Source organism: Erpetoichthys calabaricus, chromosome 11 (genome assembly GCF_900747795.2).
Source record: "Erpetoichthys calabaricus chromosome 11, fErpCal1.3, whole genome shotgun sequence".
NCBI lineage: Eukaryota > Metazoa > Chordata > Cladistia > Polypteriformes > Polypteridae > Erpetoichthys > Erpetoichthys calabaricus.
This window is the reverse complement of record NC_041404.2, coordinates 57,093,571-58,068,570: the sequence shown is the minus strand read 5'-3', so window position 1 is coordinate 58,068,570 and position 975,000 is coordinate 57,093,571. Positions and strand designations below refer to the sequence as shown.

At 42.4% G+C, this 975,000-nt stretch overlaps 5 protein-coding genes across 6 annotated transcripts in view; 4 read left to right on the top strand and 1 right to left on the bottom strand.

The window, feature by feature from the left end:
- Positions 1-149,103: 149,103 nt before the first annotated feature.
- On the top strand, positions 149,104-739,496 carry adamts2a (ADAM metallopeptidase with thrombospondin type 1 motif, 2a). The gene is made up of 22 exons (XM_051934206.1): positions 149,104-149,372; positions 179,270-179,634; positions 439,704-439,866; positions 561,251-561,450; positions 593,450-593,533; positions 622,452-622,608; positions 634,588-634,693; positions 637,184-637,327; positions 655,251-655,383; positions 662,301-662,414; positions 667,055-667,200; positions 672,942-673,117; positions 680,744-680,877; positions 686,220-686,343; positions 696,103-696,183; positions 700,999-701,162; positions 705,586-705,751; positions 706,434-706,566; positions 708,765-708,972; positions 716,098-716,227; positions 720,884-720,976; positions 738,860-739,496. The coding sequence occupies exons 1-22, from the start codon at positions 149,288-149,290 to the stop codon at positions 739,315-739,317; spliced, it is 3,564 nt and encodes a 1,187-aa protein (XP_051790166.1). The 5' UTR covers positions 149,104-149,287; the 3' UTR covers positions 739,318-739,496.
- A 52,142-nt stretch (positions 739,497-791,638) lies between these two features.
- Positions 791,639-811,219, top strand: si:dkeyp-72g9.4 (uncharacterized). Of its 2 annotated transcripts, none has more exons than XM_028812549.2 (2): positions 791,639-791,778; positions 809,859-811,219. In XM_028812549.2, exon 2 carries the CDS (start codon positions 809,861-809,863, stop codon positions 810,752-810,754), a length of 894 nt encoding a protein of 297 aa, XP_028668382.1. In that variant the 5' UTR covers positions 791,639-791,778; positions 809,859-809,860; the 3' UTR covers positions 810,755-811,219. The 2 variants fall into 2 exon arrangements, with proteins under 2 accessions (XP_028668382.1, XP_028668381.1); XM_028812548.2 differs by lacking the exon at positions 791,639-791,778 and adding an exon at positions 799,795-799,930.
- Positions 811,220-849,864: 38,645 nt separating this feature from the next.
- LOC114660015 (C-X-C motif chemokine 11-like) lies at positions 849,865-857,659 on the top strand. Its single transcript, XM_028812547.2, has 4 exons — positions 849,865-850,013; positions 854,823-854,943; positions 855,848-855,919; positions 857,260-857,659. The coding sequence occupies exons 1-4, from the start codon at positions 849,947-849,949 to the stop codon at positions 857,270-857,272; spliced, it is 273 nt and encodes a 90-aa protein (XP_028668380.1). The 5' UTR covers positions 849,865-849,946; the 3' UTR covers positions 857,273-857,659.
- Positions 857,660-930,715: 73,056 nt separating this feature from the next.
- Positions 930,716-938,004, top strand: LOC114660014 (C-X-C motif chemokine 9-like). The gene is made up of 4 exons (XM_028812545.2): positions 930,716-930,878; positions 933,911-934,037; positions 935,781-935,861; positions 937,694-938,004. The coding sequence occupies exons 1-4, from the start codon at positions 930,821-930,823 to the stop codon at positions 937,719-937,721; spliced, it is 294 nt and encodes a 97-aa protein (XP_028668378.1). The 5' UTR covers positions 930,716-930,820; the 3' UTR covers positions 937,722-938,004.
- Positions 938,005-952,986: 14,982 nt separating this feature from the next.
- The window catches only part of cnot6a (CCR4-NOT transcription complex, subunit 6a), a 43,406-nt gene continuing 21,392 nt past the window's right edge, over positions 952,987-975,000 (bottom strand). Inside the window, exons 4-7 of the mRNA XM_051934295.1 lie at positions 971,493-971,680; positions 967,966-968,199; positions 960,101-960,303; positions 952,987-956,964 (exon numbers count right to left, since the gene is read on the bottom strand). Of these exons, the coding sequence (XP_051790255.1) occupies positions 956,752-956,964; positions 960,101-960,303; positions 967,966-968,199; positions 971,493-971,680 (838 nt within the window). The 3' untranslated portion in view covers positions 952,987-956,751. The remainder of the gene's footprint in view (positions 956,965-960,100; positions 960,304-967,965; positions 968,200-971,492; positions 971,681-975,000) is intronic.

Below are 975,000 nucleotides of genomic sequence, written 5' to 3'. Positions count from 1 at the left end.
CTGTTAATGGATTAGGAGAGATTGTGACGCCAAGGCTGTCTGATAGGCATTTTAAAATTTTGGTCCAAAATGTTAATTTTTGTGCACAATCAAAACATGTGGCGCAGTGAGGCTGGAGTTCGATTGCAAAGTTCACAGGTCAGATCTTGTCCTGGAATGGACATCATTTACAAAGGTACATGTGGACCACCTGTGTATAGATCGTCCCACAATTCACACTGCATGTCTAAAACAAAAATCAAGTCCAAGGAACTCTCTTCCATAGACCACCACCATCGTCAACTTCTGGTGAGCCATAAATCAGGCCAAGGGGAGCAAACCAGTTCTAAAGCTTTGAGTGTTCCCAGGAGCACAGCAGCCTCAAGAATCATGAAAGGGGAGAAGTTTGGGACCTCCAGGACCCTTCACAGAGTTGGCCGACTGTCCAAACTGAGTAACCGGGCAAGAAGGGCCCAATGGTCACTCTAATAGAGCTTCAGAAGTCTTCTGCAGGGATGAGAGAACCTGTCAGAAGGACCACCAGCTTAGCAGCATTGCACCAATCAGGCGTTTACATATAAAATCTCCACACCTCCCTTCTTAATGGTTTTTCTTATGCATCTGCCTGTTAACTTGAAAAATTTTTCAAATCCTAAAGTACCTCTAATTGGCGAGTCCCTTTAAATGGCCTTGATGATTTTCAGAGATTCTCCTCCAGTCGTGAATGTCCCTCTGGCAATGAATCCTTTAAATAAAGTTCAGCAAAGTGCAAAGCTCTCAAACGTGAGGCCATCGCAGCCTGAAGACATCCTTCCTCATGATGTTTGCTCATCTTCTCCCCTTAACACCTCTGTAATTATTTAGTGGTGCAGAGCCAGACTGCCACTGGGTACCTCAGAGTGCAGGGGGAGTGCAGTCAAAGCTTATCTGTGCCATCACCTTCAGAGGAAATGAGCAGGATGTTGACGGGGACTGTGCATGTAACACGCAATCCATATGGAAATGAAAAGTCCCGGGCCACGGGACACAGAAACGTACAGCACGCTACGTCATTATTCAGCACAATGGAAACTTAAGTCCTGTAAGCATGGGAACCTGGAAGGAACCGAGACTGGACTGGACCCCTGCTTGCCACAGGGCACACTGTCGCACATATGCTGGGACAATTTAGACAGTCCCCTTAATCTAACCTGCATGTCCCTAGGAAGTGGGTGAAGATCTAGAAGACCTGGGGAAAGAGACATAAGAACACTGGGAAAACATGGACATTAAAACCAGACAATGACCAGACTGGGAGTCATACCGTGTCTCGTGGAACTCTGTGGCAGCAGCACCAGTCACTGTGTCACCAGAGGCCTTCAAAATACTCACTTCAGTTTATTATGAGTGAATGAAAGCTGGAGAGCGCAGGCCATTAAACAGCTAACAATTTAGGTCTTTAACAAATGGATATCCTCCACATAAAAATTACATGACACGTGCATTTCGACAGAAGAAACTAACAGTAACCATCCATGTCCTTTACTATCTACCTATTCTAAAAAAAAAGGAGAAGAAAAACATAAAGACTTAGGGCAACTCCACGACCCCACATATTGTTAAGGAAAAGTAAAAAATGAGCTTTTCAGCAAAAAGGACCTCCCTAAGGACGCAAGTCTCAGATCAGACTATCCAAGATGGAGACACTTCTGGTTAAATGCCAGCAAGGCAGGAAGAGGCGGGTCCAGGTGGATGGACACCAGAAGTGACATCAGAGGTGGTGAGGATGACAATCATCTGGTCTGTAGAGGGAGGAAGAGAGGAGGCGATAGTATGCAGTGCCACCCTGTGGATTGGGGAGGAATTACCACCACCAGGGCCTTTTAGCTAACTATGACTCACTTTATTGCATTTAGTACTTTTCATTTCTTTTTATTTATCTACATAACTTTATTTTATAAAGTGCCTTTCACATCTATCCAAGTGTTATGTAGTGCCTTTCTCATTTATCTAAGTATTTTATTTATTGCCTTTCACATATGCGCATACGTGACACTCTATCTATCTATCTATCTATCTATCTATCTATCTATCTATCTATCTATCTATCTATCTATCTATCTATCTATCTATCTATCTATCTATCTATCTATCTATCTATCTATCTATCTATTATATAGTGCCTTATCTATCTATCTATCTATCTATCTATCTATCTATCTATCTATCTATCTATCTATCTATCTATCTATCTATCTATCTATCTATCTATTATATAGTGCCTTTCATATCTATCTATCTATCTATCTATCTATCTATCTATCTATCTATCTATCTATCTATCTATCTATCTATCTATCTATCTATCTATCTATTATATAGTGCCTTTCATATCTATCTATCTATCTATCTATCTATCTATCTATCTATCTATCTATCTATCTATCTATCTATCTATCTATCTATTATATAGTGCCTTATCTATCTATCTATCTATCTATCTATCTATCTATCTATCTATCTATCTATCTATCTATCTATCTATCTATCTATCTATCTATAGTGCCTTTCATATCTATCTATGAAATTTTGTGATACTGATGACTATGCTAAAATTAGTATCTATCTATCTATCTATCTATCTATTATATAGTGCCTTTCACCTATCTATCTATCTATTATATAGTGCCTTTCATATCTATCTATCTATCTATCTATCTATCTATCTATCTATCTATCTATCTATCTATCTATCTATCTATCTATCTATCTATCTATCTATCTATCTATCTATCTATCTATCTATCTATCTATTATATTGTGCCTTTCATATCTATCTATCTATGTAATTTTGTGATCTTGACGACTATGCTAAAATTAGTATCTATCTATCTATCTATCTATCTATCTATCTATCTATCTATCTATCTATCTATCTATCTATCTATCTATCTATCTATCTATCTATCTATCTATCTATCTATCTATCTATCTATCTGCATATATATGTATATCTATTATATTGTGCCTTTCATATCTATCTATCTATCTATCTATCTATCTATCTATCTATCTATCTATCTATCTATCTATCTATCTATCTATCTATCTATTATATAGTGCCTTTCATATCTATCTATCTATCTATCTATCTATCTATCTATCTATCTATCTATCTATCTATCTATCTATCTATCTATCTATCTATCTATCTATCTATCTATCTATTTATCTATTATATAGTGCCTTTCACATCTATCCTTCTATCGGTATATCTGCTGTTTAGTGCTTCTCACCTACCCCAGCTCAAGCCTTTGGACCTTTGCCTTCTTGATGGCACTGACAGTCTGGTTGATCACAGCCCAAGCCTGGCATTGGATGAGCATTAGTATGGCACCCATGCCAGCATAGTCACGAGCCCTGGACTCAACAGTTTCGGATTGTCTCTTGTCATCCTGCACTACTCTGGATTTCTGTGGGGCTACCAGCTAGTCTATTCCTCTTTTTTAGTGGTCCGTTGGCCCCCTGTGGTTTTATTTTCTCTAATCTTTGTATGTGGACAACATTTCTTTCTTTTTCAGCAGCGTTGGGTGCCATGCGGGGTGAAGCTCTGTGCAGCTGGCACTTGTCGTCGAAGCTTCTTTCTGTCTCTTTCTCTCTCACACCCGTTTTCTCCTCCTGCCTCTCAGTTCTTCTTGTGGTCACGTCTAATTTTAGAGTTTTCCTCACAGGCTTCCCTGGCTCCTGTCCTACTTGGTGCAGGACTGTAATTAGACACGAGGGGCCAGAGAGAGGCCGCCACGCCCTTTGACTCCTCAGCTCAGACTTTTGCAGGGATGAACTTGTTGATCTTGTTGATCTGGCAAGTCTTGCGGAGGGGCGGCCGCAGCAGGGGTCTTTGCTGGATCTTTGCTGACCTTTACGTAGTGCTGCAGTCATTTCTGTTGTTTGGGCTGCTCAGGAGAGACACAAACAGCACAAAGTGACACTGCAGAAGTCATAGAAAACGCTTCCCTCTGTTTTCAAAGAAGAGACCAGATGAGGATGCAGAACAGTTCTTTATTTGCACACAGATATGCACAAGTGTCTCAGTCCATGGAGTGAGCAACCATTAAGACAATTCATTCCCTTTTTTGCTTTTCTGCTACCATTAGCTTATCTAGAACATCACGTCATCTGACTCTTAATATGCAGAATTCTGTCATCTCAACCAGTCAACAACAGCCACCAGTAATTTTGTATACATGTCGATTCTTCCATTACATTATTCTAAACATCACTTCATTCTTAGGGGTGTCCTACGGGTTTTCCCATTGATGTTATCAACACTTCGTGATGGGGGTCTTTAAGCTTTCTAAGTAGATTGCCCTAACTTTTTAAGAGGGGGGGGAGCAGTCATTATATATTTACTTCATTTTAATCTTACCAACTATCTTGGGGGCTCCTCTAAGATGAGGCCATAAGCCTCCCGTGCTTGAGCTTAAAGCCGCGTTCATTTAACCCTGTAGTCACCTCCAGTCCTTTTCCTTATGCTTTTAATAATCCTTTGCTACAACTTCATTTACATATATGCTTAAATGAAACTGTAAAAATCACCAGGCATTGATTAAAAATATGTGATTAAAATTCTATACAGGCAGGACCCAGGGCCACCTTAATGCATGGGCACGGTGGACAGTTGCCCGGGGACCCCACAGACATAGGGGTCACATGCTAATCTATGTATGTTGTTACTTGTTGAGTGGTTGTGTAGGTTGGGGTCCCGGTGCACTGCCTTACCCGGGGGCCTATAATGCTGTTAGGACAGGCCTGCTGAACACGACCTAAGTGGAGGAGACAGGCCTCTTCTCTCTTCTGTTGAGTAAATGTTTTAAATGTCTATGAGGTTAGGAGCAGGCGCTGATACAGCGTATTGTCACACCCACCACATGACAAACCACCTCTGGGTCCCAGATTATGTCTCAAGTACAGCCATGCGACGGGTGACACCTCAGCACCACACAAGTTCAGGTGGAATGGAGCCAGTGGGAGGCTTATGGTGGCTGGAGTGCCAATTCTTCCACCAAGCCCCTGCAGGTTGGTGGGCCTACATGCAAGGCTGGATGCTGATTAACGTCATACCCCAGGACGCAGCAATTACAGGTTAAGGGCCTCGCTCAAGGGCTCAACAAAGTAGAGTCACTTTTGCCATTTACGGGATTCAAACCTTCCGATTGCCAGTGCAAATCCCTAGCGTCAGAGCATATAAGAAATATAAAATAAATATAAAGAAAATACAAATATAAAAGACACAAGCAGTAAGTGTTCACCCCCTTCTCTCATATGACACACCTCAATCCTCACTGCTGCAGCCACAGAATGCGATCAATGGAGGTCACCTGTCTGGGCTTTCACTTGATTTTGGACGGCCACCTTGGATGATGGACGATGAAGACAAAGGAAGACAACAGATAACTCCATGAAAAGCTCACATGAGGAGATGGTGTGATGGTGCGGGTCGGCCCCATGCTCCCACCGGGTCTCACTGAGTCCCTCCTCTTCAACCCGCCATCGCCAACAGTCACGACCGGTGTCACACACGTGTGCATGGGAGGCAGCTAAAAGGACCAAATAAAAGTAATTTCACACCAGGCCAGGGGGTGGCGGGGTGCACTAACTCTTTCTTGGTTACCCCTGCAGATCAAAAACAGAAAATTCTGTCTGATTCCATCCACAATGACGATACTTCTGGGTATGGCCACCATGACATCACTTTCTGGTTCCAACCACGATGATGTCACTTCTGAGACTGCCCTCCCTGACATCACTTCCGATTCTGACCACGATAATGTCACTTCTGGGTCCAGCCACGATGACATCACTTTCTGGTTCTGACCACGATGATGTCACTTCCAGGTCCGGCCACCATGACGTCATTTTCTGGTTTTGACCACAATGACGTCACTTCTGGTTCCACACACAATGCCGTCACTTCCGTTTCTGACCATGATGACGTCATTTCTGGGTCCGCCCTCCCTAATATCACTTCCAGTTCTGACAATGATGATGGCACTTCCGTTTCCAACCATGATGACGTCACTTCCGATTCTGACCACGATGATGTCACTTCTGGTTTCAAACACAATGACGTCACTTTCATTTCCGACCATGATGACGTCACTTCTGGGTCCACCCTCCCTGACATCACTTCCAGTTCCAACCACGATGATATTACTTCCAGGTCCGGACATCATGACATCACTTTCCAGTTCTGACCACGATGATGTCACTTCTGGGTCCGCCCTCCCTGACATCACTTCCAGTTCTGACTATGATGATGTCACTTCTGGGTCTGTCCTCCCTGACATCACTTCCGATTCTGACCACGATGATGTCACTTCTGGGTCTGTCCTCCCTGACATCACTTCCGGTTCTGACCACAATGATGTCACTTCTGGTTTCAAACACAATGACGTCACTTCCGTTTCCGACCATGATGACGTCACTTCTGGGTCCACCCCCCCCGACATCACTTCCGGTTCCGACCATGATGATGTCACTTCTGGGTCCGCCCTCCCTGACATCACTTCCAGTTCCAACCACGATGATGTTACTTCCGGGTCCGGACACCATGACATCACTTTCCGGTTCTGACCATGATGATGTCATTTCTGGGTCTGCCCTCCATGACATCACTTCCAGTTCCGACCACGATGACGTCACTTCTGGGTCCGCCCTCCCTGACATCACTTCTAGTTCCAACCACGATGATGTTACTTCCGGGTCCGGACACCACAACATCACTTTCCGGTTCTGACCACGATGACGTCACTTTTGGGTCCACCCACCCTGATATCACTTCCGTTTCCGGCCATGATGACGTCACTTCCAGGTCTGGCTATGAAGACGTTACCTCTGGTTCCCTGCCTTAAAACCCAGACCACTTCCTGTGTTTCCTCAGTTCTTTGTTGGACTCAATCCTGTACACATCTGTGCCACCTATTTTGCCTTTTTGCTGCCAGGGCTCAAGTATATGGGTGGAGGCCCCAGACCAGTGGTGTAGCGTAGTGGGGGCGGCTCTTTTAGGGGGCGGCAAAATTTCACAATAAATAATAATAATATCTTGTAAAAATTTGAACCATACCTAAATAAGGGGGCGGCGGAATTTTCCTCCGCCCCGGGCGGCTGACACCCACGCTACACTACTGCCCCAGACCTTTTTTCTGTGTGTCAAGAAAGTTAATTTCACACTGGGATGAGCTGCGAAGATGAGGACAAACACACCAAGCAAGGGGATGGTGAAACAGATCTCGGTGATTCTATCAAAAACCAACTGAAACAGGTGTGCAAAAAGTGCAGTGCAAAACGTTCAATAAATAAATAATTACTCCATAAAAAGAAGTGTCTCCATGGAGATTAAAAGCCAATCAAATGAATATTCCTTTCAAAACCTGAGCTTTGAACCAACAGTGCAGGAAACTGTTCCTTGAAACACGTGTCGTAGTGCAGTCCATTAAAATCACCGTCTCCCCAGCGTACCGTAATCACGGACCTTTCAGCAGAGGAGCACCCCTACCCAACATACACATCCATCTTTCTTCTGTGGTCTACAATGTCCGGGTCCCTGATACTTCCATGTTCCCACAGTAGGGCTCCCAATCCGGACCGATGCTCGGGTCCATGGACCAAGGAACGCCGACTCTCTGTTGCTGACTCCCGCTGCCTTCCTGGGCTTACGAGGAGCCGCACTCCTCCTGGTCGCTCCCACTCCCTTAAGTCGTTCAGGTGAAGAGAACCATCACCGCTGTTCCTTATGGTAACCCATCACAAAAATTGCAGGACGCGTTTAATAAGCACCAGGAAAAACCGACACGGAATGAATGGCGGCTGAACAATACAGAGTGATGCCACTTGGCAGACTGCCACAGAATACTGTAAGTATGCCACACCGAGCGGTGAAATTCGCACCAGGTACAAATTCCAGTTATTTTTGGGTACCCCCTCGTATATTTCTCTCATCGTTATCCAACTCCTACATTCCTGTATTTCTGCTTAGTTACCAATATTTCCTAATGCTTAATAAACATTGATACGTTTCTAATGGATATAACTGCGCCATTATGGCCACCATTACCTTGAACCTAAAGAGTGACCCCATCTTCTATTTACCTGTCACCTTCTTACCCTCTGACCTGTAAATTCTATCATGGTGGTTGTGTGTTGTATCCAGCAGGGGGCGCTAGCTCCCAAGTTGGAATGAGTTCTTTTGTGATTGCGGCATGTTACATAACCTGAAACTATCTAGATATGATATAAAAAGGCAAGACAGATGCCCACACACACAAACGTAGACCACTACAGCTACTTGGCTCCATGCGTTAGAGAAGCAGTGGCGTAGCTAGAGGTGGGCGGAGGGGGCGGACACATTTTTGGGGGTGGCATTATTGGCCAACAGGCTCAGTACAATTTGTGCGTAAGCAGCAGGGTTTGGAACAATGTCACTCATGAATGAAAAAAGTCAAATTCTCGGATTTCTATCCACAAATGCTTCAAAAATAATTTTCAGACTGTCCTGCTGTGACGGCATCAGGCACAGCAGTTGCAATTTATGGGGCAATAGCAAAAATAAACAGAAACATTACACCGATCAGAATTTCTAGGAAGATAAACCACTAATTTATAATTTTGTTTCGTTATCAATCTGAATGCGTTCTTGCTCTGCGCTGGAAACATCCCCGCCTATCACTCGTACACCACACTGGTTCTGGTTTTCGCAGTGTAATTATATTAAACTAATAATTAGAACATGGCTTATCAGAGCGTCTATACTATATTCTTATCTAGTTGATGCTTATAAATAATTATATGTGAAAAATTATTGCGGTTTCTCTATATATGAATAAATCTACTGTATGTGTAACCGACTGTCTTCCGCCTTTCCCTGCGTCGTGTTAATGATCGTCACATAGGCACGTCGGGTTAAAACACAAGCTTTTATTTTCCTCTTCAAGAAAATCTTTTCAAAACAAAAGGAAAAAATTAGACAGGGCGTCACATAAATGTCTTCTCCCTTCTGCCCCCACAGCATCCACCGTGCTTCTCCCTTTTTATTTATGCAAACACATTACATATAAAACTGTTTACAAAAACATTATTCAAATTTTCCAAAGAGAACTATTTACAATACACATCTATATTACTAAACGACAGTTAATTTATGCATGGCGGACGCGGCGGATGCACCAAAGCGCATGCGCACTGCGGCGCGGCACCCCAGAGTCAAACGCAGCGGCTTCCCAGAGTCAGTAGGTGTCGCCCAAACAACATGGATAAAAACAATGAACGAAGGCGCCCACACAAAGAAACCGCTTTAGTTCAAATAGGGTTATTGAATTAATTGGAAACTTTACCATGCCTATGACCTGTGAACTAAACCTGAGGTAAAGCGTGCACGCCAGGTTGTACAGCCGCCCAGACGTGACCGCCCACACCACCGCATATACGACGACACAGCCATAAAAAAACAAAAACGAGACTGCATGAAGAAAAACAATAACAGAAGCGCGTTGAAATGAACTGTCCCAGGACGCACCCACCCTCCATGATATTTCATCACGCAGCGGCTTCCCACCGACGCGCATACGTACTGTGCCGTGGCGCACGCCCCAGAGTCAAACGCAGCGGCTTCCCAGAGTCAGTAGGTGGCGCCCAAACAACACAACCTGTTCACTACACTTGCTCTAATCCGCTGTGCCAGTAATATAGATCACATAACGGTCACAGACTCAAACCCAGCGGCTTCCCAGACTCAGTGGCTGGCACACGAACACCACAACCTGTATAGTAATCCCTCGCTATATCGCGCTTCGACTTTCGCGGCTTCACTCCATCGCGGATTTTATATGTAAGCATATCTAAATATATAACGCGGATTTTTCGCTGCTTTGCGGGTTTCTGCGGACAATGGGTCTTTTTACTTCTGGTACATGCTTCCTCAGTTGGTCTGCCCAGTTGATTTCATACAAGGGATGCTATTGGCGGATGGCTGAGAAGCTACCCAATCAGAGCACGCAGTTAAGTTCCTGTGTGCTGCTGATTGGCTCAGCGACGGAGTGCTGCATTAACCAGGAAGTCTCATCTCACTCATTCATCATTAACGTGCTACTGCTTCAGGGGTCGTGTCCAAGCACCAACAGAAGATGCAAATGATTGCAGAAAAGGTAAAAGTTTTGGATATGTTGAAGGAAGGGAACAGCTACACCACTGCAGGACACCATTACGGCATCAATGAGTCCACGGCTCTTTTTATTTAAAAAGGAGGAAAAGCATATAAGATCTACGGCCACAGTGTCCTTTAACCAGGGCGCAAAACGAGTTGCAAGTGGACGTGATAAGGCAGTAGTCTGGATGGAATCTGCTTTAGGGATTTGGATTGAAGAGTGCTGGAAGAAGAACAACGGCGGTGCTACACAGTCGCCTGAAGAGGCTCCTTTAGAAGAGCTGTAACGCTCTCCTTTGTTATGCAGTAAAATTAAACTCATCGTTATCGGACAAGTCGTCGTGTCATTGTTGGTGAGTAACCATAATTAATTATCTACGTACAGTACTTATTACATGTACATAGTTTAGAGTCACTGTACACATATTTTACTGTATACAATTTTTCTTGCATTGTACGTATTTATTGCTGGTGGCCTGTCTGTCGTAATGGCTGTAACATATGTGATATCGGAGATGCTCGATATCTTTAAAATAACATTTAGGTTTTACTGTATGTAAACTGTGTTTACATACATAATTTCAACGAATCTTACCTAATATCTAAGAGAATACAAAGGGTTTATGCTGTATAATTGTGCGGGAAATGTTTATAATAGTGTGGGAGAGTTTATAAGGGCTTAAAATATATAAAAAGAATCATATGAACATATGGTTTCTACTTCGTGGATTTTCACCTTTTGCGGGGGGTTCTGGAACGCAACCCCCGCGATGGAGGAGGGATTACTGTATAACTAAACTTGCTGTGCTCCACTCTGCCAGCAGTCGGTGTCAGCAAAGGCAACAGAATCATGTCTCCACAAAACGAAACCTCTTTAGTACAGATATGCTTATTTAATTAAATGACATTTCCCAGACGCACCCACCCTCCATGATATGTCATCCATCCAAATATCGGACGGAACAGAAACTGATAGATAGATAGATAGATAGATAGATAGATAGATAGATAGATAGATAGATAGATAGATAGATAGATAGATAGATAGATAGATAGATAGATAGATAGATAGATAGATAGATAGATACTTTATTAATCCCAATGGGAAATTCACATTCTCCAGCAGCAGCATAATGCTACAATAAATAATATTAAATTAAGGAATGATAATAATGCAGGTGAAAAATCAGACAATAACTTTGTATAATGTTAAATGTTAATGTTTACACCCCCAGGTGGAATTGAAGAATCGCATAGTTTGGGGGAGGAACGATCTCCTCAATCTGTCAGTGGAGCAGGACAGTGACAGCAGTCTGTCGCTGAAGCTGCTCCTCTGTCTGGAGATGATCCTGTTTAGTGGATGCAGTGGATTCTCCATAATTGATAGGAGCCTGCTGAGCGCCCTTCGCTCTGCCACAGATGTTAAACTGTCCAGCTCCATGCCAACAATAGAGCTTGCCTTCCTCACCAGTTTGTCCAGGCATGAGGCGTCTTTCCTCTTAATGCTGCCTCCCCAGGATTCTCTAGAGAATCGCGGGCGTACTTGTAGTTTTATACACTGTGGTGGGTTGGCACCCTGCCCGGGATTGGTTACTGCCTTCTTCCCTGTGTTGGCTGGGATTGGCTCCGGCAGACCCCCGTGACCCTGTGTTTGGATTCAGTGGGTTGGATAATGGATAGATGGATAGCTTTATACAAAAAAAATCCTAATTTTATAATTACATATTCTTCCATCCATCCTTTATCTAACCTGCTATATCCTAACTACAGGGTCACGTGGGTCTGCTGGAGCCAATTCCAGCCAACACTGGGCGCAAGGCAGGAAACAAACCCCGGGCAGGGCGCCAGCCCACACGCACACTAGGGACAAATTATGATTGCCAATACACCTAACCTGCATGTCTTTGGACTGTGGGAGGAAACCCACGCAGGGAGGAACTGAACCCGGGTCTCCTAACTGCAAGGCAGCGGCACTAACCACTGCGCCACCGTGCCGCCCCTAATTACATATTCTTAACAAATACAAATAAAAATAAAAGAAAAAAATATATAGCATACCTTTTCAAAACAAAAGGAAAAACATAGACAGGGCATCACATAAATGTCTTCTCCCCTCTGCCTGTTAAATAATAAATTAAATTGATTACAAATTATTAACACAAAAATAATGAAACAAAAATCGGGGAAAAACTGAAAGCACAACCTACCCCTACAGCGTCCACCGTGCTTCTGGCGTGGTGCAAGCAGGTTGTGAGGTGTGACGCTAATTAACGCCCGTACTACAACAGATTATATTGGTGGTATACTATTAACTATTTACAGGGATCAACTCTTTTTGGGGAAGTTCATCCAACCATCCATTTTCCAACCCGCTGAATCCGAACACAGGGTCACGGGGGTCCGCTGGAGCCAATCCCAGCCAACACAGGGTACAAGGCAGGAACCAATCCAGGGCAGGCTGCCAACCCACCGCAGGGGGAAGTTCATAACTAAAAAAAATAACATTTTACACTTTGCTACATATGCACAATTTATCTTAATTTTTCTCTATACGTTGTGGAAAGACAGCCCCCGGGACACCAAATGTCCAGAAACACACACGTATATTTCTTTTAAACACGTCTGCACCCACAATATAGTGCGCGAACCCCAATAGTCGCTCTTCTCTTTCTCTTCTCTCTCCTCCACTCCTCTCTCGTAAGCTCCCTCCCGACTCCGTCTTCCTGAATGGAGTGAGGCGGCCCCTTTTATCTCGCCCTGGATGTGCTCCAGGTGCTCTGTGATGGTGGCAGCACTTCCTAGTGTGGCGGAAGTGCTGTCCTCCAGGGCTCCAGGACTTTCCAGGCTCCCCCTGGTGATGGCCACTGATCCCCACAGGGTTGAGCTTCCCAGCTCCATCGCCGTGGCCCTGATGGAATCTAGAGGGGGCTGCCCTCTTGCGCCCAGGGAAAGATAGTGCCCATCTCCCGGTCTGCCCTTCTTTCAGGCGTCACTTTAATTTTCTATTTAAATAGGTTAACATATTCAGATATGTTGGAGGGTGGCAAATTGAAACACCGCCCCGCCCAGAGCGACACGAACTCTAGCTATGTCAATGTAGAGAAGGGTCTGTCTGTTATGATATCTTTCTGTCATTTTGACGATTGCATCACTACAGGACATAACAGCAGCCAACAGAGTTTAGATAAGCATTGTGGTCTGTCGATATCGTGCTATGTGTTAAAATGCTGTGGCTATTTTATCAGAGCGTGTTTGCGTTTCCAGTTAGATGTGAAATTTTTTACGTTATTCATTTAGATGTGCAGTCAGGAGGTGGATGTATTTCAACCTCATCCATGCCTTTACTGGTGTTGTTGGGCAGATTTGTTGATTTGGGTGTTTTGAGTCCTGAAATCTGCATCTCCTGTGGCTCTTTGTAATCCGCTCTCTTAATGGCAGTCCTTTTTGACAGGTTGTGACACTTCGTTTACTTCAAATGCCTATCATTCAATTCACTTTTTCACAAACGTTGCTGCCAATTCTTTCCACCTTACATCAACTCTGACACTTTCATCGTAAATGAATAACAGAGTGTATACAGCCCCTCAGACACCGTATCGTTTATTTTTCCCACTAGTCCATTTATGGGTTTGAAGGCCAGAGTATAATCTGATGTTATAGAAAGGTTATGTGACACCCATTTATGTGTTGAATTGTTATCTTTTTAGGAGATTTTTTGGCTGTAGATAGCTCATCCTAATCAGAAACCTGCTGTCTGTCACATCTGGTTAATAAGAGCACCATTACTCTTTGTGGTTCAAAATCAACGCCCCTACTTTGAGAGCCACATTCTCAAGGCATCGGATAGATTTACAAATGTGACACTCAGTGAGCCGTCTAATTGTCCCCACCCTTTTTTAAGCAAAATTCACTCACGTTTGTCTCCAGATGTATGTATTATGTGTCTGGCTAAGCGAGATTAGCCAGGGGTTGACGGTTATCCTCTCTCTTGTAAGGCATTTGAGTGGGTTACAACTTTGACAGCTGGTGTGTTTTGGCCTGCCAATCAGGTGTAAGCTAGGTTGAATTTTGATGTGCCATCCTCTGGCAGATTGGCGTGTTTCAGGCCTGCTTCCTCAGATATTTTTGTAGGCCTCACACCATTTTTATTCACTTGTAAGATTACATCAAAACATCCATCCAGCCATCCATTATCCAACCCACTATATCCTAACTACAGGGTCACGGGGGTCTGCTGGAGCCAAACCCAGCCAGCACAGGGCGCAAGGAAGGAAACAAACCCCGGGCAGGGTGCCAATCCACCGCAGGGTGCGCACACACACACACCAAGCACACACTAGGGACAATTTAGAATCACCAATGCACCAAACCTGTATGTCTTTCCTGGAAGAAACCCACGCAGACATGGGGAGAACATGCAAACTCCACGCAGGGAGGACCCGGGAAGTCTCCAAACTGCAAGGCAGCAGTGCTACCTACTGCGCCACCGTGCCGCCAAAACACCTAAGGCTTTTTTGCCTAAATCACAATTCAGCTTTGTTTGGGAAAGTGAGGCACCCCTTCAGCTCAATGAACCCCTCTGCTACACTGCCACTGACCTTTATGTTTTGTTTTGGAGTCATTTTAGTTTTGGTAGTATGAGGCATACTCCTTAATCCTCTGATGTGGCACTTATTGTGCACTTGGATGAATTCTGTCCTTTGTGCATTTAGTTTTTGCCCATTTTCAGCTATTTTTGTATTTCCGATTTGTTATACCGCATTCGTCAGGCTGTGTGTTCATGCTGGCACAGTTTCACCAACTACTTTTTTTGATTTAATGAAGATGTAGAATGCTCAGCCTATAATTACATATAAAGGAAGAGGGCAGAGAGAAAGGCCGAGACGATACAGCTGGCTGGAAAAAGGGCACACAAAGGGCATGAGGTAGGTTTAGAGTCTGCCACAGGCCATATTCTGGAGTTTTATAAACTTTAGTACCCTAAATGGAAGAGCCCTTTTAATAGTTAACTATGTTAGCCATTATGGATGCAATGAGAAGTCAAGCAACATGACACCTTTTATGGGCTAACCGAACCGATTACAATATACAAGCGTTCGAGGGAACTCTGGCCCCTTCTTTTTTTTCTGTTTATTAATTTTCATTGTAATCATTCCATACAAACAGATCAATTTATAACTAAACAAAATTGAAGACAAATCAAACCCCACCCCTGAGAAGGAGAGCTTAGCCAAAGGTGAATTGCTTTGGGCTTTTTAATAAGGCAACAATAAATAAAAGAAAGGGAGAAATAAATATATATGTAAATAAGAGACGGAGAAGGGAATTAAATGCGGTAATAGTTATTTCTCTTATTCTAAAATAATATTGATCAGATCCTGCCAGGTTTTGAAAAAATTTTGTACAGATCCTCTAACTGAGAATTTGATTTTTTCCAATTTCAAATAATATAAAACATCGGTTTCCCACTGACTTATCAGAGGAGAGTTAGGATTCTTCCAATTTAACAAAATAAGTCAAAAGTGTAGTGAATGCAATCACAGTTTGTTTGTCCTTCTCCACTTCAAGTCCGTCTGGAAGGACACCAAACACAGCTGTTAGTGGGTTAGGAGGGACTGTGACCCCAAGGCTGTCTGAAAGGCACTTAAAAATTTTGGTCCAAAATGATGTTAGTTTGGTGCAGGCCCAGAACATGTGACCCAGTGAGGCAGGAGCTTGGTTGCAGCGTTCGCAGGTTTGGATCTTGCCCTGGAAACATTTTGGACAGTTTTAAGCGAGACAGATGAGCTCGATATATAATTTTTAGTTGAATAATTCTATGCTTTGCACATATAGAGCTCGGGTGAATTCTCTGCTTTGCTACCTTCCACTCCTTTTCTGATATATTGATTAAGAGATCTTCTTCCCAATGTCCTCTTGGATCTTTGAAAGGTAGGGACTCTAATAGGATTTTATATAATGTGGAAATAGTGTTTAATTCCTCGAAATTGAGCAGTATTTTTTCCAGCATTGTGGAGGGTGCGAGGTGGGGGAAATCGGGCAATTTCTGTTTAACAAAATTTCTAATTTGAAGATAGTGAAGGGAGGTTGAATTTTGAACGTAATTGTTCAAAAGATGTAAAAATGTGGTCTATATAAAGATCTCTGAGCATTTTAATCCCAAAACATTTCCAGGTATTAAAAACTGCATATGTTTGCGAGGGTTGAAAGAGGTGGTTCTCTTGCAGAGGTGCCACAGATAAAAGATTTTCCATCTTAAAATGCTTTCTAAGTTGGTTCCATATTCTGAGTGAGTAAAGCACAATTGGGTTATTAGTATATTTGCGATAACTTGCATTTATTGGAGCGCAGAGCAGGGAGTATAAAGAAATACTACAGGATTTTACTTCTATTGCGGACCAAGCCTGTGTATGTTCATTTATTTGTGTCCAGGTTTTTATGGCTTGTATGTTTGCTGCCCAATAATAAAACTGAAAATTAGGTAAAGCCATGCCACCTTCTGCCTGAGGTCTTTGTAGGGTCGCTCTTCGGATACGTGGGTGTTTTGAGTTCCAAATGAATGAGGTTATTGTTGAATCTAACTGTTTAAAAAAAGATTTATTGATATATATGGCCCCTTCTTTTTGACAGCCTGAATACTGTAATCTGTTCAGTTAGCCCATAAAAGGTGTCATTTTGCTTGACTTCTCATTGCGTGACTACAGTATTAAAGACCTGATCTGATATTTTCCAGGCAATGTTTTTAAGTAAAATAATACAATACAATACAATTTATTTCTTGTATATCCCAAAATCACACATGGAGTGTCACAATGGGATTTAACAGGCCCTTTAACAGCCCCCCCAGCCTTGACTCTCCAAGACAATAAGAAATAAACCCTTGAAGGGGGAAAAAGAGAAGAAACCTTTAGAAAGGCAATTCAAACTGAGAGACCCCTTTCCAGGTAGGTTGGGCGTACAGTGGGTGTCAAAAAAGATGGGGGTTTCAATACAAAACACACTGAGACTGAAGTGGCGTCTCTCTTTGAATTCCCTTTAGTGCTAATGACTAACAACAGAGATGCAGTCTGTACAGTTAATCCGCAGCTCTAGTCAGGGTGTGCTAAACTGAAGTTGTGAGGATTTGAATGCTGAGACCGAAGGGGCATCTCTTATAGTAGCAGGCAGACCACTCCACAGTTTAGAGGGTCCTGTAACTAAAAGCTCGACCTCCCAACGTTATTTTATTAATTCTTGGAATCATAAGCAGACCGGCATCTTGAGATCTTAATGTGCGCTCTGGTTTGTAAGTCATGATAAGTTCAGACAAGTAAGCCGGACCTCAGCCATTTAATGCTTTATATGTTAAAAGGAGGATTTTGAAAACTGCCCTAAACTTAACCGGGATCCAGCGTAAGGATTTAAGAACTGGAGTTATGTGTTCATATTTTATAGTTTTTGTAATAATTCTTGCAGCCGCATTTTGGAATAACTGGAGGCTGTATAAAGAGCAGTTTGAACATCCAGTGAACACCTCATTGCAGTCGTCAATCCTACTAGAAATAAATGCAGGAATTAATTTCTCAGAATCCTGCTTATTTAGAAAACACCTTAATTTCCCAACATTTTTAAGATGGAAGAAACAGGATTTGGACAACTTTGAAATATGCGCTTTAGATGACTAAGATAACTCCCAGATTGTGGGCTGATTCAGTCAAATCAATGGTGATTCCAACTGAACTAAATGATGACAACATATTGTTGCGATCAGCATCATTCCCTCAAATAGGACCATTGAGCCTCTTTCTTTGGCTAATAGCTAAGCTCTCCCGGATTCTTCCTAAAGGTTCTTAAGGTTTCTGCTTCAACTCCACGACTCAGTAGTTTGATCCTGATTCCCACAACTCTTCGTGTAAAGAAGTTCTTCCTGGCTTCCCCTTAAGTTCCACTTAAGACCCGATTCACCGTTAAGCTAAAAGAATGTTGTTGGTTGAACTTTATCAATGCCTTTGAGGATATTAAAGACCTGGATGATGTCTCCATGCAGTGTCCTCTGCTTGAGACTAAACAGGTTTAAATCTCAGAGTCTGTCATAGTAGGACACGTCCTTAAGTCCCATGATGCACTTGGTTGCTCTCCTCTGCACAGCTTCAAGTGCTGCTATATCTTTCTTGTAATGTGGTGACCACAACTGCACACAATGATAGCTCAGCAGCCCAAATATCTCATCCTGATCCTTCTTAAAGGTTTTTCAGGCATTATATAGTTCGAGCAAAATGTCCCTTGACTTGAATTTTATGATATACTAACATTTCACTTGCTTTTTTAATCGCTTTTGTACATTGCTTCATTTGTAGCTGTGCTACGGGGGATTGAAACTTCAACTCCCAGCAGCCCCTGCACTGGCTCTTAATGGTCATCTACTTCGGTTCCAGGGGCTGTTGGGTACAAGGAGGCCAGTGCGACATTTAAATGGGGGGCAGTGATACCAAAAGGGGAGAAGTATTTTGTGTTTTGTGTCTGAAGTTCCTGTCTGTCTACCTTCTATTCTGATACCTGTGGATTCTTGTTTTTGTCCAGGATCGTCTCTTGTTTTGGGTCATGGTCTGTCTGGTGTCTTCCTGCACATGAGGACTGTCCAAGGATTTGTTGTCATCCTGTGAAGTAAGGAGCACTCCTGATCCCATTCACCTGTCTTCAGTTCATCAGGAAATAGGTTTAGGTTTAGGTTTAGGTTTAGGTTTAGGTTTAGGTTTCTTTATTTACTCATGTTTACACAAGAAAACATGAAATTTGCCTTCTCAGTTGCATCTAATAACAGGTAACAGACAGAATGAAATAAAACAGACAAATAGAAATAAGAAAGGTTTCTATTTAACACAAATACCGGTAGGACTGATCTTTATATTTCCCATTGTAATATAGGTGCTTTATTGCGCCCGATCCGGCACAGACTCACACGGTGGCACATATAAAACCACATAAAGATTTTATTTTTTCTTCACCTGAGGGGCACGTCTTCCCCATGAACCCCACAGGCATAACACAATCCCAAGTAAGCACAAGTATCTCAATACTTCCCTCTGGCACCACCACTCCTCCCGTCTAGCTTCATCCTCCACCTCCCGACTCTGGCCACTGAGTGGTTGTTGCTGGCCCCTTTTATAGCCCACCCGGGGCTGAAGACTCGTCCAGCCAGGCTCAGGGACCCATGCAGCAACCCCTGGCGGCCACCCCAGATCCCAACAGGGCTGTGGTGAACTCCATCTCCCATAGAGCCCTGAGGGAAGCTGAGGCACCACTGTCAGCCAGGGAGGCTGCCACCAAGTGTCCTGGGGGAGGCATTGAGCAATTTATGGAACATGCGTCGAAGGGGCATCCCGGCTGTCTGCCACACCATTCAACGTGCTGATCTCTGGACTATCTACCTCCATCATTGCATATTATCCGTTGCCATTTCCCATGGACTTTATAGTGAGTGTGTATTTTTGTGGGTTATTGGTGTTTATTGTACGTCACCGTAAAGGGACTGGGGTGGGATTTTATAGTGTGTAATTATATTTCGTTTATTAGTGTTTAATACGTTCTTTAGTTGTTGTTTTCTTATCGGTTGCTTTTTGTCTCTGTTTGTGAGTGTGTGCGGGTCGGGCCAAAGCTGGGTGCGTCCCTGGACTCTCCACCTCAAAAATAAATAAATCACCGTCTCTTCAACGGTTTGAATCTTAGCGGCACCGGACCGTTATAAATTGATGAAAATTTTTGTGTCAGCATAAACCCAACAATCCTTTTCACAGGTTGCTTCATGTAAGTCAGCGCCTCCCATCTTGTATTTCTAACTGATGTTCCTTTAGGAGGGTCACTCACAGTCCCTTGCGGTTCATTGTGAATGCACTCTGAAGTTGGTGAGTTTGTGTGTATTTTTTCTGAGCTTCTTTTTGTTTGTTAAAATTCTGGTTCTTCTTTAAGTTTCGACCTCACTATTGGAAGCTTGTTTGCTTTGGATTGCCTTTGTGTTTCAGGCAATTAATTCCATGTTGCCTTTTGTGCAGTTTATGGAGAGAAACAATGTTTGTTTTTTTTTTAAATAAAGATTCTACATTGCCTTTTTGTTTCAAGCTGGGGTTTTTGTCAAGATTTCCCCCTCTTGTGGGTATTTTTGGAAATGCTTTTGGGATCTTACATGCTTTATGATTCCTAGTTCATGACAACTGCACTATTCGGGAACAGAATTACATTATCTTGTAATAATTAATGTTATATTATTGTATTACTTCACAAAGATATGGACAGCACAAGGCCAGAGGTAATACAACGGGTGCTCACATTCCTCAGTTCCGTAAGCTGATCCAAGCCAGGATCCTTCCATAGACACACCAACAAACACACACATTCATTTCAGTAGATTTTAGCAGTGGAGGAGCGTCCTTCAAAGTGCTTGTCACCCTGCACCTAATACATTTCTTCATGCCAACTGGACATGGAGAGAAAGATGACAGATGAAATCCACAAACTAATGGCACAAACTTCACTGGTTGTGAAACAACTTTGCAAATTCTTTTGCAAACCAAAAACCTAAACTTTTCGCTGTTGTGTAATTGCTTGAAGATCAAATTATGTTTTATTGTTGCTTGTCTGAATTTTAGATTATCATTTTTCACGTCTCTTTTATTTTTAATAATGTTTCCTGACTCCTTAAGTGTTCTTATGTTCCGTATTCTTTGTGAATGGAGCCACAGGAGGCGGGGCCACCTTGACCTGATCCCTCCAGAGTCCTCCGTCGGGCTATTTAAAGTGGAGAATCATTCATGTGTTGGAGTTTTCTGTGTATGGCTCCTGTTTCTTGTAGAAGTTTCTGGATTGTTTTCATTCTATCTAACCTTTGAGATCCATCAACTTAAAGAGACAGTACGTAATTAATCAATTCTAATCAAAATCAGCTTAAATAACATAAACATATGTTAAACATCATGATACAAAAACAAAAATAAAATATTTAACCAGACATTAACACATAGCAAGTAAAGTTGGTGTGAGGCCTTCAAAAACAGGACAAGAAAGCAGGCCAGGATCCTCATTAGCCTGCTCAGAAAAGGTTCACCTTAACTCAGCCAGGCCCTAAATACAACCTGCTGGCTTCAGTCAAAGCAGGCCCCAGAAACTGTCAAAATAGCTTGAAATGTCCATAAATCTGTGAAAAAGACCCATAAGGGGGAGGATAACCATCAACCCCTGGTTTATGAATAAAAAGGGTCAGTGTCTTGTCATCTAACATATTATCTTCACACCCCCTTAATCCAATTAAACACCCCAGCAGCATCAAGTAAAAGCCTGGAACCAGCCCTGAGTGGGGTGTCGGTGCGATGCCCACACCAGATGATAGATGCCAATTAACTTAACCTGCAATTCTTTGGGGATGTATGTGGAAAAAGAGTGAAATAAATGAAACACCATATTAGATATTATTAGATCTGTCCTTCAATTTGGTTAAAAGAAATCAATTTCAATACAGTTTACAAAGAACGGAGATGTAACAAAACAGCGCCAAGATTCCAATATTTAAGGCATCTTTTGAAAGACACGAGATTCTCAAGACCTAAAAAAGGTACAGCAAACAAGCAGGCGCTACGACTGTTTCCATGGTTACGGGACACAATCCAATCCCGAGTCTTCCTGTTCGCTGTGTGTGTGTATGTGTGTGTGTGTGTGTGTGTGTGTGTGTGCGCCGTTATTGACAGACAGCTCAGCAATTAATTGGCAATGGTGTCCCAGTCCAGAAGCTTCTGCTTTCTCTCCTCGCTGAGGGAGCATTCAACAAAAATGGCCACTTCAGCTGAGAGAAAGAGAGAGAGAAGGAGTACGGAGACAACCGAGATGTCATGGAGGAACCTGTCCAACAAAATGAAACAAATCAAACATATTGTGAAATGTGACAATAAATAAATGAGTAACAATAGAATGATGCGTGAACACCAATGATTAAAAGCATTATGAAATCTCTATTATGGTGCTTATTTCTTTATGTGAGTATTAATTGAAATCATTCTTCATTGACTTATCTCAGTGACACCACACTCAACATGAAACACGCCTGCCTGTGGCACTCCAAATTGTGCTCAGGTGCCTCCTTGTTTGCTTTCATTCTCCATGATTGGTGTCCACCTGTCCATTATGACCAACCGATTCAGCCCTCATCTAAACTGGTTGGATATCATTTAGAAAGGTACACGTGGACCCGTGTAGAGATGATGCCACAATTCAGTAGTAGAAGGTGACATCTCAGGACAAAAACCAAGCCATGAAGTCCAAGGAATTCTCTGTGGACCTCTGTCATCAAATTTGTGGTGATGCGAAGACCAGGCTAACGGAGTCAAACCATTTCCAAAGCATTGAGTGTTCCCAGGAGTAGCAAGAATTATGAAATGGAAGACATCTGGAAGGATCAGGACTCTTCATGGAGTTGGTTCTCTAGCTAAACTGAGTAACCGGGTAAGAAGGTAATTAGTAAGAGGGGTGATCAACAATCTGTAATGGTCTTTCTATTGAGCTTCAGAACACCTCTGCTGAGATGGGAGGACCTATAGGAAGGGAAATCATCTCAGTGGGACTCCATTCACATTAATTGTGAAATAGGAAAAGTTTGGAACTACCCGGACACTTCCTATATTGTTGGCTGATCAGCCAAGCTGAATTACCGGAGACAAGAAGGTCCTTACAAACAGAGGTGACCAACAACCTAATGGTCTCTCTAAGAGAACTTCAGAGGTCCTCTGCTGAGATGGAAGGACCTATTTGTGAAATGGATGAAGTCTGAAACCATAAGGACCCTAAATCGTCTGTCTAATAGAGTCTTCAGAAGACCTCTGCTGAGATAAGTAACCTGTTGGAAAAGCAGCCCTCTCAGGTGTGCTCCATTATTTTCTGAAATGGATGCAGCTTTAGGACTCTTTCTAGAGCTGACTGTCTTCTGCTGAGATGGGAGGACCAACTGGAAAGGAAATCATCTCCATTAATTATGAAATGAAAAAAGTTTGGAACTACAAGGATTCTTTCTAGAGTTGGCTATCTGCCCAAAATGAATAACCAGACAAGAAGGTCCTTAGTAAGAGAGGTGACCAACAACCTAGTGGTCTCACTATTTGTGAAATGGATTAAGTCTGAAACCTTTAGGGCCCTTTAGGACTCTTTCTAGAATTGGCTGTCCATCCAAACTGAGCAACCGAATAAGATCTTTCGACCAACAACCTAATGGTCTCTCTACCGAGCTTCAGAAAACCTCTACTGAGATGATCTTTTTCTATTGGCAAAGAAATCATCTTAGCGATACTCCATTAATTGTGAAATGGAAAAAGTTTAGAACTACCGGGACACTTCCTATTGTTGGCTGATCAACCAAGCCGAGTAACCGGAGACAAGAAGGTCCTTAGTAATAGAGGTGACCAACAACCCAATGGTCTCTCTAACAGAACTTGAGAGCTCCTCTGCTGAGATGGAAGGACCTATTGGAAAGGAAATCATCTCAGTGGCACTGCGTTAATTGTGAAATGGAAAAAGTTTGGAAATACCACAACACTTCCTACAGTTAGCTGTCTGGCCAAACTGAATAACCAGACAAGAAGGTCCTTAGTAAGAGTGGTGACCAAGAACATAATGGTCTCTCTAACAGAGCTTCAGAAGACCTCTGCTGAGATAATTAACCTGTTGGAAAAGCAGCCCTCTCAGGAGTGCTTCATTATTTTCTGAAATAGATGAAGCTTTAGAACTCGTCGAGAGCCAGCTGTCATCTGCTGAGATGGGAGGACCTTTTGGAAAGGAAATCATCTCCATTAATTGTGAAATGGAAAAAGTTTGGAACTACCAGGACACTTCCTAGTGTTGGATGTTCAGTAACCGGACAAGAAGGTCCTTAGTAATAGTGGTAACCAACAACCTGTAATGGTCTCTCTATTGAGCTTCAGAAGACATCTGCTGAGATGAGAGGACCTATCAGAAAGGAAATCATCTCAGCGGCACTCACTTAATTGTGAAATGGAAAAAGTTTGGAACTTCCGGGACACTTCCTATTCTTGGCTGATCAGGCAAGCTGTGTAACCAGAGACAAGTAGGTCCTTAGTAAGAGTGTGACCAACATCCTAATGGTCTCTCTAACAGAACTTCAGAGGTCCTCTGCTGAGATGAAAGGACCTATTGGAAGGGAAATCATCACAGAGGGACTTCACTATTTGTGAAATGATTAAGTCTGAAACCTTTAGGGCCCTTTAGGACTATTTCTAGAGTTGTCTGTCCATCCAAACTGAGTAGCTAAATAAGAAGATCTTCAGACCAACAACTTAATGGACCTATTGGAAGGGATATCATCTCAGCGGCTCTGTGTTAATTGTGAAATGGAATAAGTTCGGAACCACCAGGACTCTTCCTAAAGTTGGCACTTCAGCCAAGCTGAGTAACTGGAGACAAAAAAGGTCCTTAGTAAGAGTGATGACAACAACCTAACGGTCTCTCTAACAGAGCTTCAGAAGTCCTGTGCTGAGATTGAAGAACCTCTTGTAAGGGAAGCCATCTCAATGGCACTCCATCAATCAGGTGTCTATGACAGAGTGTCTAGACAGAAAACACTCTGGAGTGAAAGGTATTTAATGGACTCTGAGACCATGAGGTAAAAGATTCTCTGGTCTGATTGAACTCTGTGGGCAGAACTCCAAGCATTGTGTCTAATGAAGAATCTCCTGCCTAATATCATCCCTACGGTGAAGCATGGTGATGGCAGCATCATGCCATGGGAACAGGGAGACACAATGCAGCTAAATACAGAGAGGTCCTGTTCCAAAGTGTGCACCATCTCAGACTGGGGTGATGGTTCAATGACCTGAAGCGTACAGCCAAGACAATGCTTAAGTGGCTTTGGAAAAAGTCTCTCAGCATCCTTGAGAGGTCCACCTAAGTAAAGCCCAGACCGAAACCCTTGCAGGGTTGAGAGACATTTGGGAATGTGTGCTATAGAATGTTGGGCCGTTAACTGGGCCACCAGGCGCTCTTTGGAGGTACAGACAACCGCCTAAGTAAAGGCATCGATAGGGCTTGTGAGTCAAGGGGTCTGCCCGTTAGCAGAGCTCCAAACCCTTGGCTGATTGAGACCAAAATGCAACGCCTCCTTCAGGGGACACCTGGTTTAATACTGTGTAGACTGGAAGGGGCGGGACTTCTCTAGCCTATTTGCCCTGATTGGGTGTCTTCTTGGCAATGTGGGACACAAAAGGGACAATACTGTTAGTGACAGCACCCCCTCTTCTCCCAGAGTGGTACTGCAAAGTGATCATCTGACACCCATCCTATAGACCAGGGGTCTCCAACATGTTGCTATCAGTAGCTCGCCACCCCTTTCCAAATATCTCACCAAAGGGTTAATGAATCCTACATAAATTTGAAAACTTGATTAGTCAAATTAGGGGTCTTTTCAAAAAATCATATCACGATCCTTGTAACACAAAATCACAATCCACAATCTGAATCGCAATCTCTCTTTTCAATGTGGCAGACACTTAAGAGAATATCCAGACTCAAACTCATCAAGACCTAAGTAACACTTGGGGCGGAGTGGTGGCTCTGAGGTTAAGGATCTGTGCTGGTATCCAGAAGGTTCAAGTCCCTGTCACTGCCAAAAGAGATCCTACTCTGCTGGGCCCTTGAGCAAGACCCTTAACCTGTAATTGCTCCAGGGGCGCTGTACAATGGCGAACTATGATACATAGCAAAATCAACCGGAATGTTCAAGCAAATTCTAGAAAAAAAAACGATCTAAATCCTTTAAGTAGTTCTCTCGGTCGCCCCGAAGCTGGCAAGTGACTGAGGAAAGCCCCACCACCCCGATCTCGGATTCGCACTAATAAATCGGTACGGCAAGCAAACTGTGATACAGAGTGAAATGAGAGAAGTCTCAAAATCAACCGGAATGATCAAGCAAATTCTAGAAAAAGACCCGATCTAATTCCGTGCAAGTAGTTCTCTCGTTCACTAGCTAAGCAGAGTTAAGGATCACGCCCCGAAGCTGGCGAGTGAGTGAGTGAGGAAGGCCCCTCCCCTCAGCCCGCTGCATGTTTCTCGGATTCGCGCTAATAAATTGGTATGGCAAGCGAACTATGATACAGAGCGAAATGAGAGAAGTCACAAAATCAACTGGAATGTTCAAGCAAATTCTAGAAAAAGACCCGATCTAAATCCATTAAGTAGTTCTCTCGTGAAAAGCGAACAGACATACAGACAGAGAGACATTGGATTTTATATCTATATATCTTGTGAGGGATGGCCTGCCAAATATTCCGGTCCACACCTCCAAGCCGCTAGATGGAGCTCTCCCAACAACAATCTATATCTATATATATAATCTATATATATATAATATATAATAATTATATAGAATATATAATTATATATCTATATATATAATTCACTAAGCTGACAGAACAGGCAAGACAACCATGGGATATGCACGATATAGCCATGCCCACCAACTCACAGAGACCCACCCACCAACGCTAAGACGATGGGATACGCCGACAACTCACATAGCCACACCTGCCGACAACACAGAGCCACGCCCACCAACTCTAAGACCATGGGACGAGAACGCCTGCCCGCCTGCCCGCCCGCCTGACTGTTACCAGCGTGTAAAACCATCGCAGCTTTTAACTCACAAACTGCAACAACTCACCAAATAAGGACACCCTGTCTCTCGAGGCATTCACACTGCCGGAAGACAACTATGGGATACACAAAAAATAGCCATGTCAGTCAACCCACAAAGCCCAACCCACCAACTCGAGCACGCGTCTACCCACGCTCTCAAGGCATTCACAATGCCTGCTCATGTGCCCGGATGCAACAACTCACCAACTCGCTTTCGTCTCTGCTACAGTACACATGCACCACTGAGCCACATTGACTTTTCATTATTCTTTTCGGTTTCGGCTGCATTTTCGTATATAATCCACCAAGTCATCCGACCATGGGATACAAATGACAGGGCACCGCCCAACAACTCGAACCGATACAGAGACACGCCCACCAACTCTAAGAGCATGGGACGAGAACGCCTGCCAGCCTGCCCGCACGCCCGCCTGACTGTTACCAGCGTTCACCACAATGTACTGGAGTGTTAAACCATCACAACTATCAGACGCTGTCTATATCTAAGAAGTTATATAGATACTCATTATTCCCCGGCACGCGTCCACCCACGCTCTCAAGGCATTCACAGTACCTGCTCATGTACCCGGACGCAACAACTCACCACACACAAATTTTGCTTAATTTGACTCAACACGGGAAACCTCACCCGGCCCGGACATGGAGAGGATTGACAGATTGATAGCTTTTTCTCGATTCTGTGCGTGGTGTTGCATGGCCGTACTTAGTTGGTGGAGAGATTAGTCTGGTTAATTCCGAAAACGAATGAGACTCCTGCCTGCTAAATAGTTACGCGATCGCCAAGCGGTCGGCGTCCAACTTCTTAGAGGGACAAGTGGCTTTCAACCACGTGAGATTGAGCATTAACAGGTCTGTCATGCCCTTGGATGTCCGGTACTGCACGTGCGCTACACTGAATGGATCAACGTGTGTCTACCTGGCGCCGATAGGCGTGGGTAAGCCGTTGAACTCCATTTGTGATGGAGACCGGGGCTTGCAATTGTTCCCCATGAACGAGGAATTCCCAGTAAGTGCAGGTCATACGCTCGCTCTGATTATGTCCCTGCCCTTTGTACACACCCCCCATCCCAACCCTCGCTACTATCATGGTCGGGTGACTCGGTGGACCACAAAGAAGAATGAAAAGGCAACATGGCTCAGAGGTGCACAGACGACAGCGACTCAAGTGAGGAGTTGGGAGCGGGCATATGAGCAGGCAGTGCATACTGAACGATGATTGTATGTTGGTTCTGTGGACGAAGTCGAGACAACAGCAGGCAGACACCTATTCAAACAAGCAGAATTCTTTTATTTCTTTACACTTGGTGGGCAGAGGGTCCTTGCCTTACAGAGCCTAAGTGCAAAAGTCCCATCATGGGGGGGGTGAGTTGCATTTTTATAACAGAGATCTTCAAAGAAGCGGTTAGAAAAAAAATAAGCTCAGTTTCATCCAAAGGTCACAGAACATTCTTACACAATTTGTTGATTACAATGGAAAGCAGAAATTCTAATCTTTTCTTATATTTTTAATTAAGCTTATCAGAAAACTTGTCATACGTTTGACATCTTAATTGGACGATAACCAGACACTGCTGAGACAAGCTGGGAAGTAGCCAAAAACTACATTCCACACTGGCAGCCCTACTCCATGTAAGCATGCTTATTTATCTGTTATAATAATACCTAGCCACACAGAGAACATGCAGATTTTCATACAGAAGCTAGCAATAGAGTTTAAATTCCATTCCACAGTTCGTAGCGTGCATTGTTGCAATGTTACTTTTCTTGGTGGTTTATTAAATTACAGATTTTGCAAATGTTCATTTTTTTCCCTCTGCTTAAAAATCATTAAAAAAGAGGCATGATTATGCGGCACGCCGCGGGTTGGCTAGTTTTATATATTAGTAAACCTTCAAAATAACGTGCAGTTAAAGTCTCAACAGCATTTCTGGAGCTGAGTAGAGCCAGATAACTAGAAGAATCTTCACCAAGCAGCTCTGAAAATGTCTGCTTTGTTTGGGTCTCCATACCTCTGTGAGTCTGACGTGAATGTCATGAAATCAAAGTTCAGAACACGACTGACAGACGAACATTGAAATGACTCCATAAGAGCGAACCAGGGGGGCTCCACTCCACCACACACCTCAGTGCCAGTCATCTGACTAACTAAAAAACACATCACACGTGCGACTGGGCCTGTGAATAAAGTGACACAGTGACATGTGACAAAATGACAAAGGAGTACGTCATATCTGTGGATTTGGAATTGCATTGTTTTGTTTTGACAGCATTCATGTTTTAATTCAACAGTGTGAGATACATGAGAAGATGCATACCGACGTACAAAATGCACTTACAGGTGAACTCAATATTTTTTTTGATGTTTTAATGCAAAACTATAATCCACCAAGTCATCCGACCATGGGATACAAATGACAGGGCACCGCCCAACAACTCGAACCGATACAGAGACACGCCCACCAACTCTAAGAGCATGGGACGAGAACGCCTGCCAGCCTGCCCGCACGCCCGCCTGACTGTTACCAGCGTTCACCACAATGTACTGGAGTGTTAAACCATCACAACTATCAGACGCTGTCTATATCTAAGAAGTTATATAGATACTCATTATTCCCCGGCACGCGTCCACCCACGCTCTCAAGGCATTCACAGTACCTGCTCATGTACCCGGACGCAACAACTCACCACACACAAATTTTGCTTAATTTGACTCAACACGGGAAACCTCACCCGGCCCGGACATGGAGAGGATTGACAGATTGATAGCTTTTTCTCGATTCTGTGCGTGGTGTTGCATGGCCGTACTTAGTTGGTGGAGAGATTAGTCTGGTTAATTCCGAAAACGAATGAGACTCCTGCCTGCTAAATAGTTACGCGATCGCCAAGCGGTCGGCGTCCAACTTCTTAGAGGGACAAGTGGCTTTCAACCACGTGAGATTGAGCATTAACAGGTCTGTCATGCCCTTGGATGTCCGGTACTGCACGTGCGCTACACTGAATGGATCAACGTGTGTCTACCTGGCGCCGATAGGCGTGGGTAAGCCGTTGAACTCCATTTGTGATGGAGACCGGGGCTTGCAATTGTTCCCCATGAACGAGGAATTCCCAGTAAGTGCAGGTCATACGCTCGCTCTGATTATGTCCCTGCCCTTTGTACACACCCCCCATCCCAACCCTCGCTACTATCATGGTCGGGTGACTCGGTGGACCACAAAGAAGAATGAAAAGGCAACATGGCTCAGAGGTGCACAGACGACAGCGACTCAAGTGAGGAGTTGGGAGCGGGCATATGAGCAGGCAGTGCATACTGAACGATGATTGTATGTTGGTTCTGTGGACGAAGTCGAGACAACAGCAGGCAGACACCTATTCAAACAAGCAGAATTCTTTTATTTCTTTACACTTGGTGGGCAGAGGGTCCTTGCCTTACAGAGCCTAAGTGCAAAAGTCCCATCATGGGGGGGTGAGTTGCATTTTTATAACAGAGATCTTCAAAGAAGCGGTTAGAAAAAAAATAAGCTCAGTTTCATCCAAAGGTCACAGAACATTCTTACACAATTTGTTGATTACAATGGAAAGCAGAAATTCTAATCTTTTCTTATATTTTTAATTAAGCTTATCAGAAAACTTGTCATACGTTTGACATCTTAATTGGACGATAACCAGACACTGCTGAGACAAGCTGGGAAGTAGCCAAAAACTACATTCCACACTGGCAGCCCTACTCCATGTAAGCATGCTTATTTATCTGTTATAATAATACCTAGCCACACAGAGAACATGCAGATTTTCATACAGAAGCTAGCAATAGAGTTTAAATTCCATTCCACAGTTCGTAGCGTGCATTGTTGCAATGTTACTTTTCTTGGTGGTTTATTAAATTACAGATTTTGCAAATGTTCATTTTTTTCCCTCTGCTTAAAAATCATTAAAAAAGAGGCATGATTATGCGGCACGCCGCGGGTTGGCTAGTTTTATATATTAGTAAACCTTCAAAATAACGTGCAGTTAAAGTCTCAACAGCATTTCTGGAGCTGAGTAGAGCCAGATAACTAGAAGAATCTTCACCAAGCAGCTCTGAAAATGTCTGCTTTGTTTGGGTCTCCATACCTCTGTGAGTCTGACGTGAATGTCATGAAATCAAAGTTCAGAACACGACTGACAGACGAACATTGAAATGACTCCATAAGAGCGAACCAGGGGGGGCTCCACTCCACCACACACCTCAGTGCCAGTCATCTGACTAACTAAAAAACACATCACACGTGCGACTGGGCCTGTGAATAAAGTGACACAGTGACATGTGACAAAATGACAAAGGAGTACGTCATATCTGTGGATTTGGAATTGCATTGTTTTGTTTTGACAGCATTCATGTTTTAATTCAACAGTGTGAGATACATGAGAAGATGCATACCGACGTACAAAATGCACTTACAGGTGAACTCAATATTTTTTTTGATGTTTTAATGCAAAACTATAATCCACCAAGTCATCCGACCATGGGATACAAATGACAGGGCACCGCCCAACAACTCGAACCGATACAGAGACACGCCCACCAACTCTAAGAGCATGGGACGAGAACGCCTGCCAGCCTGCCCGCACGCCCGCCTGACTGTTACCAGCGTTCACCACAATGTACTGGAGTGTTAAACCATCACAACTATCAGACGCTGTCTATATCTAAGAAGTTATATAGATACTCATTATTCCCCGGCACGCGTCCACCCACGCTCTCAAGGCATTCACAGTACCTGCTCATGTACCCGGACGCAACAACTCACCACACACAAATTTTGCTTAATTTGACTCAACACGGGAAACCTCACCCGGCCCGGACATGGAGAGGATTGACAGATTGATAGCTTTTTCTCGATTCTGTGCGTGGTGTTGCATGGCCGTACTTAGTTGGTGGAGAGATTAGTCTGGTTAATTCCGAAAACGAATGAGACTCCTGCCTGCTAAATAGTTACGCGATCGCCAAGCGGTCGGCGTCCAACTTCTTAGAGGGACAAGTGGCTTTCAACCACGTGAGATTGAGCATTAACAGGTCTGTCATGCCCTTGGATGTCCGGTACTGCACGTGCGCTACACTGAATGGATCAACGTGTGTCTACCTGGCGCCGATAGGCGTGGGTAAGCCGTTGAACTCCATTTGTGATGGAGACCGGGGCTTGCAATTGTTCCCCATGAACGAGGAATTCCCAGTAAGTGCAGGTCATACGCTCGCTCTGATTATGTCCCTGCCCTTTGTACACACCCCCCATCCCAACCCTCGCTACTATCATGGTCGGGTGACTCGGTGGACCACAAAGAAGAATGAAAAGGCAACATGGCTCAGAGGTGCACAGACGACAGCGACTCAAGTGAGGAGTTGGGAGCGGGCATATGAGCAGGCAGTGCATACTGAACGATGATTGTATGTTGGTTCTGTGGACGAAGTCGAGACAACAGCAGGCAGACACCTATTCAAACAAGCAGAATTCTTTTATTTCTTTACACTTGGTGGGCAGAGGGTCCTTGCCTTACAGAGCCTAAGTGCAAAAGTCCCATCATGGGGGGGTGAGTTGCATTTTATAACAGAGATCTTCAAAGAAGCGGTTAGAAAAAAAATAAGCTCAGTTTCATCCAAAGGTCACAGAACATTCTTACACAATTTGTTGATTACAATGGAAAGCAGAAATTCTAATCTTTTCTTATATTTTTAATTAAGCTTATCAGAAAACTTGTCATACGTTTGACATCTTAATTGGACGATAACCAGACACTGCTGAGACAAGCTGGGAAGTAGCCAAAAACTACATTCCACACTGGCAGCCCTACTCCATGTAAGCATGCTTATTTATCTGTTATAATAATACCTAGCCACACAGAGAACATGCAGATTTTCATACAGAAGCTAGCAATAGAGTTTAAATTCCATTCCACAGTTCGTAGCGTGCATTGTTGCAATGTTACTTTTCTTGGTGGTTTATTAAATTACAGATTTTGCAAATGTTCATTTTTTTTCCCTCTGCTTAAAAATCATTAAAAAAGAGGCATGATTATGCGGCACGCCGCGGGTTGGCTAGTTTTATATATTAGTAAACCTTCAAAATAACGTGCAGTTAAAGTCTCAACAGCATTTCTGGAGCTGAGTAGAGCCAGATAACTAGAAGAATCTTCACCAAGCAGCTCTGAAAATGTCTGCTTTGTTTGGGTCTCCATACCTCTGTGAGTCTGACGTGAATGTCATGAAATCAAAGTTCAGAACACGACTGACAGACGAACATTGAAATGACTCCATAAGAGCGAACCAGGGGGGCTCCACTCCACCACACACCTCAGTGCCAGTCATCTGACTAACTAAAAAAACACATCACACGTGCGACTGGGCCTGTGAATAAAGTGACACAGTGACATGTGACAAAATGACAAAGGAGTACGTCATATCTGTGGATTTGGAATTGCATTGTTTTGTTTTGACAGCATTCATGTTTTAATTCAACAGTGTGAGATACATGAGAAGATGCATACCGACGTACAAAATGCACTTACAGGTGAACTCAATATTTTTTTTGATGTTTTAATGCAAAACTATAATCCACCAAGTCATCCGACCATGGGATACAAATGACAGGGCACCGCCCAACAACTCGAACCGATACAGAGACACGCCCACCAACTCTAAGAGCATGGGACGAGAACGCCTGCCAGCCTGCCCGCACGCCCGCCTGACTGTTACCAGCGTTCACCACAATGTACTGGAGTGTTAAACCATCACAACTATCAGACGCTGTCTATATCTAAGAAGTTATATAGATACTCATTATTCCCCGGCACGCGTCCACCCACGCTCTCAAGGCATTCACAGTACCTGCTCATGTACCCGGACGCAACAACTCACCACACACAAATTTTGCTTAATTTGACTCAACACGGGAAACCTCACCCGGCCCGGACATGGAGAGGATTGACAGATTGATAGCTTTTTCTCGATTCTGTGCGTGGTGTTGCATGGCCGTACTTAGTTGGTGGAGAGATTAGTCTGGTTAATTCCGAAAACGAATGAGACTCCTGCCTGCTAAATAGTTACGCGATCGCCAAGCGGTCGGCGTCCAACTTCTTAGAGGGACAAGTGGCTTTCAACCACGTGAGATTGAGCATTAACAGGTCTGTCATGCCCTTGGATGTCCGGTACTGCACGTGCGCTACACTGAATGGATCAACGTGTGTCTACCTGGCGCCGATAGGCGTGGGTAAGCCGTTGAACTCCATTTGTGATGGAGACCGGGGCTTGCAATTGTTCCCCATGAACGAGGAATTCCCAGTAAGTGCAGGTCATACGCTCGCTCTGATTATGTCCCTGCCCTTTGTACACACCCCCCATCCCAACCCTCGCTACTATCATGGTCGGGTGACTCGGTGGACCACAAAGAAGAATGAAAAGGCAACATGGCTCAGAGGTGCACAGACGACAGCGACTCAAGTGAGGAGTTGGGAGCGGGCATATGAGCAGGCAGTGCATACTGAACGATGATTGTATGTTGGTTCTGTGGACGAAGTCGAGACAACAGCAGGCAGACACCTATTCAAACAAGCAGAATTCTTTTATTTCTTTACACTTGGTGGGCAGAGGGTCCTTGCCTTACAGAGCCTAAGTGCAAAAGTCCCATCATGGGGGGGGTGAGTTGCATTTTTATAACAGAGATCTTCAAAGAAGCGGTTAGAAAAAAAATAAGCTCAGTTTCATCCAAAGGTCACAGAACATTCTTACACAATTTGTTGATTACAATGGAAAGCAGAAATTCTAATCTTTTCTTATATTTTTAATTAAGCTTATCAGAAAACTTGTCATACGTTTGACATCTTAATTGGACGATAACCAGACACTGCTGAGACAAGCTGGGAAGTAGCCAAAAACTACATTCCACACTGGCAGCCCTACTCCATGTAAGCATGCTTATTTATCTGTTATAATAATACCTAGCCACACAGAGAACATGCAGATTTTCATACAGAAGCTAGCAATAGAGTTTAAATTCCATTCCACAGTTCGTAGCGTGCATTGTTGCAATGTTACTTTTCTTGGTGGTTTATTAAATTACAGATTTTGCAAATGTTCATTTTTTTCCCTCTGCTTAAAAATCATTAAAAAAGAGGCATGATTATGCGGCACGCCGCGGGTTGGCTAGTTTTATATATTAGTAAACCTTCAAAATAACGTGCAGTTAAAGTCTCAACAGCATTTCTGGAGCTGAGTAGAGCCAGATAACTAGAAGAATCTTCACCAAGCAGCTCTGAAAATGTCTGCTTTGTTTGGGTCTCCATACCTCTGTGAGTCTGACGTGAATGTCATGAAATCAAAGTTCAGAACACGACTGACAGACGAACATTGAAATGACTCCATAAGAGCGAACCAGGGGGGCTCCACTCCACCACACACCTCAGTGCCAGTCATCTGACTAACTAAAAAACACATCACACGTGCGACTGGGCCTGTGAATAAAGTGACACAGTGACATGTGACAAAATGACAAAGGAGTACGTCATATCTGTGGATTTGGAATTGCATTGTTTTGTTTTGACAGCATTCATGTTTTAATTCAACAGTGTGAGATACATGAGAAGATGCATACCGACGTACAAAATGCACTTACAGGTGAACTCAATATTTTTTTTGATGTTTTAATGCAAAACTATAATCCACCAAGTCATCCGACCATGGGATACAAATGACAGGGCACCGCCCAACAACTCGAACCGATACAGAGACACGCCCACCAACTCTAAGAGCATGGGACGAGAACGCCTGCCAGCCTGCCCGCACGCCCGCCTGACTGTTACCAGCGTTCACCACAATGTACTGGAGTGTTAAACCATCACAACTATCAGACGCTGTCTATATCTAAGAAGTTATATAGATACTCATTATTCCCCGGCACGCGTCCACCCACGCTCTCAAGGCATTCACAGTACCTGCTCATGTACCCGGACGCAACAACTCACCACACACAAATTTTGCTTAATTTGACTCAACACGGGAAACCTCACCCGGCCCGGACATGGAGAGGATTGACAGATTGATAGCTTTTTCTCGATTCTGTGCGTGGTGTTGCATGGCCGTACTTAGTTGGTGGAGAGATTAGTCTGGTTAATTCCGAAAACGAATGAGACTCCTGCCTGCTAAATAGTTACGCGATCGCCAAGCGGTCGGCGTCCAACTTCTTAGAGGGACAAGTGGCTTTCAACCACGTGAGATTGAGCATTAACAGGTCTGTCATGCCCTTGGATGTCCGGTACTGCACGTGCGCTACACTGAATGGATCAACGTGTGTCTACCTGGCGCCGATAGGCGTGGGTAAGCCGTTGAACTCCATTTGTGATGTGAATAAAGTGACACAGTGACATGTGACAAAATGACAAAGGAGTACGTCATATCTGTGGATTTGGAATTGCATTGTTTTGTTTTGACAGCATTCATGTTTTAATTCAACAGTGTGAGATACATGAGAAGATGCATACCGACGTACAAAATGCACTTACAGGTGAACTCAATATTTTTTTTGATGTTTTAATGCAAAATGTGAGTTGTGGACACCAACATTTTGTAAACGAGCGTATTCAGTTTGTTTGGGTTGAAATCAGCTATGAGAAGAAGCGTTAGAAAACATGAGGAGCTCTCGGCCATTTTCATTTTGTAAAAGTAGCTCTCAGGGGAAAAAAGGTTGGAGACCCCTGGTCTATAGACCATGTATGAAGAGACCTGAAGATCCAATCTGGAGATGCTTCCCATCCAATCTAACGGAGCTTATTGTTTTTGTGCCAATTGTTTTGTTCATCACTACACCTGACTGGGTGCCATACAACTGGAGTTTGTTCCCAATGCTTCCAAAGAACTTGAGGTTACACAAAAGCTCAGTGCTCACCGGACTCCTGAAGATCGTTATGGACCTAATATTCTTGAGCTTGCCCTGTGCTGACCTTCTGAAATACCAGAAAGGCCTTCAATCAGAGCTGCTTCTAACATGAGCACACATTTTCCACGAGTCCATGTCTCTTTCTTTCCTTTTTTTAAGCCCAGTCCCCTTTCTTCACTCTGAAGCATGCAGTCGTTTTCTTACCAGCAGGAGGTGAAAGGTCTCAGATGGCTGCTTTACTCAGATGGCTTGTTGCCTACATTCGTTTTGTTAATTTATTTTTAATGATAAGACTTGGCAGGAAATTATGACAGCAATGAAAAGGATTCCTTTTGAGGGGAACATTCAGCCTTGTGAAGAAATTGTGATTCTTTTTCACACTCAAAACCCCTTCACGATTTCTTTTCATCCATTTCTGCTAACTATAAATAACGACGCTGCCACGGCAGCACAGCAAAAAATACAGACTATAAAAGATGATTGAAAACATTGAATGCTTTGGATCCAAGGCTCCGGAGAACCGAATAATTGTAGGAAAAGGAAACAAAGGGCCTGCTGGACTTTTGGGCTCAGAGCTCTGTCAGGGTTAGAATTTTAATGCAGGCTCCAACGTGTCATGGCACACCAGAACAAAAGCCACGAGGGATGTCAGCAGAGCTCTGATAGGCTGCGCTTGTTTTGATGACATTGTGTGACATTAGCGTCATTGGTTTTGTTAGGATTTACTCAAACAAATCACTTAAAGATCATTCATAAAGGCAAACATACAAAAAAATGGTAAGCAAATTTAATGGCACTGCGGTGGGCTATGATTTTAGGCTATACAAAAATAAATTGTATTGTATTGGGGTGACGCAGTGGTAGCGCTGCTGCCTCGCAGTAAGGAGACCTGCATTCGCTTCCCGGGTCCTCCCTGTGTGGAGTTTGCATGTTCTCCCCGTGTCTGCGTGGGTTTCCTCCCACAGTCCAATGACATGCAGGTTAGGCGCATTGGCAATCCTAAATTGTCCCTAGTAGTGTGCTTGGTGTGTGTGTGACATGTGGTGGGCTGGCACCCTGCCCAGGGTTTGTTTCCTGCCTTGCTCCCTGTGTTGGCTGGGATTGGCTCCAGCAGACCCCCGTGACCCTATAGTTAGGATACAACGGGTTGGATAATGGATGGATGGAAATATAATGGCAAAGATACAAATCACGTGGAATGAAACAAGTAATTACAAAGGCAAAAATAACGAAATAAAGGCCAAGTCATGCAAACGACCAACATTCCAAGTCGTCAAGAAATACCAAAGCCCAAAAATACAAAACAGGGCAAAAAAAAAAACACAAAATAGGCCAAATGAGCCACTTGCTGCTTTATGTTGAGTGCCATTTTCTGTTTCTCTTCTTTGGTGCAAATTGGGTGTATTTACGCTTATTGTTCACTCTCGGTCGTTCATTTTTTTTTTTCCACAAAATTATTTTAGACATTTTCAATGTTATTTTGTTTTGGTGTGGGCACTGCCCGCTTTTTACTGGTCGTCATAGAAACTCCGGGCAATTCGCTCTGTGTAGCGTAACTGAAGTGGCAGGATGAAAGGTCACCATTTTCTTTTGGTTTGCCATCCGAGGTTGTGGATATCAGAGTGAAAAACACCTTTTGTATTTCACCTGCATCTTTCTGCTTTTTTGAGCTTTTGACTTTGTTTGCTGTGTCGCACATGTGTGTCAGAGGATCTCCTCACAGGCTCAGCCGAGGTATGTAAACCCACCAGGCTGAGAGCGGGGCGCCGTCACCTAACACTGTCACCTCCTTCTTTCTCCACAGTACAGACAAGCTGCCTAGTGAGGGACAACCCTACTGGTTTAGCTGCCATTAAAAAACACCAGGCCTCCCAGAAGGACTCAAGCGACCCACCGGACGGAGCTGACTTTGGCAATCCAGCCTGGCAAGTCCCTTTTTGTTGTTCATTTTAAATACCTCACAAGAAGGGAGCCACGTCGAAGAGTCTTTCTTTTGTTTCGTTCTGTCCTCTCTATGGACAATAAACGGGACGACCCGATTGGTGCCCCAAAATTTCCCCAGGTAGTGGAGCTGTCATTCCTGCACCCGATCACAAACCATTCTTGTTTCAGATTTGATGCTAAATTATACAATACAATACAATTTATTTTTGTATAGATCAACATCACACAAGAAGTGCCACAATGGGCTTTAACAGGCCCTGCCTTTTGACAGCCCCCCAGCCTCAACTCTCTAAGATGACAAGAAAACTCCTTGTAGGGATAAAAAAAATGGAAGAAACCTCAGGAAAGGTAGTTAAAAAAGAGGTTGGGCGTGCAGTGGGTGATCCCATTAATGGTGATAACCATTAAATTATGGTTTAAATGATTGGTTTTGACCTTTGCTCTATTTATCAACTACATATCCTTTCCTGGGGGGTATTTTCCGTACATCGCTTAAATCATCCGAGATCAGATGCCTTATCTTGGATGAGTTAATGCCGGTGAAACTCATCCGGGATAAGTCGGTTTTTCAAATTCAGCCGTGCAGTAGATTAGTTTAGCTGGATCTAATCATCCGAGATGACTGGCGCGCGCCCGCGCTGATTGAAAAGCCCATATATATTGAGCCTAGAAAACATGATCAGCAAGTCTGTGATAGGCTGGAACAAAAATGATGAAAGAACGGGCGCATTTCTTTTTCACACAAGTGGAGCAAGACCTTTTATTTCAAAGGACATGAAGAATTTCAAGATTTAATATGCACAAGGGGTAACACTGCAAAAGCAGCCCAAACCAGAAAAGACGGCTGGCAAAAAGTGGCCGACAAATTAAACGCTAAGTAGTGTGCATTGTACTTACTGAATGCAGCGTTTCATTTCCTATGTGTCAGATTAATTATTATTTAATATGTCATAATTCCAGTGCAGATATTTTGTTTGAATAACTGTACCATAAGTTTTGTTTGAATCAATAAGCTTAATATACTCCTTTGGCACTCTGTTATTGAGCACTCTGTTGCCATTGAAATAGTTGAGTTTTTGATTTGTTTTTAGTTATCCTTTCTCCCAAGCATTAGTCTGTTAATAAAATGGTCATTATGCAGATGTACTTGTATTCAGATAACCATCACATTACTGCGTAGTATATACGCTAGATGTTGTGTACTGTAAGTATACGAAGCTGCATTTTAAAAAGTATTTCAGTACGAGGTATTGGTAATGGTTGACCATCTGCTTATATATTTATTTGTTTTATTTAATTTTTCATTATTTTATTACTGTGTTTTAATTATTACAAAATTAAAAGCAGCATGTGCTATTTATTTCAGCATATGTGTGACACAATTGGTTTCATTTAAAACTGACTCTCTTATTCCCATTTTGCGTGCTAGTTTCAGTTGCCTCCTGCTATCTTCTCGATGCATCAATTGTACATGAAAGACCACTAATAAAAGTATGCCAGACTTTACTTAATAATCATTTCCTTGAGGTTCTTGTTTTAAGATATTACGTAAAGTGTGTTATTTGGATAAAATTAGGGGACAGCAGACTGGCGGCATGTTAATACTAGACGCGTGTTCTTACTCGAATTAATCTGGCAAAAAATCGAGGCGCAGTTGTCCTCCTTGAAGATTCCCTGTCATCAACCCAACAGCGAAGACCCCTTTATTTTTCTCGACTGTCACCACAACATATAAACTCAACTGCCCCATGATCAGGGGGGTATTTTTCGTACGTCGCTTAAACCATCCGAGATCAGATGCCTCATCTTGGATAAGTTAATGTCGGTGAAACCCATCCAGATAAGTCGGTTTTTCAAAGTAGATTAGCAGTAGATTAGTCTAGCTGGATCTAATCATACGAGATGAATGCGCGCGCCCGCGCTGATTGAAAAGCCCATTTATATTGAGTCTAGAAAACATGATCAGCAAGTCTGTGATAGGCTGGAACAAAAATGACGAAAGAATGGGTGCATTTCTTTTTCACACAAGTGGAGCAAGACCTTTTATTTCAAAGGACATGAAGAATTTCAAGATTTAATATGCACAAGGGGTAACACTGCAAAAGCAGCCCAAACCAGAAAAGACGGCTGGCAAAAAGTGGCCGACAAATTAAACGCTAAGTAGTGTGCATTGTACTTACTGAATGCAGCGTTTCATTTCCTATGTGTCAGATTAATTATTATTTAATATGTCATAATTCCAGATCAAACGTGAGCACAAGGAGAACACAGGAACAGGTTAAAGTGAAGTAGAAGAATAGACTTCAAACTGGTAACTACAGGGTGTCCCACTTGGGAGTACAACTTTAAAAATGCGAATTACTCGTGAACGCGTGAACGTAAAGGCGAGCTGTAAGAACTGAACATACCTGTATTTAGTGGAAAACAAGTCCACATTACAAAAGGTGCCGAAAATGTCCTCCCCCAACGTCCGCGCACAAGGAAACGCGACGCTCTATATTTGAGAATGTCCTCTGCAACATGTCACTGTCGATGGAAACAATTTCACGCTCGATGTTTCCTTTCAGTTGTTCGATGGTCCTGGGTTTGCTTGCATAAACCTTGCCCTTTAAATATCCCCAAAGAAAAAAATCTGGGGGAGTTAAATCGAGCGATCGAGGTGGCCACAAACCTTTCGAGATCACCCTGTCTCCAAAAAACGATCGGATCTCTTCCGTACTGGCATGAGAGGTATGGCACGTTGCCCCGTCCTGTTGCCCCGTAGCGGCGCTCGCTATAGTGCCCGCCTCTTTATGACACAAAATCAATTCTTCATTAAATAAGGAATATTTTGAACCTTGTTGCATGATGATACATGCACGCATTGCAGAGTAATTCGCATTTTTAAAGTTGTACTTCCGAGTGGGACACCCTATATTTAAAGAATTGGTGACATAAATAATCATATATAATTTAAAAAACATTAATTTTAAAGCTAATAAGAAGGCAGACATGCAAAAACAAATGGAGGCCCACGTGGTCCAGACCTAACCTCGGCAGAAGAGTTGGCTCTCCAGCCAAATGCCCATCGCCCTGTTTCTGAGGGCATTCCAGGGGGAAGCTCCTCCTCAGAACCAGTGGCAGGATGCAGTGGTCACTTCATTTCAGGTAAAGGATGGTCATTGCATATATTTGTCCTCAATGTGTGCCATACAGTTAGGTCCATAAATATTTGGACAGAGACAACTTTTGTCTAATTTTGGTTCTGTACATTACCACAATGAATTTTAAATGAAACAACTCCGCTGCAGTTGAAGTGCAGACTTTCAGCTTTAATTCAGTGGGGTGAACAAAACGATTGTATAAAAATGTGAGGCAACTAAAGTATTTTTTGAACACAATCCCTTCATTTCAGGGGCTCAAAAGTAATTGGACAAATTAAATAACTGGAAATCAAATGTTCATTTCTAATACTTGGTTGAAAACCCTTTGCTGGCAATGACAGCCTGAAGTCTTGAACTCCTGGACATCACCAGATGTTGGGTTTCCTCCTTTTAATGCTCTGCCAGGCCTTTACTGCAGCGGCTTTCAGTTGCTGTTTGTTTGTGGGCCTTTCTGTCTGAAGTTTAGTCTTCAACAAGTGAAATGCCTGCTCAGTTGGGTTAAGATCAGGTGACTGACTTGGCCATTCAAGAATTTTCCACTTCTTTGCTTTAATAAACTCCTGGGTTGCTTTGGCTGTATGTTTTGGGTCATTGTCCATCTGTATCATGAATCAATTTGACTGCTGTATTTAGCTGGCTTTGAGCAGACAGTATGTCTCTAAACACCTCAGAATTCATTCGGCTGCTTCTGTCCTGTGTCACATCATCAATAAACACGAGTGTCCCAGTGCCACTGGCAGCCATGCACGCCCAAGCCATCACACTGCCTCCCTCCACCGTGTTTTACAGATGATGTGCTATGCTTTGGATAATGAGCTGTTCCACGCCTTCTCCATCCTTTTTTCTTGCCATCATTCTGGTAGAGGTTGATCTTGGTTTCATCTGTGCAAAGAATGTTTTTCCAGAACTGTGCTGGCTTTTTTAGATGTTCTTTAGCAAAGTCCAATCTAGCCTTTCTATTCTTGAGGCTTATGAGTGTCTTGCACCTTGCAGTGCACCCTCTGTATTTACTTTCATGCAGTCTTCTCTTTATGGTAGACTTGGATATCGATACGCCCGCCTACCCCCTGGAGAGTGTTGTTCACTTGGTTGGCTGTTGTGAAGGAGTTTCTCATCACCATGGAAATGATTCTGCGATCATCCACCACTGTTGTCTTCCGTGGACGTCCAGGTCTTTTTGCGTTGCTGAGTTCACCAGTGCTTGCTTTCTTTCTCAGGATGGACCAAACTGTAGGTTTTGCCACTCGTAATATCGTAGCAATTTCTCAGATGAGTTTTTTCTGTTTTCGCAGCTTAAGGATGGCTTCTGTCACCTGCATGGAGAGCTCCTTTGACCGCATGTTGTCTGTTCACAGCAAAATCTTCCACATGCAAGCACCACACCTCAAATCAACTCCAGGCCTTTTATCTGCTTAACTGATAAGGACATAACGGCGGACTTGACCACACCTGCCCATGAAATAGCCTTTGAGTCAATTGTCCAATTCCTTTTGAGCCCCTGAAATGAAGGGATTGTGTTCAAAATGCTTTAGTTGCCTCACATTTTTATGCAATCGTTTTGTTCACCCCACTGAATTAAAGCTGAAAGTCTGCACTTCAACTGCATCGGAGTTGTTTCATTTAAAATTCATTGTGGTAATGTACAGAACCAAAATGAGAAAAACGTTGTCTCCGTTCAAATATTTATGGACCTAACTGTAGGTATGTTCCATATAGCCCTATTTTTTTTGTTGGGTCAGGGAATGTCATATCCCTTGAACCTGTGTTTGACCAACGAGATATTCACAAAGGTGAAATATTTGATGAAGACAACTGTGTCTGATTATTCATCAGGAGGAGAGGTACATTTTCCAAATAATGTTTGATCAAACTCCACTCTGATCAGTCCCATGTGCCCCAATCACATTTGGAAATCCTGGTAATGAGAATGTTAGGCTAATTGTGAGATTCTTAATGGAACTGTGGGTGTTTTTTGCCTGTGTATTACTGACCTGCAATGGCATGAAATAGCTCTTTTATTATCTGCACACGCAGGTGTCCAGGAAACACTATGAAAACCCGAAGGAAATATTTCAGAGCCAAACAGACTTCATGAATTGCCTGGCAAACTGCACTCTTAGATAGATTTTCTGCATCGCCTACAGTATATAAAAAAAGTGCTGCTTGTAAAAAACCCTCAAAGCAATGCCTACTGTCTGTATGGTTGTGAGAGCCCGACTTCGCCGAGTTTGACTTCGAATATAAGGTGCTAATAAATTTTTGAGGTACAATATTCCCCCTCAGCTAAAGTGGTATCTTTCGAAAAGAATTTCCTCCGGGAGCAATAAAGGATCTTACCGATCACGCAAACCCCTCTCTATATGAAATTCTCTTCTTATAATTTGCACACCAATATTATGAACGGCGAAGCCATGACTGAATGAATTCCACTCACAGACACGGATTAAGTGTGTGAGCTAATCCTTGTTTACACAGAACAAACCCGCTCCGAGCAGGTCTGAGGATTTGAATGTACTGCTATGACAACACATCCAGCAAGAGTTTCGAAAAACCGACAGATCCAGGATCAGGCCAAGTCGTCAACAATTATATCCACGTACGAAAAATACCCCCAGATCTTTTATCTCTTTGCTGCTTTTCTTTCCAAACAGCACAACAAACCTTACAGGTCAAGGAATACAAAATGGCAAAAATATAAAAAGGGCCAAAGAATTCTGAAAAAACAAGAAGAAAGTAACTTTACAAAAAATTTAAAAATGGGTCAAATAATTCATAAAGATCAAGTAATAGAAAGTGGCAAAAATACAAAATAAGTCAAACGATACCTAGGAGCCATACCATACAAAACACTACAAAGGAAAAAAAAAACAAGATTAAAAAATACAAAATGCACCAAATAATTCTTAAAGATCAAATAATACAAAATGGCACACATACAAAATAAGTCAAGCAGCACTTACAAAACACCAACAAGAACAAAAGGAGTCAAATATTCCTAAACTGTCATGCAATACAAAATGCAAAAAAATACAAAATAGGGAAAGTAATTCTTAAAGAACAACTAATAAATAAATAGATAATAAGACACAAAATAGACCAAATAATTCTTAAACATCAAGTAATACAAAATGGCAAACATGCAAAATAAATGAAACAGCACTTAAATGTCATGCAATACAAAACACTAAAAATACAAAATAGGAAAAATAAGTGTTAACGAAAAACAAAAAAATCAGATAAAAATACACAAAACAGGCCAATAATTCTTAAAGATCATGTAATATAAAATGACAAGCACAAAATAAGTCAGACATTACTTAAAGGGCATGCAATACAAAACACTGAAATTAGAAATAAGTTAAACATCCCTTAAGAGTTATGTAGTAGCGGCGCTACATACTAATAGTGTATTTGATGTCTCTGCTGAGTGCCTGTTGTTTCCATCGTCCCGTTTGCTGTTCGTGATGTGTATGTCAGTGAATGTCGTCCCCGGTAGTGCAGAGGAGACGGATGAGGGAGAGAGTCCGCAGCCCCAGGATGGAAAGCACCTGTTCACATTCAGTGACATCCGGCTCATTACTATTTAAACAATCAGGAGGGAAAGAGGAAGAGGTAGGAGGAAGGAGAAAGACGAAGATTTCATAACAACAGACCATCATTTCCTGTTATTTTTCACATCGCGCCTTATACCCTGTTTGTTTCTCATTCTACTGGATTCACGACTGCTCAATCATCGCCAGAAACCCTGGGGTTGGACTTCATTTTCCACCATACACCGAGGAGACACGGTGAGATTGTTCCGTTTATTTGGGAGATTCAAACGCATCCATTTTTTCTTGATCAGTCATCCATGTTCAGGACAGTCATATACCCGGACTCAAGTTCATGTTCATTGTCATTTCAGTATTCATTCATTATTGTTATTTGTGTTCTGTGTTTGTTATACGTTACAGGGGCAAGGGTGGGTTTGTTATTATATATATGGTGTTTTCATATATATATGTCTACGTGGGGAATTTGCATTATTGTTTTTGTGTTTTCATTTAATATATTTATACACCTATTTTACATATCTGCTTTTGTGTGCTTGTGTTTAACCGCCAATTGAGGGGGAAAATATTTATTAGAGGTATGGCTTGGTGCATGTAGGTTCGCCTCAGTAATTCTTCCAAACCACAGGTCTTGGTAGTGTAGCTGCTGGCTGGGTAAGGGGTCGGCTGATACAATGTAGTACAAAATGCTAAAAATAGATAGATAGATATGAAAGGCACTATATAATAGATAGATATGAAAGGCACTATATAATACATAGATAGATGGATAGATAGATATGAACGGCACTATATAATAGATAGATATGAAAGGCACTATATAATACATAGATAGATAGATATGAAAGGATAGATAGATATGAAAAGAAATAGATAGATAGATATATTGATAGATAGATAGATAGATATGAAAGGCACTATATAATACATAGATAGATAGATGAAAAGCACAATATGATAGATAGATAGATAGATAGATAGATAGATAGATAGATAGATAGATAGATATGAAAGGCACTATATAATACATCGATAGATAGAAAAGAAAGGCACTATATAATAGATAGATAGATATGAAAGGCACTATATAATACATCGATAGATAGAAAAGAAAGGCACTATATAATAGATAGATAGATATGAAAGGCACTATATAATACATCAATAGATAGATAGATATGAAAGGCACTATATAATACATACATAGATAGATATGAAAGGCACTATATAATACATAGATAGATAGATGAAAAGCACAATATGATAGATAGATATATTGATAGATAGATAGATAGATATGAAAGGCACTATATAATACATAGATAGATAGATGAAAAGCACAATATGATAGATAGATAGATAGATAGATAGATATGAAAGGCACTATATAATACATCGATAGATAGAAAAGAAAGGCACTATATAATAGATAGATAGATATGAAAGGCACTATATAATACATCGATAGATAGAAAAGAAAGGCACTATATAATAGATAGATAGATATGAAAGGCACTATATAATACATCGATAGATAGAAAAGAAAGGCACTATATAATAGATAGATAGATATGAAAGGATATAATAGATAGATAGATAGATATGAAAGGAACTATATAATACATAGATAGATAGATAGATAGATAGATATGAAAGGAACTATATAATAGATAGATAGATAGATAGATAGATAGATAGATAGATAGATAGATAGATAGATAGATACTTTATTAATCCCAAGGGGAAATTCACATACTCCAGCAGCAGCATAGTGATAAAGACAATATTAAATTAAAGAGTGATAATAATGCAGGTATACAGACAGACAATAACTTTTTGGTTTGGTTTAGGTTTATTTGTCATATATAGTTTAACACAGGGTCAACATACACTGAAATGTGTATGACGAGAAAAACAAGCCACTCAGCCTAGATCCAATAAAGCTAAAAATATAATTAAAAAAAAAAATTACAAGTTAAAAATAGACTAGCCATATAAAATAAAATGTGTACGTTTTAAAAGAAGTTATAGAGCAATATGAGTTGAATGAGCAGCAAGTACAAATGACAGTTATTGCACAGATAATGTTTTATAAGTACAGATGCATGTTCCAGTCAGTATTCAGAGTGTGTGCAGGTACAGTTTGTGTGTGAGTAGTGTAATGTAGATGTAATGTAATGTAGGTGTAATGTAAGTGTGTGTAAGTGTTCAGGTGTTGCTGTTGAGGAGTTGAATGGCCTGGTGGTAAAAACTGTTCTTAAGTCTTGTAGTCCGAGCAGCCAGACTCCTGTATTGTCTGCCAGACGGTAACAAGGAGAACAGCTGGCGTGCTGGATGGCTGTGGTCCTTTATGATGCTGCTTGTCTTACACAAGCACCGATGGAGGTAAATGTCTCCAATGGCAGGAAGACTCTTGCCCGTGATGTGCTCTGCTGCCTTCACCACTCTCTGTAGTGATTTCCGGCTGCTGGCAGGGCAGCTCCCATACCAGACGGTAATGCAGCCCGTCAGCAGACTCTCAACCACACTCCTGTAAAAGTTTGAGGTGATGTTGGCATTCATGCCAAACTTCCTCAGCCTCCTCAGTAAGTAGAGCTGCTGGCGAGCTTTCTTGACCACACTGTCTATGTGAAGGGTCCATGAGAGATCCTCGGTGATGTTCACTCCAAGGAACTTGAAGCTGTTAACCCTTTCAACTTCTACGCCGCTGATGTAGATGGCCTGGTGTTCTCCGCCTTGCTGTTTCCGATAGTCCACGATCATCTCCTTGGTTTTGCTGATGTTAAGAGACAAGTTGTTATCCAGGCACCAATTACTCAGTGCAAGCACCTCCTCTCTGTATGCCGTCTCATCGTTGTCAGTGATAAGGCCTATGATGGTTGTGTCGTCTGCAAACTCGATGATGGTGTTTGTGCCGTGTTTTGCAACAAAGTCGTGGGTGAACAAGGAATACAAGAGGGGGCTAAGCACACAGCCCTGCGGCGCTCCTGTGTTTAAAATGAGTGATGAGGACGTGTGTTTGCCGACTCTCACCCGCTGGGGCCTGTTTGTGAGGAAAGAGAAAATCCATCTGCAGATAGTTGTCCCCAACCCAAGGTTGTCAAGCTTCAAGATGAGTTTTGAGGGGATGATGGTGTTGAATGCCGAGCTGTAATCTATGAACAGCATTCTTACATACTGTACGTATTTCCTCTTTCCAGGTGGGTGAGGGCAGTGTTTATTGTTAACTTTGTATAATGTTAACGTTTACCCCCCAGATGGTATTGAAGAGTCGCATAGTGTGGGGGAGGAACGATCTCCTCAGTCTGTCAGTGGAGCAGGAAAGTGACAGCAGTACGAAACAGGGAATATAATTCTTAAAGAACAACAGTAAAACGAAGATTAAAAGACACAAATAATCTTTAAAGATCAAGTAAAGCAAAGTGGCAAACATGCAAAATAAATCTAGCAGCACTTAAGGGTTATGCAATACAAAATAATGTCCATCCATCATCCAACCCGCTATATCCGAACACAGGGTTACAGGAGCCAACACAGGAAACAAACCCCAGGCAGGGTGCCAGCCCACCACAGGGCACACACACGGGACAATTTAGGATCACCAATCCACCCAACCTGCATGTCTTTGGACTGTGGGAGGAAATCGACGCAGACACGGGGAGAACATGCAAACTCCACACAGGGAGGACCCTGGAAGCGAACCCGGGTCTCTTTATTGTGAGGCAGCAGTGCTACCCACTGCGCCACTCTACAAAACACCAAAAGTACAAAATAACTCAAACATTCCTTTACTAGTCACACATTACAGACTTTCCTTAATTAGTTAAACATTCCTTAACAATTATACAATACAAAACATTAAAAATACAAAATAGGGAAAACAATTCTCAAAGAAAAACAAAAAACAACTAAGATAAAAAACACACAATTGGCCCAATAATTCATAAAGATGAAGTAACACAAAATGGCACACAAACAAAATAAGTCAAGCGGCAGTTAAAGGTCAAGCAATACAAAACGACAAAAATACAAACAAATCTTAAAGAACAACAAAAACTAAGATAAAATACAAAAAAAGGCCAAATAATTCTTAAAGATCGAGTAATGCAAAATGTCAAAGATGCAAAATAAATCAAGCAGTGCTTAAAGGCCAAGCAATAGCAATAAAACACTGAAAGTACAAATAAGTTAAACATTACCTAACGGTTAGAATAGAAACCAAAAACTAAGATAAAAAGACATGAAATAGGCCAAATAATTCTTAAAGATCAAGTAATACAAAATGACAAAAATACAAAGTAAGTCAAATGTTACTTAACAGTCATGCAAAACAAGACACCAAAAATACAAAATAGGGAAAACGATTCTTAAAGAACAACAAAAACTAAGACAGAAAAACACAAAACAGGCCAAAAATTCTTAAAGATCAAGTAATACAAAATGGCAAACGTAACTTAAAAGTCAAGCAGTACAAAACACTGAAAGTACAAAATAGGGAAAACAATTCTTAAAGAAGAACAAAACAAAACTCAGAATACAAAAATACCAAATTGGCCCAATAATTCATAAAGATGAAGTAACACAAAATGGCACTTAACGGTCAAGCAATACAAAACACCAACAATACAAAACATTCCTTACCAGTTATGCGATACAAAACCCTAAAAGTGTAAAATCAGTCCAGCAGTACTTAATAGTCATCCAAAACAAGACACTAGAAATACAAAAATAGGGCAAACGGGGCTAAATTCCAACTCGAGTGACCCCTCGCAGATTCCGCTGCTCTTATTGGCTGTGGGATCTCTGGAGCTAATTGGAGTTTTACTTTCTTAGACGCACACATCTTCAAAGACGTTCCCGATGGAAATGTTAAACCTGCGTCAAAGTCTCACGCTCACATGGTTGGCTACATATAAATATATCAGGTAGCGGGTGCCATGTCAGAGACACAGTGAGTTGTTATAATCTTCAGGTAATGCACCGGTGAGTCGCTGTTAGCGTAACAGAAATACGGAGCAGGGGTTTGGTCCCGGTAGTAGATAGATAGATAGATAGATAGATAGATAGATAGATAGATGTGAAAGGCACTATATAATAGATAGATAGATAGATAGATAGATAGATAGATAGATAGATAGATAGATAGATAGATAGATAGATAGATAGATAGATAGATAGATAGATAGATACTTTATTAATCCCAAGGGGAAATTCACATAATCCAGCAGCAGCATACTGATACAAAAAACAATATTAAATTAAAGATTGATAACAATGCAGGTATACAGACAGACAATAACTTTGTATAATGTTAATATTTACCCCCCCGGGTGGAATCGAAGAGTCGCATAGTGTGATGGAGGAACGATCTCCTCAGTCTGTCAGTGGAGCAGGATGGTGACAGCAGTCTGTTGCTGAAGCTGCTCCTCTGTCTGGAGATGATCCTGTTCAGTGGATGCAGTGGATTCTCCATGATTGACAGGAGTCTGCTCAGCGCCCGTCGCTCTGCCACAGATGTCAAACTGTTCAGCTCCATGCCTACAATAGAGCCTGCCTTCCTCACCAGTTTGTCCAGGCGTGAGGCGTCCCTCTTCCTTATGCTGCCTCCTCAGCACACCACCGTGTAGAAGAGGGCGCTCGCCACAACCGTCTGATAGAACATCTGCAGCATCTTATTGCAGATGTTGAAGGACGCCAGCCTTCTAACTGATGTATAGCCGGCTCTGTCCTCTCTTGCACAGACCATCAGTATTGGCAGTCCAGTCCAATTTATCATCCAGCTGCACTCCCAGGTATTTATAGGTCTGCACCCTCTCCACATCATCACCTTTGATGATCACGGGGTCCATGAGGGGTCTGGTCCTCCTAAAATCCACCACCAGCTCTTTGGTTTTGCTGGTGTTCAGTTGTAGGTGGTTTGAGTCGCACAATTTAACAAAGTCCTTGATGAGGTTTCTATACTCCTCCTCCTGCCCACTCCTGATGCAGCCCACGATAGCAGTGTCGTCAGTGAACTTTTGCACGTGACAGGCCTCCGAGTTGTATTGGAAGTCTGATGTATATAGGCTGAACAGGACCAGAGAAAGTACAGTCCCCTGTGGCGCTCCTGTGCTGCTGACCACAATGTCAGACCTGCAGTTCCCGAGATGCACATACTGAGGTCTGTCTGTAAGATAGTCCACGATCCATGACACCAGGTATGAATCTACTCCCACCTCTGTCAGCTTGTCCCTGAGGAGCAGAGGTTGGATGGTGTTGAAGGCGCTAGAGAAGTCCAGAAACATAATTCTTACAGCACCACTGCCTCTGTCCAAGTGGGAGAGGGATCGGTGTAACATGTAGATGATGGCATCCTCCACTCCCTCCTTCTCCTGGTATGTGAACTGCAGAGGGTCGAGGGCGTGGCGGACCTGTGGCCTCAGGTGGTGAAGCATGAGTATGAAGTGCCATCAGGCCATCTTTTATACATTTCTCCCTGAATTAAGTTGCCTTGGGGCAGCACGGTGGTGCAGTGGGTAGCGCTGCTGCCCCGGTGTAACACAAATGTAAGTTTAATGTCACTGTGCTCTGTACCGGAAATTATTTTATAAATTCATTCACATGTGCAGGTTAAAGTTAGTACAAAGGGGCTCAGCATTTAGAATTGCCGAGCCAAGCATAGGACAAGTTAGACAAAGACAGCTGGAGGAATGTATAGTCAGCCTAAAGACAGAATAGTATACATCTGTCCTCTGTCAGCACAAAATCTTCTTTCCTTGTTTGGAAATGGACTATTTGCCGACGTGGAGGGACCAGTATATAAGGCTTGGACTGCTGCCAAACATTTTTGAAGCCAATGGACGGACAGATGGGTGACATCGTCATCCGTCCCGAAAACCCTTTCAGCGCAGCGGACGAAAAATGGCAGACTCTATAGATCCAGATCCCACCTTGATAATATTGTTATGCTATTATGGCTTCCCGTCTGTAATGCCACGTAAATCGTCAGTAAAGAAAGCTAAGTTATTATTTTCTCTTATGTGATTTTTACCGCCGTATCACTATGGGAGGGATATCGCCTTTTACATAATATCTATTGTCACGCACGCGTGATTAGGGAGCCGCGGAACGACTCAAAACGTGACGTGAAATCATATGTCAGACGGGAATGGCGGGGTACTAACCTCTCTCTCTTTATCTCTGCGCAAAAGAAGGACGCACCGCCGCCATGAATCGACCCTGAACACATGAAAACACTACAACACTTCCGCCTTCCCCTGATGACGTCAACAATCCCAGCATCCATCACGGTTCCTTCCCAGCAGTCCATTCACCAATTTCCGGTCTCTCACGATAAATGTTCCCCTCTCCGCCATCATGGCGGCTGTATTATGAATGCCAGTTTTGAACTTGTTAATTTGTACAAATTCATCTTCTTTACAGTATACGGGGCCGGAAACCCCAAACCTTTATGTGCGTAGAGTCGTTCTTTTACACTGTATAGTTTCTGGTTACTTAAAACGTCGAAATTTAAAAGAACTTATTCCAACTAGGGAGAAATTGCTTCTAAAGGAAACACCCGGGTTCGCTTCCCATGTCCTCCCGGTGTGCAGTTTGCATGTTCTCCCCGTGTTTGCGTGGGTTTCCTCCCACAGTCCAAAGACATGCAGGTTAGGTGCATTGGCGATCCTAAATTGTCCCTAGTGTGAGCTTGGTGTGTGGTGTGTGTGTGCCCTGCAGTGGGCTGGCGCACTGCCCGGGGTTTGTTTCCTGCCTTGCTCCCTGTGCTGGCTGGGATTGGCTCCAGCAGACCCCCCCGTGACCCTGTAGTTAGGATATAGCGAGTTGGATAATGGATGAAGTTGCCTTGATTTTTCACTCTGACAGACATGAACGCCGTGTCACTTTCCCTCTTCGATTTCATGACCCTCGTTACGCGGACGTACGCCGTATAATCGCCATCCAGTTATGTGTTTCCAAATTCCTTTAAAGAGTTAAATAAACTTTTCTAGTGATAAAGTTAAGACGGGTGGTTTTGCTGTGTGACTTTATAATCGACTTATTTTATGAAAGGGAGATGTGGATTTAAAAGATATAGATGCAGTATGGGATCATTTTCATTTGAAGTTACAGGGTGGGCCAATAAGGAAAGTGGAATGGCCTCAGCCCACCCCGGGTCCGATCCTTGTGCTGTACCCTGGCATGGAGTCCTGAGGGATGAGGGGGCAGTGTGGAGGAGGGCTTCATCTTCTTGGTGGGATGCAGAGATTTTTTCTGTTACTGGCATAAGAGTTGTGTCACTTGGCTGCCGGGACGCCTCTTGTGAGGGTCTTCACATTTCAAATGCTTCAGTAGCCCCGGCCTCTCACCGCCATTGTACTTTCCTGCAGATGTATTTTTAGTAAAGTTGTGATAATTAGACAGCGTGGTAGGCTTCCCTCTGGCACCTTGGCACGCCAACTCAAATTCTAGCCAGACGGAAGATGCGAGCCCATAATTGTTTATCCCACCTACACAGAGAAACACATGGAAGGGCTGCGAATCAAGTGCCATAGGTAATGTAAAATATAATCGGAGAGTACAAATGGTTACTGCGTGTAGACTGGTGGGCAAAAATGGTAAACTTAAAACTACAATGCAATGTGCAGAAAGTGAAGGGGGCTTCAGTTCTTTATAAATCCAAACTTCTTGCATTACGCAGGAGTTTAGACAAGAAGCACTTACAATAGACTAAGCTTGACATCACCGATGGGCGACAATGGCCGTGAACAGTAGGAATTGACAGCAGGGTACGAAACTCAAGAAAAGAGTGAAGGGTCTTTAGCTGTGCAGGAAAATCTCCAAGAAGACCTCCATTTCCAGGCAAGCAAGCAATAAGACATCTGTAAAAGAACAGAAACTGATTGTCATCACCACCGAAAACTGATTACAAGGTAGGAAGGAATCCAAGTTAATTCATTCGGCCTCCCCAGATATCTGACACTCTCACTTGCCATTTTTGTGCCAAATTGTTTCCGTGTGTTTAAGGTCCGATCTCACCGTTCTGTGCTATGAGTTGAGGAATTGGCTGATCAGGGTAACCGCTTTGATGTGATAAAAAAAAAAGAGTCCATCGAGAGTCGCTACCACGTAACTCCGACCATAATCTGCTATTTACAGTCGTCTCTCTGCGAGGCCGTGTTATGATTAGCCATGTGGAAGTCATTGGAAACCATCAGCGTGATTGTATAATTGGCACAACGGCGATCGAAAATCGCGTAATGGCCCTTAGATTGAAAAAACATTGTGTGCTACACGGAGCAGAGCCAATCTGGTTCCAATAGGTAGCGTTTTGCTTTATCGTTGCTGTCAAAATATCCACATGCATTCACGATTACTCTGCTTTATATCTCTTTGTTCTTTCTTTATTAAATGCAGTCACAAATGGTTACTGCCAGAAAAATCTGTGGATCAGCGATTAGCAGCTCCAGACATCAGGCAAAAAAAAGACAATTCTATTCTCAAACGCAGTAAATGACAGCTACGATATGGGACACCCCTATATGTAGGATGGATAGGAATGGCTTACTTACTATAAAATATTAATAAGGAGGATAAGGGCTACAAATACATAGAAACAGAAGGAGATGGCATGACAAGCATGTATTGGGTTTGAGCCTCCATCTTGGCTTGTGACGGGGCTGCTGTCTTTGTGGAGTGTGCAGGTCCTCCATGAGCTCCTGTGGGGCTTCCACTCAGTTCTCAACCCACTTACTGCAGGTCAGGGTAACAAGGAGCTGTGGGCGATCCCAGCAGCATCACAACAAAGATAGATAGATAGATAGATAGATAGATAGATAGATAGATAGATAGATAGATAGATAGATAGATAGATAGATAGATATGAAAGGCACTATATAACTGATATATAAGATAGACTAGCAAAATACCCGTGCTTCGCAGTGGAGAAGTAGTGTGTTAAACAGGTTATGTAAACATATATATACATATACATATATACATATATATACGTATCTACATATACATATATATACATATCTACATATACATATATATACATATATACAGTGGTGTGAAAAACTATTTGCCCCCTTCCTGATTTCTTATTCTTTTGCATGTTTGTCACACAAAATGTTTCTGATCATCAAACACATTTAACCATTAGTCAAATATAACACAAGTAAACACAAAATGCAGTTTGTAAATGGTGGTTTTTATTATTTAGGGAGAAAAAAAAATCCAAACCTACATGGCCCTGTGTGAAAAAGTAATTGCCCCCTGAACCTAATAACTGGTTGGGCCACCCTTAGCAGCAATAACTGCAATCAAGCGTTTGCGATAACTTGCAATGAGTCTTTTACAGCGCTCTGGAGGAATTTTGGCCCACTCATCTTTGCAAAATTGTTGTAATTCAGCTTTATTTGAGGGTTTTCTAGCATGAACCGCCTTTTTAAGGTCATGCCATAGCATCTCAATTGGATTCAGGTCAGGACTTTGACTAGGCCACTCCAAAGTCTTCATTTTGTTTTTCTTCAGCCATTCAGAGGTGGATTTGCTGGTGTGTTTTGGGTCATTGTCCTGTTGCAGCACCCAAGATCGCTTCAGCTTGAGTTGACGGACAGATGGCCGGACATTCTCCTTCAGGATTTTTTGGTAGACAGTAGAATTCATGGTTCCATCTATCACAGCAAGCCTTCCAGGTCCTGAAGCAGCAAAACAACCCCAGACCATCACACTACCACCACCATATTTTACTGTTGGTATGATGTTCTTTTTCTGAAATTCTGTGTTCCTTTTACGCCAGATGTAACGGGACATTTGCCTTTCAAAAAGTTCAACTTTTGACTCATCAGTCCACAAGGTATTTTCCCAAAAGTCTTGGCAATCATTGAGATGTTTCTTAGCAAAATTGAGACGAGCCCTAATGTTCTTTTTGCTTAACAGTGGTTTGCGTCTTGGAAATCTGCCATGCAGGCCGTTTTTGCCCAGTCTCTTTCTTATGGTGGAGTCGTGAACACTGACCTTAATTGAGGCAAGTGAGGCCTGCAGTTCTTTAGACGTTGTCCTGGGGTCTTTTGTGACCTCTCGGATGAGTCGTCTCTGCGCTCTTGGGGTAATTTTGGTCGGCCGGCCACTCCTGGGAAGGTTCACCACTGTTCCATGTTTTTGCCATTTGTGGATAATAGCTCTCACTGTGGTTTGCTGGAGTCCCAAAGCTTTAGAAATGGCTTTATAACCTTTACCAGACTGATAGATCTCAATTACTTCTGTTCTCATTTGTTCCTGAATTTCTTTGGATCTTGGCATGATGTCTAGCTTTTGAGGTGCTTTTGGTCTACTTCTCTGTGTCAGGCAGCTCCTATTTAAGTGATTTCTTGATTGAAACAGGTGTGGCAGTAATCAGGCCTGGGGGTGGCTACGGAAATTGAACTCAGGTGTGATACACCACAGTTAGGTTATTTTTTAACAAGGGGGCAATTACTTTTTCACACAGGGCCATGTAGGTTTGGATTTTTTTTTCTCCCTAAATAATAAAAACCACCATTTACAAACTGCATTTTGTGTTTACTTGTGTTATATTTGACTAATGGTTAAATGTGTTTGATGATCAGAAACATTTTGTGTGACAAACATGCAAAAGAATAAGAAATCAGGAAGGGGGCAAATAGTTTTTCACACCACTGTACATATACACATCCACATATATATACATATATATATATACACATATCAACATATATATACACATACATATACACACATACATACACACACACATATACATACATACATATATACATACATACATAGTGCGTTGTAACACGGGCTGTGATTGTTACATGGAAGGGAGACGACAAATCACAGCTTCCCGCTTTCTAATCGGGCCTGTGATTGGTGCTTTGACTGATGCCCAGATCCCACAGTATGTCCCCTTAGGAGAGGCGTTAGGCGAGTGTAATTGAATAGCGGTGCTGCAAGTTTAGCTTTACACCTGTTTTTAAGGCTTATTGACTGAAAGGGGCTTTCATGAAAAAACTTAGGGCTTTGCTACAGGATACACCCTCCACAAGTTAAGGAAGTAAAAATAAAGGTATATATTTCTGTTTTATTTAAACCTTTTAAGTTTGTATGCGGGCGGTATGGTGGCGCAGTGAAAGGTGCCAGTTAGGAGACCCGGGTTCACTTCCCTGCGTGGAGTTTGAATGTTCTCCCCGTGTCTGTCTGGGTTTCCTCCAGGTACTCCGGTTTCCTCCCACAGTCCAAAGACATTCAGGTTAGGTGCATTGGCGATTCTAAATTGTCCCTGGTGTGTGGGTGTGTGTGGGTGTGTGCGCCCTGCGGTGGGCTGGCACCTTGCCCGGGGTTTGTTTCCTGCTTTGTGCCCTGTGTTGGCAGGGATTGGCTCCTGTATTTAGGATATAGCAGGTTGGATAATGGATGGATGGACATTTGTATGCATAGCCCCATTTGCCCGTTTTCGTTTTTTTTCTTTCTTCAGTAATATTTCAGTAAACCCGGAGCTTGTCAGTTCAAATCCTGGTACTGACACCACTGTGTGACCCTGAGGAAGTCACTTCAGGTGCCTGTGCTGCAAAAAACAAAAGTAATGTAAGAAATTGTACCTCAGATGTTGCAAGTTGCTGGAATAAAGGCATAAGTCAAATAGATAAATATGTATTACACACATAGGAACTATTCATTTATTTTCAGTTAAGTCATCTGCAGCAAACCTTTATAAATGAGGGTTTCTCCTTTTTAGATAGTGCAAACTGTTTCTTCTTCATTGAGGTTTTCTCTTGGAGAGCTTTTTTCATTTCATTGAAAATTAAAGCAGCAGCTGCCAAAATATGTAGCTTTCTTATTAATTTTTCAACATTGTGTAAAATAACTTTATAAAGTAACATAAAAGGTTTAAATACTGGTTATCCTTTTACACTAAAATATTACTAAAGATATACAAAAAAAGTAAAATGGATATGTTGTTTTTCTTTAAGGAGATTAAATATTACTGAAGAAAGAAAAAAAAACTAAAACAGCCAAATGGGGCTATGCATACGAATTTAAAAGGTTTAAATAAAACAGAAATACAATCATCCGTCAGCTATCGCGGGGGTTACGTTCCAGAGCCCCCCGCGATAAGTGAAAATCCGCGAAGTACCGAACTATATTTATTTTATTATTTATATATATTTTAAGGCTTTATAAACCCTTCCCACACTCTTATAAACCTTTCTGTCTCTCTTTTTAACCTTTCCCACACTCTTATAAACACTTCCTATGCTCTTAAACACTTTCTACACTCTTAACACCGCAGAGCAACACTACACGCAGCGATCAGACGTTGATGTGTCTGCCACTCGCTTTGTGAAGAGGGGGGCAGGTGAACGCACATTAAGCAAAAGTGGACTTTGTGCTGCTTCTGCCAAAATGCCTGCTTGTGGCTTTTCGCGTTCTGAAGGAGGAGGAGGAGTGTGTGTGTGTGTGTGTGTGTATGTGGGGGGTGGGGGGGGGGGGGGGGGGTGAGGGCTGAACGCACGTTCGCTCCTGCCACTTCGCGTTGTGAAGGGGGTGGGGGGAGCGGGCTTGCTGAATGCACGCTAAGGAGAAATGGACTTTGTGCTGCTTGTCGCTCTGCGTGTCAAAAAGCCTGTACAGCAGCTATTTTCCTGTCTCACTTCCTTGTCTTGCATGAACTTAAAATGTTTTATAATAGAGAGATGTTACTCATATCCTTAGTCCGACATCCACGTATCATATGTGTTAACAAAGTGTGTTTTATAAGTTTACATGTGTTTAAAGCGTGTGGGATGGGTATTTTAAGGCTTAAACTATAAAATGTTTATTTATTTGGTCTTTCTATATCGCGGATTTTCACCTATCACTGATGGGTCTAGAACTAACTTCCGCGATAGGCGGGCGATCACTTTTACTTGACATTTTGATCTTCTGGTTAATTGTGTTTGCAGTTGAGATGTTCTTTCCTGATTTATACTTGTTTTCTCGTTAATATTTGTTTCGCTGGTGTTAGTGTTCAGATTAGAGGTTATTGGTCCTTTGATGTCTCGAGGGTTTCTTCTTAGAACAGCTCCTATTACGCAGTTCCGTCACATACTGGTCTATTGTTTCGCCGCTTTTCTGGAAACATGTAAATAACTTGTGACGCTCAAACGTCACATTGCGCTTTGGGTTGCAATACACTTCGAATTTTTCAACTATTTTGTTCAATTTCATATTGTCTCCATCTTCTTCAAACTGAACATTGTTATACACCTCTAGCGCCTCTTCACCAATTACATGTAGAAGCATAGACGCTTTCATTTTTTCACTTTTCCTATCTGCTTCAATCGCAGCAAGATACAACTCGAATCTCTGTTTAAATCTTTTCCAATTTTCAGCTACATTTCCCTTTAACTGGAGATTTGGTGGGGGCTGTAATCCTTCCATATTTTTTTTTCTCTTTTGCTACAACATCTTAGCGCTTTCTGACCACGTTTTCGGGTTACTCACAGACACGAGACTCGTTCAAAAGCTGAACCTGTTCTTCACATTCCTCTTCCAATCCACCACTTCTGACACCATGTAGTGATCTTGTTAGGTTCGTAGTTTAATCAATACACAGGATTGAAATATATAATAACTTTTTAATAGACAGACTTTAGAGACATTTACTGTACAAGTTACTAATCGTTCTTTAGTTCACGCCTATTCTCCTACTTGCCTCGGCATTCACAGGCATTACTAATCATTCTGTAAGTATCCCTTAATAGACCTTACTAATCAACTATCATTACAAAATCCAACGTGGTTTGTGCCCTTCAGTCAGTCTCACTGACTGACTGACTGACTAACTCACTCATCACTAATTCTCGAACTTCCCGTGTAGGTGGAAGGCTGAAATTTGGCAGGCTCATTCCTTACAGCTTACTTACAAAAGTTAGGCAGGTTTCATTTCGAAATTCTACGCGTAATGGTCATAACTGGAACATATTTTTTGTCCATATACTCTAATGGAGGAGGCGGAGTCACGTATCGTGTCATCACGCCTCCTACGTAATCACGTGAACTAAAAACAAGGAAGAGATTTACAGCACGAGTCAAACGCGGGAACGAAGGTAAATGACGTTAATTTTTGACTGTCTTTTAATACTGTGTAAGCATACATATTAACACGTGCAATTAAACGTGTGCATTTACGGGGTGATTTCTCAGGCTTAAAAGCTCGCCTTTTATCAAACGCGGGAACAAAGGTAACTGACGTTGTTCACTGTCTTTTAATACTGTGTAACCATACATATTAACACATGTGCAATTAAACGTGTGCATTTACGGGGTGATTTCTCAGGCTTAAAAGCTCGCCTTTTACTAAAAAGGTAAATGCAAAACTATTTTCAATCATTCTATGATCTGCTTCTCACAACTGAAGGCACTGTTGCTGATGGTAAATGACGTTAATTTTTGAGTGTCTTTTAATACTGTGTAAGCATACATATTAACACGTGCACTTAAACGTGTGCATTTACGGGGTGATTTCTCAGGCTTAAAAGCTCGCCTTTTATCAAACACGGGAACAAAGGTAAATCACGTTCTTCACTGTCTTTTAATACTGTGTAACCATACATATTAACACATGTGCAATTAAACGTGTGCATTTACGGGGTGATTTCTCAGGCTTAAAAGCTCGCCTTTTACTAAAAAGGTAAATGCAAAACTATTTGCAATCATTCTATGATCTGCTTCTCACAACTGAAGGCACCATGGCTGATGTTACGTCACTTGCTGTCCAACCATAAGCGTTACCTGGTAGGTAACCGGACACTCTCTTCACTCCCTTTCGGGAATCGAACCTCTGAGGTTTTCTTTTGTTCTTAATTAAAATTTATAAGCAATACTTCACCGCTGCTAAGCCCCTCTAGCGCTGACGTCCCAGGTTCGATTACCGTAAACAAGTGCAGTGAGTGTGTAATTACATTCACGGCATTTGTAGTCTGATTCATAATCTGATTGTATGGGTGGTTACCTACCAGGTAACGCTTATACTTGGCCACCAAGTCAGGTCGAAGTGATCACTCGAGTAAAGGCAGCTTCACAAAAAAACAGATCCTTAACAAACTGTTATTAGTATATTTTCCCTCAATTTAAAAACGTTTTATTTTCTTCTTAATAAAAATTTAAAAGCGGTACTTCGCCGGTGCGAAGCGCGTGGATTTGACCGACTGACACATATAGACATATTCATGAGTGCAGGTACTTCGGAAAGAAAGCACCGTGTAAACCTAAAGTTTAAATTAAGTTCATAGACCTACAAAAGGTTGCCATTCATTTGAGGCAAGATTGCTTTTCTTCTGTACAACTATACGTTGCATTCTCAAGAGTGTGCTTGCACGGCTTCGGATATAGATATATATATATATATATATATATATATATATATATATATATATATATATATATATATATGTATGTATGTAAATATGTAAGCTTATAAGTACTGCCTTACTTCTCTTTAAGAAAGGAAGATGTAATGATACTTGATTTAAACGATTCCATGTCTTCCTGGGTTTGCGTAGCTTATTGTCAATATCTTTACACCTGTTTTTAACACTTATTTACTGAAACGGGCTTTCACGAAAAAAGTTAGGGCTTTGCTACAGGATACACCCTCCACAAGTTAAGCAAGTAAAAATAAAATATATATTTCTGTTTTATTTAAACCTTTTAAGTTCGTATGCATAGCCCCATTTGGCTGTTTAATTTTTTTTTTTCTTTCTTCAGTGATATTTAATCTCCTTAAAGAAAAAGAATATATCCATTTTACTTTTTTTGTATCTCATGAGTAATATTTTAGTGTAAAAGGATAACCAGTATTTAAACCTTTTATGTTACTTTATACATTTATTTTACACAATGTTGAAAAATTAATAAGAAAGCTACATATTTTGGCAGCTGCTGCTTTCATTTTCAATGAAATGAAAAAAGCTCTCCAAGAGAAAATGTCAATGAAGAAGAAACAGTTTGCACTATCTAAAAATCAGAAACCCTCATTTATAAAAGTTTGCTGCAGATGACTTAACTGAAAATAAATGAATAGTTCCTATGTGTATAATACATATTTATCTATTTGACTTATGCCTTTATTCCACCAACTTGCAACATCTGAGGTACAATTTGTTACATTACTTTTGTTTTTTGCAGCACAGGCAGGTGAAGTGACTTCCTCAGGGTCACACAGTGGTGTCAGTACCAGGATTTGAACTGACAAGCTCCGGGTTTACTGAAATATTACTGAACAAAGAAAAAAAACGAAAACGGGCAAATACGGCTATGCATACAAATGTCCATCCATCCATTATCCAACCTGCCATATCCTAAATACAGGAGCCAATAAGTACATATGTATATATACAGTATATATATATATATATATATATATATATATATATATATATATATATATATATATATATATATATATGTGAATGTATGTATGTATATATGTATGTCTATATATATATATGTAGATATGTAAATTTGTATATGTATATATATGTTTATGTGGATGTGTATATGTGTATATACGTATGTATATGTAGATATGTGTATATGTAGATATGTATATATATATATGTATATGTATATATATGTTTATGTGTGTGTGTGTGTGTGTATTATATATATAAAAGACAGCAACACTCATAACAATGACAACACAATTACATTGACAATCATGTTACGTTATTTTTAAAATGTTTCCTTTTTTTTTTTTCATAACCTCTTTAACACACTACTTCTCCGCTGCGAAGCGAGGGTATTTTGCTAGTCTACATATATATACAAATATATATATATATATATATATATACACACGTATCACACATATATATACACATACATATACACACATATACATATATACATATACATACATACACATACATATATATATACACACATACATACATACACACACATATATATATATATTTACATATCTACATATTTATACACATATATATATATACAAATATATATATATACATATCTACACATATATACACATATATATACATATCTACATATATCTAGACATACATATATACCTACATACATTGACATATATATGTATGTATGTATATATATATATATATATATATATATATATATATATATATATATATATATATATATATATATATATATGTATATGTATATATATATATATAATATATATATATATATACATGGAAGAGAAGGTCTGTGATACGGTTTGCATATTTGGATCTCCAACTGCAAATATATATATATATATATATATATATATATATATATATATATATCTATACTAATTAATAAAAAGAAAAGCCCTCACTGACTCACTGACTGACTGACTGACTGATTGACTGACTGACTGACTGACTCACTCATCACTAATTGTCCAACTTCCCGTGTAGGTGGAAGGCTAAAATTTGGCAGGCTGATTCCTTACAGCTTACTTACAAAAGTTAGGCAGGTTTCATTTCGAAATTCAACGCGTAATGGTCATAACTGGAACCTCATTTTTGACAATATACTGTAATGGACGACAGCTTGATGGCCGTGGGAGGCGGAGTTGAGTGTCACGTCATCACGCCTCCCACGTAATCACGTGAAAAGACTGTGAGCTCAGTAGGGAGAAATGAAGGAAGAGCCGCAAACAGCGAAGAACAAAAAATTCATTAAACAATTGAGAAGGGAGCGAAACAATAAGAAGCCAGCGAGTGAAGCATACAAGCACGTTCATAAGGGAAACAAAGCACGGTGTAAAACGTAAGTTTAATGAGAAGACACGAGGTATAAACGAACCACACGCCGTAGTGCAACGTTAGGGGCAACAGTTTCAACCATTCTATGATCTGCTTCTCGCAACTGAAAGACGGCACATGGCGGATGTTAGCCGACTTGCTGACCGCAACGTTAGGGGCTTCAACTCTGGCGCTGACGATAGAGATTCGATTCCCGAGAGGGGATGAAGTGAGTGTGTATGCCTGATGAGCCCAGAATTAGGGAGAAACACGTGTCGCATACTCTTTGCATTATTTGAAAGTAAACTATTAAAACCATTCTATGATCAGCTTCTGGGAACAGAAAGAGGGCACGTGGCGGATGTAAGGCGACTTCCTGAAAAACCACAAGCGTTACCTGGCAGGTAACCACCCATACAGTCAGATTGTGATTCAGAAAACGAATGCCATGAATGTAATTACCACGATCTACATACTGTCAAATAAACGAAACACACGCCGTAGCGCGACAGCTGTGAAAAGCGAGGTTCAGAAAAAAACAGATCCTTAACAAATTGTTATTGGTATACTGTATTTTCGATCCGTTTAAAAAGGTTTTCTTTTCTTAAAAAATTAAAAGCAGTACTTCGCCGCAACGAAGCGCGAGAATTTGGCTATATATATCTGCTTCTCACAATTAAAAGAGGGCACGTGGCGGATTTTAGACGACTTCATTACCAAACATAAGTGTTACCTGCCAGGTAGGGTTACCACTTTTAATACAAAAAAATAAGGGACGCATACTGCAGCGGGTGCCACATCCCAGTGCCAACACTTTGCAGACTCTACTTAAAAGACCCGCCCTCCTCACTGGACAGTTAAAAAGACCAATCAAACTAACGATGACGTCAAGTATTACCCAATCAAAAGTAGGAAAGGAGGCATCTTCATAAAATGCGTGTGGGATGATTTGCATGAGACGCTGCTTTAAAAAAAATGATAAAAAAATACGGGATAAATCCCGTCCCGTATTGATTCAAAACGGGACGCGCAATTTCATTCTCAAATACGGGACGATTCCGTATTTTAAAGGACGGGTGGCAACCCTACAGTGCCAGGTAACCACCCATACAATCAGATTGTGATTCAGACTAGGAATGCAATGAATGTAATTACCCCGATCTACATACAAGGCGAAAGTCTTGCAACATTCAAAGATGATGGTTTGGGATAAGTACACCATAGAACATAAAAGAGCTTATGAAGCCTTGAACCGAAAAAAGCAAGATCTCAGAGATCGTAAAAAAATAAATAGGAGGTAATGTCGTTTTACTCGCTGTAGATTTTAGTCAAAAATTACCAGTTATTCCACGAGGGAGACCAGCAGATGAACTCAACGCGTGTTTAAAATCCATGCTTCTCCCACGCTCGGTTATATGTCGCGTGTTCTCGGGTGGGTACACCAAAAAATGTATACATTTAAGCATGTAATGGGCAAACAAAAAATGAGGTATACCCGAAGGCACTGCAGTAGTACTTAATGTAACTTTACTTCTTAAATGTTAATGTTTTACTGTTTAATAATTTATACGCTTCTTATATGTTGTTCAAATTCTTTTATCAAAATACCAGTGACAGCGCAATGCACGATAACATGGAGTGAATACACCATACGCATCCGCCCACGGCCGCCCTGGTGTGCGCAGATAGGAGTTGATTCTACAATAAAATAAAATAAAGATAAAAACCCAGGATTGTTTCCTGCCTTGTGCCCTGTGTTGGCTGGGATTGGCTCCAGCAGACCCCTGTGACCCTGTGTTCGGATTCAGCGGGTTGGAAAATAGATGGATGGATGGATGGATTTTACTGTTTAATAATTTATATTTATATGAAATGTGCTTCTTATATATTACTTCATATTCTCATATGATAATGTTAATGTTGTTTATATTGATTTCTATGTTATTGAAACTGCATGCATGTGTGTATATGTATGTATGTATGTATATATATATATATATATATATATATATATATATATATATATATATATATATATATATATATATACACTAGCAAAATACCCGCGCTTCGCAGCGGACAAGTAGTGTGTTAAAGAGGTTATGAAAAAGTAAAGGAAACATTTTAAGAATAACGTAACATGATTGTCAATGTAATTGTGTTGTCATTGTTATGAGTGTTGTTGTCATATATATATACATATACACACATATATATATATATATATATATATATATATATATGACAGCAACACTCATAACAATGACAACACAATTACATTGACAATCATGTTACATTATTTTTAAAATGTTTCCTTTTCTTTTTCATAACCTCTTTAACACACTACTTCTCCGCTGCGAAGCGCGGATATTTTGCTGTTTATCTATATATATATATACGAGAGTTGGGATCCGAGAGACTGTGTTTGTGTGTTTGTGGAGGGATGGAGAGTTAAGGCGGGTGTTGGAGTCACGTGATCATCTTCCCTCCCATTCACCTCATTTCATTCACTTCATTTCGCTCCAAGCTGAGCTCCGCAGCTGGCGCGGTCTTGCTGTTCTTGATTTGCTTTTCACATGGCCAACTATACGTTGCATGCTTAACAGTAAGCTCAGCGCACAACTTGGTCATATTACAACCGGAGGGGCGAACTGACAACATGGTATACAAAGAGATCCTTAACAAATAATTATTGGTATAATTTCCCTCAGTTTATTATTTAAAATTTTAAAGCAGTACTTCGCCGCTGCGAAGCGCGGGCATTTTGCTATATATATATATATATATATATATATGTGAATGTATGTATGTATATATGTATGTCTATATTTATATCTATCTATCTATCTATATATATATATATATATATATATATATATATATATACATATATATATATATATATATATATATATATATATATATATATGTAGATATGTAAATTTGTATATGTATATATATATATATATATATATATATATATATATATATATATATATATATATATATATATATATATATGTATATAAATGTATATGTAGATATGTGTATATGTAGATATGTATATATATGTATATATATGGTTACATAACCTCTTTAACACACTACTTCTCCGCTGCAAAGCGCGGGTATTTTGCTATATGTATATATATATATGTGTCTGTATGTGTATATATATGTTGATATATGTATATATATATATGTGTCTGTATGTGTATATGTGTATGTGTATATATATGTTGATATATGTATATATATATGTGGATGTCTATATGTATATATATATATATATATATATATGTATATATGTAGATATGTGTATATGTAGATATGTATATATATGTATATATATGTTTACATAACCTCTTTAACACACTACTTCTCCACTGCGAAGCGCGGGTATTTTGCTATATATATATATATATATATATATATATATATATGACAGCAACACTCATAACAATGACAACACAATTACATATATATATATGTAGATATGTATATATATATATATGTGTCAATCTATCTATGTATGTATGTCTAGATATATATATATATATATATATATATATATATATATAGATATGTATATATATATGTGTATATATATGTAGATGTGTATATATGTAGATATGTAAATATTTATGTATATATATATGTGTGTGTATGTATATGTGTGTGTTTATGTATGTGTGTATATATATGTATTTGCAGTTGGAGATCCACAAACGGAGAAAAAACGAATCACGTATCATAAAATAGTTTTATTCCTGATGCAAATATGCAAACCGTATCACAGACCTTCTCTTCCATATATATGTATATATATGTGGATGTGTATATATATGTAGATATGTGTATATGTAGATATGTATATATATATGTATATGTATATATATGCTTATGTGTGTGTGTATATTATATATATATATAAGACAGCAACACTTATAACAATGACAACACAATTACATTGACAATCATGTTACGTTATTTTTAAAATGTTTCCTTTTTTTTTTCATAACCTCTTTAACACACTACTTCTCCGCTGCGAAGCGCAGGTATTTTGCTAGTATATATATATATATATCAAATGAATGTCAACCTTTTGTAGGGTCTGTCCCTGAGACTTATTAATTGTCATTGCGAAGCAGAGCCTTAGTGTAAATTGGAGGCGTTTGAATTGAAATTGGAGATCAGAGGGTATAACGGGGATGCGAGGAATAAAAACTCTCTCCCCTGAGCCACCGCCAGTAAAAATAGTTGCCTGAATGAGGTTCTTTTGCAGACACGTGACCTGAAGTCTCGTGCCGTCACAAAGTTTCAGTGGCTGTACGCAAATCCACAATCGGTTTCATATTGTTTTCGCACGTTAGCAGTTAGGTAATGTGTTTTTGAACAGGTTTGATTCATGGAAGTGATCACTCCTGGTGCGTTCAGTCACTTCACGTGAGCCGCTCTCTTGTGTGATGTTGCGATGTCCACGGGGTTTATTTAATGTTAGCTAAGACCCGGCAGTTAAAAGTTTCTCGCTACAGCAATTTTAACTCTGTCACAAAGTGATCCAAACTGTCGTTTATACCTGGTGTCTTCTCATTAAACTTGTATCTCGCGAATATGGCATTGCAAACGGCAGCGGGTCAGTTCACGTGCTTACTTTGGAGGCGTGATAACGCGATATATTTTGATATATATCAAAATACCCGCGCTTGGCAGCGGTGAAGTACTGCTTTAAAATTTTTATTAAGAAGAAAAGTAAACCTTTTTAAACTGAGGGAAAATTAATCAATAATTATTTCTTAAGGATCTCTTTGTATACCATGTTGTCAGTTCGCCCTTCCGGTTCTAATATGACCAAGATGTGTGCTGAGCTTACTCTTGAGCATGAAATCTAACGTGGTTTGTGCCCTTCAGAATGAAAAGAGTTTGCATTTAGCTTTTTAATAAAAGGCGAGCTTTTAAGCCTGAGAAATCACCCCGTAAATGCAAACGTTTAATTGCACGTGTTAATATCTATGCTTACACAGTATTAAAAGACACTCAACAACGGAGACTTATTAATTGTCATTGCTAAGCAGAGCCTTAGTGTAAATTGGAGGCGTTTGAATTGAAATTGGAGATCAGAGGGTATAACGGGGATGCGAGGAATAAAAACTCTCTCCCCTGAGCCACCGCCAGTAAAAATAGTTGCCTGAATGAGGTTCTTTTGCAGACACGTCACGTGAAGTCTCGTGCCGTCACAAAGTTTCAGTGGCTGTACGGAAATCCACAATCGGTTTCATATTGTGAATTTCCCATTGGGATTAATAAAGTATCTATCTATCTATCTATCTATCTATCTATCTATCTATCTATCTATCTATCTATCTATCTATCTATCTATCTATCTATCTATCTATCTATCTATCTATCTATCTATCTATCTATCTATCTATCTATCTATCTATCTATTGTTTTCGTACCTTATCAATTGTGAAATGTGTTTTTTGAATAGGTTTGATTCATTGAAGTGATCACTCCTGCTGCGTTCAGTCACTTCACGTGAGCTGCTGTCTTGTGTGATGTTGCGATGTCCACGGGTTTATTTAATGTTAGCTAAGATCCGGCAGTTAAAAGTTTCTGGCCACAGCAATTTTAACTCTGTCCCAAAGTGATCCAAACTGTCGTTTATACCTCGTGTCTTGTCATTAAACTTGTATCTCGCAAATATGACATATGAAGAAAAGTAAACCTTTTTAAACTGAGGGAAAATGAATCAATAATTATTTCTTAAGGATCTCTTTGTATACCATATTGTCAGTTCACCCTTCCGGTTGTAATATGACCAAGCTGTGTGCTGAGCTTACTCTTGAGCATGAAATCTAACGTGGTTTGTGCCCTTCAGAATGAAAACAGCATTTACCTTTTTAGTAAAAGGCGAGCTTTTAAGCCTGAGAAATCACCCTGTAAATGCACACGTTTAATTGCACATCTGTTAATATGTATGCTTACACAGTATTAAAAGACACTCAACAATTAACGTCATTTACCTTCGTTCCCGCGTTTGACTCGTGCTGTAAATCTCTTCCTTGTTTTCACTTCACGTGATCACATAGGAGGCGTAATACGTGATGACGTGATACGTGACTCCACCTCCTCCATTAGAGTATATGGACAAAAAACAGGTTCCAGTTATGACCATTACGCGTAGAATTTCGAAATGAAACCTGCCTAACTTTTGTAAGTAAGCTGTAAGGAATGCGCCTGCCAAATTTCAGCCTTCTACCTACACGGGAAGTTGGAGAATTAGTGATGAGTGAATCAGTCAGTCAGTCAGTCAGTCAGTCAGTCAGTGAGTCAGTGAGGGCTTTGCCTTTTATTAGTATAGATTCACTAAGACCATGGCAAGCAAGACGCATAATTACTAAGGAAGGAAGAGAAGGTAATGAAGGTAAAGAAAGCGATCACAATCAAAACGAAGAAGGAAATTGTGCAGAAATATGAGAGTGGTGTTTGTGTGACCGATCTCGCTAATGTGTACAGCATGTCGAAATCCACCATCTCGACAATTTTACAAAGAAAAGATTTGCATAAGGAGGCTCCTTCTAAACAATAACCACCTTCTGTTTTATTCTCCTCCTCCTCCCTTCCTGTAGCCCAAAGATATCAAATTAAATGGTGAGTACAGTATGAAATTGTTGTTTCTGGTAGGCTAGGCACTTTTTATAACTTTTTGGTTAGTACATTAGAAAAATTATTGGTGTTTTGGTAAATTATGCACATTATACAACCCTTTTTTATTATGAAAAGGTTAAGTAAGTGTTGCAGTGGGAGGTTCGGAATGCATTATGGGTATTTCCATTATTTCTTATGGGAAAAATAGTCTGGACTTACAACCAACTTGAGTTACAACCAGCCCTCGGGAACAAATTGAGTTCGTAAGTCAAGGGTCCACTGTAGATAGATAGATAGATAGATAGATAGATAGATAGATAGATAGATAGATAGATAGATAGATAGATAGATAGATAGATAGATAGATAGATAGATAGATAGATAGATAGATATGAAAGGCACAATATAATAGATAGATAGATAGATAGATAGATAGATAGATAGATAGATAGATAGATAGATAGATATGAAAGGCACTATATAATAGATAGATTTTGTTATCATAAAGCAGATGCTCTTCTTTGTGCCAGAAATTCACTTTACATTCTTAAAATCAAATACAAAATTAGTAAACAATCTGTTACTTTTCTAAAATAATTCTCTTAATAAAGTGCTGCAAAAAATGCCTTAAATGTTATTAAGTTTTACTGGAGCATTAGACGTAATGAGATGTTTTATTTAGCAAATTTACCAAATTGCCAATGAAAGAGAACTTCTCCTGCTGCAGTTTTTAAAGTTTTGTTGACTTGTTTCTTGTTAAGAGGCGCTGGCACTGATTTATGCTTATATGAAGGAACAAAACTAAACATTAATTTCTGATCCATTTTGCCATTAAGGTGGTAATACGAGTGAAAGTAAAATGCCAGCGAGCCGTCCTGCACAAGCCATCATTTATTCATTGTGTCATTAATAGGCCCTACTGAATTTGTGGCTCTTTTCCAAGTTCACTGCGCTGCATTCTTACATTTCAGTAAATTCAGTAAATTCAAACTGCGAAGGCCGCTGTGGCTGTTAAAATCAGAATGGTGCCATATGCTTGATTATAATAAGAACACCAGTGGAGGCTTTGGGTGTCATGCTGTCCTTTAGATGGTTTTCTGTTCTGCCCTGAGCCAGTTAGACCAGGACCCTGCGGAGGGCAAATGACCTCACCCTATGCCCACCTCTGGCATCACCTCGTCTACCCCAACTTCTCATCTGCCCTTCAAGAGGGTACCAGTTGTTAAATGACTGATGAAGAGGGCATGTTGGTGTTATACTGTTTGATCTTTGCCAATAGCAAATTAAACAGTCGAGTCGAGTGGGCTTTGTTGTCATGTCATCTACAGTTGTGTGATAAAGTAAATGCACCCCATGGAAACTGTTGAATTTCTCGATATATTTGAATAGGAAATAAGCAAACAGAGCCTACAAATAAAGGTGAACTACTTGAATTAAAACACAAAGAATATTTAGCTTTTCAATCATTTATTCAACAAAATTACCAATAGATGTACTGGCCTACTGAGGAAATGTAAGACCACGCTTTGTGCCCTAAAGTTAGTATTGCCCTCACCAAGCACAAATGACTTCCTGCAGGCATTTTCCAGAACTATCCACCAGTCTCTGGCATGAACTTGGTGACATTTTATTATCAGTCCTCCATGCAAAATCCCTTCAGTTACAAGATGTCTGTGGGTTTTGTCCCAACAATTTCAAATCCCAAGTTCTCCTGCAACATTTCAGGGCTTTGACTAGGACAGTCCATAAACGCTTGAAGACTACAAGCTGCCCAAAGCTATCCCATTTCAGAACATTTCCACGATCATAAATTTCACAGTTGTTAGGAGGTTCTTCTTGCATTTGTCATTCCAACAGATGGGGCATCACAAACATTTATAGTAATTTATATAATTATGATTTGTATTACTACAAATGTTTATGATGCGCCATCTGTTGGAATGACAACTGCATTTGATTACTACAAATGTTTGTGATGTACCATCTGTTTGAATGACTAATGCAAAATTCATTGTATTACTGCAAATGTTTATGTTGTGCCAGCAGCTGGAATTACAACTGCATTTGATTACTACAAATGTTTGTGATGCACCATCTGTTGGAATGACAAATGCATTGTATTACTGAAAATGTTTGTGATGCGCCATCTGTTGGAATGACAAATGCAAAATATATTTTATTACTGCAAATGTTTGTGATGTGCCATTTGCTGGAATGGCAAATGCAATATATTTTATTACTAGAAATGTTTGTGATGCGCCATCTGTTGGAATGAAAAATGTGAAATGCATTATATTACTACAAATGTTTGTAATATGCCATTTGTTGGAATGACACATACCTAATTCATTTTCCTACTACAAACGTTTGTGATGCACAATCTGTTGGAATGAAAAAATGTAAAATGTATTTTAATACTACACATATTTGTGAGGGGTGGCGCGGTGGTAGACCTGGGTTCGCTTCCCGGGTCCTCCCTGTGTGGAGTTTGCATGTTCTCCCCGTGTTTGCGTGGGTTTCCTCCGGGTGCTCCGGTTTCCTCCCACAGTCCAAAGACATGCAGGTTAGGTGCATTTGCGATCCTAAATTGTTCCTAGTGTGTACTTAGTGTGTGTGCCCTGCGGTGGGCTGGCACCCTGCTTGGGATTTGTTCCTGCCTTGAGCCCTGTGCTGGCTGGAATTGGCTCCAGCAGACCTCTGTGACCCTGTGTTAGGATATAGCGGGTTGGAAAATGACTGACTGACTGACATATTTGTGATGTAACATCTGTTGGAATGACAAATTCTAAATGCATTTTCTTATTACAAATATTTGTGTTGGCCATCTGTTGAAATGACAAATGCATTTGATTACCAGAAAATGTTTGTGATGCGCCATCTGTTGGAATGACAAATCTAAAGTTTTTTATTACTTGAAATGTTTGTGATACACCATCCGTTGGAATGAAAAATGGCAAATTCATTTTATTACCATATGCATTACAAAATGCATTCCAATAAATGGTGTACTGAAAATATTAATGCTGAATATGTTGATGTTTAGATTTCAAATGACGGGTAGCACAGCTAGTATAACATTAACATGTGAAAACTTCCAAGGAGGTGAACACTTCTTCTTGACACTGTACAGGCACATGCAGGTGGGACCCATGCTGACTGCATGGCTTTATTTATTCTTGACACGCTTGCCTACTTGACATCAGAGTGAAAAAGTTAACGGTGTTATCATTCCTACCACCCCATTGAGCCTTTTTTAGTAACTTACACACTTGATGGAGGTTGTGGTTTAATTTATTTGATTTCACATATAATTCTTCTTTTTTTCTCTCTTTTTTTACTAAGGCCCCTCAAATTCAAGTTACTCCACTGACAAGGCCAGCAGTGATTTTGTAAATATGGATGTATGCCTGCCTTCCCATCCATCTTTTATTCTCCTGTATGTTTTTGATGTTACGCCCACTGGGATGAAGTTGTGTTTTATGTTTGCTTTTTTATTTTTATTTTTCTCTTTGACTGCTTTGACTTTTGTGCATCTCCTCTGCACGGCCCTGCAGTCTGCAGCTTCTCAGGGCTGCCGGACTCCTCCATGTCTGGGACTGTTGGCTAAGAAGGATCCTTGTCTCTTTTTAATATTGTTAGGTAAGTTGTTTTATAATGAAACAGATGGTGTAAGGCGCTATATACCACCAAAAAGACCAAATTGTGGACAATAAAAATTCAGATCTTCTCATGTTGGATTGACTGGTGACCCCATAGGGGGCTCTGCAATGGACGGGCTTGCAGCATTTTTTATTTTTTATTGAGTGGATTTAGAAAATGGAGGGGTGGATTGTAATGTGTGTTAATGCGGGGGCTTTAGCCATTGGCCTTGAGGGTTTATATAGCATTTTACGTTGAGTCCATCTCAATGCACTTTAGCTGTATAGTGAATATGAGAACGGTCTCAGCTAATCTACTAATCGATGAACTCTCTGGCTCAGGGTCACACAACGAGTCCCACTTGACCAAAGGAGTGTAGCGGTGTTATATAGTGCCTTCTTGCATTAAACACCATCTCAGCACGCACGTGAAAGCGTCACAGGAATTGCTCAGAAAACAGCAAGGTGAACGTTTTGGAATGGCCAAGTCAAAGCTCTGATTTTAACCCTATTGAGAATCTCTGGCACTGTTTGAAAACTGCCAACCAGAGGTGCCATCCCACCAACCTCGAGGATCTCCAGAAATTCTGCCAAGAAGAATGGGAAAGACTCCCTTGTGAGAAAAGTGCAAAAGTGGGGCGAACTTACATACCCAAAAGAAAGAAGGCTGGTATTGCAGCAAACAAATTCTACCCCTGCCATCTCCTAGCTTTCAGGAACTTCAGGTGAGACGGGTGCTCAACACAGTGAATCTGCGGAAAGCCGCTGAACCAGTCGTCATACTTGGCACGGTACTTAAAGCTTGTGCTGACCAGTTGGTAGGAGTCCTTACTAAGCTATTTCATCTGTCACTGATGCAGACCTCCATTACCCACCTGACTTACGTCGGCTATTAACATCCCTGTCCCTAAAAAAGTCAGTCATCAATAACCTTAATGATTACTGAACGATTGCATTGGCGTCAACTGTCATGGAATGTTTTGAAAGACTTACTGCTCAGCACATTAAAGCCAGCCTCCCTCCCACCTTTGACCCTCGCCAGTTTGCTTATAGATCCAAGAGATGCACAGGAGACGCCATCAATACAGCCCTCCATACAGATACCAGCCATCTGGGACACTCAGGGTCCCATGTAAGGATGCTATTTGTCGATTACAGCTCGGCGTTTAATACAATCATCCCTAGAGTACTAATCAATAAGCTGCATGACCTCAACTTCTCCCCTTCCTTCTGCCCTTGCATAAAGGATTTCCTCACTGGCTGCCCACAAATTGGTAGAATTGGTCCCCACAGCTCCTCCACCCTCACGCTTAACACCGGCTCCCCTCAGGGCTGTGTGCTGAGCCCACTTCTCTCTGCCCTGTACACTTATAACTGTACATCTTGTGGACGCTAGGGGTCACTGTTGCCGTTTAAACCCAACAGACAGACAACGCAGGACACAGGGTAAGAAGTATTTTTAATTCCTTTCTTTCTTCTACAGTGCCCATCAAGTGCCACAGCCACAATAAACAATCAAGTAGCACACTAATAGATAGATAGATAGATAGATAGATAGATAGATAGATAGATAGATAGATAGATAGATAGATAGATAGATAGATAGATAGATAGATAGATAGATAGATAGATAGATAGATAGATACTTTATTAATCCCAATGGGAAATTCATATTCTCCAGCAGCAGCATACTGATACAATAAATAATATTAAATTAAAGATTGATAATAATGCAGGTAAAAACAGCCAGGGTGTTGAGGGGGTCCGGTTTGGTGGGCTCAGGATTGGGTCACTGCTTTTTGCAGATGATGTTGTCCTGTTTGCTTCATCAGGCCGTGATCTTCAGCTCTCTCTGGATCGGTTCGCAGCCGAGTGTGAAGCGGCTGGGATGAGAATCAGCACCTCCAAATCCGAGACCATGGTCCTCAGCCGGAAAAGGGTGGAGTGCCCTCTCAGGGTTGGGAGCGAGATCCTGCCCCAAGTGGAGGAGTTCAAGTATCTCGGGGTCTTGTTCACGAGTGAGGGAAGAATGGAGCGTGAGATCGACAGGCGGATTGGTGCGGCATCTATGTCGATCTATGTTCCTACCCTCACCTATGGTCATGAGCTATGGGTAGTGACCAAAAGAACGAGATCGCAAATACAAGCGGCTGAAATGAGTTTCCTCTGCAGGGTGTCTGGGCTCTCCCTTAAAGATAGGGTGAGAAGCTCAGTCATCCGGGAGGGGCTCAGAGTAGAGCCGCTGCTCCTCCGCATCGAGAGGAGTCAGATGAGGTGGCTCGGGCATCTGATCAGGATGTCTCCTGGACGCCTCCCTGGTGAGGTGTTCCGGGCACGTCTAACCGGGAGGAGGCACCGGGGAAGACCCAGGACATGCTGGAGGGACTATGTCTCTCGACTGGCCTGGGAACGCCTTGGGATTCTCCCGGAAGAGCTAGAAGAAGTGGCCGGGGAGAGGGAAGTCTGGGCATCTCTGCTCAAGCTGCTGCCCCCGCGACCAGACCTTGGATAAGCGGGAGACAATGGATGGATGGATGGATGGATGAAAACAGACAATAACTTTGTATAATGTTAAATGTTAACGTTTACCCCCCCGGGTGGAATTGAATAGTCGCATAGTTTGGGGAAGGAACGATCTCCTCAATCTGTCAGTGGAGCAGGACAGTGACAGCAGTCTGTCGCTGAAGCTGCTCCTCTGTCTGGAGATGATCCTGTTCAGTGGATGCAGTGGATTCTCCATGATTGATAGGAGCCTGCTGAGCGCCCTTCGCTCTGCCACAGATGTCAAACTGTTCAGCTCCATGCCAACAATAGAGCCTCCCTTCCTCACCAGTTTGTCCAGGCGTGAGGCATCCCTCTTCTTTATGCTGCCTCCCCAGCACACCACTGCGTAAAAGAGGGCGCTCGCCACAACCATCTGATAGAACATCTGCAGCATCTTATTGCAGATGTTGAAGGACGCCAGCCTTCTAAGAAAGTATAGTTGGCTCTGTCCTTTCTTGCACAGATCATCAGTATTGGCAGTCCAGTCTAATTTATCATCCAGCTGCACTCTCAGGTATTTATAGGTCTGCACCCTCTGCACACAGTCACCTCTGATGATCACGGGGTCCATGAGGGGTCTGGGCCTCCTAAAATCCACCACCAGCTCCTTGGTTTTGCTGGTGTTCAGGTGTAGGTGGTTTGAGTCGCACCATTTAACAAAGTCATTGATTAGGTTCCTATATTCCTCCTCCTGCCCATTCCTGATGCAGCCCATGATAGCAGTGTCATCAGCGAACTTTTGCATGTGGCAGGACTCCGAGTTGTATTGGAAGTCCGATGTATACAGGCTGAACAGGATTGGAGAAAGTACAGTCCCCTGTGGCGCTCCTGTGCTGCTGACCACAATGTCAGACCTGCAGTTCCCAAGACGCACATACTGAGGTCTGTCTTTAAGATAGTCCACATCCATGCTCCCATCTCTGTCAGCTTGTCCCTAAGGAGCAGAGGTTGGACTGTGTTGAAGGCGCTAGAAAAGTCTAGAAACATAATTCTTACAGCACCACTGCCTCTGTCCAAGTGAGAGAGGGATCAGTGTAACATATAGATGATGGCATCCTCCGCTCCCACCTTCTCCTGATATGCAAACTGCAGAGGGTCAAGGGCATGTTGAACCTGTGGCCTAAGATGGTGAAGCAGCAGCCTCTCCATGGTCTTCATCACATGTGATGTCAGAGCAACAGGCTGGAAGTCATTCAGCTCACTAGGACGTGATACCTTTGAGACTGGGGTGATGCAAGATGTTTTCCAAAGCCTCGGGACTCTCCCCTGTTCCAGGCTCAGGTTGAAGATGCGCTGTAGAGGACCCCCCAGCTCCAATGCACAGACCTTCAGCAGTCGTGGCGATACTCCATCTGGACCCGCTGCTTTGCTGGCACGAAGTCTCCTCAGTTCTCTGCTCACTTGCGCTGCTGTAATTATGGGTGGGGATGTCTCTCCTATGCTGGTATCAGCAGAAGGATGTGTGGAGGGTGCAGTACTCCGAGGTGAGAGTGAGAGTGGGTTAGGGTGGTCAAACCTGTTGAAGAAGTAATAACCATCATCCTCACTATTCTTGTCTCTCCTTTCTCCTCCACACCTCCCAGCAAGCTTTGTCCACCTCCACCCGGCTCTGGCTTGCTTGCTGGGTGTTCTGCAGCCCTTTATTTATTGTCCGACCCCGGAAGTGCTTCTGCTGTTCTGTCCACGTGACTTGCCAGTGCTTCATTTCAGGTGGAGAAGTCAAGTTTTTAAACAGCCCTGAAATTGTTCAGGGTTTCAATCCTCGTGATCCACAAGTACTTCCAGGCTAGGTGAGAACTTCATTTCCCACCATCTTCCCACAGCATCCCCTGGTGGCACCCACGATACCCAACAGGGCTGTGTTGCCGAACTCCATGTCCCATAGTGCCCTGCGGGAATCCGGGGGCACCGCTGCAGACCAGGGAAGCTGCCATCAAGCATCTTGGGGGAGGCAGCGTCCTAGAAAAAGCTGCCTTCCAATATCCTTCCATCTCAGGGGCGTCCCGGCCAGGCTGAGCTGCCAGCCATCTCTTATAATCTAATTACTCCAGCAACACTATCCTCAAGTTTGCTGATGACTCCAACATGGTAGGTCTCATAACCGGTGATGATGAGTCAGCATACAGAGACAAAGTGCAGAAGTCGTCAGTGTGGTGTTCTGGAAACAATCTCTCACTCAGCACACGCAAAACTAAAGACTTGGGGCCTCATGCATAATGCCGTGTGTAGAATTCACACTAAAAAATGGCGTACGGACAAAAATGAAAATGTGCGTATGCACAAAAAAAATTTAGATGCACAAAACCGTGCGTAAGCCAACTTCCACGCACTTCCGCTACATAAATCCAGGTTTAAGTGAAATGTAACGCTCGTGCATGTGCCTGCCACCCCTCCCAAACTCCTCCCAGAATTACGCCTCTTTGAATACGCAAATCAATATAAATATTCAATTCAATTTTAAAATAAATATTTCAGCATTCAACTTCAGCATTCTGCAAAAAGGCAATGGCAAAAGCATGGGGAACAAGTGGAGGCAAAGAAAAGCATACTATTTGTTGGTTTAAGCAGTGGTAAAAACAGCAAAAGGAAGCTGATCGAATGTTCAACTTCAGAAAGTCGCGCAGTGCCTGAAATAAAAAAGAAGTTGTCAGATATCAAAGTTGCCGTGAAAAGGCAAGTCGTAGCCCACCATCTGAGTGTCATATGGAAACTTATTAGGTTATAGAGAAAAGAAAAAAAATAGGCACACAGTGGGGAAAAAACCTCGAAATGTCAAATTTAATCTCGAAATATCCACTTTAATCACGTAGTTTATTTTGTCATTAAAGTAGAACATCATAAACTTAACAGTAAAATCTTTTAATTTACTAGTTTCTCAAATCTCATCGTAACTAAAGTAGCACGTTAAATGCTTCGTATTCTGTGAGTTCTTCTATGTGTGTGAATCACTACTTGCTCTTTAAACGGGGTTTCTCTTACACCGAAAGAACACAGAATCCATTATATTCATAAACAATTTAAATACTAAGATGTTTACTTGATATCATTTTCATGATGAAATGAATTAAAGCATGTATTACACATGAGGGAACAGTGGCGCAGGGGTAGTAATGAGCTGGCGTCCCGTCCAGAAAATGTTCCTGCCTCCTGCAAGATGCTTGCTGCGGCGTGCGTGAACCTCAATGAAATAATTTATTGCAGCAGTACTGTCTCTTTCAAATGTACTAACCCCCAATTCGTGCAGTAAAGGCTCTGAAGTGTTTGCAGAATGGACTGTGCGCATGGCTGAGGCAGAGTGTACTAGAAGCTGTAATAATTCTCTTCGCTCTTGACGCAATCTGCAGGTCAGCTTTCCGATCATCTGCTGTAGAGCTGTGATTCCACACTCAGATATAGTGGGTTAAAATACTCAGTGGTGCACAGAGAGTAACAATGCTAAAGCACCTACGGTATTTGGAATAGTTTGGCCAATCTGTGTATCATTATATTGTTACAGGTTGATTACAATCAGCACTAAACTAAAAAACAATATGCGGTTAATTTCAGTGTATTTGATAAAGCCGCGTCAGGGATGTGAATCAAAAAACTAAAAGGAAGCCACCCAGGAACAGTAGCACTGCTTTGATGCTGGGTGCCACCAGTTTGCAAAACCAAGCTGAAAACTCGCGTACGCTATGGTTTGAGCTGGCGTGAGAATGTGCATGGCTTTACACCAAGTTTAGTTTTTTAACATCGCGATGTGAATGTGGAAACGGACGTGCGCAACATTTTTGTGCATACGCACCATTTATACATGAGGCCCTTGGTCATCAGAAATGTGGGTCCCCTTGTCATTGTGCAGATTTGAATGGCTGTCACTGCTCAATGCTGATTACTTGGTTGGATGAGCTCATTAAGCCTTGAACTTCATAGACCGGTGTGTCCCATCATGAGATATAAAGGTATTTAAGGTGGTCAATTACAAGTTGGGCTTCCTTCCCTTTGACTCTCCTCTGAAGAGTGACAGCATGGGATCCTCAAAGCAACTCTCCAAAGATCTGAAAACAAAGATTGTTGAGTCTCCTGGTTTAGGGGAAGGCTACAAAAAGCCATCTCAGAGGTTTAAACTGTCAGTTTCAACTGTGAGGAATGGAATCAGGAAATGGAAGGCCACAGGCACAGTTGCTGTTAAACCCAGAAGGTCTGGCAGGACAAGAAAAATACAAGAGCGGCATATGAGCAGGATTGTGAGAATGGTGACAGACAACCCACGGATCACCTCCGAAGACCTGCAAGAACATCTTGCTGCAGATGGTGTATCTGTACATCATTCTACAATTCAGCGCAATTTGCACAAAGAACATCTGTATGGCAGGGTGACGAGAAAGAAGCCCTTTCTGCACTCACGCCACAAACAGAGTCACTTGTTGTATGCCAATGCTCATTTAGACAAGCCAGATTCATTTGGGAACAAAGTGCTTTGGACTGATGAGACACAAATTGAGTTATTTGGTCAGAACAAAAAGCACTTTGCATGGTGGAAGAAGAACACCACATTCCAAGAAAAACACCTGCTACCTACTGTCACATTTGGTGGAGGTTCCATCATGCTGTGGGGCTGTGTGGCCAGTTCAGGGACTGGGGCCCTTGTTAAAGTCGAGGGTCAGATGAACTCAACCCAATATCAACAAATTCTTCAGGATAATGTTCAAGCATCAGTCACAAAGTTGAAGTTACACAGGGGTTGGATATTCCAACAAGACAATGACCCAAAACACAGTTGGAAATCTACAAAGGTATTCATGAGGGAGGGAGAAGTAGAATGTTCTGGAATGGCCGTCACAGTCCCCTGACTTGAATATCATCGAAAATCTATGGGATGATTTGAAGCAGGCTGTCCATCAAATTGAAGTGAACTGGAGAGATTTGGTATGAAGAATGGTGAACAATACCTCCATCCAGAATCAGACACTCGTCAAAGGCTATAGGAGGACAGCGTCTAGAGGCTCAAAGGAGCAAAAGGAGGCTCAGCTAAGTATTGATGCCATATCTCTGTTGGGGTGCCCACATTTATGCACCTGTCTAATTTTGTTATGATGCATATTGCATATTTTCTCTTAATCCAATAAACTTAATGTCACTGCTGAAATACGACTGTTTCCATAAGGCATGTCAGATATTAAAAGGAAGTTGCTACTTGAAAATGTGCTATATAAATAAATGTTGTTGTTGTTGTACTTTGAAAGCTCAGCCAATGAGAAACAAAAATCCAAGGAATTAAGAGGGGTTCCCAAACGTTTTCATAAGACTGTATATATATATATATATATATATATATATATATATATATATATATAAAATAAAAAATATCTTGGGTAGAGACATGATCTTCTTGGAAAGACACTTTGACGTCCCATGAGACTAGACTTTACAACCTTTGGAAGCAAGACCTATGAGACAGTGACTTTTCACATCACGCCCTACTTACAATTTAAAACAAGATCAGGGACATCTAACCTCGCAGTTGTTGGAATGCTTTTGGCAGACACACGTCATTTGCTCCCAGTTCTTAAAAATTTTATACGTTCTAAATGGCACGTCAACGACTAAATAAATAAAATTGCCCGGTCCAAGTGGAATTGAAAACCTCGTAGGTCCAGTCGGGGTCAGAAATAAAAGACTTCATAAAGACGTTTAAAAACATTGATGCGATACACATGCAGAACAGGTTAGAGATTATGAAAGTAATAAAATTTGATTGCATTAGTGCAAACAAATGAAAATTATTACTCGGTGAAATAACAGTGAAAAGAGATCAAATATATGGACGTACAGTAGGTGATATGTCAGAAGTATGTAGATATTTTAAGGCTTAAAAGTTTAAGTCAGAGACTCGTAGATCGTCTAATTCGTGTTGCCATCAGGGAAAAGTAGTGTTGCCTCCCAATGAAGAGGCGTATCTGCTAGAATTAACAGATTTGTTGTTTGGTGAAAGTGAAATCTACAAACACTACAGGCAAAATATCCGAGTCTACAATAAAGTTTTCGCGATTGCATCATTCAACGCTCAAAATGTAGATTTACACAATAATGGACCATACGCAATGAGAATCTGTGGTCTCGCAACAATTAAAGCCACGACAAGTTTAATTTCGAAGAAACCACAATTTGTTCAAGGTGTGTATTTATGATCATGGAGAAGCAATGCAACATAGAATCAAAAGAGTATGTAACAATCCCCATGAAAATAACAATCTCTTTAAATTGTATATCCGGATAACCAAACCCGGGGGTGGGCGAGCAAAGCAAGCAGGGGGCGGAAATATATATATATGTGTGACTGGGGGTCAACTTCCTGGCTCGACCGATGTAAACGATACCACTCCTGGATGAGAGGAGTGCACTCTTACTAATGGCACCTTCTCTTCCACCTGCAAGTACGTAGTAAGAGCACACAAGCTCCTCCTTAACACAAAGCAATGGCCCTGCCCCACTCAGTCAAACACACAGCTGACAAATCAGCAAAGCCAGTTTAACAAAAAATGAAACCAGGTTCTCCGTGACCTGGGCCAACTTTAACTCACGTCATAATTCTGTACATCAAAGATGGCCCAACACACACAGAGAAAAGCACAGGAGTAACTGGCGCTAGCACTCTGATCATGCAAAGCTGATTATAGCATGGTGCAAAGCAGACGTCATCAAGAGTACACCTTAGACTGTACAACACAAATACAGACTGACAGAAGGTGACTGGCTGGAAAGGACTGACAGAGTAGTAGGTATGATCACCCGGGGAGCACGAGGCAAAGTGGGCTTATTTTAGAGAAACAGATGAGGAAGGCATAATAGGATGTAAAAATGGATAGACAGAAATGAAAGGGACTATACAAAGATTAGATAAATATAAAAGGAATATATATAGTTTTAGTAGTAAATAAATGGGTACTAATTAAAAATTTGGTTCAAGCAAAAACCTGCTGCCCCTGCAGACCTCCAGTACTGAAGTTATACCCCTAGCATATAGCATGTCCAAGAGTAGCAACTCCTGTGACCTAATATTATTATTATTTGAGTGATGCCTTTATACATTTGGTTACATTTCTTTTATTAGGATGGAGCACAGACAGGTGTCAGTACTGGGATCTGAACTCACATCCTCTGGGCTTGAAGTCCACTGCACCACATCAAATGAATATATAAATAACACAGATATTGTAAATTGAAAAATGCTTTCTGTATTTAGTTAAATAGTAATTCTGATAAACCTGATTAACCATCAGACGTGGCCTTAGGGGTGTTGTTCGAGAAATAAGGATGACCAATCCCACATCGGGCCGGTTACGTCAAATGCTGTTACCAGTATGTGTGGAGTGCTTAAACTTGTGCACGAATTTAATAAAAATAATGTTAATATACACCGGATTTTCTCATTACAGTCTTCCTCTTCTTCTTCTTCTTTCGGCTGCTCCCGTACAGTATTCAGCTAAATTTTTGCAAGATAGATAGATAGATAGATAGATAGATAGATAGATAGATAGATAGATAGATAGATGTGAAAGGCACTATGATAGATAGATAGATAGATAGATAGATAGATAGATAGATAGATAGATAGATAGATAGATAGATAGATAGATAGATAGATAGATAGATAGGAAAGGCACTATATAATAGATAGATAGATAGATAGATAGATAGATAGATAGATAGATAGATAGATAGATAGATAGATAGATAGATAGATAGATAGATAGATAGATAGATAGATAGATAGGAAAGGCACTATATAATAGATAGATAGATAGATAGATAGATAGATAGATAGATAGATAGATAGATAGATAGATAGATAGATAGATAGATAGATAGATAGATAGATAGATAGATAGAAAGGCACTATATAATAGATAGATAAATAGATAGAAAAGCACTATATAATAGATAGATAGATAGATAGATAGATAGATAGATAGATAGATAGATAGATAGATAGATAGATAGATAGATAGATAGATAGATAGATAGATAGATAGATTCTTTATTAATCCCAAGGGGAAATTCACAAAACAAAACACGCGGAATTTATCAAAATATAATAATATAATGTATTAAAAAAGTGCGCCACTCGATCTCTTCCTCTCATGGCGTCGTCAGCACCAGTAATCAAACGTTGCTGCGCCTTCCTCTACCAAACACTTCCCACTCTGTTTCAACGAGGCCTACTGTAGCAAACTGAACCAAAGACTCAACTAAGAAACGATGGCAGGCTCTCCGGACACAAAGGGGTCCTAAGCGACAAGCCATCAGTTGTTCCCAAGTCAAAACATAAGCCCACCCAGCGACTAATGGGCTCTACCTATTTTAGGAAGGGATTATACTGGTGACCCTTTTAGGGCGATGAAGGTGGACGATGGAATGTTTCCAAAGACGTACGTGAACGGAATTTGATCTTGAAGAGGGATTTTAAGAGAGTTCATCTTAGAAGCATCTCAAATATATATATATATATATATATATATATATATATATATACACTTGACAAATCTGGTCAAACGGGAGACATGGACCTCAAAAGCGGGGCCCCCTTAGGCATGGGGCATGGGGCGGTCACCCAACTTGCCGTCCCCAAACACCAGTCTTGTTAACCAATGCCCATTGTCTTACACAGCTAAATGAATAAAGAGGAGACGTCTTCTAATAGGTGAAGTGTAGGACAGTAGCCAACAGTTCCGGGTGCCCAGTGCTTTGTGAGTGGTGGGCCGCCGCAAGCGCAGGTTCAGTCCCTGTGACTTGTTTGCGACTGGAGTTTACTGAGGGGGTCCTGGCAGATGAGGTGACTCACTCAGGGTCATGTTCATGTTCAGTTCCAGTAAATTCTTTCAAATTGGAGCGTTTAATGGTTGGCAGGAGTCTACTGAGGGAGCCCTGGCACGGGAGGTGTCTCACGCGCAGGTTCAGCCACCAGCAACCTTTTTGTAGATTGGAGTATTTAGTGGATGGCAGGCGCAGGAGCTCCCATTGTCTTCAGGTTGCCTGCATTTCCTTGACAGCAGCTTAGCAGAGGTGTTAACAAATTCTACAAAATGACTGGCAAGAGAGACAGAAATCTGAGATTTTTTTCTTTCTTTCGTTTCTTTGAAATTGCTTGTCGGTTGCAAGGCATTTTTATTAAATCCTAAGGCTTTAGTACACAAGCTCAGCGATAGACTTCACCTTTTCAGTGGGATGTAAAAGCCTCCCCGGCAGCAATGCACTTTGTTAGAAAGAGGATTATTAGACCTAGAAAGGTGCTCAGGGTACTGGAGTCTTTTCCCGCAGACTGCTTAAAGGCACTTAGGTGTATTCATTTCTTGGTGCCATTTTACCAAATTGTTGGCCCTGCTCTCTGTGATCAGATGTTGTGTGTTTTCACGGTGTCAGTTCCAAACGTTTATTTCCTTTTCTACACCTGTGATATGCCAGATCTCACAGGCACATCCTGCGTCAGCCATACCCTCCCTGGCACATAAGAGGTCCATCTGGCATCCGTCATGATTTTGGGTTTATTTATTCTGTCATAGAAATCCCATCCATCCATTATCCAACCCGCAATATCCTAACTACAGGGTCACGGGGGTCTGCTGGTGCCAATCCCAGCCAACACAGGGCGCAAGGCAGGAAACAAATCCTGGGCAGGACGCCAGCCCACCGCAGTCAAAGAAATCCCATTGCGTTCATTTTTTTTTTAATTTTGGGATTTGTTTCTGACTACTGAAATATTTTACCGAAGTCGTGCCATCATTTAGTTTTATGTGCAGAATGGCAGTCAGTGCCATTTTGTGTGTTTCTGTGTGGCCACGGCCATATTGTTTATGGTCGCTATGCTTGTTGCTATCCACATGATTCAAGGTTCAGATATTTGTCATGACCCTCCACCAATGGACTGGACATCAAGCAATCCAGGGCTCAGGTGCTAGAAAGGGATGTGAACAAACCAGAACCGACCACCACCTTCTGCCAAATGACCAGTTCCCCTAACACCATCCTACTACATCAAGTGGAATGGCCAGTAAATAAGGAGAAACTGAGGAAGCTACACATAAGAAAGCTGTGGGACCAAATAATAAAAATAATAACAATTCTTTGCATTTATATAGCGCTTTTCTCACTACTCAAAGCCTTGCTCAAGGGTCCAACAGAGCACAGTCCCTTTTGGCATTTGCACCTGCAACCTTCTGATTGCCAATGCAGATCCCTAGCCTTAGAGCCACCACTCAGGTTGAGTCCTCAAGTTCTTATGGAACTGTGTTGACCAACTTGGTGGTGTCCTCTGTCACCTGTTCAGGCTGTCCCTAGGGCTCCATAGTCTTCTGTTGCTGTTGAAAACATCCAGCATGGTGAAGGCAAGCACCTCTATGACCTAATGACTACAAACTAGTGGCACTTACATCTCACTTCATGAAGACCTTTGAGGGGCTGGACTGCATGGGTCCTCTTGTGGCAGACCACCTTGTAGCAGTCCTACCGGGGGAGTAAAATCTTCATCTCCCAACAGTCTCTGAAGTGGCTCTGATTGGAAGCCTGCCAAGGGTGCAGGGGCTGCTGGGGACAAGAAGGCCAGTTTTAAAAAGGAGGCTGGTTATACAGAGAGTGGAGACCATGTTGTGCCTGGAGTTCCGTGTCTGTTTTATCTTCCCGTTTCTTGCCTTTGGATTATTGTTCTTGTGTTCGTGAGTATGGAGTGTCTGGTGTCTGCCTGCTACGTGAGGACTGTATTGGACTGTTTGTCGACCTTCTGAGAAGGAGCGCTCCCAATCCCATCAGTCTTCCTCATCAGGACATACCGGTAGGACTGTTCTTTATATTTACTAACAGCGAGCTGATCTCTGGATTATTCAAACTTCATCATTTCACGACACTGGTTGCCATTTCCTGTGGACTCCATTATGGACTCACCGTGTGTAGTTTTTATTACTTGGTCATTGTTTCTGAGTGCATGTTTATTGTATATTTGCCGGAAAGGGAACTGGGGCAGGATTGTTTTAGTCTGTGTCATTAGATTTCATTCATTCAAATTAAATAAGGAGAAATCAAAAATCTTAGTGATTGGCAAAAATGGATATAATGAGGGTATTAGAAAAAAAACTTGATTCATTAGGATTAAAAGTCAAGACAGAAGTAAAGAATTTAAGAGTAACTATTGACTCGGACCTCAATTTTAAATCACATATGAATCAGATTGCTAGGACAGCATTTTTTCACTTAAGAAATATAACAAAAGTTAGACCTCTTATAATTTTGCAAGATGCTGAAAAATTAGTTCACACCTTTTAGATTATTGTAACGTACTCCTCTCAGGACCACCCAAAAAATACATCAATCGATTGGAACAAGTGCAGAATGCAGCTGCCAGAATCTTAAGTAGGAAAAGAAAATCCGAGCACATCACGCCAGTCCTAGCGCCGTTACACTGGTTACCTGTGCCATTTAGAACTGACTTTAAAATACTGCTGATGGGTTACAAAGCCTGCCCACCCTATATCTCAGAATGTCTGTCACTTTACACTCCTAATCGTAACCTTAGATCTTCAAATGAGGGTCTGCTTAGAATTCCAAGAGCTAATCTTAAAAGAAGTGCCTTTCTGCTGCTATGCACCTCAAATCTGGAATACGAGTTTACCGATAGAAATTCGCCAGGCTGATACAGTGAAGCACTTTAAAAAACTGTTAAAAACCCCTTGTTGTAACATGGCTTTCTCACAGCTTCATTTTAGTGTAATCCTGATATTCTGTATACGCATTTCATTATCATTTTTATCATGGCTCCACAATCCATACTAAACCCTACTTTCTCTGCTGTTCTTTTTCTGGTTTTCTGTGGTGCCAATCTGCACCCCCCCTACCCCCCACCCCCAACACCTGATCAGGGCACCATGCAGTCCCTAAATTGATGAAATGAAGGCCAGAGGTCCACATTACCAGCATCATCATCTAATTCTTCCACATGAAGCCTGAAAGCCAGGAGGACTGATTGAGATCATTTATGTTAGGGAGGCTGGGTGGTCTTATGGCCTTGGATCCCCTGCAGATTTTGTTTTTTTTTATCCAGCCCTCTTGATTTTTTTTGTTTCTTTCTGTCCTCCCTGGCCATTGGACCTTACTTTATTCTTTGTTAATTAGTATTACCTAATTGTATTTTTATATTTTGTCTTTTTTTAAATGTAAAACATTTTGAGCTCCATCATTTGTATGAAAACATGCTGTAGAAATAAATGTTGTTGTTATTGTTGTTATTTATTGTTTAGATAGATAGATAGATAGATAGATAGATAGATAGATAGATAGATAGATAGATAGATAGATAGATAGATAGATAGATAGATAGATAGATAGATAGATAGATAGATAGATAGATACTTTATTAATCCCAAGGGGAAATTCACAAATTTACATGACAAGTGAAGTGAGGTTGTGTGAGATTATTACACATATTCAATAATTTTGTTTTGCCATCAGTCTGACTGTGGCGCAGACAGCTGTTGATAAACCTTGTTCTGTGAGTGGTGATGCTGTCCGCTCTGCCGTGTCTCAGATTGTACGTACAGTTTTTCTGTCTGAGCAGAGAGTGAGCTGGATGGAGTGAGTCCCTGATAATTCCCTCTGCTCTTTTCTGACAACGATGTTTCCTACAATTCTTCTGTTTTTCTGTCAATGAAAGGGAAAAAAAGCACCAGTGGTCCGTTCCAGTCTGCAATCTTCTGTTCTTTCGCTCCCTGTCGAGCCCTTCGGCTGTCCCCTATTTGCGTGTGTGTGCGTCACACAGTATAACAGCAGAGCAGGTCACTTGGAGAAACTCACGGGTGATTCTGCACTTATGGGGTGTATTGATAAGGGGGATGAGGTAAAGCAGGGGAATCAGGTTGGAGAACTTTGGGAATTGCCTCTAACTTAACCCTTAAACTGCCACATACTTTATAGGGGGGTGGTTAATGCATCTCCTGGATACCAAATATTTTTTTGCTGCACTTTTTAAGGAAACGTCACAATTTAACAAGAAAAAGTGAAATTTTAATGCACCACATATTTTTTTCATGCAAATCACAATTACTGCAATGCTGATCATTTTACAAACTACCAATGAACTGTAAAAACTATTTAAAAAACTACTGGAACAATATGTACAAGGTGCCACTGATGCCATTGATGAAATTCAGCAAATCACTGAGCCAACTGCGCTTGAACTGGCTGCACACAAACACAAAGAGAGGCCAACGCTGATGCTAATCTGAGGCCAGACTAGTGCATTGGCTGAATCCCAGGGACAGTGACACTGATTCAGTAGGGTGCGCCAGTGGTCACCAGCTGGCTGCTTAACGAATGGACGGCATGGACTGATCCGCTCTGGAGTGCTGCCAAATTGCACTATACCCAGTTACGGTGGTTTAAGGGTTAACATCAGCAAATCCCAGGGGCCACTTATTAACTTTCAAAAGACCAGGGAGCCTCTGCTCTCGGTCACTATTTGGGGTAGATATAAAGGTGGTCCACTCCTACAAGTATTTGGGGGTCCACATCAATGACAGATTGTAACACAGAAGAGCTACAGTCGGACCTCCATAGCCAAGAGCTCCGCTTAATCTAATGCCTAAATAGGGTGTGCATCATCTGTGTGCAACTGCATCTGCAGCCACCTGCAACTAAGTCGGATCACCATAGCCATGTGTTCCACAACTGCAGATTCAACCAACTGTGGGTTGAATATATCTCTCTGTTATAAAGTTGAATATATCTCTCTATTATAAAGTTGAATATATCTCTCTATTATAAAAGGAAATCTTGAGACGAGACAAGACTATTCCCGAGAGATTTTTTCAAGTCCCGCCCTCCTCTCCACCATTTCCGGTTCACAGCCCACGCCCGCGCTCCTCTCACCTCTCATTGGCGTGAATGCTTTTGTCAAACGCAGTTCCTGTGTTCTCAGCTCTTATAAATATTTACGTTTTCCTCACTTTAAATTCCCAGTAAAAGAAGACGTATTATGTCCAAATCTTATTGAAGAATTTCATCACGAAGGGATATCAACAGAGGAAATTAGAAAACATGGGCAATCCGAGAAATGATGAAGTAATACGAGTTAACGTGAACATTGTCGATCGGTTACATGGCAAATTGGTTAAATGCGTATCAATAAACTCTGCTGAGACAGTTGGTGGTGATGGTGAGGAAGATGAAAACATCAACTTACAATATCATGAAGAATATCGACAACCGTTAACACCGTCTGGTCTTCCACCGGCCGATTTACTGTTGAAAGAAGGACGTATCGTAATGTTACTGCGTCATTTATGTCTGGGTGATGGGCTGTGCAATACGACAAGATTAGCTGTATTGAAAATTGGTCGAACAATTCTGACATGTAAAATTATAACAGGCGACAAGAAAGGTAATGGAGTACATCTAACATGAGACACCAAAGGAGATCTCGATATGCCAGTCGTATTAAAACGTTTACAATTTCCCGTTAGAATAGCTTTAGCTATGACAATTAACAAATTACAGGGACAAACAGTCGGTTTATTTATTAGAGAGAAAGAAACGAAATTCACTCAAAGGCAGTTATACGTTGCGTTGTCACGATGAAAGTCTAAACACGGAATCAAAATTCAATGCGACAGACGAAAAGTGAATTCCAAAAATTGTTGTTACTGAAGTTTTACAGTAAAAGTGTAAGTTAAAAAAGTATTTGCGTGTTCATTTCAAAGCTAAACAGAACGAAAACGTATAACACAACGAAAACCTCTAACACAACATGAAACAGAATTTTCTTTCAATTTATTATGTTTTACTATTTTTTACTTTGGTTAATTACTCACTGTAATGTAAAATAGTTAGGTCTATTATGCACATGTAGCAATTCCCATGAAAATAACAATCTGTTTAAATTGTACAACCGTATCCCCGTACGCAAGCGGCAGAACTGCAAAGAGGCTAGGGCGTAGCGCAGGCCTGGTGGTTGACGAGTGACGTAAGCAGGGGGCAGAGACCCCTAGTTTATAACAAAGAAAAAAAAACAGAATGTGTCTCAAAACAAAGCTTGAATTTGCCAAACACTACACTGAGTCCACACAAAGGATATGGAGGTGTAGGCATACCCTGAGAGACGCCAAGAGGTCCGGCCGTGGGAAACTGAAACTGAGTTGTGTGAACGCACCAGACATCCGCTCTTGTCCCTTGAGGCTCAGTAATGATTGTTCCACCATTCACGATTTTTACTTCATCTTTAGTCAAGTTTCATTGTCTTCTTGGCGCTCCAATGGAGGCCAAAAGGGGGTTATTGTGGCAAGGCCAATCAGAGGGCATCACTAAACCATCCAATCGGTAGTAGAAATGGGCGGTGAGTACAAGGAGTAAGAAATTAATCAGTGTGAGCTCAAAGGCTAAAGGACCACTTATACTTGGCAAATTTGCATCGCAAGGGTCCAGTAGGGTGCACATGATGTAAATTCCATCATCAGTTGGCACATCGATCACTGTGTGACTCCAGTATATATTTGCGTGGCTTTCTGCATTGACTATGCATGCACTAGACAAGAAAACACGAGCTCATCAGAGGAACAGTTGTGTGATGTATCACTACCTGCACTTACATAATCCAACATTAAAAGCACACACTGATAGCCAAATGTGCACAGATTCCAGAAATGGAAATATCTGCAAGGTCGATTTGTAAAAGCACAGAAAGAACTTTGGGGGAAAAACCAAAAGTTATATAGTCCAGATAATTGAAATTAAAGCAGTGCAAGTCCAATGAATGAACTGAAATGGAACAAAGGTAAGCAGTAAAACATAGACAGCAAATAATTTCAAACCACTTGGAAACTTTTAAATCAAAAAATTAGCAACCCCAAAAACCATTTTATTATGCAAAATTCATTCAAAATCAGAAATTAAAAAATGGAAAAGAATCACATTAACACAGACCTGCCCTTCTCTCTGGTCTGGACATACTAAATAGGCCTCATCCCAGGCAGCCTGGCCTTAAACTCAAAAAGGCAGGCTTTCCAGCCAGCAGAGGTTCAGAACTGGGCAAAAATGGCTAAAGTTCAATGAATTTCAAAATTATAAAAGGAAGGAGAACTGTAAACCTCTAATCCACAGACATCAATGAAGAAAACGTTTCTTTATAATTTAAGAAATTTAAATAGAATCAAAAGGAGCCAAACAAAACAGGCAGAGAATAGAAAATGAATATGAAATAAAGCGAAATGAGTTTGCCTAAAAGGACAATCCAGTGCAGGATTTACGTATAAGCTACACAAGCTATAGCTTAGGGCCCCCGCCTTCTTGGGGGCCCCAAAACAAATTGTCCGAGTGAGCAATTGTCATATATACTTAAATATACTACAGCATTATTTGTCCCAATCAGGCCCGGCCTTAGGCATAGGCGAAGTAGGCGACCGCCTAGGGCCCCAGCGCCCAGGGGGCCCCGGATCGACACCTTGGTCTAATTTTCACGCATTTCACAGAGCTTCCAGGGGGGCTCCGCCCCCCTCAGGGGGCCCCTGGACCCCCCTTTCGCCTAGGGTCCCATAATACCTAAGACCGGGCCTGGGACAATCCAAATTAAACAAAGCCAATCTCGAATTCATAAACTAATCCACCAAAACAGCAACTGTTTACAAAACCAAAAAATCCAAATGATGTTGAGAAAGAATATTTAGAATTAAGGTGCTTCAGTCTTTCCAAATAATAAAAGTATGATGCTAATAGAACAATAAGAAGCGTGACACTTATGTATTAAATAAGAATGTGTTAAGCCAATCGAACAAAATGTAACCCAATACAGACACTAAGCTGTAAAAGTGTATTCTTGTAAGAAATATGTACTAAACTAACTTTTAAGGTAGCTTTTTATATCATATAATCAATTTTTATGTGCTGTGCATTAACCGACAGTATAACATTAATCCTTTTATAAGCTGAGAAAAGATTTTTAAATTGTAACTGCCACATAGCCATTGAAGTGTTGTAACCCTGATGGTGCAGAAGAATAGGGAAGTACATGTTTTGTAAAGTGCTGTCGCTGTAAAACTAGTCATAGCTGAATTGCGTAGCCTAAGTTGAATAGGGAACCTGGGACTTTGGGCATGCTGACTACCGTGTACTTCTGCACGTACTGATTTAATGTGTCATCTTAAGCTACTTGCAAACTCTGCGTGACCTCAGAATTGAACTGACATACTTCCTCTTTTTGTTTAGTAAACAAACTGGTATAAAACTGAGCAAACTTCCTTTTATGAGCAGGCTGCCTGTAACAAACTGAGCTGTCAGGTGCTGCAAGCCTCTCTGCCACCAAGAATAAAGAAATTGCTTTTTACTTTTAATTGGTGTCTGCCTTTTGTTGTTCCCGACTTCAGTGACCACAATGTTCACAATGATTTGAATTCAACTATTCTGCTGTCACTATGAAGGGACGAGAGCTTCAGCCAGATTCTAAAAATTGAGGGCGGTCCTACAGCAGTGACATCAGGGGACTCACCTATTGAGGCCCCTCCCACAGAACACAAGGCCCATAAGATAAAGTTTTTACATAATACATACATACAGTACATACAGTGCATCCGGAAAATATTCACAGCGCATCACTTTTTCCACATTTTGTTATGTTACAGCCTTATTCCAAAATGGATTAAATTCATTTTTTTCCTCAGAATTCTACACACAACACCCCATAATGACGATGTGAAAAAAGTTTACTTGAGGTTTTTGCAAATTTATTAAAAATAAAAAAATTGATAAATCACATGTCCATAAGTATTCACAGCCTTTGTCATGAAGCTCCAAATTGAGCTCAGGTGCATCCTGTTTCCCCTGATCATCCTTGAGATGTTTCTGCAGCTTCACTGGAGTCCACCTGTGGTAAATTCAGTTGACTGGACATGATTTGGAAAGGCACACACCTGTCTATAGAAGGTCCCATGGTTAACAGTTCATTTCAGAGTACAAACCAAGCATGAAGTCAAAGGAATTGTCTGTAGACCTCCGAGACAGGATTGTCTCGAGGCTCAAATCTGGGGAAGGTTACAGAAAAATTTCAGCTGCTTTGAAGGTCCCAATGAGCACAGTGGCCTCCATCATCTGTAAGTGGAAGAAGTTCGAAACCACCAGGACTCTTCCTAGAGCTGGCCGGCCATCTAAACTGAGCGATCGGAGGTGAAGGGCCTTAGTCAGGGAGGTGACCAAGAACCCGATGGTCACTCTGTCAGAGCTCCAGAGGTCCTCTGTGGAGAGAGGAGAACCTTCCAGAAAGACAACCAAATCTGCAGCAATCCACCAATCAGGCCTGTATGGTAGAGTGGCCAGACGGAAGCCACTCCTTAGTAAAAGGCACATGGCAGACCGCCTGGAGTTTGCCAAAAGGCACCTGAAGGACTCTCAGAGAGACAAAGATTGAACTCTTTGGTGTGAATGCCAGGCGTCACGTTTGGAGGAAACCAGGCACCACTCATCACCAGGCCAATACCATCCCTACAGTGAAGCATGGTGGTGGCAGCATCATGCTGTGGGGATGAGAGATTAGTCAGGATAAAGGGAAAGATGACTGCAGCAATGTACAGAGACATCCTGGATGAAAACCTGCTCCAGAGCGCTCTTGACCTCAGACTGGGGCGACGGTTCATCTTTCAGCAGGACAACGACCCTAAGCACACAGCCAAGATATCAAAGGAGTGGCTTCAGGACAACTCTGTGAATGTCCTTGAGTGGCCCAGCCAGAGCCCAGACTTGAATCTGATTGAACATCTCTGGAGAGATCTTAAAATGGCTGTGCACCGACGCTTCCCATCCAACCTGATGGAGCTTGAGAGGTGCTGCAAAGAGGAATGGGCCAAACTGGCCAAGGATAGGTGTGCCAAGCTTGTGGCATCATATTCAAAAAGACTTGAGGTTGGAATTGCTGCCAAAGGGGCATCGACAAAGTACTGAGCAAAGGCTGTGAATACTTATGTACATGGGATTTCTCAGTTTTTTTATTTTTAATAAATCTGCAAAAACCTCAAATAAACTTTTTTCACGTCGTCATTATGGGATGTTGTGTGCAGAATTCTGAGGAAAAAAATGAATTTAATCCATTTTGGAATAAGGCTGTAACATAACAAAATGTGGAAAAAGTGATGCACTGTGAATACTTTCCGGATGCACTGTACATACAGAATGATTAATGAACAATACAATATTAATAACAAACACAATATTCAGGAGGAGTTATCAAAATGATCTTTTTAGCGTCCTTCTACAAACTCTGAGGGTTTTGATGATCTCTGACTGTTTAGTTTTTTGGATTGTCTGTGTTGGCTGGAATTGGCTCCAGCAGACCCCCGTGACCTGTGTTAGGATATTGCGGGTTGGATAATGGATGGATCGATGGATGTCTTCTTTTGCTTTTGTTCATTTATTTGTTCCATCAATCACCACCATTGAGCTTCCCATTATTAGGATTACATCCCATGTTCTTAAGGGAAAAAATGTGATTATGACGCCAAAGTTTTCCATAAACATTTTAAGAACACTGCAAATTGCTGAAGTGAATTTACGACGTATTTAACTTTTGCACAACAGCACCACCTGCTGGGAGATGGTAGGCAGTGCATCCACTTGGCCTTAATGCGGAGACGCCACTGAACAGGAATAGTTTCAGCTTTAGATTAGGCAATGCAAACATATCTACAGCTAATGGAAACATTACTTGTAAATTAAGAATTACATATACTGTAATTTAGTAATGGGATGCTACTAGAAATAATTCTAAAGTGTTACCAATATATACATTACCATTTAATGAATTTATAACTACACTGGTGGATGTGCAATGTGTTCTCTGCACATGTGACACACAGAATGAAGTATGTGACTCTGACACTCAGTCAGCCGTCTAATTGTCTCCACCCAGGCAAAATTCATTCCTTATTGTCTTTAGATATGTACATGAGTTTAAATCAAAATGTAAAGGTTATTTGAAAATTACGCAGTAACCATAAATGGAGAGAAACTGACACAATAGAACACATTCTCGTTGGCTTTATGGGTAGTTTGAACATGCAGAGCGCTGCAGTCTGATGTAAGTTTGTAGTGAATACCAGCGAAATCCGCCAATGCAAAGGCTCCTTCCTAAAACACCCGTCCCTAATCCCTCCAGTCCGTGCACTTTAAACTTCCAGGGTTTCAGGGAGAGAGCAAAAGAAAGCAAACAAAAGACTTGACACCGATAAAACGCTAAAATTAATGTTATCTATTCAGGAGGTCAGTAGCACAAGGGAACTGAAGCTGAATGATTAATTGTAAGGAGTGTGCATGTGAGTGTGCGATCAGCCAAGCACCACAGTCAGCCCCAAGGTGGCACTCTCATGCCCACACCCACACCCGTTCTGAGCCTGCAGGCTCTCAGTACACAAAACTTGCACAGCGCCCTGGAACCACTCATCACAGAACGATACAAGATGTCCGTCGATCTGGAAAGTGATAAAGCCGTTATGTTCATCCGCTCACACTTATCGGCATTAACGGTGTAGCAGTTAGAGGCTTTGTCCACCTCTTGAACTCTCAGGTACCACTCGAGGCACAAGGTAAAAGTACAACAACTATTTATTTTATAATTAAACGGTGCACAAAGCAATCTCCACACCACACTATTCATAAACAATAACTCTCTCTCTATAAACCAATACCTCCTCGCCCAGACACTATGGGCTTTCCCATAGTCCTTTTATATCCCCTGACCCGGAAGTGGTTCCTGGCAAAACCCACAAGTCCATTTCCTTCTGGGTCAGGGTAAACAGTCCTCTTCTTCACCCCGGGAGCACGTCGTTCCTTCCGGTCACGTGATGCTGACGTACTCCCGGGTTATAGATAGATAGATAGATAGATAGATAGATAGATAGATAGATAGATAGATAGATAGATAGATAGATAGATAGATAGATAGATAGATAGATAGATACTTTATTAATCCCAGGGGGAAATTCACATACTCCAGCAGCAAAAAATATTAAATTAAAGAGTAATAAAAAATGCAGGTAAAAAAACAGACAATAACTTGAATAATGTTAACGTTTACCCCCTCTGGTGGAATTGAAGAGTCGCATAGTTTGGGGGAGGAATGATCTTCTCAGTCTGTCAGTGGAGCAGGACAGTGACAGCAGTCTGTCACTGAAACTGCTCCTCTGTCTGGAGATGACACTGTTTAATGGATGTAGTGGATTCTCCATAATTGATAGGAGCCTGCTGAGTGCCCGTTGCTCTGCTACTGATGTCAAACCGTCCAGCTCTATGCCAAGAATAGAGCCTGCCTTCCTCACCAGTTTGTCCAGGTGTGAGGCATCCTTCTTCTTAATGCTGCCTCCCCAGCACACCACTGCGTAGAAGAGGGTACTCGCCACAACCATCTGATAGAACATCTGCAGCATCTTACTGCAGATGTTGAAGGATGCCAGTCTTCTAAGAAAGTACAGGCGGCTCTGTCCTTTCTTGCACAGAGAATCAGTATTGGCAGTCCAGTCCAATTTATCGTCCAGCTGCACTCCCAGGTATTTATAGGTCTGCACCCTCTGCACACAGTCACCTCTGATGATCACGGGGTCCATGAGGGGCCTGGGTCTCCTAAAATCCACCACCAGTTCCTTGGTTTTGCTGGTGTTCAGGTGTAGGTGATTTGAGTCGCACCATTTAACAAAGTCCTTGATGAGGTTTCTATACTCCTCCTCCTGCCCACTCCTGATGCAGCCCACGATAGCAGTGTCATCAGCGAACTTTTGCACGTGGCAGGACTCCGAGTTATATTGGAAGTCCGATGTATATAGGCTGAACAGGACTGGAGAAAGTACAGTCCCCTGCGGCGCTCCTGTGTTGCTGACCACAATGTCAGATCTGCAATTACCGAGACGCACATACTGAGGTCTGACTTTAAGATAGTCCATGATCCATGCCACCAGGTATGAATCTACTCCCATCTCTGTCAGCTTGTCCCTAAGGAGCAGAGGTTGGATGGTGTTGAAGGCGCTAGAGAAGTCTAGAAACATAATTCTTACAGCGCCACTGCCTCTGTCCAAGTGGGAGAGGGATCGGTGTAGCATGTAGATGATGGCATCTTCCGCTCCCACCTTCTCCTGGTATGCGAACTGCAGAGGGTCAAGGGCGTGTTGGACCTGTGGCCTCAGGTGGTGAAGCAGCATCCGCTCCATGGTCTTCATCACATGTGATGTTAGAGCAACAGGCCAGAAGTCATTCAGCTCACCAGGACGTGATACCTTTGGGACTGGGGTGATGCAAGATGTTTTCCAAAGCCTCGGGACTTTTCCCTCTTCCAGGCTCAGATTGAAGATGCGCTGTAGAGGACCCCCCAGCTCTGATGCACAGACCTTCAGCAGTCGTGGCGATACTCCATCTGGACCTGCTGCTTTGCTGGCACGAAGTTTCCTCAGCTCTCTGCTCACTTGCGCTGCTGTAATTGTGGGTGGGGATGTCTCTCCTATGTTGATATCAGCAGAAGGATGTGTAGAGAGTGCAGTACTCTGAGGTGAGAGTGGGTTAGGGTGGTCAAACCTGTTAAAGAAGATGTTCATTTGGTTTGCTCTCTTCACGTCTCTCTCGATGGTGGTACCCCGCTTCGAGCTGCAGCCAGTGATGATCTTCATCCCATCCCACACTTCCTTCATGCTGTTGTTCTGCAACTTCTGCTCCAGCTTTCTCCTGTACTTCTCTTTCGCCGCCCTGAGCTGGACTCTGAGTTCCTTCTGCACGCGCTTGAGCTCATGCTGATCACTGTCTTTAAAGGCCCTTTTCTTCTGGTTCAAAAGGCCCTTGATGTCACTTGTGATCCATGGCTTGTTGTTAGCATAGCAGCGTACAGTTCTTACTGGAACTACAGTGTCCATACAGAAGTTGATGTAGTCAGTAGTGCAGTCAACAACCTCCTCATATATATATATATACATATACATATACACCCATACAATCAGATTGTGACACAAGAGCCCACTAGCCCCCCTACAGTGACTCCCGGTGGTCCCCAAGGTATCCAGCAGGGCTGTGTATATAAACTACAAAGTCCATGAGGCCCTGCTGGAACTCGGGGCACCATCATGCTGTCCGGAAAGCTCCTCCTAGCAGCCTGGGGGTGACGACCGGAGTCTGTAGCTGGTCGTCCATCACAACGGATAAGTCACCTCCACAGGGTGGTCCAGATCTAATTATGCAATTATACAATTTTCATTACGCTATAACTTATTAAGTTTATTATATAGAGAATTCACAAAAAAATGATTTTTGTTGCCGATAGATGGCAGCACCTGCCCTGCATTTGTTTATTACAAGATATTTCAAACAATTCTTTTGTCTTGGGTTGTTTTCCTGCACTGCATTAAAAGTTGCATAATTAGATCTGGACCACCCTCTACTTTTTGAGTCTTCCCTCTGGTATTATACATCTGGCTCAGCGAGACGACGTTTAAGCTAAGTCTCGTTTCTTTGATCCTGACTTTGGCTTTGTGGTTTTGTCATTTTGACCTCCTGTGTATCGCCTGCTCTCTTCATGAATGGCACATAGAGAGTGGCCCTGATACTCCATATTCCTGCAGCAACTCCCACAACACAGTGTGAACGAGAATTGACACAAGACATCAAAAAGGGTTGGGACAGCCACCCATATAATATTCCCTGGCTTGCAAAATGGGGACGTTTTTGTTGAGTTGTGTTTAGGTTCAAGTCTAAAACAGAACTGATACATCTACGTAAAGATGGCGGCTTTAAAGGCTGAGACTGGAAGCGATGTCGTCGTGACCGGAAGTGACGTCATTGGAATCGACGTCTTCATGGGCGCTGAAACCGGACGTGACGTCGCCATGACCGGAAGGTACATCATTTGGCATGGGTGCCAAAAGCAGCATCTTCATGGGCGCTGAAGCCGGAAGTGATGTCATTGTGGGTGCCGGAAGCTGCGTCTTCAAGTGCGCTGGGACCAGAAGTGACGTCATTGTGGGCGGAAGTGACGTCATCATAGGCGCCAGAAGTGATGACTTCATGATCACCGGAGCACTGTGGGACTTCCCATGAATGGTCTGCAGAGGATCGAGAGAGACAGTCAATGCACCTTGCCACCACGCTGGACTGGCATGGAACTGTCGTTATTCAAGCCCTTCAGCTGCCTCCCATTCACACGTGTGTGACAAGAGTCATGAGCATTTTTCCAAATCTACAAAACAGCCCCCAGCTCCTGCACCAGAGAGAAGAGCAGCTATAGCCACAACAGAATCCATCTCTTTCATCCTGTATCTAAGGCTCAACCACTGGTCTTTCCACCAATGTATTGTAGTTGGCCCATGAGGTTGGTAGACAGGTCTAGGGACAGGATTGAGAGTTGTGACTTGTGCAAGCAAAGGAACCACCCTTTGGACGGAGTCTGATTGCAGTGGGAGATCAGTGGGATCCGGTGCAGGGAAGGATCTTCTTCTTCTGAAGGAGTGAGTTGTGAAGAAGGGCAAAGCTTATCGGTTATGACGTTGAGGAGTTTAGCACGCATTTCCTGTGGCCTAAACAACAGGATGGTTTAGCTTATATCTGGAGTTATTGTTTTATTGGTTTCCTTCCAGTTGGTGTGTGTGTACGTGTGTCATTAATGCCGTCCCGTTGGTCATCACAGTATTTGAACTTACAGTATCTCACAAAAGTGAGTACACCCCTCCCATTTTTGTAAATATTTTGTTTTCTTTTCATGGGACGACACTGAAGATATGACAGTTTGACACGATGTAAAGTAGTCCGTGTACAGCTTGTATCACAGTGTAAATTTGCAAAATAACTCAACACACAGCCATTAATGTCTAAACCGCTGGCAACAGAAGTGAGTACACCCCTAAGTGAAAAATGTCCAAATTGTCCCTAAAGTGTCAATATGTTGTGCGGCCACCATTATTTTCCAGCACTGCCTTAACTCTCTTGGGCATGGAGTTCACTGGAGCTTCACAGGTCGCCACTAGAATCCTCTTCCACTCCTCCATGATGACATCACGGAGCTGGTGGATGATAGAGACCTTGCGCTTCTCCACCTTCCCCACAGATGCTCAATAGGGTTTAGGTCTGGAGATATGCTTGGCCAGTCCAGCACCTTTACCCTCAGTTTTTTTAGCAAGGCAGTGGTCATCTTGGAGGTGTGTTTGGGGTCGTTATCATGTTGGAATACTGCCCTGTGGCCCAGGGAGGGGATCATGCTGTGCTTCAGTACAGTGATCCCTCGCTATATCGCGCTTCGTCTTTCACGGCTTCACTCCATCGCAGATTTTAAATGTAAGCATATGTGAATATATTTTCACTGCTTCTCGGATGTCTGCGGTCTACAGTACGTGTGCTTCCTCGTTTGATTTGCCCATTTGAATTCAAACAAGGGACGCTATTGGCGGATGGCTGAGAAGCTACCCAATCAGAGAACGCGGTTAAGCTCCTGGGTGCTGTGCTAACTCTCGAGCGTCTCGCGACCATTCTACGAATGGCAAAAGAACTCCAGACATCAGTTGAAGAATGGGACCCGCAAATGATTCGTTCTTTGCAATTTAAAAATGCTCTTGACTGCGCCACGGAAGTGTATAGGAACCTCTTTACACAAATGAAAAAGCAGTGCCAGCAACTGCCCATCACGATGTTCCTTACACGCAAAACACTGCCTAGTACACCTTCAGTGGAAGAAGACGACGGCGGTGCTACACAGTCGCCTGAAGAGACTCCTTTAGAACAGCTGTGACAGTGCAGTAAATGTCATCGTTATCTGACAAGTTGGTGAGTACCCAAAACTATTTTTCTACGTACTTAGTACATGTATGTACGTTTATTGTAACTGTGCACACATTTTATACAATTTTTTCCTTGCATTGTAGGTATTTATTGCCGGTGGCCTGTCTATCGTAATGGCTGTAACAAATGTGATATCGGAGACGCTCTACAGTATCTTTAAAATAACATTTTGGTTTTATGTACAGCATTTACATGTTATAGATTTTTCACGTATTTTTATATTACCTAGTCAATTACAGTATGTTTAAAACTGTATTACGTATTAAATAAAACTCCTCAATGATATACGATACGTATGTTTGTGAGTAGTATATAAACTGTGTTTACATACATAATTTCAACGAATCTTACCTAATAACTAAGAGAATACAAAGGGTTTATGCTGTATAACTGTACGGGGAATATTTACAAACCATGTGGGAGAGTTTATAAGGACTTAAAATATATAAAAATAACCATATAAACATATGGCTTCTACTTCGCGGATTTTCTTATTTCGCGGGTGTCTCTGGAACGCAACCCCTGCGATGGAGGAGGGATTACTGTATGTCACAGTACATGTTGGCATTCATGGTTCCCTCAATGAACTGTAGCTCCCCAGTGCACTCATGCAGCCCCAAACCCTGATACTCCCATCACCATGCTTGACTGTAGGCAAGACACACTTATCTTTGTACTCCTCACATGTTGCCGCCAAAACGCTTGACACCATCTGAACCAAATAAGTTGATCTTGATCTCATCAGACCACAGGACATGGTTCCAGTAATGTCCTTAGTCCGTTTGTCTTCAGCAAACTGTTTGTGGGCTTTTTGGTGCATCATCTTTAGAAGAGAATTCCTTCTGGGACGAAAGCCATGCAGACAAATTTGCTGCAGCGTATGGTCTGAGCACTGACGGGTTGACCTCTGCAGCAATGCTGGCAGCACTCATACGTCTATTTTCAAAAGACAACCTCTGGATATGACGCTGAGCACGTGGCACTCGACTTCTCTGGTCAACCATGGCGAGGCCTGTTCTGAGTGGAACCTGTCCTGTTAAACCTGTCGCTGTATGGTCTTGGCCACCGTGCTGCAGCTCAGTTTCAGGGTGTTGGCAATTTTCTTACAGCCTACGCCATCTTTAGGTAGAGCAACAATTCTTCTTTTCAGATCCTCAGAGAGTTCTTTGCCATGAGGTGCCATGTTGAACGTCCAGTGACCAGTATGAGAGAGTGTTAGAGCGAGAACACCAAATTTAACACACCTGAGACCTGGTAACACGAACGAGTCACATGACACCAGGGAAGGGAAAATTGCTAATTGGGCACAATTTGGAGATTTTTCACTTAGGGGTGTACTCACTTTTGTTGTTTAGACATTAATGGCTGTGTGTTGAGTTATTTTGAGGGGACCACAAATTTACACTGTGATACAAGCTGTACACGGACTACTTTACATTGGAGCAAAGTGTCATATCTTCAGTGTTGTCCCATGAAACGATACCATAAAATATTTACAAAAATGTGAGGGGTGCACTCACTTTTGTGAGATACTGTATAAAGTGTCCCACAATCAGGAAAACTCAAGGAGCCCACAGTAAACGTTGCGGATCCATTCAGGTGGCCCCGTTTAGCGAAAGAAACACAAACGTATTGTGGCTTGCAACTGAACGAAAAGTTATCCAATCCAGACTGTTAATTAATAAAACAAAAACAAAAGAGCCTCGGCAGCTTCTAAATCAAACAATAATTGAAGCAGCTTGGGAAGTCCGTTTCTAAGTTCAGGGTCCAAATGGGAGGTGCTATTCTGGGCACGCCCCCTTTTATTCTGTCCTGACTAGAAGGGGTGGAGCCTACTCCGAGGGAGGCATCAGTTGCAGAGGATCTTCTCTGTACTCAAGATGGAGCAGATGCAGCAGCGCCTCCTTTTGGCTTGGGGGTGGAATCATTTACCTTGATTAGGCCCTGAAGGTGATCCCCGGGCGCACATGCGTGACATAAAAATACAAAGTCTCAGACACGGTAAAAAAAACGTGCAAACTCCACACAGACAACGAGTGGGCAAGAGGTTCAAATCCAGGACACTGGATCTGCGAGGCAGAAAACGTTAAACACTTCACACTGCATTGAATTAAAAATAGCAACCTTAAACTTGTTAAAAATAGAAGACTTAGTTGCCTGTTAAATTAACAAAGAATTCAACGGAAAGGTCAGCTCTTTTAATTAAAGCTGCTTCTACTACAGAAATATTTTTTGGATTGCACACTTCACTGAATATCGACTCAGAGCAATTCCATATATTTACAACACTAATGTATTAACATTAAACCATTTACAAACATCGTTTAGTGGATATTTGGGATCTACAGTGGGTATAGAAAAGAACCCCCCCTTCAAAATATTCCCTTTTTTTTTGCTTTACAGCCTTAAATGAAAACACACAAACCAATATTTTTTCCAGCTTTACTTACTCAATGCAATCTTTAACATCCAAGTGCAAGATATCACAGCTACAGTTCAGAAAAATTTTAAAAAATCAAAAACAAGAAATCCTGAGATGAATAAAGAATGCCCCCCCCCTCAAAAAAAAACTCAATCAGGTGTCAGTGCCCACCATTTCCATTGTAGTTACTGGCTTCCTTCCACCTGTGATCAGTTGTAATGAGTGTGATTAGTGAAGCTGTTCCTGGAGCATTCATTCCCTTGCTTGGTAGTGCAACTGACAACACACAACTGACTACGGGTGGCAGGCCACTTTCAAAAGATCTCAGGGATAGATAGATAGATAGATAGATAGATAGATAGATAGATAGATAGATAGATAGATAGATAGATAGATAGATAGATAGATAGATAGATAGATAGATAGATAGATAGATAGATAGATAGATGTGAAAGGCACTATATAAGATAGATAGATAGATAGATAGATAGATAGATAGATAGATAGATAGATAGATAGATAGATAGATAGATAGATAGATAGATAGATAGATGTGAAAGGCACTATATGACAGATAGATAGATAGATGTGAAAGGCACTATATAACAGATAGATAGATAGATAGATAGATAGATAGATAGATAGATAGATAGATAGATAGATAGATAGATAGATAGATGTGAAAGGCACTATATAAGATAGATAGATAGATAGATAGATAGATAGATAGATAGATAGATAGATAGATAGATAGATAGATAGATGTGAAAGGCACTATATGACAGATAGATAGATAGATGTGAAAGGCACTATATAACAGATAGATAGATAGATAGATAGATAGATAGATAGATAGATGTGAAAGGCACTATATAAGATAGATAGATAGATAGATAGATAGATAGATAGATAGATAGATAGATAGATAGATAGATAGATAGATAGATAGATAGATAGATAGATAGATAGATAGATAGATAGATAGATAGATACTTTATTAATCCCAAGGGGAAATTCACATTCTCCAGCAGCAGCATACGGATAGAGATGTGGGCAGACATGTGGCAGGAGATGGAGACAAAAACATTGCAAAGGCTTCCCCAATCCCAAGGAGCCCAGTAAAGTCCATCATAAAGAAGTGTTTGGTACTACTAGATCCCTCCCTGGATCCTCCAAACTGGATGGAAGAGCAAGGAGGATAACTGGCAAGAGAGGCAACCAAGAGGCCAATGGCCACTTTGAAGGAGTTCCAGGATTTGATGACAAAGAGTGGTCATTAATGGTGTGCATGTGACAACAATTTCACAAGCGCTCCACAATTGTGGCTTGTTCGGGAGGGTCGCACTTCTCAAGAAATGCCACATTAAGTCTAATTTGAGCTTTGCCAGAATGCACCTTGAAGATTCTCATGCCAAGTGGAAAAAGGTCTTATGGTCAGATGAGACCAAAATCAAACTATTTGGCCTAAATACCAAACGGTCCACCAATGCAGCTCACCATCCACAACACACCATACCTACAGTAAAGCATGGAGGGGGCAGCATCCTGTTGTAGGGGGCCTGGGGCTCTCGTTATTAATGGATGGGGCAAAATACCATTAAATTCTTACAGGAACACATGCTACCCTCTACCAGGAAGTTGAAGATGGGAAGAATGTTCAGCTTTCAACACAACAACGACCCGAAGCACACAGCAAAATGGACCACACAGTGGCTGAAGGAGAAAAAAGTGAATGTCCTGGTGTGGCCAGTCAGAGCCCAGACCTAAATCACAGTGAAAATCTATGGAAAGATCTGAAGATAGCAGACCACCAATGCTCACCATCCAATATGACTGAACTTGAACATTTCTGTAAAGAAGAGTGGGGGGCAAATATTGAGTGGGCTCAATCTAGATGTGCAAAGCTGATAGAGAAAAATCATTAAAGCAAAAGGGGGGTCAAGAAAATGACATTGACGCTAGGGGGCCGGGGGGGAGTGATCCTTTATTAATCTAAGTAGGTCTTGTTTTTGAGTTCTTAAAATTCTTCTGAACTGTAGCTGTGATATCTTTCACTTGGATGTTAGACGTGGCATTGATTAAGTAAAGCTGGCAAGAAATCATTTTTGTGTGTGTTTTCATTTAAGGCTGTAAAGCAAAAAAAATGGGAATATTTCAAAGGGGGGGATTCTTTTCTATACTCACTTTATGTCTCCAGCAGGACCCCAGCTGACAACGATTGCTTAAGTGGCTGTGCTGTGTGAAAAAATAAAGAGGCAAAAACCAAGAAAAAGATTTGGTTAGCTTCCCCGTATAACATCCAGCGTTCAGAGTAGTCAAAAAGCACTGAATTGTGGTCAAAAATTTGAAAAACATTCGACAGAGCAAAACAGACCGTGGGTGTTATTTAAATAATGGCGGCAGGAAGGAAGAAGTCGAGGGCAGGCAGGATGTGACGTCATTGTGGCTGGCGGAAAGTGATGTCATCAAAGATAGACCGGAAGTGATGTCATCATGTCTGCCCGGCAGTGGGGTCATCAAGGGTGGCCCGGAAGTGACATCATCATGGCTGCCCAGAAAAGTGACGTCATCAAAGGTGGACCAGAAGTGACGTCATCATGGCTGGCCAGAAGTGACATCATCAGAAGTGGATCGGATGTGGAGTTTTTATGATGAGCTGGAAAAGATGGTGCCAAGTGGGGCTGGGGCGGAAAAGAATGGTTAATCTTCTGTTGTTCTGTTAAAAGAGGGAGAAAGACATTAGTGCTCCATTTCAATCCCACTCATTTGGACCCTTTGGCTGCCCCCTATACGTGTGTGACAGCTGTTATAATGCAGGTGCCATTATTGGGGATTTGCAAAAATACGGAAATGCTTAGGAATTTCGGCCAGTTGCATCCGGACAAAACAGACACTTACTGGGTGTTAGAATTGCTTTTGATTGACTTCAGTTCAGCTTTCAACACCATCATTCCTCAGAAGCTCATAAGGAAGTTGGGTCCGCTAGTCTCTCCCTATGCAACTGGATCCTGGACTTCCAGACTGGGAGATCCCAGACAGCCCATGTTGGAAAATACCATCTCCTGCACAATCATGCTGACCACTGGTGCCCCCCAGGGCTGTGTACTCAGCCCATTTCTGTCCAACACCATCATTAAGTCAGTGGATAACGCAACGGTGGTGTTTCTCATCAGCAATACGGATGAGTTAGCCTACAGAATGGCAGACTGGTGCAAGTGAAACAATCTGTCTCTTAATGTGGAGAAGATGAAAGAGATGATTGTTATCTTCAGGAAGGTCCATGCTGTCCACACACCCTCTGCACATCAATGGCTCTGCGGTGGAATTGATCATGAACATTTGGCAGATGACCTTACTTGGTTCAAGTAGCACCACCTTCATAGCCAAGAAGGTGCATCAGCGTCTCCACTTTCTTTGGCTAAAGAAGCCGAGCACTACCTCCTCCCATTCTCACCCCAGAGGCCGCCATAGAGAGGCTTCTGACCGGCTGCATCACCATCTCGTTTGGGAACTACAGTGTCTCTCATTGTAAGGTCCTACATATGAGAGCAGAAAAGATCATTGGGACCTCTCTTATTCTTCTTCTTTCAGTTGCTCCCATTAGGGGTTGCCACAGCAGATCATCTTCTTCCATATCTTTCTGTCTTTGTCATCTTGCTCTGTCACACCCATCACCTTCATGTCCTCTCTCACCACATCCATAAACCTTCTCTTAGACCTTCCTCTTCTCCTCTTTCCTGGCAGCTCTATCCTTAGTACCCTTCTCCCCAATATACCCCTCATCTCTCCTCTGCAAATGTCCAAACCAATGCAATGTTGCCTCTCTGACTTTGTCTCCCAACCGTCCAACTTGAGCTGACCCTCTAATGTCCTCATTTCTAATCCTGTCCATCCTCATCACACCCAATGCAAATCTTAGCATCTTTAACTCTGCTACCTCCAACTCTGTCTCCTGTGCCACCGTCCCCAGCCCATATAACATAGCTGGTCTGACTACCGTCCTGCAGACCTTCCCTTTCACTCTTGCTGATACCCGTCTGTCACAAATCACTCCTGACACCCTTCTCCACCCATTCCACCCTGCCTGCACTCTCTTCTTCACTTCTCTTCCACAATCCCCGTTACTCTGTACTGTTGATCCTAAGTATTTAAACTCATCCACCTTCGCCAACTCTACTCCCTGCATCCTCACCATTCCACTGACCTCCTTCTCCTTCACACACATGTATTCTGTCTTGGTGGTCCTACTGACCTTCATTCCTTTACTCTCATATCTCCAGCTCTCCAGGGTCTCCTCAACCTGCTCCCTACTATCGCTACAGATCACAATGTCATGAGCAAACATCACAGTCCACTGGGACTCCTGTCTAATCTCATCTGTCAACCTGTCCATCACCATTGCCAATAAGAAAGGGCTCAGAGCCGACCCCTGATGTGATCCCACCTCCGTCACTCCTACCGCAGACCTCACCACAGTCACACTACCTCCTCCATTAACACTCCTGCTATTCAGTGACAGGCATGGCCATTATAAGGCTTCTGTTCTGAAAGGGGAGGATCTTTGTGAGGAAGTGGGTGTGGCTTTGCAGGTCATCCACGCTTGGATCTTCTGGTCTGCAGATAAAAGAGGCAGAGGTGTGAATGGCAGCGCCCTCATTCATCCCAGAAGGGTATTACAATCAGTGTCCCCTACTCATGTATGTGTGACAACACGTGACCAGGCTTATAGTGACTGGTGATGAAACTGGACAGTCTGGAACTCTCAGTATCGTTCAGTAGATGAAAAATTCCTTTACGTGAACAAATCCTAGCAAAAGCTAGCCGAGTGAATATAATTCATCTGTAGGTTTGTTCAGATTTACCCTTATTTTTAGTCTAAAATATTCAACTTTCGGTAGGTGGATCCTTGATTATGTCATCAATTGTTCCCCCTTGGTCATTTTGCATAAATATTTAATCAAGGCTAGAGGGGGGGGTCCCTCTTTGCCATTGCAGCATGCGGATACTTGATTGTCGGGGGTCCCCCCAAACTCATTTAGACTGTCATCAAGCAGGGATTGGGGAGAGTGTTGGTTAAAAGTCATTCGTGCTGTCACCGGCCCTTGGGGTGCACACCCAGAACCCCCGGATCTGCCACTGAGCCCAACGGGTTTCATAAATGCGTGGACACCCCAGCTCAGTATTTTTCATTTGTGTTTTCTGCGCTAGACTCCATCGCCTCATCAGGATTCCCCTCGTCATTTTGCTGCGTGGCTACTTGTTCTTTTCACTGAGGGTTCCAACCTTGGTCATTTCAGCATGTGGATACTTGATTGCTTCACTAGTGGGGTGGGTCAGTGGGTGGGGGGGTCAGAGAGTGGGTTGGGGGGGCTGGAAGGTGGGTCTGGATGTTGGGTTGGAGAGTGGGTCTGAGTGAGGGGGGTCGGAGGGTGGGTCTGGATGGGAGTCCCCCTCTGAGTCCCCCTGAGGAGTTCCCCCCCAGGTCATTTAAAGTCTCATTAAGCCAGGTGGGTTGGCAGGGGGGGTGTATTGGTAAAAATGCAGCCTGCTGTCACGGGCCCCTGGCTGTACACCCAGAACACCCTGATGGTAGACCCGACCCTAACCATCTGCCATAATTTGAACAGCAACTTAGAATGTGCTAAAAAAAAGTCACATTTCATTCTTCTTGTCATTTGTACCTTTATTAATTTTTTATGGGATTTCCTGGATGGATTTACACAATCTATACATTGATCTAAGGGGCTTTAGAACTCAAGGAGTGCAATTAGTTTTTGCTTTTAGTGTAAACTAAATTAGTGTTTCCTGTTATTATAATTATAGAAATGATAAAAATACATTTTATTTACTGCGGTGGGTTGGTGCCCTGCCCGGGATTGGTTCCCTTTTGCCTTGTGCCCTGTGTTGGCTGGGATTGGCTCCAGCAGACCCCCATGACCCTGTGTTCGGATTCAGCAGGTTGGATAATGGATGGATGGATGGACATTTTATTTATATAGCACCTTTCCCATGTTCAAAGCGCTTGTGCAGATCAGTAAAAGGACAATTTTGAAAACGTCCTATTGGTCAACTTGATTACCTTCAAGGAGTTATGAGCATGGGAAAGGTACTATATAGATAAAATGTATTATTATGATTATTATTATTATTATTGCTGACATCCCTTGGTGAATTTCAGACAGTTTCAATCCCATCTCCTACAGAAATCTGACGATGGTGCCTCGCTCAACAATGTGGATCGTCCATGTTCATATATTCCTGGCTTCAATGAGACAAACTGTGCGTGTTCAAACTACCCATAAGCCATTGCAACTGGGTCATATTCTGTCAGCTTCTATCGGCTGTGGCTGCTGCGTAGTTTTCGTATTGCCTTCACTTTTTTGATTTACCCTCACATTGACAAGAAGGGGATCAGCAGAATGGAGAAGATCATTGACTACTCTAAGAACTGTGATGAGTGTGAAGACCTGACTGGAAAGGCTCAGGAAGGTTGTTATTGAGCTTATATGCCTGACACTGGGAGGCAACCGCCATCTTGGGGACGGAAAGCTGGAAAGTCGTCTGTAATTGCTAAGAACTGAAGAATCAAAAGAGATTTTTTTTGAAGAACTGGAGTGCCAACTGCAGTTTTCAAACAGAGAAGAACTAAACCAGAGGAGCAAGAACTTTTAACAGTCTGAGAGATGAGTCCTGAAAGAGCTGTACAGAAGTGCAGCTGGTGCCGGGTCAAGAGAGTTTCAGGAGACATTGGATTTCATAATCACCTCATAAATATAAGATAGACCAGTGAGAATTAAAGCTCAAAAAGGGCAGACACTGTTTGTCTCAGAGCACAAAGACAACATGTGAGATTGGGAGCATGATGGAAGTTGCTTATCGTCAATTTTATTTTGCTAAAATAATGCAAATACACCTCAGTCAGTTCACCTTAATAAAAGGATAAGTGTCTGCGTGTCTGCCCAGCTGCTATGTCTCTATCATTCCAAAAGATGGAGCATCACATGCATTAACACTGCTTTAACAAATCCCATACCAAATGGCATATAACAGAGACATATGCATTTGTCATTCCAACAGATGGCACATCACAAACACTTGCAGGAATAAAATGCTTTGCACGTGTCATTTCAACAGATGGTGCATCAGAAACAGTAACATTACTTTTACAAATTTCAAACTAATGACATATAACAGAGATGTGTGCATTGCATTTGTCATTCCAGCAGGTGGCATATCATAAACACTACAACAACAACAACAATATTTATTTATATAGCACATTTTCATACAAGCAATGTTGCTCAAAGTGCTTTATAAGATGAAATAAAAAAGGAAGTTAATATAAAATAGGTAATAATATTATACAGTATGTAACAGGTAAGGTAATCAAAAGACTGCCAGCCTCCACTAAGACTGATTTTATGAATCCCATACCAAATAGAATAGAGCAGAGATGTATGCAGTCAATTTTTCATTCCAATAGATGGCATATCACAAATATTAACACTGCTTTTAAAATTCCCATACCAAATGACATATAACAGAGACATATGCATTGCATGGTGCACTGCAAACGTTAATGCTGAGGTCTACATTTATTATTTAGATTTTACCTGTATTAGACAGCTGGCACAGCTACTTAATAAAAGGATACGGATCTGTTAGCCTGCCTGTATGTCCATTAAGTATCTCTCTGTCATTCCAACATATGGTGCATCATAAACCTTGATTGCAATAAAACACATGGCATTTGACATTCAAATGGGTGGTGTATCATAAACATTAACACTGCTTTCACAAATCTATTACCAAATGGCATATCATATAATGGAGATATATGCATTGCACTTTTCATTCCAACAAATGGTGCTTCACATACACAACACTGCCTTTATGAATCCCATTAAAACGGCTTATAATACAGACATATGCATTGCATTTTTCCTTCCAACAGGTGGTGCATCACAAACATTAAAACTGCTTTTACAAAACCCATACCAGATGGCATATAACAGAGACATATGCATTGTATTTTTCATTCCAACAAATGGTGCATCACATACATAGCACTGCCTTTGTGAATCCCATTAAAATGGCTTATAACACTGAGATATGCATTGCATTTTTCCTTCCAACAGGCGATGCATCACAGACATTAACACTACTTTTATAAATCCCATACCAAATAACATATATGCATTGCATGGTGGACTGCAAATATGATCACTGAGGTCTACTTTGATTATTTACATTTAAGCTCATCTTAGACAGGTGGCACAGTAATTATAAATTCAAAAATGAAACAAGACCAATAACAGAATTAATAACATGATATGATTTTTGTCTTAAATAAGAGAAAGTTTAAATAGCCATGGTGGCTACCCAGACTGTACCATGGCACTTCCGCGTTAGTCCAGGGTTGTTCTTGGCTGTTCTTCCCATCAGAATCCCCCCCTGTATTTGTACTCAATGCTTTCCTACTACAGGATGTAACCCAGTACTTCCTTTGCCTTTTTTATTTCTCATCCCCATGACAATTTAGTCTCAATGTAAATTGCTTTTCAGAAGGTCGGTGCTTCTGCTCACGTATTTATAATTAATGCTCCGGACATACTGTAGCACTTTGCCCTGATCTTCATTAAGCTGCACTGAAAGAGGAGCCCAGAGAATGACCTTCATTATCACGATCCATTGATGCCATTTGCTCAGTGTTTCCATCTAATTGTTCCTTTACTGAAGTCTGAGACTCCACAGTTGAGGCCGTGAAGAGAGCACAACATGATACCTTCCATCCTCTCCTCCAGCCTGCATGCTCTGTGATGTTTAATTGGGTGTGATGTGGAAATCCACATGAATGTAAAAGGTGACATTCTCAAGCCCGTTTCCTCTGGTTTCAAATTGTGGGAAGACAGGGCCTATCCTAGTAGCACTGGGTGCAAAGGAGGAACCAACCCTGGGAAGACTGCCAGTCCACTAGTGGGTCCACTCACACAGGCAGAGCTCATTTAGAATTCATAGGATTGCAGGATCTTGGGAATGTGTGAAGAAGATCGAAATCCTGGAAGAAAAATGCGCACAGAGTCAAGTGTAAACTCCAAACAGACAAAGCTCCGGGCACAGGATCCGAATTCTGAATGTTGTATCCATGAGGCAACGACATAACCAGTCCACCTTAACATGCAGGCATAACAATCTGAAACCTGCAGAGCCACTTGGGGTCGGAGCCCATCCTGGTAGCAAGGCTGGCCAGTCGATTACAGACTTCATTCAAATGCAAACCCACACTTGGCCGATTGGGAATCAACAGCAGAATTACATGAAGGCACATGGAGAACATGAAAACTCCATAGAGGAGGGATTGTCAGGCCAAGGTGCTGGACCTGTCAGGCGGCAATGCCACCCATTGTGCCAATATGCTGCAGCATGGATGAAAATTTAAGACGTTTTTACATTTTACTGCTATACTGAGCCCCCGAGGGGAGATGTGTCCATGAAATCAGAACGGGTGAGCCACCAGGTGGAGACCACCGACAAACTGTGGTGGTTGGTGGTCAGGTGATACACGGCACTGAGCAATCAAATTGTTGAAAAGTTTTCAATCTGTTTCTTCTGATTTGACATGATGGCTACTGTTTTGTAGGTCATCTAGAAAAGTTCTTACTTTAATAAACTGGAAGATGAGGATGGGAGACCATAAAACGTGAAAATAAGATGGCACTCTAATAGGGGCTATAAATTATACAGTACAGTGTGACGCATGTGTGCCTGGGGACCACCTTCCTGGCTCTGTTGAGGGAAGCAGTAGGGGGGCCCTGACACTAACGGTGTCTTCTCCTTCACCCTATCATGGTAAAGGTATGTAATAAATAACCCATCAAGGTGAGAGGAGGGGGTTATTGGGGGGGGGGGGGGGGTACAGCTAACTTTGTCCTGTTTCTCTTCATCCCTCACAGCTCAATCCCAAACCAAATGGTATATAGCAGAGACATATGCATTGCATTTTTCATTGCAACAAATGATGCATCACATCCAAAACACTTCCTTTGTGAATCCCATAAAAATGGCTTATAACACAAACATATGCATTGCGTTTCTTCTTCCAACAGGTGGTAAATCACAAATATTAACACTGCTTTTACAAATCCAATACCAAATGGCATATAACAGAGACATATGCATTGCATTTCTCCTTCCAACAGGTGGTACATCACAAACATTAACACTGCTTTTATAAATCTTTCACCCTGTCATGGTAAAGGTATGTAATAACCCGTCGAGATGGAAGGAGGGGATTGGGGGAGCTACCTCTGACTTTGTCCTGTTTCTCTTCTTTCCTCACAGCCCAATCTCATACTAAATGGCATATAGCAGAGACATGTGCATTTCATATCTCATTCTAACAAATGGTGCATGACATACATTGTACTGCCTTTGTGAATCCCATAAAAATGGCTTAAAACACAAACATATGCATTGCGTTTCTCTTTCCAACAGGTGGCACATCACAAACATTAACACTGCTTTTACAAATCCCATACCAAATGGCATATAACAGAGACATATGCATTGCATTTTTCATTCCAACAAATGGTGCATGACATACATTGCACTGCCTTTGTGAATCCCATAAAAATGGCTTATAACACAGACATATGTATAGCATTTCTCCTTCCAACAGGTGGTATATCACAAACATTAACACTGCTTTTATAAATCCTTCACCCTGTCATGGTAAAGGTCTGTAATATAACCCATTGAGATGAAAGGAGGGGAATGGGGGAGCTACCTCTGACTTTGTCCTGTTTCTCTTCTTTCCTCACAGCCCAATCTCATACTAAATGGCATATAGCAGAGACATGTGCATTTCATATCTCATTCTAACAAATGGTGCATGACATACATTGTACTGCATTTGTGAATCCCATAAAAATGGCTTATAACACAGACATATGTATAGCATTTCTCCTTCCAACAGGTGGTATATCACAAACATTAACACTGCTTTTATAAATCCTTCACCCTGTCATGGTAAAGGTCTGTAATATAACCCATCAAGATGAAAGGAGGGGATTGGGGGGGCTACCTTTGACTTTGTCCTGTTTCTCTTCTTTCCTCACAGCTCAATCTCATACTAAATGGCATAGAGCAGAGACATGTGCATTTCATATCTCATTCTAACAAATGGTGCATGACATACATTGTACTGCCTTTGTGAATCCCATAAAAATGGCTTATAACACAGACATATGTATAGAATTTCTCCTTCCAACAGGTGGTATATCACAAACATTAACACTGCTTTTATAAATCCTTCACCCTGTCATGGTAAAGGTCTGTAATATAACCCATCGAGATGAAAGGAGGGGATTGGGGGGGGCTACCTTTGACTTTGTCCTGTTTCTCCTCTTCCCTCACAGCCCAATCCTATATTAATTGGCATATAGCAGAGACATATACATTGCATTTTTCATTCTAACAAATGGTACATGACATACATTGCACTGCCTTTGTGAATCTCATAAAAATAATTTAAAACACAAACATATGCATTGCATTTCTCTTTCCAACAGGTGGTACATCACAAACATTAACACTGCTTTTACAAATCCCATACCAAATGGCATATAACAGAGACATATGCATTGCTTTTTTCATTCCAACAAATGGTGTATGACATACATTGCACTGCCTTTGTGAATCCCATAAAAATGGCTTATAACACAGATATACGTATAGCATTTCTCCTTCCAACAGGTGGTACATCACAAACATTAACACTGCTTTTATAAATCCTTCACCCTGTCATGGTAAAGGTATGTAATAACCAGCCGAGATGAGAGGAGGGGATTGGGGGAGCTACCACTGACTTTGTCCTGCTTCTCTTCTTCCTTCACTGAGTTAGATCAAGTCAAGGTCAAGACCTCGGAGACCCCGCCCCTAGAGATGAGGGACGTGACCCTGAGAACAGTATGCAAATGGGTTCTCTTAAAGAAACAGGCTGTAAAGCATCACGACACCGCCCACAAGGCTCAGAGGAGGTCCCGCCCCTTATGGCGTCACTTGTTTGACCCGCTTAAGAGGAACTCCTTAGCTGACTTGAACTCCTAATGTATTTTACGCTCATTTCTGCTGCTGTATTTTTTTTTTGTGTGTGTGTGTGCGTTGTAATTAAATGGGGGCCCCCCCAGCTGGTGTCCCAGTCTTTTGCCTGCCAGCCTTAGTCTGCACGTTATAATGGTTACTCTTTTGGTTATTTGGTTTTATGTTTGCTCTCCATTTCCATAGTGTCTCTTCCTCATATTACAGATGTGGACAAATTTGTCGGCACCCCTCCATGAAAAAAAAAAAAAAGAAGAAGAAGCCACAATCGTTTCCAACTTGAAACGGACAAAAGTTATCGTCACCCCTAGTAATTTATTCCACATTTAGCGAAAATCAATCTTGGCTTTAGAGTTTTGATTCAACCAAATATTTCAGGTAATAAGACAAGTGAAAATGGCATGCAAAACAATGATGGGACCCTTCACCTCATATTTGGTTGCACAACCTTTAGAGTTTGTAACACAAAGCGATTCCTGGAAGTCTCCATGAGACTTCTGTACCTGTCCGCAGGACGTGTGGCCCCCTCGTTCTGAGCTAACTGATTTAGACTTGAAGGTGGTCTTCTCCAGAAGGTGGTATGTTTCAGTTCTTTCCATAGATGTTTTGATGGGATTCAAATCAGAGCTCACAGAAGGCCACCTCAGAATAGTCCAATGTTCTGTTCTTCGCCATTGGTGCTGCTCTTAGCTGTGTGTTGTGGCTCCTTCTCCTGTTGGAGGGTCCATGACCTGCGACTGAGACGGCGCTTTCTGACACCAGGCAGGACGTTTCTCTCCACAATGTCTTCATAGTCTTGAGATTTCATTATTCTCTGCACAGATTTCAAAGCACTGAGCCTCCTCCATGTTTCACAGTAGGTCTGGTGGTCTTTTCTTTGAACATTGGAACAATTTGGACAAGAACAGGGCAATCAGCCCAACAAAGCTCACCAGTCCTGTCCACTTAATTCTTCTAAAAAAAATCAAGTTGAGCTTTGAGGGTCCCTCCTGTCTACCACACTACTTGGTCACTAATTCCATGTGTCTGTGGTTCTCTATTTCCTCATGTTTGTGTGAACAAGTGTCCTCGAGTTCTTGATGAGCTCATTTTAAAGTCACAGTCTTGATCCTCTGCACTAATTCCCTTCATAATTTTAATCACTTCAGTCAGGTCTCCTCTTCATCTCTGTATAGGCTCAACTGACAAAATCACAATTAGTTTAATCTTCTCACCCTATGCCAGATGACTTATTTCTCCTCTAGTCCTTCTGTTTTCTTTCCATGAAAACCAAAGCTCTGCACTGCCAGCTCCGCACAGGCAACGTCTTCTTCTCACTCGTCAGAACACACCTTACATTGGAACGTCAGAACGTTAGAAACATTCAGCCCAACAAGTCCTGTCCTCTTTATTCTTCTAAAATAACATCAAGTTGAGTGTTGAGGGTCCCTAAGGTCCTCCTGTCTACTGCACTACTTGGTCGCTTATTCCACATGTCTGTGGTTCTCTGGGTGAAGAAAAATTTGCTAATGTTTGTGAGAAATTTTCCCTTAACAAGTTTCTGTGTCCCCGTGTTCTGGATGAACTCATTTTAAAGTCAAAGTCTCGATCCACTGGACTAATTCCCTTCATAATGTTAAACTCTTCAGTCAGGTCTCCTCTTCATCTTCTTTTCCTTAAACTGTAAAAGCTCAGCTCTTTTAATTTTTCCTCATAACTCATCCCCTGTAGCCCCGAAATCAGCCGAGTTGCTCTTCTCTGGACTTTCTCTACTGCTGCTATGTCTTTATGGAGACCAAAACTGCACCCAGGACTTCAGATGAGGCCTCACCAGTGAGTTATAAAGCCTGAGCAGAACCTCCTGTGACTTGTACTCCACACATCAAGGCGCTATATAACCTGACATTCTGCTAGCCTTCTTAATGACTTCTGAACACTCTCTGGATTTATTAGAACAGTAGAAAGGTTTAGACGAGAATAGGCCTTTCAGCCCAACAAAGATCACCAATCCTGTCCACTTAATTCTTCCAAAATAACATCAAGTTGAGTTTTGAAGGTTCCTAAAGTCCTCCTGTCCACTACACTACTTGGTCACTTATGTGTCTGTGGTTCACTGTATGAAGAAAAACCTCCTCATGTTTGTGTGAAATTTCCCTTAACAAGTTTCTGTGTCCCCGTGTTCTTGATGAACTCATTTTAAATTCCCAGTCTCGATCCACTGGACTAATTCCCTTCACAGTTTTAAACACTTCAGTCAGGTCACCTCTTCATCTTCTTTTTCTTAAACTGTAAAGGCTCAGCTCTTTTAATCTTTCCTCATAACTCATCCCCTGTAGCCCTGGACTCAGCCTAGTTGCTCTTCTCTGGACCTTCTCTTGTGCTGCTATGTCCATTTTGTAGCCTGGAGAATGTGAAGGACAGCCGGGTCCCATGCCCGGCAGGGACGCCCCTGCTGCATCTGTTCCGGGGGAGCCACCATGGGCAGCTCAGTACCTTCCCCGGGACTCTTGGTGGCAGTCTCCCTGGTGGACGATGATTCCCCAACCTGGCGCAAGGCTCCATGGGAGATGGAGTCCTCCACAGCCTGGTTGGGGGCTTGGATGGCCGCCAGGGGGAGCTGTATGGACTTTCCAGCCCAGCTGGTCGACTTGTCAGCCCCACCCGGAAGGTCAATTAGGACCAGGTAATCAAGCACCTGGAACGCTTCCGGGTGGGATATAAAAAAGGCCATCCACCACCACTCGAGAGAGCCAGAGTCGGGAGGAGGAGGACTAATCCTGAGGAGGAGGGGTGGTGCTGAGGTGGATATATATAGAGAGAGAGAGTAATTGTGAGTGTATTTGGGACTGTGTTGGGCCTGTGGGACATGGGGAAGACGTGCCCCACGGCTGAAGAAATAATAAAGTGTGTTTTAGTTAAGTACGTGCCTCTGTCTCAGTCTGTGCCTGGTCAGGCGCTATATAGTGCCTTTTACAAGATCCAAACTGCACTCAATACTTCAGATGAGGCCTCACCAGTGTGTTATAAGCCTGAGCAGAACCTCCTGTGACTTGAACTCCACACATCAAGGTGATGTCAAGTCATTTAGTGTTGTAGCTTGAAATATTTGGTTTTCAGATCTCAATCAAAGTAAAAAGAAATGAAAGTTATGGTGGATGGAATAATCGTAAAAATCCTATTTCAGTTAACCTAATATTTTAGGTTGTTCGTGTGCTGTGTGTGAGGGGACGTTTGTATATTCTTCTGGTCGAACTTTCCAGCGTGTTGGCTTTCCAACTAACAAAAAAGAAGAAGACTTTCCCAAGTGGAGTGAACGTGGCTCTACAGGTCTGGTCGTTTTCAGCAGCAGACTTTCATAATGGAGGATTTCTGGTAAGCAACCCTGTTTCTCAACTGGTAATTTTAAGTATAAGAACTCGTAATAAACTTTCAAGATAGCTGTAGAAATGTTTAATAATTTTTTGTTGTATATTTCAGATTTACACTGCAAAATGCTTGTGTATTTGCACTAGATTTCTAAATAAATGTAAAAAGTGCATCATTGGAATGTGTTATGTTCATAATATTTCTAATAGCATAAAAACAGGTTACGACCAATAAACCATTTTAAATTGTAACAACTTAAAAAATAGATTTACTTCAGTATAAAACAAGTGAATTCCATCCATCCATTTTCCAACCTGCTGAATCCGAACACAGGGTCACGGGGGTCTGCTGGAGCCAATCCCAGCCAACACTGGGCACAAGGCAGGAACCAATCCTGGGCAGGGTGCCAACCCACCGCAGGACACACACAAACACACACCAAGGCCAATTTAGAATCGCCAATCTACCTAACCTGCATGTCTTTGGACTGTGGGAGGAAACCAGAGCGCCCAGAGGAAACCCACGCAGACATGGGGAGAACATGCAAACTCCACGCAGGGAGGACCCGGGAAGTGAACCCAGGTCTCCAGATCTCCCAACTGTGAGGCAGCAGCGCTACCCACTGTGCCACCGTGCCGCCAACAAATGAATTGCCCCTAACAACTCTAAATGATTTGCCTCAACTTAAAAATTAGTTCAATAATATAAAAAGAATTATATTGGTTCAGATTGAAAATATTAAGTGTGAATTATTACCTTAATTATTTTAAGTTGAATGCAGGTTATACTTTTTTCAGTGCAAATCTCACCAGTCCTGTCCACTTAATTCTTCTAAAAAAAACATCAAGTCAGGTTTTGAGGGTCCCTAAGGTCCTCCTGTCTACCACACTACTTGGTCACTTATTCCATGTGTCTGTGGTTCTCTATTTCCTCATGTTTGTGTGAAATTTCCCCTAACAAGTGTCCTCGTGTTCTGAGCTCATTTTAAAGTCACCGTCTCGATCTACTGGACTAATTCCCTTCATCATTTTGCACACTTCACTCAGGTCTCCTCTTCATCTCTGTAAAGGCTCAGCTCTTTTAATCTTTCCTCATAACTCATCCCCTGTAGCCCTGTAATCAGCCTAGTCGCTCTTCTCTGGACCTTCTCTAGTGCTGTTATGTCCTTTTGGTAACCTGGAGACCAAAACTGCACCCAGTACTCCAGATGAGGCCTCACCAGTGTGTTATAAAGCCTGAGCAGAACCTCCTGTGACTTGTACTCCACACATCAGGGCGATGTCAAGTCATTTAGTGTTGTAGCTTGAAATATTTTGTTTCAGATCTCAATCAAAGTAAAAAAATGTGTTTGTACCAAAGCAAGTTATGGTGTAGGGAATAAACATACAAATCCTATTTCCATTAACCTAATATTTTAGGTTATTCGTGTGCTGTGTGCGAGTGGTCGTTTGTATATTCTTCCGGTCGAACTTTCCAGCGTGCTGGCTTTCCAACTAACAAAAAAGAAGAAGACTTTCCCGAGTGGAGTGGACGTGGCTATACAGGTCTGGTCATTTTCAGCAGCAGACTTTCATAATGGAGGATTTCTGGTAAGTAACCCTATTTTTTAGTCCTCACAGGTGGCGCTTTGCAGTAAGGAGACTGTGGAAGATTGTGGGTTCGCTTCCCAGTTCCTCCCTGTGTGGATAGCGCTTTGAGTACTGAGAAAAATGCTATATAAATGTAATGAATTATTATTATTACTAGTCATTTAGCCTGTTACAATAAAGGGCGCTAGAACAGTAGTGCATAAACATTAGTAGGAACAGTCTATATTAAATGGCAAGGGACTTTGACCTCATTCTGTTTGTTGGTCGGATTTTTCTTTCTTTCAGCCTTTCTTTTGTTGATGTTTACTTGCAGAGCTGACCATTCTTCGTGGGCTGCCACCGTGTATTGTGTGTCTTTAATTTTCTGTGACTGTAATACTGTCTTGTACGTCCGCTGGCTTGTACATCCGTAATATACATTTAATTTTCTCTGGCGGTAATAAAGGCGTGCGCGTCGGTAATATGCCTTTAATCTCCTCTGACAGTAATACTGGCTTGTATGTGGCTGTAATATGGGTCACTGTATTGTGTACCTTTAATTTCCTCTCGCAGTAATACTGGTTTGTATTTCCGTAAAACGCTTGTAACTTTCTCTGACAGTAATATCGCGCATGCGCACTTCACCAGAAGACACCCACACATGGACACCTGGACACATACAGGGACTTTATTAAAGAGGATTCCCAACTGTTCATTTTAAGTATAAGAACTCATAATAAAACATACTTTCAAGAAAGCTGTCGAAATGTTTAATAATTTTTTGTTGCATATTTCAGATTTACACTGCAAAATGCTTGTGTATTTGCACTAGATTTCTAAATAAATGTAAAAAGTGCATCATTGGAATGTGTTATGTTCATAATATTTCTAATAGCATAAAAACAGGTTACGACCAATAAACCATTTTAAATTGTAACAACTTAAAAAATAGATTTACTTCAGTATAAAACAAGTGAATTGCCCCTAACAACTCTAAATGATTTGCCTCAACTTAAAAATTGGTTCAATAAGATAAAAAGAGTTATATTGGTTCAGACTGAAAATATTAAGTGTGAATCATTACCTTAATTATTTTAAGTTGAATGGAGGTTATACTTTTTTCAGTGCAAAGCTCACCAGTCCTTTCCACTTAATTCTTGAAAATATTAAGTGTGAATCCATCCTTCCATCCATATCCTAACTACAGAGTCACGGGGGTCTGCTGGAGCCAACCCCAGCCAACACAGGGCGCAAGACAGGAAACAAACCCCGGGCAGGGCGCCAGCCCACCACAGGGCACACACACACACACACACCAAGCCCAATTTAGAATCGCCAATGTACCTAACCTGCATGTCTTTGGACTGTGGGAGGAAATTGACACAGGGAGAACATGTAAACCCCACGCAAGGAGCACCCGGAAAGCGAACCCGGGTCTGCGAGGCAGCAGCGCTACCCACTGCGCCACTGTGCCGCCCATAAGTGTGACTCATGACCTTAATTACTTTAAGTTGAATGGAGGTTAAACTTTTTTCAGTGTAAAGCATCTGATACTCGTGTCCATGTGGTATTTCAATTTCTCCATCCCTAGTAATTTCTTAAAATCCAGTTCTCGTTTTGTCATTCCGGGGTGTTGAGTGTTGCTTGATGAGGGAAAAAATGAATGAAACGATTAAGGGAAGGGAGTCTGTAGACTTTGAGAAGGCGACGTACGTAAAAAAAGGTCTCTCCTGTCCGCATTTAAAACTGCAAGTCCTGCTCACTCAGATCATGAGTCGGGCCTTCCTTTGTTCTCGTCCTTTCATTTCCTATAGAAATCAATGACTCTTTGCTTTGTCAGTTACTTTCCTTAATGAATTCCCTTTCAACCTTAGGGGGTTTTTAGCTGATTTGTTAAGCTTCATCTTTCCTTTTGTGAAACACCACAAAATCACAATTAGTTTAATCTTCTCACCCTATGCCAGATGACTTATTTCTCCTCTAGTCCTTCTGTTTTCTTTCCATAAAAACCGAAGCTCTGCACTGCCAGCTCCGCACAGGCAACATCTTCTTCTCACTCGTCAGAACGCACCTTACATTGGAACGTCAGAACGTTAGAAACATTCAGTCCAACAAGTCCTGTCCTCTTTATTCTTCTAAAATAACATCAAGTCAAGTGTTGAGGGTCCCTAAGGTCCTCCTGTCTACTGCACTACTTGGTCGCTTATTCCACATGTCTGTGGTTCTCTGGGTGAAGAAAAATTTGCTAATGTTTGTGCGAAATTTCCCCTTAACAAGTTTCTGTGTCCCCGTGTTCTTGATGAACTCATTTTAAAGTCACGGTCTCCATCCACTGGACTAATTCCCTTCACAATGTTAAACTCCCAGGTCTCCCCTTCATCTTCTTTTCCTTAAACTGTAAAGGCTCAGCTCTTTGAATCTTTCCTCATAACTCATCCCCCGTAGCCCTGGACTCAGCCGAGTCGCTCGTTTCTGGACCTTCTCTACTGCTGCTATGTCTTTATGGAGACCAAAACTGCACCCAGGACTCCAGATGAGGCCTCACCAGTGTGTTATAAGCTTGAGCAGAACCTCCTGTGACTTGTACTCCACACATCAAGGTGCTATATAACCTAACATTCTGTTTGCCTTCTCAATGGCTTCTGAACACTGACTGTCTAACACACTACTTGGTCCAAGTGTCTGTGGTTTTCTGTGTGAAGAAAAACTTCCAAATGTTTGTGTAAAATTTCCTCTTAACAAGTTTCCAACTGTATCCCCATGTTCTTGATGAACTCAATTTAAATTCACCATTTCCACTGGAGTAATTCACTTCATAATTTTAAACACTCCAATCATGTCTCCTCTTCATCCTTGTTTACTGTAAAGGCTCAGCTCGTTTAATTTTTCCTCAAAACTCAAACCCTGTGGTCCTGGAATCAGCCGTGTTGCTCTTCTCTGGACCTTCTCTGGTACTGCTATGTCTTTATGGAGACCAAAACTGCACACAATACTCCAGATGAAGCCTCACCAGTGTGTTATAAAGCTGAGCAGAACCTCCTTGGACTTCACAAATCAGGCTGCTTGCTATATAACCTGACATTCTGTTAATGACTTCTGAACACTTTTGGGACATGAATAGTGATGAGTCCACTATGATTCCTAAGTCCTTCTCAGAAGCTGGACTTTGCATTTTCAGACGTCCCGTTGTGTATGTAAACCTCACATTTTGACTTCCTGTGTGTAGCACTTTACATTTACTGATGTCTTCTAAATTTCATTGTCCACAGCCTGTCTGCTGTCCAAGTCTCTCTGTTTGATTCAGTGGAGATGAGATTATCTGCCAGTCCACCTATCTTGGTATCATCTACAAACTTAACCAGCTTGCTCGTTATGTGTTTATCCAAATCACTTCTATAAATTAAAAAGAGCAGCGGCCCCAGCACTGCCCCCTGTTGGTCACCACTCTTAACATCAGCCAATTCTGATGAGGTTCCTCATGCCATCACCCTCTGCTTCCTGTGTCTGAGTCAATTCTGCACTCATCTATACCCCACACCTTCATCTGCCACCTCTTTTAGCCTGATGCCCAGCCTCTTGTGTCACACCTGACCAGATCCTTTCTGAAAACATTTTTTCACTTGTGACTACTGAGTTTAGATTGATGGGTCAGTCAGTCAGTCAGTCAGTCAGTCAGTCATTGTCTAACCCACTTAATCCTCAGCAGGGTTGCAAGAGTGTGCTTGAGCCAATCCCAGCCAGCATTAGACACATAAGCGAAAGACCTGTGTGTGTGTGTGGATATGGAGCTGTCCGCACTGCTCATGCTCAATCACAGCCACTAGGGGTGCTTGCTGCACTTTAAAAATTTTTTGGTGCTTGCATGCACCTCACTTATCACTGCTAAAGACCTGTGTGTGGATATGGAGCAGTCCGCTCTGCTCACGCTCAACCACAGCTTACATTTTTAGGCACTTGCATGAACTGCAGTTCTCACTGGTAAAGGGGTATGTGTGTGTGTGTGTGTGTGTGTGTTTGTGTGTGTATGGAGCAGTCCGCTCTGCTCACGCTCAACCACAGCCACTAGATGGCGCATGCATGCACTTTTACATTTTTTAGGCACTTGCATGCACTGCAGTTCTCACTGGTAAAGGGGTATGTGTGAGTATGAGTGTGTGTGTATGAAGAAGGAAGGATTACATCAGCAGTCAGGGTACCATTGCCAGCACTTGGAGGTATGTGTAGCACTCCAAGGATATGCCCCATTGCCCAACCTGTCATTATGGATGATGTTGCACCCTGCATAACGATCACCCCGGCATTTCCAGACCCTGTCACATCTGTCACATATACTCAGTGTGAATTTGCTGCCATCTGTGAAAATACTAGGGTGCCAATTGTATATTCTCTGGCGAATGTCAATCGAGTTGCACAGTGATGGACTGTGAGTACTGGTCCCTCTACAGGATGCCGGGCTGTCATGCCACCCTCATGGAGTGTGGTCAGAGACATAGACACTGGTAGCCAGTTGGAGGTCACTTTGTAGGTCTCTGGCTGTCCTCCTCCTGTTCCTCCTGGCACAAAGGAGCAGATGCCAGTCCTGTTGCTGGGTTGATGCCCTTCTATGGCCCTGCCCAGCTCTTCTTGTGTAACGGCAAGTCTCCTGGTATCACCTCCATGCTCTTGAGATTGTGCTTGGGAAACACAATGGTTGGCGGATGTGACAGCCTGGAGGAGCTGGACTACCTGTGTAACCTGAATCGGCTGCATGCTACCAGTAGTCACAAGGACACTAACAAAAAGCACCACTAGATAAGAATCAGTCAGGAAGGATAAGGAGAGAGAAACTGTCTGTGGCCACCATTCCCTTTTTTAGGGGTATCTTGCTGTTGCTTCTCCAGGTCACCTGTTGCCACTTTCAATGGCACCAAAGCAGGTGATGTTGATTCACAATGGCTTCCACTTCTTAACTGGACAGACTGATCTCCCTGAAGCGTCACTGACTTGGTGTTAGACTGGGGTGATTAAGTGTCCCCTTCATTTTCTTGAGCAGTGTATTTACAGTAATGCTAATATATGAAGTTATAGGAAAGAGTAGTGGAAACTCATTTAAGATGTGAGGTGATGATTAGTGAGCAGCAGGATGGTTTCATGCCAAGAAACAGCTCCACAGATGAGATGTTTGCTCTGAGGGTGTTGATGGAGAAGTAGAGAGAAGGCCAGAAGGAGTTGAATTGCGTCTTTGAGCACCTGGAGAAAGCAAATGACGGGGGGCCTCAAGAGGAGATGTGGTATTGTATGAGGAAGTCGGGAGTGGCAGAGAAGTACATAAGAGTGGTACAGGATATGTACGAGTGAAGTGTGACAGTGGTGAGGTCTGCGGTAGGAGTGACGGAGGTGGGATTACATCAGGGATCGGCTCTGAGCCCTTTCTTATCTGCAATGGTGATGGACAGGTGGACAGACGAGATTAGACAGGAGTCCCCGTGGACTGTGACGTTTGCTGATGACATTGTGATCTGTAGTGATAGTAGGTAGCAGGTCGAGGAGACCCTGGAGAGGTGGAGATATGAGAGGAGAGGAATGAAGGTCAGTAGGACCACCAAGACAGAATACATGTGTGTGAATGAGAGGGAGGTCAGTGGAATGGTGAGGATGCAGGAAGGAGAGTTGGTGAAGGTGGATGAGTTTAAATACTTGGGATCAACAGTACAGAGTAATGGAGAGTGTGGAAGAGAGGTGAAGAAGAGAGTGCAGGCAGAGTGGAGTGGGTAGAGAAGAGTGTCAGGAGTGATTGGTGACAGATGGGTATCAGCAAGAGTGAAAGGGAAGGTCTACAGGACAATAGTGAGACCAGCTATGTGATATGGGCTGGAGACGGTGGCACAGGAGACACAGCTGGAGGTGGCAGAGTTAAAGATGTTAAGATTTGCATTGAGTGTGATGAGGATGGACAGGATTAGAAATGAGGACATTAGAGGGTCAGCTCAAGTGGGACAGTTGGGAGACAAAGTCAGAGAGGCGAGATTGTGTTGGTTTGGACCTGTGCAGAGGAGAGATGAGGGGTATAATGGGAGAAGGATGCTAAGGATAGAGCTGCGAGGGAAGAGGAGAAGAGTAAGGCCTAAGAGAAGGTTTATGGATGTGGTGGGAGAGGACATGCAGGTGATGGGTGTGACAGAGCAAGATGAGGACAGGAAGATATGGAAGAAGATGATCCACTGTGGCAAATCCTAACAGGAGCAGCTGAAAGTGTATATACAGTACTAATATAAACCGAGACCGTATCTATATGTCACATTCAGTGTATGATTTGACTTTTATCATTTGTTCTTGCATCCCTTGTCTGTCACTGGTACCATCCTATTGTCACAAGTCTCTTGGAGACACGACAGTTAGAATGCCACTTGTACTAAGGAAATGTGACAAGAAACCTTAACTTGAACTTGTGCTTTGCCGGTAATTACACATTCTGTATTTTCTTAAACAATTTCTCCTCGCATACATTCGGCCGTCTCCACTCTTTCTCCATTCCCTTTCTCAGTCACACCTGATGTGATTCACTGCATATTTTAATTTTAGTAATACATTTAAATCTGGGAAATCTTTTTGTCCTTTGTTGTTTCGTTATTTTTTTTTTTTTACTGTACCTCTTAAAAGCCGTTGCTTGTATTTCAGTCTCTTTTAAAAAAAATCAAAATTGTGAGAGTAAATACAGCGCTGGTTGTGAATTTCCCATTGGGATTAATAAAGTATCTATCTATCTATCTATCTATCTATCTATCTATCTATCTATCTATCTATCTATCTATCTATCTATCTATCTATCTATCTATCTATCTATCTATCTATCTATCTATCTATCTATCTATCTATCTATCTATCTATCTATCTATCTATCTATCTATCTATCTATCTAATATAGGAACTTATTATTTGTGTAAGAGTTATTTTACTGATATTGAAAAGAAAGAAAAAGACTGTTTAAATAAGGAGCTGGGAAGGTGAATGTAAAGAAGAAGCCAGCGGTAAAGCAAGTGAGACTCCGTAATAAAGACGGTTGGGTGCACGGAGAAGGAGTGCCGGCTAACCTAGAAGGACCTTCGGAGCACACGGCTTTACTTTGCTTTTATAGTGCGGGCGTCAGCCATGGATGGACGCTAACGCCGCAGACACCCGGGTGAGATGGACTTCTTCCTTCAACAAAGGAATCGTCGCCAGGTCGGTGAGATCACTTCTTTTACATTTAAATTCAGTATACAAGTCAGCGGAACGTATCTGACTTGATCACTAGATTCATTGCAGATTTCCCAGGCCGTGTGAATTTAGACTTTAAAACAAGAACGTGCTGTTTGTAAATAAGGTAATTTTCCGGTTCTTTTCAATAAGGGCACACACAAAAAGGCGAGCTTCAAAAGGGCGACCTCAATTTGGCGCGGCGAATAAAGGCGCACGTAAATAAAGGCGAGCTTCAAAAGGGCGACCTCAATTGGGCGCAGCGAATAAAGGCAAATGCAACAAAATTATTACAGAAAATTTATTAGATAAAGGCAATGATTGAACGTATAAAAAGGCAAAAGCAAGAATATTAAAACATCCAATTAATCAATGCTTGAACTTCTAACGAACTATTTCTAAAGCTCTCTATATTTCGTTGTTTTCATTGTTTAATAATATTTTATTATTATCTACTATTATTATCTATCTATTATTATCTAAATTATCTACGAACGCCTTTATTCGCCGCGCCCAATTGAGGTCGCCCTTTTGAAGCTCGCCTTTATCTACGCACGCCCTTATTGAAGGATACCTAATTTTCCATTTCTTTTCCTTGCTTGCTTTCTTTCTTTGCTGTTTCGCCGTTTTCTGGGGAGTATATTATAGAGTGTTTAAGGGAGTGGCATATTAATTAGGGTTTGTGTACTTATAATAGATTTGACAAGGATTTAAAGGGTTAGTTAGTTAGTTGTTTTGTGTGATGTATAATATATTCTTTTTTGATTGTTTAAAGAATTGTTGGGGTAATTATTTCCTTTGTATAAATTCATAAAAGACAACTCCAGATGAGGATATCAAAATTGGGGCTAAGGTTCGGTTGGGTTCCGTACTTAATTTTCCTAAGAGTAGGAGATTTTTGTGTGTGCTGGGGTCCCCATTCAACTTAAGAGGAACGCGCTACACTTTGATAGTAATAGAGATGAAGAAAACAGCTTTGCGTCTTTCTACTTTTTAACTGCGCCGAGCTGTAAACAATGTGAAGACGAGACCGCCTTCAGTGGCGAGGGGTTGTAACAACAAAGTGGACACCGGGAGGCACGGAATGTCGGGCTTTTCAAGTCCTTCCGTGAGAACCCTAAATACAAAGAGGACTATTTCATTTATGTTAGGTAGAATGCCCAGAGGGGGACTGGGTGGTCTCGTGGCCTGGAACCCCTACAGATTTTATTTTCCCCTGATCATCCTTGAGATGTTTCTGCAGCTTCATTGGAGTCCACCTGTGGTGAATTCAGTTGACTGGACATGACTTAGAAAGGCACACACCTGTCTATATAAGGTCCCACACACTGACTTTGTTGCTTTGCTTTACAGTATATGGGACTAAATACCCCCGAACCTTTATACTTGTTTGTGCTTTTTATTACAACCTCTCAATGCCTCTCAGTGACAGCATCACTGGTCCACCCACCGTTGATGTCACTTCTGGAACCCCTGATGATGCAATTTCCGGTTCCCCAAATCCATCCTTCTCCCACATCAGTTCCTGATCCAGCCACCCAGACTCCACCTCTTCCTCTTATCCACCATATTTATCGCCCATACTCAACCTGTTAGTCAGTTCAGTTGTGACCTCTGCTTCTGTAAAGACATGTTTCTTTAATTTTGCTGATTTTTCAGTTTACAGGGTGACCATCCCCAAACCTTTTTCTGTCTGCTGCTTATTATTTACTACATTGGCGTAGTCGGCAGGATTTTTTTTTTAAATATGGCAATAAAGCAGGACCTGACCTCAGTCATTGGTCAAACCCAAACCTTTTTCTGTCTCCTGTTTACTTTTTACAACAATAGATAGATAGATAGATAGATACTTTATTAATCCCAAGGGGAAATTCAGTGTAAATTCATTGTACTGCTTGCGAAGAGAATTTGGAGATCAGTGGAGATATTGTCAATAAAGAAGATCTTGTGTTTGAACCCAGGAATGTATTGTGTAGTTGTGTCTGGTAGGGTTTGGGGTACTGTTACACCCCCTGGTGGTCATGGCAGATACTTCATATGTGTTTGTGGAAGGTCAAGAGAAAAATGAAATTTTGTGGGCAACTTCCACTTGTTAGTCTTATGAGACAATTAGGTTTTGGGTGAAGTCCATCTCTTCATCTTTCAGCTTCTAAACTTCATTGTTTTTTTTTTGTTTTGTTTTGAGCTGATGCCAACAACAGCCAAAGCAATGCTCCAAAGGACACATAACTTGGAGTTCAAATTTTGGACTTTGAAAGCATCATTTTTGATGACTTTTTGGGTTCAGTTCAAAGCCTGACCCTTTAAAGTTCAATATGTCAGAGGAGCTAAACTCTAATTAGAAAGGAACATCGAGTACATGTTATGCCTTTCATAATTTTGTGACAGGCGGGTACCAGCAAGAGTGAAAGGGAAGGTCTACAGGATGGTAGTGAGACCATCTATGTTATATGGGCTGGAGACGGTGATACAGGAGACAGGAGGTTTATGGATGTGGTGAGAGAGGACATGCAGGTGATTGGTGTGACAGAGCAAGATGCAGAGGACAGGAAGATATGGAACAAGATGATCCGCTGTGGCGACTCCTAACAAAAGAAGAAGAAGAGAGTGCAGGATGGGTGGAGTGGCTGGAGAAAAGTGTCAGGAGTGATATGTGACAGTCGGGTATCAGCAAGAGTGAAAGGGAAGGTCTACAGGACGGTAGTGAGACCAGCTATGTTATATGGGCTGGGGACGCTGGCACTGATGAGAAAGCAGGAGACATAGCTGGAGGTGGCAGAGCTAAAGATGCCAAGATTTGCATTGGGTGTGACAAGGATGGACAGGATTAGAAATGAGGACAATTATAGGGTCAGCTTAGGTTGGGAGACAAAGTCAGAGAGGTGAGATTGTGTTGGTTTGGACATGTGCAGAGGAGAGATGAGGGGTATATTGGGAGAAGGGTGCTAAGAATAGAGCTGCCAGGCAAGAGGAGAAGAGGAAGGCCTAAGCAAAGGTTTATAGATATGGTGAGAGAGGACATGCAGGTGATGGGTGTAACAGAACAAGATGACGAGGACAGGAAGATCTGGAACAAGATGATCTGCTGTGGCAGCCATAAGAAGAAGAAGAAAATTCGAATTTCAAGAAGGGGGCAAGAAGGTGTATCCAGCATGGGGGAGCTGACTCCCTTGTTGGAATGAGTTGTTTTGTAATTGCGGCGCGTTACATAACCCAAAATTATCAAGATATAATATAAAAAGGCGATACCCCTCCCTTAGTGATACGGCGGTAAGAAATCACATAGGAGAAATAACTTTGCTTTCTTTAATGACGGCTTACGCGGCATAACAAACGAAGGAAGCCATGACAAGAACCCAGTTTGGGAGTGGGGGCCCAATGTGTAGAGTCGCTGCGTTGGAAGGATTTTACGGATCGGATGACGTTACCTCCCATCCGTCCGTCGGCTTCAAAGGTGTGCCGGGCAACGTTCCAAGGTTTTATACTCTTTCTTCATGTGCAGGCCCCCACTAAGGGGAATCACGCCATTCCAAACAAGGCAAAGAGAGGATACAATTTCATGCTGGGTTTGACACAGAAATAGTATACAATGCCCATTTTACAGTTGTCCCTGTCTAGTCTTCTAATGCTTCTTATATGGTGAACTCCTGTGTGCTAAATCTGGCTTTGCGTTAGCTGTACATATGAGAAGAAAGAAAAGTAGATTTATAAAATATTTGTACAGAGGACATTAACATATTAAACATATACACTTATTACAGAAGGTAGCTTTGATCTTTTTCGCAAAAATGTAAAAAGTTGGGAAAGTACCTCTGACCAAGTGGAAGGTCGGTACGCTCCCATGTCAAACAATGGCACTGTATCTGATATTGTTCAGCTCTGAAGGGAGAGGGTCCCCCTGCGTGGGGAGAACAGCACATGGCCGTGATATCTCTGGCAATCAGCAGCTACCCTCTAAAACACCTGTAGCTCTGATCTCTCTCTCAAGAATGTCAAACGTTACTCCTTAACAGTCTCTAGATAAGTGGTTCTCAAAGTGTGTGGCGCGCCCCCGAAGTAACAAAAAAGGGGGCGCGAATGTTGCCATATGTGGTGTAATTTCGCTATTCGTAGGAAAATTTTAAACTTAGCGGTGTATCTGTGGCAAAAAATATAGGAATAAATTTCATTAGGGTTTCAAAAAAATGTTAGGGTGGCGCGATTAAAACTGTTATGAAAACTCGGGTCACAAATACTTAAAAGTTGAGAATCGCTGCTCTAGATGATAAGGTCTGCTGAGCAAACAGGTATCGCTAGCTAAGAGGAGCGAAGGTGCGCTCCAACATGTGGTGACAGGTACAGTGACTTGAATGGGGGCTGGTGTATGAGTGAGTGAGGATGGCCCCGCCCTGCTCCCCACTACTGAGGTCCCGCCTCCCCCTTCCCTCAGCGTACAGTCTGTCTCTCGGATTCGCGCTAATAAATCGTTGCTGCAGCTGAACAATGAGAGAAGTCGCAAAATCAACCATAATGTTCAAGCAAATTGTAGAAAAAAAACCCGATCTAAATCTGTAAAGTAGTTGTCTCATAAAAATTAGGACAGACAGGCAGTCAGACAGACAGATTTTGGATTTTGTCACACAAGAGCGCCAAGGAGGCAGCCAACAAACCCTAGGGTGAGTGATTTAGCATGAGATGAAGGGTTGATTCTGAGTATTGATGCCTCTCCCTCTCTTTCACCACACCTAAAGAAGAAGAGTAACGATCCCATTCACTTACCTCCACCATTTCCAGGTTCTCAAAATGTCCATCCAACATCATTTCCACTTCCGAATCCAGAAGATGGCATCACTTTGCGGTCCCTCCACGATGACTTCACTTTTCCGGTTCCACCATGATGACGTAACTTCCGTCTTTCAGTTTTGACGTCATTTCCAGCCATACTTCCTTCCAGTTGCCATTTTGTATACATATCTCCAATTCACTACTGTTGTTTGTCAAATGCTTTCGTTTTTTTGATCAATTCTACAACCGTTTTTCATCAGTCCACTGGACATTATACAGGGCAGTTCCCCAACTTTTTTTGACTTGTTGAATTAATTATTTTCCTATTACAATATATAGAGATATGACTGCTGGCAGAAGTAGCAGGATGAATTCTGAAGTGTACAGGGCGCTATACTGTCTGCTCAGATTCAGACATATGTGGCACAACTGACAGGACGACGCTTTACAGTGCAGATAGATAATGACCCAAAGCATACTGGGACGGCAGACCAAGTGCTTTACAACACAAAGAAGTGGAATATTCTGCAATGGCCAAGTCAATAAACTGACCTCAACCCAACTGGACATGCAGTGCATGTGCTGAAGACAAAACTGAAGGCAGAAAGTCCAGCAAACAAATGACAGTAAAGGCCTGGCTTCAGACTTCAGGCAATCATTGACTGGAAAGGACTTTCAACCAAACACTGAAAATGATCATTATATTTATGACTATGTTAGTCTGTCCAAATACTTTTGAACCCCTGAAAATGGGGGGGGGGGGGGGGCATGTATAAAAATGGCTGTCTTTTCTAAACAGCTCATCCAATATTTTTATTAAACCCCTTGAATTAGCGCTCAATCACATCTTGATTGCTTAATTTTACATCCATTGTGGTGGCACACAAAGCCTAAATTATGAAAATCAAGTCACTGTCCAAATACTTATGGACCTCGCTGTACATGCGTCCATTGGGAACTCTCATTAGAACTCATGATGCTGATTGTCACTCGTGCGCAGGTGACACACAGTTATACCTTTCTTTTAGACCAAATTACAGTGGAACCTCGGTTTACGAGTAACTTGGTTTACGAGTGTATACAAAGACAAGCAAAAATTTTTAATAAATTTTGACTTGATAAACGAGTGAGGTCTTGCAGTACGAGTAGTATGTATACGATTTGTCTGCTGAGCGTCATGTGATCACAACTGAGCTGATGGTTCTTCTCTCTCTCTCTCTTGCTGCGGGATTGTGGGCAATCGTCTGCTATTCTCCGTCTGAGTCGGCGTGTTTACTACAGCATTGTGACTGTGTGTGTGCGCACGCTTGTGTGTGTATGTGTGTGTTCTCGCTCACGCGCGCGTGTGTGTGTATATGTGTGTGCTCGCTCGCTCGCGCGCGTGTGTGCTGTGACGTGCGAGTCCCCGTCTTGCACACTAAGACACAAAGCTGAGTCTCAGTACTTTAGCAACACCAGCTTTATTCAGCTTGAAACAGACACAACAGTCAGGCAGGGCCCTGCGCATTTATAATGTTCCTTGTTCCTTGTATCACCCATTGACGGCAGGCGCTTATAGCATGTCCGCGATCTTTTCGGATTCGCTTTTACGGCGACCTGCTACAGAGCTGGGAGACTGTGATTGCTTTGGGACGCTCTTCCACGTGTCGTCCCGTTGGGTGGAATCCTACAAGAGTTTAGAAACTCACTCACACCAGCCACGATTCTTTTCAAAGGTAAAGTGCAGGTTAATTTGTTTGATGTATTTTTACTTTATATTTTGTATTACAGTGATCCCTCGCTATATCGCGCTTCGCCTTTCGCGGCTTCACTCCATCGCGGATTTTATATGTAAGCATATTTAAATATATATCGCGGATTTTTTGCTGGTTTGCGGATTTCTGCGGACAATGGGTCTTTTAATTTCTGGTACATGCTTCCTCAGTTGGTTTGCCCAGTTGATTTCATACAAGGGACGCTATTGGCAGATGGCTGAGAAGCTAGATTGCTTACTTTTCTCTCTCTCTTGCGCTGACTATCTGTGATCCTGACGTATGGGGATTGAGCAGGGGGGCTGTTCGCACACCTAGACGATACGGACGCTCGTCTAAAAATGCTGAAAGATTATCTTCACGTTGCTATCTTTTGTGCAGCTGCTTCCTGAAACGACATGCTGCACAGTGCTTTGCATACTTAAAAGCTCAAAGGGCACGTATTGATTTTTGACTGAAAAACAAACTCTCTCTCTCTCTCTCTCTCTCTCTGCTCCTGACGGAGGGGGTGTGAGCTGCCGCCTTCAACAGCTTTGTGCCGCGGGTGCTTCGCATACTTACAAGCCAAACAGCCCTATTGATTTGTTTGCTAGAGATTGTTTTCTCTATCTATGTGACATTCTGTGCTCCTGACATGCACTCCTTTGAAGAGGAAGATATGTTTGCATTCTTTTAATTGTGAGACAGAACTGTCGTCTCTGTCTTGTCATGGAGCACAGTTTAAACTTTTGAAAAAAGAGACAAATGTTTGTTTGCAGTGTTTGAATAACGTTCCTGTCTCTCTACAACCTCCTGTGCTTCTGCGCAAGTCTGTGACCCAAGCATGACAATATAAAAATAACCATATAAACATATGGTTTTCTACTTCGCGGATTTTCTTATTTCGTGGGTGGCTCTGGAACGCAACCCCCGCGATGGAGGAGGGATTACTGTAATCATTTTTATATGAATAGTTTTGGGTTGTGGAACAAATCATCTGAGTTTCCATTATTTCTTATGGGGAAATTCACTTTGATATACGAGTGCTTTGGACTACGAGCACGTTTCCGGAACGAATTATGCTTGCAAACTGAGGTTCCACTGTGCGTTTCTTTAGATGTGTTAGTGAGTTAAAGGAATAGACAGATTGGATCAACTTGTCTTTAAACACAGATAAAACAGAAATGTTTATTATTGGAGGGAATGATGTGATCACAGCAATATTTTGTCATTGGAATCACCATTAATGCCGCAACAGAATGTGGTTTAAAGTGCACATCACAACAGTCTCCAGAACATGTATTTTAGATCTTAAAGTGCTGGAAAATTAAGGCTCTTTCTAAATATGCAGGATACTGAAAAATTAATTCCTGCATTTATTTCTATTAGGATTGACAGCTGCAATGTGGTGTTCACTGGCTGCTCAATTCATTCTTTATATGGTTTTCAGTCATTCAGTCAGTCATTTTCCAACCCGCTATATCCTAACACAGGGTCATGGGGGTCCTCTGGAGCCAATCCCAGCCAACACAGGGCGCAAGGCAGGAAACAAACCCCCTGGCAGGGCACCAGCCCACCGCAGGGCACACACACACACTCACACACACCAAGCACACACACTAGGGACAATTTAGGATCGCCAATGCACCTAACCTGCATGTCTTTGGACTGTGGGAGGAAACTGGAGCACCCGGAGGAAATCCACACAGACACGGGGAGAACATGCAAACTCCACAAAGGGAGGACCTGGGACGCGAACCCAGACCTCCTTACTGTGAGACAGCAGCTCTACCACTGTGCCACCGCGCCGCCCTATATGGTTTTCATGTCATTCAAAATGCTGCTGCGAGAATCATTACAAGAACTAGAAAGTAGGAACACCTAACCCCTGTCTTCCAGTCCTTACACTGGCTACCAGCTAAGTTTAAGGCAGATTTCAAAATCTTCCTTTGTACACATAATGTCTTAAATGGCTGAGGACCCTACTTACTTCTCTGAGCTTCTCATTAGTTACAAACCAGAGCGCACATGTTTTGTCTTGGTAGAGTTCTCTATTCCTTGACTTTCCCCTTTTGTATTATTAACGTGTAGCCTTTTGTCAGAATGACTCAAATTTCACAGACTCACCACTCTTTATCAGGTATTGTACTTTATAACTTCTCCCCACCTTCCCTTCTACATTTATAATCTCAGGCAATTAGGTGTACCATATATACGTATATATATAAGTTCTCCTGAAGATAATTCGGGACTTGATTTTACCGTATAATTTCTGGTACTTTATAATGTTGGTCCTATAAGTCAAATGCGGAAAACTCACGCTATTGATCCAAGAGATTACAATCTGCTAACACCCACCTGAGAGAGTAACCACGGGGCACACAACCTTTTATTTCTGTGTATTATGCCTACATGACAACATGGTAATATCTGAAAGATTCCGAAGCAACGTTTGCACTGATTTGTGTTTTTTGTATCTCACACCCTCATACACCTTTATCGTAAGAGCATCCCTTATCTACGATGGAGCGTTCGATCAGAAGAAAATAGGAAGCTGATTTTAAATTAAAAGTCGTTGAAGTGGCGAAAGAAACTGGTAACTGCGCTGCTGCAACAAAACTCGATGTGTCTGAGAAACTGAGATTGGAGAAGGCAAGAAGATGTAAAATAAAAAAAAATTAAGGGTCACATTTTTCAACAGGCATATATAAGTTTGCATGTTCTCCCCGTGTCTGCGTGGGTTTCCTCCGGGCGCTCCGGTTTCCTCCCACAGTCCAAAAACATGCAGGTAGGTGGATTGGCAATCCTAAATTGGCCCTAGTGCGTGCTTGGTGTGTGGGTGTGTTTGTGTGTGTCCTGCGGTGGGTTGGCACCCTGCCCGGAATTGGTTCCCTGCCTTGTGCCCTGTGTTGGCTGGGATTGGCTCCAGCAGACCCCCATGACCCTGTGTTCGGATTCAGCGGGTTGGAAAATGGATGGAAGGATATATAAGTCGGGGGTCTGAGTTTATGATCAATTTTTCGGGTTTTAAGACCCGACTTATACATGAGTATATATGGTAGTTAAAGACAAGCAGGAATTAAGGTACACTTTAAATAATGTATTATTGATAATGTTCATAAATGATAACAATAATAAGGAAAGCACATGTGCTTATTGGCAACCAAACAACCTGATAAATGCTGGTGTGTAGTTTCAGGCGGCACACAGACTTGTTAGTTACTTCAAATATCTCCAGTTAAGTCCTCATTTGTGGTCAGCTTTCTTCTGCACAGGCCACATGCCTGTCTTAATATGGCTGCCGAGCCGTGCTCTTCACTATATTGTCCTTTTCAGTCCATGGTGTGTGAGATGCTCCTTCATGATGATGGTGTGAGAGAGAGAGGGAGGAGTAAAGCAAGTAAATCTATAGACTCTCTGTCCAAACCCTACAGCCAATAGACTGTTGTGGTCCTTAATGGGCAACTTTAGACCAATAAAATTCTGGTGTGACACAATGGCTTTCACACCAGCCCCCCCAATATCATTTGTTGAGCTGATGCTTGCCAGCTGGGCAGTCTGACTTTCCTGTGGGGGTTGATTGAGAGAGTTCTGCAGAGAATCACTTGCCAGACTGGTTTTAGGCACTTGCCTTTCCCAAGATTTCTTCCAACAAGGGTTTTCTCTTTGGGAGTTTTTTCTTGTCTTCTTAGAAAGTCAAGGCTGGGGAGGCTGTCAAATAAATGGGCCTGTTAAAGTCCATGGAAGCCTTCCTTGCCTGATCTTGGACTATACAAGACATTTTGCATTTCCTCATGGAGTTAATAAAATGTCAGTCAGTCATTGTCCTAACACAGGGGTCTGCTGGAGCCAATCCCAGCCAACACAGGGCAGGAACAAATCCCGGGCAGGGTGCCAGCCCACCGCAGGACACACACACACACACACACACACAAAGCACAATTTAGGATCGCCAATACACCTAGCCTGCATGTCTTTGGAGTGTGATGGACAGACACGGGAAGAACATGCAAACTCCATGCAGGGAGGACCAGGGAAGCGAACCCAGGTCTCCTTACTGCGAGGCAGCAGCGCTACCACTGCGCCACCTTTAATCAAATGTATCCAATCTAATAAACTGTTGTTGTTGTTGTTGTTGACTGTTCTGGATGACTGAACCTGATGCGAGTTTCTTTTAAATATCATTTGATTTCATATTTAATACATGATGTTGTAGTCTTCACTTAATTATATGACCGTCAATGTCACTAGTATTTGGGAGATGTGCAAGTGAGAATGTCACTGTACTGTGGGCACGTGGCAGGAATTGTCTGAGATTGCCTTCCTGGTCTTTTCATTTATTTATGTGGCCCCTTCATTGCTTTTCTTTAATCATTTTGAAGAGCAAACAAGTGCATTTCCTCTCCTCCTCCATTCCTAAAGCTGTTAAATTGTTTCTTCATTTTTCCCATATCCTTGTTATACTTTGCTTAGTTTGTATTATTTGACTGCCCTCTTCACTTTCTAATCAATAAAACAAAGGTGTGAAACGTGCCTGCAGGCTCCATTACAGCCACTTTACTAATTTATAAACAATTACTGCGGTTTCAGAATGTATTCAGACACCTCCAAATGGTACTCGGTTTATTTTATTGTAGATTTAATTTTATAGGGATAAACGTACCACTTTTCCAGCCAGTATGCACACAATAACCCATAATGACAAAAGGAAAATGTGTTTTCAGAGAAGTCTGCAAGTTTATTCAAAATCAAAAACTGAAATCCTTCATTCAAATAAGCATTCAGATCTACAATTTAGTACTTTGTAGAAGCCCCTCTGGCTACAATTCCAGCTTTGACTCTTTTTAGAAAGTCTCTACAAGCATTGCACACCTGGACATGGGCAGCTTATTCCATTCTTCTTGAAAGTGCCTAAGGCAGTGCAAATATACAGGAGGAGTGGTATTGTGTGGTACAGTGCAGGCTTCATGTAAACATGGGTGGGGTAAAGACCGGGGAGGAGTGGCCATGAAAGGAGACTATAGATAAGTTTAAATGGGAAAAGCCAATGAAAACATACAGGAGGAGTGGCATTGGGTGGTACAGTGTAGGTTTTATATAAACATGGGTGGGATAAAGACCCGGGAAGAGTGGCCATGGGAGGAGACAATAGATAAGTTTAACTGTTCCTCTTACTGCTGTTAACATTTCCTAGTTAAGTGTGTGCGCTTCCAGGAAGAATGGGATAAACTACCCAAATCCAGGTGTGCAAAGTTTGCAGAGACTTTTAAGGAGTAGAGAATTGCTAGAATTGTTGCAAAAAGGCCTCCTATATAGGACTAAATAAAAAATCTGAAAGGTTACATGAATGAGAAATTTCAATGTTTTATTTTTTAATAAATTTGCAAACCTTTCGGAAAACCTATGCTCACTTTCGCATTGTGGGTTATTGAGTACATAGTGATGGGCAAAATGACAAATTTATCTATTGAAAATGAAATCTACAATACTATACAATACTGCAGTTTGTATTATTTGACTTCCCTCTTCACTTTCTAATCCACCAGTTCTCAAAACTGTGGGGAAGTAACAAAAAAGGGGGGCGCGAATGTTGCCATCTGTGGCGTAATTTCGCTGTTCGTAGGGAAATTTTAAACTTGTAGCGGTGTATCGGCAGCAAAAAATATAGGAATAAATTTTATTAGGGTTTCAAAAAAACTTTAGGGGGGGCGCGATTAAAACTGTTATGAAAACTCGGGTCGCAAATACTTAAAGGTTGAGAAACGTTGTTCTAATCAATAAAACAAAGGTGTGAAACATGACTCCCTCCAGGTCTTTACCCCACCCATGTTTATATAAAGTCTGCACTATACCATCCATCTCTAATCCCCTCCTGTATGTTTTCATTGGCTTTTCCCAGTTAAACATATCCATTGTCTCTTCTCATGGCCACGCCTTCCAGGGCCTTGCCCCACCCATGTTTACTGAAACTCTATACTATACAACCCATTTCCACTCCTCCTGTATGTTTTCATTGGCTTTTCCCAGCTAAACATATCCATTGTCTCTTCTCATGGCCACGCCTTCCAGGGCTTTGCCCCGCCCATGTTTAGTTAAATTCTACACTTTACAAACCATTTCCACTCCTCCTGTATGTTTTCATTGGCTTTTCCCAGCTAAACATATCCATTGTCTCTTCTCATGGCCACGCCTTCCAGGGCTTTGCCCCGCCCATGTTTAGTCAAATTCTATACTATACCACCCATCGCCACTCCTCCTGCATCTTTGCACTGCTTTTTCCATACTTAAATGTGTGCATTTCCAGGAAGAATGGGACAAATTGCTCAAATCCAGGTTTGCAAAGCTTGTAGAGTAGCGTGTAATTGCTGTCAAACGGGCTTCTACAAAGTACCAAATTACGATTTTTAATAAATTTTGTGATAACATGTTTCAACTTTGGCATTATGGGTTCTTTGAGTGGATATTGATGGGCAAAATGGCAAATTTATCCCTTTACAATTACATCTTCAATACAATAATAAGTGCAGAAAGCGAGGGGATCTGAATTCTTTTTTAATGCATTTTAACTGCTGCTAAAAGCACAGGCTTTTTTTTTTACTCCATAATTTTTGCCAACTTGCTTTTTAAGATTCAAAACTCTTTTCTTTTATTATTTTTTTTCTTTATTCCTTAAGCAGCAGTCAAGGAATAATGAAATGTCAAGCAGGCCAATTGATGATCAGCTAACTTGATCCCATTTGCACCTTCCGTGTCCAACCTACAATATCTGTTTCAATAAAATATGTGGAATGATAAAGTGAAGGCCTGAGAAATATCGATATACACTGACTTACAAAACACTGTAGCGGTGTTCTCAGAAAAAAAAAAAAAGAAAATCAATAGTTTTACAAATGTCTGGCGTGCCAGACGGAGAGCAATAACAAGCCATAGAATTAAATGCCGGGTTTCATGAACAGCAAGAATTGGCTTCTATTGAAGAATAGTTTGGTGGCCTACAGGACCTGATGTTGAAATCCCTGAGTTAGCTGGTCATCTGTTAGTTTGCTTTGCCTCACTTTATTGTTGGGCTCAGCCCCCGAATTCATCACTAAGCAAAATAAGCCCAAAAATCTGGTGAGGTGGTGCTCAGGGAACAGCTTAACCCTCAACACAGAGAAGACCAAAGAGCTCATCATTGATTTTGGAAGATCACACGATGAGGATCATGCTTCAATTTTCATCAATGGGGACAGGGTGGAGTGTGTATTATGCTTTAGGTTCCTGTGGATATATATCATTAGGGACCTTTCATGGATAACTAACACCATGGCACTGCTGAAGAATGTTGATAAAAGCTGGCCTAACTCAACAGGTGGTACTGACTGACTACCGCTGCACAGCTCTGGTCAGGTCAGGTTGGGGAGCAGGTACTGGTACAGCGTGTTGCCACACCCACCACACGACAAAACAGCTCGGGATCCTGGTTGGCAACCCCTCCTCATGCAGACACGCAGTCCAGTCCCACCCTCCAGAAATGTCTGCTGCAGTCAGATGTCATGTGGGCATCCCCTTGGCCTGGTCCAACTGCTCAGGTCCTCAACAATGAGGATCACCCTCGGGTAATCGTGCCACATGGCCGTAAGTGCTGTCACTGACGCTCCCCTCACAAGTATAGTGTAACCTGGGCGAATGGAGTAACATCACTAACAAGAACGGAGGGGAGTTCTGGAGGCCTGCAGTTAGAGCCGGTTATGCCAGCATCCATGCCACCTGGCCTTTAGAACAGGTCATCCACCCGAAGCTGAGAATGTTTACGACTGGCCACAAATTGGACGGGCCGCAGTGGCTGAAGCAGTTGCTTAATTAGAATTCTGCCATGTTAGGTGCTTCTTATTGAAGATTTGTGTCCTTTCTAATGAAATCGTCCAAATGATTTGAAGCCTAAAACAGACAATTTTCATTACGGTACATTTTTCTCTTAAGTGTTTTATTAAACCAAATAAGTGCAGGATGAATCCACACAGGTGTAAATGGAAACCAGTCAGATGGAGAACTGCTGGCTCCTTTGTCATTTTACATCTTATTGCTAATATTGTGAATTTCCCCTTGGGATTAATAAAGTATCTATCTATCTATCTATCTATCTATCTATCTATCTATCTATCTATCTATCTATCTATCTATCTATCTATCTATCTATCTATCTATCTATCTATCTATCTATCTATCTATCTATCTATCTATCTATCTATCTATCTATCTATCTATCTATCTATCTATCTATCTAATAAGGAGCCATTAAAACAGAGAATGCAGCTGTTTAAGACTGAAATACGCGATTAAGGGTGGGGAACTTGAGCAAGCGAAACCCCTAAAATGAAGCATCAAAATGTCACTTCAGCAATAAGTGCTTCATCTGCAATAATTGACTTCTCATTAAGAAACTGGGTTGGAGCAAAAAAACCTGCAGCTACAGTATTGTAACCCTCCAGTATCGACGCTGCCCACCCCTGACCTAGCAAAGGCTAGGTTTGCTACTGGAAAAGGGGTTGGCGAGGCCAGCAGTGGGCGCATACCCTGTGATCTAGGTATGGAACCCAGTGAAGTGATGGGGACACTGTAATGCCAAAATGGCACCATCCTTCAAATGAGTCGTAAAACCGAGGTCCTGATTCTCTGCGGTCATAAATGATCTAGGGACATCCTTCGTAAAGTGTCGGGTGTACCACGATATCCTGGCTAAATTGCCCACTTCAGCCAAGCCATTCTGGCCTCCAAACCATCCCCTGTCTCAAATTGGCTTTCACCTTCACTCCCTCACCACCTAACAGCTAATGTGTGGTAAGCGTCACTGGTGCAAATATGGCTGCCAGCACATCATTCAGGTGAGTGCTGCACATTGGTGGTGGTTGAAGTGGCTCAGCCCTCTCTATGTAATGCACTTTAAGTAGTGAGAAGAGTGCAATATAAATGTAAACAGTTATTATTATTATTGAAAAATGTTACATTTCAACACAATGCACTATTATGAATTGAAGATGCACCACTCCCCCTCGTTTATTGGTCAACAGTCTATTGAAGCTCCGCCTCCCCACCTCATTCATTGGTCAAGTGTGTGTCTTCAGTTCAAAAGTGCCCTATGCATGCATTTTACCTGTTTATAATGTGCACTGATATCTATTTAACAATGTGTCATTTTCTATTTGGTGGTTTTGGGGTGCTGGAGCCTATCACAGTTGCTGAGGCCAATGGCAGGAACAAACCCTGGACAGGACAAATATAACACACAAACACACCCACACACTCACACACACACACACACCAGCCAATTTAGCGTCGCCAATGCACCAAACCTGGCTAGTCTTTGGGCAGTGGAAGGTAACTGGAGCACCAGGAGGAAACCCACACAGACATGAGGAGAACATACAAACGTCACGCAGGGATGTGAACCCCTGTCTCCTAATATTTATTTTATTTTTTTAACATTTTAGAGAAAATCCTAACACTAAAAATGTTTCTTTATTTTAATAAAGGCGGCCTAGGAATAAAAGAATGTTATAAACAGTTTATTAAAGCATTCATTAATAATAATTAATAATCATTAATGCGTTCACAGGTTTCAGTCTCATTAGATTAAGGAGTGGTCTTGGTGTCAGGTCCGCTACGCCCTCGACCCTCTGCAGTTCGCATACCAGGAGAAGGTGGGAGCGGAGGATGCCATCATCTATATGCTACACAGATCCCTCTCCCACTTGGACAGAGGCAGTGGTGCAGTAAGAATTATGTTTCTAGACTTCTCTAGCGCCTTCAACACCATCCAACCTCTGCTCCTCAGGGACAAGCTGACAGAGATGGGAGTAGATTCATACCTGGTGGCATGGATCGTGGACTATCTTACAGACAGACCTCAGTATGTGCGTCTCGGGAACTGCAGGTCTGACATTGTGGTCAGCAGCACAGGAGCGCCACAGGGGACTGTACTTTCTCCAGTCCTGTTCAGCCATCGGACTGCCAATACAACTCAGAGTCCTGCCACATGCAAAAGTTCACTGACGACACTGCTATCGTGGGCTGCATCAGGACTGGGCAGGGCAAGGAGTATAGAAACCTCATCAAGGACTTTGTTAAATGGTGCGACTCAAACCACTTACAACTGAACACCAGCAAAACCAAAGAGCTGGTGGTGGATTTTAGGAGGACCAGGCCCCTCATGGACCCCATGATCATCAGAGGTGACTGTGTGCAGATGGTGCAGACCTATAAATATCTGGGAGTGCAGCTGGATGATAAACTGTACTGGACTGCCAATACTGATGCTCTGTGTAAGAAAGGACAGAGCCGACTATACTTCCTTAGAAGGCTGGCGTCCTTCAACATCTGCAATAAAATGCCGCAGATGTTCTATCAGATGGTTGTGGCGAGTGCCCTCTTCTACGCGGTGGTGTGCTGGGGAGGCAGCATAAAGAAGAGGGACGCCTCACGCCTGGACAAACTGGTGAGGAAGGCAGGCTCTATTGTAGGCACAGAGCTGGACAGTTTGACATCAAGTGGCAGAGCAACGGGCACTGAGCAGACTCCTATCAGTTATGGAGAATCCACTGAACAGGATCATCTCCAGACAGAGGAGCAGCTTCAGAGACCGTCACCGTCCTGCTCCACTGACAGACTGAGGAGATCGTTCCTCCGCCACACTATGCGACTCTGCAATTCCACTTTGGGGTAAACGTTAACATTATACAAAGTTATTGTCTGTCTGTATACCTGCATTGTTATCACTCTTTAATTTAATATTGTTTTTATTAGTATGTGACTGCTGGAGTATGGGAATTTCCCCTTGGGATTAATAAAGTATCTATCTATCTATCTATCTATCTATCTATCTATCTATCTATCTATCTATCTATCTATCTATCTATCTATCTATCTATCTATCTATCTATCTATCTATCTATTTTACAAACAGTACAGAGGGTGGTGGTGTTGCCACACAGTAAGGAGACCAGGGTTTGTGTCCAGGGTCCTCCCTGGGTGGAGTTTGCATGTTCTCTTCCTGTCTGTGTGGGTTTCCCTTCAAGGGCTTTGGTTTGTTCCCACATTCCAAAAAGACATGCAGGTCGGCATTGCCAAATTGGCCATTTTGTGTATGTGTGTTCACAAGTGATGAGTTCAGCTACCAGGATTTAACTCTTTAAATTACAGTAACATGTATCTTTGTGCCACTGATGGGATTTTTAAATTTTATTTCTATAGATTGTTTACTTTTAGGAGTCATGGTGGTGCAGCAGTTAGCAACTTATTTTTATACAGTAGATTGTTTAGTTTTAGGTGTCATGGTGGCACAATAGTTAGTGACTTATTTTTATAAACCATTTATTTTTAGGATTCATGGGGTCACAGTAATTAGCAATTCATGTTTATAGTTTGTTTACTTTCAGGAGTTGAGGTGGCGCAGTAATAAGCAACTTAGTTTTATAGATCGTGTACTGTTAGCAGTCATGGGGTTGCAGTAGTTACCGATTTATTTTTATTGATCATTTACTTTTAGGACTCACGATGGTGCAATAGTTAGCGATTTATTTTTATAAAGTAGATTATATATCTTTAGGAGTCAGGGTGGCACAGTAGTTAGCGACTTATTTTAGTAGATCTTTTGCGTTTAGAAGTCATGGTGGCGCAGTAGATAGTGACTTATTTTTAAAGATTGTGCACTTTTAGCAATCACGGTGGTGCAGTGGTGACTTAGATCGTTTACTTTCAGGAGTCACGGTGGCACAGTAGTTAGCGATTTATTTTTATACAGTAGATTGTTTAGTTTTAGGAGTCAGGGTGGCACAGTAATTAGCGACTTATTTTTATAGATCTTTTGCTTTTTGGAGTCACAGGGTTGCAGTAATTAGCGACTTATTTTTATAGATGGTTTACTTTAGGGGTCACAGTGGCGCAGTAGTAAGTAATTGATTTTTTAGTAGATTGTTTAGTTTTAGGAGTCAGGGTGGCACAGTAATTAGCGACTTATTTTTATAGATCTTTTGCTTTTAGGAGTCACAGGGTTGCAGTAATTAGCGACTTATTTTTATAGATGGTTTACTTTAGGGGTCACAGTGGCGCAGTAGTAAGTAATTGATTTTTATACAGTAGATTGTTTAGTTTTAGGATTCAGGGTGGCGCAGTAATTAGTGACTTACGTTTAAATATCTTTGGCTTTTAGGAGTCATGGGGCCGCAGTAGTTACTGACTTATTTTTATAGATGGTTTACTCTTAGGTGTCACTGTGGCGCAGCACTTAGAGAAGCTGCGTTTCATATCTACAGTCTTGGGTTTGTATTTCGTGTTATGTCGTTGGCTGTGTAGGTTCAACTTACTCGCTGTATTTGCAGGTTTTTATCCGAAAATATCAGGTTCCATCCCTCATCCCACAGCCAATGCCATGCACGTTAGGGCTAACTGTCGACTCCAAAATGTGTAAGTGTGTGGGACGACCCTGCGAGGAAATGGCGCCCCGGCCAGCGTTTGTTCCTGCCCTGCGCGTTCCATGTTACTTCGGAATAACGACGGACGGCAATGAGATTCGTGCCTGCTACCGTTTATACGGCCAAAGACGGGGCACATCACACAATCAGTCGGCCCAGTCCCAGTCCTAGTTCCGGTCTAGCGGGTTCATGCTAACGACAGGTTGGTCCGGGCATAGAGGGAGCTCGTGCTCCAGCTGTTTCAGCCATTCTCGGCTGCACACGTTAGCGCTGCTGGAACTTTTGTGAATTCCATCTTAAAGCACAATTCCTATACGTGTGTTTATCTTTTACCCACACAACGTCCCCAGCACTCCACTACAGGAAAAACATCGAAAACCTCGGTGAGCCTGGCGATCGCTTCGTGGCGAAACGCAAGCCGAGGACGATCTGCACAACTTTTCCTTCGGCTCGTCGCAACGCAGCACCCAGCCGCGCCGCACCCGCTTCCCTTCCTCCTAAGCCCCTGCAGGCGCGAGGTTTCGGCCGGGGATGGGCCGTCAATCAGCGTGACTTCAGCCTGACGGCATCACGCCCTTGTGTTTTTAGTCCTCTTGTCTCCCGTCGTCTCCGATGCCCCTGATTTGCTGTGTAAGAGCACAGCGTGAGCGAGAGAGTGAGGGAGTGTGCGAGCGAGCGAGCGAGTGAGCGGGAGACTAGCGGGCGGGCGGGCTGGCTGCTGTTGATGTGTGTGTGTGTGCGCGCGCGCTTCTCCGATCAGAAGCCGAGAGAGAACGAGCGAGCGAGCGAGCGAGCGCGAGCCCTCCGGTGCACTTTGCAGTAAGTTGCAGGGCTGCTGCTCGTGTCGGCGCGCTGGATCTCCGGTCGGGGCCAACTTTAACACACTGGATCCCAAAGTCGGTCGCTGTCTCGTGCGCAGTCCGGAGCTGCCATGGATCCCGGAGCCAGACTTGCCTTCTTAATCTTGTTAGCGTTGTGTCTGTCCGCGAACTGCCTTTATATTGCCAGTAACATAGGTACGTGCCTCTTTTTCCTTAAGCGTTACAGTTGTTCCAAGTCTCCCTTTTCTCCTTATCGGTCTCCCATTCTGTTCAGTTTTTGTTATAATCTGAATCTAATGTATTAACTTTTTGGCGCCGGACACTTCTTTCTGATTTACTTTCTTTCTTTCTTTTTCTCCCCAGCTTCTCAGTACTTTAGATAGCGCTGGTTTTAAATACGATGCCAAGTCAGCAGTGTTTTCATAATTATTATGTCTGCATTTTTCTCATTCTTTAGAAAAGAATCGTAATGTATCATGTAAACTGCCGGAATATCCCGGCTCCTCGCGCGTACGTTAATGTGTAAACTTGTCAATGGAGGTGGTGATGGAGATGGATGGTCCTGCCTGCATGGCGCGTATTGACAGCTATTGGCGATTTACTGGGCGCATTCCAGCTATTGATCAGTAATTACGGGCAGCTTCTTAATACGAATCACACGTGCACACAGGCGTCTTGTCTGTCGAAGACCAGTCACTCTCGTGAAGAGGACACATTCCTAAAAAATACGAATTAAAAATAAACTTTGTCATGATGGGCTAACGCGCTCAGAAACGTAAGAGAACAGGAAATGAGTTGACGTGCTTTAATCTTGAATTGAGATACTCGAAGAAGTTTCATGGCAGCGCTGAATGGAACCGTCCGGTGCCTTTATAAAAATAGAATGGTAAATCTATCTATCTATCTATCTATCTATCTATCTATCTATCTATCTATCTATCTATCTATCTATCTATCTATCTGAGTACAGTATATGTGCATTGAATATATTTAAATGTATTATTTTTTGTCCTTTGATTTAAGAAAAAATTCTAGAAATAGCATTAATCAATGTATGACATATTACATTTTGCATCTGTTGCAGTCTTTTTTGCAGATCTATTGCCTTTCATACATATTTCAAGTATCATTTTATATAGTGCCAGTCAGATAAGTATGTCTCTTTAAATAGTGCCTATCTATCTATCTATCTATCTATCTATCTATCTATCTATCTATCTATCTATCTATCTATCTATCTATCTATCTATCTATCTATCTATCTATCTATCTGTTAATTGTGCTTATTGAAGTTTTATATTTTTTCTTCTTATTTAATTTTATAAAGATTGTTAGTACTAGGATGTTGTACCATGTTAGCCATTATGAATGTAGTGAGAAGTCAAGCAAAATGACACCTTTTAATAATAATAATAATACATTTTATTTATACAAGGCGCCTTTCTGAGAACACAAGGACACCAAACAAACAAACAATAAATAAATAAATAAAAGACACATTATAAACAACTTAAAACAGCAGAAAATATAAAAATTAATAATTATTGGCTAACTAAAAGTATCTATCTATCTGTTTATCTAAAGCATATTGCACTTTTCATCTCTCAGTCTTTTTCACATTTATTTAACTATGGTGTACTGCCTTTTGCATTGATCTTTCTCAGTCTTTTTATATAGTGCCATTCATAGTGTAATATCTATCTATCTATCTATCTATCTATCTATCTATCTATCTATCTATCTATCTATCTATCTATCTATCTATCTATCTATCTATCTATCTATCTATTATATAGTGCCTTATCTATCTATCTATCTATCTATCTATCTATCTATCTATCTATCTATCTATCTATCTATCTATCTATCTATCTATCTATCTATCTATCTATCTATCTGTCCCCATTTCACACGTACGGTCACAAGGTGTCTTATGAATACAGTCGTACGCGCTTTTCATTAAAGTTCTTTTTTTGTTTCCCAGTCCCACGTTTTCCTGTTTTTTTTTTTTCCGTTGTCATTAGTGTCATCTTTCTGTCATTCTCACACTTTTCCATTATCTAGCATTCTCCCACCCGTCTGATGTACTTTAGGCTCACAGATAACCGGAGCCCACCCAGGCTGTCCCGGTGTCTGCCCAGGGTGCCAGTTTCTAGCTCGTGCTGCCACTCGTACTCACACAGCTGATATGGTGCACCGTCCAGGGGTTGTTCCTGCCTTGTGCCCATTGCTAGCTGAGACAGGCTGCAGCATCCTGCTATGGATTAGGAAATAAATGGATGTATAATTTCCTTTAAAAGGTTTTATGTTTGCCTCCCGGTGACTGTATATGTAGAATGCTTGCATTTTCTGTACATTCATATGTGCTCATGTACAGTATATGTTAATATGATAATGAAAGGTAACAATCTGTTTTGTTTTAGAATAAATAAATCCTCCCATAGTTAACTACTTAGGAGAACTGTTCAAATCCCAGCAGCTCCTAACCCCGAGTCAAATGCCAGGTGAATGCAGGACACTGTTACATCCACATCCACATTTGGCCAATATGGAGTTCATAATCCATTTAAGCCTTATGCTTTAGGAAGATATTAGAGCGCCCAGGAAAAAAATAAAATAATAAAAAAAAAAAAAAAAAAAACAGCTCCTGCAGCCATGGGAGAATGTGCCATCTCCACGCAGACATTGACTGAGCTGGTATTTGAAGGTGGGTCCCTGGAGCTTTCAGACAGCAGAGCTTATTACTTTGACACAAAGCTGCACTTCCAGTTACTGTATGAACCTGGCATGCTGTCTAATGATTACATATACAACGTAATGCAAGACAAGATTGAAACAGATTCAGAGAAATAACGCAATATACATAAAAGGAAGAAAATATTCACATCAGTCAGCCAGCCGCATGCCAGACTCAGGACCATACCTTTTGGGGAAAAGAAAAGCAGTTTTCATTTGGATAGAAGACATCTGCAGAAAGGTCCATCATACGGGATGATGCGTCCACTAGAAGCCACTGGACATCTCTTACATATGAGCACCTCTCACCTACAATACCTTATATAGGAAGTCACAGATCTCTAGAGAAATTTACTGGGCCGTATGGAACATAAGCTGAAGCCACCAGGAAAAACGTACAATTCCCATCAGCCAGCCCCGGGGTTTGACTGCAGACATTTTTGAAGTTGTACTTTTTTATTTTTTCCATAAGAAAAGCATTGAGACAAATTTTCAAATCCACAGAAGCGTAAAGTAATTTACATCCAGCCACATATGTCTCAGAGGGACGGGCGCATTCATTCATGTGGTTTACATTGCGCCCTCAATGCTTGTTTGACGGTCGTCTCCCGTAAGATAATTCAAATTTCTGGTATTTATATGCAGATATTTAAATGAATCCTTCACCTAATATGAGTACATCAACTGTGATATTGTTAATCACACAGGATTTATAGGTTTGATGGCAGAAAATCCTAAATATGTTCTCACTACAAAATAATAATAATAATGCATTTTGTTTATATAGCGCCTTTCCCATGCTAATACTAAATACTAAATCTGTTTTAGAAGAAAATATGTCTATGATACTCTTTGGTAGTATTTAGGAATAAAGCAGAAGGTCTCCAAAGATTTAGGCAGCGAGTCAGGCAGTGCTTCTTCATATCCTCGTTGATATAAAAGCAGTGTAATGAAAATTAAAGATGCAGTTTATGAGCATTCAGACTGGCGTGTCGCCCCACCAGTGCCATTTGTTTGATTCCACAAAATGTGAAACGGGTCCTTGTAGGAAAGTTGGGGGGGACATTAAAAATATTACAGGAAACCTAAAAACCTATGAAAGAGACAGATTTATGAAATTCAAGGTGCAAAGGGACCATTTGTAGAAACGGATCCCAAACAGAAGGATGTGTGGAGTGGCAAGAAGATGAATGCTGAGGTATGAGAGAGACTTGGTGGGGAGGTGCTGGGCTGGGGGCACGCTGGGTGAAGGGGTGGAAGGGGATGAAGAAGGCATGGTGGGAATGGAATCCCCTAAGGATGCTCAGAACCACATAGAGGACAATAATGTTTAGGTGGGGGGTAACGAGCTAACCTGGGTAAACCTAGAAAACGACTGCGGCACGGGTGATGATGATGAGGAGGAAGATCTCCGTTCACCTTTAGGTTGGCGTGTGTGACTGCCGATGATGTACATCTTAGGTAGCTGCGTATTTGATCAGTACTAGGCATGCGAGGATCATGGATTCAATTCTAGAAAATTCTTCATGTTGTCTTTTAATGAAAGCATTGGAAAGATTAAAAGAAGAATGCCAGGATTAGCATCCTGGCTTCTGATGATTCTCAAGAGTGGTACCATAGTAATTAAGTAAATCTCATTGCAAGCAACCATCAATTAGTAGCAAACATGTATCTGTATCTATATCTATCCACCTTATTAAAATGATGAAGGTCTGTGTGTCTGTCTGGTTGCTATGTCTCTATCATTCCGACAGATGGCACATCACAAACATTAAAACTGCTTTTACAAATCCCATACCAAATGGCGTTTAATGGAGACATATGTGTTGCATGGTGCACTGCAAATGTTAACGCTGAGGTCTACGTTGATTACTCACGGGTAGCACGGCTAGTTCTTCATAAAGTAGCTGCCCTTGTCATATTTCAATACGATATCCACCTTAATAAAAGGAAGAGTGTACGTTTGTGTGTCCATTCAGTTGCTATGTCTCTGTCTCCCCAACAGATGGTGCATCACAAACATTTTTTAGAAATAAAATGCATTGCATTTGTCATTCCAATAGGTGGCACATCACAAATGTTAACACTGCTTTTATGAATCCCATACCAAGTGGCAAATAACAGAGACATACAGTATGTATTGCATTGGGCACTGCAAATGTTGATGCAGAGGTCTACGTTGATTACTTAGATGTCCATCCATCTTAGATGGGTACCACAGCTAGTCCACCTTAATAAAAAGATAAGCGTCTGTATGTCAGTCCAGTTGTAATGTCTCTGTCATCCCAAAAGATGGTGTATCACAAGCATGTTTAGTAATAAAATGCATTGTGACTTTCATTCCAACAGATGGTGAACCACAAACATTAGTATTTCTTTTATGAATCCCATACCAAATGGCGTATAACTGAGGCATATGCATTGTATTTTTCATTAGAACAGGTGGCGCATCACAAACATTTACACTGCTTTTACACGTCTCATGTCAAATGGCATATAACAGAGACAAAGGCATTGCACAGTGCAGCAAAAGTTATATAGATAGATAGAACTTTATTTGTCCTCAGGGGAAAATTTGGCTTTTTATAGAAGCACTTAAAAAAAAAATTACAAAAAAAATAAATACACAAATAGATAAATAAATAGATATACACACATACTATGGCCTGAACACACACCAGCATGACTAAAAAGGAAGAAAAATTTTAGAAGAAAGAAGACTTCTGACTTGGCAGTCCAAGTCCCAGTGTGGCACTATACAGGCATATTGCTGTTGGCACAAAGGACTCCCAGCCTTGTTTCTTGACTTATTTCTTCTGAGTGGTGGCGAGGACAAGACAAAACCTTTTATTCTGCTGGAATCCCAGCACTTCCAGGCAGGTGGCGCAAGTGCAATGGGAAGGGTGAAGACAACATTGGGAAATGAATGACATGATCAGTTGTGTGAAGGTTTGTTCCATTTTCTGACAAATCCCATTATCTAACTTTAGATTGACTCCCCCTAGTATGTATGTATATATATATATATATATATATATATATATATATATATATATATATATATATATATATATATATATATATATATATACACAGTATATATATATATATATATATATATATTATAATAAAAAATCTTAGGAGATGAGACTGTTTATCTTGCGACGAGGCATTATTTTCTCAGAGAGACACTTTCACGTCCTGCGAGACGAGACTTTGTGCCAAGAGATTTAACCAGGCCCGGGGCCGGAAATAAAAGCCAAAGAGTAGATGACAAAGTACAACGTCGTAAAGAATTCAAAAACGTTGGTGCGGTTCACATGCAGAGCAGGTTAGAGATAATGGAAGTATGAAAATTCGAAAGTGTCAAAAAAATGATAGTAGAGATCGCATTAGCGCAAACAAACGGAAATTATTACTCAGCGAAATAACGGAACAGCGAAAAGAAATTGAATATATTGTTTGGCTTTAAATTTTAAGTTGTAGATCATCTAATTCGTGTTGCCATCAGGGAAAAGTAGTGTTTCTTCCCAATGAAGAGGCGTATCCGCAAGAATTAAAAGTTTGGTTGTTTGGTGAAAGTGAAACCCCGCAAGAGAAAATTTCAAGCCCCGCGAGATGAGACTTTATGCAAAGAGATTTGGAAAAGCCCCACCCACATCTAAAACATTTACAACCATGCCGACGGCTCAGTCATTTCTCATTTGTGTGAATGCTATTGTCATACACAGTTCATGTAGAGAGAAAGAAACGAGATTCACTCGTGGGCAGTTATACGTTATGTTGTCACGATGTCATTCCAAACACGGAATCAAAATTCAATGCGATTGACAAAAAGGTAAAAGTGAGAAGAGATCGAATATATGGACAGAGGTGATATGACAGAAGTATGGAGATATTGTTTGGCTTTAAACTTTAAAGTTGGAAACTTGTAGATCGTATAATTGGTGTTGCCATCAGGGACAAGTAGTGTTTATTCCCAATGAAGAGGCGTATCTGCGAGAATTAAAAGATTTGTTGTTTGCAAGTGGCAGAGACCTGAAGTTGCTGGCGCGTAGCGCAGGCAGGGGGGTTGGCAAGTGAAGTGAGCAGGGGGCGAAGCCTGCTAGTATATATATGAAATTGAAAGGAAAGAAAAGAAAGAAACATTCAAAATGTTAAAAAACAAATTAATAAGATTTTTAAAGAGATGCGTGACATGTGACGTATCACTGGCGCCGTAAACCTGCAAATGACTTCTTTAGATGGTGCAGTGGCATGCAGGTGAGAAGTCAGACCTGCAGTGAGTTGCGGTTTCCTGTATGGATTTGGTTAAGTAGTGGAGGAAGTGGAAGGGGCGATGCTGCAGGAAGTGACATCAGTAGTCTTCCGGAGAGTTCTCCACTCCACAGGCAGTGTCACACCAAAAACTTCCCCATATTTTTATTTAAACCCCCACTTTTGTTTTTTGTGCGCGTGACATGATATGTACACAAACAGTCAAAAGTCGGGACATGCCTTTCATGTTTTTTTATGAAAATGTATTCCTAGTGTTTCTATTGGCTATTGCTGAATGAAATGACTGCTCTTTAATTTATTATTCATATTTGATGGCAAAGCCTCATTTTCAGCTGCCATTCCTTCAGTGTCCTAATGGTCGACAATCCCTTAGCTCAGCGTTTCTCAACCTTTAAGTATTTGCGACCCGAGTTTTCATAACAGTTTTAATCGCGTCCCCCTAACGTTTTTTTGAAAAGAGCCCACTAATACCAATTTGTTCTTTTTTAATTAATGATATATCATAGATGCATATTTTATTATACCTACTTAACTTTTATCGACATTTATCTAACTCTATATTTATTTTTGTAGTATCAGAATGTAGTTTAAGTTAATTTGTTTTGGTTTCAATAGATGTATTTTTCATATTTTCGATTCATGTTTTCTTTTTTCACATCTTCGCGCCCCCCTAGGGGGGCCCGCCCCACAGATTGAGAACCGCTGCCTTAGCTTATCCTTAACTAGTCACGTGTTAACACATTTCTTGAGAATGTTGTTTCATTTTAGCCATTTTTGAACCCAGAATTGAACTGTAAAATGCCGTGCAACCAGAGTGAGCACAGCAACAGGCTTCAGCAGTGCCAGTGCAATGACAAAGGTTTCTCTAATAACCAATTTGCATTTATTCATAACTAATTATAAATTTGTCACACATAAGCTTAAGCTAAGGGAGTATTGATAAGCGGCGGTGCCACATTGAGATCCCTCCCTGGTGTTCCCTTTAAATCAGTCCCCGTGAGACGTGTACCAGGTCTGGGCATTGGACAACGCGCATTCTGAGCTTTGCCATTCCTTCTTAAACTTTTTGATTTTCTGAAGCACAGTGTCATTGCAACACTTCTTTTTTGGGCTGAATTGTAGAGATATATTCTGTTATAGTTACTATTGTGTAAGTCGTTTTCTTGTTTGTCTTTATTTTTGTCCTTCGTATTAACTAAAAGTTAAATATATTTTGTGAATAGGCTTTCATAAAAATGGATGATTGAATTAATTTAAGTGCGGAAAATTTGTGTTGGGCGGCATGGTGGCGCAATGGTAGCACTGTGGTAGAAATGTGAATTTCCTCTTGGGATTAATAAAGTTATCTATCTATCTATCATATAGTGCCTTTCCTATCTCTATCTATCTATCTATCTATCTATCTATCTATCTATCTATCTATCTATCTATCTATCTATCTATCTATCTATCTATCTATCTATCTATCTATCTATCTATCTATCTATCTATCTATCATATAGTTCCTTTCACATCTATCTATCTATCTATCTATCTATCTATCTATCTATCTATCTATCTATCTATCTATCTATCTATCTATCTATCTATCTATCTATCTATTATAGAGTTCCTTTCATATCTATCTATCTATCTATCTATCTATCTATCTATCTATCTATCTATCTATCTATCTATCTATCTATCTATCTATCTATCTATCTATCTATCTATCTATCTATCTATCTATCTATCTATTATAGAGTTCCTTTCATATCTATCTATCTATCTATCTATCTATCTATCTATCTATCTATCTATCTATCTATCTATCTATCTATCTATCTATCTATCTATCTATCTATCTATCTATCTATCTATTATAGAGTTCCTTTCCTATCTATCTATCTATCTATCTATCTATCTATCTATCTATCTATCTATCTATCTATCTATCTATCTATCTATCTATCTATCTATCTATCTATCTATCATATAGTTCCTTTCACATCTATCTATCTATCTATCTATCTATCTATCTATCTATCTATCTATCTATCTATCTATCTATCTATCTATCTATCTATCTATCTATCTATCTATCTATCTATCTATTATAGAGTTCCTTTCCTATCTATCTATCTATCTATCTATCTATCTATCTATCTATCTATCTATCTATCTATCTATCTATCTATCTATCTATCTATCTATCTATCTATCTATCTATCAGTTAGGAGACCTGGTTTCACTTTCCGGGTCCTCCCTGCGTGGAGTTTGCATGTTCTCCCCGTGTCTGCGTGGGTTTCCTCCCACAGTCCAAAGACATGCAGGTTAAGTGCATTGGCGATCCGAAATTGTTCCTAGTGTGTGCTTGGTGTGTGTGTGTGTGTCCTGCGGTGAGCTGGCACCCAGCCCAGGGGTTTGTTCCTGCCTTGTGCCCTGTGTTGGCTGGAACTGGCTCCAGCAGACCCCCATGAAACCTGTGTTAGGATATAGCAGGTTGGAAAATGGATGGATGGATGGAAATTTGTGTTGTGTTTTTTTGTTTGTTTGTCATTAAACAGCCTAATTGCAGAAGGTGCCACTCTGCTTTATTCTGCATTGCAGGATTCCATGACTTGTCAGAGTGCTGAAGCAGATTTTTATCGTGCCGATGATAAGCAGAATCTTTAAGGATCAGAGTTTGTAAAGAAGAGGTCTGCATGGTGCTGTTTGATCGACCCCCAGTCAAGTGGTCTGCTCTGCTCTTTTTACACACACGGTTGCAGTTTCCGCTCACATCGAGCTGCGGGTTTCCAAAACCACAGATCAGGCTAAATGACGGGACACTCCGCAAAACAGCCAAATGGAGAATCCGCAGATTTCAGCGTTCTGTTTATGTTAGAGATAAACGGTCTGTTTTGGAACTTCTTAACTGTCACATCACCAATCTGGATACCCCAAAGTAAACTGACCGCGTGATGACCGACAGTAAGGTGGCAGTTGGGAACAGGGGAAAAAAGTTGTGGTGCCATCCTCGTAAACCCCATTTAATCAAATCCAAAGTCCCAGTTGCAAAATAATACAAATAAATTTGAACACAAAAGCCTGCTGTGGCTTTTCTATTGTTTACCCGTCACGCCATGCTCTGCGCCTCATCGGGACGATGCCACCACCTTTCTGGCTCGTCAATTTTCTACAGCGGAGCGGCCGGGAGGGGGCGGGACTTGTTAATGACATCACAGCCAAGGTTTAGTGGGCGTCTTCTTTGGGATACCATTAGTGACAGCGCCCTCTCTCGCCCCGGAGTAGATATCGTGTACCTCAGTCGAGCTTTTCAGGGGTGATGCTCCTGTGACAAATGTAACTCATTAAAACATTTTCATTCTTTTGATTACGTGGCACTAACGTCTTTTTCCTTTTGACGACCATGGCCATTTTTTAGATTCACCTCAAGTAAAGTTATCAGAGGACCATTGACTGAAGTTTTATATTCACACTCTATTGTCAAAAGTATTGGGACGCCTGTCTCTACGACACTTGAACTGTAATGCCATCCCATTCTTAATACCCAGGTTTTAATATGGAGTTGGCCCACCCTTTGCAGCTCTAACTCTTCTGGGAAGGCTTTCCACAAGGTGTAGGGTGAGTGCGTTTATGGGAATTTGTGACCAGGAGAGCATTGGTGATGTTGGACGAGAAGGCCTGGCTCGCTCGCAGTCTCCCAAAGGTGGTCTATCGGGTTGAGGTCAGGGCTCTGTGCAGCCCCACCAAACACGCTCCTCCATTTCTTTATAGACCTTTGCTTTGTGCACTGGTGGTGCCCAGTCATGTTGCCATCCCCAAACTGTTCCCACAAAGTTGGGAGCATGAAGTTGTCCAAAATAGCTTTGTATGCTGAAGCATTAAGAGTTCTATTCATTGGAACTAAGGGGCCAAGCCCAACCTCACCCCGTAATCCCCCCTCCACCAAACTTTACACTTGGCACAGTGCAGTCAGGCGAGTCCCGTTCTCCTGGCAGACTTGTCCATTGGATTGTCCAGAGGACACGTCTGCACTGCTCGAGAGTCCAGTGGTGGGCGGTGGGCTTTAAAACACTGCATCCGACGCTCTGCATTGTATTGGTGATGTCAGGCTTGGCTGCAGCTGCTCGGCCATGGAGACCCATTCATCCCATGAAGCTCTCTCTCTATGCTGCACTGTTTTTGAGCTTTTGGAGTTCTGTAGCTATTGACTCTGCAGAAAGTTGGCGACTTCTGCCCACCTCAGCATGCGCTGTCCCCGTTCTGTGATTTGACGTAGCCTACCACTTGGTGGCTGAGTTGCTGTCGTTCCCAATTGCTTCCACTTTGTTATTATACCACTGACAGTTGACCGTGGAATATTTAGTGGCGAGGACATTTCATGAATGGCACAGGTGGAATCCTATGATGGTACCAGGCTTGAATTCACTGAGCTCCTGAGAGCCACCCATTCTTTCACAAATGTTTGTAGAAGCCGATCTGCATGCCTAGGGGCTCGAGTTTATACACCTGTGGCTATGGAAGTGATTGGAATTAAATGATTTGGAGGGGGGTCCCAATACACTTGGTAATATGTATCTATGTTAAGCCATCCAGTGCCTCCATGTCAAGTGCGATTTGGAGATGAAGGTCAGTTGTTCAGAAAATATGCAGTGTGAGGGACGGCTGGCATCTTTACCCGGCTGGGACGCCTCCTTAAAGGAAGAAGAGGGGAAGATAGCTTTTGAAGGGCGCTGTCTTCCCCGACCTGCTACTTGCCAATGGATTGCAATGGCACCTCGGATTATCACAGGGCCGCGTGGGAATTACTATTTGTCGGCACAACCCTGTTGGGTTCCATAGATGCCTCCAGGGGGAGCCAGAGCTGGGAGGAAGAGGGTCGAAAGCTTGCCGGTGGAGAAGTTGAGGCGAAGGAAAGGGAGAGGAGAAGAAGTGCTGGGTGCTGTATTCCTGGGCTGTACGGCGATTCGTGCTAGTGGGAAACGACTTGGAAAGCGTTTCCCACGGAATAAAAGTCTTCTATTTTACGGCGCTTGTGTCTGTGTCTGTCACATCGGGTGTTTGGGCGGCTGGTGCGCCCGCCTGGTAGTCCACAGCAGTAACCGGGAGACAAACTAAACCTGCAGAAATGCAACAGGCAGAAAGTCTGTGTGTCTCTCGGTATTACATGTAAGTTTCAGTTATTTGGAAATAGCTGCTTAATGACAGTCCACTCAGGCTGGATGAGAAGGGTTGGACACACCACACTCAGCCACCCACAGCAATTTCAAACTATCCATCCATCTGTTTTACGGAGGTAGAAGCCAGCGCCAAATAGAGTGCCAGTCTCTTTGCAGGGCACATTTACACACACACCAGTGTTGGATCAGTGCTAAGGTTTTGAGTTCGGAATCGATACCAGCTTTCGGACTTCAATTCCCATTCCAAAGAAATTGCTGTCCTTCTTCGTGCATCGCTTCCCCTGTGAAGTCCCGATTGTTTTCAAGGCAGTAATGGTTGTGGGGGGGCATGTGTTCATAGAGCAAAATATGCAATAAGGGAAGGTCCCCAATAAGTTCTGATCATACCAAATTACATGACCCTGTGATGTCCTGATCACATTGAAGCAATTTTCCCCTGTGAAGATCCCAATTGCGTCAAAGCAATAAGGTGCCGAAGCAGTTGTCCCCATGAAGTGCCGTTAGCGGCGAAGGAGTAGACCCTGTGAAGTCCCACTCTCATTGAATTCTCGATTGATAAGGTTGGGGAGATCTCCGTGAAGTCCCGATCATGTGGAAACAATTTTCCCCGTGAATATCCTATCGCCTCAAAGCAAGTCCCAATTACGTGAAAGCCATACGGTCGCCCAGTGAAGTCCGCATCATGTTGAGGCAGTTGACTCCATGAAGTCCCATTAGCAGTAAGTTTCCTGATTGATTTGAAGCAATAAGGTTGTGGGTGGGGAGGTCTCTGTGAACTCCTGATCATGAATATCCTATCACATCAAACCAATTGTCCCTGTGAAGTCCCAATTGCATTGAAGGAATAAGGTTCCCCCATGAAGTCTAAATTGTGTTAAATAAACTGTCCCCGAGAAGTCACATTATTGACAAAGCAATAGTCCCTGTGAAGTCCCCATCATGCTAAAGCAACAAGGACCCCCATGAACTTCAGAACACATCAAAACAATGGTCCTCATGAATTCCTGATAGCATCGAAGCAATAAGGATCCCTCCTGAAGTTGCGATTATGTCAAATGGGGTTTGGGGTTGTCCATCCATCCATCCATCCTCTTCCGCTTATCCAAGGTCGGGTCGCGGGGGCAGCAGCTTGAGCAGAGATGTCCAGACTTCCCTCTCCCCGGCCACTTCTTCTAGCTCTTCTGGGGGAATCCCAAGGCGTTCCCAGGCCAGCCGAGAGACATAGTCCCTCCAGCGTGTCCACCATGATAAGGTGGTGGTTAAAGGAGGGGGGGTTTGGGGTTGTTTCCGAGTGAAATAAGCAGTTAAGGAAGGTCCCAATGAAGTTCCGAATTCATCAAATCAGTTAACCTCGTGAAGTCCTGATCGCATTGAAGCAACAAGGTCCCCCATGAAGTTCTGAACACGTCAAAGCAATTTTTCCCCATGAAGTCCCGATTGTGTTAAGGCCATAAGGTTCCCCAGTGAAGTCCAGATCATGTTGAAGCAGTTGTCCCAATGAAGTCCCATTAGCAGTGAAGCAATAGTTCTCGTGAAGTCCTAATCGCGCCGAAGCAGGAAGTTTCCCTTTTGAATGCCAAATCGATTTGAAGCAATAAGGTCTGGGGGTCTCCATGAAGGCCCCAATCATGTGGTAATAATTTTTCCCATGAATACCCTATTGCAGCAAAGCAATTGTCCCCATGAAAACCCAATCACTTTGAGGCAATAAGGTTCCCAAGTGAAGTCCAGATCATGTTGAAGCAATAGTCCCCGTGAAATCCTGCTATCGCTGAACCAATAAGTGCCCCTCATGAAGACCCAATCTCATCAAAGCAATAAGGGGTGGGTCCCAGTAAAGTCCAGATTGTGTTAAAGAAATTGTCCCCAAGAAGTTACGTTATTGATGAAGCAATAGTCCCAGTGAAGTCCCCATCACATTAAAACAACAAGGACCCCCATGAACTTCTGAGCGCGTCAAAACAATTGTCCTCATGAATTCCTGATAGCATCGAAGCAATAAGGATCCCCACTGAAGTTTTGATTGTGGGGTTGGGGTTGTTTCCGAGTGAAATAAGCAGTTTGGGAAGGTCCCAATGAAGTTCCGAAGACATCAAATCAGTTAACCCCATGAAGTCCCAATCGCGTTGAAGCAATTGTCCCTGCTTAGTCATGCTATCGATGAAACAATAGTCCCTTGTGAAGTCTCGATCACGTTAAAGCCACAAGGTCCGCCATGAAGTTCTGAACATGTCAAAGCAATTTTCCACCATGAAGTCCCGATTGTGTTAAGGCCATAAGGTTCCCCAGTGAAGTCCAGATCATGCCGAAGCAGTTGTCCCAATGAAGTCCCATTAGCAGTGAAGCAATAGTTCTCGTGAAGTCCGATCGCGCCGAAGCAGGAAGTTTCCCTTTGAAGACCAAATTGATTTGAAGCAATAAGGTCTGGGGATCTCCATGAAGGTCCCAATCATGTGGTAACAATTTTTCCCATGAATACCCTATTGCAGCAAAGCAATTGTCCCCATGAAGACCCAATCACTTTGAGGCAATAAGGTTCCCAAGTGAAGTCCAGATCATGTTGAAGCAGTAGCCCCCGTGAAGTCCCGATAGCGCTGAACCAAGAAGTGCCCCTCATGAAGACCCAATCTCATCGAAGCAATAAGGGGTGCGTCCCCACGAAGTCCAGATTGTGTGGAAGTACAATGTCCCCATGAAGTCCTGATCACGTCAAAAGTTCTGACTGCTTCGAAGCTTGAAGTTTTGTTTTGTGAAGTATAATAAACAGATGTTTTTCCACAACTGCAAAAGTGAATATCGTTGGGTTGGGGGGATTGAGATGAAATGCGGAGCTCATTTCCGATACTGAAAATCCTGACTTGCTGGTAACCGTACCGTTTTAAAATTTGTTTTTATTTTTTTGATACTTTTCCAATATCGGTATACCACCCAACTCTGCCGCACACCCATACTCACTCGCCAATTTAGAGTCCTTAATTAACCTGGCACATATTTTTGGGGTATGGGAGGAAAACAAGAGAACCTGGAGAAAAATTCAGAGGCAGGCTTCATCCAGAGAGTGCTTGGGTAGGGATTTGAACCCTGGAGCTGTTAGACTGAAACACTAACCACTGTGCCGCCCTTACTTTTAAATCACCTCTTCTATAAAAACAACATTTATTTCTATAGGACATTTTCATACAAATGATGTAGCTCAAAGTGCTTTACATGACGAAGAAAGAGAAAAAAGACAAAATAAATAAGAAAATAAAATTAGGGAAACACTAATTAACATAGAATAAAAGTAAGGTCCGATGTCCAGGGAGGACAGAAAAAACAAAAATAAATTCCAGACGGCTGGAGAAGAAAAAAAAATCTGCAGGAGTTCCGAGGCCATGAGACCACCCAGCCCCGTCTATGCATTCTACCTAACATCAATGACCTCAATCAGTCCTCACGGTATTCAGGGTTCTCATAGAAGAATTTGATGATGACGGTCATGTGGACTTCTGGCCTTTAATCCATCAATGGAGGGACATCACAGTGCTTTGATCAGGTGGTGGTGGTGGCGCAGATCACCACTACAGAAAACCGTAAAAAGAATAGAAGAGAAGGTAGGGGTTAGTTTCGATTTTGAAGCCACCATGAATAATAATGATAATTAATTGAATATACAGAGCATCAGGATTAAACTAAGATGAACCTGAAAGAAAGCCATGTTACAGTAATGAGTTTTTATCAGTTTTTTAAAGTGCTCCACCGTATTAGTCTGGTGACTTTCTATCGGTCAGCTATTCGAGACTTGAGGTGTGTAACAGCAGAAGGCCGCCTCACCACTTCTTTTAAGTTTAGCTCTTGGAATTCTAAGCAGACACTCATTTGAGGATCTAAGGTTACGATTTGGAGTGTAAGGCGTAAGACATTCTGAAATATAAGATGGAGCAGATTATTGAAGGCTTTGTAAACCATAAGAAGTATTTTAAAGTCAGTTCTAAATGACACAGGTAACCAATGTAGTGACGCTCAGACTGGTGTGATGTGCTCGGATTTTCTTTTTCTAGTTAAGATTCTAGCAGCTCCATTCTGCACTAGTTGCAGTCGATTGATGTCTTTTTTTGGGTGGTCCTGAGAGGAGTGCATTACAGTAATCTAGCCGACTGAAAACAAAAGCGTGAACTCATTTCTCAGCATCTTGCAATGTTGTAAGAGGTCTAACTTTTGTTATATTTCTTAAGTGAAAAAATGCTGTCCTAGTGATCTGATTAATATGTGATTTAAAATTCAGGTCTAAGTCAATAATTACCCCTAAATTCTTTACCTCTGTCTTGACCATTAATCCTAATGCATCAAGTTTATTTCTAATAACCTCATTATATCCATTATTGCAAATCACAAAAATTTCTGTTTTCTCCTTATTTAGTTTGTGAAAATTACTACTCATCCATTCAGAAACACGAGTAAGACATTGGGGTCAGTGAGACAAGAGAGTCGGGGTCATCAGGCGCTATTGATAAATACAGTTGTGTGTCATCAGCATAGTTCTGGTAGCTCACGTTATGCCCCGAGATGATCTGACCTAATGGAAGCATGTAAATCGAAAAGAGCAGCAGACCCAGGATAGAGCCTTGTGGAACACCATATAGAATATCGTTTTTCTTTGAAGTATAATTATCACAACTAACAAAGAATTTTCTACCTGCCAGGTAGGATTCAAACCAATTTAAGAATGCATTGAAACTAATGGCCCCTGATCACTGCACAGGAGTTGTCACAGAGTCGTCATTGGCCCTTAGTTAGTCCCTTGTGGCCGGGTGTGGTAATGACTGCTCAGGACTGCAGCAAGAAATTTTGGCGTGCTAATGGGGTTGTCTCGATAATTTGTCTGAAGATGTGAAAATGAAGAGAAAAAAGAACTGAAAATAGCGTGTGTTGGCGCACATTCCTCCTGCAGGGATTCCAAAAGAAGATTTTGGTACGGATGCGTCAGTCTTTAGTGGAGCTCCGTCCCACAGGCCGAAGGTGACTCCTCCTTCTGGGACGGCGGGGACTTTATAGCATCGGGACCAAAATGGGCTTCACCAGGCGGCTTCTCGGCACTATGGGAAAAGGAGATGACAGCGTTAGAGGTAGTGTCCCCACTCTCGTCTCGGCGAGTTATTACGTATGTCGACTGAGCCTGTGAGGAGGTCCTCCGACGTATACACATGGCACCCTTAATGATGCTAACCCATTGCAATACTCCAACCGTGCACAAAATATTTTGCTGCTGATTTTCGTTTGTACGCAGCATTTGCCGCTTCTTGTTTCAACGTCCATTGATGGATTCCGCTCCATCTGTGCAATGTCCTGGGAAAACCTTTCACCCTGTTTGTCAAGAACATCTGGGAAGAAATCCGAGTGTGAAGGCAGAAAATAAATCTTTACCGTCATGTGGCACTTCATGGTTTTGAACGCCTGTCGCACGTTGCCAGCCAGCTGGATGCAGTTTGGTGCTCTGGAGTTGCCAAGAAGATTCTCAGCAATGTCCTGGAATGTCTACTTTGTGATTTCTTCCAGGCCCCATTAGCGGCTTTTCCAAAACCCTTTGTCATTGAGGATGTGCCTGTTTTGTGGACCAACAAAAAAATGCCTTCCTTAATCTTGGCCACCACTCATTTGTTAGAACATCTGCTTCGAATATTGAAATTCTTCAACTTCCTCGCTCATCACTTTCGCAAAAATTTTGCATCCGTCCAAGATTTTCATGAAGAGGAGGCAAAAAAACTTTTCTATCCTGGAACCAATTGCTTGCGGGACGGCCAGCTCTTTCTAATGAGACTCTTTAGCACGATTGTCCCATTCCCAGAATTGGGTGTATCCGAGCTGCAGTGTTGCTACTTGTGGATCATCACAGATGCTCTCCTTGTATTTCTCGTACTGTATATCAGTGTTCCTTAACCCCTTTTGATGTCACAACCCACTTTTGCCCATGAAATGTTTGCGTGATTCTAGCACAATGGCAAAATTGAGTGTGACCCCCACTTCATGACCCACTCTGTCCCATTAAGATCACAAACAATCACAACAACAACAACAACATTTATTTCTATAGCACTGTTAATGCATGCGTATCGAAGGATCTCATCATGGGCTCGATCGAGGGATGGGATACCCGCCAGGGTGACAGGGGGTGCTGTCGCTAACATTCTCTTCTCCTTCTGCTCCACACAGCACTGAGGAACCGCCCAGTGAGGGAATTTAGTCCCACCTCTTCTAGTTTTTGCGTTATAAGAAGCCCGTCAGCCAGGAAGGATTCGTCTTTTGCACTCAGAGCGACCTACCGGTTGGAGCTCCAGTTATTGACATTCTTTTCGGTGGCAAAGAGACAAATACTTGTGTTGTTTTGCCCAAGAGACTGATTATTTTGACACCAAGAGGCATGTTTTTCTTTGTTGGACTGCTTTAATTTAACAGTATGACCCGGTTGGTGTTCCAGCTTTTGACTTTATCCACAACTTGTCATTCCTGCACATTTTCATACAATGATTGTAGCTCAATAGCAGTACACGACCCACCTGTGGGGGTCACAACCCCTCGACTGAGGAACAGCGATCTGTATATGACCTGAACAGCATACTGTTGTTGAATGCCCAAGTCCAAATGAAATGTTTGGCGTGCCAAATTCAGGGCCGTCTTAACAGCATCATAGCCCCAAGGGCAAAACAGTGCACTGGGACCCCTATTTTGATAGCAAAACAGAAACATACATAGGGATCAGAAACATCGCGGACCCCTATGCTCCTGGAGTCCCCCGGCCAGTGCCCATTGTGCCCATACGTTAAGACGGCCCTGCAGACGGGTCAAATAACAATTCGTAGAAAAAACATAACGTGCTTGATGGTGCAAAAAAGCACCAGGCTTCTGTGAAAAGGCTCTGAAGAGCAACCAGGCTTCAGGATGGACCTCTGTCTGGGCGGGTTGCTCGTACCCAAATGAGACACCTCTTTCCGAGAGCATCCTGCTCTTCCAGTCTGTGGACCTGAAGGTGGAGGAGTTTTTGGAAAAAAAAAGACAAGACGGTCAGTGACAGTGCCCCCTCGTGTCCCGGGGTGGTAGTGCTTACCTTTGACGAGCCCAGAAGATGACCCTTAGACGTGACAATACTTACGGTATAAGAGGAAATTACAAAAATGTACATGAATCAGTACGTGATAGGAAAATGTAAAGTAGATTTTTTTTGATCAGCAGACTAAAATCTGTAACGTCCACTCAGAAGTATTCAGGAAGCAAAGCAACTTCTACAGAATTTCTGTCCGAAAAACTGCTGTGGTTTGAGGTGGCTGGTGTTTCAGCCTGACGTGGCAGGAGAGAAGTCCTTCTTAAGATCATTACAGAAAACTTTATTAACTGTGTGAAAAATCAGCATGCAGTATGTAGACTCCCTAAATGTTTTCAAATGTGGATGGATGATAAATGAAACTTGCACATCTTGTTCTAATCTGTAATTTTATTTCAAATGCATAAAGTCAAGAAGATCATTTGGAAAGCCAATTCAATTCTTTGCTGGCAAATATCATAGATGTGTAAAACTATTCAGATGCTACTTGAACTCCAGGGTTTGAATAATGGGGGGGATGTCTTTACATTTTGACAATTTAACCCTTTTTTGGAAAGTACTTGATGACTGTGTGAGTAACTCCTAGGACAAGGGTTCAAGAGTTGGGGTACCACCAGGTAAACCCTTTTTAATTCTGAAATGATAAGAAATTAATTGACCCAAAGAAATGGTGATTGCTGCTGTTCAAAGCTGCCTTCTTTGGCTGGTCTGTCAGTTCTGAGTCTCTGGTCCTAAAATGTGGTGCCACTTCCTATGATTGGCCCACATATATAGTGCCTGCCTAAGGAAGGTAGTTGTGGAAGTGAGGCCAGGGGCCTGTATTTATCAACATTGGTTCTACTCTTGGGAGGTGGAGTTAAAAGCATGTTACACCATTTGTATGAAAATGTGCTATATAAATCAATATTGTTGTTGTTGTTGTCAAATTTCCTAAATTAGGAAACATACACTTATTTTTACCTGGATTTAGGAGAGCACCTAAGCTGACCGAACTCACTAGGAACCACCAGAAGATGGCTTTTAGGCACACATCACGGAAAGGGTGAATATTTTGGAAATGTCCCGTGCTGTTATATCAGGCTCCTGGAGTGTGATCTGTAGAGAAATGTCATCAGTTAGCTTTTATATACAGCAAGGGTCCCCAACTCTGGTCCTGGAGGGTCGCAGTTGCTGCAGGTTTTAACAGGTTCTAACCCTGTTCTTAATGGGTGACCCGTTTTTGCAGCTAATTAACTCCTTTTCCATTCATTTTAATGGACTAGTTTTTTAAGACTTCTTCAGCGTTACTCTGAATTGCTTAATTTCTTTCCTCAAAGGAGGCTCTGATCGGGGCTCTCGAGAGACTGAGTGAGGAGTCTGAGTGGCTTGCGAGGGTCCTGATAAAAACCAACATCCAGGCCTTTAATGACCTCTTAGGCACGGCCATCAGCAGTGTGTCTTGTCATTGAGAGGTTTACTTACCTTGGCAGTGACATTCATGTCTGTGGTGACTCTTCCTATGAAATCAGTAAGACAGATTGGGAGAGCATGGGGGGGTCATGAGGTCAATTTAAAGGGGTGTGTGGCGCCTTTCATATCTGCAAAAGGATGAAGATCCAAGTCTTTAGAGTCCTGCTGCTTCTTGTTTGTGAGATTTGGACGTTATCCAGTGACCTGAGATGAAGACTGGACTCCTTTGGTTCTGTGTCTCTTCGGAGAGTCCTTGGGTCCCGCTGGTTTGACTTTGTGTTGCTCATGGAGTCCCGAATGAGGCACATGACCTGCATTGTGAGGGAGCGTCAGTTACAGCACTGTGGCCATGTGGCGTGATTACCTGAGGGTGATCCTCATTGTTGAGGACCCGAGTGGCTGGACTCGGACACCTGGCTGTGGCAGATAGAGGGTCATTTCTGGAGGGTAGAACTGGATCTTGTGTTTGTCTGGGGGGTTGCCAACCAGAGATCCCAAGCTGCTTCGTTATGTGGTGGGTGTGGCAACACGCTGTACCAGTGCCTGCTCCCCAACCTGACCTGACCTGACCTTTCCTTAAATGGCACAGAAATGAAACGTGAAGTGAGGGAGCCAACAGAAGACCACCTAAGTCAGGTCCTGAAACTCCAACCAATTTCACTCCAAGTAGTTTCTTAATTAGGCACTGATTCTTGTTGTTAATTAAACCCTCTCTTTCATTCCATGGTTTGTTGCTGCTCTCATTGTGCAGTAGCAGACATTTCTGAAATTGTCCATTTTCTCTTTTCTAAGAGCACCAGTGAAATGTTTTGTGGACCTGAGCAGACCGATGTTCTGTTATTTTCAGATATTGTATGATGGACACCATTAGCTGGTCATGTTTTGGCTCATTTTGTATCTCATTATTGTTTGGCTGCTAATTAAGGAAAAAGAAACAATTAAGGGGTCTGAGTCTTCAAGAGCAAGTCAATTACAATGAATTCAAAAGAAGTATGTTAGAAGCAAAAATAGAACACTAATTAAGAAAAGGGTTAGAATGAAAACCTGCAGACACTGTGGCCCTTCAGGACCGCAGTTGGGGACACCCGATATCCAGTATGTCAAATTTACAGTATTTATATATATTTATATATACTAGGTGGTTCGCCCCCTGCTCGCTTTGCTCACCAACCTCCCCGGCCTGCGCTACGCACTAGCCACTTCGCGTCTCTGCCACTCGCATTGTGAAGAGGAGGGCTGAACGCACCCCAAGGAGACACGGCTGCTCTTCTGAAACCCCCTCTTAAACGGTGATACAATGGGAAACAAATCATTTTTTTTTTACCTCCTCTTTGCTCGATGAGCTGCTGGCTTGCTGCTGCTGCTGTCATGCCATGTGATCTGCATCTTATGCGGCACTTTGAACATTTAAAAGCCTGTACAGCAGCTGTCTTACTCTTTGTCTTTTATTTCCGGCCCTGGGCATGGTTAAATCTCTTGGCACAAAGTTTCATCTCACGGGACGTGAGGTTCTTGATATTTTTTAGTTTATAATTTAAAAACGGAATAAGAATCTGAAAATCTAACAACATCACATTAAAGTTCGATAAACTCTGAAAAGAATGATACCAAACATATATACAGTATGTAGGTTTTAATATAAGCCCGATTTAAAGCGTGACAAAAAACGTGACATAAAATCGTTGCACAAAATCGTTGCACTTTTAGGCTTAAGATTTTATATATATATAGAGTAGATATACAGTATATATATATATATATATATATATATATATATATATATATGTATATATTGCATAGTTTACTGTCAAATAATGCAAAGAGTACGCAACACGTGTTTCGCTCTTATTTGTGCTCATCAGGCGTACACACTGTACTGCTCCCCTTGCGGGGATCGGACGTCAGCGTCAGAGTCCATTTATGCTGCGCCACGGCGTGTAGTTCGTTTATTGACAGCCTGTAGATCAGAGTAATTACATTCATTGCATTTGTAGTCTGAGTCCCGACCTGATTGTATGGGTGGTTACATACCAGGTAACGCATGTGGTTGGTCTGCCCTTGGCAAACATCCACCACGGGGCCCTCATATATATAGAATCCAACATCTGTCTTTCTGTCTGTCTGTATGTCTGTCTGCTTTTCAATAGAGAGACTACTTAGCGGATTTAGATCAGGTTTCTTTCTATAATTTGCTTGAACATTCTGGTTGATTTTGCGGCTTCCCCCATCGACCTTAATATCATAGTTCGCTTACAGGAGCAATTCATTTGCGCTAATCTGAGACAGAGGCTGCAGATCGAGAAGAGGGGGAAGCATGAGGTCAGGAATGGGGACCCGGGCGGGGAACTCCTCACTCACGCGCCAGCCCTGGAGCGTACCTTGCCTCTGCTTAGCTAGCGAACGAGAGAACTACTTAACGGATTTAGATCGGCTTTTTTCTATAATTTGCTTGAACATTCTGGTTGCTTTTGTGACTTCTCTCATCGCGCTAAGAATCATAGTTCGCTTGCATGAATCTGAGATAGAGGCTGTGGACCGAGGGGAGGGGGAATCAGGTGGGGCCTTCCTCACTCACGCGCCAGCCTCCGTTCGAGTCAATCTGAGGGTTTTAATCGCTATCAATCCTCTAATCACGACGGATGTGCCCTTTCAATTCAAGGCATTACAGTTCCTGGTGAAGCTTTGCTTTGCAATGTCAATTAACAAGGCCCAGGGACAGACCCTCAAGTTGGCAGGGGTTGATCTTCACTCACCGTGCTTCTTGTATGGTCAGCTTTATGTCGCTTTCTACTGGGTTATTTCCCCAAGAAACCTAAGTGTCCTCGCCCCGATAGCGAAACCAAAAATATTGTATATCAAGAGGCTATCGTATACAAAAGCTATCAATATTAATTGTTCTCAATACAAATTACATTTTAAAATTTTTTTTATTGATTTTTAAAGTTTGTTTTGTTTCAATACTACGTGGGCGGAGCTAGTATATTATACAAATAATTTTTAGGTACTTTGAAAAGCTGTTGAATGAAATAAATCCAAGGGTAATATTTGAGGGATGGAGTCCCAGATGAAGGGCTATTACTGAGAATAAGGAGGGAGGAAGTAAAAGAGGCCCTGAAAAGAAAGAAAAATGGAAAGTCAACAGGACCAGATGAAATACCAGCAGAATTGTGAAAGAGTTTAGGAGAAGAGGGAGTAGATGTGTTGTGGGATCAAATGCAGAAGATCTACGAACAGGAGAGAATAGCAGACAAGTGGAGGAACAGTGGGATTGAACCTGTCTATAAGGAGAAAAATGATAATCAGGATTGTGGAAACTACAGAGAGAGAAGCTTTAGGGAAGAGACCACCATAGGTGAAGAGCAGTTGGGTTTTATGCTAGGGAGAGGAACGACTGATGGAGTCTTTGCATTGAGACAGCTGATCGAGAAGCATCAAGGAAAACGGAAAGGTTTACATATGGTGATCATTGATTTGGAGATGGTGCCACATCAAGAGGTCTGGAGGTGCATGAGAGAGAAAGGAGGACCAGAGAGGAGTGTGAGGCTTGTCCAGGATATGTATGAGGGAGTGAGGACTCAGTTTGGGGTGACATAAAAACAATCCCATTTAGAGGAGGTCTACACCAGGGTGTCTGCTTGAAGGCCTCACCTCTTTGATCTGCTTATGGACGTGTTGACTTATAGGATAAAAGACCAGTCCCCCCATTGCAGGCTTTGTGCTGAGGACATTGTGTTGTGAAGTGCCATAAAAGAGATGAAGTGGAGAGAAAGTTGGAAGAAGGGAGGAGGGCTTTGGAAGATAGAAGGCTGAAGATAAAAAGGAAGAAGAAAGAATATCTGAGGTTTATAGGTGATCAGGATTCAGAAGTGAGCCTGCAGAGAGAGCCATTGAAGAGAGTGAAGAAGCTGAAATATCTCAGATCAGTGTTAGCCCAAGATGGAGAGTTAGATGAAGAAATGACCCATAGAGTGTGGTGTGGATGGAAGGTATCACGAGTGTTGTGTGATCGAAGAATGAAGGCGAAGGTTAAGACCAGCAATGATGTGTGGAGCCGAGACACGGGCAGTAAAAGGGAGTGCAGCAGGAGAAGAAGTTGGATGTGGCAGAAGTGAGATGGTGGAAATGGAAAAAAGGACAGAATAAGACATGAGACCATCAGGGGTACAGCAAAAGTGAGAGAGAATTTGTAGAGAGTACAGGAAGTTAGATTGAGGTATTATGAGTGTGTCATGAAGACAGACAATGAAGATGTGGGCAAAAGAGTGATGGGGATGGAAGTCCGGGGTTGGTGGCTGGGGGTATCAAAGCTGAAATGGATGGATAAAGGAAAAGAAGATCTGAAGGAAAAGGGTCTGTCTGGGGGGATGCAGGCCTTAGATGTATGGAGAAGGCTGATTGCACATAGACATGTGAAAAGATAAAGAAGAAGCTTTTACATACAGTATGTCAAAAAAGACACCTCATCAGTCCTTATAATCATATTACTGCAATAATTAATTTGATTCCAATATTTTTATACCCCTGATTCCTGTTTAAATTCATGTTTTATTTAACATTTTCTTTTTTTCATAACAGATGTCCATGTCATTCAAAGGGCGGATGGTGAGCTTGCTGAGGCAGGCTGCCTTCCTGTCATAATGCTGGGGAAATAAATGATTGTTGTATTTTACACCCAGACACTCTGTCAGCTTGAGGGCTTTCGTCTCATTTTAGCATTCATTGTGATTTTGATTCAGTTCAGTCAGATGTATCATTAAGTAAAGAATATGCACAAATCAAAAATAAAGACAAGCGTGTGTTCCATTGCACACAAGACGTGCTCAGAGTCACTGCAGTGTCTTTTGGAGGGGAGGCCGCAGTGCTGCTTTTCTGAACGAGAGCTGTTCAGTTCAAAGGAGCTGCACAATGGGACACGCGAGGAACTCAAGGCCAGTCAAAGGATAAAGTCTGTCCATCCATTGTCGAAATGGGCTCCTCCAGAATGTCACTGCAGAGTTCTTCAGTCTGTCCCAGCAGCAGTGAGTGAAGGCCAGGACATCACATACATTACATTTATACAATAAACATTGTTGACCTTTTTATATCCTGCTGCCAGTTGAGTTTCTGTTCAATCACAAAACAAACGTCAGGACTCTACACCTGTGTTTATGTCTGTTTTGACAGCGTTTAATTACCCATTAGGCAATGGGAGGCACAACTCCACACAGTACTTACACACGCACACACACGTCTGCAGCGGGACACAGGCTGGGGAAAGTGCTTGGGGGGGGGGAGCAGCTGCATCAGCCTGCAGACATCTTGCTGGCTCGTGACGTCAGCGTCCTCTTCTACCTGAGCAACTCGAAGGGTCTGAGGATTTACTGTCAGACAAATTCTACACTCGACAAAAACTTCTTTATTATATGAATGGTTAAGTCGCTGTATGAGAAGTGCCGTCTATACTAGTCTATCTATCTATCTATCTATCTATCTATCTATCTATCTATCTATCTATCTATCTATCTATCTATCTATCTATCTATCTATCTATCTATCTATCTATCTTTGTATTTTATAGTGCCTTTCATATCTGTAGCTATATTTGTATTTTATAGTGCCTTTCATATCTGTAGCTATATTTGTATTATATAGTGCCTTGCTTATCTATCTATCTATCTATCTATCTATCTATCTATCTATCTATCTATCTATCTATCTATCTATCTTTGAATTTTATAGTGCCTTTCATATCTGTAGCTATATTTGTATTTTATAGTGCCTTTCATATCTGTAGCTATATTTGTATTTTATAGTGCCTTTCATATCTGTAGGTATATTTCTATTATATTGTGCCTTGCTTATCTATCTATCTATCTATCTATCTATCTATCTATCTATCTATCTATCTATCTATCTATCTATCTATCTATCTATCTTTGTACTTTATAGTGCCTTTCATATCTGTAGATATATTTGTATTATATAGTGCCTTGCTTATCTATCTATCTATCTATCTATCTATCTATCTATCTATCTATCTATCTATCTATCTATCTATCTATCTATAGTGCCTTTCATATCTATAGCTATATTTGTATTATATAGTGCCTTGCTTATCTATCTATCTATCTATCTATCTATCTATCTATCTATCTATCTATCTATCTATCTATCTATCTATCTATCTATCTATCATCTTTGTATTTTATAGTGCCTTTCATATCTGTAGCTATATTTGTATTATATAGTGCCTTGCTTATCTATCTATCTATCTATCTATCTATCTATCTATCTATCTATCTATCTATCTATCTATCTATCTATCTATCTATCTTTGTATTGTATAGTGCCTTTCATATCTGTAGCTATATTTGTATTATATAGTGCCTTGCTTATCTATCTATCTATCTATCTATCTATCTATCTATCTATCTATCTATCTATCTATCTATCTATCTATCTATCTATCTATCTATCTATCTATCTATCATATAGTGCCTTTCATATCTATAGCTATATTTGTATTATATAGTGCCTTTCAAATCTATCTGTCTATCGATACTTATATGATAGTATCTTTCATGTTGATCTGTTTGCCCACCAGGTTGTCTTTCATTGTTCTTCCTTTCATCAGAGCCGAGTGTGAAGCTGCTGTCTCACTGCTGTCCTCAGCTCTAATTTAATTGAAGTTTGCCTTCCACCAGACAGATGAAGATTCTGCCAGACTCCCCATACTTGCCATGAGCTTGCAGTATTAATTGTATTCTTGCAGACATTTAGCGGATATATTACAATGTATATTTTTATTGAAATAATCACGTTATTTGAATGTTTTGTCTACCATAGCATTCATTTGCCTTAATTTAGCAAGGTGGGCACTCTTCAAGTGAAAGCAGGACCCTCCCTCTTATTAAAGCAGTGTTTTTATTGAACAGACTGTTCTTATGTGGCTTTCGCTAGGAAAATTCTATTTGTGTGACATTAGGTAGGAACTTCCAATTCTTCCTCTGCATTTTGCTGTGTTAGCATTTAGCAAAAAGAAAGAAAAAAATGCAAATCGGTTTTTCTTTTGCAATTTGAAAAAATACACATCTGCAATTTAAAAGAAAAAGAAAAGTCCAAAGTGGTACTTTCACTCATATTATGAGGCTGCTTTGTCCATTACAGGCTTTGTGGAGATCATCCCAGCAGCACTGGGTGTGCAGTAGAAGCCTTTACTGGCCCAGCACTCACTCTTTAAAGTCGCTCTTTAAGTTTATCACACAACGTCTTCAGACCATTTTGCTGTCTCTGCACTTAATTCTGTCTTAGATTTCATTTGAAATGGAGTACTAGGGTGTTGTACCGTGTTAGCCATTATGAATGTAGAGAAAAGCCAAGCAATTACATCTCGCCTGAATAAGGGGCCTGAGTTGCCTCGAAAGCTTGCATATTGTAATCTTTCTAGTTAGCCAATAAAAGGTGTCATTTTGCTTGGCTTTTCTCTACATTTGAAATGGAGAAATTTGACATTTTCGCCCATCCATCTAGATTCAATGACCCTTAATGACAAAGTGACAACAGGTTTTCAGAAGAGGTTTGCAAATTTATTAAACATCAAAAACTGAAAATCTCTCCTTCCTAGAAGTATTTGGGACCCTTTGCTGTGCTACTCCAAATTGTGTTCAGGTGCCTCCTGTTTGCTTTGATACTCGTTGAGATGTTTCTAGAACTTGATTGATGTCCACCTGTGGCAAACTGAAGTGATTGGATGTCTACCTCTGAATAGAAGGTCCCACAATTACAATAAAAAAGCCACAAAGTCCAAGGAACTCTTTGTAGACCTGGTGGGTCAGAGATGAGGGCAAGGGGGAATCAAACGTTTTCTTTCAGTGCTTCCAGGGGCACAATAATTTTGAAATGGAAGAAGTTTAGAAACACCAGGACTCCTCTTCTTAGAGCTGGCTATCTGGCCATACTGAGTAACCAGACAAAAAGAGTCTTAATCCAAGTGGGGACCAATAAACCCAACGATCACCCAATGCTCATTCTAACAAAGCTTCAGAAGTCCTCTGCTGAGATGGGAGAACCTGCTGGAAGGATGATCAGCTCAGTGGTTCTCAGTTCAATCAGGTATTTATGGTGGTTGTTGGAGTTTGCCAAATGGCATTTAAAGGACCCAGATTGCATGAGGATGGAGATTCACCAATCTGATGAGACAAACATTGAACTCTTTGGGCAGAACTTCAGCCAGTGTGTCTGGTGAAGACCAGGCGGTGCTCATCATCTGCCTAATACCATCACAGTGGTACCATCATGGTGGTGGCAGCATGGTGTTATGGGAGTGCAGGGACTGCGAGATGGGGAAAGATGAATGAAGCCAAATGCTGAAGGACTTTGAAGAGAACCTGCTCCAGAGCACACCCCTCAGACTGGGACAAAGGTTCACCTTTCAGCATGACAATGACCTGGAGTGGATTTTGGACGAGTCTCTGAGTGTTCTGGAGTGGCCCAACAGACTATGTGTGGTGTAAAGAGAAAGCCAGACAATGGGGCACCTTGCAGCCAACCCCCTTTTAACTGAAAAAATGATTTTAAAGAAAACGCAGAAGACGTCTACAGTGTTGTTCAGGTCGACGGCCCAAGACGGTGGCTCTTCTGCTTTATGAGGCATTCTGGGGCAGAACGAGGTGGGTCTAGAAGTGACATCAAAAGTGGAAACGTTTGTGCAGCGGGAGGATAAAAGAAATCGTTATTACATTGCGTCACCTCCTGTCTCGGTGGAGAATTACTGTCATCCAAGCCGTTAAACTGTCCCCCTTGCACAGGCGTGTGACAGTGAAGATGGCAGTTTACAGACACTTCCCATGCAGTGTAATGTGGCTTGAGAGGACCTGCCAGGAGGAACAGGATCAAATGCCCAAGTGTAGGTGTGTCAAGTTTCTAGAGACTTACCCAAGAAAGAAAAAAGCTGGAATTGTTAAGGGGCTTCAACCAAGTATGGAATGAAGGGTCCAGGAATGAGAGATTTCAGTTTTTGATTTATTGTCATTTTGTCATTCCGGGCTTTTTTGAGTGTAGGCTGGTGGGCAAAAAATGGCCTGTGTATCCATTTAACATTAAATCAACGACACAATGATGGGAGAAGACAGCGAAGGGGTCTGAATACTCTGTGATTTCATTGTACATGGGGGAGGAAATTGGAATATCCTAAAAACACACTTGGGGAGAACATGCCAACTCCATGTTGACTGCGCTCTGTGAGACGCTCGTGCCACTTATTGTGTTTTCATGCCACTATGCTACACTCAGGCATATTAAGCAGAAACCTATTTGTGTGGAAGTGGATCTTGGCACGGCTGTAAATGCACCATTGCTGGTGACAACGTTTGAAGTGACTGATGTCATGTGGTCATTTTCTCTCTTTTCAGATTCTCTGAGGGACATCATACAAGAGTATGGAGTTGTCAGTCCGGTCAGAACCGACTCGGAGGGCAGATTTGTGTCCCACTCAGTGTCTGCAGCTCCTGCCGAGAGACGCAGTCGTAGGGACACAGAAGGTTCTCATGCCAGCCATGACAATGAAAGAATGTTCTTCAATGTGACGGTGTTTGGCAAAGAATTTCACCTGAGGCTGCGATTAAACTCTCGCTTGGTGGCACCTGGAGCTAAGATGGAGTGGCAGGAGGATTCTAATGTGACACACTCAGAGCCCTTGGTTGGAGACTGCCTTTATGTTGGAGATATCACAGATGTGCAGGGAGCCTCCGTTGCTTTAAGCAACTGCGATGGTCTGGTAAGTCCCTTTTCAAATCAGTACCGCCGCTCATTGCTTCCGTTGAAGATGCTTGAACAGTATTGTAAATGTCAAAGCCATGCAACTATCACCGTTGCTGGAATATTGTTTACCAGCTTTCATCATGTCATCGGTCAATTTATGTCCATTTCGTATTGGGAAGGCTTCACTCTCAGCTATCTGTATTTCTCTCTTTGGTGAATACTTTACACAGTAAGAATATAAGGAACATGAAGTTTCAGATGACAATATGGTCACCTTGAAGCTGCTGAAGTCACCAGTAAGGTGCAATCAGATGAAGGTGTGTAGGCCTCAGTGAGGTTGAGGTTCTGGTGAACTTGTAAATTCTAGTATCTGTGCTGAGACACTGCAGAATATTAAGAGATACCAGATCTGTTGATGGAGCTTAAAGTAGGTTCACCACAGATGGTTTCCCACCATGGCGACCAATGAGTTCCTGTACGCTGTAGGCCCTGGACCACTTGTGACCCCTGGCTGCTTTTGTGTGTTGTGTTCCCACTGCACTACAATGGGACATGTAACTTTTATTCAAAATATGTGATATGCAAAGAAGATTTTGAGAGTTCATGGAGAATCCCCCCAACAAAACTTATGGCTTCATTGAGATGCAGTGTTTGGCATATTGCACCAGGGGGGCGGCTAGAAAGAGTAATGCGGCGCTCAATCTTCACCGACAACTCTCCAAAGTCCAAACTACTAACAGATTTGTAAGATGGCACCAGTGCTTGTGGTCAGAAGATCAGCACTGTAGAATATTATGGGATAGATGATCTGCTGGAGGAGCTCAAAGTAGGGTCACAATAGGTAAATACCCACCGCAGAAACCAATGAGTTCTTTTATAGCGTAGGCCCTGGCTGCTTTTGTGATTTGCATTCCCAACCCACAACAACAGGACATGTAACTTCCATGCAAATTGTGTGAAGTGTAAAGAAAAAGAGTTTGGGAGTTCACAGACACCCCTCACAACCACTTCAAGCCTCAATGTGATGCGGTGGGAGGTGGTTCATCTTCACTGGTACATCTTCACTGATAATTCTCCAAAGTCCAAACTACTAACAGATTTGTAAGATGGCACCAATGTTTGTGGTCAGACGATCAGCAATATAGAATATTATGGGATAGATGATCTGCTGGAGGAGCTCAAAGTAGGGTCACAACAGGTAAATTCCCACCGCAGGAACCAATGAGTTCTTTAATAGCGTAGGCCCTGGACGCTTTTGTGAGTTGCATTCCCAACAGACAAAAGGTCATGTAATCCTCATGCAAAATTATGTGATGTGCAAAGAAGAGTTTGATAGTTAATGGAGAACCACCCCAACACCACTTATGGCTTCATTGAGATGCAGTGTTTGGCATAGTGCACCAGGGGGTGCGGCTAGGCAGAGTAATGTGAATCTCCATCTTCACCGACAAATCTCCAAAGTCCAAACTACTAACAGATTTGTAAGATGGCACCAGTGCTTGTGGTCAGACGATCAGCACTGCAGAATATTATGGGATAGATAATCTGTTGGAGGAGCTTAATGTAGGTTCTCAATAGGTAAATTCCCATTGCAGGAACCAATGAGTTCTTTTACAATGTGGGCCCTGGTACACTTATGGTCTGTGGCCAGTTTTGTGTGTTGCGTTCCCACCACCCAACAGGATATGTGACCCTTATGCAAAATATGTTATGTGCAAAGAAGAGTTTAGGAGTTCAATGGGCGGGGGGCACCCCCCACCAACACCACCACCTAAGGCTTTGATGCGATGCGGTGTATGGCATGGTGCACCAGGGAGGTGGTTCATCTTCACCTCAGCATCTTCACTGATAATTCTCCATAGTCCAAACTACTAACAGGTTTGTAAGATGGCACCAGTACTTCTTGTCAGACGATCAGCACTACAGAATATTATGGGATAGATGATCTGCTGGAGGAGCTTAAAGTAAGTTCTCAATAGGTAAATTCCCACTGCAGGAACCAATGAGTTCTTTTAATTTGTAGTCCCTGTGCCACCTATGGCCCTTTCCACTTTTGTGTGTTGCATTCCCACCACTCAACAGGATATGTGATCCTTATGCAAAATATGTGATGTGCAAAGAAGAGTTTAGTAGTTCTGTAGGGGTTGGGGATGGGCGGCGGGCCCAACCACTACCTATAGCTTTGATGTGATGTGGTGTATAGCATGGTGCACCAGGGAGGTGGTTCATCATCACTTCTCCATCTTCACTGATAATTCAAGGTTCAAACTACTAACAGATTTGTAAGATGGCACCTGTGCTTGTGGTCATATGATCAGCACTGCAAAATATTATGGGATAGTAGATTGGTTGGTGGAGCTTAAAGCAGGTTCATGATAGACGCTTTCCCACTGCTGGAACCTGTATGAGTTCCTGTACAATTTAGGCCCCGGACCCTTTGTGACCCATGGCCACTTTAGTGTGTTGCATTCCCACCAAACAACAACAGGACATTTAACTTCCATGCAAAATGTGTGATGTGCAAAGAAAAAGAGTTTGGGAGTTCACAGACCCCCCTCACCACCACTTAAAGCCTCAATGTGATGCGGTGGGAGGTGGTTTATCTTCACTACTCCATCTTCTCTGATAATTCTCCAAAGTCCAAACTACTAACAGATTTGTAAAATGGCACCAATGCTTGTGGTCAACCGATCAGCACTCCAAAACATTATGGAATAGATGACCTGCTTGAGGAGCTTAAAGTAGGTTCACGACAGGTAAATTCCCACCACAGAAACCAATGAGTTCTTTTACAATGTAGGCCCCTGGTCACTTTTGTGTACTGCACTCCTGCCACCCAACAGGATATATGACCTTTATATAAAATTTATAATGTGCAAAGAAGAATTGGGGAGTTCACTTAACCCCCCTCCCTCACCACCGCTTATGGCTTCAGTGTGATGTGGTGTATGTGCATGGTGCACCAGTGAGGCCGCTATGAAGCGTAATGTGGCACCGTGCCTTCACTGATAACTGTACAAAGTCCAGGCTTATAACAGATTTGTAAAATGGGACCAGTGCTTGTGGTTAACCGACCAGTACTGCAGGATATTATGGGATAGTAGATCTGTTAGCGGAACTTAAAGTAGGTTACCCATAGATGCTTTCCCACCGCAGTAACTAATAAGTTCCTGTTCAATGTAGGCCCTGGTACACTTATGGCCCCTGGCTGCTATCGTGAGTTGCGTTCCAACCACACCACAACGGGACATGCAATCCTTATGCAAAATTATGTGATGTGCAAACAAGTTTGAGAGTTCAAGGGGGGTGGCACCACCCCACCACCACCACTACCTATGGCTTTGATGCGATGAGGTGTATGGCATGGTGCACCAGGGAGGAGGCTATGAAGAGTGACGTGGTGCTCATTCTTCACTGATAACTCTACAAAGTCCAAACTACTCACAGATTTGTAAGATAGCACCAGTGCTTATGGCCAACCAATCAGCACAACTCATCGCCTGAGCCCCTCCCACAATACTTCCTGTTTGGACGAACCGTACATACACTGGATTATGAGCTAAAAGAAAGTTCCAGAAACTACATATGGCATGAATTCCTGGAGTGGAAATGCTAACCAAAGTTCATGAGTTTCTAAAAGTTTTACTGGTTCCTGTTAAAAGTCCATGTGGTGGGAAAGCACCTAATATATTTTACAATTAGGGAAAGTAAATCGAGTCTGGTTCTATCTTTCAAGCATCAGTGGACCTTATGTGGTGTTTGGAGGCATATTGAAAATGACCAGGTGCAAAGTATGTGACTATTATCTAGAGATTGACCTGAAAAAGAAGCTCAGAAAGGTCCATGGCTACCTTGGTTTCAGCTCAGAAGCAAATCAAGTGACGGTGTTACTGCATGACAGCAGGGATTACTGGCAACCACCATTTTTTTTTTTGGAGCATCTACTGGACTGGCAAGGTGACTAGAGGTTACAGTAATTGAGCTTGGCGTGAGGTGCTCAAGGCTGTACTTGTGGGAAATGGGGGAAGGCGTTTCCCATGAGATTAAATAGAAAATAAAAAAACCCGTGTGTGTGCCTTGAACTTGTGTCCCATGCTTGTCCTTGTCGGGTTAGGGCGGTGGTGCCAGCCTGGTGTCCTTTGTAACTTTAATGATTTCTGGATCTTTTGAACCTGTGCTGTGTTTTTGACATCATTTTGGATTCCGTGTTGAGACTATGTTTGTCTTCTCAGGCCCTTTATGTTTCTAGTTGGAGTTTTGACCCCACTAAAGCTAGTGGGCAATTTTAGAAGTATTTATGAGACTCATGTGTTTTTGGGACTGCAAGTTCACGACAGAATGAACTTTGAGAGACCATCCGGATCTATGGGGCGAAGGGCAGTTCCTGGCGGTGATTGTCATGTGGCCTCACCCACAAAGCACATGGAACATAGCCAAAGCATCAATACACAGGCGCTCCAGGAGGCGCTCTCTTGGGATACTTTTAGCCACAAGATCATTCCTCCATGGTGTGCTAAGAAGCACCTCTGGGGGTCTTTTCTGCCTGCCGCTATCATGCAATCCAATGCTTCCTCACAACATCCTCACGTTCATTTGAAATTTCTGCACAATATAAATTTATCGATTGATTGGCTGTATTATTTGTCCTGGGAGTCTGTATTCTTGGGGTTTTTTTATGTTTCTGTTGCTGTATGCATCTGAATTTCCCTTTGGGATTAACAACGTTTATTGAATCAAAGTATCGTAGACAGCCGTATTTATGATTGCCAGCATAATTTTGTCAGGTTCAGTCGTTCGTTTGTAGAACCTTAACAATCTAATTTACGTTATTTTTTGATTTAAGCTTATTATGCTTTGTAGCTGCGTTTGTGGGTTAGTTTAGTAACTCTGATCTGATTTGGGGGTCTGGTGACAAAAGTTAAGTCTCTCCAATCTTTTTTTTTTTTTTTTTTACATTTTTAAATCAAAGTGTAATTACCTGCTGAAGTAACGATCAGTTTGTAGATTTAGTGTGTGAAAGGCGCTATATAGGCGCCTGACCTGACACAGACTGACAACAGAGGCACAGGTTTTTTTCCGCTGGTGGGGGGGGGAGGGGGGTCACATCTTCCCTGTGTCCCTCAGCTACAGCACAGTCCCACAAACCACTACACAAAACAAATCAAAAATATTCTTCATTCTCCATTCCCCTCCCAGGCAGCTTCATCCTCCTCCTCCCGACTCTGGCACCTCGAGTAGTGGCTGCAGGCTCTTCTTATAGCCCACCAGGAAGTGCTTCAGGTGATAATTAACCAAATTCAGGCTGCACTTCCGGGGTGTGGCTGCATTCCAGCCCACATAGGCTCGTTAAGCCGTGCAGCTCCTCCCGGTGGTGGCCACGGAGCCCAACAGGGCCGAGCCCTGAAGTCCTACGCCTGTGGCCCCGATGTAACCCAGGAGGGCTGCCACCATGCATTCCAGGGGGACGTAGTGTGCATCCCAATTCTGCTCCCCAATATCCAGTGTCAAAGGGGTGTCCCGGCCGGGTCCCATGCCACAAGTAGCTGTAGTGCCCACTTCCTTTAGACAGCACTGTCTGCAGACAATTATGTGAGAAGTGACACTCAGTGTATTTTTCCACAATGTCACGTATTATCTCATTTAATCTACTAAAGCTTCAAAATAGGTTACATCTTTTTAACCTGAATTCTAACATTACACTAAATTTTCCCAAACCTCTGTCATACAGCCCCTCCTCAGCCCAGACCCGTCGGATCGGGCGTTCCTAACCGAGAGGTCGTGAATCCGAGAAAGAGCATCGGCGTTGACGTGAAGAGAGCCCCGACGATGAATGAGTGAAAACTTGTACGGCTGGAGGTCAAGAAACAATCTGAGAAAGGCTTGGACCTGCCGCTTGGTTTGCGGACGGGGCCATTTCAAAATGGCATCTACTTTGGAGCACTGTGGCTTCACGGTATCCCGACCCACCAGGTAGCCTAAATACTTGGCTTCGCTCGACCCAAAGAAACATTTCTTGGGCTCGACTAAGGGACGGTTTTGCTTCCCCAGGTTGCGAGGCCGTCCCCTGCGCCTCAATGAGGTTTATTAATCCTTTCATATTCTGAAAGTCTTTACCCCAGACCGGCTGGGCGAAACCATAGGGTAGTGCTTTTAGGAGCAGGTAGCAAGCCACCTGCTCCACCATTTGCTAGGGCTTGTTTTCAGCTGGCCGTAACCAGTGCCCTAACGCAGCCCACAATGACCAGGCTTGTTTGTGGGTTGGCCGCTCTGGGTCCATGTTCTATTCACCTGCCAGTCTGGGGCACCCCTAGGTGGCACTCGGGGGTTCTGCCTTCACAGGGAGACAGGCACTCTCCCCCAGGAGAGCATAATAAGCCCCCTTCGCCTCCTCCTTCCGAAGCAGCCCCAGTCTGTGTGCCCCTCCTGTACGCTCCCTGGCTTGCCCAGGATGTCCACTTAAGCGTACCAGGAGCAGAGCCTGCACCGGGTCCTTCCGAATCCTGGGACACCCTCCCCGCCTGAAAACTCAGCCCTGGTACACTCCCACCTGGGTATGATGCAAGTCTTGTCCCCTTTTCTTCTGGGACCATTCTATCCTGCCGACTACGCCAGTGTCACAAACTTCAGTCAGAGACATAGAAAGTTTTATACTGCACTGCTGTGCACCAAACCGAGTCCAAAACAGAACTGAGGGAATAGGGAAAGGGTGGAAGCTTTTAAAGGGGAAGACAGGAAGTGAGGTAAAAGGTGTCGGGCTCAAGAGGGTCTTCAATCATAGGCTCGAGCCTGGACGTGACATCACAGAGGCCGGAGCCAGCAAGGTCTTTTTCGATAGGCTTGGTCCCGGAAGTGACGTCAAGGTGGAATCTCCCGTGACTGATCTGCAGGAAAGGGAGAAAAAGAGTCCGTGGACTCTGCCACATCCTGGCCTGAATCGGAATTGCCCTTACTCAAGCCCTTTAGCTGCCTCCCATGCGCACGTGTGTGACAACCAACATCTAGTTGTCAGTATAAAATACTTATACAGTGGTGCTTTGGTTTGCGAGCGTGATTCGTTCCGGAAGCATGCTTGTAATCCAAAGAACTCGTATATCAAAGTGAATTTCCCCTTAAGAAATAATGGAAACTCAGATGATTTGTTCCACAAACCAAAATATTCATATAAAAATGATTAATACAAAATATAAAGTAAAAATACATCAAACAGATTAACCTGCACTTTACCTTTGAAAAGAATGGTGGCTGGTGTGAGGGAGACGAGAGAGAGAAGAGGAAGAGGAGGGTTATTGTGTAGGACGACTTTCACTCTAAGTAACGGAATCGTTTTCTTTTTTTGCGACTTTAACAAGGAACCCACCTAATGACAGTCGCTTTTGCCTCCTTTTGAGGATTTTGCGGAAATGTGACATTGCATTGTCGTTAAACAGATCTATCGCTCGCACACAAAATAAAAAATGCTTTACACGCACACACACATGCTCACAATGCCGTGTAGTGAACAGTATACGTGCGTATGGATGTTGACTATGCGAGTGAGGCTTGCCGACTGAGACCGAGCACGGGAGTGTGATATAGCGGGTCCACAGCTCCCATCAGGAAGGCCAGTTTTAAATAAATACCGTATTTACTCGTGTACCACGCGCCCTCGTGTAAGACGTGCACCCTAATTTTTACAAAGAAAATCGCGGAAAAATTTGCCCTGTGTATGACGCGCGTTGTGATTGTATAAGAAGCGTTTATGGCACGTTTTCCGAGAAATGCACTTCTGTTTTTGTTGCATGACGAAAGAGCGAGTGAGAGAAAGAAAGAAAGAGAGCGCGAGCAAATGAGCGAGAAAGAGAGAGAGAGAGCACACGCGCAAGCAATCTAGAGAGAGAGAGAGAGTGAGTGAATGAGCGAGAGAGAGAGAGAGAGCGCTAGCGAATGAGAGAGAGAGAGAGAGCGCTAGCGAATGAGCGATAGAGAGAGAGAGAGAGAGCGTGTGCACGAGCGAACCCAAGCAGAACAAGTAAACATTAGAGAAAAAAATTTCCTCGTGTATGACGCGCACCTGATTTTGTAATGATAATTTTCGGGAAAAAATGTGCGCATGGCACACGCGTAAATACGGTAATCGCCGCATAGCAGCCATGGTAACATATTATAAAAGAAGATACGCTACTGTGGCTGTTCGTTTGTCTGTCCAGGATTTTAAATCACCTGTTGCTTGCAAACCGTTTCACCTATTGACTTGAAATTTGGTACACATATACTACGTGACGTCTACTATCCGCTTTCGGGGTGATGATTTTTATTACTCTTTTGAATTTTATTTTATTGTAGAATCAACTCTCGGCAGCGCGCAGCAGGGCAGCCGTGCGGCGTTCTCATTCCCTACCACCTTGGAGGTCACTTCCCCTACCTCATCATATCTTTAATCATTCTTGAGGCAGATTGAAGACTTAAATGCCAGCTTAAGTTTAAAATTAAGAAAAACATACTAAGTTATTGCAACACAAAAACTAACTTAATCAGTTTTTACGTGAGAAGATGCCAACGAAATAAGAGAAGAAGCGGGCCGCTAGAGTGGAGAAAAGAAGAGCAGCTCAGGAAACAGCAAGCGCATCAACCTCTGAGCCAACGAATGATAAATGTACAGAGAAAGAAAGAGGATGAAAACTAGGAATGCTCAAGTCAAGTGTGTTCACTGCACGTTATCATGCAGTACGCCCGTTACTGGTATTCAATGTAATGCATATTCTCTCATTTAGTATTATTAATTTTATTTAAATTTATACATCATCAGATTTTTTAGTGTCAGCAGCACTATGTTACGGATGTTCTATGACAGTGTGGTTGCCGGTGGCTTTTTCTTCGCTGTGGCATGCTGGGGGAGCAGCATGAAAGTGGCAGACATCAGGAGACTAAACCAACTAATTCAGAAGGCTTCCTCTGTGGTAGGAGAGAAAGTGGACAGCTTGGAAACTGTGGTAGATCAGAGAATGTCGTCTAGACTTTGGTCTATTATCCATCTATCCATTATTCAACCCGCTACTGTATATCCTAACTACAGGGTCACGGGGGTCTGCTGGAGTCAATCCCAGCCAACACAGGGCGCAAGGCAGGAAACAAACCCCGGGCAGGGCGCCAGCCCACCGCAGATGGTCTATTATTGAAGATGCAAATCACCCACTTCATAGTGTTGTGGTTGGACAGAGGAGCGTCTTCAGCAGTAGACTGACTAGCATCAAGTGCTCCGCTGAACGTCACAGGAAATCTTTCCTCCCCACAGCCATCAGACTCTAGAACTCCTGTTCCGGTCACTCACCCACACTTTAAGCCATTACCCTTTTTTCTTTATTGGATATCCAGGTGCATTTTTCAAGTACTTGAAATGTGCAACATACTATCTGTTCTTGTGCAATAAATTGTCTGCTCTTCACATGAGAATAACCTTATTTGTTCTGAAAATGTGCAATATTAACTTAAAGTGCAACACTCTGCACTCTAGTTTGATACTTACATTTATTATACTTTATTATATTTACATGATTACTTTATACTTGCTCTTAGTGTAACATGTCCCTTGTCTGAAATTATAAGTGATTTCCTTCGGGATCAATAAAGTTTTCTGATTCTTATCAGTTTAACAATAATGTGTAAACGCTGAACATGCCATGTCATGGGAACATTAAGCTGCTACATCCCCGTCGTAAAAAAAAAAAAAATCTTTTTTTCTCATTTCCGCCATTATCATAATTAAATGTAGCTCAATGCAGTTTTACCTAGAGCAATTGCAACAAATATTATATAATGCTGACACTTTTTATATGTTTTTAGGGGACTATAACTCTTTTTACTTTGCCCGTAATCGAGGTAATGCGTATTGTGATGGACGGCAGGCGTTTCAGCCTGGCCGGGACGTCCCTCAACAGAGAAAAGGAAGAAAAGCAGCCTTTTCAGGGCACTACATCCCCCGGGACACTAGATGGCAGCTCACCTGGACAGAAATGGTTCCCCGGATTCCCTCAGGGCAACATGGGACATGGAGTCCGTTTATTCAGCCCTGTTGGATGCCGTGGGTGCCGCCATGGGGAGCTCACCAAGAACCTGGGGACTATTCCTGTTACACTAACCTGGAAGTACTTCGGAGTCACGAGGACGGAAGCCCGCAGTACTTCCAGGATACTTGATGGAGGATGTGGCGTTTGACCCGGAGAAGAATTACTTCCGGGTCATGGATTATAAAAGGACTCTGGGAATACCAGCAAGCTGAGCCGGAGTTGGATGGGAGTGTGACGGAGCTGCTGGGTGTGGCGGATTGATTTGTGTTATTAGTTATTGTGATTATTGATTATTATTGGAAGAATTGTGGAGTGTGTGGTGCTTTGGGCACTTTATTGAAGAAAAATATTAAATAAATAAAAATAATATTGGTGCTTTTAACGTGTGTCCTGGACGTCTGTCTGGTGGGTTCAACGGGGCAACAGCGACCCCTAACGTCCACAGTATGTAATCATGAAAAAATTCCACCACCGTTTTTCGAAAATATCATTGTAACATAAAGTTTAATTATAAATAGAGAGGAATGATTGGGAATCAAGATTATCAGTTAGTTAGGATGAGAAACAAAGACACATGATATGTGAGAAATATTGCACAACTGGAAGTGGTTTTGATGACCTTTTCTGCATTAAGTGGAGGAGTTTAAGTACCTCGGGGTCTTCTTCACGAATGAAGGGTAAAGGGATGGTGAGATCGATGGAGGGAATGGGGCGACAAGCGCAATTATAGGGTCCGTAGTGGTGAAGAAGGAGCTGAGCCAGTAAGCAAAGCTCTTGATTTAGTCGTCAGTTTATGTCCCTACCCTCACCTATGGTCATGAGCTTTGGGATGAGATTGTGGGTACAAGCAGCCGAAATGAGCTTTCTCTACTCCGCTCCATTAGAGATTGGGTGAGAAGTGCAGACATCCAGGAGTGGCTCAGAGTAGAGTCGCTGACCCTCTGTATCGAGAGGGGACAATTGAGGTGGTATCTGACATGGAGGACTCCTAGAAGCATCCCTGTGGGGGTTTTGTGGGCCTGACCAGCTGGGAAGAGACCCTGGCAGGATTACATCTCCCAGGTGGACTTGTAACACCTTGGCTGGTAAGAGTGTGGCTGGGGAAAGAGACGTTTGGGCCTCACTGCTAAGACGATTGGCCCCTGCAACTCAGACCTGGTCACCTGCTTTATTTCAAATATAAGGAATCCTGTCTGTGTGTAAACACGATAACTCGAAAATGCTTTGCTCTCGGTCAATGAGATTTTGTACACCTGCTTTATATCAAAAATAAGTGGCGGAAAATGAATGAATGGATTTTCCAAGGGGATTGATCAAGCAGCATTATAATTTATAGTACAATAAATGGCCCCCCTGGCCACATCGCCACATGTGCATATTGCACTCCTCGTAATAAACTCTGCATTACCGTATATTTTACAATCTCATAAAACTGGAGCCTTTAAGAAAAACAAAAAAAAAACCCACAAAAGAGAAAAGCATTAGCTGTTCTTGACTCTGCTCAGTAGCTCCCTGAAAAGGCAAACAGGTCTGAGAAATTATTACCCAATTCACTAACACTCCAGCACGGCACACAGGGGAAATTCAACGTAGCTTCTGGGAAATTGGCGCACGGGGTGTTGTTAGGCTGAACGGATACGAGACAAAGACTACAAAAATCCCCTCCGGCAGTCAGCGTCGACAAATTATGTGTGTTGTTAAAAATTCCCCTGGTCATCCAGAGCACAGTTTACCGATGACATCGTATGGAAATGGGAGAGGAAGATGGAAGAATGGAGAGGGGCCTTGGAAGTTAGATAAATAGGAAGACGACAGAATATCTGTGGTCTCATGATGGTCAGGATTCAGAAGTGAGCCTGCAGGGACAGCCATTGGAAAGAGTGGAGAAGTGGAAATATCTCAGATCAGTGGTAGGCCAAGATGGAGAATTAGATGAACTCATACAGTCAGTCTGGATGGAACAATTGGAAGAAGGTATCATGAGTGTTGTGTGATTGAATAATTAAGGTGAAGGTTAAAGGTCAGGCTTTTAAAGGGCTTTGGGAGATGGAGGGATGAAGATAAATAGAAAGAAGAAGACAGAATATCTGAGGTTTACTGATGATCAGGATTCAGAAGTGAGCCTGCAGGGGGAGCCATTGAAAAGAGTGGAGAAGTGGAAAAATCTCGGATCAGTGGTAGGCCAAGATGGACAGTTAGATGCCGAGATGACCCATGGAGTGCAGTGTGGATGGAACAATTGGAAGAAGGTATCAGGAGTGTCATGTGATCGAATAATTAAGGCGAAGGTTAAAGGTCAGGCTTTTAAAAGGCTTTGGAAGATGGAGGGTTGAAGATAAATAGGAAGAAGAAGACAGAATATCTGAGGTTTACTGATGATCAGGATTCAGAAGTGAGCCTGCACGGGGAGCCATTGAAAAGAGTGAAGAAGTTGAAATATCTCAGATCAGTGGTAGGCCAAGATGGAGAATTAGATGAACTCATACAGTCAGTCTGGATGGAACAATTGGAAGAAGGTATCATGAGTGTTGTGTGATCGAATAATTAAGGTGAAGGTTAAAGGTCAGGCTTTTTCCACATTTTGTTATGTTACAGCCTTATTCCAAAATGGATTACATTCATTTTATTCCTCAGAATTCTACACACAACACCCCATAATGATAACATGAAAAAAGTTTACTTGATATTTTTGCAAATTTATTAAAAATAAAAAAATTGAGAAAGCACATGTCCATAAGTATTCACAGCCTTTGCCATGAAGCTCAAAATTGAGCTCAGGTGCATCCTGTTTCCCCTGATCATCCTTGAGATGTTTCTGCAGCTTCATTGGAGTCCATCTGTGGTAAATTCAGTTGACTGGACATGATTTGGAAAGGCATACACCTGTCTATAGAAGGTCCCACAGTTGACAGTTCATGTCAGAGCACAAACCAAGCATGAAGTCAAAGGAATTGTCTGTAGACCTCCGAGACAGGATTGTCTTGAGGCACAAATCTGGGGAAGGTTACAGAAAAATTTCTGCTGCTTTGAAGGTCCCAATGAGCACAGTGGCCTCCATCATCCGTAAGTGGAAGAAGTTCGAAACCACCAGGACTCTTCCTAGAGCTGGCCGGCCATCTAAACTGAGCGATCGGGTGAGAAGGACCTTAGTCAGGGAGGTGACCAAGAACCCGATGGTCACTCTGTCAGAGCTCCTCTGTGGAGAAAGGAGAACGTTCCAGAAGGACAACCATCTCTGCAGCAATCCACCAATCAGGCCTGTATGGTAGAGTGGCCAGACGGAAGCCACTCCTTAGTAAAATGCACATGGCAGCCCGCCTGGAGTTTGCCAAAAGGCACCTGAAGGACTCTCAGACCATGACAAAGAAAATTCTCTGGTCTGATGAGTCAAAGATTGAACTCTTTGGTGTGAATGCCAGGCGTCACGTTTGGAGGAAACCAGGCACCGCTCATCACCAGGCCAATACCATCCCTACAGTGAAGCATGGTGGTGGCAGCATCATGCTGTGGGGATGTTTTTCAGCGGATGCACTGTAAATAGGAAGAATACAACAGAATATCTGAGGTTTACCGATGATCAGGATTCAGAAGTGAGCCTGCAGGGGGAGCCATTGAAAAGAGTGAAGAAGTTGAAATATCTCAGATCAGTGGTAGGCCAAGATGGAGAATTAGATGAACCCATAGAGTCAGTCTGGATGGAACAATTGGAAGAAGGTATCAGGAGTGTCGTGTGATCGAATAATTAAGGTGAAGGTTAAGACCAGCAATGATGTGTGGAGCTGAGACACGGGTAGTAAAGGGGAGCACAGCAGGAGAAGAAGTTGAATGTGGCGGAAATGTGAAGGTGGAGGTGGATGTGTGGAGTTACAACAAAGGACAGAATAAGAAATGAGACCATCAGAGGTACAACAAAAGTGGGAGACATATCTAAGAAAGGACAGGAAAGGAGGTTGAGGTAGTATGAGCTTGTCATGAAAATTATAGTGGGATAAAGCTGATGTCACACACCATGAGAGAAGCATTAGGGAAGAGACCACCATAGGTGAGGAGCAGTTGGGTTTTACGCCAGGGTTGAGGAACGACTGATGGAGCCTTTGCATTCAAACAGCTAATAGAGAAGCATCAAGGAAAACAGGAAGGTTTGCATATGGTGGTCATTGATTTGGAGAAGGTGCCACGTCAAGAGGTCTGGAGGTACATGAGAGAGAAAGGAGGACCATAGAGGAGTGTGAGGCTGGTCCAGGATATGTGTAATGGAGTGAGGACTCAGTTTGGGGTGACAGACAAGATCCCAGTTAGAGCAGATCTACACCAGGGGGTCTGCTTGAAGTCCTCACCTGTTTGTTCTGCTTATGGACGTGTTAACTTATGGGATAAAAGACCAGTCCCCCGGCGCAGGCTTTGTGCTGAGGACATTGTGTTGTGAAGTGCCAAAAAAAAAAAGAGGAAGTGGGGAGAAAGTTGAAAGAAGAGAGAAGGGCTTTGGAAGATAGAGGGCTGAAGATTAAAAGGAAGAATACAACGGAATATCTGAGGCTTACTGATGATCAGGATTCAGAAGTGAGCCTGCAGGTAGAACTACTGAGAAGAGTGAAGAAGTTGAAATATCTCAGATCAGTGGTAGGCCAAGAGCCCATAGAGTCAGTTTGGATGGAACAATTGGAAGAAGGTATCAGGAGTGTCGTGTGATTGAAGAATTAAGGTGAAGGTTAAAGGTCAGGTTAGTAAGACCAGCAATGATGTTTGGAGTCGAGATACGGGCAGTAAAGGGGATCACAGCAGGAGAAGAAGTTGGATGTGGCCTTAATGAGAATGTGGAGGTGGATGTTTGGAGTTGCAACAATGAGACCGTCAGAGGGCCAACAAAAGTGGGAGAGATATCTAAGAAAGTCCAGGAAAGAAGGGTGAAGTGGTACGGACATGTGATGAGGAGAAACATTGATGATTTGGGCCAAAGAGTAGTGGACATGGGGGGAGAGAGACTGGGGGTGGTGGGGGGCAAATGAGAGGTGGATGGAAACAGTTAAAGAAGATCTGAAGGAAAAGGGGGCTGATTGGGGAGGAGGTGCAGGGCTGAGCTGTTTGGAGGAGGCTGATCAGGCACATCGACCACACATAGAACTGGGAAAAGATGAAGAGGAAGAAGAAGAAGATGTCCAAAGCACATTTTCCACTGTTGACTGCTAGTAGTGCACCACACATGAGCAATATGCGGACTTTAAACTAGTACTTGAATGGATGTCCACCTGCTGTGTTCAGGGCAGTAGTTACCAGGGTTGTCACGACAGCAAAATTTCAAGCTTTGATATGAAAGTAAGAAATTGGAAACCTGATACAGAATATTATGTAACTCAATAAAAATGTATTTAAATAATGTGCACTTCTCTATGCATTCTAACGTTTCCATTGGTCTATCTATCTATCTATCTATCTATCTATCTATCTATCTATCTATCTATCTATCTATCTATCTATCTATCTATCTATCTATCTGTCTGTCTGTCTGTCTGTCTGTCTGTCTGTCTGTCTGTCTGTCTATTATATAGTGCCTTTCACATCTATCTATCTATCTATCTATCTATCTATCTATCTATCTATCTATCTATCTATCTATCTATCTATCTATCTATCTATCTATCTATCTATCTATCTATCTATCTATCTATCTATCTATCTATCTTATATAGTGCCGTTCTTATCTATCTATCTATCTATCTATCTATCTATCTATCTATCTATCTATCTATCTATCTATCTATCTATCTATCTATCTATCTATCTATCTATCTATCTATCTATCTATCGATCTTGGATTGTCCATGGTTGCTGCTATTTTGTGGCAGGAGCATCAAGCATTGCCTAACTAACGTTTCCAGAGTTTTGCAGGGAGCGTGTGATGCATGTTGTCACCTGTGTGACCTATAAGTTCTGGCACTTGTGACTGTGTTTCGTTGGTTAGTAGCGCTCGATACTTCACAATGTAACCCTGACCCTACAGGCCCCCCCAAGCGTCTTTGATGATGTGTCAATGCTTTTCTGGAGATCCCTCACAACACTCCCCGGATTGTCAGTTGTGTGTCATTGCTTCATGGCACTCTGAGCTTCACGCGTTACTTCACAAGCCCCTGAGCTCTCACAGAGTAAGTCCATGTTGAATCTGCACCTATCTATTCACGTTCAGTTTGTGGCGTATGCGTATTTTCTCTCTCTCTTGATTCCAAATAAAGTTTTATAAACGGGAACCCTGGTGTGGAATTTTCCACTTGTGACACATCAGCGCTGAAAAAATCACAGATTTTGAAGCATTTTAGCTTCTGGAATTTCAGCTTAGGTATACTCAACCTGATGTAATAATCATAACAATAATAATATTAGAACACTTTCACTTATTGCACATTTGTGTTGCTGTGTCAAGCAGTGTCAGTAATGTAGCTGGATCAGATCAGATTGCTTAAAGTGATGCTTCTGAAAATAATGTAAAAGATGTTTTTGCAGCTACTTAATTTTCTTAAACGACTCTTTATTATGTGAATGAAACAACTGCAACATTTTTGAGACGCTGCAAAATTACACATACCACATCAAAGATGGGAAAAGAGCCAAAAACACAGACAAATCCCTTTGGCTTCTTTCCACTGTGAGTGCTAAAGGAATTAATGACGGCACAAGTAAAGAGCGATCTTGTCATGTAAGCAGTGACTTTGAATGGCTCTGTAAAGATATCATGAACATGGAGATGCAGTCAAGTGTGTTACGTTGTTTTCAACTCTCTTAAATTTATTTGTACATAGTATGCTTCCTTATTATAGGTTTATGGGGGCAGTTACTGTGCTACCCATCTAAGATGGATTGAAATCTAAATAACCAAAGCAGACCTCAGTGTTAACATTTGCAGTGTACCATGCAATGCACAAGCCTCTGTGCTATTTGGAATGGGATTTGTAAAAGCACTGTTAATGTATGTGATGCTCCATCTGTTGGAATGAGAAATGCAATGCATTTTTTTTACTACAAATCTGTTGGAATGACAAGTAAAATGCATATGACTCTGTTATGTGACATTTGGTGTGGAATTTCTAAAAGCAGTGTTAATGTTTGTGATGTGCCACGTGGTACACTGCAGACATTTGATGTAATAAAATGTATTGCATTTGTCATTCCAATAGATTTGTAGTAAAAATATGCATTGCATTTCTCATTCAACAGATGGAGCATCACATACATTAACAATTCTTTTACAAATTACAAATATTAGCACTTATTTTACACGTTCAGTACCAAATGGCACATAACAGAGACATTTGCATTGCATTTGTCAATCCAACAGGTGGTGAATCACCGACATTTGTAGAAATGAAATGCATTGCATTTGTCATTCCAAAAGATGGCAAATCACAAATATTAGCACTGATTTTACAAATTCAGTACCAAATGGCACATAACAGAGACATTTGTGTTTCATTTCTCATTCCAACAGATGGCTCATCACAGACATTTGTTGTAATAAAATGCATTGCATTTGTCATTCCAACAGATGGTGCATCACAAACAATGACAGTGCTTTTACACATCCCATACCAAATATCATATAACATAGTAATAAGCTTTGAATTATAATATGTCGTTCCAAGACATGCATGTGACACACATTTGTTGTATAAAATGGGTTGCATTTGCCATTCCAACAGACGGCGCTTCAAAAACATTAACACAGCTTTTATGAAACTCATACCAAATGGCATTAAACAGAGTCATATGCATTGCATTCGTCATTGCAACAGATGGCTCATATCAAACATTTGTAGTAATGCATTTCATTTGTTATTTTAACAGATACTGAAGTTCATTTGTTGACCACAAAGGTTTGTGGTGCATTTGTCATTCCAATAAATGGTGCATCACAAATATTAACATTGCTTTTATGAATCCCATTTTCAATGGCATATAGCAGAGACATATGTATTACATTCATCATTCCAACAGATGGCACATCACAGATGTTAAGACTGTTTTTATGAATCCCATACTCAATGGCATATAGCAGAGACATATGCATTGCATTCATCATTCCAACAGATGACACATCACAAATAGTAACACTGCTTTTATGAATCCCATACCAAATGGCATATAACAAAGATTTATCAAAGCAAACTTTATTGTCATCTCAACCATATACAAGTATACAGATAGACGAAATTGCGAAGCTCAGGGTCCACAGTGTAACAGCATGAAGTGCAAATAAAAATAAAATTAAAAATAGAATTAAAATTTAAATTTAAAATTAAAATTAAAACACAAACAAGACAAGACATTGTGCAAAGACAAGACAAATACAATATATGTATTGCATTTCTCATTCCAACAGATGGCACACACAAATATTTGTGGTAATAAAATTAATTGCATTTATCATTCCAACAGACGGCACAATGTCATCTGTTATGAATCCTATACCACATAGCATATAACATCATAACATATAACATTAATGCTGAGGTGTATGTTGATTTTTTGTTAGATTTCAGCCTGTCCTTAGGCAGGTAGCACAGCTAGTACTGTCATAGAGGGACTGAACATCATGCCAGTCCTTTAAATATATTTAGAATCCTTTGTCCCCTAGCACCTTGAAATTTCCTCCCATTGCCTGTCTTCCATTTTGACCCAGCGCCCACTGATGCCCACCTTTCTGGCCCTGGTTTCGGTTATGCAGTGCTTTAAAACTATGCAGTTATTCGTCTCGGTATATAGTATATAACAGCTAGTGGAATTTTTAACATTAATCCAAAACAAAGTGACAATTAAAATAAAGATGTCCTTGTCATTGTCACTTGTACATGCAGTGGTTAATGTCATTGGAGCCTAAAATTCTTTTAATGGCAGCCGCCTGATTGGCCCCAGTTTCTGCATACCCGCTGCCCAAAAGTGAATTAGACCTAATGAATTAAATCATTGGTCGTGGCACCTGGGGTTTGCTTGCAATGTTGCCAGAAAAATGGCACCGCACACTTTTCATATATAATATGTGATATAATTACCTACTAGTGAGTAAAATTGACAAGTGCAGTTCTAATTTTTTGTGCAAGCTGCTTTTATTAAGAGGACTCTGTGGTTGTTATTGCTGATGAGGCGGCCGCAGTACACGCGTACATTAAATTAATTACAGGGTGTCAAAATAAAAAGCAGCAAGGTGGTAGGCTCGACACTCTCCAGAGGGCTTATGGGTAGACGGCTATGGAAACTTTTCGTTAAAAATCCAAGGACACCGAGTCGTGCATAAAGTTAAGCACTCTGCAGCTCATCAAGGCTTTTTTTGAAAGTTATGACCTTGCAGCGGTAGCATCTGATCTGTTAAAAAAAGGCATGACTGGCATCATCTGGGTTTTATTTTGTATTCCTTCACCGCATTTCCATTCATTTTGGTTTCATAAAGGTGTCAGTTTTATTATTGTTTGAATGCTGTCTTGAGAAAAGTAGCTTGTTTTACCGGCATGTAAATCTGCCTCCTTGTGTAAGCAACGTCTCTGAAAGACATGAACAGATTTTGATTGATCTTTAAGCTCTGAATTGGAGAACAGGTGTCGTGTTTTAACTTATTATTGGGTTGACGTCTTTATCCAAGGTAACTTACAACATCTGAGATACAACTGGATGTATATCTGTTTTTTGTTTTTTTGTTCATTTGGATCACATGTAGATGAAGTGAGTTGCACTTGGTCACGCAGTATCGGGTGTGGGGGGGGGGGGGGAATTGGATTCCCACAACCCTCAGGGGGTACACACTGCCTGTACCGCAATGTTAGTCGTGTTTCTGCCATGACAATTGTGCTGGGGCCATAGTGGAATGGAGTTTCTGTAGAGAGGATTCAGAAAGTCTTCAGAACCCGTTCACTTTCTGCACCCTTTATTGATAAACTTGCCATCGGTGTCTTTCAGTCTACACTCGATAGCTTATAATGGCAATGTGAAAAACATGTTTTCAGAAATTGCTTTGCAAATTTATTGAAGTCCAAAAACTGAATTCCCTCCTTCAGACCCTAATTTAGTACTTTGTCAGCAGTTCCAGCTTTGAGTCGTCGTGGGTAGGTCTCTACAAGCCTTGGTGCTATTTGGAATGGGCAGACATTTGATGTAATAAAATGTATTGCATTTGTCATTCCAATAGATGGAGCATCACATACATTAGCAATTCTTTTACAAATCACAAATATTAGCACAGATTTTACAAATTCAGTACCAAATGGCACATAACAGAGACATTTGCGTTTCATTTGTTATTCCAACAGATGGCTCATCATATGCATTAACAATTCTTTTACATATCACAAATATTAGCGCTGGTTTTACAAATTCAGTACCAAATGGCACATAACAGAGATATTTGTGTTTAATTTGCCATTCCAACAGATGGCTCATCACATGCATTAACAATTCTTTTACAAATCACAAATATTAGCACTGATTTTACAAGTTCAGTACCAAATGGCACATAACAGAGACATTTGCATTGCATTTGTCAATCCAATAGACGGCAAATCACAAATATTAGCACTGATTTTACAAATTCAGTACCAAATGGCACATAACAGAGATATTTGTGTTTAATTTGCCATTCCAACAGATGGCTCATCACATGCATTAACAATTCTTTTACAAATCACAAATATTAGCACTGATTTTACAAGTTCAGTACCAAATGGTACATAACAGAGACATTTGCATTGCATTTGTCAATCCAATAGACGGCAAATCACAAATATTAGCGCTGATTTTACAAATTCAGTACCAAATGGCACATAACAGAGACCAAGTCAGTGAATCTTTTTCCCCAAAGTCTAAGCAAGCTGAAAGAGACAGGGAGAGCCGTACAGAGTTGTGCGCCAACATTCTGCAAACCATTCATTGAGATGCCATCGCCATGTGACATCATCGACTAGGCACATTTCTATTTGAACGGTGGCTGCGTAAATAAGCAAAACTTTTTCTATTGGGCTGAAACCAACCCTTGTGAACTTCATCAGAGACCCCCGCACTGTGAGCACACGTGTTACACTTTGGGGTGCCTTTGCAGAATTTGGCATTGTTGGCCCTTACTTTTTTGAGGGGGGGGGGGGTGGGGGGGGGTTGAAATGTTAAAGAACTTTTTGTGGCTCCCAACTGGAAGAAATGGATGTGGTGGATGCCTGGTTACAACAGGATGGAGCAACAGCTGATATGGCCTGCGTGGAGATCCATGCAAGTTTTGCAGGAGATGTTTCTAGGGAATGTGGTGGGTTGGCACCCTGCTCAGGATTGGTTCCTGCCTTGTGCCCTGTGTTGGCTGGGATTGGCTCCGGCAGACCCCCGTGACCCTGTGTTTGGATTCAGCGGGTTAGATAATGGATGGATGGATGGATGTTTCCAGGGAAGCTGATCTCCCTGAGCAGCGATGTCGGGTGGGTGGGTGGCCTTCATGTTTGCCTGATTTCGCTCCAGGTGGGGCTCTGTTGAGTCGCAGGTATACACACCAACCTCAAAACCTTGAAGCCCTCAAGGACTCTATTTGCCACGAAATCGCCGCTATTCCCCTTGAACGAGTCACGTGAGCCTTCAGAAATCGAAAGAGTGTATCGCTAATGATGACCACCACCTTGAAGACATCATTTTTAAAACACTGTGAAAAAAATGTACTGTATATACTCGAATATAAGCAGAGTTTTTTAGCATCCAAAATGTGCTGAAAAACGTCACCCTCGGCTTATATTCGAGTCAGGTCCCGCTGCCCCCACCAACCCGACAGAAAGCTGGAGTGTACAGTACACACACACATGCGCGCGCGTGTGTGAGTGAGAGAGAGGCACATGCACACACACACACACACACACACACACACACACACACACGAGAGAGAGTGAGCGAGCGAGCGAGAGAGATACCATATTGTTTTTGTTGACGCTCTTCTCCACTTAGAGAGCTAGTTTACTGTTTTTCTTTGAAATAAATACTCAAAAACATTTAACCTATTGATGCCTCAATTAATGTATGGTAATTTAATTGGTATTTATTTTGATTATTGAAACTCACCAGTAGCTGCTGCATTTCCCACCCTAGGCTTATACTCGAGTCAATAAGTTTTTCCAGTTTTTCCAGGTAAAATTAGGTACCTTGGCTTATATTCGGGTCGGCTTATACTTGAATATATATGGTAATTTGTATACCCCTTCTTTTATCTTAATCCATCCATCCATCCATTTTCCAACCCGCTGAATCCGAACACAGGGTCACGGTGGTCTGCTGGAGCCAATCCCAGCCAACACAGGGCACAAGGCAGAGAACCAATCCCGGACAGGGTGCCAACCCACCGCAGGACACACACAAACACACCCACACACCAAGCACACAGTAGGGCCAATTTAGAATCGCTAATCCACCTAACCTGCATGTCTTTGGACTGTGGGAGGAAACCCATGCAGACATGGGGAGAACATGCAAACTCCACGCAGGGAGGACCCGGGAAGCAAACTCCTTACTGTGAGGCAGCAGGGCTACCACTGCACCACTGTGCCGCCCCTTTTATCTTAATGAAATGTATTTTATCTTGTAGCATTTTTGAAGAATAAACATTTGAAATGTGGTACTTCTTTTTGGCTCACCCAGAATATATATATATATATATTGTAACAAAAGGCGCTATATAGGCGCCTGACCTGACACAGACTCACACCGGAGGCACTTGTAAAGAACTTTTATTTTTCTTTGCCTGTGGGGCACGTCTTCCCCGTGATCCCCACAGGTACAACACACTCCCCAGTACACCAAAACACCCTCTTCTATGGCACCACCACTCCTTCTCTAAGCTTTTTCCTCCTCCTCCGGACTCTGACCATTGAGTGGTAACTGATGGCCCCTTTTACAGTCCGACCGGAAGTTCTCCAGGTGGTTGACTGCCGAGTTCCAGCTGCACTTCTGGGTGTAGCGAATACGCTGCCCATATGGGCTCAGGAGTCCCAGCTGCAGCACCCCCTGGTGGCGCCTGTGGAACCCAACAGGGCTGCACCCAGCTCCAATTCCCATGGAGCCCCGCGGGAGTCTGAGGCACCGCTCCAACCCAGAGGGGCGGCCATCTAGTGTACAGGGGGTGGTATTGCACAGTCCATGACAGCTCTCCTGAACATGTAATGAAGGGGCGTCCCGGCCATCCGCCACAATATATATATACAGGGGGTCCTCGGGTTACGACACAGTTCTGTTCCTACAACAGTGATGTAACCCGAATTTTGGTGTAAGTCGAAGCACACCCTAGCCTAAGTCTCCTACCTATCCCAGCATATTTGCCTAATCATAATCTAGAACATAAAAACACAACTAAGCCACATAAAAAGGAAAAGGACATAAATATACTGTACTGTACACTGTACTGTAGTAACAGAAAAAATGAGTATAAAAACAAATCCTTACCTTTATTCTCACATCTCAGTTTTTAAAGGTTTTTATGGGAGTGAGCATTGTAAACTCGAAATGTCGTATGTTGAGACGTTGTAACCCGAGGACCCCCTGTATTAGCGCTGATTTTACAAATTCAGTACCAAATGGTACATAACAGAGACTTTTGTGTTTCTTTTGTCATTTCAACAGATGGCTCATCACATACATTAACATTCTTTTACAAATCACAAATATTAGCGCAAATTTTACAAATTCAGTACCAAATGGCACATAACAGAGTCACTTACCTATCTTAACACATTTGCAAAATCATAATCTAGAACATAAAAACACAACTAAGTCACAGAAAAAGGAAAGGACATAAATTTACTGTACTGTGCACTGTACTGTAGTAACAGAAAAAATGAGTGTAAAAAAAAATCCTTACCTTTTATTCCTTCTCACGTCTCAATTTTTTAAAAAGTTTTTATGGGAGTGAGTGTTGTAAACTCGAAACATTGTATGTCGAGACGTTGTAACCCAAGGACCCCTTGTATATATACTGTATATATTGTGGTGGATGGCCGGCTTCATATTCCGGCCCTCACCCCCAGGCCTCCAGGAGGAGCTCTCCCGACAGCATGGACGGGCCCCGAATTCCAGCAGGGCCTCATGGACTATGTAGTTTTTATGCACAGCCCTGCTGGGTACCTTGGGGACCACCGGGAGTCGCTGTAGGGAGGCTCATCGACTCGTATGTGCCCTATAACCTGGAAGTACATCCTGGTCACGTGAGCAGGAGAGATGACGTACTTCCAGGTTGAAGAAAAGGACTTCTACCCTGACCCGGTAGTAATAAGGACTTGTGGACTATTGGGCAGGAACACCTCCGGGTCAGGGAATAATAAAGGACTCTGGGAAAGCCCAGACACTGAGCTGAGCTGGGAGGTAGGGTGGCAAAGTGTCTGGGAGAGGAGGATTTGTGAGTATTGTAGTATTGAGGAATATATGAGTAGTGTGGTGTGGAGGGTGCTTTGTGCACGTAATTATTGTAAAATAAAAGAGTCTTGGACTTTTACCTGGTGTTTTGAGTGGTACCTGAGGGTTCAAGAGGTGGATCAGAACCTCACCTGCTACAATATATATACACCTTTTAGTGAAGAGTGGCTTCCATCCAGCCACCCTACTTTAAACGCCTGATTCTTAGAGTGCTGCCGAGATAGTCGTCCTTTCGACGTGTTCTTCGAAACTCTATAAGAGTAACCATAGGGTTTACAGAGAATGGTCTGATAAAGAGAAAATATCCAGTGGGTGGCAGATCTCTCCTGAGTGAAAATGCCTTGTTGATGCCAGAGGTCAGAGGAGAATGGCCAGACTGGTCTGAGCTGATAGAAAGGCAACAGGAACTCAAATCAGCACTCGTTACAGTGAGGTGAGCCGAAGAACATCTCTGAACACACAACATGCTGAAACCTTGAAGGAGATGGGGGGCTACAGCAGCAGGAGACTACTCTGGGTGCCGCTCCTGTCAGCTGAGAACAGGCAAATGAGGCTACAATTCACATGGGCTCACCAAAATTGGACAATAGAAGATTGGGAAAAACGTCACCTGGTCTGATGAGTCTCGATTTTTGCTGCAACACTTGGATGGCGGGGTCAACAACATGAAAGCAGGGATCCATCCTGCCTTGTATCAATGGCTCAGGCTGGTGCTGTAATGGTGTAGGTGGATATCTGGGCCCCTTAGTACCAACTGAGCATCGTTTCAATGCTTCAGCCTACCTGAGTGTTGTCACTGACCGTGTCCATCCCTTTATGACCACCATCTTCTGATGGCTCCTTCCAGTAGGATAACACGCCATGTCACAAAGCTCAGATCATCTCAGACTGGTTTCTTGAACATGACAATGAGCTCACTGGACTTAAATGGCCTCCGCAGTCAGCAGATCTCAATCCAGTAGAGCACCTTTGGGAGATTCGCATCATGGAGGTGCAGCTGAATAATCTGCAGGAACTACGTGAGGCTATCATGTCAGTATGGACCACAATCCCTGAGGAATGTCTCCAGTACCTTTTTGAATCTGTACCACGGAGAATTAGAGCAGTTCTGAAGCCAAAAGGGGGCCCAAAGGGGGTACTAGCCAGACGTACCTAATAAAGTGGCCGGTGAGGGTACTGTTTGAAGTTACACACAGAAAGAATAAAATGAAACGAGATGCACCTTTTGGTACTAACGTAAGATACAGTAGGAGGTCTTTTACTCGGCTTTTATTGCAGTTTATTTTGCACAGTCGTGTCCTGACTGTGGCCCGTCTGGTGACATTTTTGTTGTTTTCGGTCGCCTGATATGCTCAGTATTAAAACCCTGATGACACATGGCCCATCTTTGGCTGTTTCATCCATTTTAAAAACCAAACCTTTGTGCCATGCTCAAGAACTGACCGGTTTGCTCTCTAACCGACGGATCGGACTTTGGACGTAGTAAGCTTTGTCTTTTTTGTCAACAGCACAACTCGTAACTTGCAGGTCCCAGTCCTTCTGAAGAGGTGCAAGCCTTAAGCAGATGCTTTATTAATTCAAATAAGCCGTGACATTTAAAATAACAGATTTTATTTCATGCTGTGCAGCATGCAACCTGTTCTCATTGTGAGAGTTACTAAGCATATCTTACAAACTTGCAAATTAAAATTCACAATTTCATGCAGTGTGAGAAGATGTGTCTGCAATGGCTTCAATTACAAACTGGAGCTTGCTGATTTCTGCCTGGGCTGGCTGCAGATTTTACATTTTACAGGTTGCATTTTACCTGAAGCTGATCATTTTGGCAAAAATAATTCCTGTGGACCAGTGGGGTTGGGGGGGTTTGAGACTTTCTCTTTGTGACATTGCTATTTGGTCTGCTAACAATGTTGAAGAATGCAGGCAGGCAAGCTGTGAGGCCTGCAGTGCCCATAATGGTCTAGCGGACCTTCTTGTAGGGTGCTGTGTGCAGTTCTGTGCCCGTAGTTATCAAGCGGCTCTGAGTGGGAAAACGGGTCCTACCTGGCTTAAACATCTCAGACGGACCCAAATTTGGTCCGACTGTTAGAAGTAAAAGCATTTCATTGATTTTTCTCGTTTAGGAAACCACTCCAAAGTCCATCAGGGTTTAGGAGAGCAAGGGAGCTGGCAGAACTTATTAGGAGCTGACAGGATATGGCGTTCAGGCAGAGATTGGTACGCGCATCCCAGAAATGGCAGAATGTTTTTGGAAATGCTAGACAACAATGAACTTGTAAAAATGGTATTTTGACAGAGATGGAGTAATATGCATAACAAATCTTATACATCAGTGGTAGCGCTGCTGCCTCACAGTAAGGAGACCCGGGTTCGTTTCCCGGGTCCTCCCTGTGTGGAGTTTGCATGATTTTCTGGATTTTTTTTCTCATTTTGTCTCTCATAGTTGAAATATACTGTACCTATGATGAAAATTACAGGCCTCTCTCATCTTTTTAAGTGGGAGAACTTGCACAATTGGTGGCTGACTAAATACTTTTTTGCCCCACTGTATGTATATATATATATATATATATATATATATATATATATATATATATATATATATATATATATACAGTGCATCCGGAAAGTATTCACCGCGCATCACTTTTTCCACATTTTGTTATGTTACAGCCTTATTCCAAAATGGATTAAATTAATTTTTTTCCTCAGAATTCTACACGCAACACCCCATAATGACAACGTGAAACAAGTTTACTTGAGGTTTTTGCAAATTTATTAAAAATAAAAAAATTGAGAAAGCACATGTACATAAGTATATATATATATATATATATATACTGAGTATACTTTATTCATAAAATATATGTTGCCGTACCTTGCATAACTGAACAACCCTTATGTCACAATAACAATTCAATACATTTAAGGTCACTACAGTATTTGGATTTAATAATCTTCATATGGGAAAAGGCTGACTCGCATAAATAAGTAGAGCCGACTAATGCAGTCAAGGAGGTAACACATTTCCTCCTGTTTGGGTACTTTTCCTCTGTCAGTAAGTTCTAAAACTGTCCAAGAGCCCCAGACTTCAGCTGAATGTCATCCTGTAGTGTCAAAATCTCATCCTCCACTGTAGAGGAGTTTTAGGTGAAACAGTGTTGCGATTTTGATGCGGGTGAATCACCTTCAACATCTTCCCTAACTGGATAGCACTTAAATGTAGTGATTGGCTCAAGTAAAGCTGAGTCTTGAAACCGTCTGTCAAAGTCCGACAGACAATTTTCAATCTGCTCTGTGTAGCGTATGCTGTCAAGTTGCGCACACGCCTTCCATTGCATCTCCAGCTCTGACGCGAGGTTTTGGATGTTCCCCAAATCAAGACGCTGCAGCTTTGAGGACAGATGTTGCATGTTTCGTTTGACAGCATTAACTGAGCTAATCATATTGACCATGGAGTTCTCTTTTCCTTGCAGCTGTAAATTAAGCTCATTCAACATGTTGGTCAGATCGGAATAAAATGCCAAGTCTAGTGACCATTGATTGTTATTAAGTTGCTTGTATTCTGCATGTTTAATGGCAAGGAGAAACCCCTTTTTCTCTGACCAGGGGTCTTGAAATCTCAGCAGGAATTTCTCCCAAATCATCTGTCTCAACGAAGGCCTATTTTATCATCTCTCCATCTTATGTTTAATGATCGAGTGACTCATCCGGAACGATGCTTCGGTGTGTCTGCCTTTGCTTTTGAATTCAGCCGAGTGAAAAATGACGGCTGTCCGATTAACTGCGATTTTAGTTCCCTGTCCTTTCTCTTTCTCAGATCGCTTTTCGGAATGAAGTCAGTTTCATAGTTTTTATGAACAGTTCGAAAGTGTCTTTCCACATTTTCCTTCATTAGGAATAACAATGATAGATTGACAGATCAGACAAACACACTTCGATTGTGACATTGTGAGAAAAAAAAATCCACTTCCAATTCCACATCCAGCCCATACCCTCCCCAAACAAATTTTTTTTAAAATCCCTTCTTTAGTCGATATAAATTGGAAGGCTAACTAGATCACTTAGATAGCCAGAGTTTTGCAGTAGGTCGCACGTTTGACCGTGCATGCGGGATGACCAGTGTGTTAGAAGAAAAGAGATCTCAGACTGGCCTGCCCTGTAAGTCAATCAAGTGGCAAATGCCATAGGGAGGATATATAGACTAACGTCTAGCGATCTACCTGCACTACCTTTCCGATCTAACGATTGACGCATTGGGCACTCCTACTCTAAGCCCTTCAGCTACCTCCTATTCGTACGTGTATGACAATAAGTAAAGTTGAACAAATCGGACTCTTCAGCTGCATGCATAAAAGGTAAAGTACCAATTCCGGTTAGCGGAAATAGCCCAAAAGTTGATAGAAATCTATGTTTTATATCTAATACTTGTATGCAGAATTGGTTGACCTACAGTAAGTGAAAGTGTACTCAAGTTATCGTGTTTACACACACACAGACAGACACAGACATAATTCCAAAAATGGTATTTTTGGACTCAGGGAGGTCTAAAACACCGAGATTCATTAAAATCTCGAAACTGAATTTTTGGTGGATTCCAATACTTTACCTATAACTTTGTATACGATAAAGTCAGGGAGGTCTAAAACGTCGAGATTCATGAAAATTTCGACGTCGAATATTTGGACGATTCCAATACTTTCTCTATACTTTGTATACGATAAAGTCAGGGAGGTCTAAAACGTCGAGATTCGTGAAAATTTTGGCATCAAATATTTGGACGATTCCAATACTTTCTCTATACTTTGTATACGATAAAGTCAGGGAGGTCTAAAACATCGAGATTCATGAATATTTCGACATCGAATATTTGGACGATTCCAATACTTTCTCTATACTTTGTATACGAGGAAGTAGAAAGGAGGATTGAAGAGGAAATCGCTGCCATTCTTCTTGACGTGTTACGTCGAGCAATGCAGAACTTCCACGACATGCTATCAGAATGTGTACGGAGAAATGGACTACACCTTCATGATGTTTTCTTCAAGACATAAAATGAATATTGATTACCGTCATTAATTGCATACCCAGTACAATACATTTCATCATTAAATGTATTTTGTAATGTGTTTATTCGTGCATTGAACGTCAATCGCAAATTTTCCGTTTCCCTGTGCCACCCTGTATAAAGTTTATAAGATTAATAACTCCAATGTGACTCTTATGGCATATGAGAACATGTGGGCAGCCATTAAGAAGAATTTTAGGGAGGCAGTAAGTGAGGAACATAGCAGAAAAGGGGAAAGACGAGCCAAAGAGATTCAGATTTCAGGATTTTAGTAGTAAAAGAACAGTCAAGGAGGAGGTGAAGTCAATCAGGAATAGTTAAGGGGAATTAAAAGATACAAACAGTCAAGTGGTGGACTCTCTAAACTTTCATTTTTCTGAGGTCTTCACATGAGGAAGTGGATAACTTCCCAGCGGTAAGAGGGCCTACTAAGGGGGTTACTGAGGGATTTGGAAATTTTAGAGAGAGAAGAGCTGTATGGACTAAACAGGCTGAAATCAAACAAATCACCAGGACCAGGAAATATTTATCAAAGGGTACTTAAGGAAGTTAGTGAGATTAGATATAAACCCTTGATACATAATTTTAGAAAGTCACAGTGCACTGGGGAAATTCTAAAGAAGTGGAAAATGGCAAATATTACCCTGTCATATGAAAAGGGTGATCAGGTAGATCCAAGTAACTATAGGCCAGTAAGCTTAACGTGCATCACAGGACAATTAATCGATGGACTTATTAAGGGTAAGATTGAGCAACGTAAGGCAAGAAGTCCCCTTTAATGAAATTCTGCCGTGTGCACTTTAATCACAATTTCTGAATTGTTTGATTTGTAATTTTAAACTGTGGACAAGAGGGGGAAATCAAGGAAAAATGCATCTGTTGTCCCAAATATTAAGGAGGGCACAATATTTTCCCCATTTTTTTAAAAACTAAAGTGACAAAGAAAGAAAGCTAAGGAGCTGTGAATTAAAAGTCTTTGTCCTTAGAACAGCTAACTTCACAGTAAGGGCTCTCCAGAGATGCAGAGGGTCCCGGCCTGACCTCCCTAAGGCACCTCCAGTTCTTCTTGCCCAGAACGAGACTGCAGGTAATCGACTGCTTGAGCGATACACAAGGCGGTCTTTACGAGACTAAGCCCCTTCCGAGAACTATTTGCCACTGATAATTAAGTAGAGGTGGAGAATTTCTCTTTGGCAAGTGGGAGGTTGTTAAATGGTTTCTTTATGTTTTAATTAGCGACTCTTGTTTTTAAAACACAAATCAGCCTAATGCATGACTCAGATATCTGCTTCCACATTCACCTTATTTTACTATCTGCTGTGTCAAATCTCTCTCACCTTGTTTGTGTTTCGCTTTGCTGGAAATTACCATGTATTCATAAACATAATCATTTTCATTGACGTTTAATATGGTATGTTATTGTAGAAACTGTGGATTGCATATGGGAAGATTTCCACTATGACTGCTGCCCGTGTTACGGGTCTACAAGAGGGATAAACGGGTGAAATATTCTGCTGTTGTCCTATAACTAAAGGAAATTTGGGATTTCGTGACCTTCTTTAATGGAAGACTTTCTAAAGATAAAAATTCGGATGTGAGCATCATTAGGCTTTGCACCCCCAGAACCAAGTTACCCGAACTCTTCTCTAACATTTCAGTCATTATTTACTGCTGTGATGCTGATCTTTCAGATCATAAAATCGGTCATTTCACTCATTACAAAAGTAATAGCTGTGAAGAATTAATCATTAATTGCAGAATTCCAGTATTGGAAGGTTCCTCTATAGCGCCTCTTCCTCTTGCACGATTCGCCTCAAAAACTAATCGGCACATCAATCATCTCATAATAGGCTAAAGTTTCGAGTTTGGTATTTTTCCGTCCAATCGTTTTAGCTGTAGACCGTCCTCGAGAAACTGTGACACACAGACACACACCCAACATCAAGATATCAATGCATGAAGGATCAAGGTGATGGCATCCTCTGTGGATCTACTGGAGCGATATGCAAACTGAAGAGCATGTGTGATTATTGAATGGTCTCTCGAAACACTGTACTACTATAGGCATTAGGACGACTGGACGGTAGTCATTCAGACACGTTGGACTTAGGTTAGGTACGGAGACGATGGCGGCTCTTTAAAAGCACACTGGTATGACAGACCGGGTGAAGGGGAGTTAACAAGGGATGAGAGGGAAGGCACAGTCCGCGAGGCTTCCACATGATCATTTTATAGCCGAAGTTACCCTGAAACTCAGGACAGCGAGTTATGAAACAACAGCATTGCTGAGCGAGAAGCTCGCCGCTCCTCTTCATTAACTGGATGAACGACGCATCGCACAAAGCGCATTCACAGGCTAATAAGCCTCTAAACCATCAGGCTAAAGCGCATTATTCATTCCTTTTAATTGTCGTCTTTTTTTGGATGCAGTTATTAGGGAGGATTAATTGTCATCTCACTTGTACCTCGGCTGTTCATTTAAGACAAAGTGATGAGGACATCAGCGCAGGAGAATGGGATCAACGTGTAAATTCTGATTTTAGAAATTCTGCCGGGGATTTGCTGCTTGCACCTACATGTGTGTTGTTTTGAATCGAAACACAGTTCTGCATTCATATCATTAAGAAAATAAACCTTTGCCATCATGTCATCTACATATCATTTTATTATTACCACTCTTATTTTAACTTCACCTATTTGTTGTCTGGTACAAATCTTGTAATCGATATTTAACCAACTTCCTATTGTCCAAATGACTTGAAATTTTGCACACTTACTCACATTTGATGACAACACATGAATCAATAATCAGTTTCACTAATTGATCAATTAATCCATATTAATTAAGAAATGACACTTTCATATGAAGAATAGTTCAAGATTTCACCAATAGATGGCGCTAGTAACGGATAGAAATATTAAAGGAAGTGTTAAAATATCCATCCATCCATCCATTTTCTAACCCGCTGAATCCGAACACAGGGTCACGGGGGGTGTGTTGGAGCCATCCCCAGCCAACACAGGGCACAAGGCAGGAACCATTTCCGGGCAGGGTACCAACCTGTCAAAATATTGATTACAAAATTATACTAAAACATACCCAAGACTAAAAAGTTGAAAATAACATATATATATATATATATATATATTATAATATATATATATATATATATATATATATAAATTTTAGAAACCACACTTATATTAAGTTAAAAACTGTACTAAAAAGTAAAAAAATAAGGTCTCTTATACATCGCTCGTAAAATAAAAGCGTGGCATAAACACAACACTATCCCATCACCCCAAGGACAACCCGTGCCACAGTGTAGCATGGCAGCGGGACAGGAAAACTCGGTCAGGATTGAAAGAAAGGATGGATTGCACTAAATATAGGGCAATGCTTTAAGAAAACCTGTTTCAGACATCACAACAATGAAGGGCTACTCAGTGTGACATCTGCTTCAACATGCACATTTCAAAAAACTAAATGAGAGGAAAGACATTTGCAGTGATCAGAAATCACTTATTGATTCTGTATAAAAGAGTCAAGTTGAGGTTTTCTGATTAAAAAGCGTATGTGTGTATATATATATATATATATACAGTAGAATTAAAATGAAAACAATAAAAGCTGCTAAAAACCTGCTATTGTCTTCAATTCACTTCTTATGGTGGGGCTTCAATAAGATTGCAATCCATCGTTTACTGTTATTCTTGACACATGCATGAAGATCTTTAAGTACTTTAAACAGAACTCTCTCCATGTTCTTCTGAGCTTTTACTCTTCTTAACTATTTCTCCTGCTTCTCCTGAGTACTGAAAATAATAATAATAATAGACAGATAGATAGATAGATATGAAAAGCACTATGTAATAGGTAGACAGATAGACAGACAGATATGCTTGATATAATTCACCATTCTTTGGAGGCTTTTAGGTTAGGAGGTGTAAACAAAGGGTTAACAGGACATCCTTCAGCTTCTTTCTTCTGTGGTTTTAATATGTGCTGAGTAGACTAATTGGCTGTTTAACTTGCTTCCTGCAGGCTGCCAGGCTGTCACGTTGAAGAGCAGTAGCTCAGTACCACAATTAAGAAGTGATCAGTGCAATAGCTTCCTGCAATGCTGTTTTTATCAAATCACTATACTGTAAGGAGTAATGAAGTTTTTAAACATCTTTGAACATGATCTATCTATCATCTATCTATCTATCTATCTATCTATCTATCTATCTATCTATCTATCTATCTATCTATCTATCTATCTATCTATCTATCTATCTATCTATCTATCTATCTATCTATCTATCTATCTATCTATCTATCTATCTATCTATCATATAGTGCCTTATCTACCTTTCTAGATGTTCTCACCCAACTCTTTCTCTGTCTCTGTCACTGGGCGGCCCTTTGTCTTATTAATTTTATAAAATGTGCTTCTCTCATTGCCTAATTTTATTTCTCTAAATATCTGCCTTGGTCCCTTCATTTGTATTCCTATATGTACCATATCCTTGTTTGACATTTTGTCTGTTTTTGTTTGTGCCGTTTCATTTTTTGTTTTTTTATCTGAAGTTTGGGGTCCATGCCTGGTGTACAGGTAATTTAGCACATTGTGTATTTAGGCCTTTTAGGTATTCAGGACAGACGTTTTTACCAGAACTGTTGAACATTGGTTTATTTATTTATTTATTTGTGTGTGTGTGTGTTGATGTGCAACTTCTGTCTGTCTGTCTGTCCTGAAGTTCACTCCTACCGTATGTGTTTGTGATTTTTCTTCATTATCTTTTCCTTAAGTTTATAAGATCTCCATCTCTCTTTGCCTGATTTAAATTCCCTTCTTGTCTGTCTTGGTCTTTTCAGTTTACGCTTGCTATATTCTTCTTTGTCATTCTGCTTATTTCATTTTTCCATCCTGCTTTTGGGGTTCCTTGTCTGGAATGTCTACCATGTTCTCTGTTTCAGCCCTCAACCTACTGAAGATCCTCCCATCCATTTTCCTAACACCCTTATGGTGGGGAAGCTGCTGCTCATTCCAGTAAGTGTCAGGCACAAGGCAGGAGCTGTCCCTAGAGAGGGCACGAGCCCATCACAAGGTGAACACACAAACACACACACGGCCCAAATTAACAATGTCAGTTCTCCTAACTCGCTTGTCTTTGGACTGCGGGAGTAAACACACACACACACACACACACACACACACACACACACACACACACACACACACACACACACACACACACACATACACACATACACGGACACGGGGAGAACATGCAAACTCCACTGAGCAAGCCCTGGGCAATGTGAACCCCGGTCTCCTTGTTGCAGGGCAGTAGTGGTTTTAACTTCTTCCCTCTGCTGCCCCCTGCTGAAGATTTGCTGGATCTTCTTAACAATTTTTAATTCCGTAATTAATGAATGTTGAATATTTTTCTTGTGTGTGTGTGTGTGGTTGACTTGCATCTTTGTGCAGTGCCGGCAGCCTTTAATAACAAGCACTTGACTCTCTGTGATCCCAAGGTTTGGCCCTCATCTTGTTATTATGATCACTAAAGGTGGGGCCGCAGACACTGGTGGGCAGCAATGTTCTTTTTAGCAATATTAGTGTCTGCAAAAGAAGCTTACGCTAACAATGAAGAAGAGAAATGGCATGACTCAACAGTCTGTAGCCTCGGTGCCGTCCTCTGGGATCTCCGTAACTCGCAGGTACTTGCACATTGCCGATCACATTATGTTGCAGAAAAATGGTCTTGGCAGCTTTGTATGCAGTATGGATGTCCTCCTTTAAGAGAAGGGAGGCTCAGGAGAGAAAGAGAGAATGACAGATGTCTTAAATAGTATTTTTTTCCATTGTCTTCACTCCTAACTCAGTTCCCCTGTTTCTGCCTTTTGTTGGAAGGAAGACGATCCAACTGATCAGAGTGCCGCGTGCTCATTCTTTCCTTCCATCCAGAATCAAGTTCAGGTTCTGTTCCTTCCTCATTGCGTGAACTGAACTGTCGGTGTTCAATCCATTTTGTGTATGTTAGTCGTCTGAAACCGTTCCGGATTGTACTTTGTTCATAACTTGTCACGGCTCAGGTGCAAGGACTGTTGGGTAAGTGGGTGTGGTTGGCTTTTAAACAAACAAGCCTGGGAAACAACAAGGAAATGAATGCAGATGCTGACTTAGTGATTGAGTGGGTCTGTGATGTTATTACATATGCAGCAATCTGTATCGAAGAACTTTATGTAATGAATAAGCAGGGCCACCGGGAGACCTATAAAGGAGTGACAAGCTGCAGTGGCTTCGATTGGTGAAGTGTGCCTGGGTGCTTCACCAGTCACAGCTTTATTCAAGAGTGGAAAAGAAAAAAAAAAACACAGAGGACATCTTGGCAAAAGACTCATGGGAGACTCAAGTATCAGCTGGAAGAAAGTTCTGTGGTCTGATGAAGACCAAAATTGAAGCTCTTTAGCCATCAGACTAAACACACAGGACTTCTTGGCAAAAGACTCATGGGAGACTCTAGTATCAGCTGGAAGAAGGTTCTGTGGGTCTGATGAAGACCAAAATTGAAGCTCTTTAGACATCAGACTAACACACAGGACATCTTGGCAGAAGACTCATGGGAGACTCTAGTATCAGCTGGAAGAAGGTTCTGTGGTCTGATGAAGACCAAAATTGAAGCTCTTTAGCCATCAGACTAAACACACAGGACATCTTGGCAAAAGACTCATGGGAGACTCTAGTATCAGCTGGAAGAAGGTTCTGTGGTCTGATGAAGACCAAAATTGAAGCTCTTTAGCCATCAGACTAAACACACAGGACATCTTGGCAAAAGACTCATGGGAGACTCTAGTATCAGCTGGAAGAAGGTTCTGTGGTCTGATGAAGACCAAAATTGAAGCTGTTTAGCCATCAGACTAAACACACAGGACATCTTGGCAGAAGACTCATGGGAGACTCTAGTATCAGCTAGAAGAAGGTTCTGTGGTCTGATGAAGACCAAAATTGAAGCTCTTTAGCCATCACACTAAACACACAGGACATCTTGGCAAAAGACTCATGGGAGACTCAAGTATCAGCTGGAAGAAGGTTCTGTGGTCTGATGAAGACCAAAATTGAAGCTGTTTAGCCATCAGACTAAACACACAGGACATCTTGGCAGAAGACTCATGGGAGACTATAGTATCAGCTAGAAGAAGGTTCTGTGGTCTGATGAAGACCAAAATTGAAGCTCTTTAGCCATCAGACTAAACACACAGACATCTTGGCAAAAGACTCATGGGAGACTCTAGTATCAGCTGGAAGAAGGTTCTGTGGTCTGATGAAGACCAAAATTGAAGCTCTTTAGACATCAGACTAAACACACAGGACATCTTGGCAGAAGACTCATGGGAGACTCTAGTATCAGCTGGAAGAAGGTTCTGTGGTCTGATGAAGACCAAAATTGAAGCTCTTTAGCCATCAGACTAAACACACAGGACATCTTGGCAAAAGACTCATGGGAGACTCTAGTATCAGCTGGAAGAAGGTTCTGTGGTCTGATGAAGACCAAAATTGAAGCTCTTTAGCCATCAGACTAAACACACAGGACATCTTGGCAAAAGACTCATGGGGAGACTCTAGTATCAGCTGGAAGAAGGTTCTGTGGTCTGATGAAGACCAAAATTGAAGCTCTTTAGCCATCAGACTAAACAAACAGGACATCTTGCAGAAGGGACATGGGACACTCTGAAGTCAACTGGAAGAAGGTTCTGATGTCTGATGAAGAACAATTTTGAGCTTTTTAGCCATCAGACTAAACACCTTATCTTATCAAGAACATGCCATCCCCACCGTGAAGCATCAGGCTGTGGGGATGCCCGTCTGCAGCAGGCCTCGGAAAGCTTGTGAGGGTAAAATGGATGCAGCAAAGTCCATCCATCCATTATCCAACCCGCTATGTCCAAACTGCAGGGTCACGGGGGTCTGCTGGAGCCAATCCCAGTCAACACAGGGCGCAAGGCAGGAAACAAACCCCGGGCAGGGCGCCAGCCCACACACACACACACACACACACACACACACACACCAAGGACAATTTAGGATCGCCTAACCTACATGTCTTTGGACTGTGGGAGGAAACCCACATAGACACGGGGAGAACATGGCAAGCTCCACGCAGGGAGGACCCGGGAAGCGAACCCAGGTCTCCTAACTGCGAGGCAGCAGCGCTACCCCACTGCAACACCGTCCCGCCGATGCAGCAAAGTACAGGGGGAAAAACCTGATGCCATCTGCATGAAAACCTGAATCTTGGGAGAAGATTTGCTTGTTTTCCAGCAATACAGTAAAGCCAAAGCTACAGAGGAATAGTTTCAGAACAACAATGTCGATGTCCTGGAGTGACAGATCTCAGTCCAGTGGATGATGGAGGGTTTGATAAGGGCTGTTCACAGCATGGGCCTCCTGTCACCTGACAGAGCTCAAACAGCTTTGCAAAGGAGACAAAGGAGAAGAATGGCCGTGCTGATAGAGAGAGACCTGTCCATGGCTGCCGTCTAATAATTACTGACTTGAAGGGGATGGGGATTACTTACGCATTCATTTAATTTTCATATTTGTAGTTAATTTACAGAGATGTGTTTTCACTTGGACATCAAAGGAGTCTTTACTGTTGATCAATGTTATAAAAGGCAAATTAAATCCATCGGGATTTGAATCACAATAACAAAATGTGAACCCTAACCCTTGGAATGGTGGAAGGGTTGTTGACAGGGTAGACGAGGAAGGGCATTAAGTGCAAAATGAAGCTTCCATTTTGATATTTTCTTGTACAGTAATCCCTAACTTATCGCGGGAGATAGGTTCCAAGGCCGACCGCGATAACTGAATTTCCATGAAGTAGGGACACCATATTTATTTAATTAGTTAACGTGTATTTGGACGTTTTTTAAAACCCTTCCTGTATTGTTTACACCCACCCTTTACGCTATTAATAACAGGGACAACTGCTAAGCAATATGAAATCGGTAGATAAAGTTTACACTTACTGTATAGCGAAGTACACGTAGCTATATATGATGTGATGATGGTGATGAATATGCTTGCGCAGTAAAAATGATGGACGATGAAGGTGATAATCCCCTGAATGCAGTAGCAAGAGCACATTAATGCTGAATGAGTGAGATGAGACTTCCTGGTTAATGCAGCACTCCGTCGCTGAGCCAATCAGCAGCACACAGGAACTTAACTGCGTGCTCTGATTGTGTAGCTTCTCAGCCATCCGCCAATAGCATCTCTTGTATGAAATCAACTGGGCAAACTAACTGAGGAAGCAAATACCAGAAGTAAAAAGGACCCATTTTCCGCAGAAACCCGTGAAGCAGCGAAAAATCCGCGTTATATATTTAGATATGCCTTACATATAAAATCCGCGAAGTCGTGAATCCGCGAAAAGTGAACCGCGAAGTAGCGAGGGATTACTGTATTTAGAAAACAAAACTTAATAAGAGAGGACAACTCAGTCATTTAAATTGAACATACAGTGTTATGCGGCAAAGACTCTCCAATGACCCTCCGGCTTTCTAATGCTGGTTGATTACTTGTGCTGACTTTTTAAGATCCGTGTAAAATAAAAACAACACACAACACAACATTTATTTATATAGCACATTTTCATACAGATAATGTATTTCCGTCACTTAGCATTCAGTGTGACGACGGCCTGTAGATACTGGATGGCTCGATTGATTGATTGATTGATTGTTTGATTGAATAGCGTGGAAAACAGAGGATGCGGGCAAGTTGTCCTTGATCTCAGAATTAATGTAGAAGGTGCCATATGTTAAAAATAAAAAGGGTATCTTTTAATTGAAAGAGGGGTCCTTCATTGATTGGCTGGCCCAGCGCTGTTTCAGCCGTGGAATGGCCAAATGGGGGAGGCAGCTTGATGGATGAGGTCTCCAGGACTCTAAACAAATCCAAAACATATTACGTGATATCATCTACTGTGAAATTCTGCTCCGTACTTCTAAAATTTTTTATTTTTATACTGTATTGAGGATTTGTTCTGTTCTGTGTATTGTATTGTATTGTATTGTATTGACCCCCCTCTTTTTGACACCCACTGCACGCCCAACCTACCTGGTAAGGGGGGTCTCTTTTTGAATTGCCTTTCCCGAGGGTTTCTTCCATTTTTTCCCATACAAGGATTTTTTTGGGAGTTTTTTTCTGTCTTCTTTAGAGAGTCAAGGCTGGGGGGCTGTCAAGAGGCAGGGCCTGTTTAAAGCCCACTGCGACACTTCTTGTGTGATTTTGGACTATACCAAAATAAATTGTATTGTATTGTAATTGTAAATGAATGAGCACATGGGTGGAAGGGCAACCAAAGGAGGTCATCAACGTTCACAATGAACAGAAAATAACAAGACTTTAGGGGACTTTCAAAATTCGACTCCATGTTATTTTAGACGAATTCAGTGGACAGGACTGGCGACTTTTGCTGGGCTGAATGGCCTGTTCTCGTCCAGAGTGTTCTAATGTCATTCCAATTGTAATTCTTTCCGCTCGACGATCACGCTAGATTCACTGGATCGTGGCCAGTCCTGGTCGACCACCCCAATCCCCGCTCTGATGACCGTGCTCAATTCACCAAGGAGGGAAAGCATTGACGATCGTGACTTGATTTTTCTAATGCTGTGGTCATTCTGCGGATCACCACCCACTCTGCAGTGATGATTGTGCAGGATAGTGGACCACCCCCATTTCCCTAGGCTCAGATGATCACAGAAAGTTTACAAAGGGGTCGCGAACACACGGACATGTGAACAACAGTGCCACCTCGAAGGCTGGGAAACACTGTCCTAGACCATCGTAGTTATGATGAGGCTAGAGATCTGCACTGGCAAATGGAAGGTTGCTGGTTCGAATCCCGTAAATTCCAATAGGGACTCTGCTCTGTTGGGCCCTTCAGTAAGGCCCTTAACCTGCATTTGCTTAGTGCTTTGAGTAGTGAGAAAAGCGCTATATAAATGCAAAGAATTATTATTATTATTATGACTATCAGTGTCCAAGAAAATGGAAGATGGCCATGGCTGCCAGCACCTGGGGTATCACATGGCATCGTCTTCAAACACTCTAATACAATGATTTGCATTCTTGATGGATTATATTATTCTCCCACCAGTAATGACGCACTGCACGAATACACTCGACTTGACCATACTCCATTGACCCCTTGAGCTTGACCTTTGTTGACCATATATGTGTACCAAATTTCAGGTTGGTAGGTCAAATGGTTTGGGAGCTGCAGATGACTGTAACGGCACACCGTAAGCTGCGGCTACTTGCCGCATTTTGTCTTGAACGATATCGGTCTTATTTGTTCTAACTATTGTCACGCGATCAGCGTCTCTTTGTCGTTGCTGGATGGCGTTTGGCTCTGTCTCATTTGCCTTTGCAATTCTGGCATGTTTGACTACCGAGTGCCGATGTTGTTTAGCTTCTTCCTCAGTCTCATTTGCTGTCGCGATTCTCTTTCGCTTAGTGTCGGGTTGTCTTTGTGGTATGGTCTAATCTTTGCTCTCAATTGCTCGAGCAATTCTGTTTCGCTCTGCGTCAGCCTGTCGTGATGCTGAGTGTGCTCTTCATAGTTTTCATCCTTTTTCTCTGTACGTTTAGCATTCATTTGCTCAGAGGTTGATGTGCTTGCTGCTTCCTGAGCAGGTCTTCTTGTCTCCGCTTCTTCTCTTCTCTTCTCTTCAGCTTCTTTTCACGTTAAAATTGATTGTCAGTGTTTGTGTTGTAAGTACTTAGTACGTTTTTCTTAATTTTTCACTTAAGCTGGCACTTACAGTCATATGAAAAAGTTTGGGAACCCCTCTTAATTCTTTGGATTTTTGTTTCTCATTGGCTGAGCTTTCAAAGTAGCAATTTCCTTTTAATATCTGACATGCCTTATGGACACAGTAGGATTTCAGCAATGATGTTAAGTTTATTGGATTAACAGAATATATCCATCATAACAAAATTAGACAGGTGCATAAATGTGGGCACCCCAACAGAGAGATGACATCAATACTTAGCTGAGCCTCCTTTTGCAAATCTAACAGCCTCTAGACGCTGTCCTCCTATAGCCTTTGATGAGTGTCTGGATTCTGAATGGAGTATTGTTGACCATTCTTCATACCAAATCTCTCCAGTTCAGTTCAATTTGATGGACAGCCTGCTTCAAATCATCCCATAGATTCTCGATGATATTCAAGTCAGGGGACTGTGACGGCCATTCCAGAACATTGTACTTCTCCCTCAGCATGAATGCCTTTGTAGATTTTGAACTGTGTTTTGGGTCATTGTCTTGTTGGAATATCCAACCCCTGTGTAACTTCAACTTTGTGACTGATGCCTGAACATTATCCTGAAGAATTTGTTGATATAGGGTTGAATTCATCTGACCCTCGACTTTAACAAGGGCCCCAGTCCCTGAACTAGCCACACAGCCCCACAGCATAATGGAACCTCCACCAAATATGACAGTAGGTAGCAGGTGTTTTTCTTGGAATGCGGTGTTCTTCTTCCACCATGCAATGCGCTTTTTGTTCAGACAAAATAACTCCATTTTTGTCTCATCAATCCAAAGCACTTTGTTCCAGAATGAATCTGGCTTGTCTAAATGAGCATTGGCATACAACAAGCGACTCTGCTTGTGGCGTGAGTGCAGAAAGGGCTTCTTTCTCATCATCTTGCCATACAGATGTTCTTTGTGCAAATTGCGCTGAATTGTAGAACGATGTACAGATACACCATCTGCAGCAAGATGTTCTTGCAGATCTTTGGAGGTGATCTGTGGGTTGTCTGTCACCATTCTCACAATCCTGCCTATATGCTGCTGCTGTGTTGGTCTTGTCCTGCCAGGACCTGCTGGTTTAACAGCAACTGTGCCTGTGGCCTTCCATTTCCTGATTTCATTGCTTACAGTTGAAACTGACAGTTTAAACCTCTGAGATGGCTTTTTGTAGCCTTCCCCTAAACCAGGAGACTCAACAATCTTTGTTTTCAGATCTTTGGAGAGTTGCTTTGCGGATCCCATGCTGTCACTCATCAGAGGAGAGTCAAAGGAAAGGAAGCACAACTTGTAATTGACCACCTTAAATACCTTTATATCTCATGACGGGACACACCTGTCTATGAAGTTCAAGGCGTAACAAGCTCATCACACCAAGTAATCAGCATTGAGCAGTGACAGACATTCAAATCAGCACAATGACAAGGGGACCCACATTTGTGCACAGCCAGTTTTTCACATTTGATTTAATTTCATACAACTAAATACTTGCGTCACTAAAAATCTTTGTTTGGAAAAAAAAACCGCAGTACTCAGATGTTCCTAGGAAATGACAGACATACCACTGTTATCTTTATTGTTGAAAGGAGAGTCATTATTATGCAGGGTGAGAGGGGGTCCCAAACTTTTTCATATGGCTGTAAGTCTTCAATCTGCCTCAAGATGATTTAAGATATGAAGAGGTAGGGGGAAGTGATGACGAAGATGGGAGGGAATGAGAATGGGTGCCTGTATGCTGCTGCCGGGAGTTGATTCTACAATAAAATAAAATAAAAATATAAAGTGTAATAATTCCAAAACTCTTTGCTTTTAATAAAAAGCTGTAGTGCATAGTTTTAGCATTTGGTTAGGACATGTGCAGAGGAGAGATGAGGGGTATATTGGGAGAAGGGTCTAAGGATAGAACTGCCAAGCAAGAGGAAAGAGGAAGGCCTAAGCGAAGGTTTATAGATGTGGTGAGAGAGGACATGCAGGTGATGGGTGTGACACAGCAAGATGACAAGGACAGAAAGATATGGAAGAAGATGATCCGCTGTGGTAACCCGGGAGCAGCTGAAACATGACGAAGAAGGAGAAGAGTGCAGAGTTTCAGCGTAGTATATGTTTACCAAAACCTGTTTCAGGCTACAGGTTATTTGATTTTTGACCTTGACCTTCCTGGGTTGACATTTGACCTTGGAGGTCAATCATCACCCCGAAAGCAGACAGTAGACATCATGTAGTGTATGTGTACCAAATTTCAGGTCAATTGGTCAAACGGTTTGCGAGCTACAGGTGATTTAAAATGGACAGCCACGGTAGCGTATTATAGAAGTAAACTCGCCATATCCACAAGGCTTTGCCCGCGTATTAGTGAGACAGGACAGTGAGGAGGCCCCGCCCAGCTCTCTACTCCTGACGTCACTTTTCCCCCTCCCCTTGGCCCACAGCCTCTGTCTCAGATTAGTGCGTATATATATTGCTCTGCAAGTGAACTCTGATTCTTAGGGCAATGAGAGAATTCGCATAATCAACCGCAATATCGAAGCAAATTATCTAAATCCGTTAAGTAGTTCTCTCATTTGCTAACTAAGCCGAGTTAAGGTTACGCCCCGAGGCAGACGCGTGAGTCAGGAGGGCCCCGCAGCCCGATGAGTCTCTCTCGGATTCGTACTAATAAATCGGTACCGCAAGCGAACTGTGATACTTAGCACGATAAGAAAGTCGCAAAATCAACCGGAATGTTCAAGCAAATTATAGAAAAAAACCCAATCTAAATCCGTTTAAGTAATTCTTTCGTGATAAGGCGTCAGACATTCAAACGGGTCTAAAACAACTATAGGAAATTTTCACGCTTGGACAACAATTTTCTAAACTGTGTCTTAGTGAGCACCTATGGGCCAAGGGTAACCTACATTCCAAATTCCAAGTCCCATGTCCTCATGGTTCAGGAGATTTCGTGGTGAGTGAGTCAGTGGTATTTGGTTTTTATATACAGGGGGTCCTCGGGTTACGACGTCTCGACATGTGACGTTTCAAGTTTACAATGCTCACTCCCATAAAAATGTAAAAAATTGAGACATGAGTGTTTCGGCTTACACCGTTAGTGTCGTACTTACAGACTATGTGGGCGAACTAGTTTGGTTGTGTGCAGTGGAAGAATATGCAGTAACGCAGCGTATGAGTGAGGGAGTTGGCAAACTCGTTTGGTTGTGCGCGGTGGAAGAATACGCAGTAACGCAGCTTATGAGTGAGGGAGTTGGCAAACTCGTTTGGTTGTGCGCGGCGGAAGAATACGCAGTAACGCAGCTTATGAGTGAGGGAGTTGGCAAACTCGTTTGGTTGTGCGCGGCGGAAGAATACGCAGTAACGCAGCGTATGAGTGAGGGAGTTGGCAAACTTGTTTGGTTGTGCGCGGCGGAAGAATACGCAGTAACGCAGCGTATGAGTGAGGGAGTTGGCAAACTCGTTTGGTTGTGCGCGGCGGAAGAATACGCAGTAACGCAGCGTATGAGTGAGGGAGTTGGCAAACTCGTTTGGTTGTGCGCGGCGGAAGAATACGCAGTAACGCAGCGTATGAGTGAGGGAGTTGGCAAACTCGTTTGGTTGTGCATGGCGGAAGAATACGCAGTAACGCAACGTATGAGTGAGGGATTTGGCAAACTCGTTTGGTTGTGCGCGGCGGAAAAATACGCAGTAACGCAGCATATGAGTAAGGGAGTTGGCAAACTCGTTTGGTTGTGTGCAGTGGAAGAATACGCAGTAACGCAGCGTATGAGTGAGGGAGCTGGCAAACTCGTTTGGTTGTGCACGGCGGAAGAATACGCAGTAATGCAATGTATGAGTGAGGGAGTTGGCAAACTCGTTTGGTTGTGTGCAGTGGAAGAATACGCAGTAACGCAGCGTATGAGTGAGGGAGCTGGCAAACTCATTTGGTTGTGCAGTGGAAGAATACGCAGTAATGCAGCGTATGAGTGAGGGAGTTGGCAAACTCGTTTGGTTGTGTGCAGCGGAAGAATACGCAGTAACGCAGCGTATGAGTGAGGGAGCTGGCAAACTCGTTTGGTTGTGCACGGCGGAAGAATACGCAGTAACGCAGCGTATGAGTGAGGGAGTTGGCAAACTCGTTTGGTTGTGCACGGCGGAAGAATATGCAGTAACGCAACGTATGAGTGAGGGATTTGGCAAACTCGTTTGGTTGTGCACGGCGGAAGAATACGCAGTAACGCAGCATATGAGTAAGGGAGTTGGCAAACTTGTTGGTTGTGTGCAGTGGAAGAATACGCAGTAACGCAGCGTATGAGTGAGGGAGCTGGCAAACTCGTTTGGTTGTGCACGGCGGAAGAATACGCAGTAATGCAATGTATGAGTGAGGGATTTGGCAAATTCGTTTGGTTGTGCGCGGCGGAAGAATACGCAGTAACGCAGCGTATGAGTGAGGGAGTTGGCAAACTCGTTTGGTTGTGCACGGCGGAAGAATACGCAGTAACGCAACGTATGAGTGAGGGAGTTGGCAAACTCGTTTGGTTGTGCGCGGCGGACGTACACGGCATTTCAGTTAGGGAATTGGAGAACTAGTTTGGTTGCGTGCGGCAGAAGTGTTCCGTTTGTGTTGTTTTGTCTGTCGACTTTTTGGCCCTTATCATGGCTCCTAAATGAAAGTCAGAGTCTTGAGATGGCAGTGCTTCGACCAAGAGTAAAGCCATCATGATGGAAGTGAAATTAGACATTGTAAAGAGATCAGAAGGAATAAAGGTAAGGAATTTTTTTTACACTCATTTTTTGTCATTTTTTCTGTTACTGCATTACAGTGTACAGTACAGTATATTTATGTTCTTTTCCTTTTCCTGTGGCTTAGTTGTGTTTTTATGTTGTGGTTATGATTTTGCAAATGTGTTAGGATAGGTAAGTGACTTAGGCTAGGGTGTGTTTCGACTTACACCAAAATTTGGGTTACATCACTGTTGTAGGAACGGAACTGTGTCGTAACCCGAGGACCAACTGTATAAAGATAGTTAGGGCTTTGTTAAAGTACCATTCTTGTCCCACAGCGCCTTCATTCATTGCAATATCCTTGCCACGATGGTTGTTGTGTATCTGGGGCTGAGCGCCAGACGCCACTGTCCATTTCTAAACCTGTCCCGTGTTGATACCAGTTCCCGTGTTATTATTCTCCCATAGTTAGGGCTCTGTAAAGTACTGTTCTTGTCCCATAGCGCTTTCATTTGTTGTCTACTTATTCCTTTCCACAGATGCCACAAATGCTGTCGCACAATTTGGGCAGTTCACGTATGTTGTATAAGTGAATGACAAGTGCACGAGTGGCCCAGCATTGAACTGCTTTCACAAAGAAATGCTAGTACAGTCTGGATTGTCTCCAGCTGACCTGATGAGAAATGTAATTCCGCTTTAATGTACTGGCGACCACATGCAATTATCCTGGCTCCGTCTTGAACATTTCTGGTTATTAGTGTTGGGTTCATAGCAGCACCTTGTGTGACAGCAATTAATCATCCTGGTATTTTTCGTATCCCTTTGCTCCCCTTTAACCAGCTGCAGACAATTTCACCCTTACTCTACCCTCCCATTTGCAGGACACTGATGTGGTAAACTTACTTCATGGCCACCCCTTATGTGCTTTCTTCTCGTGTTATTTTAAAGGGAGTTGTGCCAAGCCCTGTTACAGGCAGCCTTTGCAAAAAATGGTTCAGGAGGCTGCCAAGAAGACAGAGTGGTTAAGCACTTGAGAGAAAAAGATTCCTCCGCCACAGTAGGTAGCGTATAATGATAGATTGCATGGCCGGGATGGCTGGGCAGCTGTTTATTAAGAGCCAGGCCCATGTTTGCTTTTGTTCTATGAAGCAGACCAACAGGTTAAACGAACAAAGAAAAGTGTTTTATCTCTTGTTCTTTTCTTAATAGATGGGATCCCGCGAGTGATTTTCTCTTAAGCGCTTGCCAATGAGGAAAACAATTAGTAATTGATGCATTATTTATTTTGAAGCCTTGCCACAATGGTTGTTGTACTGTATATCTGAGGCTGGGTGCCAGATGCCACTGTCCATTTCTAAACCCCGTCCTGTGTTTATACCAGATACAGCTGCACCTTTCCCGTGTTATTAATTAGTTCAAACACCATTTGGAACTTGCAAAGAACTGATTTGTTGTATAACGAGAATACGAATGGCATACAGTGGGCAAAGAAGATCAGAAGTTTTCCCACGATTGTTCATGTATTTCACGAGGATGGGGGGGTATACAGCACCAGAGATCCATGGCTCATAGCACTGTAGCCCCCCTACTTCCCGATACCACTGTCCTTTTATAAACCTGTCCTGTGTTTCTGTCACTTAGAACAATTGCGCCTTTCCCGTTTTATTCATTAGTTCAAACACCATTTAGCTACACGTTGATAACACCGGTTCTTTACAATAATGATCCACAGATAATATTGTTCAGTCTCATATACGCTTACATAATTGCTTCCCCCCTCCATTTATTACCAAAGTAGCGACTCTTTTTGTCATCTTATTAGTTAACTTCCCTAATGTACCAGGAGAGGGCACTGCTCTGTGAGCTGTATGCACCCGCGCACTCTGCCTGGCGTTTGACTCACTAGCATCGGGCATCCAAGTGGCCTGTCAAGACAAGTAAAAATAGGAAAATCGGACAAAATATTCTCATGGTAGAATTTAAGCAGTAAACCAACTCCTAGTTGAGGTGGCACCGAATGCTTCTCCATTTCAAGATGGACAAGTCCTGCAAGTTCGACCAGTGCTTTTCCATGGGGAGATTCTTAAATTTAAAAAACCGTGCATAGCGTGATCTGTTTGACATATTGCAACGAAAATGAACTGTCCCAACAAATTTATTTGAAGAATAAGCATGTCATATTTCAACAAATTTGTTCATAGGTGGATGAGTTGTTTCATACGTACAGAGAGACAGGCAGACAGACTTGGGCGATCGCAATAGGTGCATTAAATGCAAACACATTGACACAAATATTCACACTCTCTACTCTATACTCCTTTGAAGCCCCTTTGGCAGCCATTCCTGCGTGGAGTCTTCTTGGGTTGGGTGCGATTTGGGAATTTTCCTTCCATTCTTCTCAGTAGATCCTCTGCAGACAGTCAGTGGACGACTATTTTCGTTTCTCACCAGAGATGTTCAATTAAATTCATGCCTCTGCTCTGGCTGGACCACTTACGAACACCCTCAGAATTGTCCAAGTCACTCCTGTGTTGTCTTTGCCCTGTTGGACTGTGAACCTGTGTCTCAGTCCTTGATCCAGAGTGCCTTGGAGCAGGTTTTCATTAAGGATATCTCTGTACTTTACTCTGTACACTCACAACATTGTCCTTATCACAGTTCCAATGTGGTAGAAACAGATGAAATGGTATGGAATAAAGATTGCCAATGACGATCTCGGGGAAAGCTTCCGTAATAAATTAATTAAACAGTCCTACCGGTAGTTCTGAGCGGCAAGGGGTGAGATTTGTGAGGAGCGCTCCCTCCGAAAACGCATGACGACTAATCCACCACTATTCACACGACAGGCAGGCACGAGACAGTCCATTCATCCTTGCAAGAAATGATCCAAGGTATAAATGACTTTACAGTGGTATGTTGGATGGACACACGAGATATACAGAAACACACTTACCTATCTCCTTGCTGCTTCGTTGGCCCCTTTTCAAGTTTCCTGCTGGCTCTTCATGTCCTCCAGCAGCCCCAGCTCCTGTTTTAGATATCCAATGATGGCAAACCCCTTCGGGGCTGCTGGGAATTGGAGTCATTCTAGTGGTAGCACAGCTACAAACTCTTAACCTGGGAGAATAACGAGATTAGAGAATTATCAATAGTCAATGAAATATGGTCACATTTGTCCAAAACCAATTTAGTTCCTACCAAAAGAACCTCTGTTTTATCAAAGTTTACTTTCTCGTATACGAAGTGCAGTAAGTGAAGTATTGGAATCGTCCAAAAATTTGATTTCGAGATTTTGATGAATCTCGACGTTTTAGACCTCCCTGAGTCCGAAAATACCATATTTGGAATTATGTCTGTGTGTCTGTCTGTGTGTGTGTATGTAAACACGATAAGTTGAGTTCGCTTTCACTTTGGTCAACCAAATTTTGCATACAAGCATTAAGTACAAAACAAAGATTTCTGTCAACTTTTGGGCTATTCCCTCTAACCGGTAGTGGTACCTGAAACATTTCCCAAAAAACATTAAAAATTTGATACATTTCACATCACATTATGGTAAAGCACCACTTTCTAGGCATTTTTTGTCGCTTTGCATTTTTTCGATAAACGACCGGTTTTCGAGATAATCGCAATCTTCCGTTTGACGTTCAAATGGTACGTTTTTGCTTTACGTAAATAAAATATGGTGTTCAAGTATTACATTAAACACATTAGTCTCTTGCAACTTTTGGCCCAGTTCTGTTTACCGAAAGTGGTAATTTACCTGAATTGTTCACTAAAATAAAATTATCATAGCAAATTTTTTATTCAACTTCACTTTATAATAATTGTTCAATATATTATTAATTTGATTTGATTTGTTGTTGATGGATCATTAATGTACATCATATAAAAATAGAATCATTGTCTTGTGGTTTACTCCTCAAATATCCATCCCCATATCTGAGTATACAAGAAAGTCGAGGGGAGACCACTCCCGATTTTATTATTATTATTATTCAACTTTACTTTTATAATAATTGTTCAATATATTATTATTTTGATTTGTTGTTGATGGATCTTTAATGTACATGATATAAAAATAGAATCCTTGTCTTGCGATTGACTCCTCACATATCCATCCCCATATCTGAGTATACGAGAAGGTTGAGGGTAGACCACTCCCGATTTTATTATTATTATTATTATTCAACTTTACTTTTATAATAATTGTTCAATATATTATTAACTTGATTTGATTTGTTATTGATGGTTCTTTAATGTACATAGTACAAAAATATACAGTAATCATTGTCTTACGGTTTATTCCTCAAATATCCATCCCCATATCTGAGTATACGAGAAAGTTGAAGGGAGGCCACTCCCGATTTTATTATTATTATTATTCAACTTTACTTTTATAATAATTGTTCAATATATTATTAATATGATTTGATTTTTTATTGATGGTTCTTTAATATAAATAATATAAAAATATAATCCTTGTCTTGTGGTTGACTCCTCACATATCCATCCCCATATCTGAGTATACGAGAATGTCGAGGGGAGACCACTCCCGATTTTATTATTATTATTATTCAACTTAACTTTTATAATAATTGTTCAATATATTATTAATTTGGTTTGATTTGTTGCTGATGGATCTTTAATGTACATAATATAAAAATAGAGTCATTGTCTTGCTGTTTACTCCTCAAATATCCATCTCCATATCTGAGTATACGAGAAGGTCGAAGGTAGATCACTCCCGATTTTATTATTATTATTATTCAACTTAACTTTTATAATTATTGTTCAATATATTATTAATTTGGTTTGATCTGTTGTTGATGGATCTTTAATGTACATGATACAAAAATAGAATCATTGTCTTGTGGTTTACTCCTCAAATATCCATCACCATATCTGACTATAGGAGGAAGTCGAGGGGAGACCACTCCAGATTTTATTATTATTATTATTATTATTCAACTTAACTTTTATAATTATTGTTCAATATATTATTAATTTGGTTTGATTTGTTGCTGATGGATCTTTAATGTACATAATATAAAAATAGAGTCATTGTCTTGTGGTTTACTCCTCAAATATCCATCTCCATATCTGAGTATACGGGAAAGTCAAGGGTAGACCACTCCCGATTTTTTAATTTAAGAAAATTAGCAAACAGCCATGATTGTATTTGTTAAGTCTGATAGAGGCATCCTTAGAGGTGCAGTCATTAGTGTAGAGGGAGAAGAGAAGAGGGGAGAGCACACATCCCTGGGGGGCCCCCCGTGTCGATCATTTCATGGCTAGCTCCGAGTTTCCCCAGTTTCACTTGCTGTTTCCTATTGGTCAGAAAATGGTGATCCATTGGCAGGTGGCGACAGGGACCGAGTGCTGGGTGAGTTTCGAGTGGAGGAGTTGCGGGGTTGTTTCATTGAAGTCCACAAATAGAATCCTTGCGTATGTCCCTGTTGCAGGGTGTCGTGCAGACCCCATGTTGACTGCAAGTGAATGAGGAGAAAATCACCAAGCCAAGACGACAAAAAAGGCCCAAGTGACTTCGAGCTGCCCAGTCAAAGATGAGATCCATAAACCGGTGGCTGGAAGGAGGCAAACCACATGTGATCCCAACCAAGTTGAAAACATTTGAATGAGTGTGCCAAGAGGAAAGGGTAGAGCTGGCACCATCCAACTGAGAAATGGCTTTTAATTAGGAATCAGGTCATCAGCTGGGAGAACGTATGCAATCAGTTAGGAGCTTTGCTTAATGATTTTTAATGGCTGTTAGTTCAACTTAATGGGTTGAGGACGTTGTGTTGACCTGTGGAAAAAAACAAACAAACAAACTAAAACAATTTGAATGCTTCTTTAATTGTATGTAAAGCAGCACGTGAGAGACGTGCAGAACATGGACATGAAGGATGCAGTAAGTCGCCATGTTTTCCTTTTCTTACTTTTTCTCTTTTTAATTTCACAAGCGTTGCTCGAGTGCTCAGCCACCGGTAAGGGTTCTGTTTTTTTTTTGTTTTTTTTTTATTGCAACTTGCCTGTTGATTCCTTTCATTCTCGTAGCTCCGTTGCCTTTTCGGGATGCGTGTCTTTTTCTCCTTTGATTTGTACTCACAGGAAATGCAGTTTATGCAGATAAAGCCGACTCTTCGTTTTCTGTCGGTTTCAGTGAAATAGGATCTTGCCGTTGAAGTGCTCAGTTTTTGCTTTTCCAGCTTTGGTGTGCGGGACTCGACGTGTCAGAGTCCAACAGGGACGGGTGTTTATGTGTGTGTGTGGCTGTTAGGAGTCAATTAGTGGGAAGGAAGGGGGCAACATTCTTGAAATGTCTGATGTGTCCGGCGCAGGACTGTCCGTAAATAAAGCTCTGATTTTAGCAGTCCAATAGTGCAGGCCAGCGTTTCAACAGATGTGCCCTCCGTAATGTTTGGGACAAAATCACATTTGTCCTTGATTTGCCCCTCTGCTCCACAGCTTAAAATGATAAATTTAACAAATGAGACATCTTGATTAAAGTGCACATTGCAGACTTTCATTTAAGGGGATTTGCAGGCATTTCGGTCACACAGCACTGTTTCTACGTGGACCCCCATTTCAGGGCACCATAATGTTTGGACACAGCAGTGGCAGTTCTATTAAAGCCGTGATCATATTTAGGACTTTGTCACATGTCCCTCACATGCAACGACTGCTTAAAGTCTGCGATTCAGAAACATCAGCAGGTGCTGAAGGTCTTCTCCTGTGATGCTCTGCCAAGCCTCTAATTCGTCCATTTGCTTGTTTTGGGGGGCTTGTCCCCTTAGGTTTTCTCTTCGGCACATGGAAGGCCTGCTCCCTCACATTACATTTCATTTCTGTTTGGATGCCATTTAAAGAAAGAAATGAAGCAACTCAGAGGAATGGTGAAGAAATTCAGGGAAACAAAACATTTGACCAGTGCTCTTAGATAAAAGAGCAACAATTTCAGAAATGTCTGCTAATGCACCACGAGAGCAGCAACAAGTCCCAGAATTAAACAGCACATTTAATTAACAACAGGAATCGGAACCTAATGAAGCAACTGGTTGGAGTGAAATTGGTTGGAGTTTGAGGCCATGACTTAGTTGATCTTCTGTTGGCTCACTCACTTCACATTTCATTTCTGTTTGGGTGCCATTTAAGGAAAGAAAATGAAGCAACTCAAAGACCTCAGTCAGTCAGGATTGGAAACAACATCTCCAGAACCACCACACTGAGCACTGGAGCCCCTCAAGGCTGTGTGCTCAGTCCATTACTGTTCACACTGTTGACTCATGACTGTGCAGCAACGCATAGCTCTAATCACATCATAAAATTCGCCGATGACACGACTGTGGTGGGTCTCATCAGCAACAACGACGAGTCAGCATACAGAGAGGAGGTGCAGCGGTTCACGGACTGGTGTAAAGCCAATAACCTGTCTCTGAATGCAGACAAAACAAAGGAGATGATTGTTGACTTTGGGAAGACTAAGAGTGACCATCTGGCGCTTAACCTTGACGGCTCAACTGTGGAGGTCGCCAATAGCACCAAATTCCTGGGTGTCCACCTGGCAGAGAACTCTCACCTGGTCCCACAACACCAAGAAAGCCCAGCAGGGGCTCTACTTCCTGCGTAGGCTGAGGAAAGCCCATCTTCCACCAGCTACTCTAACAACATTCTACAGAGGAACCATAGAGAGCATCCTGAGCAACTGCATCACTGTCTGGTTAGGAAATTGTACAGGCAGGGATCGCAAAGCCCTACAACAGATAGTGAAGACAGCTGAGAAGATCATTGGTGTCTCTCTTCCCTTCTTCATGGACATTTACACCACACGCTGCATCCGCAAAGCCACCAGCATTGTGAATGATCCAACACACCCCTCACATTCACTGTTTACACTCCTGCCATTGAGAAAAAGGTACTGAAGCATTTAGGCCCTCACCACCAGAATGTGTAACAGTTTCTTCCTCCAAGCAGTCAGACTCCTGAACACTCATGGACCGGACTGATATCTGATATCTGTGTTCTGTTCTGCAGTGTTGCTCATATTTGCACATCTGACTCACATGCACCTTGTTATATATTATGTGTCTTTATGTTATGTGTCGTGGATTCTTCGTTGTCCTTTGTGTTATGTAGCACCATGGTCCTGGAGGAACGTTGTTTCGTTTCGCTGTATGCTGTACTACTGTATATGGATGAAATGACAATAAATACTCTTGACTTGACTTGAACAAATCTTAGAAAAGCAATTCAATTAAAACTGAAAGTTAATTAGCAGCACAAATAGGGCACTTATTAAAAAAAGGGCTAGAATGAAAACCTGCAACCACAGTGGTCCTCCAGGACTGGAGTTGGTGACCCCTGGTGACCAAAATGACTGCAAAGCCCCTTTTAATGAAAGTCTGCAGAGTGCAGTTTAATGTGGGAAGTGACATCCTGCATGTCATATACAGGTCTGTGATGGCCAACGGGGAGAGGTCAACATCACTTCAAGAGAGGACCACCGAACCAACAAGCTAAGTATAAGTGCAGGCTCAGCTACGGGACGCACTCTGGACCTCCTGGAGGTAGAAGAGGAGGAGAGAAGGAGGACAAAACTGAGTGCTATTATGAAGAAGAAGACTCCAGGCGTTTAAAGGGGCTTCAAGTGACTACTAAAAAAAGTGTCGATGTAAGATTTCAAGTTTTATTTATTCATTTATTATTTAACTCTTTGAGGGCTGAATATATTTTCCAAAAAACAATGGTTTCGTTCAGAAATCAACATAAACGTCTGTTGCTGCATGCGGTGGCAGGAATGTTCGGCAGGCTTGCTGCCAGGCTGTCTTCGCATGGCTGGGACAGCAGCAGCAGCGGTCACGGTCACAGTGCATTGTAATCTTGTTTCTACCTTTTATCATTGTTAAGTGGCAGTCCTCCTTGGCAAACACTGTCAGTAACATGATTAGCTGGGCACCAACCAGCTGAAGCTGGAACCTCACATTCGTTTTCAATCACTTGTATCAAAAATTGAGTCCGACAAATCATAGTCCAATTCAGAGATAATGGGCAAAGCGTCATCCACTTTGCTTTACGCATTCGCTTTGACCTCTTGCCAGATGTCACTGCCATTTTTGCCATTGCGTGAGCCTTGCTATTCACGAGAGCACAGGGAATCTCGGTCAAACCAATGACTCTAACTTTCCTTCTAGCAACGAGAGTCCAACTAAAACTTAACGGTTGGTTTTGTCACAGTTTACAGTTGATTACCATCGTCAACTCCTCCTTTTGACAAAAGTCGACATCAGCCCTGAAAGAGTTAATCACGATGTCTGAAGTGTTTGAGTTGTCATCTTAAACTGTGGAGAAAGTTAAGGAAAAATGAGTCTTTGTCGAGTGGCGCAGTGGTAGCACTGCTGCCTCGCAGTTAGGAGACCTGGGTTCGCTTCCCGGGTCCTCTCTGCATGGAGTTTGCATGTTCTCCCCCGTGTGTGCGTGGGTTTTGTCTCACAGTCCAAAGACATGCAGGTTAGGCGCATTGGCGATTCTAGATTGTCCTGTGGTGGGCTGGCGCCCTGCCCGGGGATTTGTTCCTGTGCTGACAGTGATTGGCTCCAGCAGACCCCCCGTGACCTTTTGTTAGGATATAGCGGGTTGGGAAATGACTGGCTGACTGTATCTTAATTTTCTTATTCCCAAATTGTGCTGCAGTCGGGACGGAAATGTGCACAGAAATAAGAACTCATTCTGTCTAAAATTGCAAAACCCTGCTGGGGAGATTTTTTTTTTTTTTTTGTCTTTTTCTCAAAATCAATACGCCACAAGCACTTCTGAATGCTAACAACGGTGCCAAGTGTCTTTCACGTTGAGTGATTTGTTTTTGAGTTATCGTGTCCATAGATTCACATCCTGAAAAAAAAGAAAAAGAAAAAAGACATATACAGAGAATCCACATTTTCTTCAGGATTGCCAAAAGCAGGTAAATCCATCGAACGCTCCAAGTTCAGATTGTGACCTGGTCACATACATTCCCTGTGGTTTATGCAGGCAAAGTAAAAAAAAATGTAATGTGTCCAGCAGACAACTTTCCATACATACAAATGTGATTATGACAGTAAAGTAAATTATTGCAGGGCAATTTGGGTAAAAAACATTCAGCATTTTCTCCATAGAGCCAGAATCTACTCCGAGTCAGGCGGATTATACAAGGTGACGGTGCTAACAACTGTCACAAGTTTGATTTAAGATCAGTGATTTGTTGTTTATCGTGAACACAGACGCACATCCTGACACTCCTGTGTAGAAAGACAAACCAACGTCACTTTAAAATGGACACATTCTGTTCAGAAGGGTGCTCATAATATCAAAAACTGAAATTTTGACCTCGTCGTATGTCACGCATTGGGCGTCTGAGGATCACATTCCAGGTTCAGACAAGGTATGCGATACCCCAGCTGGGAAAAAAGGGGGCACCGTCGCTAACAATGCCATCTCTGTTCACCTCTGCAGCTTCAAGAAGCTGCCCAGTGAGGGAACCTAAGCCACGCCCACTGACAGCTAAACCACGCCTTTTCTAGTCGGGCCAATATAAATTTGTGAGCTCCCCAAAGAGATGGAGTTTCAGTCTGTGGACCGAAGGCCTGCATGAAGGAGCTCCCCAGTCCAGACCTGCTCCAGAGAGAGAGTTTATTTCTGAAGCCTCAGAGGCAAGGAAGGCAACCGTTACTTACGCCTTATCTCTGTGGCACCACTGATGGCCCATTTTTGTTTCTTTTTATTTTTTGGGGGGGGGGGGGGGTTCAGCAGTAAACAGGGTGGCCTGGTTGGCACCCCATCTTTTCTTTGGTTCTCATCTCCTCATTTGCACCTCACATACATGACAAAAGGCTGTGGCTTTACGTGAAGACCCCATTTATTAGCCAGAAGGCTAAAAGATGAAAGTCAAGAAGAAAATATAGACAGTTTAGAACTCTACATATATATACTGGTCGAAACAATGAAAGGAAGACTTTTTAATGAGAGTATAGCAGCATCAAGTCAATGACACTTTTGGGCTATTGATATGGTCACTGAAGTAGCGGAGGGGCTTGTTCATCAGTTTCAGCTGCTTTGGTGCACTAGAGGGTCAACAATGAGACGACCCCCAAAACAGGAATGAATGGTTTAACAGGAGGTGGGAGGCCACTGACATTTTTCCCTCCTCATCTGTTTTGTCACTCGTTTTGCATTTGGCTACGGTCAGTGTCACTGCTGGTAGCACGAGGCCATACCTGGACCCTACAGAGCTGCCACAGGTAGGATGGCACAACAATACATGCCATTGCCAGAAGGTTTGCTGTGTCTCCCAGCACAGTCTCAAGGGCATGGAGGAGATTCCAGGAGACAGACAAGCAGTTCCTCTAGGAGAGCTGGACAGGGCCCCTCGTAGAAAGTCCTTAACCCATCAGCAGGACCCACCGCTATCTGCTCCTTTGGCCAATGAGGAACAGGATGAGCACTGGCAGAGCCCACAAAATGACCTCCAGCAGGCAGGCAGGCCACTGGTGTGAATGTCTCTGAGCAAACAATCAGAAACAGACTTCATAAGGGTGACCTGAGGGCCTGACGTTCTCTACTGGAGGCACCGTGGAGCTCGATTGGCATTTGCCATAGAATACCAGAATTGGCAGGTCCACCACTGGCGGGCACCCTGTGCTTTTCACAGTTGAGAGCAGGTTCACCCTGAGCACATGTGACAGACGTGAAAGGGTCTGGAGAAGCCGTGGAGAACTTTATGCTGCCTGTAACATCGTTCAGCATGACTGGTTTGGTGGTGAGTCAGTGATGGTATATCTGGGTAGGCATATCCATAGAGGGATGCACAGACCTCTACAGGCTAGACAACGGTGGGCACCTTGACTGCCATTAGGTATTGGGATGAAATCCTTGGATCCATTGTTAGACCCTATGCTGGTTCCTCCTGATGCACGACAATGCCCGGCCTCATGTGTTGAGAGGATGAAGGAATTGATACCATTGACTGGCCCCCCCACCCACGCTCACTCGCCTGACCTAAATCCAATAGAACACCTTTGGGTGGGACATTATGTTTCGGTCCATCTGATGCCTCAGCCTGTCCAGTAGCTCAGTGCTGCCCTGGTCCAGATCTGGGAGGAGATCCCCCAGGACACCATCTGTTATCTCATTAGGACGTCGTCAGATGTGAGTGGGGGGGAGGGCATACAAACTACTGAGTACGATGTGGAGTTGCTGCAATGACATTTCGGCCAAATGGACTCATCTGCCTGCCTGCCCCATCATTTTTTCCCTTTGATTTTTGGGGTCTCTTTGAATTCAGCCCTCTATATTTTGGTCATTTTTCATTCCCATCAAATGATGTGGCTGCCATCCTTTCATTCCTAAGACATTACTAGTCCATACCAGTAGAGATTTCCAGCAGGATTTTTTTTTTCCCATTGAGATCTGATGTGTTTTCAAAGTGTACCTTTCATTTTTTTGAGCAGTTTATATATTAGCACCAGAAAGTTGAAAACGATGCGAGTTGGAAGTGGATGTGGCAGAACCAGGATAAGCATGAGGGGTTGACAGGTTTACTTACTTGGGCAATGGGGATACAGAGGATGAAGTACGCTGTCAAACTGGGAAAGCAGTTTTTTTTTTTAGAGGGTGTGTCACATTTGGTCCTCAAAGCCCATTGCAATTAACACCAAGATGCGCCTCTATACCAGCGCCATTATACCCACAACAATATATGCTTAAAAGACCTGGAAATCAACAGTCCTGGATTAAACATCAGGTCAACGGGTTCCACCAGTGATGCCTTTAATGGATTCTTGGCCTCCGCTCCTCCAACCATGTTACAAACGAGGAAGTGCTTCGATGAAGTAGCTTGAAAAGTCTCCATAACATCACTTCACTGTCGACTGTGCTTCGTCAGCCATGTGTTTCTTTTGGTAGCTAATTGGATCGTGTAAACGTCCATGACGTGGAAACCATCAAGCGGTCAGTGAGGGAGGCAATGACCATGAATAACCTGACAAGGGACATGTTCTGAAACGACTCGATATGTCCTGGGCAGAGGCGGGGGAAATTGCGGCTGATTGCATTCGCTAGAAACAACTCATGGCCCAAAATGCTACATAACCATTGGTGGAACTGGACTTGAGCGGGGAAAATAAGGATTGAACGCGTCAACGATTTTCTCAGTAAATATATTTATTTCTAATGCAGCTAGTGACATGAAATTTACACCAGATGTCGCTAACCACCCAAGTAATCCACACATTCAAAGAGATCAAAACAAGGTGGGCTTAGTTGGCACTAAGGGGCCCAAAGTGTGCTAAGAAAATATCCCCCTGGACCGTTGATACAATGCGTTTATGTTGTTGATGCCAAATTCTGACCTGACCATGCGAATGTCACAGCAGAAGTCGAGACTCGTCAGACCAGGTGACATTTTTTCCAGCCTTTTGTTGTCCAATTTTGGTGAGCCCGTGTGAATTGTAGCATCAGTTGCCTGTTCTTAGCTGACAGGAGTGTCACCCGGTGGGGTCTCTTGCTGCTGTAGCCCACCTGCTCCAAGGTTCGACGTATTGTGTGTTCAGAGATGTTCTTCTGCTCACCTCACTTCTAACGAGTGCTGATTTGAGTTCCTGTTGCCTTTCTATCAGCTCAGACCAGTCTGGCCATTCCCCTCTGCCATCAACAAGGCATTTTCGCCCAGAGAACTGCCGCTTTCTGGATAGTTTCCCTTTTTCAGACCGTTCTCTGTAACCACTAGAGATGGTTGTGTGTGAAAATCTCAGTAGATCAGCAGTTTCTGAAACACTCAGAGCAGCCCATCTGGCACCAACAGCCACGTCACGTTCAAAGTCACTTCAGTCCCCTTTCTTCATCATTCTGATGCTCGGTTTGAACTTCAGCAGGTGGTCTTGACGATGTCTACAGCTCAAAATGCATTGAGTTACTACCCTGTGGTTGGCTGATTAGATATTTTCTGTTAACAAGCAGTTGAACTGGTGTACAGTCATATGAGAAAGTTTGGGAGCCCCTCTCAGCCTACATAATAACTGACTCTCCTTTCAACAATAAAGATAACAGTGGTATGTCTTTCATTTCCTACAAACATCTGAGTACTGCGGTGTTTTCAGAACAAAGATTTTTAGTGACGCAGTATTTAGTTGTATGAAATTAAATCAAATGTGAAAAACTGGCTGTGCACAAATGTGGGTCCCCTTGTCATTTTGCTGATTTGAATGCCTGTCACTGCTCAATGCTGATGACTTGGTTGGATGAGCTTGTTACGCCTTGAACTTCATAGACAGGTGTGTCCAGTCATGAGACATAAAGGTATTTAAGGTGGTCAATTACAAGTTGGGCTTCCTTCCCTTTGACTCTCCTCTGAAGAGTGACAGCATGGGATCCTCAAAGCAACTCTCCAAAGATCTGAAAACAAAGATTGTTGAGTCTCCTGGTTTAGGGGAAGGCTACAAAAAGCCATCTCAGAGGTTTAAACTGTCAGTTTCAACTGTAAGGAATGGAATCAGGAAATGGAAGGCCACAGGCACAGTTGCTGTTAAACCCAGCAGGTCTGGCAGGCCAAGAAAAATACAGGAGCGGCATATGGGCAGGATTGTGAGAATGGTGACAGACAACCCACAGATCACCTCCGAAGACCTGCAAGAACATCTGGCTGCAGATGGTGTATCTGTACATCGTTCTACAATTCAGCGCAATTTGCACAAAGAACATCTGTATGGCAGGGTGATGAGAAAGAAGCCCTTTCTGCACTCACGTCACAAACAGAGTCGCTTGCTGTATGCCAATGCTCATTTAGACAAGCCAGATTCATTTTGGAACAAATTGCTTTGGACTGGTGAGACACAAATTGAGTTATCTGGTCAGAACAAAAAGCGCTTTGCATGGCAGAAGAAGAACACCGCATTCCAAGAAAAACACCTGCTACCTACTGTCACATTTGGTGGAGGTTCCATCATGCTGTGGGGCTGTGTGGCTAGTTCAGGGACTGGGGCCCTTGTTAAAGTCTAGGGTCGGATGAATTCCACCCAATATCAACAAATTCTTCAGGATAATGTTCAGGCATCAGTCACAAAGTTGGAGTTACGCAGGGGTTGGATATTCCAACAAGACAATGACCCAAAATACGGTTGGAAATCTACAAATGCATTCATGCAGAGGGAGAAGTACAATGTTCTGGAATGGCCGTCACAGTCCTCTGACTTGAATATCATTTAAAATCTATGGGATGATTTGAAGCAGGCTGTCCATCAAATTGAACTGAACTGGAGAGATTTGGTATGAAGAATGGACAACAATACCTCCATCCAGAATCAGACACTCATCAGAGGCTATAGGAGGACAGCGTCCAGAAGCTGAAAGGAGGCTCAACTAAGTATTGATGTCATATCTCTGTTGGGGTGCCCACATTTATGCACCTGTCTAATTTTATTATGATGCATATTGCATATTTTCTGTTAATCCAATAAACTTAATGTCACTGCTGAAATACTACTGTCTCCATAAGGCATGTCAGATATTAAAAGGAAGTTGGTACTTAGGAAGCTCAGCCAATGAGAAACAAAAATCCAAAGAATTACGAGGGTTCCCAAACTTTTTCATACGACTGTACCTAATAAAAAGGCCGGTGAGTGTATTGTGGTGGATCGCCAGGGCCCCTTCCGTATATGTTCCGGGGGGAGACATCTTGGGCTATTTAATACCTCTCCCTGGACGCTAGATGGCAGCCTCCCTGGGTTGCAGCGGTGCCTCGGACTCCCGCAGGGATTCATGGGAGTTGGGGTTTGGTGCAGCCCTGTTGTGTCCTGCAGGCGCCGCCAGGGGGTGCTGCAGCAGGAGTTCCTGAGCCCTTATGGGCAGTGTTTTCGCCACACCCGGAAGTGCTCCAGGTGCTTGATTGCCGAATTTCGGCCTGCCTTATAAAAAGGAGACAGCAACCACTACTCGGGAGCCAGAGTCGGGAGGAAGAAGAGAATTTGGTGTGCTTGTGTTACTTTTGTGGTTGTGGGACTGTGTAGTGCCTGTGGGACAAGGGGAAGACATGCCCCACGGGTGAAGAAAAATAAAAGTTTATTTAATTTTCACGTGCCTCCAGTGTCAGTGTGTGTCAGGTTGGCGCTGATATAGCGCCATTCCCACAGTATGTTTAGTTGTGGTCAGGATTGTCTGGATTTGGCATCTTTCCTGAATGATTCATTGATTTAACAGATGATGTAAATCTGTCTGACCGTACACATCTGAAATGTTGAAGGTGTTCTTAATATAGGCAGCACAAAAAGTCGTCAAGTTTATCCAATATGGGGTTTTGGGCACAAGGCAGGTAACAGCCATCAATAGAATGCCAGGTGCACAGACACATTCCTACACAGTGGGGGTGCTATAGAGTTTGAATTTGTACTGTGATGAAAACCAAATGTCTGCGGCCTGAACAGCCACACTGCACCTCTGTATGTAACATTTTGAAACTCACTTCAAGGTTGTGGGGAGTAGCGGAGTCAGTATGGCATCACTGGGTGCAAGATAAGAAGCATACCCTGTACAGAATGCCAGTCCATTGCAGTGCCCATTCACACACACACACACACGCACACACATCAACAGGAGCAATTTTTAATCTCCAATTAATCTAACCTAAGGAAACTAAGAGTAATGGGGGGAAAAACTCACAGAAATGCAGACAGAAAAAGGTAAAGTGCACGTGGACTGCACAAGAGACAATAAGCAGCCGTTGGATCTGAGATGAACCGCTGCATCACATTGTCTCTCTCTTTTCAAAATATTTGCTTTATTTTATGAGGACACATAAGCAAAGATGAAATGACACATTCTGTATATTATCCAGAAAGTGCTTCCTCAAGTAACACTGAAGGAATATTTAAGAGAAAATATCAAATTTTACACTCCCTATGACCCTGACCAGGTCAAACCTGCACCTCTGCTTCTAGTATGTATCATTACTCCCAAGAAATAGCACAACTGTGGGTGAATAACACATTAAATAAGCTCTGAAATCATGTGTCCTACTTAATTCACATATCCATTACCAAACAGAAAGTCATATAATTGTATTCTTTTGGAATTAGACTCTCAGTGACATCAAAGTAATATCTGTCCCATCTGGAACGAATTACCACACACCCATACCAGATGCTGGCTTGCTTTCTATGCGTTGCAGATGTCTGAGAATCACAATGAGATCCAGTCGTGCTGTTCCATCTAACATTGTGGTGCGTGCCTGCTGCCTGTCCTGCATACAGTATTACAAAAAACAGATCAGAAGAAAGCACTCGGTGTTGACCTTAATGAACAAAACGCTGACATTTGTTTGAGAGAATGATGGCCACAGAAAGAGCTTTGATTCAGAGATGATTTTGTTTTTGTAAAGTGTGCACAAGTAGTTAGTGGCAGATCTTATACATGGGCCCTGTGATGAAAACATAGATAGATAGATAGATAGATAGATAGATAGATAGATAGATAGATAGATAGATAGATAGATAGATAGATAGATAGATAGATAGATAGATCTGTGTGAGTATGAGTGGCAGCACAACCGGAGTGGGCTCCGGTTATCTGTGAGCCTAAACTACATCAGACGGGTGGGAGAATGCTAGATAATGGTGTACCTTTTCAATAGTAAAGTGTGAGAATGACAAAAAGACAAAACTAATGACAACGGAATAAAGAAAAAAAAAAAACAGGAAAATGTGGGACTGGGAAACAAAAAATAATGAAAAGCGTGGACAGCTGTATTCATAAGACACCCTGTGACCGTAAGTGTGAAATGGGGACAGACAGACAGACAGACAGATAGATAGATAGATAGATAGATAGATAGATAGATAGATAGATAGATAGATAGATAGATAGATAGATAGATAGATAGATATGAAAGGCACTATATACCACATAGATAGATATGAAAGGCACTATACGATAGATATGAAAGGCGCTGTGTAATTAATAGACAAATAGATCACAAAGGCACTATATAATAGATAGATAGATAGATATGAAAGGCACTATATAATAGATAGATAAGAAATGCACTTTTTGATAGATATGAATGGCACTATATAATTAATAGTCAGATCACAAAGGCACAATATAATAAATAAATAGATAGATAGATAGATAGATAGATAGATAGAGTGAAAGGCACTATATAATAGATAGATAAATATGACAGGCACTATACAGTATAATAGATAGATAGATAAGAAATGCACGATTTAATAGATATGAAAGGTGCTATATAATTAATAGACAAATAGATCACAAAGGTACGATATAATAGATAGACAGATAGAAAGATAGATAGATATGAAAGGCACTATATAATAGATAGAGTGAAAGGCATAATATAATAGATAGATTGATTGATAAGAAATGCAATATTTGATAGATATGAATGGCAGTATATAGTTAATAGACAGATAGATCACAAAGTCACGATATAATAAATAGATGGATAGGCAGATAGATAGACATGAAGGGCACTATATAACATATAGATATATATGAAAGGCACTGTATAATAGAGAGATATGAAATGAAATGTCATCTATATGTAAATGATATGTTATTTATATATCATATAGATATATTGGAAAGACACTGTATAATAGATAGATAGACAGATAGATAGATAGATAGATAGATAGATAGATAGATAGATAGATAGATAGATAGATAGATAGATAGATAGATAGATAGATAAGAAAAGCATTGTATGGTAGATATGAAAGGCACTATATAATCAGTAGACAGATCTCTAGGTTGTTAGACTTTATGGGTGAATATGTTACATTTATCAGGTGTCGAGGTTAGGAAGCTGAGTGTCTGCCTTTAATAAATCCGGTTTGGTCTTGTGATATTTCTGAAGGAAGCACTTTCTCAATCCTTCAAGCTCGAACAGTGGTCTCAAACTCCAGTCCCGGAAGGCCCCAGTGGCTGCAGGTTTTCATTCTAACCCTTTTTGTTAATTAGAGACCTGTTTTTGCTGCTAATGAACTTCTTTTAAAATGATTTTTAATTTACTTGTTTTTTAAGATTTGTTTCCCTGAATTTCTTCATCGTTCCTCTGAGTTGCTTCATTTCTTTCTTTAAATGGCAGCAAAACAGAAATAAAATGTGATGTGAAGGAGCCAAGAGAAGACCACCTAAGTCAGGGCCTTAAACTCCAACCAATTTCACTCCATCCAGCTGCTTAATTAGGTGCCGATTCTTGTTGTTAATTAAACCCGTTCATTAATTCCATGGCTTATTGCTGCTCTCATTGTGTAATGGCAGACGTTTCTGAAACTGTTGATCTTCTGTTTTGTCACAGCACTGGTAAAATGTTTTGGGGACCTGAGCAGGTCAACATTCATTAGACCTTCATCTTTCTTTATTTTCAGATATTGTATGATGGACACAGTTTGCAGGTCATGTTTTGAATAGTTTTGTATCTCATTATTGTTTGGTTGCTAATTAAGGAAAAAGAAATAATTAAGGGGTCTGTGTCTTCAAGAGCAAGTCAATTACAGTGAATTCAAAAGACGTTAATTAGCAACAAAAGACGTCACTAATTAAGAAAAGAGTTAGAATGAAAATCTGCACCCACTGCGGCCCTCCAGGACCGAGGTTTGAGAACCCTGAGCTAGAACTTTGGCAAGTATCTTGACATCGTCATTCAGAAGTGAGATTGGTCTGTCTGATTATTTTTCTTAGGAAAGACATGCTTAGCAAAAAGTTTGAGGTAAAATTTTACTGTCTCTGGCTTCAATAAATGTTGCTGATATAAGGGAGTTAACGTAAATGAATTATTTTTCTAAAATTCATCATGGGTAGCTATCAGGGCCTGCTGCTTTCCCACTCTGTTGTGAGTTTATATCTTCTAGTCTAGAAGGTTTAATACCCAAAATGCCACAATACCTCAACACACCAACTCACCATGAGATGTGATGGTTGTTTCAACTGAAAAGCGTTCAAGGCTGGCCAGTTTTAAATTGTTACCCCTGTCCTGCCCTCCACACAGACTACGTGCTTTGAAAGGCAGATAAACACAGTCCTTATCCAAATCTCTATAGACAGTCGTTTCTTTATCCACAGGTTTATTGGAATTTAAAGGGTGAAACTTAAACAGAGAAAAAAGATACAAAGCGCTAAGTGGCTTTATATTAACAACAAACATATCCTCCAAATGTATATTACTGTGCCATTATATACTGTACATATTATTAATAAACTACTAAAGGAGTTACTTCCATTTTGTAAATATATATATACTAGACATTAAGCCTGTTACAATAACGGGCGCTAGAACAGTAGTCCATAAACATTAGTAGGAACAGTCTGTATTAAATGGCAAGGGACCTTTTACCTCATTAAATTTTTTCTGTAAAATGCCTGTAATTTTCTCTGACAGTAATACTGGCTTTGCTGTCCGTAATATGTATTTAATTTTCTGTCACAACGGTGGGCAATCAGCAGATTCTTCCCAGCAACTGATGTAATGTGCGCGAAAATAACTCTACTTTTACAAGTCATCGTATTGTAATATCATGAAAATTCGTATATTTAGGAAAACCCCTTCAACGACTTTTACACTTTACCGGGCCAAGCTTCTTAGTCACAAATCTGACATCCTCAGAGTGAACACTTGCACAACAATGGGGAAGCTGGTCTCCGCGTCTCAGTACGCGATTGGATTTTTCGTGTTTTATGTTTTAGATCTTACCTCATTTACCGAAATCTGATTGGATCGGCCGCACGATATTTTATAGGTCCCGCCTTCTCTGTCTTGTGTGAAGCGTCAGGCGGCCTTTGAAGCATCTGCTTTGAAAGTGTTGCACCGTGCCCCGCGCATGCACACTTCACCAGAAGACACACACACACGGACACTAGACGCACACAGGGGTTTTATTAAAGAGGATAGGGAAGGATAACATTAAAATAAAATAAAATAATACATACGGACGATGCTATCACAAGCATGAAGATACTGTAAGTACAGATGACAGAGGATTGTGACTAGTGCATTTCCATGCACATAACAGCAGCCTTCCTGATTCTTAAATTAACTTCCTGATTACCTCATAGGACAGGAAGCAAGAGAAGGGAGGGAAAATGCCAGCTGTACCCACTAGATGAAGCTAAACTGCAAATCTTAATACAGTGAACAGTTTTAAAAAGTTGTAACAGAACAACCCCATTATGTTTATTCTCGCTCCGGATCTTTACCCTTGCTATCCTTGGACGAGCCGTTCTTCTGATCTCCTTTGGTGGTAGCGTCCGCAGCACTACCATTGGAGTACCAGAATATTTCTGATTAGCCGAAGCCCGCTGTAGCGTATGGCGGTATTAGAATAGGAACAGAAAACAGTGAGAAAGGAATTCAGAAATCAAGAAGAAATAAATACTTCTTGAAAGATGCAGTAGTGAATAGGTGTTTTGGTGGAGAAAACAGATAATGAGTTGAAAGATTTACTCGTACTGCAATATCAGGTCTGTGCTCTGGTCTTTGAGTATCCGACAGTGCATGTAGAATTTCCGGCCAAGCAGTATTACATGTGAAAGTGATAAATAAATCAGGCTTTCCGAATTCACGTACTATGGCCATGGCATCCTGATAGTTTTGTTGCATGCATCTTGGACTTCCTGGAAATGTGGACGGTAATATGATCATTTTGCCTACACGTACGTTGTTATTTTCAGCGTTTGCTTGCAGTGCGTCTGATGAGTTTTAACATACGCATCTACGACGTACTGCTGGAATAGTTTGCCGCTGGAGTGCAAAATACTAAATGTATTCCTCATCGCTAATCTGTACGCGTAAAATTGCCATTGAGTAAGCCTTATTCGCTTGGCAGTTCTTTTATCGGGGACATGTTGTAAATCTTTGTGCCAGCCAATGTCTCCGTAAGGGAATAAAAGTGGGTAAACCATAGGATCGCAATTCATATTGAGCGTGGAAATCTGTTTACAGGAGTTGGGAAGAATGCCTTTTCTTGTGTTTAGCAAGTGAGGTTCGCGTTTGAAAAGTTTAGTTGCAGGAATCGCACTGAAAGAATGTGGGGAAGGGTTTGGAGGAGGACAAATAGGAATCGAGAAATGCCGTGTCGGCTGCGTGTGGGTGAGACCGGTTTTGAAGTGGAAGCAGGACGAACCAGAAGAGAAATATATACAAGAGATGCTTCACTTTCTCGTTCCTCAGAGTCTCTCACATTGGCAGATTTTGTGGATGTAAGGTAGCCTTTGGATCCTCAGCGCTCACCATTGCGACATCTCTCCAGTTCGCAGTTGAGAGGGCAGTTGAGATGAGTTGAAGCTCAGGTCAATGATCACAGCAGCCTGTCGCCAATTTAAAAATCCATTCAAATAAAATATATAAGAAAACACACACAAAGATAAAGGGTTTGGGTGCCGAATAGTGATCTCCATATGTCGTGATGTTTGAAGAAAGGACTTTCGCAAATAAAAAAGACGTCCAGATTGGGGGAAGATGGCGCTGGTGACAGTTATGAGCTTGGTGAGGTGGAAGGTATGGGATTAGGTGTCTGAAAACCAGAAGTGGCATCATGCATTGCCTGTCCAGAATGTCTCCGAATATGTAGAGGGAGGGAGAGGGGAGGTGCCAACCCCAGATTGGGGGTGGAATTTTAAGTTGATAAGCCCTGAAGATGTCTGCCAAGCAAGCGTGAGTGACAATACAGTATACAGTATAGAAAAGAATCCCCCCTTCGAAATATTCCCATTTTACAGCCTTAAATGAAAACACACACAAACTAATATTTTTTCCAGCTTTACTTACTCAATGTAATCTCTAACATCCAAGTGAAAGACATCACAGCTACAGTTCAGAAGAATTTTAAAAAATCATAAACAAGAAATCCTAAGATGAATAAAGAATGCCCCCATCAGTGCCCACCATTTCCATTGTGGTTACCGGCTACCTTCCAAATGTGAACAGTTGTAATGAGTGTGATTAGAGAAGCTGTTCCTGGTCCATTCATTCCCTTCCTTGGTAGTGCAACTGACAGCAAACAACTAACTACGGGTGGCAAGCCACTTTCAAAAGATCTCAGGGATAGAGTTGTGGACAGACATGAGGCAGGAGATGGAGACAAAAAAAAATCTCAAAGGCTTCATCAGTCCCAAGGACCACAGTAAAGTCCATCATAAAGAAGTGTTTGGTACTACTAGGACCCTCCCTGGATCCTCCAAACTGGATGGAAGACCAAGGAGGAAACTGGTAAGAGAGGCTACCGAGAGGCCAATGGCCACCTTGAAGGAGTTCCAGGATTTGATAGCAAAGAGTGGTCATTAATAGTGTGCAAGTGACAACAATTTCACAAGCGCTCCACAATTGTGGCTTGTTCGGGAGGGTCGCACTTCTCAAGAAAGGCCACATTAAGGCTCGTTTGAGCTTTCCCAGAATGCACCCTGAAGATTCGGATGCCAAGTGGAATAAGGTCTTATGGTCAGATGAGACCAAAATCAAACTATTTGGCCTCAATGCCAAACGGTACACCAATGCAGCTCACCATCCACAACACACCATACCTACAGTAAAGCATGAAGGGGGCAGCATCCTGTTGTGGGGGGGCCCGGGGCTATTGTTATTAATGGATGGGGCAAAATACCATCAAATTCTTCAGGAAAACCTGCTACCCTCTGCCAGAGAGTTGAAGATGGGAAGAATGTTCACCTTTCAACATGACAACGACCCGAAGCACACAGCAAAATGGACCACACAGTGGCTGAAGGAGAAAAAAGTGAATGTCCTGGTGTGGCCAGTCAGAGCCCAGACCTAAATCACAGTGAAAATCTGTGGAAAGATCTGAAGATAGCAGACTACCAACACTCACCATCCAATATGACTGAACTTGAACAGTTCTGTAAAGAAGAGTGGGGGGCAAATATTGATTGGGCTCAATATAGATGTGCAAAGCTGATAGAGAAGAATCCCAACAGACTCAAGGCTGTCATTAAAGCAAAAGGGGGGTCAACAAAATGACATTGACATTGGGGGGTGATCCTTTATTAATCTCAGTAGGTCTTGTTTTTGATTATTTTATAATTCTTCTGAACTGTAGCTGTGATATCTTTCACTTGGATGTTAGACGTGGCATTGAGTAAGTAAAGCTGGCAAGAAATATTTTTTGTGTGTTTTCATTTAAGGCTGTAAAGCAAAATAAATGGGAATATTTCGAAGGGGGGGATTCTTTTCTATACCCACTGTAATAACTCATAGTAACAAACCAGAGGACAAATCTTAACATTAATAATTAATAAGAAAAAAAGGAAAGGTAGAGCTTCTGTTAAAAGGGTGCAACATGGCGTGGTGCCCGGAATTGCAAAGATACCATAAATTAAAATCAGAGAAGGGTGTGTGTGGAGTAGCCACACCTCAGTTCTATTATCACATATCAGGTTTTTATCTGTTTTACTGGTACATCGCATTGCATAACATTCTGTTCTCATTTTCTCTCTCTCACACGTCTCTGTGTGAGGCAGCCATTCACAGATAAAAGACACCTTCTTGTTTTGTGCTATGGCTGTCAGTTTTCAGGGATGTGCTGAAAGCAGCCACAATAGCAGCTTCATACGACTAATCTAAATTCTTTCAGAATAAGCACATTTGTTGAGTCTCACAACATCCTTTAAGATGAAACTTGGCACGGAAATCAGTCCTGGAAGAACTCACTGTATGCCTAAATGGATATTGAAATTCTGGTGGAAGCAACACCTAACAGTTATGGAATTAGCATCTTACATGTAAACTAGCTGTGCTACCTGCCTAAGAAGTTTTGAATCCTAAGTAATCAACGTAGACATCAGCATTAACGTTTGCAGTGCACCATACTACGCATCTCTGTTACATGCCATTTGGTATGGGATTCGTAAGAGAAGTGTGTTAACATTTTTGATGCATAATCTGTGAGAACGATAAATGCAATGCCTATAAAGCTGTGTTACATGCCATTTGTTAATGGATTCATAAAAACAGAGTTAATGTTTGTGATGCACCATCTGTTGAAATGGCAAAGACATTGCAACTGGACAGACGCACTGAAACGTATCCTTTTATTAAGGTGAACTAGTTGTGCTACCTGCCTAAGACAGGTTGAATTCTAAATTATCAATGCAGACCTCAGCGTTAACATTTGCAGTGTACCCTGCCATACATATGACTGTGATATATGCCATTTGGTGTGGGATTTGTGCAATGATAAATGCAATGCATATGAAGCCTTGTTACACACCATTTCGTATGGGATTCATAAAAGCAGTGCTACTGTTTGTGATGTGCCATCTGTTGGAATGGCAAATGTAATGCATTTTATTACTAAACATGTTTGTGATGTGCCATCTGTTGGAATGACAAATGTAATGCATTTTATTACTAAACATGTTTGTGATGTGCCATCTGTTGGAATGACAAATGTAATGCATTTTATTACTAAACATGTTTGTGATGTGCCATCTGTTGGAATGGCAAATGTAATGCATTTTATTACTAATCATGTTTGTGATGTGCCATCTGTTGGAATGACAAATGTAATGCAGTTTATTACTAAACATGTGTGTGATGTGCCATCTGTTGGAATGACAAATGTAATGCATTTTATTACTAAACATGTTTGTGATGTGCCATCTGTTGGAATGGCAAATGTAATGCATTTTATTACTAATCATGTTTGTGATGTGCCATCTGTTGGAATGACAAATGTAATGCAGTTTATTACTAAACATGTTTGTGATGTGCCATCTGTTGGAATGACAAATGTAATGCATTTTATTACTAAACATGTTTGTGATGTGCCATCTGTTGGAATGACAAATGTAATGCATTTTATTACTAAACATGTTTGTGATGTGCCATCTGTTGGAATGGCAAATGTAATGCATTTTATTACTAATCATGTTTGTGATGTGCCATCTGTTGGAATGACAAATGTAATGCATTTTATTACTAAACATGTTTGTGATGTGCCATCTGTTGGAATGACAAATGTAATGCATTTTATTACTAAACATGTTTGTGATGTGCCATCTGTTGGAATGACAAATGTAATGCATTTTATTACTAAACATGTTTGTGATGTGCCATCTGTTGGAATGACAGAAGCATTGCAACTAGATGGACACACAGACAGACATACAGACACTTTTATTAAGGTCAGCTAGCTGTGCTATCTGTCTAAGACAGGTTGAATTCTAAGTAATCAATGCAAACCTTGGTGTTAAACTTTGCAGTGCATCATGCAATGCATATGTCTCTGTTATATACTGTGACAAAAGATGGCGCTATACCAGCGCTTGACCTGACACAGACAGACATGGGAGGCACACTAATTAAAACACACGTTTTTATTTCTATTTTTCTTCGCCTGTGGGCATCGCCTTCCCCGTTTCCTACAGGCACAACACAGTCCCAACAAGCACTAAGCACACACACAATACTTTTCTTCTCTCTATCTCCTCCACTCCTCTCCGGCAAGCTTTGTCTCCCTCCGCCCGACTCTGGATCCCTTGCTGGGTTCACAGCAGTCCTTTATACAGTATGGTCCTTGACCCAGAAGTGCTTCTGTCCTTTGGTCCACGTGACTCGTCAGCACTTCCGGGTCAGATGGAGAACTTGTCATTTCTTCAGCCCGGAAGTACTTCTGTGCTTCCATCCCCATGACTTTGGAGTACTTCTGGGCTATGTAGACAGTAGGGATTCCCCAGTCTCCTTGCAGCATCTCCTGGCAGCACCCATGGCATCCATCAGGGCTGTGAAGTTGAACTCCAGATCCCATGGTGCTCTGCGTGAATCCGGGGCACCGCTATGCTGCAGGGAAGCTGCCAACTAGGTCCTGGGGGAGGCAGTGTCCCAAAGCAGCTGCCTTCCCCCATCCTTCCACTTCAGGGGCGTCCTGGCCAGGTTGAGCTGCCAGCCGTCTCCTACAATACCATTTGATATGGAATTTGAAAAAAAACCATGTTAATGTTTGTGATGCACCATCTGTTGGAATGATAAATGCAATGCATATACAGCTCTGTTACATGCCATTTAGTATTGGATTCGTTAAAGCAGTGTTAATGTTTGTGATGTGCCATCTGTTGGAATGACAAATGCAAAGCATTTTATTACTGAAAATGTTTGTGATGTGCCATCTGTTAGAATGACATAGATATTGCAACCAGACAGACACACAGACAGATTTATTAAAGGGAGCTAGTTGTGCTACCTGCCTAAGACGGGTTAATTTCTAAGTAGTCAACAAAGACCTCAGTGTTAACGTTTGCATTATACGCCATTTGGTATGGGATTTGTAAATGCAGTATTAATGTGTGTGATGCACCATCTGTTGGAATGACAAATGCAATGCATATGTCTCTGTTACATGCCAGTTGGTTTGGGATTCGTAAAAGAAGTGTGTTAACATTTGTGATGTTCCATCTGTTGGAATGACAAATTCAATGCATATAGCCCTGTTATATGCCATTTGGCATGTGATTCATGAAAGCAGTGTTAATGTTTGTGAAGTTCCATCTGTTGGAATGACAGAGACAGTGCAACCAGATGGACACAAAAACAGACACTTATGCTTTTATTAAAGTGAACTGTGCTACTTGCTTAAGACAGTTTGAATTCTACATTATCAACATAGACCTCCACATTTATATTTGCATATGTCTCTGTTATGTGCCATTTGATATGGGATTTTTAAAAGAAGTGTGTTAATGTTTACAGGGATCTCTGATTGAAAGTTCCCTTTGAAGTCAATACACTTGCCAGCTCCTAGCAGTCAAAATGGAATGGAAATTTGAATTTTGACTTCTCACAATTCGATTTTAGGTATAGACCAGGGTCGCAGATTGCTGCCAGGTGGGTCGAGAGTCACTGTTGGATTTGATGTGAATGGGCTGCGTATGGCTTGTGAAGTGACTTGCCCCCGTTTTTTTAAGCAATTGACATTGCATTTGATGATTCTTCCTCAATCCATCAAATCAGAGGTTATTCTCCAAGGGGGACCTCCTTCAGTCTAACGATTGTCTTGAAGACACTAAGATGGGCAAGATTAAGACATGTTAAAAAAAAAAAAAAAAAGTTTAGGAAACCCGGGTATAGACAATATCAAAGATAACCAGTGTCTGAACTTTGGATCTTTCAGAACCAAGACTCACAATGGGTGAAGCTTTTCATCTGAAAACAAGCATAATAGGTTTAGTTAGTTAACAAATCTGGTTTGAGTTTTGAATGATATCTTGTTTTTTGCATATGATTTGTTAATGTCCAAAGTTTACGCGGAGTCCAAAGGAATGGTTGTTAATCCCATTTATTTTTAAGAAATATTAGCCCATTGGCTCAAAGAGCAGACATTTGGAATAATCTAGCCTCTTGGCAGCGGAGATCCAGATTGAGACCTCTTCCCTTTGACTCGACTAGAAGGGGAGGGGCTATCTCTGTGCACTGTGGGAGGGATCGGTCTGTTGTTGGGGTTCCTACCAGAGCTGCAGATGGAAGAGAAAGGAGAGTTATTGACAGCGCCACCTGTCGGTTTGGGGTGGTACTGCTTACTTTGCTAGAGCTCTGCAGGTGATCCCCAGGTGCGCATGCGTGACAGAGTAGAGAACTTACATTTTTGGTGGCCTTTTTAGCCATTAGGTTTTTACATCTTGTGTACAAAAAGAAGGTCCACATACTGTACAAAGTAGTTTGGAAAGGGAATGTCTTGATTATGTGAAAGAGGTGCCTTTTTTTGGAATGCTAAATCAAGTGAATTATTCCTTTATGGTCGTTTGAGTATAAACGGCATATTCATAACAATGTAATTCAAAGCTGAGGCAGTGCAAGCAATCTTACCTTGTGTGCCAATTGTAGCCTTTGTGACGGGCCCGGCCGGGACGCCCCTTCAACACTGGATCTGGGGGAGCAGCCATGGGGATGCACTCTACGTCCCCCGGCACGCTTGGTGGCAGCCCTCCTGGGTTACAGCGGGGCCACAGAGGTGGGACTTCAGGACTCAGACCTGTTGGGCTCCGTGGCCCCCACCCAGAGGAGCTGCATGGCTTAACAAGCCTCTGTGGGCTGGGAGGCAGCCACACCCGGAAGTGCAGCCTAATTAGCACCACCTGGAGCACTTCCAGGAGGGCTACAAAAAGAGCCTACAGCACACTACTCAGGGCCAGAATCGGGAGGAAGAGGACGAGGTTGCCTGGGAGGAGGAGGAGGAGGAGGAGGAGTGGTGGTGGTGGTGGTGGAGCCAGAAGGGTGTATTTGTGGTGATTATTTGTGCTTTGGGACTGTGTATTGCCTGTGGGGTTCACAGGGAAGATGTGCCCCACAGGTGAAGAAAAATAAAAAGTCTTTGCGCTTTTACATGGGCCTCAGTGTGAATCTGTGCAGGGTCGGGCGCCTATATAGCGCCTTATTTCACACCTTCCATTGGTGTGCAGTGCTTCATGATTCAGGGACAAGAACTGTTATTATACGTGAGAATTTGTTATACGAGGGCAATCCCAAAAGTAAGGTCTCCTATTTTTTTAGAAGTACAAACAACCGTATATTTTCTATAATGTTTACATCATTTTAAAGGTTAAAGACTTATTTGTTTTTCTATATAATCACCATTTCGGTTGATGCATTTTTGTAGATGCTGTGGTAGTTTTAGAATGCCCATGTCATACCAGCTCACCGCCATGTCCATCAGGAAGCGTTGAACCTCATCTTTCACCTCTTCGTCGAAGCAGAATCGCCTTCCGGACAAATGTTCTTTCAACTTAGGGAACAGGTGGTAATCACTGGGTGCCAAGTCTGGACTATAGGGTGGGTGGGTGATGAAGTTCCAACCGCCGATCTTTACGCATGTTTTCCTCAACCTCCGTGACTGTCTCGTCACTACTTGGCGGTAGTGTTCAATGGGCGCTCCATTTTCAAGGGCTGCCAAGCCAAGATTGAGCATCCCAGCGAAGCCGCGCATGCTTGTTTGGGAGTGGAGGAAGCACCAATCACAACAGTGTGGCCAACAGCCGTACAAACAATTTCTCTACGTCCCCACCGCTCTGGAGACCTTACTTTTGGGATTGCCCTCGTAATTAACCCAAAGGTCCATTACCTAACTTTCATCTTTACGACTCCTGCTTTATGAAACTCTGGATATTTTCTTTCATGAATCATAACTTTGTAGCTAGCTAGATAGATAGATAGATAGATAGATAGATAGATAGATAGATAGATAGATAGATAGATAGATAGATAGATAGATAGATAGATAGATAGATAGATAGATAGATAGATACTTTATTAATCCCAAGGGGAAATTCACATATCCAGGGAATGAGTCCACATAAAAGAAAGTGGTAGGAGTTAACAGTGAAATAGAGAAAAGGGTAGAAAAATAAAGTCATACACGGAGCAGCTGGAATAGCTGCCAGTCGCGACGGCGCCTGAGTCATCAAGTGTCCCATATCAGTGCTACCGGGCGGTAGAAACTTCAACTCCCAGCAGTCCCTGTAGTTGATCTGATTGGACGCCTGCTAAGGGTGCAGGGGCTGCTGGGGACAAGTTTTAAAAGGGGCCCAGTTTTATGGTTTGTGTCTGGAGTCACTCGTCTGTTTTGTCTTCCCGTTCACTGCCTTTGGATTCTTGTTCTTGTCCTGCATTATCTCCTGTTCATGTGTATGGACTGTCTCTGAATTGGATTGTTTATCGACCTTTGGAGAAGGAGCGCTCCCGATCCCATCACTCTTCCTCATCAGGACATACCGGTAGGACTGTTCTTTACATTTACTTACAGCGAGCTGATCTCTGGATTATTCAAACTTCATCATTTCATGACACTGGTTGCCGTTTCTAATGGACGGGTGTGGTTTTTGTTTAATAGTTTGTTGTTTCGGAGTTCATGTTTATTGTGTATTTGCCGGAGTGGGAACTGGGGTGGGATTGTTTAAGTTTGTATAGTTAGATTTCCTTTATTATTGTTTAATACATTCTTCAATTTCTGTTTTAATTCCTTTTTGCTTCTTTGTCTCTGTGAGGGAATCGTGTGAAGGCTGGGTGTGTTCCTGGGGTCCCCAGCAAAAAAATAAATAAATTACCGTTGCCAGGTGGTGTGAAACTTAGCTGGGTTTTAGACCGCTACAACTTTCTAGTCTCTGTGTTTAATTCTGTTGTAGCTTTTCTGATGGCTGACTTTGGTGTGCTGTATGTTCATTCCCACAATTAGCTCTGGTTGGGTGCCATCTTGAATGATACCCCAACCCGCTTATCTTTGCCATTTTATATCTGATGTCTTGTATTTACTGACTTTTTAACGTAACCCCACCTAATGTCTGTTGACTTGTGCACGCTCTCTGCTGAACTCACTAGAGCTGCAGTGTTATTTTTAGATTTACTTGCATATAATGCGTGATGAACATATTGGAAAAGCCCATGTCCGTCTGTCAGTCCGTCTATCTGTCTGTCCACATCAAACAGCTCCCCACTGACCAATTTTCCTGAGACGTGGCATTGCTTATTCCTCAAAGAAATTTGTCGAGACTCTCGACCCACCGGCAGCAACCTGTGACCCTGGTCTATACCTAAAATCATATTTCGAGGTAAATAAATAAGATAGGGGCAGCACGGTGGCACAGTGGGTAGCGCTGCTGCCTCACAGTTAGGAGACCTGGGTTCACTTCCCGGGTCCTCCCTGTGTGGAGTTTGCATGTTCTCCCTGTGTCTGCGTGGGTTTCCTCCCACAGTCCAAAGACATGCCAGTTAGGTGCATTGGTGATTCTAAATTATCCCTAGTGTGTGCTTGGTGTGTGGGTGTGGGTTCCCTGCGGTGGGCTGGCGCCCTGCCCGGGGTTTGTTTCCTGCCTTGCGCCCTGTGTCGGCTGGGATTGGCTCCAGCAGATCCCCGTGACCCTGTAGTTAGGATATAGCGGGTTGGATAATGGATGGATGGATACATAAGATAGTAGAGTTAATATAACGAAAACAAACCCTTTAGTTTAATTTCATGAAAAACAGAATATATAAATAAAAAATTGCATCTATGACATTCAATGTATTCGAGTTTTTACGTTTGCAGATGATACCAAGTTACGAGGGTTAGCAGATAATCGAGAATCCGTTGACTCATCACAGAGGGACTTGGACATTTTCATTCAGATGTCTCAAACAGATCACGTTGTACACAGTTTCCCAATTTTTCAAGTTTCCATTGAAAAGCATTGGAGAATTTATGAACTTAAAATGGAGAAACGTTGGGTGCAACCTCAACTAAGAGTCAGTTTTTCTGTTTCAATCTGACCTTTGAGTGTGGTGCCTTGAAGTTGTCTTTTACTCATCTGACAGTTGGCTCGGGTGCCCATGCTGGGCATGTGGGCAAACGGCTCTCACTGCAGTGCCCTCTCCTGGTGCTTTATGGAAGTTAACTAACAGAAGACAAAAATAGTCACTTGTTTGGTCAGAAATGGAGAGGGAAAGCAGTTGTGTAAGCATATATAGTCATATGAAAAAGTTTGGGACCCCTCTTAATTCTTTGGATTTTTGTTTCTCATTGGCTGAGCTTTCAAAGTAGCAACTTCCTTTTAATATCTGACATGCCTTATGGACACAGTAGGATTTCAGCAGTGACATTAAGTTTATTGGATTAACAGAAAATATGCAATATGCATCATAACAAAATTAGACAGGTGCATAAATGTGGGCACCCCATCAGAGATATGACATCAATACTTAGTTGAGCCTCCTTTTGTCCTCTAGACGCTGTCCTCCTATAGCCTCTGATGATTGTCTGATTCTGGATGGAGGTCTTGTTCACCATTCTTCATACAAAATCTCTCCAGTTCAGTTCAATTTGATGGACAGCCTGCTTCAAATCATCCCATAGATTTTCGATGATATTCAAGTCAGGGGACTGTGACAGCCATTCCAGAACATTGTACTTCTCCCTCTGCATGAATGCCTTTGTAGATTTCCAACTGTGTTTTGGGTCATTGTCTTGTTGGAATATCCAACCCCTGCGTAACTTCAACTTTGTGACTGATGCTTGAAAATTATCCTGAAGAATTTGTTGATATTGTGTTGAATTCATCCAACCCTTGACTTTAACAAGGGCCACAGTCCCTGAACTAGCCACACAGCCCCAAAGCATGATGGTACCTCCACCAAATTTGACAGTAGGTAGCAGGTGTTTTTCTTGGAATGCGGTGTTCTTCTTCTGCCATGCAAAGCGCTTTTTTGTTCTGACCCAAATAACTCCATTTTTGTCTCATCAGTCCAAAGCACTTTGTTCCAAAATGAATCTGTCTTGTCTAAATGAGCATTGGCATACAACAAGCGACTCTGTTTGTGGTGTGAGTGCAGAAAGGGCTTCTTTCTCATCACCCTGCCATACAGATGCGCTGAATTGTAGAACGATGTACAGATACACCATCTGCAGCAAGATGTTCTTGCAGGTCTTTGGAGGTGATCTGTGGGTTGTCTGTCACCATTCTCACAATCCTGCCCATATGCCACTCCTGTATTTTTCTTGGCCTGCCAGACCTGCTGGTTTAACAGCAACTGTGCCTGTGGCCTTCCATTTCCTGATTCCATTCCTTACAGTTGAAACTGACAGATTAAACCTCTGAGATGGCTTTTTGTAGCCTTCCCCTAAACCAGGAGACTCAACAATCTTTGTTTTCAGATCTTTGGAGAGTTGCTTTGAGGATCCCATGCTGTCACTCGTCAGAGGAGAGTCAAAGGGAAGGAAGCCCAACTTGTAATTGACCACCTTAAATACCTTTATATCTCATGATGGGACACACCTGTCTTTGAAGTTCAAGGCTTAATGAGCTCATCAACCAATCAGCATTGAGCAGTGACAGCCATTCAAATCAGCACAATGACAAGGGGACCCACATTTGTGCACAGCCAGTTTTTCACATTTGATTTAATTTCATACAACTAAATACTGCGTCACTAAAAATCTTTGTTCAGAAAACACCGCAGTACTCAGATGTTCCTGGGAAATGAAAGACATACCACTGATATCTTTATTGTTGAAAGGAGAGTCAATTATTATGCAGGCTGAGGGTCCACAAACTTTTTCATATGATTGTATCAGACTGAACTGATTGAACAACAATCAAATTGTAAACGATAACATTATTCAAAGTTATTGTCTATTTTTACCTGCATTTGTATTACTCTTTAATTTGATATTGTTCTTTATCAGTATGCTGCTGCTGGAGTATGTGAATTTCCCCTTGGGATTAATAAAGTATCTATCTATCTATCTATCTATCTATCTATCTATCTATCTATCTATCTATCTATCTATCTATCTATCTATCTATCTATCTATCTATCTATCTATCTATCTATCTATTTTCATTATATAGTGCCTTTCATTCTATCTATCTATCTATCTATCTATCTATCTATCTATCTATCTATCTATCTATCTATCTATCTATCTATCTATCTATCTACAGTATATTCTAACTACAGGGTCACGGGGGTCTGCTGGAGCCAATCCCAGCCAACACAGGGGCAAGGCAGGAAACAAACCCCAGGCAGGGCGCCAGCCCACCGCAGCACTATATCAATGTGATGACTTATTATTATCATTATTATTTAGTTGAGACACCTGGGGACCTGGGTTCGATTCCCGGGTCCTCCCTGTGTGGAGTTTGCATGTTCTCCCTGTGTCTGCGTGGGTTTCCTCCGGGCGCTCCGGTTTCCTCCCACAGTCCGAAGACATGCAGGTTAGGTGGATTGGCGATTCTAAATTGGCCCTAGTGTGTGCTTGGTGTGTGGGTGTGTTTGTGTGTGTCCTGCGGTGGGTTGGCACCCTGCCCAGGATTGGTTCCCTGCCTTGTGCCCTGTGTTGGCTGGGATTGGCTCCAGCAGACCCCCGTGACCCTGTGTTCGGATTCAGCGGGTTGGACAATGGATGGATGGATGGATTTTTGAAAATTAACTCTGCCATCCCTGTATTTTATTAATTTGTATCTGCCTGTAATAAACCTACTGTACCGAGGCTGTGCCTGCCAAGCGGTTGGCCCGTTTTTAATGCCAGTCTCCTCCTGTGTACTCTACTGTGACTTTTTTCTTTCTTCATCCATGTCTTGTTTTGACACATTTGTTGTTCCTCTGCCGATGTTGTCTGTGCACTTGGAATGCCAGATGACTTTGGTGGATTCGCCACAACTGTCTGATAGAACATCTGCAGCATCTTATTGCAGATGTTGAAGGACGCCAGCCTTCTAAGGAAGTATAGTCGGCTCTGTCCTCTCTTGCACAGAGCATCAGTATTGGCAGTCCAGTCCAGTTTATCATCCAGCTGCACTCCCAGATATTTATAGGTCTGCACCCTCTGCACACAGTCACCTCTGATGATCACGGGGTCCATGAGGGGCCTGGTCCTCCTAAAATCCACCACCAGCTCCTTGGTTTTGCTGGTGTTCAGGTGTAGGTGGTTTGAGTCGCACCATTTAACAAAGTCCTTGATTAGGTTCCTATACTCCTCCTCCTGCCCACTCCTGATGCAGCCCACCATAGCAGTGTCGTCAGTGAACTTTTGCACGTGGCAGGACTCCGAGTTGTATTGGAAGTCTGATGTATATAGGCTGAACAGGACTGGAGAAAGTACAGTCCCCTGCGGCGCTCCTGTGCTGCTGACCACAATGTCAGACCTGCAGTTCCCGAGATGCACATACTGAGGTCTGTCTGTAAGATAGTCCACGATCCATGTCACCAGGTATGAATCTGCTCCCATCTCTGTCAGCTTGTCTCTACGGAGCAGAGGTTGGATGTGTTGAAGGCACTAGAGAAGTCCAGAAACATAATTCTTACAGCACCACTGCCTCTGTCCAAGTGGGAGAGGGATCGGTCTGTAGCATGTAGATGATGGCATCCTCCGCTTCCACCTTCTCCTGGTATGCGAACTGCAGAGGGTCGAGGGCGTGGCGGACCTATGGCCTCGGGTGGTGAATCAGCAGCCGCTCCATGGTCTTCATCACATGTGACGTCAGAGCGACAGACCGGAAGTTGTTCAGCTCACCAGGACGTGATACCTTTGGGACTGGGGTTGATACAAGATGTTTTCCAAAGCCTGGGGGACTTTCCCTGTTCCAGGCTCAGGTTGAAGATACGCTGTAGAGGACTCCCCAACTCTAGCACACAGGCCCTTCAGCAGTTGTGGCGATACTCCATCTGGACCCGCTGCTTTGCTGGCACGAAGTCTCCTCAGCTCCTCTGTTTACCCGGTCTGCTGTAATTGTGGCTGCCTCTGTTACTTATTATCTATCTGCTACTTATTATTTATGTTTATCTTTATATGTTGGTTTTCTCATTTGGTGTGGACAGCAAAGAAAGAATTTCATCGTACAGGTAACGTGTCCTCGTTACTGTGCACATGACAATAAACTTTTGAACTTGAACTTGTGAGCTGTGAATTTGCACAACACTGGAGAAATACTGCGTGAGTGCAGGCAGGGGTTCTGATGACCTTCTCCTTTTACCTCAGTAAACGAGGGACGCCCACTCCTCTCGATTTTTTTAATCACGATGGCTGTGACCTGCAGTGGCAGTGACTTCCACAGGCCCTGCACAAGGTCATTTGGGTTTCCTTTACTGGAGTGAGAACACGAATGTGGCACATTTCCGAATACCAATCCACATTGCGCAGAGGGTCTTTAAAAGATATCATAAAGCAACAGGGGAGATCTGTGAAGGAACGTGTTACGATGACTTGATCTCTCATTTGTTTTTACGGCGAGTTTGTGGACGTGTCGCTCTCGTGCGCTAATTAGGCCGAGCGGCTGGGCCGATATTTTCATTCTTTAGGATCAGTGAGCGGTTCCAGTAATGCCAAGTTTACGGTGCCCCCCCTGATTTATAACAGGTGGCGCCTTGCTGGTGTCGTTCGATGGAAGCAGGACTACGTTTTAAAAATCCACATAATTGCCTAGCTGCTCTTGGCAGCCTTTATTTGTCACGCTAATAGGAAATATTGCAAGTGCTTTTCTCTTTCTTTATTTTCTTGTTCCGTTTCAGCTTTAGTTACTCGACTGAAGCGTCTTTTCATGAGACATGCAGAACGTATTCCCCATAACCAATTATAACTTTCACATTGCAACTCCGTATTTCAATGAGTTTTGGTTACACCTCAGAAATAAAATTGTACGCAGCTCTAGAAGTCCGATTGCGCCCTTTGATGTAAAAGAACAGTGGGGGGTTTTGGGGGGGTGGGTTGTACTTTACGTTGCTTAACTCACTTAAAGTGCCACAGAATGCAGTCGGGCTTTACTTTGCATTATGCCAGCCAGCTAGAAACCAGCATTTCATCTTTTTTTGTTTGAATTATCGCCATTTACCAGTGGGGGCAAAAATTGCTAAAAGCTAGGAATCTGACTGAGAGGACCCACGGAGAAAAGATATTAATATAATAAAGTAATGTGATGGGCTCTAAAGTGAAGCCATAGAATGAGTTCCTCCCCCAGAAATCAGGAAATATAGCCTGTAGAAAGTGCTATACAAAAGGAGTAATGCCCCCCTGCTAAGACCACATTGAAAATGCGTACAAAAGGAATCCTACTCGTATTTGAGGCAGCAGATAACGTTATATAAAAAGGAAGAATTTTCAGGGGATCACTATAGTGTAAAAAGGCCAAAGGTAAAACTGGTAAAAAAAATACAATAAAATAAAATAAAATATGAGTAGTCGAACACTGGCTTTCCTTTTCTTAGCAACTATTAACTCCAAAAGCAGGTTTGAGACCCTTGTTCTTATAAAGCGACCTTGGCTTATTGGTGTTCATTGCCAGTAGTTTCTTCATCTAAAAGTAATTACTGAAGTTAATCAGATTATGTTCTGTTATTACATGGCTGTCTGTGTACGGTGTCAGACTGAATCACCCGTGTCAATTCATTCAGAAGGAAGCTGTAAATTAAATAAAGACAAAGAAAAGGAGGCTCGGGGCACCAGCAGGTGATCCACGATTAATGTCCGTTGTTGATGAGGGAAATACAGAAAAACAAAAAAGAGGGAGATGTCAGAAACGACGTGCTGGCACTTCAGAGACATCCGCGCTCGGTGAAGGCTGGGATCAGAATGACAAGGACATAGTAAGTCGGGGTGGGGCTTAAGTAGCGGGGTGGAAGCAGAAGGGGCAGAGCGACTGTCATCCTGGATGGAAGGGATGTTACTGGTCCTTCAGGTTAATGGATAGAGAGGAAAGGCACTATATACATAGATATGAAAGGCAATATATAACAGATAGATACAGTAGATAGGTAGATATGAAAGGCACTATATTACATACAGATAGATAGATAAATATGAAAGGCACTATATAACAGATAGATAGATAGATAGATAGATAGATAGATAGATAGATAGATAGATAGATAGATAGATAGATAGATAGATAGATAGATAGATAGATATGAAAGGCACTATGTAACAGATAGATACAGTAGATAGGTAGATATGAAAGGCACTATATAACATACAGATAGATAGATAGATATGAAAGGCACTATATAACAGATAGATAGATAGATAGATAGATAGATAGATAGATAGATAGATAGATAGATAGATAGATAGATAGATAGATATGAAAAGCACTATATAACAGATAGATAGATAGACAGATATGAAAGGCAATATATAACAGATAGATACAGTAGATAGGTAGATATGAAAGGCACTATATAACATACAGATAGATAGATAAATATGAAAGGCCCTGTAGCTAGGATATATCGGGTTGGATAATGGATGGATGGATGGATGATAATAGTTGTTTAAGACGTGTAAACAATGACAGGTCAGAATGTTTCACAGCAGAAGGATAACAAGAGTGTCTGCGTGGGTTTCCTCCCACAGTCCAAAGACATGCAAGTTAGGTGGATTGGCGATTCTAAATTGGCCCAAGTGTGTGCTTGGTGTGTGGATGTGTGTCCTGCGGTGGGTTGGTACCCTGCCCGGGATTGGTTCCTGTCTTGTGCCCTATGTTGGCTGGGATTGGCTCCAGCAGACCCCCGTGACCCTGTGTTTGGATTCAGCAGGTTGGAAAATGGATGGATGGATGGATGATAATAGTTGTTTAAGACGTGTAAACAATGACAGGTCAGAATGTTTCATAGCAGAAGGATAACAAGAGTGTCAAAATACATCAAATTAGGATATGCATATCCTAATGGTGTGACTGAGAGTCCCAAAGCACTAGAGTTCCAAGAATACGTACTTGAGGGGGAAATCCCATCAAAAAACCCAGCTCGAGACATAAAGAGCCACGTAGACTCTTTCTAAAATAAAAGCTTTATCATCACAAAAATCCTCTGTAATTACAAGAAGTTCTGCTGAACACACAAGGGCTAAAATGTAGCTGCCAGTTTTATGGAGCCCAAGGCGAGGAAGTCCTAAAACACAATCCCAATGGTGAACTCAAAAAGTTAGCGGAAAAATGATCTAAAAATTCCACTATGATCAAAAAGCCCATGCACAGAAAAACACAAGTAAACTTACTGACTCCCATTCAAAATGAACCGCCAGGAACTTTTAGAGACCCTCTTGGATTTATAGGGCTACGGACAAATCCTGGCAGTGATTGGAAGAAGCCTTGTGGGCGGAGCCTTTGCAGCTCTGGATTTCTCTGCTATTCACTACAAATTTTATAATGAGTTGTCCCCAGATGTTTGAGAATCACATGTGGCCCCCTCTATACTAGCCTTGTGCCTGTGACAGACGTCGGTCCCTGAGGGCCCTGAATCGATAAAGCCACTTTGACAATTTTATGTTCATTTGGGATCATATTAATAGCTGTGAGCTGTCTTCCTTCTGAAGATTGTACCAGAGTAGACTGTATTCCCATTGCCTTCCACCTGTGAACCTTACTATAAGATTCTTATTGTTCAGTAATTGCACAGCCATGTGCAAACTATTAGAGCCACCATAAATAATATGACATACATAATGTCTAATTTTGTGCTGCTAGACAGTTTTAACTCTCCTTTTGCTTAAGCAAACATATGGTGACATGCTGGGAATGCTTAAGTGGGACATCCGTTAATAAGAAGCAGGTTCTCTGCCTCCCATCAATTAAACTGCAACGCCCTTTCAGCAACTACAACTGGCAGACATTTGAGGGTCTTTCCACTTCAAGGAGCAATTTTACAATCCTGCAATTCCCCTCTATGTGGAAACTGCCTTGAGAGATGGAGGGTGGGGGGGGAGGTCTCTTCTACATGGTGTTCAATACTTTGGCTCTGCTAAAATACCAGGAAAGGACCCCCAGGCTAAAGTGGAAGGCGACACTATCATTATGCACCAATTAGGCAGTCCTGACTGTCTTAGCAATGCGCTGAGTTGTCCAGAATGATCAAGTAAGTGTGAAAGAATGTAAGTGTAGTTGAAACTCTGAGAAAAGAAATCGCTTCAAGGTCCAAGCCATCTCACTCAGCTGGGTCAGGGTGAACTGAACAGGAGCAAATAAATTCTGAAACTCTGCTAGCTTTAGTTCAGCACAATGTGCTTGCAGTGGTGGATTATTGCTTATCAAGAATGGCTTCAGTGTGTTAAGTGTGCTGGGTGGCACTGTGGCTCAGTGGGTAGTGCTGCTGTCTCATGGGTCAGTGTCCTGAGCGAATATAATGCGTGTTTCTTAGATATGTCATCTGAAATTGTATTTAATGTCTGATGTTGATTTGAAGCTTTATTGTCATTGCCAGGGCTGTGCAGTTGGTACACAAAACCTTCGACTCATCTCTGAACCATCGACTTTAACTCCTTAATTTATGGTACCATTGACTCTGACTCCTCAATTTACGCTACTACCATCTCTGACTGTCTCAATTTATAGTACCACTGACCTCTACTTCAACTCTGAATCCTAAATGTATTTTACCACCGACTCTGAAATCTTAATTTATGGTCCCATCAACTTCAACTCCTCAGTTTATGGTGCCACTCACTCTGACTCTTCAGTTTACAGTACTACTGACTCTGACTCTGACTCTTTCTCATTTTATGGTACCACTGACTCCAACTCCTCAATTAATGGTACTATTTACTCTGACTACTCAATTCACGGTACAACTGAACTCGACTCTGTCTCTGATTCCTAAATTTATGGTATCACTGACTCCAACTTCTCAATTTGTGGTACCACTGACTTTGACTCAGACTCCTAAATTCTCAGTTTATGGTATCAGCAACCACAACTCCAACTCTGACTCCTCAATTTATGGTACCACTGACTCTGACTCTGACTCCTCAGTTTATAGCACCACTAACATTGACTCTGACTGCTTAATTTATGGTGAAACCGACTCCAGCTCCACAATTTATTTGACCATCAGCTCCTACTTCTTAATTTATGGTACCTACGCTGGCTCCAACTCTTTCTCAATGTATGGTACCACCGATTCTGACTCTGAGCCCAACTCCTTAATTTTATGGTACCACTGACTCCTAAATTCTCAATTTATGGTATCACCAACCCCGACTCCAACTCTGACTCCTCAATTTATGGTACCACTCTGACTCTTTCTCAATTTAAGGAACTACCTACTTTGACTCCAGCTCTTTAATTTATGGTATCACTGATTCCAGCTCCATAATTTATGGTACCTCCAACTCTGACTCCTCAATTTATAGTACCACTGACTAACCGACTCCAGCTCCACAATTTATGGTATCATCAGCTCTGACTTCTTAATTTATGGTACCTACGCTGGCTCCAACTCTTTCTCAATGTATGGTACCACCGATTCTGACTCTGAGCCCAACTCCTTAATTTATGGTACCACTGACTCCTAAATTCTTATGGTATTACCAACCCCGACTCCAACTTTGACTCCTCAATTTATGGTACCACTCTGACTCTTTCTCAATTTAAGGAAGTACCTACTTTGACTACAGCTCTTTCATTTATGGTACCACTGATTCCGGCTCCATAATTTATGGTACCTCCGACTCAGACTCCTCATGTTACCATCGACTCCAACTCCAACTCTGTTTCCTCAATTTATGGTAATACCGACTCCGACTCTGATCTTTCTCAATTTCTGGTACCCCTGTTTTCAACTCTGACTCAGACTCTCAATTTATTTTGCCACATGACTTTGACTACTGCGGTGGGCTGGTGCCCTACCCGGTGTTTGTTTCCTGCCTTGCGCCCTGTGTTGGCTGGGATTGGCTCCATCAGACCCCCGTGACTCTGTAGTTAGGATATAGCAGGTTGGATAATGGATGGATGGATGGACTTTGACTATGACTACTTAATTTATGGTAAAACCGTCTCCAACTCCACAATTTATGGTACCACCAACCCCGACTTCGACTCCTCATTTTATGGTACCATCAGCTCTGACTTCTTAATTTATGGTACTTACTTCGACTCCAACTCTCTGTCAATTTCTGGTACCACCGATTCTGACTCCGACTCAGACTCTCAATTTATATTGCCACTGACTTCGACCCCGACTACTTAATTTATGGTAAAACGACTCCAACTCACAATTTATGGTACCACCAACCCCGACTTCAACTCCGACTACACATTTTATGGTACCATCGACTCCGACTCCTTAATTTATGGTACCACCAATTTCAACTCCACAATTTGTGGTATCTTCGACTCCTCTATTTCTAATTAAACTCATTCATTTACTATGCTGATTGAAAGCACACAACATACATGATAAAAGACACTTCATCACTGCCATCATGAATCATCAAGTTACTCTTTAGCATGCTAATAAAGTCAGAGTTAAAGGCTGTAGCAATGCCACTGAGGCTTACAAACATTGAATAACATTGAACATAAAACTACATTTACATAATTAAAAAGAAGCTATGTATTTATCAAAAGTCTAGAAGAAAAGCTAGTTTAATCGAATCAAACCAGTGCTGGGCAAGTTACTCAGTAAGTGTAACAAGTTTCTTATGGGCTATTAAAAAGTAATAATATTACTTTACTTGGTATCAAAAGTAATTAGTTATGTTACTCGTTATATTACTTTTGTCCCCTTATGATAGTGTCATACAACTCTAGCATTTCTAAAGAAATGACATACTGTACATAGACAGAGGGGCACCACTTTAACCAGCACCGATGGGTGACATCCACCTGGATGATGGGCGACAGCCATTATTGTGCCAGTATACTCACCACATACAGTGGTGTGAAAAACTATTTGCCCCCTTCCTGATTTCTTATTCTTTTGCATGTTTGTCACACAAAATGTTTCTGATCATCAAACACATTTAACCATTAGTCAAATATAACACAAGTAAACACAAAATGCAGTTTGTAAATGGTGGTTTTTATTATTTAGGGAGAAAAAAAATCCAAACCTACATGGCCCTGTGTGAAAAAGTAATTGCCCCCTGAACCTAATAACTGGTTGGGCCACCCTTAGCAGCAATAACTGCAATCAAGCGTTTGCGATAACTTGCAATGAGTCTTTGACAGCGCTCTGGAGGAATTTTGGCCCACTCATCTTTGCAAAATTGTTTGTAATTCAGCTTTATTTGAGGGTTTTCTAGCATGAACCGCCTTTTTAAGGTCATGCCATAGCATCTCAATTGGATTCAGGTCAGGACTTTGACTAGGCCACTCCAAAGTCTTCATTTTGTTTTTCTTCAGCCATTCAGAGGTGGATTTTCTGGTGTGTTTTGGGTCATTGTCCTGTTGCAGCACTCAAGATCGCTTCAGCTTGAGTTGACGAACAGATGGCCCGAACATTCTCCTTCAGGATTTTTTGGTAGACAGTAGAATTCATGGTTCCATCTATCACAGCAAGCCTTCCAGGTCCTGAAGCAGCAAAACAACCCCAGACCATCACACTACCACTACCATATTTTACTGTTGGTATGATGTTCTTTTTCTGAAATGCTGTGTTCCTTTTACGCCAGATGTAACGGGACATTTGCCTTCCAAAAAGTTCAACTTTTGTCTCATCAGTCCACAAGGTATTTTCCCAAAAGTCTTGGCAATCATTGAGATGTTTCTTAGCAAAATTGAGACGAGCCCTAATGTTCTTTTTGCTTAACAGTGGTTTGCGTCTTGGAAATCTGCCCTGCAGGCCGTTTTTGCCCAGTCTCTTTCTTATGGTGGAGTCGTGAACACTGACCTTAATTGAGGCAAGTGAGGCCTGCAGTTCTTTAGACGTTGTCCTGGGGTCTTTTGTGACCTCTCGGATGAGTCGTCTCTGCGCTCTTGGGGTAATTTTGGTCGGCCGGCCACTCCTGGGAAGGTTCACCACTGTTCCATGTTTTTGCCATTTGTGGATAATGGCTCTCACTGTGGTTCGCTGGAGTCCCAAAGCTTTAGAAATGGCTTTATAACCTTTACCAGACTGATAGATCTCAATTACTTCTGTTCTCATTTGTTCCTGAATTTCTTTGGATCTTGGCATGATGTCTAGCTTTTGAGGTGCTTTTGGTCTACTTCTCTGTGTCAGGCAGCTCCTATTTAAGTGATTTCTTGATTGAAACAGGTGTGGCAGTAATCAGGCCTGGGGGTGGCTACGGAAATTGAACTCAGGTGTGATACACCACAGTTAGGTTATTTTTTAACAAGGGGGCAATTACTTTTTCACACAGGGCCATGTAGGTTTGGATTTTTTTTCTCCCTAAATAATAAAAACCATCATTTAAAAACTGTATTTTGTGTTTACTTGTGTTATATTTGACTAATGGTTAAATGTGTTTGATGATCAGAAACATTTTGTGTGACAAACATGCAAAAGAATAAGAAATCAGGAAGGGGGCAAATAGTTTTTCACACCACTGTATTTGCGGTTAGGTGGTGAACGGGTGAGAGAGCTAGATAGAGGGGGTGATTTAGGGGGCTAGAATGACCAGCCCAAGGTGGAGAATTTAACGAGGACATCGGGGTACACCTTGCTGTTAATGAAAGATACCCAGGGATGATGACAGAGGGTCAGGACTTTGGTTTGACACCTCATCTGAATGGTCGGCGCCATTTTAAGAGCACAGTGTCCCCCTCACAACACTGGAGCATTGGGATCCACACACGGACCACAGAGGTAAGCGCCCCCTGCTGGCCTCACCCACACCTCTTCCACCAGTTACCCAAGCATTGCCCTAGATGGTATCCCATCCAAGTAATGACTGGGCCCAAACATGCTTAGCTTCAGATGGGTGAGCTGCTCTGAAGTGGAGGTGGGATGGCTGCTGACAATCGCTTCTTTACATGCAGACATTTAATAATAATAATATCGCTCAACAAATCCTCCGGTCTTCCCCTGATATTTATGGAATCACTCCATAAGCTTAATAGTTCCCGTTCACACTACTCACTTGCTACAAAGCTTATGTCAAAACGTTTTGCTAAGCGAAATGTGAAGGTGATAAAATGTTTAGACAGCTGTCGCGATCGAGCCAGAGAGCTAATGAACGTCACTGCTGATCAGTGTCTGTGCGCAGTGCCTTCAAAAACACGTGGAGCGCTTTTGTGAGGAATTTTATTAAGGCTTTTAAAAAGAAATCTGTCGGCCTGCACAGCCACGGTCTTATCAGTTGACCCTTTGTAAGGGAGCTGTGGGGATGACATGTCTGTCTTCTGATTTAGCTATTTTGGTGTTCGGTACCGTTAAGTACGTCTAAGATGGGCAACACCACCCCAAATCACTCCTCGTTTCCCATTGCCACCTACTGTATGGTCCAACGAGCAAGCAGTTAAAGGTAAAAATGAGGAGCAAATACGCAGTCACCTCATGTGCATCTTCTGTTAATGGTGTCATGTTTCTTCCAGGAGCTCCGTCCCTGACGTTTGGTCTCTTTTCAGATACAGGCAGGTCTCTGAACAAGCTTATGAAACGTCCAGATTTTTGTTTTTGAATGAATTTGAATGAATTTTTCATCTGGCCATTTCCATTACTTACTTATGAACAAAGCAAATTAGTTTTGATTGATAAGGCTAGGTATGGCTTCTGCCAGAGCGTCATGTAACCACCAGGGGGCATCACTGAGCCCTTAAACCTCAGACACAATAATGGTCAACACAATATTGGAATAAAATAAAAGGTAATTATTCACCCAATACAACTTTTAACAATCACACATGCAAAGATTAATCAGCAAACCACAATTTTCTTCTTCTTCTTCTTCTTCTTCTTCTTCTTCTTCTTCTTCTTCTTCTTCTTCTTCTTCTTCTTCTTCTTCTTCTTCTTCTTTCGGCTGCCACAGTGGATCATCTTGTTCCATATCTTCCAAGTCCCAAGCCCAGATACAGTAGATGGGGAGGGTTACGTCAGGAAGGGCACCTGGTGTAAAATTTTGCCAGATCCACAATACAAAACCAGTTCTTCCACCTTCTGAGTGTTGCCCATTGTCTCCCAAATTTGACTCTAACTTCTCAAGCCAGTCCTGGGAATGCTTTTGATGCCACAATGTGTCTTCTTGGAAGCATATGGAAAGCAGGGAGGTCCTCACCCAACAGTAACCTCAATTGGCACCCAGGGACCATGACAGGGTTGCACTTCCAGACCCCAACTCTCAATCACCCCTGTTGGTGTCCCTACTGGGCCACCACAAGAGGACTGCTGACTGCCACCTGCTGTATGGGAAATGAAACTGCTTCTGCTGGTCCAGCCATCGTTATTATTTTGGCCAGGCATAAACCTGTTTCTTCATTCAGCTGGCCAGCTCGTCTGCTTTTCCATATTGTCCTCCCATCCGGGTAAGACACTATCCTCCTTCCCAGGCAGGATGCCTCTTCTCCTTCTGGGACATCCACAATCCATTAAGCTTTTTTATAGTAGTTGAGTTGGGACTGGGTCTAAGGAATAAGTCAGAGTTTTTCAATCAGCATGCCATGCCAGAGTGATGTGCCATGAGAGCTACCCGGGTATACCTTTGAAATAAAACTCTTTCTCAATGTATGGTACCACCGATTCTGACTCTGACTCCAACTCCTTAATTTATGGTACCACTGACTCCTAAATTCTTCATTTATGGTATCACCAACCCCGACTCCAACTCTGACTCCTCAATTTATGGTACCACTCTTTCTCAATTTAAGGAACGAGCTACTTTGACTCCAGCTCTTTAATTTATGGTACCACTGATTCCAGCTCCATAATTATTCTAAGGAATAAGTCAAGAGTTTTTCAACCAGTGTGCCATGGCAGAGTGGTGTGCCATGAGAGCTACCTGGGTGTGCCTTTGAAATAATAGTGTAGCACACCTGGAGAAGATGGCATAAAAGCAGCTCCACGATCACCAAGTTAGAACACTTTGGACGTATCTCCAGGCTGCTAGAGTCCATCGTGTTGGGTGTGTGGGGTCGCCAGCGATTCTCACAAGACTGGTGGATAGTGGGGCATACTCTGAGGCAGTGAGGGGCGTTCAAAGGGATAAAGCAGCCAGGAGATGCCAGCAAAGTGCTCACTAAGTGCTGTGTGTCTGTGAATTCTGATCTCGGAGCTGCTCTCCAGTAGTCCCGCCCCCTTTGGACAGTTGACCACATCTTTGAGATGTCACGTGTTTGTGGTGCCATAAAAGTGTGCCACCACAGGAAATAAAAAAGGTTGGGAAATGCTGGAATTACTTAATAGGCTGGATTTTAGAAATTACCGTATATACCCACGTATAAGTTGGATCTTGAAACCCAAAAAATCGATCATAAAATCAGACCCCGACTTATACGCCCATTCAAAAAATGCGACACTTACATTTTTTTTTTACATCCTCCAATCTCACACCACTTTCTCAGACACATGGAATTTTTTGCAGCAACCGCAGTTACCAATTTATTTTGCCACTTCAACAACATTTAATTTAAAACCAGCTTCATATTTTTCTTCTGATCGAACGCTCCACCATAGATAAGGGATGTTCTTACGATAAAGGTGTATGAGGGTGTGAGATACAAAAAACACAAAACAGTACAAACGTCGCTTCGGAATCATTCGGGTGTGTTACTGTGTGGTCAACATATAGAGAGAGAGGTTAGGAGCACACGGCAATACAGTGCATTGCCGCACACACATAGAAAACAAAAGCCGTGTGCTCCGTGTTTCCTCTCTCAGGTGGGGGGGGCATTAGCATATCATAATCTCTTGGACCAATAGTGTGAGTTTTCCGCATTAGACTTATATGACCGCCATTATAAAATACCAGAAATTATACAGTAAAATCAAATTCCTACATATAACTCCTAATAACTCCTCCACGAGTATATATGGTAAAGTTTAGACTTCCTGTTGTGCTACCAAATTAAAATGACTAAAGTCGTGTGTGCAAGGCGAGACAAGGTTTGCCAATGTAGTACAGTGATCCCTCCTCGATCGTGGGGGTTGCGTTTCAGAACCCCCCGCGAAAGGTGAAAATCCGCAAAGTAGAAACCATATGTTTATATGGTTATTTTTATATTGTCATGCTTGGGTCACAGATTTGCACAGAAACACAGGAGGTTGTAGAGAGACAGGAACGTTATTCAAACACTGCAAACAAACATTTGTCTCTTTTTCAAAAGTTTAAACTGTGCTCCATGACAAGACAGAGATGACAGTTCCGTCTCACAATTAAAAGATAGATAGATAGATAGATAGATAGATAGATAGATAGATAGATAGATAGATAGATAGATAGATAGATAGATAGATAGATAGATAGATAGATAGATAGATAGATAGATAGATAGATAGATAGATAGATAGATAGATAGATAGATAGATACTTTATTAATCCCAAGGGGAAATTCACATACTCCAGCAGCAGAATACTGATAAAAACAATATTAAATTAAAGAGTGATAACAATGTAGGTAGAAACAGACAATAACTTTGTATAATGTTAACGTTTACCCCCCCGGGAGGAATTGAAGAGTCGCATAGTTTGGGGGAGGAACGATCTCCTCAGTCTGTCAGTGGAGCAGGACGATGACAGCAGTCTGTCGCTGAAGCTGCTCCTCTGTCTGGAGATGACACTGTTTAGTGGATGCAGTGGATTCTCCATAATTGACAGGAGTCTGCTCAGCGCTCAGCGCTCTGCCACAGATGTCAAACTGTCCAGCTCCATGCCAACAATAGAGCCTGCCTTCCTCACCAGTTTGTCCAGGCGTAAGGCGTCCTTCTTCTTAATGCTGCCTCCCCAGCACACCACCGCGTAGAAGAGGGCGCTCGCCACAACCGTCTGGTAGAACATCTGCAGCATCTTATTGCAGATGTTGAATGCCGCCAGCCTTCTAAGGAAGTATAACCGGCTCTGTCCTTTCTTACACAGAGCATCAGTATTGGCAGTGAATGAAAAGTGAATGAATGAAGAGTGAAAAGAATGCAAACATATCTTCCTCTTCAAAGGAGTGCGTGTCAGGAGCAGAGAATGTCAGAGAGAGAGGAAAGCAAACAATCAAAAACCGATAGGTGCTGTTTGGGCTTTTAAGTCTGCGAAGCACCGTGCGGGAAGCATATCGCTTGACAAAGCAGCTGCAAGGAAGCCCTGCAAGGAAGGGAGCAATGTGAAGGTAGTCTTTCAGCGTTTTTTAGACGAGCGTCCGTATCCACTAGGGGTGCGAACAGCCCCCCTGCTCATACCCCCTCCGTCAGGAGCAGAGAATGTCAGAGCAAGAGAGAGAGAGAGAGAGAGAGAGAAAAGCAAACACTCAAAAATCAATAGGTGCTGTTTGGGCTTTTAAGTATGCGAAGCACAGTGCGGGAAGCATATCGCCCAACAAAGCAACCACAAGTAAGCCCAGCAAGGAAGGGAGCAATGTGAAGGTAATCTTTCAGCATTTTTTGAGGAGCAGCCGTATCCTCTAGGGGTATGAACAGCCCCCCTGCTCACAATATGTTTGAGGAGTTTTATTTAATACGTAATACGCGCTCTGATTGGGTAGTTTCTCAGCCATCTGTATACAAGTTATTGTCTGTTTTTCACCTGCATTATTATCATTCTTTAATTTAATATTATTTATTGTATCAGTATGCTGCTGCTGGAGAATGTGAATTTTCCATTGGGATTAATAAAGTATCTATCTATCTATCAATAGCGTCCCTTGTATGAAACTGAGCAAACCAACTGAGGAAGCATGTACCAGAAATTAAAAGACCCAATGTCCACTGAAGCCCACGAACCAGCGAAAAATCCACGATATATATTTAAATATGCTTACATATAAAATCCACGATAGAGTTAAGCCGCGAAAGTCGAAGCGTGATATAGCGAGGGATTACTGTATTGGGTTTGCAAGAGGTGGGGCTAACCTTATCAAGAGGCGGGACTACTCTTACTTACCTCACGGTTAAGGGACCGCCCCTCAGCCTTTCAAAGCAGTCTGGGAAACGGATTTCCTTGTGGTTCACTGAATGCGTTTTTGGAGGAGGGTTGTGTGAGTGTTGCTCTTTGGTTTTGCTGGGTTTCTGATCTTTTGTTTCTGTTTTTTTGGGTTATTCGTCAAGATTTTGTGTATTTTGGGAGTTGCTTTCTCTGGATCGCCTTTAAATGCTACTCCCTTTTTTTTAAAACTTTTTTTATTTTTGTTGTCAATAAATATTTTCATTTATAAGGATTCCTTGTGAGGTATAGACAGACAGGTTAGAATAAGTACCGATTTGAAATTTGGATTGTGTGAGTGGTCTGGCACTCAGCAACCCCCCAAAGTGTTGGTGCCTTGGATTAAGCAGCCCTGAGTATGTGTATGCTGTAACCCGTCTAATGCACATTGGTGGCTCTGTGGTTTAGGATCTGTGCTGCGATCTGGAAGGTTCCAGGTTCAAATCCTGTTAGTGCCAGAAGGGATCCTACTCTGTTGGGTCCTTAACTTGAAAATTGCTCCGGGGGTTCTGTACAATGGCTGACCCTGCTCTCTGACCGCTCAGCTTCAACTTGGGGATTACCAAAGCATATCAAAAGAAAAACAATATGGTATTCCTCAGTTATCAGCGTGTAGACATTGCTGCATTGGTACTTAGGCTCACTGAGCTCTGCATTTTTACAAAAGCGTGTATACCAAGTTGGAGCTGCATGCCAAACCAAAGTGCACTCACTAATGAATAAGGAGTTAGAAGCCATGTACTTCAGAACTTCAATTCATCCCATGGGCCCAGTATCCTCCACAGCAGGCCCAGGGTCGGGTGAAGTGTGATTAATTGGTTTATTATGCCTGATCAACAGTATTGGAGGAATGGTGTAAACGGCTGTCAGCATTTTACCTCCGCAACAGTTTATTACTTTAATGAGGTGTAAAGAACCCTTTTGGGGTTAGAGCCTGCAGGGTAGAAAATTGATCACATCTGCATGTGACGGATTTATTACTTGAAAACTGCAAATCAGTAAGAAAAGAAAAAATGAATACATTATTTGTATAATCCCCCTTGCTTTAGATGAGTTGCTCACACTGTTGCCAAATGTTAGGTGGTACTACAAACACATGGCCTGTGCTTCTTGAACCCCTTGAATTCTAATGCTGTTAAGCTACTGGAAATGTATATTATCTTAACAAAAGCTTTTTACGGTAAAATACACTATAACAGAAACCCCACCGCTCGGCTTTTTGCCCCTGTGGACTACCGAATTCCTGACAAATAGGAAACAGCAGGCGAAACTGGGGGTAACTCACCTCGAGCTCCAATACGATCAGCACTGGTGCCCCCCCAGGGATGTGTGTGCTCTTCTTCCTGTATATGTCACGTTTCGCAGGGGTGTTTCTAGTTTGCTTTGTCAAATTTTGTAACCTTTACTTGTATTAATGTTTCTTTTGTTTATCATAGATATTTTTCTTTGTGCTTATTTGTAAGTGGAACTGGCCTAGATTATGTCCCATGTGTTTTGTGTTTGGATCCCTAAGGGGTGTGGCCACCTGCCAATCACCGCCAGGAACAACCCTCCACCCTATTTATTTATGAGTTCCTGGTGGCTCATTGTGAATGCGCTAGGGAGTGGAGAGTTACTTACGTCATTACTATTGCTATTGCCTGGTGACTTTCTGGTATTTCGTACCTGTGCTCTGTTTTTGGACTATGTATTTGGATTCTGTATTGGGACTCTTTATGGATTTTCGAACCTGTGCTCTGTTTTTGGACTATATATTTGGATTCTGTATTGGGATTCTGTTTTTGGGTTTTTGAACCTGTGCTCTGTTTTTTATTATGTATTTGGATTCTGTATTGGGACTCTGTTTATGGATTTTCGAACCTGTGCTCTGTTTTTGGACTGCATATTTGGATTCTGTATTGGGACTCTGTTTATGGATTTTCGAACCTGTGCTCTGTTTTCTATTATGTATTTGGATTCAGTATTGGGACTCTGTTTATGGATTTTCGAACCTGTGCTCTGTTTTTTGACTGTGTATTTGGATTCTGTATTGTGACTCTTTATGGATTTTCGAACCTGTGCTCTGTTTTTGGACTATATATTTGGATTCTGTATTGGGATTCTGTTTTTGGGTTTTTGAACCTGTGCTCTGTTTTCTATTATGTATTTGGATTCTGTATTGGGACTCTGTTTATGGATTTTTGAACCTGTGCTCTGTTTTTGGACTTTGTATTTGGATTCTGTATTGAGATTCTGTTTTTGGGTTTTTGAACCTGTGCTCTGTTTTTGGACTTTGGATTTGGATTCTGTATTGGGACTCTGTTTATGGATTTTCGTACCTGTGCTCTGTTTTTTATTATGTATTTGGATTCTGTATTGGGATTCTGTTTTTGGGTTTTTGAACCTGTGGTCTGTTTTTTATTATGTATTTGGATTCTGTATTGGGACTCTGTTTATGGATTTTCAACCTGTGCTCAGTTTTTGACTATACCCTTGGATTCTGATTTGGGACTTGTTTGCAGTGATTGCCTTCCCTTTTCTGACAACTCCTTTGAGCTGTTCAGGGCTTCCTGTATTGCAGAGCCGTTTGATTAAAATAAACCTTTTATTCTGAAAGATTTTTCAAGACCCTTTCTTCTATCTAGTCGGGGTTTGATGGTATTTAAAAAAGGCCTATCTTGGGAAGTGCTTTTGGGACCCTCCAGTCACTACAATATAAGGACCCCTCTGTCAGGCGCCTCCAATATGCGGACCATTATTGGACTCCTCGGGAATGGTGATGGATCTGCATACAGAATTGGATTTAGATCAGCTGGCCCTCTGAGCTAAACTCCCTCAAAACTGCGGAGATAAAAATGGACTTCACAAGGCTACCCCCCCTCATTATTACCTCCCTTCTCCACATTTAACAATAAGGTTTAATTTGTGGAAATCTTCACACATTTAGGCTCTGTTATGACCCAGGACTTTATATAGAAGGCCAACATATAGTAGACTCCGTAATAAAAAATGCACATTGGCAGATGGACTTCCCACGACAGCTGAGGGAGCTCAGTCTACCACTGGAGTTGCTGATTCAGTTCTGCGCAGCAATCCTTGAGACCATTCTCAGCTCATCCATCACTGTGTGGTTTGAATCAGCAACTAAACGAGACGTAGCAGGCTGCAGCGATTAGTCAGGTCTGCTAAAAAGATTCTCGGTCACTTTCTCTTCCCCTGGACTTCCATCCTTCTCATTATTTTGCCCGCACATTCCTTGTCTCTCTTCATAACAAGCCCATTCTTTTCACCACTTTCTTAGATGTCTGTCCTACTTTTGTTGTACTGTGTCATTTCTTATCCTGTCCTTATTTTTTGTAACTCCACACGTCCATCTCCACATTCTCATTTCTGCCATATCCAACTTCTTCTCCTGTTCTCCCCTTTACTGCTTGTGTCTCATCTCCATACAAAATTGCTGGTCTTAAAATCCTGACCTTTAACCTTCACCTTCATTTTTTTTGACCACACAACACTCCTGATTCCTTCTTCTAGTTGTTCCATTCACACTTCACTCTATGGGTCATCTCTGCATCTAATTCTTTATCTTGGCCTACCACTGATCTGAGATGTTTCAGCTTCTCCACTCGTCTCAGTAGCTTTCCCTGCAGGCTTACTTGTGGATCCTGATCCATCATTAAACCTCAGATATTCTGAGTTCCTCCTATTTATCATCAGTCCTCTGTCTTCTAAAGCCCTTCTCCATTCTTCCAACTTGAAATGCACATCCACCTTTCTGGTGTTACACACCACAATTCTTCTTCTTCTTCTTCTTTCGGCTGCTCCTATTAGGGTTTGCCATAGTGGATCATCTTCTTCCATATCTGCTTGTCCTCGTCATCTTGCTCTGTCACACCCATCACCTGCATGTCCTCTCTCACCACATCCATAAACCTTCTCTTAGGCCTTCCTCTTTTCCTCTTTCCTGGCAGCTCTATCCTTAGAACCCTTCTCCCAATATACCCCTCATCTCTCCTCTGCACATGTCCAAACCAACGCAATCTCGCCTCTCTGACTTTGTCTCCCAACCGTCCAACTTGAACTGACCTTCTAATGTCCTCATTTCTAATCCTGTCCATCCTCATCACACCCAATGCAAATCTTTGCATGTTTAACTCTGCCACCTCCAGCTCTGTCTCCTGTGCCACTGTCTCCAGCCCAAATAACATAGCTGGTCTCACTACCATCCTGCAGACCTTCCCTTTTACTCTTGCTGATATCCGTCTGTCACAAATCACTCCTGGCACTCTTCTCCAGCCACTCCACCCTTCTTCACTTCTCTTCCACAATCCCTGTTACTCTGTACTGTTGATCTCAAGTATTTAAACTCATCCACCTTCGCCAACTCTACTCCCTTCATCCTCACCATTCCACTGACCTCCCTCTCATTCACACACATGTATTATGTCTTGGTGGTCCTACTGCCCTTCATTCCTCTCCTCTCATATCTCCATCTCTCCAGCGTCTCCTCAACCTGCTCCCTACTCTTGCTACAGATAACAATGTCATCGGCAAACATCACACTCCACGGGGACTCCTGTCTAATCTCATTTGTCAACCTGTCCATCACCATTGCCAATAAGAAAGGACTCAGAGCCGATCCCTGATGTAAGCCCACTTCCATCACTCCTAGCGCAGACCTCACCACAGTCACACTTCCTCATACATATCCTCTACAACTGTTACGTACTTCTCTGACTCTCCCGACTTTCTCATACAATACCACAGCTCCTATCCTGCCACCCTGTCATATTCTTTCTTCAGGTCCACAAAGACGCAATGCAACTCCTTCTGGCCTTCTCTAAACTTCTCCATCAACATCCTCAGAGCAAACATCTCATCTGTGGTGCTCTTTCTTGGCATGAAACCACACTGCTGCTCACTAATCATCACCTCACTTCTTAACCTAGCTTTCACTACTCCTTCCCATAACTTCATGCTGTGGCCCATCAATTTTATCCCCCTATAGTTACTGCAGTCCTGCACATCCCCCTTATTGTTAAATATCAGCCCACCAGTACACTTCTTCTCCACTCCTCAGGCATCCTCTCACTTTCCAAGATTCCATTAAACAATCTGGTTAAAAACTCCACTGCCATCTCTCCTAAACACCTCCAGGCTTCCACTGGTATGTCATCTGGACCAACGGCCTTTCCATTTTTCATCCTCTTCATCGCTGTCCTTATTTCCTCCTTGCTAATCCGTTGCACTTCCTGATTCACTATCTCCATATCATCCAACCTCTTCTCTCTCTTGTTCTCTTCATTCATAAGCCTCTCAAAGTACTCTTTCCATCTGCTCAACACACTCTCCTCGCTTGTGAGTACGTTTCCATCTTTATCCTTTATCACCCTAACCTGCTGCACATCTTTCCCGGCTCGGCCCCTCGGTGTAGCCCACTGGTCCTTTTCTCCCTCCTTAGTGTCCAACCTCTCATACAACTCATCATGCGCCTTTTCTTTAGCCTTCACCACCCCTCTCTTCACCTTGCGCCTTATCTCCTTGTACTCTTGTCTACTTTCTGCATCTCTCTGACTATCCCACTTCTTCTTTGCCATCCTCTTCCTCTGTATACTCTCCTGTATTTCCTCATTTCACCACCAGGTTTCCTTTTCCTCCTTCCTCTGTCCAGATGTCACCCCAAGCACCCTTCTTGCTGTCACCTTACTACATCTGCTGTAGTTTCCCAGCTGTCTGATGACTCTTCACTGCCACCCAGTGCCTGTCTCACCTTCTCCCTGAACTCAACCTTGCAGTCTTCCTTTTTCAACTTCCATCATTTGATCCTTGGCTCTGCCCTCACTCTCTTCCTCTTCTTGATGTCCAACATAATCCTATAGACCACCATCCTATGCTGTCTAACTACACTTTCCACTTACAATGTCACTTGCAAATAAAAAAAGTTAATGGTGGTTCACAGAAACCAAGAACTTGCAATTCCATTACACAGGCCCAGCGTACGAATGGAATGGCGCCTGCTTAAAAAGTTTGACCGCCCAGGCGATGAAGGCCCGTCTGTTATCTTCTGTCCTTTTCATGCTCCATCCTTCCTGCTTGTAATGGCAGAACCTTTTTTTATGTCTGTTTTGCTTTTGTTTTGGACCATCTACTTCACAAGGTTTTTATTTTCTTTTTCTTTTCGAGAATATGCCAAAGCTGTCAAAGGTTGGCAATGTGGAAGGAAAACGACTCGCCGTACCGCTCAAGTGAATCAGAGATGCAGAGTACGAATCGGGGTGAGAAGGGAAGATCTGTCAGAGCTGTCTTGTAAATGTGGTGATGGCTGAAGTTTAATTTCTTTCGTTTTATTTTTTTTTTTTTGGTGGGGTTTTCTTCCTCCCAGCTTGTGGAGGCAGCGGGTTGCAGTCTGTCATCTCATTTGCACTGTCTGCTGACTGGAGCTGCCAAAAGCGTCAGGCTAACAGCAACTTTTCACCTCTCGGTTTGAAAATTCAGGAACATATTGAGCTTCAAATGAGACGTGCCAGGCTTACTACGCTACCTGTGAATATTTCCAAAGGAGGAATCGTACTGTCGGCCTTTTAAGCCTGGAATTAATTGCTTTCCCGTTATTCCTTAGTAAAGGCAGCCTTTGGATTCTGCTGTAGTAGTTTACAGTTCCAGTGATAATAAATACAACATGTATTTTAAGACGTAGTGATGTGCGTGTGACTCGGCTCATCACTATTCAATAAAGTGAAGGCGTCTATTCTTAGCCTGTGTCACAGGGGCACATCTGAAGGGCTGCTGCCTTTACATTAATTACTTTTATCGATTATTTAATTTTTTTTTTTCCTTTCGATTTTATAAATCTTCCACATTCAGGAGGCGTGCTGGGGATCATTATGCCAGTTAGATGGGACAACCTCGAGACACAGGAGTTGTAAGAGATGTCAAGATGAGTTCAAACCCCATGCGCCATGGCAAGCATTTTATGTGACAGGAGCAGCTTTAGCACCAAGGAGGAAATGGGGAGTGAATGTCCAAAATGAGAAAAAATCAATTATTTTAATTGTTAAATATTAAAATATGGGCAGTAAGTGCCAGATGGCAAATTGGAAATAAAAAGTCAGCAGGGAGGGAAGACAGACGGGCAAAACAAGGTCGGAATATCAGTAGAAGGCAGGCCCTTTCATTTGTTTCTCTGTGTTCTTTGGCCTTTTCAGTTTTTCTACACGTTGTTTTCAGAGGTTTTTGAAGGACAAGGGATCCGTTGGTTATGCGGGTGTGTGGGGCGTAACGACCAAGAGAAGTTCTGTGAAATAGCTTGTTGTGTGATTTGAATGTTGTGCAGTATGCACTGCAAAGTCCACAATACATTCTGTGGACATCGAGCGATTTGGACTTTGTGACCGTCCACCATACATTCTATGAAATGGCTTGTGGTGCGATTTGATTGTTGTGAAATATGCGCCACTTAATGCCCACAATACATTCTGTAGGATAGGACATTGAATGATTTTGACTTTGTGAACATCCACCATACATTCTGTGAAACAGCTTGTTGTGCGGTATTCTGCATTTAATGTACACAATATGTTCTGTGAAATAGAACATCGAGTGATTTGGACTTTGTGAATGTTCACGATATATTCTGTCAAATAACATGTTGTGTGATTTGAATGTTGTGCAGTATGCGCCGCTTAACGTCCATGATACATTCTGTGGAATAGGACATTGAGCGATTTGGACTTTGTGAATGTCCACCGTACATTCTATGAAATGGCTGGTTGTGCAATTTGAATGTCATGTGGAATGCACTACTTAACGTCCACGATACTTTCTATGGAATAGGACGATTTGGACTTTGTGAACGTTTCACAATATATTCTGTGAACTAGCTTGTTGTGCGATCTGAATGTTGTGTGGTATGCATTGCTTAACGTCCATGATACGTTCTGTGGAATAGGACATCGAGCGATTTGGACTTTGTGAATGTACACGATATATTCTGTGAAATAGCTTGTTGTGCGATTTGAATGTTGTGCAGTATGCGCCACTTAACGTCCATGATACGTTCTGTGGAATAGGACATTGAGCGATTTGGACTTTGTGAATGTCCACCATACATTCTATGAAATGGCTGGTTGTGCAATTTGAATGTCATGTGGAATGCACTACTTAACGTCCACGATACTTTCTATGGAATAGGACAATTTGGACTTTGTGAACGTTTCACAATATATTCTGTGAACTAGCTTGTTGTGCGATCTGAATGTTGTGTGGTATGCATTGCTTAACGTCCATGATACGTTCTGTGGAATAGGACATCGAGCGATTTGGACTTTGTGAATGTGCACGGTATATTCTGTGAAATAGCTTGTTGTGCGATTTGAATGTTGTGCAGTATGCGCCACTTAACGTCCATGATACGTTCTGTGGAATAGGACATTGAGCGATTTGGACTTTGTGAATGTCCACCATACATTCTATGAAATGGCTGGTTGTGCAATTTGAATGTCATGTGGAATGCACTACTTAACGTCCACGATACTTTATATGGAATAGGACGATTTGGACTTTGTGAACGTTTCACAATATATTCTGTGAAATAGCTTGTTGTGTGATTTGAATGTTGTGCAGTATGCGCCGCTTAACATCCATGATACGTTCTGTGAAATAGAACATTGTGAGATTTGGATGTTCTGTGGACACCATGTTTTATCTATTTCTTAGCAAAACTATACGGGACACTGTAGGGTACCCATTTTGACTGAATATAGAGATATAACACTGCAATGCTCCAATAAAAAACAAGATTGGGTGCTGCTGCCTATTATACTGTGTGACAATACATCATGAAAAGGTTTGGGGCAGCCACCCGTATAATATCCCTGGCTGCAAAAGGCTTTTAAAGTAACAGAGATATTCACCAGACTGAGTCCAAAACAGAACTGATTCATTGTAAGTTAGATGGTGGTTTTAAAGGTGACGTCGTCAAAGGGGTCAGATCCGGAAGTGACATTGTCTGGACCGGGCATGGCATCATCAAAAAGGGGCGGAAACAGGAAGTGGCGTTGTCTGGACCGGAAGTGGCATCATCAAAGGGGTCAGAACCAGAAGTGACATTGTCTGGACCGGAAAGTGATGTCATCAAAGGGGTCGGGGGGAGGGGGGGGGGAACGGAAATTGACATCATCTAGGCCGGAAGTGACATCTTTGGAGGCGCCAGAACCTTGCAGAATTTCCCGGGAAAGGTCTGAAGGGGAACTGAGAAAGACAGCCAGAGGTCAGAGGTTTCAGATTCCTCTTAAGAAAATCTTTCAGTGCTCATTCTACTTGTATATTCTTTTGTACGTTAATTTTGTTTAAAGTTTTCTTGATTTGGCTCTGGTTATATGTAACCTTTCTGCTACGAAATTCCACACTGTATCTCAACTTCAATCCTTTTATCACACCCTGAGTTTTCTTTATTTATTTCATGTCTTCAGAGTTTTGAATTTTGGCTGGCTTGTTATTTTCAGTTTGTGACTTTTGCTCTGCCATTACTAGATGGTATGATTGGGAGCATCGTATACCTGGCAGGATCAACACGACTCTGTAAAGGTCAACTTGTGTGTTCTCCCAGTCAGAGATTTCAGATTGCTCTTAAGATAAACCATTAGTGCTCATTCTGTTAGTGTATTCCAGTTACAAATTCTTGTTCTGTTCTTTGATTTTGTTTAATGTTTGCCTGATTAGGCTCTGGTTATGAGTCCCATTTTGGGTACAGAATTCAACACTCTATCCCGGCCTTGATTTAATTCACACCCTAAGTTGTGTTTTTTTGTTTCATGTCTTTACGGTTTCGACCTTCAGCTTATTATTTTGACTTTCTGTTCTGCCATTACCAGGAAAGACAATTATGAACATCGTATGCGTGGCACCATCAGCACAACTGTATACAGGTCGCAGTATACAACCCCTCAATCATTTAAAATTTCAGTTTCCTCTTAAGAAAACCTTTTGTGTAGTGTGGTAGACAGCAGTGCTCAGAAGCCACTAAGAAGGCTAACATACTGTCAGGTTATATGGCGCCTTAAATGTGTGGAATACAAGTCACAAGAGGTTCTGCTCAAGCTTTATAACACACTGGTGAGGCCTCATCTGGAGTCCTGTGTGCAGTTTTGGTCTCCATAAAGACATAACAGCACTAGAAAAAGTCCTTAGAAGGGTGACTAGATAGACAGATAGATAGATAGATATGAAAGGCACTATATAACAGATAGATAGATAAATATGAAAGGCACTATATATCTGTTATATACTGCCTTTCATATCTATCTATCCATCTATCTGTTATATAGTGCCTTTCATATCTATCTATCTATCTATCTATCTATCTATCTATCTATCTATCTATCTATCTATCTATCTATCTATCTATCTATTATACAGTGCCTTTCACATCTATCTATCTATCTATCTATCTATCTATCTATCTATCTATCTATCTATCTATCTATCTATCTATCTATCTATCTATCTATCTATCTATTATACAGTGCCTTTCACATCTATCTATCTATCTATCTATCTATCTATCTATCTATCTATCTATCTATCTATCTATCTATCTATCTATCTATCTATCTATCTGTTAAATAGTGCCTTACATATCTATCTATCTATCTATCTATCTATCTATCTATCTATCTATCTATCTATCTATCTATCTATCTATCTATCTATCTATCTATCTATTATACAGTGCCTTTCACATCTATCTATCTATCTATCTATCTATCTATCTATCTATCTATCTATCTATCTATCTATCTATCTATCTATCTATCTATCTCCATAAAGACATAACAGCACTAGAAAAAGTCCTTAGAAGGGTGACTAGATAGACAGATAGATAGATAGATATGAAAGGCACTATATAACAGATAGATAGATAAATATGAAAGGCACTATATATCTGTTATATACTGCCTTTCATATCTATCTATCCATCTATCTGTTATATAGTGCCTTTCATATCTATCTATCTATCTATCTATCTATCTATCTATCTATCTATCTATCTATCTATCTATCTATCTATCTATCTATCTATTATACAGTGCCTTTCACATCTATCTATCTATCTATCTATCTATCTATCTATCTATCTATCTATCTATCTATCTATCTATCTATCTATCTATCTATCTATCTATTATACAGTGCCTTTCACATCTATCTATCTATCTATCTATCTATCTATCTATCTATCTATCTATCTATCTATCTATCTATCTATCTATCTATCTATCTATCTATCTATCTGTTAAATAGTGCCTTACATATCTATCTATCTATCTATCTATCTATCTATCTATCTATCTATCTATCTATCTATCTATCTATCTATCTATCTATCTATCTATCTATCTATCTATCTATCTATCTATCTATCTATCTATCTATCTATCTATTATACAGTGCCTTTCACATCTATCTATCTATCTATCTATCTATCTATCTATCTATCTATCTATCTATCTATCTATCTATCTATCTATCTATCTATCTATCTATCTATCTATCTATCTATCTATCTAACAGATAGATACATAGATACTTTATTAATCCCCAAAGGGAAATTCACAAGGTTAGGACTGGGCTAATTCCAGGGCTACAGGGGATGAGTTATGAGGAAAGATTAACAGAGCTGAACCTGTACAGTTTAAGGAAAAGAAGTTGAAGAGGAGACCTGACTGAAGTGTTTAAAATGATGAAGGGAATGAGTCCAGCTGATCGAGACAATGACTTTAAAATGAGGTAATCAAGAGCACGGGACACAGTTGGAATCTTGTTAAAGGTGAATTTTACACAAATATTAGGAAATAGAGAACCACAGACACATGGAATAAGTGACTAAGGAGTCTGGTAGACAGGAGCACTTTAGGGACCTTCAAAACTCGACTTGATGCTTTTTTAGAAGAATTTAGTGGATAGGACTGGTGAGCGTTGTTGGGCTGAATGTCCTGTCCTCATCTAGATTGTTCTAATGATCTAAGAAATCCAGACCTGTGTTGAGAAGTCATTAAGAAGGCTAACAGAATGTCAGGTTATATAGCACCCTAATGTGTGGAGCACAAGTCACAGGAGATTCTGCTCAAGATTTATAACATACTGGTGAGGCCTCATCTGGAGTACTGTGTGCAGTTTTGGTCTTCAGGCTATAAAAGGACATAGCAGCACTAGAGAAAGTCCAGAGAAGAGCGATTAGGCTGATTCCAGAGCTGTAGGGGATAAGTTATGAGGAAAGATTAACAGAGCTGAGCCTTTACAGTTTAATCACAAAAAAGATGAAGAGGAGACCTGACTGAAGTGTTCAACATTATGAAGGGAATTAGTGCAGTGGATTGAGTCTGTGACTTTAAAATGAGTTCATCAAGAACACAGGTACACAGCTGGAAACTTGTGAAGGGGAAATTTCACACAAACATTAGGAAGTTTTTCTTCACATTCACACAGAGAACCACAGACACCTGGAGTGTGACCAAGTAGTGTGGTAAAACAAAGTGTTCAGAAGCCATTAAGAAGATTGACAGAATGTCAGGTTATATAGCGCCTTGATGTGTGCAATACAAGTCACAGGAGGTCCTACTGAAGCTTTATTACACACTGGTGAGGCCTCGTCTGGAGTACTGGGTGCAGTTTTGGTTTTTTAAAAAAGACATAGCAGCACTAGATGAAGTCCAGAGAAGAGCAGCTAAGCCAAGTCCAGGGCTACAGGGGTTGAGTTATGAGAAAAGATTAAAAGATCTGAGCCTTTACAGTTTAAGGAAAAGAAGACAAAGAGGAGACCTGACTGAAGTGTTAAATATTATAAAGTGAATTAGTCCAGTAGGTCGAGTCTGTGACTTTAAAATGAGTTCATCAAGAAAACAAGGACACAGCTGGAAACTTGTTAAGGGGAAATTTCACACAAACATTAGGAAATAGAGAATCACAGACACATAAGTGACCAAGTAGTGTGGTAGACAGAAGGACTTTATGGACCTTCAAAACTCGACTTGATGTTATTTTAGAAGAATTAAGTGGACATGACTGGCGAGCTATATTTGGCTGAATGGCTTGTTCTCATCTAGATTGCTCTAATCCTCTAATAACCCCAGACAGTGTTCAGAAGCCATTAAGAACGCTAACAGACTGTCAGGTTATATAGCGCCTTGATGTGTGGAGTACAACTCACAGGAGGTTCTGCTCAAGCTTTATAACACACTGGTGAGGCCTCATCTGGACTCCTGTGTGCAGTTTGGGTCTCCATAAAGACATAGCAGCACTGGAGAAAGTCCAGAGAAGAGCGATGAGGCTGATTGGGGGCTACAGGGGATGAGTTATGAGATTCAAAGAGCTGAGCCTTAAGGAGATGAAGAGGAGACCTGACTGAAGTGTTTAAATTTAGGAAGTGAATTAGTGCAGAGGATCGAGACGATGACTTTAAAATGAGTTCCTCAAGGTGAAGTGACTGATTATTGAGACCAAAGATAAAATATTTCCTATATATAGCACCTTGATGAAACAGGATGTCCCAGTGGATGGCTGTCACTCCACTGTCATCTGTTAATGGGAGGTTCTTTCATAAAGAGAAGAATTTCTTTATATGTTGTGGCCTATAGGGGGTGCCACTGAGCCCCAAACTCCCCAGACACAGTTCCACTTTTCATTTAAACAATACCTACCTAGTGGTCTCTTTGTTTCACAATGCAGCACAGCTCTTCCTCTTCTTTTTCTTCCTTTTGTTTTTCTCCACCTCCACTCCCTCTTCCACACCCGACCCGAGTGTAGGCCTCTCTTTTAACTCTGGAACTGGGAGCACCAGGCAGGACCACCACGGTCCTTGTACAGGACCACAACTCCCATGCTGCCCTGCTGGCATTATATTGGGAAGAATGTCCAGTGGGGGCTGGGTGGTCTCGTGTCCTCGGAAACCCCTGCAGATTTTTTTTTTTTTTTTCTGCCCTCCCTGGCCATCGGACCTTACTTTTTATTCTTTGTTAATTATTATTGCTTAATTTTATTTTTTATATTTTTTTTCTTTTTTCATCTTGTAAAGCGCTTTGAGTTCCATCATTTGTATGAAAACGTGCTCTAGAAATAAATGGTGTTGTTGTCCGTACTGGGGCTTGCCAGCCGGGATGGTGCCACCCAGTGTACAGACAGAATGCTCTGCCCATGGCAGGCAGTTGAGCACTGTGCTGACCTTCCAGGTCCCCGAGTCTATCACCGATGCCGCTCAGTGGTTGTAAGTGCGCCACTCCCTACACCCTTTAACATCCTCTTAGTGACATGGAAAGGGAATATCCCTCGCTCCCTGGCCTACCATCATCAAGGCCTCCTGGCCAGGTAAGGGAGCAGGGTCCATGCTGGCTGGGACGCCGGTTCATCTGTCACAACGTAAAAGGCAACACTCTTACAGCAACAATGAACAGACGCAATAAGTGAGATAAATCCGGCAGCCCCTGTTACAATATGTTTGGCTGATGTCTTAGGCAGGGTGATAAAAGTAGGATGCATCTTACTCAAGGTCACAACGTGAATTCAAAGTGGGAACTGATCTGGCAGCCTTGTAGTTTAAAGTTTAATGCCTAAGCTGCTGAACCACATTGCCTCGTAAGTAAGACTAATAACCGCACAGGGCAGCTGACGTCCTTGCCTGTTTCTGTGTGCTGTTCACTGCAAGTCAAGGGGTCTTTTAAACTTCCTTTAACCCTTCAAGACCCCATTTGCTCGCTCTCTCTCTCTATATGTATTAGCTGTACCCCGTGGCTGCACCCACATGGTAATGAAACAGGACAAACTTTAAAAATCAATAGACGTTGGCACTGTATCTGATCATGTTCAGCTCTGACAGGAGAGCATCCGTCGTGGCCGTGATGTTTCTGGCAATCAGCAGCTACCCTCTAATACACACAGAGCTCTGATTTCTCTCTCTCAAAAACGTCAAACGCTACTCTCTAACAATCTGTAGATGATAATGTCTGCTGAACAAACAGGAATTGCTAGCTAAGCGGAGGGAAGGTGCGCTCCAACACGTGGTGAGAGGTAGAACCGAGGCTGGCGAGTGAATGAGGAGGGCCCTGCCCATGTATGTTTTAAAATAAGCCTCATTTAAATGTCACATAAAAAGTCACATAAAATCGTTGCACAAAATCATTGCAATTTTAGGCTTCGGATTTTATACACAGCCTCTGTCTCGGATTAGCGTGAGTATATCACTCCTGCAAGCGAACTATGATACTTGAGAGTAGCGATGAGAGAAGTCACAAAATCAACCGGAAAGTTCAAGCAAATTATAGAAAACAACCCGATCTAAATCCGTTAAGTAACTCTATCGTGTAAAGCGGACAGACATACAGACAGAACGCACTTGGACCACAAATTTTTTAAAACTGTTTCTTTGCGAGCACCTACAGACCAAGAGTGAGCTACATTCCAAATTTCAAGTCCAAAGTCCTCATTGTAGGGAGAGTTCGTAATGAGTGAGTCAGTGGTATTTGGCTTTTATATACTGTTATATACTAAGGCTGTGAATACTTATGTACTTATGGGATTTCTCCGTTTTTTTATTTTTAATAAATTTGGAAAAACCTCAAGTAAACTTTTTTCACGTTGTCATTATGGGGTGTTGTGTGTAGAATTCTAAAGGAAAAAAATGAATTTAATCCATTTTGGAATAAGGCTGTAACATAACAAAATGTGAAAAAAGTGATGCGCTGTGAATACTTTCCGGATGCACTGTACATAGATACAGTAGAGTCTTGCTTATCCAACATTCCGTATTATCCGACGTCCCACCGCAAAAAAAAAAACAAAAAAACGCATCCATCGGCAACAAGAACTGCAAGTTATGAGCGTGAGCGTAGTCTATTTTTTGTTGCTAAGTTCATTTTTTCAGTAAATGTTTTCTGTTTTGTTGTAAAACATGATTATTAGGTTCGTAATATGTAAAATTATAACATAGTTTGACATTTAATATGCTTTTTCTTAACACCTCCCATTATCCGACATTTTCGCTTATCCTACGTTCTGCCGGCCCGTTTATATCGGATAAGCGAGACTCTACTGTATATATACAATATCTGCATATATAAAATCCAACATTTGTCTGTCTGTCCACTTTTCACAAGAGAACTACTTAACGGATTTAGATCGGGTTTTTTTATTAATATTTCTTTTACACATCCCATACCAAATGGAATATAATGGAGACATACGCACAGCATTTGTTGTTCCAAAAGGTGATATGTCACAAACATTAATATTTCCTTTACAAATCCCATACCAAATGGAATATAATGGAGATGTATGCATTGCATTTGTCATTCCAAAAGATGGCACATCACAAAAATGAAACTGCTTATACAAATCTCAAACCAAATGGCATATAACGTAGACATATCCATTGCATTTGTCATCCCAACAGATGGCACATCTCATGCATTAACGATTCTTATACAAATCCCAAACCAAATGACATATAACGGAGACATATGTATTGCATTTGTCATTTCAACAGATGGCACATCACAAAAATGAAACTACTTATACAAATCCCATACCAAATGAAATATAATGAAGACATAAGCATGGCATTTGTTGTTCCAAAACATGATATGTCACAAACATTAATATTTCTTTTACAAATCCCATACCAAATGGAATATAATGGAGATGTATGCATTGCATTTGTCATTCCAAAAGATGGCACATCTCATACATTAACATTGCTTATATAAATCCCATACTAAATGGCATATAACAGAGCCATATGCAATGGATTTGTTGTTCCAATCGATGGCACATCACAAACATTAACACTTCTTTTGCAAATACCATTCCAAATGGCATATAATGGAAGTATATGTATTGCATTTGTCATTTCAACAGATGGTGCATCCCAAACATTTGTAGTAAGGCATTTTATTCCTATAAATGTTTGTGATGCGCCACCTGTTGAAATGACAAATGTAATACGTGTTATTATTACATGCACTACAAAATGTATTCCAATAGAATACAAACGTTAACACTGAGGTCTACATTAATTATTTAGATTTCAACCGTCTTAGACTGGTAGCCCAGATGGTTAACATTTAAACTTGCAATGGACTGTTGTTCTGTTTTCATCAGAGAAGGTCATTCCACCCCATTTTGATCTTTTCATTACCTAATTATTAAATTTTGCACTAGTTTCCAATGAATGCCAGCTGTTTTGGTGTTTTATATAGCAAGCACACTTTCTTCCATCTGTACAGATTTTTAATCAATGCCGTCATTTTCAACGGACATGATTCCCACCTCCGCAAATGTCAATACACTCTTAGCCAACTATGTAGGGACTACTTTGGGATTGGAAATTAAAGACCTCGTCTTATTTGTTTTTGAGTAACACTTAGATGTGAGTCAAAAAACAAAGGCTGTGGTAACAGAAAGTATAAAGGGAGGAGTTGTGGTGAAAGTCCAACTTCTGGAGGACATTTGGCGTGCAGGTGGTGCAGCAACATGCATTGACTCAGAGGTCAACAGATGGTCAAAAGGAAAGGAGGACTGCTTTACACACAATCTAGAAGCATGGGTGTTGTGTGGCGATTAAAATGATTTTGGCTGGAAAACCTGGAGATAAGGAGACAAATGGAGAAACTCGGTGGAGTGGAACAAATTGGGCAAAGCAAACTTTTAAAGAGATAACTGGCAACTGAAGCCTGGAAGAAGAATCTGACTTTACAAGTGCAGTGCGCCTTCGGCTTCTTTGTTTACTTGTGACCCAATGGTCGATACCAGATTAATTTTTGTTGTATTTTTAATTTTTGTGTTTTGATATGTTCATCTATGAATTTCTGTACATTCTTAATTTTTGACTGTGTTATCTATCAAAGATGGGCTGAAATGCAAGTAATCGACGTAGACCTCAGTGTTAACGATTGCAGTGTATCATCTGTTGGAATGCATTTTGTGATGCATGTTGTAATAAAATTCACTTTCTTTCTTTCTTTCTTTCTTTCTTTCTTTCTTTCTTTCTTTCTTTCTTTCTTTCTTTCTTTCTTTCTTTCTTTCTTTCTTTCTTAAGTCGATGTCCTCTGTCTGTTCTGTACTGACTTGGATCTTTAATCCTGAAATAGAAATGTTTCTTTGGCATACATGTGCAGTACGTATAGCTAAATAAAACATTAATGGACTCCTAGCTAAAGGGGCACACAAACACACTGACTAAGAGATGCTTATTAGAAACTTCCATTACACATATTGGACCAGGAAGAATAATAGAGAGAGAGAGAGTAATTAAAGTACCCATTTAACACTCATTTTAAAAATATTACAGTTATGGAAGTGGATAAAGGTGAATACATAAACAGCGCAAAATCTAATTTAACTTGTTGATCAATGTGGAATATGAATTACGTTAAATTTAATACCTTATCATCGCCCTCTTTTTATCTTTCCTTTCCAAGCTGTCTGTTTTGCCTCATTCAGAAATCTGGAATAAAATAAAATCTGATTAAGCAGTCTAAATAGTCACACATTTCCACCAAAATAAAAGGATAAGTGTTGGTGCAACTGTGTGTCCTTCCCTGTTGCTATGCCTCTTTCATTCCAACGGGTGGCACATAACAGACATTTATGTTATTAAAATGCATTGCATTTGTCATTCCAACAGATGGCACATCACAAATATTTGTAACAATAAAATGCATAGCATTCATCATTCCAATAGATGGCACATTAGAAATATTTATAACAATAAAATGCATAGCATCCATCATTCCAACAGATGGCACATCACAAATATTTGTAGTAATAAAATGCATAGCATTTGTCATTCCAACAGAAGACACATCACAAATATTAATACTGCTTTTACAAATCCCATAGTAAATGGCAAATAACAGAGACATATGCATGGCTTTTGTCATTCCAACAGATGGTGCATAACAAATTCTAGCACTACTTGAATGAATCTCATACCCAAGGACACTTTCTTTCTTTCTTTCTTTCTTTCTTTCTTTCTTTCTTTCTCAAATTAAATGCTTTATTATTCATCATGAAATGCGCTATATGACTCTTTCTTTCTTTCTTTCTTTCTTTCTTTCTTTCTTTCTTTCTTTCTTTCTTTCTTTCTTTCTTTCTTACCTATTTATGTATTTATTTATTTAAAGAGCTTCTATAAAAAGTAATAAAATGGATTATTGCAAATGTGATGCGCCATCTGTTGAAATGACACAGCACATAGACATAGTAACTGGACCGACACACAGATACACAGGCAGATGTGGACGTTGTGGCTTTGAACCCCAAGGAATTAAAATTTCACATTGGCTTTGGAAAATCTGAAATGGTTATGAGAATGAAGTTGTGTACCGTCTTGTCGGGGTGCCATTTTGTTTTGTTTATTGAAGGGTGGCGTTTTGATGTGCTAGCATCAGTTGTTGTTATGATGATCCATCTCGAGATCACCCCCAAAACAACAAACCGACAGAAGTTTTGGGGCACATGACCTCATCCAGCAGAAAGTTCGGCTCCAGGATTCCCTGAGCATCTGATATTAGGATTCTCAATTTGATCTAGTTTTTTTCTGACTGACTTTGGGGTGTCCCGAACAGAAATGCTTTTCTGGCTTTAGACGTTATTAAATAATAAATAGACTATTTTTTTATCAAACGTTAGAAGAAGAAAATAGTCTCATTGAATTAGTATAATCAACACTGGAGTTTTGCCGACCGTGACTCCGGTAACCCAATAATTGCTTCTGATCTTGACTCCTTGGCTGGAAGAAGGTTTCCTTGTCAATCTGAATTTTTTGAAAAGGGCCCTCTGCGTATTCTTGTAAAACAAAGCGTGAGTGACGGATCCATTGATTTTTGGAGCACCTGACAGTTCTGCACTGCCGATGGCCTCTTGGTAGCCCCTCACACGGCTCTCCTTCCACCACCACCACCTCACATCACTCATCCTCTGTCTTGTCCCACCTCCCTGCCTGTCTTTCCAGTACGCAGAATTGGGATTTTTCTTAACGTATTAGGGATGGCAGGCACTCCGGCGGATCTGATGGGGAGACAGTACAAAGCGGTGGAAGTTGCTAAACTGAGGAGAAGTTTCAAGGTGAATCGCTCCTAAAACTGTCACCTGTATATTTCCTTTGCGCTCTGCCTACTGAGAGTTATTACTTTCTTACAGGATTTCTGCCATGCTGACAGCTGCAGCTATAATTCACAGGCATGCAAATGTGAAACGGAGACCGTGGCGCTGCCTCTGCAGAAAACACAGATTTTGGTATTCTGCGCGTCTATACAAAGACACAGCATGGATGTGCCGCTGGGATCTTGAGACCAAACAAGTTTAAGTCCAGTCGAATCACAGGCGCCACATTCTGCCAAGCACTTCAATACACAGTCTGCTCGTTTTGATTAATATTTGTCTTCAGGATGCCACACTGAATTGTGATCACTGGAAGAGGGTCCTCTGTACAATTGTGTAAACTGAATTAAATAGGCAAGGTGTGTGTGTGTGTGTGTGGGGGGGGCAGAGGAAGCTGTTATTTTCGGTTTATTCCTGATGAGGCTTCTTCGGGACGTGTGCTGCGCACCAAATAGATGCTGAGACTCCACATGTGCTTCTTTGGAGGTCACCAAGCCACTAGACATGTGATTGTATAGGTTTGTTATTTCTGGCTTTATTCTGTGGAATGACCAGGTCGCCACGTGGGTGAATAGTTGGGGACACCATCCGGGTCGTCCCATTTTTAATACATGAAATTAACAGCCCACTTCGGCAAATACACGACCAGAGAAATTCGGCTCTCGGCTGTGGAAATCGAGAGTCAGTCATTAGAGCTCCCTCTAGTGGTTCACTCTGTTTGCAAATGACACCTTCCTGAACAGAAACAGGAACGGGCAGGGCTAAGTGCCCTCGTTGGGCGGTTTCTTGGTGATGCAGGGAGGGAAGAAGAAGAGAATGTTAGACACAGTGCCCTACCCTGCCCTCCTCTCGACCCCAGGGGGGTTGTCACATACCTCGATGGAGCCCGTGAGGATGTCCTGGAACACGCATGAGTGACAATATTTTTAAAAACAATTCATAAAAAAGAAATTCGCTGACCAGAAATGACTGGTCTGCCATTCTTATGGATGGTCTTAACATGAAGGGGTGGCCATCCATTTATGATTTTGTCCATTTTTGTGTTGTTTTGGTAAGAATTAAATCAGGTGTAGCGCAACATGGCAGGGAATGTGTTGCCTGGCCCCTGTCTTTGTGCTAAAAATGCCACTCTCATCATCTGAGAATAAAACACATTCTCATTCAGGAAGGAAAATTTGAAAAAATCACCTAAATAAAAGTGTCTGTGTATCTGTGTTTCCATCTGGTTATGTCTCTGTCATTCCAACAGATGGCGCATCACAAACATTAATAGTAATACATTTTATTGCTACAAATGTTTGCGATGCACCATCTGTTGGAATGACAAGTGCAATGATTTTGTTTTATGACAAGCATTTGCGATGTACCATCTGTTGGAATGACAAATGCAATTCATTGTGTTTTATGACAAGCATTTGCGATGCACCATGTGTTGGAATGAAAAATGCAATTATTTTGTTTTGTGGCAAGCATTTGTGATGCACGATCTGTTGGAATGACAAATGCAATGATTTCGTTTTACTACAAACATTTGCGATGCACCATCTGTTAGAATGACAAATGCAATGCATTTTGTTTTATGACAAGCATTTGTAATGCACCATCTGTTGGAATGACAAATGCAATGATTTTGTTTTGTGGCAAGCATTTGTGATGCACGATCTGTTGGAATGACAAATGCAATGATTTTGTTTTACTACAAACATTTGCGATGCACCATCTGTTAGAATGACAAATGCAATGCATTTTGTTTTATGACAAGCATTTGTAATGCACCATCTGTTGGAATGACAAATGCAATGATTTTGTTTTACTACAAACATTTGCGATGCATCATCTGTTGGAATGAAAAATGCAATTATTTTGTTTTACTACAAACATTTGTGATGCACCATCTGTTGGAATGACAAATGCAATGATTTTGTTTTACTACAAACATTTGTGATGCACCATCTCTTGGAATCAAAAATGCAATTATTTTGTTTTACTACAAACATTTGTGATGCACCATCTCTTGGAATGAAAAATGCAATTATTTTGTTCTACTACAAACATTTGCGATGCACCATCTGTTGGAATGACAAATGCAATGATTTTGTTTTACAACAAACATTTGCGATGCACCATCTGTTGGAATGACAAATGCAATGCATTTTGTTTTACGGCAAGCATTTGCGATGCACCATCTGTTGGAATGACAAATGCAATGCATTTTGTTTTACGGCAAGCATTTGCAATGCACCATCTGTTGGAATGACAAATGCAATTATTTTGTTTTACTACAAACATTTGCGATGCATCATCTGTTGGAATGACAAATGCAATGCATTTTGTTTTATGACAAGCATTTGTGATGCACCATGTGTTGGAATGACAAATGCAATGTATTTATTTCCTACATACATTGCTTAATACATTCCAGTAGATGGTGCACTGCAGATGTGAACAGTAAGGTCTACTGTATATTGATTACTTAGATTTCAACTCATCATAGGTGGTTATCACGAGAAGCACCCAGTTTCATAGCTGCAGAGCCATACATCACTGCAGATCTACGGCAGCAGTTCTAGACCAGCAGTTTCAGGTCCCAACTGACATTGGCTCACGTCTATAGTACACGCTAACCATACTGTCCTCTAACCTTAACAATACTGACCCCCTAACTTTAAGAAACCCCTAATCTTAACCATCTAACCTCCACGCCAACCATACCAGCCCCTACCGTTAACGTCCCTCCTAAAACTGTTGGCCTGCAACTGCTGCTCTATACCTGTAGTGACGTCTGCTCCTCTGGCAACTCCAACTTCATTATATTCCGTGTCTTCCACCAAGAAGCCGCGGTCAAAAACTGCGGTGACTTGTGATTGTGCGGCTCTGCAGTTGGGCATCATTGGGTGGCGCAGCTAGTGAACAGTAAAGTGCGGTTTGACAGCCATATATGAAAATGTCATCGGTGCTGAACTATTGCATGTTCTTGGCAGAGGAAATTCTATTTTAGATGATCCAAAGGTTTATTTATACATTAACTTGATTACCTAGTTCAGGATCATTGAGATTTTTTATTTCCTAAACTTAAATAATTCTTTGCAGAGTTTAAAGCCAAATTTCCTCAAATCCAAAACAAGTACTGTCGCCCCTAGCGATTTACAAAAACTTAACATTCATGGTTTCTGTTATTCATGACTTGGCCGTAAACAATTAAATCGCAATATTTTTGGAGCTTGCTGAAACATCGCAGAAGCTTGCAGAAGATGCGTAAGCCAAAGATATGCTCACCGGCCACTTTATTAGGTACACCTTGCTAGTACCCGGTTGGACCCCCTTTTGCCTTCAGAAGTGCCCTAATTCTCCGTGGCACAGGTTCAACCAAGGAGCTGGAAACATTCCTCATGGATTTTGCTCCTTATTGACATGATAGCATCACTCAGATTTGTCAGCTGCACATCCATGATCTCCCACTCCAACATTTTCCCAAAGGTGCTCTACTGGATTGAGATCTGCTGACTGTGGAGGCCATTAGAGTCCAGTGAGCTCATCGTCATGTTCAGTAAACCAGTCTGAGATGATCTGAGCTTTGTGACATGGCGTGTTATCCTGCTGGAAGGAGCCATCAGAAGATGGTGGTCCTAAAGGGATGGACACGGTCAGTGACAACACTCAGGTAGGCTGTGGCATTTAAACTAATCTCAGTTGATACTAAGAGGCCCAGAGTGTGCCACGATAATATCCCCCACACCATCACACCACCAGCACCATCCTGAACCGTTGATAGAAGGCAGGATGGCTTCCTGCTGTCATATTGTTGACCCGACCATCCAAATGTTGCAGCAGAAATCGAGACCCATCAGACCAGGTGACATTTTTCTAATCTTCTAGTGTCCAGTTTTAGTGAGCCCGTGTGAATTGTAGCCTCAGTCTCCTGTTCTTAGCTGACAGGAGTGTCACCTGGTGGGGTCTCCTGCTGTTGTAGCCCCCCATCTGCTTCAAGGTTTGACGTGTTGTGTGTTCAGAGATGCTCTTCTGCACACCTCGGTTGTAACAAATTGTGGTAGAAATAAACCAACAAAGATTCGTAAGAAGAGTTGGGGAATTGTCCCCTTATAATGTCCAGTGAACTTGCAAAAAAAAAAAAAAAATAAGCAAGAAGTTGATCAAAAAGCACAGCAATTGGCAGAAAACAGGAGTGGGTTGTGGCTTTATATACAAAATGGCGACCAGAAGGAAGTACAGATGGAAGTGACGTCATCGGGATGGGGGAACCAGAAAATGACATCATCTGCGGGAGTCGTTAGCGGAAGTGATGTGATGGTAGGGATGCCATTTTGGGAATCTGGGACCGCTGGGACGTAACTCTGGTGAAAGAAGGAGAGAGGCGTTAATGCTCGATATCAACCCCTTATCTCACGATATTTTACTCACCTCGGGACTTGTCGGCTGCCTCCTGAGCGCTCCAGTGCTGATTTGAGTTCCTGTTGCCTTTCTATCACCTCAGAGTACTCTGGCCGTTCTCCTCTGATCTCCGGCATCAACAAAGCCTGCCACTTTTTTCCACTCTCTGTAAACCCCAGAGATGGCTGCGCGTGAAAATCCCAGGAGATCAGCAGTCTGTGAAATTCTCAGAGCAGCCCGTCCGGCACCAACTACCCTGCCACGTGCAAAGTCACTTCAGTCGCCTTTCTTCCTCATTCCGATGCTCGGTTTGAACTTCGGCAGGTGGTCTGGACGACGTCTACAGGCCCAGATACATTGAGTTACTGCCATGTGATTGGCTGATTCGATATTTGCGTTACCGAGGTGTACCTAATAAAGTGGCCGGTGAGTGTTCTCTAAACCATAGCTTCTTAAACTGGGGCTTGCAACCCATTTTTGGGTCGTGGGTTGCCTGATTTTCGGGTTTGTGTAGAGTGGAGACCTACAATTTTGTGAAATTAAAATTTTAAAATTGTGAATTTCCCCTTGAGATTAATAAAGTATCTATCTATCTATCTATCTATCTATCTATCTATCTATCTATCTATCTATCTATCTATCTATCTATCTATCTATCTATCTATCTATCTATCTATCTATCATATAGTGCCTTTCATCTATCTATCTATCTATCTATCTATCTATCTATCTATCTATCTATCTATCTATCTATCTATCTATCATATAGTGCCTTTCATCTATCTATCTATCTATCTATCTATCTATCTATCTATCTATCTATCTATCTATCTATCTATCTATCTATCTATCTATCCAATTTTATTCAGAGTTGCTGCCCTGTGATTGGCTGGTTAGATATTTGCGTCAACAAGCAGCTGAACGGGTGTACCTAATAAAGTGGCTGGCGAGTGTATGTACAGTATATTAACAAAACTGATAATCTTTTGAATTACATAACTGTTGTCATATATAAACGTCTGTCTGTCTGGCCCGGAATGTGAACTGGCCGAACACGAAATCTCCAGAACCAGGAGGACTTGGGACTTGAAATTTGGAATGTTGGTTACCTTTGGCCCATAGGTGCTCGCTAAGAAACGGTTTGAAAAATTTCATGGTCCAAGCGTGTTCTGTCTGCTTTTCACGAGAGAATTACTTCATTTGCTTGAACTTTCCGATTGATTTTGCGACTTCTCTCATCGCGCTAAGTACCAGAGTTCGCTTGCGGTACCAATGTATTTATGCAAATCCAAGAGAGTGGCTGTGGGCCGAGAGCAGGGGGGCGGGGCCGTCCTCATTCATTTCCCAGCCTCCTTTCGAGTCACTCTACCTCTCGCCACATGTTGAAGCGCACCTCGCCTCTACTTAGTTAGTCATACCTGTTTGTTCAGCAGACATTATCATCTACAGATTGTTAAGGAGTAACGTTTGACATTTTTTAGTTTTTTAGACCTGTTCACTCTATTTCTTTCTAAAACAAATTTCTTCAAAATAAATTAAAAATACTTTTCTTTTTCTGAAGAGAGCAAGTTTTGTTTTGATTTTTTCCGAGTTTCCACAAAGCGTTTATAATTGGCCATTTATTTATCTTTTTAAAATAATTTAGTTAGGTTATGGGCGGCACGGTGGCACAGTGGGTAGCCTCGCAGTTAGGAGGCCCGGGTTCACTTCCTGGGTCCTCCCTGTGTGGAGTTTGCATGTTCTTCCCGTGTCTGCGTGGGTTTCCTCCCACAGTCCAAAGACATGCAGATTAAGTGGATTGGCGATCCTGTGTTGAAGAATGCAGGCAGGCAAGCTGTGAGGCCTGCAGTGCCCATAATGGTCTAGCGGACCTTCTCGTAGGGTGCTGTGTGCAGTTCTGTGCCCGTAGTTATCTAGCAGCTCAGAGTGGGACAACGGGGCCTACCTGGCTTAAACATCTCAGACGGACCCAAATTTGGTCCGACTCTTAGAAGTAAAAGCATATGATTTCTCATTTAGGGAACCACTCCAAAGTCCATCAGGGTTCAGGAGAGCATGGGAGCCGGCAGAACTTATTAGGAGCTGACAGGACATGGCGTTCAGGCAGAGATTGGTATGCGCATCCCAGAAATGGCAGAATGTTTTTGGAAATGCTGGACAACAATGAACTTGTAAAAAGATATCGATTTGACAGAGATGGAGTAATATGCATAACAAATCTTGTACATTAGTGGTAGCGCTGCTGCCTCACAGTAAGGAGACCCGGGTTCGTTTCCCTGGTCCTCCCTGTGTGAGTTTGCATGTTCTCCCCGTGTCTGTGTGGGTTTCCTCCCACAGTCCAAAGACATATGCAGGTTAAGTGCATTGGCGATCCTAAATTGTCCCTGGTGTGTGCTTGGGTGTATGGGTGTGTGTGTGGGTGTGTGTGTGTGCCCTGTGGTGGGCTGGCGCCCTGCCCGGGGTTTGTTTCCTGCCTTGCGCCCTGTGTTGCCTGGGATTGGCTCCAGCAGATCCCTGTGACCCTGTAGTTAGGATATAGCAGGTTGGATAATGGATGGATGGATATTTAACAGTTATAAAAACAGCATTGGGCGGCACGGTTAGCTTAGTGGGTAGCAGTAAGGAGACCTGGGTTCGCTTCCCGGGTCCTCCCTGCATGGAGTTTGCATGTTCTCCCCGTGTCTGCGTGGGTTTCCTCCCACAGTCCAAAGACATGCAGGTTAGGTGCACTGACGATCCTAAATTGTCCCTAGTGTGTGCTTGTGTGTATGGGTGTATGTGTGGGTGTGTGTGTGTGCCCTGGGGTGGGCTGGCGCCCTGCCCGGGGTTTGTTTCCTGCCTTGTGCCCTGTGTCTACTTTCTTCAAAAAATCTTCTATTAAGTTTATACCTCTTTAAATAAACCCATAAAACTATGACAGAGGAAGAAAGGCTTTATATTGACGAAGTAACGAGGTGCGGATGAGCGGTGATGTCATGTGACTCTTCTCCTCGCTGGCCTTCAGGATACTTCTGGGTGTCCTCCCCCGACCACACCCACTTGCGTCACCCAAGGGTCCCCCCACAAGTCTGCATTAACAGACTCCAGTTCCCACATCCAAAGATGGACGCCTCCAGCGGACCACTGCCACCTAAAATACGGGGAAATGGAACTAATCCTGACCTCAGGCTTCTGTTTGTCCACCCCCTGGCACCTTCCATTGTGTCCTGAAGTCATGCCTGTTTGTCCTCTGTGGCACTCACACCATGCAGACATGGATACAGGGAGGACTCAGGGACATGAACCCTGGTGGTCTCCTCACGATGACGCCGCAGTTCTACCACCGCATCACCAATAAAAAATGACACCGGAAGTACTTCCGGCGCTTGAGCGTAGCCCATTGGAAACACTTCTGGGTCTAACCAGTCCCAGAAAGTAGGGGCAATGGATCTCAGTAGCTCCCTCTGGTGATCCTTATGGAACCCAGCAGGGCTCCTTTCCACGGGACTACAGATCCCAGCATTCCCTGAAGGTCTCTGTGTGGGAATCCCCATCCAGGGTGGAGTATTTGGGGAAGAAAATGTCCAGCAGCCATACTCATCCCACAGGGTCGTTCCCTTGTACTGGCCTCCCAGCTGGATAAGGACCCCCGATCCTGGTCAGGATGCCAGCCCCTAAACTGTGGGGTGGTCTGTCTGCTACTATAAGAGATGCCCCTTCGGTCTCAGCTTTTAAATCCTGGCTGAAGACTCGCAACTTCAGTTTAGCACACCCTGACTAGAGCTGCTGATTAACTGTACAGACTGCATCTCTGTTGTTAGTCATTAGCACTAAAAGATGAGTAACATGATCATTAGAATTTATTACTAACCCTCACCTGTTCTGTTTCTTTTCTCGGTACTCAAATGTGGCACTTGGTGCCCACGGCCCACCTGTCAAGTTGTTTTGCCTGCCTAAGGTAAAGTCATCCCTGATGGAGGATCACACGTATCATGGGGTAGAGGGGTCCTATCATCGGATTGGCTGGCTCAGTTGTGGAATGGCCAATAGGGGAGGCAGCTTGTTGGCCGAGGTCTCCAGGACTCTAAACAAATCCAAATCCTATTATGGGATGTCATCTCCTATTGAATTCTGCTCCATACTTGTAATATTTGTATTTTTATACTGTTTTGAGGATTACTTGTGTCCTGTTCTGTGTATTGTATTGACCCCCCTTTTCTTTTTGACACCCACTGCACGCCCAAACTACCTTGAAAGGGGTCTCTCTTTGAACTGCCGTTCCCAAGGTTTCTTCCATTTTCTGGGGAGTTTTTGCTTGTCTTTTTAGAGAGTCAAGGCTGGGGGGCTGTCAAGAGGCAGGGCCTGTTAAAGCCCATTGCGGCACTTCTTGTGTGATTTTGGGCTATATAAAAATAAACTGTATTGTATTGTATTGTGTGCCATCCATTCCAACTCAGTTAACGACAAGACTAATGTTAAAAACCTGCACCCATTGCGGCCCTCCGAGAGCGGGGCTGAGCACTCTTGCCCCTTACTGTAAGTGGCCTGAGAGAGGAGACCCCATTACTTTTGAGCTGGAAGCCGCCCTGCGCCCCCCCCCCCACCCCCCCTTTGCTTTGGTTATTATCAACGGCTCCTTTGCCTTCAGTGTTTGTTAATTGTTATGAAAGATCTCACCAGCAAGTGTGACTTACAGGTGTTATTCGCTGCCAGCGTATCACATTGCATAACCTGCTCTCTTTTTATCCAATAGAACTTGTAGAACTGTGCGGCTCCCATGAGCCTTTTCTTTTCTTTTCTTTTTTATTTACTTTTTTCTGCACTGTCTTCCCGCTGCTATATTACAGCTATCACTGCCAGCCTGGGCGGTGAAGGTAAGGCTGCTGAGAGCTTCTAAAGCACTTCAGCTGAGAGGAAAATTGCCGCAGATTAGGGGTTTCACTCTAGAGGGTCACTGCTGTTGTGATTACGGCGGCCGTTTCAGATTCCTGTTACAATCTGGTGAACCGCCCGTCGCTTTTCACTCGTGTCTCCGCTCTCTGTGGTGTTTCCCTTTTCAATTACGGGGCCGACAATTGGCCCTCATTTATAGGACGTCACAGACGCAAGCATAGAGATGCTAATCCCGCCGTCTTTACGTGTGGATAATTCTTTTGTGCACCGATTGGCTTGGGCACTCGATTGTTGCTACATTTACTGCTTTTCACACTAAGGGTTGTCACTGGCATAGGCTTTCCAGGCGAAGTTGAGGAATGTGATCCCCCCGACAGCTGGACCACACCCTCCTTTTTAATAATGGGGACCACCACCCTGATCTGCCTCTCCAGAGGCACAACAACTGAACACCACGCAAACATTGAAAAAGCACATCAGTCATGACAGCCCCACAATGACCAGAGCTTTCAGCATTTCTGGGCACATCTCATCAGGAATGCTGCGATTAAAATCATCAGAGAAAGTCAAAGACAAAGTGACAGATGTGGGGACCTTGGCCACTCACTCCTGGGTTTTCTATAGTGGAGTCTGCACTGGCTGTCCAATCTGATGAGAGAATCTTTCCATCTGATGATTGCAACAATCCTTTATCTGAGGTGACCCACCTCTTCAAGACCCACGATGCCCGACAAACAGTGTGGGGGAAACCCCCCTTGAAGAATTGGCATCGATCATCAAAGCTTGTGAGGATGGGCAGGCAGGGTGTTCAAACCACACATGATCCATTCTTATTAAAGATAACAGTGACGCACAACCTTATATAACCCAAATGGTGGCAGCCAGCGACCAAGAGGCATAGTTGAAAAAACTCTGCTCTGTGGTATTGGTCTAAAGAGAGAGATGTGAAAGGCACTAGATAGATAGATAGATAGATAGATAGATAGATAGATAGATAGATAGATAGATAGATAGATAGATAGATAGATAGATAGATAGATAGATAGATAGATACTTTATTAATCCCAATGGGAAATTCACAAGATAGATATAATATAATATAATAATATCATAGATAGATATGAAAGGCACTATATAATAGATAGATAGATAGATATGAAAGGCACAATATAATAGAGAGATAGATATGAAAGGCACTGTATAATAGATAGATAGAGAGATAGATAGATATGAAATTCACCATATAATAAATAGATATATATGAACGGCGCTATATAACACATAGATAGATATGAAAGGCACCATATAATAGATAGATAGATAGATAGATAGATAGATAGATAGATAGATAGATAGATAGATAGATATGAAAGGCACCATGTAATAGATAGATAGATGTGAAAGGCACTATATAACACATATAATAGATATAGATATGAAAGGCACAATAGAATAGATAGATAGACATGAAAGGTGCTATATGACAAATAGATAGATAGAAAGATAGATAGATAAATAGATAGATATGAAATTCACCATATAATAAATGGATATATATGAAAGGCACTATATAACACATATAATAGATAGATATGAAAGGCACCATATAATGAATAGATAGATAGATAGATAGATAGATAGATAGATAGATAGATAGATAGATAGATAGATAGATAGATAGAGATGAAAGGCAATATATAACACATATAATAGATAGATAGATAGGAAAGGCACCATATAATAGATAGATAGATAGATAGATAGATAGATAGATAGATAGATAGATAGATAGATAGATAGATAGATAGATAGATAGATAGATAGATAGATAGATATGAAAGGCACCATATAATAGATAGATAGATAGATAGATAGATAGATAGATAGATAGATATAAAAGGCACCATGTAATAGATAAATAGATGTGAAAGGCACTATATAACACATATAATATATATAGATATGAAAGGCACAATAGAATAGATAGATAGACGTGAAAGGTGCTATATGACAGATAGATAGATAGATATGAAATTCACTATTTAATAGATAGATAGATAGATATGAAAGGCATCATATAATACATAGATATATATGAAAGACACTATATAACACATATAATAGATAGATAGACTTTTGATTCTTTTCTTTCCACTTAGATCTAAGATGAAGATCAGACCATATTGTAAAAGCCACACTTATCCATAAACATGCTGATTTCCAAAGTCTTCCTGTTCCTTTCCTTGCCACTGTATATTGTGCTTGGGTTGGTCCCTAGTAACAGATTTCTGCACCCTGAAGAATACCCTGAAGATGTTAATTGTGCCCGCTTGTGTTCAGCTTCCAAAGTCCAGTGTCTGTCATTTCTCTGGCCTCCATCCACAGTAGCAGCTGATTAGCATGCTGAGTTAAAGGATCATCCATCCTGTCTGTTTGGGAGGCGATCAATAGTGTCTTATGTAAAGCCGACTACGGTAATTTACGGTCTGCTGGTGCACTGGGGGTGAGACATCGTTAATAAGAGTGAGGGGCATATTACAGCACTCAGCTGAAGACTGGAATCTTTCTTGTGTTCCGTTTTGCTTTGCTTGTGTGTGTGTTTTCTTTTTAAATCCATTCAATCAAATCCATCCATCCATCCATTTTCCAACCTGCTGAATCCGAACACAGGGTCACGGGGGTCTGCTGGAGCCAATCCCAGCCAACACAGGGCAGAAGGCAGGAACCAATCCCGGGCAGGGTGCCAACCCACCACAGGACACACACAAACACACCCACACACCAAGCACACACTAGGGCCAATGTAGAATCACCAATCCACCTAACTGGCATGTCTTTGGACTGTGGGAGGAAACCGGAGTACCCGGAGGAAACCCACGCAGACACGGGGAGAACATGCAAACTCCACGCAGGGAGGACCCGGGAAGCGAACCCGGGTCTCCTAACTGCGAGGCAGCAGCGCTACCACTGCACCACCGTGCCGCCTCAATCAAATCTGTATGAGCAAATAATTCATATTTTGTAATTTCTGCTATTCTTTTCTCAGAGTGGTATGGTGGTGCAGTAATATGTGTTGCCGCTTGTTGAAACACAAGTCCAGGGTGGCGGGTATTTTAATTTTGCCTATTTATTTATTTATTTATTTATTTATTTATTTATTTATTAATGATTTTAGCGTTTTTAGCTGCGCCCTGTCACTTTAGGTCAGGCTGGTGCCCAGGCACGGGTGCTAGTTGGCCAAAATGAGTATCACGTGGTATTTAGCAGGCACCATCTGGGGGACGAGGTAGTTTACAGTGGGTGGGTTTGTCCATTGAGACACAGAGTTTTCTTTGGATAGAGATAAAGAAGTTTGTGAAAGAGAAATGAAAACTATGACGGGTCAGAGAGATATCGGAGTTTGAGAGCAACTGAATAAGAGAGGGGGGGCTGCATGGAGTGATCCCATCTGCTGAGCAGTAGAGAAGACGGGATACAGAGAGATCGTGGAAATGAGGAGATGCTGGGGGGACAAAAAGGGCAAAGCACTCTGGGACCTTCAGATGACCAATGATGGTGGTAGTTTGGGTCTGTGTGGTGACTGAGGTTAGCGTTCTGTGTCAGGCTACGGGCTTTAGACCCCAATGTCCTGATGAAGATAGAAAGATTTTGGAAAGAGCAAAAAGGGGGTTACTTGTCCACATGTGTGATTTTAACCTGTTTATGTGGATTTGCTGTTTATTTACATCTCAATACCTCAATTTTATTGTATTTATGTGTTGAACTGTTTATTTAAGTTTTGAAAATGCACCCTTCTGTACATTTTTTTCCACTTTTAATTCTTCCTGGTTCAATAAACTGCCATTCTGTTTATTTTAAACTCCCACTTTTCTGTACTCTTGCCCTGGTTTATCCTCCATTAATGATGGCATCAGACTTCCTGACAATAAGGACACTGGGGTTTGAGTCCCAAATGTTACCTGCATGGGGTTTGCATGTTCTTCCTGTGGTCGTGTTGGTTTCCTGCCACCGTCCAAAAACATGCAGTTTAGGTGAATTGGCATTGCTGTATTAGCCTTTGTGTGTGTGTTTGTGTATCCTGACCATGGACTGGCACCACGTCCAAGGATTGTTGCCGTGTTGACCCTGCTCAAGTTAAGTGGGTTTGAAAATTGATGGATGATCTTTTCTGCATTTTCATTAAATGGTCCTCGGGAGAATTAGTGGTCATCTGAGCAGAACAGACAGGGTGCAAGGCAAGAACCACCTTTGAAAGCTATGCCAGTTTATTCAAGGGTACTCACACATACCCGATCAGTTTTAGGCATGTCAGTTGAGCCAACCTGCATTTCCTTTGGCTGTCAGAGGAGCTTCACCGAGAAAATTAATGTGAGCACAAGGAGAGCATGAAAACTCCAGACAGACTGCTGTGGGCAGCCTGGGAGTCACACCTGACTCTCTGGAGTGTGGCAGCGCCATCACTAATGACCAAGCCAGCTTAATGACCAAGTGCATTCAGGAAAATACGTATCCAGCTAGAGCTTCAGTAGATGGAATTACTGTTCTGAAAACTGGCAAACAAGACAAATGTCTGCGTACCAGTCAGACCGCTACCTTTCATCATGACAGTACAAGAAGCATTAGTCTTCAGCCTGGATAACCTTGTCAGATCTGACAACTATATTGGCTCTCTGGGAAACCTTGTCATTGTATTGGATGTGTTTAAAAATTCAGTGCGCTCTAAGTGTCTGCCTCATGGCGTTAGTCGAGGCGTTCACCTTGGAAAGAAATGAGCTTAGGGTGGAGAGCACTGGTCTGTCTATCTATCTATCTATCTATCTATCTATCTATCTATCTATCTATCTATCTATCTATCTATTATATAATGCCTTTCATATCTATCTATCTATCTATCTATCTATCTATCTATCTATCTATCTATCTATCTATCTATCTATCTATCTATCTATCTATTATATAGTGCCTTGGAATTCTATCTATCTATCTATCTATCTATCTATCTATCTATCTATCTATCTATCTATCTATCTATCTATCTATCTATCTATCTATCTATCTATCTATCTATTATATAGTGCCTTGGAATTCTATCTATCTATCTATCTATCTATCTATCTATCTATCTATCTATCTATCTATCTATCTATCTATCTATCTATCTATCTATCTATCTATCTACTTGTATGATCTTTAGTGACATCATTTATGTCAAGAACTGGTTTAGTTGTGTTTTTTTTGGCTCATTGGCATATAAACAAACGGTGGCACAGTGGGTAGTGCAGTAAGGAGACCTGGGTTCGCTTCCCGGGTCCTCCCTGCGTGGAGTTTGCATGTTCTCCCCGTGTCTGCGTGGGTTTCCTCCCACAGTCCAAAGACATGCAGGTTAGGTGCATTGGCGATCCTAAATTGTCCCTAGTGTGTGCTTGGTGTGTGTATGTGTGCCCTGCCCGGGGTTTGTTCCTGCCTTGCGCCCTGTGTTGGCTGGGATTGGCTCCAGCAGACCCCCGTGACCCTGTGTTCTGGACAATGACTGACTGAATTCAGGGTTTTTGAGGTCAAGGATCCTGTTATTGTTCACTCCATGTTCTTACTGATTTAGTGTTATTTTCTTTTTTTGTAAAGTCTTTGACGCCATCTTGGGTCCCCCAGTTGCTGTCATGTTTGAGTTTTCGTCATGAGGTCCAAGTCCACTGTTTCTAGGGGCGTGGCCTTGAAGGTCATGACCTGTTCATAATTGGTGTGATGGGATTAAAGGTCAGCTGGGTGGTTATTTTCCTTATCTGATCTATGGATAATGAAAATCTACAAAAACACTTTTCTGTATTTGGTCTCGTGAGTTTCGTTTTGGTTTTGACATGTTAGTTTTTCTATTGACTTTGACTTTTGCCTCATGTGTTGGCCTTTTCTTTCTTTTTTATTTTTCTTTTACACACATCTCTCTCTACTACCTAAAAAGTATACCTTCCAGTTAGCAGGCAGGATAATTATATGTGCTAACCATGTAAGGTGAATTGATTTCTAAGTAATCTCGGCGTTAATGCTTGCACTACTCCATTTAAAGGCATACAGTATGTCAAAGTTATGTGCCATTTGGTATAGGACTTCATTAAAGAAGTGTTAATGTTTATGATGCGCCATCTGTTGGAATAACAAATGCAATGCATTTTTTTTTACTTCAAATGATTGTGATGCACCATCTGTTGGAATGACAAATGCAATGGATTTCTTTACTACAGATGAGTGTGATGCGGCATCTGTTGAAATGAGAAATGCAATGTATTCCATTATTACAAATGATTATGATGCACCATCTATTGGACTCACAAATGAAATGTAGTTCATTACTAAAAAATGATTGTGATACGCCATCTGTTGGAATGACAAATACAATGTATTTTATTACTACAAATGATTGTGATGCACCATATGTTGGAATGATAAATGCAATGAATTTCTTTAGTACAAATGAGTGTGATGCGCCATCTGTTGGACTCACAAATGCAATGTAGTTCATTACTACAAATGATTGTGAAGCGCCATCTGTTGGAATGACAAATACAATGTAGTTCATTACTACAAATGATTGTGATGCGCCATCTTTTGGAATGACAAATACAATGTATTTCATTGCTACAAATGATTGTGATGCGCCATCTGTTGGGATGACATATACAATGTATTTTATTACTACAAATGATTGTGATGCACCATATGTTGGAATAACAAACGTAATGAATTTCTTTACTACAAATGAGTGTGATGCGCCATCTGTTGGACTCACAAATGAAATGTAGTTCATTATTACAAATGATTGTGAAGCGCCATCTGTTGGAATGACAAATGCAATGTAGTTCATTACTACAAATGATTGTGAAGCGCCATCTGTTGGAATGACAAATACAATGTATTTTATTACTACAAATGATTGTGATGCACCATATGTTGGAATGACAAACGTAATGAATTTCTTTACTACAAATGAGTGTGATGCGCCATCTGTTGGACTCACAAATGCAATGTAGTTCATTATTACAAATGATTGTGAAGCGCCATCTGTTGGAATGACAAATGCAATGTAGTTCATTACTAAAAATTATTGTGAAACGCCATCTGTTGGAATGACAAATACAATGTATTTTATTTCTACAAATGATTGTGATGCACCATATGTTGGAATGACAAATGCAATGAATTTCTTTGCTACAAATGAGTGTGATGCACCATCTGTTGGACTCACAAATGCAATGTAGTTCATTACTACAAATGATTGTGAAGCGCCATCTGTTGGAATGACAAATGCAATGTAGTTCATTACTACAAATGTTTGTGAAGCGCCATCTGTTGGAATGACAAATACAATGTATTTCATTGCTACAAATGATTGTGATGAGCCATCTGTTGGAATGAGACAAGCAACCGGACAGACACATCCTTTTATGAAGGCGGATGTTCTATATCTGTGTGGCCACTTATACTTTAAATGAAAGGTGTGTGAACTTTGAGATTTGCTCTCATAGATACACGTTATTCCTGTGGTAACAGGCCAACACATTGCCTTAATAATATTGTCATAATGTCCACTCAAGTAGCAAATTAATTTAAAGATTCTGCCTAATGTGTTTTTTTGGAGGCAGGGGGATTGTAGGCCAGTCCTAGCAGCGTTGGCCATCACCTGGCAAGGCGTGTAACAATTCCAGTCCAGTCTCATTAATGCAGCCACTCACCTTTCTACTCCCTCAATGTATTTAATTTGCTTTCATAGCCCAAGTAAGTCAGAGTCTCTGCTGGCGGGTGGCCTTGGGCTCTGAGCAGATCCAATTTCTTGTATGTTAAGGTTTGAGTTTTATTTTTTTTAAATGATTTAGTACCTCCATATCATTTCTTCCTCTTGCTGTTGAGTTGCCACTGTGAAGGGGGGTCCTGGCTGATCCATTAGGGGTGCCTGTCTTTTTAAAGCAACTCTCTCATTCTGCTTACTGATTAGTAATGGAATACTCGGCAAACGGATTACTGCGTGATGAACAAAGTCACTTATTCTCAAGCCTGCATACACTGTATTTATGTTTTCATGCATTTCTAGAGGCTTGCACTTTTTTGAGGATTTTAACTCTTTCATATCCTTGTTATCTTTTCTGATAGTCGCTATATAGCCACACCTGTACCCTTTTTGACGTATTCATCCCTGGACCCTGGAAGTTCCAGTAAGCTTATTTTGGTTTTGAATGAAGTTAAATGCAATGTGGTGTTTCCTCAGAAGCTCCTAAGTGCAGTCCTACTATTAATATTTAACAAAGCCTCACCATTCTGTCAGCAAGCCAAACAAACCCATTGTCACTACTGCACAAGATCTGCTTTTATGGAAAAGGTCCTCCCTCCGCATTCCTCGTTTTCACACTTAAAGGAAACACCTGGAGCAGTTTATGTCGGACAGAATCCCCCGTAACCCCCTACTCTGATCTGAGCTCGAGGTCTCCTGGGAGAAGCCAAAGTGCTGGAAAGCTTAAATCCTGAACAGGCAGGTCTGGTGCAGGAGAGAAGCAAACGAGGCCTGAACTGGCTGCTGGAGCTCCAAATCGCAGCACTTTTAATACTTCTTGTTCTAGAGCCTGTCAAATGAAATAGAAAGGCAATATTTAAACTTTAGATTTAGTGAACAGATATTTTAAACATCTTATTAGTTCTGTATTTTAAAGTATTTGTAAATATGATTAGGATTATAGTTAACTCTCTCTCTATATATATATCCATCCATCCATCCATTTTCCAACCCGCTTTATCCTAGCTACAGGGTCACGGGGGTCTGCTGGAGCCAATCCCAGCCAACGCAGGGTGCAAGGCAGGAAACAAACCCTGGGCAGGGCGCCAGCCCACTGCAGGGCTGTCTCTATACAGTACATATATATATATATATACTGTATATATTGTGGCTGGGTGTAGGAACGACAGGTTGAAGAAACAAAGAATAGTTGGGGCACAAATTAAGTCATCCCATTTAATACAAAAGCCCAACAGACAGTCCTGGCAACAATAAACAGCCCTTTTGAGCAAAATTAAATAACAAAATAAATCTGGCGCATTGCCGTTGTAAGTCGGGCAGTTCAGAGGGGCTCTGTCCAGCAGTCAGCACTGCTCCTCAAAGATGCCTCCTTCCTGGTGGCCTGGAAGGGAGGGGCGGGGCTAAGTGCCCTCATTGGGCGGTTTCTCAATGCTGCGGCGAGAGAGGGAGAAGAGATTGGTAGTGACGGTGCCCCGCCCTCCTCTCGTCCTGGTGGGTTATCACATACCTCAATCGAGCCCGTGAGGAGGTCCTGCGACACCCATGAGTGACAATACTTGTAAAGTTCTTCAACAATTGATTTGGAAAAAAACAAATTCCTGAAATAGAAAGGAGAAAAGAGAGAAGGAGAAAAATCCATTAGCAATAGCGCCCCATCTCGCCCTGGCAAGTTAGGACATACTGTACCTCAAATGGGCCCGTGAGGAGATCCTTGGAGATGCGTGCATGCATATACATATATATTGTAAGAAAGGCGCCTGATTACGCCCGACCAGGCACAGACTTGACACAGGAGGCACGTATAAAATAAAAAGACTTTTATTTTTCTTCAGCTGGATGGCACGTCTTCCCCGTAATCCCTCCAGCCACAACACAGTTCAAAGGACTAAGTACTGAGTCACCACACTCTCTCTTTCACCACCACTCCTCCACAGCTTTGTCCTCCTTCCACCCGACACTGAGTGGTGGTTGCTGGCTCCTTTTATTAGGTAGCTGGAAGTGCTCCAGGTGGTTGATTATCGACATCCGTCTGCACTTCCTGGTAAGGCGAAACCAGTGCCCAAAAGGGCCCAGCAGCTCCTGTTGCAGCACCCCCTGGTGGCACCTGTGGAACCCCACAGAGCTGCACAGAACTCCAATCCCCATGAAGCCCTGGGGGAGTCCGAGGCGCCGCTGCAACCCAGGGAGGCTGCCATATAGCGTCCAGGGGGAGATACTGGGCTTCTCACCCTTGTCCCCCTGGCAGATATGGTGAAGGGGCGTCCCGGCCAGGCATGGGTCCTGGCCATCTGTCACTATATACATATATATATATATATATATATATATATATATATATATATATATATATATATATATATATATATATATATATATCCATCCATCCATCCATTTCCAACCCGCTGAATCCGAACACATATATATAGTGCATGGGCCCCGGCCATCCGTCACAATGTATACAGTATATACTGTATATATATATATATATATATATATATATATATACAGTGCATCCTTAAAGTATTCCTAGCGCATCACTTTATCCACATTTTGTTATGTTACAGCCTTATTCCAAAATGGATTAAATTCATTTTTTTCCTCAGAATTCTACACACAACACCCCATAATGACAACATGAAAAAAGTTTACTTGAGGTTTTTGCAAATTTATTAAAAATAAAAAAACTGAGAAATCCCATGTCCATAAGTATTCACAGCCTTTGCTCAATACTTTGTCGATGCACCTTTGGCAGCAATTCCAGCCTCAAGTCTTTTTGAATATGATGCCACAAGCTTGGCACACCTATCCTTGTTTGCCAGTTTCGCCCATTCCTCTTTGCAGCACCTCTCAAGCTCCATCAGGTTGGATGGGAAGCGTCGGTGCACAGCCATTTTAAGATCTCTCCAGAGATGTTCAATCGGATTCAAGTCTGGGCTCTGGCTGGGCCACTCAAGGACATTAACAGAGTTGTCCTGAAGCCACTCCTTTGATATCTTGGCTGTGTGCTTAGGGTCGTTGTCCTGCTGAAAGATGAACCGTCGCCCCAGTCTGAGGTCAAGAGCGCTCTGGAGCAGGTTTTCATCCAGGATGTCTCTGTACATTGCTGCAGTCATCTTTCCCTTTATCCTGACTAGTCTCCCAGTCCCTGCCGCTGAAAAACATCCCCACAGCATGATGCTGCCACCACCATGCTTCACTGTAGGGATGACATTGGCCTGGTGATGAGCGGTGCCAGGTTTCCTCCAAACGTGACGTCTGGCATTCACACCAAAGAGTTCAATCTTTGTTTCATCAGACCAGAGAATTTTCTTTCTCATGGTCTGAGAGTCCTTCAGGTGCCTTTTGGCAAACTCCAGGCGGGCTGCCATGTGCCTTTTACTAAGGAGTGGCTTCCGTCTGGCCACTCTACCATACAGGCCTGATTGGTAGATTGCTGCAGAGATGGTTGTCCTTCTGGAAGGTTCTCTCTGTCCACAGACGACCTCTGGAGCTCTGAAAGAGTGACCATCGGGTTCTTGGTCACCTCCCTGAAACATCTCAAGGATGATCAGGGGAAACAGGATGCACCTGAGCTCAATTTTGAGCTTCATGGCAAAGGCTGTGAATACTTATCTACATGTGCTTTCTCAATTTTTTTTATTTTTAATAAATTTGCAAAAATCTCGTAGACTTTTTTCACGTTGTCATTATGGGGTGTTGTGTGTAGAATTCTGAGGAAAAAAATGAATTTAATCCATTTTGGAATAAGGCTGTAAAATAACAAAATGTGGAAACAGTGATGCACTGTGAATACTTTCCAGATGCACTGTGTATATATATATATATATATATATATATATATATATATATATATATATATATATGTTTTTATGCAGTAGATATATATATATATATATATATAATATATATGTTTATGCAGTATATATATATATATATATATATATATATATATATATATATATATATATATATATATATATATATATATATATAGATATATGTTTATGCAGTATATATATATATATATATATATATATATATATATATATGTTTGTACAGTATATATGTTTTTTAATCTTCTAAAAAATTTTTTAAGTTTTTATTGAGGATTTGTTCTGTTCTGTGTATTTTGTTATATTGACCCCCCTTTTCTTTTTGACACCCACTGCACGCCCAACCTACCTGGAAAGGGGTCTCTCTTTGAACTGCCTTTCCCAAGGTTTCTTCCATTTTTTTGGGGAGTTATTCCTTATCTTCTTAGAGAGTCAAGGCTGGGGGGCTGTCAAGAGGCAGGGCCTGTTAAAGCCCATTGCGGCACTTCCTGTGTGATTTTGGGCTATATAAAAATAAACTGTATTGTATTGTATATGTTTATAAGGTATATACAGTATATGTATGTTTATAATATATACAGTATATGTATATATATATATATATATATATATATATATATATGTTTTTATGCAGTATATATATGTTTATAAGGTATATACTGTATATATGTATGTTTATATTATATATATATATATATGTGTGTTTGTACAGTATATATGTTTTTATGTAGTATATATAAATGTTTAGGCAGTATATCTATCTATCTATCTATCTATCTATCTATCTATCTATCTATCTATCTATCTATCTATCTATCTATATGTTTGTACAGTATATATGTATATATATGTTTTGTGAGACTTGCCTGGACACCATCAGACAAATACATTGTTTATTTTCTCTTTTCTCCAACACACAACTCAATTGTCCCGCACAACATACTGTGCTTCTTGCCCCAATCACCGTTACTCTGGGCTTTTCTCTCAAGGTCCCTGGGCCACCTGTCCTCTCTCTCCAGGAGCTTCGCCCTGCTCCTTCTCCCGCTCCCGACTCCAGCTTCCTGATTGGAGGGAGGCGGCCCCTTTTATCCTTTCCTGGATGAGCTCCAGGTGCTCTACCTGACATCACTTACTGGTGTGGCGGAAGCATCAGGAGAGCACCTGGAAGCATTTCGGTTGTCCCTGGAAGGATCGTCCTCCAGGAGTGTGGCAGAAGTAAATATGTCCCAGGCTCTATGAGGTGCGGGGCGCCCCCTGGCGGTGGATATGGGCCCCAACAGGCTTGAGCCTCCCTGCTCCCCTTACGTGGTCCTCTTCTGCTCGAGGGCGGCATATATATATATATATATTTTTTTTGTACAGTATATATATAAAAATATTTTTCTGTAGTATATATATATATGTTTATTCAGCATATATATATGTATGTTTATACAATATATATATATGTTTGTACAGTATATATATATATATTTATATATATATATATATATATATATATATAATTATACAGTATACATATACTTACAGGTGTGGACAAAGTACATTTCAGAAAAATATAAGCAGGTTATGATTATTATAATAGCTTTAAGAAGAAGAAAACAAATAAGAAGATAAATAATACGAATAAATAACACAAAAATGAATCAATAAATAATAATTCCAGAATAAACTCTGTAACTGGGCCACTGTGAAAGTCAGATTCAGGGCCAGTAGCAGGAGTGCCAGACAGCTGCAGGCTTAAAAAGGAGACCATCTAAATAATAAAGATGGTCCCACACCTTCCAAAGTGTAGTGTGAACCCGAGCTGCGACCTTTCTGTGCCGTTTCACCCCATGGTGCTACACATTGCTGGTGGTTGATGTGGTTCCCCTCTGTCTAAGCACTTTGAGTAGTGAGTAGAGAGGCCATGTAAATGTAATTAATTGAAATTATTGCCATACTCAGCTCAGGTTCTACAGAAAATTTAGCGAGTGGAGCCTCCAGAGCATATTGAAGAAAGGCTTCACAGTGGCTCTCTTTAAAAGGTGCTCTCATGCTGGTGTAACTCCTACCCCGATTCCACAATTAGCTTGAAGAAGACGGATTCTCGGCTGACTAAAGAGATCGTTATCTCCTTCCATTTTCCTTTAAAACATTTGTTAACCTGACAAGACATTTCCTGTCTAGCACCTAAGAATGGATGAGCTACTGAACAGGCAGGTATTGTTTGGCATGCTTGCTTACTGGCCTGTCTTGTCTGTCTGTGACCGTTTGCAGTCCCATTCTGGAATTCCTGTAGTGTGTGTGTGTGTGAGTGTGTGTGTTTCAGACACCTGAAGAGCCAACAGCCGTTAAGTGACACTTTGCCCATTTGCCAGAAAAGTAAAGAGGTTCTGACTCTCTGTGGTCATTTAAGTGTCCCTGGGCATCTTTCCATAAGTGTCCTGGCTAAATTGCTCATCACGACTTCATCCACTTTGGACCCCTAATCATCTCTCTCTCTGCACCCCTTCACCACCTAACAGCTCAATCTGCTGTTGCACATGTCTGCATTGTGACCTTTCTGGTGTGCCATAGAAAACCAGAAGCTTGGAGACATGGAGGTCTGGGATTGAAGGTGTGATTTTTGATCAATTCACGTCTTATTATCTGTTGCAAAAGTCAGAATGGATAATATTCGGTTTTGCCTTCTGGTAAATTTCAAGACCCCCTTCGCTTTCTTCTTAGCCTTTTGCTAAATTAATTAATTTTTTTTTCTCTCCACATCTAGTGACATTCAAAATCCCAGAATGACAAAGTGGGCACACGATTTTTGAATTTTTTTACTTTGTGCAACCAATCCCCCGCACCCCCCCCGACCCATTATCTATGGGGAGAAGTGATAGCTTTCAATTCACCAAACATTTCGATCTTCAGTTTTCAACATTTTAGGGTCCCCTGATACTGAAAACATCGATATCTCGATGACAGGTGTGTGTCTTCCTGTGTGTCTGTGTGTTGCAGTTTCTTGAGGACGCTCCAGAGCTAAAACAGCTGGACAGAAAAATAGCAAACTCATAAGAAGACGATGTGCTGATTAGTTTTTGAGCCAAATCATGCAAGAGAAACCCTCAAATACCAAAATTCTGCAGTTAATTATGAATTTTTCACGTTTTTTTTTTTTTTTTTTTTATTTTATTGATTTTAATTAAAAGCAAATGACAATCTATACCATCAAATCAAACTTAACAAAAAGAAAATTCAACCCCCACCCATTTTTTGTAATTTTATTGATTGTAATTAAAAGTAAATAACAATCCATATAATCAAATCAAACTTTTTTTGTTTAGTTTAGATTTTAGAATTTTTTTTCCAACACGTGGCGAGAGGTAGAGCGACTCGAACAGAGGCTGGCGTGTGACTGAGGAGGGCCCCTCCCACTTCCCCCTCTCCTCGCGTCTCTCAGATTCACGTAAATAAATCGGTACCGCAAGCGAACTATGATACTTAGCGCAATGAGAGAAGTCCCAAAGTCAACCGGAATGTTCAAGAAAATTACAGAAAAAAACCCGATGTAAATCCGTTAAATAGTTCTCTCGTCTGCAAGCTAAGGAACACCCTGAGGCTGGAGCGTGAGTGTGGAGGGCCCTGCCTGGCTCCCTACTCCTGAGGTCCCACCTCCCCCTCCCCTCGGCCTGCGGCCTCTGTCTCGGATTCGTGCAAATAAATCGGCACCGCAAGCGAACTATAATTCTTAGCTCAATGAGAGAAGTCACAAAATCAACAGGAATGTTCAAGCATATTCCAGAAAAAAAATCAGATCTAAATCCATTAAGTAGTTCTCTCATTCGCTAACTGAGCGAAGTTAAGGTTATGCCCTGAGGCAGACGCGTGAGTGATGAAGGCCCCGCCATCCTCTCCGCAGCCCGACGAGTCTCTCTCGGTTTCGATCTAATAAATCGGTACTGCAAGCGAACTATGATACTCAGCGTGATGAAAAAGTAGCAAAATCAACCGGAATGTTCAAGCAAATTCTAGAAAAAAAAAACGATCTTAATCCCCAATGGGAGGGAGAAGCGGTCTGGGCCCTCCTCACTCACTCTGTTTGAGTCACTCTACTTCTCGCCACGTGTTGGAGTGTACCCTGCCTCCTCTTAGCTAGCGATACCTGTTTGTTTAGCAGACGTTATCATCTAGAGATTGTTAAGGAGTAACATTTGACGTTTCTGAGAGAGAAATCAGAGCCACATGTGCTTTAGAGGGTAGCTGCTCATTAGCAGAGATATCATGGCCACGTGCTCTTCTCCCCACGTGGGGGACGCAACCAGTAGTTAAAGAACAGTCAAGGAGGAGGTGAAGTGCATCTGAAATAGTAAAGGGGAATTAAAAGATACAGACAAAGATACAAACATTTTTCTGAGGTCTTCACAAATGAGCAAGTGGATAACCTCAGAGCAGTAACAGGGACTACTAAGGAGGTACTGAGGGATTTGGAAATTAAAGAGGGAGAAGAGCTGTGATGATTAAATAAGCTGAAATCAAACAAATCACCAGGACCAGATAATATTTATCCTTGAGTTCTTAAGGAGGCCAGCGAGTACAGATAGAAACCCTTGACACATATTTTTAGGAAGTCACTGCACACTGGAGAGATTCCGAAGGACTGGAAAATAGCAAATATCATCCCGTTATATAAAAACGGTGACCGGGTAGATCCAAGCAACTATAGGACAGTAAGCTTAACGTGCATCACAGGAAAATTAATGGAAGGAATTATTAAGGATAAGATTGAGCAACACCTGGCAAGGACAGAAGTTTAACTGAACAGTCAGCATGGCGTCAGAAGAGGGAGGTCGTGTTTTACTAACATGCTGGAATTCTATGAGGAGGAAACAAAAGGATACGATCAAAGTGGAGCAGATGAGATTATTAATCAGGACTTTCAGAAAGCATTTGATAAGGTGCCACATGAGAGGGTGGGCATCAAACTAAAAGAAGTGGCAGTTCAGGGTGATTGTTTTTAAATGGGTGCAGAATTGGCTCAGACACAGGAAGCAGAGGGTGATGGTGTGAAGAACCTCATCAGAAATGGCCGATGTTAAGAGTGGTGACCAGCAGGGGACAGTGATAGGGCCGCTGCTGTTTTTAATATATATATAAATGATTTAGATAGGAATATAACTAACAAGCTGGTTAAGTTTGCAGATGATACCAAGATAGGTGGATTATCAGATCATTTGGAATCCGTTATATCATCACAGAGGGACTTGGACAGCAGACATGTTTGGGCAGATTTGTGGCAGATGAAATTTAATGTCAGTAAATGTTAAGTGTTACAAATAGGAAGTTAAAATGTTAGGCTTGAGTACACGATGGGTGGTCAGAAAATCGAGAGTCCACCTTATGAGAAGGATTTAGGAGTCGTAGTGGACTCTAAGCCATCGACTTCCAGACAGTTTTGAGAAGCCAAGAAGTCTAACAGAATGTCAGGTTATATAGCGCCTTGATGTGTGGAGCACAAGTCACAGGAGGTTCTGCTCAAGCTTTATAACACACTGGTGAAGCCTCATCTGGAGTCCAAAAACTGTGTGCAGTTTTAGTCTCCATAAAGACATAGTAGCACTAGAGAAGGTCCAGAGAAGAGCAACTCGGCTAATTCAGGGCTACAGGGGATGAGTTATGAGAAAAGATTAAAAGAGCTGAGCCTTTACAGAGAGTAAGAGGAGACCTGACTGAAGTGTTTAAAATTACGAAGGGAATTAGTCCAGTGGATCGAGATGGTGACTTTAAAATGAGTTCATCAAGAACATGAGGACACAGTTGGAAACTTGTTAAGGGGAAATTTCACATAAACATTAGGAAATAGAGAACCACAGATACTTGGAATACGTGACCAAGTAGTGTGGTGGACAGGAGGACTTTAGGAACTTTCAAAACTCGACTTGATGTTATTTTAGAAGAATTAATTGGACAGGACAAGTGAGCTTTGTTGGGCTGAATGGCCTGTTCCCGTTTACATTGTTCTAATGTTGTAATAAATCCTGACAGTGTGCAGAAGCCATTATGAAGGCTAACAGAATGTCAGGTTATATAGCACCTTGATGTGTGGAGTACAAGTCACAGGAGGTTCTGCTCAGCTTTATAAAACAATGGTGAGGCCTCATCTGGAGTTCTGTGTGCAGTTGTGGTCTCCACAAAGACAAAGCAGTTCAAGAAATGGTCCAGAGAAGAGCGATGAGGCTGATTCAGGGCTACATGGGATGAGTCCTGGGTGCAGCTTTGGTCTCCAGGCTACAAAAAGGACATAGCAGCACTAGAGAAGGTCCAGAAAAGATCAACCCTGCTGATTCTAGAGATACAAGGGATGAAGAGGAGACCTGACAGAAGTGTTTAAAATTATGAAGGGAATCAGTCCAGTGGATCGAGACTTATTTTAAAATGAGCTCATCAAGAACACGGGGACACAGTGGGAAACTTTTTAAGGGGAAATTTCACACAAACATTAGGAAATTTTTCTTTACACAGAGAACGACAGACACTTGGAATAAGCGACCAAGTAGTGTGGTGGACAGGAGGACTTTAGGGACTTTCAAAACTCGACTTGATGTTATTTTGGAGGTATTAAGTGTACAGGGCTGTTGGGCTTAATGGCCTCTTCTCGTCCAGAATGTTCTAGATACAGTGCTAACATTTGACGTGGGGGGCACACTGACCTTCTGTTTGCCCAGAATTACATCCATCCATCCATTTTCCAACCCGCTGAATCCGAACACAGGGCCACGGGGGTCTGCTGGAGCCAATCCCAGCCAACACAGGGCACAAGGCAGGAACCAATCCTGGGCAGGGTGCCCACCCACCGCAGGACACACACAAACACACCAAGCACACACTAGGGACAATTTAGAATCGCCAATCCAGAATTACATTTTATTTTTAATTTGATTTTTCAAGTTTACTACATGGGCAGAGGTGTGAGTTCCAAAATCTGCTAATTACACCTTTTGGTAAAATTTAGTGAACACGTGATTGTGACTTTTCATGCAGTTGGTCATGCGCCGAAAATATGTTTGAGCTTCATAACTTGCTAATTGCAACAGTGTAGCGCTATAGCTTTAGGGATTTAGTTTCAAAATCTGCTTACGGACCCCGATTTTCCTATTTATCTCCAAAATTTATCTTTTATACTTAGCTGATTTTGGAACTGAGCTCTTCAATTTCTAAAATCCTGTTGTTGCTTTGTCATTCTGGGGTGTTGTAACAAAATATGAAGAAAGTCGAGGGGTCTGAAGGCTTTCTGTCTGAAGGTACTATGTGTTACAGTTGCTAACAGATGGAGCCCAGGCAGGGACAAGCCACGTCGTGGGTCAAAGGCCGGAATTGCACTGGTGGTCTTCTAATTCAGTATGCCACACCACCCTGAGAGGATGGAAGACCCCTTGTTTGATTTTTATGTGTTTTCCAGCTTATCCGGGTGGCATGTACTCTCGGTTTTCCTGTCACATGCCAAGGATGGGCTGCTTAGGTTGATTGGGGACCCTAAATTGGCATGATGTGACTGTGAGATGTGATGGGATAACCCGAGATTGCTGCAGGAGGGTCCAATTCCCGGAGGATCTGTGAAAAACATAGAAAAAGCTGTTGCTCTTCTGCAATAACACAGGCAGAACTGTAAAATACTTTCATTTGAACGAAAGCCAATTGAACTGCTGGTTTATATCCTCCAAGGGGTCCACTATTTATAAAAGTGATTTAAAAACCACAAAACCACAGAACGGCTTTGCTCAGATGGAATAAATCAGCATCTTAACATGCTGTTAGTCACTGGTCTGTTAAATGCTATGTGGCAGCTCGCCTCTTCTAAGTGGCCTTGCCGTGGTGGCTGGACTGATGTCTTCTTTGATCCTTTCTTGGTTTGATTTGATCACACAGAACTTTATTTTCATTCATCACTGGCTGCTTACATAGAGGGTGTAAGTGAGTGTATGAGACCCCCGATCGGGCATTCACCTTCACTGTTATAAAGTTGGAGCAGCTTGGTGGCTCAGTGGATATGACTGCCTGAATCTAGAGCTCCACTTCCAGGCCCATCACAAGAAGTTTGGATGGCCTCCTTGTGTCTAAGCGTTCGATTTCCCACAAACCACTTTCAATATTTAAATTTTCACACGTCTCGTCACATATACAAGTCGTAAGAATCTCCTCAGGGAGGCACGGTGGCACAGTGGGTAGCGCTGCTGCCTCGCAGTTAGGAGACCTGGGTTCGCTTCCCGGGTCCTCCCTACGTGGAGTTTGCATGTTCTCCCCGTGTCTGAGTGGGTTTCCTCCCACAGTCCAAAGACATGCAGGTTAGGTGGATTGGCAATTCTAAATTGTGCTTGGTGTGTGGATGTGTGTGCCATGCGATGGGCTGGCGCCCTGCCCGGGGTTTGTTTCCTGCCTTGTGCCCTGTATTGGCTGGGATTGGCTCCAGCAAACCCCTGTGACCCTGTAGTTAGGATATAGCTGGATGGATGGATGTTCTCTTGTTTGCCAAATGTGTGCTCTCAGGGAAATGGCCAATGCAGAAAATGAATGACGTTATTTATGTGACTGTGCTGCGACTCTCCATATTAGAATGATCTGAAACTGAAAAATATTGGAAATTATACTCACTCCTGGGCAGCACGGTGGCACAATGGTAGCGACTCTGGGGGGGTTCCGCATTCTGGTGGAGTGTGCATGTTCTCTGCTTGTCTGCGTGGGTTTCCTCTGGGTGGTCCGGCTTCCTCCTACTGTCCAAAAATTCCTGCAGTTTAGGTAAATCGGCCCTGTGGTGTGATTGGTGTGTGTTGGTGTTCGCCATGCAATAGACTGGCATCCTGTCCAGAATTTATTCCTGCCTCGCGCCCTATGCCACCTGGGATAGGATCCCGACCCCATCTCCTGCCACCCTAGTTTGGATAAAAAACGGGTTAGCGAATGACATGACACGACATTCTTACCCTTTACCCCACCATTCAGCAGCCTGGTCGTACGTCACAGATAGCAGACCCCCCAATTGTGTCCCACTCATTCATTAAATGCTTCAGAGCTTCTCATTACAACCCATTCTTTGATCATCAGATTTGAAGGTTTGCATCCAGAAGCCCTTTGGACGAACGTTCTCACTTTAAAACATGGACATCATTGCCTCTTTCTTTCTTTCTTTCTTTCTTTCTTTCTTTCTTTCTTTCTTTCTTTCTTTCTTTCTTTCTTTCTTTCTTTCTTTCTTTCTTTCTTCCGCTCTGGCTTTCAGATCTCGTGTTTTACAAGGCTACTTTCCAGGCTTGAGTGTAGCTCGGGGCTAGAAATAAATCGAGTGCTTACATGTAGAGGCTTTACCTGCCACTTGGTGAGAAGCAGCGCAAGTCGGCTTGTTTAACCCCCCGAACTACTCCACCCGCCTCAACTCCTACCTTCTTTGCCAATTTTTCTATTTTGTCAGTCACTCAGTCAGTCATTATCCAACCCGCTGTATCCTAACACAGGGTCACGGGGGTCTGCTGGAGCCAATCCCAGCCAGCATAGGGCGCAAGGCAGGAACAAACCCCGGGCAGGGCGCCATTTCTATTTTGTGCACCTTTTATTTTAGATTTCTTTTATTCCAACACATGCCTGATGTTAGGTTGGATTGCGCGTTCTCTTTGTGTCAGTGTGGGCTCTTCTCATCGTCTGCTGATGTTAGACTAACACACGGTGGCTCTGATTTGGCTCTGAATTGTGAACGTCAGAGGCGATGTGTTTGTTGTGGTCGAGGGAAGAAGAGTCGGGAAGTCAAGAGCAGCCTGGGTTGCCAACACGACCCTCCCCTTTTAAGAATAAACGCACGATGATGTGAACATGACAACAGAATTCACTGCCACTTAGCAAAGTAGCTTCAATCGTCAGGCCTTTTGCCAGCGACGTAAGATCAGAGTAAGGAGGTCCTGTCTTCAGAATGTCTCCCTCTCCAATCCTTTTATAGCCCCGGGACCGGACAGGATGGAGTTAATTACCCTCACCGTGTGGAAGAACACGACGAGGCTCTTAGGAGCAGCGCCCCCTATCGGCCCAAGGTGGTATTACATACCTGGGATGGTGACCCTCTGATGTGCATGTTTTTATTGGTGGCTGGAAAACCAACTATAAAGGTGCATTACTGCCACCTACTGAACTGGAGGGTGAAGTGCAGTCCGGATCATGAGCCCTGTGCCCCCTTTGGGGGTAGTGGTTCCCAAACTCGGTCTTAAGGACCGTTTTTTTTAACTTTTTATTTATATTCATCCTGATTTCCATTCTGCTATTCCATTATTGACGGATTACTGGGTCTGACACTGAAGCACTTGCAGGCTTTCATCATTTAATGTCTGATTTGCTTATTTCTAGTGGCCACTATTAGGACACAATGAATGGAGCAGACTATGTAGAATAAGGGAAAAATAACAGGAAAGCAACCAAAAAGAGTTAAGCATTTAAAGCTATAACAAAAAATACAAAAATATTTCTAAATGTCTCATAATGCAGAAGAGATGAAAAAGACCAGTGAAAGAAAGTGAAATAGGACAAACTTTTAAAATTCTGGCCAAGCGGAAGGTTGGTACACATGCCAAACGTTGGCACTGTATCTGATCGTCTTCAGCTCTGAGGGGAGAGCGTCCCCCCACGTGGGGAGAAAAGCATGTGGCCGTGATAACTCTGGCAATCAGCAGCTGCCCTCTAAAACACACGTAGCCCTGATTTCTATCAAAAACATCAAATGTTACTCCTTAACAATCTCTAGATGATAATGTCTGCTGAACAAACTGGTATCACTAGTTAAGCAGAGGCAAGGTGCACTCCAACACATGGCGAGAGGTAGAGCGACTCGAATGGACGCTGACTCGTGACTTAGGAGGGCCCTGCCCATGTAGGTTTTAAAATAAGCCTCATTTAAATGTCACATAAAAAGTCACATAAAATCGTTGCACAAAATCATTGCAATTTTAGGCTTTGGATTTTATACATAGATAGATAAAAAGATAGATAGATGAAAGGCACTATAAGGTAGATAGATAGATAGACAGATATGAAAGGCTCTATATAATAGATAGATAGATATGAAAGGCACTAGATAGATAGATAGATAATAATAATAATAATAATAATAATAATAATAATTCATTACATTTAGATAGATAGATAGATAGATAGATAGATAGATAGATAGATAGATAGATAGATAGATAGATAGATAGATAGATAGATGTGATAGGCACTATATGATAGATAGATAGATAGATAGATAGATAGATAGATAGATAGATAGATAGATAGATAGATAGATAGATAGATAGATAGATAGATAGATAGATAGATAGATAGATAGATAGATAGATAGGAAAGGCACTATAGATAGATAGATAGATAGATAGATAGATAGATAGATAGATAGATAGATAGATAGATAGATAGATAGATAGATAGTGTTGAAACTGGCCCAGACACAGACAGGTGGACACCGATGGTTCACCCAACACACGTTTATTCACAAAGTCCATATTTATTTACATATATTTATATTTACAAAGTGCACACACAATCCCAAAGTCCAGGCCTCAAAAATGCCTTTTCCTCTCTTCAGGCCGTCTCCAATCCTCTCCTCCCGAGTTCCGTCTCTCTTCCTCCCGACTCAAGCCAATGAATGGAGGGAGGCGGCCACTTTTATAATCACCCAGATGTGCTCCAGGTGCCACCCGATAATCTTCCGACGGCACTCCCAAGTGTGGCGGAAGTACCGGCTGCGCACCTGGAAGCACTCCGAGTGTCCCTGGTCTTCTTCCCCCCAGCACTTTTGGGTGTGGCGGAAGTGCTGAGGGCCAGGGCTCCTCAGGCATTGGGGTGCCCCCTGGTGGTGACCACGGGCCCCTATAGGGTTGAGCTTCTAAGCTTTGTTCCCGTGGTCCCCAAAGCCACCAGGTCCTTCCGGGCATTCTGGCTGGATACCACCCCCAGCCGCTTGCCACAATAGATAGATATGATAGGAGCTATATTATAGATAGATAGATAGATAGAAGGGTGGCGCAGTGGGTAGCGCTGCTGCCTCACAGTTAGGAGACCTGGGTTAGCTTCCCAGGTCCTCCCTGTGTGGAGTTTGCATGTTCTCCCCGTGTCTGCGTGGGTTTCCACCGGGCACTCCGGTTTCCTCTCACAGTCCAAAGACATGCAGTTTTGGTGCATTGGCGATTCTAAATTGTCCCTAGTGTGTGTGCTTGGTGTGTGGGTGTGTGCGCCCTGCAGTGGGGTTTGTTTCCTGCCTTGTGCCCTGTGTTGGCTGGGATTGGTTCCAGCAGACCCCCGTGACCCTGTAGTTAGGATATAGCAGGTTGGATAATGGATAGATAGATATGAATATGAATTTATACATTATGATAATACATGCGAGTATGATGTTGCTTTTAGACCAGTATGTCCAATTCTGATTCAGGTTATTAAGACTTCCTCCCTTCTGGATCCCAAATTGCCGGGTCCCATTGTCAGGCATGCTGTCTGGGGGCAGACCTACATACAGACAGACAGACAGACAGACAGACAGATGTTGGGTTATATATGTATAGATATATAGAGAGAGAGACACTTGTGAGGCCCTCTGCTCCTTCTCGACTACTCCGGTCTGCTGGTGCCACCTCTGCCTGGTATTCCAGTCTCAGTCCTGACTCTTTTCATGTGTAGCTCCTGGCTGGTGGAGCCAGCTGTCCACCTCCTTTTGGATTTCTGACTCCTTCACTGGGGTGTACAAAGCCTTTGTCGACTTACTTGTTTGGTGGACTTCTGTCAATAACAATACTCTCTGGTATTTCTTCCGAGCTCTTCACTTGTGATGATCCATTTTGTCCCCTTGTCCTGTCACACTTGTTCCCAAACCGTCCCCCTGGCTGATGCTTACTTTTATTATGTAGACTACTTTTGTAACACGCTTTGGGTTAAAGTACCTGCTAAACAAATAAACGCAAAAGGAAATGAAATGTGGAACGACACTAAGATCTGCCCGAGGATCCGAGTCTTCCCAGTGAATTCCTTAGGATGATTTTAAAAAAAAGAACAAAGAAATTTGTAAACCTTCTGTCCAAAGGTAATATTGGAGCCATCAGGTCTAAAAGGCCACACTGCACAAGCCGTTCTCTGGCCCCCTTTTTTAAGAAAGAGAAATCAAATCTCAAGTGCCCTGTACAAAGCTGGCATAGAATGTCTTCATTTACTTTGATATTTTCTATCCTCAGTTTTTGATTAAGTGTTGTTCCTGATCCTCTGAAGACAATTGAACTGCTGATTGTGTTTTTGCGTGTTGCTGGGATGGAATTTTGATACCTTTTATGTACTGCCCGGGGTGATGGTTTTCTTTAAAAGCCACAGATAGGTAAATACGCTGTATGTCATTTTCTAACCGGCTTAATCCAGACCGGGGTTATGATTGGGGGCGTTTTGTGAGGGGCTGGAGCCTACGCAGCCAGCATAGGGTAACAAGGCAGGAACAAACCCTGGAGAGAAATGCCACTCCAGCGCGGGGTGAACACACACGCACACACACCAAACAAACTCTGGGGTCAGCAGCACTAATACACCTAACCTGCGTGTCTGTGGACAGTGGGAGTAAACCGGACCACCCGCAGACATGGGAAGAACATGCAAAACACCACAGGAAGCAAAGCCTGATCTCCTTACTGCAAGGCACCAGCACTAACACCGTGACACCATGGTTAGGCATCTAACTGCACTCACCGGCCACTTTATTAGGTACACCATGCCAGTACCCGGTTGGGCCCTCATTTACCTTCAGAACTGCCCTAATTCTTCATGGCGCAGATTCAATAAGGTGCTGAAGACATTCCTCAGGGATTGTGGTCCATATTGACATGATATCATCACGCAGTTCCTGCAGATTTGTCAGCTGCACATCCATGATGTTAATCTCCCATTCCACCACATCCCAAAGATGCTCTACTGGATTGAGATCTGCTGACTGTGGAGGCCATTGGAGTCCAGTGAGCTCATTGTCATGTTCAAGAAACCAGTCTGAGATGATCTGAGCTTTGTGACAAGGCGCGTTATCCTGCTGGAAGGAGCCACCAGAAGACTGAGGTTATAACTCAGGTAGGCTGTGGCATTTAAACGATGCTCAGCTGGTACTAAGGGGCCCAAAGTGTGCCAAGAAAATATCATCTACACCATCACACCACCAGCACCAGTGTTGGACAAGTGAGATTTCTTTGTGCAGAGGGGAGTGAAACCTGCAGAAACTCATGGAATCACATGGATTAACTATTTTACAACAAGTGTGCAATTGCAAGGTGTGGATCAATACTCGACAATGGGCTTAGCTTGAGAAAGGGAGGTACTGTGGAACCTCGGTTTGTGAGTAACTTGGTTTACGAGTGTTTTGCAAGACGAGCTAAAATTTTTAATAAATTTTGACTTGATAAACGAGCGACGCCTTGCAATACGAGTAGTATGTACGGTATACACTTTGTCTGCTGAGCGTCATGTGATCACAACTGAGCTGATGGTTCTTCTCTCTCTCTCGCTGCAGGATTGTGGGTAATCGTCTCCTATTCTCCATCTGAGTCAGCGTGCCTCACTCATACAGTCAACATCCATACGAACATATACTGTTTACTACAGCATTGTGACTCTGTGTGTGTGCTGTGACGTGCGAGTCCCCGTCTTACACCCCAAAACACGAAGCTGAGTCTCAGTACTTTAGCAACACCAGCTTTATTGAGCTTGAAACAGCAACAGCGCGGTTATTTATTGTAGCGGGATCTGCCGCTCTCCTATACACAGACACAGCAGTCAGGCAGGGCCATGGCCAAGTAGTACTGTGCCCTACGCATGTTCCTTGTTCCTTGTATCACCCATTGACGGCAGGCGCTTATAGCATGTCCGCGATCTTTTCGGATTCACTTTTACGGCGAACTGCTACAGCGCTGGGAGACTACGATTGCTTTGGGACGCTCTTCCGCGTGTCGTCCCGTTGGGTGGAATCCTACAAGAGTTTAGAAACTCACTCACACCAGCCATGATTCTTTTCAAAGGTAAAGTGCAGGTTAATTTGTTTTATGTATTTTTACTTTATATTTTGTATTAATCATTTTTATATGAATAGTTTGGGGTTGTGGAACGAATCATCTGAGTTTCCATTATTTCTTATGGGGAAATTCACTTTGGTACACGAGTGCTTTGGACTGCGAGCACGTTTCCGGAACGAATTATGCTCGCAAACCGAGGCACCACTGTATTCAGTATGTTTAGGCTTTTATTTTCTGGTGGTGCTTCGGGGTCTCTTGTCTCCATTGTGAAATGCCAATGTGGGCAAGAGATTTGAAAAATATTATTAGAAAATGTCCCAAGAGCCAGCTTCTGTAGCCGAGGATCGGACCGCCAAGGTCCCCGCCTTCGGCCACCACCCAAATCACACTGCACCCGACCTCCTTGGCCCCTCCCATAGGTGGTGAGCCCATGGGAAGGGGGACCCACGTTGCCTTTTCAGGGTGTGCCCGGCCGAGCCCCATGGGTGTAAGCCCAACCACCAGGTGCTCACCATCGAGCCCCACTTCCAGGCCTGGCTCCAGAGGGGGGCCCCAGTGACCCTCGTCCGGGCAAAGGAAAACGCTGTCCAAATTTTTTAGGTGTTCTGGGCACGTCCAACCGGGAGGAGGCCCCGGGGAAGACTCAGGACACGCTGGAGGGACTATGTCTTTCGGCTGGCCTGGGAACGCCTCGGGATTCTCCTGGAAGAGCTAGAAGAAGTGGCTGGGGAGAGGGAAGTCTGGGCATCTCTGCTCAAGCTGCTGCCCGCGCGACCCGACCTCAGATAAGCGGAAGAGGATGGATGGATGGATGGATATTAGAAAATGCCGGACTTTGGAACACAATTTCACATGGTAAACGCCATGTTTGTGAGAAAATAATTTTGACTTAAAAAATACCAAACTTATCTTTAAATAGCCATCAAATTGAAATGATGGTTTTGCTTAGATAACCATCTTCTTCTTCTTCTACTTCTCACTTTTCATCTTCCTCTTCATCTGTTCCCACTTCTATGGGGTTTGTAAAAGTAATGTTATTGCTGGAATAACAAATGCAATGAATTTCATTAGTAAAAAATGTTTGAAATGCACCATCTGTTAGATAGATAGATAGATAGATAGATAGATAGATAGATAGATAGATAGATAGATAGATAGATAGATAGATAGATAGATAGATAGATAGATAGATAGATAGATAGATAGATAGATAGATAGATAGATAGATAGATATGAGAGGCACTATATAATAGATAGATAGATGTGAAGGCACTATATAGATAGATAGATAGATAGATAGATAGATAGATAGATAGATAGATAGATAGATAGATAGATAGATAGATAGATAGATAGATAGATAGATAGATAGATAGATAGATAGATAGTGTGAAGACTGGCCCAGACACAGACAGGCGGACACCGATGGTTCAAGCGCCAACACACGTTTATTATACATTATTTTACAAAGTGCACACAACCCAGTGCCCCTGCACCAATCACCCTCAAAGTTCGGGCTTCTTCTCAATGCCTTTTCCTTTCCTGACTGCCTCCACTCCTCTCCTATCTTCCGAGCTCCGTCCTCTTCTACCCGACTCCAGCCATTGAATGGAGGGTGGCATCCCCTTTTATATCCACCCAGATGTACTCCAGTTGCCTCCCAATGAGTTTCTGCCGGCACTCCCTGGTGTGGCCGAAGTGCCGGCTGTGCACCTGGAAGCACTCCGGGTGTCCCTGGTCTTCTTCCACCCAGCACTTCCGGGTGTAGCAAAAGTGTTGAGGGCCAGGGCTCTTCAGGCATCTGGGCACCCCCTTGCGGTGACCACGGGCCCCTATAGGGTTGAGCTTCCAAGCTCCTTTCCCATGGTCCCTATAGCCACCAGGGCAGTCGCCCCCTCATGGTCCGGAGGATGCGTAATCCCTCCTTCTGTCCTTCCAGGCGTCCCGGCTGAGTAATGCCACCAGCTGCTCGCTACAATAGATAGGTAGACATAAGAAAGGCACTATAAAAAAGATACAGAAATAGATATGAAATGCACTATATAATAGAAAGATAGTTTGAAAATTAGACATAAGAAAGGCACTATATAATAGATAGATAGATAGATAGATAGATAGATAGATAGATAGATAGATAGATAGATAGATAGATAGATAGATAGATAGATAGATATGAAAAGCAGTATAGATGACAAAAAAATGAATAAATAGTATTACAGTAATCCCTCGCTACTTCGCGGTTCACTTTTCGCGGATTCACGACTTCGCGGGTTTTTAAATACAAGTGATTGCCCGCCTATCGCGGAAGTTATGTTCCAGACCCATCAGCAACAGGAGAAAATCCGCGATATAGAAAGACCATATAAATAAACATTTTTATAGTTTAAGCCTTAAAATACCCATCCCACATGCTTTAAACACATGTAAACTTATAAAACACACTTTGTTAACACATATGATATGTGGATGTCGGGCTAAGGATATGTGTAACATCTCACTATTATAAAACATTTTAACTTCACGCAAGGCAAGACAGTGAGACAGGAAAATTGGTGATGTACAGGCTTTTAAATTATTGACATGCAGAGCGACAAGCAGCACAAAGTCCACTTCTCCTTAGCGTTCATTCAGCTCCCCACCCCCTTGACAATGCGAAGTGGCAGGAGCCTACTGCGCCTCCGGGGAGGGGGGGTTTGAGTGAACGTGCATTCAGCCCTCACACATCCCCACCCCTCCTTCTCCTTCCGAACGCGCAGAGCGACAAGCAGGCATTTTGGCAGAAGCAGTTCAAAGTCCATTTCTGCTCTGCTCAGAGTTCAGCTGCCTCCCTTCACAAAGCGAGTGCAGACACATTGACGTCTGATCGCTGCGTGCAGTGTGCAGTGTTGGTCTGAGGTGTTTAAGAATGTAGAAAGTGTTTAAGAGCATAGGAAGTGTTTATAAGAGTGTGGGAAAGGTTAACAAGAGAGTGAGAAAGGTTTATAAGAGCGTGGGAAGGGTTTATAAAGCCTTAAAATATGTATAAATAATAAAATAAATATAGGTCGCTACTTCTTTTTTTTGTTTTCATATTTCACATTTCTATATAAAGTTGGAGTCTTTCTCACCTCAGTTAAAGAGTAGTAATCTGTCTTTGAGTGTTCATATAAACAGTGTTTAGTTTGGGTTGCTGCTTATTTAAACCATCAGATTGTCATGTAGCTTATGGTGATGATCACTGTACTTTTCTAATTTACTGTGCAGTCTCATAAATTGAAAAATTATATTTAGGTTCTTGAACTAAATCGAGTAGCTTAATATAACCCCAACATTCCAATAAATCCTAGTATAATGATATCTCTGAACATTTACTCTCAATTCCTGTTTAGCATATCCTCACTAATGTATGCAAATAATGCAACACACCAGCCAATCCATGCATGAGGTCAGTTTTTACAGCCATGGAGATCCTTTGTAGCCTGCCAGGAGGTGGAATGAATTTTGAAGACAATAATCATCAAGTCATTAATTGTGGTGACTGTTATGATCAGGGCTGAATTATGGGGTCCCATAGCCTTTTTCTATAGGAGACACCATTTTGCATATCTGTTGTTAGGGTCACATGCTGCATTTCTAGGGGCGTGGACTTGAGGGTCGTGACCTCGAGTTCATCAGCAAGATGAGTTAAAAGGTCAGAGGTTGCCTTATCCGTTCTGCAGTTGAATCCTTTGAAACTCTTTAGAGTGATTCTCTCATTGTTTCTGATTTCCGACCTGAATTTTGACGGTGATTCTTGCCTCTCGTCTGGTTTTCTGTTGCTTTCTTTATATTTGATTTGTTTTGCTCAGGTGAGTTTTCTGTTTCCTGCCGACTCTGCATGCTGACCAACAGAGGACGGGCTTTGAGGAGGTCTAATGCACGTTTTAATGTAAGCCTGTTTGAGAGATGCTAAAACTTCTTCAGCAGTGAATATAAAGTCTTCAGCTGCAGTCCTGTTGCTGTGTTCGTCATTTCATTTTAGTTTGCCATGTCGGTGTCTCCTGTGCTATGCCAGTTTCAGGATTATTATTATTATTGTTGTTTTTATTTTTGTTGCCGGGTTATTATCATGTTGTAGCGTGTATTTTTTTTTTTGCCCCCTCACACTTTGTTACAGTATCACATTTCATATTTACTGATTATGACTCTTTGTAACATTTTGTTACATTCCAGAATGTCCTCATGTCTGTTAAAGTCTCCTAACATTCACCCCGATGTGTGTGTGTGTGTGTGTGTGTGAGTTTAGTCAACAAGTCAACAAGGCAAAGCCGCCTTCTCGCTTGCAGGGCCGACATAGAAGCCGCCAAGGTGCTGACAGAAGGAGCGAGACAGCCAGGTTTTGTTTCCCATTCAGGTGCCTACTGTACATTTCTATTGTTTGTAATGTCTCTTTTGTGTTTTATTACATATTGTTGCCATAAATAATATTTTTCTTTTTGTCTGACGTTCAGAGAATGCACCGTGTTGCAATACGTGTTGTACCTCATGTGGAGTACGAGGCCCATCTCAGGCATAGTAAGGGCATATGGGGGTTGGCAGACATGGCTGGCAAAGATGCTTTTTATTATTTCACTCGCACACACACACACACACACACACACACACACACACACACACCCATTCACACTCGCACGCACACACAAATACACACGCACACTCGCAGACACACACATGAATACATACACACACATGCACACTCACACGCACACACACACACGAACAAGCACATGAATACACACACACACTCACACTTTTGCACACATGCACATGAATACACACACGCACACGTATACACACATACACATATGCACACACACACTTGCATGCATGCAAACACACACATGAATACACACGCACATAAATCCACACACAAAAGTGAACACACGCACACATGAACACACACATACACATATGCACACACACACACACTTGCACGCATGCAAACACACACATGAATACACATGCACATAAATTCACACACAAAAGTAAACACCCACACACATGTGAACACGCACACGCACATGAATACATACATACACATATACACACACACACTTGCACGCACACACACAAACACGCACATGAATACACACACACACTCACACTTTTGCACACATGCGCATGAATACACACACATAAATACACACACACACGTGTATACACACATACACATATGCACACACACACACTTGCATGCATGCAAACACACACATGAACACACACGCACATGAATACGCACACACACGAACACACACATGCACACAAACACACATGCACATAAATTCACACACAAAAGTGAACACACACACACACACATGAACACACACATACACATATGCACACACACACACCTGCACACATGCAAACACACACATGAACACACACGCACATAAATTCACACACAAAAGTAAACACACACACACACACACACGAACACGCACATGCACATAAATATACACACATACGTGAACACACACACGCACACCCATACACACATACACATATGCACGCACACACACTTGCACACATGCAAACACACACATGAACACACATACACATGCACATGAATACGCACACACACGAACACACACACACACACATAAATTCACACACAAAAGTGAACACACACGCACACACATGAACACGGACATACACATATGCACACAGTCGCACTTGCACGCACACACATGCACACGCATACACATGCACGCACACACACACGCACAACTGTTCCTTTCTGATTCCCATTTCCTCCTCGGAGTTTTACGTCCGCGGTGCGGTGCTCGATTCTCGTTATCAGATGACACAGAGCCGCTTGTTTTCCCCCTTACAGCGCGGCCTGTGTCTGATGTTGCCGCCGAAGGCCGCGAGCCGCGACACCTGCAATGGTAACGTGACGCCCGACTGCCACTGAAGCACAGAGGTGGGTTATGGGGGCAGATCTCAAATTCCTTCTAACCGAGGCCCGTGTGTGGTGGGTGACTCGACCGTCAAGACCCTCAGGCTTAAAGGAATCTTCTTTTTTTTTTCACAAAACAAAAAGCCAGCCTGGTTGCCGCAGGAACAACGGATGTGATGAAGACGAGGAGAAAAGCCATCACACCTTTGGCCTGCCTGAAAAGCCCTTTTACTGCCAGGGGCCGTTTCACAATAAAACAAGACCCTCGGTGGTGTGAGCCACTTGCAAAGGGGGGCGATGACAGTGATGGCCATGGGGGTCAACTGGCCTATCCAGACATAAAGGAGTCGCATTTTAGCTCAGCAGGCTCGTCTCTGGACAACATCGCGTCCCACAAAAGCGCAATTAAGTGGATGGGTCGGCAAACTCGCGCTGCTCAGAGCAAAAAATCGAAACGAATGGAGATCACTCTTCATCTATGTGTGTGTAAAGTAAATGAGCAAACAGGACTGTAGTGCCTTTAGTAGAAGAAGAAGACGACGACGTTGCATGTTACATAGTGTTTTTCAAGACCCTCAGATTGCTTTCCAAAGTGAGTGGGGAGCCACTTCAACCACCACCATTGTGCAGCACCCACCATTTTTGTGCCAGTATGTTCACCACACATGAGCTGTTAGGTGGTGAGGGGCTGAGAGAGAGAGAGAGGGGGGATCAGAATGAGCAGACCATGATAGCCAGGACATCAGGATACTCTTTATGATCTTTTATGACCACAGAGAGTCAGGCCCTCCCTCGGTTTTTACAGCACAGTGTCTCCCTGGCACAGCACTGGTGGTTTTAGGCATCCACACACAGACCACAGGGTATGTGCCCCCTGCTGGCCGCACCAGTAGCAGCCCAAGCTTCTCCTGGAGGATCTCCCACCCAAGTCCTGGCCAGGCCTGAACACGCTTAGCTGCAGTTGGGATGACCACTTCTGAAGTGCAAGTTACTGCCATGTCTGCCTGGGAATTCGATTCATTGGTGTGCCGTGTTTTAATAGTCAGTGGTTCTCAATCTGTGGGGCGCGAAGTAACAAAAAGGGGGGCGCGAAGATGTGAAAAAAAGAAAACAAAAATATGAAAAATCCATCTATTGAAACCAAAACAAATTAACTTAAACTACATTCTGATACTAGAAAAATAAATATAGAGTTAGGTAAACGTCGATAAAAGTTAAGTAGGTATAATAAAATATCCATCCATCCATCCATTTTCCAACCCGCTGAATCCGAACACAGGGTCACGGGGGTCTGCTGGAGCCAATCCCAGCCAACTCAGGGCACAAGGCAGAGAACCAATCCCGGGCATGGTGCCAACCCACTGCAGATAATAAACTATGCATCTATGATATATCATTAATTAAAAAAGAACAAATTGGTATTAGTGGGCTCCTTACAAAAAACGTTAGGGGGGCACGATTAAAACTGTTATGAAAACTCGGGTGGCAAATACTTAAAGGTTGAGAAACGCTGTTTTAAGTAATGGATTTTACACAAGAAAGAGATAAACAAAAACTGTTCACACAAGCAACAAGAATCAAAAATATCTTGGGAGGTGTGATGGACGGCTGGCAGCTCAACCCGGCCGGGATGCCCAAAGAATAAAAGGATGGGTGAAGGCAGCTTTTCCAGGACACTGTCTCCCCCAAAGCGCTAGATGGCAGCTTCCCTGGGCTGCATTAGTGCCCCAGATTCCTGCAGGGAACTATGGGACATGGAGTCCAACAGCATAGCCCTGTTTGGTACCGTGGGGACGCTACAAGAGGTACCGAAGGAGCCATCCATCATCCATAACCCAGGAGTACTCCCAAGTCACGAGGACAGAAGCCCCGAAGTACTTCCAGGCAGAAGAAAAAAGCAAGATCTCCATCTGAGCCGGAAGTGCTAGCAGGTCATGTGGACGGAAGAGCAGAGGCACTTCCGGGTCAAGGACTATATGGAGGACTGCTGTGAACTCAGCAAGCGAGCCGGAGTTGGGTGGAGGTGGACGGAGCTTGCTGGGAGGTGTGGAGGAGATATAGAGAGAGAGTAGTGAGGATTATTGTGTTATGGTGGTTGTGGTGCATAGGAAGAAAACGATTAAAAATACTTTTACCCTGTGTTCCTGTGCGCCTGTCTGTTGGGTTTAAGGGGCAACGGCGACCCCTAGCATCTGACAGAGGATTGACAGAGACCCTGACACATGTGCCAAAGAAGGTGAATGCTGTCACATGTTTGGGGTTCCTTAGCACAATCAGTCCCAAAAATGAGTCCAAATGCCCAATTCATCAAACCCTGGCTAGTAATGAGAGGGCAAACGATCACGCTTTACAAACTGAAGAGTCGTTTTTTAAAGAAAAATGCTCTGTAACAATCAAAGCTCCAAAGAGCATGCAAGGCAAAGAAGGAATTGCCTAAAACGCGTAGCAAAGAAATCCAAAGAATAGTTGAAAAGCAGAGCAATGCAAAAAAGTGCAGAACAATCCCAATAGAAACTCACCAACGCCGCGAGCGCATTCACTGAACGACTGTGGGGTATAGGGGTGAGGGCAGCCTTCTCAAGGGCAACCCACAAAGCACATGGCACATAAAGTCGTGGCCAAAAAGTTTGGAGAATGACCCAACTCATTTAGGGTGGAGTGGTGGCTCTGAAGCTTAGGATCTGTGCTGGTATCCAGAAGGTTGCCGGTTCAAATCCCCGTCACTGCCAAAAAGAGATCTTACTCTGCTTGGCCCTTCAGCAAGACCCTTAACCTGTAATTTGCTCCAGGGGCTCTGTACAATGGCTGACCCCAAGGGGTATGTGAAAAACCTAAAAAGAATTCCTAATACAAGAAATTGTATAAGGCGAAATAAAAAACAAAAAAAGTGTTGGTGTTCACAAACTTTGCTGCTTCGGTGTTTTTAGATCTTCGTGTCAGATGTTTCTCTGGTCCACTGAAGTCGAATTACAAGCAGTTCAGAAGTTTCAGATGCTGTTATTGACAATGACATGAAGTTTAGGCACAGAGTCCATATTTGCAGTGTTGGCCCTCCTTTCTTTCTCAAGACCTCTGCAATTGGCCCTGGCAGGCTGTCAATCAACTTCTGGGCCCAATCCTGACTGATGGCCGACATCCATTCTTGCATCATCAGAATTGGTGGGTTTTTGTTTGTCCGCCCGCCTCTTGAGGGATTGACCACAAGTTCACAACGGGAAGTTTCCTGGCCATGGACCCCAAATTTCATTGTTTTGTTCCCCGAGCCACTTAGTTCTCCCTTTGGCCTTTTGGCCCGGTGCTCCATCATGTTGGTCACCAAACTGTTCTTGGATGGTTGGCAGAAGTTGCTCTTGCAGGATGTTTTGGTCCCATTCTTTATTCATGACACAATTGTGAGTGAGCCCTGCACTGTCTTGGCTGACATGAATGGTCTCCGGATGCTTTGCTGTTGGTGTGACACAGGACTGATGGTGGCACTGCTCACCCAAACAATCACAAAGGGGATTCATCAGAGCCAACGACTTGACCCCAGCAGTCCTCAGCAGTCCAATCCCAGAATATCAGTCTGTCCCTGATGTGTTTCTTGGCGTCCTCACTCACACCTGCCTGCTGCCATTCCTGAGCAAGCTCTGCTCTGGCGGTGCCTACAGCCGAATCCACTTTAGGAGACGCGCCTGCCACTTGCTGGACACACTTGGGTGCCCTGACGCCTTCTTCACCTCTCTATTTGAACTCCATCAACGTGACAGAGTGACCTCCAGCCCCATCCTTGTCAATACTCTCACCCGTGTTAACATTGTTTTGTATCTCGTTATTATTTGGCTGCTAATTAAGGAAAAAGAGGCAACTAAGAGGGCCCTGAGTCAAGCTAATTAAAACTAAAACAAAAGAAGTTCATTAGCAGCACAAACTGGTCACTAATGAAAGAAGAGGGTTAGAATGAAAACCTCCAGGACACTGGAGTTGGACACCCCTTTATCTGTACACAGTGGTAGTGACCTAATTCTGGGTTTGCCTTCCACGCCTTTAATTTCACAATAGGTGTGACGCTCAGGGGTCTGCAAACTTTAGTCAGTCAGTCAGTTAGTCATCTTCCGACCCGCTATATCCTAACACAGGGTCACAGGGGTCTGCTGGAGCCAATCCCAGCCAACACAGGGCGCAAGGCAGGAACAAACCCCAGGCAGGGTGCCAGCCCACCGCAGGACACACACACACACACACACACACACACACACACACACACACACACACACACACACAGACTATGGACAATTTAGGATCGGCAATGCACCTAACTTGCATGTCTTTGGACTGTGGGAGGAAGAACACGGGGAGAACATTCAAACAGCATGCAGGGAGGAGCCGGGAAGCGAACTCAGGACTCTGTACTGCGAGGCAGCAGCGCTACACACTGCGCCACCGTGCCGCCCCACCCTGAATTCAAGTACAAAATATAAATGTTTATATGCAAATGAGCCAAAAAAACACAACTAAACCAGTTCTTGACATAAATGATGTCACTAAAGACCATACAAGTAGATAGATAGATAGATAGACATGAAAGGCATTTTATAAGATAGATAGATAGATAGATATGACAAACACTATATGATAGATAGATATGGAAGGCACTATATAAGATAATAAAGTATCTATCTATCTATCTATCTATCTATCTATCTATCTATCTATCTATCTATCTATCTATCTATCTATCTATCTATCTATTATATAGTGCCTTGCACATCTATCTATCTATCTATGGAAGGCACTATATAAGATAGATAGATAGATAGATAGACACTATCTATCTATCTATCTATCTATCTATCTATCTATCTATCTATCTATCTATCTATCTATCTATCTATCTATCTATCTATCTTATATAGTGCCTTTCATATCTATCTAATAGATAGACAGATAGTTCATATAGTGTAGCATTAAAATGTTCTCCATACTGCAGCAAAGACGTGACATTTTGATTTTTTTTTCTTTTAATTTGGTTCATCCCATTTTTTTATTTATTGTTTTTTTCCGAGTGACAGCACAGAGTTCTAAAATTTCCAAAGCACCGAATCAACCAGCCTGGGTCAATGTTTCCCCTCTCGTCTTTCTCATTTCTTGTTTTATATGCTGAAATCAACATTTACTCTTTTTATTTTTTTTAGCTTTATTGTGGCTTTCTTTAGAACTTCTCTTACTCACTCATTCTTTGATATGTTCACATTCGTCTACAGAGGGGCTTTCCTGACTTTTTCCATTGTGTCCCTTCAAGGTCTTTCAAAATCCGGCCTGACACCACCACGTCACGTGAGACACGTTGGCTTGCCATTCTTCGTGAAGGATTTGTAAACGTCTGCATTTTAATGTAATAGTACAGAGTACCACATTTCTGGTTTTCATTGGTGGTCTTTTCTTTTTTCTTCTTTAACTTTACATATCGGAAAGGGCAGTCGTGTGACATTTACTTTTATATGACACTAGCTGTTTCACCCGTCTTCACCAGGACGTTCCCTAAAACATGGCTGTCAGAAGTACTACGGATGTGTCGGCCCCCCTTACAGCTTATTGAAAAAGTGCCAAATGCCCCCTGAAAAGTAATGACATGACAAGCTATTGTCCCCTGTGTCCCTGCATGCCTTTGAGATGTCATTGAGTGAAACAAAGCAAGTGTGACAGGAGATCAAGTGTTGCTTCTTCTGCAAAGATCTTCTGGACACATTTGTTGGGACCTCCTCCAAACTCCGAAATTGGATTCAAGTGACTCTTCACACTCGCTGCTTTGTTGAGTTTGTATCACACACACACGTGTCTCCACTCATTCAGCCGACTGAAGTGAAGAAGAGTCGTCCCTCTGCTGTTTGGTGTTATCGTGTGTCCCACATTGGAACACGGACCAGAGTAAGCAAAGAAATGGACAGAGTCGTCTGAGGAGACCAAAAAGAAAATTCTATGCAAGCATGCGAAAGGCACAGGCTGGAAGACCACCATCTCAAAGCAGCTTGATGTTCCTGTGACCACTGTTAGCTCTCTATTATAAAAGAAAATATTGAGACGAGACGAGACTTTGGCCAAGAGATGTTTTGAAGTCTTGCCCTCCTCTCCTCCATTTCCGTTTCACGGCCCACGCCCGCGCTCCTCTCACCTCTCATTGGTGTGAATGCTTTTGTCATCACAGTTCCTGCGCTCTCAGCGCTTATAAATTTTGACATTTTCCTCACATTATGTTCCCAATCAAAGAAGACGTATTATGTCCACTAATAAATGACAGAATGTAAGGTTTACCTTCCTGTACTGAAATTAGTTTAGTGCTGGTACCCTAGCATTTTTTTTTTCGGTACGTTTTCAGTAGAATAATGTTATAGCTATCAACATTAGCTGGGTTTAAAAAACTAGCTCATAAAATACCACCCAAAAGACCCCTGGAATGGCAATATGGGCTCATTCAGGAGAGCTCCCAAAATTTTTAAAACAATTCCAACTGTTAATATAAAAACTGAAACAAGAAACACAACCGAGAATCCCAGCACCACAGGAGTAGGCAGGCACTCTAAAAGGGAGGATTCAACAGGAAGTGGAGGCCCCGTCCCCTTAGGCTCAATCTTTAAATAGAAAACAATTAGAAAATTATAAAAATATTTATCTTGAGATAATTAATCTTGAGACAAGACTTTTTCCAAGAGATTTTTTCAACTCCTACCCTCCTCTCCACCATTTCCGGTTCACGGCCCGCACTCCTCTCACCTCTCACTGGTGTGAATGTTTTTGTCAGACTCAGTTCCTGTGCTCTCAGCTCTTATACATCTTGACGATTTCCTCACTTTAAGTTCCCAATTAAAGAAGACGTATTATATCCAAATCTTAATGAAGAATTTCATCCTGAAGGGTTATCAACAGAAGAAATGAGTACACGGGCAATCCTAACAGCGAGAAATGATGAAGTCAAATGAATTAATGTGAAAATTGTCGATCAGTTACACAGCAAATTGGTTAAATACGTATCAATAGACTCTGCTGAAACAGTTGGTGGTGATGGTGCTGAAGATGAAAACATCAACTTACAATATCATGAAGAATATCGACAACTGTTAACACCTTCTGGTCTTCCACCGGCCGAATTACTGTTGAAAGAAGGACGTATCGTAATGTAATTGCGTAATTTATGTCTGAGTGATGGGCTGTGCAATACGACAAGATTAGTTGGATTGAAAATTGGTCGAACAATTCTGACACATCAAATTTTAACAGGCGACAAGAAAGGTAATGGAGTACATCTAACATGAGACACCAAAGGAGATCTCGATATGCCATTCGTATTAAAACGTTTCCAGTTTCCCGTTAGAATAGCTTTATCTATGACAATTAACAAATCATAGGGACAAACATTCGAAAAAGTCATTTTATTTATTAGAGAGAAAGAAACGAAATTCACTCACGGGCAGCTATACATGGCGTTGTCAAGATGAAAGTCCAAACACAGAATCAAAATTCAATGTGATAGACGAAAAGTGAATTCCAAATATTGTCGTTACTGAAGTTTTACAGTAAAAGTGTAAGTTTAAAAAGTATTTGCGTGTTCATTTCAAAGCCAAACAGAACAAAAACATGTAACACAACAAATACCTCTAACGCAACATGAAATCTAACTTTCTTTCAATTTATTTTACTATTTTTTTACGCTGGTTAATTACTCGCTGTAATGTAAAATAGTTAGTTCTATTGATGCATATGTAACAATTCACATGAAAATAACAATCTGTTTAAATTGTACATTTGCTAGGGTTGCCAGATTAGAAAATTAGAATTATGGGACACTCTCTGTATTAGTATACAGTATATATAGATGTATACATGCCCCCTACAGGGGCGGCACGGTGGCGCAGTGGGTAGCGCTGCTGCCTCGCAGTTGGGAGATCTGGGGACCTGGGTTCGCTTCCCGCGTCCTCCTTGCGTGGAGTTTGCATGTTCTCCCCGTGTCTGCGTGGGTTTCCTCCGGGCGCTCCGGTTTCCTCCCACAGTCCAAAGACATGCTGGTTAGGTGGATTGGTGATTCTAAATTGGCCCTAGTGTGTGCTTGGTGTGTGGGTGTGTTTGTGTGTGTCCTGCGGTGGGTTGGCACCCTGCCCGGGATTGGTTCCTGCCTTGTGCCCTGTGTTGGCTGGGATTGGCTCTAGCAGACCCCCGTGACCCTGTGTTCAGATTCAGCGGGTTGGAAAATGGATGGATGGATGCCCCCTACACACCCAGACCAATATCTTCTTATATAATACGCCACTGTGGCTGTCTGTTTGTCTGTCCAGATTTTTAAATCACCTGTTAGCTCGCAAACCGTTTGACTGATTGACCTAAAATTTGGTACACAAATATAGGGTGGTCCAGATCTAATAATTTTCATTATGCTATAACTTATTACATTTATTACATAGAGAATTCACAGCACATGCCCTGCACATGCAGATTTCACTTTTTGTTGCCAATAGACGGCAGCACCTGCCCGGCATTCCAAAATGGCGGGGAGGCGGTTGTCAGTCGAACAGTTGCATAATTAGATCTGGACCACCCTGTACTACGTAACGTCTACTAGCCGCTTTCGGGGTGATGATTGACCTCCAAGGTTATTTTATTTTTGTTTTATTGTGGAATCAACTCTCTGCAGTGGTCAGCAGGGCGGCTGTGTGGCACATGTGTACGGGCGCCCTTCTTATACCTTTCACCTTTGCCGTCACTTCCTCTACCTCTTCATATGTTAAATCATTCTTGAGACAGATTGAAGACTTAAGTGCCAGCTTAGGTGAAAAATTAAAGAAGACGTACTAAGTAATTGTAACACTGACTTAATCAGATTTAACGTATAAAGATGCCGACAGAAGAAGAGAAGAAGCAGGCCGCTAGGGTGGAGAAAAGCAGGGCTGCTCAGGAAGGAGCAAGCACATCAACCTCTGAGCAAACGAATGATAAACGTACAGAGAAAGAGGATGAAAACGATAAGTCAAGTGTATTCGTGCAGTGTGCTGTTACTGGTATTATATAAAAGTAATATTAATTCTTTATTTATTTGTCACATACATAGTTATACAGCGCAACACGCAGTGAAATGCATCATTTTTCACATACCCCTTGGGGTCAGAGCGCAGGGTCAGCCATTGTACAGCGACCCCTAGAGCAATTACAGGTTAAGGGTCTTACTCAAGGGCCCAGCAGAGTAGGATCTCTTTTGGCAGTGACGGGGATTTGAACCGGCAACCTTCGGGATGCCAGCGCAGATCTTTAGCCTCAGAGCTAAGTAGAGACATAAGTTAAAAACATTAAGCAACTATTTTAATGGGTTATGAGGAAAACAAAAGTAAAATCATTTGAAAATTATTTAATACTAGACATTAAGCCCGTTACAATAACGGGCGCTAGAACAGTAGTCCATAAACATTAGTAGGAACAGTCTACAGGTGCTGGTCATAAAATTAGAATATTATGACAAAGTTGATTTATTTCAATGATTCCATTCAAAAAGTGAAACTTGTATATTAGATTCATTCATTACACACAGACTGATGTTTAATCAAATGTTTATTTCTTTTAATGTTGATGATTATAACTGACAACTAATGAAAGTCCCAAATTCAGTATCTCGGGAAATTAGAATATTGTGAAAAGGTTCAACATTGAAGACACCTGGTGCCACACTCTAATCAGCTAATTAACTCAAAAGCCTTTAAATGGTCTCTCAGTCTAGTTCTGCAGGCTACACAATCATGGGGAAGACTGCTGACTTGACAGTTGTCCAAAAGACGACCATTGACACCTTGCACAAGGAGGGCAAGACACAAAAGGTCATTGCTAAAGAGGCTGGCTGTTCACAGAGCTCTGTGTCCAAGCACATTAATAGAGAGGCGAAGGGAAGGACAAGATGTGGTAGAAAAAAGTGTACCAGCAATAGGGATAACCACACCCTGGAGAGGATTGTGAAACAAAACCCATTCAAAAATGTGGGGGAGATTCACAAAGAGTGGACTGCAGCTGGAGTCAGTGCTTCAAGAACCACCACGCACAGACGTATGCAAGACATGGGTTTCAGCTGTCGCATTCCTTGTGTCAAGCCACTCTTGAACAAGAGACAGCGTCAGAAGCGTCTCGCCTTTGGACTGCTGCTGAGTGGTCCAAAGTTATGTTCTCTGATGAAAGTAAATTTTGCATTTCCTTTGGAAATCAAGGTCCCAGAGTCTGGAGGAAGAGAGGAGAGGCACAGAATTCACGTTGTGTGAGGTCCAGTGTAAAGTTTCCACAGTCAGTGATGGTTTGGGGTGCCATGTCATCTGCTGGTGTTGGTCCATTGTGTTTTCTGAGGTCCAAGGTCAACGCAGCCATCTACCAGGAAGTTTTAGAGCACTTCATGCTTCCTGCTGCTGACAAACTTTATGGAGATGCAGATTTCATTTTCCAACAGGACCTGGCACCTGCACACAGTGCCAAAGCTACCAGTACCTGGTTTAAGGAACATGGTATCCCTGTTCTTGATTGGCCAGCAAACTCGCCTGACCTGAACCCCATAGAAAATCTATGGGGTATTGTGAAGATGAAGATGCAATACGCCAGACCCAACAATTCAGAAGAGCTGAAGGCCACTATCAGAGCAACATGGGCTCTCCTAACACCTGAGCAGTGCCACAGACTGATCGACTCCATGCCACGCCGCATTGCTGCAGTAATCCAGGCCAAAGGAGCCCCAACTAAACATTGAGTGCTGTACATGCTCATACCTTTCAGTTGGCCAACATTTCTACAAATCCTTTTTTTGCATTGGTCTTAATTGATATTCTAATTTTCCGAGATACTGAATTTGGGACTTTCATTAGTTGTCAGTTATAATCATCAACATTAAAAGAAATAAACATTTGAAATACATCAGTCTGTGTGTAATGAATGAATCTAATATACAAGTTTCACTTTTTGAATGGAATTACTGAAATAAATCAACTTTGTCATGATATTCTAATTTTATGACCAGCACCTGTATATTAAACGGCAAGGGACCTTTTAAATTTTTCCCATAAAATGCCTGTAATTTCCTCTGACAGTAATACTGGCTTTGCTGTCCGTAATATGCGTTTAATTTTCTGTCACAACGGTGGGCAATCAGCAGATTCTCCCCAGCAACTGATGTAATGTGCGTGAAAATAAATCTACTTTTAAAAGTCATCGTATTGTAATATCATGAAAATTCGTATATTTAAGAAAACCCCTTCAACGACTGACACTTTACACTTTACCGGGCCAAGCTTCTTAATCGCAAATCTGACATCCTCAGAGTGAACACTTGCACAACAATGGGGAAGCTGGTCTCCGCGTTTCAGTACCCGATTGGATTTTTCCTGTTTTGTGTTTTAGGTCTTACCTCATTTACCGAAATCCGATTGGATCGGCCGCGTGATATTTTATAGGTCCCGCCCTCTCTGTCTTGTGTGACACGTCAGGCGGCCTTTGATGCATCGCACCGTGCCCCGCGCATGCGCACTTCACCAGAAGACACACACACACGGACACTGGACGCACACATGGGTTTTATTAAAGAGGATAAGCTGAAAAAATTCTGTAAAAGTGAAATCATTTGAAAATATTTATTTAACACAGACAACAGAGAAATATTATTATTATTTAATACAGGCGGTTAGAAAATAAGTGGGCCGTGGCAAGTAGTAACACCAGCCTGTGTCAACAGTCACTGTATGTGGCAATGCTGAACTGCAGAGCAGCGCGGCTGGAGAGCAAAATGGTAATAAGAAGTGTCGCCGTCCTCCGCCAACCAGAGCGACTGAACAAGTTGTGAACAGGCAGCACACACTCACTTCCTCGCTATATTTGGGTTATTTTCATCAAGATAATCTGAGAAAACAAAGTCTAATCACTTATAAAGTTACAACTAAGTACCATGAGAAGGTAGTAAAAATATATTTTTATTACAAAATTTGAAAATGAACATAATACGGGATATTTGGGTGTCCCTGAAAGGTCAGTACGGGACGGGGGACAAAATGATCAAATATGGGACATGTCCCGTATATAAGGGGCATCTGGCAATCCCAACACCCGCTTCCACATACGCAAGCAGCAGATACGCAGAGTGGCTAGCGTGTAGCGCCGGGCAGGGGGTTGGCGAGTGAAGCGAGGAGGGGGGCAGAGCCCGCTAGTAAATATTATGAAGAAGTTGAAGGTTTGTGGGCTTGTGTGTATGTGTGTGAGACATTGATGGGTGGCCAGGTCAGGCTTTGTCGCTTACTCTCGCTCTTCCCGCTTTTAGCCGCCCTACCCGTTCGTAAACGTCTCATTGAGTCCTGCTGCTTTCACTCCCATACTAAATCGATCTGTGAATTTCAGTAGGGGGTGGCATGGTGGCGCAGTGGTAGCACTGCTGCCTCGCAGTAAGGAGACCTGGGTTTGTTTCCTGTGTCCTCCCTGCGTGGAGTTTGCATGTTCTCTCCGTGTCTGCGTGGGTTTCCTCCCACAGTCCAAAGACATGCAGGTTAGGTGCATTGGTCATCTTAAATTGTCCCTAGTGTGTGTGTGCTCTGCCCGGGGATTTGTTCCTGCCTTGTGCTCTGTGTTGGCTGGGGTTGGCTCCAGCAGACCCCCGTCACCATGTGTTAGGATATAGCGGTTTGGATAATGGATGGATGGATGGATGAATGGAATTTCAGCGGGTTTCACTCCTTCCACCCATAGTAATCTCACTACGGCATATTGTCCAACAAATGGCGCAATCACAGAGCGGAGCATCCATGTTCAACCTGCCCTGTGCGGTGCGTCTTCCACCTACCCATAAGCCTTTGCAAACATGTTGTATGGCATCAGGTGCTGTCACCTGCATAATGTTCAAATCGCCTTTACCTTTTGATTTCCTCTCATGATTGTCATTGTCACCCATCCACCCATCCACCTTTTTCTCCATCCATCCATCGGCTGGAAATGACCTAAGATGGGGTGCCTGTCCATCACGGACCACTCTCACACTTTTCACTCACACACACACACGTTTAAACACACCGAAAAGCCTCACACATATTTGTATTGGGGGGGGGGGGGGGGATGAGAGAAGCCCACCCAGCTACAGAGAGATTGTGCCTAAAGAAAGTCAAGAGCCTTGGCATGGCCCTTAACCTTCAATTGCTCCAGGGGCGCTGAAGAGGACTGAGCAGTGAGGCAGAAGTGTTATCCGCTACAATGTGCCCCCCTTATTATTATTATTATTATTATTCTTTACATAAGCGTTTGTTTGACCACCCAACTTTTCAGTTAATTTGCGTCAACCACACGTGCGTGCCTAAACCATCGAACACCTGGCTTTTCCCCAGTGGCACCAAACGGACAATGCAGGTGACAAAGCTAACGTCCGTCTGCCGGCTGTCCGCACACACACAGTGCAGTGCATGAGGCGGCGGTTTGGAATTAAGCTAAGCCCCCCTTAGCCCCCTTTCATTTTTTTTTTTTATTTGTAACTTGAGACCACTTCAGCTACAACCAACGGATGCCTTGAAGGCAAAATACTTTCACAAATACGTCACCCCAAATGCCTGCACGGCCTGCACTAAGTGCAATAGTATGTGACAAGGTGAAATTTCGGTGGATATTTTCCAGATTTAAACGTTTTGCGTTTCTCCAGAGCAACTTTCAAATCAACACATACTGTAGCAGCATGGCCAGCGTTACGTGACCCCCCCCCCCCCCCATAACAGTGCCCCCCAGTCAGTAGGTTTCTAGTGCCTTTAACACCCTTGACTGAAGCTCAAGGCTTGGTGTCTTGATGCCCCCCACATTCTCCTGGATCCAACAGATGGCACTTTGTGAGGCTGAGGGGGCTTTGTTTGTCAGATATGGAGGTGCCCTGTCTCCCCTCCTGCTTCGGCGCCACACAATAGACCTCCATTACAATACCAGCGCCTGCCACCTACAGAAATGTTTGAATGGCTCCTCCGTCACGGGCTGCATTAATAATGGAGACGGAGGGAGGCTTGTGGAGGAGTTTGTCTTGTGCGCCACCTGCAATTGAACATCAGCAACACAAGGAGCGTCTGTGACCATCCTGTTTGGGGGAGGGGGCATGGTAGTGGTGCAGAGCAAACTGACCTGGTCTGACAACACAGTGGCACTGGACAAGAAGGACCAAAGCAGGATGGGCTTCCTAAGTAGACTCCGTCTTTTGATGTGTGTGCAGCAAGCTGCTGGAAATGTTCTACCAGTCCATAGTAGCCAGTGTGGCGTTCTACACTGTGGTCTTCACAAGACGCACGATGCCTGAACCACATTATCAGGAAAGCCTGCACCATCACAGGGTGAACCCTGGGCACGCTGGAAGTTGTTATGGAATAGAGGATGGTGAGCAAAATTGAATGCCATCATGACAAATCCCCCGTCTAATAGAGTCTCTTTAGGAGACACTTTTCGTCTTCTTTATGACTTTTCTTTCAGAACGGGTTAACGTGAGCACCTCTGATCTTTGTGGCTCAAAATCCCCGCCTCCTACTTTAAGCTCCGCCTTCAGGAGGCATGGGATTGGTTTGGAAATGTGACACTCAGTGAGCCGTTTAATTGTCCCCAACCACAATTCACTCATGATTGTTTCCAGACGTGTTGACCAGTGGATGGGGGTGGCATCACCCCAAATCCCATACACAACCCCACTATAGTAGTCCCGGGTTCAAGCAATACAGATTTATTAGCCAAAGTATCTCACAAAAAGGTTCTTATATGTTGGTTCTTCACAAATGATCTCTTCTCCCCTTTCTTTATTTCGCTCTCTTATTCCTCCACTCCTTCCAGGCGAGTGTTGTGCAGCTCTTCTCCAGACTCTGATTTGCCTGGATGAGGTCGAGTAGCTTCCTTTATCTTAGACTTGGGAGTACTCCTAGTGCTAGTGCCAAGGAGATTTCCCATCGAATGTAAGGATTACATACCCTCCCAGAACCCTCTGGCAGCACCTTCCGGTATCCCAACAAGGCTGCTACATGGGACTACAGTTCCCAGAATGCCTTGTGGGTGTCCATACAGATAGTGCCAGCCAGGGGATATTAGCCCTGGTTCTTCTATCACAGTGGTCTCCTCTCTCTGACCCTGCTGGGACACCAGCATACCTGGTTCCAAACTGGCATCTTCTGCCAACTTCCAGGCTACCGTAGAGAACAGCAAGTCTTACCACTTAAGCTTCCAATTGGCTGATAAGGAACCTTGCCCCCTCCCAGCCCACCCAAGTGCCTCATCCTTTACAACATATTAAAAGACTCGAGGCTGTCATGGCTGCCATCTGCTAAATCCATCCATCCATTTTCCAACCCACTGAATCACGGGTCACGGGGGTCTGCTGTAGCCAATCCCAGCCAACACAGGGCGCAAGGCAGGAACCAGTCCTGGGCAGGGCACCAACCCACCGCAGGACACACACACACACACACACACCAAGCACACACTAGGGCCAATTTAGAATTGCCAATCCACCTAACCTGCATGTCTTTGGACTGTGGGAGGAAACCCACGCAGACATGGGGAGAACATGCAAACTCCACGCAGGGAGGACCTGGGAAGCTACCACTGCGCCACCTTGCCGCCCCATCTGCTAAATGCTGGGGTGAATACTTATGCCATCACTTATTTTATGTTTTATGTTTATAATTAATTTGGACCACTTTGCAGAGACCTGCTTTCACTTTGAATTAAAGTGTTTTTTTCTTTTAAAAAATGTAAACGCTCATCTTTTATATTTATATACATTTTACTATGGGACCCCATTGCATTGCATTATTTCCAGAAACTTTGTTATCCATGAAAACACAACATTAACATTGTTTTTCTTAGCCGTCTCTACACACAACATGGGATTTTATCACTCAAATTTTTTGTGATGCGCCGTCTGTTAGAATGATAACTGCAATGCATTTTATTACAGATTTTGTGACGCACAATGTGTTGGAATGACAACTGCAATACATTTTATTCCTACAAACGATTGGAATGCTCCATTTGTTGGAATGATAAAGGCAACGCATTTTATTACTACAAATGTTTTTACTGCACCGTCTGTTGGAATGACAAATGGAAAGCCTTTTATTATTGAAATGTTTTTAATTCGCTGACTGTTAAACTTACAACTGCAAAGCATTTTATTACTAGAAATTGTGTGATGTATCTGTTGGAGAGACAAATTCAATAGATTTTATTGCTCAAATGTTTGTGATGCACCATCTGTTATAAAGACAACTTCAATGTATCGTATTACTCAAATATTTCTGATGCACCATCTGTTAGAATGATACCCTCAATGCATTTTGTTCACTACACATTTTTTGATGCACCATCTGTTGGAGTGTTAAATGCAATGCATTTTATTCCTACAAATGATTGGGATGTTTAATCGGTGAGAATGATATCTGCAATACATTTTATTACTGCAAATGTATGTGATGCATTATCTGTTGGAATGATAAATGCAATACATTTTATTACTGAAATGTTTGTGATGTGTCGTTTGTTGGGATGACAACTGCAATGCATTTTATTCCTACAAATGTTTGTGATGTGCCATCTGTTGGAATGACCAATGCAAGGCATTTCATTACTGCAAATGTTTGTGATACTCCACTTGCTGGAATAACAACTGCAATGCATTTTATTCCTTCAAATGTTTGTGATGTATCATCTCTTAGAATGACAACTTCAGTGCATTTTATTCCTACAGATGTTTGTGATGCGCTATCTGTTGGAATGGAAAATGCAATGCATTTTATTACTACAAATTTATTGATGTATCATCAGTTGGAATTTACTACTTCACCCTTATGCACTTCTGTCATCTTATGTGTATATATTTTAACAACAAATGCCTGCGTTTTGGACATTGTGAGCATATGACTGGATAACTGACATGGGGTAACATGGCACAAGTAACTTGACATTTTTTTCATATACACGTTTCTATTGCTTGCTGTTGTTTAGAGTTGGACCCCCCATGGACCCCCCCCACCCCCCCCCCTCGTTGAACTGCACTGTACCAGAAACTTTGTTATCCATGAAACCACAACATTTTTTTTTCTCACTACACACAACACGGGATAAGTAACAGGTACAAAAAGAAAGGATTATATTTTGGGTGGGCTATTCCTATAAGCAAAACAAAGATGTGCTCTGAGGAGTGTTGGGAGAGACAATTTATATGTTTCAGACTTGAAGAAAACAACCCCGGCTCATGAGTATGCCGGCCAGAGACCACAAAAAAAGAGGACGGGGAAAACGATGCCAGCTGTTCTGTGGCATGGAAAAACATCTGGGAGCTTCTGATGAACATGTCAGCCCTCCACTGTGCTACAAAACAGAGCAAACCACAGGGCCGAAAGGCTTGCGTCACCAGTGTGTCCAGTTTGATTATGTGTCCTGGCCGAGCATTTAGCTTGTTTATATGCTTTTTGGGAAGGAATTCCAGTGGTCATTTCATTTCTGTTATAAAACACAAATGACATATCGACAGCGGGGGCCTCCTACCATTCATTGGTTGCAGAGTTTCATTCCAGCCAGCGTCTTCATTAGGAACCAGTAACTTCTATCAATTAAACGTCTTTGTTTTGCCTTGCTTTTTAAGATTCAAACCCCTTCATTAACCCGCAGTAATTGGGATGGGCCATACCAGACTCCTCCAAACCTCACTAATCATGTCTGACTCTCTGTCTCTAAAGACTCGTGACACAGTCACAAAACATGGGACAAACCTGTGCCAGGTCTGTCTCGATTGGCATCATATCATTTTGATACCTGCTGACATCGTCGTCATCTGACAAAATACAGACATAGAGATTTAAACACTAAGTAAAATGATAGTGCTTCAGTTGCCCGATGCTGTGGAAAATCTACAGGCTATGAACTCCTAAAATGGAAACAGCAACATCTCAGACTTAGAACTGAATAAAATGTATTGCAGTTGTCATTCTCACAGATGAAGCATCCCAATCATTTGTAGGAATAAAATGCATTGCATTTAACATTCCAACAGATAGTGCATAACAAAATTTGTAGTGATAAAATGCTTTGCAGCTATCATTCTAACAGATGGCACATCAGAAATATTTGAGTAATAAAATGCATTGGAGTTGTAATTCGAATAGATGGCACTTCACAAACATTTGTAGAAATAAAGTGTATTACATTTGTCATTCCAACAGATGGTGCTTTACAATTTTTTGTAGTAATAAAGTGTATCACATTTGTCATTCCAACAGATGGCACTTCACAAACATTTGTAGTAATAAAAAGTATCACATTTGTCATTCCAACAGATGGCGCTTCACAAACATTTGTAGTAATAAAGAGTATCACATTTGTCATTCCAACAGGTGGCGCTTCACAAATATTTGTAGTAATAAAGTGTATCACATTTGTCATTCCAACAGATGGCGCTTCACAGATTTTTGTAGTAATAAAGTTTATCACATTTGTCATTCCAACAGGTGGCGCTTCACAAATTTTTGTAGTAATAAAGTGTATCACATTTGTCATTCCAACAGATAGCGCTTCACACACTTTTGTAGTAATAAAGTGTATCACATTTGCATTCCAACAGGTGGCACTTCACAAATATTTGTAGTAATAAAGTGTATCACATTTGTCATTCCAACAGGTGGCACTTCACAAATATTTGTAGTAATAAAGTGTATCACATTTGTCATTCCAATAGATGGCGCTTCACAAATATTTGTAGTAATAAAGTGTATCACATTTGTCATTCCAACAGGTGGTGCTTCACAAATATTTGTAGTAATAAAGTGTATCACATTTGTCATTCCAATAGATGGCGCTTCACAAATATTTGTAGTAATAAAATGTATCACATTTGTCATTCCAACAGATGCCGCTTCACACACATTAGTACTGCTTTTACAAATTCCCTACCAAATAGCACGTAACAGAGATGCTGCAAAATGATGGACACGGTGCACTGCAAACGTTAATGCTGACTACATCCAATTGAGAGTAACTGCCGAATGGACAGAAATCAGATTATCCACCTTAAGAAAAGGACAAGTGTCTGTGTGTCCAACTGCTATTTGGCATGGGATTTGTAAAAACAGTGCCAATGTTTGTGATACTCTGCCATCTGTTGGAGTGACAAATGCAATGCATTTTATTACACAAAAGTATGTGATGCACCATCTGCTGGAATGAAAACTCCAATTGATTTTATTACTCAAATATTTCTGCTGTGCCATCTGTTAGAATGATAGCTGCAAAGCAATTTATCAGTATCAATTTTGTGATACAGCATCTGTTGAAATTGTAAATGCAATGCATTTTATTCATACAAATGTTTGTGATGCGCCATCTGTTGGAATGACAAATGCAATGTATTTTAGCTGTGTTTTAGCTGCATTTATCCCCAGTTACCAAAGTTCTGCAGCTTTTTAGTTTACTTCATAGGACGATTCAAGCACCAGTGTGACACCTGGTCAAATAATTCCACAGTCCAAATGTCTTCATTTTAAACGTTTTAGTAAAATTTCAAAGCAAAACAGTTCACAAAAAATAGAGAAAAAATTGATATAGCAAAGAAAAGTAAAGTTCTGTTTAAGGCTTACATATAGTATCTTGTTTCTTTCTTTAAGTTTGGTCATGCAGTTGTATGTCAGGCAAGTTAAGCCCGTAAGCACGTTAGACACGGTCAGAAAACTGAATGCCATCTTCTATTCTTTCTATTTCTATTTTTATTGCGCTATTGTATTGTATTGAGGATGACTTGTGTTCTGTTCTTTGCATTGTGTTGTATTGACCCCATCTTGGGCAGAGATGTGATCTGAAACCTGGTGCCGTTACAAAGTTTTGGTGGTTGTAAGTTTCGTAGTCACATCATTGGTGTGCCGACCTTGAAAAGTAGAGTATGCGGAGGCCTGCCCGGAGGATTAAGAGTGTGAAGAAACTAAATGAAAAGTCAGGAGTCACCAGCAGGAAGATGTGAAGCAAGGCCAACAATAACAGGCTTGAAGCAGTGAAGTAAAGAAGAAGGGAGCAGTGAGCACGACGAACATCGGAGGAAAGTAGGGAAGCGAGTGAGGAGGCACATGAGCGCGGGATGTCGTTAATTTATATAGGCAGGTAGCCAACCATGTGGTAGGTGAGTGGACAGCAGTCGTGCGGAAAAAGCAAAGGGTGACTGGGGGTGGCCATTGTGCATCTCTGCCGTGAAATAAATCCTCTGTTAACGGAAATAAGGAATGAAACCGCCAAAAGGAGAGGTCAGTTACGAAAGTTCCTTACGGTATAATGGTGAGAACCGCCAGAAAGAAGACGTTATTTTCAAAAGTTCGTTACAGGGCATGGTGTGAAATGAAACCTGCTTAACGTTTGTAAGTACAGTGTGAAGGATGAGCATGGGAAATCTGGGCTTCCTACGTATATTGGAAGTTGCAGAAATCGTGAGGAGGGGTCTCCCCTATCTATATATACTGTTTAGGGGGTACACCCGTTTCCCCTCCTTTGGGTGTTACAATAGGATATGAAACATGCCTAACTTTTTTAGTACACTGCAAGGAATGAGCACGCGAAATGTCAGCTTCTCACCAATATGGAAAGTGGGAGAGTTAGTGAGGAGTCAGTGAGGGCTTTGCCTTTTATACGTAGAGATAGACAGATAGATAGATATATATACAGTATATATAGTAATGAGACAAACGGAGCAAAGAAAAAGGTTTTGGGATCCCCCCCTGTATATTATCAGGATCACAGCAAGCGGAGTAATCATAAATGACCGAGTCAAACACAAACTGTGACTGGGGAGGAGATTGGAGTGATCAGAATTTATAGGTGCAGGACAGGAAGAGGCGGGTTCTAGTCTGCAGGAGGGTGTGGTTTCAACAGTGGAAGTTCTGTTTGGGCTTTCCATCTGTCAGTCTGTGAAAGGAGGAGAAAAGGCAATAGTACCATTCATCAACACCTGACTGTGCGTCATACTCTCAGTTAAGCCCTTAAACTGCCTCTCATGCGCACTTGTGTGCACACATATATCTATTATATTCAACAAGTTTTCCGTCGCGTCCGCATTATTCAGCCTTGACCACGCCCCTTCACACCATCGCCCAATCGTCACTCCTCCTGCGCACGTCCTCTCTCCGTCCCACCCTGTGACCCTCTCAGTGCTGCTAACTTCAATGCCATCGGTTATAACGGCATGGCAGAAAAAGAAATGATCTATTCAAGGACCTCGAACTTTAGAGCTGATCATGAATGTCGAAAAGAAGAAAATGAACAACAAAGAGCTGCATATCATAAAAAAGAAGAACAAAGAGAAATCGTCCAATAAACGAAAAAGAGAAAAGTGTCCCAAACAATATGGGAACAGAAATGTAAAAAAACGTTTATAGAATGTAAGTTAGAGCATAAAGTCATTCATAATATTGTTTTTGACGAGGCCTTAATGTAATTTAATTCTTCATTTACTTTTTATTACATTTTACTTTATTCCTTTTACTTTTTACTACATTTTATTATTCATTGGTATGTAAAGTAGACAGTTGTAGTGAAATACTCAAGTAACTGATTTTCTATCTATAATAACTGAAGTCCAAACTATCTTCCTCCTGCGCCCCACATACTCTTCTATATACCATCTCTTTAAATACAATCGATTTTTGTAACAGAGGGGCGTCCCGACTCCCTTCAAGTGGCTGAGCCTGGGGGTCGATGAGCAAAGTGAGCAGAGGGCGGAGACCCCAATCTCTATATATAATCTTCATTTGGATCTTGATGTTTGTTTGTCCGCAAATGAATTAGAAGAAGAAGCACTAGATGGCAGTAGAGAGACAGCTAAAACATAGGCATTGCATTAAGAATCTCCTCCAGGCTTATAGTACTGAAGACTGTAGTACTCCAGTCACACCTCAAAACACAGACATTCAAACTAAACAAATTGTTGTGCTTTAAATTAACTAATCTTTATATATAATCTTCATTTGGATCTTGATCTTTGTTTGTCCGCGAATTCATGTTCCCCTGACACTGCCTTGGTTGTTACTTTTCTTTACAAACACTGTCGATACCACTCTTTGTGTTTAGATCTGGCGTCGACACCTGCTTCGTTGTCGAGACTGTGGTTTTTTCTGTTTCTACCGACCGTCGTTGGCAGCACTTCGTCCAAATCGAATGTTCACCCGCTTCTTGGAGTCAGCAGTCAGAGTATATAAGTCGGACACACTTCTATGATTTTCCATCAGTCGGCGTTTGGAGTTCAAGAAAGAAGCATTGGTTCTTCCTTACTCTTTGGATTGCCACAAAGCAACCTGCGAGATTGGAGAAAGGTTGAGAAGAGATTGTGAGAGGAAACAACAGCGTCGCGAAAACGAGACAGACTGTGAACGGAGAGAAGCAGAAATGCTCCTCCATCACCATATAATTACTATTTGGACAGTGATTCCGAGTAGGCCGTTCCTATCGAAACAATGTCCAAGGGTTTTGTTTTGTAATTTTGTTTCCCTTATAAAAAATCATAATGCTGTGCGACGAAGGGCCCAGTTCATGACTGGCAGCTGCGTTTAAACAGACAACTTTAACACGCGCAACGTAGTTGTGCACACATGGCTAGTATACATATATATTTTTAGGTTTATTTATATATATATATTTATTTTATACTTATTTATGTATGTATATACTGTATATATATATATATATATATATATTATATATATATACTAGCCATGTGTGCACAACTACATTGCGCGTGTTAAAGTTGTCTGTTTAAACGCGGCTTCCAGTCGTGAACTGGGCCCTTCGTCGCACAGCATTATGATTTTTTATAAGGGAAACAAAATTACAAAACAAAACCCTTGGACATTGATTCGATAGGAACGGCCTACTCGGAATCACTGTCCAAATAGTAATTATGTGGTGGTGGAGGAGCATTTCTGTTTCTCTCCGTTCACAGTCTGTCTCGTTTTCATGACGCTGTCGTTTCCTCTCACGATCTCTTCTCAACCTTTCTCCAATCTCGCAGGTTGCTTTGTGGCAATCCAAAGAGTAAGGAAGAACCAATGCTTCTTTCTTGAACTCCAAACGCCGACTGATGGAAAATCATAGAAGTGTGTCCGACTTATATACTCTGACTGCTGACTCCAAGAAGCGGGTGAACATTCGATTTGGACGAAGTGCTGCCAACGACGGTCGGTAGAAACAGAAACAACCACAGTCTCGACAACGAAGCAGGTGTCGACGCCAGATCTAAACACAAAGAGTGGTATCGACAGTGTTTGTAAAGAAAAGTAACAACCAAGGCAGTGTCAGGGGAACATGAATTCACGGACAAACAAAGATCAAGATCCAAATGAAGATTATATATAAAGATTAGTTAATTTAAACAACAATTTATTTAGTTTGAATGCCTGTGTTTTGAGGTGTGACTGGAGTACTACAGTCTTCAGTACTATAAGCCTGGAGGAGATTCTTAATGCAATGCCTATGTTTTAGCTGTCTCTCTACTGCCATCTAGTGCTTCTTCTTCTAATTCATTCGCGGACAAACAAACATCAAGATCCAAATGAAGATTATATATAGAGAGATATATATATACTAGTCCCAGCTCACTTCGCTCACCAAATCTCCCATCCTGTGCTACATGCCAGCAACTTCACGTCTCTGCCGCTCGCATTTATGGATTTCACTTTCACCAAACAACAAATCTTTTAATTCTCGCGGATACGCCTCATCGTTGTGAAGAAACACTGCTTTTCCTTGATGGCAACGCAATTTAGACGATCTATAAGTCTCTGACGTAAAGTTTAAAGCCAAACAATATCTACATCCTTCTGTCGTATCGCCTATGCCCATATATTCAAACTGTTTTCGCTTTTACCTTTTCGTCAATGTTGCATTGAAGTTTGATTCCGTGTTTGGAATGACATCGTGACAATGCAACGTATAACTGCCTGCGAGTGAATCTCGTTTCTTTCTCTCTACACGAACTGTGTGTGATAATAGCATTCACACAAATGAGAAATGATTGAGCCGTGGGCATGGTTATAAATGTTTTAGATGTGGGCGGGGCTTTTCCAAATCTCTTTGCATAAGCTCTTGTCTTGCGGGGCTTGAAATTTGTTTCACGCGGGATTTCACTTTCACCAAACAACAAATCTTTCAATTCTCGCGGATACACCTCTTCATTGGGAAGAAACACTACTTTTCCCTGATGACAACATGAATTAGACGATCTTCAAGTCTCTGATATATATATATAATATATTCGATCTCTTTTCGCTGTTCCGTTATTTCACCGAGTAATAATTTCTGTTTGTTTGCGCTAATGCGATCTTTACAATCGTTTTTTTGACACTTTCGAATTTTTGTACTTCCATTATCTCTTACCTGATCTGAATGTGTATCACGCCAACGTTTTTGAATTCTTTACAACGTTCTGCTTTGTCATCCACTCTTTGTGTTTTATTTCCGGCCCCAGGCCTGGTTAAATCTCTTGGCACAAAGTCTCGTCTCGTGGAACATGAGTTATTGATATTTTTTAGTTTATAATTTAAAAACAGAATAAGAATCTGAAAATCTAACAACATCACATTAAAGTTTGATAAATTCTGAAAAGAATGATACCAAACATATATATGTAGGTTTTAAAATAAGCCCGATTTAAAGTGTGACACAAAAAGTCACATAAAATCATTACACTTTTAGGCTTAGGATTTTATATATAGAGTAGACATACATATATACAGTCATATGAAAAAGTTTGGGAACCCCTCTTAATTCTTTGGAATTTTGTTTCTCATTGGTTGAGCTTTCAAAGTATCAACTTCCTTTTAATATCTGACATGCCTTATGGAGACAGTAGTATTTCAGCAGTGACGTTAAGTTTATTGGATTAACAGAAAATATGCAATATGCATCATAACAAAATTAGACAGCTGCATTAATGTGGGCACCCCAACAGAGATATGACATCAATACTTAGCTGAGCCTCCTTTTACAAATCTAACAGCCTCTAGACGCTGTCCTCCTACAGCCTTCAATGAGTGTCTGATTCTGGATGGAGGTATTTCTGACCATTCTTCATACCAAATCTCTCCACTTCATTTCAGTTTGATGGACAGCCTGCTTCAAATCATCCCATAGATTTTCGATGATATTCAAGTCAGTGGACTGTGACTGCCATTCCAGAACATTATACTTCTCTCTCTGCATGAATGCCTTTGCAGATTTCCAACTGTGTTTTGGGTCATTGTCTTGTTGGAATATCCAACCACTGTGTAACTTCAACTTTGTGACTGATGCCTGAACATTATCCTGAAGAATTTGTTGATATTGGGTACTAGGGTGTTGTACCATGTTAGCCATTATGAATGTAGAGAAAAGCCAAGCAAAATGACACCTTTTATTGGCTAACTAGAAAGATTACAATATGCAAGCTTTCGAGGCAACTCAGGCCCCTTCTTCAGGCAAGATGTAATCGAAGAAGGGGCCTGAGTTGCCTCGAAAGCTTGCATATTGTAATCTTTCTAGTTAGCCAATAAAAGGTGTCATTTTGCTTGGCTTTTCTTGATATTGGGTGGAATTCATCCAACTCTCGACTTTAACAAGAGCCCCAGTCCCTGAACTAGCCACACAGCCCCACAGCATGATGGAACCTCCACCAAATGTGACAGTAGGTAGCAGGTGTTTTTCTTGGAATGCGGTGTTCTTCTTCCGCCATGCAAAGCGCTTTTTGTTCTGACCAAATAACTCCATTTTTGTCTTATCAGTCCAAAGCACTTTGTTCCAAAATGAATCTGGCTTGTCTAAATGAGCATTGACATACAACAAGCGACTCTGTTTGTGGCGTGAGTGCAGAAAGGGCTTCTTTCTCATCACCCTGCCATACAGATGTTCTTTGTGCAAATTGCACTGAATTGTAGGACGATGTACAGATACACCATCTGCAGCAAGATGTTCTTGCAGGTCTTTGGAGGTGATCTGTGGGTTGTCTGTCACCATTCTTACAATCCTACTCATATGCCGCTCCTATATTTTTCTTGGCCTGCCAGACCTGCTGGGTTTAACAGCAACTGTGCCTGTGGCCTTCCATTTCCTGATTCCATTCCTTACAGTTGAAACTGACAGTTTAAACCTCTGAGATGGCTTTTTGTAGCCTTCCCCTAAACCAGGAGACTCAACAATCTTTGTTTTCAGATCTTTGGAGAGTTGCTTTGAGGATCCCATGCTGTCACTCTTCAGAGGAGAGTCAAAGGGAAGGAAGTACAACTTGTAATTGACCACCTTAAATACCTTTATATCTCATGATGGGACACACCTGTCTATGAAGTTCAAGGCTTCACAAGCTCATCACACCAAGTCATCAGCATTGAGCAGTGACAGGCCTTCAAATCAGCACAATGACAAGGGGACCCACATTTGTGCACAGCCAGTTTTTCATAGTTGATTTAATTTCATACAACTAAATACTGCGTCACTAAAAATCTTTGTTCAGAAAACACAGCAGTACTCAGATGTTCCTAGGAAATGAAAGACATACCACTGGTATCTTTATTTGATGAAAGGAGAGTCAATTATTATGCAGGCTGAGAGGGGGTCCCAAAACTTTTTCATATGACTGTATATATAGGGTGGTCCATATCTAACTATGCAACTTTTAATGTAATGCAATGCAATAATTGCATAGTTAGGTCTGGACCAGCTTATATATATATATATGAGGGGGGACCCAAAAATAACCGGAATTTTGTTGTTGTTAGGTTATTTATTTATTTCCGGTTATTTTTGGGTCCCCCCTCATATATGTATATAATGTATATGTATGTATGTAGGTATGTACTGCATGCTTTGTATACTTTTTACTTCTTCTTTTTTATTGTGTTTTTGTGACCTGTTACGAGGAGACCTGCACGTGTGGCTTTCCTTGTACTCGGTACACAGGCCAGTAAACTTGACCCGACTTGAAGGTCAGGACACAGAAAAGAGTTCATTTGGTTTTCTTTATTATTTTTGTTTTTTTTGATTAACGCGTGTTTACATGAAAAGTTTTTATTTCCAAAGAAGTAAATTTGAGAAAAACGTATGACAGTAAAAGAGGGAGTGAGTCGCCTTGTAGATGAGTGCTGCCTAACAAACTGACTCAATGTCATCTCTCCCTATAAATAAAACGCAGATGCGGTGGGTTGGCACCCTGCCCAGGATTGGTTCCTGCCTTGTGCCCTGTGTTGGCTGGGATTGGCTCCAGCAGACCCCGTGACCCTGTGTTCGGATTCAGCGGGTTGGAAAATGGATGGATGGATGTTGTCCTTTCTGCCTCCTGTCTTTCTCTAAATGATCAGCACGGCAATAACAGAGAAAATTAATTAAAAAAAAAAATAAAAAGATACCGTGTCACCATAGACTTTATCAGAATAACCCGAATTGAATTCTTCCTCCCACACTTGCGCTGTGGCGCCGTCTTCGCTGACTTGCAGTACCCTGAGATTCATCAGGTCTCCTCTCATCTCCATTCAATGCAGAGAATCAAAGAAGCCCGAGTGGAAGAATACGAAAGACTTCTGGCTAAATGAAGTTTAAACATCTGCAGCATAGGATTTAAAAATAAAGTCGATTTATTGTGCGCTCAGAAGACAGAGCCTGGGAGGAGATCTCTGCCACCACAGTCGTATCTGAGAAACAAAAGGCCATCTCTGTTCAGCTAGAAAGATATGCAAAGAAAAGAAAAGAGAATGAAAGTTAATCTCGGGGATGAGGCTTTAAATAAACTGAACACACTTACAAGCGTTAATAAAGCAATGTGGATGAATAAAAATAATCTTAAGCGAGTGGAAATGGGCCGCAGTATATTCTGGTTAGCTGTTAGCTACGGTAAAGCAGCGATGGGCAGCTGACTCAATCCCAGAAACACTTGTGCCGCAGCTGGATTGATATTGGAACCTGCGCTTACATCACAAGAGTGACGACATAATTCACAAGACCCGTAATTCGCATTATGTAAAAGAAAATAAATTCAAACTTCTCCCTAACAAATTCCCAGCTGTGACAAATAAACACGTATGATGACATTTCAGACGTTCAACTTCATTGAAGCCCCATGGGCAGCTGTTCCATCCTGGGGTCTTCTTGGACAAAGCTTCACATGCCTGAATTTTGAGATTTTTCTATTGTTCTTCTCCAAAGATCCTCTCAGATTCTGGTGACCACTGGTGGTCAACTATACTCTCTGGTCTCCTTTAGAGACATTCGATGTCCAGGCTTTGGCTGGGCAACTCAAGGACATTCCCAGAGTTGTCCCTAAGCCACTTTTGTGTGTTGTCTTTGCATTGTGCTGGCAGGTCTTCATCAAGGACGTCTCCATCATCATTCAGCTTTCCCTCATTCCTCTTGTTTTGTCTTGGTCGAGTTCTCTATTCATCGACTTTCCCCTTTTGTATTATTAACGTGTAGCCTCAAATCTCCCATACTCACCACTCTTTATCAGGTATTGTACTTTATAACTTCTCTCCACCGTCCCTTCTACATTTATAACCTCAGGCAATTACAGTGCACCCGGAAAGTATTCACAGCGCATCACTTTTTCCACATTTTCTTATGTTACAGCCTTATTCCAAAATGGATTAAATTCATTTTTTTCCTCACAATTCTACACACAACACCCCATAATGACAACGTGAAAAAAATTTACTTGAGGTTTTTGCAAATTTATTAAAAATAAAAAAATTGAGAAAGCACATGTACATAAGTATTCACAGCCTTTGCCATGAAGCTTGAAATTGAGCTCCGGTGCATCCTGTTTCCCCTGATCATCCTTGAGATGTTTCTGCAGCTTCATTGGAGTCCACCTGTGGTAAATTCAGTTGACTGGACATGATTTGGAAAGGCACACACCTGTCTATAGAAGGTCCCACAGTTGACAGTTCATGTCAGAGCACAAACCAAGCATGAAGTCAAAGGAATTGTCTGTAGACCTCCGAGACAGGATTGTCTCGAGGCACAAATCTGGGGAAGGTTACAGAAAAATTTCTGCTGCTTTGCAGGTCCCAATGAGCACAGTGGCCTCCATCATCCGTAAGTAGAAGTTCAAAACCACCAGGACTCTTTCTAGAGCTGGCCGCCGGCCATCTAAACTGAGCGATCGGGGGAGAAGGGCCTTAGTCAGGGAGGTGACCAAGAACCCGATGGTCACTCTGTCAGAGCTCCAGAGGTCCTCTGTGGAAAGAGGAGAACCTTCCAGAAGGACAACCATCTCTGCAGCAATCCACCAATCAGGCCTGTATGGTAGAGTGGCCAGATGGAAGCCACTCCTTAGTAAAAGGCACATGGCAGCCCGCCTGGAGTTTGCCAAAAGGCACCTGAAGGACTCTCAGACCATAACAAAGAAAATTCTCTGGTCTGATGAGACAAAGATTGAACTCTTTGGTGTGAATGCCAGGCGTCACATTTGGAGGAAACCTGGCACCATCCCTACAGTGAAGCATGGTGGTGGCAGCATCATGCTATGGGGATGTTTTTCAGCGGCAGGAACTGGGAGACCAGTCAGGATAAAGGGAAAGATGACTGCAGCAATGTACAGAGACATCCTGGATGAAAACCTGCTCCAGAGCGTTCTTTACCTCAGACTGGGGCGACGGTTCATCTTTCAGCAGGACAACGACCCTAAGCACACAGCCAAGATATCAAAGGAGTGGCTTCAGGACAACTCTGTCAATGTCTTTGAGTGGCCCAGCCAGAGCCCAGACTTGAATCTGATTGAACATCTCTGGAGAGATCTTAAAATGGCTGTGCACCGACGCTTCCCATCCAACCTGATGGAGCGTGAGAGGTGCTGCAAAGAGGAATGGGCCAAACTGGCCAAGGATAGGTGTGCCAAGCTTGTGGCATCATATTCAACAAGACTTGAGGCTGGAATTGCTGCCAAAGGTGCATCGACAAAGTATTGAGCAAAGGCTGTGAATACTTATGTACATGGGATTTATCAGTTTTTTTATTTTTAATAAATTTGCAAAAGCCTCAAGTAAACTTTTTTCACGTTGTCATTATGGGGTGTTGTGTGTAGAATTGTGAGGAAAAAAATGAATTTAATCCATTTTGGAATAAGGCTGTAACTTAACAAAATGTGGAAAAAGTGATGCGCTGTGAATACTTTCTGGATGCACTGTAGGTGTAGTAAATGACAAGCAGGAGTTAAGTTACAATTTAAACAATGTATTATTGATAATAGTCATAAATAACAACAATATGCAAAGTACTGGCAACCATACAACCTGATAAATGCTGGTGTGTAGTTTCAGACAGCACACAGACTTGTTAGTTACTTCAAATGTCTCCAGTTAAGGCCTCATTGGTGGTCGGCTTTCTTCAGAACAGGCCGCATGCCTGTCTCAATATAGCTGCCGAGCTGTGCTCTTCATTGTGCTGTCCTTTTCAGTTCATGGTGTGTGAGATGGTCTTTCATGATGATGGTGTGTGATTATCTGTCCAACCCCTACAGCCAATAGGGCGCCGTGGTGCTTAAAGGCTTCTGATACAAGCCAATTCCAAACAGCCATACTTCAGACCAATGGGGGCACAGAATACCTTCACACCTGCCACCCAAGCCAAGTGTTAAGGTGACGTTTCCCAGCTAGGCAGTCAGGCTTTCCTGTGGGGGTTGATTGAGAGGGTCCAGCAGAGAATCACTGGCCAAACTGGTTTGAGGCACTTCTTCCCAAACCCTGTTGTAAAATTACAAAGACTCATTCCTAGGGGGTACTTAACCATCTAATCATTGCCGTCCTTATCAATGACAGACATTCGTTCTATAAGTTACAAATAAAGACATTTAAAATATGTATCAACTTATATGCAAAATTTCACACCACAACAGCTGCCCAATCTCCCAGTCCCTGATGCAACTTCACCATTGCAGTGTGGTATGTGTGCAGGTGATGAGTGCTATTTGGTTTTCCTCCAGAAATGAGGCCAAACAGTTCAATCTTGGTTTCATTACACTTAAACGGATTTAGATCGGGGCCCTCCTCACTCACGCGCCAGCCTCGGGGCATGTACCTTACCTCTGCTTCGCTAGCGAACGACAGAACTACTTAACGAATTTAGATCATGTTTTTTTTCTAGAATTTGGTTGAACATTTCAGTTGATTTTGCGACTTCTATCATAATAGTTCGCTTGTGGTACCGATTTATTTGTGCGAATCCGAGAAACACGTAGCGTGCTGGGGGGGGGGGGGGGGGGGGGGGGGTTGGAGTGAGTTTGAGGGGATATACCTCCTCACTCGCGTCTGCCTTGGGGCATGTTCCTTACCTCTGTTTAGCTAGTGAACGACAGAACTACTTAACAAATTTAGATTGGGTTTTTTTCCTAGAATTTGCTTGAACATTCCGGTTGATTTTGGAACTTCGCTTTCCACGCTAAGAATCATAGTTCGCTAGCATATATTCGTGTTAATCCGAGACAGAGGCTGCGAGGTGAGGGGAGGGGGAAGTGTGACGTCAGGAGTGGGGAGGCGGGCGGAGCCTAACACACTGTCCTTTTTCACTACTACGCTGGCAGATCCGCAGAGGACGGCTAGATTATTATAAAATTTTACTTGGGGGTCTTGCAACACATGATTTTGTCAGATTTTTCGATTGGTTGGCTGTCAATAGGATGAATTAATTCACTCGTCTGTTTTCTCAAACAATGAAATTTTTTGATGTTGCTTAGTACCTACTAACATGTCTTCCTTTCCCAGGCTGTAAACCCATTTAGCAACATTTTGTCCCAGATGCCCATCCTTTCTCAGGTTATAAAGTAATTGATATCCTGAGGCATCATCATGTCTTCCTCTTTTTGTCTGAACAGCTGTTTTAAAAGTGAGGTACAATTTGGGAAGAGGATATGCTTTAATGTGTCAAATATAATGCAAAATTTAATGAAAATATAGACCAAAAAATACAGATATTGTACCCCACAACACATTACAACCTTGCTTCTCATTGGTTGGTAGCCCTGTCACTCTGCCATAAGGCCTAGAATAGTAGAGGGCCGCAGTGATGGTTCTCCTTCTGGAAGTTTCTACCATCTCTACGCAGGTTTTCTAGAGTTCAACGAGAGTTGACCATCGGACTCATGGTCACCTCTCTTCCCTAAGACTGTTCTCCCACCCATGGCTCAGTTTTTCCACTCAGCCAGCTCTACGAAGAGTTGTGTTTGTTTTAGAAGAAGTATGGAGGGCTGTGGCAGTCGAAAAATCGTGTAACCTAGCGAAAAAGCAGTCGATAGTTTAGTCGATACGTTTCTAATTACTGTACAGTGTGTTGCCCCTTAAACCCAACAGACAGACAGAAAGACAAGGTAAGAGCACTAAGAAGGTTTTTCTTCCTTGCACAGTGCTCTCTTAGCACCACAGACACAGTAAACAAGCAAAATAATCAAGCACAAACAGTTCTCTTCTCTCTTTTTCTCCTCTGCACCTCCCAGCAATCTTCGTCCACCTCCACCCAACTCTCCTTCTCCCTGGCTGGGTTCCCAGCAGTCATTTTTTTTATAGTGCCTGACCCGGAAGTGCTTTTTGTCTTCAGTCCACGTGACTTGTCAGCACTTCCGGGTCAGATAGAGAATTCAAGTTGCTAGTCAGCCCCTGAAGTACTTTGGGGCTTCCATCCTCGTAATCCACTAGTACTTCTGGGCTAGGTGAGAACCTTGTCTCCCACCATCTTCCCACAGCGTCCCCTGGTGGCACCCAGGGTACCCAGCAGGGCCTGTGATGCCAAACTCCATATCCCATGGTGCCCTGTGGGAATCTGCGGCACCGCTGCCATCTAGAGTCTTGTGTGTGTGTGTGTGTGTGTGTGGGGGGGTATCCCAAAATAGTTGCCCCCCCCCCCATTCTCTATGCTACCGGACATCCCTTATAACAGTAAATCCGTGCCAAACATTAAATGCCTCCCGTGCGTGGATGCACTACATTGCAAAACACTTAGCATGCTGGATTGCTTTTTTGATTTGCCACAAATCATCTTCCAGCGTTTCCACTTCTGTCATTCCGGGCTCTAATTGAGACCAAATGAATTTCAATGATTTTAACATCAGGCTACGTGAAAACGGAAGGGGTGGGAATACCTTGAAAATATAAAAGGAATCTGAAGGAGCCTAGAAAGGCCCCACGTGGACAATGTCAAAATGTTCGGACCCCACGCGGACACCCTTTTCAAAGGCTACGGGTTCAAGCTGAAAGGCCTCCACCCCAACTGCTGAGCCACTGTGCCGCACAGCCTCATTGACCTAAAACCCCCATGTGTTATCAGATTCCGTACATATGAGGGGAGAAACCGGAGCCTTCGGGTAACTGCTGGAATGTCTGTGATGAATTTGTTCCCCTCGAGTATCGTGCCCGCCACCGAAGCTTAGTCAAGAGGGTAAAAGTAACTTCAACTCCAAACCGTGCGGATCTGCTCCTCGATTGTACTCCAGAGAGTCGGAATTCCTGAGAGGCACACGTGAACGCCATTTATCAGCTTATGAAAAAAAAAACCAACAATAACGTAGGAATCTCGGAAGGCCAGGTAGAGCTGCGAGGGAGTGTAATTTCAGTAAACCCCAAAGACACACATTCCACAGCTGAGCTAATTAAATGTGAATAATTAATAGAATTTAAATTATTTAAAAGTAATAATGAAACAAAGCCTGGCTATGAACAGGCATATTATACCGTTAGAGGAGCCGTAATGCAGAAAATATCCCGCTCACTCACTCACTCACTCACTCACTCGGAAAGCTTTTATTTTAAGCTGCTTTGCTAATGTAATATCCTTGGCTTAATTTAATCACTTTGCTCCGAGAAAACTGATCTAAAACGAATTAGACGGCTTTTCTCATTTAACTCTGTAGCTTCGTTGTTGTTTTTTCTAGCCTCCTGTGACCTCTAGGGAGCGTTGCCGCACCCCAAAACCCCAGACATGACCACACAGACACAAGTCTTATAAGGTTCGTTGTTATAAATGAGCAGGGAGGAAGGCTTCTTTTAATAGACACCAACACAAATTGCAATTCATTTCTCCCTCTCTTCCTGTCTTGCTTCTCCTCCACACACCTCATCCAGGTGAGCTTCATCCGTCCTCCGCACCTGGATGAGGCCGAGTGGCTCCTTTTATCTTAACTTCGGGGGTAGTTCTAGTGCCAGGATGTGCAGTAACCTGTTGGAAGCACTTTGGGGCAAAAAAGTAGGGATCCCCATCATAGAACCCAACAGGGCTGCCCCACGGGACTACAGCTCCCAGTATGCCCTGCAGGTGTCCATTTGAGAATCCTAACCTGGGTAAGTAAGCTGCCATCCTAGCATATCAGGAGTGCCAAAGATCTGAATACACCTCCCCCCCAACCCACACCTTGTTCCTCAATTACATTGGTTTCCCAGCTGGTAAGGAACTTTGATCCATTCCTGCCGGGACATCGATTATTGAGGCCAGAAATGTGAGCTGAGGTTTGAGGTGGCAGTGCTAACTGTTGAGCCACCAGGCCTCCAGCAACAAAAGATGCAGATGGAACAGGGAAAAAAAAAACAGTTCAATGCCATCTGATGGGGTCTGTGGACCATGGGAGGACCTGCAAAGACCCCGTCAGGTCATAAGCTCTGCCTTTTATCTCACTTGGAAGGCTCAGTGGTGTAGCTTTGTAAAACAGAATTGTGAGTTTTACATTGATCATCTTTCTCTATGCTGTTGGGAACATTTACAGAAATGACAAAACTGCATAGGTTGTGATAAAATTCCTTTGTTGAAATTGTATATTTGGTTCAAGTGTGGTCCTGGCCTTGAGAAGCAGCACATACTGTAGAAAGGCTTCATTTCTTTGGTTCAGGATTTCTTAGGCTGTCAAGTTTATTTACACTGACTCAGTTCTGGCAAAAGAAAGGGAAACGCCATTTAGAGATTGTGTGTGTGTGTGTGTGGAGGGCTTACTGTATAAAACAACAGACCACCAGACACACATCCACTCACTGGGTGACCTGCTGCTGCGGCGTCTGCTTCTGCTGTCACTGGCCCGGCATTAACCCAGTGGAGCTCCGTTGACTCGGCCTGCCTTGGTGCTACGCTGCTTCGGCCAGAGGGAAATATTGCGTTACGGCTGGCGTTTCTGTATCAATGGCAGAGTTTCCTGTGAGGCCCATTGTGGTTTGCTTGGTAAAGACAAGCGATTGATACCAAATTTAGTTGGATAACTTATAAGAAAAAAAAAGAGAGAAGGATGAGGAGATGAAGTGAGAGATATGACCAGTCAAACGAGGAGATGAGCATACACTGAGTGGACAGACATACAAAACAATATAAAAGACACCATCATATAATAGATAGATAGATAGATAGATAGATAGATAGATAGATAGATAGATAGATAGATAGATAGATAGATAGATAGATAGATAGATAGATGTGCAAGGCACTATATAATAGATAGATAGATATGAAAGGCACTATCTATCTATCTATCTATCTATCTATCTATCTATCTATCTATCTATCTATCTATCTATCTATCTATCTAACAGATAACAATAATAATAATAATAATAATAAAAAATCTAGAAGTGAAAGGCACTATATAATAGTGTTTGAAGACTTTTAATACACATTTATATTTTATTTATAGCACGTTGAGTAATTATACTTCCAAGCATTTGTAGTGTGAGGGATGGGCCTGGGCCCTTACTCTGGCCAGGATGTCTCTGTATTGGAAGGACCGGGGGGGGGGGGGGGCGGGGGGGGGGGGGGAGAGGTTGCACAGGCAGCTCTTTTTAACTCTTTGAGGGCTGAATATTATTTCCAAAAAACTAAATTTTCTGAAAAGCACACAATGCACTGGTTTCACAGATAAATCAACATAAAACATCTGTGGCTGCTGTTGGCGCCTGTTTGGCATCTCTGGCAGCAGTGACTGCACAGGGGCGGCTCGATGGTCAGCAGGAATGTACAGCGGGCTGGCTACCTCTCTGTCTTCGCACAGCAGGTGGGCAAGAGTGGCAGTCACAGTGTGACGCGATATGGTTTGTATTTCTTGTCATCATTATTGGTGGTCCTCCTAGGCGAACACTGTTGTAAGCATGTCAGTTACACAAACATGTTCAGCATCACGATCAGCTGGGGACCAATAAGATAATGCTGGTACCTCACTTTTGTTTTCGATTTTCATCTCCAGAATACTTGCATCAAAGTCAGAGTCCATTTCAGCGATAATACGTAAAACGCCCATGGAGTATTTTGCTCTTCACATTTGCTTTAGTCTCGCAAGATGTTGATGCCATTTCAGAGGCTGCTTGCTCTTCACTACTCATGCACACGGAGAGAATCAAGGTCAAATCAACAAACCTTCGTAACTTTCCTTTAAGCAAAGAGAGTAGAATTAAAAAAGTAAGGGTGAGTTTTCTCGCAGTTTACAGCGGATTACCATTCTCTACCCCTGAATTTCGAAAAAAGTCAACAACAGCCCTGAAAGAGTTAAGTAATCATGAAGGCTTAGCCCAGGAGCACCTTGAAGTAGGGCTCCCCAGTCCCTTCAGTACCCATTGGTGTCACCCACAGTACCCAACAGGGCTGGATCACAGAACTCTAATTCCCATGATGCCCTGTGGGAATCCAATCCAGGAGGGCTGCCATCTAGCACTCCGGGGAGGTAGTGCCCTGTGCCTGTTTTCTCCTCTATTTCTTCCATTATTAAGGTGTCCCGGCCAGGTAAGAGTCATGGCCATCTGTGACAGCAGGTAACTGGAGATCATTTCCTACAGTAAAATTAACTGCATGTTTTCTAACAGTAAATGAGCGGCTCCTTTGGAAACACGGAAATCCATTTTTTTTCTTAGTTAAATGAATCCCAAGGTCCATAAAATTTGAGGGCTGATCTTACTGCTCTTTAAAAAGCGTATCGATCTGCGTCAGACTTGTCAGTGCCGGATGATCTCTCCCAACGTGCTTAGAGTATGAATCTTTAAATATTGAAATGTTGCTAAAATACGGGGTTTGTGTTACTGTTATTGATATTTTATACTGCATTTGGCAGACCCCGTGTGACTTACATGGTACTGGATATCCCGGTGAAGAATAGCAATGAGGTGACATCAAATACAGTCAGGTTTAGAACTCGACTTCAAGTTACATAATAACTCGGCTCTATTGTTTGCAGCTTCATTTTCAGTTTATTGTTCTTTTCGCCAAACTTCAATGCATTAAAGTCTTGATTGCACTGTTTATAGAGCCTACAAATTCTGACCACAGGACAAGATAAATGAGGGAGCTTAATACAATCTGTTAATATGTCAGTCCTTAAGTTAAGCCATGTGAAAAAGTAAGCGCACCCCATGGATAGTGTTGACTCTTTCAACAAAGTTCAACCAGCAAACAGTAGATGTCTGTGCATATAGATAGATAGATAGATAGATAGATAGATAGATAGATAGATAGATAGATAGATAGATAGATAGATAGATAGATAGATAGATAGATAGATAGATAGATGTGAAAGGCACTATATGATAGATAGATAGATAGATAGATAGATAGATAGATAGATAGATAGATAGATAGATAGATAGATAGATAGATAGATAGATAGATGTGAAAGGCACTATATAATAGATGTATATGAAAGGCACTCTATGATAGATAGATGTGAAAGGCACTATATGATAGATAGATAGATAGATAGATAGATAGATAGATAGATAGATAGATAGATAGATAGATAGATAGATAGATAGATAGATAGATGTAAAAGGCACTATATGATAGATAGATAGATGTGAAAGGCACTATATGATAGATAGATAGATAGATAGATAGATAGATAGATAGATAGATAGATAGATAGATAGATAGATAGATAGATAGATAGATAGATAGATAGATAGATAGATGTAAATGGCACTATATGATAGATAGATAGATGTGAAAGGCACTATATAATAGATAGATAGATAGATAGATAGATAGATAGATAGATAGATAGATAGATAGATAGATAGATAGATAGATAGATAGATAGATAGATAGATAGATGGATAGATGTAAAAGGCACTATATGATAGATAGATAGATGTGAAAGGCACTATATGATAGATAGATAGATAGATAGATAGATAGATAGATAGATAGATAGATAGATAGATAGATAGATAGATGTAAAAGGCACTATATGATAGATAGATAGATGTGAAAGGCACTATATAATAGATAGATAGATAGATAGATGTAAAAGGCACTATATGATAGATAGATAGATGTGAAAGGCACTATATAATAGACAGATAGATAGATAGATAGATAGATAGATAGATAGATAGATAGATAGATAGATAGATAGATAGATAGATAGATAGATAGATAGATAGATAGATGTGAAAGGCACTATATGATAGATAGATAGATAGATAGATAGATAGATAGATAGATAGATAGATAGATAGATAGATAGATAGATAGATAGATGTGAAAGGCACTATATAATAGATGTATATGAAAGGCACTCTATGATAGATAGATGTGAAAGGCACTATATGATAGATAGATAGATAGATAGATAGATAGATAGATAGATAGATAGATAGATAGATAGATAGATGTAAAAGGCACTATATGATAGATAGATAGATGTGAAAGGCACTATATGATAGATAGATAGATAGATGTAAATGGCACTATATGATAGATAGATGTGAAAGGCACTATATAATAGATAGATAGATAGATAGATAGATAGATAGATAGATAGATAGATAGATAGATAGATAGATAGATAGATAGATAGATAGATGTAAAAGGCACTATATGATAGATAGATAGATGTGAAAGGCACTATATGATAGATAGATAGATAGATAGATAGATAGATAGATAGATAGATAGATAGATAGATAGATAGATAGATAGATAGATAGATAGATGTAAAAGGCACTATATGATAGATAGATAGATGTGAAAGGCACTATATAATAGATAGGTAGATAGATAGATGTAAAAGGCACTATATGATAGATAGATAGATGTGAAAGGCACTATATAATAGATAGATAGATAGATAGATAGATAGATAGATAGATAGATAGATAGATAGATAGATAGATAGATAGATAGATAGATAGATGTGAAAGGCACTATATGATAGATAGATAGATAGATAGATAGATAGATAGATAGATAGATAGATAGATAGATAGATGTAAAAGGCACTATATGATAGATAGAGAGATAGATGTGAAAGGCACTATATGATAGATAGATAGATAGATAGATAGATAGATAGATAGATAGATAGATAGATAGATAGATAGATAGATAGATAGATGTAAAAGAAACTATATGATATATAGATGTGAAAGGCACTATATGATAGATAGATAGATAGATAGATAGATAGATAGATAGATAGATAGATAGATAGATAGATAGATAGATGTGAAAGGCACTATATGATAGATAGATAGACAGATGTGAAAGGCCCTGTATAATAGATAGATATGAAAGGCACTCTATGATAGATAGATAGAGAGATAGATAGATGTAAAAGGCACTATATGATAGATAGATAGTTGAAAGGCACTATATAATTGATAGACAAATATTTAACAAGTGTAAAGTGATTCGAATCGCACTTACGTTCTTATCAGTTGCATTTTCTCCCTATAAGATGTCTGCCTTGAATCAAAGTGCCGTCTTTTCTTCATGTTGTGACTGAAATGTCTGCCAATCCCTTTAAATGAAAGTCTGCAGTGTGCACTTTAATGGCGATGTGTGAAGTGTTTGATTTGTAATTTTGAACTGTGAAGGAGAGGTGGAAATCAAGGAAGAAAGTGTCTTTGTCCCAAATATTAGGGGGGGGGGGGGAACTGTGTCTGGTGCTTTTCTCAGTGGTCACCTCTATGACCATCAGGCAAGTCATAGAGCAGAGTGGCATGGAAGGATATGACACCCGTTGATTGGGTTATTTTTTACTGCTTTTCTCAGTGGTCACCTCTATGGTGTCGTGTGAAATGGCTTAATAAAGCCGTTGATGTTGCACCATGGAATGGGAGACTACATTTTTGATCATTTTTCTTCGTATATAGTGCCTTTCCCAGTGATCTTCATTATGGAGTCAGAATAAAGGCCTTATCAAGTTAGTCTTAGTACAGAATGGCATTGGAGTATACACTACACACCCACCAGGACCCCTCTGCTACCCTGTCTCTCCAGATGGTAGTGCACTTTGTTCAACAGAAAGGTGACAACATTGTCCACCCATCTTTGTAGTCCGGGCAGACAAAGTGCAGAGGGGGTCCAGTGCTGTTCTTACCCTGTGTGCCACTGCTTGCCTTCCCGTAGCTGGCAGTATATTGCGGTGGTGAAGGTTTTGGACTTCATTCCCTGAGGTTGTAGATTCAAGTGTCATTACTAAGCTGGTGTGACCCTGAGAGAGTCACTTCACCTGCTGGTGCTCCAAATGGAAGAAAAACAAAAGAAATGAAACCAATTGTATTTGTCAAATGTTACTGAAAACTTGTGAAAGATAAATTTTACAGAAATGTTAGGAAGTTTATCTTCACATAGAGAGGCACAGACTTGTGAACTAAGTGACCAAGTAGTGTGGTGGACAGCAGGACTTTAGGGACCTTCCAATCCTTGACTTGATGTTATTTTGGAGGAATTGCGTAGATTGGACGGTTGGGCCAAATGTCCTGTTCTCATCCCGATTGTTCTAAAGTCACCGTGGCTGAAGACGTCAACCACATAAGCAAATGTCCAAGGTCTTCTTAAGGTGTGAGGCCAGAGCTGTCGATCTTTCAATTATATAGCACCTTTCATCGTAATTCTTCATTTCACAAATTAAAAAAAGGGCAATCGTGTGCCGAGAATTACAACCTCGTCCACCAACTCATCCAGAAATGGAACACGTTTTCGGATTGCATTCATTTGATGCCGTTCCGTAAATGGTTGCCCAGTTCTCCAGTACGTGTGGACTGAGCCCCGGCCTTTAGATGGCATCCGTCATTAACAGAAAATGGCCGCTTGCCACCCCAAATAACACTTTACCCTCATTATCTTTTTTTTCCTTCTCCTCCGTGATATAAGGTCACAGTGACTCGGCTCTTAACTGAATGTAATTGTCTTCGGTTGACCTTCATTATCATGTGGACCTCATTATCGCTTACAAAATGCTTGTTTCCTGAGGGACGCGTTATAATGAGGGTGGAAGCGGGCAGCTCTCTCTCTCTCTCTCTCTCTGTCTCTTTCTCTCTCTCTCTCTCTGTCTCTTTCTCTCTCTCTCTCTCTGTTTTCGATTCCCATACAAGCCGCACAGTTTCACCCGACAAGTGTGTGTGGAAAATAATTATTCTTTGCAGTCTTCGGCAAATTAAAATAAAAGACCACTTAGTGGTTAATCTTTTAATATCATTTGTGTTATTTCTCTATAAACACAGAATGGCACCCTGCCCTGTGGCATGGAATGTTGTGCCATTCAAGCATAGAAATGTATGGAAGATTTGAATGCAAAGAAGAAGAAGAAAAAAAAAACTGATGTGTAAGCCGTTCTTTGGTCCTGATGGAGGAGATCAAAGGTTACAGGTGGTCAGCAGCCATCCCACCTGCACTTCCGAAGAGTTTGTCCACCTGAAGCTCTAAGCGTGTTTAGGCCTGGCCCGTACTTGGATGGGTTTTTTATTATAAGAGGTGTTGGTGAGGCCAGCAGGGGGCGCCAACCCTGTGGATAAAAGATACGGCCAAATAACCCAACTGAAAAATCATTGGAGGAAGGCCTGGGCAAGAGAGAGGCGAGCAGGAACGCAATGGTCACACAGGCTGAGCTCCGGAGAACACCTTTGTGGAACTTCTAGAAAGACATCCATCACTGCCGTCCTCCACTTATCTGGGGTTAAAGGCAGAATGGCGACAGAAAAGCCCCTCCTTAGTTCAAGACACATGAAAGCCCACTTGCAGTTTGCAGAGAGGAACTTAAGATTGAGAGAAACAAGAGACCCTGGTGGGATGAAACCAAAACACTTCAGAAGAGGCCATCCTCCTGAAGTTCTAAGTGTGTTCAGGTCTGGCCAGCACTTGGATAGGAGACCATCGAGGAATGGCTTGGGTTGCTGCTTGAAGAGGTGTTGGTGACGGCAGCAGGGGGTGCCTACCTTGTGGATAATGGATATGGCCACCCAGCCCACCTAAGAAATCATAGGGAGGAAGGTCTGGGTGAGAAAGCGGCAACCAGGAACCCAATGATCCATCCGGAAAAACTTTGTGGAATTTCTAGAAGAACAACCATCACTGCCGTCCTCCATCTATCTGGGGTTTATGACAGAATGGCGACAGAAAAGCCTCCCCTCAGTTCAAGACACACGAAAGCCCACTTGGAGTTGGCAGATAGGCACCTAAGAGTGAGAGAAACAAGAGACCCTGGTGGGATGAAACCAAAACACTTCAGAAGAAGCTAAGTAGGTTTGGGCCCAGCCAGTACTTGGATGGGAGACCATCGAGGAAAACGCTTGGGTTCTTATTGAAAGAGGTGTTGATGAGGGCTGCAGAGGGCGCCTACCCTGTGGAAAATGGATGTGGCCACCCAGCCCACCTGAGAAATCTTAGGGAGGAAGGCCTGGGTAAGAGAGAGATGACCAGGAACCCAATGGTCACTCTGGCTGAGCTCTGGAGAACACCTTTGTAGAACTTCTAGAAGGACATCCATCAATGCCGTCCTCCACTTATCTGGAGTTTATGGCAGAATGGTGACAGAAAAGCCTCTCCTCAGTTCAAGAAACACGAAAGCCCACTTAGAGTTGGCAGAGAGGAACCTAAGAGTGAGAGAAACAAGAGACCCTGGTGGGTAGAAACCAAAACACTTCAGAAGAGGCCATCCTCCTGAAGCTCTAAGCATGTTCAGGCTTGGCCAGTACTTGGATGGGAGACCATCGAGGATAGGCTTGGGTTGCTTCTGGAAGAAGAGGTGTTGGTGAGGCCAGCAGAGGGCGCTTAACCTTGAGGTCCATGCTGTATAAATGGTGCCATCTTTCAGATGAGACATAAACCTGAAAACTGGTGTCCTGACTCTCTGTGGTTGTACAGGACACGTACTAATCCAGCGTCGTGTAATGGGCTAAGAAAATCATCAGCGACCCCTTGCATCCGGGCCACAACCTTTTTGACCTTTTTCCATCGGCCAGTTGTTACAGATTACTATACGGCAAAACAAAGAGATATGAGAACAGGCCATCCATCCAGCTCACAAAGGGTTAGTTTCATCCCCCCCAAGCCTCCCAGGGTCTGTTGTTAAGACTTTGTTTTTGTTTTTTTCCCAGTGTTTATTTCAGCATTTCTTGCACTGAGTTGCACTCTGCACTTTGCATGCATATATCTCTCTATATATAAAACTGAAAACATTTGTTTGTCTGTCTGTCTGCTTTTCATGAGAGAACTACTTCACGGATTTAGATCGGGCTTTTTTCTATAATTTGCTGGAACATTCCGGGTGATTTTGCAACTTCTCGCATTGCGCTAAGTATCATATTTCGCATGCGGTACCGATTTATTTGTGTAAATCTGAGAGAGGGGAGGCGGGACCTCAGGAGGGGCGGGGCCCTCCTCACTCACTCACGCGCCAGCCTCCATTCGAGTTGCTGTACCTCTCGCCATGTGTTGGAGTGCATCTTGTCTCTACTTAGCTAGCGACAGCTGTTTGTTCAGCAGACATTTTCATCTAGAGATTGTTAAGGAGTAACGTTTGACGTTTTTGAGAGAGAAATCAGGGCTACGTGTGTTTTAAAGGGTAGCTGCTGATTGGCAGAGGTATCATGGCCATGTACTTTTTTTCCCACAAGGGTGACGCTCTCCCGTCAAAGCTGAACACAATCAGATACAGTGCCAATGTTTGACGTGGGGGCGTACCAACCTTCCGCTTGGCCAGAATTACATTTTTTTTTAATTGATTTTTAAAGTTTGTCCTTGTTCACTACTACATGGACAGAGCCACGGGGGACAGTAAGTATATATATCTATATATATATATATATATATATATATATATGGAGAGAGAGAGAGGTTAGGAGCTGGCGCTGATAGGGTACATTGCTGCGCCCACCACATGACAAACCAACTCAAGATCCCAGATTAGGACCCGAGTGTAGCCACGCAACAGGTCACACCTCAGCACCACACAAGTTCAGATGGAATGGAACCAGTGTGAGGTTTTTTATGGTGGCCAGAGTGCCAATTATGCCACCAACCCCCAGGTTTTTCCCTGCAGGTTGGAGGGCCTCCATGCAGGGCTGGATGCAGATTAGCGTCATACTCAGGACGGAGCAATTGCAGGTTAAGGGCCCAATGGAGTACAGTCGCTTTTGGCGTTTACGGGATTCGAACCGGCAGCCTTCCAATTACCAGTGCAAATCCTTCAGAGCCACCACTCCGCCCCTCTATATATATATATATATATATATATATATATATATATATATATATATATATATATATATATATATATATATAGTAATATAAGGTGCTGTATTGCGCCTGACCTGGCACAGACTCACACAGAGGCACGTGTAAAAACACAAAATACTTTTATTTTCTTCACCCGTGGGGCATGTCTTCCCCGTGAACCTCACAGGCACAACACAGTCCAAATCAGCACAAGCAAAACACAACACTACCCTCTAGCACCACCACTCCTTCCGTCAAGCTTTGTCCTCCTCCACCCGACTCTGGCCACTGTGGTTGCTGGCCCCTTTTATAGCCCACCCTGAAGTGCTCCAGGTGCTTGATCACCTGTTTCCAGTTGCACTTCCGGATGGGGCTGAAGACTCGTCCAGTTGGACTCAGGGACCCATGCAGCGCCCCCTGGTGGCCACCCCAGATCCAAACAGGGCTGTGGAGAACTCCATCTCCCATGGAGCCCTGCGGGAAGCTGAGGTACCACCATCAACCAGGGAGGCTGACACCAAGCGTCCCAGGGGAGGCATTGAGCAGTCCGTGGTTGCTCCCCCGGAACAAACATTGAAGGGGTGTCCCGGCCAAGGGTCCCATGCCTGCCACAATCTATTTATATATCTTCCAGAGGGCAGAGGGGTGAAAATGCTATGGCCAAGATGGGTTGGATCTTCACCAGTGTGCTTTGTTTTTCTGCCAAGGCGGGTAGTGAAGATACGTGTCAACAAGTGATGGTAGCTGAGCGACAGTAATTCACTGAGCCATTTTCATGATACGCTGTGAAGGGTCTTCCTGTTCTCAGAGGTGCAGCCACAGGTGGAGTACCGCACTGTAATGCAGTACGTGATGAGAGACTCTGTGGTGCCCCTGTAGGAGTTAAAGGGCAGCTGTTGGGGAAGAGAAAGTGATAGATAGATAGATAGATAGATAGATAGATAGATAGATAGATAGATAGATAGATAGATAGATAGATAGATAGATAGATAGATAGATAGATAGATAGATAGATAGATAGATAGATAGATAGATAGATAGATATGAAAGGCACTATATGACAGATTGATAGATAGATGTGAAAGGCACTAGATAATAGATAGATAGTTAAATAGACATTGGTACGAATTTCCAAAAATTCAATATATAATATTACTATATAATCGATAGATAGATAGATAGATAGATAGATAGATAGATAGATAGATAGATAGATAGATAGATAGATAGATAGATGTGAAAGGCACTATATAATGATAGATAGATAGATAGATAGATAGATAGATAGATAGATAGATAGATAGATAGATAGATAGATAGATAGATAGATAGACATTGGTACGAATTTCCAAAAAGTCAATATATAATATTACTATATAATCGATAGATAGATAGATAGATAGATAGATAGATAGATAGATAGATAGATAGATAGATAGATAGATAGATAGATAGAAGTGAAAGGCACTATATAATAGATAGATAGATAGATAGATAGATAGATAGATAGATAGATAGATAGATAGATAGATAACAGACAGATGGACGGAAATTGAGAAAATTTATTAATCCCTAGTTTTGTTTTTTTAATCCCATATCTTATATTATGATTTTTTTTTTCAGTAATTCCCATGTTGTGTGTCATTTGCAGACCCCCTTTATCTGTCTGCATGAACGTCTCCGGTTTTGTTCCTCAGGCGTGTGTACTGCTGATCTGAGTTTCACCTGACATTGTGAGCACTTTAACACCACAGAAGGCCTCACAGCGGAGTGTGGTGTTTGCACCGTCGGCTGTTTCCGTGTTGTGGTGCCTTCGTGTAACGACTGGCATTAGTAAATGAGATGGTAAATGCCATGGCTGTGCAGGGTCAGCCGATCCGTCTTCTTGTAATATAGTGCCTTTCCGGCAGGGCAGGTCACATTGCTGAAGAATTTGTCCGACTCTTCGGCCGCTCAGTCAGAGTTTATTTCACAGTGAATACAAAGCCACTCACCTGGGGGTCCGTGTCGTGTGTCCGTTTGATGGCTCGACCTCTCAGTCAGGCCTTTTCCAGGTGTGGTCCTTGTTTCCGTGTCACAAAGCCCCCTCAACGCCATACCTCGCGCCTCGCTGTATTCATTTCCTCTCCTTTGCTGGCCCTTTGGTTTCTGATGGAGACTTTCAAACAGGCCTCTGTGCTTTTACCATATTATATATTTTATCTTTTTGGTAAATCTGTCTAAGGCATTGAGATAAATCTTCCAGACAGTAATGGAAGCAAAGCCCCTTGAGCAGTGTGAGGCCCCACTTGTCCTGACGCTGGTGCAGCGAGGGGTCTTTCTGCGAGGAGATGCCGACCCTGCGCTGTATGGAAGAGAATGTTTGTTGTCGTCGCCCTTCCCTTTTTTCATCGCTCTCATTCCCTGACCTCCGTGACTCCCTTAGTCTCCTGACAACAGAGGAAGTCTGAAGAATCCCAGTGCACTGTAGCTGGAGACGCTCCATTCGGCTAGTAAGCAGGAGCAAAACAAAAATAAAATAAAACAAAACCAAATCAAATGGCGTGTTCAACAGTTTCCTGGACGGAATCCTGAGTGGAAATGGAAGGGGCTTGGCAACGTGGAGTTGTCTGGAGAGGATTATCGTGTTATTACTGTATGTACTTGGTAATTATTTTGCTGCAGTCGCCTGTGTGTGTTGTGCAGCCAGTCATAAATTCATCCCATAATATCCGTGTTCTACACGGTCATTATCATTACATTGGTGGGGGGCTTCGGGCAGGGGGGATGAAATCAGCATTAGCAGCAGATTCTTACTTTATCAGTCACGTCAGGCAAACATTCTGCAACAATGCAGCTTCCAAATTAAATTTATACATCATAAAGGGGGTCTTGAAAAGTGTCGAAGACCCCTGTTATTTTATTCACATTAGTTAACATCACAGGAGATGACAGTCATCTTTATGTCATAAAGTAGTGCTGTTTAGACAAGGGCTTCACGGACCCCTTAGTATTACAAAATATACTGCTTAAAAAATTGGAAGGCTTTGTAATGAGAGTAAGCATCAAGTCAGTGACACTGGTGGGCTATCGATCTGCTCAGTGAAGTAGCAGAGGGGCTTGTTCATCAGTTTCAGCTGCTTTGGTGCACTAGGGGGGCAACACAGAGACGACCCCCAAAACAGGAATGAATGGTTTAACAGGAGGTGGGAGGCCACTGACATTTTTCCCTCCTCATCTGTTTTGTCACTCGTTTTGCATTTGGGTACGGTCAGTGTCACTACTGGTAGCATGAGGCCATACCTGGACCCTACAGAGCTGGCACAGGTAGGATGGCACATCAATACGTGGCATTGCCAGAAGGTTTGCTGTGTCTCCCAGCACTGTCTCAAGGGCATGGAGGAGATTCCAGAAGACAGACAGGCAGTTCCTCTAGGAGAGCTGGACAGGGCCCCTCATAGAAGGTCCTTAACCCACCAGAAGGACCCACTGGTATCTGCTCCTTTGGGCCAGGGGGAACAGGTTGAGCACTGGCAGAGCCTACAAAATGACCTCCAGCAGGCCACTGGCGTGAATGTCTCTGAGCAAACAATCAGAAACAGACTTCAGGAGGGTGGCCTGAGGGCCCGACATCCTCTAGTGGGCACCGTGGAGCTCAATTGGCATATAAATGCAAAGAATTATTATTATTATTATTTGCCATTGAATACCAGAATTGGTGCCCTGTGCTTTTCACAGATGAGAGCAGGTTCTCCCTGAGCATATGTGGGTCTGCAGAAGCCGTGGAGAACGTTATGCTGCCTGTGAAATCGTTCAGCGTGACCGGCTGGGTGGTGGATCAGTGATGGTATAGCTGGGGAGGCATAAACATGAAGGGGCGCACAGAGCTCTACAGGCTAGACAACGGTGGGCACCTTGACTGCCATTAGGCATTGGGATGAAATCCTTGGACCCCTTGTCAGACCCTATGCTAGTTCCTCCTGGTGTGTGACAGTGTCCGGCCTCATGTGGCGAGAGGATGAAGGAATTGGTACCATTGACTATATGCCCCAACTCCCCCCCCCCCCCCGCCCCCACGCTCACTCACCTGACCTCAATCTAATAGAACACCTCTGGGTGGGACATTACGTTTCGGTCCACCTGACGCCTCAGCCTGTCCAGGAGCTCAGTGATGCCCTGGTCCAGATCTGAGAGGAGATCCCCCAGGACACCATCCGTCATCTCATTAGGGCATTGTCAGGCGTGAGTGGTGGGGGGGAATGGGTATACAAACTACTGAGTTTAGTCAAAGTGACGCTTTGTTTTTTAGGTTTCTGTTACCAGATGACGTGCCGATTGAGCTCTGTGAAGGAGTGGCATAGCAATAATGAAAATAATAATAATACAGGGCAGCACGGTGGCGCAGTGGGTAGCCAGACTACTGAGTTTAGTCAAAGTGACGCTTTGTTTCTAGGTTTCTGTTACCAGATGACGTGCCGATTGGCTGTGCGATTGAGCTCTGTGAAGGAGTGGCATAGCAATAATGAAAATAATAATAATACAGGATGGCACGGTGGCGCAGTGGGTAGCGCTAGTTAGCAGACCTAGGTTCACTTCCCAAGTCCTCCCTGCGTGGAGTTTGCATGTTCTCCCCGTGGTTACGTGGGTTTCCTCCCACAGTCCAAAGACATGCAGGTTAGGTGCATTGGCGATCCTAAATTGTCCCCTAGTGTGTGTGCTTGGTGTGTGTGTGTGCCCTGTGATGGGCTGGCTCCCTGCCCGGGGTTTGTTTCCTGCCTTGCGCCCTGTGTTGGCTGGGATTGGCTTCAGCAGACCCCCATGACCCTGTAGTTAGGATATAGCGGGTTGCTTAATGGATGGATGGATAATAATATTTAAATATATTATTTATATATATTTATATATATTATTTAAATATAAAACAAATTATATTATGTTATACTAGCCCTGCTCGCTTTGCTCGCCAACCCCTGTGTTTGTTTTTTCCGGATACACACTTTTCAGATTTTCTTTTCCTTTGAATTGTTGCTATTTCATTAGTTTCACTTTTATTTCAGAACTTCTGTAACAACAATATTTGGAATCTTTCGAGTCCCAATGTGCTGAATCTTTTAAATGAGGTCCGAGAGACGAGTGTTTAATGACTTTGTACCAAAATTCAGCATCGGTTTCTCTGTTTGGAATTTCAACGCAGACAAAGTGATCGACGTCATCAGCAGTTAATAATTTTGTTTTGCAAAGTAACCGATAAATGCATGTGAGGTAAACTCCGTTTTTGAAATTCTCTGACTTAAACTTCAAAGCCTTACAATATTTACATTCTTCTGACATATCACCTGTGTCCATATATTCGATCTCTAGTCGCCTTTTCGTTATTTCTCCGAGTATTTTTGCGCTAATGCGATGTTTACTGTCTATTTTTGTCGTTTTTTTTCTGATTTCATATTCTGTATCTTGCTCTGCATGTGTTTCGCGCCTACGTGTCTTTTGAATTCCAGGTTTCATGATCTCTAACCCGCCCTGCATGTGTTTGGCCCCCTTGTTTTTGAACCTCTTTATGACGTTTTACTTTGTTTTCTACTCTTTGTCTTTTATTTCTGACCTCGCTTTGTCCTGCTTTTGTTTTAATGACACCTGGTCCGTGGTGATTATTTTCCCTTTTTCGAGTAATAATTTCCATTTGTTTGCGCTCCTGCGATCTTTACTTTATTTTTTTTAAACTTTCTAATTTTCCTACTTTCATATTCTTTAACTTCCTCCACATTTGTATCACGCCAACATTTTTTTTTTTGAGCGTTTCAAATTCCACTGCTTTCATAATCTGCTCTGCATGTGTATAGTGCCAACATTTGTGAACGTCTTTATGAAGTTCTACTTTGTCTTTTACTCTTTGTCTTTTCGTTCTGAGCCCAATTGGACCTGCTATTTTGTCAATTCCACTTATTCCGGGCTGATTATTACTTTCCTTATTTTCTGAATTTGCACCTCAATTATTCTTTTTCTTTTTTGCTCTTTTTTTCTCTCCAACGCTTTTGAGTCTCTTTTCTCCACTCTGCTTTCTTCTTCGCTTAGTCGTCGACGTTTCATTTATAACGTATTGTCCTTATACGCTTTATATGCGCTGAGACCCTGGATCTGTGTGTGCTCAAATCCTTTAGACGACTGAATGTTTTTCTGCCCGTTGTCTTATTTGATATTGGTCGTAAGTAGGGCATGTCTTGCAAGAATCTCATGTTCTGTGTCATCGTGAGACGGTCCTGGGTCAATCTCTTGGCACAAAGTCTCATGTTTAAGGTCCTCACGGGTCTTTTAACTGTCTTCTGTGATCTCAACGTGAAGATCACGTCTCAGCCCCTACTGTTTCTCTCCAGGATTTTTTTTTTAATAATAAGGCTTAAGGTTTAAGGTTTCTTTATTTAGTCAGGTTTACACAAGAAAACATGAAATTTGCCTTCTCAGTTGCATCTAATAACAGACAGAATGAAACAAAACAGACAAATAGAAACAAGAAAGGTTAAGGCAGTTAGATAATACATATTTACACCAAAAAAAAAGGTTACAGGATATATATAATAATAATAATAATAATAATAATAATAATAATAATAATTCATTAAATTTATATCACGCTTTTCTCAGTGCTCAAAGCGCTAATCACACAGGGAGGAACCGGGAAGTGAACCACCACAATCTCCCACAGTCTCCTTACTGCAAAGCAGCAGCACCACCACTGCGCCACCTGTGAGATATCAAAACCTTAAACATTATCTCCGATATTTCTTATTGAAAAGTCGTATGGCACTAAGAAGAAAGGAGTTTCTGGAGTGATTTGTGTGGGTTTTCAAAGCGACTCTCCTTCCTGATTTACTGAACTTTAGTTCTACATGTCATGGATGTCTGTCATCAGTTGAGATGATTTCCAGTTTCTTTAACATTGCCCTCTGACACACACACACTAGTCAAATCATCTACATCAGCCCCAATAACTTTAGCTGCATACTTCGTAATCTGCTGGAGCTTTTTTGAGTTTTGTTTTTTTCAGACTATTAAACCAGGCAATGAAACTGAAAGTGATCACAGACTGGATCAGACTGCGATAGAAGGACAACACGAGGTCCTTCTCTACTTTAAATAGTTTGAGTTTATGGAGGAGAAATAAGCGCTGGTTGCATCCTCTTTAATAAAATCCCTGTGTGCGTCCAGATGTCCGTGTGTGTGTGAAGTGCGCATGCGCGGGGCACGGTGCGATGTGCAATATTACTGTCAGAGAAAGTTAGCGGCGTTTTACAGAAATACAAACCAGTATTACTGCGATAGGAAATTAAAGGTACACAATACAGTGACCCATATTACAGCCACATACAAGCCAGTATTACTGTCAGAGGAGATTAAAGGCATATTACCGACGCGCACGCCTGTATTACCTGTATTGTGAATTTCCCCTTGGGATTAATAAAGTATCTATCTATCTATCTATCTATCTATCTATCTATCTATCTATCTATCTATCTATCTATCTATCTATCTATCTATCTATCTATCTATTATATAGTGCCTTTCACTCTATCTATCTACCGCCAGAGAAAATTAAAGGTATATTACGGATGTACAAGCCAGCAGACGTACAAGACAGTATTACTGTCACAGAAAATTAAAGACACACAATACACGGCGGCAGCCCACGGAGAACGGTCAGCTCAGCAACTAAACAACAAAAGAAAGGCTGAAAGAAAGAAAAATCCGACCAACAAAAAGAATAAGGTCAAAGTCCCTTGCCATTTAATATAGACTGTTCCTACTAATGTTTATGCACTACTGTTCTAGCGCCCGTTATTGTAACGGGGTTAATGACTAGTTTAGAAAATATTTTTTTTGTATTTGTATTCCAGATAAAATTGTTATCTAGGTAAGTTCCTAAGTATTTATATTCAGTCACTATTTCTACCTCCTCTCCCAGAACTACAATAGGTGAACATCCATCCATCCATCCATTTTCCAACCTGCTGAATCCGAACACAGGGTCATGGGGGTCTGCTGGAGCCAATCCCAGCCAACACAGGGCACAAGGCAGGAACCAATCCCGGGCAGGGTGCCAACCCACCGCAGGACACACACAAACACACCCACACACCAAGGCCAATTTCGAATCACCAATCCACCTAACCTGCATGTCTTTGGACTGTGGGAGGAAACTGGAGCGCCCGGAGGAAACCCACGCAGACACGGGGAGAACATGCAAAATCCACGCAGGGAGGACCCGGGACAGCGAACCTCAGGTCTCCAGGTCTCCCAACTGCGAGGCAGCAGCGCTACCACTGGACCGCTATGAGAGATCAGCCTTACCGAGACCATCACCTTTCTTTATTGTCAGATATTGTGTGATGGGCACAGGTGAGCTGGTCACGTGGTGGCTTGTTTTGTGTCATGTTATTGTTTGGCTGCAAATTAGGGAAAAAGAGACAACTAAGGGGTCCCTGAGTCGAGTTAATTAAAATTAAAACAAAAGAAGTTAATCAACAGCCAAAACTGGTCACAGATGAAGAAGAGGGTTAGAATGAACACTATCGATAGATAGATAGATAGATAGATAGATAGATAGATAGATAGATAGATAGATAGATAGATAGATAGATGTGAAAGGCACTATATAATACAAGTAGTGATAGATAGATATGAGAGGTACTATATAATAGATAGATAGATAGATAGATAGATAGATAGATAGATAGATAGATAGATAGATAGATAGATAGATAGATAGATAGATAGATAGATAGATGTGAAAGGCACTATATAATACAAGTAGTGATAGATAGATATGAGAGGTACTATATAATAGATAGATAGATAGATAGATAGATAGATAGATAGATAGATAGATAGATAGATAGATAGATAGATAGATGTGAAAGGCACTATATAATACAAGTAGTGATAGATAGATAGATAGATAGATAGATAGATAGATAGATAGATAGATAGATAGATAGATAGATAGATAGATAGATAGATAGATAGATAGATAGATGTGAAAGGTGCTATATAATAGACAGACACACACATTTGAAGGCACTATATACTGTATGGCCGACAGACCTGATGGTGGATTCCTTGGCCAGGCCTCGGCTCAGATCGTCCGCTCACAGTCTCTCCGTTCTTTAAATTACGATCAATACATCTGGATTTTTTCTTTTTTTTTCTTTGCTTTGAGCCGAGTTATTTCAGCTCGTAAATCATTTTTCAACACCTCTGCCAGTAAATCTGAGTGGAATAGCATTCTGTTTGGATGATAATTAGAAAATAAAAGCGATGTGCAAATTCGAGATCCCGGACGGCAAAGGGTGACTTTTTCCGTCTGCCCCCCGCGAGTGACACAGGGCACTGTAGGGAGCCGTCCCCGCTCTGCTCTCGATGGCGCTTATGGCACAGGATGCTGTGTGAGACGCTCTTCAATGGCGTGTTGTTTATGTGAAGTTCACCCCTCCACTACCGCACATATGTTTTTTTTGGCAGTAGAAGGGCGTAGTGCTGGCAGGGAGTTTCACATGGAAATAAAGTATCTGGTACATTTCAACAAAACAGATGTTTGACTTCAGTAGACAGAAGAGCAAATGTACAGAGTAAACTTTTGAGATGGTGAGCCATGAAATGACACATCACACACTCGGCTCGTCCGCTTTGTGATGTTCCTGATAAATAACTGAAGTATAGCCTACATTTGTGTCCAACTCTCGAGAATAAAGCGGCCAACAGAGTTTAATGTACTAAGTCTGGATTATCTGAATAATGAGTTACAATGTCCGGGTGCAAAAGTTCACATTTAACTTTTGGGAAGTGTGCAAGAGAATTGTTTCTTTGTTTCTTTCGTTGCGTTCAATGGGGGCCGAGCTTTTGGACTCTTCACCAGTAGACAAGAAGGTCCATTTTGTTTGAATGCGCTTCCATTTTGTGCACCTCTCTCTCTGCTCTCAATTATACATTTAATTGTTGAAAGAATCGCTGGAATGCCTTTTATATGATTTTTTTTATTTTTTCCCTGAGATTATTCAACATATAAACATGTTATTTTTGATATATACATACATTTTTTTGCGATTTTGAAAGTTGTGGAAACCATTTCTGCAGTTGTTTTTGTAATTTGTAGTCATTCTTAGTTTGTTAGAAACATTTTACAGGCTTCTTAAGGACCTTGGCGTGGACAGCGTAGTCTCACTGAAGACCACTGAATTGTGCCTAAAACTGGGCGGGGTCAATTAGACGGCTCATTGAGTGGCACATTTTTCCACCAATCCTACGCCTCATCAAGGCGGAGCTTCCAAGTTAGGGCGGGGACTTTGAACTGCAAAGAGCAACGGAGCTCTCGTTAACCTGAGATGTCGGAAAGGAAGCTTCTGATGAAGATAATTTGTACTGTTGAATAATGTCCTAATAAATACTGTGTTAGACGTGTGTGTGGAAAGCACATGTTATGTATTAAAAATCAACAGAAACCGTTGCAAGTGTCTGTCGGTCTTAGAGGACTTGCCAAGTCTGGTGGAATGCAAATACAATGCAATTCATTACTACAAATGTCTGTGATGCGCCGTCTGTTGGAATGACAAATGCAATGCATTTTATAACTACAAATCTTTGTGTTGCATCATCTGTTGGAATGACAAATGCAAAGCATTTCAGTCATACAAATATTTATGATGCACCATCTGTTGCAATGACATGCAATGCATTTGTCTCTGTTATATGCCATTTGGTATGGGATTTGTGGAAGCAGTGTTAAGGTGTGTGATGTGCTATTTGTTGGAATGACAAATGCAATGCATTTTATTTCTACTAATCTTTGTGATGCAACATCTGTTGCAATGACATGAGCAATGCATTTTATTACTGGAAATCTTTGTGATGCACCATATGTTACAATTGCATGTGTCTCCATTATAAGCCTTTTGGTATAGGATTTGTGAAACAGTGCTAATGTTTGGGGCGGCACGGTGGCGCAGGTGGGTAGCGCTGCTGCCTCGCAGTTGGGAGACCTGGGGACCCTGGGTTCGCTTCCCCGGGTCCTCCCTGCGTGGAGTTTGCATGTTCTCCCCGTGTCTGCATGGGTTTCCTCCGGGCGCTCCGGTTTCCTCCCACAGTCCAAAGACATGCAGGTTAGGTGGATTGGCGATTCTAAATTGGCCGTAGTGTGTGCTTGGTGTGTGGGTTTGTTTGTGTGTGTCCTGCGGTGGGTTGGCACCCTGCCCAGGATTGGTTCCTGCCTTGTACCCTGTGTTGGCTGGGATTGGCTCCAGCAGACCCCTGTGACCCTGTGTTCGGATTCAGTGGGTTGGAAAATGGATGGATGGATGCTAATGTTTGTGATGTGCCATCTGTTGGAATGACAAACACATTGCATTTTATTACTGCAAATCTTTGGGATGCGCCATCTGTTGAAATGACATGTGCACATGTCTCAGTTATATGCCAATTTGGTATGAGGTTCAAAAAAGTAGTGTTGATGTTTGTAATGCGCCATCTGTTGGAATAAAAAATGCAGTACATTTTATTAGTAAAGATATTTGTGATGCTGCGCCATCTTTTAGAATGAAAGAGATGTTGCAACTGGATGGAGACACAGACAGACACACAAGCAATTATTTTTGTGTTAAGGTGGATTAGTAATAAAGCATTGTGCCTTTTTGCCAGTTGTTCCATTTTTGGACATTTTCAATACATGTTTTCCAACTTACAAAACTGACTTATGAACCTTTGCAGGAACAGAGCTTGTTAATAACCAAAGGCTTACTTGTGTATATATACATGTATATTTAAAATACCCACAGGGTGTTTGTAAGCTCAAATCAAATTAAAAATCAGAAATAAAATCTAAGTGACTTGTGCCAGGGGGCAGCAGTAATTGAATGTGGAGTGCGCTTAGCCCCAGCGTAGCTGATGTGAAAGTTTCAAGCCACTGTGGCCCTCCATGTCTATGTCTGCTCTCTTCATGATCTAATTTGAAGTCCTCTGTCATTGTGTGTCAGCGTCTGTACGAGATCTACAAATGTCTTCCATTCACTTGAATTTGTCTCTGTATGGATTTCTTCACAATAGTGCCACACAGATTATCTTTCCACCTTCATCCGCTTTCTAAAGCTGCTTTATCCTAGTCAGGGTCGCTGGGCTACAAAGATTACGGCGCTGCTAAATAGCACAAAAGTAGCATTTTACATAAAAGTACTGGTCATTCACAGTCTGAGCGCTAGGGGGGCGTGCCCCGCTTTAAATGCCAGTCTCTGTTCCTGCTTCTCGGCACACTGGCATGTTTCTAATTTCATTGACTTTGACGTTTCCATTAATTTGCTTAGTGGACGCTTTTATCCAGAAGAGGTCAACATAATCGAGGGACAATCATCTTGGTTGGACTTTTTTGGGAACAAGCATTACAGGACAAAGGTACAAAAATTGACATCACAAGTGAGAAGCTTGGAACAAAATACAAGTGACTTACAATTCTTAGATTTACATAACCTACCAGCTAATAAGGCAGACAGAAATTCAGCAAACATGAGGGTCTTCAAATGCTCCTTAAGCACTTTGAGGGAGTCAGCAGGAGGTGGGCAGCTCGTCTCACCAGCTAGGACCTGCCTGTGAAAGGAGTCTGAACTGACAGTTGATGCCACACAGAGGTGGCATCACAAGATGGGGCTCATCAGCAGTCCTGAGGGGTCAAGAAGGAGCATGGGACATCAGAAGGGTCACCATATACAGTATGCAGGTCCTGCTCTGTAGGCAAGCATGAAGGATTTGAGATGATACATGCTGCTACAGGGAGCCAGCGTAGTGGTCTGAGGAGAGGGGTGGCATGTGATTAATTAAACACCAGACGTGCTGCTGCATTTTGAATCCTTTGCGGTGGCTTGGTGACACGTGCCGGGATTCATAAAAGCAGTGTTAATGTTTGTGATGTGCCATCTGGTAGAATTGCAAATGCAATGCATTTCATTACTACAAATGTTTGTGATGCGCCATCTGTTGGAATGACAAATGCGAAGCATTTCAATAATACAAATATTTGAGATGCGCCATCTGTTGCAATGACATATGCAAGGTATATTTCTCTGTTATTTGCCATTTGATATGGGATTTGGAAAAGTAGTGTTAAGGTTTGTAATGCGCATTTTGTTGGAACGACAAGCGGAATGCATTTTATTACTGCAGATCTTTGTGTTGCACCATCTGTTAGAATGACAATTGCAAAGCATTTCAATAATACAAATATTTGAGATCCGCCATCTGTTTCAATGACAAGTGCAATGTGTATTTCTCTGTTATATGCCATTTGGTATGGGATTTGGGAAAGCAGTGTTAAGGTTTGTAATGCACAATCTGTTGGAACGACACGCGCAATGCATTTTATTACTGCAGATCTTTGTGTTGCACCATCTGTTAGAATGACAATTGCAAAGCACTTCAGTAATGCAAATATTTGAGATCCGCCATCTGTTGCAGTGACATATGCAATGTGTATTTCTCTGTTATATGCCATTTGGTATGGGATTTGTGAAAGCAGTGTTAAGGTTTGTAATGCGCAATCTGTTGGAATGACAAATGCAAAGCACTTCAGTAATACAAATATTTGTGATGTGCCATCTGCTGCAGTGGCATATGTCTGTTACATGCCAGCAGACAGGTGAAGTAGTCGACACGCGACAAGACCAAAGCCTGGACCAGCCATTGTGCTGTCTACTCTGTTAGATAGTCTCTGATCCTGCATTTATGGTAGAAGACTGAAGGACCACAGCAACACAGTCTAGGAAGGACAACTGTGCATCGATCACCACACCAAGGTGGCATCCCAACTCGGTGGGCATTCTTGATAACGAAACAAAGTCTGTGCTGAGCAGACGGGCAAACTGGCATAACAAGAAGGTCCATCTTTGTAAGTTGAGCAGTTCTTCTGTTAATGTCTTCGGTTTCTTCTTCTTTTTAAATTTCCGTTCATTCTTTTCATTTTCTATACCGTAAATCAGTCTGCGGTGCTTCTAAGAGCAGATTTCCTCAGAAGAAGTTCCAAATGGTGTAAGCGGTGCAGAAACCTAAACATCTTAGCAGAACAAATCAGCACAGGATTTTTGGGACGACATGGCTGTTGGAGGAACAAATGAGCCTGAAGGGTCGAGTGGTCTCTTCTCGTATGTCCACGCTGGCTCTGGAGGAGCCAAAGTCAAAGGTGTGGCAGACCCGTTAAAGCCAACTGGCAAGGCTTTAGCGTACCTTTAGCGTTACAAATGGGGCACATGCATTTATTGAATGAATAGTGACGTTCACATCCAGGACTCAGTGGCACCACGCTGCAGCCAGGTGTTCTTAAGAGCCCCTCGGCCTTGAAGGGGTTGTGATTTATTCCTTCAGAACCACGAATTGATACCTTCAGTTAACTTTAGTGAGACTTCATTTAATAAGTTTAAAGCAAGGAGCAGTCAAAGATAATGCTGGGGAACCAAAAATTTGTTTGTTTTTTTTTGTCACTTGAATCAGTGCTGGTGGACCTCACAGGGCTGAATTCAAACATCTAGTCAGACCTTCTCTCGAGGAGTTTAAGTAGCGCATGATTTCAATTTACAATTAATGTACATTTACACTAAGTACATCCCATGGCAATATTAGAGCTGGCAAACATCAGATCTTCACACAGGACGTGCCTTCAGATGACACCGACCTACTTGGAGAAGTGACAGCTGAAACCTTGTAATCTAAGGTGACCAAAATGCAGACTTGTCACAAGCCCACCTCTACATTGGTCACCACTTCAGATCTATCAGAGGAGGTGCCAATGATGTCGAGTCTGCAGGTGGGCCTGCAGATATCGAGGGTCTGGAGTTTCTGTTAGCCATCGACGTGTGTGGTGTCATCACGCCAACATCTAAGGTCCTCAGAAGGAAGGCTGTGGATGCCTTTAGTTACTTCGTCTCACTTTGTTCGCCCAGTAATTAATTTTGTTTTGTTTCCCTTCTTCTTCCTATTGTGGTTCTGCCATCATTTTATACTAAATCAGTCAGTCAGTCAGTCATTGTTCAACCCGCTATATCCTAACGCAGGGTCACATGGGGTCTGCTGTAGCCAATCCCAGCCAGCACAGGGCACAAGGCAGGAACAAATCCCTGGGCAGGGCGCCAGCCCACTGCAGACCCACACCCACACACCAAGCACACACTAAGGACAATTTAGATTGCCAATGCATCTAACCTGCATGTCTTTGGACTGTGGGAGGAAACTCACACAGACACGGGGAGAACATGCAAACTCCACGCAGGGAGGACCCATGAAGCGAAACCAGGAGTCCTAACTTCGAGGCAACAGCATTACCCACTGTGCCACCATGAGAGATCAGCCTTACCGAGAACATCACCTTTCTTTATTGTCAGATATTGTGTGATGGGCACAGGTGAGCTGGTCACATGGTGGCTTGTTTTGTATTTCGTTATTGTTTGGCTGCTAATTAAGGAAAAAGCAACAACTAAGGGGGGCCCTGAGTCAAGTTAATTAAAATTAAAACAAAAGAAGTTAATTAGCAGCCAAAACTGGTCACTAATGAAGAAGAGGGTTAGAATGATCCCTATCGATAGATAGATAAAAGGCACTTAATGATAGATAGATAGATAGATAGATAGATAGATAGATAGATAGATAGATAGATAGATAGATAGATAGATAGATAGATAGATAGATAGATAAAAGGCACTATATGATAGATAGATAGATAGATAGATAGATAGATAGATAGATAGATAGATAGATAGATAGATAGATAGATAGATGTGAAAGGTGCTATATAATAGACAGACACACACATTTGAAGGCACTATATAATACAAGTAGTGATAGATAGATAGATAGATGTGAAAGGCACTAGATAATACAAGTAGTGATAGATAGATAGATGTGAAAGGCACTATATAATACAAGTAGTGATAGATAGATAGATAGATAGATAGATAGATAGATAGATAGATAGATAGATAGATAGATAGATAGATGAAAGGCACTATATAATACAAGTAGTGATAGATAGATAGATAGATAGATAGATAGATAGATAGATAGATAGATAGATGTGAAAGGCGCTATATAATAGACAGACACACACATTTGAAGGCACTATATAATACAAGTAGTGTTAGATAGATAGATAGATAGATAGATAGATAGATAGATAGATAGATAGATAGATGTGAAAGGCACTATATAATACAAGTAGTGATAGATAGATGTGAAAGGCACTATATAATACAAGTAGTGATAGATAGATAGATAGATAGATAGATAGATAGATAGATAGATAGATAGATAGATAGATGTGAAAGGCACTATATAATACAAGGGTCTCCTTACTGCGCTACCACTGCGCCTCCGTGCTGCCCGTATACTAAATCAACCTTTTCATTTTTATAAGAATTTGATGTTGGCTATGACGTTAATCTGCATCCAGCCCTCCAACTTGCTGGGAAAACTCAAGGGGTACGTGGCAGGATTGGCACTTTAGCAACTCTAAAAATCCTCCCACTGTTCTATTCCATTCCAAACAGTGAGGTGCCAAGGTGTCACCCTGCCTAATCTGAGACCCTGATGTGGTTTGTCATGTGGTGGGTGCAGCAATGCACTGTATCAGTGCACGCCCCCAACCTTGCTGTTTGGCAGTATACCCCCCTCTAATGGGCATTGTTGGAATTGCCTTTTTGGCACTTAATGTGTCTCTGGATTCCCAGTCATAACTCAAGGCCTCAAATGACCCATGTCATGAGTTGGTTGTGATTTGGGTCCTCAAAGGCCGCCAGTGTTATTTCCGTTGTTAGGTCCGCTTCCAGCGTTGCTAGGGGCGTGGCCTCTGAGGTCGGGACCCATGCATAATCACCACGATGGGATAAAAGGACAGCTAGGAGTGCAAATCCTTATCTGATCTGCAGATGCCAAATCTCTGATGTATTCAAAGTTCTTCTTTGTGCCGTTTTCTTGTTGTTCTTTCAGCTTTGATCCTCTCGCTCTCTCAACCACAATTATTTGTCTCTCCATTGGGTTTTGGTTTCATTTCACTTTATTATCTTGTTTCTTTCACTTTGTTTTGTTTTTTACGCACATGTCCTGGATTTTGCGCAAACATTTATCAGCCAGTCTGCTGAGAGAACAACACACTCCCAAAAGGTTCAAAATGACAAAGTTCAAACATAAGCGTGGGGGGGGGGTCATTTTGTGCTGTTTCAAGGTTGCTGTTCACATATATAATATTTCTGATACTTGATGATTTACCGGTGGTCCTAGCCCCCTTAAGACTGCCCCCCACCCAGAAGGCTCAAAATGACAAATTTCTAATATAAGTGTGTGGGGGGTCATTTTATGCTGTTTCAAGATTGCTGATCATAAATATGATCATATTTTTGGTATTTGATTTTTTACCACTGGTCCTAGACCTCTTAAGACCCCCCCCCCCTTCCCAAAGGTTCAAAATGACAAATTTCAAATATAAATGTATGGGGGGGTCATTTTATGCTGTTTCAAGGCTGTTGATCACGAATTTATATATATAATTCACTAAGCAGCCGACCGGGCACGCAAGACAACCATGGGATATGCACAACATAGCCACGCCCGCCAACTCACAGAGACCCGCCCACCAACTCTAACACCATGGGATACGACGACAACTCACAGAGCCACGCCTACCAACTCTAAGAATTCACCAAGTCCATGGCAAGCAAGACACATGCAAAACAGAGCCACGCCCGCCAACTCACAGTGCCCACCATCAATTCACGCGAGAGCGAAAGCATTTGCCAAGAATTTTTTCATTAATCAAGAACAAAAGGCGGAGGTTCGAAGACGATCACATACCGTCGTAGTTCTGACCATAAACGATGCCGACTGGCAATCCGGCAGCGTTATTCCCATGACCCGCCCGGCAACCAAAGTCCTTGGGTTCCGGGGGGAGTATGGTTGCAAAGCTGAAACTTAAAGGAATTGACGGAAGGGCACCACCAGGTGTGGAGCCTGCGGCTTAATTTGACTCAACACGGGAAACCTCACCCGGCCCGGACACGGAGAGGACTGACAGATTGATAGCTCTTTCCCGATTCTGTGGGTGGTGGTGCATGGCCGTTCTTAGTTGGAATAGCGATTTGTCTGGTTAATTCCGATAACGAACGAGCACATGAACAGGCAGTGCATACTGAACGATGACTAAGAGATGACTAAGAAATCAGCAGACTAGAATGGCGGGGGGACTGGGGTGGAGGGGGCGGAATGGGCGTCCTTCCCCTCTCCCCCCGTTCCACCCTCCGCGCCCGAGGCCGTCCAGCCCCGTCCCTCGCTCTGGGAGGTGGAGGCGTGATGGCGGTCCTCCAGTTTTCAGTCATGGATAATTGTATGTTGCCCTCTTCAGAGTTCCATCTTTTCATTCACCTACAGTCGTATCCTCAAACCCACCCCATTTGGACAACTGTGTCTTTCAGGAAGTGTTCAACCATCAATACATAATTATGCGCCGTATGCTACGCCGCAGGTTGGCTAGTATGATCATATTTTTCATATTTAATTCTTTACTGGTGGTCCTAGCCCTCTTAAGACCCCCCCTTTTCCGAAGGTTTAAAATGACAAATTTCAAATATAAGCATGTGGGGGGTCATTTTATTCTGTTTCAAAGTAGCTGATCACAAATATGATCATATTTTTGGTATTTGATTCTTTACCAGTGGTCCTAGCCCAATTAAGACCACCTGCCCCCCCCCCCCCCCCACCAAAAGGTTCAAAATTACAAATTTCAAACAACATTTTGAGCAGTTTTGAGTTTGAATATGATGACATTTTTCATACTTGATTTTTTACTGGAGGTCCTAGACCTGGGCGGCATGGTGGCGCAGTGGGTAGCGCTGCTGCCTCGCAGTTGGGAGACCTGGGGACCTGGGTTCGCTTCCCGGGTCCTCCCTGCGTGGAGTTTGCATGTTCTCCCCGTGTCTGCGTGGGTTTCCTCCGGGCACTCCGGTTTCCTCCCACAGTCCAAAGACATGCTGGTTAGGTGAATTGGCGTTTCTAAAATTGGCCCTAGTGTGTGCTTGGTGTGTGGGTGTGTTTGTGTGTGTCCTGCGGTGGGTTGGCACCCTGCCCGGGATTGTTTCCTGCCTTGTGCCCTGTGTTGGCTGGGATTGGCTCCAGCAGACCCCCGTGACCCTGTGTTCGGATTCAGCGGGTTGGAAAATGGATGGATGGATGGGTCCTAGACCTCTTAAGATCCCAGAGAAAGTTGAAAATGACAAATTTCAGATATAAACATGTGAGGTGGGTCAAATACGATAATATTTTTGATATTTGATTTTTTACCAGTGGCCTCTTAAGAACCTCTCCACCACCCCCTCCCCAAAGGTTTGAAATGACAAATTTAAAACAACATTTTGTGCAGTTTTGAGTTTGCTGATCATGAATATGATGTTAATTTTCGTATTTGATTCTTTACCGGTGGTCCTAGCGCTCTTAGGACCCTCTCAAGAAGGTTCAAAATGACAAATTTTAAATATAAGCATGTGGGGCTCATTTTGTGCTGTTTTGAGGTTGCTGATCACAAATATGATCATATTTTTGGTATTTGATTCTTTACTGGTGGTCCCAGCCCTCTTAAGAACGGGGGGCCCCAGAAGGTTCATAATGACAAATTTCAAACATACACTTGCGAGGTGTTATTTCAGACTATTTCAAGGTCATTGATTACAAAAATGATGTTATTTTTTAGTTTGGATCCTTTGTTAAGCTTCTAGCCTCCTGCAGACCTCCATCAGAGGGTGAAACAAATGACAAAGTTCTTTACAATTGAGACAATTTAGTCTTTAAACATTTGAAACACGGAAGCCCACATTTTAATTTTACTGATTTTTGGTCTCTGCTCTTCTTGTGTGTTATTCTCTTCGACCTCATGAAGTAAATCATTTCACGTTGTATGAACACACCGAGTAAGTAAATCATTACACGTTGTATGAACACCATGAGTAAGTAAATCATTACAATCGTTACATGTCGTATGAACACCCCGAGTAAGTAAATCGTTGCACGTTGTATGAACACCATGAGTAAGTAAATCATTACAATCGTTACACGTCGTATGAACACCCCGAGTAAGTAAATCGTTGCACGTTGTATGAACACCATGAGTAAGTAAATCATTACAATCGTTACACGTCGTATGAACACCCTGAGTAAGTAAATCGTTACAAGTCGTATGAAGAACCCGAGTAAGTAAATCATTACACGTCGGACGAACACCCCGAGTAAGTAAACCGTTACACGTCATATTAACACCCTGAGTAAGTAAATCATTACACGTCGTATGAAGACCCCGAGTAAGTAAATCGTTACACGTTGTATGAACACCCTGAGTAAGTAAATCGTTACACGTTGTATGAACACCCCAAGTAAGTAAATCATTACAATTGTTACACGTCGTATGAACACCCTGAGTAAGTAAATTGTTACACGTCGTATGAAGAACCCGAGTAAGTAAATCATTACACGTCGGACGAACACCCCGAGTAAGTAAACCGTTACACGTCATATTAACACCCTGAGTAAGTAAATCGTTACACGTCGTATGAAGACCCCGAGTAAGTAAATCATTACACGTCGTATGAACACCCTGAGTAAGTAAATCGTTACACGTCATATGAACACCCCGAGTAAGTAAATCGTTACAAGTCGTATGAAAACCCAGAGTAAGTAAATTGTTATACGTTGTATGAACACCCCGAGTAAGTAAATCATTACACGTTGTATGAACATCATGAGTAAGTAAATCATTACACGTCGTATGAAGACTCCGAGTAAGTAAATCGTTACAAGTCGTATGAAAACCCAGAGTAAGTAAATCGTTACAAATCGTATGAAAACCCAGAGTAAGTAAATTGTTAAACGGTGTATGAACACCCAGCGTAAGTAAATCATTACACGTCAAATGAACACCCCGAGTAAGTAAATTGTTACATGTCATATGAACACCCCGAGTAAGTAAATCGTTACAAGTCGTATGAAAATCCAGAGTAAGTAAATCATTACACGTTGTATGAACATCATGAGTAAGTAAATCATTACACGTCGTATGAATACCCTGAGTAAGTAAATCGTTACATGTTGTATGAACACCATGAGTAAGTAAATCATTACAATCGTTACACGTCGTATGAAGACCCCGAGTATGTAAATTGTTACACGTCATATGAACAACCTGAGTAAGTAAATTGTTATAAGTCGTATGAAGACCCTGAGTAAGTAAATCGTTTCACGTTGTATGAAGACCCCAAGCCACAGGTGGCTTATGCTAACTCTGAGTTTTTTCCCCATCCTGAGCCTGATCCCAAGTTTAGCTGCGACTCGCTGGTGGTCAGCAGCACAGACTGTCGGCGTGTTTCAGACGGGAGACCCCCACTGCCTGCCTACAGACTGATGTCACTTTTCCTCGGAAGAAGCTCCACAGGTTTGGATGACCCCAACCTGAAAAGAGCAGAACTTCACTTTTGCTGTGCCAGTACATCAGACATTAAGCAGGCAATTCATCCTCACGTTGGTAATTAAACAAGCACACAATAAAAGTCTGGATGCCCACTAAATGGTTCTGCAGGAATGATTTATGCCAGTTGCAAGGGGAGTTATTTGCTGTTGGCTCCGGATGCCTTTGTTTATTTCCAAATGTGTTTGACTGCCTTCTGAGGACTTCCATTCGAGTTAAAACGGCTAATTAAAGCTCTTCTGCGGTGATTGGCTTCACGGCCAACTGAGGAAGCAATCCTGGGAGCTTTAATTGGCCCGACTTTCAGTCACTTTGCTGTCCCTGGGGACAGAAGGCTCGGCATTTGAGTTTAGTTTTTTTTTTTTTTTTTGGCTTTTTATTTTTGATGCACCCCCGCCCCCCTTATTGGCATGTTTTCCGCACTCAGCCGATATCACGAGTACGGCCCGGCTCTAAACAAATCCTTTCTTGATTAATTGGAGGGCTCGCTAAGCTGGCAGGCCGCTTTCGCTTCCTCGACATTGCCTGATAATGTTTTGTAATCACAGGGATATTGAACTTATGGAGCATCTTTAATGGCCTCTTGTTATGCCCCCCCCCCCCCCCCCCCCACAAAGTAAACAAATTAAAAGCCCCACATATGACATTCAAGTCATTTCAGGATTGATTTTTATATTTAAGCACTGATGCCGCAGCCCCTGGGGGGGAAAGTGAATTCTCTACGGTGCAGCAGTTTGCCATTGTCAACTTACTAACTGCTTTATTTTTTGATTACAAATTCTGTAGTTTATGGGGGGGGGGGGGTATGGGGGGGGGGGGGGTTTCAAATAGAAATCTTCTTTTTTTCCTTTTTTTAGTATGAGCAAACTTTTGCTACAGGATGAAAAGAATCTTACATGTCTCACCCTTGATGTAAGCTTAAAGTTTCAAGTAAATTTGTAAAAAATACAAAATCCTTTAGGGCAACAATACAACAACAATATCTGTGGTGGACACTAGGGGGCACCCCACAGCCCCAAACCCTAGACACAACACAACCAGACACAATTCAGTTGAAATAAAATGGTATGGATTATAGAATTATCATATTTTTGGTATTTGATTCTTTACTGGAGGTCCTAACCCTCTAAACTCCCCCCCCCCCCCCCCCCCCGCCCCCCGAAGGTTCAAAATGACAGATTTCAAATATAAGCATATGGGCGGTCATTTTATGCTGTTTCAAGGTTGCTGATCACAAATATGATCATATTTTTGGTATTTGAATCTTTACTGGTGGTCCTAGCCCTCTTAAGACCCCCCCTCATAAGGTCAGAAATGACAAATTTCAAACATAAGCATGTGGAGTGCCATTTTGTGCTGGTTTGAGGTTGCTGATCATATTTTTGGTATTTGATCCTTTACTGGTGGTCCTAGCCCTCTAAACACCCCCCCCCCCCCCCCACCACCATAAGGTCAGAAATGACAAATTTCAAGCAAACATAAGTACACAGAGTGCCATTTTGAGCTTGCTGATCATATTTTTGGTATTTGATTTTTGCTGGTGGTCCTAGCCCTCTAAAGACCCCCCCCCCCAAAGGTTCAAAACGACAAATTTCAAATATAAGCATATGGAGGGGGGGTCATTTTATGCTGTTTCAAGGTTGCTGATCATGAATATGATCATATTTTTGGTATTTGATTCTTTACTGGTGGTCCCAGCCTTCTTAAGACCCCCCCTCATAAGGTCAGAAATGACAAATTTCAAACATAAGCATGTGGAGTGCCATTTTGTGTTGTTTTGAGGTTGCTGATCTTATTTTTTGGTTTTTGATTCTTTACTGGTGGTCCAAGCCCTCTTAAGACCCCCCCCCCGAAGGTTCAAAATGACATTTCAAATATAAGCATATGGGGGGTCGTCATTTTATGCTGTTTCAAGGTTGCTGATTGCGAATATGATCATATTTTTGGTATTTGATTTTTACTGGTGGTCCTAGCCCTCTTAAGGACCCCCCCCCCCAAAGTTTCAAAATGACAAATCTCAGACATACACGTGTGGGGTATCGATTCAGACTATTTCAAGGTCATTGATTACAAAAATTGTGTTATTTTTGAGCTTGGATCCTTTGTTAAGCTTTTAGCTGCTTCCTGCAGACCTCCATCAGAGGGTGAAAAATATAACAAAGTTCTTTACAATCGAGACAATGTGGGCTTTAAACATTTGAAACATTGAAGCTCACACTTTAATTTTTGACGCAGCTCTTCTTGTGTGTTATGCTCTTCGACCTCATGAAGTAAACCGTTACACGTCATGAATGTCCAGAGCTATTGTCGGCTTACACTAACTTTCCCCATCCTGAACCTAATCCCAAATTTAACTGCGACTCACTGGTTTATTACAGAAGTTGTGTTTTGCACAAGTTCAAGACAGTCCAGTACCACATATACATCTCATAAATGAATAAAGAAGCCAATTCGAACTCTGTCTCCTTTACCCCTTTACTCCTCCTCTCTCCAGTGTTGTCTACTGCCTTCTGACTCCAATCAATGGAGACGTTTCCTTTTTATCTTGAACCCGGGAGTACCTCCGGTGTCACCATGTTGCTTGCAGGTTACTATGGAAGTTCCCCACAATACACAGGTGTATTCTTCATAGCGTCCCCACTGCGGCACCTATAGGACCCTGACAGGGCTGCCCTTCCTCACTATACTGTAAGTCCTGTGCAACTCAAACTGGACTCCCATCAGAGGAATACTTCCAACTGCCGTGTTTCGGGGGGCAAATTGTTCCTGAAATCTGTTTGTTCCCCCGCCTCTACATTATTGGGTCATCCCAAATGGGACAGAACTCAAGGACCATCCTGGCTGGGTTGCATTGCTATCTCTGCTCTCCATTCATTAGGGCCATTCTGGCAGATTCAGTGTCATCTCTGACATCAGTCACAATGCCAGTCTGTCCAGTCAAACACTTACACCACATCAATACATCAAACAGGATGTCTGTATTTGTGCTCGATATACAATCTTTACACCCTTTGACCAATTTTGCCACCTAGTGGCTTAAAGCAAGTATTACAATCTTACAGCCTTTGACCAATTGGGACTGAACATTGCATAGTTACTCTCTAGGAGGGTATTAGGAACTTACACTACTTTAAAACACAAAATGTTGACCATGGGGGTCCTAGTTTTTTTTGTTTTTTTTTGTTTCCCTGTGTGCTACCGTTTGCAGACCAGTGACACCTGGTGGCTCATAGCAAGTACTGCATTCATATAACAATCTGGACTGAATTTTGCGTTGATTCCTTTCTAGGCCCATACAGAGAAACAGAATACTTTGGATCCCAAAATTTTGAACCTGGGGGTCTCGATGTTTTTTTTTTCCCTTATGTGCTACAGTCTGCACACCAGCGCCACCAGGAGGCTCAGAACAAGTACTGCAATCTTTCACCCTTTGACCAATTGGGACTGAATATTGCATATTTACTTTCTAGGAGGGTATTAGGAAGATACACTACTTTAAAACACAAAATGTTAGCTGTGGGGGGTCCCAGGTTTTTTTTTTTTTTTACCTGAATGCTACAGTTTGCAGACCAGTGCCACCTGGTGGTTCATAACAAGTATTGCATTTGTACACCCTTTGGCCAATCTGGACTGAACTTTGCGTTGGTTGCTTTCTAGGCCCAAACAGAGAAGCAGAATACTTTGAAACCCAAAATTTTGAACCTGGGGGTCCTAATGTTTTTTTTTTTTTTTCCCCCTTGCACACCAGTGCCACCTGCTGGGTCAGAGCAAGTATTGCAAACCTACACCCTTTGACCAATCTGAACAATATTTTGCCTAGTTTCGCTCTAGGGCCATATGGAGAAGACAGATTAATTTGGAATCCAACATTTTGAACCTGGGGGTCCCAATTTTTTTTTTTTTTTTTTTTTGCCTATGCGCTACAGTCTGCACACCAGCACCACCAGGAAGCTCAGAGCAAGTACTGAAATCCTACACCCTTTGACCAATTGGGACTGAATATTGCATAGTTCCTTTTTAGGAGCGTATTGGGAAGATACATTACATTACAACACAAAATGTTGGCTCTTGGAGTCCCAGTTTTTTTTTTTTTTTTTCCTGAGTGCTACCATTTGCAGACCAGTGCCACCTAGTGGTTCATAACAAGTATTGCTTTTGTACACCCTTTGGCCAATCTGGACTGAATTTTTCTTTGGTTGCTTTCTAGGCCCATACAGAGAAACAGAATACTTTGGAGCACAAAATTTTGAACCTGGGGGTCCCAATATATATATTTTTTCCCCTTGCACACCAGTGCCACCTGCTGGCTCAGAGCAAGTATTGCAAACCTACACCCTTTGACCAATCTGGACAATATTTTGCCTAGTTTTTCTCTAGGACCATATAGAGAAGACGGATTAATTTGGAATCCAAGATTTTGTAGCTGGGGGGGTCCCAATGTTTTTTTTTTTCCCCTATGTGCTACATTCTGCACACCAGTGCCACCAGAAGGCAAGTACTGTAATCTCCCTCTCTTTGACTAAATGGGACTGAATATTACATAGTTACTTTGTACGAGGGTATTAGGAAGATACACTACTTTAAAACACAAAATGTTGGCTGTGGGGGTCCCAGTTTGTTTTTGGCTTTTTTTTTTGTTTCCCTGTGTGCTACCGTTCTCAGACCAGTGCCACCTGGTGGTTCATAACAAGTATTACTACTACTACTTTGGAACCCAAAGTTTTGAACCTGGGGGTCCTGATGTTTTTTTTTTGTTCCCTATGTGCTACAGTTTGCCCACCAGTGCCATCTGGTGATTCATAGCAAGTATTGTATTTTGTACACCCTTTGGCCAATCTGGTCTGAATTTTGCATTGGTTGCTTTCTAGGCCCATACAGAGAAAGAGAATACTTTGGAACCCAAAAGTTTGACCCTGGGGAGGTCACAGTTTTTTTTTTCTGTGTACTACTGAAAACCAGTGCCACCTACTGGCTTAGAGTTAAGTATTACAATCCAGCACTCTTTGACCAATCTGGACTAAAGATTGCATAGTTGCTCTCTAGGACGATATAGATAAGCTAGACTACAGTACTTTCAAACACAAAATGTCGATCCTGGGAGCCCCAGTGTGTTTTTTGTCTGTGTACTACAGTTTGCACACTAGTGGCACCTGCTGGCTTAGATCAAGTATTACAGTTTTACACCCTTTGACCAATCTGGACCAAATTTTGCATATTAGCTCTCAAGGTTCATACAGAGACGACAGATCACTTAGGAACCCAACAGTTTCTCCCTGGGGGACCCATTTGTTTTTGTACTGCAGTTTGCACACCACTGCCACCCACTGGCTTAAACCAAGTATTACAGTCTTACACCATTTGACCAATTTGGACAGAATATTGCGTAGTTGCTGTCTGGAGCCATACGGAAAAGACAGATCACTTTGGAACCCAAAATTTTGACCCTGCGTCCCTTTTTTTTGTACTAGTTTGCACACCACTGCCACCCACTGGCTTAAACCAGGTATTACAGTCTTACACCCTTCGACCAATCTGGACCAAATTTTGCATATTAGCTCTCAAGGTTCATACAAAGAAGGCAGACTACTTAGGAACCCAAAATTTCGACCCTGGGGTCCCACCCCACCCCATCCCACCCCATCCCATCTTTTTCTTTCTGTGTGCTACAGTTTGCACATCAGTGCCACCTGCTGACTCAGAGCAAATGAATTATCCAAACAGTCTGGAGCCAGGCGAGCACACAAAATGACCAGAACTGAACTTGACTTACCCGGTCAACATCGTGTGCTGCTTCTGTGTACTGTAATATGAAAAAGAGTACACATCTAAAAACAGATTTGTTAAAACGCACAAAGAGCAACATAGAAGTGATTAAAACATAAACAGGAACCAACAATGTCTGCCAATTAAATCATTAATGAATTACGGCTAGATGAAAATCCTATGAGTGAAAGTCCAAAATAAAGTCGGAGCCCTGGAGAGCTCGGCCAACTGGTCGCCTGACGCCATCCTGCGTTTTCTATCGTGGAGTCTGTGCTGGCCGTCCAATCCGATGAGAGAATCTTTCTATCCGATGATTCCAACGCTCCTTTATCTGAAATGTGAGTTTTATGTATGCAGGAGAGCAGCCTGGCAGTGGAGCAGCACCACCAAGTGCCACACCCACATACCGAGAAGATAAACAGATCAGAGGAGGATTAGTAATGGTTTAGAGACATTTTATATTTTAGTACTAATGACTAACAACAGAGATGCAGTCTGCACAGCTAATCAGCAGCTCTAGTCAGGGTGTGCCAAACTGAAGTTGTGAGTCTTTAGCTGCTGAGACTGAAGGGGGCACCTCTTATAGTAGCAGGTAGACCACTCCACAGCTTTCGGGGATTCCTGTAACTAAACGCTCAACCTCCTGCTGTTTTTTTATTAATCCTTGGAATCTTAAGCAGACCGGCATCTTGAGATCTTAATGTGCGCTCAGGCTGTCAAATAAATGAACTACACGCCGTGGCGCAACGTAAAGGGACTTTGTCTCTGACACTGACTTCCGAAGTTTGATCTGAGAGGGGATCGAGAGCGTGTACGCCTGATGAGCCCAAATGAGGGCGAAACACGTTTTACATAATCTTTGCATTATTTGACAGTAAACTGTGCAATATATATATATTGTAATAAATCAAACAATCATAAAGGTTTGGGGTTTTTAGCCCCGTATACTGTAAATAAACAAAGGTCAGTGTGCTTTTCCAAAAATAAATCAGACATATGAGGGTTGACAAACGGACAATTTATAGGGTGGGACTTTAAGTGAAACGATGAGATGCTGGGAAAAATCGTGGTGGTGGATGGGAAAAATGACATCATCAAAAAGGGCCCAGAGGGTAGAAAGGGACCCTGAAGTGTTTTGTTTCCTTAGGCGTCCGGGTAAAGTTATGGCAGCGGTGCTTCATTTTTTTCTGAGGAAATAAAGAGAGAGAGGTTAGTACCCCGCCGTTGTCCCCTGGCACGACTTGTCGCTGTGCGCGTCGGGTCCTTAAGCTGCTCCCCATGCACTTCTCATTTAAGGCTTTATAAGTTTGAAGTTACAAATCTGCCCTAAACGTAACTGGGAGCCAGTGTAAGGACTCGAAGACTGGGGTTACGTGTTCACACTTTCTAGTTCTTGTAAAGATTCTTGCAGCAGTATTTCGAATCACCTGGAAGCTGTAGAAAGAACGATTTGAGCAGCCAGTGAACAGCATATTGCAGTTGTCAGTCCTACTACAGAATAAACGCAGGAATTTATTTCTCACTACCGTAATCTTCCATTTTTAAGATGTAGCCAGAGTATTTTTTTCCATTAATGTTAACAGTTGTCCATTCCTTCAAGTACACTGCAAAAATGCATAGCTTAAAAAATAAGATATAAACACTGAATTTCAGGAGAAAAATTTAATATTAGCAAAAATGATCAGTCCATGCAGCAAGACCATTTTACTTGTTAGTTAGGTACGTTCCAGTCCATAAATAAGAAAGCTCTGATAGGCGTTCAAAGGTCTGAAATAAGTAGAAAAGGCTGATATTTTAGAACAAATAACTTGAGATTAGACTATGGTGGAAATACAAGGAATATTAGGAAATAATTTTGAATTCAGTTATTTTGCATTCTTGATTTTAGCACACTGAAAAATTAAACCCAAGGGACAAGAGAATAAATCACTAATGTACAGTAAGTGGACGATTCTCAATACCAGTTCAGAATGATCGTCCTGTAACTCGAAAACAAGTCAGCTCAACTTGAGACAGGTGGTCTAATATTTAATCTCAGAGTGTAGCTACTTTCAAATGGTTGCTGATGCTTTGAAGGAAGACAGACACACCAATATCCAGATTCTGCCCTTTATTCTAAAAGACAAGTAGTAAGGGGCACAGTCAGCACACGCAGCGACAGGCACTCTCTGTCTCCTGCAACAGCGTCATCCAGCTTTTTATATTATATATATATATATATATATATATATATATATATATATATATATATATATATATTACACATACAGTTAGGTCCATAAATATTTGGACAGAGACAACTTTTTTCTAATTTTGGTTCTGTACATTACCACAATGAATTTTAAATGAAACAACTCAGATGCAGTTGAAGTGCAGACTTTCAGCTTTAATTCAGTGGGGTGAACAAAACGATTGCATAAAAATTTTGAACACAATCCCTTCATTTCAGGGGCTCAAAAGTAATTGGACAAATTAATAACTGGAAATAAAATGTTCATTTCTAATACTTGGTTGAAAACCCTTTGCTGGCAATGCCAGCCTGAAGTCTTGAACTCCTGGACATCACCAGATGTTGGGTTTCCTCCTTTTTAATGCTCTGCCAGGCCTTTACTGCAGCGGCTTTCAGTTGCTGTTTGTTTGTGGGCCTTTCTGTCTGAAGCTTAGTCTTCAACAAGTGAAATGTCTGCTCAGTTGGGTTAAGATCAGGTGACTGACTTGGCCATTCAAGAATTGTCCACTTCTTTGCTTTAATAAACTCCTGGGTTGCTTTGGCTGTATGTTTTGGGTCATTGTCCATCTGTATCATGAATCTATTTGACTGCTGTATTTAGCTGGATTTGAGCAGACAGTATGTCTCTGAACACCTCAGAATTCATTCGGCTGCTTCTGTCCTGTGTCACATCATCAATAAACACTCGTGTCCCAGTGCCACTGGCAGCCATGCACGCCCAAGCCATCACACTGCCTCCCTGCACCGTGTTTTACAGATGATGTGCTATGCTTTGGATAATGAGCTGTTCCACGCCTTCGCCATACTTTTTTCTTGCCATCATTCTGGTAGAGGTTGATCTTGGTTTCATCTGTCCAAAGAATGTTTTTGCAGAACTGTGCTGGCTTTTTTAGATGTTCTTTAGCAAAGTCCAATCTAGCCTTTCTATTCTTGAGGCTTATGAGTGGCTTGTACCTTGCAGTGCACCCACTGGATTTACTTTCACGCAGTCTTCTCTTTATGGTAGACTTGGATATCGATACGCCTGCCCCCTGGAGAGTGGTGTTCACTTGGTGGGCTGTTGTGAAGGGGTTTCTCTTCACCATGAAAATGATTCTGCGATCATCCACCACTGTTGTCTTCCGTGGACGTCCAGGTCTTTTTGTGTTGCTGAGTTCACCAGTGCTTGCTTTCTTTCTCAGGATGGACCAAACTGTAGATTTTGCCACTCGTAATATTGGAGCAATTTCTCCGATGGGTTTTTTCTGTTTTCGCAGCTTAAGGATGGCTTCTTTCACCTGCATGGAGAGCTCCTTTGACCGCATGTTGTCTGTTCACAGCAAAATCTTCCACATGCAAGCACCACATCTCAAATCAACTCCAGGCCTTTTATCTGCTTAATTGATAAGGACATAACGACGGACTTGACCACACCTGCCCATGAAATAGCCTTTGAGTCAATTGTCCAATTACTTTTGAGCCCCTGAAATGAAGGGATTGTGTTAAAAAAAATGCTTAAGTTGCCTCACATTTTTATGTAATCGTTTTGTTCACCCCACTGAATTAAAGCTGAAAGTCTGCACTTCAACTGCATCTGAGTTGTTTCATTTAAAATTCATTGTGGTAATGTACAGAACCAAAATGAGAAAAAAAATATTTGGTCTCCGTCCAAATATTTATGGACGTAACTGTATATATAAATACAATGAAAACAAAATTACACAAAATAAATGATGAAATTAACACCAAATGAAACAAATACATTTCAGCAGAAATCAAATCCTGGTCAAACAAGTGCAAAATATCTCCTTCTAAATAAAATACAAGTGTTCCATAACAATAAATACTTTTTGTTATCCAAATTAACTTATTTAACAAATGCATATGAACAATAACAATGAAGGACAAAGTATAATTAAGGTTGTAACACACCTAAAAGACAAGCAGTAAGGGGCACAGTCAGCACACACAGCGACAGGCGCTCTCTGTCTCCTGTAGCAAGTCAAACAATACGCTAGTGAGGACGGAGCTCCATCAAATTAAACACTTTTAAAATCCATTTCTGCCGACCAAAAGTGACAACAGAACCTCAAGATACATAAATGACCATGTGACGTGATGTTTCTATGAAGTTTGTGGCAGAATACACAATTTCAAAACTTGTCAGCTTACACGAGAGACGGAGACTATCGAGACGCGTCTTACCTGCGACAGCGTCATCCAACTTTTGCCAGGAGTAGGCTGTTATGCTACATGAGCGTTCTATGGGTGTTTCATTAATTAAAGCCCCCCCTGCTACAACAGGCAAACAGGAAGTATTATACAAAAGATACACTGATTGCATTTATATTAAACAAAATTAATTATAACATTCATAAACATTTCAGTATTAAAAAAGCAGTTTTAAGAACTGAGCATACGTCTTAAAACAAGTACAAATTATTTTATACCACTAGGACTTCTTCCGGCAGCGTATCCCGGCCCTCACAAATCAAAAGCAGAAATTATGTCCGCAGGTCCCGCTTTACGAGGTCATAGATAGTCCGGGGGAGGCACTTCTGCCACCTCAGCTGGGATTTGCCTTTGCGACTTAAGAGGCAGCAGCCAATGAAACGGCTTTATGGTGCCGGCATCTCCTTAAAATTCCTTGAACCCTTTTTTTTTTTAAATTATTTTTTATCCGTTTCTACCTGAAGCCTTTCATTTTGGAGCATCTGGTGCTCTTTTTATGTCTGCGTTTGCTCAGACGACTTCTTGCTTTTGAGCCGTTTGAAGGTTCTTTTTTATTGCTTTCTAGGTGATCTAAAACACATGGTGTCTTGTTTTCAAGTGTCCCGTATCACTTTTGAAAAAAATACCAAAAAAAAGTGGGATGAGTTTATTTTATAGTCGAGTTTCTTGGTTAAAATGGAAATCGAATGTACGCGGAAATCACCTTTGATGATTTTTGTCTCTTTTTGTCCTAAACGCGTCGCGTATTTCCTACAGGGATTCTCGAGCGCACCGCAGCGAGTGAGATTTCATCTCATCACTCGGAGCAAATGAGTCAATGATGAAAGTGGGAAAACATTTGATGGATTTCGTTTGTTTTTACACTAATAGGTTTAAGATGAATGAAGGAGAAATTTCTTGTAAATGTAAGTTTTATTACGCATTAAACTGACTCGATGGCGCTGGAGCGGAATTCCTGCACATTCATGTTTATGACTGTGGCTGATCGCAACAAGATGTGGAGGCCTCTGATCATGTGATCAGCACATAATGGACACTCGCCGGCCACTTGATTAGGCACACCCATTCATTTGCTTGTTAACACAAATATCGAATCGGCCAATCACAGGGCAGCAACGCAATGTAGACCTCGTCAAACCGAGCATCAGAATGGGCAAGAAAGGGGACTGAAGTGACTTTGAATGTGGTGGCGTGGTTGTTGGTGCTGGACAGGCAACTGCTGATCTACTGGGATTTTCACGCACAGCCACCTGTATGGTCTGGAAAAGGGAAAATATCCAGTGAGCGGCAGTTCTCTGGGTGAAAATGCACTGTTGGTGCCAGAGGTCAGAGGAGAATGGGCAGACTTGTCTGAGGTGATAGAAAGGCAACAGGAACTCAAATCAGCACTTGTTATAAGTGAGGTGTGCAGAAGAACAACATGTTGAATCTTGAAGCAGGTGGGCTGCAGCAGCAGGAGACCCCACCAGGTGACGCTCCTGTCAGCTAAGAACAGGCAACTGAGGGTACAATTCACACGGGCTCGATAATTTCATGGTTCTCCTGATACTGATGATAAAACAACGGCACTGTAACTGACGCCCTTTGTCTTCACACGTCAATCCAGGTAACACCGCGTGTGTAGCTCTATATTGAAATCAATAACACAATGACACGTATGAGGCAGACCAGAGTGTAGGTAATGTTCATGAGATCTCCTGGGGCCTCTCCTGGTTGAGAACTCTTATGACCTGAGTCCTCCCGAGTCTCTCTGTTTTGGCCATAAGAATTCACAGGTGTTTGCCTTGTTTTATTACTGGGGCAGGAGGAGTCCTTGATTACACCTCTGTAGTGTGGGCAGATGTCAGGGACATGATGCTTAGTGTTAAGATGCTTCCAACAACACCTGTGTGGAAAGTGTTTAGAATTGATTGGGAGACCCTAAAGTCCCCAAGCAGAGGCAAAGAAACTATGGAGGCCCTCCAACTTACTCTTCCCACAGTCCTGACATGGTCAAGTTAATTAACTTTATTTCTTTTTGTTCTTGTTCTTTTTCTTGTTCTTCTTCTTTTTCTAAGTGGGGTTCATGTGTTTGATTAACCTTCTTCATACAGCTTCTTCTTCTTCTTAATCTGCTTCTTCTTGTTTTTCTTGTTCTTCTTCTGCTTGTTATTGGTTTTTTCTTCTTTTTCTTACTCTGCTTCTTCTTGTTGTTTTTCTTCTTCTGCTTGTTGTTCTTCTTCTCCTTGTTGTTGTTCTTCATCTTCTTCTTCTTCTGCTTGTTGTTGTTGTTCTTCTCCTTGTTGTTGTTCTTCATCATCTTCTTCTCCTTGTTGTTGTTCTTCATCTTCTTCTGCTTGTTGTTGTTCTTCATCTTCTTCTTCTGCTTGTTGTTGTTCTTCATCTTCTTCTTCAGCTTGTTGTTTTTTCATCTTCTTCTGCTTGTTGTTGTTGCTCTTCATCTTCTTCTTCTACTTCTTCTGCTTGTTGTTGTTTTTCATCTTCTGTTGTTGTTGTTCTTCATCTTCTTCTGCTTGTTGTTGTTCTTCTTCATCATCATCTTCTTCTTCTTACTCTGCTCCTTCTTGTTTTTCTTGCTCTTCTTCTGCTTGGTGTTGTTGTTTTTCTTCTTTTTCTTACTCTTCTTCTTGTTTATCTTCTTCTTCTGCTTGCTGCTGTTGTTGTTGTTCTTCTTGTTCTTAGTGGGGTTCATGTGTTTGATTAACCTTCTTCATACAGCTTCTTCTTCTTACTCTGCTTCTTCTTCTTGTTTTTCTTGTTCTTCTTCTGCTTGTTATTGTTTTTTCTTCTTTTTCTTACTCTGCTTCTTCTTGTTGTTCTTCTTCTGCTTGTTGTTGTTCTTCTTCTGCTTGTTGTTGTTGTTGTTCTTCTTCTTCTGCTTGTTGTCGTTGTTCTTCATCTTCTTCTTCTTACTCTTCTTCTTCTTGTTTTTCTTGCTGTTCTTCTGCTTATTGTTGTTGTTGTTCTTCTTCTTCTTCTTCTTCTTCTTCTGCTTGTTGTTGTTCTTCATCTTCTTCTTCTTCTGCCTGTTGTTGTTCTTCATCTTCTTCTTCTTCTTGTTTTTCTTGTTGTTGTTGTTGTTGTTGTTGTTGTTGTTGTTGTTGTTCTTCTTCTTCTTCTTCTTCTCTGTGTGTTTGATCAATCTTCTCCATACAGCTCCCCAGTCAGACCCTTCTCTATGAACATAATTTTAGTGCAAACTCTTAATTAGTAAGATCAACAGGGAAAATTTAATAAACACAAATCCTTTGTTTTTACTGTGTAAAAACAGATAATGTAAATAAAGCAAAGCAACAGAAACAGCATTTGTATAGAACACAGAAATGCAATAATAATAGAATAATGTAAATATAAAAATATAAATAAAATGTAAAATAAAAGTAAGGTGCACATTGTAATAGCAAAAAATATAATAGAAGAGTGCATAATGGAAATTAAAAAAAAAAAGTAAAAACAAAATAAAAGTGTCCTAAAGATGTTACTGTAACTTTCCAAATGAGAGTTTGCGGGCCTAAAAACCAGGGTGTACGTTCTGTTGACACATTGATCTTACGTTTAACGCCGAGTTTGTCGTTGCCTTGCTGCACTCAGCTGCTTCTCTGCCTTCAGAGTTTATTTAGTTGGTTTGTGTCCAAACTTTGACTTAATCAGTTGTTGGCTTTTATTCCGAGTTTAATTTTTGCTATATTGATGCTATATTGATAGATTTGATTACTTTTTGCTTTGCTTTACCATACACAACATATTGTCTTTGGGGGAGGAGTGAAAGCTTTCGATCTGATTTTTGACGGATCTCAATGTTTTAGGGTCTCTGATACCAAAAACAATATTTTGATGATGGGTGTGTCTGTGTGTCACCGTTTCTTGAGCTAAAACGGCTAGACGGAAAAATCCCAAATTCGAAACTTCAGCCTGTTATCAGATGACAATGTACTGATTCGTTTTTGAGACAAATTGGGCAAAAGAAAGTACTGGAGAGTATACAGAGGAAGAGGATGGTGAAGATGAAGTGGGACAGTCAGAGATGATGTAGAAAGTAGACAAGAGTACAAGGAGATAAGACACAAGGTAAAGAGAGGGGTGGCGAAGGCTAAAGAAAAGGCGCATGATGAGTTGTATGAGAGGTTGGACACTAAGGAGGGAGAAAAGGACCAGAGGGCTACAGAGAGGGACAGAGCTGGGAAAGATGTGCAGCAGGTTAGGGTGATAAAGGATAAAGATGGAAACGTACTCACAAGCGAGGAGAGTGTGTTGAGCAGATGGAAAGAGAACTTTGAGAGGCTGATGAATGAAGAGAACGAGAGAGAGAAGAGGTTGGATGATGTGGAGATAGTGAATCAGGAAGTGCAAAAGATTAGCAAGGAGGAAGTAAGGACAGCGATGAAGAGGATGAAGAATGGAAAGGCCGTTGGTCCAGATGACATACCTGTGGAAGCATGGAGGTGTTTAGGAGAGATGGCAGTGGAGTTTTTAACCAGATTGTTTAATGGAATCTTGGAAAGTGAGAGGATGCCTGAGGAGTGGAGACGTAGGGGACTGGTGGGCTGATATTTAAAAATAAGGGGGATGTGCAGGTCTGCAGTAATTACAGGGTGATAAAATTGATGAGCCACAGCATGAAGTTATGGGAAAGAGTAGTGGAAGCTCAGTTAAGAAGTGAGGTGATGATTAGTGAACAGCAGTGTGGTTTCATGCCAAGAAAGAGCACCACAGATGAGATGTTTGCTCCGAGGTTGTTGATGGAGAAGTTTAGAGAAGGCCAGAAGGAGTTGCATTGTGTCTTTGTAAATCTGGGGAAAGCATATGACAGGGTGACTGAGAGGAGCTGTGGTATTGTATGAGGAAGTCGGGAGTGGCAGAGAAGTACGTGAGAGTTGTACAGGATATGTACGAGGGAAGTGTGACAGTGGTGAGGTCTACGGTAGGAGTGATGGAGGTGGGCTTACATCAAGGATCGGCTCTGAGCCCTTTCTTATTTGCAATGGTGATGGACAGGTTGACAGACGAGATTAGACAGGAGTCCCCGTGGACTATGATGTTTGCTGATGACGTTGTGATCTGTAGCAATATTAGGGAGCAGGTTGAGGAGAACCTGGAGAGGTGAAAATATGAGAGGAGAGGAATGAAGGTCAGTAGGACCACCAAGACAGAATACATGTGTGTGAATGAGAGGGAGGTCAGAGGTTAAAATGGAAGAAACCTGAGGAAAGGCATTTCATAGAGAGACCCCTTTCCAGGTAGGCTGGGCGTGCAGTGGGTGTCAAATAAAGGGGGTCAATACAACTGAATATGCAGAACAGAACACAAGTCGTCCTCAATACAATATAATAGTACAATAGAAATATTACAAGTACAGAGCAAAACTGAACAGTAGATGATATCCCATAATAAGATTTGGATTTGTTCAGAGTCCTGGTGACCTCGGCATTAAGCTGCCTCCCCCTATTGGCCGTTTCACAGCTGGGCCAGCCAATCCGATGAAAGGACCCCTCTACCTGACGATTCCTGTGATCCTCCATCAGAGATGACTTTACCTTTAGCAGGCAAAAATCCTACTGGAAAGAAATGCAGGAATTAATTTCTCAGTATCCCACTTATTTAGAAAACGCCTTCATTTCCCAACATTTTTAAGATGGAGGAAACCTGATTTAGATTTAGCAAGGGTGTTGTAGTGGGAGGATAAAGAATAATAATTACCTACTGGGTGGGTGGGGTGCCCCTCAAAGCTCCTGTGACAGACATGGATGGAGACAAAGTATGAGCTTACATGGAGGTCTTACATGGAGGTTCCAGAATTCTGTGCTGCGCCCCCGATTTTAGGGTCGTATTCTTGCAATGGAGAACTTGGTGAAAGGCGCTCTCTAACGTGGCAGTGGCTTTGGATGCATCGCTGGTGGTCCGACTCATTCCTCCTATTTGCACTCTGCTCCAGCTTCAAAATCTGACCCACATGCTCAAGGTGGGCTTCAGCTTTTTGGATTAGGTGTGGAAACGCTGCCCTTCATTGTTGGAGTTTTTGTTTGTGATTGGAGTGAACTTTTTCTTTTGTAGAAACTGTTTTTTTTTTTTCGGTTTAACATAATTATATAAGTAAAAGTGAAAAAAAGTCGTAGTACCCGCTCTTCTGTTTTAACGTGTAACGTTTTATTTCTGTGTTCTCTTTATTTGAAATCCTGGCAGTGTTGTTGTCTCAGCGCCGCTCGGCTTCACATTCAAGTCACAATTAATGGGCAGAAATGTCGGAGTTTTTTTTCTCTTTTTCTTTTTCTTTTTTGTGCCGTGTGTCGCTGTCAGCCCTGACTTGCCGAGTGGACAAACAGCTGGTTGCCCATGGAAACAGAGACGGAGCGCCGTTGTCACCTTCACCTGTTATGCAAGACGAGTGCCAGGCAAATGTTACATGAGCGAGAAATCCCATATGGCGTGATCATCCCGACGGTAAAAGAGATGAAAGGAAGCCGAGGGCCGCCGTGTCGTGAGCGGACTGTCTTAGCGAGTGAGATGACAGCTAATAATGAGAGCGAGCTGCTGGCAGAGCCAGGGGCGACGGGCAAATGGGGGCAAAGACGCAAACCGCTCAAACGCGGGAACATGTAAGAGACTGACGGGTGGAGCAATTGTTGGAATCGATTTGAGAAGTGTCTTGAAATCTTCAGATAGAGGGAGAGAGAGACATGTGGAATAAATTAATAATGCACATGTACCAAGATATGAAAGGCACTATAAAATATGACATGTGAAATACGCTATGATAGATAGAAAGCTATGAATGGCCCTGAAGACAGATAGATGTGAAAGGCACTATATAACTGACAGATAGATAGATATGAAAGGCACTATATAATAGATAGATAGATATGAAAGGCACTATATAATAGATAGACAGATACATATGAAAGGCACTATATAATAAATAGACAGATAGATACATATGAAAGGCACTATATAATAGATAGATATGAAAGGCACTATATAACTGATAGATAGATAGATAGATAGATATGAAAGGCACTATATAATAGATAGGCAGATACATATGAAAGGCACTATATAATAAATAGACAGATAGATACATATGAAAGGCACTATATAACTGATAGATAGATAGATAGATAGATAGATAGATATGAAAGGCACTATATAATAGATAGGCAGATACATATGAAAGGCACTATATAATAAATAGACAGATAGATACATATGAAAGGCACTATATAATAGATAGATATGAAAGGCACTATATAACTGATAGATAGATAGATAGATAGATATGAAAGGCACTATATAACTGATAGATAGATAGATAGATAGATAGATAGATAGATATGAAAGGCACTATATAATAGATAGATTTGAAAGGCACTATATAACAGATAGATAGATAGATAGATAGATAGATAGAGAGATATGAAAGGCACTATATAATAGATAGATAGATAGATAGATAGTGACAAGAAATCAGCAGACAAAACAAGCATAAAGCCTCCCCATATAATGTCTGGAGCACTGAGTAGTGACTGGTGGTGGTCTCTTTGTAGTGATTACAGTAGACCACCAAAAGAAACACTGGGTGGAGTTTTTATTCTGAAACAGGAGGAAGTGAGTTGAAAAATTAGAGGAAGTGGAAATGATGTTATTGGAGGAAACAGAAGTGATGCCATCTGAAGGGGGTCTAAGTGACATCATTGGCTGGAGCCATAAGTGTTGTTTTCTGAGGGGGACAGAAGTGATGTCGTCTGGGTGGGATGGCAGTAGTTAATAAAGGTTTTTCTTCTGTTGCTCTATCAAAAGAGGGGAAAAATCATTACTGCTTGTTTCCAACCCTCCCTCTCTTTTACTTTCATTCCCATTTGGACCCTTTGGCTGCCCCCTAAGTGCACGTGTGTGATAATAGATAGATGTGAAAGGCACTATATAATCGATCGGTAGGCCGAGATAGGATAGGCAGTCTATCATAGACAGATTAATGAATAGTTAAATGGTCGGATGAACTCCACCCTTCAATACTCCAATACCTCTTATTTTATACCTTGTAACTTCTTTAGCAGACACAGCGGGTCATTTGATTTGTTTTTTTTTATTTATTTACCAAAATGAAGACATGATCCCCCCGTACATTGAAATCCCCAGCAGCTCTGATTTATTGCCTCCTCCATTCACTGAAACTGTTGCATCTTTTGCAGTGCAGGGGATCAGGGCTCAGATGGGGCCCTCAGGTAAGAATTCATCTCACCCAAGTAAAGAGAGCTGGTAACGATATTACAATGAGCTTCTGCACTTGGCCAAATGCCCTCCAGCAAGATCAGCTTGTCTGCATTTTAATTGTTTTGTGAATTTAGCCATCCGGCCAACATCCATCACCTGCTTCTTCAAAGTTGAAAGTGCTACAGAAAGTACACCTCAGAATATCAGGATCAGCAAAACACAAAAGTAGAAAAAGACGTCTTACTGGGCTCACTGTGTCCGTCTGGTCTGTGTGATGGAGCGGGGTGGTCTCTCCTTGAAAAGAAACCGGAACACGCAGAATTCATAGTTTGTTGTGAATCAGAGTCTCAAATTTGGTAAAAAGGAGAAATTAAGCCCCCAAAAGACCCCCAAAGCAGGCAGGGACCTCAGAAAGAGGCTTAGCTCAAGTCAACCAGACACTGCCACCTACAGGCTTCTATCTATCTATCTATCTATGAGCCAAAACACCTGGTGACCATCACACAATATCTGTCGTTAATTAAACCCGTTCTTTAATTCTGTGGCTTGTTGCTGCTCTCGTGGTGCATTAGCAGACATTTCTGTAATTGTTGATTTTCTCTTTTCTAAGGTCACTGTTAAAATGTTTTGTGGACCTGAGCAGATCACTTCACCTTTCTTTATTTTCAGATATTGTATGATAGACACCAGGGGCCTCATGTATAACGCCGTGCGTAGAACTCACACTATAACATGGTGTAAGCACAAAAGCGGGAATTTGCGTACGCACAGAAAAATCCAGATGCAGGAATCTGTACGTACACAATCTTCCACGTTCTTCCGCAACATAAATCCCGATCAGCGTGAAAAGTAGCGCACATGCACATGCCTGCTGTCCCGCCCCAACTCCTCCCAGAATTACGCCTCTTTGAATATGCAAATCAATATAAATAGCCCTTAAGCTCAGCCTTCTGTGAAAGGACAATGGGAAAAGCATGGGGGAAAATACAAGAATTTCAGCAAATGCCAAGTGTAGGCAAAGGAAAAACGTACTATTTGTTGGTTTAAACAGTGGTATAATCAACAAAAGGAAGCTGATCGAGTGACATAGAGTGTTGGAGAAACTCGAAAGCTCAAGTTCATAAAGTAGCACAGTTCCCGAAATAAAAAAAGAAGTTGTCAGATATCAAAGTCGCCGTGAAAAGGGGAGTCGTAGCCCACCGTCTGAGTGTCATATGAAAGCTTATTAGGGTACAGAGAAAAAAAACCATAGGGACACAGTGGGGAAAAAAGCACGAAATGTCAACTCTAATCTCGAAATTTCCACTTTAATCACGTAGTTTATTTTGCCATTAAAGTAGAACATCATAAACTTCATCTTAAAATCATTTAATTTACTAGTTTTTCAAATCCCATCATAACTAAAGTAGCACGTTACATGCTTTGTTTTGTATTTGTTCTTCTATGTGCTCTATGTGTGTGAATCAGTACGTGCTTCTTAAACGGGCTTTCTCTTCCACTGACAGGACACAGAATCCATGACATTCCTGATATTATACTCTCTGAATAATTAAAATACTGAGATGTATACTTGATATAATTTTCATGATGATTGGAGTTAAAGCATGTTATTAAACATGGGAACACGGTGGCGCAGTGATTGTGCGTGACCTTCGATATAATAATTTATTGCTGCAGTACTGTCTCTTTCAAACGTACTAACCCCTAATTCCTGTCCTTCCTTTTCTTTCTCCAAATTCCCAATCGCCACACAATCCGCTCTGTAATAGACGTTAAGCCATCTGTAAGCTTAGAACGTCAATTCTTCAAAACTTTTAAGGAATATTGAAATATCTTCATAGTACATGTTTAATTATTCTATCCTTCACGCCAGTCCCAGTGAAGCATACAATGCAAGGCAGGAACAACCTGTGAACGGTGCGCCAGATGCTTGCTACCATAGCGACACCATATCATTTAATTATTAACAATATAAATTGTTTAAATGAAGTTAAAGTTTTATCTGTATAATATAATCAACAAATTTTGCTTCATTTCATCTTAAAAATGATATCGTCATCATATGTAAATACGCGCTTTATAAAGTGGCGCAGGTTGTGTAATATTATAACTGTATCCCAAGTTTACGGTGAGGTAATTGTACTTATAAGTACACACAGTTCTACAAGGAGCACTTGATGGACTGATTGAGTGCGTTTAGAGTTTTTGGGATGAAACTCTTTCTGGACCGTGAGGTTCATACAGAAAAGGTTTTGAAGCATTTGCCGTATGAGAAGCAGTTCAAATAGACTGTGTGCATGGCTGAGGCAGCGTGTACTTGATGCTGTATACCAATAATTCTCTTTCCAATCCACTGCTGTACAGCTGTGATTCACACTCAGATACAGTGATATAAATACTCCGAGTGGTGCAGTGACAGTAATATGGAAAAAGATGATCCGCTGTGGCAACACCTAACAGGAGCAGCTGAAAGAAGAAGAAGAAGAAGGTGCGGTGAGAGTAACAACGCTAAAGCAGTTATGGTATTTGGAATACTTTGGCCATTCTGTGGACCATTATATTGTTACAGGTTAATTACAATCAGATGCATTAAACTAATAAACAATATGCAGTTCATTTCAGTATATTTATAAAGCCGCATCAGGGATGTGGATCTGAAAAAGAAAGGTTAACCACACAGGAACAGTAGCATTGTTTTGACGCTGCGTGCCACCAGTCTGCAAAACCGAGCAGAGAACTTGCGTACGCCAGGGTTGGAGCTACCGTGGAAATGTATGTGGCTTTACACCAAGTTTAGGTTTTATACATCACGATTTGAGCGTGGAAACATTCGAACGCAACATTTTTGTGCGTATGCACCGTTTATACATGAGGCCCCAGTTGTTTTGGCTCATTTTATATCTCATTATTGTTTGGCTGCTGATTAAGGTAAAAGACACGTTGGGGCTGGCAGGTGACTGACGGAAAAGAACCGGATGGCTTAATAGTTTTACGTTTAGATTTTATGGGATCGGTTTATTGTTGATTTTATCCTCACTTTGTTTTTTAAATGGAGTATTTATTGAGTTTATTTCTACGCTTTTACACTTTGGGGATTTGAACCCTTGGGCACTTTTTGATCCTACTCTTGACTCTGTGTGTGTGTGTGTGTGTGTGTGTCCGTGTCCTCATTATCAACGGTTCAAGTGGCGTTAAGGCTGATGTAGCCAACCCCGACGGTCACCAACCTCCACCCACAGACGGAACGCAAGAACATTTAAAGGGGACCGTACTTAAATGTTAAAATATAGACAGAAATGACACCTCCCTATAGATAAAATCCAACGTCCGTCTGTCTGTCTGTCCGCTTTTCGTGAGAACTACTTCACGGATTTAGATCGGGCTTTTTTCTAGAATTTGCTTGAACATTCCGGTTGATTTTTGCGACTTCTTTCATCGCGCGGAGTATCAGAGTTCGCTTGCGGTACCGATTTATTCATGCAAATTACGAGAGAGAGGTTGCGGGTCGGGGGGAAGGGGACGTGGGCGGGGCCCTCTCTGACTCATGCAACAGCCTCCGTTTGAGTCGCTCTACCTGTCGCCACGTGTTGGAGCGCACCTTGCCACTGCTTAGCTACCTGTTTTGTTCAGCAGACATTATCATCTAGAGATTGTTAAGGAGTAATGTTGGCGTGTGTTTTAGAGGGTAGCTGCCGATTGCCATAGATATCACGGCCATGGGCTTTTCTCCCCATGCGTGGCAATGTTTGATGTGGGGACGTACCTACCTACCGCTTGTCCAGAATTTCATTTTTTAAAAATTTCTCCTGTTTCATTGCTACACGGGCAGAGCTGTGGTGGGACAGCTAGTACAAATATATAAAAAAAATGTTCACTTGAAATCAATAAAAGCAACAGTAAAGCTGAAAGTTCTCTCAAGGTGTCATGGCTGACACAGAACAGTGAAGTGTTGGGGGTCCTGGAGGAAAGTTTCAAACTTAGGGTGTATGATTTGTGAGATGGCTACACTAACCACTGTGCCACCATGCGGTCTAAATGTATTTTGAAATCTTCTGATGACCCAGATGGCTTGAATGGTCTGAACAATGTTTATGAGTTTATTTTATTGTGTGACAATGAAAAGGCATTAGAAGTCCATTGTATTATTGAGCTGACTGGGCCTCCTTCTGATAGGACCATCCTAATGCACTTCACAATATGAAGTGTTGCAGGAGAGGTGACAAAGGGGACCGGTGACAGTCCAGCAGTTTAGTAACGAGTCCATCCGGCCGTCCCCTACAGTAGCCGTGTTACATTTCCATGGTGGCTTTTGTGTCTCTGCAGTGCTTTCGAGTGGTGACGTTTGTTTCCCCCGTTTCAAAGATAAAGAGACCCAGGGCTATCCAGTCTGTTAGAGAAGCTTTCATATACAATGGCTAATCTGATTTTATTAATATCCTGTCTCAGATTACTTTCCTTAGGAGATTGCAGAAGGCATCTCCATTTAGAGAGGATACGGCCGTGCCTGGCATACATCTACACGCAATCCTCCATTCCTAGCATGAGAAAATTCAAGGAGGTGTTAGATTGGGGCAAACCCAAAGGGTGTGTTAAATCCTACCAGGTGGCCCCGAATGATCTGAGCTGAACATTAACAGAGCAAAAATATCCGGAATCCAAAAAAATCAACAGGCGTGATCTTACTGCTTAATGAACTACTGAAGGGACCACTCGTCCGCCTCACAATACTTAAGATGGGGGTCGCCACTGCAGCTGGGACGGCATAAGAAAGAAACGAGTTCTGTACAAGAAAGGAAGATAAAGACAACCTGACTGCTACAAGACACACGAGAACATCAGAACCATTCAGAGCCACTTCATTCTTCTAAAATAACATAAAGTTGAGTGTTGAAGGCCCATAAAGTCCTCCTGTCCACCACACTACTTGGTCGCTTATTCCATGTGTCTGTGGTTCTTTGCATAAAGAAAAACGTACTAATGTTTGTGTGAAATTCCCCCTTCACAAGTTTCCAACTGTGTCCCCGTGTTCTTGATGAACTCATTTTAAAGTCACCGTCTTGATCCACTGGACTAATTCCCTTCATAATTTTTAACACTTCAGTCAGGTCTCCTCTTAATCTTCTTTTCCTTAAACTGTGAAGGCTCAGCTCTTTTAATCTTTCCTCATAACTCATCCCCTGTAGCCCTGAATCAGCCGAGTTGCTCTTCTCTGGACCTTCTCTAGTTCTGCTATGTCTTTATGGAGACCAAAGCTGCACACAGGACTCCAGATGAGGCCTCACCAGTGTGTTATAAAGCTTGAACAGAACCTCCTGTGACTTGTACTCCACACATCAAGGCGCTATATAACCTGACATTCTGTTAGCCTTCTTAATGAGTTCTGACCACTGTATGGATTTATTACAACATTAGAAAGATTTAGACGAGAACAGGCCTTTCAGCCCAACAAAGCCTGCCAGTCCTTTCCACTTAATTCTAAAATAATAACAGGTTGAGTTTTGAAAGTCCCTGAAGTCCTATTGTCCACCACACTACTTGGTCACTTATTCCAAGTGTCTGTGGTTCTATGTGTGAAGAAAAACGTATTGATGTTTGTGCAAAATTTCCCCTTAAAGAGTTTCCAACTGTGTCACCGTGTTCTTAATGAGCTCATTTTAAAGTCACGTCTTGATCCACTGGACTAATTCCCTTCGTAATTTTAAACCCTTCAGTCAGGTCTCCTCTTCATCTTCTTTTCCTTAAACTCTAAAGGCTCAGCTCTGTTAATTTTTCCTCATAGCTCATCCCCTGTAGCCCTTTTATCAGCCGAGTTGCTCTTCTCTGGACTTTCTCTACTGCTGCTATGTCTTTATGGAGACCAAAACTGCACACAGAACTCCAGATGAGGCCTCACCAGTGTGTTATAAAGCTTCAGCAGAAGCTCCTGTGACTTGTACTCCACACATCAAGGCGCTACATAACCTGACAGTCTGTTAGCCTTCTTAATGACTTCTGAACTCAAGCACAGGGCGCAAGGCAGGATCAAACTAGAGGCAGGGTGCCAGCCCACCACAGAATCACAATAATAGGTGATTTGCAAATAAAATGTCACGTGGTTGGAGATGTCAAATGTGATTTTTGCGATCAGCGGGCCAAAATGCATAAGAGACGTCAAAAGGTGTTCGGGGATCTAAACCTTTGTCGTCCAGTGTAATGAGGAAACTGTCCTTTGAACTCTTTGCAGTCCAACAGCTAATCCGGCGTGTTTAGCATGTCTGTAGGTAGAGGCCGCCTGTTCTCCGTTATGCTTGGCAACACGATCGTGTGTTAACAGGCACACCTGCAGTCCTGTGAGGTCGGCCATTCACAATATCCTTGCCCAGTTAAACGAGGTGGGGGCTCATTTTCCAGGACCCTGAACTTCATTACCGTTGTACCTTCAGGAGTCAATAAGCGGCATTGTCAAGGTGGGTTAGTGCTGCATGGATGGCTTTGAAGATCAAGTCCTTCATCGATCTGTTTGTGCGGCAGGCCGACTGATGTGAGTGTAGTGTCGTCTCGTAAAGGGGGGCTGGGGGGCTGAGGGTGATGGCAACTGACCAGTAGCCATTCGCATATTAGAACAAGTTTGATGAGAACAGTCCATTCAGCCCAGCAAGCCTGCCGTATGTATTGTGGCAGATGCCCTGACCATGGAAGGACTGGGACGGGAGGAAGAGTATTTTCAAGGCCGTTTCTCTGACAGAGGGCAGCCTCCTTGGCATGCAGCGGGGCGACGGGTCATGAGCATGGCAGAAGCAGGGCATTTGCAGGGCCCTGTTTGGTAGCACTTCTGCCACACCGTTGGATGCTGGCGACTGGCCCCTTTTTATAGGGCGCCCATAAGTGCTACCAGAAGAAGCTCATTGGGCACCTGGACTCCTTCCAGGCGCCAGCATCCAATGGCCAGAGTCGGGAGGAAGAGAACAAAGCCTGTGTTGAGGAGTGAAGACGGCGGCAACGCAAGGACTGGGCTTTAGTGCTTTGCTGTACTGTGTGGGTCTGGGGAGCAATGGAAAGGTGTGTGTTGTGTGCTGAACCTGTGATCTGCCTGTCTGTGTCGGGGTTAGGGTGGCAATACCCACCCAAGGTTCACAGTATTAGAATTTAAAGTGCTTTTCTTTTCCCACTGACCCCAAACTTTAGGTTCACGGTTATATCTCCCTGTTATGTAAAAAAAATCCTGTGACGAGACGAGACTTTATCAAGAGATGTTTTCAAGTCCCGCCCTCCTCTCAACCATATTTAACCACGCCCACCGTCCTCTCACCTCTCATTGGTGTGAACGCTTTTGACAGACACAGTTCCTGCTCTCTCAGCTCTGCCGCTCGTGTGTGGAGAAGTGGATGAACAATTTCAACAGATTGGTATTTTCATGGTAGTGCTGCTGCTTTGCAGGATGGAGATTGTGGGTTTGCTTTCTGGGTCCTCCCTGTGTGGAGAGCACTTTGAGTAGTGAGAAAAGCGCTATATAAATGTAAAGAATTATTAATTATTATTATTATGCATAATAGAACTACAGTCATATGAAAAAGTTTGGGAACCCCTCTCAGCCTGCATAATAATTGACTTTCCTTTCAACAATAAAGATATCAGTGGTCTGTCTTTCATTTCCTAGGAACATCTGAGTACTGCGGTGTTTTACGAACAAAGATTTTTAGTGACGCAGTATTTAGTTGTATGAAATTAAATCAAATGTGAAACACTGGCTGTGCACAAATGTGGGTCCCCTTGTCACTGCGCTGATTTGAATGCCTGTCACTCCTCAATGCTGATGACTTGGTGTGATGAGCTCGTGAAGCCTTGAACTTCATAGACGGGTGTGTCCATCATGAGATATAAAGGTATTTAAGGTGGTCAATTACAAGTTGTGCTTCCTTCCCTTTGACTCTCCTCTGAAGAGTGACAGCATGGGATCCTCAAAACAACTCTCCAAAGATCTGAAAACAAAGATTGTTGAGTCTCCTGGTTTAGGGGAAGGCTACAAAAAGCCATCTCAGAGGTTTAAACTGTCAGTTTCAACTGTAAGGAATGGAATCAGGAAATGGAAGGCCACAGGCACAGTTGCTGTTAAACCCAGCAGGTCTGGCAGGCCAAGAAAAATACAGGAGTGGCATATGAGTAGGATTGTGAAAATGGTGACAGACAACCCACAGATCACCTCCACAGACCTGCAAGAACATCTTGCTGCAGATGGTGTATCTGTACATCATTCTACAATTCAGCGCAATTTGCACAAAGAACATCTGTATGGCAGGGTGACGAGAAAGAAGCCCTTTCTGCATTCACGCCACAAACAGAGTCGCTTGTTGTATGCAAATGCTCATTTAGACAAGCCAGATTCATTTTGGAACAAAGTGCTTTGGACTGATGAGACACAAATGGAGTTGTTTTTTTCAAAATAAAAAGCGCTTTGCATGGCGGAAGAAGAACACCGCATTCCAAGAAAAACACCTGCTACCTACTGTCACATTTGGTGGAGGTTCCATCATGCTGTGGGGCTGTGTGCCTAGTTCAGGGACTGGGGCCCTTCTTAAAGTCGAGGGTCGGATGAATTCAACTCAATATCACCAATTCTTCAGGATAATGTTCAAGCATCAGTCACAAAGTTGGAGTTACGCAGGGGTTGGATATTCCAACAAGACAATGACCCAAAACACAGTTGGAAATCTACAAAGGCATTCATGAGGGAGGGAGAAGTACAATGTTCTGGAATGGCCGTCACAGTCCCCTAACTTGAATATCATTGAAAATCTATGGGATGATTTGAAGCAGGCTGTCCATAAAATTAAACTGAACTGGAGAGATTTTGTATGAAGAATGGTCAACAATACCTCCATCCAGAATCAGACACTCATCAGAGGCTATAGGAGGACAGCGTCTAGAGGCTGTTAGATTTGAAATGGAGGCTCAGCTAAGTATTGATGTCATATCTCTGTTGAGTGCCCACATTTATGCACCTGTCTAATTTTGTTATGATGCATATTGCATATTTTCTGTTAATCCAATAAATTTAACGTCACTGCTGAAATCCTACTGTGTCCATAAGGCATGTCAGATATTAAAAGGACGTTGCTACTTTGAAAGCTCAGCCAATGAGAAACAAAAATCCAAAGAATTAAGAGGGGTTCCCAAACTTTCATTTGACTGTAACTATTTTACATTACAGAGACTAATTAACCATATTAAAAAATAGTAAAACGTAATAAATTGAAAGAAAATTCTGTTTCATGTTGCTTTATTTGTTGTGTTACATGTTTTCGTTCTGTTTGGCTTTGAAATGAACACGTAAATACTTTTTAAACTTACACTTTTACTGTAAAACTTCAGTAAAAATAATATTTGGAATTCACTTTTCGTCTATCACATTGAATTTTGATTCCGTGTTTGGACTTTCATCTTGACAACACAACGTATAACTGCCTGTGAGTGAATTTCGTTTCTTTCTCTCTAATAAATAAACCGACTTTTTCGAATGTTTGTCCCTGTGATTTGTTAATTGTCACAGCTAAAACAATTCTAACGGTAAACTGTAAACGTTTTAATACGACTGGCATATCGAGATCTCCTTTGGTGTCTCATGTTAGATGTACTCCATTACCTTCTTGTCGCCTGTTAAAATTTTACATGTCAGAATTGTTCAACCGATTTTGAATACAACTAATCTTGTCGTATTGCACAGCCCATCACTCAGACATAAATTACGCAATTACATTACGATACGTCCTTCTTTCTACAGTAATTCGGCTGATGGAACACCAGACGGTGTTAACGGTTGTCGATATTCTTCATGATATTGTAAGTTGATGTTTTCATCTTCAGCACCATCACCACCAACTGTTTCAGCAGAGTCTATTGATACGCATTTAACCAACTTGCCGTGCAACCGATCAACAATTTTCACGTTAATTCGTTAGACTTCATCGTTTCTCAGTGCTAGGATTGCCCGTGTACTCATTTCTTCTGTTGATAACCCTTCAGGATGAAATTCTTCAATAAGATTTGGACATAATAATTCTTCTTTAATTGGGAACTTAAAGTGAGGAAAACGTAAAAATTTGTAAGAGCTGAGAGCGCAGGAAAAGCATTCACACCAATGAGAGGTGAGAGGACCGCGGGTATGGGCCGTGAACCGGAAATGGTGGAGAGGGCAGGAGTTGAAACGATCTCTTGGCAAAAGTCTTGTCTTGTCTCAAGATTTTCTTTCATAATAAAGAGACATTTTTCTCAAACAATAAAAAAATATGTTATTTTCCTCCCGGGTATTTCAGCTAGTAACTCTATAAACCCATATTATAAATTTTGTATCCTGACTCTGAAACGCGTCAGTTCTGCCACGGGTTTGTAAAAGAGCCCTGAGAAGTCTTCATGTGCATTGGCATCCCTCATAAGATTTTGACTGCTCAGGGCAGGCTCTTTATCTCTCACGTCATGAAGCAATTGCCTGAAAGTTTTACCATTGAGCTGTTACACTCCATGGTTTATCATCCACAAACGAATGGCCTGAATGAAACATTTTTATAAAACCGATGATTTGACGAGTCGCCCACGATGACCCAACCTCATGGGGGTGCAACATCTTACCGGGTTGAGTCCTTTCCAGCTACTCTTTGGCCGCCGACTGTGCGGTGCGTTGGACATTTTTTGCGAGACACCTCGAGGGTGGAACAGAAAGTCGGAAATGACATGAGGCCGTGCGTAGAATTCGCACTATAACATGACATAAGCACAAAAGCAGAAATGTGCGTACGCACAAAAAAAATCCAGATGCATAAATCTGTGCGTTCGCCAGCTTCCACGTTCTTCTGCTCCATAAATCCCGGTCAGCGTGGAAATTAATGCACGCGCACGCGCCTGCTGTCCCGCCCCAACTCCTCCCAGAATTACACCTCTTTGAATATGCAAATCAATATTAAAAGCCCTTAAGCTCAGCCTTCCGTGAAAAGACAACGGCAAAAGTAGGAGGGAAAATAAAAGAATTTCAGCGAATACCAAGTGGAGGCAAAGAAAAATGAACTATTTGTTGGTTTAGACAGTGATATAAACAACAAAAGGAAGTTGATTGAGTGACATAGCGTGTCGGAGAAACTCGAAGCTCAAGTTCACAAAGTCGCACAGTGCCCGAAATAAAAAAGAAGTGGTCAGATATCAAACTCGCCGTGAAAAGGCGTATAATATAAAAGCTTATTTTGGTATCAGAGGAAACAAAAAGGCACACAGTGGGAAAAAAGCAAAGAAATCTCTAAATTTCCACTTTAATCACGTAGTTTATTTTGCCATTAAAGTAGAACATCATGAACTTCATGTTAAAATCGTTTAATTTACTAGTTTCTCAAATCACATTGTAACTAAAGTAGCACGTTAATTGCTTTGTTTTGTATTTGATCTTCTATGTGCTCTATGTGTGTGAATCACTACGTGCTTCCGGGCTTTCTCTTCCACCGACAGGACACAGAATCCATCAAATTCGTAATATTACATCCATCCATCCATTTTCCATCCCGCTGAATCCGAACACAGGGTCACGGGGGTCTGCTGGAGCCAATCCCAGCCAACACAGGGCACAAGGCAGGAACCAAAAGCTCTCTGTGAATAATTAAAATACTGAGATGTATACTTGATATAATTTTCATGATGATAGGAGTTAAAGCATGTTATTAAACATGGGAACACGGTGGCACAGTGATTGTTCATGTCTCACACAAGATGCTTGCTGCGCCATGTGCGACCTTCGATGAATAGTTTATTGCTGCAGTACTGTCTCTTTCAAACGTACTAACCTCCAATTCCCGTCCTTCCTTTTCTTTCTCCAAATACCCAATCGCCACACAATCAGCTCTGTAATAGACGTTAAACCATCTGTAAGCTTAGAACACCAGTTCTTCAAAACTTTTAAGGAACATTGAAATATCTTCGTAGTTCATGTTTAATTATTCTATACATTCAGTGTCGCGTGAATACAGTGCAAGTCAGGAAAAATCCGTGAATGGAGGGGCAGATCCTTGCTGGCACTGTGTCCTCACATGTTTAATTATTAACAATATAGATTATTTAAATGAATAATATAATAAACATATTTTGTTGCATTTCATCTTAAAAATGATATTGTCATTATATGTAAATACGCGCTTTATAAAGTGGCTCAGGTTGTACAATATTATGACTGTATCGCAAGTTTACAGTGAAGTGATTGTTCACATAAGTACTAACAGTTCTACAAGGAGCACTTGATGGCTGATTGAGTGCTTTTAGAGTTCTTGAGATGAAACTGTTCGTGAACCGCGAGGTCCGTACAGGAAGGCTCTGAAGCGTTTGCCATATGAGAGAAGTTCAAATAGACTGTGTGCATGGCTGAGGCAGCGTGTGCTTGATGCTGTATACCAATAATTCTCTGCTGTAGATCTGTGATTCACACTCGGATACAGTGATATAAATACTCCGAGTGGTGCAGTGAGAGGAATATGGAAAAAGATGATCCGCTGTGGCAAATTCTAACGGGAGCAGCTAAAAGAAGAAAAAGAAGGTGCAGTGAGAGTAACAACGCTAAAGCAACTTTGGTATTTGGAATACTATAGCTTTTCCCTAGACCATTATATTGTTACAGGTTAATTACAATCAGATGCATTAAACTAATAAACGATATGTTAGTTTCAGTGTATATGATAAAGCTGCGTCAGGGATGTGGATGTAAAAAAGACAGTGGAACAGTAGCACTGCTTTGACGCTGGGTGCCGCCAGTTTGCAAAACCGAGCGGAGAACTTGCATACGCCAGGGTTGGAGCTACCATTGGAAATGTGCGTGGCTTTATGCCAAGTTTAGGTTTTATGCATCGCGATTTGAACGTGGAAACGTTCATACGTAACATTTTTGTGCATGCGCACCGTTTATACATGAGACCCCAGGTGAGGGTTAGTAACAAATTCCAACTATCATGTTACTTATCTTTTAGTGCTAATGACTAACAACAGAGATGCGGTCTGCACAGTTAATCAGCAGCTCTAATCAGGGTGTGCTGAACTGAAGTCGTCAGTCTTCAGCTAGGATTTAAAAGCTGAGACCGAAGGGGCATCTCTTGTAGTAGTAGCGATTTGGAGTGTAAGGTGACAGACATTCTGAGATATCGGTTGGAGCAGATTATTTTAAGCTTTGTAAGCCATCAGCAGGATTTTCTAGTCATTTCTGAATGGCACAGGTAACCAGTGTAGTGACACTAGGATTGGTGTGATGTGCTCGGATTTTCTTTTCCTAGTTAAGATTCTGACAGCTGCATTCTGCACTCGTTGCAGCCGACTGATGTCTTTGTTGGGTGGTCCCGAGAGGAGTGCGTTACAGTGATCTAGTCGCCTAAAAACAGCCACTTTTGTGACACACAGCGTCACTAAACGTGTCACCTTCTCTCGTCCTGGTTATTGAGCCGAGTCACGTGGCTCTCCCCGCTAGCTGCAGGGTCACTTAAAGCTGGCAGTTCTCAAAGCCGCCTGTTCTGCAGGCAGCCGTCGCCCGTAAAAAAAGGGATAGAAGAAATTCCATCAAGAGTCAGGTAATTTCTGCTGGTGAGTCAGTGCAGGGCTTGCACGCCGACCGGAGAAACCCTTCGTCTCTATTCAGAATGAATGACTCAGCCTCCATAAAGTGCTGTCTTATTTTCTTTCTACGCTTGCCAAGGAGTGAGAGAGAGAGAGAGAAACGGATGTTGAGAGAATCCCCAAGGTGACTCATCGAGGCAGACATGAAGCTTCTCCACTGTCGCTGATCTATAAGCCTATTTAGTGGAATTCCATCGGGGGGGACTTCTCTTCCGCTCTGCTGACTTAAGGAATTCCATTCTGCACTCCTCTGTCACCTTGCCTGATACGCTCACTCGGAAAATAAATAGATAAATAAATAATTAAACCAAACCCACACATTCTCCTGCACTTTGCCCAATGGGTTATTTTCTAGGAAAGCTATTTTTATCAATAAAGTTATTTAAAGCACCTTCATGGAACCGCCTGTGCTTTTTGAATAACCCTGAGGAGGGTTTGTTTTAAAGCACGGAAGTGGGATTGATTACACTCTTGTTTGATCTCTTGTCAGATTTTGATGGAACGCACTTCATAAAGTCATCGATCTTTGGACGTTTAAGTATTCACAGCCTTCACATCCATGTCTTTAACTGTCATCGCGCTCATGTGAATTGGAGACGTTCGACTGTAGTTCCACCCCAAGTCAAGAGGGGGGGCACCGTTATTCACATCTTGATCTCCCTCACCTCTTACATGAACTGCCATTTTATTTTTCAAAATTGAGGGGGTTTTCTTTTAGTTTTTGGAGTTACTGGGTCTTTCCTGATGTTACAAGGTAGTGGTGATGGCCAAATATGTCATCATTCCGGTTGTAGCACGATGGAAGAAGCTTGTATTTTTTTACATACTGTGAGATTACGATCACGTGATTTAAATGCTGTGACGGCGAAATTAAAATGGCAGGTATTGTTGGTTTGTGAAAAAAAAAAACAATATGGTGTATAGGAAGCTCAGAAAAAATTAAATCTAGAGATCGATAATTATAGGGGGGGGCGGCATCGTTTTCTCAATTTGTTGAAAACTTTAAAGATCTGACTTACTGGGTTCTTCCATAGTTGGTGAGATCTTCAGACCAGAGGCTCCGAATGTCAGGGGCCCGTAATGCCATTTCCATCTCCAACGACTTACATGGATTCACTCAACATACGGACTTGAGTCTGACATGACATCTTAGAACAGAAGAAATTTGACAGACCAGAGGAGACCATCATTTAACATAATGATTTTTATTCATATTTGTAAAGACACGCAAAGCACTGGGCATTAAACCTTGATCTTGGTTTTTATCAAGAGAGTATGACTTGATGTGCCTAACACAACCCATAATTAGGCTTCTAGTTCTTCTTGAGTAAGGTGGTGATCTTGGCCACGTGAAATGGCTGACAGTAAAAGAACTGTGACAACATCTGCTAACGGTGGAGCACCTTGCATAGTCCAATCTATCTATTATATAGTTGCTTTCTATCTATCTATCTATCTATCTATCTATCTATCTATCTATCTATCTATCTATCTATCTATCTATCTATCTATCTATCTATCTATCTATCTATCTATCTATCTATCTATCTATCTATAGTGCCATTCATATCTATCTATCTATCTATCTATCTATCTATCTATCTATCTATCTATCTATCTATCTATCTATCTATCTATCTATCTATCTATCTATCTATCTATTAGTTATATAGTGCCTTTCATATCTATCTATCTATCTATCTATCTATCTATCTATCTATCTATCTATCTATCTATCTATCTATCTATCTATCTATCTATCTATCTATTATTTATATAGTGCCTTTCATATCTATCTATCTATCTATCTATCTATCTATCTATCTATCTATCTATCTATCTATCTATCTATCTATCTATTAGTTATATAGTGCCTTTCATATCTATCTATCTATCTATCTATCTATCTATCTATCTATCTATCTATCTATCTATCTATCTATCTATTAGTTATATAGTGCCTTTCATATATCTATCTATCTATCTATCTATCTATCTATCTATCTATCTATCTATCTATCTATCTATCTATCTATCTATCTATAGTGCCATTCATATCTATCTATCTATCTATCTATCTATCTATCTATCTATCTATCTATCTATCTATCTATCTATCTATCTATCTATCTATCTATCTATTAGTTATATAGTGCCTTTCATATCTATCTATCTATCTATCTATCTATCTATCTATCTATCTATCTATCTATCTATCTATCTATCTATCTATCTATCTATCTATTAGTTATATAGTGCCTTTCATATCTATCTATCTATCTATCTATCTATCTATCTATCTATCTATCTATCTATCTATCTATCTATCTATCTATCTATCTATCTATAGTGCCATTCATATCTATCTATCTATCTATCTATCTATCTATCTATCTATCTATCTATCTATCTATCTATCTATCTATCTATCTATCTATTAGTTATATAGTGCCTTTCATATCTATCTATCTATCTATCTATCTATCTATCTATCTATCTATCTATCTATCTATCTATCTATTAGTTATATAGTGCCTTTCATATCTATCTATCTATCTATCTATCTATCTATCTATCTATCTATCTATCTATCTATCTATCTATCTATCTATCTATCTATTAGTTATATAGTGCCTTTCATATCTATCTATCTATCTATCTATCTATCTATCTATCTATCTATCTATCTATCTATCTATCTATCTATCTATCTATTAGTTATATAGTGCCTTTCATATCTATCTATCTATCTATCTATCTATCTATCTATCTATCTATCTATCTATCTATCTATCTATCTATCTATCTATCGTGCCATTCATATCTATCTATCTATCTATCTATCTATCTATCTATCTATCTATCTATCTATCTATCTATCTATCTATCTATCTATCTATCTATCTATCTATTAGTTATATAGTGCCTTTCATCTCTATCTATCTATCTATCTATCTATCTATCTATCTATCTATCTATCTATCTATCTATCTATCTATCTATCTATCTATTAGTTATATAGTGCCTTTCATATCTATCTATCTATCTATCTATCTATCTATCTATCTATCTATCTATCTATCTATCTATCTATCTATCTATCTATCTATCTATCTATCTATTAGTTATATAGTGCCTTTCATATCTATCTATCTATCTATCTATCTATCTATCTATCTATCTATCTATCTATCTATCTATCTATCTATCTATTAGTTATATAGTTCCTTTCATATCTATCTATCTATCTATCTATCTATCTATCTATCTATCTATCTATCTATCTATCTATCTATCTATCTATCTATCTATCTATCTATCTATTAGTTATATAGTGCCTTTCATATCTATCTATCTATCTATCTATCTATCTATCTATCTATCTATCTATCTATCTATCTATCTATCTATCTATTAGTTATATAGTGCCTTTCATATCTATCTATCTATCTATCTATCTATCTATCTATCTATCTATCTATCTATCTATCTATCTATCTATCTATCTATCTATCTATCTATCTATCTATCTATCATATAGCACCTTTCCTATCTTTCTGTCTGTCTAATTGACTTTAGGCCCCTTCAAATCTCGATGTGATGTTACTTTTAATAATCGGGGTGAATAGGATGGATGAGCTTGCCTGCCCTGTTCCTGTCACAATATTTTTTTAATTATTCATTATTATTTATTTCTAGATTCAGGTGTGATGTATTGAAGTTTCTGAGAATTTGTTTTCCGTTTGCAGTCTCATTTTCATGTGATAACTGCTTGTTCATCTCCCAACAAGACTTTTCTGGCATTACCGTTCCAGACCCCTTATCGATGAATGAACAGAAGTGAGTTAGCGTTACCCGCGGTGTGCAGCTCTTGCTTTTTTTCTTTTTGATACCTCATAACTCAAGGCTCGTGTTTGTTTGAATTTCAGGCTGGCATCATTCGAACGGAGCAGGAAGAATATTTTATCGAGCCCCTGGAGAAGAACATCCAGCTCATCGAGGAGGAGGCTGGCGGCCGACCCCACATCGTGTACCGCAAGTCTGCGATTAAGGAATTTCCAGCCAACAATACGGAGGATTTTCAAGCCAAAGGTCAGTGACTGCATGGATGTAATCCGCCATTTTGATTTTTAAAACATTTGTTGTCTATGCTGTGATTTGTTTGGGAAGTGAAGTCAGTAGAATTAAAGGCTGAACTTTCCACAGTATATGCAAGTGACGATGTTTTGGTTTATCGTAGACAGCACATTGTTGCCCACTTTAAAGTTTATTATATTTCTTCAATTTCTTACTCAATTTGGATGAAAAATGTTATTGCTGCTATTTCCCTATTTGTCAGATTGTCCCTTTTGCGCCTTCAATTGGTTCTAAGTGCAGCACTGGCGTCTCTCCACTCGCTACCGGTTTGGTTTGATTTTAAAAGTTTATTGTTAGGTTTTAAGGAGTTGTATGGATTCACCCCAAAATACTGTACATCTGTGATCTCCTTCATCCCATCTTGGAGGTCATCTGCTCAACTACTCCTTGCAATTCCAAGATGACGGCTGAAGTTCTGGGGTGACAGGGCTTTTCACTTGTAGCTCCTAGGCTTTGAAATGAACTTCCGCCCCGCCACATCAGATCTTCTCCTTCTATTGAGGTTTTGATGACTTGCTTAAAGAACCTGTGGGTAAGGTCGTCAAGATGGGGAAGATGGAAATGAAAAAGTCATGAATTACCTGTTTGACATAATTGTTTGCTTTATTTCAGTCTTAAATGTTCTTTTGGATGGCACTTTGGTACAATTTCTGTTGTTTATAGATGTGCTTTTGTAATTCAATTTGAGACATACAGTACATATAAATATATATATATTGTGAAAGAATAAGACATACTCCGATAAAGGTTTGGGGCAGCCACCCGTATAATCTCAAAATCCTTGGCTGCAAAGTTGCAATGAAGAGTAACAACACTGAAGTGCATACAAACGAGTCCAAAACCAGACTGAGGAATTAGGAAAGAGGGCAGGGTTTTAAAGGGGAAGACAGGAAGTGAGGTCATAAGGATCAGGGATGTGTTCGTTCTCCATTGGACCGAGCCCGGACGTGACGTCAGAGGGGCCGGAGCCAGTCAGGTCTCCTTCCATTGACTCGGTCCCGGAAATGATGTCACGAGAGCCAGGTGGAATCTCCCGGGAACAGTCTGCAGGCAAGAGAGAAAAAGAGTCAGTGCACTCCGCCACCTCCCGGCATGTATCAGAACTGCCATCCCTTAAGCCCTTTAGCTGCCTCCCATGTGCATGTGTGTGACAATATATATATATATATTGTACTGGTGGTTTGGCTTTCTGTTGCTCACGGAGTCCCAAATGAGGCACATGACTGGCATTGTGCGGTCAGTAACAGCACTACGGCCATGTGGCGCCATTACCCGAGGGTAAGTATAAAAAGTATATAGATGTATATACTGTATATTCATTTCTAAGAACTCCTCAAGATGTTGGAATGACCCAGAAAGCCATTTTTAACAGTAGGCTCTCGTTACTCCAGCGTGTCAGCTGCCTCGTGTCAGACCTTCCTTCCTACAGTCCAGTGATCTGACAAGACACATGACGAATGTAATGTAAAGATTGGCGGTAGTCAGATCATATTTTGTGTACGGACACATAAAGTCTGGAAAAAGATAAAACTGAGAAAGCAAACTAATAACGAAGTGCCCAGTGGCAGAATTTAAACAAGCGTTTACAGTAATAATACATCCTAATTTTACATAATAGTGCTGCTCTTCACCATTAATATCCCTCAAATACTGTGGTGGACAAATTGAAGGTCGCTTCTGATGCAGAAGAAACGGAGCCTCTGGCCAGACGTTTAATGGGATTTTACGAGGTGAATATTCCACTGAAGAACAACTAAAAATCTTGCAATAAAAAAGACTGACCAAGGACATTTGTCTGCTTCTCTGCAGGCTACATATCTGTTAATGTGCCAGAGCAGCTCGGGCCAAAGTTGTCACAAATCACACTAAAGTGTCTTCTACAACATCTGTCATAGAACACTTGATTTTATATTTTATATAATTTAAATATACACATGGCATGGATGGACTGGTATCTCTGTGGGGTTGAACAGAAGACCCATATAGATATATATAAACTGCTCAAAAAAAATGAAAGGAACACTTTGAAAACACATGAGATCTCAATGGGAAACAAATCCTGCTGGCCGTCTCTACTGCTATGGACTGATATGGTGATGTGTGAGGAACAAAAGGATGGAAATGAAAACGATGAACCGACAGAGGGACACCCTGAAAATCAAAGGGAAAAAATGATGCAGCAGGTGAGTCCATTTGGCCGAAATGTCATTGCAGCAACTCCAAATCGTACTCTATAGTTTGTATGCCCCCCCCCCCCCCCCACTCACATCTGACAACGTCCTAATGAGATGACGAATGGTGTCCTGGGGGATCTCCTCCCAGATCTGGACCAGGATATACTGAGCTCCTGGACAGGCATCGGATGGACCGAAACATAATGTCCCACCCAGAGGTGTTCAATTGGTTTGCGGTCAGGCGAGTTAGCGTAGTTTTGGGGGAACAGTCAATGGTATCAATTCCTTCATCCTCTCACCACATGAGGCCAGGCATTGTCGTGCACCAGGAGGAACCAGCATAGGGTGTGACAAGGGGTCCAAAGATTTCATCCCGATACCTAATGGCAGTCAAGGTGCCCACCATTATCTGGCCTGTAGAGGTCTGTGCGTCCCTCTATGGATATGCCACTCCAGATGTACCATCACTGACTCACCACTAGACCGGTCATGCTGAACAATGTCACAGGCAGCATAATGTTCTCCACAGCTTCTCCAGACCCACATGTGCTCAGGGTTGAACCTGCTCTCATCTGTGAAAAGCACAGGGTGCCTGCCAGAGGTGGACCTGCCAGTTCTGGTATTCTATGGCAGATGCCAATTGAGCCCACTAGAGGACATCGGGCCCTCAGGCCTACCCTCATGAAGTCTGTATCTGATTGTTTGCTCAGAGACATTCACACCAGTGTTCTGTCTGCCTTCTGGAGGTCATTTTGTAGGCTCTGCCAGTGCTCATCCTGTTGCCCAAAGGAACAGATAGCGGTGGGTCCTGCTGATGGGTTAAGGACCTTCTGCGAGGGGCCCTGTCCAGCTCTCCTAGAGGAACTGCCTACCTGTCTCCTGGAATCTCCTCCATGCCTTTGAGACTGTGCTGGCAGACAGCAAAGCTTCTGGCAATGCCGCATATTGATGTTCCATCCTACCTGTGCCAGCTCTGTAGGGTCCAGGTATGGCCTCATGCTACCAGTAATGACACTGACCGTAGCCAAATGCAAAACAAGTGACAAAACAGGTGAGGAGGGAAAAATGTCAGTGGCCTCCCACCTCCTGTTAAACCATTCATTCCTGTTTTGGGGCTCGTCTCTGTGTTGCCCCCCACTCTAGTGCATCAAAGCAGCTGAAACTGATGAACAAGCCCCTCTGCTACTTCACTGAGCAGATCAATAGCCCAGAAGTGTCATTGACTTGATGCTTACTGTCATTACAATGGACTCCTTTCATTTTTTGAGCAGTGTAGATATACAGTGGGTACGGAAAGTTTTCAGACCCCCTTCAATTTTTCACTGTTTGTTATATTGCAGCCATTTGCTAAAATCATTTAAATTAATTTATTCCCTCATTAATGTACACACAGCACCCCATATTGACAGACAAAAAAAAAGAATTTTTGAAATTATTGCAGATTTATTAAAAAAGAAAAACTGAAATATCACATGGTCCTAAGTATTCAGACCCTTTGCTCAGTATTTAGTAGAAGCCCCCTTTTGAGCTAATACTGCCATGAGTCTTCTTAGGAAAGATGCAACAAGTTTTTCACACCTGGATTTGGGGATCCTCTGCCATTCCTCCTTGCAGATCCTCTCCAGTTCTGTCAGGTTGGATGGTAAACGTTGGTGGACAGCCATTTTTAGGTCTCTCCAGAGATGCTCAATTGGGTTTAAGTCAGGGCTCTGGCTGGGCCATTCAAGAACAGTCACAGAGTTGTTGTGAAGCCACTCCTTCGTTATTTTAGCTGTGTGCTTAGGGTCATTGTCTTGTTGGAAGGTAAACCTTCGGCCCAGTCTGAGGTCCTTAGCACTCTGGAGAAGGTTTTTGTCCAGGATATCCCTGTACTTGGCCGCATTCATCTTTCCCTCGATTGCAACCAGTCGTCCTGTCCCTGCAGCTGAAAAACACCCCCCACAGCATGATGCTGCCACCGCCATGCTTCACTGTGGGGACTGTATTGGACAAGTGATGAACAGTGCCTGGTTGTCTTCATACATACCGCTTAGAATTAAGGCCAAAAAGTTCTATCTTGGTCTCATCAGACCAGAGAATCTTATTTCTCACCATCTCAGAGTCCTTCAGGTGTCTTTTAGCAAACTCCATGCGGGCTGTCATGTGTCTTGCACTGAGGAGAGGCTTCCGACAGGCCACTCTGCCATAAAGCCCTGACTGGTGGAGGGCTGCAGTGATGGTTGACTTTCTACAACTTTCTCCCATCTCCTGACTGCATCTCTGGAGCTCAGCCAAAGTGATCTTTGGGTTCTTCTTTACCTCTCTCACCAAGGCTCTTCCCCCCCGGTAGCTCAGCTTGGCCGGACGGCCAGCTCTAGGAAGGGTTCTGGTCGTCCCAAACGTCTTCCATTTAAGGATTATGGAGGCCACTGTGCTCTTGGGAACCTTAAGTGCAGCAGAAATTTTTTTGTAACCTTGGCCAGATCTGTGCCTTGCCACAATTCTGTCTCTGAGCTATTCAGGCAGTTCCTTTGACCTCATGATTCTCATTTGCTCTGACATGCATTGTGAGCTGTAAGGTCTTATATAGACGGGTGTGTGGCTTTCCTAATCGAGTCCAATCAGTATCATCACACACAGCTGGACTCAAATGAAGGTGATCTCAAGGATGATCAGAAGAAATGGAAAGCACCGGAGTTAAATATATGAGTGTCACAGCAAAGGGTCTGAATACTTAGGACCATGTGATATTTCAGTTTTTCTTTTTTAATAAATCTGCAACAATTTCAAAAATTCTTTTTTTTGTCTGTCAATATGGGGTGCTGTGTGTACATTAATGAGGGAAAAAATTAATTTAAATGATTTTAGCAAATGGCTGCAATATAACAAAGAGTGAAAGTTGAAGGGGGTCTGAATACTTTCCATACCCACTGTATATACAGTCTATACTGTAAAAGAGTGAGTCTCAACGTACTGTTTATTGTCCCTGGTTGCAAAAAGGTTTTTGAAATAAGCACTGATGTGAACTGATCTGGTGGTGGAGAAGATGGCGGTTTTAAATGGTGAGGCCAAAAGTGATGTCACTCTTAGTGCCGGAACCACAAGTGACATTTTCCTTGGTGCCGGAACCAGAAGTGATGTTGTTGTTAAATCAGGCAGAATAAGGTTTAGCGCACCCTGCTACCCCCTGGCCTGACAGATAATTACCTTCACTTGGTCCAGTCAGCTTCGTACTAATCGCACATTTGTTGCAATATATATGTTACCGGCAATTTATGAGAGGTAGACATTGTATAGAATGCCAAAAATTGGACGTCAAAGTATGAAACAATTAATATGTCAAACATTTCCTAGGCATTCTATGCAATGCCAGAAGACCAACCGGTAAAGTATAAAATAGTCCCGCTAATGACGTTTCTAATGTCACGTGACTTCCGACGCTCGCCTCAGACGGAGAATTCCCCATTTGCATTTCAGTCTTTGTTCGGAAGTTTGAATTTGTTTAGCAGGGACTCTAGCCCATACTGTGCTGTATGAAAATGGAAGAGCAAGGTGAATCATGGCATGTTGACATGCAACGACGATTCTACGATGAACTGTCTAAAGTGCAAGCCAATGCTGCAAATAAAGCCTTTTCATGACTCTCTTTTAACACTTTGCCTAAATAGCATTTGTCATTCTATACAATGCCTAGGGAAAGTATACAGTGCATCCAGAAAGTATTCACAGCGCTTCATCACTTTCTCCACATTTTCTTATGTTACAGCCTTATTCCAAAATGGATTAAATTCATTTTTTTTTTTCCTCAGAATTCTACACACAACACCCCATAATGACAACGTGAAAAAAGTTTACTTGAGGTTTTGGCAAATTTATTAAAAATAAAAAATTGAGAAAGCACATGTCCATAAGTATTCACAGCCTTTGCCATGATGCTCCAAATTGAGCTCAGGTGCCTCCTGTTTCCCCTGATCATCCTTGAGATGTTTCTGCAGCTTCATTGGAGTCCACCTGTGGTAAATTCAGTTGACTGGACCTGATTTGGAAAGGCACACACCTGTCTATATAAGGTCCCACAGTTGACAGTTCATGTCAGAGCACAAACCAAGCATGAAGTTAAAGGAATTGTCTGTAGACCTCCGAGACAGGATTGTCTCGAGGCACAAATCTGGGGAAGGTTACAGAAAAATTACTGCTGCTTTGAAGGTCCCAATGAGCACAGTGGCCTCCATCATCCGTAAGTGGAAGAAGTTCGAAACCACCAGGACTCTTCCTAGAGCTGGCCGGGCATCTAAACTGAGCGATCGGGTGAGAAGGGCCTTAGTCAGGGAGGTGACCAAGAACCTGATGGTCACTCTGTCAGAGCTCCAGAGGTCCTCTGTGGAGAGAGGAGAACCTTCCAGAAGGACAACCATCTCTGCAACAATCCACCAATCAGGCCTGTATGGTAGAGTGGCCAGACGGAAGCCACTCCTTAGTAAAAGGCACATGGCAGCCCGCCTGGAGTTTGCCAAAAGGCACCTGAAGGACTCTCAGACCATGAGAAAGAAAATTCTCTGGTCTGATGAGACAAAGATTGAACTCTTTGGTGTGAATGCCAGGCGTCACGTTTGGAGGAAACCAGGCACCACTCATCACCAGGCCAATACCATCCCTACAGTGAAGCATGGTGGTGGCAGCATCATGCTGTGGGGACTGGAAGACTAGTCAGGATAAAGGGAAAGATGACTGCAGCAATGTACAGAGACATCCTGGATGAAAACCTGCTCCAGAGCGCTCTTGACCTCAGACTGGGGCGACGGTTCATCTTTCAGCAGGACAACGACCCTAAGCACACAGCCAAGATATCAAAGGAGTGGCTTCAGGACAACTCTGTGAATGTCCTTGAGTGGCCCAGCCAAAGCCCAGACTTGAATCCGATTGAACATCTCTGGAGAGATCTTAAAATGGCTGTGCACCGACGCTTCCCATCCAACCTGATGGAGCTTGAGAGGAGCTGCAAAGAGGAATGGGCCAAACTGGCCAAGGATAGGTGTGCCAAGCTTGTGGCATCATATTCAAAAAGACTTGAGATTGGAATTGCTGCCAAAGGGGCATCGACAAAGTACTGAGCAAAGGCTGTGAATACTTATGGACATGGGATTTCTCAGTTTTTTTATTTTTAATAAATTTGTCAAAACCTCAAGTAAACTTTTTTCACGTTGTCATTATGGGGTGTTGTGTGTAGAATTCTGAGGAAAAAAATGAATTTAATCCATTTTGGAATAAGGCTGTAACATAACAAAATGTGCAAAAAGTGATGCGCTGGGAATACTTTCCGGATGCACTGTATATACAGTAGACCCCCGTGAAATTGCGGTTCAGAGTTCGTGGCCTCAGTCATTCGCTGATTTTTCCTTAGAACCTACCTAATAATTGTCAGCGGAAACTGCAAGTATTTGTAATATTGTAGCAATTTCTCCGATGGGTTTTTTCTGTTTTCGCAGCTTAAGGATGGCTTCTTTCACCTGCATGGAGAGCTCCTTTGACCGCATGTTGTGTGTTCACAGCAAAATCTTCCACATGCAAGCACCACACCTCAAATCAGCTCCAGACCTTTTATCTATTTAATTGATATGACATAACGACGAACTTGCAGACACCTGCCCATGAAATAGCCTTTGAGTCAATTGTCCAATTACTTTTGAGCCCCTGAAATGAAGGGATTGTGTTCAAAAAATGCTTTAGTTGCCTCACATTTTTATACAATTGTTTTGTTCACCCCACTGAATTAAAGCTGAAAGTCTGCACTTCAACTGCATCGGAGTTGTTTCATTTCAAATTCATTGTGGTAATGTACAGAACCAAAATGAGAAAAAAGTTGTCTCTGTCCAAATATTTATGGACCTAACTGTATGCCCTTCTGGCACCAACTCTCTTCCCTTGAAGCTTCGTTCTCTTCCTCCCAATTCTGGCCACTGAGTGGTGGTTGCTGGCCCTTTTTATAGCCCACCCTGAAGTGCTCCAGTTTCTTGATCACCTGCCTCTGATTGCACTTGTCCAGGCCGGCTCAGGGACCCATGCAACACCCCCTGGCAGCCACCCCAGATCCCAACAGGGCTGTGGAGAACTCCATCTCCCATGAAGCCCTGCGGGAAACTGAGACACCATCGTCAGCCAGGGAGGCTGCCACCAAGCGTCCCAGGGGAGAGACGCCCATGGTTGCTCCCCCGGAACATATGTAGAAGGGGCGTCCCGGCCGGGCATGGGATCCGGCTGCCCGCCACAGTGTGTAGAGGACTACATCTGTTCCTGCTCTTGTAAGTGGCCTAGCGTAAAGGCGTCAGCCAGATGAACACCAGACGTAGTAATAAACCGAGGTTCTGTTACTTCAGGGTATTGACTGAAAGGCAGAGAGTTTGGCTGGGGACGCTGGGTAGCCCCTCATCCCTCTCAGTGAGGTACCCTTTTCTGCTGTAGCAACAGCTGAACTGAGAAATGGGTTTTTTTTGGGTCAGTACATTTATGTTGTAATTTTCTACATTTCCACTCTGTCCCCTTCTGCGAATTAAGTTCACATAATTTATTAGAAAAGAAAAGAAATCAAAGTGGGTTGCACATTTTTCAGGCTCTGTGATGGAACATGTAGGGAGCATCATAACAAAACCCCACCTAGAAGACCACTGTAAGTGTCTCCATTCACATCATGTCATCCATCGCCAAGAAAGAAAAGACACAGCCGGTCCCCTCTCACCCCCTGGCACAGTCTTAATATGTCACACAGATCTGGCCGTCACTTGCTTGTCACACTTCTCCAAAGGTGTGATTCTTGTCTTGTCAGCCCCGCAGACCTTGGGGGGGCCTGTAAATGGCATTTCTACTCCCAATTACTTATTTCAAGGCATGGGGCAAATTAGAAAGTAAGACCCCAGTAAATCAAGGAGACTGCATCAGCAAGGCTAATAATTACATATCTGCACAATTTTAATAATCAGGAAAACCTGGGCTCAAACCATCCATCCATCCATCCATTTTCCAACCCGCTGAATCCGAACACAGGGTCACGGGGGTCTGCTGGAGCCAATCCCAGCCAACACAGGGCACAAGGCAGGAAACAATAGTAAGCCAATAATAATAAGGCAGATGCACAATTATATCGGGGGGATATGCAACTTGAAAGCCCAGCCATATCCTTAAGACAACTGGAAGCCCCTGCCCCTCCTATACCACTAATGAACAGACAATTGCCACCATTCTGACCTGCTGTAGTGCTCTGTGTCATCGTTCTCACTCCGCTTATCCTGATTAGGGACATGGTGACAACACGTTGAGCTGGAATTCTGGAATTCCCAGATGCTCCATGGCCAAGCAAGAGAGCTGGAATTCCTCCAGCATGTCCCAAGTCGGCCCCTTGGTTTTCTCCCAGAGGGCATCCTAACTAAATGTGAAGTCCACGTCAAGTGGCTCACAGTAGAAATAAAATAGAATGGATGGCAGAGGAGGCTCTCAGTGGGCTGGAACAACATTGTTTGTCAAGGACTTAGAAAGACAAAGCATAAAAGCACAGGACAAGACATGAAAAATCAAAACACTAAATGAGTCCAAACCATAAGACCAAGAAGCCAAATCGTCAAATCTTAATAATACATAATCAAAGGTGAAGAACCACACAAGTAAGTCAGCAGAGTTGTGGCACAAAGGGGGTTGTCAGGCACAAAAGCAGGCCTACACCTTCACTGGCCAGTCTGAAACAAAAAGCTCCCCTTCATCCAGCTAGTCCCTCCGCCATCCCCAACAACTACCTTGTAGTGGGGCTACATAGTAGTAATAGTGTTGTCAGTGTTAGTACCACGTGCGTCTTGTTTCCATCGTCCCGTTTGCTGTTTGTGTGTCAGTGAATGTCGTCCCCGTAAAGGGGGACGGATGATGGGAGGAGACCGCAGTCTCAATCCTGGAAAACACCTGCTTGCTATTAATCAATTACATCCATCACGGGGCTATTTAAGTAATCAGGAGGGAACAGAAAAAGGAGGAAGGAGACGAGAGAAGGAGACTTTTCATTTTCATGACCACGAGCCATCTGTACCTGCTGTATTCCACATCGCGCATTTTCATCCAGTTTGTTTTTCAATCCGCCGGGCTTATTTCAATACACTCATCACGAGAGACCCCGGGGTCGGACTTCATCATCCACCACGCGCCGAGGATTCACGGTGAGGCTGCTCCATTTTGTTCCGGGAAATACAGACACTCCACGTATCGGTTAACCAGTCAGCTGCATTTCAGGACAATTATTTATTCAGACTCAAGTTCACGACCATTCAGTTCCGTATTTGTGTTGTTTGTTATGTGTTACAAGGGCACAGGAGGGTTTATTGTGTGTGTGTATATATATGGCGTTGTTGCTTTGGTGGAGGGATATATATATATATATATATATATATATATATATATATATATATATATATATATTTATTCTGCAATTTTTCTTGTTATTGCTCATTTAATATAATTAATTACCAATTTTTACATATCATCTCTTTTTTGCATGCTTGATTAAACCGTCGATTGTGGGGAAAATTTTCATTTGTTAGAGGTACGGCTTGTTATTTAGATTCAGCTGAGTAATTTATCCAGGCCACAGGGCTTGGAGGTGTAGCTGCCGGCCAGGTAAGGGGTCGGCCGTTACAACCTGATGGCTTCGGCCTACACAGGCCTAGAGAAACAGATCTTGCTTTTAAATTGCAAACATACAAAGACATTGCCAAAATGTAAAGGGGTTGTCAAGCCTTCCAAAAAGAGGCATAAAAGCAGGCCTGAGCCTTCACTGTCCAGCCCATAGAGGGTTCACCCCAATCCAGCTAGACATCGAACAACTACCTGGTGGCTTCGGCCTACACGGGCCCATAAAGGAGAGCTGGCTTTAAATTTTAAAACTATAAAGAAACTCATAAAGGGAAGGAACGGTCAAACTCTGGCATGAACATTTTTATGGAGTTGGAGAAACAATGGTGTTGTGAGCTGGAGCCTCACACATGACAAAAATGGGTTGTCAGGCCTTCCACAAAAAGGTGCAAACGTAGGCCTGGGCCTTAACTGTCCAGCGCATTAACCCTTTAACCGCCAACTCCCTAAATATTCCCCAAGCCAGGCGAAATCTGAACAATTTTTGTTTTTTTACTTTTTTACATTTTTTTTACATTTTTTACATTTATTCAAGCAGTATTGACCACTAAATGTTGTGCAAGTTGCCAGTGTATACACGAAATCTATAAATGTAACCTGAATTCTCAGCTAAGCAAAACATCTTGATACCAAACCGTGCCCTTTTCAATGATAGATACTGTCGAAACTGTAAGCGGCCCTTCCATGACAATAAACTTTCATCAACTGCAACTGACGGTCCTGGCATGTAGGGCAACTGAAATGCTTCAAATAAATGATCAATCAAAGGACGTAGCTTGAACAAGTGGTCGCGGTTTGGATCTTTCTTATCTGGCTCGTTTCTGTTGTCATTCAAATGAAAGAATTTCAGCAGCAAAGAGAATCGGTTACGTGTCATGACAGCTGCAAAAATAGGTGTTGCATACATAGGATCTGTAGACCAGTACATCTCAATATCTGGTTTTCTGATTATTCCCATCAACATCAAAATCCCAATGAATTTTTTCATTTCGTTTTCATCAGTGTCAAACCAAGCACGAACACGGGAATGTGGAGGTAAATTGGGATTTTTCTCAATAAACTGTGCTGCATACAGATTTGTCTGATGAAGAAAATGTCTAATCAAATCAGGTGACACAAACAGCTCATAAAACTGCTCAGCAGTGTAATTGTTTACATCAACAATAAAGCCACACGTTCCCTCAAACGAATGCAGAAAAGGTAGTTCACCACGGGCAGCAGTCCAGCTGAGATGCTGGGGATACAGCCACTCAGCGCCGTCATCCGATGCGTCTTCATTCACAATATCATGCAGCGCACGTTGCTGCTCATCACTGTCACTAAAATCTTCTTCAGAACTGCTACAATCATGATCAGAACTGTCCAAAATCGCCTGCAAAGCCTCACTTGAAGTCAGTTTACGTTTCGCCATATTCACAGCTGTTACATGCGAATCACGTCACATGACCGGCCAAAGCAACCACAGACTTGTCGAAATACAACGTAGTAATAATACCCACGCCAAACCGTCAGTTATACTACTTGCCAGGCATTCATATAACCACAGGCAAATGTGCCGGATAATTCCGGCAGTATGGCGTTAGCATTAAAACAGCGGTGCCGGATATATCCGGCAGAGGGCGGTGAAGGGGTTAAGGGTTCACTTCAATCCAGCTAGATATCGAACAACTACCTGGTGGCTTCGGCCTACACCGGCCCAAAAAGGAGAGCTGGCTTTTAAATTGTAAACATACAAAGATATTGCCAAAATGTAAAGGGGTTGTCAAGCCTTCCAAAAAGAGGCATAAAAGCAGGCCTGGGCCTTCACTGTCCAGCCCATAGAGGGTTCACCCCAATCCAGCTAGACATCGAACAACTACCTGGTGGCTTTGGCCTACATGGGCCCAAAAAGGAGAGCTGGCTTTAAATTTTAAAACTATAAAGAAACTCTCAAAATGTAACTCATAAAGGGAAGGAATGGTCAAACTCTGGCAAGGAGAAACAACGGTGTTGTGAGCTGGAGCCTCACACATGTCAAAAAGGGGTTATCAGGCCATCCACAAAAAGGTGCAAACATAGGCCAGGGTCTTCTCTGTCCAGAGCATAAAGGGTTCACCCCAATCCAGCTAGATTTTGAACAACTACCCGAGGGCTTCGGCCTACACAGGCCCAAAAAAGAGAGCTGGCTTTTAAATTGTAAACATACAAAGATATTGCCAAAATGTACAAGGGTTGTCAAGCCTTCCAAAAAGAGGCACAAAAGCAGGCCAGGGCCTTCACTGTCCAGCCCATAGAGGGTTCACCCCAATCCAGCTAGACATAGAACAACTTCCTGGTGGCTTCGGCCTACACAGGCCCAAAAAAGGAGAGTTGGATTTAAATTTTAAAAATATTAAGGGGCTCTGCCCCCTGCTCGCCTCGATCGCCAACCCCCAGATGGGCACTATGCGCCAGCCACTTCACAGCTCTGACACTCTCATATGTGGAAGCGTATGTACAATTTAAACAGATTTTTATTTTCATGGGAATTGTTACATATGCATAATAGGCCAACTATTTTACATTACAGCGAGTAATTAACCATATTAAAAAAATAGTAAAATAAATTGAAAGAAAATTCTGTTTCATTTTGCGTTAGAGGTATTCCTTGCGTTATATGTTTTCATTCTGTTTGGCTTTGAAATGAACATGCAAATTCTTTTTAAACTTGCACTTTTACTGTAAAACTAAAGTGAAAACAATATTTAGAATTAACTTTTCGTCAATATCGCTGGATTAAAAATTTAAAACTATAAAGAAACTTCCAAAATTTAACTCACAAATTGAGAGAAGTATCAACCTCTGTCATGACCATTTTTGTGGACCTCAAGAAGCAACAGCGTTGTGAGTTGGAATCTCAAAATATGGCAATAAGGAGTTGTCAGGCTTTCCAAAAAAAGGCACAAACGTATGCCTGGACCTTCATTGGCCAGTCCAAACCAGGCCTACCCCAAATCCAGCTAGTCCCAAAAACAACTACCTGATGGCTTCGGCCTACACAGGCCTAAAAAAGAGAGCTGGCTTTAAATTGTAAACATACAAAGATATTCCCAAAATATAACTCATAAAGAAAGAGAACTGTCAACCTCTGGCATGAACATTTTTATGGACTTGGAGAAACAGCGGTGTTATGAGCTGGAGCCTCTCACATGGCAAAAAGGAAGTTGTCAGGCCTTCCTAAAAAAGGTGCAAAAGCAGGCCTGTTCAGCCCATAAAGGGCTCACCCCAGTCCAGCTAGACATCGATCAACTATCTGGTGGCTTCGGCCTACACAGGCCCAAAATGGAGAGCTGGCTTTAAATTGTAAACATACAAAGATATTCCCAAAATATAACTCACAATGGGAGAGACCTGTCAAACCCTGGCCTGACCATTTTTATGGAGTTGGAGAGACAACGGTGTTGTGAGCTGGAGCCTCTCACATGGCAAAAAATGAAGATGTCAGGCCTTCCACAAAAAGGCACAAAAGCAGGCCTGGGTCTTCACGGTTCATCCCATAAAGGGCTCACCCCAAATCCAGTTAGACATTAACAACTACCTGAGGGCTTCGGCCTACACGGGCCCAAAAAGGAGAGCTGGCTTTAAATTTTAAAACTATAAAGAAACTCCCAAAATGTAACTCACAAATGGTGAGACTTGTCAGCCTCTGGCATGGCTGTTTCAGTGGACACATACATGTAAACCGTTTGCTGATGTGGGTTGACTTGGCTGTGCTCAGCTTCAACGAATTACATCTGAAGTTGGTTTTTGCAATTCTCTAGTTGTCAGGAAATGCAATCTGCACCGAGCAATCCAAAGTTCCCCTCATCCATGGAATCCTGAAGGAATGACACGCCATGGTTGATCCTGCAGAGCCGTTGAAACCAAAACGGACTTTTTTCTGCAGTGAGTGAAGCCACAAAACATCTGCAGGCCAATCCTCACTCCGAGTGCCAGACAGTACTTGCCAGTTTTTATAAGGAGTGTTTCTATTTCGCTGGCAGCTTCTCAATTACAAAACATTTTGTCTTTTAAATATCTAATCGGAAATTAGAGAAAAAAAATGGACTAGTATGAGAATAATAACAACTGCAAAGCATACGACAGAATTTACTTGGACTTTTAAAAAGCCTTTGACGCCCTCCGACACCGGACATTAAATCTGTGGGCATCAGAGGTAACCTACAAATCTGGAGCAAAAGAGTAGAGAGAAGAGGAGAATGGAGTGAGGTCATCAGTGGAGTCCCTCAGGGGTCTGTCGTTACTTTGTCTAATTTACATTAATGACAGGATTGTGGAAACTTGAGGGGGATGAAGCTGATGTCACCTATAATTAAAATTAAAGAGAGGAGACTTAGGGAAGAGACCACCACAGAGGTGGAGCACTTTGGTTTGATGCCAGGGAGAGGAGCAACTGACGGAGTCTCTGCAGTGAGACAACTGACAGAGAAGCATTGAGAAGAACAGAAAGGTCTGCATATGGTGTTTGATTTGGAGAAGGGGCCACGGCAAGAGCTCTGGAGGTGCAGGAGAGAGTGAGGAGGACCAGAGAAGTGTGTGTGTGTGTGAGGACTGTCCAGAATATGAGTGAGGGTAACAGACAAGATCCCAGTTAGACGAGGTCTGCACCAGGCGTCTTCTTGAAGTGATCTGGTTATGGAGGTATTCAGTCCCCCCTGGTGCAGGAGCCCTGCCTGAAGATTTGTTCCTGCCTTGTGCCCTGTGCTGGCTAGGATGGGCTCCAGCAGACCCCTGTGGCCCTGTATTAGGATATAGTGGGTTGGACAATGACTAACTGACTGACTGACTGACTGACGTTGTGTTGTGTGGCACCAGAAAAGAGGAAATGGAGAGGAAGATGGAAGAATGGAGAAGGACGAAAATAGAGGGTTGAAGATAAATAGACACAATAGGTGGGGGGACCCCCAAAAAATGGACTTTGTTCACAAAAAATAGTGCACTTATTTTTACACTTTCAAACTTCAGGCAGCTTCATTGTACTGTGGTAGACAGCCGGGACGCCTCGACAATGGAAGGACCAGTGGAGAGAGTCTGTCTAGGACATTATCTCCCCCAGGGAGATTACATTGGGGCCACGGATTTGGAGCATGGAAGGTCCGTAGTCACCATCAGGGGGCGTCTGGACGTTTACTGAGCTTGGCAGCAATTCCACCACACCCAGAAGTGCCGCCTGAAGAAGGTCGTCAGACACCTAGAGTCTTCCTTCCGGGTGTCCTATAAAAGGGGCCAGCTAGCCGCCATTACTCAGAGGCCAGAGTCGGGAGGAAGAAGAGACGAAGCTTGAGAAGAGGAATGGAGGTGGAAGGACTGGGAAAAGGAAGGAAAAGAAAAGGACTGTCATTGTCTGTGCTGGCGCTGTAATGGGCTGTGCTCTGGGGAGTGAGAAAAAGTGCAGCCCAGCCCGAAAATGAAGAGTGTTGTGTGCTGCACGCGTGTCTTGGGTCGGCTGGAGAGCCCCCCGCTATCCCACAGCATTGCATTTTGATTTCAAATTAATAAGGAGCCACACTTAGAATTAAAATTGGGATTCACCATTAAAATTACATTGTTAACTAAAATTGAAGAAGACTCCAGATTTACAGTTAAAATTAGCATTAATAATAAAAAGACACCACAACTAAGAGTATTCAAATTTTAAAGGAAGCCATAATTACAATTAAAATTTGAGTTAGAATTAAAAAAAGAATCCCAAATTAGAATTACAAATTAATTAAAAGAGTTAAAATTAGGATTCACATTAGACAGGAACCAGAATTAGAATAAAATTTTCAACTAAAATGACAGAAGAATCCATATTTAGAATTAAAATTTAAAAATAAAGATGGCGCAATAAAAATGATCAAAATTAGCAATAATAATAAAAAAGGCACCACAATTAAAATTATTACAATTTTAAAGGAAGCCAAAATTAGAGTTAGAACTAAGAAGAGACAATTAGAAGTGAAATTTGATTTCAGATTAATAAGAAGCCACACTTGGAATTAAAATTAGGATTCATGTTAGACTGGAACTCCAATTGGAATTAAACTTTAAATTAAAATTAATGAAGAATCCATACTAAGAATAAACATTAGCATTGAAATTAAAAAAAGATGCCACAATTAGAATTAAAATCCATCCATCCATTTTCCAACCCGCTGAATCCAAACACAGGGTCACGGGGATCTGCTGGAGCCAATCCCAGCCAACACAGGGCGCAAGGCAGGAAACAATAGCTCTCTGTGAATAATTAAAATACTGAGATGTATACTTGATATAATTTTCATGATGATAGGAGTTAAAGCATGTTATTAAACATGGGAACACGGTGGCGCAGTTATTGTTCATGTCTCACACAAGATGCTTGCTGCGCCATGTGCGACCTTCGATGAAATACTTTATTGCAGCAGTACTGTGTCTTTCAAACGTACTAACCTCCAATTCCCGTCCTTACTTTTCTTTCTCCAAATACCCAATCGCCACACAATCATCTCTGTAATAGACGTTAAACCATCTGTAAGCTTAGAACACCAATTCTTCAAAACTTTTAAGGAACATTGAAATATCTTCGTAGTTCATGTTTAATTATTCTATACATTCAGTGTCACGTGAATACAGTGCAAGGCAGGAAAAATCCGTGAATGGAAGGGCAGATCCTTGCTGGCACTGTGTCCTCACATGTTTAATTATTAACAATATAGATTATTTAAATGAATAATATAATATAATAAACATATTTTGCTGCATTTCATCTTAAAAATGATATTGTCATTATTTGTAAATACGTGCTTTATAAAGTGGCTCAGGTTGTACAATATTATGACTGTATCGCAAGTTTACAGTGAGGTGATTGTACACATAAGTACTAACAGTTCTACAAGGAGCACTTGATGGACTGATTGAGTGTGTTTAGAGTTTTTGGGATGAAACTGTCAGTAGGTGGCGCCCAAATAACACAACGTGATGCACCGTGGCGCCCGCCCCAGTCAAACGCAGCGGCTTCCCAGAGTCAGTAGGTGGCGCCCAAACAACACAACCTGTATACTACACTTGCTCTAATCCACTGTGCCAGTAATATAGATCACATGACGGTCACAGACTCTAACCCAGTGGCTTCCCAGACTCAGTGGCTGGCACACAACCACCACAACCTGTAAACTAAACTTGCTGTGCTCCACTCTGCCAGCAGTCGGTGTCAGCAAAGGCAACAGAATCACGTCTCCACAAAACGAAACCGCTTTAGTACAGATATGCTTATGTAATTAAATGACATTTCCCCAGACGCACCCACCCTCCATGATATGTCATCCATTCAAATATCGGACGGAACAGAAACTGATTGCCATTCTTGGATTTCCGATTCACTAGCGAATCGCGGGCTTACTTGTTTAAAAAGAAGCCCCAGAATTACAAAAGAAGACATAATTAGAATAACAATCTGGTTTTGAATTAAGAAGAAGCCACGTTTAGAATTCAAACTGAAATTTACATTTGACTGGAACCCCAATTAGAATCAAACGTTGAACTAAAATTAAAGATGAATCCAAACTAAGAATTACAAATTAAACAAGATGCCACAATTAGAATTCAAAATGATCCTTAAAATTGAAAAAGAAGCCATCTTCAGAATTAAAATTAGGATTAGATTTAATAAAGACGCCATGATTAGAATTAGGATTAGGATTATAACTGTTAAAGAAGCCCCAGTTGGGATTACAGTTTGGCTTTAATTTAATGAGATGACCCGCTAGACAGGAACCACAATTAGAATTCAATTTAGCGCTGAAGTGAAAGGAGAGCCCACACTTAGAATTAGAATCAGCATTCAATTTCAAAAGGTTCCCCTTAATTAAAGTTTAAACATAAAGGGAAGCACACGCCGAGTCGGAATCAGGACAGCAGCCAAGCCTTCGTGCCAGCGGACGGGGGGCTCTGCTGTGTGCCCGCGCCTTTCCTTAGGACTGTGGGAGTTCTGCTTTATTTCTCCTGCTTACATCAGCGCCATTGTTCTCAATTACAGTGACAATAAAACAAACAAGCAGTTCGCTGACGGGACTCCTCAAGTGCTGTGGCTCTGCTGCTGAGTTCTGTTCGCTGTAAATTTTATTGTATTTATTTTTGTTTTAAATCAGCACTCCCCACGGCTTAAATTCAGCTGCTGCGTTCAAGTACAAAGCTCCAGTCAGTATTTCCAGTGTGTGTCTCCAGCCTGAGACCATTTCCTGCTGCTGACGTGTTATGGACTGAATATGATGCAATTGTGTGCACTCGAGTTTTTCCCCTTCGCAGCTGATGCGCTGCACAGAATCGACATCTTGGATATGACTGAGGAGATTTTCAGTTGTGGGCCACAATAGGGCTGCACTTGCTTCGACTTGGCAAGTAAAATCAGGCGTTCTGGATGCTGGTATCTATCCTGGCAACATGGGACACAAGGCAGGCGTCAGCCAGTTCATTGCTGGGCCCCCTGCCACAGTCATTCACTCACTGGAACTGATTGCCAACCCAACCGCGCATGTCTTTGGCGGGGATGGGGAAAACCAGCCACATGGGCACTGGGAGAACATGCAGACTCCACACAGACTCAGGATGTTGAATCTGTGCCACTGTGCCGTACCCTGTGAGCAAAAGACCTCCTCTAATGGGACACCCTTCAGCACCACAGGCCTCCATCTGTGCCTCTCAAAGTCATAAAGCTGGACGTTCATTTCCTTGTGCAGAGCCAATGTAAGCTGGCATCATTTCTAAGTCTAGTGCTAATGATAATAAATATAACGTAATACAGTTTGTGAATGTGTTCAATTTCTGGTGCTCTCTGGGGTTACAAATGGTATTGCAGTGGCATCACTTGGGAAATGCCAATTGGGTGGGCCCAGTGCAGCAGAGACTCAGTAAAATGGGCATCGCTCCACACAGAGCCTGGCAATTCAATTCAGTCATCCTACCCGACTTTAAATTGATTTTCTGGTGGCAAATGACATCTTCTTGAGTGCCAGTGCCACCCGATGGAAGCTTTTGAGGGTCACCAGTGCCACCAGAAGGGAGACTGTGATGTTCTCCATTCCTGCCAGCTGGGAGCTTATGAGGGTCCGCATGTCCCATAAGATGGGAGTTTGTGAGAGTCCCCAGTGCCACCTGATGGAAGCTTGTGAGGATCACCAGGACCACCAGAAGGGAGACTGTGATGTTTTCCAGTCCTGCCAGGTGGAAGCTTGTGAGGGTCCGCAGTCCCATCAGATGGGAGTTTGTGAGGGTCATCAGTGCCACCTGATGGAAGCTTGTGAGGATCACCAGTTCGATCAGATGAGAGTTTTTGAGGGTCGCCAGTGCCACCAGAAGTGAGACTGTGTTATGTTCTGCAGTCCCACCAGATGGGAGTTTGTGAAGATCCCCAGTCCCGCCAGTAACTCTGTTGGAACTTCCTACCCTGTACATGCAGTCCGCTGATGTTTCATTAACTTGTGTTAGGGATCTGTTTGCTGTCAGTAGCACCTATCGGTGTCACGATCAGAGCAGAATTTTGGGGTCTTATAGTCTTTTCCTATAGTGGAGGCCATTTTGCTTACTGTTATTCAGGTCGTATCCCACATTTTTAAGGGGTGTGGTATCTGGGGTCATGACCTCGAGTTCATTAGCAGACAAGATAAAGAGGTCAGCATTTGCGGATAAATCCTCCCGGACTTTTATTGTATTCTCTTTGCTGTTTATTTTTGTACCTGGTTTTTCGAATTCTTGCCTTCATTTTGACTGTGATCTTTGCCTCTCGTCTGGGTTTCGGTTGCTTCGTCTTATTTTATCTTTGTTTTGTCCTTTTGCACGCATCTCCAGGTTAAACTCCTAAAATCAGTTTTCTGTTTTCCTGCCGAGTCAGGACAATCGGAGGCGAAAATGAGGAAAATATAGAAGTTGGTGTAACCGCGATCAAGGTAAAACTGAAACGGGACTAACGAAAGTTGCACAGAACGTCTCTCCGTTTTAAGTGACGTGAGTCCGCAAATTTGCCAATGCATTTCGATAGAAGATTTTGACACTTCACAACTGTGTACAGCACGATCTGTTCGAGATATCTCAGCGATAATTGAACTGTCTTGACAAATTTCCTCGAAGGATAAGTGAACCATATTTCAGTAAAATTGATGCACGAGGGGCTGAGGTGTTTCATGCGGACAGACAGACGGGCAGATGTGACTACTACAATAGGTGCCTTGAGCATTGTATGCAAATGCAGGTTAAAAAAACAATGGATTCATTTTGTACCGCTTATCCAGGGCCAGATTGCAGGGGGCAATAGTCTTACCAGCGAGGCCTGTTCATGTACAGTCTATTGCCAAAAGTATCGGGACACCTGCCTCTACACACACATGAACTTTAATGACGTCCCATTCTTCTTCTTCTTCTTCTTTTGGCTGCACCCGTTAGGGGTCGCCACTGTGGATCATCTTCTTCCATATCTTTCTGCACTCGTTATCTTGCTCTGTCACACCCATCACCTGCATGTCCTCTCTCAACACATCCATAAACCTTCTCGTAGACCTTCCTCTTCTCCTCTTCCCTGGCAGCTCTATCCTTAGCACCCTTCTCCCAGTATACCCCTCATCTCTCCTCTGCACATGTCCAAACCAACGCAATCTCGCCTCTCTGACTTTGTCTCCCAACCGTCCAACCTGAGCTGACCTTCTAATGTCCTCATTTCTAATCCTTTAACTCTTCCACCTCTACTTAGTCATTTTATTTTTCCGTGTGGTTTCCATTTGTGAATTTCCCCTTGGGATTAATAAAGTATCTATCTATCTATCTGTCTGTCTGTCTGTCTGTCTGTCTGTCTATTATTTTTCATTTTCCTGCTCAAATCCATGGGTTGGAGGAAGAACTGAGCTCTGAGAGAGAAATCAGAGCTGGAAGGCATCATGAGCTCCGCCCCTGACCCATCCCCTTAGGAGTTGTCCGGCCCCCCCAAACCACACCCATCCTCTGTTGTTGCTTAGAGATGACTGATATACAGAACCCAGGTGATATGCGATTGAAGATTTTGGAACTATAAAGTGTATGCAACCTGTGGACAAGTGACAGATGTCATGACCTGGCCACCCCATTTAATCTTCTTCTTCTTTCAGCTGCTCCTGTTAGGGGTTTCCACAACAGATCTTTTCCATCTCTTCCTGTCCTCGTCATCTTGCTCTGTCACACCATCACCTGCATGTCCTCTCTCACCACATCCATAAACCTTCTCCTAGTCCTTCCTCTTCTCCTCTTACCTGGCAGCTCTATCCTTAGCACCCTTCTCTCAATATACCCCTCATCTCTCCTCTGCACATGTCCAAACCAACGAAATCTCGCTTCTCTGACTTTGTTTCCCAACCGTCCAACTTGAGCTGACCCTCTAATGTCCTCATTTCTAATCCTGTCCATCCTCGTCACACCCAATGCAAATCTTAGCATCTTTAACTCTGCCACCTCCAGCTCTGTCTCCTGTGCCACCCTCTTCCTGCCCATACAACATAGCTGGTCTCACTACCGTCCTGCAGACCTTTCCTTTCACTCTTGCTGGTACCGTCTGTCACAAATCACTCCTGACACTCTTCTCCACCCACTCCACCCTGCCTGCACTCTCATCTTCTCTTCTCTTCTACACTCACCGTTACTCTGTACTGTTGATCCCAAGTATTTAAACTCATCCACCTTCACCAACTCTACTCCTTGCATCCTCACCATTCCTCTGACCTCCCTCTCATTCACACACATGTATTCTGTCTCGGTGGTCCTACTGACCTTCATTTCTCTCCTCTCTAGAGCATATCTCCACCTCTCCAGGGTCTCCTTGACCTGCTCCCATTCTTAATACCCAGGTTTTAATATGGAGTCGGCCCACCCTTTGCAGCTCTAACTCTTCTGAGAAGGCTTTCCACAAGGTGTAGTGTGAGTGCGTTTATGGGAATTTGTGACCAGGAGAGCATTGGTGATGTTGGACGAGAAGGCCTGACTCACTCGCAGTCTCCCAAAGGTTGAGGTCGGGGCTCTGTGCAGCCCCACCAAACTCGCTCCTCCATTTCTTTATAGACCTTTGCTTTGTGCACTGGTGGTGCCCAGTCATGTTGCCATCCCCAAACTGTTCCCACAAAGTTGGAAGCATGAAGTTGTCCAAAATGGCTTTGTATGCTGAAGCATTAAGAGTTCCTTGGAACTAAGGGACCAAGCCCAACCCCACACCGTAATCCCCCCTCCACCAAACTTTAAACTTGGCACAGAGCAGTCAGGCGAGTCCCGTTCTCCTGACCAGACTCGTCTATTGGATTGCATGAGTCATCACTCCAGTGGACACGTCTGCACTGCTCGAGAGTCCAGTGGCGGACGGTGGGCTTTACAACACTGCACTTGGTGATGTCAGGCTTGGTTGCAGCTGCTCAGCCATGGAGACCCACTCATCCCATGAAGCTCTCTCTCTCTACGCTGCACTGTTTTTGAGCTTTTGGTGGTCTGTAGCTATTGACTCTGCAGAAAGTTGGCAACTTCTGCCCATCTCAGCATGCGCTGTCCCCGCTCTGTGATCTGACGTGGTCTACCACTTTGTGGCTGAGTTGCTGTTATTCCCAATATAATTCCAGTAACAGTTGACTGTGGAATATTTAGTAGCGAGGACATTTCACGAATGGCACAGGTGGCATCCAATGACGGTACCAGGCTTGAATTCCCTGAGCTCCTGAGAGCCACCCATTCTGTCACAGATGTTTGTAGAAGCCGTCTGCATGCCGAGGGGCTTGAGTTTAGACACCTGTGACCATGGAAGTGATTGGAATTCAAGGATTTGGATTGGGGGGGGGGGTCCCAATACTTTTGCCAATATAGTTTATGTCTCTTTCCTCACAATGGAAAACGATGAATGACAATAAAAGAAGAGCATAGAAGCCCCTTAAACGTGAGCCTGGAGCGGGACCATCACCGCCTACCAGGATGTGTTATTTAACTGACGTCCAACCTGCGGTCTTTGCTTTTTTAGAAAGGGAAATTTTGGTTCATTTCCTCTGGGAAAGAAAAGCTTTAGTGTACCGAGTCGTAATTATCTTCACCCCGTGTATGGCATTCATTACGGATTTGTTGCTGTAAAATGACAGATTCTGGGAAAGCGTTCCACAGTTATTTCTTAAATATTTTACTTTCGGCCTTTAGGATGAATATTTTAGTCGGAGCCTCTCCCTGCACTTGTACACTTTTTTTTTTTTTTTGGGAAGCCCCCTTTTTTCATTTATGTTCATTGCCACCTTTTCCATTTTGTCGGACTAGCAGATCGACCCTCTTGGCGTCTCGTAGTTCATCTTGCTGTAGTTTTGTGAGAACTGTGGACCGGACAGCTATGGATTTAGAAGTCCGCTTACATCACGCTGTGTGCTGCTCCTCTTGCTGCCAAGTCCGGAAGCTTTGAAGCCGATTCGGAATCCAAGGGTTTTGGTACAAAATATTTTGTTTCTTAGGAACGTCTGCACTTCTGGTGTGCCGGATGACTGCTGAGCTTGCAGCAGAGTGTATTCATTTGTTAACGTCTCTGGCCCACCAGGGGGCGACACAAACAGACAGACAGAGTGGGACACAAGTGAAGTGCAAGCACACGCTTTTATTTTTTTTTTCGTTTTCTCCGGTGGGTAACGCCCCCCCCCCCCCCCCCCCCCCCCCCCCCCCCCCCCAAATTTCCCGGGTGTACAGCACAGCCACTTCCCTTCTTTCTTCTTCCTTCTTTTCTTGCCTCCACTCCTACTGACAGGCTTTGTCTTCTCCCACACCGACTCCCCTGGAAGTTCTCCAGGTGCTTGTTGGTCTACTTCTGAGTCTGGCGGAAGTGCTGCAATCAAGGGCTCCGCAGCAGCTGCAGTACCCCCTGGCGGTGCCCACGGAATCCCAACAGGGCTGCACCCACCCAATTCCAGCTCCCGTGGAGGCCTGCGGGAGTCCAAGATATGGCAGCAACCTGGGGATGATGCCACCTAGCATCATGAGGTAATGCTCATGGCCATCGTCAGCCCCCATCCTTCCAGCCATACGCCACAACGTCATTGTGAGAATTTGTATTCTAAGTTCCTGAGCGAAGCCGGTTGACATGGCATTTATCAAGGAAATGAATAGGATTTTGAGAAGATGCAAAACTGATTTAAGATCCTATTTGGATGGGATGAGTTTCACTCCAGGACGTGGGGTCATTATTACCGGAGTAATGTTAGCCTCTTCCATTTGTGACTTTTTACGGACTGCGCGTCCCCATAAAAATGAAGCCCAGGTTGAAGTAGATCCGTGTAAAGCGATATGTCAGTGAAACCGTCAGTTGAGGGGTTTGGGTGGGACTAAAATTACGGAGGTCCTCCAGTGAAAATGGAAAACACATTAAGTGCCGGTACTCCCTAAATAACGGGGGGACTCTAAAGACTCGCTGATATGTCAAATTTATATAAAAACATATTTGGACGTTTTCTTGTTATAAATGATAGGTAGCTTATGTGGTCTGAACTGATGGCACACACCGGTAACTCAAAAGGCAAGACTGGTGAAATGCTGCTACGGACTACCAGTGCCACTTTAAGCACTGACCTTAGCCCACCCTCATGGTGTGGAACTAAACCCGTCTAAATTGTGTTTATGACACAAAAAACATCCGAACATTGTGAGGAGAACAAGCCCTTCAGCACGGACGGCAAGCTCATCCATCTCAATTCACCAGGATTGTTCAAAATAACAACAAGTTGAGGCTTGAAGGTCCATAAATTTCTGCCCTCTGCCGTGCCACACGACTTGGCGATTTATTTCAGTTGATTCTCAACTACAAGGTCGTGGGCGGCCATCGGTGGGGCACGAGTTTCCGTTGTTTATAAGGTGGCGCTCAATCGCTGTCACGCTCAGTTCAGCAAGGGGGACTTCTACTCATACCAGGGACGTTCTTAGGCATACGCGAACTACGCATCTGCGTAGGGCCCCGACCATGAGGGGGGCCCGACTTACAATTTTTTTTTTTTTTTTGGTGTCGGGCTATGGGCCTGGGTCCCCTGTCATGCCCCTGGCACTGCAGCCATCTGTGCCAGTCCCAGGAAATTCAGTTCAGTGCATCTCTTAGTCTTATTAACAATGGTAATTTATTATCCAAATTGCAATCTTCACCTAAATCCCTAATAATATTGTCACGCCGTCGTAACTTTGCCAAATGCACTACAGTGATCCCTCGCTATTTCGCGCTTCGCCTTTCGCGGCTTCACTCTATCGCGGATTTTATATGTAAGCATATTTAAATATATATCGCGGATTTTTCGCTGGTTCGCGGATTTCTGAGGACAATGGGTCTTTTAATTTCTGGTACATGCTTCCTCAGTTGGTTTGCCCAGTTGATTTCATACAAGGGACGCTATTGGCAGATGGCTGAGAAGCTACCCAACTTACATTTCTCTCTCTCTTGCGCTGACTATCTGTGATCCTGACGTAGGGGGTGTGAGCAGGGGGGCTGTTCGCACACCTAGACGATACGGATGCTCGTCTAAAAATGCTGAAAGATTATCTTCATGTTGCTATCTTTTGTGCAGCTGCTTCCTGAAACGACATGCTGAACGGTGCTTTGCATACTTAAAAGCTCGAAGGGCACGTATTCATTTTTGATTGAAAAACAAACTCTGTCTCTCTCTCTCTCTCTCTCTCTCTCTCTCTCCCTGCTCTTGACGGAGGGGGTGTGAGCTGCCGCCTTCAACAGCTTTGTGCCGCGGTGCTTCGCATACTTAAAAGCCAAACAGCCCTATTGATTTGTTTGCTTTTCTCTCTCTATGTGACATTCTGTGCTCCTGACACACACTCCTTTGAAGAGGAAGATATGTTTGCATTCTTTTAATTGTGAGACAGAACTGTCATCTCTGTCTTGTCATGGAGCAGAGTTTAAACTTTTGAAAAAGAGACAAATGTTTGTTTGCAGTGTTTGAATAACGTTCCTGTCTCTCTACAACCTCCTGTGTTTCTGCGCAAATCTGTGACCCAAGCATGACAATATAAAAATAACCATATAAACATATGGTTTCTACTTCGCGGATTTTCTTATTTCGTGGGTGGCTCTGGAACGCAACCCCCGCGATGGAGGAGGGATTACTGTATAGCAAACGTTAATTTTAGAGATTCGTTTCGGATTCGATCATAGAGATCCCCATAAAATCATGAAATATCCCTATATTACCGGCCTTTACCAGATCCAGAACAAAATCAATATTTTACCACTCTGCATACACACAAGCGTACATGTAGGCCTACTGGTCATCTGAGGCCTTTTCCGGATGTTTTATTAGAACACCTTCCTGAGCTTCGGGGGGAATCCACTCTCCCGAACCCCCCCCCCCCCCCATCTGGGGCCTGCACGTCCAGGGCCTGCACATTTCTGAACCGCGTAGGGCCCCCAAACTGCTGAGAATGGCCCTGCTCGTACCCAGTGACCCCCACAACCTGGCGATCACACTCAATTCACAAGGAGGGTGTGGTAAAATAAACAATACTTGACGCAACAAAAAAGGTTTGGGGCAGCACCCCATTATACTGGGAAGTTAGCTGCGGAGGCAAAAGTTGAGGAAATGGTCTTTACAGACAAGACTCCAAAACAGAACTGAAGCAATAGTACAGGCGAGGGGGGAGGAAATGATGTCAATCAAGAGGAAGTGACATCATGGGAACCAGGCAGAATTTCCCACATTTGGTTTAAGATAAGAGAAAGTTTTAGTGCACACTGCCACCCCCTGGTCAAACCGGGAATTACCTTCTTTTGAAGCCTTTAGCTACCTCCCATGCGCACGTGTGTGACAAGGGACAATCTGACAGTCGCACTCGGCTCACCAAGGATTTTGATCAGAAAGCATTTGATGAGGTGCCACATGAGAGGGTGGGCGTCAAAATAAAGAAGTGGCAGTTCAGGGTGTGGAGTGGAGATGGTTGCAGATTTGGCTCAGGAACACAGGAAGCAGAGGGTGATGGTGTGAGAAACCTCATTATGACTGGGTGGGTTTCCTCCGGGCGCTCCGGTTTCTTCCCACAATCCAAAGACATGCAGGTTAGGTGGATTGGCGATTCTTAATTGGCCCTAGTGTGTGCTTGGTGTGTGGGTGTGTTTGTGTGTGTCCTGCGGTGGGCTGACACCCTGCCCGGGATTGGTTCCTGCCTTGTGCCCTGTGTTGGCTGGGATTGGGTCCAGCAGACCCCCGTGACCCTGTGTTCGGATTCAGCGGGTTGGATAATGGATGGATGGATAGATAAGTAACAAGATGGTGAAGTTTGCAGTTGAGACCGTGATAGGTGGGTTGGGCAGATTTATGGCAGATGAAATTTAATGTCAGTAAATGTAAAGAATTACACATAGGAAGTGAAAATGTGAGGTTTGAATACACAATGGGAGGTCTGAAAATTGAAAGAACACCTTTATGAGAAGGATTTAGGAGTCATAGTGGACTTGACACGATCAACTGTCAGTTAGTGACCAGTCAGTGTTGAGAAGCCATTAAGAAGGCTAACAGAATGTCAGGTTATATAGCGCCTTGATGTGTGGAGTACAAGTCACAGGATGTTCTGCTCAAGCTTTATAACACACTGGTGAGGCCTCATCTGGAGTTCTGGGTGCAGTTTTGGCTACAAAAAGGACATAGCAGCACTAGAAAAGGTCCAGTGAAGAATGATGAGGCTGATTTAGGGCTACAGGGGATGAGTTATGAGGAAAAATTAAAAGAGCTGAGCCTTTACAGTTGAAACAAAAGATTAAGAGGAGACCTGACTGTAATGTTTAACATTATGAAGGGAATTAGTGCAGAGGATCGAGATGGTGACTTTAAAATGAGTTCATCAAGAACACGGGGACACAGTTGGAAACTTGTTAAGGGTGAATTTTGCACAAACATTAGGAAATAGAGAACCACAGACAGATAAGTGACCAAGTAGTGTGGTGGACAGGAGGACTTTAGGGGCCTTCAAAACTCGGCTTGATGTTATTTTAGAATTAATTGGACAGGACTGGGGAGTTTGTTGGGCTGAATGGCCTGTCCTCATCTAGATTGTTCTAATGTTCTAAGAAATCCAGTCAGTGTTGAGAAGCCATTAAGAAGGCTAATAGAATGTCAGGTTATATAGCGCCTTGATGTGTAGGGTACAAGTCACCATAGGTGACACTCAAGCTTTATAACACACTGGTGAGGCCTCATCTGGAGTACTGTGTGCAGTTTTTGTCTCCATAAAGACATAGCAGCACTAGAGAAGGTCCAGAGAAGAGCAACTCGGCCGAGTCCAGGGCTACAGGGGATGAGTTATGAGGAAAGATTAAGGAGTTGAGGCTTTTAACTGTTTATTATAAGTAAATGTAAAGTATTATATGTAGGAAGTCAAAATGTTAGATTGGAATACACAATGGCAGGTCTAAAATTTGAAAGTGCACCTTATGTGAAGGATGCAGAAGTCATTGTGAACTCATCACTATCACCTGGCAGACAGAGTTCAGAAGTCATTAAGAAGGCTAACAGAATGTCAGGTTATATTGCGCCTTGATGTGTAGGGTACAAGTGATAGTAGGTGACACTCAAGCTTTATAACACACTGATGAGGCCTCATCTGGAGTCCTGTGTGCAGCTTTGGTCTCCATAAAGACATAGCAGCACTAGAGAAGGTCCTGAGTCCAGGGCTACAGGGGATGAGTTATGAGGAAAGATTAAAAGAGCTGAACCTTTACGGTTTGAGGAAAAGAAGATGAAGAGGTGACATGGTTGAAGTGTTTAAGATGATGAAGGGAATTTGTCCAGTGGATCGAGATGGAGACTTTAAAATGAGTTCATCAAGAACACAGGGACACAGCTGGAAACTTGTTAAAGGTGAATTTTACACAAACATTAGGAAATAGAGAACCACAGACAGATAAGTGACCAAGTAGTGTGGTGGACAGGAGGACTTTAGGGGCCTTCAAAACTCGACTTGATGTTATTTTAGAATTAATTGGACAGGACTGGAGAGTTTGTTGGGCTGAATGGCCTGTCCTCATCTAGATTGTTCCAATGTTCTAAGAAATCCAGTCAGTGTTGAGAAGCCATTAAGAAGGCTAACAGAATATCGGGTTATATAGTGCCTTGATGTGTGGAGTACAAGTCACAGGAGGTTCTGCTGAAGCTTTATAACACACTGGTGAGGCCTCATCTGGAGTCCTGTGTGCAGTTTTGGTCTCCAGGCTACAAAAAGAACATAGCAGCACTAGAGAAGGTCCAGAGATGAGCGACTAGGCTGATTCCAGGGGATACAGGAGATGAATTATGAGGAATGATTTAAAGAGCTGAGCCTTTACAGAGATGAAGAGGAGACCCGACTGAAGTGTTTAAAATTATGAAGGGAATTAGTGCAGTGGATCGAGACGGTGACTTTAAAATGAGTTCATCAAGAACATGGGGACACAGTTGGAAACTCGTGAAGGGGAAATTTCGCAGAGACATTAGGAAGTAGAGAACCACAGACACTTGGAATAAGTGACCAAGTAGTGTGGTGGACAGGAGGACTTTAGGGACCTTTAAAACTCGACTTGATGTTATTTTAAGTGGATAGGACTGGCAGGCTTTGTTGGGCTGAATGGTCTAATCTCATCTAAACCTTCCTACTGTTCTAATAAATCCATACAAAGTTCAGAAGGCGTTAAGGAGGCTAACAGCATGTCAGGTTATATAGCGCCTTGATGTGTGGAGTACAAGTTACAGGAGGTTCTGCTCGAGCTTTATAATACACTGGTGATGCCTCATCTGGGGTCCTGGGTGCAGTTTTGGTCTCCATAAAGACATAGCAGCACTACAGAAAGTCCAGAGAAGCGCAACTCGAATGATTCCAGGGTTACAGGAGATGAGTTATGAGGAAAGATTCAATTAGCTGAGCCTTTACAGTTTAAGCAGAAGAAAATGGAATAGAATGAAATGTAAAGTATGACACATAAGAAGTAAAAATGTGAGGTTTGAATACACAATGGGCGGTCTGAAAATCGAGAGTCCACCTTATGAGAAGGACTTAGGAGTCGTAGTGGACTCTAAGCTATCGACTTCCAGACAGTGTTCAGAAGCCATTAAGAAGGCTAACAGAATGTCAGGTTATATAGCGCCTTGACGTGTGGAGTACAAGTCACAGAAGGTTCTGCTCAAGCTTTATAACACACTGGTGAGGCCTCATCTGGGGTCCTGTGTGCAGTTTTAGTCTCCTTAAAGACATAGCAGAACTAGAGAAGGTCCAGAGAAGAGCAACTCGGCTGATTCCAGGGCTACAGGGGATGAGTGATGAGGAAAGATTCAAAGAGCTGAGCCTTAAGGAGATGAAGAGGAGACCTGAGTGAAGTGTTTAAAATTAGGAAGAGCATTAGACGCATGTGCCAATCAATTGAGCTGACCACAGGTGGACTCTAAAAGCAAACAGGATGGTCCCAAACGAAATTTGGAGTTCCATAGTAAAGAGTCCTGATACTTCTCACAATGAATGATTTCCATTTCTGAATTTTAATTAATTTCCAGACCTTTCCTTAAACCTTGTCGTCACCTTGTCGCCATGACTTATCGAGCGTACGTCGATGGGCGCTGCTGGCAGACGTGTCCATTTCAGATGAAATCTCCAACACAATCGAGTGTGCAGAAAGTGGAGGCGTCTGGAGACTTTTCTGACTCCACCGTTTGCTAAGGTTGATGACTTTGAGATGTTCAGTGGTTACACTTCAGAGGTCTTCACTTCTGGACACCTCTGACCCCTTCCTACTCGTTGCCCTGCCAAAGTGAAGCTTCTAAGTTTTATTCTGAGGCACTGCGGTTTGTAGAATATATTTTAAAAAAAAGGCTCAAACACCTTCATGCCTCCTCTTTCTTCAAGGTAGCTCCTTGGCAGAAGAACTCGAGCAGCACGAACTCACACATTTCTCGACACCATTAATGTGAAAGCTGAATTCGGCTCTGGCAGTGGATTCACACTCTCTGTCTCTCCATGTCTGGCTCACACGTGGATATTTGTGTACCAGACACTGTAAAAAAATAAAGACGGGGAGAGAACAAGAGTAGCAAAGATGGCACATCCTAACTTTTAACAGCTTTTTAAAGCCAAATCGAGAAGAAGAGGCAAAAAATAAATACAAACAAACTGCGCCTGGCCTGACATTGCATTACCGCCGCATGAGAGGCGTAGCGTCTCGCCCGGGACTCATTGCCAATTGCAGCCAAGTTTTGTGATGGCACAGCACACTGGAGCCCAGCGGTCACTGCTCACACCTGCCTGCTTTTCTAATTACATTCTGCTCTTTCAAGGTGACTCTGCTGGCCGTTGTCTTGTCATTTCTACAAATGGAGGCAGGTCAAATTAAGTCACGTCATCCGGTGTTGGCACTGACCGTCCATTAGGCCATCTCTGACACTCCACCTCAAGTCTCGTTTCTAACGCCATCATACTTGCGGGTTCCGCCACCCCATGGTAGTTCTCCCCATCTGTTGCCCGTCACAGTAGGACTTTGATACTAAAAATGGATGGAAGGAAGACCCCGCTCAAGGATCGGTGGTATAGCGAGGGTAGCGCCATCCTCCTCAGTCACACAACTTCACTTCCTGTCCGGACTTCACGTGGCAAGCCGTGTGCGGAGCTAACTCAGCTCACTCCTCACGCGGTCTTCAGTTATGGACAGCCATGCTGATGGTCAGACGAAGACTCATCACTGGCCATTCCAGTTGAGGTGTAGCTAGGGAGGGTCTGGTGGGACTGGGCAGTGGGAGGGAGAATCAATGAAAAAAATGGGTTCAGGGCGTTAGCTTTGTCCAATTTCCCCCTAGAGCCTGAGCCCTGGAATGGCCTGAGTCCAGTAATAAAACCCAATCCATGCCAGACCCCCATCTGAGTGACTATGTTTTCAGTTTTAGCTTTCTACGTTTCCTGTCCTTCACTCCGCTTTTTCATTAGCACTCACTTGGAATCCTTCAGAGCCGCCATTCAACACTCTCTTCTTGTCATTTTTAGTAATGAAAAGCATTGCATTTGTTACTCCAGCAATAACACTGCTTTTACAAATCCCATGCCATCTGGCATAAAAAAGAGAAATACAGTATGCATTGCAGTTGTCATTCCAACAGATGGAACATCAGAAACATTTTAAATAATCAAATGCAATGCATTTGTCATTTCAAAGATGGCACATCGCAAACATTAACACTGCTGTTACAAATCCCATACCATCTGGCATGTAACAGAGACATATGCATTGCATTTGTCATTCCAGCAGATGGTGCAACACACATATTAACACTGTTTCTTATAAATTCCACACCACATGGCATATAAAACAGAAATATGCATTGCATTTGTCATTCTAAAATAAGACACATCACAAACATTAACACTGCTTTTACAAATCCCATACCAAGTGGCATATAAAAGAGAAATATGCATTGCAGTTGTCATTCCAACTACTGCCAAATCACATACATTTGTAATAATGAAATTCATTGCAGGTGTTAATCCAACAGATGGCACATCAGAAACATTTTAAATAGTTAAATGCAATGCATTTAGCATTTCAAAAGATGGCACATCACAAACATTAAAATTGCTTTTACAAATCCCATACCAAGTGGCATATAAAAGAGAAATATGCATTGCAGTTGTCATTCCAACTACTGCCAAATCATATACATTTGTAATAATAAAATTCATTGCAGTTGTTAATCCAACAGATTGCACATCACAAACATTTTAATAATAAAATGCATTGCATTTTTATTCCAATAGATGGCGCATCACAAACATTAACACTGCTTTTACAAATCCCATACCAAGTGGCATATAAACGAGAAATATGCATTGCAGTTGTCATTCCAACTACTGCCAAATCATATACATGTGTAATAATAAAATTCATTGCAGTTGTTAATCCAACAGATGGCACATCAGAAACATTTTAAATAGTTAAATGCAATGCATTTAGCATTTCAAAAGACGGCACATCGCAAACATTAACATTGCTTTTACAAATCCCATACCAAGTGGCATATAAAAGTGAAATATGCATTGCAGTTGTCATTCCAACTACTGCCAAATCATATACATTTGTAATAATAAAATTCATTGCAGTTGTTAATCCAACAGATTGCACATCACAATCATTTTAATAATAAAATGCATTGCATTTGTATTCCAATAGATGGCATATCACAAATATTAATACTGCTTTTACAAATCCCATACCAATTGGCTTATAAAACAGAAATATGCATTGCATTTGCCATTCCAGCAAATGGCATGTCACATACATTTTTAATAATGAAATGCATTATTTTTTTCATTCCAACAGATGGTTTAACACAAACATTAGCACTACTTTTACAAATCCCACACCAAATGAATATAAAAAAGAAATATGCATTGCGTTTTTCATTCCAACAAATGGCTCATTTATCAAACACCTATTATATAGTGCCTTTCCTTTCTATCTATCTATCTATCTATCTATCTATCTATCTATCTATCTATCTATCTATCTATCTATCTATCTATCTATCAATTATATAGTGCCATTCAATCAATCAAATCAAAGCAAACTTTATTGTCATCTCAACCATATACAAGTATACAGATAGGTGAAATTGTTTGCTCAGGGTACACAGTGTAACAACATGAAGTACAAATAAGAATTAAAAATAAAATTAAAAGTAAAGCACAAACAAGACATGAAAAAGAAGTAGCAGCAATATGACGTGTAGTAAGCAATATGAACAATGATGCAATGTATGATATTGTGCAATCTAGATACATACATATATTCAAAAAATATGTAATATAATAAATAAATAGATAATAGATAATACAGCACAGTGTGAGGTGATACAGAAATAGCAGCATGACTCAGTGTATGATAATATCTATCTATTATATAGTGCCTTTCATATCTATCTATCTATCTATCTATCTATCTATCTATCTATCTATCTATCTATCTATCTATCTATCTATCTATCTATCTATCTATCTATCTATCTATCTATCTATCTATTATATAGTACCTTTCCATGCTTATTTCACATACAATACAATTTATTTTTGTAAAGCCCAAAATCTCACAAGGAGTGTCCCAAATGGGCTTTAACAGGCCTTGCCTTTTGATGTCCCCACCCCCAGCCAGCCTTGACTCTCTAAGAAGACAAGAAAAAACTCCAAAAAAAAAACCTTGTAGGGGAAAAAAAATAGGTGAATAGCAGTTCAAAGAGAGACCCCTTTCCAGGTAGGTTGGGCGTGTAGTGGGTGTCAAATAATGGGGGTCAATACAACTCAATACACAGAAAAGAACACACGTAAACCTCAATACAATATAATAGTGCAATAGAAATATTACAAGAACAGAGCAGAATTCAACAGTAGATGATATCCCATCATAGGATTTGGATTGGTTCAGAGTCCTGGAGACCTCCCCCTATTGGCCATTCCACAGCTGAGTCAGCACTGGGCCAGCCAATCCGATTAAATATACTTGTCTAATATCTGAGATTAAATACAGCTCTGCAGCCCCGCACGTTTAAAATTCCACAAACTGGTGGGAATTGGGGGCGGGGTTTAGGAAGAAATCCTGTGGGCGGAGACTTTGCCGCTCTTCTCTGCCAGCTTTTCCAGCGAGTTGTCCCCAGTCGCGTCTCCTGTGTTCCCGTTCGACAATCACGTCTGGCCCTTCGAGACTAATGAGGGTGGGGTGGCGGTGTACCTAATAAACTGGCCACTCGGTGTATTTTCATAATTCCCAGCTGCTGCTCCATGTGCGGAGTTTTCTTACCGAGGACAAGACATCTTTGTTTGATCCAGCTGGTCACACGATAAGTGGCAGCGGACGGGCCCGTCATGTTGGACGTTTCCCCTCCAAACTTTCATTTCCCCAGTTTTGATGAGGGATGATTGCTGTTAAATCGAAAGCGTGTTGCCTGTCGACGATGTTTCAGTATAATACACAAAAGATGACATTGATTTTGCTAAGTTTTCCTGTATTGATTTTCTCGGCTTATTCAGCTGAAGTGGTTTCTGCAGCAGACTGTCTATATTTAAACAATCAAAGTTGCACTGGAGATTCCCGCAGGATGAGCCGACTAATAAAATAAAAAGCAAAATCAGTGTGACTGGGGGGTCTGTAGTGCTCATCATGTTAGACGGAGACAGGCTTGAGCAGCGCATAAAACAGACTTTCTTACAAACAAAAATGAAATAGCACATAGAGTTTTGTTTAGCTAAGTAGATCTGAACCCGTAAAAGATTGTTAACAAATAACAAGCAAACAAACAAACGGTGAACAGTCCTCTTTGCATTAGAAGTACTTGAACTGTGGATGCCACGTCCCGTTAGCTCTCCAGCTGTATCCTTGTTTCCCTGATGGCGACTTGATTTTCGAATAATTTGCATGCATAGAATTTGAGAGCAAAAAGTAAGTTACCCATAATAAAATATTTTATACAGCTGCATAAAACACAGACACCCGCAGCCTTTGTCTGCCCGTCCTCTTCCCTTTGTTTGTCTCTGCATTGTCCAGATGTCTTCAATTACTTACTGGCGGTGCACTGCCACGGTTAAACACATTAAATCATCCATGTAGTCGTCTTCACGTAGAGCGGGACCCTGGCACGCTACAGAGCAGACTTCTTGTGTCACTGCTTCCATTATTGCAGACCACAGGGCATGCTGGGAATTGTAGTCCCTTGGGTCAGCCCTGCTGGGTGTCATAGGGGAGCTGTAAGGGCTGTTGGTGTGAAGCCATTAGCTAAAGAGGCAGCAGCTCACTTGGGTCAGCGTCTCATCCTAAATGTCACACAAGGCATTATGGTTGGTAATGAATTGAGTATTATTATTACTATTATTATTATTGATGATGATGATGATGATGATGATGTGTTTTATTTTTAGAATAATACATTTTATTTATATAGCGCCCTTCCTATTCCCATGGGAGCTGGCTGTATGCTCTTTTATCCTTTAAGCTTTATAAGCCAGGGCATTATACTTCCATATAGTGCCTTTCAGAGCAAACATGATAAAAAATAAAATGCAATCTTGCTAATTAATAAAACATTCTTAACAAACTGGCCACAAGCTTTTCAAATCCTTGTCGAGTCTTTCTTAAGAAGCCGCACTTGGCCGGACCCCCAGATTTATTCGGATGTGTCATTTTGTGCAGTGAAGCTGCTAATTTTCTATCTATCTATCTATCTATCTATCTATCTATCTATCTATCTATCTATCTATCTATCTATCTATCTATCTATCTATCTATCTATCTATCTATCTATCTATCTATCTATCTATCTATCTAACAGATGGTGCATTTCAAACATTTTTTACTAATGAAATGCATTGCATTTGTTACTCCAGCAATAAAACTGCATTTACAAACCCCATGCCCCCTGGCATATAAAAGAGAAAATAGAAATATGCATTGCAGTTGTCCTTCCAACAAATGCCAAATCACATACATTTGTAATAATAAAATGCATTGAAGTTGTTATTCCAACAGATGGCATATCAGAAATATTGTAAATAATCAAATACAATGCACTTATATAGAGAAAGTCCACCAATGCAAAGTCACATCTGAAATCAAAAGACAACAAACACTCAAACCTAAAATAAACATAATGCCATCTCAACACAATCTGGGGTTTTAAGTGAATGTAGTCTGAATGTACAATTCAGGCTGACTCTATTGGAATAGTCAAGTATGTGGAAGGCTGTCCTTAATATGGCAGCCTAATATACACACTGAAGACCAAAAAGAGAACTCATGCAACTGCATGAAAAGAACAAGTCAGGGGATGGAGACACCAAAATATCCAAGTTAATTAGTCCTGAAGAAATGGAAAGAGTAAAGCAGAGCTGTAAGACACCTAGAGCAGTCCCTACACACAAACTGAAGGAGATGATGGAGAGAACTCTGCAGGAGTTCCAAACTACACTGGGACAAATTGGAGTGACTGTGCAGACATCGAGGGAGAAATATGCATTGGTACTATCTATCTATCTATCTATCTATCTATCTATCTATCTATCTATCTATCTATCTATCTATCTATCTATCTATCTGTCTGTCTGTCTGTCTGTCTGTCTGTCTGTCTGTCTGTCTGTCTGTCTGTCTGTCTGTCTATCTATTATTCTAACAGATGGTGCATTTCAAACATTTTTTACTAATGAAATTCATTGCATTTGTTACTCCAGCAATAATACTGCTTTTACAAACCCCATACCCCTGGCATATAAAAGAGAAAATAGAAATATGCATTGCAGTTGTCCCTCCAACAAATGCCAAATCACATACATTTGTAATAATAAAATGCATTGAAGTTGTTATTCCAACAGATGGCACATCAGAAATATTATAAATAATCAAATACAATGCATTTGTCATTTCAACAGATAGTGTATCACAAATCCCATACCAACTGGCATGTAACAGAGACATATGCACTGTAATTCCAGCAGATGGCGCATCACAAATATTAACACTGTTTTTTATAAATACCACACCACATGGTGTATAAAACAGAAATATGCATTGCATTTGTCATTCTAAAACAAGACACACCACAAACATTAACACTGCTTTTACAAATCCCATACCAACTGGCATATAAAAGAGAAATATGCATTGCATGTGTCATTCCAACAGATTGCACATCACAAACGTTTTTAATAATAAATTGAATTGCATTTTTATTCCAATAGATGGCACATCACAAACATTAACACAGCTTTTACAAATCCCATACCAATTGGCATGTAACAGAGACATATGCATGGCATTGGACACCGGGAGGACTCCCACCCAGACATGGGGAAAACAGACAAACTCCACACAGAAGGGACCCAGGAGGCAAACCCTGGTCTCCTTAGAGGGAAGCTGCCCTCTTTTTCTTATTACAATCTTCATTTCAGTCCTAATTTCTTTTTTATTATTATTTTTTTAATCAATCCATCCATTCCCCCAATCTGTGTCCCCAAGGCGGGGTCATGTGGAACCCGGAGTCTTTCCCAGCAATAATAGGGGGCAAGGCATGAACAACACCTGGGCAGGATGCCAGTCTATGGTAGGACGAACACACACACACACACACAAAAAACCAGCCAGGGCCAGTTTAGTGTCACAGGTTCACCTGCCTTGCATTTGTCACCTGCATGTCACTGGACAGTGGGGAGGAACCTACAAGGATATGCGGAGAGAATGAAAATGCCTTGCTGGCAGGATCCAGGATGTGAACCCTGCTCTGCATACTACAAAGAACTGTGAATTGTGAATATTAATAATTTAAAACGTTTCTCTTCCACTTGTCCTATGTTTTTGTATTTGTTGTTCGGTGGTCCTGGGGAGCATTATTCCGTGCCCCTGTAAACTGTATTATGGATGGTTTGACAATAAAGTCCCTTGACTTGACTTGACTTGATTAGCAGGTCTGCTGCCATCCTTGATTTTGTGTCATTGCTGTTGCCACTTCACTATATTGGGTTTATAAGCATATGGTGGTCCTGACTGGGTGGTACAACATTTTGGAGGTCGTTGGCCTAATGAGTGAAACCACCTGGTGCAGTGTGACTGGTTCAGCAATTCTGAGATGTTAAAAGTTGTGTATTGTGAGCCCAACTTAACCCCTCTCATCCCCATTCAGGATTGTGGGGGTCCGGGGGCTGTACCCGCAGCTTTAGACACAAAGCAGATAGCAGCTATAGTGCCCTGCGAGACTGGCTCCCTACTCGCATTTCAAATCTTCAGGCAACCCAAGCTGCAAGTCCATGGCATGTGGGAGGAAAACCCATCACATTGGCATAAGGGTAAAGTGCATGGGCTTTGAACCTCAGGTGCTGGCCCCTGTACCACCCAAAAGAAACGATAGCCCCTGTTCAAAGTATTCCTGCACCCACAAGGTTTGATTCTTGTCAAAGTCACATTTGTATTATCACCTGTGTGGCACGTGGCATCCCTCTCAGAACAATTGGATGGCATTGGCAGGCTTTAATGATTTGAAAAAGAAAGGAAATGCGTCGGAGAGACTGGCGTCCTGGAGAGGAATGAAGATTTTCTCTAAGCTTTTTCGATTTGTGATACGCCAGTCCTAAATCTCCTCGGTGAGGCGGCCCGGCTCTTACTAATTAGTTTTGCGGCTCCTTTATTGACGCTGCTCTATTTATTTATTTATTTATTTAGTGGTGTGCCATTGTTTGTTTGCAAAGCGTATCTGCTCAGGCGCTTTCTTCCTCCACTGCGGCGGCCTTTCTGGCTGCTGCTTATTAAATGCCCTCCACCGAGGTGACCTATGGATTTTGTCAAATTTCCTGTCTAAATGTCCCCTCGGTGTCCTCCGCTGGTTTTGTTTGCACTGCTGTCTGATCCCCCACCACCCCTGAGGGATGACAGATTGCTAACATGAATGTTTTAAAGCCCAATATCAAGAATAAGTTTCACTTGTGAAGAAATGAGATGAGAAAAATAAAAAACAGATAAGGGGGGTCCCTAATTTTTGGATGAGCCCCCATTTAATATTGAGGCGAGGATTCCGGGGAATAAAGTCAAAGGCGCAGCTTAGCTCTTTTCACAATCTCCCAGTCATCCGTGACATTGGACAGTTGCTGGTGGCGTCCCTTTTGGGGGGGTCTTGTGGAAGAGTGTTGGGATTGGTACTAACATGTTGACTTTGGTATCAATGGCAGCTTTTGGACCTCAGTATCAGTGCCAGAACAGTTTAGAGACAAATAACGGATCACTCCAAAGCCCCCCGAACCCCCCATCTTACTCCAGACTCCATGGTGCGCCATGCCATCCCACCGCACAACTTCCTGTTTGATAGCCATGTAGTCCCGATCACGTCAAAGCAAAATATACACATCGTGAGCATGGGAAAGGCGCTATATCAAAAAATGTATTATTACTAGGGGGCTCTGCCCCCTGATCGCTTCGCTCGCCAACACCCGGGCGGGCACTACACGCCAGCCTCTTCACGGCTCTGCCGTTCGGGTACGGGGAAGCGGATGTACAATTTAAACAGATTGTTATTTTCATGGGAATTGTTACATATGCATAATAGAACTAACTATTTCACATTACAGTGAGTAATTAACCATATTAATAAATAATAAAAAGGATAAATTGAAAGAAAATTCTATTTCACATTGCATTAAAGGTTTTTTTTTGCATTCTACGTTTTTGTTCTGTCTTTAAAATGCATGCGCATATACTTTATAAACTTACGTTTTTATTATAAAACTTCAGAAACAACAATATTTGGAATTCACTTTTCGTCTATCGCATTGAATTTTGATTCCATGTTTGGACTTTCATCGTGACAACGCAACATATAACTGCCTTTGAGAATTCTTCCAGGTCAATCAGATGTCCCATACTGTAAAGTAGGGAGCGTAATCCCTTGCAGCACCCTCTGGAGAGATCGTGCACCGACGCTTCCCATCCAACCTGATGGAGCTTGAGAGGTGCTGCAAAGAGGAATGGGTGAAACTGGCCAAGGATAGGTGTGCCAAGCTGGTGGCACCATATTCAAAAAGACTTGAGGCTGTAATTGCTGCCAAAGGTGCATCGACAAAGTATTGAGCAAAGGCTGTGAATACTTATGGACATGGGATTTCTCAGTTTTATTATTTTTAATAAATTTGCAAAAACCTCAAGTAAACTTTTTTCACGTTGTCATTATGGGGTGTTGTGTGTAGAATTCTGAGGAAAAAAATGAATTGAATCCATTTTAGAAATATGGCAGTAACATAACAAAATGTGGGAAAAGTGATGCGCTGGGAATACTTTCCGGATGCACTGTATGTGTACCAAATTTCAGGTGAATATGTGAAACGGTTTGCGACCTAACAGGTGATTTAAAATACTGGACAGACAAACAGACAGCCACGGTAGCGCATGATATAAGAAGATTTATACAACCAACCATCCATTATCCAACTTGCTATATCCTAACTACAGGGTCAGGGGGCTCTGCTGGAGCCAGTCCCAGCTAACACAGGGCGCAAGGCAGGAAGCAAACCCCAGGCAGGATGCCAGCCCACCGCAGAGAAGATATATACATACTAGTCATTTAGCCTGTTACAATAACGGGCGCTAGAACAGTACAGTAATCCCTCACTTATCGCGGGAGATAGGTTCCAAGGCCGACCGCGATAACTGAATTTCCGCGAAGTAGGGACACCATATTTATTTAATTATTTAACGTGTATTTGGACGTTTTTAAACCCTCCCTGTATTGTTTACAACCCACCCTTTACTCTATTAATAACAGGGACAACTGCTAAGCAATATGAAATCGGTAGATAAGTTTACACTTACTGTATAGCGAAGTACACATTGCAGCTTGTAGGCGGTCATGACATCGTCGACCTTGTTGCAAAGATTCCTAAAGCAGATTCCATCCAGACTACTGCCTTATCACATCCACTTGCAACTCGTTTTGCGCCCTGGTTAAAGGACATTGCGGCCGTAGATCTTATATGCTTTTCCTCCTTTTTAAATAAAAAGAATCATGGACTCATTGATGCCGTAATGGTGTCCTGCAGCGGTGTAGCTGTTCCCTTCCTTCAACGTATCCAAAACTTTTACCTTTTCTGCAATCATTTGCATCTTCTGTTGGCGCTTGGACACGGCTCCTGAAGCAGTAGCAGGAGCACATTAATGCTGAATGAGTGAGATGAGACTTCCTGGTTAATGCAGCACTCTGTCGCTGAGCCAATCAGCAGCACACAGGAACTTAACTGCGTGCTCTGATTGGGTAGCTTCTCAGCCATCCGCCAATAGCATCTCTTGTATGAAATCAACTGGGCAAACCAACTGAGGAAGCAAGTACCAGAAGTAAAAAGATCCGTTGTCCGCAGAAACCCACAAATCAGCGAAAAATCTGCGTTATATATTTAGATATGCTTAAAAATAAAATCCACGAAGTCGTGAATCCGCGAAAAGTGAACCGCAAAGTAGTGAGGGATTACTGTAGTGCATAAACATTAGTAGGAACAGTCTATATTAAATGGCAAGGGACTTTGACCTCATTCTTTTTGTTGGTTGTATTTTTCTTTCTTTCAGACTTTCTTTTGTTGATGTTTACTTGCTGAGCTGACTGTTTTTCGTGGGCTGCCGCCGTGTATTGTGTGTCTTTTTCTGTGACAGTAATACTGTCTTGTACGGCTCTATTCAATAAGGGCACGTAGATAATTTAGTTCAAATGGCTCTGGAATATGTGAAGAGCAACAAAGGTGCAGATCTTTATTTACGCGCGCCTTTATTCGCTGCGCCCAATTGAGGTCGTCCTTTTGAGGCTCACCTTTTTGTGCGCGCCCTTATTGAAGGATACCGTCTTGTACGTCCGCCGGCTTCCATCCATCCATCCATTTTCCAACCCGCTGAATCCGAACACAGGGTCACGGGGGTCTGCTGGAGCCAATCCCAGCCAACACAGGGCACAAGGCAGGAATCAATCCCGGGCAGGGTGCCAACCCACCGCAGGACACACACAAACACACCCACACACCAAGCACACACTAGGGCCAATTTAGAATCGCCAATCCACCTAACCTGCATGTCTTTGGACTGTGGGAGGAAACCCACGCAGACACGGGGAGAACATGCAAACTCCACGCAGGGAGGACCCGGGAAGCGAACCCAGGTCCCCAGATCTCCCAACTGCGAGGCAGCAGCGCTACCCACTGTGTCACCGTGCCGCCCCCGCTGGCTTGTACGTCCGTAATATACCTTTAATTTTCTCTGTCAGTAATACAGGCGTGCGCGTCGGTAATATGCCTTTAATCTCCTCTGACAGTAATACTGGCTTGTATGTGGCTGTAATATGCGTCACTGTATTGTGTACCTTTAATTTCCTCTCGCAGTAATACTGGTTTGTATTTCCGTAAAACGCCGCTAACTTTCTCTGACAGTAATATCGCGCATAGCACCGTGCTCCACACATGCGCACTTCACCAGAAGACACACACACACGGACACCTGGACGCACACAGGGATTTTATATATATAGATACAGAACATCAGGGTTACACTAAAATGAAGCAACCGTATTCAACTAACAGGTTTTTTATCAGTGTTTTGAAGTGCTCCACCGTATTAGCCTGGCAAATTTCTATCAGTCAGCTGTTCCAGATTTGAGGTACATAACAGCAGAAGGCCCCCCGCCTCACCACTTCTTTTAAGTTTTGCTCTCGGAATTCTAAGCAGACCCCCATTTGAAGATCTAAGGTTACGATTTGGAGTGTAAGGTGAGAGGCATTCTGAATTATAGGATGGAGCAGATTATTGAAGGCTTTGTAACCCATCAGCAGTATTTTAAAGTCAGTTCTAAATGGCACAGGTAACCAGTGTAGTGACGCTCAGACTGGTGTGATGAGCTCGGATTTTCTTTTCCTAGTTAAGATTCTGGCAGCTGCATTCTGCACATGTTGTAACCGATTTATGTCTGTTTTGGGTGGTCCTGAGAGGAGTGTGTTACAGTAATCTAAAGGCGTGGACTCATTTTTTCAGCATCTTGCAAAGTTATAAAGGGTCTAACTTTTGTTATACGGTATTCCTTAAGTGAAAAAATGCTGTCCTAGTGATCTGATTAATGTGAGCTTTAAAATTCAGGTCCGAGTCAATGGTTACCCCTAAATTCTTTTTTTGCCTTATACAATTTCTTGTATTAGGAATTTGTTAGTTTTCGCATACCCCTTGGGGTTAGAGCACAGGGTCAGCCATTGTACGGCACCCCTGGAGCAATTAGAGGTTAAGGGTCTTGCTCAAGGGCCCAGCAGAGTAGAATCTCTTTTTTGGCAGTGACGGGGATTCGAACCGGCAACCTTCTGGATATCAGTGCAGTCCTTAGCCTCAGAGCCACCACTGCGCCCTAATTCTGTCTTGACTTTTCAGCCTAATGGATCAAGTTTATTTTTAATATCCTCATTATATCCATTGTTGCCAATCACTAAGATTTCTGTCTTCTCCTTATTTAGTTTGAGAAAATGACTACTGTCATGGAAAATTTTTTTAAAAACGACACAAGTATGAATTTTCACAAAGTTTGCTGCCTATGATGGCAATTTGCATCGACTCCAGAATGTTCTGTTGAGTCATCAGATGAATTTCAATTAATTGCAAAGTCCCCCATTGAACTTAATCCATCCATCCATTTTCCAACCCACTGAATCCAAACACAGGGTCACGGGGGTCTGCTGGAGCCAATCCCAGCCAACACAGGGTACAAGGCAGGAACCAATCCCGGGCAGGGTGCCAACCCACCACAGGACACACACAAACACACCCACACACCAAGCACACACTAGGGCCAATTTAGAATCGCCAATCCACCTAACCTGCATGTCTTTGGACTGTGGGAGGAAACCCACGCAGACACGGGGAAAACATGCAAACTCCACGCAGGGATGACCTGGTAAGCGAACCCAGGTCCCCCAACTGCGAGGCAGCAGCGCTACCCACTGCGCCACTGTGCCGCCCTCCATTGAACTTAATTCCCACAAAAAACACTGCATGTCAGCTATGCTACAAATGGACCTGCTGACGTAACTTCAGTGATCCTCTCGTTAACACAGGTGAGAGTTTCGGCGAGGACGAGACTGGAGGTCACTCTGTCACGCTGATTGACTTAGAATAGAAAGGTGAAGAAGGCGTCAGGGTGCCCAAGAAAGTCCAGCAAGCGCCAGGCACATCTCCTAAAGTTGATTCAGCTGCGGGTACCACCAGGGCAGAGCTTGCTCAGGAATGGCAGCAGGCAGGTGTGAGTGAGGTGAAGACTTTTGTAGGATGGCCTGGTGGGTGTCAAGAAGGGCAGCAAAGAAGCCAAGAGAAACACATCAGGGACAGACTGATATTCTGGGATTGGACTGCTGGGGGAAAGTCGTTCTCTCTGATGAATCCCCTTTCCGATTGTTTGAGAAGAAAAGATGAGTGGCGCCACCATCAGTCCTGTGTCACGCCAACAGTAAACCATCCTGAGATCATTCATGTCAGCCAAGGCAGTGCAGGGCTCACTCACAATTGTGTCATGAATAAAGAATGGGAGCAAAACATCCTCTGCGAGCAACTTCTCCCAACCATCCAAGAACAGTTTGGTGACCAACAATGATGGAGCACTGGACCATAATGCCAAAGGGAGAACTAAGTGGCTCGGGGAACAAAACATCGAAATTTGGGGTCCATAGCCAGGAAACTCCTCATTGAGAACTTGTGGTCAATCCCTCAAGACAAATAAAAACCCACCAATTCTGATGATGCAAGAATGGGTGGCGGCCATCAGTCAGGATTGGGCCCAGAAGTTGATTGACAGACAGCCTGCCAGGGTGAATTGCAGAGCTCTTGAAAAAGAAAGGAGGACCAACACTGCAAATATGGACTCTGCGAATAAACTTCATGTCATTGTCTATAACAGCCTTTGAAACTTCTGAAGTGTTTGTAATTCTACTTCAGTACACCAGAGAAACATCTGACACAAAGATCTAAAAATACCGAAGCAGCAAACTTTGTGATTTTCTCAGAACCTTTGGCCACGACTGCACTCATCCACTCAGAAACACAAGTAAGACATTGGGGGTAAGTGAGGCAAGAGAGTTGGGGTCATCAGGCGCTGTTGATTATTACAGAGACCAAAAGCAATGGATGATGTTGAAAAGTTGTTGATGGTGTGGATAAACCAGAAGCAGTTAGCGGGTGAGAGCGAATCCGAGGCGATCATTTGTGGAAAAGATAAGGGAGTAACATGCTGATCTCATTAAGAAAGCCCCTGGAACGAGCGATAAATCTTTAAAAGTGACAACCTCAGATAAAGCAGCCACCGAGGGGCACGTCAAGGAGTGCCAGGAGTTCGTCGAGAGTAAGGGGGTACCTGCCACTAAATACAATGTGTGTGTATCAACAGTTCCGCGGTTTGGAACGGATTCTTTCAATTTGCATTACTTTATATGGGAAAATCCATCCATCCATTATCCAACCCGCTATATCCAAACTACAGGGTCACGGGGTTCTGCTGGAGCCAATCCCAGCTAACACAGAGCGCAAGGCAGGAAACAAACCCCGGGCAGGGCGACAGCCCACCGCAGGGCACTCACACACCAAACACACACTAAGGACAATTTAGAATCGCCAATGCACCTAACATGCATGTCTTTGGACTGTGGGAGGAAACTTATGGGAAAATTTGATTCGGAAATACGAGCTTCTCCATTCACAGGCCACTTTCTGGATCGGATTAATCTCCTGAACCGAGGTTTTCTCTGTATTGGGTAACTGGGAATGCGCTCAATGATCTTGTTATCTGCACATACTGGAATTTTTTGCTCGATGGAATGAATGAGTGCCCGGTGTTTTTGGTAGCCTGTCGCATTTTCGCTTCACGGTTTTTATCCCCGGAGATAACATTGATTGTATTTTTTCATCCCCTTTAACGCTATTCCTGCTTGGGGTGGCCTGGTGCCGGCGCGACGATTCAACATCTTGGGTTTGAGTCCTGTGGATGTTCTGCCCGTGTCTTTGTGGGCGTTCATCACTAAAGAAAAACAACTACTTGCTAATGGGGGTGATTAGTGGAGAAGAAGTGTACTGGTGGGCCGATATTTAAGAATAAGGGTGATGTGCGGGACTGCAGTAACTACAGGGGGATAAAATTGATGAGTCACAGCATGGAGTTATGGGAAAGAGGAGTGGAAGGTCAGTTAAGAAGTGAGGTGATGATTAGTGAGCAGCAGGATGGTGTCATGCCAAGAAAGAGCTCCACAGATGAGATGTTTGCTCTGAGGATGTTGATGGAGAAGTTTAGAGAAGGCCAGAAGGAGTTACATTGTGTCTTTGTGGACCTGGAGAAAGCATATGACAGGGTGACAAGAGAGGAGCTGTGGTATTGTATGAGGAAGTCGGGAGTGGCAGAGAAGTATGTAAGAGTTGTACAGGATATGTACGAGGGAAGTGTGACAGTGGTGAGGTCTGTGGTGGGATTGACGGAGGTGGGATTACATCAGGGATCGGGTCTGAGCCCTTTCTTATTTGCAATGCAAGACAAGATTAGACAGGAGTCCCCGTGGACTGTGATGTTTGCTGATGACATTGTGATCTGTAGCGATAGTAGGGAGCAGGTTGAGGAGACCCTGGAGAGGTGGAGATATGAGAGGAGAAGAATAAAGGTCAGTAGGACCACCAAGACAGAATACATGTGTGTGAATGAGAGGGAGGTCAGTGGAATGGTGAGGATGAAGGGAGTAGAGTTGGAGAAGGTGGATGAGTTTAAATACTGGAGATCAACGGTACAGAGTAACGGAGAGTGCGAAAGAGAGGTGAAGAAGAGAGTTCAGGCAGGGTGGAATGTGTGGAGAAGAGTGTCAGGAGTGATTTGTGACAGACGGGTATCAGCAAGAGTGAAAGGGAAGGTCTACAGGATGGTAGTGAGACCAGCTATGTTATATGGGCTGGAGACGGTGGCACAGGAGACAGAGCTGGAGGTGGCAGAGTTAAAGATGCTAAGATTTGCATTGGGTGTGATGAGGATGGACAGGATTAGAAATGAGGACATTAGAGGGTCAGCTCAAGTTGGATGGTTGGGAGACAAAGTCAGAGAGGCGAGATTGCGTTGGTTTGGACATGTGCAGAGGAGAGATGAGGGGTATAATGGGAGAAGGGTACTAAGGATAGAGCTGCCAGGTAAGAGGAGAAGAGGAAGGTCTAAGAGAAGATTTATGGATGTGGTGAGAGGGGACATGACAGAACAAGATGACGAGGACAGAAAGATATGGAAGAAGATGATCCTCTGTGGAAACCCCTAGTGGGAGCAGCCAAAAGAGGAAGAAGAGGAAGATGAAGAAGTGACCGTAAATCGGTCCGTAGTTTGACTGTGTGTGTGTCCTGGGATGTCCTGGCATTCTGTCCAGGGTTGGTTCCTGCCTTAAAACTACCACTGCCATGACAGTTTCCACCACTCCAGCATTGTGAAAATGAATGTGTGTATGTATTGTCAGTTTAAGCAAAAGGAGATGAAGAGGAGACCTGAGTGAAGTGTTTAAAATTATGATGTGAATTAGTCCAGTGGATCGAGACGGTGACTTTAAAATGAGGCCATCAAGAACATGGGGACACAGAATCTTGTTAAGGGGAAATTTGACACAAACGTTAGGAAGTTTTTCTTCATATAGAGAGCCAGAGACACTTGGAATAAGCGACCAAGCAGTGTGGTGGACAGGAGGACTTTAGGGACTTTCAAAACTCAACTTGATGTTTTTTTGGAAGAAACAAGTGGACAGAACTGGCGAGCTTTGTTGGGCTGAATGGCCTGTCCTCTTCTAGAGTGTTCTAATGTTCTAATTGTCATGGATGGCACACCAGGGTCCATTCACTACCCGGCTGGGTGGCCAGTAGAAAGAACAGGCGGGACCCTCCCCGTCTGTGCCATGCGGTTGATAACGAGAAGCCAACAATCTGAGGAGCAGTGGATAAAGGAGACCCTCACCTGGCTGAGAGGACAACACAATGGAGCGATTGAGGAAGGCTCCCCACGCTAGATGGCAGCGTCTCTGCTCCCCTGTAACCCAAATGGGCACCTGAAGGGCATGCTGGGAACTGTAGTGCTGTTAAGCAGGCCTGTTAGGTTTCCATGGGTGCCACCAGAAGGAGCTGCAGGGAGTTACGCTCACCGGAGGTACGTCCGGGGTCTGCCCCACTCAGGTGAGTTTGGAGTCCGGGTGTGGAGTTTGGACAAAGCTCACCTGGAGGAGTGGAAGGAGAGGGAAAGAAGAAGCAGAGCGGCTGTGTGAGGCGCTTTATTGTATTAAAGCTTACATTTGAGCTGAACTTGTGTCTGTGCTATTGTGCCAGGGGTTTAGGGTGCTGTGACGCCCCCTGCGGGTCACAGTATGTAGAGTATGTGTTTGTGCTGTCTGTCTGTATGGATGGATGGGAAAATCCAGGTGAGGGTCGGAGGACGTTTTTATTTTTTTGTAATTTCCAGTGATGAGTGTTCTTCTCGGGGTAACCACATCTGTGATAAATGGAGAAGAGAAGGCGAGAATCGCTCTTTTGTGTAAACTGCTGGGAGTTCGGTGGTGCGTAGAACAGGCTGACCTCTGCTGTGTATCATTTTTCCAATTCTATTTATTTCTTTCTTCTTTCTTTCTTTGTGTTCATTGCGGAGTCAGGTGACGTCTCCCAGCAGGCTTGTTAATCCTCACCACAAAGCTGCCGAGGTCAATGCACACCTCTGCTGACTGGGAAGACGAGCACATCACTTAAAAGGAGCCGACCGTATGTGCTGCTGCTCATTTGAGCAGAAACAGTCAGAACAGGGAGCTGCTTCATTCTCGGGTGGGTTTATTATGGGATATATTTAGGAACGGAAGTCAATCGGTCAAGTTGACTTCATTGTATATAATGTCCTGCATACGGTGCCACCTCACAAAGGCTTGCTAATGGGGGTGCTGAGACCCCCTCAATCGTTACTCGCTGTGCTACAACAGAGCCACGTCAGTTCACTGCAGCCACACTCCATGCCCTGAAATGACAAAGCAAAACCGGCAAGTTTGGATTTCTTTATTTGTCACATTCATTTCTAAACATGGAACCAGTAGTCAAATTTCAAACTGGTTTGCTACTTACATTATGCAAAAGGGATTAAGAAAATAAGAAATACAGGACAGCAAGTAAGGCTAAATGGAGCATATAAACCAACAACATACAAGATGTGCCATACAATGGTGACATGACACACCATCACTGTACATCATTCATTATATTGTGTGCTAAATGGGCTACGTGTCTAAGGCGGGCTGAAAACTCAATAATCAGAGTAGACCTTGGCATTAACGTTTGTAGAGCACCATCTATCGGAATGTGGTTTGGGATGCAGAGAGGAATACATACAATGCAGTGCATTTGTCATTCCAACAAATGGCGCATCACAAATATTAGCACTGCTTTTACAAATCCTATACCAAATGGCACATAAAAGAAACATATGCATTGCATTTGGCATTCCAACAAATAGCACATCACAAAGCACAATATAATAGCTAAATAGATAGATATTAGAAGCACTTTATAATCTATAGATAGACATGAAAGGCATTATATAGGATAAATAGAGGGACATAAAGGTAGATCAGAAAGGAGCTACATGATAGATAGATAGATAGATAGATAGATAGATAGATAGATAGATAGATAGATAGATAGATAGATAGATAGATAGATAGATAGATAGATATGAAAGGCACTATATAATAGATAGATAGATAGATGAAATATGATAGATATGAAAGGCACTATACAATAGATAGATAGATAGATAGATAGATAGATAGATAGATAGATAGATAGATAGATAGATAGATAGATAGATAGATAGATAGATATGAAGGCACTATATAATAGATAGATAGATAGATGAAATATGATAGATATGAAAGGCACTATACAATCGATAGATAGATAGATAGATAGATAGATAGATAGATAGATAGATAGATAGATAGATAGATAGATAGATAAAACATAATGATAGATATGAAAGGCACTATATAATAGATAGATAGATAGATAGATAGATAGATAGATAGATAGATAGATAGATAGATAGATAGATAGATAGATAGATAGATAGATAGATAGATGAAATATAATGGTAGATATGAAAGGCACTATAAAATAGACAGATAGATAGAAGTGAAAGGCACTGATATAATAGATAGATAGATAGATAGATAGATAGATAGATAGATAGATAGATAGATAGATAGATAGATAGATAGATAGATAGAGTGGTGTGAAAAACTATTTGCCCCCTTCCTGATTTCTTATTCTTTTGCATGTTTGTCACACAAAATGTTTCTGATCATCAAACACATTTAGCCATTAGTCAAATATAACACAAGTAAACACAAAATGCAGTTTGTAAATGGTGGTTTTTATTATTTAGGGGAAAAAAAAATCCAAACCTACATGGCCCTGTGTGAAAAAGTAATTGCCCCCTGAACCTAATAACTGGTTGGGCCACCCTTAGCAGCAATAACTGCAATCAAGCGTTTGCGATAACTTGCAATGAGTCTTTTACAGCGCTCTGGAGGAATTTTGGCCCACTCATCTTTGCAAAATTGTTGTAATTCAGCTTTATTTGAGGGTTTTCTAGCATGAACCGCCTTTTTAAGGTCATGCCATAGCATCTCAATTGGATTCAGGTCAGGACTTTGACTAGGCCACTCCAAAGTCTTCATTTTGTTTTTCTTCAGCCATTCAGAGGTGGATTTGCTGGTGTGTTTTGGGTCATTGTCCTGTTGCAGCACCCAAGATCGCTTCAGCTTGAGTTGACGAACAGATGGCCGGACGTTCTCCTTCAGGATTTTTTGGTAGACAGTAGAATTCATGGTTCCATCTATCACAGCAAGCCTTCCAGGTCCTGAAGCAGCAAAACAACCCCAGACCATCACACTACCACCACCATATTTTACTGTTGGTATGATGTTCTTTTTCTGAAATGCTGTGTTCCTTTTACGCCAGATGTAACGGGACATTTGCCTTCCAAAAAGTTCAACTTTTGTCTCATCAGTCCACAAAGTATTTTCCCAAAAGTCTTGGCAATCATTGAGATGTTTCTTAGCAAAATTGAGACGAGCCCTAATGTTCTTTTTGCTTAACAGTGGTTTGTGTCTTGGAAATCTACCATGCAGGCCGTTTTTGCCCAGTCTCTTTCTTATGGTGGAGTCGTGAACACTGACCTTAATTGAGGCAAGTGAGGCCTGGAGTTCTTTAGACGTTGTCCTGGGGTCTTTTGTGACCTCTCGGATGAGTCGTCTCTGCGCTCTTGGGGTAATTTTGGTCGGCCGGCCACTCCTGGGAAGGTTCACCACTGTTCCATGTTTTTGCCATTTGTGGATAATGGCTCTCACTGTGGTTCGCTGGAGTCCCAAAGCTTTAGAAATGGCTTTATAACCTTTACCAGACTGATAGATCTCAATTACTTCTGTTCTCATTTGTTCCTGAATTTCTTTGGATCTTGGCATGATGTCTAGCTTTTGAGGTGCTTTTGGTCTACTTCTCTGTGTCAGGCAGCTCCTATTTAAGTGATTTCTTGATTGAAACAGGTGTGGCAGTAATCAGGCCTGAGGGTGGCTACGGAAATTGAACTCAGGTGTGATACACCACAGTTAGGTAATTTTTTAACAAGGGGGCAATTACTTTTTCACACAGGGGCCATGTAGGTTTGGATTTTTTTTTCTCCCTAAATAATAAAAACCATCATTTAAAAACTGCATTTTGTGTTTACTTGTGTTATATTTGACTAATGGTTAAATGTGTTTGATGATCAGAAACATTTTGTGTGACAAACATGCAAAAGAATAAGAAATCAGGAAGGGGGCAAATAGTTTTTCACACCACTGTAGATAGATAGATAGATATGAAAGACACTAAATAATAGATAGATAGATAGATAGATAGATAGATAGATAGATAGATAGATAGATAGATAGATAGATAGATATGAAAGGCACTATATAATAGATAGATAGATAGATAGATAGATAGATAGATAGATAGATAGATAGATAGATAGATAGATAGATAGATAGATAGATAGATATGAAAGGCACTATATAATAGATAGATAGATAGATCAAACATAATGATAGTTATGAAAGGCACTATATAATAGATAGATGAAATATAATGGTAGATATGAAAGGCACTATAAAATAGACAGATAGATAGAAGTGAAAGGCACTGATAGATAGATAGATAGATAGATAGATAGATAGATAGATAGATAGATAGATAGATAGATAGATAGATATGAAAGGCACTATACAATAGATAGATAGATATGAAAGGCACTATATAATAGATAGATAGATAGATAGATAGATAGATAGATAGATAGATAGATAGATAGATAGATAGATAGATAGATAGATATGAAAGGCACTATATAATAGATAGATAGATGAAATATGATAGATATGAAAGGCACTATACAATAGATAGATAGATAGATAGATAGATAGATAGATAGATAGATAGATAGATAGATAGATAGATAGATAAAACATAATGATAGATATGAAACGCACTATATAATAGATAGATAGATGAAATATGATAGATATGAAAGGCAGTATATAATAGATAGATAGATGAAATATGATAGATATGAAAGGCACTATACAATAGATAGATAGATAGATAGATATGAAAGGCACTATATAATAGATAGATAGATAGATAGATAGATAGATAGATAGATAGATAGATAGATAGATAGATAGATAGATAGATAGATAAAACATAATGATAGATATGAAAGGCACTATATAATAGATAGATAGATGAAATATAATGGTAGATATGAAAGGCACTATAAAATAGACAGATAGAGAGAAGTGAAAGGCACTGATATAATAGATAGATAGATAGATAGATAGATAGAAAGATAGATAGATAGATAAATAGATAGATAGATAGATAGATAGATAGATAGATAGATAGATAGATAGATAGATAGATATGAAAGGCACTATATAATAGATAGATACATAGATGAAATATGATAGATATGAAAGGCACTATACAATCGATAGATAGATAGATAGATAGATAGATAGATAGATAGATAGATAGATAGATAGATAGATAGATATGAAAGGCACTATATAATAGATAGATAGATAGATCAAACATAATGATAGTTATGAAAGGCACTATATAATAGATAGATGAAATATAATGGTAGATATGAAAGGCACTATAAAATAGACAGATAGATAGAAGTGAAAGGCACTGATAGATAGATAGATAGATAGATAGATAGATAGATAGATAGATAGATAGATAGATAGATAGATATGAAAGGCACTATACAATAGATAGATAGATATGAAAGGCACTATATAATAGATAGATAGATAGATAGATAGATAGATAGATAGATAGATAGATAGATAGATAGATAAAACATAATGATAGATATGAAAGGCACTATATAATAGATAGATAGATGAAATATAATGGTAGATATGAAAGGCACTATAAAATAGACAGATAGAGAGAAGTGAAAGGTACTGATATAATAGATAGATAGATAGATAGATAGATAGATAGATAGATAGATAGATAGATAGATAGATAAAACATAATGATAGATATGAAAGGCACTATATAATAGATAGATAGATGAAATATAATGGTAGATATGAAAGGCACTATAAAATAGACAGATAGAGAGAAGTGAAAGGCACTGATATAATAGATAGATAGATAGATAGATAGATAGATAGATAGATAGATAGATAGATAGATAAAACATAATGATAAATATGAAAGGCACTATATAATAGATAGATGAAATATAATGGTAGATATGAAAGGCACTATAAAATAGACAGATAGAGAGAAGTGAAAGGCACTGATATAATAGATAGATAGATAGATAGATAGATAGATAGATAGATAGATAGATAGATAGATAGATAGATAGATAGATAGATAGATAGATGTGAAAGGCACTATATCATGGGTATTCATTAAATGGCCTGTTTCATACAAGGCAGATGATATCCAAGGCAGTATATAACAAATAACTAAATATGTAAGGTAGGATATCCCAGAAATATATCATTTATATCACAGAAAATCGGATATGCAAGGCGCTATATAACAGTGCAAACATGAAAGACACTATCAGATAGAAAGATTGATGTGAAAATGCCTATTTGAGAAAGCTGTGCAAAGTACGCTATGATAGCTAAGCAGATATTAAAGCACTTAATCATATATCATGTAAGGAAGTGAATAAGATGGGTATAGAGATGTGAAAGGCACTATATATGAAGAGCACTCTAGGAGTTTCTTTCTCACTATGCTTTCTCCTCGTCTTTCCTCTGCCGCTCCTTGACAAGTCTGTCAAAACCTGAATTCCTACAAATTCACGCAGACATCATGCTGTAAATAAACAGACAAAGCCGTCCTCCGGTGAGCTCAGACCTCCATAGATCTGGTGCTTATATAACGGTGATTTTTCCTGGTGCTCTAAACATGGCAGACTGCGTGTCTTCGTGGCCCAGACGCCGCATGCAGGGCTCTGTCCTGAGCTGCCGTTCTCTCCATCATCACAAAACAATCTCGGTAATGAAGACAGCGGGCGAGAGATCAAAAAGCAATAAAAGTGCCTTTGGCGATGTCACTCGCAGGGCTGCTGTGAAGAGTAATAAAGCATCGGGCCCAGTTAGGTGTCAGTATGAGAGCAGGTGAAGCGGCCCCCTTACACGAGTGTCTTTCCTGTAACTTTTCTCTTTTTTGCCAATGCTGTGGCCTGCCTGTCGTCCCCATTGCCATCCCTGTTGCCTGTGGGCCTCAGCAGAAACACAAAGAGCGCACTGGCAGGAAATGCACTGCAATGGCAGAAGCGCTCATTCTTGAAGACGCCTCCTCGTGTTGGTAGAGCTGACCTCACGTCTCACTTCTTAGGGATAACGAAAATGTGGGAGTGGGACGTCGTCTTTATTGAGACCCGGTGTAGAGCTTCGACTGCACTGTAGAGTTCATTTAGAAGCTAAAATGTGGAGACCGCCCTTGGATTGTGAGAGACAGCAGAAGACAATCAGAGGGGACATGTACAGCGAGCGGCCGTAGCCCACCCTAAACACACCACACACATGCACGTCTCTTTTAACACTTCACTTGAACTTGTCCGCCTCGGCTCAACAGCTTTTCATGAAGGAGTTTAGAACAAAATCAAGAGAGCGGATCCTGAAATGCAGACGTTTCACGTTTACAGGGTCAGCTTTGGACGGTGACGTTTACTGGAGAGCAGTGGCGTGTCGCACGTTCATTAACACGTGCAAGTGACTGTGATGGAGGCCATTGTGGACAAAGCTGCTCATCCTGTCTGTGACACACACAGCATTGAGGACTTTAGGCCAACGGGAGTGGGTGAAGAAACGTTATGGGGGCTCCTTCATACCTGTTGGGGGGATACACCTTTATAGCGCCTCACTGAGACCGCTCTCTTCTTAGCCGCGTGTCAGAAGTGTTCTTCTTTTTCATAATTCTTGTGTGTATCTGAGGGAGGTGGTTGTCATCTCTTTTAATAGTTCTTGAAATTCTGTAAAAAGCTAAATTGACCATCCAGCCCACCATCCGTTTTCTGCCGCTCATCCGGGACTCAGTCATGGAGGCTGTGGTCTAAGCAAAGATGTCCAGATGACCCGTTATCCCACCAACACTTCCAAAATGCCTGTCTGAAAATGGCTGGCAAGACTTGTTCATCATGGAGAAACTGCAAGAGAGAGAGAGAAAGAGAGAAAGAAAGAAAGAGAGAAATAGAGATAGAGGGAGAGATAGAAAGATATAAATGTAAATACTCTACATAAAGATAAAGATAGAGAGAAAAAGAAAGAAAGAGAGATAGAAAGACAGAGGGAGAAAGAAAGAGTGAAATAGAGAGAGAGGGAGAGATAGAAAGATATACATGTATATACTCTATATATAGAGAGAAAAAGAAAAACAGATAGAGAGAGAGAGAAATAGAGAGAGGGAGAGATAGAAAAAGAGGTAGAAAGATATAAATGTATATATATAGAGAGATAGAGAGAAATAGAGAGAAAAAGAAAAACAGAGAGAGATAGATAGAGAGAGGGAGAGATAGAAAGATAGGTAGAAAGATATAAATGTATATATAGAGAGAGATAGAGAGAAATAGAGAGAAAGAGAAAAACAGAGAGATAGAGAGAAACAGAGAGGGAGAGAGAAAGAGAGAGATAGAGAGACAGAAAGAGTAAGAAAGAGAGAAACAGAGAGAGAGATAGAGAAACAGAGAGAGAAACAGAGAAAAATAGAGGGAGACTTAGAAAGAGAGGTAGAAAGATATAAATGTATATATATAGAGAGATAGAGAGAAAGAGCTAGAAAGACAGGGAGAGAGAGAAAGAGAGAAATAGAGAGAAAGAGAGGGAGAGAGACAGAGAGAAATAGAGAGACAGAGATAGAAAGAAAGAGGGAAAGAGGGAGAGAGACAGAGAGAAATAGAGAGATAGAGAGACAGAGAGAGTAAGAAAGAGAGAAATAGAGAGAAAGAGAGGGAGAGAGACAGAGAGAATGAAAGAAAAAGAGAAATAGAGAGTGAGAGATAAAAAGAGAGATAGAAAGATATAAATGTATATATTAGAGAGAGATAGAGAACGAGAGATAGAGAGAGAAAAAGAGAGATAGAAAGATATAAATGTTTATACTGTATATAGAGAGAGATAGAGAGAAATAGAGAGAAAGAGAGCGCTAGAGAGACAGAGAGAAAGAAAGAGAAATAGAGAGATATAGAGAGAGAGGAAGAGATAGAAAGAGAGAGAGAGATAGAAAGATATACTATCTATCTATCTATCTATCTATCTATCTATCTCTATCCATCCATCCATTTACCAACCCGCTGAATCCGAACACAGGGTCACGGGGGTCTGCTGGAGCCAATCCCAGCCAACACAGGGCACAAGGCAGGGAACCAATCCTGGGCAGGGTGCCAACCCACCGCACAGTATATATATATATATATATATATATATATATATCCGCTGTGGCTCCCCCTGTTGGTTTCCATGGGGGCCACGTCAAACTCTCACTTCCCAGTCTGCACTGCAGGATCCCAGGAGGGGTGCCCTCTAGCGTCCCAGGGTAGGTAGTGCCTCGCAGGCCGTCTGTCACTCTCCCCGCACCCCCCCCGGTCCTTCCATCCAATTGGAATCCCGGCCAGACAATGGCCGTGGCCACCCGTCACGATGCATCGACTCTTTTACAATTCCAACCTTGAAGGTTAGCGCAGCTCCAGGAAAAGAGAAAATTGCCGGAGATTTTTATCATCTGTGGAGCTCCATCACAACGAGGAAAAAATAAAATGAAGCCGTACATCTTTTCATACGTACGCGTTGCTTCTTGTCACTTGCCATGACAGTCTCATCTCTCTCTTTATTCGTTTTCTTCTTCAGTTTAATTTTCTTTGTTGGTAGGCATTTGCTCCTGGTATTCTTGACTGATAATTTAAAATTGGCAACAAAGGAAAAGGTGTCATGGTGACAAACACTATATTGGCAAAAGTATTGGGACCCCCTCCAAATCATTGAATTCCGGTGTTCCTATCACTTCCATGGTCACAGGTGTATAAACTCGACCCCCTCGACATGCAGATCGGCTTCTGCAAACATTTGTGACAGAATGGGTGGCTCTCAGGGAGCTCAGTGAATTCAAGCCTGGTACCGTCATAGGATGCCACCTGTGCCATTTGTGAAATGTCCTCGCTACTAAATATTCCACAGTCAGCTGTCAGTGGTATAATAACAAATGTGGGAGCAATTGGGAACGACAGAAACTCAGCCACCAAGTGGTAGGCCACGTCAAATCACAGAGCGGGCATAGCACATGCTGAGGTGGGCAGAAGTCGCCAACTTTCTGCAGAGTCAATAGCTACAGACCCCCAAAAGCTCAAAAACAGTGCAGCGTAGAGAGCTTCATGGAATGGATCTCCATGGCCGAGCAGCTGCAGCCAAGCCTGACATCACCAAGTATAATGCAGTGGTGTAAAGCCCACCGCCCGCCACTGGACTCTCGAGCAGTGCAGACGTGTCCTCTGGAGTGATGACTCATGCAATCCGATGGACGAGTCTGCCAGGAAAAAGTTTGTTGGAGGGGGGATTACGGTGTGAGGTTGGGCTTGGCTCCTTAGTTCCAGTGAAAGAAACTCTTAATGCTTCAGCATACAAAGCCATTTTGGACAATTTCATGCTCCCAACTTTGTAGGAACAGTTTTGGGATGGCAACATGACTGGGCACCACCAGTGCACAAAGCAAAGGTCTATAAAGAAATGGAGGAGTGAGTTTGGTGGGGCTACACAGAGCCGTGACCTCAACCCGATAGACCACCTTTGGGTGACTGTGAGCGAGCCAGGCCTTCTCGTCCAACATCAGCAATGCTCTCCTAGACACAAATTCCCATAAACGCACTCACCCTACACCTTGTGGAAGGCCTGCTCAGAAGAGTTAGAGCTGCAAAGGGTGGTCCGACTCCATATTAAAACTGGGTATTAAGAATGGGATGGCATTAAAGTCCATGTGTGTGTAAAGGCCGGTGTCCCAATACTTTTGGCAATAGATGACTTGGATCAAATGCCAGTCCGGTCACTGCCTGTGTGGAGTTAGCAAGTTCTCCTCAGGGTTTTTTCCTCTGGGTTTTCCAGCCTTCTCTCTAATAGGTGAGGTAACTGGTGATGTTAACATGTGCCAGGAAGAGTGAGCGTGGGAGTCATGGGAGAGAACATCTGCTTGTGTGCCCACTCACGATGGGCAGAGGGGATGATTTTGGGTTGGGGGTACTGCATACATTGTAAGTTGAAAATAAAACGAGTCAATGAAAGCTGGTGTCACCGTGCAGATAAATAATAATAATAATAATAATAATAAGTTACATTTATTGAGCGCCTTTCACAAACCCAAAGTCACTTTACATACAGAGTAAAAAAAAAATACACAGATGACAAAAGTTCTTAGAAGAGGAACGTTTTCAGTTGTAATTTAAAAGTTCAGAAACAGGAGCAAACTCGGAAAGACTGAGGAAGAGAGTTCCAGAGTTGAGGTGCTTTAGCCCTGAAGGACCTGCCTGTCCTCCCAAGGTGGAGAGTCTGGTGTGTGGGACAGTAAGGAGATGACTGCGCGAGGACCTGAGAGAGTGACAAGGAGTGTAAGGAGCTGAGTGAGGTAGAGGGGGGCAAAGGTTATGAAGGGCTTTGAAAATGAGAAGCAGAATCTTGAATTTAATCCTTAATGGAACCAGTGAAGCTGGGAGAGAACAGGGGAGATGTGAGGAGAACACTTTGTGTGGGTGAGGACTCCGGTGGCTGAGTTCTGCAGAGAGAGCTACAGAGAGTTCTTGGGACTTCTGTCCTAATGTGTAGTGTGAATGGTGGGACCTTCTATCCTCAGGTACACATGTGGCATTTGAATTGATGTCCAGTGAATTTGCTTTGCCACTGGTGGGCTCCAGTCAAGTTCTAGAAACATCACAAGGGGAATTTAATGCAAGCTGGAGGCACCAGGTGCTCAATCTGGAGGGCCACAGCAAAGGATCTGAATATGCGTAGGAGTGAGAGCTTTAAGTTGTGGATTTGTGATGAATTTGCAGAGCTCTCTGAACACTTTTCCACTTTGTCATTATGGGTTGTTGAGTGTAGATGATTGATGGGCAAAATGTTACACTTATCATGAATGGCCAATGTCCTGTAGTCTCTGTGTAGATTTTGCAGGGAAGCCAATGAAGAGGGAATTACAGTAATCAATACGAGACGTCATGAAACAATGAACCAGAGTTTGAGCATCAGACAAGCACAGACATGGACGGAGGCGGTCAGTGTGACGGAGATGATAGAATGAAATTTTGGAAAGAGACCTGACGTGTAACTCAAAGTTAACTGAGGAAATCAAACAAAACACCAAGATTTCTGACAACAGGATCAGGTTTGACCGAAATAGAGAAATTAAATGCCTTAGAAAGTTGGGATTTTGGACCTGCCAGTAACAGTTTTATTGGAATTAAGTTTCAGAAAGTGATATTCCATCCATAGTGATGAAGTCAGTGAGTGTGCTGGGAGGTGAATCTGTAGGGTGGTCTGCACTAAGATGTAACTGGATATCATCTGCATAACAATGGAAGATAAGGCCATGTCTGCGAATAATCTGACCAAAGGAAGGATATAAAGTAGAAAAAGTAACGGCTCAGGACTGAACCCTGAGGGACACCACGCGACACATCTATCTATCTATCTATCTATCTATCTATCTATCTATCTATCTATCTATCTATCTATCTATCTATCTATCTATCTATCTATCTATCTATCTATCTATCTATCTATCTATCTATCTATTATATATCTATTATATCTATCTATCTATCTTTCTATCTATCTATCTATCTATCTATCTATCTATCTATCTATCTACCTTTCTATCTATCTATCTATCTATCTATCTATCTATCTATCTATCTATCTATCTATCTATCTATATATCTATCTATCTATCTTCCTATCTATCTATCTATATCTATCTATCTATCTTTCTATTTATCAGTCTATCTATCTATCTATCTATCTATCTATCTATCTATCTATCTATCTATCTATCTATCTATCTATCTATCTATCTATCTATCTATCTATCTATCTATCTATCTATCTATATATCTATCTTTCTATTATCTATCTTTCTATCTATCTATCTATCTATCTATCTATCTATCTATCTATCTATCTATCTATCTATCTATCTATCTATCTATCTATCTATCTATCTATCTATCTATCTATCTATCTATCTATCACTGTTGTGAGCCATTGAAGGGCTAAGCCAGAGATCCCCTACAGCAGAGAGACGCGACAGGAGGGCTTCATGGTTAATGGTGTCAAATGCTGCACTTAAGTCAAGAAGGAGGAGAATATTAAGGGAACCGCGATCTGCAGACTGGAGAAGATCATTGACTACATGGAGAAGAGCCGTCTCACTGCTGTGTTGTGTATGAAAGTCAGACTGAAAAGGCTCATAGAGTGTATTATCTACAAGAAAAGCATGGAGTTGTGTAGCAACCATGCGTTCCATCACCTTAGCCATAAAAGGGAGATTAGAGATAGTCCTGTAACTGGAGAGAAAGGAAGGATCCAGGTCAGGTTTTTTAAGGATTGGGGTGACTGCAGCAGTTTTGAGGGCAGTAGGGACAGAACCTGAACTGACATACATACATTTACCAATGAGGCAATAGGAATACTAATTATGGATGAGCACAGAAGTAGGGGACAGGATCAAGCAGACAGGAGGAGGCATTAGACGTATTAATAAGTTCAGAGATGGCAAGAGAGTCACCAGGCAAGAAACAAGCGAGTCCTGATGATGGAGATGGCAGATCAAAATGAGTGAGTGACTGTGGTGTGATAGATTTGATCAGTTTTGGTTGTGATATATGGCTGGCCGTGTATCCTGGCCAATACCCCCCGCCGCTAGGTGGAGTCCTTCCAGCAACATGGAGGTGCCCAGAATTCCTGCAGGGCATCATGGACATTGGGGTTTTCCTTCACAGGAATACCTGGGGGATAACGTGGGGACCACCAGAGGACGCTGCAGGGAGGCACAAGGATTTATATTTTCATTATAGCCCGGAAGTACTACCTCATCACGAGGACGGAAGAAATGAAGTACTTCCGGGCTGAAGAAAAAGAAGAGTTTTGATCTGACCCGGAAGTGCTAGGAAGTCACCTGGACTGAGGGACAGAGGCATTTCCAGGTCAGGGACTATAAAAGGATTTTGGGAAACCCCAGCAGACTGAGCCGAGTTTGGAGGAAGGGTGAGTGAGCTGCTGAGAGTGGAGGAATAGGATTGTATTGATTGATTGTTTATTGGAGTATTGTGGAGTGGAGGTGCTTCGTGCACATTGTTGTTATAATAAATAATAATATTGGACTTTTCCCTGGTGTCAGAACGTGTTTTCTGAGGGTTCAAGGGGTCAACAGCGCCCCCTATCTGTCACATGGTATTAAAGAAATGTAAGATAGCCTGCCACTGTTCTTCAGCTGTATTGGGGCATCATGCTAGAGGAGTGGGTTGGAGGAGTTTATGAACAGTTCTAAAAAGAGTTCTAGGCCTAGACTTGGCACCATTTATGACAGAGGAATAACAGTTGGAGCGAGCCGTGTTGTGGGCATCCCTATATTTAAGTATGTGCTCAGTGTAAAGCTGTGAATGAACTATGAGGCCCGTTTTCTTATAAAGCCGTTCAAGACGCCGGCTAGTGGCTTTCATAGCTCTGAGCTCACCGGTGTACCAGGGACAAGAGCGGGCAGATGGACCCATTCGCTAGAGTTTCCGTTTAAAAGTGTTGGGAGAGGAGCCGGCCGTGTCGATGTGCTCCAGAACATAATTGCCTATTAAATTAAGACATGCCTATTTTATCCTTGGTTTGATTAGTCCAAAAAGAGCGGCCTTTAAAACTTTCATGCCTGTTCTGTTCCATAATCCTGTTGAAGACGATTAACATTGATTGCCTTGTTCCTGTAAATGAAAGTAGAAATGATGGAGAGAAGGTGTAGAGGCCACCATGAAATCTTAACGTGTTATGTCACTGTGGTCACTTTTATAGCGCCATACCCCCTGCTAAACGGTAACAAGGAAGGAAGGTTCATTTTTTTTTCTCTGAATGCTATGATTAGTCTTGTTAGGTAACGAATATTCGATAAATTTGGTGCCATGGCAGGAACGCCACCCCTCTCTGGACTGGATGCCAGTATAAGGCAGGTCCCCTGTTAATACCCCCAGACTGAGAAAGCAGAAAGGTCATTTGTGCTAACAGAGCTGGGGGCTTCAGTTTATAAGAGATTGTCCAGGTCAGCTGCTCTGCTCAGTCCCCCCCAGGATCAACTTCTGTAGATATGCAGTGGAATGAGAATGCATTCAGACCCCTTTGGTTTCTGCACAGTTTCATTTTAAATGGATCAGTTTGCTTGTTTTGCCCATCAGTGACCACTTGGTATCCCATAATGACAAAGTGAAGCAGCGTTTTCAGAAAGGTTTGCAAATGTATGAATCAAAAGCTGCAATCTCTCACGGATGGAAGTGTTCAGTTTCCTAATTCAGTACTTTGCTGAAGCCCCCCTTTGGTAGCAATTTCAGCTTCGAGTCATCTTGGCTAGGTCTCTATAAGCTTTGCACGCCTACCTTTGGCCCATTTATTCCATTCTTCCTCTTCAGCTCCATGAGATTGGATGGGAAGCATCTGTGAAGCAACTGCCATCTTCAGGTCTCTCCACACATGTTCTGTGGCCACTCAAGGACACTGAGTGACTTGTCCCAAAGCCACTCCACCATTGTCATGGCTGTACGTTTTGGGTCATTGCCATACTGAAATGTGAACCATCAACCTCAGTCTCAGGCGGCGTGCCCTCTGGAGCAGGTTTTTCTTCAGGGACCTCTCTGGGATTTGGCAGCATTCATCCTTCCCTCAGTCCTGACCAGTGTTCCCAGTCCTCATATCGTGATGCTGCCACCACCATGCTTCACTGGAGGGATGGCCTTAGGCAACTGATGTGCAGTTCCAGGTCTTTACCAGACATTCTGCCCACAGAGTTCAGTGTTTGTCTCATCAGATCGGTGAATCTTTTTTTTTCTCACACACTCACAGTCCTTTAAATGCCGTTGTTTGCCTTTCACTCAAAGATTTCTTCCGTCCAGCCACTCCACCATAAAAGTCTGATTAATGGAGTCCTGGTGAGACAGGTTTTCCAGCCTCAGCCGGGCACTTCTGAAGCTCTGTTAGAGTGACTATTTAATTCTTTGTCACCGCTTTGATTAAAGCTCTTCTGGCTCAGTTACTAAAGCTTAGCTGGTCAGCTGGCTCTCCAGGAAGAGTCCTGGTGGATCCAGACATCTTCCATTTCACAATTCCTGTGGCTGCTGTGCTCCTGGGAGCAACCGAAAGCCTTAGAAATGGTTTGATCCCCTTGTCCTGATCTACTCCTTACCACAATTTGATGGTGGAGGTCTGCAGAGAGTTCACGGCTTGGTTTTTGTCCTAACATGCAGTATGAATTGCAGGTTCCTTCTATACACTGGTTCATCTCTGTCTTTCCAAATGATGTCCAGTCAATTCAGTTTACCACGAGTTCAATCAAGTTTTAGAAACATCTCAAGCTTAAGAAGTGGTTTGATCCCCTTGCCCTGATCTATATCTAACCACAATTTGATGGTGGTGGTCTACGGAGAGTTTCTTGGACTTCATGGTTTCCCACAGGTGGAGTCCAATCAAGTTGTAGAAACATCTCAAGCAAAAGAAATGGTTTGATTCCCTTGCCCTGATCTATTCTTCAACGCAATTCGATGGTGGTGGTCTACAGAGGGTTCCTTGGAACTCACGGCTCAGTTTTTCTCCTGATATGTAGAGTGAATTGTGGGACCTTCTAATCACATCTCCATTTGTGCCTTTGTTAATGATGTCCAATCCATTCAATTACCACAAATGGGGTCCAATCAAGTTCAAGAAACATCTCAAACTAAAGAAATGGTTTGATCCCCTTGCCCTGATCTACTGTATAAATAACCACAATTTGATGGTGGTGGTCTACAGAGAGTTCCTTGAACTTAATGGCTTGGTTTTTGTTCTAACATGCAGTTTGAATTGGGGGTTCTTTCTATACACTGGCCCATCATTGTCTTTCTAAATAATGTCCAGTCAATTCAGTTTACCACATAATTTGATGGTGGTGGTCTACAGAGAGCTCCTTGAACTTCATGGCTCAGATTTTGTTCTGAAATACAGTGTGAATGGTGGGAACGTCTAATCACATGACCACATGTGCCTTTCTAAATGATGTCCAAGTGTTCTAACTGCTGTTGAGTTGGTGATCCTTGAGACAGGATCTCACATCGACAGCAGAGGAGAACATCCTAAACTCTGTTTAAATGGTCATTTGTTTCTTGGTCACCACCCTGACCAAGGCCTTTATTCTTCCCAGGGTACTCAATTTGTCCAGATGGCCAACTCTAGGAAGCGTCCCATGGGCTTCAAACTACCTCCCTTTCACAATTACCGAGACCATTGTGTTCCTGGGAGCACTTCAAGCTTTATAAATGACTTTATCCTCTGGCCCTGAACTCTGCTTCTCCACTTCACCATAGCGAGCTCTTTGAACTTTATGGCTTGTTTTTATTCTGACATGCAGTGTGAATTATGGGGACATCAAATCAAAAGTTCACATGTGTCTTTCTAAATGATGTCCAATCAATTCAGTTTACCACAGATGGAGTCCAATCCATTTCTGGACACATCTCAAGCTAAAGAAATGTTTTCATCTTCTTGCCCTGACCTCTGCTTCAGCACAATTTGATGGTGGAGGTCTACAGAGAGTTCCTTGAACGTAATGGCTTGGTTTTTGTTCTAACCTGCAGTGAGGATTGGGGGTTCTGTCTATACAGTGGTCCATCAGTGTCTTTCTAAATGATGTCCAATCAATTCAGTTTATCACGGGTGGAGCCCAATCAAGTTCTAAAAACATCTCAAGCTTAAGAAGTGGTTTGATCCCCTTGCCCTGATCTATATCTAACCACAATTCGATGCTGGTGGTCTACAGGGGGTTCCTTTGACCTCATGGCTCAGTTTTTCTCCTGATATGTAGAGTGAATTGTGGGACCTTCTAATCACATGTCCACATGTACCTTTGTTAATGATGTCCAATCAATTCAATTACCACAAGTGGGGTGCAATCAAGTTCTAGAAACATCTCAAGCTTAAGAAATGATTTGACCCCTTTGCCCTGATCTGTACTTTACCACAGTTTGATGGTGGCCATGGTCTACAGAGAGTTCCTTAGACTTCATGGCTTGTTTTTTGTCCTGCTGTGCAGTGTGAATTGTGGAGCCTTCTATGCAAGGGTACAGACGTATGCCTTTCTAAATTACGTATGTGCAGTCAATTCATTTTACCGCAGGTGGAGTCCAATCAGGTTTTAGAAACAGATGAAGCTGAAGAAAGTACTTTATTTCCTTGCCCTGATCTCTGCTTCACCACAATTTGATGGTTGAAGTCTACAGAGAGTTCCTTGGACTTCATGGTTGTTTTTTGTCCTTACATGCAGGGTGAATTGTGGGACCTTCTATACACAGGTGGTCCACACGTATGCCTTTTTAAACGATGTCCAATCAATTTAGTTTACCACAGGTGGAGTCCTATGAAGCTTAAGAAATGGTTTGGACCCCCTTGCCCTGATCTGTACCTAACCACAATTTAATGGTTGAGGTCTACAGAGAGTTCTTTGGACTTCTGTCCTGATGTGTATTGTGAACGGTGGGACCTTCTACCCTCAGGTATATGTGTGGCTTTTGAATTGACGTCCAGTGAATTTGCTTTGCCACTGGTGGGCTCCAATCAAGTTCTAGAAACATCTCAAGCTTAAGAAATGGTTTGGACCCCCTTGCCCTGATCTATACCTAACCACAATTTGATGGTTGAGGTCTACAGAGAGTTCTTTGGACTTCTGTCCTGATGTGCAGTGTGAATGGTGTGACCTTCTATCCTCAGGTACATGTGTGGCTTTTGAATTGACGTCCAGTGAATTTGCTTTGCCACTGGTGGGCTCCAGTCAAGTTCTAGAAACATCACAAGGGGAATTTAATGCAAGCTGGAGGCACCGGGGCCTCAATCTGGAGGGCCACAGCAAAGGATCTGAATACGCGTAGGAGTGAGAGCTTTGAGTTGTTGATTTGTGATGAATTTGCAGAGCTCTCTGAACACTTTTCCACTTTGTCATTATGGGTTGTTGAGTGTAGATGATTGATGGGCAAAATGTCACACTTATCATGAATGGCCAACACAAAGTGTGCAGGAAGCGAAGGGGTCTGAAAATTAGTATTGGCTAATCTTATTTTTATATTTCTTCTTCTTTGTTTCTTCATCTTGTAAGGCACTTTGAGCGACGTCATTTGTATGAAAACGTGCTCTCGAAATAAATGTTGTTGTTTATAGAAAGACGCATGAAAAAAGCAAAAACGATTGGCCTAAAAATCTCGAATACTACAAGCAATGTGGCTCTCTGGCCTTCCTGGAGGCCCTTCTCAGTGCCCTTCCTGCCCACTTCCATCCTTGTGCCAGCTGGGCATCCTCCATGCCCTGTCCACTCAGTTTCAGTGGGACTGAAAACCACTTAAGTCTGAAGACTCCCATTCCAACAAAATGAAAGGCACTATAAAATTAGAAGGCTGACATTTTGTTTTTCTTTAGTCTGCCTGATGTGTCAGGACCCCGCATCGCAGTCGGTCTTTCATATTCTGCAGCACACTTGAAAAAGTTTACCCAGCTTCCCCCATTTGCTAATCTCCGGGCCGTCGTCGCCTTTCTTTCTTCTCGTTGATTCCAAGTTTATGTTTGTGATGTAAATCCAGCTTGTCGTCGTCTTCTTCTTCTTATCTTGACACGTGTGATGCATTCCAGAACTACGATCGTCGGACATTGTGAATGTTAACGGGAAAAAAATTCTCGGCTTCTGAACTTTGACTTTTGTGTTTTCTGGCGCCCTCAGTCACGGCAGCTAGATGTTGTTTTTGGCCTTTTATGTTCGTTGGCGGGCTGCAGCGATGTTCTGAAGAAGGGCACATAAATCACTTCACGACACTGGTGGCCTCCTCGCTGTCAGTGGTTGACGGCGTCTTCTGCCTCGAATCGCTTGCTGGCTTTGGTTTCTGCATTGATGCCCACCGCCCAGTGGCCATCAGCTCTTACAGGAAATCACCCGTTCCAAGTCGGCAGTTCCTTTTGCATCATTTGGCACATTGGGAGTTTGAATTTCCCCTCAGACTGCCACATCTTCTCAAAATCAACTTGATTACATTCCAACACCCCTTTGTGCTCGTCATCACTTGTTCCACCAATACGGGAATGGCAGTCTACACAGTAGGGGTTACGGGGGACGTCAACTAGTGAACTTGAGAAGGGAGGAGTAAAGGGAGAACACAAACCTGCTAAATAGATATGGGGATGACAACATCTCTTCAGCCTCTCTTGGTCCACCTTCACAGCCACAAAAAGAATGAACTGAAGGGGGGGACGTCGTAGTGAATCCTCCATATTCAGAATACAAGCCGAGAGCCCAAGGAAAATGAAAAGTCATCTAGAGCATGTCTTATTAATTAAGGGATGAGCTAAGGGAGAAAGTACAAGTGTAAAATGAATACACAGAGAGACACCACCCCAGTCATTCATTTTCTACCACTTACAGTACACCAGTGGTCTCCAACTCCAGTCCTGGTGGTCCACAGTGGCTGCAGGTTTTCATTCTAACCATCTTCTTAATTAGTGACCTGTTTTTGCTGCTAATTAACTTCTTTTGAATTCATTGTAATTGACTTGCTCTTCAAGACTCAGAGCCCTTAATTGTTTCTTTTTCCTTAATTAGCAGCCAAACAATAACGAGATACAAAATGAGCCAAAACAACTGGTGACCATCATGCGATATCTATATATCCATCCATTATCCAACCCGCTGAAACCGAACACAGGGTCATGGGGGTCTGCTGGAGCCAATCCCAGCCAACACAGGGCACAAGGCAGGAACCAATCCCGGGCAGGATGCCCACTCACTGCAGATATCTATCTATCTATATATATATATATATATATATATATATATATATATATATATATATATATATATATATATATAAAATCCAACCAGTCTGCTTTTCACGAGAGAATTACTTCACAGATTTAGATCGTATTTCTTCTATAATTTGCTAGAAAATTCCGGTTGATTTTGCGACTTCTCTCATCGTGCTAAGCATCACAGTTCAGTTGCGGTACCGATTTATTTGTGCAAATCTGAGAGACTTGCAGCAGGCCGAGGGGAGGGGGAGGCGGGGCCTCAGGAGTAGGGTAGGTAACAGGGCGGGGCCATCCTCACTCACGCGCCGGCCTCCGTTTGAGTCGGGTGGGTCTGTCTGTCTGTCCACTTTTCATAAGAGAGCTGCTTCACGGATTTCGATTGTTTTCTTTCTAGAATTTGCTTGAACGTTCCGGTTGAATTTGCAACGTCTCTCATCAGTGCACAGGCAACAGCGACTTATTAGCACGAATCCAAGAGACAGAGGCTGCAGGATGAGGAGAGGGGGAAGCGGCAGAGCCATCCTCACTCACTCACTCACACGCAGCCTCCATTTGTACGTCTCGCCACGTGTTGGAGTGCACCTTCCCTACTAATCACACTAACCACACTAATCTGCACTCCATGGGTGACAGCAGGGCCTTCAGCTGTATAGCGCCCAGACCCTGGAATGACCTACCAAAATTAATCAGGTCAGCTGACTCCACGAATTGTTTTAAAAAACAACTCAAAACTCATCTGTTCAGGAAGGCTTTTAGCTCTACTTGACTTTATTACCCTTCTCTCAGTTTACTTCTCTGTCAAGATGCTAATGTAACCTGTATGTGTGTGCGACACCATCAATTATGTTCTCTTTTTTTTTTTTTCAGAATTCACTGTCTTAATCTTCTTTTTTTATTATCTGGTCTGTACAATGCTATATACTGTATATGCTGCCGTTCTTTATTATATTCTGTAAGTGCCTTGAGCATGGGAAAGGTGCTATATAAATAAAATGTATTATTTATTATTATTTTTATTTATTTCCTCCTCTTAGCTAGCGATACCTGTTTGCTCAGCAGACATTATCATCTAGAGACTGTTAAGGAGTAACGTTTGACATTCTTGAGAGAGAGAGATCAGAGCTACGTGTGTTTTTAGAGGGCAGCCACTGATTGGCAGAGATATCACGGCCACATGCCCTCATCTCCACGCGGGTGACACTCTCCTGTCAGAGCTGAACATGATCAGATACAGTGCCAAGGTTTGACGTGGGAGCGTACTGACCTTCCACTTGGCCAGAGTTACCCTCCCAACTTTTTTGCATTTTTACCAAAGAGATCACAACTACATTCTCACCCCTGATTGCAAAACCAAAAATATTGTATATCAAGAGGCCCTCAGATACAAAAGCTATCCATCCATTATCCAATCCGCTATATCCTAACTACAGGGTCACGGGGGTCTGCTGGAGCCAATCCCAGCCAACACAGGGTGCAAGGCAGGAACAAACCCCGGGCACGGTGCCAGCCCACCACAGTGCACACACACACCAGGGACAATTTAGGATCGCCAATGCACCTAACCTGTATGTCTTTGGACTGTGGGAGGAAACCCACACAGACACGGGGAGAACATGCAAACTCCACGCAGGGAGGACCCAGGATGCAAACCTCAGGTCTCCTAATTGCTACCACTGCGCCACCGTGAGCTATCCACATAAATTCTTCTCAATACAAGTTACATTTTTAATTTATTTTTAAAGTCTGTTCTGTTTCACTACTATATGAGCGGAGCCGCATGGGACAGCTAGTCTATATCCTCTTTAATAAAATCCCTGTGTGCGTCCATGTGTCCGTGTTTTCTGGTGAAGAGGCAGTCTTTAACTCTTTCAGGGCTGATGCCGACTTCTGTCAAAAGGAGGAGTTGACGATGGTAATCAACTGTAAACTGTGACAAAACCAACCGTTATCTTTTAGTTGGACTCTCGTTGCTAGACGGAAAGTTGGCTTCATTGGTTTGACCGAGATTTCCTGGGCTCGTGTGAGTAGTAAGCCACAAAATAGCACTGACATAATGGCGAGAGATCAAAGCGAATGCGTAAAACAAAATACTCCGTAGGCGAAGATTTGCCCATTATCTCTGAACTGGACTATGACTTGCCGGACTCCGATTTTGATACAAGTGATCGAAAACGAATGTGAGGTTCCAGCTTCAGCTGACTGGTCCCCAGTTAATCGTGGTGGTGCTGAACAGGTTCATGTAGCTGACACGCCTACGGCAGTGTTCACCAGGAGGACTGCCACTTAACAATGGGAAGAGGTAGAAACCAGATTGCAATACACTGCGACCGTGACCCCTGCTGCTGCCGCTGCCCCAGCCACGCGAAGACAGCCTGGCAGCAAACCTGACGCACATACTTGGCAAACTGGCAGCCGCAGCATGCAGCAACAGATGTTTAATGTTGATTTCTGTGTGAAGCCATTGCTTTTCAGAAACTGTTTTTTTTGGAAAAAATATTCAGCCCTCAAAGAGTTAATAAAGGACATCATTGCTGGGGAGAGTGCTGATTGGGTACTCGCGGCCGCGCACATAAAATCCGTTGCTGGGGAGATGCCACACACACAATAATCAGCTGCACGCCAGCACAGATTAAAATACTTGCTGGGGAACTGTACAGTACTTGCTGGAGAGACACCACAGCCACGATTATAAGCTGCACGCCACACATTGCATCAGTTGCTGGGGAGAATCTGCTGATTGCCCACCGTTGTGACAGAAAGTTAAACGCACAAGGCGGAAGTACAGGGAAGGGCGGAATGAGTGGCAGAGTCACCGGCCTCTAGCAGACGCTTCAAAGGCCGCCTGACGCGTCACACAAGACAGAGTGGGCGGGACCTATAAAATATCATGCGGCCGATCCAATCGGATTTCGGTAAATGAGGGAACACCTAAAACATAAGGCACGAACAATCCAATCGGGTACTGAGACGCGGAGACCAGCTTTCCCAAAGAGGTGGGATTAGTGTGTGTTATTGTGCAAGTGTTCACTCTGAGGATGTCAGATTTGCGATTAAGAAGCCTGGCCCGGTAAAGTGTAAAGTGTCAGTCGTTGAAGGGGTTTTCCTAAATATACGAATTTTCATGACGTTACAGTAGTTTGACTTTTAAAAGTACGCCCACATAAAATCCGTTGCTGGGGAGACGCCACACATACAATAATCAGCTGCACGCCAGCACAGATTAAAATACTTGGCTGGGGAACTGCACAGTACTTGCTGTAGAGATGCCACAGCAAGCTAAAATAAAGAGAGGCAGGATAGGAGATCTTCAAGCAGACACAACACATCAATCAACAGCCACAGAGGAGAGGATCCATCCATCCATTTTCCAACCTGCTGAATCCGAACACAGGATCACGGGGGTCTGCTGGAGCCAATCCCAGCCAACACAGGGCGCAAGGCAGGAAACAAGCCCAGGCAGGGTGCCAACCCACCGGAGGGAGAGGATAAATATAATATTAATTATACTTACTGTATTGTCATATACGTTTCTATTTTATTTTTATTATTATTTTACTTTAAGCTTCTTGCAAAAATATTTCTGACAAAAAAACATTAAGACAAGAAACAGAATGAGGTCAAGGTCCCTTGCCATTTAATATAGACTGTTCCTATTAATGTTTATACACTACTGTTCTAGCGCCTGTTATTGTATCGGGGTTTAATGTCTAGTCCATATATAAAATCCAACATATGTCTGCCTGCTTTTCACGAGAGAACTACTTCACGGATTGAGATCGGGTTTTCTTCCATGATTTGCTTGAACATTCCGGTTGATTTTGCGACTTCTCTTATCACGCTAAGACTCCTAGTTCGCTTGTGGTAACGATTTATTTGTGGGAATCCAGCAGAGACGCAGCGGGCCGAGGGGAGGGGGCGGGGCCAAAGGAGGGGGCGGGGCATATGGAGGGGGCGGGGCCATCCTCAATCACGCGCCAACTTCAGGGCCTAACCTTAACTCTGCTTGGCTAGCGAACAACAGAACTACTTCACGGATTTAGATCGGGCTTTGTTTCTAGAATGTCCTTCAACATTCAGGTTGATTTTGTGACTTGCGGTAAGCATCACAGTTCGCTTGCAGGAGCGATTTATTCGCGCTAATCCGAGACAGAGGCTGCGGGCCGAGGGGAGGGTGAAGCGTGACGTCAGGAGTGGGGACCCGGTCTAACCTCTGCATTTTGGAACGTACCTTGCCTCTGTTTGCTTATTGATTTTTAAAGTTTGTCCTGTTTCACTTCTACGCGGGTGAAGCCGCGGGGGAATGGCTAGTCTGAAAATTAAGAAAGGTGAAGGCCTCAGGAATGTTGATCTGCTCAGGTCCCCAAAACATTTGACCAGAGCTCTTAGAAAAGAGAAAATGGACAATTTCAGAAATGTCTGCTACTGCACGATGAGAGCAGCAACAAGCCATGGAATGAAAGAGTGGGTTTAATTAACGACAAGAATCGTTGCCTCATTAAGCAACTGGTTGGAGTTTCAGGCCCTGACTTAGGTGGTCTTCTGTTGGCTCCCTCACTTCACGTTTCATTTCTGTTTAATGAATGAAGCAATTCAGAAGAACAATGAAGAAATTCAGGGGAACATATCCATTAAAATGAAAGGAAACGGAGTTAATTAGCAGCAAAAATGGGTCACCAGTTAAGAGCAGGGTTAGAATGAAAACCTGCAACCATTGTGGCCCTCCAGGACCGGAGTTGGACACCCCTGAGTTAAGTGGTGGAAAATGGATGAACAGCAGGGGTGGCATTTCTCTGTGTTTTCACTTTGCACTTGTACTTTCTCCCTTAGCTCATCCCTCCGTATGAACTCAATTGATAAGACTTGCTTAAGTTAACCCAAACCGTGTCTTAGCAGTGAGCCCCACACGTCCCTTCTCACCCACCATACTTGACAGCTCATACTGTGGGATCCCAAGGCGACCTCAGGCCCGGAGAGTTCAAACTTAAGATGGTCCCGTACCTGTGCCGAACTGAGCAGGGGGACCTCGCAGACGCTGCAAGATGTTAATCCATGATGACATAGTGTGTTACCAGTGGTGTCCTTGGTGACTGTGGTGGTCCCAACTGCCTTCAGATAATTAACAAGCTCCTCCCGTGTAGTTCTGGGCTGATCCCTCACTTCCTCACCGAGGGCGATGGATGGTCATTTTATATTTCTGCCATTTCCGGAAAATCGCACCAACAGTTGTCACCTCACTCACCGAGCTTCTCGCTGGTAGTCTTGTAGCCCATTGCAGCCTTGTCGCTGACGTCCTTTGACAGCTCTTTGGTGTTGGAGAGGTTGGAATGGAAGAAATTGATTCACGAGTTGGGATCAGGAGTATCTGGAATTGATTGATTGATTTATTGATTGATTGATGGGAACACAGCCATTCTTGTCTGGGTTGTAGGAGATCAAATCCTTATTTCTCTCCATGACCGGCAAATCAATTTATTTAATTTTTATGTGATGTGTTTTTCTGGATTTTTGGTTGATATTCTGTCTCTCTGCATTAAAATGAAACTACCATAAAAATGAGGGACAGTTCATTTCGTTGTAAGTGAGCAAACGTACAAATTCAGACTTATTTCCCCCACTGCACTAATCACTGCGCCACCATGCCACCGCAGTAAAATACAAGGCAATAAACATTTGAGTTTTGGGGTATGGAGTTCTACCTGTCCACCTGTCATTGAAGTTTTGTTGTCAAGTCTGCTTTGTGAACTCCTTATTGAGAGGGTGTTTCCACTTGAGAGGTGTTTTCTTCAGCCAAAGCTCTTGCCTTGTCTTCATGCTTCTCCTCCGCCGTCCGCTCCAGGATTGTTTAAGCAGCTGCTGCTGGCCGTCAGGACTCTGCCAGAACGCATTTGGGAGAGCAGCTCTCATAATTCGTTTCTGATCCTCATTCCTTCCTGATGTTCTCCAGAGCAAAAGACCCAAACTCTCTTTTAACTTTTCCAGCAGGTTCATCATTAAGAGCAACGTCCCCGAGGAACCAAGAAGTTCCCAAATTAGATTTTTTTTTTTTTGTTTCTTTCCTGTTTTAATCCAAATACGTTGCCAAGATTCCACTAAAGCTGCTTTGGTCCCATTCCATTCCCCCAGCACTGTTTTTCCTCTTAGTGTTTTGCCAGATGAAATCCATTTGTAATTTTAAAGTTGGAGACTTTCTGGGATGACGACTATACATCTAATTACAAAACAATACGAGAAGAGAAAACCGGCTTAAAGTTTTAAAACTAAAGTAAGACTCAAAACATTCCACACAAACATCAGGAAGTTGTTCTTCACACAGAGAATCACTTGAAATAAGTGAACAGGTAGTGTGGTGGACAGGAGGACTTTAGGGACCCTCAACACTCGACTTGATGTTATTTAAAGTGGAGAGAACTGGCAGGCTTTATTGGGATGAATGGTCTGATCTCATCTAAACCTTTGTAATATTCTAATAAATCCAGAGAGTCATCAGAAACTATTAAGAAGGCTAACAGACTGTCAGGTTATATAGCGCCTTGATGTGTGGAGTACAAGTCACAGGAGGTGACGCTCAGCTTTATAACACACTGGTGAGGCCTCATCTGGAGTTCTGTGTGCAGTTTTGGTCTACAATATGGACATAGCAGCACTAGAGAAGGTCCAGAGATGAGCGACTAGGCTGATTCCAGGGGATACGGGGGATGAGTTATGTGGAAAGATTAAGGAGTTGAGACTTTAAGTGTTTATTATAAGTAAATGTAAAGTATTACGCATAGGAAGTCAAAATGTTAGGTTGGAATACACAATGGCAGGTCTAAAATTTGAAAGTACTCCTAATGTGAAGGATAAAGAAGTCATTGTGAACTCATCACTATCATCTGGCAGTCAGTGTTGAGAAGCCATTAAGAAGGCTAACAGAATGTCAGGTTATATAGCGCCTTGATGCTCAAGCTTTATAACACACTGGTGAGGCCTCATCTGGAGTTCTGTCTCATCTGGCTCTCCAGTCTACAAAAAGGACATAACAGCACTAGAGAAGGTCCAGAGAAGAGCAACTAGGCTGATATCAGGAGTACAGGGGATGAGTTATGAGGAAAGATTAAAAGAGCCGAGCCTTAAGGAGATGAAGAGGAGACCTGAGTGAAGTGTTTAAAATTATGAAGTGAATTAGTGCAGTGGAACGAGATGGTGACTTTAAAATGAGTTCATCACGAACACGAGAACACAGCTGGAAACTTGTTAAGGGGAAATTTCACAGAAACATTAGGAAGTTTTTCTTTACACAGAGAACAACAGACACTTGGAATAAGTGACCAAGTAGTGTGGTGGACAGGAGCACTTTAGGAATCTTCAACACTCAACTTGATGTTATTTTAGAAGAATTCAGTGGACAGGACTGGTGAGCTTTGTTGTGCTGAATGGCCTGTTCTCATCTAAATGTTTCTAATGTTCTAATAAATTCTGACAGTGTTCAGAAGCCATTAAGAAGGCTAACAGAATGTCAGGTTATATAGCGCCTTGATGTGTGGAGCACAAGTCACAGGAGGTTCTGCTCAAGCTTTATAATACACTGGTGAGGCCTCATCTGGAGTCCTGTGTGCAGTTTTGGTCTCCAGTCCACAAAAACGACATAAGAGCACAAGAAAAGGTCCAGAGAAGAGCAACTGGGCTGATTCGTGCAGATGAAATTTAATGTCAGTAATTGTAAAGTATTACATGTAGGAAGTAAGCACAATCTGAAGTCTGAATGCACAATGAAGGGGGGTCTGAAAATTGAAAGTCCACCTTATGAGAAGGAGTTAGGAGTCATGGAGGTCTCGACGCTATCAACTGCCAGACAGAGTTCAGAAGCCATTAAAAAGGCTAACAGAATGTCAGGTTATATAGCACCTTGATGTGTATAGTACAAGTCACAGGAGGTTCTGCTCAAGCTTTATAACACACTGGTGAGGCCTCATCTGGAGTCCTGTGTGCGGTTTGGCTCTCCGGGCTACAAAATGGACATAGCAGCACTAGAGAAGGTCCAGAGAAGTGCGACTAGGCTGATATCAGAGCTACAGGGGATGAGTTATGAGGAAAGATTAAAAGAGCTGAGCCTTTACAGTTTAAGCAAAAGAAGATGAAGAGGAGACCTGACTGAAGTGTTTAAAATGATGAAGAGAATTAGTCCAGTGGATCAAGATGGTGACTTTAAAATGAGTTCATCAAGAACACAGGGACACAGCTGGAAACTTGTTAAGGGGAAATTTCACACAAACATTAGGAAACAGAGAACCACAGACACATGGAATAAGTGACCAAGTCATGTGGTGGACAGGAGGACTTTAGGGACCTTCAAAACTCGACTTGATGTTATTTTAGAAGAATTAAGTGAACAGGATTGGCGAGCTTTGTTGGGCCGAATGGCCTGTTCTCAACTAAATCTTTCTAATGTTCTAATAAATCCAAAGAGTGTTCAGAAGCCATTAAGAAGGCTAACAGACTGTCAGTTTATATAGCGCCTTGATGTGTGGAGTACAAGTCACAGGAGGTTCTGCTCAAACTTTATAACACACTGGTGAGGCCTCATCTGGAGTTCTGGGTGCAGTTTTGTTCTCCAGGCTACAAAAGGTGGTGCAGTGGTAGTGCTGCTGCTTTGCAGTAAGGAGACTGTGGAAGATTGTGGGTTCGCTTCCTGGTTCCTCCCTGTGTGGATAGCGCTTTGAGTACTGAGAAAAGTGCTATATAAATGTAATGAATTATTACTATTATTATTATTATTATAACAGCAGTAGAAAAAGTCCAGAGAAGAGCAACTAGGCTGAGTTCAGGGCTACAGGGGATGAGGTATAAAGAGCTGAGCCTTTACAGTTTAAGCTAAAGAAGATGAAGAGGAGACCTAACTGAAGTGTTTAAAATGATGAAGAGAATTAGTCCAGTGGATCGAGACGGTGACTTTAAAATGAGCTCATCAAGAACACAGGGACACAGCTGGAAACTTGTTAAGGGTAAATTTTACATTAGGAAATAGAGAACCACAGACACGTGGAATAAGTGACCAAGTAGTGTGGTGGACAGGAGGACTTTAGGGACCTTGATATTATTTTGAGAGAATTAAGACTACAAGACGGTGGGCTTTGTTGGGCTGAATGGCCTGTTCTCATCCAGATTGTTCTAATATTCTAATATATTGTGAAAAGGTGGGCTGAATGCACCCCTAGAAGATGCGGCCGCTCAACCAAAACCCCTCTTAAACGGTGATACAATTGGAACAAATACGTTTTTTTACCTCCTCTTTGCTCGATCAGCTGCTGGATTGCTGCTGCTGCTGCTGCCGTGTCGTGTGATCTGCGTCTCGCGTGGCACTTTGGACATTTAAAAGCCTGAACAGAAGCTGTCCTTGTGTCTTATTGCCTTGTCTCTCTTCTCCCCCAGACATCCTCTGCTTTATTCTTTATGCTTTATCATGCTGTTTACGAATAAAGTTTCTGTTTCTTGAAAACCCTGAATGAATCTGTGCAACTATGTAACCCAAGCATGACAATATGTTTACTATCCATCCATCCATTATCCAACCCGCTATATGCTAACTACAGGGTCACGGGGGTCTGCTGGAGCCAATCCCAGCCAACAGAGGGCGCAAGGCAGGAAACAAACCCCAGGCAGGGCGCCAGCCCACCACAGATATGTTTACTAGCAAAACGTTTATTGAAATTTGCACAGTATTATGCAAGTAGCCGACAACCTCCGTAGCATATGGCGGTGTAGGAATAGGAACGGAAAACGGTGAGAAAGGAATTCAGAAATCAAGAAGAAATTAATACTACTTGAAAGACGTAGTTGTGAATAGGTGTTTTGGTGGAGACATCAGATAATGAGATGAAAGATTTACTCGTACTACAATATCAGGTCTGTGCTCCGGGCTTTGGGTATCCGACAGTGCATGTAGAATTTCCGGCCAAGCAGGATTACATGTGAAAGTGATAAATAAATCAGGCTTTCTGAATTTACGTACTATGGCCATGGCATCCTGATAGTTTTGTTGCATGTATCTTGTACTTCCTGGAGATGTGGACGGTAATCTGATCATTTTGCCTACACCTACGTTGTTATTTTCACCGTTTACTTGCAGTGCGTCTGACAGTTTGACACGCAGATCTTGTTGACTAATCTGAGATAGTTGAGACGCGCGCCCGCTGTTTTAACATACGCATCTACAACGTACTGTTGGAATAGTTTGCCGCTGGAGTGCAAAATACTAAATGTTTTCCTCATTGCTGATCTGTACGCGTAAAACTGCCATTGAGTAAGCCTTATTCGCTTGGCGGTTCTTTTATCGGGAACATATTGTAAATCTTTGTGCCAGCCAATGTCTCCATAAGGGAATAAAAGTGGGTAAACCATTTTGAGCATGGAAATCTGTTTAGTTGCCTATGGGATAGATGCAAATGTTCCTTTCGGCAGGCGGTTCGCCATCTTCTCCGACGAAAATCGTTGCAACATCGGTGTGACATGTCGGAGCATTGTATCGTTGTAAATCCTGCCTAAGGGTTTCCTTGAAAACCATTTGTACAGATGCTGTTGGATTGGACTGAGCGATTTCATGCATGTGTTTGTATGATTTAGCGAAGGGGTTGATGGTTCTGAGCATGGAATCTAGCTGGAGAAGTACATTTTTGCTGCATGCGGAATTTGCTTTATTTTGTAAGCGTACTTTATTAGCTTGCGCTGTGTCAACTGTCCATATCCTGGAGAGGTAGAAGTGTTAGCGTATAATGGAGAGATTTGCTGATAAATTTGCCCGTGCATTTTAAAACAGTATGGTCCCTGGCCAGGAGGTTGAGTTATCTGTGCACTCATGGAAGCAAACGCTAGAGAAGAGTTGTATTCTCGAATGTGTTCACGATCATTTTTAGCTTCTGATGTTTGCTGTGTAAGAAGCTGTTGTAAAGACACAGGTGGCTCCCGCAGAGGTGGTAAAGCTACTTTACCGTTGTGGCAGCACCTCGAGTACTTGTTGGCTGTATTACGCTCAGCAGTATAGTGCATGACATGGAAGAGGACGAATAGGAATCGAGAAATGCCGCGTCTGCTGCGTGTGGGCGGGACCGGTTTTGAAGTGGAAGCAAGACGAACCAGAAGAGAAATATATAGAAGAGATGGAAGTAAAAAGTAGGACTCTCAATCTTATCGCTATATTAGGAACGCAGAATATACCAGAAGATGTCTATGAAAGACAGAATTATATGATGAAGCAGAAATTGGGCCCATGTCATTGGAAGTGTCAATTGTTTTTAATTTCTTGCTATTCATTTCTTCATCTTATAAACTAAATGTGTAGTCCTTAGTGCAGGGGTCTCCAACACGTCGCTGTCGAGCTACCGGTAGCTCGCCACCCCGTTCCAAGTAGCTCGCCAAAGCATTAATGAATCCTACATAAATTAGAAAACTTGATTAGTCATTAGCGTGTGGACGAAAAAGTGCAGACTGACAGCAGGTGATGTTTTTCACAAGTTCTTGTTTATTCTACATCAGGAGTCACAGAAAGTAGAGATCCAGAGAGCACAGTCCGTCGCAGCAGGCTGTTCCTCTGAACCCTGAACAACGGCTAGGGGGAGCTTTAAATACGCCTCTATCTTATGATTCTGTAAATGATGTAATATCTGAACTAGACATTATCTAAGTTCCCCTTAAAACAGGACAGGCGCCGTAACCCGTACCCCTTGTGATCTTTCTTGTCTCCTGAGTCATTTTACTTTGAGGAAGTTAAGCATTGGGTAACATATTTTTGTCAGATCAATAAATCAAGCTTCCCTAAACGTTAGAGCTACAAGCATCTGTTATAAAATAAACACACAGGATACATGGTGCCGGGGAGAACATTCTTCTTCTACAAGCGGCACGGTGGTGCAGTGGTAGCACTGCTGCTTCGCAGTTAGGAGACCTGGGTTCACTTTCCGGGTCCTCCCTGCGTGGACTTTGCATGTTCTCCCCGTGTCTGAGTGGATTTCCTCCAAAGACATGCAGGTTAGGTGCATTGGCGATTCTAAATTGTCCCTAGTGTGTGTGTGTGTGTGTGTGTGTGTGTGGGCTGGCACCCTGCCCAGGGTTTGTTTCCTGCCTTGTGCTGGCTGGGATTGGCTCCAGCAGACACTGTAGTTAGGATATAGCAGGTTGGATAATGGATGGATGGATGATTAGTCAAATTAGGGGTCTTTCCAAAAAATCATATCACGATCCTTTTAACACAACATCACGATCCACAATCTGAATTCTTATCTTATCAATGTGGCAGACACTTAAGAGAATATCTGGACTCAAACTCATCAAGACCTAAGTAACACTTGATTTTAAGTCGAATTCAATTGTTCTCTCATTCACTAGCTAAGCGGAGTTAAGGCATGCGCCCCGAAGCTGGTGCATGAGTGAGTGAGGAAGGCCTCTCCCTTCGGCCCATTGCGCCTCACTCGGATACGCGCTAATAAACCGGTACCGCAGCTCTTGTTCAGAAAGCGGACGCCACTTGGTTGTTTCACAATAATTAAGATTAGTTATATAAGTAGGTTTCACATTTCTGTTATCATTTTAGCCCTAAAATAGTGACTTAACATCAGGGACCTATTTAATTGACCTTAAGGTTAGTGTTTGGGGCGAGAAGAAGGCTGTCTCAAGTGGCGTCCGCTTTCTGAACAAGACCCGGTACGGCAAGTGACCTGTGATACACAGCGAAATGGGAGGAGTGGCAAAATCAACCGGAATGTTCAAGCAGATTGTAGAAGAAAACCAGCTCTAAATCCGTGAAGTAGTTCTCTCGTGAAAAGCGGACAGACAGACAGACATTGGATTTTATCTTTTTCTTCTATAATATGCCACCATGGCTGTCCATTTGTCTGTCCAGGATTTTAAATCACTTGTAACTTGCAAGGTGCGGCACGGTGGCGCAGTGGGTAGCGCTGCTGCCTCGCAGTTGGGAGACCTGGTGACCCAGGTTTGCTTCCCGGGGTCTCCCTGCGTGGAGTTTGCATGTTCTCCCCGTGTCTGCGTGGGTTTCCTCCGGGCGCTCCGGTTTCGGCCCACAGTCCAAAGACATGCAGGTTAGGTGGATTGGCGATTCTAAATTGGCCCTAGTGTGTGCTTGGTGTGTTTGTGTGTGTCCTGCGGTGGGTTGGCACCCTGCCCGGGATTGGCAGACCCCCGTGACTCTGTGTTCGGATTCAGCGGGTTGGATAATGGATGGATATATAGATATCGTATGATGGTCACCAGTTGTTTTGGCTCATTTTATATCTTGTTATTGTTTGGCTGCTAATTAAGGAAAAAGAAACAATTAAGGGCTCTGAGTCTTGAAGAGCAAGTCAATTACAATGAATTCAAAAGAAGTTAATTAGCAGCAAAATCAGGTCACTAATTAAGAAGATGGTTAGAATGAAAACCTGCAGCCACTGTGGACCACCAGGACTGGAGTTGGAGACCACTGGTGTACTGTAAGTGGTAGAAAATGAATGACTGGGGTGGTGTCTCTCTGTGTATTCATTTTGCACTTGTACTTTCTCCCTTAGCTCATCCCTCAATTGATAAGACATGCTCTAGATGTCTTTTCATTTTCCTTGGGCTCTCGGCTTGTATTCTGGATATGAAGGATTCACTACGACGGAAAATGGATGGATGTAACTTGCAAACCGTTTGAACGATTGACCTGAAATTTGGTACACAGATACTACGTGACGTCTACTACCCGCTTTCGGGGTGATGATTGACTTCCAAGGTTATTTTATTTTCTTGTAGAATCAACTCTTGGCAGCGATCAGCAGGGTGGCGCATGCGTATGGGCAGCGTTCTCATTCTCTACCATCTTTGTCATCACTTCCTCTACCTCTTCATATCTTAAATCATTCTTCAGAACACATAAGTACCAGCTTAAGTGAAAAATTAAGGAAAATGCACTAAGTAATTGCAACACAAGCAATAACTTAATCAGTTTTAACGTGAATAGAAGAGAAGAAGCGGGCCGCTCGAGTGGAGAAAAGCAGAGCTGCTCAGGAAACAGCAAGCGCATCAACCTCTGAGCAAACAAATGATAAACGTACAGAGGAAGAGGAGGAAAACTACAAGTCAAGTGTATTCATGGCACAGGCTCTTGTTCAAAAGGCAGAGGCCATCGCCATGTTGTTCAACTTCCCCCCATGAACCTTAACTCCTCCATCCATCCATTATCAAACCCGCTGAATCCGAGCACAGGGTCACGGGACCTTAACTCCTTGAGGGCTAAATATTTTTTTTTCCCCAAAAAACACAGTTTTCTGAAGAGCAGAAATCAACAGAAAATGTCTGTTGCTGTGTGCTGTGATTGCCAGTTTGTCGCAGTGCAGCACCATCTGTTTTGCACATCCTGTCATTGCAAGTGGTGGTCCTCCTATGCCAATGTTGCCATAGGCATGTCAGCTACATGAACCTCTTCAGCACCGCCATCAGCTGGGGACTGATCAGCTGATGCTGGTACATCATATTCATTTTCGATTGCTTATCAAAATTGGAGTCCGACAAATCAGAGTCCAATTCAGTGGTAATGTGCAAAACGTTGTCTGTGGAATATTTCGCTTTACGCATTCGCTTCAATTTTTGCCATTGTTTCCTCCTTGCTGCTCACGCAAGTGCAAGGAATCTCGGTCAAACCAATGAAGCTAATGTTCCTCCTAGCAAAGAAAGTCCAACTAAAATGTAATGTTTTCATTTGATTACCAACGTCAACGTCAACCCCTCCTTTTGACATCAGCCCTGAAAGAGTTAAGTTCAGGGTTTGTAGTAAGGGTAGGCCAGTCTAAAACTAACAACAGGAAGGACAATTTTAAGATCGGGCGCCTTTTACAATTTAAGGTCAGGCACCTGATCTGATTTTTAACATTAGGGACCATGAAATAAATTGGCCCACACCCCACGAACCTTAAGATAAGGGTTTGGGGTTGGGAAAACAAGTGGCGTCCGCTTTTTTGAACAAGACCCCACTGCACGTTATCGTGCCGCTGCTGGTATTATATATTAGTAAACCTTCAAACTAATGTGCAGTTAAAGTCTCAACAGCATTTCTGGAGCTTAGTAGAGCCTGATAACTAGAAGAATCTTCACCAAGCAGCTCTGAAAATGTCTGCTTTGTTTGGGTTTCCATACCTCTGTGAGTCTGACGTGATTGTCATGAAATCAGAACACAACTGACAGACAAACATTGAAATGACTCCATAAGAGTGAACCTGAGGGGCTCCACTCCACCATACACCGCAGTGCCAGTCATCTGACTAACTAAAAAACACATCACACGTGCAACTGGACCTGTGAATAAAGTGACACAGTGACATGTGACAAAATGACAAAGGAATACGTCATATCTGTTGTGACAGACGTCCAGTGACCTCGCCCCACCGGGACGCCATGAGAAGGGAAGGACTGGGAGAAGGGCAGAATCTTCCCTGGAAAGTAAGGGGACAGCCACCCTGGATTGTATGGGGGGCCACGGACCTGGGGAGCCCAACCCTGTGGAGTGACGTGGCCACCGCCAGGGGACGCCCGGGCAGCTCCAGAACTGGGGTATTCAGCACTTCGTGTTGCCGGATGTTAATTGGGGAGCACCTGCAGTACTTCCGGTTGCTGTTTAAAAGAGGGCGCCTCACTCCACTCGGGAGCCGGAGTCGGGTGGGAGAGGACGGACCTTGTGAGTGAGGAAGAGAGAGCGAAAAGAGAGCTTTATTAGCACTATTTTGTGCACTGTGGTGTTAGCCTGTAAATAAACGTGTGTGTTTTGGGACATTCTGTGTCTGCTTGTCTGTGTCCGGGTCCAAATCTCCACAATGGCATCCCAGATGGGACTCTCTGCCTGATACAAGGCAGGGACCCGTTGAAAAAATCATTCTGTGAACGGCCGACACTACAGAGCGACACGTACACCCGCTGAAGCCGCTCCGCACGATCACCCTGCTCGTCGTCAAATATCACCGTTCTCCCTAATGGGAAAGAAGACGGGCAGGCGCAGCCAGAAGACAACGGGCGTTTCCAAAAAGCCCGTCGTTGAAAGGGTCGGTATGCCGGATGGAGCGGCCGGATGAAAGCAGCAGCCTCCGGAAGAAGGGATACAGGAGGAAGGTACCGACTGCAAGGAATGTTTGCCCTGGGGGAGTTTTAGGAGTGTTTCAGGTGCCAGGGGGTGACCTTACAGAGGTGTGCTGCTGGCCGTGTTTTGGGACATTCTGTGTCCGGGTCCGAATCTCCACACCTGTGTATTTGGAATTGCATTGTTTTGTTTTGACAGCATTTATATTTTAATTCAACAGTGTGAGATTCACTAGAAGATGCTTAACGACGTACAAAATGCACTTGCAGGTGAACTCAATATTGTTTGTCATGTCAGTCAGTCATCGTCCAACCTGCTGTATCCAAACTACAGGGTCACGGGTGTCTGCTGGAGCCAATCCCAGCCAGCACAGGGCGCAAGGCAGGAACAAATCCCGGGCAGGGCGCCAACCCACCGCAGTTTTCTGTGATGTTTTAATGCAAAATGTGAGTTGTGGACACCAACATTTTGTAAATGTTCAGGCAACACAAGCGTATTCAGTTTGTTTGGGTTGAAATAAGCTATGAGAAGAAATGTTAGAAAACATGAGGAGCTCTCGGCCATTTTCATGTTGTAAAAGTAGCTCTCAGGGGGGAAAAAAGGCTGGAGACCAATGACTTAGTGTATATGCTAAAGATTCAGGTCAGCATGTTGCTGCACTCACGACACGATGGAACAGCTCGGGTAACCTCGTTGGCACCCCCCTCCCAGCCAGACACACTGTCCCCTCAAAACAAAATGGGGGAAAACCTGGAGGGGATGCCATCCTGGCCCACATTGATCTAAACGCTCCGGAGAGTGTTGACCGATGTCGTAATTTCCATTGATTGTTTTGACTATTCTCACAATCGCGGACATTCCTCTTTTGTTTTGTGCTTCTTGCAATTCTTTGACCTTTGGTTCCGATTCTTGCTTGTGGCTGACTCGTCCATTTCCTGACCCTTGACCCCTTCTTAACCCAACTCATGCTGCAGAATCCCACCTTATAATCTACTAGGTTCTGTGGAGAGCTTTCTTGTGCCTTTTAATACTCGCTCTTTGGATCAGCCTCTTACTGACTTCTGTTCCATCCCCACCCTTCTAATTTTAATATTTACGAGTTATCTGTTAAGACGACTTTTGTTTTGGGAGGAACTTTATTTTTCAAAAGCCCACTTTGGTGATTAATTATGAAATGTCAGCTCATCTGTCACTTTCTCAAAAAGACATTCCGACGTCCTCACAATAGAAATTCATTTTGATGTGCGGTTATTGTCTGTGTGTCGCTGCGCTCGGAGTTTAACAAGCGTGTGTATTGGAAAGGGCAGGAGCAGCTCGAGAGTAATTAAATGATGATCTGAAATTGTTTCATTTAGTGGAGTGATAATTGCATTCTGAATGTCAACACCACGAGCAATAATTACATCTAAGATACGAGTGAAACGCTGGGGCAAAGACGGGCAAAGGAACGGCGGCTCGAGGAACAGGAGGCAGTAAGGGTGTCTGCTGGCTCGTCACTCATCGAGACCACATTGTCACCTTAATATTGTGTGGAGGTCCAGGAGCGCTGATGTTCAATAGAAACGAAAATTAAAACTCCTTGGAGTGTCGGAGTGTTAGCGTTGCTGAGCACCACTGCTTCATACCTCCAGAAGACCGAGCTGCCCACCATCTTCTTGTGGTATTGTGCATCCTAGGATGTGTCACTGATGGCTTTTACCAAGTAATCCATTTGTTCCTCCCAAATCCCAAATACATTGAGGTTTTGTTAATTACAATTATAGTAATTAATAATTAATTACATTTACATAGTGCTCTTCTAACTCTTCAAAACACTTCACATAGACAGTGGGGGACCACCAGGAATGAGAAACATCCACCTGGAAAAATGAAAAGTAAGGCAACTCAATAATCATGGAGTGTGGACGTGTGAGATATTGACCAGCACAGATAGATAGATTATAGTATAGTAGGCAGGATAGATAGATAGATAGATAGACAGACAGACAGACAGACAGACAGACAGACAGACAGACAGACAGACAGACAGACAGACAGACAGACATCTATCTATCTATCTATCTATCTATCTATCTATCTATCTATCTATCTATCTATCTATCTATCTATCTATCTCTATTATATAGTGCTATTTCTATCTATCTATCTATCTATCTATCTATCTATCTATCTATCTATCTATCTATCTATCTATCTATCTATCTGTCTGTCTGTCTGTCTGTCTGTCTGTCTGTCTGTCTGTCTGTCTGTCTAATATAGTGCCTTTCACATCTATCTATCTATCTATCTATCTATCTATCTATCTATCTATCTATCTATCTATCTATCTATCTATCTATCTATCTATCTATCTGTCTGTCTGTCTGTCTGTCTGTCTGTCTATCTAATATAGTGCCTTTCACATCTATCTATCTATCTATCTATCTATCTATCTATCTATCTATCTATCTATCTATCTATCTATCTATCTATCTATCTATCTATCTATCTATCTATCTATCTTATCTTGCCTACTATACTCTAATCTATCTATGTATCTGTTTTATGGTGGCCTCAGGATTGTCTGAGCTCCCTCCTTTGTCTTTTTTGAGTTTCTTTCCGATGTTAGCACTGACATTTCTTAGCAGAATTACTCCTGAAATCCTTTTTTTTTTTTTTGTTCTTTTAAGATAATGGGACACCAAGTTATTTACGCTGTCGTGATTTTTCTCCAAAGGATATTGAAGCAATAAAAGGAGTTGTAGGAGATGCTTTTTGGATGTTATGACAAAACGACATATTAAAGATGCGTCTGAGATTTCCATAATTATTGCATTTGCATGTTTTATCTTTGGATGCTGGCTGAATAATCCAAAGAGCGGCTCGGCTAATTTCATCAGTGGCTACATTTGCCCTAAAAGGCGCCACCTAATGAAGCCTCACATGTTAAACAGCTGACAGTGATGGACGTTCCCAGTGCCGCCGGCTCGATTGCGCGCTGCCGATATTCTAATAAGCCATTTACATTTCCAATAAAGAGCTTTGCTCGTAGCGGAATTATATAGTGACACAATAAGTGTGAATTAACAGAAAAAGCAACTTTAGTGTAAAAGCATGAAGTGCAGCCTTCAAATGACCACTAAAATCCAGTGATGTGGGCTCGGGTACAAATGGGCCACACCCACTTATGGAGGACTATTTTGGACAAAATTAAATAGATAAATATGTATATAAATATATGTACTGTGAAATGTAACAATAAGCAAATCATAACACCATGAAACATGAGTAATAATAATTGAATGTGTCACAAACTATATTTTTATTGCTTTTTATGTATTTATTTAGTTCCTAGCTGTGCTACCCGTCTAAGGCAGGTGGAAATCTAAGTAATCAACATCAACTTCACTGATAACATTTACAGTGCACAGAGCAATGCATACGTCTCTGTTATATGGCATTTGGTGTCAAGTTTGTGAAAGCTGTACTAATGTTTTTGATGTGCCAACTGTTGGAATGACAAGTATAATGAATATATCTCTGTTATAGGCCATTTGGTATGGGATTCGTAAAAGCAGTGTTAACCTTTATGATGCACCATCTGTTGGAATGACAAGTACAATGCATATGTCTCTGTTATAATGGATTTGGTATGAAGTTTGTGAAAGCTGTGCTCGTGTTTGTGATGCGCCAACTGTTGGAATGGGAAGTACAATGAATATATTTCTGTTATGTGCTGTTTGGTATGGTATCCGTAAAAACCAGTGTTAACCTTTGTGATGTGCCATCTGTTAGAATGGCAGATGCAATGCATACGTCTGTGTCATATGCCATGTGGTATGGGATTCGTGAAAGCAGTGTCAACCTTTGTGATGTGCCATCTGTTGGAATGACAAATGCAATGAACTAAATTACTGCAAACGTTTGTGATGTGTCATCTGCTGGAATGACAAATGCAATGCATACGTCTCTGTTATATGGCATTTGATATGAAGTTTGTGAAAGCTGTACTAATGTTTGTGATGCGCCAACTGTTGGAATGACAAGTACAATAAATATATCTCTGTTATAGGCCATTTGGTATGGGATTCGTAAAAGCAGTGCTAATGTGTGTGATGCACCATCTGTTGGAATGACAGCTGCAATGCATATGTCTGTGTCATATGCCATGTTGTATGGGATTCGTGAAAGCAGTGTTAACATTTGTGATGCGTCAACTTTTGGAATGACAAGTATAATGAATATATCTTTCTTATATTACATTTGGTATGGGGTTTGCAAAAGTAGTGTTAATGTGTGTGATGCACCATCTGTTGGAATAACAGCTGCAATGCATGTGTCTGTCGACTGCTCTTGGCTTGGAGTCCTCTGGGTTGGACCCTCAGATAGTGGAAATGTGTACTGTGGTCAGACGAGTCCGATCTTTTTTGGAGTAAATGGACGCCGTGTGCTCTGGACCACTCAGACTGCTATCAGTAACAAGTCCTAAAGCCTGCAGGGTCCCTTGTGGAGTGGGGTGGTCTCAGGGCCCTTGGCAAAAGTCATTTATACTTGTGTGATGGCCACATTAATGCACATTAAAATGACATTGACATTTGGGAGCAACATGTGCTTCAAGACGACATCTTTTTCCAGGGATGTTCATGCCAAGCCACATTATCCCCGTGTGACAAAGCCATGGCTGCACAAGAAGAGGGTCCGAGTGCTGGCCTCACCTGTCCCCAATAGAGAATGTGAGGAGAATTGTGAAACAAAAATTGCGGCAATGACGACGACTACCCTGTAGCGTCGCACACCCGAAGACATGTTTGCGGGACGAATGGGACAAAATGACACCTGAAAAGCCTTATCGCTTGGGGTCCCCAGTGCCAAAACGTGTTGTGAGGAAGAATGGCGACCTCACAAAGTGGGGGATTCGGCACCGTCCCAACTGTTTTCTTTTTGGAATATGTTTCCGGCCCGAAATGCAGGAATGGATGAACGTTAACAAACGAAATGAAGCTGAGCGGACACAGCATGACATACCTTGGGCTCACACTGCCTGCAATGACATCAAAGTCAAAGGACATTTAGGAATCATTTTTTTTATTTTGTATTTCCATACCGTTTTCTGATTTGGGGGTTGTGAGAAGCCCATTTAGCAAGCCGAGTGGTCGAGGTCTCCACTTACCGACATGGAGGAGACCCTGACCGTTGTCCCCTCTCTTTTCCGGTGAGAGCCGGGGTGGGCAGAAGCGATAACGTTTAACAATTTTTGTTTTGTTGATTCTTCCTCCAAGGCCCAAACGCAGAAATCGTCACTTCCAAAACGGACCCGCGTGACGCTAATCGGCGTTTTAACCCGAGACCCCCACTGCGCCTCCTGTTCCTCATTGTTTTATGAATATTGCATCTTCTAGAAAATTTTACTGCCACTTTTCACATTAAAACGTGGCAGCAAAGCAAAGATTTCTTGGCAGATAAACAAGGGCTGACCTTTTGGGGAGATGTGCGGCCAGTCCAGCTTTAGAGCGGACGAAGGCTTCGTTATTATTGATGAACAGGAGGAGAATAAAAACAGAAAAGAGAAAGCCACTTTGACATTTGAGACTCATCCGATGTCCCCAACCACGTGGACAGAAGGGGGGGTGGGGGGCAAAAAGATGACATGGGATAAGGAAAAGGGCCAACACAGGTGACATCTTATAAAGTCATGCATAACGCCGTGCGTAGAATTCACACTAAAACATGGCGTAAGGACAAAAGCGGACATGTGCGTACGCACAGATACATCCAGATGCATAAATCTGTGCGTATGTATGGAAGCCGAGAGAGGACGTGCAATATCGTTATTTTTTTTTTATTGTCTCCTCGAGATAACAGACTAATTCTATCGAGATCTCCAGAAAATGAACTTTGTTTTCTTGAGATAACGGAATAATTTTATCGAGATGTTGAGAAAACAAAACTTAACCTTTGCCACTGGCATCAGGCTCGCGTACATTGCGACGCCTATACAGCTGAAGCCTTGCTAACCGTCTTCTTAAATGACGGACACTAACGTTATTACTTTCTAAACTAAGGCATAAACATATTTCAGCCTGCATCAGCCCTTGATTGAAGAAAAATATGACGCGCTGATCAATAGAGTTCTGCTTTTCTGCCATTTCAAACAGGACGTGGCTTCAAAAAGCGAAACATGTTAGATACAATTATTTCATAATTTCGAGAAAATAATATCTTTTGTTTTATCGAGATCTCGATAAAATTATTCCATTATCTCAAGAAAACAAAGTTTATTTTCTCGAGATCTCGATAAAATTAGTCTGTTATCTCAAGGAAACAATTTTAAAAAATAACGATATTGCACATCCTCTCTCGGCTTCTGTATGTATAAGAACTTCCACGTTCTTCCATTCAATAAATCCAGTGTGAAAAGTGACGCACGTGCACGCTCCTGCCGTCCTGCCCTGAATTATGCCTCTTTGAATATGCAAATCAATTTAAATAGTGCTCAAGTTCAGCGTTCTGTGAAAAGACAATGGCAAAAGCACAGGGGAAAGTAGAAGAATTTCAGCGAATAACAAGTGGAGGCAAAGAAAAACGTACTATTTGTTGGTTTAAACAGCGGTAGAAACAACAAAAGGAAGTTGATCGAGTGACAGAGAGTGTCAGAGAAACTCGAAAGGTCAAGTTCACAAAGTCACACAGTGCCCGAAATAAAAAAGAAGTGGTCTGAGTGTCATATGGCTACGGAAGCGTATTAGGGGCACAGTGAAGAAAAAAATTATGGACACAGTGCAGGAAAAAAATATATATGTCAAGAATAAATGAAATGTCGAGAATGAAGTCAACATGTCGAGAATAAAGTGAAATGTCGAGAATGAAGTCAACATATCGAGAATAAATGAAATGTCGAGAATGAAGTCAACATATCGAGAATAAATGAAATGTCGAGAATGAAGTCAACATGTCGAGAATGAAGTCAACATGTCGAGAATGAAGTCAACATGTCGAAAATAAATGCAATGTCGAGAATAAATGAAATGTTGAGAATGAAGTCAACATGTCGAGAATAAAGTGAAATGTCGAGAATGAAGTCAACATGTCGAAAATAAATGAAATGTCGATAATGAAGTCATCATGTCGAGAATAAATGAAATGTCGAGAATGAAGTCAACATGTCGAGAATGAAGTCTACATGTCGAAAATAAATGCAATGTCGAGAATAAATGAAATGTTGAGAATGAAGTCAACATGTCAAGAATAAAGTGAAATGTCGAGAATGAAGTCAACATGTCGAGAATAAAGTGAAATGTCGAGAATGAAGTCATCATGTCGAGAATAAATGAAATGTCGAGAATGAAGTCAACATGTCGAAAATAAATGCAATGTCAAGAATAAATGAAATGTCGAGAATGAAGTCAACATGTCGAGAATAAATGAAATGTCAAGAATGAAGTCAACATGTCGAGAATAAATGAAATGTCGAGAATGAAGTCAACATGTCGAGAATAAAGTGAAGTGTCGAGAATGAAGTCAACATGTCGAAAATAAATGAAATGTCGAGAATGAAATCAACATGTCGAGAATAAAGTGAAGTGTCGAGAATGAAGTCAACATGTCGAAAATAAATGAATTGTCGATAATGAAGTCAACATGTCGAGAATAAAGTGAAATGTCGAGAATGAAGTCAACATATCGACAATAAATGAAATCTCGAGAATGAAGTCAACATGTCGAGAATAAAGTGAAATGTCGAGAATGAAGTCAACATATCGACAATAAATGAAATGTCGAGAATGAAGTCAACATGTCGAGAATAAATGAAATGTCAAGAATGAAGTCAACATGTCGAGAATGAAGTCAACATGTCGAAAATAAATGAAATGTCGAGAATAAATGAAATGTCGAGAATGAAGTCAACATGTCGAGAATAAAGTGAAATGTCGAGAATGAAGTCAACATATCGACAATAAATGAAATGTCGAGAATGAAGTCAACATGTCGAGAATAAATGAAATGTCAAGAATGAAGTCAACATGTCGAGAATGAAGTCAACATGTCGAGAATAAATGAAATGTCGAGAATAAAGTCAACATGTCGAAAATCAATGGAATGTCGAGAATAAAGTCAACATGTCGAAAATCAATGGAATGTCGAGAATGAAGTCAACATGTCGAAAATCAATGGAATGTTGATAATGAAGTCAACATGTCAACTTTAATCTCTAAATTTCCACTTCAATCACGTAGTTTATTTTGTCATTACAGTAGAACATCATAAACTTTATCTTTAAATCGTTTAATTTACTAGTTTCTCAAATCCCATCATAACTAAAGTAGCGTGTTAAATGCTTTGTGTTGTATTTGTTCTTCTATGTGCTCCATGTGTGTGAATCACTATGTGCTTCTTAAATGGGCTTTCTCTTCCTCCGACAGGATACAGAATCCATTACATTTGTGATATTACAGCTCTCTGAACAAATTAAATATTAAGATGTACACTTGATATCATTTTTATGATGACAGAAATTAAAACATGTTATTAAACATGGGAACACGGCGGCACAGTGATAGAGACGAGTTGAGTGATTGTTCCTGCCTCCCACAAGATGCTTGCTGTGCCGTGCGTGACCATCGATGAAATACTTTACTGCAGCAGTTCTGTCTCTTTCAAACGTACTAACCTCTAATTCCTGTCCTTACTTTTCTTTCTCCAAGTAACCAATCGCCACACAATCAGCTTTCTAATAGACGTTAAGCCATCTGTAAGTTTAGAACTCCGATTCTTCAAAATGTTTAAGGAACATCGAAATATCTTCATAGTTCATGTTTAATTATTCTATCGTTCTATCCATCCAGGGTCATGCCAGCCCAGCAAGAATACAGCATGAGGCAGGAACAATCAGGACGGCAGATCATCGCTAGCGCTGCCCACCGTGTCCTCACATGTTTAATTATTAACAATATAAATTATTTAAATGATGTTCACATTTTATCTGTATAATGTAATAAACATGCATTACTGCATTTCATCTTAAAAATGATATCAAGAGCTCCAAGAAGATAGCGCTTGAAAATCTAAATCGACTTAGAAGCCAGTCGTCATCATCTGCAAATACGCGCTTTATGAAGTGGCTCAGGTTGTGTAATATTATAACTGTATCCCAAGTTTACAGTGAGGTAATTCTACTTATAAGTACTAATAGTTCTACAAGGAGCACTTGATGGCTTATTGAGTGCGTTTATAGTTCTTGGGATGAAACTGTTTGTGAACCGCGAGGTCCGTACAGGAGAGGCTCTGAAGTGTTTACCGTGTGAGAAGAAGTTCAAACAGACTGTGTGCATGGCTGAGGCAGCGTGTGCTTGATGCTGTATCCTGATAATTCTCTTTCCGATCAGTTTCTGTAGAGCTGTGATTCACACTCAGATACAGTGATATTAATACTCCGAGTGGTGCAGTGAGAGTAATATGGAAAAAGATGATCTGCTGTGGCAACACCTAACGGGAGCAGCTGAAAGAAGACGAGGAAGAAGAAGGTGCAGTGATAGTAACAACGCTAAAGCAGCTTTGGTATTTGGAATACTTTGGCCATTCTGTGGACCATTATATTGTTACACGTTAATTACAATCAGATGCATTAAACTAATAAACAATATGCAGTTAATTTCAGTGTATTTGATAAAGCTGCGTCAGGGATGTGGATCTAAAAAAGAAAAGTTAACCACACAGGAACAGTAGCACTGCTTTGACGCTGGGTGGCACCAGTTTGCAGAACCGAGAGGAGAATTTGCGTACGCCAGGGACTGAGCTGTCGTGAAAATGTGCGTGCACTTTACGCCAAGTTTAGGTATTATACTTGTAAACAGGCGTACGTAACATTTTTGTGCGTATGCATCGTTTATACATGAGGCTCCTGGTATTTGATAGATCAAGGGCAATCATTAGGGATCCTTTAGAGAGACCCTGAGGAGTTGGCAGGACCCCCAGGGTTTCTCAATAAGCTCCGAAATCTGAGAAGTCACCCTCAAGAATGGGCAAATTGTCAGCTTTGTTACCTGGCGCTGTCCCCAGTGGTGTCCCCCAACTCTCTGAGACAACAGGCCAGACGGTGCCAGGCTAACACGGGTGGGGACTGTCACTCGATTGTCTTTCTTCGTGTGCATTTTCTGTGTCACTTGGTCACCACCTAACTGGAGATTCCTTTGAAATCCTTTCTGTTCTTTTTTTTTTTCTTGCCATCTGCACTAGAAACCCCTCACTTATGTCAGACTCATCTTGATGTCCCGTTTGGCTTTCTGGGGGGTTCCCTCCTATTTTTGGCCCCCCTAGACGTGAACAAGCCTCATTTTTTATGCCATTTTTAGACCACAGTTTGCATAGGAAAGCACACCCTTATGATAAAAGAGTAAACCAATAGGGGTCTTTAGCCCAAATGCTCAGAAGGACTTGAAGTTGGGCATACCGTGTCCAATAACCGCCCCCCCAGATGGGATACGAGGGGTCAAAGTTACTCCCAGGGTGCTGGTCCTGAATATGATCACATTTTTGATATCTGAACCCTCTAAGAGCCGTCCCCCAGAAGGTGGAAAATGACAAATTTCAAACCTAAGCATAAGGGGTGTCATTTTAGACCTTTATTTCAATGTCAGCAATTGTGATTATCAGCTTTGAGTTTAGACCCTCTGCTACTGACTCAGCCCTCCATGGACCCCAATCAGAGGGTGAAAAATGACCCCCTTCTGTTACAATCGAGAATAGTTAAACTGAAGCACACATTTTAATATTTCAAATATTGGACCCAATTATTCTTCTTTACTGTGTACTTCTATGTCATGAGCTAAATCATCGCATTTATCACAAACACCCACATCAGGGCGGCTTACGCTAATTCAGACCTTTGAAATGTTTAGCCTGAAATTCCATGAAAAAGAAAAAAAGAAAAAGAAAGAAAGTGGCTGTGCAAAACTTTGTCTTCAGGGCCCCAGAGACTCAGCTGTCACTTTAGCAACACAGACTGAGCCTCGGGTGGGCACAAAGTCACTGAATGCCACCACAAATGTGCCAAGGCTGGAATGTCAAAGGGTTAAACTTCTGCTTGGGTTACCATAAAACACGACTGTCTGGGCCTGTTGGATCAGAAAACTCCTTCAGGCACCGCCTGTCAGCTCCACGGGCCGCCGGTCGCTTTAAGGGTGCGCATTTCTGAAAGGCACAAGCCGGTATGGGGGGGTGGGGGTTAGGGGGGGGAGATATATAGATAGATAGAATGAAAGGCACTATATAATAGATAGATAGATAGATAGATAGATAGATAGATAGATAGATAGAAAGATAGATATATAGATAGATAAATAGATAGATAGAATGAAAGGCACTATATAATGATAATAGATAGATAGATAGATAATGAAAGGCACTATATAATGATAGATAGATAGATAGATAGATAGATAGATAGATAGATAGATAGATAGATAGATAGATAGATTGATAGATAGATAGATATATAGATAGATAGATAGATAGATAGATAGATAGAAAGGCACTATATAATAGATAAATAGATAGATAGAAAGGCACTATATAATGAGATAGATAGATAGATAGAAAGATAGATAGATAGATAGATAGATAGAATGAAAGGCACTATATAATGATAATAGATAGATAGATAGATGAAAGATAGATAGATAGATGAAAGATAGATAGAAAGATAGATAGATAGATAGATAGAAAGATAGATAGATAGATAGATAGATAGATAAATAGATAGATAGAGTGAAAGGCACTATATAATAGATAGATAGATAGATATGAAAGACACTATATGTTAGATAGATAGATAGATAGATAGAATAGAAAGATAGATATATAGATAGATAGATAGATAGATAGATAGATAGATATGAAAGGCACTATATAATGATAGATAGATAGATAGAAAGATAGATAGATAGATAGATAGATAGATAGATAGATAGATAGATAGATAGATAGATAGATAGATAGATAGATAGATAGATAATGAAAGGCACTATATAATGATAATAGATAGACATAATGAAAGGCACTATATAATAGATTGATAGATAAGGCACTATATGATAGATAGAATGAAAGGCATTATATAATGATAATAGATAGATAGATAGAATGAAAGGCACTATATAATGATAATAGATAGATAGATAATGAAAGGCACTATATAATGATAATAGATAGATAGACATAATGAAAGGCACTATATAATAGATAGATAGATAATGAAAGGCACTATATAATGATAATAGATAGATAATGAAAGGCACTATATAATGATAGATAGATAGATAGATAGATAGATAGATAGATAGATAGATAGATAGATAGATAGATAGATAGATAGATAGATAGATAGATAGATAGATAGATAGATAGATAGATACCTCAACTCCTTATGGTGTCTTCCTAACGCACTCACGTGACAATGGAGCTCAGGTAAGAATGCACAATCTTAAATGATCCGCTGGCAATCCGAGTTTGCGTATTCCAAAATCTTTTCTTGACGACTGTTCTTTTAGAAGACGTTGCCATTGCATTTATGTTGCGCTTTTTCAGGACACATCAAGCGCATTTCCCAGACAGCGTGTTGCCACTTCAACTGCCACCAATGTGCAGCATCCACCTAAATGACGCAATGGCAGCCATTTTGTGCTGCTGTGATCACCACATATTGTTAATTAGGTGGTGAAAGGATGAGAGAGCCAGTTAGGCAGTAAGGGACAGGGTATGATTAGGAGACAAGAATCACCAGGCCGTGGTGGGCAGTTCAGTCAGGACACTGGGGTACCCCCGACTCTTCACTTAGGGTGCCCAGGAATCTTTTATGACCACAGGGATTGAGGACCAGTTTTTACAGTGGGACATCGGGATCCACACACAGACCACAGGATAAGCGCCCCCTGCTGGACTCACCAACATCTCTTCCAGCAGCAACCCACGATTTCCCAAGATGGACCCCAACAGTGGATTTTGCCGGTGGTGTGGCTGCTGACATAACTAACACAATGTTGACGTAAATCAACCTTCTTTCTAAACTTTAAAGATTTTTTGATTCTCATTTTGATTTTTGGAACAACACACTGGCACAGTCTTAGCCCTGCTGCCACACAGTAACAGGGCTAGGGTTCATGTCCGGGGTCCTCCCATGTGTGGGTTTTACATGTTCTCCTCATGTCAGCCTCTAAAGATTTGCAGGTGAGGTTGACTGGTGACACTAAAATCCCCCGGGTGTGTGCGTGTCTGTGAGTGTCTTCATCCGCCGACAGACTGGCACCACGTCCCTGCCTTGTGCCAGGATAGCCCCCAGGACCCTGCTCAGTATTAAGCAGGCTTAGTTTTGGTAAAAGTGCGGTAGACCTCTTGGTTTTGACTCTTTTTCTGGCTTTGACTCCAAAAGAAAGTGATTTGCTAGCAAAAATGGAGACTCTGCTAAGCAGTTAACACTAATTTTATGTCACCCTCTTCTGTATTCCAATCACAAATCCAACAGTCAGGTCTCAGGCGAGGGACATTTAAACCACGCAAACACAGGGAGAACACACAGACCCCCAACACAGGTGACAAACAGAAGTGGCTTCAGAATGAGTGAGACAGCAGCGCACCAACTGGCATCTGCCAGATAAGAGAAGGGATGCAGCAGAAAAAAGTAGAATCATCCCATCAGATCGATTGACACGAGGATGTCATTTTATTTTATTTGTATTTTTCCTGTGGAATACTCTTTAAAAAGTGAAGCAGAACTTTTTCTTAAGTCGATCGACTTTAATCATCAGCTAATATTCAGAAACCTAAGACAGATGTTGTGCAGGTTGCCTGGCAACTGCCATGCATCTCAAATTCAAGCTGTGATCGAGCAGAAAAAGATGTCTGAGCGGCGAAACCCCAAATCCCAGGAGTTAGCGAGGAAATGACTGCTTGCCATGTTACCTAATTACAGGCTTTGGACACATTCTCCTCCATTATTTATTATGGCAGGCTCTCGGTTTGGTGTTTTGTTTTTTTGGTTTATTTTTAGTAATGAAACACGTTGTAAACGATATCTTGATGTGTAAAATCAACCGATATATATGATTGTGTGTGGAAATCCAGTGTCTAGCTGTCCCTGGGAACACAGGGGTCAGCGTCATATCAGAGACCCCCAGACACATGAGGTCAGCTGAATTTGTTTAATTACTGTTTACTCAATTAAAGATCATTGAAAAGGAGTCAAAAAAGGTAAAAACATAATGATAGATAGATAGATAGATAGATAGATAGATAGATAGATAGATAGATAGATAGATAGATAGATAGATAGATAGATAGATAGATAGATAGATGTGAAAAGCACTATATAAGATAGATAGATAGATAGATAGATAGATAGATAGATAGATAGATAGATAGATAGATAGATAGATAGATAGATAGATAGATAGATAGATAGATAGATGTGAAAAGCACTATATAAGATAGATAGATAGATAGATAGATAGATAGATAGATAGATAGATAGATAGATAGATAGATAGATAGATAGATAGATGTGAAAGGCACTATATAAGATAGATAGATAGATGTGAAAGGCACTATATAAGATAGATAGATAGATAGATAGATAGATAGATAGATAGATAGATAGATAGATAGATAGATAGATATCTATCTTATATAGTGCCTTTCACATCTATCTATCTTTCTATCTATCTTATATAGTGCCTTTCACATCTATCTATCTTTCTATCTATCTATTATATAGTGCCTTTCACATCTATCTATCTATCTATCTATCTATCTATCTATCTATCTATCTATCTATCTATCTATCTATCTATTATATAGTGCCTTTCACATTATCTATCTATCTATCTATCTATCTATCTATCTATCTATCTATCTATCTATCTATCTATCTATCTATCTATCTATCTATCAAGTATCTTCAAAACAAGACTTGCCCCTCTGGACATGCCCCTTTTGGTCTGGTCCTGGGGTATTTTCTGGTCTATGCAGGTGGCGTCAGTTTTCACTGGTGTTCTTCTCAGTATTGCAGGTGGAATAGAAAGGTCAGTTAACAGGGTTTTGCAGACATTTCAGTTACAAGACACTTTTTCTTTATGTTCCTCCCCCATTTCAGGGCACCATAATGTTTGGCATACAACAATGGTGGGTGGAGGGGTGATCAGAATATGTATACAACTGGTTTGGCAGGGGGATTTCTTATAACTTTGCTTTGATATTACATGAGCCTACGTCAATGTAGGTTTCTGCTGTGCCATCTGTTGGAATGATAAATGCTATGCACTTTATTACATCATGCACTACAGAGTATTTTCCAACAGATGGCGCACTGCAAACATTAAATTTCAACCTGTTTTACATGGGAAGTACAGCTAATTACAAGATAAATTAAGAGGGTGGAAACCACCCCATGTAAAAAATAAACAGTTGCATAAAAAAATAACAAAAAGTACCTTCATTCATAAAAATTTTAAAAATTATTTACAAAATAGGCGAAGAGACTGATACTAGACTAGTAAACTTAGTAAGTCTGTTATTTCTAGCTTCTGACCCAATAAAACATATTATTATTATTATTATTATTATTTATAGGGGGCTAACCCCCTGCTCGCTTCGCTCGCCAACCCCCAACACCGGCCTGCACTACGCATCAGCCACTTCACGTCTCTGCCACTTGCGTTGTGAAGAGGGGGGCTGAACGCACCCCAAGGAGATGTGGTTGCTCCTCTGAGACCCCCTCTTAAACGCTGATACAATGTGATCTCCATCTCGTGTGGTGTGGCGAACATTTAAAAGCCCGTACAGCAGCCGTCCTACTCTTTGTCTTTTATTTCCTGCCCCGGGTGTGGTTAAATCTCTTGGCACAAAGTCCCGTCTCGTGGGACGTGAGTTCTTAATATTTTTTAGTTTATAATTTAAAAACATAAATCAAATTTATGTAGGGTTCATTAACCCTTTGGTGAGATACTTGGAAAGGGGTTGTGAGCTATCGGTACCTCGCGAGCGACGTGTTGGAGACCCCTGAAGTAAGCGATCCATTCGTTTTAACTGACAGGAAGAATGACATGAAAACAAAAGTGTTATGCAAAGTGTCATCGTAACTCGACCTTCAGCTAACTAAATCACCTGAATACAGACACTGGTGTTATAAATAGATCGTTGTTTTTAATAGTTTGTTCCTGTGAAAGAAAGTTTACTCAATCAATAATAAAAACCAGGGCAGCACGGTGGCGCAGTGGGTAGCGCTGCTGCCTTGCAGTTGGGAGACCTGGGGACCTGGGTTTGCTTCCCGGGTCCTGCCTGCGTGGAGTTTGCATGTTCTCTCCGTGTCTGCATGGGTTTCCTCCCACAGTCCAAAGACATGCAGGTTAGGCGCATTGGCGATTCTAGATTGGCCCTAGTGTGTGCTGGGTGTGTGGGTGTTTGTGTGTGTCCTGCGGTGGGTTGGCACCCTGCCCGGGATTGGTTCCTGCCTTGTGCCCTGTGTTGGCTGGGATTGGCTCCAGCAGACCCCCGTGACCCTGTGTTCGGATTCAGCGGGTTGGAAAATGGATGGATGGATGGATAATAAAAACCACGACTTTCTTGATATTTTACTTTATAATTTAAAATGGAATAAGGATCTGAAAATCTAACAACATCACATTAAAGTTTGATAAATTCTGAAAAGAATGATACCAAACATATATATGTAGGTTTTAAAATAAGCTCGATTTAAAGCACTTTTAGGCTTAGGATTTTATATATATATATATATAGATACAGTATATACACTCCAGTTTCCTCCAACAGTCCAAAGACATGCAGGTTAGGTGGACTGGAGATTCCAAATTGTCCCTAGTGTGTGTGTGTGTGTTTGGTGTGTGTGTGTGTGCCCTGTGATGGGCTGGCGCTCTGCCCGGGATTTGTTCCTGCCTTGCCTCCTGTGTTGGCTGGGATTGGCTCCAGCAGACCCCCATGACCCTGTAGTTAGGATATAGTGGGTTGGATAATGGATGGATGGATATATATAGAGAGAGTAGATTATTATTATTATTATTATTATTATTATTATTATGATCAATAAGATGTGTCTATGATGATGCCACCCGGACAGTCACTTTTGTTTGTTAAGCTGATGTTTGATTACAAACATGAGAAACACACAAGACGTCATAAGACGAGTCGGGGTACGGGATGTAACCCCCATTTGATTGGCACTGGCAATGCAGAAGAGAAACATGTAAGGTATGGTGTAGTGTACATACCAAGTGCACATCAGACTGAGGGGCACAGTAGTGTTGGCATTGGGTATGTTCCGAGGGCAACTAAATGTCAAAACAAGCTGGCTGATTTTTCATTGTGTGGGCAGATATCTCATTTTAGCTGGGCACTGCCCAAACCCTACACAGCTTGGGGGAGGGGGGGGAGGTGCCAACAGGGTACTAACAAAAGGAAAAGCATGGCAGTTCCTGTGTGACACCCAAATATGTCCTCAGCATGTGTCCTCCAATACTCACCAATCCTCCCAGCATGGCCTAATTCAGTTCTCCAGTTCCAGGGTCACACTGTGCTGGGGGGATTCGTGTTTCAACCTGCAACTTTGTGCTTTACAGTCGAGTGTCCTATTAGATTGATCTCTGCTTTCTCATGGAGACGACTGCATAACACAAATGTGATTCAAGTCGGGGGTTCCTCCCGGTTCAAGTCACACCCGGTGGCTTTCTGTGCGGAAGTCGCGTTGTCTCCCCACGTCCTTGCGTTTTAGTTTTTCTTTTTGCCGGACACCTTGGCTGTGGCACTCCATGTTGTACTCGGGTGCCTCCTGTTCCCTTTAATTCTCCTTGAGGTGTTCCTAGAACTTGACAAACCATGAAGTCTCTGTAGTCTTCTGCCATCACACTTCCATTTTTGTAGACCCCTGAGTGATTATGGCTGTGTCCTGCAGCGGACTGGCACCCTGTGTGGGAATGGACGGCTCCTTTGAAAAGCGGGTTCGGTCAACGGCTGGGTTCATGGGGTCAGAGTAGTGGAGGGTCAACTTGATTACTCAGCCCCTCAATCAGCTGAGTCAGCTGAGGATGGCACAGGACCCTTTTAATAAATGCCCTGTGAAGACACTCTTGTCACATTGTGGTCACCTCGTATTTTGACAGTTCCCTTGTTACTGTTGTAGTTTAATAGCGGCACTGCCCCTCCAACTCGGCTTCTCCTCAAGACGACAGTCCTGGTCTGGTGGAGCTCCAAATGCAATTATGCAGAAATGTTTGAGCAATCATCATTTACACTGCGCCGGTGACCCCCGGACGGCTCTGCGCGCGTCGAGATGTAGGATTATGGACTCGGCCTGATTAAACGTCAAATGAGAATGATTTCTGGCCGGCCTTTTGACATTCTTGACATTTGTAAAGGTTGGAAGACTGAGCGTCTGGGCCTCTCCGCATTGGCATTTACTCTTCTAAGTGATTATGAATTCTGCTTTGGCATCAGAGGCCATTTATATCTGACAGCTGGCAGAGGTGCGAGTTGAGTTACTAATCAGAGCGGCACGCTGGGTCCGGCGTCGAGGCTGGCTGTTGTGTCTTGAGTTGTCGGACCCCTTTAGAAGCCTTTGATTTACTGTTTTGTGTGGCTGTCATTTCATTTTGGGTTTCTGGGAATGTTTTTCTGTGATGGTGGATTAGGGCTTTGACTTTTTTGGGCGCCTGTGCTGTACGGGTACAACTACAATATTTTTAGTTGCCGTGGTGATTGTGACATCTTCGTGACATGTGACTTTTTTTTTATCATTCAGACCTAACCAACACCAAAGGCTCGACCTTACTACTAGTATGCCCTGGCCCACCTCCGACCTCCCGACTGCATCACTCAACGGGCACAGGAGTGGCTATACGATTCTGATGAAACGTTTCGGCACCTCTAGCCAAATTACATACTTTCTTCATGTCAGAAGTAAAAAATAGGAAATACAACTTTACGAGCAAACAGACTACAACAATAGTGCTGGTGCCAGTGGTATATTTAACATATACAAACGAGCTGTGCCACCCGTTGGGTTTAAGACTAAGCAATCAATGTGTTAACGTCTGCATTGCAGCATCTATTGGAAGGTATTTTTAGTGCTTGTAGTAATGAAATGTATTGCAATTATCATTCCAACTGATGGTGCATCACAAGCACTTGTAGTAATAAAATGCGTTACTACAAATACTTGTGATGCCCCATCTGTTGAAATGACAAATGCTATGCATATGTCTCTGATATATGCCATTTGGTATGGGATTCATAAAAGCAGTGGTAATGTTTGTGGTGATCCATCTGTTGGAATGTGAAATGCAATGCATTTCATTAGAACAATTTTTTGTGATGCTCCATCTGTTGAAATGACAAGTGCCATGCATATGTCTCTGTTATATGCCATTTGATATGGGAATCGTGAAAGCAATGTTAATGGTTGTGATGCCCCATCTGTTGGAATGACAAAAGCTATGCATATGTCTCTGTTATATGCCATTTGGTATGGGATTCATAAAAGCAATGTTTTAATGTGGGTGATACGCCATCTGTTGGAAAGACAAATGCAAAGCATATGTCTTTGTTAAGTGTCATCTGGTATGGGATTCATAAAAGCAGTGTTAATGTTTGTAATACGCTTTCTGTTGGAGCAACAAATGCAATACATATGCCTTTGTTATATTCCATTTGATATGGCATTCGTAAAAGCAGTGTTAATGTTTGTGGTGCGCCATCTCTCGGAATGGCAAATGCAATGCATTTCATTAGTAAATGTGTTTGTGATGCACATTCTGTCGGAATTTCAAATACAGTGTATATGTCTCTACTATGTGTCATTTGGTATAGTATTCATTAAAGCAGTGTCAATGTTTGTGGTGCGCTATCTGTTGGAATGACAACTGCAGTGTGTTTCATTAGTACAAATGTTTGTGATGCCCCTTCTGTCGGAATGACATATGCAATGCATTTCATTAGTATATATGTTTGTGATGCGCCTTCTGTTGAAATGGGAAATGCAATACATATGTCTCTGTTATATGCAGTTTGATATGGCATTCATAAAAGCAGTACAAATGTGTGTGGTGCGCTGTCTGTTGGGATGACAAATGCATTGCATTTCGTTAGTATAAATATTTGTCATGCACCATCTGTTGGAATGACAAATGCAATGCATTTCATTAGTATATATGTTTGTGATACGCCTTCTGTTGGAATGGCAAATGCAATACATATGTCTCTGTTATATTCTATTTGATATGGCATTAATAAAAGAAATACAAATGTTTGTGGTGTGCTATCTGTTGGATGACAGAGTCGTAGTGACTGGATAGACATGTGTATACACAGGCATTTATTCTTTTAATAAGGTGGACCTTTTAATTTGCTTTTTCCTTTCCTCACCATGCAACGCTCAATACCCCAACATGACAAAGTGAATACAGGATTTGTTGTTTTGGTCATTTTGAGCTAGGATTCTCATTGCTTTTCTGTCCCTTTTGGAGTTTTGGAGCCTCATGTTCACCTTACAGGCCACAAAGTCTGCTCTTGAGTTCTGATGGCCAGGTTTAACTTATCGGGCCTATCCTGATATTTATCAGGCCTATCGGGACTACACTACTATTCATCCATCTCTCCATTATCCAACCTGCTATATCCTAACACAGGGTCAGGGGGGTTTGCTGGAGCCAATCCCAGCCAACACAGGGCACAAGGCAGGAAACAAACCCCAGGCAAGGCGCCACTAGGGACAATTTAGGATTGCCAATGCACCTAACCTGCATGTCTTTGCACTGTGGGAGGAAACCGGAGCAAGTGGGAAGTGGGGTTTGGATCTGATATGCTTTGCTCTTTATTTTTTTCTAATATATATATATATATATATATATATATATATATATATATATATATATATATATATATATATATATTAGATAGAACAAATAAATGGTAACTGTGTATTGGCAGTTTCATAAAATGTGTTTCAGTTGAAGTTAGACTTACTATTCTTACCTTCATATGTCAAAAATACTGTACGTCACTTGGCAAGAAGTATTAAACATTTAAATGGAGATTGGTACCTTCATTTGGTGGTACTTCAGGAACAGTCCGTATCGGGGTCTTTGGAATTCTGAGAAGCATTGATGAAGCTGATCCATCAGAATTCCAATCATCCATCCATTTGCCCATCCATCCATCCATCCATCCATCCATCCATCCATCCATCCATCTCTCTGACCGTCCATCCATCCATCTATTCATACATCCATCCTCCATCTATCCGTCTGTCCATCTATCCATCTATTCATACCTCCATCTGTCCATCCATCCATCCATCCATCCATCTTTCTATTCATCCATCCATCCATCCATCTATTCATACCTCCATCTGTCCATCCATCCATACATTTATACATCCATCTGTCCGTCTGTCCATCCATCCATCTATTCATACCTTCATCTTTCCATCCATCCCTCCATCTATTCATACCTCCATCTGTCCATCAATCCATCATCCAAGCATTCATTTATTCATATATCCATCCGTCCATCTATCCATCCATCCATCTGTCCATTCATCTTCTATCCATCCATCCATTCATCTATCTCTCCATCCATCCCTCAAAGCCACTTATGCAAAGAAGGGTCGTGTGAAGTCATGCATACGCCTTTAACTCAATAGTGCCTTCCATCCAGCCATAAACGCCTGATTGATGGAGTGCTGCTGAGCTGGTGGTCTTTCCAACAGGTTCTCACATCGAGAGCAGAGGAGAACATCTGAAACTCTGCTTAAATGGTCATTTGTTTCTTAGTCACCACCCTGACCAAGGCCCTTCTTCTTCCCAGGGTTCTCAGTGTGGCCAGATGTTCAACTCTAGGAAGCACCCCAGGGGCTCCAAACTACCTCCGTGTCACAATTATTGAGACTCCTGTGTTCCTGGGAGCACTTCCAGCTTTAGAAATGACTTTATCCCCTGGTCCTGATCTCTGCTTCACCACAATTTGATTGCAGAAGACTGCAGAGAGCTCCTTGTGGGATCTTCTATACAAGGGGGGTCCACATGTATGTCTTTCTAAATGATGTACAGTCAGTTCAGTTTGCCACAGGTGAAGTTCTTCCATGTTCTGGAAACATCTCAAGGGGCATGCACCTCATTGTCATGCTGAAGGTGAGCTGCTGCCCCAGTCTGAGGTGGCGTGCACCCCAGAGCAGGTTTTCTTCAAAGTCCTCTGTGTATTTAGCTGCCTTCATCCTTCCATCAGTTCTGACCATTCTCCCTTTCCCAGCGTGCCCATGCGTTAAGACAGCCCTGATCATGCTTCACCATAGAGATGGTATTAGGCAGGTGATGAGCAGTGCCCGGTCTTAGGCAGACATATTGCTTGGAGTTCAGTCCAAAGAGTTCCATTGTTTTTATCCAGTCAGACCAGAAAATCTCTTTCGTCAGGGTCTCAGGTACCTTTAAACTCCAAGCGGGCTGTCAAATGCCTTGAACTCAAGAGTGACGTCCATCCGATTGATGGAGTGCAGGTGAGGTGATGATCATTCTGACAGGTTCCCTCATTTCAACAGAGGAAATGTGGGGCTCTGGCTCAGTGACAGTTAAGTTCTTGGTCACCTCTCTGGCCAGGACCATTCATGCTTGGTTACTCAATTTGGCCAACTCTAACTGTAGTCCCGGGAGTTCTTAACATCTTTCATTTCATTTCACAGTTCTTCAGAAATGCCCTTCCTCAACCGATTTGGCTGACATCTTTATCCCAAGTGACTTACAACCTTTGAGATCCAATTATTTTGTTGTTCCAATTGGATCCCAGGCAGTTGATGTGACTTGCTGACGGTTACACGGTGTCAGATGCGGAATTTGAACCAACAACCTCATGGACTGAAAGTCCAAAGACTTAACTGCTACACCACACACAATCCCCTTGGCCTGATTTATGGCTCATGAAGGTCTACAGAGAGGTCCTTGGACTTCAGGGTTTGTTTTTTGTTCTGTCAGGCAGCGTGAATTGTGGGACCTTCTATACTCAAATTCATGTGTGCCTTTCTGAATGATGTCCTGTCAGTTCAGTTTGTCACAGGTGGACTCCAGTCAAGTTCTAAAGACATCTCAAGCTTAACAAATGGCGTTATTTCCTTTATTATTATTATTGGTAGTAGTAGTAGTATGGAGTGCTGTAGAGATGGTTGTCCTTCCAACGGGTTCTCCCATCTCTGCAGAAGACTTGTGCTGTTCTGTTAGTGTGACCACCATTGTGTTCTTTGTCACCTCCCTGGCCAAGGCCCTTCATGCCCTGGTTACTCAGTTTGGCTCTTGGAAGAGTCCTGGTGGTTTCAATCTTCTTCCATTTCAGTTATTGAGCTTTAGAAATTATTTGATCCCCTTGTCCTGATTTATGTCGCACGACTGTTTGCAACTTTCACAAGGGTCTACAGAGAGTTCCTTGGACTTCATGGCTTGGTTTTTGTCCTTACATGCAGAGCGAATTGTGGGACCTTCTTTACTCAGGTCCATATGATGTCCAGTCAGTTCGGTTTGGCACAGGTGGACTCCAATCAGGTTCTAGAAACATCTCAAGCTTAAGAAATGTTGTTATCTCCTTGCCATGATGTACACATCAGCACATTTTTACCGTGGAGGTCTACAGAGAGTTCCTTGGGCTTCATGGTTCACCACAGGTGGACTTCAGTCAAGTTCTAGAAACATCTCATGGAGAATTAAAACAAACAGGAGGTACGTGACCACAACATGGAGCACCACAGCCAAGGGTCTGAAGGGGAGATTTCAGGTTTTAATTTTTCATCAATGTGCAGACCTTTCTGAATCCAGGTGCTCACTTTGTCATGGTGGATCATTGAGTGTTGGTTGATTCAGAAAAATGGCAAGCGTGTCCATTTAAAGTGAAATCTGCAGCAGAATGAGGTGTGCTGACAGTGAAGGGGTCTGAAGACCCTCTGTATCCACTGTATCTATGTGTGAGGGGAGCATAAACATAAACAGCTTTGGGATCAACTCTAAAAGTGTTCTACTGCTATTCAGTTTGCCTCAGGCGGAGTCAAATCATGTCCTAGAAACATCTCAAGCTTAAGAAATGATGTTATCCCCTAACCCTGATCTGCACTTCACCACAATTTGGTGGCAGAGGTCTACAGAGAGTTCCTTGGACTTCATGGCTTGGTTTTTGTCCTACATGCAGAGTGAATTTTGGGACCTTCTATACACAGGTGGTCCGCATGTGCCTTTCTGAATGATGTCCAGTCACTTCAGTTTGCCACAGGTGGTCTCCAGTCAGGTTCTAGAAACATCTCAAGCTTAAGAAATGTTGTTATCTCCTTGCCATGATGTACACTTCACCACAGTTTGACGGTGCAGGTATACAGAGAGTTCCTTGGACCTCATGGTTCACCACAGGTGGACTTCAGTCATTTCTAGAAATACCTCAAGGAGAATTAAAGCAAACAGGAGGCACCTAAGCACAACATGGAGCACCACAGCCAAAGGGTCTGAAGGGGAGATTTCAGGTTTTAATTTTTCATCAATGTGCAGACCTTTCTGAAACCAGGTGCTCACTTTGTCATGGTGGGTCATTGAGTGTTGGTTGATTCAGAAAAATGGCAAGTACGTCCGTTTAAAGTGAGATCTGCGACACAATGAGGTGTGCCCACCGTGAAGGGGTCTGAAGACCCTCTGTGTCCACTGTATCTATGTTTGTGGGGAGCATAAACATAAACGGCTTTGGGATCAACTCTAAAAGTGTTCTACTGCTATTCAGTTTGCCACTAACGGAGTCAAATCAAGTTTTAGAAACATCTCAAGCTTAAGAAATGGCGTTATCTCTTTGCTATGATGTACACTTCACCATAGTTTGATGGTGGAGGTCTACAGAGAGTTCCTTGGACTTCATGGCTTGGTTTTTGTTCTTACATGCCGAGCGAATTGTAGGACCTTCTATAGACAGGTGGTCCACTATGATGTCCAGTCAGTTTGGTTTGCCACATATGGACTCCAGTCAGGTTCTAGAAACATCTCAACCTTAAGAAATGTTGTTATCTCCGTGCCATGATGTACACATCAGCACAGTTTTACCGTGGACGTCTACAGAGAGTTCCTTGGACTTCATGGTTCACCACAGGTGGACTTCAGTCAAGTTCTAGAAACATCTCATGGAGAACTAAAACAAACAGGAGGCACCTGAGCATAACTTGGAGCACCACAGCCAAAGGGTCTGAAGGGGAGATTTCAGGTTTTAATTTTTCATCAATGTGCAGACCTTTCTGAATCCAGGTGCTCACTTTGTCCTGATGGGTTATTGAGTGTTGGTTGATTCAGAAGAATGGCAAGTGGGTCCGTTTAAAGTGAAATCTGCGACACAATGAGGTGTGCTGACAGTAAAGGGGTCTGAAGACCTTCTGTATCCACTGTATCTATGTGTGAGGGGAGCATAAACATAAACAGCTTTGGGATCAACTCTAAAAGTGTTCTACTGCTATTCAGTTTGCCTCAGGCGGAGTCAAATCATGTCCTAGAAACATCTCAAGCTTAAGAAATGATGTTATCCCCTAACCCTGATCTGCATTTCACCACAATTTGGGGGCAGAGGTATACAGAGAGTTCCTTGGACTTCATGGCTTGGGTTTTGTCCTACATGCAGAGTGAATTTTGGGACCTTCTATACACAGGTGGTCCGCATGTGCCTTTCTGAATGATGTCCAGTCATTTCAGTTTGCCACAGGTGGTCTCCAGTGAAGTCCTAGAAACATCTCAAACTTACGAAATGGCTTTATTTCCTTGCCCTGATCTACACTTCACCACAATTTGATTGCAGAGGTCACAGAGAGTTCCTTGGACTTCATGACTTGGTGTTTGTTCTTACATGCTTAGCGAATTGTGGGACCTTCTATACTCAGGTCCACATGATATCCAGTCAGTTCAGTTTGCCACATGTGGACTCCAGTCAGGCTCTAGAAACATCTCATGGAGAACTAAAACAAACAGGAGGCACCTGAGCATAACATGGAGCACCACAGCCAAAGGGTCTGAAGGGAAGATTTCAGGTTTTCATTTTTCATCAATGTGCAGACCTTTCTGAATCCAGGTGCTCACTTTGTCCTGATGAGTTATTGAGTGTTAGTTGATTCAGAAGAATGGCAAGTGCGTCCGTTTAAAGTGAAATCTGCGACACAATGAGGTGTGCGACCGTGAAGGGGTCTGAAGACCCACTGTATCTACGTGTGTGGTGGGCATAAACGGCTTTGTATATGAAAGACGTCCCCAGGTAGGGAATCTGATTTGATTAAATATAATGGAGCGACGGTACATTTTAAATGTCTCCGTGCCGCTTGTATTGTGCATCAGGCTGGCCTGTCCAAAGGGATTCGCCGTTACGCCTCCTCCTCATGGCTAGTAAGCCCACGTCGCTGTCTGTCTTCGGTGGGCTCGAGGACTCACTCTGTCTGTTAGTTTTGTTCCCATGACAGATGGCGGCCGTGTTCGCCACTGCTAATGAGGAGGAAAGGAGCGCCAGGGAAGGCAGCGCACGCTGTGACCTGGGCAGCCGTCTGAAGGCTGCATGAGCAAAAACAAGTGGAAGATGAAACGGCTCCGTCTGCTCCTACGGGCCGGGAGTCTCGTGGTAGAGCCGTTCTAACCCCGGTGGTCTGCCGCCGCCAGCTCCGCTCTGTCAGTCGTGACTAATAAGTCTTACACGGGCGCCCAGCGGAGCGTTTTTTTTCCCTTTTGTTTGTTTGTTTGTTTGTCTATGGATCTCTCGCAATATGCCGTCTGATTATGGCAGTCCCCACAGACCCAGGGTGTGTGTGTGTGTGTGTGTACACGGCGTGTGTGTATGCGTGGGTATCTTTAACTCTCGAATCACCTAACCGATTTTATGTGTCAATACCCGGCAGAAAACGTTTATTCCGACCATGTAAGTTAAATCAATACAGCCCTTCGTCTTGATTGTGTGAACTGCAACCAATCAATATGATGGATGTTGGCGACAGCCGAGTATAAGATGCCGGCAGGATACACGGGAATATGAAGACGTATCTCATCTGGACAAGAAAACCTTGAAAATTGCAAAGGTCACTCCTGACAAGTCCAATAAATCGTCAGGCTTCTGTGGCGGCCCTCCGTAGTCCTGTCACCTTGTCAGGCCCTTCTGTCTTGACTTATACTGGCTAAGGCTGGGGCTTTCAGACTTTTTAAGACAGGGGACCCCTACGATGGGATTTGGGGTGAGGGGGCATAATTTCGGACCCCCACTATAGGGGACAAACCAAACAAATCATTTCGTATCAAGCTTTTCAGAGTGTTTAGATTTAGAAACTGCACCACACCACATTGCAGTAGGTTGGCGCCCCACCCAGGGTTTGTCCCTGCCTTGTGCCCTGTGTTGGCTGGGATTGGCTCCAGCAGACCCCCCGTGACCCTGTGTTAGGATATATAGCGGGTTGGATAATGACTGACTGACTGACCACACTACATTTTTTGCTGATACTTCCAGCCGTCACGTCCTGTCAGTTTCTAACCCGTTAATAAAAAATGTGTACGTGAGCGTCAGTCGGCCTTGCGCCATAGGAACCAAATTACCCGAACATTCTTCTAACATTTCAGTCGTTATTTACCGTTCTGATGCTAGTATTTCTGATCAATAAACAGATCGTTAGGATAGCAATGGACAAGAAGAATTCATCATTCATTGCAGAATTCCGGTAGAGGGCCTCTTTCTCTTCAAATCAGCTCATCGTCCTCTCGTAACAGGCTAACATTTTTGGGTTTGGTGTTTTTCCGTCCTGACGTTTTAGCTCAAAAAATGGTGACACACAGACAGACAGGCACACGCCCATCATTGAGATATCGATGTTTTCGGTATCGGGGGACCCCAAAACGTCGAGATCTGTTGAAAACCGGATATCGAAATTTTTGACGAATCGAACGTTTTCACTTTTCTCCCAAAGACGATAGGTTATGGTTGGGGAGGGCGCAAAGCAATAAAGAAAAATTCAAATTTCAGTCACTTTCAAGACAGATCCATTAGTACTCGGGCGTTGTACCGTGCTCGCCGTTATGGATGAAATGAGAAGTCAAGCAAAATGACACCTTTGACTGGGTAACTAAAAAGATGTGCAAGATTTCACGGCAACTGAGGCCCCTTCTTCGGATAAGAAGCCTGCATATTGTCATCATTTTAGTTCGCCAATCAAAGGTGTCATTTTGCTTGACTTCTCAAGACAGATCCATTAAAACCAGCATGTAAAAATCATTCAGAAGGAACGTCTAGACCTCATGGAAGCAAAAATGTTGAACCGACGTGTCACACGTACTTCAGAGCCCAGGCCCACTTTTGCCCCAAGTTCCACAGCAGCAGCATCAGCTTCATCCACCTTTGCATTCTTCCCTCCGGACCGCTGCTTCCTTCCTCACGAGGCACATACTGCCGTTGCTTCTACTGGGTATTATAACCAGCAGATCCTGACCTCTCCGCTCAACTGGATCGCACTCTGCTCTCTCTCTCTCTCTCTCACGATAACACGTATACAGTTCTCGCCCTCCTGCTCCGCGCTCTCTCGATGTCACGTGTACTCGCTTTCCTTCTTCACTTCGTTTCTGCCCCTCGTAACTTGCCCACCTCCTTTTTAACCGCAATGCCACAAGCCCCACTTGAGGCTGTTTAGCCAGCGGGCTAAGTAACAAATCCTAAAACTCGGACTAAGCTACCCCCAAAAACACGTTACACCTCAGCATCTAAATTTCCCCTTTGGATTAATAAAGTCTATCTATCTAAAATCCTTACCTTTTTGTTACGTTATACCCTTAGAAAAGAAAATAAATCAAAAATAACCTTTTCCAGTAGTATTTACAAATGATAGTCCTCAACATCAAAGTGAAAATAACAGTTTAAAAATTCCCGAGCAATTATTAAATTTGAATGGTTTGGGTAAGTGATCAGTGCCGAATATCATCTTGCTGAAGTACAACCGTTGACATTCCAGATCACACATCAGGCTGATTAGCTCCCACCTAACATCCATTGCAGTGGCTCTGATAACGTCACTATACAGTATGTGCCCGTTCACACAGGTTTAGCACTTAGGTCACAAGTTATTTACTGTTATTTTCGATGACTCCATTAACACCTGAGTGGTTTAGAAAATTTCTGGATGTGCCGGTGTTCGAACATTTTCAGCTGAAATCAATGGTTCTTCTTCTTCTTCCTCTTCTTCAGGCTGCTCCCGTTACGGGTCACCACAGCGGATCATCTTGTTCCATATCTTTCTGTCCTTGCCATCTTGTTCTGTCACACCCATCACCTGCATGTCCTCTCTCAGCACATCCATAAACCTCCTCTTAGGCCTTCCTCTGTTCCCCTTCTCTGACAGCTCTATCCTTAGCACCCTTCTCCCAATATACCCCTCATCTCTCCTCTGCACATGTCCAAACCAACGCAATCTCGCCTCTCTGACTTTGAGTTGACCCTCTAATGTCCTCATTCCTAATCCTGTCCATCCTCGTCACACCCAATGCAAATCTTAGCATCTTTAACTCTGCCACCTCCAGCTCTGTCTCCTGCTTTCTGGTCAGTGTCACCGTCTCCAGCCCATATAACATAGCTGGTCTCACTACCGTCCTGTAGACCTTCACTCTTGCTGGTACCCTTCTTCTTCTTCTTTCGGCTGCTCCCGTTACGGGTCGCCACAGCGGATCATCTTGTTCCATATCTTTCTGTCCTCGCCATCTTGTTCTGTCACACCCATCACCTGCATGTCCTCTCTCAGCACATCCATAAACCTCCTCTTAGGCCTTCCTCTTCTCCTCTTTCCTGACAGCTCTATCCTTAGCACCCTTCTCTCATTATACCCCTCATCTCTCCTCTGCACATGTCCAAACCAATGCAATCTCGCCTCTCTGACTTTGTCTCCCAACCGTCCCACCTGAGCTGACCCTCTAATGTCCTCATTCCTAATCCCGTCCATTCTCATCACACCCAATGCAAATCTTAGCCTCTTAAACTCTGCCACCTCCAGCTCTGTCTCCTGTGCCACCGTCTCCAGCCCATATAACATAGCTGGTCTCACTAACGTCCTATAGACCTTCCCTTTCTCTCTTGCTGGTACCCTTCTTCTTCTTCTTCTTTCAGCTGCTCCCGTTAGGGGTTGCCACAGTGGATCATCTTCTTCCATATCTTTCTGTCCTCTCCATCTTGTTCTGTTACACTCATCACCTGCATGTCCTCTCTCACCACATCCATAAACCTCCTCTTAGGCCTTCCTCTTCTCCTCTTGCTTGGCAGCTCTATCCTTAGCACCCTTCTCCCAATATACCCCGCATCTCTCCTTTGCACATGTCCAAACCAACGCAGTCTCACCTCTCTGACTCTGTCTCCCAACCGTCCCACCTGAGCTGACCCTCTAATGTCCTCATTTCTAATCCTGTCCATTCTCGTCACACCCAATGCAAATCTTAGCATCTTTAACTCTGCCACCTCCAGCTCTGTCTCCTGGTTTTTGGTCACTGCCACAATTCTGCAGTGGAGTGTCCATGTTCATTTGACCTTACCTTCAAGTAGCTTTGCTATGCATACTCAAAGTTCCCATAAGCCATTGCAAACATGTTGTATCTTCTACCCATCTTGTCTACCGCGTCATTTTGGCTTTTTGATTTACCGTCATACTTTTTCCTATTCCTGTTGCCTTTATCCAAGGTGAAGTTGAAGCACCTTTGGTTCCACGTCTTTTTGTTTTTCCAGATGGAGTATGGGCAGGTGAACTGACTTGCTCATGGTGTTAGAAGTGGGATTTGAGCCCACAACCTCAGGGTCTGAATACCAAAGCCTTTACCGCTATGGCACACTGTTGACCAGAATCTTGCCGCAAATTAAAGTGTGTGTCACTTCCTAAAAATCAACGCCTTGAGTGACGCTTTCCAACACAAGAAGTCCATCACGGTTCATACACTCACTGGCCACTTTATTAGATACACCCGTTCAACTGCTTATTAACACAAATGTCTAATCAGCCAATCACAAGGCAGCAACTCAATGCATTTCGGCCTGTAGAAACCATCAAGACCACCTGCTAGAAGTTCAAACTGAGTATCAGGATGGGGACGAAAGGGGACTGAAGTGACTCTGAACGTGACATGGCTGTTCTGAGTATTTCACAAACTGCTGATCTCCTGGGATTTTCATGCACAACCATCTCTAGAGTTTACAGAGAGTGGTCCGATAAAGGGAAAATATCAGTGGGTGGCAGTTCTCTGGGTAAAAATGCCTTGTTGATGTCAGAGGTCAGAGGAGAATTGCCAGACTGGTCTGAGGTGATAAAAAGGCAACAGGAACTCAAATCAGCACTTGTTACAAGTGAGGTGTACAGAAGAGCATCTCTGAACACACAACACGTCAAACCTTGGAGCAGGTGGGCTACAGCAGCAGGAGATCACACCGGGTGACACTCCTGTCAGCTAAGAACAGGCAACTGAGGCTACAATTCACATGGGCTCACCAACAATGGACAACAGAAGACTGGAAAAATGTCACCTGGTCTGATGAGTCTCGATTTCCGCTGTGACATTTGGATGCTCGGGTCAACAACATGACAGCATGGACCCATCCTGCTTTCTATCAGCGTTTCAGGCTGGTGATGGTGTCTGTGATATTTTCCTGGCACACTTTGGGCCTCTTAGTACCAACTGAGCATCGTTTAAATGACACAGCCTACCTGAGTATTGTCACTGACCATGTCCATCCCTTCATGACCGCCATCTTCTGATGGCTTCTTCCAGCAGGATAATGCGCCATGTCACAAAGCTAAGATCATCTCAGACTGGTTTCTTGAACATGACAATGAGCTCACTGGACTCCAGTGGCCTCCACAGTCAGCAGATGTCAATCCAGTAGACCACCTTTGGGATGTGCTGGAGTGGGAGATTCACATCATGGATGTGCAGGTAACAAATCTGAGTGATGCTATCATGTCAATATGGAGCAAAATCCCTGAGGATTGTCTTCAGCACCTTGTTGAATCTGTGCCATAGAGAATTAGGGCAGCTCTGAAGGGAAAAGGGGGTCCAACCGGGTACTATCCAGGGGTACCTAATAAAGTGGCCGGTGAGTGTATGCTGGAGTGGCTCCACTAATATGATGCAATGTGAGACACTTTCATGTCTACAGGGCCACAGACTCTGCTTTCCATGAGTATCTGATGAACTTGTTCCCCATTTGTGACAATTTCTTAAACTGTGTATATAAGGAGAGCAGGAGGAACAAAAATGTTTGGGGATGGCCACCCCGTATACTGGAAAATGCAGTAAAAAGACACGCCATTACAAGTGAGTTCAAAACAGAACTGAATACAGAAGGGAAACAGAGGCATTTATATGGCGGAGTCCGGAAGGTGCTGGTCCAGGGTGGCCAGAAGAGGATGTGATGTCTTTGATATTCTGAGAGGGAAGATGTCATCAGGAAAGGCCAGAAGTGACATCATCAGAGGGCGGATCAGCGGTGACATCATCAGAGGGTGGATCGGTGGTGACATCACTATTTGGTTGGTTCTTCTGCTGGTCTATAGAGGGACAAAAGGAGAGATTGTTAGTTGACAGTGCCAACCCTTGGTCCAGCTGAGAAACAATATTATTTGAGCCTGTCAACCTTCTCCCAAGTGCGTGTTTGTGACCCTTTGTATGGTGCCAATCCAGAATAATCCACACGACTCAAGTGTTCAACCCGCTAGCTTACCGTCACATAGAAAGAAGATTTCTCGTACGATGATGGGCATGTCAAAGTGTGGCTTTTACCTGCATAAATTTTATATATTTATAATCCAATGTCTGTCTCTCTGTCCTCTTTTAACTACTTCACGTTTTTAGATCGGGGTTTTTTCTAGAATTTGCTTGAACATTCTGGTTGATTTTGCGATTTCTCTCATCACGCTAAGAATCAGCGTTGGCTTGCAGGAGCGATATATTAATAATAATAATAATAATAATTCTCTGCAGTGGGTTGGCACCCTGCCCGGGATTGGTTCCTGTGGTTATATAGTGCTTTTCTCACTACTCAAAGCACTCAGCAATTGCAGGTTAAGGGCCTTGCTCAAGGGCCCAACACAGCAGAGTCCCTATTGGCATTTACGGGATTTGAACCAGCAGCCTTCCGATTGCCAGTGCAGATCCCTAGCCTCGGAGCCAGCACCACCATCCTAGTTTGTTTAAAAGCTTGCCATCCTATTCACAGTAATCCGAGACAGTGGCTGTGGGCTGAGGGGCGAGGCCCTCCTCGCTCACATGCCAGCCTTGGGGCGTAACCTTAACTCCACTAAGCTAGCGAACGAGAGAACTACTTAATGGATTTAGATCTTTTTTTTTTTCTAGAATTTGCTTGAACATTCCGGTTGATTTTGCAACTTCTCTCATCACGCTAAGAATCATAGTTCACTTGCAGGAGCAATTTATTCGTGCTAATCTGAGACACAGGCTACACGCCGAGGAGACGGGGAAGTGTGACGTCAGGAGTGAGCAGCCAGGCGGGGCCTCCTCAATGTCCTGTTTCACTAATAAGAGCCATGGGGGACGGCTAGTTTGTGATATAACACAGACACACACAGATTATCCTAAGCATCTGGACAGAGAGGAAGACTGAAAGAGTAGGCAGAATGTCAGGTTAAGTTCAACACCTTCCTAAACAGATGAGGTTTCAGTTGTTTCTACTTTGTATTGTAATCGTGCAAAGATTCGATGTCGAGATTTTGATGAATCTCAATGTTTTAGACCTCCCCGAGTCCGATTTGCTTTCTCATAGTGAAAGTATTGCAATCGTCCAAAGATTCATCTCGACATTTTAGACCTCCCCGAGTCTGATTTACTTTCTCGTAGAATAAGTATTGCAATCGCCCAAAGATTCCATGTCAAGATTTTGATGAACCTCGACATTTTAGACCTCCCTGAGTCTGATTTACTTTCTCGTAAGGAAAGTATTGCAATCGTCCAAAGATTCGATGTCGAAATTTTGATGAATCTCGATGTTTTAGACCTCCCCGAGTTCGATTTACTTTCTCATAGCGAAAGTATTGCAATCGTCCAAAGATTCATCTCGACATTTTAGACCTCCCCAAGTCTGATTTACTTTCTCATAGGATAAGTATTGCAATCGTCCAAAGATTCGATGTCTAGATTTTGATGAATCTCGATGTTTTAGACCTCCCCGAGTCTGATTTACTTTCTTGCAGGGAAAGTATTGCAGTCGTCCAAAGATTTGATGTCTAGATTTTGATGAACCTCAACATTTTAGACCTCCCCGAATCTGATTTACTTTCTCGTAAGGAAAGTATTTCAATCGTCCAAAGATTCGATGTCGAAATTTTGATGAATCTCGATGTTTTTGACCTCCCCGAGTCTGATTTACTTTCTCATAGCGAAAGTATTGCAATCGTCCAAAGATTCGATGTTGAGATTTTGATGAATGTCAATGTTTTAGACCTCCCCGAGTCCGATTTGCTTTCTCGTAGTGAAAGTATTGCAATCATCCAAAGATCTGATGTCGAGATTTTGATGAATCTCGACATTTTTGTAATTATGTCTGTGTGTGTATGTGTGTGTGTGTGTGTGAGTTCACTTTCACTTAGTTCAACCAAATTTTGCATACAAATATTCAGTACGAAATGTAGATTTCTGTCAACTTTTGGGCTATTTCTGCTAACCAGAAGTGGTACTTTACCTTTTATTCATGGAGAAGCTGAGTCCGATTTATTCAACTTTACTTTTATAATAATTGTTCAATATATTATTAATTTGATTTGATTTGTTGTCGTTGGTTCTTTAATGTACATGATGTAAAAATAGAATCCTTGTCTTAGCGGTTTACGCCTCAAATATTCATCCCCATATCTGAGTATACAAGAAAGTCCGGGGAGACCACTCCCGATTTTTTACAAGAATGAATGGAGTCAGCTGACCACATTCATTTCAGGAGGTCTTTCCAAAGTCAGGGCGCTATATACAGCTGAAGGCCCTGCTGTCACCCATATAGTGCAGGTTAATATGGGGCACAACGAGGTTTTGACTGTAGAATTTGTTCTTTCTGACCACGTTGTTCTCCCCGTTCTCCATTCAAACTTCCTTCCTTCCTATGAGATACTTCAGGTATATACTAAAATGTATAAATAAAATGTATTATTAGAACGATTATTATGATGATTATTATTGTAGGCACCTTTCCTGCTCACCCATATGCCACGCTGGACATGTCTGTAATGTGATTGTCCATTTGTTCTTTGTCTCACCAGGAAGTGACTTGGCTGGCCTCCTTGATTTGGAATCCATGTACCGCGGTGTACAGCAGAACATCAACGAGACGAGAAGATCCCGGAGACACGCAGGCCTTGAAAACTACAACATCGAGGTCCTGCTGGGTGTGGACGACTCCGTAGTGCAATTCCATGGAAAGGAACACGTGCAAAAGTATCTGCTGACGCTTATGAATATCGTAAGTAGGCCTGACCTTCCTAATGTCTGAATATGCAGAGCAGAAAATCACAGTGCCTGGTGCTTTTCACTGGTCACGTGGCTGGCCATCTTTAAAAGAAATCACACAGCATGTGTATCGTGGGCCTGGTAGAAACAGTAGAGACCATAAAGACCACCTCAGAAAATGGGCCATAAGTCTTGTTTTTTTTTTGTCCCTATTCATTGCTTATTTTAAGTGCAAGTTTATAATGTTATGTTTCTGACATCTTCACCGTGCAATTTTGTATTAATTGTTTTTTTTTTGGTTGCCACCATTTTGGAGAAATCGTTTCATGGCCGTGTTGCTTGTGTCGCCAATTCCATTGCCAGTCATGTGATGCATGTCATGTTTTAGCCAGGGTGTGTTTTCCTTTTCCGCATTTTCTTCATTTATTTTAAAGTATTATTTTTCAGGTATTTTTGGTATTTATGTCAGTGGGTTCTTAAAAGAATTTTGACCCCTTTAAATTCTGCACACTTTATTGTATTGTAGATTTCATTTCACACTAGCTGTGCTACCCGTCTGAGACGGGTTGAAATCTCAGTAATTGACAAAGACATCAGCCTTGACGTTTGCAGTGCACCTTCTCTTGGAATGTAATTGTAATGCATATAGTAATCAAATGCATTGCGTTTGTTGTTCCAACAGATGGTGCATCAGAAACATTTCTAGTTGTAAAATGCCTTTCATTTATCATTCCAACAGATGGCTCATCACAAACATTTGAACTGTAGTGATAAAATGCATTGCATTTTTCACTCCAACAAAAAATGCACCACAACATTTGTAATAATAAAATCTTTGCATTTATCATTCCAACAGATGGCACATCACAAACATTTGTAGTAATTCAATGCCTTGCTTTTGGTATTCCAACAGCATACTCATTACAAACATTTGCAGTGATAAAATGGATTGCATTTTTCACTCCAAAAGAAGGTGCATTACAATCATTTGTGGTAATAAAATCCTTGCATTTATGATACCTAAAAATAGTGCATCACAAACATTTCTAGTTGTAAAATGCCTTTCATTTGTCATTCCAACACATGGCACATCACAAACATTTATAGTGATAAGATGCATTGAATTTTTCACTCCAACAGAAGGTGCATCACAACATTTGTAATAATAAAATCTTTGCATTTATCATTCCAACGGATGACACATCACAAACATTTGTAATGATTTCTCATTCCCACAGATGGTGCATTAAAAACACTTGCAGCGATAATAAGCATTGTGTTTGTCATTCCAACAGATGGCAACTAACAGATATTTGAAGTAATTAAATGCTTTGCTTTTGTTATTCCATCAGAATGCTCATCACAAACATTTGTAGTGATAAAATGTATTGTATTTTTCACTCCAACAAAAGGTGTATCGTAGACTTTTGTAGTAATGAAATCTTTGCATTTATCATTCCAACAGATGGCACATCACAAACATTTGCAGTGATAAAATGCATTGCATTTTTCATTCCAAAGGAAGGTGCATCACAAACATTTGTAGTAATGAAATCTTTGCATTTATCATTCCAACAGATGACAGTCACAAACATTTGTAGTAATTCAATGCCTTGCTTTTGGTTTTCCAAAAGAATACACATTACAAACATTTGCAGTGATAAAATGCATTGCATTTTTCAATCCAATAGAAGGTGCATCACAAGCATTTGTGGTAATAAAATCCTTGCATTCATGATACCTACAAATGGTGCATCACAAACATTTCTAGTTGTATAATGCCTTGCATTTGTCATTCCAACACATGGCACATCACAAACATTTATAGCGATAAGATGCATTGAATTTTTCACTCCAACAGAAGGTGCATCACAACATTTCTAGTAATGAAATGCTTTGTGGTTGTCATTCCAACAGGTGGTGCATCATAAACATTTGTAGTAATGCAATGCATTACTTTAAATACTTATAATGTGCCATCTGTTAGAATGACAAAACTAATGCATATGTCTCTGTTTTATGCCATTTGGTATGAGATATGTAAAAGCAGTGTTAATGTTTGTGATGATCCATCTGTTGGAATAACAGAGGCACAGCAACTGAACAGACATACAGACAGTTATGATACTAGAGGTGGACGGATGAATTTGCCTTTTTTCAACGTGTAATAATTCATAATGACAAAGTGACTGCATGTTTTCAGAAAGGTTTGTAAATGTATTATACATCAAAAACTGAAATCCCTCCTTCCTAGAAGAATTCAGACCCTTTGCTGTGGCCCTCCAAATTGTGTTTAGGTGCCTCCTGTTTGCTTTCGCTCTTCTTGAGATGTTTCTAGAACTTGACTGGATTCCAACTTTGGCCAACTGAATCGTCTGCTCATTGTTTAGAAAGCCGCACACGTGTAGCTGAGCATAGAAGGTCCCGCACTTGACCCTGTAGGTCCGGAGAAAAACCAGACCATGAAGTCCAAGGAACTCTGTGTAGAGCTCCGCCATCAAATGGTGGTGAAGTGTAGATCAGGGCAATGGGGTAACGCCATTTGTTAAGCTTGAGATGTTTGTAGGACTTGATTGGAGTCCACCTGGGGCAAACCATGAAGTCCAAGGAACTCAAATGGTGGGGAGGTTTTCTGGGTCCTTCCTTTCTTCTGTCTTTTGGCTCACGAGTGTTGAATTTCATTTCGGATTTGTTTGCTGCAGGTTGCCCTTTAAGTAAATTTCATTAAAGTGACGACATGGAACCGTATGGAACTGTTACCTAGTAACACAACTTTGTAGCCTAGCAACAAGTCTCATAAATTTTGGCACCCGGTAGAAAACGAAATAATACATAAATCAAAAATCTGGATTGATTTAGAGGCAAGATTTACACCAAGTAACATTTACCCGAAAACTCTCAGGACTATTGAACTACTGTGGAGAACCCGGCAGGGACGCCTTGATCATAGAAGGACCGGGAGAGTGAGCTTATTCCAGACACTATCTCCCCCGGAAAGCACCCCTTAGACTGCAGTGGGGTTTCGGAGCAAGGAAGCACAACCCTGCTGGGTCCTGTGGCCACCACCAGAGGGCGCCTGGACTTTTCTCGAACAAAACCAACAAAATGCTACGCCCAAAGCGAGAGGCCTGGCAATGCCAGAACTTCACATTCCAAAGATATTAATTGGTGAATCTAAATTTTCATGCCATATAATGGATTGACGTCCCATGCAGGGTTTGTTTCTTTCCTTCTCTCCACAGGTTGCCTATAATGGAAAACAGCAAACAGATGGTTGGCCCAGGTTTCTACTACCCAAATGGTGCCAAGTCTTTTATTAAAAGCTACTTAAGTCCTTGTCAAAAAGCACAAAACCATAAATTTCTATTAACGTCCTGTAAATGTTAGTATTTATATGCCACAATCCCCTCTTCACTTGAGATCTCCAAGCGTTCAGCAGGAGTCGCCTGAACGAAAGCCTTTTTGAGCGTCACTAACCATTTTTTTGCCATGCAGATGGAGATGCTGGATCATCCCCTTTGTGCCCAGCGGCCTCTGCAGACAGAATTCATTAAACCTTCCCTGTGTTTAAAAATGATGGCATTCCTTTTGGCTCATGCTTCTTTATCGTCTTCTCTTCTTGATTTCACCCCCTACTGTAGGAGATGCTGGCCACATGGAGGTGTTTGGGCTAAATTACAGATTGTATTGCTGTTTTCTAGGGGAAAACGTGTTCATGAAAGGCACTCTGACCTCTGAGGTTCTTTTTAAATTGGTGGACGAGTTCATACTGGAAATGTATAAATTATTAGCCGTATTATTAGTCATGCCACATACACACCTGAGCAGGTCATCCACCTGTAGGCAACTAAGAGTGAGAGAAGCAAGAGTCACTGGTGGGACGAAACCAAAACACTTCAGAAGAGGTCATCCACCTGCAGCTAAGCATGTTCAGGCCCAGCCAGACCTTGGATGGGAGACCATCTTGGAAAGGTTTGGGTTACTGCTGGAAGAGGTGTTGGTGAGGCCATCAGGGAGCGCCTACCCTGTGGATAACAGATACGGCCAGCTGTCCCAATTGAAAAATCATGGGAGGAGGGCCTGGGCGAGAGAGAGAGGCAACCAGGAACTCAATGGTCACTCAGGCTGAGCTCTGGAGAACACCTTTGTGGAACTTCTAGAAGGACATCCATCACTGCCGTCCTCCACATATCTGGGTTTTATGACAGAACGGTGACAGAAAAGCCTCCCCTCAGTTCAAGACACATGAAAGCCCACTTGGAGTTTGCAGAGAGGCAACTAAGAGTGAGAGAAACAAGATACCCTGGTGGGATGAAACCAAAACAATTCAGAAGATGCCATCCTCCTGAAGTTCTAAGTGTGTTCAGGTCCGGCCAGTACTTGGATAGGAGACCATTGAGGAAAGGCGTGGGTTGCTGCTGGAAGAGGTGTTGGTGAGGGCAGCAGGGAGCACCTACCCTGTGGATAATAGATATGGCCACCCAGCCCACCTTAGAAATCATGGGAGGAAAGCCTAGGTGAGAGAAAGGTGACCAGGAACTCAATGGTCACTCAGGCTGAGCTCCGGAGAACACTTTTGTAGAACTTCTAGAAGGACATCCACCACTTCCATCCTCCACTTATCTGGGTTTTATGACAGAATGGTGACAGAAAAGCCTCCCCTCAGTTCCAGACACACGAAAGCCCACTTGGAGTTGGCAGAGATATGTCTAAGAGTGAGAGAAACAAGAGTCACTGGTGGGGTGAAACCAAAACACTTAAGAAGAGGTTTGTTAATTGTCACAGCTAAAGCTATTCTAACGGGAAACTGTAAACGTTTTAATACGAAAGGCATATCGAGATCTCCTTTGGTGTCTCATGTTAGATGTACTCCATTACCTTTTTTGTCGCCTGTTAAAATTTTACATGTCAGAATTGTTCGACCAATTTTCAATACAGCTAATCTTGTCGTATTGCAGAGCCCATCACTCAGACATAAATGACGCAGTAACATTACGATACGTCCTTCTTTCAACAGTAATTCGGCCGGTGGAAGACCAGACGGTGTTAACGGTTGTCGATATTCTTCGTGATATTGTAAGTTGATGTTTTCATTCTTCCGCACCATCACCACCAACTGTCTCAGCAGAGCCTATTGATGCCCATTTAACCAATTTGCCGTGTAACTGATCGACAATTTTCACTTTAATTCGTTTGACTTCATTGTTTCTCGGTGCTAGGATTGCCCGTGTACTCATTTCTTCTGTTGATATCCCTTCAGGATGAAATTCTTCAATAAGATTTGGACATAATACGTCTTCTTTTATTGGGAACTTAAAAAGTGAGGAAAATGTAAAAATTTATTAGAGCTGAGAGCGCAGGAACTGAGTCTGACAAAAGCATTCACACCAATGAGAGGTGAGAGGACCGCGGGCGTGGGCCGTGAACCAGAAATGGTAGAGAGGAGGATGGGACTTGTAAACATCACTTGGCATTTAGTCTCGTCTCATCTCAGGATTTCCTTTTATAATAGAGAGATATTAGGGAGGCTAAAAGACAGTAAGAGAGGAACATAGCAGAAACGGACAAAGACGACCCAAAGAGATTCTTTCAGTAATTTTAGTAGTCAAAGAGCAGTCAAGGATGAAGTGAAGTGCATCAGGAACAGTAAAGAATGATTAAAAAATACAGACGGTGAAATAGCAGGTGCTCTAAACTCGCATTTTTCTGAGGTCTTCACACGTGAGGAAGTAGATAACCTCCCACCGGTATAAGAGACTGCTAATGAGATACTGAGGGATTTGGAAATTGTAGAGGGAGAAGAGCTGTGTGGATTAAATGGGCTCAAATCAAACAAGCTGCCATTCATCCATCCATCCATCCATCCATTTTCCAACCCGCTGAATCCAAACACAGGGTTACGGGGGTCTGCTGGAGCCAATCCCAGCCAACACAGGGCACAAGACAGGAACGAATCCTGGGCAGGGTGTCAACCCACCGCAGAACACACACAAACACACACAAACACACCAAGCACACACCTAACCTGCATGTCATTGGACTGTGGGAGAACACGAGGAGAACATTAACATTAACATTATATAAAGTTATTGTCTGTTTTTTACCTGCATTATTTTCAATCTTTAATTTAATATTGTTTTTTGTATCATTAAGGTGCTGCTGGAGTATGTGCATTTCCCCTTGGGATTAATAAAGTATCTATCTATCTATCTATCTATCTATCTATCTATCTATCTATCTATCTATCTATCTATCTATCTATCTATCTATCTATCTATCTATCTATCTATCTATCTAACATGCAAACTCCACACAGGGAGGACCCAAGAAGCAAACCCGGGTCTCATAACAGTGAGGCAGCAGCGCTACCACTGCGCCACCGTGCCGCCACTTCATTCATTCATTCATTTCCAAATCCACTTATCCCAATACAGGAACATGAGCTCCCTACAAATGTTATACACAAGACAGGATTCATTGTCCACCATTACGGGTCAACTTAGACACCAGTTCAATGAACTGGATGGCAGAAGAAGCACTTGCATATTGGTTTTGAAGTCCTCTGCCTGGGGGAGGCCACAATGGCTCACTTTTGTTCTAAAACAAATTGAAATGTCTGTGACCCTTGTGACAGATGCCCGTGACCATTACCCGGTTGGAATGCCAGCCAGGTGGAAGGACAAAGGGAAACTCTTTCCCTCTTTGGGACAGTACCCCTCCCCGAGACGCTAGAGGGCAGACCCCACCCCAACTCTGGGTTGCTACTGCACTACGGAACCCCCACAGGGCATGCTGGGAGTTGTAGTATGGAACAGCCCTGTTTGGCTCCATGGGTGACTTTGGGGCACCATTTCCGCCACACCCAGAAGTGCAGCCACACGAAGGTCAAGAAACACCTGGGGCACCGCCGGGGGCACTAAAAAAGGAGCCGCTTCGCCATTAGTCAGGAAGCCAAAGTCGGGAGGTGGAGGACAAAGCTTGCGAGGAGGAGAAGAGAAAGAGAAAGGAAGAAAAGGACTGTGGTGTGATAGTAGTTGGTGCTTTTGTACTGTGCTGTGAAGTGGGGCACAAAAGGAAAACGCACCCCCACTTAAGTAAAGTGTGTGCTGCGTTGAACTTGTCTCTCAGCGCGTCTGTGTCGGGGTTTGGGGAGCCGTACGCCCCCTGGTGGTTCACAAGTGGCATCCCAACTAATATAACACGCAGTTCTTTTCTTCCTCTCTCTTTCTCTTCTTCTCCACTACTCCTCCTCACAAGCTAGTCTTGGAGAGGATCATCATCAGAGTTGAGACGTGGGTCCATCACTGTGAGCCGGAAAGCAAGAGACAAAGCATGAAGTGGTAACCGCCGTCTTCTCCAGTAATGAAGGATCTGAAATGACCACCCTCCATCAAAAACAAAAAAATCTTTTAGGACTTGATGGGTCCTATTCTGGTGCATTTTCAGGAACAGCGACAGTTAGTGACCAGTGCAACGTTCTGTGCTGTTCTTAGGGCTCGTTTATACTTCACGCTCAGAACGCATCACGGCTGCCACGCGTTCCCAGCGTTCATTTGACGCATCATCTGAGCAGGTCCTCAGAAATTAACGCGACACGTGCATGCAAAGTGGGGAGGCACAGTGTGATAAAAGTCGGAATATGAGGGTCAGGGTGTCTGTTTACTATCTACACGTGACAGAAAGACGCTTTAGGATCCTACAGGATCGATGTGCGTGCTTCGATGTTTGACGAATGGTTCAATGTGTTGAAGCAAAATGCTGACATACAAATTAATTAATACAAAATTAATAGACCTCTCCAGGCTAAGATTCATTAAAAAAGAGAGGAGAACAACGTCTAGTCAAGATCTTTGGATAAGATAACTGTCCAACAAAGTCTTTTGAAGTTTCTGATGATTTTTTCAGTACAATGTGGGTCTGTAGACAGGGTGTCTGTGTCATTCTGAGAGATGCAAACAATCCTCATATCTGGTCATAAGACCCATGTCTCTATTCAAACCATGTTGTAATGTGTTCAATTTTAGCACAAGTTTCACTTCCTATTCTTTTCTCTCTTGCTGTGTTCTGAAGTTGCCCATAAGCCCTGTGACTTTAAAGCCCCTCTCACAGTGTCCATGGTTGCTGAAGTGAGCTGCTAAAGGAACATCCCTATCACCATTCTTGATGTGGAACCTGTGGAAATTCATTGTCCAGTTTCTCCCACACAGAGTGCAGTGTTCGGGACATTTCATACAGAGAGTTAGGCAGACCGCATTAGATGATCTGCGGGAAAATGATCCCTTTATGCGATGTTCTAGTCGGCAGTGTGATATAACTACACGGTCTGTATTATAAATGTGAGCGCACGTTTTATATCTTTTCTGAGATGTGCCATTTTCTGTTGGTTCACTTAGCGAGTTTTGGACAATTAATTGCTACAGGTTTGGTGGTTGTCTGTATGCCAGGAGGGGAGGTTCTGGAAGTCCATCTCTCAGCTTTTCGACATTGTTTAGCATTGGCAGAAGTTCTTTTATAATTTTTCGAAGTACTTCAAGATGTGGGTTATAGGTGACAACAAGGGGGATGCGCTTCTTGTCGTCTTTTATTTTTATATTCCAGAAGGTTCTCTCTGGGTATGGCAGTAGCTCTACTTATTTGAGGGTCTGTTGTTTTTGGGGTATAATGTTGTCTGATGAACTCTTGTCTAGGCTCCTGTAGTTGTTTATCAGGTCTGAGCAAATACGCTTGTACCGTATTGCTTGCCTGAAAATAACGGAGCGCCTTATATGCTTGGGGTGGAAGCTGTCACTTCTCAGGTAGGTCCGTCGGTTTATGAAAACAGAAGTTACAAGGGCGTTGTCTTCCAGTTGAACGGTGGTGTCAAGGAAGCTGACTTCTGTTTTTGAATAATTGAGCTTCAGCTTTATGTTGGGGTGGAAAGAATTCAATTCATTATGAAAATGGAGGAGGTCCTCCTCAATGGCAGTCCAGATTATGAAGATGTCGTCTATGTAAAGGAGATACAAGACGCATGTTAACATAAAATCTTCCTCCAATTTTGCCATAAATAGCATAGTGCATAGTGAGGTGCAAACCGACAGCCCATTGCAGTCTCCATTTGTTGCAAGTAGAAGTCTTGTCCAAATGAGGATAAACTATGTGTCAGAGTGAATGTTATCGTTTGTATAACGGACTCTGTTACATTATATCTGGGATTAGTGGTAGGCCAAGATGGAGAATCAGATGAAGAGATGACCCATAGAGTGCAGTTTGGATGAAACAATTGGAAGAAGGTACCAGGAGTGTGGTGTGATTGAAGAATGAAGATGAAGGTTAAAGGTCAGGTTTATAAGACAGTGATAGGACCAGTGATGATGTATGGAGCCGAGACACAGGCAGTAAAGAGGAGCACAGCAGGAGAAGAAGTTGGCTGTGGCAGAAATGAGGCAGCACAGGATTTAATGATGGTGTGCAATCGCGAGGCAGCAGTGGGCTGAGTACCCAGCCCTGGGGGGCCCCAGTGCTCAACGTGGTGTCTTTCTGATGCAGACTATCTGTTGTGTCCAGGATTTACAAGTGTGATATCCCCTCCAGCTAGTATTATCGTAACGTGACAACAGGCCAAGCTCTGCTATTCCCTCCAAATACTCTGCTTGGTACATAATATTTCAGAAGCCAGCTGTACGAGGGCAAAACTTATGGAAAATGTGGACCACAGAGACCCGTTGAATGTTGGTTGAACTTCTTGGCTGCCCACACCAAGTCAGTCTGTCGAAAAAAGCGTGGAGCATTTCCAGCTCGTTTAATGAGTGACGGAGGTCATTCAGCTCCTATTGTTTCGTGGATTTTAATTGCTGACTTTCTCCTTTTCTCGTCTGACGCTTCCGGCTGGACAGTCTGTTCCAGACAAAGAACCTTTTCGAAAACAGTGCGACTCCTCTGATGCTGGAAAAGGCTTCCCACACTTCTCATCGTTATGACAGAAGCACTCAAAATAATTCTCTATTAGTGAGGGACGGTGTACAGAGAACCCGCCGGCGCCGATCCGTCTTTATTCTGTTTCTTTCCTTGCCCTTTGTTACAAAAATTGGTGCCCTCGTGCCCATTACCATCATCCGAGATCTAATCAGACAGACGCTTTGGATGCTGCTGCCTCGTAAGGTCAAGTGTGCGCTCGGAAGTGTGGGAACGACTGCTGTCTCCGTTCATGCGACTCTCAGATTTATTTTAATAAGCTGCTCAAATACAAAAGTAAAATCCAATTGACTGAATAGGCCGGCGAAACACAAACCATGTCAGTAAATATTAGAAAAGGTTAAAGGAGGAGAGGATCGCGGGGATTTTCTTTCCTGTTCATAATGATGTTGCCTGTCTGTCTCAATCCTAAATGAGTCGGCCGTGTCTGGCTTTGTTAAGTTTGAATTGCATTTCATTATGTGCCTGGGATTTCAGATTTCATAAAACCTTGAGGATCTATTATTGTCATTATTAATTATTATTATTATTATTAATCAAACCTTAATATTCTCAAACCTGATGATGAGAATAGGGTCATTCCGTCCAACAAGCCCACCCATCCCATTTACCAACATGAAGTTGAGTTCTGAAGGTCCTGAGGACTTCTTCACCCTTTGGAAGTTTCCACATTTTCTTGTGGGCAACATTGTGGGTCCTGGGGGTCCGCAGTGGTTTGCAGATTTTTTGTTCCAACCCAGTTGCTTCATGAGATGTCAGGTATTGCGGATGAAGCCCTTACTGCTCAAGTGACAGACTTCTGCTTCATTTTCGTTGTCCGAAATCCTTCCATTGAGGATCTCACTCTTAAACATATGTATGTGGCCTTAGGGGGATGTTAAATCTCATAACCACACTGTCATCTGTGGGGTCCCACAAGGATCAGTCCTTGGTCCGACCCTCTTTAATATCTATATGCTGCCCCTGGGTCACATCATCCGCAAGCATGGAGTTTCATTCCATGGCTATGCTGATGATACGCAGCTCTACAGTGCATCCGGAAAGTATTCACAGCGCATCACTGTTTCCACATTTTGTTATGTTACAGCCTTATTCCAAAATGGATTAAATTCATTTTTTTCCTCAGAATTCTACACACAACACCCCATAATGACAACGTGAAAAAAGTTTACTTGAGGTTTTTGCAAATTTATTAAAAATAAAAAAATTGGGAAAGCACATGTCCATAAGTATTCACAGCCTTTGCCATGAAGCTCAAAATTGAGCTCAGGTGCCTCCTGTTTCCCCTGATCATCCTTGAGATGTTTCTGCAGCTTCATTGGAGTCCACCTGTGGTAAATTCAGTTGACTGGACATGATTTGGAAAGGCACACACCTGTCTATATAAGGTCCCACAGTTGACAGTTCATGTCAGAACACAAACCAAGCATGAAGTCAAAGGAATTGTCTGTAGACCTCCGAGACAGGATTGTCTCCAGGCACAAATCTGGGGAAGGTTACAGAAAAAGTTCTGCTGCTTTGAAGGTCCCAATGAGCACAATGGCCTCCATCATCCGTAAGTGGAAGAAGTTCGAAACCACCAGGACTCTTCCTAGAGCTGGCCGGCCATCTAAACTGAGCGATCGGGGGAGAAGGGCCTTAGTCAGGGAGGTGACCAAGAACCCGATGGTCATTCTGTCAGAGCTCCAGAGGTCCTCTGTGGAGAGAGGAGAACCTTCCAGAAGGACGACCATCTCTGCTGCAATCCACCAATCAGGCCTGTATGGTAGAGCGGCCAGACGGAAGCCACTCCTTAGTAAAAGGCACATGGCAGCCCACCTGGAGTTTGCCAAAAGGCACCTGAAGGACTCTCAGACCATGAGAAAGAAAATTCTCTGGTCTGATGAGACAAAGATTGAACTCTTTGGTGTGAATGCCAGGCGTCACGTATGGAGGAAACCAGGCACTGCTCATCACCAGACCAATACCATCCCTACAGTGAAGCATGGTGGTGGCAGCATCATGCTGTGGGGTTGTTTTTCAGCGGCAGGGACTGGGAGACTAGTCAGGATAATGGGAAAGATGACTGCAGCAATGTACAGAGACATCCTGGATGAAAACCTGCTCCAGAGCGCTCTTGACCTCAGACTGGGGCGACGTTTCATCTTTCAGCAGGACAACGACCCTAAGCACACAGCCAAGATATCAAAGGAGTGTCTTCAGGACAACTCTGTGAATGTCCTTGAGTGGCCCAGCCAGAGCCCAGACTTGAATCCGATTGAACATCTCTGGAGAGATCTTAAAATGGCTGTGCACCGACGCTTCCCATCCAACCTGATGGAGCTTGAGAGGTGCTGCAAAGAGGAATGGGCGAAACTGGCCAAGGATAGGTGTGCCAAGCTTGTGGCATCATATTCAACAAGACTTGAGGCTGGAATTGCTGCCAAAGGGGCATCGACAAAGTATTGAGCAAAGGCTGTGAATACTTATGGACATGGGATTTCTCAGTTTTTTTATTTTTAATAAATTTGCAAAAACCTCAAGTAAACTTTTTTCACGTTGTCATTGTGGGGTGTTGTGTGTAGAATTCTGAGGAAAAAAATGAATTTAATCCATTTTGGAATAAGGCTGTAACATAACAAAATGTGGGAAAAGTGATGCGCTGGGAATACTTTCCAGATGCACTGTAAGTTCACATTAAGACATTATAGTTTTCATACCGTATCTGAAACTGAGCGCCACTGCAGTTTTATTGTATTGTCCTCTGATAAAAAAAAAAAAACAAATTGAAAAGTACGAAACCACAGAGCAGGTGCCACTACAAATCAAAACGGAGTCGCTTTTGTTTTTCTGCCTGTTAAAGAGATGGAAGTGTCATTGGCTCTTCTTTTGCTTTCGCCCACGTGACACTTCAATATTGCAGGACGTCTCTTTGCATCGCTCCGCTCTGCTCCCGGATTTTCATCCTGCATTTCCTTCCAGTTGCCCTGTGAGCACAGCTGACATGTCTGATCTTTTTGCAGCCGTATAAGCGTTTCTCCGCCGTCTCCGTGCGATGAATGGGACTTGGCATTTAAACGGCGCAATTCCTCGTCTTCACGGTTACGCGGATCCGTCTTGTCACTTGGCTTCCAGCACAGTCCGTCACAGGCCACTCTCGGCTCAGCTACCTGAATGGCCACATCGGAGGCTAATTCTGGTAAAATTCGTTCTTGATTTGGCGTCTCGACAAATTGTGAATCCTAAACGTTGAATGCGGCTTCACTGAGGATGCAAGTGGCACTTTTTGAAGGGACCATTAACCAAAGTGTGTGCCTAATTGGGCCTCTCGTTCGGTCGATGGGGGCACAGAATTATCCTCCACCTTGTAAAGATGTGTCCTGACATCAAATATTCACTACAAAATGTAAAAATGCTCCAACCTACAAACCAATGTAAGTGCCCAAGAGGATAGATGGGCATCCCGACCAGGATGGAGGAAGATTTCTTGCTTGGCCGGGTTGCCATAATGGAAAGATGGTCTGGTTACAGACATTACCCGGCTGGGATGTCTTATAATTTCCATCCTGGCTGGGAAGCCGGAAGTTCTCATGGAATGAGGAGAGCTGGAATCCGGGTACAGTTTATCCCACAAATAAATAGGTGGCAGTGTTTCCTAGCCAATGGCCCTAATTTGGACACCTGCAAGGGTGTATGGGAATTTGAGTCCAGATGTGCATCCCTGTAGGGGAACAACAGAGGGCACTGTCAGGAGGAGGTCATCCCTGGTTTCCAGATGACACGCTTAAAAGGAGTCAGAGTCGGCTGGAAGAGGGCAAAACTCACTGGAAGGAGGGAAGGAGAGGAAGGAAGAATGAAAGAGCGCATTTAAAGTCTGTGTAATGACTGTCTTCATTATCTGTTAGAGCCGTGTGAATGAAAAAGTCTTATATTTGAACCCAGAGTTGTGTGGTGTCTTGTGTGTCTGGGGTTTTGGGTCTCAGTGGCACCCCCTAGTGTTCACACCGGCTGTGATGAACTTGGAGTTCCAACTCACGTGAGCCCCAGAAGCACTTCTAAAATTTTCCACTGAAGTGGGGGAATGCTGGCTAGAATAAGGGCTGTAAAATAGAGGGGGCGCTATTGAGCCCGAAACCCCAGACAGAACTGACACACGCTAACAGTCACAGGTTCAAATAAAGGATGTTTTATCTTCCAAATACATCCCAAACAATACAGAATGTAAATGGGTGGCGCAACCTTTCTTTTCTCTCCTCTTCTTCCAACTCCTATGTTGTCCTCTGCCTCCCGACTCTGAGTGGTCCTCTTTAAACCAAACCCCAAGAGTACTTGTGGTGTCTGCCCACAGTCCAATAGACATACTTCCAGGGGCTGGCAGAAGTCTCTAGAAGAGGGATGTTTCCTTCCTGCAGTTCCCCCATGCGGTAGACATGGTATACAACAGGGCTGTACTATAAGACTACACTTCCCAGCATGCCTATGGCTTTAAAAGAAGGGCAGTGACACAAGCATGCTGCCCTCCAGTGTTTCAGGGGAGTAAAGGCTCCCGGGAAGGCCAGTTCCTCTGATCCGTTCATCTTTTTGGCCTCCTTTCCTGGTAAGGGATCAGTTCTTAACCTGGACAGGACACCGAGAGTACTTCCGGTGTCTGCCCACAGTCCAATGGAAGTACAGACTGCTGTCACTGTCCTGCTCCACTGTCAGACTGAGGAGATCGTTCCTATGCGACTCTTCAATTCCTACCTGGAGGGTAAACGTTAATGTTATACAAAGTTATTGTCTGGAGTATGTGAATTTCCCCTTGGGATTAATAAAGTATCTATCTATCTATCTATCTATAATAATAATAATAATAATTCTTTGCATTTATATAGCGCTTTTCTCACTACTCAAAGCGCTCAGCAATTGCAGGTTAAGGGCCTTGCTTAAGGGCCCAACAGAGCAGAGTCTCTATTGGCATTTACGGGATTCGAACCGGCAACCTTCCGATTGCCAGTGCAGATCCTTAGCCTCAGAGCCACCACTCCGCCACACAATATCTATCTATCTATCTATCTATCTATCTATCTATCTATCTATCTATCATATAGTGCCTTTCATATCTATCTATCTATGTATTATATAGTGCCTTTCATACCACTCTATCTATCTATCTATCTATCATATAGTGCCTTTCATATCTATCTATCTATCTATCTATCTATCTATCTAACATGCAAACTCCACACAGGGAGGACCCAAGAAGCAAACCCGGGTCTCATAACTGTGAGGCAGCAGCGCTACCACTGCGCCACCGTGCCACCACTTCATTCATTCATTCATTTCCAAATCCACTTATCCCAATACAGGAACATGAGCTCCTGTATCTATCTATCTATGTATTATATAGTGCCTTTCATACCACTCTATCTATCTATCTATCTATCTATCTATCATATAGTGCCTTTCATACCACTCTATCTATCTATCTATCTATCTATGTATTATATAGTGCCTTTCATACCACTCTGTCTATCTATCTATCTATCTATCTATCTATCTATCTATCTATCTATCTATCTATCATATAGTGCCTTTCATATCTATCTATCTATCTATTATATAGTGCCTTTCATATCTATCTATCTATCTATCTATCTATTATATAGTGCCTTTCATACCACGCTATCTATCTATCTATCTATCTATCTATCTATCTATCTATCTATCTATCTATCTATCTATCTATCATGTAGTGCCTTTCACATCTATCTATCTATCTATCTACTTCCAGGGGCTGGAAGTCGATAGTCTCTAGGAGACAGGGATGGTTCCTCCCTGCAGTTCCCCCATGTGTTAGGCATGGTATACAACAGGGCTGTATCATGAAACTACACTTCCCTGCATGCCTGTGGTTTTAAAAGAAGGGGCAGTGACACAAGAATGCTACCCTCCAGTGTATTGGGTTGAGTAAAGGATCCAGGAAGGCCAACTCCTCTGGTCCCTTTATCCGTTTGGCCTCCCTTGACTTGGTCAGGATGCCCGAGATTACTTCCGTTGTCAGCCCACAATCTGATGGAAGGACTTCTGAGCTCAGGCAGAAGTCTCTAGAAAATAGGGATGATTCCTCCCTGGAGATTCCCCTGTCTGTAGGCATGTTATGCAAAAGGCCTTCACCACAGGACTACACTTCCCAGCATTCCTGTGGGCTGAAAAGAAGGGGAAGTGACACAAGAATGCTGCCCTCCAGTGTATTGGGAGAGTAAAGGCTCCGGGAAAGCCAAGTCCTCTGATCTCTTCATCCTTTTGGCCTCCCTTCTTGGCAAGGGATCGGTTCTTGACCTGTTCGGGATGCAAGATGGTCGACATGCACAGGGCAAACACAGAATCTTTATAAAAGAAAAACGTATTCTCACAAAATGCTCTGTCATACCGTAAAGCTCCAAAGAGCACGAAAGGTGTGAAGGAGTTGCTGGCAAAGTATACAGAGCGGGCAGAAAAAACAGAACAAGAGGGTCCAAATTCCAAAATATACAAAAGGCAGAAGCACAGGAACACACAAGGGCGGATTCCCAATGAACTGCCAGGAACTCAGGGGGACCCTGCGAATTTATAGGCAGATGGCCCCGTCCCCTTTGGGGACAACCCACAAGACACATAGAACTTCACCAAGGCATAAACGCAATCAATAGCAAATAAGCATAAATAAAATGAACACGATTTTCATAAAGCATTGATTGAGTTGCCCTGTGGGACATCCTGAAGGTTTGCGGAATCCCCTCGAGGTTGCTGGATATCATGGCGGGCCTGTAAACTGATACTGTGAGTGCTGTGCAGAGTGGAGGCAGGACCTCTGTGTTTTTCCCAGTTGATTCTGGGGTCCGTCAGCAGTGTGTTCTGCTCCTGCTCTGTTCAGTGCTTGTATGGACTGGGTGTTGGGCAAGGTTGTGGGGTCCAGCGGCTGTTGGGCATCTGTTGGCGAAGAAAGATTCACGGATCTTGACTTTGCTGATGATGCTGTGATCTTCGCGGAGTCAATGGAGGCTCTGATTGGGGGTCTCGAGAGACTGAGTGAGGGGTCTGAGTGTCCTGATAAAAACCAAGAGCCAGGCCTTTAATGACCTCGTGGGCACGGCCATCAGCAGTGTGTCTGTCTGTGGAGAGAGTGTCGACCTTGTAGAGAGGTTTACTTACAGTACCTTGGCAGTGACATTCACGTCTCAGGTGACTATTCCTATCAAGTCTGGGAGAGCATGGGGGGTCATGAGGTGACTGGAAAGGGGTGTGTGGCACTCCTGATATCTCTGCAAAAGGACAAAGGTCCAAGTCTTTAGAGTCCTGGTGGTTCCTGTTTTTGAGACATGGACGCTACCCAGTGACCTGAGACGAAGACTGGACTCCTTCATGTGTGTCTCTCCGGAAAATCCTTGGGTACCGTTGGTTTGACTTTGTGTTGCTCATGGAGTCCCGAATGAGGCACATGACCTGCATTGTGAGGGAGCGTCAGTTACGGCACTATGGCCCCTGAGGGTGATCCGACTTGTAAGATCCTCATTGTTGGGGACCCGAGTGGCTGGACTAGGCCAAGGGGTCGCCCATGTAACACCTGGCTGCGTCAGATAGAGGATCATTTCCAGAGTGTGGGACTGGACTGCTTGGTCTGCCTGGGGGGTTCCCAACCGGGATCCTGAGTTGTTTCGTCTTGTGTGGTGGGTGCGGCAACACAGTGTACCAGTGCATGCTCCCCAACTTGACTTGACTTGACTTGATACTGTGGAATATCAGGGACCTGAACACAGACAGGCGGAGAGACACAAGTCCAAAAGCAACACTCCCTTTCTTCTGTTTTGTTGCCCGTACAGCACACAACGCACACACTTCTTCACCACACGTCTTCCCTTGTCTCTCTTTTCTTCTCTCTTTCTTTCTCTCTCTCTTCTCTGCTACCTCCACTCCTCTCCGGGCAAGCCTTTTCCTCCACCTCCCAACTCAAACGGAGTGAGGTGGCCTCCTTTACAGTGAGGAGCTCTGTGATCCCGGGTGTGGCAGAAGTGCTGCATTGGCACCCTGAAGTGCTCCAGGTGCACCTAGATCCTTTTCTGGCTGCAGTCCCCCCAGCGGTGGCCATGGGCCCCTAGCAGAGCTGAACTTCCAAGTGCCAATCCAGTGGGATTGCCCTCTCGTGTTTCAGGAGAGATATTCCTGTGCCCATCAGAAGGGCATCCTGACCGGGCAAAGGCCCCATGGCCGGCCATCCGTCACAATACAAACGAATCCAAAATGAACCAAGACGAGCGACATAAAACACCAATTTGAACCCCTGCTGGCTTCTGACCACACCTGAATACCACGCCATGCTGACATTTTCTTACTTGTTCCACAATTGTGCTTCCCTCCAGTGAGCAACCAGTCGGGGTGACGAATATTTCATCACTGCATAGAGGGGAGCCCCCTCAAGAAGGACAACCAGGGGCTTGAAAAGAGACACGGGAGGCCATGTTCATTAACTGCCTACCCTCTGTACCCCCAAATCTTTCCGAACTCCCGCCTGAGGCTCGTCGCGGGCAGCGGATTGCTAGAATGAGAGCGGAGGGTGGGGAGGATGCACAGAATCTATCATGAAACGAGAAGAAGCAATAATATTTTCTGGCAAAGACAGAAGAGGAGCGGTTGTAAGATTATGACTTTAATCAAGTCTGGGGTGACGCACCTTTCCGAAGTCATTTATCTCAATTGACATCATTTGCCGTACTGTACTGTTTGTGTCTCGGACAGGAACTTGGCGGCCGCCATCGGCGTAATGCTTAGCATTATGAGGACTTGATTGTTTTATAACTGGATATAAAAGAAAAGACTGCAGGCAACTTTATTTATTCATTAGAACTTTGGCATCCTTTTCTGAAAAGGGGAAAATCTGTTGTTTCGAAGCGTTTGAATATCACGTGTCAACCTTAATCCGGTGGCATTGGGCGTAAGGCCGTCGGGGGGGGGGACACCAGTCCTTCAGAGGCCCCAAACTCAACAGATTAGCTCCAACCTTTGGTTTAAATTGCAGCTTATCACCCCGTTTCTTGTCTTATTTGACTTTTTGTTTGCTCCCTTTACTTATTTATTATTCTCCCCTGCTTTTCCAATGGGGACGAGTGATCCGGAAGGGAGGCTTTCTGTCATATTTCCTAAAATCCTGATATCCAAGTTTCAAAACAATCCTTCGTATGGTAGTTATTTTCCAATCTGATTGGACAGTTTGGATTTTTCACGGGTTGATTTTTGATGTGTTTGAGCTCTGATTACACTGGACAGCAAAGGTTTTGCTTCTTGGATACTTTGGGGTACATCTTAGGGATATCGGACTGCTGACGGTCATGATTAATATCACAGAGTGGCCAAAGTCTGCTTTCATTTGCAATTCTTTAATTATGCGCTGTCCCTTTATATGTTCTTTGTGGGTGGAGCTCCAAGGAGGCGGGCCCATCCTTGACATCACTGCTCCCGAGTCATCATCCTGTCTATATAAACGAGCTGAGAAGGCTCAGGAGTAGGGAAGCATTCTTTTAACGTGGGGTTTGTAAGTATTGCTGTTTATTGTGGTTTTCTGATTATTCTCATTCGGTCATTAGGATTCTGTTCATTAGATTTTGTTTTGGGGACTTGTTTGATTTGAGCCAACTCCTCAAACTCCATTTAGAGATCAGGGGCCTCGTTTATAAAGCTTGTCGTCGTCTTCTTCTTCTTCTAAGTTGACTTGATATACTTGATGAACCTTGTCCATACAGTTCCCCATTTAGACCTTTTTCTATTAACATTATTTGTTTCTTCTTCTTCTTCTTCTTCTAAGTGGGATCAATGTGCTTGATGAACCTTCTCCATTCAGTTCAATTTCTTCTTCTTCTTCTTCTAAGTGGGATCAATGTGCTTGATGAACCTTCTCCATACAGTTCAGTTTCTTCTTCTTCTTCTTCTAAGTGGGATCAATTTGCTTGATGAACCTTCGCCATACAGTTCAGTTTCTTCTTCTTCTTCTTCTAAGTGGGATCAATGTGCTTGATGAACCTTCTCCATACAGTTCAGTTTCTTCTTCTTCTTCAAGTGGGATCAATGTGCTTGATGAACCTTCTCCATACAGTTCAGTTTCTTCTTCTTCTTCTTCTTCTAAGTGGGATCAATGTGCTTGATGAACCTTCTCCATAGACTTCCCCAGTCTTACCCTTTTCTATGAACACTATTTTCTTCTTCTTCTATAAAGATTGCCTTTTATACACAAGCCACAGGTTTACAGTCATTCCTCCTCTTGTGGGTCTTACTGTGAAATATCATTCTGATCACAAAACAAGCATGGGAAACGGGTTCCTTGTCCTCAAAAAACCCAAACTCAAGTTTATAGGATGAAAATACACTCACCGGCCACTTTATTAGGTACACCTTGCTAGTACCCGGTTGGACCCCCTTTTGCCTTCAGAACTGCCCTACTTCATCGTGGCACAGATTCAACAAAGTGCTGGTAACATTCCTCAGTGATTGTGGTCCATATTGACGTGCTAGCATCACACAGATTGGTCAGCTGCACATCCATGATGTGAATCTCCTGTCCCACCACATCCCAAAGGTGCTCAATTGGATTGAGATCTTACCACATCCGGTTACCAGAAATAGCCCAAAAGTTGATAGAAATCTAAGCTTTGTGCCTAATACTTGTATGCAAAATTTGGCTGACCGAAGTGAGAGCGCACTCATGTTATTGTGTTTACACACACACACACACACACACACACACAGACACAATTCCAAACACGCTATTTTTGAACTCGGGGACGTCTAAAACGTTGCGGTGTACAGAGATTAGAGGACAGAGCCCTGAATGCCTGAAGATGTAGGTAGACACTCCAGAGAAAAATTAAAACATTGGTGTTAGACGTAAGAGGGAGAATGGGAGCAGGCGCTGATTACAGCACATCGCCGCACCCACCACAGGACAAACCACCTGGATTGAGACCCGAGTGACACCTCAGCATCACACAGCAACAGTATGAGATTTTTTTTTTTTTTTATGCTGGCTGGAGTGCCAATCCTGCCACCAACCCCCCAAGTATTCCCTGTAAATTGGAGGACCTGCTTGCAGATTAACGTCATACCCCGAACAGAGCAATCACAGGTTTAGGGCCCACTGGAGTGGAGTCACTTCTGGTGTTTACGGGACTCAAACTGGCAATCGGAAGCAGATCCCTACCCTCAGAGCCACCACTCCACCTGTCAGAAGCAAGGAAACTCCTGAAATCTCAACCCAAACTCTCACTCTCTCTCCCTTGGCCTCCCCTCCACACTTTTCCTCATTTCGTCTTCTTTCAGGAAATCTTGTTAGGACTCGGCTCTGCCTACAACCCAAAATGAAGTCAAGAAGCATTCTTCACTTTAAAAGAAACTATTTTGGACAACGTGTTATTGATTTTGGCTTCTTTACCTCTTATGGTTCCTTGTGGCGCCTGTTCAAGGAATGATGCGAGTCCCACTCAGCGTCACTGACCCCTTATTGACTGCACATAAGGTCACATTCTTGACTCGTGTAATCAGCGACACATTCAGCCGGCCTGCTAACTTCGGCCACTGCAAATGTGATTTCATAATTGGATTAAATGGGTCTGCGAATCTGATGTTAAATTAGGAAATGTACAGCCTTGGGACCTGTGTTTGTGTGAGCGCCCATTCCATGGACCCGCTTAGTAAAGTCGGATCAAAATTCTATTGTATTGCACTTCAGTAGTTCACTTCCTTAAACTTCAAATGTTCTGCCTGTGGTCGGCATGGTGGCACAGTGGTAGCGCTGCTGCCTCACAGTTAGGAGACCTGGGGACCTGGGTTTGCTTCCCGGGTCCTCCCTGCGTGGAGTTTGCATGTTCTCCCCGTGTCTGTGTGGGTTTTCTCCGGGCACTCTGGTTTCCTCCCGCAGTCCAAAGACATGCAGGTTAGGTAGATTGGCGATTCTAAATTGGCCCTAATGTGTGCTTGGTGTGTGGGTGTGTTTGTGTGTGTCCTGCGGTGGGTTGGCACCCTGCCCGGGATTGGTTCCTGCCTTGTGCCCTGTGTTGGCTGGGATTGGCTCCAGCAGACCCCCGTGACCCTGTGTTTGGATTCAGTGGGTTGGAAAATGGATGGATGGATGGATGGATGTTCTGCCTGTGTGGAGGACTCCATTTGGAGATCAGGGGCCTCGTTTATAAAGCTTGTCTTCTTCTTCTTCTTCTTCTTCTTCTAAGTAGACTTGATATACCTGATGAACCTTCTCCATATAGTTCCCCATTTAGACCTTTTTATATTAACATTTTTTGTTTCTTCTTTTTCTTCTTCTTCTTCTTCTTCCACTTCTAAGTGGACTTGATACACTTGATCAACCTTCGCCATAGACTTCCCCAGTCAGACCCTTTTCTATTAACATTTATTTCTTCTTCTTCTTCTTCTTCTTCTTCGTCTAAGTTGGACCAATGTGCTTGATGAACCTTCTCCATACAGTTCCCCATTTAGACCCTTTTATATTACCATTTTGTTTCTTCTTCTTCTTCTTCTTCTTCTTCTTCTTCTTCTTAGTTGGACCAATGTGCTTGATGAACCTTCTTCATACAGTTCCCCATTCAGACCATTTTCTATTAACATTAATTTAGCTTCTTCTTCTTCTTCTCCCACTTCTGTGTGGGCTCGATGTTCTTGATGAACCTTCTCCATACAGCTTGCTCCTGCACCTGCACCATACTCTAAAGGACATTACTTGACTAATGTCAGGTTAGACATCCATCCATCCATCCATTTCCCAACCCGCTGAATCCGAACACAGAGTCACGGGGGTCTGCTGGAGCCAATCCCAGCTAACACAGGGCACAAGGCAGGAACCAATCCTGGGCAGGGTGCCAACCCACTGCAGGACACACACAAACACACCAAGTACACACTAGGGCCAATTTAGAATCGCCAGCCCACCTAACCTGCATGTCTTTGGACTGTGGGAGGAAACCGGAGCGCCCGAAGGAAACCCACGCAGACACGGGGAGAACATGCAAACTCCATGCAGGGAGGACCCAGGAAGCAAACCCAGGTCCCCAGGTCTCCCAACTGCGAGGCAGCAGTGCTACTCACTGCGCCACCGTGCCGCCCAGGTTAGACATTCTGTAAATAATTTTATCTAATCATTGATGGTCTCCAATTGATCTACATGACATCAGCTGACTGATGCCAGGCTATAACGATCCAACTGATATCAATCAACTAATGCCAGGCAACACATGATCTACAAGGCATTAACTAACAGGTTCAGGTTCAGGTTTGGAGGGCTACACCAAAGGCTCCAAATACGTCTAGGATGGGGAGATGTGAGGTTTTTGCCATTTATTAAATTTAAAAACCTTTCTCTTTGGGGTGGCACAGTGGCGCAGTGGATAGCGCTGCTGCCTCGCAGTAAGGAGACTTGGGTTCACTTCCCGGGTCCTCCCTGCGTGGAGTTTGCATGTTCTCCCCGTGTCTGCGTGGGTTTCCTCCCACAGTCCAAAGACATGCAGGTTAGGTGCATTGGCGATTCTAAATTGTCCCCTGTGTGTGCTTGGTGTGTGTGTGTGTGTGTGCCCTGTGGTAAGCTGGTGCCCTGCCCGGGTATTTGTTCCTGCCTTGCGCCCTGTGTTATCTGGGATTGGCTCCAGCAGACTCCCATGACCCTGTAGTTAAGATATACTGGGTTGGACACTGACTGACCGGCTGACCTTTCTCTTTGTCATTACGTGTTAGTGAGTGTTACTTGATGGGCAAAAATGACCAATTCATCCGTGGCAAATGAAATGGACGACACAGTAAATTGAAGGGGGCTGAATACCTGCTGAATCCCCTCCAGCCATAAGCAGAAGCTGAAAATGCACACACGGTGAGAACTTTTTATTAAAAACCAAGTCAAAGCACATAACAATCCAGCGAGGTTTCAGGACATGTCAGGTCAGTTCCTCCTGGAGCAGATGCGCCCGCCTGGCGTATTAATATTGAATGATCTTGAGTCGTCCGACAGGAAGACACCTCTTGATCTTGTTAAACTGCTCCTAGGAAGGCTTTCACTGCTTTGCATAATTTGCATACTCAGCGCTTTCGGCCTGACACCGAGTGAAGGTCACCGAGGCTCTGATCTGGCCTGTCCTCTTAAATTTGTGCTCAAAGATTCCCAGCAGAGGAGGCGCATTAGAGCTTCCCCATAAATATTTCAGTGTCCTTCAACTGGCTTATTGACGATTAAGGAATTGTTTGAAGAGGGCGGCCAGCGCATGAGGGAAATGCAGGAGCAGAGTGCATGGAAATAAATATAAGTTTGAGTTAATGAGTAGTCAGGGTGGGTGGTACATAGCGGCACCACAACTCTTGTGCAAAATGTGGGGTGGTCTTAATAAACCGTGCAAAGCCAGAATATTTGTGGAGGGTCTGTAAAATAAATTATCAATCTTAATATAAAGAAAAGTGTCTTTGTGTCTATATATCTGTGTGTCCATCCAGATGTTCTGTCTCTGTCACTCCAACAGATGGAGCATCACAGACATTTGTAGTTATTAAGCACATTGCATTTGTCACTCCAGCAGAACACATCAAAAACATCAACACTGCATATACAAACCCCTTAGCAAATGACATGTTACAGAGACACAGGCATTGCATTTGTCATTCCAACAGATGGCACAACAAAAACATCAACACTGCTTTTAAAAAATCCCATACCAAATGACATGTAGCAGACATAGGTAGTGCACTTGTCATTCCAACAGATGGCACATCACAAACTTTAATACTCCTTTTACAAATTCCATATAAAATGACATATGGCATTGACATAGCCATTGCTTTTGTCATTCCAACAGATGACACAACAAAAACATCTTTGATTTTAGAAATCTCATAATAAATCAAACAAACATAGGAATTGCATTTGTAATTCCAACAGATGATTCTTCAAAAACATCAACACTGCTTTTAAAAATACCATACCAAATGACATGTAGCAGAGACATAGGCAGTGCACTGGTCATTCCAACAGATGGCACATCACAAACTTAAATACTCCTTTTACAAATTCCATATAAAATGACATATGACAGTGACATAGCTATTGCTTTTGTCATTCCGACAGATGGTACAACAAAAACATTATCATTGCTTTTACAAATCCCACACTAAATAAAACATGACAGAGATGTAGGAATTGCATTTGTCATTCCAACAGATGGTGCATCACAAACATCAACACTGTTTTTATAAATCCCATAGCACTTGGCATCTGACAAAGACATAGGCATTGCACTTCTCTTGCCCCTTGTAGAAGGTCCTTAACTCATCAGCAGGACCCATCGGTATCTGCTCCTTTGGGCAAGGTGGTAGAGGATGAGCACTGGCAGAGCCTACAAAATGACCTCCAGCAGGCAGGCAGGCAGGCAGGCCACTGGTGTGAATGTCTCTGAGCAAACAATCAGAAACAGACTTCATGAGGGTAGCCTGAGGGCCCGATGTCTTCTAGTGGGCACCGTGGAGCTCGATTGGCATTTGCCATAGAATACCAGAACTGGCAGGTCCACCACTGGCGGGCGCCCTGTGCTTTTCACAGATGTGAGCAGGTCCACCCTGAGCACATGTGGGTCTGGAGAAGCAGTGGAGAACATTATGCTGCCTACAACATCGTTCAGCATGACCTGTTAGGTGGGGCGTCAGTGATGGTCTGGGGTGGGAGGCATATCCATGGAGGGACGCACAGACCTCTTCAGGCTAGACAACGGTGGACACCTTGACTGCCATTGGGTATCGGGACGAAACCCTTGGACCCATTGTCAGACCCTATGCTGATGCAGTGGCTCCTGGTGCACAGCAATGCCCGGCCTCATGTGGCAAGAGGATGAAGGAGTTGATACCATTGACTGCCCCCCCCCACCACGCTCACTCACCTGACCTCAATCCAATAGAACACCTCTGGGTGGGAAATTATGTTTCAGTCCATCCGACCATCTCAGCCAGTCCAGGAGCTCAGTGATACCCTGGTCCAGATCTGGGAGGAGATCCCCCAGGACACCATCCGTCGTCTCATTAGGACGTTGTCAGGCGTGAGTGGGGGGGGGGGCATACAAACTACTGAGGATGATTTGGAATCGCTGCAATGACATTTCAGCCAAATGGACTCATCATTTTGTTCCCATTGATTTTCGGGGTGTCCCTCTGTCGGTTCATCGTTTTCATTTCCATCCTTTCGTTCCTCACACATCACCATATCAGACCATAGCGGTAGAGATGGCCAGCAGGATTTGTTTTCCCATTGAGATCTGATCTGTTTTCAAAGTGTTCCTTTCATTTTTTTGAGCAGTTTATATATATCTATATATTTACTGTGAACAATATAGAGGACAAAAGATACAGTTCTGGGGATTCCACCCCATATATTGTCCCCCACGTTAAAGTGACAGAGTAATCAATAAGGACTGAGTTATTATCATAGACTGCACTGGTGAGTGGACGGCGACTTTTTATATTCTCTTGAGAGGAAGAGGCGGGGCAAGAGGGGAAGTGAGGTAAGCAGGAGGGCGTGGTATGGCCCCGGAAGTAGGAGGAGCTTTAGCTGCTCTTCCCTTCTGAAGGTCTATTAAAGAGGGAGAATACGCATTAGTGGTGTTCATGAGCCCCCCGTCTCTACGATTTCCCTTCAGCTAAGCTCTTAGACTGCCCCCCATGCGCACGTGCGTGACGATACATACGGGGAGTTCCTTGTAGGACCCTCTATACTCCGACCCACATGTGTCTGTGTGTTTTTCTAAATGCTGTCCAGTCAATTCATTTGGCCACTGGTGGACCGCAGTCAACTTCTGGACGTAACTCAGTTAGAATGAAAGCACACAGGATGGACCGGAGCACAAGGGTGAAGCGCCACGGCTGCCAGTCAGAATACTTCTAAGATGGAGAGATTTCTGTGTTCGATTTTTTAAGAAATTTGCATACCTTTCCAAAAACCCGTTGTCACTTTGTCATTATGGATATGATGGGTATGATGGGCATTAAATCTTCAACACGATAAAAGGGTGCAGAGAGTGTAGGGGTCTGAATGCTTTGATTCATGTGTACTTGGGTGCAGGGTGGCACCGTGATGCCAAGGTTATCTGGTATTTGTGGGGTTCCCAGCATGGTCACCTTCTGTCTGTTGTCTGCATGTTTTCTCCGTATCCCCCATAGACACGTCGGTGAGGCTGGTGTGCCCGGTGATGCCCGCGCCCCCCTGCTGTTCTTTGCATGGCAATCCACAGGACTAAAGGCCAGCTTACAGCTTTACATGCAAAATGCTGGGAACTCAAGCAGTTAATGCTATTCATGTTTTACTTTATTAAGCAAATATTTTCAAGAAACACTCCTAACTTTCCAAAGGTTTTGTTTTCCTTGGCTTTAACTGGAAGCCCACATGCAGAAAGAACAAAAAAAATCAAAAAGCTCGCAGTTTAAAGTAAAGACGGCTCTATGAAGTACAAAACAATTGATGAGCCTTACAATTTGAGCCGTGTGAAGTTTAGTCAGATCGATAGTGCTGACCCACTTCAAACGAGGGCCCCCTCGTCGCTGCTTCGGAGCCACGTTTGGGCAGCTTGTCAAGGCGGTCCGATTCTGTGCACATCCCCCCCCCCCATGCCCTTTGACCTCAGTCTCACCGGAGTATCCTGTGCCGTTTCAATTTCAAATTGACATTCTCTCCAGCCGCTGTCCTCTGTGCACTTCTGTGATAAGCCTCTCAATAGAGATGTTAATTAGAGAAAGTCATACGGCGTTGTGATGATCTCTGGGCCTCGGCGCATCTCGAGTGTCGGCCGCACCCGCTTGATCGTTCACATCGGGCGGCAGTGTCACGTCAGTCTTGAGCTGAAATGACTTTAATGTACTCTGCAGTTTATGTGGCAATACATATGGCCAGGCAGCATGGTGGCACAGTGGTCAGCACTGCCACATTGCACTGCCAGGAGTCTGGGCTAAGGTACGGTATGAAACATGGCAAGGGGATTGTTGAGATGAATTCTTCTCTACGTGTGCAGACATCTGTAATGTTGGCTTAAACTCGTCTACCAAATAACTCGAGGAAAAAAGAGAGAATCTGCGGTGGGTTGGCACCCTGCCCGGGATTGGTTCCTGCCTTGTGCCCTGTGTTGGTTGGGATTGCTCCAGCAGACCCCCGATGACCCTGTGTTCGGATTCAGCGGGTTGGAAAATGGGATGGATGGATGGAAAAAAAGAGAGAATTGAACTTTGGTTAATTAATTATCAGTGTAGGAGTGCCATTATGATAGATAGATAGATAGATAGATAGATAGATAGATAGATAGATAGATAGATAGATAGATAGATAGATAGATAGATAGATAGATAGATAAAGTGAAAGGCACTATATAAGATAGATAGATATGAAAGGTGCTATATAAGATAGATAGATAGATAGATAGATAGATAGATAGATAGATAGATAGATAGATAGATAGATAGATAGATATGAATGATATGAAAGGCACTATATAAGATAGATAGATAGATATGAAAGGCGCTATATAAGATAGATAGATAGATAGATATGAAAGGTGCTATATAAGATAGATAGATAGATAGATAGATATGAAAGGCGCTATATAAGATAGATAGATAGATAGATAGATAGATAGATAGATAGATAGATAGATAGATAGATAGATAGATAGATATGAAAGGCGCTATATAAGATAGATAGATAGATATGAATGATATGAAAGGCACTATATAAGATAGATAGATATGAAAGGCGCTATATAAGATAGATAGATATGAAAGGTGCTATATAAGATAGATAGATAGATAGATAGATAGATAGATAGATATGAAAGGCGCTATATAAGATAGATAGATAGATATGAATGATATGAAAGGCACTATATAAGATAGATAGATATGAAAGGCGCTATATAAGATAGATAGATATGAAAGGTGCTATATAAGATAGATAGATAGATAGATAGATAGATAGATAGATAGATAGATAGATAGATAGATATGAAAGGCACTATATAAGATAGATAGATATGAAGGGCACTATATAAGATAGATAGATAGATAGATAGATAGATAGATAGATAGATAGATAGATAGATAGATAGATATGAAAGGCGCTATATAAGATAGATAGATAGATAGATAGATAGATAGATAGATAGATAGATAGATAGATAGATAGATAGATAGATAGATAGATATGAAAGGCACTATATAATAGATAGATAGATAGATAGATAGATAGATAGATAGATAGATAGATAGATAGATAGATAGATAGATAGATAGATAGATGTGAAAGGCGCTATATATTTGTTAGATACTTACTAACCATTAACCCATTATATCTCATACGCGTGCTCAACTGAGGTGGGACTACCTAAGAAGCCAGTAAAAAAAGGAGCTCCAAGATTGGCATTCACAGACATGGCACTTAGGGAGCACTAAGGTGGCATCTTTGTCCCGATGCCCGACTCTCTCTGCCTCAAATGCAGGTCATATATATGCCACTATGCACCAGCTCTGTGAGGCTCGCTGGCGACCTCGTACCCTGGGCACATGGAGTCTAGTAGCCAGGAGACACATGTGAAGTAGCAATCTCGGAGCTGCTTTTATGCCAGCCTCTCCAGGTAGTCCTGTCCTCCACCGCCTGTTGTGCTTGTCCCTCTTAGGTTCAGACCCCTGTACGCTACACTATTACTGTATTTCCGCAGCACATGTCCCAAGGGGGTATTGAGGGAGATGTCAAGGAGGAGGTGGAGGTGCCAGGTTGCTGACCCAGCCTGGACTCAGATAAGCAGCAGAAAGTGGGTGGATTGATGGTACTCAGTATAACTCCAATTTTCATTCTTAACACGTTATATCATTCTTAAAAGATAAGCTACAAATGGGTGGGCAATTGAGCAAAGCAGATGGGCATAGACCTTCCAGGGCACTATACTGGCGCAAAACCAGGACCCACAGTGACCCCAGCAGGGCTGCTGTGCTGGACTACATCTCCTGGCATGCTCTGCTAGCTTCCCACTGGGCACTGATATCCGGAGCCACTGCCATCTAACGTGGTGGGGGAGTTAAAAGCCCCCAGCGACATCTCCCTTATTCCATGGGCTGTCCTGTCTGTCCATCCCTTCTGGCCATTCCTCCCAGGTCTGTTCCCCTTCTCCTCCCCGGCCGGGATGCCTGTCTGCCTACTAGGAGTGTCCCGTCCGGGTTAGGAATCTTCGTCCCTCTTTCTGGCCAGGATGGTCAAGGCCATTGTGACACACAAAAGGAAAGGACTTGATGTTAATGTTGGTAGGCCCTGGGGGTCCGAGGTCGATATTTGGTGTGAAATGGTTGAGGTGCCCATAGTTAAAGCAGTAAGGATCTTCTCACATTGTATTATCATCAGCTATTGTTTAATCAAATATAGGAATGGAAGCAAACACAAAAAAAACGGTTTGGGAGACATCCATGACCCCCGTATGTTGAAAATAAATGACAACAAAATTTTCTTTTTATGAAGATATTAGTTACATCTCTTCAGACGAGAGTCCAATGCAAAACTGAGTAAAACTAAAGAAAATGGCCGAACGTCCGGTCATAGGGGTCCCAGGCGGGCAGACAAAGGAAGTGACATCAGTGGCGGAATGGCCATCAGTCAGAGGAATAGAGAAGGCGTTAGAATGCAGCGCCATCCCCTGGTCCAGCGGGTAACTACCACCACCAGTGCCCTTCAGCTGCCTCCTAAGCACACGCGTGTGACACGACGCACGTCATTTCAGCCACTTTCAAACCTTAGCAGGAAACTGGAGTCTCGTTAGAAAAGGACATGGTGGTCCTGATCACGAGTACAGCAGGCCTTGAGAGTTCACACTTCTGATGGTATTAAGGGGAGGCTTCGGGGGGGTTCTGTTCTACCATTTAAAATTCTGCTTTTGCTTATCCGACGTTAAATGTCAGCTTGAACTTTTCAATACGTTGGTAATCACATAAAAATCCCAGACATTTCTTCGTGTCTTTCTGAAAATGTTAAAACATGGGGGCTAAGCATCTTGGAAAATGATGAGTTGGGAAACAAGGAGTGTCCTGTCATGTCCCACGCTGATCCTCTCAGCTACAAGAGTCATTAGGCAAACGTCTACGGGTCTTTGGCCTAATGTGCAGAGGGAAGGGACCTTCTGGTTTTGGTTTCAAGATGGACACCCCACTTGATTTAAATTTAGCAGTGGCGCTTCCTGGTGGTTACTGCATTGAAATCTGCAGAACGAGGGCACCGACAACTCCATAGGTGACTTCAATTAGTCAATGAACCAGCCAGTGTGCTGGCAACACAGGAGTTTACTTAGAAAAGAGATCAGGAGATGAAGGACAACCAAAGCAACAAGCAGATGAGTTGTAGCCGTAAGTCAAAACACAAATAACCAAAGTGTAACAAAAATACAATAGTGAAGTAGATAAGGCAAAAATCTGAAAACCAAAAAACACACGTGTAACCAGAGGCAAACCGTAAATATGACAAATGCAATGCACTTCATTACTACAAATGTCTGTGATGTGCCAACTGTTGGAAAAACAAATGCGATGCACTTCATTACAACAAATGGTTGTGATGCTTCATCTGTTGGAATGACAAGTACAATGCATTTTATTACTACAAATGTTTGCGTTGCGTCATCTATTGAAATGACAAGTGCAATGTATTTCATTACTACAAATGTCGTGATGCACCATCTGTTGGAATGACAAATGCAATGCATTGTAATACTATAAATATTTTGTGATACCCCATCTTTGATGCCAAGTGTAAGGATGCTACTCTTCTGCTTGTTATACATTTATATTTTATATTTTATTACTAAAAATGTTTGTAATGCGCCATCTGTTGAAATGGAAAATGTAATACATTTTTTACTAATTGTTTTACAAGGTACATTCCAATAGATGCAAACGTAAATACTGAGGTCTACGTTGATTATGTAGATTTTAACCCATCTTAGATGTGTAGCACAGGTAAATAAAATATTTATTTTATTTGATTTTCAGTGGTTAATTAGATTTTTTTTTCCTTCCCATAGGTTAATGAAATCTATCATGATGAGTCACTAGGAGCTAATGTCAATGTGGTGCTTGTGCGGATCATCTTGCTTGGCAGTGGAAAGGTAAATTCAAGAGTTTGATTTATTATCACTTGTGAAACAAAGATGAGCATAAATAGATTTCAGGCAGCTGTGTTAGCTGTGCTATTTTAAATAATTTAAATTGCATATTGGCACTTTGGTCAAGGAAACTAGAGCACTGTAATAATAGATAGATAGATAGATAGATAGATAGATAGATAGATAGATAGATAGATAGATAGATAGATAGATAGATAGATAGATAGATAGATAGATAGATAGATAGATAGATAGATAGATATGAAAGGCACTATATAAGATAGATAGATAGATAGATAGATAGATAGATAGATAGATAGATAGATAGATAGATAGATAGATAGATAGATAGATAGATAGATAGATAGACATGAAAGGCACTATATAAGATAGATAGATAGATAGATAGATAGATAGATAGATAGATAGATAGATAGATAGATAGATAGATAGATAGATAGATAGATAGATAGACATGAAAGGCACTATATTAGATAGATAGATAGATAGATAGATAGATAGATAGATAGATAGATAGATAGATAGATAGATAGATAGATAGACATGAAAGGCACTATATTAGATAGATAGATAGATAGATAGATAGATAGATAGATAGATAGATAGATAGATAGATAGATAGATAGATAGATAGATAGATAGACATGAAAGGCACTATATTAGATAGATAGATAGATAGATAGATATGAAAGGCACTATATAAGATAGATAGATAGATAGATAGATAGATAGATAGATAGATAGATAGATAGATCGATAGATAGATAGATAGATAGATAGATAGATAGATAGATAGATATGAAAGGCACTATATAAGATAGATAGATAGATAGATAGATAGATAGATAGATAGATAGATAGATAGATAGATAGATAGATAGATAGATAGATAGATATGAAAGGCACTATATAAGATAGATAGATAGATAGATAGATAGATAGATAGATAGATAGATAGATAGATAGATAGATAGATAGATAGATAGATAGATAGATAGATAGATAGATAGGACTTTATTTCATCTGATAAATAAATGTGATAAATGAATTAATAGATATGTGTCTATCAGTCTTGGTGTGGATGTGCTGCATTGTTCACAAGGGCACTGAGTTTTGTTTTAATTCTCTCCTCCTCTACTACCTCCTGAGGGTCCCGAGGACGTCCCACCAGACGTGACACATATCACACCTGAAGAGTGATGAGGTTGATGCGCTGACTGTATTTTAGTTCTCTTTAAGAGGGTCAGTGCTGCCTATTTACACTGAAGTACTTTTCGGCGTTTGTCGACAGTTTATATTGGTTACCACTTCTCAGTGAACAGGCCGACCGGTCAGGAATATCTGTCACTCTGTCAGGCCAGTTGTGCTGAAAGCCATTAACTGACCTGGCGAGGCGCTACCTCCAGTTTTTGGATGGTAGCTTTGGGTGCACATATGTAACACGTAACAGAACAGGTGACACGTTTCTGCCACCATAAGAAGGCGGTGTGCAGCCTTGTCCGGTTCTCCTAACGTAATTGGAGTAATTTACTGACCTCAGATGACAATAAGGACACCTATCCCATGATTCATTTATTTGGAGGCAAAGTAGTTTTGACAGACATGACAGAGCTGAGACCCTGGCACCTTGTGCCTGTCCCTGACCCACAGAACACAGAGGTGAGGCGCTATAATGCCACACATGATCTTACACAGAAGATCTTCAAACAGAAGAGAAGCCCACCTGTCTGATGTCTCGTATTTTACAAACTATAACAGAATGGTCAGCATGGTGTAACGTTCAGGTGTGTTTGACTAAGATTTGAGAGTTGGCGCATTTCACATTTTTTATTTGCTTCATCCAGGACTCAGTTCTTACATTTTTGTTTACTTAAACAGCTTTGCAACAATGAGTCGTATTTAAAAATAACAGGATACGATGACGTGTAGACGACATTAAATGTGTGTCTTTTAACAGCACGTTACAATGGAGATGCAAAACGGAGCACAAAGAACCCTGTGGTGGCTCAATGGCCTTCACACAGAACAGGCTGCAAATCACGTGATGTGACAATGGCATAGTGGAGGGGTCAGTGACTAAGTTCTGTTCAATTTCCTTAAAATATAATATTTTTGAAACTGGTGCCCAATAATTAGCAAACAAACAAATATCTATTAATCCAAAAAGACTAAAGACCCTGTGATCCGCAAGAGACAAAGAGGATCCGTTCACTTGCGTTCATTGTTCAGCGACTCTTCATCTTAATGCTACGCGTTCCAAAGAAATTTCAGCCAGCCAGCCAGCCAGACTGGGCCCCCGCTGACATAATTTATTGTTGAGCAGACGCGGTCTGTTGCTTTAATTTTGATTAAAAGCTTAAATACAAAAGGTTGTATTAGATAATAGCCCATTACAGACGACGGCAATGAGAGCAAATTAGCCTCCATAATTTATCAGCAAACAAAGGGCCCCGAGATCGTTTTGCTTAAGCGCCTGTTTCCTTTGATCAATGAGATGTACAGAAGTACCTGGCGTGGTCTCGGAAATGAAACGGCATCCTCAAGGCTGGCAGCCCCGGTCAGTCGCTCCTTTAGGAAATTGTCTTGAATTTACTTTCTCTTTCAGTCCTTCCACGTTCAGGGCATCCCGACCGTCCGGCGCAGTATATGAAGTATCTCACAAAAGTGAGTACACCCCTCACATTTTTGTAAACATTTTATTCTGTCTTTTCATGGGACAACACTGAAGATCCATCCATTTTTCAACCCACTGAATCTGAACACAGGGTCACGGGGGTCTGCTGGAGCCAATCCCAGCCAACACAGAGCACAAGGCAGGAACCAATCCTGGGCAGGGTGCCAACCCACCGCAGGGCACACACAAACACACCCACACACCAAGCACACACTAGGGCCAATTTAGAATCGCCAGTCCACCTAACCTGCATGTCTTTGGACTGTGGGAGGAAACCGGAGCGCCCGCAGGAAACCCATGCAGACACGGGGAGAACATGCAAACTCCACGCAGGGAGGACCCGGGAAGCGAACCTGGGTCTCCTAACTGTGAGGCAGTAGCGCTACCCACTGCGCCACCGTGCCACCACTGAAGATACAGTTAGGTCCATAAATATTTGGACAGAGACAACTTTTGTCTAATTTTGGTTCTGTACATTACCACAATGAATTTTAAATGAAACAACTCAGATGCAGTTGAAGTGCAGACTTTCAGCTTAAATTCAGTGGGGTGAACAAAACGATTGCATAAAAATGTGAGGCAACTAAAGCATTTTTTGAACACAATCCCTTCATTTCAGGGGCTCAAAAGTAATTGGACAAATTAAATAACTGGAAATCAAATGTTCATTTCTAATACTTGGTTGAAAACCCTTTGCTGGCAATGACAGCCTGAAGTCTTGAACTCCTGGACATCACCAGATGCTGGGTTTCCTCCTTTTTAATGCTCTGCCAGGCCTTTACTGCTGTGACTTTCAGTTGCTGTTTGTTTGTGGGCCTTTCTGTCTGAAGTTTAGTCTTCAACAAGTGAAATGTCTGCTCAGTTGGGTTAAGATCAGGTGACTTACTTGGCCATTCAAGAATTTTCCACTTCTTTGCTTTAATAAACTCCTGGGTTGCTTTGCCTGTATGTTTTGGGTCATTGTCCATCTGTATCATGAATCAATTTGACTGCTGCATTTAGCTGGATTTGAGCAGACAGTATGTCTCTGAACACCTCAGAATTCATTCGGCTGCTTCTGTCCTGTGTCACATCATCAATAAACACTCGTGTCCCAGTGCCACTGGCAGCCATGCACGCCCAAGCCATCACACTGCCTCCCTCCACCGTGTTTTACAGATGATGTGCTCTGCTTTGGATAATGAGCTGTTCCACGCCTTCTCCATACTTTTTTCTTGCCATCATTCTGGTAGAGGTTGATCTTGGTTTCATCTGTCCAAAGAATGTTTTTCCAGAACTGTGCTGGCTTTTTTAGATGTTCTTTATCAAAGTCCAATCTAGCCTTTCTATTCTTGAGGCTTATGAGTGGCTTGCACCTTGCAGTGCACCCTCTGGATTTACTTTCATGCAGTCTTCTCTTTATGGTAGACTTGGATATTGATACGCCCGCCTACGCCCTGGAGAGTGTTGTTCACTTGGTGGGCTGTTGTGAAGGAGTTTCTCTTCACCATGGAAATGATTCTGCGATCATCCACCACTGTTGTCTTCCGTGGACGTCCAGGTCTTTTTGTGTTGCTGAGTTCAAAAGTGCTTGCTTTCTTTCTCAGGATGTACCAACCTGTAGATTTTGCCACTCGTAATATTGGAGCAATTTCTCAGATGGGTTTTTTCGGTCTTCGCAGCTTAAGGATGGCTTCTTTCACCTGCATGGAGAGCTCCTTTGACCGCATGTTGTCTGTTCACAGCAAAATCTTCCACATGCAAGCACCACACCTCAAATCAACTCCAGGCCTTTTATCTGCTTAATTGATAAGGACATAACGACGGACTTGACCACACCTGCCCATGAAATAGCCTTTGAGTCAATTGTCCAATTACTTTTGAGCTCCTGAAATGAAGGGATTGTGTTATAAAAATGCTTTAGTTGTCTCACATTTTTATGCAATCGTTTTGTTCACTGCACTGAATTAAAGTTGAAAGTCTGCACTTCAACTGTATCCGAGTTGTTTCATTTAAAATCCATCCATCCATCCATTATCCAACCCGCTGAATCCGAACACAGGGTCACAGGGGTCTGCTGGAGTCAATCCCAGCCAACACAGGGCACAAGGCAGGAACCAATCCTGGGCAGGGTGCCAACCCACCGCAGTTCATTTAAAATTAATTGTGGTAATGTACAGAACCAAAATTAGAACAAAATTGTCTCTGTCCAAATATTTATGGACCTAACTGTATGACACTTTGATCCAATGTAAAGTAGTCTGTGTACAGCTTTGTGTAAATTTGCTGTCCCCTCAAAATAACTCAACACACAGCCATTAATGTCTAAACCGCTGGCAACAGAAGTGAGTACACCCCTAAGTGAAAAATGTCCAGATTGTCCCCAAAGTGTCAATATGTTGTGTGGCCACCATTATTTTCCAGCACTGCCTTAACTCTCTTGGGCATGGAGTTCACTGGAGCTTCACAGGTCGCCACTGGAATCCTCTTCCACTCCTCCATGATGACATCACGGAGCTGGTGGATGATAGAGACCTTGCGCTTCTCCACCTTCCCCACAGATGCTCAATAGGGTTTAGGTCTGAAGACATGCTTGGCCAGTCCAGCACCTTTACCCTCAGTTTCTTTAGCAAGGCAGTGGTCGTCTTGGAGGTGTATTTGGGGTCGTTATCATGTTCAGTTTCCAAACAGAGGGAATCATGCTCTGCTTCAGTATGTCACAGTACATGTTGGCATTCATGGTGCCCTCAATAAACTGTAGCTCCCCAGTGCCGGCAGCACTCATGCAGCCCCATCACCATGCTTGACTGTAGGCAAGACACACTTGTCTTTGTACTCCTCACCTGGTTGCCGCCACACACGGTTGACATCCATGTGAACCAAATAAGTTGATCTTGGTCTCATCAGACCACAGGACATGGTTCCAGTAATGTCCTTAGTCTGTTTGTCTTCAGTAGACTGTTTGCTGGCTTTCTCATGCATCATCTTTAGAAGAGGCTTCCTTCTGGGATGACAGCCATGCAGACCAATTTGATGCAGCGTATGGTCTGAGCACTGACAAGCTGACCTCTGTAGCAATGCTGGCAGCACTCATACGTCTATTTTCAAAAGACAACCTGTGGATATGACGCTGAGCACGTGGCACTCAACTACTCTGGTCAACCATGGCGAGGCCTGTTCTGAGTGGAACCTGTCCTGTTAAACCTGTCGCTGTGTGGTCTTGGCCACCGTGCTGCAGCTCAGTTTCAGGGTGTTGGCAGTCTTCTTATAGCCTATGCCATCTTTAGGTAGAGCAGCAATTCCTTTTGTCAGATCCTCAGAGAGTGCTTTGCCATGAGGTGCCATGTTGAATGTTGACCAGTATGAGAGAGTGTGAGAGCGAGAACACCAAATTTAACACACCTGAGACCTGGTAACACGAACGAGTCACATGACACCGGGGAGGGAAAATGGCTAATTGGGCACAATTTGGAGATTTTTCACTTAGGGGTGTACTCACTTTTGTTGTTTAGACATTAATGGCTGTGTGTGGAGTTATTGTGAGGGGACAGCAAATTTAAACTGTGATACAAGCTGTACACGGACTACTTTACATTGGAGCAAAGTGTCATATCTTCAGTGTTGTCCTATAAAATGATAGAAGAAAATATTTACAAAAATAGTATTTTGTGAGAGATACTGTATATAATAATAATAATAATATATACAGTACTGTGCAAAAGTTTTAGGCAGGTATGAAAAAATGTTTTAAACCAAGAATGCTTTCAGAAATATAAATAATGATTGTTTATTGTTATCAATTTACAAAATGCAAAGTGAGCGAACAAAAGAGAAATCTAAATCAAATCAATATTTGGTGTTACTTCCCTTTGCCTTCAAACCAGCATCAATTCTTATAGGTCCACTTGCACAAAGTCAGGGATTTTGTAGGATTCTAGTCAGGTGTCTGATCAACCAATTCTACCAAACAGGTGCTAATGATCATCAATGTCACACGTAGGTTGAAACACAGTCATTAACTGAAACAGAAACAGCTTCAAACTGGGTGAGGAACAGCCAAACTCTGCTACCAAGGTGAGGTTGTGGAAGACAGTTTCATGTCATGGCGAGATTGAGCACAGCAACAAGACACAAGGTAGTTCTACTGCATCAGCAAGGTCTCTCCCAGACAAAGATCTCAAAGCAGACTGGGGTTTCAAGATGTGCTGTTCAAGCTCTTTTGAAGAAGCACAAAGAAACGGGCAACGATGAGGATCGTAGACGCAGTGGTCGGCCAAGGAAACTTAGTGCAGCAGATGAAAGACACATCAAGCTTATTACCCTTCGAAATCGGAAGATGTCCAGCAGTGCCATCAGCTCAGAACTGGCAGAAACCAGTGGGACCCAGGTACACCCATCTACTGTCCGGAGAAGTCTGACCAGAAGATGTGTTCATGGAAGAGTGGCAGCCAAAAAGCCATACCTCCAACGTGGAAACAAGGCCAAGCGACTCAAGTATGCACGAAAACATAGGAACTGGGGTGCAGAAAAATGGCAGCAGGTGCTCTGGACTGATGAGTCAAAATTTGAAATATTTGGCTGTAGCAGAAGGCAGTTTGTTCGTCGAAGGGCTGGAGAGCGGTACAATAATGAGTGTCTGCAGGCAGCAGTGAAGCATGGTGGAGGTTCCTTGAACGTTTGGGGCTGCATTTCTGCAAATGGAGTTGGAGATTTGGTCAGGATTAATGGTGTTCTCAATGCTGAGAAATATAGGCAGATACTTATCCATCATGCAATACCATCAGGGAGGCCCCAAATTTATTCTGCGGCAGGACAACGACCCCAAACATACAGCCAAAGTCATTGAGAACTATCTTCAGCATAAAGAAGAACAAGAAGTCCAGGAAGTGACGGTATGGCCCCCACAGAGCCCTGATCTCAACATCATCGAGTGTGTCTGGGATTACATGAAGAGACAGAAGGATGTGAGGAAGCCTACATCCACAGAAGATCTGGGGTTAGTTCTCCAAGATGTTTGGAACAACCTACCAGCCGAGTTCCATCAAAAACTGAGTGCAAGTGTAACTAGAAGAATTGATGCTGTTTTGAAGGCATTGGGTGGTCACACCAAATATTGATTTGATTTAGATTTCTCTTTTGTTCATTCATTGCATTTTGTTGATTGATGAAAATAAACGATTAACACTTCCATTTTGGAAAGCATTCTTTGTTTACAGCATTTTTTCACACCTGCCTAAAACTTTTGCATATATATATATATATATATATATATATATAGTGAGACACACCTGGACACTACCAGACTGAGGCCACATCTTTATAAAAGCACACGTTTATTTTCACTAACAAACACAGTCCTGCAGAGCACACAATGCTCCCAGCACTAATCACCCCCTAGTCCGGGCCTTTCTCTCTCAGTCCGTGGGCCGCCTTTCCTCTCTCCACGGGAGCTTCCCGACTCTAGCTCCCTGATTGTAGGGAGGCAGCCCCTTTTATTCCCACCTGGATGTGCTCCAGGTGCTTGACGATGTTCTTCCAGCAGCACTTCCTGGTGTGGCGGAAGTGCTGCTCTTGCACCCGGAAGCACTCCGGGCATCCCTGGAAGGCTCTATTCTTCCATCTTCCTGAGTGTGGCAGAAGTACATGTTTAACAGGCTCAATGAGGCTCGGGGCGCACCCTGGTGGTGGCCACAGGCCCCAACAGGCTTGAGCCTCCTTGCTCCTCTCCCGTGGTCCTTTCCAGATCCAAGGCAGTTGCCCTCTTGTGACCCGGAGGATGTAAACGCCACCTCCCAGTCCTGCCAGGCGTCTCGGCAATATATATATATATATATATATATATATATATATATTCACGGCATTCGTAGTCTGTGTCACAATCTGATTGTATGGGTGGTTACCTACCCGGTAACGCTTGTGGTTGGCCGGCAATCTGCTAACATCCACCACGGTGCCCTCAGTTTGTGAGAAGCAGATCATAGAATGGTTGAAATAGTTTACTGTCAAATAAATGCAAAGAGTACACAACACGTGTTTCGCCCTCATTCTGGGCTCATCAGGCGTACACACTCACTGCACCCCCTCTCGGGGAATCGAACCCATACAATCAGATTGTGATTCAGACTATGAATGCCATGAATATATCTACTGTATATATACAGTGCATCCAGAAAGTATTCACAGCGCATCACTTTTTCCAGCTTTTGTTATGTTGCAGCCTTATTCGAAAATTGATTAAATTCATTTTTTTCCTCTGAATTCTACACACAACACCCCATAATGTCAACGTGAAAAAAGTTTACTTGAGGTTTTTGCAAATTTATTAAAAATAAAAAAAACTGAGAAATCCCATGTCCATAAGTATTCACAGCCTTTGCTCAATACTTTGTCGATGCCCCTTTGGCAGCAATTCCAGCCTCAAGTCTTTTTGAATATGATGCCACAAGCTTGGCACACCTATCCTTGGCCAGTTTCGCCCATTCCTCTTTGCAGCACCTCTCAAGCTCCATCAGGTTGGATGGGAAGCGTCGGTGCACAGCCATTTTAAGATCTCTCCAGAGATTTTCAATCGGATTCAAGTCTGGGCTCTGGCTGGGCCACTCAAGGACATTCACAGAGTTGTCCTGAAGCCACTCCTTTGATATCTTGGCTGTGTGCTTAGGGTCGTTGTTCTGCTGAAAGATGAACCGTCGCCCCAGTCTGAGGTCAAGAGCGCTCTGGAGCAGGTTTTCATCCAGGATGTCTCTGTACATTGCTGCAGTCATCTTTCCCTTTATCCTGACTAGTCTCCCAGTCCCACAGCATGATGCTGCCACCACCATGCTTCACTGTAGGGATGGTATTGGCCTGGTGATGAGCGGTGCCTGGTTTCCTCCAAATGTGACTCCTGGCATTCACACCAAAGAGTTCAATCTTTGTCTCATCAGACCAGAGAATTTTCTTTCTCATGGTCTGAGAGTCCTTCAGGTGCCTTTTCGCAAACTCCAGGCGGGCTGCCATGTGCCTTTTAGTAAGGAGTGGCTTCCGTCTGGCCACTGTACCATACAGGCCTGATTGGCGGATTGCTGCAGAGATGGTTGTCCTTCTGGAAGGTTCTCCTCTCTTCACAGAGGACCACTGAAGCTCTGACAGAGTGACCATCGGGTTCTTGGTCACCTCCCTGACTAAGGCCCTTCTCCCCTGATCGCTCAGTTTAGATGACCGGCCAGCTCTAGGAAGAGTCCTGGTGGTTTTGAACTTCTTCCACTTACGGATGATGGAGGCCACTGTGCTCATTGGGACCTTCAAAGCAGCAGAAATGTTTCTGTAACCTTCCCCAGATTTGTGCCTCGAGACAATCCTGTCTCGGAGGTCTACAGACAATTCCTTTGACTTCATGCTTGGTTTGTGCTCTGACATGAACTGTCAACTGTGGGACCTTCTATAGAAAAGGTGTGTGCCTTTCCAAATCATGTCCAGTCAACTGAATTTACCAAAGGTGGACTCCAATGAAGCTGCAGAAACATCTCAAGGATGATCAGAGGAAACAGGATGCACCTGAGCTCAATTTCGAGCTTCATGGCAAAGGCTGTGAATACTTATGGACATGTGCTTTCCCAATTTTTTTATTGTTAATAAATTTGCAAAAACCTCAAGTAAACTTTTTTCACGTTATCATTATGGGGTGTTGTGTGTAGAATTCTGAGGAAAAAAATTAATTTAATCCATTTTGGAATAAGGCTGTAACATAACAAAATGTGGAAACAGTGATGCGCTGTGAATATTTTCCGGATGCACTGTATATATATATTTCACTTCCGTGTGTCTTATGTTGCCATAATGAAACGGTTTGAGTTACAAAAATGGACGATGATTAAAACCACACAAGTTGTAGTAAACATTTTGCAATACTATGCAGGTACAGAGTACAAACGTACAGCATTTGAAGTCACATTCCATATAGAGCTAGAGGTTATATCCGACAGTACATCCTGCTTTTCCATCTCCTGCCACAGGATATGCAGTTCCCGGCAATGTGAACATTTCTTCAATACAGTTGTCAATTGTCAGCAATTAATTTGACAGTGACACTCTCAGCCAACTGGTTCCTAATTAGCTGTGAGTGACCCACTGACCCTATACATCCTTCTTTACATCAGCCTTCTCCAGCACATCTGTTTACTGACATGCCCCTGATTAAGCAGCCCAGTCTTAATTGTGATGGCTCCGTGGACGTGAGCTCTTATTTAGAGATGAATGACACCCCTCGTCTGCTTTTCTCTGCTTTAATGGAATGTGACTTTGTTTACACTACTAGGGCACCACCTACTGGCAGAACGGTGCGCTTCCCAGCGATTGTTTTCGTGGATGGCTGCAATCGAGCTCTCCGTGGGAGACTGCTGCTGCCTTCTAATTGAAGCCATTTCTTAATGAGCCTGCTTCTGTCTCTGTAGGCGGGTTTAAAAATAGCCCAGTGGGCCTTGCTCAACCAAGATGTCTTTTTCGCACATAGATTTCTCTTCTGGTGCACCCATGGTATCTTCCATTATTTTGTGTAAATGCTGTTGTTCCTTACTATTTAGCCAGGTGTGAAAACTCACACGTAAACACTTAACGTGATTATCGGCAGTTAATACAGTATGATTTATCTTTCTAACAAGCAAACAGCACTTCATATTGTATTATTTAGCACCTTTCAAAACTAAACATTGTGCCAGTGTGTATTCCACTGTTTGTACACATTTTAGTGTACTTTACGAGCCTGGCAGGTTAAGTGACTCACTTAGGGTCACACTGTGCTCCCATTTATCTGTTTGTTCTCATCAGTCAAAAACTACAAATCCCTGCCATTCCACAGAGTCTGGTGGGTCATTTTAGAAGACAGTGTCCATGTCAGGAAAAAAATAAAGAAGTTTCGATATCATAGCAGTACCACGTTGCAAAATGTGTGACCTAGGATGGATGGTAGTGTGATTCCACGACTAAACACTTGGTATAGTAGGCAGGATTTTGCACCATTGACCGATGGAAATGTAGTGGGCAGTGCTATGAAAAAATAATTAGGGACAAAGTGAGGGAGACTTGATGTCAGCAGTAGGAGCTGTGCCTACAATGCAATTAACAGACATGGAAGTTCTTCTGTTGCTCTTGCTGTAGAGAAACTGCATTTGAGGACCTCTGTAATCCATACAGTATGTCACAAGTTCAAGGCTGACCACATACAGTTACCACAGTACAAAATGGGACAACTAGGAAGGACTGTGATGTGATTCCACGACAAAACACATAGCGTAGTCGGCAAGATTTTCACCACAACTAAACACTTGGCATAATATGCAATATTGTGCACAATGGAGAGCTGGAATGTAGTTGCTGTGCTATGCAAAAAAAACGTAGGGGGCTAAGTGAAAGAGACTTGATGTCACCAGTAAGAGCTCCACTTGTAATGCTTAACAGACATGGAAGTCCTTCTGTTGCTCTTGCTGTAGAGAAACTGCATTTGAGGACCTCTGTAATCCATATGTCGCAGGTTTAAGGATGACCACATACAGTTACCACAGTACAAAATGTGACAACTAGGTAGAACTGTGATGTGATTCCATGACAACACACATGGCGTAGTCGGCAGGATTTCCACCACAGATGGGTGCGGTGTAGTGTTGGTGGCAATGCATGAAAGGTGGGAGGATGCGTAAGAGAGAGGTCAGCTGATACCAACAGGAATCACTCATCTTACAGTGCTTAGTAACAGTCCATGTGCAAACGGACATGAAAGTTCTTCTGTTGCTCTTGCTGTAGAGAAACTGCATTTGAGGACCTCTGTAATCCATATGTCACAACACCACAGTGCAAAAAATTGATACCTAGGATGGACTGTGATGTGATTCCATGACAAAACACATGGCGTAGTCTGCAGGATTTTCACCACAAGTAAACACTTGGCATAATAGGCGATATTGTGCACAATGGAGAGCTGGAATGTAGTGGCTTTGCTATGCAAAAAAAGCAGGGGGCTAACTGAGAGAGAGCTCAGATGGTATCACCAGTAAGTACTCAACCTGCAATGCTTAACAGACATGGAAGGTCTTCTGTTGCTCCTGCTGTAGAGAAACTGTGTTTGAGGACCTTTGTAATCCATATGTCGCAGTACCACAGTGCAAAAAGTGATACCTAGGGTGGACTGTGGTGTGATTCCATGACAAAACACATGGCGTAGTCAGCAGGATTTCCACCATAGATGGGTGCAGTGTGTAGCACTCGTCTTGCAGTGCTTGGTAACAGTCCATGTGCAAACGGACATGGAAATCATTCTATCCATCTGGCTGTAGAGAAACTGCTTCTGAGGAGCTTTGTAATCCATATGTCACAGGTTCACAGCTGACCACCAGCAGTTAGCACAGTGCAAAATGTGTGACCTAGGATGGATGGTGGTGTGATTCCACAACTAAACACTTGGCATAGTAGACAGGATTTTGCACAATGGACAGCTGGAATGTAGTGACTGTGCTATAGAAAAAAGGCAGAGGGCTAAGTGAGAGAGACTTGATGTCACCAGTAAGAGCTCCACTGGCAATGCTTAACAGACTTGGAAGGTCTTCTGTTGCTCTTACTGTAGAGAAACTGCATTTGAGGACCTCGGTAATCCATATGTCACAGTACCACAGTGCAAAAAGTGATACCTAGGATAGACTGTGGTGTGATTCTATGACAAAACATGTGGCGTAGTCGGCAGGATTTTCACCATGGAGTGTAGTGCCAGCGCTATACATTAAAGATGAGGGATGAGTAACACGAGTGCTCAGCTGATGTCACCAGGAAGCACTTCTTTTCTATAACATAGAAATTCTTCCTGTAGCAACCCTCAATACACCTAGAATGACAATGCAAAAACTGAATTTTAGAAATTTTTGCAAGATCATTATAAATAAAATACTGAAATATCCCATAGGCGTCAGTATTCAGAACTTTTAGTTTGCCCGAGGTCCATCCCATTCTATTGCTTATCATTGAGATGTTTCTGCGCCTTGTTGGGAGCCCACAGTGGTTAATTCAATCTTTCTCTCGCACAAATGTGACACCTAGGATGGACTTTGGCATGTTTCCATTACAAAACACATGGCGTAGTCGGCAGGATTTTCACTGTGGATAGGTGGAGTGTATTGGCAGCGCAATACATTAAAGGTGAGGGATGAGTAACTGAGTGCTCGGCTGATGTCACCAGGAAGCACTTCCCTTATAGGACGTCTTCCTTTGCTTTTGTTGTAGAGACACTACTTGTAAAGACCTTTAATGCGACACTCAATACCCCCAGAATGACAAAGCAAAAATGGAATTTTAGAAATTTTTGAAAATTCATTGTAAATAATAATAACAATAATAATAATAATACATTTTATTTAGCTAGATAGATAGATAGATAGATAGATAGATAGATAGATAGATAGATAGATAGATAGATAGATAGATAGATAGATAGATAGATAGATAGATAGATAGATAGATAGATACTTTATTAATCCCAGGGGGAAATTCACATATTCCAGCAGCAAAAATATTAAATTAAAGAGTAATAAAAAATGCAGGTAAAAAAAAAAAACAGACAATAACTTGAATAATGTTCAACGTTTACCCCCTCTGGTGGAATTGAAGAGTCGCATAGTTTGGGGGAGGAATGATCTTCTCAGTCTGTCAGTGGAGCAGGACAGTGACAGCAGTCTGTCGCTGAAACTGCTCCTCTGTCTGGAGATGACACTGTTTAATGGATGTAGTGGATTCTCCATAATTGATAGGAGCCTGCTGAGTGCCCGTTGCTCTGCTACGGATGTCAGACCGTCCAGCTCTATGCCAACAATAGAGCCTGCCTTCCTCAACAGTTTGTCCAGGCGTGATGCATCCTTCTTCTTAATGCTGCCTCCCCAGCACACCACTGCGTAGAAGAGGGCACTCGTCACAACCATCTGATAGAACATCTGCAGCATCTTACTGCAGATGTTGAAGGATGCCAGTCTTCTAAGGAAGTACAGGCGGCTCTGTTCTTTCTTGCACAGAGAATCAGTATTGGCAGTCCAGTCTAATTTATCGTCCAGCTGCACTCCTAGGTATTTATAGGTCTGCACCCTCTGCACACAGTCACCTCTGATGATCACGGGGTCCATGAGGGGCCTGGGTCTCCTAAAATCCACCACCAGTTCCTTGGTTTTGCTGGTGTTCAGTTGTAGGTGGTTTAAGTCGCACCATTTAACAAAGTCCTTGATGAGGTTTCTATACTCCTCCTCCTGCCCACTCCTGATGCAGCCCACGATAGCAGTGTCGTTAGCAAACTTTTGCACGTGGCAGGACTCCGACTTATATTGGAAGTCCGATGTATATAGGCTGAATAGGACCGGAGAAAGTACAGTCCCCTGCGGCGCTCCTGTGTTGCTGACCACAATGTCAGATCTGCAATTCCCGAGACGCACATACTGAGGTCTGTTTGTAAGATAGTCCACGATCCATGCCACCAGGTATGAATCTACTCCCATCTCTGTCAGCTTGTCCCTAAGGAGCAGAGGTTGGATGGTGCTGAAGGCGCTAGAGAAGTCTAGAAACATAATTCTTACAGCACCACTGCCTCTGTCCAAGTGAGAGAGGGATCGATGTAGCATATAGATGATGGCATCTTCCGCTCCCACCTTCTCCTGGTATGCGAACTGCAGAGGGTCGAGGGCATGTTGGACCTATGGCCTCAGGTGGTGAAGCAGCAGCCGCTCCATGGTCTTCATCACATGTGATGTTAGAGCGACAGGCCGGAAGTCATTCAGCTCACCAGGACGTGATACCTTTGGGACTGGGGTGATGCAAGATGTTTTCCAAAGCCTCGGGACTTTCCCCTGTTTCAGGCTCAGGTTGAAGATGCGCTGTAGAGGACCCCCCAGCTCTGATGCACAGACCTTCAGCAGTCGTGGCGATACTCCATCTGGACCTGCTGCTTTGCTGGCACGAAGTTTCCTCAGCTCTCTGCTCACTTGCGCTGCTGTAATTGTGGGTGGGGATGTCTCTCCTATGTTGGTATCAGCAGAAGGATGTGTAGAGAGTGCAGTACTCCGAGGTGAGAGTGGGTTAGGGTGGTCAAACCTGTTAAAGAAGATGTTCATTTGGTTTGCTCTCTTCACGTCTCTCTCGATGGTGGCACCCCGCTTCGAGCTGCAGCCAGTGATGATCTTCATCCCATCCCACACTTAGGCGCCTTTGTTAGCACTCAAGGTCACCTTACAATAAAATTAAACAACATTAGTAAAATAAAAACGAGAATGATAAATCACAAAGTAATAATTAGCAAACAAACAAACATAACTGGCAGTAACAGTGTAGAATTCACAATTGCTATGCCAGTTTGAAAAGATAAGTTTTGAGGGTAGTTTCAAAATGTGTTATTGAATCGAGCTGACAGATATGAGAGGGAAGAGAATTCCAGAGTTGAAGAGCACTAGGAGAGACGCTCGAGCTCCCATAGACCAGAGTTTGATGTGCGGTACAGAAAGTCGAACTGCAGATGAGGATCTGAGCGAGAGGAGTGCAAGTCTGTTGGAGATCAGTGAGGTTGTGGAGAGCTTTAAATGTTAAGAGCGGTATTTAGTATTGTAATCGGTAGTTAAGAGGGAGCCAGTGAAGTTGAGAGAGAATCGGTGTAATATGTTCAGTGCATTTTGAAGAGCAGGTTATTATCCTGGCAGCAGAATTTTGAAGAAGTTGTAAGCGATGGATACGTTTTTGTGGGATGCCAGATAGAATAGCATTACAGTGATCTATAAGTGAGGTGACTCGGGCATTAAACAATACTTCAGGACTGTGTTGCGTAAGAACAGGACAAAGTCTAGAAATGTTTTGGAAATGGAAGAAGACAGTCTGAGAAATGTTACTTATATGGGAAGAAGAAGAGAGAATACTGTCAAGAATAACGCCCAAGCTCTTAACATAGGAAGAGATGTTTGTGTTGATATTGTTAATTAAAATAGAAGAATGGTTAACCTTAGCAAGTGTAGATTTAGAGCCAATGAGGAGAACCTCCGTTTTATTGCTGTTTAGCTGGAGAAAATTGTGAGTTATCCATGTCTTTATGTCTTGGAGACATGCCATAAGAGTATCTGGAGGGAAAACAGTGGATTTAGTGGATAGATATAGCTGTGTGTCATCAGCGTAACAATGAAACTTAATACCATGGTGCCGGAAAATATTACCTATTGGGAAGATATAAATGAGAAAGAGAAGCGGCCCCAAAGCAGAACCCTGCAGAACTCCCTAAGTAACGACTGCGTTCTCAGATTTAAAGACCTTTATTTGAACAAATTGCTTCCTATCAGTGAGGTAGGAAGAAAACCACTGGGGGACAAGGCCACAGACTCCAAAACTAGTTAGACGTTTCAAAAGTATTTGATGGGATACGCCGTCAAAGAAGCACAAGAACTGATAAAAGTCCCATGTCAGCTGTCCGGAGAAGACCATTTGTGATTTTGACCAGGGTAGTTTCCGTGCTGTGTTTAGGGCGAAACCCAGATTGAAACAAACTGTTCAAAAAGGTTATTTTTTGAAAGATGGGACTGGAGTTGGGAGGCAACTATCTTTTCGAGAACTTTAGATATAAATGGAATGTTTGAAATAGGCTGGTAATTGTTAAGGATATTTGGGTCTAAACCAGGTTTTTTCAGAATTGGGTTAATTGAGGCTGTTTTTAGTGAGAGGAGGACCAGGCCTGTAGTAAGGGAAGAGTTAATTATAGTAGTTATCATGGGAGAAATATGTGACAGACAAGACTTAACAAAGCTTGTAGGTATTGGATCGAATTGGCATGTGGAAGAATTAGATTTTGTTATAAGCTCTGAGATATTATTTTCAGCTGATAAACTGAAATCTGAGAATAGGGTGGTTGGTGAGGGAATATGGGTGATAGTGGAGAGTACGTCATTTTCTGCAGAAATAGAGGAAGCAAGTTGCTGGTGGATTTTTTCAATTTTTGAGTGGAAGAAATCCAAAAAAGTTCAGCAGTTTTTAACAGAGAGGTTATGGTGAGCAGCACTTTATACTCTGGTGGTATAATTAGCCTTTTCATTGTAGAAAAAAAAAATAATAAAAAAACTGAAATATCCCATTGGTGTCAGTATTCAGAACTTTCACTTTCAATGAAGTCCATCCAATTCTATTGCTCATCACCTTGTTGGGAGTCCACATTGGTCAATTCAGTCTTTTTCTCACAAAATGTGACACCTAAGGTGGACTGTGATGTGATTCCATAGCAAAACACGTGGCGTAGTCGGCAGGATTTTCACCGTGGATGGGTGGAGTGTTGTGGCAGCGCTATACATTGCACTTTTCTTGTAGGACATGCAAATTCTTCCTTTGCTTTTGCTATAGAGATGCTACTTGTAAAGAGCTTTTAAGCAACACTCAAAGCCTCCAGAATGACCAAGCAAAAAAGTAAGTTTTAGAAATCGTTGCAAATTCATTATTAATAAACAAACTGAAATATCCCTTTGGTCTCAGTATTCAGAATTTTCACTTTGGCTGAGGGCCATACCATTCCATTGCTCATCACTGAGATGCTTCCACGCCTTGTTGGGAGTCCACTTGTGGTCAATTCAGACAGAAGAGGAAAGGCACTAAAGGAGGTCCACAGGGAAGTAAAAACCAAGCAGTGACGTCAATAGAATTGCCAGAGGAGCTAAGAGACAGCTTTGAGTCAAGGTAAAGATCTGGGGAAGGCTACAAGAAAATGTCGCTGTGGATGGGTGGAGTGTAGTGACAGTGCAATACGTTAAAGGTGAGGGTTTGAGTAAGAGACATGGAAATTCTTCCATTGTTGTTGTAGTAGGGACAACTACTTCTAAAGATCTTTGGCATCATGTTGTCATAGGTTTGTAGCTCAACACCAGCAGTTACCACATGGCAAAATGTGCAACCTGGGATGGATTATGGTGTGAGTCCATGACAATACACTCATTCTAGATTATTCTTCCTAGCACAACAACCCCACATCAGAGTAGTTCAAGTTTCAGACACATATATCCTTCACTCTGGCACCATAAGGATGAGTGCAGGTTTTAAGACTATGGGAAGAAATCCAAGATGAATATGGGGAGAAAATGCTGACTTCACTTCCAAAGCACTTTAGCCAGGAGTCGAACTCTCATCCAAGCCCTGGGAGAAGGCAGAACGAGTCACTGTGCCATCATGCTGCCCACTAGATGACATTTTACCAGCAAAGCAAAATCATGACATGACTCAATCTTAAAGCTGTCAATAACACCGACCCGATGAAAAGACAAACTCCGTGTAAACCTACGTTGTGTCAAAGAATGCCATAACGAAGCAGCCTGGCACTGAAACGGGTAATTGGAGGGGGCCGTAAACATCATGCAAATTAAAAGCAAATATTTGGGAAGTTGCAATTGAACAGAAGACAAAGCCACGGCATTTAGATGTAAATCCTGCCTCAAAAGCAATAAACGTAAGCTGCAAGCAGCCTGACAGACTGAGCTCAGACGGCTTTACATGTCAGCTAGCGAAGACGAGAAGTGATTTTTAAATCTGGGCAGGATCATCCAGATTTATCTGTTTATATATTTATTCATTTGTTTGTTTATTTTGTGGTCCAGTTTTTTTTTATTATTATTATTAGTTATTCCATGCAGATGTCTTTATGCCTCCTTATTCCTTTATACTTGAATGTTTCTTGGATGTACCGTGCCTTTAGAAAGTATTCAGATGCCTTCACGTTTTTTGTATTTTGCAGTCTTCTGTTCAAATCCTTTAAATTCATTTTTTTCCTCTCATTAAGCAACAACTCAACACCCCAGGAATGGCAAATCAAAAATAGAATTTTAGAAATTGTTTGAAAATTTATTATAAATAAAAAACTGAAATATCCCATTGGTGTCAGTATTCAGATTCTTCACTTTGGCCGAGGTCAATCCCATTCTATTGCTCATCATTGAGATGTTTCTACACCTTGCTGGGAGTCCATAGTGGTCAATTTAGTCTTTCTCTCACACAAATTGGACTTTTAGGGTGGACCGTGATGTGATTCCATCACAAAATGCATGGCATAGTCAGCAGGATTTTCACCATTAACAGGTGGAGTGTAGCGCAGCGCTGTACATTACAGGTGAGGGATGAGTAACAGAGTGCTCGTCAGATGTCACCAGGCAGCACTTCTCTTGTAGGACGTGGAAATTCTTCCATTGTTTTTGCTATATAGACACTACTTTTAAAACCTTTAAAGCAACATCCAATACCCCCCGAATGACAGAGCAAAAATAGAATTTTAGAAATTTTTGAAAATTCATTATAAATAACAAACTGAAATATCTCATTGGTGTCAGTATTCAGATTCTTCCTTTGGCTGAGGTCAATCCCATTCAATTGTTCATCATTGAGATGTTTCTACACCTTGCTCGGAGCCCATAGTGGTCAATTTAGTCTTTCTCTCACAAAAATTGGACTTTTAGGGTGGACCGTGATGTGATTCCATGACAAAACACGTGGTATAGTCATAAAAATTTTCACCATGGATAGGTGGAGTGTATTGGCAGCGCTATACATTAAAGGCGAGGGATGAGTAAGTGAGTGTCTGGCTGATGTCACCAGGCAGCACTTCTCTTGTTGGACATGGACATTCTTCCTTTGCTTTTGTTGTAGCAATGCTACTTGTAAAGACCTTTAAAGCAACACTCAATACCCCCAGAATGACAGAGCAAAATTTGAATTTTAGAAGTTTTTGAAAATTCATTATGAATAGAAAACAAAAGTATCCCATAGGCATCAGTATTCAGAACATTCACTTTGGCTGAGGTCCATCCCATTCTATTGTTCATCATTGAGATGTTTCTACACCTTGCTGGGAGCCCATAGTGGTCAATTTATTCTGTCTATCACAAAAATTGGACACCTAGAGTGGGCTGTGATGTGATTCCATGACAAAACGTGTGGTGTAGTCAGCAGGATTTTCACCATGGATAGGTGGAGTGTAGCGCAGCGCTGTACATTAAAGGTGAGGGATGAGTAAGTGAGTGCTTGGCTCATGTCACCAGGCAGCACTTCTCTTGTAGAACATGGAAATTCTTCCTTTGCTTTTGCTATATAGATGCTACTTGTAAAGACCATTTAAGCAACACTCAAAGCCTTCAGAATGACCAAGCAAAAATGGAGTTTTAGAAATCCTTGTAAATTCATTATTAGTACATACGTAAACTGAAATATCCCTTTTGTGTCAGTATTCAGAACTTTCACTTTGGCTGAGGGCCATCCCATTCTATTGTTCATTACTGAGATGCTTCCGCACCTTGTTGGGAGTCTACTTGTGGTCAATTCAGTTGACCGGACAGAAGAGAAAAGGCACTAAAGAAGGTCCACAGGGAAGTAAAAACCAAGCAATGAGGTCAGTAGAATTGCCAGAGGAGCTAAGAGACAGCTTTGAGTCAAGGTAAAGATCTGGAGAAGGCTACAAGAAAATGTCCACTGTGGATGGGCGGAGTGTAGTGACAGTGCAATACGTTAAAGGTGAGGGTTTGAGTAAGAGACATGGAAATTCTTCCATTGTTGTTGTAGTAGGGACAACTACTTCTAAAGATCTTTGGCATCATGTTGTCATAGGTTTGCAGCTCAACACCAGCAGTTACCACATGGCAAAATGTGCAACCTGGGATGGATTATGGTGTGAGTCCATGACAATACAGTCATTCTAGATTATTCCTCCTAGCACAACAACCCCACATCAGAGTTGTTCAAGTCTCAGACACACGTATCCTCCACTCATTATGAATAAAAAACAAAAATATCCCATTGGTGTCAGTATTCAGATTCTTCCTTTGGCTGAGGTCAATCCCATTCAATTGTTCATCATTGAGATGTTTCTACACTTTGCTGGGAGCCCATAGTGGTCAATTTAGTCCTTCTCTCACAAAAATTGGACATTTAGGGTGGAATGTGATGTGATTCCATGACAAAACACGTGGCATAGTCAGAAAAATTTTCACCATGGGTAGGTGGAGTGTATTGGCAGCGCTATACATTAAAGGTGAGGGATGAGTAAGTGAGTGCTTGGCTGATGTCACCAGGCAGCACTTCTCTTGTTGGACATGGACATTCTTCCTTTGCTTTTGTTGTAGAGATACTACTTATAAAGACCTTTAAAGCAACACTCAAATCCCCCAGAATGACAGAGCAAAATAGGAATTTTAGAAATTTTTGAAAATTCATTATTGGCTGAGGTCCATCCCATTCTATAGCTCATCACTGAGACGTTTTTGTGCCTTATTGAGAGTCCACAGTGGTCAATGCAGTCTTTCTCTCACAAAATGTGACACCTATGGTGATTTCATGACAAAACGTGTGGCATAGTCAGCAGGATTTTCACCATGGATAGGTGGAGTGTAACACAGCGCTGTACATTAAAGGTGAGGGATGAGTAAGTGACTGCTCGGCTCATGTCACCAGGAAGCACTTTCTTGCAAGACAATGAAATTCTTCTGTTATGTTTGTTATAGAGATGCTACTTCTAAAAACCTTTTAAGCAACAGTCGAAGCCCCCAGAATGAAAAAGCAAAAGCAGAATTTTAGAAATATTTGCAAATTCATCTATACTAATAAAAGGCAAAGCCCTCACTGACTCACTCATCACTAATTCTCCAACTTCCCGTGTAGGTAGAAGGCTGAAATTTGTCAGGCTCATTCCTTACTTCTTACTTACAAAAGTTAAGCAGGTTTCATTTCGAAATTCTACGCGTAACGGTCATAACGGTCGACAACGTCCGCCCTGTTAAACTGAATTATTTATGGCCCCATCTTTACGAAATTTGGTAGGCGGCTTCCCTGTGCTAACCGAAACTGATGTACGTACTTATTTCGGTGGTATATTGAACTTTTTGTCTTTGTTAGTTATGGGCCCATCTTCAAGAAATTTGGTACGCAGGTTCCCAACGCTAACTGAATCCTACTTACGTACAAATATACATCCATAGCCTGCAGCTCAGTCGCCGTGTGAGGCGGCGTTGGGTCCCCCATCCCCACGCCTCCCACGTAGTTGGCTGCCTGCCTATATAAGGCCGTCCGTCGCTCCGGTCTCTTCATTCCCTTCCTTGCTTCGCTACAGTATTCACGTCTCCCTGCTGATAACTGCAGCCTTTTTATTTAATCCACGGCTTCTCCGCTGTTTTATTGTTCGTTTATTACGATTTTAGTTATTGTGTAGGTATATTAGACTTAGTTTACATTGTTCAGGTACCCATTTCCTTTATCATTCCAACCGTACCCCCATTAACATGTCTATCAAGGTGATCACCATCGATCAAAGAACTGTCACTTACCGAGTGGTTTCCGCGCCCGGAGATGGCGCCTGCCTTTTCCATTCTCTGTTACATATTGCACGGCCATATCAGGCTCACTCTTGATATCCGGTGGAACATTGTGTCTTATGTATTGAATGACTGCGACAGGTTCAAGGTGTGGACTGATGATGGTACAGGAGAAAATTATACTACACAGGAGCACTAGAAGAATGAAATGCTTAAGCCCTTCACCTAGGGTTTTGCATGTGAGTTGGTGGCTGCCGCTGAATTGTTCGGTTGTCGCTTTCAAGTGTACCGAAATGGCCAAATATTTTACACCTTTGGACAACCGCCAATGCCTCTTAAACATCTTAGATTCACAGGTGATGATTTGAGTGGTGGACACTTTGATGTTTATGAATGTTTAAACTCTCAAATGCTGGATGCGAAGTTATCAATAAAACCCATTTCAATTCAAACGCCTCCAATTTCCAGTAAGCCTCTGCTTCACAATGACAATTAATAAGTCTCAGGGACAGACCCTACAAAAGGTTGGCATTGATTTGAGGCAGGACTGCTTTTCACATGGCCAACTGTACGTTGCATGCTCAAGAGTGAGCTCAGCGCACAGCTTGGTCATATTACAAACGGAAGGCCGAACTGACAACGTGGTATACAAAGAGATCCTTTACAAATAATTATTGGTATATTTTCCCTCAGTTTAAAAAGGTTTACTTTTCTTTTTAATAAAAATTTGAAAGCAGTACTTTACCGCTGCCAAGCGCGGGTATTTTGCTAGTTATAGATAAACAAACTGAAATATCCCATTCTCGTCAGTATTCAGAACCTTCACTTTAGCTGAAGCCTATCCCATTCTGTTCCTCATCATTAAGATGTTTCTACACCTTGGTGGGAGTCCACCTGTGGTCAGTTCAGTTGACCGGACATTCTCCTTGTATCTGTGTGGATATTCAACACTGGTGACCCAAGGTTGGCACCTTCAGTAAGTCAGTATGTTCTCCTACAGTCCACAAAGACATGCAGGTTGGGTGGACTGGCATTGCTAAATTTGCCCTTGTGTGTGAATGTATGTGTGGAGGTGTATGTTCAGCCTTGGGTGGACTGATGAAAGCTGAGGTAGGCTCCAGCTGCCCCACTAATCTACCTTGGAAGAAGATTATGGATGGATGGATGGATGGATGGATGGATGGATGGATGGATGGATGGATGGATGGATGGATGGATGGATGGATGGATGGATGGACTCCATCCAGCTCCTTCTCTAAGTTCTCACCAGTCACATCTGCTTTTGTTAATGACCTGCTTTATAAGATGAAGCCGACTACTTGTATACTGGACCCCATCCCCACCACACTACTTAAATCCTGCCTTCATGCCATAATCCCGACTGTTACAACAATAATAAACTCATCCCTTGACACTGGCTCTGTGCCGCTCACTTTTAAAATCGCTTCTGTAACCCCCATGTTAAAAAAGTCTGGTCTTGATGCTGACAATCTTAACAATTTCCGGCCTATTTCCCACTTAACTTTTCTGTCAAAAGTTATTGAGTGTGTTGTAGCCTCCCAACTCACCAATTACCTAACCTCTAATAATTTGATGGAACCCTTTCAGTCTGATTTCAGGGCGCGGCACAGCTGTGAAACTGCTCTGCTACAGGTAACCAATGATTTGCTTATGGCAGCAGACTCTGGACAAACCAGCGTATTAATTCTGTTAGACCTCAGTGCAGCATTTAACACTCAGGTCAGACATGACATTCTACTGTCCAGAATGGAGAACATGCTGGGTATCTCTGGCACTGCCCTCCAGTGGTTCAAGTCCTATCTGACTGATAGGCGAGAGTTTGTTAGTCTTGGTAACAGCAGGTCCAGCTCAGCGCCAGTCACACAAGGAGCTCCTCAGGGCTCTGTGCTCGGCCCTCTGCTCTTCTGTATTTATATGCTTCCCCTTGGCCATATTATCCGTAGCTATGGACTGGGTTATCATTTTTATGCAGACAACACTCTACTCTACTTCAATGTCAAAAGTGCAACTGCATCAGAGCTTTCTCAGCTCACAACCTGCCTCAGTGAAATTAATACCTGGATGGAGCAGAACTCTTTAAAATTAAATTGCAACAAAACTGAACTCCTGCAAATTATGCAACTTCATAAAATGAGCTCCTTCCCAGTCCATCTTGGCGGTGATCTCATCAGACCTGCCTCTACTGTAAAGAATCTTAATGTCATTTTTGATTCCTCCCTCTCTTATTCCGCCCACATAAATCATATTTAGAAACTTTCTTACTTTCACCTCCATCACATATCCCGTGTTCGCTCCTTCCTCTCCTTCTCTAATGCTGAGAAACTTGTTCATGCTTTTATCACATCCCGCATCGATTATTGTAATTCCCTACTGGCAGTTGGTGCCCCTTCTAATCTTATTTCACAGCTCCAGCTTATTCAAAACTCAGCTGTAAGAGTCCTGACACGGACCAGCAGCAGCGAGCACACCACACCATCCTGCTCCGCCTTCACTGGCTCCCCGTGTCTTACAGGATTGAATATAAACTCCTACTAATAACCTACAAAGCCTTAAGTAACCTTGCGCCAAACTACATCAGTGACCTCCATCACTATGAGCCTGTCTGCCCACTAAGGTCCTCTGATTCTGGCAATCTTGTTGTGCCCCACACTAATCTACACTCCATGGGTGACAGGGCCTTCAGCTGTATAGCGCCCAGATTCTGGAATGACCTACCGAAATTAATCAGGTCAGCTGACTCCATGAACTCTTTTAAAAAACTCAAAACTCGTATGTTCAGGAAGGCTTTTAGCTCTACTTGACTTTATTACCCTTCTCTCAGTTTACCTCGATGTCAAGATGCTCATGTAACCTCTGTGTGTGTGTGCGAGACCATCAGTTATGGTGTCTGTCAAGGTTATTATAGTTTTGCCTTTTTATATTAGTTTTTGTTTCTATATTTTTTCTGACCTTACTTGTAAATTCAGTTTAGTTTTAGTTTTCCTTCATCATGTATTTTTAGTTTTAGTTTAGTTTTTATTTCACAAAGATATTTCTATTTTATTTTTATATATATTAGTTTCAGTTTTAGTTTTAGTAATTATGGCGTGGAGCGCCTACAGAGTTAGTTTTGTGTCACAATCAGACAGAACTGTACACTTAACAGATTTGGATATGAGTTTAATGTTAGTGGAAGCTTACTAAACTGCCTAGTTTACTATCTGGTTTTGTTTTTGTCTAATAAAAACAAGCATAATCAAAACTAGACACTGAATATGAACAATTTTACACAATTTCATAATTTTTAAAATATTTTCTCATGAAAATCACAGGGGCTTAGGAAGAACAGGGCTCTTAGACTTGAATGAGTGTGCAGACCCCACCTAGCTGTACTGAGGGAAACAAAGGACAGTAAACCCATAATGAGCAGAACAGGAGCAGGTAATAGGAGTACGGACAGGCATAAAACAACTGAGACAGAGTCTGAAATTAAGAACAACATATACATTATCTAAACCTGTTTATCCAGAGTAGGATTGCAGGAAATCTGGAGCCTACCCCAGCAGGCTTGTATGCAAGGCAGAAAAAATCCCTGGTGTGCAATATGTATGATAAGGCTGATGTTAAGAACAGAAAGAATCGTTTATTATTTCAACTGTCTATTTTGTGAGAGAGAGAAAAACATTGAAAAAAGGAAGACAAATATTTTAAAATATAATTCTGCTAATGGATTTCTTTCACAATAGCAGGTATTTTGAGTTGTGAATATGAACTAAAAAAGATAAATTAATAAATCCATCCATCCATCAATCCATCCATTTTCCAACCTGCTGAATCCGAACACAGGGTCACGGGGGTCTGCTGGAGCCAATCCCAGCCAACACAGGGCACAAGGCAGGAAACAATCCTGGGCAGGGTGCCAACCCACCGCAGGACACACACAAACACACCCACACACCAAGCACACACTAGGGCCAATTTAGAATCGCCAATCCACCTAACCTGCATGTCTTTGGACTGTGGGAGGAAACCGGAGCGCCCGGAGGAAACCCACGCAGACACGGGGAGAACATGCAAACTCCACGCAGGGAGGACCCGGGAAGCAAACCCAGGTCCCCAGATCTCCCAACTGCGAGGCAGCAGCGCTACCCACTGCGCCACCATGCCGCCTAAATTAATAAATATGGAACAAATACAAAAACCCATTAGTATGTTTAGTTTTTCATCACTTGTCAGACTTTCTACCTTTGTTTGTATCGCTTCGTTGTTAAACAATGTTTTTAAAGCAAAGTCTTGTATGATGGCCTAGTCAGTCTCTCGATCAGTGCCGTTTTATTTTCAAAAACCGGGAGTGCTCTCCCCTCGACTTTCTTGTAAACTCAGATATGGGGATGGATATTTGAGGAGTAAACCGCAAGACAATGATTATATTTTTATATTATGTACATTATGGAACCATCAACAATAAATCCAATTAATAATATATTGAACAGTTATTATAAAAGTAAAGTTGAATAAATCGGACTCTGCAGCTGTAAAAAAAAAATCGAGTATGTGTTCAGGTAAAGTACCACTTCCGGGTGATGGATTTGGCCCAAAAGTTAATACAGATCTATAATTGTGGCGTAACAACCACATGCCGAATTTCATCCATCTGTCTAGTTGCGTTTTTGAGTTTTATAGTGTTTACACACACATGCGCACGCGTGCACACACACACAATTCCAAAAAACAGTATTGTTGGACGCTGGCTAGTATTATAATGTTAAGAATCATCAAAATATCGAGGTCCAATTTTTTCATGATTACTATACTTTCTCTATACTTCGTATATGAGAAAGTAAACACGATTTCTCCAGTGCGAAGTGGCAGGTGAATTGCTGTCAACAAAAAGCAGACACCTGGGAAATAAACTGAAACTTTACTCACTCGTGATTTTTCTGTCCATATGGTAAATGTTTTGTTGACCAGCACATTCTGATTTCAGCCATTTGAATTACATCTTGATATACAAGCACAGAGAAAGGCGGAACGCAAATCGCTTTCTATTTCACACGCTTTACGCACCCGCACTCAGCTTGCTCTGTCACCGCAAATGCTGTGTGAACAGCCGCCCTCCGTCACCAGCTGCCATTCACTGGATGAATATGTGTGGGCGGCTTGTGGTGGATGACTTTCTGTTTAAGAGTTAAAACTTACAAGGGTTAAAGACTAACGGCAAGAATATTCATTCAAAAACGAAAACGAAAAATATTTTAGTAAATTATTATTTTGTTTCAGTTAGTCTTTCCAGCAACTTTAATAGTTTCATTTAGTTTTAGTTTTTCATTTAGGTTTTGTTAATTATTTCATTTCAGTTTACGAAAATATTTTTTTATTAATAGTTTCAGTTTTGATTTTAGTTTTCGTTAACTATAATAACCTTGGTGTCTGTTAGGCTTTTTCTCTGAATTTACTGTCTTAATCTTCTTTATTTATTTATCTGGTTTGTACAATGCTATATACTGTATATGCTGCCATTCTATCTTAAACTCTGTGAAGTGCCTTGAGCATGGGAAAGGCGCTATATAAATAAAATGTATGATTATTATTATTAAGGAAGAAGGGCATCTATTGGATCACTTAGAAGTAAAAATAACAAACTGATTGAGGAACCTGTTGGAACAAAAATCTGCATCTAGAGAGAATGGGAAAGCATTATCATTGCATCATCCTTTGTTCTGGCATGGCTCAAGACTGCCCCCTATTGTTCACAACAGCTTCAAGTTTCTAAACTGATATAATTATGCAAACATTTAGGTAACAAGGCAGTTATAATGCTGGAAAAGTCCTTCCAAATAGGGGCAGAAGGATTGGGGTCACAAGTCCTTCTTTACTTCATATGGACCCCATCAGTCACTCCTGTTTTTCTTTTGTTTCTTTCTTTTTTCTTTTTTTTTTGCAGTCCACAAGTTTAATTCAGGTCGGGAATCCCTCCCAGAGTCTGGAAAACGTATGTCGCTGGGCTTACTTACAGCAGAAGCCGGATACCGAGCACGAGGAGTACCACGACCATGCCATATTCCTAACCAGGCAAGAGTTTGGTCCTTCTGGAATGCAAGGTACTGTTTAATCAGCAGACTACGCAAATATACTGATTTGAAAAGCTTCAGGGCAGCAGAAATAAAAGAACATCCCGTATGGAAGGGTTATTGTTGGCAAAAAATTATGAGGGGCTTGATTTGTATGAACTAAAAAGTGGAAAAACCGTAAGAAATCACACAATCAAGGATACATTATCACTGTTAACTAGTTAAGTAGTCAAATAGTCCAGCTGGGATTGACTCCAGCTTTCCCATGACCCGGATTTGGGTCACTTTACTTAGACATTCAGAAGTCATTTGCTGCCTGGTGAGTAGAGCTATGCCAGCATGGCTCCAATACCTAGCAGGATTCCAATGCCCTGCCCAGCCATTTTCTCTGCAGACTTTGCATGTTCTCTCCATTCCACATACATCCTTAAAGGACGTACAAGGTTAGGTGAACTGGCCACCCTGAATGGGCATTGCCAGCGGGTCCCATGCTGGACTGGCGTCATGCTTCTTTGCCACCAGTGCTGTCAGGCTGCCACCCTAATGAGTCTAATGCATCGTTTTGTGCAAACATTCACAGCTAAATGTTTTTCTTTTGTGTGTCACTGAAGGTTTGGTGGTCCACTGATTAGAACTGATCCTGTTTCCAAATGTCACACTCTGGTGCATGTTCTCCCAGTGTCTGTGTGGACTTTTCTTAATGGAAGGAATTATTAAGGAAAAGATTGAGCAACACATGGCAAGAACAGGAGTTTTACTGAACAGTCAGCATGGCATCAAAAGAGAGAGGTAGTGTTTTACCAACATGCTGGAATTCTATGAGGAAGCAACAAAAGGATACAATCAGAGTGAAGTTTATGATATTATTTATCAGGACTATCAGAAAGCATATGATAAGGTGCCACATGAGAGGGTGGGCATCAAACTAAAAGAAGTGGGAGTTCAGGGTGTGGTGTGCAGATGGGTGCTGAATTGGTTCAGACACAGGAATCACAGGGTGATGGTGTGAGGAACCTCATCAGAATTGGGTGATGTTGATTGGCATCCAGCAGGGGGCAGTGATGGCGCCACTACTATTTTAAATATGCAGACAATAATTGATTTGAATAGGAATCTAAATAACAAGTCGATTAAGTTGGCAGATGATACCAAAATAGGTGGAACTGCAGATCATCTAGAATCCCCAGAATCAAACAGAGGGACTTGGATGGCATATAGACATGGGCACATTTGTGGCAGATGAAATTTAATGTCAGTAAATGAAAAATGTTACACTAGGAAGTACAAATATGAGGTTTGAATACAGTCTGAAAATTGAAAGTACACTTTATGGGAAGAATTTAGGAGTCATAGAGGACTCTAAGCGATCGACTTTCAGACAGTGTTGAAAAGCCATTAAGAAGGCTAACAGACTGTCAGGTTATATAGTGCCTTGATGTGTGGAGTACAAGTCACAGGAGGTTCTGCTCAACCTTTATAACTCACTGATGAGGCCTCATCTGGAGTTCTGTCTCATTTGGTTCTCCAGTCTACAAAAAGGACATAGCAGCACTAGAGAAGGTCCAGAGAAGAGCGACTAGGCTGATATCAGGAGTACATGGGGATGAGTTATGAGGAAAGATTAAAAGAGCTGAGCCTTAAGGAGATGAAGAGGAGACCTGACTGAAGTGTTTAAAATTATGAAGTGAATTAGTCCAGTGGAACGAGACGGTGACTTTAAAATGAGTTCACCACGAACACGAGGACATAGCTGGAAACTTGTTAAGGGGAAATTTCGCACAAACATTAGGAAGTTTTTCTTTACACAGAGAACAACAGACACTTGGAATAAGGGACCAAGTAGTGTGGTGGACAGGAGGACTTTAGGAATCTTCAACACTCAACTTGATGTTATTTTAGAAGAATTCAGTGGACAGGACTGGTGAGCTTTGCTGTGCTGAATGGCCTGTTCTCATCTAAATGTTTCTAATGTTTTAATAAATTCCGACAGTGTTCAGAAGCCATTAAGATGGCAAACAGAATGTCAGGTTATATAGCGCCTTGATGTGTGGAGTACAAGTCACAGGAGGTTCTGTTCAGCTTAATAACACACTGGTGAGGCCTCATCTGGAGTTCTGTGTGCAGCTTTGGTCTCCATAAAGACATAACAGCACTAGAGAAAGTCCAGAGAAGAGCAACACGGCTGATTCCAGGGCTTATGGAGTTATGAGGAAGGATTAAAAGATCTCAGCCTTTACAGTTTATGCAAAAGAAGATGAAGAGGTGTTGAGAGATGAAGAGATGAATGAAGTGTTGAAAATTATTAAGGGAATTAGTCCAGTGGATCGAGACGGGGACTTTAAAATTAGCTCATCAAGAACACAGGGACACAGTTGGAAACTTGTTCACACAAACATGAGGACATTTTTCTTCACCCAGAGAACCACAGACACATAAGTGACCAAGTAGTGTGGTGGACAGGAGGACTTTAGGAATCTTCAACACTCAACTTGATGTTATTTTAGAAGAATTCATTGGACAGGACTGGTGAGCTTTGTTGGGTCTGAATGGCTTGTTCTAATAAATCCCGACAGCGTTCAGAAGCCATTAAGAAGGCTAACAGAATGTCAGGTTATATAGCGCCTTGATGTGTGGAGTACAAGTCACAGGAGGTTCTGCTCCAGCTTTATAACACACTGGTGAGGCCTCATCTAGAGTCCTGTGTGCAGTTTTGGTCTTCAGGCTACAAAAAGGACAAAACAGCACAAGAGTAGGTCCAGAGAAGAACGACTAGGCTGAGTCCAGGGCTACAGGGGATGAGTTATGAGGAAAGATTAACAGAGCTGAGCCTTTACAGGAGATGAAGAGGAGACCTGAGTGAAGTGTTTAAAATTATGAAGGGAATTAGTCCAGTGGATCAAGATGGTGACTTTACAATGAGCTCATCAAGAACATGAGGACACAGTTGGAAACTTGTGAAGGGGAAATTTCACACAAACATTTGGAAGTTTTTCTTCACACAGAGAACTACAGACACTTGGAATAAGTGACCAAGTAGTGTGGTGGACAGGAGGACTTTATGGACCTTCGTAACTTGATGTTATTTTGGAAAAATTAAGTGGATAGGACTGGTGAGCTTTCTTGGTCTTCTTCTTGTCCAGATTGTTCTAATGCTCTAACTTAACTGCTGACTCTGAATTGGCACCTTCAGTGGGCCCTCTGGTGGTCTGCTGTTACGTCCAGGGCTGTTTTCTTTCATCTTTGTGCCCAATGCCGCTGGGTTACTGGAACCCGTAATTCAAATAAGTAAGAATGAGGTATACAGTCATGTAAATGTGAAAAAGTAAGTACACCCCATGGAAATTGTTGACTTTTTTCCAACATATCTGAACATGTAGACAGTGGCTACAGACCAAGGTAACCTACTTGAATTAAAACACAAGGACAGTTTATTATTTTTCTCTTGTTTATTTTTCCACTCATTTGTTAGACAAAAATATTCATAGATGTCATTTTCAGCTGCAAAAACAGTACGCACACCCTTGTCCTCAGAAGCTGGTATTGCTCCCTTTAGCAGAAACAACTTTTTGTAGGTATTGGCATAACTGCCAAGAAGTCCATGCCACCGACTCAATGACATTTCTTCCATTCCTTAAGCTGCAAGATGTTTGTGGGTTTTTCTTGCATGTTCTGTCCATTTCAAGTCCTCCAATGACATTTCAGTGGGATTTAAAGCAGGGCGTTCACCAGGCCAGTCCATAAGCCTCCATTTCTTCTGTCTGGGCCATTCCTTGGTGGATCTGCTAGTGTGCTTTGGCTCATTATCCTATTAAAAGGTCTATTTCTGGTTTAGCGTCAGATTTCGTGCAGAGGGCCTGACATTCTCCTGAAGCGCACTTTGATGTGATGAAGAAATTCATAATTGACTTGATTACTGCAAGCTGCCCAGGCCCTGAGGTGCAGCCAAGCAAGAACTACAACAACTAGTACAATTTATTTCTTGTATAGCTCAAAATCACACGTGCATCCATGGGCTTTAATAGGCCCCGTTTCTTGATACCCCAACAGCGTTGACTTTCTAAGAACAAGAAAAAACTCCCAAAAAAAAAATCTTGTAGGAAAATAAAATAAAGGAACAAATCTTAGGAAGGGCATTTCAGAAAGAGACCCCCCTTCTATTTAGAGTGGGTGTGCAATGGGTGTCAAAAGATGGGGTAAATACCACACACAAAACAGAACACAAGTAATCTTCTTTACAGAGCTAGACGGGCAGTCTACAGAAATACAACACGACAGTACAAACGACTGGCACCACACTCCTCACCCCCTGCAGGCAGGGGGTGCCATAACAACACTCAAGAATAGATGATGCCAGTCTCCAAATACACAAATGCCACATATGAGGGTACAGATTTATTCAAGTACTTAAAAGACAAAGTAGAAACTAATAAATAAATAAAAAGACAACAATATCAGACCGCCCCAGACCAACACAGACAGACGTTAGACACGAGTGCAAGCACACGCACTTTAGTTTTCCTTTCTTTCCTTTTCTTCTTTTCTCTCGACTCTGCTCCTCCTGGCGAGCTTCGTCTTCTCCCACCTGACTCTTCTTCCCAGAACAGTGGCTGCTGGCTTCTTTTATAAGGCGCTCCTGGTGCTTGTTGACCTACATCCAGCAGCACTGCCGGGTATCAAAGGGTTCAACAGTTTGTCCAGGCGCCCCCTGGCGGTGGCCACGGAACCCCAACAGGGTTCAGCTTCCATGCTCCAATCCCATGATACCACTGTTGTGAATTTCCCCTTGGGATTAATAAAGTATCTATCTATCTATCTATCTATCTATCTATCTATCTATCTATCTATCTATCTATCTATCTATCTATCTATCTATCTATCTATCTATCTATCTATCTATCTATCTATCTATCTATCTATCTATCTATCTATCTATTATACAGTGCCTTTCATAGCACCCTATCTATCTATCTATCTATCTATCTATCTATCTATCTATCTATCTATCTATCTATCTATCTATCTATCTATCTATCTATCTATCTATCTATCTATCTATCTATTATATAGTGCCTTTCATACCACTCTATCTATCTATCTATCTATCTATCTATCTATCTATCTATCTATCTATCTATCTATCTATCTATCTATCTATCTATCTATCTATCTATCTATCTATCTATCTATCTATCTATCTATCTATCTATTATACAGTGCCTTTCATAGCACCCTATCTATCTATCTATCTATCTATCTATCTATCTATCTATCTATCTATCTATCTATCTATCTATCTATCTATCTATCTATCTATCTATCTATTATATAGTGCCTTTCATACCACTCTATCTATCTATCTATCTATCTATCTATCTATCTATCTATCTATCTATCTATCTATCTATTATTCTATTATATAGTGCCTTTCATAGATGAAGAAGATGTAAAAAAAAAAATTTACAGTATATGTTCATGTATATGTAGGAACTATAAAATTATAAAATCAGACCCCGACTTATACGCCTGTTCAAAAATACGACACTTATTTTATCTTCTTGCCTCCTCCAATCTCACATCAGTTTCACAGATGCATTGAATTTTGTTGCAGCAGCGCAGTTACCAATTTCTTTCACCACTTCAACGACTTTTAATTTAAAGCCAGCTTCATATTTTCTTCTGATTGAATGCTCCATTGTAGATAAGGGATGCTCTTACGGTAAAGGTGTATGAGGGTGTGAGATACAAAAAACACAAAACAGTGCAAATGTCGCTTCGAAATCGTTCGAGTATTACTGTGTGGTCAACATATAGAGAGAGAGGTTAGGAGCACACGTAGATACAGCGGATTGCCGCACCCACAGAGACAACAAAGGTCATGTGCTCCGCGGTTACTCTCTCAGGTGGTCTTTAGCATATCATAATCTCTTGGACCAATAGCGTGAGTTTGCCACATTCGAATTATACAACCGATATTATAAAATACCAGAAATTATACTGTGAAATCAAATCCCGACTTTTCCACAGGAGAACTTATCTGCGAGTATATACGGTAAGTGTCGCATTTTTGAACGGGCGTATAAGTCAGGGTCTGATTATATGATCGATTTTTCGGGTCTTATACACAAGTACAGTGCATCCAGAAAGTATTCACAGCGCATCACTTTTCCCACATTTTGTTATGTTACAGTCTTATTCCAAAATGGATTAAATTCATTTTTTCCCTCAGAATTCTACACACAACACCCCATAATGACAATGTGAAAAAAGTTTACTTGAGGTTTTTGCAAATTTATTAAAAAATAAAACAATAGAGAAAACACATGTCCATAAGTATTCACAGCCTTTGCCATGAAGCTCCAAATTGAGCTCAGGTGCCTCCTGTTTCCCCTGATCATCCTTGAGATGTTTCTGCAGCTTCATTGGAGTCCACCTGTGATAAATTCAGTTGATTGGACCTGATTTGGAAAGGCACACACCGGTCTATATAAGGTCCCACAGTTGACAGTTCATGTCAGAGCACAAACCAAGCATGAAGTCAAAGGAATTGTCAGTAGACCTCCAAGACAGGATTGTCTCGAGGCACAAATCTGGAGAAGGTTACAGAAACTTTTCTGCTGCTTTGAAGGTCCCAATGAGCACAGTGGCCTCCATCATCCGTAAGTGGAAGAAGTTCGAAACCACCAGGATTCTTCCTAGAGCTGGCCGGCCATCTAAACTGAGCGATCAGGGGAGAAGGGCCTTAGTCAGGGAGGTGACCAAGAACCCGATGGTCACTCTGTCAGAGCTCCATAGGTCCTCTGTGGAGAGAGGAGAACCTTCCAGAAGGACAACCATCTCTGCAGCAGTCCACCAATCAGGCCTGTATGGTAGAGTGGCCAGACGGAAGCCACTCCTTAGTAAAAGGCACATGGCAGCCCGCCTGGAGTTTGTCAAAAGGCACCTGAAGGACTCTCAGACCATGAGAAAGAAAATTCTCTGGTCTGATGAGACAAAGATTGAACTCTTTGGTGTGAATGCCAGGCGTCACATTTGGAGGAAACCAGGCACCGCTCATCACCAGGCCAATACCATCCCTACAGTGAAGCATGGTGGTTGCAGCATCATGCTGTGGGGATGTTTTTCAGCGGCAGGAACTGGGAGACTAGTCAGGATAAAGGGAAAGATGACTGCAGCAATGTACAGAGACATCCTGGATGAAAACCTGCTCCAGAGCGCTCTTGACCTCAGACTGGGGCGACGGTTCATCTTTCAGCAGGACAACGACCCTAAGCACACAGCCAAGATATCAAAGGAGAGGCTTCAGGACAACTCTGTGAATGTCCTTGAGTGGCCCAGCCAGAGCCCAGACTTGAATCCGATCGAACATCTCTGGAGAGATCTTAAAATGGCTGTGCACCGACGCTTCCCATCCAACCTGATGGAGCTTGAGAGGTGCTGCAAAGAGGAATGGGCCAAACTGGCCAAGGATAGGTGTGCCAAGCTTGTGGCATCATATTCAACAAGACTTGAGGCTGGAATTGCTGCCAAAGGGGCATCGACAAAGTATTGAGCAAAGGCTGTGAATACTTACGTACGTGGGACTTCTCAGTTTTTTTATTTTTAATACATTTGCAAAAACCTCAAGTAAACTTTTTTCATGTTGTCATTATGGGGTGTTGTGTGTAGAATTCTGAGGAAAAAAATTAATCCATTTTGGAATAAGGCTGTAACATAACAAAATGTGAAAAAGTGATGTGCTGTGAATACTTTCCGGATGCACTGTATATACTGTATTTATATCATGACGTTTAATCTTGTTTTCCTTATTGTAAGAATTATTAAATTATCAAATAATCTGTATTCACGATTATTTAGGTTACTTTAAGAAATCTTGTCAAGTAAATTTTGCTTACCCCATTGGCAGATTCTTTTGCTACATAAAAGCAAAACAACTCCCATTTAAAGTTTTTCTGTCTATTTTTTGCTTAAGCATTCTTTGGCAGTGTAAACTTAACTGGTAGCCAGTGTAAGGACTCGAGGACAGAGGTTATGAGTTCCTACTTTCTAGTTCTTGTGATGATTCTCACAGCAACATTTTGAGTGAAATGAAAGCTGCATGAAGAACAATTTGAGCAGAACGTGAACACCACATTGCAGTTGTCAGGGATTAATTTTTCCAGTTTCCTGCATATTTAGAAAACACCTTCAAATTCTGACATTTTTAAGATGGAAAAAAACATGTCTTGGACAGTGTTGTAATGTGCGATTTAAATGACATGCTAGCATCAGAGATAACGGCGATTCATTAAAACGAATGCTTGTGCCGTCCATTCCTTTGTGTTTTATGTGAGTAATTAATTTGCTGAGATCTGTAATCACTTTAACATTAAAGAGTCTCTGTGCCAAAAAATAGTCAAATCAAATCCACTCAGATTCAGTGTTGGTTAACAATGAAACGCGAGAAGATCCAAGGTGCTGAGGACTTTTGAAAGGCACAGTCTATAGAAAGTGAAAGTAACTTTGAATTCTCCATACTTGCCAACCATAATATAAAAGAAAACCAATCAGGTACGGGAGATAAATGAAACAATTAATAAGCATAATTCAGGGGGGCGCCAGTTCATGCAAGGCCAGCTGGGAATTTCCAGTTATCCTAAACTGAATGCCTTTGGGGATGTGAAAGGAAAAAGTGAAACATCCTATGGAGAGCAAACAGAGAGAACATGCAACGTCTACAGGTACCAGGCAATGGTGGACCCCTGAAGTAGCAGCACTGCCATGCCACCTCTGTAGTTCTCATTAAAAAAATATTGGAAGGGATTAACGATAAAGCTCCTGGCTGCATACCGTGTGCCCACAAATAATCAGATTGAATTAATTCTCCACTTGCAGGAGATTCTTCATTTGAGTGGCCCACATTGAAGCTGATATCAGAATGGAGACCCCGACCCCCCTACCAGCCCAGTAGTGTTTGTGCTGCTTATTTATAAGGGCTCATTTATACTTCACGCTCAGAATGCGTACGCGCCCGCATCGTGGCTGCCATGCGTTCCTCAGAAATTAAAGCGTATGTGAGCGCAAGTTGCAGTACCAGCAAAAAGTCAGGGGGCACAGTGTGCTAAAAGATGGAATGTGACGTCAGAGTCTCTGGTTGCTATCTACATGTGACAGAAAGACGCTTTGGGATCGATGTGCGCACTTCGAAATTTGATGAATGGTTCAATGTGGTGAAGCAAAATGCCGACATACAGAGGCATTCGTGTTGCTTTAATATTCAAGCGTCACATATTCCCGATCGTAATGACACGATACATTTTAAAAGTCTCACGTACCATGTTCTGTGCTGTTTTTTTTTTGGGGGGCTTCTTCCGGTACTGACAGTAGTGGCAAACAGCAATAGATCACCACACAGAACACGTTACGTTATATTCCAACTCTCTGCACATTTAGAATCCTACGATTTATACTTGATATCACTTTCATGATGAAATGCATTGAAGTATCTATGTTACATTTTACAGATAAATCAGTAATTTAGTTTAAATAATGAATACTGTTAATAATGACACGCATAGGGGTGACACGGTGGCGGAGCGTTACCGCTGCTGTCTTGCAGGGTGTCACGTCGCTGGTATTCCCTGCCTGCAGTTTCCATGTTTTCCTGCTGGGTTTCCACAGTGAGCTCCGGTTTCCTTCCAAAAATATGCAGATCTGGTGACACTAAAATGACGCCAGCGTGTATGTGAGTGCTTGTATTCACCTTGCGATGAACTGATGCCTCGTCCAGGGATTGTTTCAGCCTGGTGCCCAATGCTAGCTGAAATGGACAAATCCCTGGACTGATGGATTTAATCGTTAAACATCCTTTTCAGAGATATTGCGGTAAGGTGTCATCGGAGTTTAATGGCTGTTCCAGGCAATTCACAACACAGCGAAGCCAAACCTGTTCTGACCGTGATAATATCTCGCACTGCCACCTGCTGGATTCCTCCAGGTTTACATAAAGTATGTGCGCGAGTGTAAACAGTCCAACGCTTGCATAGCAGGAGTGTCCGCTGCAGCATGCGTTGCGTCACGTGAAGTATAAATCCGGCCTATGTCACAAGTGGGGTCACATGAGAGAAGCTGGACGAAACCCTTTCACGTCAGGTGTTACAGTGGTCACAACAACAACAGTCAGTCAGTCAGTCATTTTCCAACCCGCTAAATTCAAACTACAGGGTCACGGGGGTCTGCTGGAGCCAATCCCAGCCAACACAGGGCGCAAGGCAGGAACAAAACCCGGGCAAGGCGCCAGCCCACCACAGGGCACAAACACACACACTCACACTAGTGACAATTTACAACACCATTTATTTCTACAGCACATTTTCATACAAATGGCGTAGCTCAAAGTGCTTCACAAGATGAAGAAAGAAAAAAATAAAAAACAAAAATAAAATTAGACAATACTAAATAACAAAGAATAAAGTAAGGAGCATGGGCCAGGGAGGACAGAAAAAAAAAAAACAAAATCTGCAGGGGCCACGAGACCACTCAGCCCCCCTAACATCAATGATCTCAATCAGTTCTCATGGTTTTAAAGCTTCACGTTCAAGAATTTGATGATGATGGTCTTGTGGACCTCCGGCCTTCCATCCATCGATGTAGGGACTGCATGGTGCCCTGATCAGGTGGCAGTGGCGCAGATCGCCACCACAGAAAAACGGAAAAAGAACAGCAGAGAATGTAGGGGTTAGTATGGATTGTGGAGCCACCAAGAATGATATTGATAATTAATTGAATATACAGAATAGGAGTGTTACACTAAAATGAAGCTGTGAGAAAGCCATTGTACAATAATGAGTTTTTATCAATGTGCTCCACTGTATCAGCCTGGCGAATTTCTATCGGTAAACTCGTATTCCAGATTTGAGGTGCATAACAGCAGAAGGCAGTCCGCCTCACCACTTCTTTTCAGTTTTGCTCTTGGAATTCTAAGCAGACCCTCATTTGAAGACCTAAGGTTACGATTTGGAGTGTAAGGTGAGAGGCATTCTGGGATATAAAATGGAGCAGATTATTGAAGGCTTTGTAAACCATCAGCAGTATTTTAAAGTCAATTCTAAATGACACAGGTAACCAGTGTAGTGACGCTCAGACTGGCGTGATGAGCTCGGATTTTCTTTTCCTAATTAAGATTCTGTCAGCTCCATTCTGCACTCGTTGTTAGGTGGTCCTGAGAGGAGTGCGTTACAGTAATCTAAAAGTGTGAACTCATTTTTCAGCATCTTGCAATGTTATAAGATGTCTAACTTTTGTTATATTTCTTAAATGAAAAAATGCTGTCCTGGTAATCTGATTAATACGTAATTTAAAATTCAGGTCCGAGTCAATAATTACCCCTAAATTCTTTACCTCTGTCTTGACTTTGAAGCCTAATGGATCAAGTTTACTGTATTTCTAATATCCTCATTATATCTATTTTTGCCAATCACTAAGATTTCTCTTTTCTCCTGTCTATCCTGTGGATAGTCCCGGGTCAGAGCTGAGCTGTGGGCTGATCAACTTTAAGGCTTTTTAACAAAACATTCAACCTGCGATCTCACACTAAAAATAAAAAGAGCTGTGCAGATAAATCTTTTTAGCTGCTAGAAAAGAAATCTTTCGCTTAGAGTTACTAGATTTATGCCAGTTCTTCAAAGAAATGGATCTGTCTGAGGTAAGTTGAGGATTGTACCCTCTCAGATGTGTTTACTCATCTATCCATCCATCCCTCTCCAAAGCTTTTTCCTTTACCTGCCTCCAGTGAGTCATTGAATATTTCTTAAGAACTGAAGGGTCCCAGCAGGACTTAATAAACTCCTGCTTGGAACAGGCTGTGACCCCACCAGCCCCCAAAATAGGGTTAAAAAAAAAGGGATGGATGAATGGATTCAGTCAACAAATGTCTGGATGACCACCAAAGATTAAGAGGGCCCACCAGTGTAACGGCCGTCACCTTAGTCTTCAGAGTCGTGTGGACTGACCACAGAGTGTTTTCTATTTCAGGTTACGCGCCGGTGACCGGCATGTGTCACCCAGTGCGCAGCTGCACACTGAATCATGAGGATGGCTTTGCATCGGCTTTTGTGGTGGCACACGAAACAGGCCATGTGTAAGTAATGGGATCTATGAAATTCATTTATTAGCCTGGCAGCTGCGTCTCTTCTGGCGCTGGCAAAAATGTCCTTTCTCAGCTTTGCGAGTTTCTTTCAGGACACTCTCTCCACGTGTGTCATTTGTATTTTTCTAGTGATGGTTCTTATATGTTTAAAGTGACTTTTGGTATGTGAAGTTGAAACATTATAACAGAATGTAAGTCAATCGATCAAATGAGAATAACGCAGTAAGTACAGCAAATGCTCTGAAAGCAATCCATGGATCAGAAGAGTCCCTGCTCCCAGGTTTAAAAGCTCCTTGCATTCATTAAACAGTGAGCTTGGAGTTGGAAGGTATGAGGTGATGGGGGGTCAATAGGGAGAAGGAAGGGAGGCCAGAGATATGGAGAGAAAACAGTGAAACAGTACAATGAACAGAGCAAAGGGGGTCCCAGTGGGTCTGTGGACCACCCACACCACAGGCAGTTAGTCCTCCCATCTGAGTTTAGGTAGGCCAGAAGGCTTAGTCTTTGTTATTGTCTTCTTGTTCGTGTATTCTTCTTCTTTGTCTGCTCCCATTGTTCACTTGGCTTCTTAATAAAACACATTTTCTCTTGTTACTGATACCAGGATGTCTGCTCCACAGTTTAAAATTACAAATCCAACAATTCAGACATCGTGATGAAAGTGCACACTGCAGACTTTCATTTAAGGGGATTTGCAGACATTTTGGTCACACAACACGTCTTCTACACGGCCCCCTCATTTCAGGGCACCGTAATGTCTGGAACACAGCAATGGCAGATAGATATATAGATAGAGAAGCAAGGCACTATATAATACATAGATAGATAGATAGATAGATAGATAGATAGATAGATAGATAGATAGATAGATAGATAGATAGATAGATAGATAGATAGATAGATAGATAGATAGATAGATAGATAGGCACTATATAATACAAATATAGCTACAGATAATGAAAGGCACTATACAATACAAAGATAGATAGATAGATAGATAGATAGATAGATAGATAGATAGATAGATAGATAGATAGATAGATAGATAGATAGATAGATAGATAGATAGATAGATAGATAGATAGATAGATAGATAGATAGAGAAGCAAGGCACTATATAATATAAAGATAGATAGATTCTAATTTTAGTGTAGTCGGCAGGATCATGAATTACATAGATAGATAGATAGATAGATAGATAGATAGATAGATAGATAGATAGATAGATAGATAGATAGATAGATAGATAGATAGATAGATAGATAGATATGAGTGAAAGGCACTATATTATAGATAGATAGATAGATAGATAGATAGATAGATAGATAGATAGATAGATAGATAGATAGATAGATAGATAAGCAAGGCACTATATAATACAAATATAGCTACAGATAATGAAAGGCACTATATAATAGATAGATAGATAGATAGATAGATAGATAGATAGATAGATAGATAGATAGATAGATAGATAGATAGATAGATAGATAGATAGATAGATAGATAAGCAAGGCACTATATAATACAAATATAGCTACAGATAATGAAAGGCACTATATAATACATAGATAGATAGATAGATAGATAGATAGATAGATAGATAGATAGATAGATAGATAGATAGATAGATAGATAGATAGATAGATAGATAGATAGATAGATAGATAGATATGAAAGGCACTATATAATAGATAGATAGATAGATAGATAGATAGATAGATAGATAGATAGATAGATAGATAGATAGATAGATAGATAGATAGATAGATAGATAGATAGAGAAGCAAAGCACTATATAATACAAACATAGATAGATAGATTCTAATTTTAGTGTAGTCGGCAGGATCACGAATTACATAGATAGATAGATAGATAGATAGATAGATAGATAGATAGATAGATAGATAGATAGATAGATAGATAGATAGATAGATAGATAGATAGATAGATAGATAGATAGAGAAGCAAAGCACTATATTATACAAATATAGCTACAGATAATGAAAGGCACTATATAATACAAAGATAGATAGATAGATAGATAGATAGATAGATAGATAGATAGATAGATAGATAGATAGATAGATAGATAGATAGATAGATAGATAGATAGATAGATAGATAGATAGATAGATAGATAGATAGATAGATAGATAGATGTACTTCCGTCTTGCAATGCCGTGGCACCGGAAATCCTCACAGGTCCAACATTAAAGGAGGCATCTGCCCTCACTCAAGGAGGAGGTGGCCATGGAAGGAGCAGAATTTAACTGCGTTGTATTGTATCCAACAATTAGGATGCTGAAACCTGTGAAGGTACGGATTACAAATAAAATTACTTTATTTGAATCTGCGACTGGGTTTTGGGGCTCAGTGGCGTCCCCTACAGGTGTTATTCTTCTATTAAATATTCAGTGAAGTAGTGAAAAAGGTAAAAATAAAAAAACCCACAGTCTAACACTTGTCTTTTAATAACAGGTTGGGCATGGAGCACGACGGGCAAGGAAATCGCTGCGGAGATGAGGTGCGGATGGGGAGCATCATGGCGCCTTTGGTGCAGGCCGCTTTCCATCGTTTCCACTGGTCTCGATGCAGCCAGCAGGAGCTCAGCCGCTACCTTCAGTAAGTCATGTCGATTTCTGTTTTCTTGCCTCCTTTATTTTCTACTGTTCCGTTCTGTTTGAAGTGGGAAGTCGGAATTTTCAACTAGAATGTCCCCTTAACTTTGTCGAGTCCGAGTTAATCTGATGTCAATCCAAAATGGTGATGCACACCGTGAACTTTAGTGAAAGTTGTAGTGTTTTACCATTTATTAGCACTTCTGTCTATTTGTGTCTCGTTAAGTCAGTCGGACTCTTAGTGCTGTCCAACTTCTATCTGTGGACATGTTGCTGTGGTGCTTGGATTTGCTAAATGCTACGTAATGCATTGCTATCAACTTCTGTTCATTCTGATAGAGCAAGCGCAACAAAGGTTTTCCTCGACACGTCCATATTGTTTTTCCAAACGTTTTACTGCAACGTGGTCAACTCTGGTGAGAAGTCATTCCCAGCTCCAGCATCTGAATTCCAAGGTGATTGGAAAAACCCCTTAATGCTTTGCAGTGCCCTCTGCTGGATGATTTTTGGGTGGCATCTTGAAGACACCAAACATATATAAGACAACCCCCATGAAATCAGGAATTTTAAAAAAGAGTCTAAACGGGAAAAAGCCACATGAAGTCTTTTAACGTTTACTGACTCATTAGATGCTGTGAAAGGAGTGGACAGACACAGAAATAGGTTTGTGGGAAGCTGCCCGTATATTTGAATTAGGCTGCCAAAGATGAAGGTTCGGTTCCATGAACAATAGGCCTCAACAGACTTCACTCCAACAACAGCACACCAAAGACAGGCAAACATGGCGATTTTAAAGCCGGGCAGAGGAAGTGATGTCAACAGGGAGTAATCGAAGGTGGCATTCTCGTGGCCTGGAACCAGAAGTGATGCCCTCGGGGGTGGGGGGAGGGGTTTTGGGTTGAACCGGAAGTGCCGTTCTTTGGTTTGGTTATGGGGTGGGGCGGAACTGGAAGTGATGTCCTCATGGGGACAGAACTGGAAGTGACATCCTCTTGGAGTGGTGGAACCGGAAGTGACGTCACACTTGAGGGACTCAGCGGTTGGGATGGAGGTGGGAAGATCATTCCAGCAGTTTGGAACCTCACATGAAGGGAGTCGTCATTGAGATATGATGACATGCAGAGGTGGCATCACCAGCAGACCTGAGTGGGTGAGAAGAATCATAGGACCTCATGGTCCCGCCGTATACGTACAGTTAACTACTCTGTAGGTAAGCATTAAAAATTTGAACTTAATGTATGCTACTACAGGGAGCCAATATAGTGGTCTGACAAAAGAAGTGACATGTGCCTGTCTGGTGAGCCACTGCATTTTGAATCATCTGCAGTGCCCTGGTAGCACATGCCAGTAGAGAGTTGCAGTAGTCTTGATGTGAAAACACCACTTCCTTGGACCAGAGGTTGTGCTGCTTGCTCCATCATATAAGGTCTGATCTTAAACATAGTGAACCTGCAGTCCACAATGTGGTCAGATAATAATAGCTGGTAATGAGTCACCACCCTAAGGTGGTGTACTAACTTGGAGAGCTGAGCTGAGATGAAGAGAGATGGGGTGTTGAACAGACAGGCATGCTGGAATCACTTGCCGGGCTGAGACAGACCTGGAGCCTCAGGTATAAATGGTGCGTACGCACAAAAATGTTGACTACGCCCGTTTCCACGCTCACATTGTGATGTATAAAACCTAAACTTGGTGTAAAGCCATGCACATTTTCACGCTAGCTCAGTCCCTGGCATACGCAAGTTCTCCGCTTGGTTTTGAAAACTGTCGGCACCCAGCATCAAAGCAGTGCTGCTGATCTTGTGTGGTTTCCCTTTCTTTATTAGATCCCCATCCCTGACGCGACTTTATCATATACACTGAAATTAACCGCATATTGTTTATTAGTTTAAGGCATCTGATTGTAATTAACCTGTAACAATATAATGGTGCATGGAATGGCCAAACTATTCTAAATACCATAGCTGCTTTAGCGTTGTTCCACTCACTGCACCACTATTTCACTTATTTAGTGATATACTTAGAGTATTTATATCACTGTATCTGAGTGTGGAATCACAGCTCTACAGCAGCTGATCAGAAAGAGAATTATCGAGATACAGCATCAAGCACACGCTGCCTCAGCCATGCTGTCTATTTGAACTTCTCCCATACGACAAATACTTCAGAGCCTTTCCTGTACGGACCTCGCGGTTCAGAAACAGTTTCATCCCAAGAACTCTAAACACACTCAATCAGTCCTGTAAACTTGCGATAAAGTTATAATATTACACAACCTGAGTCACTTTATAAAGTGAGTATTTACAGATGATGATGATATCATTTTTAAGATGAAATGCAGCAAAATATGTTTATTACATTATACAGATAAAACATTAACATCATTTAAATCATCTATATTGTTAATAATTAAACATGTGAGGACACGGTGGGCAGGGCTAGCAAGGAACTGGCGCCCCGTTCAGGGATTGTTCCTGCCTCGCGCTGTATGCTTGCCGGGGTTGGCATGACCCTGGATAGATAGATGGATAGTATAATTAAACATGTACTACGAAGATATTTCAATGTTCCTTAAACGTTTGGAAGAATCGGCGTTCCATGTTTACAGATAGCTTAACGTCTATTACAGAGCTGATTGTGTGGCGATTGGGTATTTGGAGAAAGAAAAGGAAGGACAGGAATTGGAGGTTAGTACATTTGAAAGAGACAGTACTGCTGCAATAAATTATTTCATCGAAGGTCGCACACAGCACAGCAAGCATCTTGCGTGAGGCAGGAACAATCTCTGGACGGGGCACTAGCTCGTCACTATCATTACGCCACCGTGTTTCCATGTTTAATAACATACTTTAACTCCTCATCATCATGAAAATGATGTCAAGTATACATCTCAGTATTTTAATTATTCAGAGAGCTGTAATATCATGAATGTAATGGATTCTGTGTCCTGTCGGTTATAGAGAAAGCCCGTTTAAGAAGTACGTAGTGATTCACACACATAGAGCACATAGAAGATCACATACAAAACAAAGCATTTAACGTGCTACTTTAGTTACGATGGGATTGAGAAACAAGTAAATTAAACGATTTAAAGATGAAGTTTATGACGTTCTACTTTAAACACAAAATAAACTACGTGATTAAAGTGGAAATTTCGAGGTTTTTTCTCACTATGTCCCTATTTTTTTTTTCTTTTCTCTGTACCCTAATAAGCTTTCATGTGACACTCAGATGGTGGGCTACGACTCTCCTTTTCCAGGCGACTTTGATATCTGACCACTTCTTTTTTATTTCGGGCACTGTGCGACTTTGTGAACTTGAGCTTTCAAGTTTCTCCGACACTCTATGTCACTCGATCAACTTTCTTTTGTTGTTTATACCACTGTTTAAACCAACAAATAATACGTTTTTCTTTGCCTCCACTTGGTATTCGCTGAAATTCTTCTATTTCCCCCCGATGCTTTTGCTATTGTCTTTTTCACAGAATGCTGAGCTTAAGGGCTATTTATATTAATTTGCATATTCAAAGAGGCATAATTCTGGGAGGAGACAGGGCGTGGTAGCAGGCGCATGCACGAGCATTACTTTTCACACTGGCCGGGATTTATGGAGCAGAAGAATGTGGAAGTTGGCGTTCACACAGATTTATGCATCTGGATTTTTTTGTGCATACGCACATTTCCGGTTTTGTCCGTACGCCATGTTTTAGTGTGAATTCTATGCACGGCGTTATGCATGAGGCCCCTGGTGTTCCTTCATCCAGGTTGAGATATTAGGGAGACATGCAGAGTATTCTAGATGATACAATCTGGTGGTGTTATGAAGGGAACAACATAGGCACTTATATGAGGTGCCATGGGACTGGATGATGGAGTCTAGTGAGGTGGTGCATAGACACAAGAGAAGAAGGCTCAGCACTAGTCCTTACCGCACCCTTGTGCTTGCCTGGTGCACCCTTGACGTCTCTCCTCTCCTGGACACACGGTAGGATCTGCATGAGAGGTAGGACTCTAACCACCTGAGGGCAGTGCCAGTGATGCTAAGGTCAGAGAGGGTGGCAACAAGAAGAGCTGCTTCTTCTCTCTACTCAGCTCAAGCAGGGGTCTCATTTTTGTGTCCATGTGGCTTTATAGCTGATGGCTCAAAAGAATCAAAGTGAGCTACTCTTAGTTCGTCCTACTGCCGAATTTTGCCTTGTCTGCTTTTCCGGTTTTTTTTTACAAGGTGAGAGAAAAGGTCTCGTAGTAATCGTCTCATCCTGACCCATTGCCACTCTACAATGTTGCTGATGTTCCTATTTATTATTTAATACTACAGTTAATGTCTGAAGTTTCCATCCACTTTGTGTGAATTCTTTAAAGCTCACTTCATAACGCTCTCCACATATTTGATACTCACAAACTATACATTAAGATGTCTACTTTGTGCAGGTCAAGAGTCATGTCTTCCAACAATGTTCACAGACATTCAAATATTTCACTTCCAATGGTCACAAGTTGACATCCACTTTGTTAACTTTGCCTTTAAGCTACTTGGAAAATTCCAGAAAATGATGTCAAGCCTTTAGGCAATTAGACAATGAGCTTCCGATAGCCAATTTGCCTAACTGGAGTCAACATGTGGATAGATGTTAAGGCCGACAATCAAACTCACTGCCTCTTTGCTACCAATAATGGGAAAATCAAACGAAATTAGCTAAGAACTCGGAAAATAAATGGTGGACCTCCACAAATCTGGTTCACCCTTTGGAACAATTTCCAAACATCTGAAGGTTCCACGTTCTTCTGTACAAACAGTAATACTGTATTATCGTAGTATTTCCCTCTACTTACCCTTTACCTGTTTTCTTCAAGGGTAGGTGTACTCGTCGAGTTTGTTACCGGATTGGTCTACTGCTGCACCTTAAGATTAACACACACTTACATAGCTATACGCATACACACAGAAACTCAACAGTGCCCTATGAATGACAAACACACAGCTGCGGAATCACTAGCACTTTAAACCACACAAGTGCCTTATGAATAACATAACTTGTCACTCTCCTAGGACTTCATGAAACTTACATACACACTGACCCTAACCACAACAGTGCCCCATGAATGACACACACACAGCTGATTCACCTCTAGCACTTTAAACCACACAAGTGCCTTAGGAATAACACAGCCTGTCACTCTCTCAGCACTTTAAGAGACTTGCTTATTATCGGCACGAACAACATACAATGTTTTAATGATATCTCAGACCTAAATATCACTTTTGGTCTACAAGAATACATTTAAACATACAAAGGCTCAGCACTCTTGCCTATAGGCCATTTATCATCCAAGAATGCCTTACTTGACGTCCTGTTCCCTACTATTGGGTGGAGCTCTCACCCTCGGCCTTAATAAACCTCTTAGCACGGAGTGTATGGCAGACCTCCAGCTGCACCAGGTGCTCAAAGACATTTATGTTATTACTTCAATCACTCTACACATTACAACAAAGCATAGAAAGTTAAAAGCAGCGTGGTATTTTTTACAGGAATAATAATATCAGTAGAACAAAGAATAATCAAAAATAGGACTGATGGTAAAGTCTGGATATACAGTATATAGTCTTTAGAAAAAGCTTACGAAAAAGTAAAGATGACAAGGATGAATGTCCCAGGCGGCTTGTGATCTCGCACTAGAAGGTACTCATGATGCTTTTCTGACAACCAGATGGAAACGGATTCATGTTGACGTCGCTCTGTTCTCTTCTGACGTCTTGATCCATTCTTCTTCCTCACTATATCGCTCCTCAGACAAGGCATATTTATTCTAAAATTCTGCTGGGGGGTTTTGCAAGATGTGATTGATAGATATTCTGATTGGCCGGCTATCAATATGATGAATGAATTCACTGTCCGTTTTCCCAAACAATAAAACTTTTTTATGTTCTCTGAGGTGTCGGTATGTCTTCCTTTCTCAGGCTGTAAAATAATTAGATGTCCATCCTTTCTCAGGTTATAAAGCAATTGAGCCACCGGCATGTCTTCCTTTCTATGTTGGAACAGCAGTTTTAAAAGTGAGATACAACTGGGAAGAAGACATGCTTTGATTTGTCCTGAATGTAGTTCATCTGTTGTCTTGTCTTGAACAAAATGTAATGGAAATAGAAACCAAAATGTACAGATTTTGTACCCCACAACAATGCACAAGTAGAAACACCATGGAACCACCCAGCCATTATACTGCTAAGGAAGGTGACGCCTTCTGTCTCTCCTAGAGTAGAACAGACTTTGGCACGAAAAGTGCAAATCAATCCCAGAACAACAGCAGAGGACCTTGTCAAGATGCTGGAGGACACAGGTAGACGATTATCAATATCCACAGTAAAACGAGTTTGACATCAACATCACCTGAAAGGCTGCTCAGCAAGGAAGAAGCCACTGCTCCAAAGTCACCATAGAAAAGCCTGACTGCAGTCTGCAGTGGCACACGGGGACAAAGATCTGACCTTCTAGAGAAATGTCCTCTGGGCTGATGAGTCCATGGTTGAAATGTTTGGCCATAATGACCAACATTATGTTTGGTAGATAAAGGGGTGGGTAGTGTCATGTTGTTGTTGGGGGTGGCTTTGCTGCAAGAGGGTCTGGTGCACTTCACAAAATAAATGGCATCATGAGGAAGAAAAATGGTGGAGAGACACTGCAGCAACATCTCGAGAACTAAGCAAGAAAGCTGAAGCTCAGTCACAAATGGGCCTCCCAAATGGACAAGGACCCCAAACAGACCTCCAAACCTGTGGCCAAATGGCTTAAGGACAAGAAGGTCAAGGTATTGGAGTGGCCATCGCAAAGCCCTGACCTCAATCCGACTGAAAGCAAGTGCGAGCGAGGAGGCCTACAAACTTGTCCAAGCTACACCAGTTCTGTCTTTAGGAATGGGGCCAGAATTCCAGCAACTTACTGTAAGAATCCCGTGGAAGGCAAACCCAAAATGGTTTATCTCAAGTTAAACAATTTAAAGGCAATGAGACCAAATATGAACAAAGTGTATGGAAACTTGTGAAATATTTGGATGTCTGTGAACATCCATCCATCCATCCATCTATTTTCCAACCCGCTGAATCCGAACACAGGGTCACGGGGGTCTGCTGGAGCCAATCCAAGCCAAGACAGGGCACAAGGCAGGAATCAATCCCGGGCAGGGTACCAACCCACCACAGTGTCTGTGAACATTGAAGGAAAAAACGATGAAGAGTAGACATCTTACACGATGTGCCAAATGTATAGCTTGTCAGTATCAAATCTGTGGAGGACTTAGAAAGGGAGCTTGAAAGAATTCACCCTAAGTGTGTGGACACTTCGGACTTCAACTGTATGTGGGAGTTTTATCTGATATGCCCCCTTGTGACAGGCACTGAATAAAAATAACAGGCTGATTATTTGATTAGGCGAGTAAATCTGATTGACTGAATGTGAGAACTGATTGGTTCAGCGGTTCTCAAACTTTAGGGGGTCCGCAGAAAGGGTGAAAATTGCTTACAATTAATAACTTCTTTGCTAAACGCCATTTTATCCAGTCGGATAATGCGAATAATAATCAACTCGCCCCTCACTACTGTTTATATTCTATATTCTATATATAGTATATATATGTCTATTATGAACTATTCTATGATGATGTCATTATAGACGCAGCCTGTAATCATGCACAGTTTATGATTAATTATTAAGTTATACAGTGGTAATTCTTGCTTGTTAAATTGTTTTTCGCACGCCCAACTAACGTATGGATAAATATTTGAAGCGTAAGAGGATATCTGAAGAAGAGCACGGGGGTAATGGAAATAGTGGCAATGAACTGAGACATGATGCCGAAGGAGAGTCCGCACCGCGTAAGGCAAAATTACGTAAATATGATCCTGAATATTTACAATTCGGATTTATACCGTACAAAGACAACAGTGATCAGCCACAATGTGTCATTTGTTTAAACGTGTTATCGAATGAAAGTTTGAAACCTGCTAAACTGATGCGCCATCTTGTAACAAAGCATAATGAACTAAAAGACAAACCCGTTGATTTCTTCAAACGTCGAGCAGAAGTGTATGCAGATCAGCAGAAAATTATTAGCACTGCGACAACAGTGAATGAAAAAGCTCTTAAGGCTTCGTATATTACGGCAATGCGAATAGCTAAGAGCAAAAAAGCACACACGGTTGCGGAGAGTTTGATTATGCCAGCGGCTTTAGAAATATGCGAGATAATGTTAGGAAAAGAAAGCAGCCGAAAATTACTGTCTATGCCAGTATCAAACGATACCATCAGAAGGCGAATTTGCGACATGTCCATCCATCCATCCATCCATCCATTTTCCAACCCGCTGAATCCGAACACAGGGTTACGGGGGTCTGCTGGAGCCAATCCCAGCCAACACAGGGCACAAGGCAGGGAACCAATCCTGGGCAGGGTGCCAACCCACCGCAGGACACACACAAACACACCCACACACCAGGGCCAATTTAGAATCGCCAATCCACCTAACCTGCATGTCTTTGGACTGTGGGAGGAAACCCACGCAGACACGGGGAGAACATGAAAACTCCACGCAGGGAGGACACGGGAAGCGAACCTAGGTCCCCAGATCTCCCAACTGCGAGGCAGCAGCGCTACCCACTGTGCCACCGTGCCACCCGCGACATGTCCAATGACATCCAATTACAATTGGTTGAGCGCCTACAAAGCAGTACATTTGCCATACAGTTGGACGAAAGTACCGATATTGCAGGCCAAGCGCAGTTACTGGTCTACGTTAGATATTGCTTTGACAATGATGTGGTCGAGGACTTTCTGTTCTGCAAACCTGTGCCACTTAGAACGACAGGTGAAGATTTATTTGCAATGCTAAATGATTTCTTTATTGCTAACAAGCTTGAGTGGTCCAGCTGTATTGGAATTTGTACGGGGTTGTTGCACGCGTATGAACTGTTTCTCCGAATATTATTTCCACACATTGCATGATTCATCGCGAAGCTCTTGCTAGTAAGAATTTAAACGAATCCTTCGGTGAAGTGCTAAATACATGCATTAAACTAGTTAAACGGATAAAGTGCAGACCGTTGAATGGACGACTGTTTGCTGCACTGTGCGAAGAAAGTGGCTCAGATCATCGACATCTGCTGCTACGCACAGAGGTTTGCTGGTTGTCACGCTGAAAGATACTTCAACGTGTCTTCGAGCTTTGCAGTGAACTGGCATCATTTTTGATGGATAAAAACTCAGAGCTGGTGAAGTTTGTTTCAGATAATGTATGGCTTGCAAAATTGGCTTACCTGGCTGATATCTTTTGTCAACTTAATGCACTTAACACATCACTGCAAGGCAGAGATTCAAGCGTGTTGAAAACAACAGACAAGATAACTGCCTTCAAGAAAAAGTTGAGAATATGGAAGACACGAGTACAAAATAAAAGCTGTGATACGTTTGAACTGTTAACTGAATTTCTCAATGAAAACAATATGGCCATTGATAACTTGGCAACAGATATCTCTGACCATTTGTCGGCGATGGAAGAATACTTTGACAGGTACTTTCCAACAGATAACATTGCAGATTATGACTGGATCAGAAATCCATTCATATGTCAGCTTACCGACTTGACCGGGAAAGAAGAAGAACAGTTGGCTGAATTGTCTAGTGACAGAAGTCTCAAACTTAAATTTCAAGAACAAACATTGACCGCGTTTTGGTGCAACGTTAGGAACGAATATACGCTTTTAGCAGAGAGAGCATTGACTGTGCTGGTCCCATGTGCAACTACCTACCAGTGCGAAGCATCGTTCTCAGCATTAGCTGTGATAAAATCTAAGTTTAGATCACGTCTCCAGGTGGAAGATGACATTCGAGTGTGTCTATCAAAAATCTCACCAAGGATAGACCTTCTCTGCCGACAAAAGCAAGCCCACACATCTCATTAGTTTCTATGAGTTTTAGAGTCTAATGTAATTGCATTTGTAATACATTTGAACGTATTAAATAATTAAAACGTTTACCACTGGTAGGTAGCCGTAAAATTAATAGTCTTACTCTTTATTATTAAATGAACAATGTTGTATTGTAGTTATGCAGTGTGAGTATTAAGCATTAAATATTGTAGTTGTAGTTGTTTTGAATTTTTTTGTTTTTGCTAAGCAGGCTTTAGTCCTGTGACTGTCGTATGACACTGTATCATTGACTGTCAATAGTTAGTGTTGTTATGATATGACTACAAAGAATGATTTATTTTATAAAGTCGACTTCAGATAAAAGAAGTTTACACTTTATGCCTGTGGCTATGCTATTATAATTTGGGTTGACAAATCAGGCCGCATCAGGGGTCCGCAAATATCGTATGGCTTGTAAAGGGGTCCCGGGACTGAAAAAGTTTGAGAACCGCTGGATTGGTTGATTGGCTGCCACCCATTATGGTCTCACTTAATGGCCACCCCCATCTTGAGCGCACTGCTCAGCCATTAGGGAAGTAAGGGGGCAGCGACTGGTCACTCTGCGCCTGTATGCCATCTTGAGGGACCCGCTACAAACTGCGGAGCTGCAACAGTAATGAGCAGCGGTGACACCAGAGAGCTGACGTTTTTTTAATTAGCAATTAGGGCTTTGTTGGTGCAGGGAAGCCAACCATTAATTCAATTGCGCTTGGAGCCTGAAAACTTCTAATAGCTGTGCCTCTCTGATTAAAAAAAGAAAGAAAATGAACAGTTTCCACTAGTCCCGCACCATCATGGCTGAACTCCGCTTCAACACCTCATAAATTGGAAAGACGCGATGTGCCAACACTGAGAGCCGCCTCAGGTAATGAGGTCTGCCCTCAAAGCGTTTAGTCACTCAATGACTTGCACAAAAGCACATTTTGATCTTATAAATGAAGCAAGTGACCTTGTTATGGTAATGGACAGAGAGAATTGAATTTAAAGCTGTTGTGTAAGTAAAGTTTCTTTCACAGAACGTTTGGTGGGTTTTAAATGAATCGTCGGATGAATGACCAAGTTCACGTTAGGTAAAACAGGCCAGGTCAAGTCAGATCAGGTTGTGGAACCTGCACTGGCACAGCGCGTTGCCACACACACACACCACGCCAGCTTGGGATCCCGGTTGGCACCCCCTAGGCAGACACACGGTCCAATCCCACCCCCTGGACTTCCAAAGGGGTGAATACTTTAAATAAAAAGAAAATACAAGTGAGCCAGGGATGGGGCCCCTGATTAATACATTTGTTTTTCATTGGGTGCCAGTAGGAGCGTAAGCAGGAATGCGCCACGTCCAGATTGGTTTCAGTCTTGTGCCCTTAAGACAAATCAAATACAGGTGCGTCTCAATAAATTAGAATATCATCAAAAAGTTCATTTCTTTCAGTAATTCAATTCAGAAAGTGAAACTCCATATATTCTATAGATTCCTTGATACATTTCAAGCGTTTATTTCTTTTCATTTTGCCGATTATGGCCACCAGGTAATGAAAACTCAAAAATCAGGATCTCAGAAAATTAGAATATTACATAAGACCAATAAAAAAAAAGAAATGTCGGCCTACTGAAAAGTCTGTCCATGTAGGCACTCAATTCTTGGTCAGGGCTCCTTTTGCATGAATGACTGCATCAACGCGGTGTGGCATGGAGGCGATTAGCCCAGGATGCTTTGATCGCGGCCTTCAGCTTGTCTGCACTGTTGGCTCAGGTGTCTCTCGTCTTCCTCTTGATAGATTCTCTATGGAGTTTAGGTCAGGCGAGTTTGCTGGCCAATCCAGCACAGTGATACCACGGTCATTAAACCGGGTATTGGCACTTTTGGCAGTGTGAGCAGGTGCCAAGTCCCGCTAGAAAATGAAGTAGAGGGAAGCATGAAGTGCTCTAAAATGTCCTGGTAGACGTCTGACTGCACTGACTTTGGACTTGATAAAACACAGTGGACCGACACCAGCAGATGACATGACTCCCCAAATCATCACTGACTGTGGAAACTTCACACTGGACCCTCAAGCAACTTGGGATGCTGTGCCTCTCCACTCTTCCTCCAGACTCTGGGACCTTGATTTCCAAATGAAATGCATCTGAAAAGAGGACTTTGGACCACTGAGCTGTTAACAGTCCAATCCGTTTTCTCCTTAGCCCCCAGGTAAGACACTTCTGACGTTGTCTCTGGTTCAGGAGTGGCTTGACACAAGGAATGCGGTGACAGTTGTAGCCCACGTCTCCGATACGTCTGTGTGTGGTGGCTCTTGAAGCACTGACTCCACTCCTTGGGAATCTCCCCCAAATTCTTCTCAATCCTCTCAAGGCTTCTGCACTTATCCCTGTTGCTTGTGCACCTTTTCCTGCTGTCACATTTTTTCCGTCCACTCCACCTTTCATTACTATGTTTGGATACAGCACTCTCTGAACGGCCAGCTTCTTTAGCAGTGACATTTTGTGGCTTCCCCTCCTGTCAATGACTGTCTTCTGGACAACTGTCAGGTCAGCAGTCTTCTTCATGATGGTGTGGCCCACTGAAGCAGACTGAGACCATTTCAAGGCTCTGGACCCCTTTGCAGGTGTTAATTAGCTGAATGGAGTGGGACGCCACGAGTCAACAATATGGAACCTTTTCACAATATTCGAATTTTCTGAGATACTGAATTTTGTGTTTTCATTATCTATAGGCCATAATCGGCAAAATGAAAAGATAATAAACACTTGAAATATATCACTCTGTGTGTAATGAATCTATAGAATATATGAGTTCTACTTTTTGAATTGAATTACTGAAATAAATGAACTTTTCGATGATGGTTTGATGAGATTCACCTCTATTAGTCTGAATCAATTTCCATATTCTTCACAGGAGGCTGTACTGTAAGTTGACTGTAAGAATAATTTACTAAACAAGCAAGCTAATCATATTTCAAGATGGAACATCAGGCCGGGTGGGGGGCTTACACCTTACCCTTAAGGCCTCTTTTATCTTTACCTCATAATGCCAATATGTGATCTGACTAGTTTAAGATTTTATATACAGCCAAACTGGAATAGCAAAACATATTGTAGTCCATCCATCCATCCATTATCTAACCACCTATATCCTAACACAGGGTCACGGGGGTCTGCTGGAGCCAATCTCAGCCAACACAGGGTGCAAGGCAGAAAACAAACCCTGGGCAGGGCGCCAGCCCACCACAGGGCACACACACACACCAAGCACACACTAGAGACAACTTAGAATCGCCAATGCGCCTAAACCTGCATGTCTTTGGACTGTGGGAGGAAACCCACACAGACACGGGGAGAACATGCAAACTCCACGCAGGGAAGGCCTGGGAAGCCAACCCAACTCTCCTAACTGCAAGGCAGCAGCGCTACCCACTGCGCCACTGTGCCGCCCATATATTGTAATAAAGAGACAAAATACTGATAAAGATTTGGGGTTGTTAGCCCAGTATACTGAAACACAAAATCAAGGTCAATAGTTTCCACAACTCAAAAGACCCAGAAGGATAGGTAGACGAACATTTTATAGGGTCGGACCGGAAATTAAACTGTGGGATGCTGGGAAGACCATGGTGCTGGATGGGTGGCTGACGTCATCAATTGGGGACCAGAGGGAAGAAAGGATCCCAGAAGTGCTGCGGCTCTTTGAATCGTCCGGGCGATATTACAGTGGCGGTGCCTCGTTCTTTATGGAGAAATAAGAAGAGAGAAAGGTTACTACGCTGCCGTTGTCCCCTGGCACAACTTGTCGCGGTGTGTGTCGGGTCCTTAAACTGCTCCCCATGTGCTTGTGCGTGACAATATATATATATATATATATATATATATATAAAAAACTTTTTTAAAACCATGCTTATATTAAGTTAAAAAGTGTACTAAAAAGTACACTCATACATCCATCCATCCATCCATCCATTTTCTAACCCGCTGAATCCGAACACAGGGTCACGGGGGTCTGCTGGAGCCAATCCCAGCCAACACAGGGCACAAGGCAGGAACCAATCCTGGGCAGGGTGCCAACCCACCGCAGCACTCATACATCACTCGTAAAATAAAAGGTGGGCGCTTTTGCTAAGATTTTAAGAAGTGTTTTTTGAATGTTGATTGATGAAAAGCGCCCACGCTTTTATTTTACATGTGATGTATGAAAGACTTATTTTTTTTTAATTTAATATAAGCGTGGTTTTTAAAAAGTATTTTTTTATATATATATTATTTTCAACTTTTTAGTCTTGGGTTTGTTTTAGTATAATATTGTAATCAATATTTTAACACTGCGGTGGGCTGGCGCCCTGTCAGGGGTTTGTTTCCTGCCTTGCCTCCTGTGTTAGCTGGGATTGGCTCCAGCAGACCCCCCGTGACCCTGTAGTTAGGATATTGCGGGTTGGATAATGGATGGATGGATATATATATAGAGAGAGAGTAGATTATTATTATTATTATTATTATGATCAATAAGATGTGTCTATGATGATGCCACCCGGACAGTCACTTTTGTTTGTTAAGCTGATGTTTGATTACAAACATGAGAAACACACAAAACGTCATGAGACGAGTCGGAGTACGGGATGTTACCCCCATTTGATTAGCTAATGGATGGATGGATGGATGGATGGATGATCTATCTATCTATCTATCTATCTATCTATCTATCTATCTATCTATCTATCTATCTATCTATCTATCTATCTATCTGTCTATCTGTCTGTCTGTCTGTCTGTCTGTCTGTCTGTCTATCTATCTATCTATCTATCTATCTATCTATCTATCTCTGCGGTGGGCTGGCGCCCTGCCTGAGGTTTGTTCCTGCCTTGCACCCTGTGTTGGCTGGGATTGGCTCCAGCAAACCCCCCGTGACCCTGTAGTTAGGATATAGCGGGTTGGATAATGGATGGGTTTCCTCCCACAGTCCAAAGACATGCAGGTTAGGTGGATTGGCGATTCTAAATTGGCCCTAGTGTGTGCTTGGTGTGTGGGTGTGTTTGTGTGTGTCCTGCGGTGGGTTGGCACCCTGCCCAGGATTGTTTCCTGCCTTGTGCCCTGTGTTGGCTGGGATTGGCTCCAGCAGACCCCCGTGACCCTGTGTTCGGATTCAGCGGGTTGGAAAATGGATGGATGGATGGATAATGGATGGATGGATATATATATAGAGAGAGAGTAGATTATTATTATTATTATTATTATGATCAATAAGATGTGTCTATGAGGAACCCACCCGGACAGTCACTTTTGTTGTTAAGCTGATGTTTGATTACAAACATGAGAAACACGCAAAACGTCATGAGACGAGTCGGGGTACGGGATGTTACCCCCATTTGATTGGCTAATGGATGGATGGATGGATGGATGGATGATCGATCGATCGATCGATCGATCTATCTATCTATCTATCTATCTATCTATCTATCTATCTATCTATCTATCTATCTATCTATCTATCTATCTATCTCTCTCTCTGTGGTGGGCTGGCGCCCTGCCCGAGGTTTGTTCCTGCCTTGCACCCTGTGTTGGCTGGGATTGGCTCCAGCAGACCCCTGTGACCCTGTAGTTAGGATATAGCGGGTTAGGTAAAGGATGGATGGATGGAGCAACATACATAGATCTCCTTAATGAGAACCTGCTCTAGAACGCTCCGGACCTCAGACCGAGCCAAAGGTTCACCTTCCAACAGGACTGGCTAGGAATGTCCTTGAGTGGCCCAGCCAGACCCAATCTAACATCTCTAGAGAGGCTGACAATTGCTATCCACAGCACCCCCTCGTGTCCTGGAGTGGTAATTCTTACCTCTTACGAGTGCCATGGTGGATGGACTGGCATCTCGACCAGGATGTGTGCATCTTCCTTTTCAGAAAGAAGCCCTGGATGGAATATTTTAACACTTCCTTTAATATTTCTATCTGGTACTTGCGCCATCTATTGGTGAAATATTGAACTATATGAAAATTTCATTTCTTAATTAACAATTGATCAATTAGTGAAACTGATTATTGAATCATGTATCGTGAGTAAGTGTGCAAAATATCGTTATTTGGACAATAGGAAGTGGGTTAAATGTCAATTACAAGATTTGTACCAGACAACAAACCGGTGAAGTTCAAATAAGCGTGGTAATAAGAAGAGCCCCTTCACTGAACCAGCTGCGTCCTCACTTTAGTTCTTTATGCCCCTCACACAGCGCACTCCCTGAGGCTTTGCAGGCTATTTATTACCGTAATTGTGAAGTTGCAAAGGAAGTGCTTTATAATGTGAATGTTTAGCGTTTTTACAACTGTTTCTTCTGTTTAACTGGCTGTGAGAGCCTCTGTTCTCTAACTTTCTTCTCTCCAACAAACGTTACGTAAGATCTTCAGTCCTATGAGCTCCAATGTTTGAAACTAACTAATGAAAAAAATACCCACCGCATACCCAAAGCTGCCAGTATAAAGTTTGCAAGCCTGAACTGGATTATTCAATAATTGGTTGGATATGAAAGGAGTTATTCTTCTTATTAAATTGTATATTATGTGTTTCTGTTTCTTTGTGATGCTTTTTACCAAAAGGAATTTCAGCTCCAGTTCACGTCCAGGTCAACTGCTGGGCGTCTACAGCACAATGAGATTCTCCTTATTGCAAGTCTCTCACAGACTAGTGACAGCAGGACAAGACCAACATCAGACAGTGAGAACAAACCCAGACAGAAGGTGGGATTGTGTGGCTGCCGAGGAACCTTATGACACCTCCTGTCCAGATGTCTAACCTAATGTATTCTCATGTCCCAGTGCAGCCCTCAGGCCTTCTTGGTTTTAAACTTTGGGCCCATTTTTGCGTCTTGATGACTGAATCTTAACAAAGTCAATGTAGTCATAACGGCTTTGTCCAGCTGTCACCGTGAGTCGGCGTCTATCAAGGCAGAACTCATCTCTGGATGGAATGCCAGCTTATCCCAAGTGGTGTTGACTGGCAACATTCGCCCAAAGCTTTTCTCACAGTCAATATGAATAAAAGTGCCAAGCACTGGGTTGGGAGGGGGCATTGGTGGGGAATAGAGAAAGAGAGAGAAAGAAAGCTTTGCCGCTTCTTATTTATCCTTTTTACCCCAATACCCTTTTACGCCAACACAACAATAGGCTCCATAGCCATAACACCTGGCAATAAAATGAAATCTACTTCAAAGTTATCTAAAAATGTACAAACCTAACATAGGACTACAAAATGTTAAAAAAAAAAACTTCAGAAGCAGTGTTTTTTATGACCAAACGTGAATTTTGTGAGCTGGAATGTCAAAGGTCTCAATCATGAATTAAAGAGAAAGAAAATATTCACTCACTGAACAGATTTAAATGGCAAGATAGATTTTTTACAGGAGACTCACATAATAAGTAAGGACCACTTTCAGTTGCAAAGGGATTGGATTGTCCAAATTTTTCATATCCGGCTATACAAAGAATGCACGACACCAGAAAGATCACTGGGGAGCCTCCCTCATGGTCACAAACATCTCTGAGTATCCTTTGTAAAGAGTAGGGTGTATCATAATGTCCGGACTAAATTGCCCACCACGGCCTAGTCATTCTGGCCCCCTTAATCATCCCCTGTCTCTAATCGGCTCGCTCTCACCGCTTCACCACCCAACAGCTAATGGGTGGTGAGCGTTCCGCCACAAAAATGGCTGCCATCGTATCATCCAGGTGGGTGCTACACATCAGTGGTGGTTGGTGTGGCTCCCCACTCATTGAAGCACTTTGCGTAGTGAGAAAATGTAAAGGATTCTTATTATTAGTGTACAAACTAAATAACTTAAGGAAACAAACATTCCAATTCTTACTATATTCATGGAGGTACTCCCCGGGTGAAGTAACATTCTTTCCCTCTTCACTTCTTTTTAGCTTTTTAAAGTTTGTCAGAAGAAGTACAAATGTAGAGATGTTCTAACGTGTCATGCCTTATCATTTCTGCAGCTCCTACGATTGCCTCCGTGATGATCCTTTCCACCATGACTGGCCCACGCTGCCCCAGCTTCCAGGCATCCATTACTCCATGAATGAGCAGTGCCGCTTCGACTTTGGGATTGGCTACATGATGTGCACCGCAGTAAGTGGCGCCAGTTTTATTTCTGATTGTATTTACGTCAGGCTGTCTAATTAGCTTCTAATAAAACCGTTTCTGCTCACACTTTTCCATACCTTCAACCTTTGCTCCATGAACACATCCAACTCTGCCCAAGAATGCTATAAAGCCCACAAGTGACCAAGAAATATCTTAAAAAATGCAGAAAACAAGAACACAGTGACTTGTGAAGAAAAGGAACATAAAAATTTCAGAGTTTCTCTTGGCCTACTTTACCTCCTTGGTGTTTACCCCCTTTTGGAAAGAATCCCAAAAACCAAGTTGAAGGTTGAAAAATTAGTCAATAGAGTAGCCTTAATAGTCTGAGTCCAAAACACAACTGAAGAGTAGGAGGCAATATGGCGGTTTTATAGTGGGTTGGCAGGATGAGGTGTGATTGCAGAGCTGGAAGTGTAAGTGATGTCAGGAGAGGAACTGGATGTGAGGTCAGGATTAGAACCAGAAGTGAGATCAGGTGGGATTTCCTTCTGGGGGGTCTGCCGAGGATGACCGTGAGAAACCGTTAGTGTGCATCACCACCCCATGGTCCGGAGTATAATTATAGTTAGTTAAGCCCATTGACTGCCTCCCAGGCTCACATTCGCGACACCCTGGAAAAAACAAACCAAAAAACATTGAATTCTTTTCAATTGGAACTGAAGAGTCACATAGTGTGGTGGAGGAACGATCTCCTCAGTCTGTCAGTGGAGCAGGACGGTGACAGCAGTCTGTCGCTGAAGCTGCTCCTCTGTCTGGAGATGATCCTGTTCAGTGGATGCAGTGGATTCTCCATGATTGACAGGAGCCTGCTGAGCGCCCGTCGCTCTGCCACGGATGCCAAACTGTCCAGCTCCGTGCCTACAATAAAGCCTGCCTTCCTCACCAGTTTGTCCAGGCGTGAGGCGTCCCTCTTCCTTATGCTGCCTCCCCAGCACACCACCGCGTAGAAGAGGGTACTCGCCACAACTGTCTGATAGAACATCTGCAGAATCTTATTGCAAATGCTGAAGGACGCCAGCCTTCTAAGGAAGTATAGTCGGCTCTGTCCTCTCTTGCACAGATCATCAGTATTTGCAGTCCAGTCCAGTTTATCATCCAGCTGCACTCCCAGGTATTTATAGGTCTGCACCATCTGCACACAGTCACCTCTGATGATCACGGGGTCTATGAGGGGCCTGGGCCTCCTAAACTCCACCACCAGCTCCTTGGTTTTGCTGGTGTTCAGGTGTAGGTGGTTTGAGTCGCACCATTTAACAAAGTCCTTGATTAGGTTCCTATACTCCTCCTCGTGCCCACTCCTGATGCAGCAGTGTCGTCAGCGAACTTTTGCATGTGGCAGGACTCTGAGCTGTATTGGAAGTCCGATGTATATAGGCTGAACAGGACCACAGACAGTACAGTCCCCTGTGGCGCTCCTGTGTTGCTGACCACAATGTCAGACCTGCAGTTCCCGAGACGCACATACTGAGGTCTGTCTGTAAGATAGTCCACGATCCATGCCACCAGGTATGAATCTACTCCCATCTCTGTCAGCTTGTCCCTAAGGAGCAGAGGTTGGATGGTGTTGAAGTGCTTTACATGATGAAGAAAGTGAAAAAAGACAAAATCCATCCATCCATTTTCCAACCCGCTGAATCCGAACACAGGGTCACGGGGGTCTGCTGGAGCCAATCCCAGCTAACACAGGGCACAAGGCAGGAACCAATCCCGGGCAGGGTGCCAACCCACCGCAGGACACACACAAACACACCAAGCACACACTAGGGCCAATTTAGAATCGCCAATCCACCTAACCTGCATGTCTTTGGACTGTGGGAGGAAACCGGAGCGCCTGGAGGAAACCCATACAGACACGGGGAGAACATGCAAACTCCACGCAGGGAAGACCCGGGAAGTGAACCCGGGTCCCCAGGTCTCCAAACTGAGAGGCAGCAGCGCTGCCCACTGCGCCACCGTGCCGCCCAAAAAGACAAAATATATAAGAAAATAAAATTAGGCAACACTAATTAACATAGAGTAAATTTAAGGTCTGATGGACAGGGAGGACAGAACAAACAAAAAAAAAAGAAAAACTCCAGATGGCTGGAGAAAAAAAATAAAATCTGCAGGGGTTCCGAGGCCACGAGACCACCCGCCCAGCCCCCTTTAGGCATTCTACCTAACATGGTGGACTTCTGGCCTTTAATCCATCAATGGAGGGACATCACGATGCTTTGATCAGGTGGTGATGGCGCAGATCGTCACTACAGAAAACTGGAAAAAGAACAGCAGAGAAAGTAGTACGAATTGTGGAGCCACCAGGAATGATAATGATAATTAATTGAAAATACAGAGCATCAGGATTAAACTAAAATGAAGCTCTGAGAAAGCCATGTTAAATTAATGTGTTTTAAGCAGTTGTTTAAAGTGCTCCACCGTGTAAGGCAGCACATTATTGGTTGTCAGAAAAAGGGGCGAGCTTGCGATGCGCGATATAATTGGGCTGGAAGTCACTCCAAAGTCTTTAAATTTGACATCCCCTGAAATTTCAAGTCGTGCCGTGTGACACTCTCCGGTGACGTCACGAGCAATTCAATCGTCGGATTTGACATGTAATGTAGACGTGTAATGGGACATTTAATGAAAAGAGAGCAGAGCAGGCCCCTGAGGTATCAAATAGTGGCTGCTGCTACACTTCCAGCTCAGTTCCATTGAGGGGTAGAGGAGCCCACCAGTGAAATTATAACAATTTTTGCTTTGCACCCTCCACCACCATAACCAATTGTCTGTGAGGGAAAATGTGACGATGCGGGTTCTGCTCCATGCCCCCATCCGCTGTTCAGGAGCCCTTAAACCCTACACCGTCGATAGTTATAACCGAGATGAGCTAAGCAGTGAGGCAACATAGCAAAGGGGATGGTGGAAAAGTGCAAAAGTGCTTTTATTAAATCCAAACAACAAAAACAAAGTGCAACAGTGCAGTGTCCACCGTTCAATAAATAAATAATCCAACATAAAATGAATGTTATTGTGGAGGTTAAAAAATCATAGAAAAACAATCCTTTAAAAGACAGTGAGGTTAAAACGCAATGCAAGAAGCAGTCTTTTAAAAAAACCAATGACAAGTCCAAGCCCGGTGCTCCTTTTACATTAGCGTCTCTCACCTGCTTCTCCCATGCGGGCCCTGCAACAGGCGAGACGCTCTCTCTGCTGCTGACCTTCTCTCTGCCTGCTTCTACTACTGTCAGTCGCCTTACCGGTCCTTGGCTCCGGTCGGCTCCCCCTGACATTGACTTGGGATTCCCCAACGACCAAGGCTCTCACGTTGGGGACATCACGTCCCAAGTCCCGACTCCCGCTGCCTTCCGCGTCCTCACGCAGAGAGTCTCCCACCTTCCAGTCACTCCCGCTCTCCGTAGTAATCTTAACGGAAGCGACCGCATCTACTACTAACCCCGGGTGCCGGCCAAACACCCAGGCTGTCTGCTCAGCTGCCGCTTGCCTGCTCACGCTCGCTGTCCTGCACCGGCTTTCTCGCTCACTCTCACTCCTTCCTCCTGCAACCTCCGTTTCCTTCTCTTTTCTTATTCTTTTTCTTGTTCTTTTTTTCTTCTAGCCGACTCACGCTTCTATATGTAGTGAGAGGACATAGCAGCTGCAGCACTTTAGCAGCCCCAGGAACAATCACGGATGTGGGCAGTCTCTCACCTGTGCACTTAGGTGAGATACGCCCACACCGCAGATTGTCTTGAGACCCGCTTTAGCCACAACTACAATGCCGCCCCCTCTGTAAGCCGCGAGCACGGTGATTATTTATTTAAACGGGCCTTTTGAACGGGAGTTGTGGACCCGCTATACCACAGAGAAGTGAAAGCTTTTGATTCGTCAAAAATTTCGATCTGCTGTTTTTGACAGATCTTGACGTTTTAGTGTCCCCTGATGGCAAAAACATCGATATGTCGATGATGGGTGTGTGTGTATGACAGTTTCTTGAGGACGGTCTAGAGCTAAAATGGCTGGACAGAAAAATCCCAAACTCGAAACTTCAGCCTGTTATGAGATGACGATGTGAAGATTAGTTTTTGAGCCAAATTGTTCAAGATAAAGAGACGCTCCAGAGCAGGGGTAGGCAATGTCGGTCCTGGTGAACCGCAGTGGCTATAGGTTTTCATTCCAACCCAGTTGCTTAATTAGAAACCAATCATTTACCTTATTTAATTTTATGGCTTGTTAGTCTGTGCAATGTAAGGCTCTTATATCGTAGATTTTTTTCCTTTCCAAGGATATCATCCAAATGATTTGAAGCCTAAAACAGATCATTTTCAGTCTTTCACATTTTTCTATTAAGTGTTTTATTTAATCAGACAGTACATGATGAACACACACAGATGTAATTGGAAAAAAGCTAGCTGGAGAACTGCTGGCTGCTTTATCTTTTACATCTTATTGCTAATATGGAGCAATTAAAACACTGAATGCAGCAGTTTAAGATTGAAATAAGCAATTAAGGTTGGAGAACCTTAACAAGCGAGACCACTAAAAGGCGGAGTGGTGGCTCTGAGGCTAAGGATCTGCACTGGCATCCCTTAGGTTGCCGGTTCAAATCCCTGTCACTGCCAAAAGAGATGCTACTCTGCTGGGCCCTTGAGCAAGACCCTTAACCTTCAATTGCTCCAGGGGCACTGTACAATGGCTGACCCTGTGCTCTGACCCCAAGGGGTATACGAAAAGATGCATTTCACTGCATGTTGTCCTGTATAAATATGTATGTGACAAATAAATAAAAAATCATAAAATGAAGCATCAAAATGTCACTTAAGCAATAAGTGCTTCATCAGCAATAATTGAGTTCTCGTTAAGGAACTGGGTTGGAACAAAAACCTGCAACCACTGCGGCTCTCCAGGACCGACATTGCCCACCCCTGAGCTAGATGGAGAACTTCTGGCCGCTTTGTCTTTTACATCTTATTACTAAATAAGGAGCCATTAACACACTGAATGCAGCTGTTTAAGATTGAAATAAGCAATTAAGGGCGGGGAGACTTAACAAGCGAGACCACTAAAATGAAGCATCAAAACTATCACTTAAGCAATATGTTCTTCATCAGCAATAATTGAGTTCTCCTTAAGGAACTGGGTTGGAACAATAACCTGCACATACTGTGGCTGTCCAGGACCGACATTGCCCACCTCTGCTGTAGAGGGACCCTCAAACAGGTCCAGATTAAGACAAAATTGGGCCTGATGCTGCAGCGCAAAAAGGGCCTATTTTTTCTCGGCATCATTGATGCATGTGCATTCGACACACACTCGTCTGTTTTCATCTGGGCCTATTTCAGGAATGGACCTAATGCTGCAGCATCAATAGCACCCACCTTAATCTATACTAATAAAAGGCAAAGCCCTCACTGCCTCACTCACTCACTCACTGACTGACTCACTCATCACTAATTCTCCAACTTCCCATGTAGGTGGAAGGCTGAAATTTGGCAGGCTCATTCCTTTCAGCTTACTTACAAAAGTTAGGCAGGTTTCATTTCGAAATTCTACGCGTGACGGTCATAACTGGAACCTTTTTTTTGTCCATATACTGTAATAGACTGCAGCTCGATGGCCGTGGGAGGCGGAGTTGCGTATCACGTCATCACGCCTCCCACGTAATCACGTGAACTGACTGTGAACGCAGTACGTAGAAAACAAGGAAGAGCCCCAAAGAGCGCTGAAGAAAACATTCGAGTGACGCATACAAGCATATTCATAAGTGCAGCTACTGTGGAAACAAAGCACGGTGTAAACCGTAAGTTTAAATTAAGTTTGGCAAGATTGCTTTTCTCCTGTACAAGTATACGTTGCATTCTCAACAGTAAGCTTGCATGACTTGGTCATATTACAACCGGAGTGCTGAACTGACAACGTGGTATACAAAGAGAACTATAACAATCGTAATAAACGAACAATAAAACAATACAGAACTGCTAAGCAAGGAGGAAGGACGGCCTTATATGGCGTTCGTTTATAAAACAGCGGACAGGCTGTGTAAAGGCAGCTTCACAAAAAAATAGATCCTTAACAAATTGTTATTGGTATATTTTCCCTCAATTTAAAATGGTTTTCTTTTCTTCTTAATTAAAATTTAAAAGCAATACTTCACCGCTGCGAAGCCCCTCTAGCGCTGACGTCCGAGTGCAGTGAGTGTGTACGCCTGATGAGCCAAGAATTAGGGAGAAACACGTGTCGCGTACTCTTTGCATTATTTGACAGTAAACTATTTTCAACCAATCTATGATCTGCTTCTCACAACTGAAGGCACCGTGGCGGATGTTAGCTGACTTGCTGGCCAACCATAAGCGTTACCTGGTAGGTAACCACCCATACAATCAGATTGTGATTCAGACTAGGAATGCCGTGAATATATATATATATATGTCAATGTATGTATGTATGTATATATGTATGTCTATATTTATATATATATGTGCATATGTATATATATGTGTATATATATATATATATATATATATATATATATATATATATATATATATATGTAGATATGTATATATTTATATGTATATATATGTACATATATATATATATATGTAGATGTGTAAATTTGTATATGTATATATATGTATATGTGGATGTGTATATGTATGTATATATATGTATATGTAGATATGTATATATATATGTTTACATAACCTCTTTAACACACTACTTCTCCGCTGCGAAGCACGGGTATTTTGCTAGTTAATGATAAATCCTTCTCGTCAATTGCTATCGTAATGGCCTATTTTATAATCAGAAACATCAGAGCGGTAAATAATTACTGAAATGTTACAGAATAGTTTGGGTAACTTGCTTCCTAGGGGGCAAAACCTACTGACGCTCACATCCAAATTGTTTCTCTTTTTCTCTTCCAGTTTCGCACGTTTGATCCTTGCAAGCAGCTTTGGTGCAGCCACCTGGATAATCCTTACTTCTGCAAGACCAAGAAGGGCCCTCCATTAGATGGGACCCTCTGTTCTCCTGGGAAGGTCAGTTCACATTCTCAACGGCTGCATGTTATTCTCCACACACGTCACTGCACTCACTTTATTCTTCAGAAGGACTAAGATATTTCAGGGGTCCTGGAACTGCTAAGTTTATTCTGTAAACAATTTTCCACAGAAGCAGGCCATACAGCTTGACAGAGAGAAGGCTTAGGGCATAGAGAGGTGAACAGCGATGGCTGAGGACCCTAAAATACAGCACGTTAAGGAAGGGGTTGTAAGGTGACTCATAAATATGTGAGTGTAGTGACAGAGCAGCCATCAGAATAAGCCCAAGGCCTGGTTTTGTTATCACTGAGGACCACCACTGCCAACCACATCTAGAGAATCTTCCCTTCACTTCAAATAACAACCAGAATCCCACTCATTGTAGTTAGGTCAATTTACAAAAACAAAAAGGAAAAGTCGCATTATAAATATGGCACATCCCATAATAAGCATGTTACAGCAAAGGACTAAGACATTCCAGGGGTGCCATAACTGCTAAGTTTATTTTGTGAAGAATTTTCCACAGGAACAGGCCATACATCTCAGCAAAGGTTGTCAACTCAACTCCATTACACAATATTATGAGGTCAAAATTTGGGGGTCCCTGACAGAGCCGGTCAGTTCATTAGGAGACATAGACCATCATCTAAGGGGCACTAGTTATGAAAGTTGAGTGGACACCAATGGGGGTGCAGTAGTCGTCGATCTCTGATGATAATGAGTGGGCTGGTCAATCCATTAGGAGACACAGGGGGGCACCTTGGGCACCAGTTATGAAAGTTGAGTGGACACCAATGGGGAGGCAGTAGTCATCGATCTCTGATGATAATGAGTGGGCTGGTCAATCCATTAGGAGACATAGGGGGGCACTGTCATCTAAGAGGCACCAGTTATGTAAGTTGAGTGGACACCGATGGGTATGCAGTAGCCGTCGGTCTGTGATGATAATGAGTGGGCTGGTCAATCCATTAGGAGACATAGGGGGCACCTTGGGCACTGTCATCTAAGGGGATACCAATGGGGAGCCAGTGGTCACTGAAGATAATGAGTGGGCACTATTACCCGCAGGGCACCATTTAAGAAAGTAAAAGTGTACACCACTGGTCACCTTACACCGTACACCTTAAAGTCCATGGTATACAAGCAGAGGGGCTCTGTTTGTGCTATTGAAGGGGCACCCTGGGGGTCCTACCACAGGTTATTGAAGTCTAATAATGCCAAGTACCCACTGTAGACAACGTCCATCTACTCCACCTAGTGCTCCAAATGGGCTTCAATTGGCACTGGTCCCTGAAGAACACACTGCTGGGTAACATACTCCAGGTACGACACCTTCAGAAAAAGCTCGGACCCCGTCACTTTTCACACATTTCGTGATGTTTCAGCCTTGTGTTAAAACCAATTCATTTTTTGCCTCATCAAACAACACTCAATACCCCAGAATGACAAAGTGAAAACAGGATTTTAGGAATTTTAGCACTTGTTTTAAAAATAAAAACTGAAATATCATGTTGAGGCAAGTATTCGGTCCCTCTGCTATGACGCTTGAAATTTGGCTCAGGTGCATCCCATTCTATTGATGATCGCTGGAGTCCATCTGTGGTCAATTCAGCTCATTGGACTGGGGAGGAAAGGCTTGCAGTTGTCTCTGGAGGGTCCCACTGTTGAGTAAACACCAAGCCGTGTGGTCAAAGGAATTGCCTGTGGAGCTTAGTGATGGGATTTTGTTGAGTCACAGATCTGGAGAAGGCCGAAGCATTGAGGGTTCTCCAAGAACGCACACAGCGGCATCCATAATTCTTAAAATGGAAGAAGTTTGGAACAACCAGAACTCTCTCCTAGAGCTGCTCACCCAGCCCAACTGAGTAACTATGGGAGAGAGGTGACCAAGAACCTGATGGTCACACAAGCTGAGCTCCAGATGAACCTACAAATTCGGGGAAGGCTACAAAAACATCCTGCAGCATTAAACGTTCCTCAAGAGCACAATGACCTCCATAATTTTTAAATGGAGTAAGTCTAGAACAACTGTGACTCTTCCTAGTGCTGGCTGCCCAGCCACTCTGAGCAACCACGGGAGAAAGGCCTGGCTGGGTCAGAGAGATGACCAAGGAAAAGATTGTTGTTCTCTATGAACTCCAGAGAACCTGTGTGGAGATGGAAAAAAATTCCAGAAAGACACCCACCACTGCAACGCTCCACCTATCTGGGCTTTATGGGAAGAGAGGCCAGATGATATGTGAATGGCTGCTTGAGATTAGTTAAAAGTCACCTTAAGGACACTCAGACTATGAGATGAAGCTCTCTTTTGTGGGTGAGGCTTTAACATGTTGGCTGTCATATTTTTCTAGCAAATGAAAAACAGCTTAGAGGAAAGTGCACACTTTATAGTCGACATACATTTCTTCAATGCCCTGAATGCATGTTAAGTATCTGAAAATATGAACAGATCAGTAATAAATATGGGAAAAAAAATGACAGTTTGTTATTTGGGCTTTATTGTTGGCATATCTTAAAAAATTATCATTAGTAAAATTTGCAAGTGTGAAAACTGTGAAACGGTACAGACTGTACTTTCTCAGTTTTTATACCAGATATAAACATGAAAAAAAAATGGAAATGAAGAAAGAAGCAGCCCAGGATCACAAACACATGAACTGAAAATCTTTATTCATTAACTAAGGAAGAAGTGAAACGTCCCCGAGCGTACGAGTGTACGTATTGACTAGAAATGTGGAAGCAAACGGATTTATGAGAAATTACATTAAAACAGGGCTACTAATTCGCCATCTGTCCCTTGGTGTTTTCACGTGATATCACAGCACATTTCGCAATGTGGGAACTGCTGCCGGTCAGCTGCAATGTCTGGATTACAAAGGCCCCCAGAAACAGCTCCTTCTAGGCTGTGAGCAATAAGAAAATGCCAATGCCCGGGTGTGCCAGGACTGCACACTCTGCCATCACCTTCTGTCCAGCACCACTACTTCACTCCACCCATTAACAGTACAAATTGTGCTGACTATGCCAAAGTGTTTCATCGTTGAAGGGTCCTCTTATGACCCTCTTCTCATTCTCAGACTCTTTGTTATATAAACCTGAACAGAGTGCCCCGAATCCCCACTGGAGACCCCACTGTTGGTTTATCAGCCCATCACAAAGATGCAACAGCCATCGATGTTTACCTCTCTAAGCCCACTGTACACTCAGCCCTCACCTTCTGCCCAGCACCACCACTTCACTCCACCCGTCCACAGTACAGATGGTGCTGACTATGCCAAAGTGTTTCATCGTTGAAGGGTCCTCTGGTGACCCTCTTCTCATTCTCATTCCCTTTGTTACATAAACCTGGACAGAGTGTCCCAAATCCTCACTGGAGCCCCCACTGTAGGTTTATCAGCCCATCACAATCTTCATCTCCACTTATGGTTATCGTCAGGGTGTACTGCAACTATCTGTAAATATGCCCCCCACCATCCCTGTCCCCTTTCTCTTCCATCTCTAACTCTAAGCTAAAGCTCCAAAACAAGCAGGAGAGGAGGTTTGCACTTTGATTCATTCATTACAGATTAGCAGTCTTCAACTTAAGGCTGGTAAATGTTCACATAGCAGAGGCCAAGTAATGAGTGTGAAAAATCAAATACAACTTGAATAGATGGCATATGTCAAACTGTATGGCCTGTTCCTGTGGAAAATTGATCACAAATAAACTTAGCAATTATGGCACCCCTTACTCCTACGCTGTAACGTGCCTATTATGGGATGTACTGTATTTCTAATGTGACGTTTCCTTATTTATTGTGTAAGTAGACGTAACTACAATGTGTGGGATTCTGGTTGTTAATTGTAACGATGGGAAGATCTGTAGATGTGGTTGGCAGTTGTGGCCCTCAGTGATAAAAAACGGACCTTGGGCTTTTTCTGATGGCTGTTCTGTCACTACACCACATATATAAGAGTCACCTTACAGCCCCTTCCTTAACGTGCTGTATTTCAGGGTCTACAGCCATCGATGTTCACCTCTCTAAGCCCACTGCACACTCAACCATCACCTTCTGCCCAGCACCACCACTTTACTCCACCCATCCACAGTACAGATGATGCTGACTATACCAAGTGTTTCATCGTTGAAGGGTCCTCTGGTGACCCTCTTCTCATCCTCAGACTCTTTGTTGCATAAACCTGGACAGAGTGTCCTGAATCCCCACTGGAGACCCCACTGTTGGTTTATCATCCCATCACAAAGATGCAACAGCCATTGATGTTCACCTCTCTAAACCCACTGCACAGTCAGCCCTCACCTTCTGCCCAGCACCACCACTTCAATCCACCCGTCCACAGTACAGATGATGCTGACTATGCCAAGTGTTTTATCATTGAAGGATCCTCTGGTGACCCTCTTCTCATTCTCATTCTCTTTGTTACATAAACCTGGACAGAATGTCCTGAATCCCCACTGGATCCCCCACTGTCGGTTTATCATCCCATCACAAAGATGCAACAACCATCGATGCTCACCTCTCTAAGCCCTAACCCTGCTCTCTGAGTATACACAGCGTACCCCACATGTCCTTTGCTTTCTTTTGCTGTTCAGAACCTGGCAACCTGTGCTAACCTCTGCCTTCCCTTTTGATTCTTAGCACTGCTTTAAAGGTCACTGCATTTGGCTGACTGCTGACATACTAAAGCAGGATGGAAACTGGGGCATGTGGACCAAGTTCGGTTCCTGTTCGAGAAGCTGTGGCACTGGAGTGCGTTTCCGAACAAGACAGTGTGACAACCCACTGTAAGTAACCTCCTGCTAATCTGAACACTGCATTGATGTTTGTAAAACAACCTGATTGACAGCATGAAAGTGGCTGGCCGACCAACCGCAGGACTGAATAAATATTCAACTGTGATGAGACATTAGATACTTTGTTAGTCTGAATACACAATGGTCTCTGGGTCAGAAAATCGAAAATTGAGAGTCCATCTAATGAGAAGGATGTAGGAGTCGCAGTGGACTCTGCGCTATCAACTATCAGACAGAAGCCATTAAGAAGGCTAACAGAATGTCAGGTTATATAGCGCCTTGATGTGTGGAGTACAAGTATGTGAAGGATGAAGAAGTTATTGTGAACTCATCACTATCATCTGGCAGACAGAGTTCAGAAGTCATTAAGAAGGCTTACAGACTGTCAGGTTATATAGCGCCTTGATGTGTGAAGTACAAGTCACAGGAGCTTCTGCTGAAGCTTTATAACACACTGGTGAGGCCTCATCTAGAGTCCTGTGTGCAGTTTGGGTCTCCATAAAGACATAACAGCACTAGAGAAAGTCCAGAGAAGAGCAACTAGGCAGAGTCCAGGGCTACAGGGGATGAGTTATGAGGAAAGATTAACAGAGCTGAGCCTTCACAGAGACGAAGAGGAGACCTGAGTGAAGAGTTTAAAATTATGAAGGGAATTAGTGCAGTGGATTGAGACAGTGACTTTAAAATGAGTTCATCAAGAACACGGGGACACAGTTGGAAACGTAAGAGGAAATGTCACACAAACATCAGTAAGTTTTTCTTTACACAGAGAACCACAGACACATGGAATAATTGACAAAGTAGTGTGGTGGACAGGAGCACTTTAGGGACCTTCAAAACTCAGCTTGATGTTATTTAAGAAGAATTACGTGCATCGGACTGGCGAGCTTTGTTGGCCTGTTCTTGTTTAAATTGTTCTAATGTTCTAATAAATCCAGACAGTGTTCAGAGACCATTAAGAAGGCTAACATAGTGTTAGGTTATATAGTGCCTTGATGTGTCCAAGGAGGTTCTGCTCAATGTTTATAACACACTGGTGAGGCCTCATCTGGAGTCCTGGGTGCAGTTTGGTCTCCAGGCTACAAAAAGGACATAGCAGCACAAGAAAAGGTCCAAAGAAGAGCAACTTGACTGATTCAGGGCTACAGGGGTTGAGTTATGAGGAAAGATTAAAAGAGATGTTCTAATAAATTCCGACAGTGTTCAGAAGCCATTAAGAAGGCTAACAGAATGTCAGGTTATATAGCGCCTTGATGTGTGGAGTACAAGTCACAGGAGGTTCTACTCAAGCTTTATAACACACTGGTGAGGCCTCATCTGGAGTTCTGTGTACAGCTTTGGTCTCCATAAAGACATAGCAGCACTGGAGAAAAGTCCAGAGAAGAGCAACACGGCTTATTCCAGGGCTTATGGAGTTATGAGGAAATATTAAAAGAGCTGAGCCTTTACAGTATAAGTAAAAGAAGATGAAGAGGAGACCTGACTGAAGTGTTTGAAATTATGAAGGGAATTAGTCCAGTGGGTCAAGATGGAGACTTTAAAATGAGTTCATCAAGAACACAGGGACACAGTTAGACACTTGTTAGGAGTAAATTGCACACAAACATTAGGAAGTTTTTCTTCACACAGAGAACCACAGACATTTGGAATAAGAGACCAAGTAGTGCGGTGGACAAGAGGACTTTAGGGACTTTCAGAACTTGACTTCATGGTATTTTAGAAGAATTAAGTGGGTAGTACTGGCGGATGTTGTTGGGCTGAATGGCCTGTTTTCGTTTAGGTTGTTCTAATGTTCTATTAAATCCAGACAATAGTGTGCAGAAGCCATTAAGAAGGCTAACTGACTGTCAGGTTATATAGCGCCTTAATGTGTGCAGTACAAGTCACAGGAGGTTCTGCTCAGCTTTATAACACACTGGTGAGGCCTCATCTGGAGTATTGGGTGTAGTTTTAGTCTCCATAAAGACATAACAGCACTAGATAGATAGATAGATAGATAGATAGATAGATAGATAGATAGATAGATAGATAGATAGATAGATAGATAGATAGATAGATAGATAGATAGATAGATAGATAGATAGATAGATAGATAGATAGATAGATAGATAGATACTTTTTTAACCCCAAGGGGAAATTCACATACTCCAGCAGCAGCAAACTGATACAAAAAACAATATTAAATTAAAGAGTAATAAAAATGCAGGTATAACAAACAATAACTTTATATAATGTTAACGTTTACTCCCCCGGGTGGAATTGAAGAGTCGCATAGTTTGGGGAAGGAACGATCTCCTCAGTCTGTCAGTGGAGCAGGACGGTGACAGCAGTCTGTCGCTGAAGCTGCTCCTCTGTCTGGAGATGATCCTGTTCAGTGGATGCAGTGGATTCTCCATAATTGATAGGAGCCTTTTGAGCGCCCGTCGCTCTGCCACAGATGTCAAACTGTCCAGCTCTATGCCTACAATAGAGCCTGCCTTCCTCACCAGTTTATCCAGGCGTGAGGCGTCCTTCTTCTTAATGCTGCCTCCCCAGCACACCACCGTGTAGAAGAGGGCGCTCGCCACAACTGTCTGATAGAACATCTGCAGCATCTTATTGCAGATGTTGAAGGACGCCAGCCTTCTAAGGAAGTATAGTCGGCTCTGTCCTTTCTTGCACAGCACATCAGTATTGGCAGTCCAGTCTAATTTATCATCCAGCTGCACTCCCAGGTATTTATAGGTCTGCACCCTCTGCTCACAGTCACCTCTGATGATCACGGGGTCCATGAGGGGCCTGGTACTCCTAAAATCCACCACCAGCTCCTTGGTTTTGCTGGTGTTCAGGTGTAGGTGGTTTGAGTCGCACCATTTAACAAAGTCATTGATTAGGTTCCTATACTCCTCCTCCTGCCCACTCCTGATGCAGCCCACCATAGCAGTGTCGTCAGCGAACTTTTGCACGTGGCAGGACTCCGAGTTGTGTTGGAAGTCCGATGTATATAGGCTGAACAGGACCGGAGAAAGTACAGTCCCCTGCGGTGCTCCTGTGTTGCTGACCACAATGTGAGACCTGCAGTTCCCAAGACGCACATACTGAGGTCTGTCTGTAAGATAGTCCATGATCCATGCCACCAGGTATGAATCAACTCCCATCTCTGTCAGCTTGTCCCTAAGGAGCAGAGGTTGTATTGTGAAGTCCAGAAACATAATTCTTACAGCACCACTGCCTCTGTCCAAGTGGGAGAGTGATCAGTGTTGCATGTAGATGATGGCATCCTCCGCTCCCACCTTCTCCTGGTATGCGAACTGCAGAGGGTCGAGGGCGTGGCGGATTGTGGCCTCAGGTGGTGACTCAGCAGCCGCTCCATGGTCTTCATCACATGTGACGTCAGAGCGACAGGCCGGAAGTATTTCGGCTCACTAGGACATGATACCTTTGGGACTGGGGTGATACAAGATGTTTTCCAAAGCCTCGGGACTCTCCCCTGTTCCAGGCTCTGGTTGAAGATGCGCTGTAGAGGACTCCCCAGCTCCAGCGCACAGGCCTTCAGCAGTCGTGGCGATACTCCATCTGGACCCACTGCTTTGCTGGCACGAAGTCTCCTCAGCTCTCTGCTCACCTGCACTGCTGTAATTGTGGGTGGGGATGTCTCTCCTATGCTGGTATCAGCAGAAGGATGGGTGGAGGGTGCAGTACTCCGAGGTGAGAGTGGGTTAGGGTGGTCAAACCTGTTGAAGAAGATGTTCATTTGGTTTGCTTTCTTCACGTCTCTCTCGATGGTGGCACCCCGCTTCGATCTGCAACCAGTGATGATCTTCATCCCATCCCACACTTCCTTCATGCTGTTATTCTGCAACTTCTGCTCCGGCTTTACTGCTGTACTGCTCCTTCGCTTCCCTGAGCTGGACTCGGAGAAGAAGAAGTCAAGAGAAGAGCGACTGGGCTGATTTGTGCAGATGAATTTTAATGTCAGTAATTGTAAAGTGTTACATGTAGGAAGTAAAAATGTGAGGTCTGAATACACGATGGGGGGTGGGGGGTCTGAAAATTGAAAGTTCACCTTATGAGAAGGATTTAGGAGTCATAGTGGACTCGACACAATCACCTTTCAGACAGAGTTCAGAAGCCATTAAGAAGGCTGACAGAATGTCAGGTTATACAGCGCCTTTATGTGTGGAGTACAAGTCACAGGAGGTTCCACTCAAGCTTTATAACACACTGATGAGGCCTCATCTGGAGTACTGGGTGTAGTTTGGGTCTCCATAAGGACATAGCAGCACAAGAAAATGTCCAGAGATGACCAGCCAGGCTGATTAACCAGACCAGAGAATCTGTGTCTCATGCTCCCAGAGTCCTACAGATTGTCACATGCCTTTTCATCGAGAGTGACTTCCATCGGGCTGCTCTACCATAAACACGTAATAGATGGAGTGAAGCTCAAATGGTCATCCTTCCTCCAGGTTCTCCCATCTTTGGACACTCTGTTAGAGTGGTCATTGGGTTTTTGGTCACCTCCCTGGCCAAGGCTCATCCTGCCTGGTTACTCAGCTTGGCTGGACGGCCAACTCCAGGAAGAACTTCACAATTATTGAGGCCACTGTGCTGCTGGGATCACTCCAAGCTTTAGAGCTGGTTTGATCCGCATACCCTGATCTTTGCTTCACCACAATTTGATGGCCAAGGTCTACAGAGAGTTCATGGCTTAGTTTTTGTCCTGACCTGCAGTGTGAATTGTGAGGCCTTCTATACACAGCTTTCTAAATGATGTCCAGTCAATTCAGTTTGTCACAGGTGGACTCTGCTCAAGTTCTAGAAACATCATCTTGAGGAGAATTAAAGCCAACAGGTTGGACCTGAGCACAATGTGGAAGGCCCACAGCCAAGGGGCTGAACAGAGGAACGAGAGATTTCGGTTTTTGATTTTTAATACATTTAGACCTTTCTGAAAACAGGTTTTCACTTTGTCATTAGGGATAATTGAACATAAATTTGATAGGTAAAAATGGCAATTTTTAAGTTAAATCTGCAAGACAATAAATTGTGCAGAGAGTGAGGAGGAGGAGGAGGTACAGCGTGTTGCTGCACCCACCACATGACGAACCACCTCAGGCCTCAGGATCCCAGGTTAGGACCCAAGTGCAGCCGTGCAACAGGTGACACCTCAGCACCTCACTGGAACAGTGTGAAATTTTTACGGTGGCTGGAGTGTCAATCCTGCCACCAACTCCCAAGTGTTCCCTGTATACTGGGGGACCCTCTTTTAGGGCTAGATGAAGATTAGTGTCATACTCAGGACAGAGCATGTCAAGGGGCTTAATCAGGGGCTCAAGGGAGTGGAGGCACTTCTGCTGTTTACAGGAATTGAACAGGCGACCTTCTGACTGCCAGCAGAGAGCCCCCACCCCGCCATGAAAAGTGAAGGGGTCTTAATACTTTAGAACATTATAGCGGTCTGGATGAGAAGAGGCCATTCAGCCCAATGAAGCTTGCCAGTCCTGCCCACTTAATTCTTCTTCAAGTCAGGTTTTGAGGGTCCTAAAAGTCCTGCTGTACACCACACTAGTTGGTCACTTATTGCAAGTGTCTATGGCTTTCTGTGTAATCGGTGTACTTTCTATATCCACTGTATTTCTGAAAAGACCTTAAAAAATTCTCTGGATTAATCAAGTTCATAATGTTCAAGACAGTATTTAAAATGGGAATTGATACAGAAAATTCAAACCAAATTGTCTTCTTTTCTTTTCTAGTCCTGCGAATGGAGGTCGCACATGCTATGGACCAACGTATGAATTCCAACTGTGCAGCACACAGGACTGTCCCAGGGAGTACGAGGACTTCAGAGAAGACCAATGTAGGCAGTGGGATCCTTACTTTGAGTACCAGAATTCCAAGCACCACTGGCTTCCTTATGAACACTCGGAATGTAAGTTTTTAGTGTGTTTGACTGATGGCCACATGAATTATCAATGACGGTGAAACTCTCAAAAACCTAACTGAAGTACTTTATTTAACTAATGAAGAAATTCAAAAGAAACAAAAAGATAAAACTGCAAAAACTGTGACATAAAATAGCAGGAACAAAAAAAAGTTAAAATTCAAAGAAAAAAAAGGTGTAGGTCAGGATAGATAGATAGATAGATAGATAGATAGATAGATAGATAGATAGATAGATAGATAGATAGATAGATAGATAGATAGATAGATAGATAGATAGATAGATAGATAGATATGAAAGGCACTATATAATAGATAGATAGAAATGAAAGGCACTATATGATAGATAGATAGATAGATAGATAGATAGATAGATAGATAGATAGATAGATAGATAGATAGATAGATAGATAGATAGATAGATAGATATGAAAGGCACTATATAACAGATAGATAGATATGAAAGGCACTGTATAATAGATAGATAGATAGATAGATAGATAGATAGATAGATAGATAGATAGATAGATAGATAGATAGATAGATAGATAGATAGATAGATAGATAGATAGATATGAAAGGCACTATATAACAGATAGATATGAAGGACACTATATGATAGATAGATAGATAGATAGATAGATAGATAGATAGATAGATAGATAGATAGATAGATAGATAGATAGATATGAAAGGCACTATATAATAGATAGATACATAGATAAGTAGAGATGAAAGGTTCTATGTAAAAATGATTAAAAAGAAATAAAACTAGATAGATAGATATTGGGCGGCACAGTGGCGCAGTGGGTAGCACTGCTACCTCGCAGTAAGGAGACCTGGGTTCGCTTCCCAGGTCCTCCCTGCGTGGAGTTTGCATGTTCTCCCCGTGTCTGCGTGGGTTTCCTCCAGGTACTCCGGTTTCCTCCCACAGTCCAAAGACATGCAGGTTAGGTGGACTGGCGATTTTAAATTGTCCTTAGTGTGTGCTTGGTGTGTGGGTGTGTGTGTGTGTATGTGCCCTGAGGTGGGCTGGTGCCCTGCCCAGGGTCTGTTCTTGCCTTGCGCCCTGTGTTGGTTGGGATTGGCTCCAGCAGACCCCCGTGACCCTGTGGTTAGGATATAGCCGGTTGGATAATAGATGGATGGATGGATAGATAGATAGATATGAAAGGCACTATATAATGGAGGGTGGCGAGGAGGATCTGATGGCTGACTGTGACAGAGGCTGAGGGGAGATCTAGAGAGGTGACACGTTGGTAGCACTAGCCAGCCACAATGTGTCGAGTTAAGCCATCTGGGTGTAACTGAGCAGATTGAATGGATGGAAGGGGTTAATGCTGAATGGCCAATTCTGTTTAAGATGGAGGTTTTTAAAATAATATTGTCAGCCTTTATTGCTCCCTTATGACTTTTAAAATACCTATGCGGCTCATCCCAAGGTTATATTTCACTCTTTATTTCTGCTGTGCTTTCACTAATCTTCATCACAGATTTCATGATTTTCCTTTTTAGGACAGATGCGCTCCTTGTAGTAATCGAGTAGTGCGGTGCCACACAGGTTAACGCTGCTATCTTGTTAAGGATCTGGCTGATAACCTCCGGTGGCATTATTCCGGGGCTCTATGGCTGGAGGTGTGAAGTGGAGAGTCTTGGTACATCAATAAATAAGCAAATGTGGTTGCATTTTGCTAAACAAAAAGCCTAATTAACGAGAATATGACTTTAATAAAGATAATTTACTATTTCCACATTTGTACTGTAGCAGAGATCACCTTAAAACTTGTTATATCAAATGTGTGTGTTTAACCGGGTAAAATCTTAAAGTATTCCCCTGTTATACTGTATACTCTACTATTTTACGTGTACAATATCACAGTTTAATACATTTACGGTAATATGTCCATCACACGGTGTTAAAGTTTAAAACTTGTCTTGTTACGTTTGGTGACGTAATATTTTCATAACACACACGTGTAAGAAATGACTGCCAAGTGCTGCTACAAATTTTAATCAAAAATCAAGACTGGCTGCAGACCTCCAGTGGCAGACCCCCAGTGGCAGATGCATCAATGACTGTTGAAACGTCACGACCCTGGCATCATCTCACAGAAATAATTAAACATAAGAGTGTTTTTTAAATTTGAAATTGCGACATCATCTCACGGAAATATTATAGGATTGTAGCCTATAATTTACTGCCTTGAAAATGGGTGGAGCCTAATGCGTGATTGACAGCAGCCAATGGATTAGAAGGACTGGGGGAGAGAGCATCTCCGAGGCAGTACCTCCCCTGGGACGCTAGAGGGCAGCCCTAGTGGGCAGCTGTGGCACCACGGATTCCCGCAGGGCATGCTGGGAACTGGAGTTCTGTGTGGGCCGCCAGGGGGAACTTCAGAGCCCTGTACTGGACCTGGGAGTGATTCTAGATAATCATGATGAACCACCAGGAGCACTCCCAGGTGCTGAATAAAGGAGCCACCTCACCTCACTCAATTTGGAGAGCCAGTGTCGGGAGGAAGTGGACAAAACTTGCCAGGAGAGGAAGAAGAAGAAGAAGGAAAGGAAAAGGACTGTGCTATATATTGACACTTTGGACTGTATTGTGCTGTGGGGAGCTAGAGAAAGCGCTCCCCGACTATAAATAAAACGAGCGTTGTGTGGCAAACTCTTGTCTCTGCCTTTCTATGTCGGGTTAGGGCGGCTGTGCGCACCTTGGTGGCTCACACGTGTCACACAGATACACGATGTGCTGAATGCCACAAGTCCCGGGATTGTTTGTGCTACATTGTACAAAATCAAGAAGGTGAAAGAGTGCAGGCAGAGTCTTTGAGAGGAGAAAATAAATAGGAGAGAACGCAGAGAGATAAGGTAATAGTGCAAAGAACGATCAGAAAATCGTAGCTGTGTTACACGATAACGTGCTGATTGACCGAGCCCATGCAAAGTCTTTACAGGTTTCGCCAACTTCAGCTGTAATACCCTTATTGTTTAATTGTTGTTCCGTTCTGTCATGTCAGACAAGACGAGCCTCTCTGCTGTTTGCAAGGTCCAACACACCAGTGTTCCTTACTCCTCACAGTTGCTTTAAATACAGCACTGTAAACGGTACTGCGGGCTGAGTGATCATTGGTTGTCAGTTCTCACGTACACACAAGCCCACCCCAAACACAAACTTCAGGGTGGGTCACAGATTGCTTGGACTAAGTTGCTGGCAATGTAATAACTTCTACTGCTATGCAGATGATATACAGTTACAGTCATATGAAAAAGTTTGGGAACCCCTCTTAATTCTTTGGATTTTTCTTTCTCATTGGCTGAGCTTTCAAAGTAGCAACTTCCTATTAATATCTGACATGCCTTATGGACACAGTAGGATTTCAGCAGGGACGTTAAGTTTATTGGATTAACAGAAAATATGCAATATGCATCATAACAAAATTAGACAGGTGCATAAATGTGGGCACCCCAACAGAGATATGACATCAATACTTAGCTGAGCCTCCTTTTGCTAATCTAACAGCCTCTAGACTAGGGATGGGAATTGATAAGATTTTCACGATTCCGATTCCATTTTCGATTCTGTTTAACAATTCGATTCTTTATCGATTCTCCTATCGATTCTTATTTTTAAAAAAGGAGAACACACAGGTCGATTAGCTTAGAACTTTGTTTTATATCTTATCTTTGAACAAGATAGAAATGTAGGAGTAGCATGACCTTACAAACCCAACAGTGAGATCTTAAGAGATCCACAGCCTACGGCTCCTCGATGGGGTGCCACGGGGTTCCCAGAAAAAAATGTGTAAATGTAAAATAATAATAAAATAAATATTCTTCTGTAGCAATAACAAAGTATAACATAAATTATTCTTTGGCAGTTACACAAGAATGTCCAGTAACATTTACACTCTCCTTTTTAAAAGTATATATGAGCTGAGCACTCAAAAATAAAACTACATCAGCCAGCAACAAATACAATTAACTCAAGTCCAATGGAACTGTGCACTGTGCAATTCTGCAACCATCAACTATTTTGACAGCTACATCCATGTTGGCCGCATTATCAACAGTGGCTGCCACAACCTTGTCTTTGATACCATACTCCTCCAAGATCTCATCAATCTCCTCTGCTACAGCTGTCCCTGTCTGTGCCTGGTACACTGGTTTGGTTTTGAGGACTTTTTCTTGAGCCTGGCCATTCCTGACATAATGCAGCGTTACTGTGAGTTAATGATCTTGACTAAAACTTGTCCATCCATCTGCAGTGACGGCTGCCTTCAACACATGTTTCAGCTCAGAAATGGAAACGGATGAAACATCTGGTAAGAGGAGAACATGCAACTTTGACATTCCCAGACTTAGCCTACAATTAAACACATTCACTTACCGAAAATCGGGGGCATCTACTGTGGCAAATGGGTGCAAGCCTTTTACCACAAACTTAGTCACTGCTTGGTGACATTCGTCTATCCTGGCCTGTGTCATTTTACTTTTCCCCGCCTCTGTGAAAGGAGAAGCTACCGGTAGACTGCAGCGAGAACTGCCAGCATCTGAGACAGCCAGACTCTGTCTCTCTCGTCATGGTCATCTAAATGCAATGCACAGTAATAGCAGGATTTGCAATAAGGCAAATCACGCTAACATAATGTGCAATGTTAGTTGATTAGTTACCTGCCGTATTAACGGGAGAGGACGTGCAAACGTTACCGCTGCTGCTGGGTTGAGATTCACTAGTCCGGAGCGGATCAAAAACATGACATTCATTTAAGGTTATCGCGTGTTTTGTGAGCAAATGCTTTTGCATATTCATAGTGTTTCCTCCCTTTGATGAAATATCTACTTTGCAAGTATTGCAAGTTGCCCTGTTGTCATCCTTTCTCGTAAAGTATAACCAAACTTTTGAGCATTTGTGCCGCTTAGGCGCCATGTTTCCTGCTGGGTAAATGATGCTACGCAACGTGGTGACGTCATTCAAGGCAACTGGAATCGATAGGGGAATCGTTTGCAAAAATGGCAAACAATTCTAAGGAATTGAAACAGTGGGAACCGGTTCTCAGCAAGAACCGGTTTTCGATTCCCATCCCTACTCTAGACGCTGTCCTCCTATAGCCTCTGATGAGTGTCTGATTCTGGATGGAGGTATTGTTCACCATTCTTCATACAAAATCTCTCCAGTTCAGTTCAATTTGATGGACAGCCTGCTTCAAATCATCCCATAGATTTTCCCAAGTCAGGGGACTGTGACGGCCATTCCAGAACATTGTACTTCTCCCTCTGCATGAATGCCTTTGTAGATTTCCAACTGTGTTTTGGGTCATTGTCTTGTTGGAATATCCAACCCCTGCGTAACTTCAACTTTGTGACTGATGCCTGAACATTATCCTGAAGAATTTGTTGATATTGGGTTGAATTCATCTGACCCTCGACTTTACCAAGGGCCCTAGTCCCTGAACTAGCCACACAGCCCCACAGCATGATGGAACCTCCACCAAATGTGACAGTAGGTAGCAGGTGTTTTTCTTGAATGTGATGTTCTTCTTCTGCCATGCAATGCGCTTTTTGTTCTGACCAAATAACTCCATTTTTGTCTCATCAGTCCAAAGCACTTTGTTCCAAAATGAATGTGGCTTGTCTAAATGAGCATTTGCATACAACAAGCGACTCTGTTGGTGGCGTGAGTGCAGAAAGGGCTTCTTTCTCATCACCCTGCCATACAGATGTGCTTTGTGCAAATTGCGCTGAATTGTAGAATGATGTACAGATAGGGAGGCACGGTGGCTCAGTGGGTAGCGCTGCTGCCTCGCAGTTGGGAGACCTGGGGACCTGGGTTCGCTTCCCGGGTCCTCCCTGCGTGGAGTTTGCATGTTCTCCCCGTGTCTGCGTGGGTTTCCTCCGGGCGCTCCGGTTTCCTCCCACAGTCCAAAGACATGCAGGTTAGGTGGATTGGCGATTCTAAATTGGCCCTAGTGTGTGCTTGGTGTGTGGGTGTGCTTGTGTGTGTCCTGCGGTGGGTTGGCACCCTGCCCGGGATTGGTTCCTGCCTTGTGCCCTGTGTTGGCTGGGATTGGCTCCAGCAGACCCCCATGACCCTGTGTTCGGATTCAGCAGGTTGGATGGATGGACGGATGTACAGATACACCATTTGCAGTAAGATGTTCTTGCAGATCTGTGGGTTGTCTGTCCCGATTCTCACAATCCTGCCCATATGCCGCTCCTGTATTTTTCCTGGCCTGCCAGACCTGCTGGGTTTAATAGCAACTGTGCCTGTGGCCTTCCATTTCCTGATTCCATTCCTTACAGTTACAGAAACTGACAGTTTAAACCTCTGAGATGGCTCTTTGTAGCCTTCCCTTAAACCAGGAGACTCAACAATCTTTGTTTTCAGATCTTTGGAGAGTTGCTTTGAGGATCCCATGCTGTCACTCTTCAGAGGAGAGTCAAAGGGAAGGAAGCCCAACTTGTAATTGACCACCTTAAATACCTTTATATCTCATGATGGACACACCTGTCTATGAAGTTCAAGGCTTAATGAGCTCATCACACCAAGTAATCAGCATTGAGCAGTGACAGGCATTCAAATCAGCACAATGACAAGGGGACACACATTTGTGCACAGCCAGTTTTTCACATTTGATTTCATTTCATACAACTAAATTCTGCGTCACTAAAAATCTTTGTTTGGAAAACACCGCAGTACTCAGATGTTCCTAGGAAATGAAAGACATACCACTGTTATCTTTATTGTTGAAAGGAGAGTCAATTATTATGCAGGCTAAGAGGGGGGTCCCAAACTTTTTCATATGGCTGTATTATTACACGTGACTCCCCAGGACACTCACTGCCTGCATCACTTGTATAATGGTCGGCCCCTTTACCCAGACCGGCAACTACACTACTAAGATTATTGCCTTGGCTAACCTGAGGCTTCTCAAGACAATATCAAGCCGTACTCCTTACAAATAGTCCTTTTTTCCCCAAATGATGAAATAACAGGCACAACAAGTCAGCAATGTAAAATCAAGTGCAGATAAATTGACAGTGGATAAATATATACACACACAGAAGGACAGACAAATACTTAGTACTACTGTATATCTATATAAAAGCCAAATACCACTGACTCACTCATCATGAAATCCCCCAAACCATGAGGACTTGGGACTTGAAATTTGGTTACCCTTGGCCCATAGGTGCCGGGTTTAGCTTCCAAGACTCAACTAATTGACTTTTCCTAAGGGGTCCCATCCATCCATTATCCAAACCGCTATATCCTAACTACAGGGTCACGGGGGTCTGCCGGAGCCAATCCCATCCAACACAGGGTGCAAGGCAGGAAACAAACCCCAGGCAGGGCGACAGCCCACCGCAGCCTAAGGGGTTCCTCTGACGTTTTATGGACGTCATGGGGGTCCATGTAACCCTGTAGTGGAAAAAAGTACATTCAGAAAATGGATGGATGTAAACACATGGGTGACGACTCCTACTGTTAACTTGAAATATGTGACTTTATTCACAGAATGTGACACAGTAAGTTAATGAATCTGTTCAGTGTGTGTTTTGTTTAATAACGTCTCGTTCTTTCGGTTTGTTTGTTTGTTTTTCTGTACACCAGCCAAGGAGCGGTGCCAACTGTACTGCCAGTCCAAAGAGACCAAGGATGTTGTGTACATGAAGAGAATGGCTCACGATGGGACGCGCTGTTCATACAAAGATCCCTATAGCATCTGCGTCCGTGGGGAGTGCGTGGTGAGTAGAAATTCCCACCGTTCTGAAACGAAAACAAAAAAAAATTATCCTCAAGGTCATTTTTCTTTCTGCATTTTTTTTGCCATTAAAATGAAACAAATTGATTAAAAAAAAGGGAACTGCTGCAATAAAAAGCCATATGCTGATATTTGTAAGCCAAGTAACCTGAACTGTTTTGGTTGATTTTATTTTTGCTGTTACAGTACTTGGTAATCATGCCCTGTTCATCCAAAATGGTACTGGGGAGGGCAAATGTATAAAAATGGGAGGCGTATTCATAATTAAAACTAAGAGGGATGTATAAAAGAGGTCAGAAATAAACTAAATACAGATAGGTCCATAAATATTTGGACAGATACAACTTTTTTCTCATTTTGGTTCTGTTGAAGTGCAGACTTTTAGCTTTAATTCAGTGGGGTGAAGAAAACGATTACATAAAAATGTGAGGCAACTAAAGCATTTTTTGAACACAATCCCTTCATTTCAGGGGCTCAAAAGTAATTGGACAAATTAAATAACTGGAAATCAAATGTTCATTTCTAATACTTGGTTGAAAACCCTTTGCTGGCAATGACAGCCTGAAGTCTTGAACTCCTGGACATCACCAGATGCTGGGTTTCCTCCTTTTGAATGCTCTGCCAGGCCTTTACTGCAGCGGCTTTCAGTTGCTGTTTGTTTGTGGGCCTTTCTCTCTGAAGTTTAGTCTTCAACAAGTGAAATGCCTGCTCAGTTGGGTTAAGATCAGGTGACTGACTTGGCCATTCAAGAATTTTCCACTTCTTTGCTTTAATAAACTCCTGGGTTGCTTTGGCTGTATGTTTTGGGTCATTGTCCATCTGTATCATGAACCACTTTGACTGCTGTATTTAGCTGGATTTGAGCAGACAGTATGTCTCTGAACACCTCAGAATTCATTCGTCTGCTTCTGTCCTGTGTCACATCATCAATAAACACTCGTGTCCCAGTGCCACTGGCAGCCATGCACGCCCAAGCCATCACACTGCCTCCCTCCACCATGTTTTACAGATGATGTGCTATGCTTTGGATAATGAGCTGTTCCACGCCTTCTCCATACTTTTTTCTTGCCATCATTCTGGTAGATGTTGATCTTGGTTTCATCTGTCCAAGGAATGTTTTTCCAGAACTGTGCTGGCTTTTTTAGATGTTCTTTAGCAAAGTCCAATCTAGCCTTTCTATTCTTGAGGCTTATGAGTGGCTTGCACCTTGCAGTGCACCCTCTGGATTTACTTTCATGCAGTCTTCTCTTTATGGTAGACTTGGATATCGAGACGTCTACCCCCTGGAGAGTGTTGTTCACTTGGTTGGCTGTTGTGAAGGGGTTTCTCTTCACCATGGAAATGATTCTGCGATCATCCACCACTGTTGTCTTCCGTGGACGTCCAGGTCTTTTTGCGTTGCTGAGTTTACCAGTGCTTGCTTTCTTTCTCAGGATGTACCAACCTGTAGATTTTGCCACTCGTAATATTGTAGCGATTTCTCGGATGTTTTTTTTCTGTTTTTGCAGCTTAAGGATGGCTTCTTCCTCCTGCATGGAGAGCTCGTTTGACCGCATGTTGTCTGTTCACAGCAAAATCTTCCACATGCAAGCACCACACCTCAAATCAACTCCAGGCCTTTTATCTGCTTAATTGGTAATGACATAACGACGGACTTGACCACACCTGCCCATGAAATAGCCTTTGAGTCAATTGTCCAATTACTTTTGAGCCCCTGAAATGAAGGGATTGTGTTCAAAATGCTTTAGTTGCCTCACATTTTTATGCAATCGTTTTGTTCACCCCACTGAATTAAAGCTGAAAGTCTGCACTTCAACTGCATCCGAGTTGTTTCATTTAAAATTCATTGTGGTAATGTACAGAACCAAAATGAGAAAAAAGTTGTCTCTGTCCAAATATTTATGGACCTAACTGTATGATGAGGAGCCAATAAAACGCTGCTACGCAATGAGCAAATACTTAGGAGCACTGTACTGATACTTTGCAGGGCCGTCTTAATGCATGGGCACACAGGGCAGTTGTCCAGGCTCCCCATGCTAATCTATGTATATTGTGACTTGTGTAGGTAGGGACCCCAGTGCACTGCTTTGCCCGGAGGTCTGTTCTCATCACCAAACTGCTCACTCTTGGCCTCCCCCCTCTCACATGTGTCTGGATAAAAGACTTTCTTACCAACCGGCTGCAGATTGTGAGACTCAGCCCTCACCTCTCCTCCATTCGCACACTGGACACTGGTACCCCTCAAGGCTGTGTGCTGAGCCCCCTCCTATACTGTCTCTATACCCATGACTAGTGCTGGGCATTATGACCAAAATTCTATATCACGGTATTTTTCAAAATTATACCAGTTTCACGGTATTCAACGGTACTTTTTTTCCCCATGCATGAGTGGATGTTAAGCACATTTTCCACTTCAATTACTGCAGAAGAACCTATTCCACTGTCATGAGAATTGTACAAAAAAACATTTTAATGTGCACACAAGTATTAATACAGTTTTGCATTGCCCCATAAAGTGATAGTTTTCAAGGGGGTGACACTAATGAAGAGAAGAAATCACATTGCATGACAGTTGCAGTCAAAATATAGAACCTTTTGTTTAACAAATTTTGCAAACAACTTAAACTATAATTTTGACAACAGATTTTCAACCATCCAAAGGGGCATTTAGACTTAGTAAAATATCCAGAGTTGCTTGTCAAAAGTTGTATTGCACTGAACATATCTTTGAAAAGGAATAAATAGTAAATATTTTTTGTAAACCAACTACACTTTCTGTTAATGTTAACAATCTCTGTCCACTGACATGTTAGCTACAGTGCATCCAGAAAGTATTCACAGCGCATCACTTTTTCCACATTTTCTTATGTTACAGCCTTATTCCAAAATGGATTAAATTCATTTTTTTCCTCAGAATTCTACACACAACACCCCATAATGACAACATGAAAAAAGTTTACTTGAGGTTTTTGCAAATTTATTAAAAATACAAAATTGAGAAAGCACATGTACATAAGTATTCACAGCCTTTGCCGTGAAGCTCAAAATTGAGCTCAGGTGCATCCTGTTTCCCCTGATCATCCTTGAGATGTTTCTGCAGCTTCATTGGAGTCCACCTGTGGTAAATTCAGTTGACTGGACATGATTTGGAAAGGCACACACCTGTCTGTAGAAGGTCCCACAGTTGACAGTTCATGTCAGAGCACAAACCAAGCATGAAGTCAAAGGAATTGTCTGTAGACCTCTGAGACAGGATTGTCTCGAGGCACAAATCTGGGGAAGTTTACAGAAAAATTTCTGCTGCTTTGAAGGTCCCAATGAGCACAGTGGCCTCCATCATCCGTAAGTAGAAGTTCAAAACCACCAGGACTCTTTCTAGAGCTGGCCGGCCATCTAAACTGAGCGATCAGGGGAGAAGGGCCTTAGTCAGGGAGGTGACCAAGAACCCGATGGTCACTCTGTCAGAGCTCCAGAGGTCCTCTGTGGAGAGAGGAGAACCTTCCAGAAGGACAACCATTTCTGCAGCAATCCACCAATCAGGCCTGTATGGTAGAGTGGCCAGACGGAAGCCACTCCTTAGTAAAAGGCACATGGCAGCCCGCCTGGAGTTTGCCAAAAGGCACCTGAAGGACTCTCAGACCATGAGAAAGAAACTTCTCTGGTCTAAGGAGACAAAGATTGAACTCTTTGGTGTGAATGCCAGGCATCACATTTGGAGGAAACCAGGCACCACTCATCACCAGGCCAATGCCATCCCTACAGTGAAGCATGGTGGTGGCAGCATCATGCTGTGGGGATGTTTTTCAGCGGCAGGGACTGGGAGACTAGTCAGGATAAAGGGAAAGATGACTGCAGCAACGTACAGAGACATCCTGGATGAAAACCTGCTCCAGAGCGCTCTTGACCTCAGACTAGGGCGACGGTTCATCTTTCAGCAGGACAACGACCCTAAGCACACAGCCAAGATATCAAAGGAGTGGCTTCAGGACAACTCTGTGAATGTCCTTGAGTGGCCCAGCCAGAGCCCAGACTTGAATCCGATTGAACATCTCTGGAGAGATCTTAAAATGGCTGTGCACCGACGCTTCCCACCCAACCTGATGGAGCTTGAGAGGTGCTGCAAAGAGGAATGGGCGACACTGGCCAAGGATAGGTGTGCCAAGCTTGTGGCATCATATTCAACAAGACTTGAGGCTGGAATTGCTTCCAAAGGGGCATCGACAAAGTATTGAGCAAAGGCTGTGAATACTTATGGACATGGGATTTCTCAGTTTTTTTATTTTTAATAAATTTGCAAAAACCTCAAGTAAACTTTTTTCACGTTGTCATTATGGGGTGTTGTGTGTAGAATTCTGAGGAAAAAAATAAATTGAATCCATTTTGGAATAAGGCTGTAACATAACAAAATGTGGATCAAGTGAATACTTTCCGGATGCACTGTATATGTGCCCGGCCTGGCACAGAGAGACACGGAGGCACACGTAGAAACCAAACATCCATCCATCCATTATCTAACCCACTATATCCTACACAGGGTCACGGGGGTCTGCTGGAGCCAGTCCCAGCCAACACAGGGCGCAAGGCAGGAAACAAACCCCGGGCAGGGCGCCAGCCCACCGCAGTAAAAACCAAACAAAAACAATTTATTGTCTTCACCTGCGGGACACTTCTTCCCCGTGTCCCACAGGCACAGCACAGTCCCACAAGCACAAACCAAATCACCAAAACACAAGGCACACTTCTCTCTTCACCACCACTTCTCCTGGCATGCGTTGTCCTCCTCCTCCTCCTCCTCCCGACGCTGGCTGCTGGCTCCCTTTATAGTCCACCCAGAAGTGCTCCAGGTGTTTGATGACGGATTTCCGGTGGAGAAAGAAAATGACAAGACTGTTAGAGGCAGCGCCCCCTTTGGGCCCAGGGTGGTAGGACATACACCAATGAAGAGCTTGAATGGTGATCATCAGACACCCAGGCCTGACAGTTGTTAAACAACAATAACAACAACATTTATTTCTATCGCACATTTTCATACAATTAATGTAGCTCAAAGTGCTTTACATGATGAAGAAAGAGAAAAAAAGACAAAAATAAGAATTAAAATAAGGGAACACTAATTAACATACAATAAAAGTAAGGCCCGATGGCCAGGGAGGGGTTAAAGTAAGTAGAAGTGGCATTTTATTGGACTGTGGACTGGTATGAAATGAAGTAAAAAGCATGGCAAATGCCTTCATGTAAAACAAATGTAATAAATCTATTTAAAAAAAACAATTCTACTGAAGTGGCCCTTATAATAAATTTCCCAAAAAATTGTGTCTTTACCAGAAAGTTGGCTGCGACAAGGTGATCGGCTCTCCTAAGCAGGAAGACAAGTGCGGCGTCTGTGGAGGGGATAACTCACACTGCAAAATCGTGAAGGGGACCTTCTACCGGACACCAAAGCGTCAGCGTAAGTATCGTGTACTTCATGCCACACTGGCATTGGGTCGAATGAGGATCATTTTTAGGTCGTCCTCTGTTATCAAGTCTTGCTTTTTGCTGTGTTATCAACATTCGTATTTAGCTGGTACACAAAGGAACATAGCAGGCTATCCGTCGTTTTCTGGAGAGCTCACCCTTTTCCACCATGGAGTCATTTGGTAGACACAGTGACAAAGAGACAGTGACACTGAACTTTAAGTAACCAACATGCTCAATTAGTTCTCAGCTCTGCCCAGATGTGTGACTCTAACCAGGCCACTTAACTTGTCTTTTCTTCTACTGTTATAAATATCTGTAAAAGGTTGTAGCACACAGTATACTGATGTTGTAAGCTACTTTGGATAAAGGTGTCAACTAAATATAAAAATTATTATTAGTATTAGTATTAGTGTTAATAATAATAATATGATGATGATACAGAGGGTGCAGCCGTTCCTAGCAACATCCGGGACGAGGCAGCAACCAATCTTGGATGGGAAACCAGGCACACTCACAATCAACCACAGTCACAGAGTAGCCAGTCAACCACACGTGGGCAGCTTTGACATTGGAGTAGCAGACACAGAAAAACAGTTTTGGAGAGAAAGTGCAAAGTCTATGTTCAAAATCTACAGGCCAACATTTGTAAGACACCTGAGCATCACACCTACTTGAATTGTTTGTACATCCCATTACAAAACCAGGGACGTTAGTATTTAGTTTCCCCCTTCTGGGAAGGTTTTCCACTGGATTTTGGAATGTTCCTGTGGGAATTTGCACCCAATGCCCATGGAAGAGCATTTAAGACTGAAGCCAGCAAGCACTTTTTTACACAAAGAGTTGTGGGACTCTGGAATAAAATACCGAGGTAGAAACCTGGACCAACCTTCAAGAAGGGTCTGGATGAGACATTGGGGCAGCTTAGCTATTAGTTAATAAAAGGGAAAAATGTCGTATATTGTTATAGCTATCCAAAAGAGCATTTGTGAGGCCAGGTGCTGATGTTGGATGAGAAGACCCTGGATCACAACTGGGACTACTAGATAGATAGATAGATAGATAGATAGATAGATAGATAGATAGATAGATAGATAGATAGATAGATAGATAGATAGATAGATAGATAGATAGATAGATAGATAGATAGATAGATAGATAGATAGAAATGAAAGGCACTATATAATAGATAGATAGATAGATAGATAGATAGATAGATAGATAGATAGATAGATAGATAGATAGATAGATAGATAGATAGATAGATAGATAGATAGAAATGAAAGGCACTATATAAAATAGATAGATAGATAGATAGATAGATAGATAGATAGATAGATAGATAGATAGATAGATAGATAGATAGATAGATAGATAGATAGATAGATAGATAGATAGATAGAAATACAGGCACTATATAAAATAGATAGATAGATAGATAGATAGATAGATAGATAGATAGATAGATAGATAGATAGATAGATAGATAGATAGATAGATAGATAGATAGATAGATAGATAGATAGATAGATAGAAATGAAAGGCACTATATAATAGATAGATAGATAGATAGATAGATAGATAGATAGATAGATAGATAGATAGATAGATAGATAGATAGATAGAAATAAAGGCACTATATAAAATAGATAGATAGATAGATAGATAGATAGATAGATAGATAGATAGATAGATAGATAGATAGATAGATAGATAGATAGATAGATAGATAGATAGATAGATAGATAGAAATGAAAGGCACTATATAATAGATAGATAGATAGATAGATAGATAGATAGATAGATAGATAGATAGATAGATAGATAGATAGATAGATAGATAGATAGATATGAAAGGCACTATATAATAGATAGATAGATAGATAGATAGATAGATAGATAGATAGATAGATAGATAGATAGATAGATAGATAGATAGATAGATAGATAGATAGATAGATAGAAATGAAAGGCACTATATAATATAGATAGATAGATAGATTGTTCAAATTATAATCATTTACAGATTTGTACATTGTGAACACTGGCTGGTATAGTGTCTTGCACGTGACTTTATTTTGACTTTCAGACTACTTGGGTTCCAAACTGCCTACCTACTGACATTAGAAATAGAAACCGTTATGATTGGGAGTCACAAACATGGCAGAAGGGTATTGAGGCCCCCAAAACTAACCCCAAAAGCAATCTTGGACCTCCTCTGGTGTGCTCAGAAGAGGCTCACTCTAGATACCCCGAGTTCCCAATTACTTTTTGCAGGCTATAGCCGAGAAAGCCCCCCAAAATGGGGAGCTCATTTTAAATTTTCAAAAATTTGTCATTAGGCCACACATTGGTGTAGTGGCTAAGGCAGTGGACTCTAAACCAAGTGGTGTCCAGGCCAATTCCTGTCCCTGCCACACAGTGTGACCCTGAGCGAGACACTTAAGCTGCCCATGCGCCAGCTGTTAGAATATCTGTAGAAATTACAATTACTCAGTTAATGCTACATTGATGTAGCGCCTTTCATAGTAAACATCATGTCCTGACAGTTTACCGGGGATGTCTTTTCTAAACTTGGAAGCACTTAGAGAGCTGAGTGCAGAGCTGCTAAACTCTTTTAATTCCGCTGGTCGAATGCATTCCATTTTTGATTATTTTTGGTACAGTGCCACTTTTAATGACTGCCTGCCATTTGATACTCATGCAAATCTCCGCAGCGGCCCTCTAGAAAGGTTTGATTTTTTTAAGCAAAAATTAAATTCCCCTTTAGCATGGGAAAGGCGCTATATAAATAAAATGTAATAGTATTAAATAATGAAATTTTTATAGTTATAAAATGAACATTTTTCGCGTATAAATATATGAGCAGGGATTCTGTGGGGCTTTCTACATTTGGCACAAGTCTCGGCTCGTGCTACGTTCCCAGATCCTGTAGGCCACCCCGTGTCACTGCAATATAAAATGGATTTATATAAAAACCTGTTTTTGCTGAACTTCAGACTCGAGTTCCCAAAAGAGACTCTGCAATGCCTGGAATGGAGCAGAAGAGATTTACTGTATTTTAGTAACTTTATTAGATGTCTATAAAACAATTTAATGATGCCAGTTTTTAAACTTTCCCAGATGTCTCAAAAGAGGAATCTGCATGTCCTCAGTTTACTTTTTTGTTGAATTGTTCCATTGGCTGTGTTTAGGCAGGGTGACAGAAATGGGGATGATCCATAAAATCAGCCACCTAAAGTGGCAGATCTGTGAGCCAATGCAGCTTTGGGTAGTGATGCCCGCGCTCATTTGAAGTATTATGAGCAGCGGTCATCACCCCACGGCGCTCGCTGTACTTTGGGCCCCTGTGAGTATTTTACCTACTCGTGTGTCTCCCACAGGCCAGAGTGAAGTGTCCGGAGTGTGCCATGTGTATCCACTGCTGAACTGGCATCTCCTCTTGCGAAGCTTTCTGCCTGCAGCAGTGTCTCCACCTTCTGGATGTAAATGTGTCCCATTTGGTGTTAAATGTCCACTCGTTTCATGAAACTATTGAAAAACTGCAGAAGTTTCCAACCTTTGTGTTAGGATTTTGTTATATTTTTTTCCCCTCTGGCTTCCTCTAAATTTCTTTTGAAACTTTTTCATTTACTACCTTAAGGATTTAAAAGTCATACTTTGTAGTCTCCTGGGGCCTCATGTATAAATGGTGCGTATGCACAGAAATGTTGCGTACGAACGTTTCCACGTTCAAATTGCGATGTATAAAACCTAAACTTGGTGTAAAGCCACGGTAGCTCATACCCTGGCGTACGCAAGTTCTCTGCTTGGTTTTGCAGACTAGCGGCACCCAGCATCAAAGCAGTGCTACTGTTCCTGTGTGGTTACCCTTTCTTTTTTAGATCCACATCCCTGACACGGCTTTATAAATACACTGGAATTAACCGCATATTGTTTATTAGTTTAATGCATCCATCCATCCATCCATCCATTGTCTCCCGCTTATCCGAGGTCGGGTCGCGGGGGCAGCAGCTTGAGCAGAGATGCCCAGACTTCCCTCTCCCCGGCCACTTCTTCCAGCTCTTCCGGGAGAATCCCAAGGCGTTCCCAGGCCAGTCGAGAGACATAGTCCCTCCAGCGTGTCCTGGGTCTTCCCTGGGGCCTCCTCCCGGTTGGACGTGCCCAGAACACCTCACCAGGGAGGCATCCAGGAGGCATCCTGATCAGATGCCCGAGCCACCTCATCTGACTCCTCTCGATGCGGAGGAGCAGCGGCTCTACTCTGAGTCCCTCCCGGATGACTGAGCTTCTCACCCTATCTTTAAGGGAGAGCCCAGACACCCTGAGGAGGAAACTCATTTCAGCCGCTTGTATTCGCGATCTCGTTCTTTCGGTCACTACCCATAGCTCATGACCATAGGTGAGGGTAGGAACATAGATCGACTGGTAAATTGAGAGCTTTGCCTTATGGCTCAGCTCCTTTTTCACCACGACAGACCGATGCAGCGCCCGCATTACTGCGGATGCCGCACCAATCCGCCTGTCGATCTCACGCTCCATTCTTCCCTCACTCGTGAACAAGACCCCAAGATACTTGAACTCCTCCACTTGGGGCAGGATCTCGCTACCAACCCTGAGAGGGCACTCCACCCTTTTCCGGCTGAGGACCATGGTCTCGGATTTGGAGGTGCTGATTCTCATCCCAGCCACTTCACACTCAGCTGCGAACCGATCCAGAGAGAGCTGAAGATCAGGGCCTGATGAAGCAAACAGGACAACATCATCTGCAAAAAGCAGTGACCCAATCATGAGCCCACCAAACCGGACCCCCTCAACACCCTGGCTGCACCTAGAAACTCTGTCCATAAAAGTTATGAACAGAATCGGTGACAAAGGGCAGCCCTGGCGGAGTCCAACTCTCACTGGAAACGGGTTCGACTTACTGCCGGCAATGCGGACCAAGCTCTGGCACCGATCGTACAGGGACCGAACAGCCCTTATCAGGGGGTCCGGTACCCCATACTCTCGGAGTACCCCCCACAGGATTCCCCGAGGGACACGGTTGAATGCCTTTTCCAAGTCCACAAAACACATGTAGACTGGTTGGGCAAACTCCCATGCACCCTCCAGGACCCTGCTAAGGGTATAGAGCTGGTCCACTGTTCCACGACCAGGACGAAAACCACACTGTTCCTCCTGAATCCGAGGCTCGACTATCCGATGGACCCTCCTCTCCAGGACCCCTGAATAGACTTTTCCAGGGAGGCTGAGGAGTGTGATCCCTCTGTAGTTGGAACACACCCTCCGGTCCCCCTTCTTAAAGAGGGGGACCACCACCCCGGTCTGCCAATCCAGAGGCACTGTCCCTGATGTCCATGCGATGCTGCAGAGGCGTGTCAACCAAGACAGTCCTACAACATCCAGAGCCTTGAGGAATTCTGGGCATATCTCATCCACCCCCGGGGCCCTGCCACCAAGGAGTTTTTTGACCACCTCGGTGACCTCAGTCCCAGAGATGGGGGAGCCCACCTCTTAGTCCCCAGGCTCTGCTTCCTCATTGGAAGGCATGTTAATGGGATTGAGGAGGTCTTCGAAGTACTCCCCCCACCGACCCATAACGTCCTGAGTCGAGGTCAGCAGCGCACCATTCCCACCATATACAGTGTTGACACTGCAGTGCTTCCCCTTCCTGAGACGCCGGATGGTGGACCAGAATCTCCTCGAAGCCGTCCGAAAGTCGTTCTCCATGGCCTCCCCAAACTCCTCCCACGCCCGAGTTTTTGCCTCAGCAACCACCAAAGCCGCATTCCGTTTGGCCTGCCGGTACCTATCAGCTGCCTCCAGGGTCCCACAGGACAAAAGGGTCCCGTAGGACTCCTTCTTCAGCTTGACGGCATCCTTCACCACCGGTGTCCACCAATCGGGGATTGCCGCCACGACAGGCACCGACCACCTTACGGCCACAGCTCCGGTCAGCCGCCTCTACAATAGAGGCACGGAACAGTTTAATGCATCTGATTGTAATTAACCTGCAGCAATATAATGGTCCACAGAATGGTCAAACTATTCTAAATTGTGAATTTTTACTTGGGATTAATAAGGTATCTATCTATCTATCTATCTATCTATCTATCTATCTATCTATCTATCTATCTATCTATCTATCTATCTATCTATCTATCTATCTATCTATCTATCTATCTATCTATCTATCTATCTATCTAAATACCATAACTGCTTTAGCATTGTTACTCTCACTGCACCTTCTTCTTCTTCTTCTGTCAGCTGCTCCCGTTAGGTGTTGCCACAGCAGATCATCTTTTTCCATATTACTCTCACTGCACCACTCGGAGTATTTATATCACTGTATCTGAGTGTGAATCACAGATCTACAGCAGCTGATCGGAAAGAGAATTATCAGGATACAGCATCAAGCACGCGCTGCCTCAGCCATGCACACAGTCTGTTTGAACTGCTCTCACACGGCAAACACTTCAGAGCCTTTCCTGTACGGACCTCGCGGTTCACAAACAGTTTCATCCCAAGAACTCTAAATGCACTCAATCAGTCCATCAAGTGCTCCTTGTAGAACTGTTTGTACTTGCAAGTTACCGTGAGGTAATTGTACTTATGATACAGTTCTAATATTGCACAACCTGAGCCACTTTATAAAGCGCATATTTACATATGATGACAATATCATTTTTAAGATGAAATGCAGCAAAATATATTTATTATATTATACAGATAAAACTTTAACTTTAACTACACCGTGCCGCAGCGCTAGCAAGAAACTTGAGCTTCGTTCACGGTTTGTTCCTGCCTCGCGCTGTTTTCATGCTGTGGCTGGCACGACACTGGAAGGATAGATGGATAGAATAATTAAACATTACGAAGATATTTCAATGTTCCTTAAACGTTTTGAAGCATCGGCGTTCTAAGCTTACAGATGGCTTAACGTCTATTACAGAGCTGATTGTGTGGCGATTGGGTATTTGGAGAAAGAAAAGTAAGGACAGGAATTGGGGGTTAGTAAGTTTGAAAGAGACAGTACTGCTGTAATAAAGCATTTCATCGAAGGTCGCACACCGTGCAGCAGGCATCTTGCGTGAGACATGAACAATCACTGCGCCACCGTGTTCCCATGTTTAATAACATGCTTTAACTCATATCATCATGAAAATGATATCACATATACATCTCAGTATTTTAATATTACGAATGTAATGGATTCTGTGTCCTGTCGGAGGAAGAGCACGTAGTGATTCAGGCACATAGAGCACATAGAAGATCAAATACAAAACAAAGCATTTAATGTGCTACTTTAGTTATGATGGGATTTGAAAAACTAGGAGATGCAATTCTGTTCATTTTAGGATTTTTGATTCTTCGTGAATATTTAGGCAACGCAAGTCTGTTCACTTCGAGATTTTTTTTTCGCGCAGCCACAACACTTTTCATTTTAAGATTTCTTTGTTCATATTTAGCAATCACATTATTTAGGAAATACAAGTCTGTTCATTTTAGGATTATTTGGTCGAATATTTAACTACCATTAGTCCATTCATTTCGGGATTCTTTGTGAATATTTAGGCAACGCAAGTCTGTTCACTTCGAGATTTTTTTTTTCGCGCAGCCACAACACTTTTCACTTTAAAATTTCTTTGTTCATATTTAGCAATCACATTATTTAGGAAACACAACACTGTCCATTTTGGGATTTGTTGCAGCATATTTAACTACCGTTAGTCTGTTCATTTCGGGATTCTTTGTGAATATTTAAGCAACGCAAGTCTGTTCACTTCGAGATTTTTTTTTCGCGCAGCCGCAACATTTTTCACTTTAAGATTTCTTTGTTCATATTTAGCAATCACCTTATTTAGGAAACACAAGTCTGTTCATTTTAGGATTTTTTGCCGCATAATTAACTACCGCAAGTCTGCTCACTTTGGGATTTTTTGTGCTTATGTAGCAAACACAAGTCTGTTCATTTTAAATTTTTTGAGCATATCTAGCAAACAAGTTGGTGTTCACTTTAGGATTTTTTTTGTGCATATTTAGAATCCACAACTATATTAATTTTAGGATTTTTTGCACATATTTAACAACCACATGTCCATTCACTTTACAATTTTTTGCACAAATTTAGCAACCGCGAGTCTTTCTGAAAATGTCCGATCACGTGACCAACCATGAATAGCGTCACTAATAATAAAGTTCGCTTCACTTTGGTGAAATCATGAAAAAGTTTGCGAACGTCACCGAACTCGGCAAAATTCATTGACGCCAACGGGGAAGGAGGAACTGAACAAGTTTTGGGTGGGGCAGTGGTCTTTTAAGTGTCCCAGTGGGCTCAGGAGAAGTCTGACAGCTATTCTGGGCCAATTATTGTGGCCAAATATGTGATCAGAGCTGTGAGGCAGCCGTTCTAACCAACGTGCCTCAAACAACAAAAGACAACAGACGGTAGGAATGCCACCAATGAATGGCCACAAACTAGCAGTAAGTAAATCAAATACGAATCATTGCGCTCACAGAGTTCCAATCTTGGGTCATACATTGGCCGTGTCATGAAGCAGGCATGGGATTGGCTCGCTCCATTATTTGAAGTTGCAGCTCTGAGCAGAGCGGAAATGTCTTTTTTGTTTCCCACGTATCTGTGTGACAACAACAACATTTATTTCTGTACTGCATTTTCATACAAACAATGTAGCTCAAAATGCGTTGCACTTTCTTCTTCCATCAAGTAATAAGAAACGCCTTGTAAAAAGTAAGATGTCTTCTGTTTTTAAGATTTCCCAGTGATTCCTGGGTTTTCATGGCATGTTTTGAGATCATTCCTGGGCACAGGGCTGATTTTCATGTATAATTAGCCATGTGGTGCTGCCAGCTTACAGGGATCAGTTTTATAAATCCAGTGGCAGTACTTGTAATACTTGAAGTATTCTTGTGATTGTTTTTTAAACACATGTAGGATGGAAATCTGGCAGTGCTTCTCAGCCTGCGTGGCTTTGAGCTCAGTTTTTCCTTTTTAAGTTTACTGATGACCCACATACAGCAATCAGAGAGACCTGGGGGGTTGAAAAGACTGCGAAATGAAGAAGTGAGTACTGGAGACAAAAATATGAGTAAGAACCGTCAAGCACTTCAGTGGAGTGGGGGGGGGCTTTGAGGGAGGTGCATCCGAGTTGACCAAATGGCATTTCTCTTTGGGCTTGCGGCCCAAAGATGGCCACGTCTGCAACAATCTTACAGCAGGCATGTCTGAAAGTTCTGTGATGACACGCTGGCCTCACAGAGGATCATGGGGTGCCTGGGAAAAAAAATATTTGCCTAAGCTGGCTGTAAAACGACTTTCCAAGGAAATATTTGGTGGACAAGGTCACCGGTGAACACAACATATTCATCACGAAAAGCTCTTTGGCGAATTTCACCGATCAGCACTAGTCACTATAAACAGCAAGGCCATCTGAAAACACCATAAGATGGCGCTGCAGTGACATCACTTGCACATACGGGAAAATTAAAAGAATAATATAATAAAATGACATTAAAATGAATAGACAATAGACAGAACACACACAAAACATTCTAAAATGAAACAGAATTATTCAATATTCAGAATTATTGCTTGTGTAAATGCAACTAAATCAAAGCCTTCAGGATGCCGCCAGAGCCTTGGAGCTCTCTTTGTTTTGGTATCTTTTATTTTTTTTTTATCATTAAGCAAATACAAAAAACGATTGTTTCTCATGTTTTGATCACCCAGGCTTCCTGAAGATGTTTGAAATTCCTGCAGGAGCGAGACATCTGTCTATTCAAGAAATGGACGCTTCTCCGCACACGCTGGGTAAGTGAGGAATGCTCCATAATTCAGGCATTGTTGGACTTATGTAATCAGTGCCATTCGAATGCTGATGAATGAAAACAAATTAATTAAAAGGTTTTCGAGTTTGAAACAATACCATTTCCTGCATTGTGGCTAAGTGTGAACTAAAGTGCTAAAAAAAAGTACAGGTGACCTAGAAAGCAGCTAGACGGCTCTTGACAACTTTGTAAAGTGATTTTGAACGGATGAGTCCAGCAAATGTCTGAACTGGACAGACATGACTACAGTTTTGTGCCCAGGATGGAGCCCTTGATTGTGGCATAGACTTCCATAAAGAAATGTGGCACAGTGGTTAAGGCTTTAGGCTTCAAACCCTATGGTTGTGGGTTATACGTGAATTTCCCCTTGGGATTAATTCTATCTATCTATCTATCTATCTATCTATCTATCTATCTATCTATCTATCTATCTATCTATCTATCTATCTATCTATCTATCTATCTATCTATCTATCTATCTATCTATCTATCTATCTATTATATTGTGCCTTTCATATCTATCTACCTATCTATCTATTAGTGCCTTTCATATCTATCTATCTATTGTGCCTTTATATCTATCTATCTATCTATTATATAGTGCCTTTCATATCTATCTATCATGCCTTTCATATCTATCTATCTATTATATAGTGCCTTTCATATCTATCTATCTATCTATCTATCTATCTATCTATCTATCTATCTATCTATCTATCTATCTATCTATCTATCGTGCCTTTCATATCTATCTATCTATCTATTATATAGTGCCTTTCATATCTATCTATCTATCTATCTATCTATCTATCTATCTATCTATCTATCTATCTATCTATCTATCTATCTATTATATTGTGCCTTTCATATCTATCTATCTATCTGTTATATAGTGCCTTTCATATCTATCTATCATGCCTTTCATATCTATCTATCTATTATATAGTGCCTTTCATATCTATCTATCTATCTACCTATTATATAGTGCCTTTCATATCTATCTATCTATCTATCGTGCCTTTCATATCTATCTATCTATTATATAGTGCCTTTCATATCTATCTATCATGCCTTTCATATCTATCTATCTATCTATCTATCTATCTATCTATCTATCTATCTATCTATCTATCTATCTATCTATCGTGCCTTTCATATCTATCTATCTATCTATTATATTGTGCCTTTCATATCTATCTATCTATCTATCTATCTATCTATCTATCTATCTATCTATCTATCTATCTATCTATTAGTGCCTTTCATATCTATCTATCTATCTATCTATCTATCTATCTATCTATCTATCTATCTATCTATCTATCTATCTATCTATCTATCTATCTATCGTGCCTTTCATATCTATCTATCTATCTATTATATTGTGCCTTTCATATCTATCTATCTATCTATTATATAGTGCCTTTCATATCTATCTATCATGCCTTTCATATCTATCTATCTATTATATAGTGCCTTTCATATCTATCTATCTATCTATCGTGCCTTTCATATCTATCTATCTATTATATAGTGCCTTTCATATCTATCTATCATGCCTTTCATATCTATCTATCTATCTATCTATCTATCTATCTATCTATCTATCTATCTATCTATCTATCTATCTATCTATCTATCTATCTATCGTGCCTTTCATATCTATCTATCTATCTATTATATTGTGCCTTTCATATCTATCTATCTATCTATCTATCTATCTATCTATTAGTGCCTTTCATATCTATCTATCTATCTATCTATCTATCTATCTATCTATCTATCTATCTATCTATCTATCTATCGTGCCTTTCATATCTATCTATCTATCTATTATATTGTGCCTTTCATATCTATCTATCTATCTATCTATCTATCTATCTATCTATCTATCTATCTATCTATCTATCTATCTATCTATCTATCTATCTATTATATTGTGCCTTTCATATCTATCTATCTATCTATTATATAGTGCCTTTCATATCTATCTATCATGCCTTTCATATCTATCTATCTATTATATAGTGCCTTTCATATCTATCTATCTATCTATCTATCTATCTATCTATCTATCTATCTATCTATCTATCTATCTATCTATCTATCTATCTATTAGTGCCTTTCATATCTATCTATCTATCTATCTATCTATCTATCTATCTATCTATCTATCTATCTATCTATCTATTAGTGCCTTTCATATCTATCTATCTATCTATTATATTTTGCCTTTCATATCTATCTATCTATCTATCTATCTATCTATTATATAGTGCCTTTCATATCTATCTATCATGCCTTTCATATCTATCTATCTATCTATCTATCTATCTATCTATCTATCTATCTATCTATCTATCTATCTATCTATCTATCTATCTATCTATTATATTGTGCCTTTCATATCTATCTATCTATCTATCTATCTATCTATCTATCTATCTATCTATCTATCTATCATATCTATTATATAGTGCCTTTCATATCTATCTATCATGCCTTTCATATCTATCTATCTATTATATAGTGCCTTTCATATCTATCTATCTATCTATCTATCTATCTATCTATCTATCTATCTATCTATCTATCTATCTATCTATCTATCTATTAGTGCCTTTCATATCTATCTATCTATCTATCTATCTATCTATCTATCTATCTATCTATCTATCTATCTATCTATCTATCTATTAGTGCCTTTCATATCTATCTATCTATCTATCTATCTATCTATCTATCTATCTATCTATCTATCTATCTATCTATCTATCGTGCCTTTCATATCTATCTATCTATCTATTATATTTTGCCTTTCATATCTATCTATCTATCTATCTATCTATCTATCTATCTATCTATCTATCTATCTATCTATCTATCTATCTATCTATCTATCTATCTATCTATCTATCTATTATATAGTGCCTTTCATATCTATCTATCATGCCTTTCATATCTATCTATCTATCTATCTATCTATTATATTGTGCCTTTCATATCTATCTATCTATCTATCTATCTATCTATCTATCTATCTATCTATCTATCTATCTATCTATCTATCTATCTATCATATCTATTATATAGTGCCTTTCATATCTATCTATCTATTATATAGTGCCTTTCATATCTATCTATCTATCTATCTATCTATCTATCTATCTATCTATCTATCTATCTATCTATCTATCTATTATATTGTGCCTTTCATATCTATCTATCTATCTATTATATAGTGCCTTTCATATCTATCTATCATGCCTTTCATATCTATCTATCTATTATATAGTGCCTTTCATATATCTATCTATCTATCTATCTATCTATCTATCTATCTATCTATCTATCTATCTATCTATCTATCTATCTATCTATCGTGCCTTTCATATCTATTATATAGTGCCTTTCATATCTGTCTATCTATTATATAGTGCCTTTCATATCTATCTATCTATCTAGCCTTTCATATCTATCTATCTAAAATCCCACTACTGACAACAAGCAAGTCACTTCACCTTCCTGTGCTTCAATTAGAAACACAAAACAAATGCAGGCAGTTGTAAATCTAATATGTTTCTAAGTTGCTTTGGATAAAGGCGTCAGCCAAGTAATAACCTGAAACCAATAAAAAACATTTAGGCAGTATGGTATAGTGGTTAAGTCTTTAGGCTTCAAACCAAAAGGATGTGAGTCAAAATCCCACTACTGACACCAAGCAAATCATTGTTATTTTTGTCATGTTATAAGTCGTCTTGGATATAAAGGCATCAGGAAGTAATAACCTCAGACCAATAAAACAACACCTGTACACATCATGGTGTAGTGGTTAAAGCTTTGGACTTTAAACCCTAAGGTTGTAGGTAAAATCCCACTATTGACACCAAGCAAGTCAATTCAACTTGCTGGGTTTCAATTAGAAAAATAAAAGAAATGAAAGTAATTACAACGCTCAAATGTTATAAGTAGTCTTGGATATAAAGGCGTCAGGAAGGAATAACCTGGGACCAATAAAAAAAAAACCTTTACGCATCGTGGTGTAGTAGTTAAAGCTTTGGACTTCAAACCAAAAGGATGTGGGTTGAAATCCCACTGCTGACACCAAGCAAATCATTATTTTCATTGTCGTGTTATAAGTCGTCTTGGATATAAAGGCGTCAGGAAGTAATAACCTGAGACCAGGTGCCAGCTGCCATTAGGCGGTACAACGCTTCCTCTCGACGTCCCGTCCTTCACTCCAGCCAGAAACTATAGGAAGATAGTGAAGGCTCGATGTACTGCAATTATTTTAGCATAGAATTTATTGTGTTATGTTTTCATACTTCTGTCTTTGGTTGTACTTGGAATCGGTGTCTGTGTATTTTATGTTTTTGCTGCAGTAGGCATTTGAATGTCCCCTTTGGGGATTAATAAAGGACATCTAACCTCATCTTATCGATGCCATCATGATCTGATCCTGTATATCTTCTAATAAGGTGCTAACAAAATAAATCATCTGGAGCAAAAACTTTTACAAGTACAACGTGGGCCCATTTGTCCAGTGAAGCCTTTGGAGTTGTCATTCACTGTCTAACATGCATACCATTACCAGGGTTGTGACGACTGTGTCCTTAAGCCACCCTGGTCTTACGCTTGTCTGTCTCCTTTGTCTTGGTGAATGTGACTGGCTGTTCCTTTACATATCCTGGGTCACAGGTCTTTCATTTCAAGTAGTCCACTGTTTTCTATTGCTTACCACATGGTGTGGACCAAGTCAATGCTAACTCAGTATTGTTAACGATTAACTTTCTCTTAGCTATCAAGAGCCCAGCCACAGGAACCTTTGTCCTTAATGGAGAAGGAGAATTTCCAGAGTCCAGAATGTTCATTCAGATGGGCTTGGAGTGGGAATACCACAATGACGACGATAAAGAATCCATCCAAACCAACGGGCCATTGAGTTCCGGGATTGTTGTCATGGTGAGTGCTTTGAAGGTTTGAGGGGTGCGGCAGCCCCCCAGCATGCAAATGAACTTTACAATTGCAATTATTTTTTGGGGTTTTTTTTCCCCATTTTATTTTGTTGTACTACCCAACATATTATTTACCTTTTGTTCTTTAAGAAACAGCACAAAATAAAGCCTGTATTAGTCAACACAATGCCCCGGTTATTACTGGGCCTCAGAGTCCTGGGTTCGATTTTAATATGGTGTTTGTATTGCGTATTCTTCATCTTGTCTGCACAGCGGTCTCCAGTTTTACTCCCACGTTCAAAGACATACGGGTGATATTAGTTATACAGTATATCATAGCACTCTTAAAGAATACACAGTCTATTATATAGCGCCTTTCCTATCTTTCAATTGTAAATTGTTTTCCATATATGCTGTATTGCACCATGCCTATCTATCTATCTATCTATCTATCTATCTATCTATCTATCTATCTATCTATCTATCTATCTATCTATCTATCTATCTATCATGACCAGTGACTTTGCAGAACCCCAAACACAACTTCAACTACACAAGTCCTGGGTTCAATCCAGTGATTTATTGTGCACAAATACCTTTCACAGGCTTCTTCAAATGGTTACATAAGCACACTTATCTCTATCTGTCTGTTCCCTTCATCCTCCTTCCACCCCACTCTGACTCAGCTGAAGTGAGGATCAAGGCTTCCTTTATATTGGACCCGGGTGTACTTCCAGTGCCACCACATTGCATCCAGGAAGCACTTCTGGGTCAGGCAGAACTTCTCTAACAGGTGGAAACCTCTGCCCCACAGCTCCCTCGGGTGGCTCCCACGAGACCCAGCATGGTGTCCAATTCCCCTGAGGTCCTCTCAGAGTGTATATGGGAGACCCTCCAGAGAGTTGCTGCTACCTCTCAGACTCAGGGAGTACATGGTTCCGGGTCTCCTTTCATCCTTACATTATATATAGGCTTCCCGGCTTGGTAAAGAACCATCCATCCTGGTGGCACCAAACCCCTGTCTTCTAGGATACTATCTATCTATTATATAGTTCTTTTCATTTGTACCTGTCTACCTATGGAAAAACTTTTCATATTCTGAAAGTATCGTTATTCATTGTAATATCGCTAGGAGTCACTGTTGCCCTGTGAACACAACAGACAGATATGCAGACACAGGGTAAAAGCAATAAGAAGATCTTTTAATTATTCGTCTTCCTTCAAAGTGACTTTTAAGCACCACAGCCACCATACACAAATACACCAATAACAATTAATACAATTTTCTCCTCCACACCTCCCAGCAAGCTCTGTCAACAACCTCCCAACTCCGGCTCGCTTGCTGAATATCCACCGGTCCTTTATATAGTTCTTGCTCCGGCAGTGCTCCTACTCTTCCTCCGATATGACTTGCCAGCACTTCCGGGTCAAATGGAGAATCCCAACTCTTTAATCAGCCTGGAAATACTGTGGGGCTACCATCCTCTTGACTTACAAGCACTTTGGGCTCTAAGGGAAGCAGGACTCCCCGGGTCCTTTAATAGCTCCCCCTGGCGGCACCCACAGCACCCAACAGGGCTGAGGAACCAGACTCCAAGTCCCAGAAATGCCCTGCGGGAATCTGGGCCACACCTACACTCCAGGGGAGCTGCCATCTAGCGTTTTGGGGGAGGCAGTGTCCTGAAACAGCTGCCATCCCCCATCCTTACACTTCAGGGGCTTCCCAGCTGGATTGAGCTACCAGCCGTCTATCACACCATATAACTTTTATACAGTGCATTTATAGCTCTCATAAAGATCATAAAGTTTCTTTCATATCTATTATAAAGCATCTTTACAGAGTTCTTTTCATAAATGCCTATCTATTATATAGTGCCTTTCATATCTATCTATCTACTATATAGTGCTTTTGCTATCTATCTATCTATCATATAGTGCCTTTCATCTATCTATCTATCTATCTATCTATCTATCTATCTATCTATCTATCTATCTATCTATCTATCTATCTATCTATCTATCTATCTATCTATCTACCATTGCCTTTCATCTATCTATCTGTCCATCGATGTTATAGTGCCTTTCATATCTATCTATCTACAACAACAACAACAACATTTATTTATATAGCACATTTTCATACAAAAAGTAGCTCAAAGTGCTTTACATAATGAAGAGAAGAAAAATAAAAGACAAAATAAGAAATTAAAATAAGACAACATTAGTTAACATAGTAAAGGAGTAAGGTCCGATGGCCATGGTGGACAGAAAAAACAAAAAAAAACTCCAGAAGGCTGGAGAAAAAAATAAAATCTGCAGGGGTTCCAGGCCACGAGACCACCCAGTCCCCTCTGGGCATTCTACCTAACATAAATGAAATAGTCCTCTTTGTAGTTCGGGTTTTTCACGGAGTCACTTGATGCTGATGGTTATACAGACTTCTGGCTTTTAATCCATCCATCATTATTGGAACATCATGGTGCTTTGGGTAGATGGTGGTGGCGTGCGCCACCACCAACAGGACACCGGAAAAGGAAACAGAAGAGAGAGTAGTGGTTAGTACAGATTTTGAATGAATAGTTATTATAATGAATTGGATATACAGAGTGTCAGGATTAAATTACAGTGAAGTTATGAGAAGGCCATGTTAAAATAATGTGTTTTCAGTAGGTTTTTAAAGTGCTCCACTGTATTAGCCTGGCGAATTCCTACTGGCAGGCTATTCCAGATTTTGGGTGCATAACAGCAGAAGGCCCCCCGCCTCACCACTTCTTTTAAGTTTTGCTCTTGGAATTCTAAGGAGACACTCAGTTGAGGATCTGAGGTTACGATTTGGAATATAAGATGTCAGACATTCCGATATATAAACCGGGGCGAGATTATTTAAGGCTTTATAAACCATAAGCAGAATTTTAAAGTCAATTCTGAATGACACAGGTAACCAGTGTAGTGACATCAAAACTGGAGAAATGTGTTCGGATTTTCTTTTCCTGGTAAGGATTCTAGCAGCTGCATTCTGCACTCGTTGCAAACGATTGATGTCTTTTTTGGGTAGTCCTGAGAGGAGTGCGTTACAGTAATCTAGTCGACTGAAAACAAACGTGTGAACTAATTTCTCTGCATCTTTCGATGATATAAGAGGTCAAACTTTTGCTATGTTTCTTAGGTGAAAAAATGCTGTCCTAGTGATCTGACTAATATGCGATTTAAAATTCAGATTACAATCAACGGTTACCCCTAAGCTTTTTACCTCCGATTTGACTTTTAATCCTAATGCATCCAGTTTATTTCTAATAGCCTCATTGTATCCATTATTACCAATCACTAAGATTTCGGTTTTCTCTTTATTTAATTTGAGAAAGTTACTATTCATCCATTCTGAGATACAGGTTAGACATTGTGTTAGCGAATCAAGAGATTTGGGGTCATCAGGTGCAATTGATATCTATCTATCTACTATATAGTGCTTTTCCTATCTATCTATCTATCTATCTATAGAGATAGATAGATAGATAGATAGATAGATAGATAGATAGATAGATAGATAGATAGATAGATAGATAGATAGATAGATAGATAGATAGATAGATAGATAGATATGAAAGGCACTATAACATCGATGGACAGATAGATGAAAGGCAATGATAGATAGATAGATAGATAGATAGATAGATAGATAGATAGATAGATAGATAGATAGATAGATAGATAGATAGATAGATAGATAGATAGATAGATAGATAGATAGATAGATAGATAGATAGATGAAAGGCACTATATGATAGATAGATAGATAGATAGATAGATAGATAGATAGATAGATAGATAGATAGATAGATAGATAGATAGATAGATAGATAGATAGATAGATAGATGAAAGGCACTATATGATAGATAGATAGATAGATAGATAGATAGATAGATAGATAGATAGATAGATAGATAGATAGATAGATAGAGCTTTTCCTAGTGCTTACTATCTATCTATCTATCATATAGTGCCTTTCATCTATCTATCTATCTATCTATCTATCTATCTATCTATCTATCTATCTATCTATCTATCTATCTATCTATCTATCTATCTATCTATCTATCTATCTATCTATCTATCTATTATATAGTGCTTTTCTATCTATCTATCTATCTATCATACGCTGCCATTCCTACTCTCATTTCTGTATCTTTATCTGTCCGGCTGACATATAGCACCTTTTATCGTACGTATATCTACTGTCACACCGTTTCTTTCCTGTCTCATACACAGTACCCGTCTGTCATGCCACAGCCTCTGCCGTCATCCAGTGCAGTTCAGATGCTACTTCTGCTGTATTTCATTATATTTCATGTTCATATTTTTTGATAAATTCTACTTCAATTGCTGGTCAGATTTCATGCACTCCTAATTAACGTCACCTTGTGCTCCACAGGTCATTCCCAATGGAGAGGCCAGGATCTCCCTGACATACAAGTACATGATCCACGAGGACTCCATGACCACGGCTGACAATAACAACGTCGTGCAGGACAACGCCGAGTTTTCTTACGAGTGGGCCTTGATGAAGTGGTCTCACTGCTCCAAGCCGTGTGGCGGAGGTAAACAGAATATCCCAATAAAATGCAGCCAGAGTGCTGACACTGCCATTGTATAAATTTTCTTCAAGTGACATTTCTTCATCAGTGCTTACAGTTGTTAACCTACAAAATGCAAGGGAAGCTTCCAAGTTTGTTTGCGTAGCAGCAATTATCGCAGCGTGTTACTGACAGTTTTATGATTTTTACAAGATGCATGGCATCTACTTGTCTTTTCCCAGCCAAATCTAATAAGCCCTGGAGTGAAATTCATTTTCTTTAAATAAAAAGCCCTCAGAACTATGCAATATGCGATTAGCTCCCATATATAAAAGAGTGAAAGAGGCTTTTATGACATTTATACGTGAAAAGAGAGACATTTCTGTTTGAGCCCGTTGAGGTCCTGCGTGTCTCCTGACTTCTATAATCATTAACAGTGAGAATCCTGACAGTTTCTCGGCATATGCAGTCTGACTGCGGCTCGGGTCAGCTCGGCAGGCTCTCATTAGCAGCCCCCGTGTAGCATCTGAATGGCTTTATTAGCCGCTCGCTCGTAATCTGAAAAGACGGTTATGGCCGTTGTGTGAAAATCTGTCAGTAGCGAGTGAACACGAGAGCCAAAGGGCGACGAACCTGACACTGAGTGGAGCAGCAGCTTATTGTGAACCCTCTGCGCTAACCTGACCTTTTCTTTTCATTTTCGTAGGTTTTCATTTTTCAAAGTATGGATGCCGCCGAAAATCAGACCTCAAAATGGTTCACCGCAGATACTGTGAAACAATTGAAAAGCCAAAGGCGATACGCACAAAATGCAACCTGCAGGAATGTTCCCAGCCAATGTAAGACATCACTGTTTCTGAATATCATAAGAATAGACAAAGACGAGAATCAATCTGTCAAACCTGATTAAAGTCTGATCTTCTTCTTCTTTCGGTTGCTCCTGTTAAGGGTCTCCACAGGGGACCATGTTTTTCCATCTCTTTCTGTCCTTGCCATCTTGCTCTGTCACACCCATCACCTTCATGTCCACTCTCACAACATCCATAGACCTTCTCTTAGGCCTTCCTCTGTTCCCCTTCTCTGACAGCTCTATCCTTAGCACCCTTCTCTCATTATATTCCTCATCTCTCTTCTGCACATGTCCAAACCAACGCAATCTCACCTCTCTGACTTTGTTTCCCAACTGAGCTGACCCTCTAATGTCCTCCTTTCTAATCCTGTCCATCCTCGTCACACCCAATGCAAATCTTAAAATCTTTAACTCTTCCACCTCCAGCTCTGTCTCCTGTGCCACTGTTTCCAACCCATATAACATAGCTGGTCTCACTAACATCCTGTAGACCTTCCCTTTCACTCTTGCTGGTGTCACAAATCACTCCTGACACTCTTCTTCACCCACTCCACCCTGCCTGCACTCTCTTCTTCACTTCTCTTCCTCACTCCCCATTGCTCTGTACTGTTGATCCCAAGTATTTAAACTCATCCACCTTCACCAACTCTGCTCCCTGAATCCTCACCATTCCACTGACCTCCATGTCATTCACACAGATGTATTCTGTCTTGGTGGTCCTACTGACCTTCATTCCTCTCCTCTCTAGAGCATATCTCCACCTCCCCAGGGTCTCCTCAACCTGCTCCCTACTATCGCTACAGATCACAATGTCATCAGCAAACATCACAGTCCACGGGGACTCCTCTCTAATTTCGTCTGTCAATCTGTCCATCACCATTGCAAATAAGAAAGGGCTCAGAGCTGATCCCTGATGTAATCCCACCTCCGTCACTCCTACCGCAGATCTCACCACTGTCACACTTCCCTCATACATATCCTGTACCACTCTCACATACTTCTCTGCCACTCCTGACTTCCTCATACAATACCACAGCTCCTCTCGAGGCCCCCTGTCATATGCTTTCTCCAGGTCCACAAAGACACAATGTAACTCCTTCTGGCCTTCTCTCTGCTTCTCCATCAACATCCTCAGAGCAAACATCTCATCTGTGGTGCTCTTTCCTGGCATAAAGCCACACTGCTGCTCACTAATCATCACCTCCCTTCTTCCATTACTCTTTCCCATAACGTCATGCTGTGGCTCATCAGTTTTATCCCCCTGTAGTTACTGCAGTCCTGCACATCTCCCTTATTCTTAAAAAGTCTGATTAAAGTCTGATCTCATTATACAAAAAGGTGAATGGACAGATCCAATAACTTCAAGGCCAGTTAGCTTAACATGTATCTCAGGTAAAGTAATGGAGGAAATTATTAAGGACAAGCTGAAGTGGCACATGGAAAGAACATGCGTTTTAGTGAGGCGTTAGTTTGAGCTCAGATGCAGAAGGCCGTGTTTCTCTAACATACTGAAATTATAAGAGGGAGCAACAACGGGCATCCATAAGAGGGGTGAAATGGGACATGATTTATCTTGATTTTCTAGTTTTTAACAGTTCCACATGAAAGATTAGTGGTCAGGCTACAAGAAGTGGGAATTCAAGGCACAGTGGGCATAAAACTGGCTCAGCTGCAGGAAGCAAAAGATAATGATGAGGGGAACCTTTTCAGAATTTGGGGATGTTCAACGTGATGTCCAGCAGGGGTCAGCCAGACATGTAATGTGCACAGTACGTCTGGACACGGCCATGAGTCAGTCATGCTTAAAACTGGGCGGGAACAATTAGACGGCTGGACCAATCCAATGTCTCGTGAAGGCGGGGCTTGAAGTAGGGTGAGGCAGGGATTTTGAACTGCAAACTATCAGAGGTGCTCTCATGAACTCGGTGCGACAGACAGCAAGCGTCTGTTCACGACGCTACAGTCGAAAAGTCTCCTAAAGAGACCCTCTCTAGAAATATAAATGTGTGTCACATGTGCAGAGAGCACGTAAAGTAAAAATAACCTGAAGCAAGGGAACAAATCTTTTTCTAGCGTCCGATTGGCATTCGACGGCCCCAGCGCCAAATAGTAAACGTGACTTACATGATAATGGAGTAACTCTATTAAAGCAAATGTCCATGCCTAACACTTTTGTTGTCTTTTCAGATGGGTCAGCGGTGAGTGGTCTACGTGCACCGAGACATGTGGAAAAACCGGGCAGCAAACCCGTAAGGTGCAATGCATCCAGCCCCTTCACGACGGAACCAACCGCACCATCCACAGCAAATACTGCAATGACGATAGGCCCGAGTCCAAGAGACCCTGCAACCGAGAGCTGTGCCCTGCAGAGTGGAGAGTCGGCTCCTGGTCACAGGTGAGGGGCCACATTAGAGGGCCCACCCAAAACTGCCTTTTCCTGAACATCTTTCATTTTGTCAGATACAGAAAATAATGGGCATGGAAAAAAGCTTAAGGCCACGAATAGTGCATGGTCAATGGCCACCGAGCAGCACTTCACCCTGTTAGGAAGTGAGCAGGTGGTCAGAACAGCAGCGGTAAATGTTCATAGGAATTGTGAGTTAATGAACAGAGCAGTGGTTAAGGAATGGTTCAAATATACACTTAAAATATACGCACAAATATTAAAATATACACTCTAGTGAGCTGCAAGGTGTGCTGTAACAGAAGTTCTTATCTTTATTTAAAGTGTATCAACACATATAAATATTGGGTCTTTAATGGAGGGAGACATCAGTTGGCACTGCTGTCTCGTGGATCTTGGATTTGAATCCTGTGTGTGGCTGCTGTCAGTGTGGAGTGGCTTATTCTCTCTGTGTCTGCCTGGATCTGTCCCCACGTGAAACGGCAGGACCTCCCGCATTAGTCGGGTCATCTCCAGAGTCAGTCAGCCTGACGTCAGCTCCTCTCTTAAAGAGACTTTACACTGACTGCCATGGCATTGCAATGCTGAACAATCAATATGCAGGTTTAGATTTGCAAAGCATGTCCGGTTTAGTAATAATTCTATCAAAGAATGAAAAACCTTTGAAGCACTTTACACTAAATTGAATGAACGATCTGGTTGACATGTCTGCGTTTGTGGTGCATAGATAACAGAGACAGGTAGGAAAGGTGCTATATGATAGATAGATAGATAGATAGATAGATAGATAGATAGATAGATAGATAGATAGATAGATAGATAGATAGATAGATAGATAGATAGATAGATAGATAGATAGATAGATAGATAGATAGATAGATAGATAGATAGATGACACTATGTAACAAGTATGAAGTGGGTATATTGGAAAGGCACTATATAAGATTCAAAAGACATATAAATGACAGACAAATAGATATTAAGTCAAGTCAAGTTTATTGTTGTGTGTTATTTGTACTCATCCATCCATCCATCCATCCATTGTCTCCCGCTTATCCGAGGTCGGGTCGCGGGGGCAGCAGCTTGAGCAGAGATACCCAGACTTCCCTCTCCCCGGCCACTTCTTCTAGCTCTTCCGGGAGAATCCCAAGGCATTCCCAGGCCAGCCGGGAGACATAGTCCCTCCAGCGTGTCCTGGGTCTTCCCTGGGGCCTCCTCCCGGTTGGACGTGCCCAGAACACCTCACCAGGGAGGCGTCCAGGAGGCATCCTGATCAGATGCCCGAGCCACCTCATCTGACTCCTCTCGATGCGGAGGAGCAGCGGCTCTACTCTGAGCTCCTCCCGGATGACTGAGCTTCTCACCCTGTCTTTAAGGGAAAGCCCAGACACCCTGCGGAGGAAACTCATTTCAGCCACTTGTATTCGCGATCTCGTTCTTTCGGTCACTACCCATAGCTCATGACCATAGGTGAGGGTAGGAACATAGATCGACTGGTAAATTGAGAGCTTTGCCTTACGGCTCAGCTCCTTTTTCACCACGACAGACCGATGCAGCGCCCGCATTACTGCGGATGCCGCACCGATCCGCCTGTCGATCTCACACTCCATTCTTCCCTCACTCGTGAACAAGACCCCGAGATTCTTGAACTCCTCCACTTGGGGCAGGATCTCGCTACCAACCCTGAGAGGGCACTCCACCCTTTTCCGGCTGAGGACCATGGTCTCGGATTTGGAGGTGCTGATTCTCATCCCAGCCGCTTCACACTCAGCTGCGAACCGATCCAGAGAGAGCTGAAGATCACGGCCTGATAAAGCAAACAGGACAACATCATCTGCAAAAAGCAGTGACCCAATCCTGAGCCCACCAAACCGGACCCCCTCAACGCCCTGGCTGCGCCTAGAAATTCTCTCCATAAAAGTTATGAACAGAATCGGTGACAAAGGGCAGCCCTGGCGGAGTCCAACTCTCACTGGAAACGGGTTCGACTTACTGCCGGCAATGCGGACCAAGCTCTGGCACCGATCGTACAGGGACCGAACAGCCCTTATCAGGGGGGCCGGTACCCAATACTCTCGGAGTACCCCCCACAGGATTCCCCGAGGGACACGGTCGAATGCCTTTTCCAAGTCCACAAAACACATGTAGACTGGTTGGGCAAACTCCCATGCACCCTCCAGGACCCTGCTAAGGGTGTAGAGCTGGTCCACTGTTCCGCGACCAGGACGAAAACCACACTGTTCCTCCTGAATCCGAGGCTCGACTATCCGACGGACCCTCCTCTCCAGGACCCCTGAATAGACTTTTCCAGGGAGGCTGAGGAGTGTGATCCCTCTGTAGTTGGAACACACCCTCCGATCCCCCTTCTTAAAGAGGGGGACCACCACCCCGGTCTGCCAATCCAGAGGCACTGTCCCTGATGTCCATGCGATGTTGCAGAGGCGTGTCAACCAAGACAGTCCTACAACATCCAGAGCCTTGAGGAACTCCGGGCGTATCTCATCCACCCCTGGGGCCCTGCCACCAAGGAGTTTTTTTGCCCACCTCGGTGACCTCAGTCCCAGAGATTGGGGGAGCCCACCTCTGAGTCCCCAGGCTCTGCTTCCTCATTGGAAGGCATGTTAGTGGGATTGAGGAGGTCTTCGAAGTACTCCCCCCACCGACCCACAACGTCCCGAGTCGAGGTCAGCAGCGCACCATCCCCACCATATACAGTGTTGACACTGCACTGCTTCTCCTTCCTGAGACGCCGGATGGTGGACCAGAATCTCCTTGAAGCCGTCTGAAAGTCGTTCTCCATGGCCTCCCCAAACTCCTCCCATGCCCGAGTTTTTGCCTCAGCAACCACCAAAGCCGCATTCCGCTTGGCCTGCCGGTACCTATCAGCTGCCTCCAGGGTCCCACAGGACAAAAGGGTCCCGTAGGACTCCTTCTTCAGCTTGACGGCATCCTTCACCACCGGTGTCCACCAACGGGTTCGGGGATTGCTGCCACGACAGGCACCGACCACCTTACGGCCACAGCTCCGGTCAGCTGCCTCAATAATAGAGGCACGGAACATGGCCCATTCGGACTCAATGTCCCCCACCTCCCTCGGGATGTGGTCGAAGTTCTGCCGGAGGTGGGAGTTGAAGCTACTTCTGACAGGGGGCTCTGCCAGACGTTCCCAGCAGACCCTCACAACACGTTTGGGCCTACCACGCCTGACCGGCATCCTCCCCCACCATCGGAGCCAACTCACCACCAGGTGGTGATCAGTTGACAGCTCCGCCCCTCTCTTCACCCGAGTGTCCAAGACATGTGACCGCAAGTCCGACGACACGACCATAAAGTCGATCATCGAACTGAGGCCTAGGGTGTCCTGGTGCCAAGTGCACATATGAACACCCCTATGCTTGAACATGGTGTTCGTTATGGACAATCAGTGACGGGCACAGAAGTCCAATAACAAAAGACCGCTCGGGTTCAGATCAGGGGGGCCATTCCTCCCAATCACACCCTTCCAGATCTCACTGTCATTGCCCACGTGAGCATTGAAGTCTCCCAGCAGAACGAGGGAGTCCCCAGAAGGTATGCCCTCTAGCACCCCCTCCAGGGACTCCAAAAAGGGTGGGTACTCCGAACTGCTGTTCGGTGCATACGCACAAACAACAGGCTCCTTCCCCTTCAGAGAGGTGACATTCCACGTCCCAAGAGCCAGCTTCTGTAGCCGAGGATCGGACCGCCAAGGTCCCCGCCTTCGGCCACCACCCAACTCACACTGCACCCGACCTCCTTGGCCCCTCCCATAGGTGGTGAGCCCATGGGAAGTATTTGTACTCAGTACAATGAAATTCATATTTGTGTGTCTCTTTAGATGGTTAACAATAATGCAATATACAACAAATAAATAGTACAATTAGCATGCAACATATATATTCAATTATGATACAATATATACAATAAGTATTATATATAGCATTTATACACTGTTTTGTTACAATTTTAGAATTTCTATGACTGAGTACTGTTTTTCATGAGTGGGTAAAAATTATCCCTGACTCTGATAGATAGATATATGAAAGGAATTATATAACAGACTAGCAAAATACCCACGCTTCGCAGCGGAGAAGTAGTGTGTTAAAGAGGTTATGAAAAAGTAAAGGAAACATTTTAAAAATAACGTAACATGATTGTCAATGTAATTGTGTTGTCATTGTTATGAGTGTAGCTGTCATATATATATATACATATACACATATACACACACATATACACACATATACAGATATATTATATATACATATACACATATATTTTTTATATATATATTTTTTATATATATATATATAGATATATATATATATATATATATATATATATATATATATATATATATATATATATATATATATATATATACACATACATACATACATATATACACATAGATGCACTTACAATAACATAGAAATCAATATAAACAACATTAACATCATTATCATATGAGAATATGAAGTAATATATAAGTAGCACATTTCATATAAATATAAATTATTAAACAGTAAAATCTTCTTGTATAATTTGCTACCGTGGCTTTTTGTTGGTCTGTCCAGGATTTTAAATCACATGTAGCTTGCAAACCGTTTCACGTATTGACTTGAAATGTGGTACACATATAATACGTCACGTCTGCTATCCGCTTTATGGGTGATGATTGTATTACTCTTTTTATGTTTATTTTATTTTAGAATCAACTCCTATCTGCGCACACCAGGGCGGCCGTGGGCAGATGCGTATGGTGTATTCACTCCATGTTATCGTGCATTGCGCTGTCAGTGGTATTTTGATAAAAGAATTTGAACAATATATAAGAAGCGTATAAATTATTAAACAGTAAAACATTAACATTTAAGAAGTAAAGTTACATTGAGTACTACTGCAGTGCCTTCGGGTATACCTCATTTTTTCTTTGCCCATTACATGCTTAAATGTATACATTTTTTGGTGTACCTACCCGAGAACACGCGACATCTAACCGACCGTGGGAGAAGCATGGATTTTAAACACGCGTTGAGTTCATCTGCTGGTCTCCCTCGTGGAATAACTGGTAATGTTTGACTAAAATCTACAGCGAGTAAAATGACATTACCTCCTATTTTTTTTTGTACGATCTCTGAGATGATGCTTTTTTCGGTTCAAGGCTTCATAAGCTCTTTTATGTTCAATGTTGTACTTAATAAGTACTAATTATCCCAAACCATCATCTTTGAATGTTGCAAGACTTTCATCTTGTATGTAGATCGGGGTAATTACATTCATTGCATTCCTAGTCTGAATCACAATCTGATTGTATGGGTGGTTACCTGGCACTGTAGGGTCGCCACCCGTCCTTTAAAATACGGAATCGTGCCGCGTTTGAGAATGAAATTGCGCGTCCCGTTTTGAATCAATACTGGACGGGATTTATCCCGTATTTTTTGTATCATTTTTTTTTTAAAGCAGCGTCTCATGCAAATCATCCCACACGCATTTTATGAAGATGCCTCCTTTCCTACTTTTGATTGGGTAATACTTGATGTCATCGTTAGTTTGATTGGTTTTTTTAACTGTCCAGTGAGGAGGGCGTGTCTTTTAAGTACAGTCTGCAAAGTGTTGGCACTGAGATGTTGCGTCAGCGCCATAGTTGAAGCCCCTAACGTTGCGGTCAGCAAGTCGGCTAACATCCGCCATGTGCCGTCTTTCAGTTGCGAGAAGCAGATCACAGAATGGTTGAAACTGTTGCCCCTAACGTTGCGCCACGGCGTGTGTTTCGTTTATACCTCGTGTCTTCTCATTAAACTTTTATCTCGCGAATATGTTATTGCAATCCGCAGCGGGAGCGTTTCTATAAACTTAATTTAAACTTACGTTTTACACCGTGCTTTGTTTCCCTTATGAACATGCTTGTACGCTTAACTCGCTCCGTTCTCAATTGTTTAATTAATTTTTTGCTCTTCGCTGTTTGCGGCTGTTCCTCCATTTCCCCCTACTTCGTTCTTTTATCTCGCGAATATGTTATTGCAATCCTTAACGGGAGCGTTTCAATAAACTGATTGAAAATAGTTTTGCATTTACCTTTTTAGTAAAAGGTGAGCTTTTAAGCCTGAGAAATCACCCCGTAAATGCACACGTTTAATTGCACATGTGTTAATATGTATGGTTACACAGTATTAAAAGACAGTGAACAACGTCAGTTACCTTTCTTCCCGCGTTTGATAAAAGGTGAGCTTTTAAGCCTGAGAAATCACCCCGTAAATGCACACGTTTAATTGCACATGTGTTAATATGTATGCTTACACAGTATTAAAAGACAGTCAAAAATTAACGTCATTTACCTTCGTTCCCGCGTGTGACTCGTGCTGTAAATGTCTTCCTTGTTTTTAGTTCACGTGATTACGTAGGAGGCGTGATGACGCGATACGTGACTCCGCCTCCTCCATTACAGTGTATGGACAAAAAATATGTTCCAGTTATGACCATTACGCTTTGAATTTCGAAATGAAACCTGCCTAACTTTTGTAAGTAAGCTGTAAGGAATGAGCCTGCCAAATTTCAGCCTTCCACCTACACGGGAAGTTGGAGAATTAGTGATGAGTGAGTCAGTCAGTCAGTGAGGGCTTTGCCTTTTATTATTATAGATAGATAGATAGATAGATAGATAGATAGATAGATAGATAGATAGATAGATAGATAGATAGATAGATAGATAGATAGATAGATAGATAGATAGATAGATAGATAGATAGATAGATAGATAGATGAAAGGCACTATATAATAGATAGATAGATAGATAGATAGATAGATAGATAGATAGATAGATAGATAGATAGATAGATAGATAGATAGATAGATAGATAGATAGATAGATAGATAGATAGATAGATAGATAGATAGATAGATAGATAGATAGATAGATAGATAGATAGATAGAGCCGTCTCTAAGTCTCTACCTTTTATGTTCGGATTGTCTGACCTGACACTCTGCACTCTTCTTATTCAAGTCACTCCTTAAGTTCGTTTGTCTTGCCAAGCCCATTATGTGAACTCACCGATTTCTTGTCGTGTTTTTTTTCTCTTTTCTCCTTCCCTCTTAGTGCTCGGTCAGCTGTGGCAATGGTACCCAGGAGAGGCAGGTCTTGTGTCGTACAAAGAGCAACACCATCGGCAACTGTACTGAAGCCAAACCTGGGATTGTCAAGTTCTGCACTCTACCTCCATGTCCGAGTATGTTTTTTCTTTTCACACCTGGCATTCTGCCGTCGGCTCATGGTGCTTTTGAAAAATGCAGCAATGTTGTTTTTTTTATGAATGTCTTCTTTTAAATTGCATTATTTCAAGTGCTCCCTGTTCATGTTTATGCACTCGGGATTTTAATCACTTGCTGATGTTTTCCTAAAACATGAGGGTCAGTCTAGCATGAACATGAACACAAACCGATTCTGAGCAAGTAATTAAAGGCTACGTCATAAATGATTGAGTATATTTCACAGAAAAAAATCAAAGAAATTGTTCACGGAAAGCAGAAGAGAAGGCTGAACGATTCTTTATTTGCGCACAGATATACACAAATGTCTCTTTTCTTGGAGTGAGCAATCATTGAGACAATTCATTCCCTTTTCTACTTTTCTATTACCATAAGCTTATCTAATACATCACATCATCTGACTCTAAAGATGCAGAATTGTGTCATCTTAACCAATCAACTACAGCCACCAGTAATTTGTATACGTGTCGATTCTTCCCTTATTCTAAACTTTGCTTCATTCTTAGGGGTGTCCTTCGGGTTTTCCCATTGATGTTATCACCGCTTCATATTGGGATGTTATGGCTTTCCCAGTAGTTTCTCCTCGCTTTCTAAGGGGGTGTTCATTGCTCATTTATTTCATTTTAACCTTAATAATTATGTTGGTGGCTCCTCTAAGATGAGGCCAAAGCCTCCCGTACTCGAGCTTAAACCGCGTTTAGTGAACCTTTTAGTTACCTTCAGTTCTCTTTTTCTTATGTTTTAATAATTCATTGTCACAACATCATTTAAGTATATACTTGTAATAGATTGAATAAGATTATATATTCATTAAAGAATCCATATATGCAACAATAAAGAAATAAGATAGTAAAAGGTCTTGAGCCCCCAAGTGGAGGAAGTGACATATAAATCACACTAACACAGGTAAATCTGAAAAAGCTGTTTTCGTTTTAAACGTTTTCTGCCCACATTGGTGGTTTCTGATCGCACTCTAAAAGTCCACTTCACCCTGAAACGCCAAATACACATAAACTGAGTACGAGCAGCTCGTCAGTCAAGAGCGCGGTTTGGTTTAAGGGGCAAACTCGAAGCAAACTGATATTAAGTGGACTTCTTTGTGAGGACAGAAGATGAAGTGCAGCTGCTGTTAAAGGTAACCAGCCGGCATCAGGTGGGTAAGACCTTGGAGCTTACAGACCTGGGGGGTCCTGTTGCAGCATTCTAGTCATGTGTTTCAGGGTGCAGTACCCATCGGCAGATGTAGAGGAATTTGGAAAGGACCACCGGCAGAGTGAAGTACAAAGCTGAAGTCAATGCTTCATCACGTGCCGACATTTTCAAAATTACACACTTTGGAGGGCACGATGAAAAATGTTTGGTGGTTAAAAACACTAATTCAGTTTGGATGGATTGGCTAAACACGATAAAAAAAGGGGCATCTTCAAACATATCTGTGTCAGTGCAGATGAGGCTGACAACACTAGCCCAGTTTCTCATTCTCCTTTGACTTCAATGCATTTCACCGAGTCTAGCAAAGTTACCGAACATTTCCACGATTTTGCCAAATTTGGGGCATCACTACTAGTACATAACTTTGACAGAGTTTGGTGAAGTTACTGAACATTTACGAGATTTCGCTGAATTTGTGGCAAAGCTGAACTCCACTGTGTCTGCTCCTCACTATTGATACACAGACTTTGGCGAAGTTGCGATTTTCCCGATTTCTCCAAAATCACAGCAAAGCGAACTCCACTGTGTTTGCTCATCACTACTGTCCCATAACATTGACAGAGTTTGGCGAAGTTAACGAACATTTTCACAATTTCACAGAACTCAAAGCAAAGTGAACTGTGTTTGCTCATCACTACATATCCATAACATTAATTGACTTTGTTGAAATTACCGAAAATTTTCACAGTTTTGACGAAAGCAAAGAGAACTCCACTGTGTTTGCTCATCACTACTGACCCATAACATTCACAGAGTTTGCAGAAGTTACTGAATATTTTCACGATTTCGTCAAACTCACGGCCAACCGTACACCACTATGTTTGCTCATCACTACCTATCCATAACATTAATCAACTTTCCACAGTTTTGTCTCCGCTGTGTTCGCTCTTCACTACTGATAACATAACATTGACAGAGTTTACAAAATTTTCCGGACATTTTGACGATTTTGCTGAATTTGTGGCAAAGCTGAACTCCACAGGTGTCTGCTCCTCACTATTGATACAAAGACTTTGACAAAGTCATGATTTCTCCAAAATCACAGCAAAGTGAACTCCACCGTGTTTGCTCCTCACTACTAATCCATAACATTGACAGAGTTTGGCGAAGTTAACGAACATTTTCACAATTTCACAGAACTCAAAGCAAATACTTAATATTTTCACGATTTTGTCAGACTCACAGCCAACCACACAACACTGTGATTGCTCTTCACTACTTATCCATAACGTTAATCCACTTTGTTGAAATTACTGAAAATTTCCACAGTTTTGACAAAAGCAAAGCGAACTCTGCAGTATTTGCTCATCACTACTGATGACATAACATTGACAGAGTTTAGCAAATTTACCGAACATTTCGATGATTTCGCTGAATTTGTGACAAAGCTGAACATCACAGTGTCTGCTCCTCACTACTGATACAAAGACTTTGGTGAAGTCACGATTTCTCCAAAATCACCACTGTGTTTGCTCATCACTACTGATCCATAACATTGAAAGAGTTCAGCGAAGTTACTGAATATTTTCACAATTGCATCAAACTCACGGCCAACTGTACACCATTGTGTTTACTCATCACTCCTTATCCATAACATTAGCAGACTTTGGCAAAGTTAACAAACATTTCCACAATTTCGCAGAACTCAAAGCAAACTGCACTCAATTGTGTTTGATCATCACTGCAGACAGCATAGCATTGGCAGAGCTTAGCAAATTTACCAAACATTTCCACGACTTTGCTGAATTTGAACTGCACAGTGTCTGCTCATCACTATTGGTACACAGAGTTTCGCAAAGTTACTGAACATTTTTAAGATTTCTCCAAACTCCCAGCAAAGCGCAATCCGCTGTGTTTGCTCTTCACTACTGATAACATAACATTATCAGACTTTGGTGATGTTAACAAACATTTCCACAATTTCCTCGAACTCAAAGCAAACCACACTCAATTGTGTTTGCTCATCACTACTGATAACATAACACTGACAGAGCATAGCAAATTTATCGAACATTTCAACGATTTTGCTGAATTTGTGGCAAAGATGAACTCCACAGTGTCTGCTCCTCACTATTGATACAAAGACTTTGGTGAAGTCATGATTTTCACAATTTCTCCAAAATCACAGCAAAGTGAACTCCACTGTGTTTGCTCATCACTACTGATAAAATAACATTGACAGAGTTTGGCAAAGTTACTTAATATTTTCACGGTTGTGTCAAACTCACGGCAAAGAAAACTCCACTGTGTTTGATCATCACTCCTTATCCATAACATTAACAGACTTTGGCGAAGTTAACAAACATTTCCACAATTTCGTCGAACTCAAAGCAAACCGCACTCCACTGTGTTTGCTCATCACTACTGATAACATAACATTGGCAGAGTTTAGCAAATTTACCGAACATTTCAACGATTTTGCTGAATTTGTGGCAAAGCTGAATTTCACAGCGTCTGCTCCTCACCACACAGACTTTGGCGAAGTTAACAAACATTTCCACAATTTCATCGCACTCAATTATGTTTGATCATCACTACTGATAACATAACACTAACAGAGCATAGCAAATTTACCAAAACATTTCCACGATTTCGCTGAATTTGTGGCAAAGTGAACTGCACAGTGTCTGCTCATCCCTATTGGTACACAGACTTTGGTGATGTTAACGAACATTTACATATTTTCGCTGAACTCAAGGCAAAGCGCACTCAATTGTGTTTCCTCATCACTACTGATAACATAACACTGACAGAGCTTAGCAAATTTACCGAACATTTTCATGATTTCGCTAAATTTGAACTCCACTGTGTCTGCTCATCACTTTTGGTACACAGAGTTTCGCTGAGATACTGAACATTTTCAAGATTTCTCCAAGCTCCTAATAAAGCGCACTCACTCTACTGTGTTTGCTCATCACTTCTGATCCGTAACATTGACAGACTTCGGCAAAGTCACTGAACATTTTCACAATTTCATATAACTCACGGCCACGGTGATTTACTCATCACTACTGTTCCATAACATTAACAGACTTCGGTGAGGTTACCGAACATTTGTACAATTTCATTGAACTCCACTGTGTTTGCTCATAACACTGACAGAGGTTCTCATTTGTAAATTGTAAGATAAAGTGTGTCGCTGAAAGATCTAATTTGGAGCGTAACACTTCAATAGTAAATGTCATGATACCCAAACAACGCCATTGGCTGAATGCTTTATAGATTTAAGGTGGCTAAACTATGTGACATGTCCTCCATTGGTCCCATGTCTTTAATAAACGATGAAGCACTGGATGGTTGCTAAACCGATGGGGCTCAGTGTGGACTGGAGCACGCCGTCCTTCGTCTGAACCCCTCTCCATGTTCACGTTTTTTAATTTTTTTTGTCTTTCTTTTGTTTCTAGAAAACGCTTCTGACCAAAGCAAGAAAGGAAACTTCCTGATCCAGTGGATTTCCCGACAAAACTCGGACTTCCCAATCCAGAAGATTTCTTCAAGTAAACGTCCACTTTATAACTCTGACCTTGGCCTTAAGTGCATGCCGTTTCTGACATGGACTTTATCTTTCTCTCTGTCCTTTTCGCTACGAAGCAAGTTTGCCTGATGGGGCTACGGCACTAGGCGTTTGATTGCTTTTTTTCTCCCACTGGGCGATGGTGCCTACGCTCTCTCTCTCCTGTGTGTCCGGAGCTTTGCTCTAGCACTGGCCAATTAGAGGGCTAAAGAGTTTCAATTGGCTGTTTCAAGTAGGAGCTCCGCAGCGCTGCAGGTATCTGATTGGGTGCTGTCTTCAGCCTGCCTGTTGCTTGGTTACCTTGGAAACAAGCTGTTAACTGGTTGATCTTCATCAGTGTCAGAAGCCACTGGGGGTAACTTTATTGTGAATGTGATCACATCACAATAATGACATTGTCCAAGTGCTCATGTAATAATTTTAATAACAAAAAAGGAAGATGAAAGAAGCAAGGTAACTAACCTGTGCAAGACTAATTGCTCAAGCAGGGTAGTCTGCGGTCTGGTGGTCTGCTGGCTCATTTCACTTCATTTCCACTCTTACTTGACTGTTATTGCTAACATTCATTAATGCAGCTTATTTGTGCTTGCAAACTTTATACAATAAGCTGTGGCTAATCTGCATAACCTTTTGTTAGAAAAAAAGAACTTTAAATAATTGTTGTAAGCTGTCTGACGGCATTTGTGGCAGTGCCAGGGTAATATTGTTTATACCTTTTTCGATTGACTGGTTTATCGATTTCCGTTTGGAGGACCCTTTTCTGGGGGGGGGTCACATGCATGTGTCGTGTTGTGTGTTGACGTGCGTGTTTGTGTGTGGGTGTGCGTGTGTGTATCTATACGTGTGTGTACATATTGGCAAAGCATACTGGTCAGAAAATGATCTTAAAATACAATACCTCATACAACACCGTGTTAAAGGAAATCAGTGAATAGAAACAAAAAAAAAAAGTGTAATATTTTACGTATTTGCAACGTTAGACAAAATGCCTTATGCAAGATTGAATGTAACGGCATTTCGTATCAAAAGTGGACAAAACAAAACGCGCTTGATTGCCTCGAATTTCAGTATTTAAAAAAAGAAAATTCCGAGAGCTGCTGCTGCTGCTGCTGTTATTGTTGTTGCTGACGAACGGACGGACAGACAGACAGACTTGGGGGGGGCGGTGATTGACCCCCTCCCCACTGCGCTGCCGTTTTACAGGGTTAATGAACAGAAACCAGAAAAAATCACCTTTAAGCACTTCAAATATGTCATTATAATGTGATCACATCGTTGTACTGTGATTATGTTACAAGGTATCTTATGGAAAATAATCTTAAGGACGGCTTGCACTGATACAGTATACTGTAAATATCATTGGTGTTGACTGTATTAACAATGTTTATGACTGTTATATCTTTACATTTTGAACAAGAAAAAAGTTTTTTTCCTTGTTTGAAGGCACTGAATTACATCCTGCTAGTGGCTACTGTGAAGGTACAATAAGGATAATCTGGGCAACGTGCACTAAATGTATATGCACTTTGTTTTTTCAGGGATAATTTATTAATGTTTTTGTATATATTTAATAAGACACATAACGTGCCATTTCTGTTTTTACATCCCCGATTTCTATTGAGTTCCCGACTTATTTAACTGTTTCAAACCAATGAAGTGTTTTACCAAAGTGACTGTGAACCTGTAACTTTAGATACGGTATATTTCTTACAAATTCAACTGGAAAGCGTGCATCTTCTCATTGTTTAGGTTTTTGTCATGAGCAACTGCAAATAAAAGAAAAAAAAAGTGAAAAAAACATATGAAAGAAAATGAGTTGTAGAAATAAAATGAAAACTAAAAAAAAAAAATGGAACATTGACAGCTCTCTGTTATTGTTAAAGGCAAGTATGTCATGTCATTTACTAACTCGCTTAATCCAGGGGGCGCGGGTGGAGTGTTGGAGCCTATCCCGGCTAGCACTGGGCACAAAGGCCACCATTATATTATATAAATTATATGGGATTAGGTTATCCACCATCATGGCACCATTATAATCCACTCAAAACTAGTTTAGCTCCTCCTTCTCCATTGACTTCAATTTATTTTGCTGAGTTTGGCAAGGTTAACAAACATTTGCACAATTTCGCCGAACTCCACATTGTTTGCTCATCACTACTGATGCATAATATTGACAGAGTTCGACAAAGTTAACGAACATTTTCATGATTTCGCTGAATTCACAGTAAAATGAACTCCATACTGTTCGCTCATCACTACTGATTCACAACTTTGATAAAATTTGACGAAGATAACAAACATTTCCACGACTTCGCCGAACTCTGCATTGTTTGCTTATCACTACTGATATATAACTTTGACAAAATATGACGAAGATAAACATTTCGACAATTTTGCCGAACTCTGCATTGTGTTCTCATTGCTACTGATATATAACATTGACAAAATATGATGAAGATAACAAACATTTTCACAATTTCGCCGAACACTGCATTGTTTGCTCATCGCTTCTGATATATAACTTTGACAAAGTTAACAAACATTTTCACAATTTCGCTGAATTCATAGTAAAATGAATTCCATACTGTTTACTCATCACAACTGATTCACAAATTTGATAAAATTTGACGAAGATAACAAACATTTCCACGACTTCGCCGAGCTCCACATTGTTTGCTCATGCCTACTGATATATAACTTTGACAAAATATGACAAAGATAACAAACATTTCGACAATTTTGCCGAACTCTGCATTGTTTGCTCATCACTACTGATATATAACATTGACAAAATATGATGAAGATAACAAACATTTTCACGATTTCGCCGAACACTGCATTGTTTGCTCATCACTATTGATATAGAACATTGACAAAATATGATGAAGATAACAAACCTTTTCACGATTTCGCCGAACACTGCATTGTTTGCTCATCACTACTGATGCATAATATTGACAGAGTTCGACAAAGTTAAAGAACATTTTCACGATTTTTTCCCAAATTCACAGTAAAGTGAACTCCATACTGTTCACTCATCACTACTGATTCACAACTTTAACAAAATTTGACGAAGATAAACATTTCCACGACTTCGCCGAACTCCACATTGTTTGCTCATCGCTTCTGATATATAACTTTGACAAAATTAACAAACATTTTCACGATTTTGCCAAATTCACAGTAAAATGAACTCCATACTGTTTTCTCATCACTACTAATTCACAACTTTGACAAAATTTGACGAAGGTTAACAAACATTTCCACGATTTCGCCGAACTCTGCATTGTTTGCTCATCACTACTGATGCATAATATTGACAGAATTTGACAAAGTTAACGAACATTTGCACAATTTCGCCGAACTCCACATTGTTTGCTCATCACTACTGATATATATCTTTGACAAAATTTGATGAAGATAACAAACATTTCCACAATTTCGCCGAACTCCACATTGTTTGCTCATCACAACTGATGCATAATATTGACAGAGTTTGACAAAATTAACAAACATTTTCACGATTTCGTCAAATTCACAGTAAAATGAACTCCATATTGTTTGCTCATCACTACTGATTCACAACTTTGAGAAAATTTAACAAAGATAACAAACATTTCCACGATTTCACCGAACTCTGCATTGTTTGCTCATCACTACTGATGCATAACATTGACAGAGTTCAACGAAGTTAATGAACATTTGCACGATTTTACCGAATTCATAGGAAAGCGAATTCCATAGTGTTTGCTCATCACTAATGATGACAAGTCTACCAAAATCTTGGGCACAAGGCAGGAACAAACCCTGGACAGAGCCACCATTATATTATATAAATTATATGGGATTAGGTTATCCACCAGAATACACCATCACTGCACCGTTATAATCCACTCAAAACCAGTTTAGCTCCTCCTTCTCCATTCACCTCAACGCATTTTGCGGAGTTTGGTAAAGTTGGTAAACTCCGCAGTGTTTGCTCATCATTACTGATGCATAACATTGACAGAGTTTAGCGAAGTTGCTGAGTATTTCCACGATTTCGCCGAACTCCACATTGTTTGCTCATCACTACTGATATATAACATTGACAAAAATTTGACAAAGTTAAACATTTCCACGATTTCGCTGAACTCACACCAAGGTGAACTCCACAGTGTTTGCTCATCACTACTGAAGCAGTACTTTGTCAGAATTCAGTAAAGATAATGATCATTTCCACAATTTCATCGAATTTGCAGAAGAGCAAACTCCATCCTTTACTGATACATAAAATTGACAGAGTTTGACGAAGTGTCATGGAGATATCAGATCAAATGAACTTTTATTTGTCACATAGCATTACAGACTGAGTGCAAATTGTAATGAAATGCTTCTCTGAAAAAGCTAAAGAAAACTTTAAATATTATGGAAAACAACAACTTCTCCAAACACACATTAGAAATTTTGCATTCATGGGTGTCATCCAGGTCTGATATGAGATCTCTCGCAATACGTATTATGTGGAGCCTGTGCTCTACTGTGAAGCTTGCTGTTTTGGACTATTGTCCGATCTCCAACTAGGCACTTTGTACGCTTTGTTGACTGTGAATTAATTTGATTATTAGGAAAAGATGGGTGCAGAATGAATTACACGGACAAACTCTGCTCTTATTGGGTTACCTACTGTGAGGTGCATTACACGTAAGAAGGGTTGGGCTTGCCAGTCCTCCTTTGTAGGGCACAAGTTGTCCACTCTTCGAGCCTCGGGGCTGTGGGTAAAAAAGGGAAGATGGAACAAGCAAGAGCACCCTCTTCTCTGTTCGGGGTTGGTAATGTTAACTTTTCTAAAGCCCTGAAGATGTCCCCTAAGCACACGTGTGTGACACTACATTATGAAGAAATGAGTTACAGAGAGACAATTATGCTTTATACACGAGGGAGAATCAAAAAGTAAAGGCAACTTACTTAATACCTTAATACCGGTGACTGTGAGCTGATAAACTTACCGGTTCTATCACTTCTCCACATTGTCACCCCGCAGGTCGCTGCACTTCTTGTATCATTCCACCAACTTGCTCATTCCTTGGGAGATGACGCCTTTCAGCTTCTCCCGAGTCCAGGTCTGCACCACTTCCTTAAACCTCATCATCAGAGGGGAACCCGTCACTGTGTAGAGCAGGGGTCTCCAACTCGTCGCTCACGAGCTACCAGTAGCTCACAACCCCTTTCCAGGTAGCTCACCAAAGGGTTAATGAATCCTACTTAAATTTAAATATATTAAAAAAAATAAAAAATATATATATAAATAAAAATAAAAACTTGATTAGTCAAATTAGGGGTCTTTCCAAAAAAAATCATATCATGATCCTTTTAACACAACATCACGATCCACAGTCTGAATTCTTTTCTTATCTTTTCAATGTGTCAGACACTTAAGAGAATATCCGGACTCAAACTCATCAAGACGTAAGTAACGCTTTATTTTAAATATCAAACAAAGTTGAATTCAATTGTTCTCTCGTTCGCTAGCTAAGCGGAGTTAAGGCATACGCCCCAAAGCTGGCGAGTGAGTGAGTGAGGAAGGCCCCTTTCCTCGGCCCGCTGCGTCTCACTCGGATTCGTGCAAATAAATCGAACTCTGATACACAGCCAAATGAGAGAAGTCGCAAAATCAACCGGATTGTTCAAGCAAATTGTAGAAGAAAACCCGATCTAAATCCATGAAGTAGTTCTCTTGTGAAAAACAGGCAGACAGACAGACATTGGATTTTATCTTCTTCTTCTATAATACGCTACCGTGGCTATTCGTGTTTCTGTCCAGGATTTTAAATCACCTGTTAACTCGTAAATCGTTTGAACGATTGACCTGAAATTTGGTATACATATACCACTTGACGTCTACTAGCCGCTTTCAGGGTGATGATTGACCTCCAAGGTTATTTTATTTTTATTTTATTGTAGAATCAACTCCCGGCAGTTGTCAGCAGGGTGGCGTATGCGTACGGGCACCGTTCTCATCCTGCCCACCTTTGCCATCACTTCCTCTACCTCTTCATATCTTAAATCATTCTTGAGGCGGATTGGAGACTTAAGTGCTAGCTTAAGTGAAAAATGAAGGAAAACGTACTAAATAATTGCAACACAAGCACTGACTTAATCAGTTTTAACGCGAAAAGATGAGAAGTAGCGGACCGCTAGGGTGGAGAAAAGCAGAGATGCTCAGGAAACAGCAAGCGCATCAACCTCTGAGCAAACGAATGATAGACGTACAGAGAAAGAGGAGGAAAACTAGGGATGGTCAAGTCAAGTGTATTCGTGCAGTGCGCCGTTACTGGTATTATATATTAGTAAACCATCCATCCATCCATTATCCAACCCGCTATATCCTAACTACAGGGCCAACCCCAGCCAACACAGGGCGCAAGGCAGCACACAAACCCCGGGCAGGGCGCCAGCCTACCGTCGGGCACGCACACACACACTAGAATCGCCAATGCACCTAACCTGCATGTCTTTGGACTGTGGGAGGAAACCGGAGCAGACACGGGGAGAACATGCAAACTCCACGTAAGGAGGACCCGGGAAGCGAATCCCAGGTCTTCTAACTGCACTACCACTGTGCCACCCTATATTAGTAAACCTTCAAACTAATGTGCAGTTAAAGTCTCAACAGCATTTCTGGAGCTTAGTAGAGCCAGATAACTAGAAGAACCTTCACCAAGCTGCTCTGAAAATGTCTGCTTTGTTTGGGTCTCCATACCTCTGTGAGTCTGACATGAATGTCATGAAATCAAAGTTCAGAACAAGACGGACAGACGAACATTGAAATGACTCCAGAAGAGTGAACCTGAGGGGCACCACTCCACCACATACCTCAGTGCCAGTCATCTGACTCACTAAAAAACACATCACAACTGCAACTGGACCTGTGACTAAAGTGACATGTGACAAAATGACAAAAGAATATGTCAGATCTGTGGATTTGGAATTGCATTGTTTTATTTTGACAGCATTCATGTTTTAATTCAATAGTGTGAGATACACTAGAAGATGCGTACCAACGTACAAAATGCACTTGCAGGTGAACTCAATATTTTTTGTCACGTCAGTCAGTCATCGTCCAACCTGCTATATCCTAACTACAGGGTCACGGGGGTCTGCTGGAGCCAATCCCAGCCAGCACAGGGTGCAAGGCAGGAAACAAATCCCGGGCAGGGCGCCAGCCCACCGCAGTTTTCTGTGATGTTTTAATGCAAAATGTGAGTTGTGGACACCAACATTTTGTAAATATTCAGGCAAGACAAGCGTATTCAGTTTATTTGGGTTTCCTCCGGGCGCTCCGGTTTCCTCCCACAGTCCAAAGACATGGTGGATTGGTGATTCTAAATTGGCCCTAGTGTGTGCTTGGTGTGTTTGTGTGTGTCCTGTGGTGGGTTGGCACCCTGCCCAGGATTGGTTCCTGCCTTGTGCCCTGTGTTGGCTGGGATTGGCTCCAGCAGACCCCCGTGACCCTGTGTTCGGATTCAGCGGGTTGGAAAATGGATGGATGGATGGAAGCTATGAGAAGAAACGTTAGAAACCATGAGGAGCTCTCGGCCATTTTCATTTTGTAAAAGTAGCTCTCAGTGGGGTTAAAGGTTGGAGACCCCTGGTGTAGAGCTTCTTCTAAGTGGACCAAAGGTGTGATGGTCAGAACTGTAAAAGGGTGTGGAAGACGTTCAAATCGCAGCTGTTGCATTGCCTCCACCATCACAACCACTAAATCAGGACGTGCGATTTTACAACGTCTTTTTGACAACGTCGCTGCTCTTTTGCTGTGAATTGCAGGTTTCACTTTCCATTTAAGCGTTATGTCGGTCACTGATTGTCCGTGTTCCTGAAAATGCACCAGAATATCACCATCAAAGAAGGTCATCGTGATGTTCTTGGTGGACGGCTGTTGTTTGACTTTCTTCAAGGTGGGTCCTTCCACTGCATGCTTCGTCTCTTGCTTTCCGGCTCACAGTGATGGACCAACGTCTCATCTCCGATGGCAATCTACTCCAAAACACTCAGATTTTCTTCATAACGTTTCAGGAATTCGGTCAAAACTTTCCACGTGCCGTTACTTCTGCAGACCAGTAAGTCGTTTAGGTACCCATCTTGGGCAAACTCAACGGTATCCCAGGTCGTCATTTGCCATACCACATGCAGATCCATAGCCGATACCCAAATGGGCAGCGACAGTGGACAACGTAATCCGTCGACCTTCTCTTCGTCGTGTCGATGTGGGCTTGTGTGCGTGATGTTGATGGTCGGCCAGGTCGAGCTTCTTCAGGTTTTGCTGCTTTAAACCTTTCTACCCATTCCTAAACTTTTCGTTGAGTCCTGCTGCTCTCACTTCCATACTTAGCCGACATCCATCGGTGAATCTCAACAGGTTTCACTCCCCCTTGTCCAAATAAATTTCACTATGGTGCAGTCCATGTTTGTTGGACCTTGGCTTCCACTAGACTGGCAGCAGAGTGCTGCTGCACTGTGTGTATTCCAACTACCCATAAGCCATCACAAACGTGTTCTATGACGTCAGCTTCTATCTGTTGCAGTTGCCACCTAAATTTCAAATTGCCTTTACTTTTTGATTGACCCTCAATTCTACGATTCTACTAACATCTCGTCGTCATTACTTTCTGTACCCTTTCCCCAGATTTCAGAGTCGGTTCATCAGCTCGATAACAGCAGTGACGCTCATTGTAAGTACTGCCATTTTTTTAGGAGCGTTACATGAGGATAGGCTTTTATTATTTCTGTGCTCTGTCTCTGGCCGCATGTCGTCAATGAGGAAGAGGCCGAAACATTCCTTGCCGGGCCTGGCGATTAGATGGCCAGCTGAGCAAACTGAGGAGAAACACGGGGGCCAAAACAAGTTAATCTGTGGTTTAGTTAAAGGCGCTACTAATCAATTTCTGCTGTTCACTGAGCACTAAGACCTGCGAATCGTCTCTTCTTAGGACCGTACAATGTAGTCTGGTCTTGGTAATGGAGCCATGAAGGCTGATTTGGTCATGTGCCACTTACCAACCAATGATGTCTTACTTCTACCGCACCATTCTTCTATTGGGGGTCCCCCTCAGCCTGATGATCCTTTAGGAAAAGAATTCTGTCAGCCTCTCCTATGCCAGCTCAGTCACTCTAATAATTGGAGACAAAAATTAAGATAAAGATTTGGGGCATCATGGAGACGAACGGCGAATAGTTGATGGAAAAAAGGTGAAAAAGTAATTAGGCAAATGCAAGACAGCACTCAAATCACGACTGACTCAAAGATGGTGGCCACGCCCCTTAAGAAGCCCCTTAAGAAGCTGCTAGACTGGAAGGGGCGGGGCCAAAGAACCATGACCCAGAAGTGACGTCATTGGGAATGCTGGTCATCTGATCTGCAAGAGAGAAAGGAGGAGAAACATTAGGCAACAGCGCCACCCCTCGAGTCGGGGTGGAAATACATTCAGATCAGCCTTTCATATGTGTGACAATATAAACACAAAGTATAGAAATGTGTCTCTTTGGAGGCTTCATTTTTATTTTTTTTTTTTTTTGGGGTCATCAAACTCCTTTCGATTACCCAGATTGTGAAAAAACATAACAAAGCAGTTTTTCTTATTGTCACTTTCCTCTAATGGCTCAAAAATCTCACCTGACAGTACAGAATCCGAGTCATCAACAGTCATAACACACCTCTGGCAGAGGATTTCTTTTGACGAGAGCAGCTGCCAGCATTTGATGCCATGTGCCTGAACATTTGATATTCAGCTTAGAGCTGAACTTTAGTGTAATAATAATTCATTACATTTATATAGCGCTTTTCTCAGTACCCTACAGAGGAGGCAGTGATATTCTGACCAAAATGAACTGACACTGTATTAGAATTAAAATGTAATTATTATGTGTCTACAAAAAGAAATGATTACATAAATGTTATTTTATATTGTGCCTTTCTCTCTCTTGGCACTTTATGAAGCAGGAGCGGATTAAATAAAAGAATCTTAACACAAATGAGGCTCTGCTGCCATCTAGTGGCTAAGGCGCACAAGTGGCACAGAACATCTCTGCTGCTGAGCAGTCAGTCACCTTCAGGCACTCGCAATTCAAAAGGAAAGGAGGCGCCACAAGCAGAACACGACTCCAAAAATGAATCCAAAGAAATCTCATAATCAGGATCATTTACAGAACAGCGATAGAAATTCCCTATAGCTGTATTTAAAATGCTGAACATCTTTACATTTTCCTGGAGTCACTAAGGGAAATAAGTAGGGGCAGAGGCCTATTCACAACAATTAGAATAATCAGGAAAAGAATGCATGGGCACAGAAAACAGCAAAAGGCATCAGCCACTTAAATAAAAATAACAAATTGAAGAATACAAACTGGGCTGAAATCACACCACAAAACCTAACAGAACATTCTGGGAAGAGTCTGATCCAAGTTAAAATACTAAAAATCTTTCAAAAAAGATAGATAGATAGATAGATAGATAGATAGATAGATAGATAGATAGATAGATAGATAGATAGATAGATAGATAGATAGATAGATAGATAGATAGATAGATAGATAGATAGATGTGAAAGGCACTATATAATAGATAGATAGATAGATAGATAGATAGATAGATAGATAGATAGATAGATAGATAGATAGATAGATAGATAGATAGATAGATAGATAGATAGATAGATAGATATGAAAGGCACTATATAATAGATAGATAGATAGATAGATAGATAGATAGATAGATAGATAGATAGATAGATAGATAGATAGATAGATAGATAGATAGATAGATAGATAGATAGATAGATAGATAGATAACTGGATTGAAAGTCACTATATAATAGAAAACATTAAATGAAAGGCACTATATCATAGATAGATAAATTGAACAGAAAGGAACTGAATCATAGATAAATGGAACTGATTAAACATATATATATATATACATATATTATAAAAATTATACAATTTAAAGTCAGGTTAAAAGTAGTCAGTCATAGCCAGATGAGTTAATATGAATGACTGTACATAATTGAAAGACAGGATGATTTCACGCTGTACTTTATGAACCAACAGACAGATTGGTATTAGAGGCGCTCTGTCCTGGAGAGATACAGTTTGTGAGGTGCGCTGTTTGTGCTCCTGCTTTACAGTAAGGAGATTGTTGATTTCGCTTCCTGGGTCCTCTCTGTGTGGAGAGCACTTTGAGTAGTTAGAAAAGTGCTATATAAATGCAAAGAATTATTATTATTATCATTATTATTACTACTACTACTATATGGCATGTATTACATCATAGACTGATAGGTAGCCATGAAAAGCGTGATTTAAGACATCGATCTAGAACAATAACTTTTATTTCTACTGTATAGTACATGTTTATCAAACAAGTGTGGCTTGAAGTGCTTTATAAATATGACAAATAAACAAATAGATGAAAACAATAAAAGAAATGAATGCAATCAATGATGGAATTAAATATCCTAGAGCACTATTAACTATCGGCACTTTTTACATCTCTGACATTTACTTTGGTAAAACGACGCTGCAGTCAGATGGCCAGTGGAGGAGAGGAAAACCAAAACCCCATGCAGGTCTCCAGGAGCCTCCAGCACAGCCCAGAATCTGTGGAGCTTTTAGAGATTTGCTCCGTCTTTTAGTTTTTGAACCAGAAGGTGGCGCTGTATCACTTCTTAAATGTGAGGTGTTGTGTGTGCGGCGGAGTTCATATGAATGTCTGCACGTCTGAGAGTTTTAAATCACACACCTTTGGAGACGCTGCTGTTTCTACCAATGCATGGCACTCTATTAACCTTCTGTACTCTTTCCAGAATGATACTCTGCTGCTCACTAACTGCTCTGCTGTTTTTAATGACATGTTTATCACATTTGTAGCACATGCTGTAATACATGAAAGGGTTGGTGCGAGGATGAAGTCAGTGTGTGCTGTTAGTCACCTGTGACAGCACAGAGTGGGACAGACAGCCAAAAGCCCCTGGTGCCCTCCAGTGTGCAGTGATGACCCCGCTCTACCATCTCACCATGGGTACTTTCACACCACGGAGTCAAATAACAAAACAAAGTATGATGTTTTTCACCTGAATCAGGACACCTGTTCTCTTATAATACCCCCTTCACGTTCTAAACAAATACACGTATGGGTGAAAATCCATCAATGTCTGCCACAACATGTGCAGGGGTATGTAAGGCCAGCTATGAAGAAACCATAAGGTCCTCATGATGTTCACTTTGGGGGATCTCAACATGCAGTGGTGTGAGGGCCACCGATGGGTCACCAGCAAGAACACCAAAAGCTATCAAGGAGAGGAGCGACCACTAATTGGAAATGCTGTTTAGGTTCATTATGAATGATTAACTGGCCTGATGGTTACACGTCCACACTGTGATGGTCTCGAGTCCTGCTTAGAGCAGACAATTGCTTTGGAATAAACAGCTTTACCAACATAGCGACACGACTGAAAATTCAACCATGTGTGCCACAACTTCTGAAGCACTGGTCAGCTAAAAGCAGGGAGGTATAAAGCCAGCTAGGAAGAAGCCCACCAATAGCTCATCTTGGCTGCCCCCTCTGGAACTCCAAATGCAATGGTATAGGGTCCAGAATGAGAACATCGAAAGTTACGAGACTGAGCATTTGCAAGTGTAGAAGATTTGATTTTTGACTGGCCAGGGGTACGTGAATCCACTCTGAGATAAGATTTGTGTCCCAACCAGAGGTGCCGTCTGTTTTGTAATAAGTGGATTCACCAAAATAGCCAGCTAAAAGCTAAAAATCTAACCACGTTTGCTGCAACATCTGCAGAATTTCTCAACTAAACACAGTGGGGTGTATAAGGCCATCTATGAAGGAACCCAAATATGCTTGAAAGTGCCTTGTGCTGTGCTGAATACTAAAGGGCAGCGGGGTAAGGATCAAGAACATGTTACCAGTAAGAACTAATTTAGAATTGGACATACAGGTTAGGACAACTGGAGATTTGATACTGGCCTGCTGGTATATGAGTCAACACTGCAATGGACTTACCTTAAGCCTGATGCTGCTGGGAAATAATTACTCCATGAGACCCCTCTTTGGCATAAGCAGTTTCAGAAAATTCAATGGAGGAAAATCCAACTTTGTTTGCAATGACATCTGCAGCATTCATCAGCTAAAGACAGGGGTGTATAAGGCCAGCTATGAAGAAATCCCAGATAGGCCGCCCATTCTTTGGGATTTTGAAATGCAGCAACTTAATGGTTGCCAGCAAAAATGCAAAAAGTTACATAGGAGAGTCTGAATGAAGTTATGAAGGTTTAAGCCGACTGGAGAATCTGAACTGGTCCGGTGCATGTGAGCCCACCCTGCTGAGATGGGCCCTGCCTTCCGTGTGACCCATTAAGAAATAAGCAGGTTCATCCAAATAGACAGATTTATAAAAATCCAACCATGATATCTGCTGAAATGATTGTCAAAAGAAAGAGGTGTATGAGGCCAGCTATGAAGAAACCTAAAAGTACTCATGTGGGCCACCCACTGGCACTGGCAAGAATTAAAAAATATATACGGTGGAACCTCGGGTCACAACCGTAATCCGTTCCAAAACTCTGGTCGCAACCTGATTTGGTTGTGACCCAAAGTAATTTCCCCCATAGGATTGTATGTAAATACAATTAATCCGTTCCGGACCGTACGAACTGTATGTAAATATATATACGCTCGCTCGCTCTCTCTCTCTCCTCTCTCGCTCACGCCCTCTCTCTTTCTCTCTCTCTCTCTCTCTCTCTCTCTCTCGCTCACTCACGCCCTTGTGCTCTCTCTCTTCTCTCTCGCTCACTCACGCACTTGCACTCTCTCTCTCTCACTCGCTCGCTCTCTCTCTCTCTCTCTCGCTCGCTCGCTCGCTCGTGCCCTTGCGCTCTCTCTCGTTCGCTCATGCACTCTCTCTCTCTCTCTTGCGCTCACTCGTGCATTCTCTCTCTCTCTCACTCGCCCGTGCACTCACGCTCTCTCTCTCTCTCTCGCTCACTCGCGCTCTCTCTCTCTCGCTCGCTCGTGCCCTTGCGCTCTCTCTCGTGCTCTCTCTCTCACTCGCTCATGCACTCTCTCTCTCCCTTGCGCTCGCTCGTGCACTCCCTCTCTCTCTCGCTCACTCGCCCACGCACTCGTGCTCTCTGTCTCGCTCGCTGCACAGGGAATGCACAGGCAGAGACTGAGCACGTGCGGAAATCATCGTCGCATATGAACTGGAAGGGAAACTGGCTTGTTCTTCACTTGAGTGTGCGGTCGTAAACAGATGCAAAAGTTTGGTGAACTTTTTGGTCGTAACCCGATTTGTACGTGGTCCGAGACGTTCATGACCCGAGGTTCCACTGTACAGGGTGTCCACAAAGTCTCTTTACAATTTCAAAATTTTAATAAAAAAACAAATGAATAGAGAAATCTGTGGAAATTATTACAAAAGGAGGAGTAGATATTGAAGTTATTTTTGCCTCATTTAATACACCTCTATATGGGCACCATTAGTTGCATGAAGCACATCAAGGCGGTGCTCGATTTCTTGCCATGTTCTCTGTAGCAATGCTTCATCAACAGTGGCAATGGTGTCAGTGATCTTTTGCTTCAGGTCATTAATGTCCCGTATCTTTGTTCGATACACAATATCACATGGGGATTTTCTGAGCCCCAGATTCTCACATTATGTGTCTTCAGTTTCCCTGAAACATGGAAGATTGTCTCATCACTAACGCAAACCCGGGTGAGGAACGTGGCATCCTCAGACATTCATTCCAGCATGTTAACTGCAAACTCTTTATGTCTTGGTTTGTCATTTGGCTCGAGTGCCTGTAAGAGTTGCACTTTATAAGCGTATGATCGCAAGTTCTTGTGTAGGACCTTGTGCACTATTGAACATGGTAGCTGTAACTGTCTGGCAGCAGTACGGATGGATTTTGTAGGAGAGCGAGCAAAGGATTGTCTTACACGATCGACGTTTTCCTCCGATATTCTTTGTCGTCCACTCCTTTCTTTATCCAATACTGTCCCGGTCTCCATATATTTCTTGTGCCATGCACGAATTGACGGACGTGACGGTGGATGTTTTCCATACTTAGTCCTGTAGTTTCGCTGAGTCTGCATATCCAATTTTGTTTCAATAAACCACGATTCATATTCTGCCTTTTCTTGAGGAGTAGCCATTTTTTAGGGGTGTATTCAACAGCCTCGCTTTCATCAACAGGGTACCAGAAATACCCAAATGCAATGTGATTACAAAATTTGATAACGACTGAGTACATAGGACAAATTTGATGAACATATCTCATCAATTGCCTTTTTAGTAATTTTTTGAAGTTGTAAAGAGACTTTGTGGACACTCTGCATATATAAGAGTGAGCAACTGAAAATGTGAAAGTAATTATGAAGGGTTAGGTGAACTGGAGATTCTAAACTGGCTTTGTGTTGAGGTGAGTCCTCCTTGAAATGGACTACCAGGATAGGCCTTACCCTCCATGTGACCCATTTAGGAATCAGCAGGTTAATCAAGATAAACAGATCTATAAAAATCCAACCACATTTACCATAACCTCCATTGATCCATAAAAGACCAGGGTGTATGAGGCCAGCTATGAAGAAACCTAAAAGTACTCATGTGAACCACCCATCAGCACTGGCAAGAATTTACAAAAATGACATATAAGAGTGGTCAACTGAAAATTTGGAAGTAGTTATGAAGGGTTAGGTGAACTGGAGATTCTAAACTGGCCTTGTGTTGAGGTGAGTCCTCCTTACAATGGACTACCAGGATAGGCCTTACCCTCCATGTGACCCATTTAGGAATCAGCAGGTTAATCAAGATAAACAGATCTATAAAAATCCAACCACATTTACCATAACCTCCAGTGATCCATAAAAGGCAAGGGTGTATGAGGCCAGCTATGAAGAAACCTAAAAGTACTCATGTGGACCACCCACCACCGCTGGCAAGAATTTACAAAAATATATAAATATAAGAGTGAGCAGCTGAAAATGTGAAAGTAATTATGAAGGGTTAGGTGAACTGGAGATTCTAAACTGGCCTTGTGTTGAGGTGAGTCCTCCTTGAAATGGTCTACCAGGATAGGCCTTACCCTCCATGTGACCCATTTAGGAATCAGCAGGTTAATCAAGATAAACAGATCTGTAAAAATCCAACCACATCTACCCATAACATCCGCAGATCTACACACGGCAGGTCAGCTATGAAGAAACCCAAATGTTCAGTCCAGTCTAAAGAATGTCAAAATGTAGTGCTATAAGGATCAAGGACGTGTTACCAGCAAGAACATTAAGCGTTACCTGTGAGAGTAACCACCAGTTTGAAAGTGGACATGCAGGTTAGAAGAACTGGAGATTTCAAACTGGCCTGCTGTATACGAGTCAACAATGCAATGACTTACCTTGAGCCTGATGCTACTAGGAAAGAATATACTCCATGTGACCCGTGTTTGGCATAAGAAATTTCAGAAAATTCAATAGATGACCCACCAGCACTGGCAAGTATTAGGAAAAATTACATATAAGAGTGAACAACTGAAGGCATTGTGATCTGTAGCAAGAGTAGGGAGCAGGTCGAGGAGACCCTGGAGAGGTGGAGATATGAGAGGAGAGGATAGGAATGAGAGGAATACCTGTGTGTGAAAGAGAGGGAGGTCAGAGGAATGGTGAGGATGTAGGGAGTAGAGTTGGCGAAGGTGGAGGAGTTTAAATACTTGGGGTCAACAGTACAGAGTAATGGGGATTGTGGAAGAGAAGTGAAGAAGAGAGTGCAGGCAGGGTGGAGTGGGTGGAGAAGAGTGTCAGGAGTGATTTGTGACAGACGGGTATCAGCAAGAGTGAAAGGGAAGGTCTACAGGACGGTAGTGAGACCAGCTATGTTATATGGGCTGGAGACAGTGACACAGGAGACAGAGCTGGAGGTTGCAGAGTTAAAGATGTTAAGATATGCATTGGGTGTGACGAGGATGGACAGGATTAGGAACGAGGACATTAGAGGTACAGCTCAGGTTGGACAGTTGGGAGACAAAGTCAGAGAGGTGAGATTGCGTTGGTTTGGACATGTGCAGAGTATATTGGGAGAAGGGTGCTAAGGATAGAGCTGCCAGGCAAGAGGAAGAGAGGAAGGCCTAAGAGGAGGTTTATGGATGTGGTGATGGGTTTGACAGAGCAAGATGACGAGGACAGGAAGATATGGAAGAAGATGATCTGCTGTGGCAACCCCTAAAGGGAGCAGCCGAAAGAAGAAGAACTAAACATCTGAAAGTAGTTATGAGGGGTTAGGTGAACTGGAGATTCTAAACTGGCCTTGTGTGTGTGAGTCCTCCTTCTAATGGACTACTGGGATAGGCCTTGCCTTCCATGTGAACCATTTAGGCATAAGTAAGTTAATCCAAATAAACAGATGGCTAACAGCCCAACCACATTTACCGTAACATCTGCAAAACCGAACGTCAAAAGGGAGCGGTGCATAAGGGCAGCTATGAAGAAACCCAAAAGTGTTCACGTGGGCTATACATTCTGTGGAGACTCTCAAGATGGAGTGGTAACATACTGAAGGGCTGTCAGGTTGTCAAACCATTCCTGACGGCAACTAGGATGAGGACGGAACAGATTCTGGATAAGGAAATAATCCATCTTGTGGATTTTTCCATTACAGTGGTCAAAGAGAAGCCTTCAAAGATGAACAGATGGATGGAAATGTAGTCAGCCTTATATCCTCCAAAGGCACATTTACACCACTTACAAGAAGGAGAGCAGCTCTGCCGTTTTCTGTAGTTTGTCTCTGACCTTCTAAATTTTCTGTTGCTTTTTATCTTTCAGGACAGCGCTGCCAAGGAGACAAATCGGTGTTCTGTCGCATGGAGGTGCTGAGCCGCTACTGCTCCATCCCCGGATACATGCAATTGTGCTGCAAGTCTTGTAGCGAAATCCATCCCAGTGTTTTCTCCTCCATGAATCAAACCAACGACACGCTAAAAAACACCAGCTTTCCACCGATCTCGATCATCCCACTACTGCTGAGCCCTCCTACCGAGGCTCCCGGAACGTGGCCCACCTCTGCCTTGGACACGACCACCGGGGCTGGCAGCCACAATGATGACATCCGAGAGAACAATGCAATCGATGTTCCCTACAAAATCCACGGGGTGGACGGCGATACACCCGAGCCCAACATCATCCCCCGGAAAAGGCAGTATTATGAAAAAACGAGGAACCAACGAATCCAGCAGCTGATTGCTGAAAAGCAGAAAGATGGACTTCTGAAGGTCAAAACCTAAAGAAAGATCAGCGACGGCAGAGCACACTTGGCATTTCTCTTATAGAGATTGAATCGTTTTATCACATATTGTAATTGACACGGTGCTAAGTCTGATACTGGAGACCACGGGCCCTAACGCCAGTAAGCGACACGTATTTGCACAAATTTTTGAAATTAAAATGTCACTTTATGCAGTGATGGAGTGCCTCTTGTTTAATTGAATGAAGCATGTCGGGTTACGGCAAACGTGCATGTCCTCTAAAGGAGATAACGATATGATGGATTTTATTTCTGTACACTTTGTAGCGGTGCTACATAAAATTGCCTACAACTCCCAGCAGCCCCTGCACCCTCTGAATCAAGAGCATAATACTGCAATGGCTGCTGGGAGTTGTAGGCAATTGATACAATTTTTTTAATGTTTCTTTTGAGTTGGGGTGGCGTAGTGGTGCAGCAGCTGCAGCAACCTGGTTTCGGTTTCCACCTCCATGTCCATGAAGTGTTTGGCTTTCTTCCACATCCCTTACATGTGGCCTTGTGTGTGTGTGTGAGTGGGTCCAGTAATAGACTGGCATCCCGTCCAGGGTTGGGTTCTCCCTTAGGCTTAATACTGTTGGAATAGACTGCTCATTGAACAGTTGGAGGAACGGATCTCTTGGAACCCTCTGGAAACATCTCCTCATCAACAGATTAGGAGCCCGCGCTGATACAGCACATTGCCGCACACGCCACACGACAAACCAACTCAGGAGTGCAGCCATGAAATGGGTGACACCTCAGCACCACATTAGTTCAGATGGAGTGGTTACAGTGTGAGGGTTTCAACAATATTCGGAAAATATATGAAGGGATGATCTACAAAGTAGTCCAGCGTACAGATGCCTCAACAGAAGACTCAAAATGCTCAGGGGTGCTTACTCTCACCGTTCCTCTTCCTACTGATAATTGACCAGATAATGAAGATGTCCACAGCCCAGTCAAGGAAAAATGAAGATGTCCACAGCCCAGCCAAGGAATAATGAAGATGTCCACAGCCCAGTCAAGGAGAAGAAACTTTTTGTTGTCATTTTGTAGTATTAACCTAAGATGGCTTTGACCTTAATTTCCCAGGAGTTATTGTTATGTTGGCACTTTTAATTATAAGGATTAAAAGGATAGATTAGAGATAGCTTGCTCTCTGTCTCTCCCCTGCACCCTAGTCCCCCTGCCCCCCCATTTTGCCTCCTCACATGAGGCTGGACCCCACTTCACAAAGTCCCAGTCCTCTGACATACCTAGAGACAGAGCACGTCCAAAACAAAGCAAGCCCCCCGACCCCAGCAGCCACGGCGTAAGAGGATTAAAATGGAGATATCCATTGACAATCAAGTCCACAGACAGTGCATCCGGAAAGTATTCCCAGCGCATCACTTTTCCCACATTTTGTTCTGTTACAGCCTTATTCCAAAATGGATTAAATTCATTTTTTTCCTCAGAATTCTACACACAACACCCCATAATGACAACGTGAAAAAAGTTTACTTGAGATTTTTGCAAATTTATTACAAATAAAAAAACTGAGAAATCCCATGTCCATAAGTATTCACAGCCTTTGCCAAGAAGCTCAGGTGCCTCCTGTTTCCCCTGATCATCCTTGAGATGTTTCTGCAGCTTCATTGGAGTCCACCTGTGGTAAATTCAGTTGACTGGACATGATTTGGAAAGGCACACACCTGTCTATAGAAGGTCCCACAGTTGACAGTTCATGTCAGAGCACAAACCAAGCATGAAGTCAAAGGAATTGTCTGTAGACCTCCGAGACAAGATTGTCTCGAGGCACAAATCTGGGGAAGGTTACAGAAAAATTTCTGCTGCTTTGAAGGTCCCAATGAGCACAGTGACCTCCATCATCCATAAGTAGAAGAAGTTCGAAACCACCAGGACTCTTCCTAGAGCTGGCCGGCCATCTAAACTGAGCGATCAGGGGAGAAGGGCCTTAGTCAGGGAGGTGACCAAGAACCCAATGTTTACTCTGTCAGAGCTCCAGTGGTCCTCTGTGGAGAGTGGAGAACCTTCCAGAAGGACAACCATCTCTGCAGCAATCCACCAATCAGGCCTGTATGGTAGAGTGGCCAGACGGAAGCCACTCCTTAGTGGCTTAGTTTTTGCAGCAATTCCAGCCTCAAGTCTTGTTGAATATGATGCCACAAGCTTGGCACACCTATCCTTGGCCAGGTTCTCCCATTCCTCTTTGCAGCACCTCTCAAGCTCCATCAGGTTGGATGGGAAGCGTCAGTGCACAGCCATTTTAAGATCTCTCCAGAGATGTTCAATCAGATTCAAGTCTGGGCTCTGGCTGGGCCACTCAAGGACATTCACAGAGTTGTCCTGAAGCCACTCCTTTGATATCTTGGCTGTGTGCTTAGGGTCGTTGTCCTGCTGAAAGATGAACCGTCGCCCCAGTCTGAGGTCAAGAGCGCTCTGGAGCAGGTTTTCATCCAGGATGTCTCTGTACATTGCTGCAGCTCATCTTTCCCTTTATCCTGACTAGTCTCCCAATCCCTGCCGCTGAAAAACATCCCCCACAGCATGATGCTGCCACCACCATGCTTCACTGTAGAGATGGTATTGGCCTGGTGATGAGCGGTGCCTGGTTTTCCTCCAAACGTGACGCCTGGCATTCACATCAAAGAGTTCAATCTTATCTCATCAGACCAGAGAATTTTCTTTCTCATGGTCTGAGAGTCCTTCAGGTGCCTTTTGGCAAACTCAGGCGGGCTGCCATGTGCCCTTTTGCTAAGGAGTGGCTTCCGTCTGGCCACTCTACCATACAGGCCTGATTGGTGGATTGCTGCAGAGATGGTTGTCCTTCTGGAAGGTTCTCCACTCTCCACAGAGGACCTCTGGTGCTCTGACAGAGTGACCATTGGGTTCTTGGTCACCTCCCTGACTAAGGCCCTTCTCCCCCGATCGCTCAGTTTAGATGGCCGGCCAGCTCTAGGAAGAGTCCTGGTGGTTTCAAACTTCTTCCACTTATGGATGATGGAGGTCACTGTGCTCATTGGGACCATCAAAGCAGTAGAAATTTTTCTGTAACCTTCTCCAGATTTGTGCCTCGAGACAATCCTGTCTCGGAGGTCTACAGACAATTCCTTTGACTTCATGTTTGGTTTGTGCTCTGACATGAACTGTCAACTGTGGGACCTTCTATAGACAGGTGTGTGCCTTTCCAAATCATGTCCAGTCAACTGAATTTACCACAGGTGGACTCCAGTGAAGCTGCAGAAACATCTCAAGGATGATCAGGGGAAACAGGATGCACCTGAGCTCAATTTGGAGCTTCATGGCAAAGGCTGTGAATACTTATGTACATGTGCTTTCTCAATGTTTTTATTTTTAATAAATTTGCAAAAATCTTGAGTAAACTTTTTTCACGTTGTCATTATGGGGTGTTGTGTGTAGAATTCTGAGGAAAAAAATGAATTTAATCCATTTTGGAATAAGGCTGTAAAATAACAAAATGTGGAAAAAGTGATGAAGCGCTGTGAATACTTTCTGGATGCACTGTACATTATATTCACAGTAGTTAGCAGTATGGCGTTGAATTCACGGGGGAGGTATATGGGTCTGCATTTAATTGTCATAAACTCCACGTCTGGAGAGCAGTGTCTGGTGACTATGGTGTTCACATAAATTCACAGCCCCTCTCCTCTTTTCTTACCGGAGCTCTCTGTCCTGTCTTGCCGGTGTGCTGTGTAGCCTCCTATCTCGATCGCCGTGTCCGGTATGAGTGAATTCAGCCACGTCTCCGTGATCAGCAGGATGCAGTCAGTCCCTGATGATCTTTTCCGTTGCTATCCACAGCTTCCACTCATCCAGTTTGTTCGCCAGAGACCTCACATTTGAGGAGTAAATACTTGGAAGCTGTGGTTTATGTGGTTGCTTCCTTAACCTTGCTAGCACGCCGCCTCGGCACCCCCTCTTTTGCTTTAGTTCTTTGCACTGCCGCCGGCTCCTCGGAGCTGGGATTGTAATCCACGGAGAGAGCCCAGTGTCCATGCAATGTCGTCCGGAATGGAATGTTGTGGACACTGAGAAACTCAGATGTCAAGCAACTCTCGCTCCGTAAGCCGATAGATAAAATATCCTGCCGGCTATAGGTGTATTTATCCAGGCAAGGTGGAAAAACCAAACTCTGAGTCGGGGAGCACACAGCCGCAGTGACTAAATGTGCCGCCATTGTTTTGTATCTGTGAATATTAACCTACTGGAGTAACCCAACTCATGACCCAGGTCAGGTCAGGTCAGGTTGAGGGGCATGCACTGGTACAGAGTGTTGCCACACCCACCACATGACAAAACAGATCAGGATCCTGGTTGGCAACCCCTCTAGGCAGACACGTGGTCCAGTCCCACCCTCCTCTATCTGCCGCAGCCAGGTCGGGTCACCCTTGGCCTAGTCCAGATACTCGGGTCCTCAACAATGAGGTTCACCCTCGGGTAATCACGCCACATGCCTGAAGTGCCATAACTGACGCTCCCTCACAATGCAGGTCATGTGCCTCTTGGCCTGGTTCAAACCACAAGATCTTACTCGGAAGAACAGCAGAAAAGCACGCAGGTTGCAGCTGTCAAACATGGAGGCCCAACAAAAAACAACAAAGTCCTTCTCATCAAGAGGATCCATGGCTCGGAAGCAGCGACCAGAGCAAGACGCAGTCTGAGGATGACAGGACAGGAGGGTGGGCCGTTAGGTTGGCAGGGGTTTTCGCCTTTTAAATGATATAAACCTCGCGCCAGAAGCGTGCCACACCTTGAGCCTACAGCTGATCCCACAAAGGGGATGGGTAAGAGTGTGTTTGTCTCTCATCGAAATGCTGTGTAAGAGGGGGCTTCTGAAGGGCGGCTGGGTTTCTTTGCCATTGGTTTACTGTTTAAAAGAGAGACGGCTCACAATTTAAGTGTGCAGCTGGCAGTGCTATGAAGGAGGAGAAATGGAGTAAGGGAACTACTGAGCTGCACATGAGTGACGATCGCCGCCATTATGGACAGTTAAGGGACAGTGACACTGGTCACAATATCCTTAGACCTGGCCAAGCTGAACAACCAGAGGAGAGAAGGGCCATGTTAAGTGAGGTGACCAGAAATTGAAGGTCACTCTTGCTGAGCTCCAGAGAAGAGAACCTGTGTGGAGACGGGAGAAACTTCCAGAAGGACAACCATCAGTGCAACACTCTGTGCTTTATGAAGAGTGGCTTCTCTGTAAAAGACACCCAACAGTCAACTTGGAGTTGGGTACAAAGGCACATAGCGGACTCTCCAACGGTGAGGAACGAGTTTCTCTTGTCTGATGGAGCCAAGATGGACCTTTTAAGCAGCATGTCTGCCGGAAACTGGGCACCACTCGTCACCTGTGCAATGGCATTCCAACAGTGACGCATGGTGGGTGGGATCATCAAGGAATGGGAGACTAGTCAGGGTTGATGAGAAGCTGAATGGAGCAAAAGTACAAAGATACCCCTTAATGAAAACCACCCTGGACCTGACACCGGGCTGAAACAGCAGGACACAGCCGAGGTATCACAGGGTTGCCATTGACACAAGGAGTGAGACTCTTACAGAAGCCCCTTTTAGCTGTGATTCCATCCTGGTGGTTTCTTGGGTTTGATGCAAAGAGCTTCACACACCTGGATTTGTGGATTTGCTGCCATTCTTAGAAGCAACTCTGTTAATGTTCCTCGATTGGCCCAACAACAGACCTGGTCTTGAACCTAATCAGACATCTCTGGAGAGTTCTGGAAATAGCTGTCCACCCGACGGTCTCCATCCAGACTGACAGAGCTTGAGAGGACCTTCTTCTTTTTCTTTTTCTTCTTCATCTTTTCCCACTTCTATGTGGGGTTGATGTGCTTTGATGAACCTTCTCCAAACATCTCAGTCCAGCACTTCCTCACCAGTCTGAGAGGGGCTTGAGAGGATCTGCAGAGAAGAGAAGAATGGCAGAAAATCCCCAAAATCCAGGGGTGTGAAGCTCGTTGTGTCAAACCCAAGAAGTCTCCAGGCCAAGTGAAAGGTCTTGATACTCGTGCCAATGCAATATTTCAGCTTTTTTTTATTTTTAATAAGTCAGCTCAAATATCTACATTCCTGTTGTCACTTTGGCATTCTTGGGTATTAAGTGATGCTTGATGAGGGTTAAAATGGGCGTAAAAGATTTTAGTACAAGACAAGGTGAAGCAGTCTGAAGACTTTCCAAAGGTGCTGTACTGTATATAAATTTTAAAAAGTCATAGCAGTGTGGTTCTTTTCAGTTGAACATTAGGAGAGAAAAGCCAGGAGCGAAACAGAAAGCTGTGAAGGGTCACATTGTAACAGCCTGCGTACATTTAAGTGCGATTCCATTAATTTTATCCAAAGTAAGAAAAGATTTGTGAGGAGTGGATTGAAAATGGAGGAATAAATGAATAAAAGGTTTGACTAATGTGAGCGCCCACCCACTAGTGGTCAGAATATTAATACTTCTTTATGTTTTATGATATTCACTATTTACTAGCAATTATAATATAATATAAAGTTCCCTTTAAAGCGTAATTCTGAAAAATAATACATTAAATTTCCTTCCAAGTACAATAATGAAATAAAAACACAAAGTTACTACAACACCAGGGGGCAGCAAAGCAGTGCGATTGTAAACCTAAAAATCAAACGCCATTCAGGGATCATTAAGTAGCATTACTAAAGTCAAGAACTGGAATCAGATTTAATGATTAATCAAAAAATGAGTACACTAGGAAACACAAGACTTCACTTTAAAAATTGATCCTTCCCTTCTTAATTGTAAAGACTGCAAACTGATGTTGTGAATTGTAGCAAAAACTCGGCCAGTAATGTAATGTCACCTGTGCCACCCTGAGGGAGACACAAGTCTCAGCTATGGAGGACCTCAGAGACTCTAAGACTTTCTTAAATCATGGCAGCCAATGATCTTGTTATTTACAGCACCTTCAGAAAGCATTAGGATCCCTTCACACTTTTCACATTTTGTTATCTTGCAGTCTTGAACTAAAATCATCAATTATAGAGTGCCTTTCATCTCTCTCTATCTATCTATTGTATGACTTTTGTATCTATTATATAGTGTCTTTCATATTTATTATATAGTGCCTTTTATATCTATCTTCTAATTATATAATTCTTTTGTATCTATTATATAGTGCATTTTAAATCTATTATATAGTGCCTTTCATATCTATCTACTAATCATATAATTCCTATGAATGTATTATATAGTGCATTTTAAATCTATTATTTAGTGCATTTTAAATCTATTATATAGTGCCTTTCATATTTATTATATAGTGCCTTTTATATCTATCAGTCTTCTAATTATATAATTCTTTTATATCTATTATATAGTGCCTTTCATATTTATTATATAGTGCCTTTCATATCTATCTACTAATTATAAAATTCCTATGAATGTATTATATAGTGTATTTTAAATCTATTATTCAGTGCATTTTAAATCTATTATATAGTGCCTTTCATATCTATCTATCTACTAATTATATAATTCCTATGTAGTTATTCTATAGTGCATTTTAAATCTATTATATAGTGCCTTTCATATCTATCTATCTACTAATTATATAATTCCTATGTAGTTATTCTATAGTGCATTTTAAATCTATTATATAGTGCCTTTCATATCTATTATATAGTGGATTTCATATCTATCTATCTATCTATCTATCTACTAATTATGTAATTCCTTTGTATCCATTATATAGTGCCTTTCATATCTATTATATAGTGGCATTTGTATCTATCTATCTACTAATTATGTAATTCCTTTGTATCTATTATATAGTGTCTTTCATATCTATCATATAATGCTTTCCATATCTATTATATAGTGCCTTTCATATTTATTATATAGTGTCATTCATATCTATCTATCTAATTATACAATTCCTTTGTATCTATTATATAGTGCCTTTCATCTCTCAGTATTATATAGTGCTTTTCATCTGTATTATATAACAACAACAACAACAACATTTATTTATATAGCACATTTTCATACAAAAAGTAGCTCAAAGTGCTTTACATAACGAAGAAAAGAAGAATAAAAGACAAATAAGAAATTAAAATAAGACAACATTAGTTAACATAGAAAGGAGTAAGGTCCGATGGCCAGGGTGGACAGAAAAAACAAAAAAAAAAACTCCAGAAGGGCTGGAGAAAAAAATAAAATCTGTAGGGGTTCCAGGCCACGAGACCGCCCAGTCCCCTTTGGGCATTCTACCTAACATAAATGAAATAGTCCTTTTTGTAGTTAGGGTTCTCACGGAGTCACTTGATGCTGATGGTTATACAGACTTCTGGCTTTTAATCCATCCATCATTGTTGGAACATCATGGTGCTTTAGGTAGATGGTGGTGGCACAAGCCACCACCAATAGGACACCGGAAAAGAAAACAGAAGAGAGAGTAGGGGTTAGTACAAATTTTGAATGAATAGTTATTATAATGAATTGGATATACAGAGTGTCAGGATTAAATTACAGTGAAGTTATGAGAAGGCCATGTTAAAGTAATGTGTTTTCAGTAGTTTTTTAAAGTGCTCCATTGTATTAGCCTGGCGAATTCCTACTGGCAGGCTATTCCAGATTTTAGGTGCATAACAGCAGAAGGCCCCCCGCCTCACCACTTCTTTTAAGTTTTGCTCTTGGAATTCTAAGGAGACACTCAGTTGAGGATCTGAGGTTGCGATTTGGAATATAAGGTGTCAGACATTCCAATATATAAGATGGGGCGAGATTATTTAAAGCTTTATAAACCATAAGCAGAATTTTAAAGTCAATTCTGAATGACACAGGTAACCAGTGTAGTGACATCAAAACTGGAGAAATGTGTTCGGATTTTCTTTTCCTGGTAAGGATTCTAGCAGCTGCATTCTGCACTAACTGCAAACGATTGATGTCTTTTTTGGGTAGTCCTGAGAGGAGTGCATTACAGTAATCTAGCCGACTAAAGACAAACGCATGAACTAATTTCTCTGCATCTTTCGATGATATAAGAGGTCTAACTTTTGCTATGTTCCTTAGGTGAAAAAATGCTGTCCTAGTGATTTTATTAATATGCGATTTAAAATTCAGATTACAATCAACGGTTACCCCTAAGCTTTTTACCTCCGATTTGACTTTTAATCCTAATGCATCCAGTTTATTTCTAATAGCCTCATTGTATCCATTATTGCCAATCACTAAGATTTCGGTTTTTTCTTTATTTAATTTGAGAAAGTTACTATTCATCCATTCTGAGATACAGGTTAGACATTGTGTTAGCGAATCAAGAGATTTGGGGTCATCAGGTGCTATTGATAAATACAGCTGTGTGTCATCAGCATAGCTGTGGTAGCTCACGTTATGTCCCGAGATAATCTGACCTAATGGAAGTGCCTTTTCTATCTATCTATCTATCTATCTATCTATCTATCTATCTATCTATCTATCTATCTATCTATCTATCTATCTATCTATCTATCTATCTATCTATCTATCTATCTATCTATCTATCTATCTATCAGTTATATAGTGCCTTTCACATCTATCTATCTATATATCTACAAGTTCATCTGTTATGGTGAGCATGGGGAAGGTGCTATATAAATAAAATGCATTATTATTATTATTATTACTCACACTATGTATGCCTCTGATGTCAATATAACAATATTCCTCTTCTTATGCTCCAGTATGGTACTGATTTTCTTGTTTGGGTCCCCTAAGTTAATAAAGTTTAAGTGTCTGGACCACACAAGAAAGCATCTGTAATAGAAAGGCCATGGAAGTGAAGGACATGATCGAGAAATTTCATGTTCTGTGAGCTTTACATTCTGTTCTTCCTATTTAACGTCAACTAAAGACAATATTTAAGTGGACCCCTCTTCATATAAATGGCCTCCATTTGTGTCCCTTCCATTTTTCGTTTCACATCAAATTTTGCCCCTCACCATTAGCAACAGTGTAATCTTACCCGTCCGCACAGGGGGCTGCGGGGCACGTTGGGCACGCTGGTCGTTTTCTGTGTTCCTCGGCTGCCATGCACTGCACTCCCTACTGATGACAATAAAGGAAAGTTCAATGAAGACGAGCTAAAATTAGCACAGCTTTCAAGAACTCCGCCTCAGGTCTCTTAGCAACTGGAATTAGAATCACATGTTATTCCTAAAGCGGAGGGAAAAAATTATTTATGTTTATTTTATTTTTTTTTTTTTAAATGAAGCGAAAGACAAAGTGTAAAAATCAGGAAATTTGGCAAAGAAAATGTATAAATATCCCCCCCCCCCCCTAAAAAAAAAGGAGTTATAAAGGAGCGTAAGAGCAGCGCCTGTGGGGAATCCACGCTGGGTGTTGTTTACAAGTCGCTTGGCGGCTTCTCATCTTCTGATGGTAAGGGAGCTGCGCTGCATTGCATGCCACCAAGGGGGTCCTGTGGGCCGAACTCCTGGAGATCTGCACCAATGGACAAACAGGAATTTGCACGCATGCTGTTTGGAGAGAGAAATTCATCAAGAACACTGGAAGATAACTGCAGAGGTACTAATAAATGAACCCATGTTTATTATTTGTTCAAACAACAGATATACTCTGTATGGGTGGTGGGGGGCGTCTTGTACCCCAAAACACAGAAGGTAACTGGATGAACCACATCTCAGGTAAGGCAATGGCTAAGAGCGTGGTTAGTGTAGTGCAGGGGTCTCCAACCTTTTTTCCCCTGAGAGCTACTTTTACAAAATGAAAATGGCCGAGAGCTCCTCATGTTTTCTAACATTTCTTCTCATTGCTTATTTCAACCCAAACAAACTGAATACGCTTGTTTTGCCTGAACATTTACAAAATGTTGGTGTCCACAACTCACATTTTGCATTGAAACATCACAGAAAACTGCGGTGGACTGGCGCCCTGCCCGGGATTTGTTCCTGCCTTGCGCCCTGTGCTGGCTGGGATTGGCTCCAGCAGACCCCTGTGACCCTGTAGTTAGGATATAGTGGGATGGATATGACTGACTGACTGACAATATTACAATGTTAACAAAATCCAAAAGACAATTTTAAAAACTTACAAAAGAAACAAGGAGTTCAATAATTAATTAAGTATGAAATTAAGAAATAAGGATGACAGGACCTTAGGGGTCACACTCATTATTTTACTGAGAAACAAAATCACATAGCAACAATCAAAAGAGAATTAACAAAGAGACTAACAAAAAAAATCAGTATTTTTAATAATTATATATTTTAGAATTTTAAATTCTTAATTACAAAATTACCTGAAGTGTTGTGCTAATTATTTTAATAAGAAACAAAGTGACGATGGATGTTAGAAACATCCAAAAGAGAATTAACAAACTTACAAAAAAGCAAGGACTGAACAGTCAATGATTAAAGAAACAATAAATTTAGAAATGTAATTAAAAATCAAGAAATGAATTATGAAATTATGAAATAATGACAGCATCTAAAGGCAATTAATTAAATAGGGTGACACTGCTAATTATTTCAATACAAAACACAATAAGACAATTACTGCCAAACAAAACAAACCAACAAAAGAAACAAGGAATTCATAATTAATATTTAAAAAACTACCAAACTGAGAAATAATTACAGCGCCTGAGGGCAATTAATTAGTGGTCATGGCAATTATTTTAACAATAAACAAAATAACATAATTAACAACAACCACAAGAGAATTATCACATTAATAAAAGAAACAAGGTGTCGTAATTGCAGTGCAATTACAGTAAATACTGTAATTAAACTATAAATTAAAAATGTAATTAAGAAATTAATTCTGAAGTCAGGAAATGATGAGAGTACATGAGTGCAGTTAATTAAAGAGGGTCACTCTGCTGCTTTAATAAGGAACACAATAGCATAATTAACACCATCCAAAAAGAATTAACAAACTAACAAAAGAAACAAGGAGTAATTGATTTTATAATTTTAAAATACTGATTAAGAAATAAAAAAAAATAATAACAATCCTGAATTTAACAAATAATGACAGCAAGTAGTTAATTAGGGTCACACTAATCATATTAATAAGAATAATGTAATTAATAATAACTAAAAGAGAATAAACAAACGAAAAAGCAATAAGGAGCACACAACTGGTATTTTAAAAATTAAGAAATTAATAATGAAATTAAGACATAATGACTGCATCTGGGAACAATGAATTAATCAGGGTCATGTTATGCTAATATCAGAATCAGATAATCAACAACAACCTGAAGAGACAAAAGAAACACAATCAATAATTAAGAAATTAATTAAAGGATTAATTAACAAATCAAGTAATTAATTTTGAAATTAAGAAATAATGACAGCTGCTAAGAGCTTTTAATTAATCCGGGTCATGTTCATTATTTCAATATGAGTCACAATAAGATAATTAACACCAACCAAAGAGAATTAACAAAATAACAAAAGAAACAATGAGAACATAATCAGTAATTAAGAAATTATAAAATTAAAAATGTAATTAACAAATCAATTATAAAATTAAGAAATAATGACAACACATGAAGGAAAAGTATTCATCTGATGTCATGTTAATTATGTTAGCGTTTAAGAAGGTAACATAATGGACTGTTTTGAGCATTGTGGGGAGCGCCCAATGTTATTTAGAGGTAAATAACCAGGATGCGATAAGAAAGGCTAAAGATGCCATCGGGCACATGCCAAGGAGAGCAAAATGCTCCAAATGCCAAAACCAAAGGCCAAAAGCAAACCTGAAGTCAAACTTCAAATGCGGGATTTGGTTGAGGTTCCTAACGCAAAGCTAATTAACACTAAACGCCATGACACATTGTAGCAGTGCTTCCGTTTTATTCATCCAATGAGGGTAATCCTCCTTGGGCTGCTGGGAAATGGAGTTCTTCCCCAAGGGGGATTACCCTCATTGATGACTGAAATGGAAGCAGGGGCTGCTGGGGCTGAGAAAGGCCCGTGGGAAAGTTGATAAAGGGTGCCCGGCGGAGCAACGAGAGATCGATGTTTATTGTGTATACTGTCTGACGTATCTTCTGAAAAGTCAATTGTGGGCCTGGATCGTTTCCCATCAGGATGAATGGACTGTCTCGTGCGTCCCTGTCGTGTGTTATAGTGGTGGATTAATCGTTGTGCGTCTTCAAAAGGAGCGCTCCTGCAAATCTCACCCCCTCGCCGCTCAGGTCTACTGGTAGGACTGTTTCACTCCGTTATTACAGAAACTCTTCTCAGCATTGTCATCTTCACACCAAACCATTTCATCCGCTTTTGCCGCATTGGACTGTATAAGGACGTTGTGGTGAGTGTTTATTGTTGTGGTTCATTGTTATGTTAAAATTGCATCGCTGTAGGAGAAAAGGGAGGTTGTCTAGTATTGCGTTTTCCATCTAATATATTATTTATTCATTCATCCATTGGTTTCGTGTCTCTGCTTGTGAATGTGTGCGGTTTGGGCCAAGGCTGGGTGCGTCCCTGGAATCTCCATCGAAGAAATAAATAAATCACTCCTGCCACTCTTCTCCACCCAGTCCACTCTGCCTGCACTCTCTTCTTCACCTCTCTGCTGCACTCTCCATTGCTTTACACTGTTGAACCCAAGTATTTAAATTCATCCACCTTCACCACCTCTTCTCCTTGCATTCGCACCCTTCCACCACCTTCCCTCTCATTCACGAACAATGTACTCCATCTTACTCCTACTGACTCTCGTTCCCCTTCTCTCCAGTGTGTACCTCCACCTCTCCAGGTTTGCCTAAACCTGCTGTCTACTCTCACTACAGATCACAATGTCATCCGCAAACATCATCGTCCACAGATACTTCTGTCTGACCTCATCTGTCAACCTGTCCATCACCATTGCAAACAGGAAAGTGGTCAGAGCCGATCCTTGATGCAGTCCTACTGTCACCTTGAACCAGGCTGTCATTCCTATTGCACACCTCACCGCCGTCGCACTGTCCTCATGCATATCCCATACCACCCTCACATACTTTTCTGCTACTTCCGACTTCCTCCTTCCTTCTGCTAGCTCCTGTCTTGGCACAATGTCCTACGCTTTCTCTAAGTCCGCAAACATACAATGCAATTCCTTCTGACCTTCTCTGTACTTCTCCATCAACACTCTTAAAGCAAACATCACAATACACCGGACATAAATAAATATTGATATTTCTGCAGCACGTTCTCCCCCTGTTTGTGTGGATTGTCTTCATGAAAGCCATCTTTTCTCATGCAGGTCTAAAGACAAGCTGCTGGCAAGATTTGCAAACTTACAGTAAATTGGCCTTTTGGGAAAGCACATTAGGCCCTGGCATGGAACGGCAGTAGATGGAATGCCTCTCTGTCAGGGGGATTCAGATTCACCCAGTGTCATGAGGATGGTGTAATAATATAATGATAAAAATATGTACTTAGAAAGCAGTTGTTGTAGTTACTACAGGTCAGATCAATATAGACAAGATCTTAGGAAAGGCCTGTGTAGGAGGAGAATGGGCACCCAGGCTGGATCTGAGGCCATTCCATTGCCCAGATGGGTGGCCAGCGTGACGATGCAAACAGAGAAATGAATTTGGCACCAGCCAATATGTTTTAATAAAGGGACCAACAGAAGAAGAGACGTGGGAGCTGGTCCATTCTCCATATAGCAGTGGTCCAGTCGGGATAACCTCAGTGGTGTTTGGGAGATGGAGTTTGGAAATACAACCCTGTGGGAATCTCTACAGCAGTGGTTCTCAAACTGTGGGGTGCACCCCAAGTAACAAAAAAGGGGGCGCGAAGATGTGGAAAAACAGAAAACAAGAATTGAAAATATGAAAAATCCATCTATTGAAACCAAAACAAATTAACTTAAACTACATTCTGATACTAGAAAAATAAATATAGAGTTAGATAAATGTCGATAAAAGTTAAGTAGGTATAATAAAATACGCATCTATGATATATCATTAATTAAAAAAGAACAAATTGGTATTAGTGGGCTCCTTTCAAAAAAACGTTAGGGGAGCGCGATTAAAATTGTTATGAAAACTCGGGTCACAGATACTTAAAGGTTAAGAAATGCTAGTCTAGATAGATAGATAGATATGAAAGGCACTATATAATAGATAGATAGATAGATATGAAAGGCACAATATGATAGATAGATAGATAGATAGATAGATAGATAGATAGATAGATAGATAGATAGATAGATAGATAGATAGATAGATAGATAGAAATGAAAGGCACTATATAATAGATAGATAGATAGATAGATAGATAGATAGATAGATAGATAGATAGATAGATAGATAGATAGATAGATAGATAGATAGATATGAAAGGCACTATATAATAGATAGATAGATAGATATGAAAGGCACTATATGATAGATAGATAGATAGATAGATAGATAGATAGATAGATAGATAGATAGATAGATAGATAGATAGATAGATAGAAATGAAAGGCACTATATAATAGATAGATAGATAGATAGATAGATAGATAGATAGATAGATAGATAGATAGATAGATAGATAGATAGATAGATAGATATGAAAGGCACTATATAATAGATAGATAGATAGATATGAAAGGCACTATATGATAGATAGATAGATAGATAGATAGATAGATAGATAGATAGATAGATAGATAGATAGATAGATAGATAGATAGATAGATAGATAGATAGATAGATAGATAGATATGAAAGGCACTATATAATAGATAGATAGATAGATAAATAGATAGATATGAAAGGCACTATATAATAGATAGATAGATAGATAGATAGATAGATAGATAGATAGATAGATAGATAGATAGATAGATAGATAGATAGATAGATAGATAGATAGATAGATAGATAGATAGATACTTTATTAATCCCAAGGGGAAATTCAAATACTCCAGCAGCAGCATACTGATAAAGAACAATATTAAATTAAAGAGTGATAACAATGCAAGTATAACAGACAATAACTTTGTATAATGTTAATGTTTACCCCACCGGGTGGAATTGAAGAGTCGCATAGTGAGGGGGAGGACCGATCTCCTCAGTCTGTCAGTGGAGCAGGACGGTGACAGCAGTCTGTCGCTGAAGCTGCTCCTCTGTCTTGAGATGATCCTGTTTAGTGGATGCAGTGGATTCTCCATGATTGATAGGAGTCTGCTCAGCGCCCTTCGCTCTGCCACAGATGTTAAGCTGTCCAGCTCCGTGCCTACAATAGAGCCTGCCTTCCTCACCAGTTTGTCCAGGCGTGAGGCGTCCCTCTTCTTTATGCTGTCTCTCCTGCACACCACCGCGTAGAAGAGGGCGCTGGCCACAACCGTCTGATAGAACATCTGCAGCATCTTATTGCAGATGTTGAAGGATGCCAGCCTTCTAACTGAAGTATAGCCGGCTCTGTCCTCTCTTGCACAGAGCATCAGTATTGGCAGTCCAGTCCAGTTTATCATCCAGCTGCACTCCCAGGTATTTGTAGGTCTGTGTATAGGTGTATGTGGAGTTTGCATGTTATCTCAGTGTCTGGTACTCATCAGCAAAAAGCATACAGATGACATAAATGACAACTCTAAATCAGCCCCTATGTGGGCATGTGAGAGAGAGTGGGCACCATCCAGAGCTATCTCCTATTTTAAACCCTCCACTGCCAGGAGAGGCTACAACTGGAGGATCATGTGTCTGATCATGGAGGAATCATTTACAATGTTGTTACACAGAAGGCCTTATCAGCTTCAAGCAGAACAGTTTCTGGTTTATCCACGGGATTACAAATTAAACTTGGAGAAATGGCACATACCTGCGTCCTTTCCGGTGCTCGTGAGGGGGTGTGGGGCGGTGTCCACGGTCACTGGATGGCATGTCGTAAGGGAATTTTGGAAGGTGTTGGTGGCGTCTCTCCTCGGTTGGCTTTCCGGGAGTTGAGTCGGCCACCGCTTGTCCGTGTCCCTGGGAGGCGCTTGCTTGCGGTCTGGGGCCTCGAGGCATCGAGACAGAGGGCACAGCAATGGGTCTCTGAAGCTATATTTGTTTTTGGGATGGTTTTTGTTTTGTTGCTTTTGTTGTTCGCTGAGGAGGCTCAGTTGAGGAGGAGCAGTGTGGGTGTCGGGAGGTGTGCATGGGCGAGAACTAGCGCCATCTGGTGATCAGGTGAGTGTGCGTGCGTGGATAGCTCCCAGGTCTAAAGGTTCACAAGACGCGTGACAGGGGCCTCATGTATAAACGGTGTGTACTCACAAAAATGTTGCATACTCCCGTTTCCATGCTCAAATCGCGATGTATAAAACCTAAATTTGGTGTAAAGCCATGCACATTTTCACGCTAGCTAAATCCTTGGCGTACGCAAGTTCTCCACTCGGTTTTGAAAACTGACGGCACCCAGTGTCAAAGCAGTGCTTTTGTTCCAGTGTGGTTTCCCTGTCTTTTTTTTTTAGATCCACATCCCTGACGCGGTTTTATCATATACATGGGGTCCTCAGGTTACAACGTCTCGACATACAATGTTTCGAGTTTTGTTTTTTTTTTGTTCTTTATTTTGCCTTATACAATTTCTTGTATTAGGAATTTGGTAGTTTTCGCATACCCCTTGGGGTCAGAGAATGTTCAGCGCCCCTGGAGCAATTACAGGTTAAGGACCTTGCTCAAGGGCCCAGCAGAGCAGTGGCCTTTTTTTTTTGGCAGTGACGGGGATTCGAACCGGCAACCTTCGGCATACCAGCGCAGATCCTTAGCCTCAGAGCCACCACTCCGCAACGCTCACTCCCACAAAAACTTAAAAAAAAAATTGAGACGTGAGAAGGAATAAAGGTAAGGATTGAGAAACTAGTAAATTAAACGATTTAAAAATGAAGTTTATGATGTTCTACTTTGACAAAATAAACTACGTGATTAAAATGGAAATTTCGAGATTAAAGTCGATATTTCAAGGTTTTTTTCCCACTGTGTCCTTATTTTTTTTTTTCTCTGTACCCTAATAATCTTTCATATGACACTCAGACGGCGGGCTACGACTCGCCTTTTCACGGCAACGTTGATATACCCTGTATGACCACTTCTTATTTATTTCGGGCACTGTGCGACTTTGTGAACTTGAGCTTTCGAGTTTCTCCGACACGCTATGTCACTCGATCAACTTCCTTTTGTTGCTTATACCACTGTTTAAACCAACAAACAGTACGTTTTTCTTTGCCTCCACTTGGAATTTGCTGATATTATTCTATTTCCCCCCATGCTGTTGCCCTTGTCTTTTCACAGAACGCTGAGCTTAAGGGCTATTTATATTGATTTGTATATTCAGGTGTAATTCTGGGAGGAGACGGGGAGTGACGGCAGGCGCGTGCACGTGTGTTACTTTTCACTCTGACTGGGATTTATAGAGCGGAAGAAAGTGGAAGTTGGCGAATGCACAGATTTATGCATCTGGATTTTTTGTGCATACGCACATTTCTGTTTTTGTCCGTACGCCACGTTTTAGTGTGAATTCTACGCACAGCGTTATGCATGAGGCCCCAGGTCCCTTGGCAGCTGATTGCTGGGAGAACTTATAAAAGCCTATCAGGGAAGTGTAAAAGGGTGAGCAGGAGTACTTAGGGTGTTGCTTCAGAACAGGAGTAGGTTAATAAAATGAATCTATATTTGAGAGAAGACCTGAGAGAACAATTGGATGGGTGCAATTTTTACAGGATATGCTTTTTTTTTATTTCTTTGCCTTTTTGCAATGCACAACTTTTGTGACTGTTTGCGCCATTTACTGCACAATAAATTGCACTTTTTCTCAAATTACATTTCTGTGTCGGCATCTCTTACTGTTCCACTGACCTCGGTCCCTCTATCAAGGACTTGCGGTCTGACAGTTTTATCTGTTAAGGACCCGAGTGCTTGACAAGGATGATAGAGGGTACTATCGGGGGAGGACCTCCCTATTTTCTTCATGGCCTGGAAGTTCTACTCGGAAGATATGGCATGGCACATGGGGAAGTCAGAGTTGGGAGGCAGCAGGCAACACTCAGTTTTATTTACCCTCCGTCGGTGCCAGAGAGGAAGGACAGTTATCCTGGCTGGGATGAAGGAAGGAAGGAAGGAAGGAAGGAAGGAAGGAAGGAAGGAAGGAAGGAAGGATTCACGCCCAGCTAGGAGGCCAAAATTGAAGGATCGGGTGACTGGGCTAACCGGGAGCAATTCATCCCCCCTTATGGCAGGTAGCTGTGTTCCTCAGGGCTAAACCCAATCAGAACACTTGCAGGTTGGCATGGGAGTTGGAGTCTGGGCATCCAGTACAGAACTGTCAGAAAATGTCCCAACTTCTGGTCATATGGACTCTGGGCAGGAAGTGGCTGGTCCAGGAGGTCAGACAACAGAACAACAACGACAACATGGTTTCTTCATTGTGATTATGTAATCTTACTTCTATTGATTATTTATTTTATTTATGTTCATTTATTTCATTTCTATTCATGTTATTTATGTTAATTGTATGTTTTATTCTTTGGCGATTCTAAATTGGCCCTAGTGTGTGCTTGGTGTGTGGGTGTGTTTGTGTGTGTCCTGCGGTGGGTTGGCGCCCTGCCCGGGATTGGTTCCTGCCTTGTGCCCTGTGTTGGCTGGGATTGGCTCCAGCAGACCCCCGTGACCCTGTGCTTGGATTCAGCAAGTTGGAAAATGGATGGATGGATGGATGTTTTATTCTTCTTTTATTTGTAAACCACTTGGCCACAGCATTCCTATGTTGTTTTAAATGTGCTATATAAGTAAATTGACATTGACATTTATTTCTGTAGCACATTTTCATACAGATGATGGAGCTCAAAGTGCTTTACATGATGAAGAAAGAGAAAAAAGACAAAATAAATAAGAAAATAAAATTAGGGAACCTGTGGTGGGTTGGCACCCTGTCCGGGATTGGTTCCTGCCTTGTGCCCTGTGTTGGCTGCGATTGGCTCCAGCAGACCCCCGTGACTCTGTGTTCGGATTCATCGGGTTGGAAAATGGATGGATGGATGGAATTAGGGAACACTAATTAACATAGAATTAAAGTCAGGTCCGATGGCCAGGGTGGACAGAAAAAACAAAAAAAACTCCAGACGGCTGGAGAAAAAAATAAAATCTGCAGGAGTTCCGAGGCCACGAGACCACCCAGTCCCCATCTGGGCATTCCACCTAACATCAATGATCTCAATCAGTCCTCATGGTATTCAGGGTTCACATGGAAGAACTTGATGATGACGGCCATGTGGACTTCTGGCCTTTAATCCATCAATGGAGGGACATCACGGTGCTTTGATCAAGTGCTGGGGGCGCAAATCATCACCACAGAAAAACGGAAAAAGAATAGCAGAGAAAGTAGAGGTTAGTACGGATTGTGGAGCCACCATGAATAATAATGATAATTAATTGAATATACAGAGCATCAGGATTAAACTAAAATGAAGCTATGAGAAAGCCATGTTACAATAATGAGTTCTTATCAGTTTTTTAAAAGTGCTCCACTGTATTAGCCTGGCGAATTTCTATCGGTCAGCTATTCCAGATATTAGGCGCATAACAACAGAAGGCCGTCCGCCTCACCACTTCTTTTAAGTTTAGCTCTTGGAATTCTAAGCAGACCCTCATTTGAAGATCTAAGGTTACGATTTGAAGTGTAAGGTGTAAGACATTCTGAAATATCAGATGGAGCAGATTATTGAAGGCTTTGTAAACCATCAGCAGTATTTTAAAGTCAGTTCTAAATGACACAGGTAACCAGTGTAACGACGCTCAGACTGGTGTGATGTGCTCGGCTTTTCTTTTCCTAGTTAAGATTCTAGCAGTTCCATTCTGCACTAGAGATGTGGACAGCAGAATGGCCGTCACTCTTCTGTTCTGCAGACAGAGAAAGAGGGAAGGCATTCGAACAAAACGCCAACCCCTACTGTGAGCAGGTAACTGCCATCGCCAGAGCCCTGAAGCGCATGTTCTTGACAGTGTAGACCTAGAATACAGGGTAGGATTCAAAAGTAATGAGCCTTTGTTCAAAAAGACAAATTTATTGAGCAAATCGGTACAACTAATTAATAGTCTTCAAAATAGGCACCTCCTGCATCAATACACTTTTGTAGGCGGCTTTTCCATGACTCGAAGGCGTCCACGTAGGCCTGTTCCGGGATGGCTGCAAGGGCTGCCTTGACATTTGCTTGGATGTCCTCGAGTCGAAGCATTTTCCTTTCAGCGCTGATTTTAAGCGCGGAAACAAGAAGAAGTCAGAAGGCAACACGTCCGGACTGTAGGGAGGCTGGGGGACCACCGGAACGTTCACCCGGGCCAGGTAGGCGCTCACGATGAAGGCGGTGTGGCTGGGCGCGTTATCGTGGTGAAGCTTCCAACTGTCCTTGATGTCCCTTCGCTTGCACGTGACGCTTCTTTTCAGCCTTTTCAGGACTTCCAAGTAGTAAGCAGCATTCACGGTTTGTCCTTGCGGGACAAACTCGTAGTGGATGAACCCCTTCACTCCGAAGAAGGCAATGAGCATGGTCTCTGTCTTCAACGCGTTCCGTTGCTCTAATGAACTTTCCATTCCGCCATGTAACGCACTACCGCACAGGGGTTCCCGTCAAGGCCGATCCTACCGCTCCGAAAGCTCGGACCGGTAGGAGCTCCGTTGCGTTGTGAAGCCAACACCCACCGTTGCCGTCGCTGGCAAGTGGGGCACGCGGCAAGGTACGTTCATGTCAGAACAAAATGAGGCTCATTACTTTTGAATCCTACACCTGTATGAGAGGAAATCACCAGAAAATGATACGTGATGGGAACATTTAAAGACAAGTTTGGAGCTCAGCTGGCCAAACTCATAAGAGACTCCTGAAATTGGTCAGTAGGTGAACTCTTCATTATCCAGTGTGATCGGCCTCTTAGATTTAGATGGTTTAGAGCCACTAGAGGTTTGTAGTTCAATCATTGTGTTATTATAATAATAACAAAAACAACAACAACAATAATGATAATAATTCTTCACATTTTATAGCACTACTAGCCAACCCGCAGCGTAGCATACGCCTCATAATTATGTATTGATGGGTGAACACTTCCTGAAAGACACAGCTGTCTAAATGGGGTTGGTTTTGAGGATACGACTGTAGGTGAATGAAAAGATGTAACTCTGGAGAGGGCATCATACAATACAGCGTTTTACACGCTGCATACAGCGATTCACATCGAAGTATAGACACTGCTAAGACCATGGAATACCCCTCGCAAACTGTTTTACACGCTGCATACAGCGATTCACATCCACGACAAATATGATTCTTCTTAGATGGTGCTGGCGCGTCCACCTTCACTCTCGAAGCAAACACACTGCCTGGTCATGTGCCCGCTCGCAAGAGCAACTAACAGAGACCCGTCCACCAACTGTAAGACCATGGGATACCCCTCGTTGCCTGTGTGTGTGCGCGGCTCTCTCTCTCGCTGCCTGTGTGTGTGCCTCTGTCTCTCTCTGGCACTGCCTGTGTGTGTGCGCGGCTCTCTCTCTCTCGCGCTGCCCTCTCTCTCGCTGCCTGTGTGTGTGCGCCTCTGTCTCTCTCTGGCACTGCCTGTGTGTGTGCGCGGCTCTCTCTCTCGCGCTGCCCTCTCTCTCGCTGCCTGTGTGTGTGCGCCTCTGTCTCTCTCTGGCGCTGCCTGTGTGTGTGCGCGGCTCTCTCTCGCGCTGCCTCTGTGTGAACCGAGGTTCCACTGAGGTTGACTAATGAAAAGTCAACGTGGCTCAGAGGTGCATGTGTAGTCTAGCAGAGACGAACGTGAATGACGCCTGGTGTTGTGAGTTGCTGCGTCCAAGTTGGTGGGCGTGGCTCTGCGAGTTGTCGTCGTATCCAATGGTCTCAGAGTTGGTGGGCGTGGCTGTCTTGCGTGCTTTCCATGGGTGGCTACTTGTCGGCAGCTTAGTGAATTATATATATAGATTCTCATTACCTGAAGCACTTCCATGAGTGGGGAGCCACTTCAACCTCTGCTGATGTTTAGCATCCACCTGGATGATGGAATGGCAGCCATTTTTGCACCAGTGATGCTCAACACACATTAGCTGTTTTGTGGTGAGGAGGTGAGAGATAGTCTGCTAATTAGAGACAAGGGATGATTAGCAGGCCAGAATGACTAGGCCATGGTGGGCAATTTAGCCAGGACAACGGGATGCACCCTTCTCTTTACAAAGGATGACAAAGGATCTCTTATGACCACAGAGAGTCAGGACCTCAGTTTTACATGTTATCTGAAGGACAGTGCCAATATTACAGCACAGCATCCTTATTACTGCACTGGGTGGCCACTGGGATCCACATTCAGACCACGGGGTAAGTGACCCCTGCTGACGTCACCAACACCTCCTCCAGCAGCAACCCAAGCCTATTCCAAGATGGTCTCCCATCCAAGGTCTGAACACGCTTAGCTGCAGGTGGGTGACCTCCTGTGAAGTGCATGTGGTTCTTCTTCCTACTATAGTTTCAACTTTTATGTTACAAGAGGCAGAACTGAATTTATGTTGAATTTCTGACTTCACAAAACAGTTGAGGAGAAGAACGTTAATCAAGATGTTGGGTAAAAACATCAACCAGAGAAATTACAGCTCCGCATGTAATATCGAAAAATGATGCAAACGAAAATCCCTGACTACAATGTGGCTTTCATGTTTACTGAAACTACTGAGCAATTTTCCATAACACGTGTGTACAATAATATTTCCAATGGGAGTCTGGGTAGCTATACTGGGCCTTCCCCCGGGTCTTGGTTGTGGCTTCGCACTTCTGAAGTGAGTTTGTTTTAAAAGACGAGCAGCAGGAGCAGCAGCCTTTTGCAGCATTTCGACACCCCAAGTGCATTACGCAACGTACCGTCAATCACCTGCAAAGCGTGCAAAGAAAGACACACCGAGAGAGAGCGCATCTGCAAAAGGAAACGAGACCTCCAGAGTGTGACTTTTACCTATGGATCTGCACTGCAAAATACAGCAGGCCACCTGGGGCATGAAACTGAAAAACCAAATCTTGTTGAGAAAATGTGAAAATCTCCTTATCCAACTGTACTGCAGTCGTGAAACAAATGTGCACAAACAAAACAGAAGACCCTCACTTCTATAAAGAAAACCCTAATGGAGTCTTCTAGGAAACTTGAGTCTCTTCTAGAATCTTCAAGTGTGAAGCATTATGTCACATTTCATTCAGATAGAGGGATTTATTTTTAAGTTATCTCATCCACATTAGCACTTCCTCCCGTGTGTACAGGCGTCACTCTAAAAGCCGTCAGGGGGGCCTACAATGTGCAGACCTGTTGAAGGGTAACTTTCACTGCATATACACTTACATTCATATATACAAATTGCCACCACCAAGCTCCAAATCCCAGACCCAATAATACCCAAAACACTCAAAGATTCAAACCATGTATTTATAATCCACCAAGCACTTTGTACAATAAAGCACAGCCAATAAAAATCAATGAAGCTCTTCTCCTTCTGTCTCAAGCTGACTGTCACCCACTGCCTTCCAGCTCTGACTCTGTGAGGTAAAGCAACAGGCTCCTTTTATACTGGACCTGGAATGGCTTCTGGTGACCTGACATTACTTATGGAGAGCACTTCCAGGTTGTTTGAGACCCTGGGCAGTCCTACCACCATGCAGTGCCTTCTTGCAGCACCCTGGAACCCCAATTCCAGTTCCCATGAACCCCTTGTGGGTGTCCATGCTGGGAGGCTGCCAGCGGACCACTGCCATCTAACGTATGGGAGATGGAATTGCTCCTGGTTTCCAGCTTCTGCTCATCCATCCCCTGTTTCCATCTTGGCAAGAATTCATGCCATTGTTGAGCAGGGTTGCCTGGCACTCACTATGTATATATATATATATATATATATATATATATATATATATATATATATATATATATATATACAGTGGTGTGAAAAACTATTTGCCCCCTTCCTGATTTCTTATTCTTTTGCATGTTTGTCACACAAAATGTTTCTGATCATCAAACACATTTAACCATTAGTCAAATACAACACAAGTAAACACAAAATGCAGTTTTTAAATGATGGTTTTTATTATTTAGGGAGAAAAAAAATCCAAACCTACATGACCCTGTGTGAAAAAGTAATTGCCCCCTTGTTAAAAAATAACCTAACTGTGGTGTATCACACCTGAGTTCAATTTCCATAGCCACCCCCAGGCCTGATTACTGCCACACCTGTTTCAATCAAGAAATCACTTAAATAGGAGCTGTCTGACACAGAGAAGTAGACCAAAAGCACCTCAAAAGCTAGACATCATGCCAAGATCCAAAGAAATTCAGGAGCAAATGAGAACAGAAGTAATTGAGATCTATCAGTCTGGTAAAGGTTATAAAGCCATTTCTAAAGCTTTGGGACTCCAGCGAACCACAGTGAGAGCCATTATCCACAAATGGCAAAAACATGGAACAGTGGTGAACCTTCCCAGGACTGGCCGGCCGACCAAAATTACCCCAAGAGCACAGAGACGACTCATCCGAGAGGTCACAAAAGACCCCAGGACAACGTCTAAAGAACTGCAGGCCTCACTTGCCTCAATTAAGGTCAGTGTTCACGACTCCACCATAAGAAAGAGACTGGGCAAAAACGGCCTGCATGGCAGATTTCCAAGACGCAAACCACTGTTAAGCAAAAAGAACATCAGGGCTCATCTCAATTTTGCTAAGAAACATCTCAATGATTGCCAAGACTTTTGGGAAAATACCTTGTGGACTGATGAGTCAAAAGTTGAACTTTTTGGAAGGCAAATGTCCCGTTACATCTGGCGTAAAAGGAACACAGCATTTCAGAAAAAGAACATCATACCAACAGTAAGATATGGTGGTGGTAGTGTGATGGTCTGGGGTTGTTTTGCTGCTTCAGGACCTGGAAGGCTTGCTGTGATAGATGGAACCATGAATTCTACTGTCTACCAAAAAATCCTGAAGGAGAATGTCCGGCCATCTGTTCGTCAACTCAAGCTGAAGCGATCTTGGGTGCTGCAACAGGACAATGACCCAAAACACACCAGCAAATCCACCTCTGAATGGCTGAAGAAAAACAAAATGAAGACTTTGGAGTGGCCTAGTCAAAGTCCTGACCTGAATCCAATTGAGATGCTATGGCATGACCTTAAAAAGGCGGTTCATGCTAGAAAACCCTCAAATAAAGCTGAATTACAACAATTTTGCAAAGATGAGTGGGCCAAAATTCCTCCAGAGCGCTGTAAAAGACTCATTGCAAGTTATCGCAAACGCTTGATTGCAGTTATTGCTGCTAAGGGTGGCCCAACCAGTTATTAGGTTCAGGGGGCAATTACTTTTTCACACAGGGCCATGTAGGTTTAGATTTTTTTTTCTCCCTAAATAATAAAAACCACCATTTACAAACTGCATTTTGTGTTTACTTGTGTTATATTTGACTAATGGTTAAATGTGTTTGATGATCAGAAACATTTTGTGTGACAAACATGCAAAAGAATAAGAAATCAGGAAGGGGGCAAATAGTTTTTCACACCACTGTATATATATATATATATATAAGCAAACCCAGGTCTCCTTACTGCGAGGCAGCAGTGCTACCCACTGTGCCACCGTGCCACCCATATATATATTATATATATATATATATATATATATATATATATATATATATATATATGTATATATATACAGTAATCCCTCCTCCATCGCGGGGGTTGCGTTCCAGAGCCACCCGCGAAATAAGAAAATCCGCGAAGTAGAAACCATATGTTTATATGGTTATTTTTATATTGTCATGCTTGGGTCACAGATTTGCGCAGAAACACAGGAGGTTGTAGAGAGACAGGAACGTTATTCAAACACTGCAAACAAACATTTGTGTCTTTTTCAAAAGTTTAAACTGTGCTCCATGACAAGACAGAGATGACAATTCCGTCTCACAATTAAAAGAATGCAAACATATCTTCCTCTTCAAAGGAGTGAAGCAAACAAATCAATATGTCTGTTTGGCTTTTAAGTATGCGAAGCACCGCGGCACAAAGCTGTGGAAGGCGGCAGCTCACACCCCCTCCGTCAGGAGCAGACAAAGAGAGAGAGAGAGAGAGTTTGTTTTTCAAACAAAAATCAATACGTGCCCTTCGAGCTTTTAAGTATGCGAAGCACTGTGCAGCATGTCGTTTCAGGAAGCAGCTGCACAAAAGATAGCAACGTGAAGATAATCTTTCAGCATTTTTAGACGAGCGTCCATATCGTCTAGGTGTGCGAACAGCCCCCCTGCTCAATCCCCCTACGTCAGGATCAGAGAAAGGCAGCGCAAGAGAGACAGAAAAGTAAGCCGGGTAGCTTCTCAGCCATCTTCCAATAGCGTCCCTTGTATGAAATCAACTGGGCAAACCAACTGAGGAAGCATGTACCAGAAATTAAAAGACCCATTGTCCGCAGAAATCCGCGAACCAGCAAAAAATCCGCGATATATATTTAAATATGCTTACATATAAAATCCGCGATGGAGTGAAGCCGCAAAAGGCGAAGCGCGATATAGCGAGGGATTACTGTATATATATATTATATATATATATATATATATATATATATATATATATATATATATATATATATATATATATATATGTGTGTGTGTGTGTAGAAAAAGGGTTGTCATTTCTACATGGTGTGACTGAAGTGTAAACAAATGAAAGTTTGCAGTAGCATCTGAACTGTTTGATTTGGAATCTGAAACTGTGGAGCAGTAGGGGAAATCAAGGAAAAAATGTGACTTTGCTCAGCACATTTACAGAATGCAGTGTAGATATGAAAGGCACTAAATAAAACACATAACTGTACCTCACACTTTATGCCTGACCTGATTTACACATGTGAATGATAGATAGATAGATAGATAGATAGATAGATAGATAGATAGATAGATAGATAGATAGATAGATAGATAGATAGGAAAGGCACTATATGATAGATAGATAGATAGATAGATAGATAGATAGATAGATAGATAGATAGATAGATAGATAGATAGATAGATAGATAGATAGATAGATAGATAGATAGATAGGAAAGGCACTATATGATAGATAGATAGATAGATAGATAGATAGATAGATAGATAGATAGATAGATAGATAGATAGATAGATAGATAGATAGATAGATAGATAGATAGATAGATAGATAGTCTCAATAAACAGATCCCAAGAATGGTCAAAAGACAGAATACAGAAATCACAAATCTAAAATCTCAGTAATCAAAAAAAAAAAAGCAATAAACACCAATTGCCAGCACATTCAGTGAACCATGAGGAATTGTTGGTTTTTCAGCCTTTAGTGGGCTGAGAGAAGCCCCAGGATGGTGATGGGCAGGTTGTGCCATCTCTTGGTGGCATACGTATACAGACCCATAGATCCTAAATGATCACCAATCTGCCCTGTACTAAAACACTAAGGTCTCTGTGTGTGTCCAGCCCTTGTAAACAACTGCATTGGCCAGTTTGGCTTTGGTGACGCAACTGAAAGAGGAAGTGTGTCGTATCTCAGCCAGGGATTCTCTGCTGCCTGGGGTTCAAATTCATGATTTGTGTCTTTATGTTGATTATGCGTATCATTCTTTTATTTTTGTTTTGGTCTATGTATGTAAGCTGCTTTTGTTACGTTCCACCTGCCAGTTTCCACCAGGAACTGCTCTCCCTTCTATAAATCCAGAGGGTCTTCGTCAGTTCATTGTGACTCTGCTAGGGAGCTGGTGGGTTTTCTTGTGTTTATGGTGAATTATCAGATCTCTGATGTTTGACTTCCTGCTGTGTTTTGACCTTGCTTTTGGAGTCTGGATTGAGACTCAGTTGATTTGGATTGACTTCATGTTACAGGCAATTCAAGTTTGCCTTTGCACTCCATAAAGCGTCATTGTCACTGGAATACATCTCTGTGAAGAATAAATCATATATCTTATAAAGATTAGGTGGTTGCCCTTATTACTGATATCCCCATCCCCGCTTTGAAACTCTTTAGTGCTTGAGACTCTTCGTTCACGTCAAGGTGCGAGTGTGACACACACAGGAGGAGTAGAGGTGGAGGAGCCACATTGAAAGTTGTCTTCAAAGATGGGAAGCATAAAGGCGGACAGGAGGCAAACAAAATAGCAACAGTCTCAAAGAAACCGGCTTTATTGGTTAGAAGAGCTAGAAAAGAGAGGTGAAGATAAAGAGAAAAGGCGCTAAAGGTACACGTTATGGGAACACGCTAGAGAGAGGAATGGCCGGTCAAGATATGAAGAAATAGTGAAGAAAAGGGACTTAAGGGCAAGAGACAGCAAAATTTTTCACATTTATTCTTACATAAAAAAATGAACAAAACAAACAAAAGCAAGAAATTTCAACTCCAGCCAGGGAAGGAACCCTGGCTGAAAGAAAGAAACATAGCATAAAAATAGACAGATAGTTATGAAAGGCACTATGTAAGATATGTAGCTGGACAGATCCCTGTGTTTCCTTCCCAAACTGACCTCACAATCGCCCCCTTTGTGCTCCTCATCAGGCCCTTTTGCTTTGCCGTTTCTTGGATGTTCCAATCGGCGACACCTCATCAACACCTCGTTCGTATGAATTCTGAGAAAGGAAACCTGAAGCTGAGAGCATTTCTATGAAACGCGTCTTCTGAAAGTGTCAGAGCCAGAGGCAAGCCAGGGTGTGATCACAGACTTCATTCTGCGTGAGGGGGAAATAAAAGATTCTTTCAGAGGAAATAAAGAGCCGTTTTGTAGGACTGGCATCAACAGCCATGAACCTCAGTCAAGTGTATGCTGGTGTGTTGCACTACGGCCTCCATTTTACAAGTGTCATTTATTCTGACGTTGAGCTTGTTGTCAAAGCCACGAACACGAACCCGTGTCTTTGATGGGACTTCAGCCTCCTATTTCTGCCATTTTTTCCCTTCTAAATTAAATTCACAGTAAATCCATACAAATGTTACGATTGAAGTCTGTACGTCAGGGGTCTCCAACCGTTTTTCCCCTCTGAGAGCTACTTTTACAACATGAAAATGGCCGAGAGCTCCTCATGTTTTCTAACGTTTCTTCTCATAGCTTATTTCAACCCAAACAAACTGAATACACTTGTTTTGCCTGAACATTTACAAAATGTCCACAACTCACATTTTGCATTAAAACATCACAGAAAACTGCGGTGGGCTGGCGCCCTGCCCGGGATTTGTTCCTGCCTTGCGCCCTGTAATGGCTGGGATTGGCTCTAGCAGACCCCCGTCACCCTGTAGTTAGGATATAGCGGGTTGGACGATGACTGACTGACGTGACAAAAAATATTGAGTTCACCTGCAAGTGCATTTTGTACGCCGTTAAGCATCTTCTAGTGAATCTCACACTATTGAATTAAAACAGAAACGCTGTCAAAACAAATCAATGCAATTCCAAATACACAGGTGTGGAGATTCGGACCCGGACACAGAATGTCCCAAAACACGGCCAAGCAGCACACCTCCATAAGGTTAACCCCTTGGCACCTGAAACACTCCTAAAACTCCCCCAGGGCAAACATTCCCTGCAGTCGGTACCTTCCTACTGTATCCCTTCTTCCGGAGGCTGCTGCTCTCATCTGGCCGCTCCATCCGGCATGCCGACCCTTTCAATGACGGGCTTTTTGGAAATGCCCGTTGTCTTCTGGCTGCGCCTGCCCGTCTTCTTGTATCAGGCAGGGAGTCCCATCTGGCAAGCCATTGTGGAGATTCGGACCCGGACACAGACAAGCAGACACAGAATGTCCCAAAACACACACGTTTATTTACAGGCTAACACCACAGTGCACAAAATAGTGATAATAATGCTCTCTTTTCGCTCTCTCTTCCTCACTCACAAGGTCCGTCCTCTCCCACCCGACTCTGTCTCGATCCACTGGACTAATTCCCTTCATCATTTTAAAGACTTCAGTCAGGTCTCCACTTAAACTTCTTTTCCTTAAACTGTAAAGGCTCAGCTCTTTTATTCTTCTCTCATAACTCATCCCCTGTAGCCATGGATTCAGCCTAGTCACTCTTCTCTGGACTTTGTCTAGTGCTGTTATGTCTTTATGGATGCCAAAACTGCACCCAGGACTCCAGATGAAGCCTCGCCAGTGTGTTATAAAGCTTGATCAGAACCTCCTGTGACCTGTACTGCACACATCAAGGCGCTATATAACCTGACATTCTGTTAGCCTTCTTAATGGCTTCTCAACACTGTCTGGAAGTTGATAGCTTAGAGTCCACTACGACTCCAAAATCCTTCTCATAAGGTGGACTCTCGATTTTCCGACTGCCCATTGTATATTCAAACCTCACATTTTTACTCCCTATATGTAATTCTTTACATTTACTAACATTAAATTTCATCTGCCACACTTATACGTCAATAAATTCAAATTTGTCACGACAAGTACTGTTTTTTCGTTGAGGTATCCTGAACAGATACAGCTTTAAAATTTCAAAATTTCCCCATGGGAAAGCATCTGCGAATTTGCAACTCATCTAACTTAAAATGGAGGAACGTTCTGTGCGACTTCAACTACAAATTAGTTCTCCGTTTCATTTTTACCTTGACAGCGGTTACAGAAACTTGTAGATTTTGCTCTTTTTCACCACACTGGCAAACAGATCCCCAACACAAAATAATGAAATGACAGCAGACGGTGTACATGGGGAAGGAAGTCACTGACTGTTTGCACACATGGGACTGCAATCCTATTATTTTGGGGTGGAGTGGCCATATGTGAACACTGGGAGACTTTCCGGTGGGCCGGTTACATTCCCGGGTAGTCAGTTGAGCTGTCATGCACACCCTTTCAATTCCTCATAAATAAATGAATATGCATTTAGTAAATCCTTAAAAAAAAAAAAAAAAAAGGTCCATCCCCAAGTGGTGCAACCCCACTTTGTGTGCCAAGTAACGCTGTTTTTAAATGAAGTTGTGATAGTGTAGACGTTGCATTCGTCTTACTTCAGGGGAGGCCATACTGTAACGCACGTAGCTCACATGTGGCAGTAAGGTACAAGAAATACAAAATATGGAACGTTGTCGAAATGTTAATCACATGCATCTTACTGAAGTAATAATCTTATATATAATTCGCCAGCCTCCTCACTCACTCACTCACTCAATCACGTCCGCCCGAAGCCGAATGCGCAGTCGCCTTCTGCGCAGCTGCCCGAAAAACCTTACAAGACCGACATCGCGGCAGGCGGCGGATTTACGGCCGCGAAAATTCAAAGAGAAAGGCGACTTCGATTAAAGCTCTAGAGGCCTGAAAGGTGATTTCGACTACAGCTCGAGGCCTATTTACACATTCATTCAATACACCTATATCAGGTTTGTGGTGCTTATACTTATTACCATTCCACTCGTGCTCGTTTCATCTTACGTTGTCGAAACGGGCTCTTTGTCTAGTGTTATAATATTTTGAGGTTTCTACAACTCTTTTGGGACTCCCCCAATGGAATGACATGCAGATGAACGTCCCAAAGCGTGATCACCGCGTCTGTGGAAGACTATTTATCCATTGCCGGGGAAACCGCAGGCTCACAGTGCTGCAGCGGCTCGCCACCGAAGCAAATCCAAGCCGGTCGCTGTCACGCTATAAGCGGCTGTCGTCGATGGGTGATGCAACTAACATTATAAATGCAGGGAACAGGATGACATGGGCACAACCCTGCCTGATTGCGGTGTCTGTGTTTCGTGGAGTGGTAGATCCCGCTACAATAAATAACCGTGCCGTTCCTGTTTTAAGCTGAATAAAGCTGTTTTCTGAAACTCAGCCTTGTGTTTTGGGGTGCAAGACAGGGACTCACACGTCACAATATATTATGGACGCTAGGGGCGCTGTTGCCCCCGTGAAACCCAACAGACAGACATCCAGGACACACGTATAAAAGCACTAAGAAGAATTTTAATATTTTTCTTTAAATATAGTGCACAAAGCACCACACACTCCACAATCCACTAATAACAATAATCAATAATCAATACAAATAACATTCCTCCATTCCCAGCAGCTTCGTCACCCAACCTCCCAACTCCGGCTCACCTTGCTGGGTCTGCACCAGTCCTTTAAATAGTCTATGACCCAGAAGTGTTCCTTCTCTTTTTCCGGGTCAAATACATCATCCTCAGTTCTCAAGTAGCCCGGAAGTACTGGGGGCTTCTGTCCTCATGACTCCGAAGTACTTCTGGGTTGTAATAAGAGTAGGAGTCCTCAGGTTCTTTGTGAGCTCCCCCTGGCGACACCCACGGCACCCAACAGGGCTGAGGAAACGGACTCCATGTCCCAGGATGCCCTGAGGGAATCTGGGGAACTGTTGCCGTCCAGGGGAGCTGCCACCTAGCGTCCTGAGGAAGGCAGTGTCCTCAAAAGGCTGCTCTTCTCCCTTCTTCCCGTTCAAGGACGTCCCGGCCGGACTGAACCGCACGGCCATCCATCACAATATATAAATGTAGCTGTAGACACTATAGGACACTTAGCATCACACCTTAATGACATCCACAAGATCATCTGTTTAAGAAGCCACAGTTTATGTTGTAGGCTGAGAATGAGCAGTTCACCCAGGCTGGACTTCTTCTTCGGGTACAACAATGCAAAATGCCCACATTACCTACTGTCTCTCTGGATTAAAATGAGTTGCGGTCATTTGTGCATGTAGCAGGAATGCACATGGGTGCTGCCCAAGGTGCTATAATGGGCATAGCCCACTGAGAGAAGACCAAGAGGTAGAGCTGAAACACAGTAGGGATAATATCTGTAGAATGGCATGGGAGAAACTGGAGGAAGTTCTTGGGCAGAGGGTCTCCTCGTCTGTCCAGTTCAGTGCACTGTCACTGCATCTCCTCACCAGGATAATGAAATTGAAAATAAATGATGAGGATAATAAAAATTAAAGATGTGGTGGAGCGGAATCAATGAAACCAAACTCCACTTGCCTTCAAATCACTTATCCACATTTGTCTCCATTCCCAGTCACCCTTAGGGACTTCTGCTCCCACCTTCTACAGGCTAAACTTTACAAGCCATTAAAAGCGAGCTCCACCTCAGCACTCCTGGTCACTTTTATTTCCAGTAATTTCTCGGAGCCATGCCAGCTGTGACTCACGTCTAGAGCGGCAGACCGCCTGACTGATGTCACTCTGTTTTTTGACTGGCTCCTTTCTCCGTTCCAATGTCTCTCTGTGGCATTCCTGTTCACTAACTTTTATGGGAAAGGGTCTGTTTTTAAATTGTCCGCCTAAATAACATTTTTTTTTCTCCAAACAAAACTTACTATTCAGTGGAGTTAGGTGGGTGGGGGGGCACCAGCTAGTCAGATCAAAACACAACCTGTACCGGCCGAAAGCGATTTGTAAGGGCTTTGGAATTTTTACTTTTCACAGTAGGGATGCATGAAGATGGGAATCTCAGCTCGTTCACCACGTGAGGTGTGAATGACCTCCCTGTGCCAACGTGTGATTTTTCAGCTGACACCCTAATGATATTTCCCCATCTCAAAGGCACAATGTTGTGAAAAAGTATGTGCCCCCTTTCCTCTATTTTTTTTGCTTATTCGTAACACTTGATTGTTTTGGATTTCCCAACAAATTTAGTATAAATAAAAAAACAACCTGAGCAAACTCGATAAACAGTTTAGTTTAACCCCATCTGTGTCACCATTGTGAAAAAGTAATCACCTCCTTGGTCACTTGAGCCAAATTGAAATGACAACTCATTAAAGTCGACTCGAAACAAACAAGCTTGATTGCTGCCAGCCCTACTGAATTTAAACATCACTTCAATAGAACTTGTGAAGCAACATGAAGTTGGCTAAAAGGTCTCAACAAGCCCCACACCATGACTCAATAAGAAGAAGTTTCCAGAAGACCTGGGAAAGAAACTCCACTTAGCTGCACATGACTTGCACGGTCCCTACAGTACATCCGGAAAGTATTCACAGCGCATCACTTTTTCCACATTTTGTTATGTTACAGCCTTATTCCAAAATGGATTAAATTCATTTTTTTCCTCAGAATTCTACACACAACACCCCATAATGACAACATGAAAAAAGTTTACTTGAGGTTTTTGCAAATTTATTAAAAATAAAAAAACTGAGAAATCCCATGTCCATAAGTATTCACAGTCTTTGCTCAATACTTTGTCGTTGCACCTTTGGCAGCAATTCCAGCCTCAAGTCTTTTTGAATATGATGCCACAAGCTTGGCACACCTATCCTTGGCCAGTTTGGCCCATTCCTCTTTGCAGCACCTCTCAAGCTCCATCAGGTTGGATGGGAAGCTTCGTTGCACAGCCATTTTAAGATCTCTCCAGAGATGTTCAATCGGATTCAAGTCTGGGCTCTGGCTGGGCCACTCAAGGATATTCACAGAGTTGTCCTGAAGCCACTCCTTTGATATCTTGGCTCTGTGCTTAGGGTCGTTGTCCTGCTGAAAGATGAACCGTCGCCCCAGTCTGAGGTCAAGAGCGCTCTGGAGCAGGTTTTCATCCAGGATGTCTCTGTACATTGCTGCAGTCATCTTTCCCTTTATCCTGACTAGTCTCCCAGTCCCTGCCGCTGAAAAACATCCCCACAGCATGATGCTGCCACCACCATGCTTCACTGTAGGGATGGTGCCTGGTTTCCTCCAAACGTGACGCCTGGCATTCACACCAAAGAGTTCAATCTTTGTCTATCAGACCAGAGAATTTTCTTTCTCATGGTCTGAGAGTCCTTCAGGTGCCTTTTGGCAAACTCCAGGCGGGCTGCCATGTGCCTTTTACTAAGGAGTGGCTTCCGTCTGGCCACTCTACCATACAGGCCTGATTGGTGGATTGCTACAGAGATGGTTGTCCTTCTGGAAGGTTCTCCTCTCTCCACAGAGGACCTCTGGAGCTCTGACAGAGTGACCATTGGGTTCTTGGTCACCTCCCTGACTAAGGCCCTTCTCCCCCAATCGCTCAGTTTAGATGGCCGGCCAGCTCTAGGAAGAGTCCTGGTGGTTTTGAACTTCTTCCACTTACGGATGATGGAGGCCACTGTGCTCATTGGGACCTTCAAAGCAGCAGAAATTTTTCTGTAACCTTCCCCAGATTTGTGCCTCGAGACAATCCTGTCTCGGAGGTCTACAGACAATTCCTTTGACTTCATGCTTGGTTTGTGCTCTGACATGAACTGTCAACTGTGAGACCTTCTATAGACAGGTGTGTGCCTTTCCAAATCATGTCCAGTCAACTGAATTTACCACAGGTGGACTCCAATGAAGCTGCAGAAACATCTCAAGGATGATCAGGAGAAACAGGATGCACCTGAGCTCAATTTTGAGCTTCATGGCAAAGGCTGTGAATACTTATGTACATGTGCTTTGTCAGTTTTTTTATTTTTAATAAATTTGCAAAAACCTCAAGTAAACTTTTTTCATGTTGTCATTATGGGGTGTTGTGTGTAGAATTCTGAGGAAAAAAAATGAATTTAATCCATTTTGGAATAAGGCTGTAAAATAACAAAATGTGGAAAAAGTGATGCGCTGGGAATACTTTCCAGATGCACTGTCTCTATTTGTACAAAGTTAAGTAAATGGGCAATAACTTTGGACAAGCGCACTAGAAATAAGCGCACAATCCGCTTAAGTGAACATACATTATTGATCCCATTGCTATTCTCTCCAGCCAGATTCACTCCGGTTAACTGCACGGTCTCTTTACATCCAACGATATTGATTGACACGCTCAAATGAAGTAATCAGCGTGTGATGATGTAAGCAGCCCGGCTCTTGTGACCGGCTGAAGAGCTGATGTCCAATCCCGCTACTGTACTGAGGCCTAACAGTTTACAATGTAGTTACTAGATGTACACCATAGTCAGCGTGTTCTTATGTACATGTAAATGTTGTCTCAGAATTGCCAAAGCATTTCGGATTACATTACAGATTAGCCTTACAACTCAACTGTGATAAGTTAGCTGTCGTGACTTTTGACTATGGCGTCGACTTTCTCGTCTCGTGCTCAAAAATCGTTGTCTCTGGCTGAACGTGTCGATGTCTTAAACAGACATGACAACAAGGAGAGTCAGGTCTCTGTTGTGAAACGTTACGCTGTTCATCCTATCCTTCCCTGAATTTACAAGAAAGAGGAATCGATATTGCAAGAATGGCAGAACAACGGCAATCCGGAGAGAAAATGAATAAGAATAGAGAAGGCTGAAGATGTACAGATTGGAACAGTTAATGTGTATGTATGTTTTTTACGTGTATCCGCTATATTCTTCACCGTAGTCTATTTTAATGAATGTTTTATTGTGTTTGACTAGGCTAGCAGGTGGGGTAACTGAATGGTCAACTTTCAGGACTGACATGTTGCACCCCTATTAGATAGATAGATAGATAGATAGATAGATAGATAGATAGATAGATAGATAGATAGATAGATAGATAGATAGATAGATAGATAGATAGATAGATAGATAGATAGATAGATAGATAGATAGATAGATAGATAGATAGATAGATAGATAGATAGATAGATAGATAGATAGATAGATAGATAGATAGATAGATAGATAGATAGATAGATAGATAGATAGATAGATACTTTATTAATCCCAAGGGGAAATTCACATACTCCTGCAGCACCTTACTGATACAAAAAACAATATTAAATTAAAGATTGATAACAATGCAGGTAAAAACAGACAATAACTTTGTATAATGTTTGGGGATGCCAGGAACTCGCACCTTCAAACGCTGAGACCTGCAAATGGCATTTTAACCAAAATGAAAGAGAATATATTGAATAGATAAATCAGTGCCTTGTAAATGGAAAAGGTGCTATTAAAAATAAAATTTATTATTATTATTATTATTATTACTAGGGGGCTTCACCCCCTAGGACGGAGTGGTGGCTCTGAGGCTAGGGATATGCCCTGGCAATCGGAAGGTTGCCGGTTCGAATCCCGTAAATGCCAAAAGGTACTCTGCTCTGTTGGGCCCTTCAGCAAGGCCCTTAACCTGCAATTGCTGAGCGCTTTGAGTAATGAGAAAAGCGCTATATAAATGCAAAGAATTATTATTATTATTATTAAAAGAATTATTATGCTTGCTTCGCTTGCCAACCCCACCAGCCTGCGCTACGCACCAACCACTTCACATCTCTGCCGCTCGCATTGTGAAGAAGGGGGGCAGAACGCACCCCCAAGGAGACGCGGTCGCTCCTCTGAAACCCCCCCTTAAACGGAGATACAATGGGAAACAAATACAGGTTTTCTTTTTACCTCCTCTTTGCTCAGTCAGCTGCTGGCTTGCTGCTGCTGCTGCCATGCCGTGTGATCTGCATCTTGCGTGGCGCACTTCTGTCGTATCACCTGTGTCCAGATATATAGATACTTTATTAATCCCAAGGGGAAATTCACATACTCCAGCAGCAGCATACTGATAAAGAACAATATTACATTAAAGAGTGATAACAATGCAGGTATACAGACAGACAATAACTTTGTATAATGTTAACGTTTACCCCACCGGGTGGAATTGAAGAGTCGCATAGTGTGGTGGAGGAACGATCTCCTCAGTCTGTCAGTGGAGCAGGACGGTGACAGCAGTCTGTCGCTGAAGCTGCTCCTCTGTCTGGAGATGATCCTGTTCAGTGGATGCGGTGGATTCTCCATGATTGACAGGAGTCTGCTCAGCGCCCGTCGCCCTGCCACGGATGTCAAACTGTTCAGCTCCGTGCCTGCAATAGAGCCTGCCTTCCTCACCAGTTTGTCCAGGCGTGAGGTGTCCCTCTTCTTTATGCTGCCTCCCCAGCACACCACCGTGTAGAAGAGGGCGCTCACCACAAACATCTGATAGAACATCTGCAGCATCTTATTGCAGATGTTGAAGGACGCCAGCCTTCTAATGAAGTATTGCCGGCTCTGTCCTTTCTTGCACAGAGCATCAGTATTGGCAGTCCAGTCCAATTTATCATCCAGCTGCACTCCCAGGTATTTATAGGTCTGCACCATCTGCACACAGTCACCTCTGATGATCACGGAGTCCATGAGGGGCCTGGGCCTCCTAAAATCCACCACCAGCTCTTTGGTTTTGCTGGTGTTCAGGTGTAAGTGGTTTGAGTTGCACCATTTAACAAAGTCATTGATTAGGTCCCTATACTCCTCCTCCTGCCCACTCCTGATGCAGCCCACCATAGCAGTGTCATCAGTGACCTTTTGCACGTGGCAGGACTCCGAGTTGTTTTGGAAGTCTGATGTATATAGGCTGAACAGGATCGGAGAAAGTACAGTCCCCTGTGGCGCTCCTGTGTTGCTGACCACAATGTCAGACGTGCAGTTCCCAAGACGCACATACTGAGGTCTGTCTGTAAGATAGTCCACGATCCATGCCACCAGGGATGAATCTACTCCCATCTCTGTCAGCTTGTCCCTAAGGAGCAGAGGTTGGATTGTGTTGAAGGCGCTAGAGAAGTCTAGAAACATAATTCTTACAGCACCACTGCCTCTGTCCAAGTGAGAGAGGGATCAGTGTAGCATGTAGATGATGGCATCCTCCGCTCCCACCTTCTCCTGATATGCAAACTGCAGAGGGTTGAGGGTGTGTTGAACCTGTGGCCTCAGATGGTGAAGCAGCAGCCTCTCCATGGTCTTCATCAAATGTGAATATTAAGCACACGCTCCTCTTAAGCGCACGTGGTGATCTCGTCCGGAGGCCATGCACTTAAAGGAGTTGATTGTATATCAATCGGGAAACAGTAACAGAGTAATCTCCAAATCCTTGTGACACCCATAAACCATCTACAAGTGAAGAAAACATGGAACAGTGCTAAATCTGCCCAGGAGTGGCTGGCCTAGCATAATTACTTCATTATGAGTGCATAGAAAATTAATCTGGGAAGTCGCACAAGAATCCTAATGAACAGTTCAGTAACTGCGTGGCTCTCTCAGCTCAGTTAATATCAGTGCTTTGGATTCCACCATTAGAGAGAAACTGGGCAAAAATGGTATCCACGGTAGAGTGGCAAGGTGAAAACCACTGCTAAACATGAAGAACATTAAGGCTTGTGTAATATTTGCCAAAAACAGCCTGAAAACTTATGGGATAATATTCTGTGGACAAATCATTAAGAGGAGAACAGGCCATTCAGACTGACAAAGCTCACCAGTCCTGTCCACTAAGCATCAAATTGATTTTAGAAGGTCCCTAAAGTCCTCCTGTCCACCACACTACTTGGTCACTTGTTCCATGTGTCGGTGGTTCTCTGTACAGGGGGTCCTCGGGTTACGACACAGTTCCGTTCCTATAACAGTGATGTAACCCGAATTTTGGTTTAAGTCTAAACACACCCTAGCCCAGTGGTTCTCAAACTGTGGTGCGTGAAGATGTGAAACAAAGAAAAGAAGAATCGAAAATATGAAAAATACATCTATTGAAACCAAAACAAATTAACTTAAACTACATTCTGATACTAGAAAAATAAATATAGAGTTAGATAAATGTCGATAAAAGGTAAGTAGGTATAATAAAATACGCATCTATGATATATCATTAATTAAAAAAGAACAAATTGGTATAAGTGGGCTCCTTTCAAAAAAAACGTTAGGGGAGCGCGATTAAAACTGTTATGGAAACTCGGGTGGCAAATACTTAAAGGATGAGAAACGCTGCCCTAGCCTGAGTCACTTACCTATCCTAACACTTTTCCATCCATCCATCCATTTTCCAACCCGCTGAATCCGAACACAGGGTCACGGGGGTCTGCTGGAGCCAATCCCAGCCAACACAGGGCACAAGGCAGGAAACAATCCTGGGCAGGGTGCCAACCCACTGCAGGACACACACAAACACACCCACATACCAAGCACACACTAGGGCCAATTTAGAATCGCCAATCCACCTAACCTGCATGTCTTTGGACTGTGGGAGGAAACCGGAGCCCCCGGAGGAAACCCACGCAGACATGGGGAGAACATGCAAACTCCACGCAGGGAGGACCCGGGAATCGAACCCAGGTCCCCAGATCTCCCAACTGCGAGGCAGCAGCGCTACCCACTGCGCCACCGTGCCGCCCCTAACACTTTTGCAAAATCATAATTTGGAACATAAAAACACAACTAAGCCACAGAAAAAAAAAAATAACATAAATATACTGTACTGTACACTGTACTGTAGTAACAGAAAAAATGACAAAAAATGAGTGTAAAAAAATTCCTTACCTTTATTCCTTCTGATCTCTTTACAATGTCTAATTTCACTTCCATCGTGATGGCTTTCCTCTTCTTTGAAGCACTGCCATCTGAAGACTCTGACTTTCGTTTAGGAGCCATGATAAGGGCCACAAAGTCACCAAACAAAGCAACACAAATGGAAGACTTCATCCGCACGCAGCCAAAGTAGTTCGCCAACTCCCTCACTCACACGCCACGTTACTGCGTAGTCTTCCGCTGCGCGCAACCAAACTAGTTCGCCCACGTAATCTGTAAGTACGACGCAAGCCGAAATACTCACATCTCAAGTTTTTTTCGTTTTTTATGGGAGTGAGTGTTGTAAACTCGAAACATCCCGTTGGGATCTTGGGTGGCCGCCAGGGGGCGCTGCATGGAGCCAGAGTTGGGAGCAGGAGGGCGAAGCTTGACTGGAGGAGTGGTTGTTGGCCCCTTTTATAGCCCACCGAGAAGTGCTCCAGGTGCCTGATCACCTGTTTGCGGTTGCACTTCCAGGTGGGGCTGAAGATTCATCCAACCAGGCTCAGGGCCCCATACAGCACCCCCTGGAGGCCACCCCAGACAGGGCTGTGGAGAACTCCATCTCCCATGGAGCCCTGCGGGAAGCTGAGGCACCGCTCCAACCCAGGGGGTCGGCCATCCAGCGTCCACGGGGAGGTATTGCACCGTTCAGGGCTGCTCCACCTGAATATACAGTGAAGGGGCATCCCGGCCGTCCACCACAATATATAAGGTCCTGGAGTGGCCTAGAACAAAGTCCTGACTTGAACCCCATTAAGATGTTGTTTGGCAGCTTAAATGGGCAGTTCATAGTCAAAAAACCCTCCAATGCAACTCCACGGTGAGATAAAACGCTTGACCTGCCACACAGCTGCAAATAAATGTTTTTTTAATTAAGGACTATAATTCCGTATTTTAAAGTGGAAGTGCATGAGGAGCATGATTGATAACTGTAGAAGGTCATAAAGGTTTTTCTTTAATCATTATCTTAGGCTGTGGCTCCATATTTCCGCTGAGGTGGAAAAAAAAAAAATAGAACATCTAAAGCTATCAAGATGCCACTCAGATTTAATTACAAGAAAAATCCAGCCTGGTAACTACAACAAAGTGAATCGACGAGAAGCAGACGGAGAGAGCCGGGTCAGTCCGGAATTTATTGGCCGAGTGTGGAAGGCCAGCTTGTTCACAGGCTCACCATGGACACCACAACACACAAAGGGAAACTCCTGGGACTCTCAGAAGGTCAGAAAATAAGCCACCAAGCTCCTCCCACTAAATTCTCACTCAGCAGCATTTGGTACCTAAACCAGCATTCTGTGCAAAGTAAGCGTAAAGAAATCAAAAGATGAAATCACATTTGTTGCTTAAAATTACTTTATCAAGTTTCCGGCTTGATTTCATAGACCATCAGTCCCAAAGGGGCAATATGATGGAACAGAGGCCTGCACTAAATCTTTATGAATCCACAATTCTGCATTTAAATAGCTGCCTTGTTTGTTGTGTATGTCAGCGGTTCTCAATCTGTAACAAAAAAGAGGGCGGGAATGTTGCCATATGTGATGTAATTTCGCTATTCGTAGGAAAATTTTAAACTTGTAGCGGTGTATCGGCAGCAAAAAATATAGGAATAAATTTTAGGGGGGCGCAATTAAAACTTTAAAGAAAACTCGGGTGGCAAATACTTAAAGGTTGAGAAATGCTGGTGTGTGTAGATAGATAGATAGATAGATAGATAGATAGATAGATAGATAGATAGATAGATAGATAGATAGATAGATAGATAGATAGATAGATAGATAGATAGATAGATAGATAGGATACTTTATTAATCCCAAGGGGAAATTCCCATACTCCAGCAGCAGCATACTGATAAAGAACAATATTAAATTAAAGAGTGATAACAATGCAGGTATAACAGAAAATAACTTTGAATAATGTTAACGTTTACCCCCCCAAGTGGAATTGAAGAGTCGCATAGTGTGGCGGAGGAGCGATCTCCTCAGTCTGTCAGTGGAGCAGGACGGTGACAGCAGTCTGTCGCTGAAGCTGCTCCTCTGTCTGGAGATGATCCTGTTCAGTGGATGCAGTGGATTCTCCATGATTGACAGGAGTCTGCTCAGCGCCCGTCGCTCCGCCACTGATGTCAGACTGTCCAGCTCCATGCCTACAACAGAGCCTGCCTTCCTCACCAGTCCTTCTTCTTAATGCTGCCTCCCCAGCACAACACCGCGTACAAGAGGGCGTTCACCACAACTGTTTGATAGAACATCTGCAGCATCTTATTGCAGATGTTGAAGGACGCCAGCCTTCACTTCTTCACCGAGTGTACATGTAGAGCACATATTTTGTATTTTGGTAACTTCAAACCTAGATCATATCAGATCAAACTGTATAATTAGCACTGTGTTATCCTGTTGCCCAGCCTGTGTTAAATCACATTATAATCAGCATTCTGATAAACAATCATTTAACCTTAATGACTCAATATTATTATTTTAACCTTTATAATCTATTTCTGTAGATAAAATCCAATGTCTGTCTCTCTGTCTGTCTGCTTTTCATGACAGAACTACTTAACGGAATTAGATCAAGTTTTTTTCTAGAATTTGCTTGATGATTCCGGTTGATTTTATGACCTCTCACATCATGTTAAGTATCACAGTTCGCTTGCGGTATTGGTTTATTAGCACAAATCCAAGACAGTCTCATTGGGCTCCGTGGCCCTCCTCACCCACGCGGCAGCCTCGGGGCGTATCTTACATCCTCTCAGCTAACAACAACATTCATTTATTTAGCACATTTTCATACAAATAATGTAGCTCAAAGTGCTAACGAATGAGAGAACTACTTAACAGATTTAGATTGGGCTTTTTTCTAGAATTTGCTTGAACATTCCAGCTGATTTTATGACTTCTCTCATTGTGCTAAGAATCGTAGTTCACTTGTAGGAGTGATATGTTCGCACTAATCCGAGACAGAGGCTGCGGGCCGAGGGTAGGAGGAAGAGTGATGTCAGGAGTGGGGAGAAGGGCAGGGCCCATGCCCTCCTTGCTGACCTGTTTCACTTCTACGTGGGCAGAGCCACGGGGCACGGCTAGTATATAATATAATTAGCACTATACTAGCCTGTTGTCCAGCCTAAATCATATCATAAATAGCACCATGACAGACTGTCATCAAACATATATCACGTAATATCACATTATATTGTATTGCGTAATTAGTACTACGCTGTCTTGCTGCTTAACCTGTGTTGCGTCATATCATGTTGTATCATATCATATCAGGATTAGTACTGTGGTGAACAATCATCAAACCTTAATATTTTTACTAACCTTAATAATATATAATATAATTAGCTCTACACTAGCCTGCTGCTTAGCATATGTTATACCCTATCATGTCATATCCTGTCATATCACACTGTATTACATGATATTGTATTGTACAGGGTGGGCCATAAGTTTCCATACATATGGTTTTTAATTTCTGGATGCTTGGATTGGTCGCTGTGGTCCTGTGGAGTGGCCTCGCAGATCCCCAGATCTCACCCCACTTGATTTTTTATCTTTGGGGGCATTTAAAGGCCATGGTGTATCAGGAGGTGGCACGGTGGTGCAGTGGGTAGCGCTGCTGCCTCATAGTTAGGAGACCCGGTTTGCTTCTCGGGTCCTCCCTGCATGGAGTTTGCATGTTCTCCCCATGTCTGTGTGGGTTTCCTCCCACAGTCCAAAGACATGCAGGTTAGGTGCATTGGCGATTCTAAATTGTCCCTAGTGTGTGTGTGTGTGTATGTGTGTGTGTGTGTGCGCCCTGCGGTGAGCTGGCGCCCTGCCCGGGATTTGTTTCTTGCCTTGCGCCCTGTGCAGGCTGGGATTGGCTCCAGCAGATCCCCGTGACCCTGTAGTTAGGATATAGCGGGTTGGATAATGGATGGATGGAAATAATGTATCAGGAAAAGATACAAAACATACGGTTAGGTCCATAAATATTTGGAAAGAGACAACGTTTTTCTCATTTTGGTTCTGTACATTACCACAATGAATTTTAAATGAAACAAATCAGATGCAGTTGAAGTGCAGACTTTCAGCTTTAATTCAGTGGGGTGAACAAAACGATTACATAAAAATGTGAGGCAACTAAAGCATTTTTTTAACACAATCCTTTCATTTCAGGGGCTCAAAAGTAATTGGACAATTGACTCAAACGCTATTTCATGGGCAGGTGTGGACAAGTCCGTCGTTATGTCCTTATCAATTAAGCAGATAAAAGGCCTGGAGTAGATTTGAGGTGTGGTGCTTGCATGTGGAAGATTTTGCTGTGAGCAGACAACATGTGGTCAAAGGAGCTCTCCATGCAGGTGAAAGAAGCCATCCTTAAGCTGCGAAAACAGAAAAAACCCATCTGAGAAATTGCTCCAATATTACGAGTGGCAAAATCTACAGTTTGGTCCATCCTGAGAAAGAAAGCAAACACTGGTGAACTCAGCAACGCAAAAAGACCTGGATGTCCATGGAAGACAACAGTGGTGGATGATCACAGAATCATTTTCATGGTGAAGAGAAACCCCTTCACAACAGCCCACCAAGTGAACAACACTCTCCAGGGGGAAGGCGGGCGTCTCAATATCCAAGTCTACCATAAAGAGAAGACTGCATGAAAGTAAATACAGAGGGTGCACTGCAAGGTGCAAGCCACTCATAAGCCTCAAGAATAGAAAGGCTAGATTGGACTTTGCTGAAGAACATCTAAAAAAGCCAGCACAGTTCTGGAAAAACATTCTTTTTTGACAGATGAAACCAAGATCAACCTCTACCAGAATGATGGCAAGAAAAAAGTATGGAGAAGGCGTGGAAGAGCTCATTATCCAAAGCATACCACATCATCTGTAAAACACGGTGGAGGGAGGCAGTGTGATGGCTTGGGCGTGCATGGCTGCCAGTGGCACTGGGACACTCGTGTTTATTGATGATGTGACACAGGACAGAAGCAGCCGAATGAATTCTGAGGTGTTCAGAGACATACTGTCTGCTCAAATCCAGCTAAATACAGCAGTCAAATTGATTGGGCAGCGGTTCATGATACAGATGGACAATGACACAAAACTTACAGCCAAAGCAACCCAGGAGTTTATTAAAGCAAAGAAGTGGAAAATTCTTGAATGGCCAAGTCAGTCACCTGATCTTAACCCAACTGAGCAGACATTTCACTTGTTGAAGACTAAACTTCAGACAGAAAGGCCCACAAACAAACAGCAACTGAAAGTCACAGCAGTAAAGGCCTGGCAGAGCATTAAAAAGGAGGAAACCCAACATCTGGTGATGTCCAGGAGTTCAAGACTTCAGGCTGGCATTGCCAGCAAAGGGTTTTCAACCAAGTATTAGAAATGAACATTTGATTTCCAGTTATTTAATTTGTGCAATTACTTTTGAGCCCCTGAAATGAAGGGATTGTGTTCAAAAAATGCTTTAGTTGCCTCACATTTTTATGCAATCGTTTTGTTCACCCCACTGAATTAAAGCTGAAAGTCTGCACTTCAACTGCATCGGAGGTGTTTCATTTAAAATTCATTGTAGTAATGTACAGAACCAAAATTAGGAAAAAGTTGTCTCTGTCCAAATATTTATGGATCTAACTGTAAATCATCTTAGGGAACGTTTCACCAGCATCATTACAAGCATAACTCCAGCTGTGCTAATACGTGTTCTTCAGCAGTGGCAGACACGTATTGAAATGTGCTTTCAAAACAATGGCAGTCATGTAGAGCATATTATATAAATAAAAATGGTTTTTCATAAAAAAAATCTTTATTTTTCCTATGTATGGAAACTTATGGCCCACCCTGTATAATAACACAATAGTCTCATGTTGCTCCATCTGTGTCATATCATATCATTATTGTATTGTATAATTAGCATTGTATTATCTTGCTGTCTAAACTGTGTTAAATCATATCATATACTATACAACAATATAGTACAATATTCTTCACTGAATGCAGGTGCAGAGCACATATTATATCTCTCTATTATAATAAAAAAAATCTTGGGAGACAAGACTGGGACGAGACAGAACTTTTTCAGAGAGACACTTTCACATCCCGCGAGACGAGACTTTGTGCCAAGAGATTTAACCAGGCCCGGGGCCGGAAATAAACTACAAAGAGTAGATGACAAAGTAGAACGTTGTAAAGAATTCAAAAATGTTGGCGCGGTACACATGCAGAGCAGGTTAGAGATAATAGAAGTACGAAAATTCGAAAGTCTCAAAAAAAATGATAATGAAGATCGCATTAGTGCAAGCAAAATTATTACTCGGTGAAATAACGGAACAGCGAAACGAGATCGAATATATTGTTCAGATTTCAACTTTAAGTCGGAAACTCGTAGATCGTCTAATTCGTGTTGCCATCAGGGAAAAGCAGTATTTCTTCCCAATGAAGAGGCGTATCTCCACGAGAATTAAAAGATTTGTTGTTTGGTGAAAGTGAAATCCCGAGAGAGAAAATTTCAAGCTCTGCGAGACGAGACTTTATGCAAAGAGATTTGGAAAAGCCCCGCCCACATCTAAAACATTTATAACCACGCCCACAGCTCAATCATTTCTCATTTGTGTGAATGCTATTGTCAGACACAGTTTGTGTAGAGAGAAAGAAACGAGATTCACTCGCAGGCAGTTATACGTTACGTTGTCACGATGTCATTCCAAACACGGAATCAAAATTCAATGCGATAGATGAAAAGGTAAAAGCGAAAAGAGATCGAATATATGGACATAGGTGATATGACAGAAGTATGGAGATACTGTTCGGCTTTAAACTTTAAGTCGGAGACTTGTAGATCTTCCAATTCATGTTGCCATCAGGGAAAAGTAGTGTTTCCTCACAATGAAGAGGCAAATCTGCAAGAATTAAAAAATTTGTGGTTTGCGAGTGGCAGAGACGTGAAGTTGCTGGTGCGTAGTGCAGGCAGGGGGGTTGGCGAGCGAAGCAAGCAGGGGAAGAAGCTCCCTTGTCAAAAATAGAATTATGGTAGACTATATTCAAACCTGGATCTTATCACATCATATCATAATTAGCACAGTTGTATGCAATTATTTAACCCATATCATATCATAAGCACTGCTTTATCCTGTTGCCCATCTTGTAGTAGTAGTAGTAGTAGTAGTAGAGCTTTATTGTCATCCTAACAATATACTTACAGTACACAGTGGGACGAAATATCGTCCTCCAGAGTCAAAAGGTGCAGTACACAAGATATATATATATATATATATATATATATATATATATATATATATATAACTAAAAAACATATACAGTATTAAGTAGTATTTTGTAATCCAGAGAGTGTGTGGAATAAAGAGTCCAGTGTGGAGGAGGGCAGCATGGTGTTCAGGAGCTGGACTGCTTGGGGAAAGAAACTATTGCACAATCTCGCAGACCTGCTCCTGATGCTGCAGAGTCGTCTTCCAGATGGAAGAGGAGTAAACAGTTGGTGGGAGGGGTGGTGGGGGTCAGCCATGATGCTAGTGGCTTTATGAAGGCAGCGTGAGGTGTAGATCTCCTGCAGGCTGGGTAGAGAGCTGCCAGTGATGCACTCAGCAGTCTGCACAATCCTCTGAAGGGCTTTGCGCGAAGATGTGAAAAAAAGAAAAAAAGAATCGAAAATATAAGAAAGAATCGGCGTGTTAGGTGATGGACTGAGCAAAGCTCTGTGTATTTTTATACCTCATTTGTTTTCTAGTTTTCATTGCAGGAACGAATGTAGATCTGTGAACATGAAAGAACACCAGAGGAGTGGAGAAACAGTGTGATTGTCCCCATTTAGACGGGGAATCAGCTGTGCTGCCCATCTAAGACGGGTTGAAGTCTAAGTCAGTGGTTCTCAAACTGTGGGGAGGGCCCCCCTAGGGGGGCGCGAAGTAACAAAAAGGGGGGCGCGAAAATATGAAAAATACATCTATTGAAACCAAAACAAATTAACTTAAACTACATTCTGATACTATAAAAATAAATATAGAGTTAGATAAATGTCGATAAAAGTTAAGTAGGTATAATAAAATATGCATCTGTGATATATCATTAATTAAAAAAGAACAAATTGGTATTGGTGGGCTCCTTTCAAAAAAACGTTGGGGGGGGCGCGATTAAAACTGTTATGAAAACTCAGTTCGCAAATACTTAAAGGTTGAGAAACGCTGCCATATCATATCATAACCACTGTGGTAGACAATCTACAGTATCTATCATATCTAACAGCGATTAAAGGGGAAAAGAGAGGAAGAGAAACTTGAAAACCTGAATTTAGTTTGCTGAGGTGGGCTTTGGGGGTCTGAAAGAGGGAGGGTTTGAAGAATCAAAGCATTAGGAAAAGGGCAGGAGTGATAAAAAGGAATGAGAAAAGTGTAGGAGTGAGACTAAGAAATGAAGAAAGGAGGAGATAATGGAGAGCGTATGGAAACTACTGAATGGGAGAGAAATCACCAAGTGGGAAAGAGACATTAAGGAAACAAGAATATGAAGGACAGGCAAAGCTGAGAGGAGACACCAAAAAGGGGATAACAGCAGGAAAGAAGAGGAAAACTGAATGCCTGAAGCTGATGGTGAACACCGACCTAGAAATCTTTACCAGTCTGGCTTATTGTTACAAAGACTTGTCGTCGATAGACAACCGAGACTTGAAGTGGCATTGGACCCCGACACCTGCTTATTGCAAGTCCATCTTCTTGGACTGTAGGAATGTGATGTTTCTTTATCACTAACTATTAAATGTCACAGCCATAGCTTTTCTCCTGGTAGATGGTCTAGCAGTTCGGAAGTATGTGAGCAGGTCTCTACATGCCACCCCCAGACATTCCAGACATCTTTCAGAGGCCTGATGATTCACAAATTGTGAAATTCTCTGTGCCACGTCCATGAAGGCTGAACAACAGGGCCAACAGTCACATTTGCTTCCAAAAGCTTGTTAATGTCTTACCAGGGATGCTTTGTTTCTTCTTGTGATCTTCAGATGACTCCAGCCAGGTTTGACATTAGACGGATGAATGGGGGAGAATTTCACTTTCAGTTTTTTGCCAGAGTCACTCAGATTTTGCAATGCACCATTGTTTAACATCCTGCATAAAGTACTGATTAGAAATAAATTATCCCCAAGTTCTCCCCATGAATGGTGATTGGTCTCAGAGGCTTCTTGGCACACCACAAGTCCACCACCAGCTCTTCTGTCTTGCTGATGTTGAGTTGCAGGTTGTTGTCCCTGCACCACGAGACATAGCCCTCCACAACTTTCCTATACTCTGATTCATCTCCATTACTGATGCAGACAAAGATGGAGGACCAATCTGAAAATTTCTGTAGATGGCAAGTGCTGGTATTGTACTGGAAGTCTGTTGTGTGGAGGGTAAACAGGACAGTTCCCTGATGTGCTCCAGTGGTACACACCACCATTTCTGACACACAGTCCCTGAGCCTCACAAACTACTGTCCATTGGTCAGGTAGTCCATGATCCAGAAGATTTTGGGGGCATGAAGATGCAAATCCTTGAGCTTTTTTTTCCAGTCAATAAGGCAGAATGGTGTTAAAGGCACTGGAAAAAAAATCAAAAAACACAATCCTGACCGTAGTGCCTGCTTTGTCCAAGTAGCTCTGTGGATCATGGAGATTTGAACATCTTTTACTCCTTACATCTTTTGGCCTGATAGCCAAACTGCTCGAGGATCCAGATGTTCTGAAAAAAGGGGGTTATTGCTGTTTTAGGACCACCTTCTCAAAAGTCTTCATGATGTATGAAGTAAGAGCAACTGGTCTGAATTCCTTGGGATCACTTTAATGTTGTTTATTGGACACTGGGATAACACAGGAAGTTTTACACAGCTGGGGTACCTTCTGCAAACTCGAGGAAAGGGAGAACAGTTGCTGACGGACCCTACAGACCTGCCCGGCACATGTTATTAGCACCATGGGGCTGATTCCATCCAGCCCGGCACTCTTGTTCATGCAAAGTTTTCCCAGCACTCTCCTCGCTTGATCAGCAGAGACACACAGTCCAGGGAGTGGAGTGGGGCTGGAGACCACAGATGTGATATCATTGTAAATAGTCCAGGAAGTGGAAAGGGATTTGAGACCACAGATGTGATGCCATTGAGGGAAAGGTCATGCAGCATGCAGATGGCAGTTAGGTTTCCAGAAACTGCCCATCTTACACACAGAGGCTAGCAGAGTTGGCAGCAGGTGGAGTGCCAAGAATAAGTCAAACCTCTTGAAGATCTCATTCAGATCATTAGCTCTGTATTTTGTTCCCAGCTTATAGCCAGTGACAGTTTTCATCAAGTCCCACGACTTCCTTATTGTTGTTCTGCTGTAACTTGTGCTCAAGTCTGTCTCTGTAGTGGGCTTTCCCCTCACAGAGCTGCTTACTAAGTTCTGAGGTGTGAGGAGAGACAAGGAATATGTGGGCAGAAATGCGATGGACATGGAGGTACAGTGGAAGAGAGAACAAAGGAGGCCAATATAGAGATGGATGGATAAAGTAAAAGAAGATGTGAAGGAAAATGAGCTTGACTGGGGAGGAACAAGATGTATGTGGAGAAGATTAATTAAGCACATGGACCCCACAAAGAAGAAGAAGAAAAAGAAGATGAAGAAGAGACTATTTGACTCTCACATAGGGGCTGCTGTGCTGGTCGGCTTTTTCATCATTAACAACGACAGCACATTTAAAATCTCATAGAGCACCACAAGCCAGTAAAGTTGATTTATTTAAGAGTTGCTCAAACCCAGCCATCCAGTCATCAGTCAGTGATGGCACTTGAAGTGAAAGTGTTCAGCCTCAGACTAGTTGGCTCTTTTTCTCTTCTCGTATTCATTAACAGACCTTTCGACATGACGGCATGGCACTAGTGGACAAGCCCTGCCTGTACTCTTTTCAAAAGAGATTGGCTTTGTTTTCGTAGCGACTGCAGAATAGCCAGGAAACTCCAAAGCGTGGCTCACTGACACCCCCCCCCAAAACCCCCCACCCCAAACCACCACCACACACCCCCGCCCCTTCGTCCCCTGTGGCTCTTCATTAAGGTCGGCTCGGCTCGCAGGCTATAAAGGCAGCTGTTAGCCTGGGAAGCGACTCACACTGAACAAGCTAGAAAAGAGCTCGCCAACGGGAGGCCCCAGCAGGGTTGCTGTTGAATAATCCCTTCTGACAGCGGGCACCAGCGCCTTGGAGAAAGTTTTTCAGGTAAAAATTGAAGGATTCTATACAGTATTGGAAGAGGGAACTTTCTGCTTGGTCACAGTAATAATATGTACATGGTTTTACAATGAAATAACTAGAAGATTGGCTACAAGAACGTTCAGGTATTGAATGCAAATTAGCGATGTGTAAGTCAGATTTAAGATGGACTGTGCGGGCGGGCAGGCGGGCGGTCAAGGGGTGAAGGAGCTCGACTGACATGAGCAGAACAAAGTTTAACATGTGACGCCGATTCAAGTGGCTAAAGAAAGGACACCTAGGTGTGTAAGTTCAAACTGTATAATATGGTGTCCGTAAAGAAACTCTTCTCCATGATATGGAGCAATTGAAAGTGTTATCTATCTAGTATATAGTGCCTGTCATATTTTTTATCAATCTATATCCAGTATTTAATGCATTTCTTATCTCTTTATTACACAGTGTACTAAGTATCATATAGTGCATTTTATATCTGTCTATTTCATATTTCCTGCCTATTTATCTGCTACCTAAATATCTATCATATAGTGCCCTTCATATATCTATCTATCATATAGCACCTTACACATATCTTTCATGTCTACCTATCATATAGGGCCTTTCATATCAATCTGATAACTCTTACTCTTATAGTGCCATTCACATTTATCTATCATATAGTGACTTTAACATACTGTATCAATCATAATAAAGCCTTATACATATCTTTCACAACTATTATATCCATCCATCCATCCATTTTCCAACCCGCTGAATCCGAACACAGGGTCACGGGGGCCTGCTGGAGCCAATCCCAGCCAACATAGGGCACAAGGCAGGAACCAATCCCGGGCAGGGTGCCAACCCACCGCAGACAACTATTATATAGTGCTTTCATATCTATCTATCATATAGTGCCTTTTGTATCTATCTGATAATTCATACCTATCTGTCATATAGCACCTTTGATATTACCTATATTTCTATCATATAGTGCTGTTCACATGTATCTGCCATGTAGTGCCTTTAACATATCTATCTGTCATATAGAGCCTTATAAATATCTTTTGTAGCTATTTGGTATTTCCTATTTAACTATCCCTCACCTAGTGCCTTTGATATTACCTATATATCTATCTATTATATAGTGCCTTTCCTGTCTATCTATTAGATAGATAGATAGATAGATAGATAGATAGATAGATAGATAGATAGATAGATAGATAGATAGATAGATAGATAGATAGATAGATAGATAGAGGAAAGGCACTATAAGATAAATAGATAGATAAATAGATAGAACGTGTAGATAGATAGATATGAAAGGCACTATATGATAGATAGATATGCTTAGTGTCTTATACATGTCTTGCATATCTATCTATCATATAGTGCCTTTCATATCTATCTAATATTTGTTATCTGTATATGTATCATATAGTGCCTTTCACATATCTTTCACATGCATTTATTAGCACCTTTCATATCTATCTGTTAATTATATAATGCCTTTTGTATCTATTATATAGTGCCTTTCATCTCTCTATTATATAGTGCCTTTAATTATCTGTCATAAAGTGCCTTTCACATCTATTCATCCTATAATGCCTTTCATATCTGACTATTTGATATTACCTATATAGCTATCATATAGTGCCTTTCACTTTATCTGTCAATCTGTCATATAGTACTTTCACATGTCTACCTATCTATCTAAAGAAAGGATTGTTTATGTGATTTCAGATATAGTCATTACAAAATTCAAACATCTATGAGTTCTACTCTCAGCAGTATCACAAGGTAGTTTAAAAGTAACACACACTTCAAAGAAGTCGGCTATGTGAAGGATGGGCGCAGGTGCGGATTACAGTACGTTGCAGCAGCCCGCACACCACGAACAACCCGGATTGGGACCTGAGTGCAGTGGGTGACATCTTAGCACCACACTGGAGCAGTGTGATGAGGCTTTTTATGGTGGATGGAGTGCCAATCCTGCCGCCAACCCCCAAGTTTTCCCTGCAAGTCAGAGGTGTGAAGTCATGTTCCAAAAGCTACAATGAACCACAAATGCATTACAAAAGAAGAGCTTGGGATATTACACTTGCCATCAGTAAAGAACAACAAAAGAAGAAGGGCAACCGGGGCCAATTGTAATGGTTGTTTTAAAAACAACCCCATGATATTAATATAACACCTTGCAGCAAAACCTACCAAAAGATTCATCGGTGACAATGCCCTGCTACACAAGCACTTTCACAACTCCGTGGAGTCTAACAACACAACGATTGCATTGCTCATCCTTGAAGCAGATCAAATGTGCTCACAGCCAACCACCTGACCCACAGCCAGTACACGCACCATGTCGGCAGAGTAAGCAATTTGAAACCTTCTTTCTGGGGCACAGGCACCCTCAAGACACTCAGTGGCTGATAAACCCCCGAAGGTAGTGACAAAAAGAACACAATAAAGACGGAGAAACATTCAAAGAATAGAAAACAAACAAAACAAAAACAGCAGCTCCAACCTGCAGCTGCACCCACACAAAGCTCCGCCCACTCACCTGTCATCCTCTTCTTCAATGTTGATTTTTGGCAGTAGGCAGACCAGCTTTCAGGTGCACTACCGCCACCTACTGAACTGGAGAGTGAAGTGAAGATAGTGAAAGTGCCCCATCATTTATAACTCCCATCTTAAATTATGCTATTCTGTCCCATCAACTCCTTCCTCTGTTTTTCATACACTTTACATTTCAGACATATTATTATTATTTAAAGTATCTATCTATCTATCTATTAGTTATATAGTGCATTTCATAACTATCGATCTATCTATTAGTTATATAGTGCATTTCATATCTACAGTATCTATCTATTAGTTATATAGTGCATTTCATATCTATCTATCTATCTATCTATTAGTTATATAGTGCATTTCATATCTACAGTATCTATCTATTAGTTATATAGTGCATTTCATATCTACAGTATCTATCTATCTATTAGTTATATAGTGCATTTCATATCTATCTATCTATCTATCTATATATTAGTTATATAGTGCATTTCATATCTATCTATCTATCTATCTATTAGTTATATAGTGCATTTCATATCTATCTATCTATCTATCTATTAGTTATATAGTGCATTTCATATCTATCTGTCTATTAGTTATATAGTGCATTTCATATCTATCTATCTATCTATCTATCTATCTATTAGTTATATAGTGCATTTCATATCTACAGTATCTATCTATTAGTTATATAGTGCATTTCATATCTACAGTATCTATCTATTAGTTATATAGTGCATATCATATCTACAGTATCTATCTATTAGTTATATAGTGCATTTCATATCTACAGTATCTATCTATCTATTAGTTATATAGTGCACTTCATATCTATCTATCTATCTATCTATCTATTATATAGTGCCTCTCCTATCTATCTATCTTTCTTTCCCTTTCCTTTTCTTCCGGTCCTTCTGGAAATGGCACCCTGATGGCCCGTGTCTCCAGTTCCTATAGGTGTACTCTTTTTTCAGGATCTGGGGACTTTTAAGAAACCCAGGAACTTTTTGTACCATTCCCACTGCATGAATTTGTAGTGCGCCTTTTAGCTCCTCCTCCTCCTCCAGGGTACGAACTTTTCATCCAATCAGGAACTATCACGGGTGGGCCCCGAGCGATGAATTGTGCTGTTTGGTTCATCACAAATGAGTACTGGTGCCAATTTACAAATCTCTTAGTAGTTTGGACTTTGTTTTTGGTAAAGATGGAGCCCCGCACTTCATCATTTTTTCTAGTCTTGTCCCTGGTGGGCCTCATCACACAGCACATCGCAGCACTGATCTAACCCTGTGAAAGCACAGTCGCTTCAGAGCAGCAAGGTACAGGGTCCCCCCAGTCACCTCTGGTATCACTCCACTCTTATGTCGCCTCCCTGGTGCACCGTGACATACGCTACATTGAAGCAATGAAATACAGGGGGGGTCCCCTGTGTACTCCCAATCATGCCATAGCCACCTCCCTGGTGTGCCATACCGTGCTTCGCATTGAAGCAATCATCTCACCCCATGGAAAACAAAATGGGCTAACTTTATGAGAGTTCGATGACACACCATTAATCCGCATGTCTGTTTACTTTAGCAGTCACATTTGTGCAGCAGCCATCAGCCGCTACTTAATTAGTCAAAATGTGGGCAAGAACAACGCAACAAAGGCATCTCTGATGAGACCTAAATTTGCATCAATGTGCATTTCATAATAAACAGAGCGCACAACCGGATGACACAAGTTGTGTAATATCTGAATGAAAGAAATGCAAGTATCAATCCAGAAAAATAAATCCGTCCATCCATCTATTATCCAACCTGCTATATCCTAACTACAGGGTCACGGGGGTCTGCTGGTGCCAGTCCCAGCCAACACAGGGGCATGGCAGGAAACAAACCCCGGGCAGGGTGCCAGCCCACCGCAGAGAAAAATAAATAAATAAATAAAAATAATAATTCACCAGGAGCAGTTACAAAGGAGCACTTCCAGCCAACTTGCCTAACATGTAGCACCTTTCAGACAGAAACCCAACAGAGTGTAACTGCAGCTTGCAGTACCTACATTGACAGTCACCTAAGCCACGCCCACAACGTCAATCATGACCCGCTGCCCTCTCGTAACGCCCACAACATCACGACATGCCCATACCAAGGTGCCTTTATTGAACCGTCCATTTTGAGCATCACACGTGTCAGGCCTAAAGTAAGAATGAATTGACGTGCCCACCCATTGCACTCTCCATCCGGTCCATTCTCTCTCTGACCAATTTTTGCACACGGTGCTCCTGCCTGACTGTGATTATTGTTCTGCTGCCTTTTAACACGTCGAGGTCAAAATTAACATTATTATCACGTAATGGGGAATATGGAAGTCACAGGAGCTCAAAGGAGTCGGACCAGTGCTTGAACTGGGCCAGTGCTCACTGGCATACAATACTAGCATCTCTTCCAGTTTCCACGTGGCTCCTTATCTATCTATTTATCATATAGTGTCTTACACCAACTGTATCTATTATAGAACTTTGCAAACTATTAATGTCTAATTTGATGCCTTATGTAACTACATATCTATTTGTTTTATAGTGTCTTTTATATCTATGTGTAATATAGTGCCTTTCATCTATCTAACAATTATATACACTTTTACATCTATTAATCTATAACATTTCACATGTATTTCTCCAATCATATAGTAGCCTTCTTATTTATGTATCTATTATATAATGCTTTTCAACTATCCATTACAGATGTTTTTTATCCATTGATCTGTTACAGGGTGTCTTTAATATCTATCTATTTCTTCCACCTATTCATCTATAATATAGTGCCTTTAACCATATATACACATTTCATATCTATTCATCTGTACCATTTAAAATCTATTTATCTACCGACCATAGAGTGCCTTTCATATCTATCTGTCTATCTATTATACTGTGCCTTCCATGCCCATCTATCTATCTATCTATCATATACTACCTTTTATCTATCTATCTATCTATCATATAGTACCTTTTATCTATCTATCTATCTATCTATCTATTGTGAAATAGTATGGCCCGGACACAGACAGGCAGACACGTTTAAAGCCATCACCACACGTTTATTTACACTAATTATCATACAAGTCTCTAAGTGCACCGCCACCAAACACAAACCCCAGCAGTCTCCCAAAGTCCAGGCTCCTCTTTAAGCCACTTCTCTTTCTCTTTCTCTTTCTCTCTCTCTCTCTCTCTCAGGCCTCTCGTTGCCGTCTCCTCTCCGACCTCGTCCTTCTCCTCACCCGACTCCAGCCTTGATTGAAGGGAGGTGGCCCCTTAAATAGGCAGGTGGCTGATGACCACACCCGGCCACCTGCCACACTATCTATCTGATAGGAAAAGCACTATAAAATAGATAGATAGATAGATAGATAGATAGATAGATAGATAGATAGATAGATAGATAGATAGATAGATAGATAGATAGATAGATAGATAGATGGGCATGGAAGGCACAGTATAATAGATAGATAGATAGATAGATAGATAGATAGATAGATAGATAGATAGATAGATAGATAGATAGATAGATAGATAGATAGATAGTGCTTTTCCTATCTATCTATCTATCTATCTATCTATTATATAGTGCCTTTCATATCTATCTATCTATCTATCTATCTATTATACTGTGCCTTCCATGCCCATCTATCTATCTATCTATCTATCTATCTACCATATAGTGCCTTTTGCATCTATCTATCCATCTGTTATATAGTGCCTTTCATGCCCATCTATATATCCATCCATCCTATATGCCTTATACAGTTTATATATATTGATCTTTAGCATAATATAGTGCCTTTTACCTATCTATCTATTATAGAGATTTTACATCTATTGATCTGTTGTAGGTTGTCTTTCAAATCTATCATATAATGCCTTTCCCATCTGCCTATCTTTCATATAATAGGTACCAAATAAATTAAATGCATTATTATTATGATATTATTGCCTTTCACCTATCTATCTATCCATCCATTCATTATCCAACCCATAGTACCCTAACTACAGGATCTCGGGGGTCATCTGGAGCCAATCCCAAACAACACAGGGTGCAAGGCAGGTAACAAACCCCGGGCAGGGTGCCAGCCCACCACAGCCTATCTATCTATCACAGACTTTTTATATCTATTTATCTGTTAAATAGTATTTTTCATATCTATTTCTCTACCAGTCATATACTGCCTTTCCTATCTGGTTATCATTTATACTATGGCCTTCATATTGTTCTAGCAATCTGTTATACAGTGACTTTCACATCTATCTATCTATCTATCTATCATATAGTGCCTTTCTTCTATCCATCTATCTGTCTAGTGCCTTTCCTGTCTAGCTCTCTTTTTAAGATAATACCTGTCCTCTGTCTCTTTGATTTTTTTTTAACTCTACCACTAATAATTGTAACAACTAAAGCTAGTTGTGGTCAATCAATCTACAGTCTCTATATAAAATATAGTTCCCTTCATGTCAATCAATTTACAATAGCTATATATAGTATAATGCTTTTCATGTCAGTCTATTCCATAATGAAGTGTTTTTCTAAACTGTCTATATACTTATCTATTCATCATTAGTGCGTTTCAGATCAATCATATATATTGTCTTTCATGTTAATAAATCTACAGTAGCTATATATAATACAATACCTTTCAAGTCTGTCTGCTATGATATAGTGCTCTATCTATCTATCTATCTATCAAGTCTTTGATATCAAACCATAAATAATATAGTTCCTTTCATGTCAATCAAACTGCAGTATCTTTTTTAATAATTTTTTATTTGATTTTAAAAAAATAGGAAATCAATAATAAATTTAAAAAAGAAATTTCCATATATAAATTTAAACCCCCAACGTCTTTATAAAATATAATGCCTTTCATGTCACTCAATCTACAATGTCTATATAAAATATAGTGCTTTTCATTTCAGTCTACTATGATATGGTGCTTTTCTAAACTGTCTATATATTTATCTATCATTATATTGTGCCTTTCATGTCGGCCTGCTATGCTATAGTGCTTTTTTATCTGTTAAATAGTGCCTTTCCTATCTACCTATTTATCTATGTAATATATAGTGCCTTTCCTATCTACCTATTTATCTATATATTATAAAGTGCCTTTCCTATCTACTTATCTATCTATCAAATATATACTGCCTTTCCTGTCTAGCTCTCCTTTTAAGATTATACCTGTCCTCTGTCTCTTTTGTTTGTTTTTTTTTTAAACTCTGCCGCTAATAATAGTACCCATTAAAGCTAGTTGAGGATCTGGACGCCAGCTCGCTTCAGACAGATTTCTGTTCGCTTAAAGCCCCGCACACGGCACAGACCCCAATAGCAGGCTGATGCGTGCCCGCGATGCTCGTCCCCGTCTCCTCCCGGCTATCGATAACGCCAATCACCCAATGACAGCAGTCGCGGCCAGGAAGTGTCCAGACGGCTATATTTAGACAGGACGGTGATTGCGCAGCTGATTGGGAGCTGCCTGAAGGACTCGAGTGGCTAAGCGTCGCCGAGGAGAAGCTTCTCGTTTGGAGGCTACGTGCTCAGCACCATTTTCAGGACGGATCACTCAGGTGAGGCGTACTTTAAAATGTTTCACAGCGGTGCAATTGGATTAATAGGGCAGGTGTTACTAATAATAAGCGGACTCGCGCTGATAATAAAAAAAAGGAGACGCTGGTTCCGCGAGGTTCTTCGCGCTCTTCACACAAAGAAACGGGCTGCTATAAGAACGAAGGAGAGGCAGAAATAGAAGAGAGTTATCATCACTTGACACAGTCCGGGATGGTGTCGTTTAAAATGCGAAAAGCCAGTAAGGGCAGCAGGCGGGTTCTTCAAATTAAGTAGGACGGCGCCTCCGCTTGCCCTCACCCGGCTCACAAAGCGGGCTGCGCAGCATATTTTTGCTTTCATTCGTTACGGCGATAGGCTGGTTGGTGCGTCCTTGGCTTGAGGAGCTTGACGAACACTAGCGCTGTCGTTAAGGGGCCGAACTTCCACTGTCTCAAAGTTAGAAAGCGTGTCTGATGTCCCGGAGGCTTTATTTATCTAGCTGGCATAAGAGGGGACGTGCGCTCTTTCGGAATAACCTACACGGAATGCACGTGGTCACTGAAAAAGGGCAAAGATGACGGGTGAAAACACAAAGCAGGCATAAAACACAAGTAAAGTGAATAGGCTGACGTTCGGCTGACGTAGACCCCTTGCGCTTATGGATTTTGTTCCCCAATAAAGAACAACCCGAGATCTGTCCGTGTGAATGGCCCAGCGATGCGCTGGCTTCCCGGCCAGGAATGATTTCACGACAGAGATAGGCTCCGCCTTCTAGCCAGCTGTCAATCATTTTACATTTGACCGCAGATGAGGAGTAACCAGGACTGTTAGTAGGGAAGGTGCCTGTGCAGAGTGAGGTGTTGATGACTTGTGCAACTGCAGAAATGAGCCCAATAGAGTCCAGGACAGTTTTAGGCCTTGGACAGTTTCAGCGACCTGAGACATTCTGAGGCCCTTAAGATGACGCCCCTGCCAGCTGCATCTCATTTGACTCCACCCACTTTCCACGCCCCCACCCCAGTGTTAACGGTACACTTTTGTGCTAAATGTATGGTGGCAAACTGAACCTGTGTACAAAAAGTATCTTCTATATAAACGTCTACGCATGGAAGTGTGTGTGTATGTCTGTCTGTCCGGCCCGGAAACGCGCGGCTACAGCATGAAGCTCAATGGGCCGGCAAGGCGGACCCAAGTTAATGAGTCGGAAGAACAAAGAAGTACAAGGCTACAGCATGACGCTGAAAGACAGCTACTCCATCGCCAACGAAAGACAAACTTGCATAGCCGCTAATACACATGCGAGGCGAGCGTGTCAGCAAAACGAAACCTCTGAGGAGAGAGAAACTCGCTTAGCCGCTAATACACAAGTAAGGCGAGCGCATCGGCAAAACGAAACCTCCAAGGAGAGAGAAACTTGCTTAGCCGCTAATACACAAGCGAGGTGAGCGTGTCGGCAAAACGAAACCTCTGAGGAGAGAGAAACTCGCTTAGCCGCTAATAGATAAGCGAGGCGAGGGCATCAGCAAAACAAAACCTTCAAGGAGAGAGAAACTTGTTTAGCCGCTAATACACAAGTCAGGAGAGCGCATCGGCAAAACGAAACCTCCGAGGAGAGTGAAACTCGCTTAGCCGCTAATACACAAGCAAAGTGAGTGCGTTGGCAAAACGAAACCTCCAAGGAGAGAGAAGCTCACTTAGCCATTGATAGATAAGCGAGGCAATCGAATCAGCAAAACAAAACCTCTGAGGAGAGAGAAACTTGCTTAGCCGCTAATACACAAGTGAGGCGAGCGCGTTGGCAAAAGGAAACCTCCGAGGAGAGAGAAACTCGCTTAGCCGCTGATAGATAAACGAGGCGATCGCATCAGCAAAACAAAACCTTCAAGGAGAGAGAAACTTGCTTAGCCTCTAATACACAAGTGAGGCGAGCGTGTCGGCAAAACGAAACCAGCGACTCTGTATTTCAATTTTTTTTTGGGACAATTTCAATAGTTTCTAGAAAACCAGGCATTTTACAGCATGGGCGTACACAGCTAGTTTATTATAAATAATAAAAAAAAGCTTCACTGGGATAAACTGTCACGCTAATGTAATAAACGTCTCTTTGTACTTTGCTGCGAGGTTGTGTGCCATCCTCAATGGGTAAGAAAAGCCGCTTCGCTAACAGACTCAAACGACTACTTTATACCTCTTCGTGCTTCGGAGGGTGAGTGCATCATTACTCTGGAGCATAGACTCCGCCACAATGAATGTATTGTTAATATCTTCTTCTTCTTTCGGCTGCTCCCGTTAGGGGTTGCCACATCGGATCATCTTCTTCCATAATTAATGTATCATTAACATAAATATTAAAATTTTGTTGCACCAGTAATAATACATCCATCCATCCATCCATTTTCCAACCCACTGAATCCAAACACAGGGTCACGGGGGTCTGCTGGAGCCAATCCCAGCTAACACAGGGCGCAAGGCAGGAACCAATCCCGGGCAGGGCGCCAACCCACCGCAGGACACACACACACACACACACTAGGGCCAATTTAGAATCACCAATCCACCTAACCTGCATGTCTTTGGACTGTGGGAGGAAACCGGAGCGCCCGGAGGAAACCCACGCAGACACGGGGAGAACATGCAAACTCCACGCAGGGAGGACCCGGGAAGCGAACCCGGGGCTCCTAACTGCGAGGCAGCAGCGCTACCACTGCGCCACCGTGCCGCCAGTAATAATACAGTACTAATGATATAACACAGAGAGGAGGACCACAAAGACTGGACTCTAAAGAGGTCTAAAGGTCCGGCGCGTAGTGTTGCATATTTTGACTGAACACAAATGATATGATTTATTCGATTCAGAGTCTATATGAATATGTAGTGTTAATCGTAGCTGACTACAGCATATCATTTATTCTTCTTCGTCTTATTCCTTAGCATCTCCCATTTTTATGCGAGGTCAGCCTTCTGATTACCAGTGTAGATCCTTAGCCACAGAGCCACTACTCCGTGGAGTGCAGCATATAACTAACATACTGAAAAGTGCCATCTCAAGTTTGAGACATGGCAAACGCAGATATAAAACGTATATTATAAAATACAAAATGTTCAGATTTGTTTCTAATATATGACACCAAAATAACTGCTTTGCATGCAGAACTGAGAGACCTCGATGGTTTAGAAGTTTAGTAAATGCAGAATACACGTTTTAAGTGCAGGAACTAAAGGGAATTGAAATCATCATGAGGGGCGTCCGTTCCCCAGCAAAACAGGGGAGGGTGGCATCAATTTACGGACCTCATAGTGTCTGAAGTGCTCGGATCTGTCCGAGGCCTAAAACTGTCCTGACTGCAGCTGGACACTTCTCAAAATGAGTGAACGAGAGGCGGCGTGAAGGTGACAAGGTCAAAGTGGACAGGTGAAACGTCATTGTTGGAGAGCAGAGAGTAAATGGAGAATGTTCTGGAGTTGATCAGACTGGCCGGTAGAGGGGATGAGAACGGACTGCTGATGACAGCCATCTTTGTCTGAAAAAAAGTTTGCAAAGTTGTCGACAATCCAGGAGGTTGAGGATGGAGGTGGTGGAGGGTTTGAGAAGAAAGGTGAAGGTAGAGAGGAAGCTTCGGGTGCCAGATGTGTTGTTAATCCTGTTTCGAAAAAGAAACTTACCTTTGTAGTGGTTGCTCAGATTCTCACTGCTTTTAAACGGTGATGTATTTATTTTAATTTGGGGATGCCAGGAACTCGAACCTTCAAACGCTGAGACCCGCAAATGGCATTTTAACCAAAATGAAAGAGAATATATTGAATAGATAAATCAGTGCCTTGTAAATGGAAAAGGTGCTATTAAAAATTAAATTTATTATTATTATTATTATTACTAGGGGGCTTCACCCTCTGCTTGCTTCGCTTGCCAACTCCACCGGCCTGCGCTACAGGTTTTCTTTTTACCTCCTCTTTGCTCAGTCAGCTGCTGGCTTGCTGCTGCTGCTGCCGTGCCGTGTGATCTGCATCTTGCGTGGCGCACTTCTGTCGTATCACCTGTGTCCAGATAGACAGATACTTTATTAATCCCAAGGGGAAATTCACATACTCCAGCAGCAGCATACTGATAAAGAACAATATTAAATTAAAGAGTGATAACAATGCAGGTATACAGACAGACAATAACTTTGTATAATGTTAACATTTACCCCCCCGGGTGGAATATGAAGAGTCGCGTAGTGTGGGGGAGGAATGATCTCCTCAGTCTGTCAGTGGAGCAGGACGGTGACAGCAGTCTGTCGCTGAAGCTGCTCCTCTGTCTGGAGATGATCCTGTTCAGTGGATGCAGTGGATTCTCCATGATTGACAGGAGTCTGCTCAGCGCCCGTCGCTCTGCCACGGATGTCAAACTGTCCAGCTCCGCGCCTTCCTCACCAGTTTGTCCAGGCGTGAGGCGTCTCTCTTCTTTATGCTGCCTCCCCAGCACACCACCGTGTAGAAGACGGCGCTCGCCACAACCGTCTGATAGAACATCTGCAGCATCTTATTGCAGATGTTGAAGGATGCCAGCCTTCTAATGAAGTATAGCCGGCTCTGTCCTTTCTTGCACAGAGCATCAGTATTGGCAGTCCAGTCCAATTTATCATCCAGCTGCACTCCCAGGTATTTATAGGTCTGCACCATCTGCACACAGTCACCTCTGATGATCACGGGGTCCATGAGGGGTCTGGGCCTCCTAAAATCCACCACCAGCTCCTTGGTTTTGCTGGTGTTCAGGTGTAGGTGGTTAGAGTCGCACCATTTAACAAAGTCATTGATTAGGTCCCTATACTCCTCCTCCTGCCCATTCCTGATGCAGCCCACGATAGCAGTGTCATCAGTGAACTTTTGCACGTGGCAGGACTCCGAGTTGTATTGGAAGTCCGATGTATATAGGCTGAACAGGACCGGAGAAAGTACAGTCCCCTGTGGCGCTCCTGTGCTGCTGACCACAATGTCAGACCTGCAGTTCCCAAGACGCACATACTGAGGTCTGTCTGTAAGATAGTCCACGATCCATGCCACCAGGTATGAATCTACTCCCAGGTATGAATCTATATTCGATCTCTTTTCGCTTTTACCTTTTCGTGAATATCGCATTGAATTTTGATTCCGTGTTTGAAATGACATTGTGACAACGCAACGTATAACTGCCCATGAGTGAATCTCGTTTCTTTCTCTGTACAAGAAATGTGTCTGACAATAGCATTCACACAGATGAGAAATGACTGAACCGTGTGCGTGGTTGTAAATGTTTTAGATGTGGGTGAGGCTTTTAAAAATCTCTTTACATAAATTCTTCTCTCGCGGGATTTCTTTCACCAAACAACAAATCTTTGAATTCTCGCGGATTCGCCTCTTCATTGGGAAGAAACACAACTTTTCCCTGATGGCAACACAAATTAGACAATCTAGAAGTCTTCAACTTAAAGTTTAAATCTGAACAATATATTCGATCTCTTTTCACTGTTCCGTTATTTCACCGAGTAATAATTTCCATTTGTTTGCGCTAATGCGATCTTTACTATCATTTTTTTGAGACTTCCGAATTTTCGTACTTCCATTATCTCTAACCTGCTCTGCATGTGTACTGCGCCAACGTTTTTGAATTCTTTACGATGTTCTACTTTGTCATCTACTCTTTGTCTTTTATTTTGGGCTTGGCACTAAGACTCGTCTTGCGGGACGTGTAAGTGTCTCTCCGAGAAAATCACGTCTCGTCTCCTTCCTCTTCCAAGACTTTTTTTTTATAATAGAGAGATTATTATTTTATTACATAATGAAGCAAATACACTTAAATGACGCAAATGCAGGAACCCACCCGGATAACCCCAATGGCGATAACTAACATGGAACAAATGAAACCCGATGATACACTAAGCACAAAACGATTAAATGGCAAACACCGGTGACTAATGTCTAAACACAGTCCAATACAACAGAATGCAGATGACGGTGAAAAATGAACAGAACTCCCAGTTGAACAGCCTCTCGAATGTAATGAAAAGTTTCATCTTACCATAAAATTGATGTAAATGAAGATCCGCAGTGAATTTATAAAACGTGGCATGTGAGATATGGGTTGCCCGTAGCTGGCATACTCTCCTTGTTGTACTCGGATGTGTGCCAAAGATGGCTAGGAAAACAAGGCCACATCAATAGCAAAGGTAGGAGCAAAACAGTGCTTGATGTTTTATCCATCCATCCATCCATCCATCCATCCATCCTCTTCCGCTTATCCGAGGTCGGGTCGCGGGGGCAGCAGCTTGAGCAGAGATGCCCAGACTTCCCTCTCTCCGGCCACTTCTTCTAGCTCTTCTGGGAGAATGCAGAGGCGTTCCTAGGCCAGCCGGGAGGCATAGTCCCTCCAACGTGTCCTGGGTCTTCCCCGTGGCCTCCTCCCAGTTAGACGTGCCCGGAACACCTCACCAGGGAGGCGTCCAGGAGGCATCCTGATCAGATGCCCGAGCCACCTCATCTGACTCCTCTCGATGCAGAGGAGCAGCGGCTCTACTCTGAGTCCCTCCAGGATGACTGAGCTTCTCACCCTATCTTTAAGGGAGAGCCCAGACACCCTGCGGAGGAAACTCATTTCAGCCGCTTGTATTCGCGATTGTAATCAAATCCAAATGAATAGTGCAGTGCAGTGTCGTCCATAAATATATCCATCCATCCATCCATCCATTATCCAACCCACTATATCATAACACAGGGTCAGAGGGGTCTGCTGGAGTCAAACCCGGTCAACACAGGGCGCAAGGCAGGAAACAAACCCCGGGCAGGGCACCAGTCCACCGCAGCCATCCATTATCCAACCCGCTATATCTTAACACAGGGTCACGGGGGTCTGCTGGAGCCAATCCCAGCCTGGAAGGATGCAAGGCAGGAAACAAACAGCAAACTGCAGGGCACAAACGCCCACACCCACACACCAAGCACACACACTCGGGACAACTTAGGACTGTGGGAGGAATTTGGGACTTTCATTAGTTGTCAGTTATAATCATCAACATTAAAAGAAATAAACATTTGAAATACATCAGTCTGTGTGTAATGAATGAATCTAATATACAAGTTTCACTTTTTGAATGGAATTACTGAAATAAATCGATTTTGTCATGATATTCTAATTTTATGACCAGCACCTGTAAGTGGTGGTCCTCCCGGGAAAACACTGCTGTAGGCGCATCAGCTGCATGAAAGTTTTCATCAGCACGATCAGCTGGGGACCAGTCAGATGATGCTGGTACCTCACTTTCGTTTTTGATAACCATCTCCAGATCACTTGCGTCAAACTTGGAGTCTGACAAGTCAGGGTCTTATTCAGCGAAATTAAGTAAGACGTCCCCACTTTGCACATTCGCTTTGGTCCCTCACCAGATGTCAGTGCAATTTTAGAAGTTGTTTGCTCTTCGCTACTGGTGCATGCGTAGGGAATCGAGGTTAAATCAACAAAGCTCTGTAACTTTGTTTCTAGCAAAGAGAGTCGGACTGAAATGTAAGGGTGAGTTTTGTCGCAGTTTACAGCTGATTACCATCCTCTACTCCTGAATTTTGACAAAAGTCGACATCAGCCCTGAAAGAGTTCAGTAGCACATTTCCCATGCTCAATGTGCTTTTCCATCACAACGACTGTTTTCAGGAACCAGGGGCTTTTTAGAAACTTTGGAAGCGTTGCAGCATTCCCACTGCCATAACTCAGGCCATTTGTAGTTTGTGGTACTTTTTGCTTTGCGCCCTCACCCACCATAACCTATCGTCTATGGGGGAGGAGCGAAAGCTTTTGATTCAATCTCAGGTTTTCAACAGATCTCGACGTTTTAGGGTCCCCTGATTCTGAAAACATCTATCTCCATCTGAGATGCCTGTGTGTCACAGTTTCTTGAGGATGGTCTATGCCGAAAATGGCTGGATGGAAAAATACCAAATTCGAAACTTCAGCCTGTTATGAGAGGACGGTGTGCAGATTAGTTTTTGAACCAAGAGAAAGAGGCACTCGAGAGGAACCCTCAAATTCTTCAATGAATTCTGAATTCTTCTCGCCAGTTGCTACCGTAATGACCTGCTTTATGATCAGAAAGATCAGCATCAGAGCGGTAAATAATTACAGAAATGTTATAGACGAGTTCGGGTAACTTGGACATACAGTGGTGCTTGAAAGTTTGTGAACCCTTTAGAATTTTCTATGTTTCTGCATAAATATGACCTAAAACATCATCAGATTTTTCACTCAAGTCCTAAAAGTAGATAAAGAGAAACCAGTTAAACAAATGAGACAAAAATATTATACTTGGGTCATTTATTTATTCACAGAGGGACTACCACCTAGCGTGTGGGGTGTGACAATTACCCAAATAACTTGTCTCCCCATGTCCTACTGTCATAGTGGCATCCCGGCTGAATAAGGATCCCGCTACAGCTCCTGCTGAGATGCCTTCGAAGCGGTAATCTGCCCAGTAAACCCATGATCGCATTCAAAGCAATAAGGTGTGGGGGTCTCTCGGATCACACCACACTTCGCACCACATCACTCTTTACTGCCTCCTCCCTGGTGTGCCACGCCATACACTGCACTGAAGCAATCGAGTGCAAGGGGTCTCCCGTGAAATCCCAATCACGCCTCCCAGGTGTGTCACGCCATGCACAGCATTGAAGCAATCGTTTCAAAGCAGTGTCTCCCAGGTGAACTCTTGAATGCACCGCACTTCACACCATACCAGAGCAATCAGGTAGAGGGTCCCCCGTGAACTTCCAATCACGTCACACTTTGCACCACCTCACTCTTCTTTACACATCACATATATTCCAGACCGGTTACAGCTCCTATTGTGAGGTGGGAACGCAATACACGGAAGTGGCCCGGGGGTCTACATCATGCAGGTTCCTGAAAACAAAGTACCTGCGGTGGGAAAACATCATTAGTCTTCAAGAAGCACCAAACACGCCATGTTGTGTTAAACCGTTAGGGCTAGGAATGGGCTGCAGGGCATGAGATTTAGAGCTTTCCGTACGCAGAGCGTGAATCAGCGTCAGTGTGTTTACTGCATTTTGGTTTTTGATTCTGTGAAATGACAGCAGGTAGCCAATATAAACTAACGAAGGAACAAAAACAATCACTAGTGCAAATACGCAGCATTGGCCCTCTTAAAAGAAGAAGTAAAATAAGAGTTTGTACCACCATATTCATCACTTTTGGGGTTTGATGTTTGTCACGTCAATGCACATTATAATAACAGCTCGGTGATGCGAATTATTATAGGTGTGAGACGTCATTTAGCTTGATTGGCTGCATTTCCCTACTTTATCGAAGGTGTCGCCAATTCCCATTTTCTCCAAAATGTTGCGAACGTATGGGTAGGAGTTGCCGTTGTGAGCGACCTCACGCAGGTTTATTCTTGTCATTGTCTCCCTCAACATGCTAGGTGGCAGTCCCCCTGGGTTACGGTACCACTACAGATACCCACAGGGCATATTGGGAACCGTAGTTCTTTACGTCAGCCCTGTTGGGTTCTGTGGTCGGGAATTAGAGAGTCCTACATTTGTGACTCTCAGGATCAATGGAAGTACTCCCAGGTTTTGTATAAGAGGATCAGCCTGTCTCAATACAGGGAGCCAGAGGAGGAAGGAAGAGGAAGACAAAGTTTGCCTGGAGGAGCGGAGGAGAGACGACAGAGTTACTGAGTGTTAGCGTTATAGTTCATGGTGTGGGAAACGCTTGTGTGTAAGAGTGTCGTACAATTACTGGATGTTGTGTCCATGCCTTTGTGTTGGGAGTTTGGGGGGCTGAAGCACCCCCTGGTGGTCACACCATAAATACGCACATGGTCTTCCTTCAAGTCTGCTTTTATAAATCTTGACTCTTTTAGTGCATACTCAAAATTTGAGGACCTCCTTTCTACTAAAGAGTTTTGTGTGTTTTGTTTCTTGCAGACATGCGGCCTCGATCCCAGCTGCTATCCAAGAAGCATCTGCCCACAATATGTGAAGCGTATGAGGAGCTTTTCCAGGACCGAATCATTTCGAGGTCAGCGGTCATCCGGGCCGATCCTCTGTCTGCTGATGATTACCTGCAGTCCATCTGTCAACTCGCCACTCCAACGTTTCCGGCCCTTCAGAGCCACACGCGGGACACGCAGAGCATTAATAAAACCAACCAGGTAAAGCACAGCCAGCGCTTAACCAGGCTACCTCTTCTGGCCCGACCGTTAACCCCCATAATTCACTGTCATCAGGATGGGTCTATCAGTCCCAGTGAGCCTCATCCAGGGAAGGCAGGCCACGGTATAAAAGCTACCAGCCATTTTCATCCCGACCCACTGGAACAGCTTTATGGACAGCAGGAGAAGCTCCACCTAAAAGAAGTTGAGGGCAAATCCAGACTGAACAGACGGCCACAGCCGAGAAGCGAGGTGGGATGCAGCCCTGTCCAGGAGGTTGGCATTCCCGCAGTCCAATTAAGCTCTCATACAGCAAGGTCAGAAAAAAGCAGCCATGATGGCCTACCACGAACAAACAGTTTCCCTCAGCTTGGCTCTCCCAGACTCGTACAGCGGAAAAGCAGTTGCCCAGAGATCGGCGAGCATAAGGATAAGCTCTGGAATTCTGCAGATGTGACGGCTGGAACTGCGATGAGTCCAATAAAGTTAAAGATTCCCAGTATAAAGAAAGGGAGCACTGCTTCTGGTATGTCAGAAAGCACCGAGGACTGTCCGTTAGCAGGCGCTGATGAGAATAAAGTACTGTTTGACTGGACGCCGAAGTGCAGGAACATCTGGAAGGCTACGAGATTCCAGACCTGCATGCTTCCGATCATTGCCGAACTGTAACTGGGACAACTGCAGGCAGTGAGTTGATTGATGGACCAAAAAAAAAGGAGACAAAGATCTGGCTTACCTCGTTGAGTCACATCGCAAACAGGATGGACATTGTTTTGTCTCTAGGAACTGTATTGGTGACCTCGTCCCAGAAGGGGTTTGTAGGACTTTATAGTAACAGACGAGATTTTTCTGGTCGATATAAAGATAATGTGCTGTGTGACTAGAGTGACACCTGCTGCTCAGCACAGTAATGACATGTTGTCAAGATATTCCTTCACTTACCTAGCAAATTTACTGAGACCAATTCTAAGAGCAACAGTCCATCCCAGCCATACTGGAACAAAAAGGCAGGAACCAGGATGCCAGTTCATCACAGGGCACACTTGCATTGGGACACCGGTTATAAAATGAGAAACTCAGGGGCGGGGTAGGGCCTCATGGGTACAACTCAACGTTAGGGGGGGATAAGCTTAGTGTGACCAATGTGTAAGGGTCAGCAGCATACTGGGTACAAAACTGTAACATAGAAGTAAATCATCTGGTCATGCCAGTCAGTTTTATTTATTTTCATAGTTCGAAAGACAGATATTACTTTATTGTCCGCAAAGGGAAATTCAAACTTTACAGAACCATCAAGAAATTTATATTATAAATTCTGATGACATTCGTCACACCATCACCCTCTGCTTCCTGTGTCTGAGCAAGTTCTGCACCCATCTACAAATGTCACCCTGAACTCCCACTTCTTTTAGTTTGATGTGGCACCTTATCAAATGCTTTCTAAAGTCCAGATAAATAATCTCATCTGCTCCTCTCTGCTCAAATCCTTTTGTTGCCTCCTCATAGAATTCCAGCCTGTTAGTAAAACACGACCTCCTTCTTCTGACCCCACGCTGACTGTCCCTAATAACTCCTGTCCTTGGCAGGTGTTGCTCAATAATTTCTTCCATTAATTAATCTGTGATGCTTAATAAGCTTACTGGCCCATAGTTGCTTGGATGGGAAAGGCGCTATATAAATAAAATGTATTCTTCTTATTATTATTATTGGATCTGCCTGGTCACCCTTTTTATAATACAATATTTGCCATTTTTCTTTCCTTCACAATTTCCCCAGTGCGTGGTGACTTCCTAAAAATATGTGTCAAGGGTTTATATCTGTACTCACTGGCCTCCTTAAGAACTCCATGATTTATGATTTTCCCCAGTATGCAATGACTTTTTAAAATATGCATCAAGGGGTTTCTATCTGTCTTTACTAAGCAAGGTAAAAACTCTGTGGTAAATAATATCTGGTTCTATATGATTTGTTCAATTTCTGCCTATTTTAATCTGAGCAGCTCTTCTCTCTCTAAAATTTCCCAATAACCTCAGTCCCTCCTTATCTGTCCCTTTTACCTCTGGGAGGTGATCCACATCCTCATACTGATGAAGCCCTCACAAAAACGCAAGTTCAGAGCATCTCCTATCAGGGATGGCACGCGGAACGATTTTCAATGGCACTGATTGAATTGAAATATAGTAAATATATATATACATTTTACTGTGGCAGTAACTGTGTATTTTTGTTTATTCCTGCCTTGCGCCCTGTGCTGGCTGGGATTGGCTCCAGCAGACCCCCGTGACCTATGTTAGGACATATAATGACTGACTGACTACATTTTAATTACAGCGCCCGCAACTACGTTTTGCGCACGCGACTCACATGTAAAGGGAAAGCATGTGTTTAGTGTGGTACGTTAAAACCAACATCTTGTTACATTTAAATTACAGCGCATGCGTTCGCGCTCCACGTCCCCACCTACGTTTTGCGCATGCGACTCACATGTAAAGGGAAAGCATGTGTTTAGTGCCGGCCATGGTACGTTAAAACAAACCTCGTTATTATAAAGTAATATCCTGCCCTAAAATGACTCATAAAAGACAAAAACTTGATGTTCGCTCCATGGATTTGTACAAGAAAAGAATCGTGCTGTGTGTGCGTTATGCTGTGAAAGTGACGTGTGTCGTACGTCAAGTGTACAAAGACGTTATCAAACTAAACATCAGTCCAGGTTTATAAACTCTGATCAGAGTAAAATGAAGCTATAAAAAGGGCCGTTTCTGGCTTTAAGAAACAAACTACTTATTTTAGTCAGATAATTGGAACCAAAAGTAAAGCTGCCGAATAAAAAAAATTAACAAAGCATTCTGTGCATGTATGATCCAATGTCCCTGCGTGGAGTTTGCATGTTCTCCCCGTGTTTGCGTGGGTTTCCTCCGGGCGCTCCGGTTTCCTCCCACAGTCCAAAGACATGCTGGTTAGGTGGATTGGCGATTCTAAATTGGCCCTAGTGTGTGCTTGGTGTGTGGGTGTGTTTGTGTGGGTCCTGCGGTGGGTTGGCACCCTGCCTGGGATTGGTTCCTGCCTTGTGCCCTGTGTTGGCTGGGATTGGCTCCAGCAGACCCCCGTGACCCTGTGTTCGGATTCAGCGGGTTGGAAAATGGATGGATGGATGGATGATCCAATGTATTGTAGCAACCTCCGCGTCAGGTTCGAGGAAGAAAAAAAAAACACAGACGGACAAAGTAAAGCTCACAAAACAGTTTACTTGAACAATAAAAATAATTTAAAAAAAAACTGGAAAAAAATGAACATTTACAATCTCCTGTGTTTCTCTCATAGTTGCGGTCCTTAGAGATGCCGTTAAAGAAAAGCAAAAAAAGAAAAGCGCCGACTTCGTAACCCCACAACACAACCTTCCATCCCCTACTTTAACGAACCTCTCGACCCTCCTCCCGTTCCGGGTACCGCCGCCCACCCCCGTTACCGCTGTCAGTCCTCCGCCCTCCCTCAATCGGACCCAACCGTCACTCCAGAAGGCCTTCAACCTGGCTGGGACGCTACAGTATTTTCAAATATTGTAGGAGCAATAAAATAAGATCCGGTTATAATGGGCTTCAATACTTTTGAAACCCATTATAACCGGACTAATTTTCATCAATATTAAACTAGGGGCGGAGTGGTGGCTCTGAGGCTAAGGATCTGCGCTGCTATCCCGAAAGTTGCGAATCCCTGTCACTGCCAAAAAAAATCCCACTCTGCTGGGCCCTTCACCTGTAATTGCTCCAATGTAATTGCTGTAAAATGGCTGACCCCAAGCGAAAACTAACAAATTCCTAATACAAAAAATTGTATAAGGCGAAATAAAGAACACACACATATATATATATATATATATATATGCATAAAATTCAATGTGTGTATGTATGTTCCAGCATCACTTCCGAACGGCAGGAGCGATTTCCATGAAACTTGGTACACATGTCGACTAACAATACTGTACGCTCTGTACTGTACACTCTGAACGACCACCAGAGGGCGAACTGGAGATGACTACCAGCATTCTTTATGAGCGTCACCACCGTCTTGGTGCTTTTTGAAATTCAAAGTCAAAGTGAACTTTATTGTCATCTCAAACATATTCAAGTATACAGAATGACGAAATTGCGAAGCTCAGGGTCCACAGTGTAACAACATGAAGCGCACATAAAAAAAAAAAAAAAATAAAAACTTTAAGATTAAAAATTAAAACACAAACGAGACAAGATATTGTGCAAAGATTAGACAAAGAAGTAGCAGCAATATTGACGTGTAGTAAGCAATATGAACATTGATGCAATGTATGGTATTTGCAATTTGGATACATAAATAGTCAATAAATAGAGTTGGCCGGTTCTGAGTGTCAGCTGGATGATAACATACTGTACATACAAGACCGCAAGACAAGCACATTAGTGAGTCTTCATTGTTTGTTAATTTATTTTTAAAGTTGTGTTTTTTTAATTATATTTTTCTCAAACAATAAAAAAAACACTTTATTTTCCTCCCAGGCAACACTGGGTATTTCAGCCAGTACTATACGTATATAACAAAATTAGTAGAATTATGTCGGCACGCGGAATGCCATTGTTAACATAGGTTCGGCACGACACCACTAAAAGATTACTGACCCCTGTGCTATGTCATCGTCTATATAGAGTATAACTATTATAAAATATATTTCACATCCGCTACATAGCAAATTTCATAACAATTGATCAGTCAGTATCTTCTGTTTTTCACATATATAAGTAATGCTTTACATATCTATCTATTATATAGTGCCTTTCATATCTATCTAACAATAAATAAATAGGTGTGTAGCACCATTCATGTCTATAGACTAGTCACGCTCTTTGTATATAGTGCCTTTCTTGTTCGTCCATCATGAATTCTTCCAGGTCTTGTTTTTCTGCTTTTCATACTCTCCCCTCTCTCTATCCATCTATCTGTCTGTCTATCAGTCTGTCCAATATGAGCCCTTGTTTGTTTTAATTCAGCTCTCCCAATGGTTAATTCATCATTGTTTTATACAGAACCTTTTGCAGTGAGCCCCAACGCAAGGTGCTTTACCAGATACCTGTCACTTAAGTGCTGACGAGCAGAAGCCCATGGCACATGAGAGGCGCCCATCTTATATGATTTTGTGCCTAATCTGGGTATAGGTTTGCCCACATTTCAATTTGTATCAGAACAAAGGTGAGCCATTGTGGCCTGCCAGAGGCAGAGGACCTCAAAGTTAATGTGCATGGGTTTCTTCTGCCATCCAGTTCATTTAACTGGCCTGGAGCAGTGGGCAGCGATTCCTGACTTGTGTCTAATGTTTGTAGGGAGCTGTATGGCCTCGTGGACTGGGATAAGTGGATCTGGAAATGAATGAATGAATGTGAGAAAACTGGCTTGACAAGCACTTCAGAGTGTGCCCAAAAAAAAGCACAGACGTAATCAAAGAGAAAGTTTATTTATTTATTATTAGTTTATGGCCTCTTTTCAACGTGAGTATGGGAAAGGCGCTATATAAAGAAAATGTTGTATTATTATTATTATTATTATTATTATTATTAACTTCCTACCATGATGGTCAAACATAGGACTTTAAAATAATTCCACAGGGATGTAGTGACAAGACCAAGAGCCTCCATGGAGTCTCATCCCTGCCACCGACTCCTTGAGTGTAGAGGACGTGGTGACAATGATTAATAAAGCATGAGCACATTTGGCTTAGACTAGAAGAAATGAAAGCGAGTAATTATAGAATACGATACGTGGACACCCCTTCAGACGGGAAAGGTTTGACACGCGTGGATTCTCCCACATGGATGGCATTATTTATAAGTTGGAATATTCCACCTGGCTGATGGGAAGCAATTTGTACTTCTGTCCAATGTTGGTCAATTAAATAAGTGTTTTTGTATTAAAACGAATTGTGTTCTGGATTTTATTTCCTTTGCTTTTCAGTTTTACATTTCAGCTGCCATTCGAATGCTTCTCCCCAGTGAATCTGTGCTGGAATGAATGGGTTTGGAAAAAGAAAGAACTCCGATTATAAACCATTCAAAAACACCACTGGCTCGGGCACTGCAGGGAATGCCAAGCTTAACAAATAAGGTTTAGGAGACCTCTGGGTTTCAAAGGAGTTCGGATAATTGCCCACCATATGAGAGCACTTTCTTCTGACTTTCTCAAAGCCGTGTTAATGGGAGCCGTTTTTTTTTTTTTTAATAGATGATATATAGGCGACCTGACAGCTTTATCTAAAGGGTCTTACAACGTTTAAGATACAACTGGTTTTTCCAACTGGAGCCCAGCTGAAGTGTCCTGCTCGTGGTCACACGGTGGTATTGAACCCAAAGTCTTAACCACTGCGTCACACAGCTAATTTAAATGAGAAAAACGTATACTGAGATTTTTCAGGTAAGAAACACAAGGTGGACTAGCTCTACTCATTAATCATGGAGTTGGACAGCAATGACATGCTGAATGTTGATAGATAGATAGATAGATAGATAGATAGATAGATAGATAGATAGATAGATAGATAGATAGATAGATAGATAGATAGATAGATAGATAGATAACATGAAATGCACTATATGATAGATAGATAGATAGATAGATAGATAGATAGATAGATAGATAGATAGATAGATAGATAGATACTTTATTAATCCCAAGGGGTAATTTTCATACTCCAGCAGCACCATATTGATAAAAACAATATTAAATTAAGGAGTGATAACAATGCAGGTATACAGACAATAACTTTATATAATGTTAACATTTACCCCCCCGGTGGAATTGAAGAGTCGCATAGTGTGGTGTATGAACGATCTCCTCAGTATGTCAGTGGAGCAGGACGGTGACAGCAGTCTGTCGCTGAAGCTGCTCCTCTGTCTGGAGATGATCCTGTTTAGTGGATGCAGTGGATTCTCCATGATTGACAGGAGTCTGCTCAGCGCCCGTCGCTCTGCCATGGATGTCAGACTGTCCAGCTCCATGCCAACAATAGAGCCTGCCTTCCTCACCAGTTTGTCCAGGCGTGAGGCGTCCCTCTTCTTTATGCTGCCTCACCAGCACACCACTGCATAGAAGAGGGCGCTCGCCACAATCATCTGATAGAACATCTGCAGCATCTTATTGCAGATGTTGAAGGACACCAGCCTTCTAATGAAGTATAGTCGGCTCTGTCCTCTCTTACACAGAGCATCAGTATTGGCAGTCCAGTCCAGTTTAACATCCAGCTGCACTCCCAGGTATTTATAGGTCTGCACCCTCTACACACAGTCACCTCTGATGATCAAAGGGTCCATGAGGGGTCTGGTCCTCCTAAAATCCACCACCAGCTCTTTGGTTTTGCTGGTGTTCAGTTGTAGGTGGTTTGAGTCGCACCATTTAACAAAGTCCTTGATGAGGTTCCTATACTCCTCCTCCTGCCCACTCCTGTGCCCACCATACCAGTGCCATCAGTGAACTTTTGCACGTGGCAGGACTCCGAGTTGTATTGGAAGTCCGATGTATATAGGCTGAACAGGACCACAGAAAGTACAGTCCCCTGTGGCGCTCCTGTGCTGCTGACCACAATGTCAGACCTGCAGTTCCCGAGACGCACATACTGAGGTCTGTCTGTAAGATAGTCCACGATCCATGCCACCAGGTATGAATCTACTCCCATCTCTGTCAGCTTGTCCCTAAGGAGCAGAGGTTGGATTGTGTTGAAGGCGCTAGAGAAGTCCAGAATACTAGCATACGCAAGTAAGAATATCACTGTGTATGTGACAATAAAGAACATATAATCCTGTAATAATAATTCTTTGCATTTATATTGCACTTTTCTCACTACTCAAAGCACTCAGCAATTGCAGGTTAAGGGCCTTCCTTACTGAAGGGCCCAACAGAGCAGAGTCCTTATCGGCATTTACGGGATTCGAACCAGCAAACCTTCCGATTGCCAGTGCAGATCCCTAGCCTCAGAGCCACCACTCTGCCTAATAAAAATTGTGTAACAAAATTAAAGATCTAAATAATTCAACTAACATAAACACATCATCTGTTTATATCTTTCCCTGTTTTCCCACTCCATCCAGCTCCTTCTCTAAGTTCTCACCAGTCACATCTGCGTTTGTTACTGACCTGCTTTGTAAGATGAGGCCGACTACTTGTGTACTGGACCCCATCCCCACCACACTACTTAAATCCTGCCTTCATGCCATAATCCCGACTGTTACAACAATAATAAACTCATCCCTTGACACTGGCTCTGTGCCGCTCACTTTTAAAATCGTTTCTGTAACCCCAATGTTAAAAAAGTCTGGCCTTGATGCTGACAATCCAAACAATTTCCGGCCTATTTCCCACTTAACTTTTCTGTCAAAAGTTCTTGAGTGTGTTGTAGCCTCCCAACTCACCAATTGCTTATCTTCTAATAATTTGATGGACCCTTTCAGTCTGGTTTCAGGGTGCAGCACAGCTGTGAAACTGCTCTGCTACGGGTAACCAATGATTTGCTTATGGCAGCAGACTCTGGACAAACCAGCGTATTAATTCTGTTAGACCTCAGTGCAGCATTTAACACTCAGGTCAGACATGACATCCTACTGTCCAGAATGGAGAACATGCTGGGTATCTCTGGCACTGCCCTCCAGTGGTTCAAGTCCTATCTGAGTGATAGGCGAGAGTTTGTTAGTCTTGGTAACAGCAGATCCAGCTCAGCGCCAGTCACACAAGGAGCTCCTCAGGGCTCTGTGCTCGGCCCTCTGCTCTTCTGTATTTATATGCTTCCCCTTGGCCATATTATACGTAGCTTTGGACTGGGTTATCATTTTTATGCAGACGACACTCAACTCTATTTCAATGTCAAAAGTGCAACTTCATCAGAGCTTTCTCAGCTCACAACCTGCCTCAGTGAAATTAATACCTGGATGGAGCAGAACTCTTTAAAATTAAACTGCAACAAAACTGAATTCCTGCAAACTGGGACTAAAATGAGCTCCTTCCCAGTCAGTCTTGTTGGTGATCTCATCAGACCTGCCTCTACTGCAAAGAATCTTGGTGTCATTTTTGATTTCTCCCTTTCTTATTCCATCCACATAAATCACATTAAGAAGCTTTCTTACTTTCACCTCCATCACATATCCCGTGTTCGCTCCTTCCTCTCCTTTTCTAACGCTGAGAAACTTGTCCCTGCTTTTATCACATCCCACATCGATTATTGTAATTCTCTACTGGCAGTTGGTGCCCCTTCTAATCTTCTATCACAGCTCCAGCTTATTCAAAACTCGGCTGCAAGAGTCCTGACATGGACCAGCAGCAGCGGCGAGCACATCACACCATCCTGCTCCACCTTCACTGGCTCCCTGTGTCTTACAGGATTGAATATAAAATCCTACTAATAACCTACAAAGCCTTAAATGACCTCACGCCAAACCATCACTATGTGCCTGCCCATCCATTAAGGTCCTCTGATTCTGGCAATCTTGTTGTACCCCACACTAATCTACACTCCATGGGTGACAGGGCCTTCAGCTGTATAGCACCAGACTCTGGAATGACCTACCGAAATTAATCAGGTCAGCTGACTCCATGAACTCTTTTAAAAAACTCAAAACTCGTCTGTTCAGGAAGGCTTTTAGCTCTACTTGACTTTATTATCCTTCTCTCAGTTTACCTCTCTATCAAGATGCTCATGTAACCTGTGTGTGTGTGTGAGAGACCATCAGTTATGGTGTCAGTTAGGCTTTTTCTCTGAATTCACTGTCGTAATCTTCTTTATTTATTTATCTGGTTTGTACAATGCTATATACTGTATACCCTGCCGTTCTATCTTAAACTCTGTAAAGTGCTTTGAGCATGGGAAAGGCGCTATACATATATAGAATGTATTATTAATAGATGGAAAGACAGACTCGAAAGCCACTATACATTAACTTGGCAAACTGTTCCGATCGCCTGTACACCTGCTTATCCTTGCAGTCACCCAATCAGCCAATCGTGTTGCAGCAATGCAATGCATAAAATTCTGCCGATACAGGTCAGGAGCGTCAGTTCATGTTCACAACAAACACCAGATCTTGATCTGAGTGATTTGGACGGTGGATTAATTGTTGGTGTAATTAATAAATTAATTAATAAACTGCAATAATGGTGCCCTGCCCGGGGTTTGTTTCCTGCCTTGCGCCCTGTGTCGGCTGGGATTGGCTCCAGCAGACCTCCGTGACCCTGTGTTAGGATATAGCGGGTTGGATAATGGATGGACAATAATAATAATTAGTCAGTCAGTCATTTTCCAACCCGCTATTTCCTAACACAGAGTCACGGGGGTCTAATGGTTTAAGTTCTCCTCTGGTCTGGTCTGGTCTTTTGAGAATAGACCAGTGATTGACAGCGGTACCATTGAAGGCTGGACTTCCGGTTTTAGAAGTCATTTGCATGCATCGCGCAGATTTTCAAAAGCTGGAGGATAGTAATCAGAGAAAAAAGGCGGGAAAACAAGCTAATAATAATAATAATAATACAACAATACATCAATAATAATAGTACATTTTATTTATATAGCGCCTTTCCCATGCTCAACGGATAACTGAAAAAGGAACTATGGCTATGAATATCTGTTTGGATGAAGCGAAGGTCAGCGTTCGTTTTTCGGGACGTGAGTCCAGCATTTAGTAATGATTTGAATCAAGAAAAAATGACAAACTGCAACAACAAAATAAAACCTAGCTGGTAATATTGTCAGCCTTCTTTCATGATTTCAGAATTTCGACTTGTGCATTTAATAAAGTCAAACTCATTTAGAATGACCATTAGAGTCCTGGGGGTACGCAGGACATGACATTAAGCTGAGCTGTTAAAAGTCTCGAAGCTGCCGAGTCAAACATTCGCACTGAAACGCCTTAAATGAAGGCTCTGACGTGTTCTACTGTGCTGAGGGTGCCACCTACTGGTAACGGGAGGTACTTCACTTTTCAAACACTCCCATCTCTTTTTTATTTAAATAAGATAGTTTTCAATTTTTACACTTTTTTTCTGTCTTACACTTTAATCTTAGTTTTGTTTGTTATTATTCATCCCTCCATTTTCCGAATATGCTTATGTAGGGTACAGTTTTGTGGCAGCTGGAGCCAATCCGAACAAGCAATGGACAGAAGGCAGCAACAACACCTGAACAGGGTGCTGCCCCCATGAACCCCATGCATTTATTCCCAGGAACATCCAGCCCTCCGATGTCAGAGTCAGGGGCCTAACGCATTATGGTGATGTTATCACAAACTGAAGCTGTGAGGCCACAATGGTAACCACTGTACCACCAAAGGCGACGGTTCAGTCTTGGATACAATTTATGTACACATTTTTATTGTTTTGCTCGTGTTTTGTTCTGTTTTCTGCCACATCCCAGTCCCAGTGCAGATTAACTTGAATGTGTGATGGACCAGTGCTGTTGCTGGTGTTGGTTCCTGTTTTGCACCCAGTGCTTGTGGCATAGACTACTGCTACTTGTACCTGGAGTTTGAAAAATGGCTAAAGAAACTAAACTAGTGGGCCAACTGATGTAGAGCCAAGTAACGCCATTGTTTCTATCTATCTATCTATCTATCTATCTATCTATCTATCTATCTATCTATCTATCTATCTATCTATCTATCTATCTATCTATCTAATGTTTATCCTAATGTTTAAAGTGCTGGTCAAGTGCCGATTGAAGTTGGAATTCACTTACCACCACCTTATTGGAGACATGCAGACCTTCTGTGATTTATGGGGGCTTGGGGGGGGGGGGGGGTCTGCTGGAGCCAAGCCCAGCCAACACAGGGCACAAGGCAGGAACCAATCCTGGGCAGGGTGCCAATCCACCGCAGTGAACGAATTATGAATTACTTATTTATTATGGACAATTCTGTAACTTTATGTGTGGAGTAGGAGGCGTGTGTGGGGCAATTGTAGTGGAGTAATCTATACTAATAAAAGGCAAAGCCCTCACTGACTCACTCACTGACTGACTGACTCACTCATCACTAATTCTCCAACTTCCCGTGTAGGTGGAAGGCTGAAATTTGGCAGGCTCATTCCTTACAGCTTACTTACAAAAGTTAGGCAGGTTTAATTTCGAAATTCAAAGCGTAATGGTCATAACTGGAACATATTTTTTGTCCATACACTGTAATGGAGGAGGCGGAGTCACGTATCGCGTCATCACGCCTCCTACGTAATCACGTGAACTAAAAACAAGGAAGAGATTTACAGCACGAGTCACACGCGGGAACGAAGGTAAATGACGTTAATTTTTGACTGTCTTTTAATACTGTGTAAGCATACATATTAACACATGTGCAATTAAACGTGTGCATTTACGGGGTGATTTCTCAGGCTTAAAAGCTCACCTTTTATCAAACGCGGGAACAAAGGTAACTGACGTTGTTCACTGTCTTTTAATGCTGTGTAACCATACATATTAACACATGTGCAATTAAACGTGTGCATTTACAGGGTGATTTCTCAGGCTTAAAAGCTCGCCTTTTACTAAAAAGGTAAATGCAAAACTATTTTCAATCAGTTTATTGAAACGCTCCCGTTAAGGATTGCAATAACATATTCGCGAGATAAAAGAACGAAGTAGGGGGAAATGGAGGAAGAGCCGCAAACAGCGAAGAGCAAAAAATTAATTAAACAATTGAGAACGGAGCGAGTTAAGCATACAAGCATGTTCATAAGGGAAACAAAGCACGGTGTAAAACGTAAGTTTAAATTAAGTTTATAGAAACGCTCCCGCTGCGGATTGCAATAACATATTCGCGAGATAAAAGTTTAATGAGAAGACACGAGGTATAAACGAACCACACGCCGTGGCGCAACGTTAGGGGCAACAGTTTCAACCATTCTATGATCTGCTTCTCGCAACTGAAAGACGGCACATGGCGGATGTTAGCCGACTTGCTGACCGCAACGTTAGGGGCTTCAGCTATGGCGCTGACGCCACATCTCAGTGCCAACACTTTGCAGACTCTACTTAAAAAAGACACGCCCTCCTCACTGGACAGTTAAAAAGACCAATCAAACTAATGATGACATCAAGTATTACCCAATCAAAAGTAGGAAAGGAGGCATCTTCATAAAATGCGTGTGGGATGATTTGCATGAGACGCTGCTTTAAAAAAAAAATGATAAAAAAAATACGGGATAAATCCCGTCCAGTATTGATTCAAAACGGGACGCGCAATTTCATTCTCAAACGCGGCACGATTCCGTATTTTTAAAGGACGGGTGGCAACCCTACAGTGCCAGGTAACCACCCATACAATCAGATTGTGATTCAGACTAGGAATGCAATGAATGTAATTACCCCGATCTACATACAAGGCGAAAGTCTTGCAACATTCAAAGATGATGGTTTGGGATAATTAGTACTTATTAAGTACACCATGGAACATAAAAGAGCTTATGAAGCCTTGAACCGAGAAAAGCAACATCTCAGAGATCGTAAAAAAAAAAAAGGAGGTAATGTCGTTTTACTCGCTGTAGATTTTAGTCAAACATTACCAGTTATTCCACGAGGGAGACCAGCAGATGAACTCAACGCGTGTTTAAAATCCATGCTTCTCCCACGCTCTGTTATATGTCGCGTGTTCTCGGGGTAGGTACACCAAAAAATGTATACATTTAAGCATGTAATGGGCAAAGAAAAAATGAGGTATACCCGAAGGCACTGCAGTAGTACTCAATGTAACTTTACTTCTTAAATGTTAATGTTTTACTGTTTAATAATTTATACGCTTCTTATATATTGTTCAAATTCTTTTATCAAAATACCAGTGACAGTGCAATGCACGATAACATGGAGTGAATACACCATACGCATCTGCCCACGGCCGCCCTGGTGTGCGCAGATAGGAGTTGATTCTAAAATAAAATAAACATAAAAAGAGTAATACAATCATCACCCATAAAGCGGATAGCAGACGTGACGTATTATATGTGTACCAGATTTCAAGTCAATAGGTGAAACGGTTTGCAAGCTACAGGTGATTTAAAATCCTGGACAGACCAACGAAAAGCCACGGTAGCAAATTATAGAAGAAGATTTTACTGTTTAATAATTTATATTTATATGAAATGTGCTTCTTATATATTACTTCATATTCTCATATGATAATGATGTTAATGTTGTTTATATTGATTTCTATGTTATTGTAAGTGCATCTATGTGTGTATATGTATGTATGTATGTATGTATGTGTATATATATATATATATATATAAAAAATATATATATAAAAAATATATGTGTATATGTATATATAATATATCTGTATATGTGTGTGTATATGTGTATATGTATATATATATGACAGCAACACTCATAACAATGACAACACAATTACATTGACAATCATGTTACGTTATTTTTAAAATGTTTCCTTTACTTTTTCATAACCTCTTTAACACACTACTTCTCGGTATTTTGCTAGTGCAACATATTTATTAACTGCATATTACTGCTGTGTTCATGTTTTTTGTTACTGTGCAAAATAAAGTTTATTTTAAAATTAAAAAAATTAAATTATCTATCTATCATATAGTGCCTTTCATATCCATCTATCATATAGTGCTTTTCCTATCTTTCTGTCTATCTATCTATCCATTATATAGGGGCTTATGTATCTATATATGTAATATATAGTGCATTTCCTATCTATCTATCTATCTATCTATCTATCTATCTATCTATCTATCTATCTATTATAATGTGCTTTGTAAGACACATTGTTTAAAAACATCTACTAAATAATAATAATAATAACCTCAAAAGGGCTACTTATCAGCTCCAAGTAAGTGAGGAGCAGATGAAAGGACGTGACTGATGTTTACTCAGTGGCCTAACCACCAGCCTATGTTTATTTTACAGTATATAGTGCCTTTCTGTGTTTCACACAATCCCTGTGTACACAAGTACAGTAAGTTACATTTGCAATAACAACAGTGCCACTTATTTTAATCTAATGTAACTTGAAGACTGCCATCATTTTTTAATCTGTGTACCAGAGGGTGTTGTACCTTTGACTTTCTCATATACAAAGTATTGGGAAAGTGTTAGAATCCTCAAAAAATTCCACTTCGAGATTTTGATGAATCGTGGCATTTTAGACCTCCCCGAGTGCAAAAATACCAATTTTAGAATTGTGTCTGTGTGTGTGTGTCTGTCTGTGTAAACACGATAACGTGAGTTCACTTTCACTCTGGTCACTCTAGGTACAAAATTCTATCAACTTTTGAGCTTTTTCCACTAACCAGAAGTGGTGCTTTACCTTTTATTCATTCAGCTGCAGAGTCCGATTTATTCAACTTTACTTTTATAATAATTGTTTAACAGAACAAGATGCAGAGGACAGAAAGATATGGAAGAAGATGATCCGCTGTAGCAATCCCTAATGGGAGCAGCCGAAAGAAGAAGACTTTTATAATAATTGTTCAATATATTATTAATCTGATTTGATTTGTTGTTGTTGGTTCTTTAATGTACATCATATAAAAATATAATCCTTGTCTTGCGGTTGACTCCTGAAATATCCATCCCCATATCTGAGTATACAAGAAAGTCGAGGGGAGACCAATCCTGATTTTCTTCTGTGTACTCAATGCCTTTAATTCGGGAGGACTATATAGCCACACGCCGTTAACTGAGGCAGGCCAAGACGTTAATTTTCTTTGTCTCGCCGTTAATCGGACAGCCAGCTGAGTGAACTGAGGAGAAAGCTTCGGGTTTGTTCATGAGGTCGCTGATCTCTTCCACTCTTCACCAGGACAGCACTTAGACCTGAAGGTCACCTCCTCTTAGTACCGTATAGCACAGTCTGATGTTCCGCTGCCTGTGTGGTTACTCTCTCAGGTTACACGGACATCTTTAATTGCCTTTCACTGACCAAGTAAAATATCAACAGCGAAATCTCATTTCTCAGAGTACTCCCACCACAAATTCACATAAACAGACTCAAGTGCGAACGTGAAATGTCACAAGGCGCAGCTCCAAAATGTCCAATAGCATCGGAGCACAGCAGCAGGTATAGAGCCCAGAATATTAGGATGACAATACATGAACAAGTCACCGGATGGCACTGTTCTTAAGAGGTTGTAATGAGTTGGATGTGCCCCCAGTTTGATGTCTGATATTAGAGAGGGCGTGATATACGAAAGGGGGCCAACAGGTCGCCCTACACACCCAGAAAAAAATTTAAAAAAAAAAACAATAATAAGATGACAGGTGTATAAAACGTGACACAAGGCAACAAATGATCAGGGGCCTCATGTATAACGCCGTGCGTAGAACTCACACTATAACATGGCGTAAGCACAAAAGCGGGATTGTGTGTACGCACAGAAAAATCCAGATGCAGGAATCTGTGCGCACGCAAACTTTCACGTTCTTCCACTACATAAATCCCGATCAGCGTGAAAAGTAACGCACGTGCACGCGCCTTCTGTCCCGCCCCAACTCCTCCCAGAATTACGCCTCTTTGAATATGCAAATCAATATAAATAGCCTTCTGTGAAAAGACAATGGGAAAAGCACGGGAGAAAATATAAGAATTTCAGCGAATACCAAGTGGAGGCAAAGAAAAAACGTACTATTTGTTGGTTTAAACAGTGGTATAATCAACAAAAGGAAGTTGATCGAGTGACAGAGTGTCGGAGAAACTCGAAGGCTCAAGTTCACAAAGTCGCACAGTGCCCGAAATAAAAAAGAAATCACATATCAAAGTCGCCGTGAAAAGGCAAGTCGTAGCCCACCGTCTGAGTGTCATATGAAAGCTTATTAGGGTACAAACAAAAAACATAGGCACACAGTGGGGAAAAAGCACAAAATGTCAACTTTAATCTTGAAATTTCCACTTTAATCACGTAGTTTATTTTGCCATTAAAGTAGAACATCATAAAGTTCATCTTAAAATCGTTTATTTTACTAGTTTCTCAAGTAGCACGTTAAATGCTTTGTTCTGTATTTGATCTTCCATGTGCTCTATGTGTGTGAATCACTACGTGCTTCCGTTCTTTCTCTTTCTGCGACAGGACACAGAATCCATTACAGTCGTGATATTACAGCTCTCTGAATAATTAAAATACTGAGATGTATACGTGATATCTTTTTCATGATGATAGGAATGAAAGCATGTTATTAAACATGGGAACACGGTGGCGCAGTGATTGTTCATATCTCACGCAAGAGGCTTGCTGCGCCATGTGCGACCTTCAATGACATAATTTATCACAGCAGTACTGTCTCTTTCAAACGTACTAACCTCCAATTCCTGTCCTTACTTTACTTTCTCCAAAAACCCAATTGCCACACAATCAGCTCTGTAATAGACGTTAAGCCATCTGTAAGCTTAGAACGGCGATTCTTCAAAACTTTTAAGGAACATTGAAATATCTTCGTAGTACATGTTTAATTATTCTATTCGTCTATCTTTCCAGTGTCGCGTCAGCACCAGCAAGAATACAGCACAAGGCAGGAGCTATCCGTGAACTAGCTATACGCTGCGGCACCGTGTCCTCACATGTTTAATTATTAACAATACAGATTATTTAAATGAAGTTAAAGTTTTATCTGTATACTATAAGCAACATGTTTTGCTGCATTTCATCTTAAAAATGATATTGTCATCATACGCGCTTTATAAAGTAGCGCAGGTTGTGCAATATTATAACTGTAGTGTAAGTTTACAGTGAGGTGATTGTACTTATAAGTAAACAGTTCTACAAGGAGCACTTGATGGACTGATTGAGTGCATTTATAGTTCTTGGGATGAAACTGTTTCTGAAACGTGAGGTCCGTACAGGAAAGGCTTTGACGCTTTTTGCCGTGGCTGAGGTAGTGTGTACTTGAAACTGTATACCGATATTTCTCTTTCCAATCAGCTGCTGCTGTGATTCAAACTCAGATACAGTGATATAAATTCTCCGAGTGGTGCAGTGAGAGTAATATGGAAAAAGATGATCCGCAGTGGCAACCCTTAACAGGAGCAGCAAAAAGAAGAACAAGATGCAGTGAGAGTAACAACGCTAAAGCAGTTATGGTATTTGGAATACTATGGCTATTCCCTGGACCATTATATTGCTACAGGTTAATTACAATCAGATGCATTACACTAATAAACAATATGCAGTTAATTTCAGTGTATTTATAAAGCCGCGTCAGGAATGTGGAGCTAAGAAATAAAGGATGAGCACACAGGAACAGTAACACAGCTTTGACGCTGGGTGCCGCCAGTCTGCAAAACCGAGAGGAGAAATTGCGTACGCCAAGGTATGAGTTTCCGTGGAAATGTGCGTGACTTTACGCCAAGTTTAGATTTTATACATCGCGATTTGAGCGTGGAAAGGTTCGTACGCAACATTTCTGTGCGTACGCACCGTTTATACATGAGGCCCCAGGAGAAAACAATAATGCATTGTTATCACTCTTTAATTTAATATTGTTTTTTGTATCAGTATGCTGCTGCTGGAGTATGTGAATTTCCCCTTGGGATTAATAAAGTATCTATCTATCTATCTATCTATCTATCTATCTATCTATCTATCTATCTATCTATCTATCTATCTATCTATCTATCTATCTATCTATCTATCTATCTATCTATCTAAAGCTGCTGCCCCCCTGGGCAGACCAACGAAGGGGTGTTAGGTGGGGTTGGTCCACTTTCTCACCTACCTTGAACTGCTTTGACACTGACCTCAGTTTTCAGTCTGCCAAACAAAATGTGTGTCCAATTTATGGAAAATAAAAATGTATGTATTAGTATAAATAGCTGCGGTGGGTTGGCACCCTGCCTGGGATTGGTTCCCTGCCTTGTGCCCTGTGTTGGCTGGGATTGGCTCCAGCAGACCCCCGTGACCCTGTGTTCGGATTCAGCGGGTTGGAAAATGGATGGATGGATAGTATAAATAGACATAAAAGTAATTAACAGCTTCTGAAGCATTAGATTTAGCATAAATTAGACATGACAAGTAAATAAGATATGTCAAGCAAATAGTTAAATAGAAATATTAGTAATATTGCATTTTCTATTTAAGCTTGCAGCAAAATTACCAAATATTGGGAAAGGAAGAGGAGCAGGAAGAGAATGACGTACAGAAACTATCTGAGGACAACAGAAGGGGGAATAAGGAGAACACCTGTGATCTGACGGCTAGGAAGCAAGAAATGATACCAATGACGGAATACAGAAAAATGGTCAGAGTAGGCACGTGAGAAACCAGCTGGAATAGAGAGTCAGCAGAAACAGCAAAGGCACTGTTACAACAAGGTCAAGATGATGTAATGTATGGAAAGTAAAATTAGTATATTCATGTCTATGTATTATAAAAGGAAATCCTGTCCTGGAAAGCAAAAAGCAAGTCTACGATACGTGATCTTCTCGGAAGACATTTTAAAGACCCGCGAGACCAAAGACACACCCTACTTACAATCTATCAAATAGGACAATAGGCAGGAAAACATTCAGTCTTGTGAAGGATCTGAGCACACACAGATCCAGGGCTCTCAGTGCATATAAAGCATATAAGGACAGTACGTTATAAATTAAATTTTGACATATAAGCGAAGATGAAAGCAGCACGGAGAAAAGTGACTCAAATGTGCTGGACAGAAAAAAGAGCAAAAAAGAATAATCGAGGTGCAAATTCAGAAAATAAGGAAAGTAATTATCAGCCCGGAACAAGTGGAGCTGAAAAAAAAGCACATCCAATCCAGCTCAGAATTAAAAGACAATGAGTAAAAGAAAGTAGAACTTCATAATGACGTTTACAAACGTTGGCACTAAACACATGCAGAGTAGGTTAGAGACTATGAAACCAGTGAAATTAGAAAGGCTAAAAAAAAAAAAAAAACGTTGGCGCTATACACATGTGGAGAAAGCTAAAGGATACAAAAGTAGGAAAATTAGAAAATATAAAAAAGGTTGGTTGTGCACAATAATTTCTACACTATTGCACCTTAACACTTAATTCTTCTTTATTCACATAGTTTCACTTATTTATTATGTTCTACTATACTGTTATCTTTCGATCTATGACTGTTTGTTAATCTAACTGATATTCTTCTAACTTTGCACAGTTTTGATAAGCGGATCAGGATGCATTTCACTGCGTGTTGTCCTGTATAACTATCCATCCATCCATTTTCCAACCCGCTGAACCCGAACACAGGGTCACGGGGGTCTGCTGTATAACTATGCATGTGACAAATAAAGAATCTTGAGAATTTCAAAAACGGAGTTTACTGCACATGCATTTATTGGTTACTTCATTAATGTATATATATTTATCTCTCTGCTTATTTAAAAAGCTAAATTTACCCCAGGAGTCGAAAACGTTCTGTCTAGCCCTTGTACAAAAACCTAGAGGAAAGCTGGGGTATCACCTTGGTAACCCCATGTACTTTTGGAACTGTGAGAGGAAAATAGCACGACTTTACAGACAGGAGTCCAATGCAGAACTCTACTTACTGTTTTACTTTGTAAAAAAAAATTATTAACTGCTGATGATGTCGATCGTTTTGTCTGTGCTGAAATTCCAAACAGAGAAACCTATCCTGACCTTATTAAGAAGATTCAGCACATTGGGACTCGCAAGATTACAAATATTGTTTTTACAGAAGTTCTGAAATAAAAGTGAAACTAATGAAATAGCAACAATTCAAAGAAAAAAAAATCTTAAAAGTGTGTATCCGGAAAACCAAACAAGCACTTCACAGTGAGGTGTCAGCACTAAACATTCCAGCCACCTTTTCTTGTAGGCTAAGAACATCTGAAGAAGTTTGGACAGCCACCTCCAACAGGTGTTAGTGCTTTATCCCATACAGGACTCTGCCAGGATATTCTTCTGAAAGGTAAAACGTGTTGCATGTTGGTGGAACGTGAAAGTGAGGATTTCACTGGACTTGGTGCCCGAGACATGACTACTGCTGTGGCTACAACAATTCAATGCAGCAGGCACTCCCTAAGCTGTCAAAGGCAACAAGCTTTACATTTAAGAAAGCTGCTTTGCGTCTCTCAGTAACCCGTCCGTCTTCCTTTTTGTGGTTAACATAGAGATATCATCTCCACAGTTGTCCTTATCAGGCATCTTTGGTTTAGCGTTAATTCCGCACGTGAGAAGCTTTTTAAATGAAACTTCATAAGAAGGCTGAAGAACAGAAACCGCGCAATGTGGAGACATAAACCGATGCTCTGTTTTGTAAATGTGGGGCTTATTGTCCTGAGGCCCGTCCTCTACTTGAATCTTCTCAAAGATGGAAGTATAAATGGGTGGCTGAAGTGCCAGCAGTCTGCTCTAGACTGGTCTTTTCTGGGCTTCTGTTTAATGTGCTATGCATTTTATGACTAAAGCGGGATTAAGATTAAGATTTCAAATATTAATTTGTCTACTTAGTCATTTTATTTTTCCTTGTGGTTTCCGTTTTTCATTTTCCTGCTCAAATCCATGAGTTGGAGGAAGAACTGAGCTCTGAGAGAGAAATCGGAGCTGGAAGGCATCATGAGCTCTGCCCCTGATCCATCCCCTTAGGAGTTGTCCGGCCCCCCCAAACCACACCCATCCTCTGTTGTTGCTTAGAGACGACTGATATACAGAACCCATGTGATATGTGATTGAAGATTTTGGAACTATAAAGTGTATGCAATCTGTGGACGAGTGACAGATGTCATGACCTGCAAACCCCATTTAATAATCTTCTTCTTTTGGCTATTCCTGTTAGGGGTTTCCACAGCAGATCTTTTCCATCTCTTCCTGTCTTCGTCATCTTGCTCTGTCACACCCGTCACCTGCATGTCCTCTCTCACCACATCCATAAACCTCCTCTTAGGCCTTCCTCTGTTCCGCTTACCTGGCAGCTCTATCCTTAGCACCCTTCTCCCAGTATACCCCTAATCTCTCCACTGCACATGTCCAAACCAACGCAATCTTGCCTCTCTGACTTTGTCTCCCAACCGTCCAGCTTGAGCTGACCCTCTAATGTCCTCATTTCTAATCCTATCCATCCTCGTCACACCCAATTCAAATCTTAGTATCTTTAACTTTGCCACCTCCAGCTCTGTCTCCTGTGTCACCGTCTACCAACCCATATAACACAACTGGTCTTACTACTGTCCTGTAGACCTTCCCTTTCACTCTTGCTGGTGTCACCAATCACTCCTGACACTCTTCTCCACCCACTCTACCCTGCCTGCACTCTCTTCTTCACCTCTCTTCCACAATCCCCATTACTCTGTACTGTTGATCCCAAGTATTTAAACTCCTCCACCCTCGCCAACTCTACTCCCTGCATTCTCACCATTCCACTGACCTCCCTCTCATTCACACACATGTATTCTGTCTTGGTGGTCCTACTGCCCTTCATTCCTCTCCTCTCATATCTCCACCTCTCCAGGGTCTCCTCAATCTGCAGATCACAGTGTCATCAGCAAACATCACAGTCCATGGGGACTCCTGTCTAATCTCGTCTATCAACCTGTCCATCACCATTGCAAATAAGAAAGGAGCTCAGAGCCGATCTCTGATGTAATCCCACCTCCGTCACTCCCACCGCAGACCTCACCACTGTCACACTTCCCTTGTACATATCCTGTACCACTCTTACGTACTTCTCTGCCACTCCCGACTTCCTCATACAATACCACAGCTCCTCTCTCTCATCATCCTGTCATATGCTTTCTCCAGATCCACAAAGACGCAGTGCACTCCTTCTGGCCTTCTCTAAACTTCTCCATCAACAGCCTCAGATCAAACATCTCATCTGTGGTGCTCTTTCTTGGCATGACACCACACTGCTGCGCACTAATCATCACCTCACTTCTTAACCGAGCTTCCACTGCTCTTTCCCATAACCCCCTGTAGTTACTGTAGTCCTGCACATTCTCCTTATTCTTAAATATCAGCACCAGTACACTTCTCCTCCACTCCTCAGGCATCCTTTCACTTTCCAAGATTCCATTAAACAATCTGCTTAAAAACTTCATTTAATATTGGCACAAAAAAATATTTGTTACAATATTGAATATTTATTATTACAACTGTCTGTTTAGTAACCTTATGAGCTATGGCTAGAAATTGTACCTGAATCTACAATAGCCTAAAGAGAGAGAAAAGCACCAATAACAACCACCATGACAAGTTCTTAGCTCTTTGCTTAAGTTGGCCCTCTGTTGGCCACCATTCTAATGAAGTTCATATCCAGATCCAAACATCCTAAAGTTACGTATAACCTCAGTAGACGTTTGAGAGCCCACAGAGTGACCTGTGAAAGTAAAACTAAATATACAAATGTGGCTGGTGCGAAGCTACTGAACCTGAAAAACACTGACGTAATCCCGATGATGAAAAGTAATACAGTTAGAGACAGCAGCAGGAGTATTCTGCACAATTTTACTCTTTCGTTATCACACATCTTATGAAAGAACAGGCTGTCAAAACAGAAGACTCAGTCTTAGTTAGGGGGTCCCCCAGCTCAAATGTTATGTAACACAACCACTCAACAAAACCACAGCTCACCTCGGTTAGGTTTCAGTCTTGTATTAAAGAAAAGTCCCACATGTCTATTTAAATAAAATGAGTGGGAGACCAACACAAAGATAGAAGCCATTGTGTTGGAATGGCCCATAAAGTGCACCTCTCCCACCCAGAATTCACTGGATATTTTCTCTTTATCGGACCATTATCGCTACCCCAGGGGTCTGACTAAGCCCTGAGCAGAATACAGCTATCGTACCCGCAGCAGTACTTAATAAAAATCTGTGTGGGGTTCAGTGGCCAACACTCATCCTTGTTTAATCCATTTAACAGCACTCAGTGAACAGCAATAAAGAAAAGAAAATGAGTTTTGACAACTTTACAAACAAGACAACGACCCTCGCCGGCCACATTTATTAGGTACCGTAAGAGTTGAATTTGAACCCTGCTCCACTGTGCACGTGCCATGTGTCTGAGTCTCATATCCTTCTGAGCTTATGCTTAAAAGCTGATGCTGTTATTTTATTATTCACTATGATAAATGTATTTCTTGTTATTTTATATAGCCCCTTAAGAGAAAAATGTTATATTTATGGCGTAACCATTCTTCTATCGTACTAAGTTTCCTGTTTTTGTACCTAGCTGGATCATAACATAAATTATATATATATATATATATATATATATATATATCCATCCATCCATTTTCCAACCCGCTGAATCCTAACTACAGGGTCACGGGGGTCTGCTGAAGCCAATCCCAGCCAACACAGGGCAAAAGGCAGGAACCAATCCCGGGCAGGGTGCCAATCCACCGCAGATATATATATTGTCACAAAACGAGTCTGAGACAGAAAAAGGTTTGGGGCAGCCACCCATATAATCTCAAAATCCTCGGCTGCAAAGTCGTTGAAAGCCAATGAATAGCACTGATGTGCATACAATTGAGTCCAGGATAAGACTGAGGAATTTAGGAAAGAGGGCAGGGTTTTAAAGGGGAAGACAGGAAGTGAGGTCATAAGGATCAGGGATGTGTTCGTTCTCCATTGGACCGAGCCCGGACATGACGTCAGAGGGGCCGGAGCCAGTCAGGTCTCCTTTCATTGGCTCGGTCCCGGAAATGATGTCACGAGAGCCAGGTGGAATCCCCCGGGAACGGTCTGCAGGCAAGATTGAAAAAAGAGTCAGTGCACTCCGCCACCTCCCGGCATGTATCAGAACTGCCATCCCTCAAGCCCTTTAGCTGCCTCCCATGTGCAAGTGTGTGACAATATATATATATATATACACACATATATATATATATATATATATATATATATATATATATATATATATATATATATACATACACAGTATATTTATTTATATATATATATATATATATATATATATATATATTGTAGCTGCAAAAATATAAGGTGTCATCAGGCACGGGTAAGACGCGTGTCAAAAGAATTCACAGAGTCCAAGACTTCGTTTTTAAATGTTTTATAGTGAAAGTTAAAAGAGAAAAATCCAAAGAAGAATAAAAGAAAAAATAGTTACACATGTAGAATAAAAGGCAAAAAAAAGGGAAAAATGAATCTTCTATAAACTTAGCTTTTCTTGAAAGACTTTAGTATTTTTATACTTAAAGGTTCTTAATTTCTTCTTTCCTACTTAAAGGTTCTTAATTTCTTTTTCTGTACGCTTTAAGTACAACACAACACATACATTAAGTACTGTTAAGTGCATATTTACTTCACGCACTCTAAAGGCTCGTAAGCCGGTTGGCACATAGGCAAGTGCCAAGGCACGGTGACGTGCGATCACGATTAAAAACCGTATGCCTCTACACCTTATACAAGGCAAGGCTGACACTAACTCACTGGAGAATAATGTTTACTCCAAGCTATTAGAAATGGCAAGAACATACCAAAATGATTCTATTCACGGGGGTTAAAAGAACCTTCCATAGTTTATGCATTGTCATCTAATAAACATTCATGAATCTTATACAACAAGGAAAATGGCTCTTACACATATATATATATATATATATATATATATTGTAGCAGTAGAGGTTCTGATCCACCTCTTGAACCCTCAGGTACCACTCCAAACACCAGGTAAAAGTACAATTCTTCTTTATTGTACAATAAGCACGTGCACAAAGCACCCTCCACTCCACACTACTCATATACTCAATATTCACTATAATAATCGCAATTCTCTCTCCTCCTACTCCCAGACACTTAACCTCCCTACCTCCCAGCTCAGCTCAGTGTCTGGGCTTTCCCAGAGTCCTTTTATACACCCTGACCCGGAGGTGTTCCACAATTCCTTATTCCTTCCGGGTCAGGGTAAACAGTTCTTATCTTCACCCCGGAAGCACGTCGTTTCTTCCTGTCCCGGGATTATGACGCACTTCTGGGTTATAGGGCATATATGAGACCCCGGGCCTCTCGACAGCAACTCCCAGTGGTCCCCAAGGTATCCAGCAGGGCTGTGCATAAAAACTACATAGTCCATGAGGCCCTGCTGGAATTCGGGGCTCGTCCATGCTGTCGGGAGAGCTCCTCCTGGCGGCCTGGGGGTGAGGGCCGGAATAGGAAGCCGGCCATCCATCACAATATATATATATATATATATAATTTATGTTATGATCTTCATGGCTCAGATTCAATAAGGTGCTGGTAACATTCCTCATAGATTTTGCTCTATATTGACATGATAACATCATGCAGTTCCTGCAGATTTGTCAGCTGCACATCCATGATGTTAATCTCCCACTCCACCACATCCCAAAGGTGCTCTACTGCATTGAGATCTGCTGACTGTGGAGGCCATTTGGAGTCCAGTGAGCACATTGTCATGTTCAGTAAACCAGTTTGAGATGATCTGAGCTTTGTGACAAGGCGTGTTATCCTGCTGGAAGGAGACATCAGAAGATGGCGGTCATGAAGGGATGGACACGGTCAGAAACAATGCTCAGGTAGGCTGTGGCATTTAAACGATGCTCAGTTGGCACTAAGTGTGCCAAGAAAATATCCCCCACACCATCACGCCACCACTACCAGCATGAACAGTTGATCAAAGGCAAGATGGATTCCTGATTTCATGTTATTGACCCCACCATCCAAATGTCACAGCAGAAATTGAGACTTGCCAGACCAGGCCACGTTTTTCCAATCTTCTATTGTCCAATTTTGGTGAGCCAGTGTGAATTATAGCCACAGTTGCCTGTTCTTAACTAAGGAGTGACACCCGGTGTGGTCTCCTGCTGCTGTAGCCCACCTGCTTCAAGGTTTGACATATTGTGTGTTCAGAGATGCTCTTCTGCACACCTCGGTGGTAACGAGTGATGATTTGAGTTCCTGTTGCCTTTCTATCAGCTCAGACCAGCCTGCCCATTCTCCTCTGATCTCTGGCATTAACAAGAATTTTTTTTCCCAGAGAACTGCCAACTCACTGGATATTTTCTCTTCTTCGGACCATTTTCTGTAAACCCTTGAGATGGTTGTGTGTGAATATCCCAGTAGATCATCAGTTTCTGAAATACTCACTCCAACAACCATTCCACATTCAAAGTCACTTCACTTCCATCCCCTTTCTTCCCTCGGTTTGAACTTCAGCAGGTCATCTTGACGAGGTCTACAGGCCAAAATGTATTGAGTTGCTGCCCTGTGATTGGCTGATTAGATATTTGAGCTAACAAGCAGTTGAGCAGGTGTACCTAATAAAGTGGCCAGTGAGTGTACTTTTCAACATAAATCCCCCAAACAACAAATATTTTTCCAGAACAAAGCCAGAGATGAACAAAATTAGGGTGCCTGATGTAATTGCTATCATTAACCTGTTTCACCAAAAATAACACAGTCATCTTTTACTGTCCTTGACGTTCAGTAAGCGGTTGATGGAAGCAGGAAGGAATCCTCAGCCAGCCAATACAAATAATATTCACATTCAGTCCTAGGATTTCTGTCCTGAGTTTTAGGTCCTTTTTACCATTTTCCTTATTAAATGCCATTTTGCATAACCAACATTAGGGTCGCGCTCTCTGAGGATTGTGACCTTGGAGTTTATCAGCACAACAAGACAAAAAGTCACCATAATTCACCAGGCTTTATCTGAACTGCAGGTAAATCCTTAAAAAACGCTTTAAAATCTTAATTCGATCTTCATGTCTTGCCTGGTTTTGACTTCTTGCCTAATTTTTTGATTTTGATTCGTGCCCCTTATCTGGGTTTCAATCGCATTGCATTGTTTATTTTTACTTTCTCGTATAGAAAGTATTGTAATCGTCCAAAAATTTGATATCGTGATTTTGATGAATCTTGACTTTTTAGACCTCCCTGAGTCCGAAAATAACATTTTTCAAATTATGTCTTTGTGTGTGTGTGTGGGTGTGTGTGTGTGTGGGGGGGGGGGGTTTGAGTGGGTGCGTGCGTGTGTGTCTGTGTGTGTGTGTGTGTGTGTGTGTGTAAACATGGTAACTTGAGTTCGCTTTCACTTAGGTCAACTGAATTTTGCATACAGGGATTAGGTACAAAACATAGATTTCTATCAACTTTTGGTTCATTTCCGCTAACTTGAAGTAATACTTTACCTTTTATTCATGCAGCTGCAGAGTCGTATTTATTCAACTTTACTTTTATAATAATTGTTCAATATATTTACCCTGACTTAGGTGGTCTACAGTTGGCTCACTCACTTCATATTTCATTTCTGTTTAAGGAAAGAAAAGAGGCAATTCAGAGGAACGATGAAGAAATTTAGGGGAAGTCAGCTAGAATGAATTCAAAAGGAGTTAATTAGCGACTGAAATGGGTCACTAATTAAGAAAAGGGTTAGAATGAAAACCTGCAGCCACTGGGGCCCTCCAGGGCCGGAGTTGGGGACCCCTGCATTAGGGGGATTAAGAAATGAGCAGATGTCCTACACACAGTAAGACTGAACGGTTTTCACATACGCAGAAATTTCAAGGGTAAGAGCTGAGAGAGACAGACAGACAGACAGACAGACAGACAGACAGACAGACAGACAGACAGACAGACAGACAGACAGACAGACAGATAGATAGATAGATAGATAGATAGATAGATAGATAGATAGATAGATAGATAGATAGATAGATAGATAGATAGATAGATAGATAGATACTTTATTAATCCCAATGGGAAATTCCCATACTCCAGCAGCAGCATACTGATAAAGAACAATATTAAATTAAAGAGTGATAACAATGCAGGTATAACAGACAAAAACTTTTTATAATATTAACATTTAGCCCCCCCCCCCAATGGTGGAATTGAAGAGTCGCATAGTGTGATGGAGGAACGATCTCCTCAGTCTGTCAGTGGAGCAGGATGGTGACAGCAGTCTGTCGCTGAAGCTGCTCCTCTGTCTGGAGATGATCCTGTTCAGTGGATTCTCCATGATTGTCAGGAGTCTGCTCAGCACCCTTTGCTCTGCCACTGATGTCAAACTGTCCAGCTCCATGCCTACAATAGAGCCTGCCTTCCTCACCAGTTTGTCCAGGTGTGAGGCGTCCTTCTTCTTTACGCTGCCTCCCCAGCACACCACCGTGTAGAAGAGGGCGCTCGCCACAACCATCTGATAGAACATCTGCAGCATCTTATTACAGATGTTGAAGGACACCAGCCTTCTAAGGAAGTATAGCCGGCTCTGTCCTCTCTTACACAGAGCATCAGTATTGGCAGTCCAGTCTAATTTATCATCCAGCTGCACTCCCAGGTATTTATAGGTCTGCACCCTCTGCACACAGTCACCTCTGATGATCACGTTGTCCATGAGGGGCCTGGTCCTACTAAAATCCACCACCAGCTCCTTGGTTTTGCTGGTGTTCATGTGTAGGTGGTTTGATTCGCACCATTTAACAAAGTCCTTGATTAGGTTCCTGTACTCCTCCTCCTGCCCACTCCTGATGCAGCCCACCATAACAGTGTCATCAGCGAACTTTTGCACATGGCAGGACTCCGAGTTGTATTGGAAGTCCGATGTATATAGGCTGAACAGGACCGGAGAAAGTACAGTCCCTTGTGGTGCTCCTGTGCTGCTGACCACAATGTCAGACCTGCAGTTCCCGAGACGCACATACTGAGGTCTGTCTGTAAGATAGTCCACTATCCATGCCACCAGGTATGAACCAGATATGAGAAGACCAAGAGTGTAGTAGAAAGGAGACTTTTATTTGGGTGTGTAAGTCAACGAACCAATCCGAGTAAATGTATGCATTAATCAGCACTGTTATGTAAATTCACTTGTTTATAAATATTGACCTCTGCTCTTATTCTTTGACCACTCTCTGCCAACCTCTGCCCATGGCACTGACCCTTAGTAGATTGTTGTACAGGGTGAAGTGTAATAAAGGACACATTGAGTGGGCTTCCTCCTGCCTGATTCCTGATTTAAAGAGGTCCTAGTTGAGGACAAGATTTCTTTCTTTTAATATAGATTTTCAATTTCATTTCTACCATGGTTTTTACTTCTGACCCCCAAAGAAGTGCTGCGTGGAAGATCTAATGGTGTGAATGTGCAGGCGGGCAATGATGCATGGAATAAAAATCGATGAGGACGCAGCAGCAGTAGCTTTTGTGGGCGACCGAGAAAGGGGGGCAGTTGGTTGTGGGCTGGTATTCCTAGCCTTCCACCCCAAAATAACTTAAAAAAAAACCCCAAAAACATTTATTTTAGTGAGTTTCGTGTTTCACAATTGCAAGATGAATTTTATGGCGGCCATCTCATGCAGCTGTAAGCAAAAATGAAACCGTTTTGCTCTTCACAGGTGATGTTACGATGTTAGCAAAACAGAAACGGCTCAAGATTTGTAATTGTAAATTGACACGAATCCCCTCAGAATTCACAATGAGATACATAAATGTTCCCGGGGCTTAGGCAGAAGTGGGCCTTAGATGGGTTTTAAAGTGGTCTCGTACAGAGGGGCACGCTAAACAGTGAGGAGTCAGTTTAGGACGTGCGTTTTTTTGGAGAACAGAGTCAAAACAGTTCAAGGTGGGAGAGAAAGTGGGCCAACTCCACCTAATAACCGCCCGGTGTTGGTATGACCAGAGGGGCAGCAGCTTAATTCTTTTCTACGGATTATTTGTTGCCCTGTGTCACGTTTCATGCACCTCTCACCTTACTTGTGATGTTATGAGGTTAGTAGAGCAGCAATAATCTCGTAAAATGAGGAGAAAACGTCTCAAGATTCAGAATTGTAAATTTACACTCATCCCCTCAGAATTCATGATGAGAATCAGAAACAAGTGAATAATGAAACACACGACGGGGCAACGAGCCATCGCTCACGACTCTGAACATGCGTTCTATACAGGCGAGCTAACTTTTCTTACTATTTTGTTGGAATTTTCAATATACGCTTCAAATAATCCCCACGTGAAAGCTCTTTGGTAACATAAGCCAAATTTTGATTAGAATCTTAGCATAATTTTATAAGCGATATGTAAAGAGCTTTATCTTCTTGAGACTAACAAAAAAGAAAACCACAGAAGGTGAATTCATTTCACTTCACACCTTTTTGGCGGAGGCCGTAGAAGCGAGCATTGAATGGAAAATGAGCAGATCATCTCAAAAGCCTGGGGAAATTACAAGACGATGAAGTGTTAACCGCTACAGCAACTCAAATGTAGTAACTCTTCTAATTAGAGATGCAATATGCATTTTAAGCAAAAATGAGATTTCTGTCGAGCTGGAATGTAGTTTGGGCCTGCTGTCTCATGGCCTCAGAGTACTGGGTTTAATTCCCACTCTGGACGCTGTCCTTAGGGGTGTTCTGCATTGTCCCCATGTCACTTAATGTATGTCAGAAAGACACTAGGAACACTAAATTGACCCAAGTGCTCCCTGTGATGGACTGTTTCCCCTCCATGGTGGGTTCCTGTTTTGCGTCTGGCCTGCCAAAATTGACTCTGGCACCCCAGACACCTAAGACGGCACTTTGTGGGCTCACCAATTCTAAGCAAATCCACAACCTAAACTCTCCTGGACTCATTTACCCCGGAGTGCAAGAATCTTTCTTTTCACATTCTTATAAACTCCTTGACAGTGTGGACCACCGGGGAGCACGTACAGCCCCCCTAACCCGACACAGACAGGCAGACACAAGTTCCAGTCCAGCACACACGTATTATTTACTGCTGGGGAGCGCCTTTGTCTGCTCCCCACAGCGCAGTACATAAAGCACAGCACACTTCTTCTCTCTTCCTTCTCTTCCTCTCTTTGTTCTTCTCCCTGCACTCCTTCCGACTCTGGATCCCCAAATGGAGTGAGGTGGCTCCCTTTATGATGGTCCTGGGAGTGTTCCAGGTGGTTCATTAATAGGACCTGGAATCACTACAGTATAGAGCTCTGCAGCTCCCCCTGGTGGACTCCATGGAACCCGACAGGGCTATGCCAAACTCCAACTCCCAGCATGTCCTTGCAGGAATCCATGGTGCCACAGCCGCCCAGGAGGGTTGCCCTCTAGTGTCCCAGGGAAGGTATTGCCCTGCCGATACTCTCCCCCCTGGTCCTTCCATACAGTTGGTGTCCCGACTGTGGCCACCCATCATAACAGATAACATTCTCCAAAATAAAAGGGACATGATAATTCCTCCACTAAATCCATTTCAGGCTTGACTCAAGCCTATCTTCACACCATAATGTGAGGAACCAAGCGTGGGTGGGGCTGTGGTGCATCATAGGGTACGCTCTTCAGGACAACAGACCACTTGGCCCAACAAGCTCCCCCAAACGCATTCATCTCGATGGTCTAAGATAACAGCAAGTCAAGTCTGACTCTCCACTACACTATGCAGCCATTTCTTCCATGTGTCTGTAATTCGTAGCATGAAGGAAAAACGTTCAAACGTTTTGTGAGAAATCGGACCTTAAAAACGTCCAACTCTTGTTACAGAATTCATTTGAACGTAACAGCTGGGATCCACTGCACTAATTCCCTTCATAATTTAAAACACTTCAATCACAGCTCCTCTTCATCCCTGCTTGTCTCGGTCAGGGTTATCAGAAACACTGAAAAAAAGTTCTGACGAGACCAGGATATTCAGCCCAATAAAGCTTTACTCAGCTTTGCTGAGTTTACTCAGAATGGCATGAAAAACAAGCTGTTCTTGTTGAGCTCGTTTTAAAATAACAGATGGGACCCACGGGACTAATTCCCTTCATTATTTTAACAAATTTATTTAAATCTCCTTTAGCTTGTTCAATCACTCCTGATAGCTCGCACCTCTCTGTCCTGGAATCAGCCTATTCACGCTCCTCTGGACTTCCTCGAGTGCTGCTGTCTTTTCTTTTTTGTAATATGGAGATCAGCACTGAATACAGCGGTCCCTAGTGTGTTCCATCCATCCATTTTCCAACCCGCTGAATCCGAACACAGGGTCACGGGGGTCTACTGGAGCCAATCTCAGCCAACACAGGGCACAAGGCAGGAACCAATCCCGGGCAGGGTGCCAACCCACTGCAGGACACACACAAATACACCCACACACTAGGGCCAATTTAGAATCGCCAATCCACCTAACCTGCATGTCTTTGAACTGTGGGAGGAAACCCACGCAGACACGGGGTGAACATACAAACTCCACGCAGGGAGGACCCGGGAAGCGGGTTCTCCTACATTCTGCTCTGGTGGTGTATCGGGCTGGTAACTATGGAACATTATTTGTGTCAAAGTGAAATGTAATCCAATGTGTTAATTAAATTGCAATGCAATGTTAACCACAGGGGGCGCCAGAGAGCCCCAAACCCCAAGCACAACCGCACAGTCCTAAGACGTAAGGTTTATTATTCACAGTTACCTTACAAGGGGCTTCTTTATCCATATAAACCACCACAATTATAAATTCTTCTTCTTCTGCCTCTCATGCCCCAAGTTAGTGTTGTCTGCATCCTCTCCCGGCTGTGACTCGCTTGGAAGTGACAGAGTGGCTCCTTTTATCTGGGGACCTGGAGTACTTCCTGTGGCAGGGCACAGCCCGATGGAAGCACATCCAGGTCGATTGGAAGTCTTGTACAAAAAGGGATTACCAATCCCAACAGATTCCCTTGGAACCCAGTCAGGCTGCAACAAGGGACTACAATTCCCATCATGCCTTGCAAGTGTGGGAGTACTGGTCTGGTTGTACTGCCATCTAGCATATCGGGGGAGCCACTGCTCCAAAAACAATGTCTGCCCCTGTTCCTTAATTACATTGGCCTCCCGGCCAGATGATAACTCCACCCATGCCTGTCGTCCCTTACAGCCTATGCTTGTAGAGCACTTAATTTTGGAATGGTTTTAGTGTCACATCGACCAATTGATTATGGTCACTATAGCACACAATTTTCGTGTCATACAAAAGTGTGCTGCAGTTTAATTTATATCTATATATCGGTGTGTCATACAACCCCAATTCCAATAAAGTTGGGACATTGTGTAAAACGTAAATAAAAACAGAATACAATGATCTGCAAATCCTTTTCAACATATATTCAATTGAATACACTACAAAGACAAGATATCGAATGTTCAGACTGATAAACTTTATTGTTGTTTTGCAAATCTTCACTCATTTTGAATTTGATGCCTGCAACACGTTCCAAAAAAGCTGGGACAGGGTCATGTTTACTGTGTTATATCACCTTTCCTTTTAACAACACTCAATAAGCGTTTGGGAACTGAGGACACGAATTGTTGAAGCCGTGTAGGTGGAATTCTGTTCCATTCTTGCTTGATGTACAACTTCAGTTGCTCAACTGTCCAGGGTCTCCATTGTCGTATTTTGCTCTTCATAATGCGCCACACATTTTCAATGGGAGACAGGTGTGGACTGCAGGCAGGCCAGTCTAGTACCCGCACTCGTTTACTACGAAGCCACGCTGTTGTAATACATACAGAATGTGGCTTCGCATTGTCCTGCTGAAATAAGCAGGGACATCCCTGAGAAAGACGTCGCTTGGATAGCAGCATATGTTGGTCCAAAACCTGTATGTACCTTTCAGCATTAATGGTGCCTTCACAGATAGATAGATAGATAGATAGATAGATAGATAGATAGATAGATAGATAGATAGATAGATAGATAGATAGATAGATAGATAGATAGATAGATAGATAGATAGATAGATAGATAGATAGATAGATAGATAGATAGATAGATAGATAGATAGATAGATAGATACTTTATTAATCCCAATGGGAAATTCAGATGTGCAAGTTAACCATGCCATGGGCACTAACACACCCCCATACCATCACAGATGCTGGCTTTTGAACTTTGCACTGATAACAATCCAGATGGTCCTTTTTCCTCTTTGGCCCGGAGGACACGATGTCCATGATTTCCAAAAACAATTTGAAATGTGGACTCATCAGACCACAGCACACTTTTCCACTTTGCGTCAGTCCATCTCAGATGAGCTCGGGCCCAGAGAAGCTGGCGCCATTTCTGGGTGTTGTTGATATATGGCTTTCACTTTGCATGGTAGAGCTTTAACTTGCACTTGTAGATGTATCGACGAACTGTGTTAACTGACAATGGTTTTCTGAAGTACTCCTGAGCCCACGTGGTAATATACTTTACAGAATGATGTTGGTTTTTAATGCAGTGCCGCCTGAGGAATCGAAGGTCACGGGCATCCAGTGTTGGTATTTGGCCTTGCCGCTTACGTGCAGAGATTTCTCCAGATTTTCTGAATCTTTTGATGATACTATGGACAGTAGATGATTAAATCCCTAGATTCCTTGCAATTGTACGTTGAGAAACGTTGTTCTTAAACTGCTGGACTATTTGCCCACGCAGTTGTTCACAAAGTGGTGAACCTCGCCCCATCCTTGCTTGTGAATGACTGAGCCTTTTGGGGATGCTCCTTTTATACCCAATCACGACAAACACCTGTTTCCAATTCACCTGTTCACCTGTGGAATGTTCACAACAGGCGTTTTTTGAACATTCCTCAACTTTCCCAGTCTTTTGCTGCCCCTGTCCCAGCTTTTTTGGAACGTGTCGCAGGCATCAACTTCAAAATGAGTGAAGATTTGCAAAACAAGAATAAAGTTTATCAGTCTGAACATTCGATATCTTGTCTTTGTAGTGTATTCAATTGAATATATGTTGAAAAGGATTTGCAGATCATTGTATTCTGTTTTTATTTACGTTTTACACAATGTCCCAAATTCATTGGAATTGGGGTTGTATGACACACCGATATATAGATATAAATTAAACTGCAGCACACTTTTGTATGACACAAAAATTGTGTGCTATAGTGACCATAATCAATTGGTCGATGTGCTTTTAATTACAAGACACTAAAACCATTCCAAAATTAAGTGCTCTACAAGCATAGGCTGTAAGGGACGACAGGCATGGGTGGAGTTATCATCTGGCCGGGAGGCCAATGTAATTAAGGAACAGGGGCAGACATTGTTTTTGGAGCAGTGGCTCCCCCGATATGCTAGATGGCAGTACAACCAGACCAGTACTCCCACACTTGCAAGGCATGATGGGAATTGTAGTCCCTTGTTGCAGCCTGACTGGGTTCCAAGGGAATCTGTTGGGATTGGTAATCCCTTTTTGTACAAGACTTCCAATCGACCTGGATGTGCTTCCATCGGGCTGTGCCCTGCCACAGGAAGTACTCCAGGTCCCCAGATAAAAGGAGCCACTCTGTCACTTCCAAGCGAGTCACAGCCGGGAGAGGATGCAGACAACACTAACTTGGGGCATGAGAGGGAGAAGAAGAAGAATTTATAATTGTGGTGGTTTATATGGATAAAGAAGCCCCTTGTAAGGTAACTGTGAATAATAAACCTTACGTCTTAGGACTGTGCGGTTGTGCTTGGGGTTTGGGGCTCTCTGGTGCCCCCTGTGGTTAACATTGCATTGCAATTTAATTAACACATTGGATTACATTTCACTTTGACACAAATAATGTTCCATAGTTACCAGCCCGATACACCACCAGCGCAGAATGTAGGAGAACCCGCTTCCCGGGTCCTCCCTGCGTGGAGTTTGTATGTTCTCCCCGTGTCTGCGTGGGTTTCCTCCCACAGTTCAAAGACATGCAGGTTAGGTGGATTGGCGATTCTAAATTGGCCCTAGTGTGTGGGTGTATTTGTGTGTGTCCTGCAGTGGGTTGGCACCCTGCCCGGGATTGGTGTCGCAGGCATCAACTTCAAAATGAGTGAAGATTTGCAAAACAACAAGAAAGTTTATCAGTTCGAACATTCGATATCTTGTCTTCGTAGTGTATTCAATTGAATATAGGCTGAAAAGGATTTGCAAATCATTGTATTCTCTTTTTATTTACGTTTTACACAACGTCCCATCTTCATTGGAATTGGGGTTGTAAATAAAAGCAAAACAAATATATTGCATTTTGCTTAGTGTAGTGATTCTTAACCTTTTTTAAACCCCTTTAAGATCATAAGCGCTATCCACACAGGGAGGAACCGGGAAGCGAACCCACAATCTTCCACAGTCTCCTTACTGCAAAGCAGCAGCACTACCACTACCACTGCGCCACCAGATTTGAGAGGAACATGTCAAAGGAACCTACTGACTAAAGCTAATGTAGTATGTAAATCAAACCTTTAATGTAAAAATACCTTGCGTACTTTCATTTTTGCAAAGTCTTTGATTAATAATACGGTAAATAATAATAAGTTACATTAAGTGTGAATAATCGAGGGAGTCGATGACTTCGTGCTCAACTGATATTAATGCTAAGCCATTACAATCGATCTGATGTGCAGACGCCCTGGCAGGTGAGGAGCATAATCAGCCCACCCACTAACCCAGGACCCACCGTAACCGTCGATGCCGCCTGTCGTCACTGTTTCCTCTCCGCTCACATGTAACCATACTGATAATTCTCCCACTGAAAATTAGTACTTCTGAAATATGGACCTGTAAGTTGTATTTGGTTACAGCTAAAAAAAAGGCTGGGTGGAGCCCTTTGGCAGTGGGGGCCCTAGGCGGTCACCTACTTTGCCTATGCCTAAGAACGGCCTTGGTGTAATTGGCGTGTGGCTGTCGCTGTCTCTCTGTATGTCGCCAATATAATGTTTACAGACACGTTTATTATACACCCTGACTTTCTAATATCTTCAATGAATGTGTGTGACATATACAGTATTTAGTCTTGCTGATGGATATAAAAAGAAACGAGGTGAGGCTGACAGTACCGTGCCGCCCTGAAGGGGGCGCATGTGAGCCCAACAGGTTGCTGCTGTTCTTCTAGGCAGTGGCGCCAATAAGTTAGCGACATCAGAAAGTCGAGTGCACTGCAGCGGGCCGTTTATTTTTATTTTTTGTTCCGAATGACTGCTAAGATGGAAGATTAAGTTTTTTAAAACTAAAGGAAAATAAGGAGGGACTTTTACAAGAAAGTGACGGAGATTTTCGTGGAAAAGGATAGGCGCATGGGCTTCATTTACAAATAAAGGTAAAGACCCTAAACGGTTTTCAATCTTATAAAAAAAAATGGGATCAGACCAAGAAAAAAAACAATCCAATATTTAAAAAATAAATTTTGACCTTAAATAAAATATTCTTTTGTTTTTCTTGTTATCCTTTTTTTTTTAAACAGTCTGTATTAAAATTGATTAAAGCAGAGGTGCCCAACTCCAGTCCTGGAGGGCCGCAGTGGCTGCAGGTTTTCATTCTAACCCTTTTCTTAATGAGTGACCTGTTTTTGCTGCTCATTAACTTCTTTTGAATTCATTTTATTTGACTTGCTCTTGATGACTCAGACCCCTCAATTGTTTTTTTCCTTAATTAACAGCCAAACAATAATTAGATACAAAATTAACCAAAACAGGACCAGCAAACTGTGACCATCATACAATATCTGAAAATAAAGAAAGATGAAAGTCTCAGGAATGCTGATCTGCTCTTAGAAAAGAGAAAATCCACGATTTCGAAAATGTCTGCTTTTGCACAATGAGAGCAGCAACAAGCCGTGGAATTAAAGAATGGGTTTAATTAACGACTCAGTCCCTCATTAAGCAACTGGTTGGAATGAAAATGGTTGGAGTTTGAGGCCCTGACTTAGTTAGTCTTCTGTTGGCTCCCTCACTTCACATTTCACTTCTGTTTGGGTGCCATTTAAGGAAAGAAATGAAGCAATTCAGAGGAACGATGAAGACATTCAGGTAAACATTTCTTAAAAACCAAATCAATTAAAATGAATTCAAAAGAAGTTAATTAGCAGCAAAAACAGATCACTAATTAAAAAAAGGGTTAGAATGAAAACCTGCAGCCACTGCGGCCCTCCAGGACTGGAGTTGGGCACCCTTGGATTAAAGCATCAGAATTAAAAGCTTTTCAAAACAACTAAATTTTTCAACTAAGGTCAAAACTGAAATCCGTTTTTATTTTGTACACCACTCTATACTTCCATTTGTACTGAATGAGTAGGAATTGTGGAATTGCAGTGCCGAATTTACAACATGTGGAGAGTGAGGAGCAAATGCGCTCTCTCCGCTATAAACGTAACGTTCTTTCTTAGCCAAATATGAACCGTACCTGTGTGTGTGTGAAGAATGCTAATGAGATATGAAACATAACCAGTGGTCAATGTGCACGTTGCCAACTCTTTTGGGGTCATATACTTGTAAATCTCACTCAGCCATGAACCTCACCACACGTCACTGGATGATCAGCCATTACATTATACAAACTCGCCGATCCAGGTCATGTTCTCAGTTGCATTATATGGACAGGTGGGTGCCAGCCTCGACATCGCATGCCAATCCATTGCCAGGTCATTACTGAAAACTCCTTAATTTGTGAGTCCCTCAGAGTCAGCCGGACGACTCCAAACTCATTGCACCCTAAGCTCTGAGACAATGCTGTACATTCACAAAGAGAGCTGGTTGGCATTGAGTGTGAACCCCCCCGGGAGTGCCCAGATAACTACCTGGTCTCTAAACTAACCAAAACAGATAAATGGAAGCTTCCCAGTGTGCTCAAACACAAAGATGGAGAAACGTTTTAGTGACCAAAGGGGCTGCAGTTTGTCAGGTAAAACATCAAAGTCCTCCAACCTGCCCAGTGATGTTATTTTTGGCAATTTGTAAAGTGCGGGCAAAAAAAAAAAAAAAAGAAACTAAACAAATAATACAAAATAAGCAAGCAGCCTTTCATCCTCCGCATGTTCACTGTTCAAATTCCATTACTAATCAGAAACTTGCACTGTGTGTTAAAAAAAAAAAAAAAAAAATCCCCTTTCTTTGTGGCCCCCCGGTAGACTCGGATATAAATAAAGAGAAGACAATCCGTCACGTTTACTGTCGACCTTCTGTATCGGAGGAAGTGGTTGGTGACAAGAAGCGAGATGCTGAGCAAAGGGACGACTCTGCTGATGGCTGTGGCTGTGCTCTGCATGACGGCGAGCGCGAAAGGTGAGCTGGGCAACGCGCGGGCTCTGGGTGTCAAAAGGGGGCTTGAATGGGCACAGAATGAATCAAAACACCGCCACTTTACGTGAAGCTTTACTTGCAATTCTCAGTGAGTATTAAGCAGATTACGCAGGAAGAATCAAGACTTGAAGTTTAGCAGAAATTTTAGAAATATTACAATCACGAATATGGATAATGAGGAAAACATCAAAAGGACAAAATGCGGTTTGATAAAATGTGTAACATGAACCTCAGCCAGTGACTGTCTTACCGTCGTCCTCCACTGTTCGATCTTTCTTAAGTCGATGTCCCCTGTCCGGTCTGTACTGACTTGGATCTTTAATCCTGAAATCGAAATAAAACATTGATGGACTCCTAGCTAAAGGGGCACACAAACGCACTGACCAAGAGATGCTTATTAGAAACTTTCATTACACATATTGGACCAGGAAGAATAAGAGAGGAGAGAGTAAATAAAGTACTCATTTAACACTCATTTTAAAAATACTACAGTTATGGAAATGGATAAAGGTGAATACATAAACATCACAAAATCGAATTAAACTTCTAGGTCTTTGATCAATGTGGAATATGAATTACGTTAAATTTAATACCTTATCATCGTCCTCTTCCTATCTTTCCTTTCCAAGCTGTCTGTTTTGCCTCATTCAGAAATCTGAAATAAAATAAAATCTGATTAAACAGTCTAAATAGTCACACATTTCCACCAAAATAAAAGGATAAGTGTCGGTGCAACTGTGTGTCCTTCCAGGTTGCTTTGTCTCTGTCATTCCAACAGGTGGTGCATCACAAACATTTATGCTATTAAAATGCATAGCATTTGTCATTCCAACAGGTGGCACATCACAAATATTTGTAGTAATAAAATGCACAGCATTTGTCATTCCAACAGGTGGCACATCACAAATATTTGTAGTAATAAAATGCACAGCATTTGTCATTTCAACAGGTGGCACATCACAAATATTTGTAGTAATAAAATGTACAGCATTTGTCATTCCAACAGGTGGCACATCACAAATATTTGTAGTAATAAAATGCACAGCATTTGTCATTCCAACAGGTGGCACATCACAAATATTTGTAGTAATAAAATGCACAGCATTTGTCATTCCAACAGGTGGCACATCACAAATATTTGTAGTAATAAAATGCACAGCATTTGTCATTCAAACAGGTGGCACATCAAAAATATTTGTAGTAATAAAATGCATAGTATTTGTCATTCCAACAGGTGGCACATCACAAATATTTGTAGTAATAAAATGCACAGCATTTGTCATTCCAACAGGTGGCACATCACAAATATTTGTAGTAATAAAATGCACAGCATTTGTCATTCAAACAGGTGGCACATCAAAAATATTTGTAGTAATAAAATGCATAGTATTTGTCATTCCAACAGGTGGCACGTCACAAATAAGAAATAAAATGCATAGCATTTGTCATTCCAACAGACAGCATGTCACAAAAATTTGTAGTAATAAAATGCATAGCATATCTCATTCCAACAGGTGGCACGTCACAAATATTTGCCGTAATAAAATGCATAATATTTGTCATGCATTTGTCATGCCAACAAATGGCATGTCACAAATATTTGTAGTAATAAAATGCAGAGCGTTTGTCATTCCAACAGGTGGAATGTCACAAATATTTGTAGTAATAAAATGCAATGCATTTGTCATTCCAACAGGTGGCACATCACACATATTTGTAGTAATAAAATACATAATATTTGTCATGCATTTGTCATTCCAACAGGTGGCACATCACACAAATTTGTAGTAATAAAATGCATAGCATATGTCATTCCAACAGGTGGCATGTCACAAATATTTGCCGTAATTAAATGCATAATATTTGTCATGCATTTGTCATGCCAACAGATGGCATGTCACAAATATTTGTAGTAATAAAATGCAGAGCATTTGTCATTCCAACAGGTGGCATGCCACAGATATTTATAGTAATAAAATGCATAGCATTTGTCATTCCAACAGGTGGAATGTCACAAATATTTGTAGTAATAAAATGCAATGCATTTGTCATTCCAACAGGTGGCACATCACACATATTTGTAGTAATAAAATGCATAAAATTTGTCACACATTTGTCATTCCAACAGGTGGCACATCACAAATATTTGTAGTAATACAATGCAGAGCATTTGTCATTCTAACAGGTGGCACATCACAAATATTTGTAGTAATAAAATGGATAGCATTTGTCATGCATTTGACATTCCAACAGATAGCACGTCACAAAAATTTGTAGGAATAAAATGAATAGCATTTGTCAACAGATGGCATGTCAAAAATATTTGCAGCAATAAAATACATTGCATTTGTCATTCCAACATTGTCATAAACATTAGCACTGCATTTATGAATCCCATTCCAAATGACAAATAACAAACATATGCATCGCATGGTGCACTGCAAACATTAATGCTGACGTCTTGGATTTCAGCCTGTCTTAGATGGGTAGCTCAGCTAGTCCACCTTAATAAACGAACATGTGTTTGTGCCTCTGTGTATCTGTGTGTCCGTCCTGCAGCTATGTCTCAGTTATATGCAATGGAATGAAAAATGTCATGTATTTCATTATCACAGAATACTCGTACATTCCAGCAGCTAGTGTATTGCAAATGTTAACAGCGAGTTGGTGGAGGTCTATGTAGGTTACTGTCTTAGATGGGTAGAAGTTGTAGCTTCAACTATTCCTCTGGCCGCTCACCTACCTGTCACGATGTCACCTTCAATCCTGTCACCTTGGTATTATCATTATTATTATTATTAATATTACAGTTTCCTTGCGGTCAAGCTCTTATTGCTCTCTCTTTATCGCACTCTCAGAATGACTCGCAGAGCACCCACAACATGCCGCAGCCTTTGAAGAAGCTGTAAATAAATGAGTAGCACGTGCCAAGCTGTGTTCAGACAGTTCAGACCTCCTCTAGCAGGCCTTGTCTTGTATTCCTGTGCGCTTGGCATTTCCAGTGTTGTATGCTTCGCTACTGTATGTACACTCAGTACGCTTTGAGAATATTTTTGCTCGAGTATAAAATTCCCCGTCTACTTTCATTTTTACATCATAGCATTTTCAAACATAAATGACTACTTCTACTCCTGACACATTTGTTACTGCAATAAAACACAGAAAACAAAAGGGCTACTCAACTATGCAGAACTTTGCTCAGCCAGTTATCAGAAATACAGATGTCTGCTCCACCACCATATCTCTAACTTGTATGTTATAATGGAAGTGGTACAAAGAGGTCACTCAGGAAGCTGCTGACTATCCTCAACAAAGGGCCATCTTAACGTATGGGTACAAAGGGCACTGGCCGAGGGCTCCAGGAGCGCAGGGGCCTACGGTGTTGCTGATGCCAATGTATGTTTCTGTTTTGCCATCATAATAGGGGCACCAGCGCACCACTTTGTACAGGGACCTTTGGCACTGTTAAGACAGTCCTGTGCTGGACAATGACAGTCACCCCTCAGAGTGAGACAACCGTGCTGCCCCGAGGATAAATTAAGGTCAAATTTAGGTTGTTCCTACCCTCAGCTATCAGGCTCTATAATGAGCCACCCCTCGGCTGAGGTAGTGCTGTGCCCCCTGTGTTCTACCATCTACTGAGGTGGTCAAGCAGACATCTTAAGAGACAATGACGCCATGTGCAGGATACGGTGCCAGTGACATCTGCAAGTGTGAAAATATTATTCATAAGTATGTTCAATTCAAATCACTTTAAACTTACACTTTTTTAATCTACAAACTGTACATATAATTCATGCTATACAGTATGTAGATTTGTACCTTACTAGCATACTTACGACTACTATTATTTTTGTATTATGGATATTTGTACCTTTTTTGTCTGCTGCTGAAACCCTGCAATTTCCTTTAGGATTAATAACATGTCTATCTATCTATCTATCTATCTATCTATCTATCTATCTATCTATCTATCTATCTATCTATCTATCTATCTATCTATCATATAGTGCCTTTTCTATCTATCTATCTATCATATAGTGCCTTTTCTATCTATCTATCTATCTATCTATCTATCTATCTATCTACCTATCTATCTATCTATCTATCATATAGTGCCTTTTCTATCTATCTATCAATCATATAGTGCTTTTTCTATCTATCTATCTATCATATAGTGCCTTTTCTATCTGTCTATTATATAGTGCCTAATAATAATAATAATAATAAAAATAATAATACCGTATATTTACATAGTGCTTTTTCTCACTACTCAAAGTGCTCCTATTATGCCTTTCCTATCTATTCTATAGTTCTTTTCATATCTATCAATTATATACTACCTTTCTGATCTATTTATCTATAATAATAATAATAATAATAATACTTTACATTTAAATAGTGCTTTTTCTCATTACTCAAAGTGCTCCTATAGTGCCTATATATCAATCGTTGTATTTTATAGTGTCTTCTGTATCTATTTATATATTATATAGTGCCTTTCACATCTACCTACTGTATAGTGCTTTTCATATCTAGTGCTTTTCAATTATGGGAGGAAACCGACACAGACACGGGGAGAACATGCAAACTCCACATAGGGAGGACCCAGGAAGCAAACCCAGGTCTCCTTACAGCGCTACCACTGAGCCACTGTGCCACCCAAGACTGATATTTATTATTATTATTAATTTCAGGGCTTAGTCCTGGCTGTAAGTGCTGAACAAAGGAAGAACTTCTGAGCGCCAAGTTAAAAGGGATCTTTTGTTTGTCTGATTTCTCTCTTCACAGACATTACACACCGCAGTCGCTGTTTGTGCATTGATGTGTCAGACAAACTTGTGGCACCAAAGGAGATTAAAGCCATCGAAATCCTGCCACCATCCAGCACCTGTGACAACGTTGAAATGATGTGAGCACCAGGAAGTCTTTTTTCCTTTCTTTTTGCTTCCTACTTCATACTTGTTAAACTTTTTGTGGAAAATATCTTGTAAAGTTAATATGAGGGATGAGACTGTAAAATTGTTTTGGTTATATTAAAACAAAGAGTTTGAACAGCGGAGACGGGCACGGGTCGGGCACACAGAGTCAGTATCGATTGTTCGCCAAGCACAGCCGTGCTAACTCAAGTCGACATCAAAATGTAAACCTGGTTAGTCCATCCATCCATTTTCCAACCCGCTGAATCCGAACACAGGGTCACGGGGGTCTGCTGGAGCCAATCCCAGCCAACACAGGGGGCAAGGCAGGAAACAATCCTGGGCAGGGTGCCAACCCACCACAGGACACACACAAACACACCCACACACCAAGCACACACTAGGGCCAATTTAGAATCGCCAATCCACCTAACCTGCATGTCTTTGGACTGTGGGAGGAAACCCACGCAGACACGGGGAGAACATAACCTGGTTAGTGCTAAACAAAATAATTTTCCAGCTTTGTCTTTACTACCATCTGGCCTTAGAATGGAGTATTGAAACAGTGCACTATTCTGTCTCAGTATGGCTGACTAGATACAGGAGAGCAGGAGGGAGAGAGAAACAGAGAGAGAGGAGAAAAGAAAAGAAAAGAAAAGAAAAGAAAAGAAGGGTCTCGAATCTCAGCAGCCCAAATATCTTCAGTTGGGTTGTTTGACCCAAATGATGACACCCACCCTGTCTGCCCTCTAGTTATTCGCATTTGCCACTCTGAGCATTTTGTGATATCAGTAAGGAGCTTTGGGGTCACTTTGAAAGGTGCTATAATGAAGATTTATCAGTTGAAATGCCTGCCAGCAGACCCTCACTTCAATGTGTGCCATTGTTCTGTTGCAGTGTTCGCTTGAAAAATGGAAATAGCTACTGCCTGGATCCAAAATTCAAGAGGCTAATTTTAAAACTGAAAAAGTAAGTAACTGTCTGTCCATCCTTTAATTGTAACTAAGTGCTCACAAGTTGTTTTGTCATGGCTGATACTATGAGGTGCCGGTGGCACAGAAAGGATAATACTTTATAAGAAGATTTATAGGGGTACAAATGTATTGAATATAGAGACCACAGGTACACACTGAATATAATAATAATAATAATACAATTTATTTATATAGTGTTTTCCTATGCTCATTAATTGGACTTCAAGGCATAAATTAATTGGAATAAATGCAAGCCTTCCCCTTTTGTGTATTATTTATGTCCATCTGTTCATAAAATAAAACATCATGGTGCAAACTTCAGCATCCATATCTATCTATCTATCTTTTATATAGTGTCTTTCATATCTATCTATCTATTATATAGTGCCTTTCATATCTATCTATCTATCTATCTATTATATAGTGCCTTTTCTATCTATCTATCCATCTATCTATCTGTCTATCTATCTGTTATATAGTGTCTTTAATTTCTATCTATCTATTATATAGTGTCTTTTATATCTACCTATCTATTATATAGTGCCTTTCATATCTATCTATTATATTGTGCCTTTTCTATCTATCCATCTATCTATCTGTTATATAGTGTCTTTAATTTCTATCTATTATATAGTGTATTTCATATCTTTCTGTTATATAGTGCCTTTTCTATCTATCTATTTATCTATCTATCTATTATATAGTGCCTTTCATATATATCTATCTATCTGTCTGTTATATAGTGTCTTTCATATCTATTATATAGTGCCTTTAATTTCTATCTATAAATTATATAGTGCCTTTTCTATCTATCTATCTGTTATATAGTGTCTTTAATTTTTATCTATTATATAGTGCCTTTCATATCTATCTATTTATCTATTATATAATGTCTTTCATATCTATCTATTCTATAGTGCCTTTTCTATCTATCTATCTATTATATACTGCCTTTCATTTCTATTTGTCTATTATATAGTGCCTTTCATATCTTTATCTATCTATTATATAGTGCCTTTAATTTCTATCTATAAATTATATAGTGCCTTTTCTATCTATCTATCTGTTATATAGTGTCTTTAATTTTTATCTATTATATAGTGCCTTTCATATCTATCTATTTATCTATTATATAATGTCTTTCATATCTATCTATCTATTATATACTGCCTTTCATTTCTATTTATCGATTATATAGTGCCTTTCATATCTTTCTATCTATCTATTATATAGTGCCTTTAATTTCTATCTATAAATTATATAGTGCCTTTCCTATTTATCTGTCTATCTATTTATAGATTATTTTTTCTTTTATCTGTCTCTTTTCTTTTCTAGGAGAAGCACCTGAGGGAAGCAACCAAAGTACAATGAACTCCATGGGGGTCTCTGCTCGTTATGAATGTATAAAACATGCTCAGAATATTAGAACACTGCTGGACAAGAGTCCATGAATGAAAAGCTTTGTATTCTGTCAATTATCTTGAAAATCTGCTAAAATATTTGTACCTTTTTGGAGCAGGAGAGGATGATGGGAAGCTTTATGTTCAGCACATGAATGTCTTAAATATGCTAATCATATTCACACCCCTTGATGCAAGGGGGTCTGTAGATGTTAAGATGGAATCTTTTAATCTTTAATTATTAAGTTCTTTCACAAATGCATGCTAACTTTGGACTTGTACTTAATGGTGAATAAAGGTGGGTCACCACATTCCAGAAAACTTGACCCGATGATCACCTCAGTTGAGACCGCCTCTGATTCTTAGGAGTCAACCATTCTGCTGTTTTTCATTTTTGTATTCTGTAGTTTTCTTTATGTCTCAAATGAACCGTTTGGATTGGAGTACAAATACTGATTATTTCCTAAATATCTGCTTTCTTATATAAAATTATTTTGACCTAAAACAATTGTTCTGGCACCCATCAGTTCATTTCTAATCGTTTGGCAAATTCTTGTGGTTGTACACGAAGAGTTAATGCTGCAGCTCCTCCTCTTCCTCCTGCTGCTGCCGCATGTGACAGGAAGTAGGAGGAGCAGGAAGTGAGTGCAGCAGCGGCAGGCAGGCAGCATGGTGTTCTTGTTCCCTCCTGTCACTACCCGATCTGCACTGCCTGCCCAATCTGTGCTCACATGCGAACTGAAAGTCGATTTCATTGCACACATTATGGCGCTGCTCAGGTAGTGACAGTTGTCAAAAGTCATTTTTAGTGAGTAGAGAGCGCGTGCACAATGCAAATCAAATAGGGACCTGTCCTAAAATAAAATAAAATAAATCAAATAAAGCAGCATCGTGTAAGAGTTCTGCGCATGTTAATTTTTTTGTTCTAATGTTCTAAAGTACAGAAGATGTAAAAAAAAATGGGGGAAATTGGGTAGTTGAACATTTGGCTTGCTATAAAAATCTAAAAATATTCTTCACAGAAAACACAATAGATGTTTTCCCACCACAGGAACTTTGTTATCAGGAACTAATGAGTAATTAATATACAGCGTTATGAAAAAGTTTTTGAACCCCTCTCAGCCTGCATAATAACTGACTCTCCTCTCAACAATAAAGATATCAGTGGTATGTCTTTCATTTACTAGGAACATCTGAGTACTGCTGTGTTTTCCGAACAAAGATTTTTAGTGACGCAGTATTTAGTTGTATGAAATTAAATCAAATGTGAAACACTGGCTGTACACAAATGTGGGTCCCCTTGTCATTGTGCTGATTTGAATGCCTGTCACTGCTCAATGCTGATGACTTGGTGTGATGAGCTCGTGAAGCCTTGAACTTCATAGACAGGTGTGTCCAATCATGAGATATAAAGGGATTTAAGGTGGTCAATTACAAGTTGGGCTTCCTTCCCTTTGACTCTCCTCTGAAGAGTGACAGCATGGGATCCTCAAAGCAACTCTCCAAAGATCTGAAAACAAAGATTGTTGAGTCTCCTGGTTTAGGGGAAGGCTACAAAAAGCCATCTCAGAGGTTTAAACTGTCAGTTTCAAGTGTGAGGAATGGAATCAGGAAATGGAAGGCCACAGGCACAGTTGCTGTTAAACCCAGCAGGTCTGACAGGCCAAGAAAAATACAGGAGTGGCATATGAGTAGGATTGTGAAAATGGTGACAGACAACCCACAGATCACCTCCAAAGACCTGCAAGAACATCTGGCTGTAGATGGTGTATCTGTACATCGTTCTACAATTCAGCACAATTTGCACAAAGAACATCTGTATGGCAGGGTGATGAGAAAGACGCCCTTTCTGCACTCACGCCACAAACAGAGTCGCTTGTTGTATGCCAATGCTCATTTAGACAAGCCAGATTCATTTGGGAACAAAGTGCTTTGGACTGATGAGACAAAAATTGAGTTATTTGGTCAGAACAAAAAGTGCTTTGCATGGTGGAAGAAGAACACCGCATTCCAAGAAAAACACCTGCTACCTACTGTCACATTTGGTGGAGGTTCCATCATGCTGTGGGGCTGTGTGGCTAGTTCAGTGACTGGGGCCCTTGTTAAAGTCGAAGGTCTGATGAATTCAACCCAAGATCAACAAATTCTTCAGGATAATGTTCAAGCATCAGTCACAAAGTTGAAGTTATGCAGGGGTTGGATATTCCAACAAGACAATGACCCAAAACACAGTTGGAAATCTACAAAGGCATTCATGCAGAGGGAGAAGTAGAATGTTCTGGAATGGCCGTCACAGTCCTCTGACTTGAATATCATCGAAAATCTATGGGATGATTTGAAGCAGGCTGTCCATCAAATTGAACTGAACTGGAGAGATTTGGTATGAAGAATGGTCAACAATACCTCCATCCAGAATCAGACACTCATCAGAGGCTATAGGAGGACAGCGTCTAGAGGCCAAAAGGAGGCTCAACTGAGTATTGATGTCATATCTCTGTTGTGGTGCCCACATTTTTGCACCTGTCTAATTTTGTTATGATGCATATTACATATTTTCTGTTAATCCAATAAACTTAACATCACTGCTGAAATCCTACTGTGTCCATAAGGCATGTCAGATATTAAAAGGAAGTTACTACTTTGAAAGCTCAGCCAATGAGAAACAAAAATCCAAAGAATTAAGAGGGGTTCCCAAACTTTTTCATATGACTGTACCTATAATATAGTGCCTTTCATATCTATCTATCTATCTATATTGCGAATTGCAGGGAGCACCACTGAGCCCCCAGGCCCCAAACACAACGGGACTACCATGAGTCCCTGGTTCAAATAATAATTTGTTTTAATACCTTCACAAACACAGCACAAATGCAATTCCTCCTTTTCTTTCTCTTCTTTTCCTTCTTTTATTCCTCCAGCTCCTCTCTCAGTTCTGAGTCGCCTCGATGAGGTTGTGCGGATTCTTTAATGCCTGACCTGGGAGTCGCCTTGTGGCCCGACTCCCGAGGGGTCCTTTCCTGGAAGTAGTCTGGACGGTCACAACATTCATGTTGTCTACTAACAACAGAAAAGATAAGAGTTATTACACACCAGGGCTTCACCACTTGTTTTTTAGGGTCAGTATCTCCAACCATGCCACAGACTATAGCAATCATGACACCTGATTTATTTTACCAGCTGTCTTGCCCTGCATGGATGGAAACAGGATGGAAAGTGCGGCCCATCCATTTGCTCCGAGAATCATGGCATTGTCATCATACATTCCGGGCTCTTCAGAGAGGTAGGAACAGGAACACATGACCCTAAAAAAGATTCCTGCCAAACTGACAGCCGGGAAAATCCTGCCGACTGTGCCAATGTGACCTGTAGGAGGCACCACTGAGCCCCCAAGCCCCAAACACAATGGCACTACCACAAGGCCAGAGTTTAAAAAATAATTTATTTCAATAAATACTTTCACAGGTTACTCTCAAACACAGCACAAACACCATTCCTCCTTTGCGTTCTCTTCCTTTCCTTCTTTTATTCCTCCACTCCTCCCAGTTGAGTGTTGTCCAGCTCCTCTCTTGACTCCAACTTGCCTGGATGAGATCGAGAGGCTTCTTTAATCTTAGACCCAGGAGTACTTCTGGTGTTACCGCACTACAGGTATGCACTTCCAGGTCAGGCAGAGGTTCCATAAAGTAGGGACAGTCTGTCATGACAGCTAACCCTGGTGGCACCCATGGACCACAACAGGGCTGTACAACAGGACTGCAACTCTCAGCCTGCCCTGTGGGTATCCATTTAGGCACTGTAGCCCAGGAACACTGCCAACTGGCCCCCTGGCTGGGTAAGGACCCTTGAACTGTCTGAGCTGGAATGCCACCTCATGCCTGGTGTCATGACAAAATTATATAAATTGTGACGCCAACCCCAACACCGACAGGCAGAGGGTTTATTTATTTAGTGCACAAGTCACCAACACACAACACAATCCAGTCTCTTCTCTGTCGCCAGTCCATCCGCCTCCACTCCTCCTCAGGCTTTGTCCTCTTCCTCCCGACTCTGGCCAATGAGTGCTGGTGACTGGCTCCCTTCATAGGGTAACCAACCCGTAAGGACTCCAGGTACCCAACAAGCTTTTTCTGGCCACACTTTGGGTGTGGTGGAAGTGTGGCCAAATAGGGCCCTGAAAATGTCCATGCGCCCCCTGCAGGGTTGAGAACCAGCCTCGAAGGGGACAGACACCAAGACAGCTTATGTCCAAAATACACACGCTTGGGTATTTTCTGTTTTATCAAACACAGTGCACTAAACTCACAGTCCTTTTCTTTTATTCACTTCTTGCGCCTCCACTCCTCTCTCGCAAGCTTCGTCTCACTCCGTCTCAACTCCGGCTCCTTAACTGAAGTGAGGTGGCCCCTTTCTATGCAATACCCAGATGTGCTCCAGGTGCTTCTTGATGATCTTCCTGCAGCCCTTCCGGGAAGTGCTGGTGGCGGAAGTGCTGCCTGAGCACCTGGAAGCACACTGGGTGTATTTGCCTCCTGGCTTAGCAGCACTCCCTGTTGTGGTGGAAGTGCTGCCGACCAGGACTCTGGGAATGTCTGGGCGGATGCTGGTGGTGGCCTGCGAACTAGGTTGCCCTCTCATGTCCTGGGGGAGGTATTGGTCCTCTCCCAGTCCTTCCAGCTTCCAGGCACCCTGGCTGCGCAGACACCCTAGCCGTCTGTCACGATATATACTGTATATATATATATATGGTTGAAATAGTTTTACTGTCAAATAAATGCAGAGTACGCGACACGTGTTTCGCCCTCATTATGGGCTCATCAGGCGTACACACTCCACTGCACTTCCTCTCGGGAATCGAACCTCGGACGTCAGCGCCAGAGGCGATGCCCCTAACGTTGCGCCATGGCGTGTGGTTCGTTTATTTGACAGCATGTAGATCGGGGTAATTACATTCACGGCATTCGTAGTCTGTGTCACAATCTGATTGTATGGGTGGTTAATTTCCACGTAACGCTTGTGGTTGGCCAGCAATCTGCTAACATCCGCCACAGTGCCCTCAGTTTGTGAGGAGCAGATCATAGAATGGTTGAAATAGTTTTACTGTCAAATAAATGCAAAGAGTACGCGACACGTGTTTCGCCCTCATTATGGGCTCATCAGGCCTACACACTCCATGCAGTTCTTGCTCAGCAGTATACATGCGACAAACTTCAAAAAGAATCGCCACACATATACAGGATCATCGCAACGCCGTCAGAAGAAAGGACTCACTTTCATTGATCTACACGCATACTAAATCAACAGGACATACATTTAACTGGGACAATGTACAAGTAAAATTTAAGGCCAGTACTAAAAGTGTCAGAGAGCTGGCCGAATCCTGGCTATCAAATGAGAACGCTATTAACAGACACTTGGACATAAATCCAGCATATGCAAACTTAAGAAGAACATGTTCATAATAAATAAACTGTACACCCAATACCCCCCCCCACGTAATATTTTGCTATATATTGCCTTTGATTCTTGTAAGTCTAAGCATTATCCTCTGATGAAGACCCCTGGCAGGGGTTGAAAGCTCAGGAATAAAAACTACTTTATGATACGTGATTCATTTTTCTCCCTTTGTGGATCTCCATCTGCAAATATTTATATATATATATATATATATATAAATACACACATATACATATACACACACACACATTATATATATATATATATATATATATATATATATATATATATATATATATATATATAAATACACATACATACATATATATATATATATATACGTACTGTATATATACATATATATTTATATATATACACACACACGCACACATACACACACTGCTCGAAAAATGAAGAGAGCACTTAATCATCCCAGTCTAACAGCTGTCTGTCCAGTTAGGTGACGGCAATTGTGAATCACTGTCACCTGCTTTGGAGCAAATGAAGGTAACAACAGGTGCACTAGAGGTGCACACCCTTGACCCTCTGCAGTTCGCATACCAGGAGAAGGTGGGAGCGGAGGATGCCATCATCTACATGCTACACTGATCCCTCTCGCACTTGGACAGAGGCAGTGGTGCTGTAAGAATTATGTTTCTGGACTTCTCTAGCGTCTTCAACACCATCCAACCTCTGCTCCTTAGGGACAAGCTGGCAGAGATGGGAGTAGATTCATACCTGGTGGCATGGATCGTGGACTATCTTACAGACAGACCTCAGTATGTGCGTCTCGGGAACTGCAGGTCTGACATTGTGGTCAGCAGCACAGGAGCACCACAGGAGACTGTACTTTCTCCGATCCTGTTCAGCCATCGGACTGCCAATACAACTCAGAGTCCTGCCACATGCAAAAGTTCACTGACGACACTGCTATGGTGGGCTGCATCAGGAGTGGGCAGGAGGAGGAGTATAGGAACCTAATCAAGGACTTTGTTTAATGGTGCGACTCAAACCACCTACAATTGAACACCAGCAAAACCAAAGAGCTGGTGGTGGATTTTAGGAGGCCCAGACCCCTCATGGACCCCGTGATCATCAGAGGTGACTGTGTGCAGAGGGTGCAGACCTATAAATACCTGAGAGTGCAGCTGGATGATAAATTGGACTGGACTGCCAATACTGATGATCTGTGCAAGAGAGGACAGAGCCGGTTATACTTCCTTAGAAGGCTGGCGTCCTTCAACATCTGCAATAAGATGCTGCAGATGTTCTATCAGACGGTTGTGGTGAGCGCCCTCTTCTACGCGGTGGTGTGCTGGGGAGGCAGCATAAAAAAGAGGGACGCCTCACGCCTGGACAAACTGGTGAGGAAGGCAGCCTCTATTGTAGGCACGGAGCTGGACAGTTTGACATCCATGGCAGAGCGACGGGCGCTGAGCAGACTCCTGTCAATCATGGAGAATCCACTGCATCCACTGAACAGGATCATCTCCAGACAGAGGAGCAGCTTCAGTGACAGATTGCTGTCACCATCCTGCTCCACTGACAGACTGAGGAGATCGTTCCTCTATCACACTATGCGACTCTTCAGTTCCACCCGTGGGGGTAAACGTTAACATTATACAAAGTTATTGCCTGTTATACTTGCATTGTTATCATTCTTTAATTTAATATTGTTTCCTTATCAGTATGCTGCTGGTGGGGTATGTGAATTTCCCCTTGGGATTAATAAAGTATCTATCTATCAGTTATATAGTGCCTTTCATATCTATCTATCTATCTATCTATCTACTAGAGAGGCAACAGGAAGACACCCGCCAAAAAGCTAATGGTGGCCACAGACAATTGCTCTCTCCTTACCCTTCCTGACTGATTCTTCTCCAGTTTTGTCTTTAGCTAGTGCCCTTGTCACCTTTGGTAGCATGAGGAGGCACCTGGAGCCAATTCAGGTTGCACAGGTAGTCTACATACATATCGTCACAAGGTGGCTTGCTGTGTGTCCTAGCACAGTCTCAAGAAAATGGAGGAGATAGCAGGAGAGTTGGACAGGACTGTAGGAGGGCAGCAATCCAGCAGCAAGACTGGTATCTGCTCCTTTATGTGAGGAGTAACAGGAGGAGCACTGCCAGAGCCTTATAAAGTGACCTCCAGCTGGCTACCCACGAGGGTGGCATGAGGGCCCGACGTCCTCTAGTAGGACCTGTGCTCAAGCTCATCACTGTGCAGCTCGATTGGCATTTGCCAGAGACCACCACAATTTGCAGCTCAAACATTGGTACTCTGTTCTCTTCACATATAACAGCAGGTTCACACTGAGCACATGTGACAGACGTGAAAGAGTCTGGAGATGCCGTGGTGAACGTTATGCAGCCTGCACTATCATCTAGCATGACAGGTTTGGCAGTGGGTCAGTGATAGTTTGCAGAGGCATATTGTTGGAGGGTCGCACTGACCTCCACGTGCTGGGCAATGCTATCCTGACTGCTGTTAGGTACCGGGATGAAATCCTCAGAGCCATTGTCAAACCTGACGCTGGTGCAGTCGGCCCTGGGTTCCTCCTGGTGCAGGACAATGCCCGGCCTCATGTGGCCAGAGTGTGTAGGCAGTTCCTGAATGACAAAGGCATTGATGCCATTGACTGGCCTGCATGTTCCCCAGACCTGAATCCAATTAAGGACCGATGAGACGTTACGTATCTGTGCATCCAATGCCACCAAGTAGAGCCACAGACTGTTCAGGAGCTCACAGATGCCCGGATCCAGGTCTAGGAGGAGATGCTCCAGGTCACCATCTGCCGTCTCATAAGGAGCAGACCCAGATGTTGTCGGGGGAGAGGGGGGTCCATACGGTCATGTGGGGGGCCACACACACTACTGAGTCACATTAGTAGTTGCAATGAAGAAATTCACACAAGTTGGATCAGGCTGGGATTTCAGTTTTTGACTTTAATTTTCAACGTGATGTTGAATCAGCCCTTAGTGGGTTTGTGATTTTATTTTCCATTGCCTGTTGTTACATCATTTTGTTCTCAATGAATTACACAGGATTAGTCAATAAAGATTTTCTACTTGAATATTTTGTTAATTGAGATCCAATGCTCCCTTAATTTTTTTAGAAATCTCTACTGCGGGCTGCAGTAATACACCCTGACCACCAGAGGGTGCCCTATTCCCTTGCCTGGACAGCCTATGACCATAAACGGCCCTGAGCTGACACTTCTACATCTGGATATTCCATTTAGTAAAGATAATGCCAAAGCCCCGCCACATCCCGCTTCATCTTATAACAATGTGCTTTGTCTTTTCAGGCCTATTTTAAGCTTTGCAAAGCACAACCACGTTCTAACTATAACTATTTATTTATTTATCCACATTCAAAAGGTTTAAAGGCCCATAACACAAAATTTCAAGGGAGGAAAGCAATCCACAAGGAGTAGGAGGCGAGTCAATGGGAGGGTAAACTTGGTGTTCAACAGCTTGTGGGAGTGTGAGTCACCAAGTGTCACCAGTAACCAGGAACAATGTGACACATCTGAACACAAGAGGGAAAGTGAAACGAGCAAATGACATCGATGAAGACGGGAAGACAGGTCCGAGCAACACTGGTGTGACATGAAATTACAGTTTTTGTTTTAGTTACACTTGAACATTGGATGATTTATTTTTACATTTTCCATTCACATATTTCTTTTTATTTAAAGTTTTGTTAAAACTTTAGGTACTCCAAAAATGCATCAGTTCCTCATTTACTCTTATGTAACAAGACCTTAGCAAAGGCTTCTTTGGGTCTTCATAACACAGTAGACGGGTCACTCGTGTCTGTGCTGTGCAGCATATTGACATGCTGGTAAAATGACCTGCCAGTATGAAGGATTCACTGGTCTGGTACTAGATAGATAGATAGATAGATAGATAGATAGATAGATAGATAGATAGATAGATAGATAGATAGATAGATAGATAGATAGATAGATAGATAGATAGATAGATAGATAGATAGATAGATAGATATGAAAGGCACTATATGATTGATAAATAGATAGATAGACCGACCTTGGGATCCTGGTGGACAACCCCCCAGGCAGACACACGGCCAAGTCTCACCCACCAGAAATGACCCTCCATCTGCTGAAGCCAGGTGTTACATGGGTGTCCCTTTTGGCCTGGTCCATCCACTGGGGTCCTCAACAATGAGGATCACCCTCGGGTAATCGTGCCACGTGGCCGTACTGTCGTAACTGACACTCCCTCACAATGCAGGTCATGTGCCTCATTTGGGACTCCGTGAGCAACACAAAGTCAAACCAGCGGGACCCATGGATTCTCTGAAGAGAGACAGTACTGAAAGAGTCCAGTCTTCATCTCAGGTCACTGGATAGCGTCCATGTCTTGAAAACAGGGAGCACCAGGACTCTAAAGACTTGGACCTTTGTCCTTTTGCAGATATCGGGAGTGCCACGCACCCCTTTCCAGTGACCTCATAGGAAGAGTCACCAGAGACATGAATGTCACTGCTGAGGTAAGTAAACCTCTCGATGAGGTCGACACTCTCTCCGCATGAAAGACACCCAGCTGATGGCCGTGCCCAAGAGGTCATTAAAGGCCTGGTTCTTGGTTTTTATCAGGACACTCGCAAGCCCAGACACTCAGACTTTTCACTCAGTCTCTCGAGACCCCCGATCAGAGCCTTCATTGACTCCACGAAGATCACAGCATTGTCAGCAAAGTCAAGATCAGTGAATCTCTCTTTACCAACAGATGCCAATGAGCTGCTGGACCCCACGACCCTGCCCAACACCCAATCCATACAATAGCTGAACAGAGCAGGAGCAGAACACATCTCGATATGAAACCCAGAATCAATCAGAGCTTCGTCAGAGGTGTGTGTGTGTGTGTGTGCAAACTCACTTAACGTGTAAAAAAAAAAAGGTCAACCCTCTGTGGCATCACTCACAACAGAGTTCCAAACTGCCTCTGGAGGCAACATCAGGCACAAGAAATGTGTGTCGATGGCATCATAAAATGGGTTTCTATGGCTGAGCCCAAGATCGCTATGGTCAATGCCAAGGATCGGTTGGAGTGAAGTAAATCAGGCTGCCATTCAACTCTGGAGCAGTGATAAATCACACTTTACTATCTGGGTCAGTCGGATGGGCAAATCTGGGGTTTGGGGGTGTGACCAGTAGTGACCAGTCACTGAGCCTCAAGCCCCAAACACACCAACACAATTATAGATCCTGGGTTCAAATAAAGATTTTATTTCCCACAAGTACCTCTCACAGGCTTCTCTCAAGCGTTGCACAATGCAATAAATCTAAACAGTAATCTTCTTCTCCATCTTTGTCTTCCCTCTCCTTCACTCTTCCTCAGTGAGCTTCGTCCTCCTCCACCTGACTCAGACTCCCTGAGTGATGAGGAGTGGCTTCCTTTATATTGGATGTGGGAGTATTTCCAGTGCCACCACATTGCATCCAGGAAGCACTTCTGGGTCACGTGGAACCTCCCGACTGCGCCCTCTAGTGGCTTCCACAAGACCCAGCAGCAGGAAGCGTGTATTTGAGACCCACCAGACAGCTGCTTGCCCACCTGTCAGACTGGACAAGCAAATAGCTTCAGGTGGCGGTCTCCTTCCATCCTTCTATTAAACTGGCCACCCAACCCGGTGAGAAACCTTGAACTGGGATGCCAGTCCATGCTTGGTGTCCATGACAGGGGATCCCAGAAAAACACTACCTTCTGAAATGCAAAATTAGGTGGAGAAAGTATAATGGCAGGGTTTGGGCCAGGCCCTGTGGTTCCTGTGAGGGGTCTTGTTAATGCCACAGAAGACAATAAATTGTGTGCTTCTGTTTGTTGAAGGTCCTTTTCCATTCCAGCATGACTGTTTCCCTGTTGTCCATAAAGACATGGAGGAACTCAAGCGGTCTGCACAGAAGCCTGAATTCATCCCTACTGAGCACCTTTAGGATGAATTGGAGAGCAAATTGTGAGACAGGGCCTCTCGTCCAACCAACATCAGTACCCGGCCTCAGAAATGCTCTTTGGGCTGAATGGGTACAAAGTTCCACAGATACCTTCCAAAATCTTGTGGAAAGAAGAGTGGAGGCCATTATTGGGCGGACCAACTCCATATTAATGGTTTTGGAATGAAATGTCCAAAGAGTTCATACGGGTGTGATGGTCAGGTGTCCATCGAGTGTATTGCCGACTGCAAGGGAAGGCTTTTCAGGTTTTGCACACTCACCACTACACTGGAATCCATTGAGGGCGACAGATGAAAGGCAACCGTAATGGAAATCTTGAACCGTGGCAAGTTAACCTTTTCAGTCCTTCCAGGTGGCAGCATCACAAGTTATTTGAGTCGAAGCATTTCCGGTACGTTTTTACACCTCCATCTGCAATAAGGCTGCAGACATGCAAAGGTGAGAATGACAATATCTGCGTGTGGGTATTATGGCATGAAGGTGTCGAGGTCATAGGCAAATGACTAACACCATTCGCACTTCCGTTTTAGAAGCTGTTTACTGAAGATCAGGGTCCTGAAGTCCAAGGTAGCAGCACAGGGCAGAAAGTGGGTCTCGGCTCTGCACAGGAAACATGTCATTCATCCATCCATTATCCTACCCGCTATATCCTAACTACAGGGTCACGGGGGTCTACTGGAGTCAATCCCAGCCAACACAGGATGCAAGGCAGGAAACAAACCCTGGGCAGGGTACCAGCCCACCACAGGACACACACACACACACACACACACCAAGCACACACACGGAACAATTTAGGATCACCAATGCACCTAACCTGCATGTCTTCGGACTGTGGGAGGAAACCCACGCAGACACGGGGAGAACATGCAAACTCCACGCAGGGAGGACCCAGGAAGCGAACCCAGGTCTCCCAACTGCGCCACCATGCCAGGAAACAAATGTATTCATAATAATAACGGATTATAATTTAATGTTACGCATGTGTCTTTGGGTTGGAAAATAGAAAATCCAATTCAGACAACGACAGAATGTACAAATTCCACATGGACAGCCGCCCACTGCGGGATCAGAAAGCAGCACTTTGAATGTTATGAACTTGAGAGTTCCTAAGAACTAACAGCTTTGAAAAAACCCAAAATGGTCATACATCGTGGGGAATGTGGGGTTGACACTATCATACTCTGGCTAGGCACAAAAAGGGCAATGAAGAATCTTTATACCCTCAGTGGCCACTTTATTAGGTACACCCTTATAGCGGGGCCACATAGGTATTGTCGTTTATAGTGTTTGCACCCAGTCGAGTCTCACCACAGCACCCCGTTAAAGCAATTCCTTAAGTCAACAAGTGCAATTTGTATATTTATTACTATTCGGTTTGTTATTATTTTTCTCTCTTCTTGTCTTTTTGTCTTTTTAACTCTTATTCCTCACACTGAGTCGATTGCACCTTCAATTTCGTTGTTCCTTTGTAAAAGTGACAATGACAATAAAGATCTATCTATCTATCTATCTATCTATCTATCTATCTATCTAATATGTGTCTGTTTAAATGTCATCCCCGTAATGAGAAATGGGGAAGGATGTTGCGGGGAGGCAGCAACCCCTGGACACGTCAGTACCAGAAATTTTTTCAGTTACATCCGGCTCTTCATTATTTAAACGGAGTGGTGGCTCTGAGGCTAGGGATCTGCACTGGCAATCGGTAGGTTGCTGGTTCAAATCCCATAAATGCCAATAGGGACTCTGCTCTGTTGGGCCCTTAACCTGCAATTGCTGAGCGCTTTGAGTAGTGAGAAAAGCGCTATAGAAATGCAAAGAATTATTAAACGATCAGGAGGGAGAGGAAGGAGAGAGACGGAGATTTCAAGTATCGACAACCGATCAACATTATTCTGCTATTACTGTATTTACATCATGCCTGGTTTCAGTTTGATTCTTATTCCGCCAAAATCACGACAACACCATCATCGCCAGAAACCCCGGGGTTGGACATTATAATCCACCATTCGCCGAGGAAGCACGGTGAGGTCGTTCTGTTTTACTCGGGAGATTCAAACACATCCATTTTTGATCAGTCTAGTGAGCTGAATGACTTTCGGCCTGTTGCTCTGACATCACATGTGATGAAGACCATGGAGAGGCTGCTGCTTCACCACCTTAGGCCACAGGTTCAACACGCCCTTGACCCTCTGCAGTTCGCATATCAGGAGAAGGTGGGAGCGGAGGATGCCATCATCTATATGCTACACAGATCCCTCTCTCACTTGGACAGAGGCAGTGGTGCTGTAAGAATTATGTTTCTAGACTTCTCTAGCGCCTTCAACACAATCCAACCTCTGCTCCTTAGGGACAAGCTGACAGAGATGGGATTAGATTCATACCTAGTGACATGGATCGTGGACTATCTTAAAGACAGACCTCAGTATGTGCGTCTTGGGAACTGCACGTCTGACATTGTGGTCAGCAACACAGGAGCGCCACAAGGGACTGTACTTTCTCCGGTCCTGTTCAGCCTATATACATCGGACTTCCAATACAACTCGGAGTCCTGCCATGTGCAAAAGTTCGCTGATGACACTGCTATCGTGGGCTGTATCAGGAATGGGCTGGAGGAGGAGTATAGGGACCTAATCAATGACTTTGTTAAATGGTGCGACTCAAACCACCTACACCTGAACACCAGCAAAACCAAAGAGCTGGTGGTGGATTTTAGGAGGACCAGACCCCTCATGGACCCCATGATCATCAGAGGTGACTGTGTGCAGAGGGTGCAGACCTATAAATACCTGGGAGTGCAGCTGGATGATAAATTAGACTGGACTGCCAATACTGATGCTCTGTGCAAGAAAGGACAGAGCCGACTATACTTCCTTAGAAGGCTGGCGTCCTTCAACATCTGCAATAAGATGCTGCAGATGTTCTATCAGACAGTTGTGGCGAGCGCCCTCTTCTACGCAGTGGTGTGCTGGGGAGGCAGCATTAAGAGGAAAGACGCCTCACGTCTGGACAAACTGGTGAGGAAGGCAAGCTCTATTGTTGGCATGGAGCTGGACAGTTTGACATCTGTGGCAGGGCGAAGGGCGCTGAGCAGACTCCTATCAATTATGGAGAATCTACTGCATCCACTAAATAGTATCATCTCCAAACAGAAGAGCAGCTTCAGCGACACACTGCTGGCACCGTCCTGCTCCACTGACAGATAGAGGAGATCGTTCCTCCCCCAAACTATGTGACTCTTTAATTCCACCCGGGGGGGTAAACATTAACATTTAACATTATACAAAGTTATTGTCTGTGTTTCACCTGCATTATTATCACTCTTTAATTTAATATTATTTATTGTATCAGTATGCTGCTGCTGAAGAATGTGAATTTCCCATTGGGATTAATAAAGTATCTATCTATCTATCTATCTATCTATCTATTATATAGTGCCTTTCACAACTATCTATCTATCTATCTATCTATTCTGGACAGTGATTTACTCGGACTCAATTTCACGTTCATTGTCATTCAGTACTCATACATTGATATTATTTGTGTTTGTTATACGTTTGCAGGGGCAAGGGAGGTTTTGTTATTGTACAGGTGTTGTTTTCACTTAGCTGCTTTGGTGGAGGGATATACTGTATATATATATATATATATATATATATTTTACGTTGCGGATTTGTATTCGTGTATCTGTCCTTGTATTGTATTTATTATATTCCCATATTTATTTTACATATTTGCTTTCGTTTGCTAGTCTTTAACTGTCGTTTGGGGAAGAGGGAAAATATTATTTGTCACAGGTACGGCTCGGTATTGATAGGTTTTCTCAATAATTCATCCAGGCCATAGATTCCTGGTAGTGTGGCTGCCGGCTGGCTAAGGGGTCGGCCATTACACTCTTACCCTGCAACTGCTTCATCCTGGGTATGACGTTGATCTGCATCTGCTCTGTGAGCAGGTCCTCCGACTTACAGGGAAAACCTGGGGGTTGGAAGCAGGATTGGCACTCCAGTCATCATAAAAAAAAAAACCTCCCACTGTTCCAGTGTGGTGCTGAGGTGTCACCTGCTGCACTTGGGTCCCAATACATTGGTTTATTGTGTGGTGGGTGCGGCAATGCGCTGTAAAATCATCACAAGCTCCCAACCAACAACCTGTTCAACTGTTTGTTAACACAAATATCTAATCAGCCAATCTCATGCATTTCGGCCTGTAGACATTGTCAAGAGGTGGTGCAGTGGGTAGCACTGCTGCCTCACAGTAAGGAGACCCGGGTTTGCATATTCTCCCCATTCTGTCCAGTTTCCTCCCACAGTCCAAAGACATGCAGGTTTTTTTTTTTTCTTGTTCTTTATTTCCATCCATCCATCGTCTCCCGCTTATCCGAGGTCGAGTCACGGGGGCAGCAGCTTGAGCAGAGATGCCCAGACTTCCCTCTCCCCGGCCACTTCTTCTAGCTCTTCCGGGAGAATCCCAAGGCGTTCCCAGGCCAGTCGAGAGACATAGTCCCTCCAATGTGCCCGGAACACCTCACCAGGGAGGCGTCCAGGAGGCATCCTGATCAGATGCCCGAGCCACCTCATCTGACTCCTCTCGATGCGGAGGAGCAGCGGCTCTACTCTGAGCCCCTCCTGGATGACTGAGCTTCTCACCCTATCTTTAAGGGAAAGCCCAGACACCCTGCGGAGGAAACTCATTTCAGCCGCTTGTATTCGCGATCTCGTTCTTTCGGTCACTACCCATAGCTCATGACCATAGGTGAGGGTAGGAACATAGATCAACTGGTAAATTGAGAGCTTTGCCTTACGGCTCAGCTCCTTTTTCACCACGACAGACCGATGCAGAGCCCTCATTACTGCGGACGCCGCACCGATCCGCCTGTCGATCTCACGCTCCATTCTTCCCTCACTCGTGAACAAGACCCCAAGATACTTGAACTCCTCCACTTGGGGCAGGATCTCGCTACCAACCCTGAGAGGGCACTCCACCCTTTTCCGGATGAGGACCATGGTTTCGGATTTGGAGGTGCCGATTCTCATCCCAGCCGCTTCACACTTAGCTGCGAACCGATCCAGAGAGAGCTGAAGATCATGGCCTGATGAAGCAAACAGGACAACATCATCTTTATTTCGCCTTATACAATTTCTTGTATTAGGAATTTGTTAGTTTTCGCATACCCCTTGGGGTCAGAGCGCAGGGTCAGCCATTGTACAGCAGCCCCTGGAACAATTACAGGTTAAGGGCCTTGCTCAAGGGCCCAGCAGAGTAGGATCTCTTTTGGCAGTGACTGGGATTCGAACCGGCAACCTTCGGGATACCAGCTCAGATCCTTAGCCTCAGAGCCACCACTCCGCCCCAAAGGTTAGGTGCATTGGCGATTCTAAATTGTCCCTAGTGTGTGCTTGGTTCATGGGTGTGTGGGTGTGTGCACCCTGTGGTGGGCTGGCACCCTGCCCTGGGTTTGTTTCCTGCCTTGCGCCCTGTGCTGGCTGGGACTGGCTCCAGCAGACCCCCGTGACCCTGTAGTTAGGATATAGCGGGTTTTATAATGGATGGATGGACATTGTCAAGACGACCTGCAGAAGTTCAAACCAGGCATCAGAATGGGGAAGAAAGGGGCTTGGACCCTGCTCAATCAACTGGCATGGTTGTTGGTGCCAGATAGGCTGGTCTGAGTGTTTCAGAAACTGCTGGTCTACTGGGATTTTCACACACAACCAATGTCAATGTCAATTTATTTATATAGCACATTTAAAACAACATAGGAATGCTGTGGCCAAAGTGCATTACAATAATAGAATAAAAGAAAAAAACAAACAAATAACATAGATAGAAATAAAAATATACGAGCATAAATAAAAATAAAATAAATAAATAAAAATAGAAGTGATGTTATATAATCACAATGAGGAAACCATCAGTATTACTGAAGGTCACGGAATGCAAGTGAATAGAAATGAGTCTTTAATCTCGTTTTGAATTGTAGACGACTCCTTTATGTGATGAGGTAAAGAGTTCCACCGGCGAGGTGGCACAGCTGTCCCCCTTTAGTCTTACACTTGGTACGAGGGACAACAAGAGACAGCTGATCAGAAGATCTAAGCACTCTGGATGGCTGGTGTAAAACACACAATTCAGATAAATAGGCAGGAGCAAACCCATGTAAAGATTTAAAAACTAGCAACAAGATTTTAAAATCAATGTCGAAAACTGACAGGCAGCCAGTGTAATGAAGCTAATATTGGAGAAACAGAATCAGACTTTCTTGCCCCAACCAGAAAGCCAGCGGCAGCATTCTGGACCAACTGTAACCTGCATATCAGAGATTTGCTAATCCCAGAATACAGCAAGTTGCAGTAATTGAGGCGAGAAAAGATAAACGCATGAGTAGCTATCTCAAGATCCCTAGAAGATAAGAAAGGCTTGATCTTACCTAATAGACGAAGCTGGAAAAAGCAGCTCTTGACTACAGAATTTACTTGTTTCTCAAAAGAGAGGTTACTGTCAAAGATACAGTGCATCCGGAAAGTATTCCCAGCGCATCACTTTTTCCACATTTTGTTATGTTCCAGCCTTATTCCAAAATGGATTAAATTCATTTTTTCCCTCAGAATTCTACACACAACACCCCATAATGACAACGTGAAAAAAGTTTACTTAAGGTTTTTGCAAATTTATTAAAAATAAAAAAAACTGAGAAATCCCATGTCCATAAGTATTCACAGCCTTTGCTCAATACTTTGTCGATGCACCTTTGGCAGCAATTCCAGCCTCAAGTCTTCTTGAATATGATGCCACAAGCTTGGCACACCTATCCTTGGCCAGTTTCACCCATTCCTCTTTGCAGCACCTCTCAAGCTCCATCAAGTTGGATGGGAAGCGTCGGTGCACAGCCATTTTAAGATCTCTCCAGAGATGTTCAATCGGATTCAAGTCTGGGCTCTGGCTGGGCCACTCAAGGACATTCACAGAGTTGTCCTGAAGCCACTCCTTTGATATCTTGGCTGTGTGCTTAGGGTCGTTGTCCTGCTGAAAGATGAACCATCGCCCCAGTCTGAGGTCAAGAGCGCTCTGGAGCAGGTTTTCATCCAGGATGTCTCCGTACATTGCTGCAGTCATCTTTCCCTTTATCCTGACTAGTCTCCCAGTTCCTGCCGCTGAAAAACATCCCCACAGCATGATGCTGCCACCACCATGCTTCACTGTAGGGATGGTATTGGCCTGGTGATGAGCGGTGCCTGGTTTCCTCCAAGCGTGACGCCTGGCATTCACACCAAAGAGTTCAATCTTTGTCTCATCAGACCAGAGAATTTTCTTTCTCATGGTCTGAGAGTCCTTCAGGTGCCTTTTCGCAAACTCCAGGCGGGCTGCCATGTGCCTTTTACTAAGGAGTGGCTTCCGTCTGGCCACTCTACCATACAGGCCTGATTAGTGGATTGCTGCAGAGATGGTTGTCCTTCTGGAAGGTTCTCCTCTCTCCACAGAGGACCTCTGGAGCTCTGACAGAGTGACCATCGGGTTCTTGGTCACCTCCCTGACTAAGGCCCTTCTCCCCCGATCGCTCAGTTTAGATGGCCGGTCAGCTCTAGGAAGAGTCCTGGTGGTTTCGAACTTCTTCCACTTACGGATGATGGAGACCACTGTGCTCATTGGGACCTTCAAAGCAGCAGAAATTTTTCTGAAACCTTCCCCAGATTTGTACCTTGAGACAATCCTGTCTCGGAGGTCTACAGACAATTCCTTTGACTTCCTGCTTGGTTTGTGCTCTGACATGAACTGTCAACTGTGGGACCTTCTATAGACAGGTGTGTGCCTTTCCAAATCATGTCCAGTCAACTGAATTTACCACAGGTGGACTCCAATGAAGCTGAAGAAACATCTCAAGGATGATCAGGGGAAACAGGAGGCACCTGAGCTCAATTTCGAGCTTCACAGCAAAGGCTGTGAATACTTATGTACATGTGCTTTCACAATTTTTTTATTTTTAATAAATTTGCAAAAACCTCAAGTAAACTTTTTCACGTCGTCATTATGGGGTGTTGTGTGTAGAATTTTGAGGGAAAAAATGAATTTAATCCATTTTGGAATAAGGCTGGAACATAACAAAATGTGGAAAAAGTGATACGCTGGGAATACTTTCCGGATGCACTGTAAGACCAAGATTGCGGACTTGATGTTTGCAAAAGACAGAGAAAGAGCCGAGAAGTCCAAGACCAATTTGGGCTTTAGCTGATGGACCCACTACTGTATAAGCACCTCCATTTTATTTTGATTCAGATCAAGAAAATTATTAGCCATCCAGGATCTTAGTTCAGACAGACAGTTGTGTAGTTGATTTATTGCAAAGTTGCAGACAGGAATTTAAACCTGTGTGTCATCAGCATAGCAATAAAAAGCAATGGTAAATTTCCTAAAAATCGCTCAAATAGGGTGAAGGTATATGGAGAATAAAATAGGACCCAAAATGTAACCCTGAGGAACATTACATTTAAGAGGAACAGTAGACGAAAAAGAGGAATTTAAAGTCACTGAAAAGTTTCTACTAGTTAAATATGACCTAAACCAGTTAAGAGCAGCCCCTTTAAGCCCTACAAGATGTTCAAGCCGCATCAGCAATATCTCATGGTCAATAGCGTCAAAGGCAGCGGACATGTCAAGGAGGAGTAGGACTGCCGCGTCACCCGAGTCAGTAATAATAGAGATATCTCTAGGGTTTACAGGAAAAGGGAAAATATCCAGTGAGCGCAGTTCTCTGCTGGGCGAAAATGCCTTGTTGATGATGCCAGAGGTCAGAGGAGAATGGCCAGACTGGTCTGAGCTGACAGAAAGGCAACAGTAAGCCAAATAAGCACTCAATACAAGTGAGTCAAACTGAACACACAACACTTCAGACCTTGAAGCAGGTGGGCTACAGCAGCAGGAGACCACTCTGGGTGCCATGCCTGTCTGCTAAAGACAGGCAACTAAGGCTACAATTCACACGGATTCACCAACATTGGACAATAGGAGATCGGAAAAACATCGCCTGGTCTGACATGTCTCAATTTCTGCTATGACATTCAGATGGCAGGGTCAGCAACATGATAGCAGGGATCCATCCTGCCTTATATCAATGGTTCAGGCTGGTGCTGGTGGTGTAATGGTGTGGGGGGGATATTTTCTTGGTACACTTTGGGCCTCTTAGTACCAAGTGAGCATCGTTTAAATGCAACAGCCTACCTGAGTGTTGTCACTGACCATGTCCATCCCCTTATAACCGCCATCTTCTGATGACTCCTTCCAGCAGGATAACACGCCATGTCACAAAGCTCAGATCATCTCAGACTGGTTTACTGAACATGACAATGAGCTCACTGGACTCAAATGGCCCCCACAGTCAGCAGATCTCAATCCAGTAGAGCACCTTTGGGATGTGGTGGAATGGAAGATTTACATCATGGATGTGCAGCTGACAAATTTGCAGCAACCGTGTGATGCTATCATGTCAATATCGACCACAATCCCTGAGGAATGTTTCTAGCACCTTGTTAAATCTGTGCCATGAAGAATTAGGACAATTCTGAAGGCAAAAGGTCATCCAACTGGGTACTAGCAAGGTGTACCTAATAAAGTGGCTGGCGAGTGTTTATTATAACAAAAAGCCTCTGTTAAACAAAAATAAGCTCCGTGGAGCACAAAGGCACTGTGTTTCTAATTAGGTAATCAGCATCTCAATACGAGATTTAAAGAATGTTTGGAAAAATCAGAACAAAAGACCACAAAATCCAGTAAATCACAAAGAACTGAAAAGAGCAAAAGAATCCAGGAGAATGAACCGCAGGGGACTGTGGATTTTAGTCATCCATTATAGGACTGAGGGAAGTCCCTTGATGTTGATGGGCTGGTGACCACCCACAAAACACAAGGCAAATAAAAGAAGATGTATAGACATAAAGAAATTAAATAATCAACAATGTTAACATAAAAAAGGCATTAAAGAGACACTAGATCCCCAACCAGGGGAGGAATCCTGGCCGAAATATGATAATGGATCCTTAAGGCAGCACCACTAACTACTGAACCACCAGGCCATGCCAAATCAAGATTGGCATTGTCACAATTGTCATTTGATTACACATCTTACTTGTATGTGGCACTGAAAGGATGACACCGTCTACTGCCACCAGCTGGAAACTGTCAGGGCTTCCTAAAGTCCTGGCCTAAATTTTCATTTCTTTTTATGTGCATTCCTTCTTTTCTTCCTTAGTTTTAATTTTTTGTTTGTTTCTTTGTTAATCATCAAATGAGATGGTTTGGGCACACGCAGAAGAGAGATGATGGGTACATCGGGAAAAGAGTGTTGAGGATGGAACTGCCAGCCAAGAGGGACAGAGGAAGGACAAAGAGGAGGTTTATCAATGTGGTCCAGTCGAGTCCAGCTGCAGAAGAGACAGCCTGAAGCCTCGGACAGATTCAGCAACCCGAGATATTCCAAGGCCCATAAGCTGACGTGAGACTTGGACGCTATCCAGTGACCTGAGACCAATTCTGGACTCCTTCATGTGTGTCTCTCCGGAAAATCCTTGGTTTGACTTTGTGTTGCTCATGGAGTCCTGAATGAGGCACATTACCTGCATTTTGAGGGATCGTCAGTTACGGCACTACGGCCATGTGGTGTGTTTCCCCGAGGGTGATCCAGCTCATAAGATCCTCATTGTAGGGGACCCGAATGGCTGGACCAGTCCAAGGGGTCGCCCACGTAACACCTGGCTGCGACAGATAGAGGGTCATTTCCGGAGGGTGGGACTGGACTGTGTGTCTGCCTGGGGGGTTGCCAACCGGGGTCCCGAGTTCTTTCGTCATATGGTGGGTGCGGCAACGTGCTGTACATGCTCCCCAACTTGACTTGACTTGACTTAGTGCACCCCACCACCCCCTGGCCTGGCATGGAACTGGCGTTTCCTGGTCCCTTTGGTTGACTCCCAAGTGCACGTGTGTGATGATATATATATATATATATATATACTAGCCAACCCGCGGCGTAACATACGCCGCATAATTATGTATTGATTGGTGAACACTTGCTGAACGACACAGTTGTCCAAATGGGGTGGGTTTGTGGATACCGCTGTGAGTGAATGAAAAGATGGACCTCTGGAGAGAGCAACATACAATTGTCCGTGACTGAAAGCGGGATCGTCTGTGACGATGGAGGCCACGCTGGTGAAAGTTACTTCGTCGGTAGGGATAAGTTTCAGCACTTGTTCGTTAAGGTGTAGCGAGTCTTCGTTGTTGACGATTAATATAGCTTGCGCACTGAGTTGTTCCGGAGTCACAGTTGAGAAACACTTTTTTAATGTCTTTTAAGCACAGGGAAAAAAATTAACATGTGAAACATCCGTAATGTAATAAGCCACCAAGAAAAGTAACATTGCAACAATGCACGCTACGATCTGATCGCTGTAAACAGAAGTGAAAACAAAATCGAGGCCGGTGCATTCTTTAACTGCCTTGTAGCGCAATGGTAGTGCTGCTGTTTTGCAGTAAGGAGACTGTGGAAGATTTTGGGTTCGCTTCCCGGTTTCTCCCTGTGTGGATAGCGCTTTGAATACTGAAAACACCGGTATATTAATGTAATGAAGTATTATTATTCTTATGCGTCAAGCTCTCTCTCGCGCGCGCCTGTATGCGTGTGTGTGTCACTCGCTCACTCTCTCTCGCACGCTGCACGTGTTCCTGCAGGCATACCAGTAAGTGAATGAAAAGATGGAACTCTGGAGAGAGCAACATACAACTGTCCGTGACTGAAAACTGGTTTTGGCAGATACATTCACATCTTTTTGAAAGTTTGGCCCTGTGCCTTATCAATTGTCATCGCAAAGGCAAATCTAACAGGAAATTGTCTTCGTATTAAAGTAAAAGGCAAATTATCCGCGACAAACAAACTGTTTTACACGCTGCATACCAACCCGCGGCGTAGTATACGCCGCATAATCATGTTTTTTAAGCAGAGGGAAAAAATGAACATTTGCAAAATCCGTAACGCCGCTTTCAGTAAGTACAATGCACACGCGTTTAATTTGTCAGCCACTTTTTGCCAGCCGTCTTTTCTGGTTTGGGCTGCTTTTGCAGGGTTACCGCTTGTGCATATTAAATCTTGAAATCCTTCAAGTAACTAATTAACTAACTAACTAACACCCACCCACCCAGCTTGTGAGAAAAAAATGTGCCCGTTCTTTCATCATTTTGTTGCAGCCTATCAAAGACTTGCTGATCATGTTTTCTAGAGTCAATATACAGTGGAACCTCGGTTCACAACCATAATTCGTTCCAAACCTCTGGTCGTAAACCGATTTGGTCGTGAACCGAAGCAATTTCCCCCATAGGATTGTATGTAAATACAATTAATCCATTCCAGACCATACGAACTGTATGTAAATATATTTTTTTAAAGATTTTTAAGCACAAATATAGTTAATCATTACACCATAGAATGCACAGTGTATTAGTAAAAACATTGAATAACACTGACATAAACACCCAGGCTCCCTGCTCAGCTGCATACACAGGCTCTCTCTCTCTCTCAGCAGCACGTGAGCCTCCCCAGCCCCCCCCCCCCCTCCCCCTCTGTCTCTCAGAAGCACGCAAGCCCCCTCTCTCTCTCTCTCTCTCTAACATTGCAGCAGTTTTATAAACACTTTTTTTTTTAAATGAGTTTTAAGCACAGGGGGAAAAAAAGGAACATTTGAACAAATCCGAACTTTATTTAAAAGCCAACCAAGATAGTAACATTGCAGGAGTTCACCATTTTTAATCAGGCGACTGACAGTAGTGGAGTCAGGCACAGAGAAGGTCAGCTGCTGAGAAAGCGTCTCGACTGTTGCAGGGCGGTGAAGCAGGTGAGACGCTAATGAAAAAGAGGCACAGGGCTTATTGGTTTTTAAAGACTGCTTCCTGCATTGTGTTTTAACCTCAGTTTTAAAGGATTGCGCGGCTCTCTCTGTCGCGCTGCCTGTGAGTGCCTCTGTCTCTCTCTGGAGCTGCCTCTGTGTGAACCAAGGTTCCACTGAGGTTGACTAATGAAAAGTCAACGTGGCTCAGAGCTGCATGTGGACTGTGGCACAGACAAACAGAAATGACGGCATGTATTTCCGAGGCGTCGCGTCCGAGTTGGTGGGCGTGGCTCTGCGAGTTGTCGTCGTATCCAATGGGCTTAGAGTTGGTGGGCGTGGCTCCTTCCTGCGTGCGCCATGGGTGTCTTACTTGTCGGCGGCTTAGTGAATCCACGCCCCTTCCAGCGTGCTTTCCATGGGTGGCTACATTGTCTTCCGGCTTAGTGAATTATATATATAGATATTGTGATGGATGGCCGGCGAGAGTTTCCGGCCCTCATCCCCAGGCCACCAGGAGGAGCTCTCCCAACAGTATGGACGGGCCCCGAATTCCAGCAGGGCCTCACTGACTTTGTAGTTTTTATGCACAGCCCTGCTGGATACCTTGGGGACCACCGGGAGTCGCTGTAGGGAGGCTCGTGGACTCTTATGTGCCCTATAACCTGGAAGTACGTCCTGGTCACATGAACAGGAGAAATGACGTACTTCCAGGTTGAAGAAAAGGACTTTTTACCCTGGCCCGGAAGTAAAAAGGACTTCTGGGTTATGGAACAGGAACACCTCCGGGTCAGGGGGTCCAAAGGACCATGGGAAAGCCCAGACATTGAGCTGAGCTGGGAGGAAGGGTGGTGAAGTGTCTGGGAGAGGAGGAGTGGTATTTGTGCTTGATTACTGATTATTATTCTTATTGTATGTGTAGTGTGGAGTGTAGAGTGCTTGGTGCACAGTATTATTATTTAATAAATAATAATTATACTTTTACCTCGTGGCTGGCGTGGTACCGGAGGGTGAAAGATGTCGATAAAAGCCTCTACTGCTACAATATATATACGTAGACCCTTTGAGTTTCCCTTGGTGTTACATCCACAGATCTGAAAGCAGTCAGAGACAAACTTGAGTTCAACACACGGAACAGGACATCACGTCAGCGTAACAGCCAACCTGACTTTCACAAACAGTTCTGCAAAATTCCCTCTAAAATGAGTTCTGCAAGCAATTTTGAAATTGCGAAACATGAAAGTCACCCAGATAAGCTTTATTTATTTATTTAATTACTTATTTTAAGAGTTCTGTGGTGGAAACACACACATATTGCTCCCTCAGGGTTATTCTGTGACCGAAACTCCTTGACCTGCACTCCAGATCTTCCTCAGGGCTCCATGCACCATTGACCTGCACATTCACACCACTGATTCCACCTCATACCCCTCACACTGGGGTTAGAGCTAAATGCCATCTGCACTCGTATTTCCTAACTGCAAACCAGGAATCTTCTGGAAGCTTGCAGGTCAATCCATCATAGCAGTGGAGGAGATCCTCCAAAGTACATGTAGGTAAAGTGCTCTCCAGCTTTACCTTCTCCTATGAAACCATCCATCCATCATCCAACACGCTATATCCTAACTACAGGGTCACAGGGGTCTGCTGGAGCCAATCCCAGCCAGCACAGGGCACAAGGTAGGAACAAATCCGGGGCGGGGCGCCAACCCACTGCAGGGCACACACACCCACACACACACACCACGCACACACTAGGGGCAATTTAGGATCACCAATGCACCTAACCTGCATGACCTGCTACCGACTGCGCCACCGTGCCACCCCAAATTAACATCATTCTCAACCAAAATCTTTAAATGCCTGTCAGACTGCCTTGGGGTCACAATCTCACCTAATCCACTAACAGCTGTGTGTGGTGGGCCCACACACCCACACACACACACCAAGCACTCACTAGGGACAATTTAGGATCACCAATGCACCTAACCTGCATGTCTTTGGACTGTGGGAGGAAACCAAGGCAGACACGGGGAGAACATGCAAACTCCACGCAGGGAGAACCCGGGAAGTGAACCCAAGTCTCCTTACTGCGAGGCAGCAGCACTACCCACTGCGCCACCGTGCCACCCCCTATGAAACCAATAAAGCTTAATTAAGCATCTTCAGATAAGAATGGCAGAAAGTTCTTAAACTCAGGCGTGCAAAGCTTGGCACGTCAAACCAAAGAAAACTCCAGGCTGGAATTTTTGCCAAAAGTGGACTTCAATGGAGTAAAAAGTCTGAAGACTTGAGTCAATGGGAAATCTCCAATTAACAAAACACTAAGGTCTGTGTGTCCAGTCCCACAGAGCAATCTGACTGGTCAGTTTGACTTTGACAACGCGATCAAAAGAAGTGTGTCTGTGAGGAGTACAGAAACATGGAAAGTGTACAACTGGACAGGAGGCGAGATGAGATGAAATGTCAGTTTAGACACTCGTGGATACAGAGGAAAGACGCTGACTGTACATGTAGGGCAAGAGATGGCACGTCGTTTGAAATTATTCTGTCACGTGTCTTTGACTGGTCCCATGACAATCTACTGCATAACAAAACACTGAGGTCTGTGTGTCCATTCCCTCAGAGCAATCTCCTTGGTCAGTTTGACTTTGGCAATGCGATCAAAAGAAGAAGTGCGTCTGTGAGGAGTACAGGTGTAGGAGAAACTCCAAGAAAGACCCACCATCAAAAACGGAAAGTTTAACACCAGACGTGAGATGAGAAAGATGCCTTGAAAAAAAATCGACGAGTCCTTGATGCAGGCTTTGCAGGAACTGTCTTGAGAGACGGAGCGCCAGTAAAGAGACGTTAGTAAAAGCATAGTAGGCACGCTGAGAGAGTCAGATTCAGAGGCCGAAAGTATAAAACCAGACCGGAAGTGAGAAAGGCACCTCGAAAATAAGAAGTAGGCTTTACAGGAATGTGGTGGAGAGAGGGAGCGCCGGTGAAGAGACGTCAGTAAAGGTATAGAAGGCACACTGAGAGAGTCGCCTTCAGAGATGGAATGTTTGAAACAGGACAAAGGGCTCCTTGACAATAATGACGGAGATTGAGAAGCAGGCATAACTGAAACGCACTGAAGAAATGGAGTACTGGTGAAAAGACGTTAGCAAAGGTATAGTAGGCACACGGAGAGAGTCGCCTTCAGAGATGGAAAGTATACAACTGGACAGGAGGCGAGATGAGATGAACCGCCAGTTTAGACACGCGTGGACACGGAGGAAAAGCGGTGAATGTACATGTAGGGCAAGAGATGGCACGTCATTTGAAATTACTCTATCACGTGTCTTTGACTGGTCCCGTGACGATCTACTGTATAACAAAACACTGAGGTCTGTGTGTCCAGTTCCACAGAGCAGTCTGATTGGTCAGTTTGACTTTGGCAATGCTATTAAAAGAAGAAGTGTGTCTGTGAGGAGTACAGGTGTAGGAGAAACTCCATCAAAAATGAAAAGTTTAACACCAGACGTGAGTTGAGAAAGATGCCTTGAAAAAAAATGGACGAGTCCTTAAAAGCAGGAATTGCATGAACCGGTAAAGAGACGTTAGTAAAAGCAAAGTAGGCACGCTGAGAGAGTCAGATTCAGAGACAGAAAGGATAAAGCCAGACGGGAAGTGAGAAAGGCACCTCGAAAATAATTATGGAGTCTGAGAAGCAGGCATAATGTATAACAAAACACTACGATCTGTGTGTCTAATCCTCAGTGCAATTTGTTTGGTCACTTTGGCTTTGGTGACGCGACTCACTGAGGAAGTGAGACTGTGACACACATGGAGGAGGACTAACGGCACAGCAGAGTCTCGCCAGAGTCGGACTGGAGGTGGCAAAGGTGCCTCGAAAATAAACAGGTGTTAGGGGAACGTGTGCAAGAGACGGAGTGGCGGTGAAGAGATGGCGTAGGAGGAAGGCTGCGAAAGACACCTTCAAAGCCAGAAGGTATAAAACCAGACAGGAGGTGACAAAGGTGCCTCAAAAATAAGCAGGTTATATGGGAAAGTGTCCAAGAGAAGGCATGCCAGCCAAGAGACGTTCAGACACATGTAGATACTGAGGAAAGTCGCTGAAGGTACAAGGGGAGCAAGAGATGGCCCATATTTTAAAATGATTCTATTACCTGTCCTCAGCAGGTACTGTGATGATCTACTGTATAACAAAAACAGAAAGATCTGTGTCTAGTCCTCAGTGTGATCTATTTGCTAAATTTGACTTTGGTGACGCGACTGACCGACGAAGTGCGAGTGTGAGACACATGAGGAGGACTGGAGGTGACAAAGGTGCCTTCAAAATAAGCAGGTTTTAGGGGAACGTGTCCAAGAGATGGAGTGGCGGTGAAGAGATGGCATAGGAGGAAGGCTGAGAAAGACACCTTCAAACACAGAAGGGATAGATAGATAGATAGATAGATAGATAGATAGATAGATAGATAGATAGATAGATAGATAGATAGATAGATAGATAGATAGATAGATAGATAGATAGATAGATAGATAGATAGATAGATAGATAGATAGATAGATACTTCTTCAAACACAGAAGGTATAAAACCATTTTCGGTGCAAGTGCACCGAAAATAAGCAGGCCATAGGGGAACACGGGCAAGAGAGTGAGTGCCAGTTAAGAGACGTTCAGACACACGTGAACACCGAGGAAAGGCGCTGCAGGTAGCAAGAGATGGCCCATATTTTAAAATGATTCTATTACTTGTCTTTGACGGGCACCATGACTAATTTTTAATAAAGATTCAAAAATTCCTAAACCCCTGTCTTCAGTTTGTCATTCTGGGGTATTGAGTGTTTACTCAATTTGGGGGAGAGTTGAAGTTAAATGATTTTAACACAAGGCTGCAAAATAACATAATGTGAAAAAAGCGAAGGGATCTGAAGACTGCGGTCAACATTTAACATCTTATTAAAGAAAGACACGTCCTCTAACAGGACAATTCAGTAATCAGGCAGGAAAAAAGCTGTTCGTGGTATCTTTTAATTACTCCTCGGCAAAATGCCTTAGAGGAAGCATTCATCAAAAGCAACCTGTTCCAGCCTGATCAGGATGATCAGAGAAATCAAAGAATCGAGGTTCATTTTATAAACTACTGAATTTACATACAGTGTCAATCAATGCATACATTTGACTCTGATTGGTTCATTGGTTTACACCAACATGATTTATATAAAATAACAGTCTGTTATATTATATTCTGGTTCTTCTTATACCTTTTGTGATGAGCCATTAACCTTGAAATTTCTGTGCCTTTAACGACTGTCTATTCTGATTGTGTAGGACATTTGCTGACTTCTTAGTCATCTCTTAATCGTCCTTCAGCTCATTTTGTATCTTACATCAACCTTGTCTTCTGGTACATTCTTTATTTACTTGACTATTTCAGTATTTTTCCTAAACCATTTCTTATATTTCAGTGTCCATTTTGTTGTTCACTTGACCTTTGTCTGGATTCCTGGGGCCTCATGCATAACGCCGTGTGTAGAATTCGCACTATAACATGAAGTAAGCACAAAAGCGGAAATGTGCGTATGCACAAAAAAATCCAGATGCATAAATGTGTGCGAACGCCAGCTTCCACGTTCTTCCACTACATAAATCCCGGTCAGCGTGAAAATTAACGCACGTGCACACGCCTGCAGTCCCGCCTCAACTCCTCCCAGAATTATGCCTCTTTGAATAAGCAAATCAATATAAATAGCCCTTAAGCTCAGTCTTTTGTGAAAAGACAATGGCAAAAGCATGAGGGAAAATAAAAGAATTTCAGTGAATACCAAGTGGAGGCAAAGAAAAAATGTACTATTTGTTGGTTTAAACAGTGGGATAAACAACAAAAGGAAGTTGATCGAGTGACATAGCGTGTCGGAGAAACTCGAAAGCTCAATTTCACAAAGCCGCACAGTGCCCGAAATAAAAAAAGAAGTTGTCAGATATTAAAGTCGCCGTGAAAAGGCGAGTCGTAGCCCACCGTCTGAGTGTCATATGAAAGCTTATTAGGGTACAGAGAAAAAAAAAAGGCACACAGTGGGGGAAAAAAGCACGAAATGTCAACATTAATCTCGAAATTTCCACTTTAATCACGTAGTTTATTTTGTCATTAAAGTAGAACATCATAAACTTCATCTTAAAATCGTTTAATTTACTAGTTTTTCAAATCCCATCGTAACTAAAGTAGGACATTAAATGCTTTGTTTTGTATTTGATCTTCTATGTGCTCTGTGTGTGTGAATCACTACGTACTGCCGGGCTTTCTCTTCCTCCGACAGGAAACAGAATCCATTACATTCGTAATATTACAGCTCTCTGAATAATTAAAATACTGAGATGTATACGTGATATCATTTTCATGATGATAGGAGTTAAAGCATGTTATTAAACATGGGAACACGGTGGCGCAGTGATTGTTCATGTCTCACGCAAGATGCTTGCTGCGCCATGCGCGACCTTCGATGAAATACTTTATTACAGAAGTACTGTCTCTTTCAAACATACTAACTCCCAATTCCTATCCTTACTTTTCTTTCTCCAAATACCCAATCGCCACACAATCACCTCTGTAATAGACGTTAAGCCATCTGTAAGCTTAGAACGCTGATTCTTCAAACTTTTAAGGAACATCGAAATATCTTCATTGTACCTGTTTAATTATTCTATCCATCTATCCTTCCAGTGTAGTGTCAGCACCAGCAAGAATACAGCGCAAGGCAGGAATAATCCGTGAACGAAGCTCCAGCTCCTCGCTAGAGCTGCGGCACGGTATAGTTAAAGTTTTATCTGTATAATATAATAAACATATTTTGCTGCATTCCATCTTAAAAATGATCTTGTCATCATATGTAAATAAACGCTTTATAAAGTGGCTCAGGTTGTGTAATATTATAACTGTATCGCAAGTTTACAGTGAGGTAATTGTACTTATAAGTACTAACAGTTCTACAAGGAGCACTTGATGGACTGATTGAGTGCATTTGTTCTGTTTGTGAACCGCGAGGTCTGTACAGGAAAGACTCTGAAGCGTTTGTCGTGTGAGAAGCAGTTCAAACAGACTGTGTGCATGGCTGAGGCAGCGTGTGCTTGATGCTGTATCCTGATAATTCTCTTTCCGATCAGCTGCTGTAGAGCTGTGATTCATGCTCAGATACAGCGATATTAATACTCCGAGTGGTGCAGTGAGAGTAATATGGAAAAAGATGATCCGCTGTGGCAACACCTAACGGGAACAGCTGACAGAAGAAGAAGAAGGTGCAGTGAGAGTAACAATGCTAAAGAAGTTATGGTATTTGGAATAGTTTGACCATTCTGTGGACCATTATATTGTTACTTGTTAATTACAATCAGATGCATTAAACTAATAAACAATATGCAGTTAATTTCAGTGTATTTATAAAGCCTCGTCAGGAATGTGGATCTAATAAAGAAAGGTTAACCACACAGGAACAGTAGCACTGCTTTGACGTTGGGTGCCGCCAGTCTGCAAAACCGAGCGCAGAACTTGCGTACGCCAGAGCTACCGTGGAAATGTGTGTGGCTTTACGCCAAGTTTAGGTTTTATACATCGCGATTTGAACGTGGAAACATTCTTACGCAACATTTTTGTGTGTACGCACCATTTATACAGGAGGCCCCTGGTGTGCCTGAACAGGCTTCTGACATTTATTAAGCCTCTATGCTATTTCTTTAAGATGAATGCAATGTTACCCTAAAATTATTCTTCCACAAGACTCTGTAGAAAGGCGTACCTAATAAACTGGCAACTCTATGGAGCACCAAAGCCCAAAAAACACACAAACTATAATGACAATGTATAGACCTGCCCAACACAACACACGTCTTTAAAAGTAACGGCGTCTCAGGTTCTTCGTGTGAAGGATCAGAGCAGACGTCACTCCCACTGATTTTACCCTTCTGATCAGTGACCTCTACTCCAATTCTTAACAAACAACAACAGAAAAATGAACTAAATCATCCATTGCCAGGGCTAAGAGTAAAGGAAGTGGGAGGTGATCAGCAGCGAAATGAAAAAATGAAAGCTGACCGTCTCTCTCTGATGCAAGTGGGCATTTCCTGTAGACAGACACCCACCGGAGGGGGAAAAAAAATACAGTGAAAAGTTTAGAAAGTTTTGTAAAGTTCCACTTCCTTTTTCCCTCCCTTTGCTATAATATGGAAAGTAATGCCTTAGCAGCAGAAAACAAAAAAAGAAAAGAGAAGCAGCTTCTCCACCGGAGGGTCAACGTCATCACTGCAGGGGCCCCACCATCAGCTTACACACACACATACATACATTTTAACATCCATTTAGTCCAACTCAGGGTCACTAGGGCCAGCGCCTACCATGACAGCATTGGGCACAAGATGCCAGTACTGCCCACACTACCACACTCCCACCCAATTGCCTGACCAGAATATATTGGGATATGTGAGGAGGAAAACCCAGAAGAACATGGGGAGAACATGCAAACACCACACAGATTCCAGCTCACAGGATTCAGCAACAGCTCCAAGAAATACAACAACAACAACATTTATTTCTATCACACATGGAGCTTAAAGTGCTTTACAGGATAAAGCAAGAGAAAAAAGACAAAATTTATATTTAATATTTTTATGTTATTAATTTTCATTGTAATCATTCCATACAAACAGATCAATTTATAACCCAACAAATTTGAAGACTAATCAAACCCCACCCCTGAGAAGGAGAGCTTAGCTAAAGGAAAATTGCTTAAGGCTTTTTAATAAGGCAACATTAAACAAAAGAAAGGGAGAAGTAAATATCTATATAAATAAGAGATGGAGAAGGTAGTTAAATGCAATAATAGTTATTTCTCTTATTCTAAAATAATATTGATTAAATCCTGCCATGTTTTGAAAAAATGTTGTACAGATCCTCTAACTGAAAATTAGATTTTTTCCAATTTCAAATAATATAAAACATTGGTTTCCCACTGACTTATAAGAGGAGCATTAGGATTCTTCCAATTTAACAAAATAAGTCTGCGTGCCAAAAGTGTAGTGAATGCAATCACAGTTTGCTTGTCCTTCTCCACTTCAAGTCCATCTGGAAGAACACCGAACACAGCTGTTAGTGGGTTAGGAGGGATTGGGATACCAAGGCTGTCTGTGAGGCACTTAAAAATTTTTGTCCAAAATGATGTTAGTTTGGTGCAGGCCCAGAACAAGACAAAATTTATAAAGAAATTAAAATTAGGCAATACTAATTAACATAGACTGCAGTGGGCTGGTGCCCTGCCCGGGGTTTGTTTCCTGCCTTGCGCCCTGTGTTGGCTGGGATTGCCTCCAGCAGACCCCCATGACCCTGTAGTTAGAATATAGCAGGTTGGATAATGGATGGATGGATAATTAACATAGAATAAAGTAAGGTCTGATGGCCAGAGAGGACAGAAAAAACAAAAACAAAAAACTCCAGATGGCTGAAGAAAAAAATAAAATCTGCAGAGTTTCCGAGGCCACGAGACCACCCAGCCCCCCCCTAACATAAATTACCTCAATTAGTCCTCATGGTATTCAGGGTTCACGTGTAAGAACTTGATGATGACGGTCATGTGGACTTCTGGCCTTTAATCCATCAATGGAGGGACATCACGGTGCCCTGATCAGGTGGTGGGGGCGCAGATCATCACCACAGAAAACTGAAAAAAGAATAGCAGAGAAGATAGATAGATAGATAGATAGATAGATAGATAGATAGATAGATAGATAGATAGATAGATAGATAGATAGATAGATAGATAGATAGATAGATAGATAGATAGTTTATTAATCCCAATGTGAAATTCCCATACTCCAGCAGCAGCATACTGATAAGGAAACAATATTAAAGATTGATAATAAACAATAACTTTGTATAATGTTAACGTTTACCCCCCCACCGGGTGGAATTGAAGAGTCGCATAGTGTGGTGGAGGAATGATCACCTCAGTCTGTCAGTAGAGCAGGACGGTGACAGCAGTCTGTTGCTGAAGCTGCTCCTCTGTCTGGAGATGATTCTGTTCAGTGGATGCAATGATTGACAGGAGTCTGCTCAGCGCCCGTCGCTCTGCCACAGATGTCAGACTGTCCAGCTCTGTGCCTACAATAGAGCCTGCCTTCCTCACCAGTTTGTTCAGGTGTGAGGTGTCTTTCTTCATAATGCTGCCTCCCCAGCACACCACTGCGTAGAAGATGGCGCTCGCTACAACCATCTGATAGAACATCTGCAGCATCTTATTGCAGATGTTGAAGGACGCCAGCCTTCTAAGGAAGTATAGCCAGCTCTGTCCCTTCTTACACAGAGCATCAGTATTGGCAGTCCAGTCCAATTTATCATCCAGCTGCACTCTCAGGTTTTATAGGTCTGCACCCTCTGCACACAGTCACCTCTGATGATCACGGGGTCCATGAGGGGCCTGGGCCTCCTAAAATCCACCACCAGCTCCTTTGTTTTGCTGGTTTTCGTTTGTATGCGGTTTGAGTCACACCATTTAACAAAGTCCTTGATTAGGTCCCTATACTCCTCCTCCTGCCCACTCCTGATGCAGCCCACCATAGCAGTGTCATCAGTGAACTTTTGCACGTGGCAGGACTCCGAGTTGTATTGGAAGTCCGATGTATGTTGGCTGAACAGGACCGGAGAAAGTACAGTCCCCTGTGGCGCTCCTGTGTTGCTGACCACAATGTCAGACCTGCAGTTCCCGAGACGCACATACTGAGGTCTGTCTGTAAGATAGTCCACGATCAACACCACCAGGTATGAATCTACTCCCATCTCTGCCAGCTTGTCCCTAAGGAGCAGAGGTTGGATTAAACTAAGATGAAGCTATGAGAAAGCCATATTACAATAATGAGTTTCTAGCAGTTGTTTGAAGTGCTCCACTGCATTAGCCTGGCGAATTTCTATCGGTCAGCTGTTCCAGATTTGAGGTGCATAACAGCAGAAGGCCCCCCGCCTCACCACTTCTTTTAAGTTTGGCTCTTGGAATTCTAAGCAGACCCTCATTTGAAGATCTAATGTTACGATTTGGAGTGTAAGGTGTAAGATGAAGCAGATTATTGAAGGCTTTGTAAACCATCAGCAGTATTTTAAAGTCAGTTCTAAATGGCACAGGTAACCAGTGTAGTGACATTAGGACTGGCATGATGTGCTCAGATTTTCTTTTCCTAGTTAAGATTCTAGCAGCTCCATTCTGCACTCGTTCAAATCGATTGATGTCTTTTTTTGGGTGACCCTTAGAGGAGTGCGTTACAGTAATCTAGTCGACTGAAAACAAAAGCGTGAACCAATTTCTCAGCATCTTTCAATGTTATAAGAGGTCTAACTTTTGTTATTATTTCTTAAGTGAAAAAATGCTGTCCTAGTGATCTGATTCATATGTGATTTAAGATTCAGGTCAGAGTCAATAGTTACCACTAAATTCTTTACCTCCGTCTTGACTTTTAACCTTAATGCATCAAGTTTATTACTTACGCCAGCATGTCACCTGCCTTGAGTCCCCTAATAACTGTAAATGGATTCTCACAGCCTCTGTAGGAGCGAGGACAACAACACAAGTCTCTGTGGCCATCCAGCTTCAGGGCTTGTAACCTCCGTGTGTTTAGAACGTTTGCTGGTCAGGGCCAGGCTGGCAAAGCATTGAAAATGTGATTTTTCTACAGACCTGCTCTTTCTGAACTTCTCCAAACAGGAGCATCAGGCAGCTGGCTTCTTCTTCACCCAGGAGAAGGAGCTCACATAAAGCCTCTGTTGGTGGCTTTTTCAAATGGAAGTGGGCGAGAATCACGATGGCGTTCATCCCTATTCTGTCCTTTGCTGCATGCTTTCTTCACATAAAGGCAGGTAATGGCATCCTGTCTGGGATGTGTACCAAGTTGTACAGTTGTGGCCAAAAGTTTTGAGAATGATGCAAATATGAATTTTTAGAAAGTTTGCTGCCTCAGTTTTTATGATGGCAATTTGCATGTCCTCCAGAATGTCATAGAAGAGTCATCAGATGAATTGCAATTAATTGCAAAGTGCTGCTTTGAAATGAAAATTAATTTCATCCCAAAATAAACCACTGCATGTCAGCCCGGCCACAAAAGGACCTGCTGCCATCATTTCAGTGATCCTCTCATTAACACGGGTGCGGGTGTTGACGGGGATGAGGCTGGAGGTCACTCTGTCACGCTGATGGAGTTACAATAGAGAGGTGAAGAAGGCGTCGGGGTACCCAAGAGAACCCAGCAAGCGCCAGGACCGTCTCCTAAAGTGGATTCAACTGCGCGCCAGTGCAGAGCTTGGTCATGAATGGCAGCAGGCGGGTATGAGTGAGGTGAAGACTTCTGGAGGATGGCCTGGTGGGTGTCAAGAATGGCAGTAAAGAAGCCAAAACAGATTGATATTCTGGGATTGGACTGCTGGGGAAAAGTCATCTTCTCTGATGAGTCCCCTTTCTGATTGTTTGAGAAGAAAAGGTGAGCGGCGCCACCATCAGTCCTCTGTCACGCCAACAGCAAGGCATCCTGAGCACCTTTCATGTCAGCCAAGGCAGTGCAGGGCTCACTCACAATTTTGCCATGAATAAAGGATGGGACCAAAACATCCTCTGAGAACTTCTCCCAACCATCCAAGAACAGCTTGGTGACCAACAATGAACAATCCAGCATGATGGAGCACCGGGCCATTAGGCAAAAAGGGAGAACTAAGTGACTCAGGGAGCAAAACACAGACAGTTTGGGGTCCATGGCCAGGAAACTCTCCATTGAGAACTTATGGTCAAACCCTCAAGAGGTGGGTGGACAAACAAAAACCCACCAATCCTGATGATGCAAGAATGGGCAGCGGCCATCAGTCAGGATTGGGCCCAGAAGTTGATTGACAGCATGCCAGGGCCAATTGCAGAGCTCTTGAGAAAGAAAGGACGGCCAACACTGCAAATATGGACTCTGTGCCTAAACTTCATGTCATTGTCAATAATAGCCTTTGAAACTTCTGAACTGCTTGTAATTCTACTTCAGTGGACCAGAGAAACATCTGAGACAAAGATCTAAAAACACTGAAGCAGCAAGCTTTGTGAAAACCAACACTTGGGTCATTCTCCAAACTTTTGTCCACAATTGTACATGTTACTCTAAACCTGTTCGCTTTAGTAATAGGCACACACAAGTAATGGATGAGATGCGCTTATGGGGTTCATTTTTGCTTCCATGTGCTAATTGCATGCAGGTGGGTATTTTTCTGTGCTCTGTTTCTGTAAGAATATATCCATCCATCCACCCATTATCCAACCCACTATATCCTAACTACAGGGTCATGGGTGTCTGCTGGAGCCAATCCCAGCTAACCCAGGAGCAAGGCAGGAAACAAACCCTGGGCAGGGCGCCAGCCCACTGCAGTCTGTAAGAATATAGTGCCTTTCGTATCTACGTGTATTGTCAAACACAACAACTTAGGAGATATCTTGAAAGCTCTTAGAAGGTAGGCAGTACCACCCATAGTAGAGAGGAGGTGCCATCATTAACTTCATCTCCAACAGTTTGGAGGCTTGCCCGACCAGAAGAAAAGTGACCCAGTTTCTGCTGCTGCCCCTTCCCTGCCCAGTCCAATGCCTTGTGATTGGCTGAAGTCAAAATGATTGACAGTTATCCATTATCTACCACACCCACTTTGCTCTGGCCTATGGTAAGTAAAAGAAAAAAAATGAGTGACAGTTGCCACACCCACACTGCAATAATATTTATTTGGGTGGCAGCGGGGTGTACATGCAATGAATGTGTGAATGATCGGGTGTTAACATCAGCGCCACACATTTGAGAAGTGGGCAAAGGGGGTCGGCGTGTTAGGTGATGGACTGAGCAAAGCTCTGTGTATTTTTATACCTCATTTGTTTTCTGGTTTTCATTGCAGGAACGAATGTAGATCTGTGAACATGAAAGAACACCAGAGGAGTGGAGAAACAGTGTGATTGTCCCCATTTAGACGGGGAATCAGCTGTGCTGCCCATCTAAGACGGGTTGAAGTCTAAGTCAGTGGTTCTCAAACCCCTAGGGGGGTGCGAAGATGTGAAAAAAAGAAAACAAGAATCGAAAATATGACAAATACATCTATTGAAACCAAAACAAATTAATTTAAACTACATTCTGATACTAGAAAATAAATATAGAGTTTATATGTCGATAAAAGTTAAGTAGGTATAATAAAATATGCCTCTATGATATATCATTAATTAAAAAAGAACAAATTGGTATTAGTTGGCTCCTTTTAAAAAAAATGTTAGGGGGGCGCAATTAAAACTGTTATGAAAACTCGGGTCGCAAATACTTAAAGGTTGAGAAACGCTGGTCTAAGTAATCAATGTAGACCCCAGTGTTACCATGAAATGCATATATTGCTGTTACATGCCATTTGGTATGGGTTATTTGTAAAGGCAGTGTTGATGTTTACGATGCGCCATCTGTTGGATTGACAAATGTCTCTGTTATGTGCCCTTTGCTATAAAAAAAATGTAAATGCAGTGATAAAGTTAGTGATGTGACATCTATTTAAATAACAAATGTAATGCTTTTATTTGCTACAAATGTTTGTGATGAGCCATCTGTTGGAACGACAGAGACATAGCAACCAGACAAACACAAAGAAACGCAGACACTTGTTTTATTATTACAGTGGATAAGCTGATTTATGTTTGTCTGGCAGTTACCGTGTAGTGAGTGCAGTACTTCTAAGATTCACACCGCTGCAAGGACTGTGATATATTTATTTTTTCGGTGGTGACCCCTGGAACTTACCCAGCTTTGGGCCGACTCGTACCACTCACACACAAAGACACGGAAACAAGTGGATTAAACAATAATCAACATGAATGTATTAAACAAAAAATAGCAGGATATAATCAACCAACAAAACAATCCCCCCCATCCCCTGTCCCCTGACAGTGATCACACATATAACAAAACCCATAAACAACAAGAGGCACGATAACCACAAAGTGCAATACACTGTCTGAATGAAATGAAAACTGATGATGTGGAAATGACAAGAGAAAGATTACATTCATAGGTCTGAGTCAAAGGATGTTTGCCGACTGGTAGACCGACCACAAGCGTTACCTGGTATGTAACCATCCAAAATAATCAGATTGCGATTCAGAACTGGGAATGTGATACACCGATCTTCATCCTGTCAAGTAAGCGTACCAGCTGCCGTGGAGCAGCGTCAGAGGCTTTGCCACACGCGCCGACGTCTGAGGTTCGATATCCGTAAGGGGAAGCAAAGGTGCGCACACCTGACGAGCAACAATTAGGATGAAACACGTGTCGTGTACTCTATGTATTATTTGGCAGTTACCTTATCACACATAGGTGGCACGGTGGCGCAGTGGGTAGCGCTGCTGTCTCGCAGTTGGGAGACCTGGGTTTGCTTCCCGGGTCCTCCCTGCGTGGAGTTTGCATGTTCTCCCCGTGGCTGCGTGGGTTTCCTCCCACAGTCCAGAGACATGCAGGTTAAGTGGATTGGCGATTCTAAATTGGCCCTAGTGTGTGTGCTTGGTGTGTGGGTGTGTTTGTGTGTGTCCTGCGGTGGGTTGGCACCCTGCCCGGGATTGGTTCCTGCCTTGTGCCCTGTGTTGGCTGGGATTGGCTCCAGCAGACCCCCGTGACCCTGTGTTCGGATTCAGCGGGTTGGAAAATGGATGGATGGATGTATCACACATACAGGGTGGCGTAGGGAAACGGGACATTTTGGAACTAGATGTTGGCGTCGGCACAGTGGCCTAGCTAGGGGCGGGCGGAGGGCATATTTTAGGGGCGGCATTATTGGCCAACAGGCTCAGTACAATTCGTGTGTAAGCAGCAGGGTTCGAAAAAATATCACTCATGAATGAAAAAAGTCAAATTCTCAGATTTTTTTATCCACAAATGCTTCAAAAATAATTTTCAGACTGTCCTTCTGTGACGGCATCAGACACAACAAATGAAATTTATGAGGCAATAACAAAAATAAACCTAAACATTACACCGATAGGAAGATAAACAACTAATTTAAAATTTATAATTTCATTTCGTTATCAATCTGAATGCGTTCTTGCTCTGCGCAGAAGACATCACCACCTATCACTTGTACACCACACTGGTTCTGGTTTTCACAGTGTAATTATATTAAACTAATAATTAGAACACGCCTTATCAGTGCGTCTATACTATATTCTTGTCTAGTTGATGCTTATAAATAACTAGCAAAATACCCGCGCTTCGCAGCGGAGAAGTAGTGTGTTAAAGAGGTTATGAAAAAAAAAGGAAACATTTTAAAAATAACGTAACATGATTGTCAATGTAATTGTGTTGTCATTGTTATGAGTGTTGCTGTGTTTTATATATATAAAATACACACACACACATATAAACATATATATACATATACATATACACATATATATACATATCTACATATATGTATATATATATATATATACATATACACATCCACATATCAACATATATATATACACATATATTCACACACGCTTTATGGGTGATGATTGTTTTACTCTTTTTATCTTTATTTTATTTTATTGTAGAATCAACTACTATCTGCGCACAGCAGGGCAGCCGTGGGCAGATGCGTATGGTGTATTCACTCCATGTTATCGTGCATTGCGCTGTCAGTGGTATTTTGATAAAAGAATTTGAACAACATATAAGAAGCGTATAAATTATTAAACAGTAAAACATTAACATTTAAGAAGTAAAGTTACATTAAGTACTACTGCAGTGCCTTCGGGTATACCTCATTTTTTGTTTGCCCATTACATGCTTAAATGTATACATTTTTTGGTGCACCTACCCGAGAACACGCGACATATAACCGACCGTGGGAGAAGCATGGATTTTAAACACGCGTTGAGTTCATCTGCTGGTCTCCCTCGTGAAATAACTGGTAATGTTTGACTAAAATCTACAGCGAGTAAAACGACATTACCTCCTATTTTTTTTTACGATCTCTGAGATCTTGCTTTTTTCGGTTCAAGGCTTCATAAGCTCTTTTATGTTGTATGGTGTACTTATCCCAAACCATCATCTTTGAATGTTGCAAGACTTTCTCCTTGTATGTAGATCAGGGTAATTACATTCATTGCATTCCTAGTCTGAATCACAATCTGATTGTATGGGTGGTTACCTGGCACTGTAGGGTTGCCACCCATCCTTTAAAATACGGAATCGTGCTGCGTTTGAGAATGAAATTGCGCGTCCCGTTTTGAATCAATACTGGACGGGATTTATCCCGTATTTTTTTTATCATTTTTTTTTTAAAGCAGCGTCTCATGCAAATCATCCCACACGCATTTTATGAAGATGCCTCCTTTCCTACTTTTGATTGGGTAATACTTGATGTCATCGTTAGTTTGATTGGTGTTTTTAACTGTCCAGTGAGGAGGGCGTGTCTTTTAAGTAGAGTCTGCAAAGTGTTGGCACTGAGATGTGGCGTCAGCGCCATAGTTGAAGCCCCTAACGTTGCGGTCAGCAAGTCGGCTAACATCCGCCATGTGCCGTCTTTCAGTTGCGAGAAGCAGATCATAGAATGTTTGAAACTGTTGCCCCTAACGTTGCGCCACGGCGTGTGGTTCGTTTATACCTCGTGTCTTCTCATTAAACTTTTATCTCGCGAATATGTTATTGCAATCCGCAGCGGGAGCGTTTCTATAAACTTAATTTAAACTTACGTTTTACACCGTGCTTTGTTTCCCTTATGAACATGCTTGTATGCTTAACTCGCTCCGTTCTCAATTGTTTAATTAATTTTTTGCTCTTCGCTGTTTGCGGCTGTTTCTCCATTTCCCCCTACTTCGTTCTTTTATCTCGCGAATATGTTATTGCAATCCTTAACGGGAGCGTTTCAATAAACTGATTGAGAATAGTTTTGCATTTACCTTTTTAGTAAAAGGCGAGCTTTTAAGCCTGAGAAATCACCCCGTAAATGCACACGTTTAATTGCACATGTGTTAATATGTATGCTTACACAGTATTAAAAGACAGTCAAAAATGAACGTCATTTACCTTCGTTCCCGCGTGTGACTCGTGCTGTAAATGTCTTCCTTGTTTTTAGTTCACGTGATTACGTAGGAGGTGTGATGACGCGATACGTGACTCCGCCTCCTCCATTACAGTGTATGGACAAAAAATATGTTCCAGTTATGACCATTACGCTTTGAATTTCGAAATGAAACCTGCCTAACTTTTGTAAGTAAGCTGTAAGGAATGAGCCTGCCAAATTTCAGCCTTCCACCTACACGGGAAGTTGGAGAATTAGTGATGAGTGAGTCAGTCAGTCAGTCAGTGAGTGAGTGAGTGAGTGAGTGAGTCAGTGAGGGCTTTGCCTTTTATTATTATAGATTATATGTGAAACATTATTGCTATTTCTCTATAGGGTGGTCCAAATCTAATCATGCAATTTTCATTATGCTATAACTTATTAAGTTTATTGCAAAGAGAATTCACAGCACCTGCCCTGCACATAGAGATTTCACTTAAAATTCTTTTTTGTTGCCAATAGATGGCAGCACCTGCCCTGCATTCCAAAATGGCGGGGAGACGGTTGTCAGTCGAACAGTTGCATAATTAGATCTGGACCACCCTGATGAATAAATCAATGCAACATTTATCTTATTTTTTTCTCTATACGTCATTTTAATTTTCCATTTAAATAGAAAAACATATTCATATATTTTGGAGGACAGCAAATTGAAGCACCGGCCTGAGCGGCACGAACTGGAGCTACGCCACTGCACTGAAAAAAGTATAAGATTGATGTTGTTCATTCAACGTAAATTTTCTCTTTCAAACAACTTAAGATTAGTCATTTAGTGTTGTAACTTGAAATATTTGGTTTCAGATCTCAATCAAAGTAAAAAAAATTGTTTGTACCAAAGTAAGTTATGGTGGATGGAATAAACGTAAAAATCCTATTTCAGTTAACTTAATATTTTAGGTTGTTCGTGTGCTGTGTGCGAGGGGACGTTTGTATTTTCTTCCGGTCGAACTTTCCAGCGTGTTGGCTTTCCAACTGACAAAAAAGAAGAAGACTTTCCAGAGTGGAGTGGACGTGGCTATACAGGTCTGGTCGTTTTCAGCAGCAGACTTTCATAATGGAGGATTTCTGGTAAGCAACCCTGTTTCTCAACTGTTAATTTTAAGTATAAGAACTCATAATAAAACATATTTTCAAGAAAGCTGTAGAAACGTTTAATAATTTTTTGTTGTATGTTTAAGATTTACACTGCAAAATGCCTGTGTATTTGCACTAGATTTTTAAATAAATGTAAAAAGTACAGTATTGGAATGTGTTATGTTCATAATATGTCTAATGGCATAAATATTGGTTACGACCAATAAACCATTTTAAATTGTAACAACTTAAAAAATACAATACAATACAATACAGTTTATTTTTGTATAGCCCAAAATCACACAGGAAGTGCCACAATGGGCTTTAACAGGCCCTGCCTCTTGACAGCCCCCCAGCCTTGACTCTCTAAGAAGACAAAGAAAAACTCCCCAAAAAAACCTAGTAGGGAAAAATGGAAGAAACCTTGGGAAAGGCCGTTCAAAGAGAGACCCCTTTCCAGGTAGATTGGGCGTGCAGTGGGTGTCAAAAGAAGGGGGTCAATACAATACAATACAATACACAGAACAGAACAATTTCTCAATATAGTAAGAAATAAAAAATATAAATTTTTGAAGTACAGAGCAGAATTTAACAGTAGATGATATATCCCATAATAAGATTTGGATTTGTTTAGAGTCCTGGAGACCTCATCCTTCAAGCTGCCTCCCCCATTTGGCCATTCCACGGCTGAAACAGTGCTGGGCCAGCCAATCCGATGAAAGGACCCCTCTTTCCCACGATTCCTGCGATCCTCCATCAGAGATGACTTTTCCTTAGGCAGGCAAAACAACTTGGCAGGTGGGCCGTGGCCGAGTACCGAGAAGAAAAACAGAATAAGTGAGGGTTAGTATACAATTCTAACTGTCATGTTACTTATGTTTAAGTGCTAATGACTAACAACAGAGATGCAGTCTGTACAGTTAATCAGCAGCTCTAGTCGGGGTGTCCTAAACTGAAGTAGTGAGTCTTCAGCCTGGATTTAAAAGCTGAGATCGAAGGGGCATCTCTTATAGTAGCAGGCAGACCACTCCACAGTTTAGGGGTCCTGTAACTAAAAGCTCGACCTCCCACTGTTATTTTATTAATCCTTGGAATCATAAGCAGACCGGCATCTTGAGATCTTAATGTGCGCTCAGGTTTGTAAGTCATAATAAGTTCAGACAAGTAAGCCGGACCTCGACCATTTAATGCTTTATATGTTAAAAGAAGGATTTTGAAATCTGCCCTAAACTTAACCGGGAGCCAGTGTAAGGATTTAAGAACTGGAGTTATGTGTTCGTATTTTCTTGTTCTTGTAATAATTCTCGCAGCCGCATTTTGGATTAACTGGAGGCTGTATAAAGAACAGTTTGAACAAAAATAGATTTACTTCAGTATAAAACAAGTGAATTGCACCCAATCACTCTAAATGATTTGCCTCAACTTAAAAATTGTGGGTTCGATAAGATAAAAAGAATGAAATTAGTTCAGATTGAAAATATTAAGTGTGAATCATTACCTTAATTATTTTAAGTTGAATGGAAGTTATGGGCGGCACGGTGGCGCAGTGGTAGCGCTGCTGCCTCGCAGTTAGGAGACCCGGGTTCGCTTCCCAGGTCCTACCTGCGTGGAGTTTGCATGTTCTCCCCATGTCTGTGTGGGTTTCCTCCCACAGTCCAAAGACATGCAGGTTAGGTGGATTGGCGATTCTAAATTGGCCCCGATGTGTGCTTGGTGTGTGTGTCCTGCGGTGGGTTGGCACCCTGCTCAGGATTGATTCCTGCCTTGTGCCCTGTGTTGGCTGGGATTGGCTCCAGCAGACGCCCGTGACCCTGTGTTCGGATTCAGCGGGTTGGAAAATGGATGGATGGATGGAAGTTATACTTTTTTCAGTGTGCGTCGGCAGTTGTTTGGGACGGACGCAACCTTCTTTAGAACCCTTTGCCATTAGATATAATCGAACAGTGGAGTGGTGCGCAACGAGCGTTTGCTGTGAAAGCCTTTTATAAGAATGGCGACAGGCTGACTGATGTACAAAGGGAATTTCGGCGTCATTACCAGTTAGGACGTTACGATCGTGTCCCGTCTGCTCATGCAATTACAACATCCATCCATCCATCCATCCATTATCCAACCCACTATATCCTAACTACAGGGTCACAGGGGTCTGCTGGAGCCAATCCCAGCTAACACAGGGCGCAAGGCAGGAAACAAACCCCGGGCAGGGCGCACACACACACACACCAAGCACACACCAGGGACAATTCAGAATTGCCAATGCACCTAACCTGCATGTCTTTGGACTGTAGGAGGAAACCGGAGTACCCGGAGGAAACCCACGCAGACACAGGGAGAACATGCAAACTCCACGCAGGGAGGACCCGGGAAGTGAACCCACTGCGCCACTGTGCTGCCCCGATTACAACATGCATGAGTAATTTCAAAGAAACGGGTTCACCCTTAAAAAAAAGACATCCGCAGGTGGAGCCACAATCGGTGGCAGCTATTCAACGATTGTTTGGAAGGCGCGTCATTTCACACAACGGTGACATTCCGTGGCCTCCGAGATCCCCAGATCTCACAGTTTGTGATTTTTTTCTGTGAGGACATCTTAAAAGCCACCACGTCCTGCCACCATTGCTGAACTAAAAAAGGAGGATTGAGAAGGAATTCCTCTTGACACGTTACTTGGAGCAATACAGAATTTCCACAACAGGCTGTCAGAATGTGTATGGAGGAATGGACAACCCCTTCATGATGTTTTCTTCAAAAAACATAAAATGAATATTGAATGAATATTGATTACCATCATTAATTGCATATCCTGTACAACACATTTCATCACGTGTTTATTCGTGCATTGAACATCAATTGAAAATTTCCCGTTCCCCTGTGCCACCCTGTGTATATATCTATGCGGATGGGAGACGGTTTACAGGCTCAGATAGCGTCGTTTCTCAGCCTCACCAGGGGTTGGCGCTGTCTTCTAATACTCTCTCCTTTTGTCCCTCTGCAGGCCGACTGAAGACCACAACTGCTAGTAGCACCGACGCTGTTGACGTCACTTCTATATAATGACGTCCTATCTGGTCCAGAACCCACCTTTACAGATATAACTTCCTTTTCCTGCTTGTGCAATGCATATACCAGTTTTGTTAACCAGGGTGGCCATCCCTAATCCACTCTTTCTATTACAATATACATACAGTGAGGATTATTCAAAGAGGAAAATTTGAAAATTATGCGGTGACTGCATCAGATAAAAGCTGACACAATGCAACACGTTCGCAATGGCTTATGGGTAGTTTAAGCATGCACAGCGCAGCGCAGCGCTCTGCCATTAGTCTATTTGAAGCCAAAGTCAAATGAATGTGGACTGCACCGTTATTAAATAAGACACTTTCATAAAATTTCTTTGGGCAGAGGAAGCGAAACCTGCTAACTGGTCCCCTGTCCGTCTTCATTGTCACCTTTGTATTATTAATATCATTATTTCTTTGCGGCCGAGCTCTCACCGCTCTCTCTTTATCGCACTCTCAGAATGACTCACATTGTGCCCACAATATGCCGCCTTTGAAGAAGCTCAAAATAAACGAGTACAACGTCACAAACTGCGTTTAGGTACTTCAGATCTCCTCGTATTAGTCTTGCATTTTCAGCGTTGTATGCTTTGTTCCTGTACTTGAGAATATTTCTACTGGAGTTTAATATTTTCCTTCTGCTGTCACTCTTACTTCACTACACAAACGATTACTTTTACCCCTGAAATATTCATCCATTACTGTATTCTTCTACCTCTTCATTTTTGCCCACTTCTATGTGGGGTCGATGTGCCTGATCAGTCTTCTCCACACATCTCAGTCCTGCAGTCAGTCAGCCCCTTTTTTTTCTCATCTTCTTTTACTTTATCCATTCACCTCCGCTTCGCCTCCGTCACCTTCTCTTCCCATGGACTTTCACGTCCATCACTCTTTTGCCCACATCTTCATTTTTTCTCCTCATCACATGGCCAAATCACTTCAACCTGCTTTCCGGTACTTTCTTAGATATCTTTTTCCACCTTTGATGGTCTCATTTCTTATTCTGTCGTTTACTGGAACTCCACACATCCCATCTCCACATTCTCTTTTCTGCCACATCCAACGTCTTCTTCTGCATGACTGCCTGTTCCTCATCTCATCTTACCACCGTCTTAAAAACCTTACCTGTAATGGTCACCTTGACTCATGGATCACACAACACTCCTGATATCTTCTTTCAATTGTTCCATTCACACTGTACTCTGTAGGGTTATCCCTGTATCTAATTTTCCATCTTAGGCTACCACTGATCCGAGATATTTAAACATCTCCATTCTTTTCAATAGCCCTCCCCGCAGATTAACCTCTGAATCCTGATCATCATTAGAACATGAGAACATTAGAACACTCTGGATGAGAACAGGCCATTCAGCCAAACAAAACTCGTCAGTCCTATCCACTTATTTCTTCCAAAAAAAACATCAAGTTGAGTTTCTAAAGTCCCCAACGTCTTACTGTCTACCACACTACTTGGTCGCTTATTCCAAGTGTCTATCGTTCTTTGAGTAAAGAAAAACTTCCTAATGTTTGTGCAAAATTTACCCTTAACAAGTTTCCAGCTGTGTCCCCGTGTTCTTGATGAACTCATTTTAAAGTCACCGTCTCGATCCACTGGACTAATTCCCTTCATAATTTTAAACACTTCAATCATGTCACCTCTTAATCTTCTTTTGCTTAAACTGTAAAGGCTCAGCTCTTTCAATTTTTCCTCAGAACTCAACCCCTGTAGCCCTGGAATCAGCCTAGTCGCTCTTCTGTGGACCTTCTCTTGTGCTGTTATGTCCTTTTTGTAGCCTGGACACCAAAACTGCACCCAGGACTCAAGATAAGGCCTCACCAGTGTGTTATAAAGACTGAGCAGTACCTCCTGTGACTTGTACTGCACACATCAAGGCGCTATATAACCTGACAGTCTGTTGGCCTTCTTAATGGCTTCTCAACACTGTCGGGAAGTCGATAGCTTAGAGTCCACTATGACTCCTAAATCCTTCTCATAAGGTGGACTCTCGATTATCCGACCGCCCATTGTGTATTCAAACCTCACATTTTTACTTCCTATGTGTAATACTTTACATTACTGACATTAAATTTCATCTGCCACAAATCTGCCCAAGCCTGTCTGTAGTCCAAGTCCTTCTGTGATGATATAATGAATTCCAAATTATCTGCTAATCCACCTATCTTGGTATCATCTGCAAACTTAACCAGCTTGTTACTTACAGTGCATCTGGAAAGTATTCCCAGCGCATCACTTTTCCCACATTTTATTATGTTCCAGCCTTATTCCAAAATGGATTAAATTCATTTTTTTTCCTCAGAATTCTGCACACAACACCCCATAATGACAACGTGAATAAAGTTTACTTGAGGTTTTTGCAAATTTATTAAAAATAAAAAAACTGAGAAATCCCATGTCCATAAGTATTCACAGCCTTTGCTCAATACTTTGTCGATGCCCCTTTGGCAGCAATTCCAGCCTCAAGTCTTTTTGAATATGATGCCACAAGCTTGGCACACCTATCCTTGGCCAGTTTGGCCCATTCCTCTTTGCAGCACCTCTCAAGCTCCATCAGGTTGGATGGGAAGCGTCGGTGCACAGCCATTTTAAGATCTCTCCAGAGATGTTCAATCGGATTCAAGTCTGGGCTCTGGCTGGGCCACTCAAGGACATTCACAGAGTTGTCCTGAAGCCACTCCTTTGATATCTTGGCTATGTGCTTAGGGTCGTTGTCCTGCTGAAAGATGAACCGTCGCCCCAGTCTGAGGTCAAGAGCGCTCTGGAGCAGGTTTTCATCCAGGATGTCTCTGTACATTGCTGCAGTCATCTTTCCCTTTATCCTGACTAGTCTCCCAGTCCCTGCCGCTGAAAAACATCCCCACAATATGATGCAGCCACCATCATGCTTCACTGTAGGGATGGTATTGGCCTGGTGATGAGCGGTGCCTGGTTTCCTCCAAACATGACGCCTGGCATTCACACCAAAGAGTTCAATCTTTGTCTCATCGGACCAGAGAATTTTCTTTCTCATGGTCTGAGAGTCCTTCAGGTGCCTTTTGACAAACTCCAGGTGGGCTGCCATGTGCCTTTTACTAAGGAGTGGCTTCCGTCTGGCCACTCTACCATACAGTCCTGATTGGTGGATTGCTGCAGAGATGGCTGTCCTTCTGGAAGGTTCTCCTCTCTCCACAGAGGACCATTGGAGCCCTGACAGAGTGACCATCGGGTTCTTGGTCACCTCCCTGACTAAGGCCCTTCTCCTCCGATCGCTCAGTTTAGATGGCTGGCCAGCTCTAGGAAGAGTCCTGGTAGTTTCAAACTTCTTCCACTTACGGATGATGGAGTCCACTGGTCTCATTGGGACCTTCAAAGCAGCAGAAATTTTTCTGTAACCTTCCCCAGATTTGTTCCTCGAGACAATCCTGTCTCGGAGGTCTACAGACAATTCATTTGACTTCATGCTTGGTTTGTGCTCTGACATGAACTGTCAACTGTGGGACCTTCTATAGACAGGTGTGTGCCTTTCCAAATCATGTCCAGTCAACTGAATTTACCACAGGTGGACTCCAATGAAGCTGCAGAAACATCTCAAGGATGATCAGGGGAAACAGGATGACACCTGGGCTCAATTGTGAGCTTCATGGCAAAGGCTGTGAATACTTATGGACATGTGCTTTCTCAATTTTTTTATTTTTAATAAATTTGCAAAAACCTCAAGTAAACTTTTTTCACGTTGTTATTATGGGGTGTTGTGTGTAGAATTCTGAGGAAAAAAATGAATTTAATCCATTTTGGAATAAGACTGTAACATAACAAAATGTGGAAAAAGTGATGCGCTGTGAATACTTTCCGGATGCACTGTACATTCCTATCTAAATCATTTATAGATATTAAAAATAGCAGCGGCCCTAGCACTGTCCACTGCTGGTCACCACTCTTAACATCGGTCAGTTCTGATGAGGTTCCTCACACCATCACCCTCTGCTTCCTGTGTCTGAGCCAATTCTGCACCCACCTAAAAACATCACCCTGAACTGCCACTTCTTTTAGTTTGATGCCCACCCTCTCATGTGGCACCTTATCAAATGCTTTCTGATTGTCCTGATTAATAATCTCATCTGCTCCTCTCTGATCGTATCCTTTTGTTTTCCCCTCATAGAATTCCAGCACGTTAGTAAAACACGACCTCCCTCTTCTGACCCCACACTGACTGTTCCTAATAACTCCTGTCCTTGCCAGGTGTTGCTCAATCTTATCCTTAATAATTCCTTCCATTAATTTTCCTGTGATGCACATTAAGCTTACTGGCCTATAGTTGCTTGGATCTGCCCGGTCACCCTTTTTATATAAAGTGATGATATTTGCCATTTTCCAGTCCTTCAGAATCTCTCCAGTGCGCAGCGACTTCCTAAAAAATATGTGTCAAGGGTTTCTATCTGTAGTCATAGGCCTCCTTAAGAATTCGAAGGTAAATTAGCCCTCATATATTTTGTTCAATCTTCTATCTTCCAAGGTCCTTTTCCATTCTTCCAATTTCCTCTCCCCTTCCTCTTTTCTGGTGCCACACAACACAGTGTCCTCCACACAAAGGCTGCACCAGGGGGTTTGGACTTTAATCCCTTAAGCCAACACATCCATAAGCAGATCAAAGAGGTGAGGACTTCAAGATGCAGACCTCCTCTAACTGAGATCGTGTCTGCTACCCCAACCCGAGTCCTCACTCCCTCATACATATGCTGGACAATCCTCACTCACACATGTCTCTGGTCCTTCTTTCTCTCTCATGCACCTCCAGACCTCTTGACATAACACTTTCTCCAAATCAGTGACCACTATATGCAAACCTTCCTGTTCTTCTCAATGCTTCTCTGTCAGTTGTCTCAATGCAAAGACTCCATCAGTTACTCGTATCCCTGCCATAAAATCAAACTGCTCCACCTCTATGGTGATCTCTACTGTAAGCCTTCTCTCTACAACCCATTTATCAGACCTTCAGTTTAGATGCTATCAGCTTTATCTCGCTATAGTTTCCAAAATCCTGAATATTTCCACCTTAATAAGAAAATAAATGTCTGTCTGAATGTGTGTCTGCCTAGTGTCCCTGTCATTCCAACAGATGGTGCATCACAAACATCAACACTGTCTTTACAAATCCCATGCCAAATGGCATATACGACAGAGACACGTGCCTTGCATTTATCTTTCCAACATATTGTGCATGACTAATATTAATACTGCTTTAATGAATCTTGCACCAAATAGCCCATAGCAGAGACACATACACTGCAATTGTCTTTCCAACAGATGTCACATAAACATTAACAATGCCTTTATCGAATCCCATACCAAATGGCCTGTAACAGAGACGTATGCATTGCATTTATCACTCCAACAGATGGTGCGTCACAAACATTAACACTTCTTTTACGTATGACATACGAAACAGCAGAGACATACACTGTACATTGCATTTGTCATTCGAGCAGATGGCACAAACATTAACATTGCTTTTACAAATCCCAGACCAAATGACATATAACATGGTGCTCTAAAAATGTTAATGCTGAGGTCTGTGTTGATTATTTAGAATTCAACCCATCTTAGACATGTAGCATAGCTAATGAATTCCATAACAAATGGCCTATATCAGAGATATATGCATTGCATTTTTCATTCCAACAGATGGCACATCACAAACATTAACACTGGTTTTATGAATCTTACACCAAATAGCATATAACAGAGACTTATACATTGCACTTGTCATTCCAACAGATGACACATCACAAACACTAATATTGCTCTTATTAATCCCATGCTAAATGGTATATAGGCGGCACAGTGGCGCAATGGTAGCGCTGCTGCCTTGCAGTGAGGAGACCTGGGTTCGCTTGCCGGTTCCTCCCTGCATGAAGTTTGCTTGTTCTCCCATTGTCTGCATGGGTTTCCTCCCACAGTCCAAAGACATGCAGGTTAGGTGTATTGGCGATCCTAAAATTGTCCCTAGTGTGTGCCCTGCAGTGGGCTGGCACCCTGCCTGGGGTTTGTTCCTGCCTTGTGCCCTGTGCTGGCTGGGATTGGCTCCAGCAGACCCCCGTGAACCTGTGTTAGGATATAGCGGGTTGCAGAATGACTGACTTACTGACTAAATGGTATATGACAGAGACATATACATTGCAGTTGTCATTCTAACAGAAGGTTCATCACAAACATTAAAACTGTTTTATGAATCCTACTATTTTCATATAGCAAACGGTATATGTATTGCATATATCATTCCAGCAGACGGCGCATTGCAAACATTAGTCTAGCTACTTTGATTTCAACCTTAAATAGGTAGCACAACTAGTCCATCTTAATAAAAGGATAAGTGTCTGTATGTCTATTCGGTTGCTATGTCTTTGTTATCCAACAGATGGTGCATCACAAACATTAGCAGGGCTTTTATGAATCTCATAATAAACTGGAATATAACAGAGATCTAGCAACCTTATGGACAGAACGCACTTCAAAAGTTACCACTGAATACATCAAACAGAGAGTACAGTACAGTATAAATAAGTTTAAATGTCAATGTGTTTAGATTGTACGTTTATTGTGCTATCAAGTCTAAAGAAAAGAAAAAAGGGAAGGTAGGATTAGATAGATAGATAGATAGATAGATAGATAGATAGATAGATAGATAGATAGATAGATAGATAGATAGATAGATAGATAGATAGATAGATAGATAGATAGATAGATAGATAGATAGATAGATAGATAGATAGATAGATAGATAGATAGATAGATAGATAGATAGATAAGCAAGGCACTATATAATACAAATATAGCTACAGATATGAAAGGCACTATAAAATACAAAGATGATAGATAGATAGATAGATAGATAGATAGATAGATAGATAGATAGATAGATAGATAGATAGATAGATAGATAGATAGATAGATAGATAGATAGATAGATAGATAGATAGATAGATAGATAGATAGATAGATAGATAGATAGATAGATTAAAACAAAGTGCTGAGAACTCGCTAGGCTAAATAAATTCAAGGGGGCTCAGACAGTACCCTCAGTAAATGCCATTGGTGATAAGCGGGTGCTATATTTGTATATAGATAAAGGATTTGGTTATGTAGCACTTCTGATTCATCCAATTAACCAATGGTGAGGTCCGACTAACACAACTAGTAGCAAATAAACACTGCTTGAGTTGCTTCTTTTTGCTCAGTTATTGAACAGTCTGGCAAAAGCCTGCTCAGTCAGTCAATTTTTAACCCGTTTAGTTCTGAACAGGGTCAATTGGGGGGTATCCTGAAGCCCCTCCCAACTAGCATAGGGCACAAGGCAGGAACAAACCCAGGCCATAGTGCCAGTCCATTGCAGGGCAAAAAGACATATAAAATAATGGGAGTCCTGACTGATTTGTGAGCACACAGAACATTCGGCAGATTGGACAAACTTGTGTAAAAACACACTAAAGATTCAACAAAATGTTGTTGGGCTTTTCAGAGCTAATTAAAGTTCCAGACAAGCTGTGACTCACAGAGGAACTTCTTCAAAATGAATTTCACTTTGACTGACTCAGTAGGGGCCTCAAGCTTATTGGTTTCAATTTCCTGAGATTACCAGCCAGGAAATCTCCTCTCAGACTCACACTAAAGATGGATACTGAGTATGGGGAGAAAGACCAACCAGCAGTAGATTCAAAGGTAATGAGTCTGAACCGACTTGGTCCATAAAGACCAGAAATGTTCAACTAGAGGCTCTTTTGGAATTGTGAAGAGTAGAAGAGAACAACGCATTGAACCCTGAAGTGGACAGACCACAGCAGCATCTCAGCCGAAAACACACGGGTGACTCTGAAGTCAGCTGGAAGAAGGTTCTGGGGTCTGACGAAGACCAAAATTCAGTCTCGTGGCCAGAAAGCTCAACGCCATGCTACTCTGCACGTGATCACAAACACATCACACCCACCATGAAGTGTGCTGATAGCACCATCACGCTGTGGAGATGGACGACTTGTGTAAGGGTAAAATGAACGTGGGGTGAGGTTCAAAAAAAAAAAGACAGCACAGAAGAGGACATCTGAGACTTTTAAAATGTATCGTGTGATTACGAATATGCGATGCTTGAATATAAAAGCACCACGAATGCTTTTGTATGACAGCATTTCACTTCACCACATAAATCGATTCATCATAAATCGAAGCGCACACATCGATCAGCATAGCGGCTTTCTGTCACATCAGTGACGTGCAGTGAGGTTCATGGCTGGTGACTCCTTCAGAGTCAGATTTACAAATATGTGAACCCAACGGAGTCGCTTATTCACTCCATTCATTTGGCAGCCAGTATGCACATTGACTACTGGTCATGTTTCATATCTCATCAGCATTCTTTACACACACACAGGTATGGTGCATATAAACAATGGCGAGAGAGAGCGGAGACCTCCGTGTGTTCTGAATTCACCGTTGCTATTCCACAATTCTCATTCATTAACAGCAAATGAAAGTATAGAGAGGTGTACAAAAAAAAAAACGGATTTCAATTTTGACCTTAATTGAAATATTTAGTTGTTTTTAATTCTGATACTTTCATCAATTTTCGTGCAGACTGTTTAAGAAAAGGATATTTTATTTAAGGTCAACATTTAGTTTTTAAATATTGGATTTTTTTTTTCTTGGTCTGATCCCATTTTTTATAACATTGAAAACCATTTATGGTTGTTACCTTTATTTGTAAATGAAGTCCATGCGCCTATCCTTCTCCACGAAAATTTCCGTCACTTTCTTGTAAAAGTCCTCCTTATTTTCCTTCAGTTTTAAAAATCTTAATCTTCCATTTTAGCAGTCAGTCGGAACAAAAAATAAAAATAAACGGAGCGCCGCAGTGCACTTGACTTTCTGATGTCGCTAACTTATCGGCGCCTCTGCGGAGAAGAACAGCAGCAACAAGCACCTGTTGGGCTCACATGCGCCCCCTTCAGGGCGTCACGGTACTGTCTGCCTCACCTTGTGCCTTCTCACTGAGGTTTTCTGTCCGATCAATAAGACTAAATATGTCACACACATTCATTAAAGATATTAGCCAGACTGTGGACAGTCAGGATGTATAATAAACGTGACTGCAAACCTTATATTGACGACACACACAGAGAGACAGCGACAGGCACAAGTCAATTTTACGCATCAACCCCACGTGTGAGGAGAGTGCAGTCCGAGGTGAGGTGAGGCCCGTCACTGCCGCACCTCATGTTTCTCCCCTGTATTTGAACAGGAAATGCGCAAATTCATCGATTTTGATTATAAAAATGGTCAAAATTATTGTAATCGTACAGAAAACAAATTTATAGCACAGACCAGTGGACAAATGTATTTTATTATTATTAGTTTTTTCACTTTTCATGATGACAGGTGAGACTCTGCCTCACCTGCCTCCCCTGACTGCAAGTCCCTGAAAATGAATGCAGAAAAAATGCAGGGAAATCCTGGAGGAAAACCAGCAAGAAACAACCTGCGCCTTGGGAGAAGACCACGAGCAGAAACAGAAAGCCAAAGCTACACACAGGAATGGCTTCAAAAACTACAATGTGAAGATCTTGGAGTGGCCGAGTCTGATCAGATCTCAATCCAATTGAGAATCTGTGGCTGGATTTGATGAAGGCTGTTGATTCACAATCACCATGACGTCTTACAGAGCCTCAGCAGCTCTACAAAGAAGAAGATGAAGAAGAGCTATGATAGAGAAGACCTGAGCACATAGACTCCAGGCCATCATGGCAGCCATCTACTAAATACTGAGTGGAAAGGGGTGCATACTTTCATACTTGACCAGTGGTCAGTAAACCACAGTGACCACTAGCCCAAAAAAAAAATTTCATTCTGCTTTTCCTGATCAAGGTAGGAACAAAAAAATGGAGACACAGTTGGAAACTTGTTAAGGGTAAAATGAGTCCAGTGGATCAAGATTTCTTCTTCTTTTTCTTCTTTCGGCTGCTCCCATTAGGGGTCACCACAACAGATCATCTTCTTCCATATCTTCCTGTCCTCTCCATCTTGCTCCGTCACACCCATCATCTTCATGTCCTCTCTCACCACATCCATAAACCTCCTCTAAGGCCTTCCTCTTCTCCTCTTCCCTGGCAGCTCTATCCTTAGTACCCTTCTCCCAATATACCAGCATCTCTCCTCTGCACATGTCCAAACTAACGCAATCTCACCTCTCTGACTTTGTCTCCCAACCGTCCAACCTGAGCTGACCCTCTAATGTCCTAATTTCTAATCCTGTCCATCCTCGTCACACCCAATGCAAATCTTGACATCTTTAACTCTGCCACCTCCAGCTCTGTGTCCTGCTTTCTGGTCAGTGCCACCATCTCTACCCTTATAACATAGCTGCTCTCACTACCGGCCTGTAGATCTTCCCTTTCGAGATGGTGACTTTAAAATGAGTTCATCAAGAACATGAAGGGCAATCCTGTCCATCCTTGTCACAGACAATGCAAATCTTAGCATCTTTAACTCTGCCACCTCCTCATCCACCTTTGCCAACTCTACTCTCTGCATCCTCACCATTCCACACACATGTATTCTGTCGTGGTGGTCCTACTGACCTTCATTCCTCTCATCTCTAGAGCAGATCTCCTCTTCTCCAGGGTCTCCTCCACCTTCTCCATACTCTCACCACAGATCACAATGTCAGGAGAACATTCACTCTGTCAAGCTTGTTTGCTTAGCTAACAGCTAAACTGTCCCCATATCTCATTCATATACTTTAACAAGAACAAGAAAAGGGAGCCACATATGCTCTGGTGCTGCCTTATGGACAATGCTAAAAGGGAGGGAACCATCAAAAACTCTGACCAAAAAATGACTAAACACCTAAATAGGAATGACTAGATTCATGAAATGACCTTGTAATTCAAGGGTGGCCCGGTGGTGCCTCACAGTAAGTAGACCAGGGTTTGCAATCCTGGGTGGCACCAAAACAGCTCTGACCCCTCGAGGCATGAACTCTACAAGACCTCTGAAGGTGTCCTGTGGTTTCTGTCACCAAAACGTTAGCAGCAGATCCTTTAAGTCCTGTAGCTTGTGAAGTGGGGTCTCCATGAATTGGTCTTGTTTTTCCAGCTCATTCCACAGATGCAACTTGAATGAGTAGGAGATTTCAGGTTTTGATTTTTAACAAATCTGCAAACCCTTTGGAAAATGCACGTTCACTTTGCCAGTATGCGCTATTTTGTGTAGACTGATGGGCAAAAAGGGCAAAGGTATCCATTTATAAGGAAACCTACAACACAATCAAGGGTGTAGAAAGTGAAGGGGCTTGAAGACGCTCTGAATCCACTGTAAATGATCTGACTGGTGCCCAAAATACATGACTATCCCCAGAAGACATGTTGGAGGGCATTTGTCGCTCAGTTGGTCACTGTGGTGGGCAACATCAGGACATAAATGGTAAAAACAGGAGCATCTCGGCTAGTCGGCTGTGGTCAACGAATGATACTGAGATGGTAAGCTGGATGTCTGAATACCCGTGACGACATGGAGACGATGGGGGCATCAGGTTTACTCATATTGTATAACATATATGGACTTCCTCTTAGGAGAAGTGCCTCTTCACATGCTCACTAAGAAGAAAACTGGCTAGCAGCCTTCACCCCTCTCCACTTCTTGTAAGCCGACATCAACCCATCTGTCACTGGAAATCCCTCATTTGAGGAGCGGGGTCAATCTGCTGCTGCTGCTGCTGCTTCTTGTCAGCCCATTTCCTTGCAAGCACAATTTGCACAGCTCGCTTGATTTTCATATACAGCTGCAGATCAGGCAGCTGTGCGTCTCTCAGTGTGGTTAACACCTTCTGCAGCTTTGCTCCAGTTATAAAACTACTGGGTTTTCCACTTACTGGTTGGCTTGACTGTGGTTTGCTATGGGCGTCTGACTGCTGTCAACCGGGGAGAACACACGCAGCGCAACGGCAGGCCGGCTTCTGTAAGTTCCTATCAATATGGCCGGGTGCCATCTCAAAGTGGAGTTTAACTGTTTCATTGATTTGCGTATTATAGGGAATGGGCGGCACGGTGGCGCAGTGGGTAGCGCTGCTGCCTCGCAGTTAGGAGACCTGGGTTTGCTTCCCGGGTCCTCCCTGCGTGGAGTTTGCATGTTCTCCCCGTGTCTGCGTGAGTTTCCTCCCACAGTCCAAAGACATGCAGGTTAGGTACATTGGCGATCCTAAATTGTCCCTAGTGTGTGCTTGGTGTGTGTGTGTGCGCCCTGCCTGGGGTTTGTTTCCTGCCTTGAGCCCTGTGTTGGCTGGGATTGGCTCCAGCAGACCTCCGTGACCCTGTAGTTAGGATATAGCGGGTTGGATAATGGATGGATGGATATTATAGGGAAAAGGAGCTTAACACACAGCTTATAATGGGACAGTTAAACGCTCCTCTGATATGAATTCAGGGAATTTAAGGAAAGGTAATTTAACTCCTTGAGGGCTGAAATTTTTTTGCAGGCAACTCACTTGTCTGAAAAGCGCACAAAGCAAAGATTTGATGTGTAAATCCACGTAAAACGTCTGTTGCTGTGGCTGCTGTCGGTGCCTGTTCAGGGTCTCTGGTGGCTGTGTAGGGGCAGCTCGATGGCCGGTGGAATGCGTGGCGGGCCGGCTGCCTGGCCTGTCTTCGTATAGCAGTGCAATGCAATCTGGTTTGTACCTCTTATCATCGAAAGTGGCAGACCTCCCAGGCGAACGTTGTCGTGGGCGCATCAGCTACACAGGCGTGTTCAGCACCACGATCAGCTGATGCCGGTTCCTCACTTTCATTTCCAATCCCCATCTTCAGACCACTTGCATCAAAATCAGAGTCCGACAAGTCAGAGTCCGATTCTTCGATAATACGCAAAATATCATCCACGGAGTATTTTGCTTTGTGCATTTGCTTTGGACTCTCGCCAGACGTTGATGCCATTTTAGAGGTCGTTTGCTCTTCGCTACTCACGCATGCGCAGGTCATTGAGGTCAAACCAACGAAGCGAACTTTCCTTCTAGCAAAGAGAGTCGAAGTAAAACATAACGGCAAGTTTTACGGCTGATTACCGTCCTCTAACCCTAAAATTTCGACAAAAGTCGACATCCGCCCTGAAAGAGTTAATGTGCAAATGATAACGAAATGGTTACATGCGGCTCCGGGATGGGATGCATATTGAATTTAGGGAAGCAAAAATATTGGGAATTTCCCTCAATTCCGTACAGTTGGCAGTGCTCGACTGTTTCATTTTGAGTTGCATGCTAAATTTCCGTAGTCTGCTCATTGAGATCTTGTCAAGTTGAACTTTATATCTCATGTGGGACTCCACAGTCAGTGGTGTTTTTGACATGAACTTGTGGCGGGTGTCCTACGAGTTTCCTCTCAGCGTGCAGATGTCTCTAATGCCAACCCGAACTTGACTTCCTTCTCACGATGTATTCCTGATGTCGAGTTTCTTTAGGGTATCCACTTCAGGATCTCCTCCTCGCACTTCCAACAAAATGACATCCCACCAACTAGCAAAACTCCATCCTCCCTCCCTCATACCTCTGCCAAAATGGTGTCCACCATCCAACAAAACCTCCCCGCTACCTGTGGTCTTCCTCAGTGGCAGGTGAAAAATCAAGGTACAGTATAACATCTTTTGAACGACGCATTCCTAATATTGATTTCTGTCAGGGTGTCCACTTCAGGACCTCCTCATACTTCCAACAAAACCTCATCCCACCTCGAGCAAAACGCTCTCCATCATTCTTACCTCCACCATAACAGTATCCACCCTTCGATAAAAAAATTCTCTGCTACCTGCGGCAAAACTCCATCCTCTTACCTCTTTCAAAACGACCTCCGTCCTCTGACCTCCTAAACAAGTGCTATACTCGGACCTGTTTTTCTGCTTCTTTGAAACAGGGGCCTCCAACTTCTGGCTTCTTTACCAGAAAGGGTTTTGGAGCAAATTCGGTTTTTGTTGGTGGCTTTTTAAATTTCACGCAGTCCTCCTCAGTGGTGGGTGAAAATCCAGATACAGCATAATACCTCGAAAACACATTGCATTCCTGATATTGATTTCCTACAGGGTGTCCACTTCAGGACCTCCTTATACTTCCAACAAAACCTCATCCCACCTCGAGCAAAACGCTATCCATCGTTCTTACCTCCACCATAACAGTATCCATCCTTCGACAAAAATTCTCTGCTACCTGTGGCAAAACTCCATCCTCTCAACTCTACTAAAATGACAGCCGTCCTCTGACCTCTGACACCATCGCTCTCCTCCCTTCTGTCAGAAGGTGGGTGCCATCTTGGATGAGGTAAGAGGATGGATGGGGTTTTGTCAGCTCTGCAGTATCCATTTTTTGATGTCTCTAATGTTAACTTGAACCTTCCTCATGAATCATGACGGTCCTTCTTTTGCTAATGACTTGTGAAGTATGCAGGCTCACACACCATCTGGACCACAGTCAGAAATGTGGTGGTAGCTCCGGTGTTTGCTGGTCAGTGAAAGGTAAGGAGATGATTATAAAAAACAATTTCCTACACCCAGACCTGTTCTTGCTGCTAATTTGAAAGAGGAGTAACAGACTGCTGTATTAGGAGCACATGTAGGCTTCCTGGGTGGCTTTGAAAATTTAGTGCAGTCCTCCTCAGTGGTGGGTGAAAATCCAGATAGAGCATAAAACATAGAAAACAATGGATTCCTGATATCGATATCCTGCAGGGTGTCCACTTCAGGACCTCCTTATACTTCCAACAAAACCTCATCCCACCTCGAGCAAAACACTATCCATCATTCATACCTCCACCATAACAGTATCCACCCTTCGACAAAAATTCTCTGCTACCTGTGGCAAAACTCCATCCTCTCAACTCTACTAAAACGACAGCCATCCTCTGACCTCCAACACAACGGCTCTCCTCCCTTTGGTCAGAAGGTGGGTGCCATTTTGAACGAGGAAAGAGGATGGATGGGGTTTTGTCAGCTCTGCAATATCCATTTTTTGATGTCTCTAATGTTAACTTGAACCTTCCTCATGAATCATGACGGTCCTTCTTTTGCTAATGACTAGTGAAGTATGCAGGCTCACACACCATCTGGATCACAATCAGAAATGTGGTGGCAAGCACCGGTGTTTGCTGGTCAGTAAAAGGTAAGGAGATAATTATAAAAAACAATTTCCTACACCCAGACCTGTTCTTGCTGCTCATTTGAAAGAGGAGTAACACACTGCTGGTTTCTATTCCATGAAGTACTAGGAGCAAACTCAGTCTTCCTTGGTAGCTTTTTAAACTTAGAGTGATCCTCCTCAGAGGTGGGTAAAATTACAGCATAATACATGAGAATGATGTGGTCCTGATATCGACATTCTGCAGGGTGTCCACTTCAGAACCTCCTCATATTTCCAACAAAACTCCATCCTCTCACCTCTATTAAAAAGATAGCCGTCCTCTAACCTCCGACACCATCGCTCTCCTCTCTTCTGTCAGAAGGTGGATGTCATTTTGAACGTGGTAAGAGGATGGACGGGGTTTTGTCAGCTCTGCAGTATCCATTTTTTGATATCTCTAATGTTAACTTGAACCTTCCTCATGAATCATGACGGTCCTTCTTTTGCTAATGACTTGTGAAGTATGCAGGCTCACACACCATCTGGATCACAATCAGAAATGTGGTGGCAAGCACCGGTGTTTGCTGGTCAGTAAAAGGTAAGGAGATGATTATAAAAAACAATTTCCTACACCCACACCTGTTCTTGCTGCTAATTTGAAAGAGGAGTAACAGACTGTTGGTTACTTTTCCATGAAGTATTAGGAGCACATGTAGGCTTCCTGGGTGGCTGTGAAAATTTTGTGCAGTCCTCCTCAGTGGTGGGTGAAAATCCAGATAGAGCATAAAACATCGAAAACAATGCATTCCTGATATCGATATCCTGCAGGGTGTCCACTTCAGGACCTCCTCGTATTTCCAACAAAACTCCATCCTCCCTCGTACTGCTGGCAAAACAACATCCACCCTCTGACAAAACTTCTTTGCTACCTGTGTCAAAACTCCATCCTCTCACCTCTATTAAAATGACAGCCGTCCTCTGACCTCCGACACCATCGCTCTCCTCCCTTCTGTCAGAAGGTGGGTGCCATCTTGGATGAGGTAAGAGAATGGATGGGGTTTTGTCAGCTCTGCAGTATCTATTTTTTGATGTTTCTAATGATAACATGAACTTGCCTTGCTAATCACGACGGTCCTTTTTTTTGCTAATGACTAGTGAAGTATGCAGGCTCACACACCATCTGGATCACAGTCAGAAATGCAGTGGCAGCACCGGTGTTTGCTGGTCGGTGGTCCTTTTGCAGAGGTTGGGAGTGCCACACACCCCTTTCCAGCGACCTCATGACCTCCCTTGCTTTCCCAATCCGTCTACTGACTTCATAGGAAGAGTCACTTGAGACATGAATGTCACTGCCGAGGTAAGTAAACCTCTCGATGAGGTCGACACTCTCTCCGCATGACAGACACACTGCTGATGGTCATGCTCAAGTGGACATCAAAGGCCTATACAAAAATACATTGTATTGTATTGTATTGTATTGTATTGTATTGTATTGTATTGTATTGTATTGTATTGTATTGTATTGTATTGTATTGTATTGTATTGTATTGTATTGTATTGTATTGTATTGTATTGTATTGTATTGTATTGTATTGTATAATGGGGACAGGTGAGCTGGTCACGTGGATTCTTGTTTTGTGTCTCACTATTGTTTGGTGGCATATTAAGGAAAGAGAAACAACTAATGGGGCCCTGAGTCAAGTTAATTAAAATTAAGGCAAAAGAAGTTAATTAGCAGCAAACACTGGTCACTAATGAAGAGGAGGGTTAGAATGAAAACCTGCAGCCACTCCAGCCCTCCAGGATTGGAGTTTGACACCCGTGATCTATGGGGATGTGCTGGAATTGCAAGTTTAATCCATGGTGGTTCCACCTCACCACTTTCAAGAGTCAAAGGATCCACTGAGAACGTCCACAGGACACCATCAGAGGTCTTGTAGAGTCCATGCCAAGGAGGCAGGCAGGTGGCCATAATGTTGTGACTCATCAGAGTGTATTTCATTTGAAGGCTTGCACTGCATGTTTCTTCTCTTAGTATCTACAGTGGTGTGAAAAACTATTTGCCCCCTTCCTGATTTCTTATTCTTTTGCATGTTTGTCACACAAAATGTTTCTGATCATCAAACACATTTAACCATTAGTCAAATATAACACAAGTAAACACAAAATGCAGTTTGTAAATGGTGGTTTTTATTATTTAGGGAGAAAAAAAAATCCAAACCTACATGGCCCTGTGTGAAAAAGTAATTGCCCCCTGAACCTAATAACTGGTTGGGCCACCCTTAGCAGCAATAACTGCAATCAAGCGTTTGCGATAACTTGCAATGAGTCTTTTACAGCGCTCTGGAGGAATTTTGGCCCACTCATCTTTGCAAAATTGTTGTAATTCAGCTTTATTTGAGGGTTTTCTAGCATGAACCGCCTTTTTAAGGTCATGCCATAGCATCTCAATTGGATTCAGGTCAGGACTTTGACTAGGCCACTCCAAAGTCTTCATTTTGTTTTTCTTCAGCCATTCAGAGGTGGATTTGCTGGTGTGTTTTGGGTCATTGTCCTGTTGCAGCACCCAAGATCGCTTCAGCTTGAGTTGACGAACAGATGGCCGGACATTCTCCTTCAGGATTTTTTGGTAGACAGTAGAATTCATGGTTCCATCTATCACAGCAAGCCTTCCAGGTCCTGAAGCAGCAAAACAACCCCAGACCATCACACTACCACCACCATATTTTACTGTTGGTATGATGTTCTTTTTCTGAAATGCTGTGTTCCTTTTACGCCAGATGTAACGGGACATTTGCCTTCCAAAAAGTTCAACTTTTGTCTCATCAGTCCACAAGGTATTTTCCCAAAAGTCTTGGCAATCATTGAGATGTTTCTTAGCAAAATTGAGACGAGCCCTAATGTTCTTTTTGCTTAACAGTGGTTTGCGTCTTGGAAATCTGCCATGCAGGCCGTTTTTGCCCAGTCTCTTTCTTATGGTGGAGTCGTGAACACTGACCTTAATTGAGGCAAGTGAGGCCTGCAGTTCTTTAGACGTTGTCCTGGGGTCTTTTGTGACCTCTCGGATGAGTCGTCTCTGCGCTCTTGGGGTAATTTTGGTCGGCCGGCCACTCCTGGGAAGGTTCACCACTGTTCCATGTTTTTGCCATTTGTGGATAATGGCTCTCACTGTGGTTCGCTGGAGTCCCAAAGCTTTAGAAATGGCTTTATAACCTTTACCAGACTGATAGATCTCAATTACTTCTGTTCTCATTTGTTCCTGAATTTCTTTGGATCTTGGCATGATGTCTAGCTTTTGAGGTGCTTTTGGTCTACTTCTCTGTGTCAGGCAGCTCCTATTTAAGTGATTTCTTGATTGAAACAGGTGTGGCAGTAATCAGGCCTGGGGGTGGCTACGGAAATTGAACTCAGGTGTGATACACCACAGTTAGGTTATTTTTTAACAAGGGGGCAATTACTTTTTCACACAGGGCCATGTAGGTTTGGATTTTTTTTCTCCCTAAATAATAAAAATCATCATTTAAAAACTGCATTTTGTGTTTACTTGTGTTATATTTGACTAATGGTTAAATGTGTTTGATGATCAGAAACATTTTGTGTGACAAACATGCAAAAGAATAAGAAATCAGGAAGGGGGCAAATAGTTTTTCACACCACTGTATATATATAATTCACTAAGCCGCCGACAAGTAGCCACCCATGGAAAGCACGCAAGACAGCCACGCCCACCAACTCTAAGACCATTGGATACGACGACAACTCGCAGAGCCACGCCCACCAACTCGGACACAGCAACTCACAACACCGGGCGTCATTCACGTTCGTCTCTACTGGACTCCACATGCAGCTCTGAGCTACGTTGACTTTTCATTAGTCAACCTCAGTGGAACCTCTGAGTGCGAGGGTGGACGCGACAGGACCATCTAAGAAAAATCATGTCGCGGATGTGAATCGCTGTACGCGGCGTGTAGAACAGTTTGTGAGGGGTATCCCATGGTCTTACAGTTGATGGGCGGGTCTCTATTAGTTGCTCTTGCGAGCGGGCACAAGACCAGGCAGTGTGTATGCTTCGAGAGCGAGGGTGGACGCGACAGCACCATCTAAGAAGAATCATATTTGTCGCAGATGTGAATCGCTGTATGCAGCGTGTAAAACAGTTTGCGAGGGGTATTCCATGGTCTTAGCAGAGTCTATGCTTCGATGTGAATTGCTGTATGCAGCGTGTAAAACGCTGTATTGTATGTTGCCCTCTCCAGTTACATCTTTTCATTCACCTACAGTCGTATCCTCAAAACCAACCCCATTTGGACAACTGTGTCTTTCAGGAAGTGTTCACCCATCAATACATAATTATGCGGCGTATGCTACGCTGAGGGTTGGCTAGTCTGTCATATTATCATTGGTATTGAAGTGCTTTGAGAGGCTGGTGTTAGAACACATCAAGGACATCATCTCTGACAGTGTGGACCCCGCCAGTTTGCCTACTGTTGCAACAGGTCCACTGAGGATGCCATCTCCATAACACTTCACACCACCCTGTCTCATCTGGAGGACAAGAACTGTTATGCCAGGCTGCTATTTGTGGACTACAGCTCTGCATTTAACACCGTCATTCCATCCCAGCTCATCGCTAAACTCCTGGATCTGGGGCTTAGCTCTTCACTGTGCAACTGGATACTGGACTTCCTCACTGGCAGACCTCAGCAAGTGCGTGGTGGAAAAACCTCCTCCATCATCACCATCAACACTGGCATCCACAGGGCAGCATGCTGAGCCCCCTGCTGTACTCTCTCTACACCCATGACTGCATAGGTAAGTACAGCGCTAACACCATCCTCAAGTTTGCTGACAATACCACTGTAATAGGTCTGATCAGCGAGGACGATGAGACGGCCTACAGGGAGGAGATCGGACTCCTGGCAGAATGGTGTCAGGACAACAACCTCACCCTCAACGTTAGCAAAAATAAGGAGAAGATTGTGGATTTCCGCAAACAGGCAACAGAGCACAACCCCATCTACATCGGAGATGAGGCTGTGAAGCAGGTCAGCAGCTTTAGGTTCCTTGGAGTCACCATCACTGATGATCTTAAATGGTCAAGTCACACTGCGGCAGTAGTCAAGAAAGCCCAACAACGCCTCTACTTCCTTAGGAGACTGAGTAAGGCCTGGATGTCCCCTACAACCCTGTGCAGATTCTACAGGTGTACTGTGGAGTCCATCCTGACAGGAGGCATCACATCCTGGTACAGCAACTGCTCAGTTCAGGACTGCAGAGCTCGGCAGTGTGTGGTGAATACGGCACAGCAAATCACAGGCACACAGCTCCCTGCAGTCCATGACATCCACACTACACGCTGTTTCAGGAAAAGGAACCGTATCAAGCAGGACCCCAGCCACCCTGCACTGTCACTTTTCACACCTTCTCCCATCTGGGAAGCGACTAAAAATCCATTCAGACTTGCACCTCCAGGTTCAGGAACAGTTTCTACCCAACTGCAATCAGACTCAGGAACAATCAGTAACCTTGGGTCACCTCCACTGCTACCTGCACATATACAGTTGTGCTTGAAAGTTTGTGAACCCTTTAGAATTTTCTATATTTCTGCATAAATATGACCTAAAACATCATCAGCATTTCACTCAAGTCCTAAAAGTAGATAAAGAGAAACCAGTTAAACAAATGAGACAAAAATAATATACTTGGTCATTTATTTATTAAGGAAAATGATCGAATATTACTGTGGTGGGTTGGCACCCTGCCTGGGATTGGTTCCTGCCTTGTGCCATTTGTTGGCTGGGATTGGCTCCAGCAGACCCCCGTGACCCTGTGTTCGGATTCAGCGGGTTGGAAAATGGATGGATGGATGGATCGAATATTACATATGTGCCGACTATTACACGCCGTGCTCTTGGAGTGATCTTTGTTGGTCGACCACTCCTGGAGAGGGTAACAATGGTCTTGAATTTCCTCCATTTGTACACAATCTGTCTGACTGTGGATTGGTGGAGTCCAAACTCTTTAGAGATGTGTTTGTAACCTTTTCCAGCCTGATGAACATCAACAACTCTTTTTCGGAGGTCCTCAGAAATCTCCTTTGTTCGTGCCATGATACACTTCCACAAACATGTGTTGTGAAGAGCCGACTTTGATAGATCAAAACTCAGGGTGCCCACTCACACCTGATTGTCATCCCATTGATTGAAAACACCGGACTTGAATTTCACCTTCAAACTAACTGCTAATCCTAGAGGTTCACATACTTTTGCCACTCACAAATATGGAATATTCGATCATCTTCCTCAATAAATAAATGACCAAGTATAATATTTTTGTCTCATTTGTTTAACTGGTTTCTCTTTATCTACTTTTAGGACTTGAGTGAAAAGCTGATGTTGTTTTAGGTCATATTTATGCAGAAACATAGAAAATTCTAAAGGGTTCACAAACTTTCAAGCACAACTGTACAGCTATATGAAAAAGTTTGGGAGCCCCTCTCATCCTGCATAATAACTGACTCTCCTTTCAACAATAACGATAACAGTGGTATGTCTTTCATTTCCTAGGATCATCTGAGTACTGCAGTGTTTTTTAGTGACGCAGTATTTCCATCCATCCATCCATTTTCCAACCCGCTGAATCCGAACACAGGGTCACGGGGGGGTCTGCTGGAGCCAATCCCAGCCAACACAGGGCACAAGGCAGGAACCAATCCCGGGCAGGGTGCCAACCAACCGCAGGACACACACAAACACTCCCACACACCAAGCACACACTAGGGCCAATTTAGAATCGCCAATCCACCTAACCTGCATGTCTTTGGACTGTGGGAGGAAACCGGAGCGCCCGGAGGAAACCCACGCAGACACGGGGAGAACATGCAAACTCCACGCAGGGAGGACCCGGGAAGCGAACCCAGGTCCCCAGGTCTCCCAACTGCAAGGCAGCAGCGCTACCCACTGCGCCACCGTGCCGCCCACGCAGTATTTAGTTGTATGAAATTAAATCAAATGTGAAAAACTGGCTGTGCACAAATGTGGGTCCCCTTGTCATTGTGCTGATTTGAATGCCTGTCACTGCTCAATGCTGATTGGTTGATGAGCTCGTTAAGCCTTGAACTTCATAGACAGGTGTGTCCCATCATGAGATATTAAGGTATTTAAGGTGGTCAATTACAAGTTGGGCTTCCTTCTCTTTGACTCTCCTCTGAAGAGGGACAGCATGGGATCCTCAAAACAACTCTCCAAAGATCTGAAAACAAAGATTGTTGAGTCTCCTGGTTTAGGGGAAGGCTACAAAAAGCCATCTCAGAGGTTTAAACTGTCAGTTTCAACTGTAAGGAATGGAATCAGGAAATGGAAGGCCACAGGTACAGTTGCTGTTAAACCCAGCAGGTCTGGCAGGCCAAGAAAAATACAGGAGTGGCATATGGGCAGGATTGTGAGAATGGTGACAGACAACCCACAGATCACCTCCAAAGTCCTGCAAGAACATCTTGCTGCAGATGGTGTATCTGTACATCGTTCTACAATTCAGCGCAATTTGCACAAAGAACATCTGTATGGCAGGGTGATGAGAAAGAAGCCCTTTCTGCACTCTCGCCACAAACAGAGTTGCTTGTTGTATGCCAATGCTCATTTAGACAAGCCAGATTCATTTTGGAACAAAGTGCTTTGGACTGATGAGACAAAAATGGAGTTATCTGGTCATAACAAAAAGCACTTAGCATGGCGGAAGAAGAACACCGCATTCCAAGAAAAGCACCTGCTACCTACTGTCAAATTCAGTGGAGGTTCCATCAGGCTGTGGGGCTGTGGGGCTGTGTGGCCAGTTCAGGGGCTGGGGCCCTTGTTAAAGTCCAGGGTCAGATGAACTCAACCCAATATCATCAAATTCTTCAGGATAATGTTCAAGCATCAGTCACAAAGGTGAAGTTACGCAGGGGTTGGATATTCCAACAAGACAATGACCCAAAACACAGTTCAAAATCTACAAAGACATTCATGCAGAGGGAGAAGTAGAATGTTCTGGAATGGCCGTCACAGTCCCCTGACTTGAATATCATCGAAAATCTATGGGATGATTTGAAGCAGGCTGTCCATCAAATTGAACTGAACTGGAGAGATTTGGTATGAAGAATGGTGAACAATACCTCCATCCAGAATCAGACACTCATCAGAGGCTATAGGAGGACAGCGTCTAGAGGCTGTTAGATTTGAAAAAGGAGGCTCAACTAAGTATTGATGTCATATCTCTGTTGGGGTGCCCACATTTATGCACCTGTCTAATTTTGTTGTGATGCACATTGCATATTTTCTGTTAATCCAATAAACTTAATGTCACTGCTGAAATCCTACTGTGTCCATAAGGCATGTCAGATATTAAAAGGAAGTTGCTACTTTGAAAGCTCAGCCAATGAGAAACAAAAATCCAAAGAATTAAGAGGGGATCCCAAACTTTTTCATATGACTGTACCTCTGCCACCGTCTCTATTCTTTCCTAGGATTCTGGTTTTATTTATTTACTTATTTATATTCATTTATTTGAAGAGCTCAGTTCCAAAATCAGATACACTGTTGCAATTAGCAGGTTTTGAAGCTCAAACATATTTTCGGCGCATGACCAACTGCATGAAAAGTCACAATCACGTGTTCACAAAATTTTACCAAAAGGTGTAATTAGCAGATTTTGGAACTCACATCTTCATTTATTGTGTGTTTTTTTGTCTGTGTTCACCGTCTGCGAGCAAGCAAGCATTTCATTGTACATGGTACTTGTAGACATGACAATAAAGAACTGAATTGAATATTCTGAGGAGACCTGCAAGTGAGAACTACAATGTGCTGAGCACACGTAACTAAAAAATGGAGGGGATCGTTATTTGTTGACCCTTCATAACTCTCTTTCTGGGCAGCACTGACAGTTCAGCAGTTGGTTGAGGGACACAAAGAAGTGTTGGCCTGGCAGATCCAGCATCCTGGGTTCTCACTGCACTCTGGGATGTTGTCAGTGTGGTCTCCCCGTATCTTCTGCGTGATGTTTCATCGCACAGACATGTTGCTACGATTCCTTAGGGACTCCTCACGCCTGTGCTTAAAGGCTCACGTGGTGGTAAGTCTCCAGCGAGACAGGAGATGGCGCTGTTTTGACAACAACCTCGGTAGAAAGGGGGATTGCCACGTCATTCCATCCCACCGAGACAAACCTCTTCCTCCCAAAATACCTGAAACTTGGAGGAGCCGCCATATCAGACAGCCTACCAAAAGATGAACGTCGGGACAACTTTGTTCAATTTGCTTTGTAAAGATACACAGAGACAAGAAAATAAAAGTTTGGGGGGGGGGGGGGGGGGGGGGGGGGGGGAAATCCACCACATATATTGTCTGGATCGCTGCAAAAATAGAAAATTGCTGTTAGCAATAGAGTGCTCGGGACTGAGCCAGAAACATGGCTGTTGAAGCTGACGACTGGTGAGCTTATATAGCGGGAAGGAAGGAAGAGGCGGGTTGTCGGTATGAGGAAGGGAAGTGACATCATTGAGGGGTGTGGTCTGTTGGCGGAAGGAAGGTGTAACGGGACCCGGCCGGGACGCCCCATCTACTTATGTTCTGGGGGAGCAGCCATGGGCTCCTCAGTACCTCCCCCCGGGACGCTTGGTGGCAGCCTCCCTGGGTGACGTTGGTGCCTCAGTTTCCCACAGGGCTCCATGGGAGATGGGAGTTCTCCACAACCCAGTGGGAATCTGGGGTGGCCACCAGGGGGTGCTACATGGATCTGGAGCCAACATGGACACCTCTGGAGTTCTCCACAACCCGGTGGGGATCTGGGGTGGCCGCCAAGGGGGTGCTACATGGATCCCGGAGCCAACATGGACACCTCTGGAGTTCTCCACAACCTGGTGGGGATCTGGGGTGGCCACCAGGGGGTGCTACATGGATCCCAAAGCCAACATGGACACCTCTGGAGTTCTCCACAACCCAGTGGGGATCTGGGGTGGCCACCAGGGGGTGCTACATGAATCCCGGAGCCAACATGGACACCTCTGGAGTTCTCCACAACCCAGTGGGGATCTGGGGTAGCCGCCAGGAGGTTCTACATGGATCCCAGAGAAAACATGGACACCTCTGGAGTTCTCCACAACCTGGTGGGGATCTGGGGTGGCCACCAGGAGGTGCTACATGGATCCCGGAGCCAACATGGACACCTCTGGAGTTCTCCACAACCCAATGGGGATCTGGGGTGGCCGCCAGGGGGTGCTACATGGATCCCGGAGCCAACATGGACACCTCTGGAGTTCTCCACAACCCAGTGGGGATCTGGGGTGGCTGCCAGGAGGTGCTACATGGATCCCGGAGCCAACATGGACACCTCTGGAGTTCTCCACAACCCAGTGGGGATCTGGGATGGCCACCAGGGGGTGCTACATGGATCCCGGAGCCAACATGGACACCTCTGGAGTTCTCCACAACCCAGTGGGGATCTGGGGTGGCCACCAGGGGGTGCTACATGGATCCCGGAGCCAACATGGACACCTCTGGAGTTCTCCACAACCCAGTGGGGATCTGGGATGGCCGCCAGGGGGTGCTACATGGATCCCGGAGCCAACATGGACACCTCTATAGCCCCACCCGAAAGTGCAATTAGCAACAGGTGATCAAGCACCTGTAGCACTTCCGGGTGGGCTATAAAAAGGGCCAGCATCCACCACTCAGGAGCCAGGATCGGGAGGAAGAGGACGAGGTTGCCTGGGAGGAGTGGTGGTGCCAGAGGAGAAGTGTTTTGTGTTGCCTTTAGTGCTTTTCGGACTGTGTATTGCCTGTGGGGTTCACGGAGAAGACGTGCCCCACAGGTGAAGAAAAATTAAAAGTCTTTGCGATTTTACACATGTCTCAGTGTGAGTCTGTGCCGGGACGGGCGCCTATATAGCGCCTTATTTCACAAAGGTGAGACTGGTTTTAAGTTGTTCCTGCAAGGAAAAGGAGAAGAGACATTAGTGCACATGTCTAGCCCTGGTGATCGGCTTTCCTACATTAACCAGAACCATCCTGCTGCCCCCCATCCCTCCATGCTCGCCCCTTTATTAAAATTATATGTCGTTAGACGCAAGGTGCCCTAAAAATTTGGACTTTGCTCCGTTTATTTATTTATAGATTTTTAATTTGCACAGCTGTAGGAGCATGCATGTGGCATAAATGGGCACCACGACAGATTGGCACACTGGCCGGGGTTGGCTTGTGCCTTGCGCCCAATTCTGTTGGGATCGGCTCCACATCACCAGGTCTGAGATGGCAGGTTATCTTTTAATAATTTTTATTATACTCTTGCGGCTGATAGGCAGTGAAAAGATAGAAAGACAGAAGCTCCATTTTGATTCATTTAAATACGAAGTCCCACTTTAAGGTGGCATCCGGGAAGACTCGCAGAACAAAACAGGCACAGACTTTCAGGATTTGTACCTCAAAACAAAGCAGACCCCAGGTCAGTTGTAAGGAATAAGTCACATCAAATGTGACAAGCAGCCCAGCGTCACACAGACAAAGTGCCAAGTGTGCAGTTGTCATCATGGTGGAAAAAAATAACTCAAAACGGCCTGACCTAACATGGACCTTTTCCTAAAGTTTCCGTTTCCACTTTGTAAAAACTCCCCGAGTGGAAACGTGTCAGGTGATGTGCGCTGCCGCTGCCATCTCGATTATATAAGCTCATCTCGGAGTGGCAGAGGGCAGAGTCTTAAGACGCTCTTCAGAACATAAAAGGAAGTCAGAGGAAGAGGAAGAAGAAGAAGTAGAGAAAACCGACAACTCAGCCCGTCAACCATGAGCTGCAAAGTAATTCTGGTCATCGCCCTCGTCGTGTCGGCCGTCTGCGCTCAGCGTAAGTTCAGCTGCTTTCTTTACTTTGCATTTTTTTCTGTAGGGAGCTTCATGCCCGTTTCACCAGCCAGCTGGCACTGCAGCTTGGCAGAGCTAATGGGGCCAGCATTCTGATAGGAGACCCCCCCCCCCCTGTATGTCTTGAGTGGTAGGACTGGTATGAATTTTTTTAATCATTTCATTTGCTTTACTTCGACTGGCATTTAGCGCAGGGCAGAGGTTCATGGACCACTGCTGGTCTGTAAATCCTTGTCTTACTGAAGTGGGCACCCACCACAGACCACCCGGTCTGACCTTCTTGCAGACAATGACATTTTATTTTCTTTACTTCTGCTCTACTTCATCCTGCTCCGATCCTGAGCATGGGAGCCCATAGTGGTGGGCAGTTCACGAATTAGAAAGAGACTTGGGGGTGCCACACAAGCCTGGCAGAGTTCTGTTCAGACTGCCATTTGTCATCATTCTTGGCACACCTTTCAAAGGCACTTAAATTAAGGGGGTGCTTTCTGTTAAACAACCCCACTCAGGCTTACTTCACTCACCTGTGTGCCAACTCCTTTGGTATTTTTCACATAGGTACACAGAGAAAGCGGCCGTGATAATCGCAACATGGAATTTATGGTGATGAGTGACCATAGGTGGTCCTGCATGTCTTTGATTTTTGACAAAGTGGTCCTCCATTCAAACAAAGCTCTTTGGTGTATGGCACTTGTGAATAACTGGATATGAATAAGCTAGTTAGAAAATAAATAAATTGACAGAGTGATGCCGAGTCCGAATAAAAAGTCACGGCGCAGAGGGGGCTTTATTATAAATCAGTACAAGACCAGGGCTGGATAGATAGATAGATAGATAGATTAACCACTAAGCAAAACAAGCACCACAGAAATAGTCCGTTGGCAGATTTACCATGGACCATATGGGGCAAATGGTGCAGATGAACAAAAAGGGGGGCTCCCATGTTAAATGAAAAAAATAGTAAAAATAGAGGTGAATGATTATATATTACTCGAAATTAGAATCTGGTAACTGGCACACGTCATCAATCCTGGTCATGTCGGCTGTCCCATCCAGTTGTCATCAATTGAGAGGGAGTGCGGCTCCTATCTATGGGGGCACCAAAATCTTATGGACTCTAAGTGTCTTAATAAAGCTCTGCATGTGACCTCGTGGGGTGTCACTGAGCTCCACTGGTGACTCGCTTGGCTGTGCTCAAACTGTACAAATATGGAAACAACTGGACTTTAGACAAAACAATAATAATAATAATAACAAAGAAATGGCGTATAAAATAAATAATCTTCTACCGTGCAAGTTAAGGATGGGCCAAGCCTGTTCTCTGAATCCGTGTTTCCACTCGCAAGACTCGATGCCTGAATCTGAAAGATGAACAAAATGTAATCCGATGTGTGTGGCGCTCACATCACACAGTCTAAAGTGCGTCTGCACGCTCGGCTTCAGTGCGGCTGACGCGCTCCAAATACGTCACGACGTACGAGACACGTGTAAGACGTAAACATTTTCTCTTCTGTTTTCTGTGCTCATTTTCTAAATATTCCGATTTATTAAAACGTCACCATTTTCTGCCGTGGTTTAATCCACCCTTATACACAGAAAAGAATTAAACACGGAAGCGCCAAGAGTTGCTCAAATTATACCGTCAGCTGCGTGGATCATTCAAAGTGGCTAAACAAACGTTCAAATGAGACGAGTAACTGCGCAGACATCTCTACTGCCGGCGTAGCTGGGGGGGCGGGGCGAAGGGGGCGGTCCTTCCCGGGTGGCACTTTTTAATAAACTTTAGTACAGGCAGGCAGTCCGCGGGTTCAGAACGAGATCCGTTTATTTATCTATCGCTATGTTGAATATGTGTGTAATATAACGGTTATTATTTAAATGACACCTAGTCAAATTCTAGTACTTATTTTACCTATCTGTGCATATAACAAAAAATATTAAAACAATACATAGAGAACTGTACATAATACTGTAGTAATATCAGCAATCGTAATAAGTGCTGTAAAATCTTTAAAGAAACAATTTAGTCAGAAAAAAGAAAAAGGACAATGATTGTGAGTTAACATTGTGACTTTACTACTGTACAGCACTAGTCTTTCTAGATTTCTTTTGACAATTTTATCTACACCGTTTTTAATATTTAAGAACTGGTCCAAACACACGTGTTGCAAAGTTATATTTTACAAATGCTAATAAAAATACAAAAATGTGGAAGGGGTAGGGACGGCAAACTGAGAGACCATCCCGGGCGATAAAAACTCTTCACTCCACTGCGTCACCTTTCTCTCTTTTTGAATATGCAGGGTCGGCGCCACCATTAAGGTGAGTTAGGTATTCGCCTGTAGGGCTCAGATCACAAGGGGGCGCTTTGGGGGGGTCCCAGCCGCACGGTTTGGTTACCGAACAGTCGGTTGGTGCACTAATAAGCTTGGCCAAGGACGTGAAAAATAACCTGGCAGTGGCGCTGTAATCAAGCCACATGCAAACGTTAATCCCGTTAGGCTTAGTACTGTTAGGCTTTTTCTCTGAATTTACTGTTTTAATCTTCTTTATTTATTTATCTGGTTTAGTACATTGCTATATACTGTATACCCTGCCGTTTTTTCTTAAACTCTGTGAAGTGCCTTGAGCATGGGAAAGGCGCTATATACTGTAAATAAAATGTATTATTATTATTATTCCGTTAAAATAGACACAACTGCAGCATCCCATACAGCTTTGCTAAATGCTCTTAATAAGTCAAACAAGATGTCCACATCTCACGTCTTTTCACAGAATGTCCCGTGGACGTTAAACGGCGCCTACCGCACACCTTTTCTATTTCACAGAATGTGTTGTGGATGCCTGCCTGTAAGATAAAATAAATCGGACACCGTCTGGTTGGGTTTTGGCTGTTAACACCAACGTCTGATTTGGGTCAAATCAATGGAATCGGGTCCCCTCAGAGTTCAAGTGGTATCGTTTGTTTCCTTATTTTATTAATGTGAGATTTTTTCTCTCTCTCTCTCTTTCCAGAACTAACAAGTAATGGCCCCCGGTGCTTGTGCATGAGGGTCAGGGATAAACTAATGAGCCCACCAAAACTCATCAAGAGCATGGAAATCTACCCACCAAGCAGCTCCTGTGAAAAAGTGGAAATTGTGTAAGTAGAGCTGAGAGGCGGTGTGGTGTGGTGCGGTGTGGTGTGGTGTGGTGTGGTGCGGTTCTTCAGTGGTTAGGAGTCTCACTGCTCCACAGCCCGAAGTTCACATTTGTTGTAGTGCGTGTTGAGTTTGCAGGTTGGTCAGCCTCCGAGTTCCACTTTTACTCCCACTTCTCCCTTACATTACATGAACTGAAAACTCTAAATTAGCCTGGCATGTTTGTGAGTGTGTGTGTCCTGCAATGGACTGACACATCATCCTGGTTTGAACTGCCCAGAGCAACAGGTACAACTGCTCAATACAATTTCATAAGCAGTTTAGTGTTTTGTGTTGCATGGACTGCACAATCCAAAGACCAATAACCAGGGGGTCCAATCTCCAACCGTCCTGTCACTGTCACCTGCCACGTAAGCGTAAGCTCATTCACCCACATCTCAAACACATGTTCAGTAACATTGGGGAAATCAATTGCCAATATGTGAGTGCCATGTCCTGCCATAGATCTCATGCCAATTTAATATAACAGAGAAACATGCATTGCATTTGGTATCCCAACAGATGGTGTGTAACAAACATTAACACTTCTTTTACAAACCCCATCCCAATGGGATATAACAGAGAAATATGCATTGCATTTGTCATTCCAACAGATGGCACATCACAAACACTATCATTGCTTTTACAAATCCCACTCCAAAGGGAAATACCAGAGAAATATGCATTGCATTTGGTATTCCAACAGATGGTGCATCATAAACATTAACACTGCATTTATGAATTCCAAAACAAAAGGCATATAACAGAAACATAATAAATAATAATAATAATACATTTTACTTATACAAGGCACCTTGCAAAGCACTCAAGGACACCTGGCAAACAAATAAAAAAGCACATTATAAACAAAGCTTAAAACATCAGAAAATATAAAAATTAAAACCAAACAAAGCCATTGTAATCATAAAGAAAAAGACATTTTAAACAGGTGAGTTTTAAGTTTACATTTGAAAGTTAAAAATGATTCAATATTTCTAAGCTCAGTAGGTAGTGAGTTCCAGAGCTTGGGAGCAGAACGGCTGAATGCTCCACTCCCCATGGTGGTTAGGCAATGCATGACATTTGTCATTCCAACAGATGGCACATCACGCACACTATTATTGCTTTTTAGAAATCCCATTCTAAGGGGATATAACAGAGAAATATGCATTGCATTTGTCATTCCAACAGATGGTGAATCCCAATTATTAACATTGCTTTTATGAATCCCATTCCAATGGGATATAACAGAGAAATGTGCATTGCATTTGTCAATCCAACAGATGGTGCATCACAAACACTAACACTGCTTTTACAAATCCCATTCCAAGGGGTTATAACAGAGAAATATGCATTGCATCTGTCATTCCAACAGATGGTGAATCCCAATTATTAACATTGCTTTTACGAATCCCATTCCAATGGGATATAACAGAGAAATAGGCATTGCATTTGTCATTCCAACAGATGGCACATGACAAACACTGCTTTTACAAAATCAAGTACCAAAAGGCATATAACAGTGACATACGCATCAGACCATGTACAGTACTGCAAATGTTAACGCTGAGGTCTACGTTGGTTACTTAGATTTCAACCTGCGTTAGGTGGATAGCACAGCAACAACTGGTATTTGTACTTGGAATTTAAATATAAGAAGTAGATACTGTAAGATTTAAAGAATTCTTTGTATGCCTTCTGTTTAGGGTGAAACTAAAAAGTGGAGCTCAGTACTGCTTGGACCCCAATGTCAAGAAAATAAGAGACATTGTAATGAATCTCCAAAAGTAAGTACTTTTAGAATTTAAATCATCTTACATTGGTTCACGTAAAGAAAATATCTGCCACTTAAAGAAATGTCTTCACATGCAAGCTAACTATATAGCGCCTTTCTAAACAGCCACAGCTAGAAGGAGACAGGCAGGCTTAGAAAGGGACAGGAAAAGGGATTTATTGGGGTTAAAAACAGCAGGATTACCCGTCCATAAAGCCTCGTTCACACCTCCATGTTTACCCGTGTTCTTTCCTGCAGCTGTACAAAGCATGTAACTTGTACCCCACTGGGGCGGGTCTACCATCAAGGTGTACCTGTGACACCAAGACATACAAACCCCAACTTGATTAAACAATCGAGTATTTGCTAGTCAGATTGATGATGGGGTCCCGCCCCCCGAGGTGGCAATGAAGTGAGATTAAAGGTGAGAGACACCGCACTGCATTGTTAAAAGTTTGATCAGCTCTCAGTTACAGAGCTAAGTCACCAAGGGGGCTGTGGGGCGGGAGGGTCTTAATCCGGCCTTCGTGCCCCAACAGTTAAATCAGCTCTGTTTTTGCCTTGCGTTCACACCACTGCCGAGAAGTGCAATGTGTTTTACTAAAAAACAAAACATGTTGCATATTATCCACACAAAGACGCACTAAAAACGTACCATCGAGGACATTCGAATCGGCAAAACTCCATGCACCGGCAGCCCCTGCAGCCCAAACCCCCTCCCTTAACTTATCCTGCTTGCGGATACGCACACTTCCAGTGTTGTTTTATTTTTTTCCCCACTAAAATTCCTTATTTAAATACTAAATGATATGTAGAATTAAACTAAACACTGACTGGTGGCCAGGAAGCAGGCGTGACAATGTGAAAATTTGGCGTACCCCCCCCGGCAATCCCGTTTACTTTTGAAATCAAAAAAACAAAACAAACAAAGCAGATATGGTCCCAAAAGTAAAACAATTATTCCGACTTCAAAGAACTGAGACGTTACCAGATTAAATCTGCTCAAATGCATGCAATCGCTCACCTGAGCTCCGCTCTCCTCCGTGGTCCTCTCAAGACGATGGCACCTTCCCTGGGTTCCACTCTTTATGACCCTTGGACCAGACAGGATCGGACTTCACTGCCGAGCTTGGCTGCCTTCACTGGGTGTGTTTTTCTGGATTGTGGAAAAAGAAGATTAGACCATTAGTGACAGCGCCCCCTCTGGCCCAGGAGATGAACTGCTTACCTCAGGTGAGCTGGTCAGGGAGCCCACTGGCACACAAGCGTGACAAGACCTTTCTTCTTGCATGGACGTCATCGATTTTTCGGAAACAAAACACAATTTATTTAACTTTTTTTTTTTTTTTTTTTGCAACTTTCGTGGCAAATTTAATTTGCACAAATTGTTTCACCTATCACTACTGGTCACTAAATACCCCCCCCCCCCCCCCCACCCCGAAAAGAAAGCCTTTAACTCCAAACCAAAATTTCACTGACTAAACCCACTGAGGGACTTTGAATATCTCTGCCAAATCCTGAAATGCCTCCTGGACGCAGTAACTATGTAAAGGGGGTGTGGTGTGGGGGAGGGGGGGGGGGTCTGACACGATATTTTGCCCCCAAACTAAAACCGATGGTTTGTAGAGTCTCAAAAAAATGAAAATTGCTGCCTGCAAATGAAGCTCCCCAAGAGGAAAAATGTCACAAAGCCTGCAGACTTCACCTGAACTATTGGGCAGTCCGTGCAAAATTTGCTGGAGACGGGATGAGCGACGTGAACTTGTGAAATTGTCTGAACTTTTGAATTGTTCATATTTCTATATTTTGGGGTGAAATTGATGATTTAATTTTTTGTTTTGCTAGGTCTCAATCACAAAGCCAAACTAAGTAATGATGGAGGACAACAGGAGTTCGGCTCAAAGGCCTTAAATTCTTTAAGAAGTCCGACGGGACCTGGTGATGTACCATCAAGAAGATTATTGTATCTGTTCTAATGCTTTTATTTAAATATTTTTTTTTATTGTTGCAGATATGAAATACTACAGTTTTTTTTTTTTTTTTTTTTAACATTTAAAAAATGTAAATTATAACGCCTTTTATTTTTGTTCAATTATACTGAACATTGTAACGTAGAAGTCAGTTTTATGGCATTTCTAAATGTATATTTTTTAATAAAAAATATTTACTGTACTTCCTATTTGAGTCCTCTTCTTAAGATTATCCAAGTTTCATGTGGGGGTCGCTATATTTGAGCAGATTCCTCCATTCACCTGAGGGTCCTTTCTTTTTTTAGATTTTTCCTTATGCTGTCCATCCAGGTCCTCTTTGGCCATCTTCTTCACCTCCATTTCCATGACTCTTCTGCCCACCTCTTTTCTCATGACATGCCCCATTTCAGTTTACCCTTTGCTTGTCCTCTTCTCCTCTGTCCCAACAACTCCATATCCACATTGTTGCCCTCTACTTATGTCACCTGCCCATTCTATGTTAACCTTTGCTTATCCTCTTCTCCACCATATCCATGATTACCTTGCCTGCACCACTTTGCCTTTTGGTTATCCACTTCTGCTCCACCCCAATACCTTCATATCCAGGATTCTTCTACCCATTTTGTTTGTTTCTCTTCTCGTTACTTGTCCATGCCATATTAATTTGTGGTTATCCTCTTCTCCTCCATTCCAAAATTTCTAGATTCCTGATTCTTTTCCACACATTGGTCACCTCTTTTCTCATTACATGCTTGTACCACTTTACCCTGTGGTTACCCTCTTCTCCTCTGTCCCAGCTCCTTCATACCCACATTGTTTGCCTCTCTTCTCATTGCCTGTCCATTCCACTTTCTCGTTTGGTTATCCTCTTCTCCTGCATCCCAACACGTTCATATCCGAGATTCTACTCAACACACTGGTCACCTCGTTCCTCATTACATGCTTGTACCACTTTCCCCTTCGGTCGTCCTCTTCTCTTCCATATCTATGACTCTTTGACCTTCCCCACATTGTTCACCTTTCTTCTCATTCCGTGCTCGTCCCGTTTCCCCAAATGTGTCGGTACCTCTGATTCTCTCATTCCTGATCTTATCAAACTCTGTTACTCGACATCCTTATTCTGTAGCTTTCAGGCACGTTTTTAGCTTTGCAGGTTTCTGGTTCCTACAACAAAGCTGATCTGACCACTGTTTTGAAATGAAAGCATTGCTTTTACATCTGAATATTGATATCTCTTTGAAGACCACATCTTACATCAGCAATGCGATCAAAGGCAAGGTGTACTTATTTAAAAGTGTCAAACTTTCAAAATAGTTCAGCTCAGCTTGCACTATATGATCCACCAGAAGTGGTAAGACATTATAACTTCTAGAGGAATTGAAAGAAGTAACTATCTGTGAACAGGATTTCTCAACGATTTTGGCGCCGTGACCCACTTTTTGCCCATATAAGAGTTGTTGTGACCCACCAAGGGCTGAGCAGGATCATCACAGTTGGGTCAGCTTGGTGAACTGAGTACGATCCTCAGAGTGTGGGATGGTGCGGTTCCTTCTTGGTGAATAAAGTGCAAGTGCTCGAGAGATGGAACTAGTGACCCAGCAAGGGTCAAGCATGATCATCATAGTTGGGTCAACTAGATGAATTGAGTATGATCCTCAAGAGCAGGAGATGGAGCAATTCTGCCCCCATGGTGAATCATTAGAGCGGAGGAATTGAAAAAAGTATCTAGAACAGTGTTTTCTCAGCATTTATGGCATTGTGACCCTCGTTTTCCCATAGAAGTGTTTTCCAGACCCAACACGGGACGAATGTGATCATCACCGTTGTGCGAACATCAAGCACGATCCTCCAAGCAGGGGACAAGTGGGTCACCCTCGGGGAATCAAGCGCAATCGTCAGAGTGGAGGAACTGAAAACAGTAGCTAACTAGAACAGGCTTTCTCAACATTTATGGTGTTATGACCCACCTTTTTGCATAGGTGTCTTGGAGACCCAGCAAAGGTTGACCGTAATCATCACAGTTGGGTCAACTTGGTGAACGGAGTATGATCCTCAGAGCAGGGGATGGAGCGGTTCCTTCTTGGTGAATAAAGTGCAAGTGCCTTGTGAGGAGGATCTGAGAGAAGGACAGAAGAACTATCTGGAAAGTTGTTTTCTCAACATCTGTGGTGTTGTGACCTACCAAGGGCTGAGCAGGAACATCACAGTTGGGTCATCTTGGTAAATTGAGTATGATCCTCAGAGCAGGAGATGGAACAGTTCTCCCCCCCATGGTGAATCATTAGAGCGGAGGAATTGAAAGAAGTAACTATCTAGAATAGTGTTTTCTCAGCATTTATGGTGTCGTAACCCTCTTTTTCCCCCCATTAGAAGTGTTTCCAAGACCCAACAAGGGATGAGTGTGATCATCACAGTTGGGTCAACATCAAGCACGATCCTCAGAGCAAGGGGCTGGAGTGGCTGCCCCTTGGTGAATAAAGTGCAAGAGTTATAGTGGAGGAACTGAAAGAAGGAACTGTCTAGAACCGTGCTTTCACAACATTTTTGGTGTCTTGAGGCGGCAGTGTCATGGCCAGGGTATCAAGGAGCTGACGCCGCAGCTGCAACTATACTAGCAGATGACGTTTCCGGTACCGTAATGCTATGGGAAAACGCGCTTTTGTAAGAAGGTGGAAGTAAGAAAAGTCAATAAGTAACGCCGAAGATGCAGAATTATTCGATCACAAACGATACTAATCATCCATCCATCCGTCCATCCAGTATCCAACCCGCTGAATCCGAACACAGGGTCACGGGGGTCTGCTGGAGCCAATCCCAGCCAACACAGGGCACACGATACTCATCATTTAGTGCTAAACCTGTCATGCGGGCCGCGTGTTTGAGATGCCTGATCTATCGTACTCTGCTGCCCTCTACTGGCTCTTTTAAGAAACACATTTTAAATAAAATCTCCAAAGCTTCATTAGCTGTACAGATAAATTAAGAATGTCATCTTACTTGGCACGCACGTCAATTATGACTCTATAAACCTACAGAAAGAAAAAAAATAGAGTTTTTAAAGTTTCAAAACTTAATATAACGTACAAATACCGCATATAGGCACTATATAGTAGATAGGTAGACAGATATGAATGGCACTATACAATAGGTATACAGACAGACAGGCAGACATGATAGATAGTATAATAGGTAGATAGATGAAAGCAGGGCCCGGATTAAGACCCCCCACACACAGACCCCTGGGTGGCTTATGCTCCTTAACAGAGACCTGATCATACTTTTCAAAATGCAGTGCACAGATGACGGGTTGTTTAATGAAGTTTATTGTATTTCTCATTCTTCATTAAAACAAAAGACTCGATCGTTTCATCAATGTGTGTGTGTGGGGTGGGGGTGGGGTCCACCTCGGTCATTTCGGTGGGACGTGGATACAAGATTGTTTCATCAAGCAAGGGGGAATTGGAAAAAAAAGACACCTTGCCATCACCCAGAATGCTTAGATGAAAGGCACTATATAACGGGAGATAGATACTTTATTAATCCCAATGGGAAATTCTATCTATCTATAAAAGCGCATCACAGAGAGACGTTAATAGAGAAACCTGAATTTAAACTCCTTGGCGTTTGACCCCCAGTGTTACTCCAGCTCAGAATTATGTAATTGCAGTTAGGCGACGGGTAAGGCCGGGTTTATACTTCACATGACGCGATGCTTGCGCCTGTGGACTCTGCTGCTAGGCAAGTGTTGTGCGGTTTATACTCGCGCACGACGTACTTTATGTAATTCTGGAAGATTCCACCAGGAGACGGCGCGAGATTTCATCACGGTGAGAACAGGTTCGGCTTCGCTGTGTCGTGAACTGCCTGAAACATCCGTTAAAATCTGAGGACACCTTGCCACAATATCTCTAAAGAGGATGTTTAATGATTCCGGGGGATGTGCCCCATTCCAGGTGGTATTGAGCGCAAAGCAGAAACCGTCCCTGAAGACTGGGCATCAGCTCATCACAAGGAGAACACACACCTACACTAACGTCATTTTAGCGTCACCAGATCTCCAAACCTGTTGTGTTTTTACACTTAAACCAACAGTATAATAGTAAGTTAATAAAGAAAGACACAAATACGGCAATTACCAAACTTCCACCATTTTATGTATATAAACAAGTTCCGGCTATAACGTGCACCTTAATACCAGGGTGCAGGCACATAACACATTCAATGCAATTATTTGAAACATTAAATAGAACTTATATTTAGTATTAAATTTTTACATATACATAACATTTCCTCCCACCCAGCTTGGATGTATAACAAAACCTGCAAGTCTTTGGAAGAAAACTGCAGCCCCACGGTGGTAACCCACCAGGAAAACACGCAAACTCCAGGCAGGGAACACCAGTGACGGGACTCGCTAATGGCGAGGCAGCAGCGCCACCAGTGTGTGTAATTATTATCAGCATTCATTATTTAAATGAAGTTAATGACTTATCTGTAAAATGTGACATACATACTTTAAGGCATTTCATCATGAAAGTGATATCAAGTACCAGTAATCCCCCGATTCTCTAAAAAATCGCAAATGCAAGAAGGGCAATCAGTTTCTATTCCCTCCGACATTTGGAGGAATGACAAATGATGGAGTATTGGAGCGTCCTGGTAAAGTTTTCATTGAATTAAATAGATATATTTGTACTACAACTAATCAATTTATTAAAACAAAAATTGAATTTTAATTGTTACATCATTTAAGTCAAAAATGTCTTTGAGTTGTTGCACTTATAAATACAAACAATATCGGAGTGGAAAGGTTTAAATGAAGTAAATTGGAAACAAAGCATTCATAAAATGGTAAATCCAAAATAGTTAATCAGACTCTGGGGCGCTGAGGCGCTCTGGCGCATGCGCCTCGGTGCGTCCTGCGTCCGTGCATATATTAATAGGCGCCTTCGTTCATTGTTTTTACCATACGGGCTCGTTTCTGTGGCTGTGTCGTTAGGTAGAAGTTACCGTTATGTGATTCAAATATGCCACACTGACTGCTGGCACAGTGGAGTAGAGCAAGTTTAGTTTCCAGGTTGTGTTGTTTGGGCGCCACCTACTGACTCTGGGAAGCCGCTGGGTTTGACTCTTGGGCGCTGAGGCGCTCTGGCGCATGCGCCTCGGTGCGTCCTGCGTCCGCCGTCGGTGCATATATTACACTGTCGGTTAGTAATAGAATTACCGTTATGTGATTCAAATATGCCACACTGACTGCTGGCACAGTGGATTAGGGCAAGTCTAGTTTACAGGTTGTGTTGTTTGGGCGCATCCATGTGGTCTCGCTTTTATTTCTTTTTATCCATGCGGTCTCGTTTTTGTTTCTCTGTGGCTGTGTCGTTAGGTACAAGTCTTACTTTTAATACTGAATTACCGTTATATGATTCAAATATGCCACACTGACTGCTGGCACAGTGGATTAGAGCAAGTTTAGTTTCCAGGTTGTGTTGTTAGGGCGCCACCTACTGACTCTGGGAAGCCGCTGGGTTTGACTCTTGGGCGCTGAGGCGCAGTGCCCATGCGGTGCGTCCGCTGTCCGTGCATAAATTAAACTGTCGTTTAGTAATATAGATAAATCTAAGGATTCTAAATGTGCAGAGAGCTGGAATATCAGAAATGTGACGTGTTCAGTGTGGCGATCACTGCTGTCAGGTCAGGAGGAAGCGATTAACAACTGGGTCGGTTTTAAGATGACGTTCACGACGGTCTACTTTAATGATAAAATAAACTACGAGGTTAAAGTGGACATTTCGAGATTAAAGCCGAAGTTTCCACTTTAATCATAAAATACACCTTTTCATCCACCCATCCATCCTCTTCCGCTTATCCGAGATCGGGTCGCGGGGGCAGCACCTTGAGCACAGATGCCCAGACTTCCCTCCCCCCGGCCACTTCTACCTCTTCCGGGAAAATCCCGAGGCGTTCCCAGTCCAGCCGGGAGACATAGTCCATCCAGCGTGTCCTGGGTCTTCCCCTAGGCCTCCTCCCGGTTAGACGTGCCCGGAACACCTCACCAGGGAGGCGTCCTGATCAGATGCCCGAGCCACCTCATCTGACTGCTCTCGATGTGGAGGAGCAGCGGCTCTACTCTGAGCTTCTCACCCTGTCTTTAACACCTTATAACTGTGTCCTTAATTTTTTTTCTCTCGTGGCTCAAATACGCCGCCATACATTCTGATGATATTGTAAGGTACAAAAAAAAAAAAAAGACGGCATAGAAGATGGCACGTGAGACTTTTAAAATGTATCGCGTCATTACATCTATTTCATCCATCCATTCGCTACAGCTTAACTACAGGGTCACGGGGGTCTGCTGGAGCAGATGGATGAACAAACCCCGGACAGGGCGCAAGCCCACCGCAGGGAACACACACACATACACCTGGCACAATTTAGGATTTAGAACCTGCATGTCTTTAGACTGTGGGAGGAAACCGGAGCACCGGAGGAAACCCAGGCAGACGCGGGGAGGACCCGGGAAGCGAACCCAGGTCTCCTTACTGCGCTACCACGCCGCCCAAGAAGAACATACTGCTGACTAAATAGTTTTTAGTCATGAATCGTTTATTTGTTCCAGCAGCATTTATTTCTACTGCCATTTTCCATACAAAGGATGCAGCACAGAGTGCTTTACAAGATACCAAAGAGAAAATGGCAATAAAAGAAATACAAATTAGAAATTAAGAAGAAAAATGAACGAATGGCATGCCAACGGTGATAGATGAGTGTAGCAAAGGACTAGTGTATCTGTAGTGTGTTCAGGACTTATAGTGTCCACTCCACAGTGTCGGTCAGGGCACTGGTAAATGATGCAGAGAATTTCACACAGCAGCTCAGAATGAAATTGACATATTTATTTGAAGATATATACACCTGTATTTGAACAGGTATATATGTGTATGTATGGTCTACAATACAAAAGAATACGCGCTGTGCTATGGGGGGATTGGCTCCAGCAGACCCCCGTGACCCTGTGTTAGGATATAGCGGGTTGGATAATTACTGACTGACCGACCGACATAAAACTTAGTGGTAAATTACACCAAGTCCACTAGATGGCAGTATTGCTCAAATTAGGCTCTAGATTAATTATCGGCAGTATGTAATCCAAATCAATAAAGTATCAGTAAATAGTATTAACAAACTTATAGTAAAGTACATTGATGTAATACCATAAACTATTATTAAATAATATTGCGGCATGTAAATAATACTAAGGCACATTCTCAACATATAAACGCTAAACAGTACACTTTAAACAGCTTTGCGTCTTAACGTATAAAAAAACATACAAGTAAAACGCAAACGAACCCACCTCTGGTCATTGACGCACACTTCTTATTAATTCAGGACACTACTGACTCTTAGTTATTAAAAACAAATGTTTCTCTACGCAGAAATGACTACTGTAGTACAGGTGCATCTCGCTTTTTTAATATCCCATAATATATGCTCTCATGCATGCTGGGAGGTGCACCTTGAAATGTGAGCCGTGTCTCTTAATTGTTGATATTTCTCTAACAATGAGAATAAATCCAAACATACTTACTTGCATACTTTTTTAAAATGTGTTTTTCATGAGGTTTGGTAAAGTTTTAAGTTCCCCTTGCAGACAAAGTCTATCCATTATAGATAAAGACAAGAGATCTAAAGATGCGATCTTATATAGTGCCTTTCAGACCTCTGTCTGTCACACCACCTGCAGCTAAGCCTGGTCAGACCGGGCCAGTACTTGGATGGGAGATCATTTAGGAAAAGCTTGGGCTGCTGCTGGAAGAGGTCTTGGAGAGGCCAGCAGGGGGCGCTTGTCCTGTGTGTGGATCTCACTGCTCCAGTGCAGTTACGAGGACAATGTGCTACAAAAATAGCACCGTCCTTCAGAGGAGACGTAAAATCGAGGTCCTGACTCTCAGTGGTCGCTCAAGATCTCTGGGCGTCCTTCATAACGACTGGGGTGTATCCCAATGTCCTAGCTGAATTGCCCACCACAGCCTAGTTGTTCTGGCCCCCAAATCATCTGTCTGTCTCTAATTGGCTAATTACGCGTGTTGAGCGTAGAGGCGCAAAAATGGCTGCCGCCCCATCATCCAGGTGGGTGCTGCACATTAGTGGTGGTTGAAGTGGCTCCTCACTCACAATATAAAGCACTTTGAGTAGTGAGAAAAGTGCTAAATCAATGTGAAGAATTATCTATTACATAGTGCCTTTCAGATCTATCTATCTATCTGCTTATAGTTAATTTCAGATATGTTTAACGTGCCTTTCATTGCTATGTATTATATAGTGCCTTTTTGGTCCATTTGTCTTATAGTGCCTTTCATCTCTCTCTCTTTTATAGTGCCTTTAAGAGCTATCTACACATACAGTACTAACTGTGCTGCCTGACTAAGATGGGTTAAAATCCAAGTAATCAATACCGACATTAAGTGTTAACACTTGCAGTACATCATCTATTGGAATGTATTTAGTAATACATTTAGTAATAAAATGCATGACATTTTCCATTCCAACAGATGGTGCATCACAAATACTAACACTACTTTTACAAATCCCATACCAAGTGGCATATAGCATGAAAAGAATAATTGCATTTATCACTCCAACAGATGGCACATCACAAACACTACTACAAATATATGCTCCATCAGTTGTAATGATAAACGCAATGCCTATTTTCCTGATATATGCCATTTGGTATAGCAAGCGGACAGAATCAGATATATGGACACTTATTCTTTTATTAAGGTGGATTTCGGTCACATGTAACAAGTACAATGAAATTCTTACCTGCATGTGCTAGTCATCATGTCCTACCGCTAGGGCTTGTTTATCCTTACTTTTCGCAGTGTTTCACTAAACCCTCTGGTGACTTTTTGAATCAATCACTTTTGGGTGAGGACGAGTGAAAACTTTCAAGATTCGCTTAATTCGCTATACGCACAATCACAAATCATAGCGGCGGAGTGGATGTGTGTGACCGTGTGAGTGAGGAGTTTACTGAACTCTGTGCACGTGACCAGAAAAATTAAATTAAACTCACTGGTAGCGTTTTATGTAACCTTTATAACGTTACGTCTACTCCTGGAAAAACGGGTCTAAAATGTTCAATTCTTTTCAACAGCATAAAACATAATTGAATGTAACAGATGTAAACATCAAAACGTCGAGATAAATGAAGTAGATTTAGTACGCCTCCCGACTTTACAGCCTTTTGTTTACACGCCATTGTGTGTGTGTTCATTGAAGGCTCTGCGCCCTAGTCATGAATATTGAGGAGTTACCACACAGTGCCAAAACGCCCAGTGAAATACCAGTTTTTGGAGCATAATGCTATTTTCTCCACTAGATGGCAGCAGAGTACTTTAAAGTTATTTAGGTTTAGTGCTGTACAGCACATCTTTAGGGCCGGTTTGTTTACACTTCATGCTCAGAACGCGTACGCGCACGCATTATGGCTGCCATGGTTCCCAGTGCTCATTTGACACGTCCTCTGAAATTAAAAAAAAAAGTGGGGAGGCGCATTGTGATCAAAGTCAGAATGTGACGTCAGAGTCTCTGTTTACTGTCCACATGTGACACAGTGATGTGCGGTCAGGGGAGGCAGGCGAGGGTCATTATGAAGTGAAAAAAACTAATAACATAAATGTGTCCACTGGTCTGTACTATAAATTTATTTTCTGTACGATTCCAATAATTTTGACAATTTTTATAATCAAAATCACTGAATTTGCGCTATTTCCCATTCAAAAACGGGAGAGAAACGCGAGGTGCAGCAGCAACGAGCCTCACCTCCCCTCGGACTGCGTTCTCCCTCACACACGGGGTTGACGCATGAGACTGGCTCGTGCCTGTCACTGTCTCTCTATATGTCACAAATATAAGGTTTGCAGACACGTTTATTATACACCCCAACTTTCCACAATCTGGCTAATATCTTTAATTAATGTGTGACACATATTTAGTCTTTGCTGATCGGACATACCTGCGGTGGGCTGGCACCCTGCCCGGGTTTGTTTCCTGCCTTGCGCCCTGTGTTGGCTGGGATTGGCTCCAGCAGACCCCCCGTGACCCTGTAGTTAGGATATAGCAGGTTGGATAATGGATGGATGAGCGGACATAAAACCGCAGTGAGAAGGCATGAGTACCGTGCCGCCCTGAAGGGGGTGCATATGAGCCCAACAGGTGCTCGCTGCTGCTGTTCTTCTCCGCAGAGGCGCCGATAAGGTAGCAATATCAGAAAGTCCAGTGCACTGCGGCGCTCCGTTTATTTCGATTTTTTGTTCCGACTGACTGGCAAAATGGAAGATTAAGACTTTTAAAACTAAAGGAAAATTAGGAGGACTTTTACAAGAAACTGAGAAGAGATTTTCATGGTGAAGGACAAGCACATAGACGTAAAGGTAAGACCATAAACGGTTTTCAATTTGATAAAAAATGGGATCAGATTAAGAAAAAATAAACAATCCAGTACTTAAAAACTAAATTTTGACCTTACATAAAATATCCTTTTGTTGAACAGCCTGTATTAAAATTGTTTAAAACATCAGCATTAAAAGCAACTAAATTTCAATTAAGGTCAAAATTGAAATCAGTTTTCTTTTTTTGTACACCACTCTATACTTTCATTTGTAGTTAATGAGTGTGAATTGTGGAATCGCAACAGCAAATTTAGAACGCATGGAGAGTGAGGAGCAAATGCGCTCTCTCGCCGTTCTTTCTTATCCAGATATGCGCCTTACCTGTATGTGTGCGTATAAAGAATGCTGACGAGATGTGAAACATGACCAGTAGTCAATGCACATGCTGGCTGCCAAATGAATAGAGTGAATAAGCGACTCTTTTGGGTTCATAAATTTGTAAACCTCACTCTGAAGGAGTCAGCGCCTCACCAGCCATCAAACTCACCGCATGTTACTGGTTGCACGGCCTGAAGAGATCCATTTTTCAAAATCAAAGAACATACTAACAGATCACCGTGGCGTAGTCATCGCATTACGCGAGGGACATTCAAAAAAGTTTCCACACTTTTTTAAAACTGTATTAAGAATTTCAAAAACAAATGACATCACTTTTATATACATAGTCAAGAGGGGCGTTTGGGGGTGGCAAGTGGGGCAACCGCCCCAGGCCTCGTGCCTAAGGGGGCCCCGCTTTTGAGGTCCATGTATCCCGTTCGAGCGGATTTGTCAAGTTATATTCTCCAGTTATATTTTGATAAAAATTTGCATGTCTATACAGTCCACACATACCGGTAACCGCATTTGATGTAACCGGTCCCACGTGGGGTTGATCAGCTCTATAGGCCCCGCCCCAACCGCCTCTGTACACAGTCGCCTTCCTTTGCGTTGCAATTTTCCCAGTCATATGAAACTCCACACGACCAATGACTACTCATCCCGCCTTCCCCGTTTCCGACGAAAATATACAAGTGCGGAAACTTTTGGAATGTCCCTCGTAATAAAAGTGCCGGCTGCAGTTGGGTGGCCCAGTCGGTGTTTCTCTTCCTGGTGTCCCCAAGACCGGATAAACGGGTAAGGTGGTTACATCAGGAAGGGCATTCGGTGTAAAACTTTGCCAGATCAATATGCGGACAACAATACAGATTTCTATAGTGGATCGGTCGAGGCCCGGGTTAACAACGGCCGCCAACAGGGTGCTGGTGGAAATTGGGCTTCAGTTGGCTGAAGATGAGGGGGGGAGACGTCTCTGGAGGCAGGAGAAGAGGAACATGAGAACAATCTGGACGAGTCAAGGCCATTCAGCCCAACACAAAGCTCGCCAGTCCTGTCCACTTAATTCTTCTAAAAAAAAGCATCAAGTCGAGTCTTGAAGGTCCCTAAAGTCCTGCTGTTTACCACGCTACTTGGTCACTTAGTCCATCTGTCTGTGTGAAATTTCCCCTTCACAAGTTTGCAACTGTGTCTCCGTATTCTTGAACTCATTTGTAAGTCACTGTCTCGATCCACTGGACAGAGGGGCCGAGCTGGGAAAGAGGTGCAGCAGGTTAGGGCGATAACGGATAAAGATAGAAACGAGTGAGGAGATGGTGTAAAACTTCTCACAAAATAAGGGAAAAAGCCAAAGGAGATCCATGAACACAAGACTGCAGCTAATGGCGAGTCTGACCCATCATCCGATAAAGAAATATTTTGGAGAAAGCAATTTTAAGTGGGGTAGAGAGTCCATCGAAGATGACCCTCACACTGGACGAAATGTGTGAGAATGTCGAGAATTTAAATTTTGTCAGTCAGACGAATTAAGGTTTCCCAAAATACACTTTGGAAAATAATTCAAGAAAAGTTGGGAATGCCAACGGTCATTTCAAGATGGGTTCCAAGAATGCCAACGCCGTGTCAGAAGGCCATGAGGTTGCAGTACTATCAGGAGAACTCTGTGAAGACCAAGTGAATTTATTTTGTTTGGTGACTTGGAGAGGAGATGTGGGTTTACCACAGAGATCCAGAGTTCAAAATGGAGTCAATGCAATGGAAGCACAAGTCATCCCTCTGCCACCCCAAAAAAGTTCAAGACAGAAAAATCTGCAAGCAAAGCCATCCAAACTGTCTTCTGGGACACTGAAGGACTTTTGCTTCTGGAGTTCATGCCACACAAGATAACCATAACCGGTTATGGAGAGAAATGCCAACACAATGATTGCTTTGTGGGAATCCATCAAGGAGAAAAAGATGAGGAAAACTCACAGCAGGCGTGCTGCTTCTTCACGACAACGCGCCGGTTCACATGTCACGTCAATCACAGGCTGCCGTCTGAGAAAGTGGATTCCAGCAGCTGAACCATCCACCCCACAGTCCTGACCGGGCTCCCTGTAATTATTTCCTGTTCCGAGATCAAACGGATTCCCCCAAAAAGGGTTAAAGTCCTTGCAGGAACAGTGGATGAAGTGTATAGAGATATCAGGAAACAATATTGAAAAATACAATAAAAACAAATTTCTTGAAAACTCTTTCCTACTCGTAAGTCAACTTCTGGAATGTCTGTTTTCAGTTTAACAAGGTTTAGTTGAGTTCCTTCAAAAGCTTCATTTAAACAAAGGGCACCGTGTGCCACACCCTCGACTCCTGCCAACTCACCAGCTGCGTGCTCCGGGCAACAGGCTAGGTAACATCCAGTGCATGTGAACTTAACAAAAACGTACACAATAAAAAATCTATTGATTTATAAGTAATGAATGAGCTTGTCACTCTACATCTCACTTCTATCCAGCGGAGGCCATTTTGTCGAGGCACAATAGCTACAAAGTCTTTAGCATCTCACGTGAAATCGGACATTTCCAACTCCTTTGCATTTTGGCAAGCCTCATTTTTCAATCCGACTCTTCTAGAACTCTCAAGGGCGACTATCAATGGGCCACCCGCCGCATATATCACAAAATGACGTGGATCTTGGGGAAATTCTGTGGAGCTGGATGGCCGGTTACGGTCGTCAAACTCCTTTTTAACTCGGATGGGTCTGAAGATTGGGTTGCGTTTCCCTCCTAGGGTCTTGCTAGGCAGTTTTCTTTTTATCTTGTTAAAGGGGCAAGATGGGTGGGATTGTAGCGTGGGGTAGTCGAGCTAACGACAGAAAATGGGATTTATTAGAAAAACCTAGAACAAACCTTCACAAAACTGATGTCATTCATTTCTCAATGTCGTCTCCACCCTTCTCAATGCACTTGCGCCATCTGCCTGGCAGTGCCCGGATTCCAGCAGAATAAAAGGGTGGAGTGGTGGCTCTGAGGCTAAGGATCTGCGCTGGTACCCTGAAGGTTGCCGGTTCGAATCCCCGTCACTGCCAAAAGAGATCCTACTCTGCTGGGCCCTTGAGCAAGACCCTTATCCTGTAATTGCTCCAGGGGCACTGTACAATGGCTGACCCTGCGCTCTGACCCCAAGGGGTATGCGAAAACTAACAAATTTCTAATACGAGAAATCGTAAAAGACGAAATAAAGAAAAAAAAAAAAAGGTTTTATCTTATCCTTGCCAACCATTTGTGCACCGTTTTCTTCACGCCGTCATCTGTCTTGAATTGACGACCACCCAGATGTATTTTTTGTAGTGGGCCAAAAAGATGGAAATCACACGGTGCCAAATCTGGAGAATAAGGAGGATGTGGCAATACCTCAAATTTCAGTGTCTCCAGACAAGCCTTGATGTTCTTAGCTGTGTGTCATTGTCTTGCAGCCCACAAAAGGACTCTTTGAGACAAATGTCCCCACCACTTGGATTGACTACCAGGCTTCACGTTCGTCTCCAGCAAGTCAGAGTAACTTGCATTAGTGACTGTAGTACCCTTCGGCATGGAGTGTTCGACAATAACTCAGATGTATGAGTGGTGACAAGGACAAGACAAAACCTTTTATTCTGTTGGCACAGCAAGTGTATTGAGAAGGGTGAAGACGACACTGAGTAATGAATGACACTAATGATCAGTTTTGTGAAGTTCCGTTCCATTTTCTAACTTTAGCTTCACTCCCCCTCATATTTTTACTGTTATTAATGTATTTACAATTTTTTAACTTTTTGTTTTCTTCAGAAACCTGTTGGTGTCACCATTTCTATTTTTCATTATGTTATTTAAACTTGAAACATTTGAGCACAAAAAAATAACACATTAAGACAATTTAAAGAAAATGTGGAATATCCTTGCAACAGCCAAGAAATACTGCTTACCAAATAAATGTGTGCAGAATTAGCGCATTAGAAGGTTAGAATTTGTAGGAATTGCTTAATTTATGCAGGGTACCCAGAATCCTGCACCAGATCTGAAGCCCCGATTGTACTATATTTAAGAATATATATACAAGTTAAAAGAAAATCCGATACAGTGATGGGATCACTTCAGTATCTACTTACGTTCAGTGACAAGCTGGGGGTACTGTAGCTCTGTTTCAATGATGAAAAATTTCTAATAACAGCTATACAACTGTCAGAGCATGTGATTCTTATCTAAAAACAATACACAGAAACAGTTAGAGATGTATAAAGTCTAATGGAAATGTCTGAAATTCAAAAAAACGGGAAAACAAACCCTCATTTTGGTGAGAATGCAAAGCCCCAAAACCTTAACAGACATTTTTGTGAACAGCAGCACTCTTTATAGTAAAAAGATGTACAATACACAAAGGCTGAAACAGATAATAGAATTTATTGTTCAACCAGTAGTAGGAAAATACATAGGTGTAAAGGAAACAAGCTGACCCTGTATATAAACATAAAACTAGTTTAAAGATAACCAAGAACACTGTTAAAGATAACAGTAAATTGAAAATCCCTTGTTTACCATTAGGCCCATTAAAGTTCCTAATATTTAACTTTAAAAACAGCTGCCATTTTTATTTCTAATATAGATATAACATTCCTTTAAATTTTGTGCAAGGATTTTGCTGGTTTTCCATGAATGGTAAACAAGAGTTGGTCCAGTGCATTACATAGTGGAACATATATACCTTATACATGTACTTGTCAGCTGGCTAAAGAGATGGGATCCTGACCATTTAACTACGCTCTCTACTTTGCAAACAAAGTTGTGATAAGTTTCAGGTTCACGAAATCCTAAAGCAGATTAAAAATTAAACAGCAAAGCAGTGTAGATGAGAAATGTCCAAGAAAAAACTAAACACCTGGAGTGGAATATCAAGGACAGCCTACAAAACAAAAAAAAAAAAAACAAAACTGCAAACAATTTCCAAATTCTCACAAATGTAACAGTTGTTGCCAAATTTATTGAGCTCTTCTGGGCTGGTGTGTTAGCAAAAATAGCAATAACAAATAAATAAAGGACAAGGCTTAATAAATATTACTTTAAAATCTTCAATTTGTGTCACATTATGATAATGGCCAGAACGGACATAACTAATTTAGGTGGACATCAAAATGCTACTGCGGTGACCGCTTTCCTTTCAGAAGTGAAGTTAGACTGTACTCGGTATTGTAAACTATATACACGTCTGTCCATTCATTAGCGCAAAAAAAAAGAATGATGAACCACAATCTGTAGACTACCAAGATATTTACTCTTCAGACCTGTTTCAGTTACAGCACTGCGATGTATGATCACAGTGACGATTAAAGGCAAATAGGAGACTACTGCCACTTACTTGACTATTAGAGATCAGAGTATAACTTACAGACATTAACTGACAAACCATCACCTTGAACTGGTGCATATCTGGCCATAGCTTTCAATACCACTTGCGAAAGCTCATTTCTAGTAAAGTCTCATCTGCTGAAATAAGTAAAACAGGAACTAATGCCTACCTACCGACTTCACCTGCCTGAGCGATGAGACATGTGAGAAAATGCACAATAAAGCTGAAGTATTTTCAAACTCAGATTTTCATGTTTGGTGAGTAAGTCATAAAAAAAAAAAAATTAAAAAAAGGTTGTTCATTTACCCCCCCCCCCCCAATAAAAAGATTCAATTTTTTGCTGTTAGCAGCATTGCAAAGCTATAGTTTCGTCTGCTAACAATTGCAGGAAAAAAAAAAATAATGTGAATTTGGTCTTAAGTCTGTGAAAACAATGGAAAATCTGACCAATCGTAATACTATTGTACTGTATGATACACATTAAACAACACAATGTTTATGAAAGGAAACATGAGTAAACACTTTTTTTATTCACACTTTACAAAATAAACTACTTACTTAATCTACAACAATACTACCAGCATTTCAAGGTACTAATTATAAATTGGACATGTTTGCCATTTGTACAAACAAGGAAGGTATGGAAAATGCAGGTCATCAAAATGCTTCTCTAAAATTAATTGCAACATTTGGAACTCTCTCTTTTTTTTTTTTAAACATAGGGAAAAAAAAGTTAATGGAGCGTGTGAGATTTGCTTTCAAAATGCAGCTGCACAACAGACCTACATTAAGTGCTCAGCAATTGTTCTTCATTAAAATACAGTGCAGCCACCATGTCTATTTATTGTATGTCATAAATTTACAGCTTCCAAGATCTCACAGACCACCATACCCTGTTGTATTTGATTCCCTGCCAGCAGATGAAACAAAACAAGCTAGACCAGGCTTACATCTGGCTCAAAAGGACACAATATATTTAAAGCTCATTGACAATGCCTCCCTGCCTTTTAATAATAGCAATAGTTAAAAACAAAAACAAAAAAAAAAAAAACACACAAACATCAAAATCAGAAAACCATTCAGGCGAAGGTTAACTAAGCTAAAAGAACTGATACTTGGCCTTCTGTTATTACAGTATATGGAGATGGCACTATGTAACAAATTGAACACAGCACTGGTCTAGCTTAACAGAAATGCATGGTTTGGTCACCTCCATTCCCAAGCCCACTCAGCACCCCACCCCACCCCACTCCCAACACCCAAAAACACAAAAATTTATTGATTACCAGAATGGGGATGCAAATTGAAATTTTAGTCTTCTTAAACACTACCTTTAAAAAGTTTAAAAGCTCCTCCAAGGAATGATTTTTTTTTTCTTACAAGTTCAGCACACAATGATTCCGACAAAATATATCACATGATAAAGAAAGAGCATTCCTTGGTGAACAATCAAAGCACTGTGCAAAAAGACATAAGCAGTGCCAATGTCCGGCTGGTATAAAATTTCATTTGCCGTTTGCAACCTGACCAATATGGTATTTAATACTCCATGAGAAGAAACAAATGCCACAGCTTATACAAAAAAGTCTTCATAAAATTGTCACACGTTAACATTTGTTTTTTTAAAAAAAAACAAAACAAAACAAAATAAAACGAAAAGACGTTACACAGGTTTCTGCTGCTTGCACAGGCAGTGCTGTTTGAGAACAAAACAAGTGAGGCACACTTTTAAAAGGAATGAAATGAAACATTATGCAGTTTCCCTCCTGTGCTGCTAAAATTGCACATTTTAAACTATACAGTGTATTGTGTTCATGTTCATAAACTAACCCCAGAAAAAGAAAAAAAAATATGAAATTTTCTGTTTACCCTGGGCAGGATAAGGATATGGTATTAAAAAAAATGAACAAGCAGCACGATTTAGGACATTCAAAATCATTCACCATCCTTTAAAAAGAGTGAGGGAGGGAGGGAGAGGTTTAAAAATACACAAATAAGAGCACAACAGAAGCTGCCTTGACACATTATGTTAAATGAGTCATTTTGGGTTGGAATAAATCTGTATGCATGGAAATTAAAATTTCTTTAAAAGCAATGTTCTCAAAATAAAACTGTGGTACATAAAATGAATGTAACCCAGAACAGTGCAAATATTAGCAGAGAAAACCTGGTGTAACTCCTTTTCACAGGCTGGTTTTTCATTTAATAATACATGAAATAAATCTTAAAAAATTTAGCCTTAATTTACAATACAATCATTTTCACCCAAGTCAGATTTAATTTTTTTCACTTTAAAGTACAAAAATGCCATAAACTGGGTCTTTTGTGGTTCATATACAATCATTTAAAGCCTAAATCCAAATTAGTTCATACAAACAATTCTCTGAAAAATTTTTGAAGTACAAAATAACAATGGGTGTACAAGCCTCAAAATCGTGCTACATAAATATGTGCATGTGAATATTGAGTTATATGTCACATACACACACATGTCAAATACACATAGATAGATGGCATGGACATGGATGACAGGAAGAGACCAACAGCAGGTGCAAAGACATTAAAAGTAAAAACACCACCTACTTTTGGAGCGGTTTATTAGAATGTCAAGTATATGAAGGGGCTCAGACGGAAATATTGTGCCTGAAAAGACGACTTATTACTTTTATTTTTATATCTCTTTAAAACTGTTAATTAGAAAATAAATCCCTGTTGGCCATACTTCACTCTTGTATAACTTTCATTTTACAAGCTAGTTTACAATATAGTTCGTATGGGAGACCACTCTCCGTGTGGTTAGCAACTACCTCCGTCCAGGAAGGTGGACTCCATTCACTGATGGCAGATGGGGTAGTACGAGCTCCAGTTGTGCAAAAAGAGAGAAATGGTCAGAAGGTATGTGTGGATGAGGGCAACCGCTGATATTGTTCTCAATAAGCCAGTGGTGGTCCAGAGGCCCAAGAATTCCCAGTACATTAAGCTGAGGCTTGGAGTAAAAAATATAGTCGATTACACCCTGGTGAGATAAGGGGAGGAAAAAGGAAAAAATGTCAACATGCAGAAGACTTGAATCATTACATATATTTTATAAAGGCAATGGTGTACAATGAAAATAACTGCAATCAGTAATAACAGAACATATTTGGAAATGGCCAAAATCGACAGACTAAGTTTTCACTGCTTAATAATATCACACAACCCCCGGATTCTTTACCTTCTCACCTTTACTCAACTGAATTTTACAATTCCCTTATGTCCTTTTTTAATGAAAAAATCCAGAAGATTCATCAGTCTCTCTATACAGATTCCTCCAGTACTGCATTTGAATTTCACCCACCAACTCACTCATTTCCTCTTTTCAGCTTCCTACCTTCTCAGAAATCTCAGATCTTGTCTGTAAGTCTAAGCCATCCACCTGTCAAATGGACCCACTCCCTACAGATCTGGTCAAAGCCCCTCTCTGGTCCCTCTTATTTCTGCTATAATCCACTCTTCTCTCACTACTGGTACTGTTCCATCATCTTTTAAAACTGCTGCAATAACCCCAATACTGAAAAAACCTGGTGCCGATCCGACTAATTTCAGCAATTTCCATCCTATTTCTAATCTACCCTTCATTTACAAAATTCTTGAAAAAAATAGTAGCTATTCAACTTCATTTTCATTTTTCTCAAAATAATCTGTATGAACAGTTCCAGTCTGGTTTTCGTCCCCTCCACAGTACAGAAACAGCACTTATAAAAATGACTAATGACCTCCTTATGGCAGCGGATTCTGGTTTAATTACTATTCTCATCCTTCTTGATCAGAGTACAGCCTTTGACCCTTGTTGTCACACTACTCTTCTCAATAGATTATCTTCGATTGGCATTACCCACACACCACTAGATTGGTTCAGATCCTACCTCTCAGGCCGCACTCAGTTTGTTCAGCTTAAAACTTTCACATCCCAACCTACCGCTGTTACTTCTGGTGTTGTCCCAGGGCTCTGTTCTGGGGCCCCTCCTTTTCATTATTTACCTCCTTCCCCTTGGTAATATCTTTCGTAAATATAAAATTAGCTTCCACTGTTATGCTGATGACACCCAGCTTTATCTCACTAGCAAACCTACTGCTTCCTTTCCACCCTTCTCACTTACTGATTGCATAGCAGAAATCAAATCCTGGTTTTCTTCAAACTTTCTTAAATTAAATAGTGACAAAACTGAGGTTCTCCTCACTGGTAGAAAATCAACATTATCCAAAACTGATCATTAAGAGTCTGGGTGTCATCCTTGACAGTACTTTATCCCTTCAGTCCCACATCAATAATATCTCCCGGTCTGCATATTTCCACTTGCGTAACATTAATTGTATTCGCCCCTCCTTGACTCCCCACACCACTGCTATCCTTGTTCATAGCCTTGTCACTTCTCGCCTGGATTATTGCAATTCCCTTTCTTTGGTCTTTCTCGCAAATCTCTTTATAAGCTTCAACTGGTCCAGAATTCAGCTGCCCGCATCAATACTAGAACCCCCTCTATTCACCATTTCACTCCCATTTTGCAGCAGCTTCATTGGCTTCCAGTTCAGTTCCGAATTCAATTCAAAATTCTCCTACTAACTTTTAAGGCTCTCCACAACCTTGCCCCTCCATATCTGTCTGACCTCCTCCATGTTGCCATTCCCTCCCGCACCCTCAGATCCTCTTCCTCCATCCACTTGACTGTCCCCTTCGTCCGTCTTACCACTACATTCAGTTGCTCTGCTCCCCAGCTTTGGAATTCACTACCACCTGAGCTTAGAAATATTGAATCATTTTCACTTTTCAAATCTAAACTTAAAACTCATTTGTTTAAGACTGCTTTTTCTCTTTGATTACAATTGCTCTGTCCGATTTTATCTTCTGTGTTTTACTTTTGTTTATAATCTGTGTTTTTTCTATTGTTCGGTGTCCTTCAGTGTTTAGAAAGGCACCTACAAATAAAATGTATTATTATTATTATATCTAAATTAAACCAACCAACTTAAATTGGGTGAATCGACTTTTCTAAACCAAGATAACATTGACATCAAGTGTGCAATTACACAATGAAGATGGGAACGTCTGTCTCATGATTACTGCTGTATTCTAAAATGCTCAAAATAAAATGTGGAGATTTTTTTTTTTGTAAAACCAAAAGCTTACAAGACGCGGAAGATTAAAGTAATATATATACACAACTATTACTTAACCTTTTGTGGTTTCTTCCCGATTTTGGATGGTCTAATTCAAATAAAAAAAAAAAAAAAAAAAAAAAGCAATAAAAAAGCTCAGATTACACCAAGGATGGCAAACCTTGGCATGACTCCACAAAGCAGAAAGACCAGAGGTTTGTATAGGAAATTAATATGCTTAGCAAACACCAAACGGTGCAACTGAGTAAGAAAAAAAAGGATGAAAGGCATTTCATTTTTTTAAATTATGGAATTAGACATCTCATATCACTGCTTTAGAAAAACACCATCCTAATAAAAACAACAAAATAAGATCCAATAATAAGGGCACAAGGTAGAGACTGAAAGCCTAATCATCACCGCTAAGGAAAAGGCACTCAACACCAGATACCACCAGTGGAACATCTAAAAGCAACAGGCCAAAGGCGAGTGTAGATTGGTCATCAAGGCTGAACAGATGATCAGCCACATCTTCGCCAGGTGGGCAAGGCTGGCTTCTAGCAAACACATAAACCAGCACAACAAGGCTGCTGGCTGGCTATTCACATTGGTCAATCTGAGGCAGGGTAGAAATGGTACCAGCACATGCTACAAAGGCTGTTGTCAACACAGGAGACACTACCATCATGTGGGACATGGCAGTGTAAACCAATCATACTATGTTAGCAAAACTTCCTAAGAAGCAAAGAGAGAAGCGATGCCTGCTGGCTGATGTAGTGTTCCCAGATGAAAACCACATTATGTTTAAAGAAGCTGAAAAGCAAAGCAAATATAAAGATCTGGAGATTGAGATCAGCAGGGTGTAGTGCACCAAGACCAGAATAGCGTCTGTGGTGGTAGGAGCTCTAGGTACCATCAAGAAAGGATTCAACATGAACGTGCAGGAGTTGCCAGGAACACCACACAGCCTAAGAAGTGCAGAAGACTGCAGTGAAAACACACAGTAAATGTTTTACCTTAAAGTCAAAAGTGTAATTCGTGTAAGGCATCAGGCCATTCTCATAGGCACTCTTCAGCTTGAAACCATGAGTAATCCTTCCATTGGAAGTTCCGTTCTTTCCATTACAGTTGAAGTTGGTAAGACAGTCACTGTACCGAAGCTCTTTAAAATCTTTGTGTGTTATATCTACTCCCCCAGTAGTCAAGTACTCCACAACACCTAAAAATAAAGACAAATTATAAATTTGCAGTTACATACACTATGAACATTTACTACAATCAATTTTAAAGCTCTCCAGTGTTAGGACAATTATTATTCCCGAACAATGAAGCATTAAATCAACTAGCAATAGTAAATCAGTGTTCTTATTGGCCACTCTATAAAATACTATGATTATTATTCAAAAAAGATGCTTTTTGCAATGAACTATCAATATCACCCAAGAAAATGTTAAAATTCTCTGCTTATTTTCTGGGAGAATGTTAAATACATCCTATGCACAAAGTAATTTTTTAAAAAATTATTAACCTCCTTGGCATTCATCCCAAGACTCTCTCTGGCTTGGAATTCTATGAACGTACACTAAAGCCTGAGTGTTTCTTGGGGTTAGTTATAAGGATTTAACGTACAGTGTTAACCCCAAATAACGCATTTGGCAGTGATGTAGTGGATGAAATAACATGCTGCCAAAAAAAAAAAAAAAAAAAAAAAAAGAATATTTCTATGTGTGAATATTTATGAGGGGAGTGGAATCTTAAAATAAAACAAACATGAAACTGAAACATCAAGCAATAGTGATGACAATGTCAACTGATCATCAAATGTTCACACAGATTTTGAAACTGACACATACGGTACTATATGGCTAAACTGCCGTGAAATGCCTGGTGACTTTGTTTGCATGAAAGTTTACCATGGTGCAAGTAGGTGTGTGGCAAAAAGGTAAAATGATTGTGATTAACTGGAAGGACAAGAGAGACGTCAGACCTCTAAGCATTACTCACAATGCAGAAACAATGTTTATGTAAGGGGAAATGTGGAAGTCACTCAGCCTTGCGCTGTGGTAGCCTACGATAACACAATGGGTTCATGATTATAAGGCACAGACATTCAGCTCTGTCATGTGTAACAGTAAAATTATTAGAAAAGTATGCAAAGAAACACACTTCTACTATCCTGACTGCAACATTGGGTTATGTGTTGGCAGCCATTTCAAAACATATCACACAAAGGACATGTACTAAATCTGCATCAGAACAGCAGTGGTCACGTGACAGACATTTCCTATTGTACAGTAATCCCTCGCTATATCGCGCTTCGACTTTCGCGGCTTCACTCTATCGTGGATTTTATATGTAAGCATATTTAAATATATATCGCGGATTTTTTGCTGGTTCGCGGATTTCTGCGTACAATGGGTCTTTTAATTTCTGGTACATGCTTCCTCAGTTGGTTTGCCCAGTTGATTTCATACAAGGGACGCTATTGGCAGATGGCTGAGAAGCTACCCAACCAGAGCGCGTATTACCTATTAAATAAAACTCCTCAAATATATTGTGACCATGGGGGCTGTTCGCACCCCTAGAAGATACGGCCACTCCTCAAAAAACACTGAAAGATTACCTTCACATTGCTCTCTTCCTTGCTGGGCTTAAATGTGGCTGTTTTGTCAAGCGATATGCTTCCTGCATGGTGCTTCGCATACTTAAAAGCTCGAATGGCACGTATTGATTTTTAATTGTTTGTTTTTCTCTGTCTCTCTCTCTCTCTCTCTGACATTCTGTGCTCCTGACTGAGGGGGTGTGCGCAGGGGGGGCTGTTCGCACCACTAGATGATACAGACGCTCCTCTAAAAAAAATGCTGAAAGGCTACCTTTACACTGCTCCCTTCCTAGCAGCTGTGTTGTCCGGTGGTGCTTCGCATACTTAAAAGCCCAAACAGCCCTATTGATTTGTTTGCTTTTCTCTCTCTCTCTCTCTGACATTCTCTGCTCCTGACGCGCACTCCTTTGAAGAGGAAGATATGTTTGCATTCTTTTAATTGTGAGACGGAACTATCATCTCTGTCTTGTCATGGAGCACAGTTTAAACTTTTGAAAAAGAGACAAATGTTTGTTTGCAGTGTTTGAATAAAGTTCCTGTCTCTCTACAACCTCCTGTGTTTCTGTGCAAATCAGTGACCCAAGCATGACAATATAAAAATAACCATATAAACATACGGTTTCTACTTCGCGGATTTTCACCTTTCGCAGGGGGGTCTGGAACGCAACCCCCGCGATAGAGGAGGGATTACTGTATTTATCTTGATGTTTGGTATTTACATGTTTCTGCTGCACAACATTTTTTTTCTGGTTGAAAAAAAATTCAATGTTTTGTTAAGTTTGTTTTTCTGGGGGTAAACCTAATGCTAAGAAAGGTGAAATTTGTGAGAAAGCAACATCAACATTTTGAAACACCATGGCACTCTACTGATTGCACCTTGTGCTCCTATAATTTTCCCCGACAGAAGTCGACGATACTGAAGAAAACACACATCTCCACATATGCTCGTCCAATTCTACAAAGGCACAATGGAGTCTGCCCTCACTGGCTACATTACATCATGGTGCAACACACTTACAGCTCAGGACTGCAATAAACCTCAGAAGGTGACGAAATTGGCGCAGAACATTAACATAATTCTGCACTGTGCTAGTAATTTCCTTGGGTGGATAATCAAAAAAAATATTGGATCTGAATCTAAAAATGATGCTCTGCAGTGCTGATTTTGTAAGTGGTCAAAGATTTGCAGATGTGTACTAAAATAATGTGAATTATACATTTTTTGCATTTGTAGTTTATATTGCATGCTTATTGTTTCACATCTATGTCAACAGTGATACAAAAAATTAGCAAAAACCAAGTATTATGCTGAAAATCAATCATCATGCTCTCTTTTAAATTCTAACTTTAGAGAACAATGCACTTATTAGAAATTCATTACATATCAGGATCTGCACCCTTCATGTATTATGGTGAAGAATGAGCCATGTCAGTCACGGCATGATGTCTACCCATGACTCAACAGATGATCATCTTTCACATTAACATCAGAAGAAAAAGTTGCCACTGAGGAGCAACTGTGAAGTAGAATTGCAGAGTTTCCAAAAATCATACACACTGCAGAGATTAGTTACAGGTGAGTTGAACCCAATCTGTTGGAAGAATGTTGACTCCTAAAATGAAGCGTTACCTCAATGTTCCAAGGAAAATCTTCAGCTAATGAACTCTGATTCTGTAAAATTTAAGAAGCGCTTCATAACTGAGGAAAAAATAGATCTATTGCAGTGACTCCTACATATAACAGAGTTTATGTGACCGACCATCCAGCACCAGATATGACTGAAGGGAAGTGAGACAACACTGTCATGTTTTAATGAAAACACTTGAATATTCAAAAACAAGGATGGGGGGAAAAAAAGTGAAACCATTACAATAGTAATTATTGGGACCTCAAACAAAATACTTCCTGTAGTTACTAACTAGAGTCTGAAGCATTTAGGACATATATTGGCTTTTTTCTTTTTACGCAACTCTTTCAGTTAATTTCTGGAATGTCTTGTCTGAATCGCTTGCTTCAGATCACATCATAGTAAATCTAAAAGACAGTTAGAATTGTCAAGTCCGAGTTTCCATCATTGATTTAGTTTGTACATGGTGGCTGTTTTGCTCTTAAGACTGTACTTCCTTTGAGCTGCAAAAGATGATCAAATTATCTTCTACAGAACTTCCTGTTACATCTTGGAATTCATTGTTCCTTCAATGATTGTCAGCCATTTAACCTTTTAGATAGCAAAGCAGCACCATACCACAACACCTTTCTCTAATGGTCCACTGTTGTGGTGACATTTGGTGTATGCAGCAGAGGCAGAAATGAAAAGGTAAATTAGTAAACATCCATGCTGTGCTTTGAAAAAGTATAAGCAGAACATCCATAGCAGTAAAACAGATTGAGCCATACTAAAGTCATATATATATATATATATATATATATATATATATATATATATATATATATATATATATGCCAAAACATTATGATCACCTGCCTAATATACTTCTGCTCCTCTGTGTGCCACCAAAACAGCTCTGACCTGCTGTAGCATGGACTCTACAAGATCTCAAATCCCTGTGGTATTTCACCAGGAGGCTGGCAGCAGATCCTCTAACTCCTACAAGGTGTGAGCTGGGGACGCATCCCATAGATACTAAACTGGATTGGGCACCGAAAAATTTGAACCCTGCCCAAGAACATCATAATCTGTCCGACAGCATGTCTTTTTCTTTCAGTGCATTCTAGTGCCAAGTTTTCCCTAGATAAATGATGCAACAGAATGCAACAGACAATGGGACTCATCAGATTGGGTTCCTTTGTTTGAACCCTGCCCAAGAACATCACACACTGTCCAACAGCATGTCTTTTTCTTTCAGTACATTCTAGTGCCAACTTTTCCCTAGGTAAACAGAATGCAATAGACAATAGGACTCATCAGATTGGGTTTCTTTGATCCAAGGTCCAGTTCTGATACTCAGGTGCCCACTGGTGCCTATACACCACTGTGCTTTCAATATTGAACAGGCATTAGCATGGGCACCCTATGACTACAAAGATAGTAGTCCCAAACACAGCAGGTTTTAATGTACTGTGTCTCGTGACACATTACTCTGTTAACCATCATTAAAATAAATTTCACTTTGTGCCCTAGTAGTTCTTTCTGTTGGTTTATACCAGGTAGGACAGCCTTTGCTGATCTCTTGTAACGAATGATGAATCTTGGATGCCCAACCTCTTACCACTAGTTTTTCCCTCCTCAGATTACTGTTGGTAGGTTCTCACCATGTCTGACCATGAACACCTTACAAGCTTTGCCAATTTCAGAAATGCCCTGGGTCATCTCACCTTATAAATTAGGTCCTTATCAAAATCAATGAAGTCTATACAACCTAACCATTTCTTTTACATTTAATACTTTGATGATGAGCACGTAACGCAAGCTCACCGTTGAGTATATCCTTGCTCTTAATATGCGCCATCGTTACAAGATAATAAAAGTGGTCATAATGTTTTGACTCATCAGTATACACATACACACACAAATAGAAATGGTATACTATATATGGCAATTACATTTGAAACTGTAATTATGTACACTCCTAGGAAATGCATGGTAAGCAAGTAACCAGAATCATCCTTAACTACAAGGCTACATTTTTAACTGATATTTTATCAATTTTAAAACTCAAATTAGAGACAGAAAGGACTTTAACAGAGAGAAAAAGCTTACAGTTTTGCAAATATGGTGCAAATGGTACTGACAACCAAACTGCAAAAACCTTTTTGATCATGCTGACATTAGTCAAACACAACCTGCACCAGCACACACAATCAAATGTTAAACTTTCTCAAACTGTCAGTAAATACTAAATGCAGCTGTGAATAATGTTAATTTGGTTAACATGCTGCATTCACAGGCAGCATATCTAAAATGCACACACAAAAGGTTGAGCACACTCTCATGTAAACATTTTTGCTGTACAAACCTTGCTCCCAGGACAAACCATACAGTTATAATTGGCAGTTTTCAGCTTACATGGTCAGTATAACCACAGAAGGCACGCACATAAAGGCAGAATAAAAATGAAATGTTTATAACTATTCAGTTAGAATAAAAGAGTGCCCTAGCTCATGAAATTAGGCAGTTAATCTGGACACTTTTGAAGTGGTCCCAGGAAATGACTACACAGAAGGTACAAGTGTATATAGAGTGTGAGCCAAAATGAAGTACCACAATTCTCAAAGTCATGGCACGAGGCAGACACGGCCAAGTGGGTTGGGGGTCTTTTGATTGGCGATCCCTTGTAGTTTTCAGTCGGCCACATGCCTTGGTCCGGTGAGCACCGTGCTTTTGCTGTCTTCAAAAACAACTAGTCTATCATCACTACACAATGCGCCTTCCGAATGCACTTCAGCATTCCTCCAAACGGTGACGTTCCAAATCGGGAAAATAATTCTTCAGTGTGTGGCTAAATTTAGACGGACGGATACAACATCGAAAAGAAAATCTCCAGGCCGTCCTCGGGGACTGTACAAACGCCTGAAAACATCCAATCTGTATGGGCATCCATTTTGCATTCTCCTAAATGTACAGCATGCAAACCTGCTTCTGCCTTAGGCATTTCCAACAAGTCCGAGGATGATTTTGCATGAGGACTTTAATTTCCATCCAAACGAAATGAAGGCAATGCAGCAACTCACTGAGAGAGACTGAAGAGCCATAGAGAGTTGTGCACCAACACTCTGCAAACCGTTCATCGAGATGCCACCATCATGTGCAGCAAACATGGCACACATCCATTTGAATGGTTGTGTAAATAAGCAAAACTTTCGCTATTGGGCTAAAACCAACCCTCATGAACTTCATTAGAGACCCATGAACAGTGAGCGTGTTACAGTTTGGTGCGCCGTTAAAGAATTTGCCATTGTAAGCCCATACTTTTTTGAGGAGGGCAGGAGCAATGGTCACTGTCGCTTCAGAAAGTTACATTGAAATGGCAGAGAACTTTTGGCATTTAGCAAGAGAACCTGCTGGCCATGCTCTCTTTCCCAGGGTGGGGGTTGATTTATTTTCGGTCCTATTTTTGTAAAAATGGATCTATTTGTATGGAATGTTGCGTGATTTCAATAAAATCAATAAAATTAAAAGAGAAATGGATGTGGTGGATGCCTGGTTTCAACAGGATGGAGCAACAGCTCATACAGCACGGAGACCATGCAAAGTTTAGTGAGAGATGTTTGCGGGAAAGCTGACATCCTTGCGTGGTAATTTCGGGTGGCCTTCATTTTCGCCTGATCTCGCTCCATGCAGTTTCTTCCTGTGGCGCTATCTCAAATCGAAAGTATACATACACCGACCTCAAAACCTTGAAGCCCTCAAGGATGCTATTCGCCACAAAATCACCGTTATTCCCCTTGAAATGGCCGAACGAATCTATTTTGTATACCCATTCTTGTGTTGTAACGAAATTTTTTTTTTTAACTTGTAGCATCTTTGTAAAATAAGCTTTTGAAATGTGGTACTTCTTTTTGGCTCACCCTGTACCATATAGGCAGAAAGCAAAAATGGTCAGGTGGTGATCAGACCTCTTACTTTAATAATTTATAATCCCTGCTAACTCCAAACAGTACATTGCTCATTTATCATCTTCAACAATTAAGAAGGCCAAAAAAAAAAATTACACATATTCACACTCTGGAGTGTTTAATGACACATGTTGTAAAAGTGAGAAAGTGAACCTTCCTTTAAGAATTCTCTTCTCAAAACTACTGTTGTACAGCTGATGATTTGGGTATACTAATAGGTAGCAATTTATTTTGGCTTTAAATGTGTAAAGTGCATAAATACTGAACAATGTTACTAATGAGACTCAACAAATGTACACACTATGTAAACATCACGTGTGCACTTCAAAGACAAACAAGCTATTTTTTGAGAGTCAAATCATTTCGGTTGCCACTTTTATTCCAACTGCTAATTAACTGCTATTACACACACACACACACACACACAAACTGTTTACCCATCTAAAATGGGTTTAAATCTAAGTAATCAACATAAACTTTCATGTTAAAGATTGCAGTGCACCATGCAATGCACAAGTCTCTTTTTATATCGCATTTAGAAAGCACAATTAATAAAAACAGTGTTAAGATTTGTAATGCACCATCTTTTGGAATGACAAGAGACATAGCACCTGGAAGGACACACAGACACTTATCCTTTAAGGTGAATATAACACGTCACACATACACATATCTTCATCAAAGGAAAAAGGTGCTCTTACCAGAATCTGGCAAGGAGTTAAGATCCGCACACAGTACAAGTGGAATGGCATTAGTTTCACCAGAGACTGAAGATAGTTTTAGACTGCGAGAAGCCTTGTCTATAATGTTTTTCACCTCAGAAAGGAACATCATTGTCTGGACCAATTTCACATCAGAATATTCTGGATCCCAATGCATATGAGCATTGGCCACTAGAATCAGCTGCCGTTCAATTCCATGGAGGGGTTTCCCAGCTTCGAAGAAGAGGGGGCGAAAAAAAGAATTAAAGTTGAATACAGAAGCAAAATAACACAAAAGAGTTAGTACAAGAACCTTTTGGTAAAACAGCACAAGCAGTTCTAATATTTGTTCAAGCAATACTAAAAATTGCTAAACGAAATCGTGCTCTCCTTGTAATTCAAGGCTTGTTTATAACTCATGGACAAATATTTCACTGGTAATAAATGAATAGAAATGTATTTTCAATACACAAACTGATTAGCCTGATTATTATTATTATTATTATTATTTTAAACTACCTATAACAAAACCTGAAATTACGTTGATTTATCAACCTGAAATAACAAAAACTTTTGTTTGATAACCCCACAACACAATATCTAAATGCTCATAAAAATGATCTTCTGGTGTGACACACTAAATTTGCTATGCTCAAATAAAGATCTGATTTCATTTTGCACAAATACTGTAAATTAAGTACCATGGGGAAAATTTTACAAAAAAGCAAGCTAGCCTAAGCCTGTAATAAAACCCCTTGCATAGCTGCACTCCTTATTTACAGTATATCTTTATCATACTTAAAACTGCTGAATATTGCCTTGCATCACAACATTATCACCTATTTGTAATGATTTTGAGCTCACATATCCATATTTGGGTAGATCACTGATCTGTAGTAAGGCAGGTGACTTCTGCCCTGTTGTCTCTTCAACAGAAGCTGAGCACATAAATAAATTTCTAAAAGAAAAGGTGCAATTGATCAAACGGGAGAGATTAAAATAAATCAGATTTTTCAATCCGCACGTAAAAATCAAACCTGGCTTAATAATTGGGCTCCTTATTCACTGCAGTCTTTGTTCAGCTGATAAGGTTAATTGATAGTGTGGCACACCACTCTCCTACCTATTTCTGAATTCTACCACATTTACACTTAAGTTTTTGTCATTTTACACTCCCATCTGCCATAGAACTGAGACAGAATCCAAGTATACTGTACTGTGCTACAACATATATATATATATATATATATATATATATATATATATATATATATATATATATATATATATATATATATATGTCCATAAATATTTGGACAGAGACAACTTTTTTCAAATTTTGGTTCTGTACATTACCACAATGAATTTTAAATGAAACAACTCAGATGCAGTTGAAGTGCAGACTTTCAGCTTTAAGTACGTGGGGTAAACAAAACGATTGCATAAAAATGTAAGGCAACTAAAGCATTTTTTAACACAATCCATTTCAGGGGCTCAAAACTAATTGGACAATTGACTCCAAGGCTTTTTCATGGGCAGGTGCGGGCAAGTCCGTCGTTATGTCCTTATCAATTAAGCAGATAAAAGGCCTGGAGTTGATTTGAGGTGTGGTGCTTACATGTGCAAGCTTTTGCTATGAACAGACAACATGCAGTCAAAGGAGCTCTCCATGCAGGTGAAAGAAGCCATCCTTAAGCTGTGAAAACAGAAAAAACCCATCCGAGAAATTGCTACAATATTACGAGTGGCAAAATTTACAGTTTGCTACATCCTGATAAAGAAAGCAAGCACTGGTGAACTCAGCAACACAAAAAGACCTGGACGTTCACAGAAGACAACGCAGATCGCAGAATCATTTCCATGGTGAAGAGAAACCCCTTCACAACAGCCAACCAAGTGAACAACACTCTCCAGGGGGTAGGCGTATCGAACCAAGTCTACCATAAAGAGAAGACTGCATGAAAGTAAATACAGAGGGTGTACTGCAAGGTGCAAGCCACTCATAAGCCTCAAGAATAGAAAGGCTAGATTGGACTTTGATAAAGAACATCTAAAAAAGCCAGCACAGTTCTGGAAAAACATTCTTTGGACAGATGAAACCAAGATCAACCTCTACCAGAATGATGGCAAGAAAAAAGTATGGAGAAGACATGGAACAGCTCATTATCCAAAGCATACCACATCATCTGTAAAACACAGTGGAGGCAGTGTGATGGCTTAGGTGTGCATGGCTACCAGTGGCACTGGGACACTAGTGTTTATTGATGATGTGACACAGGACAGAAGCAGCCAAATGAATTCTGAGGTGTTCACAGACATACTGTCTGCTTAAATCCAGCTAAATGCAGTCAAATTGATTGTCCATCTGTATAATGAAACGCCGCCCAATGACCCAAAACATACAGCCAAAGCAACCCAGGAGTTTATTAAAGCAAAGAAGTGGAAAATTCTTGAATGGCCAAGTAAGTCAACCCAAATCTTAACCCAACTGAGCAGGCATTTCACTTGTTGAAGACTAAACTTCAGACAGAAAGGCCCACAAACAAACAGCAACTGAAAGTCGCTGCAGTAAAGGCCTGGCAGAGCATTAAAAAGGAGAAAACCCAGCATCTGGTGATGTCCATGAGTTCAAGACTTCAGGCTGTCATTGCCAGCAAAGGGTTTTCAACCAAGTATTAGAAATGAACATTTTATTTCCAGTTATTTAATTTGTTCAATTACTTTTGAGCCCCTGAAATGAAGGGATTGTGTTAAAAAAAAATGCTTTAGTTGCCTCACATTTTTATACAATCGTTTTGTTCACCCCACTGAATTAAAGCTGAAAGTCTGCACTTCAACTGCATCTGAGTTGTTTCATTTAAAATTCATTGTGGTAATGTACAGAACCAAAATTAGGAAAAGGTTGTCTCTGTCCAAATATTTATGGACCTAACTGTATACTTGCTTTGCTATATATATATATATTTACAGACAGCAGACTAAAAGAAATGAAATGTTTAGTTACCGTTTAGCAGAAAAATATTAGTATTTAACTTAAAGTACAGCAAGTATCCTTGTGCAAGGGTGAAGGGAAAAACTAAAAAGAAGAAAACTAATCATTCAGAGGGAGAAGTGTAAACATTCTATATGCCCTAAAATTGTTAGTACAGTTATGCCTATTGCCTTAGCATTTCTCCATAATTTTTTAAAGAGGACCATATTTTCCTATAAATTCTGTTTAGTTATAGCTGATAAGTATAATGTGTGTTTTCTTTTAAAGAAATGAAAGGCCATTAAGACCTTACAAATCAAGATTGAGGTAATTTAGATTCTTCTAATGACTACCTCTTCGTTCCACTAATACTGTACATTGTTAGAATGGATGCAAGGCTATCAAGATTGAAAATTTCATTAAAAGCATTAAACAAATGGGAACTTATATATCTGGGTATTTAGGTACCAAAGAGGCAAGTATAAATTAGGATTACTTAAAGGAAATTTCCCAATATTGCATATAATTGAAAAATGGTATTATAATGCTGACTTACAAGACAGTTCCATGAGCTCTTTCCGTAGCTCCAACAGTACAGCCACACCTATGTTGTCCTTAGTCATGACTCTGTTTAACATGGGTTCTGAACCTTCCGAGTTGGCCATTGCCAGTTGGTTGAATTCAACAGTATGTTTTTGGACCAAGTTAAATCTGAAGTAGAAATTAACATACAAAAATATACATCTTCATTTTCAACATGGCGTCAATAGAGTATGTCATGAAGACTGAACATTTCATTACATAGTGAGTGGGAAATATTACAAAGTTAACCAGTTTAAACCAATTTCAACAAGCAAAAACCTAAAATTAAGGAAAAACAAAACAAAGAAAAATGTAAATGTCAAATAAGAAACCAAAGATTAGATAACGTAACACACTCCCCTGCCTCCCCAAGCAATACACTGGTAAAGTAAATAGCAGTAAACTCATTTATTCAGACTGACAAGGACACAGGGAAGCTGGAGCCTTTCCCAGCAATCACTGTGTGCAAGGCAGTAACAGGACATGGACCAGTGGTGTGATGGTTAGTTCACCAGAGTGAAAACACACACACTTGAGGCCAGTGTAGTGACATCAGTTCAGCTAACCTGCATGTTTTTTGACTGTGAAATGAAACCACAAAACCTGAAGGAAACACATAAGACATAGAAAGAAAATGCACGCTGCACACATACAGTGAAAAACATGAAACATACATGAAAAAAATCCAGAAGATTCATCAGTCTCCCTATACGGATTCCTCCAGTACTGCATTTGAATTTCACCCACCAACTCACTCATTTTCCTCTTTTCAGCTTCCTACTTTCTCAGAAATCTCAGATCTTGTCTGTACGTCTAAGCCATCCACCTGTCAACTGGGCCCACTCCCTACAGTTCTGGTCAAAGCCTGCCTCCCCTCTCTGGTTCCTCTTATTTCTGCTATAATCCACTCTTCTCTCACTACTGGTACTGTTCCATCATCTTTTAAAACTGCTGCAATAACCCCAATACTGAAAAAACCTGCTGCAGATCAGACTATTTTCAGTAATTTTTGTCCTATTTCTAATCTACCCTTCATTTACAAAATTATTGAAAAAATAGTGGCTATTCAACTTCATTCTCATTTATCTCAAAATAATCTGTATGAACAATTCCAGTCTGGTTTTCGTCCCCTCCACAGTACAGAAACAGCACTTATAAAAATGACCAATGACCACCTTATGGCAGCTGATTCTGGTTTAATTACTATTCTCATCTTCCTTGATCTGAGTGCAGCCTTTGACACTATTTGTCACACTACTCTTCTCAATAGATTATCTTCGATTGGCATTACCCACACATCACTAGATTGGTTCAGATCCTACCTCTCAGGCCGCACTCAGTTTGTTCAGCTTAAAACCTTCACATCCCAACCCACCGCTGTTACTTCTGGTGTTGTCCCAAGGCTCTGACCTGGGGCCCCTCCTTTTCATTATTTACCTCCTTCCCCTTGGTAATATCTTTCGTAAATATAAAATTAGCTTCCACTGTTATGCTGATGACACCCAGCTCTATTTCACTAGCAAACATACTGCTTCCTTTCCACCCTCCTCACTTATTGATTGCATAGCAGAAATCAAATCCTGGTTTCTTCAAATTTTCTTAAATTAAATAGTGACAAAAATGAGGTTCTCCTCATTGGTACATAAATCAACATTATCCAAAACTGATCATTTTTCATTTGTTACTGATAATTCCTCTGTCTCCCCTTCCCCACAGGTTAAGAGTCTGGGTGTCATCCTTGACAGTACTTTATCCTTTCAATCCCACATCAATAACATCTCCCGGTCTGCATATTTCCACTTGTGTAACATTAATCGTATTCGCCCCTGCTTGACTCCCCACACCACTTCTATCCTTGCTCATAGCCTTGTCACTTCTCATCTGGATTATTGCAATTCCCTTTTCTTTGGTCTTTCTCGCAAATCTCTTTATAAGCTTCAACTGGTCCAGAATTCAGCTGCCTACATCATTACTAGAACCCCCCCCTCTATTCACCATATCACTCCCGTTTTGCAGCAGCTTCACTGGCTTCCAGTTCAGTTCTGAATTCAATTCAAAATTCTTCTGTTAACTTTTAAGGCTCTCCACAACCTCGCCCCTCCATATCTGTCTGACATCCTCCATGTTGCCATTCCTTCCCGTACCCTTAGATCCTCTTCCTCCATCCACTTGACTGTCCCCTTCATCCATCTTACCACTGTGGGGAGCAGATCATTCAGTTGCTCTGCTCCCCAGCTCTGGAACTCACTACCATCTGAGCTTAGAAATAATGAATCGTTTTCACTTTTCAAATCTAAACTTAAAACTCATTTGTTTAAGACGGCTTTTTCTCTTTGATTACAATTGCTTGGTCTGATTTTCATTTTTGTATTTTAGTTTTGTTTATAATCTGTGCTTTATCTATTGTTCGGTGTCCTTGAGTGTTTAGAAAGGCACCTACAAATAAATAAAATTTATTATTATTAAATAGTCAAAGAATACCAATACTTCTGGCTGCATCTGAATACTGCAATGGAAGACTACAAACATGCATTGTACATGGATGAAACCACAACACTGCAACTCAACAGTATGTGTGGGTAGGGGTTTACAGTACTATTTTTAGGTAGCGAAACAACTACAATTGACTTTTAGTAGCTAATGTGGTGTGCCCTTCTACAGTGCATCCGGAAAGTATTCACAGCGCATCACTTTTCCCACATTTTGTTATTTTACAGCCTTATTCCAAAATGGATTAAATTCCTTTTTTTCCTCAGAATTCTACACACAACACCCCATAATGACAACGTGAAGAAAGTCTACGAGATTTTTGCAAATTTATTAAAAATAAAAAAATTGAGAAAGCAGATGTACATAAGTACTCACAGCCTTTGCCATGAAGCTCAAAATTGAGCTCAGGTGCATCCTGTTTCCTCTGATCATCCTTGAGATGTTTCTGCAGCTTAATTGGAGTCCACCTGTGGTAAATTCAGTTGATTGCACATGATTCGGAAAGGCACACACCTGTCTATATAAGGTCCCACAGTTGACAGTTCATGTCAGAGCACAAACCAAGCATGAAGTCAAAGGAATTGTCTGTAGACCTCCGAGACAGGATTGTCTCGAGGCACAAATCTGGAGAAGGTTACAGAAACATTTCTGTTGCTTTGAAGGTCCCAGTGAGCATAGTGGCCTCGATTATCCATAAGTGGAAGAAGTTCGAAACCTCCAGGACTCTTCCTAGAGCTGGCCGGCCATCTAAACTGAGCAATCGGGGGAGAAGGGCCTTAGTCAGGGAGGTGACCAAGAACCCGGTGGTCACTCTGTCAGAGCTCCAGACGTCCTCTGTGGAGAGAGGAAAACCTTCCAGAAGGACAACCATCTCTGCAGCAATCCACCAATCAGGCCTGTATGGTTGAGTGGCCAGACGGAAGCCACTTCTTAGTAAAAGGCACATGGCAGGCCCACCTGGGAGTTTGCCAAAAGGCACCTGAAGGACTCTC

What these genes read in the sequence shown, in the direction of transcription:
- LOC114660015 (XM_028812547.2), top strand. Translation starts at nt 849,947, where the DNA reads ATGCTGAGCAAAGGGACGACTCTGCTGATGGCTGTGGCTGTGCTCTGC. An exon ending in CATGACGGCGAGCGCGAAAG is followed by an intron (nt 850,014 to 854,822) that starts GTGAGCTGGGCA and finishes CTCTCTTCACAG; the next exon opens with ACATTACACACCGCAGTCGC. An exon ending in TGTGACAACGTTGAAATGAT is followed by an intron (nt 854,944 to 855,847) that starts GTGAGCACCAGG and finishes GTTCTGTTGCAG; the next exon opens with TGTTCGCTTGAAAAATGGAA.
- adamts2a (XM_051934206.1), top strand. Translation starts at nt 149,288, where the DNA reads ATGGATCCCGGAGCCAGACTTGCCTTCTTAATCTTGTTAGCGTTGTGT. An exon ending in CCGGACACCAAAGCGTCAGC is followed by an intron (nt 686,344 to 696,102) that starts GTAAGTATCGTG and finishes TTGATCACCCAG; the next exon opens with GCTTCCTGAAGATGTTTGAA. An exon ending in CACTCTACCTCCATGTCCGA is followed by an intron (nt 716,228 to 720,883) that starts GTATGTTTTTTC and finishes TTTTGTTTCTAG; the next exon opens with AAAACGCTTCTGACCAAAGC.
- si:dkeyp-72g9.4 (XM_028812549.2), top strand. Translation starts at nt 809,861, where the DNA reads ATGCGGCCTCGATCCCAGCTGCTATCCAAGAAGCATCTGCCCACAATA.
- LOC114660014 (XM_028812545.2), top strand. Translation starts at nt 930,821, where the DNA reads ATGAGCTGCAAAGTAATTCTGGTCATCGCCCTCGTCGTGTCGGCCGTC. An exon ending in GTCGGCCGTCTGCGCTCAGC is followed by an intron (nt 930,879 to 933,910) that starts GTAAGTTCAGCT and finishes CTCTCTTTCCAG; the next exon opens with AACTAACAAGTAATGGCCCC. An exon ending in ATTGTAATGAATCTCCAAAA is followed by an intron (nt 935,862 to 937,693) that starts GTAAGTACTTTT and finishes TTGTTTTGCTAG; the next exon opens with GTCTCAATCACAAAGCCAAA.